Raw genomic sequence first — 1,134,043 nt, 5'->3', positions numbered from 1 at the left:
AGCCGGCGTTTGTCCACAGCTAGCTTTCCGGGTCATGCCGCCAGCCAGGGCCATCTTTACCTGGGGGTGCAAGGGGTGCAGGGCACCCGGGCGCTAAATTCTGGGGTGTGCCAGGAACCTGCCGCTGTAGCTGCCTAAGATCTTAAATATCTACCTGTTATGAAATAATAATTTTTATCAAGCTAGAATAACAAAATACATATATACCTAGGTATTACCAAAATCTATACCTACTGTTCCACTAAAGGACTTTTGACTTTGTGCGCTCATTTACCAAAGATGCGCTGCGCCAGCAGCGGTACTTGTCATTCACAATGGTGCCACTTGACTCAACGACGGCGCTTGTCATTCACAATGGTGGGGCTTGTCAGACTCAACAACGGCGCTTGTCATTCTCAACGCTGCCGTGAACGCAAAATTAACTCTTACATCATAATAAAAGTTAATTTGGGGGCTAAACTAAATTTGGGGGTGCTGGGCGGATCTTTGCACCCTGGCGGCGCATATGCTAAAGACTGCGCTGTGGCCAGCATGACTAAACCGCTTCTGGCGCTACGGAATACCGTGATGGAAACCAGAGCTGCAGCAGCAGTCCCTGTTTGTCTACTTGCACTGGTGTGCTTTTGAATTGCTAGGTTGGCAGGAGCTGGGACAGAGCAACGGGAGCTCACTCCATCGTGGGGATTCAAATTGCAGACCTTCTGGTTGGCAAGCCCAAGAGGCATGGTGGTTTAGACCACAGTGTAGATGGTGAAGTAAGGCTTAGCAGGCCCAACCTATTTCAGTTTAATTCTTCAGGAACATTATAAAGGGTTGGTTTAGTTTATTAGATTCATTTTTCACTTCACACAAGCAAAAAGGGCCCCAAAGCAATTCACAGGGGAAGTAAAATGCAAAATGACACAATAAAAATATCAGTTAAAACTATATACTAAAAAGCATTAATCCAAAAATCATGGTGAATCACAATATTTGGCACAAAAGCAAACACCAGGAACTGCTACTAACTGAAAGTAGAATGTCGAAGAAACAAACCTACCCTACACTAAGGAAAACAACTTCTCTGGTGGCAACTAATTTTCCCATATGAATGCATCTAGGAGCCCTTGTTGTTGGGAGTGGGGGTGGGAAGAGAGCTTTGCCAGTAATAAATAAGGCAGCTTTGGGAGGGGGGGTGATTTTCCTCAGGAAGACAACAGAAGAGAACATTAAAAAACTCTTCCCCCCTCAAACCTGCCCCCTGTGGTTCTGCCACTGCTCAGGACCCCCTGCTGCTGCTATTTGCATTTTTAAAACATGCATTAAAGTAGCATCTCCTTTGGCCCACAGAGTTTTTAATGTTAAACCATATACAGAAAGGTGCAGAACAGTGCCATGTATATATGAATTGAAGATGTATTAATAACGTTTCTAACTGGCTGGCATGAGGTGAGATTAGTGAGGGATGGCTACGATAAACTTGCCATAACTTGCCATGCTACATTATTTTGAGCAATGCAAATGTAATCATATTTTAATTGCTCGCTGAAGCATGCAAAGTTAACGAGGCTTGCTTTTCTGCCTATATTCTGTGACAGCTATTATTGCTCAGTGAATTTCAAGCTTTCTGGGGTATTTCATAGCTGAGTAGCATAGCATCCTGTTAGCCAATAAAGAAATGGCAAATGTAACCTAGATAACTTGGAGTTCATAATGCCTTTTGTTTTTAAATTGGTTTGATAATGGGGGATGTTTATTCCTATCAGCTCCGTTTCCATGGCAGCAGAAAGCACTCTTTAAACTTGGAAGGCATATAGGATAAATTATTGAAGCTCAGAGCCTATGGCATTGCACTAATGGCTTTTACTAGTAACTTCAGAGACTATAGGACCACTGCTCTCCTACTAAATATGCAAAATAAGCCTGGTACCTTTTCACTGTTGAACTCCTGGAGCTGAGCGCGGTGCTTGTACGGTACCATTCATTTTACAAAACCATAACAGGTCTCTATAAAATCCAGTAGAGTGTATTCCGGTAAATTTCCATCTGTGCAATTTATGCAGCCCATGAATCATATCCATGACTACCTAAGATAAGCAGTTACCAAACCTTTGGGCCTTTCCTACCTGGGAAGGAAGGAAATAAGTACGGTAAATGCTGTCTTTTACAGTCAATGCGATGCTTAGATTTTACAGCCTGATTCTAAATAAATGGACTTGAATGCAGTGATGCCTTGTGCAAGCAGAAACGCACGTTAGCTTGCAGAAGACAATCCTGCTAATTTCTCCCTTTCCTGTTGCATCCCACCCTGGTCCCCATTGTCTCATCACATGATGTTCAAGAGGGATTTCCTATCACATAAAGTGCTTTTAAGTTCTCTGTCTTGCTGACAGGGCACTGGGACGGTCTCCTGAGATCTTGGATGGCCCCATGAGACCCTTGGTCCATCTGGTAGTGGTTCTCTAGGGTTTCAGACAGCTGCACCTGAAAATGCGGGGGGTTGAATCCAAGACCTTATGCGTGTAAAGCAGCTGCTGTCCCACTGTTATGACCTTTCAAGGATGCTCTGCCACCGAGCTGCAACAGAAACAGAAGTCAGGACTTGACTGAGGTTTATCACACACCCTTCAGCCACAAACACTGGCACACTCTTTCCGTAACAGAATTTCAACAGATTTTTAGATATGAACCACCCATACAACTCTGAACAGATCGTGATCCTACTTTAGCCTTTCTCAAGTCACACTTCAATCTGGGTGCTGAATTAACGGGGAAATAAAAAGAGGACCAACATCTGCGTTCAATAGTGCATTCAAATAACTTCATAACAAATAACTGAATGGCATGCTATATTTAAATTCAAGTTCAAAGCAGGGAATGGACTTAAGCAGGCAACACAGAACATTATACAGAAAGATTTGTCTTAAAAGGGAAGGGTAAAATAATACAGGTGAAAGCCTTCGCACAGTTACAGGATCCTTTGTACCTAAAGCCACTGACATATTAACTCAAGCTATAGAGCAGATGTGAGGAACCTTGGGCCCTCCAGATCTTGCTGAACTGCAGCTCCCATCATTCCTGGCCACTGGTCAGACTTGCCGGGGATGATGGGAGTTGTAGTGCAGCCAAAAGTACCATTCTCTTGCTGTGAAATGACTTATGGTTGTCTCCCACCTTGGTTTAAAAACCTGGAAGGAGGATCAGAGACAGTGGGAAGTCCGTTCACAAACAGTTTTCAAACCATCATTCACTCCTAAATTGAAGCAAAAAAATATCAAAGGAAGAGTGAAAATAGCACCTCATTTCCTGGAGTCTGTCAGCCAACGTCTCTCCCACCCCAAGTAACATTTGCTTTTAATTGTCTGTCCTGTCTCTTACTAATCCATGTACCATGTTAGTCAGATGCTGTTCTTAGAAATGGCCAGCTTTGACTTATAGGAAAGTTTCTAAAATAGAAATGCAAAGATAATTTGTCACAATTAAGTGGCACTTATTTATATGCCTCTTGTTGAGCCCTGCGGTGGAGTTTCCATTGCAATACATCAACTCTCTAGCACTAAGCCGACCAGCCACTGACTGTCACTGTTAGGCTATTAAATGGAAATATATATAAGGTGCTTTATCGTCTTCATACCAATCTAAATCTGCTGCTGGACAGAACTTCAAGCTAGGAGTCCGGAGCATCCATCATATTTATGATTCAAGCATGTGGGACTGTATTTGAGCAGATGTTAGTGCATTGCTATACAGTGTCCTAAGTATATTAGTTACGGTTCTGTGAAATATAATAATGAATGCTGATTTGTCACAGGAATTACCAAGTGTTTGTTTCACATTTCCCCTTATCTTCCATAGCTTGCAGCATCCTATTTTTGAAAAAGCAATTTTCTACTTATTCCCTTTTGTTGCTTGCCACTTATAAAAATACTGATTGACGCCCTTTTTATACTATATAAACCCATGCAATTTACTGATAAGCCGCATGCATCTTACTATTTAGAAAGTGAGTTTATAGCAACTTCTGTTCAGTTTCCTGGGGCAGTGGGGAGAGAACATTGTTTTATAGTTAGTTTCCCTGTAAATAATGGAGTCCACTAATTAAATAGCCTTATTCAGATTGTTTTTTTCACACAAGAGGCTTAACTCAGATCCTTACATCTGACTTCACTTCAGCTTTTATATTCTGCTTCAACAGCACAAAAGCATGGCAATAGGTCAGTGTTATTCAGATGGCTCTATTATATGTTTTAGGTACTCCTAGGTATTTCAGTGACGCACAATCAAAAGTGATATTATTATGCTTTCTAATGCCCCAAACTCAGGCCTGTTGAAGAACCCATGAATTCCCTTTGGCTTGACATTATTTTCCATAGAAGGCAGAGCACGCTTGTAGGTGTCTCAGCAAGTTGGAAGTGATGTGAGGCTTGACAGCAGGAGTTTCTCCCATGCCCATGATGACCTCTGTTTTGGGCACCATGATTTCAATACTGCAGAAGTGAGCTCTGGCCTATTACACGTTTGTACAGATGGACAATTAAAGCACAGATAAATTAACATTTGCTTTGGATGTCTCCAAAAGCCCAGAGAAGTTAACATTTGCTTTGTATATATTGAAAAGAGCATAAGCAGCAGCATTCAGTATTTACGGGGACATTCAGAGTATAGAACCAAAATCAGAATAGATCTTCAGAGATGCTGTGAATGGAGTGCATTCAGGCTCCCATTTTAAAGGTTACTTAAAAGTCTTGACTCTCATAATATTTAAGAAATACCAGTTGCCAGTACTTTAAACCCAACTCAAAGCAACCTACTCTGACCATTATTTTAAAGGCAAACTTGCTGCAGAATATCCTGCCAAAATTTACTTTTCATTTTCTTCCGAGACCTAAAAGTTAATATCCAGCTCTGCTGGAGATGTAAAGTCCAATTTACAATATTTTCTGAGAGAAAAAGAGGGAGGTACTAGAAGCTGATTACTGGCAATGTAGAACTGGGAAGTTAAATGCCAGGTTCTTATACTGATGTCTATGTATTTAGAGGAATGCTGCTCTGTGTTTGTGTGTATATGTGTGTGTGTGTGTTAATGTATTATTTAATGTTACAGCTGAAACACAACAGCTGAGTTTGAGGGGTGTAAAATGGCTGGGAAATGGTTCTTGTCATTTACATACAACCCTAACAGAATCAGTCTTAACTGTTAAGAATTACTGTCAGGTAAGCAAAATACATACTCTAATGCAGGCTTCCTCAAACTTGGCCCTTCAGATGTTCTTTGCCTACAACTCCCATGATCCCTAGCTAGCAGGACCAGTGGTCAGGGATGATGGGAATTGTAGTCTCAAAACATCTGGAGGGCCGAGTTTGAGGAAGCCTGCTCTAATGTTTTCCTACTGAAACATTTACCCAGTTATTAACTCTACAATCCTACGGTCCCTGAGAGTGCATCTTAGAGCAACAGGACATTTAGGATCTCCCAGTGGCGAGAACAGTCTACTCTTGTAGAGAGGGGTCCAAGTTCACTAAACTCTCCTTGCCACTGCAGAAACCTCTGTGGCCCTCACCTCACTGATGTCAGAGCTCTGATACTGGTACAACTTGTGAGACGGCAGATCAGGGGTGGTCCAGGGTGCACTGGAGAAAGTCATAGATCCAAACATCCACAGCCTTCTGTTTCCCAATGTGCTCCTATAATGAGGGGAAATATGCAAGCCCTGGAGTTGCTTGATGAATTTTTCCTTCCCATGTGAGTGTGGCCCAGTAATAACTCTCTGAGCTCAGAGGTGCAGTCTGAGGGTCACAAAGCAACATAAATTAACCATAATTAACTAACTAATGCAGAAGCCGGAATATGTCTTTGATATGCAATGAATGAATGAATAGAGAACATGTTTTTGTATATTACTCAAAGTAATTGCTTAAAGAGCAGAATCTGGGCAAACATTTGTGGCTTTAGACTCAATTTTTAAAGAAATGGTAAATCACTATCTGTGCTATGGCCATGGCACCTTATTGCTGAGTTATTAACACTGAACAATCCAAATCAACAGTAATCATAATAATGACATATCTATTTCCCACTGCCTGAATGAATATAAATGCTTCTGTCTTCCAGAAATTGCACATCACGAGAAGCCATTTCCTGTCCTTATTCATTCTTATAATTGAATAGAACATTTTACTAAATGTGGCCTGCTGAAGAATGGGAATGTACTTTTAGCATTCTCTTAACACTCAATTAGTGGCCACTGTTGATTAAAAGAAATCACTTTAATTGTCTGCCAGGACTCAGTTAATTTGTTCTAACAGCAAAAGTACTGATCTTATTCTCAATGAAGTCAAATTGCAGCTTGGCCACCATTTTTATTTTAGAACAGTATTAAAGTCTTAGCCAGGTATTTGGGTGAATGTGTGTAACCTTAAAATAGGAAATGTGCATACACAGACTCAGTCTCCAAGATCTCCTCATATGTCCATCCCACACTGCCAGAGTTCCTGATCATGAGAGGACTTCTAACTGTATCTAGCTGGATATGATTAGAAACTCCCTTCGGATCTTTGTGCTCAACAGACTGTTTGGAAGCAGAGCCAGTACCTATGAGATATAAGGGGCCGAACCTGCATGAACTTCCATCTCTTCCCTGCTTTAAGCCCAAACATGTTCACCCAGATTCCTCAACATGTCTATGGAACTGAAACAGTTCTATATATAAAAATACTCAAAAGGAAAATCTAAAAAAATGCAGTACTCAAGTGAGCTACAATGGCAAATGGCACACCTTCTGCCAGGTTTAGCAAACTGAAAGGATGTGTTGGTGCATTTTTCATTTTAATACACATCAACCTGCATATGATATTTTAGAATTTATAAACTTTCCCCTACCTGATTTGGAGTAAAGCTTGATTGAATTGGATGAGAAGGAAGTTGAAATGAAACTTAAGCTATGGAAGTTGGGGGGAAAGACATGCTGGTTTCTAAATGCTGGTTTCACAATGTATTTTCTCTCTTGATTAGAATAAACAGATGTTATATATCCTAATGGAGTTCAAAGTCTGTCTGTAGTTAAAACTCTAGACCAGATGCTTATTATTTCATATTATGTGACATTCCCAGATGGATTAAATTCTGACATTGAACAGATTGCAATCTTACAGCCTAGAAAGACAAACTTATTGTGCAATTGTTGCTCATTTGTTGGATCTGGACATCTTTCCCAAGGAAACAGAAAATGTTCACATTTCTCCAAAAGGAAACCATCATATTTTGTTACTGGGAAGATACACTTCCCTCCACCAGCCCCTGGTACACTGATTGTGGAGTGACAGTGATGTTTCTGGGTCGTGTCGTATCACCTTGGATGATGGCCTCAAGGGCATCCTGATCAAATTTGCAGATGACACCAAACTGGGAGGGGTGGCTAACACCCCAGAGGACAGGATCACACTTCAAAACAACCTTGACAGATTAGAGAACTGGGCCAAAACAAACAAGATGAACTTTAACAGGGAGAAATGTAAAGTATTGCACTTGGGCAAAAAAAATGAGAGGCACAAATACAAGATGGGGGACACCTGGCTTGAGAGCAGTACATGTGAAAAGGATCTAGGAGTCTTGGTTGACCACAAACTTGACATGAGCCAACAGTGTGATGCGGCAGCTAAAAAAGCCAATGCAATTCTAGGCTGCATCAATAGGAGTATAGCATCTAGATCAAGGGAAGTAATAGTGCCACTGTATTCTGCTCTGGTCAGACCTCACCTGGAGTACTGTGTCTAGTTCTGGGCACCACAGTTCAAGAAGGACACTGACAAACTGGAACGTGTCCAGAGGAGGGCAACCAAAATGGTCAAAGGCCTGGAAACGATGCCTTATGAGGAACGGCTAAGGGAGCTGGGCATGTTTAGCCTGGAGAAGAGGAGGTTAAGGGGTGATATGATAGCCATATTCAAATATATAAAAGGATGTCATATAGAGGAGGGAGAAAGGTTGTTTTCTGCTGCTCCAGAGAAGCGGACACGGAGCAATGGAGCCAAACTACAAGAAAGAAGATTCCACCTAAACATTAGGAAGAACTTCCTGACAGTAAGAGCTGTTCGACAGTGGAATTTGCTGCCAAGGAGTGTGGTGGAGTCTCCTTCTTTGGAGGTCTTTAAGCAGAGGCTTGACAACCATATGTCAGGAGTGCTCTGATGGTGTTTCCTGCTTGGCAGGGGGTTGGACTCGATGGCCCTTGTGGTCTATTCCAACTCTATGATTCTATGATTCTACCTCTCCCATGTGCAGAATGGTAGACAAAGCTACTTTTCCCCTACCAATGTTGCACTAATTCAGCTCTCCAGCTTTACAGAATGCATCCCCATCCTGATTGTTCAATAACATTGAATTTAATGATCTTTGCTCCAAAGAGTGTGTTTATAGGATTGCAGCGGTAGGATGATCTGTGTCTCCAACGAAGAAAATACACAAGTAAATTATCCCTCACTGAGTAAGCAGATTGCCCTGGTAAAAGTGAAACATAGCACTGCATGTTCGAAAATGTGATTATTGTTCAGGGCTGTTCTACTTTATTATTTCAATTCCAGAGTACAATAAGAGAAAGTTGATTCCCTACTAACAGAGGTATGATAAACAAAATTGGTGGAAATCTCCAGGATGGCCTGCCTGGACTTAAATCAGTTTGTTTGCTTTTTAAAAAATGATGTCTAACAATTGTAGTGTGATCTATTAATGTAGAACATCTTTAACACTGCATGCTTTACATGTTCTGAAACTGCAAATTATTAGCATTGGACAAGGTGATAAAGAACTTTATGGCTTGTTTTTGTAGTTTACAAACTTCTTTATGGGGTGCCAGATACTGTTTTCTAGCTAACTGCTGCCTTCCTTGGCTATTTTATTGAATGCAATATGTTTGTTTTAATCCACATTTTTACAGAATGCCTTTGATGCCCCTGAGCATTCCAGATTTTCATTTGGAAATGACTCTACCTGTATTTTATCTTACGGCAGTTTTGGTAGAAAGCCTTAATACAAATATTGATTATGCCTTTTCATTATCTCTTCTTATTTGTTTTATGCTTCACTGCATGCCAGGCAACTTTGGGGTGATCTGTTAGCTATGCCTAATACAGTATGCTATCGTCTAGTTTGTTTAAAATGTTTTTATACCAATGAGAGTTGTGCAGGGTTGTGAAATGCTTTTAGTTTAGTTTTATTGCAATAAGACGTTTCAGTTCTATGTTTCATTTGTATGTAAGCCCCCTTTAAAGGTCTTATTCTGAAAAAGTGTCATAGGAAATGAGATCAATAAATACCTATGGGCTCTTAAGTACTACAGCCTTGAACGTATCCTACTTTGGGTTATTTTCAGATGTTAACTGAACTTAAAATATTGGTTCTTGCACTGTGGGGTCAGGCAGCAGGGTTAACTTGTTTAGTATTGAGGGCCTGAAATTCACAAGCCAAGAAACCAGAGCTTATTTTTAATTTAGGCTGCATTCCTAATCACACTTAACCTGGGAGCAAACTCCAGTGAATTTAATGGTACTTCGACATGCATGCATAGGATCATGCTGCTTTCATGCCATCAGCATGACTTGTGTGTGGCCCGTTTCCAGCAGAAGTTTAAGAACCAAGTTGTGAAGTCCGGGAAAGAGTCGGATAGGATGATCAGGTTATATGGGCCATCAATAGTCATTCAGAAGAGGCAAGTGGCAGCTCACCATCATTCAAGAAAGATGAGGCAAGGCAAGGGAAGGCAAAGCAAGAGTAAAAAATAATAATGTAATAGGGGGATATGGTGCAGAACAGCATGGAATAGAGCAGAGGTCGGCAACTTAAGGCCCATGGGTCGGAAGCGGCCAATGAGCTGCCCCTGAACCGAGCTGCCCACTTAGCAAGTCCCCACGTGCTGAGCTAAACCAGCGCAGCACAGCGTGGCGCAGGGACTCTCCTCTGTGGCTCCAGAAATCACTTCTGCGCATGCCCAGATGCCGAAAATTGTGTCTGAGCATGCTCAGACGCTGAAAATCGCTTCTGCGCATGCCCAGACACTGAAAATCTCCTTTGCACAGGCACAGTTATACTATACATTTGTATACTAGAAAGAGATGTGGAGTGGTGGCAGGTGCATTCATATTGCACCTAGTCCTGCCCCAGTACAAGATGTGTCTTGTGTTTAGAAGGGTAATGTCTGTAAATTCTTCATTTGACCAAACTCCAGTTGGTGGCACCACATGCTCAACCTTAGCCTGAAAAGCCCAGAGGCTTCAGTCTAAAATCAGTTATGTGTTAATGACTCCTGAAGGTTTTTGTCTTTAATTATGCATAAAATTCAAGCTATTATTTATGTTTATATTGTTAGAGAGCTGCAGGAGGGCTCTATGATTCAGACAGCTGCCATTCTCAGTTAAAACCATCACAATTCTGTTCCTTATAAAACTGAGATCATTCTTCTCAGTATGTAATTTGAAGGGTCTCTTGGGTGATGGCTACAAGCTGTCCACAGTTCACAGAAACTGGATAAAAATGGCTGAGTTTAAAAACTGGAGGCAGAAGAGGGTTTTTTTAATGCTTTGGGTTTTTCCAGCTATTTTTGTTGTTATTGTTGACTGAGAAAACACATGCTTTCTGTCCAGATACACAATGTTTCAAAAACATCAAATCTGCTGTCTTTCATTTACCTTTTGAGAACACTTATGACATAATTATTTTTTTCAGTTCCCATATTGTTCGATGAGAGAGATGGACCTATGCACTCACATGTGGCACTTAAATAAGGAACAAGCATCCATAGCCGAAGCTGCCACTCTCTCCAGAGTTCCCTGGGAAGAGGGACTGATTGTTAAACCCACTTGGAACTGTAGCTCTATGAGGGGAAGAGGGGTCTCCTAACAATTCTCTCAGCATCCTTAACAGGGCCGGCCCATGACATTTTGGCACCCGAGGTGAACCACAAAATGGCACCCTCACACTGTGTGTGTGTGTGTGTGAGTGAGTGAGTGTAATGCTGAAAAAGCATTTTAGTGCCACTTAAATAATTGCTTTTAAAAAAGAAATAATCAGGTTGACAAAATAGCACTCACTGCAAAAATTGTTGAGCTTCAAATAATTGGTGCAGGTGAAACATAACAGGATGGACACTTGTAACTTAGTTGGAAGACCAATGATTTATAACCACAAGGCAGCAAACAATCTGGAAACAGCAGCAGCCTGAATGACTTTGTAACAGCCTCTAACTCTTATCTTGAACCCTTTGATTAATGAGTGTTACAGTTGTACTTAAACAGTGCTAACCATGACTAGAGTGTGGTTTGGCCAAGGTCCTTGCTCCAAATGGATTTTATGCCCTATCCAGCTTTTGTGACCCATCCAAGAAAACATTCTAGAAACTTAACACAAAAAAAGTCATGAGCAAAGTCAAACTGAGCTTCAAGTTGTATTTGCACAAATGACATTATATAATAATTATTTCTCATGAAATCTTTTTCTGAACTGTTTGATGAGGCAGCATAAATACTTCCAGATGATTTTGATTATTATTCTAATAAAAATAACTTATTAATGGAACAGCCATTACTCCAAAGTTACTGAGCAATATATATATGAAAAATATAAAATAAGAACCCATATATAACCTAATAAACCAGGGAAAAAATGATAAAGAGGCCAGAGGATATGGTAAGCCACAACATTTGAGGAGGGGTGCATTCCTGATTATGGTGGCACAGATACTCACCAGAGGTGGGAGGGCATCTGCCCTGCCCTCTCCGCTTCTGAGCCCAGCAAGAAATATTTATTTAGCTAACTAAAATCAGCTACCCAAAGAGGAATGAGGGATGGATAATCAGCTCTGAGGTGCAAAGTTAAGTTTCCTAGCAAGTTTTGGGGTATCACAGCGAGTTGATGTTGGAACCAGGAAAAATTCTAGAACATATTAAACAAAGCATCTTAAGTTTGGGTTTAAGGAATCAAAGGCACAAGTGTAGGATGGGAAAAGTCCTGGATGGGCAGCAGTATTTCTTTCCTAAATGAACTAGTTTAGCTCAAATTTCTAGGAACCATTCCCTCCCTCTTCCCTATAAATGAAAGATACAGTGGTACCTCGGGTTACATACACTTCAGGTTACATACGGTTCAGGTTACAGACTCTGCTAACCCAGAAATATCACCTTGGGTTAAGAACTTTGCTTCAGGATGAGAACAGAAATCGTGCAGCGGTGGCGCAGCGGCAGCAGGAGGCCCCATTAGCTAAAGTGCTTCAGGTTAAGAACAGTTTCAGGTTAAGAACAGACCTCCAGAAAGAATTAAGTTCTTAACCCGAGGTACCACTGTATCTGTCTGTCTGTCTGTCTGTCTGTCTGTCTGTCTCTCTGTCTCTCTGTCACCTGTATCATTTCATAATTCTGATCCTAAACCTCTGCTGCCTTGTGGGATGTCTTTGGGAGAAGAGAAGGCTTAGGAGCAAGCCCTATGCAAATCTGGAGTGGACTTGCTAAGACGTTTGGATGGTGCCTTGTACTCTTCCTTCTGGTAACTCCTGCAGCCAAGCTGCTGCCAAATTCCTGCTCTGCTTTTCTTTGGGCCACATCAGCGAGGCCGACAGTGGTGCGGGGTGTGTGTGTCTTGTTGTTTGGGCAGCCTAGGGCCTCCATACATACTGCCCAGGCTTGTGCCCTGGGAAGGTCACTTTGTGCTGCTAATGCAGCAGTTTGACTTCACCCCCGGAGGCACACTCCATTGTCCCTCAAGACAGATAGATGTCAGCAATAGCATATTCAACTTCCAGTCAGGTAAACTAAGCAGATAGGAAATATGGTTATGATACAAATATTATCTTTGCTCCTTTTTCCTCTACAAATGTACCTTTCATGTGGAAAATGTCTGTAGAGGAGTCCAGAGGTTCCCACGAACAAAATGTAAGCAAACCAACAGATCTGAAACAAGTCAGTAAAGCAGGTGTGCATTAATGAATATTACATAACTAGACTGTTTGAACATGCTTGGCAAGATTATTATCCCACAGATGTGTTGCCAATCAATCTTATTTCTCAGTATAATGAAAATCTGACAGCTGAGTTGCATCCTGTGACATTTTCACCTTGCCTTATGACAGGGTTAGCCAACGTGGAGCTTTCCATGCATTATGGACTACAAATACCATCATCCATTCCTTGACCCAACACAGTATTTCAGACTGTTAATTTAACAGGGCTACTCCATCCCAGGCTTTATATTGAGCTGGTGTGGTGTAGGGCTCACTGGGAGAAAGAATCAAGGGTATCTTATGCATGCAAGCAATCCTGTTCTGCAGCCTGCTGGAGATCTTAAGCGATAAACATCTCATAGCCAATCCACATATTTCACAGTAACAAACCGAGGTTCAGCACCAGGCTCAACACCGTGAGCCGATTCTCAGGTTCCAAAAAGTGTCTCTGCGGAAGAATGTATTTTCCAATACAATTTTGTTTCATTCTGTACTTTTCATCTGCACTCTCAAAAGAGCAGCTCTTATTTCTAATGCTCATGGTGTATTTGGGACGCAATAATTAAGTGCTCTGGGAATACGCAGAGGCATTATCTTAACATTACTGTTTTAAACCAAGCTTAATTGGTTTTTACAAATGGAAAACTGCTTTGATTCAGTGTTCATAGGGATGCAGCCGACAGCTAAACTAATAAGTCAGGAACTCACCATACTTCTCCCCTGTTACTTCAGGATGCCACAAGCTGTAAGTGCAAAACCCCAGGAGTATCAGGTTTTCTTGATACGCAAAATCAAACTGAGCCAGGTAAAATGCAGATGGGAAATGTCAAGCATGCCAACATCTGCCTTATTAGAGCCATAAGCTGGCTAGGGGGTGCTGTGTCTCCAACTATGTTTATCCTGTATATTTGTAAATAATTGCAGATATTAAAAAAGAAAAGAAAAGGTAAAAGACCCCTGACAGTTAAGTCCAGTCGTGAATGACTCTGGGGTTGCGGTGCTCATCTCGCTTTACTGGCCGAGGGAGCCGATGTTTGTCCGCAGACAGTTTTTCCGGGTCATGTGGCCAGCATAACTAAGCCGCTTCTGGCGAAACCAGAGCAGTGCACGGAAATGCCGTTTACCTTCCCGCCAGAGCGGTACCTATTTATCTACTTGCTCTTTGACGTACTTTCAAACTGCTAGGTTGCCAGGAGCAGGGACCGAGCAACGGGAGCTCACCCCGTCGTGGGGATTCAAACCGCCGACCTTCCGATCAGCAAGCCCTAGGCTCAGTGGTTTAGACCACAGCACCACCTGCGTCCCGCCATTGCAGATATTACAGCATGCCAATAAGCATCCAGTGAGTGACCTCCTTGCAAAGGGAACCAAACTCCACTATTCCCTGTGCTTCTTCCTGCTTGGAAAATTGGGATGAACAATATTGTGCTTCCATATTCATAACACTTCCTTATAGCACCGGAAGAACAACACATGTATGATAGCATATTTGGGTCATAAATTCTGTTCTTTCTGCATGGTAGGTAGCCCCCCCCCCCCAAGAAGAAGAGCTGATTCATGGAAAACCTACAGAGGATCGTTGAGGTCAGCACATTTGGCCCATTTTCAGATAAGCTAAGAAGCTGAAGCCTTGCATTGTTATTTTTGGAGTAACTTCCATCAAGTTGTGTGTGTGTGTAAGAGAGAGAGAGGGGGGGGGGTGGAGGGAGGTGTGGCAGGGCATAGTGTGTATTAGATAGATAGATAGAAATTATCTATCTATATAAAGTAGAATACTATTGCCACTCCCAGAGAAAGAGGAAGGTGTTCATGGTGAGTTCTGACATGTCTTTTTCTAGATAAATAGCACGGCTGATTCATGCACTGTTTGCTGACTCCCTGGGTGTGCTATTTCTTCAAGACCCTTATTCAGTCAGGATGATGTTACTTTACCCAGCCACCCTCACAAAAAGTGCAGTTTGAGCCATGTGTACATGTCTACCTCTCTTTCACCATATCAGTAAATTCAGAAGAGAGAAAAGGAACCCTTTTCCTTTTCTAGACTTCTGCATACCCTGATTTAGCCACATTTATGGCATTGTTTGTGTCGGAATGACTTGTTGAAGTTCATGTTCCATGGCATTCTCCAGTGAATAGCTTTTATGCTGCTCTGCTGTCCGCAGAGATTGTATTGTTGCTTTTTTATTATAATATTTTAGTGTTTGGACTTAGTGTTTTGTAGCATTTTTATCTTCCTTGCAAAGCTTCCCTGAAAAAAAAAGTGTTTTGAAAAGCAGGGTATAAATATCTAAAAATAAAAATAAAGAAAATGACAGAATCCACATATCCTATGTTTTGGTAGTGTTAAGGAACCCTGATGCAAACTCCAGAAGATTAGCTGCTAATACAATGGGAGGAATTCAACCTTGTATCTTTATGATCATTCCATCAGTGCAAATATTTCTGCTTGCTTGGTGAAATCATCCCCCTTCCCCTCCCTCTGCCCACTGTTCTGGGGGGGGGGGGTCTTCCAACCTTTGAAATGGGGAGGCATCAGGGAGGAGGGGAAGAGTGTTGTGCTAGTGAAAAACCTTCTGCTTGTGCACCAGATTACTTGAATCGGCTCCAATTTCCCAATTTCTTGGTTTTAAGAATAAAAATAACTGTCCTTGTAAGACATTCTAAACCCATATCAAATGATGAGGGATTCCTAAACATTTAAAACACTTTCCAGACTGAATTTTTATTACTATCATCCTCAGATTCCCTTCCTTTTTTAACTGAAGCTTGCTGTTTCTGTAGAGCTGTGTAAATATATTTTAATTCAATCATGAATTAGCCGAATTAGTTATTGTATAAATAGCTCCAGTACCCATCTTGAAATATATTTTAAGCCATATTTAAAATGTCTGAGCAATTTAATCAGCAGCTGTTTATGCAAATACATATTTCCATCAGTATTTGCATCAATATACTGTATCTGTGAAGAGTTGTACAGAAAAAAGCAGGGTGGCCACAACAAAGGAATGCAAACGAGATTTTAACCTTTAGAAATGTCCAAAATGTGAAAACAGTACAGCTTTTAAAATGCAAGTAATCAAAGGAGCAGACTAGACAATCAGTCGAGAAGATCGGTGCACAGCTCCCATTCTTTCCAGTGGCACTTGAGTGGGAGAAAGTGGATTGTAAATTATGTACTAGCAATAGGCTAACCTTTGTATATGCTCAATTTCCTGCAGAAGACAAACCAGCTAAAATTTAGTCTGCAAATGATTTACAAAACAAAATTGTTCTTCATTTGTTGGACAAATTCTTAAATGGTATGGTGCTGTTCCTTTTCTCATGATGCTTAGTGAAGCATAGCAGTAGCAGAGAACAGAAAGGTAGATATTTATGTACTGGCTGAGAATGTCTGAACAATCACTGAAGTAATTAAAGGTAGGCTTTAAAGTGTGTGATCATGACGAATGTGAAGGAACCAACAGTGAAACTCAAAAGAATGCCATTTTGGATAATTGAGAACATAATGCAGCACATGTTTTTGGACCAACAGCAAATATATCACCTTTCTTCCCCCCAGAGTTCTGATCTGGAGATATAGCTTGCAGACTACACAATGAGAGCGAGCAGTTTGAAGCTAATTCTTCTAGACTTTCACATTGGCTGCTAGATCTGTTTTATGCTGGTCAGAAGCTCTGCCAAGTCTTCGACTCGTTTGTTGCTATTTTCTAAAACAGGCAATCCAGCTGATGACAAACTACAATGGCCCCTACCTGAGAGGTCCCGTAACTGAGTTCTGGTGAGTTCCCTCTGGGGGAAAAACCACCCTGTGAACTGGGATTCAAGATGATCTTAATAGATTGGAGAACAGAACCAAAACTAACACAATGAATTTCAACGAGAGTAAATGCAGTGTTCTACACTTAGGCAGGAAGAACCAGCTGCATAAATATAAGATGGGGGACACTTGGATGGCCAGTAGTACCTGTGAAAAGGATCTAGGGGCCTTAGTAGACCACAAGCTTAACATGAGTCAACGCAGGAGCAAAAAGGTTAATGCTATTCTAGGCTGTATCAACAAAAGTATAATGTCCTGATCAAGAAAACTCATAGTATCACTCTATTCTGCCTTGGTCAGACCACACCTGGAGTGCTGTGTCCAGTTCTAGGTGCCACAATTTAAGAAGGATCTTGACAAACTGGAAGGTGTGTTGAAGAGGGCAACCAAGGTGTTCAAGGATCTGGAAACCAAGGAATTGTTAAGCAAATTGGGTATTTTAGCCTGGTAAAGAGGAGACTGAGAGGAGATATGATAGCCATCTTCAAATATCTGAAGGGCTGTCACATGGACGATGGAGCAAGCTTGTTTTCTTCTGCTCCAGAGGCTTGGACCAATGGATTCAAGTTACAAGAAAGGAGATTCCGACTAAACATCAGGAGGAACTTTATGACAGCAAAAGCTGTTTGACAGTGGGGCAGACTTGCATGAGAAGTGGTGGACTCTCCTTCCTTGGAGGTTTTTAAGCATAGGTTGGATGGACATTTGTCATGTATGATCTACTTAAGATTCCTGCATTGCAGTGGATTGGATTAGATGACATTTGGGGTCCCTTCCAACTCTAGAATTCTATGATTCAATGAGACCTGATTTTCTGGCTAGACCTGGGAAATTCACCTTCCATTTGCCTTCCTAAATGGGTTGTTGTGAAGGCGAATGAGATAATGCAATTCTGTTATTCAACCAGATTGTTAATAGACCTGGTCCAGATAGAGTGGCTTCAGTTCTGACTCCTGTAGAGGTGAACAAGGAGGATCTATTAATCTGTTGCCCACCATTATTAAGCAGAGAGCAAGTAGCTAGAATCAGCCTGGCGTGTGTGTTTCAGATAAAGTCATGCTGCATCTGTGCAAAAACATCCAGTAGCTTGAACTGTCTGATGATATCACTAGATCTGAATTGAGCCCTCACTATAAGCCGTGACAGGATAACGGCCGTGCATTTATCTCATTTATTTTCACCACGAGCCTGCAATTCAAGTTATTATTATAATGTGTCACATGGTCTATAGCTGCCCCACTGCCTTGATTGCCACTAGCAGTAGCAGTGATGGGTACAGACTTCTTCTTGCTCCTGAGCAGTGACAGCACCCTAAGAACAGAACACACACACTACTGAACAAGGCTATGAATTGGGCATATTCATCCTTATATATGACACTAATCTAGCGTCCCTCTGTTCTGCTTACTGTTTAGCCTTCAGAGCAGTTTTACAAAATTGAGAGGCTGTATATACAGCATACACAGCCTCTCAATTTTGTAAAACTGCTCTGAAGGCTAAATATACAGCATACGGGGACGCGGGTGGCGCTGTGGGTAAAAGCCTCAGCGCCTAGGGCTTGCTGATCAAAAGGTCGCGGTTCGAATCCCCGCGGCGGGGTGTGCTCCCGTTGTTCGGTCCCAGCGCCTGCCAACCTAGCAGTTCGAAAGCACCCCCGGGTGCAAGTAGATAAATAGGGACCGCTTACTGGCGGGAAGGTAAACGGCGTTTCCGTGTACTGCGCTGGCTCGCCAGAGCAGCTTCGTCACGCTGGCCATGTGACCCGGAAGTGTCTCCGGACAGCGCTGGCCCCCGGCCTCTTGAGTGAGATGGGCGCACAACCTAGTCTGTCAAGACTGGCCCGTACGGGCAGGGGTACCTTTACCTTTACCTTATATACAGCATACATTTAAAGCACATTTAAAGCAATCTCCCCTCACCAAATCATCATTATCATTATCATCTGTGAGGGGTAAACTACAATTTCCAGGGTTCTTTGGGAAGAATAGTGTGCTTTAAATATATAGTGTGAATGCAGCCCAAGTGGGAAAGAGCTAGTAAAAAAACTTTTGGCTACACAAAAGGGAGGTATGTCATCGTATCCAAAATAAATGCAGCCTTGGCTTCAGAAGGAACTAGCACAAAATTCTGTGAGAAAGCTTGGTGAGTGCAAACATAGCGACTATATCCGAAAGGTGGGAAAGTGGTTGTCCAGGAAATTGCAGGATGATGTTGAAATAATTTTGACCATAGGAAGTTATTATAGCAACTCATAGAACAACTGATTTGCAAGTGTCTAGAAGAAAATGAGTTGCGCCAACATGGATTTGTAAAGCTCAGATCATGTCAAAACAACCTCATTTCCTTCTCTGGCAAGGTAACAATTGAGAGTGGTATGATTAAAGTGCACACATTTATTTCATCTTTATATTTACAGGAACACTATTTACATCCCCCCCCCAGTGGTCCTACAACCCAATAGCTTCTTTATTCTTCTTCTTTTTTTAAACAATCTCTTTAGTGTTTCTTATATAGGAGTAGACAAAAATGAGATTGTGGTTTACTGGTGGACCACAGACCAATTTTTGGTGGACCACTTACCATTTACTGATTTCTAGGATTTTTGGCATCAGATCATTCCTGCCCTGGTCCAGCAATGCACTTCACACTCAGGATTACCTAACACAGATCAGTGACGCAGTAGCTATTAAGAGGTTCTGATTATTCATTCTGCATATCTCTACAGAGATATTTGTAATAAGAAAAGTAGACCATGTAAGTATGGTCAGATCACTCCATTTCTATGCTGAATAAGCATCGTATATATGCACACATAGATTTATTTATTTTTTTGCTTCAGGGACACTGCATACATCCCTCCCACATCAATATATTATAACTAGAAATAGAAGTATTTTTGAAAACATAAATAAGGGCACATGAACACTGTAGAGATTTAAACACCTCTGAAACCAACTGAAGTGCTGTTGTAGTTTTGTGGACATTTTGTTAGCTCTGTGGTGGTTAGTGGTACCTCTGTGGTGGTTAGTGGTACCTCTGGTTACGTACTTAATTCGTTCCGGAGGTCCGTTCTTAACCTGAAACTGTTCTTAACCTGAAGCACCACTTTAGCTAATGGGGCCTCCCACTCCTGCTGTGCCGCCAGAGCACGATTTGTGTTCTCATCCTGAAGCAAAGTTCTTAACCTGAAGCACTATTTTTGGGTTAGCGGAGTCTGTAACCTGAAGCGTATGTAACCTGAAGCGTATGTAACCCAAGGTACCACTGTACTATCCTGAGGATTCGTGGATTTCAAACCCATGACAGTGAAAGAGGTTTGGAATGTGCTTAAGTTTGTAATGCAGACACAACTGAATGGAAATATTTGAGAAACTATATTTTAAGGATTCCTAATATTGTCTAAATCACACACCACCAATTTGCAGTAGATAATATCAACCAGGGTTCCAGACTTTCTCTCAGGAAGCTGCAATCCACTGATGTTTTCTGTTACTAGGATTTGTTAGCCTCTGAAGTAGTGCTTAGAAATGCTATTAATATGGGGGAAATGTTCTTCAACCTTTCTAGCTCTTTAATATGAAAGCTTTAGCAGGCTGGTGATGTTCTAAATTGGTTCAAGAATTCTCACTTTATAACACAGCTGAAGGGCACCTTCTGATTCTCGGTAGTCTGCTAGAGAGTTTCAGGCACATACTGAGAAATTTAAGTTTTCACAATTCAAGAAGATTCAGGTTATCTGTCGCTCCAGTGCAAGGAATCCATTTTTAAAAGAAACAGGAAAGTGATGGGAAATGCTTCAAAAAGTGTGGCATGAATGAATGATTAACGTGAAGATGTATAAACAGAATGAATGAAAGATGAATGTTCATTGTCAAATAACCTCCCAGCAAACAAATCAGAATGAATGCTCAATAAAGACTGGATATTATCTAAGCTCTGCATAAGCTTTGTGCAAGCAAATCAAGAAGAAAGCTCAATAAATAGATCATCTGGAGGAGCCCAGATACTCCCACTTTCCACAAGAGAATCTGTGATCCATTTATACTGCTATTTTATTTTCCCCCTGCCATCTTGCGCACAAAATTTTATTCTAGTGTCTCATTGTTTAATTAGTTTTCTTTCAACCTGCCTTCTCGAATGGGAAGCCTTTCTATCATTGTCTTTGGAAGCAGAACCATTTCTGACTGGTTTCATGCATGAGTTTGAATATGAAACACAGAATGTTGTCTTGAATGTGCACAGCAACTATAATGTTTGTGCTTCAGCCTTCAAGGATTACAAGGAAGGGATCGTTATATGCATTTCATTTTTATCCCTTCTTTGAAACTAGGGGTGCTTCCAGACTGTCACTATTTTCAGTCACTTTCTGGCAAATTCAGGCTGCACAATCAAAGCTGATTTGGAGCTCTTCTGAAACAAACCATTCCCCACCAAAGACTGGACTATTTGCAATAAGGAAAGTGATGGGGGAAATGTGCTGCTGTTGCTGCTGTTGTTTTTTAGTCGTTTAGTCGTGTCTGACTCTTTGTGACGCCATGGACCAGAGCGCGCCAGGCACTCCTGTCTTCCACTGCCTCCCGCAGTTTGGTCAAACTCATGTTTGTAGCTTCGAGAACACTGTCCAACCATCTCGTTCTCTGTTGTCCCCTTCTCCTTGTGCCCTCCATCTTTCCCAGCATCAGGGTCTTTTCCAGGGAGTCTTCTCTTCTCATGAGGTGGCCAGAGTATTGGAGCCTCAGCTTCAGGATCTGTCCTTCCAGTGAGCACTTAGGGCTGATTTCCTTCAGAATGGATAGGTTTGATCTTCTTGCAGTCTATGGGACTCTCAAGAGTCTCCTCCAGCACCATAATTCAAAAGCATCCATTCTTTGGCGATCAGCCTTCTTTATGGTCCAGCTCTCACTTCCATACATCACTACTGGGAAAACCATAGCTTTAACTATACGGACCTTTGTTGGCAAGGTGATGTCTCTGCTTTTTAAGATGCTGTCTAGGTTTGTCATCGCTTTTCTCCCAAGAAGCAGGCGTCTTTTAATTTCGTGACTGCTGTCACCATCTGCAGTGATCATGGAGCCCAAGAAAGTAAAATCTCTCACTGCCTCCATTTCTTCCCCTTCTATTTGCCAGGAGGTGATGGGACAAGTGACCATGATCTTAGTTTTTAGTGTGTGATAATGTCATTTAAGCTCCTCTCAAACAAGTCCCCATAAATACTAAAGAGCTGATGTTGTCTAATCTCTTCACAAACAAATCAAAGTGAATGCTCATTAAACAGGTCAGTTCAGGAAACCCCCAGGGCTTGGCTGAACTGGTGACTGAATGTGACATGTGAATCTGCACCAACTTCCATACTGACATCTCGACCTTCAAGACAAATATATACATCAGAAAAAGTTTGCAGATCACAATCCACAAATACATGAACTTTCATACAGTGCATGGTTAAAATATGGAACAACCTTCCCAGGGGAGGGAGTGATGAACACCATCTTGGATGGCTTCAAACGAGAGTTAGACAGGTTCATGGAGGGAAGCGCTATCAATGGTTACTAGTCATGGTGGCTATGCCTCCATGGCAGGAGACAATAATGCCTTTGAATACTAGTTGCGGGAAACTGCAAGAGGAAAGAGTGCTGCTGCACATGGGTCCTCCTTGTGAGCTTCCCATAGGCATCTGGCTGGCCACTGCGAGAAGAGGACGCTGAACTGGATGGGTTCTTGGCCCGCTCCAGCAGCCTCTTCAGAACAGAGTCTAGTGAGCAAACTCTTCATTAAACTCCCATGGAATTGTTTGGGTGAAGGCAGCACAGCTATCAGGAGTGATATATGGTAATTAATGGAACAGTAAGCATTACTTCTAAATATTTAAGAAAAGGCATGAAATACGTCTCCATTGTGGCCTGGCCTGGGATGTTGCCACTTGCACCTCATTATGCTGAGTGCACCGTGCACCAAACCACCATTTTAGGATGGAAAATGTAGCTAACTCCCATCTCCCCCTCACCCAAGGTGGTGGTTCAAGTTTTTGAAGACTCCAACAGTCTAGCATCTATGCCACTATTTTGGGGAAGGAGTAAAACATCAACAACAGTTTGCTCTTCCCTTTGTCTCTGTGATTGAAACCAGATAATTGGTATCACTATAGTTGGTAGGAGGAGGACCCCATGAGAGAAGTATACTGGTCTGGAGGCAGGCTGGGTGACAGGCAAATTGGGCAGCTGCCCACTGTAAACTGTGCTCCTTTCTTGCTCTCTGAATATTGCCTCTGTAGGCTGAAGAAGGGAAGCAGAAGATCAGGATGGTATTGCACTGGCTCAGGCAACAGCACTGATGGTCAAGGCAGGCATGGTTGGAATTTGTGGCCCCAGGTACTAGTGAAGGCTTTAAAACAGGATGAGGCTATCAACCACTACTAGCTATGATGATGATGATGTTTTACATCTACTTACAGAGGCAGTAGGCCTATCTCTCATTCTACGTTCCTTCTTCTGCAGTCAGCTGGTCTGAGGTTCCATCCAGCCAATCATAGCACATTATAATGGGTATAAAGATAGAAGTCTTCTGTTCCCACAGATAGTCGATGCCTGCTTTTGCTTTTATGCACAGCTTTTGTGAATCTCTAGACGTCAGCACTATGGGGTTGGGCACAAAGTATGTGGACAAGGATTGTAGCAGTGTTCTTGCAATTTGGCAATCCTGGGACAAGGAACTGGGCCTTGTCCCTCAAAGCCATGGAGGTACACACTCTCAGTCAGCACACTTAATGCCCAAAATTTCACCAATGGAAACAGAGGGAGGAATTCACTTTGCACTCTTCCAGGCCTTCTAACAACACAAGCATTTCAGCTTAATATCGGCATTTCCCCCCATAGTATTTTCTTCATTTCATTTTTGGGAAGGACCGCATCTCAGCGACGGGAGGTTCTTGGTTCAATCCCAGGCATATCCAGGTAGGCCTGGGAGAGAACCCTGTCTGAAACCTTGGAGAGCTGCTGTCCACCAGCGTAGACCATCTGGGTTACATGGGTCAATAGGGTGACTCAATTTAAGGCACCTTCCTATGCTTCTATGGCTGTGTACACATTAGTGGCTTAAAACGCAATGGGCCCATTCACCACCACACCGCTACATTTCAAGTCACATATGCACATATCTGTACATGCCAGAGTAGGGGTGTCTTCACCCAATGTGCATTATCTGTTTGGTTTTCCCATTCCTGCAACTCCCCCAAGCTCCTATTCATGAAGCTGTCATGTGCATACCTCAGCTTAACTGCAGCTGACATTTTTCAAATTGGACGGAAGCACATTTGAGGAGAAACGCATCAGACAGCAGTATCTCTCCAGAAACTACAGGATAGGTATGGTGTGTGGCTGACGGTCACCAGTCGTGGGACAGCACTGGAGCCAGAAATATACCGCCTGTATTTCAAGGGCAAAGGAAAAACAATGTTTCTAGTAGTCATGAATGATTTTAGCTGTGGACCCTGGCTATGGTTATTTATAAAGCAGTGCATTAAATATTGTGTTGCTGCCCGTTCTTCCAAGGAAGCCTGCCAAACTTTCCAGGAGTAACTGATCACTTCCAGGCCCCCTGGAATGTCTCTTAGGCATACTAAGTATGGGCAGTGGTAACAAAGATACTGATATTCAATTTGCCATGTCATTTGTTGAAATGGAATGTGGGTTCTTAAAATAGAAAAGAGCACTGTTTTCTTTCTCAAGCTTGGTGATGAAAAGCTCCATCTTGGCACAACTTCAGACAAACTATAAAATTTAGACACTAATTGTATTATGCTGACCCAGAGCACCATGCTGGTATTAATTGGGTTAGAATAACAGCAGAGGAAAGACTGTCTAAGCTAATAAATGAGGGAAATATACAGGTAGTAGTTTCATGGCAAGAAGCAGAATGAAATCAGCTCTTAAGAGAGAAACAGGAACCTTGGAAAGGATGTGCTAAATAAAGCTGTCAGTGCTGCTCATTACTAGTGAAGTTTGAATTTCTATGGCATAAAATATAGTGACAATGCCACTCAATACTGATTTCCCCTGTGGGCTATATTACCTTTAGTGAACAGGAAATTAACTACGTTGTTATGTCACTTAGACAGGGGTGACAAAGCCATTCCGAACACCATGAATTCATGATAGTCACAAACTAGCGGTGTACCAATTGGGCATGAAGTTCACCCTCTTTCAAAGTGTTCCCGTCCTTTGCAGTGTGATGTGTTATCATCACGACACTCCTAAAAGAAAGACATACTTATATTCATGTTCTGATAAAGCAGGTTCACTGGATTGTTGTGAATTTTCTTTTTAACACCATCAGTATTCATTAATGCTTTTTAATAATGTTTTTTTTTTAATGAAGACTTTTGTGGCTGTTGTAAACTTGGTTGCCTGTTGCACTCAGGTGGATGAGAACTTTCTGTACTTAACCTTCTTAACAATTCATAACTTTGCGCTTAAGTCCACTGGTTGAATCTGCCACATCTTAAAACAGGCTCTGCCACTGTTTAATTGGAATCCAAAGAAGTTGCATTACGCATCTGACTTCCTAAATACTCAATATACAATTTACACATGGACATAACTGAAATCAGCCATGGTTTTAATTACTTAATTGCCAAGGAGGCTTCTAAGCATATTCAGTTGGGAGGTCTTAGAAGTCCTTTTCAGACTTTCTCACTCAACATGGGAAAGTTGGTGGTAGAGCACCAACCTTACTCAAAGGTAATGCTTATTGAAGGTAATAAACATGTAAACCATGATCTCCTGCACACTTATTGTCCTTGTGTATTTAAGCTGGAGTGCTCAGGGGACTGGTAACAGCAAAGGAGGAGTAGAATGTGTCAGAAACACTCACATGCAAACCTGCAGAGCCAAAGTCCTAAAGAACAGCAGGCCATCAGGTTCTCTGTTTCCCATCCATGGGAATTTTCCATGGCTAGTGGCACAGTGGCTTGATCCTGGTAGCCATTCCAATAATACAGGAGCCACGTGAGCAAGAGGTCAGGGCTCCTGAAACTTTATGAGTTGTGGAGAAGAGGAGAATTCAATAGGTGGGGCCTACATGACAAGCCACACCTACTGAAATGCCTTCTTCCCCACAATTTGTAAAGGTCCAGGAGCTCTCACCTGCTTTTCACCATGCTGTTTTTAAAAGCACAGGGGTTTGGAAGAAGAAGAAGAAGAAGAAGAAGAAGAAGAAGAAGAAGAAGAAGAAGAAGAAGAAGAAGAAAAAGAAGAAGAATTTGACAAGTTAGGTCATGAGTGCATCAATCCTGCTTGAGTATATAAGGTGACAAGATACTACCAAGGCAGTCTTTCAGAGATGGGGCCTGAGTTGTTTAGGGCTTTAAGCACTAGGCTCCTTTAGGAGGAAGGGCGGAATGTAGATTTAACAAATACATAATAAATAAACAGAGAACAGCGCTCCTTTACCTTTAATAGAAGCAGAAACCAAACTTTCCAAAATTCCCTTTTCTACACAGGTATGGAGTTCACCTCCTTTTGCATCTAGTCAATTGAACATGCACATGTGCTACATGACCATTAATGGGTTTAAACCATGAGCATGAGAGCCCCAAGGCTCTAATATGAAAGATTGCAGCTTCCCACATGTACCTGTTTTTTAAAAGAACCATAGCAAGCCCCCATTCTGGGCAGTTGCACCTTCTATTACCTTCAATAATACTTTACTTGCTTCTTGGCACCCCAGGAAGGCAGTTTTATTCTCCCAAGCTTTTCATGGGTGATTAATTTTCTTATTCATCTTCATCTGCATTTATTGATAATTTTTCCGTTGCTTTTACTGTTTCGTGAGTAAAAAATAATAATTTCATGTTCACTGTTAAATCGGCCAATTACAACAAACAAATTGCATTCTTCTCTCCCTCTGTGTGTGGTAATGGAAAATAACATCAGGGGAAAGTCAGGTAGGGAGAAGCAATGGGTACACAACAGCACCATTGCACAGGACAGAAAATAAAATTGTATGGGGCATTGAGTAATGGAGACTTCTAATGGAAAAGGTTGACAAGCAGAAATTCAGCCAAGACTCCATCACTGTCTGTTAGGAAAGTTACATCCATTGAATTACTGCCTGCTATACCATTGTTAAAGGGCACATGTCCTTAAGAACACAGGGAAAACTAAACCCGTTTTAAGATTCAGGAAGCATCACAAGGATCAGGGAAGAAAGCATAATTCAGATGACTTACAGTTTGCTTTCAGCTCATATAATCTATTTAGTTCCCACAGCAACCAGATCGTATTATAAAAATACTGAATGCTAAAGGAATTTGCACTGGTCCTGAGTTCAGCTTTAACTGGATTTTGAAAGAGCAATAACAGAAATGGATTAGTTGAAGGAACTCTTGGCAAAATCCGTTTCTCAGCGGCTGAAGAGTATCGTAACTATCTTAGCAGGATATGCTAGGGTTGACTACATATGTGCCTTTAGGAGACGAAGGATCCTTTTACTCGATGTGGCTGCTGTGTATGTATATTGGTGCTGTACCTCCAGGCCTCATTATATATTTTTTGTATATTATTAACAACAACCAACCACTGGGGAGGGGAAAAAACCCAGAAGCCAACTAGAACAGAAGTTCTTAACCCTTTTCAATCCATGGCTCCTTTGACCAAGACTTTTTGTGTGTGTGTGGCTCACCTGTGAAATGCCTAGTTAAAACTTATGTTGTTTCATCATTTAGCAGTTTTGCCTGTCTTTTAAGGCTTAAAATTTTGTGCTTACATCTGGTTTCTAGAAGAGGAGAGAGATGCATGAAGTCTGAAGGGATGCATTTTGTTCTCTCTTTTTTGGCATGTGGGTGCAGGGGAGTGGGGTGGGTTGCTGCAACCAAATGGCGAGATCTCATACTGGCAAATTCAGCTTGTGCAATTTGGTGCTCTTGGTAAACAAACCTGGACCTTTTGCAATTAATGAAGTGATGTGGAAATGCACTGGAAACTATGGGGATACACTTGTTTATTGCAACATCATGTAACCTCTCAGCAAACAAATCAGAACAAATGCTCAATAAACAGGCAACATAATTAACCTCCCTTGAAACTTTGCAAACAAATCAGGAAGCATGCTCAATATACAGGCCATCTGGCAGTGACCTAACATGCAAACTTTTAAGTTCAAGGTGCAAAGCTGACAAAGTAGCCAACTCAAACTGTTCTCTCAAAGGATTAATTGGGGGGAATTAAACTGATTTGGGTGATCGGAAGGGTGTAAATTAACCAAGAATGTATGTCTTTGGGGTGATGTGTATAGGAGATTATTTGGCTAACCTACTGTGAAATGTAAATTCTATGGATTATTTCTAAAGCTGCAAATATGCTTATAAATTAGCATGTGCAAATTTAGTCAATGGGCCAGGGCCTCTGAAACATTTAAGTACCTAGTCAGGACCCTGCTTATTATGACACATGTTGGTATGTAACATCTAATTCAGACATGAGTCATGCTGGATTAACTACTGTTCCTTCAGCATAAAAGTGAGCTCTTAGAACCACAAAATCTCGATGCTGCTGAACAGCAAAAAATTCTATTCTTGCAAAAAGAAGCAGAATAAATCTCTGGTTTAAGGTAGTGACTCACAATATTAAGTTTCACAAAATGAAGCTGCCTAACTGCTCCTGCAGGTACTGCATGTAATAAAGCACTTACGGTACCTAACATTTATGCAAATATACAAAGCAATTGCTATTTGAAGGCGAATACAAGAGTTACACATTAAGGACATCCCTCAAATAAAGCTCTTAAAATATAATATAATGTATTTTAATAAGCTTAAACCAATATAATCAAGCTGTATTCTGTTTTGCAAATTGGTGCAATACTGCCCTAAGGTTTGGTGGAAGCTCACAGAGGAATTCAATATATGGCAGCACCATGACAGATATCTACATTTAGGAAACAAAGATTATCTTGCTCTTTCTCTTCTAATTATGCTTGCCATTTCAAACTTTCAGCTCATAGTTAGCATATAGTCAAGGCAGAGAAAGAAGACGTCATTAAGATCTACTTTTTGGCTGTGCCAATGCTCTTTACCGGAAGACCTTTAGTTTAGCATTAAAATAGATTTCCTTTGATCTCATACATGCTTCTCATGATGCCCCTGAACACCTGGACTCCCCTCAGCCACCTGGATTTATTTACTTCCAGGTTCTCAGGGTTTGAGGATTAAACATTTCAGTTTAGAATGTTCTGGTTGAAGCTGAATGTCCGTTATGGAAGTATCTGGAAATTGTCTGTATGGCTGAAACGTCAGTAGAAGATGAAGAATCTAATCCACCTGGAATTCATGTGCTCACCAGTGCTGTCTGACCAAATCACATATCCTCTGGGTTTTAAGTCCTACTGATGTTTCAGATTGTGTTAAAATACTTTCATGCATTTGCGTGTCGAGGTCCCCAGGGCCACCCCAATAACTCACACATCACACAGAATTTTTTGTTTAAGATTTTTGGCATAATTTTGGCCACAACTTTATTAAAATACAAATTTGTGAGTGGTTGCTTAGGCATTGGTTGCGACTATCTGCCCCCACCATGGGGGACAGACTGACATTCCGCACAATGCGAAAGTCAGAATAGGGGAATACACTTGGGGGGGGGGCGACGGAGCAGGGAACCTGCCCTCACCCCAAATGCAGCCAGGAGCTCATTGCTATGGCCCGAGCCCCCTTGACAGAGTGGACAAGCAATAGTTAGCCCCCAATTCCTTTAACGGAATCCCTTGCAGCAGCAGCATTAGAGGGGCAGGCACAGCCAATCCATGCCCCTCAACCAACCAAACCATAAACCAATGCCTGAAGTGAACCTTACAAGTTGTGACGATTTGCTACGCAGTAGGCAAAAACCAAATGGCCCCAGCCAATCAACCAGATGGACAAAATTCCTACCAGGCCCACGCTCCAAAGCAGACGACCCCATGACAGGCATAGCAAGGTCAAAGCGAACAACCCTATTCTAGGGAGGGAGGGACGGGCAATCCGATGCATGGGCGAAAAGAGGAAGCCCTAGCCTCGTGCAAGGAGTTTTAGCATTTCTGGCTGTCAATCAATAAATGGCAACATTAACTTCTTCCCAACAACAAGGGAAGCCCCAATCACATCAGTGGCCAACGCTCAATTAGCCCACCCCCAACTTTGGAGTGTCCTGGCGGCCCCCACCGCAACACGTGCTCTCCATGAAGGAGAATACGTTTTGCATGATGATCAGAGCATGAACTACAGACGATTTTACGTGTTAATGCCAGCCAACAGTTTACAGTGGGCAAACAAGGCCTTTCTTTAAGGCAAAGACTCAGCTGTTGTAATGGATCAGATATAAGTATCAATAACATTAAGAAACCAGTGGTTGATCAATTTAATCTCCTAGGTCAAATCATGTGGACCCAAGGATCATGAGAAAGTCAAACAGGAGTTCATACAGAAATCTGACCATGCAAAATTATGGTTTATCTCCGCATATAACTTTCAGTATACAGTACTATTGCGTTTCCTTTAAGAAGGTTTTCTCTTGATCCACTTATTCAGGAGGAACTCTTTATTTAAAGTGTCATAGATCTATTATATACACAATTAATCCATCAATTAAATTTCTATTCCACATTCCTCCCAAGGATCCCAGGTTTGTAAAAAAAGAAAGCAGCAAGAAAAATAAAAACAAAACCAACAATCAAATATACTCCCAGATAAATAATTTCAAGGTCGCCATTAGCAATATATATTTCAGCCATCAAATACCTGGGCGAATAGATTTGTTTTAAAATTCTGCCTAAATGTTAATAATGAGGGAGACAGATCACCTCATGGCAGGGCGGGGGGACTCTATAAGCAGGAAATTGGTACCAAGAAGTCCTTGTCATGAGGCAACACCAACTGGGCAGAAGAACCCAGTGGCGGCAGCCCCAACAGCCTCCCTTACCAAGGGTAAGCCAAATACTTCTCATGGTAATTTTTACTCTGATAAAATTTAACAACCTGAAGAGATGAAGTGCTTTGTAACCTGTTAAATGAAGAAGATTCTCAAATTGTTTTATAACCTTTTATGAGCCACTTCACACATGGGTGCTTATCACTGCAGTGTCAAGTGATGATTTGCATGTGCAAAATCTACCCACAGATCTTTTAAAATGTCTAAATAGTTCACATATTCAACTGGCAGTCTTTTATCAAGGATTAATATAACCCAGTCTCAAGTAGATATAAAATGCACGTGTGAAAAACAGGTCATGATGACCACCACAAACAATCAATTACTGAGATGCCTTTACCTATATGAGAGGAAGGTTGTACTAGAGCTGAGCATAAATTTCAGAGAAGACATTTTTATGACAAAATTTCCGAGCTGTTTCTTTCTGAACCTTCTCCAGCATTTCCTCTGTCCCCCCTGTGCCCCAGAATGATGCTAGGCCTGGGGCACTGTGGATGGTGCAAATGGGTGGACTGGCTGCCAACACATTTCCAGCAGCCCCAAAATAACTCTTATATTTTGTTCACCTGGAGAAAGTTGTCCTTAGTAGCACCCTGTAATGGAAGAAGAAGGTGGGAGGAGGGAGAAGACATCGTTTGAGAGGTGTTTCCAGCTACCCCACCTGCTGCCTTTGAAAGACTTGCGAGTCGCTGCAGGAGAGGGACTGGGAGGAATATCATGGGCAGCGCATGTATAGGACCAAGATGAAAGTGTCAAGCTCCTTTGTTGTTTTTGCTATTACCAGGAGATGTAGTGTTGCTAATCTTGTTATGTTTACCGTAGTGAATTGTTCTTCTTATGCTGCTACATTTGCTGCTATTATGTTGTTGTGAAAGTGCTATTGTGACGGTTGATATTCTACACTGCTTTGAGTATGATTCCTTTTGTGGGAAAAGTGATATACAAATGAAATTATGAATGAATGAGGAAATGGGTAAGAATATGGTTGAGAATGTGACTGGAGGTTATCAGTAAAACTTTCTTTGAGAATTATTATGAAGATGTAAATACAGAAGAAGTGGTGATAGCTTTTTGAAAAACCCACAGCATACAGTGGTATCTTGGGTTAAATATGCTTCAGGTTACAGACTCCGTTAACCCAGAAATAGTACCTCGGGTTAAGAACTTTGCTTCAGGATGAGAACAGAAATCGTGCTCCGGTGGCGCGGCAGCAGCAGGAGGCCCCGTTAGCTAAAGTGGTGCTTCAGGTTAAGAACAGTTTCAGGTTAAGAATGGACCTCCGGAACGAATTAAGTACCATACTTAACCCGAGGTACCACTGTACAAGCTTCCCCCCATGTAGGACTACATAAATAAACTGAGCTTCTACTGCTGCCCATGGTGATCCCCAACACCAATTTTTTAAAGAGAATTTCTCCTCACCCTAGACAGCATTCAATGAAATTGTCCCTTGCCAGTTTCCCTGCCCACAAATATGACTGGGAATTTTAAGAGCCCATTTGCACACAGCTCTAGAATTCTCTTCCTTTCTCCACTCTTATTTTCACTCCCAGTGTTTCCAAAATGACAAAGACACACCATTAAAGACAGACTGCTACATTAACTTTGAAATTGCAGGCCTTCCATTATGATAGAAATAAAACAATTTTATTGCTTTCAGTAAAAACCACATAGCTGAATACAATCGTGTTTTATCAGACCCCAGAAACAAAGTCTTCCTGTTTTCACCACAACGAAGAGATTACATTTTATTGTCACAATGGCTAACCTCTCCCTATACTTCATGTTATTGAATCCTAAGTATTCGAAGAGCAGCACTCTGGTACCACTACCTTCCCAGTGTATTTTTAAATTCAAGGTTTTAATAAATTTTCACCATCCCTTTGACACTCTCATTTGAATAAAGCAAACATGGTAATTTTCTTGTCTGGTTCTGTCATAGATCCTAGATCTATATGGGAGTTAGTTGGCATCCATCTGTCTCAGGAGACCAGTGAAACACTATGATCACTCCCGCTGATGATCTCTTGTACCTACACAAATCAGGTTAAGCTTATAACTTGTAGCTGCTTCTTCTCGCATTGTTTTTGCGTAGCAGCACCAAAGTGACTTCTCCGGGGCACAAGCCAGAGCAGTGTGTATGGAGGCCCTGGGCTGCCCAGGCAAGACACCCTCTCTCGGCCTTGCTGATGTGGTCCAAAGGAAAGGAAAGCAATATTTGGCTGCAGGAATTGCTGGAAGGAGGCGTACAAGGCCCCATTCAGTGCACCTTCAAGGGTGAAGTCAAATTGTTGGAGAGTTACAGCGCCTGCTGCGGCTATAGAGACTGACACATGACAGACACTTTTTGCTGTAGCGCCAGACAGGCCCACTTTGGCTGCAGGGAAAATTCTAATATGTATTTATCAAGCCATACCATACTTCGGTATTGCAGTAAAACTAAGGAGAAAATTAGAGCAAACCCAAATTTAAGAAACATGTTCAATATGTGGATCAGAATTGAAAGATAACTAAGCCCCACCTTCGCAACCAACCATTACAATGAATGAACAGAAAACAAAAACATACTTGGCAATTTACATCTCTGTAAAATAATATGGATGAACTGAAATAACAAAACTGCTTGAAAACAACACTTTATTTTAATTGAAATTAAGAGGAAGAGATGACAATGAATTTAAAGAAGATTGGAAGGACTTTATTGCATATATACAGAAGCAATGTACACAGGTTAATACATTAGCAGGATTTTAAAAAGACTTGTAAAGACATGATGACTGGACAATAAGTAATTTTAATGGTTTTATAATTTAAAATGGACATGCGGTATGATGATAAACAATGGAACCAGGGAAGGGAATAGGGGGAAGTCAACTCTACTTTTTTCTATGTTTGAATATGTATTGTTGCTTTTATTTTTTGTTGTTTTTGGAAAATTAATAAAATAATATTTTTTTTAAAAGTAAAGAAAGCAACACTTTAAAGTTTAGCAATTAATGCAATGCAATTAATGTTTCATGAATAGACATAGTCAATCCCATGAAATCACAGAAGCTAAGCTTATACTGATCTTTTTTTAAATACAGTAAATCAAAATAATTAAGCCAAACGTATACAATTAGATACAACAGCTGATAGTTACAGAGCTAGCTGGGAAATATACTGTTTTGAAAACTAAAAAGCCAGAGCTCTAAAATAACTTGTCTTCTTTAGTATGTCAGCATAGCTAACAGTGAGCCTGGGTTTGAACATTAAGCTAAGCCAAACCACAACTTAGCTGCTGGTGATGCAAGAGCAGCATGAGAGACGGAGGAGCACAGTGGTTGCAATCTTCTCCTTGTGCATCGGCAAACTGCAGGTTCACCTTGAAATCGTAAGCTATGGTTTTAACTGTGGTTTAAAGTGGTGTGCAAACCAGGCTTATATTTTCTAGCACACTGTAAAAAATTATGCTTACTATCTCCTTGATGAAGCCAATATAAAGTTTAGCAAAAACAGTCTTAAAAATGAATTAGGAAACATATGCTATAAGGTCTATTCTCCTTCGAGTCTATCCCTTTGACAAGTATTTTATTTTTTCTCATGTCTTTTTGACTTAATCACTTTCTTTCAAAAAATATGCCTTGGCCCAACTTTTAATTTATTTCACCTTTTATGACTTTGTCTATGGCACTAAAAATGTGCCAACTGAATTAATTAAGGCAATAAATATTGCTATTATCAAACTTGTTTCACTTACTTTTCTGAGCCCTTTTAAGGAACATTTTTGGCTATTTGCACTTCAAGGTCACAATGTAACCTCAAATGAATACAAATACAAATGACTGCTTCAATGGTTGTCTCATTTTATATTTTATAACCCACAGTGTATTAAAAATTCAGATCCAAATTACAGCATTTCCTGTTTAACATTCCGCATGTAAAGTTGTTGCAAATATAAGGTCTGTTCTTCTGGGCTGAGACCATGGTTGGTTTGGGTATTGCAATAAGTGGTTGGGGTGCTCGCCTGAACCACTGCGACTTGGCAATGCAACCCTCGTTGCCCCTACTAGGTGTGTGAATCATTATCAAAGAACTCTGGGGGCAAGACAATAATCAGAATAGCTCTTCAATTTAATGCGAATTGTAAACAATGTAACTTGTCAATAAATAAACAGTAGAGTTAACACTGTAGTGTTCTGTGTTGGATTTTGGGTAGGTATGCAAAATGAGAAGTATGATGCACATTCCTGAAGATGAAGGAATCGCCTTTTGTTCATTTTAAAACTGAATTCTAATCTTACTACTTGTATCACGTGACACATGGGTGCACAATGGCTGCTCACAAATTTTGCCTCTTCAATGCCATTAGAATTTACCATTATACCTCCATCAGTCTTCCCTTTGTTAGTTCCTCCTAGGCTTCTTTTAATTTTCAACTCTGGCCTTAGGAAGATTTACAAGTTGGGATTTACAATGTTCCTTTTGCACAAGCAACTTTCTGTCTCGTTATTCAACCTGCTCTGCTGTCACCCAGATCTCCCCTCCTCTCCAATAAAATAAAAATCGAAATGCTACCATAAATCTATGTAAATAAATTGATACGGTTTTGAAATGTCCCTGTAATTCTTAAGGGATGGTGATTCCTAGGCTTACAATGAAGCAATTTCCTTGAAGTTGGAGACTGCAATATATTTTCACATTAGTGATCTTGTCCTAAAATCCAAGCATTTACATTCTTTGCATGACTTATCTTCAAGACTCTGCACTGATAACCAGTGATATCCTAGAGGTTAATAAAGGATATTGAATAAGGCTCTGCTAGAAAATTATTTGACTGATAGAAATTGATGGAAAACTGGAAGGGCTTTGTCCTTGTGCAGATGATCCTAATTAGGCCTTTGTACCACTGAATAATGAATGTCCTAACCTTACACATGGGTCTTCGTTTGTAATGAAGATTTGTGTCCATCTTCACTATTTTCTACACATTTTTGGTTTTCTTTTTATGCCCTGTTTGACTAGACAGAGGATTATTGCCAAAGGCAGCCTTGTTATTTTCATTTAGTCTTCTCATTCTGCAGTGAAGGAGGAGGAGGATTTACTTTGCTTTACTGTTTTGTCCTTGGGCTTTCTGCTTCTTTTGAAGCATTGTGTAAGACTGAGAAAACCTGCAGGGAAGGGGAAACATATTAGTTCTGCTGGGCTGTGGACTCCTGGATTCCTGCTGCTGCAGATGATTGCCTTCTCTGATGATGTGGTGCAGGAGTGAGACCATCCTGTCAACACAGCGTTCTCCTGGCCATATTTTATATCGCAATGGTCGAAACTGCTCAGTTTGAACCTTCTCTTTGCATACTCAGAACTGCATGCAACCTACGAGCACAGGAATGGACTGGGAACATGTGCAGCTGAAACAGCAATAGAGTTATAGGATCAAAAACACCAAGCCCCAGTCAGAGCTCTATCTGTTGCATTTTGCAAGCGCATTTCAAAGACCTACACTGAGTGCCTTACAGTAACCCAACTATGGCAAAGGTAAATGGTGTGTTTATGTGGTTGCCACCTGAGTGGTCAAAAGACAAAAGCTTTACTTCAGAAATGTTGGAGCTGGGCATGCTCTGGGATTGTGCCTTTAGGAGTAGTTCCAAGGTAGGTGCTAGAGTTAGAACTGTATATAAAACCCCCCAGAAATAAAGTCACTTTTTTCTTTCGTCTTACTAGTGTAGCCTACACACCTTAAAGTAAGCATGGCAGAATACTTAGGAACTGGCACAGCTGACACACCCATTTAAGCTGCTCAAAAGCTCTCTCAGCTGTAGCTGAAAATCTGGGGGCAAAACTGGGTCCAGGCGCACCCCAAAGCTACAAACCAGATTCTGCAATGCTCTCCAAAACAGGCAACATATGCCAACACATGGGCCAGCAGTCCTACTGCTCAAAAGCACTTCCACCATGGATGGAGTTGTAAAGGAGGAGGCTCACAGTTTTGAGGTACTCCTGGATCTCATTGAGCATTCCTTCTGATTTGATTCCAGGGCAAGTTACACAACAGTTATGCTCCATTCATCCTGATTTGCTTTTCACTTTTCTAACTGCCAAAAGTCTGATTCCCCCCACCCCCCGCAAGTGAACTTGTTTTACAACAACAACAATAATTTATTTATACCCTGCTCATCTGGTTGGGCTTCCCCAGTCACTCTCGGCGGCTTCCAACAAAATATTACAAGGGCAACAGAGCTCTTTAATCCATGTTAACTGCAGATCTAAAGTTCCAGTACATGCTTGCATTCCTTGGAAGCACCCTCAGGTGGCCTTGATGGCTCACAGTGCCTTCTATCAGCTTCAGCTGTTTTACCAGTGGCGAGCCTATCACCTTGCCTCCGTTATTCACAGTGTGGTGTCCTAGCTGGATTCCTGCAATTGATCCCAAAACATGAATCCAGAACCTCAGCTACATTAGTAAAAAAATATAAATAAATGTGTTATAACTCTGTGACACCAGCTGGCGCTGTAGACCTGAAATCGGAACTCTATGAAATTTTCCATTATGAGCTTTAAAATGTGTTGGGTTTTTTCCAGAGCATTTTTTTTATAGCTGTGTAGATGCAGCCCAGGTTATAGTACCATCATCTGCTCTGATTTCCAGTCAGCTTCTGGGCTCAATTCAAAGTGCCTAATGATGTGAGGTGGGTGATTACAAGGAAGAGAATCTTTTTGGCATTTATGCCCTCCCTAGAAAGGTTCATCCAGTCCCCATGTTTATGAAATTTTAGGTGCTGGACAAAGACTTTTTTTTTTCTTTCCCAGATGAGCATAGTCATATGATGTTCTTAGATTCTTGCACCAAATGTTTTGCTTCCCACCCCACCTTTTAAATTTTGCTTAGTTCCTATGCCTGGGCTGTGTTTTATTTTTTTATTTTTTGCATTTTGTGTTGTTTATAATTGGTTTTACCATTTTTATTTCTTGCTTAAATGATGGCTTGCTTCTGCACTTTTAATAGGTTGTACTGCCCAGAGACCTATGCTATATATATAGTAAACAAACAAACACTGTGCCTGGATATTTGAGCACCACATATTTTTAAACTTTCGTTGATGGTCTGAAGAACTAAAATATGCTTTTGAAATATTAAAACAAAGGAGATATTCACAGATTTTTCCACATGCAAAATGCTGGTTCGTGTGCTGCATGATTTTGTCCCATGACTATGCAACTTTCTAGACCTCTGCAGTTTGTTGAAGTGAGAGTTGTGTGTAAACTCTTCAGTCCTTCCCCTGACCGCTAATATGTGAGATTAAGAGAGAGAGAGAGAGAATTAAGATAAATAGTAGGCAGTTCTGTTACAGGCGGTAAATTCTACTGAGATTAATTTGTCAGGTATTTTGGAGTTGTAGTGGGAGAAGTCTGCAGCTGTGGCTGCTTTAATATCAGAGATAAGCTGTACTTTTGAGATTTGTAAGAGGTTAATAAATAAATAGCCCATCAAGGCTGATTTCTTATTTCACTTGTAGCTTGTTACAGGCATGGTTGCATTTCCTTATCTTCTTTTCAGACCAGTACTTAAAAAAAAAAAAAAAGATTTGTGTCAGGGTTACTCTGTAGGAAGCCCTGTTCTAAACTCTTATGTGCATTTGGGCTGTGATTAATTTGTGATGGGAGAAAATCCACTCTGGATATGCTCAGAATCAAGCCCTGGCACTGACTGTTTTTGGTTCTCAACTTGCAGGTCCTATGGGTGCACCTTGTTCAAATCCACAACTCCGCATTACCCAGTGGGTAATATGAGTTTTAATCCAACAATACTTGTCAAGTAATCTCTTGCGCTAATTTAAGACATCAGAAACTGATGCAAGAAATGTGGCATTCTATCTCGTTTTTACAAATGAGAGCCAGTGTGGTGTAGTGGTTAAGAGCGGTAGTCTCATAATCTGGGGAACCGGGTTCGCGTCTCCGCTCCTCCACATGCAGCTGCTGGGTGACCTTGGGCCAGTCACACTTCTTTGAAGTATCATAGCCCCACTCACCTCACAGAGTGTTTGTTGTGGGGGAGGAAGGGAAAGGAGAATGTTAGACGCTTTGAGACTCCTGAAGGGGAGTGAAAGGCGGGATATCAAATCCAAACTCTTCTTCTTCTTCTTCTACAAACAACGATTCAAAATGGAGGAGATCTAAGATGATGGGAAGAGGAGCCTGCTGTATCAGGCGACTGGCCCATCAAACTAGAAATTGATATTGCAGTGTGGCAGCACCTAAATTTTGGAGCTTCCTGCATCTTGACATCAGGCTAGCTCCTTCACGATACTTTCCTTGGCGCCTGCTTAAAAAACAAGCCTATCCTGTCAATACAGTGGTGCCTCGCAAGACGAAATTAATTCGTTCCGCGAGTTTTGTTGTCTTGCGATTTTTTTCGTCTTGCGAAGCACGGTGTCGGGAAAGTTTTGGAAAAGCTTCAAAAATCACCAGTCTTTAAAAACCTCAAAAAAGGCTACCACACCGCGTTCTATGAGTTGCTCCTTGAAGTCAAGTCGCAACTGTATTAACGGTGTTAAGAAAAAGGAAACAAACTTGCAAGACGTTTCCGTCTTGCAAAGCAAGCCCATAGGGAAAATCGTCTTGCGAAGCAGCTCAAAAAACAAAAAACCCTTTCGTCTAGCGAGTTTTTTGTCTTGCGAGGCATTCGTCTTGCGAGGTACCACTGTAGTTGAAGTGTTTTAATCTGTATGTAGTTTATCACTGATCTTAATTTTTTAATTTTTTAAAATAGTTGTTTTAAAAACATTTTGTTCTTTTTGTAAAGCGCTTGGAGGTGTGTGTGATTTTTTTAAACAAACAAGCAACGTATTGTTGTTTAGTCGTTTAGTTGTGTCCGACTCTTCGTGACCCCATGGACCAGAGCACGCCAGGCACTCCTGTCTTCCACTGCCGCCCGCAGTTTGGTCAGACTCATGTTTGTAGCTTCGAGAACACTGTCCAACCCTCTTGTCCTCTGTCGTCCCCTTCTCCTTGTGCCCTCCATCTTTCCCAACATCAGGGTCTTTTCCAGGGAGTCTTCTCTTCTCATGAGGTGGCCAAAGTATTGGAGCCTCAGCTTCACGATCTGTCCTTCCAGTGAGCACTCAGTGCTAATTTCCTTAAGAATGGATGCGTTTGATCTTCTCGCAGTCCATGGGACTGCAACGTATCACATCAGCAACATATACATTTTATTAAATAAATAAAACAAAGTCCTGCATCCTGTACTCACAGATACCTGTGGGAAACTGTGGAAGCAGGGCCCAAGCACACAAACACCCTCCCCTCCAGCTGTTTCCAGAAAGTGGTGTTCAGAAGCATTACTGTCTCTGATCATTGAGGCAGAACACAGCCATCATGGTTAGAAGCCATCGTTAGCCTTATCACAGCTACTAGCCATTGATAGTTGAATGGTTCCTTGCCTTCTTTATGCCCTATGTTACTTTCCTAGCTCTTGTACAGCTGCCATGCAGAATTTTTTATCGGGATGGTTTTCCTGGAATGGAAATAAAGTGATGGAACAAACTTGCTAAATTTCTGTGTAGCATAAGAGCCCTGTGAGAAAAAAGTTTGGCGACAGGTTAGGTATTTCTCTCTCCCCCCACCCCCACCCCCTTATACAGCATGTGTGCTTAATGGAACTTCTTTGGTTCCATTAGCTGGTGATAATGTGGTAATTATCTGATACAGTCCAGTGTAAAACATTGACTCAGTGTGTGGCTTGGTTGAGAAAGGCAAATGCCATGTGAAGGTTCATTAGGAAAGGGATTAAAAGTATCATAATGGTTTTTATAAATCTATGACGCAGCCGTGTTTGAAAAACGGTGTACACTCTCACCATCTTGAAAAGTAATACTGCAGAGATGAAAGCCTTGTAGAAAAGAGTGGCCAAAATTAGCAAGCCATTGGGAACACCTTTCTAAAGAATGAAGGCTGTTGCTGGAAGAGATTTAGGCTGCAATACTATATGCACTTAATGGGAGTAATTCCCACTGAATTCAATTGGGATTTCACTTTGTAACATGTACTTAAAGAGCTTTACTTTGGCTGAATTAAGCCCACAGGCTATTTCCCTTTAACAGCGTTTGGTGTGAAGGGTTATTGTTTCCACTGTTCACATCTTACATCTATTCCCCTGTGTAAGTGATGGAGGATTTCAAACGCAGCAAGTTAATAAACAACACTGACTGGTATATATTTTGGAGTACTAATTTTGTCAGTGGCTTGTACGCCATTGGTATTTGAATCAAGCCATAAAATATGAGCTTGTGTGAAGTGTCCGGAGTATAGCAGGTAAACACTTACAAATTGTAGGGCAGTTGCTAAGACAGTTTGACTCTCAGTTCTGAAAAGGAAGAAGATAAATTATGTAAAATAATAATGCTATGAATAATTATGATTTCCCTGCCTTCAGAAAGGGCTTCTGTGTTCAAGGCACTTGTCCAGTGCGTCACTTAATAACAAAAGGTCCCCCCAACAAATTGTGGGATTTATTATATCCCACAAAGCCAAACCAGATGAACTGTAGATGAAGCTTTTGAATTCAGAAAACGAATTAAACGACAATCACGTCAGCACTGACTTGCATGCTTACATAGCATAGAAACTATATCAAATGTAAAAGGAGAAAAGGGCCCCTGAACCTTTAATAGTCATGTGAGAACAGAACATTGGATTCAATGGGCCATTGGCTGCTCCAACAGGATCACCTTATATTATTGGGGCTAAAAGAAGTGAGTATTGGATAAAAAGTAAGGGTTTAGACACACTTCCTCTTGTCCTGCTGCTTTGTTCTTGCGGAGAATGGTCCTTCAGCACTTAATTGGAGCAAATGGCAATTTGGGTTTCCCCCGGATTGCCATTGTTCCGAACTATCACTAAAGAGTGGGTTTTCCATTGGAAAGGAGTGGGGCAAGGGGAAAACCACTTGGACCCATGCTTTCTAGAAACGCTGTTGCAGAAGTGCAGACGAGCCCTAAGTATGCTTATCAAGACAGTAGGAAGGAAATAAATGGAAAATGGTCAGAGAGATGTTGTACCTTTAATATTCCTATTTAAGCTCCATATTTTAAATGTTCTCTCTTTCTTTTCACTCCTCTCTGATCACCACCTCCCTGTCCCTCCACTCTGCGCAAAGAGAACATTCCTTGTGTGTACTTTTCTGGAGAGGTGACTATGGCAACAGTGAATGGGAGGGACAGTAATGGTGTGCTCTCTTGCTTAAGTGGTTGAGTAGAAGGCCACTTGAAAAGCCCTCACGTAAAAGTGCTCATAAATTCCACTGGCGATTGAGATGGCTTTGCAAGTTTACTTCTGGCCTTTGCTTTTGCCCCATCCCCCTAGAATGTAGGTGCAGGAGGAGGCAGCAAATGGTTCAGCTGTGGCTTAAGGACTCTTGAAACTCACTTTGAGTGGGCAGCCCCATGATGGCCACAAGCATCAGATCAGTCATTAACAGCCATTGTCTCTTGTCAGTGTTTTCTAAAGAGGCCCTTCAAGTATTGTAAGCCTCATGCCATTAAATGATGGTCAGCAGGTCCCATGGGATAGATCTCACTTTCTTGTGCCCCCTGGAGCCTGTCAGCTGTGTATGGTTTAGCCAGCCTTCCTTCACTACCAAGGTGTTCCTTGGTTGTTCTCTTGTGCCTATTTATTTATTTATTTAATAAATAAATATTCCCTGTTTAGGGAAGTTTTTAATGACTGATGTTTTAATGTATTTTTAATCTCTTGTAGGAAGTGGCTGGGGAAACCCAGCCAGATGTGCAGGGTATAAGTAATAAATTGTTGTTGTTGTTGTTGTTGTTGTTGTTGTTGTTGTTGTTGTTGTTGTTGTTGTTATTCTTGCTCTTCAGCCAAAACCAGCTTGCAGTGTAGCTTAAAAATGTCAGTGGTAAGTCTGTCCCCACGTTTAGGCTAACAATCTATAAAGCATGTCACAAAAGGAAAAGAAATTGTGACGAAGAGGGAGAAAGCAAACTCATGTGCTGTTCGCCAAAGCAAGGTTTATGAGGGAAAATATCATGTGGGGGGGAAAGGGACGGTGGAGAAAAGGTGGCAAATGACTCTCCTTATAACATGATTGCAGGCCTGTTGTGAGTGCCTGCGGTGAGAGGAAACTGGCAGCCCTGCTGATGAAATTGTAACCTACTGACAATTAAGGGTGCCAATACCTGGAGGAACCACCTGACTAGCCAAAAAAGAAAGAAAGAAAAAGAAAGAGCAGCTGGAAAAGTGCCCCTTTTCTTGTTCTCTTTGCCAATTTAGGATGTATTTCTTTGTTTTGCTACTTTGCTTTTAACTCCCCCCTCAAAGTCTCAAAGTGACTCACACAGTAAAGAAAAAGTCATACTACACAATTTGAACAAATATAACAATAATAACATTAATATGTAGCAAAAATACCCTTTTCCCTTTCATCCACAATTATAGATAGATGGAGCCATTAATTTCAGTTCTCTCAGTTTCTCAGTTTCCCAGTCTTAAATTCAGTTCCCCACACTTTGCAGCAATTTGTCATTAAAAAACCAAACCAAAACAAAACAACTCATGAATTTTTTTCAGCATTTAAGTATGGATTTCTTCTAACACATTTTTATATGCAGTTTTGATTAATGTACACATTTTTGCAAGCAGTTTTCCCTAACACAGTTCATTTTTGTATATTCTTTTCACTAACACCGGTGGTGTGTGCAAGTCTAGGCATAAATCTGATCAAACAGAGGTACAATTACGGTACATAGCTGGTCCCACAATACAGCAGTGGCGGTGGCAAAGGGAGTATATTTCTTGGCCTCTATTGCATCCTCAGTGATTCACCCAGCAGAACTGTTTAGAGTGGTAAACTGGCTGGTCCAGACCAGTGTTGTATCATTGACAATGGACCAGTCAATAGCCAACTGTGAGAGATTTTCGAATCACTTTGAGGAGAAAATATTTCAAACCTGTTCTCAACTTGATGCCACAATTGGTTCAGGTTCATTCATCCTAAAGTATGAGATGGATAATTTTTTGACACCTGGTTCAGGATATACCTGGGTGCAGCGTGGTTCTACTTTCAGAATTATGGAGAACAGCTAATTTGGCAACGTGATTGGTCCATACAGATTTGATCCATAGAACTTCCCATCCTCAGGATATCATGGGACATTTTACCTGTGAATACTGGCCATGTTGCTGATAGTTAAAGAAATTCATAAACCTTGTTGATAACACTAAATATGCTTTGAGTTCATTTGCTAATTGTAATTCAGATCATGTAGCCTATACTGTATTGTCACGTGTGCATGTCCCAACTTGTATGTGAGACATATATATTTGAAACTCAGGATTATTGAGCATAAAAATAACATTTGCATCCAGATAGTTGAAGCTCCTGTTAGCATGCACTTCATACAACACTGTCATTCCTTGGATGCTTTTAAGAATTTTTTCACTGGAACATATACAGTCAACTCTTTTAAAATGTCTATCTCTAACTGATTTATTGGTTTAGACTCAAGAGAGAAGTGTTTTGGATTCATAAATTAAAGTCTGTGTAACATTGGAATTTGAATGACAAATTAGATTTGTGTGTCTTTCTGTAAATCATCCCTGATATCGAGTCTCCCTCTTAGTCACTGGGCCTTTTCCCAAGAGGTTGTTTATCATATTGGATTCTTATTTGTACCAATTGCCTGTTATAATATTCTTTCACTTTCAACAGTAATAGCTGCTGACTTCGATTTTCTGTATACACACAGTTGTAGTTGGTGGCTTTTTATGAACTGCCTATGGTGACCTGTCTTTGAAATCTTAAAGGTAAAGGGACCCCTGACAGTTAAGCCCAGTCGCGGACGACTCTGGGGTTGTGGCGCTCATCTCGCTTTACTGGCCAAGGGAGCCGGCATACAGCTTCCGGGTCATGTGGCCACCATGACTAAGTTGCTTCTGGCAAACCAGAACCATGCACGGAAACGCCGTTTATCTTCCCGCTGGAGCGGTACCTATTTATCTACTTGCAATGTGTGATTTCGAACTGCTAGGTTGGCAGGAGCAGCAATGGGAGCTCACCCCGCTGTGGGGATTCGAACTGCCAACCTTCCAATCGGCAAGCCCTAGGCTCTGTGGTTTAATCCACAGCGCCACCCGCATCCCTTGAAATCTTAGTGCCCCTCTTTAGAGGCACTATCTCTTTTTGATTGTTTCTACAGCAGTTTCTTTATTTTTCCATTACAGCAATATGACCTTTTCACTGTATAATTTCAGGGATAATTCTTCCCTTGGATAATTCTTTTTCTGACTTGAATTTTGGAGTGCTGCTGGTAAAATCAACAACACTGGTTGTTTTTTTGGCTACAGCTTTCTACTTGTTTGTTCATCATTGGGGTTTTTTTGTATTGTAAACACAGTAACATCTTGGAGAGAGTCAAGCTTGGTTGCGGTCCAGTAAACTAATGTCTGAAGAAGTAAGGAAATGAAAATACATTCTAGTGTTTACACAATTCAACTGCTATATAGTCTACTATATAGTATTTGGACTGTGTGCTATTCAGTTGGTATATAGCATTTGGACCATTTATCACTTCATCTATCATTTCATTCAACTGATACACAGTATTTGGACTGTTTCTTACCTCTGTTTATATACAGGCCTTACATTGGTTGTTTATTTCACTGAGATATAGTTTGGTATCCTCTTACTGTACCTTATATATGATATATGTATCTCATTACTAATTTATTATTCTTGCCATTCATTGGTCTGCAACTGGATTATTTTGCTTGTCTATCACTTAATAGAACCACCCGCCATTGCCTAGTTGACAGGTGCGCACAAAGGGATGGAATTCCTGCTGCCACCTATGAGAATACTGTGAACTTTTGAAGCTAAATCTATGAGAAACTGTCAAATGAATAATCTTGCATTTGGGCTGGGGGCTGGATTTAATATGCACCTTGCCATTTTCCTCTTGTTGAGGATGATTTATTTAATTTCTATACTCAGGTGCCTCTGTGACATGTTATATGTAGGGCTAACTCGAAGATGGGGACCCAGGTGGTGCTGTGGTCTAAACCACTGAGCCTCTTGGGCTTGCTGATCAGAAGGTCGGCGGTTCGAATCCCCACAATGGGGTGAACACCTGTTGCTCAGTCCCTGCTCCTGCCAACCTAGCAGTTCAAAAGCACACCAATGCAAGTAGATAAATAGGTACCGCTCCGGCAGGAAGGTAAACGTGCGCTGCTCTGGTTTCAGTGTTCCGTTGCGCCAGAAGCGGCTTAGTCATGCTGGCCACAGGACCTGGAAAAATTGTTTGCAGACAAACGCCAGCTCCCTCGGCCTGTAAAGCGAGATGAGCGCAGCAACCCCGGAGTTGTCTGCCACTGCACTTAACTGTCAGGGGTCCTTTACCTTTTTAGCTCGAAAACAGTTCGGAAACTTCAGTTGGTGCAGAATTTGGTGGCCAGGTTGCTCACTGGGGCAAGGTGGTTTGAGCATATTACACTGATCCTGGCCCAACTATATGGGCTACCAAAGTGCTGGTTTTGACCTATAAAGCCTTAAACAGCTCAGAACCACAACACCTCAAGGACTGCCCCTCCCCATGTGAACTGACCGGACCCTACCATCATCATCCGAGGCCCTTCTTCATGTGCTTCCTCCACAAGACGTCTGGAGGGTGGCAGTGCAAGAACAGGGCTTTTCTGTGGTGGCTCACCACTTCTGGAATGCTTTCCCCAGGGTGGCTCGCCTGGCACCTTCATTACATATCTTTAGACATCAGGATAAAACCTTTCTCTTCAACCAGGCTGATTAACATTCTATGGCTTTTTAAATGTGTTTGTTGGAGGGGGGTTATTAGTTTGCTTTTGTTTTATTATGTATTATGTATTATGTATTTTTCTGTTGTGATCTTTGGATGAAGGGGAATGTGTAAATTTAATAAATAATCGTGATAATACTAATACTGCCTTTCATCCGAGGATAACAGGGTGCATTTACAATATAAAAACACAAAAATACACACCACAGTTAAAAGCCCACAGATTGTTTAATTAGACAAAGGCCTAATGATTCTATGTGTGAGTCTATGCATGCTCCCCAGTATGGATGACATGAACTCACACTGTTATGACAAGGAGCTGGACAAATGATTCAGAAAAGGCAGCAGGAACACAGCATGTTTTACAGTAGCCTGCAGTCTGCTAAATCTTTGAGATGATCCATTTGTCATACAGTGTAATTTTTATTCTTGAAAGAACAGTGTGAGAGAACCATTTCAACTCTAGGAGACTTGAAATTGATTTTCTTTTCCACTAAAGTAGGTGCTACACAAACGTTTCATTAGAATTGCTGGTGTGTCATAATTATAATCTTTTTGTGAATTATTTAAAATGTAATTGATTTCTCTTCTCGGTTCCTTTTCAGTTTTGATATAGCACCTAGCCTTGAATGAAAAGTGGACACACAAAGCGACGAGCACACAATTTTCTCTAAACATTTGCCCTGCACATGGCAAAATCATCCTATACTGGTGACACTAATTATTATACATGTATTGTTATAATCATTATAATCCAATCCCTCCAATGCCATTTCTCCCTCCACATCTTTATTATCCAATCACACAGTGTACCTGGATTGCAAATTCCTATTTTAAGAAGGTATAAATTGCTTAATATAAATATCTAAGCCAGGAACAAGAATATATTTAAACATATAGGATTTTTTTAAAAAAACACACCCCATAAAACAAAATTCTAAAACACAATACAAATCCTTCATCACAGATCGCTTTGACTGCAAACTAAAATCAACAATTCAGCTAGGAAATACTAGGAGTAAAAATGAATGACTAGACCCATTGATGGGTCACAACCCAGCTAATAAAATCAAACCTCAAAGGCCAATTGAAAACTAGAGCACTTCATTGTGGTCACTTTTTAAAAAGTGAAAAGTGGGGACTTTGGGGGCACAGGTGAATGCCACCGAAGTTCAGGGCATTTTATTATTCACACACAGAAAAACAAATAGCTGAGTCATTTGGTTCAGCTCTACTCAGAAGTCAGTTCTGGACATACTATTGCACTATATTTGCAAAAGACAGTGTTAAATACTTCATAAAGTATGCCCCTATTTTTATCTGTGAAATGTTGCAGGATATACTAGCCAATGTTTGTTCCTTCTGGTAACAGTCACCATTTGAGTTCTCAAAATACTTTTAACATGGACATGTCAATGCAATGTCTCACATCCTACAATTGTTGGTCCTTGCCTGACTGCATGTACCAAACAGCCCTTTTAATTGGACTATTTTGCAGCGAGACGTGCTTTTCCCCCCTTGAGAAATTACAGATCATTTAGATCCCAGTATGGTGCCTGGGATAGTTTGAATTAATGTCCACTTTCCTTGCATCTGTTGACATGCGGATTTATTTGCTGTCGTACAGTTCAACTCCTCTTGTAAATGTTTTCTGTGTGGGTCTACCAGGACTCAATTTTGCTGTTTTAATACAGATCTTTAGTGCTTCTCGTGCTGGAAAGAGACATTAAAGAACAGTGGGTTTCTACTTTAGCAGCTGCGGCCTTATCGTTTTGAAACGGATGATGTGAGACAAGCAGTAGCTTTTATCTGCAAGGAGGGGAATCACAAAGGAGAAGACTATCAATGGCTACTAGCCATGACAACTGTGCTCTGCCGCCACAGCTGGAGGCAGAAATGCTTCCAAGTACCAGTTGCTTTAGACTCCAGGAGGAGAGAGTGCTTTTGTGCTTGAATGCTGCTTGACGGTTTTCCCCACAGGCATCTAGTTGGCCACTGGGAGAAAAGGATGCTGGACTAGATGGGCCATTGACTGGATCCAGCAGGCTCTTCTCATGTTCTTACGTATGGGATGATGAGAGAACAGGTATGTGCTGCTGGTTCTGCCCTCAACATCTAATAGCCCTGGCCCTTGACAAGGATAGTGGTATGGCCGTCTCCCACGATAAAACCTACGCAGGAGAAGTTGGTTCCATGTGATTGGGACCCCTGATCTTTTTCTGGACATGCTATTGCTTCTCTTCCTCCTGCTCCTGGCAAGGAGATGATCAAACTCATCATATGTCCACATTATTGAATTTCGAACCAGAATGGGAAACACAGTTCATTTTCAGTGCCATTCCTGTCACCCCAATTCCCTGCTCTATGAGTAAGCCCCAATCTGCAGACATGTAAAAGAAATAGTTGTGGGAATAGTGGCCCCAAAGATCTGCTTATGTTTGGGTTTGTCTTCTTCTCAGAAAAGTATGCAAGTTGGATTTCCTTCCTAATCCTATGCATGTTGATTAAGTCATGCTGAGTTCCATGAAACGTACAATTGCAGCCATGCAGATACATGACTATCCAGAGTCACTAATAAATCCCACTAAATTCAATGTGACTTATTCCTGGCCAGGTTAGCACTGAGTAGCGGCTGCCTTGAGTAAGAAAAGACTGTGGAATAAACCTTGCTGCACCTGTAGCAAGGTGTGGTCATTTTTTTCAAAGCATATCCTCACATTGCAAGCACTATTAGTCAAGGAAGATGTAGGATTAGACTGGGGATGTCCAGAACCAGTTCCTAAAGCACTAGTCTTGGACCTGGCATGCTTCCCAGAAATTGGTGTGTGCAAGCCTGCTGTTACTATTTGATATAAGCTTGCCAATTCCACACAGTATTGGGCTGTTCTGTCTTGGTTTTACTCTAGGTAGCGATTTGCTGGCAAGCTTTGAGATTATACTATCAATCTCAGTTTTCCAGCTGTAAAATGGGAGTAAAGGTTTATGAGAGTATGAACAGATTTAAGGCTCTAAGACATTGTACAGCTTGCAGCCTGATCCTCTGCAGCGTTAGGCATGGCTAATTTCACATAAATTAGCAGGTTTCAGATCAGAATGTAGATGGCATCCTATTGTCATACATTTAGGCTGCAATCCTAAATACATTTTCTAGGGAGCAAGTCCCACTGAAGACTTACTTCTGAGTAAACATGAATAGGATTGTGTTGTTATTCCAGTTCCACATGCTTGAGAGCACCAATGTAAATTGAGCCAAGCATGCTTAACTAAGTGTAGGATTGCAACCTTAAAAGGTCTTTCCAGACAATTCACATTAGGAAATGGAATGCATAGTTGCACAGGATCAAGACAATGTTCTTAAATGTAGTGCTTGCATTGAAGGGGAATCCAAACACTTTTAACCAGGCTTTGGGCATTCGAATAAACACTGTCTTTTTGAAAAGGCTCGTGATTGCTGTCCATTATATATTTATTTTTTCTTACAGCTTGCAGAATTAATGTGCAAGTTACTTTTTCCTTCCTAGAGCTATTTATATTTATATTTTAAACAATCTGGCATTTTTATTTTTTCATTATGAGTTATTAAGATTTTCAATTTCATCAGTTTGGTTGTTTATGAGACAGTGAAAGGTATATCCCAAGTAAAGGTAAAACTAGGGAAACACAGGACTTTGCTATTCCGTTGTTCTTTTAATCATCTTGATAGTAGGCAAGCTTTGTTTAAAGTTGTGTGTATTATGGATGGGCAAATCTAGGGTTGCCATATCTCAAAAAGTGAAAATCTGGACACAAAAATTGTTGAACTTTTTTTGGCCAAAGCCTTTGAGTTTATGAGCTATTTTTAATGAAAATCACCAAAATCTACACTTTCAACATGGGCTGCAATACATCTGGATTTTCCCAGACATTTCAGCGATTTCCACTCGGACGCTGTTTACCAGCTATGTCCGGGAAATTTCAGACATATGGCAACCCTAGCAAATCTGTCACCACCCCTAGGAAATGTGTCACTTTCAGTTTCTCTTTTCCCCATTCTTCAGTTCAGGCACCCACATTTCCACATGTTTGCATTAAAAAAAAAAAGTCCTCTTGAAAAATCCATCAGCATTTTGGTGCAAATTTCTCCTAATAGGCACATTTTTGTATCCAGTTTTGCCTAATAGACACATTTTCCCAAAGAGTGTCTCCTAACAAAAAAAATATTATATATCTCACATTCATGAACATATGCATTTTATGCACACTTCAGCACATATGCATTTTTGCACACATTACTTGGCTAGAGAACTTCACTGCAAAAACTGGAGATGCGAATTTCAAAGGATAGCTGTGTTTTAGTTTTTGTATACTTTCAGAAAGTGCAGAGTAGGGGAATTTGTCTTTAAATGTGATCTGAATTTAATTTCCCGCACCTCCCTTTTTGTGCATATGTATGTATGGGTACATATAAAGTCATATCTCATGTTATGGACGCTTCAGGTTACGTGTTTTCGGGTTACAGACAGTGGGAAACCCGTAAGTACCGGGACAGGTTACTTCTGGGTTTTGCCACTCGTGCGTGTGCAGAAGTGCCGGATTGCCCTTTGCGCATGCACAGAATCACCAAATCTCGCCAACGCGGCGCTTCAGGATGTGAACGCTGCGGGTTGTAGACGTGCCTCCGTCACGGATTATGTCCGCAATCTGAGGTTCCACTGTAGAGCATATTATAGCTAAGATGTACATTGAATATGAACTTTAAATTATTGAATCTGTGGCACAAAAAACAATATGTGCACTTTGCACTCCAAAAGAAAAACATTTCTTTGTTTTGTGTATTTGACTTGTCTTAATGAAATATCTCTTTAAATATCTTTTAAAAGTTAGTATAAACCCGGGTGCTGTTTTTTTTTTTAAAAAAATAAGCAGTTGATAAATTTCCACCCATTAGCATAAATAGGCAGACTGTTACTCCGGTAATACATCACAGAATCCAGGAACATAAGAAAACCTTTTCCTCACCCCTCCTACTCCCCCCCCAAAGGGAGCAATAGATTGGTCACATGGAGGGGAATTATGAGTGTCTGTCTGCATCAGCTGAAGACTGCAGATCAAAGAATAAGTACTTCAGAATCTCAGAATCTGAAAGCTGGAATGAGCACAGAATAAAACATATTGGAGGGAACACAACAAGTTAGCCTAGTTATCTGCCTTTGCTGGATGGTCAGAGAGCTGTCGTTTCAAGCCTTACAGATCTTGTGAATGTGGAATTGCATTAATAAATATTTGATCTGCTCAATATTTGATATACTGTATGTAAAGTGCCCTCTAATGCCTTAGAGCAGTTGAGAGGTGAAAGAGTTCAGGTTCTACATCTCAGTAGGCTTTTACGCCTTGTCAATATGCAAAAAGGAACCTATGCAATTGGAGACATGCAATTTTGGGGATGAGGTTCAGTTTTAAAGATTGAGGCGTTAAACAGCTGCAAAAGGCAGGGGTTACAGCTCAACATACTTACTTGCATTCTTCTGCTGGTTGCCTTTTGCCCAGCCAGGGCAAATAAAGGGTGTTGGAGAGTTTGTCTTTTTTGTCCTTTTGATTACAGATCTTGTAAATAAAAAGGCTGTGGAAAAAATGGAAGGTGAAACTAGGGTGGAGTTACAAAGAATTAAATATATGTCTCTGTTTCCATGGAGACAGCTTTGCATGTGAGTGTGTTTCTCTGCGCTAAGGGTGTGCCATGCTAACTTGGCCTGGCCCTGCCCACTACTGGAATCCCTCCCTTAGAAGATGGACACAACAATGCCTGAGCTATAATAGATGAAGAGAGTTTGCTACTGTTTGACAGCATTGTTTTTCTGTGCCAGTTGTCAGGGCACAACCTTCCCCAGGTGGCTTGCATGCATAACTAAAACATCTTATTCCAATAAAAACAAACCATTAAAACATCAGTTTAAAAACATTTCACAGCCCTACAGAACGCTCAGATTAAAACAATTTAGACAATTTGGAAGAAGCAATTTAAAAAAACAGCCACAGTGTAAACCGTTAAATAATAATGAAGTCAGCCCAAGCTCTCAGCTCAAAACAAATGGGGTTTCACAGCCTATTTAAAAAGCAAAATGAACATGTCCAGGTTTATATCCCCTTGGGAGGGGATGCCACAAATATTCCACTGAATATTTGGTTCAGCAGCTGAAGCTCTCTGTATCAGATCTTCTGTTTACCACCAATTGATAGTGAGGTGGACTCATCCCGCTAACTGCCCCCCCAATTAACTATAGCACACACACCTCACTGCACTCCAAATACACCGAGGTTCACAATTTACCATTTATCATGTGGGGGACTTGTGTGAGGGAAAACTTAAGAGTCTCTTAGGCAGAAACAAACAAGCAAGTTTTATTGAAACAAAAAAAGTTTGTGAAACAAACTGAGTCAGGAAATGTGTTCTTTCAGGTAGAAGTTAACTTATTTACTTTAACCAACCATAAGATGTCTTTATTTTATCAAATAAAATATTATTTGCAAGTTAACTCTTGTATTTCATAGAAGCATCACTTTTTATTTCTTGTGTACCTATGTTCCCTTTCCTCTCGAATATCACTTGCGTAGTTGTGTAACTGAGGAGAGCTAGGCTTCAAGCTTCACAAAACACTTTTTAGTAACTGATTTGGATTACTCCTTAATACAGATGTGACTAAAGCAGAATTCATAGATGTAGAGAAGAGGGATCTGTGTGAGGAACATAGAGTGCCATCTGAATAATTTGATGATCCCTACTGATTATGAAAATCAAATTAGTAGTAATTGATGTGCATGGCACACCTTTCGCCAGAAGCTGCAGTGCTGCTTCAGCACACAGAAATAATCATAATGTAAAGGAACAGTGAGCTCATAAGAAACAAAGGCAGAAACTAGGAAAGGCTTTGAGAGCAGGGTGGCGCTGAGATCGTAGAGAGCTGAATTTTTTTGGTGGGGGGGGGCGGTTTTTGTGTAAATTATTCCAAATGGCTCTATCCCCTCCAACCCCACCCCCCAAATTCAGATACTCTTGATCTCAAGAGCTGGGAATGTAAAATGATTACCTCCATACTAGAATGCTACAAGACTGGTGATCCTGATCACAATAACTTAGGAGGAGTAATTGCTACTGATATCCATTCACTTTAATGAGGGCCAAACGAGACATGTTGCTGAGATGCATGAATGGTCTTTTCACATTTTTACAAATAGAAGCTGCACTCCTCACCCCCAATCTGAATTAAGACTGTGGTTGCAGGGTGATTAATGCATCTTAGAATCATAGAATCATAGAATCATAGAGTTGGAAGAGACCACAAGGGCCATCAAGTCCAACCCCCTGCCAAGCAGGAAACACCATCAGAGCACTCCTGACATATGGTTGTCAAGCCTCTGCTTAAAGACCTCCAAAGAAGGAGACTCCACCACACTCCTTGGCAGCAAATTCCACTGTCGAACAGCTCTTACTGTCAGGAAGTTCTTCCTAATGTTTAGGTGGAATCTTCTTTCTTGTAGTTTGGATCCATTGCTCCGTGTCCGCTTCTCTGGAGCAGCAGAAAACAACCTTTCTCCCTCCTCTATGTGGCATCCTTTTATATATTTGAACATGGCTATCATATCACCCCTTAACCTCCTCTTCTCCAGGCTAAACATGCCCAGCTCCCTTAGCCGTTCCTCATAAGGCATCATTTCCAGACCTTTGACCATTTTGGTTGCCCTCCTCTGGACACGTTCCAGTTTGTCAGTGTCCTTCTTGAACTGTGGTGCCCAGAACTGGACACAGTACTCCAGGTGAGGTCTGACCAGAGTCGAATACAGTGGCACTATTACTTCCCTTGATCTAGATGCTATACTCCTATTGATGCAGCCCAGAATTGCATTGGCTTTTTTAGCTGCCGCGTCACACTGTTGGCTCATGTCAAGTTTGTGGTCAACCAAGACTCCTAGATCCTTTTCACATGTACTGCTATCTTATCTGTGCTATTCTCCTGATGAAATAGCGCCCCATGCAAACTGCTATTTTTTCCATCGGGTCTAGATTTAGGATCAAAGTGCCTCTCTGTACACTGATCTGATCCATATGAAACTGAAAGAAAGATGACAACACTGTGAAGTATGTGGGCTGGTTAGTTACTGCATGTCTTGTAATTCTTCTTTACCTGTGGTTTATATCTCTGAAAATAATTTGAACTGTGATAATCTTTTTGCCTATTTCAACTTTAACAGCAAGTGCTTTAAAAAGTTTCTCAGCGATCGAAGGATGTAAGTGTGCCATTTTACTACTTTGCAATTCAAAAGCATTGCTATAATTTTGATACACCTGTCTTATACATGTGTTGGTTTTTCAGAGGTTGGTTTTTCAGAGACTTGAATATTAATTCCCTCAGCTGTGGATTCAAGAGCTCTGGGTTTGAATTATAGCCATTGGGTCTGACCTGTAGTCTGTTAATGGTCCTTTTTATGTCTGAGTCCAGCATCCTAGCCGGAGTACAGATGTCTTTCCCGGTAAAGCTACAACTGTTGATGCCATTTATATTCATTAAGGATCAGGCTGTTCCAAAGATTTATATTATAAATATTGCCGTAGCTCTCTAATTCAAAGTACTTTTATTATTAGGCATTTCCTAGTAAATGTTGACAGGCTTTTCACTATCTAACTTTGATCATCAAAACATATATCGTCATCTTCTACACTCTTCTTGCAAACCCCCAGAAAAGTACTGCTGTAATATGATAACCTCTCCCTTTTCTGAACATCTGATTACTTGTCCAGTATGTTTGATGCTACCCAGCAAACCGAGAAACTACATATTGTAATGAGCAAACAGAAAATGTGTCTTCTGCCACCAAGGACTACTGTGCAAACATAGCACCAGGCCTCCATACTTTGCAACACAATAGAGATTACATTTGTACCATAATCAGGAAATAAGCTACCTGCACAGCAGGTAGCTCCCCAAAATGAGCCAAGCCATAGACTACAGATCAGATTTCACATATATTGTCTTTGGTCAAGAAATTAAGCATCTAGAAGAAATCACTTTGGAAGAAGAACACTGAAACTGAGGCTAGTCCCAAGAACGGTGGATCCATGACCCGGACGCTGAGGTCCAGCGCTGAGGGCTGAGGGTGTGTGAGAGAGAAACAGTAATTGTGTGTGAGGGGGGGGGGGAGAAGGCTCAGCTTTTTTCCTCTGCCTGGCAATTTACATCCTGAAAACGAAAAACAACAGCAGCTGGTTGTTCCCCGCTAGCTGCTTGGCAGCCCTACCTGTGCATGTCTCAGCCAGTTAGCAGTTTAGAGCTCTTTAGAGCATGCACAAGGGCTTCTATGTTCTCTTCCATAACCTTGGCGTTGCACTGAGTACAATAGAAGCATACAGAGTTTTTCCCGAGGTTGAGGGCAAAGAAAAGGCTCCTGCATACACCAAACTCTGAGCATACATATATTTGTGCTTTGTGGGAATGTTCAGGGTGTCAGGAGAGGATATATTGTTTATTAATATCCTTTCTAACTTGCTCTAGCAAGTTCCTTTACTTAGCAGAATCTACATTCCCCTTCTCACACACAGCAGAAATCTGGTTGCAGGCTCGTTAGAACCTCTTACTATTATGCAATTCAATCTCCCTCAGATTGAATTGCATAATAGTAAGAGGTTCTAACGAGCCTGCAACCAGATTTCTGCTGTGTGTGAGAAGAATCTCCCTCAGATTGAATTGTATGTTCCTGGTAAGATCCCTCCTAAAAGAATAAAGACACCACAGTCTTATTCATAAGCAATAAAAAGAAAGTTTACTCATGATCAAGCAGAGCACAGTGTGATACCTGAAGGCAGGCTTTAAAGTTACAAACTTAGACTAACAGGTTTATCCCATAAGGGAGATGACCTGGGGGACTGCTTGGCTGGCAGCCAGCAGTTCATTCCAGGAAGTTCGCAGGACGAAAAGAAGATGGAAAAGAGAGTGTGTGATAGCATGCCTTGGCCTTTTACCAGGTCTGGAAAGGTCACACCCACCCACTAGTCAGAAGGAAGGATGCTCCAGGCCAGGAGGGACAGGAAGTTTCGACTGGCTGGACCAAACATTCCCTTGCATGTCCACTCTAGGAAAACAAGGAATGTTGTATTTGACTGCTCCCAGTGGATTACATCCCACAATGTTCTTGAGAAGTTTGGGCATGAACTATATGCATTTTCTGAAAAGTTGTACAATAGTTGTAAAATCTAATGTCCCAATAAATGGGTACAGTTCTGTTCCCAAAGGTGTGCAGAAGCAGATATTAGAATGCTATATAGATGCTTCCAAAGCCATGTGCCAATACATTTTTGAGATACTCATTTTTACTAGCCACTGGCTGCTCTATCATTTAAAGAGCACACTTTTTAGCGTGCTTTTGCAGTTTATTGCAACACATACTAGATACTGAGCTTCTGGGATAAAATAAAATCCCTGAATCATTTTACGTGCAGTAATGAAAACTGCACAGAATTAGCCAGGAGCTTCGCTTTGGATGGCAGTATACATAATTACTTGGCACATTTGGTTTATGACGGCTTATCGGGTAATTGCTAGATTATAAAGAGGCATGTCAGATGGATTTGATTTGAATATGGTCTTCTAGCTGCACAGTCTCCTGCCTTCAACTGACCCCCAAAAAAATCCCCCCCAGTAGGTGGTAATCAGTGAGTGATGAAGTATGTTACTAACACCTTAATATACAATGTTAATATACAATGTACAATGAATATATGTACAGATTTTAATGTGGCTGATGTGTAGAACACTAGCAGTCTTAGTGGGAGCCTGTCCTGGGGGTGGGGGAATGGCTGACACATTGAAAACTCCATGATTCATGGGGAAATATACTCAGCTGTAACCCCAATTGAAGAAAAAACAGGTAAGTGTGGCAACCCCAGCTTTGCTGAGCTTTGGCTCTTGGTACAGGCAAGGTCCCCAGTCTCATACTCCCTTCCCATGGAGTGGTCCCAATCTGACCCTGGATGACCCAAGCTTGATCTGATCCAGATCTGGGGGCCCCTGTGATGTGATTGGGGTGATGGTGGTGGAAGAAGGAGATACACATATATTTAACCTGCCTGTGCATCCCTCTTCCCTTCCTCATTTTCAGACGGTCCACCACTGACACCACTGATTGTCCTGGATGGACCCTATCCAACCTGGGGTCATTCAGAGCCGACACAACCTAATCTGGCTGAATCCTGAATCAACTTGAAATGGCCTGATTCGGTTCAGGATCCAGCCAGATCCACTGCACAACCCCGGTGGAAGCTTCTGTTCTCTTCAGCATTGTGTCAGATGAGGAAGAGGCTCAATGAGGTTGAGACTTGGACTCATAATGCTAAACCATGCTTTAGTGCTCTGTCCAAATGCAGCCATTATTGTGAGGGTCTCAATGAGTTGCCAGCATCTTGCTAAGATATCGTCTGTCAATATTGCCTTAGAAGTTGCTTGTCCTGAGAGCTGTGCTATGCATTAAGAGATTGAAATGTCATGCCTTTTAGTATTTGCTCATTTTGCATCACACAGTGCCGAGAGAGACTGCTTGGAGCAACATTTTCAGTTTTCTATTGATGCAAGCACATTAGTGGACTCAATAGCCGGAGTTAATGGAAATGCTTGCTGGCTGGTGGCCTTTTCTCATGATTTCTTCTAAAGGCTGCATGTGAGCAATCCCATACTCACATAATTTCCCCTAATTTTTCGTAGCAGTAATGTTGTTGTTGTTGTTTAGTCGTTTAGTCGTGTCCGACTCTTCGTGACCCCATGGACCAGAGCACGCCAGGCACCCCTGTCTTCCACCGCCTCCCGCAGTTTGGTCAGGCTCATGTTTGTAGCTTCGAGAACACTATCCAACCATCTCATCCTCTGTCGTCCCCTTCTCCTTGTGCCCTCCATCTTTCCCAACATCAGGGTCTTTTCCAGGGAGTCTTCTCTTCTCATGAGGTGGCCAAAGTACTGGAGCCTCAACTTCACGATCTGTCCTTCCAGTGACCACTCAGGTCTGATTTCCTTAAGAATGGATGCGTTTGATCTTCTTGCAGTCCATGGGACTCTCAAGAGTCTCCTCCAGCACCATAATTCAAAAGCATCAATTCTTCGGCGATCAGCCTTCTTTATGGTCCAGCTCTCACTTCCATACATCACTACTGGGAAAACCATGGCTTTAACTATACGGACCTTTGTTGGTAAGGTGATATCTCTACTTTTTAAGATGTTGTCTAGATTTGCCATCGCCTTTCTCCCAAGGAGCAGGCGTCTTTTAATTTCGTGACTGCTGTCACCATCTGCAGTGATCATGGAGCCCAAGAACATAAAATCTCTCACTGCCTCCATTTCTTCCCCTTCTATTTGCCAGGAGGTGATGGGACCAGTGGCCATGATCTTCGTTTTTTTGATGTTGAGCTTCAGACCATATTTTGCGCTCTCCTCTTTCACCCTCATTAAAAGGTTCTTTAATTCCTCCTCACTTTCTGCCATCAAGGTTGTGTCATCTGCATATCTGAGGTTGTTGATATTTCTTCCGGCGATCTTAATTCCGGCTTGGGATTCATCCAGCCCAGCCTTTCGCATGATGAATTCTGCATATAAGTTAAATAAGCAGGGCGACAATATACAGCCTTGTCGTACTCCTTTCCCAATTTTGAACCAATCAGTTGTTCCATATCCAGTTCTAACTGTAGCTTCTTGTCCCACATAGAGATTTCTCAGGAGACAGATGAGGTGATCAGGCACTCCCATTTCTTTAAGAACTTGCCATAGTTTGCTGTGGTCAACACAGTCAAAGGCTTTTGCATAGTCAATGAAGCAGAAGTAGATGTCTTTCTGGAACTCTCTACCTTTTTCCATAATCCAGCGCATGTTTGCAATTTGGTCTCTGGTTCCTCTGCCTCTTCTAAATCCAGCTTGCACTTCTGGGAGTTCTTGGTCCACATACTGCTTAAGCCTGCCTTGTAGAATTTTAAGCATAACCTTGCTAGCGTGTGAAATGAGTGCAATTGTGCGGTAGTTGGAGCATTCTTTGGCACTTCCCTTCTTTGGGATTGGGATGTAGACTGATCTTCTCCAATCCTCTGGCCACTGCTGAGTTTTCCAAATTTGCTGGCATATTGAGTGTAGCACCTTAACAGCATCATCTTTTAAAATTTTAAATAATTCAGCTGGAATATCATCACTTCCACTGGCCTTGTTATTAGCGATGCTTTCTAAGGCCCATTTGACTTCACTTTCCAGGATGTCTGGCTCAAGGTCAGCAACCACACTACCTGGGGTATATGAGACATCAATTTCTTTCTGGTATAGTTCCTCTGTGTATTCTTGCCACCTCTTCTTGATGTCTTCTGCTTCTGTTAGGTCCTTTCCACTTTTGTCTTTTATTATGGAAATCTTTGTACAAAATGTTCCTTTCATATCTCCAATTTTCTTGAACAGATCTCTGGTTTTTCCCATTCTATTGTTTTCCTCTATTTCTTTGCATTGCTCGTTTAAGAAGGCCTTCTTGTCTCTCCTTGCTATTTTTTGGAAATCTGCATTCAATTTCTTGTATCTTTCACTATCTCCCTCGCATTTTGCTTGCCTTCTCTCCCCTGCTATTTGTAAGGCCTCGTTGGACAGCCACTTTGCTTTCTTGCATTTCCTTTTCATTGGGATGGTTTTAGTTGCTGCCTCTTGTATAATGTTACGAGCCTCCATCCATAGTTCTTCAGGCACTCTGTCCACCAAATCTAAATCCTTAAACCTGTTCCTCACTTCCACTGTGTATTCATAAGGGATTTGACTTAGATTGTATCTTACCGGCCCAGTGGTTTTTCCTACTTTCTTCAGTTTAAGCTTGAATTTTGCTATAAGAAGCTGATGATCTGAGCCACAGTCAGCTCCAGGTCTTGTTTTTGCTGACTGTATAGAGCTTCTCCATCTTTGGCTACAGAGAATATAATCAATCTGATTTCGATGCTGCCCATCTGGTGATGTCCATGTGTAGAGTCGTCTCTTGTGTTGTTGGAAAAGAGTGTTTGTGATGACCAGCTTGTTCCCTTGACAGAACTCTATTAGCCTTTGCCCTGCTTCGTTTTGATCTCCAAGGCCAAACTTGCCAGTTGTTCCTTTTATCTCTTGACTCCCTACTTTAGCATTCCAATCCCCTATTATGAGCAGAACATCCTTCTTTGGTGTCACTTCTATAAGGTCTTGTAAGTCTTCATAGAATTGGTCAATTTCAGTTTCTTCAGCACTAGTAGTTGGTGCATAAACTTGAATTACTGTGATGTTAAAAGGTCTGCCTTGGATTTGTATCGAGATCATTCTATCATTTTTGAGATTGCATCCCAGTACAGCTTTCACCACTCTTTTGTTGACTATGAGGGCCACTCCATTTCTTTTACGGGTTTCTTGTCCACAGTAGTAGATATGATAGTCATCCGAACTGAATTCGCCCATTCCCGTCCATTTTAGTTCACTGATGCCCAAGATGTCAATATTTATTCTTGCCATCTCATTTTTTACCACATCCAACTTACCCAGGTTCATGGTTCTTACATTCCAGGTTCCTATGCAATATTTTTCTTTACAGCATTGGACTTTCCTTTCGCTTCCATGCATATCCGCAACTGAGCGTCCTTTCGGCTTTGGCCCAGCCGCTTCATCAGCTCTGGATCTACTTGTACTTGTCCTCCGCTCTTCCCCAGTAGCATGTTGGACACCTTCCGACCTGAGGGGCTCATCTTCCAGCGTCATAACTTTTATATGCCTGTTGTCTTTGTCCATGGAGTTTTCTTGGCAGGGATACTGGAGTGGCTTGCCAGGTCCTGCTCCAGGTGGATCACGTTTGGTCAAAACTCTCCACTATGACCTGTCCATCTTGGGTGGCCCTGCACGGCATAGCTCATAGCTTCTCTGAGTTATTCAAGCCCCTTCGCCACGGCAAGGCAGTGATCCATGAAGGGGAGCAGTAATATAAAAATGTAAAAAAATATGACTTTCCACTATAGAACAAAGGGTTTGATCCACAGCAGATGTTGTCTTGCATCATATTAAAATATCTTGGGAAAACACTGGTTGACAAAAGCATGGTTGATGGTTCTTTTTTGTTTTTGTTTTAGTCCTCTACCAGTCATTTGATGACACCAAGCAGGTTACAATTGCATGTCATTTCAGTGCTCTGACTAAATAAAATGTGAGATGATACCACTCTGAAAAGAGTAATTTTCATCAGCCAGAACATTATCACCGCTCATCAAAGTAGCAAACACAAACTAATCATAACAGCAAACCCAAATGCTGAGTGATGACAGGATTGATGCTGAGAAACAAGAAAGAGATCAGCATGCTTGGTCCCTTTACTCACAAGAATCTCAGCTGGTGGTGGGTGGAAAATTCAAGGAAACTCAATTTGCTTGCAAAAATGGAAAAAAGCATATTATGTAGCAACCTTTCTTAATAATTCCTTGGTCTGAAACCTCACACAGTTACAACTCTACTTCTCCTGGGGAACTCAACTATGATTTCAAATTGTGTAGATTTTGTGTGTGCGTAGCTTGAGCGAACATTCTTCTCCTCTGCCTTCTGCCCTATTCCAGAGCACTCTATACTGAACCACAGGAGTGGGAATCAGATGAAGAAGGACCAACAGGATTCATATGGGGACAAACACTTCGCATGTGGCCAGTATGTTTTCCCCAACCTATTTATGTCTGTACCTTTTATGTACCGTAAGTGGAATGAGAGGAAAAAGAAGAAAAGGAGAACTTCTGTCACAACTATTGCTGCCGCCTTGTCATAATAACCTTTGATAAGGTTTAAATGTTCGGTCAGGACAATTAAAATAAAACTAAAAGGCTCCCGCAATGATCATTAGCCTATTTTGGCAATGTACTTTGTTCAATGCTTTGTGATTTCCAGAACAGCTATGTATAGATTTTTATGTGTTTTCCCATACACCAAAATTAACTTATTATGGGACTAGGAATGAAATAGTCATGCTATGTGAAGTCATGTTTCCCAATAAGTCTTCCAGAAGCTAAGCAGTTAGGGTTCCCATATGCCCTCTTTTTCCAGGACAAGTCCTCTTTTTCGTTATGAGAATCACCGTAGAGATCCATAGTTAAAAGTTGAAGTAGGCAAATGTGTCCTCTTTTTTGCTCTTCAAAATATGGCAATCCTAGACTCTGGCATATCCCCTCTCTGCCTTGGTCAATGTATCAATGTGAAAGGGAACTTATTCCATGCTAGAAAATTTTTATTGTTAATGAAAAGACAATTAATTTGGTTCAGCTATGTAATGGTGGAGATATTTAATAATATTGCCCAGTTCTATATGAATGTTTGGGGGGGGGGGAGAGAAAAGAAAGAGGCTCCCAGAAGGCTCATTCATTAAGAAAGGACACAGAATAAATGAGAGAATGACAAGAAGAAAAAATCAGAGTAAGCCAGAAATAACAACAAGTGATTGAGTGGTACCTTGAAAGATGAAAATGAAGGATTTTTCTGAGTTTATGGTCCATTGTCCCTTCAGAGGGAGGATGGAATGTTTCAGAGCAATGAGTAACTTATGAGAGTTTGAAAGAATGACAGATTCCCCTTCCATTCCTGTTGATGTCCTTATAATTATGAGCCTTCTGAGATGATATTTGCATTTTAAAAAAACAAATCCAAATCTGCACATTAATTGAAAAAACTGCAAGCTAACTTGCCAAGAGCCAGTGTGGTGTAGTGGTTAGACTGTCAGATTAGGAGCCAAGAGACCAGGGTTTAAATCCTCACTCAGCCTTGACGCTGACTGGGGGACCTTGGGCCAGTCAAGGCCTCTCAGCCTAACTTTTCTCACAGGTTGTAGTGGGGATTGAGCAGGGAGGACCATGTACTTTAGGAGAAAAAGGTGGGATAGAAACGCAATAAATATTAGCTACCCGTTGGATGAGATTGTGTCCTATAGAAGTTACTGGAGTAGAAGGATGCAGGTGACCTGGATAGGTCAACCCTGCTGATATGACAGAATAACCCCAGTTAAAGCTGGCTCTGAAAGGAGTTGTAGTCCAGAACACCTGGAAATTACCAGGTTGGCAAAGGTTGCCTTCAAGACTCCAGGACGCTCTTTCATCCAAAGGAAACAAAACTCAGCAGAGCTGTCCCTGGAAATTCTCACTGCTCAGGGAAGCAGCAAACACCTAACAATATGTATTCCATCCACAAAGTCTGGCATGCTATTATTCCATAATGGGACTTGTGCATGTGTTAGAGATAATATAATAAAATCATCTTGTTTAAAGACGATTTGGACCCTTCCAGGCGATGGAGCCTTTGATGAATCTTTAATGTTTATGTCATGGCAGCTAATACTGGGAACTGTTAACTATATTCTGTTTGGATTACAACCAGCAACAGGCCACAATGAAACTGTGTGTATGAGTAACCCGGAGCCTATGAAATATTGAGAGCATGTTCATTTCTATCCACTTGTGAAATATCCTGAGTAGCCTCTCTAAATTTATGGTGCTTACTTTGACTCATAGGAATAGCATTTTGTTCTGATTTATTGGATTCTCCTTTTTAAAAAAGCCTTCACACTCTTAGCATTTTGAAATAGGCTTCTGCATTCATGGTGTTTAATCTCAAATCAGCAAAATGTTTGAGGCATAGCCTCAAAAACATACAAACACCTAGGCCCACATGAAAATGATAGCAGCACACATTATTTTGCTTTCGGACTGCTTTTGGAAACAGAGGTAACGTTTCTTGGATGTGTGAACTGAGCCGATAACCAGGTCAAATTATTTTAGTAGAAGTTTCTCGATTCTTTTTTTTTTTAAGAGGTTTGTTTTATTACAGTTGTATAGAATGCTATTTTTCTAGAAAAAGAGGAGCCAGGACTCACTAAGAACACCTCCCTTGTGCTCTTATAATGTAATAGCGTAAATATGTAGCACACCTTACAAGATTTCTCAATCAAACAAGTTAGCTAACAGTGTATACCAGGATTACATATATAAGAAAAGAATGGTAAAAACATAAGGACATTCTGTTCTTTTTGCCAACTAAATTCACCAATAAGTAAACTAAAAAAAGCCATTTAAGGTGAAAAAATGGTAAATAAGGAAAGAAATGTTTGATAAAATCTACCCAACTTAAATTGCTCTTAGATAACATACAGGTGGACTGCATCTTGTACTTTATCTTTCCAATAATGAATAAATAAACCCCAACAACCATATTGTTATTCCCATTTAATTTTCATGAAGTTAGTCCATTTGATATTGCAGGCCAGTTTCTAGACCCTTAAAACTAGTCCCTAGTAAAGGGCAGGTTAATCTTCTTCCATTTATAACTGATAAATATCTGGGCTGCGATCATTTCCCTGTGGTCAGGAAATAGCACTTAATAATAATAAATAATATAATAAACGTTTATTGTCACCTCACCACTTGTGTGCAGTGAAATTAAATGAGCCTCCCCCCACATACACTCAGTCTTGTTCATGCTGTGTGTGCTTGTCAGAAGTCAATTACACCACTATTTTTTTCCATTCAGCAGCCCAACAGCCCACGGATAAAAACTGTTCTTTAACCTGTCGGTGCGGCTGACTATACTTCTGTATCTCCTGCCCGAAGGTAGGAGATTAAAGAGGTGCTGGCCAGGGTGTGAGTCGTCCCTAAGAATTTTCCTCGCTCTCCTGAGGCAGCGGTCTCCCGTGATGTCATCTAGCAAACTCCAGGGACAGCCCATGATGTCATGTGCTGTATTCGCCACCTTCTGTGGGGACTTCCTGTCCGTGGCTGTCAAACCAGCATACCACACTGTAATACAGTATGAAAGGACACTTTCCATTGTGGCACTTCTTATACATAACCAAAAGAGAATTATTAAAGGGCCCACCAATAGCTCATAACCTGTTATTTCATTTACTACACTGAAACAGAAATCCTCAACTTTAGGGCATGTGCAGAATATATCCGACATAATGCCATACCTCCAACATTTATCTGTCATGGCCATAAATATTTGTGGTGCTAGATACTATCTGAAAACCAGTTTCTTTTCTTTTCTTTACGATACATACAAGCCGTAAACTGTGGAGTGCTTCCACATTTACTTCCTTATTATCTGTGAGATATTTATATGTAATTCATTTCTCCATTCATTTTGGTAGGAGTGTGTAATGATGGCTGTGGTGATTTTATAAAAGTCAGTCAAGTTTCATTTAGCTGGCTGCTTAGTTAACATCATTTAAAAATGTTGGTAGTCTCTAAGTGAAACATGCCATACAATACTAGAATTTACTATATGTTTAATTTGTAAATATTGGAATATTGGGATGCAAGAAGTACCTATCTTATGAAGAATTATCTGTCTTTCAAGCCATTATATTGCAGACTCCTGATCTCAGTCAAATTATGATCTTCCCAGATATTTCCCAGTAGTATTTATCTAGCAGATGTTTCTCATAATAAACTGCTTTTCTGGGTAGGTTGCATTGAAAAGGAGCAATGTCCTCGTTGGTCCAATATCAGAGAAAATATTTGAGATCAGCAGATAGTGTTATGTTCCTCTATTTTAAAGGCTTTATCTAGAGTAGACCATGAAGTAAGATGGTTCAATATAGCCATCTAACTTTAGGAAGCTAAGAAAAGCTTCCCTGATTCCCAATTGGTTGAAATAAAGTTTTATCTTTAATTTTTGCTCCCCACCCTAGACCATAAGAAGTTGTCTTGTTCTCACAAGGTTCTCAAGTTTTGTTTTCTCTTTTCCTTGTTTGGGAATAAGTATAATTTTTGCCATTTCTTATGTTTGGTGGAAATTACAGGTTTGCAGTACTTCAGTTAAAGTGTTTAATAAAGGGATAGCGCTGTGATTAGGATTAGTTTAGAGCAGCAGACATCTGAACGTTGACTCTTATTTCTGGCACGTTACGCAGAGCTGGTAAAAAAAACAAGTCCTACTCTTCCTTTCAAATAACCAAGTTTCATTTTCTCTGGCCTCTGTGGCTCGTACCCATCTATGTGGGTAGGGTTAGGGAATGGTTGCTTAGTTCTCACAAATAGTAGATGAAGTGGAAAGCAAGTCTGACTCAGTATTTCTTATGTATAAACAGATCCATGGCACATAGAAACCTAGCAGGTCAGCGAGAAGGGCTTTTCACTTCTCACTATGTCTACCATGATTTTGTGCAGATTTTTTCTGGACATTTGTATCAGCCATACATGAACTTGAAATTATTAGCATCTAACCGCTCTTCCACCAATCTGTCTCACGCAGCAATATTGTTAGTTCTCGAGTTGTTATTCAGTGTTCCCAGCCTGCAATATAATGATCCGCTGGAAGGCCAGCTGGGACTGCCTCTTCCCTCTGCATAACATTAGGCATGTGGAGTGTTTAGGATGCGACATATTTGGAGACAGCAGTAAGCTGTAAATTTCTGGAAGCTGAGATATATGATGTGTATCTTGGCAGTCTCCTTATGAGAACATAACCTGGCTTGCTCCCAGTGTGAAGAAGAAGAAGAAGAAAACATTGCAAATGTTTCAACAACTCTGTGCTTCACTGAGTTCTAGTACATGTTTTGTGTGCAATGCACCCAGACGAGTTATTTTGCTCCTGCAGTTTATTTTTAAAAGTCTCATCTGTGTTTCAGCTTGCAGAAACCCTGCTGAATCATAGCTTGGGAAGTCTCTCTTTTCAGTCCAGTTCTTTCCTCTTCTCTGTAAACCAAATAAATAGGTGACCATTCTTTGAAGAAACCGTAGGTTCTCACACATAATGTCTTTGATTCCTAGGACACGAATGGGAAATATCAGGATGGGAATAAAAGTGGCCTTCCAGGTATCTCTCTGTGGTCCTTGGGACATTTTCCAGGTCTTATTCCCTCTCCAGCTCTCCCTTTCCCCAGGCCACCCCCCTTACGAATTATGTTTTTCATTCTCCTTGAGTGTTTTTGAACTCTGGTCGTGTTTCTTGCCTGTCTGGATGGGGGACAGAAGACATATGCCTGCCCCAAAGGGAATATAGGCCTTGGATGAAAAAAATGTTCCCTGCCCCTGTTCTACAATGGCAAAGCTTGTGTCATGTCAGCAGCAAAGAGACTCAGATTTACAAAACAGAAGTTTTATTACTTTTCTTTTCTTAGCCTGTGCAAGCTGCCTCCAGCTTTGTGGGAGCCCTGGGGGGGGGGATGTGTTTTGTCAATAGCTCGGTCCCCCTTCGAAGTTCTCATAATGCCCCCCAGCTGCACCAAATCAAGAACAATGCAGGGAATTAAATAGCTGGCTAGATTTAGCTGCTTGACCATGCCAGGCCCGTGGAAAGTACGGTAATTTAAGGGGGTTTCAGGACAGGGATCATCAGAGGGCGCTGCCAGGATGTTGAGGCCTTGGCAGCTGCCCACGGATGTTAGGTGATGATGCCAACCCTTTCCCATTACTCTCCTTGAGGTAGCAAGAGGGGACAGAAGGGATGTCACAATGCAAGGAACATGGAGTACTATGTTATACAAAATCAGACTATTTTGTTTGTCTACTATGATTGACAGCATCTTTACAGGGTCTCAGGCTGTCAAAGCTCTTCTCCATCACCTGTTCCTTGACACTTTTATTAGAGGATTGAACTTGGGACCTCCTCTATGCAACGCATCTGCTCTGCTAGTAAGTCATGGTTCTTTCCGTAAAGTGCTGGATGCAAAGGGATATGATTAACCTGATGCTTTCATAGTCACTCCATTGGGAAAGAGAGTTACTGACTGCCAACAGCCTTTTCTCTTTCATCATGTAAGTTCAGTGTTTCTGTATCCTTCCGTAGAAAAGTGCAGCCGGAGGTAGTATTAATATTTCTAGAATACATCACTGAACTAATCTGGAAGTCCCTTCCAGTTCTCTAATTCTGTGTGTGGTGGTAGGGAAGCATCCCTGTAAAAAGCAAACACAAACGTTTCAGAAACTGAGATTAATAAGGCCCTTTTACACTTTGTGAATCAGATATTATTCACTGAGCTTGGGAAATAAAATGGAGCACTTGTTTTGCTGTGGAGCTGAGCTGCCTGGTTTACAGTTCCATCATCCATAATGCACAATATCTTGCCCAACACATTTTTATGGTGCTGTTAAGAGAGCTTTTAAGAGTATTGTAGCAAAGCTGTCAGACAAAGTCTGAGCAGTGCAAAGTGTGAGCAGTGCACACTTTGGCAAAAGAGTACAAACAATAATTATTAATTTTAATTGCATTGTCCATCCTGAAATGTTTACTTTGTAGATCACTCCAGTGTCTCTGCAAGCCTCTGGAGGAAAGGATCTTATGGCAGTCTTTTTTATGATATGGACTGAACATTGATAATGATACTGGTAGTACTTTATTTTGCTTGTAATAGTTCCCCCACTGCTTATCTGCCAGATCTCGGAATCTTTCCCATCTCTCTTCCCATGAACAACTATCCATTCTGTACTTAGTGTCCAAGATTTGACAATGAATATGGGAAACTTATAAGGTGGCGCTGTGGGTAAAACCTCAGTGCCTAGGACTTGCCGATCGCATGGTTGGCGGTTCGAATCCCCGTGGCGGGGTGCGTTCCCGCTGCTCGGTCCCAGCGCCTGCCAACCTAGCAGTTTGAAAGCACCCCCGGGTGCAAGTAGATAAATAGGGACCGCTTACTAGCGGGAAGGTAAACGGCGTTTCCGTGTGCTGCACTGGCTCGCCAGATGCAGCTTTGTCATGCTGGCCACGTGACCCGGAAGTGTCTGCGGACAGCGCTGGCTCCCGGCCTATAGAGTGAGATGAGTGCACAACCCTAGAGTCTGTCAAGACTGGCCCGTACGGGCAGGGGTACCTTTACCTTTACCTTATGGGAAACTTATACCAAAGGAGATGATGGAAAGAGAAATATAATAATGCTACTAGAACTTTCAAAATCCATTCACATTTGTTTTCTTAAGGCTTCAAGCTTCCTATATGTATTTGGGAAACACGGTCCTTTTATTTGACTCTTGGGCCCACCCCAGTTTTCTTAACAAAGCTCTTAAGATAAGCAACAGCTTTTGAGGTTTCCTGTATGGTTCTTATGACTCTGGCAAAATTGGCAAACATGACTACTATACATGATGAAATATTTCATAGAGCAATTGGAAGCTACTTCTTTTTACTTTGCTTGAAAATCAATATAAAATTCAAATGGTACTATAAGCGCATCAGTTTGTGCAGGCGTAGGCTTTTTTTAAATTGTCAGACTCTTAAATAACATTAACCAATTAACGACCAAACATAAAAGTCTCATTAGCATGGGCAACATGACATCACTGCTCATCTTTCTCTTGGTAGGCAATTCCTGGAATATGAAAGGTTTTGTTTGTTTGTTTGTTTTTTGTTTTTTTTGCCATGGCCCTACTTAGATTGATGGAACGATTTAATGCATCCCAGGAGCCATTTGACAACACAACATGTCCTTTTTAGATTTTCCTTTGAACTTGTTGGTCCGAATCGAAAAGGAACAAAAGGTGAGGACAAAACAAGGAAGTCGTGTTTTATTTTTTGTCCAGGGAATAATAATATGGACAGAGTTTCTCTCCCCACTCTCCTTTAATGATGCTTGGTGTTTCCCTGCTCAACACTTAGTTATATATATGGGCTGTTAAGTGAAAAAGAAGTTGAGAAGAATTGCAATCCCTGTAGCTCTGCTCTCCCTGTGGGCCAACGATAGTCAGGATGCTCAAATGACCCTGGTGGGTGGCAACTGATCTCTCTCCAATCCTTTGACAGAGAAACCAAAGCTCTTCATTGCTCTGGGCTTTGTTGTTGCTCTCTGGAATGGCATGGGACATGAGAAAGAAGGGAAGAGAATATACAGGTCCAGATTAATGTCATTTTGCCATACTATATAACTGAAAAACTATGGCATAACTAAAAGCAAGGAGCTGCAGCAGACTCCCTGCAATCCACCCAAAGAATGATTCAGCAACTGCCAGAGAAAAACAGCTCCGAATGGCTGCATTTTGGAGATGAAACTCTGTTGTTAATGCTGTGTCACAGGACTGCGCAAAAGCTTCACTTAATCATGATCTGCACATGCACAGTTCTGTGTGATGTGGGCCTCTTGGCAGGGCTGTTCCCTCTAACATCTTGAGAATGTCTTTAAGCAGACACACGTTTATCTCTGTAAGCAGGGAGTCATCCTTGGGGAAAACAAGCTTTTCTTTTTTTCTTTTTTTAAAAAAGATTCATATAGCAGTCGCTTTCTGCAGGATGGTTTGAAATGGCATCTTTTTGTTACATTTTAATTAATTGAGAGTGCTTCTCTGTTTGTACCCTCCAGTTCTATTTTCTAAGGTTTTGAACTTTCTCACAAACTGTTTGGCTTCTGCTGGCAAATATGCTAAGAATACATAGGGTGTTTGGGCTCTCTGAGGTGCCTGAAAGGAAAAGAACGTCAGCAATGTTCTTTCTCTCTGATAGAAAATGGGCACAGGGTAGACCTGGCCAAGTATGTGGTCCAATGTTCCCCTGAGTTGAAAAATGTATTTATTGTAAATATTTTTATACCATCCTTCAGTCACATTCTCCACTGCATAGCAGGCCTTGCTTTGCCCATTTTGCATACCTCGCCTGTATGGACAGTGCTAGGTTGTTTTTTTACTAGTGCAACCGCAATCCACAAGAAGTATAGACACTGAGCAGACAACTATAACATCCATTTTACTGAGCTTCCACCTCCCACCCCTCTCTGTTTGGGGAGATTTGTCACTTTGATGTCAATGGCGTTTATGACATGGCAGTGAAATGAAATCTGTAGTTATGTTTCAAAGCACCACACAACCTTCAGGAGATAAAACAGCAAAGAGCCCATCCTCTTTCGGCTTTTCCTTGCCTATTCCCCCCGCCCCCCCCCCCCCGATTGCCAGACTTTACTATTACACAGTGAAACTCAAATGTAACTATATGTTTTGAGGTAGATTAGATCCTTCAGAGCTTCTCAGTGAGAGTGGAAAGGCAGACACATAATTTAGTGCAACCAGCCAGCTGACCTTTGGAATTACACAGGTTACCTGAAGAACTCTCCCTTTCCAAAGGGAGACTTATGGTTTTGCTATATATGATTTTATTTTGGAGTTGTCTGTGGTAATGAATGTATATTATGAGAATAAAATAATAAAGGCAAAAGGAAAGGTTCCTCAGAGCCCCAGGTTGACTCTTAGCACCAGAGACTGCCTGGTGGGAACACTTACAACGTGGGCTTGGAACATCACAAGATCCCTTTCCTATTTTTATTTCCTTAGTGTAGAGCTACTAGCCATGATGGGTATGTTCTACCGCCATAGTCAGAGGCAGTTTGCATCTGAATACCAGTTGTTGTTTTTTAATCATAGGTAAGCAGAGTGCTGCTGCTGCAGTCAGGTCCTGCTTTTGGTCTTCCCATAGGTACCTGGTTGGCCACTGTGCCTATAGGATGCTGAACTGGATTGGCCTTCAGCCTGATCCAGCAGGCTCTTTTTATGTTCTTAAACCATACATGTGACTTCAAAATACTATTGGTTCATTGATAACTGTCATCAATCATGTAACACAAGAAACTACTCACTTTCTGCACAGAATCCCCCATAAAAGCAAATGCATACAAAAGTTCTCAGCTTTGAAATGCTGACTTCATTATGCAGCGAGTTTTGCTTCAGCATCAGTCTGAGTTTTCTTTGCTGTTACAGCAGAGACTATTGTAAAGCCCAAGAAATGATGCCTAAAGCATTACAAATGCTTCAGAAGGCAGGAACTAATTCGCACATGGATTCATTTTGTTGCATTGCTGTACAGCTTGCTGTGCAATGTTACAGAAGACTGAGAGGGGTTTAGGTTTTTATGTCTTTTCACAGCTCTGACATTGACTTTGGTTGTACCTATTTCTTGCATGCATTCGTAAGCTGGCAGGCTTCAGTAAGACGGCTGGGTTTGTATCATAAATGTTACAGTGTGGCAGGCTGTAAACCAAGGCTACAAGTTAAAATTGAAAGTTATTGTGTAAATTGTATGAATCCTGTCAGTGGAAGCCCAGGCAAGCATCTTGGAGCATACAGTGCATTTTAGTGCCTGTGAAATGCTTCCAGTAGGGCATGTCACATAGCTAAAAATGATTTATGTCCATGTTGGAAATGGGAAAGTGTTAAGAGGCAGAAGATGGTGGCAGAGAAAAAAAGGGATTAATTTCCCACAAAGACAGACCCTCCTCTACAACAGCAGGAGCTACTGATACAAGCAAAAAGAAGTAAGAAGCAGGCCAGCTATGGATTCACCGTCAAACCATGCTGAAAAACACCATCATGGAGAACCACGCACCTACAGTTCATTCATTTGGCATCAAGCAAGAAGAGGAATTTCCCTGTGGGAACTTACATTAGGGAACAACCTCTCCTAGGAGGTTTTTGCCAGTCGTCAAAGTCATCCTTGTTTACCCTAACATTGCTGGACTCTTGAGCAACCGGCTCATTTTCTTATTTACTGTGTGATGGTTTACTGTATGACATATATATTTCTTGTGCAGTTTAATTGGTTGACATTGTTGTACACCACTTTGATACATTTTGTGAAAAGCAGTACTGTACATACACCAAGAAGAAGAAGAAGAAGAAGAAGAAGAAGAAGAAGAAGAGGAAGAAGAAGAAGAAGAAGAAGAAGAAGAAGAAGAAGAAGAAGAAGAAGAAGAAGAAGAAGAAGTAAAATAAGTTTATTTCCTCTGGATTGATCAAGAGACAGGAAATTGGAAGCTGCTTTTTCCCAGATTAGGCTACTTGTCCATCTGTCCTAGTATTGTTTCTTCTGACCAGTAGTGGCTTTCTATGGCATTTTTCACATCACCTGATCCTTTTAATGTTTCTTTATAAAGTGGCAATTCCAGCCTGGGCTCTATCCCTGACTTCTGGTCCCTCCCCAGTTGTAGGGATTTGTCTCATTGTATTTGCTCAAAAATTCTCACCACAGGGGAGTTAGATTGATAGACAGAGATTTGAATAAGGCTTCATAGCAGAGCAAAGCCATCTCAGCCCAAGCTCGTTATTCTGCCCACTGGACCAGGTTGGGACCAGTTTGCTTGCAATATCTTCTTAAATTATGAAGGCAAAGTGGTTAAGACTTCCAGACACATAGGCAGGCCAGATTTATAGATTACCTATGAGGTACAGAGATCACATGTCTTTTACAGTATGATTATTATCTAAAGCTGTAACCATTCGCAGTGGGTTTGCATGGTCTTTCTGGACCCATTATGAGATGCTGACATCTATTTTGGGTGTTGCCTGGAAGCACTAGAAAGTGTATAGATGGTTCATTCATATGCTATCCTGACTTCCAGGTAACAAGTACCGGTAAATTGTAAAACTACTCAACTCTGTAATGTGAAGACTGATAACATAGGTGAAGTCTGATTTAGCCAATGGTAATGTCTAGGTACGTTTAGTGGTACTTAGCTCTTATGTAAGCCTCTTTGGGCATTGGAAGTGGCCTATAAATTCTTACAATAAGCAATTAAATAAATGAGCCATTCTGAGAAGTAAACAGAAGCTCTGAGCCACAAGATGGGTCCCTTATCAGAGACTTTCTTCATTGTGAGTCCCAACAAGCTTCCAGTCCGTTGGCTTCAGAGGTGCCACAAAACTGATAGGAGCCCAGCAGATTTGCTACTCTTGGCTTTGGAAACCAGCTTGAATTATGAGGATTCCGTTTCATGTCATTTTCAGTGGTGTTAATGTCCCTGGTAATTAAATGTGCAATATGTTTCTGTGCTGCTTCAAGCTTACAATTAGTCCTAATGTAATTTCAGCCGAAGAAGACCAAAATGTACTTTTTATCTTACAGAAGACAAACTGTTCCAAATGAAACCAATGCAAGATTTTACACTGCCAACATGTTTGTTTGCTCATTTATTTTGCTGCTTATTTTGTGAAGGTCACTGGTCCTATGTTCCACCACTGTGGCACCAAATGTGAAAGATGGCTGTTCTAAACCCTCTAAACTGTTAAGGATCTGGTTTACCAAGCCTTCTCCAAATGCCCTATAAATATACTTTAGTTCCTTTCCCTTATAATTCCACTGCCACCATAAAAATGCTAATTAAATTCTCCAGCTTCTTGGGACAAGCACATTCTTCATCCTCCCCTGTGGTCTTCTTTCCGGTTAGAGATTTAATAATTAGGATCCAGCCAAGAAGATGGCACACACTTGCCTCCTCTGAAGTCTTCCTGCTTCCTGAGGTCAATTGCTTACTGCTGTCAGTCTGCCAGAAGCTATATTGGAGAAGTCTGCTCACTTTTTCAGTAAAGGTATATAGGATTGCCTCCAGATTAAACCTCTGAAATAACTTATATATAATTGGCGTACAGAGAGCGAACAACTCAAGGATATAGCTTGCCCAAAATCTTAATGAAAGAAACCTTGTGATTTTTTAAAATTGCCATATTTTTAAGTCTGAAAAAAATCTAATCTTAAATAAATATAAATACAAAACATTTTTTTAAATAATATTTATTACTTTTACAACAATTTAAACACTACAAAAAAAACAAAGAATAAACAGTACATTACAATACAAAAACATCACACAACACCAAAACATCAAACTAACAAGACAAAACAAAAACAATTTAAAAACACATCAAAAAAAGTCCAATATCTTATCTTTCTTTCACATATTTCCACGACCTCCTCACACCTCCCTTTTTGTATTCCACTTCAATTAATTATTTCAGCAATTCCTTTCCATTTTCCCCTGTTTTCTATCCTATAATTATCTTAACACATGTTAACCTTATTTTCCCTTTAATACTCTATTAATCTATTTATACTTAATTCCTTATAACATTTCTACTAAAGCCATATTACTTCATTCCAACATTCTTCTAACATTCATAAATTTTACAATATTTCTGTAAATAGTCTTTAAACTTTTTCCAGTCTTCTTCCACCGACTCTTCTCCCTGGTCTCGGATTCTGCCAGTCATTTCCGCCAGTTCCATATAGTCCATCACCTTCATCTGCCATTCTTCCAGGGTGGGTAGATCTTGTGTCTTCCAATACTTCGCGATGAGTATTCTTGCTGCTGTTGTTGCATACATAAAAAAAGTTCTATCCTTCTTTAGCACCAATTGGCCGACCATGCCCAGGAGAAAGGCCTCTGGTTTCTTCAGGAAGGTATATTTAAATACCTTTTTCATTTCGTTATAAATCATCTCCCAGAATGTCTTAATCCTTGGGCATGTCCACCAAAGGTGAAAGAATGTACCTTCAGTCTCATTACATTTCCAACATTTATTATCGGGCAAATGGTAAATTTTTTCAAGCTTAACTGGTGTCATGTACCACCTATAAATCATTTTCATTAAATTTTCTCTTAGGGCATTACATGCCGTAAATTTCATACCTGTGGTCCATAACTGTTCCCAGTCGGCCATCATTATGTTATGTCCAACATCTTGTGCCCATTTAATCATGAATATAAATACAAAACATAATCGCTTACAGCATATGAGGAAAAGCGGTGGACTCGTAATCTGGTGAACTGGGTTCGCGTCCCCTCTCCTCCACATGCAGCTGCTGGGTGACCTTGGGCTAGTCACACTTCTTTGAAGTCTCTCAGCCCCGCTCACCTCACAGAGTGTTTGTTGTGGGGGAGGAAGGGAAAGGAGATAGTTAGCCGCTTTGAAACTCCTTAGGGTAGTGATAAAGCAGGATATCAAATCCAAACTCTTCTTGATTCCTTCTTTGTTGCCCATTCCTTGCTTCATGTGATGTGATCTCATCACCCAGTGGATGCAAACAAGTTTTTACTGTGTCTTATAATCAAAATCCAGGGCTCCCCCCGCTAGCTTGAACTCACATCTGGCATCTCTCAGGTGGGCGCCATTGCCATTATAAGAGAACCAGGGAGGGGTTCTTGGTGAGTTCCAGCACCTCTTGTCCTAGAAAAATAGCACTGTCAAAATCTATATGGATGTCTGAAGTTGGTTTCTTTCTGAAATGTCAAGTAGCTGTGAAGGTTGGCTGGAGGTTGAGGTAACTGTAAGGACAGCCAGTTAGATTACTCTGGTAATGTACTTGATAAGAAAAGCTAAATAAATATTTGTGCACAAGTACCTTGTTAAACACCTTTAGGTCAGAGATGGCTATAATACCATGCAAAAATCTGAAATAGCAATTCAATGACAACATTAATTTGAGAGAGACTTTTGTTGTCTTTTATCTTTATATGTACCTATGTGTGCCTACATTAGATTCTAATGAATGAGCAAAACTGAATGGTCATCTATATATTTCACCTATAGTGAAACCCTACCTTGCGTTCAAGATAAATTGTCATCCCAACCTGTGCACACACCATACATTTAAAATACATTTAAAGAACATTTTCCCCTCCCAAGGATCCTGTGAACAATAGTTTACCCCTACAATTCCTAGTTCCCTTACAAAACCCGCAAAACAATATCCCAAGCAGCCTCAGCTTTTGTAGCTGGAGTCAGTCAGGGCATGAAAATGAAGTCATGAATCATTCAGAATGTACTCTATTTATCTCAGAAAGGCAGAGATCTGCTGTTATGCTCACTGATAAGCCATACAACTGCTGCATCCATACTGCAGGCACAGAATTAGAAAATATACTGTGCCTTATGGGTCAGTCACCAGATTCTGTTCTGGGAATGTTACAAAGAATTCAGGAAGGAGTCCTTTGAAAACTCTAGCCAAAAGAACATTGACTTCCTATTCCAAGAATCTAGAAAGTCAAACACTCCCCCTCCCCCACTCCCCCAGATTACAGTAACTTCCCGGCAACTTTTTAAATCCCAGAAAAGATTTTTTTAAAAAAAAAAAACTTGTGAGGAAAAATGTTTTTAATCACTGATCTTTTGAAGAATATTTTTCATATCCAACATCTGTGAGGTTTTTTCTCTTTCGAGAAGTCCTGTACTGGATCCATTCCACATGCCATGGCACTCTGATTCCCGCAGCTGACAGCCAGATATGATGCAGAAGGGCCTTTTCTGTCTCCCGCATTTCACCTCCAAGGCAACTCTGCAAGAACAGCAGACATGTTGGCTGGGGACCATTCTGTAATGTGGACGGTGGTGAGAGTGATTCAAATATGCCATTAAGAAGCAAATAAATGTGTTGCCCTTTTCAACTGTATACTGAACATTCACCAGATGAAGGTGTTGTTTGAAGAAGCCAGCGGGGGAAAGTTGTTCCATTCTGTATTCCTCAGCAGCATCCTGCTACAGTTTCCTGTCTCGTCACATTTAGATTGGACTACAGTGGTACCTCAGGTTACATACGCTTCAGGTTACATACACTTCAGGTTACAGACTCCGCTAACCCAGAAATACTACCTCGGGTTAAGAACTTTGCTTCAGGATGAGAACAGAAATCGCGTGGCGGCGCGGAAGCAGCGGGAGGCCCCATTAGCTAAAGTGGTGCTTCAGGTTAAGAACAGTTTCAGGTTAAGAACAGACCTCTGGAACGAATTAAGTACGTAACCAGAGGTACCACTGTATTGCATTGCTATCTTATTCTGGCTGCCCTCAGAAGTTTCCAAAAGCTCCAGTTGATGCAAAAAGCAATGGAGAGACTGCTGACAGGAGCTCAGGTCTTTGATCATATTAGCATATAATGGATGGGATTTTGGTGGTTAATGTGGCAGCCACATTTCTTCTCTATGAAATTCACTTTTATGCAGAAGCGAAACCAGCACCTAAAATATTGTGCTGTTCCCTTTATATATCAACATATTTACTTGTACTGTGGAGAAAACTAAAATATGTGGAGAATTAATGTGAGAACACAAATACTCTGTTGTAGACTGATGAATGGTATTTTGGTATCAGTAGGCTCTTATTTCTCATGTGCAGAAGTGTTGTGAATAATTTGATTTGCTCCCATGGAAGTCCAATTCCCAGCATCTTTTGGGGAAGCCATGTGTTTTAAAATGTGCATTGAATGTGATTTAAATGTATGGTGCGGATCTGCCCTTTGTTGAAGGGACCAGAAACAGATCACCAAGTGCACAATGGACCCAGTCTCCTTGGGTAGGTTTCTATGCAATAATAGTAATGGAGAAATTGAACCGGAGCTGTTTTTCAATCTGCTGTTGATTTAGCTGGACTAAAACACCCATATTCCCATTGACAGCAAGAGAAAATATATATTGGGAGACTGTATTGAAGGGAAGAATTAGATTCTGAGCAGGCAAACTCTATCTGGCATATAATTTGTTGTTCTTAAACATATTGACTGAGTGTAGGTATCATGAAATTCAATAAGGTTTACCACCCTAGTAAATGCTTTTAAGATTTCAGCCTTAATTAAAATTCTGATTATGTTTCTATTCATTTTTAGCCTCTGGTGCTGCTAAAAATTCAAGTCTTTCTTCTTCTTAATAGGGAATACTAATATGAAGCCTTCTCAATTTGTCTTGTGCAGGAAAACAAATGTTTTTAACAGCATCACAGCACAGTTCAACAGGAAATGTGTTTTTCAGCACAGAGGGACATTAAACTGCGGGAGGCAGTGGAAGACAGGAGTGCCTGGTGTGCTCTGGTCCATGGGGTCACGAAGAGTCGGACATGACTAAACAACAACAACAAAGCCTTCAGGTGCTGTTGGACTACAACTCACGTCAGCTCTGACCACACTGGCTGGGGCTGATGGGAGTTGGAATCCAGCAACATGGAGGACCACAGGTTAGTCATCTCTGTGGTAATGGAAATCTTTACGTTCACTATCTGCCTGATAAAGAGCAGGAGCCCATCAACCCTTTTGGAGATTCTGCATTGTCTTGGAGAGTGAAAGCTCCTCCAGTCCACAGCATTCTAGCCTAGCCAGGAGGCTGCTGAAGAAGGAACAAGAGGGAATCTTGAACTGTAGCCGAAACAAGGGCAAGAGTTCCTTAATCTCTTTCTGCAGTATAATTACATTGGCAGCAGCCAGGTTGCCAGCTGTCATTTTAACATAAGTTTGATCTGCTGCAATTAGCAGGTGATAAATGTTTGCTTCCATGGCCTGAAAAGATTTACCAGCTTATTTATGCATATCAAACCTGTTGAACAGAAAGGCCAGGCCGGAGTAGGGTTGTTGTTGTTTTTTCCTTGGCCACTTAGCAGTTACTGAAATGTTCTCTCCCAAATCTTTTTTCTGTTGCTTGAAGCTCAACCATTCCGCCTTCCTTCCTCCTGTCCTTTCCTCTCCTAAGTCAGAATGCACCACCAGGCAGTTTAGTTACATGCCCTTTTGCTGATATGCCACATAGGACCTTCTGCCTAAATCCTGGCAGTGCCAGGAAGGCGCCATCCTGACTGGGTGAAAATGGAAACACTTGGGTCACTTGGTCACGAACCATTTAGTAAATTCATAAGCTCTCGTCAGCGGCAAAGACAAGGGACGGAGTTGAAACTGAACCTTCCCCAACAAATATTACATGCCATCATGCTGGGATTGCCAAAGTGGGTGTGTATGCACCCACAGAGGCCTTTTCTGGAGCTTGCAGGGACCTCTTCCCACACTGAATTTAGGTTTGAAAGAAGCATTCTGTTGTAGGTGATAGGCTATTAATTCCTCTTGTTTGCAAATATGCCCAGGAGCTTTGTGACTCCTTCCACAGCTGTGCGTATGTTACTGCTTCAGCTGTGTTGGCTACTGCTGCTAGATAGAATCAAGGTGTTAATGTCTATGGCCTGGGTCATAGCCGCGAGTCATAATATACCCAAATTAATAATTAACAGTAATCAAGAAGAAAAATGGGAGGAAAAGATGTTTGCTTTACAAACAAGGAACTACTGAACAGGGAATTATTTCTGGTTCTTGCATATTGCCAAGGTCACACACACACACACACACACACACAAACACACTCTCCACAGATCCGTTCTCTCCCTTCCTCCTCCAGTACTGCCACACTCCCGCAAGACCTTGAACATCTTGCCGATAATTGTTTCCATATTTGCTTGTAAAACAGACAGCCTTGGTGTACATAGCACTTTGCACAATATGCGCAGGCCAGATGGAGCTAACATAGTAATTGTCCAAGTGGACAATCCGTCCCTTATGCTAGGATTCTCTGTACAGTGGTGTTTTGATGCGTGTGAGCAGATGCCTAAGCATCTGAAGTGAGCAGCAGCTAGACAGAGGGTCAAATGCCACTGGAGGCGCAAATGAGTGCGTCAACATGTTGCTTCGTAGTTGGCGTGTTTATAGCCTCCCGTGTGATGAGAGGGAGACAGTAATGGTGGTGATCTATTCATATCTAGCAGGAACAGAATCAGAAGAAGCCTTCATTGTAACTGCGAGGAAAGAGAAAAGCTACCTGCAAGCCAAACAAATTTCTTCTGTCATTTTGTTGCATTTCATAATGAGCTTAGTTAATTAACGTATGGATAAAGATACAAAGAGTTGCTCAGACAGAAACCTTTGCATACCCTCCAACATTTCTCTGATGAAAATAGGGATGTTCTAGTCCATAATGATGATGATGATTCTCTGGGTGGCCTCCGACACATATAAAAACATAATAAAACTATATAAGGCTGCCTTCAGGTGTCTTCTAAAGATTGTATAGTTACTTATCTCCTTGGCTCTGTGGGTCACATAACCCCACACCCTTCAGCATTTCTCTGATGAAAATAGGGGTGTCCTAAGGAAAAATGGAACCTTCTGGGAACAAATCAAAAACTGGGATGGCTTCTGTAAATTTGGAATGTCCCTGGAAAACAGACTACACTTGGAGGGTCTGCCTTTGCAGAGAAGTTAGTCCTGTTTCCATCTGGTTAACAGGCTTCTTTGGCAATCACTTGTAGCTGAGTAAGATTGTCTAACATAAACACGGTTTTAACATTGAGTCCGTAAGTGACTGTGGAGGCCAGTTCTGGATCCACGTCCTTCCACAGTGGGGACATTGCTTTCCGGGCGGGAGTTGATCATGGTGTGGATTTGCCAAGTGTGCCTTCCCCTTAGCATGTTACTCCCTTGTGTCCTGAGTTCAAGTGTCTTCAATGCTCATGACACCTTTGGTAAAGGCTGTTCTCCAATTGGAGCGCTTACAGGCAAGTGTTTCCCAATTGTTGGTGTTTATACTACATTTTTTTTTTAAAAAAAAAATGCCTTTAGACAATCTTTAAACCTCTTTTGTTGACCACCAGCATTACGCTTTCCATTTTTAAGTTCGGAATAGAGTAGTTGCTTTGGAAGATGATAATCAGGCATCCACATGACATGTTATGTTAATTCATTTCTCTTTTGGCTCTTTTGACCTGGAAGACCTCATCTCCAGGTGGGTTTTTATTTTCAAAAGTAAAAATAATGATAGGCTGGACTCAAGGTATGTAGGTATTAACTCTTCACAGTTTTCTTCGGGAAATCACTCGTACTCTGATCTAAAAAGGATGTTGATGTTTACTAGATTCAGAGCAGATAAAATAAAGTACATCTTCAAGCAACACATAATTAACTTATAGAATTCATTGCTGTAAGAAGGTGATGACTTTTGTAAATTAAGGTAGTTCTAAAAGATTCAGATAGTTCTGGAAGAACATTAACTGAATTCATGCTTATTAGAGATTTTTATTTTAAGTGTAAGAGGGATCTTATTAGCTAAATGAAATGGTTGTTGCCTTTATACCATGCCTCTGGGAAACAAGACACTGGACTAGAAAGAATCTTGATTGGATTCAGCAGGGCTCTTTCCATGTTCATTCCTAGTGGACACTTTTTTCCATTTTAGGGATCCTTACAAAAGGATCTGCACAAATCTATGGTGCAAGCACACTTGGAATACTGTATAGAGTTCTGACTGCAGATGTTCAAAAAGGTTATTGTAGAGCTGGGTGTGTGCAGAAAAGGGCAAACAAAATGATAAATGTGCTACACCAGCTTTTTATTTTTAACCTGACAATGTATGAGTATATTGGAAAAAAGCAGGTGCTTGATCCAAGAGGTGTTCCATTGCGAACAAAGCTTGATTGTGCCAGAACCACCAAATTCCATGTATAAAAGAACTGGAAACAGAGCCCTCCTCCATCCCTAGTTGTACACACTCTTGTTTACTCTGCCTTCAATGCCCTCCCACTGCTGGTTTAGAAAATGGTGTACACACTACCTTAGCCACAATCTGTTATCTAGTCTGTATCTTTCCTGCCGTTTCTTTTGGGATATTGTGTTTTGGTGCATTTGTCCCCAAACCAGCTTCAATTCAAATTGCTAAAAAGAAGGACTTGGTTGTGCTTCAACCCAGTAATGTGTATACACAGCCGTCATATACACGTAAGAAGTTTCTTGGTGTACAAATGACTTTGAAAAGGGCCATTTCCAAAGCACCAAAACTGTGGTAGCAGGGTTTTGGTCAGATTAGTAGAACTATTCGAGACAGACTTTTCGTATAGAGCAGAAGGGTTCTGAATAATTCAGAAATGATGACAAAATAAACAATTCTGGGAATGAAAACATTTCTGAGTAACTCTTGCCTGCAGAGGGCACTGGGACACTTCCTCTGTAATTCAAGGTCTAAGAGTCATCTTTTGACTGGCCATGTAATTATGATCTAATGACATATAAACATTATTGTGCTGTAACTATAAAACCGGTAGACTCTGGCCACAGGGTTTGCTCGTTTTCCATCCAGATGCAAATTACATTTCAGATAAATAAATCACATTGATTGATAGATATGATTTCTCATCAAGTAGGTTGTTTTACGACTTTCTGATTTTGATGATTGGATGATAAATCAATCCTTTCTGTTTCTATGAATGAGGGAAGTGCTAATGTCCTTCTTCAAATGCCCCCCTGGCAATGATGAGGCTGCCTAGAGTCAGTTGGCATATTAAGATGTGGCCAGACAGATGTTATTAAATTATATTCAGCCTCTGATAAGTTAACTCCACTTTTGCACAACATGTACTGCTGTGCTTTGAAATGTTATAGAAACAGAGCTCCTTTGCACCATGCTGAGCCATTGGCGATCTCTTTTGCCAGTAACCTCCCTCAGATATTAGTCATGCTCAAAATAGTTCTCTCCATCTGCAGCCATTTACCAGTTGTGCTTGCCTTAAGCTAATGTGGTGTAGGGTACATAATGAAATGACAAATACTGTAATATTATGTTTAATTATATCACACCTTTTTCTCTGACGAGGTAGGAAGGTGGCTTACAGCTAAATAATAACGAAGCAATTGGGGAAGCAATAATGAAAAAAACAATTAAGCATGAATGTTATATCCTGTACTTTTCTGTGTATAAGATGCCCCCATGTATAAGACCCCCCCCCCCTAGTTTTGGGGATTCAAATTTAAGAAATTGGGGGGAGATGACACAAAGTTGTTGAGCTTTTTTGCTGAGGATTGCCCAGAGCTTTTCTTGGGGGGGGGGGAGGGTTGCCAAGGGTTTTTGAGCTTTTTTTTAGGGGGAATGCTGAAAATCGCTCACCCGCAAGCACCACAAAATCCGCCTCTCATCTGTCCTTTCACTGGCAGAAGCTGAAAATCACACGCCCAATTGCCGCAGCGTTGGCAAATTAACACCACCCATTGACCCAGCAACAAATAAAATGCACAATAGCCGCTGACAGCCAGGGCAGCAACCAATCAAATGTCCAGCCTCTGCACTACCCATGTATAAGGTGACCCCCCACTTTTTAGCATGACTTTAAAGGGAAAAAACATGGAAAAGTATGGTACACACACACACACACACACACACACACACACACACACACACTAATGTTATATATACATGGGTTTCAAGCCCCATGTTGGGCAAAAAGATTCCTGCATTTCAGGGGATTGGACTAGATGACCCTTGTGGTCCCTTCCAGCCCTATGATTCTGTGATTCTGTCTGTAATCTATTAAAACATACAGATCATTACAATAAAAACATCACAGCCCCAGCCCCCGTCAGCTCCCAAAAAGTCTGTTGGAACAAGATAGTCTTCCCTTGCCTGTGGAAGGACAGCAAGGAGGGAGCCAGTTTCCTGCTTGGCAGGGGGTTGGACTCGATGGCCCTTGTGGTCTCTTCCAACTCTATGATTCTATGATTCTAATTTCTCTAGGAAGGGAGTTCCAAAGTCTGAGAGCAGCTACCAAGAAGGCCCTTTCCCACATCCCTACCAAGCATATCTGTGACGGTGGAAGAGCCTTCCTCAAAGATCTCAGAGCCTGAGCAGGTTCTTAGAAGGGAACCTTTCTTTCTGAGAGCATGGACCTAAACTATACAGGGCTTTCAAAGTCATAACCACTACATTGAATTATGCCTGGAAACTGACCGGTAGCTAGTGACGCTCTTGTAACAAACTCACTATAACCAGCCCCGTTCAACCATCTGGCTGCAGCTCTTTGAGCCACTTGGAAGTTTCTTTTCAAAGGCAGCGGCATGTAGAATGTACTACAGTAATCCAGACAGGATGTAAAGGTAAAGTTAAAGGTACCCCTGACCATTAGGTCCAGTTGCAGATGACTCTGGGGTTGTGCATTCATCTCACTCTATAGGCCGAGGGAGCCGGCGTTTGCCCGCAGACAGCTTCTGGATCATGTGGCCAGCATGACAAAGCCGCTTCTGGTGAACCAGAGCAGCACACGGAAATGCCGTTTACCTTCCCACCGGAGTGGTACCTATTTATCTACTTGCACTTTGACGTGCTTTCGAACTGCTAGGTGGGCAGGAGCTGGGACTGAGCAATGGGAGCTCACCCCGTCGCAGGGATTTGAACTGCTGACCTTCCGATCAGCAAGCCCTAGGCTCTGTGGCTTAGACCACAGTGCCACCCACGTCCCTAGACAGGATGTAACTGTGGCCAAACCAGACATCTCAAGGAATGGGTGCAGCTGGCACATTGTGCACTCATCACAGAGACCTGGGCATCCCTGCTCAGGACTGGGTCCAGGAGCACACCGAAACTATGAACCTGTGTCTTCAGGGGGAGTGTTTCCCCATCTATCACAGACCGAACCCCTATTCCCTGTTCTGCCTTCTGACTGACCAACAGCACCTCTGTGTTGTCTGGATTAAGCTTCACTTTGTTCATCCTCATCCAGTCCCTTACTGATAATAGACACCAAGTCAGAACCAAGACAGCTTCCTTGGATTTATGTGGAAAGGAGATATAGAGTGTCATTGGCATATTGGTGACACCGAACCACAAAATGCTGGACAACCTCTCCCAGTGGTTTCACGTAAATGTAAAATAACATGGGGTGGTGGTGGAGCAGAACCCTGGGGTATTGCTCTGGAGCTTCTGACAGCTCAGTATTGTGTGGTTAGAATGTTGGACTAGGACCTGGGAGAACAGGGTTCAAATGCCCACTTGGCCATGAAACTGGCTGGGTGTGCTTGGGCCAGTCACCGACTCTCAACCTAACCTATCTCAAAAGGCTATTTTGAGGATAATATGGAGAAGGGGACAGCCGTGTATTCCACCTTGAGCTCCTTGGAAGAAAGGAGAGAGATATATGCAATAAATAAATAAAATCTTTCTGGCCAGGACCAGGCCTGCTATATTGCCAGGTGAGTTGACCTGTTTCAGGTGGTACCAAAAAGGAAATGAGGAGGAATAAAAGGGGTTGTATAAGCAGAACTTTTAAATACTTTTAAAAGCAGATTGGGCTCTATACGTTCATTATTATTTCTACATTATCACACAAATAAAATGTGTGCTTGTTACATTATGGTAATGATCTCATTGTGAGATAACAAATAATATGCTGCTGGAAATTGTTTTCTGAAAATCTCATTTCTACAGACATATGGCTGGCATCCTAAATGACAAATCTCTTCTCGGCATCAGTGTGTGATTATCATCCAGCCCAACACGTCAAACTTTGTGAATGATGGCTTTCTTCCGAGGACTGACCCTAACCCTCAGGCTCTAAAAACCTTTCTATTAGCTCCAGGGACTGAGTCTGTGCCAAAATACCTTTCTAGGATGAGTTATTATGAAATGAAATGTTGTTTATTTCTTCAACTTGTTTGTTCTTCATACTGTGACACCTGCAGCTGTGGGACTGAACATCTTTATGTTTCTGCTAGAATGCAAGGTAAATAAAAGCTTATCCAAAAATATCAGTCATAGCAATATGTTTTGGCCAATGTTCTTTGCATAATAGTGATTCTTACTCTAAAGCAAAGGTCGCCAATTTGTGTCCCTCCAGATTATAATTATTACACTTTATTAATGACTTTCTAAACCATAATTTCAAGGCAATTTACACACAAAATAATTAAACAGTTAAAAACTCATCTATCTATCTATCACCTATCTATCTATCACAAGACTAGAACCTTAACAAATGGACTCTTGTGATGAAGGACTCATTTATGCAACTGGGAAAACTTGTTGGAACAAAAATGTCTTCAGTTATTTCCAGAAAGTGCAGTGCCTGTCATATATTGACAGGAATGCTATTCCAACAGAACAGGGGCAACCACACTAAAAGCCCTGCTCTGAGTTAACTGCAGAGCAAGCTTCTGAGATTTTGCAGGCCACAGTAAATTACTGTGTGTATCATGCAGTCTCTTAACTAACCTGGTCCCAAGCTATATAGGGACATACATTTTAGTACCAATGCCTTGAACTCGGCCTGGTAGCCAGCTGGCAGCCAATGCACATCCCACAAACAATGTGTTATATGCTGGGTGTGCTCATACAAGCTGCAGCCTCCAGGTCAACTTCAAGGGGAGGCCCAGAAAGAGCACACTGCATAATCCAACTGTGAGGTTACTAATGCATGGACAACTACAGTCAATCTACATCAGCTCCCGTCAGCACTAACACTCTAGCATTGCTTAGTGCCAGCGGTGAAGCAATAAGCATGCAGCAGATTGGCAGGGGTGGGGCTGATGTGTGTCAGGAGCTCATCCTACACTCGAGTAGGACCCTGGCAGAGACACATGCCCGACTGGCATGTTCTCTCCCTCCTGGTCGATCACAACAGACACCGGCACAGTTAGGGATCCGCAGAGTCTTCGCAGCTTGTGTGACAGACCTCAGCAACTCAGCATTTTGGCTAATCTACTTTATTTACATATAAACACACACGGAGCACTGCAACATGGCTCCCTCTCTCTCTAGCATCAGACAGCAAAGAGAGAGAACAAAGGACAATAGTCCCACTTCACGGAACACAGTAACACAAACATCCTGTCTCCATTACTTCCCACTCTGTGGAGTCAAAACATATACTGTCATGTGATAGACAAAAATCCCATGACTGCAATCATGGAGCAGGAATTCTAACAATGTGGTCATGGGAAGTACCATTAGAATATTGTGAAGGAAGGGGCTGCCTAATGCTCCATTGCATGAGGAAGTGATAAGCAGGCAATGATGCCAGCAGACTGTAATAGGCACTGTTACTGCAAACTTTCTTCTTTGGCTCCTGCCTGGACCGTTTCCAATGGCATCCGCCGTGAAGCATACAGCCCTCTTTTGGGCTGCTGCTTATCGCTGGTGGCTGAGCAATGCTGCCTGCCTCTGGCATGCTGCTAATATAGGGGAAAACCTCTCTAACAGCTTATCAGATCCCAGGGCTTACGCAGGTATTATATGGGGCGTGAAAACAGCAGTCATTTTCTCATGTGTAGAATGCTGCGGAAGTCAGGTGTCTTATTTTCACTGCGGCCCTAAGGAAAATTCTGAGCATTTGACTCCATCTCTTCTTATATTAAAAAATCAACCAGGCTCCCTACAGGTGGGAGGTGTGTGCTTAGATAGCACAGGCGATTACAGCCTAACAGCTTCAAGTCGGGGCAGTAAATCAATGTTGTATGCTGTAGGTTTTTACGTTGATGCAGTTATCACCTGCCTCACAGGACTGACAAATCAAAAGAGAAGCAGATCAATAACACATGTACCTTGCTATAAATGGGATGTGACTTCTCAAAAGCTCTGTTTCTTTGGCAAAGCTTTTTGCTGGGACTTCTGACCAGAATCGCAATCTGGGTGAACAACAATTTATGCGAAAAGTCTGGCCGGCTCACCAGAAATGGAAATGCTTTTATTGAATTCACTGTCCTCCTCATCCATAAGAGTCCATGCTTTCCTTCTACAGTAACAGGACATTCTGTAGACACTGGTTTGTACACAGTGCAGTGCTAAGTAGCTATCACATCAGCACAAGGATTGAATCTTGCACAGTGGGGCTTTCTCGCTTCTCCCCAGTGTTTCGCAGGGGAGATTTGGGGAGAGAGTGGGGTGCACATGGCAGGAGGAGGTGGGGAAGTCCCATTGCACAAGCAGAAAGCCTTCTTCTTTGCCAAACCTTTATTAGGCATTACAAATATAGGCTATCATAAAACATCCATATATGAAATTTTAAAATATATACAAATACTGTAAACAGCAATGTAAAAATATGTAATAACAAGGATTTTCATTGGAAATGAAGTCCTTGCCTAATGGGATGATTACTTAGCACCACATTGGATACATGCCAATATTTCATGCTAAACCGTTGCCTGTGCTCTCATTCTATCTCATGCTGTAGTTTTGATCTATTCAAATACACAAACTGTTGTTGCACTCATGTATTTGCAAGTTGCAACTGCAACTCAACAGGGAAAATATCCACCCTGCTGTGAATAGACACATCCCACAGGATGGGAAAGGAGTGATCCAGATGCTCAACAAATCATTATTTTATAATCTGTGGCATTTTATGTCGTCTGTTTTTTTCTGATGTTGTCTTGATTGTTTCTAATTTAATGATTCATCGCAACTGTCATTTGCTGATAGTTTGTAGATGTTATCACATATTATATGTGAAATGGATTCTTGAATTTTGATGATTATTTTTGTTATTTGAATTGTTGCAAAATGACAATGCGTGCGTACTTCGTTTTTCTACGGGTTGAAAGCTGCATTGACTACAATGATGCAGAAAGGCAGTATACAAATTTTAAAAATACTACTCATTCATTTATTTCATAAGATTTACACATGACTGGATTGTAGAAAACCTCAAAGCCGTTTACAAAAGATAAAGGAAAATCAAGAAAAATTCACAACCCTGTTTTAAAACATACAAAAGTTAAAATACTAAAACAGATCAAAATTACCTCAACTTTCTAAGCCACTGGGTATGATGTGTAAACAGGAATGTTTTTAACAGGCACCTAAAATAGCACAGTGAAGGCACCTGCTTGATCTCAATAGGCAGGGATTTGCAAAGTCTACACTCTATGTTTGAGGCACCTGCAGTAGCGCCAGTTCTGCTGATCAAAGCAGTCAAATGGGCACATGCGGGGTAAAGGTGATCTCATCGGTAAACTGGTCCCAAATTCTGAGTGGTTTCCCAGAGCAAGAGGTAATGTGTGGACAGCACACACATACGTACGTATATCTTTAAAAACTCCTTATATGTGCCTGGGAAACATGACAGGTCCATAAATTTGCTTTGGTGAAAGAGCAATTCAACTCATTAAACTAATAAATAAACAAACTTGAAATATCACCAGTTATCATCCATAGAGTCAGTTCTATCTATATTTCAAACCTCCTGGCTTCAGGCAGCATCACTTCTCGTACACTTAGCTGAAAGTCCCATGGAGTGCACTTTGCAATTTATGAAAGGGCTTCCCTTCCCTTTTTGTTTTATGGAGGTTGCCTTCTTTCTTTTGCTTACAGGCAGCAAATGCAAATGCTACTCCATGCTGCCAAGGAAATTCATCTACAGACTATTTTGTGTTGGAGCCAAATAGATGGAAGCCCAGGGATGAAGACTCAAAGCAACTTCAGAAGTTCTGGCTGGCAATAGCATTAGCATTAGCTTCAGGTTTTCTAAAAGTGAATTGGGATCAAGACACTTGGAAGAAAACATTGGAAAAATGAATACTCATATGCATCTGCTTTCTTCACTGCTAATTCATTCAAGCCTTCATTGGTTCAATTTAAGACCATTTTTTGCCATCCATGTTGAATATCTATTTCTTTCTTTCATTAAATTTATGTTAAGCGCATGTCTCCATTGCTCTGCAGAATGTGTTTCTTTGGGAAATTATGCTATCTGGCAATCACCTCTACTTTTCTTTTGTTTTATACCTATATCATCTTGGCTTCACAAATTCAGCCTTATCAAATTTTAGCCCTTTCTTTCTTTCTTTCTTTCTTTCTTTCTTTCTTTCTTTCTTTCTTTCGCACTGACTACCACATTTTGGATACAGCCATTGCAAGAGGAAATTCTAACAGGAAGAACTGAGAAATTATGGTAAATATGCTATATCCATACTCAAATGGTGTCAAAATATAGCCTTTCACAGGGACCAACACTGATGCCAGCAATCAGGTTGGCTGATTCAGGACACATATCCAATGCCTGTACCAAATCCTATCTACATCTGTAATCTCACACTTGTGAACATTTCGATCCCAAGCAGGTGCCATGTCTTTCTTATTGTCTTCACACTGTTACTTCCCCCACCCCTATCCCTCAGTAATCACTGGCCCGCAGCACTGTGGCCAGCGATGCTCACTTCTGCCCAGCTGGTAAATTTGTATTAGATCCTGAAATAGGATATAAAAAGTATATTCTGGCTTCAGACTTCTCAAGTATGCATTAAAGGTGGCCTGGCCACCTTTCATTTCGTTTTGCCAAAGAAATAAAAATTAATGATCTTTTCTCCTGCCTAGTTTTCTTCATCCTAAGTGAGAACACTTTGATGCAAGCCAAAATTTAAAATGGTGCTCTGTGTTTGTTCACTTTTAAAGCCAAACTTTGAAAAGGGGGCCATTTGACCTGGAACATGGTGGAGAGTCTTTTAAAGTATGATTTATTAGGTCCATCATATGCAGATAATAAAGACTATTTCTTCTTCTTCAAAAAATACAGATGATCTTATTATCCCCAGCCTTGTTCTTTAGTGCAGTTGATTTGGGTCTTTTCTTTTGCCCAGCGTTGTTACAGTCACTACAGCTAACTGCTGCCTTCACCTGAACTTCTAGATCGCTTTAGAAATAATAATAATTTAGAAATGAGTTTTTGAGCATTGGGATGATGGTGTTATCTCAACCAAGATTAGCTGAAATGGGATTTGTTATTCCGTTCTCAGGAACTGCATTAGGGGGGCATTTCAACCATTAAACTCTAACTGTTTTATGGATTCACATGTCTGTTGCTAATAGTTCCAGCTCTACTTTAGCCATGTTCTGGTTGCTGAAATACTGCAATGGTAAGCTAGACATTTGTAGCTCAAAATATATGTTTGCCTTTAATCAAGCAATGCAAGATGTTATACCTTTCTGAAAAATCAGTGTCTCAGAATGGCCTGGCATTATATGGTATTTGTTGGCAAATTCGTAGCTATTTAGTTCAGCAACATTTGTTGTGTTTTCTTATGCTATCAATTTCCCACCCACCCCTTTTTGAATGTAGACATTCCAGGGATGTTTCCAAAAGCTTAATATGCAGTATTACTATAAAGGCGTCACACAACCGAAACAAATCACTAATAAATATGAACTCGGCTGAAGAAATATCCTCATGTGAAATGCCATATTTAGGAATAAAATGTTGTTGCTGCAACAACAACACCACCTTTGGCTCTCTGTTAGCTAAAGTTTCTCTGTTAGCTAAAACAAGAAACTTGTGTCCGGTAAAATTAGTATTAGACCAATCAGCTCCTGATCACATAAGGCAAATTAAACATAATTATCTGTCCCTTAAAGAGACCGGTTTTGGAGTCATACTGCTAGGTTGGTGCTGCCTCCAAATCAAGTAATTAGTATTGATATCCTTATGTGCACTGACTTGAAACTGAGAATTCTTGCCATGCTGGAAGACAGGTGGTAAAGCTCTGGCAGAACCTTCTGTGATTTTAAGTTTATGTCAGGGGTGAGAAACCTGAGGGTGAGGCCCTCATACGTTCTAACGCCCATCAGACCTGGCCAGTAGTCATGAATTAAGAGAGTTGTACACCAGCAACATCTGGAAGGCTACAGGGTCCTTCCATCCCCACCTCTGGTTTATGACATGAGGTAACACTTTCCTATAATAATGTTCTGATTTATTGCAATGCTGTGTTCAAAACATCTTTTTCAGCGTTTTCGTTTTACTCACTCAGATGGCATAATGCATCACACAGGCTAATGTGCTTAATGATATGGGTGCCATTGTCAGTACTTATCTAAGGCGCTGGATTTAAAGCACTGGAGTAATTGAAATGTCATGCTGATATACAGGGCAAAGTGTGCCACTATTTGCATAAAGTATATTCTGCTGCCTCCGTCTAGACATTCCTTTTATGGCGTTTGATAAAAGTTGGTGGTTCTGCAAAGAGAGAATGAGTCTGATTTCATTATAAGTGGAAAATATACCTGCTTTTAAGAAGTGTTTAGCGCTACATTTCCCCCATGTTATTTATTTTCAACATTTGGTATAAAGCAAAATAAAGCTGGGCAGAGGAAGATTCAAACCAAGCTATGAAAAGATATGCAAAGTAAAAGAAATATCGACTGGTCTTCGGAAATAAGAGACTCATCTGCATGCAGTTTTTGTGTATTTCTTATTTGATGCTGCACTGCTTATTAAAAGCGAGTATAAGGCAGAGTGAGAGGATACCTTTCCATTAAACCATGCAAACTGTATAGAGAACTGGTCTTCATCTGATGGATTATGACTTTTAAGTGATTTGTTAAGGAAGGTTTCACTAGTGACATCACATTCTCTTTCTTTCATGCCTTCATTTTTAAGGAGAAAAGAAAGCTATGGAAAGTAGGAATGGAGAAGAAACATAGAAAGGAAAGAAAAGTTGTCCAGTATTTAAATCATGCAAAACTACAATCTGAATGAGCTGTGGTGCAACATTTACATGAAACTCTCTACTAAATTGTACTTCATATTCTAGAAATCAGGTAAAGGTAAAAGTAAAGGTAAAGGACCCCTGGACAGTAAAGTCCAGTCAAAGGCAAGTATGGGGTTGTGACACTCATCTCGCTTTCAGGCCGAGGGAGCCAGCGTTTGTCCACAGACAGTTTTCTGGGTCATGTGGCCAGCATAACTAAACCACTTCTGGCACAACGGGACACAGTGACAAGTGCCAAAGCATACAGAAATGCTGTTTACCTTCCCGCCACGGCAGTACCTATTTATCTACTTGCACTGTATGCTTTCGAACTGCTAGGTTGGCAGAAGATAGGACAGAGCAATGGGAGCTCATCCTGTCACAAGAATTCGAACCACCGACCTCCTGATTGGCAAGCCCAAAAGGCTCAGTGGTTTAGACCACAGCACCACAGCGTCCCACTAGCTATCAAACCAAACCCAAAACATATGAATGGGAAGATCCTGTGCAGCCTCTTATTTTCTAGGATCAGTCTCTCTTCTTTTATTTTGCATTTTCTCAACTAGTATTGGCTGATGTAATTGACTTGTGACTGAAAAAAACTAGGTTTCAATTCATCCAGAAATGGGATGAACACTGTTTAACAACTGGCTGGTGTTCAACTGCTTGGAAACACCTCCACTTGAGTTCAATGAAAGACAGCATATATATGTTCTAAATGAATGAAGATAATAATAAATATATTAAAGATTTGTTAAGCAGACCTTCCTCCTTTTTAAAGCATTCAGTGCAATGTTGATTTCGTGAACAGCTATATAAATACTGTAGATATTCCACCCAGCAATGGCAATCCTAGCTGTGAGGCGGCAGAAGGGTTAGTATTGCTCAATAAAAGAAAATAGATTTCATATAAATGAAACTAACAAGCTTGTGCATCTTGAGAATGTTGTTGTAAAGTTTAAACAAATATAGTGGTACCTCGGGTTAAGAACTTAATTCGTTCTGGAGGTCCGTTCTTAACCTGAAATTGTTCTTAATCTGAAGCACCACTTTAACTAATGAGGCCTCCCACTGCCGCAGCGCTACTGGAGCACAATTTCTGTTCTCATCCTGAAGCAAAGTTCTTAACCTGAGGTACTATTTCTGGATTAGCCAAGTCTGTAACCTGAAGCGTCTGTAACCTGAAGCGTCTGTAACCCAAGGTACCACTGTATAGGCTATTCTCTGTCACCACTCAGTCAAGCTGAAATGTTTGCAGGTATCAGTGAAAGAGCTGAAGCGCAAACTTCCCCACTTGGGAGACTTTCTCCCTTGCTGTACTTCTGCAGCAGCACAATATGAGACTCAGTTTCTTGATTCCTGCTGAACTATTGGTCCCATGAGGACACTTCCCCAGAATGGCTTTGAAACAAGCTTTTAAATACGATCCTATGCGTAGGAGAGCTCTATTCTACATTCCTAATATAATGACACTTCTGCCCCAAGCTTATTTATTCTGCCAGGCTCGGCACCAATTTGATATGTGTTTCACTAATACAGGAAACTAATAAAATCAAACGGAGTGAAGCAGGAAGATCAAAGAGCATAGCCCCTAATCATAGGGGGCTTGTAAAAACTCACTACGTCTTTTTCAACTGAAAATACAGGTCTGTAAAATGTTTTAACTTGTGCACTTTCTACTGACTGTGTTCTCAAAGATGAGCCTTCATTGAAAGGGACAGGTTTAGGGTTTGTTTGTTGGTTTTTTCAATTCAGGCCAAAAATCAGTAACTTCACCCATTAGCACACACAACAATTAGGCTATTAGAATTTCTGGTTTCTAGTAATTATGGGTCAAACTATACATGACACTTAAGGCATGGTGTACAGCTATGACTTCTCCCCTCCCCCCTTGAGTTGATTTTGATTATTTAATTTCTATACTGCTTAATATATTATTGCATGACACCCCAGCCTCTGAATGGTGTGAGATTCCTGGGGTTCCAACAGCCTACTCAGGCTTCATGTTTCCCTGTGGGAATGAGACAGTGGGGACTGTGGTGTCTTTATGATATATTGTATATCTACATATATATATAGGGACGCGGGTGGTGCTGTGGGTTAAACCACAGAGCCTAGGACTTGCAGATCAGAAGGTCAGCGGTTCGAATCCCCACGATGGGGTGAGCTCCCGTTGTTCAGTCCCTTCTCCTGCCAACCTAGCAGTTTGAAAGCACAACAAAGAGCAAGTAGATAAATAGGTACCACTCTGGTGGGAAGGTAAACAGCATTTCCGTGCGCTGCTCTGGTTCGCCAGAAGCGGCTTAGTCATGCTGGCCACATGACCCGGAAGCTGTACGCCGGCTCCCTCAGCCAATAAAGCAAGATGAGCACCGCAACCCCAGAGTCGGACATGACTGGACCTAGTGGTCAGGGGTCCCTTTACCTTACATATATATATACCACTTGAGCCCTATGATGGGTGTGTATCAGCACCCCAAAAGTGTCTTTTTTTCTCCTATAGCCACAGCCTTGGATTCAAGCAGAGATCTGGCATGGCTCTCTCTGTCTCTGCTTGCTGCTTTGCTTCTGGGCCACATCATTGTTCCCAACTCTCTAAACTCTGATGAGGGAGGGGCCCTCGCCCATTTGCCGTCTTGCACCAAGCCCCTTAATTCTCCCTTAATGACTCATCACCCAGGTTTATCACCTCACTGGAAGCCAACCTATTCCAAGAATTAGAAGCCTTGATTAAATTCCAACACTTGCTTGATCCGGGGATTAGAGGGATCTGGCACCCAGTTAAACACCCGAAACTCACAGCAATATTTAAAACACCTCTAAGCTGTGTACATGAAGCTGAAGCAACAGCAGGCAACTTAAGCAACATACTAAGAAATACACAGTTACTTATAAAAATGTTACATTGATAGAAAGTTACTAATATGTAAAGAAAAAATCTATATCAATTCATTTTCCTTCTGACACACCTTACCTCTCAGCCTCTGGGATCTCAACCATGGACCAAATAAACTTACAGCTCACCCACAGAAGTCTCAGGCTGCCCACAACTGTCTCATTTAGCTGCATTCAGTTCCAGGTACGGCAGGTTTGTTGAGTTTCCCAGGGGGTTCAAAAGATGGGGAAAGGGGCCCCCCTCCACTCAGCTCTTTCTTCACCCTCTGGCCTCACCTCCTCCAGCTGCTACTTACATGTTGTGGTGGGAGGCTGATTATTATTGGGACTCCAGTGCAATGCAGAGGCAAGGTTTTTTATTTTCCTCCCCCTTCCCAATCCTAGTTTTTTCCTTTTCTTTTTTTTTACTTATGCCCTGTTTCCACAATCAAAACACAGAGGAGAATGAGCACCCCTCACCCAATTTGCTGTGTGGTTTGAGTGGCCCCAGGAAATAATTCGCTGTTGTTTGTGTTTGTTGTTCAAGAGTGGCAAATCCACTTTATTGTGCAACCTGATTTTGCCAATATGTAACTGAATCCCACCTGCAAAATAGTACCGCAGAATTGAATTGTATCTGTGCATCAAAGCAATGTATGGCTCATGGCTGCAGTAGCTACATTCTGTATGTCCAGAAGGCTGCGACATAAATCTACATGGAAATCTGGAGCAGGGCATCCATATTTTTCATCTGGCATCTTCCAAAACTATTTCCTTTCATAGCTGTCAGCAGAAGAACAGGTTTTTTTTTTAAAAGCACTCTCTCTATTAGAATAATCTACAGTCAGTATAATTTCCAGGAAGCTATTCTCACATTTGATGTCTCCCTGCCCCCACTTTTTATTGTCTCCTATATTTCATCTAGGACATTACTTGCTGCTGTAATGCCACAAGGGAATATATTGCCTGGAGCACTTATTTCTTGCACTTTATCTCTAGAATATAAAGCAGTGATACATCCACCTGCAGGCATTTAAGAAAATCACTTTGAAAGCTAGCTGTGGTTCATGACAATGTAAGTGGTGAACATCTCAGCCATGATCCAGCAATGGAAAGACAAGGCGCTACCTATTAGCTATAAGTTGCTGAGCAATGCTTTTAGGTGTTGTTGGTCACTGGCAATAACAGAAAGAATTTTAGTCTAGTCATAGAATCATGGAATCATAGAGTTGGAAGAGACCACAAGGGCCATCGAGTCCAACCCCCTGCCAAGCAGGAAACACCATCAGAGCACTCCTGACATATGGTTGTCAAGCCTCTGCTTAAAGACCTCCAAAGAAGGAGACTCCACCACACTCCTTGGCAGCAAATTCCACTGTCGAACAGCTCTTACTGTCAGAAAGTTCTTCCTAATGTTTAGGTGGAATCTTCTTTCTTGTAGTTTGGATCCATTGCTCCGTGTCCGCTTCTCTGGAGCAGCAGAAAACAGCCTTTCTCCCTCCTCTATGTGACATCCTTTTATATATTTGAACATGGCTATCATATCACCCCTTAACCTCCTCTTCTCCAGGCTAAACATGCCCAGCTCCCTTAGCCGTTCCTCATAAGGCATCGTTTCCAGGCCTTTGACCATTTTGGTTGCCCTCCTCTGGAGTAGTCGATTTAAGTAGTCGATGGCACTTAAAGCATATAAACTAGGGCTTGAGGGAAACTGAAGGCTTGCAGAAGTGCTAAGAAACTTTAGGGGGAAACAAACAAACAAACCAACCAACAAACCACTAAGGGGTGGGGTAACCCTTGTGCCCTCAAAAACAGCCCAATGAAGACCAAGTATGGCTAGTGGGCACTGAATAATGATCGGTTGTCAAGGGCAGAGGAACCAGGAAGATGGAAAATTGGATGGTTTTTATTCAGAGAATTTGCCAAGAGCAGCTTTTTTGGATTGCCATTTTCAAAGATTTCACGCATACAGGACATGGTGAGATCTGATCAGGATTCTGATATTTAATTGCTGCTGAACAAATATGGGCAAACCTCAGGAAAAGAAAAGAAAAACAAATAAAACAGTCAATAGTTGTTTCATAAACCCCAATTGGCTTCAGCTAGAAACTCGGGGATTAAGTGTCACTGGTCCACATTGCTATCTTTTAAGTGTCTCTTGAAGATTCTTTGTGCTGAAAGGTCTATTCAGTGGTTTAAATTTTCTTAAGGTGAGCCAGTCATTTTAATCATTATTCTGTATATTTTTTCATGGTTCCTTTCTGTTTTATTGTATGCATTGCTTCACACTAGCTTGGTATTTTATATAGATGGATAGCTCATCCATTTTTTTTAGTAAATAAATAGAACATAGCACCAGGTTACTCTCAAGTAACAAGTATATACATGAGTAAGTTGGGAGGCAGAAAGAAACAATTCAGTAACCTCTGATACCATCAGGGTGGGGCTGGAATCAAGGTTGAGGTGAACTAGTCCTTCCAGAAAGACTCCTGTGTCTCAGAAGACGACTGCTGTCAACAGTTTCTGTTAAACTGCATGATGGCTTTTAATGCTACCTTAATGTGAATCCGATTTTGTTTTGGAATCATTTTCTGTAGGAAGAGGCAAGGAGGAGCAACCACAGTGATTGTGGTCCCTGTGGCCATATATAGCAATCAATTAATTCATGTCCTGAGTTGTACATACAATATTTGCCCATTGCCTACTGTTCTTTCAGATCAGAGTGATTCAGTTCCAATCTGTGCAATGAGGTGTACCATTTTTTACAAGTCGACTTCCACAGTCACTTCAGCAGGAAAATGTGTCAGCATTATGAGCCCTGCACTTCCATTTCCATTATAATTAAATTGAATGCTTTAAAGAACTCAGTGTCTCATAAACCCATACATTTATTGAAGGATCAATATTTCCTTGGAGAAGACACTATATCCACCTTTTTGTGTCAGGTAATCCTGCTACCATTAACAACCACACCCAACCATTGCTTTAAATTACTTGAGTATTTTAAATTCTATACTACTTAGCTAAGTATTAACTTATTTATTCACTCACGTTACATCCTGTCCTTCTCCCAAAGGAGCCTAGGATGGCAAATGCATCACGAATAAACAAATACAAATGCAAAACAAGTTAAAAACATTCTGAAAACAGTTTTACAGGACAAATCCCATGCTAGGAGCAGTAAAAGAAGAAGAAGATTTGCATTTGGAGGAGCTGCATAGATATCCCCATCTAGAATAACAACCCAAAGTGTTTTGAACCAAAAAGCTCTGACAACATAAAAATAAGCAGATCCATTGCCCACACCATACATTTTAAGCACATCCAATGCATATCTGAAGCATATGAAATCCCTCTGAAGAAACATGGGAACTGTTAAGTTGTGGGTGAACATATCAGACGACACAGCAATTCTTCAAACAGCTCTTGTTTATTCACAGGCCAGAACAGAACTGAACTGAAGGGTTCAGCCAGCCTGCTTATATAGAGCTCCACTACAATGCAACAGTAACCACTTTCTGTAATTATCCAATCACTGAACGTCACTTTCAATCCCTTATTTGCATATGTGGACCTGAGTTAAAACTACCTACAGTATCCCCCTGCTGGCCCAGGGTGAAAACTTCAGTACATAACAGGAACTGTAGTTTCTTACTTACAGAGCTACGGTAATTCACGGTACCCATAACAAACTACAGCTCCCAGGATTCTTTGGGGGAAGTCATGTGCTTTAAATGTATAGTTTGAATCTGCCCCTTATCTACACACAGTATTTTTTCCATTGCATCCACAGATCATTCTTCTGCTCATAGGAGAGAATGGAAAACCAAAACCAAAACCATTGCACCCGAGGAGTTCCATGACTGCTGCTGATGCTCAGCTGATATTCCTCTCCTGCTGTTATCTGCATTGTGGATCACAGTAGTGATGACACAGTAAGTTGAAAATTTAAACTATAAGGGGAGTCCCACTTCCCCACTTCCCATCAGAAGAGAATGGAAACTATTTGCATGCACAGTTATCTCAATTATGCCAGTTATAGATCACGGTAACATTACAAATTAAAACTACTTGCTTTATGAGCATATACACATGGGCCCCAGGGGCATGTCTACACCATAGAATCAGAGCACTTTAATTGCCATGGATTCCTCCCCTGGAGGCCCCAAGAGTTGCACTTAGCCTTTATAGTGTGTGGGTGGGAGCCAGGCATCTCTAAAAGGGAGAATGATTAGCTGCAGTACATTTCTTATGGTTCTCTTGGGGGAAAATCATTGCAGGTGAATTACTTCTTAACTGAGGTCATTAAAGTTGTCCCACTCCAAACCACACAACTCAGGTTAAGATTGTGAATTTGAATACTCTTTGTATCTTCCCATCCCTCTGGTTTTCAGACCACAGTGTACTGGTAGACACAAGGTTTTACACATCATGGGGTACATGTGCCCTAACGTAATAGGGCTGTCATACATTACTGAGATTTCAAATGGCGTCCAAATGTGGCATCTTGTCCTGGATCTCAGGCAAGTCAATCAAAAAATTGTGGGGGTTTTTTTGGTCTGTTTTCAACAACTTTGGGGTTTGTCTAAGAAAAGCTCAACAGCTCTGGGGTTTTCCATAATAAACTGAATAATTTAGGGGGGTTCCTAAAAAAAAAAAAAGCTCAAGAATTTTGGGGGCGGGGTCTTCCTAAAAAACCTTTGGGGTGTCCTGGTTTTTACTTTTTGAAATATGGCAACACTCCATAGCATATACATTGGACAGATGAATTGTATGTCTGGGGCCTGCAAAGATCCTGTACCTGATTGTGGGTGGGTGCAGGGGCAGGTCTTAAACCTACACAATGGAGCCTTGCCTCTGATCTCAGTCCTATTTCTGACTTCCTAGGCATGCTTTCTGCTGCCTCTGTAACATGCCTTATAATGAAGACTTCTTCTGTTTCTCATTTATCTTCAGCTGAACAGCTTGAACCCTCAAAGTTATCATGATAAGCCATTATGAACTTGGGCAGTAAAATTGACATACAATTTTCTGTGAAGTACGAGTGGGTGTAGCAAATTGCAATGTAGAATACAATTAAACCTCAGTGTTTGTATTCTTTTGAAGAGAAGCTCTTCTCCCTGAGTGTGTTTTCAGTGCTATTATCTATCAAGAGGCCAGTAAAAGAGTGTGTGTGTGTGTGTGTGTGTGTGTGTATGTGTGTTTGATAGAAGAAAGTGATTGTGAGCACTCTTCTTTTTTATGAATGCCAATGTAGCAATTTGAAAGCCAGTCAAGTGCTAGTAGATAAATAGGTACCGCTCCAGCGGGAAGGTAAACGGCGTTTCTGTACGCTGCTCTGGTTCACCAGAAGCAGCTTAGTCATGCTGGCCACATGACCCAGAAGCTGTCTGCGGACAAACACCGGCTACCTCGGCCAGTAAAGCGAGATGAGCGCCGCAACCCCAGAGTCATCCGCGACTGGACTTAACGGTCAGGGGTCCCTTTACCTAATGTAGCAATAGACAGAGCAAGAGCAATTTGTTGCTCAACCTCTTACATGATGTGTGAAGGTAAATTAAGCCGTCAGAGGCTGTCGTCCTATTCCTACTTACTTAGCAGCAATCATAATTGAAAACAATGGGGCTTAACTCCCGAGCAGACATGCATAGAACTATCCTGTAAAAAGTGATACTGGAGTGGGGAGTGGGGCTCCCCTTATATTTTTAATTTTCTTACCTTAATGATCTTTCAAAACATCCATTTCATGCCTCTCTTTTATCTCCTGCTTGGGGACCTTTAGATGAACTGTACACAGTGCGTTTGTCAATGCAATTAAAACAGAACAACTAATGAATGAACAAATTTCATTGGAATTCTCATTCATTTTTTTTCATTCAAAAACAAGTGGCAGCACAGGGGCTTATTTCTTCCTTTCCTTTCCAAAGCAAATTCAGACTTGTATTTTGTTCAACTGGGAGGGGTAGAAGCTCAGCAGGAAAAACACACCCTGTTCTGTAGACATGTACCACATTTCTTAAAGAAAAAAGAAATAAAAAATATATATGTGGTGATGTAGTATTGTTCTGGTGTCAATTGACCCGTACTTCATTTTTCTCAGGAAAAGGCATGAAAAGTAACGGTGGCTTGATTAGATGGCTTCCCTTTTCCCCCACTTACAAATGGCTTTTATGTGATATAGAAGGCAGCGAACTGAGGGACTGCTATCTAATCACAGCAGTAACAATGGGTGGGAGGACCTCAGGCCAGACAACAACTCTTGAGATTTCTCCCTGAGATTCTTCTGTGATTATCCTGCCTTGTGCTTGACACAGGTAAGTCAAAGAACAATTTGTACAAAGCAGGCAAGATTGTGCTCCAGCATTCAATTGAAATTGTCCGGGGACCAAAGAGGGAGATGCTCCCCTTTCTTCTTTGTCATGGGATCAAAAGAGCAGGGTGCAATTGTTCCTGCATCAGACCTTCTTATTAGCGTCTACTCCATGCGAAACCTTTGCAAGGAACAATATGCTGGTCTGTGTGATTAAAAGTGGAATCCGCAACAAAACCTTGCAGTGTGCAGGGTTCTGCTATAAGGTTCCAGCCACCTACCTACTCCTTCAAGAGTACTCCATTGCATCCCCATCCTGCACTCTTCCATTGCTTCCCCTCAGCATTCTGTGGTCACGGTGCAGCGTTCATTGGGTAGCGTTCTTTCTTTCTTAATTTTTTTCTGCCCTAAAGTTCTTTGATCCCCTATGCCAGGCATCCCCAGACTCGGCCCTCCAGATGTTTTGGGACTACAATTCCCATCATCCCTGACCACTGGTCCTATTAGCTAGGGATGATGGAAGTTGTAGTCCCAAAACAGTTGGAGGGCCGAGTTTGGGGGTGCTTGCCCTATGCCTATTGATACCGCCATCTTGTGCATGGGTGGTAACAAAAACGACGTTTGCTCTCCTCAGTTTGTGTTTCCATGTTCCAAGGAGAAGTGCTTGATCAGGGCGTAATGGTGTTGAGATATTCTAAGTCCTATATTTGTTTCATGACTTCCTGCCCTGCCCTGAGGAAGACCTCAGGGAGAAAGACATACAGCAAAATGGAAAAGTTGTGACCTTCAAAGTGTTCTCAGACTACAACTTACCCTTACGCTGCCCATTGGCCATATTGGCTGTGGATGATTGGAGTCCAGCACCATCTGGACAAGACCATATTGACTACCCTTGTCTTTTGAGGAAGGGTCTGGCTGGTGTGCCAGATAATTATCTCCCGCAACTTTTGTGGCCACGTTCTGAAGTCTGGGTGGGTGGGATGCCAAGGACCATGTGAATTGCATATTGAACTGTAGATTGAACTGGAACATAACTAGTTCCTTTTTGGAGGGGGTGAACTGGAACTAATTCCTTTTAAAAATGAACTTTCGAAACACTGAGCAAAACCATTGTTTTTCATATTTGTTATGGGAGTTGATGAAATCAAATTACTTTCCAACCCTATGGTTTCTTGAACTGAATGCAAGAGTTTAAGAGCAGACCTGTTGGAATTTGTTATGGGATGTGGGTATTTACCTTGGAGAAAACAATATGAATGAAAGACACAGTTAAATGGCAAACAGTGTTTGAAAAGAAGTATTTGAGTTTGACTGTCCTTGTATGGCATTGGCAAAGAGCTTCAGCCCCAGGAATTGAATTAAATTATTAGGAGAATGACTATATATTTAAACTGAGTTCAATGAGGCTTACACCCAGGTAAATGAGCATAGAATTGCAGGCTTATGCTTTTTTTTTTTTTTAAAGCAGCAATACATAAATTCTTGGTAACATTTTAAAGAGAATAATGAAAAAAATGAGCAATTTTGCTTAACATCTTATTCATCATAACTCAAAGAGCTTCTAAGGCAATGAGTTAAAGCTATCATATGAATAACACAATTGTAGTGGTAGGACATTTAGTTATTATATATCTCAATACCTGCTATCAGGCAGCAGTGAATATATTGTGTTCAGACAAAATATAGGGGCCATGACATTTTTTAAAAGTTAGGCATATTTTAAAGTTTGATTAGTATAAATGCTATGAAAGCTTTATTTCTCCCTGCTAAATGGATGGGTGTGGTTTGTTGAATAGTCCCAAATAGGAATTACACTGGGTATGGGATTCTGAACAGAATGGATATAAGCTGCAGATCTCAGAACATTTTCTCTTGAGAAGGTGTGACAGCACAGGCTGCAACCTGCATCTTGAGAGACAAAGGAAGAAGCGAACCACTAAGCCAGGCCCTCCTTCCTTCATTTGGCACTGCACTAAGTAGAGATCTTTCTTCCTTGGTTGTCTTCACTAAACAGACCCGTAACCTCTGGAAGATGTGTACTTGTCCAACCTCCTCTCAGCTCTGGGTGGTGTTTTATTTATTTATTTATTTATTTATTTATTTATTTATTTATTTATTATTAATTTGTTATTTATGCCGCACCCATCTGGCTGGGTTTCCCCAGCCACTCTGGGTGGCCCCCAACAGAATATTAAAAACACAATAAAACATCAAACATTAAAAACATCCCTAAACAGGGTGATCTTCAGATGTCTTCTAAAAGTCAGATAGTTGCTTATTGCCTTGACATCTGATGGGAGGGCATTCCACAGGGCAGGCGCCACTACCGAGAAGGCCCTCTGCCTGGTTCCCTGTAACCTCACTTCTCGCAGTGAGGGAGCTGCTAGAAGGCCCTCAGCGCTGGACCTCAGTGTCCAGGCTGAACGATGGTCATGGATCCACCGTTCTTGGGACTAGCCACAGCTTCAGTGTTCTCCATCCAAAGTGATTTCTTCTAGATGCTTAATTTCTTGACCAAAGACAGTATATGTGGAACCTGACCTGTAGTCTTTGAATTGTGCTCGGAAATGTACTGGGAACCAATGCAGATCTCTCAGGACCGGTGTTATGTGGTCTCGGCAGCCACACCCAGTCACCAGTCTAGCTGCCACATTCTGGATTCATTGCAGTTCCTGGGTCACCTTGAAAGGTAGCCCCTTTATTAAGGCAATTAAGCAAACAATCATACCTCAATACGATTTCTAATCAATGTTTGGTCATCATTTGCAGTTCCACATTCCAAAACCCTAAGCATATGACCAGAAGAGGAGTTCTGCTGGATCAAGCCAGAGGCACAGTGTAATTAACCATCCTGTTCTCACTGTGGCTAGCCTATGGGAAGTCCCTAGCAGAACCTAAGTGCAGCAACTGATTCCTAGCAACTGATTTTCAGAGGCATACTGCCTCCTACACTCAAGGCAGAACTCCCCTTAAGCCTATAGAAGAAATGAAACATCAGCCTCTGAAATGTAGTGATGGGAGAAGAATGTAAAATGTAAAGCAGGTGGGGGAAGTAATAAAGAATTATTAGCTAGGAGTGGAGAAACACGGAGTATTTATTAATTCATTTAACACATTTTTTTCTTTTAATTTTCCAGTCAAGGAAACCATGTTTTGGGTGGTCCCATTTCACTGTCAAACAGGCACAAGTTCACTATTAGAGGGAATAATGAATTACCTTTTGATTGACAAATGCCGTCTTTCTTTCAATTTATTTCCTTTTCTTCAATTTATCTGGAGTATCTCCCACCACTATGTAATATTTTTAATGAAACTTGCTTCCGCAATCTTATTTGCACTTTTTTTAAAGGAACAAGTCTTCTCTCTGAGGAAACATATGTCGGACAGGACTGTCTCAGCCCGCCTAGTATCCAGTGTTGGGAACAACAGCTGCATTCATTTTCATATCAGAAGGACAACAGTAAGGGAGAGAATTTATATGATGGATAGATAGTTAGACCCATTACACCTAGAAAGTACTAGCATGTTGATAAAGCTTGGTGACCAAATGGTTAAGCCTTTATTACTTAAATAATGCAAAGCAACTGTTTATTCCTAGAGGCTGTAGCTAGCAGTAGATGATTTTGTACACCTCTTTCCCCCCTTTTAGCAGCAGTTTTAGGGCATCATAAAAGGAGCACCTGCTCCTTAGTTCCCATAAATAAAAAGGGAAACATAATAATGCATGCCAAGGATACCAGGGAGGTCATGAAAAAACATATATATTTTGGCATGCTTATAATTTTTTTCTAGGCATAAGTGTGCAATGAGGGCTTTGGGACTATGTAAATATCATTAAAACTGTAGCTTGTTAAAATGTTAGGCAACATTTTTTTCCTACTTCATTCCAACAGGTCTGCTTTTAAAGTCTTGCATTCAGTTCAAGAAACCATGGGATTGGAAAATAATTTGATTTCATCAACTCCTTGGCTACCCAAATCTATGTGTGCAGTCCAGGCATAATGCAATAATTTATGCCATGAAGTTAACAAAGGCCACACTTTGACAGTGTGATCTGAGGATTTGTATACATGCAAGGGTTTAATGATGTCAATGCAACCAAAATAGCACAGCTTCCATTCATGTTGGAGTCCGATGTGCATAGGTATTAGGAACAATGGCATTTGAAATATTTTATCCAGAATAGGGCACAATGATGCAACTGCTGTGATAATTCAAAACCCAACTGTGCAATTGCCTTAGTTATTGAGAAAGCCATTAAGAATCTATTATTACAGATCTACTTACACATAATGAGCAACCTGTGCCAGAAGTCAGCAGAATGTTGGTGTTCTAATCAGGGTCAGACCAAGACATTTTTCCACTTCAAGTGGCTCATCCCAAGCTCCAATAGTTGAGCCTTATCTTCTTCAGCGGCAGCTAGACTGGTGACTGGGAGTGGCTGCCGAGACCATATAACACCTGCCTTGAAAGACCTACATTGGCTCCCAGTACGTTTCCAAGCACAATTCAAAGTGTTGGTGCTGACCTTTAAAGCCCTAAACGGCCTCCGCCCAGTATATCTGAAGGAGTGTCTCCTCCCCCATCGTTCAGCCCGGACACTGAGGTCCAGCTCTAAGAACCTTCTGGCAGTTCCCTCACTGCAAGAAGGGAGGTTGCAGGGAACCAGGCAGAGGGCCTTCTCAGTAGTGGTGCCTGCCCTGTGGAACGCCCTCCCACCAGATGTCAAGGAAATAAGCAACAGTTTAGAGAGAATGAAGAACTTCCTTCACCTGGAAAGCTTGGTTTTGCTTCATGAAATTGTATTTATTTTGGACAGATTTATACAGCTTTTTTAAAAAAAAATGTGCAGAGGTGAATCACAAGTTGATTCTGCTTTTCATTGTATTTTGGTGCATTGAGCTGAACCTTTGAAAATGTCAGCAAAATGCTTATTGTTGTAGTCCGGCCATTGCCAATCTGGTGCTCTCCATATGTTTTGGACTACAACTCCCATCAGTCCCGGTCACATTCTGGCCAGGACTGATGGGAGCTGAGGTCCAAAACATATGGAGAGCACCAGGTTGACAAAGGTTGTTGAAGGCTGCGGCTTAAGTCAACATGCACGCACACACTTCAATGAATGTTGTATTTAATGTCACAGTACCCTTTAATGAAGATGTACTTTGTTGTGCCGAATTATAGTGCAGAAATCTTACTGATGTACCCACAAGACTGGTGTGCTATGCTAAAATACGCATACAATAACATCTTGCTGACCAGATATTTGTGTATAATCAGTATATGGACAGTGAGGGAGGGATTGCCTCTGCTACTCATTCCCTCCACAAATGGATACAAGCCTGCGCATGTTCACCTTGTATGCACCTTGAACACACATGGGCACTGTCCAGGGGTTGGAATAAACTGTGGATGTTGTGGGTACAGCCAGTGGGTGCGATTCTACTTTCCTTGGTCCATGTGTACACAGGGCTTAGGGCAATACAGGATGGCTTTGATTTGGTTTATATTTTGACAGTGAGGCTTGAATTTTTTAAAAAGAGGCTTTTTCCCCCATTCCACAGGCATTTTAAATACAAAGTAAAGAAAAAAGGAAAAAAGATTTTGTCTGTGCTTCTAGCTTGCCAGTGTTTCCTTCCCCCCAGTCAGAGCAGAGTGTTTTATTACCAGAGCTGACCTTACAATAAAGTAACAGGGCACAATTCTGCCATTAGGCAAAACTAGGCTGTTGCCTCAGGTAGCTGATATTGCATGTCACGGAAGTGCAGTATGCATTAACTAATTAATTCTACTGTCAAGGAGTGGGTAAGTTGGGATGGGTCATGCAAGAGGTCCCTGCTTCGATCCTTGGTGTCTCCAGGTAGGGCTGCGAAGGATTCGTGCCTGATGCTCTGCAGAGCAGCTATTGGCAATCAATGTTAACAGTACTGAGCAAGATGCATAAAGGATCTGACTTTGTCTGAGACAGTTTCCTATGCTCCACCTGTGGGGTTTTCTGCCCAAGGTGCCAGGATAACTTGAGCAACCTTAAGTTCTCTTCTCCTTGACTTCAGCAGGTATTTCATCTCAGGTAACAAAACGACATGAAGCTGTGCCTGCTATAATATATAGCATTCCATTTTGTGGTAGTCAGTTCTAGGGGTGAAGACATTTTCCTTCTTCCATTATTCATCTCTGCATGACCTTGAACAGAAGGAGCTTTACTCTATAGCAGGGGCGATTATCGTACCATGTTTAAGTTTCGTTCACGATGCAAAACGGCTAAGCTACTATTGTTCTAAGATTCCTTTATAATCCTTTCCCTCCCTTGTGTTTTTTTTTATGGACTGAATAATGACAGTTCTTTATTGTCTCTGCAAACTAAACTCAGAAGCACATCAACCTGGAAGACAAGACTCGTTCAAAAAAGAAAAGGGAAAAAAAGCAGTTCACGAAATGTCAAAGTGCCTTTGGTGGTTATTTGCACTTTCACTTAAATTAACAATATGATTGCCAGAACAACAAGGAACAATGAGGTTACGTATTCAGTGTAAAAGCTTTGATGGTTAAGTTTGCCATTGACTTCATAACTATTGGGTTTTCTCCTTCCTCGCTCACATAATGATGCTTAGGGACCTTAAAGGACAACTCTATCCATGCTTATTTGTAATAAAGCTCCTCTGTGTTCAGTGGAACTTACCCAATACCCATCTACTGTGTTTATTTTTGTGGTCTGCCCAGCACCAGGCTGCGAACATCATGCGCCTGTGACAACTATTAACACACACATATATATTAAATTCAGAATCAAGAAAGGGTTATCAAACTTTCCTCTAGCCCAGTGGTTCTCAACCTGTGGGTCCCCAGATGTTGTTGGACTACAACTCCCATCATCCCCTTGCTAGCTAGGGGTGATGGGAGTTGTAGGACCCACAGGTTGAGAAAGGCTGCTCTAGCCCATAGGATAAAGGATGGGTAATCTGTTGCCATCCAGATATTACTGTAGTACAGTACTGTAGTACCTTAGTACAACTCCTATCATCCATGCCCATTGACCATGCTAGCTAAGGCTGTTGAGAAAAGAAGTCCAACATCTTCTGCAGGGCTACAGGTCCTCTCTACCTGCTTTAGGGGATGCAGGCTCACTCAGATGTACCTTTGAATTTTCTTCACCCCAGTCTAAAGGTTTTCTATAATGTACCATCTATGTCAAAAAGCAAAAGAAAAGTCTTTCTTGGCTCAGATTCCAAATATTTGCTCATAATGATTCATGAAGTAGATGCTGAATGACATCAGTATACCCAAATCTCATTTGAAAAGTATTTTTTTGTCTTTTCATGCTGCAGCTGCTTTTCAATTACTGTGAAAGGTCATAACCTTTCATAACCATAAGTAGAAAAAACATACTATTTACAAGCAATTTATTTTCAGGAAGACTACCTCCCCTCATGGTAGATGAAGCAGCTCAAACACGTATAAAATGGGAGAGAACATTGCTAAAGCAATTTTAAAGATACATGCTAATGTGACTTTAAAATAATACCAAAAAATACCTGAATAAAATAAAACAAACTGCCCATGTTTGACATTCCCATGATAATTACTTCACACTGAGCAGATTATTTTCAACACAGAGTTAACATGAGAGTGCAGAGAGCAGTTCCCACTCATTTCTCTCTTTTACAAGAAAAGTAGTTGAGAGAAGAACTAGCTAGATACAAGGCCTTTCATCAAAAGTCAGAAATGAAGCTAGAAATACACTGAACAGGAGGCAGTTAGAGGTAGAAGCTGCAAGGAGGAATCTTCTAATTAAAGTTGCAGGTGGTCTTTCCTGAACAGGACATTTTTCTATTATGCTTACGCAGAAGTAAACCCTGGGCTCCTTTGGAGGAAAGTGTGAGGTATAAATCTAATACATCATCATAATCTTAACTATTACTTAGAAGAGGTATAACAGAGTATTTATGATAATCTGAAAAGGGGGTAATTAACTGTATAGTAAGTGCCTTGTGGAACCGCTAGTTTATTTCTGCTTCTAATAGACTGAAGAAAAGCACTGCCTTTCCAGGGCCAAGAATCCTAATATAGAAGCAACAATTTTTTTCAGAGGCAAAATGCTGTAGTTTGAATATTAGGACAATGTGCTTTCTCCAGAACATAAATTCTTCACATGAGAGTAGACACATGGATTCTCTGCAGCAGCAAATAACAAGGGCAACTTGCATAAACAAGTGAAAATATACAACAGGTAACAAACTACCATTTGAAAAAGACCTTTAGTGTTTATTGAAAATGAGTAATTAGTGTGGTGACTCCATGCATTTGACAGGCCTCTTGCTACTTTCCCAACTTTAAGGAAAGGACACAAGCCATTAACACCCACACCATAGCATTTTTGATTCCTCAACTCCCACCCTATCCCTCTCTTCTGGAATCAGCATGAAAAAGGATTATCCTTCTTTTCGGTCAAATCGGTGAGTCAAAAAGAAGACCAGAAACAAAGGAAATTTCTGACAATAATTTTAGAGTCAAACAAATGTTGAGTCTTCAATAACTTAATTGCCACTGAATATACAGTCAAAGTTCTGATTTTTAAATGGCAGGTTCTTCTCCCATGCAGTAGGAAAAATCCCTGCGATGTCTTTGGACGTACACAAAAAGCTGCACTCTTAGCTATGGATTTCAAAAGACGGGCAGGTTTCTTAGTTATATCATTATAAGTTAACAATTTCTGGCAGACACTGAAAATACTAGTCCATGGAATATATTATGTCCTTGCCATTCAGTTACAGAGGGAAACGGACAGAACGTGGATGCCCATATTCACAGTAAGGTGGCGGTGCAAGGAAAGTTGTTGGCATGCAACCTGCTTCACGGTGTGCGCCTGATTTTGTCTGACAACATGATGTGCCGCCCTTTCCATCCCTCCTGGGAGCGGCAGGAGATGGCACTTGCCAACTGGCAAAACTTTCGCAGGAGGATCTTCCTAAGCAGCAGGTAAACCCAGGGGTCCAAGATCTGATTCAGTGAGGCCAAGCGGATAGCGGTCAAGAAGAAATTGCACTCTGTCTGCAGTTCTGTGCTTCGGGTGGAGTTGCAGGATTCTCTGCAATGATCCATAGAGGTGTGGTTGAACGTCACTTTCAGCATCATAATCTAAGGGAACAAGAGGGGAAATGAGTGCAGTAGAGACAGAGTCAATGATTTAAAGACATTCTTTGACGTGGAACAATAGGCCATATTAAGGCAACTTGACGGCATTCCCTGAAACCACTGCAACCTATCAGATCAAAGACAGTCATGAGACCGTAGCGCTACCTGCTTCAATTAGTTCTTACATGCCAATCCTCATTCCAGAAGGCTGCATTTATGGATGCCAAAATGTGACCTGGGCCATTTAATTTGATTTATGTCTCCCAAAGGAAGATAAGAGTTTGCCTCACAATTTCTAAAAGACTTGAGGTAGACCATGTTTTTTAAGAGAGTTGAAGGAGCTGTGATAGAGGCATTTCTTCCTCTACTGTAAACATGCATGTCTTTTGTCTTACTGTCCTCTCAGTTGGAAGCTCAGCTCTCTCTGTTTGAAGTTTCTGCAGGTTTTTTCCAGCACTGCAAAACTTGTAAACGTAAGGCAGCCATTTTGCATTTATAAAAATATTTGTATACCAGTATTCATTAAACAAGCAAACAAAAATCAAAGCAGCTTATAACAGTCATACACATATACAATAAAAAAGGGGAAATTAAAAATCTGGGATCATCACCCGCCCCCGGCGAAATATGTATTCTTAATTGCCTGCATAAGCGTGAAAGTACAGAAATTTTTTCAGCAAGTGTTCACAGATCAAAATAGAAGGTGCCTATTGAGTCTCTATTAGAAGAGCATTCCATAGGACTGAGCTGATTACACTAAGTTCACATCACCAACTTGGGGGATGACCTGCAGATGACGGCAATGATTGAGCTGAGATATAAAGGTATAAGGTATGATGAGTCATGGACTGAGTGTGCACACCATTCCTCTATCACACTCCCTTCAACAAACACTCCAGCATGAATCAAAACAAGACTTTCTCGGGGGTTTTTTTGGGTGAGCTGGCAGTCCTATCCTTGAAGTCAAGCTCAATTAATGAGCAACAACTATGGTGTATATCTGGGATTGTATCCAATAAGTTTTACTCGGAGCAGAACCAGTGAAATTAATGGGCCCAAGGTTGCCCAGGCCCATCAGTTTCAATGGGTCTACTTTGAGTAGGACTAACCTTGGACACGACCCCTGGAATTTTCCATCACTTCCAAATTAATAAGGGACAGAAGGAGGAACGAAAGCACCATTCTGTGCCTATGTTGTAAGTCCATTTCCCTCATGTAATAACCATAAAATGTTATCAGCATTTACAACAACTCTGCAATCCAACTCTTATTTTATACAACACAGACAAACATGGGGTACCTTCTGATGAAAGGCAAAGAGGTATTTATTTTTCCATGGATTAGTTGGCATTCTTTCTTCTATTTTCCCTTCACTAAGCTCTGCCTATAAAAACACAGCTGCCATATATTTTAGTGCCTTTTAAAAGGTACTTGATCAGTTTCACCCATTTTAAGGTCCACCGGGTTCTCTGGCAAAATATTTCCCATACTTAAATAGTAAGAAATTAATCCAAAAGCCCATGTGGAGTATTCTAAAGTGCACCTGTGGTTCATTTACTATGCCCCAAACGCAGTATATTTTACAATGGCAATAATGAAAACCGAATTAGCATTTTAATGAACATAAAGGAAAATCAATTATATTGCCTGGGTTCACTAATTGTCTTGGCCATTCTGCAGAAAAGAAAGCATTTGGGCTGAAAATTCTGAATGGTACTTTTATTAAAAGGGCTCTTTAGAGACTCGGCTGATATCACCCACATTATTTGGCTGTTCTGCTGCACATTATTCCCACCGCATGGAGGGGGAGAGCAGGGCTGTGCCCACCGCCATGACCCCGCTGGCCCCGTCCCAGTGCGAACTCATCAGAGGAAGGTCTGAAGAGGGGGAGGATGCTCTATATGTGTTAAGTTGTGGGTGAACATATCAGACGACACAGCGATTCTTCAAACAGCTCTTGTTTATTCACAGGCCAGAACAGAACTGAACTGAAGGGTTCAGCCAGCCTGCTTATATAGAGCTCCACTACAATGCAACAGTAACCACTTTCTGTAACTATCCAATCACTGAACATCACTTTCAATCCCTTATTTGCATACGTGGACCTGAGTGAAAACTATCTACAGTATCCCCCTGCTGGCCCAGGGTGAGAACTTCAGTACATAACAATATGAACCATGATTAAGCAGAAGGCAAATTTCACAGCCAGCCCACAATGCTGGGAAGGCTGCACAACTTTTGTTATGAAAATAGAGGGTTGGATCCAGAGTTAACCGCATGTAATGTAGCTAGCACAGCTACCATTTACCCTAGTAGCAGGCAAGGAAGCAGTATTGCCAGACTGCCAGCATATCCTAAGAACATAAGAAGAGCCTGCTGAACCAAGCCAATGACTCCATCTAGTCCAGCATCATATTCTCACAGTGGCCAAACAGGAGGGTTGCCATAATTCCCGACACCTGCAAAGTTGCTGAGCTTAGAAACCCACCAAAACTGTTAAGCTTTTTTTGAGAACAAACACAAATTGTTGAGCTTTGGGTGGGGGGGGGGGGTACCTCCCCCCCCCCATAGTGATATTTAAGCTTTTGGAGTTGTTTCTCCAACTTTTTGGAGGGCCTTCTCGGTAGTGGCTCCCACCCTGTGGAACGCCCTCCCATCAGATGTCAAAGGAATAAACAACTATCTGACGTTTAGAAGGCATCTGAAGGCAGCCCTGTTTAGGGAAGCTTTTGAATGACTGATGTTTTAATGTATTTTTAATCTGTTGGAAGCCACCCAGATGGGCGAGGTATAAGTAATTAATAATAATAATAATTTCTGCTGCTTTTTCCATCGCTTTGCCATGCATACTGGGTCCCCCCCAACACCATTTTTACACCCGAAAACCAGGAGCTTTCTGGTGTATGGCAAGCCTACCAAAGAGATGCCTGCGGGAAACCTGCAAGCAGGAGCTGTGCTCAAAAGCACTCTCTTCTCCTGTGGTTTCCATTGCTGCCTCCAAGCAGCGTTCGAAATTAGCAGGGCGCTAGGTGCATTTTGTGACTAAGAAATCCCTGATTGCAAACACTTCCAAAAGCACAGTACAGTGGTACCTTGGGTTAAGAACTTAATTCGTTCCGGAAGTCCATTCTTAACCTGAAACTGTTCTTAACCTGAAGCACCACTTTAGCTGATGGGGCTTTCTGCTGCCACCGCTACCGCACGATTTCTATTCTCATCCTGAAACAAAGTTCTTAACCTGAAGTACTATTTCTGGGTTAGCGGAGTCTGTAACCTGAAGCACCTGCAACCCGAGGTACCACTGTAGTGGTATTTGGCGCGTGGCTGAGACTCAAGATGGAATTTTAAAATGCTGCCGCTGGCCCTTGCCTCTCTGCAGGCAACGCAACTTATATGGCTTTCTACTGCAAATGCATACAGCTTTTTCCCTCTGCTCAATCTCTAATCTCTTGCTTATATAGAGAGGCAATATTAAGATTGTTCTGTCTAAATAAAACCACCAGAAAGCATGTTCTTTTTAATATGTGTATGATGCATTTAATTAGAGCACACACGCACACACCACGTCCTGAAACCCTTCTTTAAAAAAAAGCATCACCTCCATTCTGAAGAAGCTTCAATGATTGATCAGAATTCCTGTGTTCCATTTCCAAAAGGCAAGATGATTTATACATCTCAGGAATGTAAAAATTTGAAGACTGTGTAGTATAAAAACTCAAAACCTTTAAAATCACTGTACGTTGCTTCTGAGTTTTGAGCAGACTAGTACCACTTGTTTTATGTTCTGCATAACATAGTTAACATACAGTAGATCAGTCAGAGACAGACCATTTCTAAATGCGCCAACAATGTACATCTTAGATTAACAGAATATGCAGCAAGGGAAAGGGAAATAAACATAGCAAGAGATAATGTTGATATTAGATGCACTTGGGAATAGCAACAGACTTATTAATGTCTTATTATTTTTAGTAAATTGAGCTCAGGGGCAAGAGGCAGGAAGAGAGACTGAGGTTGAGTAAATTTATTATAACTGGGGTGGCTTAATCAAATGAATCTTTTAGGTCCACACGCATGTTGGTATTCCTGAGCTGAATCCAGGAAAGGTACAAAGTCCTTCTCCTCACTTTAGATGCTTATTGGAATTCTGTGACCAAGCAGTGCTCAGGTCAGGTGAATGAATTCAGTCTACTCTGAGAGAAGGAAAGCTTCTGTTCAATCACAGAGTACCTCCCCCTTTACAATTTAAACAAGACAGGTATTTATTTTTTACACATTATAAAACTGGTGCATGTGGTGCAAAAAATCTCAGGTTGAATCCGTGTCATTTGGAAAGGGGTGGGAAGAATAAGCGCAGCGAAATAACCAGAAGGGCTGCATATGGATATGTGTCAAGGTGGCAAAAAGGCAGCTATGGCAGCTTGCTCATCATGTGGATCATGCGGTTCAAGCAGTGACTACCACAAGTGAAGCATGAGTATATGCTCGTTCCAGTTTAAAGGAAGCTCTCTCTTTCCTATATTTTAACAAGGTAAAGGTACCCCTGACCCTTAGGTCCAGTTGCGGACGACTCTGGGGTTGTGCGCTCATCTCACTCTATAGGCCGAGGGAGCCGGCGTTTGTCCGCAGACAGCTTCCGGGTCATTTGGCCAGCATGACTAAGCCGCTTCTGGCGAACCAGAGCAGCGCACAGAAACGCCTTTTACCTTCCCGCCGGAGCGGTACCTATTTATCTACTTGCACTTTGACGTGCTTTCGAACTGCTAGATGTGCAGGAGCTGGGACTGAGCAAGGGGAGCTCACCCCGTCGCAGGGATTCGAACCGCCGACCTTCCAATTGGCAAGTCCTAGGCTCTGTGGTTTAGACCACAGCACCACCCGTGTCCCTTCCTATATTTTACCAGTGCTCAATTTAGAGGGGGCACTTTACCTTCTATGATGTCTTCCTTGGCTATTGCTTTCAGAAAGCTATGGGTGACATAATTTGGCTAGGACGTGTAGCTAGGCAGTGGTGTAGATAGCCGCTCGGGTGCCCGGGGCGGTGCACACGCCCTGCAGCCGGGGGCAGAGTGAGCCAAGGCAGGGTGCGCTGCGTGGAGCTTCTCTGCAGCATCTCCCTCAGCTGTAGGGTGGCTGAGGCGGTGGACAGACACAAGCCCCACGCTGCTTGAAGGGGGAGAGCTGTCGAAGGCTACTAGCCATAAAGGCTGTGCTCTGCCTGCAAAGTTGGAGGCAGCAAACCTCTGGTTTCTGGAAATCACTCAAGGGGAGAGTCCTCCTGCAGTAGCGTAGGAAGGGGCGTGCGGTGGGTACGGGAGTTATTTTTTCAAAAACCACAGATTTTTGCCATTTTGTCACCCCCCTCAGTGATGACACCCGGGGCGACCCGCACCCACCACACACCCCTTCCTACGTCACAGGATTCAGGGGTAGGAAATCTCCTTAAAATCTTCCTTAAGTGCAGGCCCCAACCTGTTGCCTTTCTCAAGACTGTTCATTGGAACTGGAGTAACACAGCTAGGCTTCGTACGGATCCGAGAAGCAGCTATGCAAAAGCGACAGTCACGAGTGGACTCCTGTGTTTAGAAACAGAGTGGAGTCCTATCCTAGCACAGACATAAAGCAACAAGTCACACAAACCCTGCCCCATGTTAGTCTTAGATTTCTCTAGACTGGACACTTAGGCTCTCTGGAAATTTTATACCCCATCGAAACAAAAGGGATTTTAATCTCTTCCCCAATAATTTCAGTACTACAATTAATGGTACAGTGGTACCTCGGTTTAAGAACAGTCCAGTTTAAGAACGGGTTTACAAACTCCGCCAAACCGGAAATAGTGTCTTGGTTTCAGAACTTTACCTCGGTCTAAGAACAGAATCCGAACGCTGGAAGGGCACCAGCGGAGGGAGGCCTCATTAGGGAAAGCACGCCTTGGTTTAAGAACAGTTTTGGTTTAAGAATGGACTTAACGGATTACGTTCGTAAACCAAGGTACCACTGTACTTTGGTTTCCATTTCCCTAGTCTCCCTCCTTTCATCTCATGTTGAACCCCATTATGTGGCAATAACTCCTATTTATTCTCCTGGGTTGGGTTTGGCAAAAGCTTTCAGGAATCATGGTTTTTCAATCTGTGAACACATTAGATTCAGGGCATTAAAACACATTTGATTGGGCATTAAAAAATGGTTTTATAGGAAAAGAAATATAGGAAATAGAAAATGGTTGTTTCTATTCTAGAGCCTGAAGGCACTAGAGGAACAGGCAGGAGTGTGTCATTCGCTACTGTGCTAAGTTCAAGTTATTATGTGAATTTCCACTCATGAGACACCTGGGTTGCTTTTGTCACACTATCAGAAAAAGAACTTTCTCTCTCTTTCTCTTTTGTTGTCTTGTTGATATTCACCTTGAAGAGCTTTCATCCAGCTGTTGGCCGAGTGTGGTTGTGACAAGCACAGAAAGCAACTGTTAACACAAAGGCCCAGTGAACAGCAATTATGAGCAATGAACAAAGGGTAATTAAAAATGAGGGAGTTTGTCCACATTGCATCTGTTTGCATAACTCCCTCAGAGCTGCGAATTCACCGAAGCGTGTGTAAAGCAGGGGTCAGCAAACTTTTTCAGCAGGGGGCCGGTCCACTGTCCCTCAGACCTTGGGGGGGGGGGGCTGGACTATATTCTGAAGGAAAAAAATGAAGAAATTCCTATGCCCTACAAATAACCCAGAGATGCATTTTAAATACAAGCACACATTCTACCCATGTAAAAACACACGGATTCCCGGACTGTCCGCGGGGCAGATTGGGCCAGATCTGGCCCCCGGGCCTTAGTTTGCCTACCCATGGTGTAAAGCAATTTCCAGAATGGAAGAAAATAGTGACAGCAAAATTCAAAGATCTAAAGCTGTGGGCCTAGAGCCCTGAACCCATAGGAAACCCCCTGTTGCTAGCTAGGGGCAGGCAAAATGACATCCCCCACACTTCAAAATGCCTTGCTGCATAATTCAGACACCAGTTCCTACATTCCCTAATTATACCCCTTCTTCCCCTGGCTTTAGTCATTTCACCCTGCTTGCATGGCAGGGCCAGGGCGAGATGTATCTGACACATTCTCACTAAAGTCCAAGGACTTTTGATGGCCTCTGCATGCTTGAAGTCATGAAATCCCTCCATTGCCCTAAAGAGCTTCAAGACTATGGTTTCCAATCTCTCATTCAAATGTTCATACTGACACAGCATCTCAAAAGCATAGAATTGTAGAGTTGGAAGGGAACTGACATAGCTCAGTGGTACAGCATCCACTTTGCATTCTGAAGGTCGTAAGTTCAACCCCTGGCATCTCCACATAGTGCTAGGAGATTACCAATGAGAGCCCCCGCTAATCAATGTAGAAAATCCTCAGCTAGGTGGACCGATGGTTTGACTCAGTATAAGCTTCTTATGGTTCCCAGAGCTTATGTTGAGAGAGAGAGATGCGCCTGTTCTGATGCTTTCTTGGTGCTAAATGATGTTGGAATTCTCACGTTCAGGAAAACAATAGTCGGGAATTATTATTATTTTTTAAATTATCCATTCCACATCTATTTGGCATTTTGTACATGACAGTTTATACAAAAAAATTCTATAGATGACAATCTATTCTCATCTACTATCGCAGGAAGTTTATTGTACAGGGTGGGCCATTGAGCTGATTGTACAAACTCATTTTTCTTACTCATATGTAGAGATTACTGTCTTTTTGTTATTCCATAGAAGATGATGATGATGATGATGATAATGATGATAATAATAATAATAATAATAATAATAATAATAATAATTTATTTATACCCTGCTCATCTGGCTGAGTTTCCCCAGCCACTAAGATAAGGTTGAGATAGCCTTAGCAATTTGATTAAATCTCAGTTTCCTTTTCTGTGAAATAAACCAAATGATCAGATCTTATAGACCACATAGAGGACAAGATGAATCAATGTTTCCCAACCAAGCTGTGGACTTCAGACAGTTTTTAGACTAGACCTTTTCCAATCTTATGCTGTATCTACTGTACAGGCAATATTGACAAAAAAAAAAAAAAAAAAAAAAAAGACTGCATGCTTGGACATTTGCTAAACATTTGAAATAATATTTTGAAAATATTAATTAGTAACATGACATTTTGATCTATTATACGTAAGGGAGGTCAGATCTCTTTTAAATTAATTGTCATCATTCATCATGATTCAGTAGTATTCATTATCTGAAACTCATTTTTTTAATTTAAAATAAGCATGTTAGTTATGTTAGAGCACCTTTTCATCCCCCCCATACTGAAATTAAAGACGTGTTCTCTCTTCCAAAAGATTAACAAACATCTACAGTATTGCAATTTCTGGTCCTCCCTGTGATGGGTGAAGACATAGTTTTAACCAAGTAAAACCACGGCATCTGATACTTAGAACTATAATTGAGTCAAGGCCAAGTGAGCCAATACTTTAGCAGATAGCAAACTGGGCCATCATATGACCGTGTTAGCTGGAGGAGAAAGAAGCACAGCACTGTAGACTAGGGGTCACCAACATTTTAGGGCCCAAGGGCTGGAGAAACATTCACTCCATGTCCTGATTGAGAGCGAAATTCTGGTTGTTAAATGTCTTTTTATATCCATGTAAATGCATTTCAAAATGTAATGATCTCATCCACATGGGGCTTCCTGGGTTATTTACTTACACATTCTTTGTGAATGGGTTACTGTTGACATTTATACCTTCTATATCTCATTTGTATCTGACCTCACTTTACAAAGTACTCATTCACCCAGGAATCTCTGAAGGCCACTCTAGAAGGGAGTTTAAATGCTCACTCTCTCCATTTAACTTGCTCCAGGTTGCTTTTAAAACTATGTAAATAGAATCTGTTTGGTATGGGGGCAGGGGTGTGAATCTGAATGTGGGTGGAAAACTAAGCCCTCTCCTTATCTGCTGTGGTCTTGATGAAAATCTCTCCCTCTCAAGTTGGGAGTTTGCTTCTAATGCAAACAGCTTCTTTTAGAAGAGGGGTTTTCCTTAGGACTGCAATAGGGGAAGAAAGGGTTAAATCCTCCATTGCACAATTATCAGCCCCTCTTTAGCTGATGCTGTTTCCTGTTAAATGCACTGATGTATTTAACATGCGAGCCATTCCTGTTAAATGCACTGATGTATTTAACATGCGAGCTCTTGATTCATTCAGTCCCACTTCACAGGTGCTCAAAGGTACAATCTATTCTCTATTCTCAACAAAATTCTAACCTTTTTATGAGCTTCCTCCCAATGCAGTAACCACAAGATCTTCCTCACCCAGGAAATCCTTGGTAAATCCTGAGGAATCCTTTATCACCTCAGATGAGCAAAGGCAAACTATCGCCACAATCAACTAGCGTCCTGGAAGCAGGCGCATATAAGAATACCTCTCAGGGCTGTGCATATGTAGCGTTGCTGGATATTCACAACTGGTCTGCTCAGAAAGGGAAACAAAGGGCCTGGATTCAGCCACTCCCTACCATTCTCTTCCTTGACAAACATCTGGTTGCTGCAAGTGCCACTTGTCTGGGAGGCTTATGCCAGAGCAGTGTTTTGGGTAGCTCATCATTGCTCTCAGTTACAGCCCAATGATGATATACTCACCATTGCTCTTAATTACAGCCTAAAATGCATGCCCAGCTCTCTCTATAAGCGTTTGTGCACAATGATAATTTATTACTTATATCCCACCCATTTGACTGAGTTGCCCCAGCCGCTCTAGGAAAGGGAACCAATGTAATGTAGCAATGAGAAAACCAGACTTCAATAAGGCAAACATGGCCTCACCCAAGCAGTTCACTGGCTGGCCTTGGCTCCAGCGCTCTCTCTTAACCCAGGGATGGGGAACCTGTGGGTCTAAGCTCCCATCATCTCCATCCACTGACCATTCTGCCTGGGGGTTGATGTCCAACAAGATCTGAGATGCCACAGGTTCCTGGTCTCCACCTAACCTCATTTATTTCTATTTACTTGTTTGTTTTCTTACATTGACATCTGACCTACTTTGCTACAGCAGCATTTTAAAGCTAAAAGGGAGAAAGAACCACGGTTCCATGTCAGAGACAAGGCAGGACAGAAACATAAGAAATGCATGAAACTAAATGCAACATGCACTACTAGTTGCATGTGGCAAGGGAATCGCAAGAGGGACATTTCGTTCTCCCTGCTCATCTAAACATCCCGCAACAGTTATTTTTCTTTTTCTCCTGTCATGGGTGGCAACAGCTTCTCTGGAGTTTCATAAGCAGAGGAAATTCAGTCCTCTCTTTGCGTTGGACTAGTGAAACTGGGGGGTGGAACATGTTTAGCTTAACAGTGATGAAGTTTGCTGAGCTGTATAAATAGGGCCTAGGAAAAGACTTCAAAGATCAAACATCCCTTTTGCTAGATCAGCCTGATATAGAACTACAGCACAGTCAATCTAAACACGATTATGACAGACCCACATGTCAGGAGCAGGAAGTTCGCTACTGATTTCTAAGAGAGAGCACAACTTAAAATGATGCATGGGCAAGAAACCCATTTGCCTCAGCTGTTTTTCTCCTGGTGAGGCTGAGAGAACCCAAAAATAACCCCTGCTGGGGACAGAATGAAGAGTAAGAGGATTAAGCAGCTTCTACTTGCTTGTTTTTTGTCAAGTTTATAGCCTGCCTTTCCACCAAATGGTGCTCAACGTAGCTTAATGGCAAGAGCATGCAAAGTAAAATGCAAGAGAGCAATCAGAACTGTGAAAACAGAGTAGACAAAATGTACCCATAAATCCCAATAAAGATGGCAATTTTTACGAAAGGCTATGATGTAGCAAGTCCAAAGACCAGTCTGAACTGAAGGTCTGTGGTGTCTTGGTGGGACATGGCGACAGGAGAAATGTTCAGTAAACCCCCCTCCCCCCCACACTTGGAGCTTTTAAATTGCTCCACCCATCTTACATAGGGAAATAGCTGCATTTTGGCACATAAAACATGTGTTTTCTTTCTTTCTTTCACAGAAAAGCATGGCAACTGGTTTGTGTCATCAACTGGTGCCCCACACGCTTCCCCAAGTTATTCTCTAATTTATTTAAAAAGGTTACAAGTCAACCTGGTGCTCAAATATCATTTGGGGCTCTCGTTTCTTATACTTGTGTGGCTTAAAATGTTGCAACCATTTCTAAAATAGCTAGAGTAAGTCCAGTAATTTTTATGCCTCGTCCTCTTTTTAAAGACTGTTAAGCGGGGGGGGGGGGGGGGGGAGGGATGATCAATACTGTTTTTACAGAGTGCTGAGGGCAGTCCATAGCTCAGTGGCAGAACACATGTTCCGCATGCAGAAGGCACAGAGTTCAATCCCTGGCATTTCCAGTTAAAAAGGTACAGGTAGCAACTTGATGGGAGAGATCTTGGAGATCTGCCCACCAATACTGAGCTAGCTGAACAGCTGGTTTAAAGCAGCTTTGCTTCCTACTTCCCCATATGAGAGAAGCAGAGATGCTTCAGGTGTGTACAGTCACCCTACTTTAACTTCTGGTGAAAAACCTCTTCACACTGCTTCAAATGTTTGCAAAACCTGTTGGGCTGGAAGCACCAGAGCGGCAAAAGAAATGAGCAGAGGGCAGGAGGGACATGGGAAGCAAGCTCTCTCTCAACCCTTTCATCTTTCCTTAAAACTTGTGTTCAACTCTAGCCTGACGCAGCCAAGAGTGTGCACAACTCTTCAAAGAACATTTAAGACATCTAAAGAAACTGGAAGGCAGGAAATAAGTTTTCCAAATAATATACCTGCGCAAAGTGCTTAGCATAACATCCAATAATAGGCTCCCTTGCATTGCCAACTCCCTCTCTCCTGCTCACTCACTTTCTAGCATTATGATCTTAAGAAGTGTGCATGCACACGAAAGCTTATACCAAGAACAAACTCCGTTGGTCTCTAAGGTGCTACTGGACAATTTTTTTATATATTTTGACAGCATCAGACCAACACGGCTACCTACCTGTTTCTAGCATTATGGTAAAACTTGGGAAGTTTTGCAGAAGTTATTTGCTGTCCTCATCAGAGGGCTAAAAGCAGAAGCTATGCTTTCTATTTTTGCTCATGACTTCTTTTTGGCCCTCTTAAGTGAGATGGGCGCACAACCCTAGAGTCTGTCAAGACTGGCCCGTACGGGCAGGGGTACCTTTACCTTTACCTTTTTATTCAAGCCCTCCAAATGGGCAATGCAAACCATAAAGATTCGTGTTTATTTACATTTGTCCAAAAAAGGAATGATTCACATATATTTTATTCTGCGCACAGATTTATTTTTTAAAAAAAATATTTTTTCCCAAGGGGGTGGTGGGTAGCCAGCTATTCTACAGTAAAGTCCGCCACACACACACAGACACAAGAGACAGGTTGTCCACCTACCAAGAGCGGCGACCAGCAGGCAAAGAGGACACACATGATCCCCAGCAGCTGGATCAAGGTTTCCATGGTGATTCTGCCCCACTGCCTCCTGGACTGAGACGCGGAGTTTTTGGAGCGGCAGCGGCAAACCAGGGCGACGATGGTGGCCAAGTTGCAGGCCACGGTGACGGCGAGCGAGAAGAGGCCCAGGAAGGCGAAGGTGGAGGCGAAGATGACGTTGCCCACGTGGGGACCCCCCTGATCCCGGGCGCTGATGAAGCACCACGTGCCGGGCCACTGGAGGGCGTAGCGCCCGACGCCCACCACGGGCAAGCAGGCGAAGGCCAGCACGGCCACCCAGACGCTGAGCAGGACGGCCTTGGTGACGCGCGTCTTCATGTGGGCCGAGTACCAGTGGGGCGCGCGGATGGCCAAGGTCCTCTCGACGGCCATGGCGCTGGCGATGAAGAGCGGGCACAGCCCGAAGACGGTCATGCTGAGGCCGAAGAAGGTGCACAGGCGCAGGGAAGGGTCCACCGCCCGCCAGTCGCGGCCGGCCCGGTAGACGGCGATGACGATGGGGCTGGTGAGGAGCTGCCCGGTCAGGTCGGTCAGGGCCAGGGAGCCGATGCAGAGCAGGAAGGACTTTTTGCGCGCGTTCTGCTTCTTGTGGTAGGCGCGGTACACCAGCAGCAGCGCCAGCCCGTTGCCCACCAGGCCCGTGGTCATCATGGTCAGGGCGAAGACCACCGACACCGAGCCGCACACCTCCGGGCTGGTGGCGTTGCCCTTCTCCCGGCCCGCCGCCGCGGCGCTCAGCAGCGCCATGGGCGTGCAGTTGAAGCGCCCCTCGTAGGGCCCGTAGGAAGTCATGTTGCTGCTGGTCGGGAGGGCGGCGGGAGCGGCCGGGGCAGCGGGACGGGGCGGGCAGCGGGGCAGGCCCATCCCATGGTGGGGCGCCCGCGAGAAGGCAGCTGGGTGCGCGCGCTAGACGGCCACAAGCCAGACCAGCTAAAGGAGCAGAGCGAGCCGCGGCTGCCTTTTAAAGGCAGGCGCGGGGGGCGGAGCCCCGACGGCGGAGCGGCTCCATTGATCTGGGTCTGGCCGCGGGGCGGGGGCGGGGGCGGGCGGCCTTCCCGCAGCGCCGAAAGAGGGACGACATCCGCTTTCTTGCACCTGCCCGGCGCGGAAAGGGGGTCTTCCGTCCGCCAGCGAAACCGTTCAGCAGACCTTGTTTTGAACTCGAGGATGGATGGCAGGGAAGTCGCCGTCGGAAGTCCCGTGGATGATCCTCCCTCTGCCAACCCCGGTGCCCATATCCGCCGCTTCGAGACTTACTAGGCTTGCCAAGCGCGGGTGCTCCGTCGAGGATTTCTCGCCCTTAGAAACCGCTCGGGACCGCTCAAGCTTAAGTTGCACTTCCGCGGCTCCTTTACACACCTAGCCGCAGTTTTGCCTCCATCGGAGAGTGGTTGGTCGAATCGCTCATGAAGCGCGGTTCCTAACCGCAGCTACAAAACAGGAAAATGAACTTGACAATCGCGGCGAATCCCAGGGAAAAAACCCAAAAAAATCATATAGAAGTATAGAGAGGCGCTGATGCCATCTAGCGGGAAGCAACTCCCGCCCATTTCCTAGTCACCCAAGATAGCGGCACGTGCGGATTTAGGGGTTTATTCCATGTAAATAGCGGATAGGCGCCCGGCTCCCAACGTGCTGAATTTTTATAGTTGCGAAAACGTCAGTGGCCCAAGGAAACGCAATATGCTGCAGACACCGCTATGTCACTTGAATGAACAGCGCGATCTGGGATTTCAGAGTTGCGTTCACTTACAAGACGTCTAGCGCTTTGCAGAGGACATATTTGAAGGCATACACATAATAAAAAGGGCCTATACCGCTTTCAGTTTTGGCAGCTAGAGAGACACAGCGTTTATTTCTCGTCAGTTACTATTTGACCCATATTCTCATGCTAAATTAACTTTATTGGTAACTCAAATGTGAAGATAGGCAGCCTTGTGTTTGTAGAACCAATGGGTTGAATGTGGGATATGTACATTAGATCACCTGATAAGCTCAAATGCAATGCTATTGTCATTTCCTACTTTACAATCTGAACATCAGTTACTGGTGAGTGCCAGATGACAGTACTGTATCTTCAATCACATCACTTGTTTATGGACCATCTGCTTCGAGTCCTGCAGCAGCTTCCAGATTGCTGGAGGGTATTGGTGGATCCTTACAAAAAGCCAAACTCTTGTTTACAAATGCTTAATGTATCTATGTACAGTGAGGGGGGAAAGTATTTGATCCCCTGCTAAATTTGCCTGTTTGCCCTCTGACGAAGAAATGACCAGTCGAAGTACAGGAACTTAGGGAGGTGTGAAACAGGGGATTTGAATACAGCCTAAACAATGGGAAATTGCTTTAGAATATAAACAAGAGTGTTTATTTAGATTTGAAACAAATTCGATCCAGCAAAAACACTATTTTTGGTATAGGAAGCCACAGGCCAATGCAGACAGATGTTGGAGGTGCAATGTTGAAAATGCCTCCTTGAAACGTATGGTGTGGTCCAGTGATATTTACTTTTTGGTCTGAAGTTGTGTTGTGTGTATCAGTTTTGTAATGGTGAAATATTTTATGTACTACAATTTTTCTTTTTGTAGTATGGGGATTAATAGGCAGGACAACCAAAGGGGATTTTGTGAGTCCTTATGGTTGCTAAGATGCTTTGAGACCTGATGGATAAATACCCACGCAATGGTCTGAAGACCTCACTGCTTAGGCTATATTTGAACATATTTCATATAGACATCAGTTTCTTGAGGATACATGGTTGAATATCTGGAAGGCTTATACAGGATGAGTCTTTTAAAAGAGGCCCCGTGGAACATGTGTACTCTGTAACCACGGGGACTCTTTTAAAGGACTCACCCTGTATTATATATATTATGCTTTTAAAAGGTTTATTTTATTCTTCTGAGCATTTGAGTATGTGTAATTGGAATTGCTGTTGTTCTGGATTTACTATTTATGGTTTCTGGTTTTTTGTGTGTGTTTTTTTGTTTTATGTGAGCAGTTTTGTAAGCTTCACAACACCTGAGCCACACAGGATACGAATTGCAAGTAAAATAAAAAGCATTACCCAAATGCTAACATTCTGCTTCTTATTGAAAAGAGCAAATGGTTTTGAGCAGGAATAAAAGAGCTACCTCAACCTTTTGCTGTTTTGCCTTTACTAACACCCTGATTTTTGTATTGGGGGAAAAAACCATCCATTTTAATGTATGAGGATTACACCATTGGCACAGAGGTATATGCTATCAGTACAACAACTGCACCATCTAGTGATCTGTTGGATATGACTGTGGTTAATTAACTTTTTTGAACCCACTTGACAGTTAGTAAACTCATACATGAGAAGCTGCATTATCTTGTTAAGATTGAAACAGTTTTAAGGAATTCAAATGCCAGGGTCCCAATATAGCTATCAAATTAAAATGAGCAAACAATACCGGTTATATTATTTAAAAAATATTTTATCTCAGCTTAACTTTACACCAGCTTCAGAGGTATATGTAAAATACTGCTCTCATGGCTTCACTGAATGATGCTTTAAATAGATCCTACCATTTCAAAGAAAAGGTTAGAAAAACTGTTAGCATCCATATCAATACAAGAGAAAATACAAACTGCTTCTCTCCAGTGAAAAAAAAACAGGAAATTTCTAAGGATTTTGCTTTCCAGAATAGGGCGGGGGCTGTAAAACACAAATTTTTGCTGCCTTGGCTAATCTTGTTGCAGCCAAACTTCAGGAACCATTTTGCTTTTCCATTCCCTGCCTGGTGACAAGAGTAGTGGGCTAAAACTACTTTTAAAGTGGCTGTGGACCTTACAAAAGAAGTTCCCACAAGCTGAATTCATTAGTGACTGAATCTCTGGATACTGATACTTCTTTACAATGTCCAAAGCTGCCGTTATTACATACCGATACAATTGGTATGTAATAGTGATATTTATCAGCGAAGTCATATCTGTGTAAGACTTAACATCTGCCATGATTTTAAAAAACAAGATTTTTATAACTGTAAATGAGGAAAAGATAAAATTACAGCAGAAACCACCTATCACTTTTAACATACACTATCCATAAAATCCAATTGGAAGCTTAAATTTATAGAAGGGTTAAAAAGCTACCTTAGGAAACATCTATAACGATAAGCTGTAAAAACTGTCTGAGGAATCTTCCTTATTCCAGTAACACCAACCCTGCCCTGGAGGGCATCTGTCCCCACAGGGAAATTAAGTGATACATTTCTATTGCTCAGCTGCTTTTCTGTTACTGGAAACATCCCGTTTCATTTTATGGTGGTGCTTTAAAAAGACCCAATAATTCATAGATACTTATCAATGGTATCTACATACTGTCAACATTCTCTCCCAAATAGCAATAAAATAATTCTGAGTAGCAAGTCAATGCCAAAAGTCAGCACATAAACTTTATGCAAGCAGTACTGAACTAGGCACTTGAGAGACAAGTTACTCTTTAGTATAAATATAAATATGAATGCATATTCATAAAAACATTAAACCAAACAAGATTTTGCAAGCTTTTTAAACTCTCCCAACCTACTTGTCACCCTCTTCAGATTAAAAAAAAAATACTTCACCAGAATTCCATCTTTGTGAGGAGGAATAAAACAGCTACCTCACCTTTTGCTGTTTTGCCTTTACCAACAGAGGAGAGGGTAATAATTCCCACCTCAGTTTCCCTAGCACAGATTGATGCTGGTGCCTTTTCCACCTTAATGAACCTTGTATGGGGAAAACACAGAGAGCAGCAACAAACTTGGGTCTCCAGCTGTTGTTGGATTATAATTCCCATCATCCCTAGCAAGCAGGACCAGTGGTCAGGGATGATGGGAACTGTAGTCCAAAAACGGCTGTAGACCCAAATTTGGGAAAACCTGTTCCAGGACTTCCAAAGTGTTGAAGCCTATATATTTATGCAATACAGTGGTACCTCGGGTTACATACACTTCAGGTTATATACGCTTCGGGTTACAGCCTCCGCTAACCCAGAAATAGTGCTTCAGGATGAGAACAGAAATCGTGCTCCAGCGGCGGGGCAGCAGCGGGAGGCCCCATTAGCTAAAGTGGTGCTTCAGGTTAAGAACAGTTTCAGGTTAAGTACGGACCTCCGGAACGAATTAAGTACTTAACCTGAGGTACCACTGGACTTGTGCCCTTTTCAGATTATACATCATGGGTTCTTTAGAACATCCCCCCGCACCCAGGGAAATGTGAAAGCTGCTCTTACATACAAACACACACATCTAGCCACTCTCATGCACACCGACACACATCACACTATCTATTTACACGCCCTACATCCACAACAGGTCTGGACATAAACTAGTCTCTCACCCACACGATAATAGACTGTATTAGATCCCACCCCCCGAAGTGTACAATTTCATAGAATGTTTATGTTATGAGGATGGGGTGTGTGAGAGAATGAACTGGCCTGATCAAGCTGGCTGCAGTCTAATAAGTATCTCAGCATTAGGGATAAAGCTTTAAGGGAATATATACTATGGGATTGAACATCCTCCCTTTGCTGTGTGAAACATTTCCCCTTCCCTACTCCTCAGAAATCTTATCCCAATATCTTAATAACAAAATGCATATACTGCTTATTCAAAGAAAAGACCTTTGAATAAAGCCTTCTGGTTTATGGATGACTGCCCTTTTGTGCTATATAGCAAAACAAAGAAAAAAATTATGTGTGAGTGAGCAAGCGAGCATGTGTGTAGTTTTAATTTTTACAGCCTTACAACCTGTACCTAGCAACAATCAGCTGCCCTTTGGGCCAGAAGGCTCCCCAAATAAGAACAGTGAAGTTATGGAAGCTGGCTATTGATTTCAATGCCGCATTAATTTGTTCTAGATCAGATTTTTTAATACTAGGTTTACTTAATATTCTGTACGTATTTCTTGTATCTTGTGTGGCATTTAACTGCCATGGTCTCTGGCTAAGGTGACTTGTTCAATTGCTCATTAATTATTTTAGCACCCAACCTTTTCTACAATAGGATAGTTGTTTATGTTCTTTTATTTTCAGTTCTATTAACCAACTGAACAGTAAGTGCTTGAGAAGGGCATGCTGGGAATTTGCTTATAGCACAGGGGGGAATTATAGTGATATTGCAGCTTGTAAGAAACTACACTTTCCAAAAACCACTAAGTAATTTTTTTTTAAGTCTTGAGAATAGAAGGCAAGCATTTTTAAATGCTAACACCATGCAGCATAGGTTAACTCTGCTATTGCTGGTGGTTACTATGATGCAATCTCTTACAGACCTCTTTCAGTTTTGGAAGATGAGCTTTGCTTTCTGTAGATAAGCTGAAAGTTAGCTAGTTAATCCACTGTAGAGGCACAGGAGCCAAGCCAAGGAGTGCAAATAACACATCTCTCTGATCTTAACCAACTAAATTAATACTCAGAATAGACCTATATGAATGCAAAATGGAACTAACTTGCAGAATATTCAATGTTTTTGAAATTATTCAGACAGGTGTTACTTAAAACTCAAGTATATGCACACTTCATCTTTGATTGACATGCTTTATTTACATATGTCTACAGAATTATATCGTCATAGAACAAACCAGTACATTTTAATCCAAGCCAAATGAAACCCATAATTTTCCCAGTTATCTCTAACCTATAATTTGCTGAGTTTAAGAACTTGTTAGGTACAATACTTCAGAATACAAAGCACAAGAATAACTAAATTAACATGTAGCATCTAGCAAATCTGATTTTCACACTTTTAGACAGACTTTCAAGAAGTCAGAGGCACAGTTACAAAGACTATTTGTTCTTGTGCAACCTAAGCTATGCTTAGCAAAAAGGAAGAGAGAAAAGAAAAAGAAAAGATACCTAAGAGAAAGCAACACAGGATTACAGGGCATTTTTTTCCTGCAAAATTTATCCAAAATATTTCTACAGCAAAACCATTTTACTTTGTCTTTGATCAGTCCAAAAAAATTAAGATGTTCATAAAATAAAAATAAAATAAAGACAAGTTCTGCTCCATTTGTTGTTGTGCAGTTTGCTTTAAAATGCAGATGATCCAATATACAAGTAAGATATACAGCTTCTTTCCTAGAACCACTAAGCTTCCTTAACATACTTACCTTGGGATCTCACTGAAGACACATTTCTCCCAAGCAAACGGAGCTTAAGAATGGTCAGTATTTAACAAATATTTGCTAGTAAAACAAATTTAATGAAGCATTTTAAGCCATAAATTTACAGTCATCCAAAAAGATATGCAATGATTTGTGATTTGTTTAAGTAAGCATTTATACTTTAGAAGAGTCACAGTGTTTTCTGGGAGAGTTATAAATATATAGTTTTCTAGTGTAAATTGAATTTTACTGACTTAGAAGAAACTGATTTTGTTATTACATTTCTACACATTTGGAAAACATTTCACAAAATCTGAGCGCTTTGGATCTTAGTACAGGGCACAACTGTTTTGCATGGGGACTGAGTTCCTGACCCCTGCTTGCATCAGCGGAGTGTGTGTAAGCCCGTTACGGCCCTGCCCCACACCCTTTCCTGGCCACTTCCTGGTTGCAGCAATGTACACCTACACGTTTGTACTTTGTGCGCAAAAAGGCCATTGCCTGTACTTAATTGTATCTTAATATACACTAGCGGCTCAATTTCTAGCATGAACCAAAGATTCCATGCATGTGACTGAGGGTGGTGGGGGAGATGGCACACCAGCGTCCAGTTCTGGTACTAAAATTGAATGACTCAAGAGAGTACTTCAGGAACAGCTTTTTGGGGAAGGGACACAGAGAGAGATGCCTGAAAAGCTCCAGTAGGAAGGAAAATTACACATTCCTTTAGATGCTGTGCATATATTTTGTGCTGCAGCAAAAAACAGAGCTATTGATTAGCCAGGATGTGGCTGCCAAAAACTTAGGAAGTTACATGCCACCAGAAAGTACTCACAGATGCAGCATCAGGACAAAACTGTAACCAAGTTTTGTTTCTGGCTGACTATCCAAGAAGCAACACACGGTAGCTTACATGTCTACTTTGATCCCGTCTACTGAAAGAATAATTGTTTTCTAGTTTGAGTTACTTTCACTTAGAAAGCACAACACTTCCTTATGGAAGGCAGTTCTCTCTCTGAAGTATCTCTTGCTTTGCATCTGAAGATATACTACAGTAGCTTTTGTGATCCTTGCAGGAATGGCTGGTGGTGGGGAAGGAGTGGCCTGGACCAGTTTAGAAATCAGAGTGCATATTAACATCAAATGAACTGTCCCCTTGGTAGTTTTGTGACTAGCAAACATGAAGGCTATATGACAAATCAGGATGGCAGCATAACATAGAAAGTTCTTCAACAAAATTAGAATCTTAGAACTGGGAAGTAACAAACCAGTCAAATCAAGAAGGGGCAGGCACTTAGAAAAAAAAAAGTCATGCTACTCACCTTTCTGGAGGCAATTTATGGCTTAAAACATTTCATTACATTTTGTTTCATGAATTAAAATAGCTGCAGTTTTCCATTAAACATGCACCTCTACTAGCAGGATTTAGCACTTCTGACCAAGTAAGACACCAACTTCTTAAAAATGTCTCATGCAGTGGACTATTTTCGTGTGTGTTTGAGTTTTAATATATTATTTCTTTTTAGAACTTGTACGGGATCCAGAATGAGAAGATCCAGATGATGACCTTCGATGTCTGCAAGATAAAAGATGGAAGAAAGCATGCAAACAAGTAAGTTTGAATTGCAGTGATTTTCATTGGGGAGGGGGAATTGGGAGGGAGAAAGAAAACGGGGAATATATGAACTGGGAATGCAATTATTTGGACTTCATCTCTGTATCATAACCGCATTCCACAGTTTGCATCAATATAGAACTTTTAGGTAATAATACCTTTATTTGTAATCTAGAAAAAAAAACTAAGAGTGCTTTAGGACTTTAAAAACATTTTTTCTGATCTATTTGTGAGAAGTAGATATATGAAAAAATTTAACTAAAAAGTTTGACCATCTTTTAAAAGAAATGGCATTAGCTGGGATAAATGGAATCTACAAAAATGAAAACAGCTATCTTCAAACACACAATGCTTAAACATACTGTTCCTTTTCTAGCCCTTCCACAGTTAACATTTAAAGAACCATTCTTATTCTACAGAAACCCAAACCTTTCAGGTGACAGTGATTTCGTTCGCCTTTTTTTGCGATCACCAGATGAAGATCTAGATCGGCTTCTCTTTCTGCTTCTCTCAGGGGAAGATGATGAGCGAGAGCTTGAGTAAGATCTTTTTCTTGGGGTTGAAGAACCCCTGACGGATCTGGAGCTGGATCTTTATTAAGAAATAAATCAGACTTAATCCTAGCATAAATAACGAGGTTGCAACAATCTACTACATATATATCCAATCTAGAACACACGCTGCAAATGTAAAATGAAATTATATTAGGACATAAATACTTACTGCTGTGCCAATAAGAATTCTGCCTTAAGAGCTTCTCAATATGGGATTGTGGGCAAATTACTCACAGACTGACCAGAACTGATCATATAATGATCAAGACCAATGCAGAAGCAATTATTCAGCTTTATGCAATTGTTGCTTCTCAGCAACAGCAAACAATTTAAGTCTAAAGTGAGAAATGAACATTTTCACATTCCCTACATTAAGAAAGAGGCTGAGGCATTAGTTTAGACATTTTACATAACTGTATGCATTTCACAGACCTTTGAAAACAAGTATAGTCATTAGGAAGACTGTACGGCCACAATAATCTTATATACATACAGAAGTCGCATTGCATAGGCACATGCGACTGCACACTGCATTGGCTCTCACACATTGTATTTCATTTACTTTATAAACTGTAGCTTCACAGAAAATATAACAAGGTAGTATACAACATAAAGCACAGTACTCAACAGTAAAAGTATCAGTAAGAAAGGATTGGTAGAAGGCTGTTACAAGGGTCTGAAAGAAAGCAGGGATTACTCCTGATGGACTTTTATATGGCGGGAACTCCACAGGATACACAGGCTATCACATTCAAGGTTCAGTTCCTGGTAAAGGTCAATTGAACCTCAGGGGCGTGGGGAACCACCAAAAGTGCCCCATCAGACTATTTCAGTGATCAAGGTGGAGCAGAAGGAATTAAGTGGTCTTCAAAGTACTTTAAACTCAAGTTGTGAATGAACATAAAAACCTTAAACCTGTCTGGTAGTAAATAGCCAACCGGTGCAGCTCTCACAGTAAAGGATTAACATTTGCTCCTGTGAACAATTTGGCTACTACATTCTGTATAGCATAAGCCAATGCTTTTCCTGTGTCATAGGGTACAACCCTTTATCTTTCCCCCTAGTGCTTATGGACACAAAATATCAGGGCAGTCTGAGGGAGACCAGTGCACATATTCAATATTCCCAACTGGATTTCCCACTCTGCTTTGGGCAAGTTTTGTGAGGTCCATAACTACAGAGACCCCTCTCTCTTGAAAGAGAGAAATTGGGCTCTGTTGATTGAGATTTATCAGAAAAGAGGACTGGTACGTTTTTAAAGCCTTTTACATCAGTGAAGTATATTTATGATACAACAATTTTTACAACAAGTTCATTACTATTGTTATTGCATTGAACAAAAATTATATGCGAGAACAAAATATTCAAAATAAAACAGTAATTTCTGGTGATCTTTTCGCCTCTCTCTCTCTCTCTGACAAGCAGAGAGGTTGCTACCTCATTCACCTTGATTTCGACCCACGAGATCTAGAACGTTCTCTGGAAGTGGAATGAGATCTTGACCTTGAGCTGGAAGAGCTTCTTGACCTGAAACAACATGAAGGATTTTAATTTTTTTGTGAATAAAAATATAAGAATCAAATGGAAATCTACTCTTCCGTGTAATTTGTATTGGAAGTGAAAGTAATTTTTATTTCCTTCACAGCATTTAATAAGTGGTTGGTCAGGATCCAAAAAGCTGCTTTGAGCTAACAGAAGCAGAATGTGCTAAGCTAGTTGAACAGATTTTTGCTTTGAATACCTAACTTCCATACAATGTCACAAGCTGGTTTTTAAACATTCTACAGTTTTAAAAGCAGTTTGCCACTTAGTAAAAAGGGAGTGTCATTAAAGAAATACAAGCCTAAAGCCCTCACGGGCTTTCAGGGTTCTTTGGATCCTGATCAATAAAAGATAAAATATTAAGTTACCTTAAAATGTTAAGAATATCATCAGTTATTAACCTCAGTTTATAAGCTGCATATACAAAAAATTCTAAAATTTTACTTTTAAACATTAAAAGTTAGTAAGAAATATTTGGCTCAAAATTGAAAACCAGATATTGTAAATAATGTAAAGAAGCCAACTTACAATGTTATATTTGTGTCAAAAAATAAACGCTAGGATGCTCTGAAAGCAAGAGTTAAAGATTTATTCTAATAGACCAGTGAACATTCTACAATTATTTTTCAAACAACTGTTTTCAGGAAGGGGCAGTTCAAGACGCCTGGCATGTATGTATAAGCCAAACATGGAGGCACAGTGGATTCCACAATTCCCAAATTAAGAAGTGTTCACGTAGCACTGTTCCGTATTAATGAAGAAGTTTGTCTCAAAATTTCAATTCCACTTGGGAAACATTTTTATTGCCTGCCAGGAGTTTATTCTCAAAGAACATAACCACTAGGAAACACATTTGACATTAAAATTGCATTTGTGGTTTAACTAGCACCCAAAAGGCATACGAGTGTCAATAACTTCAAAAATTATGTACCAAACTACATTTCTCCAAAGTTTCAACCAGCAAACTGACAAATTAAATATTTTTATTTCTTCGATGTTCTGCAATAATTATGTAGAATTTTCGTCTCTCAATAGTATCATTCTATATACAGGACGGTGGCTACATAAGGTGATCTCCAACACAGAGAATACAGAATGCTGGGGGGAAATAACCATTGTTAACTGGATTATCCAGGCTGTAAGTCACCAAAGAATGGTTGTATTTGCCAGGGTTCATAGAGCATTTCCTGCAACTGATACAGCATGGAAATGTAGCATATAAGAGTACTTATGATGAAGCAAAAAACTGGTATCAAATATTCGGTGCCATCACAAACCTAACCAGCAAGAGTGACAGAGAAACCCTGTTTTTTTAGAGATATAAAATTAAAATTATAAGCTACAGTTTACTTGAGTCAGTAAGAAAATGTTCACTTACACTATTACACTAACATGTACCCTGATATTTATAGTGAGCACCTGCAATTTTCTCAGTTTAAGCACAGACTACCTGTGCAGGCTAGCTATCTAAGATTTATTAGCTTAACTCAAACCGTGAAAAATAAAAAGTAAAAAAATCAATCACAAAAGAGATGTAAATAAAGAAAGTTAGATACTGACATTTTGTCTGGCGTTACCCTTGACCTGTACCCGTTTACCTGGACCTAGACCTTGAGCTTGAGTGGGAGGATGAGCGAGATGAAGATCGTGAATGAGAAGATCGAGACTTGGAACGGCTGCGCCTAGTTGTAGATTTCTTCTTGGTGGAATCTTCTTCCTCACTAGCATCAAGATTATATTTTGAGAGATCTGCATCTTCTTCATCTTCATCCTGAAAAAAACCCCAACAAGTTATTTTTGTTAGAAACAAAGCATTCGGAAAACTATTTCATTTATATGGTATCTGTATCTTTGTCCTGCCTCAAAACAATGTAATACGGTGCAGTTAAACAACTTGCTACATACTTTCATTTATTTATAAAATAAATAAAATAAACTTCAGCCTGAGTCCAGGGAAACCTGGGTGGAATCCTTACTTGATCATGAAGCAGACCAGCTACGGCTGCCATATGTCCGGGAAAACCTTGACACGTCCGGGAATCATACTTGGAAAATGTCAATAATGTTCAGCGGTCAGGGTTGCGACCACTTTTGGGTGACAAGCCGTGTGTGGAAAGAAACTGCAGCTGCAGAGTTCTGCCTACTTCCCTGCCACGCACACCTGAGGTGTCTCCTCCGGGCAATGAGAGCGACGGCAGCAAGGCGGCGGATTGCACTGTGCAGAAGCGCAAGTCGTGGTGCAGGATACCCGAGAAGTCGGGCCCTTCTATGCCCGTTGTCCTGTACCCGGGAGACATCAAGACCACCCCTGTCAAGCCACCCCATGGAGGCAGCGACGGCCCCGCCCCGCTGCCGCCGCCCATCCTCACCAGCCTGGGCTTCAGTGACTTCACGGTCTACCCGTGGTGCTGGGAGGAGAGCGCACACAATGTCACCTTCAGCCTTCCACCTGCCACGTGCAGCCACTCCACAACGGCAGCAGAAGAACAGGGGGCTGCACTTGGGTAGAGAGGACGGCAATGTGTAAACAGATTCACGTATGCTATAACAAAAAAAGGCTAAACAACTCTCGTCTAGATTTTCACTTTTGGAAATATGGCAACTCGAAGACCAGTTGGCCTCTGAAACCTAACTTAGGTCACAGAGGTGTGAAAATGAAGTGAAATAACTGAATGTGTGTTGCTCCTAGTTCATTTGAGGATGAAAAATGTCGTTAAAAAAAATGAAACATACATGGTCAAGTTGCAATAAATTTCTCTTGAGGGAAAAATTAATTTTATAAGAACAAGCATTTCTCATATATTCATCTGTATTTGCCTGTTGTCAAAACTGGGTATTTCAGCTGGCTACTGTGCATGCGTCCACACACATTTGTGCATATGTGACACATGCATAACCCTAATATGCTGTCTTTACTAATTCAATACGAGGGGGTCACATCTGGCACTGCTTCCTTTTCCTGTAGCATACATTATCCTATGCCAATTTGGCATACAGGTTATTACCTGGTTATGTGAAGAACTGCCGCCTCCTGTAGGAACCTGCTTCTAAATTATAGCCAACTTACCTGAGATGTTGAGAAAGGCAGTCTAAGAACTGGCAGGGCTTGCCACTGCTCACACCAAGAACAAGTGCAGGTATCATCTCAAAGGTACTCAAACTTTCATGTAACCATTTCTTTCATACTCCTGCAGTTGTGAAATGTGGCGGTTGCCATAGGGGACTTGAATAACAGGTATATGAGTGCAATCTATGTGTTATTGTTACAGCTAACTTACAACTAATGGTTATTGCTTTGCTGACTTCTGTAACCATTATGGTTGCATACATGTTAATGGCACAATATCTTGTTTTTTAATGTTTAAAAAACTGTAGGGTCAGGTAGACCCCACACACTGTTCTCATACATTTATATACTTTACCTTGTGGGGTACTGTTGATCCCAATGAGTTCATTGCAACTATACCGAAAAGGAACCTTCTCAATAAAGGCAGTACTTTTAAAATTTGCACATGCTGTCATACCTAACACCTCCCCAATATATTTATTTTTATGGCTGTCTTGGAATATAGCCAACTCCAAAACTGGATTCAGTATTTTCTTCTTTTTTTATGGAGGGGCAAGGAAAACCATGCTTTGTTTGTTGTTTGCCAGTGAACACAGGGAGAAGGCACCAAGAGAATGGATGAATTCCCAAATTGCTAGTTCACTCACATTAGCCGTCTATGAGTTCTGAACAGCAGTCAAATCAAGGTTTAGCTGTGTGAATTTAGCCAAAAAGGAAACAAGACAGAAGAATGGTTTTACCTCATCCAACTTATACTTCGACAGATCTCCATCCTCATCCTCCTCTTCTTCTCCTTCTCCTTCAGATTCCTTATCTTCAACTTCCTTTAGGATAGATGCAGGACCAACAGGCTTCCCTCTGTATTTTTTCTTTTTGCGACCAAACTGCAAGAGGTCACATTGTATTCATAAGAGAGTGTACTGTTGCTCAATGCATGCAGGATCATACATAAGCACATTGCAGCAACCCAGAAGCAGCCAGAAAAGGGGGTGGAGAGGGCTTACACGCACCCCAGTACATGCAGGGGCCAGGAACGCAACCCCCAGGCAAATCAGGGGTTGCCTGCACAACCCACATCTACAGAACTACTTTTAAGTACTTGGACGAAGCTTACCGCTATATACGCAACTTACAACTTATGCACATTTAAGTTGAACTCATTCGGCTTTATGCGCGTGGCAATTTTTAAGAGAAAAATTATAAAGGGGACAAGTGCCTGGGAAAAAAGACTTTGGCAATCCCACCTGCCATTGACTATGCACAGTTTTGGCTTTATGCGCTCCTCGGTTGCCTGTACTCAGTCTTGACAATTACATACACATTCACCAGGTACATACTGCCTACCTCATCATATTCCCCATCTGACTCTTCACGTTCTATGTATTCAACATTCTCTCTTTCATTAAAGCCCCCACCGTATCCTGCAAAAAGAAGTTTCAGAAATGTCAAAAAGCAAACATAAGGACACAGATAAGAACACAGAAGACTATTTTTTTCTTTATACATTGTTTCTTTCTACAGCAGAGAGTAGAGAGGTCACTTAGTCTCAGTGCCAATTTTTCCAAGCTTGTCTAATACCACTCAGTGTTAAGTTGTGCTCAGTGTAATTGCTGCTGCTGCCTCTACCAGGAAGTACATGTCACTTCTAGCCAAAGTCAACTGGATCAGAGAGTTGCGTATGCACGTGCTCTACTCAGTAGATAGTGATGGTTGCTTCCCACATGCTGAGCACTCCCAAGAACTGAGAAATGCTTGAGCAAAACTGACTAGGTAGGGAGAGAGGATTTTTCCATGAAGCACAGGACCATGAAGACATCTGCTTTCTTCCTGCACTTGGAACTTGGAGACCCCCTTCCACAGCTGCTTTGTCCATCTCTGTGGCAGTCATTTCAGCCACCCATTTCCTTTGAAGTTAGGAAGAAGCTTCCTCCTCTCTCGCACCTCTCAATTTGAGGCAGTATTCAAAGCTCAAGCACTTATGTTCTGCAGAGTGCTTGCACCTTCCTACTCCACATGGTCTGCAAGAGGCAAGGATACAATGGTAGAGAGGAGCGGTAACTCTCATACTGAGCACTCTTTAGTGCTGAGAGGTGGCAGAGGAAGGGCATGTGCTAAGCATTGATGGAGCTGGGAAGAGGGGATTGACAAAACACGCAGATCAATGTTGCGGTGGTATTTGCTATGTATGGCAGAGGGACAAAGGCCTTTTGTTGTGTGTGCGCACATTAAGCTAACTTATTGACAAGTGCTATAATGTAGCATACAGAACCAAAACCAGCTTAACACAAAGATCTCAAGGGTCTAGTTATTAGCAACACAAGGGGGCTGAGAACAAGGCCAAGTCTCTTCACCTACGTTCTCTAAACATGTGAAGTAAGATGTCTGGAAATCTCAGTAACTCTTGAAGAAGTTCTGGGATCTCTTATTTCACCTGTATGGTCTACAGAGATGTTTTGGTGCCCTTTCAGCAATTTTCATTTTCTTTCCAGGACACAACCAAATCTCTCAGAAACTTAACTTTAAATTGCCACAACCCCAGAGAAAATTGCTAAAGCAAAAGCAAAATCAAGCAATGTGTGGAATGCTTTTGGTTCCAAGCCAACAGTTCCCAAAGTTCAACATTGCTTTATCACAAAAGCTGCTCACAAGAGGAGGGAATATGGTTGCATGTGCTGTATCTCTAAAAACATTATTTTAGATAATTTGAAACAAATACCTGTCCTTTCCTCAAGTTTGGCATATTTTGGTGTGTTGCACATATTGCATTCTGATCTCCTGGCCCAATTAACGTTGCCACATCTTTGGGAAGAAAAACATATGATTGACAGTTTAAATACAGGAACTACATTGGTTCAAAAATTAAGAAATTAAACTAGTCAATACCTCAAATTTTAAAACCCATTTTTAAGACCTACAGGAGTCATTTTATTAATTCCAAGATACTTTAAGTATACAATAGTGAATATCACTGATATTTAAACAACTTTCAAGCAAAATACAGAACTGACAACAATGATCTCCTTTTACAGCAGATACATTGGTGAAGACTTATTTTGTGTAGTGAAAACAGTTCCAACAACATACCCAACAAACCTATTCTCCTACTTGGATGACATCTGAACAAAGTACAATTAAGAAAAAGCAAGCAAAACCCTGTATTTCGAGTCAGCAGGCAACCAAACTGATTTCTTTTTGCGGGTCAGCAAAATGAAGTTTGGGGAAATACTCTTCTACCACATACAAATTGTAGTGCAATTATGCAGTTCCCATATGATGTCAGTGAAATAAGGGAAAGGAGAAGAGAAACAGATGCCAATCAACTGATGCCACTTAATTCAGACTAAATTACTAATACAAATAAATGCTTATAAATTCAGAAAGTTGACTTTCAATAGGCATCACATGGTTGCACTTTTATCTCAGGCTATATTAAAACCTTTAGGTCCATTTTATTTTCCAATATGAATTGCAAAAAGAGTGCTTAAGAATGAAGAGGAAATTAAAATATTTAGTGCTGCCAACTAAAGAATTTATAGTTGAATTTTTAATGTTTTAATATTTTTATAATGCATGTGGTTGTAAATATGGCAGTAGCACAAGCATAACACTGGAATCCTATGCACACAGTGGGACTTACTTCTGAGTAAACATACATAGGATTGGTTTGCATAAAAAGTAGGAAATACATGCGGATAATAAAGAAAAGGAAGAAAAACAGACAGCTAAAAATAGACAATTAGATATTAAAAGAGAAAAAGCACACGTTTAATAGAAATTAGAAATGAACTAGAGCTTTAGGATAAACATACGTTTTACACTGCCAGTCATTAGCACTGAATAGACCACGGCTTTTTTCAGCAAGTGTCTTCCCTATCTCAGTTCCCCCAGCTTTCATCATCTTGGCCTCTGTGGTTTTTTCTGAAAGGTTAACAAGATTCAGACAATTTATTATAAATTGGAGTTTCTGCAATAAATTTCCCTCTCAAAAGAAGCATAACTTATAATTACCTCGACCACATCTGTTGCAGCTGGTTCTTCTAGCAAAGTTAACGTTTCCACACCTTCAAAAAAAAGGAAACATGACTGAAGAGCCATTTTTTCTAAACATGATACTAAACAATAACTTTAAAGTTCTACAGAGTTTAATGGGATTTTTTCCCAGTTAGTATGCTTAGGATTGCAGTCTACATTTTAAAACTAAATTTCTAAACACAAATATAGCGTCAGTCTTAAGATATTCATGTTGCTTGCACCTCACTAACTTTTTGAATATTCTTCTCCCATGCAAAAGGTATGCAACACAGTATGTTAATAACTCACTAGAAACATTACAACTGTGTGACTTTATACATAAACATTTCAGTAGTAACACCGTTACTGAAATTGAGTTTGTACTACCTCTGGCAAGATAATGGCCATCTTCTAAATAAGGCACTTGGGCAACAGGGCTTTCAGAAGCTTTGTATATATTCAAAATGCTTTACAGCTGGCATGTTTTAGCTCAGTGATAAGGAACCTGTGATGCTCAGATGTTGCTGGACTCCAGCTGCAATCAGCGTCAGCCTAAACTGCCAAATTTAAAGGATTATAAGAGTTGTAGTTGGTTGCAGTAGTCCAATGGTTCTCAAAACACTACACTGGTGTGGCAGGAAAAGATGGCAAGTGTGGTGGAAATATTCAAGGACAACCAAAGAACTGATTTGTTGTTGGCTTATGGACCAGGGCTGTTTTAACAAATGCTAGGCATTATACCTGAACCCAGCAAAAGCAGCTGAAAGCAAGCAAAAAGAAAAAGGTGGAGCTTGTTTCCTCACTGGTGAGGTGATCTGTAGTTTGTTGAACAAGCTATGTTTAAAACAAAACATGGCTCAGCAATGCATAAGCACAGCCAATGACTCAATTTTATATGTTTTATACCAGTATATGTTAAGTGTTTAGAATTCACTGGCTTTTTAAAATACTATCTGAAACACATACAATGAGTGATAAAAACGTGTAAACAGCTGAACAATACAGTTTCCCACCAATGCCTTTTCAAGTTCTTAGCTTGCTCACTACTACATGGTATTTTAGCTAGTTCCAGCATGAGATTCGAAAATGTAATAATTTGAACTTATTCCAACAGAGACTGGCACATTTATCTTTCATTTCTGCAGACATTATGATTGTCGTTACCCCATAACTTTCTAGTGCTATGGCAATTTAAGGCTGCCAGGTTTCCTAAAACAATTGTCAAAAAACATCCACAGAACATCCCATGCATCCCTCATAGCAAACATAGCTGTTTTGCTTCAAAAGGCAATGCAGCACATTCCAAACAGAAAAGCATCCACTAAGAGGCAGCAACCCTGCACATTGAGCCTAAACCCCACTGAACTCAGCTGAACTTGCTTTGCCAGAATGGCAGTGCAAAGAAGGAGATGAATAAGGAAAAAGGGGCATGTGATAAAAGATGTACAGAATTACACATTGCGTGGAGAAAATTTCAAAGTTTATCTCCCTTTCACAGATCCTCCAAGTGTTCCTATTTTCCAGGGACAGTCCCGGATTTCTGACTTGATCCTGGAATGTTCCACTTTTCCACAGGACATCTCTATTTTCAGTGGAAAAATGTTGGAGGGGATGTCTCTATTTTCACTGCAGACCTTCCAAGTGTCCCAATTTTCCAGGGACATCCCTGATTTAGAGAAGCTGTTCCAGTTTCTGATTTGATCCCAAAATGTCCTACTTTTCCTTAGGGATGTCCCTATTAGCATTGAAGAAATGTTGAAGCGTATGGAGTTATCAGACTCCTGAGGTGCCTGAAGGCAATCCTGTATAGGGAAGTGTTCTTTTTAAAAAAAATTTTTAATGTTTCATTATGTTTTTATTTATGTTGAAAGCCATCCAGAGTGGCTAGGGCAACCCAGTCAGATGTGCGGGGTATAAATATCAAAAATGATCGTTATGGAATTGGGCTGTCCCTATTTTCATGGGTTAAATGTTTTATCACTTTATTCTTATAATTATTATTAATATTCTGTTGGGAGCCGCCCAGAGTGACTGGGGAAACCCAGCCAGATGGCTGGGGTATAAATAATAATACTGTAATAAATTATTAATTATTATTATTATTTATTACTCACTACAGCTCTGGCCCTTGCAATGAGGCCGAACGTTAGAAGAAAGGTGGGATACAAACTCAATAAACAAACAAATGAACGGCCGGAAACTCCCCACTCCCGGGTTTTCACCCGCAGACAGGAATACTCTGCAGGGGGAAACGAAGCAGCTCATGAGGACGACCGGCGGCAACGGCAACAAACAACGGGCAAAGCGAAGACGCGCGTTTCTCCATCCATCCCTCTCCCCGCCTCGCCGCTGGACAAAAGGACCATTAAAGGGGCTGAGGGAAAGCGGGCCCAGCAGCAGCAGCAGCGGCGGCCTACCTCTCCGTTCCCCAGGAAAGCGGCGTGTGTGTGAGAGAGAGAAAAGCGCGCTCCCTCCGCCCGCCCGCGCCTTCGCTTCCCCGGCCCCCGCGACACCACGGGGGCCGAGGCCTCACTGCTACCCGCGTCCCGCCCCAGGCCTCTCCCTCGCCCGCCCGGCCTTTCTCCCTTCGCTGCCTCCTCCTCCGCTCACTTTTTGTCCGGGCAGATCCAGTCGCCGTCGCTGACGCGGAAATTCTTGGTCGACATTTCGGAAGGCAGGCTCGGTCCGGTGTCTTGTCCCGCTCCTTCCCCTCAGCTCCCCGGAATGACACGAAGCGGAGGGGGGCTGCTGCGCCACTGCCAGCAAATGGGCCTCGGGTGAGGACCCCAGGGGGGGTCCTTGCGGGGTGATGGGGTTGCCTCTGGTGTTGCCTGCTCCGCCGGGCCCGCAACTCTCACACGCTCTGACCCCCGCGTCAAGCGCTCCCTGCTCTCGCGGCTTCTCGGAGCTGCGGGACTCGCGCGGCTCGCCGACGCACACGTCACCACTTATTCAAATCAGGATCAGGCGTTGCGGGTAGACGGCTCTGCAACTCCCGCGGCGGGAAAGAGGAGAGGTTTGCGGAGAGCGGCACCTGGCGGGGGGAGGACCGTACAGCGCTGGGAGGGCGAGATACGGGGTCGTGCAAAAAAGGGTGGATTTGATGGACGGTGGAGGAAGGAAGAACCTGTTTTTTGGGCGGGGAAAGAATTATGGTTTGCGGGAAATAAGTTTGCCACGCGGAGTTGGAGGAAAGGAATAGCTGGAATGACTGACGGATCCCCCTAAATAGATGGACAGCTGTGGAGAGGCTGCCACGTGAGCTTCGATCGCCTAGGTTTTGTTTTCGAAATGAGACTCAGGTCTCTTATCACTGATTCCCCGCTCAGGATTATCCACCTTTTCCCAATGTGCATATACCTGCATTGGTTATTATGATGTCCTAAATGCAGATGGGGGTATCTTGTTCTATAGATCGGATGGAATGAACCTCCTTTGCTTTTTTTCTTGTTGGTAAGCAAGGGAGTGGCTGGGGGAGACACATAATCTCAAAGACTCTCCCCAACTCTCTGGCGTTTCTGTTGCTGTCCTTAGGAGCCTGTGACGAGTCTAAGTGAAATAGCTCCCTTCCGCGGCCAGAAGACATTTTAAGTTACACGGTGACTAATAGGACCTACAACAAAACGTTGCAGTGCAGAATACTCCTGTTCACTCTTACATCTGTGCCCTTCTACACGATGCTGCACTTCAGATGTTGGGATTTTGGTCTTCCAGATGCTAAATGACAACGGCCACCACCCCTGGCCATTAAGCCATGCATGCTGGAATTCATGCAGTTCTGCAGCATCTGGAGGGCCAAAGTTCCTCACCCTGCTCCATTGCAACCCTTCTTCCAGCTTGGTTTTCTATTCTTTCCATTCCACAAGAGTCACTCTATGCTCGACAATAGCAATCCAAAATTTTATGTATTTCTTCAAAGCTTGGAGTTCCTTCAGGCTTCCTTACTATTGCATACTACTAGACTTAGTCTACCCACCAACTCTATCATTGCGTCTTGAATCACATTGCTGTAGCAATAATTGAACAGCTTAGTGTGCACACATGTGAGGGCAGGTGCCTATCATGTATAAACAAGCATCTACATAGCACGAGACAACATTGCCTTGCATTCAATCATGTATCCTGAGAAATATCCTACTGTCTTTGGCACACTGACTTCCATTTGCTGTTGGTATGTTGTCACTGTTGGTTCATTTATTTGCTTATAATAACATGTTTTCAGTCTGCCAAGAGATCATTGAGTTATAATTTGCCCTGCTAAAGTGGTAGATCTTTTCTGAAACTTGGTCCTGGAAGGAAGGTGCAAAAATATCACTGGTGGCAAACCACCTTTAATTTAAATGAACTCTAGACAAGAACAAGAACTTAGACTTAGACTGCTCCTGGAATAACTCAAAGTATATTGCTGACACTGCCACAGAACGAACACCAGGGAGTGTGGTCTTTCTCCTTATAGGGCATTACAGATTCTTTACATCCACCCACCCATGTTCCCTTGGCATCCATGCCAAGGCAGCATGCCAGGACAGTCAGAGGCTTGCATGCCAGAAGGAAACAGCCTGTTAAGGGATGTTTTTTCCACCTTCTGTATCTGCACTCAGTCTTTTTGAGCTCTGGGGCTTGAATCTGAGAGGTTTGTTAGGGCAGGTGCATCCAGACCTTTTATTTTTCACAACAGTGCATAGGCTGCAGACGCACCATGGCAGAAAGGAAAGGAACAGCACCATGGGGTTTGTTCCACATAAGCATGCTGCTGTCCTGTGTGTGGTCTCCTGCCCCATGACAGGGATGGGGAACCTGGGGCCCTCCAGAGGCCATTGGACTCCAGTTCCCATCATCCTCAGTCAGCATGGCCTATAGCTGGAGGTTGTAGGAGTTGTAGTCCAATAACACCTGGAGGGCCACACCCCTACTGTATGTTTTCTTTTTTTAAGCAGACCATAGGCTTGCTTCAGAAACAGCTTTTCACAAATGCTAATTAATAAAGGACATGACTTAACATCCTCTATCCAGTTTCCTGAAAACCTAGCAAAAGTTACCCATAACAGGTCACAGAACTGGAGCTGTGTTTCTCAGAAAATGTAGTCAAAGGTAATACATCAAAGTTGTATTACCAGTGCTTTACTCCTGGTCCCACAGCTATGAGGAATCAGTGCAATTAATACCTAGAATATTCAGTAACACTGTAATTATTTTAGAAGTGAGAAGAGTACTTAAAATAAGGCACAGAATGCATGCACAAATCTCAGAAAGTGTGCAGTTGCTCCCAGAGCTTGATCCTGACCCTGCAGACTGCGCTGACAATCCCATAAGTCACATGATTGTTTTGTTGAGGCTATGGCTGGGAGACTTCTGGGAGCAAATTGCACAGTTCTTAATCCTACGCACAACTAAGAGTGTGTGTTGGCTTCCAAAACTTATGAGCAAGACTCACATTATCATGCCATGTATTGTTCCTGCTGATACAGTAGGTGGCACTTTAGCAGCACACAATTTTAATACCCAGTGGCGACGGAATATTAACTTGGAGGGTTATCTTTTATTAAAGGTGTAAAAATAAATGTTTTAAAATATAATTGTCAGGTCTATCTGGCAAAATGTAAAATCCATTGTCTCTAGGCATGAGTCATGCTGGGGCTTGAAAGGCAAAATTAGCCATAATTATGGCATTTTAGAATGCAAGTGCGATAAAATGAATCGGAAGACTGTGCTGTCTCTCTGCGTACTTTCCTCTTGATAACATATACCATTGATTTGACTCCTGCAAAGCAAAGGCTTTAAAAGGTATCTTCAAAATAGAATGGTCAAAGGAATGAGAAATAACAAGTCCCCCAACAGAGTAATAATTACATTTATACTGTCAGTTCATATTTACTTTTACAATAAGTAAAACATTTACTCTTCAGAATTGGACCAAAATGTATCACGTATTTCTAGCTCTGAAAAGACTTAAAGCAGCTGTCAGGGGCTCAGGGGCTGGGCCAAAGGGGAAAGAGGAGTTGGAGAGCGAAGGGGAGGAATCTGAGGGGAGCTTAGGAGGGTATGACAGTGACCCGAGAGATTCCATGAGTCTCCAGCGAATCAGAAGATTCTCAGAAAGAGGCGCCCAGGGTCAGGGCAAGGGGGGCCAGCGGTGAGTTCCCAAGCGGCAGCTGGAGATCAGGGCCAGCTTCCCTGCCAGAGTGTAGCGGGGGGAAGAAACCCACAGATCAGAACCGGCATCCACTCTAGCAGGGAGAGAGAGAGAGCCAGAGCTGACCACGCCTCCGTCGGAGAGTGGAGGGGCGGAGCAGAGGTCAGTTCCAGCCAGCCCCTCCGAAAGAGGAAGCAGTGACGGGAGCAGTGTAGCCGTTAGGAGGAAAGTTGCCGGCTGGGCGCGCGCGCCAAGTTCAAATGTGCAGGCGCGTGGGTCAGCAGAAAATCCGGATTGGGAGCCAGGTCCCAAAGCCCGCCGGAGACAGGGGGAGGAGTCAGAGGAATCCGCCTCCGAAGAGTCCAGGAGGGGTGGAACCCCAGGGGGCAGGAGGACCCAGAGGAGAAAAGAGCAGAGGAAGAGGTGGAGCAAAGCTAGGGTGTTAAACTGGTGTAGGGGAGGGGAAGAGTCAGACGGAGCTTCGACGGTCTAGAGTTACAGACGTAGGGATGCGCGCCACGGATGTAAAACCAACAATGAACTTCAATAAAGACTTCTGTATATAAAGAGACACTGGCGTTGGTCCTTTGTGAGCTGGGACCTGAGGCACCCCTGACAGCAGCGTTCTAAGTTTCCTACATAAGTGCAAATGTTTAAACATTTCTTACATGCTTTTTTTGTCAAGACTGAGGTGCAAAGGCACATACAGTGGTACTTCGGGTTAAGTACTTAATTCATTCCGGAGGTCCGTTCTTAACCTGAAACTGTTCTTAACCTGAAGCACCACTTTAGCTAATGGGGCCTCCCGCTGCCGCCGTGCCGCCAGAGCCCGATTTCTGTTCTTATCCTGAAGCAAAGTTCTTAACCTGAAGCACTATTTCTGGGTTAGCGGAGTGTGTAACCTGAACCGTATGTAAGCTGAAGCGTATGTAACCCGAGGTACCACTGTACCAATGAAATGCGGAATGTTTCCTCAGAATGACTTTGCTTTCATGAAATCTCTTTCAGTGCCAAACACTGAACCCAATATCTGCACAGTCTTTATCTGTGCTTCCTTTCACGAAATGAGGTGTGTGATCCGCACCCCAAAGGGCTCTTCAATGTGATCGAGTATCCTAGAATAAGAACTCAATTAAAGGATGACTTGCATGTGTGAAACTGGCCTCATATGCAGAATCCATATGCAGCGGCTTCTGTTGCAGAATCATAGAATTGTAGACTTGGATGGGACCACAAGTCTTATCTATTCCAACTCACTGCAATGCAGGAATCTCTTGCCCGACGTGGGGCCCGAACCCACGACCTTGAGATGAAGAATCTCATGCATCTTATATATCACTTAAACCAAAATCCACTTGAACGAATGATCACATGTTCAGTCAGAAGCAACTGAATTCTGTGTTATATTGAGTAATGTAGAGGCATGTATGAATCAGTCCTGTATTTATCCTTTGAGAGTTAAGTCCTCCTAACAAGATACTGTATAAAAATATAAATATCAAAAAAGTCCTCCTTACAAGATGAGAGGCTTCTGTTTCACCCTGGGATAAGTAACAGGGTAAGGCAGGGATGGGGAAACCTGTGGCCCTCAGATGTTGTTTGACTGTTTTGGGTGAGCAAATAACGGGGTAAACAACGACAGAAATGCTATCTCTGGTGGATGCAATTTAGTATGCAGATACAGTCTCCTACGGCTGAGCCAATTAAGTCAGTAAGGGAATGTGTTGTAAGACCCTGAAATTCCTGGTTTATTTATCTACTGGTTATTATTTTGGAATAATGACTACTCAATTTTAATTGTATAAGTAAGGCCTAACATCTTGTAACAAATGTGTTACTCAGATAGCACACTATGGGCCAGCTGTTCAGATTGCTGGCTTCGCCGGAATGAGTAATGGTCCCGTCTGTAAGATTATTTATTTATCAATTTGCAGGATTTATAACAGGGTTCTTGGGACAACTTGCAACATTTTAAAATTCAAAAGAATACTGAAGTACAACAACAAGTCCCAGAGAATAAAAACAGCTTAAAGCTAAAATGTATTAAAAGGTCCTAGAAACAGAAAAGAGGTTTTCCCTGCTGCTAAAAAGACCGTAAGGGAAGTGCCAGGTGAGCTTCTCTGGGGAGAGAATTCTACTGCACGGATGCCACCATTGAAAAGGCTTCATCCAGCTCTCCTATGAGGGTAAGTAGTCATAGACTGGGCTAAGTAGTCATAGACCAATGGCCCCGTTATCTAACTGTTGTCTCCTGACTAGTTAAAGAATCAGTGCCTCCTTCTATAACTGTTGGTTTCTTTGGGGTAATGGGGTTTTCGGCTGTGGGGATCACTTTTCAGGGCTCTCTTGATCTCCTCAGGTGTTTGGGAACCAGCCACTCAGGGTTCAGGACACACGGAGCAGACTGCAATGTCTGTGCAATGTCTGTGATCTCCTTGGATCTGCAGTTGCTGAAGGACTCGGCATCTGAGGAAGTCTTGACCTGTGGCCACGACAAATGCTAAATGTGTGCCATGGTGGCGCTTTTGGAATTAAGAAGAGCTCAGCTCTGGCTTTGATGGTGAGGCTACCCAATCTTATTTCAGAGATAATCCCCTCATCTCTTGAGCTGTTCCTACAAACCTCATGCATTCAGTGAATTTGTGTGGGGAGTGAAGCGGGCTGTGCCATGCACCTGATGCTGAGTCATCTTCTGTTGGCCATGGCCCCTTGTGGTGTTTGTGAGAAGGGCCTTATAAGTGTACATGAAAAAGGAATCGTCTGCATGTACGGCATGCCCTGTATCCAGGGTTCCTGAAAGCATGGGAGACCTGGACACACAGCCGCCAACATTTCTCTGACGAAAATAGGCGCGTCCAATTCCATCATCATTTTACTATTTATACTCCACCCATCTGACAGGCTTCCCCCAACCACATCATGTGTCTTACAACATATATAAAAAATAAAACATTATTATTATTATTTTAAAGAAACCCTTCCCTATACAGGGCTGCCTTCAGATTGCTCTGGGGTTGGATAATTCCACACCCTGCAACATTTATCCAATGAAAATAGGGATGTCCTAAGTAAAAGTGGGACATTCTGGGATCAAATCAGAAACTGAGACAGGTTCTGTAAATCCGGGACTGTCCCTGGAAAATAGGGACACTTGGAGGGTCTGTGGACATGTATAGGGCCCATACTGCCCCTTTCTCAGTAACACTGAGTGCATAGCCATCAGGGACATGGTCAGCAAAATTATGTTTTTGCATGTGACCAGCATGCACAGCCCTGCCCCCTGCTCATGTTGCATCTCACCTGCAGAAAGTTCAGCCTATGACTTCTGCCTATCCACTCCTGTTTTCTTGCCTGATGCAGTTAACTTGACTACCCCGCCCCCCAGCTTCGTGGTTTGGGTTGATTTCACTTTATTAAACATTACCTTTTATCTGTTGTCTTTATTTTTGCACATGTCTAATCTGGAATAATTAAGGCATTCTCAGATCAGCTGCCAGGAGCCCTTCTATGAAATGCACATTTAAAAATAATATTTTTTTTTTTTAAAAAAAAGCAATGGCTTTTGCTTTGTGCATATCTGATCACTCCTGGGAATAGCTCCTACTTGCCTATTTGTCCCAGAGGAAAACTTGTGTGAAAACAGCCTCATTCAGTGCCATCTAAATCTTACTCTTTGGGAGGAAAGAAAACAAGGATCAACATTCTCTGAAATTAGTTAATGAGATAACAGTGGCACAGCCATGCAAACTATAATCCACAGTGTTTTGAAACAATAATGATTTTGTTGTTGTTGTTTCAAAATATTTTTTATTAGTTTTTTTAAACATATCATTTTCAACAGTAATTAAACATACGGTACTTTTACATCTAATTCAAATTTTTGATTTCCATCAATCCTGTCTGAAAATTTTCCAATCTAATCTCTCAATGTGCATTTCTTATCTTCCCTATTACATTTCAAACTCATAACCAATATCTCTATCTTTTTCTACTTTGTAACACTGCATATATTTCTGCTTACAAAACTTCTTGTAGTCCTACTAGCGTAATTTGTTGATTACAGTTGCTCTTCAAATAATTCATATACTTCTTCCAATCTTCTGTAAATCTCTGGTCTCGCAGGTTTCGAATCCTTCCTGTCATTTTGTCCAATTCTGCATAGTCCATTAGGTTTTGATGTTTTTTTTAATGCAAATATGGGGAACTTGTGGCTTTCCAAAAGTTGTTGGACTTCAACTACTACCAGCCCTTCTAGGGAACATAATGGAACATTTGTATTTTGAAATAATTTTTACCACAGGCTTTTGTGTTCATGTCTTACAGGTGGGCTTCCCATAGGCATCTGGTTGGCCTCTGTAAATACAGAATGATGGGTTAGATGAGTCTTTGGCTTGATCCAGCAGGACTTTCCCTTAGGTTTGTGGGTGACCGCAGGATTTTTTCTGAAGTGGGGGAATTGATTAGAACAGGACAGAGCTGGTAGATCAGGTGACTAGGCACCTGATTACTGCTGAGGGCTAGACTAGGTAGGCTTACCCTCTGACAAACTTCCATGCTAGGTGTACAAATCGATTGCTTCTCAGTGGGTCGGCCTAGTATCCACTCACCAGCTGAAGTATGCAGTTATTTTCTGGGGTCCTTTCAATTTCCTTTTTGAAATGAAGCCAATTGGATAACAATACTGAACTACATTGCAGGGCTGTCCTACACTCACTCATTATCTCCTGACACCACTGCCCAATCATAACTACACTAAAATCTTGGGACTGCCACACATCCAGATTTCCCCAGGTATTACCAGGATTTCAAAGGTAGAAGTGATGCCTGGGAGGTGGAATTTCCATAAGGCTTGTCCTGGATCTTTGGCAAGTAAACAAAAAAAATCGTGTTTGGGGGTTTCCTAAAAAAAGCAACTATGGCAACCCTATTTCTACAGCAACCACTACTCCGGGGGGGGGGGGGGGGGACACAAAGAAACAAGGGACTCAGCTACATTCGTAAAGAAACAAAGAATTGAATGTGTTTTAAACATGCAACACCAGATGGTGCCAGAGAGCAGGAATTGTTTAAAATGACGTTTCCCATAGGAATTTTTTTGTTTGTTAAAATGAACAGGGAAGTTCTTCCAAACCATGAATGTGTCATTCTGCCCTTTTTGTTAATGGGCTAGCTCTGCTTCATTAAATGTGTATCATTCCTATGACCCTCATTCATTGGCTAAAAACACTGAAATGTAGGAGCAGGCTCGTTTTGCATGAAACAAACAATGTCTGCACATCTTGCCTCCTACAAGGACTGGAGTTTTCATAGTTTTTTTTAAAAATATATATGGTGATGGTGGCTCATCTGGAAGAGGTAATAATGCTCACTTTCATCCCCCTTGCATAAACACATGTAATATTATTGGGAAGTCACATTTCTTTGAAATGAGAGAGATCTTTCTACACGTTCTTGCTGAAAACAAGAAAATAAGGGAGCCCCAAAGCAATCCACCAATCTAGACAATGCTAATTTATTCCACTTCTGTTTTCACAGGAACACTACTTAGTGCTCTGTTCCCAAAGCATTTTGCAAATGTGTGAATTTTGTAAACCATCAAGCAATGTGCTATTGTTTATAATTTGCATATATATATATATATATATATATATATATATATATATATATATGTAGGCTCTCTGTAATAGTAGTGGAAAACACCCCCCCCCCCAAGCATCATAACATTTTAACTCTCTTGGTCTCCTACAACGTTTGTTCCAATTTTAAAGTGTGACAGACTTTCAGTAATAGAATTTCTGTAACAGATGCTTATAGAGGGGTGCTCACATGTCACTCAAGCTGACATCGCTTGGAAGATATTTTCTTCAACATGTAATTGTTGTAAAAGATAAAAGATTAGCGCTTGCATGTAAATCTCTCGTTACATTAAATGAAGAGTTCATACCTCCTGAGAATGTGCCAAAACAAAACCCAAAAGATAGCAGTAGCTCTAATAAAAATGCTAATACATTTTTTAGCAGCCATGCAGTATAATATCTGCACTCTTTTTTATTTATTTATTCCCACATGTCAGTTTTTCTTTTCCTTTGTCATCAATCTCAGTGCTCGGATTTTTATTTTATTTTGCTTCATTTATTATAAATGCAGGTTTGTTGGTTGGTTTATTGACAGCGATCTTTGTGATTCAGATTCATTGCAAAATTATCCCGTTGTCAGGTCTGCAGGCAGAGAGAATGCAATGCCGCAGAGAGCACATCCCTAGTCTGAGCTTTGGGCCCCTTGGCATCTAGCCGTACAAGTTAGCAACAATACCTACAGATTTTTCCCAATTGACTCACTAGGGTGGAGTTGCTTCAACACAGTGGTCTTGGTTGCATCCGTCAGGAAAGCTCAGGAGAAGGTAGGAGAAGGGTTTCTCAGATGGAATGCCTGCCTCACGTGTCATTCTCCATGGTAAAACACTGTCCCAGTTTTGCCTTTTGTAGATATCTTTTAATATTGTTGCTAAGGGATCCCACATGCACCGATGTTATCTAGGTTTCATTCCTATTCCATGGTTCCTTCCACATTTTAAACACTGGATGCTTTGCTATATGTGGCATTAAAATTAAGGTTCTTCGTGAGCTCTTCATATACTGACATATTATCCAGCAGTGGCTTTCTCTACAGTCAAGATCAGACATAGGCAAACTCGGCCCTGCAGATGTTTTGGGACTACAGTTCCCATCATCCCTGACCACTAGTTCTGTTAGCTAGGGAAGATGGGAGTTGTAGTCCCAAAACATCTGGAGGGCCAAGTTTGCCTATGCCTGGTCAACATCTTTTTATAAGTTTACTTACAAATAAGTCTGCTTTAACTAAGGGACATATACAATGTTAATTAGTAGCTGCCTCTTTGGAGGTTCTGTCCTTTTAATTGGTTCCTGTTCAATGTGGTTATGGGATAAATGACGAGTGGTCCCTTTACCAGTGTCTTAGACCATGTAAAAAAATGTACCTGGGTGTCATCATGATCCCAATTTCATGGTTTATATCTATTTTCCAAACCTACAGCTTCTTATTCTCTGGCTAACCTCTGTGGTGTTTTGATTGGTAACAACCTCTCATCCAATCAGCACGGATGATTTTCTTCTGCACATTGCACTTGTCAAACAGATATTTTCAATAGCAGGGCTCCCATTTGGAAATAAATAACTCACGGTGCACTTGAGCTTATTGCTCTTCCAGCAAAACCCAGGCCTTTATTTGCCAGCAATTTAGCTGACATTTACAATACAGATTTGGATTTTCTTTATAGCCACTGAAGGCCCAGCTTGGATTTCATAAAACACATATCATATAATGGGCAGAGAGATATGTGGGAAGCATCTATGGATCAAGCTGTTACATCCACCTTCTTCCAATCAAGTTATAATTTTAGGTCGCAGGACTTTTCATTTTGTGTCCGGATTCAGATATCCAATTACAAAATACACACACCTCTCCTCAAGTGTGAAGGGTGCGCATGTGCACAAATCGAGGCATGCAGTCTTTCAAAAAGTGGCAAACAGGGCTAAATGTAGCCTTTTTTAAAAAAAGGAACATGCACCAAATACTGATGACAGTTGCATGTATTTTGTGCTGGGACATCTGTACTTGGGTATAATTTATAAACTGATAATCAGTTCTGAGAAAACATGGATCTAATATAAAATTAAAACATGTTCATGAAAGGCACATCTTGTGAATTCACAGCAGCAGACCATTTTTGTGATGGCACCCAAGAATTTCGCACTTAGCAATTTCTGTGGATAACCTTACAGATGTATAAATTATCATGCTTGTAAACTCTTGTGGACAATAATGTTAAGGAATGGGCCAAACTTTTCTGCTGTAGACTTTGGAAAGCAGAGAATGATCAAGATGAATATATATTCACCTCCACCCCAAATGATTTATCTAGGTGAGACACAGCTCAGTAAATAATCAGACCAAAGCTGCAGATGGGGTCTTGATTCCAGGAAGCACAAAATAAATCCAAGCAATAACACAAACATGGATTTTTTTTCAAGTCTCTTCACGGCACACAGATCTTTCGGCATCCAAACCATCTCAGCCTCTGTGCCACGAGAAATATATTTATGTTCTAAGGCAAAGTAAGTTTATGGCATTTCAAATTCCTGAAATACATTGTGCCAATGAGTGAAAAGGGTTTGAGAAATATTTCCAGATATTTCTTTTTGAAATAGCAAAGCAAATTGTCCTCTATCCAATATCCAGTGCCGTAGACTGCCTATGGGATGCTGACTGAGTGACTGTGGGAGAGGGGGCAGGGGGAGGGTGGAACAATGGCTGGGAGATGGAATGGAACAGAGTTTCCTAAAAGAGGGCATGGTTGACTGACTGGAACCCTGAACAGGAGCTCTTCACGCTGCAACAATAGACTGCAGGTTCTGGAACAGAGGACTGGCTTGTGCTGAGTCTGATAGTTAATCCATCTATGTCAGGCACTTCTGTGGGTCAAATTAGGCCCACCAGGAGTCCTCATTTGGTCTGTGAGGCCGTCTTTTGCCAGTTATATGCCCACCTGCCCCACACCTGATATCATCTGATACCAGGTACAAAACTCCTCCATGAAACATTTTAATAAAAACATTTAGAAAAATCCTCCACATCACTTTTATAGTAAGGCAAGAATTCCCTTAGGACAAACAGCTCTTAAGAGAGTTGAAGATGGCATGTTGGAGGTGCTATTGACATTCGTTTGTTTTGCTCCACCGTTATCAGTGGTCCAGGCCACTACAAACACCTGTAGAACTGTTTGGCCGGAAACAAGAATGGGATGGATGTGCACATCACAGGCAACGATGCCTCCATTACTCCGAAAAGACTATCATTTGTCTCCAGCCTTAGTGCACCCACTCCAGTTAGCTTCCTCCTACTATCCATGCCTTGCATTATGGCACTGTATGATTGATGCTCTCCAGAGCAACAAAGCTATGCTGATAGCTGTCTCCTGGCGAAAGCAGATACAGGCATGGTCCTTAATCAACCTACAATTATTGCTATTACATATTAGTAACAAGGAGAGCTCAACAGAGCTTCCCACTGGGCAAAAAATCCCGTAATGCTATGTTTATAGCAGCCTTCCCTGCGTTTCCCCAAAAGGCACGATATGTACAAACACATGTAACAAAAGCCAGGCCATATTTTGAACTGGAAAAGCGATTCTGCAGGGTAAGATTCGGAGCAGAGAGGTGACAGAGAAGGGAGAAGGTTGAGCCATTTCCCCTGCCTATTCTTTCCCCACCGGAAAGTAGATTTCCCCCTCCCTTATCCCATCTGGTTTTCTGGTACCCAAATGGACCACTTCCAGGTAGTGGCAAAGTTGAGCATCTGATGGGAGCCTTAGGACCAGCACTCTTCTCTTATAGCACTGACATTCTCTTTGTATGGGCTATCCCAAAAGAACAAAAAAGGAATGTCAGAATGTATCTTCCAGACTAAAGGGACCCATCTGCGTGATACTTGCCCAAGAGCTGTTCTCCCCAGATCTTGGAACCAGCATTGAACAGACTGTCTTTACCAGAGCACAGTATAAAGGTGCATAATACAGCCCACTACTGAAACTGAGGAGGTCTCGGTCTGGCCAATACCTGAGTGGGAGACTTTGTGGGAGTCACATTATCTGGAGCGGGGCGGGGGGGGGGGGAGATTATTAAATGTACTTAAATATAAAAGTCGCATGTAACTCCGTGTTAATTTATTCCAGCGCTTCACTCTTAAGTGCTTGTTTGTGTTGTAGTCTGGTGGAGGAGGGTGTGCTTCTTTTATGCTACTGCAAAATCAGCACTTTTAGTTAGTGCTTTTAAATCTTCTGATGTATTTTAATTTGCTATTGTGTGTGTGTTTTGGAAAAAAATGTAAGCTGCTTTGAGACTTTTTTTGTAGTAAGCTAATAATAATAATAATAATAATAATAATAATAATAATAATAATGGTTCTGTTTGGCTTAAGAGGCAAAAGGAGCTACAGACACAGAAGCTATGGTTTTGTGTGGTATTGCAGAGAAATGGCTTGGACTGGGTGGTATTCAACTAAATTTTAGTAGACCAAAAGAGAAAAGAAATAAGATTGGCTTCTTGCAGTAGGGAACATGATGGCACTGGGAAGTGTGGACAATTGTTTGATGTGGCCTCCCTGGAAACTAATCGGCATGGGTGCTCCATAAACAGCTGAAGTCATATATAACTTTCCTGCAAACATTGTGCAAAAACATTGAGGATGAATCCACAATAAACAGATCACCTGGTAGTAGAGATGAACAATAAATCTGTTTATTTAGTTTCTCATTTTCCAATCCTATTGTCAGTTCTCCACATTAAAAGGTAAAGGTACCCCTGCCCGTACGGGCCAGTCTTGCCAGACTCTAGGGTTGTGCGCTCATCTCACTCAAGAGGCCGGGGGCCAGCGCTGTCCGGAGACACTTCCGGGTCACGTGGCCAGCGTGACATCGCTGCTCTGGCAAGCCAGAGCCGCACACGGAAACACCGTTTACCTTCCCGCTAGTAAGCGGTCCCTATTTATCTACTTGCACCCGGGGGTGCTTTCGAACTGCTAGGTTGGCAGGCGCTGGGACCGAACAACAGGAGCGCACCCCGCCGCGGGGATTCGAACCGCCGACCTTTCGATCAGCAAGCCCTAGGCGCTGAGGCTTTTACCCACAGCGCCACCCGCATCCCTCCATTCTCCACATTAGTTTGCTTTAAAAAAAAAAAAAAAGCACTCGTGAAAATTCAACAGCATTTTAGTACAAACTTCTACTAATTTACAAAGGCTTGTATTCACCTTCCCATAATATACATCTCCCCCCCAAATGTAACACATGCTTGTATGTTATATTTATTAATATATATTACACGAATATATATTGTGTATGATTTTGTGCATATTACTTGCCTGGAGAACAGCATTGCAAAATTTGTAGAAGTGTGACTTTTGAAGGCTGGCTGTGTTTAGGTCCCTACCTGGAAGCTGCATGTCTCTCTTTATATGCATCTATTCAGCAACATTTCTTCTCCTGAGACAAGGAGTAAAAACTGCTATTTCCAGGATGATTATAATACACCCCCGAGTGTCATTCCTCAATAGTTGTTCCCTCTTTCCCTGAGGCCGGTATCATACTCACAAAGTTCGTTGTCTCTTGCTATGTCCAGAGGGGCACAGGGAATCTGAATTTTGAGGCCTCTTACTGCGTTCCAGCTGAAGAAGAAAGTAGCTGAGGCTTTGTAATGGTGATTGACAATTTCATTTTAAGCTGTTTATCAGTTTACACTCTGCCCATCAGGTACCGAAAGAACATGACAACTCTTGTCAGTTAAACAAAAGATTTGGATGACAGCATTTCAGTGGAATGTATATTTTTTTCCACCTCATGCTCTCTGCATCAATACTGATAAAACAATTCCATTCATTATTCCAAAAATAAAATAATATAATAAAAATCTGGATGAGATCCTGACAGGTTAGATGAATATTGAAAAATAACAAAACAAACCTAAAACTGCACCTGATCCTAGTTCTTCAGCACTTTCCAAATAACCTGTCGGGGTTCATTAGAAATCCTTTTATTTGTTGAAGACAATAAACCAGACGCGGTCATTCTGTCAGTGGAAGTGAGTCACCCACCTGCTGCTGATTCTTCATAACAGGAAGATTCTTTTTTTGGATTGTAAAGTTGAAGCAATATATATTCAAGAAGCAAGCGTTGGATTTTTTATTTTAAAAATCTAACTTTATAATATTCTCTGCCATTGTTCTTCCATCTAGCACCTGCTTCAGGTGTCCCGTGAAAAGTATGGAACCTCTCCATATGCCCTCTTAATTGTACACACATGATGATTTGTACTTATGAAACTATTGGGGGAATCAAAGATGATTCCGCTATCAATGCCATTTGTATCTGAAGAAGGTGTGTGTGTGTGTGTCTGTCTGTCTGTCTGTCTGTCACACTGCTTCATTTCCCTATAGTGCATGTTCTGTAACTTCTTGCTGAGATCTCTTACCTTTTTATTCCACAAAGGTTCTGGTTTATTTTTGCTCCACTTTTGTTGTGCTGTAGCCCTTTCAGACAGCAGTAATATAGCAGCACGAGGGAAGCCACTAATGAAGCAGAATAAATTGACCACCAATGCACTATTATAGTGTCAAAACTATGGTATGTTGCAGAATGCATCCTCAGTGAAACCCAAATCTGAAGGGGCCCATATCTTTCTTTGCCCAGGTTTTCCCCGACCCACTAGATTAGGGACTGTTATTTCTGAATTCCTGCTTTTCCCTGTTTGTGCTCTTCTCTCTTTTATAATACACTTTTATTGATGTTTATGATAATGTTTTCTGCTGTTTTTGAATACCGCTTAGAATTTCTAAAATATTAAGAGGTTTAGAAATGCTTTAAATTTAACAAAAAAATACATTGTAGGATCAGAAGGGACAAAGAAGAGCAGCAACTCAGCCTTCTAAGCCAAGCAGGGCTGGTCCAGACATATAGATTGCGCCTGCTGTCCACATACATGTGCCCGCTGTCCACATGAACTGAGTTCACATCAACATCTTCTTCTTCTTCTTTTATTATTATTTTTATTATTTTTCACAATCAGACATTGTCTTCACATACCATAATAAACAAATACAATTAAAATAAAAATAGAAAATAGAAAATAAAATGTTTCATACCATATTAAATCCATATTTTGGGAGTCCTCCGATCGCTTGACTTCCCTCCATTCCCTCCCCCAGTTCTTTTATATTTCCTTATGTCTATAATTTTCTTATCTTTAAATATTTCCAAATTCAAACATCGTCCTTAATATTACAAGTGGTTTTTAAAACCCTGCTATTGTGTTAACTTCTTTTCAATGCATTTGTAAATATGCAATAAACATTTTCCATTCGTTTTTATATTTGTTGTTTTTATATCTTGATTTCTTACATCTTCCAGTTAATTTAGCCATTTCAACATATTCCATTAGTTTACATTGCCAATCTTCTTTAACTGGGACTTGTTCTTCTTTCCAGTGTTGGGCTGTCAACGTCCTTGCGGCTGTTGTTGCATACATAAATAAACTTTTATAATTTTGGTATATCTGTTCCAATTACAGTGGTACCTCGGGTTACATACGCTTCAGGTTACATACGCTTCAGGTTACAGACTCCGCTAACCCAGAAATATTACCTTGGGTTAAGAACTTTGCTTCAGGATGAGAACAAAAATCGTGGTCCAGCGGCGCGGCGGCAGCAGGAGGCCCTATTAGCTAAAGTGGTGCTTCAGGTTAAGAACAGTTTCAGGTTAAGAACGGACCTCCAGAACGAATTAAGTACTTAACCCGAGGTACCACTGTATACCTATTAAGAAAGCTTCCAGTTTTTTAAAACAAAGGTTATTTTTAACATTTTTTTCCAATTCGTTATAGACCATTTCCCCAAAATGTTTTATAACCAGACATTGCCACCACATATGGTAAAATGTACTTTCTACCTCTTTATACTTCCAGCACTTATTATATTTTGTTTCGTACATTTTTGATAGTTTAACCGGTGTTAAATACCATCTATACATCTTTTTCATATAGTTCTCCTTAAGTGCTGTACATGCCATGAACTTTATATCATTTCTCCATAATCTTTCCCAGGCACATCAACATCTTCTGAAACTTTGCAGTTGGGGATGCTGAGGCACACTCCGGTTTACATACCACTCTGAAATTCACAGACGTATATTGTCTTCTTCAGACACACTTCCTTGTAGTTCAAAGGGCTTCCCTCCTACTCACTTGACTCAGTTTCGCTCCCTTAGAATTTCCCTTTCAATGGCTGCAGTGACTCCCCTCTCCATGCCTCAATTTCCCTCCCAGGTATCACAATATGTTCTTTCTTCCTCAGCTCTTTGAACCCACAGTTGGGCCACCAAAAGGATGTTTCTGCTTCTCTCTCCCAACTCACTTTCTCTTTCTTCCATGGTCAGCAATGCCTCCCCCTCACATCTTTCTCTTCCCAAGGCAACCTAGTCATGCTCTGAGGAAGATTTTCTTTAAAGTTTGTTTTTTGATTTTTCAGGTTTACAAACAACAAAGAAAACAATTAAGATATAATCAATAAATCCCCATTTAATTCCCTCCTCCCCTTTTGTGGATCCTTATGCCAACATTTTCTCCTGCATTTCATCTGTCACTCCAATTTTATCAAATCTTTAACTAATCCATAATTCAGCTTTTAGCTATAAGTGCCATATCAGTCCTACTAATGATTTAACTTTCTTACAGTATTTTTTAAAAAAATACATTATATACTTTCTCCATTCCTTATTGAAATGTAAGTCTTCCTGATTCCTAATTCTTCCTGTCAGTTTTGCCATTTCAGCATAGTCCATCATTGTTACCTGCCATTCTTTCTTTGTAGGGACCGTGTTTTCTTTCCATCTTCCATTAACAAAGTCTGGGCAACTGTAGTCACATACTTGAATAATCTCTTCTAGTCACTTGGGATTTCAGCACCTAGAATTCCTAAAAGAAAAGCTTCTGTTTTCTTAGAAAAGGTTATTTTAAACTTTTTTCCCAATTCATTGTATATCATCTCCCAGAATTCCTTTACTACTTTACATGTCCACCACATGTGATAGAAGGTGCTTTCATTCTCTTTACATTTCCAGCATACATTTGATCTTGATTTATACATTTTAGCTAATTTACTGGGGGTTAAATACCAACAGTATATTGTTTTAATATAATTTTCTTTCAGAGTATAGCATGCTGTGAACTTTAAATCCCAATCCCATAACCTCTCCCATGCTGCCAATTGTATGTTATAACCAAAATCTCTCGCCCAGTGTATCATCACTGATTTGACCTCTGAAGAAGATTCCTGCAAGGGCTGGCTTCTGAGTCTCCGTTCCATCCATGCTCCTCTTGCACCTTGAAGTGGCTCAGACTATGGCCAGTGCGATGTCAGCCTATTGTAGTACAAATATAGAGAAAAGAGTTGACTCCTTGATATCCTGCAGCCTCTGTTATCTTGGTGCTGTAGCACAGCTCTCTTGCTGAGAAGGGATTTCTATTCTTAATGGGCAGGCTATAAATAAACAGCAAAGACAAACAGTCCTCTTGTTTCCATTCGAAATGCTGCAGCAAAGATTATTTCCTTGGCGCTTCTATCAGACCATGCCTCTCCTCTTTCACAGCCACTTCATTGTCTGTCTGTTAACTCTAGAATACTCAATAAGCTTATTGTCTTTACCTTTAAAGCCCTTGAGGGTCAGTCTCCTTCCTATCCCTCAACCCTGGTGTCCCACTATGGGCATAGTGGTTTTCTTTGTTCTTCTAATTCTGGACTTTATTGTTTTAGGGTTTTCTTGTCCTCTATTGCATCTTCATTCTTGCTGCTCCATATGCTTGGAATCATCTTCCATAACATATGTGGGCTGCCCCCCCCCCCACTCCATAAGTTCAAATCTCTCTTAAAAACTTCTCTTTTTTTCTGAGGCCTTTAGGTCTGGTTAGCTAGCTCTGTTATGCTCAGTATAATGGCTTGTGAACCAAGCATTTTAAGCTATTGATTTTTATTGTTTTGCTTATATTTGTTTTAGATTTTGTGCCCTTTGGGGTAGAATTTCTTACTTTAATTCTATACGGAGCCATGTACATTGATGGAGCTATATAAATAAATGCTATTGCTACTAATGTTTCCAAAAAATAACATATTAAACAAAGTTTAGGCCATTTACTCAAGGAATAAAGTTGACAACTGTGTTTTCTCTTCTTCAGTCCCCTGGAACTGAATGAAGTAGCACATATCTTCAGTATACTGTGAGGCCTTCTATCAGCCGCAACGGTGATTTTACTGCACTGCTGCCTTACTCCTTAACCCATGCGATGCATGGCTTTCCAGCTAACATAGGAGCCAACTCGTAGGGGCTGAGGGGTCTTCACCTCCCAAAAAAATATTTGAGGAGGCTAGCCCCCTCCAGTTGATGGGCATTGCCATTCAGACGGTGTCCATGCACTGTGTCATGTGCTCAGTTATGCAGAGCAGGGCTTACTTGCCCCCCCATTTTTTTAAAGCTGACACCCCTGCCAGCTAACCTGTTTATTATGTTAAATTAAAACCTGTGACCTTCTAGTTATTGCTGCACTATAGTTCCCTTGATCCCCGACCTTATGCCATACTGATGAGAGCAGAAGTCCAACAATAGCTGGACAGCATCATATTGGCTGTTCCTGGTTTAGGTTTCAACAGTCAGTGCCCAGAAGCATTTGAAGGATTTCAGTTTCCCCATTACTGGTTTCAGATTGGGGGTAGCCAGCACGGTGCCCTCAAGATGTTGTTGGACGATAGTCCCTAACTGTGGGCCACGCTGACTGGGGGTGATGAAGATTTCAGGAGCAGAAAATGGGGGCGGGGAGCACAGAAACACACAGTCACTAAAAGTCCAAAACAGATCTAAACTTCAGTGGGTTTTCATGTTCACAATTTCAATTCTTGCTTTTTAATGTTTTATTATTTGTAAGCTGCTTAGAGAACGCTGTCAGTAAATAAATTTTCAAATGCAGTTAGTTAATCACATTCCCCTGCTTATTTGACGTAACATTTATTTAGCTAAGTGACACTAGCCCTAAAATAAGCAAAGCCATTTTGGCCATGTCAGTGTAATGAAGACTGATCAACTGTGCCCAGTAGGTGTCATCATTGTCCTGCTACTAGCCAGAGAGAGACCTTCACATTTCATTCTGAATGAGCCATAAATATTCAGTATGAAATATACCGAGATGTAAAATAGCAGGTGCAGCAAATTTGTAGTGAGGATACAGTTAATGGGTGAAGGATTCAATATTCTATCTACTGAGCAAACAACTGTATATAAAAACTCCATCTGTAGCTTTTTATGTATGCAACCAGATATACTATATGATTTCCTTTTTTAAAAAAAATACTGATATCTTTGTTTTCAAAGATGGTTTTATACAATTAAGTGGCAACATGTTTGAAAGCGATTGCTAAAAATATAAACATTTCATTTCAGTAATTTTAGGTTCCATCTGCATATTTTGCAACAACAAAACTTCCCTACTAACATCCTCCCCTGCCAAAAATCCTAGGGATTTTCTATGTTGTGCCTCCTTGTTCTCTGATCTTTGACCCCCACTCTTTCTCTCCTCACCTTTTCTAGTCAAAACTTCTTTTTAAGTCTTTCATCAACATTGTCTTTATAGCATATACACTCCTTTTTTTAAAAAAAAGTCATTACAGTAGTCTAAAGTTCCTTGCATAACTTTGCTTGTGGTATCTGTTTTTTGGGTATAAAACTATTCAGAATCTTGGGATGAAAATGTATGAGGTTGTTAATGCCTACGTTAGCATATACTTCAAAATCAAGCCCAAATATATATTAAGATAGGCATTAATAGCTTCATACCTTTTCATCCGAAGTCCCAGCACTTACGGCAACTCAAAATCTTTGTAGCGGAAGATTCCTACTATCATATTTGTCATTGCTGATTTCCGCGGGGGCAGGGCACTGTTTTATTAAATGCAGGGACGTGCGGCCTATATGCTACTTTCTAATATAATATTGAAGCTGAAACCAATTAACTGTTGACTCAAATGCACAGCTAGCATAAGCAGACACAAGTCTGTTGAAATCCATGGCAAAGCTATGGCATGTATCTTAAATTAAAGATGATGGGATCTGTAATAAATTATACACATAACACATAAAGCTGTGTAGACAGGATGCCAGCAGAGAGCTGTCTCAACATAATGTCTGGCAAGTCCTTAGGACTTACGCATGTCTCAAGCAGTGAGTGTCTGCATTAGTCTATTCACCGGTGATTCCGAGGTCTGTAGCCAGCTCTTCTCTTCTCCATGTGACATCTACGGGAAATCAATTGGATAGCGCCTTATCTCGGCTGCGTGCCCGCCCACAGGTAACATGTACCGTAAATCCTAAATGTTATTCTAGTCTGCATTATACAGTGCAGTATGTTTTTATTTTCAAAGGCAAGAACATCTGTCCTGCTGCATAGAGCTGGTGTAAAGGTTATTTGCTGAGAAGGTCCGTGGGAATTGTACCTGGAACCGATGACCAGGCAAGTAGCAAACGTCATGGCAGAGCTGCATACTTCCTGTCTTTCACTGTCTCTCATGACCACCAGCACTGTTATGATGACCGAGGCTGCATCTCCTACTCTTGTGCTTTGATCTTCCTAAGAAATGGTCCGCTCCGTCCGCCCCCGTGCCTGTTATTTAAAAGTACACACTGTGGTTGCTGTTAATCGTGTCATAAACATCACATCTAGTCAAGTTCTAGTCCCTCATTAATGGGGAAGGACTCCATGTTGAAAGCAAACACAGAAGGAAGTTTTAAGGAATCAAATGGGAATTAAAGAAACCATTATATGAGAAACTGTTTCAAACAATTTCATTGATTGCTATGTATGTGCAGGGCTGGATTTAGGTTTGATGAGGCCCTAAGCTACTGAAGGTAAGGGGGCCATTTATATGTCCAGCTGTCCTTTGTCAACAACAAATTGTCGCTGTTTTTGTGTTGAATATATGCTATATGGTAATTTATGGACCCAATAGGTATCTAAAGCCATTTGCACATGCAGAATATAGGCACCCTATACGTATATAGAAATGAGCAAACCAGTGATATTTTAGGGAGCAGGCTAGCAGGTGGGGCCCATTACTTACATCATAGGAGCCTATACAACACAAAACACTGTTGCTGTATGTAGGTTTTATTTGTTTTTTATCTTATATTTTGGAAATGTGCATCCACTTTTTTCCCCTTTTAATTTTTTTGGGGGCCCCCAAGAGAGTGGGGCCCTAAGCTATAGCTTGTTTAGCTTATACGTAAATCCGGCACTGTGTATGTGTTAAAATTAATACAGCATAAATATTTTTAAAGTGTTTCACCTGTGCTTTTGTCTATGTGATGGCTCAGTTACTGTTTTAATCCAAGGTGTAATGTTGTGGTAAGATGAATGCATGTAGCTGTGTGAAATGGAATTTAATATATTTTCCTCTGCAGTCCAGGAAGAGGACTCAGCTTGTTTCCATCTTCTCCTGTTCCAGTAAAGAATTCAGAGAAAGGTTCTGTGTAGTATTGGTCAGCGTACTTAATGCTGCCGGCCGAGATAACTGCAGTGGTGCATTTGTCAATTAATGTTTGTGATTCTTTTTTTTTTAATCACCCACTGTCCCTAATGGGTTAGGGCAGTTTCCAAGTGCCAGCCACATTAAAATAAGAAGTATTTTAAATACCAGGAACAACAAAAAGTCCACCCACAATTTAAAAGCAACAGGAATTCAAAGTGACTAGGGAAAGAACAGCAACCCAGCCATATTTTTGCCAATAGTGACAGCTGGGTTGCCAGTGAATAAGCAAAGTGTATGCAAAAGGAAGGAAGGAAGGAAGGAAGGTGAGGGGGAGAGAGAGGTTATAATAAGGAAGCATTGGGATGCCACTGCACTGTATGCAATGATGACCACACTGAAAGGGGCTGTGGTTCAGAAAATCTGGAGGGCATCTGTCAGGTTTTAATGGTAGATTGCAATAAGGCACAGGAAATCTGCTGTTAAGAAACTGAATGCAAAAGATCAAAAGCAGTCCATTAGATCACTATTATGGTCTCTGTCTAATTTAGCTCCTTGTAAACCCAAGGAAATATTACCATTGACCTCAATGGACGAGGGATTGGAACCAGGGTTTCACTCCCCTTTTGCCATGACTTGGGTGCAGTTAGGCTACAGTTAGGCTACAGCAGGGTAAACAATGATTTGAGCAGCGCATTTTGGGCATAAAGAACGAAGTACGTTTGGGCATGAAGCAGAAGAAATCTTGAACTACCACAAAAATGCATAATCTTTCATAATGCATTGCACCAAGTACCAAGTAGCCAACTGGGAGAATAAATGTATCCAGTGCTCCCCCTCTAAAAAATGTACTCTCATTTTCCTACTCCTGTTGAAATACTGCCCCTCAATGAGGCCAAACTTAGATTCACAAAATGTTTAGGGATATGCATACCCCTGCGTCCACCCAGAAAAAAGCACTGAATGTAACCAAATATGTTCTTCCTTGGATGGATGGATGGATGAGGTCAGGGGCATAAACAAATTCTAGGCCAGTTAATTTCCTGTTCATATGCTGAAATTCAATACAGGGAAAGGATAAACCTAAGCTAAAATATCACAAAAAGCTTCTTCATGGGAATTTATAGTGTGATGTATTTTAAAACAATTGATCTGATGGCCCTTCTAATGACATAGGGTGCTTCCATACTGCAAGCTTTTTGTGCTACCCACTGTTGCTCTTCCACTGTATGTTGCCTGCAGACTGGCAATCCCACCATAAATATAGATTGTGAGATCACCTCTGAGGTTCACAAAACTACGTGCTCCATTTCACAGTAGGACCAAGCCCTTCTGTCGACTATAGGAAGCTCTTGAGGTGCTGCTTCTGAGCAGGCAAATGCAGCCCCACATGCCTCTCTGTCCAGATCTAGGGACTGTCCCCAGGCCATGCCCCAATCCCTACACCACATCCCCTCTCCCGAGGTCACAATCTCACCCACCCTGCTCTGCAACTTCCTTGAGTGCTTTTACTTGGCTCTAAGGTGTCCTTGAACTGCCATAATGTCTCTTGCTTACCTGAATGTTGAATGGAGTGGTGTGTGTGTGTGTGTGTGTGTGTGTGTGTGTGTGTGTGTAGAACTCTATTGTTTTCATGTGGCTGAAATGTAGGCTACTGCACAGAGGTAAGAGTCACATTCCCAGTTCCACCTCCTTTCCCCTCTGGCCCCACCCATTGTAATGTGGCCCTCAGGCCGAAAGCATTAGAGGCATACATAGCATTCTTCAGGTGGGAAGGCTAGTGGCTGAAAGGAACTGTGTCAGGGGTCTGGACCACAACAAATGGCCAAAACACTGGAGGTTACTAGAAATGTATTTTTCATCATCATGGCTATGAAAGCTGTCCTGGGATCTAATATGACACAAGGCCTCTTCTAGTATTTGAGCCCAAGGTCATCTTTAGACATGCATAGTCTGCTTGATTAAACTGCTTCCAAACAAATTTTACATTCTATGCTACTTAACATAGGGTTTTGGGTTGTTGTTTTTTGGTTTTCATTCAGCTTTATTCATCATTAAAATGAGAGTAATCTGCATACTTTTTAATCCAGGATTAGCCCTTTTTAGTTTATTTTCCCTGCAGACTGATTGTCAGTGCTTCAAAAGCATCAACTATTGATGGATTTCTATACAGCTGCCTGCACATCTGCGGCAATAAAATGTGAATCTGCTTTAACAATATCTGAAATCTTCTGTTTGGGGTTTTATGCTGCTTTTTCTTTCTGAAAGCACCTGCATATTCTTCAATGCTAGCTCGGAAAAGCATATATAAAAAAGACTCATCACTGGAAGATGCTGTTTTGTTTTGTTTAGATATGTCTGCATTTAGATATAACAGTAGTAATGTTTCGGCTATAATGAAAACAAGAAATCTTTCTTATATCCTTTTCTAAAATAAAAGTTTATAACCCAATTCGGCAGCCATAAAATCCAAATATGCAGGCTGATCTTTTAGGCTGGTTAGTTCTGGACTTCCAATGCAGATACTATATGGAAAATTGAAGGAAGAAAGTATGCTGTTTGCCATTCAGATGTTACTGATGTAGCACAATAATCACTCCTGTTCTGTTCTTCCTCATAGGTAAAGGTAAAGGGACCCCTGACCATTTGGTCCAGTCGTGACCAACTCTGGGGTTGCGGCGCTCATCTCGCTTTATTGGCCGAGGGAGCTGGCATACAGCTTCTGGGTCATGTGGCCAGCATGACTAAGCTGCTTCTGGCGAACCAGAGCAGCGTACGGAAACGCCATTCACCTTCCTGCCGGAGTGGTAGCTATTTATCTACTTGCACTTTGACGTGCTTTCAAACTGCTAGATTGGCAGGAGCAGGGACCGAGCAACGGGAGCTCACCCCGTCACAGGGATTCGAACCACCAACCTTCTGATCGGCAAGTCCTAGGCTCTGTAGTTTAACCTACAGCGCCACCCGCATCCCGTTCTTCCTCATAGCTGCATTTAAACCTGATGAAGACACAGGTCAAGACCATGGCCATACAGGGGCATCTATTGTCCTCTGAATAGAGGACAATAAATAACAAGCTAGAAAAGAATAACAAGTGGGGCTCCAAAGGGATCAGTCAGTGCTGTGAGGTATCTTCAAAGAGATCCCAAGAAGGTCCAACTGGATGGAGTTGGCACCCTATTTATCATATTTGTGGATGATGCAAAACTGGAAGTCACTGCCAACACTCCAGAGTGGGGGGAGGGAATCTATTTTGGCCCGAGGGTAGCATTTCCTTCTAGGCAACTTTCCAAGGGTCAAATGCCAGTGATGGGCACAACCTGAAGAAAGGTGGGTGGAGCAATTAAGGCAAATTTTACCTTTGTTCAGTTTCTACACACTCATACACCCTGACTGTCTTCCATCCAGACAAGCAGGAGACTTGTGGAATTTCTTCTCTGGTTCAGATTAAAATATGATCTGAGGAACAACTTCTGGTTTACCTGGCTAAGAAGTGCACTGAACCTCCAGCAAAGAAAGCTGTCGGTGTATTGGATTTTTGATCTACAAGCGTATTACTTTTCGTCTCTACGAGCGTATTAGTTTGTGACTTATCAGTGCATTGGAGTGATTACCCTGTCCATTGCACTATGGCCGGCATTACTGTATTTTTTGCTCTATAAGACACACCGGACCATAAGACGCACCTAGTTTTTGGAGGAGGAAAACAAGGAAAAAAATATTCTGAATCTCAGAAGCCAGAACAACGAGAGGGATCACTGCTCAGCGAAAGCAGTGATCCCTCTTGCTGTTCTGGCTTCTGGGATAGCTGCACAGCCTGCATTCGCTCCATAAGATGCACACACATTACTTTTTAGGAGGGAAAAAGTGAGTCTTATAGAGCAAAAAAAACAGTAATATGTGCAAGGGGGGAAAATCTAGAGAGGCAGAAAGACTATCCCCCTTCATGGGAGACCTGCAGAGACATGACTTCCCCCCACAGCCTTACTTTCTGCCCTTGTGCCTCTTTATTCTGGCCGATACAATGTAATGGTGAGTTGTAATAAGGAATTACAACTGTCATCGTTGACAATCACCATTAGACAACTGTCCGCAATCACTCACACATTTTCTCCATAAATGTGGCTACTCATTAGGCATGTCAACATTCTCAGTGTCAACAGTCCTGGCATTTTGGACATTACCAGCCCAATCCTACCTTACATTGGTTGTGGGATGAGGGGAGATATACAAATTTTGCTATGGGGAGGATGGGAGGGGGTGGTTTTGTTTACTGCAATGGGAGGAAATTTTCTAGTTTCAGGATCACACCAGGGAAATGACAGGGCTAAGATCTTTGCCCCGCCCTTGACACACACCCAGTGTCATGAACACATCTGCCCCAAGTAGAGAGGCACAGCGTGAGTTAAGAAGCAGCCAGCAGCAAGAAAGCTCATTTCTCTCAGGCACCTGGGAGCAGTCGGCTGTTTACTCCCCTGCCCCCTGACAATGAAAGGAATGCAGAGGCCAGGAGGAGAGAAGCCAACTCGCTCAAGAAGCACAGGCAGACTCAGAAAGCGGGGGGGGGGGGGCATTTCCTCACCGGAAGAGGAGGCAGTTAATCCAATGAGTCCAAGGAGTAGACATATGGGAAAGATATTAGCCAGGAAACAAAACCAGAAAGGTAAGGGTCATAGGTTCAGGATATTCTGCAGAAGCAGGAAGAATTCCTCAGAAGGGTCAACTGATTTGTAGGGTATGGAAGCTCCAAAAGAGCATCTGAGGCTGATTGTTTCTTTTGCAATAAATCTTCAAGCTAATTACGACTTACGTGCCTTGTTATCAAGACGGCAGCCTGGGCTCCTGACACCCAGTAAACTCTGCATCTATCCTTGTGGTGGAACATCATCAGTGGAACAGCTATACCCATGGAACTTTCTGTAAGTGGTCCAGGGCATTTCTGTCCGAGCCAGCATTGTCCCACTGACATATCGCTGTCAGTGGAGTAGTACTCTGCTCTGCTTTTCGAGACCCTCAACTGGCTTACCAGTGACAGTACTATATAAGTCTCTCTTATGCTGCACAAAGAAGAGCCCATTAATCACATTCTAGAATATTATCAGAGAAACAAGTAAGTAGGCACAGAGTTGACACCTGGTTGGTTGAAAATCACTTCCAGATTTATCCTTCAATTCATTTTAGAACACCATGACTGAGCAGCTGTTTTTAATAATGAAAGATATTTATAAATTGCCATAATAACATTGTTTACTGTTTGCATTGCCTCTCTCAGCCTGGTTCATTAGCTATCATTAAAAGCTTTTCACAACATGCTCTCTGCATATATAGAAATGTTGAGATGCCATCTTAATGGGAAATGTTCTATTTGCAACGCACAGCACAGCAAACAATATGAATGGAAGGCGGTTTGAAGGAGGAGTAATTGTCATTTTTTTTTAGATCCCCAAAGATATCATAGTGACAGAGCTGAAAGATTTCCAGATACTGCACATGGAAAAGACCTAGAGGTTTCAAGCTAAGTTGAGAAATATTCTGTGGAAACTGAAGAGCATGTGGCAGCTGCAACAGCAACTCTTCTTCATGCATTTGCAGATGGAATTGTCTATATGGTTTTCCATCTTTAAGGACATAAGAATTGCTTTGCTTTATCAGACTAAAAGTCCATCTGTTCCAGCAGAGTGAACAGCCATATGCCTCAGGAAGCATTGTTACACGTATATGTGGGGAACTTCACTCCATGTAAGAACCCGGGGAAAAACATCGCTTGAGAGAGGAGAGATCTTTTGCATGGAGAAACAATCAAGTACTGTTCTAATGTATGCTTAAGCCATACTTATCCCCCTAAATATGTAACGACACAAGACTTATTTTTTATTACAAGAAAGAAAGCCTACATAAATTAATTTCACGGTAATGGATGTGGGCAAAATACGTTTACATATAAAAAATCACAGGTACACTTAATTAACACATTCATACTCCTGAGCTGAAGGGATGATGACCTTATTCTGTAGTAAGTACAAAAGTAGGTGAGTTACTTATGGACTCGGAAGATCGAGATAGAAGCAAAGTTACCATTTTGCAACTAGGGCAATCCAACAATAGAGAGAATGAAAGATGGCCAGGACCCAAAGCTGGGATGAATACCTCTGTACTTGAGAGAATTGGGGTCTCTCTGATAAATAGTTAGGCAACAAAATCTTACCACTTCCTTTTCTGATATCCAATGGAGCACTACAGTTGGTCCCTGAGGGCAGCGTAGAGCATGTTGAGCATTGTTGAAGTCATGATACGCTGATTAGGCCACTCAGAATGGCAGCCTTAAATGAGTTTTTGAGTATCATAGGTGTATATATAAAATAGGAGGCGGAGTGATGTCATAAGAGGAGGAAAATAGAAGTTTCTTGTGAAACAAAAGTTGATAACTTTTCTCTCAAAAGTGCTTAATGATTGTCATTTTGTTTACATGAGATGCCTAGCATAAATTCCTGAATTCAGAGTAAACAAGCTTTCTCTTTCTAATTTTAAGATGTCATAAATCATGCCTGTATGTTTGGAGAAAATTTGTTCTCTGAGAGGACTGGGAGAAGGAGATTGTGTCCTGTTTTTCCACCTGAGGTGAAACAAGAAGGTTCTGCCCCACCCCACTGCTGTCACCCTGCTGCCATGACCCCTTACCTGGCTTGTGTGATGGCGCCTGTGAAGCAGCAATGATGGCAGGTTCTGATGAGCTCTTGCGAACTCTCACAGACTCTCACAAGATCTTGCTGGAAGCCACCACTGCTTCTCTGTTGGTGGTGGGGGCCTGTGGGGGATGCTGCTGCTTGGTGTTTCAGTGCCCGAGGCAGCTGCATCCCCCCGTCTCATGGGTGGGCTGGCCCTGACGGGGAGTTTTCCCCAATGTCATTGATGACTTATCAGCATTTGCCTCCTTGCAGTCTCTGGAGTCAGGAAGTCTGGTCTTGTATTCTATGTCACAAAGAGGAGTGAGGGTTATGGAGGTCATGGATGCCACAATGCAATGCAAACCAGGCGTATGCCTTGTTCCTTCAAAATAAACCAAAGAAAAGTCAGGTCAAGCACTCTCTCGTTACAATGTACCAGCAGCACAAGCTGCTCTAGCCATTATTTTGATGGATGGATGGATGATTTTAACATATTTATACCCTGCTTCTCCTTCTCAAAGTTCAAGGTGGCTCACAAACAGTAATCACAAAATGCAATAAAATCAAAAGCTATACTAACCAAACAGATCAGCAGATAAAGAGATTCTAAAAGCTGCGCAATATCTGTTTGCCCCTAGAATCCTGAAAGAAATTTAAACCTGGAGACTTGACATGGCTTTTCATTGCATTTCATGCCATCACCTTCCTTTACCTGGCAGGCCACACCCTCTTAATGAAAAAACAGCTGCAAATGGAACCACACAATAACATCTTGATTATCGGTTGGATAAACAGTTTGTTAGGCACAAACTAACACATCATGATGTAGCGAATAAGCTTCTCATTTCTCCTGCATTCCTCTTCTTGTTGGATGTTGAAAGGTCTGAAATATGGGGGGATTTTTGCTGTGTGTGTGTGTGTGTGTGTGTGTGTGTGTGTGTGTAATAAATGCTAGGCATGATAGAAAAGCCCATTTTAATATCACACTCACTAGGCATTATACAGATTTAATTAGGACATGCTAGGTGCAAAAACAGTTTTCAGCTTGCACTTAGAATTGCTGGAAGAAAGATGTAGTGATGGCCACCAACATAGATGGCTTTGGGATGAGACACATTCATGGAGGATAATGCTATAAAAAGCTACTAGCTACAATGATAGCAGTGCTTTACCTCCACCCCAGAACACCACTTGATGAAGATGACAGGAAGCAGAGTGCTATTGTGCTCGTGTCCTACTTGTCAGCTTCCAATCCAATGGGCATCTGGTTGGCTACTGTGGGAAGAGAATGTGAGAATAGAGACTAGATAGGCCTTTGGTATGGGTCCAGAAGGACTCTTCTTGTGTTTTTAGATAACGTGACAACAGAATCCCAAAATTAGGTGCTGCACAGAATGTTACATAAAATTAGGAATGACAAACACTGCCCACAGACTTGTAATATATTTTATTTATTTATTTAACAGGTCTTTTTTAAAAAAAACTTTGCTTTTCTTCAAAGCTGCAAACATAGCATATGTGGTAACAATGCAAAACATAGTTTAAAACTTTAAACAGTTGGTGAAGAGGAAGAAAGAAAAAGTCAACAAATGAAGACTGAGAGATGGGTAACAATAACAACAACAACAATAATAATTATTTTTATTTATACCCTGCCCTCCCCAGCCAAGGCCAGGCTCAGGGATATGGGAAAATAGATAGGCACTAATCATGTGACAACAATTTTAAAACTTTTCACCTAGCTGTCCCCATTACATGGAGATCTGTTGTCTCAATCCGTGCAATGAAAAAAGCATAACTACATTCCAGGAAATACTTGCGTCTGCATTTTAAAAAATGCAGACTTCTATTTCCCTGCTGGTCCTGCTCAGAAACTAGCTCCTTTCTGCTGTACTTCAAGAGCATTAAACATTCAGAGCCATATATATATCCTTCAAGGCTGTCACTGGTGCGGCTAGCAAGAACTTGATCTGGTGGTTTTTAAGGAAAGAACTTGAATGAAATATATATATATTTCAACTTGCTATTTCCCCTGCCTTACCTTTTTCTTATGCTGCTACAAGGAGCCGGTGGCCTATATTAAACACATACAAGTACATTTGTTGTCCTCAAGTAAAAATCACAGTTGAAGCATTTTTGTATAAAGACAATTTGTTCACAGCCAAGATGGGTGTTCAATACGGAGGACATATATCATATAAATAATACCAATGTTGCAAGATGCAAGGCAATGGCCTACTAAAAACAGACTGGATCAGGAGGTTAGCTTTTGTTATGTATTAAAGGTAAAGATACCCTTGACTGTTAAGTCCAGTCGTGAACGACTCTGGGGTTGCGGGGCTCATCTCACTTTATTGGCCGAAGGAGCCGGTGTACAGCTTCCGGGTCATGTGGCCAGCATGAATAAGCCGCTTCTGGCGAACCGGAGCAGCGCACGGAAATGCCATTTACCTTCCCGCCAGAGCGGTACCTATTTATCTACTTGCACTTTGATGTGCTTTTGAACTGCTAGGTGGGCAGGAGCAGGGACCGAGCTGTTGTGGTTCTGGACATTTCGACACGAGCAACAGGAGTTCACCCCGTTGCGGGGATTCGAACCACCGACCTTCCGATTGGCAAGCCCTAGGTTCAGTGGTTTAGACCACAGTGCCACCCGCGTCCCACTTATTATAGCAAATAGTAATTTTACATGCAGTGCATATTCAGAAGTTCAGAAAACAATCAGAAGTGCAGAAAAATAATAATAACCCAGTAGTCCACTGCTATCCATATGTCCTGATTTATTTACAGGTTCTTAGTCTGAAAGTGTCACTGCCATCACCAGAAGCACTTTTCCTGAGCAGGCATTCCTGAGATCTCAGTTGCTTTCCATCATTTGATGGCTCCACAGGTGCCTCTAGGCAACAACTCTGTTTTCCTCCATGTCTCTCCCTGCTTGGTAACCTTTCAGCACTGAGCACAGCAGAGCGCCTCAAGCAATGGGTCTCAAAATGATGTCACAGGGAACAAAAACAGCAACTTTTCACCATCCACGTTACGTGTCATAAACAGCCTCCAAAGCCCAAGGTTCAATCTTCCTACTGCCACCCGCAATCACATTAATACAGTACATTCTCAGTGACAAAGAGGCTTCCTAGTTGCTTCTGTCCATCTCCTCTTCTTAGCCAATCATAAAAATCACTAGCAGCCCCTTGTCTCCAGGGAGGGAAAACCACTTACAAAAGAAAACAAATAAGCAACTATGTCTTGAAGAAAAGGCTTGGGATAATATGTGTGTGTGTTTTCTTTGAATTTAATTTGGTACAATGATGCTGCAGTCAAAATAAAGATTTCATGTTTGCTAGCTGAACAGAGGGTTAAGAGACATGAGAGTTCCCTGCAAATTCCTAGAGGGCACTCTGTGAGGTCACATCCTCTGTTTGCACAGGGCAGGAAGAGAACAATAGGGGAAAAAACTTACTGCTTCCTTCCTGTCCAGAGCTCATTCTCTTTTACATCTTTCAGCTGTGGAGAAAGGGTGTAGTCTGTGCTCTATTGAAACACATATTCAAATGTGTGTTTTGTAATCTAGAAGTCTATTTTGCCTGACTTACTTGACTGCCATTTTCTGCTTGAATCAAGTCTGCAGTGTTATGTAAGCAAACAACATTTTAATGTTTACATTACAGACTACTGTACTGTGTTGTTATCATTTAAGTTTGGAGCTGCAGGTTTCAAAATCCTGTCTTTATGAATGATTTATTTTACTTTGCTCAACTGGGTTCTGCAAAAAACCCTCTTCCCCTTCAGCCATACCCAAGAACTTACCCAGTGGAGGAGGCTACAGTGAGTATTTCCAGCATCCCAAAAGAGTAACTTTTTTTTTCTACCAGGGACTACTCGCCCCATAATTTCTGGCTGGAAACTGATCATCATTTTTGCCACAGATTCTGGAGCCAATTGCCCTAGGCCTCTGCAGGAAGAAACACTTAACAGGGAGCAATTCCCATGGACATAAAGTGGGGCTTACTTCTGAGTAATGTACAAGCTAATACACCACAATGTTTCATTGTCCACTGTTTCTTTGCAGAGGAGGAGGATAGAGAACCAGAACAGAAGAGGGTACCACACAACTTTTCTCCCAGCGAAGCAGCAACTGCGGCAGCTGAGACCCCTTCTGAATCAAGGTAAGAGGCTTTAGGCCCCAGGTACATCTCCACTGCTTAAGTGCCTGCTCTTCCTTTTTCAAGTGAAAAAGACGGGGACCTCCTAGACACTACCTACGTGACCTAGGTGTCCCATCAGTTCAATTTTAATTTTATTATGGATTTATTTTGTTAAGTTGTGGGTGAACATATCAGACGACACAGCGATTCTTCAAACAGCTCTTGTTTATTCACAGGCCAGGATAGAACTGAACTGAAGGGTTCAGCCAGCCTGCTTATATAGAGCTCCACTAGAACGCAACAGTAACCATTTTCTGTAACTATCCAATCACTGAACGTCACTTTCGATCCCTTATTTGCATAAGTGGACCTGAACTATCTACAGTTTCCCGCTGCTGGCCCAGGGTGAGAACTTCAGTACATAACATATTTATTAAATGTTTATATTGTCCTTCATCCGTAGATCTCAGGGCAGTTGTCAAGTCTAGGTTCCCGGTGGCGCCATTGATTGCAAAGGATTGCGTTTGCCCAAATGACCTATATGGGCTTTCAAATGGGTCAAATGTATAATATTCCCAGAAAACATGTGAAGGGGTTGTATTTTTTTCCTTTTTTCTCCAACCTGTCTCTACTTTATCAAAGCAGAACCAATGACATTTATGTTTTGATGCTCAGACCTACAGAAACTCCCTATAGAAACTGCTGGCACAGTTGACATCATCACAGCCCCAATGATTCCTGACATATTACATGAGATACCTTTCAGTAAACTTGTGCATGGCGGGGAATCCATAAATCCAAATTCAATTAAGTCATTTTTATGCTGCACATATTCACCATACAGTACATATCCCGCTCTTTTATCTTGTGAAGGGGAAGGTAGAGGCAGGAGAGACAACAGAACCACAACACTTATAAAAACGACTTGCTTACAGTCACTCAGTAATTATTATTCTAGCATTGCCCTAATACATTGTCCTACAAATGCCAAGGCAGGGAGATAAGTGTTTGCCTGTTGAAGGTGAAGAGCTCTGTTCTGTCTTTAGACATTTGGAGCTAAATTGCTACTCTTAAATCACTGCTATTTTCCCCCAGTGTGCAGTGTGGGATTGTACTGGAGACACACTGTTGCTATGCCCTTCCCAGCCCCCACCTCGCCTACTACATACAAGTCCTCTCTTTTTAAGGGCATTTCCCCATTATTTCAATCATTTATATCTTTGAATGCCTGACATTTTACAGTGCCCAAACCCCATGTTTCAGTGGGCATCAGTAAATCATCCCCCAACGCTGTGTCTTCCTTATACACTCTTCCATACATAACATCAATCATTTTACCATTTCATAGGAATAAAAAAAGAAAGAATGTTTTCTTAACTGTGTCTTGCTTTATTGGCCACATTACATAAACAGGATGATTTATGAAGCAGGAAAAGGAAAGAAGGTGGTGTTTGTCTTATGCGTTCTTCTCCCATCTGTGATTTTTGTTGTGTCTTTAGGCTTCATGGAAGCATCCTTGCACTAAGTTAGTATAGGGGCATGTGCAAATGTCTAGACCCCCCCTTTAAGCTTTCTGAATATTTGTAAAATGACTGTGCCTGCTTTTTGTTATGATACAGTGCAGATAATCTGACTGTTGTACAATATTTGCTGCTTTAGGCCATTGATAAGAATGGGCATAGTATGGGTTTCCTATACAAGTTGTGTCTTTGTCATGGAAACCAAGTTAACAGACATTAAGCATACCCTTGCCTCTCCTCTCTACCCCACTTTCTCTTTCTCTCTCTCACACACATTCACAGTTGCTATGGTGGCACAAGATGAATGATCTTCCCTGCAGTTTCATTGATGACATACAGCCCTATAATGAATTGTCAGTTCTTTTGTAGGGTTGACTTTTGGGGATTCGTAGCTTCTACTGATCCAAGGCCAGCGAGTGTTTTCCACTTTTCTTTAATGAACTGTGGCTTCTGAAAAAAACAACACACCAACCAGTGTTTGTGGGCAGATAGAGAACCAAGCTAAAACACATTATTTTTAACTAAGCTAGAGACCTAGTAGGCTAGACAGTGAAAACAAAGGTGGAAAGGAGCAGAAATAAGTTGGGTAACAACTTATTTTAGTATTTTTATTTGGGTGCCTGATATCTGTGTTTGTTGTTCAGCATTCGGACAAACAAAGAAAAGAATGCTGCTTTCACACTGTCCCTTCCTTCCTGTCTCTTTACTGCAACTACTGCCCTCTAAACTAATTTCTTCTGCTGTGGTGTGCCTCTGCTTGCCATTGGCTTAAATTTGGTAGCTGGCCATTTTGGAACCTACTCTTTGCATGCACCAGACACAGTAGAATTCTCAAAATGGTGGCTGACAGGCACCAATGGTGCACAGCAGTAGGGAAAAAAAGATACAAGAAACAGCATGGCATTGTTGACCCAGGCAATTGTGAAACTGTGGGTTGGAATCCACTACTACAGCAACAGCATGGGAAGCTCAAATCTGAAATTATGAAGCCTTCTGCATGAGGCTAAAGCTTCAAGGAAAACACTATTGGAAGAATTCCATCTTGTTTATCCATGCGCTGTACAGTAGTAAAAACAAGCTATCATGAAGACACCCCCCCCCCAAATAAAATCTGGGCTTCCTCTGCCTTGAAATCCTACATTCTTAGAGTAGAAAATTAGGCAGGATATTAACACTTTCCTTGCTTATTTTGTGTATAATTAAATATTCAAAGTTATGGACAAGTAATCTTGCAGAATTAGACTTCCCTAGCTGCCTGTGGCCCCTGTAGGGCTGAGAGTATTTCATAATGAAGAGGCGTACTGGGGAGTAATGAATAGAGGTATTGTGTAGAATGGGGGGAACCTGGCAAACAACTGCATGCCTCCGCTATAAGGTTACAAAGAGACAGTGGAGAATGGGACTTGGCTCACGCTCAGGTAGAGCTTTCCTTTTCCTTTTCATTAAAGTTCTTTGTTGATAACTTCTGCATTCACATGCATTTGAAAAAAGCGTCATATCAAGGACTCTGCATCTTTGCAAGGAAAACAATATACCAGGAAGCATTTCAAAACACAGGCAGCATCTTCTGCAGAAGCTTGTTTAGAAAATAGGTTTGGCTAAACAAAAGCCTTGGAAATAACATAATCAGCACTGCCCCTGTTTGGGCGCATGGGCCGAGGTAGGAACAATTTGTCAAAGATACACGCTTGTAATGTTCAAAGAAACAATTTTCTAGCGCAGTGTTATCTCTTGCAACTCCTCTTTTCTATCTATTGTTTGCTATACGTTTTTGTTCAAGAGAAAAATTAGGCACGCTCTGGAGTGTTTGCTTGGTCTGGAATTTCCCCCCTGTGCCAAGCTGTTTAATTTATGATGCCCTTCCATAAGAAAAAGCATCTTGGAGACACTGTACACACTGTAGCAGAATATCTAATTTATTTATCCTCCAACCAAGGCCCTGGGCCAGCCTTCCCCAACCTGGGGCCGTCTGGATGTTGCTGAATTTCAGCCCCTGCCCGCCCGCCAGTGCTAGCCAATAGGGATGCTATTATTATTATTATGGTTGTTGTTGTTGTTGTTAATCTCCTTCCACATATATGCCCAAGATGATTTACAAACATATCCTGGAAAAAAGATATATAAAAAACAATGGAATATGGGTTTAAAAACAACACAAAACAGACACCTAAGGCAGAGAGACCTTTTCATCTAGCTGGAAAAGTTTGTCGAAACAAAAACGACTTCAATTGTTTCCAGAAACTACAGATCGTGAATAGACAGTACAGCAATGTCCGAAGGCAACCAGGATGGGGAAAGCTGTGCATGCATTATTTAATTGTTGCAGTCACTTGACTCGTTGATTAAGGTTGGATATGTGGATTCCTACACCAGTGTTAACTAGGGCTCTAACCTGTGAAATGGCTTTGGGCGCCGAGAGAAACATTCTGAACATGTCTCTGGACGTTTCTTCATCCAGGCAGTGGCTGGGATACAAAGGGCTCCTTCAGGCATGTGCATGCCCAGTGGGATTTCCCCTTTGAATGGCAGTCTGCTGTGCCACATCACAAATGCTTTTTAAACTCCCTTCAGTTTTCCTCACGCAGCATGGAGGGCTAATGGTAAAAAAAAACAAAAAACCCACATTTTTTTTCTAAAAGGAAAAGGAAAAGTACAGTTGTATCAACCCACATGTACAACTTACAAAAAAAAGCAGCTGACAAAAAAATAAAAATAAAACATTGGGTTGTATCCAAAGGTGCTTTTTGACCCATTGAAAAGCTGCTTTGGATTTAGTGGAGAAATCTAGGAAGTCCCTCTGTTTGTGCAACCTCTTGTGTGAGACACTGCACTTTTGAATGGGCAACCAGTATGAAAACGAGAAACACAAAGAAAAACCTTAGCTCTAGCCTCTTTTTTCCCATGCTGCGCATAATTTAAAAAAATTATTTATTTATTTTCATTTTTATACTTCCCTTCATCCTTCGATCTCAGGGTGGTTCACAACATAAAAATACAATATAAAAACACAAAATACATAATAAAAATAAGAACCACACCAATAATCCCCCTCTCCCACAACACATCTATCGTGTCACTTCTTACTTGCCCCAAATCTCCTTGCGATTCAGTGTACATGCAAAACTGTCCGCCCCCAGTATCTATTACTCTCCTAAAATTGTAACTCACCATGCAGTCTTATTCATGTCTGCTCAGAGGTAAGTCCTAATGGTTAACATCTTACTTAGTTCTGTGTGGCTTACTTCCAGATAAGTGGGTACAGGATTACAGTCTTTGTTTCCTAGCTGGAAGAAATTTGTCCTGATCTATATGTGGATGTCCAGATATTATGGAATAACGGAATCATAGAATTGTAGAGTTGGAAGGGACCCCCGAGGACCATTGAATCCAACCACCTTTTAACCACAATGATGCTAATATTTTACAATCTGTTTTCAGTGATATTGGACAACAGCTGGCTTGCCTTTGTTGATTACAATTACTGCCTGAGTCTTGAGATCGTTGTATGGGGGAAATGCTTCATTTTTTGTCATATACAGTCTTCAGAGTTGTTTTTTTTTAATAGAATTTTTGCAGCATCATTGTAGAGTTGCATCCAAAGGTCCCATTCCTTCCACCAGAAAAAGGAAACCTGTGGATGCACCCCTGAATGCTTCTAGCATAGTTGCTGCTTGAATTTTTTTGGAAATGTGGAGCTATTCTAGAAACCTGAACTTGTGATTACTTTGTTTCCTCACAACTTTCGCTTCTCTTTGTTTTGTTGGTTTCTGTGTTCGGAATAGGTTTGTTTAGATGGTTTTGGTTGGCTGTAGAAGCAGGCAATCCTTCAGGCGCTCTGAAACCAAGCCATATGCATGGTTTTTCAGGAGTAGCACTTTGAGTTGTACCAGGAAATGTATTGGAAGCCATGGAGGAGCACCATATGTTTCCATTTCACAGCCCCAGTTAGCAGTCTAGCTGCAATCTAACATACCATTCATTGCAATCATCTAACCTGGAGATGAAATAGTTCTGTAGAAACCAGGCCTTCCTTTGCAGTTGGTTCCCCAGCTATAATAGCATGCATTTAAGTCATGGACTGGTGCTAATCCAAGTATTACAGCTCAAAGTTTCCACAGTAGGTCTGAGCATGCTAGGAACACAATGGCTTCCTGATCCACAGGGTATCCCTTTAGTGAGAAACAGTTGGCTAGAACAACATGATGTTGCCAATACTGCAATGTTTTCATCTAGAAAGGAAAATGTAGCTCTGTAGCTCGGCGGTAGATCACATGTTCTACATATAAAAAGTCCCAAGTTCAATCTTTGGCTTCTCCAAGTGAGGCTGGGAAAGACTCCTGTTTGAAACCATGGTGTGTGGTTGATAGACATTATAGGCAATACTGAATTAGATAAACCTATGGTTTAATTTGGTACAAGCTGTCTTCCTATGTTGTAGAATCACAAAATATATTGGATAATTACAATGGGTGTAAAAAAGAGAAGTCAATAATTTACAGCTCTCCACAGGCATCTAATTGCTCTGGGGAAAAGGGAAGCACAATATATTTTTTTAAGCTTCAGTACAGTGGACAATTCACTAAGTGATAAATTACAATGCTGGACAGTTTAATCTATGGAATACTGGTCATCTGTACATCTGCCCTCATGGTGGTGTGGAGGATCCTGTTATACCACTTAGAACTGACCAGAAATCGAGGGTTGCCAGGAAATTCTAAGGTTTCCTTTACCATGTAGGCAAAAATTATAGACGAGCATCTCATGATGTGGTTGTTCAGGTAAATGGTTCTATGAAATGGGAGAAAGGGTAGAGAACTACCTGAGTGCATGTAAAAGGGAAAAAGGTGCACCTATTCATCTTTGAGTTGGTGGACCTGCCCCAGAAAGTACCATTTTTCTATATGGCAAGTTTCACAACCTGCTTTAAGCATTTCTCAGTTTTCTAAAAAGCATTTTGCAGTGTAGGATAGGTGCAGAAAGGAAGATTGACTTCAGGGGGAAAAGAAAAGAAAAAAGTCCCATTGTGCTCTTTCCCCTATGCCCCTCTCTGGATTGGAGCACAGTGATTTTGAAATAAACGCCAGTATTAGTCAGTATTAGCCCCCCCCTTTTTTTTTTAAAAAAAGAAAGCTCTTTATGTAATCTAGCCTTACTGATTGATTAATAGTGTTCCCTGGGGTGAAGTCTTCAATAGGCTCTATTTGAAAAAGAATTGTTAAAAGCTGAAGAGCCACATTATATACTTTATAGGTCAAAAACAGCCCCTCAAATTGTTCTCGAAAGACAATAGGAAAATAGTGCAGAAGCTTTTGTGGGTAACAAGCCTCCGGTAATCAGGCTCCGCTGGGAGGTAGACCGCAGGATTCTGCCTCAGTTGGCAATATTCATCTCTTATTGAGAGCAATCATGGAAGATGTGTGATGATCAATTTTACATGTACCACTTACAGTGCTTTCGAGCCTCACTCTCATGCTGCTGTGCAAGTTTAAGGTAAAGGTAAAGGTACCCCTGCCCATACGGGCCAGTCTTGCCAGACTCTAGGGTTGTGCGCTCATCTCACTCTAGAGGCCGGGAGCCAGCGTTGTCCGCAGACACTTCTTGTGACGTGGCCAGCATGACAAGCTGCATCTGGCAAGCCAGCGCAGCACACGGAACGCTGTTTACCTTCCCGCTTGTAACTATTTATCTACTTGCACCCGAGGGTGCTTTCGAACTGCTAGGTTGGCAGGCGTGTGCAAGTTTAAATGTGCTTATATTAGCTTTCTAAAATTGTTGATGGTGATACAGAAAGGAATAATTAGAATCGTATTTTATCCCTCCTGCGTGTTTTGGGTCACCTGTGAGCAAATGACATTACCTGAAGGGCATTTTTAGTCCACCATTTGGGTGACCCATTGGGAATGGCTTCTCTAGATATTTTATCTCTCATTTCTGGAGGAAAGTGGCTCATTGGTCACACTGACCTAGGCCCAGATTAACATTCCTTGAGTCATACCCATTTCAATGATGGACTCTTTGTCATAGCCATTTCCTGAACCTCCCTGCTCTCTGTTAAGAAAAAGGCAAGGTAAACATGAAATGCTTCCCTCTCCTTATTGACATCTCCTGGTGTGTGTGTGTGGGAGGGGAGAACTTATCAATTTTGCCAGCAGTGTGCTCTTTTCCTTTCCTTCAAAGCAGATATATATTTTTAATCAGTGCTGGTGCACATAAACCATGCCTTTTGAAACTGACATGGTTTTCTCTAGCTTTAATTTCAACAGATGTTAGAAAGGGGCAGTGGTAGAATTGACAGTGTATCAGATTCACTGGAAACCAAGTGGTTAGATGTTGAAGGAAGTGGTGATGGGTGGGTGGGGAAGTCATGCAGAAGGAGGGGGTAATACCTTGTCAGACCGTCACCAACCATGCCATGAAGGTAGTTGTGGGCCAATATGGGTCTGCATTTGAGGTAGACAAGTGAGAAAGAAACTGGAACTGGCAAAGATTCCCAGGTGATCTTCAAACATCTTGCAGGTGGAATCTCTATCTCTCTGTGAAGAGGTAGCTGCTGTTTCCAGTGACCCCTCCTGCTAATATGAACTGAATAAAATCTTCAAGAAAAGGTGTCATAGTGATCTTGAGTATGCATTCTAAGAGACTGGATCAGCTTCTCAGATCAATTCACTGTTTATGCCAGCATTGTGAATGTTATATGTGGGAAGAAATAAGCAGCATACTAAATGCTCTTTATGTAAAGAAATATTATGAAGACATGAATTGCTACAGCTTTGACCATTTCCTTTTTATATCATTATTTCCGCTTGTTAGCCCTGTCTTGAACCACCATTGACATTGACCTTGATGCCCCAAACAGCAATAATCTGTGCAGTCCTATGTATATTTATCTACTTAGAAGTCCCACTGTGTTTGATGAGACTTGCTACCTAGTAAGTGTGAATACGATTGCAGTCCAAAATTATTTCAAGATGCAAGAACTACACTCTCTGTCAAACATGCCAGATTATAATGTCAGTTGAAATCATCCATTTCCAGATGGTGGTATTCTGAGATCTAAGAAATTCAATGAGCATATTAAGTTTTCCATGTAACTTATGAGAATTAATTCCAAATTAAAAATAAATATAAGCAAGCTGTGGGCCAGTCTCTTTGTATAAACATTTGAAATGACCACAGCAACCTCAGATGGCCCCAGTATTTCCAGTCTGTAGGCACTGGTCAAGTCAAGCTTCTCTAAGATACTTTAGCTGTTGCAAACAAATAAACAACAACAACAAAAAGGAAATAAATTGAAAATCTGCTCCGAAAGGAATGGTAAAGTAAGGCATCTGTTTAGACCTCTTTGAAACTCCCAGTCAATACCAGAGTCTTTTCCTATGAAAGTCTGAATTTGTTTGTATTTCATATAAATCAGTTGACCTGGTCTCAGCAGCACTGCCTTTCAAATTGTTATATTCATTTCATTCTGAGCTTATTTCTTCCACAATTGGTCTCTGAGGTTTTATTTGCTGGTTCATTTCTTTCAGCCTGCAGCAAGCTTTGCTCTCTTCACCCACCCTCTGCTTCACGCAGCTCTTCTGGGTCTTCTGGTCTACAAAAGGTCAGGTTGTAGTGGTTTGTTTTTAGATTTGGGCATTGGACTGTTTCCTACTCGTGCCATGCAAACCCAAGCCATTCATTTCAGGAAGAATGCAACACCCTGTAGAAAGGAAAACCTACACAGAAATTATTGGAATGCCTTGAACAACACACTTTAATAGAACTGTCCTCGCCTCATATAATGTACCTGCTTCGCATTCAGAAATGTTCATTGGCAAATATAGCAATAATGGACATGACCAAACATTCCACAGCTTTTTCTTCCTCTCCAATGGCATATTAATCTTCTCCTTGTTTTCCAATATGATATGCATTCATTATACACCAGAGAAAATGAGTTCAATTTAGCTAAGGCTGCAAGGATTGCTCAACTATATCAATTAAATGGTGCAATTAACTGAATAATTTGTATATCAGACATTTGTTAAGTGCATTCAAAGTCTATTCCTGGGCTTGTAACAGCAATGTGCAGTTATTCACGGCATTCTTAAACAAAGGAATGTGTTGATTAGTTAGAGAAGATGCTCCTCTTTCAGTTGTTAATACTGGGCCTTATTTCAGTTGCCAGCTCATACTCTGGAGAGCGCAACACAGTTCAACACTGCCGAAAGGTGGTGAGACCTCTTGGCTTATCCTGCTCTATCTACTCCATCTCTTTCCTCAGCCTCATCACATGCAAAGCAAAAATCCTGATAAGATATGAGGAAAAGAACTGAATAGGAGATACTTGGTTTGTTTTTGCACCTCTTAAAGGGTTAGTGTAGCAAATTTAGCCTTATTGCTTCTATAGGCGTCTTTGCTCTGTGACCATTGCAAGCTGCATTGTACCCAAAAGCTCCCTGATGCAGCACCAGAATTCTGCCCAAATGTTGATGCTTTAACAGTTATATCCCAAGGATTATGCATAAAGGGGGCTTTTAGTCTCCCCTTTTTGGTGGCAGTCCCCACAAAGACACCTCTAAAGTTTAGAGGGCACATGCATAAAAATGCATGTATTGGTGATAACAACATTGAAGACTGCATGATTATAGTAGGGTAAGTTGCTTGCAGAAATGTGTATATGGGGCAATCCTATCCAAGAGTTTACCTCACCTCTCTGCACCAGAAGTGGGATAATAGTTAAATATTGGCTCCTGCCTTTATGTCCGCCCCCCACAATTGAATTTTGTCAGTGCGGGAGGTGTGCCAGGGAGGAGGGATTGAACCCATCTTCCTTCATGCAATTTGGTTGTGTATGACTCTGCTGCTGTGGATCTCTATTGATCTTACATACAAAGCTCAAAGGCTGTGTCCCATTGAATCCCTTCACAAAGGGAATGAACATAAGAAACAGTATTGGTAAAACATAATGAAATGAAACTAGAAAGATAAAGCCAAATTCATGTTCCAGACTCATGCTGTTTTCATCTTTGTAGGTCAACTGTGCTGCAAAAATCAAAATTTATACATAGTTGTGTAGGGCAAGGAGATACAGGGGGGGAAAAGCTTGGTGAATGAAGTTGAAGGAAAATGGATAGTAAATGGATCTATATTGTGAAACAAAAAGTACCACCTGGGTCAAGCTGTTGTTTCATCTATAGCAGCTTGACCCAAAAAACAGTTCTTACCCAGGTTCTGGGAAAGCTTGGATGTGTGAGTGTTTAATATGTGTATGAAAAATAATAATGAATGATGAAACAGAGTTTTACTGTGTTTGACAGTAAACTCCTAGGACCTAGAACATAAATGTTTGCAATACAGTTTGTTTGCCTTTAACACACACACACACACACACACACACACACACACACACACACACAGACACACACACACACACACACACACACACGGATGCAGATGACATTTAGGGTGGTAGAAAAGACAAAAACAAAGCTTGAACAAACTGTCAGGCTCATTGACCTTATCTACCTTACAGTACTAAAAACCTAAATAAATACGCAGAGACCTGGGCAGGTCATGGCAAGAGAACTGACTTGCCTCGCTTGCCTTGGTCTGTTTGAAAAGTGGTTCAGTGAATCTTCAGGAAACAAGGCAAAGCCTGCAAAGAGCGTTTCTTAAGCTGGGTTTGTAGACAGTGGTGAATTCTTAGTACTGATGAAACCACCAGAACAAAAGAACTTTGATGTCCATTGGGGGGACATCAAAGGCGTTCTGAAGCAGATATTGACACTGGTAGCCATAGGAGCTAAGGCTGCAGCTAATAATGGCTTTTCAGATTTGCAATCCAAATATACGTGCATTATTGAATCAAAATGGACAACTCCATAACTTTTGTTGTCAAAATTGGCTGGAACATTTTATCTAGTTTTGCTCAGAGCCTGGCGGCCTCATAGCTCCCTTATGCCCAAGATACCTGGAGCCTGGATTTGTAAACAGGACTCGGGGACTGTGTAGCTCACTTGGCCTGATTCCTCTGGAATTGCAATAGATTTTGTTGAGCACCTACACAAATCCCACAGCATGTTCTGCATCTGCAGACAACCAAACCCTACCACCAGATTTGGAAAGGCATTCAGTGTCATTTTGATTCAGCATGTGACCGGTCATGTGTTCCTCTTAGTTGCATGCATGGGCTCACAAGCATTCTGATGCTTTTCACTGCAATTCATGTACCGCATCCTCATCTTTGACTGTTCAAAGTGGCATCACACTTTCAGTTCTATATACACTTGCTTTAGAGTAAGCTCCATTGACTTCAGTGGGGTTTAGTTTTGAGTAATGAGCATAGCTTTGGTTTGCCCTACCTCCTGGAGCCTGAAATAGCCTTAAAGATCTCCCAGCATCTTTGTTTTTCAAGCCCAGAGATGATCCGATTCATTAGAATCACCAAAGAAGAAGTTTTCAAGGAAGGAGAGAGGAATTGAATTTTGAGGCAAAAATAACAAAACATCTCGAATTTTTACTGCTCTGCATTGAAATAATACATGAGAGAACATGCTGGTTAAAGCCAGAGCTTTATAGATAAAGGTCACGTGTTGAATGTTTGCATAAATTTGCCGAACAGATTGCTTTGACATGTCATATTCTGTAAGCACAGGCTCTCTTGTGGTGCTTTAGAGCAGCAGATACACATGCTCACCCTGTACAGCCATGGAGCATCATTTGCCTCTTGTGAGATGGTTCACTTAAAAGCACAATGCATTTCCATTGAACTGAGAGTAGAGGATTTTTCTTCCTTTTACTTATTGGCCTTTCTAAGGCAGAACTGCTTTACCTAGCCTAAGATACTATTTTCTTCATATGCGGTTCAAGGGTATGCACATGGGCTTTCAACAGTGTCAGACTCTAATGCCCTTGCTCTCCTTCTGCTTATTCAGCACCCATTTCCCTAACTTTTTGAGAGCTTGTAGGAGATGATGTGAGTGAGATTACTTGGAACACACAAGATGCACCAACCAGACCAACCAAATATGGTATAGAAATTTGTTGTTTTATCCTTCTTTCATTCCAAGGAGCTGAAAGCATAATTTTAGACATCGCAGCCTTATGGCACATTTGGCCAAATACTGTGATTTGTCGAGAGATTCCTCAGTGTGCACGAAGAACAACCACATGTCCCTTTTGCCCTGCTCTTTCCATTCACAGGTTTGCTCTTTAAAGCTCTGTGTCTGAACCCCTGCCCCCTTTCCCCTGCGAAAACTCGCTCTTTAAAGCTGAATTGGAGCAAATAGCTATTTGGGTTTTTAATGGATTACCATTTGGCCGATTCAGCTTTAAAGAGTGGTGTATCGTGGAGCAAAAAAAAGGGGGGGGGGGCTGAGATACAGAGCTTTAAAGTGTAGGTCATGCCTGGAAAGTGCAGAGGAAAGGTGTGGCTAAGCCCTCAGTCCTGTGAATGTTATCTCATAGAACTCAATAAGACATACTTCTGAGGTGATATGCATAGGACTGAGAAGTTATTCTCTCTTTCTACACATGCACATAGAAAATACCCATTTTCTTTAGTAGCAAGGGTTGAGAGGGGATTAATGGCAAGTGGGTGGAGAAGAGCTGGATTCAACTATAGATTATCTTAAAGGCATCATTGCATCCAGTGGCCGTGGGTTCAGTTTTTTAAGCTAGTATTTGCATGGGGGGAGTGGGAATCCCCCACTGGTGCCAATGGGTAATTTCCTTCCAAATTAAGAAAAGCACCAGCTTCAGAAAATAATTTTTCCTAGGACCGCAGTGGAGGAGAAAAAAGTTAGCTGCTCCTCTCTGTATCTCTTATGATTCCATTAACTGACATTCACCCCTCAGCTGATGTGATTTGTATTTTTATAAAATAGAAAATCTGCACACTAGATGAGCAAAGGGACACTTAATATGTAGCTTGGTCCTCAGCTGCATAGTGTCTTCCGCCTCTAGTTAAGGATTGGCACCGCATCTGTATTTGTAGAGGGTGTGTGTGTGTGTGTGTGTGTGTGTTTAAATTAATAAAATCATTTCTGGGTTAGGGATCAATTCCAGAGAAAGAAAGGTGTTTGTGGGAGATGGCAGTGTGAGAGCCTAATTGAACAAGACTGAAGTTCCAGGGATTTGTAAGTGGAACAGGTGAAAATGGCAGTGGCGATAATTTAATACTAATTACTTCCATCCTAGCAACTGTCTGCCAGGTGCTCTAAAGAACAAGAAAAGAGAGCTAGGCATGCACAGATCCCTTGTCCAGCTTTTCATGACAGGACAGCTGGGGGTAAAGGATCGCTTTAGCAAAACCTCGGTGCCTATATTGTGAGTTTCATTTTTGCTCACTTTGTCCATCATTTCATTTATTCATTTATTTGCTTCCTTAGTTACATTTATATCATGCCTTTCAGTCTAAGACCATTTGCTGTCACGTTTCATAAAGCAGATGAAAAGAAATTAAAATTACCTATGCGAAGCAACACCACAACTGGATCAACATATACTATACTGGGGAGGGAGGGAGATGAAATCACAGCAGGAGCATGAAAGCAGAAATGGAGGCACAATAATAAATAAATGCTATGTTAGTTCATTAGTCCTATTCTATAAAAAAGGGGCCACCAAAAAGAGAAAGGTCGGCCCTTGTAGTCCCTGTGATTACAAATGAGAATTTTGGTTTGATTTCTGTCATTCTGTGACTTGTTTTCATGTTGCCTCAATGCAAAAGCCTTAACACAAAACTCTTGCAGTAGAAGATCCTCAGGGCATAAGAGAGAGAAGAAAAGAAGCAATGTACCTTGTATGTAAAGAATGTACCCCGAAGGAAGTCTCTCATTAGAAGAGCATCCATGGAAACATGGCATTGAAGAGGAAGTAAAACCCCAGCAGCCAAGTTGAAGAAACCCCTCTTACCTTTGCCACACATCTTAAGAGGCTTCAGTCAATAAGCATGGCTGCTTTCCACAAGCTTTGACTCCAGCAAGATGGAGTGCAGAGCAGATTGTAGCCATGTCTGCCAAGTAGGTGGCAGAATATTGCTATGGGGAAGGTGACTCATCCTTGCATAAGAGTCAGCCCATGTTCAGCATTCAGCAGCAGCGCAGTTGGGTGTCAGCTGATAAATACTGGGCACAAAGAAGTACGATATCACTGCTACAATGTTCTCTTTAAAGCCCAGCGTAGCAGAGTGACTGGAGCTTTGGGCTTGGATGTGAGAGCCCTCCATTCATTTTGCTGTTCAGCTGAAGCACACTGGGGCAGCCCTGGGCAAGCCATGGTTTCCTGCCCTACTCTGGTTGTGATAGCTAAAACGCTGTTTCAGTGCTAAGGAAGGAAGGAAAAAACGAACAAGTGTCTCTGATATATAATCCTCTATCCCTTTATCTCCTACAAGTTCTCCAAAAAATAAGCAGAAGAAGAGCTGCGGCATGTGGGGTTGGCACTGTTGGAAGCCCATGGATGAGCCCTGGCATGTCCTAGCTTTGCTGCTCCATCTCCCCTTTCTTCTTGTTGCCTGGTGAAGTGTTGTTGCTCAGGGATACAGCATCTGCTTTGCTTGCAAAGGATCCCAGTTTCAGTCCCCAACATTGCCAGGAAGTGCTGGGAGAGAACCATGGAGAGCTGCTGTAGTCAGCACTTGAGTAATTTATAAGGTGGATTTCAGAATCCAGTAACAGAATTTTTAGATCAGAATTCAGAATTGATATACCTGTATTATTATTATTAATTTTAAAAAACCAAAGCCTGGATACCAGGAATTCAACGTAGTGCTTCTGCGATCACTCCATCAGTACATCAGCTCTCCATGTGCTGTTCTGGGGGTTCGACTAACCCCTGCAACCTAATTGGGATGTGTGCAGGGGTTGTATGGGGCAAGGAGAGGGAAGGGGAAAGCCCTATAGCACAAGTCCTTGGATGGGTCCCATTAGATGAATCCATCCCCATTTGGGGGGCATTTTGATGGCAAAGCTTGGAGCAGCATCACTGATTCTATGCTGCCAAGGACAATGCAAGAGCTAAAGATTATAGCATGACGATGAGACCTTCTCAATCTATTTCCAGGCCCATGCAAAAAACAAAACAAAAAACCAAATCCAATGGTGTGTCCATCTTCGCATATCAGATCATGTAAACAAAACTTTCATCGATCTGCAGTCAGTGCCCCAGTCCTTTCTATAATGCAAAAAGCTCTGTGCCATACACACTGACAGGCCAGTGTTCTCCAGGGTTTGAGGCAAAAGTCTCTCTTAGTCCTAACTGGAGATATTGGGGTTGGGCCTGGGACCTTCCGCATGCAAAGGCGATGCTATGGCCCTTCTCCTAGTTCAAAGATGCCCTACAAGGAATTGATTTGGCTCAACGCAGTTCAGATCATGTGATCTGTTCCAGAGATAATCGAACCCGTGTTGTTTACTATCTCATCACAATGGAAACCTGACAAACTGTGTTTTTGTTTATTTTCTTCTCCATGCTCCCCAGGCGATGTGCAGGGCAGCCTTTCTGAACTTGGCACCCTCCAGATGTCTTAGACTACAGCTCCCATCATCCCTGACCATTGGTCTAGCTGGCTGGGACTGATGGGAGTTGGATCTCAACAAGATTTGGAGGGCACCAGATTTGGGAAGGCTGAGGATGTATTATCCTATCACAGTTCTGGCATGGACTGAAATGTCCTAAGCGCTGAACTGTGAAAGAAAAACTGTTAGCCTCTAGGACAAAATGGCAATATTTAAATGCATCTCTGGTGCATTGCCTGTGAACAAACATGAAACCTTAAATAGCATACTTAAGAAAGGTTTCATCTTTGTTTTTCAAGAGAATGGCCATAGGAGGTCCTGCTGCAATGATTCCATGAGCCAACTGGATCAGTTAAGCACGCTCCCCACCGCCATCAATTCTGGTTTTGTCGCTTTGTAGGGATATAAAAGAGGAACAGAGAGCAAAAGTACCAGTTGTGCTTTTCCAAGCAGAGCCACGATGAAAGTGGTTTAACGGGGTTCAGGCGGAGAGGGTGGGGCAGCTTGCCAGTGTTTAAGCCAAAGCAAACTGCTGTCAACATGGAAATGGCTGAAGAGGCTGACCTCATGCCTCCCAGGATTAAGCTGAAATCTTGCTGGCGCCATGGTGGGAATATTGAAAGGAGCTGTAATTCTGCCAGTTTGAATGAGCCAAACTGGCAGGGCCCATGCGCACAATCAGCAGCTGAATGGGATCTCTCCCCCTGCTCGCCCCAATATTAACAAATAAGTAGAAGCTGCTTAGGGCTGTAAGAAAAAAAAGATGCAGGCAGCCAGGGAAGCGGGGGGTGGGGGGGGGGAGGCCAAATTGCCTGCTACCTGGAAGAGCGCAATTGTGTGAAGGCTGCTGTTATGAAATTGCAGCACCAGAATAATAGGCGAATTGTTCCAATGCCTTCCACTTCTCCTGTGGATTAACTGACTTTACATTATTTCCCAGTGATACATGCTGTATTATTTATTGCCATAATCAGTAAGATCCCAATGCCATAAATAACTCGGATCCGACGATGTGACTTTGCTTTATGGACCCACATTAATGGTTTAAATTAGATTTCATAGGAAGCAGCTATTGCTTTGTGTCTTCCACGAAGATGCTCAGATTTCCTTGCATCTCAACTCCGGCCCTCCGTCTGTGAAATGTTTTTTTTTATAGAGAAAGGAGCAGAAATCCTAAAATATATTGACTTGTGTGAGTACAATCAACCAAGGGAAGTGTATTACAAGAGGGAGGATCACAGGCCATTTATGTTATGGGGGGCCACTTCCCTCCAAGGATACAAATGGGTGACCTTTACTTGCAGCGTTAAATGCCCAGGGGTCATTTGTGCAAGACACAGGGAGCTTTAACTGGAACAGGCCAATCTCATAATGGCTGTGTCAGCCGCAGCAGTGCAAGAACAGGCTTGTGCTGCAGCAGTTAAAATAGCATTTTATGTGATGTTAATGGTGCAGAGTCACACAGATATGTCCTGCTTGCCAAATACATCACCCCCCAAAGACATCTTGGCACCACATGTTGCTGGCACAAAGGGCTATAGCTAGGGATGGATGTGGAAGAGGGCTTCCTTCCCCAGGGAAACTCCAGACCCATTCCTTGAATTTTCAGCTCTCAGTGAACTGGGTCCTCTGAAGATCCATTTATTTGAGCAGACCTTTAGAGGATATCAATGGCTGACCTGGTTGTGGTATTGCTGTTATTGCTTCTGCTGGTTTCTTGTTGTTGTTCTGTTCTTCTGTTTTGATTTGTGGCTGATATTGTCATTCCCGTTGTGTTTTATTATACCCTGCCCTGGGATCACTACTGCGATGAAGCGGGTGGGGAATAGCCATGTCTTTTCAATAAGCCGGTCAGTCGGTAATAGTGGGAAAGGAATTCTGAGGGTTCCAACAGTGCCTGAAAATGAAAGGCACCGGGGCTCAGATTAAGTCAGCAGCCGTGCTTTGCTGCTCTTCTCATCCCAGCCACTGTAGGCACTAAAGGGGGGAATTGGGTCCTAGTGCTGGAATAAAGCTGAGGATTTATTCCCTTGAATAATTCCTAGAAATTATGCCAGTGCTACTACATGTTAGAGAAGAAAATCAGAGACAGAGCTATACAGGCAATAACCAGCTTGGACCACCACATCCTAATATGATGATGATGATGATGATGATGATGATGATGATGATGATGATGATGATAATAATAATAATAATATTTATATGCCACCCATTGAACTGTGTTGCCCAAGTCACCCTGGGCGGTTTCCAAAGATTAAAACGCAGTAAGACATCAAACATTAAAAACTTCCCTATACAATGCTGCCTTCAGATATTTTCTAAAAGTCAGATGGTTGTTTATTTCCTTGACATCTGTTGAGAGGGCTTTCTGCAGGGTGGGTGCGACTACTGAGAAGGACCTCTGCCTCACTTCTTGCAGTGAGAGAACCACCAGAAGGCCCTTAGCGCCGGCCCTCAGTGTCTGGGCTGAATGATGGAGGTGGAGATGTTCCTTCAGGAATACAGGGTTCAAAGCTGTTTAATTAATCAACCTGGCCCAAGCAAAAAGACAAATCACAAGAGGGCAGAAAGGTGCCTACCATGATATCCTAGGGGATAAATTTTTCCCTCATGATCTTGCATAAGTCTAGTTAAAATTTCAGAAGGCACCTGTCCTCAACTTCGTCTACGGTGTGAATGGAAGGCAATTTTGTATTCTTTTGTGAAGCTGTAAAGTATGTACACCTTCTGGTTCTCTCACAGTATGTGTCAGTCTCTGAAAATATATAAAGCAAAAATGAAAAAAGCAACATGCCTTGAAAAGGTGATGCAGGCATCATGAATGACTTCAGCCCTGCGGCATTTAAAAAGGTATAATGATCCGTAGATACTGCAAACTATCATTTTATGCCTATTGTGATGATAGTAGGGTTTCTAGTCTACACCAGTATTACAAAGAGCTTCTGCCATTACGCTGTCTCAGGAAACCCAGTTGTCTAATAAAGACAAAAAAAGCATCTTTCTGTCTCTCTCCCCCCACCCCCTTCTGTTTCGCAAGTTCAGAAGGCAATGTCAGTAAAAGTTCTGGAACTACAGGGGTAGGGGATTCTTGCAACCTGGGATTGGGAATGGAGGAAAAATGGGTTTGGTCTGGATTTTGATACAAACCAACTAAATTTTCCAGTCCCGGACATATTCTGTGGGTTGAATGCAGCTTTTTGATCAGATTGCACACTTCTCTGATTTTTGCAGTGCAGTTTTTGTTTGAAATGCAAACAAAAATGCTCACTTCATTGAAAATATGGATTCAAAATGCATAATTTAAGGGGAAATGCATTGAAAAGCACATAAAAACATGTACTTTGGGTAAACAATGGTTGTACTAAATGTATACAATTAAAGTGCAGTATTTTGAAAAATCCTCAAAGTCTGGAACATAACAGACTATGACTGAATGCACACAAAACTTAACGTGGAAAGGAATTAAGGTGATCCATCACTAAGTTAAGAATAGACAGTGAAAGCTTAAGATAACAATTTATAAGACTTTGGGGGAGAGAATCAGTGTATCGGTACTAACTGCTTGTTTGAAAATAACTTGAACATTTAAACTAGCAATGGACAAATCTGTAAACAGTAGTTTCTCTCCGTTTGTCTTTTTCCCAGTGTTGACTTCACCGTATTTCTGCATCAGTTTGTGATTTTGTTTAAAAAAAAGTCCTCATGAAAATATATCAGTATTTTAGTGTGCATTTGTCTTAATAGAAACATTTCTGCAAATACATTTTCATATGTCACTTTCATTACTATATGCAGTTTCATGCAAACATTCCCCATGTATATGCCTTTCTGTACACAGTTTGGGTTGGAGAACTGCCTTACAAATTTCAGAGAAATGCGAATTTTGAAGGCCATCATGCATTGTTTCAGAAAGTGTACATTAAAATACAAACTGAACCAAATTTCACCACAATCCCTACTCTAAACCTCCAAAATAAGGACTGCTGCGGGAATCTGATGGATTCACTAGAGTTGTGGCAATCTGGAATAAGGCCCATAATGTCCCTTGTGGGTCTGATATTCTGGAATAGAGGGCAATCCTTTAAAAAAATAAATGGATGCATTCTAAAGCAGCACTCCACAACCCTGTACTTATCTCAGATATTCATGGAAGCCAAATGTGAAGTTGAGGAAATATGCCAGTTAACAAAACCTTCATTTGTTTTTAGACAAAGAAAATACCCACAACATGACCAAACAGGCAATGCATGTACCTTTATCAGATGAGTATCACTGCTCATTAGCCATGATGCTCTCTGGTATCATTTGAATGATCATACCTTGAATTATATTTTTTGCCCTCACAAAAGCTAAGGTTGTTGGTTTTTTTTTGTCTGAGGAGGTAGAAATTCTTCAAAATCCATTATCAGTTTGAGCAATTTTACATATGCAAGGGTGCTGGCTGACCACAAAACTAGCAAGAACCAGTTTTGGAGGGGCCTAATTGACTGCTAGAGTGAAAAACAGCTCCATATAAGATGCAAGGAGGCCATTGGATGAGTGTTTTCAAGGACTGTGGTTAGAGGTAGAAAAGGTGAGGTGTTGGAGTGACAAGTGGTGGCAGAAAGAAGTTGGCTAGAACAGGGGTCGGCAACCTAAGGCCCACGGGGGTCGTTTAACTGGCCCGTGGACCCCTGCTGCCCGCTCAGTTGGCTGCACTAAACTGGCGCGGAGCAGAGTAGGGACCGCCTTCGGTGACGCTGGCCGGCTTCCCATTGGCTGCAGGAGCTTCAGGCTGCGCACGCCTTCTCCGCGCTGGAAGGAGCGGAGCACAGGAAATAGTGTGTGCACACTCTGGCCCACCTCGGCGTCTGCGGGACCGTGAACCGGCTCAAGCCACAAAAACTTTGCCGACCCCTGGGCTAGAAAATAGGCGATTTATTTTCTCCTCTATAGGGACTCTCTCGGTACCAGTGTGTATGGGAATGGCATTAGGCCTGTATCCAGAAATACCTGTGCTACCTCTTAACAAATTGCAAACAGACAGCGACAGAGTACCTATGAACTGGGGAAACTGCCTGCATGGTAAAAAAGCACCTTGAAGCTGTAAGTTCTGATTCATAAACATAACTTTAATGCACTAATTTACATTTTTCTGGTGGCTACAAAGGAACCAAGGACTGCTAGTGATCAGAAGAGAAACGCTCTGATTTGCGCTCATCTTCTTGTTTTCTTACCACATTTGAAAGAATTCTGAAGCAGGTAAAGGTGAACATACCTGCAGGAAATATAAGAATAATTTGCAGATACAAAAGAATGAAAATTCAGTGGAGACCTCATCCAGTATTAGGTATGTGCTTAAATTTAGGTGTACATCCTGACGGAAGCCCCCTTTGGTCAAAGTTAAGCGCCCTTAAGGCATATTGATTTCAGTGAGAGAGATGTAAGCTCATTTAACTGTTTTGTTGAAATCAACAGATGCTTAAAATGGGCTCTTGTAAGAGGTTTCTTACAAAATAACTTGCCTGAAGATAAGGTAAAATTGCCCATAAGTAATTAACTTTAGCTGGATTGGGAAGTTAAAGTTATGGCTTACTTCCAGTGACTGCAACAGAACTTGTTGGTGCAGACGAACGAGTTCCATTGGTTTCAATGGGACATGCAGGGCAATTGTAGCTGGAGTCAGTATTTACTCAGAAAACAACCTTTCTGTTGAGTGACCCATGTATATAAATGGATATGGGATTGCAGCTTTAATACAACTAACTTTAGCTCTCCATGTCCCACAAGGCATTTCTTCCCATTTTCCCCTGCTGATATTGCCTGTACCACTTAGCATGGAAGGGCATTTTTGGCTGACATGATGATTATGCTGGCTGGTGGACTGACTTCGACAGGTAGGGTGTCAAGGCCAGAAGCAAAGGCTTTGAGAACAGATTAAATCTAAAGTTGATGAAATGGTCCGAAGTCACTGCTTGGCCATTTCCCCAATATATAGAACATTTGAAACTAGCAGAGAAGCTTCTTTTGGACGTGCCACCCACATAAGTTTTCCTGGGAATTTACTTTCTGTCTGTCTCAATTCCCTCTGCAGTGTCAATTTTTCAGCTCAGACTCATTAAGAATACATCTGCTCACAGTCTCCTGGGGAATGATATGTCTCAGCATGCAACCTCATTCGTAGGCCCCTACCATAAGCTCTTGCAAAAGCAGCATGCAATTATTAGGACTTTATTCATTTCATACTTCACACTGTTTTGCTTCAGAGTGGCTGTGAGCTGTTCAGTGGGATCTCATGAGTTGAAGTTCAGTGGGCAGGTGAAGTAATTCCTTTCAAGGTAAATGCAGTTAAGGTACCCCAGTATTCCAACATCATCCCTGCAAGTCGTGATCCATCTTTAACACACCTCTTATAGTTCACCTTCTAGAGGACTATCCAAAGCACAAGACTGTCATTCTTTATGGGAAAGATTTGGTTGATGCCTGCCTTCTTCTTGAAATTATATGGTTAGACAATTGCAATTTGTTATTTGTGAGGTTACCAGAGGGTAGACGTCTTCAGCTCAATTTCATTTAGAATACAGCTGTTTCTGATCTTATGGGGCTGACGCTTTCTCAGCAGGCTCCCCTTCATTTCCAAATCTCCCCACAGGCTCTTCGAACAGTTTTGATGCTATGGTTTTGTTAATAAACAAGCAACTTAGATTTAGTGCTTTTTGTTTCATGAACTTTTATTAACTTCCACTTGTTTCTCGCTTTGCACTGGCTGTGGATAACAGCGATTATGTTCCCCTCAATCCCCAGTGGTGCTTTATAAAAAGCTATTCAGGTTTCATGAAACCCAAAACCAATTCAACTCTAATGTGTGGGTGTTGTTGTTTTCCCCCCATGGGGGAATACATATGCCATAGAGTACAAAATTTACATGAATTTTTGGGCTGCATAAAATAGTCACCAGTTCCAATATTAAGAGTTGCCATAGACAGTTTTGGCAAGGTGTAAATTTTATCTCAAAAAGATTTAATTGATGCCTTTTAGTTCACCAGTTGTGCCCACAGATAAGAGTGGAGGTGGGTGGGGCGCAAGGAGCAACACAGTGTCCCAGACTCAACTAACCTGGTGCACAAGTGGAAGCCAGTTCCCACTAGCACAATGAGGCTTTCTCCCTTCTGCTTCCTCTGTGCGCCCCTGCAGTTCCTCCAAGTCCATTCTGGAGGGTCACAAGAATTCTCAGAACAGTGTGCAGGGGAGGAGATGGGGATTGTTCTGTCTGGCAAGAAAAAAAGCTTGTGCTGGTGGAAAAATCAAGAGAGCATGACATTGAGTTCCAGTATGCACTATGGCTGAATCCATATCTTTCAAGAAAAGCTCTAACTATCCTTCTGAAATTTGGCAGGCATTATCCACTCAGAAAGGGTTCTGTGCCTGCAAATTTAACCAAATTCTGCCAAAAAGTAAAGGAGCCATAATAATAGTGAACAAGGAGACATGAAACTTTCATTTTCCTGAAGTGAGGCCACTTTCTGAATGGGCAAATCAAGATCTTTTCTGAATCTAGTGTTCAGTGCACATCCTTATGTGGGCCCATGACTTTGCAATCATTTGGGGGGCGGTGGTGGGGGCTAGGGGAAGTACTATTCTGACAAAGATGCTGCTAATGACAATACTCATATTATTGGCTTATTGATAGCTGAATCTTATTTAGTCTTGTTTCAGAAATGCAAGAATTGGGAACAATACAGCCAAAATGTTTTATTTGGGCAATACAAATACAATCAAATCAAAAATATCACAGATTTTCATACATTAGTAAGAAGTTACTGTACACTTGAACAGTTGCCATTTTATACAGCTAACAAAGCTTTACCTTTAATAAAATGTATTTTCCTCTCACATAAAATATACACTTTTCACTGACGTATTTTACATCATACACCTCTCTGGGATAAGAAACATTTCACAAACAATGCACAACAGAGGCCATCTTCTCTAAACCCATACAAAATATTACATTGAAGCGAGAAACACTGTAATATCCTACTATAGGCTGCCGCCCTCAAAGTCATATTCTGTTGCTACTTAAAATACTACATGCATCATAAAATGCTGTACATTGATTGAAGATTGGACACATCAGTTTTGCTCAGCACTCTGCATTGTACTTTAGAATGTCAAGCTTCTAGCTAGATCAGTGGCACACTTGCATCTTTCTTTGTGTCCAAATATGTGCAATTCAGATAATGGCCCACATGTTAAATACTGTGTTTCGGCAGCACAACACCAAGAGTTGTTATTTGGTATCTCGGTGTGCCTTGAAGGCATGCAGTTCTGTAAAAGTTGAAGGCTGATTTTTGTTTGCAGACATTAACCCCAATTCAGAGATTGCTCTATGTAGACATCTGAGGGGCCCTTGCGCATGGAAACACCTTTATGCACACCACAAACCCACAATGGAGCCCAGTGATGGAGGGCAGGAATGGCAGACATAAGAGACCTGCCCTCTGTACAGATAGCTCATTGCTGGATAGCATCACATTTGAGCAAAGGAAGCATCATCCAAGGATGGGGAAGCAGATGTGCTAGGTCTTACACACATGCTTATGTGCATGTACACCCCCAACACTCCTCACAATATTATGAGAACGCACCTTCTCGTTTGTTTATTGATGTGGATGAAAACACCTATATCCAGGGTCTGTAAAGCTGCATGCAGATTTCCATACTTGGCATGAGCCACATGCAAGGCCTAATTGCACACAAGAATCTCTGGCTCAGGGCCACATGTACCCATTTTACTGAAAACTACCTTGTGGTAATAGAAAAGTTAGTGTTAATCTTAAAACGTGTCCTTTGCAAAATGTATAAATCTGAACCAGGAGTCAACGGTTGCATGCTGCGGGAGGGAAAATACAGCCTTTATGGTGCCATGTTATACATTCTGCAGTAGTCTCATGGTTTCCCTTCCTATCCATATAATAGAGAGGAGGGGTGGGGTGGGAAATGTTCTCCCAGAAAACATTCTAGCCATGCTGCAACCCAAAGAACAATAGTAGCAAGCCTCTTTATACTGCAAGGTTTCTTCTATGCTTTTGATAGGAAACTACCAACAGATTTGGTTTTTTCTCCATCTAGTGTCATCCTATTTAAAGAGCAGGCGACGGGAGAAAGTCCCTTGAATTCTGCATGGTGGTGCTAGGATCTAGACAAACCCCATGTTAAATTCAATGGGACTTGAATTCCAAGTAAGTGTTTATAAGAACGAAGCCTTAGATTCAGGACAATTTGTGATGGCAGTAGACTTGATTGACTGTGAGTCTCCTCCAGCTGTGCATAATGTGCATTGGGAGCAGATTTGAATAGCAAAAATAGTATGCAAGTGAAGAGAGCTAAGCCTCCCTTCTCCCATAGCTTACCTAGCCCAGATCTGTCACCTGAATACTTTTTCCACATTAGTCAGACTCTGATGCAGTGAGTGAGTCTAGCTGGGACAAAACACCTGGAGAGGTAATGAATAGTGGGGAGGTAAAATGCAAGAAGAGGAGGGTTCAGCTCTCTCCTATGTGCTCTTTCTGCATTCTGGTTGGGCCCACAGTTCTCTGTAGGTTAGTTCCAGCATTAAACCAACAGACTTGCCAGCATGGTAGATACTTTGAATCTTAATAATAATAATAATAATAATAATATAATAATTATAATAATAATATAATAATAATATCTTTATTGTCATTGCCCCCTCTCGGGGACAACGAAATTACTTGGCTGCTCCATCCACCCAGGTAGGGCACTCCACACAAAATCAAAAATCTTAGAGACTCAATGAACCTCAGGTCAAACTGCATCAATAGAATCGTCTCTCTCAGAGTTTATCCTCTTCAGTTAACCAGAATAATTCCCCCCCTGCTAAATATGAAAGGAGATTTTTGTCCTATGCATTGTATGATAGAGTAAGGAATGATACGTGGATATTAACCAAGAGTTTTGGAAATCTTTTGCAATTACACTAAGCACCTGTTTAGTTTCAGGGGATTAACTCCTCCCAATTGCACATATTAAGAAGTATCAATTTAAATGGACAGCTCAATATGCACAGTAGCTTTGTTTCCATAAGATGTTTTGCATTTTGCATTTCTCTTGTAAAGAACCAGCTTTCTAGAGACTTAAGTCCTTGACAACAATGATATAGCTCTGTTGATTTTTAAGTCCTTTGTGTTCAGTGAAAACGCAGCATTGAAATCACCATTTAGGAACATTTTTGTATTTCCACAGTTTCCCACAATACTGAACAGAAGTTGAAGAACCACAGAACCTTCTAAACTTGGACTAATACCAGAGTAGTGAATATTTGTCTGTATATTTGCCAGAATATTTGTTAGATTGAGGTAACGGTTTCAGCAAGTGTTAACCTACGTTCAAATATCAAGACTCCTTTCTGACCTCAGTTTCTTATTTTGCAGAGTTTCTTTCTTATCTTGCTGTCAAACTGACTTCATATAGTAATATCCTAGGCATCCTAATCCCATTCCCAGGAAGAAATTCCCCTACTAAGATTTCTTCTTTTTTACCTGAAGTTACATTTGGAACCCCAGACTGTTGGCATTCAGAAAATCTCACTACATCTAAATAAGGCATCTATTTATATTTTCTTTACTATGCTCCAAATAAAAGGTTTCCATTACATCAAGAGGATATATCAAGAGAAGAAGTAAAAAGGAGAAATATGTATCTCTTGCTTAGAAGCTGACTAGAATGAAGGTCAAAGAAAAAGGCAGTGCCTAATGGATTAGAACACTAAAGACTAATGTGAACATTGCCCATCACTAAACAAAAGTGTCTGTTGTCTGATGGGAGCAGAAAGGCATGTATGAATAAGGAATGCTCCAACATAGAAGATACAAGATGCTTTTTTACCTCCTGATCGCCAGCATCAGCCATCAATGCCATGGGATTTCTTTTTAGAAAAAAACTGTTAACTTACTGTAGATTCAACATAGTAGCTTTGTTCGACTGTGAAGAATATAACTCGTAAACAATGTGAGTAAATAAATGTAGTATTTGAAAGAGCACTGACCCGGGTGGGAATTTTTTTTTTGTGTGGGTGTCAGTGTTAATTTGAGTCCAAGTCAAATTTCAGAAGGATGTAGAGAACAGTCCTTCCATGTTGGCGATTGATATTTTAATTGTTATCTGATGCCATTGGGCCCATCCTTATCACATACATTTCCCTTGCCTGTGCTGCTTTCACCTGCTATGGTTGGGAAATGTCCTTCACATATCATTTGCCTGGTTCTTGACCAGAAGAAACCGTGTGCACGCTTGTGTGTATTTACAATTATTTGTGTCTTTCAATCAATGTAGTTTAATTTTGCCAGATACATCATTTCTAGCCATCTACCCAGCACTTGTTCTTTAGAAGAATATAACTAGCTGAAGACACATTGCTTTGAAAAAGTCCTTTTCTCCCTGCTACCACCACCGCATCGCAAAATATATTAGGTGCAATGCAGTACTTAGACTGCTCTTCCTTATTGTGAAAATGAATAAAGAAAGAGAATCAATGTTTGCCATGCACCATTGGGACACTGAAGTGAATGGAAACGGATCGATTCTCTTCTGATTCTTACCAAATCAGCCCCATGTGAGCCAAAAGATTAGAACAGAATGAGGTCCAGAGTACTAACCCAAAGTTAATATCACCTTCTGTGCACATAAGCCAGACTATGTGAGTATTCCTGACTCCCAGCCGAGTGTCAGGGATGCTCTGCCAATGAAATATTTGCTATGCAAATATGTACACTGTCTCTTGGGTGGAAAGATGAAGACATGGCATTATATGACCAAGTCCATGTGGATAGAAAAATAACCGAACCTGCTTTTCCCACTGAAAGTGCAGCATTCTATATACACTATATACAGATCTACAGAATACAACATTGGCCAGAGTGCCCAGCATGCCTCAGTTATATGTGCCATAATTTCATAAAGCAAAATTTCCATCGGTTTGCTCCTTCTATTGCTGCCTGTCTCCAGAGAAAGGATATTCAACTTTCATTCACTCTGTTCTATTTTGTTTTGTGATTTGATGTAATAAAATGAAACCTTATTTCCATTATGGGTCATTATTTCTTCGCCAAGACACATCAGTTCTGACAAGTTTCAAAAAGAAATCTTTCTTGATATACCTAAGTGAAGAGTGCCGAGTTCCTGTGATTTTTTATTTTTTTAAATTGTTGGCTTTTTGCAAAGGCAAAGGGGAGAGAGAGATAAAGAGTGGTTGAGGCAAAGACTGGAAATTATTTTCTTTTATTTAAAAAGGGAAAGGGAAAAACCTTGTAGGATAGCATTTTAAGCATGCTGTTTCTGGGCAGTGACTTCAGGCCAGGAGTTTTGGGCAGAGGTTCTAGACCCCACTCAGAATAATCAGCAGGAGAGCCCTCTAAGGTGGCAGTGAAGTGCTCAGATTGCCATAAGACCGTTAAGTCCAGATGGTCGAATCCAGCTATGTCATCGCATGAACACAACACAACAACGTCCTATTGTGCAGTGGAATGTCTTCTCCCTCTCCTTCCCGCATGTGCTCCCTGCCCGCTTCCAAATATGCTTCAGAGAGTTGGAGAGACCCAGAGCAGATTTGGTGCACATGTGGAAGTTGTTCTGCTCACACAATGACATTATTAGATACAAACCAGTGTTTAAAATTACGTAATTGACAATTTCTTACATATTTTTAAAAAATATGTAGATCTTTTAAATGTCAGTTCTTAAATCTGGGGACCTTGTTGTATGAAGATAAGGAACTTTTTAATATGAAAAAGACTTTCTTTAAGTATGGCAGTGAGCACCACTAAGAAATCTATCCATTAGATGTGAGCTTTAGAAATGCTTCAAGGTTCGTTTACCGTGCATAAACTGTACATCTACTGAAGCAACAGAGAAGTGCTCAAGAGAATCGCTGATGGCATTACACCATCATTGGGATCACCATTATATCTTTGCCCAAAGAAATTATCATATTGTACAACATAAATAATTGTCTGTTCGGTGCAGAAAAGCAAACTATAATGCAAATGTTTGCTTTAAGTGTCAATTGTTGACGTGGTTTTTTTATGCTTGAAAGTGAGGATGAAAAATGTTAGTCTCCCTTCATTCTCCTTAATGCTTTTTGACCTTATTTTGCTCTTAAGTAGCTTTTGCCATCAAAAGCTATTTGTGCAGAATGATTTCCCAAATGCGAGAGAAGCCCTACTGTGTAATACTTGCCAAATCTCACAGTGTGCAACATTACATTACAGGCAGGTTTCACTACTCACTGATTCCATTTTGCAGTCCAGCTAAAACCATCCCATAATTAAATAGCAAAGCCCATGCAGTGTAAAGGGCAAATGCTTTAAACGTGTCAATAGAAATGCTCTATATGTTTATGACTCAACTTACTTTACAGCAAAGTCAGCATAAAAATCGAACACATCTGTTTTGTTAACAATGATGACTTGAGCTAATGATTTATAAGTTAAGCATTAAAATGCACTGAAGTGTGGAAATCACTGTACAAAGCTTGCAAGCACACAGGGCCATCACTGTAGACTGACATTTACATTAGCTTTACCATCAGGGCAAAGTTAACACTTTATGTTTTGCAGCCTAAGTCTAAAAACGTTTCTTTGGAAGTAAGTCCTCTTGATTTCAATCAGGTTTATTTCCGGGTTAAGCAAGCTTAGAATTTCAGCAAAATGTGCCATCGATCTTCAGCATATGCTTCAAGATTACCTAAGGCGTAACCCGTTACACCTTTTAACCACCAGGATGTGCTTACTATCAGAGTGTTTAAAAAGAGTGGATTTCTTCCATGTCCTTCTGCATGCTTATGAATGAAGCAGGGCTTCTAGTTCAGTGACTGTGTAATTAGAGGATAACAATTATTCCAGGTTCTTTTCTGCTGAATGCATGGTTGTGGATAGGCATATATAGCGCTTGTGCCTAGAAGGCATTCTAGACATCAATAGCTTTGAATTCTAAGACTCCAAGAAGAGTCTTAGAATTTAAGAAAAACAAAAAAACCCGGAGTTTCTTTTTATTAATGCACTCACAATTTATCAGACGTACAATGTGTATCTAGGCTAAAATAAACCATGCTATTGCAGAATTTGGGCTTTTTCTGTACATCAAGACTTCTACATAAGAAGCGACCTTATGCTGGTCAGTTAATTCTTCTTTTCTAGGTCAGTATTGCCTATTCCAAGGGACAGCAGTCAGGCCATTTCATGGCATCTGCCATTGCAGGCTGCCACCCATTGTGACTGGTGGGATGGAAAGCAGAGTACTCAAAAGCAGCTCGAGCCAATGAGAGGCAGGCAACCTATGCTAGTTTAGCTCCCATCTCCTTCCTCCTTTCTGAGTTCTACAATGGCAGAAGGCAGGTTAGAGTTTGCATGCGCTGACTGAGGTTGTTGGGGCCCCTCCCCCTTTGCCCTAATGGACCACCCACTGCTGGTCTGCTACTGGATCCTTTTGACTGGTGATGACAGGGATTGAGCCTGAGACCTTCCACATACAAAGCACATGCTTACATGCTTGACCACTGGAATATGGTCCTCCCCCATTCCTAGAGAACCCAGTCACGTAAGAATTTTTTAGCTAGGCTATTTCTCCTAGCAGTTGCTCAGTCCTCTGCATTACATACTGTAAAAAAACAAACTTGAAAGTCTTTTTTTTTCTGATTATGGGTTTGAAGGATTTGGTGAGGCAACAAAGGCCACTCTGTCCGAAGGAGGAAACATCAATAACAGCTCATTTTATAAATTAATCCTAATAATAAAGTACAGTTCACAATGAAAGCAAGCTATTATTTCCCCTCACGCATAGTATATTACAGTGTAAGATCCAGAAATACCATGTTCTGCAAGATAGATAATAAGCAGAGTCAACTGGGGAGCTCTTGAGGTCCATTGGGTAGAGCAAGGGACCTGCATCAAGAGCAACTGGGCCCCAGCAGGAGTGGCTCAGGATGGAGCTGCAACATTAGTCTCCAGGCAGCAGCATTGCTGTCAGTCACCAGGAAGGGCCAGGTGGCCATGAGGTTGGGATTATGTGGATTTAGGCAAATCACAATGTTCTCTCGTTTAGTCATCCATCGGTTAAATAGCAATTATGATGACCATTCATGCAATGCATTTTGAAAATTAGATGTGCTAGAATAGTGGAAGTAATTTACCAAAGAAGGTTAAAAACAAGAATCCTCTTGTCTATCTAACAGGAGAAGGGTATCGTTTTCTAATCCTCAACTTGTTACTCTTTTAGACTACAAGAAGGATCGGGGTGAGTTTTTAAAAATGTACTTTATCAAATTTAGAACCAAAGAGATCATCCACAGACATCATGGATGATATTGTAGAAGTGGTTTTACATGGAGAAGCTCCATCTTTAAATGTAGGGAAATTTGGGGTCCACCATTTTTTAATGGAATGCTGTTTCTCCCTCACTGGAAATGCTGGGTCTACTGTATGAGTGCTCTGCATTTCTTGCCCCAAATCTTTGCCCTACACAGCACTGTCACTTTTAGTATAGGTGTTACTGAAAGGAGGCCTGATCATCACAAGAATTAGAACTTAAGAGGATTGTTCATTTGGTACAGTTTCTTTTAAAAAGCGCCATTGACCGAAACAATGAAGGCAACATGGACTGGACAAAAGTAGCATGTGAAATATGAAGATATGTAAATCTTATAGCTGCTGGAATCAGAAAAGATAACTGGAAGTTATAGTTGATTGGTTTGCAGCAGTGGACTGATGTCCCCATTGACAGTAAATGAAAGCCACATGAGAGCTAAGCTGTTCTCCCTGAAGTGATGAAGGTCATTGTGGCTAATGCAGATTTTATGTTGTCATCAATGTAAATGCTTTAGCATTATCTTAGTTTAACTCCTATGGTTGTAAAATTTACAAAACAGCAAATCCAGCCAAGGAACCCACCCCTGCTTAAAAAAAATATATTGACAGGCAGAATGGTTTAGTAGATACTCTTTTAGAGGTGGACCTATGAATCTAAAGTTCAAAGCCCAGATCAGTCTTGGACTGACTGGCTGGACTATATTTCCTATGTCTCAGCCTTTTTGCAACATCTGTAAAACAGGATCGTTTTCATTAGTGAGAAAGTTGTCTTTCAGTGAAACATACTAGATCTCAGTGAGATATTCCTATCATTGAGAAGGTTAAACTAGAATGTCCAAGTACAAGGAACTTTTTATGGGGGGGGGGGGAATATAATCATGTGATTTATCCTATCTTTATTCTGGAGTGGTACTGTCCAGGAATCAATTTTACCATGTCTTGAGCTGATTGTCTATGTGTCTATTAGGTACTGAAGTTCTAGATTGACTTTAGGTTTATTAAGTAGAATTGGCACCATAAGATCGTGAGTGAGTGTTCTCTCTCTCTCTCTCTCTCTCTCTCTCTCTCTCTCTCTGTGTGTGTGTTCGTTCACTACTGACCATGCGGAAGGGTGCTCAGCATGCTCACCAAAGGGCATAATGTAGACATGAGCTAGAACAGGAGAGCTCCATTATAGTGAACATGTGATTGTACTAGCCCATTGCAGTGCTGCGCTGGGGAAATCCAAGAGCATTTCAGCTGTTGAGCTGAAGGAATGAATGGGGGCAGCTGTAATCCAATACTACCACTTCTAGGCTGTCACAATTTTGCAGGAACGATTCAGTAATATACCACCTAATTTAGGTTGCACAATTACAGTAGATCTGTGCTCTTGTGCAACAAGCCCACTTCCAGAAAGAAAGAAAGGATACTTATTGATGGCATGATACAGAAAGTGAAGGGAGAATGCACTGGAAAGTGTGTGTTAATAGCAATGTCTGGGGAAGTTCCATGTAATCCAGTCAGAATGAATGCACAATAAATAGTGACCCAGGCCAACCAGCAACATGTCTACACCCCCCTCCCCCATTCTCAGTGAACAGGTTCTCTGGAAGAAGCCCCAGGAAAATATTTAGTAGAAACCTCTTCCTTCACATCATCACAGTATCCTGTACAATTTGATATCTTTTTTCCCTTTGCCCACTCAGTGAAGAATTAATTTTTTCTGTCAATTTCATCTACACTTGGTTCATTTTTACTGACAATAGATATACCAGAACGACAAGTAATTAAGCTTGACGTACTCCAGAAGTAAAGCAAAAGTTCATAATTAAGGGTAAGCACCCTTGAAATAATCAGAAAGTGTCATTATTTGGACATTAGTCTCAAAGTTAGTAATGTGAAACTTGCCATTCACAGAGAAGCATCAACACCGCATTATCACTGGCTAGTACATATCTTTTCTTTCTGGAAGTTACTGAGCCAGATCATTAGAAGGTGTAAATTAGCTGGGCTCCATTGCCTTACATTAAGCCAGTGGAGTTACATTGTCTGAGGCTCAGAAGAGACATGGAATATGAAATTTCCTATGCTTTAATGATGCAGACAGGGACGCAATGTCCACTTCTCTTACAGGGTTGCAAAACAAAGATTCGTTGGAAATGAAGACCAGGAACTGTAGAAACACTGCAGAGGCAGGTTTGCCGACCGTTGACTCTGTGCACACCATACATTTAAAGCACATGGATCCCTCCACAAAGAATCTTGGGAACTGCACTATACCCCTAAAAAGCCATAATGCTAAGCACCCTGAGCAAACTACAGTTCCCAAGAGTCCTTCAGGGAAGTCATGTGCTTTAAATGCATGGTATGTATACAGTCATTGTCTACTAAGATGATGCTGGACTTTATACTTCCAAATGGATGGCTGCCACAGTGCAGCCAACTATAGTAGTCAGTGGATTATGGGATGTCCTATTTGTAGTTACAGAGTAGTACAGGCAACACAAGGTGCCCTTTTAGCAGTTTTTGTTTGTTTATTTAGCACTGTTATTGTTGCACTTTTGAGGGGGTAGTGGGCCTTGAGCAACAAATATGAGAATATTGCAAGTAGACTTAAAATCGATGCTCTTCTTAAAAGTAGTGTACATCCTCACAGGACTTCTGTAGTCAATGCGTTTTAGAAGATGTCACTGTGCCTCAAATTTCCTCCACTATTAAGTTTTACTAGGAAAGATGAGAAGGGCACCCAGAGTTATTTTCTTGCATTGGCCCAGCCTAGGACAGCCTTTGTGATTGGTTGCATTTGTTCTTTGAGCTAACTTGACACTGGAACATTAACAGTGTAGGTGAAACAGGAGTGATGAAACACTTATGTACGTACAGAAATGCTCTAGGGTTCAGAACATGCCACTCTTTTCCCATTACATTTCAATATGCTGTTCAAATATGTGTCTTTTTCATCTTGTTTATGATTATAGACACAATCCTGAAGCTGTGAAGGCAAGGAGGACCATGAAATCTCTCGCACCACTGTTTTTAACCTGAGTGAGAAACCTTATGTGGGTGTATTATGAGCCCAGTCAGGGAAGGAACTTGTGGGGATATTTATACTAAAAGCAATTAGGACTGTGGACGGAACTGTAATGAGGATCTTTGGAGTGGAGAACTGGCAAGAGGAGTTTTCAGGGCATAGCTTAGAGATGAGTGACAGGTGAGTCATAAGGCAAGAGGCAAGAGACTGGCAGCTATTTGGACAACAAACTCTAGGAAGTATGGATGTCTGAGTAGTGAACAGTAAACCCACAAGAAAACCAGAAAAAATGGAAAATTCATAGGATCTGCTTCCTAAAATAGCCAGTCCTCCCTTATCTCCTCGAAGCTCAATTAAGTTGGAAAGAATTGCTTCATATTTTTCTCCACTCTTCAGTTGGGGAAGCATTTGTGGTGCAGGCCAAGCAGGTTGGCAGAGAGTCATAGTGAAGAGGGAGGGTTTGTATTTGGTCTGCGGGAAGCCATCAGGTCCAGATACTTGTCTTCCCAAAAGCTCCCAAATGCCTCAAAGGTTGCAGAGAATCAGGGGGAGAAATAACTGAGGAGATTTTTTTTGAACCCCCCTAGAAACACAAAGCACATTAATTCCTCAAAAGTTCTAGATTCTGAAGCCTCATTTTAATCACAAGTTGATTTAAATGCCATGGCTGACCCAAAGTACTGTGGAAACTACAGTTTGGTTTGTGCAGGTGCTTAAAATTCTTTGTTTGAGAGTTCTTGTCTCTTCAAAGAAGTGCAGCTATACTGAGAAGAAGTCAGCCTGATGGAAGCTGGTTCAGATTTGTCTTATTGGTAGCCTTGAGATGACTCCATAACAGTGCAGAAGCCACAAAAGGTCGGCTTCCCATGCACACAGTAACTTGCAGGATCAAGTTTTATATTCAGTACTTTGCTTTGGGTGAACGTTAGACAGATTTGCAATGCAAGAAGGTCAGAGGATCTGTATATGTGAACACGTGGCTCCTCCAGCATGCATGGTTACAGACAAAAATTTAGTACTGAATATTACTACAGTGAGATAGAAATTACTATAGAGAGGCAGTTTTATCTGTTTCTGAGATTCATTGTTCATTACAAAGAACCACAATAAAAACAGCTCCACCACAAGCACACAGCAGCATTGATTCACAGTTCCTGATAAATCATCTGAGAAGACCCCATCAATTACTTGTTCTGAAATGTCTTAATTTTTCCCCCTGAGCTATATTTAGCTCAGAAATATATTGTTATCAATCAGTTTGTGTTGTCACAATGGCCTTTTAATTCTAAGCTGCATCGTGCAGGAATTATTTATTGTTTTAATATGTCTCATCATACGATAATGCACTAAACCTTCTGTACAGGACCACTAATGAAAATATATCTATGAAATGAGGAACAGATGGCGCACCACCAAAACGAGCCCCCCCGCAAGCAATTTTTTTTTTTTTGGGCTGCTCATCAAAATCCCAGAATATTAATGCAGTAATTAAAATATAAGCTTGAGGTATTAACACTAAGGGCATTTCATAAGCAATATTTCCTGCTTCTGTCTTAGTCTCCCTACATCTGCAGCAGACTTGGAAGAAGGGAAAACACAATATATCTTAAACACACATCATTTCTGGCAGCAACTACAATCAATTCAAAACACCAGCGCCTCCGCAATCCAGCTCAGTAACTGAGGGCTCAGTGCAATACAAAGCATATCCAGATTCCGGGCTGCAGCAGCCACTATGAAATCATTAGCAACAAAACCCTCACAAAGGATTTTGCAGTGTAAAAACCTAGGTAAGCTTCCCAGCGACTCGAAAGGAAAGGCTAAGTCCGAACTTGAACCGAAGGCAGCTGTATGAAGAAAGGCACATCCCCAGTTTGCTGTGTTAATACAGTTTAATTGAACATCCTGAATTTGTAATGAGAAGCAATCCATCTTATAACTGTTGATCTAACTGTGCTGTACAAACACAGAAAGTCAATCAGTCCACTGGGTGTGTAATATGAATGTCAATCCTAAGAAGCTCCATTCGTTTGGGTGCTTGGCAGGATGAGGGGGGGGGTGTGGAATTAACATAATCTGTACAGAGATTTTTCCTTGGTGAAACAATGAAGCTCAAATCCTGCCTGTGAGTTGGTGGAGCAGACATAGATGAGGGAAGGAGCTTTAATGTCTCTCTGTTGCAGGGAAGTGGGATGAGCCAACAGATGCCATGGGCTTTGTAAAAGATATTGCTTCTTTCAGCACCAGAAAATGCAGTGATCTCTACTGTATGTAACTTGATCCTAAGCTTATTTACTCAGACGTAAGTCCCACCAAGTTCAGTGGGACTTACTCTCAGGTAAGCGGGCACAGGATTGAAACCAGCAGGTTGCGGAAACTATGAGAGAAAAGATGTTCACAGCAGAGGGTGGTGCACTACTTGTTACAGACTTCACTGAGAAACTCAAGGACTTTAAATCCTATCAACGGGGTAGTAACTTTCTAAGTGGATGATGACACTGGCTATCTAAAGAAGCCACAATAACAATGTGAGACTTTGAGTCCTTCCAAACATCCTTTTTATTCACATTCATGCTGATTTGTGCTGCAGAGGCTGTTAGGGCTGTCCTCCTCTCAATATTGTTTGTGCTTGCACAAACAGCTGTTTGGGGCCATCACATTGCTTCATTCCCAGTCACCGCATATCCTGTAACTTCCTCCTGAAAGCTCATAACTTTTTAATACCATTTTTTTGTCCCACTTTTGTTCTGCTGTAGCCCCTCCAGAGAGCATTAATGCGGTCACATTGGGGAAGCCTCATAGAACAGACGAAAGCATAACAAATGCACCACTAATGCACTGTTTTTGTGTCAAAAACATGTTGCAGACTGCACCCACAATACAACACCGGTCTGGAAGGAAGTTTTAAATTAGGAAAGGGGAGCCTTTGGCCCTCCAGATGCTGTTGCAGTACAACTCCCATCATCCTTGACCACGGGCCATGCTGACTGGGGCGGATAAGACCTGGAATCCAACATCACCGGGAAGGCACTGCAGTTTCTCTGGCAGTAGAGCACTGGGAAAAATTAAGTGCAGGTGCACACCTGTAGCCTGCGACCACTCATGGTGTCTTAGGAGCTGCAGGGAAACAATCAGCTTTGTGGGGGGATGGGGATGGATAATTCTGCAATAGCACAGTGTGCTAACACACAGCCTTGAAAATCTTACCAGGCCATGCAGATCATGTTTGAAAGTTAATGATCCAATGTGTAGCAAAAGGAAAGACATACAAAAATTGGTCGGTAGTTGTAAGAGCAAGAATTCTGCACCATGATTTCTGACCTGAAATTTCTAGAGGAAAACAACAGGCAATGCTTTGTCAATGGAACACCCATAGTTTATGTCCAGGTGTTCCTTCCTGGCCCTTGCAGCGCTGTATGACCACCAGGTGCCAACTCGGGGCCAAGCTAGATGTGGCATTAAATGCATCAATGCATGAATGTTCAGGGCTCCCCAACCCAATGGAAATAGCACCAAGTGGGGGGGGGGTCTGATAATTATTAGGATCATAGCAGATGTGGGCAGGGAATTTAACCCTTCCTGCCCCTGTTGTGGTCCAAAGGAAAATCTTATCTGAAGCTGGTATTTACTGTGTGTATGTGTGTGAAATCCCCCACTGTTGTCATTGCAACTACAGTGGTACCTCTGGATGTGAACGGGATCCATTCCAGAGCCCCGTTCGCATCCTGAAGCGAACGCAACCCGCGTCTGTGCGTGCGCAGGTCGTGATTCGCCGCTTCCGCGCATGCGTGTGATGTCATTTTGAGCGTCTGCACATGCGCGAGCAGCGAAACCCAGAAGTATTGCGCTCTGTTACTTCCGGGTCGCCACGGAGTGCAACCCGAAAATGCTTAACCTGAAGCTACTTCAACCCGAGGTGTGACTGTACAAGCTTCAGATGAGGCATTTCCCTCAGGACTGTGGCAAGGGAAGAAAGGGTTACGTTTCCCCTCCACAACTGTAGCGGTCCTGGTAAAGATCCCCCTCCCCATGCCCCCTTTTAAAACCCTGCACAGTTCAATGTAAGGACACATATAATGCCCCTTAATAGTCATCCAAGAAGAAGAAGAAAGGCTGACTGCTCTTCCACATCTAGAAAACATCAACAGTATTGGCTCATTCCGTTTTGAATAGAGATACTATTTCTCAAGCTGATAAAAATCTGTTGCAAAAGCAGGAGAAAATACTGTTAATTTCTCGTAGAAGCAGATTTCCACTCTTTTTCCATCTTTGTGGGGAGATAAAACACTTTATGCTAACAGTGAAAGAACATGCTTTTTAAATTAGCATTTGGTAAGAGACATTTGATAGTAGCCTGATTATCAGATACCGGCTATGGCTTTATCCATTAAAAAGCCATTCAACTAATGACAACAAAAGCACAAATGTTGCTTCTGTTACTGTACTAAGGAAATGATGTGCCCCCCCCCCCGTCTGCTATTGTTTAGGCTGCTGAATTTTTTTTGCTTTGCCGGTTACAAAACATGTATGCTTTTGTCGGGTACAAAACATGCAGGGTACTTCTACCACTCTTTTAAAGATGAACTTCATAATTGCTGACTGGGGCACATTAGCCCTGAGAAGATATATCCCTGCCAGAGTCAAAGTTCTTAGTTTGCTGCTCAGTTATACTACATCCAACTGTACAGGCCAGCTCACCCAGGAAAAGTCTACCAGCCAGGCTATATATTATGGTTAGGGAACCTTTGGCCTGCCAGACATTGCTGAATATGACTCCCATCAGCCCCTAGCAAGCATAGCCAATGGCCATGGATGATGGGAATTGTAGTTTGGCAACATCGGGAGGACCAGTTCCCCATGCCTATATCTCCTGATTGCCTGTAGCATCTGTCAATTTCTGCAGCCACTACAGGCAAGTGGAGAACTCCACGGCAGCCCTCTCAGCAGCAGTGCACCGCTCACCCACTTGCCCTCTTCTGCAGCAGAGAAGAGTAACAAGGAAGTTCCAAGGAAACACCAGTTTCCTGGGCATTGCTGAGAAGGATTAATAGGCAAGTGGATGTGGTGGCACTGCCAAACAGATACAGCGGCAGAACTCCAGCAGCCTGCAGAAATGCTCTCTTGTGTGAACCAGTCCCCAGAGACTGGAAACCACTGCAGCCCACGTGTGATAGTACACTGGCAATTTTCTGCTGCAAGGCATTGCAGCACTTTCAGAACTATACAATGCCTACAGGTATCCTTATGGTATATATAATAGCAGGCTAATGAAACTTGCTATGTAAGCTAGATAGGGTTTTTGTACTTAGGAGCTATTCCTATGTCAATTATTCTAAAAAGGGGAAATGAATCAGTCATTGCAGCAATGCACATTTTCTTGAACTTGCCCCATTATGCTAAAAAACGAAGCATGCAAAGTTTTCTTGATTTGACATTGTTGATCCTTCCTGGGTGTTAGGATCCTTGTTCCATTAATGACTACTAAACCTGCCTGATTAAGATTTGGGGATATGCCAGATAAGCATTTATCATTCCTCTCCAATCCTTTACAGTCACTCAGATGTTCACATGGAACTTCCATTCTGGTGATGTGCAGTGTTGCCTTGGACATGACAGCACTCCACATGTGTAAGGAATCAGTGATCATTACATGTATTCCTTTTAAATTTCCATTTTTAAAATATTGACTTTGCTCACCTAAATCAATTAAAAAATCTCACTAAAATCTTGGAACAATAAGCATTTCCCCAAAATGCTCTGTATTGGTTCCACTACTATTTTACAGCACGTTGTCTTGGAAAGGAGACTTTTGGTACTCAAAATGGCTTAGTCTCAGGTAAGTGTGAATAGCAGGGGTAGCCAACATAGTGTAGTTGTGGGCTACAACTCCCATAATGCTCAACCATTGGCCATGCTGGCTAGAGCTGATGGGAGATGTAGTCCAAAACAACTGGTGGGCATCCCTTGTGGCTTCCCCTGACATATCAGAAGGACATCCCTATATACTCTTACCTGAGAGGAAGCCCTGTTGAACTTAATGAACCTTACTTCTGAGTAGGCATGCAAAGGACTGCTGTGTTAGAAAAGCAAAAAGAAAGCATGTCGTAGGTAGCTCAAATTACAACTTCACCATTCCTAATCCATTTTTATAAACCTGAAAAAATGCAGAATTGCAGTTATTTTTATGCTTTTGAACAATAGGACGTCTTTTTCATAAAATCTCTGGGTCTTAAACTTTCCTAATACGATTGCATTCAGTAGACGGTTCACATCACTTATTTCACTACTTTTTATAAACCTGTTTTTAAAAAGTGCTCAAAGAATGTGTTAACGTTTGACCAGAGTAATGTTTCTTAATTCCACATGTGTGCATTGACAGTGAAGCGTACATTATTCCTCCTACACAGCACTTACTCTTATTATAATCGCCTATACATATTAAGTTATTTTTGTTGACAATTATGAATGAACATGAGCATGGCAGGTCTGGGCAAAATAATGTTACAGTGCCAGCAGCCCAAATTTCTTTTTTTTAAAAATGAAGAAAAATACAAGACATAAACAAATGGCTTGACTTGCCAATGATAGCATCTAAATAGTGACTCTGGCTTAGGAGAATTGCCAAGAGGATGTTGTGTTTTACACTTTTGTCATTTTTCTCCGCTTTAATTTCTGCTATCTGATTCCCTTCTTATGTAAATGATACACTCACAAGTCAAGAAGGGTACATAATCCTGCATGGTATTATAAATGTTTCTGTCAATCTCCCTTCCTTCCTTTTGAGCAATGGCAAGATGTAACCAGCGGGCTAGGGGACAGCGTAATTTTCTCTTACCACCCCTTCTATCAGTGAAATGATTTATTACTGTGTGTGCAGTTTGCAAACACCATGTTGCTATTACACTGCTACTTATGCCTTGAACGCTTTCCACCTTCAAAGCCGCAGACATGCAATCTATGCAGAAGTAAGTCCTAGTGAGTTCAATGGGACTTCCTCTTCAGTAATGCTGTATACGATTGCAGCCAAAGTGTAATGATTTACAGTGCAACCCTAAACATGTATACGCAGAAGTAAGTCCTATTGAATTCAATGGGGCTTCCTCCCAGGTTAGTGTGGTTAGGATGGCATCCTTAGATATCAGCAACTATAGCAACTCTACAGCACAATATGTAGCGTTTATACAGATTTTCATGGTGTTGATAACTAGCATCTCTGCTACAGTAACTAAGTTTTCATATTATTGTTTAAACTGTTTTGCATTGTTCCATTGGCACTGCAGATATTGCAACTGTAATGCTCAATGTGTGATAAAAAGAGACAGGTGTCCATCATTGATTTCCTGCTCCATTTATTTTATTGGAAGTCCATGGGGAACTCTTGTGTGTCTGGTTATCATTGAAACCTGAACTGAAGGTGCGCTTAGCATGGAGGGTAAACAGCAAAAAGAGCTATGTGGTTGTTTCCTAGGCTAGTTCTTGACAACTATTGCTGTTGTAGAGATTCTCCAACCTTGATCTAGGACAGTTTTTTAAACAGCCTGACTAGTGGCATTAAACACCAAAGCATGATCTGGATGGCTGCTATGGCACTGGCAAAGCTTTAATGATAAGACCAGTCTTTCTAATGTAAATGGGACTCATAAGTTCACCTGCTACTTAGTCCAAATCTACCTTTCCCAAATTGATGGCCTACAGCAGCTTTAGAGTGCAATTCACATCATTCAGCTATTGGCCATGCTGGCTGGGTGTTGATGGGTGTTGTCATACAAAACATATTGATGGTTGGCAAAGGTTGGTCCAAACAAGGAATCTCACACAACTGATGTGGCACTTTGTGCCTTCATGGGTCTAGGAGAAGTCACAAAATGCCTTTCTGGATATGATGGCGTTGTTGTCAGATGCTGAGCAAATTGCATAGGCTGTGAGAGTTAGGCTAAGGACTCAAAGGCACATCTGCTCAGCTGCTACACTGAGAGCCAATGCAGCTTGAACTCTGAAGGCTTTACAGAGAAAGATTTCACTGCAGAGGGGCGGCTGTTACAGATCTAAAGGTTGGTGGCTTTGCAGAAATATGCAGTGGTACAATTTCCGAGATTAAACATCATCCTTGTGGCATCTTGGATGAAAATTAAATTGGTTATGGTAATGTCTCCTCATCCTGCAGCAATGTATAAGAAAGGTTTAGCAGCTGACATTCTAGCTTGGGGTGAGAAACTGGATGCTGGATCCTGCCTTCGCCTCATGGGCAGTGCCACCCATCTGTCAATCACCTGACATCATTAAGATGTCTGGTGACTTCTTGAAAGGGCTCACATCTGAAGTCGGTATGGAGACAGTTTCAGTATGAGAAGCTTGCAAACAGACTTTAAAGTGATGGCTATCAGTGCCTATAAGCTAAGCAACATAGATAGCCCCTTTGCAAGTGGTTTGCATTGAAACTGCTTGCAAAGGGACTCCAAAAGGTGTTTTTTTATGGTGCCGAGAGACACCAGTTTCAATTCCCTTTGCAATCAGTTTTAAACCGCCTGCAAATGGAGCACATAGTGTTGGCAGCCATGCCTTTAACTGCCTCACACCTGATGTCACAGGCGACATTAAGGAGAGTGTGGTTTGGGGGGAAATGGCCTTGTAGATCCCTGCAGGATCTAATTAGACTTCAAGGTCAAAGGTTCCCTATCCGTTTCCTAGTTCACCTGCTCTTGTTTGCAAATGAATCCTTTGCAATCCCCAAGCATAAGGTTCAGTCCTTGGCTCCTAACGAAAGAGGGTTTGTCAGCTCCTTGCTTTTGCAAAGGAATAAAATTTAACATGGTTCAGGAGTGCTTGGCAAGGTACTTTAGGAAGCAGGGAAGTGATGGAGAAGGGTTGGTACTGATGTTGCATCTTGCATGTTTTCTGAAGACATGACCCACAGCTCTTAATGGTGGTGCGGCCTTGAGCTAGCCAGAAGCACTAACAAGATGATTGATCTCTATTTACCGTATATACTCGAGTATAAGCTGACCCGAATATAAGCCGAGGCACCTAATTTTACCACAAAAAAACTGGGAAAACTTATTGACTCGAGTATAAGCTGGTTCACCACATCTCAAACCTGGTGGTGGTGGTGGCGGCGGCGGCAGAGGAAGAACAAGCAGCCCAAAAGGGATGCTTTGGGGCTGCTCATTCCTCTTCCACTGCCGCCGACAGCGGCAAAGGCGGAGGAAGGAGCAGCCTGAAAGGACCCTCACTTGAGTATAAGCCGAGGGGGGCTTTTTCAGCATAAAAAATGTGCTGAAAAAGTCAGCTTATACTCGAGTATATACGGTATGTCACAACAGTGGCAGGAGGGGATAGGGTTAGGCTTTCCTGACTGAGATGTAATAAGGAGGAAAGACAGTGATCTGCAACTGGCCATTCCCAGAGTTGGAATCTGACAAAAGAAACAGAACAACACACACACACACACACACACACACACAACATTCAGACTTCCCACCACCATCAAGATGAAAAAATGCCTGGGATCATATCATCTAATGAAATACAATTAAACTTTATAGGTCTAAAATTGTTTCAATAGGCCCATCAATTGCATCAGCTCAAACTAATAGCAAAATTTTACGAGTATACAATGGCTTGCCTTGTAATTATCACAAGGGAGCATTTTTCCTAAGCTCTAATTTGAATGGATATTGGTTTAATTCATCAGAATCCCCCATTATTGCATTGCAGGTAAAGCATTAAGTTATTACTCATGCACAATGCAGTGTCTGAAACAAAGCGAACAGAGAGAAACAAATTTATTCCAATTCTAATGAAAGCAACAGTTCCTCCCCCCCCCTTTCCTGTTGCTACTCTAATGGCATCCTACGGGAAGCAGAAACCAATTTGCTCACTACAACTCCTGTTTATATGGTTAATCACACCAATGGATATACATTTATTAACTTTAATGCAGTAAAAACACTGACTGTATTTACTCAGTACATTTAATATGGTTAGCGCAGTGAAACATTTTAACATGCCACTGTTAAAAAGTTATATATAGAATGGTATACACACACACACACACACACACATACACATACACCTTAGACAGTGGTAAAATGAGGGAAAAGAGGAATGTGATGAATTTCATATATCAGGTATGTTTGACCACTTTGCACTCCGTTCACTAATCCATCTCTGCTGGAGGAACTGCTTCCATTCTAGACATCTGGGCAGCTTCAAAGAGCTGACATTTAAAAAGAAGCCCACTTTATGCTAAATCACCTTTCACATTTCTTAATGGCGCTTGTGAAGAAAGAAAGAAAATATATAGCTTCTCTCATATGAAAGCTGAAGAACTATCATGGAAACTATTGTGATTCTGTTGAGGGGAGGGGGAATGTTCAAAGAATCTAAGCAAGTCTGCTTACTTGTAGATTAAATTTAGGTTCCAGCCGAGACATTCAGGCTTTGCTATGAGCACAAAAATCCCCCTGAAGTTCTGTGTTGGATATTTTATAAAATGAGACTGATGGATCTTGAGGGGGTGATGGCTGTTTATGCATCTTGGTACCTAGGTATACATAGAACCATAGAACCATAGAGTTGGAAAGGGATCACAGGGGAATCTCCGCTAAAGCATCCATGACAGGTGGCCATCTGACCCTGCTTAAAAACCTCCAATGGAGAAGAGTCCACAGCCTCCCAAGGCAGTCCATTCTAGTGTCGAACAGTGGCAATAAGTATACAGCCACTTAGATGAATGGGATGATACAGTGAAGTCTGGCGACACTAGCAGGGCACATCTGTAACAACAGACTGGCATGGCAGTCAGCCGAGAATCAAATCCATGCTGGTTTAAGTTTTGGGTAGTGCCCAAGGAATGTAGGGAGATGCTGCTCCCTATAACTCACTGTTCTCCCTTTGGGCTTAGTCTCCACTGCTACCCTGAGAAAAAGGGCAAATGAGCACACAAGAAGCTGCTGTTTCCTTCTGCTGTCTCCCCTTGTTTGCTGGTGCTCCCCTCTCCCTGGACCACAGGGACAGAGTAGGTGAGCAAGTGGCAGTGGCAAGCAGGAATTTCTACTGCAGAATTACTGTGGAGAGTGGGAGAGCCAATCCACTCAACACGGCTTCTTTGAATCGGACCACTGTTTTTATCCATTCATAGCATTAACCTTTTATCTTAGATTCCGCATATTGTAACTGGCAGTTTTCTCCAGGGAAAGTTGTGGGTATTAGAAGTATCAAATGGAGTAATAAAATAACTTGAAGCCCAAAGAGATTTAAAAAGCTTTTAAAACGTAAGCAGTTATGAAATCAGTATTAAGGGCTACAGACCCCATTTGATCTCTGCAGAAAATGAAAGAGTAAATAGGCCTTAATCATCATGCATCCATTATGATATTGCTTCAGACTACATTAGCTAAAAAATACTATTCTGTGAAATACCTTGCAATAATATAGGCATATACACTTATTTATTGTAATTTGAATGTGAATGATCTATTTTTTTTTTAAGCATTAGAGCTCAACTGACTGGTCATGGTAAGGTTTGTATACTTCCATTTTAACAGAGCTGATTGGCAGAGAGCAAGAAATAACTTTTCTGACTTTGAGTCCCTCCAGTTGTCCTTCTGTTACGCATTCATATGATCTGCGCTCATGATGGTATCAGGAAAGTTAGACACAATCCCATTTTCAATACTATTTGGACCTGCAGATGTTTTGGGATGGGAGTGCTGCTTTTTTTCAATCACTGCATGCCCTGTAGCTGCCTGCTGAAATCCTGTGATGTTTTATATCACAAATGTTCTGGAAGGTGGTCTTTTTGGGTCCTGTTTTTGATGCACTGTATTTTTATTATTATTTCAACTTATATCCTACCCTTGTTCCCAAAGGAGCCCAGGGTGGCCAGAGTGCCCCTCCAGACAGCAATAATATTGGGGAATCATCACATGACAACTAATAAAGCAGAATGATGTGTGGACAGTCTGGTACAAATCCACCACTGATGCACTATTATAATGTCGGTGGCATGTTGTAGAACACCTTACCCCAAATAAAACTGCCTAGATGAGCCCACTGCGAGCTATAATAAAGTTGTAGTCTAATTAACCTTAGTGTCAGTCCCCTATTTTGCTTCTGTGATAGGATAACAATACTGAATTGCGTATTATTGAAGTTTTGAGGAAAGTAGTTTTGGACGCTGTTGCACTGAAAACCATAAGTTATAAGAAATGAGCTGTACATAAACATATTTCAAGTAGCGTCAGAACTTCCAATTTTATTAATAGTTTCCCAGGATACAGAGAAACCAAATGGTAGTTAAAGCAATTGTCTTAAACAGAAATTCAGCAGAGATGCAGAATAAAGTGGAGAGTGCCTGATGTTAGAAGACTTTACCTCCTTTAAACACAGAGCAACTATAGCAGTAGATCTAAGCACACAGGGTTGTGTAGGACCACAAACATGGGTCTCTTACATAGCAGTTCTTCATTTGGTGAGCAAGGCCTGAGAGCCAGGGGTCCCCACTCTACTCTTGGCTGAGATGTTCATTATGACCTAGTGCTTCCCAAACTTTCCCCTCCATAGACCATTTGAAAATTGCTGAGGCCTTGGCAAATGACTGAGTGTTTTGTTTTCCTGCCTGCTGTAGCTGCTGTGATACGCTGCAGTAGATGCTGCACAATATTTTTAATCGCTTGTTTATTGCTTCTTTTCATTGCAATTGTAATATTATAAAATACAAAATAGGAAATAAAATCCCCATATTTCATTTTATTATATTAAACTTTGAATTCTATGAAATTGAATTTTGTAATGCAAAAATAAGAAGTAAGACGTAAAAGAAGCAATAAGAATAGAATTAAAAATCAATATGAATATTTAGTGCGGACATGCCTCAGACCACCTGAATGAAACTTATGGACAACTGGTGGTCCATGACTGGCCGTTCTGTTTGGGATGAATGTGCTAGCAACAAAATATTCAGAAACAGTACTGTTTCTTTGAGTGTGGACTAAATCTCAGTTTGCGGAGAGAGGAAAATTAATACAGTGCTCTGAGAAAGAAGGAGCTATTTGTTGGAAGGATGAATGTGAGCAGATAAGGGAGATTCTTTATGGTGGTAGTGGTCAAAGTGACCAAAACAGGGAAGGCAAAGAGTGGAGGCAGAATAATTTAGCATATTGATTTTATCAAGAGACATACTGGGCTGCAGGCCAACCAGTTAAGATTTGTTGTTATATAGGGACTTGGGGGAAGGGCTCCACAAATGAAGCTTAATTGACATGGGGCTGGGGGCGCTAGTTTCTGGGAAATAAGATTCTGCTGTCTTTGAATCCTGCCTAAGACTTCCATCATTAATTTGACTTTTTAGCTTAAGGTGGCAGATAATGTTTAAAGGCACATCCAGTATCATCTTCTTCAGTGGCTGCTGTTAGGCATGGGGGGGACGGGACCTCTCACTCTGCAGGGTAGTAGAAACTTGAAAGAACAGGGTACAGTTTGGAGTGTGTGTGAATCTGCACAGCTCCATAGATGTCAGTGGAGGTGATGTCAATGAAACATAACATAAAAGCTGGACTAACATTAAAAGAAACAAGCCCTGGATTGCTAGAAGCTCATTTTGGGAAAGGGTTAGCTCTCAGGTTTTATTTTGATTGTGAGCATAAATACCAAATGCCCTAGAAGCAAAAATACAATGCATTGTCTATTTCACTGGGGCTGCATCTTATCTCGAACAATTTCCCAAGTGTGCCAAATGATCGCATTACAAAGCAGGAGCTCAGAGAAAGGAAGCCGGCAGCCGATACAGACTCGACACTAAGATGGGTGCACTCTTGCCACATACTTCAACAGAAAGCACTCAAAAGATTTGCTCGGAAATAAGAACAGAGATCTTGGCAGTGCAATTGCATTTGCTTCTCTAGGAAAATGCTGCCCAGATAACATTCCATACAACTCTGGAATGTGCTTATGTCTTTCTGATTGCACTGTAAATCTAACTCCGTCTTAAAGACTGGCTCTGCCCCCCCCTTTCGTTGTCCCCCACCAACAAAATGGTTTTATGTTGTCAAATCCCTCTTCCTCCCCCTCCCTGCCTCCTAGTCCCTCTCACCACTTTATGACTTTTTGCCAATGGTAAATGTTATTAACTCTCCCTGAATGCCGTTGGGTAAAGCTGTGAGAGCAACTCCAGCAAATTAACAAAGCCGGTCAAATTAGATTAGCCACCACTGAATGGGGCCTCCACAAAAGAGGAGACACTTCTTAGCTTCCAGCTTCATTACTGCTCGACCTGCCATGCTTCAAAACTTGGGTGTCATGTGCATGAAACCACCCGTGGCTTTTAAAGTAGGAATTGATCTTCAAGAAAGGGAAAAATGCTAGGACAGGAACAATGAGAGGGGCAATTATTTTGCTCTTCTTGAGCCTTGGATGTGAAAACAGACTGGGGAACAATAGAAACAATAGAGTTTATTGTTCTCTATTCATGAGCTGTCATGTGACTCCCAATGGGCCACAATAGGGCCCATTTCCTTTTGGAAATGACTTGAGATTCTCACACACTTTTAATGCGTTGTCATTTTGTGAAGGATGGCAATTGCACATTTATGGAGCTATTAACTGTGGGTTGATGAATTCTTTATTTTCTAATATATACTGCTGAGTTTTGCCATATGCACATAAAATGTTTATTTAGGATTATATAGGCTGAGCAGAGACAAGGGAGAAACATCTGGAATCAAATCTATGTGGCTGATTTAAAATAATAGTCTCCCCCACCCCATCACCACCTCATCGAAATTCTATTCAGGGAAATCCTATCTAAGCAAAGCAAGAACATCATGTTTTTCTTGCAATGAAGCTGCATCTGTCCTAAAAGGCTCATATTCCCCTAGGACTCATTAGGTCTTCTTGTATATGATAAGAAATGGGGCACATTACAGTGGTAGATTCTGATCCTTTCAGCCGTCATCGTTTAAGACACTCAGCTAGAATTGGGAGATATGTAAAAAGCAGACAGATGACCGTGAAACTTGATGTTGGGATCAAAAATGGAAAGTTCACAAGATCTGCTTGGCACTTACATGGTTTCTTATTTCTGAATATGAATATGGTGGACTAATAATCTGACTCCTTATAAGGCGGCTACAGGTGGTTGTTTTTGTTGATGTGTCTGTGTGTGTTTTAAATGGATCCTAGGCTTGAGGGTGGATGAATTTGCAAGCAAATTACGATCCAGGGCACATTGTTTGGCAGAGTGAGGTGGCCATCTTAGGTGGCAGATGCTGGAGGCGGAGAGTGGCAGTGAGGTGTTGAAGGACAGAACTGGGCCACATGGCCTGCCCTGGATCTTCTAAGCTAGCCTGCTACCCTCAGGTGCAGTGGAGAATATTGTCCTGTTAGCAGTAATAAAATAACATTCATGGATGAAAGAATGAAAACATTTGTGTTTTATTTGCCATTTCCTATTAAAAACCCAAACCGAAGACACTCTTTTAGGAAACACAAGCATCTGATGACATCTCACCCCAAAGCCGCAACTGGGCTGTCTACCATTAAATTTAAACTTCAGATTCATTTTGAGAATTTCCTACAGCTCATTAAGAGCTACTTAAAATTTTAACTATTAAAAATTTAGGAACACTTTCTTTTTTTAATTCAGGTTGCCTGAAATTTTAATATCTGCTTAATTTTTAATCTGAGCCCTGACATGCATAAGGAAATGCAAAACCTGTTCTCTTAACAAATATGCAAAGATGTAGATTTCATATACTGTAATGGAGTAGCTCATTCTGCCCTCCACCACATAATTATTAGCAGACACATTCCAGCTTTTGGTTTTCTTTCTACAGATTTTTAAAAGGTGCAGGTTACATTGCAATATTTTTAAGTAGCCCCATTCTGTCTGCTCTGTGATGTATTGAGGGTGTACTTACAGGAATACACCACTATTACATTACAAGGTATGTCAAATGATTTTCATTCTCTAATTTTTTTTCTTTGCCTAATTAACAAGGAACTGAATTTGATCTTCTTTCTGTTAAAAAAAATAAAAAAAATCTCCCAGCAAACGTAGTTTTAAAACTTCTGCATCTCTTCTTGGCACATTGTATCTGTATTTTTTTAAAAAAAACAAACCCAAAACATTTACAGTGTGAAGTCCGACATTCTAGGAGATGATGACGGCACCTTGTCCCTAAGATTTACCCTGAATATAAAACACATAAAGTTAAAAGAATGAATTAGAGAAAGGATGGTGAATCTGTGGCTTTCCAGATGTTGTGGAAGTACAACTCCCGTCATCCATGGCAGTTGTATGCTGGCTGTGTTTGATAAGAACTAGAATACAACAACACTTAGTAGGGGGGCACGGGTTCCCCTATTAGATGAAAGTTAAATTACCATGAATATAGGCAACCAAACCAAACCAAACCAAACCAAACCAAACCAAACCAAACCAAACCAAACCAAACCCAAAGACATCATTATTGTGCTTTTTGTCATCCTTCAGATGAGATGGGAAAGTTTCTTTCCATGAACGACCTTAAGTAAACTTATCTTAGGAGCTAAGATTGGTTTGTTATTGGTTTGTTTTGTTTTTGTTTTGTTTTTTAAATTTTATCTTGTATTTTGTGAACTGCCATGAGACCTATGGATGAAGGGCGGTATACAAATTTGTAATGATGATGGTGATAATAATAAATTTAATTTTATTACGATGGGTGCATATTGCTGAAAACAGTACAAGGGGCTTGCCCCAGTGGTGCAATTCAAACTACAGTACTGTATTTCACAGTATGGGTTCAAAGCCCTGTATTTTAGGAATTGGAATCCATTTACCTAGTCAAGGGCCACAGAAAACTTCTTGACAGGTAGCATTCCATATGTGATCTGTTATCCCCTCATACACTCAGGTCCTTCTAACCTCTGACTGCTTTGTATCTTCAGTGGTTTTAGATGCATGACATTTCTCTGCCCCCGCCCCCCGCTCTCTTTTTCTACCTGATCACTTTTGTTTGTGTGATAATGAGTAGGTAATCATTGTAAAATGCATTCATAGCTAAATGAGTAATTCAGTTTTTTGTTTTTTTTTTTACAATTTTCTGCATTAGAGTGAAGCTGCTTTTTCGAGCACTTATTAAGAAATGCTCACAAAGGGTAAAGGCAAACTGGTAGTTAAATTGAGGTGGGGAACGAAGCTCACATTAAGGGCATCATTTGTATAAGATACCAGAGTGGAAAAGCACATGTAAAAGGAAACAAAAGCATAATATAGATGGACCATATTTGTAGGTCCTGAGTGGGGAAAAATCAAGATAAAATAGTAAATGGAGAATAGCTTTTTAGCATTAGCAAAAAAGCAACGTGACACAAAGATTCTGCTATTGAACAACAACTTCTAATTTGTGCCCATTATCTTGCCACCACATGTGGCACAAATAAATTGTTCTCCTTCCAGAAATGGGCTATATACTCAGCTTCATGACCTCCATGCATTGTGCAACCTAGATTTACACTGAGGGGGGGTGGGAGACAGCCAAACATGATTAGCAGACTCTAACACATGTCAGTAATATAAATGGATTCTCCATGTGGAAACAGGCTGCTTTTTATTTTTATTTTTTAGCTATCTACAGAGTTTTCTCCCTCAGAGTTATACGTCCATAGATCAGAAACCAATGCTTGATTAAAAATACCTAGACAACTTTTTAAAAATACTCAGGGTGGCATTTTTTAAAGGGGGCATTGCCTTAACTGAAATGAATAGCAAGTTCCTGGTTCAAGCAGTTACATGACAAGATTGCTGAGAAAGGTGAATCTGGGATGTAGTTTTATATCCATCCGGTCATGAGATGTTCAGTTTCTTTGTTTTGTTTTGCTCACCACAACCTCCCCCCTCCCCTTCTGAGGAAAATTTAACCATAAAAGTTATTAATGTTGTCACTAGTGTAGATATTTGTCTCCTGTTCGTGATATTATTCCAGCCATGTATCAAACACGTTTCCTTGTCTTTGACCAGAGTTCGCAGATTTTACTGCTCTGTATGAAGATCTCCTTGCTGAACAGATGAGGGTGCAGTCAGTTTTAGCTGTGCTGTTCAGCTGCTGACTGCGCTAACCATTATTGTAGTAGGTGTGCCTAAAGCCTCACTCCAGCAGATGATCTCCAATCCACATGGTGACCTAAGTTTCACCTGTTTGCATCGGACATGGAATGAGGCAAAGACCACCTGTCTTAGTGACCTAAGGTGTAACTTGACCCAGGACTATCCTGTATCTAGGGATAAACAAATCTGTCAATTTCAGCTTTTCTTCATTTCTCATTTTTTTTCTGGCCTTAAGTTTATATTACCATATTTCTGTGTGAATTTTTGGATTTTTTAAAAGTCCTCATGAAAATTCACCAGGATTTTAGTAAACGTTTTGTTTTCTGATGTAACATTTTTACAAGCAATTTTTCCATACTGGTATGATATTTTCACTAATATATGCATTTTTATGTATACTGTCCGCTAATATACACATTTTTGTACACAGCATTTGATTGGTAGAGATGCACCACTAAATTCAGAGAAGTCTGCATTTCAAAGGATAGTTGCAATTTAGTTCTTTCAGGAAGCAAATTAAATAGGTTTTCCTTAAAATGCAAAACTTTACCCCATTGTTTGTTGTTTCATGGACAACTTTCCCCATACTTTTGACATTGCTAAAGAGCCAAATCAAGGAAAAGGAAATGGGCCTGTAGAGATAACACTCTGAATCTTGCAAGGTGGACTGTTATAATAAAATCTCTTAGCTAGGATCCAAACCAAAGCATCACCATGTGCACAGAAGCAGTTCTGTGTACACACGAAGGTGCTTCAGGTATTCTGTTTTGTCAATTCCAGGGCATTCCCATTACTATTTATATGCTACCCATCTGACTGGGTTGCCCCAGCCACTCTGGGCCGCTTCCAACAAAATATTTAAACACAAAAAAACTTCAAACATTAAACACCTCCCTGTACAGGGCTGCCTTCAGATGTCTTCTAAAAGTCAGATAGATGTTTATTTCCTTTACATCTGATGGGAGGGCATTCCACAGGGCGGGCGCAACTACCGAAAAATAACCTCTGCCTGGTTATGTGTCTTTGAGAAAGAAGACTTCATAAATTGAGTCGCACATGGAACAAGAAGTCCTTTACCAGCATTTCATTTCAACAAGGCACTGATGAACAATATACCAGAACTTCCCTTGCACTCTTTTGAGATGGGTGTGGGTTGGCCTGAGAGCTGGCATCATCATCTGGCATCTGTAGGAAGCTACCAGGGCCTCAACACCCTGGCGAGGCCCACATGAAAATGTATTCTTTTATTAATTAATTAAAATTATATCCCCTTCCTCCCAAAGGAGCCAAGGGTGGAAAACACATAAGCGATTAAACAATTAGAACATCCGAATACATATTCAATAAAATTCCAACACAGATGCAAACTGGGAAAGACCTCTACTTAAAAGTCTTGCTGGCAGAGGAAGTTCTTTAGGAGGCACCAAAAAAGGCAACGGTACCTACCTAATATTGATGGGGGCGGGGATTCCAGAGGGCAGGTGCCGTGACGCTAAAGGTGTGATTCCTATGTTGCGTGGAAAGGGACTTCCTGATAATATGGTATCTGCTGCAGAAGGCAGCAGAATCTCCTGCAGGGGGCAATGATCAATCGGATACATGATTGGGTGAGATGCTCTTTTCAGCCCTGGGCCAACTTTCCCCCCGCCCTGGTCCTGTGCTTTAACAGCAGCTCCATCTAGTTGCCATTTTAATTTCCTACAATGCTTCCTGGCATCACAGGGAAATTGTGGGCACTTTACATGGCGGATCCCAGCCACTGCTGCTGCTTGGAGCAGTGCCAGAGGCCTGAAACATGGAGTTGCACAAACCAGGGTGCTCTGAGATTTGTATGCACGAGAACACGGAACAGTCACAAAGAGCAATGAGTCCTCCCCTTAATATATTTTTTTAAAAATCCTCCTTTTCTCCTTTTAAATACTCTTGACTTTTTCCTTTCCATTTCATTTCTCACGGTTTGTCAGGGAGGTTATGACACTTCAGCAGGTATTCTGTGAGAAATGGTCTGGGCCATTTATACTTTTCACAGTGGCTCCTTCCCCATTCCTCAAGCTAGATAAGGAAACAAAAGAACTATTGTTGCTTCCAATCACAAGCCAATGGAGGGGGGGGACACATACAGGTTTATAGACATTTGTTTTCGTTTTTTGAAAAAGAAAATCTCGTATCTCCTGTATACTGTTGTTAGATTAAGAGGAATGGTAACAGGAATAATGGAGAGAATGTTTGCAGGAAAAAATGGCATTTTGCAGCACTCGGTGTTACAAATATTGGTGATTTTTAAATTTAAGTTGCTATTTTTCAGATGCTAACTGAAACGGAGTCATCATGAAACTATCACCATTCAGATACAATTAAAAAAATATTTGCCAGATGTCACTGCTGATTCAGTTAATACGTGTATGGATTTTAATGACTGTGTGTAGAATTTCATGTTTTCCTGGAAGCACAAGCATTTCTATGTGATGACGTTTCAGTAAAAAGGAATTAATATCTTTTGGGGGATAAAAGGTGTCTTTTCAGAATGCATCATTGGTGCATACTGCCATTTGTGCATTATTTTTCAGCATTTTTACTCAGAGCTGCCTTTTGCTTTGTGCATCCTGCCCCTGCAAAGTACTTAATATCTTTGCCAATATAGCATCCAGGTTCTGCAACTGCTTGCCTAGGGAAACCCACCTTGCCCCTTCCCTGATGGCTTTTTGATGTAGTATGGGCCACGGCTAGGACCACAGCATGCAATGAAAGGAATTAGAGCTGTCTAATCGAGTTTGTGCAACACATACGGAATGAAGGTATGGAAGAGAGCACTGGTACAGAAAGCCCAAAGGGAGCTGCCATGGTAGGTTCTCAGTTGTTCTCAGTTTTTTCCCGGCAACAAGAGAGTTCACAGGCTTAGATGGCATGAATCATGTGTTAGTTGTTTTGTATTCCCAAGAATGCTAGTCCTTGATCAGATAGCGAGAAGTTGCCTCCTTGTGCTCTGAGAAATAATAGCAGTTCAAGGTCTAGGAGAAGGATTGGTTCATATAATCTGACAATCCTGCATGCGGCTACTTTGGTGAGAGAATTTATGGGTTTCAGAAACAAGGAAGGAAGGAAGGAAAAATAAGCGGTTCCATGTTGTGGATTTTAGAATGAGCTTCCCTCCCACTAATAATGTAGTGATGTTTGAAATGAGTCATCAATTGCTGAGTAGAAAACACATACACTTGGCTCATTGCAGGTCATATTGGGAAAATAATCTAAATGTGTACTGCGTGGAGCAACAGATGCACAAGAGGCAAAACTGCAAGATTGCAAAGAGCAGGTGGCACCCATTCACAGGCCCAGGGCTAAACTTGACTAGAAATCATTTGCACGTGTGGGAGCCCTGATTCGGACTGGGACCCTGGCGGCAGCGGCAGTGGGGAGGGGTAGAGAGGGGTTACCCTTTTGCCCCCTGCAGTTCTGATCTAGAATGGGGGGGGGGGCTGTGCTTGCCGTTTTGAGTTGTACATTTTGAGTTCCTATTGCAGTCAAATGGAAGTTTTCTCCTCAATGGGAATTGCACTTGTGGGGTCCTCTGTACAGACTGGGACTGTTGTGGGAGAGTGGGGCCAAAGGGTTAAAACTACCTGCCTCCCACACCAGAGTCTCGATCAGGTTAGGTCCCTTGCAAATGGATGATGATGATGATGATGATGATTACTATTAAGCCAGTCACATTGCCAATTGTGTGACTGGTAAATTAATCCAGTTGGATTAATAATCTGTATCTTGAAAAAAGAGTACTCAATCATGCTGGATTTTCTGACTGTAATAAACACCAGCATTTATTCCTCAACAGCTAAAGTACAAAAAGGATGTCTTTTGGAAACTGATAATAACCAGGTATATATTTTAACATACTTTCATTGCATTGCCTCTGGGTAAAGTTCTGTTCACTGTTTCCATTAACCTTTCTAGAGTATTTAACTTGGTTTTCAGTTATAACGTCAACACCCTTTGCTTAAACTGATTTCATGGCATAAGAAGCGTTATTTTGTTCACAAGAGAGTGCAGTACATTGAAAGCAGAAGTGTTCATCAGTGTTGCCCTCTTGACTGGTGTTAGTCCAATGTCATTTTAAAAGGAACCTGCACTGCCTGGGTTGATTTGAAACAGACATTTGCTAGAGTGTTGGGCCGCGAAAACTGTGTTAAGTCTAGAATGAAAATGATCATCTAGTGCTTACAGGCAATCTATATCCTCCTATGTGTGGAGGATTCTTTGGGAATCAGAGTTGCCATTAGGCTGTCGTTAGAATTTTGAGACTGTCCATTTTGTGCTTTTTTAAAGGAGACTTGCTACTCTTCATTGTTGCAGGTGCAAATTTGAATTTTGTGGCAAATGGGCCAAATGACGAGATTCTTAAATAGTGGGGGTGCATATTCTAAAGTATCCAAGAGCTTGGGGCATTTGCATAATATAAATGCTTCCAGTTAGCTACCAGCTTCAAGAATGTTTCCAAAAGGAAGCACTTTCAGCGGTGTGTTGATGTGTGGGACAATTGGTTAGTGGGAAAGCACACACAATGCACATGGGAGGTCCGTGGTTCAATTCCTATAGAGCAGTGGTGGCGAACCTTTTAGAGACCGAGTGCCCAAACTGCAATCCAAAACCCACTTATTTCACACAAAGTGTCCTGAATTGTTGAGCTTTTTTTTTTTGGTGGGGGAGGGGGTTGCACACTGTTGTTGAACTTTCATTGAGGGGAATGCCGAGAGTTGTGGGTCTTTTTTTGGAGGGGGGATGTTAATCCTGGGCAGGATGGAACCATGCCCTGAGTTCATATATAAAGCAACTGCCCATGATTCATACACAGGCATGAATTAATGCAGCAGCTTTCCTGGTTTACTTCTGTGCACACACACACACACACTTCTGAACATCTGCAACAAGACCACATTACCCCTTTCCCTAGCATAAGGTATGTTGGTTGGTTGCTTTCAAATAGATCTGAGATGAAGGTGGGGACTAGAGAAATGTCTTCTGATGTGACAAAGGCACTGATGCCATCCTAAAGATTAACATGTCTGAAGATGCAGTTGCATGTTAGACAAGGATCAAGGCACTGAAGTTAAAAACTCGGGAGTCAATTATCTACATATTTACCTGGAAGAGAGGTCCCACTGAATGTGGAATGGGGCTTACTTCCGAGTAGGGATGGGGAGAAATTCAATTCAGTTCACATATAACAGCAAATGTATCACATTTTGAAACAGTATGAGAACCAAAACACAGCCATCCTTTAAAATTCACACTTCTCCAAATTTTGTGACGTAGTTCCCCAAACAATGTTTACAATGAAAATATTAATGGAAAGAACATACACAAGTGCACTGTTTTAAAATAATTGCTTGCAAAAGTGTGTCCATTAGTCAAAACTGTGTACATAAATGTGTTTATTCAGAGAAATTCAAAGCAAAATGCTGATCAGTTCTAATGACCCCTCCACCTCAATTGTAAATTGCTGTAGAAATGCGAAGAATTGAATTTGGGGAAAGGAGAAATTGAGAGAAGAGAAACTGACAGATCCTTCCATTCCTACTTCTGAATGGGATTCATAGGGTTATTCAAGTTTCTTTTCTCCAAAATGACCCATAATGACCCATAACTGCATTTTAATAACTGTAACATGCAGTTATACATATGAATGCCATGATGGGACTCTACAACCACCAGCCCAGTTAATCAGGTAGGGAATATAAACACAGCAAACATAAAAGGATTTCTACTGTAAAAGGTATAAAAGCTCTAGGCCTGTCTCCCTGAAAAGCATGTAGCAGATCACCTCTAATAAAAGCAACTTCCTTTTCAAGCATATACCCTACATCCATGTAATATAAATATATACTCAGATAAAAGATAGTATTTTAGTGCCACAACTCTTCCTTGGAGCAAAGTCAATGTTCACACATTCAGCTTGAGGGGGACAGTTTTGTAGAGTCACAAACAACACAGGCCCTTCAAACTCTTCTGAGTGAAAATCAAATCTTATCATCCTTTTATTGAAGTGTCTGTTTGCTTTTTCCTTTCTTTTCTTGAAATGTGTGTCGTAGCAAAGGTAACTTGCAAAGGTAGCAAGATGAACATACACATGCTATTATAGTGCTTTAAACATCTAGCTGTTTTTTTTAAAGTTTCTTTTAAACTTAGGAACAAAAAATAGTTGCGGGGATAGTAAGGAAATGCTGGCTGTGGCATGGGGGTGAATTGAAGCAACAATACTTCAATGTTCTGGCTTAAACTAAGAACGCAGTAAAGTGTGTGCTTAACTTCAAAGTTTGTTGCATTGAGGTCAATGGTCTGTTTGAACAGTCTCCTGGTGATTGCTTTAAGGTGATTGCTTTAAGGGGAAAAAATAAGAATATGATGCTCCCAATTAAAAATGCCTACTCTTCAAATAATATATAAAAGCATTGTCCTTGGCCAAAGTGTGTGCGCACACAGTTTCAGTCATGTAATCAATAGCACCAATAATTGTTTCCGGAGGAGAGATGAATTGTGGGGACTGAAACCACCTTTCCTACTCTCTGCTCCTAAAATAGATAGGGACCATGGTTGCCAATTGCCCAAACCGGGGCTACATGGACATGACCCAGGAACCACTTGCACCAATGTAAGGCTGAGATGTGCTACTGAGCTCATGTTCTGCTTAGGGCTTCCTATGAGCATCTGGTTGGTCTTTGTGGGAACAGAATGCTGGACTAGACTGGCCTTGGCCTATTCCATCAGGGCTCTTGTTAAATTAGGAGATCTTATACTATTCCGCATCCAGCTAAGATTATACACATGGAAACCTGCATCCACATATATTTTCCCACTCACTGATAGATCATGCCTGCAGAATGTCTCAGGTTTGATCTTTTGTATCTCTAGGTAGGGTTCAAAAAGATTCCTTCTGGAAACTCTGGAGTGCTGCAGCTAGTGAATATAGACAAGTAATGAGTTAGAGGGACCAGTGAGCTCACTATTAAGGCATCTTCTCATGAGTATTCCTCTAGTGCAGTTAGGTTTGTTAGAAAAGCCCCGCACTCTACTTTCCTGTGGTTCAGATATGTGTCTGCTTGATTAACTCTGTCAAAAGATGCTGCTTATGCAAATATCGCTGAAGAAATCTTCAGATGACTCTGTCAGCTATGTTTAGTGGCGGCGGTTTGTGTGTGTATGTGTGTGTGTTTAAATTCTAAACTCTACATGGTTGACTTGCGAGCTTATTTTCCAGATCACCGAGAGAAATGAGAGACTTTTTTTGACAGACACTGGCTAAAGCAGCTTAAAATCAGAGGCACTGGGTTTCTAAAGGAATATCTCTCCAAGAGCTATTGACCACATTTTCCGCAGGTCATTGCCCAAGTGGTTGTTAGGCAGTGCGTTGGGACACAAAGTGTGCATGATGCTGCTTGCATTTTCTGTTGTGTATGCGGACCAGAAACGCCATTTTGGCACTCTTATGTAGTCATTTTGACAGACTACTTTATATTCTTCCAATTTAGCACATACCCCTACTATGCAAGCTAAAATATTTGGGTGTTGCTGTTTTTTGTTTTAAAAAAGTCACAGGTGCAAATGCAGGCACATATCACAGGGAGCTTCTGATTGGCTGTGGCTCTCTGCAGTATATGCCCATGGGGGCAAATGTAAGAAGGGAAGCAGCCTTAATACTGACGAATCCATAGGAGGGTGCTTTACACCAGACCGCTCTGCATTTACCTAGCCCAGTAAGGTCTACTTTGACAGGCAACAGCTCCCCAGGGTCACAAGTGGAAAGCTTTTATACCACCTTACATGATTGTTTGACCTGGAAATGCCAGGGACTGAACCAGGTATCTTTGCTATGTGGATCATGTGATCTACCACTGAGGCATGGCCCTAACCATAATTCTGGTTTGAATAGGTTTTGTTGACATGTGCAGCACATCACACTGCACATCACACTTTAGATGTGGGAAAGTTAAAAGTACAGTTTGTTTTTTAAGCAGTGTGCATGTTATAGTTAAAATGTCTAATACAGTGGTACCTCTGGTTATGAACTTAATTCGTTCCGGAGGTCCGTTCTTAACCTGAAACCGTTCTTAACCTGAGGCACGCTTTCGCTAATGGGGCCTCCTTCTACTGCCATGCCACCGACATGCAATTTCCTGGGGCAAAGTTCTCAACCTGAGGTAATACTTCCAGGTTAGCGGAGTTCGTAACCCGAAGTGTTTGTAACCTGAAGCATTTGTAACCCGAGGTACCACTGTATGTCCAGAAAAACCTTTCTGAATCATGGCCTATGTCTGCAGAATGTTGCACCACTTTGGCACAGACACAGTGGACTTATGCTACTGTGATTATTTTAGCCTATGATCAGGAGTCACAAAAAATGAACCATACATAACATTAGCTACATCAATTGTTAATTCTAATTTGCTGTGAGGAAGCAAAGCTGTTATAGATTCCCCCTGCTCCTAAAGCTAACTCTTTTTTGTTGTTGTGAAAAAGTACATGTCAGAAGGTCAAAATTAACGAAGAAAAATGCAAATTCGGAGTTCCACTGGAGGAACAACCCAATGCTTTTAGCAATTTCTGATGAAATTAGGAAGGGGAAAACACCCAGTCCTACTTACATTTTACAGCCTAATGAAGCATGTTACCTCCTGTAGTTCCTCCCAACTTGAAATTGGAACTGTCTCATTAGCATGAAGGGCAAGAAGAACAGGCCAGTCAGGGAAGTCAGCTTTTCATGGTGGATTCCTGAAATGTCTTCCCCTCACACCTTTGGTTTTAAGCAGATGATGGTTCACTACAGTAAGTAACATCTGAAGAAAGCGACAAATGTTAAGTACATCTATAAGACTTGGAAATTCCAGGCTAAATTAAGCTTTGCTTAAAAACATAACTTTGTGTGTGTGTGTGTGTGTGTGTGTGTGTACATGCATGCAAAAATTGTCCAACTTTCCCCTCAAGATGGGAAACATAGAGGAAATCAAAGTCTGTGGTATTACAGATCCCTAGGGCTTCTTCTAAGGCTTTTTTCAAAAGGTCAGTGGGAGCTCTGTTATAAATGCAGTAGCTTGGAGAGCGAAATACGTTATTATTGTGCATTGTTAGAATAAAGATTATTCTGGTTCTTGTTCAATATCTTTTGGCATGTATTATACAAAATCGTCCTCTTGCACAGTCAAAGTTAAGCCCTTTTAACAAGCCCATTGTTTTCAATAAGTGAGATTTAAGTGTGTGCTTAATTCTACTATTGAAACAAATGAACTTTTAAAAGTACTTAGCTTTTAGTGGAATTGTGCCTATAGTTATTATGGGAAGAAATTAGCGAACATTCATATACAGAGCCAGTTTCTAGCCTGTCGGACCCAGTACTACTTTCTGTGGCTGAAGGAAATGTAGAGGGATTTCTAAAGGTGTACCGTTTGTTGATTGGGAAGAATCATTGCAAAGCAGCAGACAAAGGGGGTATGATTGCAGCGTTGTACTGCTGTTTCTGTTCATCAAATTAGTATATTGGCAGACAAGGAGAGTCTTCATCAGGTTGATCTTTTACTCTGATCTGCCACCTTGTGCTACGGTGAGGTGTGAAGCAGGAATAATAAGGCAGAGAAAGTCATCCCAAAACTCATAGGTTCAAAGAATGTAGGTTCCGATAATGCCTTTGCTACGGATGACAAATCTGACATTTGCAATGTATTTTAAAACCTCATTTATTGCAAGCCGTGTTCAGTTGGCGTTATTCTCCAGCTTACGAAAGCCAAGGGCTGATAGATATATTCACAGAGAGGAAGAAACCTGGCTGGATCTGGACACATCAGAGAAGCGTTTCAGTTTAAAGTGTTGTAAATTTAAACAGGGAAAATGGGTAGAGAAAAAACAGGAGTCCACATCGCCCTCTGGTGGCACAATGTTATATCGCATAAACAACACATATAAATCCGCTTTTTCCTTACCAGTCTAGCTGAGTCCCCAGATACAGTAGTTACAGGGGAAGTTAGAACAGAAGGGTTAGGGGAAAGGAAATGAAGTGATTCATGCTTAGTAATCAGTGCTTAGCACCAAAGAAATGAATGGCTGGAAGGAAAACCCCACACACCCAAACAGATATTAGTTTTCAGAAGAACAGTTCTCGTTCAGAATCTCCCCAATATATATTTTTTCCTGCTCTGCTTGTTAACATTGTCTCAACTGGACTATTTTTAGGCCTGTCCAGGAGGCAGCATAAATTTCCCACTTTTCCTTCAAATATTTAAGAGAGAAGGAGGAAAGGGATTAAATTGTCAACAGCAACAAACCCAGTTAAAGTGCACTTAATGCTTTTATTCATATGTAATAATGAATAGACTTAAAAGCAATCAAACTGAAAAGGAAGTATTTCCCCCGCAGTGTAAACAAACTTGTGTATGGACAAGCAAAGGAGAGGGCTGTAGCTCAGTGATAGATCTTGCGTTTTACATGCAGAACATTCCAGGTTCAATCCTTGGCATCTCCAGGTAGGGCTGGAAACAGCCTCTGCCTGAAATCTTGGAGAGATACTGCTGGTCAGTGAGGCAGGGAAGAAAGTAAAACAGAATCCAGGTTTGTTTGTTTTTTAATTGTATCATACCTCATGATCTCAATGAGGCATGCAAGGCAGTTCAAGTATTTATAGCTTTCCAAAATGTGCTGCATTTTATGCCCTTTACATCCAAAGCTGGTATTTGTGCTGGCAAGGTGCAGTAATCAAAATATTAAATACGTGGCTATTGTGTTTTCTTCGCCTAACAGTTCTGGGAGGTCTTCCATATAGCTGCAAGGCAGCACATCCTTGTATTCTCCCTTACTGCTATGTCTGTTAACAGTTTCGGAATCCAAAGATAAACTAGACCATGGGCTTGTGCTCACCCTGTAGGGAGTCCTTCTGGGGGGAAAAATCTTTGAATGATCGATCCTAATGCTGTATCACAAATAGCTTCTCTAGTGCCTCCCTGTTTCAAAGTCTCTTGTCATGCTGCATAAGGGAGAGCATTTCTTTGAGAAACACACGTTCACATCACCCTTGAATGTATATCATGAGCAGAGTGGATTTTCTGATCCTGGCCAAGGTGAAATAGCATCAAATGTCACTTACAGCACTTTGCCTTAACATAAAAAATGGAAGATTATGGAAGGGAAAGACCCTTCCTAGGAGGACTGACTTCCTGGGAAGTCTCCACAAAGACCTGGGTTAGGGTGACATTTAGTCAGTGGAAAGAGTGGTTTTCCTTAGGAGAGGAAAACAAGAAATAGAGAAGACTGAAATGTTTGCAGATGCAAACGTTCTTCAGAAAACAAAGTATCTTTCACAGAACCTGGAAGGAACTAGATGGTTGACCTTAATGAGTGAAATGGAGTAGTTTTTATATTTTAGGGGGTAATCTTAACACATACTTACCTGGGAGTATGGATGGAGGAGGAATTAGGTTCAGTTCACATTTAAATTTAGAATATTTGCGCTTTCCAAGAAGTATGAGAACCAAAACACAGGCAATCTTCAAAACTTGTTCTTTTCCAAGTTTTGGGATGCAGTTCTCCAAACAGAGTTTACGAAAAAACAACAACCCTGCATCCATTAGGAGGAAATGTGTATACAAAATAATACATTTCTGAAATTACATACAAAAATCTAATATATTGTATTAAGATAGGTTGCTTGTAAAAATGTGTACATTAATCAAAACTGCAGACAAAAATGTGCTTATTGGGATAAATTTACAGAAAAATGCTGAAATTTTTTCATGAGGATTTGAAAAAACAAACAAATTGCTGCAGAAATGTGGAGAACAGGATTTAAGATTGGAAAAGTTAGAATCTGAGAGAACTGAAATGGACGGACCCTTCCATCCTACCTGGAAGTAAGTCCCATTGAACTCAACAGGGCTTCCTTCTGAGTAGACACAGATAGGTTTGTGCTGTTAGTTACCTTAGTAACTTTCAGCTAGTGTATTCTGTGATTAGGCTACAGAATGCAAGTCAGCTAGCATGACAATGAATCTGTCACACTCACAGTCAAGAGGTGTACTAAGCAGGCAAAACCTTGCATGTAAGATGCCTGAGATAAAATATATTTCCTGCTTTGCTTTTCTAAACCATCATAATGATCTAGAAAGCACATGCTACTTTTCAAAAACTATTTACCATGTTCTACAGATGTTTCAGTAATATGGCATACACAATTTCACAAGCATGCTTCTGCCTTGAACAGCTATTACCCTTTACTACCTCCCTCAAACTTCCATTTCTTTGGCTAATCCTTTGACTGGCTCATTGATCCAGGTACAGTTTCCTCAGCCATATTGCAAAGAGAGACTCGTTTGCTTGGAAGCAGAGGCACTCTCTATTGGGCAGGCCAGAAGAAGACTGTGATCCTTGGAAAGGCTAGAAGGACCAAAGATGGAAATCTCGCTTAGGGAGGAAGAAGAGAGCAAACTGTATTTAAAATGTGCACAGAGTAAATAACCAATGAACTCTTTACAAATAAAACGGAAATAGGTTTTCATTAGTTCCATACTCACAGTACTTTAATTATAACTACAGGATATATCCCACTATGGCATGCACCAACAAGCCAAACACAGCCCATCATCACCTATGTATCATGGTCCACCAGGTAGCCCCATTTCCATAGTTCTCAACAGGTAGACTTGTTGGGTGCTCCTGGTAAGCTGCCATACATGGTTGGTGGGCTACATTCATCTTGATGAGTCACATTTTGTGCAGGCCGGGTCTATACCATATGATTATCTACTAGCAAGAATCAACAGTGTGAAAGTTTCATTAGGGTTACCATAACCCCCAGGTACAATCCGTCACTGGTGGCAAAATGCCAACAGATTTAAAAGGATCTAGATTGCAACGTTAATAGTTTCCTTAGAAAATATTACTGTGCCCACCTACAATCTCTGGTTAGAGTTTCACCATGGCTTTGAATTTCTGACACAGTCTAATTGGTGAAAGTGTTGAATGACCTTTTTGGGATAAAATGACTTTTCAAAAACAAAACTCTTTCACGGCAAATTATGGAATATGGACTATTTTCCTCAGACTGGAAGAGGGTGATCCAGTCCCTAAAAGTAAGTGCATACTGAGGCGTTAAGGCATATTATTTATCCATTTAAATACATATTTTGGTATACACATTCTTAAGTGCACACAGTTGTGTGGGGTAGATGGGTATTTTGGTCAGCATAATGTTGAGCATTGATTCTGAAAATGCGCAAAAAATAAAATAAAAAAAATCACCCCAAGTTTAGTTGTACTTCTGGATCTGAAACATAATGTAATTTTAAACAAGAGTGAAGAACAGAAAATCCTATCTACTTCAACTGAATTTTGAATAGTTATCTTCCCAGCTAATCTCTTTTAAACCACCCATCAAAATATGTATATTGAGACAACCCTTACTTCAGTTAGCAGCACTACCTGCACCACAGTAATTGCACCTTATTTCGCAATTATTTTGCACCTTATATATTAACCTGGCAACAGCACAATCGTGGTTAAGTGTCCTGATTTGCCAAACAGATTGTCACAATCATAACTATTCAACACTTCGGACAATTTATGCATAATAAGTCCTCATTTGTATCACTTGGAGCTAATCCATTTATTTTTCATATTTTTTCATGACTGGGAGAAATATAATTGTGGTTGATTAAAAATATGAACAGCGATGATATCAACTAGATGATCACAGATTATCATGTAAGAAATAGAAGAAAGCAAACATACCCCACAGTTTAAGGACTAATAAACTCTGTAAAATGTTATTGTAATTTGCGACAATCAACACAATCCACATCAAGTCCCAATAAATCCCAAATTGTACAATGAACATATAGAAAAGATTTACCAAAGAAGTATGGAACTTTCATTAGGGAGTAATCCTATAAACACACAGGCACATGCTTTTTTTTTTTTTAACATTATTGGGACTGTTCAGTGCAAAACTGTATGCATGTGTCTGTCTTGACAGAATTAGGCCCTTGGCTGACCATGGTTTCAAAAGGAGCCTCTATGGGACTAATCGCGAAAGCACTTACTGAGCTGGTCCCAGTATCACAGTATGTACTTTGAGAGATTCAGCCCCTGCTTTGTTCTTATGATCTCCTCCCTCCTGAAGAAGCAGGGAGAGGTTTGCACAAAGTTTTCTTCTACAACTACGGTATTTTGCATTTATAAAGTAATCACACCCAGCAACTGCAAAGGAAAATTCAGAGGCTGGTTTGAACACTGGGCTAATAATGCGTTCCAACTGCTCCCACACAAACAAAAAACATTACTAGTCCCTTTCATTAGGTATTATCATGTTCAACAATAAAAAATAAAATGTCACCCTGTTTTGCTGCAGGAATCATCAGACTCCATGTGCTGGGGGAGGATCGTGAAGGCAGTTAGCTTGACTATAGAGTTTGGATGAGCAAATGATATTAAAACAGCTATTGTTGTGCCTGTGAGAAACAATGTTGGATATGCTTGGTTTCTGAGATACCTTTGACTTGTTTCTTATTCCCCAAGAGAGCACTGGCAGAATAATAGCTTCTGCCACCCTGCTCTTTCAACCTGTTGAATGAATTCTAGAACTTTAAAGCTGCAATACAAGAGGGAATACAGAGGGTGGCTTGAGTCAGTCCAACTTGGAGGAACAGGGTGTGCACCCAACTCGCACTTCTTGTTCTCTGCATCTTTGTAGGACCCCACAGGAGACAGCTGAATAAGCTCTCATCGCCCGCCGCAAAGCCTCTGTTACAAAGATGCTGAAAAACAGCCCTTGCAAGTTACCAGTGCTTCCTGCCATCCTAACAAATTTGAACGTCTAGTCACCCCAAATGTTGGGATATTGCACCAGTCCAGTCAAATATTTCCATTAAAAAGTGCCATAGCGCAACACCAGTAGGTCCACAGCGCATGATATGAGACGAAAGTATTTTCTCCTTCAATACAAACTGCATGATATATTATGGTTCTGTCACCTAACACTCTTAATATAGCACTTTATTACTATTTCTAAAGAGCCGTACTATTTCTAATGCGTCAACATTATATTCATGAAGAACAGGAGCTAATAAAGGAGCTAAATAAATTCATAATGTAGGTCTTAGAAGTGGTTTATGTGTAAAATAATTGTGTCGAATCTCCAGCTAGCAACAATAATGTCAGAGCTTTGAGAACAGGCTTTGTTGAACGTTTTATGATGGCGAAATTAAAAGCTAACTGTTTCTATGTAGTCAATGACGTTCTCCTTCCTCCATGTTTCATAGGGTTAGAATGGGTGATGTAATTATTTAATATACCACGGTTCTTTATTCAACAGTCAGTTTACTTGAATTAAAACCACTGTGGTTAGCTGAGTCATCGCTAAATTCCCCTTTTAAGCTTTGATGCCTACGCAAACTCATTCTGAGATACAACAGTTTATGTAACATCATCAGTTAGTTATTGCACTTTGTAGTATAGATCTTAACAACTTCAATTAAAGAGGCAAACTGTTAACACACATCCTGAACTGATGAAAACAAATGAATCTTCTATTAAGTAGCAAAGAGCAATTTCTCACTATTTGTTCTTGTGAATAAATTCAAATGAAAATCTTTGCACTTATTTCACACTAGATCAAAATTTGTACAGATTCCCTGCTTTTTCAAGTGTCTTTTTTTTTAAATTGGAAGTGGATATGCAGTGGATACAGAGTATCAGCTATCAGATTGCTTATTTTTCTTCTGTTTTCAAAGATGAACCTTTACTAACTATGTTTCTTTCACTAAAGTTTTATGTGGGGGTTATTTTCAATGTCAACTTTCATGGAAGCAGGACTTATAGGAACCAGGGCATTAGAAGTCCTTTCAGAAGAGAAAAATGCAGTTGTTATTCTAACAGGAGAACAATGCTAATGACATTTTGGCAAATAAATATGTAATAGGCATCATTTGAGAATATATATATATATATATATATATATATATATATATATATATATTCATATTCATTCTGGTTTCTAATGTTGCATGTAAGATAAACTATGAATGAGGACAAAATAGGACATTTTAAAGGTTATATCCATATGCCTTTGCAGATTGTGCAGCATGAATGATGTTTAACATAACATTTACAACATGTAGAGATGTGGCTGACATGTGGAATAGAGCCACAACAGGCATTTGGGGAAATTCTTCAGCCAAATGTTTGTGAAGGGAGAAAACACTGGTATATTTTTTGCAAATCGGTGGCTTTTTTGAAAAAATGGCACTGATATGTTATCATCTGTCTTATGTAGCATTCAAATTATAGTTGTTATTTGTGTGCATGGACATGTGTGTTTTAGAGCATGTGTGTATGATCAAAACTCTAATCCTTCTATAGATTTTCCAGACCTAAGCACTATGTTCTATAAGCCAACCAACCAGATACTGTACAGTATAAATTCAATAGGAAGAACAATACTGATATGTAGAACTTATCACTAATTATAAAAATACAATAAAATAAAGGGATGGTCATTTTCTCTGCAGCCTTATAAAAATTCTGACTTTGAATGAACAAAGGAAATGTTACATTCACAAAGGAGTCTCTGAGAGATATCTTCTGCTTTGTACAGGTTTGGAATATGCTTTGAACTTGACAGACTGAAAAATGTACCAGCTATTACTTTTTCTGCTGTGCTCAATGTTTGGAGTAGTTCCTTTACCCCAATGGTGGTTCATTTTACAGCCAATAGCACCTTTTGTCCTTAAGAAAAGATTCGGTACCCTTGAGCTAAGCATCTACAAAAAATAAAATTGAAAAATTCCCCTCCCATTTGTTGGTGAGGAAGCAAAAAGCAGTATCTTATGAAGGCACACCCATGCTGAACTGACGAGAAAATCAAAATCAAAGCATAACTGCACAGTGCAGTCATATCACAAGGCTCATTCTTGAAATCTGAGTATCATGCTAGAAGAAAATCTAGGTATGTGATCTAATTTTGAAGAAATGAATCAAAGGCAATATTATTTAGCTTTTTTGTAAAGAAAAATTCTGTGTAAATGAAGATAGACTCTTATTTAAAGAGGGAAATGGATGTTTGTATTGCAGCCTTAAAGATCACTTTTTTTTTTAAACTGCAATATTTGGGTTCTTTTTATGTAAACTACAGTCTGCAAATCAGCAGACCATGACTGAATGTTTTTGAAAAGTTATAGATTACAAACATGAACTCACAATTAATATCCTCTAAAAGTAATTTCAGAGCTCTCACGTCTTTTTTTTTTAAAAAAAGAAGAAAAAGGACAATGTGTACTTCTTCACAAGGTAATGCAGCTAATAAAAAAGAGAGTAGAATTAAAGTATTTACATAATGAGCAATTCTACAGAAGGCGATCATCCCCACATAAGCACTGCTGATTATATCCCACGCCGCTTTTTAACAAACTCTACCAGATTGGATCCAGTCATCAGCACTTTCAAAGAATCCTTAAAAGCCATTCATGGTTCTTTACATTTATTGTAGAACGATGTTCTTCAGGTACATTAAGCTGGTGTAAGAGGACAGTGTCAACACAAGGAACCAGCAGGATAATAGAACTTCAGCACCCCCAGTGATCCCAAGCTGGGTTGTACTTGGAGCTGGAAAAGAAACAAACAAAGAAAGAAAACAGGTTATTTAGAATCTTTTTGAGCTTTCCTCACTTTTTCTTCTTACAATCAGCTATAAATTATTTCACCAATAGATTTCAAAATAGCAACTTTCAGCAAAGCATAGCTGAAAAGGAAACCACACTTTTGCACCACTAAAATTCCTCTATAGCAAGCAGAATTTTATGATGTAGATGAGGGCTGGTTCACACACTACATTTTTAAAAGAGGGAATGCATATGCTTTATTTCCCCACTTGTCTATTATGGAATCCTGGAAAACGAAGCAGATTCCTTTATGTCATTAGGCAGATAGGGCTATTTCATATTGTATAGAAGGTACATGTTCAAGGATGGCTGTGAAACAGAGAATTTTAGAACTTCATTCTTTATTAGAGCAAAAATGGCTCTTGCTACAATTTCCCTTCTCTCAGCCACTTTCTCCACAGCCTGAGCAAGCATGTTCTTTCCTGGACCTAAAGTGTTGGTATATACTAATTCTTCCCCCATGTAGGACTTTCTTTTATACAAGAAACTCCGCTCTGTCTATCTGTCATCTATCCATCCATCCATCTTAGGCAAACAAAATTACAGTGCAAAATGAACTATGGTGATTATTGCAGAAGAGTGTTCAGTCGTTAAGGTCAAATGAACTATGGTGATTATTGCAGAAGAGGTCAAATGAACTATGGTGATTATTGCAGAAGAGTGTTCAGTCGTTAAGGTCAAAGGCCACTTCTAGGATTTAACACAGCCTTTGCCACCAGCTCAGTCTATTGCATAAAACTTTCTTTCACCCAGCTCTCTATAATGTTGAAATATGCTTCTTGTGCAGGGCTCTCACTACCATTTGGCCACCATAGCGGCTCTCTGCTGGAGGATAGACTTGTGTGTGCCCTCAGTTGCAGAGGACCATGTTGACCAATTAGTATTGTCGAAGTAAGATCCAGTTGTCAGTTCAGTTGACTTCTGAGCGTTGAATGGAGAGAAGGAGATGCCTTTTTGTTCTTTGCTTCAGGCAGCAAAGGGTCTTGGGGTGGTTCTGTTCTTTTGTATTTAGTTTCAGATGCATTCAGAAGCTGTGGTGGCTGCTCCTCAGTGCTTGGTGGCAGCACTGTCCTCCTCTTCATTGTTGTTTTGTTTATACTCAGACACATTGTGCTGCAAGTGAATGTGTGCCTGTGCATAGGGTTGTCATATTCCCCAAAGTGAAAATCTGGACAAAGTTGTTGACCTCCCCCCACCCCACCCCCAACTTTTTGCTGATTCGGTAAAAATCTTCCCAGGTGCCATTTCGATGTGTCCAGGAAAATCCGGACATATGGCAGTTCTGGCTGTGCATAACCTCTGGATTGTGCACCACCAAACTTTAATGTACCTCTGCGGCATCTTGCATCTTGCCTCTGTAAGTGTCTCCACCTGGTATGATCATGGTTCTTGATGTGTGGCTACTCAACTTGGCTGGCAGCCAACCATGGCCCATTTCCATGTAAACAGCACTTCATGATGCTACAGGAGCTTAGAAGTGCAATCCCAGTTGTGCTTTTGTTGTTTCTCTAATGGCTTTAGGATGCAATGGGCTCGCTGTGGTATAGTACACTGTGTGAAGAAGGATAGCATCCTACCCTTCAGCAACTGTTCAGAAAAACAGTCCATGGCTCTCAGCAGTGTGTTCCAGTAAAACCAAGTTGTTTGATCACAGCTTGATACAGCTGTTTTGTGGAACATTGAGTTCATTGTCTGAATGCCTCTCTCAGCTGGTCCACTGAAATGTGGGGGTCTCAAGATTGCAGTATATGTTATTCCCCACTGTATTGCTTGTATTCTTTCCTTGCCTGTAAGAGACATTGTCCCCTGTCAAATATTTGAGGAACACCAGGTTTTGCAAATATGACTTTTTAATTTGGTTGCATCAAAGTGTGCTGAATTATCTCGGAGGGTATTTGGAGGAACAGTGAATTGGGAGTAGGTACAAATGTCTAAGAAATACCTGCAGTTATCTTGAACTGTGATAGGTTACAGATCTTACTGGGGCAAAGCACTTTACACCTTGTCTTGTCTGGAATGACTACTTTGTGACCACTGCTTTGTGATGAGAGGATCTTTTGTCGCCCAGCATTGGCTGCAGTCCAGGATTCATTTGCTTGTCCAGCCTTTCTCTTTCAGCCTCTGTTCTGAACTCTGCATCAGAATTCTTTACTTGCATAATAAACTCTTCCTTCACAAACATCATCTGTGTCATTCCACAGATTCCTGCTAATGTTCTTGATAACAGGCATCTCTTTTTATAGCTTTGCAGTCATGTTACAATAGGCAGAGAAGCATCTTGCAGATACTTTGCCAGAGACTTTGAAAATACAATACTTCCTAAGTAATGAACTTCTAGATGTGGATTAAACAAGCTTCTAGTCGAGGCATAGGCTGGTATTAGGGCTGAGCCACATCAGAGGTGGCCAACTCCTGAGAGACTGTGATCTACTTTCAGATTTAAGATTTAAAATCTGGCAATGATCTACAAGGTTTTCCAGGGAAAGCACTGGGACAAAAAAGAGAATTGCTCAGACAAGGACCTCAAAAGCCCAGAACTTTCCCTAGAAAACATGGAGCAAAAAATTACTGTACATTTTATACTAGATGTCTGACAGCTCTTTATGTATTTCAATTAGGATGGTCAAAGGGGAAAAGTCACTCACAATAATATTGCTTTGAATGAAAACAGCCACAGAGAGAAAGTTCCGCCTTCCCTTCCACTGATCAGACAACAATGGGGGGTAGGGCGAGGGGGTGGAGCAGGAGTCAGTTTCAACGACACTGAGGAAAGGGAGCCAGAGATTGACCCGCAATCTACCAAAACCTTGCAGGGATCTACCAGTAGATCGTGATCGACTTATTGGACATCTCTGCTCTACATGAATCTGGCTCACCCTCACAAGCCTTTGCAATGCGTGAGGGAGATGGGGATGGATTGTCTCAACTTTACTGTCATTGGGGTTGATTACATGTGATGAGAGGACATGTTCCATGCACTTTACTCCTTGGGCCAAGCACTGCTCTATCATGTTTCTCACATTTTCCAGTATCTTGTTATGTTTCTCATGTGTGGATGCTGTTACACTCATGTCATTTGCTATTATGTGCACTTCTATGGTTTCTCCAATTGTGTCATAATTATTTTGTTGAAGCACTTCAGTATTTGACTTAATTCCAAAAGGTAGACTAAGAAATTTGAATCTGCCCCATGGTGTGTTGAAAATACATAGGTCAGCGGAATTCCCTATCCAGTCCATTTTGCCAAATGCATATTTTGCATCCAGAATCATAAAGATGTTTATACCAGCGAAATGACACCGAACATCTGCTGCCATTGGAATGAAATAATGTTGTCCTCTATTCTGGGATCCAAGAAAATCTGCAGCTTGCCATTTTTCACTCTGTCAGTGATGCTCAAGTGCTCAGGCTATTAACCCATGGGGTAGAGAGAGTCATTCTGGCTATAAACCCTTCTTTCTCCAAAAGCTCAAGTGATATTTTTTTTAAAGGCTGTTAAAATGGTATCTGCATACCCCCAATTTGTGCTGGATTTGTGGATCTATGGTTTATCCCACAAATTTTGCCGGGTCCCTAAAAATTCCATTCATCTTTAGCTTGGGGCAGTTTGTGCCAATTCAAGCTGAGATGTGGTCAAGCATCCTGACCTAACAGTAGTGTGGCAGATGATGTGGTGATGAAAAAATTGAAGACTAGTTTTGAATCTTCCTATAGCTGCTATGTCTTGTCACAGGATGAACAAAGCCTGTGAGGTGGTGTTCTCCTTGCCCTCCTGTGGCCTGGCTTTGATCCTGGTGCCTTGAGTGCTATGCTGTTTTAGGACTTGCAGACTTCCAGGAATCTGTCACTCTGTCACCCAGCCATGAACTCAGTCTGTGTGTGCAACTTCAGAGGCTCTGCAGATGTGTTACTGCCTTTTATAAACTCAGATTCCCTTAGTAATGTCTCCTTTAGTTTCTTAATCTGTCACACTGAACACAGTTTTGACCCTGAGCATGTATGATCCTCAATGCCCCCAAGTGCACTGAACACATTTTGTTTCTTCCTTTATGTTCTGAAAGATTTTAAATGTTAAAGTTTCTGTTTCTGTTAAATGCGAACGACAGCAGAACCAGTAAACCATAAAAACAATGTTTTTATGATAATGTGATTTCTTAGGATTGTTTAATCTCCATCCATTGTTGGCCCCTTTGTATCTGACTGCTGACCAAGGGAACCCTTCTTCAACCTGGTGGACTCTTAAATAAATAAATGTTGGAAATTGCTCCAGAGAAGAGAGACAGAGCAAAAGAGATTTCATGGTCTCTCATATGATGAGGTTAAATATACAAGAGCATTTTACTGACCATTTAAATGAAGCAATATCATCAAGCTTTTATATCATTATCAGAAAAGTTATTAGCTCTTTAGAAAAGAGATCCAGCAGGACTAGTCCCAGCTGAGGCCTTGCATACTAATGAGATCATTTATAAATAATAATTAAATGTACACTTAAAATGCATACTCTTAAAAGATCACATACAGATTGTTAAAATAAAAATTACAGCAACAGCCCTTTCATTAAAAGTAAGCAGCCCTAATAGAGAAGAAAGTTCCAAAGGGCTGATTGCAGCAAGCTGCCGATTCTGTTCCCCTTATCTATACTTAAAAGCAATCATAAAAGCAGGAAGAATAAAATTATAGTATGATAAAATAACAATCATCATAGAAAGCTTTAAAAGAATGAGTGGCATAAAATATATTCCATAGTGGAATACAAGGTTCCTATTTCTACCAAACATACCAAATATTCATGAATGTTGCCAAATAAATTCATTCCCACTAAGTATGTTTGCTTATATATGTATATCACTAACAGCCTCCAAGCTGTTACAACCTGCTTCCAGAACTTGAGTACATAGTTACAACTCCACCACATATGCCAATATGTTCCTCGTACATTATAACTTTGCCAGCATAAGGGGGAACCTGATCTCACCATACAAGCTAGTCAGACTGGGGTTTAAAACCAGTAGTGGACCATCTTCAAAGAATTCTCCCTAATGTTAGTAGACATGGACTTAAAAGAACAAGTGTACCAGAACTTAGGCTATTGAGAATCTTTCTATGCCCTTTTAAAATGTGTCTGTGTGTGTGTGTGTGGAGGGGAGGAGGTTATTGGGTTGTTGTTGTTTTTATTTTGCTTATGTACGTTGTGGTTTTATATTCTGATTTTATTCTGTGAACTGCCCTGAGACCTGCAGGTATAGGGTGGTATAATTATTCAATCAATCAATCAATCAATCAATCAATCATCATCATCATTCAGTTCACCTATAGGGTCTGGCTCCCACACTGATTTCAAAATAGTAAGTGGAGAGAACCGCAATTGTAGGGAATATATCAGAGACCCTGCCTTTCTGGGCACTTGCTCACAGCTGTCAATGTTTCCCTATTTTAAAGGTAAATTCCCTTATTCCGAATAGGATTCTTCACAAGAAAAGGGAAAAGTTGACAGCTATCCACTTGCTACAATTAGATGTTCATAAAGTTTCAGCGCACTAGTGGCTACACCATGCAATAACAATGCAATTTAAGTATGTTGGTGCACCAGCCCTGGGCCTTTGAAGATGCAGCACATTACTATGCCCTCAGAAACAAGATGTCTGTCTTTTCTTTAGAGACGGTTTTCCCCTAAAATCTCAATGTCTAGTTTATTCACAGAGATTTCCCCCTCTTAATTCCTGTGTCCTTGCTCCTTAATATTGACAAAAATATGCTAAAAATATGAACAGTTATCACAGTATGTATTATAATATGCATGCATACTCCAGGTTTCCATAGAGTAACTAGCGCATAAGCAGAGACATACAACAATGCACACAACTGTATAAAAATACTTACTGTATTTTTCCTTGTATAAGGCGCCCCCATGTATAAGATGACCCCTATTTTTTTAACGCAAAATTAAGAAATTAAGTTGTTTAGCTTTTTGGAGGGTGGGGTGGGGGAGGTCACTTCCACCAATCGCTCACCCGCCTGCCTACCACTGCCAATCGCTTCCCACAGCCACTGCCAATCGCACACCTCGCAGCACCCGCCAATAGTCTGTCCGCTCACCACCACCAACAGCTCACCTGCCCACTTGCCGCAGCTGCCAATCACCTGCCCGCCTCGCCACAGCCGCCAATCACCTGCCCAATTGCCGCAGCCGCAGCCAATCGGCAGCAGGCCTTGCCGCAGCCACCAATCACCTGCCCAATCGTCGCTGCCAATCTCTTGCTTGCTTCTACCATTAATCGTACGTCCCCACTCTGCATTCACTATCCATGTATAAGACGACACCCAATTTTTGCCTTTTTTTTAAGCAGAAAGCATTATCTTATACACACAAAAATACGGTATGTATTATTAGTCAAATTATGCTGCATAAATGTAGTACATAGTAGTTTCCTCTTCATTTGACTCTTTTATAAATGTTGTATATATGATGTATTACTTGTTGTGTATAGTTTTGCATATAAGTAGTTGAGCTTTTGAGAAATGCACAGGGGGCTGGGATATAAGCAGGCACTCAATACAAGAGGTGGTCTCAAGGAGGTGGGAATTGCCAATTTCCAGTATAATTCCATTTAAAGCTTATTCCTCCTCCATCCTCACTCCTCCTTCTTTTATGGGACAATGACTGTGATTACAATCATACCTCATGTTAGGTTTGCTGCATGCTATGTTCTTTCAGGTTACGTCCCGTGGCAACCCGGAAGTACCAGAAAGGGCCATCTCCGGGTTTCACCACTCGTGCATGCGCAGAAGCACTAAATCGTGCTTTGCGCATGCGCACAAGCGCCAAATCGCAACTCGTGTGTGCACAGACATGCTGCTGCGGGTTGCGCTCTTTTCATGTTGCGAACGGGCCTCCGGAACGGATCCTGTTCACAACCAGAGGTACCACTGTACAGACATGGCTGCAGAGTTGTTTGTGTGTGCAGCTTGGCTCACACAAGAGCAGCTAAACTGAGGTCTATGCCTCTGAGCACTTGAAATGATTGTTCCCCCAAAAATATACCGACTGAATTCCAACGCAACTTTAAAAGCAAAAATGCCAATCTAAAAGCAAAATCCATTTCTACTTTTCTCTTATTCATGTGTTAAAGAAATGGGGCATCTGCAGTTGTTATTGATCTATAACATTAAGATAAAGGTAAGCAAATGAGCCGTGCGACTCTCTAAGCTTTCATTTAAAGTTCTTTGGCAGTAGCAAAGGTATCTGTAAAGCAAGATGTTTTGGTAATCAACTTCCAAAATAGACAACAATGCATTTAATTCAAAGTACCCACAATTCACGTCAAGGGCTAAGTTGAGAGAAGTAGAAATGCAAATGAAGGTCTGACCTCAATTTTGCACAAAGGCTTGAATACAGAACACAGGCAGAGCAGGTGAAATAAATGGGGTTGAGGCTGATGAAGCAAATTAAATAAAGTCAAAGTTGTCAAAATGAATTAAACAATGTTGGAGTTGCTGAAGCAAATTATTCAAAGCCAAAGTTGTTTTTTTAAAAAATGGCCCATATCAATTCCATGTGTTCAGCTAATAAACTGAACCTTTAGATTTCATTTGTGAATTTGAAAAAGCTCTCTTTGTCCCTGCCATAATCAGTCACGGACCTTGCCGCAAGGAACCTAATCCGCACTTCATTCTGACCTGTGCCTTTAAATGCCTTGTAAAAAGCCTTAAACTGGTTTTTGAGCTAGTGCATATGTAAATAATAATAATAATAATAATAATAATAATAATAATAATAAGGAACTGCTCCAAACAGATATTTTGCATTGTTCAAGCTCTGTGCTGATAACTTTTATAGACTGCTAATTAAATACCTTCCCCTCTACCCAATCAAGGCCCTCTTTTGATGTGTGCCTGGCCACTCCAGGCTGGGGAAGCAGATGGAGCAGCTGTTGTCGCATGGCCCATCAGGCTGGCAACGGTGATGAAGTATTTCTCCCGATACTCTTCTCATCACTGTTATGACAATGTACGTTGGGAGGAAGTACTCCTCTATTTCTCTAACAATGTCAGATACTATGATAGCAGATTATACGAGCAAGACGGTGGACGGATTCCAGCCTGTTTCCAAGAAAAGTTCCACCACCCCTGCATCTCTCACACCAAAGAGGAACAGAAGCAGGTAGTTCAGAATGACAACTGCCACTGATGCACATTTTGAGTAGCAAACAGTAATTGAATTTCTCACAGCTGAGGAGATCTTGCCAACTGAGATTCACCACTGCATGATGAATGTATACAGACCTCTACATGTTGTGAATGCTGGATACGCTCTTTGAAAATTGAGCTTAAAGCTAGACCTTATGGCAGCCAGCAGGAATAACTATTAACAAAGAGAATGCACAGATAGCAATTGAACTGGTTGGCAAAGACTGACACATCACATGGCACGAATTGAAAGGAAATCTCTGCATCATTTAGTGCACTACACTAGCCACGGAGGCCATTTGCACAGAATGCTGCGGGCCTCCACAAAGGAGCATTGTTCTGCCTCAAATCACAATGGGTGTTAGGAGAAGGCTCTAGAAAGCATCTGTCCATGATCAAGGGACCTTGAAAAGGAGTAACATATTTTTTTAAAAAAATCAAAATGTAACAGTTTTCTGTCTGATACTACACTAGCCATTTTTTGAGATCTTCAGGAAATAACTTTCTGAAGTCTGAATGCATGAAGAAACTATGCACTGAAGCACTGAAAAATATGGCCAAATGGTATTATGGCAGAAATTCTTTGTATTAACATGAATAGCAGGTGTTATACAAGGCCTCTTAATCCCTTATGTATGGCACACTGTAAATTGGGCAATTCGTGTTATTCTAGGGATGGGTTTGTTTGTGTGTGTTTGCCTTCACACTGGTTGGTTTATGGTGGTTTTCTACCTTATTAAGAGCTACTGATCATGATTGTTGTGTACAGTGGTACCTCGGGTTACATATGCTTCAGGTTAAAGACTCCACTAACCCAGAAATATTACCTCGGGTTAAGAACTTTGTGCAGCGGCAGTACAGCAGCAGCAGGAGGCCCCATTAGCTAAAGTGGTGCTTCAGGTTAAGAACAGTTTCAGGTTAAGAACAGACCTCCAGAACGAATTAAGTTCCTAACCCGAGGTACCACTGTATTGCCTTCAGTGTCAGAGGTGTGTATACTTGGGGAATCACAAGTGGGCTGTTGCATCCGTGTACAGCTTCTGGCTTCCCATAGGCATCTGGTTGGCTATTGTGAGAGCAGGATACTGGACTAGGGGTAGTGGGGTGTAGAAGCTCTTGGTGGGGGTTGAATAATAAGATGAGGTGAAGTAATTCGGGGTGCTTTCTCCCCTCCCCGACTCAAAGGGTAACATTAATAAACCCAAGTCAAAAGTTTTGTGTTTCCTTCTCTCCCTGTTGTTTCCATATTTTCTGCTCTTATTTCTCTGTGTTTTCCTAAATCTCTGTTGCTTTGTTGTTGTGTTTCCTAAATCTCATTGTTGTGGTTATAGTTATTTATATCCCACCTTTCTCCCTGATGGGATCCAAGGTGGCTTACAACTAAAATCGAAACAGCTAAAAAACAACAGGCAACCATTGGGGAAAAAATAAATAAACATGCACAGGGTTGCACTGTAAAACATTATCTTAGACATGGGAGGGAAAAGTAAATTTAAAAGAAACATATATACTCTCTACTCTGGTGAAAACCATATTCTGTGTAGTTAACACAGCATGTAGAAGAGGAGTTCAAGAAGCAAAGGTGACTTTATATCCATGGGCTCTCCAAGAAGCAAGGCTGTCCAAAATGTCTGCAAAGCATTGAAGAACTCTGCGTTTATTTATTTTTGTTGTTAAAGCACAGCAGTGAAAAATTTCTTTAAAAAGCAAAAGTTTTTTAAACTTTTTTTTTAAAATCTACATTGCTGTGCTTTAACAGCAGCAGCTGCGACAACCCTAGAGCTGTTCAGAACTCTGCAGGCAGCTGGCTAGGTTCATGTTGCAATGGAAGACACAAACAAGCTCTGGAAAGGTCTGAAGCTGCAAAAATCCACATGCAAAAATACATACCACTCAGTGAACTTTTAATTATGTTTAGGTAAGAGGAAGAAGAGACAAGCCCCCACTCCCTCTCAAAAATGTGAATCTTATGAAGTTTTAGCAGGTGTGATACAGGTATTGTGCTAATATGGATTATGGAGGAACTTTCCCAACAAAAAAATCCTCTAGACTGCCTGCAATTTAGCAGACACAATCCACTCTGGATAGGCTTCTATGCTTGTAAATTTCACCTAATTTGGCCAAAAGGGGAGTGGGGGAGATACAGCCATTTTTAGATTCCCCATTATAGTGAATAAGGAACAGGGAGATTCATTTTATAGAGAGTGGCACAGAACCTGAATTACAGATTTAAGTAGAGAAAACACAGAGCAACTCAGAAATAGACTGGAATTAAAAGGAACACATATAGATAAAAGGTGAATATTGGGGCCACCACACATTTCTACTAAATATGCCTTTGGTCTAATCAAGCAAGATGCTTCTTATGTTCTATTCTTGGAACTAGATTGTTCCTGGTCCACCCACAGGATCTATGATCTTAATATTCATGCTCTCTAAATTTCAGGTGCCAGTATCAGATACAAATGCTCTCTCATCTTCCAGACAATCAAGGACTTTCATCTTTCAATAGCGACCTAAATAATAAGTTTGAAAAAGTAATGCTTCTTTGGCAATAATTGTAATGCATTGTGTTACCCAGGTACTTCTGCAGTATTGAAATTGATGCTTTATAGTTCTGAGTTTGGTGAATTTGGTGGTCAGGCTGCTCAGGCCAGATGGTCTGAGCAGATTACATAAATCCTGGCCCTATTACACTGGCTCCCAATTAATTTCCAGATCCAGTTCAAAGTTCTGATTTCGACCTATAAAGCCCTAAAAATATTTTCCTTGGAAAACATTGTGAGTGAGCATAGAGAGCTTCTTCTCCCAGGGTTCTCTTTAAAGGTATCAGAGAAATAACAGGTAACCCAACAGAGCTTCATGTCAATTTGTAATATTGCATTAATCATCATAACAAATAAATATACTTGAATATTTGCTAATTAAAGGTCCTTTCTGAACTTAGCAGAGTATGAAACACAAGAGAGGCAATAAAATTAATGGAAGAAATACGCAAAAGTTCATCCCATTTTGTTTGCTTTGTGGTGCTGCAGTCCCCTGAGTTGGCAATTTAATTGTGTTTTGAATAGCAGACCTAAAAATTCCCCTCATTTCCTTGTAAGAGAAGTCAGAAGCACAGCTGTCACGCTCTTGACAATTTCCAATTTGTGTTGAGTTATTTGCTTCTTATTATGCACAGAGTATGACATGAACAAAACATCACTTTAACTCCTTGGGAATCTTCACCTAATACAATAAATTTACAGAATATAAAATCAAGGCCCCAATTCGGGAACTTTCATTTGCATGAGCAATTCCCTCAGCTTTAAACACTTTGTAGGCCTCACTAATCACCTGAATTTTCAATGTTGCTGAAGCAAATGGAGTTCTCTTTTACACTTTCCTTCCTTTGATTACAAAGCAAAGTTAAATTAGAAATCAGTATGACAAACCAACCTTTCATTTAGATAAAAAATCAAGCTAGGAAGATCAAGCATACTGTAGGTGGTATTTCATCTTATCATATTAAAACAGTTTCCTCAATTTACTACATAATCTGGACTGTTGTGACTTCTTAAGCAAGCAGAAAATTATGCTAATCTGCTTTCCTTCATATGAACTTCAAGCTTAATAAATCATATCCAGATTGTACAAATGCAAACACATCAGATCTACAATGCATCTGTTTTATTTTATTTTATTATGTAATATTAGAAAGGTAATTCAAAGTAAGTAAATGAAATATTCATATTTCTTCTGGTAGATTGGATACAGCAGCTGGTAAAAGACAAACTTCAGTGCCTGACACCCACAACCTGTTGACACCAGACCTTTTGTCTTCATAAAATCATAGAATCAGTGGGGCTTCTCTGTCCTGGTATTGCCAAGCATTCGCAAGATTGGCTTATTCCCAGAACTGAAGGATACAAACTACAAAATAAAAACCCAGCAATGCTGTTTTAGCACTAATTGCACAGAGCTGTTGCCTAAAAATACATATTTTGAGAAGGATTTAAAAACCAACAAAAAGTGCACATTTAAATGCTTATCCCAGTGTTTACCTGTTAATGCAGAAACAGGACAAAATGGACTTCTAGGTGCATAGATATGGATATGATTAAAAATAAACTGAACGGCCCACCCCTTTTAGTGAGTCTGCATGTGGAGTTAATCTTAGAGCCACCAAATTTGTAAGCCAGCTGAAGCACAAAGCCAACATTTTTTCACCAGTGTGATTGCTTACTGTTGCTGTTAATTATGCACCATTCACCCTAAGGTGGGGTACAACATTAAAACACAATCTTAATAACAGTTTAAAACAACCTATCATCACAAAAATAAGTTGAGTTCTGAGAACATAACTATTTATTTATTTATTTATAAATTTATATACTGCTCTATACCCGCAGGTCTCAGGGCAGTCTGCAAGATAAAATCAGAAAATAAAACCACAAAATAGATAATCAAAATCAAAACAAAAACAACCCAATAACCCCCCTCCCATCTGTCTGTCTATCTGTCTATTTATCACACCGAACCAGCTTTTAGTTAGTGCAGTATCTGTATATTAAAGTATATATTCTTGGGAAACTGTTAACCTGAATTATACTTCTAATAATGTTTTAAATTGCATATCAGTTGCATATTGATTTCAGTGTACAGTTTTAACTGTTTTGCTTTGGGAGAAACCCAGTGAACTCCTGTTTTGGGAGATGATAGGAACACAGTTAATAAATTCACCCCACTTACCCAGGAGTATGCTTCATTGACTTTAATATGACTTGTTTCAGAGTACACATGGTTGGAACTGCAGCCTAAGTTAGCCACCAGACCCAATAGAAGTGGCTTGTTCCTGTTGCTACTTCCACGTGACCAGCTATTCTGTGTTGAACCAATTAAAACAAGTAAGCCTGGTTTCCTTTCATAGTATTCATGAGTCTCCTGTTCCACATATTATCCTCACAACACTGAGACATAGACTGACAGTAAATACCAAGGACACCCAGGGAGTGGTGATTTTAACCCTGGCTTCCTACACTTGTCCATTTAATATCCTTCCACATTTTGGGAAGAGGCATAGAAATGAATAAGTTAGGGATAATATTTTTTCGATAGGGCTGATAGTTTGGGGGAGAGCTGGTTAACAGCTCTGTGTGTCACTTAAGACTAACCAATTCATGCTCCAGTAGTATTTGGGAGCCATTCCTATGGAATTTAATGGGGCTTACTTCTGAGTAACATATGCTTACTGTGTTGCCAGGGACCCCTTCTAGAACAAGGCTAGACACTTTTCAGTTGAGTTATGCACTTAGTACTTTAGTATTCACACTTTTGCAAGGGAGGAGGATGGGAAGAAAACCAGAACTTGATCCCACCCATGTGACTTCCTTGATCCGACTCATGTGGCCTTATTGGCCTGGCCTACATGACCTCCTTGGCCACAGGTGACCCACCAGTTCCACAGCTTACTAGCAGCCATCGTCTAAACATATTTTAGTTCTTGAATGTTCATTTTCTGAAACATCTATATCTGTTAATTAGGCTGTTGGCAGCAAAGCACTACGTTGAGAGACATTTGGGTTAGATCTCTTCAATTTCAAAGAGCTGTGCTACTTCCCATCCATTTATAATCATCCTCAAATTGGAAAACATACGGATATGTTATTCTTAAGAACCCTAAAAGTATTCAAATTAGATGTGAAGGTCAAGTGACTGTTTGTTAAATAACTAGTAAATATAGCAGAAACCTAATTCTGCTTAGCTTAAAATGATGCCTGGAATGAGAATTTATTATGAGAACATCTTGGTGTCGGTTGTGGGATTGTGACTGCCTTGGGGCTAAATCAACCTTAAGGAAGTCTGGCTATTAGGAAAAGAAAGCGAAAGAAACCTAAGAGACCAGATGCTAGTTCATTTTGTAGCTTGCCAAATCTCTGAGGCATGATGTGTGGTGAGTGATCTATTGGAATGTGCTGCCATCTGGGAAGTCCACTAGGCACAGACTCCTTGTCTTGACCTGTGTGACCTCTCCAGCTGTTCCTTGCTTTTCTCTGTCTGTATACAGTATATAAATTAATACCCCTTTATCAAATCTCCCTGTCAAACAAGTGGCATCAACAGCAGTACTACCGCACTAAGAGACAAGACACTAGCCATGCTGTCTTTCTAAACTCCACATTAAATCATTTAAAAACTTTTGGAGATTCCCCTCCTCCCCAGGCTTCCTACTGCAGCCTGAAGATGAATCTCCTGAAACATTTGAAAACATCAAACATCGAGTTTGATGTTAGCTTATTCGTCCATTCTAATACAGGTACTGGAATGGGGAACCTTGGGCCTGGAGACCAAATGCCTCCCTCCATGACTCTCTGAGTCATCCTTGGAGCTCTTCAAACCACACACCCATCACCGACTAGGGCTGGGTGACAACTGGTTTTCAATATTGTGATATATTACCAGCTAAACATTGTGATATCTTGATCTATCACGATATCTGAAATAAGGAAGGAGCCACGCAAAGGCGAACAGGACAACGTCTTGGCAACTGCTACTACTTAGGGGTCTAAAACTGATAAATGATATTATCTATCACCTCATGGTCACTTTCAGCAGCAGGCAAGTCAAAATGCATCCAAATGAGACGTTTGATTTGGGGCTTGTCTACCAAATAGTGGTATTCAGCACAATCCAAAGTATGGGAATGAGAAATAGTGAATACAAATAATCTGGGACTGCCAGACTTCCAGCAAGCCTACTAGGTAGCAGCAGCCTGGCAGCAGCAGAATCAACAACAGCAGGGGAAGGGCAGAAGCAGCCTGGCAGAGGGCACAATAATCAGCAATCTGTGAAGCATCGCCACAGCAGTGGGCGGCAGCGGCAGAAGCGGTGGCAGCCTGCGAGGCCTTGTCGTGGCGGCGGCAGTAGTGGCGGCCTGCAAGGCCTTGCAGTGGCGGCAAGAGACAGTGGCAGAAACAGCTTGCCTGCTGATGAAGCTGACTGTGTGATGATTGATCATGTCATTTATCCGATTTAGACCCTTAAGTAGTAGAAGTTGCCAGGACATTGTCCTGTTCGCCTCTGTATAGTTCCATCCTTATTTCAGACACTGTGCTAGATTGCAATGTTTAGCGGGTGATATTGTGAGGTTCAGCTGCTGAAACCATTGCAGTGTTTAGCTGGTGAGTTATCGCAGTGTTGAAAACCAGTTATCGCCTAGCCCTTACACACATTGTGATTCGTGATATATTGCCAGTTCTAATACAGTGGTACCTTGGTATGCATACGTCTTGGTTTGCATACATTTTGGATTACAAACACTTCAAACCTGGAAGTGCATGTCCCGGTTTGCAACATTTTTTTGGATTACAACCCATTTTTTGGGATTACAAACAAATTTCTTTTGGAGGCCCCATTGGCGAAAGCGCGTCTTGGGTTACAACCTGTTTTAGTTTACAAATGGACCTCCGGAACGGATTATGGTTGTCAACCAAGGTACCACTGTATTATGAAACAATTATCACCATGTGAATTTCAAACTGGTTTTGGACGATATACCGCTATATTGGCCAGCCCTATCACTGGTTTTACTTTGCACCCTTCTTGGGTGTTTTCGCCTGCCTGGAATGCTCTAAGAGTCTCTCTTGCTTGTCTGTATATGGAGGATAGGAGTTTGCCTAGGAACTAGCCTACTGTACGGATCTATTAATCAACCTAAAATCCTAATTGTTGGCTTAAGAAAAAGAGGCACAATAAATATCTCAGCATTAAATAAAACTCTCCGCCATGGATCACTTAACCATTCTTCCTGCAAAGGAATAGCTGCCTGCATTGCATCATAAGGCATATACAAACAATTATATATCTTTAGGGAAGAGGGCTTGCTGTTACAATATAGGCTTAGGCACAGTGGGACTCTACCCTAGTTGGTATTTTCCAGATGATAATGAAAGACAAATAATATATAATAAGCACTTATGCCTATTTTCCTGATAAAAGCACTACCTAATATTTGCTGGATAGACTATGCAGCTTTGGAATTGCAATTCAGTTGCAAGTGATAAAGTGTAGTCATTATGTGCTGTGTTCAACATTGCTACCTTACATTATTTAGCAGATATATGTAAAGATGAAGTAAAATTTAGCTTGGATGTAGGCTGCTGAGTCTGCTAATGACATCTTTGTTGCAATAGCTGAAAGAGAGAGGGAAATGTTGGTGTTAACGTGTGTTATATTAATATAGAAGGATCTTCCCCCCCAAAAGATAAGCCTCAGGTTTAGAGAAGGTATAATTACCATGTAGTGAAATAAGACCAATCCTTAAAATAAGTAATGAGGGAGAGAAGGATTTTGATAAAGTACTATCTTGTTATCATTCAGAGTGCAAATTGTTTTATCTTCAATTAGTGAATTCTGCTATTGGTAAAGATAGATCACATATAGGCAAGCATGCCATTTTTAGTCCTTGGGGGAGAGTACCCTTGCTTTATTAAAGGAAGAAGCTAACAGTATTAGTTTTCATAACTTCCTGGCCAGGAGGTTATTATTGTCTAGGGATCTAATTTCTTCTGAATGGTTCTGCCCAACCACTGTGGACTCACGGTGTTGCACATCACTTTTACAAGGAAATCAGCACATTTTGCCTGCCTGATTTCAGCACTCTGTTCCACGGATAGGAAATAATAGACAATATACTTTAAATGAAACTAGATACTATTTCTTAGAAAGAGTCAATATGAGCTTAATAATTTGACAGTCCTCTTGAAGAAACCTCAACCGAGTATGCTTGTGTTTGTTATTGTAAGAGTCATAGGTCCCCCAAGAAAGATTGATTTATCCATATTTAAATCTCATTCATGCTACAATCTCTCCTTTATGATTGACATCAAATTTGATGACAAAAGCAGCATAGTTAGAGCCAAGCCTTGAAAATGAAATGTTTTTCACAAAGTATATATGCATACTTGTCAAGTATCTATTCCTACTCCTACCTATATAAAACTTCAAATTTGTAAAGCTGCATTACATAAAAATATTTAAACTGGAAAGATAACTTTTAAACATCATTTTTGGTGATGAATAAAGGAGAACAAACTACCCTCTATTACTGTCTATTGAGAAAAAGAAATATAGCCCTAAATGGCACGGTATCAGAGTACACTGAGAAGCACCTCCTTCCACATGGTTTCCCCCCATATGCTCTGTTCAGCATGTGAGGTCTTGCTTCAGATTCCTTGCCTATCTGAGGTGGAATGGGTGCTGACAAAATGCAGGGCATTTTCTGAGGTGATGTTCACCCGGTGGAATCTCCTTTTTGTTGAGGATCTGCCTATCCTTGACACTATATGCTTTCAGGAGCTTGAACAAACCTGGTTATGTAAAAAGGCCTTTTCACTTTTATGGGCATGCTAATCGTGTCCCGCGGGGGGGCTCCCCACTATTTTGTCCATACATTATATTTTGGCCTTGGGACTGGCTGATTTGCTGTTTGCAGAAATTTCTGGCTTCCTATGTATTATTGTATTATTATGAATGCTGTTTAATGTGGGTTTCTTTTTATGTTGCCTTACATTTTATTATTGTAAGAGACCCAGGGTTCTTTTTAAAGGGTGGGCAGGATATGAACTTTTAAAATACATACATACATACATACATACATTGCAATTATGAATGCAAACCAATTACACAACACATGGCTTTTTCAAAGGTGTTTGTATAAACACAAAATAACCCACTTAGTTTGATTATAAATCATGAATATTAAAAGAACAACAGACTTCTGTATTTGGACTTAGTCAAGGGATAAAACTTAACCATATGCAGGGACTGAAACAGACAGAGGATAGCTGACTGAAGGTCAGAACATATTTTTTCAAAGTAGAGACAGAGGACAACAAACTCTGCATGTCAAAAATGTTTCTTAAGAGGAAAGATTGGATGATAATGGAGTTCTGAAGTCCCAATCGAGCCCTACAGATAAAATCTCTAAATATTATACTTTAGTTGAGGATTTATGACTTTTTAGAAGCTGGACAACCGTCTGTATAAAAGCACTGAATTAGAAAGTGTTGGCTCGAGATAGGAGACCTAATCTACTCAGAAAGTGTCACAACAGAATTACGAGTGTTTACACCAGATGAAAGTGTGTCAAAATGGGAAAAAACCACACACTATAATTTATGGTTTCAAGGCCAAAATATGATAATTGAAACAGTGACCTTGGGAGAAGATCAAAAGATGGAATGCACAAAAGACCCGAACTGAAGAAACCTAGAATTGATATTCTTATATATGTTTCTATTCATTTATCATGACTCAAACCAACAACTTGATTGATCCAGTTCAAGTAAAGTAATTTAGAAAAGGAAGGTGTATCAAGTCAACCACATAAGCAAGGAGAAGGGGGAAGAAAAGAAGGAAAGAGGGGGAAGAAATATCCCCCCCAAAAAAGTAAAGAAGTCCCCAGAACATTTTAACATTTAAAATTTAGTTTAAAATATAGGCAGATGATATATATATATATATATGCAACCCAGAAACTCCCCCTAGATTTTTTTTGTTTCAGCACTGTACACAAAAATAATGGTATTCAGGGACTGGTTCAGAAATAGTTAAGGCATGAGTTCAAATGAAATATATCCTGTCTTTCTTCAAATTACATGTCTTGAATTGAGTCTTTGTGATGAGAAATGGAGGTATTTAGGTCCATGCACACCTGTACCAGTAAGAATGATGCTAATTTATTAGCCTAATCTACAGGCTATTTAAGCTAACGTATTTGAACTTCAGCCATCATACTCACCAAACTCAATGAGGGTAAACTACATTAAATCCAAATACTTAATATTTGGCTATGGATGAGATAAGGTACCCATGCTGAGCAGCTGAAGAAAAAGTCTAGATAATTTTCACTGAAAGTTTTGCATCTTCAAAAAAAAATTGGTTGGTTGGCATCTGTCTGTTTCGGGGACAATGGAAGAGTGCATCATTGTAGCTGAAGACAAACGGACTTCACGCCTGAACCACCATTTTGTGATCGATGGGCCAAAGTAATATTTATTTTGGTCAAGCGGGCCCTGGGGGTACAGAGTCCAAGAACCTCTTATCTAGTCAGATTTGACAGAGAACATAACTCAGACTATTACACATATAAATATTTGAAACACCAACCAGACTTTTCATATTGAGACTCTTGGGAACTCAAATGCATAAACACTGATTCCTGCTGCTGTAAGAAGCCATTCTGTGCTTGAAACACAATTAACATCTAAAAACCTTGTGATTCACTTCTACCCAGTAATACATTATTTAGAAATCAGCCCATCTGAAAAAGTAATCCAAATAAATCACACTAATATGGCTACATTGAGGCATATCACACACTTTAAAGATGTTGGATTAACAGTGACTTAATTTTAAAAAATTGTACTGTGTTATAAGGCACATACAGATACCCCAAAGGTCGTAATTTTGAATGTTGGTATAATAATCTGATGCAGAATGAAAGACTGAAATGTCAGGATGGGGGTGGGTGGGATTGGTTTGAGGAGTTGTTGTTGTTTTGCTTGGCTATGCTAGCTGAGCCAGACACCTAATGGCTGCTGAATATGCATTTGGGATGGAGGCATGCTGGAAGTATCCCCTGGGATGTTCTAAGGAAGGAGCAGGGTTGAGTCAGCCTGGGACCTAGTGGACCCTGAGCTAGTCTCACAGCCACCAGAGGCCCAGTATAGAGATCAGAGAGCCCGATCATCCTTCCCCCCACCCCACTTTCTGCCATAGCCGCTGAGACTAGCAGGGCTGCAGATATGCTGGGGAGTGGCGTCACTCCGTCACTCCTCACAGACCTGTCAGAAGCACACATTTTGGACAGCAACCTTTCATCACTGAGTTGAACTAAAGATTTGTGAGATAGGAGAATATTACACCAACTGCCCCCCAAATTCATTCTGCTTGAGCACAGGCAACAGCCATTCTTTCATCTTGATTAAGTGAAAGCACGTTAAGCTGACTGTATTTGAAATTATGAATTTTCTACTGTGTATATAAATATAGCACAGGTATAGTAACACTGGCCTGATCAATTGCTTTGAGAGCGATCTTGAGCCATAAGACAAATTCGGCTCTCAGATTTATGGCTACTTGCTTCTCTGTACATGGCATAAAAATGAAAACAATGAATAGTCAAATTCTATCATGGTATAATGAGAATGTATTATCCCATAAAGTTCTGCAGGTAAGGTACATACATCAAACCCTCATTTTAAATTTTCTACAGCTGCACTTTGCTCAGATTGTACAGACTACGCAGTAAATTTCACATGATAAGCGTTTTGTCAGATTTTATCTTCCCTTGCCCACAAAGCAATTTTTATTTACATTCAACATCCAAACTCACTATGGCCTAAAATTACTGTCCTAGAATGTCAGTAATAAAAAAAAGTTCCTTCCAAGTTCAGTTTTAAAATATGGAATGGAAGAAATAGGAAATGAATGTATGGATTCAGGGGAATTTGAAAAAGTTGAGGCAATCAAAAAAGGCATGAAATTTCAGTTTTTGTTTTATTTTATGCCCTTTAACCAGTATCCTTGAAGTAGATTTTTTGCCCTTGAAGAGAAGATGGGTTCTAAATATAACAATATTGTTGGAAAGTCACATATATTGGTAGCCTCTTGGGTAGGTCTTTTTCTGACACCTGGAGTTTCTGGAGTGAAAAAAGGTGAATATTTGTTACACTAGGTGCATGTTTGTGGACAGGTTGACTGCAGATTTTAAAAATATTTACATTATTATTCACTTCTACTAGTAAAAATAAAACTGCACGAATAAGTACATACCTAGATAAAACAAAGCTAAACCTTAAATTTGTGACAGTAGTACTTCCCCATCAATCCAACTTATCCAAACAATTTCTTGTGGCTCAGTTTGTATCAGTGCCACACAGCTGTAGATTTATGCAGTGGTTCTGTTTGGTCACAACTCAACACACGTATTGTAAATATATATTTAGGAAGGCATAGTACTTGTAATGTCTATAAACATTCACATTCATATGTTCACCAGTTATTTTGAAAAGTACCTAAATATGGAAGTCTTATCTATTAAATGCCGTACCAATTGTGTTTTAGGAAAGCTGATTGAGGCAAGAGCAGGTGGTATGCCTTGTCAGAAAAACTAATTTTTGTTTTAAAAAGGGTACATATGTCGAATTTCATCTGCTATAATTAGACAGAAGGCTTGGTTACTGCTGTATGTTTAGCTTTTGACAAGTTAAGAGCCTCCAGATTATTAAACTAAATTGACTTGGCTTTGTCGACTGAAAGCTGAGATAACATACGCTGCATAGTAACAGAACTCTTCAGTGGGAAAAGTTGTTCTCTCAATAAAATTTTAGTGACACCATCATAAAAAATGTTGAATTGGATATCTGAAGTCAAACCAAAATGTAGTTTGAATTTTTCTCTCAAGGTATTATCTATTCAAGAAAACTCAGTTGATTAAAATCATGATCACCTCAGCAGTCTCTAGTGATCTAGTGGCTGCATTTCGTTCACAAAATAAAGGGATTCAAACTATGTTCCATATCAGACAAAGTACATCAGAAAGGGATTGTAATTTACAGTTCACAGGCAATTATTATTATGTAAATAAAAAATCTCAATAAGCACTCTTCTCTTTTTGAACAATAAAAAGCTCCAGGGACAATGCTATAGGGCTTCACTTATTTTTGGATGAAAGGTCACTGGAAACATGGGGCGAGATCCAATGCAATGTTAGTGTAAGAAGTTGAAGAGCTGACATTGTTGCACATCTGGTAGAACGTGGTAACACAAGCTCCCCTGTCTCCAAGTATAACTGCAGTTGCACTACAGTGGTACCTCGGGTTACAGACGCTTCAGGTTACATACGCTTCAGGTTACAGACTCCGCTAACCCAGAAATAGTACCTTGGGTTAAGAACTTTGCTTCAGGATGAGAACAGAAATCACACGGCAGCAGCACAGCGGCAGCAGGAGGCCCCATTAGCTAAAGTGGTGCTTCAGGTTAAGAACAGTTTCAAGTTAAGAACGGACCTCTGGAATGAATTAAGTTCTTAACCAGAAGTACCACTGTATAGGTAAAGATAAAGGACTCCTGGATGGTTAAGTACAGTCAAAGGAGTCTATGGGGTGTGGCACTCATCTCGCTTTCAGACCAAGGGAGCCAGCGTTTGTCCCCAGACAGCTTTCCGGGTCATGTTGCCAAAATGACTAAACTGCTTCTGGCGCGACGGAACACCATGACAGAAGCCAGGGCGCACGGAAATGCCATTTACCTTCCTGCCACAGTGGTACCTATTTATCTACTTGCACTGGTGTGCTCTGAACTACTAAGTTGGCAGGAGCTGGGACAGAGCAACAAGAGCTCATCCCATCACATGGATGCACTATAGTAGGGCAAACCAAAACCATGTCCTCCAGATGTATGGAACTACAACTCCCATCAGCCCCAGCTAGCATGGCCAATTGCTGGGGGATGGGAGTTGTAGTCCAAAACATCTGGAGGGCATGGGTTTGGCTAGCCCCACACCATGTATTTCTCAAGCGCAAGACACTCCCAGGATTTGGCTGCTGCACAGTGCCAAGAATAGGGATCCTACTAGCAGAATGGCTGTTGTACAAACAGGCTGTCAAAACTACAATGGTACCTCGGGTTAAGTACTTAATTCATTCCGGAGGTCTGTTCTTAACCTGAAACCGTTCTTAACCTGAAGCACCACTTTAGCTAATGGGGCCTCCTGCTGCTGCTGCGCTGCCGGAGCCCGATTTCTGTTCTTATCCTGAAGCAAAGTTCTTAACCTGAAGCACTATTTCTGGGTTAGCGGAGTGTGTAACCTGAATCGTATGTAACCTGAGGTACCACTGTATATACATAAGCACAAGTGTCAGATAATTCTAGCATGTAAAACCAGTTTCCCCAAAACAAATAGTATTCTCTTGGAGCCCCTTTTGGTTAACTGCAGCCATCTGCAAATCTCAGACCAGTTTCTTTCCGACTACAGTGGAACTAATTGCCCAGCATCAACCAGCCCATCAATCCATCAGTCAATTTCCTTACTTTCTTTACATACACAAACAAACCAGATTGCTGATCTCAGCTCCACACTGCCTGAATAGTGGCTAGGAAGACAGACCTCGAAACATTTCCCATATTTAAAGCTCCTCTGCTGCTATAATTTAGATTTTCTATATCTTACCTAACATATATATACTGTACATTATGGTAATTCCACATTTTTTAAAAATAAAATGTATGAAATATATGAAAAAATGTTATAAATGAATCAGTACCAAAGGAAAATACATTAATATATTTTTATTGTGCGGGCATTTAGAAAATAACATTTTAAAATGCCATTTTCCCACCAGACACCACACAGTAACTTCTCATTTCAATATATGCACCATCATTTGTAGCTGATTGCCCTCACACTACTTTCAAACCCAAAGTACAGTGGTACCTCGGGTTACAGACACTTCATTTACAGACTCCACTAACCCAGAAATAGTACCTCGGGTTAAGAACTTCAGGATGAGAACAGAAATCGCACGGCGGTGGCAGCGGGAGGCCCCATTAGCTAAAGTGGTACCTCAGGTTAGGAACAGTTTCAGGTTAAGAATGGGCCTACAGAACGCATTAAGTTCTTAACCTGAGGTACCACTGTACTTTACCCTGTCAAAGCACATTTAACTGTAAATCCCTGTTATAAGATACTACTTTTTCTAGAACTACAAAAAACAACAACCAGCAACTCTATCTACTTGAACACAGTGGTTTCAACTTTAAATCAAGCCTTCAGCACTTGAAAACAACAATGGAAAAATAAATGAGATTTATCCAATTTATTGTGAGTGGTATATTGGTAAGAATGGGACTGCATAATGAGAGTCCAAGTCCAAGGATGAAGACCTAAAGGGAAGAATGGGGTTGAAAAAACAGATCACTATATACTCCCACAGTAGACCTCCCATGAGTTCTTGTACAGCATGATACATATTAAGTTGACAGCAAATTCTGCAGGTATATGATCCATGTTAGGAAAGGTAGCTCATGAGGGAGAAAGAAAGACAGGACAGAAATTCTGTTTTCCATTGTCTCCTGGCATGGCTTGTGTCATTGTCACATATTTTCCTTTGTATGTAAATATGGAATGCATTGACTTCTATTTTTAGAGACCCTTTTTCAGAGACAGAAAAATCTGCAAGCTTGACTGCTTCAAGAAAGTGTTGGCATTTTTAAAATTCTTGGAAGTATTTCAGAGGCGAATTGTTTAGAAGACTCAAATAAAAATTCCAGTAATGATGACAGAAAAATGGGGAAATTGCACACTTTACGACAGGTAATTCTCAATACCATTGCTCATTATAGCCTGTTTTTATCAAAATGTGGAGAGTTGACCATCGTTAATCTAACTAAATATAAAACATGCAACACACATTTGAGGAAGACACTAGGTCAACATAAACATTTCCCTACTTCATACTACCTAAAGGAAAACAAGCAATTATTTTTACGGCCTTTGCTGTGCTTTAAATACTAATGATGATTTACAACCAAGGAGAAAAGAGGCTGATTTTCTTCAGTTTGCAAGATTAAAGATAGATAGATAATATTCTAGAATGAGATCAGAGAACCTACCCCTGCAAAAATATTATTCAGACTGTTATTTGTTGCTTAGTTGTCATATCCACACACCCAGAATGATATCTGACAACCATATGGGGTTTGTCCTAGCTTTATTAACAACAGATCTGAAACAGGCAGAGAAACAGCAGCTTAGAAGTATGGATGGTACTATAAATCTAGCCAGCTAGCAGAAACTGCTAACTGGCTGAGAAAGGGCAGTATTTGCCCCGCACTTAATCTTCATTCTGTAGGCATGTCGGAAGGGCAAATCTAGTCCCCGCTAAATGTGGCAGAATGGCATCTTTGTACTTGAAAGGTTAACCAGCCTTTTCCCCATTTTCTCCCCTGAATTGTTCCACTGAACCTGGAATGCTATGTGCAGGAGTTTTTGCTTTTTGCAGATATGGGACCTGGAAACGGAACTCTAGACACCCTGGGCATCAGCTTAAGAGAACTGAGTGCTGGAGAAAACTGACATTTTGCTTCACAAGATATAGATCTATTTGTGGATCCCAGAGTCACCATGCGTACATCCTATGTTCTGCTTCTAACATAGATGAGATGAGAACTATGTGCCTTCAAGGCAGACTGAGGTAAGATATTTAGAATTCAGGAATGCTTAATTAATACTTCTGATGATATAGTAATGGTATATAATTTATTGTGTGACTCATCCATCTCTCTCTCTCTCTCTCTCTCTCTCTCTCTCTCTCTCTCTCTCTCTCTCTCTCTCATAGGTAGATATCTGAATGCTCAGAGAAACCCTGAGGTTTGCAGAAGTACCAAAACACATAAAAGCCTTAAGGAGACACACAGACCCCCGAAAAGCTCAACAGTGGGGCTTGAACATGGACAGTGAACATCAGGAACATGAAATGTTGGGTATCTGAAGGTGGGAGAGAGCAGGAGAAGATACACTGCAATGTTTTCTTGCAGGTGTTCATTGTATGTATTGTATACACACACTGACACCTCAATACAGTTTCTTTACTCTATTTATCCACTAGCCCTGTGTCTCTGTGTGAAGTTCAGCCTGCAGTCCTGGGATGGTATCAGTCAGATGTTTGTTGTTTGTAGCCAATGGCCATTACAATGTAAACCAAACAAAGCAAGTAAACCAAAACTAAGTTAAATATATAGGGTTCCTTCTCAGAGTAGGCTCATTGAAATAAATGAACCTCAACCAGTCCTGTTTGTTAATTTCAGTGAGTCAATGCTTAGTAGGACTAGCATTGAATACCACCCACAGATTTTTGGACATGCAAGTTGTTAAAAAAAAAAAAAAGTTCCTCAAATCGTTGAAAATCATTAAAATTAAAAATCCCCTTGGCAGTCCCCATGGGTCAAAAAAGTGGCCGGTGATTTTCTCACTGCTCAGTGCATATTAAGCTAGCCTATAGGTAGAAAACTCATCTACATTATCCAGTAAACACCTAATTTTGAAGTAATATGATTGGCCCTCTAGAAAATTCTGAAATAAATAAAGGAATCTATTTTTAGGTGAATTGTACAAAGGACAATACAGGATATGGTAAACAATGCCTGATTCACATATACAGGTCATTTATTGGCCTGTTTAAGAATTAATTAACTTAGATATTCTCTGGGCATCGTTTGAAACCTAATCTGAGTAAACACATGTCTAATAGGAAAGAAAGGTTAATTCCTGCAAATAAGCAGCCCTTTTAACGAGGGCTTAGAATTCTTCATATATTCAAAGTTCATTTTGGCATCTTCAGCAAACCCCATATCGTGGATCTTATGGCCAAAATTGCCCCAAGATTATAGGGGAAATTGAATAACCAAGCCATTACAATGTTGTGCTCAGTCTTCTTTACTCTGCAGGTCTAAAAAACCCCCAGTTTGGGTAGCTGTTTTCTGACATTAGTGAAAGTCCCCCCCCACCCCCTGGCCAATATTTTAAAGGACATATTTGCTGTGTAAGAAACAGCAGCTAGTTTATTCAAGGAAGTAAGTGCCCTTTTTTCCATGGTCCATGAAATCAAAGGCAAATAAGACATTAACAAATGCAATATGATGTTTGGACATCTAACATATTTTTTGAATAAAACTAAACACTGATCAATTGTGCTGTGTACCTTGTCGAAGCTGGCCTGCTATGGGGAGCGGATTTGGTTCTCTTTGTCCCTTTGTTCTAATTTACCTAAATGATATAATATACCTATTTCTGAGGGTCCTTGGATGATAGGCCCTAGCTAGTGTTGGAACTTACTGGTAGAGGAGCAATTGGTCTTAAAGATGTTCCCACATGGTTTGGAATCCATGGTTTGGAGATGGAAGGGAACATTCAAATGGCCACCATATTGTGCAGAAAATCAGCACTACCTACTTTATTTATGACTGCATGGCAGGAATAGCCAATGTGGTGCCCGTCAGAGATTGTTGGACTGGAACTCCTATCCTGCATGGTCAATAATTAATGGGAGTCCAGAAACATCTGGAGGGCAGCACACTTGCTAGTCCTTGTATGGGATTCAAATGAACTGTAATTTTATGCTTTATAACTTTGGTCTAGGTTTGGAATGATAGGAACAGTTGTTGAGATATGTGTGCCGGGGGGGGGGGATTGCTCCTTGACTGCAGCTTTGACGTTGGTGATTAACATTGCACTTCAAAATATTTTTCTCCTGTTGGTGGCTTGAGAATCAAATATTGCTGCATAAACCTTCCCACCAGAGCCCTTTATTTCACTATTGGTGATTTCATATCCATGGCAATGGGCACTTTTTAGTACGTCAGATTTTGAGCTTCGGGCGAGTCTTTGCTAAGCTAGGGATGTATGACCATGCCTCATTCCATTCCAATATTCATTTGCACTTTCATTTGTTATTTTCCATTCAGCTGCAACTGGTCTATTTCGCACAAGTTTGTGTTCTATTTCATCGTATGCATGTGCAGATACAGTGGTAACTCGGGTTACATACGCTTCAGGTTACATACGCTTCAGGTTACAGACTCCGCTAACCCAGAAATAGTGCTTCAGGTTAAGAACTTTGCTTCAGGATGAGAACAGAAATTGTGCTCTGGTGGTGCAGCGGCAGCAGCAGCAGCAGCAGGAGGCCCCATTAGCTAAAGTGGTGCTTCAGGTTAAGAACAATTTCAGGTTAAGAACGGACCTCCAGAACGAATTAAGTATTTAACCTGAGGTACCACTGTACATTTGTGGGTTGTGCGTGTGTGTGTTTTACATATTTTTTACTTAGCACACAATAGACATACATAGCTCAGCCATCAACAAATATTTACAAATTATTTACCTTCCCTGCAAGTCACTTTTCAAAGTTAATGAATTTCCAGAGTGCTGTTAGTCTTTTGCAGTAAAACCAACAGAGAGCCTTGCAATACCTCAAATACAAAGTTTATGGAATGGCTAATGGCCCATCAGAAAGCTATCTATTCAGAATTCCTATTGAATTCAATGGGGTTTGCTCCCAGGTAAGTATGGTTAGGATTGCAGCCACTTTCACAACCTTGATTTCACAGTACAGCATAAAATTATCCCTCTCCGGCATCAAAAACAAGAAAAGCAAAGAGGCATCTGCATATAACAACGAATATATAAATAATGCATATTGCAAAAGAGTTTACATATCTGTGTATAATGTGTGCATGTGAAAAAGTAACATTTGTTGAAGAGAGCTAATGTCAAATCTTTCATAGCAGGAGTCTGTGCAGCAATGGGGTTGAATGGGCAAACAGAAGGAAACTCACTTGATAGTCCGTTTTCAGTGGATTCATCTGGCATCCCTATGCTAAGCTTCCTTCCTAATATTTGATAAGCTTCTTCATCCTGGCTGTGAGGAAAATTGCTGGAGAGAGATACAAATAGATTTCCTCATGGATGGTAAGATGCCCGTTTCCCACCAACAGATTGTTGTACTGTCACATATCAAAAATACTGCAGTGTTCCCAACAGAAGATAAGCTGTTGAGAAAGGCATATGGCAGCTCAACCTCATGCTGCTTCCTATTAGTTAATGGTGTGAGACTTCTCCCATCAGAATGTATCAATTTCCATAATTCATCAACTATTTCCTCAAAGTAATCATAATAAACTTCCTGAATGGGTCCAAGTCTGAATATGAATGGTTAATTATATGACAAGGGAACCATAATGAAGGAACAAGTTCACCGTTTTGAAACCTTCAAACACTGCCAACTCTACAAGTAGCTTCACCTACACCAGAAAGTAGTTCTGATCATTGTTGGGTGGATAAAATACGATTTAAGTTCATTCTGTTGACTAACTTTGAACAATTTCTAGTTAATATTCACATTCATCCCTCCCCCCCCCCCCCCACGCAAGAGGACTGGACCTTTAGCTTTTTTTGTTAAAGTGAGTCACCAAGTCAATTGTACATCAATAAAGAAAATTAGAAAGCAAATTGTGGAGGCTTATTAGACAGATATGGAGGCACTGCTGTTCCTAAGGTGGCCTAGCCCCTTATTAACTGTTCTGAAGCAAGCAGAAGGAAGTAACATGAGGAATTTCTTGCATCTTCCCTGCTGAAGAGATTTTCTCTCTTCCAACAGGAACAGTTTGCATTGAAAACTAGAAGTACAAGAGTTTAGTGAATAATGCCTTGTACCTTTAACAGCAGTGTGGCTGGCACAAATTAAACAGGGTAAGCCTTTCCTAGCATGGAAATACAATTATGGGGAAAGCTTCACTTGTTGACATTCTGCCTGTCACAAATCTCATTACTTGTGTGTAAACCAACCAACCTTATCCTTACCACCCAAACTAAAGCAGAATGCAAACTGCTGGAAGCTTCCATTGACAATTGTACTTCATTTAAATATGTTTTTGCCTTGTGGCTCTTATTTTCAAAAATCTCTGCAAAAAGTTCAAAGCGTACAATAAAAGATGCAGTTCTGAGTGGTCACCTGAAACGTTTTCTAAACTTTAAAGTGGTACACTTATTCTTTTTTTAAAAAAAAAACAACAACAACTAACTCCCCTTTGATTTAAGGAGGTAACTATTGCTCATCAACCTCCTGCTAACTCATTCATTCTAGGAAGCCACAATGTATTGATTTAAAGCACTAAACAGTTCTGGACAAACTCCATCCTACACTTTTAGCATCCCAATCAAGACATACTGGAGAAGGAGAAAGAGAAAAATTGTCTGAGTATTCCAATGTATGTCTATAGGAAGAATATGACTAAAAGTATGTATCTATAGGAAGTGTTTACCTACAAGAATAACAAGAGCCACTTTTGCTCAATTGCATGCTGGCAAATTCAGGTTGCAGAATTAAAATAGATTTGGCACTCCTACCCGCAAACCTGTGTCCAAAGAAGATTGGAATTTTTGCAGTATGGAAATTGATGTAAAGTTTGGAATATCTCCCCACAAACAAATCAGAATGAATGTTTAATAAACAGCAGGTACAGTGGTGCCTCGCAAGACGAAATTAATTCGTTCCGCAAGTCTCTTCGTCTTGCGAGTTTTTCGTCTTGCGATGCACGGTTTCCCATAGGAATGCATTGAAAATCAATTAATGCGTTCCTAGGGAAACCGCCTTCAGACCAGGTCCGGGGACAGTCTGTCCCCCGACCTCTTCTGAAGGCTGGGGGGGGGCAAGGGCTTTTCTTCCCACCCCCAGCATTTTAAAAAACCCCGGGACAGCGGAGGACTTCTCCGCTGTCCGGGGCAATCTTAAAATGCTGGCGGGCGGCATTTTAAAATCGCCCGGGACAGCGAAGGACTTCTCCGCTGTCCGGGGCGATTTAAAAGCCCCTGGGAAGGCAGGCAGGGGGGACAAAGACTTTCGCCCCCCGCCCGCCTTCAGAAGAGGTCCTGGACCTCTTCTGAAGGCGGGCGGGGGGCGAAAGTCTTTGCTCCCCCCCTTCAAAAGCTGTCCTGGACAGGCTTGCGGACCTCTCCGCAAGCAGTGGGAGCGCTCCCGCTGCTTGCGGAGAGTTGCCAGCAAGCCGAAGCCTGCGCGCGCTGAGATCAGCGCGCCCAGGCTTCGCGGCCCCGTCGCCCGGCATCGGAGCTTGGTTCCGATGCCGGGCGGCGGGAGGAGGCGTTCCCGCCCCGCCGCCCGGCATCGGAGCTTGGTTCCGATGCCGGGCGGCGGGAGAAGGCGTCCCCGCCCCGCCGCCCGGCATCGGAGCTTGGTTCCGATGCCGGGCGGCGGGAGGAGGCGTTCCCGCCCCGCTGCCCGGCATCGGAGCTTCGTTCTGAAGCCGGGCGGCGGGAGGAGGTCCGAGGACAGTGGGGAAGACGCGCTGCGCTTCCCCGCTGTCCCGGAGATTTCCCTATGGGCTTTCGTCTTGCGAAGCAAGCCCATAGGGAAATCCGTTTTGCGAAGCGCCTCCAAAACGGAAAACCCTTTCGTCTAGCGGGTTTTCCGTCTTGCGAGGCGTTCGTCTTGCGGGGTACCACTGTACCAGCGAACTCATAGTCCTCCCCACTACAGTGAGATGTATTGCACCCGTGTTTTAATTATAGTACTTACTTCTGTATGTATATGCTATAGATGTACGGTATATGCTTATGTACATTTTATCCTGTTGGTGATGCATTTCCTCTTTTTCAGCAGTGCGTAAGTGGCCACCCTATGAAGGGCAGGAAATATGATTGTTTATATCCTAGATGTCTTAAAATGTTTATGTGAACATGGGTTTACTTTGACAGCGAGCACCTTGAAAATAAAACCAATGGCCTCATCTTATCCTACAACTCAATTCTTAGTCTTCATTTAGGCTGTTCCTGCTATGCCACTGTGCAGTGTTAATTCATCTCCATAGGGCTCCAGCAGAGTTGAATGGAAGCTGTACAGCCACTCCCAGTGATTTCAGCAGCCCGAAAGGGAGGGCAGCGGCATCCATGATCAATACTCAAGTCTCACACATTTTCATAAGCAGCAGAATAAATTTGAGCAACCTGCCTCAGTTATATTTTGATAAATATGCCTAGCACAAAAGTGTCAGGTTATAACAATAGCTACAAGGTGATAAATTAAAGCGGGGACAAACATATTTCAACTCTAATATGCACTGCACATACTATCAGATGTTTATGCATATACTTCTGGCACTCTGCTTCTTCAACAATAATACCTTCATTTGTTAATGTCGTGTTGGAGAAAAGTAAGAGCATTTTAATGTGCGAGGATATTTTAACCGGGATACTAATTACTCTAATTTGATAGAATTTTGTTGCATTTGCATCCCTGTCAGTTATTTATGACTTACTATAGGTAATTAGGGCTCAGGAGTTGCATTTAGAATATTGTAAATAGCTTTAAAGGCATTAGCCAAACTCCTAATTGTTAAGGTGTGTGTGTGAATTTATTAGTAGCTTGCATGCACAATATTTGTGCATTTGACTTTTTGTAAAACATTTCTTTCCACGTTTCTAAAAGATTGGCTTCTGAAATAATTTTTCCTCAAAATAAAGTGTGACATTGTAAACAACCTCTTAAAATGAAACAGCTCGTGAAAAGCTATGCATTCAATGGGAACTCTGGTTAGTTCTCCTCCTGTATCGAGATCATTTCAATGGTTTGCCACATTCGGATATAGTCATCTTGCACTTTATAAATGATAGTAACTTACACTGAGCTTTGTATCTCTGGGTCTTTGCAACCATCACTCTTCTGAACTCAGCAGAGGATTTGAAGTTAAAATCTTTTTATTATTATTATTCTTTAGGGTTGCTCTGTGTTAGCGATGGCCACATCTGTAAATTTCAGTTTCTCTCAGTTTCTAAATTTTCCACTCTTAAGTTCAAAAAAATGCTTTTAAATATTCCTTATGGGTTGGCTCCGCATACAACCTAAATCCATACTCTCTGACTGTCCCAAAAATCCTAGGCGTTACAGCAATTTGCTCACAATTCTGGCTACATTATTGCCCCACAGAAATCCTTTTTAAAAACAACACAACATAAACACACATTTCCCTGGTGGGTGCAGATACTAAAACTACCAGTGGGGCAGTAGGGAGCAGAGCTCTCATGCCAACCTATTTAACTTGGTAAAGGTAAAGGGACCCCTGACTGTTAAGTCTAGTCACAAATGACTCTGGGGTTGTGGTGCTCATCTCGCTTTACAGGCCGAGGGAGCTGGCGTTTGTCTGCTCTGCAGACAGTTTTTCCAGGTCAGGTGGCCAGCATGACTAAGCTGCCTCTGGCAGAATGGAACACGGAAACCAGAGCAGCACATGGAAATACTGTTTACCTTCCCGCTGGAGCAGTACCTATTAATCTACTTGCACTTTTTGGTGTGCTAGGCTGGCAGGAGCTGGGACCGGGCAATGGGAGCTCACCCCGTTGTGGGGATTCGAACCGCCGACTTTTTGATCAGCAAGCCCAAGGCTCAGTGGTTTAGACCACAGCGTCATCCATGTCCCTACATAACTTGGTGCTTAAAGGCAATAGAGGAAGAGGAAATGGCAGCTTACCCGGTCACAGGGTGGGTAGCTGTTGTGACCTGTCACGCTGGGCTCCTCTTCCTTGAGAGCAATGTTGGGGCTAGTTGGCTGGCTGTGGGGAATTCCCAGGCTGGCCACTGGAGATTGGTGGGCTTTTCCACAATCAGCTTATTCAAATCCTAGCCAATCTGGCACAGCCCGGTGGGTGGGGCTTGGGACGTACTGAAGTCCAGCTCTGGCCATCCCCGGGGGCCACTGTTGGCTGAAGGATGTGCTGCTTATGTAGGTGTACAGAAGAAGCTTCAGATCCCATTTGCCCTCAATGCGGCCATCATGTGCTTTTTCATGGCAGAACCATGCCAGCCAGCACCGTTGCTCTTGGGGTTCAGGCTCTTGGGGGCAGTATCTCCTTGTGGTGTGAACTGTAGGCTGTGTTCCCTGGGCAATCAGACTCCAGCCGATATAATCACAGGAGTGTAGCTATTTTCATCCAATAAAAATTGGAGGATATGGAGCACTCTACTGAGGAACTGGTGAAGTTTATGGTCTTAGAGCCCAGGGATTGTGTGTTTTTTAAGCCAGAACTCACTGGAACTCAGTTCCAGCACCTCTCAGGTGGGCACCGTTGCTATTATAAGAGAACAAGGGAGGCATTCATGGTGAGTTCCAGCACCTCTTTTTCTGGAAAACAGCACTGTTGGAGCCTATTTACACCACAGACTACGGTAATTTAATAGTAAGGAACTTTACTTTCCTATGGAGTCTAAGGATCTATAACAAGGAAGCAACCTCATCTGTTTCCAGCATTTGTGGGCAAAAGCCATGGCTCTGTCCGGACCACTTAACCATTCTGAGAATCTTGTTCCCATGACAAACAAGCAAGCAAGTATATGCTTTCTACAATGATGACAACTTAAAAAGAGATGTAAAGGCAGTACCACAGATGCCTGCATGGATAAAGGGTCAAATTTTGTGAACTTTCCTTCTTTTGATTTGGGTGATTCGGACTTCATCCATGTGGCAACACCTGTGCCAAACATTATATTATGAGAGTGGTGGGGTGTGATGCATACACTCCCTTCTTCTTTTGGTCCAACATACATTTCAAGTCACCTCAAAAAATTGTTCCATTGGTATAAAATTGATAATTCCTTAGAAAAATTGAAACATAACATTGAAAGAAGCCACCTCAACCAACTGCCTGCCCAAAGAGAGGATAAGTCATTCATCAGTTCCATTGGACTCTGTAATCCAGATCCAAAATGTGCCTCAAGAAGACAGAAATCACTTCAAAAACCTATTTACAGGGCAAATCAGCCCAAATGACTCGGGATCATTGTCCATCTGACATGTTGGAGATTAAATATTTCTTTTGGTCTTAGAAATGGAAGTCATTGATATGTGAGCAAAACCCAACCCCCCCAAGTAATCCCAAGGGAATTCCAATTGGGTGCATTTTCACATGCCAATGACTGGTCTTTAGCTGTTTCAAATCACTTTGCCCCATGATATATGAGAGATGGTAGAGAATGTTCCCAGGTCCAGTGAGCCATTACTCTTTGTATCAAAGTAAAAACTACACAATAACCTTCAAACATTTGTGTAAATGTATTGTATGTTAAAATGTTCCCTCCAATAGAACAGGAAAATGTGTGCTTTCTTTACATCTCTGATATAGTAAAAGTGGGTCTTGTCTCTTCTCCATAGTTCACTATATTTGGTCTCCCCAAACAAAGCAATCCAAGTAGTGCAACAGATGGGCTGGATTGACATTGCTTCAAACCAAGGCTAAAGACATTCAAGAGAAGTTTAAAAGCCAATGCAGCAGTACGATAACCAAGACAAATCACCTGCCTCTGACACACCAGGAAGAATCTTTACACTATTTTATAAAGTAGCTAACTTAAATGTTTCAACAACGCAAGGATTATTTCATATGAAAAGTGCAAAATCCTGTCAAATATCTCCAACACATATTGTGCTTAATTCTGAATATTAAAAAAAAAGCGCACTGGCCTATTTTTCTTCTTGAGAGTACAGTGGTACCTCGCAAGACGAATGCCTCGCAAGACAAAAAACTCGCTAGACGAAAGGTTTTTCCGTTTTCGATTTGCCTCGCAAGACGAATTTCCCCTATGGGCTTGCTTCGCAAGACGAAAACGTCTCGCGACTTTGTTTTCTTTGTCTAAAAACAAAGACATGTTTTGTTTATAAAGTTAATTTATTTTCCCTTCAATTTTTGAACTGCTCTTTACAGTATGTGTGACTTTAAAGAGCAGTTAATAAACTGTTGTTGTACCAAATTTGGCTTTGTTTGGACTTTTTTTGACCATAGGAACGCATTAATTGATTTTCAATGCATTCCTATGGGATTTCGTGATTCGCAAGACGAAAAATTCGCTAGACGACAAAAATTGCGGAACGAATTAATTTCGTCTTGCGGGGCACCACTGTATTTCTAGGGCACATTATGTTTAAACTTGCACATAACACTTCATGTATCATTGCACAACATAGTAACATTGAGAGTTGCCTTGTAGAGAGTCAGGACATTGGTCTGTCTTGCTCAGTAATGTCTACCCTGACAGACAGGTAAAGATGTCATGGCTTGAAAATGGCACTTTCTGCAAGCAAGGCATGTGTTCTTTCACTGGGCTATGGCACTTCGCCAACTTATTTTCCATACTAATATATTTCTCCCTAACACATAAAAAGAAGGAAGTGAAAAGCAAGATAAAAAGCATTTAGGGAACCTTGCCCCCATTCCAATAATGCAGTCCTAAATATAATTTACAGGTTAGATTGTAGGGATGTTTCCGAAGTGTCATTTTACTACAAGTTTTGAGAATCACACATTCAGAAGCCTCAGTGGAATGTGTGCCAGTAGTGTGCATATGAATGAGAGAAAGTTCCACACATTATGTGCTTGATGGACTCAAGAATAAAGCATGCCAGCTGGACAATTTTGTATTCGCTATAATAGTTAGTAAAACCAATGGCCACCTTTATTCTTCAACAATAAAACTACCCAGCCTTTTCATGAAAGATGATTGCAATTTCCACTGACCTGTATATGCACTTTAAAAAGCCTCCCTATAACTAATGAAATTTTGAAGTATTTGCTCTTAAGATACAAGAGTCTTTTTATTGAAGACTCTGTGACATTAAGTATTCATGAGACCTAGAGTGAGCTCAAATACCGCCCAAGTAAAAAGTATTACAATTTTTCAACTTGATTGAAATCTCTTTTTTCTGCAAGATGTGCACCATAGCCTGCTGAGAGGGGCTATTTTTTTTTTTAAGGCTGTAGAGATATGCAGAATACATCCAGGTACCTTAGCTGTTAGTGATCGATTTCCCTGAGCACCCTTGTCCCTCCTTTGAAATTGATTCATGATAACTGCCTCCATTTGGGTCAAACAGTATTTAACCGCTTGTAAATTTTAATTAAATGATTTGTCACTTTGAACATATAGTTTGTCATCTTGCAGCTAAGCAATGTGTCTTTATCAGAAAATGACTCAAGGGAAAGACATTCATCTACTCTGTCATTTCAACACCCATTAAGATAATTTGGTTGTCGCAGAGACGCAAACTTGGGGATTTGTAAAATGGGCTATTCCACTGTATATGAGTTGTACCACTGTGTAAAGTTTAAGAGTATAATTTGTTCTTTAATTGCATCCTAATAATTAGTTTAGCTGGGTCATTTCTCATTAGTGGATGTTTTATTTCAGTGTAGAACAAAAATGTTCTCCAGCTCTTTCTTTCTTTCTTTCTTTCTTTCTTTCTTTCTTTCTTTCTTTCTTTCTTTCTTTCTTTCTTTTTGCTCTGGTTCCCTGATTTGTTTCTTTAGGAGGACAGTAATGTTTGTGTGTAAGCAGTGTTGCCTTAATATCACAGGACTATATTTGCTTGACCATTAGTTTTGATACAGATTAGATACAATTAAAAAGAAACTGCTGCTTTCAAGTTCAGATACAAGAGAACGGTAATGAAAAACACTATTTGGAAACTAAACATTCAGATACCTGTGGTTCGCCATATGTTGCTGTATACCACAGTCTATCAGTTCTAGCCAGTGTGGCCATTGTTCAGGGATAATGAAGGGCAATTGACTCCACTGTTCTTAAGGAAATCAGAGATCTAACACCATCCCAAGTAGCTTCTATATCATGAGTTTTACAGCTAGGAACACACCCAACAATGTTTTTTCTTAGATTTCTCAAAAAAATCTCAAAAGACATTGCCCAATATATTTTTGTATGTTGTTCAACAGGTCATAGACAGAAACTGAGATTCAGTTGTAAAATTCAGCAGATGATAAACAAGCAAACAAAAGTACAAGAAAAACTAAAGAGAATATCAAAGCAGCTTTGACTTCCAACTAAACCAGGCTGTGTTGATCACAACAAAACCCTTTTATGGAATCATGGGTTTCAGATATACAAGGGTGGGCACCAGCCAGGAATTCCAACATATCTGCAAGTAGGCTGCTTCTGAAGTCACTTGGTGTGATGCCTTGCTACTCTGTTATTTCTAGGTGTAAGATCCTGTCTTCATGTTAATATTCACTTATATAGTCATTTGCTTAGCTACTGTATCAGCCACCTGAAGACAACCTATACATCTCCCAGACCTCAGTTAGGACCCCATTGCCAGTCTTTCGCCTGCATTAATTTAATCACAAACTAAGCAGTTTTTAAAACAGAACATTCTTACATATTGTTATACACCACCCCTATTTCCAAGCGTTGTGAGATTCCAGGGATATTAGGTGCATTTCAACCCAGGATTTGTTTTTCCTTTTGGACAATTAGGCACAGCAGAGACTACAGTGTCTTTGTGATATATGGGTTTATTTACACATATTTACAACTTGAAGCCTTCAACGGAGGTAGTTCAGTGCATCAATATTCCAAGAGGTTTCTGCCCTCTCTTAGGCACAGAATTATTTCCAAGAACAGATCTCAACAGCACATCACTCACCAACCCTTGCTGCCATGCTAAATCCTACCCTCACCAAACACTGGTGTTGTCTTTTAAACTAGCCTTCCAGTTGAGGGAGCAAGGAAACCCACACACTTGCAAATAAGATTTGACTTTTCTTCCCTTTTGTCATGCTCTGCCATTGAGCTGTGGCGCATTCCTCAGAACCTAGATTACTTACAGCAATCTAATCTGAAGGTGTCTAAAGCAGGTGTAACAATAGCCTTGATCTGCTTTACCCAGGATGGGGTTCACCTGACGCACCTTGGTATTTGTGACAAAGCATTACATTGCACAGCTGAGCTGCTATGTTGTTGTTTTTCTGCAGCAAAACCATCTTTCCATTTAAGCTGAGGAATTTTTCCTTCCAAATAAATGGCGGTATGTTTCTTTAGGAAAGAAAGCCGAGATGTTACGATTTCCTTGGTGAGTTTCTCGGCCTCCCTTCCAACTTTTAAGAACAAACACTCCAAGAATGAGGCTTACTTTCTGTGACATGTTACTAATTGTCTCCCTGGTGGCACTTTGGGGTCGGCATGCATATTCCCCAGCCTCTCCATGTGTAGCCAATGCATCTTGAGTTCTATTTTTGCCTCCAGCTGTGCTATACGTTTCGGCTTCCACCATGCAGCAACTTAATGCTGTCTCACCCAACTGTTCAGCAATGGCTGCTGATATTGATGGGAAACGGCACAAATACCTCCCGGCAGCTGAGAAGCTGTGGGTTGAACTTGATGAGTGGATGGATGAAAATGTGAGGTATGCTCTCATATCAGAGAGCTGAATCCTAGATTCCAGACAAATCTGTCAAAATGATATTTTATTTAATATCATTTTGACAGTACCATGTTGACTTTTATTCTTTAACTATCTGCTTATTTCTAAAACCATTTACCAGTCCTCAAGCGTTTGTTTTTTTATTTTACTCAGTAGCTTCTTCCATTCTTAGACCAGAAGACCTCTAAGCAGTTTACAGCAGTTAAAATGCAAATATAAAGTAAGTACAATTTAAAAAACCCATGTCAAATGAAGTCAAGTTCTCAAATTTTTAAACTGTTTTACAAGCTTCCTTACAAATTGCTCTGCTGCGTCGTTTTACATTTCAGTGGTATGTGAACAGTGTCGTAGAGCCAAATAAAATTTAGTTCCAATCGAAACAAAAATTGCATCCCCCCCCCAAGCTTTTGACCAATGATCAGTTGGGCATGGGGTTTCAAATTCTCTGTTTTTCAGCAAACAGCTCAATGTGCAGCTGACACTGAAAAAGATAATTCTGCTTCCCTCCTTAGGACACCTCTGACTACTTATGCCATAGTGGTGATGCTTATTCCAAAAAGTGCTGATAGGGATAATGCTGGATTGTTGTTTCTCCTTATGATTTCTGTTTGATGGTTGTGAATTTTGTGATACTTGGATTACCTGCACAATTCCATGCATAAGTTAGTCCCACTATGTTCAGTAGGGCTTATCCATACGAAGTGTGTTGATGAACTGCATCCTAAATTACTCTTTGGGTTTGTAAGCTGACTTTTGAATATTATGATAAAAAAGCAGGCTATCATATGTGTGAATAGATAGATAGATAGATGATAGATGATAGATAGATAGATATAGATAGATGATAGATGATAGTCAGTTTTGAGCAAACTCTTATCACTAAGCATCTCTAACCCTTGACAACAGGGTCTCTTTCTAATGCCAACTATAGGTGAAAGTATATTGTTGATCATAGCAGAAGTAGTAATACTAAAGCTGCTACTACTACTGGAATTAATGAAGATGCAGATAATGATGATTTCTTACTGGCCTTTCACTATCAGGTGTCAGAGTAGGTTACAACAATTTTAAAATGCAATATTAAGAATCTGTTAAATCAAATGGTGGAATTATATGCTGCTTTGCAAATGCAGGTTTCTTTAAAATGCAAACTGGGTCAGAAATTAATCCCTTCCTACCTTACAAGGCTACTGAAGAAAATCCCTCTTCTGACGGTAGCATTGGATTTCGGGTAGGGGATCCTCCATTGGCATAAAAAAATGCTACCTCCCAAAGAGATTTTCCCTAAGACCACAGCAATGGAGGAAATGTTTAAATTCCCTCTCTGTACTTACTCTGATCCTGTTAATTATCAGCTCCCCTCGCCAGCTGACACAATTTGCATCTTTTTAAAGTGCACATTAGAAGCAGATACATTTTATTTCGTATCTCGTTTTGGCCCCGCTTTAAACGAGGAGAAAGGCTCCTCACCCCAGCCGGAAGTGACATTTGACAACATACTTTCCTTTAAATTAACACCAGCCTCAGTGAAGGTGAATTATAGCTTCACTCTCTTTGGTACCATGTTATATTTATGTGTTCCAGTCAGATAAACTTTTAAATCATTCATATTCCCTGGTTCTTGAAAAAACAGCAGACTTCAACTTCAAGAGGATTTTCTCCGCCTGCCAATATGCAATTAGTTTTTGCCATTGATTTTGCCATCTCTTTGGCACTTGCATCATTTTCTCAGTGCCCTTGCCTATTCAGTACATTCCCTTTCATGTAGATGAAGAGTAATTGTCCTGCTGATACACATGCGGGTAGTGAGAAAGAATGTAAGTGCCTTCAAGTAATAGTTATGCATTTTGTACAATGTACATATTTTCCTTTCAGTCAGTCAAATGTCCTGAAGGAGGTACAATAGACAGTAATTCAAAACAAGCCAATGTAGGCAAAATGACACCTGCTCCTTCCAAACGACACGGCTCAGATTGTGTCTTATGGGCCATTCAATAAGTTACGACTTCCTGAATAGAGATTTGCTTCTGCAAGTATGAAGGGCACGGTGCTGTTTGAAGTAGTGGCTTTTAAATCAGCATTTTAAAGATGCAGTCCACATAGCACTTATTCTGGAGTAGAATAATTCAAAACAATGGAACCTCTGTAGAATAAGTGCTTTTTGTTTGGGATTTTAGCAACAAATATTAAACAAACCATTCCCCCTATAATGTAGTCCAACATCCCATCTCACTCTAGAGCAGTGTTTCCCAAACTTGGGTCTCCAGCTGTTTTTGGACTACAACTCCCATCATCCCTAGGTAGCAAGACTAGGTCAGGGATGATGGGAATTGTAGTCTGAAAACAGCTGGAGACTCAACATCGCTCTAGAGTAGCCAAGAAACAGAACCCCTGACTATAGCAATTCATGCCTTGGTTGCATCTGGAGTGGACTACTGCCATGCATTCTATATGGGGCTACCTTTGGGAAGTGTTAAGAACAGCTGTCTGATGTTGCCACTCCATTGTAGACTGGAGTGTCAGTCACACCAAGCTATTTATACCAATTTTACAACAGCTAATTAGCTTCCAGACCCAATCCAAAGTTCTGTTACTGACCTTTAACACAAGAGAGAGAACTATTCATTAGGTGGGTGGTTGTAAAATGAAACCATTCTCCGGGGGGAATTTTCAGGTGGCGTTCTTGCTTACCTTATCTAATCAGGTGACCCAGTGTTTTTTTTGGGGGGGGGGGCTTCCTCTCTTGTTTTTTCCGCTTTTAGTAATCAACTGCATGGAAAGTTCTAAGTTGCATGTGTGAAGAATCTCCTTAAGATCTGCACCAATTTCTGAGAATACATGGAGGCAAATGCCTAAACAGGGTAAGCACGTGCTACATGGTTCTCTCTGTTCAAGTCAAGGCCTGTTTTGAAAAAATAAATAAATCGCAATCCATGTTTACTGCGCTCCAGATGTTGTTGGACTAAAACACCCATTTGCCTTAGTCAGCATAGCCAGTGGCCAGGCATGATGGGAATTGTAGTCTAGACAGTGTGGTGTGGTGGTGATGGTGCTCACCTGATCTTTCAACAGCTGAGTCACTGCTGCTTACTAGGAAGGCATGGTGGTCAGGCAACAAAGAGGCTGACACAAGGCAAACATCAGCAGAGCCAATTTGGTGCTCCTGCCAGTGTGGTTGAATTGCCCCTCTCCTTCCTGGTAAGCAGCAATGGCTCCAGCTGTTTGGAGGTCAGGTGGTGCTCACCTGACCATGCACCATTACCCCACCACACTGCTCGTTACTGGTCCAAACTCACTGACTATCCCTGTATTATGATCTTGCCTATGGAAGCAAATGTTGCAGTGAATTAAAGCAGTGTTCCCCAACCTTGGGTCTCCAGCTGTTTTCGTACTACAATTCCCATCATCCCTGACCACTGGTCTTGGTAGTGAGGGGTGATGGGAGTTGTAGTCCAAAAACAGCTGGAGACCCAAGGTTGGGGAACACTGAATTAAAGGACTGTGTAATAAATTCATGGAGCTCTTTGCCCTAGCACTGTGCCAAGCATGCTGTCCTTTCTACATGTCAATATAGTACATTCTAAAAACTAGTTATCAGATCATCAAAGGCCATTGAAACAATTTCCTCTTTTGTTCTGTTCTTCTCCCTTACATTTGCCCAAATGGTTGTGACATTATCAAAATTTGATGTTCTCAGAATAGCAGGCGCTGAACATTGTATGTGGCATAATAGTGTACAAAATGGAGGTAAATAATGGGGAACTAACGGAGACGTCTGGCAAGTGAATCATCATTTTTGACCTGAGGAGTTTTAAAGCTAGTTTTAACTAATATGCACAGTTGTGCAATACAATAGATGCATTACAGGAAGGAAATAAAAAAGGTGGGTGTAAATATATTGAATTAAAAGGGCCATGGCTTTATTAAATGAAGAGAAGGACACCCAACTTTTAATGATTTTGTGGCCCAGTCAGTCTGAGTGTGAAACATGGGTGATGAATTTGGGTAGGGACATTCCAATTATTTTTGTGATTAGTGGGCCAAAGGGACTAAGAAAGAACAAGCTCATTCCAAGGTGATATAAGGCGCTTCTTTCATCTCTAGTTTTTCTCCCATAGGGAGGTATCAGTGTAGCTTGCCAGTCATTCCATTAATTTCAAAATCTCAAGTTGTATATTTCTTAAATAACTATTACACCCTTCCTCAGCAAATACTCTCCCCACTGAACATATGGTCTTTCAAAGCTATACCCAGATGCTTAATTACTGGGTGCTCCACCTTACAAAAACCCAGCTCATATTCCTAATTATATCCCTTTAATCTGGCAAGGTTCACACTTCTTTACAATGCCCTTTTCTACTCAAGCTATCCTAAACCTTCTAATCAACCTTCTAAATAAGGAGACTAACTTTCCTCTAGACTTTTATCATCAATTCAAGGATGCCCACTTTGCAAAGATCATTCTCACTATCATGGCTTGTGAGTACCTGGAGAAATTACTTCTGCTTTGCCCTTTGGTGGAGCAGCACATTGTGAGCCTAAGTGACGGATACAATCCACTGAGTCCTTAGATCACCACTAATAGTTCATTTCCCTATACAATTTCTAGATTGTGGCCACAGATCCACATTCTCAAAAGAAATATCTAAAAGAAAAGAATTGATAAAACATGTATCCTTCCTCTAAACCCAGCTGCAAGCAGACCAGTGTCTCTTTTCATGATAGCATCCTCTACAGTTCCATAAGGCCACAAATATTCCTTATATACAGTAGATCTTCACTTGACTGTCCAGAAGTCCCTACGAATGCATTTACTATGTGTCCCTTATGTGGTGAACTGGATTGCATCCTTCCATGGCAGGCAAGGAACCAGATCACCACTCAGATAGTGGTACTGGTATCCTTCAGGCCTCCACCATCTCAAGGAGCCCAGCAGCACCCTTGGTTGGCTCTGGTGGGCAATGCTTGGCCACCAGCAAAGATAAACCTATGCCTGGGCTATAAAAGGAAGTCTAAGACTGAGGTGGCTCCAGTGCTTCTGGACATCAGTTTGCCACTGGTTGACAGAGCTAGGAAGGTACTTTACCAACAGTTCAATGTGGGGCCTTGCCTGTAGGGATTTTGTCTTTCAACAAGAGTATATTATTGGTATTTGTCGTAACTTGGTGAGGGAAGGCTTTGGGAAGGACCCTTATCTGTAGAGGAAAGAGCCAAAATGAATCTTCAGTGAAGCCTAGCTTGGGGTGCCAACACCACACAACCAAGTCGCTGTGGGAGACTCCATACCATGGTCTCATAGCAACTCTTTAGGTTGCCATGCAGATGGGTTGGGTGAAAAATTGGACCATCAGGTAGGCTACCTGGGGAGAATCAGAAGCACCAGCTTCTCGAGAGGATCATGGGCTCTAAATATGGAGGGGGCCAGCCCCCTAAAAAAATTAAAATAAATTTGGGTCGAAACTGCATTGACCCTTAGGAGTTGGTGCCTATGGGGACAATGGATTGTTTTTCCATGCTATGATTTCACCCATACAGAGCCTCTTTCGGTTCTTTCTCCTGCCTGCCTGCCTGTTTTCCTCCCTGGCACACAAATGCTTATCTATTACTGAAGTAATGCAGTGTTCTTAAAATAAATAGAAGGCCCAAGCTAGATAATTTGGAAGGTGATTTGTTTTTAAGAGACTGAAAACAACCAAACTGCTGCATTTTTATCCAAAAACCGTATGCCCATCTGTAATTACAGAAATACCTGAGATTACTATAATTGAAAAAAATGATAACATTTGCCTATCTTCTCCCAGATTGCTTATTTACAGCATGTGACAACTGTTTCTGTTGAGCAATTTTCTCATTTCCTTTTCACATAGACTTATGAATATCAACAAGCATGCACATAGAAAAATACTGTTGGTTGGATTTATTTTTTAAAAGGTCTAAATTAAACAGGTTGATTATAGCCACTTCATGTAATGGTAATGAAGAATGTGAAGTTGGAAGTGAGGAATGCGGGAAAATTGCATATTCTTAGGCACATATTTTCAACAAAGTCTGTGAGATATGTAGGTTGAAGCATGAATCGTCAGCACCATCATGATTATGGCCAAAAGTAATTTTGCAAGGGCTGTGATGAATATTCTCCCATTTAAATTTCTGGATAGAAAATAACTCTTTGAATTGCCAAGAAGTCATTGAAAGAAAAAAGCACTATTCCTGAAGAAAAATGTTCTTAAAAACAATATCAGATTTCTTAAAAAGTTACTTGCATAATTTATTTCCAACACATTCAGCATAGATTTATGTTCCCAGGGAGACTTATCAGAGTAGTAAGAAGCAAAAAGAACAATTTAAAACAATAATAATATTTATAGCATACCAACCAGTACAGAAAATTTAAACAACAAACCAAACCAATAGTAACCAACAAACCAAACCAAACCAAACCAAACCAAACCAAACCAAACCAAACCATGTCGGGTCACAGCACATGGGGGAATGGCAGCCTGCAAAGCCCCCCCCCCCCCGAGATGGTGAGTGGACTTATGGGTATAGAGGCTAAACCAATAAAAAATAAAAAAGCATATATTTATTAATCACAACTTCAAAACTCTGTGGAGCCTTTTGTGTCCTAATAGAGACCAGAAGCATCTTTAGACAATTCAAAAGGAAAAACTGGGCAAAATTGATCAATCAAAATAATGCATAAGGTGCTTGAAATGGTTGGGTATTCTAATTTCTCTTTGAAATAGTGGCTTTCATGTGCTGGACTATGCACAGCATAAGAGATGCATCAAAATAGCTTTCTGACTCACTGTGGCAAAGCTCATTAATATTATAATTGTTCACAATTTGATACACAGGTCTAGAAAATGTTAATCAATGAACTCCAGGTGACCTGTTTCAGATCTTGCCCTTACTTGATAGAAAATGATCTGATTCTTTATTTATTCAGTGAGCAAGCGAATTATATTGTTATGATTCTCTGTAACCAAACAGGTCTCCTGGAATAATCCAGTCTTTTTATGCATTATCCCATGAGTCAGCCAAACATTTAGCTCTTTAGTATAGAAACATTTACATTTATCACACAATCTTTTTTATTTTCGGTATTTCCCTGGATATTTTAGAACGTTCCTTTTTGAAACCTGCATTTGCCACTAACATTTCCATCTGTGTTGACTGAATAAATTGCTCCAGAGTCCCCACAGTACAACTGTTTTTGTCATTCTTCTAAAAGCTACTGTTCCATTATTTTTGAACACGACTCCTCAGCGCTTAAAACAGAAAGCGTTGTAAAACAGAAAATAAATAACATTAACAATATATCATTGTTCCATGATTCATGCCATCTTGGATACTAATGGGCATATGATTCACGCCATCTTGCTGTTATGGCGTGAATCATATGCCCATTAGTATCCAACAACATAATTCCCTCTTTTCAAGTTCCCACAGACGTCACCTCAAACACTGAAATGAATCGGGGGGAGTTCCATGGGTAGGTTTGAGTTCTATGCAATTTGGCACTCAAGCCAATGAAACTGATTCAACATCAGTGAAGCACTGCAGTCTATAAATGTTGTATACCAAGCACATAAATCATTCCTAAGGGCTTTAAAACATAAGAATTGTATCTTCCCTGACCCCCCAATAAAAAAATCACTACAAATTTGACAGGTATAGAAACGCCTCCCTGAGCAGAATAATAAAATGAGTTGATAGCATACAAAATATTTTCTATGAAAGGAACTTGGTTGTTCACTTGGGAGATGTTGGAGAATTATTATTTTTTTGGTCCAGCCTCAGTTGATGCAGCTGTTCTTGAGGCACATGACAACACAAAATCACTGCCACTTGATCATATGGGTGACAGTCCCTTATGAAACATGCATTCAGTATCTCTCTGGATTGTGATAATCTTTCCCCAGCAGAAGTCTGGGGTCATATCTCTCTGTGAAAGCTTTTGATTCCATGAGTCAGCCAAACAGAGAAACAACCTCTCCTAATCAATTTTAAGTTAGAAACACTTGAAAATTATGAATATTACTGCGAGGCCCAGGCGAGAGGTATGGGCTAAAAGTTACAACTTAGGTAAATCCTGACATTTGTTGCTCCATTTATTTCATTCAATGGGATTTCAGCTAGGTAAAGTCTTGCTTTAAATCTGGGGTGGGGGGAGATGACTAACAGGAAACTTAGAGAATGGTTTGTTCAAGGTCTTTCATTACTGAGAAAATCAAATGCAAATCTTCCTCCATAACAGCAAATCCATGATTTTTTAAACAGAATATTTCTGGCCACAATAAGACTGCACATTTCAAGGATACCAAGTCCAGAAAACAATTACTTAAGTCCAAATTGGCATTGAAAAGAGAAGTAAACATGTTTCTTCTGTGTTAGTTCATTCTGAAAATTGTTATTTTAGTATCTTTTAATGTTTTAAAATATACTGAAGAAGTAAAATTGGTAGTAATTGGAATAAAAATGGTAAGAATCAATTTACTAAAATGCACACAGTGTACTTTTCATCTTAATAACAGACACAAATGGAACATCTCTCATTGAACTAACTTATACAAAAAAACACTTCATGAAATGAGCCAATTAGGAAAGGTCACTAATTATTTCCTACTAATACTGCTACTTGATTTTCTAGCATTTTATTTCAACTCTTTTCCCTATTTCAGTACTTCACAGAGATCCTCCTCCTAATCAATTTCAAGTTAGAAACACTTGAAAATTATGAATATTACTGCCAGGCCCAGTTTTCAAATCTATAGACCCATTTCATCATCTATAGAATCAGTAAGGGTAACTCAATATTAACACAGATGTCTAGGGAATATGGTATAGAATACTGAATACAAGTGGACTTACACTTCTCATTTCTACTGTTATTAACATGAAACTAAGCAACTAAGCTTCACAGCTTCTCTGACTCATTGTATGTGGCCTTAATTAGATGTAATTGAGTTTTTTTGTTTCTCATATAACATGCTGGATTTAGTGGAAATACTTGCCACCTTTCAAGTTTCTTGTCTTCACGCTGTAGAAAATCCTTTTGTTCCTAAGTTAATGCAGGCTCTACTTTATTAACTGTTTTAATATGTTCATCTTCTTGCGGAATTAAAGTATAAAAAGAAAAGAAAGTCAGTTGCCTCAAATTAGCATCCATGTAGTATTTCCCCCCCCCCCCTTTTTAACAAAGGAAATTGTCATTTGAAATCTCTTTGTTGTGGATAATAAATGTTCTCTCGCAGTAAGAAATGGAAAAGTAATTTCAACTTACAAAAATAAAAATTTACAAAGCACACCAACACAGTTCTTATAGAGGCTCTATGGGCAATTTTAGTTCAGCAAAGAACTCACAACACAATGGTAAATACAGACAACAATGTACATAAAAAGAACCAGATTTAATCCACGTATTTATTATTGTATATTTAAAATTTTACATCCTACTTTCCTCATGAAAGAAAGCGAAGGTGACTTTCACTAGTACCCTTGCTACATTGATTAGTTTCCCCAAAGTTAGTGTACAATCAGCTGAGCTTGAACATTGGACAGGGTATAAAGAATCTTGGTCTGATTTGGTATGAGAGGTGTTTGTACTTTCCCCCCTACTAAGTACCATAGTGGAAAAATGTGGATCTTAGACGCTGAGTACAGCAGCCACACCTGATCTTCTGCAAACAGCCCATGCCCCAAAACTTCTCAAGAAAACTTAAGAAATGCCTTTACCTGGTAATATGCAACACAGAACCTGACATAGAGACAGCAAGAGAAAAGTGGAATAGAGTAGTATATACCTATGTAACACCTGCAGAATTGAAAAATGATCTAAGTAACATTAAAACAGCCACCTGTGCCATCAGACCAAGTCTAATCCAACAGTAAATACTTCACTGAGCTTACTAGATACCAGCATACCTTAAGCACCTGGGCATTATACCCATGGGCAGCTTTTGGAAATGTAGTCAACCACAGGCAGACCCAACCAACCTACGGTATTCAAACCCTTCTGGAAGGAAATGCAAACTAGAGTCACTCTGGTCCTAAACCAATCTCTGTCAATAAACACTGCAATTGTAATAACTGACCACAAACATTGTGGGAGGGCAGAAAAGGAGGTTCCACCAGGCCATGTTCATAGCTTCCACGAGATCTATAACAACGTTTTGAAGCTTTTTGCAGAGTAATCTCCTGGACCAAAAGAAGTGAGTGGCTGATGAAATGCTTCTGCTACCACAAGGTTTTCTACCTGTGCAACTGAAGTGCTCCCTCTCTTTCCCCTGTGTGCCCTTGCCCTTGTTCTAGAAAGTTGGGGCAACTCCCAGAACAGATTAAGGGGGCATATGGAGAGAGGAGGGGAGGGGTTCTGATGCACAGCCAAGTTGTTGCACTAGTAGAAGCATTAGTAGATACCACCCTGAGAGGCACAGCACAAGAACTAGAACTCAGCAGCTGCTTAGCTAGGCACTAGACACAGCCTTGATGGTCACCTATTTTTTTACTTGAGCATATAAATTTGAACACTGCATTGTTTCAAAGCAATTGCATGAGTCCTGGAATAGGAAAAATACAGGATATAAATATCCTTAGCTGAGCAGGTACTCCATTAACGCAGCCCAAGAGGGATGACTCTGTCTGGGAGTCCACACAGGGGCCAATGAGCCAAAACACCTCTTCCACTGGCAGCCTGTGTTGGGTCGTGGCACCCAGTCCACATTGGGGTTGACTCCCTAGCACGGCTGACCCCACTAGGTTCCTATCAGCCGGCATGTGGGCTTTCTGGTGCTGGATACATGCCCAGTGCCTAAGCAAACCTACTGACATCTGTAATCAATAATGTTGTGGCCTAATTTCAACCCAATACCCATCTCCTATGTTCATTTCCATGTTCTACCCCACACCAGGCTGTGGTCATCGTGCCCGTGACAGCAATAGTCAGCAAAAATTAATGGATTTATACCACTAGTACATTTATGTCCACACACCAACCTGCTTTAATAATTGTTCTACGAGGCTGCCTCAATGCTACCACATTACTGCTGACTGAAAAGCTATAGCTCAACAATAGTAGAATTCCCTCTCCCTCAGAACAGGTGTGATCTTTATGAATGCACAATAAAAAGGATGTCTCAGAGTTAACTAAAATATTTCAGTGATTGATTATGATTGGTATGGGGTTATTATGGTATGGTATTGGGGGAAAGAGGGAATTATTTTGTCACCCATGTAATGAAGCCTGGCCAATGTTCTCCTTGTTTTCTTGATTTGCCAGTTCTATTCATAACAGGCTGATAGTAGACATAGCTGTAAAAACCACAGATTGAATGCAAGGTGGTACACAATATATTTGTTCAATTCAGCTACTACTTAAATAATACACATATATGTTTTCTTTATATGTTATTTAGAACTCTTTGTTTTTATTTCCTTTAATTCCCAGTGGCATCCCAATGTAATACACACACACACACACACACACACGACTGGCATTTTTGGGAGGTGGCTGTTTGCCTGCTTGCTTGCTTGCTTGCTTGCTTGCATTTTTTTACCGATTTAGAATCACAATTATAGTTTCAGTCAGGTGATGTTTACAAGCCTTAATTACAGCCTAGACTTGAGTCAAGAAATGCCTTGAGTGGATGATCCCATTATCAGAAGGTGGGGAGCCAATTTGCACTGATTCCCCCATCTTCCCAAGAATCTCTGTGGTCTCTGAAAAGCTGCTTTGAAGGGTTGGGGGACCCTCCAGAAAAAAAAGTGAGGGTGGCATGGGGTATTTGGTGGGGAAAGGGGTAATCAATTAAAATCAACTCCCCCTTTTCCACCTGTCAAACCTCAACTGGGTGAAAAACCTCAGCTGGGTGAAATCCTTCCATTTGTGAAAGAGCAATTTATTTATTTTTAACTGGAAGACACAGAATTGCTGTAAGTCAGTCAGTAAGTAAAGATTCAGGGAACCAACAGAACCTCTGAATCTAGCCTATGTCCATTTGGATTATAAGGCTATCAATGGCTACCAGCCACGAAGTCTGTTTTCTACCTCCAGTGGCAGAGACAGTATGCATGTGAATAACAGTTGTTGGGAATCACAAATTGGGAGAGCACTGCTGCACCCAGGTCCTGCTTGTGGAATTCCCATACGAGACCCCAAATTCAGCCATATAAGTATGCAGACATTTGCAAGGTTTCTGTTATATATAATGCCAAGTTTCCTTTTCTGATTTCATGAAAAACATATGCCACTTTTATTGTTTTAAAACAATCAGTTAATTAGGGATTCTTTTTACAAAACAGGAATGCAAGCAACATTATTCTTAATATAGATCTACCTTCTGTTTTTTGTATATCTACCACAGCCTGTAAACTAGGAGAGAATGCTTGCCTTCAGCACTTTTAAAACTATATCTGAATGGCTGTCATGCTCTATGACTATAGTCTAACAATAGATTTCCAGTGGGTGCACAAATCCAAATCACAGCATTATGTAATATTCAACAATAGTCTGCACTCCACAATCCTTATTTCCCCACAATAATTATGAACTGCACATAAAATATGGCTAGATGTAGGCAATAGTTTTTTGAGAATATAAGAGGACAAAAGTGTTGTGCTAGATCAGAGCAAAGACCAATCCAGTCCAACATCCTGTACGAACTGTGGCCGGCCGAATGGAAACGGAAAGCTTGCAAGCAGCACCTTAATTTGGCAGTCCTTTTGCTACTTGTGATTCACAGCAGCTGGTATTCAGAGACATACTGCCTCCAGCCCCTAGTGGCACAACACTGGTTGCCATGGATAGCCTTACTCTCCATGAATTTTTTTTTATTCCTCTCTCAAACCAGGCAAGCTGATGACAGTCACTACATCTCGTGAGAGGGAACTGCATGGTTCTAACTCAGGCATAGGCAAACTCCAGCCCTCCAGATGTTTGGGACTACAATTCCCATCACCCCTAGCTAACAGGACCAGTGGTCAGGGATGATGGGAATTGTAGTCCCAAACATCTGGCGGGCCGGAGTTTGCCTATGCCTGTTCTAACTACATGGTCTTTGAAGAAGCACCTTTCTTTAGGCAGTCCTGCATCTTCCAACATGAAGCTTCATCAGTGGCTCCAGGTTCTACAATTATGAGAGCGGGGAAAAACCTTATCTCTACCCACTTTCTCCATTCCCTGCATCATTCCATAGGCCTCCCCCCCCTTAAAGCCCCAATGTTTTAACCTTTTCTCACAGGGAAGTTGATCAAGCCCCTTGATCATCTTGCTTGCCCTTTTCTGAAACTTCTCCAGCTCCTTAGTATCCTTTTTGAGGTCACACCATAGATTTGCGTAACAGCATTTTGATATCGGCAGTTTTATTTCCATGGAATTCACCCTTTTTTGGGGGGGGGTTGCCACACACTGAACTGACATCTTCATTGAGCTAGGCACTGTGACTTCAAGTTCTGGTCCTGATCAGTCGCTACCAGTTCAGATCCCATTAGCATACATATGAAGTTTCAGAGGGTTCCGCCCACCCTTTCACAATAATATCTGATAAAATAGGTTAATAGATTTTTAAACCCGTATATCAATACATCGCATGTATTCCGTATGCAAGGAAACAACATTATGAATATTTATTCAAATGCCGTCCTTGCATTTGAGGCTCATCTGATCAAATCTCTTGATCACATGGTGTTTTTTCATTTCTTGAATATAGCTGGCATAGTGAACCTATGAGCATATTAAGCTGCTTTTATGTGGAGTGAGACCAACTGCCTTTTTCAACTGGCAAACAGTCCTCCAAGGTTATGCAAGTAGTCACAGCTCTGAAACTTGACATCCTGTTAATTGGAGATGCTAGGGATTGAACGTGAGATTTTGTGTATGCAAATCATGTACTCACCACTGAGCTGTGGCCCCTTGTTCAGTTCTCTAGTTCCTATTAATATTTCCCCCAATTATATAAATTCCTCTTGGCCAATCTACTATAAAACAATCTGCCTTCTGCAGTCCTTTGCTTGCAAATGTTCATCTTCTTCATTTTTAAGCTGTAAATTTCCACACTGCATCAACTTTCACCCAACACTATCTTCAGTGGAGATTATACATGTTTTGCAATGCTTTTCATTTAGTCATAGTTAATTTTGCCTGTCAGTCAATGATCTTCATGTAGAATTTCAAGCCAATTCTTGAAGTTCACTAGAAAATGTTCATTTGTTGTCGTCTCTCCCTTTCTCTCTCTTCATTGCTGCCAGCATTTCTGAATCATCATCAGTTGCAACAACATTGATCAGTACTGCCTGCCTCTCAAAATGTCAAACATTTATGTTTATGGTTTTTGTCCAGATGATATTTTCAGGGTTTGTGAAGGAAATCCCTCTCCAATTATTTTTGATGTTGACTGAAAGTGAACAATGGCTAATTAGCAGCTAGCATGACAAGAAGAAATGTTCATCATTGAGAGGTAGTTGGGTATGGTATGATGAACTAATGGGAAATGGAAGTTCTGCCAATGATGTCAGCAAAACAGAATCAAAACTGGGACCAAGATAGGCTCTTTAAACACATTATACTCATTTCTAAGGCTGTAATTTTCCCCTGTCATCACCGATTCCTTCTTTCTCATGAAAGCCTCCTAAAACAGTGTAACATAGGCCACCCATAAACATTTCTATTTTCAAAAGTACTCCATAAATCTTCATTATTTGCTCTCCAACTTCATTTGCTGACAAGGAATAAACAGCTATTAAAAACACACAGCCCTAGATTGCTACATTTTAGTTGTACATTCAAAGTGTTGAAAGAACTCGAACATTAAAGCTAAGCAATTTACATCACCAGTGAGACAAAACAAAATGATACAATATCTATTTCGTTTAACGTTGAAATAAACTGGCCACGATCCAGCACACACTAAAGCCCATTCGTATCTGTTATTAACTTCTTACTGGATTGTAGTGCGTGGTATTTTGGGAGGGAGTGATAAGGAAGCAAACAGATTACTATCACCATCACCATGAAATGTTTCAGGGCTGTTTTGTGGGTGTAATGGCCCATCCAAAGCAGCTTAAAATAAGAAAACGCCACACACAAAAAGAAATCAAGGGTTCGAAAATAACCAAACTCATTCAATCTCCTCAAAAACCAGGAAGCCAATAAAAGGACCTTCTGTGTTTTTTTCTGTTTCTACACTGTGCACTGCTTTGATGGCTTCATGCTGTGAAGCAGTCAATAAATCTGTATAACAACAACAACAACAACAACAACAACAACAACAGCAACAGCAACAACAACAACAAAGGTGGAGAGATGAAGCCACAAAGACACCCACTGCCTGTGGAACACTTGTAGAAGAAATGAATGAAATAAATCAAAAGGGGACCATATTAAGAATCCATCATTCCTTCTTGTTCAATCTGTGGGCTTCTTCAAGCATTAAGCCATTCAATTACAATCATCTGGAGTGGGACCAGTCCTGCATCCACAAGTTGACTGAAGGTCTGAAGAAGCAAACTTCTTGTTTTGCCATCTGGCAGGGGTTCATTTTGGACATACAAATGGGGTAAAGGGTAAATATTTTTCTTATACAGCTAAAAGCAAGCTACAAAGCATTACAGCTATGCTTACGGTCCCTGTGGTTTCTGGCAACCCCATCAGCAATAGGGGGTTACGTTAGTAGCCTTGACAATATTTATGCATTCTCGCTACAGCGAAAGATCAATTAGTCATTGGGCGGGTAGCAGTAAGATGAATGGATACTCCCTACAGCAGGTATTGCCACTGGATCCTGCCTTTATCTAGAAGATAAATAAATCTTCTAGATAAGGCTTACCCAGCAGATTGAAGTTCCCAAGGAATCTCAGCACAAAACTAGCCATGGGGAAGCAAAGTATTACGGAATACTAATAAAGAGACAGTATTACGAGTTTGAAGATCCCAGGCCCACAGGATTTCTAGTCCTGAAAGGAGCATTGCTGCATACCACCTAAATCTTCATGCAAGGTGATAGCAACCCTTGCTTCTTTGCATGTATGTCTATGTTCCCATTATGGCCCTGTGCTTCTGGGGAAAGCTTCAGAATTCTCAATAGCATCCACTTGCATGTGCCTGTTTTTCACAAAGCAGACATAAAATGTAGCCTTTCTGGGAAGAGAGGAGGGTAGCTTATGTGGCCATTGGCCACCAACTTGGAAAATCCTCTGCAGTGAACCACCAATACTTTACAGTGCTCAGGAGGGAATAATCTATCTGATGGCACCGTGTGAGTTTGTGGCTCTCCACCTGTCAATACTATACTGTTCAGATTTGTTATGATCTTTGGTTGAGCAACAAATCTACTGATTGACTGTAAGTTTTAGGCTCAGGAGTAGGTATGGGGAGGAATGTTAAAACTATAGAAAAAGTGCACCAGAACACAATGCTTCTCAACCTGCAAAATGTTTCAATTGAGGATCGCTTTCTAAAGAAAGAATGTGTTCAAACAAACAACTAACAACTTGGGTATAAATGTACTTTAGGTTGTATTAAGTTTTATAGCTTAGCTTTTTTTTATAACACTGTGGTAAAATGAAAAGAAAAAGCAAATTCTAGTGAGCTATGTTATCAGCTATGTGGCAAGTGAGACTACCAGACAAACCCTAAGCACGACTTTTAAGTGTTTCTTTCAAGACACTGCTAGATTAGTTCGTTGCACAGCTGTGTCAGACACTGCATGAATGACACAGAAAACACATGAGAATTTCTACAGAAGCAGTGGGAACTCTCATTCTTTATAGTTCAAACTATACATCTTCAAAGCAGGGCAAATTTCCACACTAAAGACTACCATATTTCAAAAGTTTGCGAAGCTAGAATTTTGGTGTCAGCATCTGCCCTCGGCGTTGTGGCTACCAGGGGCGGGCCAAGCCTTTGCTGAAGATTTGTAGAATGCCTGTATCAAAACACTGCTTTGGTTTTGTAGAAATATGCACTGGTTTGGCAGCAGAACCTGTTTCCACAGTTTTTTTAGAGGATAGGTAAAGAAAGACATTCCTTAAGTAGTATGAAAAAATATATACCGTATTTTTCGCTCTATAAGATGCACCAGACCATATGACGCACCTAGTTTTTGGAGGAGGAAAACAAGAAAAAAAATATATTCTGAATCCTAGAAGCCAGAAGCAGCGAAAGCAGTGATTCCTCTTGCTGTTCTGGCTTCTGGGATAGCCGCAGAGCCTGCATTCTCTCCATAAGACGCACACATATTTCCCCTTACTTTTTAGGAGGGGAAAAGTGCGTCTTATAGAGCAAAAAATACGGTATATAGCCATTCTACCCATCAGGGTTTTTGGGTTTTTTAGAGCTAAAGTAACCTCTGCAGATGTTAGTCCAGTGAAATTACGACAGGAAGTAAATAACAGAATAGCCCTCAAAGACCAAGGAATGATTCTGTCTTTTTTTATTAATCGGGAGATAGAAAAACTGCATTTCTCTCTGAAGATCTGACCTTGTAAGTTAAAATTAATTCTTCATCATGTGTTACTTCAGCTCATGAAGCTTTGCTATGTGAACAACCTTTACAGAAAAAGGTACCCCATCATTAGCACAGCCCTGCATTCGGTCATAGATGTTCCAACACAATATGCACAAAGGAAGAGCCAGGGGGGAAAGAAAACTCACACAAATGCCTTGCTTCCAGCAAAACAGCCAACAATCAATTTAGCACAGATAATACCACAAAGAGAATATAAAAAGCACAAGGCATTTCACCACTAAGCCAATGCTGTCTGCATCTGCTGTGTGATCTTTGGGACAGAGGGAAACGGAGAAGCGCTTTCATAAAAGAAATCTACCAAGGCAGAATAGCATTTGCCCAAAGAGCAGCACAAACGATGAGTGCACAAAGACAGGAAAGAGACAATTCAGCAGTAATAGAAGTAATACTGCTCAACACCAACTGCGTGTCTACTGGCATGACAGCAACATATATGTTGTCATTCCTTGGAAAGACAGAGGGAGGGAGAGAGTACCCAAGCATACTTTGGGGGTGTATGTGGATACTGACCTGGGCTTGAGACAGGACTAGTAGTAGTAGGCTCAATAATTTCTACAAAAAGGGAAAAGGAAGAAAAAAAAGAACATTTGGATATTAATCACATATGGAAGACAAATACAAAATGAGACAGTCATCGGTCATGGTCATGCAACAGATAATGCTTATGAGGTTAACTTAGGAAACAAGGAAGACAAACAAAACCCACCAAGACTTTGGCGTTTTCTGTGAAAATCATGCAGTAAGCAAAAACCGTGTTCATGGGTGACACACATCAGTTTCTTTATTCATGCACCACTAAGACACAGGAGTCAAAATAAAACACTCTGAGAGACAAACTACAGCCAAACTGCCTTTGCTGACCTACCCTTGAAGTTCTCTGATAAAGTTGTCTGGTAGGTGACTGAAAGCAGCATACAAAATACACCTTAATATCCATCTTTTAATGTGAATACAGATGTAATTATCTGCTCACACAACGGATTTTAAAAATTTTATTGGGGTTTTAAAAAAATGCATATGTCCATACAAAGGTCCAAAATACCTTTCAGTGATTTCTTTTAATCAAGGATTTTTTTTAATGCATCAAATGGACAAAAATGGTGACATACATTTTGGTTTAGTAAATTTGAAAGGAAAGTTTAAAATAAGGTTCACAGCAGCTCAGCGAGTCATGAAACAAGGCATTAATTTAAGGTTTTCTCAATACAGGCCAGCTTTAATTTCATTTAATTGGTGGCATTCAATAATGTCCACCGTCCCTGTAGAATGGAAATCTGCTTGCATAGCAGAATGTCAACTTCTTTCCTTCCCCCTTGCAGCCCCACAACAAAATCGCTCCACAGGGTCCCCCAACCCTCTGGAGCAGATTTTGGGGCAGTTTCAGGGGAGAAAACAAAACAAAAGCCCTGTGTGTTCAAGGGGACACTTCCTTGCACTACATTGCATTCCACCCATTGACTTTTATTAATGGCCAACAAACAAATCATATCAGATTTATAAATATAGATAAGGTACAAACCAGTAGCGGTATTTCAAACTAGAAGCAGTATTTTCACACCAAAGTCCAATTGTCCACAAACACTTTTCTTTGGAATTGTCACACTGATTTAGTGCAAGTTACTTTTAAGTAAGTATCCAATGGATTGTAACATACCATTTTTCACTTTTCATTTCCATCTATATTTTTGTCACTCTCTGCCTGACACAGCATACGCAAATCAAAACCAGGCTAATACACAACTCAAAGAATTAAATTCAAATGACCATTTCTTTAAAATGCTGCTGTATTTGAAATGAAAAACATGTCAAAATTGTGTATCATTATATTCTAAGCACTTTTTTTTTGTAAAATACATTCTTTCAGCTCTCAAAAAAGAAGAAGAAAAGCCACCATCAACTTCACCTATAAATTAGCACATTTTTTAAAATGGAAAACGATTTTGGATTGGCACTTCTCTGATAATTATGCTACTTGAAGACCTTGACCTGCTATGCAGTAACTTCACAATTCCTTTGAGAAGCTAAAATGCATGGCCTTTGAAAGGCTATTATTTCGTATCATATACTGTCAATCATATCCAAGGATTGAAGCCACAGTATTAATTCTCCCTCCCTTTTGCTCAGACAGCTCGTAGTTGCTCTTATGCTGACTTGAAACGCCATGGCATTACTTCAGATCAGAATTCAAGCATCACTCTATTATACGGTAAAAGAAGTAAGGAGCATTAAATTTTCACTCACACTTAGAACACATTAGCTTTCTTGGGGAGTTAACCTAACCCTTTGCACATATTGGAATTATGTATAAATACTGGTAGGGAGGAATTCTTCTACATCTCAGGAGAAGAAATATCCCTGCAAATCAAGACAAAAGTTACAAGTACCAGGAGTTTTATTTCTCCCCTGTGGCACACCAACAACATGCGTTCGCGGAAGTGATGATGGCTGCCAGAAGCTGAAATTGTACATCAAGTGTGGTAGTGAATGCAGCAGATCCAGCACAGAGATTAGTATCCATTAGAGAAATGAAAGTACAGTAACTTGAAGATGTTCATAATTGCCTGTTGCTGCAGTCCTATCACATTTACAGAGCAATCCAAACCTGGATCCACCATGCTTGATTAGGGGTTGGATGGGGGTGGAGGTAGAGCAGGAAGCCCTGCTAGAAATCAGTGCTCCAGTGCGCCTTTCCAAACAGCAAGCAGCCAGCAGAAATCCCTAGAACAGGACGAGGCACAAGAGGCAGAAATAGCACAGGGTCTGCTGTATAATTAACCAACCATACTGTTATCATGTGATGTTATTGAGACTGGCCTGGGTCTGGAAACAGGCACAGTGAAAGTACCCCTGCCGCGTCCCCCTCCTTCTGTCCTGTGGATGTGGCACTGGCTTAACGCAACCTGGGACAAACCCCATGTGGAATGGGAGAGCAGGGTGAGTCAAGGAATGTTTGGTCTGGTTCAAATATGCTCAAAAGCAACTCTCAGAGTATGGCTGTGGATTAAATAATCTGGCCTGGCATGAACATGCATGGCATGTGTTCATCCTAAACACTGAACTGCAATTTTGCAAGTGCGTGGTGGGTGAGATTACCCCCCCCCCCAAAAAAAAACCCCTTTAATTGCCCACAGGAAGCTGTCTCTGTGAGCATACTTTCTCCATGTCAGAACTGCTTCCTTCACACTGCAGTTAATGTGACTAGCTCTACATGGGAACTAATGCAACCTAAAAATGATAAATAATATATTTGAACCAGGTCCTAGTAAAAACCTAATAGGGTTAGTGGTTGCAAAGAACATGGGACAATGATTTATTAGGAGGGTGAAATATTTTAAGCAGTGAAGATGAAGCTTATTAGGAAAAGCGTTTTACAAAAAATAATAATTCCCTGTTAAAGCCAAAAAAAGAGAGAGGTGAAATTAGCACAGGAAGAAAAACTATTCTGTTGCCAGAAGGAATCCAAATAACCAGCATGGAGTAGAAAGGAACTTTCGTTGGGTTTGTTAAAAGTGCTGGGAATTGTAGCTTTTTGAGGAGCCTCCTAACAACTCTCAGCACACTTAAATGAACTACATTTCCCAGGATTCATGGGGGTGGGTCGTGGGTACCGTGGTATAAGAGTACTTTAAATGTATGGTACATACATTTGATTTAGGGCTCCAAGAAATGTACACAACACTTTCAATACATCCATAGTTCCCAAGGAATTGTGGTTATCTTTATTTTAAAAAGCATTATTCAGTGGTGATGATGACATAAATTTTCTCTCTTGCTGTTCTGTGATAACATGTCATTCCGACACTGAAAAAGTTAATCTTCCTCCCCCTCCCATTTGGTCACTTTATAGAAGCTATAGGGTCCATTTAATACAGCAAACATCATTCTTACAATATTTACGGTGGCAATTCTGCTTGCCATAATAATCTATATATATCTCAGAATAAAATTTCCACAAAATCAGTTTCTAAAGGTTGTCCAGGAAAAGAAATTGCTTGCTTTTACCTGCAAATGGGATCGTTGAAAAGAGGCCTCTGTGCATTCACACCCATGTGACTAAGTCACAGCTCATAGCCTTTGAGGAATCATCAAGATTGATGCAGAGTTTCCATTCTTGCCAAGTCTTGATATAGAAATTCTAGCAGCTTTCCTGAAATTTGTCGTGCTTTCCGCACATCAGTTTATGGGTGTTTTAACCTGTTCACAGCTAAACATCTGAAGTCTTGTGAACAGGACATACGTGCAAGAGAACAATTACCGTATTTTTTGCTCTATAAGACTCACTTTTTCCCTCCTAAAAAGTAAGGGGAAATGTGTGTGTGTCTTATGGAGCGAATACAGGCTGCACAGCTATCCCAGAAGCCAGAACAGCAAGAGGGATTGCTGCTTTCACTGCACAGTGATCCCTCTTGCTGTTCTGGGTTCTGAGATTCAGAATATTTTTTTTCTTGTTTTCCTCCTCCAAAAACTAGGTGCGCCTTATAGAGCAAAAAATACGGTAATACCACATAGCATGATGCAGTGCTGCAGCACGCGAAAGCTACATGCACAAAAGCATCCTGGGCTATTACATGAAACAAGGAGTTGATACTGAATGAACGGACATGCAGGATGCAACTGAAGTCCAATGAATTCAGGGTAGGGGTTGAATTTTCTGCAGACATCTGCTCTTCAGGATCAAGAAATGGGACTCTCTTTCCCTTCCTCACATAACATTTCCCTTCCTTCACATTACTAGTGAGTAGGCTGAATTCTCAGAGGCCTCTTTCAAATAATTCTGTTCACAAATAGAAAACCTCAAGTGCTGCATCAATCAAACGCTACCAGTTTGAGGGTTCTGCCATACAGTTATCCCCAACATTTGCTCTCCTCACCTCTCGGATGATGGCAAAGAAGCCAAATCTTAATCTGGATAAAATGACGACATTGTGGGTGAGGAAACCAGTTTATCTAGATGGAGGTATGTGATCAGTCCTGGATGGGATGACAGTCCCCCGAGTTAGCAGTTTGGGGGGGTCTTCCTGGATCTGGATCAACCTATGATAGCTGGCATCCATTTGCAGGAGTTCCTTTTATCAGATTCATTTGCCACCTGGGACCCTATGTCGCGAAAGCAGACCTGACCATGGTTATTCGTGTGCTCTGGCTTCATACAGCCAGATTAAGATTACTGTAACAGATTAAGACTGATTAAGATTACTGTAACATGTTCCACATGAGGCTGCTGTTAAAGACAGTTTGGAAGTTCACGTTGGTTCAAAATGAAGCTGCCGTGTTCTTTATGGGGCCAAGCAATCGGAGCACAGAATACATGGTGCTCCTTCCAGGAGAGATGCTTTCAGAGAAGGCTCTTTAAAATGGAAACCTTTCATTATTTCCTTAAAACCAGGCCTATAAACCACACCCTGATAAACTCTATGAAGTTTCTGGCTTTTAAGCAAATGTTTCACAATTATCTCAGCTAAACAAACTTTTCAAACTGATTTCTTTTATGAACATAAGGCTGTTGATGGATATAGACATTCTCAATATAAATATCATTACTACACTCAGTAAATATTGTTGCTTTGTATAATTTGTGAGAGGAATAGACCTAAAATATTGTTATGAAACAGAATACAAAATGATGATTTTAATTAACCACTGATAAATCAATAGCTTTAGGAAACAGATTCCAAAGTTAATATACCGGTAATGTGCCAAAAGGGCCACAGATAGACTGACTAGGCTTCAGATTCTGTAGAGATGTTTAGAATGAGTAAACACCTAGATACTGGATTCTGCTTCCTCACCAATTACTCCATTGGGTGTTTCAGAAACAAATGTTTAGTTTTTGATTATGTCATCTATGGGAAATAGTTTCCACAAACCACAAACATACACAACATGCCCAGCTTTCTGAATTCATGCAACTGTAATAAGAAGCTCCTAGATTCAACATATTTCAAATAAAAGAATGATGCTCAGACAAAGAAATGGTGGTATTTTTATATCACTATTATGTGAACATAAGGCACTGCATTTTTCTCCTTCAGGAAAACCAGCAGTAGAACAAAAGGTTGTTCATAACAGTCATGATGTCTAATCTGTCATGTGTTAAGGCTTCTATCCGATTTTTAATGGGAAACATAATTAATTTTTAACTGCCCCATTACAGCCATCCATGCCTCCTTGTAATGATTTTCCCTCACACATGCCCTTAGGGTAGTATATCAAAAGACACTGTATGGGGGAAGCAGAAGTGGTAGACATCTTCAGAAATCTTTCCTCGCTATTTATCCTAACATGATATATCCCAGTGAAAATCCAGAGCAGTAGCCATTTTGCTCTTTCTTTTTTCCACAATACAGCAGTACTACAAGGCCATTGGCTGTTTTTAGCCAAATGAAATGAATAAATTAAAACAAGTTTTGCACATCATGGCAACTTTTACTATGCCATAAAGAATGGGAAACACATTCCTCCCCAACACCACCACCGCTGCCGGGGATCCAGAGAAAGCAATGTGTATGTTGGAAAGCTTCAGCATTGAAACAAAGGAAGCTCTCTTATACCAAGTCAGACGACTGCTCCAATTAGCTCAGAGTTGTCAACATTGACAAGCAGTAGCTCTCCAGGCAGGAATCTTTTTTGCCCCGCATGGACACCAGGGATTGAAGCTGGGACCTTTTGCATGTAAAGCATGAGGCATTTACCATTGAGCTACATCCCTTCCCCCAAATCCTGTGGTCCTTCCCCCCAAATCATGCGCATGGTTCTTCTGGTGGGAGTATCCCACTCTAGAAGCCCTATAATCTACATGGAATAGAGGGGCTGCCATCAGATGGAGGGGTTAGAAATCCCCCATGCACAGATGATGTTTCACTTTGTTCATACCATTCTGCCATCCCTTATTACCTAACGAGACAGAGGACGATGATTTTGAAAGGAAATGTTTTATCTTCTCAAACTTGATTCTTAGATCCATACTACTTTATTCTATTAAAACAGAGACCAAGCTTCTTTCAAAAGAAACAAGGTTGGCTGAGACTTATCATCATGCTTATAGTAGACCCACTGAAATCTATGGAATTTAAATTAGTCATGAGTACTAACTTAACTTAAAACCTATCATTTCAATGGGTTCAGTCTAAGCATGACGGAGTCTGGAGTCAAGCCAGGGAAAAAACCTCCTTCTTCAGATTTAAGCATTTTCAAAACTCTTGTACACCAACTCAGCTACTTATTTGAAATCTTCTTATCAATAAATGCACACTAATGACAGGATCAAAGAACCCTCAAACTCCTTCCACGAGCCCAAGAGGGTCTGATTTTCCTTTAACAGGAGTTACAAATCTCCCACCCTTTTAGGAAATGGATTTTTGCACTGAGGAAAATATTTAAAAGCACAGATATGGTGGGTTCTTAAAAACTGCAGCATACGGAAACAACTTCACCACTCCTTTCTCATGGATTGGCCTCTTCAGCAAAGTGAATGGGGCAGGTTGTGGGTACAAGCAGCCTTGTTTTCTCTTCTCAAAGTAATCTTTTAAAAAAAAACCAACAACCCCCGCCCAAGGATTCTGCTTTTATCCATTTTGAGAAACATAGGTAATCATACAGCAATCATATCACAAATTTCCTATTCTTGGGGGGGGGGGGGAGTTTTGTAGCACACACTGTGGGAAGGTTAAACTGCATCCCACTTAATAACATTTTCTCAGACCACTCAAGAAGATGGAAAGTATGCAGCCAATTATCATATAGAAAAAGTCACATCATCTGAGTGAAGTAAAGAGAATACTGTTAACAGTTTTAACATTTTGCATCAGGCAACCATCAACTTTCACATAACAGCCTATTCAAGAACCTCAAGGGAACTGAGCAGCAGTGAGCTAGTATGGGCTCCAAAAACATGTCCTTTTGTCAGCACTGTGACCCAATACCCCTGCAGTAGAACAGAAAGAATTGGTAGCCCAAATATTTGTACTCCATGCTCCCAACTTCTCATTGCGTACTCTTGATAACTTGCATCCGCAGCACTGTGGAACCTGGCCCAAAATGCAAAGGCAGACCGGAGTTGAAGTGCAACATTGCCTTACAATGCCATTCAAATTCTGAACTGCAAGTCTTGCGTTGGGTAGGGTGATGTCGGTCCTATATTGCAACAACATAATATACGACATATTCCCCTGCTTTTCTTTTTCACACAAAATGAAGCAAAAGGCAAAGCTATGACATATGACACCTCCTTAAGAATATACCCAGGGGCGTAGGAAGGGGTGTGTGGCCTGCCCCGGGTGTCATTCCTGAAGGGGTGACAAAATGGCATACCGCGGGGGCGGCACTTACCGCAGTGCCTGGCCTGCAGTGTGCCCAAGCCATGCGTCTCTCTTGGGAGTGACACAGTGGCTCGGGGGCCTGCGCTGCCCGAAACGGCAGTGTGGGGCTTGCGTCCACCAGGCGGACTCCATGGGCAGCTCGCTGCAGCACCCCCCTGGGCAGATTGCCATGGTGCCCCTGTGGACGGCTTGCCCCGTCCCCGCCACTCTGGGTGCCAGAGCAGCTAGCTATGCCCCTGAATATACCACCTGAAGCAACTGCCTCATCTAACCCTATACACAGGTCAAACCTGCGAGTCGATTATAGGATTTACTGTTGTAAAAGTTGGAAAGTATCAGAAAATTGCCCATCTCTGAAACTTCAACAATATGTAGTTCCTTAAGTCAACATTCTAAAGCTGTAGCAATTAGATCAATGCTAGCAGACAATGATACTGTCATGAGGTTTTTTTTAGGGGGGGGCAGGCTGAATGCCTGCCTTCCTCCTAATTCTTGGAATAGCCAAGCTAGTTTCCTGGTAATCTGGTGATCCATTCAGAGGAACAAAAGAAGTGGCTCTGTGCAAGATGGTAAATCGGTGGGGAGGTCCTCTCTCTACTCACAGCTATTAGAAGGACAAAGGCAGAGTTGAAGGCAGAGTTTGGAGCGATGTGAGCATGAAGCAAAGAAGCAAGTTGGGAATCAAGACAGACAGACAGACAGACAGACAGAGCCATGATTAATTTCTGTCTGAATCCACATCTGAAGCAAGGCCCTTTGGGGGTGTTAATGCTGTGAGTCCATAGGCTCAGGTTGTATATATTTGTAAATAAACCATATATCATAAAGATAGAACAGACTCCATTGTATTTCATTCCCAAATAAACACAAACCCTGGGTAAGCACCTGAAATTCCTGGAATCTTGCACCACTCAGAGACTGGGGTGGTGCTCAACAATATAAATGAATTGATTGTAGCTCGAGTAACTTGCACAGCTGTGTTACTATTTTTAAAGAAGGGCTTAATGAAAGGACAAACAGGAAAGATTATGTGATCGATAACAATTAAAAAATTAGTAAGCACATCATGTCCAATAAAGACTATTTCGTACATGCTGGTAGGTCTGAGTGTTTTGATCATCTACTGCAGGATGCCGGAGGATTTGTTCAGTCTTTTTTTTATCTTCTGTGAATGTCTCAACTGGTTTATATTCATAGCAAGAGTTACATGCGTGGTGACAACATGCAGAATGGTCCTGTCATCACTCACTGCAGACAAAATGCTGCTTATAAGCAGAACTGTAGACATTTTTATGAAGATTGTTCCTCAGCCTGGCTACAGCTACTAACTGCTGTCGGCTGGACTGTGTGTGTATTTTTAGAAGTTCCCCCTGATGATTCTGCTAGAAAAACAACCCCTCAGGAGAAGACTATAGGAAAGACAAGGGCTAGATTAGAAAACGTTACAGCTCTGTTATTGGTTTTACAGTGGAAACAGGCAAGCACAGGACTAAAATTCAACTAATCTCAATTACATATCACAGCATGACCTGGTTTTTTCAGAGGCATCGTACGCACAGCCAATCTCTTCACAGAACTGAACTGGATTTTTCCATGTGACACCCTTTCCCCCTTATCATCAGGGAAAATGAAGCATAAACTGCTTTAAAAGCCTATAACCTCCAAGCATTCCTCATCATGCGATTTCACTGTGTGAGCTCCACCCCACTGTTACATCACCACCACCAACATGCCAACAGAGGTCCCCACTGCAGAAGGTCAGTTCCCAGTGTGCAAGGTAAGTGCAGGGCAGGACTGAGATTGAGATCTTTCTGCAAAACTATGGTTTCCTTTTTTCAATCTGAAATAAGTCTCCTACAAATAGCTCCTCCCTCAGTGCTGCAATAGATGTGGAGAACGTATAGTAAAAAACTCCATGAATTCATAACTGGCAGCTTATGGACACACAATTGTTTTCGTAGGACTGTCCGCAAACAAATTCAGGTAGTGGACTGGCAGCCAAAATTAGTTGGAAAAGAGCTGAAGAAGTAACATCCAAGTGAAAGAAAATGGTCATTTAGTGTGTATTATTAGTTAGCATAAAGTTGGATTCCCTTGAAATACTATTACATTAATTTCAGCTGCCCATTTGTGTCACATTTTATGCTGCAGTTTACTCATCAATTACCAGGATAGCTTTTGCATCAGAATATACACATTATCTTTGAAATACAGACCATTCTAACTTGCAGGAGAAATCTGTCATTTGCAAAAAGCTGCAAGGGAGATTCCTTGAAGGATAATGCTTTTACAACATGCACACTCAAATAAAAATGGGAGGAAATGACTGGTTTTATTTCATTGTAGAATTAGAAAAATATTGCTTCTGTGCTACTAAATGCACAGATGTCTTAATATTTAAAAAAAATATTTTAAATGTTTTTTAAACAATGGACATGGTGAGCTGTACAACTAGCTCTAAATAACCAAAATCATTACAGGGAGTTTGTTGGCTGTTGGCATTATATAGGCCCTTCAGCATTGTAGGGGGGACTGACAAACTGCTTCTAAACAACAGGAAATCCATGAAAATCACCTCTCCTTTTCTGTTGGTGGAGAAGCCCACTTTATTGTAACCCTACCTGCAAACAAGGAGCCTTTCCACAAATAGAAGAGATGGTCTGGATCAAATGCAACACACAGTCATTCTTACATACTGTCAGCTGAACAACAAAAATAGATAATGAACAATCCAAGTGAATAGTTCGTGCCTAGCAATATCACCCACCTCTTTTATTTGACCATGGCAATGAAGCTAAGAAATACAAACTCCTAAGATGCTTGTTTAAAGCCACAAAACACAAGAGGAACAGAAAACTGTGAGTAGATTCAAAATTTCTATGTGATATTTTCAATTATTACTTGGCTGTATGAATTGGTGAAAGAGTTCTCCCTGTGTCATTCTTCTTATTCCCAATTGGCCTTACTAGGAAGTAAACAGATGTGATCCCAGAATGATTCAGGATGACCGATTCCATGAAAGCAGAAGAGGGACAAGACTATGAACAATGAAAGTGAACAAAGAGAAAAGATAATCGCTTCGAAAACACTGTAATGCAGGGGTCCCTTTCAACTCAACAAGTCTATGATAAAATAGACTGACTGGAGCGGACTCTGGGAATCCTAGAGCATACATCTTATTTTTAAAACAACACTTTGTAAACTTTTTGATCCAGTTTACGAACTTCCTTGGGGTATCAGGGTAGCCACTGTTAAAAAAATCCAGGTCTACATGTACCTTCGGTCAGACATAGGAAGGCAATTATTTTATTGTTATGTAAAGGTGAAGTCATGCTGTGATAATTCCTTGTAAAGAAAATGAATGTGCTGTTATATATATATTTAAGCATCTCGCTTAATCCAGAACTACAGCCTGTTGTCTCTACAGTACATTTCTATGTCAAATAGAGAAAAGTATTCAATAAGCATTTAGGAAGCATTAATAGAATCTGTAGTGCTGCTATAACCACATTCATGTGTAAGATGTGCCAAAGTACTTATTCCCAAGCGTAAGCAGTATGTGCATTAAAATCCTTATTTCTAATCTTAGAATAGTCAGAGGAAACAGCTGGCTTAGGTGTTATTTTTACAGCTGTTCAGGACAGAACAAAAAGAAAGTGACAAAGTACTCACTGCTCGTTAAAGCTTATTCTTTCATTAATATGTATAAATAGAAAGTCCATGAATAATGTAAGACATAGGAAAAATTGTTTGCGGTTTTGCTCTTAAAAATCCATCTGATTAGCACTACTCCAATAATTATACAGCCTTGTTCTCAGAGGTCATTTTCCAAATCTGCATAACTAGTTATGTAGGGGAATAACTCAAGATTTTAGGAAGGCAAACATATAAATTAGAATTGCGACACATTCATTGCTTGCTACAGGGATGCCTTCTGCACAAAACCCCTTCATCTTGGAACACAAATTAATCAGCACTCCTTTCAAATTAGATGTTTTTAGGTTACATGTTTCTCAGTTACTGTAAAAACCAGGTTGCTGTCCACCCTTCTCTCCCCCGTTATTTAAAAATGTATGTCTGAAGTGTTCAATAAATCAGCATAGTTTTGTCTTCTACAGATTTCTAGCTTGAAATGGTAACAGCATAAGTTCTGCTGTTATGCTTGGGTTTTTTAACAATCATTTTTATTTATGAGAACTAGTCCTACCTATCTGCAGAATGAAGTAGATGCTTCAGGTCACTAATCTGGTTGTTGTGAAGTGGCAGCAAATGGCCTCAGATGCCAAAACAACTTGTACACCTTGAGTACTGTGCACTGAGACTTCCTGCTCCTCCACTCTGGGGCAACTCTTGACTTTGCGTTAGTCTAATATAGATTCAAAGGTGTATAATAAAGACATCACATATGAAAAGATGGCTGATACTAGTTAAAATTATTAATATACATAAATTAACCCTTTACTACGAATTTCATACCAACTTTGCCCATATACATACATATCAACACAATAAACAAATATGAACTCCATTAAATACCAATATGAATCTTGTACTTTCAAGCTACAGTACAAACACTATTTCTGAGCAAAGCAGTCATCGTTCTGTTTCTCTTCTTTTACATTAACTATACAGTGCTACCTCGCAAGACGAATGCCTCGCAAGACGGAAAACTCGCAAGACGAAAGGGTTTTTTGTTTTTTGAGCTGCTTCGCAAGACGATTTTCCTTATGGGCTTGCTTCGCAAGACGGAAACGTCTTGCAAGTTTGTTTCCTTTTTCTTAACACCGTTAATACAGTTGTGACTGTATTAACCTTTTTTGAGGTTTTTGAAGACTTTGGTGATTTTTGAAGCTTTTCCAAAACTTTTCCGACACCGTGCTTCACAAGACGAAAAAAATCGCAAGACGACAAAACTCGCGGAACGAATTAATTTCGTCTTGCGAGGCACCACTGTATTAGTCAGTAGATGGAACTCCTATGAAGTATGCTTGTTTCACTCCTGCACCGTTTGTTGCTGGCTGTCAAAGACCCCTCTGTTCTGTCATGCTGTTGTTTTTGTTTACAGCTGATGCTTTTATGCTTGGTTTTAATTGCTGCTTCTCTCTACTTGCTTGGGTCTCAAGCTGCTTTTGAACTACAGTTCCCATCATCCCTGACCAGTGGTCCTGGTAGCTAGGGATGATGGGAGTTGCAGTCCAAAAACAGCTGGAGACCCAAGTTTGAGAAACCCTGCTCTATATTAGTGTGTGTGTGTGTGTGTGTGTGTGTGTGTACAAATGCTGTAAGCTGTCCTACAATTGTAACCCTAACTCTCCCCTCCCAAAAGCAAACGCATAGCTGCACAATTTGAAAGCATCTGATGAGTCAGGGGAAATGACTCAGTAGCTTGACCACCAAATACCTGTAAGGTGGATGATGGATCAGAAAGGTATGATCCATAGCCCTCCAGACCCTACCCCTCTCCTCTGTGCACCATGTTTCCTATCTATGACCACATGAATAGGAACACCACTGTTTTCTTCTTGCCAAGCCATACATATCCTAATTGCATATAGACTGTTAAAAACTGCATAGCCATTTGCTTCTGGAAATGGCTATGAAGATCACCAAACTGATTTTGGGGGGAAAACCATTACTACTTTTCAGTCATTTGTCTTTACTAATTGGATTGATTCTATTTATTTTGTTTCAACCTTACTATCACATAATTAAGAAAATCTTAGCATATTAATTGTACAGGCTTGACAAAGAGCACCTAACTTTTTAATAAAAAGGATTTTAATAGATGAATCTTTAGCGAAGAGGTGTATAAATGGTAACACTTTTCAGATATTAGTAGGTTGACCAATGGATACTGGGGATCTATCTCATTTATTTCTTATCTTAGGGAAGTCAGGGAAAACTGCTTGTACAGTGTCTCTATCATTGTATCTGTCTATTGTATTTACCATTGTATTTATCTATTGTATTCATGATTATATTTATTTATAAAGAAAAGGTTGCCTGTTCTAATAACTAGTCATTTATGGTGATCTTGAATAACACAAGATAGTCGTGAAATGCACAGTAGTGTCATAGATACCCAGTGATAAAATGGTTGGCCTTGCCTCACCTCTTTTCAATCTCAGTTTAGCCATGGGTTAAAGGGCTGGTCTTCACCGAGTCACTTTCTTGAATAATTCCGTTCCTTGTTTTTCAGATAGGAATATGAGTCACTTCTGCTTCAGCTTAAAGAGCAAAAATTTGATCAGAACTACTGCATTATTTTTTTTTTAAAAAAAGTTATGTGGATGATAAAAAAACCCCGTGTGTAGCCTATTTGATGCAAAGCTTTTAAAGCTTAATGGAATGGCCTTGGGGCAAACAGAAGTATCTAAATTTCCCTCACATTTCAATATATAGCACTTGGCCTTCCCCTTTACATTTGCAAAGGAATCTGGAATACATTTGCTGAAAAAGGTTTCTTTAGTTCACTGAACCAAACCATGGGAATTCAGTTTAGGATATGTAAGTGGGGCTGTTTTCTTTTTTCTTTTTAACCAAACAAACAGATCTAAAGGATTTCCTGACAGGACAGAATATTATGAGCTTATTCTTCTCTGAAGTGATTGCATATTCAATAGAAACCAAGGCCATTTGGTATTTATAAGTGAACAAAGTCATGGGGGAGGGATTATACAATTGCAGATGAGATATATCAGATACGCTTTCACTTTCCTTACAACCACAGGAAGTAACGTCCCAGGTCTGTGGTGGATCAGTGGGAACGCCCACTGCCATATCCAGGCCACGTCAAGCACTTCCTGTTCTTCCTTCTTCCCCAACAGAAAACAGCAACACCCTCCTCGTCTAGGGGAACTGATACACAGAGTGCATCTTCCCAATGAACGAATGGGACTTGACTACAAGTCCCATGATCTCCCAGCAGGGAAGCAACTCATTGAATCATTTGCTGCTGAGGAGGAGGGCCCCCACATTGGCTGAATCTGATGCATAACTGGAGTATCTCTTAAAAAAACAACTTTTCACACATTGATACGAGTGTCCACCACCTCCTACATCATCTTCCTTCATTCCTAAGGTATTTTGTCTTGAGTGAGGGAAGACTGGTAGGTAGGTTAGGGTTGCATATTCAAGTTGGCACTCCTTATTCCAGGCATTCTAGGTGCCAACCCAAGGTTCTTATCAAGTACAATATCATTCACAGAACCCCATGCCATACATGGTAGTCAAACCACTGCTACCAGTCCCCATTTCATGGATACAACTTAGTATATGACATACAATTTTACAGTGTATGTATCATTAGCTTTAAAAACTGATCGACTCCCCTAAATTTTGGAGTAGAATTAAATCCTGAGTTGGAGCTGTGATTGGTACCATTTAAAACATGATCGAAAATAATTTTGTCTTTCAGATAATATATTTTCCATGACAAATGTTCCTGCATTGTCTATGGATTATATCTGAAAATAAAAAGTCTTTTGTGAATGAGATGTTACACAAAAGTAATTTACCTTTCTCATGCTGTGCCTATGTTCCTGCCACTATGGCAATTTGCACATAAGTTCTTTGATAATTACTGTGTAATTACTGTGCTACTGATCCATGATGAATTGAAATCCACAGCCAATGTCCCTCAAATGAGTCGTTACAAATTTGTATAAATTGCATAGTGAAATGGGCTTCATGGTAAAATTCATAAACCAGATAAAATTCTGAGAAAAACAAATTCATTAAGATGGTATTATAGCAATAAAATTATATAAACAGTGAAAGGAAGAAAGAAAACATTTGTACCTTCTTGGATCCAACTTCCTGTAAAACATTTTGTTGTTGACTAAACTTAGCTTAAAAATGGAACAAGCAGATTTTTTCTGTGTTCCAGGTTCATTCATTACTTATGTTGTTGTAAGCTGCCCCAGAACCTTAAACATCATCATCATCAATATTCAGGAAGAACAGACTTTTTGCTAATAAAATATAGGATCAAGTGCTTTCCAAAGAAAAATTAATGAAAACATATATGAACTCATTTGCAACAATTTTCCATTTGCTTCGTTGCTGCCTTTCTGTTGTAAACAATGAAACAAAATACTGGTGTTTCTTTTCTTATCTAATGCCAAACAAGTAACAAATTACATCTGACATAAGCACATCCAACTCTAAAGATTCCTTAATGCTGGGACGGGGAACCTGCACCCTCCAGAAGTTGCTGATGGACTATATCTGATGATCCCTGATCATAAGCCATAGCGGCAGGGGCTGTTGGGAGCTAGAGTCTAAAGGGCCACCCCTTTAAAGGTGTCCCACCCCTGCCTCAAAGAAAGCACATACAGCTTTCTTTTTTCTACTATTCATAGAACATCCTTGGGTGAAAATATCCAGGACAACTTCTGAAGTATAATGTAATGATCTCAGGCAAGCAAGCAAGCAAGCTCCGATAAGAATTAATGAGTCTCTGGCAGTTTTATGGTACATTTATTTACAATTAATATCCAGGAACCGGCTCTGAACCTGCTGCTCTTAGCTACAAGTTGGTCACTCTGAGTCTCCGCCCCTTTCGCAGCACAAAGGGCGCCAAAGTCCAGTCCTTACTGTCTTGTACTTCCGTTGCATTTTAACCCTTTCAGCTCTTTTGGTTAGAGGAATAGGTGGGTGTATTCCCCCTCCCCCGCACTCAAAAGCTCTCTAAATGCTGCCTCCCTCCTGGTTGCATAGCAACCCCCTCAATGCCATCTATCTCCTCCACTCCCTCTGCCTGTGAGCTATCTGAGTCTGCTGCTCTATCGGAGTCTGGGAACTCTTGATGAAGGTGGGTCGAACTAACCCACTCCTGCTCTGTCTGTGACTGCTTTCCCTCATCTTCAGACTCTGGCTCCCTCTGTGCTGGCATTCCTTCATCTCCAGAGTCTGACTCTTCCCAGGCGTTCGATTCAGCCACATCCCTGACACATAAAAGGAAGAGAGATTTGATAGAGAAGGTGCCATGTGGGCTCCCCTGGAAAGTATATTGCACAAGCAAGGAGCCACCACTGAAAAGGCCCATTGCACAGTTCAGACAGCAGGAGCATCAGAAAATAACCTTTATTATTAATTTGTTTATTATTATTTAATTTATTTAGTTTATGTACCTCCCTTCATCTGAAGATCACAGGGCAGTTCACAACATAGCTATTAAAAAGCTATTAAAAAGTGAAGACAACGGTACCATGCTACCCAAACTGCAGCTGCCTTTCCAAAAGCAGCTCCCACATGGCTGTTGTAATGCTTAAATGATGAGTAATCAACGTGGGCACAGTTTGATATATTGGAAAGGCTCCTTCCTATCTAGCTGTAGGTGAACTTACATAAAGTGAGAGGGCGGGCAGAAGGAGACAAGAAATTAACTTTTAAAACTACTGATTTTCTTAGGAAACATGAAACATTTATTAACAGTCTTTCTGGCATAACACATATCTAGCTGTGTTGATAGTTACGATGCACACTATTTCGTTGTGTGTCTTTCAAATAATGTAACGAAGAAGAAACAAACTTTGAGCACTCATTTCGTACCTAGAAAAGAAGATGATCAAAACTGAAACTATCAGTGGACTTCATGGTAAGGGTTAATTTTATTTAGCATATTGTTCTTTAAGATTCCCAAACCATCACAGAGTTTTCCTGAGTGCTTGTAAGCTGCCTGCTTTCATCACTTACTCTTAATCAAATCGCCTGTTAGGCTTTCCGTTCATCAGAGGGCCAAGCAAAAGAAGAAAACAGCACCACTGAGATGATGGGAAATCCTAATTGCTCCCAGTGAAAACAACAAAGGCGACTGAAATGCAGTTACATTCAAATCAAAAAGAATAATCCCTTAGAATGAAATTTCATAGGCGAAATGAGGGAAGGCATTCCCTGCTCAAGAGGAGAAACATGCATGCAAGGCAACATCTCCATAGCATTTCCTTGACCAACTATGAATGACAAAATGGGGCCTACTGATACACTTATCCAGTGCTAAAAAAACCCCATTGCAGAGTTTTAACACTGTGCTTTTTGCAAGGTGATTGCAGATAGCACGAGCTTCCACCAATAACCCTTTTTGGCCACTGATTCACAGATATAAATATGCAAGATGGCTTTGCCTATTATGAAGCACAAAACTGACCACCACTTTCTCTCTTTGCACTTGCAGTGTGCAGGGAAAAGGGAGAACTTGGACAGTTGTTTCCCTCTTGCTGTTCTTTTGTTGCACAGGGCTGAAATAAAGACATGGGCTCATATTGCTGGGTTGAATAAGGGCCACTTGACTGAATGCTAAACCAAGTATGCAGAGGGAAATTATAGGTACAGGAACCAATTATAAATCAGAAAAGTCTGCAGCTAGAAAGTCAACTAATCCCCTGCTAGGTCAAGCCACATCCTAAAAATGAGTATGAAGGCCTTCTTGCATCACCACCCATTAGAGCCCGAAAACTATAGGGGGATGTGGCAAGTTGGCCACAGAGGCAGTCCTTATCCTGCCCCCAGACCCTACAGCCTTGAGCTGCAGGCCTTTGAAGCCCCAAATTACCCCCAAAGGAGCGTAAGCTGGAATCTAGTTTCCCTTCCTGCACCTTCTTCCTAAAGTGACCCGATTTTTAAAAATAGAACAATCACATGGCCAGATTAATTTATCAGCTAATCAAAACAATGAAGAGCCAGGTCACCCAGAAGAGCCTAGTGAAAAGACACTGCACCTTATCACCTCCAATCCCAATTTGAAGGCTCCATTGCCCCAGCCGCTAACACGCTAATGTGTGCATGCATCCCAGGAGACAGAATGGCAGCACTGGCTTCAGGTCCAGGCTGCAACCTCATTCTGCTGCCTGGAGCAAGCTTGGGCAGTGGAGCAGGAATCCTGTTTGGTCTGCCAAGGCCCTGTGGTTTTAACCCAGTTGCTTCTGGGCAATTCGAAATTCTGCATGTTTTTTCTTTACATATCTCTATAATAAACTGTGTATTAAAGTATAATAGACCTTGGTCTACTGTCCCTTTATTTTCTTGCCAATCTATGAGACCTATTGTGTTGTAAAAAGGTAAAGGTAAAGGACCCCTGATAGTTAAGTCCAGTTGCAGACGACTCTGGGGTTGCGGCGCTCATCTCGCTTTACTGGCCGAGGGAGCCGGCATTTGTCTGCAGACAGTTTTTCCGGGTCATGTGGCCAGCATGACTGAGCCGCTTTTGGCGAAACCAGAGCAGCGCACGGAAATGCCATTTACCTTCCCGCTGGAGTGGTACCTATTTATCTACTTGGATTATTATTATTTTTTTGGCGTGCTTTCGAACTGCTAAGCTGGCAGGAGTTGGGACCGAACAACGAGAGCTCACCCTGTCACGGGGATTTGAACCACTGACCTTCTGACTGGCAAGCCCAAGAGGCTCAGTGGTTTAGACCACAGCACCACCCGTGTCCCGTTCAATTATGTTGTAGCATACTCCAATTTCAGACTGAAGATCCAGACTCATGTCTTTTGTGTACCTGTGATTGCTATATACATGTGTATGCAAAGGAAAGATGGTAACAAAGCAATCTCTTCCACAACCAGGTCATACCCTCCAACATTTTTGTCCCCAAAATCAGGACGTCAAGAGGGGCAGGATCTTCTGGTCTAGTGCTCTGGGGATCTTCAGTAGGGTTGTCTCAGAGCCCCAGGCTGGAAGGACTGGAAGGTCTGGAAGGTGCTCTGGCACTCATCAGCACGGTCATGCCAGACAAAAAACCAGGATATTCCGGGATCCAAACAGAAGCTGGGGTTGTCTTATGTGATCCAGGGTGTCCCACTAAAAATGGGACACTTGTGCGAAATGCCAGCTGCTGTTGTTCCACCACTATCAACCAAGGACGCATATGGAAGCCTCACTTTCCCTCTTAATTCAACTCCACTTGCAAAGCTAGAAGCCTGTGCAGCCTCACTGTGCTCGTGCCTGGGATTTCTTTTTATTTGAGAAGAAATGTACAACTTCACTACCGATTTATCAAATAGTGTGCATGGTATATATAGGATCTGGTGGGCAGGGCCAAGCCTAGACCAAACGGTGCCTCGTGTGAGCACCCCTTCCTTTTTTCAACTTTAGAATATTTTATTTATTTTATTTTGCATTTGCCATCCATTTCATGACTTGGACGTGCAATTTGCATGCATGATTTATCCCTGTTATATAAGACACTTAATGGGGATGTGTGGATCTGATCAGGATTACTCATTAATATATTAAAAGAATAGAGAAGTATAGTAAGAAACCCCAAAGCAAACAGTGGAAGCAAATGCAGACCCTTTTGCTGTTGATCTTAATATTTTATTTCTGCTGTGCTGTGCACTCCTTGGTTGCTGTGGGGAATCCATCAAACATATTCATTAGGTTTAGCTGAGTCATTGATATAATTCCTGTACTTTTCCTGTTTCAGAGCATTATAACTAAAGATAGAAAATGTAACTTAAATCCCCGAGCTCTCAGCTTTGAGGTTGCTCACCAAGGAAAGTTCAGGATGTCAAAATGCTATAAAGGATAGAATCCAGAGCAATACTCTTTGCATTTACAATTCTTTGCCATCATCCAAGTACAGTTCCCAGGATCCTTTGGGGGAAGGCATGTGCATTGGATATGCTTTAAATATATGTTGTGGACCTGTCCTTAGCTGCCAAAAGCATTTAATAGGTACCACTCCAGCGGGAAGGTAGGAAGGTAAACAGTGTTTCCATGCACTGCTCTGGTTTCACCAGAAGCAGCTCAGTCATGCTGGCCACATGACCCAGAAAAACTGTGGAAGCGGACAAACGCGGGCTCCCTCGGCCTGTAAAGCAAGATGAGTGCCGCAACCCCAGAGTCATTCGCGACTGGACTTAATTGCCAAGGGCCCCTTTACCTTTACCTTTTAAAGATAACAATGGCTATTTTTAAGGTTAAATGTAAACCTACCCCACTTTACAGTAGCCTGCAACTGTTCCCAAGTTTGGCTGAATTTATTAGAATTGCAACTTGAGTCATGGCTTCTCCTTGCAAAACTTGCAAGGAAAGTCCTCTGCAGCCCAAACCTGATGCTACATCAAATAGCAGCCAGATATCATCATGATTTGTTTTTAGGGTTAGTGTTTTGTGAACTGAGCAGAGCTAGCAGGGGTTTCTTTCCCTTTTGTAGGTTATTGGCTGACATAGAAGCAAAAGCATGAACATAAACTAAATTTCCCTGGAGAGTACCTTTCTTTTGTAGAGATGACAAAATGGCTAGCTCAGTGGTGTTACTGAGCTAAAACCTAGCAAAATCTGCCACAAAACCAAACACATTAAATACAATATCTCAGCCAATAAAAGAAAGCACCTTTAAATTTAACGACAACGCAAGCCAATAAAATAGTCACAATATTTTCATTCAGTCTGTGGAGCAAAGTAAACGAACATTTTAAACTAATTCTCCAGATCCCTGTAAAAACAGTCAACTTAAGGAATCTTCCTAGCAACAGCCATGTACTCTCCCCCCCCCCCCCATTTTATTTTTAGTACAGGTAGCGAAATAAGAGCTGAAAGAACAATTCAATAGAGCAGGTGACACCATATGTAAAGGATATCAATAAAGTATTGAAGTGCCAAGTCATTATTTATTATCCAACGGGAGAGCCTGTAGATGCACACATTTGTAGCAGAGCAAAACTTAATACTGCAACAACTATTATTCTTTTCTATGTGCCTAAACCAATTTTTTCTCTATTCAGAATCTTTCCAGAGTTGTGGGTTTGAGCCCCACATAGGGCATTGCAGGAGTTCGACTAGATGACCCTCTGCAATTCTTTGATTCCTCTGGTTATCAGCTCTCCAAACACACACACACACACACACACACACACACACACAAACACACACTTCCTATTCCTTCTGCACAGGGCAGTTACATTTATAGCTGAAGGCGTGGTGACAGCAGCTTTCTGGTCCACACCAATGGTAGCATGGGAAGAGGCAGCATGTTCCTATATTACAGGGTAGAAATAACCTGTTTCTGCCTCTGACAGGTGGACTTGCACAGACTAGCATCTGTGTGTAGATGAATAATGAACAAAGCTCTAAGTGTTCAGTCTGTGTCTGTTTTTATGTAGTTAAAAAGAACAAAACCCCAAACCCAACCCATTCAAACCAAAGAAATTGCTATCAGTCATGGTAGTGGTTTTCAAACTTTTTTTCTCTGGACCACCCTTTCAGAATAAAAATTTGCTACGCAACACCAACTATTTATTGATAAGAAATACATTAAAAACAAAAAGAATCAACCCCTGATTTATAGCAAAGAACACAACTACTCTATAATATGACCATGGGACATCCAGAATTTAAAAATCCATGCAGCTACATAACAACATGAATCATTCCCAAAATATAATATTGACAGTCCTTGAATCTTCTTGCTACTAATGTGGCATTCTACACCCTTTGAGAATCCCTGGTCTAAGGCCCAAGTCTGGTTTCCCAGAAATTGTTGCATAGGCAAAATATACACAGGAGACATATTGAATGGGCTCAATGGGAAATGACACAAACGGCCACACAGATAAATTATACATACAGGCAAACTGCATTAAAAATAAAATCCTATAGTTTTGGTGTTTCAGAGTTTGAATTCATAAATGTAGTAATGGGAGTTTAGATCAACAAGATCTAACACATACTCCTATGTATGTTTATTTTAAAAAAATAAAATATAAGCTATGGCAATGAATATTCTGTGGTTGGTTCAGCTCTATGTATAGTGCTGCTTAACTGAAGTTTGAATGGGCCTAATTTATTTTTAAGCCATTGACTAGCAGCTCGGGGGGGGGGGGGGAGCGGGAAGCCCTTAATACAGTCACAAAAATGAACACAATGCTAACACTGTGTTTTTGAACACCATGCGACACCCCTGCTCCTAGAATATGTACCACTGTGATGTGTTTCTATTCAATCACATGTTTGTTTACGGATAAAGCAAATGTCAAAGGCACACAAATCATATATAGGAAACACACATTATGTAGAATAGAACAATATTTATTCCATATGATGCTAAGTGCCCATTTGGCAATTTGAACCTCGCATTCAAATAGTATGTGTAATTACACACTACTAGATTCAGTGTTCTAATCACAGAGGCTTAATTAAGATGTTTATTTTAAGCAGCATTTTTTTCTTTTACAATACAGCTTAAGAATTATTATTATTTTTAATCTGATGTGGGTTTTTTGTTTCACTATCATCAGAATCAGTGTTCTCACTTCCTGCAAATTTTGCTTCAGGGCAGATGGGCTGTGGTGGGGTGTGACTGAGGATGACTCACCAATTCTGGGTGCTCCTGAGCCAGCTAGGTCTAGGTCAGGGGTCTGCAACCTTTAAGACAAAAAGAGCCACTTGGACCCGTTTCCGAAGAAAAAAAACTGGGAGCCGCAAAACTCATCATTATAAAAATAACTTTTTTGTCACTTTTTTATTATTTCTTTGTTTGACCCCTCAGAATTAGTCCTCCTCATAGAAATAAACGTTAAATTAACAAGTTACCTTTTTGTGTGTGTGTGTTCTTCACTCCCCTTCAAAACAGTGACCAGTGTACATGCCCCTTACAATGTAGCGGGCGGGCGGGCAGGAAGGTGACGTCGGGACGGTGCGTGACTAACGCACGCACCACCCCCATGCAACGTCACAGCCAGTACAGCGCCCGGCACAGTGGGGAGTGTCGGGGCGCACAATGTGCCTCCTCCCCTCGCTAGTATCCGCCCTGGAGCCGCGGCAAAGGTGTAAAAGAGCCACATGCGGCTCCAGAGACGCGGGTTGCAGACCCCTGGTCTAGGTAAACAATGGGTCTCCAACGTTTGGGGGCCAAGAATGCATCTGGAAATCTAAGGGCACCTCCAATTTGTCAATATTCTGCAGGAGGGATTCAAACCGAAACTTTAGGTTTCTGTATTTTAAAGTGGATTAAAAACACTCTGTTGCCCTAATGAAACAAATTCACTTTTAAACAAAACAACAAACTTTTTGCAGTTTGAATGTGATGGGGAAACACACTGAAAAGTGTGTAACAAACAAATTATGCCCCACAAACAAATCTGGAAATTGTCATATAACTGCTCTGTAGACAAATCAGAAGAAAGGCTCAGTAAAGACCAGATAAAGTGTAGCCACCATTTAGACTTCATTCAAGCAACTTGCTGGAAAAATAGGTTTTCCAGAGGAAACCTAAAAAAACTGTAGTGGGTATGACAAAATAGTCTTTTCACAGTGGAAGCAATGGTCATGATGTGAACATGACTCTTCCTTGAAAAGCAGGCAAATACCGACACTCATCCAAAAACAAAACACAGGCAAAACCAGCAAGAACTCCATCTCAAAGAATGTTCCTTCAAGCCAGAAAACATCAATTAGAAACTGGAAGGGGGTAAGGGATTTAAATGGATGAGAAGGTACACTGGTGCCCTCAAGGGCCATGTTGCGGACTCCTGATATAAACCAACACATAGCATGTGGTAGCAAACTAGAACAAATGCACTAGTAGCAAATGCACAATAGCAATCCAGATCTGTAGCACTTGGTCCACAAAACATGCCGTGCTCCATACATCACTTTGGTTACTCCCAAGGTCATCAAATGGAAACTTTACTATAAAACATTTGCAGTGAAGGACACAGATATTTAGCTAACATAGTTTGCCCCAGATGCATCTTTACGCACCAAAGGGTCATTTTTTTATGAGTGGTGTTGGGGACCCCAGTTCCAGGTATTTTGTACTAGGCCCAGGTTCTTGTGCCTTTACTGTCTTCTAAAAAAGTTTTGTGCTTTTATGTTTTGCTTATGATCTTGCATCTGTTCATATAAATTAGAATATGCAAATTTCATGCAACTTTATGCCATAAATTTTATAAAGGCCAAGTAATGCCTCAGCTCCTCCCCAAATATATATGTCTTGTCTCCATATATGGAATGCATACGTCTCCCTCCTTTTCTTTCCTACTGTCAGAAGGGCCAAAGCAACTTTCAAGTTCACTCTAAACTTCCGTTCAGCAAAAAAAGTTCTGCTTTTATTACTGAATTAACATGACGTAAATATGCTGTTATCTATTTCCTTCTTCTGCCACTAAAGCAGATGTTCAAGACAACATGGTATTTACATTTCGCCATCCTTATTACCATCTCTCAACATTTCTATGGCACCTTTCATCCCCAAAGAGCTGAAAACATATGATAGGTATACAAACAGATCACTTAATTCAGCGCTAAGATGAATCTGTGACAGCTGCTTAACGACATTAAGCGATGATAGAAGCTTTTGTATATGCAGCTGAGTCCCCTTTAAAATATTATGATGCATAATTCTCTTTGCTTGACAGGAAGGCAGTAGTTCTCAATTTTATTTTATTCTTACAGTGAAGGGCCAAAAAACTATCATGCAGGGCACAGAATGGCTTCACCAATGCTTTCTTTTTAAAAAAGATATAAAATAGCAAAATAATGATTTCAAAGCAAGTTTATAGTCTAAGTACCTATTTGCTGCAATCATGAACATTTGTATCTTTTTTTCCCTTTGTTACAGTGCAATCAGAAGTGGGAAAAGTTGGCACTCACTCAACCTTGTGTTGCCCACGTCACTCCTGCGTACTGGGAGAGAGAAGGGAGGGGCAAGATGGCAACAGGTTTGGCAGATTGCGATTGCACTGGCAGGAGCTCCAGGAGTTTCTGTCAACTGCCCTGAGGCGGTATATAAGTTCAATAACTATAAATTTAATAACTAATAATAAAAAGATTGCCTAAGTCCAATAGAGTTCAATCTGTTTTGTCTTCAATAATTGTGATTTCTTATTGAAATTAGTGGAATTCATGTCATGCAGTGACTAAATTGCCTCACTTATTTCAGAATGACCAATGTAACACCGGATCCAAGTCTATAATCTTAAATCTAAACCAGGGGTCTGCAACCCGCGGCTCCGGAGCCGCATGTGGCTCTTTTACACCTTTGCCGCGGCTCCAGGGCGGATACTAGCGATGGGAGGAGGCGCATTGTGTTCCCCGACACTCCCCACTGTGGCGGCCGCTGTACTGGCTGTGACGTTGCATGGGGGCGGTGCGTGCGTTAGTCACGCACCGTCCCGACGTCAAAACCGTCACCTTCCCGGTTTTGCGGCTCCCAGTTGTTGTTTTCTTCGGAAACGGGTCCGAGTGGCTCTTTTTGTCTTAAAGGTTGCAGACCCCTGATCTAAACCATAAATGTTGAACAATAAAGAATAAGTAAAATTAAAGCGGCTGGTGATAAATGGTAGCAGTACTCAAACTATCATCAAACATCTTATGATTTCTTTCAATAAGACACAGATGGTGAGCTATTCAACCTTGAGTTCTAGCATGGTGGCTTAGAAGTAGCTTCTTAAAGCCTTCACAGTGACACTTCCATAAATTCTGCAAAACCAGCCTGTTATTCCTAGTTGTTTTGAATTGATTACAACTTAGATGCCTGTTGCTTGTAGGTAGAATCAAAGTGATTTGCAGAGTCCCAGTTCCTATTTTCTGGGGGCAGATTACTCAGCCATTACCTGCCCCTCCCTTCCACACAGCCTCCTGATAAGCTGCTCTGGAAGCAAGAGTGGATCACCTGGTGAGGTCGAGCCACAGCTATAGCCTCCAAGCAGCAGCAGCAGCAGCAGCAGCAGCAGCAGCAGCAGCAGCATTGCCATTTACCAGTAGGGGTGAGGCACGGCAATGAGGTTGTGCTGCATGGGTACATCAGTGGAGTGGTTCCCTCTGACCTACTGGATGAGCCACCTGAATTTTGTTCAATGGGGAGTAGGCTGCAGGTAGAATCAATGGGATCTGGTGACACAGCTTTGAGTGAGCAGTAGTGCTTTGAGCTCACACTGAGGCCTCGTTGGACCCAGATCAAAATATTTTCAGTTGCAAACCAATGCATATTTACCTGTGATTAATTTCCATTAAGTGCAGGTGAAATGTAAACAGAAATATTCAAATATATGGTCTGCATTGTAAGCCTACTTAGCACTTTTTTCCCTTGGGTACATGAGGTTTCTGAATACACACATTTTAAGATATGTGGGTATTTCACTTGCTTTTTCCACACAGAATTTGCAGCTTTGTTTAGGAATATTTAGCAGCAATATTGCTCCCTTGCTTCTGTGGTTTTGAAAATAAGTAAAAATTATGCAAGGCAGAGTTAGTCCCTGTTTTCTGGCAGTCTCCAGATTTGTTTTCAAGGAATAGGAATTTTGTTTGTTTATTTCAACTCAACACTGTGCTAATTCAGAAGCAGGGTTTGCATATTTAAATACGCTTAACTCCTTTTTTCATTGTCCTCTGCAAACGGGGCCTTTCATCTCGGGTACATATGGTAAGACTGCTTCCTCCTTTGGGAAAATGGGTTTAATGAATCATAAAATGCATGCTTTTACTTATAGCAAAGACTTTGTTTTTCCTCTTTCTAAGCAGAGGAAGCTCTGTGCAAAAACCTGCCAAGTAAATAATGCAAAATGCTTAAGGTGGGCCCCTAGATGGCAGGATGGGACTATACAGTATACACACCCACACAGTGACAGTGTTATCTCATAAAGCTTCCAGTATGTATTGGAAGCAAAATATTAATAATATATACTTCAGAAATAATATTGTTGGAATAGACTAGAAGATTAATCACAAATAATTAAAATTCTATGACTTGCTATATTATCCTTGATATCGGGAGATGCTTCGTTTTTCATGTCTACTGATGATAGGTTGTTTATTCAGCCACAAGTTGTGCCCCAGTGCTCTTGGCAATGTGGTTACAAAATTCACAAGGCACTGATTAGCTGGAAAGGTTGAAGAAAGATTTCACAACATCTATTCTGCCATCTAGATCCCCATCGCCTTAAAGAAATTCTCATTTGTGCTGGCTTCAGCAATTCCATTCGTAGTATTATTTGCATAGCATACATGTGGTGATCTATCAGTTAGGAAATAATCGGGGACACACCTGTTTAGCTTCAAACAATTACATTACTGAATAGCTAGACTTGAGTTCCATCCACCCACCCCAATGGTACTTCTAGACCACAGCACTGTAACTTCTTTGAAACAATTATTGTTATGATCACCTCCCTCATTTATCAACTTCTTATACTACTGCTGTACTGAAAATTGTCTCTCCTATTTTTTGTGAACCTTTCTCCAACAATGAATGAGAAAGGAAACTGTATTTGAAAATTATCAAAGGGGAAAGACAAGTTTGGTGAAATTCTCATGTGTGAGATGCAGGGTTTGTTGTTGTTGTTGCTGTGCTTACCTTATTTATGAGGTGGCTGAGGAATGTTTGTGGAATGTTCATTCTGCAGGTCATCTCAGCAGTGGTCTGTAGTCTGCAGCCTTCCCAGGTGCTTTCACTTTAGTTAAATCCCAGGGGAAGACATCATGAGAGAACCCCTCCCACTGGGCTTTTTCATATCAGGAAGTGGAGGCAGCTAGAGAGCCTGCAGAGTGCTAGAGTGTTTACTGTAAAGGAAAGCACACACAGCACCCTTGACCACCCTGCAATAATAATAAGGGAATATCAAAGCCTGAGGAAGAAATGGGGAAGAAAAAGCCTCTTTTGCAGGGGAACAAAACCTTTAAAATATGCAGTAGTATTTCTTAACAAAGATCTGTGTACTTTTACACACCCCTGATCCCAGGGTGATTATTACAAGACCAGGCAGGCTCATGTTAACTATTTAATAGGGATGGGTGAATCTGTCAATTTCAGTTTCTCTAATTTTCCAATCTTAAATTCAGTTCTCCACATTTACATATCTGTTTCTGATTTTTTTTAAAAAAATAAAAAGTCCTCATTCACCAGTCCAATCCCTGAGGCTTTCAGGTGAGTCATGGTTTGTGGTTTCTTATGGCTCAGACAGACAGCTCATATTCACAAGGAGCTGTGTGTTAAGAACTGTGGGCCCAATTTTATGGAATTCCCTTCTAGTTGACATCAGAAAGGCCCACTGTTGAATTTCTGCTGCTTACTGAATACTTTTTTTTTTTATTTAAGCAGGCTGTTAAATTCCATTCTTATTTTATAGTTTTTACTCATTTTCAGAATTATTATATTGGGTGCCCTGTGCACGACTTGGAGATGACTTAATATAATGCACTTTTGAATGTTATTTTCACTAACAGGTGCATTTATACTTACACTTTACCCTAGTATGTGTACACATTACTTGGCTGGAGACCTGCATTGCAAAATTTGGAGAAGTGTGAATTTTAAAGAGTAGTTTTATTTCAGTTTGTGTATTGCTTCAGAAAGTGAAGACTAGGTAGGTTCACCTTTAAATGTGAGCACAATCAAATCCATCCATTCTCTACTATGTTTAGATACTAAGACTGGTTTTGTTTTAATATATTCACTTGGTTACTTATCCTGAACTAACCATACTTTAGCTAAACAAGGGCTCTTAATTCACCTTTCTCACATTTTTGTGTGTGGGTATATGAACAAAAGCAAAGTTGTTGTTGTCTTTTTCTCAGTTCCATAGAAAAACAAGTGATCAACAAACAATTCAAGGTAAGTTGCAAAAGGGTTGTGTGACCAATAAGACAAAAGAGTGCATCATTACAGCAATAACACCAACTCTTGACTTCTAATTCATCATTATTATTATCTGTGACAAATACTTAATGTTACAAGACCACACAATGTAAGCATAGCAGTCTCTAGTACTGTACGTTGCTATTTAAGCAAACACAAGTATGAGTATTTCTCAGAAGTCTTTCTGAACATATTTCCAAAACAAACATGTTCCTTCATGAAGGGGAATTATGGTGCCCCGGAACAAACTAGTACTACAGCATAGATCAGGGGTCCCCAACATGGAATCTGTTAGTGGACATTTGCCCATAGAAGCTTTTCCTGGTGACCGCCACCAGGTGGCGCATTGGAAGATGGCCGACAATAACATCTCTCCGACCCATACGAGGTAATTAAGAGGCTGCTATGGGAAGTATGCAGTCTTCCTACCCCCCCCAAGGAGATGGGGGGCTGCCTTGCCAGCGGTGTCCACAACGCACCCCCGGATTCGAGAGATGGGGGTGCCGGTCACTTGGCACGAGCCCTCGATGAGGTCGGCTCTTCCTGACGCCGGTTCCAATCAGCGCGTGCTGGTTCGCTTTAGCTCGGAATTATAATTGGAGACATATGATTGGAATGAAGCTAAAGCACATACATCAAGCAACGCTCGGGAGATAAGACTGCTGACTAATGGATCTCTGTGACCGGAGTGACGGATGGATAAGTAAATCAACTGATGAACCACCATTAAGAGACTGTATGTTTGGAATGAAGGGGGGGTGGAGGAAAAAACTTTTCTTTTCTTTGCACTATGTGATATTAATAGCCCTCCACCCCAGAAAGAAATAAGATCGTTGCGTTTTACTAACCACAAGCAGGAATTCAAGAACTGTGTGGAGTGGATTATAGCTAAAGAGATGATTGGTAAACAACGAGAACGGAGGAAAATTTTATGACGCAGCTTAAAATGGCGTCTCGCTAAGACAGGCTTGCCTGAGAAAGAAAGACAGGGGGAGGAGAATCAGGACCATTGGAATGAGAATGATGGTTGGAATGTGATCTTAACCTGACAGAGCCCTCCTGATATACTTGGCAAGCCTGAGAAAATTAAAGCCTGACCGAAGATTAATTTTTTATGGAAGCGTGGAATGGCGGCTGTCCCTGAGCAATATGATCTTTGGAGAGTACAAAACCCACACAGAGGATGCCTGTCTCTAATCCGCTTGTGAAGATTATCAGAGATAGCAAAGAAAGAAATATATGATAGCAACAAGAAGATGAAGAAAGTAATAAAGGACTATCTGGATTGAACTGGATAGAACTGTTTAATTAAAGCAGCAATATAAGTGATGTTTGGACTCGTTCAGAGCTTGATGTATGGGTACCCCCAACAAAATTTAAAATTTGGCTGTATAATTTGGAACTAATGTGATTTGGATAATGTGATGTGATTGGCCTGTTCATAAAAATTATTAATTTTTTTTAAAAAAGAAGCTTTTCCTGGTGACCATAGTGCCTCCCAATGATACCAGGCTTGAAAGAAACATTCTCTTATAGCCAATAGAAAAGATTGTGGTGTGTGCTTAGTTACTTCTATGTGTGGTGACCATGACAATTTCTCTGGTTTGCAGATGTCACCATGGGTCAAAATGGTTGGCAACTGAAGCACACTTTTCCTGTTACTCTGCCCACTCTAAGCAATGCACCCATGTTTCACTGCTATGAAATGAATTGTAAGTTTAAAGCAACTTGTATCTGAGCATGGGTGTAGCCAAGGGGGCGGGGGGGGGGCTACAAACTAAATCAATAAAATACATAGCAAGCTGAGGTTCTGCCCCCCACCGCAACAAAAGGCCTGCCCCCCTCCAACCAAAATCCTGGCCATGGTCCTTGCGTCCAAGTCTAAGTTTCAAGTCAAACATACAAACAAGTTGGCATTCCTAAACATACGGCTTGTAAATCAATCTTGCTCATTTACATTTTTCACCATGAAAGTGGTTAAACACTGCAAGCAGCCCTGGGATCACATTACCTCCACTACTTTAGCACCTAAAGTTGGAAAAAAATGCCATCACTAGAAGTCTTCCATACATATCCAAATCCTTTTCAAGGGACAAAATTTTACAGTTAATTAGCAAGGATTCTGCAATAGTGGGAATTTTGCAAAAGCGGAGGTGTGTTGTCTTCTACATTTATAGAATCAGTTGCTCCAATGCTATAGTAAGGCTTTGTTACAGAACCATGATAAAATCGCTGTGTCTTCACACACCAATTGCAATCCTGCAGGGGAATGAAGATAGCTGGCCAACAGGGGCTCCATATCCTCAGTCAGTATTGGCAGCTTTTCTAATTACTCCATTCCAGACACTCAATTATTTCTTGTATCTTCCTAATGTATCACCAGCTCTTTATTTATTCATGAACATTTTAATTAAGAAATCAAAGTCTATTTTTTAAAAAAAAAATAGTGAGCAATATTTTTTGTCAGATTCTATTTGTTGTAACACTCGATAAAATATGTCAGTGAATTGCTCATTGTCAGCTAATTGAATTCTAAAAGAATTATGCATGGCGTATGATATGGCAAACATCTACAGCTCCCAGAACACACATACCCAAATAAATAGTTCATTCCTGTAGGCAAAACCTTGTGGCAATCTCATTAGTATATTGGACTTGCTTCTTAATTGTATATGTCACAATTGTTCACCTGAGCTCATGAGATGGCTGCAAACTATCATAGCCTATTTGCGTAGGAACCCCAGTAAGTTCATATTCAACATCCTACGTTAGAGAATGATGTACAAGCCAGAAACTTCCTCTCATACCTTGGGATATATCCCATACATGCGACAGGTGTCAGAAACGGAACACACATGAAAGAACATTAAGAACTGCAAGTAACACACATCAAACAACAGTCTTTCAGGAAATGAATTAATCTTAAGTAGGAACTGATGGCAGATACTGAGGCCTACTCAAAGTATTAAAACTTTCATTTGCTTTTTCATGTGCCCTGAACTTGTGCTTTGCAAAGCACTTCATGAAACTGGCTGACCTTTGCCTACAAAATTCACTACTGGTTGGCATGTATGGTGAACTCCAGAGTAAGACTTTTCCATGAAACATGGTGGCACTTGTCTTAGCCATACTCAGCAAAAGCACAACTCACCTCCCAGGCCATGTATGATCCAGCCCTAAAACTGAGATTCCTCCTGCCCAGGTCAGCCCAGGTACAATGTTCTTGCACTCTGCTTGAACCAAACAAAGCCAAATTATCACGAAACAGACTTGTTGTATCCTGGGTCACTTCAACCCAGAACTACCACCAAATGAAATGCATGTGAAATTGTTCAGAGAAATGTGTGGGAGTCAACACTACTTTTCAAGAGATCATGAAGCAGGTGGACCTCTTCAGGGTAGAGAGGGTAAAAGAAAAAGCCTAAGCAAGAATACTTTCCACCATCTTTTTTTGACTTACGGTTAAGAAGCAGGCTGGCATTGGTTGTGCCTAGTTTGTTGGCAGCGACACATGTGTAGTTTCCAAAATGATCCTCCGTCACATTGTTGAAATTTAAAAATGATCTTGAACTATAGCTTTTAATAGTAATCCCTTGTTGTCCATTGATCAGTCTAGAAGGGAGGAAAAGGGAAATATTCAATTAGAAGGCATAGGCAAATATATTTTGCATTTCTCTCTCATGTGGATGGAAAACAATAGTTTTTACCTGATTGGGATGGAGGAGTGAATGGGATAACATGGACAAGGAATGGCAGTGATGCCATATTGGGTATATGATGGTGTTTGCCACAGCAAAGGGCTTTCCATTTTTGCTCAAAAATAGATTAAAGGTTCCTTTCCTTTCCCTACCAATTGACAGGGGACAAGCCCAGTTGTGAGTAGTGAAGGTGGTATGGGGGAACCGCCATAGGTAAATAGTCTGGAAAGAGATGCTCAGTTCAGGGAGCATTTTGTGGGCAATCAAGAGAAAAGCTGGCAAACGACTTGGGCCCAAGAGCTCTGAGTAAGGAAAGGCTCTTCTTGCTTTCCTTGGGCATTACAAAGGGAGTAGGGAATACTGGCACCAACAGGAGACAGGACAGGTCAAAGGGCTTCAGGTGAACTTGTATTCCAGAGCAAAGCAGGACTGATACCAATAGTCTTATGTTGTTCCAGTTCATCAAGATGATGATTTGGAAATTAAGAACTCTCAGAAGCCCTTGTTGCAATGGATGTGTGTGTAAAGGAAGACTGGGATTGTATAGCTGCATTCAGCTAAATGCCTGCATACAGCCCACATGGACTCTTTGCATATGATCAGTAACCCTAAGAACCATTATAAGAGCCATGCAAGTCTATGGCAGCTTTGGGAACTGAACCCATATGTCCACCGAACATTTATCTGTTGATTCGTTTATGATGCTCTCAACACAAACCCCTGCACCATCAGGAAAGTCTCCTATAACCTGCTTGGTTTAGTTAAACTTTGTTCCATTTTACACACATCAATAGCACTTGCCCGAGCCCAAATGCTACTTCTGCATATGCAAAATGTTGCTCTCCTCTCCAAAGAACCGCATGTGTTTGCATATTATTTTAGACTGCACTGATTCCAGACATTTGGCTTGACCCCCTACACCAGCACTATTGCCAGTAGTGGTGCTAAGTTCTCTCTCCACCACTGCTCTTGTAAGCCCTTTCCTTTCCTCCCATTTCTTTTTATTCCTCCTACCGATAGCCATCCAATCAATTGGTGTGCACCCATCAAACGATCTTGAAATACACATCCAATATAACACCATTACTTCTTAAAAACAGACTTGGTAAATGCAGATGATCCACCATCTTTTTTTGTCATCGACTACACATCATAACGGATTTTTGAACATCATAATGGCTTTTCCTTAGTTCTATGAATTGCTCACTTTTTCACACTAAATGAGCAGCTTATGAAAAGCAAAAGCCCATTTAAGAAGGTCAGGAAGCAGCCAGGTACATTTTAATCCCAGCAGAAGTATATTAATCCCTGCACAGCAGTATATGGTATGTACTGCGACTAGACCTCAGCCTTATGTGTGTTTATTTAAAGGTAAGTCTTTCAGCAGAGTTTTTTTTCATTCAAGCAAAGTGAATGTAGTATTGCATTCTCAAGAGATCGTACTCTCTCTTTTCATCAAGAGCACATATATTACCCATAGAAAGCTCACTCGCCCCTTTCTGTTTTACTATAGGGAAATTTTGCAGATTCACTTCTTTAAAACGATAAAGAATCAAAGTTGCTCCTTCCTATCACTTGCTACGCAAAAGGGAAGCAGTGCTTTCTTTAATGTAACTTTCTGCTTTAGTGACTGTGCTTATTTCTCCTCTTCCCCCCCTTTCCTATCCTTGCGGAAGATTGCTTGTATCGGACTGGGAATACAAATAAGTTTAGCAGGCAAGTAGCTCGCTAGAAAGGTGCCCCCAGTGCTGCAGAAAATTTTGTGTACAGAAAGCTGTGGACCGGAACAGAGAGGCCAATCTTCCACTCAACAGATCAATGCATAGCACGAGTGTCCAAAGTTTGGGTCTGCATACTGAGGTGGAAGAGATTTCCAGCAAAGGAGAAAGCTTCATGTAACAGACATGCTGCTCCATCTTGGATTGATCGAGAAGATTTCCTTTACTCCTTTATTAGTTCCACCCTGGACTTATTAGAAGAAGGGTGAACTCTATCAACTCAGTGATCCCTATTTCTCAGAAAGAAAAATATCTGAAGAGATTATTTTTTGATGAAAATTTTGTTTTTTAGACTTGAAAAGGACTGCCATTTTACCAAAAAAAGGTCTGAATATTCTCTGCCAATTCCTCCCACAATGCCCTGAAATTACACTACATCCAATGCATTGTGGGAGATGCAAAATAGTGGTTGGATGGTCAATAGAAAAGTTCTGGTATGCTGCTTTCAGTGGCCACAAAATATTTGGGTGGGGGAAGAAAGAAGCTATGCCACAGCTAATGAAACCACACCTGAGTCTTTGGGCTCTCCTCCCAACAAGCTGTTGGGTCAATTTTGCCACTTGTTGAGCAGTATGAAGAATTTTGGGTGGCCAATTTCACTCAGCTCTTTTTAAAGCCAAATTTAGGAAGACTCCATCAGTCAGAAAAGTGACATTTAGAGTCTTCATATGACCAAAGGTTGAGACTTCTTGGCATAGGAATTTCCAGAAATAGATGAAGGAGCAATTGGTAAACACTGTGGATAATTTGAAAAATATTTTTCTCTTGGACTCATTTATTTTCAGGACATATGTAACCACATTCAGAAGTTGGATAGGCATAGTTAAATGTGAAAATACTTAGCTATGCTTGATTACTCGGGGAATTGCTTATATTTCATCCTGAAAGCAGAACTCTTGCCTATATCAACAAGTTACCATTTAATTTTGATATATTGAGGCAGCACATCATAAATCTGGGAGAGAGGTACAATTCCCTCCCCAGCATTCAGCCTCAAAATACATATCTATCATTATTAATAGTATAGCTGCATATTGATGATTTAATATTTTACATTACATTAATGCTCCTATTTTTTATTTAATCAGTACACAGCCCTGCATATAAAATAGCATTTGGTTTAGTCATCTCAAAGCAGTAGACAACACACTAGTAGGAAACAAATAGTCCTTTTTAAAACCCTGAAACATGAGTTATTGCTGCATTGAGCAAACATGAACGTTTAGGAATTATAGGTTTGAATAATTATCTCTAGAAACCTCACCTTTGTTTAATCTACTTTTTTCTAAGTGATTTACTTTGAGAATTCAACTTCACTTGCGTAATTTTCAAGTGTTTGAAGCTGTTTAATTCATTTTGACAAAAAGGGATGGAAACTCTCAGTTTCTTTTCACTACTGTGGTACAGCAGCAAACCAAGAAAAAAATATATATATTAACAAGTTTACCGAAGTCTAAAATCAATTCATATTAAGATGATTCATTCACGAATGCTGAAGTGTAAATTAAGCATTCAGAAGTACTTAAGAGCAAGCAATGAGTAATGATGAGACAAACATAATTGTGAATATTGAATACTGATGCTACTTGATTAGGATCCATTATATTACCTTTGATTTCGCAAAAGTTTTATATACTGCTTATTAAAAAAATCTCTAAGCTGCTTACATAAAATAGTATAATATTCATTAAAATAGCAATAAAAACAGCTTTTAAAACAGTAGAAATTATTATTATTATTATTATTATTACCACTGCCCATCTGGCTGGGCTTCTCCAGCCACTCGGGGGAGGGGGGTCTCCAATACAAAAACATAACAAAACGTCAGACATTAAAAGCCTTCCCGATACAAGGCTGCCTTGTTTGAAAATGCTACTGATTAAGGGCTAATTGCTTCTAAGGGCTAATTAACATAGAAGCACTAGAAATATCCAATATCATTGGAATTATCACAGGGAATTTAAGGCTGATTTACTCCATATCATAGAATTGATCTGCACCGTATTGAGACTATGGTTTACTTAAGCTTTCTCCGTGATATGCTACTTTTTATTTTTTAATTTTTTTTAAACATTCAATGAGCTTTCTAAAGACATGGAATTCAGATATGAACCTTCTTCAGCCAGCTGCAGTCTGGTGGTATAAACCAAATTTAAGTTTGCTGAGTCTGTTTTAATGCATACTTTTTGGTCACCTCAAGGTCACGAGGTACTGAAACCTGCCTTCTCCTGCATCCCCACTGTACCCAGACGAACATATCCCAATATAAAATTACCTAATTATACTTGCTTTAAATTCAGATCAACCTCTAATTTAAAAGTGTATGCTTTCTATATGGAACACATGAGGAAGAAAATTCATAGGAAGTCAAACTCCCATTTCTAAAATTTCATCCTTTATTTTTGGAATTTCAGATTATCTCCTCCCCACCCCCAGAACACACACACACAGCAGCCACTTTGCAGAGAGGAAAAACATAAGCAGGCAGCATTTATGTTCTGTGCATGTGCGTGTGTTATTTACACAGAGGAATTACAGCACTACAAGATTTAACTCGTCCTTCAGAGACAATGGGAAAGACCAAGCTGGAGAACAGCACGAATCAGCTTCAGCCCTGAAAAATATCTATATTTAGGCTCATATTTGAATACATTAATGATATTATAATATATTAGACCATTATAACAGTTGTAGTCTTTATTAGGCTATTTGAAATGTACATTTTGCTTGTTTCATGGGTTTTAATGGAAATAATATTTTAGATTCAAGCTTTTGTGTTGTCTCGTTCATGATGCCTAATTTGCAAGAAGAATATAGTTGTGCTTAACCAGATGCTGTGCTGATCATAAATATTCTATTTATGTAGAATGTCCAAGTATGCAAGTTGCTTTACAGTCTTTCTCTTGGTTATCCTAACAGTCTAAGATACAGTAACCAACCTCTGTGGGCTCCTCTACCTGCATTACAGCAACACTCCACTGTATACCAGATATTTATGATATTTGTGGTGGCATAATTGCATGATATCAGCAATGCAGGCAAGTGACTGACTGCTTCCTGTGAGGAGCCAAATTCTGATTCATTGCCCACGTAATATACAGATCCTAGAGCACATGTAAGAATGAAAGCAGGTTTGACAGTCAAACTTACTTCCTTTCACCTCTGAACCATTCAAAAGCTGGGGAAGGAACACCCGCACTTTCGCATCTTATGAATCCACTCCCTCCAAGCGTCACTCCACTCGATTTTATTTCCTGAATTGTTGGGGCAACTACAAGGAAACATAAATATTTGTTATTGAAAGTTGCACTCGTCACAAAGCCATGTAAAACATGTTGATCCCTGTTACATTTCATTTCCTTGTTGCTCAAGCGGGCAGTATCATCCCAAAATAATTTAAATTGAAATAGTACTAATAATCTAAAACAATTCACATAGTCATGTTCTATTCCCTGCCACTTCACCCTTCCGCCTCACCATCCCAGAATGATGTCAGGTGAACAGCGCAAGCCCACCCTGCTATCAAACGCTGCTTAGATAAAGCCATAGCATTGGTCAATCCAGCTCATCACTGGACCACTAAGCTATGGTCCTTCCACATAAGTGACTTAAACAAATTGCCGTATTTATGTGAATCTAATGCGCCATCAAATCTAATGCACTCCTCAATTTTCAAAACCTTGAAACCAAAAAAGTATTTGCTGGCACCATCAAATCTAATGACGTAATTTGCCTCAAAAAGGTGCAGTCGAGTAAATACAGCAGTGATGGCCAAATTTGGCCCTCCAGCTGTTTTGGGACTACAATTCCCATCATCCCTAGCTAACAGGACCAGTGGTCAGGGATGATGGGAATTGTAGTCCCAAAACAGCTGGAGGGTCAAGTTTGGCCACCACTGGAATACAGTAAGCTCCACTATGTTCATTTACTTGCAACAGTTAGAAAAAATGTTCTAAGATTTTTAAAATCCATGTTTAGGGAAATACATTTCCCAATGAATACCATGAAGCATAAGCAATGACCATTCTCTCTCTCATAATTTATTTTATAATTTCTGTTTAAAATATAATGTTTGTGTTCTGCAAAAGACTATCTAAGCAGGACTCAACTTATAAATACAAATTCATTTTTCCAGGCTACATTCCCATTGATATAATGTTATTGTAGATGTGTGAACTTATGACTCCTCATCATTCTCTTTCTTCAATAATCACACCTATTCTTCTGCTTGTCATGTAAAGAGGCTATAATCTTTTATGATACCAACTATTCCCAAGAAGAAGAGCTGTATTAAAGAGGGGATTCATCAAGAAGCCTGGTCAGTGTCTCTATGGTTTTTATGTCTAGTGGAACAACAGCAAGTAAATCATGTTCAGATTCTTTAAAGTATATAAGTAGGAGGATTTTTAATGTGCCCAAGCAATTCTTAGAAACATTGGAGGCTGGCATTAAGTGCTTTCCGCAATAGTCCAACATTACTGATTATCAATTGAAAGATACAAGCTACTGTGCCCCATGATATAGTTTGAAGGCACATGAGAGCTCTGCCTTATCGTAGCTAAGCAGGTCTGGGTCTGGCCAGGGCTTGGATGGGTGACTGCCTGGAAAATACATGTACACCATCTTGGGTCCCATGGTGGAAGAAACGCAAGATATAAATGGAATATTAAAAAACAAACAAACTGCTGAACATGACCAACTATTGCAGTGCACATGTAACCAACTGATATGCCGGTAAGAGATATTTCCCTTTCAGGGAGACACGTAGAGCAACTTTGTTTATTGAATAGCCTGGAGACAACCCAAAACACACTTTGATAACCCAAGTGCTGTGTGCACAATTCAAGACTGCAGGATCTAACTACTTCTCTTTTCCAAAGTATCTAGTGAGCAGGGGTGTCAACTTGAATAAAATATTGGGGGGGCAGGTAAGCCCCGCCCCACATAATCGATCACATGACACGGCGCGCACGCACACGCACACGCATACATGCACACACCATTTGAATGGCAACACCCATCAACTTGGGGGGGGGAGCAACCCCCTCAAATATTTTATGGGAGGGGCAAGGGACATTGGCCCCTAGAAGTTGGCTCCTATGCTAGTGAGTTTGAACAGCATAGACAGTGGGGTGTCGTGGTTAGAGTGCTGGACTAGGACAAGGGAGACCCAAGTCCCAATCCCTGCTCAGCCACAAAGTTCATTGGCTGACCTTGTGCCAATCATCAACCAAACCTACTTTATAGGGTTGCTGTGAGGATAAAATGGAAAATAAGGCACCTATGTAAGCCAAGCTTCTTAGAGGAAAGGTAGGAGAATATCGGTGTAATAACTAGATAAAGAAAAAGGTTTCCAAGATGCACTGATGACACAATATGAATAAACCATACACCCTAACGAAAGAATTTTAATTAGAAAGATATTGACGAATTTCATATAATGACCGATTCATGTTTATTTTTGAGGCAGTAAAGGATAACTTTCTCCCCCACCTACCATTTTACCATAGGTGCCATTTCTATTAAAAACAACAGCAGCTCAGCTATGAAAACTAACTGCAGGATACATCTTCATATAACTACCATTTTCTGTTTGCTTTCAAAGTTTTAAGCCCTAAAACAGTTCTCTCCAAAAAGGAATATGCTTGTCCTGAAATCATTCAAGAATCAATAAGCTGCTGCAGACGATTCAAAGCCTATTTTCCTCCATTATCCAGCCACACATCTCCATGTCCCCTTGAAATTATTTAATAAAGAAAACAACGCCTTTTCATTTCTCAGCCCACAGAATAGGGATGATGTTGATCAGTGCATTTATTTTAATATAAATTCAATAACACATTTTCCTCATTTGAATAAATATATAGCATTTATAGCATGCCTACTCCCCATTCACAGCACCTTAAATCCAAGGATATGTGTTTACCATTCTTACAAAAGTGAGCAATAATTAAGACTATGGCGATGATGGTGCAAAAGAGCACACAAGGGCTCTTATTTTTCTAATAATTGGAGGGTATATACTTATTTATTTGCAGAAGTGGGCAGGCAGGTTCAGAAGATGTGCTGCGACTCACTGCAGTTTCCTGTTTAACATGACTTCTGAAAGTACAGGCACTCCTTTTCACCTCACCATCCTAAAATATCCAACATTATCTTGCAAAATAGTAGAATGCACTTCCAGTAAAGCATGTAGAGCAGTTCTGGAGAAATGATGCTGGACCAGTGGACCATGGTTAAGTTCTCAAGAATCACCTGATGTATAAATGTCCTCACCATAATCAGATTATTTTTGGGGAAGGTTTTGGGGAATGGTGAAAGGCTGGGGCATCAATTTTGGGCCAGACATTTTCACTGGGAGTTTTTAGTGGAGCTACTTCATAGGCCAGTATTTTCTAGCTTTTTGTAGATTTTTTAAAAAACAACAACATGTGGAGCCCAGTTTTGGAAGGGGAAAAATGTTTTCAGGCTTCCTGTAGCATTTTGAAGAGAAAAGTTCATGTGGTTCATAAATAGATCTATTTTCAAAATGTGGTTGAAATGACTAGAATTTTATGATGCAGAACTGTTTGCAGGCTTGCAAGAGCTAATATTGACTATTTACTTTAATGGAGAGTCATCAAAGACTCGCATACCAGTGTATAAATGACTTTAGGAGTGTAGCTAAATTCCTGGCTAGATTATTGGTAATGTTACTAGGCTAGCAATCTGAAACCCCTGTTGCTTCCACTGATGTGTAAGACTTAGAATAATTCTGGAGGAAATTACACCTGAGAATATCTGCTGCTTTCTGGTTATTTTTTGTTTGTTGGTTTCATTAAGACCCTTAAAAAACAGTGCTAGAAAAGTTCCAGTTACAACACAACTCTCTCCTTACTTTAAGAAATAGTTCTTTTGTGTGTCTTGTATGAACCACAGATATACGCTACTCCCCTTCTTTTGCTGAAATTTGTATTGCTGAGCCCCCCTCCATGAAACAGAGCTCCTGTTTCTCTGAAAAAAAGTACAAGAGAAGCAAAAATTTCATGGATTTCCCACCACTGCTTTTGTATGCTGGAAAAAGCATCACTTCTGAGGCAGCTGCCAAAGGCCAAACAGGTAGTGCCCCAGGTGCAGGCTGCTTAAATGGCCAGGGGGCAGACCTGAGGGAAGCCTCCCCACTCCGTTGGTTCCACCCCCAGCACAGGCCAAGCCCCAGCCTGCATTCCCATTAGCCAAAACAGGATGCAGGCCAGAATCCAGCTCCTGATAGAAGGTGGGGGCTTATGCACCCTGGTTCCCTTGTCAAGGCCCCAGTGGAGCCTCTGCTGTCCTGCAACGCTGGTGCACCAAAAGTGATGAGTGGACTTGCTGGAAAACTGGGCAACCCATGCTGAAGCAACGAGTCATTCTGAGAGGGGGGTGGGGAACAAGAACATACAAATGATGTAGATTGACTAGGTAGTGGTTAGACCACTTCCAGTTGTTCTGTGTAAATCAGAAACATAGAAAAATAAAGTTGGGTGCACTGTGCCCAAGACCTTCTGATGGCTGTTAACTAGCATTGTGGATGAAATAGTGTCTTGTGGCACCTAGCAATGGGTGGTCCTTTGGGTCACCAATTTTAGCAGCATCCTGTGCAATGCCAAAATTTGACACCCCCTGCCTCTCATGTTCTATTCTAAATAATAGGTGTGGCGTGCCCAAGGCTCTGCACCCAACGTCACCAAACTGGTCGTGCTCTTCTAAATCTGCATCTGACCCAGCAGCTAAGTTGCCAGGATGTAGGCACATAATTCCACAGTGCTGTTTTCTTAGACTGACCATGCAAGTAGGAGCAGAACCACCATAAAACATTGCCTCCAACTCCCAACCCACAAATAAAGGAGGATAACATGGTGAATGGTATCAAAAGCTGTGGGAGATCCAAGAGCAGCAACAGGGTCACACTATCCTTGTCTGTTCCGGAGGTCCGTTCGCCTTCTGAAAAGTTCGGAAACCTAGGCGTGGCTTCCAATTGGTTCCCGATTGTGCAGGCAACAATAGCGGAAGCCGCACTGCACGTTCGGCTTCCAAAAAAAGTTTGAAAACTGGAACACTCACTTCCAGTTTTCGATCATTTGGGAGCCGGAACATTTGACTCCCAAGGCGTTCGGGAGCTGAGGTACGACAGCAGTTGCCAAGTACCTCAGGGTCTAGGGAGGGCTTTTAAAAATGGGAATGGGCTTTCCACCACCTCCTTCAAGGTGGTGGGGCCAACCCACTCAAACAAATATGCATTAACTACCCTCTGAACCCACCTAGTGAGCCTCCCACCCAACTTGCACAAACAAGCCAGGATGTGCAAGGCTCAAGCGGGCAAAGAGAACCTCACCTCTCTACTCCCAATTGCTCCACAAGAAGTGGCTTTTCCACTTTAAATGGGCCACTGGGTTACCTCACCTTTTTATGCCCTTGGCTTAACTTGGCTTGACTCAATGCAGATAAAAACCAGAACCACTAAAAACATAGAAAAACCAGTCATTAAAATACAATTAAACACTGACAGACTTTAAACTACATACATATATAAAATCTGTTTAAAACATATAACTAATCACAATAAAAACAGCATGGCACCAACCCTTTCATTAAAAGCAGTCAGTTCCCAAAAGCCTGTTGGAAAAAGAAAGTTTTCACTTGCTGGCAGAAGGACAGCAAGGAGGGAGCTGGTGTAGCTTCTCTGGGGAGGGAGTTCCAGACTCTGGGAGCAGCCACCAAGAAGTCCTTCTCCCGTCTCCCTACCCAGCATGCCTGTGGGGGTGGCAGGGCTGTGAGAAAGGACTCCCCCAAAGATCTCAAAACCCAGGCAGGTTCATATGAGGGAATACAGTCTTTCTGATAGCTTGGACCTAAGTCATGTAGGGCTTTGCCAGCACTTTGAATTGTACACATTTATTTGCAACGTGTAGTTTAGACTTCAGAGCCACCGATAGCACACCTAGAAAACCTGTGAAAACTGCTTGGATTCACTCCTAGACCAAAGCCATTATATTATTATTGTTAGAATATATCTGCACTAAGCCAGGAGGAACCAGACCTTTAAATATGCTGGCAAAAAATGATTTAAACTCTACTAAATCCAAGTAGCAATTATAATCCTTCTAATGTTCTTGGCAAATTTCCTGTGAGGCCATTAGAAATATTCTAATTGATATTAATATTCTTCTCTGGAAACAAATACAATAAGTAATACTACATCATTCCAAACAATTTTTTACCAGCCAATCAAGACTTTGTTAAAGCTAGCTATTTATTATTGTTAATTATTGAAACTGTAGCAGCACTCAATAACGTTTTATGTCAAATAAGATGTTTTTATTTGGATATTATTAATATAGCTTCAGCTCCACAAGAAAGCTATATTGCACTGTCATAATTTTCTTTTTGAAGATAAACAAATCATGATGAAATCAGTCATTAATCAAATATACATTTTAAAATTTGATGTCTTGACACTGCAGAAAACAATGACTACAAAGAGATAAAAAACCCCAAGGAGTCAGGAAGGTTTTTTAAAAATAGATGGCTTTAAAAGTTTGTTCTATACAATAGGCAAGGAGAAGGAAAATGTGGTAAACCAAAAGACAGACAGATATAGCACTAGAGTTTTCCTTTATGATTCTGTTACCCTTCCCAGTCATGCAATGCAGAAATACACGGGTATTGTGCTTGGACCAAATGTGACAGGAGACTAGAGTTGCTTGAACAAGATACTTGCAGGATTCCACCCCACTCCCTGCTCTTTCTAAACTGTCTGGTACAGGGCATGAAAATATGATCAGAGCAGGGCTTGGGAGAGGGATCAAACCGTTTACCTTCACAGTTTTTCAGGTTGAAACCAGCCCATCTATCAAAGCAGCTGTTTGCCCAGTGTAGGGTAACATGCCCATATGGTACCTGCATGTTTGCAGCTTTGAATGACATTTTAGTTGAGCAAATTGTGCAGGAGGAACAACTTTAAAACAGCCTTCCCTAGTCATAGAATCGTAGAGTTGGAAGGGATCCAAGGGTCATCTAGCCCAACCCCCTGCAATGCAGGAATCTCAGCTAAAGGATCTAAAGCAGTGGTTCCAAATTAGTGGTCTGGGGACCCCTGGGAGTCTGCAGAATGCACCCAGGGGGTCCCTTGCCTCCCACCCAACTATTTTTTCATGGTAATACCACAAATTTTATGGTCTGTTTTAGCCCTGTGCATTTTTTCAATATATTGGCCAAAATCAGATTTGAAATCACCCTGCAATAACAATTTTGACCCGGCAATATGCAGCAATATATCACTCCTTGCGCGCGAAAGAGCAAGGCAGCCGATTTCAAGGCACTGCTAATATCACTTGATGATCGTAGCTGATAACGCTGCTGATCTGAGCTGCCTTCCCTCACACTGAGGGAGACCAGGGCAGATGATCGGCCTCATTTCAAGGCACTGTGGCACTACCGTCCCCTGGCACTGAGGCAGAGCAACTGTTCTCAGTCAGCAGTAAAAGCAGCAGCAGCCACAGTGCACATGCATCTTCGCTGGCTGCCCCACTGATGGGGCTTGATGTGCCCCCCATCCCCATCCCTTCCACTTAAAACATGCAGTGGAGGTGACTCCACCTCCTCTCCTGCCCTCCCCCATCTGAACTCCGCAGCTGCTCCTTACCTCATCCGCATGCCTGATCTCGAATTTCAGACATTGTGATATATCGGAATACCATGATGTTTAGCTGCTGATTTATCACAATGTTGAAAGCCAGCCCTAGTCTGTTTTTCAGTATACCTAAAATCTTTTGCTTATTAGGGGCTACCCCACATTTTGTTTAAAAAATTGCTTTGCAGAGGTAACAATCATAGAGTTATGTTCAAAAGTAGGGGGGGGGGTGTCCATAGCTCAGCTTTTGAAAAACAGCGGGTCCTCAGTAATTAGCTAATTTGGAACCACTAATCTAAAGCATCCATGACAGATCGCCATCCAACCTCTGCTTAAAAACCTCCAAGGAAGGAGCGTCCATCACCTCCCAAGGGAGACTGTTCCATGGTCGAACAGCTCTTACTGTCAGAAAGTTTTCCGTATCTTTAGTCGGAATTTCCATTCTTGTAACTTGAAGTGCTGTGGTCTTTCCCCAATTTACCACCCCCTTTCCATAGCTACATGGATTCAATAATCAATCCTCAATATCATTTCTAGCGGCACCCTTAGTGGCAATCAGCCTGCAATGCCTTTTATACAATAGAATGCACATGAATATCCAAAAGGGACACACATATTCCCTCCCCTTCCATTTTTTGCTTCAAAGCCTGTTGCAGGTTGGCCTGAAGCCTACTTTTCAGTGTAGGAAGGGACTGAGGGGTTCCCAGGGGGTGGCACTAAAGAGGTTAGGTGCTGAGCAAATGCTAAGAAGTTTCTTCAGACTTCATTGTGGTCCTCTTCTATCAGTTCCTGATAGTGAGATACAATGAAAGTTACTGGGAGTGTTAGCAGCTTCTAGTTCTACTTTACATTTATTGTGAGGAAATTAGCCATGTGTAACCCAGGCTGTGATTATTCTTGAAGTTCCAAGAGACATACAACAAATCATGGGCAGAACTGCTGGACACTTTCTTTTGTTCCTAGTTTTACATATGCTTACCTCAGCAGCTAATTGTTCCCCCTAACTGGGTCAGCCTAGGACATTATGCTGCCAGAGGCAAAGGACAAGATAGCATCCCTCCCAGTGTCGGTGCAAATGGCTCACCTTAATAAGCATTTTAGTTGCTCTTTTCCATACATTCTTTGGAGCCACAAACTGCTTTGCAAAATGGTGTAGTGGTTAAGAGCGGTAGACAAGTAATCTGGTGAACCGGGTTCCGTCTCCGCTCCTCCACATGCAGCTGCTGGGTGACCTTGGGCTATTCACACTTCTCTGAAGTCTCTCAGCCCCACTCACCTCACAGAGTGTTTGTTGTGGGGGAGGAAGGGAAAGGGGAATGTTAGCCGTTTTGAGACTCCCTAGGGTAGTGATAAAGCGGGATATCAAATCCAAACTCTCTTCTTCTTCTTCTTCTTCTTCTTCTTCTTCTTCTTCTTCTTCTTCTTCTTCTTCTATGCAGTCCAAGTTCCCGTTGCTATGTTGCAATAGCCTTATACCTGGCAAAATGTCTATATGCACAGCTCCATTCTGCTTGCTGAGAACTCCAGGCATACACTGGAGCACTTGTGGATCTTTGCATCCGGGCCTGTAGCCAATGAGGAACACGGAAGTCTTGTTGCTTAATGAGCAGTCTATAAGAACGTCAATAGCATAAAGAGGGCCAACCCAGAAAACTTCACAAAGAAATGTGAAGATCCAAAAAACCCCAAAAAAACCCCAGCAACTTCTTTCTATTCTATAGCAAGTTTAATCTTTTATCATTTTAATGAGCTTTGAAACCTTTTTATGTTCATGCTTTTGAGGGTTTATTTAGCGACACATTAGCACAACAAATGAGCGCATTTCTTTCAGCAAATATGTAAAATTTCTTTGTCCAGAATCTCTTTTGGCATCTACTTTGCATGGCCTCCTCTTCTTCCATTCTTCACAACTCACAGCTATGTTAAAGGGCTAAAGAGCCTCACTAGAAGTGAAACTGTCTCTCTCATTCCAACTGTATATTAGGTAGAGTAGTGCTAAATTTTGTTCACATCCCAAATGTTTGAGTTCTGTTCTGTTTTAAATATGCAGGTAATGAAAGTGTAGATAAAGCTGTGCAGGAGGTATATTGGCATTCAGATGGATGCAAAAAATATGCAAAAAATCCTTCTTCTATCTGCACCAGGTTTCATCTTTTAACATTTTAATGAGCTTTGGGACTTTTATGCATATTAGTTATGTTGCCCTAATTACTCATTATAATTCTAATGTGCATTTTTATATTTAATTACAATGCTTATAAAGATTTGATATGGACAGTAAATTATTATAACTAGCATGTGCATAATGATTATGAGCTGAATTTATTAACTTTTACGCTAGCATTCAACAGTGCTAACTTTCAATTTCACCTTTGTGATTAACCACATTGTCTGATTAAACAAACATTTTGTGGTATTAATTGTAAAGTCATAAAGCAATACGGCTTTATTTAGCAAGATTTGGGCCCTGTTTTTTATTTGTGCTTTTCATTTTCATTTTGTTGAGGTTGTTCTTTTAGCAATTTGCTTGTCAATGTGCTGAAACAAATATTATTTTCTTTTAAATGATCTTTCTAATAAATGGAGAAACAAGAATGGGTGAGATCCAATGTAGCATTAGAACAAGACGTTGGAGAGTTGGCATTGTTGAACATACTGTAGTGCACAAGCTAAACTGTAACCGCCTATCATCATCATCATCATCGATGCCCAACATCCTTCACAAGTGTAAAATGCCTACTAGGTGTGACAGTTACATTCCCATTTATAGAATTCATGTTGTACAAGTAGACTGGCATGATTGGATATTGCCCAATTATTCTGGAATGCCTGGAACTTACTCTAGTTGAAAATTATTTGCCTCATTGCACATATATTATTTGTTTCTCTCTGTGTCTGTGTCTTTTTCATATCTACTTTGTGTCCATTTGCCCATCACTTTGTCCCTCAGTGGCAGGTGGGAGTCTTGAGGAGGGTTTTTCTTGGGTTGGTCATTTTCCTTCCTTCCTTCCTTCCTTCCTTCCTTCCTTCCTTCCTTCCTTCCTTCCTTCCTTCCTTCCTTCCTTCCTCAGCTCTTATTGCAAGGGATTTCAGCCACAGTGATAAGATCTTTGCTTTAGATATCTGTATAATTTGGGGAGAAATAGCTCTTTCAAGCAGCTCATACACATTTCCTCCAATTAGTCCTCATAATATGATGATGAAACAGAGGCACAATTATTCCTTCTAACAGATTATCAGTGTTTTTAATTATGCATAATTTAGATAATTTCAGATTCTTATAAAATATGAATTTCCCACAGGTACGCCTAATGGATTGTTATAACTGCTTATAAAAATTGCTTATAAAATCAGTGATACACATTAAGTGGCTCCCGGTTTCCAAATATGCCAGCAGCAGATGAGGATTATACTGAAAGATGCAATTTATTAGGGCATGATCCATCCACCCATAATTAAATACTGCTCAGTCCCATTGATTCCTGTAGAAGAAACGAAGGCAAAAATTGCCCAGTGGGGCACAAACGTTTTATTGTGTCATGATCTTAATGTATTGTAATTGCAATATTGAAAATTTGGAACTCCTCCCCCAACCTGCCTAAAGCAAGTTAATGGAAAATATGGTTCTTTTTAGTGGAAAGGAAGGATGCAAACATTAGGCCTGTTTATTTTATTACATTTATTTTGAAGGGGATAAATAAAATGATCATAATGAAGACAAGGCTTTAAGATTTGTAGTTTCATCAAGATGCAACCCCAATCGTGTTATGTTATGCCATGTTATCAAATGCTGTAATTTGATATAGTGTCAAGTAATGGAAAGGAGAGTAATACGAGTTGTCAAAAATCACGCCTTAATGTAGGGCTGATCATGGGCTATATCAGTAATATTCAGACTTCTGGCTATAAAGAACCCTTGCCATGTGGTGTCCTCTACTGAAAATCCTTCACATTTACCATGTGTATGGAGGAGGATTGTAGATAATGTGCTAGGGCACATATGCCACCCATATGAGGCATTAGCCACGCTGGCTGAATCTCACTGCTGCTGTCCTGATTGAACTAAAAGGGCAATCTAGAACATTCACAACATCAAAGGGAAAGCTCATAACAGCTGTTTTTAGTTGTGTCCCTTCAGGAATTGAAGTCCTTCCATTTGTGGAAAAGTTTCTGATCCACCGGAGGCCCCTGCTAATGGAAGAGGAGGGGCAATATTCACCAATTCTGCCTCTCCCTTGCAGTTCCCTGAACCCCTCTAATCTGTTCAAGAAGATCAGCCTGAGAAAACAATGAAAAGTGGAATCAAGCCTTCAGAAATAGTAAACAAAATATGCTTGCCCACATCTAGTGTTAGCAGAGGCATTTGTTAGATCAGTGGTAGCCAATGGGCTCCAGATGTTCCCACCAACCCCAACTGGAAGTTCTGGAAGGCACCATGTTAGTGATTCCTGTATTAAATCAAATATTATTCTGCGAATTTATTGACTCTTTAAACTTATGGAAAAGCACCATTGTATACAACCTGGTATCTTGATATAATATTTTGTTATAGCGTGTTCTCCCTAACAGAGAGCACGTGTTGCGGTTGGGGGAACAGGCCACTGTGTCATGACTAGGCAAATTTGATGGAACCCAAACCTGTAAAGGGTTAATTGGGTTGCTGGGGATTTTTGAGTGTTGCCAATTCGGAGGAGGGGTCAGAGACTATAAATTCAGGAGCCAGACGATGGGACGATCTCTTGGCCGTTTTGCATCGGATCACCCGCCCCCCTCCCTTTTATAGGGTGGTTCCGTGGTTACTTGACCTTGCTATGCCTGTCATGGGGTCGTCCGCCTTTGAGCGGGGGCCTGGTAGGAATTTTGCCATTTGGCTGATTGGCTGGTGCCATTTGGTTTTTGCCTACTGCGTAGCAAATCGTCACAACTTGTAAGGTTGGCGGTTAGGCATTGGTTAAATTGGTTCTTGGAGGGGTAAGGTGCCTATCCCTCCAAATGATGCGGAATGGGAATTCCGTTAAAGGAATCCAGGGGCTTGCCATTCTTTCGTCCTTGTCCGTGGAGCCGGACTTGGGCCGTGCAAGCCCCACCGGAACATGAGGGTGAGAAGTGTTGGACTGATTCCCATCCTCACTTCTCCCCAATACTTGTTTCCCACGCTGGCTTCCGGTGGTGTCCGGAAGTGCCAGCTCTGTCCTTGGGGGCAAGGACAGATAGTCAAACCAATGCCTAAGCAACCACTCACATTTTTTGTATTTAAATAAAGTTGTGGCCAAAAATTATGCCAAAAACCTTAAACAAAAATTGAAGTGTGATGTGTGAATTTTTGGGGGGTGGCACTGTGGGACTCAACACGCAAATTTGTATACTGTTTAAGGACACAGACAATGCTTGTTAAATGCTATGCTGCCATCCCAATGGTTACTTTCCCTGCCATCCGTTCCCCTCCGTGTTAATTGTGTGCCAGTGCAAGTTCTCTAATGGGTCTGTCTGGTATGGAAATCAAACACCAGACAGCCAATCATCCCTACCACCTGTACTTATTGTGCAGACTATCTGTCTTAAGAAGAAGATGCATGTGTTCATTGATGGGAGACTATATAATAAGCCATTTTCTTTACAACATGCATTACAGAATGACCCTATCCACTTGCAAATTAACTGAACAAAGAACCCATTAAAGAGTTTGTTCTTAGTCCCATGCATTTACAGATGAACTTCCACAGGCTTTTTTTTTTTTTTAAAAAAAAGGAATGTAGAGAACAAACTTATATTAAGTATTAAATTATGATTGCAATAAAGAACACAAAAACAAGTTGCACTAATTATATTTGTTGTTTCAGGTCTCCGTACATATTTTGCAGGTGTTTTCCTTGCCCATTTTTTATTTAAATGTGTTTGGTTAGTTTCACCATTTCTGCAAGTGCCCATTTTTTCCTTCAAAGAATAACAGAAGCAGGATTCTTGACAGTAATTTCCCAGCAATAATGCCACAACTCAGCAAAATGGGAGTGTTGCCAAAGTCTGAACTATAATTGATGAAAGTTGTGGTGGCAAAAATGAAACTTTCTTCTTCAGGAACATTATGAGCTGCATTCAAATATTCCACAGTGCTAGTGGAAGTCAGCACAATGATTCCTGCTAGTACAACAAGACCCCCTTCTCCTGCCCCCTCCCCAAATCTGGAGTGGAGAGAGGAGATCAGGCAAACAGGAATGCTTGTGCTGATGGAACATTGTCCTTATAACTACAATAAAAACAACCCCTATTTCTTCCTCATACCATTTGATGATTAATATTGTGTAGCCATGGGTCCACACAGAGGGCAGGACTCTATTCAAAGGACTGTCACAGGTCAGTCCTCTATTTGAAAGACTGAGCAGTCCAAATCCATTGTGAAGATAAAGAATAATAAGACGGGAGAGCTGGGACCTTGATATTGCCAGTCAACAATCTGCAGTTGGGCAGCAGAAACAGCACAGAGGCCTGCATCTGTATCTGTATCCATTCTGACTGTATCTTGCTAACCAGATACCAAATAGTAGCAAGTAGTGGGCAGGTAACTGAACACCAAATGGACTATTGAGCTACCTGATTCAGCATGGTCATCATTCTGCTTTTAGACAGGGTTCCTCCATCAACTTATAAGTATGTGGCTGAGAACAAAATGGGCAGTGGGGGCTTTTCTTGGGATTGCAGATGTCCTAAAAGAAAAGCTTATTTATTAAATATATTTTATAAAAATACTTATATCCCACTTTTTTATTCCTAAGGTGAGGCTCCCAAGTCAGGTAACAAACCACACACACACACACACACACACACACACACACACACAATGAAGCAACAAAATGAAACAAATCCAAAACCCCCTTGGGAAAGCCAGCACCAAAATAATAATAACCAACATCCTTTTGGAACAAAACAGACTTCACAAAATGTCAGTTGATAAGGCAACAAGCATACATTCCCAGATAGAGAGATCTACAGTGAAGGCACCAAAGTTTAAGAAGGCCCCATCCTGTATATCTAAGAGTTGCACCTAATATGCCTTTAAATATATTGATCCCCAAACATTTAATGTTTTAAAGGAAAGGACCAACACTTCACAAAAGCTAAGCCTATAAATTCTCCCCTTTTTGTATGGCTATCAACTTAGCCCTCTTTGCTTCAGAATCTGTAAGTACTTGAAAAACAGTCCTGAATCAGCCTAATATAAGTCAATTCAGGTGCAAATCCATGATGCTTATGTTAGCAAAGGATGCACCAATATTGTGACAGACGGGTGGAAATGGCAAGTGCTCGCTGCTTCTAGTGTTATGTGAATGTGGTTAGTGGTATCCAACTAAGTTATACTCAGAGTAGACCCATTGAAATAAATGGATTTAAAGCAGTCGTCATTGAAGCCTATTAATTGAAATGGGTATACTCTGAGTGTAATGTACTATGTGTTCATTTTATCCATTACAGGCAAGTAAGTGAAGAACTGAAAGAGAAGTGAACATACATCAATCTATTTTTCAGGAAGGTAAGCATCCTAATTTCACGTATCTGTAAAAACTAATGGTCACAGACTGCAACATCAAAACAACTAGTTTGCAGAAAGGACAGGCTTCCTATTTTAGAGGAACAAATACATAGGAGGAACCGCCAACCTTTGGGGGCCAATAGGCTCAATTGAAAGTTAGAGAAACTGTTATGGGCACCAAACACACACACACACACACACACACACACACACACACTGCAACCAACAACTTATTATATACCGTACATTAGAATACTTATTTCAGCCCTGATTTTGGGTGCTGCCTTGACAACCCTTGTCACAGAAAATTAAAAAGAGGGCAAAACATTTTTTTCCTTAGATATAAGAGAAATGTATGCTTTTCATCATAAGAAATGCTAAAGTTAGCTGAGTAAGCAAGATTCTTGTTACATCTTCCATTGGCACTGGATAAAACCATGATTGTAACAGCCAAATGTTCTGGAGATGCTCCAGACGAGACAACAGGAAATAGATTAACCAATGACTATCATATAGGAGCCTATTACTTCCTTTTTGAAATGGTCATAGCCTTGAATGGGGAGGAAATAATAACCATTCATTATGTGCCCTGTGTTCTTGTGAAACTTGCAACCTCACCAAGCCTTATTATTTCAGCTTTGAGTCTGAATCATATGAATGGGATCTGCCAGGAGAAACATACTGCACTTAATTAAAGAACCCAGGCACCATATGCAACAGAAATAGAAAGTTTAATTAAATTTGGAAGGGCTTCATGATGCTGTTTAGATGGGAGAAATGGAGCTTATCAAGTGGCTGCAAAGGCACGCGGGAAGAATGATTTCATAAAGCTTGGGGATCATAGAATTGGTACAGAAAGATCCTGCCCAAATAATGTAGCTTAATAGGAGAATACATGACACCAGACCAGATGGCACACGCTTGTGTTATAGCATAGCTTTTTCACAGGAAGACAACTTTGCTATAAGAATGGCAGCAACCATTAATCTCTACTTGGAATGTCAAGTTTTCTTAACACTACATCATGGGATTCTAATTCTCCTCTTCCTCCAAGCAGCTCAGGGCAGCATACATAGTTCTCTCTCTTTTACCCTGTTTTATCACAACAACCCTGTGATGTAGGTTAGTCTGGGGGACAGTGAGTTGTCCAGGCTCACCTTGTGATCTTTGCGATAGATTTCGGTTTTAAACCTGGACCTTCCAGCTCCTAGTCTGACACTCTGACTCAGGGATGGACTTTGGTAACCTTTGGTAATCTGGTGTCCTGAATGAGGTCAAAATTTGCCCCCCCCCCAATGGATCTTCTCAACTATGGACCCTCTCAGTTTTGCACCCCTTTGACCTGGGGCCCTATGTGGGGCAACGGTCTGTACTGCCCTAAATCTTACAATGCTCTGTCTGCTCCGCCATGTTGTGTGTATTACTAAAGTACAGTATCTGAGATGTATTGCTAAAATGTTGACAATTTATAATATTATTTTAAATGTAAGCATGTTCCCTTACAAGTAGGTCTAGCTGTGCTCAGCTTGGCCTAATTGTAATTTGCAGCATGATTAGGACTGCAGACCAAGGCTTGCTGCAATTACTGGGAAGGAAAGTCCATTGAAAATAATGGGAATCGCTTCCAATCTAACGTGGCTAGGACAATGAATACTCTCAGATTACAGAGCAACGCACCCCAATTAGGAGGGGTTTTTTCTTTTAAAAGAAAAAAATCATTACATTACTCCTTGGTTGCTATACCAACCATCAATTGCTTCATTTATTTCTAGATATCTGCAAGCCATGTCTTTCAACAGACAATAGAAGGCATTCACTAAAGGCAACTGCAGCCTTCTTCTAATATAATATAAAATCAGACGGAAATTACCTGGAATGTACTTCACAAAATGCATGCATGATATCTACAATCCACTGAGGAATGTACCTGTAAACCTCTGGGTACTATCATGACCCTGGCAACTCCTGTGAATACACAACAGGTTTCAGTGGCTACAGGTGTACAAACTGTGTGCACCGCCAGTATATAAAGCATAGCGGTGCTGGTATGTGTACTTCTATCACCAGGTGTGTCCCCTTAACAGCTGAGAGTCTTGCCTGCTTTCCATGGAAAAATATTGTGTCTGATATAATGTCAAGGGGGGGTTGTACTGAGTGCTTCATCTGCAATGGCTTCTTCACACATGCAAACCATTGCTTGATGTTGCAGTCTCTGATACTGAATGACAAAATCATCCATCTATCAAGGAGTGAAAAATGAAGAAAAGAACTTGGATCCTTTCAGTGGGGTTGAAAGATCATGAGCAATGATAACAATGGAAGTTAAAAACCATAAACACAACCAACAAGAACTCAAAAAATTAAACAAAGTTAAACCTACCCTAGTACATTAACAAATAAATCCACTTTGTTCATTGGAGATTACTCTTGGGTAAGGTACATAAAATTGCAGACTAAAGTTCTGTGCTTTCTCCATAGCAATTAAACTGTTTCTGTTATGAGCAATTTCTGAATTGGGACAATTTATTTACCCTGATTCCCAAGTGACAGAATAAACAAACTGGTTTTGCAGAGAAGCAGCATCCTATTGCTGTCTTTTGATTTTGTGGGGCATATATACATAATACAGCAGACCAATACGTCCAGTCAAATGATATTGCTCAGGACATTGCTCATTATTACCACATAATGAATGGGAGGGTTAAGCCAGTGTTAGCATAGAACAGATTGTGGAGTTGTGAAGACAGCAGCTGTCACAGCATGACAGCTTTCTTGTTAGTGAATCAGCGTTACTGACAGGGTTTTCTTTCTTTCTTTTTATTAATTTTGAAAAGCCACTGTTCACTGACACTGCCTTGTACCTTGTACCATGAGAAGTGTAGGGCCTACCCCTCCACATTAAAAATAAACTAAGTTTACAAAATGCTCTTATGGAAAGCTACACAGCTGCTGACTGGTAAACTCGTTTAAAAAAGGAAGGAAAAAGCCATTATCCCAGCACAAAAAAGATTCATTTTCCAAACAGATGCAACAACTACAGAAATAAGATTTTTTAACTAACTAGGTTCACTAACAGGAAGATATCATAGAAAAACATGGCCACAAGCAGGGAAAATTGGCAATGTTAAATAAATCTGCAGTTGTTCTCCTCCCCTGCCAAGATTTAAGAATTTTCCGTTATTTCTATTTATCCTGTGGGACAGGAAAAGAGAAGAAGACAGCACAAACATAGAGCAGGTATCAAGGTGCCCGTTGCACAACTTCTCACTGTAGAAAAAGCACTCGGTCCAGGAATACAGAAATCAAGGGAGGTATAACCAGTGCTTTCTTTCTAGGGGGACACATACCCCTAAATATTTTGTGAATCTTTGTACTTTTGTCCATTTACTGTATTAATTTTTCCCAATTTGAACTATAAAATGGTGATTTTCTTGAGTCAAAATGAGAGTACCCCCCAAATATTTTTTTTTAGAAAAAAAGCAATTTGAATGCTCCCTAACAATAAACGAACTTGTGTACAATGTTCTGAGAAATAAGTCTAGCCATCTCTTTTTGATGTTAGTTTTGTATGGTTTCGATTGTTGTTTTTAAATGAGGAAATTTCATTCATGTGATTCTTCCGCACCTATATCTTGAAGTAGTAACAGACCATGGAGCACTATATGACAATCCTTTTCTGGATGTACAGATTGGCTTTGAATCAAAAACACATTAATCTTTTATTTTTTTAAATTCATTTTCTTACATTTATATCCTGCTTTTTCCTCCTCCCAGAATTCAAAGTGGCATACATTTGGTTGCTAAGCATTGACCAGACTTGCTTAGCTTTAGTAACTAGAGATCTTGCATGCCTTTAAACATGCCCTGGGATGATGGACCTTCTGTGTATATTGAGAAATGATTCCACCACAACCCCCTTCTTGAATTCAAATAGTGTTGGAGCGATTTGTGGTAACAGAGGCCCACTTTGTGGTGCTCCCTCAGCACCAACCATTGCACTAATCTTCCTTAAGAGCCCAGCTCCACATATAACTCCTAAGTGAGGGGGGAGAAAGGGAAAGATCTATTGCATGACTTTGCCTTCTGTTTGCACAATGTTTGATATGGCCAGAAAGAACCCAAGCCATTAATCCCAGATTTAGTGCAATCTTTTTGTGTTTTTTTTTCCATGATTGCTAGCAGTGTTGCTATTGAATATCAGTTTAACCCTCAACAATTATATATTTGCTGATATCCAAATTAACAGCTCAGGGTGGAATCCACACACACATTAAAAACGCTGTGAAAATGCTTTTTTAAAAAATGTTTTGAAAAAGACATTGAATTTGGCATAACTCACTGTTGCCATCTAGTTTCACATTTGTATATTGCACTTTACAACACATTTAAAATATTTTATTTTCAGCTGTATAGCTGAGTACAAGGTGTCTTTTGGGGGAGAAACTGTGTGTGTGTGTGTGTGTGTGTGTGTACACACTAGTGCTCTTGCTTGTCCCCCCTCCCTTTTAATATTAATTAATTGCTCTGGAAGAAAAACAAGTGACCACTGCCTAGATTTCTGGACATTTCAGATGTCTGGTACAAGCTAAAAACAAAGGATTGCCTGCCTGAGACACCACCTGCAATTCTTTGACAGATCATCGAGTAAAGAAAAAGAAACTCCACAGCAAGTCGTCAGAGTTAGCCATCAAAGAAATAACATAGAGCAGAAAAGCCTAGGGGTAATGATTACTCCAATCTGTATTTCACAACCATTGGGGAAGTATTCTTTTTATTGCACAGGTCAGAAATTCATTGATGTTTTCTGTTTGAAACGTAACAGTGGATGAAGGCAATTAAAATAATTCCTTTGAACATATTTTCAAATTCCCCATAATTATTCAGTGTGACTGCCTGGAACTCGTGCTGAAAAAATGCATCTATTCTTATGCCTTAGAGCAGCAGAAACATTATGTGTTTGCTGGCATTCTGATTGACTTGTAAAGCTTGCCACTTGAATAGAAAGCTATATGTTCTATGTGACAACAGCAGTGTTATGCCATCAGTATCTTCTTAGCTTCAAGCAGGAGCCAAGCCGTATCCCTTGTCCTACTCAGCTTATGCAACTGATCAGCTCAATATCTCCATGGAAGCAGAAGACAGCCCACCTTGACAGACTGCGGTCTTAAAATGACATGCTCTACATGATAACACAACATAGTCTGTGGACAGAAATGTGAATGGTAGAACGGTGAAGGCCTTTTAGATTTTTACTGTGGCTTTTAACTTTCTTTCACACTTCTCATGAGGAATATTGGACAGTTTCAGAAGATTCATTCTTTTTTTTTTAAAAAAAATGGGTCTCTTGATTTATGCAGCTTACAAGCAGTGAAATACACAGGGCTGTGTGTGTTTTATATGCAGCAATAGGACTTTTCTGCAAGCACAAAACGGAGGCTATGGTGCAAAATGTGGCAATTGAATAAACATTATTTTTTAAAAAATAACGTTTTTGTAATCCTTATAGCAATCTGGAAAGGTCTCAAAAATAAAAAAAAATTACAGAAGCTTCCAGTCAGTGTAGACAACATTGAACAAGATAGCACAATGGTATCACTCCATATAAGGCAGCTTCCTATGTTCCTATGACAACAGACAGTGAAATAGTATAGTGTTTACCATGAACTATTATCTCTTTCCCCAGGCAACTGATTTTTTACCCCACAATCCAACTAGTCAGTTATATCCACTCTTTCTTAAACTTCAATTCATTTCCAGTTGAGGGGGGAGTAGGGGAATGCCAAATTTCTGGAACGGCTTCAGATTAAAGATAATAAATCGTGCAAAATAATAAAAATGCATATCTTCCTGATTAATTTGAATGACAATATTTATGCAATTTGCGTGAACTACAGATTTCATTATTGCAGGATTTCGTTATTGTACACAGGATTTTGTTATTGTACACAGGGAGTCCAGCTGACAATGGACATTACTGCATCAAGAAAGCAGTAAGTGGAATTGCTCCATAGAGTTACAGCTGCATTTTATTCCACAGTTTCACTAGGGAGGGTATCGTCCAAGCAGAAGTTGTTTGCATCACTTCTTAATTGCTCAAGAAGGAAAATTGCATCAGCTCACCCATAAAGGTGAATCAGGCTGCAATCCTGTGCACATACATTTAAGAGTAAATTGCACTGAACAAACATGAATAGTATTGCATTGTTAGCTTGCAAGATTTGCATGTATGGTACAAGAACTGGTCAATTTCCATGCAGTGTAGTAATTCATTTGGCCTTTATTGGCATAATGTATAGAGTATATGAGTAGACTAGGATAATTGTGGAGAGAAGAGTATTATTTTGTCCCTTTGTGTATGTACTTGTGTATGCATGGGGATTAGCAAGTCTAAACCACAGAGCCTAGGGCTTGCCAATCAGAAGGTTGGCGGTTCGAATCCCCGCGACAGGGTGAGCTCCCGTTGTTCGGTCCCAGCTCCTGCCAACCAGCAGTTCGAAAGCACGTCAGAGTGCAAGTAGATAAATAGGTACCGCCTTGGCGGGAAGGTAAATGACGTTTCTGTGCACTGCTCTGGTTCACCAGAAGCAGCTTAGTCATGCTGGCCACATGACCCAGAAGCTGTCTGCGGACAAACTCCGGCTCCCTCGGCTTATAGAGTGAGATGAGTGCCGCAACCCCAGAGTCATTTGTGACTGAACCTAGCGGTCGGGGTACCTTTACCTTTACCTAGTTCCCTAATGCTGGGCAAGCTCCATTCATGATATGCCCATGAACAGCTCAACTGAAATTCCAACCCGATGCTGTGGCTGAGAACATAAAGGATATTTTCACACAACTGGTAGGGAATCAGACAGAAAAGGCAGATTATGTTCAGTAGGCAACTTGCAAGCATATAGTAGGATGATTAACAAGTGGCAGATTTCAATCTGCATACATTTCAAATTAGGCTTTCATTAATGTTAAATAGTGTACAACAACTGCATAGTTCCAATAATTGTACCAAAATTGTTTGTGCTATTTGTTCATTAGATAATACTGTGAAAGGGAACTCAACATTTCTGGGGTGGGGGAAGGATTTCATTTGTTCACTGTTTTGGATCTTGTACTGCAATTTATTCCAGAAATCCAAGCTGGCTTCTTACCATTCTCTAATGTTTTGGTTTTTTGTTTTTTTTAAAACACCCTCGTTCCAATGGAACATGCCTTCCAAAAGATTAAAGCAAGAATGATACGTCTCGACAGCAAAAGCCACAACACACACCACAGTCCCCTAATTTCTTCCACAGTAGGTTTAAGAGTACATATATAATTAAGTTCAAGCAACTGGTACAGTATGTCTGAATTCAAAGTGAAATGAGCATTATAGATAATATTATGCAAACTGCCATAGCAACAGCAACACAGACTTCTAAGAAATGCTAATATGTTAAGCTGCTCTGCAAAAAATAAAAAATAACACCCCCCCAAAAAACAACCACCCCAAAGTATCCAAGAAAAATAAATAATTAAACCCAAACATTCTCTGTTGAAAGAATTCTGATTCTTGTCTGTGAAAATAAGGTTATAGTGAAGTCTGCACAAGGTGACTTTTATCCCTCATTTTCATGCAGCAAAGTTTTTATGCCCCCCCCAACCACCTCCATGTGGTGATACTGAGATTTACCATGTCCTGTGAAGCTTAAACGAAAGTTCTGCTGGCATGAAGATCTCAGGTCTACAGGGCATATACAGGGGACGGGATGTTACACCCACACACAAACACAGATCCACAAACCTGCAAGGGAGCTGCTGTGGATCCATTTTTATTCTTTACTCAAAATACTATACAGAAGAACTAGGAAAAAGTAACATTAGAATAGTTTGGGTTGGGGTTTTTGCTGCCGCAGTTGCTTGCATAGAGATTTTCTTAATTTTTATAGGGACGGAGGTTGCGGTGGATTTTGTCCATTTAATGGCAGTAGGTGTTATGGGGATACTTCAGGTGCTGTGTTTTACTGATGAGACGGTTGGGTTTTATAGGATAATAAATATTTTCTCTTCTTGTTTTAAATAATTAATTACTTTCCTCTGGCTATGAACATTTCTAAGGCGGTTTTTTAATATATATAATGTTTATTACTTTATTTTAGGAAACTTGCATATTGTTTTGAGTTTGTGGGGGAGAGGTAGGCTATATACCGAGTTCCTTCTAATTCCTGAAATTGCCTGGCTAGCTTCATGGTGAGGTAATGGGTTGTTAAGGTAAAAAAGAAGCAGACCTGCGTCAGATGACAAATGGGTGGGCTCCACTCTCTCAACTCACTGGTAGTTGGAAAGACAAAGCCCAGTTGACTTGTGTGAGCTGAAAGGTAGAAGCTGGAAGCAAGGCAGCAGGCTGGGAAGGCAGAGAGTCAGAGCCATGCCTGATTTCTGCTGGAATCCAAGGTCCCCTTAGGCTGTTAATGCTGTGAACCCCTCCATCATAGGCTGAGGTTGTATATATGTGTGAATGGACCAGACATCATAAAGACACCACAATCTCCGATGCACCTCATTCCAAAAGAACTTGAACCCTGAGTAAGTGCCTGGAACCTCTGGGATTTCACCCTGTTTGGGCATTGGGGTGGTGCACAACAATATATATTGTATTTCTGAGTGGGGTTGCATGTCCAACTCAACTATAGGGCACAGAATTTAAAACACAATTGAAGGTGAGAACACAGTTTTTCTGCAGAACTACTATTGACTTAGATAACAAAACAAGATTCTGTGCTGTTACATAAGAGCATAAGAACAAGGCTGCTGGATCAGACCAAATAATCCATCTAGCCCAGCATCTTGTTCTCACAGTGGACAACAGATGCCACAAAATTATTCTACATTTTCAGCCACAGAAGCAAAACATTCCGCAGAGGTGGTAGATCTCTAGGACATACCGTAATTTTCGCTCCATAACACGCACTTTTTTGCTCCTAGAAAGTAAGGGAAAATGCCTGTGCGTGTTACGGAGCGAATGCACTGGATCGGAGCCATGGCTGCCGTCAGTCAAGCAAAGCGGGAGCCGCTTGCAGGGCTTTGCACGGCTCTAGCTTTGCTTCCTTAAAAGCCAGGAGGAGGGGCTCCTTTGCTTGCTTTAAAGCTACCTACGAGGGAGGAGGAGGAGAGAGGAGGAGGATGGGAGGAGGGAGGGAGGGAAGGAGAGCCATGGCAGCAAAGCGGGCAGCAGCCGCTTACACGGGAGGAGGGACAGACGGGACCATAGCGAGCCGAGAGAAGGCAGGCGCTTCAAAGCCAGCAGGCGCTTTTAAAGTAGCCAGCAACAGCTGCTGCAGCCTCAGCTAGCAAAGGTCCGCGCGCTCAGTGAGGCTGCAGAGGGACAGGAGGGCTTCGATCAGGAAGGATAAAATTTAAGCAACCAGCAGCAAAAAAAACCAACCTGGAGCTCTGAGCCACGAGCGCAGTGAAAACCAGGAAGTAAAAAAAAAAGGCTATCCCCCCGCTTCTCAGCTGTTTTCAGACAGGATAGATTTGAGCATTGTCTGGGTCCTAGTGCCCCTACCGTTTTTTTGTGCTCCATTCTATTGCTGCTGGTGGCTGCTTATCATTCAGGCTGCAAGGAGGAGCGCTTTTACACAGCTAATGGTGAATCCCCTGCAATCCAAGTCCTCCTCACTTGCTCAAATCTATTCTGCCTCAAAACAAGGAGCAGAAGGAAAAGGCTGCAAACTGTTAAATGGAAAAAAAAACCCCAGGCACAGGGCAAATACCTTAAGTATACCTTTAAAGCAACAGTGTTCTTTCCCTCCCCGCTCAGCTCACAGAAAAGCTCCTTCTCCACACCCCCCACGTGTGCTCCTTGTCCATTGAGTGCTTTTCCTTCCCTCCCCACTTAAAACGTGGTTACAAAGCACGGATCCACATGGATCCTCAGGATTTTTGCACTGGGTCACCCCAAACTCACCATCAGATCACATGTCTGTGGCCACAGCATGAACCACAAAAGTCATACATCTACTGTTTCGTTTAGAATATTTTTTTCCTTGTTTTCCTCCTCTAAAAACTACGTGCGTGTTATGGTCAGGTGCGTGTTATCGAGCGAAAAATACGGTACATAGTTTGGACAAAGTTGAAGGAAGAGCAAAGCCCTCAGGCAATCTCAAGGGCAGGATGACACCAGCTTGTTTCAGTTCACTATGAAATGTAAAGTATAAGTTACAAATCGCACACACACAAAAAATATCTTATTTATTTAAACAACGAAGCCAGAAAGACACCATCAAATATAACTGAACCTCATAAAAATACTTTTACAGTTGAGGTGACTGAGGTAGGTTTTCCCCTTTTCACACTTTAAAAGAAGGTTCTCCATCCACTGTAGTATTGTTTTGACTTCCTTCCGGCCACGTTGCTGTTCTTGTGCCAGATCACCAAAGAAACAATGCCTAGCTCATATTTCCATGGTGAACTGGCACAGAAGCAGCAAGCTGATGGGAAGCCTGAACTTTGCAGAGAGATTCTCCTCCCCCTCCCCACAGCCTTCTGACTTCTTTCCAGCCACATTGGTGCCTACCACTTACTTACAATTTTCAGAATGATACTGCTGCTAGGAATAGAAGAACTTAATCTTTTTCTAATTTCACTATTTAAAAAAAGCCCTTTGTCTACAAGACTGAAGACCTAGCGAAACTGCTGTAGGTACAACCAACCAGCCAGTTTTCTGGTAAAATATTAAAATCTAGTTAATACATGACTCAACAGGGGTTAAGATTATCATCTACAAATCAGCATTTGCTTTATAAAATATAATAGAAAATGTCAGGTGCTGTGGTGGTTGCTCGAGAGCAAACAGGCAAGACTCCCACCTATCTTTTCCAGCTTTATTATTAGTGCAAACTATTTACAGTGAAGAACATCGCAAGTTCATGTCTGGCTCAGTTGCTAGCAGAATCTGGGAGTGGGCGGTCCTTGTACCTTCCCCAGCATAACAGTCGTGTGACCCCCAACCTTCTCCTCCCTTCCCTGCACCTAAACCTACTGCACAGAATGGGTGCTGGAAAAGGGGTACTGCCCTCCTCTCCGGTTTGCTCAGGCTTGGTGTTGAGGCTGTCCCTAGCATCCCCTGGTCCCACCACCTCCTCTCCACTGGAGGTGGGGCTTTCCTCCTTGCCAGAGGAGGAACTGCTTCGCAAGATTTCCGGAGGCTCCCTATAACACAACTGCCCTTCCACCTCTCGCCTCTGAGCTGATGGCAGTTCCCTGACAGAAAATGATAAAAAAAAAACACTGGGAAAATAAAACGGTATTAAGTCTTATCTGCCTTAACTCAGTTTGGAATAGTATTCTCACATGGAGAAACTAGCAACTTCATAATGCTTCTAAAACGTTCTCTCTCTCTCTCTCACTCTCTGAAACACCCCACACACTTACCATGTTTTCTAAGGTCACCATTAAAAGAGCATATGACACATTTATTTTTCGAGAAAACATAATTTATGCAATAAAAGTAGATGTAGGGAAGAATAATACTATTTATGCTACAAGAGCACTCACAGACCTTGTTTATGTCTCATTTAAAGCAATCCATCCACAAAACTTCAAATTTGAAAAGCAATTTAAAATGGATAATTTTTCTTGCATACATTTGGATGGCTAAGCAGCTGTTTACTACATGAAATGAATATTCAATATTTTAAAAAATATGCCTTGTGTTTCAGCAGTGTAGCTTCTTGTGCATCTTAACAATATTGTACAGTACAGAGAAAAAACTTGAAATGATAGGAAATTATCAGTTGCATCTTAGTCAGGACATCTTTTCCCCTTTTAAATTGGAAATAACAAAAAATCATGCAGAAATGGTACAGCCTATAAGGTTTTACTTCCTCATCTCCTGTTTGTCTAATTTAGGCCTAAAAGGGCCACTCCTGCTATTTTCCTCCTGCTGTTCTCTCTGCATTTGCTGGTCCTGTAGTTCCTGCAACCTCTGAAATATTTTTACTGTTACCGTGCACACACCTGGTGGTGTAGGCATAGCAGCTCAGAATATGACCAGAAAGCCCTTGGTTTAAGTCTTCGTCACTTACCTCAGCAACCTTACTTGTAATATGGATACAATAATATCAGGTTTCCTTACAAAGTGATTGTGTAGCTATGTTTGCACACAACTCTAATCCATAGTTAACATAAGCCATGTTAACTACAACAAATCATGACTCACGAGTGTTAGTTTGTTAGTATTACTGAATCATAGTTAAGACACTGGACCAGGTTTGGATAATCAAACTAACCTATGGTTTATTAAACCATTGCATTGTTTTATGTGCTAACCAAGCCAATGTGGAGTATAATAATTCCAGATTCAGCAAGATCTAAACTGCAAGTACAGTGGTACCTCGGGTTACAGATGCTTCAGGTTACAGACGCTGCTAACCGAGAAATAGTACCTTGGGTTAAGAACTTTGCTTCAGGATGAGAACAGAAATTGTGCCGCGGTGGCACAGCGGCAGCAGGAGGCTGGTGGTACCTCAGGTTAAGAACAGTTTAAGGTTAAGAACGGACCTCCAGAACAAATTAAATTCTTAACCCGAGGTACCACTGTATTATCTGATGATTAGAAATCATTAATACTTATATGCAAAAGCAGGCTTTAAATTGCAAAAATGGCACCCCACTATACATTAATCCTACTTTGGTTTCTCCCCTTCATGGATCACTGCCTTGCCGTGGCGAAGGGGCTTGAATAACTCCGAGAAGCTATGAGCTATGCCGTGCAGGGCCACCCAAGATGGACAGGTCATAGTGGAGAGTTTTGACCAAACATGATCCACCTGGAGCAGGAACTGGCAAGCCACTCCAGTATCCCTGCCAAGAAAACTCAATGGACAAAGACAACAGGCATATAAAAGTTATGACGCTGGAAGATGAGCCCCTCAGGTCGGAAGGCATCCAACATGCTACTGAGGAAGAGCGGAGGACAAGTACAAGTAGATTCAGAGCTGATGAAGTGGCTGGGCCAAAGCCGAAAGGACGCTCAGTTGCGGATATGCCTGGAAGCGAAAGGAAAGTCCAATGCTGTAAAGAAAAATATTGCATGGGAACCTGGAATGTAAGAGCCATGAACCTTGGTAAGTTGGATGTGGTCAAAAATGAGATGCCAAGAATTAATATTGACATCCTGGGCATCAGTGAACTAAAATGGACGGGAATGGGCGAATTCAGTTCGGATGACCATCACATCTACTACTGTGGGCAAGAATCCCGTAAAAGAAATGGAGTGGCCCTCATAGTCAACAAAAGAGTGGCAAAAGCTGTACTGGGATGCAATCTCAAAAATGCTAGAATGATCTCGATACGAATCCAAGGCAGACCTTTTAACATCACAGTAATCCAAGTTTATGCACCAACTACTGGTGCTGAAGAAACTGAAATTGACCAATTCTATGAAGACTTACAACACCTTATAGAAATGACACCAAAGAAGGATGTTCTTCTCATTATAGGGGATTGGAATGCTAAAGTAGGGAGTCAAGAGATAAAAGGAACAACTGGCAAGTTTGGCCTTGGAGTTCAAAATGAAGCAGGGCAAAGGCTAATAGAGTTCTGCCAAGAGAACAAGCTGGTCATCACAAACACTCTTTTCCAACAACACAAGAGACGACTCTACACATGGACATCACCAGATGGGCAGCATCGAAATCAGATTGATTATATTCTCTGCAGCCAAAGATGGAGAAGCTCTATACAGTCAGCAAAAACAAGACCTGGAGCTGACTGTGGCTCAGATCATCAGCTTCTTATAGCAAAATTCAAGCTTAAACTGAAGAAAGTAGGAAAAAAACCACTGGGCCGGTAAGATACAATCTAAGTCAAATCCCTTATGAATACACAGTGGAAGTGAGGAACAGGTTTAAGGATTTAGATTTGGTGGACAGAGTGCCTGAAGAACTATGGATGGAGGCTCGTAACATTATATAAGAGGCAGCAACTAAAACCATCCCAATGAAAAGGAAATGCAAGAAAGCAAAGTGGCTGTCCAACGAGGCCCTACAAATAGTGGGGGAGAGAAGGCAAGCAAAATGCGAGGCAGATAGTGAAAGATACAGGAAATTGAATGCAGATTTCCAAAAAATAGCAAGGATAGACAAGAAGGCCTTCTTAAACGAGCAATGCAAAGAAATAGAGGAAAACAATAGAATGGGAAAAACCAGAGATCTGTTCAAGAAAATTGGAGATATGAAAGGAACATTTTGTACAAAGATTACCATAATAAAAGACAAAAGTGGAAAGGACCTAACAGAAGCAGAAGACATCAAGAAGAGGTGGCAAGAATACACAGAGGAACTATGCCAGAAAGAAATGGATGTCTCGTATACCCCAGGTAGTGTGGTTGCTGACCTTGAGCCAGACATCCTGGAGAGTGAAGTCAAATGGGCCTTAGAAAGCACTGCAAATAACAAGGCCAGTGGAAGTGATGATATTCCAGCTGAACTATTTAAAATTTTAAAAGATGATGCTGTTAAGGTGCTACACTCAATATGCCAGCAAATTTGGAAAACTCAGCAGTGGCCAGAGGATTGGAGAAGATCAGTCTACATCCCAATCCCAAAGAAGGGAAGTGCCAAAGAATGCTCCAACTACCGCACAATTGCACTCATTTCACACGCTAGCAAGATTATGCTTAAAATTCTACAAGGCAGGCTTAAGCAGTATGTGGACCGAGAACTCCCAGAAGTGCAAGCTGGATTTAGAAGAGGCAGAGGAACCAGAGACCAAATTGCAAACATGCGCTGGATTATGGAGAAAGCTAGAGAGTTCCAGAAAGACATATACATCTGCTTCATTGACTATGCAAAAGCCTTTCACTGTGTCGACCACAGCAAACTATGGCAAGTTCTTAAAGAAATGGGAGTGCCTGATCACCTCATCTGTCTCCTGAGAAATCTCTATGTGGGACAAGAAGCTACAGTTAGAACTGGATATGGAACAACTGATTGGTTCAAAATTGGGAAAGGAGTACGGCAAGGCTGTATATTGTCCCCCTGCTTATTTAACTTATATGCAGAGTTCATCATGCGAAAGGCTGGGCTGGATGAATCCCAAGCCGGAATTAAGATCGCCGGAAGAAATATCAACAACCTCAGATATGCAGATGACACAACCTTGACGGCAGAAAGTGAGGAGGAATTAAAGAACCTTTCAATGAGGGTGAAAGAGCAGAGCGCAAAATATGGTCTGAAGCTCAACATCAAAAAAACTAAGATCATGGCCACTGGTCCCATCACCTCCTGGCAAATAGAAGGGGAAGAAATGGAGGCAGTGAGAGATTTTACTTTCTTGGGCTCCATGATCACTGCAGATGGTGACAGCAGTCACGAAATTAAAAGACGCCTAATCCTTGGGAGAAAGGCGATGGCAAACCTAGACAGGATCATTAAAAGCAGAGACATCACCTTACCAACAAAGGTCCGTGTAGTTAAAGCCATGGTTTTCCCAGTAGTGATGTATGGAAGTGAGAGCTGGACCATAAAGAAGGCTGATCGCCGAAGAATTGATGCTTTTGAATTATGGTGCTGGAGGAGACTCTTGAGAGTCCCATGGACTGCAAGAATATCAAACGTATCCATTCTTAAGGAAATCAGCCCTGAGTGCTCACTGGAAGGACAGATCGTGAAGCTGAGGCTCCAATACTTTGACCACCTCATGAGAAGAGAAGACTCCCTGGAAAAGACCCTGATGCTGGGAAAGATGGAGGGCACAAGGAGAAGGGGACGACAGAGAACAAGATGGTTGGACAGTGTTCTCGAAGCTACAAACATGAGTCTGACCAAACTGCGTGAGGTAGTGGAAGATAGGAGTGCCTGGCGTGCTCTGGTCCATGGGGTCACGAAGAGTCGGACACGACTAAACGACTAAACAACAACAACAACAACTTTGGTTTCTGCAGATCTTCCCTCCTGTCTAATGGGTAATGTTGGCACTGCTTATTCCTCTCTCTGTTTATAAACTGGGATCTGTATCCAATGAAGCCCTACTCAGAGTAGTCCTACTGAAATTAATAGACCCAAGTTAGTAAAGGTAAAGGTACCCCTGCCTGTACGGGACAGTCTTGACAGACTCTAGGGTTGTGCGCCCATCTCATTCTAGAGGCCGGGGGCCAGCGCTGTCCGGAGACACTTCCGGGTCACATGGCCAGCGTGACATCGCTGCTCTGGCAAGCCAGAGCCACACACGGAAACGCCGTTTACCTTCCCACTAGTAAGCGGTCCCTATTTATCTACTTGCACCCGGGAGTGCTTTCGAACTGCTAGGTTGGCAGGCGCTCGGACCGAACAACGGGAGCGCACCCCGCCGCGGGGATTCGAACCGCCGACCTTTCGATCGGCAAGCCCTAGGCGCTGAGGCTTTTACCCACAGCGCCACCCGCGTCCCTACTCAGAGTAGTCCTACTGAAATTAATAGACCCAAGTTAGTAATGTTCATTAATTTCAATGAGTATACTCCACATAGGACTAACACTAGATACAAGCCATAGTGTCCAATGGTTGGACATAGTAGATGGTAAACCATGGGAAGAAATAGGGATGGAGGCAATTGCTGCTAATGGGAAGTCTCCCAAGGTATGTTTCAGAATACTTGACAAATAATTTTCCTTGAATAAAGCCCATCAGAAAAGTCACTTGGTGCCTGGAATGTCATTTGAAAGCAGAACTGAATCAAATTAGATATACTGGTAGTTTGCTAAAATGACAATAACATTATGGCAGGCATGCCCAAAATTTGCCCTCCAGCTGTTTTGGGACTACAATTCCCATTACCCCTGATCATTGGTCCTGTTAGCTAGGGATGATGGGAGTTGTAGTCCCAAAACAGCTGGAGGGCCAAGTTTGGCCATGCCTGCATTATGGTGTCTGGCTTGACTATGAGGTTCAAGCGAGTCTGTGGATGAACTGAAGAAGCAGGGAATCCAGAGGCAGGTGAAACAGAATAGTTCCTTTTCTTGGGCTCCACTTGTACTGCTAGTCTCTTCCTCCCTGGCAGCCTCTCTTCCTGAAGCCCAAGAGAACCATATTGTGGGAGGGGTGCCAATATGCCCTCTCACACAACATGTTCCCTTCCACCCTTCACATTCTCCTTTGGAGAGCTTGCTTGGGCTGCTTTTCCTCTGCTACCCTGGGACTAGTCAGCATTTTACTATTTCCAGGTCTGCCTGCAACCTGACAGTCCCTTTGGGTACCATTCCAGAAGCACCATCTGGTGCAGCCAGGGATCTCATGGGCATAGAAACAAGAAGTCCACCATCTCCCCATAACCACCAAACAAACTGAGTGTCAAAGGGCTAAGTATACAGGAATATACCCCACCACACGAGTTTTAGCAATATGACTTTCAGAATTAGACTCATCGAAAACAATGAAGTAGATTAGGGGTATTATAGGAATTTGTTTCCAAACATGAAAACAAACACATCCATTGAAAATGAACACGCAGACACACCCACAAATCATTTCTCCGACTCTGAGCTGCTTTTTGCTGCCTGCAGCTGTTCTGCTAAATGCACATCTGGTGGGTGTAATGGCTGCTCCACCCTAATGAGTTAACTCTCTTGCCAGGCATATGCTCATTTGCATGATACAGAGATCACAATGTCTCTCTTGCAGGAGTTGCTGCTGGTTGAAGCTTCGTCAGTGAATCATGGCTTACACGTACACTCTCAACCATCCATCAATATTTACCGCTACTTTAATTACAATTGTAGAACCAAGGCCATTAGGACAAATTGGACTTTGCGACGCTGCCATAAATCTGGTGTAACTTCATTGATTTCTAGACAGTTACTCCAGATTTACAGCAGTGTAGATGAAATCAGAATCCTATTCAATGTGTCCAAAGGAAGCTGAGTGGCAAATGATACACAATTTCCACATCAAAGGACCAAGTGACTATGATCTTTCCCCCCAGTTGGACTCTCTCCCCTTGTTAATACAGCAGTTTACTCAAAATCTTCTTTTCATCTAGCAGGCAAGGCAATAAAGTTTACTCTCCAGTGTCAGAGAACCAGAGGTATACAAGTAGCAATATACTGTGATTTAAGTGCAAGACCTGAACACACAATATGCTGTGCTGTTATGAGACTCTTCTGCCAAACTGTATGAGATTTTGTTTTCCAATATGAGTAAAAGAAGCAAAGAGAGAAAATGGATGGAAGACACTGGAATATATTTGATCAGCTTCTTAGAGACCAGGAGTTTTTAAATTCAGTGAGGAGAGGGGGAAGGGATACTCAAATACTTTTTATTAAGGGGCCCCACCTCTGCACCAACAAATAGCTGAACAAATCTGAGATTCTGGGTTGGATTGTGTGCATAAAAATACTGAGGAATTTATTTGTTACAATAGCATGCATTCAAAAGAAAAAGATGAAATTGAATCAATAGAATTTCATGTTTTTAATGGAAGCTGAGACTGTTTCAAGAGGTTTGAGATCAATGTGTCTGCTATGAAGACTAAATATGCCAATATCCATCTTCTGAGAATTTAAGCAAGAATACTACAGCCCAGTACTGCACCCCCCAAAGTGGCCAGCAATGTCTCTTGGATGCTCACAAGTGAGAAATATTAATTATTATTTTTGTCATAATCAAAGGTAGTCAGCTTCTGAATACAGAGGAACCCTAAGCATGTTGGACGGCTAGCAAATTTGCACAGACTTCACAGAAGAGGAAGGAGGATATAAAAAATAGTCTACATTAATGCTGCTGCGGATTATTCAAACAGAAAATAAGGAGGCACTATACTGTACTAACCACTCGATTTATGCAGGCTGTGCATCCAACATAGAGTTGCATTACACAGAGGCAGCTCAAGGCAATCTAAGGAGGATTCCAGTGCTCCTATTCCAGCTTCAGGCAATAATCAAGAAACAAGTTTGACCAAAAGAATCCTCAGAGATAGCCCATTGCTAGTAGTATGATATACTTGCCAGCAAAGCAGAGCATTCTGAGGTGTTTACAGACCACCAGCTATGCTTTAAAGCACAAAGCACAAGTCACCCCCCTGCAGATCTTTTGAAAATTGCTAATGCCCTTGGTAATGATGACTTGATTATTTCCTGCATGCTGTAGCCATTGCAGTGTGCCGTGCTAGATGCTGTCTGATTTTTATTACATTTGTTATTGCTTCCTTTAATTCTGCTATTGCATTTCATTGTATTGCAGTTTGCATTCCACAGAATTCAAATTGCAATGCAGTAAAATACAATATAAGAAATATTGTTGGCATCTGTCTGTTTTGAGAGACAATGGAGTGTGTCTCTACTAACTGCTGAGTTAGCCAGACATGCCATGGACCACCTGTATGAAGCTCATGAACCACTGACAGTCCGCAGACCACAGTTTGGTAACATCTATTTTAGAGAATCAGATCCAGTTCCGAGGTTCAACAATCACTTAACAATAGTAGGCAATTGCTCTCAAGAACATAATACATAGCAGCTGGATGCTCAGAATTTGTTACTGCTCCATAGATCATTCTATAGCAGGGTGGTCCAACTTGCAGCTTGTGTGGCTGCATATGGCCCTTGAGGCCTTTTTTCATGGTCCTCAGCAACATTTGACACTTGCCCCCAGCCCTCGTGCTGCCTTCCTAAAGCTGGGCTTTGGGATGGAGCTGTGATGGCTGTGACAGAGTCCTAGAGTCCTTTCCCCTGCTTCCCAAAGCCAAGTTAGCACTTCTGCAGCTTTAAACTTCTAGTTGTGATTAATGTTACATTTAAAGTCCAATGAAAATCAGATACAACCAGTAGTTTTTATAGCTATAGAGAGCATATGTTCTCCCAATACAAGTAAGCTTTAGCCTTAAATGCTGCTGAATGTTCTTCTTCTGCCTAGTCAGAATGAATCATTGCTTGTAGTAGGGAACAGATGTTGACAGTATTTCTGCATTTTACACAAAATGGCTAGGTGAGGAGCTGCTAGGTAGAGACAGACAACTGCCTCTTGAAAAAGCCTTCTAAGAATATCCTTCACTTCTTCAGCACATTTTTTTAATGCCAATGTCATCTTGGGATTGCTATTTATTGTTTTCCTTATTTAATAATAGTGTTGAAAGCATATTACACACAATACAGACCTTTGAATAGAAGCCCAGGAACTGAAATTAAGTTATAGCAACATGGGAGGTGACACTGTCTATGAAAGAAGGACAAGAAATAATACAGTGGTATTTGAGAGAAAGCCCCGAGCAACAGAAGTCTTGAAACCATGTGTCTGAGAAGTTAAAAAAACAGACCTAGCTCCTGTTTCCAAAATAACTTTCCAGTGTCCACCTTGCAGAAAAATGAAAGTTGTATGTTATAAGGAACTGGAGAGCTCAGCAAGGAGAGAAACTTACTTAGGTATCCCAGATGTTTATAAGGACACAGATTTTTTTTTTTTAAAGCTGCCCTTCTGAGATGTGATCAAGGGTCCATTCAGCCTTCTACATCCTGGTGTAGTATCTCTGAAAAACTCACAGGATGGGCATAATGTAAAAGCCCCACCTGGAATGCAGCAATCAGAGGCAGCACCAAGCACCCAAATGATGATTTTGTTAGTCTGAATGGAATTGCAAATCGTATTCTGGAACATATGAATAATAAATTTAGTCTAGTGAAGTGCCCACTGTGACATGAATTGGAGCACCAGGAGAAGAGCCCATATGCTGCAGGGGCCTCCAGGTGGTGCAATGTGCATCTTTAACATAGCCCTACAGCTGTTAAGGGCACCACTCACTTAAAGGGATCTGTCTTGGGCAGGCTTCCTCAACCTCGGCCCGTCAGATGTTTTTGGCCTACAACTCCCATGATCCCTAGCTAGCAGGACCAGTGGTCAGGGATGATGGGAATTGTAGTCTCAGAACATCTGGAGGGCTGAGGTTGAGGAAGCCTGGTCTTGAGCTAACACTCAGTAGGGAAGGGGCAAAACCTGTTCCCTTGGTCCTGCTTACCTCACTGTCTTTGGACCAGGGTGGGACCCAATAGGCACAATAAAGCTAGTCGTGTCAAAAACACGATACACTAAAGTAGCGGACAATTTACTGACCATTTACAGAGTTTCCCAGGATTTGAGGACTTGAGCCCAGGTCTGAGACTGGGACCTAGTCAGGTAAGCTACCAGGGATTGTATGCTCAGGTGCCAGACCTCCTTTTCAGTCACAGAAAGGAGCAGCAGCATGAAACATCAGTCCTTCTGATTGCCAGGAAAGATAAAAGCTCTTGGTCTGATGAGAAAGGCTTCCATCATGAGTATGGTTGCTTTTGCACAGAACCTGCTGCCATGGTGCTAATCTCTCGCAGCTAACATCACAGATAACCACTATTTGACAACTACCTGAATGTATCTTCTACATCTCGCTGTTTTTCACCAACCTCTTTCATTTCAAACATTTCCCCCCCTCCAAAACACATGCAACTTACAGTTTACTGTGACTTTTACTTTTTTCACATCTGGGACTGAGACGTCGTTTTCAGCACTGCATTCATATTCCCCAGCTTGGTCTCTTGTAATTCCATAGATGTCCAAATACTGTCCACTTTCAAATGGTTTGGCTGAAATTAAAGGGGAGAGGGAGAGAGAGATTAAAAAGAGTGTACAGGAAATTTCATTGGAGCTGATTGAAGCTCCATTCAGGTAAAAACAACCAGCTTGTTGCAGGAAACTGCTGACAGAACTATTCCTGAAATCAAGGTGACAAACGATTACATCTTTCACCCCTTCTCCCATGTGCTGAAAACAACTGCACATTGCACAGCCTCACATAAGGTAGCAATACTGTAACAATGACTACCACAAGAAGTGATATACACCGTCTCTTTATAATTGATTAGAGTTACCTAACCTTGGCATACATCAAATAAATCTATGCCCATTTTGCAATTGAGTTGAACAGCCCTCTAGCAGGATAGATGAAAATTCACCATTATGCTTCAGTTCATATTGACTTTTACAAAACATAAGGTTCCGCCTTACCTAGAAAAAAAGCTGACACACGTTTCAAATATTTGCTGTGGAAAGGCATTTCGTTTTGACTAAAGCTTCTGAATCGCAATGTTCTGTTAACAGCTCCGATATCCATTGTGTTCTAGTCCAGGGTTAAATGTGTATACAAGCCTGTACTGTACGTGCCTTCATTCAAAATCAAGACACATGCCAAGAGAATTCCTGCTCAGCTGCCATGCTCAAAGGGCTCTGGTGACAGCAGGCCTTTGCAACCATACCAAGATTCCCTGGTGTGGCTTCAGCCAATGTACACCACACTGATGCACAAGAGGTGGGGCTCAGCAGTGGTGTGTGGTGAAATTTTTCATAGGGGAACAGTTAGGGCCAGAGGCACTGGCTTGCAAGGGCGAGGAGGGGCAGATGTTGTGTGTGTGACATTGTGCCTCAGGCTTAGGGAAGGTGGTGGAAGGGCTCTTGGACCCCGTCAGAGCATCGTGCCTCCCTCCCCAAGCCAGGCAGAAGCACAATCCCCTACCTCAGTAGGGATGAATCTGTCAGTTTTGGTTCTCTCGCTTTCTTATTTTTGCATACTTACATTCACTTCCAAATGAAAATCCTGCATGAAAATCCACCAGCATTCTAGAGTGAATTTCTTCCAAGAAGAATATTTCTGTAAGCAATTTTGACTAATGTGCACATATTTTTGCAAGCGTGTTTGCCTAATATGCATTTTAATGTTGTTTTCATTTTTATGCACACTTTCCCCTAATATATGCATTTTTGTAAACATTGCTCAGAAGACTGCATCAAAAAATTCAAGTAAGTGCAGCTTTCATGCAGTTCTTATATTGTTTCGGAAGGTGTGAATTTGAAAGATTTGGCTTTAAATGTTATTTGAATTTCTCCCCCATATCTACTCCCAGCACAGGACTGGGACCTTATTTCAAGTGTTTCAAAGCATAAATGGGAGCACCAATGCAAAAAAACAAAATATGCCTGCCAAATCATAATTAAAAATGAGGAAAGGCAGAGGCAGGGAAATCAATTAATAGGATACAACAAAATACAGTGGAGTGATGCTGTTTTCTCCTTTTCTGTTTCACTTGGAAGGAATATATTATGAAAGGTAAGCTTCTGCTAAAGAGCCAGCTGTTCCTGTTTATGTGGTTGGCTGCTGTTACATTCTGCTAGGGCGAATGAATTTCCAGGAAAATATTATTTACTATCAATTTGAAATGAAGCATATGTTACCAGCCAGAATGGAATAAAAGCTACATTTTGCATTGCTTGAAAGTAGTGTGGCCTAGCTCTGTTTTCATATGCCGTTGCAGCAGTATTTGAATACACTTTGCTATGTTATACTGGTATCAGGTTCCTACTGAGAAGTAGCAAGTGAGTTTCGCAGCACTGCATTGCATTAAATTGCAGCAGATGGGTATGTGTGTGGAAAAAGCAAAAAATACGCTTGGATCCAAAATTCCTCAGATGGTACTTTTCTGTGGAGGAAATGTGATATTTTTCTCTTAATAGAACCCACCCACCCATGGCCCTAGAAAAAGAAGGCAACTTTAGGAAAAGGCCACGCTTCAGTGGCAGAGCATGAGCCTTGCATGTAGACCAGGGGTCAGCAAACTTTATCAACAGGGGGCCAGTTCACGGTCCCTCAGACCTTGTGGGGGGGGGCGGACTAAATTTTGAAAAAAAGAGAGAACGCATTCCTATGCCCCACAAATAACCCAGAGATGCATTTTAAATAAAAGCACACATTTTACTCATGTAAAAACAGCGATTCCTGGACCATCCACGAGCCGGATTTAGAAGGCAGTTGGGCCAGATCCGGCCCCCGGGCCTTAGTTTGTAGACGGTCCCTGGTTCAATCCCTGTTATTTCTAGGTAGGGCTGGGAGAGAACCCTGTCTGAAACCCGGAAAACCACTGCCAGCCAGTGCAGACAGTGCGGTCTTGGTGGCACATTTAATTCTGAACTTTGTTGAATGAGGGAAGCAAATAATGAACATGATGCAGTTCAACTCTGCACATTAGGGTTTTTCCCATCCTTCAAATTTTGATCTGCCTCTAGGATTGTAATGCTGGTAGAATTTGCTTTGCAGCCTTGAGAGCAGCAACATTCGGCTCCAGCCAAGGTCAATACTGCTGCCACTCCAATATTGACAGAAGTGACAGGCTTCAGAGGCCAGCATAGCACTACCGCACAAGCAGCGTAACTTGCCAGCTTGAGGAAGCAGTCATCAGTCCAGTTGAAAAATATCATCAGAAACAATAACTGCAGGGAAAATGGGTGTACCTTGTACAAAAAACTGCTACTGTAAAGGGTGCCAATGGAGGAATAAACGAGAGCGAGAGAACACTGAATAGCAAATACTTTCAGAAATGCAATGCAATGTTAAAAAAAAAAAAAGTTGCCAAGAGTGCCTGCAACAGTTCTTATTAGAGCTGTTATTAGTGTCTGTCAGAGTTTCTTAGAACAAAAACGCATGTGGGTGTATGTTATTTGAAGATGCCATAGTAATCTATTAAAATTATGTGCTGCAAAGAACATCATATAGAAGAGTCGCTATCACGCTCAGCAGATTTGTTTAGGCAGCACAAGGCATTTATAAAATCCTGGATTTGGGTTGCAGGAAAAATCAGTCAAGGCTAAATCTGGATGTGGGGAACTAGAATATTTGTCCCAAGTACAGGTCTGAAAAGAGATTATAAATATCAAGTTGTTATGTGTGTCCCCCACCCCTGGCACACACACGTCTTTCTTCACCCTTAAACTCTTGTGTTTTATGGTACAGGAAGGAAGCCACATGTTCAGAAGTTAACTTTGCATAGGAACTACAATATTACTTCCCCATCCTTTGGAGGAAGCACAATAATAATAATAATAATAATTTATTATTTGTACCCCGCCCATCTGGCTGGGTTTCCCCAGCCACTCTGGGCGGCTTCCATAGAAACCAAAACCCCCACTAAAATATCATACATTAAAAACTTCCCTGAACAGGGCTGCCTTAAGATGTCTTCTGAATGTCAGGTAGTTGTTTATCGTTTTGACATCTGATGGGAGGGCATTCCACAGGGCAGGCGCCACTACCGAAAAGGCCCTCTGCCTGGTTCCCTGTAGCTTTGCTTCTCGCAATGAGGGAACCGCCAGAAGGCCCTCGGCGCTGGACCTCAGCGTCCGGGCAGAACGATGGGGGTGGAGACGCTCCTTCAGGTATACTGGGCCGAGGCCATTTAGGGCTTTAAAGGTCAACACCAACACTTTGAATTGTGCTCGGAAACGTACTGGGAGCCAATGTAGGTCTTTCAAGACCGGTGTTATGTGGTCTCGGCGGCTGCCCCCAGTCACCAGTCTAGCTGCCGCATTCTGGATTAGCTGTAGTTTCCGAGTCACCTTCAAAGGTAGCCCCACGTAGAGCGCATTGCAGTAGTCCAAGCGGGAGATAACTAGAGCATGCACCACTCTGGCGAGACAGTCCGCGGGCAGGTAGGGTCTCAGCCTGCGTACCAGGTGGAGTTGGTAGACAGCTGCCCTGGATACAGAATTGACCTGCGCCTCCATGGACAGCTGTGAGTCCAAAATGACTCCCAGGCTACGCACCTGGTCCTTCAGGGGCACAGTTACCCCATTCAGGACCAGGGAGTCCTCCACACCAGCCCGCCCCCTGTCCCCCAAAAACAGTACTTCTGTCTTGTCAGGATTCAACTTCAACCCATTAGCCGCCATCCATCCTCCAACCGCCTCCAGGCACTCACACAGGACCTTCACCGCCTTCACTGGCTCTGATTTGAAAGAGAGGTAGAGCTGGGTATCATCTGCATATTGATGGACACCCAGTCCAAACCCCCTGATGATCTCTCCCAGCGGCTTCATATAGATGTTAAAAAGCATGGGGGAGAGGACGGAACCCTGAGGTACCCCACAAGTGAGGGCCCAAGGGTCTGAACACTCATCCCCCACCACCACTTTCTGAACACGGCCCAGGAGGAAGGAGCGGAACCACTGTATAACAGTGCCCCCAGCTCCCAACCCCTCTAGACGGTCCAGAAGGATGTTATGATCGATTGTATCAAAGGCCGCTGAGAGATCCAGCAGAACTAGGAAACAGCTCTCACCTTTGTCCCTAGCTCGCCAGAGATCATCAACCAGTGCGACCAAGGCAGTTTCAGTCCCATGATGAGGCCTGAACCCCGATTGGAAGGGATCCAAATGGTCCGCATCCTCCAGGCGTGCCTGGAGTTGTTCAGCAACCACACGCTCAATCACCTTGCCCAAGAATGGAAGATTTGAGACTGGGCGATAGTTGGCCATACTGGCCGGGTCTAAAGATGGTTTTTTAAGAAGCGGTTTAATGACCGCCTCTTTCAGCGGATCTGGGAATGTTCCCTCACAGAGGGAAGCATTCACCACCCCGCAGAGCCCATCGCCCAGCCCTTCCCGGCTTGCTTTTATTAGCCAGGATGGGCAAGGATCAAAAAGACAGGTGGTTGGTTTCACGCGTCCAAGCAGCCTGTCCACATCCTCGGGGGTAACGGATTGAAATTGGTTCCATGCAACTTGACCAGACAGAGCTCCAGCACTCTCCCGCCCCAGCCCTGCTCCCACGGTGGTGTCTAGCTCCTTCCGAATATGAGTGATTTTATCTGCAAAAAACTTTGCAAAATCGTTGCAGGAGATCTTGGGGTCTTTACAAGGCCCCGATGTTAAAGGTGGTTCCGTTAAATTGCGGACCACCTGAAAGAGTCTCCTGCTACTATTTTCTGCAGATGCAATAGAGGCGGCGAAGAAAGTCTTCTTCGCCGTCGCTATCGCCACTTGGTAGGCTCGACGTTGAGCTCTAACCTGTGTCCGGTCAGATTCGGAGTGAGTTTTCTGCCACCGACGCTCTAGCCGTCTCAGCGATTGTTTCATCGCCCTCAGCTCCGAAGAAAACCACGGGGCTGTCCGGGCTCCATGCAATCGGAGAGGGCGCTTCGGAGCCAGACAGTCGATAGCCCTGGTTAACTCCACATTCCAGCGGGCCACCAGGGAATCAGCTGAAAGGCCATCAACATGGGATAAAGCATCCCCTACCACTCTCTGGAAACCATTTGGATCCATTAAGTGGCGGGGGCGGACCATCCGAATTGGTCCCACCTCCCTGCAGAGGGGAAGGGTCGCGGAGAAGTCCAGTTGCACCAGGAAGTGATCTGACCATGGCACTTCTTTAGTTTCACTAAAGACACCTCTGGGTTATTTGTGGGGCATAGGAATTTGTTTATTCCCCCCTCCCCAAAAAATAGTCTGGCCCCCTACAAGGTCTGAGGGACAGTGGACCAGCCCCCTGCTGAAAAAGTTTGCTGGCCCCTGGTTAAGACGATCCATAGCCCCAAGAGATGTGTAATTTCTCATGATGGAAAGACACACAAGGCAGAGGGAGGGCTTCAGAGTGTATAGAAAAGAGAATAGCCAGGAAATGCTGAGTGTAAGAGAAAGATAAGCATTAGGAGGATGTTAATCTAAGTACTTCTTTTACAGCACAATCTAATTCACCTTTAGTCTGAGTTCAGTGGGAAACCTCTGGTAAGTGGGCACAGGGCTACAGCTTTGCAGCTCAATCCAATGCACTGTAAGTTCCCTCCCCATTCACTCCTCTGAATTTACTTCTTATTGTGGGCATGGGTCTGCAAGCACTTTATGTCTCTTCCCCACCCATGTCTGCTATCTTATGCTGTGTTTTTAACATACATAAATAAACATACACCAAGTCCAAAGCAAAGAGAGAACTCTCCAGATGCCGCGTTCACTCATGTTGCCAGTTCATTTGTCATCATAAATAAAAGTGCAATATAATGTAAGAATGCCTGGACTCACAAGCAAGCAGTCTAGATCCTAAACAGACATGGTTTTCCATCATGAGAAATATATCTGCATCTTATACCTATATAGTTGAAATTGAACTGTACTGATATTTACAAAGCAGTGCATAAAACTGGACTAACAGTAACAGTAAAAGCAATTGCTCAGTAGCAGTTAATTAAATAAGAAATGTGGATTAATGCTCATATTTGAGTGAGTCATGAAAAATCAATCTTGCTGAAGAAGAGGAGATCGTCTAATAAAGCCATTTACAGCTCAATTATATGCAGGCTACTTGGAAGCAAGACCCACTGAGATCAATAGGGCTTACTCCCAGGTAAGTGTGTATAGGGTCCCAACCTCAAATTAGTTAAATGAATCAGCAGCTTGAACCCAAAAATTCATAGGCTAAATGGGCATGGTTTTCCGTCACAAGAATCATATTTATTTTATTGTTTATCAGTTCCCAAGATTCTTTGAGGGGAGCCATGACTATATAAAGTAGCATGATTACTGCCCAGAGGCCTCGGAAACGTGATCGTTGGGTATTATCTGTGAATTTTCATACATTAACAAATGAATGAACATGAGAATGATCAAGTACAGATCATTCTGTACTTGGTCCGTGGATGGTCCAGGAATCAGTGCTTTTTTACATGAGTAGAATGTGTTTTTTTATTTAAAATGCACCTCTGGGTTATTTGTGGGGCATAGGAATTTGTTTATTCCCCCCTTCCCAAAAAATAGTCTGGCCCCCTACAAGGTCTGAGGGACAGTGGACCAGCCCCCTGCTGAAAAAGTTTGCTGGCCCCTGGTTAAGACGATCCATAGCCCCAAGAGATGTGTAATACCTGTGAATTTGGTATTATTGCCAGACGATGCAAACTGTGAAATTTGTTACTTAAAGATCTTTCATGGCTTTTGCATTTTTTAATTATCAGATTGCCTTTAAACATGCTTATTTTGAGCAAAGAAAACAGTCAACTCCCTATTTATTTATTTTGCCCATGTCACGGGTTGTACTCTCTGCTCTGCAGTATGAGTCATTCCTATCTTGAATACTGATGATCTATAGCTCTGAAATGACATAACATGTATCTCTGTATCGTGTATTATTGCTTTATTTGAATTTATATTACTTTTCTACCATTGTAGGGCATTGCAGACTTGGGCTCCATTGTAGAATTTAGTGCAATTTAATTTCCTCATATTTTCCAGCAAAGTTTATTGCAATCTATTCCTGCTATCCATTTACTGTCCAGGACACCAACTCTGAACCACTTTAGGAACTAGAGAGCGAAGGGCCTTTGTTCAAATTATGAATTTTAGCAGCACCCTGTGGGACACCAAAAATCAGCACCCCTCCACCTTATGTGTAGGGATGCGGGTGGCACTGTGATCTAAACCACAGAGCCCAGGGCTTGCCAATCGGAAGGTCGGCAGTTCGAATCCCCACAACGGGGTGAGCGCCCGTTGCTCGGTCCCAGCTCCTGCCAACCTAGCAGTTTGAAAGCACGTCAAGTGCAAGTAGAGAAATAGGTACCGCTCCTGCGGGAAGTTAAACGGCGTGCATGGTTCTGGTTTGCCAGAAGCGGCTTAGTCATGCTGGCCACATGACCCAGAAGCTGTATGCTGGCTCCCTCGGCCAATAAAGCGAGATGAGCGCCGCAACCCTAGAGTCGGCCACGACTGGACCTAATGGTCAGGGGTCCCTTTACCTTTACCACCTTGTGTGCTCCATTCTAAATCATAATCATGGCATCCCCAGTGGCACCTCTGAGGCGCCACACCCGGTGTGACGGAACTGGTTACACTCCCTTAAATCCTCCTCTGTGGGCAGAGGCTAGGAAAATGAATTTCCCTATAGTATTGCACCAGGTGGTAGCAACAACAGTACTTGAGAGGGCTAACAGCTCAGGAGGGTCCACCTGCTTCCAGAGGCAGCATGGAAGGAAGAATTCCCTGGAGTGTATTTTGGTAAGACGCTTGACTGTTGTTGGAGGCTCGAAGCCTCCTCAATTGTGCATTAAAATAAATGGTCACATCCTTTTAATAAAAAGCAGGGACTGTCTTTACAGTAACATATGAAGAGCTTGCTAGATCAGGCCAGTGGTCCATCTATTTCAGCATCCTGTTCTCACAGTGGCCAACCAGTTGCCTGTGGGAAACCTGTAAGCAGGACCTGACCGCAAGCAGTTTCCAGTAACTTGTATTCAGAAGGATACCATCAGCAGTTCAGGGATTAGCAGTGTTCCTCTGAGGTGCTAAAGCAGGGCTCAGCAAGCTGTTTTCAGCCATGGGCCGGTCCACCGTCCCTCAGACCATGTGGTGGGCCGGACTATATTTTGAAGATAAAAATGATCGAATTCCTGTGCCCCACAAATAACCCAGAGATGCAGTTTCAATAAAAGGACACATTCTACTCATGTAAAAACACACTGATTCCCAGACCATCCGTGGGCCAAATTGAGAAGGCAATTGGGCCGCATCTGGCCCACAGGCCTTAGGTTGCCTACCCCTGAGCTAAAGCTTTGGCACTTGTCTGAGAGTACCATCCCCTGAGGTCTTTCCTGGATGTGCCATGGATTCCATCTGACATACAAAGTACTTTATCCCTAAGCCATGGATAGTAGCCAATGAGGTGCATTTCAGATGTTTTGGACTTCAAATCCCATCAGCCCCAGCCAATACTGTCAATGGCCAGCAATGTTGGCAGCTGTAGTCCACAACACCAGAAGGCAACACATTGGCTATTCCTGCCCTAAAAGCTGTGATATCTCCATAAACCCTAAAGAGCTAATGGGGACCCTTATATCTATAAAGATTGATAACTTTTTAAAAATAAAATTATCATCTCTGGGTGTCACTTTCTGCATAGATTTTAAAACAAACCATGCAAATCCTCTAAGTGCTGATTCAGAAAAGTTTCATGAAATGATGGTCCATCATTACACAAATGCATCATTAGAGAAACAAATCTTTTAAGGCTATTAAATTGATGTATTACTGTCAATCATCAAAGTGGTGTTGCTACAATGACGCGAGAATAGTAAGTAACAGTAATGCCAGCATAAAGCTGTCCATTTCCAGAGAACTTTCTCTATCTTGTAATAAATCAAAAATTTTATAGTAAACTGCACTGCAGTTTCCCTTTAATACTAAGTGGCAATTCTCAAACAGCACTTTATTGAAAAAGTATATTTTTATGTTCTATTCAGAGATAAAATGACTCATAGGGACTATTTATATTTTTCCTAGAAGCACAGTGTCCAGTTCACTGCTGTTTCAAAATTGCTAGTTTTGAGGCTAGTGTACATATTGGTTTTAAAACTGAAAAAGCCAGGTTTAATTCCCTACCACCACTCTCAAAGTTATATTAACTTTTTATCATTGAGCCGAACTGCTGTCAGGCTAAATTATATATAACTGAGATCCATAAAGTCACCATACTCTGAAGTAACTTTGAATTTTCCTTTTACAGTCATTTTACCACGGCATCCTTACCCAGCTGTTGTGCTAGGATACATTAGGGTATTGATTTTGCTGCCTTAGAGGTAGAATCTTGATATAAAGGATGTCTATCTACATTTTAATACTCTTGATGTAGATAAAAACAGCTGCTCTCGGTTGGAAATAGCATAAGATACTGAAACAAATAGACCAGATGGATATCTGTACACTATATGGATAGCAGCATGGTCAGATGTCCTTCTCTTGTGTAAGAAAAGAAGAAGAAGAAGAAGAAGAAGAAGAAGAAGAAGAAGAAGAAGAAGAAGAAGAAGAAGAAAAGTCAGGCTACCTACACTACAGGTGCAAAGGTTTAGTGTTCACCGAAGATCAACAAAACAGCCAGGGACAGAGTTAATTCTCTTCCGTGTTTTGTTCAGAATGTTCCCATGTCACAAGCATGGCCCAAGCAATAGACTTCCCATCTTCACCTTCGTGACAAGATGTTTACTCTGATCCTGGGCATGTTGACTCTGAAATACATTCTCCTGGGTTCAAATGGGAGTACTGAGAAGTAAGCATGCAGGCTTAATTGCCGACTTCCTTTTCCTGCTAACAGCTGAAGATTGCAGCAACTGTGGATGAAGCATTTTCAATAAATATGCCCCTACAGCTTGTGGCCATGAAGCCAAATAAGAAGCCTTCACAATTTGATGCCAGATAAAGCCCGGTAGACATGTATAGCAGTCTACCAAGGGTTAAGACCCTTCTTTTCGCTACTTGTTGGGAGCTCTGAATACTGAAGTCACAACCCATCACCGGTGTGCAGTGTTCTCATTCTGCTTTAACACAGGCCTGGGTTAGCCTTGCAGCACACCTGGTTTAGTGCCACTGATCAAGGAAAGGTCTGTAGGTCGGTGGCAGAGCATCTCCTTTGCAATGCAGCAGGTCCCAGGTTCAGTCCCCAGCATCTCCAGGTAGCGCTGTCTCCTGTCTGAAATCCTGGAGAGTTGCATACTGAATTTCCTATCTTCTTAGTATTTTCTCTACCCAGAAGCACACCTATTCCACATGTTGCAGCTTCATCATACAAGCACAAGACTGAGCACCTGTGAGGCTGATTGCCATTATTCTTATTAATGACTTGCTTGCCCAAAGTTTGCATTCAGTCTGAGTTAAATATATACTCATCACATCTAGCTCTTCCAGTGGTGGTCCCGCCATTTTTAACCTGGCTCTTTTAAAGAAAACTATGAAGAATATTTGGAGAGCTTTGGAGAGCTGACAGATCTTGTGAAGCCTTATTACTTGGTCACAACAAATCTTAAGTCCCTGAACATTACAGATGCTGAAATAAATGTTACATTTATTTTGCCATTGAAGCCTAGTGGGTTTTTTTAATAGTTAAGAAAAACCTTTCAAAAAAGGCCGAAGCTTTAGAATGGCAGCACAGTATATGCAGACCTAGAAAGAGCAACTCACCCTCAACAAGGAACAACAGAATAAAGGGTCAGTAATAATAATAATAATAATAATAATAATAATAATAATAATAATAATAAATAAATAAATAAATTTTATTTATACCCCGCCCTCCCCAGCCAAGACCGGGCTCAGGGCGGCTAACACCAGGTATAAAAACAATTGATTAAAATACAACTTAAAAACAAGATTAAAATACAACATTAAAATGCAGCCTCATTTCAGTAGAAACTCAAATCAAAAACTTTTTGGGAGGTGAAAATGTCAAAATAAGTAGTGTGTCCAAAATGTCATCATACCTAACCAACATCTCTGCTGCAGAATTCTCATATCATGCTCCTACCCATTATTGCACATGATCCAGGTTGTAAGAATACAACAAGCAGTAAAAGCAGAACAGAAGAAAGTGACAGAGATGTCTAAAGACTTAGACTAGATAAGTCCCTGAGTCCCTGTCAGGGGGGAAAGGGTGGGGAATGAATGAATGATAGTCAAGCCACATTATGTTCCTATGGTCACATGCGATGTTGGCATTGGAAGGAAGCCTAAATGTCCACATGGCAAATGTTTTATGGATACTGTGGCATAAAACAGCACAAAATGTGGAATGCCACCCTATCAGATGCCAAGAAAATAAACAACTATTTGACTTTTAGAAGACATCTCAAGGCAGTCCTATATAGGGAAGTTTTTTGTGTTTGATTTTTTTTGTGTGTTTTTAGTATTTCATTGGGAGCTGCCCAGAATAGATCTGGCCCCTACTCCCATCAGAATCCTCCCTTTGAGTTTTACCCAGTTACAAATACTCAATCTAAGCTGTTGGGACAGGATGAAATAGTCCCTATCCAGTACTCTCATCTCCCCCTACTAAGACATGAAAGTAAATATGAAAGACATGCCACAGACTGAGATTGAGATAAATAGCTTTCAGCAGGCCAGGGCAATTATTCATAATGGCCTAATGTCCAATTTTCTATTTTCCTACATGAAAAATGAGAGTCCTCTGAGCTTTTGGCTATTCCCGGCCAAGTCAGAGTTGATTCTTCCTGCCGTGGTTTGCCATTGAAGGATTTCTGGCTAATCTCCAGACCCATTCCAACTTAGCTGCAGGGAACAGATGTTTCACCTCATTCCTTCATCTCTCACCTGGAAGATAAGAGCAGTTCTGGTGCCCATAATCAAGCTGTTGCCTGCCAGCAGAATAATGATGGCATAAGGGAGGTATGTCAGTGCTCATCAAATAAAACCACTGAATTGTTTTACACTGTTTCCCCATCACACACACACACACACACACACACACACGTATGAAAATGTCTACAACAAATTCTTTCAGTCATCTAGAAAATTCAGCTATTTCGCTATGATCTGTATATCTCATCATTACAAAGAGAATGTGAATCTGGAGCTGACCAATTTAAAAGAGAACAAACCCAGAGTTGTCCCAGTTTCCACATTGTTCCATTTGTTTCCTATAGCATGGGACAGTTGAATCCTTCCCTTGTCTCCAAGAAGGGAGCCATGACAATGTTTTCCGTCTAGCTTTCATAATTCCAGCTATTACAACATTATGGTGTCTTGGGCCACAGGATGCTTTAGCTGAGATTCCTGCATTGCAAGGGGTTGGACTAGATGACCCTTGGTTCCCTTTCAACTCTTCTATGATTCTATGCTAAACAAACTGGAAGTAGTGGGAAGAGAGAAGTTTTTCTGCAACAGGAACCTCTGAAATTCAATGGTCAGTTTAAGGGTCATTGGACATATGATGGATAAAAAACATATACAAAGTGTGTGCTTTTCAACACCAGGTAAGTCAATTTGTCCATCTAGCCCATTATTGTCTCCTATGACTAGTAACACCTCTGAGGGTCACAGGCATGCTGTTCTTCCTGACCATATGTCAGGGACTGAATTTGGAACCACTTGGTCTACCACAGAGCTAAGGGCCATCCCTCATTTTTTATTAGTTTAAATGTCATTAATCCACATGTTGTCATAATATTTAATATATATTTTATATTTTTTATATTGCATTTCCTGCAAGGAGCTCCCACCCCCACATCCATTTTCTTATTGGAACAACCCTATGAAGTAGCTTAGGCTGAAACATAGCAGTGACCTATAGTCACACAGTGAGGTTTCGAACCTTAAGTCTCCCTGATCCTGGTCTGATTCCCAGTGTAGAAAGATCAGTCTGCATACATGGATGGAAGTTCTTCAAACATGGCATGTGCCCTCGCAAGCAGACTTTATTTTGTGTACATTCTTTCTCCCTAACATTCATCAGTGTTCCAAGATACTTAAGATTGCTGTTAAATAAAACCAGTATAATAACCACCTGAAGGATGAGTTTATAGCTGTGCTGCTGCTGAATTTCTTTGATACAATAGGATTGAGTTCCGGTATGCCTGTCCTTGATCTTGTCTTGCATATACCTATGATCATGCAGAGGGAATTAGCAGAGAAGTATGGCACACACAGTTACATGATCATAGCAATTTCCCAAAACCACACAGCAGTAGTTTTTGGAAACCATGATTGTAGGAATTAGTGCAACCCAGCTCACCAGCGTACAATTGTGTTTCCTCCTTATGAATACAGGCGTGTGTGCTCAATATCATTGTGCAGAGTATGGCAGCAGCCTTCACACAATAGCAGCCTTCATAATGACATTTTTGCACTAATGCGCTCTAGCAAGGCTTCTACAGGAAGTATTCTCTCTCTTTCTCCATTCAGTTGACTAGCAATGCCTTTTGTCCAGTAATTGAATTGAATCAACTCTTAGACAGCCCCATCATTTGAGTGCTCTGAAGATGTATTACACTAATATATCGTCAGAATGACAGTGCTATGATGATACATTAGTGTAATACATCTTCAGAGCTTTAGTGCTGTCCAGAAATAATAGGGATTGTATTGGATAGAGTTCAGTTACGGCACGTGCACGTGTACACACACACACACACACACACACACACAGAGAGAGAGAGAGAGAGAGAGAGAGAGAGAGAGAGAGAATCAGAACCGAAATTTGCTAATGGGGAGGGGATTCCTCCAGGATGAAAGAGCAACAAAGCTAATCCTGAAGCACAGGCTGGCGATATCACTGAACTGCAAATGTTTAGTGTTATTACGGGAATTTTATGCTGTGTTGCAATTATGCTCCCCAGCGCACTGTTATTATTCTGTCCCTTGTTATTTTCAGCTGTAGCCCGTGCGTCCTCCACACCTCTGCGATTCAGATATGCTTGGTGTATTTTAATTTTAGCCATTTACAAAGAAATCATTTTCCAGCTTTTTCCTTTTCCTTTACATGTGTTACATTTGTTGTGTTACAGCACCTTGCTTTGTGACAGGAAAACAAAACAAAACCTTGAACCTCTTGGTAACATCATAAAGTTTTTACATGTTGTGAAATAGTTCCTGAAACTGCTTTTTCATACATTCACCTGTGGGTTTAGGGTCAAACATACTTGCCATTCAGCACTTAGGAAGGCTCTCCTTGCAGAAAAAGAAAGGCTTTTATTGGTGGCAGGCATTATTAGCAAACTACATAGAGGACAAAGAGATTCAGGCAGGAAGAGGAAGTGAAATGCTGCAATCTCTTCTTATAGGGACACACAGGCACATCACAGAAACTGAAAGGCTGCTTTGCAGATAGGGCTCCACCAGTACTCAAGGGTATGCAATACTGGCACCTCTCTTATTTTGGTTAAAAAGTGTGTTCTGGCACCTATTTTTCAGGAGGGGGGAAGCACTGGGCTCCACTACTGTATTTCTGACACACCAAGATCCTCAATCTCATGTTTCATGTTGAAGAAGCAGGATGTGACATAGATTCCTTGCAGGGAAACCACAAAACAGCATACAAACTAATATACTTCAGTTTCTTGGCCTGGCTTTATGGGAATGAGCAGTGTGACGGTACACAAAGCTAAAATCCCAGGCAAATTGCTTCTCCTCTGTGCCTGCTGCTGCCACACAAACCTTGGCCTCCTCTTCTGATTTGTCTGGAGGAAAACAAACCGTAAGACTGGGTTCAAGTGATGTGGCAAGTGAGGCCACTGCCTGTCTCCTAGCAGGAGTAGAGGAAGAGCAAAGCGACCATGATTTCAATGCTCAGTTACATTGAACTATAGTTCAACTATGGTTAATGTAACATGCAAACCACATCACTGTATCTGTGATGAAATAACAACATCTCCAACTGGAGAGGTACTTTAGGGCACAGAACCCTGGAATTTTGAGTCAAAATGATCTTGTTGTTGTTGTCTAGTCATTTAGTCGTGTCCGACTCTTCGTGACCCCATGGACCAGAGCACGCCAGGCACTTCTGTCTTCCACTGCCTCCCGCAGTTTGGTCAAACAAAATGATCTTACCACTCCTAAAATTGGGCATTAAGTTACTAGTTCTCAGTGTCTGAGACAGACACACTTCATACAGGAGGTTATTCCAACAGCTGAGGGGTATCCACAGAGAAGACCCTGTACAGTGGTACCTCGGGTTAAGAACTTAATTTGTTCTGGAGGTCCGTTCATAACCTGAAACTGTTCTTAACCCGAGGTACCACGTTAGCTAATGGGGCCTCCCACTGCCGCCGTGCGATTTTCTGTTCTCATCCTGAAGCAAAGTTCTTAACCTGAGGTACTATTTCTGGGTTAGCAGAGTCTGTAACCTGAAGCGTCTATAACCGGAGGTACCACTGTATTGTGCCTCCACTCTGCAAACCACAGCTTGACAGAACTGGCAACAAGGGCCTCGCCACCTCATCTTAACTGGTTGACCGCTGTGAGAACAGGATGCTGGACTAGATGGGCCCTTGGGATGATCCAGCAGGTTTCTCTTCAGTTCTTATGTTGAGACCTGGGCAGTTTGATATCAATAATTTTCACATCCTCAGTGATAGTTAAGTGCTAGATCTATTGGAAATAATAGGACACAATAGGCTGAAAGAGTAACAACTATGTTGATTTCAATGGGTCAACTCTCAAAATGACTTAGTCTGACACGATTCTTGATAAATTCTGCACTTCTCCATTGTTTTCTATGGATAGCTTTCACTTCTGCTTTGGGTGAGACTAAAGGCATGGCAACCAAGTGAACCCGGGATTTAGGTGTGAACTACATATGCCTAACCACTCCTTCCTTTCTTCCCTTTCCTATACCTCTGTCTACTATTCTTAAATGCATGGTAAGGTTAGAAAGCCTTGAGATCTGCAATGGGCATGAGTTAACATTTTCAGATTGTACCAGCAGTGATATACGTTTTACTCATTCTTGGAAAGAGGAGTCTTAATTTCTCTAATAGGCATTGATCTCCCCCTTGAACTTGCTATCGAATTAACGATGAGCCTGATTTAGCATCAAATAGAAATCTTGCAGTCTCCTTCACATGAATGGGGGCAAATGCTAAACACCTTTTTTGTGTGTGCGCGTAGGAAATTTTGTGTTACAGTCACCTGAGTAAACTGCTTCTGAGAATATCATTTTCATTATAAACAGTGGTGATTACGCTGCACAATTTGGTTCCATATGAACCATGTCATATTACTGTGGACGCATTAACAGCATACATTTAAAGCACTTTAAACAGATCTACCAAAGAATTCTGAGAGCTGCAGTTTTTTAAGGGTGCTAAGAATTACAATTCCCAGACTTGGCTGGCAAGAGGGATTGGTTGTTAAACCCTCTGAGGATTGTAGCTCTGTGATGGGAATAGGGATCTCCTAACAATTCTCAGCACATTTAACAAACTACAGCTCCCAGAATTATTTGGGGGGAAGCCATGGCTGTTTAAAGCAGCATGGTGCCTGTGGCCTATGTTTGGATATCACCATCAACTCCTACCAAACACACACATGTCCATCACTTTAAAATTAATATTTTACAAGTGCTCAAACATTTTTTTTATTGGCTTGCAGGGCCAGTTCTCTAGTCAAGCTATACACATCTGGTTTATTATTCCAATAATTTAACCTGCTCATCTTCTAGGCCATAGGTTCCCTCATCTGACAACACCACCCTTCAGTTGTTTGCACAGACCACAAAGGACTGCCCCTAAGGACACCGAATGGACACCAAAATCAGGTATTAAGAATTGAATGGACAAACATTTCAAAAACCCCTAACACATCAGGGAACGCTTGGTGAAAGACGCATTAGATGAATTACATTGCAGAGGAGGGATATTTGCTTTTCTCTCGTGCCATTTCTGATCTTACTGTCATTCATGCAGGATTAATATACATTATTGTACATTAATGTATTGTGTATTATTGCCCCTATCATGACCACATATTTGGTGTTAATAGGAAAAGGCTGTATGCCCACAGGATGTTTCCTCATAATCAGGGACACTGGTGGGTCATAGGGCTCCTTCTATCTTTAGCCGTATGCATATGGGGCTCTCGTTCTTAAATCTTTACAGAAAAGGAGGCAAGTTTATGTTCACTTAGGTACATTGGAAGTCCAACCAAATTGATAAGATGGGAATAAACGAAAGACAAGAGACATAAAAAGAACCCATCCAGAAAGTTAAAGCTAGAGTGAAATATGAGTGCAAAAGGTCTGAAGTATCGTTCTCCAGGCCCATTAACCCATTTCACAATTAAAGGCCTTTTCCTGCTTTGTAAAGCAGGAAAATGCCTTTAACTGGAGGATTAATTTGTATCCTTTAGCTTCCTTCCTTCCCTTTGTCTAAGTCAGTCTTCATGCATCGGTTAATTAGACTTATTGGCAATTAAGTTCTCATACCATGATAAAGAGCCAGCCTTTAAGGTGCTACAGGATTCTCTGACTCTCCCCACACCCTACTCGGCCAGTCTGACCAAGGCATTCTGCTGAATTTTGTTTATTTGTCGTATTAGTGGAGTTAAGCTTTCAAAAGGCAGAGCACTAGTGAGTTATAGGGAAAGTGCCATATCTGCAATAACAGCTCAGCAACTGAGTGAGCTCTCCAGGGCTTTGTTTACATTACCTTCATCACAGGTGAAAAACAACAACCCTGCTACTTGAAAGGATGCTGCATGCTGGAACACCATTCTTGCCACTCTGATGCATAAAATAACCACGCCATGATACTTAGATCCGATTGTTTGGAGCATCTTGATGCCAGCACCATACAGTCCCAGAAGCAACTGGGGATTATGTGGAGATGGTACATAGGATCAGAAGGGCAAAACAGTGACCAACTCCACATGTTGCAGTGAGATAGAGCTAAACCATCACACCTGGAGGCCATTTCAACATGGCTGCACAATAAAGGTAATGTGTAAGCCGGTTTGAAGAGAAATTGCAGTAGCTCATTCCTTGGAGGGCTTTGAGAAGGTTGGAGAGCAAGCGCTGCAATGCAGCTCCTCTGACTTAACATTTCTAGCTCTTGCTTTCAAAAAATGGAAAGTATAATAAGCATGCTGTGCATACAAGTGTTAGGAGGCAGAATTATGTCTCAGACAACCCCAAATTCTTTTAAGATTCCAGTTTCATTCTTCAGCTATTGATGTTGCACTTTGCTCTTAAATGTCAGAACAAAATAACTAATACCTGCAATTTATTCAGATGACATTTCAACAATATAAGATTTTCAGATTACAAGCTTCTGTTCCATGTTCCTTCTAGTGTTACACTAAATGTGTAGATTTGGCGGATTTACATAATAGCTTCAGATAATGAATATTTATAATAATGAATGAATTTACATAATGACTGCAAGTTAAACATGCCCCATTAAAACTCATGCTCTAATTTATGTACTAAGTTAAAATAACTTTACAGTTTATTTTCATTCATATTAGACTAACAATTTTTCCTCAACAAAAAGCAATGTACCAACCTCTGCCAAGTGGAAACTATACAAAGTGGTTATTTTTCCTCTCTTCAAATTATACTGCATTTTATAGTTTGCACTGTGAAGTGCCGATTCCATGGCCGTATACACACTGTCATTTACTCTGGCTCCAGTGCACTCCCACCAGTGGTGTTTGAAGCCAAGTACACATGATTTCAGCAGCAATTCATATCAATGTGCAGTCTCATGAATAGTGGGGCGGTTACATGCATGGGGAAACCAAACATGTAATGTGCATCAGGTAATATGTAAACATGCCCATCCCCCTCTCTGCAATGTGAAATTGTAACTTGAAATGCAGCGAAGAGCAATAACCTTGCTGCATGTTATGACGCTAATATGAACATAATCTGTGTCTAATCTGCTCCCTTGTAGGCATGCTTAACATTGTGGGACTTACTTCTGCATGAACATGGATAGGATTGTACTGAAGTGGTGTTATGAATGTGGAACACTACAAAAAGAGAGACTGTATTGACTCTCATATTAGGTAGAAAAATGGCACTAATTCATACTGACTCAGATCAATGGTACATTATCCCAGGTATGCCAACTTAACCTGTCCATACCAGCTCTCCATATCTCCAGGCACAGGTATTTTCCCAGTCCTCTACCTTCAAGTTCTTCAAATGGACTTGTGGGACCTTATGAATGCAAGGCATGAACCCTATTTCAGAGCAACAGTCTTTGTAATTATATGGATGCTGCTGTGAATTACAGGTGAAAACTGAGGAGAAACATGAAGTGCCAATGAACCTTAGTTCATCAAGTGAACTAAAAGCAAAAGCAAAGCAAAAATCTAACGTGTGCCACATAACGAAAAACCCTTTGTTCTTTCCCCTATAAGCCCAGCTTCTTTTATTACCTATTTGATAATTTAGTTAGACTAGAAGGTTCTATTCCCCCCCCTCAGCTTCTCTGTGTGTGTTTTTCTAGACTCCATTCTAGGATGCCTACAAGCTGTCTCCTTATAAATTATTTTACCCTAGCATAATTTTCTCCGTAGTAGAGGGTGACCCAGGATTTCAGCCATATCAGATTGCCAAGCAGTCACCCAAAAAAACTCTCTAGTAACGCTGATACAGTAATGTAGGTACTTGGAAGCCAGTGCCTCAAACAAGGCATGAAATATACTGCAGATGCATCTTTTCTTAAACAATAGTCTCCTTGCCATAGTCTCAGAGAATAGCTTACAGGTGTACGTCTTCCATTTATTTTGTCAGGCTTGAAATCATCCTCATGATCACACCTCGTTGACACAACATGAGCATCTTATGCCTCTCTGGAGTGAGATCCACCAGCATTTCTGTGCTAGAATGTACATGGTTAAACGTAACTGGAGCATTCTCTGAGGCCTTATTTTAAATGAATGATTCTGTTTCTAGTTAATACTCATGTCCAAATGGAACACTATTCAGTTAAGTGTAATCAATTCATTCATTTTGTTCATTCATTAAAATGTAATTCAAGTGTTCTATGGATCTGCATGGCTGCAGTTGTGCAAATGAAACTAAATATTATCTCTACCAAAGAACTGAGACACCATGACCCCTATCTGAGTTACTTGCCTAGGGAAGACCATAGCAGAATCATAGAACTGTATAGAGTTGGAAGAGACCCAAATGCAGGAATCTCAACTAAAACACCCATTGCAGAGGCAAGTATGTTCTGGGTGGGTTGGTTTAGAGTGGAAAGTGGGGAGAGAATATTTAGTCATTTCTCTACCCATCAGATTTCTTTTCCCTTCCAATTGTTCCTATTTTAATTTTTGCAGTAACAGAGTCTTGATTTTTTTTTCTTAGGAGACTGGGAAAACATCTCTATAATGCCTTAGCGAATAGGTATCCTGCCCTAGGACAGGGGACCAAACTCAGTAGCCTGCTGTGCCCTTTTTCTAGGCTTTAACTGTTTCCACAAGTTTTCATGGGATTATACTTATTCAGGCTGCAGATTGAGGGTACCATATTGGAACACTCACCCAAAACTTCCCTGTTATCCTAGCTCTCAACATGCAGGGGCATCTTTACTGAAAAGGATCCAGATATGCATTCTAAAGCTGTACATTCCAGGAACTCCTAAATATTTGAATCAGACTTTATTGGTTCAGCACCATCTGGCATTAACAAGTGTTTAACTTGCATTCATCTCCGCTGATTATTCCCAGTGGCTGATTACTAGAGAACATTTTTCTTCTTTAGAACATTCATGTATCAACCAATCATTCAGAATGCAAAAGGGGTGACCATGACTGGGAAGGAACCAGAGTTCCTCCTTGTGGATCTTTTCTGCACAATCCTAATTGATTTTGTTATCCAAAGGTATTTTTTTTAGTTTCAATTTACCTAAGTAGTCCCAATTCTCATGCAATGTAGATTAATAGAAGTTTTTATGAAGACATCATTCATCAAAGGATGCTATCTCATGGGAGTAAGCTATTCATATCTAATCTCTTGATCCAATGAGTTGGCCACATTCATCAGCAGGATCACCTGTTTACTCAGAAGGAAGTCCCAGTGTGTTAAATGGGGCTTACATTCTAGTAAGTGTGTTTAGGATTGAATAAAAGACTCAAGTTACTGCCTTGATATATCTTATGAAAGAACAGTTTATAAATATTTCAATATATAAATAAATCCTGTGCTGATTTAATCAGAAATTCAGCTGTGGGGGGATATTCCAAATTTCTCTTTGCACTGAAATTGCAAGGTGGCAGCAAGGTTCTGCTAATGTCATTTTCACAATGCAACTCAAGGCCCCGTGTCGCCTTTTAGGAGAGTTCACGTCCTAGGTTCCCACTTTGAAGACTCCCCAAGGTTCCCAACACAATTTTGTTTGACATTTAGTTAAAGACCACCTTTATGAAGTAACTGATTTTTCTACTCCCTTGGTGGTCACTTAAAAAGGTTTAATTGTTGCTCTTTTAAAGGTCACTATTAGTAATTCTTTCAAGCCCTCCACTATAAAGCAAAGTGCTGCTTAGCCTTTCTTTTAGGCATGCTAGGATGTGGCTCCAGCACCCAGATCCATATGAGGTTGATTTACTATCTAAATATTGTCTAACTACCGGAATAAGCTCTTAAACCCAACATAAACTCTCCTCCTTGAAGTTGCAGTTGGTGGCCATTTTGTCAATGCTATTCATCTGACACAGAGATGGCCAGTGTGGTGCTCTCCAATACCATTCATGGCTGATGGGAGTTGTAGTCCATCAGCACTGACTACCCCTGATCTAGCGTCACCAACATGCATGGCACTCTATACAGCAAGAACAAAAAGAGGAGAGGGGAAGGCAGGTCTAAGAAGCCACCACCCTGAGATGATTAGTTGTTAAGGGGGAGGAAGGGAAAAGAGGCAAACAGAGTAAAAGAATGTAGAGGAGAAAGGAATGTGGAGGAAAGGGGAAGCAAAGGATGCAAATGAAACTGAACAGAACCTGTGGCTCTCTAGACTACAACTCCCATCAGCCCCAGCCAGCATCACCCAAAGACAGGGATATGAAAAGCTATAGTTCATCAACATCTCCAAATTACTTCTCTAGTCCACTTTTCCTCCAAGAAGCTCAATAAAGCCCCTTTTTTAATTTGCCACAAACCTTCCCTGTGAGGTAAGTTGGGTTGAAATAGAGAACTGACCCAACACAGTAGGCTTCAGGGCTGAGTAAAGCCTATAGCCCTCTCTCTGCCTGAGCCTATCCCCTGCCCAACTCCCATTGTGGAAATGGAGGAGAAACAATCACTACTCACCCACTCCCTTTGGGGCCCTTCTCCTTCTAGGGTCACCTAATTCCCATGGTGATGAGCAGCCTCCACCTGCCCCTGCTCACTCTAGGCCTCTCTTTCTCTATTAGCCTTGGTGCCTCCTGCACATATGTGCATCTCCAAGATCACATATCCATCCTATCCTCCTTGAATTCCATACAACATGCAAGTTTCATGGGAAAGGGTTGCAGCTCTGTGGTAGAGGATCTGGTTTCCATGCAGAAGATACAAGGCTTGATCTCTGGCATGGCTAGGTAGGGATGGGGAGCATCTTGCCTGAAATTTTGGAGAACCGCTGCCAGACAGTGTAGACAGAAGTTTCCCAAACTTGGGTCTCCAACTGTTTTCAGACTACAGTCCCCATCATCCCTGACCACTGGTCCTGCTAGCTAGGATTGATGGGTCTTCAGCTGTTTTTGGACTACAACTCCCAAATTTGGGAAACCCTAGTGTAGACAATACTGAGCTAGATGGACCAATGGTCTGAATTAGCATAGGGCAGCTTCCCATGTTCCTATGAGACAAGGGAGTATATCTCCATTGTTCTGGCAATAGAGCTGCAATTCCACACCATGCTGCTTCTGGCAGGAAGGCAAAATTGTGTTTCCATCATCTGAGCAGGAATCCCCACTTGCAGCTTCCCTGCCACCTCCTTTGAGGCTGTTAACCTAGCTGTCTGTATTGCACCACTTCCATTGCCTGGAATCTGCATTCTCCCTTGCACATGAAAGCAAGAGAAGAAAACGTCAGGGTGGAGTCTATTAAATAGTTAAATAGCCATGTGTGTTGGGTGCCTGTGTAGGGTGGAGCAAGAACAGATAAAAGCTAGAAACTAACTTCAGATCTCTTGCCTGAGGCACTCAAACATGGGGAGAAAGCCTTGAAAATGTGCAGTTTCCCCCCTTTCTCATTAACCAGTTTCACCTTTCCACAGGGTACTGATTTTGGCAGGAACTCAAAGCCAGAAACTGTCTGTTAACAATGAAAACAAAACAAAACACACAGAAACACATATATATAACATTTTAAAGCTAATAGCTACTCTCTGACTGCTGCCATTTATATCATGGATTTTACCACTAGTATGATCCAATTAGTGATTTTAATCAAATTCTGTAACATATTTCAAATTTTCTAGCAAATTTCTAGGTTCCTGAACAACCTGGCACTTGGAATTCATATTAGACTTGTATGTAACTTAAAACAGCTGCAACAGCCCAAACCGCACACAAACACACCAAAACCCCATGCACATTGTGACAGAGAATCAAATCGAGTGGATTTTGAGCATACCTGATGGAGAGATATGTCTCCAAGAAATGGAAGGGTCTGGTTTCCCTGTAGCCAAGCAGGCCAGCGTGACGTTACTTCCTTCATTCACCACAATGTCATTTGAGATATGACTTATCTTTGGAGAAACTGAAACGACACAATAAAACACAGTTAAAGATTTCCTTAATCTGGGAAACCACTAGAGATGTCATTAAAGATGCAATACTGATATTGTTAGAATCCAGCTTCATCCCAAACAAGAGTCACCCTTGCTCCGCAATGCACTATGCAAGGTTAAGTTTATATGCCCATTTTCTATAGGGAAATATCTCTACAAAGTAGCACCTCTGCATACACACACAGGAATATGTTTCCTTGATAGTTTTTAGCTGATACAACATTGAGGCTGCAATTCTAAACATACTTACCTGGAAGTAAGTCCCACCGAACTCAACAAGGAATGCCTATGTACATGGCACTGAATTTTGGAGCATCACTATAAAAAACCTAGTAGGTTAATATTCCATTTATATTTCATCTTTCTTCGCCCATTATATCAATGCAACAACCCTGAGAGATAAGAACATATGAGAAAGGCTCAGACCAATGGACTATCTTGTCCAGCATTCTATTCTTACAGTAGCCAACCAGATTCCTGTAGGAAGCCAAGAAGCTGAACCTGACTGCTATAGCACCCTCTGTTATGTTTGACATTGACTAGTATTCAGAGGCACATGTCTCCTTACACTGAAGGTAATATATAGTCTTCATGACAAGAAGCCATTGGGTAGCTAAAGCCAGCACTGGATTTAGGGTAGTGCTAGTGGTTTCCCCGCAACAGGGCGCAAAGCCGAGGGAGTGCAAAATGATGATGATGATGATGATGATGATGATAATAATAATAACAACATCTAAATTTATATGTTCTTAATAGTGGTTATTTGGCTTGTTATACTATGTATCTTTTCACCATCTAACTCTAGAAGTAGGTTTACAATAGTAAAAACAGTAATAAAAACAAAAGTCCTAAATGTAATACCAATTCATTTAAAATAAAACAATCCAACACAATAAATCACACCAAGAACAACATAGGCAACAGCATCATCCTCACAGACCTGCTAATCAGGGAAAGCTTTGGCTTGTTTCAGGAAGACTGCAAAGGAGCTCATCCCTTTGATTTCTTGAGGATGAGCATGAGCGCTTCATAAAGTGGGTGCCACTGTCAAGAAGGCCTTGTTCCTTGCAAATAAAAATTGTGGCAGTCATGTTCTTTGCAGATATTAAGCTGTTTCAAGTGATTTGTAGGCTGTGCTGTGCAGATGTATTTATTTGCAATAAACCCTCCTGCACCAATTATTCTAGGTTTAGTGCACTGCTTGCGAAGAGATATTACTATGGGGACCAATTTATGAAACATTGTGTTTTTTGGGAACCCAAATGTCAGTTCCAGCTGATGAACCAGGACTGGAACTCCTGAATCTGAACAGCTTTGTCCCCTCTCTCCTGTCTTCAGCACTCTGCTTCCCTTAGCCTCTTGTTTAGCCTCTTTAGAGAACCCAGTTCTGCAGCAAAACCTTTCCTGAGCCACTTAGCCTCTCCTTAATTGCTCTTCTACTGCCGCCTGAGTTATTCCCAATGTACCTGCATTACTCACTTATTAATCCCTCATGAATATCCCCAGCCCTTTGCTTTTTGCATCAGATTGCAAACCCTCTAGATAGGAATGTATGTGTGATGTCTTGTACAATGTTGGAGGGAATGATGAGAAACTCACTTGCCCCCCACAATTACACTCATGTCAGAATGACTCATAATATAAGTCAAGTGATTCTGTTGTTTTCCAGTAAGCAAAAAACTAAAACAAGAACTGGCAAAGTACCTGGAAATGATCATTATATGTCAGTAGCACCTGCTCCAGATACTACCTCTTGCTACTTATGGATGACTCTTTCTTGCATGACTCAGAAATACTCTGGTTCTGCACACTCACATTCACATGGAAGCTAGGTATCACGAAACAGCCACATTGCGGTGACAGGTTTCTGTCCCTTATCAGGCAATTCAATATCAGGAAGGATTGTCTACCTCTTAAACCACATTCACACCATATATTTAAAGCACTATGGTGCTACTTTAAACAGTCATGGCCTCCCCCCAAACAATCACCTTGGGAGCAGGGCTGGGGCGAGAGAGTGCTAGAGCCCTGTCTGGTCGAGTTGCATGGAATCAATTTCAATCCACTGAAAGAGGCAGTCATTAAACCAGACCCGCTGAAAGAGGCAGTCATTAAACCACTTCTTAAAAAAACATATTAAAAACATATTAAAAAAACTTTAAAAAACCAGTATGGCCAACTATCACCCAGTCTCAAATCTTCCATTCTTGGGCAAGGTGATTGAGCGGGTGGTTGCTGAACAACTCCAGGCACACCTGGAGGATGCGGACCATTTGGATCCCTTCCAGTCGGGATTCAGGCCTCATCACGGGACTGAAACTGCCTTAGTCGTGCTGGTTGATTATCTCTGGCGGGCTAGGGACAAAGGTGAAAGCTGTTTCCTAGTTCTGCTGGATCTCTCAGCGGCTTTTGATACAATCGACCATAACATCCTTCTGGACCATCTAGAGGAGCTGGGAGCTGAGGGCACTATTATACAGTGGTTCCGCTCCTTCCTCCTGGGCCATGTCCGGAAAGTGGTGTTGGGGGATGAGTGTTCAGAGCCCTGGGCCCTCACTTGTGGGGTGCCTCAGGGTTCAGTCCTCTCCCCCATGCTTTTCATCTACATGAAGCTGCTGGGAGAGATCATCAGGGGGGTTGGGCTGGGTGTCCATCAATATGCGGATGATACCCAGCTCTGCCTCTCTTTTAAATCGGAACCAGTGAAGGCAGTGAAGGTCCTGTGTGAGTGCCTGGAGGCAGTTAGAGGATGGATGGCAGCTAATGGATTGAGGTTGAATCCTGATAAGACAGAAGTACTGTTCTTGGGGGGCAGGGGGCTGGCTGATGTGGAGGACTCCCTGGTCCTGAATGGGGTAACTGTGCCCCTGAAGGACCAGGTGCACAGCCTGGGAGTCATTTTGGACTCACAGCTGTCCATGGAGGCACAGGTCAATTCTGTATCCAGGGCAGCTGTCTACCAGCTCCATCTGGTATGCAGGCTGAGATCCTACCTGCCCGCAGACTGTCTTGCCAGAGTGGTGCATGCTGTAGTTATTTCCTGCTTGGACTACTGCAATGCACTCTACCTTTGAAGGTGACCCGGAAACTACAACTAATCCAGAATGCGGCAGCTAGACTGGTGACTGGAGGCGGCCGCCGAGACCATATAACACCGGCCCTGAAAGACCTACATTGGCTCCCAGTACGTTTCTGAGCACAATTCAAAGTGTTGGTGTTGACCTTTAAAGCCCTAAACGGCCTCGGCCCAGTACACCTGAAGGAGAGTCTCCATCCCCATCGTTCTGCCCAGCCACTGAGGTCCAGTGCCGAGGGCCTTCTGGCGGTTCCCTCACTGTGAGAAGCAAAGCTACAGGGAACCAGGCAGAGGGCCTTCTCAGTAGTGGCGCCCGCCCTGTGGAACGCCCTCCCACCAGATGTCAAAGAGATAAACAACTACCTGCCATTTAGAAGACATCTGAAGGCAGCCCTGTTTAGGGAAGTTTTTAATGTGTGACATTTTAATGTATTTTTAATCTTTGTTGGAAACCATCCAAAGTGGCTAGGGAAACCTAGTCAGATGGGTGGGGTACAAATAAAACAAACAAACAAACAAACAAACCAACCAAACAAACAAACATTCTGAAAGCTGCAGTTTGTTCCCTGTGAAGAGGGATTGATTGTTAAACCACTCTGGGAACGGTAGCTTGGGGAGGGGAATCGGGTTTCCCTAACAACTCTCTGCACCCTTAATGAATTACAGCTCCCATAATTCTTTGGGGAAAGATGTATCTGTTTAAAGTGATATCATAGTACTTTAAATTAATGGTGTGAATGTAGCCTCAGAGCGTTGCTTTGGGTTATAAGAGGTGTTGCACTGAGAGAGAGAAATGGGGGGAAGCCGGATGAAAATATCTGCTTCGTTTTCATGTCTCCTTCTGGAGTACAATAATTACCTGTTTGCACTTTAGAAATATTCCTTTCTTGTCTCTTGAACTATCAGTTTTATTATTTGCATACCCTCCAGCATTCCTCAGATGGAACATTTTCACTCTCCCCCCCCCCCAATGACCCTCCTTGATTTTTGCCCGTCTTCTTCCACAGAGCATGTCCTTCAGAAGAAAGGTGAGGACCATCACACCAATAGGACACAGCACACATGCCCTCCACTGTCTGGAGGAAACCCTTTAATCCCAGTCTTATTTCATTACCTGGGACACACACACACACACACAGAGCAATAAATATATTTTAGAAAGGGGCAAGATTAGACACAGACACACAAAGCATTTTTTTTTAAAAAAAATCAAGACTCCTTGTGCCCCATTTTGTTCCCCCTTTCTTCCTGCCCAGAGCAACTCTGCCCTCTGCCTGCCTTGATGGCTGCAGCTTCTCGTCCTCCTCACCGGCTCTCCAGCACTCACTACAAGCTGCCCAAGGGAGGATTCTGGCAGCAGTGGCCCTGGAGAAGCCCTGGAATGCTCCCTTGCTTCTGCTGCTGCTTAGAACAAGCGCCAGCTCATCCTCTTCCCTGAGCTTGGCAGCAGCGGCACAGGCAGGAAAAATAAAAACGTTCCAGGATCAAATCAGAAGCCAAGATGGCTTTCATATTTCCAGGACTGTCCCTGGAAAACCAAGACACTAGGAGAGTATGTACTTACATGTCAGCATCACCTAAGTGATGAATTTCTACAAACAAGACACCTGACTACAGGATATGCTTGAGTCCCCACTCATGTAACTGCTATGAAACTTCAATAATATTTCCACTAGGTGTTCTTTGTGGCATGTTAGCAAGCAATATTAGCTTACACAGATTCCTTTCCCTTATGTGCCTTAAAGACCTTTCTTTCCTATATTGGGGGATAGGAATGAAGCAGAGGTGCTGTGTGTGGATGAACAACTGTCTTAACCATGTTGGAAGATACTGATTAAGCTAGGAGGTCACAGGTAAAAGGTACACACTGCACTGAGAGGATACAGCATAAATCAAAATGATTTCAGTTCATATTCTCATTTCCCCTCTTATTATTTCTACCAGATTGTAGGCAACAATCCAATCCTGAGGCAAAGATATTGAGCAGACTGTTTAGGCAACAAAAACTTTCAAGGTTCATTTAAACTAAGTGAAACAAAGCATTAGGCACCAGAACAGAGACTTCTGGGGTCACACCATCAACCAGACCTACATCTCCACCTTGTATATTTTAATCTGAGTCAGAAAATGACGTGGGGCCTTGTAATGCCTTGTTTATGATGATCAAAGAACGCCAGAAGCTTTAGCAAGCCTCACTGGCATTTCTTCTTGGTGTTTAATCATAGCAGTTGTGGTTGGTATTTTAACAATTGTAACAGGAGCCTCTAATCCTTATTACGTAACTCGCAGCTTTGAAGTTTAGCAGTCTGTCCTCACATCAATCAGGAACTGCCCGTTTGTCCTTTTTCACCTATCATTTATGAATTCCAGAGTTGGAAATGCCTCCCCCGAAATCTCAAGGGGATGACAAGATTAAAACTCAAATTGTTAGTAATCATGTTTTGGCGTGGTTCTGATGCTTTGCATGTACATTCAGGGGATAACAAAACAAAGCAAAAGCCCTGTAATGATATGTATCGGGTCGCACTGGTCAAACAGCTCTATAAAAATTACATAGTGGCAGAATCGATAAAAATAATTCCGACTAGCTCTCTTCACAAGAGCTGCTGCAAGACTGCACGGACGAACACCAATCAATTCGAGGCAGACTTCCAGGATGGAGGGAGCGCATGGAATGTTTATTGAACCTGGCCTAGGGACATCACATGCCTACTATTGCATCCTTGAAAAGCAACTCTTCAGCTTTTTCTTTTCTAGGTATATAAAAAGCAACTCTGCTTCTCACTAGCTAGGAGGGGATTTGCTCCAGATTGTTTCCAAGATATGGGAGGCAGTTTAAAAACAAAACAAGAAAAAGAAACACTTCCTGTTTATTTCTACAATACAAATTATTTTCATGTGGGCACAATTTCAGCTATTGATTTTCCCCGAGGAGACTTAACATTTCCAGCGCAGCATAACAGCGGATGACACAGTAAACACTCAAGAGGAATCATGCTGTGGGCAACATCACTTTGGAGCCCCTAGCAGCCCAGAGTTTAGATGGTTTCCAGGTTCAGGCAGGCAATCAGTGCTTTCAGCATGCAGAAATGTGGGCTATATCTTATTTTCTTTACTGCCCGTTCTCTACACTTTCCACACAATGCAATATCTATGTTTCTTCTTCCTCTTTCTTCTTTTTAAAATTTGTAAGCTGCCCTTCACCTGAAGATTGCAGGGCAGTTCACAACATAAAAATACAAAATGAGAACATAAAATACATAACAAAAACAAACCAATGGCCACCCTCCCACAAATACATTCAAAAGGCCATAGAATGTTAAGCAGCCCAAGACCTGGTTACAGAGAAGTGTTTTCACCTTGCACCTAAAGATACGTAATGAAGGTTGCAGGCGAGCCTTCCTGGGGAGCGCATTCCACAAGCAGGGAGCTACCACAGCAATTACCCATTCTCATGTTGCCACCCTATGGACCTATCATGTTAGAGGCACATGGAGAAGGGCCTCACATGACAGACCCTCCAAGTTTCCCTATTTTCCAGATACAGTCCCAGTTTTACAAAAGCCATCCCAGTTTCTGATTTGATCCCAGAATGTCCCACTTTCCCTTATGTTGTCGCTATTTTCATCAAAGAAATGTTTGAAGGTATGAAGGTATGAGCCATCTGAAGGCAGCCCTTTATAGCAAAGTTTTCTTAATGTTTAATGTTTTATTATGTTTATATCTATACTGGAAGCTACCCAGAGCGGCTGGGGCAACCTAGTCAGATAGATGGGGTATAAATAGTAAAATTATTATTATAGAATAGGACATCCCTATTTTCATTGGAGAAATGTTGGAGGGTATGACATGTGGTTGTAGGGTCCAAATTAGTTCAGCTGGGGAGAGGCAGTCCTTGAAGTATGGCTGTCCTGAGCCATTTAAGGCTTTATGGATCAAAACCAGCACTTTGAATTGGACCAAGAAACTAATTGGCAACCCGTGCCCCAGTGAGCAACCTGACTGCAAAATCCTCTTGCCCCAGTGAGCAACCTGACTGCCAAATTCTGCACCAGCTGAAGTTTCTGAACTGTCTTCAGAGGCAGACCCACATATAACATGCGGGAGGGATGGGACTGCAAAGGATCCCCAAGAAGCAGACATTCCAAAGGCCATAAAGAGCAGACGCAATTTTGGAAGTGCTGACTCCATTGGTATAAAGGAAGCTCTGTGCTGTGGCTTTGATTGAGACACAATATCTGTTTATTGTACAGCTGTGATTCTAATCAAACAGTGTTGGCAGCGACTCCCTTGGAAGGCCACAGAGCAGCTCATCCACAAATGGGTGAAAAGCAAGCTGTATCCATTTGCAGACAGCCAGTGGGTTCTGCTCCAGGCGACTGGGACAGTGTCTCTGTTTGGAGTGAGGGAAATTTTGAATTTATTATACTTTTGAGTATAGTTTGTGACACACAGTTTGTGAGCAAGCATCAGCATGGATAGATTTTTTAAAAAAATGAAAATAATTGGGTTTAGAGCACCAGAGGTTATACAACTGCACAGCAGATTGACAGCCAATAGGTACAGTGTTTAGACTGTGCATCTGCTGAATTTCTGCCTGTTAGGCAGCAGCTATTTCATTTAATTTATTTTATAAGGCACAGGGAAAGGGGAAAAAAATAATTAAAAGGAAGTTAGCAGTCCTGGTCAAATGAATCAACCTGAATCGTGTGATCATCATCTGAGGCCTTTTTTCATGTGCCTCCTCTGTCCAGAGGGTGGCAACATGAGAGTGGACCTTTTCTATGGTGGCTCACCACTTGTGGAATGCTCACCCCAGGGAAGCTTGCCTGATACCTTCATTGCATATCTTTAGGCACCAGGCAAAAACTTTTTCTCCTCCTCCTAGGCCTTTGGCTAATTAAACAAACTATGGCCTATACCTCTAAGGGTCCATTTCCATATTAGCTTTACAGCATGTTTTCCAGGGGAGGCAATGATAGAAGAAGAAGAAGAAGCTTGAGCAAAGACTGGAACCCGTGGTCCCCAAGATACCGTTGGATTACAACTCCTGTCAATCCCAGCCAGAAAGGCAAGTGGGCAGCGAAGATGTGAGTTGGAGTCTATCAGCATCTGGATGGCCACAGGTTCCCCATCCCTGAGCCAGAGTTTGTGCTTCACTCACATAGTCCAGAACATCTGACATTGCTTTTGCAGTGTGGGAAGGAACTCGTCTGCAGAAGTTCCCAGACTGCTGAGGTCTGTAAACTCCTTGAGACGGAGAACTACAAAGTGCCCTGCATACTCATGGCACTACAGTGGTACCTTGGGTTACATACACTTCAGGTTACAGACTCCGCTAACCCAGAAATAGTACCTCGGGTTAAGAACTTTGCTTCAGGATGAGAACAGAAATCGTGCTTCAGCAGCGCAGCGGCAGCAGGAAGCCCCATTAGCTAAAGTGGTGCTTCAGGTTAAGAACAGCTTCAGGTTAAGAACGGACCTCCAGAATGAATTAAGTTCTTAACCTGAAGTACCACTGTATATAAATTATATAGTAAAGAATGATAAAAGTTTCTTAGTCAAGCAGCTGGGTTTATAACGATAAGGAGATAGCAGTCCAGAGACTTGAGCTGCCTGAAGAATACAGAAATTGGCCATCCCTGGCAGAACTCCAGAAATGCAGACAGAGAAAATGAAAACATGCGTTTGGCATGTGAGTACGGGATGAAGCAGATGATGCGAGGCAAATGTTTTGTAAGCGATGCAAATCAAAACTGCTGAAAATATAATTGGAATATCATACAGACGGTACAGCCATATCTTTGGATTCTGTGTTTGCTTTATGGCTAGTCTTATTACTATTGGACATAACTTTATTAGTTCCCTGTCTCTGAACAAATACACAGTCGGATACAAAACACAAACATTATTAAAAAGGTAATAGATACACACCCGTTGTAGGCCAACAAACACCTGCGACTGAAGTCAGGTGGACTGTACAAATCCCTGCATGAATTTTGCATGCCACTCAGACAGTGGGTTGTATCCAAGACAAGTTCTACTAAGGGGTTTATTTTACTTACTTTACCTCTCTACTTTTCAGGCATGGACTGAACTGTAAAGCTCTGGGTCCAAACACACCTTTTTTGTGTGTGCTCCAGAGGTTTCCCGCAAAAAAAACCCCCATTATTTACCGCTGCAGCATAGCAAATGGCAATCTGCAGAAAACCTTAGTGACTTTTGTTGTAATTCTGCTTTAAAGAGTGGGTTTCCACAGGGAAAGCTTTGGGGAGAAAAAAGAGCAGTCAGACATGGAGCTCTAAAGTACTGGAAAGCACAGGGCCAAAGGTAAGTGCAGATAAGTCCTCTAATTTCTATTAAAGTGGGCATGACTAACTAAGATTCATTAGTTTGAATTGGTGTGCTCGGACTAGAATACAATCCAGAACTTATAACAGAAACTTCTTTGTCTCTTTCTCTTGCTAATGAACCCTCCTTGCCACTAACAATTTCCCATAGGGAGGGAAAGACTCCATTACCTGCCAATGACATGCTCTAAACCTAACCTTTATCAGAGGTTAATGTATTATATTCTGTGAAGGAACCCAACCCTCCAGTTTATAGCAGGAGTTAAGATGCTTAAAACTTCACTCATGGACCAAAAGCACATGGGTACAGATGGGGGATGCCAAAGCAACTGCCACCCCCCATTTGTTAAAATATACAAGCAGAGCAGAGAAAGCTTGAAAGCCTGACACAATTATGGTAGGGGTAGATAGATGGGTAAATGAGTCTGTTTCCAGTCTGTATCACATGCATGTGTTCTGTGCACCCAAAAGTCTGCTCGGTCCCATTTCCAAAGTAGTCTGTAAATAAACATTTGAATTTAAGTACATCTTTATACATGTCCTTTTACAGTGCAAAACTGTTATCCCTGTCTGCACGGAACTAACTCTTCTTGACTTCAGTGGACCTTATTCCTAGGTGTATAGGACTGAAGAAGAAGAGGAGGAGTTTGGATTTGATATTCCACCTTTCACTCCCTTTAAGGAGTCTCAAAGTGGCTAACATTCTCCTTTCCCTTCCTCCCCCACAACAAACACTCTGTGAGGTGAGTGGGGCTGAGAGACTTCAAAGAAGCGTGACTGGCCCAAAGTCACCCAGCAGCTGCATGTGGAGGAGCGGAGACGCGAACCCGGTTCCACAGATTACGAGACTACCGCTCTTAACCACTACACCACACTGGCTCTCCACTCTGAAGACACGCACACACCATTTTGAAAGTATTTTGATTCTATTGCTGTGAGCTTGTGATTGCAACTGAACAGTCAGAAGCATGGAAGGCAGGGAACAACTAAGACCCAATCCACGTATTAGTTCAGGAACAAATGTGCTGATTTAATGTTGGTTTCTATCTGACATGCATTACATAATTTGCCTTAAGATTACTCTCATTTAAAATGAGAAGTTTGAAAACTTATAACGCTATGGATTTTCATTAAACAAATGAAAAAAGCCCCCTCCAATATCCATGAATTTTTAGCACACCCAAAACATGCAAAAGAGAAACTTGTCTTATGCTTTGGATGCTGGGGGTGGGGTGGGGAACAGTTGCAAGAAACTAATGTGATCCCCTGTAGTTGGAAGCTAAAGCAGCTGTAGTACATCTGCTTTTCAATGGACACTCTACCTCCCCCCCACTCTAACCTCCAAGAATTGCCCAGATTATATCATTCACTACACAGGGTCTCCATGCAAAATTCCATACTGATCAGACAAAGAGTCTTGATTTTACAATGAATAGAATTTACAGGCTTTGTAGAATACAGTATTAGGAAAAAATGGAGCAATTGTGGTCACTTTACAGACTAAGAATTCTGGAGCTGGTTGCCTTTGACCACACATTTGCACAGAATGTTCAGAATAAAATGCTGAGTCCATAATTCTTTCTTCCCCCATAATCCCAAGAACATTCCTGCTTACCTTTCCCCTTCCTACATTACAGCAGCAAAATCCAATATATGTATAGCTTACTAAAACAGTAGAAGTAAGCACAAAGCCTTGTGTATGTGTATCTGTAGGTGTAGGTGTAGGTAAAGGACCCCTGTATAGTTAAGTCCAGTCAAAGGCAACTATGGGGTACAGCGCCCATCTCGCTTCAGGCTGAGGGAACCAGTGTTTGTCCACAGGCAGCTTTTTCAGGTCATGTGGACACAACGGGACACTGTGATGAGTGCCATAGCACCCAGAAACACCATTCACCTTCCTGCCGCAGCGGTACCTATTTATCTACTTGCACTGGTATGCTTTGCACTGCTGAGTTGGCAGAAACTGGGACAGAGCAACAGGAACTTACCCCACCGACTGACCTTCCAACTGGCAAGCCCAAGAGGCTCACTGGCTTAGACCACAGCGTTACCTGCTTCCTGATGTATATGTATATGTGTGTGTTTGTGCTGAAGGCAAATTTAGATGGCTTTAAAAGGGATGGGAGGTGAATAGGTAGGTCTCCTAAAAAATCTCAGCACCATTAAGAAACTACATCTCCCAGAATTCTTTAGGGGAAGCCATGACTGTTTAAAGTGGTATCGTGGTGCTTTAAATGTGTGGTGTGAATGGGGCCACAGTGTCATTCCATGGAGAAGTGCCAGGAGGAAAGGTATGGCTGCTTTTGTAACCATTCCAAGGGCTGTAAGAAGAGGTCACAAAAAGAGGAAAGATAGTCACTTTGTTAATAAGGTGATTCACTCCTGACCCACTGTTTCCAGGAGCAGAATTCACTTCCCTCTTCAAAGATCTGACCAACAACCTATTCAAATACTGTGGGGAAAACAATACTCAGGCCTTGATTTGCTTCCTGCATCCATTTTTATTTTTTATTTTTAGGGGGGGAAATCACTTAAAAGTGAGGGTTATATTAGATTTGTGCCTAAGGATGATTAAGCCTCCCTCAATTCTCCCTTTTTCATTTTTAAATTAGCAGAAAGAACCTTTGTAAGTAGTTTGGGTGTCAGAAAGAAGCTGAAAGAAAAATATCCGGCTTTTCAATTTCCTAGAACAGCCAAGTATAATATTACTCTGCCTTGCAGTTTGAAATGAGTTTGTACATTTTCCCCAAAATAGAAACATATTTCAAAATATGTCACAATCTAACCCTCAAAGGCAATAATCCACTCTTAACACAGTTCATTTAATGACCTCACAGGGCTTGCATACGTTGCAAAGCATCCTCAAGATTAGAAACATCCAGAAGTATTATTTTCACATAAAAGGATAATTTATTAATCAGATTCCCCATGTAGATCCCTGAAATGAATCCATTACTCTAATTCACTCTGTAAAAATCTATTCTGTGGCAAAGAAGAAGAAAAAAACACTGAACAGCTGTGACCTATATAGCCCCAAATGAACCAAACTAAATCGATTTGACTTTTTAAAAAAAACAACAACAACCAAAACCGGTCTCATCTTTCAATAAAAAAACTTGTAAGTTAATAATAATTAAAACTGGGGAAACAAATAGCCAAAATGCAGATTTTTGAAGGACAGCTCTTTATCCTCAACAGTTGCTTCTTATTAAGTAATCCTTTAAGACCCCAAGACATGATACTGTATTATCTGCAATGAATTACTGATGAATGAGCTTTTCCCTACAAGCCTGTGAATAAAAACAACTCCTATTCCTATCATACCAAACTGACTTAGAGTTGGGGTTATTTAAAGCAGTATTTTATTTCCTAGGCTATTGCAGGAGTTCTGTTTTTGTAGGCATCACAAATGCCACCCCCCTTCAAAATCTGCCTGGCAGAACTGTAGGTTGAAGCTAACAGCATCCTTCTCTATGCAGAGCAGCCTTTGATACAGTGGACCTCTCTGTGAAAGGAAGATTGAAGACCTGGAGGGGGAAGGGGGAATTTGGGGAAACAGTTTCCCCTTCTTTTCCATTAGCAGAGGCCTGGATAAAAGACTCTTCCAGGAACAGGACTCCTCTTTCAGTTCATGGAAGAGCACCAATGGATCCAGTCTCACACCTACAAAGTGTGTTCTCCTTCATGGAGAGCACATGTTGTGGTGGGGGCTAACAAGACACCCACTGTTGCTGGGCGGGAAAAGGGTTTGGCCACCATTATCATTGAGCTTCCTCTTGCTGGGGAGATTTAAATGTTGCCATTCTGACAGCCATAGCCTTTAAATACCCTGTGCTAGCGTTGAGCTTCCTCTTTTCACTGCGCTCATCGGATCACCCGCCCTCCCTCCCTATTTTCAGGTTGTTCGCTTGACCTTGCTATACCTGTCATGGGGTCGTCTGCTTTTGGGGCAGGGACCCGGTAGGAATTTTGTCCATTTGGCTGATTGGCTGGTGCCATTTGGTTTTTGCCTACTGCGTAGCAAATCGTCACAACTTGTAAGGTTGCGGTTAGGCATTGGTTTAGGAATTGGTTGTTGGAGGGGTATGGATTGGCTGTGCCTGCCCCTCCAAAATCCTGCTGCTGCAAGGGTTTTCCATTAAAGGAACCCAAGGGCTCGCCATGCTTTTGTCTGAACCCCTGTCAAGGGGCTAGAGCCACGCAAGAGCCCCTGGGAGCATTTGGGGAGAGGTGAGCCATGGTACCCAGTCCTGTCTCTCTCCCCAAAATGTTTTCCCTTTCTGACTTCATGAGCGTGCGAATGTCTGTCTGTCCCTGTGCGGGGTCAGATCGTCACAACCAATGCCTAAGAATCCACTCACATTGCTTGTAATTTTAATAAAGTTGTGGCCAAAATTATGCCAGAAACCTTAAACTAAAAATCATGTGTCAATTGTGTTTTATTGGGGGGTGTCTTGGGGACCTCGACACACAATTTTCAAAGAGGCAGGGGAACAGTGGTTGTGTTGCAAGTGCAGATTGCAGATATAAGTGATGTAACAGGCAGAATTGGCTTTCTTGATCCAGTATAAAAATCTTACAAATGGCTGCATGTCTTTTCATTTTCCTCATTGTTCACAGGTTCTGACAGCTAAGTTAATTCCAGCTAGCCAAGCATTTGGAGAGTCATGTTTTGCCACCTTGCAGAAGGAGACCAAGATGGCCTCCAATATTCTAGCCCACACTCACAGTATAAAATGCATGTGCAAGGCTGAGAGCCAATGTGGTGTAGTGATTAGGTGGTTGGACTGGGACCTGAGAGACCAGGGTTCAATTCCCACTTAAGCCATGAAGCTCATTGGCTGAACTTGGGCTAGCCAACCATCTCACAGCCAAACCTACCTCCCAGGGCTATAGTGGGGATAAAGTGAGGAGGCAGAGAACCATGTATTTCATCTTGAGCTACTTGGAGGAAAGGTAGGATATAAATGTAATAATAAATAATCATTTTCACTTCCTTTAATGTAGGGTTTAATGAGAATAAATGAGATTAAAGGGTATTTAATCTTTGTGTGACACCATTTTATGAGAGAGAGAGAAAATGACTCACTCTTGTGTAACTGATCTTTCAGAAGCTTAATTCCTGCAGTCTCCTGTTGTATGCCTGCTGAGTGCTTATAGGTCCTTCTCATTGTGATTAGCTTCCTATCAATGAAGGCAAGAGCATGCCAAATGCAGAATTCAAAGCCTGACGGTCAGCTTGCTACAACACTACTTAATTGTTGTGTTCAAATGTCAAAAATACTTGAAATCATTCAACAGCAACAGTGGAGATGTCCTAAGGCAGCATTGGGGTGTGTGTATGCGGGGGAGTACGAAGTACACTAGATGAACAGCAAGCACAACGTCATGGGAATGGCATAGAGGGGGGAAGGTCAGGCTTCTGTAAGATTCAGATTTGGCTCTAACAAGCGCAAAATGTGTGCGCTTCACAAAACACCAAACAAGCCTGGAAAGGGAACTCTCAGTAGCCTCGAGCCAGAGCATACTCTGAGCATCCTTTACTCTTCAGGAGCAGGAGTTCCTTTATATAGCTGGAACTGGAAACCAACTCTCTTTCTTTCTTTCCTACCCAAACAGGATAGCAAGGAAGGGAAGATCCGAGGTGTTCATACAATGGGCCTAACCATTTCATGGTGTGCCTGAGAGCTGCACTCAATTCTGTAGAGAGCAGACCACTAACAGCACAGCTGTGATCTGCACAGCATGCTCATTATTCCCAATGCATAGCGTGGAAGTATTTTCCTGCGTCTTCATACAATATTTACTCCTTGTTGTGCTACTTTCAAAAGGTCACATTGGCTTCTCTCAGACCCAGGAGCAAACAAACTTGTTCTAATCCCCATGACACTCTTCCTTTTGCACTGGCCGGCATTTTGGTCTGGCCAGCTCAGGAAGACCCAGGTTAAAAGAAAAAACAGACAAAGTCCTAATATAGATAAGGGGATCCACAGGGCTCAAAACTGCTTTGCATCTATCTGCCATAGCCCTATGCAACAAGTGCAAATGGGCTCATCTTTCACTGGCACACTGTTGATGCTTCATTTAAATAGCTCGGTTTTTAGCTGCATGATGAAAATATAGACATTCTACCAAAGCAAGCCTACGATCAAAATTGAGTAATAACACAGCTCCCTTAATGAGCATCATCAGTGTGCTTGGGGTTATTCGGTGCAAGCAGGAGGACATGGATCTTTGCCAGAAAGGGTATGAAATCCAAATTAAAAAAAAGAGCACAGAATGTTCAGATAGCTGAAGATGGAAAAGTCGGTATGGAAGATTTTGAGAAGATCCTCAGGGTAGGATATGGTTTAATTAAAAGGATTTGCAGAAAATCTATACTTCTAAACGGTTTGAATATAGTGGAAGGAAATAGTGGATAATATCATGAGAAAATTATCAAAGAGCCATTGGTGTGAGCTGACTTTTAAACCACAATAAGAATTTGGAATTTAGTGTGAAAGGCAAGAAGATGTCACCCAAATGGAGCATGTTTCCGAATCGCTAGGCAGTGTGCTTTCTACTAACTTGGCTACAAATTCTAGCTAAAATGGCACCTTCATCGATGACATATTTATATCATTACTTCATAGAAATATAGGGAAAATAAGGCAGTTATTTGCATTTTCTTATGAATCAACTTTCCAGTTGTTTCCCCCCCTGAACATAATAAAAGGATAGCATGCAAAATCAATAAAGGAATAGGTAAAGACAAACAGCAAGTGGTGATTGGAGTCCTGGTAACTAGTCTATTGTGTTCAGGGATTTCATATATATCTATATACACACATTCATACATGGGAGAACATTCTATCACATGAACTTTCACCTGCAGTCTGAAACGGTACACTCCAGAAACAGGTTTACCACTTCATCTGCTATTTGTGAGAGGTAAAAAGGTAAAGGACCCCTGGACAGTTAAGTCTAGTCAAAGGCTGGCATTTGTCCACAGCTTTCTGGGTCATGACTAAACCGCTTCTGTCACAATGGAACACCGTGACGGAAACCAGAGGGCACGGAAATGGTGTTTACCTTCCTGCTGCAGTGGTACCTATTTATCTACTTGCACATTTTTGGGGTGCTTTTGAACTGCTAGGTCGGCAGGAGCTGGAACAGAGCAACGAGAGCTCACTCCGTCGCAGGGATTCAAACCACCAACCTTCTGATCAGCAAGCCCAAGAGGCTCAGTGGTTTAGACCACAGCGCCACCCACGTCCCATAATTTGTGAGAACTACATACTAATGGGGGGGCATTCCTCACACACTCATCCAAATTTAAAGTGGTTACCTGGTCTGAGCTTCTTAAAATACTTTTCTAATGTAAATACAAATACAAACTGTTAATTACAGCAGGATACATAGTTGCTGCTGTAATTGAAAACAGCAATCAGAGAATAAGCTAGTGCTGCAATTATTATGAAATAGCACATTAGTGTCCTGGAAGAAGGCAGTGCTCAATGACATTCTTTCTCTCCCCTTTTGTTTTAATTACTTCTGGCAAGAATTTCTGTCTACTGACAGTAACTGTCATGTTCTAAATATCTGCAGGGAATCTAATTTGAATATGAATCACCCAAAAGGAGAAAAAAAATCTGGACATTTTTCAATGTTCATGGATTTGGAGCTATTCATCCAGTTATAGGATTGTTCTATCCAGATCACTAAATCTGTCAATTACAATTACTGTGCTGTATTCCTGGCTTCTATTCTCAGGAGGTGCAAAGCAGAGAACATTGAACATATTAAATGTTGAAGTCCTAGGCACACTTACTAGGGGATAAGCCCCACTGTGTGTAGTGGGTCACTTTTGAGTAAATACACAGAGGTTTTGCCTACTTTACACATAAATGGTTGGGAGAATGTCCTACCGAACTCAGTAGCACTTTCTTCTGAATAAACATGAATAATATCAGACCCTAAAAACCAATGTGCGCTTAAGTGCTTAAGGCTGCAATTCTGGAAGTAATCCTTATTGAACTCAATGGAATTCTTGAGTAGGCATGTCATAGAATCATAGAATCATATAGAGGGCTGGGTTGCAAGTCCCACTGAGCAATTACTCTTGATTAGGTGTGTGTGTGTGTGTGTGTGTGTGTGTGTGTGTGTGTGTGTGTTGTGCCTATAAACTATTTAATTTATGAGTAAGTTGTGAATTTTTTTTTCATGATGTACATGGTGCTAGAATAAACTTATTTTTTTCCCCTATTTTTGTAACTTTTATAGTAGTTTTGACAGAGATCCCCATGCTGATCCTCCTGAGATCAGTCCTAGCACAGCAGCAATTAGAGTTGCTGCTAAAATTCAAAACAAGTCCTTCTTCCATCCAAGAAATTTCAATTTTGAATTGATTAAATTCAATATAAATTTCATGTCCAGTGCGCGTCTCATCTCATAAGTTATCTGGGTACAGACAGGGGTGGATCTACTTTGAAATTAATGAAGCTTCAGCTTCAGGGCCTGTAATCCCAGAGGGGCCCCAGAAGCAACTTTAGTGCACATTGCTTCAAAGTTGTGGGTCTAGTAGACCCAGTTTGTGTCACACAGCTCAATTTGATTATTATTGTATATATTATAACAATCCCGAAGTCTGGGAGTCAGTAACACAGATTTTGCAAAGGTGTGGTGATCCATCATGGAACAACTCAGTTGACGAAGATAACAGTGGCCCCCAAAATGTAGGTCTGCCACTCAATGAATAACGACCTACATAAGTGAAAAGGTAACCAAAGGTAATGGGTTGGATTCAAATGGTTGGTTGAGGCCCATGAAACAAGTCAGTCATGACTTAAGTCTGATTGATTCCAGTGAGAACTAAGTTCAGCTTAGTCTAGATCATACCTGTTATAAGCCTGATTTCCAGTATCAAACTGGGGCTCAAAAAGTATTGATTTCGCAATGTTTCTTCTCATAGAAAAAACCATATACACTACCAGGCTCTATGGATCGCTTATCACTGATTCTCTGTACCACCACTGATTGGCGGAGGAAATGCAGACTGATACAGAGCTAGTCATAACTGCCAGGGGTAGTGCATCCCATTTTGCCGCTTGAGGCAAGTGCCACCCTGCCTTGCTGCCCACACTGCTGCCTCCGACACCAGCATCTCACATGTTCTGAAAGATCTCATGCAATTTCACCAAGATTTTTCAGGAAATTGGCATGATCTTGTCCCAAATTGGTGCTGGTGAGCAGCAGCCCCACACTGCCTAATGGCTGCGCCAGCCCTGATAACTGCCATACTTCCTTAGCTTGAGTGACTTTTCACTGATGGAACCTGCTGTGTTGCCTCTCTAAGCCAGAATGGTGCACAATTTATAAAGTCAAATGAGGACTGAAGAGACCCAGTTCCAATTCCTGTTCAGCCACGGAGCCTTCTGGGTGACCTTGGATGGACCATTAATTCTTGGCCTAACCTACATCACAAGGTTGTTGTGAGGATAGAAGGGGGGGAATTGTGTTTAGCTCCTTGGAGGAAAGACAGAATATAAATGTCACAATTCAATTAAATAAATGCTGGTCCGCTGCCTCCCTTCTCCCAGGTACTTGCCCAACCTTGAGCATACTATTTCAGTGCCCCTTTCTTGTAGTCGACTAGGCTGGCAGATGAAAAATGTATTACAAATTACAAGGAATTAATTCTTCACATTAATAGATAATTTCCCAACAGTTTGTGGGCTGCTTTGCTTTTTAAAGCAGAACCAAGGGCACGCTTGATGAAGAAAGTTCATCTTGCTTTCCTTTTTAGCTCATTTGCAGTTAGCACAGTTTTAATATTTGCCGGGGCTTGCAGGGGCTACAGAAATCATTAAATAAATTAATGCATTTTCTAGAGAGCTTCAAATCAATGTGCGGTGGCAAGGGGGACATTAAAATATTGTCATTTCTCCCCTAGGCTCTCCAGTAAGTGGGAGTGTAATTTCCCTTTGCTTCCAAAACTGATAAAGAATGATTCAATAATGAAGGCCTACGGAGTGCAAGCAAAACCCTGCCCTTTTGCAAATGATCTCAAATGTGAGCAGGAGCAATAGAAATAACAGCAGTAGCAACTTGATTTTGATCTCATACTTGGGCAACCAAGGATTTAGTGCTTGCAAGTCATTCTTCGGTCACAGCAGAGTTCATATAAAGAATAATAAAAGCTACAGATCATGGCTACCAATACAAACCAGAAGTGATTACTGTTTATTAACAACAACAATACCTGACACTTAACAGTATTTCATATACGTTATCGTAGTCATCCTTGCAATATCCCTGTAAGATAAACTCGATATTATTATCTCTGCATTGCAGGTACAGTGGGCTAGAAAGCAAGGAGAAGTGGCTGAGGTCCTGTGCAAATGTTCATTGGTGGATGGTCGAAAATGCGGAGGCAGGGTCAGAACTGCTGCTCCTGCCCCCCACCCATGTTCTCCACACAGCTGAGATTCCATCTACACAGTGGTACCTTGGTTCTCAAACGCCTTGCTACTCAAACATCTTGGAACCCAAACACTGCAAACCCGGAAGTAAGTGTTCCGGTTTGCAAAAGTTTTTCGGAAACCGAACATACTCTGTTTTGAGTGCCACACTTCCATTTTGAGTGTCTGTTTTTGCTATTTATTTTGCATTTTTGTTTTTGGGCTCTTTTTGTTTTATTTTTGTGACTGTGTGGAATCCAATTCAGCTACTGATTGATTGATTGTGTGACTGCAGTACATTGTTTATTGCTTTCATTTTATGGATCAAGGGTCTCGTTAGAAAGTAAAATTCATGTTCAATTGCTGTTTTAGGGGATGTCTTTAAAAGTCTGGAACGGATTAATCCATTTTGCATTGCTTTCTATGGGAAAGCGCGCTTTGGTTTTGGAATGGACTTCCAGAATGGATTAAGTTTGAGAACCAAGGTACCACTGTATATCATAGAGGACAAATGCTCTGTAGCTATGAGCTGCACCTTTCATTTTTGCAGGACGTCAGACCATAACTCACAACTGTTCTGGAAAAACGGAGGCATCCTGTTTTCTCACATTTATTTACGGCATCCATTTTGAGTGCATTTTTCATGGCTGAGTGTCCCAGTTTGGGGTCCGGATATGTTGGAGGGCATGTTACATATCACAGATGGTATGCAAGTAGGCTCCTGCGCAGATGTGGCTTCAGACATGTGGACTGTAGAAGTGGAGGTGCATATGCACTCCACACATTTTGAGCTCCTTTGAATACCAGACATATGGATGAGATCGCACAGGCAAAAATTACAGGCTTCCCAGTTTGCAGCCACAACACTACAGCAGGAATTTATATTTCCTGCAATAAGATACCAGGTCACTATTTTCATGTTAAGTGGTGTAACTGCACTCAGCCTATTTCTGTAGTAAAATTCTATTTCCAATAGTCGTCTTCCATGCTGAAATTATTTCCATGCCCAATACCATAGGCACTAAATAAGCTCTTGCCTTGTGTCATTGCCCTGCCCTGAAGTTCATGCTGCAGTACGAATTGAGCCAACAATCTATTGCCACATTTCATGAGTGGGTGATTATTTATGGTTTACAAATCAGTTTATAAAGCACTTGGGGCCCCATTGTGATGAAAGATGCCAGCTAAATGCAATTTGTTATCATTAGAAGGCAGGAAATCGTGCCTTGCGAATTATATTAGCAGCTAAAGTCCAAGAACAATATTGAAGCCATGGCTTATATTTTCTATCTGTCTTATTTTATCCCTGCTACAACCCTGACTCTTAAAAATAAGTGCCCATCAGAACCCATTAATCACATAGGCAAGAGTGGGCAAAGCACAGTCCTAGTGCCATCTTTCCCTGTTAAGGAACTCACGGTAGAAGCTCAAGAATTACAGCTCTCCTCGGGAAAGTACATTTTTATTCCCTGTGATTATGGAGTTTCAGGTTTGAAAATGTTTCAAAAACTGCAAAGTGAGCAGAGGCCTAAATTCCTTTGCTCTGATTTAGTGATTCCTTTTAGACATGGACCTCCATTGCACACATGTAGCTCCTCATTCATTTTAGTAGTGCAGTGATGTGTGTGCATTTCTTTGAGTACACAAGTTGGTACACAGTTTCATAAAGGTAAAGGTAAAGGTACCCCTGCCCGTACAGGCCAGTCTTGACGGACTCTAGGGTTGTGCACTCATCTCACTTAAGAGGCCGGGAACCAGCTCTGTCCGCAGACACTTCCGGGTCACGTGGCCAGCGTGACATAGCTGCTCTGGCGAGCCTGCACCAGCGCAGCACACGGAACGCCGTTTACCTTCCCGCTATAAAGCGGTACCTATTTATCTACTTGCACTTAAGGGTGCTTTCGAACTGCAAGGTGGGCAGGAGCTGGGACTGAAAGACGGGAGCTCACCCCACCACGGGGATTCGAACCACCGACCATACGATTGGCAAGTCCTAGGCACTGAGGTTTTACCCACAGCGCCACCCACGTCCCTACAGAGTTTCATAATAATAAATAATAACAAAAATAATACAGTCGTACCTTGGATCTTGAACACCTTGGCTCCCAAACAAATAGGCTCTCAAATGATTGAAATCCAGAAGTGAGTGTTCCGGTTTTCAAATGATTTTCGGAAGCCGAACTTCCGGCAAAGCTTTGGTTTCTGAACGTTTCGGAAGTCGAGTGGACTTCTGGAACAGATTCTGTTCGACTTCCAAGGTATGACTGTAATAGTTTATTTATACCTCACCCATCTGGCTGGGTTTCCCCAGTCACTCTGGGTGGATTACAGCATATATAAAAATCTATTCAAAACTGTGCAGGCCATAATCTAGATTTTTAAATGGCTCTTTATATTTCAGGGTAAGAAGGTTTAAGAGCTGAATATTTAGTTATGCTCTAATGATATGGAAATTATCCAATGTCTTGAAAATGTGTACAATTAAAACAGTTTAGCTTTGGCTCTTCCACTCATGGCACTTTGTTGATGCAGCCTCAATGCAAAACAATTCGAGATTGACACTAAAATATTTTTGTGTACTTGAGAAGTATCTGAATCATCTTGTCTGAGGACTCATTTTATCCTAAAGTTTAGATGTGTCAAAGCTGTTCCTATAGATATAGATCTATTTCATAATGCATTGAGTGGGAGGGCTTATTCAAAAAAATGATTCAGGGGAGAAACAATGAAAATCCTTCCTAAAAGTTTTTGGAGGTTGCCATTTACCTTACTTAACCTTATTTGGCAGCCAAGGGTTTTCCATTTTTTCCCTTTCTTTTAAATTTCTTTTAAACGTCTCATGGGAATGTCAATAATATACTATGAAACTTACCTTGTGTGTGTGTGTTTGTGTTCTGATTTATTTCCAGTTTTATTGCACTTGACAATTAAATATTATATCAGCATTACAGTATATAAAATGTTGTATGTTGCCCAAAAGGTAGTCCACTGCCGGCCAGACTGAAGGCTAGCCATTGAAGACTCATTATAAAAAGCACAAAGATTTACAACCAACTTAGTGGGTGGGTGGGTGAGAGAGAGGGGTGGGGGTGGGGAAGGGAGAGAAATTTGAAAAGTTTTAACCAGTGCAGAAGGTACTTATTAATGGACCCTTCACAACAGTTTATCCTGAAGATTCAGTTGTTTTGCAGAACCACAAAGCCACATGTGGTGTTTGCTACTCATTGAATTGCTCTTAGTAATCGTTATCCTTATTGAGAATTCAAAGCACTTCACATGCAAGACCTTGTTGTAATGCTTACAACACTGTGAAGAATACCAGACTTATTATAATCCTCATTCTGCAGATGGATGCCAAGGCTAAATGGCTTATCTACCGTCATCTGTGAGTTTATGGTGGAGGTGAGATTTGATAATGGAACTTCCCCATTTGCTGTTCAGTCTCTTATCCATTGTCACATACTAGCACATGCAATAAGTCACTCTGAGTTAACTCTGATTCCCTGGTATAGGGTTGCAGCCTTAGTCCCTGTGGCGGTGCTCTATGGTGTGGGCATTGTGGCCCTGATCTTTAGGTGCAACCTTAATGTGTGATGTGAACACATTATCATCATCCTTTCAGTTCAAAACAGGGATGGAAAGATTACAAAATAGGGATATGCCATCTACAATGGCTTCACATGTTAAGTTGGCCTAGGACTATAGGAAGCTCCCTTATACCGATTAAGACCGCTGGCCCACTTGGCGTAGTATTTATCTGAACTAAGGATGGGGAACCTTTTCCAACCAGAGGGCCACATTCCCTCATGGACAATATTTGGGGGGCTTGACAGTGTTGGATGGGACCAGTGGCCAAAAGTGGTGGACCAGAAGGAAGTGTGGGAGGAGCAGCTTCTGCTGGTCCCATACCTAGAAAGCAAGGGTCCAGTTGGTTTTCCTCTTGCCCTGCTCCTTTCCTAGGAAAACCCCGCTCTTTAGTGCTAAATTGGATAAAACTCAAATTGCTGTTTGCTCTGATTGAGTGCTAAAGAGTAGTTTCCTACGGGGGGAAATAGCAGGGCAAAAGGACGTGTAAACCCTAGGCTACATTCTAGCCACACCAAAGCCAGAGGTTTAAATGCGCGCGCACACACACACTGGCAGCTTTATTCGCCATTCAGGCATGGAAGAAGCTGGATACAATCCAGCCAGGTAGAATAATAAGGCAAGTAGCCTGATAATGTCTACTTTATTCTCTAGTATATGAAGCTGCCAGTATTTTAGAGCATCTTCCACTCAATGAATATAGTCTACTAGCACATTATTATATAGAAGTGTATAATTTTCCCCATCTAATGATGGATCATTTCTTTAAGCTTCTGAGAAGTATGTAATAATTTTTAATTATTAAAATAGGGCTTTTTGCAAAGGTTTTTGTAATTATGCATTTAGATACACACAAATAATTTCGCTGCTTTAGAAAAAAAACCCCATTCTATACAGGGTTTTTTAAAAAAAAAAATTAAATCAACAAATGAAGGGTGCAAAGCCCTGACAATAGTGCATCGTAATGTGCTTTATTTCAAGCCCAAAATGCCTGCTTTTCAAGAAAATTAATACCCTGACAAGGAATTGTGATTAGGACAGATATAGTCTGTGACTCAAGTAGGCCACTTAAATCATCTGGTGTCAAACAATGAAGAGGACTTCTTTGAAATTGTTTTATAATTTCCAACCCATTCAAAGACTGCAGTCCTGGGCAAAACAGTGTTATCCTTAAAACACAAAGTGGTTGATATGGGGGGGGGGGATTGTTTGCCTACACAGCACTCTAAGGTATTCAATGCATGAGCCTCTCTAGCTCAAGAAGCCTTCAGTGATTAGTTGAACCACATTACATTAGACAGAAACACCAAAGGAGTGAGCACTAGCTACAGACAATTGATAGCACATGATCCTGTTCATCTAATCACTCCACTCTTCAGCTGAAGAGCACTAATTCCTTTGCAAGGCCCACATGAAGCAACACCCCTTCAAAGCCTATTTCTATGAGATAATGCAGCACTGTATAATAGAACCTATTTCTTCCATCACTTTCGAAAGGCAGAGGTACATTCATAGACATTACACCAAAATCTGAAGATCCATGAAAATGGAACCATCTCTGAGTGATTGATTTATTCTCCGAGTAAGGGCAGATCTACACTCATGGTTTTTAACGTTAAGGAAGGGTTAAGGAATGGTTTTGATAACGTCCTAGATTTTACGTTCATAATGCGTTATTACCTTGTCTTTTTAATTGCTTATTTTTTAATCGTTTTATGCTGCTATATCGGTGAAAGACTGCTCATATGTCCCTATGTAGCGTTTCATCTTTTTTTTTTTTTACTTCATTCAAACCGACCTCTGTCCAATAGTATTCGAGGCGCAGATAACAAAGGACATGGGAGGAAGGAAGAATTAAAATGTGACACCAGGGGGTGGAGCAGAGCAACCAGCAACCAGGCAAGAAACAGCATTTTGGAAAATGATGTGGCTGGGTATTACTTACATTTGACAAAACAAACCAAGGTAAAACAATGTTTTAATTAACAAGTATGCCCTGTGACATTTTAGAATAACATCTAATAACATTCTAATAGGAGGAAATAATGTTAAACAAGTCAGTGTAGATCCAGCCTAATTTATCCAGGGTACAGCTAGGGTTGTGGTAATGGGAAACGGGTGCTTCAATTCTTTACCCCATGTTGTTTTCCCAAATTAAACTGCCCTTCAGGTGAAAGCTTGCAGATGCTCATATGGCAAGACATTCTTTTCCTGTGGCTAATAGCAAACTGAGGTATGGTTTAAATTTATTTACTAAAAAGATTTGCAGATGCTCATATCCCAACATGTTCTTTTCCTGTGGCTAATAGCAAATTGAGGTATGGTTTAAATTTATTTACTAAAAAGATTTGCATGCCATTCATTAACCAAGGTTTTGTGGGTGACTTGCACTAAAATGCCTCAAACCATAAAAAAGAGAAAGCCAGCATTTTTTTAAGACAGCAAAAAATTGAAACCAATCAACACAATAAGTCTCATAAGCAGATTTTAACACTCTCAACATACCAAAGCCTTCAAAATATTTAAAAAGCCACTAATCTCTAAAAGTCTGAGAGAATATTAAAGAATGTCTTTACCTAGGGTTGAAAAGAGTACAAAGGATATTGGGCAGGTGCTACCACCAAGGCCCCCTTCCAAGTAGCCACCCACCACACCTTACTTGACAGAGGGAGCTGGAGAAGGTTCTCAGAAGATGATCTCAAGTACTGGATATTCATTCATTCATTCTATTTATAGGTGTCAAAAAACTAAGTGCATGTGATGAACTGGCCATAAGTGAGTCAGACATTTCCAAGTTAAAACTAGCACTTTGAGCTGGACCCAGAAATGGACTTGAAGTCCACCATATGATCAAAGAACAAAAATCTCAAAGTCAGTAGGACCCATAAGCAAGACAGAGTGGATGTTATAAACAAAAATGAGGGTACAAAACATGGTCACAATACATAAAACATACGTAAAATGAATTAGAAGAATGGTACATATGGACTTGTGGAAGGAAGAAAACATGCATGAATGCAAGTTCGTATATTGATTGTGCCATTGCAATCTTCCCCAGTGAGTGCAGCCTGCTTACATGATACAAAGGATACATATTGCTAATTTCTGATTACCTTGGGTGTCCTTTGTATTGTGATAAATGCTTGTATTGTGTGTACATGCTCAGTCTGCGTGTGAAGCAATGTTGCCCAATGTGGATATGCTAGTTTGGCTATGCTCAAAGGGTCAAATTCTTTCTCAGTTCCAGATGAATGGCTTCGTTGGTTAGCCTGGGCTAGCCAGTAGCCCAAGCCAAATAATAAATCAAGTAAGAGCTACAGCATTTTATATACAGAGCACAACTGTGTTCACACCCAATATCTACTTACTCATATTGCTACACGGAGGGAAGAGAAAGCATCATCTCCTGCATTTTTCTAGCTCCATTTCTTCCTTCCTTTTTTTTGCCTGCACAAACCAGCCATTGACCAAATAAAGCTATACATTTTACCCTTGCATTTAAATTATTAGATCTTTAGCAGATTTTTTTACTGATAACCAGGGCCTGGAAAAGTTCTCACCTATCGCTTCTTAAACACCATTTGCTTTATGTGCAAAGGTAGCTTCAGCCTTAGCCTAGGGCTGCCTGACAGAGTAAGCGATGGCTGTGCTGGAAAGAAAAATGGCTGTGTCTTGATTTATCATTTGTTTCCAATTTATTGCCGAGGCAAAAAATGAAGCCTCTTTGAGGTAGTAGTAGTAGTCTTGTTCCCGGCTTTTGATTAACCTGTATCATCAAACTTCCTCCTTGCCATAGGTATTATACAAAGTGTTTAGATAATGTAGTTTAACAAACCCGTGGATTTCAGCTAGAAATTTACTGTCATGTAAATGTTGTTATCTACTGCTGATGGATTCCTTGCAGACTGATTTCAACGTCAGCTTTATGGTGCGGGGGGACAGGTAGGGAACAACTACGGTGAAGTGAATAAAATTTGTATGTGCTGGCATATCAAAAGCAATGTATAGAACTGTGCACTTGCTAAGGGTACCAGAATAATGCTAGGTCAGAACTGTAGTGCCACTTACCAGATGATGCCTCCACTAAGAGCCTTGACCTTTAACGGCCTATTAGCAATTAAAAGATTATTATAAAGTGCATCAAATAGAAAATACATTCTGAGTTAATTATGACAAGGTGGGCCTGCTTCTAGCTGTCACCATACACTTTTATCGCTTCAAAACAAAGATTAATCATTGTTAATTGCTGGCAGCAGCTTTCACATCCTAGTTAGTGCTAAACATGGGGCATAACTCATAATGGCCTATATATCTATCCAGAATAATTAGTTCAAACAGGTATTCAAAGGGGTTTGCTGTGCTTTCGCTCTCACAAATTTTCTCCTGTCCCTCTGTCTGACTCAAATGCACCTTTGCATTACATCGGTGATATTGACTCATGGACCTAGATTACTACAGTGTGTTGATGCCTCGGAAACTTCAGCTACTGCAGAATTCAATGGCCAGCTGCTCACCAGGGCAAGATGGTTTGAACATATACTATACTACTACTACTACTACTACTACTACTACTACTACTACTAATTTATTATTTGTACCCCGCCCATCTGGCTGGGCTTCCCCAGCCACTCTGGGCGGCTTCCAAAAAAAAAATATTAATACTCTAATACATCAAACATTAAAAATTCCTTCCAGTAGCACCTTAAAGACCAACTAAGTTAGTCTTTAAGGTGCTACTGGAAGGAATTTTTTTTTGTTTTGTTTTAACTATGGCAGACCAACACGGCTACCTATCTGTAACATCAAACATTAAAAGCTTCCCTAAACAGGGCTGCCTTCAGATGTCTTCTAAAAGTCTGGTAGTAGTTGTTCTCTTTGACATCTGGTGGGAGGGCGTTCCACAGGAAGGAATATATACAGTATACCAAGCATGGCCTGGCTGCCAATTAGTTTTCAGGCACAATTCAAAGTGCTGGTTTTGACCTATAAAGCCTTAAATGGCTCAGGACCGCCATACCTCAAGGACTGCCTCTCTCCATATGAACCTATCCGGACCCTGAGACCATCTTCTGAGGTCCTTTTTCATGTGCCTCCTCCTCGAGAGATCCAGAGGGTGGCAACCTGAGAACAGGCCTTTTTCTGCAGTGGCTCCCTGCTTGTGGAATGCCTTCCCCAGGGAGGTTCGGCTGGTGCCTTCATTATACACCTTTAGGTGCCAGACAAAGATGTTCCTCTTTAAGTAGGTCTTCAGCTGATTGGCATATTTAAATATATTTTGGAATAGGGCATTATTGGTTTTTGTTCCTATTTTTATTATGTATTTTGTGGTTTTTATATTGTAATTATATGTTGTGAACTGCCCTGAGATCTATGGGCATATGGCAAGACAGACATTTAATAAATAATAATAGTAGTAGTAGTGAACAGTAGGAATTTCACCCAGAATGAAACTTATTACTGCCAAGAATAGGCCTGTCATACGTCCAGGGGGAATTTCCGGAAATTACTAAAATGTCCAGGAAAACCCAGATGTATGGCAATCCATGTTGGGAATGGATTTTTTGGGTGAATTTCTTTTTTTAAATGGTCAGAAGCTTCAGAGTAGCCAAGGTCCTTGAAAAGGGTGTATGTCATATTTCTAATCTCAGACTAGAGGTGTATGGAAATCACCAGGCACATTTTGTCAACCATATTGAAATGCTGAATATGTGGATGGGATATGCTGGTGTAGCTCCCACATCCAGGATCAGCCAGGCATCCCAGTTCTTTCAACCCAGCTCTGCTGGGGCTATGGTATGAAACAAACTCCTTATCTTCAGTTACCCCGTCTATAAAATGAAAATCGTAACAGCATACCTCGTGACATATGATGCTTAATGAGATTTAAAAAAAACACACATACACACACATTTCCCAGTAAGCGTAAGTGAGCAGAGCCATTTCCTCAACACAAAGATTGGGGTGTCATCTTTTATCAAAAATTTATTCAAAAGCCCTTCGTTGTGAATGGTTGAAAAGAAAATCTGGCATGCTGGACACATAATGGTTGTAGGAGAGCTGCGCACCTTCCAGAGCCATTCACAAAACCTGGTTTCGTGTAGATTTCCCTGCATGGGAGAGCTGACTCAAAGTTACCTTGTGTGAGAAAATGGCTGCATGAATTGCCATAAGGCTGTAATCTAGCAACCAACTATGCTATGATGTCGCTGACATCAGCGACACTTTCATGTTCATAATTGGATGCACACAGACATAAGGAGATACACATAAACAAACCACTGACAGCTGCTACAACTGAAGAATGGGAAGGCAAAACAAGCGTACGTAACATACAATGCTGGGATGTTGCTTAATATTGCATCCTTTCTCTCTCACTGTCATGAACTGGCAGGATGAGGGGGAGGAGGAAGAGGATGCCAGAAAAGGATGTAGCTGGGACTGGGACACAATGGGGAAAGCAGGGGGTGGAGAAAGAAGTACTCACAGGGTGCTGGAGGATGGGTGAGAGGATGTGCAGGACCCAGAGGCAGAGGGACTCCTGTCTTTATGAACACGGCCAGCTCTGAGGCATACGGAGCAGTGGGAGGGGTGCTCTAGAAGGCTGGGAAGGCAAGGGCCCACAGCTGGCCAGGTGGGGCTCGCTAGCTCTGGGAGGAGTTGTGTGATTCCTCAGCCAGAGTAGGCTTGGAACAGGTGAGGGCCATATTCCTCATCAAGCCCAGATGCTGCAATCAGCTTGCAAAAGTACAAAAGGGAAGTGGAGCTGCAGTGCTCAACTGCCCATGTTGGTGGATTTTGGCTTGGGGTTCAGGACACACAAGTATGCACATATGAATATGCAACACAGTCCAAAATGTTCCAATTCACACAGGCTAAATAGAATTAACTTCTGAGCTCAAAATACTAAGCATTAAAACCAGCAGATACAAAATGTCTTTTCTTGATTTGTTTTAAAACAATTACACTCCATGAATCCAAGATCTTTCCTGGGGAGGTAAAAGCCAGTTCAGACTCTATGAGAATATATGTGAAATTAGATTTATATATAGATTAAAAAAAACACCTATTATTTTGCCTGATGGACATCACTTGGCATTTACTTATACTGACTTTGCTTCTGCATGTTGATGCCCATTCAACTTGTTTGGTAATATTATTAGGATCTTTAAAATCATATTGTCTTCCTGGTGGTACAGCCCATAGTTGCCTTTGTCTGGACTTAACCATCCGGGGTCCTTTACCTTTTACCTTTACAGCAATAAAACTGCTAGCAAATTTGCAAAGCTAAGCAGGTTCCTGTATGCTTTCAAATTGGATGGGGGACTATATTGCAGGCGGTTGGACTCGATGACGTGCAGTGTCCTGTCCAACTCTATAACTCTATGATTCTACTGTATATAGAAGGTAAGAACACAAGTGGTAGTCGGCATGGGGAAAATATTGTTTAAGGAATATGGATTATTCATAAGTGAAGCTACTAATTATAGTCACTAAATGGAGTCTGTTGTGTACATAGGAGCCAACTCCTAGGAGCTGAGGGGGCTTCAGCCTCCCCAATAAATTATTTGAGAGTGCTGCCCCCCAAATTTGGTGGGTATTGCCATTTGAATGGTGTGTGTGCACTGCATCATGTGATCAATTATGTGGGGTGGGGCTTATCTGGTGTGTCCCCCCCCCCAATATTTTATTTAAGTTGGCATCCTTGGTTGTGTGGAAACATTTGTCATCTTCCAAGTGGGAGTCAGAAGGCATAGATCATCCTTGAAGCTTCAGCTAATGAACATTGTATCCATTCCTGCGCTACTGAAGTCAAACAATTCCACAAGATCAGGTTAAGTTATTAAGTGTATGTAGGCTTCTTAAATCCTCTTTGCTGTGTCTCAAGCTGTGGTATCAAGTCAGAAGAATGCTGTTGCTCCTAAATGTCTCTCCACAAACCTGGTGGTTTCTTGAGGCAGGTAATATACATAAGATTTAATGATGACATTCTCACAGGTAGTTTCTTGCATGACATGGTGAGGTTCTGTGAAAGATACCTTAGAAGCATTTTTGTGTGTCAGTAAATCAAAGGGTCTTCATTTCTTACCAAGAGTTATTTTGTCATGCAACAATTTTCCCGTCAATGAAGAAGGAGAAAGGCTCTCTGGAGATAATCATTCTTCAATTTTTGATGCCATAGATTTTCCCCATTTTCTGTGACTCATACCGTTCTCCTGGTGAATTCGGAGAGAGGGAGAAAGGGCCAGCACTTGTTCTTTCAGCAGACCTTTCATCACTCTCCAACATTTTTTCATTACTGTACCCAATTTATCACTCAGAAAACAGAGATGGGGAGGGGGGAGCTGTAGATACTGAGCCTTGGAGATATATTTGTTGCCTGTAGCTTGATGGTAGTAAAAAAAAAAAAAAAGCAAGAAAGGGAGGAAAATAAGGCTGCCATTTCTGTTGATTTGTTTTCCAAAGACTGGATTCAGGGCTGGGTGAGGTAGGGAAAAGTGAATTACAGTGGTACCTTGGGTTAAGAACTTAATTCGTTCTGGAGGTCCGTTCTTAACCTGAAACTGTTCTTAACCTGAGGAACAACTTTAGCTCATGGGGCCTCCCACTGCCACTACACGATTTCTGTTCTCATCCTGAAGCAAAGTTCTTAACCCAAGGTACTATTTCTGGGTTAGCGGAGTCTGTAACCTGAAGCATCTGTAACCCAAGGTACCACTGTAAAAGGAGATAATCTATCAGTCAAGCCTTTCCAGTTTCCTGACTCAATTAGAATGGCTAAAAGCCTTTTAACGTGATAGGAGCATAGGATTTGGCATATCTGATTAGATTAGTAGTCCATCAAGCCTAACCTCTGCCAGAAAGGGATAGAAGGAAAATATGCACCCACTTCAGCTCCCTGCCTGTCATGGAACAAATGTGCAACTTTTTGCCACCTACCCACCTCTTACAAAATCAGCTGCAAAGGCCAAGATCAGATCTCCACTGATTAATTAGAAATACTTTGAGTTTTATGTTGCGAGCTTCTTTGTGCAGGATTTGTTTGCCTTGCACAGGCTCTACTGAAAAAATCATTACCTGTATTGTGGCACAATAATGCCACTCAGACCATTTCCTAAAATAACAAAGCTGTTATTTAATTATTTACTGACATGTTTGTGATCAATTTTTTTAGTGATTAATAAAAGCATAATTCTTGGCGAACTGATTGTCTCTTGAGCATTCGGTAACTCTGCTCTGCAGCTTATTCATTTTCTTTGAACTACAAAAACCCATTTAATCCATTCCAAAGCTGAGCTCAAGACAGACCAAATGACAGTATTGGGGAGGGGTGCCCCCTCTCTTTTTCATTGTACTAGCATCCAGTATTACATTCTCCTAGTTTGCGAAGAAACTTTATGTGGAAATAACGGCAACACTGGGGTGCCTTCCAAAAGATGAGTGAGCCCCCTGGGGGCTCTAAAAATGTAGCAAGCCTATTGGGGAGATTTCAGATGGGTTGTGGGATCAGTGCTCCTCATGCATGCAAGCTTTTCACATGAAGGATGGAATAAAACAAATGCCTTCTACTGAGTTTGGGTTCAATATATTGAGACAAGAGTTAACGTGGTGGTTTCATTAATTAGCAGCAGCAGCAGCAACAACAACAAGCTTTCTGCTGGTGCTTTTTCAGCCAGTCAAGCTTCCCCCACCTCACAACTTTCTCCGGGGATCTCACAATGTTTCTTGTAAAGAAATGTTTCTAAATTACTGTAATCTCTACATCTCCTTTTACCTAAACAAAAAGTAACAAGCACCAACAGCCAACTATTCTGGACAGGAGAGGCTACTTGCACATCACTCAAGAGTAAATCCTACTACTTACTTCCCTGCTCTATACCAGGCTTCTCAGCATGGTTCTGCAAGTCTCTGTGGAACATTCACCTTCCTTCCTGGCCACTGGGACACATCACTTTCCTCTACGCTGTCTTCTTTCATGTTGTCCTGGAGAGTAACTCATTTTTCATCTTGCTCTTGAAAACACGCAAAAGGTGTTGATGTACAACCTGCCCTGTTCCCATCTACTGGAATAACTGGATCACTTTTTGATATGCTCTCTATCATACTTGGTGTGGATATACAGGCTACATGGCCCCTCATGCCCTCTTCTTACATTTTGCAATTCCTAAATGGCTTTCATGAACTTTTCTGAGTATTTCATGCCAGAGGGTCTTTGGAATCACTGCCTTGCTACTAGGGATGGAGGGAGCTGTCAGTTTTGGTTCTCTCCGTTTCTCATTTTTACAATTTTAAATTCAGTTTGTGAACTTGTGGGTGTGTTTTTTTAAAAAATTCTCATGAAAATTTATTAGTGCAAATTTATCCTGATAAGCACATTTTAATCTGTAGTTTTGAGACTAAATAATGCATTTCTGGGGGGGGGGGACAATTTCCCTAATATAATGCATTATTGTTTGTTATTTTCACCAATGCTGTCATGCATCTTTTCCCTAAAAGATGCATTTTTTAAAAAAATATTGTTTGGTTGGAGAACTGCACTACAAACTTTGGATAGCTGTGAATTTAGAAGAATAGCTGTTTTTCAGTTTGCTTATTGTTTCATAAAGTTCAAACTTGATAGCTTCATCTTTAAATGCACAGTGAATCGAATTTCTCCTACATTCCCACTTGCTGCCTTTGAAAATCAGCCCAACTATTACTGAGAGGTCATGCCTGCAGTTCCAATAGTCCCACAGGCTTGGATCACAGCCGCATCAGTCCTCTGGCCAAGATTCATGTATAAGATCTTTCAGGACTCCTGTGCATCCTAGTTCTCTGTTCCTGTTTTGATTTGCTATAATTTTCTGTCGGCTATGGGAAGTAACTATACTATCAGATGCCTGCACTTCCACATCAGAATTATGCTCTGGGTACAATGAAGGTTGTGTGGCCCTGGAAAGTGCATCAGCTGTAAACATCAATTTAATAGGTGTGTAAGACACAGTGGAGCCACATTTTTTGTCTCAAAGTACAGTCATTTAACTGCTTCCACACAACACTAGCAGAGGTTTATTTGTTTCTCCTTGCTCTTTCTGTCCTTAGGAAAACTGGTGAAATATCTGGCCAGCGAACTCAATAGTTCTTTTTCAATCTGTGCATATGTGGTTGCCAGTTACTACCATGGTTCTGCATAATCACTGCACTTAGCCCAGCTGCAAGATACCACAAGAAATCTTGAGTGGCTTACCTGGGTCACAGAATTTTAATACGTACAAGGGTTTTGCTAAGTTCCATTTTAAATGTGATCCATGTTTGTTCTTCTGGTGCACCCTGTATCATCTGTTTGTTTTCAAAGTGCCCAGAGTGGTGTTGCTTTAGATGACAATTTCAATATCAATTTCCAAGAGGAAACCTGCCCAGGAACCATTGTATAGCTTTCTCAGACTGGGTCTATGGCATCATTTCAAAAGGCCCAGCCTTCTTCCTGTCAGGTTTTACCCTCCTCATTACAGATCACACCTGTCAATAATGTCAGTTGTTGTTGTTTATTAAATTTGTATATTGTCTTTCATCCACAAAACTCAGAGCAGTTCTCAACATAAAATTACAGTATAAAAATTCAGTGATTCCAAATGCACTTTTTATTTAATTTCTGATTTGCTGCTCTTGTTGCACTTAAAGGTAAAGGTACCCCTGCCCGTTCGGGCCAGTCTTGCCAGACTCTAGGGTTGTACACTCATCTCACTCTATAGGCCGGGAGCCAGCGCTGTCCGCAGACACTTCCGGGTCACGTGGCCAGCGTGACAAGCTGCATCTGGCGAGCCAGTGCAGCACACGGAATGCTGTTTACCTTCCCACTGGTAAGTGGTCCCTATTTATCTACTTGCACCCGGAGGTGCTTTCGAACTGCTAGGTTGGCAGACGCTGGGACCGAACGACGGGAGTGCACCCCGCCGCGGGGATTCAAACCGCTGACCTTGCGATCGGCAAGTCCTAGGCGCTGAGGTTTTACCCACAGTGCCACCTGCGTCCCCTTGTTGCACTTAGGACCTTCCAAAGCCTCAGATCATTTTCAGGTTTCGCAGAACCTCACACAATGATATAATCAGCTGAAGAGTCCGCTCTATGTGCTAATATATCATGTGTATGATTCTATGGTACATTTCAGATGTTGAACTGACACCAAATGGGAGCTGCAGAATGTGATACCTCCCCAAGGGGATATTGAATGTGCAGCATTTGGAGCTATCCTCTGTGAGTTTTGACTGCTAAAAGCCAGAGGAGGCATCAAGTTAACTGAGGAAAAAGGCATTTGCAAATTGTGAAATGATTTCCTCTCTAGTGGAGAGTCTGAAATGCTTCCCTCTTGATAGGCTTGTTAAGTGCTTCTGGGATCAAGGCAAACTGGTAATTTACCATTAGGTTTCTCTACAATGACTAGAGAGCTCACCAGTTCTTTGGGTTCCTCAATCTTTCCTATGACTTGCAAAGCCTCCATCCTTGAAAGCTCTTCTCTGCTGTCATCAAGTGAAAAAGGCACTTTTCCGCATGGATGGATCAGTGGGGAAATTTATTTATTCATTTGGATGGTATGTTTGCCTGGTAAGCAGCCAAGTTCTTCAAATATATCTTGATAACTCAAAATCAATGCCTTATATTCCTGTTCCTCGCTGGTTTCATGGCCAGTACTCATTTAATAAGGTTAAACTTCTCACATGCTGCCAAACCTAAGATTGGAGTCACTTGTTTAAGAACTATAATAAATTCCAACTTATACACAATGTCTTCATATCTGATCCTGGCAAATAGCATCTTCTTACTGGTACCTTTACTGCAGAATATTTGTTGGATGTATTTTTGGCCTAACTTGAGTGTATTTCCTAATCTTCTTTGAGTGACATGTTAACCTGAACACCCATGTCAACCTTAAAGGACGCCTTTGCTACTTATACTTCTGTTGGCTGATACAGAAGATGCAGTTTTATGTGGGTGGAGTAGAATTATGCAGCGAGAAGGGAAGGAAGTACCATTGGTTCCTTCTCCCTTCCCTTCTCGCTGTGTAATTCTACTCCACCTGCATAAAACTGCATCTTCTGTATCAGCTCAGCAACATGCACCCAAGGGTTCAGCACTTGTGATCTACAATATTTTGCAAAGTGGCTGTGCTTGCCACAGTTACAACAGGCTTCACTAACTACAGCACACTGTTTTTGACTATGCTGCATGTCAGTTTCTGTAAGATGGCTCAAGCCCTGTTTACTTTCCCAGAAGCTTTGTTAGGTACCTACTACACTCCCTTTTTCACTGCTGTTGTGCTTGTTGCTGCTTTTAGTGCATGGACAACCCCTTCAGCTAGCCTCAGTTCTCTTGCTTGGGCCCACACTACTGTTGCTGCTCTACATATCTTGAGAGTCTTTTCCTATCTTGAGGTTTCCCCAAATGTCACAAATCAGTCTATTTCTGATGAGAGAGCCTGTTAGGGCCTCAAAGTCACAGGCCTTGCTAAGGATTTTTGTAGCATGGTGATCTATATTTTCATCCGTTTTCTCCATGCAGGTAAATAATCTATGGCTTTCAAATGTCTCTTTTTGGGTATATGGTATTCCTCAAATGCTTACATTACTGCAACCGTTTTGTCCTTCTGCAGACTGGAAATTATTGTAAATGCTTCCTCCCCCATCACATGCAAACAGTACTGATGATTTTACTCTATCAGATTTTCCTTCAGCTGTCTGATAAGAGTTCAAATCTTTGCTTGAACTTTCTTCAGTTTTCTGTGACGTTTCTAGACATCTACAGGGGGTTCCATAGAAGGCTGGCAGTTCTATTGCTGGATGGAAACCAGGCCACAGATTTTTGGGTGGGGCCCATCTTGCCCACAGTGCCCTGCAGTCCAAAGGCAAAAGAAAGCTACACACTCCTTCAGAAGCCTTGTGGCTCTGCTTCTGACACCATGTAATAAGGTTGGGTTCAATATCTTGAGACAAGCGTTAACATAGTGGTTTCATTAATTAGCAATTACAACAGCTAGCTTTCTGCTGGAGCTTCTTCAGCCACTCAGGCTTTGCCCCCTCACAGTATTCTCCAGGAATCATCTCTAAACTCCCTCCCTGATGTTTCCAGTAACAAAATGTCTCTAAATTACTATAATCATCACATAACCACCCACAACTTGCAACCGCATTCTCACATAGCAAATTAGGGTGGCTGCTTTGGTGCTATTTTAGGGGTCACAATTCAACCTCTGAACCCGTGAAACATTTTTTTAGAGACAGGAAGGGGCTACCACGAGGCCTTCTTGTTTTACCCCCCTTTCTTTCAAAACTACCCCCCTTTCTTCCTATAGCTATGAAAAGCCACCAATTTGCCTCCCCTTCTAGATTGTCTCTAGGAAGGAAGCTAGGCTTGAAGAGAAAGAGTTGCAGGAGTGAGAAAGGATAAAGAGGACATTTCCCCCTTTTCATCCCTCCAAGTCTATATAGTTGTGCTAATTTAGTCATGAGATGCTCTAACTTTCTGGAAAGATTTTGTGAAAGGGGCAGAGGAGCCCAGGATGCACCTCGTTATTTCGACTGATTGTAAACTGTTCAAACAGATTTTAATATATTATATTTTTTACACCCATATGTGTGAGTATGGAAATCACATTCATTCAAAAGGAGCATTCACTAATTACTCTATCCACAGATGCCATTTTTGTGCCTAAATAAGACCTTAAACCTTTTCATTCTCAACTAGGAATATTTACAGGCATTACAAGGGAAACTGTAGCTGTGAGTGCAAATATCCATTTGCACTTCGTTTTCAAGGATAATTTCCAAAGCCACACATTTTAAAGTAATTGGTCTGTTGTGAAATGGAGGTGAAAACTGTACTCTCACTCTACTTTCTGCATTTTCAATGAAACATTGCCACACTCTGGTACATGAAAGCCACAGAAGTCCCCCCTAATAATAATAATTAATGAAGTGCCACAATAGTTCAGACATCAGTCTTTGTAGGGTGACCACATGCAAAAGAGGATAGGGCTTAATAGTTTGTATAGAAAAAGAAATGTTATTAGCTGTAACTTGCCCAAATTCAACTGTTGAAATTCCTTCTTCTACACAACAGTTGAAGACTCAGGAGCCCTGTCCCCTTTTTTGCTTACCTTCAGATTAAGGCTACATATTCGCTATATACCTTTAGAGCATATTTTCCACCTCAAAGAATTCTGGGCACTGTAGTTTGTTAAAGGATGCTGGGAATTGTAACTCTGTGAGGTGTAAATTACAGTGCCCAGAATTCTTTGTGGGGGAAAGTGTGTTTCAAATGTGCTTTAAGGTATAGTGCATACGTAGCCTAAGCTACACATTAATGTATTATCAAATCCCTGGCCCAATGTGAAGCTGTGGAGCTACATGTTCATTTTTTTTACCTTAAGCACTTACAGGTATAGCATGGGGATGGTGCCGCTGCGTTCCCTACCTCTGCTCCCAAAGATTCTAGCCATATTCACACATGGTTGTGTGAATATGGGTAGGTTTCAGATCTGACCACAATGAAGCAGGAAGAGGTAAACACCCTCTTCCATGTGTTGCATTCCCAGTAAAGATCCCCTCTCTCCACATGCACACTTGCAAGTAATTCAAGTATGTGTTGGGCTTAACATAGAGTTTGGTCCTCAGTCCACTACATTCCTAGGAAGAACACAGGAAGCTGCCTTATACCAGACTACAATTCCCATCATCCCTGACCACTGGTCCTGCTAGCTAGGGATGATGAGAGTTGCAGTCCAAAAACAGCTGGAGACCCAAGTTTGGGAAGCGCTGATCTATCAGCATTGTATGCACCGACAGGCTGCAGTTCTCCAGTGCTCAAGAGATGGGTCTTTTCCACCTCTATCAAGAAATGCCAGGGATTGAAATTGGGATCTACCTAAAACATGCAGAGCATGTGTTTTTCCGCTGAACTGTGGCTCCTCCACTTTCTGAGGCTTTGCTTCTATCTTGGGGAATATCTACTGTGGGAATTTGGGTACTTTACAGATCTGTATGGTTATTTTGACATGTCCACTTAGAAGCAAAGCAGTCAGTTTAATAAGCTTCACTTTCTTTCCAGTTTTTAGCAGTTCCCAGGCAGGAATCAAGAGAAACTCCATCTTGATTCTAATAACATTTTCAACTAACCCTTTATTGCTGTGAAATTATTACAGTTTGGCTACCATTGTTTGCTTTTCCATTAGCCTATGACTATATATTAAAAAGTACACAGCATGAAGGGAGTGTCTGAGACCATAATTGCACTACAGACAAAAAGAAGTTTAACTACCCAGGGTTATTCCCAAGGAGCCACAGTTCTATCTGGAAAGCTAGGAATCGCTAATAGAAATTTCAAGGCACCCTCATAAAACTGCAATAAAACTACTGCACCTTCGGTTTGCTGCTATCTGTAATCTCTTTTTCTGAGAAACAGAAGGTACTTTGCAGTGATGAAACAAACAGTTTAAAAGTCTCAATAAATTTGGTTAAGCATTCTATTTTCCACCTGTAAGAATGACACTTGCACCATATATTATGAAAATGTGTTAATCCATGCATCCCACAGTGGGGTGTTGAACTTCTTTGTTAAAGCCAGCTTTTGACAGGCTTCCATTCTTAATTTAAAGACTCTCAGCTCAGGAAAGCCCCAAAAGCTTTATTGATAAAATCAGCACACCATTTCAGCATCAGCTAAAAGTCCTGTGGTTCATAAGCATAGTTCTAGGATACAAAGCTAGGCGTAAGTAAACTCAGTGTCCCAACACCTGACAAGCTGCTTCTGCTCCTCTTTTAAAGGGTAGATGGGACAAGTCAGTCATGCAGCTGTCCCAAATGAGAAGACTGTGCTTGTAAGCAAGCACTCCTTAGGAGTGGGGCTGCTAGGTCTGTTTGTGCCGGCACAGATGACAGCTCATCCTTGGCAACAGGGTCCAAGTCCAGCCCTTTGACTCTCCCTCGACTTCCAATTCAGCTGGCTTAGCCAATTGGCCAGCTGCCTCTATGGTGATCCTGGTAATTTTGTTCTCATGAGACTGAGTAGGAATCAGCCCAGCTAACTCTCCCTCCCTTGCAACAGCAGCATGGGACCCCCTTCTCCATCATTGCTTGAGCTTTCCCTACCCTCAACCCTTGAGTCTTTCTTCTCTGCCATTCCCAACCCATCCTGGCTGGTGTCACAGGGCCCATAACAGCTTTTATGGGGTTTTTTATAATGTGTTTACTGCTCTCTCATAATCATATTTAGCATTTGTTGTTCTGGAGCTAGGGAATGGAAGTAATGCACACTTTGGTCTGCCACTGGTCAGGGCACCTAGGTCCACTGAGAGGCTGCATCCCTTGCCTCTCAGGGAGAACATAATGGCATGGTAAAACTAGCTTGTTCCCATCTATCAATCAGGGAAGGAGAAACTGTTGCAATGCTTACACTCACCTTTCTTTCCTCATTTCTCTTCGCCTTTACATTGTCTATGAAATTGTGAACCATTGGGTTGGGATTGTTTTATCTGTACAGCCCTTTGACATTTCGGTGCTTTATAAGTGTTAAAACAATCACCGTCATCCTTTCTACAGCACTCTGAAAGAACATACGTTACCTTAGATGTTCTTAAGCAATCCTTTAAGGGCAGGGCGGGATGACCCAAGGATTACCTGAGATCACCTACCAGGTTCATTGAAGTGACACCTGAAACAGGAACATTTTGTCTGACAGCTCAGTCTAGCCTCTATGCTATAGGGCACTATGCTATACACCAGTGGTCCGTGAGCTTCATTCAGGTGGCATATCACAAGTCTGGTAAGAACATGTCACTGCTTGATTTCTGTGGCACTCATGTTGCAATACAATAAAATGCAATAAAAAGAAATAGAAGAAGCTATAAAGATAGAATTAAAACCATGCAGCATCTACTGCAACACATTACAGCCACTACAAAAGGTAGAAATTTCTTTATATGGTCTGCCAAGTCTCTCAGCAATTTTCAACTGGTCCATGGTGGAAGTTTGGGGACCATGGCTATACTATGTTATGATCAGTATTTGGCTTAATTTGAATGTGATGCTCTCTGTTGACATTTCCACACTTTTAGTTCTACCCATAGAGGAATATCTGTCTTATTCTTTTTAAAGAAACAAACATGCAAGGTCCTCGCAATACTGCTTCAAGTGTTATCCCCTGGGTCACAGAATACTTGAGTTCAAACAAATGTTTCCAAATCCTATATTAGATGATTCAATTTGATTAAGGGAGGAATCCCTGCCCAGTGGAGACAGATTTCAGCGCCAGCTTCCTCTGCATGTGGTAGTCTTCCCAGGGCTAAAACTGTAATAATATTGGATCTTCTATCTGGGCTGAGGGGGAAAAAAGAAACTAGATATTTCAATGAGGCATAAGCAGACATCAAAAATCAGACTTGCTGTGAAAGCAGTGAAGAGAGAAAAATTAAATCCCTCTTTCTGAACGCTTTTCATATGATCTGCTGGCCAGTATCTTCCAGAGAAGTTGCAATTGTGAAGGTTGGCTAGGCCTACATTCAAGCTGCCAACTGGAACAGGAGGAAAAGAAACATCCTAAATTAGGCAAGACTCAGTATTGCTGTTTGTTAATTTTTCTGCCAGAATGGAATTAATCTCCTTTCCCCTCACTTTAATGCTCTTAACGAGTCATGCACTTAAGAGCATATTTCCCTTTGTTGGAAGGGACACATTCGACACAAAGCTATTGCTCACAGAGGCCAAAGCAATGAAGCATTGGGGCAATAAATAGGGAACTAGAAAGAGCCAGATCCCACCCCCCAGAGCATTGCTATTCATAGAGTAGTAGAACTGTGGGAATAAAGTTAACCCAAAAGTAATATGGTCCAGTTCTCAGCATTCAAGCAAGATGTACCCGAGAGATCACCAGGAAATGAAATGAATGAAGCTTAAACAATTAAACCAAGTGACAGCTGAAAGTAGGGCACACTCATTTGGCAGCTTCAGATACTCATGGGGTTGGATCCAGACTTAGTCATACTCAGAGCAGGCCCATAGAAATGAGCAAGATTTAAGTTAGTCATGATTTATTTATCTGGATCCATCACTAACATTTAAAGGTGTTATAGTCTATGATTAGGAGCATGCCTGGAAAAGTCAAGTTAGTTATTTATTTAGCTCAGAGCCAAAAAATAGCAGCCATGAGAGAGCCAGAGCAGGACTGAGACTATGCCTTGTGAGTATGATATTTAACTCTTTTTCCATCTGCCATTGGTATGAATATGAAATTTGAGGAAAAAGTAAGAAGTCACAAACAGGAAAGGGCAGTAGGATGTAAGCAGAATGGAGACCAGAGTCTGCTTGAATTTGTTTATTATTACATTTATATCTCACTTCCAAATTGCTCAAGGTGGCATTGTTCTTCCTTTTCCCATTTTATTCTCACAACAACCTAGGTTGGCTCAAGATCACCCAGTGAACTTCATATCTGAGTGCAGATTTGAACAATGGTTTCCCAGGTCTTTGTCCAACACTCTGACCGCTATACAACACTGCCTGCAGTTCACACAGCATTCACAGTTATCAAATGATGTGTTAATGGGGAGGCACATTGCATTTCCGCTAATATAAAGCACTGTGGTTTGACATGCTGGGGACCAACAACAAGAAGCACCCCCTCAAGGAAAGATAGCTGATTGCTAGGCAATAAATGAGTAACAAATGCAAAGTACTGTGTAAATAAATGATCCTTTGGCAACTTAGAATGAACAGTAGCAGACAACAGACATTTCACCATGGGTGGTAAACAGAAGGATGCAGTGGGGGGGGGGGTGCCTCAGTTAAACAATGAAAGACAGGTTTTGGAACTGTGGGTACAATAGCATGAGCCCCACCTTTGTTTCATTTTAGTCTTTGGTTATTTGATTTCATAGTCTGCTTTATTTTATTTATGGGACAACTACTGCATTTCTTCTTATATTGATTGCTTTTAATCAAATTTTAGAAGAGCCAGGAGTCTGGAGCTGTTGTTATTGTCCCATAAATCCACAAGAATTCATTCACATTCGACGATGAAGCTCCATTAGAAGCTATATCTCCTTTACCAGCAAAACCGATCAGACAAGCCAGCACTAGATAGTTAACATTTTTTTTTGCTTTATTTGAATCAAGCATGGAGAGGGGGGCTGTCATCTTCCAGATAGTTGCAAATCAAGGTGAAGCTACCTCTTTAATCTTTCAAGGAACAGAAACATTGGCAGTAGAAAAGAACCTGGGGAAGAGCTGTTTAACCTTCCCCCCCTCCTGCTGTTTGCCCAATAAAAGTTCCTCCTACCACCTGTCTGCTAGAAACCCCCCCAGGCTTCCATTTTTCCTGAGAGAGGTAAAGTCTTCCATATATGTTTTAGTAGACAAAGGGCAGGAGTGCTTTTCAGCTATTTGGGGTTTTTTGCTACTTATCATAGCTAGCAAAAGTGTGTGTGTCTGTGTCTGTGTGTACACATGAGAGAGAGAGATACCACAAGAGAAAAGAGATTTGGAATTCACTTTGTTCCTTCCTGGTCTTTTTTGGCTCCCTCACCATGCTGAGCTAAACCAAGGTTTGCCTTAGCATGACACCTGAACCCAGGCTCTTGGTTAAGCTCTCGCCTATCTAACCATGAACTAATAGCCTGTTTGTTCTTTGCTTTGCTCTGCTCTACGTGGCACAGAAGTAAGAAAGACTGGAGAGCCTCTCTAGAAGGTTACATATTTCTAGAAAAAGAGGTGCCAGAACTCACCATGAACACCTCCCTCATTCTCTTATAATGGCAATGGCACCCACCTGAGAGGTGCCGAAACTGAGTTCCAGTGAGTTCTGGCCAGTGCTTCTTTTCTTAAAGGGGTACTCTCATTTTCCTACTCATATTGAAATACTGCCCCTCAATGAGGCCAAACTTAGATTCACAAAATGTTTAGGGGTATGCATATGTGTCCCCCCAGAAAAAAAGCACTGGTTTTGAATGAAAAAAAGCCATGGTTAACGTAACATATATGGTTAAATATGTAAAAAAAATCTTTTGTGAAATCCAATAAAAAGTTAATTTGAGTTTAATTTTTTTAAAGAGTCTATTAAATAACTTCATAAAACACAGTGATTATTATTAAAGTCTTTGGTAATAAGGAATAAATCAAATCTGAAGTGCTCTGGTAAGGTATTACAAGGATTATAAACATTCAAAGTAGCCAGCTTACTCCAATTAATATTGACTTCCAGCAATGAATATTCAAAATCCCTTCTAATTAGAATTTCAACTGCAAGCTAATGATTTTGCTCAGATATTGGAGCCGGGGGGAGTCATCCTTTTGGTTAAGAAGCAAAGGAACAGTCTCTTAGTTGCAGATAGTGGTTTGGCATTCCAGCATCATGAAGATATATTTATAGATATAAGTTGTCCATATCTCAAAAGAGGTAATTCAGCATTCAGCATAATGTGGCCAATAGTATATTGATTGCTGAAGAAAAGAAAGAAAAGCTACAATTTATAGCAATTAATTGCTCAAAATGCAAGTTCACAACCTATTTTTGGTTATTTATGATGCATACAACCATAAACCTATGAATACTTGCTGTCCTGCACCATGTTAATTCATGCAGAAATAACTTTTTAAAAAGAATGGCAATAATAGATTTCTCCCCTAAGGTTGTACTTAAATTTTTGCAAATCATATCATGCATACATTCAGAGTCAGATATTAAGGATATCAAAATAAACTTCCCTTACCCAGCTATGAATGTTTAATAGATTCCTACTCTGTGTGTTGATTTAGTTAATGGTAATTTGCGATAGAATCAATAAATAATTCTGTATTTCTACAAAGAAAAAAAATCTATCTGGATGTTACAATGCTAATAACTTAAATTTACACTAATATTGAAAGCAAACAGCTCAAAGGCCCAGGGACATGATACATAAAGAAGAAGAAATTAAAATCAAAGATGGTTCCTTTTCCTTATATCATAACACATAAAACATTGATGCTACTAGGCAAGTATAACCATGTGATCACATCATGGAAGCCTTCAATTCCCAGTCGGTAAAAGTACCATTTCCACATTCTATATTAATTTCTAAAGGGGCTTGTGTGTACAATACTAGCATTGATCTGCATGGATTGGCTTTTATTGACTCTCCACGCCCCCTGCAAGCGCTAGAGCACCCACAATTTATCTGTTTACAGTAGTACAGATCTTTCAGCACAGAAAAATATTGACAGACCACCTGAAGTATGTGTATGTGTGTGTGTGTGTGTGTGTGTGTGTGAGAGAGAGAGAGAGAGAGAGGGTGTCTCTCTGTCACTCACTCACTCACTCTCTATCTCTTAGCCTAATTTATGTCACACTGTTATTGTGAGGATAAAGAGGACAATAGCCTTGCATGTTTCCGACTTTTATGACAGAAAAGTAGGATCAGCACCATCACCATTTATCAGACCAGATTAATCTGTGTAATGCAGACTACAAACTACAAGCTGCTACTGGTTTACTGCAAAGAAGTAAACCATATAAGTTACTATGATCTGTTTTTTTAATGAAAAAATAAGAAAACAGATCAAGACCTTTGGTCAAAAGGGAAAATGACAACTACTTTAGCTGGTATTTCCTTATTTTTCATAAATGCAGTAAATAATAAGCAGACCATGCAGAGCTTGTCCAAGGTCCAGGGTGGGAGTCTTATTAGAATAAAGTTATAAACTTAAACAAAACAGCAGCTGGTCCCTGGCGCCCCCTGTCACCAACCAGCCTAGCCCACCAAGCCCTAGGGCAAGTGTACCCGACTGCCTACCCCCTGCATGGGCCTGATAATAAATGCATATTATAAATGGTTACAACGCTTACTTTTTTACAGACTCAAGTCACGGAGATCTTGGTGCTGTGCCAGTTGAAGTGGTTAGAAATATACATTTGGAGAAGCAAAGGCCTCTGAATTGAGACCTTTTTCTTATATTGATAATAATAATCCCTGCCTACATGTATGCATTCCAGTGTAATGCATGATTTGTATGCTTTTAAATTCATGTACATATATGGGACCCTAATCCACCTCTCCATCAAAACATTTCTACACATTTGAACTATCTGCACAGGACTCTTGACAGAAAGAAATGAATCCAAATGTACAGATCTCTTGAGTCTTGACAGAAAAGAGAGGATGCCAGACACCAAATTAGATTTCATACAGTACTGGAGACATGTGTAATATTATCCTGATTCTCTCCCCGACTCTCCAATTAAAAGCAGGTGCATGAGGCTGCCAGTTTGAACACAGGAATGGAAGGCTGGGTCTGCTCAGCCTTCCATCTGGGTATTCCTCCCCCCCCCCGCCCCCTCAGATGTGTCCCACTTTAAGTTGTTTTTGCACCTACAGGGGAAAAAGATGAAAATATCTGTGGGGTGGTGATGGTAAGCAGAAACATGACAGGAGGGAAAGGGTTTACGCAGCCCAACTGCTATCATTCTTCTGTTTGGACGCTGAGCCTCCAGCACTGCTTTCCTGTTTCCTTTTAAATGGGAGACTGCTAGATCTGTCTGCTGCTGGTTTGGAAAACTATGATTTCTCCAACCTAATACAGTGGTACCTCTGGATACGTACTTAATTCGTTCCGGAGGTCCGTTCTTAACCTGAAACTGTTCTTAACCTGAAGCACCACTTTAGCTAATGGGGCCTCCCACTGCCGCCGCGCTGCCGCCGCATGATTTCTGTTCTCATCCTGAAGCAAAGTTCTTAACCAGAGGTCATATTTCTGGGTTAGCGGAGTCTGTAACCTGAACCGTATGTAACCTGAGGTACCACTGTATTATAATAGGATTTTATGAGATATTGGTGTGGAAAGAAACAGGGAGACAGTGGAGCTGCCAGAAGGGTAATCAGTCATTTAAAAGTGCTTGTATTAACTGAGATGGATCTATTATGTATAAAACGGTGGTTTGTTTCCGGTGTTATGATAAAATTCCTATTTGTGACAATTCCGAAAGAGGAAGCCCTGTTAGTCTCTGGCAGCAAAAATAACAGAGTCTTGTGGGGTCTTAAAGACGAACACAACTGCTGTCTTCAACAGAATCATGAAGTGTCATCCTGTACTATAGGTCTATATTACCCATGGTTGGAAGGAGGTGTTGCATATAGTGGAGTCAGAAGGAAAATAAATGTAAAAAGGAACAGACAATGATAATGACATAATAATAGTAATTCTCAATATACCATGGCAATGCATATCTTCCACAGGCAATGCTGCCACACTTGTAAGAGAAACACGTGGCTAAAAACATTTAGTGAAATCATGTCACAAGTAATTTGGGACAGTTATGGTTTCTGTGCGTGGCTTTACATACCTTTCCCCTTCACATCATCCATGTCTGCTGGAGTGAATTTGGAATGCCCTTTTCCGTGATATAGGACCTTGCACTAAGGCAAGGGTGGCTAAGCTGTGGTTCTCTAGATGTTCCTGGGGTACACCACACATCAACTCTGACTGGTCATGCTGGCTGAAGCTGCAGTTCAACAACATCTGGAAAGCCACAGGTTCTCATCCCTGCCCTATGGGGATCTATAATCTCTCCTGCGGCAGTGGTTCATCCTGAGAGCCTAGCTAAATGTTAAACTGGGGGAGGAAACACACAACGTTTTATTGCCACAAAAGAAAGACAGCTGAGTTTAAAAGTCTGCAAGCTGCTTGTTTACAAAGACAAATGGAGATTTCAGACAAAAGAATAGCTTTAGTACAGAACAATCTGTGTATCTGCTCTGTATAGATTTATGGGAGAAATAATTTTGTGTAGGTCAGTTGCCATGACTGGAAATGGATACTAAAAAAAAGACTTTGGAAATTAAGCAATAAAACACAACAGGCAATGCACTTCCAAGAAGTTGCTGCAAGCACTTTGAAGCAGTGGCGAAGTGCCTTTGTATTTCAGACACCCACTTTCTAAAGTGTGTTTTTGCTCTTACGGCATGGAAATTATAATAGAAACCCAGTGGGAGATACCAAGCAAGTGCATTTTAGAGAACTTAAAGAGATAACAGTGCACAATTCGTGAGAAACTCTACCTATGGCCAACATTTTAGAACTGAGAAGACTGTAAACACAACACATTTCAAAGCTGGGGGGAAATGGCTAGATTAAAAAAAGACAGATTGATGTTGCAACATATTCACCACTGAAGCTAAAAAAAAGTTGCTTTTGGTAAATAAAAATTAAAGTGGCTGTGTTTTCACTGTCTGCAAAGCCTGTTTATAAAATAGTAACAATAAAAACATAGTTCCTCCATCTGTCTTCTGAGAGAGAGAAGAGAGGTGTCAGTCAGATTTCCATGGTGTGTAATATTATTACTAGCACCACCCAAAAGGACAAATGCCAAATTCAAATTCCTGCTGTATATTTTTCAATGATCCTTTGTGTGCTTAAAAATTGAATGCCTATACAAACATTGCTGGCGTAACTAAGGATGCCTCCTGAACAATCATCCACAGCCCTGCATCATGGTGATTTAATTTCCTCTTATTTGTTTTGAAATGAAATCCTTCTGTGAAGGGCTCTTTGATGCTATTGCTAGCTATCTTCTCATAGGCACCGTCAGCAGAAGTTTGGGGAAACGGACTCAGAGGTATGGAGGGTGGCTGGCCAGCTGGCAGTGAAAGGGGTATACAAATGACCAGGGTCATAAAACAGGAAGGAAATGCAGGCAGAGGAAGAAGGAAGAAGAATAAGCTGAAATCTATAGGGGGCTGTACATGCCAAGAGAGAGTTCAGGGTTCAGGATGGCTGCCAGCAAAAGTCATATCTGCATGGCCAAAGTTCTAGATGGGAGCACAAGGCTACCACATAATTCTGAAGAAATGGAAAGCACTTCAAGCCACTGAGACCACCTGAGCCTCAAGTGACAGCAATGGATCCAGCATTACCCCCAAGCTGCGTACCTGTTTCTTCAGAGAGAGTGTAACCTCATCAAGAGCAGGCAACCTCCTATCCAACTGTTCTAGGGATCTACCCACTAACAGTGCCTCATGAATTGAACCTCAGTTTGCTGGTTCTCATCCAGTCGACTACCAAGCCAGACAAGGGTCCAGCACACCCACTGCCTCACTTGCAGATGTAAAGGAGAAGTAGAGCTGTGTGGCATCAGCATATTGCCCAAGACATAGCAGGAAATGGTGCTCCCACCCAAGTCAACCTGAATACCCAAAGCTTGTCTAATAGGTTTTGTACCTAAGGTAAAAAGTCCAACAAGCACCAGCTGTGGAACTATGGGCCCCTCCAGACTGGTTTTTTATTGTGGGTGTACATGTTCATGACACAATAATAGTGCATTAGCAGTGAATTTATCCTGCTTCATTAGTTGTTCTGTAATGCTGCCCCGGTGTTACCACATTATTGCTGTCTAGAGGGGCTACAGTGCAATGAAAACTGAACAAAAAATAAACCAGAACATTTGTGGCGTGAAAAGTTACGGGATTTCAGGAGAAAGTTAAGGAGACGAGCTGACTAAAGCTGAAGCAGTGTGAGCACCCCAAAACTTTTGCAGGTGTAAACAGTATGCAAAGTGGAGTAATGTGTGACGGTCTCAATACCTTCATTAGCACAAATCATAATGAACGCAAAATAAAAAGGATGCCAGGAGGGGAATAATAACTAAAAAATTGCAACCCTTTCATAGCACCTCTAATCAGAATAGTGAAGTCAACAACTAAAACCAGTATTAAGCAGTCCTAAAACCCTACTGGAAAAGTACACTTTTCAGTCAGTGGCAGAACACTGGCAGAGAGGGGTCTAAATTAATCTCCTTGCACAGGGTGTTCCACCACAGAAAAGGCTCTTTTGTGCATCCCAAGAGTAACCCAGAGACTGGCAGGCTGAAAAGAAGGACTTCACCAGATCTTAATGCTCAATGTGCATAGCGCCACACGATACATGGTGGCATCTGGAAGGGAACTGACAGTTGTCAAAAGGAGTTGCTGTCACCATAATCAGCAGCAAGTCCCACCCCAGGGATTTTCCTCCAATCCTCCCATTGGCAAAATGGCCTCCCAGTTTTACCACCTGAAAATGGGGTAGTAAATAGAGCAGGGGTCACTTCACAACTGGCCTAATTTGAGAATCTGAGCATAAATTTTAATTTTTGAAAACTGTGAATGTGAAACATTATAACCAAACATACTATTTAGAAGTCACTTTGAAATCTTTAATATTAGGCTCATTGCTACCAATTTTTCCTTCAGGCGCAATGGAAGCCAGTTCTGAACTCCATGCAGGGGCAAAACATTTGTAGGAATCTGAGGCAGATGATCCTCAGATTCCTTTAAATATGAGAGGTAATTTTTTTTGGCAGAGCGAAGTATTTATGTATTTCTAACTCTCCATGATTTCTCATGTGGAGAGACATTTGAGACATATATGGAGAGTTTTGCTTGGGAGGAACAGCTGTCAGAAGTTCTCAGGGACCTTAGAAATATTTTGATAAAAGTTTTGATATATGAACATTCTCAGGTATTTATTTTTTTAAAAAAAACTTTGTTGCTATACCACTAGCCAGTTTCATTAGCCATTACATGATATCTGAAATTCCCCAAACATTTCCTTTCCTTTTTTATGTAGAGGCAATGAGTGTGATACTTCATACATATATCTGCTGGTAGCTGCAGGCGAATTAGGTCTCTTTAACAGCTTAAGCTGAATGCAACTCCCATTAGTTCTACTGGAAGTTATGTCTCCATGCCAAAATACAACTATATCTTCCGTACGTTGGAAGCACAGCCTGCAGCAATTTTTTATGGACAAGCTGTAAAAGCTTAGAAATAGATACAATTGCAAGGCGTTAATGAGAAAGAGAGAGAAGCAGTTGTTGGTGTTGCTATACAGACGGCTGAAAGACAAGCGAGAAAAATATTGGGCAAGCAGGAATGAGAGGAAGTTCTCCTCTTCCCCTCCACTTCTGCTACCTAAAGTAGGTGTTATCTTATTGGAACATCCAGATTCTCACAGGGACCATCTTATCAGAATTCTGAAAGGCAGTAGAGAAGCCCTTCAGGGAAATGCAATTAGAGTAATGTTATTTAATGTGATGATTAATTATTTACCAGATTACACTGACAGAAATGTAGAAGGCTGGCTATTTGCACATAATGTGTGATTTCTGAAAGTGAAGTTGTCGTTAAAGAAATGACATGGATGTGTGTGTGTGTGTGTGTGTGTGTGTGTGTGTGTGTGTGTGTGTGTTGGAAAGGGAGAGGAGTTCACCAAACAAGAGGTGAATAGATAGCCAATTAGTGTCTGGAAGGACCAGGATAAATGCAGAGAGTAATTGTTCTATAACAAAGAGGAGTGGCCCTAATGTGCCTACAGTAGATTGTCATGCATATGACAAGACAGTGTTTTTTTTAAGGTGACTATTGGTGGCTTTCTTCAAGGAGTTTGTCAGTAAATAATATGACAATGCTGTAATGCTCTGTTTTCAACCTTTCATGAACTCAGCTGTGCTAAAATGTTTTCAGACCTTTCAAGGGCAAGTGTACACCACACCCCGCAAAAAAAGATTTGCTATTTTAACACCATAATTATACTCTAGCTATTGATCGCTGACTGACCTATGAATCACATAACAAACCACAAAGCGGCAGAAAAGAATAGCATGTAGTCAGCAAAGTTGGAAAGGAATAGGTTGCTGAATCTTCTTTAACACATTATAGCAAGAAGTGGCAACAATTAAGATGCAAAGTGCAGATTAAGACAATAACCTGAAATACAAAATGATGTTATTACTAATAGCCTGATTAAAATTTAGCTAGGGTGAAAAAACAGCCCTGCTTCTTAAAATATAAATAAAAGACTGGTGAGATTCTAGGAGAGGGTCCATAATTTTAATCAGATTCTCAAAAGGATCTGTGATCCAAAATGAGTTAAGAACCAGTGGCCTAGAGGTTGGTTGAAAAAGTACAGACCTATGAAGGGAGTGAATAAACTTACTCCTTATGGCTGCAACCCTATATACACTTTTCACTAGGAAATGACTTACTTATGAGCAAACATGTATAGGATTACATTAAGTGCCTCTTCACTCAAATTCAAGGTTACTTTTCTCTCATTAAAAAATTGTTCATTCTCTACTGAGCACATTAACATGAAGAGGTACAATGCACCAGTCAAAGGAATATATTTTGAATGAACATCTCTGTCTAAATATGGCAAAAAACAAACCAACTTAGGAGCAAGGAACTGAGGTATTCAGTTCTCTGTGCTTATCAAGGTTTTTTATGTCTACCTGGAGATAAAAGATCTATGAGAAGTGTATATAATAAATATATATGTATTGGGTTTACATTAAAACACATTACCCTGTCATAGGATTATCTGAGGTTATAAGCATTTTATTTATTTTCAATATAGCTATCAAGATATCAAATCTAGGAAACCGTTATTTTGAGACATTGCACTGTAGAGAAAATGTGCTGATAATTCATCTTCACTTTATTTTCTCTTCCACCAAAATAATAAGTAAACCAATTCTTCTTTTTTTCAAAAAAGTATTTGATGCATACTGTCTTTGACACATACAAAAAGGACTTGTTTTGTCATTTTAACTACCTGACATACTTTTGCTAGCTATTCCTCAAATGAATGCTCAATCAATTTCCTGCTAGCCATTGGTATTTTTGAAGTAAAGAACAAACCTTTGATCATCTTTGTATGGGTTTCTTGAAGCACCATTGTTGTTGTTTTTTTAAAGTCATATGGAATTTCAGCCATGTCAAATAGTAGGGAAACCTACTGCACCATTACTTGTATATTTAAACCAATTACTAAAAATGAGCATTGAACCCAGGGTCAAATGCTGAATATGAGAATTGTCTGTTTCTGAGAAGCAGAGAAGGCCTTTCCTGCTAAGCCATGGTCTGGGCAAAATGGGTACATGTACTATTAACCCAGGAAAGCATGCTCATATTATAAGGCCAGTTCATTTATCAATTCCCTAACATGACAACAAAGAAACATTCCTGTGAAAGAGACAGTAAGTAAACATAGATAGCCAGCAGTCATTTCTGTGATCACAGTTGCAGTTCTTCAAACTGCTGTGATCATGGGAATTGGTGCAACTGTGTACATATTCAAACTCCCTGCTCCCACATTTTCACTGATCCGTTTACCCTCTATGAAAGAGGAAGGAAAAATTATTTGCATCTTAAAAAACAACAATCCCAGAATACCTCTAGGAATTATGCTACGGCATCGCGTACTGCCATTTCCATAGATATGTTGACTCATGGAACCTCATCATTAGTGGAGAGCCATTAATATTGGCAGTGAATCCCAGAATACCTTCTCCCTGCCTTGCAGTCCTTTTCCAACTGGCCTGGTAGTACAGAATTCTTTAGGAGTTTTGTTGCTGCTGTTATTGATATTATTTTTGAGGTATCTTTGTTGTTTTTTAGATCTTATTATTTAATGTGGAAATTGTTCAGTTTGGTTGTATACTTTTTGATATGTTTTATTTATTATTTATGAATATTTTTGTTATATTTATAATTATATAATTTTGTTATATTGTAAGCTGCCTTACAATAAGGGACACGGGTGGCACTGTGGGTTAAACCACAGAGCCTAGGGCTTGCCGATCGGAAGGTCGGCGGTTCGAATCCCTGCGACGGGGTAAGCTCCCGTTGCCCGGTCCCTGCTCCTGCCAACCTAGCAGTTCGAAAGCACCTCAAAGTGCAAGTAGATAACTAGGTACCGCTCCAGCGGGAAGGTAAACAGCATTTCCGTACGCTGCTCTGGTTCGCCAGAAGCGGCTTAGTCATGCTGGCCACATGACCCGGAAGCTGTACGCCGGCTCCCTCGGCCAATAAAGCGAGATGAGCGCCGCAACCCCAGAGTTGGTCACGACTGGACCTAATGGTCAGGGGTCCATTTACCTTTACCTTAAGCTGCCTTCAGCATGGTTTTAACTATGGAAAAGCATCAAACAAATAAAACGATATATGTTTGTACATCTGGTGATGCTTTTGTCAGAGTATTAATAAGCCTTGGCTATTTTGTTCAATATAAGGTTACCCAATTCTCCCCCCTGCAAATTTCTGAGAAGTTCACCAGTCCTTCAATCTTCAGGGTATTTTCATTTCATCTCTGTTCCCTTCCCCCACCCCAATGCAAAAAACAAACAAAAAAAGTACAAAAAGGTTCAAACTATGAGTCCATGTGCATTTAAAAATACTATCTCACTTGTATTTCAGTCTCTGGCTTGTTTACTCCTTTTCAATTTCTGATATCTAATTGGTGGCAGGGTCATCATTTCATTCTTCTGTTTTTGTCTTCAACAAGTCCACCAGTTCTTAGAACATTCCCAATTTACTACATATACTCAGTCACTGGGATTTTCAAGACAACCCTTAAAGGATGTTCCTAGTTTTATTACCGTAACTCTCCTTATGTATGGAAGGGCTTTCTTCTTCAGTGGATGTAAAAGAAGGTATTTCCCTTTTCTTCCCAGTTACTGAATGATTTCTTGAGACAATTCCCACCTCCAGTGGTTCATATGCTAGGTCACTTCTGCAGTGAACGTCTTACAGAATAGACTTTTTAATGCTTGAATCTCTACTGCAGTTTATCCAAAAGCAGACAATGCTTCATAAAATGGGGAGAGGTGGGTATTTTGCAGTATCTTTTCTGTCCACAGACCACAGACAATGACAGGCCACAGTCTACTGCTATGGAACTGAACCTACAACCAGAAATGAAAACCACTTTGTAGAGCAAAAGGGTCACCGAGCTCCCATACTATCTTAAGCTTAGTGCTTGAAAGGCCTTTATGTGAACTTTCTAAACTAGTTTGAAAAACCTGCAGTGAAGTTTTATACATGGAGCTAGAATTAAATTAATCTGGCACATAGAGATCAGTAACAACCTCCACATTTAAAGCTTTATACAAAGCTCATTGACATCCGCAGGCTTGGGCTCTGACCCTTGTACAGGATCTTACTGGTTATAATGAATTGTGGGGACCTCAATAGCCAATAATCGTGATTTGAATCTAGAGCTAGCATTATTTCACCCGATTGTATCTCTGTTTCCTTTATCCTAAAGGATGGTGTTTTCCATTTAAATCCATGGCTCCCCCCACCGCCCAGCGTAAGGACAGGAGCTGTGAAGAAGTTCAACGTCAATTTGCTTTAGAACTAAAAAAAGTAACATCACAGAATATTGCAGCATAGTATTTTGCATTCATCTGCCCCACTTGTCTCTCCCTCCCATATTGGCTTCTACAGCCACAGCAAGCACCACAGCTCTCTAACAGTTTGACTTTAGCCCTGAAGGCGCACTCTTCCATTGTCTCCCGAGACACATGGATGTCAACAACGATTTTGCCTTAATAGATACTCTACCATTCATCTTCAGTATAACTATGCCTCAAAGGTTGCTGCGTATTCTTTCCTATATAGATATACGTGAATGTTTCAGAAACTAGAAGTATGAACTTTAAAAGCTATAGATGACAAACATGTTGTTCAGTGTCATATGAAGAGTAACAAATCCAAATAAGAAATCTCACATAACATAGACGGTGGATTAGAATTTATAGAATCCTGTAATATTTGAACGTGTACCCATTTAGGATGTGTCATAATGCAAGATGGAAAACTATAGTATAAAAGGGTCTCTTTACCCCAGCCTTCACTGACCTTGTTCCCTGCAGATGTCTTGGATATGCTGGCTGGAAATGATGGGAGTTGTAGTCCAAAACATATAGAGGGCACCAGGTTGGTGAAGGCTGCCTTGCCTCTTTCTTTCAGATTTCACCTGTGGTTAGGGTTGGTCTGGGCCAATGATGCTGAAATAGTTATTCATATGAGAGTCCACACACACAAATACTTATGTGACCATCCCATTTCTTTGTTGCTGGGCTAGGAGTTATATGAAGCAACTACTGCCCACTCCAATGTTGTAGAACTGACCTTATTGTAGAAACACCCTGGGGCAATTTTCCATAACTGTAGTCAAGAGTGCAAAGAAGCGATTTTTTTGAAGACCAAATTTAGAAACGCTAAATCTAAATTAAATCTCAGTATGTTGGATTTCAAATGCCTGCATCGGAAATAACCAAGGCTTTGATTCTGGCAGTGGGCGATGTTCTTTCCCTAGACAGTTCAGGTTAGTTAAGCTCATTATTCACTGTCAGGAAATCTTTTGAAGATTATAAAGTTACTCTGTATCTAAAACCATTAAATGTTTTCCTTATAAGGAAATATTTGAGAGGGATGATAATAATAATAATAATAATAATAATAATAATAATAATAATAGGGACTTATGTTTGAAAACAATGCAACTGAGAAACAAATTTATAATGTTTCACCACAGTGGAAATTAAGATAATTGTGAATTGGATTGTATTAGGTAGGGAAACTTTTGAAACGGGGTACAGGTGACATTAGCATGGATGTGTACTCTGCATTGCATATATATGTTTGCATCACATTTGTCATAGCCTAACCTTTTTCTTGTGAGTAATAAAATCAAAGGGAAAAAATGATCCAAGTCTTGGTTTTCTGTTCCCTCACCAAGCAGGTAATATGTGAATCTTTCCCTTTTACTTAGTTTAGTTCTTCTACAATAAATTCTTATTCATTTCATCTTCTTTCTTTTTTAACCCTTTCTCATTTTATATGAGATTAAGATCTTGTATAGAAAAAACTAAATCCGCTTGATTTGAAAGAATCTTGTCTGAGAGCAGGATCAGTTTTCAGGTATTTACTTTTATGAATTGAGAGGAAAAAGAATAACAAGCTATGTCACATCCATACATACTTCTCATACATGAGAAAGCACCATTGAACTCAATAAGACATGTAGAGGATTGTGATTTAAGAGGCTGAGGTGTGGAAGACTCTGGTTTGAATCTCACTTCTACGATGAACTTGCTAGGTGGCCTATGGGAAGCCACTGGTCTAGACTGGTCTAGTGCTTTAAAGCACTTCATATTCATTATCTAGTTTGTAAAGCTTGCAACAATCCTATAAGCTGAATCAATATTATTATCCCCCATGCTGTAGATCAGAGATTGAGGCTGAGAAACCAGTGGTACAAATATTAAGTCATGTTTGTCCAAGTGGTGGTGAAGAGTTAGGAACTGTACTACATGTGTTAATATTGTGTATTTTTTTTACAGAGATTCAATAACCAGACTTATTTGTCCTTGATTGCTTCCACCCCTGGAAGGTTTTCCTGGTCATACATAAACAAACCCACGGAACTAGATCTGTTGCAAAGTTTATATCCAAACAATAAAGATTTGAAAGCATATTTTACAGAATTGTTAAGGTATGCTGGTTTTCATTTTGTCCTAATGGTGTTTACATTTTTAACAATGAAAAATGTTCTCTTAGAAGACCTCCTTCTATTTTTGTGTTTCTTCCCCCTTGCAGGGCTTTTTTCCCAGCTCGAACTCACCCAAACTCAGTTTTGGCATCTCTCAGGTGGGCACCATTTCCATTCTAAGAGAACGAGGGTGGTGTTCATGGTGAATTCTGGCACCTTTTTTCTAGAAAAATAATACTGATTATATGGAATCAAAATGTTTCTTTCTGGAAGCTGAAAGGCTATTTTTAGCTTGTCCCCATACATTGCTCAGAAAAAAAGTTAAATTATGCAAAACAAGAGCAACACAGAGTGAGCCAGGTCAGGAAAAATGAATGCGTACTATGGGTCCATTTCAATTCTACAATACCATGTGCAAGTGCCTGAAATAGTTTCAGTGTTCATCAGTACATAGCTACTACCTATTAAAGGCTTAGATGCAGGAATTTTACATTAATAGTAGAAGTGTATTTTGTTGACATCTAGCAAACCTATTTTCAGCCTTCTCTGTTATTACATAAATGGAAACACTTCATCAATTGCGGTTTAGTAGAGGCATTAGAGGTCTTTTTAGAGAGTTTTGCTACACTGGATGGCATGCAGCCAAAAATAAAAGAAGTTAATTAACCTAATAAACATTACATTTTCACTTTCCCATAAGTAATGAATAATCTCTGAATTCAATCGCTGCTTCTTATGGGAGTATTATTTCACAGAAAAATGTAGAAATAAAAGGCATGGAACTTTTCTTTGGAGGCTACATCTTGCAGAATTTTTGGCCTAATGATCCATCTGCTGCAGCCTTCTTTTGGTATAAGGACAGAAGATGCTATTTCATGAGAAACGTTACAGGCCCAGTCTCTCTCCTCGCAGGAAGAGTTTCAGAATTTATAGGATCGTTTTGGAGTAAACTGAGGGAGTGTTTCCTACACATTAGCATCTAAGGTTGACCATGTGTTCTACTTTACAAAGGACAGACTTGTATTTGAAGGGCTGTTGGAGAGCTGTTGAAGCTGTCTTCTATTTGAAGGGCTTCCTGGTTCAAGCATCATAAGAAGGAAGAACGGGGACCTTGAAATTGCTCATCAACAGCTAACACCTGGAGAATGAGCAGGCATGCAGGTCACTGGTCACAATCTTCCCCACTGTGGTGAAATGTATTTATTACTATTTAAATTGCAACAATTATTTCTAAATTTGCATAGATACATGTACAAATTTTATGCAAACCTGTCCTCTTCTGCCCTCTTTCTTGATGCACAAGTCACTCCCTGTCAACATGCCCATGCATTCATAAACTGAAGACATATAGTCATCTGACAATCCTATGTTTCATCACTCTTATGTAAGAGATGCCATTAAAGGGAGGAATGTTTTATGCTGGTATGAAGGACCAGAACTTCCATTAGAAAAGCACCCCTTTGAAGGATAGATGACCCTTTGAAAGGGTCTCACATTGAGAAGGAAATAGCCCTCTGCTGACTATCTGCTGCCATGCAAAACCAAAATAAAATGGTATTATTTCAGGAGGCCTTTTCATCATAAATGCTGCTCCAATGCTTTATTCTTCAGTGTTTCAATATACGCTTTACATTCTGTATATCCTGTGTTTTGATTTTTGTAAGCTGCTTTGAGACCAAGATGTGGTATGTTTTTTAAAAGGAAGGAAGGAAGGAAGGAAGGAAGGAAGGAAGGAAGGAAGATGGCTGCTGTCCCCACTTGGTTGTGAGGGGTGAATCCATCAACTTTTGTTACTTTCATTTTCTTGTTTTTCCAGTTTCAGATGTCCACATTTCTACACTGATTTGGGAATTTTGGTTAGTATTCAACTAAGTTTTACTTAGAATAGACCAACACTGAAATTAATTTCAGTTGGGCTACTTTGAATAGTTACCACCATTTCTTTTTAAAAGTCTGCATGAAAATTTGTCAGCCTTTCTCCTTCTATGCACATTGTTGGTGCAACATGCACATTTTTGCAAACAATTTCTCCTAATATTATACATTATTGTACATTAAAGGTAAAGGTACCCCTGACCGTTAGGTCCAGTCATGGGTGACTCTGGGGTTGCATGCTCATCTCGCTCTATAGGCCAAGGGAGCCGGCATTTTTCCGCAGGCAGCTTCCAGGTCATGTGGCCAGCATGACTAAGCCGCTTCTGGCGAAACCAGAGAAGCGCACGGAAACGCCATTTACCTTCCCGTCGGAGCGGTTCCTATTTATCTACTTGCACTTTGACGTGCTTTCGAACTGCTAGGTGGGCAGGAGCTGGGACCGAACAACAGGAGCTCACCCCGTTGCAGGGAGTCAAACTGCTGACCTTCTGATCAGCAAGCCCTAGGCTCTAGACCACAGCGCCACCTGCATCCCTTATTGTATTATTGTAATGTGTTATTGTACATTACTTCCACCAATAAACACCTTTTATGCACAGCTTTCTGTAATATATACGGTACATTTTTTCCTACACATTGTTGCATTTGATTTCATGCATTGTTTCAGAAAGTGTGAAGCAAATCCCCCATCCCTACATGGAGCAATAAAATATGTTCTGTGCATCTGGTTGTTCTGAAGAACATGGACTGGGACTGAGGAAGGCTGAAGGACCTGACTCATTCAGCCACAATGTGTGTTTCACAATTCAAATTAACAGCTATCAATGGTCAATCAAACCTAGCTACTCACAACCAATTTACTATGCCATGAGTCGGTGCAATCAGCCCTATTCCATTCTTACAGTGGCTGAAAGTATTGATCAAATCTGCACCTGCTTAGCATGAACAATGGTGCTGCATCAAGTGTTCCTGGACTATTCCTTATCTGCGTCATGATTGACATGTCACAGATATAGAAAAAAGGATTGTAAAATGGGGTGGGGACTGTTCTGGACTGCCACTGGAGCCTTCAAAACCCATGTACAACTGGTTTGGTACAGATAGGCTTGGTTGTAGATCACTGCAAAACCACCTGCTGGCGTTTAGTCATGCACAAATGCCTTTGTACACTTCAAAATGATCCCATGGGAAATCATGCCTGGAGAAGAAACCAGTTCACCAAAAAAGGCACTCTATATGCTTCTGCCACTTTGTAATGCTGTATTCTTTTAAATGTTTACCTACTGCTAAATTTCAAAGGTACAGAATTCTGTTCCATCCAAGGGTTGTACTCCCACAACACACAAAAATGTTTCATCATCTACATCATTAAAAGGGTAGAGTTGGTCTTTTGTGCTTCAGAGATTGAATTTAAATGAAATGATTTACACATTTCCATGTTTCCAGTTAATTCAATCACCTGTGCAACTGCTGATAAATTTCGCTTTAGATCCATTTATGGTACATCAAATAACTTATAGTAAAATCCAAAAATAGCAGAATTGTTACCATCAGACTCCCTCTATGCATTCTGAATTTTTTATAACATCTTAGGGGAATGCCTCATATCCTAAGGGGCTTCATTATTAATGGGAATTATCCACGTACATCAGGAGCAGAAAGACTTCCTCAATTAAAAGATCTTACGAGGAAGAATACAGTAAATGCATTTTTTTTAATAAAAAAATTGGTCTAAGTAAAAGCAACTTCCCATAAGAATAATAAAAGATTCAAAATTTATTCTCTTGAAAATACAATGGATAAAAAGGACTCTTCTACTTAAATATTAAAGCCATACTAAGTTATTCAACTGAAAAAAACAGACATAATTTTTGGCTTTTTACATCAAAGAAAAATAGATTAAGTACTCTGAAGAGTAAGTACATAATTTACTGAACATTTACAGCAAGTCAATGCATGCTTTTCAGGATAACCCAGAGGAGACCTGGAAGTGGGTGGAACTGTCTTATCAGCTAAGATTGTGTGATAAATCAATCTTTTGATAAGACCCCAAGGAAGGTCAGGAGGACTCACAGTGAATCCAAATCGAATAGTCTTTTTAAAAAATAGAATACTTTGGTTGTGTGTGCTACTTCCTGAATGTAATTAACAGTTATATTGTGCAAATGTAAAATTTGATCTCAAAGAGGATGCCTAATGAAAAGGCACAATGGAGCAGAGTGGCTGCTTGCCTGGTCAGTTCTATCCCACCACATTCCAGAGGTTCAGAATAACAACAAAAAAAAATTGGCCGAATACATACAAATAACACGTTGCAAGTGATCTTTAAGGCTGGGTGAAAGCATGCACATAACACATCTGGGCAAGATCTGGGGTGAGCAGACTTCAAACTTGTGGGATATACTTTGTTCTTTAACAGAACCCACATCATTCATCAACATGAGCAGGTGCAAAATAGTGACACTCTCTCTCTCTCTCTCTCTCTCTCTCTGTGTGTGTGTGGGGGGGGGGGCAGAAACACCTAGATTTCATCACAACTGAATTCATGTTTCGCATAAGAATTGTTTTCAGTGGTAGAATTGATCTCACAGCCCTTTAACACAAAAATCCACTCGTGGTTTTCTTCAATTCAGGTGCCATTTTGTTATTGTTAAAAAGGTGGGAGGTGGAAATGCTTGTGAGTCTACTGCAAATCACCCAGAGATCAAAACATAGATTCAGATCTACATTCTTCCCATCCCTATACTAAACAGAAGAAAATCTCTAAAATTCTACTTCTCAACCAGGTTGGCCAAATTAAGCAAACAACAGAATACTACAACACTTCCAGTAATTATTCAGGTATTGATGAAACTGCAAGGAAAAAGGGATGACCACACAAGAACTGTCAAACATTTCTCTTTGAACCCTTTCCATCTAATCTATTTTTGAATCTGACACAAATGTTAGGAGCTTTTTCATGGAATGGAAGCATTGAGAAGCCCTCCGCAGCCCAGGCTTTCAAGCAAAGTGATGGAGCTACTTAAGCTTATGGTCACCATGCTTTCATGACAACACCTTACTAGATTACACAGTCATAATTGCATCAGCAACATTGTTTCTATTGAGTTTTAATGTCCAACCTGCCAACATAGTCACTGAATAATCGCAGTAAAGGTAAGGTAATCACAGTAAATGGGAGGACACAGGGGAGACAAAAAGAAAAGAAGGGACTTCATATTTCTGCACAATTTCAGCCAGTGATTCATATACACAGTAAGCACAGCAGACAACAGAAGACCCTGCAGGAAAAGGTCACGAAGAGCAATCAATCCCCGAGATTCCCCTGTCACAAATGACTAGAATGACTTGAGGAAGATTGTTCAGATGGTCACTGCCTCTGACAATTGCAGCAACTGCACCCACAATTGATAACCAGGGGTGTCAAAGGCTGCTGAAAGATTTAACATGATCAGTGGGCATTACCTACACTATGGATCACTGACTATGGCACAAGCGCAGTCTCGGTGCTATGTCCACAATGAAAGAAGAGAGGCAAGGCTAAGTTACAGAGGATGTGCAATGTAAAGGCCTGCCTGCCATATTGCAGAAAGGTGTTGTATCACATCACATGAGTTGCAACTCTCACCAACTGAGCTGAATTTAATTGGTGACTCTTATAAAGGAAAACTGTAGCTGGAAAGAGTAGCATAAAGATACACTTGCAAAAGCAGGTTTTTGTTTTGTTTTTAACCTTAAACTATACTGCTGTGTATAAATTACTGGTTTATTTATTGCTGTGAGAAGCAGGTTTTGTGTGTGTTTTACAGTAGACTGAATCAAATACAATTCTGTTCAATCATGCAGAACTCCAGTTTAAGAAGCTCCCTAAATGATCTTACTTACACAGCAACATTTGCAAAATTTTCAAATCATTTTTAATTTCCAATCTAGGTACTCCCCCCCCTTTTGCTTACAATATGTAAAACTGGCCCATTACTCTCTCCCCAGCCCCTTGCATCACAAAAAAAACAACAGATTAGCAACATAAGCACTTGTAAGAGGATTTGGATGAGTAAAAAACCCCATGAAGTTTGCTATTTTTTTATTATTATTTCAGTCTTCAGTTTTACTGAGTGAAGTTGTTTCTAAATGATGCAGATTAATGAACCAACTACTGCATTCGTTTTAGCTGTAAGAAAAAGGAAAAAAGAAACTTGGGAGAGTGGGGTGGGAAGAGGGAACACTGTATATACTGTCTATTCAGAACAGTCAATTATGATGAAAATAATAAAGGGAAAGATTTACTTGCATCTATTTGTTCCCCTTAAATTAAATAAAGGAAAGCTCTCTGCAAATTATGCCAGTCCAGCAAGGGCAGTGTGTGTACACTGCTGAAATGTATGTGTAGCACCATTATATATGATCATTCATACTATTTGTATCTGGGTCCCAACCGAACTTCACACCAGGTCATAGTTAAACTATGGAACTCGCTCCCAGAAGGCAGTGATGGTCACCTACTTGGATGGCTTTAAAAGAGGATAAGACAAATTCAGGGAGTATCAGTGGCTACTAGCGATGATGGCTATGCTCTGCCTCTATGGTCAGAGTACGCAGTGTGCTTCTAAATAGCATAGGCTCCAGTTGGTGGACCTTGAGATTCCAGGAAACAAAAAGAGAAGAAAATCTCACAAGGGTGGAGTCCACTTACTCCTTGTAAGTAGGCAACCATTTCCAGTCACACATGTAAAATGTAAAACTTCACACCCTGCTCTTTAATAAACATTATTCATGCCTTCCCAAACTTGAGATATAATTAGTGCTACCATAGAAGTTTAAAAGGTGAACCTGGTCGTGAATGACAGTCTTGCATTCTGGAATGGTGTGTAACTAGGAGCACATAGCACTTCTTGTTCACCAGTATACAGTGGTACCTCAGGTTAAGTACTTAATTCATTCCGGAGGTCCGTTCTTAACCTGAAACTGTTCTTAACCTGAAGCACTACTTTAGCTAATGGGGCCTCCTGCTGCCGCCACGCCGCCGGAGCAAGATTTCTGTTCTTATCCTGAAGCAAAGTTCTTAACCTGAAGCATTATTTCTGGGTTAGCGGAGTCTGTAACCTGAAGCGTATGTAACCTGAAGCGTATGTAACCCGAGGTACCACTGTATATAGTAGCATTCATAAATCTTCCAGCAAAATTCAAGGTGTAGCTTTTAATCTCTGGTTGACTTGTGTCTTGAACAATACATCTGTACCCTACATTGGTGACAGATTGCACTAAGCAAAGTTTGATCTAATGTAGTTTTGTTAGCAAATTCAGAGTCTGGAAACTGAATTCTTCTAGTATTGAAATACCCCGGACAACATGAACTGAACACACCTCAAAGGTTTAGGGATAGCTTGTCATGATTCCTTTCCCACCAAGATCTGGCAAAGCCTGAGTCACCTTCTCAAAACAATAAAAAATGCTGTATATTCAGGCAGGCCAGAGAAGAGCAAGAGATTTTTTAAATGTATTTTTTTCATGGTATTTTATCATGCATTATTTTTACAGGTTCTATACTTTTCCTTAGTTTCAGATAAAGTGTGTGTTACATGTAAGAAGTTACCAAAAGGAAGTCATGGAGGCAGATATAATTTAGTGATATTGTATGGTTTTACAGACATTGCTGAAATTGTAAACAACAAGTGTATCCACATTCTGTAGTAAGATCTACCTGAATAGTGTATATTGGATCCCTAATCCCAAGATAGGTGTCTCTTTCTCCTTCACACACAAATGGCATGAAAACAGCAGGCATTGTAACCCTCCAGTGTCAAAAGCAACAGTTTCTTCATATAGGCAGTGGCAACAATTTTCTGAAGCAACTACTGACATGTTTCAGCAACACACAGTCATTTTCACAGGCTCCTGTGGTACAAAGCACAGGAAGGAGGGGTGGGGGAAAGAAATATTTTAAAAAGCGGCATGCTGTGATGAAGGATGACAACTGAAGGGAAATATTTTAACCTTTAAGAAACCAGCTGTGAGCAGCCATCCTTAGAGCTCTTTAATGAGAGAGTGCAGCATAGTCAACCTGTTCTCACTAGTACTAGGCTCCTTGTCCTTCCCCGAGATTGAGAAATGTGGCTTTGTTCAAACATTACGCTCTTTTGGCACCCTGGCCTTTAGGTTACATGAACCCATAGTAAATGTTAACTCTTTTTTTTCTTTCCATTATTTTCAAAAGGGTAGTTAGGAGATTGGGGCCTCTTTGTTTGGGAGACGCCAGCTCTGACACTCAGGTAGGAAAACTGCCCATTAGAAAATTTCAGGTCCCAACAAGATGGAATAATGGCCTTATTGGAATAACAAAGTTTGCCCCAAATCACACCAAAATAAAGATGGCATTGACTATCATCCCAGCTTTTTTTACATCTCCATGTAAGCAAATTGTTTGGCCAAAGCTTGGGGTTTCTGAGCATTCAACTTGCTGCTGACAGCAGCAACGCTTGCAACATGTACAAAGGCATGAAAAAAGCCTTTGGGCCTTGTCTGGAGAGGTCATCACAGACCACAGAAAGAAGATGAGGCGATGGGTAGAATACTTCCAAGAACTGTACTCATGGGAAAACATGGACACAACAGTTATCAGCATCCAAACTCTGTCTGTCTTGGGAAAGCTGAATGTCCCTTCCTCCCTTGAAGAACTGAAGAATACTGTCAACTCCCAAGCAAGTGGGGAAGCCCCAGGACAGGATGGAATCCCAGCAGAACTGCAGGAGCTCATGTCTCTAAAAGGGTATGGGAGAATGTGATACTAATGACCAGTACCTAGATGAAGGTCTACTAGGCTTGAGTATTGAGCACAATGTTTGATGGTAGTGAGACATGGTCAACTTACATCCCCTAGGAGCAATGCCTCAATGCCTTCCACATGTGATGCGTAAGGAAGATTTTGGGCTCCCCCAAGCCTACACTGCCCGAATGTTCACATTCCTGTCTCAAGAAACATCTACGATGGCTTGGTCATGCCCCAGAATGGAAGATGGCAGGATCCCCAGTGATATGCTCCAGGAGGAGCTAACTTCAGGCACCAGGCCCATTGGCAGGCCAACTCTGCATTACAAAGATGTCTGCAAATGTGACATGAAGGCTGGCAACATTAACCCCACCATATGGGAATCCCTTGCAAATGATCACAGTGCCTGGACACAATCAGTCAGGTCATGTATCCACAGCAGTGACCCAAGGAGAAATGACCACTGGGAGGAGTGCAGAAAGAAGAAACACCATGATTCACCTGCATCAACAAAACCAGACACCTTCATTTGCCCAAGCTGCAACAAAACATGTCTCTCCTGTATCGGTCTCTACAGCCACAGCAGCCACTGTAACTCTCCAAAGCTTAACTTCTCCCCCAAAGACACACTCTTCCATCGTCTCCCGAAGTACAGATGCCAACCAGGGCATGTAAGCAAATCGCTTGGCCAAAGTCTAGAGTGGTGGGATTTGTAGTCCCTACATCACTTGGAGGGCCACAGATTCCCAATTCCTGGTCTAGGTCTTGGATACAAGACTGAGAACACTACATATACACAGAATTAAGGGCTGATGTCATAGCCCATGCAGGGACAGCAGCCATGTTTTTCAATCAACCTGTGTTTACTTTCTGCTGTGAATTCCACATACTGAGACACACATATACTGAAAAGGCCATGAGAATAAGCAACATGTACAATGTTGAATTTGTAAATCTGCCTTTAGGGAGAATTTGAAGTAGAAAAAGAGTATAGATTCTCCTTTAGATTGTAGCCCCTTGTGTGGGGGCAGTAGTACTAGTTGTGAAAAGTTGGACATCACAGACTGATTGTGCATAATTCTGAAAGCAGAGCTAAGGAAAATGCTTAAGACAGACACACATAATCTCACACTAGATGAATCCTACCACCCAAATAACAATGCTGCACTCCATTTAAAATGTTTGTGAGCAACACATAAGTAAGGCATCCCTTAACAATTCCTGCAGGTTCTTGCCTATGCAGGTCATGACAGCTTCTGAGCATTTATGAGCAAAGTAGTAGCTATCTCTTCCCCAAATTGCTCTATTTAGCCGCTTAAGAATCACTAAGAGAAGCATCTTGGGATAATCATTTCTCCTTCATTTTAGAAGATTAAAAGTGGAGCCTTTCATCTTCAGCCTCTCATCTGCAGTGATAAACCAGAAGTGGGGAGAGAAAAGCACTGAGGGAAGATACCACAAGGAAGTACAGGGAAGTGTGCCACCATCTTGCTAGACTTGATAGTGTGCAATTTGGGTGAGCACTTGGTACTCGCAAAGGATCAAATTCTTCTTTTTGCATGCTTGCCATTTGGACTACTGAAAGAGGGGGATGTTCAGTCATCTTCACAAGAGACTGACACTTCTATTCAATTTTGGGAGGGGAAAACACTTATTATCATTATGAGATAAGGGTGGCAGAGGATTCTGGTTGCTTTAAGAAGAAGCATTAGCGTCACTTCAAATGTCTGTGGTGCTGCAGTCAGCAGCCCAGCAGCAAAACATTGTCTTCCCATTGAGTTTGGCTAGTGCTGTTTTGGTTTTTTTTTAATCTAAAGAACCCTTCTACAAATTTGGGAAATGATATTAGATGCAGCAGCACTGCCACTGAGAAAGGCTATTGGGTTAGAATGCATCTGATTATGGAAGAATAGCCATGTGGGATAATAGTCTAGGGCAAACTGGATGTGTCAATATACCTTAGGGAGTATGAACCAGTGGTCTGAAAAAAATTAATAAGTTCTGTACATATAGTGTATAATACATTAAAATGGTTTATGTGATATTGAATGTAGACATTGGCGATTGTTGGACAATATTTTATGAAACGTGTTTTAAAGTTGCATGCTCAGGGAATGTAAATGATTTGTATTAAAAGTCTTGAACTGTTGCATGTACAGGCTTTTATTTTATTTTTTATTTTGGTCAGGAAATATACCTTCTTGGTTGTTGTTGTTTTTTACCATCATATGCTGGGACACTGATGTGTGAAAAAGATGTCTTCCCATGCCTGGGGGATTTTGCCCCCCCCCCCCAGATAACACCATTAGTTTGGCTGCTCTTTTTTGTTCCATCCTCCCTGAAATCACTGAAATAGGCTGAATACATTAACCCAGAGCTAGTCAAGACCATCACAGTCCTAATGTAGCTTGCAGGCATCAGGCTCACTGAATTGCTATGCCTGGCACATGGGAAAACAAGCCTGCAGTGTGGAAACAGCCTCAACCTCTTGAGACCTTCTTTAACCTCGTAGCTATAAATCCATTCTTCCACCTGATATCCCTTCTTTGTAAATAAATACTGTTTATAGCATTCCTGGACTGTTCCAATTATTTTTGCCTTTGTTTCAAAATGTAAATGCCCCAGAGCAAATTCATTTTGCTTCTCAAAATTATAATTTTCTTCTTAATTACATTCCCAGCATTTTAATTGCCTTTATTGATACATGTAATGTTCTGCATGTTTATAATTATGTTTGTTTAACTTGCAAGGTTGCAAACGGAAAGATGCGGGGATTTATGTAATTACTACCAAAAACGGATGTTTAACAAATAAGAGTAAATATACTGCTTGCATTTAAGGAATGAAGGATGGGGGCAGAATGTCAGACTTAAGTAGACATATTTTATAACTCTTTGTCCAGTCTGGTTTAGCATTTAAAGGAGAAAACATTTTCCTTCCTTTCATTTTCTGAGTGACTGAGCCTTCACTAGCAACTCATCAGTGAAGGGTAGGTGTTATCATTAAATAAAGACCAAGTGCTTCCTATCCCTCCAACGTCCATAGGCCTTTTTTGAGTGGTGCTGCGTAATGGATCTGAGGCTGGAAATAGACAGGAGATGTTCTCCCTCCTACCTGAAATCTGAAAACAATGGTGCTCCCCCCCCCCCAATATTGGTGGGGTCCAATATCTTGGTGTCTATATTGCTCACCTCAATACAAGGCGACTTCAGATATTCTTCTCCAGCTTAGCTGTTAAACTTAAATCATCCTTCTCAAACTCCCTATGCCTTCCTTCCTTCAAGTCTCTCCCTTGTCTTTGTAACTGCTTCAGCAACAGTGGAATGCGAAAGGAAGAGGCATCTCTCTCACTCTTCCCTTCGTGGACATCTGGCACACTGCTACAACAGCATCCTAAGCAGCTGCTTTGCACGCATCCTCAGTTCCTGGCACACAGCTCTGGTCCCCCTCCCTCCTTTCACATGTTGACTTAGGTCAGGTGGAATGGAAGGGGAGTTGAGGGATGAGGATGTCAGGTGGGCAGGAAAGTGGAAGAGGAGGCTTGAAGGCTCATGATACGAGGTTGCAGGAGGCACTGGACCTAATGGTGCTCCCAAGAACAAAAGGAGGAATGTGACAAGTTCTTAGTTAGGTTTGGAGTAAACAAAACAAGTTTATATGCCTAATTCCAAAGCTGCTTTTATGATATTGTTATGTGCCACCCCAATCTCTGAGCAGTATGAGATTCCAGGGGTACCAGGTGCACTTACACAGGGTCTGTGTTTTCTTTCAGACAATGAGGCATGGTGGGGACTGTGGTGTCTTCATGATATATGGTTCATTGACGCACATATACAACCTGAGCCTGCTGAGAGGAGTTTCGCAGCACTGCACTCCAAAAGGGTCCCCTGCTTCTGCCATAGGTGAAGCAGCAGCTCTTCATTTGCTCTCATGGCTGCCATGCTGGATCCCAAACTGCCAGCAGACATTCTGCTTTGCCTCCCCCTTTCCTGCTTGCCAAACAGCTTGCAAAACACAAATATTTTTTGATTCTGCCTACCTCATCTCCCACTGCAATTCTGCCCCTTCCTCCTGAAGCACTGGGCTTTTGTCTCTGCTAACTATCTCTCGGAGGGACGCGGGTGCTGCTGTGGGTTAAACCACAGAGCCTATGACTTGCTGATCAGAAGGTCGGTGGTTCGAATCCCCATGACAGGGTGAGCTCCCGGTGCTCGGTCCCAGCTCCTGCCAACCTAGCAGTTCAAAAGCACGTTAAAGTGCAAGTAGATAAATAGGTACCATTCCGGTGGGAAGGTTCCATGCTCTGCTCTGGTTGGCCAGAAGTGGCTTAGTCATGCTGGCCACATGACCCGGAAGCTGTACGCCAGCTCCCTCGGCCAATAAAGCGAGATGAGCGCCGCAACCCCAGAATTGGTCACGACTGGACCTAATGGTCAGGGGTCCCTTTACCTTTTTAACTATCTCTCACCTCAGGGAGGGGCTTTTGCCATCTGATATCCAGCCCAGAAAGCCTCTGTTAATGGGTCATTAAAGCGCAATGGGTCATTACCCATTTCTTTGTGCTCTTTTAATGGTCCATCTCTCCAGGCAGTTACTTCATTGGGAAGCCAGCCTAGCTTATTTTTTAACATGCTGAATTCAACGTCTGGCACCCCGGAATTAGAAGGGTGTGTGTCCAGAGTTAAAAAGGGGAGTCTAGCCACCCCACAAATTTATAAATAAGGTAACAGGAATCTTATCAAAGACATTTAGAACACATATCGTTCCATTCAAGCAATTCCCGGTTCCTCAGGATCCCTCCAGGCTTTCCTTCTTTCCCTTGTTTTCCTGCAGCACAAGACAGCTTTCAAAAACACACATTTATCCCCTTGCTGTCATACACAGTTGTACACCCACCCACAAGGTTATCAGAACATTTCCTAAAATCATTAACCAGTTCCCACCACCAGAAACATGTCAACAAACAAAATCACAGATCAACAGCATTTGCTAAAACTTGCAGGAAGAATCCCTGCAGCAAAAGTAAACAGTCTCACAAAGCAGCTACAAACCTCAAAAACATTAAGCACAGTTTTCCAAAGCACAAGCGCCTGGCCCCCTGCATTCCCACTCCATGCAACTGCCCACATGGCCCCTTATCCTGGGGTTTTCAGGTCCAGAATTAGAAAGGGAGTCCAGGCACACCACAAACATATAACAATATCCTCATAATGAAATGGAACACTGGATAGTGCGTAGTGGGTACTGAGCAAAGCATGAACATATTTTGGTTCATGAGGTACAAAATCCACGTAGTGCCACTCAGTTCAAACAAGCAAACAACAATACAGCAATAATCCAAATAGCCAACATTTGCTGCTCTTCAATGGTACCCCAAGATGTGCTACCTCAGGTGGGCTGCCTCTCTTGTTATAAGAATCGTGTGGAGAGTACAACATACAGAGGGAAAGCTATTGTTAAACTGCTTGTCTATTTGACGAAACAAATTAAACACATTGACTTTCAAGAGTCTTGAACAGTTGTTATTTGCTCAGGCAGTTTCAGTGGGTTTCTGTTTTCTTTTGTTTTTATTAAATGAGAAACTGTAATCATAGTAGTTTTTCTTCTGTATGCTAATCCACCATGTCTAGAGATGGTGTTTCCAATTGCTCCTTCCATCTAAAGGCACTGGTGGGATTTCCGTGACATGGAGGGCATGTCTCAACCTTGAGGGACCCAACCACCAGCTTCCTGGCTATCGTCCTTGCATGGAAGACACCTGTAGACCTTGGGTGGTTGCAACCATACTGCCCAGCAGTGCCCAAGGCAACCCACCTGTCTTTCCCACAATCTGGTTCAGGACAGATTCATTGGAGGGCGAAAACTTGGGTCACCACACTTTTGGGCTTAACTAGGAAGGCCAATCAAATATTTTAGATCTCTGTAAAGCACATAATGCAGTATGTAACAGGGTAAATGAATTTAAGTAAGTAAGTAAGAATCGTAAAAACCAAGATGGAATTAGATATATGATGATAGATAGATAGATAGATAGATGATAGATAGATAGATTAGATGATAGATAGATTAGATAGATTAGATAGATAGATGATAGATAGATAGATAGATAGATAGATAGATAGATAGATAGATAGATAGATAGATAGATAGATGATAGATAGATGATAGATAGATGATAGATACTACATTACTTTTAGGAAGAGACACTTGCCAATCAAAATCCTCGTGTAAGAAGGTTTGAGGCAGAAAACCATACTGAAATAGCATACGCTGGAAATGACAGAGTTTGGATTCTCTCAATAATCAATCCAATGTTAGGTCTGGACTTTTGAGTATGTACAAATGATTTCCTTTGGCATTCCTGCCTGCATACCTCTTCTTCACCACTGTGGCTTGATACACTCAATTTCTCAGCAATCTTCACATCTTTTCGGTGAAACTATGGGATTTTATTTCCAGAGCCATTTCACCTTATACCACATTAACCAAAGTTGACAAAAGGTTTTGTCTGATGATAACATTTCAGTGCAGATACTTAATGTGTCAGACACTATTAACTTTACATCAAAGAGCAGAATCCTGACCTTTGCCTTCCAGCCAGAAAAACCTCACCAAAAGGCATACAGCTCACAGAATGATTTCTGCCATGTGACAAAGGTGACACACCCTTGGCACTGTTCTGAATCAGTTCAACATTGCCTGGATTAATGATGATGTCTGTGACACTGTCTGCATTTCTATTCATACCAGGCTTTCTTCTTTTCCAAAGTTTAATCTCAGTTTAATTAACTGACTTGTTTTTCCCATGATAGTTTCCAATTTAACTGGTTTTTTTAGACCATCAGAAAACATGCGATGTAATACCAGCAAATAAATGATTGTCATTTTATAGTCATTTCATTTGGAAGTTTTATTGGACATTTTGGTATTGTAACATCCTCTGAGCCTTGGTGGAGTGTGGAGAGTAAGTGAACAAGGAGTTCAAAAAATGTCTTCGTACAACTTACTGACACACTCTCAACAAAGAGCAAATTATTTTACCTTCTTTATTCAGGTATTTCAAAAATATTTTTAAATGGTTACCATTTCTACCAATCCATTCTCCAAAAACTAGAAGGTGTTGTTGTTGTTTTTTTAAATCAACTTATTTCCCCTTTCTATGTATTCTGTCTTCTAAACATAATTTAGAATCCGCAGTCATGCATAAGAATTTCCTTCCTGATATATATCACTGACCTAATACGCCTCCCTCTCCCCAGCTTTAATTTTACATAATTAACACATTTGCTTTAGTGGAATCCTTGCTAAATTACACTGTTATAACCAATGGCGTCAGGTCCCATAGGAACTCATATGTTAGAAACACTGCAAAATTATGTATAGAAATTCTGAAAACCATGGCAAGAATTCCACTAATGTGAAAAAATAAATAAATCACTGAAAATAATGGGGGCAAGTGTGGTATGGTGAATAAGTATTGGTCTGCCATTGGGCCCTATTCAGTCTCTGGATAATTCTGGAAATGCAAGTGATCCCCAGAAAGAGATCACTTAGATAATATTACAATAAAGTGGTAGATAAATTGTCAAAAAATAAATAAATCCATGGACACAGAAATGCTTCCTCAGTCAGTGACTGCACATAGGAATTAGTTTCTATGATGACTTCATTTCCATCCCCACAAGGGGGTTTGTAGATCTCTGCATTTAGCCCAGAACTCACAAAGAACAGGTAGATGCTAGATTTCAGCTATTTCTACCCTCACCACAAAAACAGCCTCTTGACTCTTTTGATATGGTGTAAATTGGATAGGTGAACATAGGCCCTGAGTCTCATTTTCCATTCCATGCCACCGTGGGCTGCCAAAGGCCTCTTTCAGTCGGTCTCATGGAACTAGCCTCTTTTATTCTTTTGGGTTCTGGCTAGTTTTCGAGACAATAATAGATGCACAAAGATACTCATACATTTTTTGTAAGCTTAAGTGACATATGACTGTAAAGCATTTTGTATCCTGGAAAGTACCAGAGAAATGAGTCACAGTCACAGTACTGCCAGCAATCATGTATCCATGAGATGCATCTTAAAAGAGGGTAAATATGTATTTTACAGAAGGATTGCCTTCCTATTGTTTTGTAAATCTTGCTGAGCTACTTTGGAATCCAGAACAAATTTGCTAAATCTTGCTCTTTTTGTTCTGAGAGAGAAACAAGATGATAACAGTGGCTGGCACCAAGAAGTTAATTTTATAACAAACTGACATCTCAAGTAGCAGCAATTTAAAAGAGCAATGCTTTGTCAGTTTTAAGTGGGAAGTGGTTGCTGGTATGATTATAGATGTCTTCTGCATATTTATTTTGCCCCACTTTAAATAAATTTGTGTAAGATTTATCTTGTTAGTTCCAAATACAAGTCCCTCTTGGCTAGATTTAGGAAATAAATTAGTCTTCACAAACATTGAGGAGACTGAATCAATACATTAATATTTAGGAGGCATTAGGGAGGTTTATTAGTGGGAAAGGGCAGCACACGTTGCACTGGAAATATTGGACATATTTAATTCAAAAGCATCAATTGCAGTGACGCACTGAATCTATAAATTGTATTTACATATACAGATAAATGAATTTTGATGCATGATATGGTAAAAGGCTGAATGTTTGGACAAAATCAGAACACGGGCTAGGCACAGAGATGAAATGTGACCAGAAAAGCATGAACTATGATCTCTCCTTCTCCTGTGTAGATGTCCAATTCGCTTCCATTTCAGCTAGAGTGGGCAATGGGAATTCTCAATTATTTGTTTGCCATACTCACGAGATAAGATGAGGACTGCCATTTATTTAGAATTGGCTCTTATTCAGATACAGAGAGCAGATAGCATATTTAGCTTGATCTTGAAATCCATCCTCAAGGAGGACAGAAAGGGAGGATAGAAAGTTCACATAAATATGCTAAATATGCTTAAATGTGTTTAAATAATGCAAAGGAAAATCCAGTCTGAACGATCCTGATTTAAGTATCTGATATACATCTAGTTAAGATGCCAAAGTCAGCATCATTTTCCGCAGCAAAAATGATTAGGAGAAGACAGTGATCTTAAAGAAGTATAACAAAATTGCTCCTCAAAATGCTCCTAGTCAGAAGAAGGGTAGTTTTTGTAAGGGGTATTCAGCTTGTTTAGTCTCTTAGATATTTGAAGTCAAAGTTATCCTAGGGGTTTAAACACTAGCGTGTACATCTTGAACTGGGCCAGAAGCAAACTAGCAGCCAATGGCATAATCATACCAACACTGACAACCATTGCCACAATATCCCTGGCAATTCTACTGCTACCCACCAGTCTGAATGACACTTGTTGGCAATGTCTCCAAGTCATCAGTGATGGTTGAAACACCAAGATGACATCTGAGAACCCAGACCACAACTCTCTACGCACCATGGGCAGCCAAAGACAGCTTTACACATGTCCCTTCTCAGATCCTCTGCAATCCTATATGTAGGACTGAGAGGGAACAGTTTCATTGGGAGAATTGTTTTGAAACCTGCTATAGTACCAAGGAGCCTACATTACACATTGTTTCAAACTTCACACCTAAATCATTTGTATTTATGAATACACAGGGATCACGTAAGAGACAAACATAAATGCACACTACAAGAGGAATGGCATGAAACCCATATTGTGAACTGGTTGCTGGCTAAGCGGGAATAAACTATTTAACTTTTTAAAATATTTACAGGTTACTGTTCAAAGTCAAATGTTCTTAAGGATGTTTGCAAAGTCACAAAACTGTGATGGCAAAGTTGTTTGGAGACCTCTGTGCAACAAATGGCTAACAGGCCCACTTATTATTAATAACAGCAGTAAATAATAACATTTAGGTTTGTCACAAAAAGGGGAAATGACCAACTGTAGGGACCACTTACCTTTGTATGATGGCGAGCAGCGATTATGGGCCAGCATGAGTGCGGTCTGAGCATGGGGCAAATTTCCAGCCCCACATGACTATTGGGAGATGATGCTCCGTACCCCTCCAGTCATACAGGTTGCTGGGAGGCTTGTATTGTAATGGGTTATCAGAGGCAAACTACATTTGCTGGGATACTTGTATCCAAACAGACCTATCACAGACAAGATGCATTTGAATGGGCCTATCACAGGAAAACAGGGGATGAGTGGGGCTTCATGATGAACCTGAGTGACGACTTCAGCCCCTGATCTTCATGCAGGTCCACCCACTGGGTAGATAGAGAGGCTTTGCCCGGACTCAACAGCAAAGTTGAAGCAAGATTCCCCACCCTCCCACCCTATCCAGCATACTGACTTGCCAGAAGGTGAGCAGGCAGGTTCTGCATATGACCTTGCTATGAAAATACTTGGTTGTCATATTTGACCAATGAGGAAATTGCCTACAGGCAAATTGGGCCTGTCTGGAGAGTTTTGTCTTCCTCACAGCAATTGTTGCAACTTGCTGGCAGATAAGGCACTAAACTAGTTCCTTAGTCAGAGGGAGGTGATAGGAGCCCACCGACATCCCTGCTTCAGAGAATCAGGAGTACCCAGTTAAAGGAATCCAGGGGAGGTGCTTCTGTCTGCATGCCCAGTTGGGAGCTGATGGGCCACCGCAAAATAGCGGTCCAGAAGGAATCAGCTCTATTTGAATTATGTCATAGGGGGATCCTTAACCCAGGATTGACCCTGCAAAATAATCAACCAGCAGTCAGGTTGGTTGATGGAGGAGACATGCCCAAACCTACTTGTATCTGTAATCAATAAAGTTGTCACCTATTTGAACCCAAGATGCTTGTATTGTGTGTTTACTGTATCTTCCCACTATATAGGCCCCACTGATTTCAGGTTCCCTGTGCCTGGGCCCACAAATCTTGGTGTTTCTTTGCTCTTTTTTGTACAATTCAGCAAAATAAAATGAAAATTCCTTCTATAGAGTCACAGCTTAGTATTCTGGAGTAGGAACAACAAACAGAGGCCACAATTTAACCACTTCACTAATACTACAACCTACATGCTTAAAGTTTGTTTTAGCATGTATTTATATGTGATATTTTAATGAGGTATTTTTATCTGCTCCTGCTTTGCTCAGTTTTTTATGTTATATTTTTTTGTTGCAAACCACTCTGGGATCAGCAACTACAGAGGGTAGAATATAAATGTCTCAAATAAATAATGCAGTCCTAAAGATAAACTTTTTAGAGCCTGCCTGAAAAATACCAAGGATAGGAGCTGCAAATATATGTGCCAGTGAATGGTCATTGGCACATACAGCGTGTTTAATGTGTCCAGCGCTACAGGAATCCAAACAGCTGCTGAGATTCCTAGCATGCTGTTATGGCAGAACACCGATAATAAATGAAATGGGAGGGGGGTAGGTAATGATAGCACTGGAAAAAAGCTAAAAAAGAAAATAGAAGCCACCATTTGAAAATATCACATAACGGAAGGGGCTTCAGTCTAACTGATTTGACACTGATAATCTCTTGTTGCACTTGAGGCTCAATTTGATGAGAGAGGTAATATATTTTGGGACCTTTTCCATTCTGGAAGGAGGCATAACATTTAAAATGTTATACATGTAATAATCTATCCAGTTCTTTTCTTACTATTTCATGTGCTGCCACAGCCCTCATCTCAATCACCCACACACAATGCGAAACAAAATAGAAGGTGTGCATGCATTGGTTTTTGCTCTGCCTCTCTACCTACTTTCCCCATTCTTGATTCCATTTTTGTTTCCTTCAGGAGTGCAACCCATGGCAAACATTTCAGACTAAAAGGCTTGAATGAACCATTCCAAAGGGAATTTCAAAATCTCCTTGCCTCTGTTTGCATTATACCCTCACTGGGAGCCAAAGTAACTCAATAGTGGACATTTGTTAGAAACGATAACTTCTTGATGCCATAAAAGCCACAGTTATTTCTAGCTACTGTATCTTAAAGTAGTTTCTTAGAAATGTAAAACATTTCAAAACTTTCTGCTATCTTCTATGAAAGGCAATTGGAGTATTTTTTTAAATAACAAACATAACACAGCCTTAGATACTCTTTACAAAGTTGTAAACATGAAGGTTTACAATCTGGCCTGAAGTTTTGAGAGGAAGTCAAGATATCTGAGGGGCAGAATAATTGTTGAATGGACTTTTACTGCATTATTCATTAAGGGCTACTTTTGGCCAATCCCCATATGTTTTGGTGGATAGTGCCAGTGATTAAATGCATGTGACTGAATCCTGGAGCCATGACTTCCAACCAAACAACTTGCAATGTTCAACAACAACAACAACTTATATGCTGCCCAACTGACTGGGCTGTCCTAGCCACTCTGGGCAGCTTCCAACAAATTAAAACACAACAAGACATCAACATTAAAAACTTCCCTATTTAGGACTGTCTTCAGATGCCTTCTAAAAGTCAATTTATTTCCTCAACATCTGATGTGAGGGCGTTCCACTGAAAATATGGCAGGCTTCAGCTTCAATGAATCATTGTCCCTTAGGGCACTTGGAATATGGGCCAGTATGAATCAAATGACAGATATTTTCTTTAGCTCTACAATTTCAGGCTATAGATGAGATATGTTTATGTCTTGCATTTTAAAATATGATTTCAAATCCAATCTTGAAATCAATTAGTTTGGCAAAGAGTAACTGAAGTACAAAATTAAATCATTCTATCTGTGTTGCAAATGCTACAGCTGCAATTCGTTCAGTAAGTAAGGGGTTACTGCAATCAACATTGGAGCATGGGCAAAGAGGTTAAACATTGGATGATTCATCATGCAACATGTATGTGGACTCAGAGAATGCAGAAATTAACTCACAATCTGTCTGAATAATGAAAATATTAAATTAAGGAAACATTGAAATTTGTCAGGTAGAAAACCACATTTATGAGCCTAATAGATTTGACTATACAAACTGCCTAATAAACAGTTTTGGTGGTGATACAAGTTCTGACCAAGTCTTGTTTATTTATTTATTTATTTATTTTTGCATAATGGTGTAGAAGACGGGTGGGTAACTCTTGTGGTCCAAGGAATACAATTTCGGTTGACCACCCCTCTGAGGGCCACATACTAGTTCATGCACATGTCACTCAACGCACATACATAACACAAACCATGCACAAACACACACCAGGAATGGCTGTTGATGATGAAGGAACTCCATTGCATTCATAAATATAAACTATTTATTAAAAATTCAGGGTACTTAATGCTGCATCCAGTAGCACACTCCCTCCAGTAACTTTTGATGCCTCCAGTAACTTATGTTGCCTCTCACACACTGGAGATGCTCACAAGTCTACCAAAAGGCATTGCAAGTAGAAACCGTTAGCTGCCACTTCCTTATTCACCGTGTTTTTCTATCACAAAAGTCAACAAGAAATTTCTCCTCTCAAGATAGCTCTCAATAACAGGTATAGTGGTACCTCAGGTTAAGAACTTAATTTGTTCTGGAGGTCTGTTCTTAACCTGAAACTGTTCTTAACCTGAGGTACCACTTTAGCTAATGGGGCCTCCCATTGCCACCACACCACCGCCATGCTATTTCTGTTCTCTTCCTGAAGCAAAGTTCTTAACCCGAGGTACTATTTCTGGGTTAGCGGAGTCTGTAACCTGAAGCGTCTGTAAACCGAGGTACCACTGTATTGTGTTTTGTGCTATTTCTGTAACTTTGGGCTTTATCTGTTCTCCACAACAGCCATGACAGATCATATCTCTTTTTTTTTTGCAGCCATTGGCATCGAGTAATGCTTAAGTGCTCTTAATTAGGAAGTGGCAAAGCTGTGTATGCTTGAGAAGATTTAAGGGGACTTCTTCTTTATTGGGCCCTGACAAACTCCTAGGGTATCTTCCTTGGCCCCTACAAACTCCCAGAGAATCTCTGGAACATGCATTGCACACATGCAACAGTGAACAGAGCAGTCAGAAATACAGACAAACTTAGACTGCTGATGCCAACAAAATTTGGAATGCCTTCAAGGGGGCACTGAAAACCTTTGGGGGCAGAGTTGAAAAGGGCTATGAGTTATCCACCACTCCTGCAGTTGCTACAAGTCAAGCATTCTTGCATATAAGTTTATTTCAGCAAAGGCTTTTATCTTTTTTCTTTCAGAACAATGGGATCTACATCCTTGGTTCAGGGTGGCTCTTTAATCAATCTAGGATCATTCTGTTTAGCAGTTTTCACTGTGGTGTTATCGGAAACAATCCTCATCATTGTTCAGGATGCCTTATGAATGTATCCACAGCAAGCTAGAGAACTCAGCAAACTCTGGGTGGGGTCTCACTTTGCACATAGGACGAACTTCTTGTTCATCCCAGTGACCCCACTAGGATTCCCATTCCTCATGGGCATAGGCTAAGGCCAATCATGCCTCAGCAGAGGCACACCTGTTGGTATCTAGTCCACTGTTCTAGACTGCCCCTGCAGCATTTTGATAGCTGTGGGTAGACATTGGTTTTTAAAAACCATTTAAAAACAGATCATCACAAAACAACAATTTGCTGTTTTAAGCTACTAGAAATAAGAGTGAATTCTTCATATTTTGTGGGTTTGCTTTGCTGCACAGTCCACTTTCTCTTCATTTCAATTCAACATGGATAATACCTAAAGCAAATTCTGGCATTTACTACACCTGCAATTTGCAGCAGCTTTCAGATAATTTATGTTGCATTCCTCCCTGCCCTGGGCCTATACAGATTATCAATGTAAAGAAGCTCCTGTGAGCATTGATGGAGCAAAACCGAGGGGTGGTGGTGGTGGTGAACACTGATGTGATTATGTGAAGAATCGAAGCAAGATTCCATTTGTGTTTCATCAATGTGTGCAGGTCCTTGTGTGCACTGGTAATCTGGCCAGAAAAAAAATAAAATGCCACTGAACAGAAGGTACTTGAAAGCAGCGGCAAACCGCTTACACCCAACAGTTGGGTAAAGTCTGGAATCCAAAAATAGAACAATAGCAGATTGCTAATGCATCAGTGACATGCCACAAACAGGATCAGCTAAGTCAGACAGAGAAAATGTCATAAGGATATCTAATTCTGAATGGCAGCTTTGGCTTCAGATTGTGAAGAACATTGATTAGCCAGATTTGGTGTGGACTGCTATGCAACACTAGTTGTCAATACAATGAATAAACCCAGATCTTCCCCTTTGTCAATATTATAAAATCAGTAGTCTCTGTCAAGCCTGGATTCAACTGTTTTCTATGATGTGATGATACCAGAACGAAGTGTCCTCGTCAAAATACATCCCATTAGACAAATGGACAAGAAAGGGCTAAATGTCACTTCTTATTCTGTTTCGTCTTTTCACCCTCCTATCCCCTTCCTACTTCAGTTTCCACTTCAGAAAATGGCCAGCTTGACTGCAGAATGGGTGTTTTACGGGCTTCTCGTTGGCTAGTTTTGCAGTCATAAAACTGGTGCACATCTGATATCGTTTTGCCCTGTCTGTTTACACTGAAAGCCAGCACTTTAATGAGTGTTGCACCATAGTTTTATCAATTAGGAAGGAGGTGATGATTTTAGATTACAAAAAGGTGGGGGGTTTGCACCGATCAGCCTAATCTGCTGTGCATAGTAAATGTAACTAGGACATCGTGATTATTTCTGTTCCTAAATAAAAGTTTTTTAAAAAGAAAATAATCACAATCACTATAAGAATTCATTTGCATCAACAGAGGGAATGAACCACATGACATAATATTCGTTGTATAGGTCACTAAATGATTTAAGCTGTTTCTGGACAAATAGCATGAACGGTTTTCCCAACATAGCTGTAATTAGGCTGTCATTACTTGAGATAAAGCTCAAGGCAATGCAACTGTAAGGAGAAAATATCTGCTGGTGATGATTTGTATCTGCTTGGAGTGCATTTGTTTAAAAGGGAAAAAATATCTGCAAATCTATTTTTTTTCCTAATGAACAGAGTGACTGATCTGCATGTTAATGCAGGCAGAGCCGACAAGATGTTTTGAGGATCACATGATATGCCTTAACAAGATTTATTTTCACCTGGGACGGCATAAGTCTCCAAAGAAGAGAAGTTAAGAAATAAATAAATGCAGCAGAAAATACTATCAGCTGATAAAACTTCACTGTACATGGAGCTTAAAGAAAGTAGACTTAACTGTGCAATCTTATTTGTTCTGTCTACCCAGAAGTGCATCCCACTGAATCCAGTGGGGCTTACTTCATGGTGGGGATGGGAAAGAAATTGGAATCAGTTGTCATTTAAAAGGTGATCTGAAACAAGATGCACAAGGAAGCACTTCTCTGATTTTTGCAATGCATCTCTCCCACCAAGTAATGTGTACAACCATGCATATACCAGGTAAAGTGTGCAGAAAAATGCACATATCAGTGAAAATAACATACTAAAATGCATTAGGTTAGGGGAAATCACTTTGCAAGAATGCATATGTTAGGCAAAATTGCCCACAAAAATATGCATGTTAGGAGACAGTCACACTAAAATGCTAGTGGATTTTCACCAGGACTTTTAAAATAAAAATTTGCAAGCTAATGTGGAAATGTGCAGAACTGAAGTTAAGGCTGGAAAAATGAGAACAGATTTGGGCATCCCCACTTCCAGGTGAATTGGTATAGGACTGCAGACTAAGATGACTGATGGACTGTTTTCTTCACATGCTGTGTTGCCAACCGATGGTATAACATGAGGATCCCCACCAAGCTCTGAAAGCCAAGGAAATGCCAGACATACACATGTATGAACACGACCTGGGCCTAAGAAGTTAAAATATTATTACATATGTGCTGCCATATGAAGCAAGACCACTGGCCCACCTAGCCTATATGTAAGCATATTATCTGTGGCTTTCCAGAATTTCAGGCATATTTTCCCCAAGCACTGCTACCAGAAGTAAATGAAAACGGATATGTCAGCAAGTAAACCTGCAATTTTCTGCATGTATTGGGGAAGGGCTATAGAGCTCAGTGGTAGGACATCTGCTTTGACTGCAGAAGGTCCAAGGTTCAGTGCCCAATATCTCCATGTAAGGCTGTTGAAACCATGAGAATGTGAGCTACTCTCAGTCAGTTGAGACACGTCAGAGTGAGGTGAATCAATGGTCTGACTTGGAATAAGGCAGCTTCCTATCTGTACTACATACTATTGAAATATACACCTCCCTATAATAAAAATCCCCTTCCATACTTTTGTTCAAAAATAAGTTTCCTTCCAAAGTTTCAGTATGATCCTAACGCAAAATATGATGGTCATAAATCTGACGCAAAGCAATTAACCTGTCAAACATACCACTTTAGTTATGTATCTATATCTGTACATTACTAAAGATATTTCAGTTCAGTTCTTTCATATGATGGGCATTATTGCTCAGTAAAGTGCAACTGAAAAGTGCTAATGATAATTGCACCAAATACTAAGAATTTGGAGCCTTAGGTTGTACTTGGAATGTCAGAAGACATAAATACTATCACTTAATAATTACGCCTAATGATACATTTCTTCCCTATTTTTGAAGGCAAGGTTAATTATCCTCGAGCTTGCATTTATGCTTTATACACACCTAGTTTGAAGACATTAAGTATTTTAATAAAGGAATTCTTATATTCTCAGGATAAAGCCCTGGTATCCCCAGGCAGAGCTGATAAGGAGAGTCCAAGGGAGTCACTGACAGTCAATGTAGACAGTACTGAGTAGGATGGACTAACGGTCTGACTTTGCAGTTTCCTATATGTCACAACTCTGGAGAACAATGGCAACCAGAAAAATGACTTGGAGGCTATAGTGTCACCAGCTATGGAGTCCAAGGGGGTTCCTGGCTTTCTGACTGATGCTGCTGATCAGGGGGGTCATTGAACCTGGCAGACAGGATCTCCTTGAACCAGCTCCCACATCGGCATGGCCCATATAACTAGAGCCAGGACCTTCAAAGGCACCTTCTCCTGATCCTGAGGAACCAAGTACCTCCCACATTCCCTCACCTGTCCAACGGTGCAGGGAGTAGTGCAGTAGGTGGGAGGCATTGCTCTTTTAAGAGGCTCTAGTTCACCAAAGGGGGATGGAGCCTAGGAGAAGTGGGCCGGAAGCAGAGGCTTAAAAGATCTCTGTATACTTCCACCGCTTGTCAGAGCAGGCATCTAAGTAGGAGCTATCCGTGGTGCTGCAACAACTGACCTGCTTTACCCTATGCACTTCTTCAAAGGACCAGAACAGGATGCGATGAAACTTTTCTCTATGAAGAAAGGGGCACTTCTGACCAATCCTAATCATAATGTTTTAAAAGGTATCGTTCTTAGGAAACAGTAAAATTGAAAGTACAATTCTGTATATACTGTATAACTGTATAAAATTATCTGACTCTAAGCAGTTTCATATCAATCCTAACCCCCACCCCGTCAGTGGATCTGGCATTTAAAATTGAAGTGGATCCGGCATTAAAAATTGCATACATTAACCTAAATCCCACACAATATACTTTATTGAAATAATATGCGGGGAAGATGTTGCATGTGAAACAAAGCACATTAAATAAACAGTATTTCTGTTTCCTTAAAAACTGGCCAAAATTATACTACTATGACTCCTATATTGATGATGTAGATGATAACTAAAAGTAATTCAGATTCATCTAGCCCTTTTCTGGCATATTCAAGGTACATATATTATCCTAGTAACCTTACAGCTGCTCTATAAGATATGCCAGTTTAATTATCCTTGTAACGCAGATGCGGGCTAAAAGACTACGGCAGCGAGCTTATCAGAGAGCTAACATTTGAACCAGAGATTTTCAGATCATGGCACATACTCTAAAGTACCAAACTGCACCAGTCCCTTGATGGATTTCAGGGCCAGCTGTTAGGCTACAGAAATCATTTGGTATGGACATTCTGTTGCCCTGTGGCATGGTGTAGAATGTGGTTATATTTGAAAGTGGAAGTCACGTGGGAGGGCCCGTAACCTGGTTTCTTCTCCTTGTAGCCTTTGTAACCATGTTGTTAGTCCCTTACAACTAACCTGCTCAGCTCCATATTGTTAAAGCAATGTGGAAAGTAACATATAATGCCTGGTATTCCTTTCTCCATTCTTGCACACACCCCCCCCTGACCCAATGGGTTATATTCAATGTAGCACTAAAGTGAATGTTGTTTCAGCACAAAGATTTCTCACACAATGGAATGTAATCCCCATCTCCTTCCTCCACATGCTCACTAAATCTAATCTGAGGATTCCTTCAACCTCTGGAGCAGATTTGGGAATAGTGTGGAGAGCACACAGGGGGGGGGGGAGGAGTGGAAATCCTGTTGTGCTAGTGCAAAAATTTAATTGAATACAACCTAATGACTGCAAACCAATACAGATGCATAGACCCACAAGCATAGCAATTTCAGCATGCTTAAAAGGTAAAGGGACCCCTGACCATTAGGTCCAGTCGTGGCCGATTCTGGGGTTGTGGCACTCATCTCGCTTTATTGGCCGAGGGAGCCGGCGTACAGCTTCCGGGTCATGTGGCCAGCATGACTAAGCCACTTCTGGCGAACCAGAGCAGAGCACGGAAACGCCGTTTACCTTCCTGCCGGAGTGGTACCTATTTATCTACTTGCACTTTGACGTGCTTTCAAACTGCTAGGTTGGCAGGAGCAGGGACCGAGCAACGGGAGCTCACCCCGTTGCGGGGATTCGAACCACCGACCTTCCGATCGGCAAGTCCTAGGCTCTGTGGTTTAACCCACAGTGCCACCTGCGTCCCGTTCAGCATGCTTAACCTACTCTTAACTCTTTGTTCAGTTGTGGCTAAGTGACATTCAAGGTTAAATGGCAGAGCACATCCTTCAGCAAGCCAGAGGCCTAGGATTAATCCCTGCCATCTCCAGTACAAAATAGTTTCACGTTTAGCATAGACTATTCTCTGTATAAAAAGGCCCTGACTGAGGTCCGGCAGAGCCACACTCAGGTAGAATAGATCAGGTTTTCCCAACATTGTACTTTCCAGATATTTTGGACTATAGTTCTCATCAGCATGGCTAATGGTTAGGGACGATGAGTTGTAGCCCCAAACATCTGGAAGGAACCATACTGAGGAAGGGTGGAGCAGGCTGTACTGGACAAAGTGGTTCAGAGGTCTGATTTATGTTAAGGCAGCTTCATATGTAACTTACTGATATTCTGCACATCCAATAAGTGGAATGCCACAAAATGAGAAAGCAGATATATATATATATATATTTGCTTTCGTAGATTTTCACGGGTACAGGAATGCAGGTTTTGGTGTCCTCGGGTGTCTTCCCGTGTAAAAGGTATATATATACCTTTTGTAAACAGACTATTTATACACCTCATGTATCATTTCTTATCCAGAGGCTCCTGCTAATCATGAGGTATTTTGTGGCAGGTTTTGGATTTTTGTTTTGTTGTGCTTGCTTGTGTTTTATTGGGACTTAACTACAGAGAGTGGGTTGACAGCATGAAGAGGCATTTCATGAAAGCTATGGACAGCAATCAGATGGTCTCAGCTTCTTGTCACTGCCAAGCAGGGCCGGATTTGTACTGCAGATTGGGAGATGAAAGGCTTCCCTCATCTCATTGCTAATTCCTAAACCACCTGTCCCTCAGAATAGTTAATGAGGGCACACAAGCATTGGGAAATGGATGATCATTGAGATGGTTATTAACACAGAGCTGCAGTCTCTTTTAAATAAAACACATCACCATATCTGCATCAGTAGTGCTCAGTATGGAAATGATCCAGGACCTTCCAATAATTGATTTTCATTGTATCTACAAACCTATCATGCAAATCGCAATCTTCAAATATGCATCTGAGCTTGCATTGACAAGACAAGGATGAAAGAGATTTTTCTGAAGAACAGTATGCTTGACAGCTTGTTTTTGCATAATGATGATAATCTCTCTGAAAAGAACATTGTTTTCAGTGACATTTACTCTCTTTTCAGTTTGACCCTGTTTGGTGGTAATGATATCTGTCCCACTTGCACTTTATTAATGTTTCCAAGTAATGGTTTAAATGCCAATCAGTTTCAAAAGGAATAATTACATTTACACATGGACATTAGAAGAACTAACTTAGTTCATCAAAAGAGGTACGATTTTCTGCTGCCTAGCCTAATCCCTGTCACACTAGTGATTTGCCACTACTGTTGCAAGTTTGTCAGTAGTGAAAAAGAAGGGAGAGACACTGAGAGGGAAATGGTGGTTTTAAACAACAACAGAGCTTAGAGTAAAGCGGGGGTGGAGAGAAACTGGGAGGGGGAAAGTGGTCATTTCAAACAACAGCAGAGGATTAAGAGACACTGAGAGGGGAAAACCACGCTGATTTAAAACCATGACAGAGGTTTGAGTAGAGTGAGCGGGGTGACACCGAGGAAAGGGAAGTGGTAGTTTTTACTACAATTTGAATACAGCAAGTGGGGATTTGGGAAAGGTTCTATTTTGTTAGCTTTTCGTGTTAGCTTCTGTGCTGCACAACAATGAACTTGTTGAAACTTAAAAAAATAAACCCTTAGAGTGCTTCTACCTCTACTTTACTCAGACTACTGTTGTTGTTTAAAACCGCCACTTTCCTCTCATTTATCTTAAGTTTATATTCTGCCCTTCCTCCTAAAGGAGCCTCTTAGTTTTTTCAAGGTTGCCAGGAATAGCATATTTCAGGCAACACATGTCTGGGTAAACAGGGATTTTCAAATTTCCCCCATGAAATTTAATAATGAGAGAGACAGCACTAGGAAGGTCGTTCCACAAATGGGGAACCATCACTTGTCCCAGATCTCTGAGAACTAGGCTGCTAACCATAAAGCTCAAAATGGCTGATAATGAGAGAGGTGCTCTTTTCAGAGCTAGGACAACAAGCCATTTAGTGCTTTGTACACTCACAATATTAATTGAAAGACCATGTTTTCCCACATCATTCTTCCCTCTTGTGCAGATCTTTGATAGAGACATTATTTTGCATTCTTCCACAAGCAGAGGCATTATGGCCCATATAATTATAATAAGGGTTCTAAACTGTGTGAGGCATCTATGCACTGTCTCCCTACTTCAGGTCTTCAGTCCCAAAGCATGGACAACAATGATATTGGGAGCATGCCAGTGAAGGTGGGCCCAGCAAACCCAACTCTGACCTCCCTGTCATGTGCTTCAGTGCCTGAATAGAGATTATGTTTACCACCTTTCTAGAACATGTCCTATTCTTACTGAGTAGCTTACAAATGCTTATGTCAGGATTCACAAGCCATTGCTTGCAAACCCAGACACATTTTATGATTGCCCCCAAGCTCGGTGGGACACTGATGTACTGTATGCTCTCCAGTTATCTAAATGTAATTTTCAGCATTCACTGAAGTGTGCCTGAGGAATTGGGTAGAACTTGGGGAAGAGTTATCCATTTCCCCAGTATTACTCTGGGATTGCCAGCATTCGTATGGGATCATCTTTCAAAGAGAAGCCAATTATCACATTAATTGCATCAGAAAGACAGTCAATGAGTGAACTGAAGGGCACAAATAGACAAACAAGAGTAAATTAAACGTTTCGACGTTGCAGCACATAAGAATGCCAAATAGATTTCCTTTTGAAAAGCAGATTGCTTATGATTATCTATAAAATGTATATATCTATATAATGGGTGACTAATACCTTTTACTGTTAAGTACACCTGCATTGTCCTCGGCGTGTGTTGAGTCTGCACCGAACAAGTATAGGGACCATCATCTGAGACATCCACGTTCTGTATCTGGAGGCTGTACTCCTTTTTGTTTGCTGTTGCAATTGAAACTCGAGGATCTACTGACCACTTGTCTCCTCCTGCAAAAATAATACTTGATCGGTTCAGCCAGGCACCTTTTGAAGCTCCATCTTCCAAGTAACACCTGTAGATTTCAAAGAAGAGAAGCAATTAACTTTTTGGCATATAATATACTTGTTTAATGTTTACATATTTTGAATTGGATGCATTCGGAACTACAACTTGTAATGGAAGAGTCTAATTTTGCACAAAAATGGCAAGCCAGTGCAAATGACACCTGATGATCTATTGCTGAGTAGCTTTCTATTTTCTGAATGCCATCCCCTCCGCCAAAGGGGGATAAGTTTTTATTAGCAGTAGCAGTATCAGAATTACAGTTAAAGTCCCCAAAGGCAAAGATATACAGACGAAATATACAGTGGAATGCAATAACTCAATCAGTGCACACAAAACAATATAAGGCAAAACAACCATAACAAAGGAAAACCCATGATTGCATAATGTAGATGTTTGAAAAGTTGAATAGGTAAATAGAATGATTCCTGCAAGTTAAGAAATCCATGTTGTGGATGCACCTTGTCTACATTCTCCAAGGTTCAGAAACAAAGTACTGGGATGAATAGACCTAACTGTAACCCAGCAAAATGCCACTCACATTAGATATATTTTTATATACTGAACAAAATCTTCCTCCCTTAGACAATGTGATAGAACTTTTGAACTATGGACATATCATAGAGAAAGAAAAAGGTTCAGTAGTGAAACACTGGTGATGAGTTTAGCAGTATGTGTAGATCATGTATAGATCTTGCAGGTTTATTAAAAAAAGAAAACAAATTGTGAAACCGTAGGGTATTGCAACAAGAGAAGATGAAACTGGAGCTCTATTCATACTAATAGAGACCATTAAATGCTGGGAAGTAGCGATACTCAGGCCATTGTGACAGACTTCTGCCTCTCTAAACTTCATTTTGAAAATGTTCAGCTACAAATTGAAGAGTGGTTCTTTTAAATGAGCACAAAGTACAGCCACAGAATGAAATACACATCCACCGAAAAGGGTTTGACAGAATCTCTACACAATCCCTCAGGGGTTTGAACACCGTGCTGAAGATTGCTACAAAATCCCAAGCTGAATTCAACAGGGTAAGTTACTGCCAACAGTATGAAACTAATCAGTTGAAAAATAAGGAACATGGTATATTGTAGAATCTAATTTGCAGCCAGTTTCATCCTCCTGCCAAACCAATCCTGCCCTCCTCCCCCCCACCCCGGGGAAAAAACAGGAGGAGTCTTTAAAGGTTTGTATTAAGAGAAATACTTTCTTTCCATATATATTTTTTCAAGTAGAGAAATATAGCTTTAAAAAAACCCCACCTAAAATGTGACTATGTTGTTAAGGTATGTGGTCAAACATTCAAAAATGGATATTCAACATGTCACCGTCTTCTGAGAAATCTATTCACGCTAATTGGGAATTAAAGGTAATATTAATTAATGACAGAAAACTGAAAAGGATTTCTCAGGTTTTTGACAAATATGCAAAAAAGACTAATTGCATTTTTATTAAATAATTCAATCCATCACCTTTGATGGAATGATTGGAACATTCTCACTTAATGATGCATTTTAAGTGAAATGTGGATACAGTATTTGCAACGTATCAACGGGGCAGAAGCTTCCCAAGAGAGAGAAAAAGCCATTAGGTTTTTTTGTGCAGAACGATGGACTGAAAATGCAGCACACTGTCTATTGCCAAAGTCATGCTTAAATAATACTCCAAATAATAATAATAATAATATTTATACCCCACCCATCTGGCTGGGTTTCCCCAGGCACTCTTCAGTATATACATACAAGAGAGCCATCATTTTTTCAAGAGCATCCCTTTTCTCTGAAAATACAACTTAAGGAATTGGATACACAACACTCCATCAAACTTTTAAGCACATGTTGATATATCAAGTGATGAAATAGGCTGAGGCCCTTGAAAGACCACCATCAAATCCTGGGAGACAAGTCGAACCCCATATGGATAAGGAAGGTGTTATGGGGTAGAAGGCACTCATGCAGAAGAAGAATGGAGTGCTAAAGTGCTTTTAGCTCACCATCAGTTTATTATTTGTGCTCCGTACACAGTGTCCAACCCTTAGGGCATTGGTTCAGCCTTTGTGGTACGGAATGAGACATTTTTTAAAAATTGCACAATGAATTGGTAACATAATTACTTAAAATTGCATATTGAGAACAAAGCCTTTTCTACTTACACCTTTGTCTGTTTCATGATCATTATGTGCCAATTGGCACTGTTGAGTATTGTTACAGGACAGTTTGAGCCAGCCTTGAACAGCAAATCAATGCACGAGCATGCATAGGAAGTTTCCTAATACATCTGCATGGATCAAGAGGTCCTTAATGGAGGGTAACATATGGTACTTCTGATTAATTATGACTAATTTGCTTTTGCTCATAAGCATCTTCTGCTCTGAGCTTGACCTCGATATTGGAATTGGCCTTCTAAAAACCATGATTCATGGAAATGCATGAAGCATCATCCTAAGCATGCTCATCCAATTGCTTGAGAATCTATGCCTTCTCAACCTGCTCAATAGGAATCAGGCAGGATATGCTCTTCAAGATGGAATTTGGGTTTTAGAATGGAATCTGGAATATATGTACCTAATAGCTAACTTAATAAGCCCCCTACATAGGCCAACACAGGTAAGAAGAGCCAGTGTGGAATAAATATATAATATTAATTTTCAACAAGGGAGGGCAAAAAAACTGAAAAGAAGTACAGAACAATGGGGAATGTTATCAAAACACTTACAGATGACAAAGGCATTTTAGGAAAACAGAGAAAAGGCATGGCAAGAAAGAGGTGATAAATTGCCACTGCAGTTTAGGGAAAGGGCATAAGTCAGTGGCAGAGCACATAATTCAATACTTAACATCTCCAAAGATGCTGGAAAAGATTCATGTCTGAAACAATAGGAAGTTGCTGTCATCTGTGTAAACCAAGGATGTGGTTGGACCAACTCCCATCAGCCATTGATAGCATGCCCAATGTTTCAGACAGGAGCCATCCTTCCGTATTCATGGTGAGACAACAGTGAGTTAGATGGCCCAACCTTGTGATACAACATGAAGCATCTTCATATGTTCCTACTGTGAATGTATTTATAATTAGGAACAATGCTGTTTCTCTGATAATATCTTATGTGTTGTTGTTTTTCATGGGGCTCATATCAGGCCACCTGCCCAGGGGATTAGATGTTTGAAGCAAGATGGAGGTCAGTAGAGCTGAGGTTCTGGAACTAATGGGCAGATAAGGTAAGGTAAGGTTAGGCCCTCAGACAATTACCAAGGTGTTGGCCCTGGACCATAGTTTACCTGAAGGCAGAAAAAGCAAGTTCTCTCAGCAGAGTCTTGAAGAAATTGGCAGAGCTTTGTCATCTAGACAGGAGAGCTGCTTTTGAGTGCTGCAGCTAGCTAGTTAAAGGGCCAATGCCTTCCTTTTTCTGTGGCCGCTGGGCTTCTAGGCAGCAGAGTTTCAAGCTGCAGGGCCTTCTTTGTAGGAACCTCAGGTTTCCCTGATCCTCCAAGGAGTCTGCGATGTCCAGTGGCAGATCTATCTCATTAGGGTTTAGGGGGTGAGATGCAGGTTCCAGTGCCAGTGGGTTCATGTGGAAAAGAACAGGATCTATCTCTTCCTTATATATACTTCTGTAGGAAGAATCTGATTCCAAAGGTTCCTGATACATGGTCATGACAATGGGGACCCTCCAGATGTTGACCTCAGTCTCAGCCAGCATAGTCAATGGTTTGGGGCTATGAGTACAGTAGCCCAACTACATCAGGAGGACCACTGATTTCTTATCCTTCTGGTATCATCTTGGCATATTCATTTCTACGAATACTGGCAAAGATAACCTGGACTTAAATGCACATGTTTCTAGAGTTATATCTTACATATATACTTAGAGCCAAAGAATATGGCATTTTCTCTTTCAATGAAGCATGTCATGTCAGCACTATAAAACAATTTCAACAATGCATTTCATTGCTTTTGAAGAAGCTTCCCCCCAAATAACTAAATTAATGAAGTCAGATCTCAATGCATGAGATGGGAATTAATTAAAGATTAAAGGCATTTCTCCCTTCATATTTAATCTTAACTCGTATGAAAACTATGTTCAAGCAGACAGGTTTAGCCAGGTACTTTCCAGGTACTTTCACAGCTGTCTCCTCAGCCAAACGGACAGTTCTGAAGCTTTGAGTGCAGAGTCTTCAAAAGACTATAAAGCAGCCAGATGCTGTGACATGTGTTTTGAAAGTTGCAGAGTTTCCTCTCTGCTCTTCATGAAATAAATAAATAAATAAAAACCAGCTCTTTGGACATCAAGGCTTTAAAGCTGAAATGGATAAGATAAAACAGAGTTGGAAGGAGGAATCATCAGACTTGCAGCAGGCTGTTTTATCTGCTGGAGTTCCCATTCTCTCCTCTCTCCCAGCCTCTCTTGCCACTTATTAGAACAATTTGCAAAAGTCACAATAATACAGTATTGCTTACAGTATTGCCAATCTAAAACGAGTTTCTCCATGAATAAGGGTCCTTGTCCAAAAGGAGTTTACACATTAATAAAGCAAACCAATGGTGTAAATATAGTTGATCAAAAGCCACCCATAAACTGATCTCTATAACCAGGACTTTAAATGTAGGGCATCAAACCTAATTCACAGAATAGATTTTGGGAGCCCATTCATCATTCATACTTGCTGTTATTTATGGCTGTTCAGATTGGAGTATCCCAAACTTTAGGAATATATGTAGTTCTTGCCATATAAATGTAGATTTTGCTTGAGTGTGTGTCATCATCATCATCAATGGAACATGTCATAACATGCAGCTTTCTTCTCTGACAGCTTGAGAATTTCAGAATGTGGTCTTTGAATTTGGAATGGGATCTAGGAATGGGCATGATACCTACATATGTAATTTTATTTGTATACTGCCTTTCCATAGGTAAAACTATGCTCAAGGTGGCTTAAATGTGTGTGTGTGGGGGGTTACATAATTCAAAAGGTAACAAAAGTAGTAATAAACAATAAATAAAACATTTAAAAAGTTACAACCAAATTGAGCAATTTCCACATAAATCATACTAAAGATACATTAAAAAAACAACCATAAAACCAAAACCAGCAACAACCCCTGCCCCAAGCAATATCCCAGCCCAATAGTCTGTTCAGCAACCTTAGCTTTTGTAGTTGGAGTCAGTCAGGGCTCTGCCCTCCCAGGCCAGTTGGAAAAAGGTCTGCAAGGCAGGGAACAGGTCTCATAGCCAAGATAGTCCTAATAGTCAAGGTAGTATGTATGTAATGACACATATTCCACGTGGATGAGTAGACAAAGATTACCTACCACTGAAAGTGAATGTATCCTCCTCTCTAGAAATTATATGGCAATTCAAATGTTATGTCGCAATTAATTAAAAAGTGATCACTTGGTTTCCAGAAATATCTCCTAGTGCAATTGTTTTGTTATATTTAAGTACAAATTATACATTCATTTTCACCGAGCATTTACTATGGACTTCATCTTTCCTCCTTTCAGTTGTTTCAGCTTCTTGCTGGTCACCAGAAGATTATACTTAATGCAATTTATTAATAAAAAAATCTCTATGAAGCACCAATTATTCCTTATGAATAAAGAATGACTATACAGCAAAATTAATTAAACCCAGCACTACAGTCATTAGACAGAAGCGACATTAATCCTTATATTTCTCATGTCTCTTGAGAAACTTTTCTGTGAGCAGGAGTTCAGCTAAAGTTGATTTTCTATTTATGAAAAGATTACTGTGTGTGAACAGCAGAAAATCTAGTTTCTGGGTTTTGGTTTTTTTTTTAAAAAAACCCTTCTGTTGTGATTATTTAAGCCATATGCTTCTAAAATACATTTACTGACATCAATTTTATCATATCTGATTGGAAAATTCTTTATTTCTTTTACCAGTGAGTTTATTCTCTTGGTTTCATGAAACATTTTAACCCTAATAGGAGATTATTTCATCATGTATACACTGATGGGTTCTGAACTGGTGGTGACCAATCATAGGCGGGGGGGTGTGTGTACTTGGGGCCCTTGTGCATAGCTCAGTGAAAATGTTAACACGGAGTACAGCACCTGACCTTTTTTTAAAAAAAAAATCTCTTAAAATGTAATCATGAGGGAGACTGACTCAATAGGGGAACCACTACCAACAAGGCCCTGCCATGGGTCCCCACCAACTGGCCAGTCCCCTGTGCCGGCACCACCAACAGGACCTCCCCTACTGACCATAGGGCCCAAGACTGTTGGTACTGAGGAAGGTGCTCTGTTCGGCACCTGAATCCTGTTTTACAGTTTTGTATGCTATCACTAATACCTTGTATTTGGCCCAGTTGAGGACTGCACTGGCTGCCAGTGAACCAAGGTCTTATGGGGATACCCCACTTACCACTCGCCCATGGTCTCATGGGACTATCCCACTTACCAACCTAGTAGCTGTATTGTACACTACATGCAGCTTCTGGACCATCTTCAAGGGCAGCCCCATGCAGACTACATTGCAGTAGTCCAGGGCTCAGCTTAATTGTTGCTGAAGCAGCATCAGAGCTCTGTGTTCTTTGCATCTAGCCCTGTGTTACACAAGCTTATTGTTTTCTCCACTAGCAAGAGTTTCACACATTTCTAAAATGGAATATTCCCCCCCCCATCTCCCTCCCTCTCTCTCACACAGAGGGGGGAGCGAGAGAGTTATGATGACGGCGATTCATATTTTATTATTTACACAGTCAAAATTTTAAAAAAGCAAAACAAAACCCTGCCATTGTCTTCAATGGAAATGCGGGATAGTTCAGTTGATAAAGCATGAGAAGAAGAAGAGTTTGGATTTGATATCCCGCCTTTCACTCCCCTTCAGGAGTCTCAAAGCGGACCCTCTATGAGACCCTCTATGCTTTAGTTCGAGACCCATGTTGGACAAAATATTCCTGCACTGCTGGGAGTTGGACTAGATGGTCCTCATGGTACTTTCCAACTCCAGAAAATTCTATAATTCTATGAGTCATTGTTGAGTTAGTTGGGCAAGACTGAGCTAGATACTCTGACACGATATAAGGCAGGATCATGTGACAGATCACGACAATTTGAGTAGCTTGCTCCTTTAGATATTAAAGCTGCACTTGATTTTCACTCCTCACTTGATTTTAATCTCACTCGGGGCCCATAGCAGGATCAGGCAGAAGCAGCAATGGCTGAGCCTAAATATAGGATCTTTATAGGATTTCAAGATACACAATGCAAGTACAGTGGTATCTCGCAAGACGAATGCCTCGCAAGACGAAAAACTCGCAAGACGAAAGGGTTTTTGGTTTTTTGAGTTGCTTCGCAAGACGATTTTCCCTATGGGCTTGCTTCGCAAAACGAAAATATCTTGCAAGTTTGTTTCCTTTTTCTTAAAACTGTTAATACAGTTGCGACTTGACTTCGAGGAGCAACTCATAGCACGCGGTGTGGTAGCCTTTTTTGAGGTTTTTGAAGACTTTGGTGATTTTTGAAGCTTTTCCAAAACTTTTCCGAAACCGTGCTTCGCAAGACGAAAAAATCGCAAGACGAAAAAACTTGCGGAACGAATTAATTTTGTCTTGCGAGGCACCACTGTACTGTACTACAGACCCTCTTCTTCTGTTTTAGGTTAGGTGGTTTTGAAATAGTAGTCCGAATGGACCAGAGTGGATATGCCTGAGATCTAAACTCAAATTTAGGATACAATTTTAGCAGCATCCAAACGCAAAGTTTTAGCTACAAATAAATTATCCTCTACTTGGGAACTTTGGTGGGTATCCAATACAGTGTCTCATCTACAAAGGGTTCCTGCTTGTGCAATGGGACCTTCTCCCTCTCTTTTCTCCATGTGCCTCCATGCTTTTCCCCATCCTCACTCCGATGGGATGTTTACTTAGTACTGCATTTGATGCAATACTTTGTATGTAAATCTACATCTTTAGGGTGATTGTAATCATGAAATTAAAATGCATCATCTGCAGAAGTAATCCATCAAATTCTGTCTAAATAAGTCTAGGCTTAATTTTGGGTTTCACACCAACACACTAAGCAGACAATCTACAGAATTTATTGTGGAGCTGTATCAAGTTCAACTGCACTGTCTACCTGTTAAACATAATAACCTCAATTCCCAGAATGTTCAGAAAGTTATTTATTTGTATTCAGTTGAAGCACTGCCTCTGTTAGCTTAATAGCTGTGGGTGGTACCCACGTCATCTGTACAGCAGTATTTACAGTGCATTAATCTCACTAATGCTACTTAGAATTCACAGCCTAAAATGTGAATTTTCTTCCATTTTTATATTGGGTGGGACTAGCACAGGTTTACTATCAGTGTGAGTCAGTAAAAGCGAAGTAGCCACCAGAGGGAGACTGAGCTGTTTTATTAAATAGGATAGGTCCCTTCACCACCGGTTTCCCTCGAGTCAAATAAAACAGGAGCTTTTTAAATATGCAATCTATCTTTTTTTGGTATAGGTCCAAAATAATATTCAATGCTTTGTGCAATGAATCCATTTCTTGCAATTCCGTTTGGGTTTATAAAGACCATTTTGCCTGGCATCGTTTTTTTCTCTCCCTACACACACTGAGCACAGCCCAGACGGTGTGCTGGGATTAATGGATGCACCTGTAAGAGCAGCCCTGTTTTAATTTGTTCTGATTTGGGCTGTGCAGTGTGGGAGCAGTTCATTCTGGTTCCAAATGATTGGAACACACTCTGAACAGGTTGAAAGAGTGTAGCCTACTTTATCTTCCCTGGCACCTTCATCACAACATATGCTACACCCTGGAAACCTCATTTCAATTCAAGTTGATTTTGCAGTTCATTGCTGTGCATCAGAGTGACCTGTTGACTTCCTCAGAGCTGCTATTTTTACACTCGTTCCTGGGTATATATATATATGAAAAACACAGTTTACACATATATTTTCTCCCTCTTTCTTTCCCTTTCCTAGAAATGCAGCCGTGCTCTTCCTGTATCAAATATTTTCAGATGCTTGAAAACTGGTTATTAAAAGGAAACAACCACACATTTCTTATTGGGTCTGATAGGGAAGCTACTGCCAAGGCTCGGGGAGCTGGCATCATTGCATAGCAACCTGCTACAATGCTCAGTGATGGACAATAACAGCTCACAGAGGCGTGGAGACTTCCGACATTTATGGCATCATGTTGTGACAATATAAGCCCACTTCATGAGTGTCTAGTCTGTGTGTATAGCCGATGTCTGGAAAGGCAGTGGATCTATGACCTCTGTCCCCTGCAAAAACTGTTCCTTGAGTGGAACTTAAGCAAAGAGGGCTCATGTGAATATAGTTAGTTGTACACTTATCTCAGTAGGATCTCCAATTATGCAACCAATCAGTTTATTGTTGTCACGGACCAGGAACATTTCTTCTGCTTTACACATCCATGTGTGCACAAATCCCACCCCTCTTGCTATTTTGCTCAATGCATGGCTTTTAGGACTGAGGTTGGTAAGATGTGGTTCTGGCTCCCTGCTCCCTGCTTTTACTATATACCCCATATACTATCTGGGGCTCTTGTGAATACCCCTAGAGTAAACTTGATTTCATTGTGCATGATGCCTTTGTTTCGGTTGCTAAAATTTCAGCCCAAAATCATGATTTGGGTAAGTCTGATTCTATGTGCACAGCTACAACAAAACAGATCATGTCTCCTCCTGCAGTTCCCCCTTTACTCTTAGACGACAATTGAATGCTGAAAATTTGCTATGTAAACTAAGACAATCACATCACTTTTTTGGAGTATTTAGACAAACTCATACAATTTAACTGTCTTCTCTTAAAAAACACCCACCACCTACCATGAACAAACCAAAACACCAGACCATAAAGCAATAATTGCACTCCTCTGTGAATGGACAGCTACAAATCAGAGAAGTGCAAATGTTTAAGGAGGAAGTAAGAGCTCTCCCCGGGGTACCTGCCGAATCATAGATTTTTCAGGAGACATAGCTTTTAGCATGTGCTTCTTAATTGGCAAACTGCTGGAAATAAATGGATCAAATGCTTACTTGCTACCTGAATTTTTATGTGTAATTAGCATAATTACCATTCATGAATTTTTCATAGGTCACCTCTAGTACTTTGGAGATTTTGTATATGGATTATTAAATGTAAGGGCTGTGCAAACCACATTATTATTATGCTTGATGGCAGGCTTGAGAAATTAGTCTGCCACCTACAAACCAGATGCTATTACAAAAGAAGGGAGGCAAGAGAAAGGTCAAGCACAGACGTTCCAGTGTATTTTTCAATCTTGCATCGCTCCTGATTGTGAGACTGGCCTAACCATTGGAGAAGGCAACCTGGCAAGATGCACTACCTCTTCTAAGGTTGTGAATGGAAACTGACAAGTATCATGTTACTTTCACTCTGCTGTTGCAACAGATACAAGGAGTTTGTTATGCAGCAAATGTAGGGAGACAGCTTTGCAGCAGTCAAGTAGACTGGTAAAATTCCACAGCCAAGTATCTTCCTGCAAACCTAGAGTGGTCTCCAAAGACCATAGCAACTTCTGAGGGCAAGTGGCATTCAAACTCTACCATTTGCTCTCAGGAACCTAATATGATGGCTAATGGAGGCTTTCCCCACCCCAGACTTTGACCTTTGCATATGAAGATGATGGGAAGAAGAGACAATTTGTAGCATCCTCTGCTCCATTTCTACCTTGGCAGAACTCCCCCCACCCCAGGCATGCTTTCTATGTCCCAATACTTAAATATTTTAATGAATATTTTAATCAACTTGTATTGCAACTTTACTGGTATTTGGTTTTTATGTATAGTGCTGGTTTGCCCTGAATGGCAATGTACATATGTGTGCAGACACAGACAGACAGACAGACAGACACACACACACACACACACACACACACACACACACACAAAATTAAACATTGCAAAGTAGTATTGGAAAGCAGCCTAGAGAAAGATGCGATGTTAAGAATCTCTCTCTCTCTCTCTCTCTCTCTCTCTCTCTCTCTCTCTCTCTGTCTCTCTCCTTTCTTTCTGTTCAACCACTCCTTGCTGCTTGAAAAGCAAAAGTTTAACAGGAACTTTTAATGCATATGCATTCACTGCAAAGCACAACAGCTAGACACCATTTACCAAATTTCCACCAACAGTGTTGTATCAATTATACACAGAAGCACTGGCAATAAACATAGATCTGCTTCTTAACTACCACCACTTGTCTTAGAGTTAATATTACTTCTTGAATTTCAACCATAGAAATATCCAAGACAACCAAAAATGGGTTTCAATTACAGAGCAACCCCAATCCCTGATCTGCTGCATTGGAGGGGTTGCAGAGGAGGAAGAGATGTCACCCTGCCCAGCCCAACCCTCCTTTGGTAGGTTCTGCCAGCAAGAGACTGTGCATCCACAGAGCTCTCAACTGTACCTGTCCAAACTATGGGTGACTAGAATTTACTGCCAGCAGCATCTCTGCTGAAGGCGACTTCAGCAGAGATGCTGCTGGCAGTAAGTTCCAGTCACCCATAGCATATACTCTCCAGACTGTGTTTCAGAATGGAGAGGAAGGATCTCTTGGCTCCTCACCTCACCACACATCCAGCAGGACTCCATGTGTGTTGCTGGATCTACCGCTCTATTCAAGCCAACTGCTTTCAGGCAGGGGTTTGGATTTCACCTTTAGCTGGTTTTCTTGGACTCTGATGAATCTGCTGTGATAAGCAGATGAGAATGAATGGGGAAAGCATAGAACATAATACTACTGCATAATGCTTAAATGTCCAATTTATTACTGCTATGGCTAGTATCAGCTGTGCATAGGAAACATTTCAGAACTTGTATTCCCTCTGCATGGAGTTTCATGTTGTTTGTTGTTGTTTAGTCGTTTAGTCGTGTCCGACTCTTCGTGACCCCATGGACCAGAGCACGCCAGGCACCTCTGTCCTCCACTACCTCCCGCAGTTTGGTCAAACTCATGCTGGTAACCTCAAAAACGCTATCCAACCATCTCGTCCTCTGTCGCCCCCTTCTCCTTGTGCCCTCCATCTTTCCATCTTATGGAGTTTCATATTTATTTATAATATCAGGAGAAAAAAAACCACAGTTAACACCCAACTATTTATGCCACTTTCGAGAGCTACTACTAACATGTTTGTGATAACACAGAGGAAATGCATATGTGGATATCTATTTCAGAAAAGCTTGCTGCAAGATGGCAGTTTTGGAGAACCTGCACTATCCCTTACTCCATAAGAATGCTTATGTAAAAGCTTGCTCCACTGTGATCAGTGAAATACTCCCAAAGGCCACAGGATTGCACCCTTACTATTTCATTTTTCATTTCCTACTACGATAAACAACCAGTTCTAAAATAGTCTAAAGTGTAAAAAATCAAGCGTGTGGCCTTAATTTTCAGCCTCAATATTATCCCTCAACAAAGAAAATAAGTACAATCACTTAAAGCTAAAAATGGAAACTTAAGTTGCTTGAGCTATTAAAACTTGCAGCTCTAAACACTTTAAAACATGTATTTATGGTGCAAACTGTGACACCACATATTTCTAGAAACTGAAAACCACTGTGACTAGGAAGCTCATGCATTTTCTGGGACCATGATATTTTGAATATTCACAAAACTGTGGAAGTATATTTGGGAGCAAAATGAAAAACGGAGAGTATATTTCTATATAGGACTTGTTTTGTTTTAATATGCCAAACTATATACTGCCTTCTTGTTTCAAAGCACATTGTTGTATCAGTTTCAAAGATTTCAGATCTAAAGCATTTAATATACTCATAGTCCCATTGTGAGAACAACAATCCCGATATTCGTAGTAGGAAGCCTTTTGCAATAAAAGTGACTGCCTTGCTTTTAAACCATGCACTGCAGGATCAATGGAAATGAAAAACTTGTGAGAATCTCTACATTGTACAGAGTCAAACATTTTGCTGGTGATCATAGCCAATCCAGATGGTACAATTTTTCCCTCCTGATTTCCTGCCATGTGACAATGAAACACAAAATTAAAGGAATAAAAAGCAACAGAAGCTTTGAGACCATCACAAAGCAGTAGATTATGCCTGGAGGATACAAAATAACAGGCTTTTGAAAATGTTGATTATATCCAAAATGTTCAATATCATGGGCTTTGGCTAAGGCTTTGTAGTCAATTTGCCCACCCCCATTTTTTTTAAAAAAGGGGAATACATAACTCCAGAAGCAATCGGCTACACTACCGGTACAATTATATGCTCTCTACTCTAGTCTTTAAACATTCTCCCCACCCCAAATCTACAATGAAGCTAAAAAAAGCAATACATACTGTCAAAAAGGGAAAACAACAAAACAGAGCTGGGAACAGAGGGTTATTACCTCTAAGATGCACCTATGGGTGGGGGGAAATAGAATTATCATGCTTACAACATTCAGATAAGTGTCTCAGTGCCATTACAATTGCCATTACAATTGGAGTGGCAAACCCTATGCAGGGTTTCAATACCCACTGTCAACAAATAGAAGAAAAATGAGATATCACTTATTTCAGACGTATCCCATAGATCAAGGAATGGCTTGTACTATAGAGTTTAATTTCAAAAGAATCATATGGCTTTGCGATATTATCTTGGATCTCCTTGGGCAATCAAAAAGCCATGTTAAGGAGTTTAATCTAAAAGAAAAACTAGGAAACGCAAAAGACTCTATATTCTATATGCATATGGGAGAGATTGAGTGGGCAGGGATATGAGGGCCTGGCTGAAGTTGCCTAAGGAAGTCCAGTGGGGGCCCAGCTTTCTCCCCCCCCCGGGTATAGAAATAAGGTCACAGCCTCTGATTTATTTATTTAAAAAATGCACATATTCATGTGTGACTTATAATTAATTCAAGAATACCACAGTTCTGACCTAGAATCTATTATTTCAATGGTATGACTCACAGAGTCTTTGATCTTGTAAGAGGCATTTCATGGCTATACTCTTCACTACTTTTTTTATCATTTATACATCGTGATAGTTTGTGTATGGGGCATGCTACACCAAACACACACACACACACACAGGCATAACCCTAATTGCAAAGATCTTCTGATGTAAAATAAACAATGGGAAAAGGAGAGGGATGAATGTGGGCAAATGCAGCTACTGAATTAATGCTTGGTTACAGTTAGCAAGGAAGACTAAGCAGTTAATCCAAAACCCACTCAGTAAAGGCCTTTGGATTAATCCAGCCTTTGGATTAATTGTTCAGCCTTCATTTCCAGCTGGTTTTAAGGAGGGATTTTCAGAAAAGGAGAGAGGTGGCATCAAGTGCGTGTTAAATGTGGGAGTTCCACAAATTGAAGGTTTGGCCACAGTAGTTCAAGCATGAGTCATTTCACAATTGGATTAGTGCAATGCACTCTCTAGGACTTCCTTTGCTCCCAATATGGAAGCTGCAATTAGTACAGAATGCTGCAGCATGGTTCCAGACAGGAGTGAGACTCTTTCAGCATGTAACACCTCTGCTCAGATATCACAGAGCCCTTTCACACATTGTGATTCACAATATATTGCCAGCTCAGATATTATAAAACAATTATCACGATGTGAACTCCAAACCAGTTTTGGATGGTATATTGATATATCACCCAGCCCCAGGGCAGAGTCACCCCTCCTGAACCCCTCTAATGGGATCCACTAAAGTTGTGACAGTTATCATGAGGTAGGCAAAAAGCTGCAAGCTAGCCAATTTGCTTGCAAAAGTATCTTCTTCCCTGGCCCAGAATACAGTGACTAGTCAACTATAGTAAGCTCCGTACGTCAACTCACCAATTTTCCCACCGAGTGGGCCCCTAACAGACTGGGTGGGAGGGAAATTCTGTGAAGATCAGCAAAGAGGGCGGCCTGAACCTGGCCCTGCTCTTAAACATGGCAGGGGCAGACAGAGCCCAGCCCCCATGCCCCTGACCCAATTGGCCTTGCAGGTGTGGCCCGCCCAGAATGGAGGGTCTGGCACGCCTGGTGATGGGTGGCACCAGGTGACCATGCCTTCCCCCAGCCATGCAGGAAGATGGTGCCCCCCCCTCAGATCATCCATAGGCACACTACGCAGCAAACACCCCTCCCCCCGCAGCCCCAGGTGAACAGATATTCTGCTAGATGAGGCTGTCCTTGGATTTTCACCAGAGCTTTCCAGATTCTCCCCTTTTGCAATCACGACAAGTTCAGGAAATCTTCCGTGTGTCAGAAAATTTGAGAGAAGAAGCAGTGGCACTGGCAACAGAAGATGAGGAAAACATCTTTCCCTCTTTCCTCTATCATCCTAAGTGTCACTGTATTATGTGAAGGGTAGTCGTTTGAGGAGAACTTGAAGGGGAGCTTGCAACTGAGGTGGCGGAGATGTCTCAAAGTAGAAGGCTGCCATAGACAGAATTTGGGACTTCTTTTATGAGTGCTACGGGTGCTTCATTCAAGCAGGGAGGGGAAATTCTGGAACTGGGAGACTTGAATTTGAGGTTGAGTGCAACTGCAATGAGTGCAGTGGCTTCTTCTTTTTTTGGACAGTGTTAGAAAGGGAAAAGGGCACTATATATGACGATGTGACTGAATGGGACTGCTCTTCCCCTGTGTAGCAGTTCAATCTCAGAGATCAATAGATAGTGTTCTCTTAATGCTATTATCCATGTGTCAAACATCAAGGTGGTTTTGAGAAGTGTCCTCAAGGGCTGTCCCTGATCAGTTTAAGATGTCATATTTCCTAGAAATACCTAGTTTAATGAGACTCACAGGTTAGTTTGAGAAAAAGGGGGGCAAGTTCAAATACTTCCATGTGGAAGATTGTCCACAACAGATGGCCTTCTCCTCTGCATGCCTTTTGGTTGGCACACATCCGTAGGTCCAGTTTCTGAGAGGGCTCCTGTACCTTGGAGAGTTGCAAAGAAACTAGAATCTCATCCAGTGTAGCTTTTCTGCACCAAAGAGCTGAAACTACAGGAGTGAACAACCTAAGGTCACCTTCCTATTACAGGCATAGGCAAACTTGGCTTTCCAGATGTTTTGGGATGACAATTCCCATCATCCCTGACCACTGGTCCTGTTAGCTAGGGATGATGGGAGCTGTAGTCCCAAAACATCTGGAGGGCCAAGTTTGCCTATGCCTGTCCTATTCAGTGAGACTCTAAACAGTGCAGAAGATCACACAGCCTGAAGCTGGAAACTACAACACACACAAACACAAACCCTGCTTTAAGTGAGACTGCATTCACACAACTCTATATTTTATTTCTCCATTGTTTCCCTAACAGCTAATTTCTGCATTATGTTTGAGCTTTCCCACAATTGTAAAAGCTACTTCTGAAAAACTAGTGGATAATAATGCATGTTTAGTCCCCATTTCCATGTCATCTGATTCTAGAAAAAATCCATTTCAGCCCCCTTAACCCAGAAGAACCATAGAAGTCAAGTGATGGAATTTAGGGTAGTATACCTACATACAGTTCTTTCCTGTTGTTTTTGTGGGGGAATGGAAGCTCACATCTGTGGAATGGATGGTGGGGTGTTTATGTTGTCCAACAATGTTGTTTGTTGTGTCACACCACAACTACTGGTATGAATGAAATGTAACATGGCAGGCCAGTATATTGGTCAAAAAGTCACAGTTACCATAACACAACAGGTACTGCAGTGTAAAAGGGTCATTAGGAAATGGAACAGAAATGCTAGCATTATAATCAGGAAAACTTATGCATGTCTCAGTGCAGCCTCAGACACCACACCCTCCAAACTGACCTGTTGAGCCTTCTTCCTCTTCCTCAGTTTGGACACTCATGCCCATGTTCATCTTCCATCCTTTCACCCATGACCATGCAAGCCACCCCTTGGAAGATTTCATTTGTTGACAGTTATGCTATACAGCCAGGATGTGTAGACTTTCAGGGAATATCAACAGATAATAGGAACATTTCAGTGATTTCTAGTGTGGGGCGGGGGCGGGAAAAATATATCTATTACTGAACAAAAAGCGCATTTTTCATCTTCCGCAACAGCACAATCAGATAGCACTACCATAATACATAATGTCATGTCTCCCAACCCAGTCTGTTTCTAGCAGGGAGACAGGTACCGAAGCCACTTGAATTGAATTAAGCATGAAATTGAATCTTGAACTCAACAGAATACTTTGCATTAAGGACAGTAACCATTAAAGCCAAACATGCATGACAAATAAACTCAGAATCTAAGCTGAACTGTAGCTAGAACAATAGTGAATACCAATTATAGTAAACCCAGACAAAACTAATTTGTGGAAGCACCTGTCTTCCCCATCACTTCATCTAAATATTGATTGCATTAGCAAAGGCACACCCTTACACTGCCACATCGACAGCCTGATCCTTAATGTGTTTGCTCAGAAGTAAGTCCCACTGGTATCAATGAACAAGGCATCTTCCAAATCACTATTTTTCACCTTTTTGCTTTGTGGGCTTTTCCATGCAAAGAGACACAGCAACTGATCAGCCAGGATGGCAGTTTCTCAGATTTAGGAGTGACTGCAATTATCACAGGCAAAGAAAGACATCAGCAGCATGTTACTCAGATCTAAGTTTTTTGATAACATATTCACCTTCTCCTCGAAAGAAGATGGTGACAATATACCTGCTAAGTTTCAGACACTGCATTCACATGGCAGTTCATTCCATCTCCATGGCTTTTCCCTTAACAGTTAAGTTTTGCTATATTTGGGCTTTCATGTTAAAAAAATGCCACTATAATATAGTGGAAGTTTACTGCTCATTTCCATGTTATTTGATTCCAGGAAACATATTTCCCAATAAAATGGAAATGAGTGCTAAACTTGCACTATACTTCACCACAGTTCCACTATAGTTCTGGAAGTGGCTTTTATGTTGTGTGGAAGTTCAAATATAACGTGGAAAATAACAGGGAAATATTGTGAAAATTGAATAAAGTGCCATGTGAATGCAGCCCAGGTTGAAACTGTTTCATTTCAGGAGGCCTTTGCCGTATGCGTGCTATTCTAATGTTTATGGTTTTCATTGTTTTAATCCCTGTCCAGAGATTTTGTGTGTGACCAGTTTTGAGACATACAGTTTATATAGAGTGGGGTATCAATCCCATCAACAAACAAACAAACAAACAATCAACCCATGAAATGAACAGAGTGAAGCTGCTGTTGTGACACTAAAACTCTAAAGACTTGCAGCCTGCCAAATCTGCACCCTTAAGGAACTTTTTGTTGCTACTGTAAAAGTGTTCTGTGTATTACTTATTTTCTGGGTCATTCCTGTGGTCAGAAGTAAACCAGAAGGAATAACAGATAGCTTCCATTTTCTCCAAAGCTCTGCTCCCTTTCTACACGACTTAGAAGTGTAACAAACTTTACTTGCCTTCAGGTTATCACCCTCTTCAACAGGTATATTATCTTGGTTAAATAAATAAAAGCAACCACCCTAATTTCGATCCTTTTCCTTTATCAACAGCCTGGCATGTAGAAATTTACCTTTTCCAATCACTTTATGCCAGGAAAGTTTCACCTGCTAAACTTCTATTATGACATGCTGCCTTCAGCAATGCAGAAGCCCTGGCGGGGAAAAAAATGAAGTTGGCAACCCTACACAGGGACTTAAACCTTGTTCAAAAGCAAGCCTGCCATTGGCACAGCAGGAGCTTTTTCATTCTGATGAAGAATTCAGGATCAGGCCTGTAATCTCCTTAGATGGAAAGATTCCTGCAGCGACAGGAAGGCTATTCTTCACAATAGAAATCTGGTTCACATTTACAGGGCTAATGTCATTATCTCAAGTACATGCACTGTAGCATGCGGATTAGGAATCTAGTTATTTTTCAAAAGAATCCTGAAGAGTGCTGTTTAATGTAATTACCTTTTATTTTCACTCTGCCTTGTATAATTTAACACCAAATGCCTGACTTAGGTCAAGAGGATTGGAATCATCCACTCATACTAACTGAGGCCGTTTTTTTCTCCTTGCGCATCTCAGTTAACAATGCGTAACTGGAACAGACACTTGTGTTTCACAGCCAAGGAAGCCACAGAATGATGTGGGGCCACAGAGAGAAGACAAAGCATGCATACAGCAGAAACACTGGGGCAGCTGGGGCAGAACCCCATTCTTGAATCACATCAACTTCTTGATGCTTATTTATCCAAAGCTGCCCATTAATGAACCTTCCTTAGATGGCACACTACAAAATATTAAGAAACAGCACAGAATAATAACTAAAAGCCAAATATATTAATTAATAGCCAAATTTTTCTTATGTAATCAATTTGTATTTTATTGACTTTATTGTATATGGTCGATATAGTTTTTATTATGAGCTTGCAGTTAATAAATACTCTTATTTATTTGTTTGTTTATTTTTAAAGAACACAGGTGGTAGAGGGACAACCTTGCATAGAGCAGTATAAAACAGTTCACAGTTCACATTTAAAATATCTATACCATCGGATTCCAGTAACTAAAATTCATCCAACAAAACCAGACCTAACAGTGGTTTGGACAACTCCAGTTACTATGCCATGTTTGTTTCTTGCGAGTTTGTCACAGTGTGCTGCTGAGGGTTCTACCAAATGTCCCCTTAAGACAGACTTCAAAAAGTCCCTCGCAATTGAGAGAGCCTCACACTAAGTACTGAAAAGCCAAGAGAGAATTGGTTTCCTTTTTCCTACTAAAAAGTGTGTAGTATCCTCTTCCATGATCTCACCTGCAATGGAATGGTAAGAAAACAAGAACGCATTCAGAATGCATCCCTAAATATATTAATAGAAATAAAAGCATTCACATTCTTCCTGTTAATCTGCGTTAAGCATCAAGTAAAGATGGAAGCCATTTGTTCATCTAAGATGTTCTTATGTTATCAGATAATTAGCTAGAAAATCGTATCACTGCATAGCTCTGATCTAATGTGACTGTGCAAGACCTTCAATCTAAGCTAACCAGCAGCTCAGGTTTCGCAAACTTGAAAATGAGTTAAATCTGAAAAGCTTGGAGATGCATGATAGACTTACAAATACTTTAATCAACCATTCATCTTGGGAACTTCCTTTCATTACCAAACACCTTGTTTTTATGTAAAAATCAATTAAGGTGAATCTGAGAAACGCAGAGGAAAGTTGTGTGAACAGATATTTCTGTGTAGAAGAGATGTCATCTACTAAATCTACTGCCAATCATTTAAATGAATAAGCCCAACTAAGTTCTATCAGTATCTGCATGTGTGTGAGAGATATTTCTCTTTCGGTTCACCCTATGCACACCATTCTTCTGGAGACAAGTCCCCCTCCCAAATGCAAAGCCATTAACCATTTTATGGCAGGAAAATGGTCAAATCCTTTTATCATTTTAGTAGTCCTGTTCTGCAGTCACCATACTCTGAACACTGTAAGGAGGACAGAATAACCAGGGACATAAATACCCCCAATTCCCCTATAAAAGTGCTCTCAGATTATTGGAACACAGTAAGAACGGTGCATTGTTGCATTCTTTGCATAATAACTAACCCCACTCTAATCTGGTAAATAAACAAGTACTACACAAAAACCTTTAACTGGTTTTTGTGTTAAGCACAGAAGCTTTAAACAGAATGCAAATTTATAGGCACATGGCAAGCATAGGGATATTATAATTGATATATGGGTATACATAATAAAATGCCACATCCTGTCTTTTTATTCGATCAACAGTGACCCAAGTCTCTTACTTCAAAGAGGGACTAACCTTGTAACATAATTCTCTCCAGGATGGTTTTGGGAAAATAATAGAGTTAATGACAGAAGCAAAGCTACCCATAGAGGTATAATTCATCATGGAGTGTTGCATGCCATTATCTCAAAAACATACAGTGTAATAATCACTTGAAGTAGTGATAACACATAATTGTATGCTTCTCATAAATTATAGGTGAATGGCAGTTTCAGCTAATGAGTGCGAAATAGCAGCTCAAGAACTGCAGTGATTACAGAAGATGTGGTTATGAATGCATTTTATTATTGAGGCATTACAAAGCTTTTTATATTAGAGATGGCAGGCATATGCATAAATAACCAACCCGCTGCAGTACCTGTAGATACAGCTTAGTAACAAAAATACTAATCAGACACATAACCTGCCTGTTACATAGCAACCCTCTTGAAGAATGGCTTTAGAATGGCTGCCTTAATGTGACTGCACATATGGGCTAGCTCAACATTCACAAACAGTTGATACACGGAATTTTATTTAATGTGCAGGTTGTGAATCAGCTGACACAGGAGCTGCCATCACATAAGGAGGCATTCAAACTTAGAAAGCTGCCCTCAGCTCAAACTGGTGCAATCTGCAACTGAAAAGGCACATAATAACATGAAACAATCTCACCTCCCCAGAGCTCCAAAAATCCTTTCTTTGTTAGGCCAATTTGTTTGGTTATATCTTATTAATTAATTAATAATGCCCTACATCCGAGTGTCACAGGATGGTTTACAATATAATAACACAAAGATGTGTAACATGGTAACAAACAGTATATTGGGGAAATCTTGCCAGGGGTTGTTCTGAAGAAAACAGTAACTGGATGCAGAATACAATATAACCTGAGACAAGATTACAAAAAGCATTCCAATGATCTTAAAATATGGAATGACTTAGATAAGGCTAGGTGATGCATATCCTAAATGAACAACAGTTAATACAAAATATGGCTTTTAAAATGTTTGAAAGGTGTTTCATTGTTAATGTAAAACATTTGTTTATGTAACAAAATGTGTATGCTCCTTGATTGTAATAAAGTGTCTAAGTGGCCATTAAACAGTGTTTTGGTTGACTTTTCAGATCAATCAAAGCAAATTCAAGGATCTATAAGGTAGCTTTATTTTATCCATTAAGGTTACATTGCCCAACCTCTGAAGAAGACTCAAGAGTCAGTTAATTGGTGAATTTACTGAATTTACTGTAACACAACATAAGAAGATATACAAATCAAGAGCCAATTACTGTAATAAGTGAGAGATGAGATGAGTTTATTTGGAGTGACCCTAAACTGGCCAGGTCCACCTCCCACACAATTGGTTACCTTGCTCCAAGTGACCTTCTTGCCTCCTTCCCTTAGAAAATTCCTATCAGATACTTCTTCAGGTAAGGCAAGTGGAGCTACTTTGCTCAATCATTCAGAATTTCCCTTCCACTAACTATGTGACATTCTTTTTTTGGCATGCTATTCTAAATTAATTATGCACTAAGTTGTTCCTCTTCATATTTACCTGTTCCAGGCACATGGCTTATTTTGAACAGCATATGTTATTGTGGAATATAAATACTGAACTGCTATCTATGCTTTGCCATGTTTTATAACATTGTTATGGGGTGAGATTTGAATTAATCCAAAGTGGTATTTTGTGCTCAGCTGAGATGTTTACAATGTATTTAACTTCTAGGAGGAAATTTAAAACAGCTTAAATCCAGTCTTTCATTTAGTTCGTAAAATATATACACCACTTGATTGTAAAACAAACCCTCAAATAAGTCTTGTGGTCCAGAAAGGACAAATGTTCCCTTCTCTCTAGATGATCAAGAGTCAGCAGTGCATTTACCAATTTATCAGAGGATTTATACCCTACTCTTAAATATGACTATTTCTTATTTTTACAAAGCTACCTCAATCCAACCTCAAGCTAAGCTGAATGTGGTCTTCTTTGGCCTCTTTCAGTTTGTAGTGTTACTTTTTTCCAATCTATGTAGCATCTCCGCTTGTCATTATTATCAAGAATATAACTACCCAGGGAAAATACAGCAGGGATAAAATCACCAGGGAAGAGGTCTGGGTATTTTCTAATGGCTTCCTATACAGTGTATAAACAAATCAAATATTAATGATCCAATCACTAGATCTGAAGGACTTAATTCTATTTTGTTAGGGTTGAGAATGAATGTTAGAGAAATACAAAAGAAAGAGCTTCACTGTCGCAAGCAGTATGCTGGAGACTGCAGGAGGGGAGGCTGATGCTGCGCTCAAGTCCTCCTTCCAGGATTCCCATAGGTATCTGGTTGGCCATTGTAGGAGCAAGATTATGAATTGGATGGTATCACTGGCTTGTTTGAGAAGGGCTCTCCTTATGTCCTCATGTTAAGACCCCTCATTCTGTTAGGATATTTCCGTTCCACCTTAAGAGAGAGCAGGCTTGTGAGTCACAGAGTCTGCGTATTTCCTGTTGAGGATGTTTATGTTTGCTGTTTCCTTTCGATTTCAGTCGGTCAGAGACACTGACACAGAACGGTCATGTTTTCTCTTTGTTCTGTTCAACGCTAAATAAAGTCTATAAATTATGCTCTCTTCTGCGGTGCAAGCTTTCTGGCTGTGGTTTCTGCTGATAAAGAACAGTGTGCACAAGCCTGGAATGTGGCAATCTATTTCTGAGGCTTTGTGTCGCTAACTGCTGGATCTGCCTGGCTACGGGAGATCGATGGACGTTCGGCAGCCGGCTTGGGGCCATGATGGACAATATCTCCCTGGCAGTTTCCCAACAACAAGGTTCCGGGCCCAGATTCACAGCACCTACAGGAGAGTAAAGCTGCAACAGACTGCGTTTGAGAGGTATGTGAAAAGCGAAAGCAGCGAGAGCGGAGGCTTTTCTGTTTACCTCAACAAGGAGCCTTTGAACTCCGGCAAGGCTTAATTGGCCTGGGAGCCAAGCCAGGGAGTTCGTGATTAATGGGCTGCCGAGATAATAAGTCTTTGAAGGCATAAAGACTTGGGCTCACGTAAAGACCTGAGATGGATCTTTTACAATCCTCAGAAGTAGCTCCGTGTCCACCGAAGTTACATGGGCAGAATTATGAAACCTGGGCAAAATGGTGTGAGAGTTTGCTGCGTCAGTTTAGGGTGTGGCATACCGTGAGTGAGGCCCCCCCAGTTCCTCTGACAGAGAGATGGAAAGCCGATGATTCGAAGGCGATTGATGTAATAGTCTTATCCGTATCTCTTGAGGAAATTAAGACGCTGGCTGGCAACACCACTGCACGTGGAATGTGGTATGCTTTGATGAAAGCTCACAACTCAGTTGTCCCAGCCCAGAGTTTGACTGCATCGGAGGTCCAAGCTGTTTCCCAGAATGCGAGTGTATGCAGGGATGCTGAGGGCACCGGTTGCAAGCTGCAGGGGGAGCAGACTGTGATGTCATCCCAGGCAGCATTCCAGCCTCCAGGGGGAGCCAAGGAGTCAGCAGCTGAGAGCTCTGTTTCTCGTGAGAACCAAGGTCATCGCCTTTGCAGAGGCCGGAAAGGCAAAGGTAAACAGGCGTCTGCAGATGGCCCGAAGCAGAAGGGGGGTGAAGAGCCCACGCCAGTGGAAAACAAGGCTTTGTTAGCTGGCACTGCTTCACCAAAGGCTAAAGGCACGTCTGCTGACCAGAAGCAGGGGGGCAAGCTGCAAAAGCCCACGCCAGTGGAAGACAAGGTTATGTCTGCTGGCACAGCTTCACCAAAGGCTAAAGGCACGTCTGCTGGCCAGGAGCAGCAGGGGGGCAAGCTGCAAAAGCCCAAGCAAGTGGAAAACAAGGGTTTGCTTGCTGTGAAGGCTGCTCCAACAGCCAAAGGCAGCTTTGTTGTTGATTCGGGCTGTACCCGCCACATCTCAAAGGATCGGCACCTCTTTATCTCCTTCAAGCCTCAGGAAGGTGAGATCCACCTGGCTGATGGAAGGACGTTGCAAATTGCAGGAGAAGGGACTGTGAAACTTGCAAGTTTGCATACAACCATCAGTAATGTACTGTATGTTCCTGGAGCTGCAAGCAATTTATTGAGCGTCCCGCAGCTTACTGGACGTGGTTTTCAGATTTCCTTCAAGAGGAGCGTCTGTGTCATCAGTAAAGGCAAAGAGGACTATTTGCATGCAAAGTTTATGGATGGTTTGTTCCATATAACTTATGAGGACACTGCTGTTGTATCTAATGCTGATTCTTGTTGTGTTGCACAAACTAACAAAGTTCTTCATGCAGGTTGTATTCATGAAGCGCATCGAAGGTTTGGTCACCTCTCTTGGAAGGCACTGGCCAAGATGCCAGAGATGGTTGAGGGTTTGAACATCAAACCCTGTAAATATCACATGAAATGTGTATCTTGTGCTGAGAACAAGGTGAAGGTTGCTCCAAAAGGCAAAGAGTCTAGCAGGCAGGCTTCCAAGCCCTACCAGCTAGTGCACGCAGACCTGGTTGGGCCACTTACGCCCTCTTTAGGAGGAGCAAGGTTCTTCATGGTTCTAATTGATTCTTTTTCTAGGTACATTCATGTGTTTTTGCTCGAACAGAAATCGCAAGCGTTTCCGAAGTTTAAGGCATTCTGTGCTTGGTTGGAGAATGCTCACGGTAAACGTATTTCCTGTCTTTTTACCGATCGGGGCGGGGAATTCACTTCTCAGCAGTTTGAAGCTTTCCTGACTGAGAAGGGAATCCAGCATGACATGTCAACCCCCAGATCGCCATGGATGAATGGGCTTGCGGAGAGAGCAAATCAAACATTGCTGCAAGGAATGAAAACCTTGTTGCATGATGCCAATCTCCCTGATAAGTTTTGGGGGGAGGCTTTGGGGAATCTGGTTTACTCCGTTAATCGCAGATTGTCATCACCCATTGGTTGTACCCCCTATGAGAAGATGTTTGGCAAGAAACCCAACACCAAACACATGAGAATTTTTGGTTCTGACATGTGGGTACGCACCCCACAAACCAACAAGCTTGGGAAGCGTGGGGCACATGGTTTGTTCATGGGGTACGAAAAAGGTGCATACAGGGTATGGATGACTAACTCTAAGTCCATAAAGTTCACAAGGAGTGTTGAGTACAATCCTAAGTGGGGGGAAAATGTGGGAATTTTCCAGAGTTACCCAGAGGAGGATGAAGGTGATGTCAAGCAAGCAGCTAAAGCTGAGGAAGCTGCTGAGGATGATGAGGATGAGGATGATGATGATGATGATGATCAGAGTTCGGATTCCAGTTCATTGGGCGGCGCTGCTGCTGATGTCAGTGAGAGTGATGACACAGCAGACTACAAGAGTGCAAAGGCCTCAGTCAGACCATCTGATGCGTCTGACAATGAACTGGAAGAACCACTGTTCACCATTGGTCACTTTTCTCCTAAGAAAGAGGAGATGAGTCCAGAAGACTTGCGTCTGGTTCGCAGGTCTGAAAGGGCGACCAAAGGCAGACCTCCTAAGAGATTTGCTGATGAGTTTGCTAAGACTGCAACTGCTGTTCTTAGTAGCTCAGAGAAGGTGTGGGAACCTTCAAGCTTCAAAGAGGTTCAGGAGTTAACCTCTAAAGATGCTGAGCCTTGGCTTAATGCCATGAAGGCTGAAGTTGATTCCTTGAACAGGAACCAAACTTGGGAGCTGGTACCGGTAGTCCCAGGTATGAGACTGGTTGGCAGCAAATGGGTCTTCAAGGCCAAGACAGACCAGAATGGCAAGGTAGTCAGACACAAAGCCAGATTGGTTGCCAGAGGTTTTTCACAGGTACCAGGACAGGATTACCACGAGACCTACTCTCCCACTGTCAAATATGAGAGCATTCGGCTGATGCTCAAGATCGCTGCGGAGGAGAAACTGCATGTTTCCCACCACGACATTAATACAGCTTTTTTGTACGGGATTTTGAACGAAGAGCTGTTCATGCTTCCACCAGATGGGATGGAGATACAGAAGGGAATGGTTTGTAAATTGCGGAAATCCTTATATGGTCTCAAGCAGAGTGCTAGGTGTTGGAACACAAAACTCACTGAAACGTTGCTTTCTCTAGGTTTTCACCAGGGCAAAGCTGATCCATGTGTGTTTGTCAAGGAGGAGGGGCAAAACAAACTGTATTGTTTATGTTTTGTTGATGATCTTCTGATGTTTTGGAAGAATCAGGCTTTTTACCAAAGCACCCTAGCTCAGCTGAAGGAGCACTTTGACATGAAGGATCTTGGTGAGGTATCCAACTATCTTTCTCTGCAGGTGGAGAAGGACCAAGCAGGTAATTTTCTGGTACACCAAACACAGAAAATTGCTGATGTATTAACCAGGTTGAATTTGGTTGATGCAAACCCAGCAGACACACCGATGGTGACAGGTTACCAGGTAGACAGTACTGCTGAAGCGTTTTCTGACACAACGCTGTACAGATGCGTTCTAGGCAAGCTGAATTTCATTGCCAGATGTTCAAGACCTGACATAGCTGTAAGCTGTAATCTGCTTAGCAGACATGCCAACAATCCTACGGTTCAGGATTGGAAAGCTCTGAAGCGCATAGCCCGCTATTTGAAAGGGACTGGTATAGGTATCTGGTTGGCCATTGTAGGAGCAAGATTATGAATTGGATGGTATCACTGGCTTGTTTGAGAAGGGCTCTCCTTATGTCCTCATGTTAAGACCCCTCATTCATCCCTTACAGTTTCGTTGCATCTCTGTCTGTGCTTCACTCCTCTTTCATAGCACTCCAGACGAATTACTTGTGCTTTTGCTTATGCATTGCCTGTCTTCAAGCAATGGGTCAATAATTATCACACAAACCTTTGATAAGGAGGAAGAGAGGGCACTTTGCCCCACTTGGCATCAAGGCAGAGAAGGCCAAAGTGAAGCACTCTTAAGTCCTGTTGTTTTCAGGTGGAGTCAAGTATGTGCTTTAGTCCTCTGGTAAAACCAACCCAACTTAAATCTGAGAGCTAGTTTAATATAGCAGTTAAAGAGGGTGAGTTGCAGCTTGTGAGTTAGACAGGCCCTTATAAAATTCTCAACCAAGGGTTGACTAAGGAACAATAAGGGACTTTCAACCCAGCAATATTCACTTATACGCTGCAGTTATTTATTTTGTTACCGGTAATTGCCATTTATTTGTTACTACAGCACACCTAGCAGTTTGAAAGCATGTCAAAGTGCAAGTAGATAAATAGTTACCACTCCGGCGGGAAGGTAAATGGCGTTTCCGTGCACTGCTCTGGTTCACCAGAAGCAGCTTAGTCATGCTGGCCACATGACCTGGAAGCTGTACGCCGGCTCCCTCAGCCAGTAAAGCGAGATGAGCGCTGCAACCCCAGAGTCAGTCACGACTGGACCTAATGGTTACGGGTCCCTTTACCTTTACCTTTTTACAGCACCACCTAGTCACATGGCACTATACAATGAACAGGACCGACAGGTTAAGTTTTATTCTCTTTCTCTCTCGTGTACGCACTTTCATATACAGCCCCTGAAATGTCATCCAGTCATTTGATCTTTTCAAATCTTCTCAAAAATTATAGAGAATGAAACCTACAAGGCAAGGCTTTCTTCAAAACAATTATGACTGTGTAATTTGAATATGGATTGTTACTCAGAAGCAAATTATCTCATTGAAACACACATACACAGAATCTGTCTGTTAAAAGGGTCTTTTTGTTGTTGTTTTGTAGTGTGTATATTCACTTTCAAATTTTAGTGAAACAATGCCCACAAGACAAGGGACAAATATCTCATTGGTATGCATCTCAATTCAGCCACTCTGCTAGACTGCACTACAAAACATCTCTGCCTGGATCTTGGTATGTCTCAGTACATACACAAAATCTTTTGAGGTAAGCTCTAACAAAGCTTATTTTATTATGTTTTATGGCACTTTTCTTATCCTACCTTTCCTCTCAGAGCAGGATATATGTCCCCTTTATATTCTGACAAACAGGGCAGGTGCTTCTGCCTCCACAACCCAATGCCTGCCACCTCACAGATTTGGCTCCTATCCTACTCCCTCCCTGTCCCTGCCATTGTGCCCACAATGCTGCCAGCCCTCTCACTGCAACTGTACACTCAACTGGAGCTGTGCCCGTCCTGCTGCCACTAGGCAATGGTGAGGGCAACAGTGTTGTGTCAGTGGTGCAGAAAGCCCCTGCAGGTCTAGCAGCAGTGTAACGTTGGTGGGGAATGGGTCTGATGCCTAAAGCAAATGGCTTCGCTTTGCCTCATGCACAGGCCACCCCTGCTCACAACCATGCGAGATAGGTGAGGCTGAGAGAGAAATGTCAGTCGCCTTATTGTTACAGCTGGGTAGGAATTTTTCCACTTGGTGAATTGGCACCTGCCATTTGGTTTTCACCTACCTTGTTGCAATCATCACAACTTTGTAAGGCATTGGATAAGCCTTTGTTTAATGGAGGGGAGGTTGTAGCCTTCACCTGCCCCTCCTCGATAAGGGTATCCTGTTAAAGGGTTCTGGGTGTGTGGATCCTGTCTGAAGCCTGGGTGTGGGCTAGGGCATGCCACAACCCTAATGGGGTCCCCTATTTGATGTAAGTCACAGGGCTCCTCCTTCTGGTGGTTTACCCTTAGTTTGATTCCCTGCAGATGGGTGGGAGTCAAGAAATAGTCTGGTTTCACCAAATGCATAAGCCAAACTGCTCACATCTGTAACCAATAAAGTTGTGGCCTGTTTTAGCCCATAATCCTAAATACCTGTGTCTGTGTGTCATTAATCCATGGGGAACTGTGGGACTCAGGGCCTTGGCATGCAAAGGTGAGGCTGAGAGAGAATGCTACTGGTCCAGCTTCACCCAGCAAACTTCCTGGCTGAGCAGGGTTTTGAACCCAGGTGCTCCTGGTCAAAAGTCAACACTCTACCCACTACACCAACTTCCAGGACTGCTAAGGGTTTAAATATAGTATGCAAAAGCTAGAATGGGGAGGACCAGCAGCTTCCCCAGATTAGGAAGTATCTCGTAGCAATGTGGCTAGATTTCAGTAAACAGAGATTTATGTACTTTTGAAGCATAAATGACGTCAAGAGCAAAAAATTATGCACAAGACACACTTTCCAGCCGGAGTTAGGCATTTGAGTGAAATGGTTAGTAGTTGTTTCCAATCATCTGGCTTTTGTAAAACAATATTTACTACAACTTTTAGCTGCTGCTATGAGATATGCAAAAAACAACAACTACCAATTGCACTCAGGTTCTAAATTAGCATAGCCAGCACAGGAAGCCTCAAGCCACATGCAATTTTCTTAACTGTTATCATAATTCTAATAAAACAATAGAACCTATTATCCCCACCAGGCTTTGCAGGGAGTGGGGCAGGAGGCTTAAGATATAAATGGTGCATTATGAGCCAAAAGGTTGCATCAAAGGTTTTAATAACAGCTTCGCATGTTAGCAGCTAGCCTTATGATTTCCTGTCCCTGCACTGTTAATAGGATGAACATTATTTTTCCTGAGCACCTCAGGAGCCTATTCTCATTTTTCATGCTGTATTTCCATTTGATTCATTCATTGTAAAAAGAAATTTTACCAGAGGAATTTAGCTTTTTACAGAATCCAGTCAAGGAAGTAGATTACTTAGCAAAACCGTCATCTCCACTCAACTGGTGCTCTTTATCTTCTCTCAGCAGATACTCACTTGGTTGCCTCGGTAATCCAGTCTAAAGAACATGGCCCATGAACATTAAACATAGTTACTGCAGGATAATCACAGCTATTGATTCTGACATGCTGATTTTTCACAAGGAAAAAAAAAATCTCTCTACTATCTTCTATTACATTAAGGTGCTTTGGAATGCATCCCAAATGTGTATTTACCAATGTTGTTTGCCAGGTCTTAAAACTACAAATAAGGCTTATTTTCACAATAGAAATGAAACAGTCTTTTCACTCTTCGGGGAGCTATTTTAGGAAAACAGACAAAAGGGAGCATATGGGGGATGGAAGAAAGCGTTAGAATTTGCAAATTAATTCTAAAAAACAACAACATTTCTACTATAAATACCCAAAGGGGGAAAAATGCCCCCCTATTTTTATGTAACCAAACACTAAAATAAAACAGTACACATATAGATATCTAAAAATAAGGTTATCCAGTGTGCACATTTAAATATCTATTGGATTCTTAACTGACTGCAAACCAGGAAAGATAGGTAAAACAACCCTCATCAAAGCTGGCCACACCATCCTAGTAGTTCCCTGGAATAATGTCAGTGCCAAATGTGTTACAAAAGCATGAGGTGTGGTGTGAGAGAGTATAGCTTAAGTGACAGATCCATCCATAAAGCTACTGTGAGAAAGATGAAAATTACAACTGTTGTCAAAAGAGGGAACTCGCCTACTACTAGACACCTGCCCTATCAGACCCAATGGACACCAGTGACTTCTGCATTTTTGCAATCTCAAGTTTCATTGTGATTTTTTATTTTAAAAATCCAGCATTTTAGTGTATATTTCTCCTGATGTGCACAGTTCTGTGAGCAGTTTTCCCTAATATGTACGTTTGTCCAAGCAATTTCCCCTAATATAATGCATTTTGGTATGTTATTGTCAGTAATAAGTGCAGTTCTGTACAAATTTCTTATTGGAGGACTGTATCACAAAATCCAGAGAAGCAAATTTCAAAGTACAGTTGCATTTCAGTATATGCATTGTTTCAGGAACTGTGAATTAGGTAGGTTCGTGTTAAAATGGGGACCAAACCCAATTTCTGCCTTAAAATTTCAAATAGTGCAATTGCTACCTCCATATCCTACTTCCAGTTTAGCAACATCTGCCCCTCTTTGTGCAGAAGGCAAGAACTACAGATTTCCAGTGGCCATTTAAGTTTGCTTTGCATCCCGCCCCTTTTCATTCCAAGACACCCGCCAAAGAAGGCAGGAAAAATCTGGCAGCCTCACAGAAAAGAACCCATAATACAGTTATTCTTTTCCTCTGTTTGTACAGAAATAAATGTGCTTTGACTAAAGGTTGGAACCACAGTCTCTCAAGAGGAAGAGAACAAGAGCTAGAGACACACATCTGTATGACACCTTTTAAAAATGTGCAATACACATACTTGCCTAAGACCATACAAATAAGGATTTCTGGTTGTTTGACTGCCAAGTGTACATTAACAACTGGAATAAATGATGCCTGAAGTTCTGTTTTTGTATGAGACAGAACATGGGCTTCTATTTTTTTTTTTAAGAAGAACAGCATGAATGGTTAGGACTTTTATTTCAACTTGCTAAGAGAGACATTCAGCAAAAGTACCTAAGGCTTAGTTTTAAAAGTTACACTTACACACACACACACACACACACACACACACACACACAACTGACCTCAGTTCTGTGTTGTGGTGACCCTTGTACCAAGAGCACTGACAGAACCATCAGTACATGATCCTCCACCAGGAATATTTAAGCCTGGTAGTCCTTATTGTAAAACAAGAGGCTTATCATCATAAGTGGTTGCAGATCAGATCCCATACCAAAAAAAAAAAAAACCGGATAAATACAATACTACAATCTATAGGCAGAACTCTGCCAAATAAACAGGCTTTCTGCTGGCTGCCAGTATGAAAACTCATAGCTGAAATGGTTCTCAAGGGATCTGGCTCTAATATGGCTTCAGAAATTATTTCAGTTATACTTGTAATTAAGCCAAACAGCTTTATTATTTCAAATTACGCTTAGCCAAAGATACCACAGATCAAAGCCGGATAGATCTAGCTGCTAGTTAAAACACCACAAAATGCAAAGAGAAATACAACATTGCTTAGGGTGGCCATTTATGCATTACCACACATGAAAAGAGAGAAAGAAGAAATACATCACCAAAAGAGAGGACGAAAGAGGACACAGATTTGCATAACATTTGCATATGCCAATTTATATGTATAGATGCAATTTTGGAAATAATGACTGTAATTTATATAGACGTACAATCCATCTTGCCACTGCAGGGAAGAGTGTGACTAGGGGACCTCCTGTGTGTCTGTTCAGTCTGTTCCCCAGTGCTAATGGTGGGTGGGAAACTTCAAGGGCCCCTGGTCTCCTTTCTTACGGTTTTCTTTCTCTCCCACCCTCTCGCTAAACTGGATTTGGACTGCGCAGTCATGTAAATAGACAAACCTTTCAAAAAGAGGGCAAATTCCTTTGGCAACATGTCAAACAAAGATGGATACCGGGACTCTGGAATTGATACACATAGATTACTCAGGTTAAGTGAGCCAGAAAATCAGCCTGGGAAAACCGATACAGTACATATGCATTACACTTTTTAAAAATATTATTGGGATGGTCAGCTGGCAAGGCCAAATTGTCCTCATTCAGATCCATTTTGAAGTTTTTCTACAGCAACTTAGTTACAAGCAAGTTTCTGCATTCATATATCCTGAAATGTGGAACCTCCTCCTTCCCTCAGAAAAAATCCCCATCTTTCTATTCATATTCAAGGTTTGCTGCATATTTGATTTATCATATCCTTGGATTGATAAAAACAATGGGTCTGAGTTCAACCAGCTTTCATGTATTCAGTGCCACAAAAACCACAGACAGTATTTTATTCTTCTTTTTTCGTTTCTGCATTGATTATACACTGTTTCATCTATCTGAGAACAGGACCTTGGAATGTGCCACAAGCAACCCCTGAATGCAGTTTTAAGAGCTTTGCTGAGAACACTGTACCAACCCAAGGAAATATTATTTAAATTAATGGTGCAATGCAGCACTTATACATTATATACAAGAGAAAAGACTGGGAGGAACAGAGTAGCTCCTTTGACAATTCACTGAAAGTTTATAGTTGTATTATTTATGAGATTTACCGAGATTCTTTAGAATATTTTCTTTACTATTGGATCTCCCTGGAAGTTCTAGCCTATTTGGGTGTGTGTGTGTTACGCACACTCTCTTGCACATTAGGATGGAGCTTCTTATACATTAGGATGCACCCACCCACCCACCTGTACACACCTTTCTTTCCTGATTGGACCTCAAAACTTTTCTATGTGTTCAGAACATACTGTAAAATGGAAAGCCCATCTGTAAATCACTCTAAGACAAATACTGTGATTTTTGTGGGGGCAGAGACATATAAAGTGGTATCTCAGGTTACATATGCTTCAGGTTACAGACTCCGCTAACCCAGAAATAGTACCTCAGCTTAAGAACTTTGCTTCAAGATGAGAACAGAAATCATGCTCTGGCGGTGTGGCGACAGAGGGAGGCCCCATTAGTTAAAGTGGTGCTTCAGGTTAAGAACAGTTTCAGGTTAAGAACGGACCTCCAGAACGAATTAAGTACTTAACCCAAGGTACCACTGTATGAGCAGGGACGCGGGTGGCGCTGTGGGTTAAACCACAGAGCCTAGGACTTGCTGGTCAGAAGGTCAGCGGTTCGAATCTCCATGACGGGGTGAGCTCCCGTTGCTCGGTCCCTGCTCCTGCCAACCTAGCAGTTCGAAAGCATGTGCAAGTAGATAAATAGGTACCGCTGGAGCGCCGCAACCCCAGAGTCGGTCATGACAGGACCTAATGGTCAGGGGTCCCTTTACCTTTACCTTTACCACTGTATGATAAAGTTGCTTATCTGTTCTTTACACATTAGTACACCTCTTAAATTATAATAACAACCAAATTTTACACGATGCTTTGTGAGATCAACGAGCAGGTTTATGTCAGTTTTGATGCAGTTGGACACCATTTTGAATGATGATGGCAAAATGAACCTTCCAAAACTGAACTGATTTTAACCCCTGCTTTCAAAACTGAAAACAGCACTAATTGTTGATGACTAAGAATTCCTGAACAACACTAGATATGAAGCTACTAGGGTCTCTCTCTCTCTCTCTCTCTCTCTCTCTCTTTCACACACACACACACACACACACACACACACACACACACACACACTTTTAGAGGCACTCAAACAAATCTTACTGTGGGCCATTATTAATATTTGTTTGTATTGCATGGTGCTTTATATGGTGCAAAAGAGGATTGGTCCTTGCGCCAAGGAGTTTACTATATTAAATTTGACACACAGAAAGAATATTGAAATGGGACATAAGAAAAAAAAGGGGGGGGGGTAAATACAATGTGTGGTAGCTGCACATGCTTAAGAGTAGTTGCAGCCAGGACAGGAGAACGAGAAGCCTGAGGCAAAGTGAAGCTTGAGGTTTCAGCGAATGCTGAAGGTGCCCCTCTTTTTGGCACCTGAGAGGTAAACTTTTAGCACCCACCTTATTTCCGTGTTTGTAATTTGTTCAAAACGTTTCTTAACATTGTGTTTTAATTTTTGTAACCTGGCCTGGGAACTCAAGGTGAAGAGTGATTTATTGTAATAATAGTACACATGCATATAATGTATTGCATTTGCATAAATATTTTGCCTCTTATTCAGGAGGACCTGATCCAAAGCCCATGGAGACTCGTGGGCAAATCTCAGGCTGCAAACAACTTTGGCTGAGGACAATAAATCTTAATTAACAAATATTATTTTAACTCCCAGCATGAATGATTTGAATGAGGAGAGAGCATTTTACTTAATAACCAAGTTTGTGGATGAAGGAGGAGGTGGCAAAGTGTATTTCAAATTAATTTTCTATGGCCCTCCAGTGAGCTGTTGCACTTTAAAAATTTAATAGAGATATGAGTCACCCTTAACTCTGAAGGCAAAAGACTTGCATGAGCAACTCAGAGGTGAATGAAGCATCCAGCTATTTCCTTCACATTAAACAATCCACTGAAAAACCTGGGAGAGGCCTTCTGATGTTCAAGGATCCAATTTATATAGTCACCCAGGCAACTGCAGGATAGCAACAAAGTTAGTATGCTAAAGCGCTTAACCTCTCAAAATACAAATGAAATACGATGCTTGGTTAAGGGGGTGGTGGCAAATCATTAGGCTGTAAATGCTTAAATTGTACATACTGAAATGTCATTTTCATTGTTGGTCTATAATCTGGGCATAGCAAAACGCTGATAAAACTTAACATAAAGGTAAAGGTAAAGGGACCCCTGACCATTAGGTCCAGTCGTGACCGACTCTGGGGTTGCGGTGCTTATCTCACTTTACTGGCCGAGGGAGACGGCATACAGCTTCTGGGTCATGTGGCCAGCATGTCTAAGCTGCTTCTGGTGAACCAGAGCAGCACATGGAAACACCATTTACGTTCCTGCCGGAGTGGTACCTATTTATCTACTTGCATTTTGATGTGCTTTCGAACTGCTAGGTTGGCAGGAGCAGGGACCGAGCAATAGGAGCTCACTCCATCGCTTCTGATTGGCAAGTCCTAGGCTCTGTGGTTTAACCCACAGCGCCCCCCTTAGCATAATCTCCCCCAAATCTGATCTACCATAAAAACACACACGAATCTGTCATTCAATTCATTTCCATATTGCCATTCTCCTAAAATTCCTAACATCCTACAGTTTCCATCCTGTTTTGCTCCTAGTCTAATTTTCTATTATTCCTTTATCTGAGACTGCCTGGGCAGACCCTTATCTAAAAACTGTTGTGATTGTAGGATCATAGCATGACTACTCAGAAGGTCCTTTTCCCTGGCAACAACCCTGCTGTTATCATTTGGCCCCCTGTTGAAGATTTTATTGTTGTGTTGTGTACATATTTTTGCCTGCCACCCCAATCTCTGAGTGGTGTGAAATGGAGTTCCAGGCGCTTACCCAGGGTTTGTGTTTCCTTTTGGAAATGTTTCTCCCATAGCCACAGTCTTGGATTCAAGCATAGATCTGGCATGGCTCTCTTTAGCTCTCTCTCTGTTTGCTGCTTTGCTTCTAACTCCACACCACTGCAACTCAACTCTAAATTCAGGCTTTGTCTTTCTAACTATCTGCAAGCTGGGGGGAGGGCCCTGCCTGTCATTTCACACAGAGTCCCCTTTCCTTTGTTCACCTCATCAGGAAGCTAGTCTGGTTTATCATTTAACACTTGCTGGATCCAGGGGCTAGAAGGATCTCAACTTTTCCCCACCCAAACTCATTACAATATGAAATCAGGTGGACTTCAAAATACTCTGGGTCTAAGCCATGAAGAACTCTAAAGATCAAAACCAGCACTTTGAGTAGACATGGACATGTCCTGTGAACCAGTACAATTGACACCATGCACGAGTAATATGATCATAAAGTCCAGTCCCAGTTAGTAATCTAGCAGCCATACTAACTGTAGTTTCAGAACAGTCCTCAATGGTAGCCGCACAAATGGTGGGTTGAAGTAGTCTACCCTGAGTAAAGCAGAATGTGAAAAACTGAGGAAAATCAAACTGTTTTAAAATTTAAACCGTTTATTGCATCTGCAAACATCTGGGCGATGGCTGCATAGTATGACCACACTCGGTGGCAAAGCACAGACACAAAGTGACATCGTTGTGTAAGGAAGCCTAAGACAACCATAAGCAAATGACTAAAACAATTCAATCTGAGGGAGACATTCCGATAATAGATTTAGAAGAAGACTGTAACCAGATCTCCAGTTTAGTTGTGGAAGAAAATATGTTGCAGTACCCTGAGATATTTAAATATTTATATATGTTGATATCTCAATGCAAAAATCCCTCTGGAAGGAAAATTGATTATTCTCCAGATTTCACAATTTATGATGTAACAATACTGCCACAGTAGGATCAGCATTTGCATAATATCTTAATACAGTTAATGGTTCTGATGAGGAGGGCCTGAGGGGAAAACTATGAAAGGATTAATATAGATTTTCAACCGGATAGTCATTATCGCTAAATACCATACGGCAGCCTTGGCTAGTAGATAGGATAATGAATCAAAATCAAGGCAGGCTAGGACTTAGTCCATTGTTTATCTCATTATGAGACTTTGAGCAACTCAGGTAACCTCTCTGTATCTGATCAACCTACCTATGAAATGTGGGGAAGGTGATATGATATCACATCTGGAAAGCTTATTTAAATGATTAGTTTAATCACTTAAGGGGTAACAGATCTTTGGGCTCACTTCAAGCTTGAATGTGCTTATGTGATAAATAGATTGATCTATTACTATGAGAAAATTAAAAGAGCAAAAGCCCAGAATCCTAACTAGTTTCTGTGTCCCAGTGGATAGAACATTACCCTTATTTGAATTCGTGTTGCTAAGGCCCACTATAATGAACAGCAAGTGCACCACTCAGAGGTGTGGCATTCCCTTTTATTCCTTCTGCAGTGAAATGCAAAGTACTGTAACCATCAGTCCATTCGTTCTTTGTTTTTAAAAACCTATTTCTTGTGTATGTCCACAAACACAAAGTAAAACAAAAATTCCAGAAGCAAATGAAATGAGGAGCCATGGTATGTCATTGCCCAAAATAAAACATTTTCATTGTGAAGACTAAGGCCTCCATCTGCACTATACATTTAATGCAGTATTATACCACTTTAAACATTTCTGGGGGCTACAGTTTGTTAAAGGAGCCGAGAGTTATTAGGAGACTGTACTCCTCACAGAGCTACCATTGTGGTTTATCAATCAATTAGTCAACCTTCCCAGGGAACACTGGAAATTATAGCTCTGGAAGCATAACAGGAGTCTTCTAACAACTACCTGCACCCTTAACAAACTACAGTTCCCAGGATTTCTTTGGGGAAGCTGTGGTTGTTCTGAGTGGTACAATGCTGCTTTGACTGTACAGTGTAAATGGGGCCTAAGTAATGGGGTGAACTGGTCAACTTGAATAATATGTTCCCCTTTCCTTCCTCCATTGACTGTATGAGTCACTTCTTCAAAACTTCGTAATGTGCATGTTTAATACAAGGCTAGTGGCACTACTACTGATAATTTCTAACCTTATTTATTTATTATGTTTTTAAAGTATTTTCACCCCACTTGGGAAAATATTTCTGCTCTCTATTTGTATAACACACCTTCATTTTGAGAACTAGCAGCTTGGGCTGCCTACTTTGCCCATTTTCCATGGTAACAATGAGCTACACTGTCCAGCGCTGAAGCAAAATGAGCCACTTTTTATGATACTCTGAGTTTTATTGCTAGGGATTATATATGAAATGCAAATAATTTACCAAAGTATTGGATGACTGCAGAAGGATTGAATTGGATTTACTAAGCTATTTGTCTTGAAACCTAAATATTTCACAGGTGAAAGCAGAAAAAGAATTCTACAATGGCATTTCCCCACAAACCCTTAAATTCATGTGGCGTTTGCTGGACCACAGAGTTTTTGATGTCCTTGCCATCAATCACATGTGAAGAGATAAGGACAAGTGCATTATTACTTTGATCAAGGTTTCAGAAAGGCTTTAGACAGATGATGTCTTTTAAAGCAGATGGTTTAAAAGAGGGAGTATATGAAAATGATATGTTTCAAGGTATTGCTTTCACACTGACTGCAATGGGGTGAAAGAAGGGGGAATTTCCCAGAATGCTTATCAGGAGATCTCCAGGAAGAAGACCACTAATGGTTTCTCTCAATCACCAGCTTGCCTACCATACCAACTTTACCCAAAACATGCAAGTGCAATATGTAGGCCAAAGCTCAGCATACTTTATGATCTCCTTTCAGTGCACACAAGGCATTGGCAGGAATTAACTAACCTAGCCAGATCATAGCTGTCAACTTTTCCCTTTTCTTGCGAGGAACCCTATTCGGAATAAGGGAATTTCCCTTAAGAAAAAGGAAAATGTTGAGCTATGAGCCAGATCTAAACAAGGGGATCTGTGGTCCTCCAGATGTTGTAGGACTCCAAGCCAGGGTCTCAAACTCAGTATGTCTAAGAAATAGCAGGGACATTCAATGGGATATCAGAAGCTGCTAAGTCAGAGCATCTAGCTCAATATTGTCTATATGGACGAGCAGTTGTTCAGGTTTCAGACAAGAGTCTTTCCCAGCTGCAGTTGGGGGATGTCAGGGATTGAATCTGGGACTGATGCATGCAAAACATTTGCTCTATTGCATCCTTTCTATTGCAGTGCTTTGGTCCTTCAGCATGTTAAGGAAGGATGATAGATTGGCCCAACTGCTGCTGGAATGTTACCTATGGGTTGACCCACAGTAGGGATAAACCCTGATAATACAGGATTCTAAATCTCATGAGGAAATTCCTTGAATAGAGGAGGTTCCCTGCTTCAGACCCTCACCCCCAAAGTTGTGGTGGGCTCTTATGTGGATACAGATGATGCTCTTGAAAGGAGTGGGTATGGCAGCATGTCCCCATATCTCCTCACTAGTTTGCTTACATATGAGGAGACTGAATGCCCAAATTGGGCTTTGGTTCTTATGGAAACATATCACCAGGCTATCACCAATATTTTGTCAGGCTCAAGGCTCTGTTCAGGTATTGCCTCAGAACAACCCAAAGGCAGTCCTTTTCAGAAGACTCTGGTAGAAAGCCTTTAACAGTATGTTTGTGGAAACTGGATATAATAACATGAAACAGGGTTGCATAGTGCTTGATTGGAAAGGGCTTCCTTGAGATCCTGAGTCCTATATAAATAATGTTTTTTAAAATATTTTAGCTGCACAGTAAACAGCATAAATCACAAATAAGTTATTAATCTTTGAAAGCCTTGTACAATTGAGATTAATTGACTTGACACTCATAGACAATATTACCAGTTGCAGAATTTTTTTAAAAATTACTAATTCATAAATAGTACACCTAGTACACAGTCAGCCCCCCAGAGCTTGAAACAGGCAGAAGCTAAGATATAGATACTCCATTAGGACATCTTGGCAGATCAATAACTCAGGCTGATTTATAAGTCACAAGGGAAAAGTGGGTTTGAATTTTTAGGCCTATTAAGAAAGGATACAGATATTTCTGAATTAGATTTTCTGAATTAAAGTTTTATCAGCTTTATCAATGTGAGAAGGAAAGTGCAATAAAGCAAAAGCTTTGGGGATTCTATTGGTAAGTTAGTAGGAGACAATTTTGAAATGTAACGGGTTTGCTGAGCGAAGGAAGATGTAGAAGTACAGGAAGGCTATGGAGAACAGTACACAAAAGCCATAGTTGCCTCAAGTTTGATACAAACACCACTGTTACTACCCCTGTGATACTACATTATCCATGTGAATTGTCCTGTGAGAGCAACTTCTTGGTAAATATAGATCTATGTGTAGCTCATAGCAGTCATAACTAAACTTTACTGAAAGTAATGAGAATAAACACTAATCCAGATTCCTGAAAAACATAACACAAATAGGGTTGGGGAGGAGGCACTGGGAGGGTCTATCCCAAGCTAAATTCCAATGTATCTCATGTCCCCAAAACATTTGATGAAGGGAAGTATAAAAGCTATATTAAAAAAATCTGTTTCAGTCACAGTGGGAAGTAAAAAGATGTCTCTCCCCCCCCCACCAACGCATGCTTCATTTCCAGTTAGAATCCCACTCCCACCTGTAATTAAGTAAGAAAGAAACTAGATACTGCATGCTCTGTATCTAGCAAAAGTCTAGTTTTGGCTCTGCCTAGGAAGCTTTTCTGTACAGTTCTGCAAGCATTTGCTTGGAGAGAGGATCACCTGGTTCTCCTGCTCTTTCACCAAGCACAGCATGAGAATACCCTGTCATCCAGAATACCCTGTCATCCCGAAAGGGAATCTAACACAAACCTGTAAGTCTGATGTGTGGGTCAGAACTTAGCTATTGGAATTGGCTCTACTCTAAATAGCACAAAAAAGTGCTTTGAAGTTTAAGTCAAAACGTACATACACCTTTTGAGATAAAGCATGCATGTGTGTTTTAAATTGCAGGTACAGAACTGAAAGGAATGAATTAAGAACAAGCTAAATGGCACAGACCAAAACTTAGAATCATAGAACTTGTCCTCTGCTCCCAGGCTATGCTGTGATGCAACTTGTAGCACACGGTGGCATAAAGAAGATGGAGAATCGCCTGATTTTCCCCCTTCAAACTATGATAGCCTTGCTGAAACACAAGAGGAAGGGATTATTCCTACCACAATAGCAAAATTCTTCTTTCTTCAAATCCCCTCCCAAACCCTGATGAGAGTCTATCTTCACACCCCACAGATTTGCTTTTTACTCTAGTATATTGCTAAATGGAGCATAATCATTAGGTCTATTTTGCATTAGTGGTTACCATGGTATAAACAAACTCTTCTGTTTTGATTGTGCTGCTGTTGATTTTTTTTTAAATGAATGGCACAGTCATTTATGTAGCTTATTCAAGTAAAAAGAAAATCTATAAACTGTGTGATCATACATATTGCTTATTGTTACATCACACATCACTGTTTGTGGAAAGACCAGGTAACCTTTACCATTTCTGGGAACAAAGAGAGACAGAGAAAAAAGGATTAATCATTACCATTTAGTTTTAGAGTACAAGCTAGGGAGGTGATGAATCTTACTTTTAAGTACAGAACACTGAACTTAGTCATTAATGCTCAAGGCATCTATTCCATCCCTTAGGAGAGGTAAGCTAATCAGACTTAACACATTCAAATTGCTGCAAGGTCCCACACTTCCCCTACCGTGGCTTTGCTAAAAATAAAGTGGCACATACAGCTGAGACTGGTGAAATGGCCAGAACTTACAGCAATTTTTTGACATTTCAGAAGATGCATGGCTAGAATTAATTGAGCATATTTTATGTTTAAAAAGTAGAAGGAAACAGAGGCCACATGAGGGAAATAGCAGCATACTGAGCAGAGTAAATTGCCAAGATAATAAAGTTTCTGTGGAAAGTCTTCCATATCACCCTAGCTTTTCAAATAATGGGACTCCAACATAAATTGGGATAGACCTCTCCTGCTTCATTTTCATATAAACTGTTGCAAATGAGAGAAGAGACACCCATTCTTGAATATGAATTTCTGAGAAAATTAAGAGAAGTGTGTGATGTCTCAGTTTAAGTGTTCCTTTGGCAGCTTCAAGCTGAAGCGATGCACACTCCTGTTACAAATCAGACAAAGTGAATTTGATCCGGACAGCGATGCAGAAAATTGTCACAGCCTTGCCCCCAGAGGACAGCTTCGGAGATGTGTCTTGCATTTAGAAATATTTTAGCCCTAATTCAGAATAAAAAAATATTAGAAAATTGTCAGGATTCACTCAATTTGCCTCCCTGCTTATGTGGCATCAATATTAATATTTCTCACACAAACAAAACCCCCCCACAAATGTCACAAGGGGGAGATACAGTCCTAAAGTAGAATGGCCAGGTATCTGTCATTCCTTAGCCATTTTCTGCCTTTGAATGCAAGCCCACCTGAGACCACTTGACCTTCTCTTTGGCTTCACTTTTCCAGAAACCCCTTTAAAAGGAAGAAACTAGCTACAATTTTTTGTTTGCTTGATTCCACGTATGAATTTCTTCATGTGAAGCCGCTCAAAGCCATTTAGCAATAAAGATATCAATAAGCAAAGAAAGTATATTAAACTATTTTGTATATGAAAACAATTCTAAAAATGTCAGATCTAATACAGGTTCCTTCGGGTAGCACCTTAGAGACCAACTAAGGTGCTACTGGAAGGATTTTTTTTGTTTGTTTCAACTACGGCAGACCAACACGGCTACCTACCTGTAACTAATACAGGTTGTGGTTGTTTAGTTGTGTCTGACTCTTCGTGACCCCATGGACCAGAGCATGCCAGGCACTCCTCTTTTCCACTGCCCCCCGCAGTTTGGCCAAACTCATGTTAGTAGCTTCGAGAACACTGTCTAACCATCTCGTCCTCTGTCGTCCCCTTCTCCTTGTGCCATCAATCTTTCCCAACATCAGGGTCTTTTCCAGGGAGTCTTCTCTTCTCATGAGGTGCCCCCCCCCATTATTGAGGGGGTGGAGAAGGCTGAACCTCCAAGCTTAGTGTCTCACAGCATCAAAGGCAGACTCCTCCTGAGTGTGAGAGAAGAGGAGCTGTAGCCATTGAAGCTGCATGGCACTGGGCTACGCTTCCTCGCAACGATGCCTCTTCTCCTGATGACATGTGTGCACCATGCATCACCTGTGTGATGTCACAGGCACACGCACACCACATGCCGCTGTCCCTCTAATCTTCAGCTCAAGGTGGCACCTCTGCTGGGCTTAAAAAAACCTCTACCTAAAAGGCTTGGCGAAAAAGGAAGGTCTTCATTCAGTGCCAAAAAGACAATAGAGGCAGTTCCTGCCCAATATAGAATGGGATGAAGTTCTAAAGAACAGATGCCACCACCATATGGCAGGAACCTCTACTCCTGATGAGAAGGTATATGCAGTATCTGTAGGTCCTCTCCTTCAGAATGTAGTGATCACTTGGGCATATATAATGGGTGAAATGATCTTTTAGGTCTCCTGATCCCAAACTGTATAAACCTTTATATCCCAGTGCAGGACCTTCAGGCTAGGCCAGTAGCTTTTTTTTGTCCAGTGGCTCTTATTTAGAGCTCCTTAGCAATGTCTCTACTTGAGCCTAGTGTGTCCTCTTTCTACTTCCTTCAAGTTGCTCTGCCCTAATCCCCGCATCCTCCCTGGCTTGCTTGCATGCTACCCTGCTGGTTTACACTTGGTTCTCAAGATCCTGCTTCAAGTTACAGTGGTACGTCGGGTTAAGAACTTAATTCGTTCTGGAGGTCCGTTCTTAACCTGAAACTGTTCTTAACCTGAAGCACCACTTTAGCTAATGGGGCCTCCTGCTGCTGCTGCACTGCCGCTGCACGATTTCTGTTCTCATCCTGAAGCAAAGTTCTTAACTCGAGGTACTATTTCTGGGTTAGCGGAGGCTGTAACCTGAAGCGGCTGAAACCTGAAGCGGCTGAAACCAGAGGTACCCCTGTACTTCTTCTGCCCTCTAATTCATCTCGGTTGCCTGGCTTAGCCCTTGATAGTGTCAATCATTTTGAAGCACAGCTCTTATTTTAAAAGACTACCTCTTTCTCTAACACATAGAGATAATAAATCACTCTATTTCTGGCCACAGCTCTTACTACTAGAAATGCTTACCTTTGGGCCTATCCCAAAACAACAAGGTATCAAGGTTTCCTAGCTGGAATTTGAAACAGTTACCCCACTTGGAAAACCATTAGTGCTGGGCTGCTATTATGTACTTGTAGCAAAATATAAACATAATATTGTTCTCCTCAACCCAAAGCACACACTTGCTCTTGCAAGTGTTAACTTATAATGCAACACTATAAATTATATGGCCGATATTTTTCCATTGCTCAAACATAGTTGGATATGCTAGTTGCAATGAACACAATGGCATGGTGGGTCTCAATCTTAGTCATTATTATGGTGCCTCAGTATATTATTATTATTATTAATCACTATTATACAACTTTCTAGATCATATCATAGCATAAAGCCACTGAAGCAGTGTACAAGATAAAAACAGAATAAAACATGAAAACAAATAAGCTCTAAAAAGAATAAAATCAACTCCACACACTCTAAATACAATAAAACCATTCCTACAATTTCCACACACACACACACACACACACACACACACACACACATACACACACACACACATCTTCTTCATATATAAAATTGATGTTTTATGCATGACTGGACCACACCTCAGGTAAAGCCTTCTTAAACAATAATGTCTTCAGTAGTTGCCTAAGCATTGTGACACAAGGCACCTATATGATTTCAGCTGGTTATTGATTCTAGACTGCAGGGGCTGCAACACTAAAGACCCACTTTCTATAACAGTCTAAGCAGGCTTCCTTGGCCCTCCAGATGTTTTTGGCCTACAACTCCCATGATCCCTAGCTAGCAGGACCAGTGGTCAGGGATGATGGGAATTTTAGTCTCAAAACATCTGGAGGGCTGGGGTTGAGGAATCCTGGTCTAAGCACATATCTAGGGCCTACGATACCCTCAGCAGTGCCCTGTCAAGAACACAGCTGATGGGTGGGGATATACTGGGTGAGATGGTCTCTTGGATATCTTATGCCTTAGATATTTGAACCAACATCTAAAATCCCCGCCTGCCCTTATAATGTAGAACAGGCATGTGGCTTGGAATCCAAAGACCTACTTTATCAAAGAACCTATATATCCTTTGTGACTTGCCTTTAATTCATCCCCCACCCCCACCTTGAACAGCAGATCCACAAAACTTCCCCTCATTTCAAATGCGGTTTACTATGCAGCATTGGGGCTGCTGTCAGTGGAACACATATTCAAAGTCACTTTCGATGCATGGGATTATCTCGATCCCAGCCGTCCTTTTCTAATGTAGGCTACCAGTGGTTTTTATATATGCCCACGGCTGAGCATGTTGAACTTTCTCTGCCTTGGTGCATTGGTGCATTTTCAAGGATAGGACAAAGTTTCTGCCTAAGTACTCTACTTTTTGTGCAAGGACGGGGGGTGTGTGTGTGTGTGAGTTTGTCTAAACAGGGAACAAACAGGGGCTATTGCAATGTTGAATGTGGAGTCAATAGCACAGAGGTAGCAGTCAGGCACCTATGGGAAAGAGGAAGAGCAAAATAATAAGCTACCTGGACATAAACAATGTGGTGTTATTGTTTTTTTTAAAAAAAGTCAGGTTGGGCCTAAGTTCAAGGACCCAATATGAAAGATATCCTTTTCAGGTTACTGCCATCACAGCAGTCAACCATAGAAAAAACCAAGGAGATTTGTATTGAGTTGAAATAGGCCACAACTTCCATTGATAACAGATGTAAGTAGGTTTTACAACCTGGGTGGGTGGGTGGTGAATCCCACAGCAGTCTCCCAAGAGGGTGAGAGTCCCCTTAAAGGGGTGGACCTGGTTAAGTCCCCTCCTCCTGCAGCCTCCTTGATCTGTTTACACAGGCCTTCCTGCCAGGCCAGCATGGCTGGGGGGGGCAGGGAGTCACCAAGCATCCCCCCACCCCCATGGCTGTGCAGGAAGAAGATGGTCCCTGGGACCGGGTTTCAGCAATGCAGCATGGTGAACACTGCTTCCTTGGAGCCCCAGGCTGTAGGGATGATCACTGGATGCGGAGCACACTCCCCGCCCGCAGGCAGCATCAGCTGTCTGCACGCATGACCTTGGGGTGCAGGGCACACTCCCCCTCACAGACAAAGCCAAAGCTGTCTGGACATCTTGCCCTCTGTCTAACCTTTCGCGATCTCAGTAGTCTGTGGTGTCCTGTCTGTGACCTTTGTCTCTGAGACCTTTGTCTCCTTCGTCATACACTGTGCAAGGGGAAAATGACATGGTGGAAACAGGTGCCAAAATAGCTTTGTACCACCCCACAATCTCGGGACTGGAAGACGTGTAAAGGTCACAGCCCAAAATGTATCTGCCTGGGTTTGCATATTGTGTCAATAAAAGGAGCCTCCACAGAGCTGGCTGGCAGCTTGCTAGCAGCTCACCTGTGCGCAGCTCACCTGCATTATCAACTCCTGCCTCATGTCTTTCACTTCACCAGGCGAACAGGGATTACTGTGGTTTCCACTAAAACCCTGATGTTCTCAGCATCAGTGTTGCAAATTACACCTTAAACTTTAATCCACAGGCACTGATCATACAAAACCTGTAATTAAATAACCATGCTTTCTACTGAAACAGCTTCAAAACTACTCTCCTCCAAACAAAATAAAAATATTACAATAAAACTGGAGCTCCTCCAAAAGACAATGGGGGTCACACTTTGATCAGTGAAGAGGGTGCCTCTCCTTTTTGAGATTTGTTTGGGTGTGTAGTTGTGAAAGGTAACAAAACTGTTCCAATCACTTGTGTCATTTCCCCATTCTAACAGCTTCATTCATTCTCGGTGATGTCAGCACTTAGCAAGATCCAACTGATTATGTAGTTATACGTTATCACATTCACTGGTTAATGGTATCAAAATGGGAAGAAAAAAAATGCCACAACCAGGGCAATATTGGTGCCTAGGTGGCAGTATGTGGGTAGGGAGAAATGGGTGGGTGCATATTTAGTTGGGAAAACATTTTCTAGCCCTTTAATGTATTACTTTCACTTTGAATTTTGAAAACGGGTGAACATTTGGTGAAGCTGTAGAGAAGCAGTTAAATGCCAAGTGCATTTTAAAGTGTAGCTTATCAATGACTAAAACCAAGACACTATTAGCTTTCTATTGCTAATCAATTATTCCACATTGATTATCTAACTGCTGCGGGAAGAAACAATTTAGTAATTAGGAAAAGCATTTGATGCCTATTGGTAACTCTCTTATTATTGTGTCAATTTTTCTATTTGCAATAGCTTTTAAGACAGGAAATAAAATCCATTTAGCCAGAACTTTTTTTTTTCCTCTGGAGTCATCAAGAGTTTGACTGCTATTAATTAGAGAACGGAAAACCCGACGTGTCTGCAGCTGTCAGGCTGCAGCTGCTTGACATGATGATTCTCCCAAAGTACACAACTTTATGTTTTCCCAAGTCTAATATTCAATATTTCCAGCAAAAATTAAACAAAATACAAAAAAAGTCAAGGAATTTTGTCAGAGTTAAACATCAGCCATGCAAGAGTTGCTGTGCTCTCATTTGGAAAAGCTAAACAGATTCTCTCCCCCGCCCTCAGACTTTTAGCACGTTGTCAGCAAAGCACTATTTAGACTAGGTTTATTTTAGAACACAAGTTCAGACTTAATATATATACAAGTTTAACCGAAAGGCTTTCTCTGTCCTTTTTCTAGAGCCTTTTCTCTAGCTTTAAGCCATAAGATTACTTTCCCTACACTGCTGCTCTTCCTAATGCAGTATTGATTTTTAAAATAATGATAATAAGAAAATAAAATCCTGTATATTCTTGTAAATATCAATATCTTTGTACTTGGAGCAAATTGCAAGCTACTTCTTGCCTATCAACAAGCCTATCAAGTAATCAAATCCGGGGCAATCAGACCCGAGGCAGATGAGAAAGTAAGAACAATCATCATCATAGAGGGATGAAGAACTGGAGAACAGGAAAAGATCAAGCCCGATTTCCAAAAGATATGGGCTAAATGATTTAACCACACAATCCTATGCATGTTTACTGGAGGTGGGGGAGCTGCAATATAGAAAAGAAAGTGAATGCAATTCTAACTATATGAAGTTGTCCTGTATAATCCAAGAGGAAGGAAGAAAGAGCATTACCAAATTAAGAATGCTTTGTTATGTCTGTGAATCTTGAATAAGTTCTTTTGTAGGGATGTGGAACCCGTTTCAGCCTGAGGACCACATTTTGGGGGGCCTCATGTCAGCAGCAGATGGGGCCAAAGTGGTCAGGACAAAAAATGTGAATTTTACCTTTGTATGCAAGGCTATATTCACACATCCCTCTCCATCCTCCATCTAGGCAAACATGAAGCATTCTGAGAGTTCAAGGACGACATTCCAGCCAAGCAAATGCTCTCAAGGAGGTTGCAGTGCCAGAGGGGAGGCTGCTCCAAAGCCCAAGCCCAACAGCTGCATCAGAGACGCAATCTTAGTGGAGATTGCAGCTGCCTTTTCCAAATTCTCTCAGCTGCAATTTCCATGTAGATCACCCACCTTTGGCAATTAGGCCTAAAAAAGAGAAAGCCAGAACATCTTATCCATCTCTTAGCATTCTGTGCCATTGATTTATTATGGGACTTGGTGAAGTGTTTCTCTAATTAGCATCCCCCTATATATGTATTTGTGTTTGTGTGTACTTCAGGGTAAGAATGGCCTGCCAGATCTCTGTCATGCATGGGTGATGCCGTTTGGTCCACATAATCACAATCATAGGAAGATTCAAACTGACATTAGTGTATAGGTGTCTGTGTGTATGTGTTGAAAGAATTCTTTTTTGCAAGATTCTGCTTGGAGTAGGGGATCATATAAAGTACTTCCACCAAGCTAGCATGGCTGTTGTGGAAGCAACTGGTATTTGCACATTTCTGGTGCAGGACGCAGATACATTTAAATATGCTTTGATAACTTTCTAGACCATACCAGAGTTAGGTTTTGAGTTGGTAATTTGTCTGTTACAACGGGCCTAATTTATTTTAAGAAAACTCTGTTGTACAGGCTGTCTGTGTGCATGCCCCCCCAACCCCCGCAACATGCATAGCTGAAATGGTAGGACTAAGGATAATGAAAAGCAATTAGCCCCTGGAAGCAATAGTGCTATGGCTGCAAAAAACTGTAATGCAGTGAAGTGTCTCTTCATGTTGCTCTTTTATGTGAGCTTTTACTTGGGCTTCCCATTAATGCTGCCTTAAACAAGCAATCCATAGTGCCAGAGTCAGACTGTCTTGAGTAAAGCATTTGCAAGGACCGGGGGGTTAAAAATAGAAAACTTCATCAGAATCCCAGCAGTCCCCCAAAGCATTTAGGTAGCTCAGAACAGTTCCACCTAGAGCAAATAAAGAGTCCTTGGTAAACAACCAAAATGGGAGAGTCAATGCATGCAAAGGGGAAAAGGAAAGTGTCTATTGACCTCTTTTCTGCATCAATCTATTCAGATATACAAGGTCAGACTATTCCTTCAACTATCCCAGTATTGTCTATTCCAAGAGATGAGTGTAACATTCTCTTCCAAGCAACTTTCTGAAATCCACATGCCAGGGCAAAAGTGGGTACAGCAAAGAATGTAGATTGTACCTTTCTACTGTTTCTCCATGCCCTCAATCCATCCAGACAGGCAGAAGGTACTATTGGAGTTCAAGGACACATTCCAGACAGGCAAAAACCCAGGGGGTGTAAAGCAGGGCATAGAAGGCTTCATTCATAAATTTCCCAAGCCCTGGTCTATTCCAGCTGGCAGAATCTGTCCAGCATCCCAGGCAGAGGTCTTTCCCATCATTTGATACCTTATCCTTTTTAAGCGAGAGATCTCGGGGACTTCACTGGGGACTTCCTGTGATTAAAGCATGTGCTCTACCTCTAAGTTATAGCCCCTGCCCTTGCTCACAAACAATCTATGCACGTTTCTGTTGAGAAGACCTGATCACCATGTATCGGATGGAAGATGGAGTAATGGGAGAGAGCCTGCTTTCCCCCTCTCCATCGTGACTATCCACAAATGTTGGTTGTCAGTAGCCCTTCAACAGGTATACATTTCTTCATGCTGTAGCTGCCAGATTTGTGGCCAGTTTTGGAGCACTTCCTCACGTGGACCTGACTGAACAACATCTACCTTCTTGCTCAGCAGATCATGTTTGATATAGTTAAAAAGAAACAGATCTGCGGAAGGCTCAAACATTTCCCACCACCTCAATGGTAATAAAAAAAATAAAAAAATATTTTACAAAATGTAAAACCAAAGGCTTTGTTTATGAATAATAACATTGATAAGGCTTTATGGATGGCACCAGTGCTTCCAGTGCTTATTTGCAACTGTGGGAGAATAAGCTATTTATGTGAGGATGGGTCTCCTCCCTATCTCTGACAATGCCGGATAACTATATTCATTATGGACCAAGGCGGTCTCAGAAGCTGCCGCTTCTTTAAGTGTCTTCCTTTTAGTTTAATTGTGTTAGGTTCTCAATAAATTGCAAGGTAATACCCACACTCATTTATGATATTAACAAAGAAATAGTTCAAGAAAATTCATACACATTCTGCATTTTGACAGTAAGCAAACAGCAATTATCCAAAGTACATAATTGCACCATAATGCACTGAAGGAGAAAATAGCAAAAAATAAATCTGAAGAGTGTTGCAGAAATGAGGTTCTGACAACACCTAAAACATTGAAACAATTAATGCAGTGGATTAGCAGTCAATGTACAGTTCAAGTTCATTCGACTTTAGCAAAGGAAAGGCTCCTTCATATGAGGAGTGTGAGGTGGGTTGGGAGACAGACAGAGCTCAGCCTGCAATTCTGCATATTTGCCAATGGATAAATTATACTTAGAGATTAAACACTAACAGCAATGAACTGTTCTATATATAATGTCACTTTCTCCAACAGCAAACCTAGATCACATCCACACCACATATTTATTTACAGCACTCTCATATGGGGTGTTAGGGGAGTGGTAGTACCTCTGATGGGGGGGACACTAAAGACCCATTGAATTCAATGACATGCATTTCTAACAAGACAGCTATAGGATCAGATATGTGAACAGTACTTATCCCTCCATTCACTCCTATTTTCACTAAAACTTGTAATTCTACTGCCTCGGAACTGCACCTGACAAATGGAATAGCCTCATATTTCCTCCTCTGAAACTGTGCAAACTTGATTTTTCCAAAGAGTTGGAGAAGGAAAACAAATCTTAGTTGTCTGCTTTTATAAAGTCGAGTACTATTCAGACATCACCACCTTACACTCTTGATAATGATCTGCGACTTTGACCTGCACGCAGAAAGAAAGGAAGAAATGAAATGGGAAGCTGCCTTAGGCCACATTAGATCATTGGTCAACATTGAGTGGCCTCAGGTTAGAAGTTCTTGGACAGGGGACAGTCCTAACCCTATCTAGAGATGCCTGGGATTGAATCTTGAACCTGGGCATAAAAAGGAAATGATATACCACCGTCTCTGTGTAGGATACGGGGAGTTGCGGGGGGAGAGAGAAGAGGAAAAGAAGAGGAAAGGAACCATATTAGCTAGAAATACAGAATGGAGAGACTGCTTTTGTGGGAGAAAGAACTTCAGATAAATGTTTGGGATGAGTGGGGAATGGGGGTTTGTGCATACCTCCTGGCCCAGCAGCATTTCCTGGGAGAGTTCCTAGGAACTGTGAGATGTTGCACTATCTACTTGGTATAATCTTGGTAAAATGCAAATATTTGTGGAAATGGTTTAAAGTGCATTAAATATGGGGAAACTGCTTTGCAAAAGTTTTGCATAGCTGGCAAAATTGCATATAGTCACATGTACATTAGGATAAATTGGCTGATGTACTTTCATGAGGGCTAAAAAATAAAATAGAAATTGCAAACTGATGCAGAAATGTAGAGAACTTAATTCAAGACTGGGAAAATGAGAAAGAGAAACTAAAATTGACAGATCCTCCCATCCCTAATCATATGCAGGCCACACTTTTTTAATAATAATAATAATAATAATAATAATAATAATAATAATAATATTTTGCCTCATTCTATGGGAGCTACTCATTTTTCAAAAAGAATACAAAGAGGTAAGTCCTCCCTTAAAGAAATTGCTATGGCCAAATTTTCTGCTCTGATGTACCAGTTACAGCCAGGGTAGCTAAAACAGGTGTGTTTAGTACTATGCTTGAAATGCAAATAATCTGGGTTAAGACACCTGTAATTGCCCATTAGTTTATGGATCCTCCACTTAGGCCTATTTCACACCAGCACTCAGAAAAAGTACACTTGGATCATAATATCTTGCTCATAGTAAAGCTACTGGGGTGCCCCAATCTGTACCACCACCACTCAATATAATGCCACAATCTTTTCCCACATACCAAGAAATTTATTTATATTTTTCAGTGGTGCAGGAGGTAATGAATACAAACTCACAAAGTGCCACACTGCAAAAGGGAAGACGTTGGTGGCACTTAAAATGCAACATTTTATATTTACTAGCACAGTAGGGCGAAGAGGGATGCAGAGTTAACTTTGTGCAATTCTTTAAAAAGGTCACATGCAAAAAGGTAATCCTTCCTTGGTGGTTGGTTACATAATGCTAAGCTACTGAACTCTAGAGCACACAGTCTTTAGGCTCAAACCTCCTTCCCGTCATTCCCATGCAGTCTATGCGGAAATCCATGGGATTTCACTTTGACTCACCCAAGCCATAGCATGTTTTATAGCAGTGGGCTGCTGTGAAGCGTGCCTATTTGTATAGTTAGTACGGAAGCTGAAAACCAAGGTGAACAAGAAAAATACATGATACAAAGAGGCTGTATTTCCCTCCAGTAATTTTTATTATTATTTCATAAACTCCCCTCCAGGTGATCTTGGGCATCTCAGTGAATATCAATCTTTGCACAGCAGGTTCTGATGAATACTCCAGCTCATCACGGAAGGAAGGAGCACAAAATAATATAAGAGCTCAGGAAATATTAGTGGTCTCAGCATGTCTGGGATGTTTATTGCCAGTGAGCCATGAACAAGATGCAGAGGCTCTCTCTTTTCTCTCTCTCGTGAAAAATGCTGGACCAAAATCAGTAGGTGTACCAATAATCACTCAGGATGGGATGGCTGAAACTGCTAAGACTGCAACAACACATTTCACAAGGACAAAAACTTATATAAAAGAAATTGGCTGGCACTTGGGTGGGTGTTCTCACTATGCTCTATTTCTGAGTTGTGGTGATTGGGAAGATCGCATTTGTTCCATGTATGGAGCCTTATTTCAGATTTCTGCAATTTTTTTTTAGGAATAGTTTGTTAAAACTTTATGTACTGAAGAAAAACAGAGCAACAACAACAATGAAAACCTTCTGAGCATGCATACCTATACATAGGGTTACAGAAAACCAAAGAGCAAAACAAGTAGATGACAGATCTCCCACAAATATGCAATTCAGCACACACACACACACACACACACACACACACACACACAAGCTAAGTGATTACATCATAAAAGTAACCAACCAGAGAAGCATGAAGAGGGGGGGAAAATAAACTCTGTGAGTTGTCTTGTTTAGTGAGCAACAGCTTTGTATGCAGCGTGTGTGTTTGTGTGCATATGTGTGGGTATCTGAAGCAAAATAGTTGTGAGGGTGGTATGTGGTTTAATCCTTTGCCCCATCACAGTCCCAATCCAGATCACTTGCCCCATGACAAAGTTCCCCCAAAGGTGCCAGTGGGAGCTTTCTGCCAGATATAAATAGCAGCCATGGGGTGGGGTGGGAGGCCACTGAATTAGGACCACAGTGTGAACAAAGGGTTAAGTCCCTCGCTACTCCTCCACCAAAGTCCTGATCCAGATCCCCCACCCCACTCACAGTTGATATTTAGTAAGCAAAAAATAGCCATAGGAACATAGACTATTGGTCCATCTACTTCAGTACTGCACTGCTGACAAGGACTAGCAATCTCCAGTCTCCTGGTGTTCAGGTCAGGGTCCATCACAGCCATCTCTGGAGATGCTGGGGATTTAATGTGTTGCCTTTTGCATGCCAAAAAATGTCCTCCACCACTGAACTTGATCCTCTCTGTAACTATGCAACTGCCAGTTGTTTAATTATTGTCATGTTTAGTTTGGCCCTCAGTGTCTGGAAAAGAACTACAACTTTCAAACTCTCCAATATCTATCAGTCAAACATTTATCTTTTCTCTACCTGTCCTATCTATCTAAGCTAGGAAAGCTTGAGGAATTTGATTTCTGGGAATTCCAGCGTGGCTTGACCTCATCTGCCTTTCCAGGACTTAATTACCCTTCAGAATCTCTGGATTTTGCAATACCACCACCTTTTTCCCCTTCCAAAAATGTATTTTAGAATAAAATAAAATATTGTGTGTTTTAGAATAAAATACATTTTAAAGTGCATATATTAACATAAGATACATATTTAAATATTTTATTTTTGTGCAGAGCTTTTTAAAAAAAATATGCAGAAACAGGCAGGATGAAAAGGATTTATGAATAAACACATGTGAAAGTCGCTGAACTGGAAATAGACTGATCCATCCATTTCTAGCTAACATGTAAACTAACCCAAGAGTTCATAGTGATCTGGAATAATTTGCCTTTGAACTTGGGAAAAAAAATCAATCTGTCCGCCTCTAATCCAAACACTGTGCATTGCATTGTTTAAAATCCATAGTAAGAACAGGTACCTCCTAGATCTTAATGAACAGAAAATGATGGATTTGCAGGAAATGGTTCAGTACAGCAAGTTTCCTTAATGCAACTTCAGAATTAACTCCCCCCCCCCCCCTATTTTGCTCTGCACATAAAACAGAATTGCTGTTAGGGAGAAAAGAGAAGAAGGAACCATTTCACATCAACAAATGATCAGCCAGCCACACTTTATGAAGACTGAAAAATCCAGCATGTTTTTCTCAAGAAGAGAAGTGATTCGCTAGAACCAACTTAGTTGCCATAGCACCCAACATCTTCAACTCAGGTACAATCATAGTGTATGACGGCCTCACTATTTTCCTGCTAAGACAAGAAGCCTCCCTGATATATATATATATATATATATATATATATATATATATATATATGCACAATAATTTCAGTAAATCAATTAGGTTTCAAGTGACTGGAAAAGATAATAAATGGAAGCTGTAGACATTTAGTTGATTAAAGGATTTCTAGACAGATTTCACCTTGTTTGCTCAACCGTAAGCATATATTTGCACACTTAACTGGGCATTCTACAGCTGGAAATAGGATTTTCCACTAACCATTTGTATAAAATTATCCTCCTATTTTGAGGTGAGAACCATATACCTCTAGAAAAGATGTGTATCCGTCCATTTAAATACCATAAGGTCTATCATAATAAGTTTCTGTTGAATGGAGGGAATTATTAAATATATACATGGGTTTCTCCAAACTTCATTTAAATGTAATTAGACAATTGGATATATTGTTCTTTTATTTACTGTTGATTTTGATTGTTGCTTGCTATTGCATTTTCATATATACCCAGTTTTCAAGAAAAGGGTCTGGTTTCTCCTTTTTTATTATTACTGCAAAAGAACTTGTTAACTTTACTAATAAGTAACATATTAAGTCAGCCATCAGAAAAGCCTTCCTTGTCTCCACTACTTTGCATATATTACCATTGCAGCTGATACTTCTCTAAAATATATTTTGAGCTGAATCTAAAAATCACACTTCATAGAACCATAGAACTGTAGGGTTGCAAGGGATCACGGGGGTCATCTAGTCCAACCCCCTGCAATGGAGGAATCTTTTGCCCAGTATGGGGCTTGAACCTATGACTCTGAGATGAAGAGTCTTATGACTGTGCTAGCACAAATGGATCCAAAGTAACGCCTAATTATGAATAGCAGCCACTTCTACCTTTTGTTGATTCTCCCTCCCACCACAGAACTATGTGTCATTCCAGCACATCTACTGACCTTCAGGAGTACATTTTCCAAGGTACTGAGGGAAAGAGGGCTCTGTTGCATTAGCAAAGTTGCTCTTGTACTTCTCTGGACCTAAACAGTATTTGTCAACAAACATAAAAAGAGTAACCTCCAAAATTGATTCATTCCATCCCCTCCCCTGCCACACAATATGTCTTTAATCACACGGCATGTCAGTCTGAGAACTGTCGTTGTGTTCTTTTCTGTAGCGGAACATCAGAAAAGGATGTTTATTTCAGAAGAGAGACTTTTGCCATGTGTAACAATGCAAAGCGAAAGCACTTCTGAGCCACTGTTCTGAAATGTGCATATTGTTATGATGACGTTGCCTTTACTCCCCACCCCACCGCAAGAGCTTAGCTACTTTTTACATTTCTTTAATGAAATTATGAATCTCTGATGAGCATCCCTGAAGTGAAACAACACCATAACATTTTAATGGTTGGCAGAGCTACACAAAAATGAGTCACTGAATAGGCAGTTAAACAGTAGTATGTTCCGCTACATTCAGAAACGAAACAGAGATATTTGTTCCTCAGGGCGGAAAACACAGAGTGCAGTGAGGATAACGATTCAACTGGAGTCTGGTCACAATCCAGTGAACTGACTTTACAGAGATTTCTTTATTCCAATTTAGAAGGTTATGGTGGCTGTCCTACAGAGCACACATTCAGGATATTTTGGTGCTTAATTTCCAAAAGAAGAGGAGCTGGACTCGGGTTTAATTAAAGTCATACTTCTTGCTATGGAAAACCTTTATAACAACATGAGGGCAGCACCCAAGTCCTGAAAAGAGGTCTAGAGGCTAAACCCTAACACCCTTCAGATGTGCACTAATACTAGGCCTGGCCCTAGCATTAGGCTAAGTGAAGAAGCTGACTCAGGAAGCAGATGCTAGGGTGCAACAGAAAGTCCGCTGGCTGTTCATCCTCAGTGTCTCCCTGCCCCAGACATTCCCCCCTCTCAGAGGAAAGAGTATGTACCACACCTCCTGCTCTGCATCTTCTAAGCTAGATTGCAGCTCTCTGTTGCAGTGGAGGGTGCTGTCCAAATGCTAGTGCTGAAGTAAGACAGTCTGTCCATGGAATCAGGGGCCCAGCTGGCCATTTACCTTAGGTAGCAAAATCTCTTGGGTGGACCCTGACTAATGTGCTTCTGTACTAGGAACTTAGGAAGCTCTCTTATACTGAATCAGACAAGTGGCCCATCTAGGTCAGTATTGTCTACACCAGGGGTTGTCAATCTGGTCCCTACTACCCACTTGTGGGCATTTCAATATTCTAGGTGGGTGGTAGGAGGTTCTACGGCACAAGCTGAATCCTCCTTCCATTGAGTACTGGTGGGCAGTAAGGAAATTTTACCATCAAGAAAGATGCATTAGTGGGCGGTAGGTATAAAAAGGTTATACACTGACTGGCAACAGATCTCCAGGGTTTCAATCTGGGTTCTCTCTGAGCCGTATTTGGAGATACTAGAGGCTGAAGATTGGATCTTTAGCATGCAAGCAGATGCTATACCACTGGGCTATTTCCCTTCCCAATATCCTCTACTCTGAAGCTTTAGTATTTTATTCTTGGTTAAACCAATACTTGCTGTAGGAAGGAAGTGATGCTGGGCAGGTTATTTCCTGAGCAGCTAAGGACAGCTCTATACATCACAGAGTGGCCCTATAATTAAATACTCACAATCATTCTTCTCTGTCCTCTAGCTAGCCTCTCAGATTTCATACATTGTTTATGACCCGTTCCTAATTTACCATAAAGCAAAAGCCTTGCTCCATCTGTACATGGAATTACGGTACATCTACTCAATATTTTAAAATGAAATGTTCTTGAGTAAGAACCATTACATCATTTTTCCAAGTGCTACTTTATTATAAGGGGACAGTTATTTATTTTATTTAAAATATTCATATCCCACCTTCTATTCTCAATCTTCAAGGTGGCTTATCTGCAGTGACATCTGAAGTAACAGTGGACCCCGAAAATATGAAAAATAAACATACCTACAGTTTTTGTGCATTTAAAAACCCTATTAAAAGCATACATTAAAATACGTGTATCTGAAGAAGTGTGCATGCACACGAAAGCTCATACCAAGAACTAACTTAGTTGGTCTTTAAGGTGCTACTGGAAGGATTTTTTTTGTTTTGACTATGGCAGACCAACACGGCTACCTATCTGTAATTAAAATACATGTATATAGACACACAAAAACACAGGAAGTATTAAAGCACTTAAATCATGCGTGCATTCTCACACAGCAAGAGAGATAGGGAATTTTGCTTGTTTCAAACAATATTGTTTAAATGTATTGACTATTTTATATTGTGCTTTTATGTCCTATGGAAATTAATGGTTCACCTGCAGTATTATCAAGGTGGCATGTACAGTGGAACCTCGCAAGATGAATGCCTCGCAAGACAAAAAACTCGCTAGACGAAAGGGTTTTTTGAGCTGCTTCGCAAGACGATTTTCCCTATGGGCTTGCTTCGCAAGATGGAAACGTCTTGCAAGTTTGTTTCCTTTTTCTTAACACCGTTAATACAGTTGCGACTTGACTTCGAGGAGTAACTCATAGAACGCGGTGTGGTAGCCTTTTTTGAGGTTTTTAAAGACTTTGGTGATTTTTGAAGCTTTTCCAAAACTTTCCCGACACCGTGCTTCGCAAGACGAAAAAAATCGCAAGACGACAAAACTCGTGGAACGAATTAATTTCGTCTTGCGAGGCACCACTGTAATATAAATTCAATTAAAATTCAGTTTTCTCCATTGGTTCTAGTCCTCCACAGCAACAGTGAAAAAGCCTGCTATATACAAATAGTGCCCAGCTTATTCCAATTTCTGCATGTGGTGCAGAGGGAAGTGAGGAGCAGATGGGGCTCATAAATCTGGGAAGGTAGCTCCTCTAGGAGAAGGGAAACTCTGCCTTGCAGGGTATCTTTTGAAGAAGAAAAGGCTAAGGAGTAAAGTCTATGCAAATCCAGAGTGGAGTCCCTAAGACGGTCGGAATAGCACCTTGCAACTCCTGCAAGTGGCAGTGCTAGTTGAGGGGAAAACAAGTCTAAAGCTCCCTTGATGAGTACAGAATACATCTCACAGTTCTTGGGATCCTGGCCTATGTTTTTATACACTAATACAGCATCATTATTTCTATGGAAATTAGGGCCACACCTACTTTTGATCAAAAAAACATGTGGCGAAGGCAAAGGATAAGTTATGGAGGAGACTTTCATAACACCCTTTTGCTCACACCTTTGTTACTTGATCTGTTTCTTTTCTGATTTAAGATCCATCACACCCTCCAAAAAACTTAGGCTTCTCCCTGAGATAAACCTAGCCAATCAGGGATCATGTAAGTTACGTGATGATGGCATGCTGCTACGTCAGCCAAATCAATCTGCCCTAACCTCACTCTGGCAAGATGGGATAATCAGGAAGCTTTTAAAATCAGATTCTGTCAATCACCCTTTCTTTTAATGGGTGTCCTAATGTCAAGAAAAGGCTGTGCTTTACCCTGATGTATCTAACAAGAGTGAGTTTACACTTTAGAACAAATATCTCAGCATGAAGTCAAATGTTTAGTCAATTATTCTTCATTTATTTCTTATTATAACCATGTCTCATGTTCTGTAAATGAGGCTGAGGCAAGGATTTTCTTGTAGTGACTATTTCCCCACATGTGATATGTAACAAAGTGATAGCATTATTAGTAAAAGCAAATAAAATAAGGTTTGTTTTTATCTACCAATCATAAAAAGAAAGGTATGCCTTTTTAATGTCTCTTTTAAATGCAGGATGTGAGATGGATAGCTTCCCAATTCCTTTAAAAACATAAATACATGTCCCAGCAAACTATTCCCCAAGTGAAAGAGATATTCTCAGTGGTATAAAGGAAAAGAAAATAATAATAGGCATAGTAAACAAGCCTGAAGCTACACAATGCAGACAAGACTAAGTGAGCTTTGCATAAATATGGGGAGAGGGAGAAAGGGCTCTTTCAGCATAAGTATTGCAATAAAACAGTTGCCCAAGCCAAATAAACCAAATAACCTGCAATACGGAACATTTTTACTGTTATACTTAGATTGCATTTTGTAATTCATTTAATTGATCATGGAATACTGGAATTAAAAGAAGATGGCACAAACTATTTGTTGCATTTCCAAAAACAGCAACCTTTTGCCTTGTAGCAGTTATAACCTAGGTTATATACAGTATCAAAGAATGGTTTCTGAGTAAACATGGCACTAGAAAGGCTCTATATAGAGAATCAGACATGGTCCACTTCTACAGTTCTGGTGGGCCACTATCTTTTCCGGGTTCCCGCTTCCTAAGGAAATTGGCACCATATAGCAGTATTATGGATCACAATTATGGAACACATAGAATAATAGAATCATGGGTTTGTAGAGCTGGACATGTGCCCAATTGGGAATAAATTTGCATAGGAGGAGGAGGTGAACACTCGAGGTAAGACAGACTGTAAAACAATATACACATTTAAAGTGCTATTTTAGAAAGAAAAAGAATGGCTATTATAAAGTATATGATCTACCAATGCTGGCCAACATAAACACATGCTTCATTTGGGAGTTTTTGCAGGACCAGGACATCTCAGAAGTACAAGGACCAAATGTTACTGCAGAAATATGGCAATATGTGTTAACATTATTTGTGATTATTCTCTCCCTTTCTTCCTGGATAAAGTTTCTAATTTTAATTTCCAGTTAGTAGTGATCAAACTGATGCCAGCAATTGTATTATATCCTGTCCTTGGGCTTCTAGCACTTCAGTCCTTTCTATTTTGGTCTATTACATGACACAAACCAAAAACAACCACCCAGCACCATCAGAAAATAAAACAAGAGGGTTTTTTTCCCCTTCAAAAAAGAGAGACATTGCATTTAAATGACTTTACATTAAGCTGCTATTTTACTGTAAAGGTTGTTTTTGTCTTTGTTGTTAAAAAATCAGAATGACACACATGCTTTTATGATGGCTCTTTCTCTGGTTGTTCTACCACCGCCTCTTAAAACTGCAGAACAAACACAATATTTGGTCTGAGTTTTGTCTTTTACATAAAAAGGGGGGAGAATCTAAATTACATTTTTAACTATTCTACTATCATTGTTTCCCCTTTCTGCTGATTGGTGGGCTCTCCTTCCTTAGAGGTTTTTAAGCAGAGGTTGGATGGCCAGCTGTCATGTATGTTCTAGTTGGGATTTATGCATTGCTTGGGGTTGTACTAGAAGAGCCTTGGGGTCCCTTCCAGCTCTACAATTCTAAGATACTATGATTCTAATCCTGAAAATTCTTCCTTGATTAGTCATATGGGCAATTCTAACTAATCAGGGACCATGTAGTGAATGGGGTGATGTCACAATGCCACATGTGATGGAGGAAAACCAAATCCGATTGTCAGTGAGGGCAGTGCATGCTGAACAGACAAACACTTTCCACCTTTCAAAGCAATCACTGCAAAATTGCCAACTACATTCTGATGTTGCGAAAAATGTTCATGGAAAGCGCATCTGTCTATCTTTCTCTCTTTCCAGCCTAGTTTGTTCAGCTTGCAGGATAAGATTAATGGAGGATATGCCGATTTAGGAAGCTGCTGAAATAGCATATGTGCAGGAAAAATATTTCTTTCCAGAATTATTCTAGAGTTGTCACCATCGGAATACTCATGGGTGTCAGGGCTGGTGGTCTTGAAGCTGACAGGCAATTCATCAGGGAGCCAAGCAAGGAAAGGCAGTCTATGAGCAACTCAACCTGCAGCTGAGTTGTTTAGCCTGAAGACTCAAGGAAGAGCTAGCAGTTCTATGGGGCTACACTATTGGCTCCTTGCTATCTCTGATGCACCAGAATAATTAGCACCCTCATTATAGGTAACACCCCCACAGGACAGCCAGTCTCAGCCAGTAAATGATCGTCATTGTGGTGCTCCTCCCAACAGTAGCCTTTGCCCCTACACCCTGAAGAAGACTCAAGAGCCAGCATATTGATGGAATTGTTATATATACATATGGAAATATAACAAAATTAGATCTGCAAATCAAGAGCCAATACATAAGTAAGGGCAGGTCAATTTATTCTCATCCCACTTATCATCTACCAGGCATGTCAGCCACAGCACTCAGTGGCTTCCTAGCCTAGGATTGGATGCCCTTGCTAAGTGGACCTTGGTGTATGAGGGCTGAGCATGTACACTATGACCCTGCAGCAACATGTTCACCCAAGTGTACCCACCCATCCCTGTGCACACACGTGAGCACCCCCCCCAACCTGCAGCTATAGGTGCTGCCTCCTTGTGTGCTTACAAACCTATAATGCCTCAGACTGCCATCGTGGCTCTCTTCCCACCAGTATCCTTGATCTCAATACATGATTCTTTACAATGGACAAAATAATAACCTCTGGTCTTTGTTTCAGCAGGCATACTATGACAACTAGTTCCCATTGTTTCGCTTGTGAAGCAATACTTCTGCCATGAGTATTTGATGTTAGCATGTATGAAATGGCTTGGGGCTTATCAAAGGCCTGTTTTATGTGCCTCATCTATGTTTGATGATCATTGCAGGAACTTTAGGGTCTTCTAAAGCTCAAGCATTCCTTTGAAACAGAATCACACATTTTGGATCACTTATAGCTATGACTGCAATCTAGAGAATGGTGCCTGCAGCTGTAGGCTCATGCGTGCGAGCTACTCCACAGGAAACCATGGAAAATCCCCAGCTATCCTTACTTGCTGGATTGTAGCCAGTCCATTTACAAAATACAAACTTTTAATATATTTTTCACTTACTATTCGTTCTTTTGTAAACATTCAAAGTTCTGGTTATGTGAAAATTCAGCTTAGCAAGGTTATTTGGGTGGCAGTTAACAGCGTTTACCATATGCTAAAATCTCATGTAGCTATAATTTGAATGGTAATTGTTTTAAACATTGGCAGTTTCCATTCCATGATACAATTGTTTTATAAAATACAGAATGCATTAATAATGATGGGTGATAAATCTAGGATGGACGCCAAATGCAGAATGCTTTGGAATTGATACAGTATCTCACCACTTAACAGAATGGTACATAGCCAAAATTCTAAAACTCTAGGGAATAAGAGACATTTAAAATAATCCATTGAATTCTTTCTCTTGGAAACAACAGTCTTCTCCTGTGGCACAACTCTGCATGGCTTTAAGCAATGGATTTCAGATGGTGGTATCAAGAACATTTACAGGGGTCAATGGCATTATCTTGTCAAGAAAGATACCTTTGTGGAGTTGATGAGTACTACAGCAGTGGTGGATTGTGATAAGGCAGTTAAAATGTTGAGATAAATAGAAAGGGGGTCATAGAGATTTTTTTTAAAAAAATAACCTTTCATTCTCTGTGGCGACTGTGGCTGTTATTCCAGGAAGACAAATTAGACTAACTTTTCCTTTGGTAACTGTACAAATCATAAAGTCAATAAATTACAAATGCTTTTTAAATGAATAAGTTAATGAATGTGGTATATGAAGTGAAATGTAATTAAAATTTTAAAGTTATAAGTCTTTAAAGGATAAAGTGAATTAACTGCACAGGCTTCATAAATGAATTAATGAACACAATACATGAAGTGAAATTGAATTGGATTTTAGAAGTATTCTAGATTTTTTTTTCCATGTCCACAAAAAAAAATAGCAATGTGTGCGATTGTAACTTTTAATTGGTTTTGATGAATGCAGAAAAGTTGTAAATCCTCTCTAAATATGCCATTTTGAATATTTGTTTAATTATTCATGCCTGAGTGTGTTATGCGTCCCATAACCACCTGGCAAAAACAACTTCATTTCATTTTTGTCTCATGCTCATTTCCACAGTTTGTACCCTAGTCCAGTTCCATGACTTGACTCTTCATGAAGTAACCTGACTGCTATTTAACATTTTATTGTACACCCCCACCCACCCCACATGTATGCACACATGCATTTCAAAGTTTTTTTTTTTAATAGACTTAACAGGTGGTATTCAACTATGTTTTACCCAGAGTAGACTTGTTGAAATCAATGAACATGATTTAGGCATTTTCATTAACTTCAGCAGCACTACTCTGAATAAAATTGAAATGAATACCATCCAACATATTTTGATTTAACCTGCTCCTAATTTCTTTCACTTAGCCTTCCTCTAGCCCAGGGGACATCTAGACCTGTTGGCACAGTTTGAACTTTGAGAGAGAGTTGGTGGTGGTATTCACAAAAATTGGTTCTATGGGATGTGGCCTAGCACAAAATCAAAGAGATAGCTAAATCCTGTTGGTCCTGATTGTGGGGAGCACACAATAATGATTTCACACAGACACTAACAGTAGCAAGGAACATTCCTCAGTATCAGAAAAATATATGAGGCCTTACCACACTCTGATTTAACAGAAATTAGTAATTGATTAGAAATTTGTCTATTTCCACTTAATAGTATTTTGATGGGTAGAAAGCTATTTTCCAGTGTAAAGATGTAAGCTTGGATCTTAAGTTCCAATGGGATGCTCCTACTGAAAGAAGGGGTACAAAATGGTTTCACTTATTCCATCAGCTTTCAGCCACCTGTACCACACAAAAACCTGCTCTGGACAGCTAGGGGATGCTCTGCAAGGGTGGAAAATAGCACTGGAGGCTGAAGGAGGAAGGCAGAATTGGCAAAAATCACACCATGCCCAATTCTACTGCCAATGGAAGCATTTGCTGGACTGGAGTCTCTTCCATTTATGGAAGGGCAACTCAAACAGACTACAGATCTTCTTTGGTACATGAGTAGATTCTCATGACCTTTTTACTTTACATGAAAAAGAGTGCTCTATTTCTGTCTTGTAGCAGTTAATCCCTTACTGAGCAGGCAACACTAAGAGCTGAGCATATTTCTTAGCTATATTATCGCCCAACAGTTAACGTCTGAAACTAGTGAGGGACCTTCTCCACTCAAATAAGTTTGAAACACAACTAAACATTGGGATTTTTTAAACATTAAAATGGAAAAACAACAACCTGATAGCCATCCCTCCTGTGTTGTATCTGAAGATTACACATACAATATTGCTTAAGATAATCAGTTTACATGGAACATGGGGGAGATAATTTATTTATTGGCAACCAATCAAGACATGGATGGCCCTCAAGAGGAGAAGGAAGAAAAGAGAGAGGAAGAACCAACCTTCATTCCTGCTGAACAGTAAAATAGGCCACCATGAGGGTGGAGGGAAGAACAGAAATAATTCTCTTCTGTTGCCAAAATGAATTGTTATCTGAGGGGATTGGTTTACCTGTGAAGTGGTGAGCAGAACCGCATGGGAGCAAGCTTAAGGGAAGAAACTTTTTGTTATTCAGGAAATATATATATATATATATATATATAGAGAGAGAGAGAGAGAGCGCTTAAGAGTTTTATATGTTTCAGTCTAAGAATACTATGTGGAGCCTACTTTCAAGCCATTTAGGAGTGGCCAGTGTGAGGCTGCTCCACTGCTCTCCCAGTGGTGTCATCACTGCTACTTCCTGGACAAAGTAGGAAGGGCAAGGCAGCAGTGGGTTTTGGGCAGCATGGACAAACTTCCAGGAGCCCTAGACTGGCTCCACTGGTTTGCCTACTCAGCCTGACCTTGCCCCCTCACCATCCTGATGAATGGGAGCAATGCCACTGTTGGAAGGGCAGTGCTGTGGCACCACTGCCATACTCCTGAGGCCATCTTGTCACAGTAGTCCTTATTCAAGCATTGCAGATCTTGGGAAGCATAAATATGTGAGGAAAGCAGCGGGGATAAGTGTGCTAGCTCCTGGCCTCTGTCAGTCTAATGTGTTTTGGAATCTGACCAAGGCAGAGTTTGCCCATTTTTGGTGTAGTTGTATAATCTCCTCTAAATATTCTTTATACCAGAGGTTGCCAAGATGGTACCTACCAGATGTTGCTAGACTGCAACTCCCATTATCCCTTGCCATTGGACATGCTGGCTGGGACTCATGATCGAGATGGCACCACATTGGCTATCCCTGTTGTGTATTACAGCTTTCAAAAGCTGCCCCATAGTATTGTTAGCTGTCAAAAAAAGGAAAAAGAAAGAAAAGAAAAAGACAGGGGACAAACTGAGACCAAAGGACAAAAATAAGGGTTTGAAGGGTGATGTTTATCCTGAAGGTGCTAATTTCACACCAGATGATTATGCTAAATTCAGCTGCAAAAATTAGGAACCTAATGTACCTGGATGAAAAAGTCAAAGACAGTTGAATATAGTGCTGCTGTCATCAACCCGTCATGTGCCATAGAAACAGATGTGCTTTAACTCCACCATCTGGCAGAGCTTAGCATGGTCAATGTAAGCAACTTAACATTTCAAATACAGAAATGAGTATGCTTCAAAAATTATCAAAACATAGGTATCCTTCTCTATAAATCTGAACATTAACAAGTATTTTGAAGGTAAAACCATGATACAACACCTGCCCCTGATTATTCGTGAACTTTTAAAACCTTGGATTTAAGCAGTGATTTCAAATAGAACTGAAAGATGGTTTCATCACTTTAGAATCTGGCAATGCTGGGCTTTTCAGCATCTACAAACATTTGGCAAATGACAGGAAAAGAAAGCTTGGTGAGCCATCTATCCTTCAAAGTGAACTTCTCAGCAACCAGTCATAGAGGGAGAAGACAATGGGGAAGGGAAAATGAAACAAAATAGTGACAAATTTAGGAAATGACATGCTTATTTGCTTTTTCCAAGGCAGTTCTTTTTTAAAAAACCAAAACCTTCTACCTGCATAGCAAAAAGAAAAGAAAAGGGGGGGAAAGTTTGCTACAGTTTCCTGGAGATTTCAAGAAAACAGGTGTCATCATATATAAAGAATAACACATGCCAAGCTGTGGAGTGAAAGGCAGAGGGGTGTGCACTTTAAAATGGCCCCCAATGTTGTCAAAGGGATGTAGGCTAAAATTTGTACAACCTAAACTGAAGAACTTTTCCATTCATAGAAGAAACCTATCCAAAGAATGCAAAGGATCATTCAAGTCCATCTCAAATGGATTCACAGAGTTATTTTCTATGACTTTGCAGCCTTGATCAGGAACTAGTTTTCTTTCATGATTGCTCAAGAGAAGCAGCTCACCCACCCACCCAACTAAAGTGTCTGACAGAGCCAATTCTATTGCCATAAACACCAGTCTATGAAGCCTACAGACCTACCTTTGGACTGATAATTTGTGAAGCATCCCTAAGAGACACCAGCTTTCGTCAAGGACTTCAAGTGGCTGCTACTAGTCTACAAGATGGGACATGCTGCCATTCTCAAGTCAATGAATTAGGGCAAATTTACGCAATCAATGTATATGGCTTAGCTTTGCATGGCTCATCATGTATGTTCACCAGAAGTCCACTGTTGTCTTCTAACTGTACTACCATGGATGGAAATTCATTGGTTAGTTGTCATTTTTTCTGTTCAGTACACAGCTTTAACCATATAGACAAACAGAAAGAAACTGCAAGTCATGAGATCTATAGATCAAGTCCTCACACTTAAAACAAAATAGGAAGGAATGGGGAGGCTAAGAAATAACTCCTTACAGCATGATACATGGCACAGCAGATTAAACCTTTGTAGTGCCATGGAGGCACACCAGTACAAACAGCCATCCACAAGAAGACAAAAAAGAGCAGTCATTTCAGAGAGCCAAGGGTAGGGGAATCCCCAAATTGTGCTGAGTAAGTTATCCATGTGAATGTCTTTAAAGTCCCAAATAGGACTAAAGGAAGCAAGCCTAGTAGAATTTTGATCATTTAAATGCACTCTCAGATGAGTTAAGAGGTGAGAAAGCTACCCATTTATCGCATCATTATGTATGCAGTATGCATGCAAGCCAGTGAGAATGACTGCTATCAAATTAGCTGCTAGCATTTACTCCATACTTTAAAAAGGATACAACTTTGCCATTTTCAAGTTCAAAGTGATGAACAATTCAGAAATCCCATAATATAATTTCCAGCAGCAACAAAACCACTATGCAAATCTTGACCAGAATAACAGGGCATCAGCAAACTAGCTCAAGGGAATATGAGAATAAGTGAAATGTAAGAAAAAGATAAACTTTGGATTAATATCATGTCTAAATTAAGTATTTAAGTTTATGATAAAGAAATTTAAAGTTAGAGACATAATATTGGAAAAACACAAAATAAGATCTGAAACAAGGTGATAATTTGCTGTTTAAAATTTTAGAAATTGGGAACGCAGGAACGAGAGATGCGAGGAAGTCCAAAAACAAAGAAAATATGGTTATGAACTATTTGATTTGGCTATTCTATGTTTTCTGTATTATGTGTTATTTTTTTTATTATGTGTTATTTTTATGTGCTTTTTTTTGTTTATTGTATTATGGTGATGGTTTTATATGTGTTTGGTGATTATAAATGTCAAAAATCTTTAATAAATATTTTATAAAAAAAAACCAGAATAAAAAACCACGTTAGGCCTCACAAACAGATTTACCTTGGGAAACCTGTTTCAAATACTGGGAATGTGAAAACGGCATACCTCCCACAAGAAAGGTATGTAGTTTAAGGATGCTCTTGGTACCCAGGTGGCCTCCATGGCAAAGAGTGGTTACTACCAACTTTGGCTGGTATGTCAGTCACTTCTTGGGCAACAATAGCTTGTCAACTGTGACTCATGTGCTGATGACCTCACATTTAGATGGTAGTGAGCATTTGCTTTGCTCTCCCAAGAAACTGGCTGTTCCTCATTGCAGGAAGACCAGTGAGGTGTTGTTAATAAAAAACAGAAGGATATGTAGCAAAAATGATGGATGGAGAGATGCTTCCAGGGTAGCAATTGAATTTTGAGCATGATAAAGGAGAAATTCACACCAGGTGGTAGTAGAAGGGAAGAACAGGAGAAGGTATGTTCAGGGCAGGGGCGGAGGAAGGGGGGCAGTATGGGTGGCCCGCTCCAGGTGTCATCACTGAGGAGAGTGACATTCGGTGTGCCTCCCATCCGTGACTCCCAAGCCTACCCCGAGCTGTTGGGGGAAGGGCGGAGCCACACTGCCTTGCCATCTACCTCCCCCCCCCCTTCATTTTGACAGCTCAGGGGAGGCTTGGGAGTCGCGGGCAGGCGGTGCGCCGTTGCCCCTCACTCCCGGGCTACTTCCGGGGGGAGGAAACTTCCCCCAAGCTGTCAAAAGGAACAGGGAAGGGAGGAAGGCTGCTTGCAAAGCGGCATGGCTGCCCCCCCCCCCCCGCTACCCAGGAAACAGTCCACCATGGGCAGCTGGCTCCATCCCCCCTGGGCAGTTCGCTCCACACCCATGGGCGGCTCGCTCCCAGAACGCTCGCTGTGGCACATCCCTTGGACGCTCGCCCTGCTCCCCTGGGATGCTTGCCTGGTCCCCATGGCCCCGTTCCTGAGTGCACAGCATGTGCGCCGCTCCAGGTGCCAGAGCAGCTAGTTCTACCTCTGGTTCAGGGTTGTCCTGACTGGTTATTGGCTCACTTGAGTACTTTACTTCAGGAAACTGAACTCTCTTCTGCACTGGAGATACGGGCTAGCTGTGTATGTCATGTTTAAATACCCTTTTGGTCAATTCACTCCTGGTGCTTGGTGGTGTCTGCCTCTTGATTCCTTGTCCATGCAAACAATTTGTTTCCTGCATGTGAAGCGGGGATTGTTAGCATTCACAGCCACTTCCAAATTGGTTTCAAATCCAGTTATTCACAAAATGATAGTTTTGTTTTGATGCTAAGTAGGGCAGACAACACAGCTAAGGTTTAGTAAACGGAATTTACAGGCTGTTCACTTTGTAGTGAATGGGTGCAATCCAGCGCTCTTTTATTTTTTTAAGTCGGTTATCATAGGCTTCAATAGTAAATAGTTTATACTGTGGGTTTCCTGCCAAAATCTACTCTACAAGTAAACTGAAACCAGGGAAATAAATTACTGTGCATTTTGCCCCCCCCCCCCAAAAAGTGAGGAATCAGAAAGACACCATCTGTTAAAATAATTTTGTATTATTCGCATTGACAACAATATACACAGGTCCCAGTTTCTGGGTTTGGCTTTGTTAGTGCATGCTCTCCATTGTTGAATAATCTAGTCTTGTATATATGGCTTATCCTTGCTATTTTAAGCACCCCTATCTATTTATTAAAGGGATTCATAATCATGTAACTAGCAATTGTTTGAAACATATGAAATCCACATTCCAGAGGCAGAATGAACACGGGATGAACAGCCTCATCTGGATGCTTGAACACAGAAGTGCTTCAGGGGACAAATAGTAACTGCTATGCCAGAACAATACAAAATTGCAGAGATGCTACAATGGAACGAAAGTTAGATATGAATGTCAGTTATCTAGAGCAAGAACTTAATTGAGGGTTTCATATGGTTGTGGGAAATGACATTTTATAAATGTTAGTGGTTAATATGATTAAAGTGTGAATATGGAAACTTGACCAGGTGTTTTGTTTTTTTGAATTTGCAAATAAAATTTATTATACCTTCATGAAGGTTTTGATAATAATTCCTGTTTGTGACTCCCACTATTTTTAAAATTCAATATACTATATGCAAAATGTGGCTGATTGAAATAGTTTTAATCCAATAATTCACCAACTGATTGACTTTGATTTAAAAATATTTCATTGTTTTAAGATAAGTAACTGAAACAGGGGGTTAGGTAGTCATGCGCCGTACTATTATTTTGAATCAATAAATGTTTTAAACAAATAAAAAATGCTGGATAGGGTATATTCCAACTCATGACATGACTTTGCTGTTTGGATATTATATAACTAATGTGCCACCAATTTTGAAAGAAAGAAAAAAGACCTGTGGGGGGGAGGGGTGAAGGAAAATGCAACCCTTGAGTAAACTGATGGAAAGTGTTATTAAAGCCAGAATGATAAAGCATGGAGAAGAACAAGACTTGCTGAAGAAGAATCAATATGGTTTCTGCAGCAGCAAGTCCTGCCTCATCAATTTTTGGGGATGTTTTGAGATTTTCAACCAACAATGGGTAAAAAGAAAATCTAACATTACATACACATTGGTGAGAACTGAATGCTTTTGAATTATGGTGCTGGAGGAGACTCTTGAGAGTCCCATGGACTGCAAGAAGATCAAACCTATCCATTCTGAAGGAAATCAGCCCTGAGTGCTCACTGGAAGGACAGATCCTGAAGCTGAGGCTCCAATACTTTGGCCACCTTGTGAGAAGACAAGACTCCTCGGAAAAGACCCTGATGCTGGGAAAGATTGAGGGCACAAGGAGAAGGGGATGACAGAGGACGAGATGGCTGGACAGTGTTCTCGAAGCTACTAACATGAGTTTGACCAAACTGTGGGAGGCAGTGGAAGACAAGAGTGCCTGGCGTGCTCTGGTCCATGGGGTCACGAAGAGTTGGACACGACTAAACGACAACAGCAAAACACAAAAAGAAACTTTGGGTAGTCGATAGCTAAGTAATGTAGCAACATAAATGGGTAAATTCCAAACTAGGAATAATTAGGAAAGGATCTGAAAATAAAATGGCCATGCCTTACACAAATCTAGGTTGATGTGTATATGTGGCAATACATAATGTATGGGGCACACTGCCACTTGCTTAAAGGGGGGATTGGTCAAATTAATGGGGCACAGGTGGATGAACAGCTAATAGCCAGGTTAGCTAAACAGAACCCCCATATTCTGAAATTATATGCCACTCAATGCCAGTTTTGGGGGAAGCAGGCAGAGTGTGTAAAGAGAGGTATTACCTTTATGCCCTGCTTGAGGGCTTCCTGCCTGGAGGTATCTGATTCTACACCGTAAAACCAGGATATTGAACCAGATAAACCTTTGGTCTGCTCCAGCAGAGCTCTTATCCTCTTCAGCTTCAGTTGTTAGCATTTCGTCTTTTAGTTTTATGAAAAATGAATCAATTTCAATGCTTCTCCACATTAGTGAGTTTGTTTTATTTCTGTATGCCAACTGCAAATGCTCAGTTTTTAATATATAGGATGAATGAGTGACATTGCCAATATACTGTTGTACATAATTGTATTTTGGGGTGTCCATTTTAAATCAGTCCATTAAAGTAACAGATTTTATACATTAGTTTAGCTTGAGCATGGGTTGCGATAGTACCCAAGGTAGGCAGCCGCTATCCATCATTGTCTTGGGTAAGTTCTGCAGCTGTTCAGTTTCCAGCCATATTCACTTAAGATTTTGCTAAAGGCACTATCTTTCTCTTTAACAAGCTTAGCTAAGCTGTTACAAGCACATGGCAATTTCTGCTTGTTTCATATAATCTGATGGGATGAAATTCTTTTTACCTGCACTAGAAAATAATTGCTTGCCTATCTTACACAATATTCTCATATCTTATCCCATGTGGTTCGAACTGGGAGGGATTTTTCCCTGGTTTGCCTGCCTGAGCTCTGCAGTGTCTGCAGCTCTCTTTCCATCCATTTCAGAAGCTGGGAATTTCATTCTGATATAACCACAAGAGTATACATCACACACACACACACACACACACACACACACACACACACACACCTACTACTAGATGTTAAAACTTTCCTAGATGCTTAGATTTCTTCATATTTTGTTATATGATGATAGAGAACTGTTTAGAACTGGCTAAATAAGCTACCAAGCTCCTAAAATATATGTGGAATGTATAGTTTCTGTTCATCCTGGAAGTGTACTAAAAAGGGATCCTAGCATTTGAATTGGGTAGAGGGTTCAAGATGCTGAGGAAAAAAATCTTAAAATACAATACAAACTCACGCGAGACTGAATCAGCCCTTGCAATTAGTCACAAAATGACATAATAACATTAGAAGAGCTTGCTGAATGAAGTCAATGACCCATCTAGCAGGACCAGAGTACAAGAGCACTCCTTCCTCCTGTGGTTTCAGGCAACAGGTTTTCAGAAGCATTACTGCCTCTGGCCATGGAGGCAAAGGATAGTCATCACAGCCAGTAACCATTGGAGAGCCTTTTCCTCCATAAATATATCCGTTGTTCCATCCCCTTTCAATGCAAAGGGTAGAAAGCAGGGAAGGTAGAAAAGGGCATCTTATATTTGTGAGTGTGGGATAGATCCCATCTCACTACCCAGGCAGGCAGGCTAACTTGCCTAGCCTACTCTAGAAATTGAAATAAAGCTACTTAGCAAACTTAGAAGCACAATTACCTGCCAGGAGCTCAATAGGACCTGAAGTTTGAAAATACATATTGAAGTTCTGGAATCATCAGAGATGACTTCCCTGCCTCCCTCTCTGACTTATCCCTTCCACTGACAACAACTCTTCCTGAATATATCATTTTTTTTATAGCAAAAGGCAAGGATCATCCTTCTTTGTTTGCAATCATTCCATATGATCATGACCTTGAGCACTGGTGCGAACTCTATAGGCTGAGGTATCTTCGACCCCTCCATATCTGTGGGGAGGGGGCCAAGCCCCCTCAATGTTGAGGTGGTGGAGGAGGCCAAGTGTGGAGCCAAGAGCAGTGTGGTTCAATGGCCGGCTCCTCCTGAGAATATGAGAGGAGGAGCCACTGGCTATTGAAGCCGTGCCATGTTGGACTCCTCCCGATGTGGTGACATCAAACATGCATGATGTCACACACACTCAATGCGCGCTGTGCCCACTCAATCTTGGGCACAAGTTGGTACATCTGCCCTTTGAGATCTTCTGAGGACTTGCAGCAAAAGATGACAAAACCCAGCTTTACAATAAATGTACAAGTAATTTTTTTTGTTTTTTTAAATTTTTTAAAATTTTTTTAAAATGATTTTAAAAGATTGTACCCCTCCCTCCTTATGCTGGTCTACAACTGTAATAAAGTGTTGCTGTTGTACAACAATGTCTGAGTTGCAATCTCTCAGGCTGACATACATATGGATTGTGTGATTAGCCTGGTAAGAACAATGGGAGAGACTCATTGGGAGAAAACACATTTAGAGAAACTAACAAGTATTTGTAGGATACCCAGAAATGCAGCACACATTCCTAAATGGGCTCTCTCTGCACTTAGTAGGACTGGTTCTATGCTGTTTGTGTCTACATCTATTGGAAATTCTCTTTGGTGTTATTATCACAGTATGAAAACAACCTCTTGGGCTATATACACTTTCACACAAGCACTATGAGCATTGTATTAAAGGCAAGACGTCAAATAGCCTATGATGATTAAAGGAAACCCTTCATATTATATTTGGCATATGTTTGAAGGATATAGTAAAGAAAATTTAGCAACAAGGAGAACAGAATGGGCATTAAATGGCGTTATGGAGGAAAGGAGAGCCAGCTAGTATCCTAATTTCATTGCTTTTAAGTGGGAAACCCTGGAAGATTTGGGGAGAAAGTTGCCACACAACGTTCTCCTTCACATCTTCAGCAACTTGATAAACCAACGACTTTAAGAAAATGCCATTTTCATTGCATTCCTTGCATATTTTGATGCTTTTGTGACAGTCTTTAAAATACACATAAATAAAGATTGCTCCCATACTAGAAGCACTGACAGCTGGTGACTGCAAATGGGCATCTGCATTAGATAGTTCACTTTTGGGGTTGGGGACTTTCTGGATTTGCACATACCTTTACCGGGTCTGAAGCATCTGATCTGATGGAAGAGAAAGTGACACAGTGAAGAGCACTTTCCCTTCCTTGGACAAGTTCAATTATTTATCCCCCCCTCCCCCAGCAGAGTCAGAGCTTAGCTATAAGGGGTTTCACATAAGTTCTTACATTACTCTCTCATGACAACTTGATCTGTGATCACCTCCATCTATAAAGGCAGCAAATCCACAAACGATGGTTTAATATGGGATGGCACTTTGCACCAAATCCTTGATGGTGGAAAGAAATGTGAAATATCTCTGGCCTTCAGGGCCAAGACCAGGAGTAGAACTTACTCTTCCCATTCTACAATGTATCTATAGCTAATGTTAGGATTCTTGCTCCGTGTTTGCAGTCATGGGATTGTTGTCTATCACATGACGGTGTATGTTTTCATTCCACAGTGTGGGAAGTGACAGAGACAGGATGTTTTGTATTACTGTGTTCCGGAATGTAGGCCTATTGTCCTTTGTTTCTTTCTCTTTGCTGTCTGATGTGAAAAAGGAAGGAGCTAAGTCAGAATGCTACAAATGTATTATATGTAAATAAATGTCGATTAGCTAAATTGCTGAGCTATTGAGTCTTGTTACTTGAACCACCAATACTCTGAAGGATCCCTAAGCAAGCTAATGCCTTTTGGTATTAGTCGCTGTGATGTTCAGGCTGGAGAAAGCTTTTGAAGCTCCTGAATGACCGACCAGGAGGCAGAGAACATGCCAGTTGGGCATGTATCTCTACCAGGGTCCTACATGAGAGTAGGACGATCCTAACAGCTAATACGTAACTTATTGGACGACTTTCATTGTTCCCATGGTACTGGATGATCCCAAAAGCATAGGCAGGAAGAAAGGCAAGAGTAGAACCTGTGGCATCATTCAGGCTCACAGTTGCTGAAAAAGCAGAGGGAGGAAGAGATATACTGTACTGTACTTTTTATTATCAGATGGAAACAGCCAGGAGCAACTCCAGACAGAGATAGTAGCAAGTGAAGAATCCTGAGGAGCTCTCCAGGGTCCAAGATCATTCTTTTTCATGGAAAGGAAGGAAGTACAACCTGCTTTCTTCATTCCAATACACTGCCTTGCAGTTTTTGCTCCCTTTTCATTCCTCTGTTCCTTCTATTTTCATTTTCTCCCTTCCTTCTTCCCAATTACCACCGATCTTTAAAAAGAAAACTTCTGAAATGTAAACTGGAAAGGAACCGATAATATCCAGGAAAGGGAGTAAGAATGAAATGCTTTACCCTTTAACTGTTCTTGCTTTAGGGAACAAACTGTACTCTGCATAATATTGGCATAAATCCAGATTAACTTTATTGAGTTTAATGGAGTTACTTTTGTTTAAGTGTGATAAGCATCTGGCCTTCTGACAATTGCCTCCCATTTTAGACCTAAATTTATCAATTTTCTTTTGCAAACAAAGATGGTGTTATCCTAGTCTGCCAACTGCGAAGTCTATATTTTAAATATATAGATTGCAAATGCAGATAGGTGAAACCATGGTTACAGAAGATATTATCTATGCTAAGGAATGCAGCACTAAATAAGTGGCAGACTTCTGTTTTTATCAGGAACAGACAAAGCATGCAAGCAAGAAGTGATATGGATTTGGGGTGCATGTGAAATGGCTCCAATGTAAAATATCCCCTCTCAGACATCACTACTTTGCACATGGCTTTTTAAATTGTGTCAAGTCTACAAAACAGTTTGTGTAGTGGGACCTTCTGGCAAGGGAGGGGAATGTTTTAACATGCTGTTCTCTGAACTGTGGTCCAAAATAAGCACAGTTGGCAAGTACGATAGTACCACAGATATACTGCACCACACCACAATGTGAAGAACCTCTACCGGTTGAGTTAAAACATCCCTTCCTTCAATATTGTTCTATTCATTTATTGCTTTTTCTCACACATATCTTGATTTTCTTACATCATGGATCCATGTGGCATACAGGTGGTCTCCAATCCAGGCACAGACCAGGGCTAGACTTTCTTAGGTTCAGCAAAGTGGTGGCTTCATGTGCCTTCAGACCATAACCTGGATAATCTAAAAGTAATCTTCTTGTTCGGCCTTCCTTGACATGGAGCTGTTAATGGTTTGGACCAACTACCACACAACATGGCTAATCGTCAGGAATTGTGGGAATTGTACAAAAAATATCTGGAGGGTACCATATTGGAGAAGCCTGTTCTAGAACATACTTTGTTCCTTTTCAAAATGGAATTGATTGGACAGAATAAGTTAATCTCAAATACTCATAAACCCTTGGGCAGGAACCCTTTTTGATATTCTAATAGTATCGTTGCTGTACAGGGTAACTGTACAGTAGTACAAATAGTAGTATGGTCACTTATATGTCAGATCAAGCCCTTGCAGTAGACTATTTAATTCAGGCATGAATTGACCCAAATTCCAGATGTAGTTTCCTTCTGATATATTTTCATGCAGAGTAATATTGATGTATTAATTTGACCTACTGATGTGTGCTTTATTTTATATTTGTTTTATGGATGAAATTATGTTGTTTTTATGCTATTAACCACCATGCTATTTTTCTTAACATTGACAGTACAAATAAATGCATAAAACTCTTGTTCAAAACTCTGGAAGCTCTGGCCTGCTGGTCAAATTTAACCCACCAAGGGGTCCCAGTTTGGCCCGTGAGGACATTCTCCCCAAACCATGCCCACCCACCCCATATGATGTCAGGTGGAAGGCAGGAACCAATGTGGCCACAAACAATTGAGAGTTTAAAGTGAGATCCTAATTGTTCATTTGCTGGCGCAAAATGCACATCCACTAGTCACCAGCAGAACTATTTCCCCCCATTTTAGCAGTGGTTTCAGTGCTATCTGCTTTGTGCTACTGAAGCAAGCTCTCACCCATCCATCAACCAAGCCTAAGAAAGGCACAAATTAAACCATTCATACTAAGCAATTGCACATGCCAAACAAGGGCAGTTCTTTTTTTAAAAAAAAATACAGCTAAAAACAAACAATTTTTTGCAATCTTGAATGCGCTCAACATTTGTTTAAGAGCCACCACTTTATTCATATTTCTTCTTTCCTTATGTAGGGGGGAAGCAGTGTAATTAAATGGATATCACTGACCTCACTTGTTTACCAAAGCATATTTTTTATTGATTACACAATTGGATTTAGTTCTTAGAAAATTATGCTAAAATTGAAACCATTATCTAAGTCAGAAAGACAGCCAAAATCATAACCATCTGGCTTTATTTTTTAAAAAGGCAAATTTAAATATTTTGATATATATGTGCACATTAGAACTCCAAGTAAAATACTGTTCACTTAATTGCCACTTTCTATGGTATCAGTTTATTAAGAACTGCTGCATTTCAAGCTGTTTAGGGTGCTCTGAATAAGTCAATGCAATCTATAAATTAGCAAAGAAGTGTCTCACTCAGGGCACAGCAAAGATAAGGATGCATTTCAAATGAATGCTAAGCACATCATAGGTTGATCTATTTTGATGATCATATTAAGGAACATTTAATTATGAATGCTATGTGAGAGTGCCTTTTAAAAACAACGGTTCAAAGTCAGCTCAGTGAAAGGCATGATTGGAATCTTCAGCCCACTAGAGACCAAACTGAAGAGTAGTGATGAGCAATACATATTTTATATTTCCAATCCACTGGAATATGGAGTATAAAAATCACCCTGACTTTGTTCACACAGTATTCCTGTGTCCCTCAAATGCACCAGTGGGAATCTTGGAAGACAGAAGTGACCTCCTTTAATCCATTTCTGTGCTGTATTATATATAGTGTTGATAATATCCAATTACTTTCTTTAACCTTTAACCACAAGTAACACTTTAGAAAACTTGTGGTGCAAGAACTGCTTGCTTCAAGTCAAGGCTAGCAACATGTAGATGCTGGATAGGCCTTAGTTTCACACATTATCATGTTTGAACAACCATATTACATAGCAATAAAAATGTTATGGATTGATAGACTATGGAACTTGTGCAGCAGCTGCTATAAATGGAGAGAAGAAGTATGGAGAGGAGAAGGAAGGACAAGTAATCTACATGCCTTGTGAAGAAAGAGTCTGGGCCTGTCCTGATATAGCTCTCTGAGTTTAGAAAAATAACCATGAATCATCACAGCAAGAACTTAGCAGCTCAAGGGCTGGTGGGCTGAGCAAGAAGGCACCCAAGGGCAGAGGAGTGCTATAGCTGCTGGAGACATTTCCTGTCTCTTCTGTGAGCTAACAGCAGTCAGTACAGAAAATCTGCACTGCAGGCTCTATTGACTACAGTGTAAAATGGACCAGTTTAAGCCACCAGCCAGGCAACCTTGGTGAATACTGGAGAAGCCTGGTGTTCCAGATGCATCCATTTTGTCAGCACAAGCTTGATGAGGCAGCAAGAATAGACAGATAATTTTCAGGAGTATCCAACAGCCCTTGCACCAGTGTGTCACTGAGTTGGGATTTACATCAAAGGCTGTTAGATTGCCCTGTTGGTTACTGTGTTGCAGATAAGAACTACTGAGTCCTACAGAGAAACCACCACTGATACAAACTGTAAGCAAGGAGCAAAGCATGCTCTGTGTTCACTTGACTTTTATGTGTGTACATGTGTGTGTGTGTGTGGAGTAGTGGGTCTGACAGAAAATTTGCCTCTTCCACCTGCAACTTCCACAATAATAGTTACACTGTTTCCAAAAGAGATGGGGAACCTGTTGCCCTCCCATCACCCCCCAATCATTGGCCATGCAGGTTGGAAATCATAAGAGTTGGAATCCAAAAACATCTGGAAGGCCACATATTTCTCATCCCTGGTAAGACTTAGGGCCTAGTATTAAATGATGTGACAAACCTTTTCTTAGATGTAGCACTTTAGACTACAGCTGGAGGGGGGGGGGCTCACACTTCAATATTCTTCCATACAAAAATATATCCACGCAAAAAACCTAATGTTAGAAGGAAGGGGTTTTCCCTGAAGTGTAGGCATCTTCCCCCATCACGGTCCAATGAAATGAAGAAAAATAATCTCTCAGGGAAAGAAAAAGCAAGTCCCAGATCTCTGTCTGTTAAATATTTGGCTTTCTCCTAAAATGAAATTCAAAGCAGCAACCTTGGCTATTTCCCCAGATGTCTTCATATTGTTTAAAAAAATTAATAAAGATGGTTTGAAAACTTTTATTTTATATATTCACCCATGACTGAAGTTATTGCTTGAAGTAGATAACACTGCTTGTTTAATTAGATATTTATCTTCTTAACTAGCCGTTCTAAGGGCATGAATTGGCTTTCCAGTGTTCACAAAAATTAAGATTTTTATAACAGATGAACCTTGGCTGAGCATATCGCCAAAGGGTACAAACTTATTACATTTTTGATGCAAAACAATTACCCTCTAAACCTTGCTATGTCAATCTTTTCCCAGTAGTGCTCTGATCCTAAACACGTTTGCTGGAAATCAAGTTCCACAGATTTCGAACAAACTTGTTTCTAGTCAAAGCATACAATTTGTAACCTAGCAAAAAATAGAAGAGGAGAAACATCCATGCATTTTACATCCAATTTTAACAATATTTTGTATTATTTTCTTCTTTAAAAGTGTTAACAATGATAAACTCTTGCTTTGTTGATGTCACTTTGAATGGTGAATGAATGCATTTCTTTCATTATAACAAAGTTATGCTCTAGGCATTGCATGAGCAATTAATGAGGCAAAAATGAAAATAAATTACAAATCCATTCCCTACTCCCAAACAACCCTACATATTCAGCTATCTGTAAAGTGTATGAGAGAAATATTTCCACACTTCTGGTGCCCATCAAGAGTTGTTTTTTCTCTGAGGTCACACTATAATGGCTTGCCCAGTACCATCTCCAAATGCCTGACTGCAAAGCTCTTCAAAGCCATAGGTCAGCCCTCCCCTACCTGGTGCCCTCCAGATGTTTTCAACTACAATTCTAATAATACACAGCTACTGGGCATGCAAGCTGGGGCTAATGGGATTTGTAGTACAAAACATATGGAGGGCAACAGTTTGAGCAAGGCTCAGTGGCGTAGCGTGGGTTGTCAGCACCCGGGGCAAGGCAAGTAATTTGCGCCCCCTAACCCGTGGATTTGCGCCCCCTAACCTATGGATTTGCCCTAACCCCAGATGTTGCGCCCGGTGCGGCCGGCCCCCCCTGCACCCCCCACGCTACGCCACTGGCAAGGCTGCCTCAGTGGAAGTATGTCCCAACTTTCTGAATTGTTTTACAAGAAGCTGCTAAGGTGTGAAATCTGGGAATTGCTGCATGCAAAGCATGTGCTCTACCACTGACCTAAATCTCAACAGGAAGTGAACTGGTCATGATAACAGAATCCTCCACTTTCAGACCACTTTCCTATCCAGTTGGGGAAACGAGATCCAGAGTCCAATAACATGTCTGGACAGCCCCTTGACTGTCACAATGGCAATAGCCTAGATCCCAAGTCACACTGGCATTGAAACCAAAGTTTCCTCAGACAATTATCATGAAAGTCCTGATCATATCTGAGACCACCTTCTTCACCTCATGGAAGCAGACTGGAGAGCAGCAGAATAAGCAGAATCTCCAATCTGCTCCAAGTATGAATAATGAGCATGTATAGACCAAGGCGACCCCCACCTCAGCCCAACACACAAGACTATTTTGGTATTGAACTTAGTTCTTAAATGGACACAATTGGAACAACTCCAGAAAGGTATGTGGATGGACATAAATTCAAAATATTCTACAATCTTGTCCAGTGCTTTTTTCGTTGTTTTTTAAAAAAGTCTAGGGGTACTCTCCTCTTACTCACTTTTCCTACTCACATTGAAATACTGCCTCTCAATGAGGTCAAACTTAGATTCACAAAATACTTAGGGGTATGTGTATCCCTGCATCCCCCCAGAAAAAAGGACTGATCTTGTCCATATTTCTGCATAAAGCAAAATGTCTACCGAGTTCTACAGAAAAGAATATCTCCTCTTCTCAAATACACTCCCCTGGCAAAGCTTTACTAAAGACTCTCAAAGAGATACAAGAACAGAAGAACAACAGGGACTGAAAATCTGCCATAAACTACAACTGAAATAGTATTCTGTTGCACAGAAATCAATGTACACTTTGGGATACGGCTGTCGAATAGATGGTTGGTATATATTTTTTAGCTCAATTACATTTCCTGTTTTTAAAGTACCATTATTGTACCCAGTGTTCAATAAATCGTAAGTTCTAATTTTTGTTTCATGTAGCATAATTTCATTTATTTATTTATTGGTAAAGGAGAAAAGAAATGAGCTAGCGTTGGCTTGTTAATGTAATTATAATAATTTCAGTATTTATCGGTCATGAACTGGGGATATTAGTTTATCTTTCCATTTTTAGTGCTTTGTTTCTAAAGAGCAACTTACTGCTCCAGGAAGATGAAGCAAACTGACATTTAAGGGGTTTTATTGGTAGGATCCAGAGGACATTCTGCTTGAGCAGATGGCAATGCAACTCATGCAAGAAGGTCTCCCATTTCCGTCAATTCCTCCTCTAGGAATAGCCCTTCATGACACACCCCATTCATTCCACATTGGCTTTGTGGAGATAGGAGGGGATTTCCAACATAAAGGATGTGACAGAAACTTCCCTTGTGGAAACATAACTCTCAGTATCCCTTTTACATATTTTTACTCAACAGAATAATAATACAGAAAAGAACTATATTATTCATTGTTACACTCATTAAATGAAAGCTTATCTTAACTGTGACTGAGTGTAATAGCTTTCATGTGAGGACTTCAGAAATATGCCCTGCCTTATTTGAAGAATGACACCAGACGTTTTGTCCAACCAACCAGAAGTTTTGTGCTTCACTACTATGGGCAGGACCATAGATCAAATAGAACAGTGTGGGGAACCTTTGAACATCCAGTTATTTCTGAACAACAGCTCCCATTAGCCCTAGAAAGCATGGGAGTTTGAGTTCAGTGGGTCCCGTGGGTCCCAGGCTCAAGTCTTGGCATATCCATGTATTATCCATTTTTGACTGGCCCTTTCCAATCCCTAACTCCCAGTATTATACAGTAACGGTGTAACAGGGGGGCAACAAGAGAACGGGCCTTTTCTGTGGTGGCTCCCCAATTTTTGAATACTAATCTTCCAAGAGAGGCTCACCTGGTACCATCACCACATGTCTTTAGGTGCCAGGCAAAAACATTCCACTTTACCTTGGCCTATAGCTATTAAATTACCTATGGTCAGTGAATGTGTGGGAGAATGGATTGTTATTATAACTATTTTATTATTAGGTTGTCTGTCATTATGTTTTATATATATATATTTTTGTTCATCACTGATGTTCTGTATTTTATTTTTAATATTTGTACACTGCCCTGGAATCTTATGATAAAGGGTGGCATACTACTACTACTACTACTACTACTAATAATAATAATAATAATAATAATAATAATAATAATAATGCAAGGGTAGGCCTTTTGAATATTTCTGCAGTTGTACACTTCTCTGAAAAATTAGAAAATACAATAAGAATGTTAGGCTAATATACTCCAGCCACCACCTTGCAGGAGGGCTCAGTTGTGCAAATAGTACTCTGAGATACTGTCAGTGCTCTGAAAAAGAGAACATTGCCAAGATTTTGGAAGGGAGCAAAGCTTAAGTGAAGAACTGCAAATGTGTTGTAAATAGGAGTCAGACCAGAGCCATAAATTAGATAACCTGCTGTTTAGACATCTCTTTCTCTCCCCAGAAATATATTGCAATGGTTTCACATTGTTTAAGATGTCTAAAAGTTTGTGCTTGTTAAAATATATTGCTGTTTGTGGTTGTCAAATAATCCTTAACATGAACATGTATCGTTAAAATACCTTAATGTTTTCCTACTGCTCCCTCCTCCTAACTTGTTAGAGCCATCTGGATTTGTTTTCATTGACAAATTAGTTGCCCTGCAGGCACTTGAGGCAGGGCAAGGTGCTTGATTGTAGTTTGCAAGTGGCCAATCTGCTAGGGATACTAAGGCTGCCATCCTATATGCCCTTCCTTGGAAGTAAGACCTGTTGATCTCAGCTGGAATTACTTTTGAGTAGACTTTTCTACACAATATCCCCATATCTGTACAGGGAACTCCTTTCAAGTCCCTTATACCTAAAGGTATAAAATAAACTCTCTTACTTTTAAAAGACATCTGAAGGCAGCCCCATTTTAGGGAAGGTTTTAATGTTTAATGTTGTATTGTGTTTTTAATATTCAGTTGGGAGCCGCCCAGAGTGGCTGGGGAAACCCAGTCAGATAGGCAGGGCATTAATAATAATAATAATAATAATAATAATAATAATAATAATAATAATTACTCAAACAGGACCAAATATTGTCCCAAGGTAGTAATTGTGGCTTCAAGATTAATTAAAATAAAATAACTACAATTATGGATAAAATCAGCAATGATGCACTACCAAAACCACTCATCTTAGTCTACGCCTTCATTGAATGGTCAGCCTAATAATCAACATTAGTGAAAATAAATTTGCTATGAATCTAAGGCATTGAAGAAATTTGTCATTTATAAGGAGACCAAAAGATAAGCAAACCATTTCATCATGATGTCCAAATCCAAAGCTGCAACCAGTTTTTAGTTTGGGTACCTCAGAAAGACTACAGAAAAACACCCCACTACCCACCACTAAGGAATGTGTTATTTGAAATGGATAAAGTCATGCAATCGTAGCCATTCATAGATTTTCAGCATAATATCACCATCTCTGTCATAGCTGTCAACTTTTCCCTTTTCTTGCGAGGAATCCTATTCGGAATAAGGGAATTTCCCTTAAAAAAAGGGAAACGTTGACAGCTATGATCTCCGTACAGGGAGCTCCTTTCAAGTCCCTTATACCTAAAGGGCTCAAGTGACTATGGAGAGCAGGAATGCCAGCTAAAGCATTCATGACAGATGGCCACACAACCTCTGCTTAAAAACCTCCAACGAAGGAGAGTCTACAACCTCCTGAGCAGAATGAAAGCTACCTAGGACATAAGAAGCTGCCTTGTACAGATTCTGACCATTTATCCATCTAGCTGTGTATTGTCCGAAAACTGACTGGCAGTGGCTTCTGGCAGTGGGTTTCTGTCCCAACCCACCTGGAGATGCTCAGGACTGAACCTTGAACCGTCTGCATGCAAAGCAGATGCTGTACTGCTAAGCTACTCTCTGTTCCCCACCTGAACAAACTATGCCAGTGCAAATTCACCTACAGAATGTGCCACAGCAGAAGCACAAGGAGACACTCTAATGGATGAGCACACGCCAACAGTAGCTCATTACAATTAGGATTACAGGATCAGTCAGTGCTTCACATCAGATATGAGCACATATATAATGGACTGTAGCACTTATTTTAGCATTTGACTTGTTGCTGCACTTGTTTCACTTGCTTGCATGCTTCTCATTGCTGAGCAAAATGACACTGACATTAAATAAAAAAAGAACTTACCCATATTCAACATGTGCTTGCAAATTGCTCTGCCTTCTCTTTCCCTTTGCTGCATAAATGACATTATAGCCTAAGAATATATTGTTGTGCAAATACAGTGCTTTTCCCAGCCCACAAAACAAAGTTGTGGCTTTTCTTACAAATGCTATCTTGCAAAATCCCAGGCATCAAGATGTATAAATCAATATTATTTTAGGGAACTACAAGGGCATAATTTAAAACAAGGCCAAGTGTTATTTTTTTAAAGAGAACCTTCCCCAATTACACATCATTTTAGACACATTGCTATTAGTCTTTCGTTAGCCTCTCAGAAATTCACTCATAAATACATTGCTCACTAATTAATCAGCTGCTTTGGTATTGTTCCTACATAGTAAGAACAGAAGTCATTTCTGATTATTAGAACTTTATTCCCTGAGTAAATATATATATAGTTATACAGCACCACATGCCAAGTCAGCTGAACAAATAATCAGTATTGGGCTTTCTTTCATGTCAGCAGTAATTTGCAACTTAGAGCACATTAATAATTTTGCAATTAAGTTTTGCACAACCAGCCCCATTACCCAACACTTGCACAATATTGCTGGCACTTCCAGCTGCTGCAGAATAGATTAAATGGTTTTGAGGCAACAACTGTGAGGGTAAACCTGAGCATGAGAACTAAGGATTAGAGGACCCTGTTAGCATAAAAACTGGTCTGATGCTCTTGACATCTTAGCTTCTAGTCAAGCAGTGGCAGGATACATGACTGACAGAATGTGTTCTCAGTCTAGTGTGTTGTGCATGCCTGGCCTAGCCAATCTCCCTACCCTCTCTCTTCAAGTGCTATTATTCTCAGCTGCTTACAAAAACCACCAGCCCAGTTAGGGGTTTTTTTCAGGGAGCAGGGGGAGATTTACAGGTGAGTATTAGTCACTCTTCTTACCCATTCCTATGCAACACCAGACTGTTGGGGGAGAGAATGACATTCTGGCTTGTGAACAAGTGGGCTGCTTTTCTATTTTATAGATCATTTATATCTCAACTATCCTCCAAGGAGTTAAAAATGGTGGACATAGTTCTCCCTCTCTTCATTTCAGCCTGCCAACAATCCTGTGTGTGTGAGAGTGACTGACCCAAGGTCACCCAGTGACCTTAATGGCTGATTGGGGATTTAAACCCAACTCTGCTAGGTCCATGTTCAATGCTAACCCCTGTACCACATTGACGCTCTTGGTTTGCCCACAGTGATGGCAGCTGTGCTGATGGAAACTGCAAGGTGATAAGGCCAGGAAGTTCACATGCATGGCCTGCAGCTCTAGTCAGCCCCATACACCCAACTCCTTGACAGCCACTGAGCCTTGCCGCTTTGCCCCAGTATGCCCTATCCTGACTCCAAGCTTCATGCTTATTCATGAGTAAACCCACCTGTGTCCAACCAGGTTTACTCTCTAGTAAATGTACAGGGTGGCAGCTTATTGGGATTTATTGGTAGCAGGAATGTCCTTTATTACCCAAGTTGTAGTCACTTGAAACTGTTTTAATATCCCCATGTCATGAAAAGTGGTATGTCTTACTATTGCAGGCGGCAGGGAGGGAATCCCACTCAGACAAAACATTTGGAAATTTGTCATTTTATGTGATAAAATTGACAGACTATTTTCCATCTGAATGTATCCAAACATACCATAGTATAGAGCAAGTCACGGAAAGTGAGAGAGGCAATACATTCAAAATTACTAATTCTTAGCAGGCACATGTAGAACGACATCATATTGTGTGAAGACTTTTCACTAGGCAATGCCATCTGCTCTTCCTCCTTTAATATTGCTGCCATACTGATTTTTTTTAAAAGCAATAAAAAGTGATATATGACTGAAATTTATATACTGGTCTGGAGTTCCCCATTTACTTAAACAGACATCCCACTTTGTCCTAAAGGCTAAGGACAAAAAACAGAAACAAACAAATCATAAATACATAGATTGCACCTGAGTTGACATTTCATTAAGAGCAGAGCTGTGTACACAGAAAAAGGTTATACATAGGCAACCTCAAACTACCATATTGGAACAATTCAGATAATTTGTTTTTTTTTTTTTTTATAATATATTTATTAAAGTTTTCACATAAAGCATACATTAGAAAAACACAACTCATCATTGTCCATTTAACATCTCTCAGTTGATACATAGGACTCCCCCACACCTCCCGCGTACACTTGCATCATTATTAAATTAATTTCAAACAAATTATCATTTTACTCATAATCTTAGTTTTTGTTAGCATATAATTCATCCTTAAATCTAATTTAGTGATAGACAATTATTTTCTACTCTGGCATCCGGTTCAACACTCATCCAAATTACAATATTTTTGTAAATAAATCTTAAATTTCTTCCAATCTTCTTCCGTCCTTTCTTCTCCCTGATCTCGAATTCTGCCGGTCATCTCGGCTAACTGCATATAGTCCATCAGCTGCATCTGCCATTCTTCCACAGTGGGTAGCTTCTGAGTTTTCCAATTCTTGGCAATCAATATTCTTGCTGCTGTTGTTGCATACATAAAGAATGTTCTGTCCTTTTTTAACACACTCTGGCCGACAATACCCAAGAGAAAGGCCTCTGGTTTCTTAGTAAAGGTGTATTTAAACACCCTTTTTAATTCATTATATATTGTCTCCCAAAAGGCCTTCACTCTAGGGCAGGTCCACCAGAGGTGAAAAAATGTTCCTTCATTTTCCTTACATTTCCAACATTTACTATCAGACGAATGGTATATTTTAGCTAGTTTAACAGGGGTCATGTACCATCTATACATCATTTTCATCACATTTTCCTTCAACGCATTACATGCAGTGAAGTTCAGCCCAGAGGTCCACAACCTTTCCCAATCTTCGAACATAATATTGTGCCCGATGTCCTGAGCCCATTTTATCATTGTTGATTTTACCATTTCGTCTTGTGTGTTCCATTTCAGCAGCAAGTTATACATTTTTGAAAGTACTTTAGTCTTAGGTTCTAACAGTTCAGTTTCTAACTTTGACTTTTCCACTTGGAATCCTAACTTTTTGTCATTTTTAAACACTTCTTTAATCTGAGCATAGTGTAACCAGTCTCTCACTTTATCTCTCATCTTTTCTAAACTCTGCAATTTCCAGTTGTCCCCATCCTTTTCTATTATCTCCCAATATTTTGGCCAATTGGCCTCCATATTGGCTCTTTTTCGAGCCTTGGCCTCCAGGGGTGACAGCCACCTCGGAGTTTTATTCTCCAATAAGTCTTTGTATTTTGTCCAGACATTAAAAACTGATTTTCTGACAATATGGTTCTTAAAGGCCTTATTTATCTTAGCTTTGTCATACCATAAATAAGCGTGCCATCCAAACGCATTATTGAAGCCTTCCAAGTCCAAGACATCCGTATCTTCAAGAAGTAACCAATCTTTTAGCCAGCAGAACGCTGCAGCTTCATAATACAACTTTAAGTCTGGCAGGGCAAAGCCCCCTCTTTCTTTCGCATCTGTTAGTATTTTGAATTTGATTCTGGGCTTTTTGCCCTGCCAGACAAATTTAGAGATATCTTTCTGCCACTTCTGAAAACACTCTGTCTTGTCTACAATCTGTAGTGTCTGAAACAAAAATAACATTTTTGGCAGTACATTCATCTTGATGGCAGCTATTCGGCCTAACAAAGAAAGTTTTAGTCTTGACCAACTATCCAAGTCTCTCTTGATTTCTGACCAACATTTTTCATAGTTATCTTTAAATAAACTCAGATTTTTTGCTGTTATGTTTACCCCCAAGTATTTAACTTTCTTAACCATGCTTAGTTCTGTCTCTTTCTGAAGCTGTTCCAACTCAATATCTGTCAAGTTCTTCCCCAAAACCTTAGTTTTTTGCTTGTTTAACTTAAATCCTGCCACTCGACCAAAGTTTTGAATCAGTTGTAATACTCTTTTCATACTAGATTCCGGCTCCTGTAGTGTCAAAACTAGGTCATCTGCAAAAGCTTTAAGTTTATATTGTTTCGCTCCGACCTGGATCCCTTCCACCAACCGGTCCCCCCTAATCATATTCAGGAGCACTTCCAGAACCGAAATAAACAGTAATGGGGAAATCGGGCAGCCTTGTCGTGTACCTTTTTCAATTTTGAACCCTTCTGTAACCACATTGTTAACTATCAGTTTAGCTTTTTGTTCTGAGTATATTGCTTCAATCCCATTCTCAAACCCCCGTCCCACTCCCATTTCTTTTAAATTCCCCTTCATAAATTTCCAGGATATGTTGTCAAAGGCTTTCTCCGCGTCTATGAAAATTAGAACTGCTTTAGTGTTTATATTTGTTTGCAAAAGTTCCAGTATGTCTATAATGTTCCTTGTGTTAGCAAACATGTGTCTGCCCGGGAGGAAGCCTGCCTGGTCTTTATGGATTATCTCACTTAAAACTTTCTTAAATCTTCGTGCCAAAACATCTGCAAATATTTTGTAATCCACATTTAAAAGGGAGATGGGACGGTAGTTCTTAAGTTGTGTCTTTTCAGTTTCCGACTTTGGTATCAATGTGATAAATGCTTCTTTCCACGATTCAGGCGCCTTCTTCCCCTCCATTATTTCATTACTGACCTCCAACAATGGTTGTATCAAGTAGTCCTTCAATATCTTGTAGTAGTTAGAGGTCAGTCCATCTGGCCCTGGTGATTTGCCCTGTTTCAAACTCTGGATGGCCTGCTCAATCTCTTGTCGTGTTATTTTGCTATTCAAAATTGTTCTATTTTCTTCTGACAGCTTTGCTAATCCATTTTTCTCCAAAAATTGTGTAATCTCTGTTTCATCTTGTGGCCCTTGAGTGTATAACTTTTTAAAATACCTCTGGAAGCACTTTCTGATCTCTCCCGGGTTCTGGATGTTCCTTCCTTCAACCTCTAAGTTTGTTACTGTATTCAGTCTTTGTCTCCTTTTCAACTGCCAGGCTAGCAGTTTCCCACATTTATTAGCCGACTCAAAGGTTTTTTGTTTCATTGTTTTGATCTTCCATTCTATTTCCTGGTTTATCAGTTTAGAATATTGTGCCTGATGAAGTTTAATTTCTCTCAGAATCGGTTGGGACTTCGGGTTAGATCTTAACTTCTTCTCCAACTCTTTGATTCTTTCCAAAATTTTGTCTTTCTTTTCATTTTGCAATCTTTTCTTTAAAGAATTCTGTTGAATCAAGAACCCTCTCATCACAGCTTTGCTTGCATCCCAGATAGTTCTTTTTTCCACCGTGGTGCTCAAATTAATCTCAAAGTAGTCCTTTAAAGTTTTTTGGGCCTTCTTTACAATTCTTTGGTCTCTAAACAGGCCATCATTCATCTTCCATCTAAAGGAGCCGGTTGGGATCAGTGTCATGTCCATTCTCAAAGCGTTATGGTCGGAGCATGTTTTGGGGCAGATTTCCACCTTCCTCACTTTAGGTGCCAGACTTCTAGTTATCCATATTTGGTCGATTCGTGTCCAGGTCAGTTGGGCTTCAGAAAAGAATGTTCCTTCTCTCCCCAAGGGGTTTCTAACTCTCCAAATGTCAATCCAGTCCATATTGTCAGTCATTTCAAAAAAAGTCTTAGGTAGTCTTCCTTCTTTGGTGATGTTTTGGTTCTGTGACTTATCCATATTTGTTGATACGACCCCATTCATGTCCCCCATCATGATGACGTTGTTGTAGTCCAGATAATCCAGCATGATCTCATGCAACTTCTTGTAAAAATCCGATTTTCCTTCATTTGGAGCATAAATTCCTAATATCAAAATTTTTTCTCCTTGATGTTGTACTTCTATTGCGAGGATTCTTCCACTTTCGTCTTTAAAGAGAAATTTTGGTGAAAGGCTCTCTTTTGCATAGATCACTACACCTCTCTTTTTAACTGTATCCGATGATATAAATTCTTGACCAAGCCTTTTGTTTATTAACACCTTTCTGTGGAGCCTAATCACATGTGTTTCTTGTAAACATATAATGTCCAATTGTTCCTTTTTTAGAATATGAAAAATTTTAGACCTTTTTTCCGGGCTGTTACAGCCATTTATGTTCCAGCTCAAAAGCTGCAGAGACATCCTGGATAAATCTGGTTATTCTTTCTGGGGTGGTACCTTGTTCTCCGGTCCTTGAGGATCCGAGGGGGCAGGCTCCCCTGGAGGTTCTGGCGCTGGCAGTCCAAGTCCTTTGTGGAGGTCTTCTCCGTGTGCTCCCAGAAACTTGTCTCTATCTTCCACTGTTTTGATTTTGATCTTTCTCCCTCTGTAGGTAAAGGATAATCCTTGTGGAAACTCCCACCTGAAGATAATTGCGTTGCTTCTTAACAATCTTGCCAATTCCGTATAGTTAGATCTGAGGTCCAGCAACTGTTTAGGGATGTCCTTGTAGATTTCAATTCTCTTGCCCAAAATGTCCAGTGACTTTTCGTAGTGCAGGCCCAAAATCTTGTCCCTTTCCTCCTTTGATCTCAGTGTTATCAAACAGTCTCTGGGCTTCTCTATCCTTCTGACTCTGCCAAGCCTAAAAGCAGATACTATTTTAAAGTCTTTTTCCTCTAACTTCCAAAACTTGGCAAATTCCTTGGTCAGAAATTCAATAAAATTATCTTCTTCCACCTCTGGTATTGACCGTATCCTCAAGTTGGTCTCCCTATTTCGCAGTTCTGTCATCGAAAAGTAAATCTGATGTTCTCCAACTTGTTTACTGAGTGGTCTTACTTCTTTCTCAAGTTCTTCCAATCTTTGACTAGTATCTTCAGCCAATTTCCGATTTTCACCTACAGCCTCCTTTAATTCTCCAATAGACTGGACATTCTGTGCAACTTGCCCAGTCAACTTATTCAAACTTTCTGTGTTCTGTTCAATTTTAGCTGTATGCAAATCAGCCTTCTTGTCCAAAGCCTCTAGTTTCTCCAAAATTTTCTCCAAGACAGAGCTACTTGTCCCTGAAGCCATATCTTCCAGGTGTAGCTCCTCCGTCTCACCCTCCCCTGCCTGTATTAGGGAGGCCGCCTCTATGTCTGGAGGCAAAGTGGAAGGCAAGGCCGGCACAGATGATCTACGCTGTGAGGCTGTAGATAAAGTTAGAGTTGTTTGTTTAGTTCTTCCTCTTCTCCTTGCGCCACTCATTCCAAAGTTATCTGTAATCCAAGGTCAGTCCAAGTTGTTCCCATGAGAAAGTGAAGTCCCAGATACAATAGTCAAGCAAAGGCCGGGAAAGGGAAAGTAAAACAAAGTCACTGCTGTAAGTCCAAAATCCTCTAGAGGGAGCTTAATACGTCTTCAGGGAAAAGATCAAATCCAAGTCAAACTTATAAATTTAATTCCATGTCCATCAGCCTCCACAATGTATTATTTTTAGCAGAGTAAACTTAAAGCAAAACAGTGTTTCTAGCAGTGCCTTGACTGCAACAGTTTCAAAGTGTCCAGTTCCAGCTCAGAATGTTTCAAAACCTGAATTCAATGTATCCAAAGTTGCAGACTGGTGCTCAGCCAGGCAGCTCCAGCACCAGAGGTTCTTATTTATTTTGTACTCCACTAGTACAACAGAAGAAGAATATCATTGCACCCCAATGTGACCAAAGAAAACAGTAACTCAAAGTCTTTCACTCAAAAATCTGCTTTAGCAGGGTGCCAGCAGTTGGTTAACACATAACTTTTTGTCTCCACTCCTCCTGCTCTTTGCTTGAGGTTCAGTATAGCGGGAGGCGGGCTTCCTGCTTATCCTCACTTCGTTTTCAGCCAAATTTCAACTTTTTAAAAAAAGTTTTAAAAGTTTCAGAAAGTTCTCAAAAAGTTTCAGAAAGTTGTCAAAAGTTTCAGAAAGTTCTCAAAGTCCAAATTTACTCACGGGTTGTAGTTTCCAAAGTTCAGAAAGTTGCAGGAAGAAAGGACAGCACTGACCGGCAACAGCAACGCGGCTTCACTTCGCTGTTTGCGCAACGACCCACAGCGCCGCTACCCCCTCCGCGATCCGGAGCCCCTTACGGGGTCCCTTCAGCGTTTTGGGGGCTGCTTCTGGCGCCCGCCGGGTCCCAAGACCACAGGCTTCTGCCACCTGTGGTTTTCCTGATTGGGTCTCCGCTTCGCCGTAGCGGACGACCCGTTTACAGCGGAGCTCCCTTCTCCTTACTCGGAGAAGGCAGCCATTACCGGTCGCGCCGCCTCCGGAAGTCCAATTCAGATAATTTGGCACATGCTTATACTTCTGCTGTTACATACATTTTACATGTTACATTGATACAACTGGTGTTTCAGATCATGCTCCAGAATCTTTGGCTATGCAGTTAATGATGATGTTAAACCTCTGGTTCACGATGTTCATAAGTATTTCACTTCTGAACAATAAAATTAAGAAAACTAAGCGAAAAGATGGGAGCTGAACTTCAGGAATACTGTGAAAATAATGAGGGTGCAACTGTTTCATGTGGTATTGAATGGGAAGCATGAGGTAGGATGATAGCATATGCCTCCCAAGAGAAATGGTTTTTGATTATGGCCTTTAACAGCAGGTGTAATGGCTCCACATTTTGGCACTTGTGGGAACATGGAAAGCATTTAAACCAACATTTTAAACCAAAAGGCTTTTGAATTTATAAATAAATAAACTTTTAGTATGCATTAACCAACTTGGTAGCGCAAACAAGAAGAGACATTACATACAAGGTCAACATGTAACGACATGACTGGAAAGTACTACTCTAATTTGTTTCCCCACCTCCCTCCCTCAACTTTCCATGGTTTCCCCTGCTCTCTGATAACATTAAGGCAATACATTTAATAGATTCCTTTCATTTTACTCATAGCCAAGTGTGGGAAATGCTCCATTTTTTACATTTACTAATGCTGTTTTGTGTGATAATGAGAAACGGTGCATCACATGGCAAAAAATTATGTTCCACAGAATTCTTTCCTCCCACGAACACGAAAGTGACACTTATGAGCAGTTTTCATTATATTTTGCACTCAATATAGATTTTAAAAATACAGCTCTGCAGTTACCCTTGAAATGCCAAACTATACTGATTGCTGTTCTTCCATGGAAGTAAGGCATCAAGTAATTTGGGTGCATTAATTAAATTGGTGTAGAGTATTCTGGAAGCTTCTAATAATTCCCCCTCCCCTAAAAAAGAGGAACTTAATGCCTTTTCCCCTAGGCCTTGGAAAATTGACCGCCCCTCCCTACTTAATGGCTCTCTTTATCTCCATTCGCTTTCCCCAAGACACTCCTAGAAACCTCATTTGAGCTGTGAGGTTGCCACACATCAAGCAACGATGCTGAGAAAGAACAACAAAAATCAATGCAAGAACAGGGGTTGTTTTTGTTGTTCATTTCTACAAAGTGCATGTTTGCTTATTTTAATTATTTATTAAATAATTAAAGAGCATAGGGTGGTTTACAGTATAAAAACACAAAATACACAACGTAACGATAAAACAACAGTACCCCCCCCCCCCAAACCTGCCATATTTTAAAGGTCATAGATAGTTTAATCAGCCAAAGGCAGGGTTGAAGAGGAATGTTTTTGCCTGGTGCCTAAGGATATGTAATGAAGACACCAGGCGAGCCCCCAGGGGGAAAGCATTCCACAAATAGGGGCCAATGGTAGAAGAAAAACTCTTGTTATAAATTCTGGTTTGATTCCTGAGAACTGTGAATGGATAATATGCTTTCAGAAAAAGGCCCTCTTCCTTTCCTTTCCTCCCCACCCCCTTTTAGCCCCCCAAAGTTTCTCTAGAAGAAAAAGAGGACAATATTGAACCATGTGGTGTGCACTGTGTGTGTCTGTGAGGTGTCTTTGCCCAATATTGATTGATTCCTCAACCCCAAAAACCCTGGGTGCTACATTCCATGCTGCTTAGGAGTGTCTGCTGACTCTCTGGATAGGCCTTTCAGGGAGGAGAGGATAGGAGGGGAAAAAACCTTCATGAATTTCCAGACCCAACTCTACATCCAAGCTGAAGTCATTATTAAAACTGCTTATATTTATACCATAGGGATTATCTATTGATCATTTGAAGTCGTGTGCTTCTATTAACTTTACTTGGAGTACATCAGTGCAAGTCCAAACACATCTAAAAGAACAGCATTAGATACATTTCCAACACTAGTGCAAGATTCCAAAATCACTGCATATCTCAGAATGCTTGTTTGTGGACACTAGCAGACATCCCAATGGAAGACTCTGGAAAAACATAATTTTGTAAAGTCATGAACACAGGATCAGTAACTGCTTGCCTTCATATCCCCTTCTTTGCACTCCTCAAATGCATTTTTTGAGCAAATTAACTTTTGCAGATTTTTTTCTTATTAATACTGTTTCTAAACAATGCATGACCACATGTAAACAAGTGAGATAGCAGGAAATCATTTTATATCATTTGGATATAAAGTTACTCTTGCAAGCAATATTAAACAACTCCTCTGTTTAATAACATATTGGCATTTCAACAGCAAATTGATCTTTTTGTGATATCACAATGTAACATTCAACATTCCTTATGTCTGACCCTCGGCTAGTTCAGTATATTAGCTTCCCATCCTTGAAGAATTTTGCTTTTTTCAATAACATAGTGCAACTGCTTTGATTTTCAGCATCCTGTTTTTGTTATAGCATATTCAGAAATTAATAATCTAGAGTGACTGTTAGTAACATTGACGTCACTGTGCTTAATGAATTAATACTGATTAGGCCTATGAGGTTCAAGAATAATCAATCAAACATTTTTCTGACCAGTAACTGTTAAAAGTTTATTTTTTGTGTTCCTATATGGAACCAAGAATGACAGTTGCCAAAGATAATGTCTTGCCATCTTACCATAAAACTTTTCATGTAAAGAAACTCGGTCCATGTTTCTATAAAAGTGGGAGTATAAAAGGTGGTGTGTTTTTAATAGACAAAATGTTTCTACTGAATATTGAAGACTAAGTCATAACTAGATGTTTTCTAGACAGTCTTGATTTCAATTTGTGGAAATTCTTGTACATGGCCTATATACCACTGTCGCTTTAACTATGAAAAGGGAAACTAACAAGATCATTGAGATGTAACAATTTGCTGCAGGAATAATGAGCAAATAAATGTTCCTGAAATGCAGAGAAGGAAGAAGAGACACAGACAACACAGCACCAGTCTGGAATTTTATCATGGAGCCAGACAAACAGAACTCCATAAAACGGCAAGATCTATTTTACACATGAGAGAAAGTGAATTGATTTGAAACTAAAGTGTGCTGTACAAATAATGTTTCCACATCTTCTTCCAACTGCCTGGTACAGTATCTACCCAAATATATTTATGTAATTAAAGATGCTGCATTTTTCAGCCAATACACAATTTTATATGAGCTTGGTGCAACATCTGAAACCAACACTAGCAACTAAGGTGGAACATGGTGGGAGTATCCTATTTTGCTCATTCTGCTTACGAGGATGATAGTTCAGCACACTTAAACCTTTTTTTTTAAATTCAAACAGAACAGTTTTGTGCACAGTGCTAAGTGAGACTAGGCTTAAATAACAATACAAGCTGCACGGAAGGAGTGTATTCTAAAAGGCCTTTGCAACTTCTACCTTTCAAATGCTTCTTATTCAGAGGATCATCAAGCCAAAAGATTTTGGGCAGCAGTCACAGGATTTTGGCAAAATGCTGCAAAATCTCTCACTCAAAATTTGCCATCCCATTCGTGGAAACTTTGATTTATTTTTATTTTTTGCCAAAAATCTTTTTTGGGACCTCACTATTACAATGTCCTCATATCTCCATCCATCCCTGCTATTTTTTGCTGTTGCCACTATATGTAGCAACATTACATGTCCGTGTGGTGGTCATTATTGCCCCCACTCCACAATGGGGCAAGGGTGGGGTTGGGACCTGGATCCAGGCAGCAGACCAGATTGTTATTTCCATCACTTCCAGTGGGTCCAGTCTGACAGATGTGACAATGAATTTGCCCGTCCTGCATCCGATGCCATATAGATGTAAAACAGGTGGGCCTGGCTTGGCCAAAAATTGGGAGACCTGCTGGGTCTAATTAGTCCCCAGGGGCAGAGATTCCACACTACTGGATTATGAGTGAAAGAAAAGTGAGTCTGAGCTGTCAAAATAAAAGCTTTACAGTTTCCTCCACTGTGAAGACTGCAATAAAAAAGAAACAACAGAAGAGAGGAGGAGAAAAATGCTGTCAATGACACCCAATATGTAAATTTCTAGGACTCACTCCATTCCTGTGACTGGCCTGAATTTCATCTGCCCCCTGCCAAAAAGCCCCAATTCATTCTTTCCAAGCAGAAAACCCATATAATACCGCTGTCTGCGGCTGGTAGAATGCAGAGGAACGGTGGGAGGAACCAGCTGGGGAACTCCCAAGGGAAGAAGGCTCAGACCCTGGGGATTGGTGGTGGGATGATGATAGTCAGAGGAAGAAGACTTGGAGGAACAGGTGTCAGAAGGAATAGGAAATTAGGTTTGGTGAGCAGGAAGAGTCTGTGGCAGACAGAAGTCCAGAATCAGAAACTGAAGCAGAAGAGTGGCATGAGGGAGGCAGAGATGAGTCAGGCTGGTGAAGAAGTATGGTTGTCTCTTCCTCCTGCTGTGACAAGCTCACCTCCCCCCTGGTCTCCCAGAACCAGAAGAGGCATTAAGAGAGATGGGGAGAAATTAGTGTTATGTAGACACAGTCTCAGATTGCTTGGGAAAACTCCCATGGAGAGAAGGAAGGAGGTCCGAAGGTTCAAATGAACCTTGTATTTGAATGTTTGAAAAGGTTATGTTTTATATGTATAAAATTATTAAAAACCTAATAAAAGTTATTAAAAAGAGGAAGAGCTCATTGTTGAGCTCATTAAGCCTGGCACTCCAGTGCAGATTCTCATTTTTCCCTAAAAAAGAGTTAACTTCACTTTGTGTGATTTACTGCTGGTTCGCTCATGACAACCACATATTTGGGGGCATCAGTGCCAGGTTAACAACTTAGTAGTTAGATGCTTGTTCCACCAGTGTGTTCAACAACCTTCAAATTCTCATTATGTGATGCTTTCCTATGTACAAATCAGAATTAACTCCTGCTGTGTTAAGTGGAAGTGACTCCCATGGAGCAATGGATGTATCTGTCAGTTTTGGTTTATCTCAGTTTCTCACTCTTCTAACCCAAGTCCAGTTATTCCCTGTTCTGCTTCAGTTTGTACTAAAAACGAAAAATCTGCACCAAGAATTGAATGAATTCTCATATACATTTCTGTTAATATATGCTGTTTTGCAGACATGTATAGAATTGTACCGAAGAGCATTCCTGAAACATACTATCCACCCCCCCCCATTTGTTTTTACAATATTGTCACTCACCCAAGATTTTTAGGACAGGGAGCTTTAGAGCAGAGAACAATGCAAAAAAGAAAAGGGGGCGGGGAGAGGTGAATTTCTTCTGCTTGGATGCAATACTTCAATGCCACCCCGTGCAGGTGCCACTCCATTTGTTATGTGCATCTGATGATCCAAGTAGCTCAAATTCTTCCCTGGATATATAGATAAAGGGGGTTGTAACTATATTCAAGTGCTGCTGTATGCTCGCTTTCCTCTATTTTCACCACTCTCCATGGAATATCACATTCCACAGGAGAAGATGAGAAACACCTGATACCTTAAGGGTATGAGGATAACAGATTTCTGCTACATTATTTATATGCTTCAATTAAAAATATCCAAACCATCTGGTTTCACATATATAGCAAACTGGGGGGGGGGGGATCATAACAAGATGCATTCAACACAATCTATACTTTTTTTTCAGGATAAAAGCCATAAAATGCAACAGTGAGGAACAGAAAGACAAAGGATTGTACTAAATGCTTTATCAGCCACCTGCTGTTTGCTGAATAGTATTTTGATATTGAATTCTTTTGAACATGGGCGGCGGGGGCGGGGGGAGACTTTAAAAAAAACCCCTACTGTCTGGCAAGAGACTGCCTCTGGCAGATGTACCCATCTATTCATGTTGCAGGAAAAAAGTCTGATAACACCCTTAGTCTACAAAAGGTAAGTATCAATTATAGGTGGATATTAATATTCTATTTTTAAGTAAATAGAATATTTACTTAGCTTACATAACTATTTTTACGTAAGGCCAAGTGACACAAATATTGTTACTTCCACTAACTCTGGCAATAACAATTGCTACCACGAGGCTGTGTTGTTACTGAAGACTTGTTGAAATTAATACGCAATGCTGTACATACACATTCAGATTGATTGCTGTGATGTTGCAAGGCAGCTCTTTGAAGATAGTTAAGACATTTCAGGTGGTGCACCTGCTGTCAGTTACAGGGCAGGAGATATTATACCGATTCCATGCTTTCTACACTAGCTGCTGGTTCACTTATGGGATTCACTGAATGTGCTGATCGTTACCTATCAGCCCAGGGATGCTTTCCCCGTATGGTCCTATCAAATGGTTAGCATCTTCTAGGAAGGCTTTGCTTTAGGCCCTGTCTTCTCTGGAGATTAGATTGAGTTTAGAAAAGGGATATTTTAAAACAGCCTAGTTAGAAACCCCCAAACTGTATCTGAGCATTCAAGCCCTTGAGTGTAAGCTAGCAAATCATGTATTCTAAAGGAATTTGTGGGTATTGAATCCATTTTGGTGTTTTCCAAATTGTATCTATAAAATGTAACCTTCGTAAGTTAGAAAAAAATAAGTTGCCACAACAAACACTTGTTGTGTCTCAGGTAACATAGAATTACTTGAGAATGATGAACCTAATGCTCTGCCATTTGTCAAGTATATATTTAAAAACAGCGAGGGTAAAACAATATCCAGGTCTCTGCTGCTATGGGAAGAAGGAAAGGCAAGGCACAGTCAAACTCAATAGCATATATGAAGAAAAAGTATATTGAATGTAGAAATAACAATTCCATAGCCAAACAAGCCTTTACTACAAATCTGGCATTCTTAAAGCTGCTTCATTTAAACTATCAGCAGAGATTGTGTGCACATTTTTAATACAACAACCATAGTAAAAAATTCTAGAGGTGAGAACCAAGTTGGAATGTGTGATTGCTCACCCACTACCCTAGAACTGGACAAGGCTTTTCAAGTGTTCCAAGTGAACACTCAAAAAGCTTTTATTTCAAAAGGAAATAAAAAAAATATTTATGCACAGATTATTCAATGATTAGCTATCAAGATATATTGACATCACTTCAAAATGAGTTATTAATATTTGATACATTTGGTAAAATATCAGGATGTAAAGTTTGAAGTGTTGAGGGGTAAATTGTACAGATCAGCCAAATGTTCCCTAACAACAGTTTTAAGTTTCGGGAATTAGCTTATCTCTCACCACCTCCTCCCCAGCCAACTGTCTGTCTTGTTTGTGTAGAAGAGTGGGCACAGTTGTCATTTGTATTGCTCAACTACTGTGTACATAGGCTACAAGTGCAGAAGCCAGTTATTTGTGGGGCACAGATTGCAATTTGTTGAATATATGTGGGAACACCTATAGTGTCCTTTCAACTGAGATTTGGGGCAATTCTCACACCCCCCACACCTCTATGATGGGCTTTAAGAAAAAGCACTGCCACCACTGCCAGGAAGCTAGTCTTTTTGTTCCATCTTTGTTTTCATTCATCCATTTCACTGGGGTATAGAAAATGGATTTGGGGGGCATTTCAGCTGAGCTTTAAGAATTGAAGGAAAGTTTAAATCAAGAGACAAATTAGGAATTCAAAGGAGAAAAAGGGATCAGTTTAAGAAAATGCGTAGGCATATTTCTCCTGAATTATTAGGTATCAGGTAAATATGGTAATACAGAAATTGCAAAAGGTTACAAAAAATTATATGGGATAGCAATCCTGAAGTTGACCAATAGGAATGAAGGAGGGGCTTCCTGTCCAAAACATTGTTGTGTCCTACAAAACATAGACTTCTAGGTAGCAATAGGAGAGTTTCCAGTAAAATGAATACTTGGGATTAATAAAAGAATAGGAAGTGAGCTTTTGTAGAAATAATACCATTAAGATTTTGGAAAACACTGATAGCATGAAATATTATTTTGCTGTAGTGACTCTCCCTTAAAATGTATACCCTACAACAGCAAACAGACTTCCAATGAAACACTCAGAAGCTTTTATAAATGGATTGAAGCGGACCCTGTCTCCATGAACACAGCAGGCTCTGAGGTGTAGGAAGCAGCAGCAGAGATATTCTAGGAGCCTGAGGCAGGCAAGGGCCCACAGCTCAGCTCGCTAGCTGGCAAGGTGGGGCTCACTAGCTCTAGGAGGAAGTGTGTGATTCCTCAGCTGGAGTAGGCTTGGTGAAGCTAGGTGAAGGTTGCATGCCTCATCCAGCCCAGATGCTGCAATCAGCATGCAAAGTACAAAAGGGATGCAGAGATGCGGTGATGTGCCTGCTCAACTACCCATGTTGTTGGACCTTGGCTTGGATGCTTCTTGTCCTCTGTGGGACTGCAGGCCTTCATACCACACCCCAGGTTTCTCTTGAAAGCCCCTTTACCTGCAAGAGAGGCTTTTGGAAGTGCAGAAGTACTCAGTGGGGAGAGGGTGAACAAGTCCTGTTGTGAGAACAGACCTGTATTTGCACAAATATGGCTACAATCCTATGTCTTCTTTATTCTTCTTAGAAGAATCTCTGCTTTTTAAAATATCTTTATTTATGTAGAAGTAATTATAGTCAAAGCTGGTTGTTATAAAAGTATTTGGCACTTTGAAATTAATTGGCAAATGGAAGAAATAAGATAATTTCTCTTGTTTCATGCATATGTCTTATTTTTGGTTTAAAATCATTGAAGTTTCTTGTATAAACAACAAAGAAATTGCAAACCATGTGTGTGTTAAAGGCATTTTTACAAATTCATAGAAACCTAGCATTCTAGTATGCAATGGATGGTGTTGCATTTGGTGACTTGATTGAGTGTCCAAATTAATAAAAAAATATTAATAGTGCTGATCTACCTTTTTCCTCATTGTGTGCCCCTTACAGTTGTGAATATCCCCATGAATTCAGTGTCACGAGGACTGGAGTGAACACACCAAAATTACATGGGGGGAAACAATAACTAAACAGCTTCCTAGAGTAGCATATGAACATGGTGTTTATTCATTTTTCCAAGACCAATTGTTGTTGTTTTTTAATGTTAAACATTACAGATACAACTTGGCAAACATGAAAAATGGATTTGGCTCCTCTGAAGCCTTTAGAGAAAAATAACTTGTGCTCAACTATGCTTAAGCATGTTAGATTCACTCAAAATAGAACTAGTCTACTCTAGTGGCACCACATATGGAATTCTGTGACAAGGGGATTCATCTGGCAACATCTTTCTCAATCTTTCAATGCCAAGTAAACACATTTCTGTCTTGCCAGGCTTTCATTTCTGCTGCCTAGCTATTAAACTCTTGTAGTTTCTCCTTTCTTTACTATAATATGGGGATTTAAATTTGCTTATAGTTTTTTCTTTATTTGATGAAGTGTTTTAAATGCTTTTGTATCAAGTGCTACTTTGAGCTCTGTAAAATTAGTTTATGGATTTTTCATTACCTACAAATAATGAAATATGTAAATATTATCAAAAGCTCACTCTCACACACCTCCTGATAATGTCATATATGTGTCAACCTGTCAGCAATTCATATTGTGGTGTACTTTGGCCAAAGCAAACAGTGAATTCACTACATGAGAGATTGAACAAGCACAACAGGACATAAAAATAAGAACTGATAGAAATGCACCAGGGAAACATTTAACCTCTTTGGGCATTTCACCTCTATCCAAAACCACAATACATAAATGAAACCGCTATAAAGAGTGACCGGTACATGAGCCTGTATAACTGGAATTACGCAACAAAGTATTTTGTGAGAATTGGGACAAGTTGGGGGAGTGTAAAAGAAACCACATACACTAGGTCAGGCATAGGCAAACTTGGCCCTCCAGATGTTTTGGGACTACAACTACCATCATCCCTAGCTAACAGGACCAGTGGTCAGGGATGATGGGAGTTGTAGTCCCAAAACATCTGGAGTGCTGAGTTTGCCTATGCCTGCACTAGGTATTAGGTGCTGGATGGGAAGTTGGAATGCATATGTAGCTAAGACACCAATTTCCATAACTGACCCAACCAACATGGTCAGCAGTCAAGGATGATGGGGAATTGCAATCCAGCAACATCTGGAGGGCCACAGGTTACCCATCCCTGATGTACATATTTCTGGGATGGCATACATAACTATATCTGGCATAGTCCTAAAACTAGGTACAAGGGCACAATCTCATAGCAAGCTGAAATGTTCACTAATTAGCAGCAATTAGCTCGCAATGAGAGGAGTCATACATTAGAAAGAGGCTAGTGCATGTTGGACGCTACTTCATTTTTTTCTCCTTCACATCAATCATTTTGGGAGCACTCAAGGACTCTTATGGAAACCCTACTTTGTAGAACCACTATTACCCTTCATCCCTCTGAAAGGGGGATTGAAGCACACACACTTAAGCTGCGCCAAACTAAACAAGTTACAGATAGGTAGCCGTGTTGGTCTGCCATAGTCAAAACAAAAAAAATTCCTTCCAGTAGCACCTTAGTTGGTCTTTAAGGTGCTACTCAAACTAAACAACAAAACCGAATTCCCAGAAAAAAAAGGTTTTTCTCAAATGGAACACCAATAATGGAAATGAGACTAAAAGACTGCACAGAGATCATTTATGCTGCTCTGTCAAAACAGAAGGAAAAGAGTTGTGTGGGTGGTTGTGTATTCCTACAAGTCAATATAAAATACAGTAAGAGGGAGGTGATGCATCTCAAGACATATAAATAAAGCTTAGAATCAAGCCTAGCAGAAAACACAAGGGGGAAAACTACAGCTTAACTTTTCTCTCCCTCCAAGTTGCATGGTTGGTTACACAGCATTTTGGCTGTTTCCTAGTTGTTTAATGTAATGCACGGCCTTTTTCTGTCCAGAAGTCTCCAGTTCGTTCACTCATGTCTCTCCCCCCCCCCCCTTGATGCTCCCAATGCCTGAGGTTGCCCTTCAGAACAACTTTGTGACACCCCTGCCTCTACCTTCAAATCTATCCTCAAAACCCAAATCTTCATTGGAAGCTGATTAATGTGGGTGTGGAAAAGAATTGTGGGTGGACACATTCAGAAGCTATTGTTGTTGTTGTTTAGTCGTTTAGTCGTGTCCGACTCTTCGTGACCCCATGGGCCAGAGCATGCCAGGCTCTCCTGTCTTCAACTGCCTCCCGTAGTTTGGTCAAACTCATGCTCGTAGCTTTGAGAACACTGTCCAACCATCTCGTCCTCTGTCATCCCCTTCTCCCTGTGCCCTCCATCTTTCCCAACATCACGGTCTTTTCCAGGGAGTCTTCTCTTCTCATGAGGTGGCCAACGTATTGGAGCCTCAATTCACGATCTGTCCTTCCAGTGAGCACTCAGGGCTGATTTCCTTAAGAATGGATAGGTTTGATCTTCTTGCAGTCCATGGGGCTCTCAAGAGAGTCTCCTCCAGCACCATAATTTAAAAGCATCAATTCTTCGGCGATCAGCCTTCTTTATGGTCCAGCTTTCACTTCCATACATCACTACTGGGAAAACCATAGCTTTATGGACTGGAAATTGACAAGTCCATCCCTAAGCAGCTTTATTGAACTGAACAGACATTCTTGGTCTGCTTCCTGCCATCTTCAGGTTCCTACCGTCCCTCTGCTCCCTCCCCTTACAATAAAATTTTAGGTTGCATAGGATAAGGATCTGTTTCTTCATTGTTATAGCTCATGGCATATTATTATATACAGGGGATGTGAGGCTTTGACAGTGAGAGAGGCTGCTTCTGCATTTTCATTGACAGCTCTTACAAAAATTGATTGGTGGAGACATCCTCCAAGCCAATTATTAGATCTCTGATATTGAATGTGGGACCTTAACATAGCACAGCCAAGTTCCATAACTCTTTGAGAATACTGCCCTTTCCCTTTCAAAGAGTGCTTATAATTTCTTTCCCTGTATTAACATGAACAAACACTACTATGTTATATTAATCCTGGGAATCCTATCAGTGCTCATATTGAGAAATGATATTTCTGCCAGGCAATGATATCCTCTTTTCAGCCCATTTGCTTTCTTTTACTGTGTTTATGGTTGTTCAAGTAGATTTCATATCAGCTTGATTTTTTTGTAGATGTTGGAGAGTGTATTCATGAAAGTTTTCTAAAAACAACAACAAAGCCCTTTCCCAGGACTTTCACTGTAACAATATGATTCTTTTTCATCAATGCTGAGAAATATTTAAATTATTATTCTACATCCAATCATTTTTATTCCTTCTACTCTATAGCAATCACTCTGCAGTACTACAGTTGCATTAGGTTTTAGTTATATAGAACAATGACTTTATTCTAAAAACAATTCCTGCTGTCACAGATTTGTTTATAAAACAGAAAAAATAGGTAATTTTTTTTTCTGAAGAAAAACTGATTTTTCCCTAAGGAGAAACAAAGAAGATCTGGCACGCAATAGCAACTCTAGACACAAAATAGCAACTTTTCTTAATTTATTGGATGCATGCCATCAATAAAATAAATCAATAAATTCAGAGTTGGTCTTCATAATAACAATAGAAAGCAAAGGGTGGAGGATGTACGTTCTTCTCTAGGAATCAATAAGTCAATATAAATATTCAGTTGATCAGATGACATTTTCAAGGTTATTGACTTGCTAAGTCTCCCAGATTAACACGGATACAGGGGGTTTGCTGAACTCTTGTAACATGTTGTCTGTTGGTGATTCACATTAATTTCAGTAAAATGTCTGCATGAGTACCTGGGTACAAGACTGAAGTCTCAGATCTAGTCTACACAGAACTACTCCTGGATGGTTAGTTGCTGAGTATGTAAACTGACTCCATTTAAAAAGCATTGCTAAAAAGACACTAAGGCAACTTGAAGAAAACAAAACAAAACTGTTAACCATAAACTAAACTTCAAACATAAAAACACAATATTTAAACACCCACCAAACCAGCCCAAAAAATTGACAGCGCATTAAAATCAACCTGTCAGGCAAAGCCTTCTGAAACGAAAGGTTAAACATGTTGCCTAAAATCAAAAGGTGTACACAGATCATTTATTAGAATAATTTTCAGAAGGATCAGGCCCAATTAAAACATGCCATATTTAAATATCTCATTAATCAGTTGATTGACTGATTGCTTGACTGATGTATCAGTTAAAGGACAGAAATTACTGATAACTTTTAGGACTGACAATTACCAGGTTCGATTAAAAAAGTCTTTTCAGTAGGGATCTCTCATTACTGATGCGTGTCCGGGGATGGAAGGGCTAGAATCTACCCTCACTCTTAGAATGTTCCCTCACCCTACCCCAACGTTTAAAGCATATGTGTGTGTCAGAAACAGATTTAGGTGTCAGATAGAAGTTTATATTGCCTCTCAGTCATGAAGCTCAGTGGGTGATCCTGAGCCACTTCTCAGGGCTAGCCTACTTCAAAGGATTGTTGTGAGATCAAAACGGGGAGAACGATGTACACTCCACTTATTTATTTATAGGAATAATAATAATTTGCATGACTACCCATCATGCAATATGAGGTCTCAAGGCAGGGCCACTTCCTTTAGGAAATAATGTATGTAGATGTCACTCTCAGACTTCTGTTGCAAACACACATTCCTAAAGTTACACATGGGGAAAAGATAGGAGTGGAAGATAAATAGTTACAGGAAGAAAGCTGAACAGTGGAAGCCCTGATGCCTGCAAATTACCCACCCACTGAAACACTGCACAGAAGTAGTGGTCAGGCATTGAGAGCAACATTTGCCTTCATAATGTGACATTCCAGCCTCAGTTGGATTTAAATTGATCGCCCAAATGAAAAAGAGTAAAAATTGGAAGATACATTATGTAACCCTAACTGTAGGCCCCTTGCAATATCTATCAAGAAATACATTTTCCCCCTACAGAGCTGCATTTCCTCAAAATATATCTATTGATCTGCCTTTTTACATGTAGATCTTTGAGATCTGTTCAGGCTTCCTAATGGTCTGTAATTTCTATTCTTTGGCTGTGACATCACTATGATCAATTGATTAGTCAATGCAAATTGGCAGGCACTAAAAGCCGCAAATCGCTCATGTGCAAGAGGTTGGAATAATAAAACTATCATTTTTGCTTTGGATGAGCTGAATTCCTTGCAGGTTTTGAAATTTAATTCAAATCCTGCTGGTTTCAAACACACTTTATCCTGTGGTGCATGGATCTCTCTCCATCTCCAGACACAGTACGACTGCATTGCTGGAAAGCTATCATCTCATTTTCAGTCCTGCAGAAGAATGTAAGCCAATTGGTGTTAAGGGGGTGCTGGACTGAAACCAGGAGAGAATTAAATTTCTAAACAAATGGCACTTGATCATAATACAGTTTGGGACATTAATGCTTTCTATCTGTTAATAGGTAAACATGCATAATAACAACATATAGGTTGATATAAGGGATCATGAGTGATTTAGAATAGGGGCTTCCAAACTGTGTTCTATGAACCACCAGTAGACCACGAGCTTCACTGAGCCATGGCTTCCCCCAGAAAATTCTCGGAGTTTAGTTCAGGGTGATGAGAGTTGTTAGGAAACCCTTATTCCCCTCACGGAGTGAAGTCTGAGAATTGTAGCTCTGTGAGAGGATTAGAGGTCTTCTAAGGTTGCTGGCAGTTCTTTAGAAACTACAACCCCCAGAATTCTTTGGGGGAAGCCATGACTATTTAAAATGATATCATAGCAGTTTAGATGTATGTTGTGAATGCTGCCTTAGAATAAATGATTGCTGAAGACTCCATGTCCATATTATCTTTATCAACTTGCAAAATGAACAGAATTGCACTGGCAATTTAAAAAATAATGTTTGAGGACAGACCTGGAAGCATGAAGGGGTGGGGAGAGAGTCAATACATAAATATGAGCACACAATCTAACAAGAAGTTTAAGGCAGTGAAGGACATCTAGTCTGTTCCTGCTTAGAGCAGGAATCTTGCAATGACAGCATCCCTGACAGATGGCTGATCAGCCTCGGCTTCCATACCTCTAGCAAAGGAGAGCCCACCACCTCCCAAAGTAGCCTGTCATCAAACAACTCTTCCCCTTAGAAAGCTTCTCCTAATGTTTAATAATACAATACAAATTTTATTATAGGGTCAAGGATCTGGTAACTACTGTAATGTTCAGCTGAAATGTGCCTCATTGCAATTTCCACCCATTAGTCCTGCCCCCGGGAGCATCCTTGAAAAGAGGCTTTATATACATTCCAACATGGAAGACATTATCATTTCTATAGTGCTCTACAAAATGCTTTCATTTCATTTTTCATCACATTCTTGTTAATAATAGCATTCAATAAATTAACAGCAGCATGAAAAACGCAGTCAGGTAATAAATGCAATAGTGTGAGTGGACTCAAGGAACATAGGACATTATTCTGAGTCAAGTGATTCATCCATCTATCTCTGTATCATATACGGTACATTGAATGGCAGTAGCTCTCCAGGATGAAAGACAGATGTCTCCCCCAGCCCTGCCTGGAGATGCTGGAGGCTAAACCTAGGACCTTTTACATGCAAAGCAGATGCTCTACCACTGAGCTAATGGCCCTCTCCCCTTGGGCTTACTGTCACCTTCTGCCTGATGTACATAGTTGCAAATAAAACTTATTATGGTTTGGAAGCATCCCCAACAGATGAAGAATGGAGTTTAACAGACAGCAAATTAGCGGGCCTGGTGTCAAACACACACACACACATATATCTACACACTCCAAACAACAGGAAAATATTCCTCAAAGTGAAGCATTAAATGACCTTGGATGCAAACCAGCTTCTCAGATAAAATAAAGAAGCGGTATATCAATCATTTGCTAGCATGAACTGAAGTATGAAAGCTGTCTCGGCTAGACAAGACATGACTTCTGAGAATCACCGAGAGATAAAATACTATGACAATGGTCAAGAGGCTGCTATGAAATTGTTGTTGACAATCCTAGTGTCACAGACCACCGCAATGGAGGATGAATCAAAACCTGACAATCCCAGCAAAACACGAATGACCTTGACATGGGCAGTCTCTTTGGTGGCTGCATTACAGTCACTGCAATTACAAATTCTGTCAATTCTCTCCTTGAAATGGGATGACACCAGTTTTACCCTCACCTCCAGCGCTCTAAATTGTTTCTTTCCTGCTGTCCCAAACCTACTCTCAGTGCCTTTCCCCCCTCCCCATTTTAACAACTCATTTTTAGCATAAATCTGAAAATGAAAATGTCACATAAATAAATAAATAAATAAATAGGTTTGATGCACAAACATCTACTGTCAATAACTTCCCTCCCTAACATGTTTCATGCCATTTAACCAACCAGTCCACAATATAAATGACTGATTTAATGAAAAGAGTTTTGCAAGACTTTAGCAGCAGCGATTGCATAATTTCTTTCAAGTAGGTTTGTGAATGTGGGCAAGGTACAGAACAATGTGTCCCAGGTGCACTGGGGTGCATTAAGCATCAGCAAAAAGAAGAAGAAGAAGAAGAAGAAGAAGAAGAAGAAGAAGAAGAAGAAGACGACAATTCAGATTTGCATAAAATTTGCATGTGCTAATTTATATAATTATTATTTATAAGTTATAGACATAATTTAACTAGAATTATATCTCACCACAGTGGGCTAGACTGTGACCAGGTAACACACGTGCAATTTCCCCCCATAGGACAATTCCCCTGGCAGCTGCTAATGCCACCAATGGTAAATTGGATTGCTGGGCTGGGTGACCATTAGGAAATGCATGGGTAGAATCAGGCCTGTGGACCACAGGGTGACACCCCTGCGCTACAAAACTAGCACCATTCGGAAACTTTTTGTTTGTTTTGCCAAGCCTCATAGCTTACCTCTTGCCATCTTGAGTGTGATGGGCAAGAGAATGAATAAACTGACCCTCCCCAGCACTATGGTCCCAAAAATTTCCACCCCATGCCTGTAATTAAGGGGGGGGAGTGTTGTGTCATGCTGCTCATTCAGCATAATGAGCAGTTTCCCCAAAGAATCCAGAGGATTGTAGTTTTCCCTTCACAGAGCTATAATTCCCAGCTTCATTAACAAAATTGAGTCCCCAGAATCTTTTGGGTGGAGCCATGTGCTTTAATTATTTTACATGTGTGACCACTGTCTGACCTTGTCTCTCACGGGGCCCTTGGTCTTTCATGGCCACTGGGGTGGGAAGAGCACATAAATTGGGTGGGTGGGTGTCTAAGTAACAGCTATTGATACAATCCAGAACCAAAGGCTGAGAAGCTATAGAGAACACAGAATTACAGCCTGCAGAATAATTTTCCAAGCTGAAACCAGCATGCTATGCAAATTGTGCTTGCAAAGAAAGGAGAAGGCAATCAAAATCAATTGTTCATAAAGGGATGTGTCAATTACTGAACAGCCAAGTGTCTAGTGGTGCTGTATGATGTGCAAGAACTCATACACAAAATTACAATGGAACCAATATGCTAGCTCTTAAGAATAGTATTTGTATACAGAAAATGTATTATTAAGAAAAGCAAGGGAAAGACAGCTTTTCACTTTTCAAGACTGTCTTAACACTTGTTCTTTCAGTAAAAGAGAAAGATTTATTCTGAAGGGTTCTAACGGCTTTTCAGAAAGAAAATCTAAGAATTAACATACCAACCAGCAAAATACACTAATTTGCATAACTCTTTCCATTTCTTGATGAAACAAGCATATACCAATGGGGAGTATCTAAAGATTGTGTTCTGAAGGTTGTGCAAAGGCGGAAGATGTTTCTAGGTAAGTCCAGAGCTCATATACTTGACTTAAAATGCTTTGAATTGCTGGTTGAAACATGTCATGCCAGTTTTAAGTGAAAGGCTTTCTCTCACACATACATATTCAAGATGACCTTAACAGATTTGAGAGCTGGGCCAAAACTAACAAAATTAATTTAAATAGAGACAAAAGTAAGGCCCTTCACTTAGAAAGGAAGAGCCAGCTACACAAATAGAAGGTTGGGGGACACTTGACTTACCAGTAGTACATGTGAAAAGGATCTAGGGGTCTTAGTAGACCACAAGCTTAACATGAGTCACTACTGTGATGCAGCAACAGCAGCAGCAGCAGGAGGAGGAGGAAAAAGAGAGCTAATGCAATTCTAGCCTGCATCAACAGAAGTATAGTGTTCAGATTAGGGGAAGTAATAAAAAGGTAAAAGACCCCTGACAGTTAAGTCCAGTCGCGAATGACTCTAGGGTTGCTGGCCGAGGGAGCCAATGTTTGTCTACAGTTTTTCAGGTCATGTGGCCAGTATGACTAAGCCGCTTCTGGCAAAACCAGAGCAGCGCATGGAAACGCCATTTATCTTTCTGCTGGAGAGATACCTATTTATCTACTTGCACTTTTTTGGTGTGATTTTGAACTGCTAGGTTGGCAGGAACTGTGACTGTGCAACGGGAGCTCACCCCATCATGGGGATTCGAACCGCCGACCTTCCAATCAGCAAGCCCTAGGCTCTGTGGTTTAGACCACAGCGCCACCCGCGTCCAGGGGAAGTAATAGTACCACTCTATTCTGCTTTGGTGAGACCACACCTGAAATGCTGTGTTCAGTTCTGGGCACCACAATTTAACAAGGATATTGACAAGCTGTAAGAAGCACCAACCTGATTTGGCTCTGAGACTTTTCTTTAGGTTATTTTTACACAGACGTGTCTCTACCTCTTTATGGCACCTCACAGCAATCCTAAAAAAATCTTCCATCTTTTCTTTTTTGTGGAGATGGAGAGAACATGTTGGTTGCTTGAGTTTACTCACACACGGTCAGGAGCAAGCAAAAAGGGTATGTTTCCTTGGAATTTCTATGCAACTTTTTGGTAAACATTGGAAATGGCAACTTTCTAGAACTCTTCCATAGGACACCTTGTCCTTGATACCACTTTCTCTTTATATGTCTTTTAAAAATACCCAAATGCAAATCTCTAAACCATTTCTAATGAGTCAAGCCCAGAAAATGTCAGATAGAGGTCAGCGCCAGCATTTCATTCCCAGTAAATTATAATTAAATAGATCGTGACTTTTGCTAATGATAGCCTATTTGAGGCATTTTAAGGACACATACCAAATGAAGCAGTGAGTTCAACTAGCAAAGGACCAGTTGTAAATCAATGCAAAGAAAACAAAAGGAATAGTGATTGGAAAGGCAATGAGGAATGAAAGTTGGTCAGGCACCAAAGGAAAGCCAATCTTTTTCATTCTATACTAGGTTATCTCTGACTACTGGGGAGGAGAGAGAGGGGGGATGGAAAGTAAAGCATCCTTCTCTAGGAGAATTTTATAGCACACTTCCCCCCACTCCCTGTAAACACTGTTCCGTATCACAGTTAAAAGCAGAGATGTGCTCAAGCACTCAGATTCAATTTCAGCAGGCAGTGATCCAGACAACAAGAATGAGAAAATGTCACTGTCCACTTATCCAAAATCCTTTCTTTGCATGTATGGCTTCTGGCAATGAAGAGGAATCAAGAGATTTAGCTGGAATATATTGGCTTAATATGCTTGGGCTCTTACATATTTCCTCTATGGGACAGCTATGAAATGAGGTAGACAGGGAAGGAGGAGGAGAACAACTGAAACCTGAATGTGACACTGGAGATGAAGGTCTGAAGATTATTTAAAAATCAGTATTTCATGATATTTCGCAAGGATACTAAATATTACACAGTATAACGTTTACCGCTGGAAGAATCTTGAACCTGCATTTGCCAAGGGATATATGAGGAAATAAAGTCTAGCATCTGCCTTAGACTGACATTTGTCCAGCATGCCTGGTGCTATCTCTTCTAACCAGCCACAATGTCTACATTCTGCCTCCACTGTAGAAAGCACCATGCCTCTGAATGCCAGTTGCTGGGAATTAGCAATGGGGCAGTGCATCAAGTTGGCCACTGTGACAGCAGGACGTTGGACTAGATGGGCCTTTGGCCTGATTCAGCAGGGCTTTTCCTTTGTTCTGATATCAGTGGTGGCCAAGTCAGTTCAGCTCAGCAAAGCACCCTCCACCATCATCCATCAGGCATCTCCTACCCCTGAACTGTGTCAGTTGGTTATTATAAGAACATCTATTTAAGAATTAGTATCCAAGTTTGATTCCCCCCCTCTTCCCTCCCTGTCCCCTTTCCTTTGTGTGTTGTGTTGTGTTGTGTTGTGTTGTGTTGTGTTGTGTTGTGTGGTGTTGTGTTGTTGTGTTGTTGTGTTGTGTGGTGTTGTGTTGTTGTGTTGTGTTGTGTGTGTTTTAGATTGTAAGCCGGCATGTAGGAACTCTCTAGTTTTTATTGTATGTAAGCTACTCTGGGAACCATTTTGGCTGAAGAGCAGGGTACAAATACTTTAAGAAATAATAATAATAATAATAATAATAATAATAATAATAATAATAATAATCCCCAATATCCCAGAAGTCATTTTCAAGAAATGCCTGGATGTAAATTCTTGCTGTAGCCAGGTTTCTGTAATATATACAAGAACCTGTAATATGCTTTAGTTTGTTATGCACTGTATTCCTTTTTTTTGTAGTTGGTAGCTTTGTTGTTGGAAGTTGAGTCATTATGTTTGCCTTACCTTTTTCTTGATATGTTTGTTTTTTATGGTTCTGTTGCAGTTCTGATATCTCCACCAGGAGTGCCACAAGGTCTGAAACCTCTTGTAAGCTCCTGTATAATGTTGTGTCCTTCTGTTCCTACTTATGGCAACAGAGATACCTTCATTGCAGTGGCAGCATCCAGATGCCAAGGACCATAGTCACTGTAGTCTTTCAGGAGTCCCAAGTTCTTAGTATGGATACCAGGGACTCTGGATACTACATGCCCCAGGGCTCTTGAGCATGCTCAGCTGCTGCCAGAGAGGGAGTCACAGGCATTGTGATTTCTCTCTAAGATGAAGAATTTTGGGGCCAAAAGGCACTTAATTTATAATTTGGGTGAGAAGATAGGGTTGAGAATGTTGCATTATGACCTGTAGGGTCATGCTTTGATGTTGCTGTTTTTTTAAAAAAATAAAAAATATATATATTTTATTAATTTTCAAAAAGGGTTCTACAAGATTCTGCAAAATACAATGTTACCAAACAGTATCTGGTGACATGTAGTCCATATCTAATTACAGTGGTACCTCGGGTTACAGACGATTCAGGTTACAGACTCCACTAACCCAGAAATAGTACCTTGGGTGGTTAAGAACTTTGCTTCAGGATGAGAACAGAAATCATGTGGCGGCGGCATGGCAGCAACAAGAGGCCCCATTAGCTAAAGTAGTACCTCAGGTTAAGAACAGTTTCAGGTTAAGAACGGACCTCCAGAACGAATTAAGTTCTTAACCTGAGGTACCACTGTATAGATCACTGTCAAAGAAATACAGACATAAAATAAAACACAAATAAATAAACCACAGGTATGTGACTGTGTGGAAGGTAGCAACTAGAACTATTCATAACATAGACATAATGGTTAAACAATACAGTGGTGCCTCGCAAGACGAAATTAATTCGTTCCGCGAGTTTTTTCGTCTTGCAATTTTTTCGTCTTGCGAAGCACGGTTTCGGAAAAGTTTTGGAAAAGCTTCAAAAATCACCAAAGTCTTCAAAAACCTCAAAAAAGGCTACCACACCTGCTATGAGTTGCTCCTCGAAGTCAAGTCGCAACTGTATTAACAGTTTTAAGAAAAAGGAAACAAACTTGCAAGACGTTTCCGTCTTGTGAAGCAAGCCCATAGGGAAATTCATCTTGAGAAGCAACTCAAAAAACCAAAAACCCTTTTGTCTTGTGAGTTTTCCATCTTGCGAGGCATTCGTCTTGCGAGGTACCACTGTACAAGGTTAGAAGACATGGACCCTATTATACAGAGGAAAAGTAATTAAAGTATTCAAATGCCCTGAGTCACTATATCACTATCAATGGTGAAGGGCAGTTTCAAGTACTATCGGTAGAGCATGAGACTCTTAGGTTCAGGGTGGTAAGTGCGAGCCCCACATTGGACAAAAGATTCCTGTGTTGCAGAAGGTTGGATTAGATGACCCCCATGGTCCCTTCCAACTCCACAATTTTATGATTCCATGAAACTGCACCTGAGCCTGATAGTCCTTCAAAATAAAGGTCTGTTCAGATAGAGGACCAACATACAGGTATCACAGGGCTTACAACAGAGGACAGTCCTCTGCAAAGTAGGACATTCAAGATCCATTAAATTGGAAATTGCAAAAATAAAAACTCAGTTTCAACTCTACCACTGACCTTAGACCCTTCCCAATTTCAAATATTCTGCTTTAGGAAATGTGCATACAAAAATATGGACTACTTACACTCAGAATCAAAACAGATTGTGTACCCTAGGTTTAGGGGTAACACTAATGCCATCTGGTTGCAGAAAAAAGGTTCCACTGTGCAGTTCCTCCGCTTACTGGAGGATGGGGACATGGTGAGTCTTCCAGACTCCAACAGTGCCAATCAGCTGTTAGTCAGGAAAGAGTGGTGGTGAGGAGGAGGAGGTAAAAACGTGACCCCTAGTCTATATCATATTCAATTTAGAAAAGGACTAGAATTCCCTAGGAAAGTCAGGTAAGAGGTATCTCAGTAACCCAACACTATATGAAAAAGACTGTAGGTAGAGTTGGGATTTCAAAAAGAAAGATGACAAACCAGTTGGCAACAGCTGTGTTGAATGTGACACAGATAAGAGAATGGTATAGATAAATGTCAGGGATGACATCTGCAAAAATACAGTATGAGCTTACGGCCAGTCAAGAAGGAGCAGTCAATCAGAGTGCCTCCCAGGAATAAATGATCTGATCTCACCTAAATCAACTCTGGCTAAATATCTTATTCTAACAGCCACTTAAGGCTCCATTCCTATAAACGCTTTTGTGGCGTTAAGTGCCATGGAACTCAGTAGGGACCACTTCATAGCACACCTTCAAAGGATGGCACTGCGCAACTGAGTTCAATGGGACCAATTCCCAGGTAAGTAAGTTTGTGGCTGCCGTGTAAGACGCTCTTGTGCTATTGACGCTGACAACACAACAACTGCAAGAAAGTCATCATTTGGCTACACATACAAGCTGCTCACATTCTTTAAGAAAAGGGTTTGCTTTTCCAGAAAAACAATAACACAAGTATTAGAAACCTCTGCCCTGGATATTTGACCTCCCCAATTCAGAAACCAATATTTTAAAACTAAACAAAAGTTGGACTAGATGACCCTCAGGGTCCTTTCCAACTCTACCATTTTATGATTCTATAATCACACCATCTAGGCAGATCCCTGGCATGGCAGGACACTGGAGGGTCTCAAATAACAAGCTTATTTAAAAGCACTATAATATTAAATATTAAAACAATATAAATATTAAAACACAACTTTCTGGACATAAAGGGTACCAAAGTCGCAGTGCATTCTGTTATTTCACTCAGGTTTTTTCCCAACATTCTGTAGCCAATTCGAAAATAATAAAATATTTGTTTGTTTATACTTTTTATATATAGAAAAACAGTCTTAAAAGGAAAGATGTGGGCTGCTGCCAACAATGGGAAAGAACTAGTGAGACTGTCGCACTTTTAAGTCTTTGCTTTTTAATAGTGCATTACTAATTGAGAGAAATTTGGCTTTAAAAATTTAATATCAGCAGCGGATGACCCATTAGAAAATTGGCGCCTCTATTGTATTTTCCATTCCTGTTGAAGACCTTCTTTGTCAAAAAGCTTTTTAAGTGGAGATTTTCATCCCAGTTCTATCTGTATTGGATTTGGAATTGTTTTTATATATGAAATTGCTTTAATTGTTGATGTTCTTTATTGTGAAATTGCTTTTAGACGTTTCATAGGAAGCAATTCATAAATGAAATAAATAAATAAATAGGTTTTGCACTTCTTATGCTGAAAGAAAGAAAAACAAACCAACAGGATAACAACAGAAACTTCCCTTATAAACTTCTGCCTTATTAGCTACATGATTACTCACTGAACTGTAAAAGCACAGCTAAGAGGGCATAATTTCTAAATTCACTAAGGCCGTGGTTCTCAAAATCCCCCACTCCCATGGACCACTTAAAGCTTGCCGAGGGTCTTGGCCAAATACTTAATGATTTTTCTGCTTCTTGTTGCACTTGTAATGCACCATGACAGGTTCTGTATGATTTTTAATTGTATCTTTATTGCTTCGTTCATTTCTTATATATTGTATTTTGTTGTATTGCAGTTTGAATTCCACAGAATTCAAAGAAAACTAAAAGAAGCAAAAATACAAAAAAAGCCGATATGAATATTTAATGCAATGTATGTGCCACCTCCTGCCCTGAACCACAAACCCACAGACGTGCCACGGACCACCTAAATTAAGTCTGCAGACCATTAGTGGCCCATGGACCGCACTTTGGAATCCTTGTGCTAGAGCAACTTGTGTTGGCAGGGGCTGTTGGGAGTGGTAATCCAGAACATCTGGAGGGCACTAGGTTAGCAAAGGAAGAACTAGGAGTGCAAAGATTTCTCTGGCAGAGCAGACCATGATTCTTAGTCATGTGTTGTCAACACAAGCACTCATGCTTTGTTCTTTTTTAAGCTTTTAAGGGAAGAAAATTATACGTTTGGCATGTATACTTAATATACAGTTCCATTTAATAATTTAAGTACTGACATTTAGTGACATGTCCAGAAATCTAGGTGCCCCTGAGAAATAATAATACATTTTGAAGCACAGGGAGGAACGGGTACTCCCATACTCTGTGAAACTGGTATAAAAAGGAAAACGAACTGGGATGTTAAGCAAACTAGATGCTGGATATGTAATCAGATTTGCATGTGCTTATAGTGGAACTGTAATCAGGTAGTGGTTTTCTTTTTAAGGATATCATGATTACCATTAAGGCCTATTGTAATTTTATTGGGTTATCTAAGGGGTACTGGGTTATCTAAAAGGTAACGGAGAAGACACAGGAACGTATTGACTGATGCTCTAATGTGATTGGAAATATATGAGAAATATGAACTATCACCATCAAAAGACTCATAGATTTTGGCAATTATGTTTATTAGCAAGTTGCCATATCTGAAACATCTTTGGGAAGAATCTAATTGTACAGAATATCCCCACCCCACCCCTGGAGAAAGGGAAAAAAATTAGTCCAGCTTCGCAAAACTGGAAACTCTTCTGTTGTGTATATTGTAAGCCTGATACAACAAAATCCTTCAAGTCTGATGAAAATTCCCACTCTTCATTTCAATTATGGAACATATTATCTATTCAGAAATTGATTTCTGTATTATAGTGGATAGTGTGAGAGGTTGATTAAAAAAGTTTCTCTTGCTTAATCCTCTATATTTAGCTTACAGCTCCAAGCCATCTATGTGCAATAAATCTATTGTTCAGAAAGCTATAAAAATTTCTATGCATATGCAGGAATTTATTAAAAGTAGTGAAGAGATGTGATGCAACTAATGTAACAGATGCCCACCAATGGTGTTAAGCAAGTGGAAACAATATGCACGAGTGGTTTCCTTTCCTGAATTGGGAAATGTATGTACAGACAGGGCGCAGGTGCACATTTTGAGATTATTTATTTCTTGCATTTCTTCTCCACCTTTTTCTCCAAGGAGCTCAAGGTGGCATGCATCGTTCTCCTCATCCTCCTCATTTAATCCACACAATAACCCTGTGAGGTTGATTAGTCTGAGAGGCAGTGACTGGTCCTGTGAATATAATGAACTGAGTCTCCCAAGTCCTATGCCAACACTCTAACCACTACACCACACTACCCATTGAGTCTGCGTGCAAATAAGCAGTGGATGAAAGCCATTTCCTGCTGCACTCAATGCTTATGGAATTACGCACCCCAATCACTTTGGAGTTACACATGCTTTACATCTGGAGCAAAACCAGACAACACAATGAGTAACTCCAAATATTTATTTTAGTTTTAAACTTTGTTACTTCACATCTAGTTTGCTTCTCATTCGGTGGTTTGTTAGTTGTGTATAATGCATCATAATAAAAAAGGTAAAGGAGTGCCACATGTTACATTGTACTGTCAACATGCATACAGGCAGGAGAGGGACTGTTGCAGCAAGCTCTTGTCTTTCTCTTCATGTGTTCAGTTAAGAAAGGGATTATGCAGGGATGGACTATATACATACGGATCCTACCATGACTGGTAGCCCTGTGAAATGAACATAGTGTGTCTATGCCATAGGCTTTTGATGCTAATAGCACATGAAGGTGAGGAAGAGTTCATGAGCACATTCCCACATGCAGGCATGCTGACTGTACACCAGTGTAAAGATGCACAGCCCTTAAATCAGACCAACTATCACCTGTCCAGTACTATCTATCCTCACTTGAAGTTGCTAGCCTTCAAGTAGCTATCCTGGATTAGATGCCAGTGACTGAACCCATGGCATTGGCCATGCAACACTGTTTCTACAACTTGCAACCTCTTTCTTTACAAAGAAACTGTGTTGCGCATGAGTCATAAAAGCCAGGCACTGGACACAAAAAAGAAACATTCCCTTTCTTTCACCCTTCTGCGTCCAGCTCATCTTTTCATGCTGTTGACAATTCATCATTCTGTTTCCCTGTCATCTCTCTCTCTCTCTCTCTCTCTCTCTCTCTCTCTCTCTCTCTCTCTCTCTGTGTGTGTGTGTGTGTGTGTTTTGCACTGGAGTAGTAGCTAGCCAACTCAGCTGGTCTGCCCTTTTTGAAATGGAACGTTAGCATCCAAAGAGCTTTAAGTCACATACTTGCTCTTAAATTAATTTGCTTTGCACACTGGAAGGAACATCTCACAGGTCAGTAGATATGCAGAAACAAACTTCTACAGAAGTTGCTGTGTGAGCAGCACTGGAAAATTTGTACAGATGATATAGATCAATCCCAAACATCCCACAGTGGCGCGGGGGGGTGTGTGTGTGTGTACTGTCCTAAAGTTTTTCCTGAGCCCCTGATCAAGTAGTCATATGTGCCGATAGTTGTAGAAAATCTTTGGAACAGATGTTAAGCTTATCTGAGGTCAAATTCTAAGGGAAAGAGAGAAATTAAATAAGCATACCATACTTCTAGGTTAAATTGTACTTTTCATTTACCACAGCAGCCACATAAATAATGATGGCATACTTCAAAATGCACTTCACTGCCATTAGTTGCTATTATTGCTGAACAGCAGGAAATAGCTGGTGTGGACAATTAAACTACCATTGTAAAAGGAAGATGGTTTGTCTTAATAATGGACCAAAAATGCTTGGCTGTTTTGCTCCCCCCCTTCCTTTCCTTCCCTTGATTTCAGTAGAAGGCATGGATAATGGTGTTCCCACCATAAATGGGGGCAAGTTTACTGCAACACCCTGAAGGAGACTCCATGAAGAATGGCCTAAGCAGGAGGGGGCAAGGATGCCCTACTTTCTGCTCTGCAGATAACAAAACTCTGCTCTGATTGCATAGGTTAACAAACTTGCATCCAAACAATGAAATGCAAATGAAATTAAATGGATTCACACAAATGTATAGCCTTCTCTTCTGAACCTCTCTCATAAAATATGGACCATTTTTACATCTGTGTGATAGAATACAAAACTGTGTCTGCTTCCATTGCTAAACATGATAAAATGGAATGCCAGGGATAAACCCAGAAAGAGATCAGTGCTGATCTGCAAACTACACAAGAGCCAGCAAAGGACTATGAACAGCATGGCCTTGCTGTAAGCATACATCTTGAGATATTGTGCAATATTTTTTATTTTTCTTATTTATACTCACACCTTTCTTTTGTCATAGAACCCAAGGTAGGATACATTTGCTTCGAAGGCACACTCCCACCCAGGCACTAATCAAATATCTGTTCCATCTTTATCATTCTCTTGTGGATTGTATTCCCTAGTTGAAAGTCAATGATGTAAAGGAGATGAAGCTTTCCTTGTACCTCATAACCTTCCAGCTAGCCTCTGAACTTAAATGCTTAGAGTTGATTCAGCAGACATTTTTACAAAGATTCGGAGAACTGGGGATGATTGAGTCATTCATTGTTAAAAGTCTTACCGCATAAGCCCTGAGCAACACCCCTCGACAGATGCATGGAAATAGGTGGAAGTGGAAGGATGGTAATGTTGGCAAGGTGGAACAGGTCTACATTAGTCATACAAAGAGTAAGCCCATTGAAATCAATGGACTAACTCAGAGTTTGACTTAAAGATCACCCAGTACCAATAACAACATCCCAGCAAAATCAGCCAATAGCATTTAGGCTGTTGGTTGTTCCACACAGAATTTTAGACGTAAATAGAGAACCACTAGCTGGTTGTAACTATCCAGAAGTTGCTGCTCAATAATATACATATAATCATAAAATAGTATTACATGTGCCCAGGAGATTTTTAAAACAAGCTAGAACATAATAGTCCACCAAATGCATACTGAATATGACCAGTTTTGTTCAGAATTTAGTCTGTATCAGGTGTGCCAACCAGACAGGTGTTGGAAGAACCACAGTGATAATTACAAGGACATTAAAATTAGGCAAACAGAATGTACTGTTTCCATGAAGAATAAGAAATTATCTGACATACAGTTTGTGGAATTATTCTAGCCTTGATTACCACCAATTATCCTTTGATTATCTCAGTCTCCTGATTATTCCCAACTCATTGTACAATACTCGTCCACCTAGGACTTCTGCTCAGACTATTCTAACATTTTGGATTTCATCCAGATCCATGGTATCTGCAGTTTGCTGGCAAGCAAAGCATAATTGCAAAGAATAATTTTTTTTCCTGCCCTTTCAATTGCTTAGATCTTGCACATAATTTGAAATTATTAATTTGTTTAAACTGCAATACAAGTTTATGGACACAGTGTAATATTTGTCCAAAACAAGATATATTTTGATTTTGCTTAGCTCCCTTTGGTTTTCATTCCTAATGCAATCTGCTTTATCACTCAGTTCAAATAGCTGTCACCATTTCAGTAAAGCTTGCAAATGAGAAATGAAATTTGTCTTCTTCACAGCCAGACATCTAGATTCCATTTAATATGAAAACAAAGCAATCAGTAATACAACCGATGAGAAATATCTAGGTCATTTACAGGCTTTAATAATATTTGCCATTGCATTTTATGCTCAACACATTTTTTCTAATCATCAATCAGTTAAACTTTAATAGAGCACTGTGCAGAATACGCATACGCAACAGCTCCAGAACTGATCTAAAGTAGCTCCTTTGGTGAGCTATCAACATATCTTGACATTCCAAGAGCCATCTGATGGCCCCAGTGTAATGCACCACAAAAAAACCAGATCTTTTTTGTCAAATGAGTCTCTGAATTTAAAAAAAAACACATTTTCATTGTTTTAATCAAAAACATATACTTCAAGTCAATATATATGCAACATATGCACAAGTCAAAAAGAAAACAAGAACAAGACAATTGAATTAAAATTAAAATTAAATACGTACACAAATACAAATTTGAGTCTTATCATTTATGACCCAAAGACAGGAGTGCCTGGCGTACTCTGGTCCATAGGGTCATGAAGAGTTGGACACAACTAAACGACTAAACAACAACAAAATTCATGATCCAAGGAAAGTTGTTGTTTTAAAATATTATTATTGAAGTTGGAGTATAGTAACAATTTTTTTAAAAAATACTTATTTTATTTATAAATATATCTAGTGATTTTGTGAATATACTCATGTATTACTTTTGTTGCTGCGGTGGTGGTGGTGGTCCAGTTTGTATTGCTTCTTTCCTGCCAAAAAGGCTCAGGGTGGTGTTCATGTATTTTTCGAAAGCTTTATTACAAATTTTAATGTAATCAGTTATAACTATGAATTAGAAGTCCGAGTGAAATAAATCTGAGTTCTACATGACTTCCCAAGTTGTTTAAGATAACCTTAAACAAGAGAATAAGAAATTAAAGGAATTTCTTGGAAGATGAAATAATGGAACAACTTCATTTGGAAGAGGAAATGTCACATTTCAGGACAGAGGCACCCTGATAAGGCTGAGTAGTGATGAACAGACATTCAATGCCATGCTAATCATGACTAAGTGTAATATCATTATTTAATGTATAAAAAAGGTAAAGGTATAAAAAAGGTAAAGGTAAAGGACCCCTGACAGTTAAGTCCAGTCACGAACGACTTTGGGGTTGCGGTGCTCATCTTGCTTTACTGGCTGAAGGAGCCGGCGTTTGTTTGCTGCAGTGGCGTAGCGTGGGTTGTCAGCACCCGGGGCAAGGCAAGTAATTTGCGCCCCCTAACCCGTGGATTTGCGCCCCCTAACCCGTGGATTTGCGCCCCCTAACCTGTGGATTTGCCCTAACCCCAGATGTTGCGCCCGGTGCAGCCGGCCCCCCCTGCACCCCCCACGCTACGCCACTGGTTTGCAGACAGGTTTCCGGGTCATGTGATCAGCATGACTAAGCCGCTTCTGGTGCAATGGAACAATGAAACCAGAGCAGCACACAGAAACGCTGTTTACCTTCCCGCCAGAGTGGTACCTATTTATCTACTTGCACTTTTTGGCGTACTTTCAAACTGCTAGGTTGGCAGGAGCTGGGACCGAGCAACGGGAGCTCACCCCGTCACGGGGATTCAAACCGCCAAGCTTCTAATCGGCAAGCCCAAGAGGTTCAGTGGTTTATACCACAGCATATGAGCATATAAAGCCCTAAATAGCTTGAGGCTAGTTTACTTGCAAAACCACGACAATCCATATATGCCCATTCAGCCACTTCAGTATATGGAACTGAATTGGCACAGTTACAGGTGCTACATAATACTAATTCTGAATGAGGGAACCAAATCATTCAAAGTGTGGCAGCACCCATAGTTTGGAACTCCCTCCCTATTGACAGCAGGCCGACCCCTTCACTGTACTCTTTTCAGCACTTGCTAAATACATTTTTGTTTAGGTAGGCCTATCCACACCTGTAGAATCTTTATGTGTGTTTTAATCTGGTTTCTAACTTATCGTAAATTTAAACTTTTTTTTTTAATGTTCCAAATACAGTGGTACCTCGGGTTACATATGCTTCAGGTTACATACGCTTCACTCCGCTAACCCAGAAATAGTACCTCGGGTTAAGAACTTTGCTTCAGGATGAGAACAGAAATCGTCCTCCGGAGGCATGGCGGCAGCAGGAGGCCCCATTAGCTAAGGTGGTGCTTCAGGTTAAGAACAGTTTCAGGTTAAGTATGGAGCTCCAGAACGAATTAAGTACTTAAGCCAAGGTACCACTGTAGTTGTTTTTAATGATAATTTGATTGCTTTGTTCTTTTTTTCTAAACTGCTTGGAGGTTTTATTACAATCAAGCAGTATATGAAACTTGTGTAATAAATTTTAAAAAAAATAGGCACATGGACTTACAGCCTGTAAACTATGCGTGTACACACACACACACACACACACACACACAGACTCCTCTATTCACATATCTGATTTACTGAATGCAAAATGGGAAACCCCATACCAATCTTTTTATAGATGTTCATACTGGGTACAGGAGCATGTTGGCAGACTTTGCCCCTTCCCAATGCACAGTGGTTCTCTCCAGATATTTAAAACACATGAAAGTGTGAACCTTGTCTCCACAGTGCCATTTTGACACATTTTCACTGTCAGCAATGGGTCTAAACTGGTCCTGGGGGGGTTGCATCAGGTGACACAAGAATTAGAACTTTCTCTGGAACTCCTCTGCTTCCTATGCTAATTTGAGGAGACAAGTTCCAACACATCAGGAATATGGAGTTTGAGAACTCAAGAGTCAAATTATGTCATTTAGAAATCTCAAGTCACCTCCAGAAACAAGCATGTGTAATCTTGGAGGTGTGTATGAAGTCACACGAGTGGTTTAATTCCTTTGCCTATACTGTACGTTGTCATTGTTTGTGCTTATTTCTGTTCTTTGAGAAATGGCATACAACTGCATCTGCGACTTCTGGCATGCTAAAATGTTTACGTAGGGAAACAATCTTGTGATAAATCTTGCACCAAAGCTTTTTTTAATAATGAGAGGAAGCATGGAGAGGACTCTCCCTTCTCCCTTTATTAAAACATGTTCACATTTAGCAAAGGACCCTTCTGTCTACAGGTGGCATGCACATATCACAAGACTGGTAGGCTTTTTTAAACCAATAGCAACACATCAACAAACATTGAGGGTTCAGGTATTGTCTTTGGGAAATGAATATTTTTCACTTTGCTTATAGTGGATAAAAGTTATCACTGTCAGAAGAAATTGCTTTGTACATGGCATCAATGATGGGGCTGCAACCCCCTCTTAAGTATTTTTGACTGACCTCAGCATTCCATCATGGGGAACCAAAATTATAGTTTGCTTCCCACATATCACTTTTTACATATCATACCAACAGAACATTGGGCTGCGTTGTGTTGTGTTGTGTTGTTTTTTGTTGATGCTTCTTGAATTTCCACCTTTTTTTAAAAAAGTGAATTACTTGTTCAGCAAATGGTGTCCTCATTAATGTGTCAACTGATCCTACAGTAACTTAACTGTGGCTCCATAAGGATGTAGGTATGCAAGCAGGCCTAGAAAAAACCCAGGCACTCGGTTGCTGGGGACCCTCAGGAACTGAAATATTTACTCAGTATGTAGGCCTGCAGCCCAGCATTTTGAATTCTAGATTATTTAAAAATAGACTTTTGTTGTACTAAAGAAAGTGATGCCCCATGCTTTGAAACCCATCCACTCACCACTTTTAAATACAGCAAACTCTTTAATTATCACAGAATACTAAATTGCCCAACCCCACAATACAGGTGTTGTTTTTTGTATTTCCTTAAAAACAGCTTTATCACCTAATATTGTTCTGAAAACCTTGTATGTTTCATTACTTCAGTGTAAGTAAGGATTACAGTTTCTTTTGCTACTTATCCCAAGGAAAAAGGATTAATATTTGTTTTTGCTCTTAGGTATAGTAATTACCGAGCATAATGAAGGCTGCTCTGCTTTGGCTTTGTTGTTGTTGTTGTTGTTAAAAACAACAACAACCCAAGTTGCCTTAATGTTATGCTGTGAGAAAATCATTATACGAATCATGAAAATATTCATTTATGCAATACCCAACAGTCAGACACAAACAGAATGGGTAAGAACTGCAGTGTGTTTCCAAAAGAATTGCATTCTTCTGGTGTTGAATGTGTATTTCAAAAAGTTATGATGGAAAGAAGAGAGAGGGATGGAAACATGCAAACAATTTATTTCTGTAAGTAGTATAGATAGGGAAATAACATAATCAACATGCCTTACACTGTGGCTCTCATTGGCACAAACCAGAAGCAGTAATGCAGGTTACCAAATGCTTCAAAAAGCAATACAGTAATAAAAAGGCAGTATCAATTGTAGCCTCTACCTATGTTAATAACCACTGCCATGGTATATTTCACATCTTATCATGCATTACAGCTGAAGTTACCCTGGAGCAGGTGGATTGCTTCAGTTATGTCAGGGCCCTTTGATGAATGAAAAATGGATGACTTATAAAAGATTCATTAGGTGATGGGCAATGACTTGATCAAGTATGAAATCACTGGTAATAAAAATACGACACGGTCAGATCATTTTAAGAAGTCTACAAAACAAATGCGATTCTACCCGCTAAAAATTAGAGCGTTGCTAAATCAGATAGCAGAATCCGTACAAGGACACACAGTCACATAGGAATTGTCAAGCTGCAGAACTTGCCACTTTCTGGTCCAAAAACATAATGTTTAAAGTGGAGACTGGGGCTTCTTCTTGACTTGAGAATTTAGATGATATCAAGTGTAGCCAATGTGATGCTGTTGGACTGCAGCTCACATCGGTCCTTGCCAGCATGGCCAAGAGAGATGACGTGAGTTGTAGTCAAACAACTTTGGAGAGCACCATGTTGGTTAAAGATAAAATTAGTTGATTATTTTATAATAGGTTTCAGTAATTCAACAATATATTGTTAATGTGTTTCAGCCCCTATGGAAAAGTGCATAGTTGCAGAAAGGCCAAAATAATATGAACTAGAAAAACATAGGCCAGTAAATTTTAGAAAAAGAGTGTTTTACAAAGCAGGTATCAATTCCAAATCAATAGTACACAGAGTGACAGAAGTCTTATTTTGGAGGTTAAGACATTAATCGCATGAGTCCAGAGAGCAGGACCACACCCACTGACCCCAACCCTTTCCTAGTGTTGTCTAGGAATTTGGAAGCATGTCTGTAGTGTAGCAGCCTGCCAATGGATAGAGGCTACTCCTGCATGACTATCATCACAAGCTTTGAACACCTGGATGTAAGGCTGGAGCCAGCAAGTGAACAGCAGCAGCTGCCAGACTTGGACAGCAGCCCAGGGGACGAAGGGAGGTGTGTCATGGGAAGATCAGAGGAAAGGGCAGGGGGGAGTTCACAGCCCAGAGAAACACAGGACTTAGCAGACGATAGCTTGTCCGAACCAGTTTGCAAACCTCTCAGCATGCAAGAATGCAGAAGAGGAGGGGTACAAGAAAAGGGGAAATTGACATCACAGAAGCGACAGAAGAGATTCATTTTCACGCATTGTTTCCGAAGGAAGAGGAAGAAGAGGAAGAGGAACAACGCTGAGGATTTAGTTGAGTCATCATCAGGGTAGTCATAAGTCACGGGGGCAGAGAGCTCCAGACAAGTGGCATGGTTTTTCTGGAATAAAACCAACTTTTAATTGATTGTACACGTACGCGCCTTGCTGCCGCTACACAGGATAAGGGCTAGAGAAGATGTGAGAGAATGGTACTCTTAAAAATGGACTTGAAGACCATTTTCAATGTCCTCTATCTCCAGATGGCATGAGAAAAGGTACTTTTGGAAAAATGGTTGCAGATTTGAAAATAATGCTCTGACCTGGACAATCTATGTGCCAAATTAGAAATAAGGAGCTGTGCTACCAAACACGTTATAGATAAGAGGTGAATTTCTGCAGAGCCTTGAACAAACACAAGCAAATGAAAATTGGGGCAGAGTGGACACGCCATGGTTTTAAACTACAAAACTGTTTTAACTAAGAACATGGCTGCATAGTTTCATGGAGTGTTAGTTTGATACACAGCATCATTCAGATTTCAAAGGACACCAGTTCCTTAAACATATAGAATTTGACTTTGCTTATACCTGCAAACCCAAATGTACTAAGTGCTGAATAATGCTTAGCTATAATCAGAGGCCATAGTCATTGTGTGTTTATTTACATACCACATTTTTAAAAGTACAATAACCAGATCACATAATAAAAATATTAGTAAGACTAACAATTAAAAAACTAACTCATCATTTAAAATATGGTGAGCATAACAGTTGACCAATAGGTTAGTTGATAAAATCCAACAGTATGAGATCCCCAAGTAGCCACAGGTCATCAAATTTGTGCCTAGGAACCTCCACTTTAACTTTAATATCTAGACCCTTAAGGTCACAAAGCCCTTTCTTCAGGCAGCAGCTCCCCATTAAGGCTCCTAGGGCCAGAAGGTGGAACAAGACAGGTCAAAACAGCCCTTCTCTGATGAAAAACAGAGTTTGCAAATTCTCTGTTACACTACTTGGAAATTCTCTTCAAAACCACAGCATTCATTTCTGAAAAGACCTTCACCTGCAATATACTTTTCTTCTCCTCCTTTCTTACAATTTCTTTCTTCCCAGCAACAATTAACAATTCCTTTCATTCAGAAGAATTGCACAATAAAGCTAACCATTCTAGAATTTGGGTACAAATTGATTCAAACATGTTTTCTTCATTTATTTCTAGACATTACGGCATGGTTCTGAGCAAGCTGTTCTCATTCATAATACAATACTCTTGCAGTGTTGCAAAATAAGAAACCCCAGTGTGGGTAAATTAACAGAATGCTTCATCTGTTCTCAAAAATCCCTTAGGACACTATTCGGAAAGAAATAGCCTTTGCATAAGCATGCAAAAATGTACAGTTTGAACATTTGGCATAGGTGATTGTGGACTTTATTCCCACTTCTTGTAAACAACTCAGAGAAAAGGCATCAATGTTTATTTGCATTGATATGGATAAACTTTCCTTACCCAATTCCACGAAAGTTTTTCAAAATAACATTAGCAGAAAGACTACAGAGTATTAAGACAAAGACAAATCATTATCTACCAAAAAAATGAAGATGTTTTCACAGTAATCAAGATCACATTCTTTCCCCGGCTCATACCTTCCAAGTGTCTCTAGTTTCCAGGAAAAGTCCTGGAATTACAAAAGCACCCCCCCCCCCCCGGTTTCTGATTTGATTCCAGATTTGGTCCCTATTTCCTCTGCCAGAGGCAGTACTGGCAAGCTCAGAGAGGAGGATGAGCCGGCACTTGTCCCAAGCAATGGCAGCAGTAGCAGTGGTGTCTGGGAGGGAGCCTCTCCATGGCCACTGCTACTGGCTCCTCCCTTGGGCAACTTGTAGCGGCTGTTGGAGAAAGGTGAGGAGGAGGAGAGGCTGCCACAAAATATATGCATATATGTGCAGACTTTGTACAATTAAAAACAACAACACACCAACTGGTTGTTTTATTTATGTACATACTAACACATAATTTACCTCCAACTTTAACTGCATGGGCTATGTTGTGAATCTTGGAATGTTCACATCTCTTTGGACGAAACTGCATCAGCTGTTTTAGCTTTTGTCTAGAAGGCCAGAAATATTTTTATATTTGCTGTTTTTTCTTCATATAATTGGCTTTTGAGCTCTAGTATTGTGTCTGGGTTCTGGCCCATGAAAAGCAAGTGTTTTCTTTCGAAATCTTCCTGCTACATAGATGGCCACCAAGCTGCATAAATATTTTCCATTCAGTGCCTCACAGAAACTGTAAGAAATTTGCATCTGACCTTATTTCCAAAAATACAAATGCAGCAAATTATGCACAGCTCAAAGACAAATGTCACTAGGAAGGGCAAGGCACCCTAGTAACAGGCTGACTTTGCCTCGGTTTCACAATCATATTTTCAACCTACCCTCAAAACAGCTCCTGGGGTTATGAAGTGGTAGCAAGCTATAGCTATGCTGGAGCAGGCATAATTCAGCAGAACACCAGTGTTGAATAACTGCAGCAAGCAGATTGCCCAGACTATCTTCTATGTAGTATCACAAAATATGTTAGCTGATACAAAAAAATTGCAGTGTGCTATTTATTACTGGGGTTCACTCCTGAAAAAATCAAGTCTTGCTGCACATCAAGTCTTGGTTTTTCTCTTGCACACAAGCCACTCACTCCCATATTAGGGTTCTCTCTTCATTTCCTCAGTCACCATTCACCTTAAACTCTCTTGATTCCTCCCTCTGGCCTCGGTTTATCCTCCATTGCTTCATTCTCCCCATATCTCAATGTGCCCCAAAATTGCCTCTGTGTACCATATTCGCACTCTCTTTTTTCTCTTCATCCCCCTATCATCTCAGCCCCATAGTTTCTTGCTCCTTCTTTCTGTGGCCTCAGCTCCTGGCAAAATCATCTCAGCCCTATATTCTCCCCTGCTCCATTTCACCTAACTCCCCCAAATGGCAGGACTTACCCAGCATTGTCTCCACTCCCATTCTCATCCCTGCTTTTTTCTTACTTAACAGTCATTAATGCTTGCTTTGTCACTGATGTGGCTGCCTGCTCCTCCTACCTGTCATCATACTGTAGTTTGCAGGGCTTATGCCATCTATTGGTGGCCAAGTGAACTACAGCATGAAAAAAGCCTTATATATTTATGATATAGAGGGATGGACACACAGACACACAGACACAGACACACACACACACACACACACACACACAGTATTTTGAAGTTACTACCACCACTAGAAGGGGAGGATAAACCCAATGAAAGCTCCAGCTGGTGTGGAGGTATAGAGCTGTGGAAAAGTAAGCAAATTGAGGAGTGAAAGTGGAAAAGGGGGGATAGTAAAGGTAAAGGTACCCCTGCCCATACGGGCCAGTCTTGACAGACTCTGGGGTTGTGTGCCCATCTCACTCAAGAGGCCGGGGGCCAGCGCTGTCCGGAGACACTTCCGGGTCACGTGGCCAGCGTGACAAAGCTGCATCTGGCGAGCCAGCGCAGCACACGGAACGTCGTTTACCTTCCCGCTGGTAAACGGTCCCTATTTATCTACTTGCACCCGGGGGTGCTTTCGAACTGCTAGGTTGGCAGGCGCTGGGACCAAGCAGTGGGAGCGCACCCCGTTGCAGGGATTCGAACCGCCGACCTTTCGATCAGCAAGCCCTAGGCGCTGAGGCTTTTACCCACAGCGCCACCCGCATCCCTCAAAAGGGGGGATACATATACTTTTTTAAGACAAACCCCTCCCCCTGCATTTTGTGATGCAGTACCCAGACACTGAACATTACTACTTGGATGGGTCCTGTCACAAAACACATTAAACTGGTAGTGGATGATAAAGACTTAACTTAGGCCAGATGCCCCCCCCCCCCCAATATTACAATGGATTACAAACACTTGTCTAATGCTTACCATTTGGAAACTCAGTCTGGGTGTTCCTTTCCCAACCATATTTCCAGCATTATCCCAAACAGATGCTTAAGTGTAAAGTGTATACATTACTATATAACAAAAACATCAACTGCTAAATGGTTCTACCAACACACTTTATGTGACCCCAGTGCAACTACTTAAACCTTCCCCCTTTCAAAAAAAAAAAAAAAAGTCAAATCCACACAGACACCTAATTCAAATTTCTCATCTGGAGTGCACACCAGGCAACAGCCTTCTTCAGCAAGCCATTATATGCAGGTGGCAGAATAACCAGCATCAGAGACTGATTCCGAAAACGTATTTCATAACTATGTAGATTTTATGTATAACATGAAAAGCATGCATCCCTGCAGAACGAGCAATGTGAATAAACGCAAACCATTTTACAAAAGGCCTTAGCATATGATTCACTGTTTGCCTTATCTTTGAAAATTATTTGTCTTGACCTCAACATTATCTGGATTAGAATCTGAACTTCCTTTGATGTTCAAACTAACTTAGGAAGGCATGAAATATTTCTCATCCAACATAGGATATAGATACTTAAAAGCTCAAGTAAAGAAAAGAAGATAAGCGGCCACGATTACATAATATAATCACACTGGATCATGGTGATGCATTACATTAAAGGGTTTCCAGAAGATTTAAATTCTTCTGAAACTGAGACATTGTCAAAAAAACACGAAGAAGCAAAAAATAAAAAAATAAATTATCTGGGGAAGAGTTGGACACTCCAAACTGAAAGTAGGCAAGTGCAGCAATAAATCATGAAGCCTACACAACTGACACAGTGACTTGAACAGGGAAAATGAATTGCTGTGTCCTGAGTGCAAAACATAATAAACTGAGATGCCAAGAAATAGTCATATCTGCCAGTAATAATTTGGAGCTGAAATATAATCAGAAGCAATGTACATCACCAATAACATGAAGCTAACCAAACAAATCATATAGATGAATAATACTGTTATTTGAAAGTAAAAAAAAGTCTTGAGCTCCTGGCTTTTAGATGGGTTTGGACAACAACTGTAAATGTCATGCTTTTATAATTTGATGGCCAATGGCCTACACGTTGTCAAATGTTTTCTTTCTCAGATATCAAACCCTCAGCTTCAGGGAGTTAAAAAGAAACAGTTTCATGAAATATAATTTCCAAAGTGCATATTGTGGACGCTCACAAGGCATCTAATTATGGCACAAAACAACAGACTTCAACTGATTTATTTAACAAAAATTATACCACATTTCGACAGAAATCCTTTAAGCAGCTTACCAGAAAACCCCCACAACAACTTAAAACATTCATTAAAAAACTGGAGCAAACATTAATGTCAGTACTGCTGTAATGGTACCAGCACCATGGTAATAAAGTGCAGTGCATTATTTATTCATTCGGAAGAATTGTTTAAACTGCTTAATTTAAAAAAAAAATCCAAGCAGCTTCCACAAAATAACTGTCAATAACACAAAAAATAATAAAAATGGGTATACATAACTGACTTATGTATCTGGACAGGGTTGCTGAAATAAGAGCAGTGTTTGTTTGTTTGTTTGTTTTAGAAAAGTGAGACAGAGCAATCCAAATCTCCATTACTGAAGGTCTGGGTTGGATTAGGTGGAGGTGCCCCTCTGACCAGCTCGCCACCTCAGCTAGTACTTTAAATAAACCAGTACAAAGCTACTGATGAAACCTTTATCAGCAGCCACTGCAGATCTCTGAGCACAGGTGTAATATGATGACTGGGTCACATTCCTGTCAGCAATTGCTCTGCAGCATTCTGCACAAACTGCAGTTTCCAGATCAACAGAAAGGCAAATGCATTGTGGCAGTCTAATCTTACAAGTTACAAGTGGCTGGACTACTTGCCATCCAGGCCCAGAAATGGTCACAGATGCCAAACTAGATGGAGCTGGTAAAAGGTATTCCTTGCCGCAAAGGTCTTCAGCCTTTGCTTTCATGGAGCTGTCTAGGGTACCAATGAAGTCTTGTAGCTGTAGGGCAGGGGTCAGCAACCTTTTTCAGCCGTGGGCTGGTCCACCATCCCTCGGAGCATGTGGTGGGCCAGACTATTTTTTTTGGGGGGGGGGGGGATGAACAAATTCCTACGCCCCATAAATAACCCAGAAAAGCACACATTCTACTCATGGAAAAACATGCTGATTCCCGGACCATCCGCAGGCTGGATTGAGAAGGCAATTGGGCTGCATCTGGCCCACGGGCCTTAGGTTGCCTACCCTGCTGTAGGCCATTGCTCAAAACAAAATACCTTCAAGCAAGTTCTGCATGCAAGTGCAGCAACGACTGAGATCTGTATTACACCACTACTTAGGGAAATGTCACTGATTTTGCATGTGAAACATATGTGATTAAGTCTACTGAGGATACTACATAATAGGCAGGCAATGCACAATGGTGTTCGAATGTACTTGCAAAAACAGCACACTTCATTTTGTGGGCAAATGCTGCAAACAAGTGCTGTTGACATACAGCAAGGTGGAAACATCCATAGAAATAAGGGTTTCACACCCCCTAGTCTTGCACTCTGGTGGTTCTACCATGCATAATAAATAGCATGGGGAAACTCAGCTAAATCCTCTGATTTTCCTCCAGGATTTTTCTATTCTTGTTTCTGAAATGGAATAGATATAGTATCCTATGTGTTTTGGGTTTAAAAAATAATAATAATTCCCAACTTTTCTAACAGTGCTGTGCATGACATAATTCACTACAGCAGCTTCAGTTTCTCCTGTTCACTTATGTCTTCCCCTCCCCACTTTACTGATGTGTCCATACAAACAGGGTTGTATAATGATGCAGGTACACTTTAGTTGTTGTTGTTTAGTCATTTAGTCATGTCCGACTCTTCGTGACCCCATGGACCAGAGCATGCCAGGCACTCCTGTCTTCCACTGCCTCCCGCAGTTTGGTCATACTCATGTTACTAGGACACTTCAGTAAAAAGAGACCACAAAAAAGAGGTATTGGGTTCCATCCAACATTCTGTCTGTTTGCATAATGAATCTTGCATTAGGAAATGCGTGGCTTTTAACGTTGTGCAACAAAGGAATTCCATGCAACAGCTGTGCTCCTGAAAATATTGCACAACAAAATTCCAAGCAATCTGCTTATGCGTTCTCTTACATAACAATGTTTCATGAGGGGGGCCACTAGGGGCGCATTGGAAGATGGCCGACAATACCATCTCTCCGACCCACACGGGGTAATTAAGAGGCTGTTATGGGAGTAGGCAGCCTCCCTTGTTGCCCCAAGGAAATGGGGAACACTGCCCTTGCCTGCTGTGCCCATAAATCACCCCCTAATTCGAAAGAAGGGGGTGAGGGCCCTAGGCAGAATGCCCCCGTGTGGACCTCGGCTCTCCTGGACGCTGTCTCTGATCGCGCACTAGCTGCAGCAATTTGGAATAATTAATTACAAAAGAAGCAAATGCACATATTTCAAGTGAAGAAGGGGAGTGAAGTCTGCTAATTTAAGTGACCTCTGCGAAAGACGACGACGGGTTGGAGAAACAGGAATATTTTACGATGAAAATACACCAAAGCCTGGGTATGTTGACAACGGGACTGAATGGGGGGGGACCTTTTTTACTTTCCTTCTATGTGATTTACAAGAACCCCTCCTCCTTAGAATCGTCGGTTGAACTGACCTAAGCAGGATGATTAAGGTCTGTGTGGAGATAAACTTTAACCAAAAGTATGCTTTATGGAGATCGAGAAGCAATAAGAGCTTTTGGAATGGCGCAGCAATTAATTCGGAGTCGCCATCTTGCCAAAGGATTTATAGCCGGGAGGAGGAACGGACCTGTTTTCAGACTGCATTCCTGGTGAATCTCCTCAGAGGTTTTGAGAAAGGAGGCAGATTGGTGAAGATTAATGACGCTAAGACTGTTTTGATGTATGGAAGTGATGTTATATGGAAAACGTCTGGATATGGCTACTGGATAAAAATAATAATATCCACGCAGGATTACAAACTCTTCTAACCAGCTTGTGGAGACTATCAGCGGTCACAAAGAGAAAGGAAAAATATATGAAAATAACAACAAGAGATGTGGAAAAACAATAAGAAAGGACTGGATAGTACTGTGAACATCATAAAGTTAGATTTGTGGACATTAAAACAGCAGTAAGAAGCAAGAAGTTGATTGGATCCCCTTCGGAACTTGAAATATGGGTACCCACAACAAAAATTTAAAATTCGGCTGTGTAATTTGGAATTTATGTAATTTGGTTTGATTTGATGTGATTGGTCGGTTAATAAAAATTATTCTTAAAACAAACAAACAATGTTTCATTGTTGCAAAATATTTCACCAGTGGAACAAGCATATGGATAACTTAGTGCTTCCACTGAATACAACCACTGATGCATATCACAAGTCTTCCTATTCCACATCTTGAGGCATCAAAGCTTTAAATTGGATCTCTGCAATACATGCCTCCAAATATGAAAATTTGAGAAAAAAGATAAACTTTGGATTAATATTGTGTCTAACTTAGGAACTTATGTTGTTGATAAAAATATTTAAAGTTAGAGACACAATATCGGGAAAGTACAAAATAAGATTTGAAATAAGGTGATAATTTGCTGTTTAAAACTTCATAATTGGGAACGCAGGAACGAGAGATGCGAGGAAGTCCAAAATTTGATGAAAGTATGGTTATTAACTAACTGATTTTGTTGTTCTATTTTCTTTTTCTTTCTTTCTATATGGTGTTTTAATCTCTCTACTCTTTTGTGTCTTTCTTTGTTTACGGTACTTTGGTGATTGTTTTATGTGTATTTGATGATTATAAATGCTTAAAATCTTTAATAAATATTATAAAAATAAAAAAAAAACAAATATGAAAATTCAATGGGGAAACTGGTAGACGATAGCCAAACTGGACCACAACAAGCCCATAAAAAGTAACATCAACACTTGGTGGTAGATAACAGATTTAAATATTCATGTTTCAAGGGGCATGGTTATACCTAAGCTGAATCATCAGCATGCTGCAAGAGAAGCGGCCTTGTTCCTAAGTGCCTTTGACATTTACTCTGTTTTCACTCCTATACTTGTAGGTCATTATGAAATTAAGTAGTTGTGGACTCACTTTCTTTGACAGGCAGATACACTTAGCAGATTTGGGAGAAGGTTAACTCTGTACCATATTTACTGATGACATTCGGAAGAACAGCTGTTTTGTTTTGTTCTGGGCTTTGTATTTCTAAGTATTACAGTAATAATGACACAGTACATCTAAAATTAGTGACCCTAGCCACAGGGCTTAAGCCAAATTACATATTATTTTTCCTCCAACACTGTAATTCCATTTCTAGCACTGTCAGTGAGAAATGAAGAATCATAAGCAAGGTTACTCTTTAAGTTCCCAGTTCTCTGGAGTTGCTATTAATATGATTAGCTTTAAACACAGCTCTCCTGCCAGCCAAACAGTAGGCAAGAAAAATACATCAATTGCTATGTGCTCGTTCATGAAAAAAATTGTGCATGTTCCCACTTGCAAGATATCAAACCTCAAGCAATGCTATTAACTTTTTTGGATTCATTTAATTTGTTTGATAGATTAGGAATCCCCAAATTCCTTTAAAAACATTTTGGATGAGGCAAAAATGAAGCAGTTGTTGCCCTGCATTCCAATTGTTTGAAGAGGTCACTAAGAAGAGACACAGCGGGTGCCTTCTGTGCCAACTTTTCAATGCCTGCTTTAAACTATTCTGTTCTTCCAGGCCATGCAAGCTATTAGGAATACCTGTACACCCCTCACAATGGTTCATTGGCATTTGTTTTAAAAGGCCTTTTTTTGCTTTTTACTTTTTATGATTTTGTTGTTTGGTTTTATTTTTTATTTTTATATTGTTGCAAACCACAGTGATATATCTTTATGATGCAGCAATATATATTCTTATAATTTTTTTTAAAAAATGGCACCTGGTTCCAGTTCGGGGTGGCATACAACAGTATTTTAAAAAGCAGGCACTTAAGGAAGCAGCTCATTTGGCATAAAAACAAAGCCCTCTGTGTTCCGATACACTTGCCACAATGCATACATCTGTAATGATGCAAGGAATCCTTGGGTATGTCCCTTGGATCAAACGGTACACCCTGAGCAAGAAATCAAAATGGCTTGGAGTGGTCCTGGTAGGAAAACAATCAATTTTTTTAGCATTCCCCACTGAGGGGTTCCAATAGGGAAGCCCAATGGAAATTTCCTTGTGGCCAAAGGAAATGTATGTGGCATTTTTATGTTGAGGATTGGCCAAAAGGTGCAGAGCTGGGGCCTCCTTTTCCCCACCACCACCTCCTATCTCCTATCACAATGACATGCTATTAGCTAGTAAAGAAGTATTATCCAGCCACAAAGGCCTTGGAAATATTTTCAGCTCCAACTATGCACAGCAATCAGGGAAAACAAAACAAAACAGCCATACAATAGAGATGAACAATGTAGGTCTACTGTAGTCATTTTAGACTTCCATAGGAAAACTAATGAGCAGCTGTTCCAGCCCAGAGACTTCAATCAAGGCCCCATAACGTTCCTGCCAAACATATTGAACTCCAAACTCTCAATGCTGACTGAAAACTGATTATTTAAATCAGTCAACAACAGATGTCAGAATGGAGAAAGTGGTGGAAATTATCTAAAGGCAGGGCTGGCCCAAGGAATTTTGCTACCTGAGGCAAAGGACAAGATGGCATTCTTCTCCAATTCTATGTAGAGAAACTAGTTGGATTAGCAGGTGAATCTAATTTTGACACTGCTGATGGGACAGCATCCTCCACCATAACAGAGGACAAAAAGATAGCATGAGGCATTCTATGAGTGACACAAACACCTCTGCCTTCTAATACCTTACTACTGCTCCCCTGCCTAATATCTAAGGCAGTTGCCTCACACTGTCTAAAGGAGCAAGCAAGCAAACAAAACTCCACCTGATCTCAGGTGGTATGATCCAGAAAAGGCTGCCATATTTTATCTATGCACATTTAATTCACCATAAAAGACAGATTGAAAAGTGCCAGTGCAGTGAAGGTGCCATCTGAAAAACTGAATAACAAACTGAGTTTTCAAGAACCATCTCTTACATGAGTTATTTCTCTGTAGTTGTTGTTGTTGTTGTTGTTGTTGTTGTCATGTCTGACTCTTCATGACCCCATGGACCAGAGCACGCCACACACTCCTGTCTTCCACTTCCTCCCACAGTTTGGTCAAACTCATGCTGGTAGACAAGAACAGTGTCCAACCACCTCGTGCTCTGTCGTCCCCTTCTCCTTGTGCCCTCAATCTTCTCAACATCAGGGTCTTTTCCAGGGAGTCTTCTCTTCTCATGAGGTGGCCAAAGTATTGGAGCCTCAGCTTCAGGATCTGTCCTTCCAGTGAGCACTCAGGGCTGATTTCCTTAAGAATGGATAGGTTTGATCTTCTTGCAGTCCATGGGACTCTTGAGTCTCCTCCAGCACCATAATTCAAAAGCATCAATTCTTCAGCGATCAGCCTTCTTTATGGCCCAGCTCTCACTTCCATATATCACTACTGGGAAAACCATAGCTTTAACTATAGGGACCTTTGTTGGCAAGGTGATGTCTCTGATTTTAAAGATGCTGTCTAGGTTTGTCATTGCTTTTCTCCCAAGAAGCAGGTGTCTTTTAATTTTGTGATTGCTGTCACCATCTGCAGTGATCATGGAGCCCAAGAAAATAAAATATCTCACTGCCTCCATTTCTTCCCCTTCTCTTTGCCAGGAGGTGATGGGACCAGTGGCCATGATCTTAGTTTTTTTGGTGTTGAGCTTCAGACCATATTTTGTGCTCTCCTCTTTCACCCTCATTAAAAGGTTATTTAATTCCTCCTCACTTTCTGCCATCAAGGTTGTGTCATCTGCATATCTGAGGTTGTTGATATTTTTTCCGGCAATCTTAATTTTGGCTTGGGATTCATCCAGATCACTACTTCCACCTAAAGAAATGTCCTACTGGTGGAAGGCAATGTGTCCACAGATCCAAGCCATTCAGAAAAAATCAGCACTAGGCTTCCCAGAATTCAATCATCTCCAAGATAAAGAATGATGATTGCTCTATTCCTAAATTGCAGAAGCTTTTCCATCCCATGTGTTGTATTACATACAAATGTGAAGTCTGTTTTAAAAGTAAAAATGCATTAATTGTATCATACAGCAGCTTTGAGCTAGAAGAAATTGAGCATTTATCCCCAATGGCTTAAAGTTTTCCTAGTTCTTAAAATAGCCCTGTGAAGAATGATTTTTAAAAGCAACTGAATTGAAGTGGCTGCGCTCCCCCCACCTCTTCACTGTGAAATCTTAGAATCCTAATGGCTAATGAAACATCCCTAAGAATGTAATGAATATCCATAGTTTTCACTTGAAGTAGTGAATTGCAGCTGTGAATAGCAAACATAGTGATAGGTTTCCCCAACAGTTATTGTTCCTTTCTGGTGACATGGGGTGGAAGAATGACTCCCTTCAGTTAGTTGTTCCACAATCAAGCTCAAGTGTTGCGTTCAGCAACATGTATTCTGCTCAGCTTTATATACAATAGGAAGGGGGAAAGGGCTACAAAAGTGTGCCTGTGCAGGGCATTAGCCTGTAAAGTAGGTATAGCCAAAATTGTGCCCTCCAGATGTTTTGGACTACAAATGCCATTGGCCTGAGCTAGCATGGCCCATGATGGAGGATAATGGGTGTTGTAGGCCAAAACATCTGGAAGGCACTACATTGGCTACCCCACTGTAAAATCAGGGCTAGCCATGTAAAGTGTCTGCCCCTATATAAAACAATGATTCAAACTAACAGTTGAGTAAAGGCATTGCAACTTCCTGCCCATGAAACAATGGTGGAATTGCTGTGTGGGTAAATGTAACAGGCACAGAGTGGTAATTTTTGGAAAAGTGGAAATACGTATAAAAATAGTAAGGAAGGTTTTGCCCATGGCTGTGCATCACCACATGATGGATCAGAGGCAAAATACAAAGCTCTGAGTGGTTCAGTAACAGAAATGATTGGGGTTGGGGAGGAAAAACACCCCAGTCTGAAATAATTGATAGATGTTGCTGAGATAGCGAGCAGAGGGAGAATGATTTTCTTTTTTTAAGCAGATGAGTAATTAAAATTTCCTCATGCTCAATCTCTAATCCTTCCTATCCTTCCTAGATGGTTCTCCCTTGTAACTTATAAATGGATCAGAATACAGCTCTGTTGCTTATGTGCTCTGTAAAGTGTTTCATTTTAATGGGGTCCCAAGTGACATATAACAGTAACAGTAACTTTAATTAGTCATCAAGTTGAATTATCATCAGAACCCATTTTTTTAATATTTGAAACAATCATTTCTTCTTGTTCTAATGTAAATGTAAATTTAGAATCTGTTCTCAGAATTCTACTTGTACCCTGAAGGTCAGCAACATACATATTTTGAAAGCATCCAGGCCAAGAATATTAGTAACACCACCCGTTATTACGATATTAGAGCCCAGAGATAAGAGACCTTTATATTACTATACGCTTATTTATATTGCATTTTATTATGCTTGGAGAATGATCTCTACTGCTTTGCACTATCCAGGGCAATAAATAGCTGCCAAGTTTGATTAATGAATGAAGCAAAGCTAAAGCACTTAATCAATCTCCAAGCTTTTTTTTTTTATTGCTACTCTTTTGCAGGAGAGATTATTCCTATTACTCAACAAACCAAAATGTTGCAAAAGAGAGCTAATAGGGAGCTACTGTTTTCTCACCATGGAGAGACTGGAAATTCTGCGTACCTAATTCTTTGTTAGCTTCCGGCTAACATTCCATCAGGGTATGGCGGGGATTTAAGGAAGAATCCAAAGTGAATGGCATGCATGTATAAAAAAGGATTTGCAGACATCTGAGGTCTGAGTCCCAGAATTATCCATGTAAAAAATGTGCATGTGATTTCAAACCACAAGATAATTACCTGATTTGCATGTATAATCAAAAGCTAGGCCCAGTTAGCATGGCTGTAAGCAGCTGATCCGGCAAGATGCTTAAAGCCCTTATCTTATATCAACAACAAGCTCTGCAGAAACAGAGATTGGGCTCATTCATCAGGATATATACTTTTCCTTTAAATGGAGTAATAAAATTTGCACACAAAATGGGATGCCCTTTAATCAATGTTAAGCTGGTTTGTCAATAAACGTATTCTCGCCCTTAAACAATAGCAGCAGAGCACAGGTAATGAGAAAAGAGATAATAGAGCTCTGCAGGTTTTGGTTAATGAAAACCACTGCTTACATGATGAATAAGGTACTTAAGCATCCAACTCTAAAGAATCTTAAACAAACAACTTGTCTGCATCATCTGTCATGGGTGCATTGCCTGACTCCCCTGCACCCCCCCCAAACCAACTGGACAGCATTTGCAACTTCTTTACCATGTGGCACATAACGTATTTTATTTAACAGCATTAAAGTACCATAAATCTGTATAAACAGGAGCCAGGAACTGACTGTAAAATGAAGAGTTGCTTTCCTCCCTTATATCATTAAAAGGAATAATTGAGAATTTATAGCAAAAGGATACTAAAAAGACTAGTAGCTCATAAAAAGGGAAGAACTAACTTCAGGCAGACATTATAGGGACCATCTCCATAAATAAGTATGCACTATAGTCATTCTATTAGAAACCATCTGTGTACCAAAGAGTAAACAGACCTCTTAAGCCTATTGGAGGCAATGAAATGGAAGCCTGTCTTCTAGTCATTGTGTCCCTAGGGAAACTGGGACCTTCCATAGCAACACTGACAGTAATGCTACGAGCACATCTGAAACACATCCATCATCTCTTGTTAAATGAGACCAGGACGGGATTGCGGGGAATAGTGGTGGGGTGAGAACATTCTCTCGAAGTAGATAGCATGAATGCCTGGGATGGGTTGGCCCAATCTATTGGCTTTTATATTGTAAACCACTCTGTGATCCTCAGATGAAGGGTGGCTTAGAAAAATAATAAAGAACAAGAATAAGAATAATGCTTACAAGTGCAAATGATTTGGTCAGTGATGAAACTAAATGGTCCTTCGGTCTCTCATCCCAGAATGAGTTCTGATAGTAAGGGATTTTTGCCTTGAAGAATACAGCAGCACCACACAACTCAATGGGAACTGATTCATTGTACACTTCACAAGTTGGCAACTTAATTGACCGATGGCTAACTTTACAGCAGCCGGGATAAGTTCCATTTCTTCCTCTCTTCCTCTTCTTGAGGCTAGGACCCAAACCAATGGATTCAAGATACAGTCATACCTTGGTTTTTGAACAGAATGCATTCCAGAAGTCTGTTCGACTTCCAAAACGTTCGGAAACCAAGGCGCAGCTTCCGATTGGCTTCCAATTGCGCAGGCATGCCAGAAATAATAGCAGAAGCCGCATTGGATGTTCGGCTTCCAAGAAAACATTTGAAAACCGGAACACTCACTTCCAGGTTTCGATCATTCAAGAGCCAAAACGTACGAGTATCAAGGCATTCAATAGCCCAGGTACGACTGTACAAGAAAAGAGATTCTAACTAAACATCAGGATGAACTTTCTGACAGTAGGAGCTGTTCGACAGTGGAACAGACTACCATGAGAGATGGCAGATTCTTCTTCCTTGGAGGCTTTCAAGGAGAGGTTGGATGGCCATCTGTCATGTATGATATAGTTGTGATTCCTGCATTTTAAAAGGTTAGGTTTGATGATGCTCTGGGTCTCTTCCAAGTCTACCATTCTATGATACTATAATCTGTTGTGCTGTCAGCACACTCATAATTGGCCCCATGCTATAGTGCAGAACATTTTCTTTTTTTTGGGGGGGGGGAGAAAATAATCTGCAAGAAACATTTGTGAAGCACAGTCTTGAATAGATTTTGCAATTTGATTGCCTAGGGCTTTAAAGGTAACTTATTTCTTGTGGTTGGGATGCGGGTGGCGCTGTGGGTAAAAGCCTCAGCGCCTAGGGCTTGCCGATCGAAAGGTCGGCGGTTCGAATCCCCGCGGCGGGGTGTGCTCCCGCTGTTCGGTCCCAGCGCCTGCCAACCTAGCAGTTCGAAAGCACCCCCAGGTGCAAGTAGATAAATAGGGACCGCTTACTGGCGGGAAGGTAAACGGCGTTTCCGTGTGCTGCGCTGGCTCGCCAGATGCAGCTTGTCACGCTGGCCACGTGACCTGGAAGTGTCTCTGGACAGCGCTGGCCCCCGGCCTCTTGAGTGAGATGGGCGCACAACCCTAGAGTCTGTCAAGACTGGCCCGTACGGGCAGGGGTACCTTTACCTTTTTATTTCTTGTGGTATCTACAACAGTAACTTGCAACTGTAAGCACAACTTGGCTTTGGGGTTTTTTTAATAACCAATAATCATTCACTGTGGCTGCTGCACCACTATACTTGAGGTAACCTCCCCCCCCCCCCCAAATACTTGAGGTAACCTGCATTCTTTCAGAATTAATTTCTTTAGTTTGCACAAAATGTGGGTTTAAGTGGTTATTGAGATCATGGGTTACCAGCATTCATTTAGTTCAGAACTATATGCTATGAGGTTCTACGCGTGATCTTGCTCCACACACTACCTATTTAGCAAATCAGATTTCGGCTATGAACAGTTCTTGTCATTGTTGCCACTGGATTTTTGTTGTTCTTGTTTTGATACATGTGTGTGTTTAGTTAACTACTATGTTTTTAAAATAGGGTGGTTGATGGTTAATGTATACTATGTTATCATTCTGCAAGTTGTTCTTTTTTTTTTTGGCATGAAGCATGGTGAACCTTTATGCTAAATATCCATACCATGTATATAATGTTTCCAGCACACCTGGCTTGTCATTAACAAGCTATCACACTGCAGCAGTTGGAACTTCTTTTTTACCATGCCAAGGAAATGCAAACAAAAGACCACATAGATATTTGCATTAATCATAATGAGTCAAAGACAAAAATCTGTGGGAAGCCCATCTAGATAAGAGATTGCTCTATGAAGTGAATGATTTCATGGCCCATCATCACATAGTGAATTTACGTGCCACATATAAACAAGAAGGAAATATCTGAAGGCTCAAGGGAACTCCCAAATTTGCAACCCTTCCCCACAAATAACCAAGTCAGAGAACATTCAGGGCCCACAGAATGACTTGTTGTTGGGGGGTGTAGGGAAGAGGGCTAATGGAAAAGAGTTTCCCTAAAGAAGGCATGGATGCCAAGCTGGCACCATGAACATCAGCATGCCACTCTGCAACATTTGTTAATACACTTTGTTTTTGCTTCCCGTGTCTATAAATTCTCCTGAGTTAACTTTGCAGGAGGTACAAGTATTCTCTTATTTGTTGGAAATACCATTATTACCCTCAGGGGGTTTTGTTGTTGATGATGCACAGGTTATCTAACATAAGAGCAATCCAGCCGAGGTGCACAGACTTTATTCATTACAGCAGCACTTGCACAGGTACTCTGCATGAGACTCCTTGAAATGAATGGCAGTTGCACACCAGCAGCGCTGGGTGAATTGCCCCTGTAAACACGTATTTAGAAATGCTGCTGCTTTAAAAATAAATAAATGCTGGTATTGACGACTGAAAGTAATAAACAAGTTCTACCCATGCACAATGTCCCCTTCATCACAAAAACAAACAAGCCAATAAACACACAGACATCTTCACTCAGTTCCCTGGTGCTCTTCTTGTATGGAAGCTACTTATGTGTCCAGATGGTATCTAAAGAGTTGGATCTGCATTCTGAGCGACTGTCAGCTGTATCTTGTTGTGCTTTCACATATCAGTGCTCTGAATCCTTCAATAATTTGCCTCGGAGCGATTCATATTTTATAAGCATTAGAGGTCCAAAGCCGAGTGTCTTAGGCCAAGGAGATTTTGCAGATTTCTCCTGCCATTCCTATATTGTCTTTTAATATTAATTTAAATAACTAGCAATCCTGACACCTGTCATGGAGAACAAGCCTCTCAACCTGGAAAGGTATCGTGAATTTGTAAATGACACATGCTGACTGGAGAAGAAAATGCAATTCATCTCTCCCTCTCTCTTTTAAATAAAATAAAATGTATAATACTAATAGTATGAGAAAAGAACTCTGAGCTTTGCCTCTATTATGAGTGTGAGGTTTAAGTATTTGCGACAGAATATCTTTGCACTAACTATAGTTAAAAATAGCTGCAGAGAAAGAGGATCGGATTAGAAGGGCAAAGTTTGCTGAGAACATACTGGAAGAAAATTCAAAGTCTCATTTGACTTGGTTGCCTGATCACTGTGAAGTTTAAGGATTACTATTGGATTTCTGAGAAGGGGTCTGCGGTATGGACCAGGGAGTGTCAGCGGGCACCAAATGGCTGCCTTTGAAGGTCCCTTAATAGTCAGTGTCCAAGCATGCCAGCCACAAATCACCTGTGAATAGGAACTGTTTGACAGAGCTACTGGGGTGTGTGTAGGACAACTTGTGGTGCACTGCAAGCAAAATAAAAATCAAGAGTTATTATACTATTCTACTCAATATGAAAAAGTAATGGCACTAGGAAACAGGCTTTCATTTGTAAACCTAATGTCAGAAAGCACACTAGAATGCTGCTAGTGGTATGTAATTTCAAATGCATACGATGCTAACAGGGTGCTTCAGGAAACAGAACCATGTGCATGTAAGGTCATGACACTGCTAAGAACTAGAAGCTGGCATGAAGATAATGTTGCTGCTGTTGTAGCCAGACAGCATTTGCAAGGTATTCAAAGCAGTATAGTGGTACCTTGGTTTAAGAACAGCTTAGTTTAGGAACAACTTGGATTAAGAACGCTGCAAACCTGGAAGTAGGTGTTTTAGTTTGTGAACTTTGCCTTGGAAGCAGAACATGTTCTGCTTCCTGTTGAGTGTGTTCCATTTGTAAATTGAGTCCCCTGCTGCTATGGGAAAGCACATCTTGGTTTAAGAACGCTTTGGTTTAAGAACGGACTTCTGTAACGGATTAAGTTCATAAGCCAAGGTACCACTGTACTTGTTGTTTTTAGATCATATCCAGTACTCTGAGCAATAATGCTCTGAACATTATCTATTTTGCAATCCTCAGTATATAGGAAAGGATGGGGCTCATCAACCTGGGAAGGTAGCCCAGCAATGAAAACTCTGATCCTAAACCTCCGACCAAACTGCGGGAGGCAGTGGAAGACAGGAATGCCTGGCGTGCTCTGGTCCATGGGGTCACAAAGAGTTGGACACGACTAAACAACAACAAACCTCTGCTGCCTTGTAGGGCATCTTTGGGAGAATAAGAGGCTAAGGAGTAAACTCTACACAAATCTGGAATGGAGTCCCTAAGATGGTTGGGTGGCATCTTATGTTTCCAGCAGCTCTGGCAGCCAAGCTGGTGCCAAACATATTGCTCTGCTTTTCTTTGAACCACATAAGTGAGGCTAGGCTGGAGCTTGTCATCTGGGAAGCCCAGGACCTTCATACATGCAGCCCAGGCTTGAGTCCTGGGGAGGTCACTTTGGTGCTGCTAACACCCCCGAAGGTGCACTCAATGTACAAACAATGTACTAGTATGTAAGTCAACTAATAAAGTCATTTAAAATGGTTAACTAATTGGAAAACATTATTATTTTAAGGCATGCAATTAAGAATGCAGGAGTTTGCCTGCTCAACATGCTTTAAAGATATCTAGGATGGGAACACAGAGGATGGGGACAGTTAACCCTACAGAAGGGACAAAACCCCCACTGATCTGCAGCAGCACATGCACAAGTAGAGAATACTATATTTATTTATATGCCGCTCATCTGACTGGGTTGCCCCAGGCACTCTGGGTGTCTCCCAACAAAATATTACAAACATTTTTGCATGTTTTACACTGGCTGGGATACTGCAGGAAGTTGATGTAATCCTATGGAAGTTTTCTTCCATAGCCTAATAAATATAGATCCATGCCCATATAAAGCACATCTAACACTCATTTAAAGAACACGATTTACCCAAATCCTGGAAACTTTTCCCCCTCACAGAGCTACAGTTCCATTAGCCTTAACAAATCACAGTTCCCAAGAGTCCTTAAGGGGCAGTCATGTGTTTTAAATGTGTCTTGGAGGTGCTTTGAAAATATAGAGTGACCCAACACAAAATACTGTATATCCCAGGGTGGGGATGGGACATTGGGAACAATTGCCAGGATCTCTTACCAACTGTTTGTATCTCCCATTTTGCCTCAGAATTGTATCCAAAGAAATTTATGGGCAGATGTCTAAACTTAAACAGCACTTTTACTATTAAGTAAATAAAATAGATCACCTTGGTTCTTGAGCAGCAGGTGTTATACTTACAAACAATATCAGGGGAGGCTATAAATCTAGCCATCAAATTGCGAATACCTCCGCTTCTTTTTCAAGTATTATATCACTGAATCCATTTTATTTAGATGAATTGATCACATACCATTTCCCCAAAGCCTCTGCTTTAGTTTCCCAGTGAAAAAACAACATAGATGGACCCAGAGATCATTTGCTTAACAATGTTGTTCATGGATTTATTTCCCATGGGCACTCTCCAGGTGAGTTTTAAATCTTTATACTGTTTTGATCATTGGCCTTCCTGGATACTTTAAAAACTCATAGATGTCTTCCCCAGCTGTGACACATTTTATCAGTAAATAAGCTGAATAGGCTTTGAAAAGAAGAAGTGAAGGTAGGTTGAAATTGCAAAATAAAATATTCACTTCAAAGCCCCAAGCCATTTTCTAACACGGCAAAGGTTTGGCCAGAAAAGATAAGCAATATTTCCATTCCATGAAACAATTGTTCCTTGGAATTGTTTTAAATCCATAGAGCTTTAGGGAAGGGGATAACAGGAATAAGGAAAAAGGGCTCTTCTCAGTTAATATTACTATTTATCTGTGTCTAAGAAACAGTCATAAAATGATTCCAGGTTCCACCAATATAAGTCATTGCAGCTCTCAAAAGATGGCTGAAATCAAAAATTTGTATCTTGCTAACTGCGTATAATGTAAATTGACAATGAAATAAAGTATGATGTGAATGAAATTTATATATTCTGCATCCTGTTTAGAAACTATTCTTATTATGGAAAGCTTTGAGTCTTCATTCTTTAAGAAGTCTCCCATAGTACTCTGCAATCTAAACACACTGTGCTTGTATAAGAAACAGCCTTAGATGAAGCGAAAAAAAGACAACTGAAATCTTTTAGAAGGAAAAATGAAGTTAAAAACTGTTCAAAGTGGACTTTAATTTTTCTTTGATAGCAATAAAGAGAGCTTATGGGGTAAGATGCAAGGGCATAATGATTTTTGAACTGTACTGTTGCTCGGGGATTTGTGTGTATAATTCATTTTATGCAGGGATTAGCGCTTACTACTACATGCTTTCTCATTGTACTCAATAGGCAATTCATATAGCTCCTGCAGGTCACCACTTTCCTAAACATCAGCAGAAATGGTTGTAGTTATTTTCAGTGGCCTGATTCACACTTAACACTGTGACAAATTATGGCTTAGCACAAGCAAGCTCCTCTCCTGTTCCTGCCACACTACTGGAAGCTACAAATGGCCAGATCCAACCATTTCTGTCCCATGCTGGTTTCATGTGTGTCATGTGTGTCCAAAACCAGCTCTGGGGTGTGTCATTTCCGGGGGAAACCCACCTTTATTTAAAAAGAAAAAGTATTTGTGAGGTAGTCCAGTCCTTTCTATTTCTTTACCATTTTCCAGCGGCTTAGAGCAACTAATACCCCTTCTAGCTGTTTTGAAATGCTCTCAGAAAGCAACTGTGCGCCACAATGTGTAGTCCTTTCCTGGGGGAATTGTACAAAGAAAAAGATGGCTGCCCTGTGTACTTTTTAAATCAGTTATTATATAGCTGCCTTCTTGTGTGATGTCATGCCATATCAGCAGCCATTTTTGAGACTGAGACTGGTGTCCATGGCACTTCCTCAAATGTGCCCACTGGGACACAAAAGCTGGTAACTCCTGAAAATCAACTGACATTCCAGAATGATATTTATATGAATTGTTCTGGCCCTTTGCTTGTTTCCAGTTGTGGCACCAGACTCTAATTAAGCATATGGTGCATGAAAAACACTACCCACTGTTAATTTCTGTCATGTATCTGTGGTTTTTCCCATTAATAGCTGACAGAGAAATGTATTATTTGCTGAGATAATAACAGATGATCGTGAAAGTATTTCATGTGCAGAACATTGAAAGCAATTGACATTTATTCTACAGATAATCAACATAGACCAAAGTTTAAATGATTGCATTTGTTGTGAAATAGTATTATATGGATAATTGTTCAGTCTGGCAGAATCGTTTCCTGCACTTTAAAACACTGATTGGCTTTGGCATACTAGGGCAAGCATTTATGAGCCCTGAACTGAATTGTTCATGCATTAGGAGTACAAATCTGTGGGCAGAAAACTGTAGAACAGCTTCTCTGCTAGATTCCAATGTGGAAGTTGAATGCTGTCTATGTATGCCTCTAAATGCTAGTTATTTGCAGAAGATCTAGTGGCGGTGGTGCACCAGTTTGCCAGTAGGAACAACCCAGTGGCTTAGAGGTATGATGAAAGTGACTAGGCTTGAGGACATGTGCCAACTTCCTGAGAAACATTGTTGGCTTAACTCAATATTCTTTGGATGTTTGGCTTGGGGAAGAGTCCTCTTTTTTCTTTTTTTCCCCCATGCATAATTTTTATTAATTTGCATAATACAAAATACAAAAACAGAATATAAAAGTTCAATTCTCATTTTCACAGATTTTTGAGTATGACTTCCTTCAACCTTTCCACAAATCATCCGTAATAATCTTTTTTAGAGTTCCGCATTTCTTAATTTGTAATGCCATTAATCATTCTAATTCTTCCATTTCTCTTTAGACAATACCCTTTTCTTTTTACAGAGCTCCTTTAAAGCCCACTAGTGTTATCTGTCCATCACTTAAATTTTCCAGATATTTCGTGAAACTTTCCCAGTCCTTAATGAACCTCTGATCTTTTGAATATCTAATTTTCCCTGTCATTTTATCCATCTCCACATAATCTAGTAGTTTTGCTCTCCATTCCTCAATTGTCGGTAGGCCCTCTGATTTCCAATTTTGAGCTAATAAGACTCTTGCTGCCGTTGTTGCATACTGGAACAGCTTGTGATCTTTCTTTTTTATCTCCCTTCCTACCAATCCCAACAAAAAAGCCTCGGGTTTTTTAACAAAAGTATATCTTAGAATTTTCTTCATTTCATTATATACACTCTCCCAGAACCCTTTAACCTTTTGGCATTCCCACCACATATGGTAGAAGGTCCCCTCCCTTTCCTTGCACTTCCAGCATTTATTACAAGTTCCGTACATTCTGGCTAATTTTACAGGAGTCATATACCAACGGTAAAACATTTTCATTAAATTCTCCTTCAGTGTCACACAAGCTGTAAACTTAAGATGTTTTTTCCAAAGTTTTTCCCATTCTTCAAAATATATATTATGACCGATGTCTCTAGCCCAATATATCATTACCGACTTTACTTCCTCGTCTATTAAATTCCAATCCAATAACTGATTATACATTTTAGACAAAATTTTATAGTTGTTATTCAGTATCTCAATCTGGAATCTGGAATCTTTATCAGCATATCCTTTGTCTTTAATGTCTTTTCTGAACATTCCGTTTATCTGGAAATAGTGCAGCCAATCATAGACTTTCTCTTTGACCTGATCGTACGGCTTCATTTTCTACTTTCCTTCTTCTTTCATTAACAGTTGTTCATAGGTAGCCCAGTTGTCCCTCATATTAATCTTTTTAACGCTCATAACTTCTAGTGGCGACAGCCAATGGGGTGTTTTAGGTTCTAGCATATCTCTGTACCTCTCCCATACCTCAATCAGTGGACCTCTAAAAATATGATTTTCGAAGTCTCTGTGTACTTTCCTCCTCCCATGCCATAAATAGGAGTGCCACCCAAATCGGTTGTTAAATCCCTCTAGGTCTAGCACTTCCTTATCTTCCAGTTTTATCCATGTTTTGACCCAGCATAGGCATGACGCCTCATAGTACAGTTTCAAATCTGGCAGGGCAAAACCTCCCCTTTCCTTCACATCTGTCAACAGTTTAAATTTTATTCTTGGTTTCTTGCCCTGCCAGATAAATTTTGAGATCACCCTCTGCCAGTCTTTAAATATTTTTATACCCTTAATTACAGGAATATTCTGGAACAAAAACAGCACTCTTGGAAGCACACACATCTTGATTGTGGCTATTCTGCCCCAAAATGACAGTTTTAGCCTGCCCCACGTTTCAATATCTTTCTTATCTCCTTTCCATACTGTCTCATAGTTATTTTTGAGTAAGTCTATGTTTTTTGGCGTTACCCATATTCCTAGATATTTCACCTTTCTGGCCACCTCTATTTCCGTTTCTCTTTGTAATTCTTCAGTTTTATCTGTATTCATATTCTTTGCTATAATTTTTGTTTTCCTTTTGTTTAATTTGAAGCCAGCCACTTTTCCGAATTGGTCAAATTCTTCGAGTACCTCTTTTTATTGAATCTATTGGATCCTCCATTGTTACAACCAGATCGTCTGGGAATGCCTTGATTTTGTATTCGTTCTGCCCAACTGTTACTCCTTTTATCCCCTTGTTTTCTCTTATTGAATTTAGGAGGACTTCTAACACCATTATAAATAGCAATGGGAACAGTGGACATCCCTGTCTTGTTCCTTTTGCTATTATTATTTCTGCTGTCTCCACATTATTTATTATCAGTTTTGCCTTTTGTTCCGTATAGATTGCCTTTACCCCGTTATAGAATTCAGTGCCAACCTCCATATATTCCAGTTGTTTCAGCAGGAAATCCCAGATTATGTTATCGAATGCTTTCTCTGCATCCACGAACAACAACAAACCTTGTTTATCACACCTGTCAGATAAATATTCTATGATATTTACTATGTTTCTTATGTTGTCCTTCATTTGCCTACCCGGCAAAAAGCCCGCTTGATCTTTGTGTATATTCTACCAATGTATTTTTTAGTCTCCTTGCCAGGATTCCCGCAAAAATCTTGTAATCTATGTTTAATAGGGAGATCGGTCTATAGTTTTTAATCTGTTGTAAATCTGAATCCTGTTTAGGGATTAGTGTAATTAGTGCCTCCTTCCATGTCTCTGGTATTTCTCTTTCTTTAAGGATATTATTCATTACTTCTTGCAATGGAGTCAGCAAAACTGACTCCATTTCTTTATAGTATCTACCAGTGAACCCATCTGGGCCTGGGGCTTTTCCTTTTTTTAAATCCTTTATTGCTTCTTTGATTTCTTCTACCTCAATTAGGGCACTCAATTTTCCTTTCTCTACTGTGGAAATCTTTTTTATATTCTTACATTTTAGAAATCTTTCTATTTTTCTCAGATTATTGCTTTCACTGTTTTTGAAAAGTCCTCTGTAGAAATCCAAAAAGGCCTTCCTTATTTCCTTGGGATTATTTATCTCTTCTCCCTCCACCTCAATTTTATTTATTGTGTTCTGTTCCTTCCTTTTTTTAAGTTGCCAAGCTAATAGCTTTCCTGATTTATTAGCATATTCGAAGCTTCTCTGTCTTAATTTTTTGACTTTCCATTCTATTTCCCTATTTATCAGCATTGCAAACTGAGATTGTAAAATTTTAATATTCTCTTTTATTCTCTTATTTTTGGGGGTTTTGGTTAATTTTTGTTCATTATCCATTATTTGCATTATCTTTTTTTCTTTCAGATTCCATTCACTAGGAAATGAAACACCAAAAGGTATAATTAGCAGCCCCTCTTCAAGCGGAAAGAACACATTTGTGTGGAATATGTTGCACAGAGTCTCATTTCTCAACCATAGTTTGTGGGAAGGGTACCCCAAGATCTATTTGAAACATAAGGATGAAGTTTTAGAGTGAATTAACAAGTAATAGGAGCTGGAAGATATTTCCCTAAACGCTCTTAAATATCTCATATGCAAATATTGCTAAACTTTTTAACTAAAATATGTGTCCTTACCAAAGAATTGAGGACTAGCTGCCACAACACCAATTTTGAAAAAGGGGATCCATGAAAGAACAGACCTGCAAGCCTAACTTCTGTACCAAATAAACTGATAAGAGAGCATTATTAAAACTATGGTTGTTTAACTTGCTGTGATGAATCACAACTATTTATGCAAAGAGTGCTCTGTATCGCCAAATGGCTAAATTTCTTGGAGAGCATAAACAAATATGAAGGTAGGGACAATCCTGTAGTCATTATAAGATGGGCTTTGATTGCTTTTGCTGCTACTGACCTTGTAAAGTTTTTATTTCCTCCTTTTTACTTGTATTGTGTATTGGAGATTTGATTTGATTCTGCCATGCTCCAGTTGCAATGAAGGGCAGATGTGTGTGTGTGGGGGGGGGGGTGTTAATTAATTAAATAATACACTTTGACTTCCAAAAGCCTTGACAAACTTCCTCACTAAACCGAGCAATCATAAAATGAGACAGCAGATTATCTTATGGCTCAGTAACTGGTTAAACAACCTTAAACAGAGAGTAGGAATAAATGGAAAGTTCCCATGACAGAGAGAAGTAAACAGTGGTATCCCCAAAGATCTGAAACGGAGATTGCTACTATTTAATTTGTTCATAAATGATCCTGAGTCATGGGTGAGCAATGAAGTGGCCTAACTTGAGGATTAAACCAAATGGTTCAGGATGATGACAGCCCAAGAGGACTGCAAAGAGCTCCAGAAGGAACTACCCAAACTGTATAAATAGCAAACAAAATTGCTAGTGAAAATCACATATAAGTGTTAAGTGATGCACGCTGTAGCCAAAAAGATATTGACTTATGGGTTCCGTACTGGCAGTCATTATCCAGAAAAACATCTTAGTCTTGGTAAGCCAGTGAACTCGGAGTGAATAAGGCAAACTTAATGCTGGGTATTAAAGAAATTTTAAATGCAGCTACATTTAGAATACTGTGTGCAGTATTGCACCATCCCCGAAAAGGAATTGTAGCACTGTGTGTATATATATGTATTTGTGGAATATACAGAGACAAGCAATCAAAATGACCAAGGAGTAGAACCCCCTTCCATACAAGTAGAAGCTAAGTATTTGGGTAATTTTAGTGAACAAATGATAAGAGGTGTATGAAAGTATTAATAGTATGGGAAGCCCCAGTCTGTCATGCACAGAGTTACGCCCTTGTACATAGTGCCACACAATCACATGAAGGGGAAGAACTAAACTGAACTGAATGCAATAGCACAAGTGGTACCACATGAAACCATAGTCATTACACCTGAAGAAATAGAAAGAACTCATGATGAGCCAACAACATGGTTAATTTGCTTGTTTTTATGTGTGTTCCAATGCTTTGAAACTGCTGCTGCTTTGTCATCTTTTATTGTTTGAAATTGGGCAGCTGTCAGTATTTGCTTCGCCTTTCTATGGACTTACCAGACTACAAATTACTATACAGAGCCAGGATGATGCAATAGAAATATGAACAGCCTAGAAACCAAAATGTTTGACAGGACTTAGCAGTGGCTACCCAGAACATTGCTTGCTGCAGCGCTAGGAATATCTATGAGGGCACACAGCAAGACAACTCCACCTTTACTTGCCAATTTAGAGCACGGCAGGAATTACAGTGATGAAAGCCACTTCTTTAACCACAACAACAATAGTGGGTAGACAGGATGTGGCTGTAGCTTTAGGCCAAGTGCTTGCCTGCAGTGGTCCCCATGTGAGCATTTTGGTGAGCACATACATACTGCCACTGGGATCACCCCCAGGCAATACTCACACAAAGAGAAAGCCAGTATGTCTGCACGGGAGCTGTGTGAGAACCCATGTGGCATAGTGCTTATAGAGTTAGACAAGGACCTGGGAGGCCAGGGTACAAATCCACACTCAGTCATGAGGCTCGTAGTTGCTGAAGCTCAGCTAAACCTTCCTCACAGTATTGTGGTGGTGGTTGATTGAGGAGACGGAGAACCATGTATGCCACCTTGAGCTCCTTTGAGGGTTAAATAAAAAAAACTGCATATACCCACTGTGTTTTGTGCCTTCATGTCAGACACAAATTGCAGTGGCTGTATGCACATAGCACCCATACAGAAGGGGCCATTGCACACAACTGGTGCCTTGTGGGAGTGGAGCATTGCTGCATGACAAGTGACTCCCACACACTCCCAAAACAGAGAAATCCCGGCACGGGGCTGCTGCATAGATGAACCAAATTTGTAAGATCGGCCTGATCAACAGCAGCACGGCGTCTGGAGCCTGCCGCTTCCTTCCCCAGGTAGACCAGGTTACAGCAGCTGCTTGAACTGAATACACAATAGCAAAAGGCAATGAGACTATCAAGGTTTCATTCCTTTTCCCCAACCCAAACAGCTGCTGCCATCAGTGATGAAGCAGGTGCTGGTGCATGAACACTATTATTGCTAAGAAGAACAGACTATTCAGTGATAACTTGCCTGGGTATAATATGATATCAAAGTAGTTTTAAATTCCCCAAAGTGTTCAGGTGAGAAAGGAGATTAAACTTTTTAAAGTGCTTCTTAAAAATAAAAAAAAAGAGTAAGAAGAAATAGTACAGAAGGGTGTTTTTATTATTAGTATTCACCACAAATTGCACCTTTTTAAAAAAAGAAAAAGGAAAGAAAAGAGCAGGATGATAATTGATTTGGGACACCCCAAACAATAAAAGACTTATGTATTTAATAAGGAGGCTGTGTAGCTACCGCATGGCGTTTTGCAGAACTGCTGGCTGGCAGCTTGCTCCCAACTCAGTGGACCACAAATGAAAGGAGCGTCAGCCTCCTAATGACAGCTTGAACCTTCCAAGCATCATTATGTGCAACAGCTACCTGCCACGGCCCTCTTTGACTGCAACTCAACAACAGGCAGTAATGTCAATGACAGAGCTTAGGGATCTGTACCAGGACTCTAGGGAGGTCTTTCTGGCAGTTTGTTATGGCTGCTGTTTGCAATAAGCCTCTGAGAGCTATCCTGTGTATTGTAAGCTGTGCCTAATGTACAAGGCATTTTAATCTTATCCCACCATTGTTTCGCACTAATGGAACATTGTGGGAGTTAACCACTTTCATTTTGAAAGCCAAAAGGGGAACGAGTGTAGAAAAGCTGAACATACTTTGTTGTATATCTGTTTGATTTATTTAATAATAGAGCTGGGAGCAATTTTATAGACAAGGCAGGATAGGCCACTGACAATGTGTTGGGAAGGGAATAAATGAGTGGCGCTCAGCTGTGGAACCAAAGTAAGCATATGGAAATTTAAAAGTATGAAAAGGAATGCTGTGCAGACAGCTTCATAAGTAGCCCATTATGGACCTACTTATGGGACCCATAAAACGGGTTCATAAGTACAAAGTCACATGATGCTGCCTTGAACTGAGTCAGACCACTGAACCATCTAGTCTGGTGCTGGTTATTCTGCTAGAGGTGGCATTCCAAGGTCTTTGCTAGGTTCAGCCCTTTGACCTATTGCTGGAGGTTGAACCTGAGCCCTCCGCCATACAAAGCATGTGTTCTACTGAAAAGCTATAGTGTCTGCATTCAGTACTGTTGAATGCTATTCCTCCATCCCTATGCTGCCCATCTTCAGTGCCTCCAGTGGTATTTTTGAACTTTGCAGTGGGCAGAGCAGCTGTGCATTGATCCTCACCATTCTTACATGTGACAAGGCCACAAAAATAAACACTGCCTCCCATATAGCTCTAATGAGATTGGCAGAGGACCAGGTCACACCCAGGGGTGTGAGAAAAATGCTGGATTCCCATATCTCGGCCCCACATTGCTCCATAAGGTGCCTCTTTGGTGCAAAACTAAGAGAAGAAATTAGGGCACGGAAATAGATGCTATCTCCCACATAGCTTTAGCGAGCTCGGCAGAGAATCAGTTCACACCCAGTGGGGTGTGAAGAAAGGTGGATTTCCATAACTGGATCCCACATCACTCCATAATGTTTTGAGGAATGTCCTCAGGTGGGTGGACCACATGAGAAGCAAGCACATTGGCACTGTTTGTCCCAAGGCTTGAAATAATGTATGTTGAAATGCATGGTTGCCTAAAGTGTGGTTGTGGTTGTGTAAGAAGTATACACAGTATAGAGACCTACTGGTTAGCTGAATCTTCAGATGTTGTTTACAGCTATAGTTGTATCATACCTGGAGCTGAAACTCACTTCCACCTGAATAGACATTCAGCAAGCTGAAGGGGGAATGGCCCATTCCAAATTTCATCCCATGATTTTATGAGCGATCAACATGGAAAGCAGTACTTAACTTCCACTAGATTCCACTAGAGTTCCAGAAGTAGTTTTTGAAATTGTGTGAAAGGTGATATAAAATGCAAAAATTATCAGGTAAAGAATCTCACGAAAAAGGAATAAAATGCTGTCTGGATGCAGCCTTTATTTCCCTCTCATCTCCTCTGCTTTTGCATTTCCTCATTTATTCATTCATTTTAATTTTGCATGTGTTTACTGGAAAGCTGGAAGCATAACCTCTAAAGCATTTGTGAGTGCATGTTTAAAATTTCAAATGAGTTAGGGGAGATGAAGTGGTGGAAGAAAGACTTGGAGGAAGTAGATTCTTGGACAGAGTTCCTTAAAGTGGTGGCGTCCTCCACTTCTGGACCATGCCATCAGGCCACACTAGGGCATCAGATTTCAAGAACTGGCAATCCAAATTCAACAATTTTAGCTTCCAAAAGAAAAAAAAGTGAAAATTACCCCAGAAAACTCAAAATCAACCCTCCATCTTTAAACAACAGATAAAGCAGAGTGATTCTTTCCCTGTATGGAAGCATGAGAAGCACTCAGTCATCTCAGTTAAAAAGGTTCAAAAGCAATCAATTGCTCAAAGGACACATTTTGTTGATGAACAGATTACTAACTGCCCTCTGACTGGTTTCATTGAAAAAGGATGGTTAGGTCAGTGTCACAATCAGATTAATACCACAATATCATTGGCATCATTAATTTTTATTGCAAAGCCAAGTATCAACACACATTTCATTGTGTCTATGGTTTGAGAGAAGAGAAAGCAAAGCCATCATAGCCACTGTAAGTGCCTAACAACAGTTCTGCATAAGATTTCTAGTGTAAAATAGGTAGACAACTCATTAGTTTCTTCTAGATCCTGGGTGGAATTAATAATAATAATAATAATAATAATAATAATAATAATTTTATTTATATCCCGCCCTCCCCAGCCGAAGCCGGGCTCAGGGCGGCTAACAACAATAAAACAGTACAAAAGTACAGCACAAACAACACTCTAAAATCATTCATTATAAAATTAATTAATTCAAGCCACTGGCAACCATTGGGCCAGAGCTCCGCGAAGATTGCCGAGGGAGGGAGTCAGGCTGTGCCCTGGCCAAAGGCCTGGTGGAACAGCTCTGTCTTGCAGGCCCTGCGGAAAGATGTCAAGTCCCGCAGGGCCCTGGTCTCTTGTGACAGAGTGTTCCACCAGATCGGAGCCACAGCCGAAAAAGCCCTGGCTCTAGTTGAGGCCAGCCTAACTTCTCTGTGGCCTGGGACCTAAGTGTTGTGCTATGGTTGACAATTTATTTATACAAGCATTTCAGCTTCCCAGATGGAATGAGTCCACCCCCTCCTCCCCTACACGTTGTTCTGTGGGTTCTCCCAACCCCTGCCTAAAGCCAATTTGGGGGTGTATGGGAAGAGGAGAGAGCCATGAAAGCCCCATTATGCAAGTGGAATACTTGTGCAGGGCTTCAGCTGATGGGACTTGCTAGATGAACCCCACTGATATATTGACTGCAGTAACTAACATAACACAGGTATTAAAGTCTTAAAACAAAAGCTGAGATATACATGCCATTGGTAGGTGTAACCAGAGGAAGCGATGGGAAGAGCGACAGATGTGGCCCTTACCTTTATGCAGTAGCCTATACCCTAGGCATGCATAAGTCTGACAGCCACACACATCTCTTCATCTCCCAGCCAGGCAAAAGTTCAATGATGCATTCCAGCCATGCAAAAGTACTCAAGGATGATAGAGCAGGACCTAATGAAGGATGTGGCCAGGGGAGAGCACCAGGGGCTTCATGAGAACTAGGGAAGAATTCAAGCAGGGGTGCCCAAACTTTTTTCAAAGAGGGCCAGATTTCTTTTTTTTAGGATTTAACCCCAAAGTTGTTCAGGTTTTTTTAAAAAAAAAAAAAATTCTAGGATTGAAGTTGCTGAGCTTTTTTAAGGATTTTACCCCATGACATATATTGCCACGGGGGCCAGATTAAATGGACTAGTGGACCGGATTAGCCCCCAAAACGGACTTTGGCCATGCATTTCAGCATACATTATGAGTTATGCATACAGAGGAGAGAGTGACAGTGACTCCAGAAAGGGTATAGTGAGACATATGTCATAGACAGAGGAGGGGCTGGCACAGGCCAAATCATTTGGTTTCCACTGATGAAAGAGAAAAAGGGCAAATGAGAGCGGAGAATAAAAGGCATGCTTGACATGGCCAGTGTAGGACACAGAAGGGTTTATCCTAGCAACAGCTCTGCTCAATGCCTTTCCTTGCACAAAATGCATCAACACCTTCTTGACTTCATTGTCCAGCACAAATCCAGGACTCTACCTCGCAGCAGGAGGCTTTATAGTCCACTCGCTCCCCCAAGCGAGTTTTCCCCCCTGCATTCAATATATCACACCACTTCTTTGTTTCTCCAAGTCTCTAATTAGCTCCTCTCTCTATGGTACCTTCTCACAGCAGTTCCCTTGTGTGCTCATTCTCTCACCCAATATTTCTTGGCAGCTCACAATGAACAGGCAGGCTATACCAGGACACAAGTAACTCAGCCTGTTAAGACTCCTCGCTGACTTTCCTCACTACGTTGCATCTAAAAACTGTTCTTTCAGCCTCATTCTCTCCCTTGTGACAGGAGGTTACCTTCCCCCATACTAAAACACTTTCCATTTGTCTGATCTGCTGGCTGCGTTCTGCTTTCGAGCTGGCATTTTTCCTCGCCTCATCTCTCAAAGTTTCCTGGTTGGCACCGTCTCTATCTACCCTCTCCATTATTTTATCAGCAGCATGCAATGTTACCCAGCCTGAAGCCTTTGGAAACTGGGTTAACAGGCTTGACGGGCTCTCGATGAGACACTCAAAGCAGGCAGAGGCTACTCCATAATCATCAGGCTGAGGCTGTATCTTCTGGGAAGATGCTACCTTTTCCAGCTGTGTGCTCACACGCACTCACGCACACAGTTTCATTGCAGAAGCCTCAACACAGCAATGGGAAAGTTTTTCTTGGCAGGCCTAGCACAAGTGGGAAGGGACTCCAGTAGAGCAGCCTGGTCTTTAAGAATTGACTGTTCACCATAGTATTAAATTCTTGATTGGAGACTGTTAAATTGACAGGCCTTGAGCATACACTGAACCTGCTGGGAATGAAAAACTTTCAGTAGACTTCCCTATTTCAATTTGCTGTTATAGGTGAGCTGCTTGTGGAAAGGAGAAGTGTGTACACCTGAGTGAAGCTCCATCCATCCAACTGGGGTGATTCCTTCCCCTTCCTCCGCTGTCCCTTGCACCACTGATTGTTTAGTATGGTACATGACCTTCCTGGAGAGGGTTTTGTCTGGGACAGCAGGGTAGTCTGAATTTTCTTAAGTTACGTTATCTTAGGATCAAAGTCTTCTAATAATGTGATTCTAAACATGTTCTCTAGGAAGCAGACCCCATGGAACACATGAGGGCTAACTCTGTTTAAACATTTGTTTGTTTACTATTTATTATCATTTTTGTTACCCAGTATTCACCAAAAAATGGGTATTGTATTGTATATTATATTATATTATATTATATTATATTATATTATATTATATTATATTATATTATATTATATTATATTATATTATATTCTGCCCTATACCCAGAGGTCTCAGGGTGGTTCATAGAAAATATCACAATATATAAAATCAAAATAAGAACAATAACCCAATAACACCGCCCCCCCCCCCGTCCCCGAAAAGGGCCACATTTTAAAAGGATGTCAAACAGATCAACCAAAGGCCTGGTTAAAAAGGAACATTTTTGCCTGGTGCCTAAAGGTATATAATGAAGGTACCAGGAGAACTTCCCTAGGGAGAACATCCCATAGACAGTGAGCCACTGCAGAGAAGGCCCATTTTCATCTTACAACCCTCTGGACCTCTTGAGGAGGAGGCACATAAAGAAGGGCCTCAGAAGATGATCTCAGGGTCCAGGTAGGTTCATATGGGAAATGGTATCTTTGAAATATTGCAGTCCTGAGATGTTTAAGGCTCTATAGGTCTAAACCGGGACTTTTAATTGGGCCCAGAAACTAATTGGTAGCCAGTGTAGTCGGACCAGGATCGGTGTAATATGCTCAAACTGTCTTGCTCCGGTGGGCAACCTGGCCACAAAATTCTGCACTAGTTGAAGTTTCCGAACTGTCTTCAAAGGCAGCCCTACGTATAACACATTGCAGTAATCTAACCTTGAAGTTACCAGAGCATAGACAACAGAATAAAAATGTAATCATATAGAAAACTGAAAAGCATAAATTACCTACTAATTCTAGGTAAAACAGTAGAGCATCAGATACTGAAATAAAAGCTAACATTCAGCCATCCCCTAAAGCCTGGCTGAAAAGGTGCACCAAGGCATGTCAATGAAAATTGACAAGGTAGGTGCCAGGTACACATCCAGGGGGAAGGAATTCTGGAGCTTGGCAGCCACTACAAAAAAGGCAGTTTCACAAACCTCAAAGACGCATGGTTGGAAGTTAATAATAATAAATTATTATTTATATCCCACCCATCTGGCTGGGTTTCCCCAGCCACTCTGGGCGGCTCCCAACTGAATATTAAAAACATAATACAGCATTAAACATTAAAAACTTCCCTAAACAGGGCTGCCTTCAGATGTCCTTTAAAAGAAAGATAGTTGCTTATTTCCTTGACATCTGATGGGAGGGCGTTCCACAGGGCGGGTGCCACTACTGAGAAGGCCCTCTGCCTGGTTCCCTGTAACCTCACTTCTCATAGTGAGGGAACTGCCCGAAGGCCCTCGGCGCTTGATCACTAATATGCAGGTGATTGCTCTGTCAGGTTTAATGATCCAAAAACAGACTAAGAATACAAATGCCAAAGGTGACTGGGTGTGACCCTTCTTATTTTAGGTATGCATATGAAGAAACTTTTGAATGATAGACCCCATGAGTAAAGTGTGGCGGGAGGTATTAACAGATTGAGGCATCCCATAATGCCAATTGGCCTATACAAGGGGGCCCTGCTTGTGATCTTTCCAACAGGCATAGCTGATGGAGCAGTAGCCTTGAGTAAAAGGACCCCGACTGTGGAATTTCCTCCTTGAAGAAGTGTGGTTATCACCTACATTGACAAGTGTCAGGGGTCAACTAAAAACTTTAGTTTTTTAGTTCACCTAGGCTTTCAGGGCATGTTTTCTAGCCCTGGATCATAAGTTAACAAAGATATTATCAGGCTTATGTGTAGTGTAATTGTTTTAGTCGTGCTCTTCTTAATTTTTTTTGCCCCCCCCCAAAGCTCCCTCAAGAGGGGAGTGGAACATGAATAAGATGAAGAAGCAGGGGGGGAAAACCCTCCTCACAAACACTTAATCCACTAGACATCAATATTTAATTGTTTCCCCCCTCTTTTATGCAAAATTAAGCTAATGTCTCAAATACCTGAGATACCAGTGTGGTGTAGTGGTTAAGAGCGGTAGTCTCGTAATCTGGGGAACCGGGTTCGCGTCTCCGCTCCTCCACATGCAGCTGCTGGGTGACCTTGGGCCAGTCACACTTCTTTGAAGTCTCTCAGCCCCACTCACCTCACAGAGTGTTTGTTGTGGGGGAGGAAGGGAAAGGAGAATGTTAGCCGCTTTGAGACTCCTTAAAAGGGAGTGAAAGGCGGGATATCAAATCCAAACTCTTCTTCTTCTTCTCTACCTTTGGGCTTCTTTCAAAAAATGACCCTAATGAACAACTTATTCACTTATCACCTTTATTAACTGATAATTGCAACTATCACTACATTATTTGATTTATCACTTCAGACATTAAAAAAACCCCACACAGAACACTGTATGTACCAGAGATCAGAACACCAAATGTTTTTTGTTGTTGTTATAATAATAAAATATCAAATAATAATTAATTTATTGAAGCTATCCTCCTGACAATGGAGCCAAATCAGGGATGGGGACCCTTTGAATCCCCCACCCCCAATGTTGGAGTTCCAGTCCCCATAAGTTTCAGCCAGCATAACCAATAGTCAAGGACAATGAGTTTTGTAGTCCAGCAACATAGTCACAAGTCCCCCATTCTTTATATAAGAAATGAGGAATGTGTGCTCCTCTAGAGTTTGTTAGACTCCAGCTTCCATCAGTCCCTGTAAGCATGATCAATGGTCAGAGACGAAGGGAGTTACAGTCCACCAACATCTGGAGGACCACATGTTCCCCATACCTGCCTCATTTGGATGCCATCAACTATCCATTTTGTCGATCTAATTGAAAATGGGGATTGCTCAGGTTAAGAGCTGTTACTCAGCTTTAGAGGTGTTCACCTTACACATACCCAAAACATAAAGCACTTTTGTCAGGTCTCTCACACTTTAGATGGTACAACATATTACACCTAGGAAGGGGGAAATCCATTTTCTCCCCTGCTGATAACAGCTTCCATGTATCAACTGATTTCTCAAATACAGTCTTTGATAAGGTCTCCTTACAAAGACAACAGCAACAAACATTTCTGATGTGACAGAAGTGCTATAAAAAAACTGGATCTCTGTGCTTATGAAAAAGCCACATATCTCTAAACGCTCCTATGATTAAGGTCATTGGACTAAAAAAAAAAAGAACTTTCTAACAAAGAGCTGAGAGAGGAAGAACACTGGAGAAAGCGTCACTAAGTCACGAACGCACGCACGCACACGCACACACCCACCCCAAACACACACAAAAGTAATTAAAAGACAAATTGTTTCCAGGATATTCTGAAGATGCCTGGCAGTTGATCAGGTTTGTTTTAATGACCACCACCAATCATTACTTTTAATAGAAGGTCAGCTACTTTATATGCCAAGTATATGAGCTCAGATCATTTTCAGTGTAAGCTGCAATAATCACATTTTCTGCTAATGATTCTGTAGGCACAGTCCTTGCCATTAGTCCTTAGATGGTAAAAGCTTTAGAAATAAATATTTGCTAGGTGTTGCAAACAAGCTTACAAGATTTACTGTGGTATGAACACTTGGCTTACAATTAGCAGCTTGCATACGGCGCAGATATGTGGAGCAGATATGTGAAAGTTAATACTGTACCTAAATTGCAGTGAGGGATAGAAGGCCACAACATACACTGGATGTATTTCTAACAGCCCACTCAGAAACATGTCGACTCAGAATCAAATCACCCATGTTATCCTGTAATATGGGTATCCATTTATTAATCATCCAGGCCCATAATCTTTCTGAAGAATCGAAACAGTAGTTCTGGTCTGCTTAGTTTCCAATGAGTTAACCGTACATTTCCTGGCCTTCCACAGGAAATATTGTGACATGTAATAGATTATTTGTTGTTGTTGCTGCTGCTGTTGTTGTTGCTTTATAACCACCTTTTCCCCTGACAGGGACTCAAGGCAGCTCACAAATATTTATGTTTTTTTCATTAAACTAAAGATCTGTACACTATTATTTCTGCCAGCAGCAAGAGAGGAACATGAGAATGGCTTGTATTTACATAAAGCATCAAATGTATAAATATATGCTATGCTCCATTTTGTCCCCTGGGACACTGAATTTCATCATCTGAATAGTTCTGCCCTTTTAGAGGAAAGGAAAGGAAAGGAAAGAAGATGATCATGACTTCAGGTTCTCTTTTTGCCACTTAACGAAAAAGGAAATAAAAGGCATCTAGGGTGCAAACTAGAGCCAAAAAAAGAGAGTTCTTACCACTGATTTGCTACAGTGTTTACATGGGTTACAAATGATTGTTGCTACCATATGAATCACATTAGGAATTACTTTCTTCAGCGGAGTTCTTACATCTGAATTGACTTGGTAGAGGAAGCAACTAAAGGAAGAAGCTTTCAATAGTTGCCCTGCCATTCAGTGGTGAGGAATGCATGATTTTGTCATCTACGAAGCTGAAGTCATCAGCAATGTATGAAGCTGGCATCCATCATTTTTTGTGCCCAACACCATTTTGTCCGATGCCTGGCTTCATTTCTCCTAGTGCTGCTCCTTCTCAAAACAAGGATGAGCCACACTGGGTTGCATATTACATCAGTACACAGATAATGTCTAATAACAGTTGGATGGTGTCCTTGCCTGTTCTGTGAAGTGCTGTAGATACTTAGATACTTTTTTAAAAAAAGTCCTGTATTTTCAATGCCACTGTAATTAGCAAACCACATAATATTCAACAGCTGTAGCAGATTTACTGCTATCTTAATCCTTACATGCACATTTTACTGCAAAGTCTGCAGGATATATCTATGAATTTGTGAAGATAAATAATGGCACTTTAAAAAAAAAATACAAGATTACCCTTGCATTTTCCATCAGTTGTCTAGCATTTCATTAGTAGCTTCCCTTCATCTTGCAACTTTAATTAGCAGTTCCAGTCTGGGATTTACCTGTGACTGTCATGGGTGGAAAGTGCTCGCTAATGAATTATTCCAGTAAATTAAGAGACTGAGGGAGTTCTCTACCTGTCTAAGACTAATCCACACTTTTATTAGTGAATACGTTTACTTGTGATAACTATATAGCAGGCCACTGGACATGCTTGGCCAGAATACATTTCTCTTTGCAGCTACATTCATGTCAAACTCTGAATTTTGCTTCTATGAGATGACATTAACATTGACAGGTTAGTAAATTAGGCCCTTAACAGTATAGGGCTATCTTTGTTAAACTGAGATAATTATGGCAATGGATTTCAGTTTACATTCCACCTAATATACAGAATGCTGCCTGTCACTAACCCCACAAACCAATTACTAAACATTTTGTCCAAGGATGGAACTAAAGTTCAGGAAAGCACCAAGAATGGCAGCCCTGTGGTCTCACTGTCTAGTAATGCAGCAAGCTACAAGCTACTCATCAATCCCTTTCTCTCATGCAGGCCTTCCACATGCTCACCAGAAAAGCAGTCTTTCCTTCAAAGATAAAGTGCAGCTCTTTTTTTTAAAAAAAACAACCAACAGTTCTGCATCTAGCTAGTGACAAAATAATTGGGCGGAGCATTGTGTTTGCTTTGTGCTCACAGCTAAACCTCATATCCATGTTTGCTTATCCTTAATTGAACACACTAGGTTGGTGCTTTAAAATACATATTTCAAGAGACAGCCCTAAGCTTTGTACAGTCACCATTAAGGAAGGAATTCTATGTAGAACTGTAGGGAACCCTTCTGCAGCATTATGAGCTCCCTGGGGCTAGAAAGATAAATTCTACCTAACCTAATGCCACTTGACTGCAGAACTGTCATCTTCTGCTACGTAATACACATAGTACCCCAAGAGTGTTTTCTAGTGATTTCCTTATAAATCTTAATAAGACCAAGACCAATCTCTTATAAGAATGAATATTTTAAGGCATTTTCCCCCATTTGTTCAGCCAGGGGAAAGCTGTCATGTAAATCAGCAGAACGCTTAAACCGCAGGAGGGATATTTGGTGAGATGCATCTTGAGGGATCGCATCTAAACAGAAACACTTGCTCTTATTAGGAAAGCTTCTATTAATGAAAAGAGAAAGGGACCTACTCCCTGGTCAGATGAACTAGCATGAGAATAAGTCAGCTTCATAGTAACTGTGATACCAACCAGCAAGTAAAGTTCATGCAAATACCACACATTTGCAGAAGGAGATTGTAAAAATGCACGAAGGCAGAATTTCGATTATAAGATGCAGAGCTTAGAATAAGTATGGGAGGCAAAGTATCATTTTGAAATGTGATGTGTTGCAGCTATGAATTAGAGGCATGAGTGGATAAAATTATCAGCTCAAATCAGAGATATTTTAATCACCTTGCTTGCAATGTGACAGCTTGGTTAAGGTCTAGACTCCCAAAGGACAAGGAATGTCCTCTGAAGGATATTGATTTGCTCCACTGCACCTTCTTTGACTATTATTACCAATGCAGTTCTTCCAATTAATCAGCTCGACTTAACAGCGGCAGTACACTACAGCCTTTACATGCATTATGCAGATAAGTGACAAAGTCAAGGCTTCCTGCACAATTACTCTAATTATAAACCTTTCTTTGGTCAAGGATTGCAAACAAGCATGCAGTGAGTGCTTTATATATTTGCTGTGAACCATGTTGTTTGTGCTCTTGAAACGGATCCAAGAGCAGATTTTCCTCTCTGCGAAAGAACTCAGGGGGGGAAATGCATCTCTATAAAATGGCTGTTAGCAGCAATGGCCACATTTTCTCACAGCATACATGAAGTAGCAGTGTGCCAGAAAATTCTCCCACATTTTTCCTCAACTCATTATCCATCAGTTAATGAGGAAAGGAATTGCATTCAAAAATCATGAGAGGGGAGAGGGGGGGAAATCAGCTAAATTCTCACGGGTGGGTTTTTGGCCTGCTTACCTTGCTTTTGTTGTGGCCAAGGGATGTCTGCGAGTGCCCCTTCTTTCATTCTACAAATCATCAGCAGCCTTCCCTGCTGCCACACTTCAATCAAAGCCCATCAGGAAGTAACTCCTCCCATGAGGCTTTCTTGGATCAGGAAGTTGAGGAAGCCAGGGAGGTTACAGGGGCTGGAGAAATGTTTAAAGGAATACCACCCTTTGACACCTCGCAACAATAAGGTAAGATCAAAAGCCTGTACCCACCAAAATGCCAAATAGAGTGCCCTGAGACCAAAGCAGAAAAAATGGAAACCTCAGAAGAAGAAGAAGAAGAAGAAGAAGAAGAAGAAGAAGAAGAAGAAGAAGAAGAAAACATCTGAGAAACTGGAGGACAGTGATTGATTGAGAAAGCATTGATATGAAGTTATTAAAACTCATCTGGGATTAGCCAGATTGCAAATATGGCCAGGACACATTATCATACCGAAATAATGAAGAATGGAAAAATATTTTTCTACTTCCACTATCAAATGGTAGAAGGAAAATAACAAAGAGAGCTAGAATCTGGAAGCCTAACATCATGGCAGACTTCCCATTCATTCCCCTGAAGGCACATCAAAACTGAATCTTAATTCTTGCAAAGCTGAACAATTAATGTGGCAGGTACAGATAAATACTCCAATCCAGCCACTGCTTCTCACATGCAGAAATGTGTATTCACATGTGTGTTGAGAAGGTGGCTCACTGGATGAGGGTGGCTTCCTGGCAAGTGTGCTGCTGCTGCTGCTTACCAGGAGATTGAAGGGGAGAAGTGAGGCAACAGGAAGGTCAACGTGATGCAGGCAGTAGGAGCAGCATATTGGCTCTGCTGGTGTGCCCACACTGCAACAACCTTCCTGCCAACTTGTCCCTCCCATTCTATGTGATTATGTATGCATGGAGGATAATGTCCGAATTGGGTTGGAGTAACAAGGGAAATAAAGGGGTAAGAGCTTGCACATGCCTAACTTTATGTCAATTAATAATCCAATCCAGAATCAATATTTTACAGTCATTGCTACAAAGATGTTTTTGCTTGTGGAAGATTCAAGTGAGGAGACCTATAGTCCAACATCTTCTCAAGAAAAGTTAATTTTGTTACTATTATTTACAGTACACAAAAATGGCATTCTGAAATATTTTAGATACATTATTTTATATAAACAAATACTATTTTATTTGTAGTTTGATGCAAAAGTTGTTTAGAAAGGGAGGAACTGTGTTCACTCAGCATATTGCACCACTCAGGAAGCAGGGTTAGTGACCTCTGCATAAGAGAAAGCTGTCATGCTGTTCAAATACAGATGGGAGCTATATTCAGCTAAACATCTAACAATTGCTTTGTTCATTATTCTGCAAACACCCCATAAGTGTTTCTTACCAGGTAGATCAAAATGCTTACATTACTAACCCGTCAAACTGAAGTGTTGTAACATTTTATGAGAATCAGCATGATAGAAAATAGAGCAGGACCCCTTGAATAGTTTAAGGAAGCTAAATATGGGAGTGTCAGGGTTGGCTTCCATTCACCAAATCAAACAGAGCTGGAGCTGTAAGACTTCACCACATATATCATAGCTAAAGATGGTTGGTGCAGTGGTTGGAAACTTGTAATTATGAGAATAATTTATATAATTGGATAAGAGAGAGCAAACATCCTTGGCAAGTGGCCTTCTAGGATTCAATGCCTGCTAAATGAAAGTGACAGATCAGAAAGTGACAGATCAGGCAATGTAGATCAGGCAATGTAGATCACAGGCCCAGAAAGGCCAAAAGGGTTCCCCAACAAGCCTCTGTATATGGCCCCTAGGACTCTCCCCAGGCCATGCCATGTCCCTCACCAGCCCAACCCTACTGCATCTCTTCCCTTGAGTGTTTTTGCCTTGCTGAGATCTGTCCTTGAACTATGATAATGTCCCTTATCATGTGTTTGCTAGTGTGTTTAAAACAAACAAACAAACCTTAGCCCACTGCCCCCACTGTTTCTAGTCAAGGATTTCCCAAACTTGGGCCTCCAGCTGTTTTTGGACTACAACTCTCATCATCCCTAGCTAGCAGGACCAGTGGTCAGGGATGATGGGAACTGTAGTCCAAAAACAGCTGGAGATCCAAGTTTGGGAAACCCTGTTCCAAATCCACCAGGAGAGGCATCGTTATCTACCACCAACTTAAGGATATTTCCCTCTCACTAAAGCTATGCAAGTAAGATCAAAGATCCCCCTCCAACTCCCAGGGACCAAATCCCTCATGATTAGATTTTATATCTAGTGCTTCAAAGACTTACCACTACATAATAGCCATAAACTGGGCTGTATGGTGGGACCTATACAGCTATTGCTTCTGGCAGTAACTTACCATGAGACCAAAATGTAAAGAACACCAAATGTGTTACAAATTAAAGGATGCTTCCAACCTTGCCACATAAGAGACTTATTTCAGCTAGTGCTCAAAGGGTCACCACAGCACCTCTCTGAATAAGGCTTGGATGGTCAACTGCCTGCCAGACCAAAGACCACCAAGTGGGAAGGGAAAAGAAAACTGGGGGAGAAAATTATTTGGTCTGCTTTTTACAATGGGCCAACTTGATCTGCCTTTCTTGAGCATTCTTGTGGACTAGAATGCAACTCAAAGTCAGATTTCAAGGCTCCCTGCATTTTGTGTGCACAATAAGTCCACACAAAAATGCATATTTTCCCCAAAAGTTGGGTACCAAATACGTATTTTACTAGTGAATGTATTGAAATGTTTAAAAAAATGCATGATTTATTTAAAACTGCAGAAAAGTGCATATAAAATGCATATAATGGAATGGAACAGGATGAAATGTTATTAAACAGGACAAATGTCATGGAATAGACCTCTGACTGAGTGACAGTGATATGGAATTGACTGCATATCCCATCCCTAGCTTTGATTCAGTGGTGAACCACATGCTTTATATACAAAATGCTCCAGGGTCCACCCTGTACAGGCTCAGCTGGGAAAAGATTCCTGACAAATCCTAGGTAAGGATAAAGGGATCCCTGACCATTAGGTCCAGTCGTGACCGACTCTGGGGTTGCGGCGCTCATCTCGCTTTATTGGCCAAGGGAGCCGGCATACAGCTTCCGGGTCATGTGGCCAGCATGACTAAGCCGCTTCTGGAGAACCAGAGCAGCGCACGGAAACGCAGTTTACCTTCCCGCCGGAGCGGTACCTATTTATCTACGTTCACTTTGACATGCTTTCGAACTGCTAGATGGGCAGGAGCAGGGACCGAGCAACGGGAGCTCACCCCGTCGCGGGGATTCGAACCGCCGACCTTCTGATCGGCAAGTCCTAGGCTCTGTGGTTCAACCCACAGCGCCACCCTCGTCCCATGACAAATCCTAGAGAGCCATTATTTGTCATTATGTGGACAATACTGAGTTAGGTGGATCATTGGTATGACTCAGCAAAAGCAGTTTCCTATACTCTTAAGTTTCATCACTGGTAATTTTTGCTTTCATTGGCCAGCTATCAATGGATCATGTGGCATCTTTTGACAAGGAGCAGGACTCATTGTCAAACTGACCTCACTTAGGTTTGAAGATATACAGTAAGGAGACCCTTTCACTTTCATTCACCATAGGTTGCCTACACTTAAGATTCAGGGCAAAGCTGGAAAGCCAACTTTTAGTTCTCAAGGAAGCATGATGATAGTGTGGAAATTGTTCTGTTTTTCACAAATTATAAACCAAGGAGACTATTTTATTTATTTATCATGAGTCCATTATAGTCCCAAACATGTGAAAATTATTTTGTGAAGTATTCTTTTCCACAGAAAACAACTGGTACAAGTTATGGCACACTAGATTCCAACAGTAAATCATTTACACATCTTTAGTAAGATGAACTGGGAGACTGACACACGCAATTAGTGATAGTCATGCGTATTCAAATGCCTCTGTTAGATGGACAAAATCTGAATCATAATAATGCAGCAGGAAAGGAGAAAAAGAATATTTGAGCTGCAACGTGCATCAGCATAGGTGATAGGTAAATATCAAGTAATGTTAAATCTGACTTGATGGACTGATAAAATAAGCCAGCACTTTCAGTAAAGGGAACGTCACAATAATTACCCAAGCCTTCCCTTCTTTGTGACATTCAGCAGCACATGCTAACTTTCTTAAATATAAGGAAAATTATATTCAAATACCAATATTCCTTTATAATCACTGTAGAGGAGCACTCAAATTATAATAATGCCATCATGACGCATCTCAGAAGGGGGAAAACCTGCTTCATAATGATAAATGGCATGACCTTCAGATCCTAGTTGCCGAGAAAGGGCCTTCATGCAGGCACTCATACATTTATTCAGTATCCCTAAATGATATTATCCAATTGATTAGGCCTTTCTGGATGCTGATCTCTGCCTTCCACTTATGCACAGCCATGAGAAATATTTACTGGCAAAGTATTTTCATGAACAATTGTGTGTATATGCCATGTCAATTTATGCCATTACCAGAATTCAGGAGCAGAAATTGTTTTTGCTTTTTAAAATGATTGTATTCTAAAACAGGTTTAAAGCAAATTCCCATAAACCATTTGATTAATTGTAGGTGCCCATGGTGAAGTAGGCATGTTCCCACATATGACAAGCCATCTATTTGCATCAGTGAAACACTTCTAGAAGTATTGCTGAGGTTCTAATCTTCAGATGCTCATCGGTGGACCCTCATTGCAGCACCACTGCAGCATTGCTACCACAGAAGAACTTACGTCCGTGTATATTCTAAGCATCTAAAAAAAGCAGAGACATCACCTTGCCAACAAAGGTCTGTATAGTTAAAGCCATGGTTTTCCCAGTAGTGATGTATGGAAGTGAGAGCTGGACCATAAAGAAGGCTGATCGCTGAAGAATTAATGCTTTTGAATTATGGTGCTAGAGGAGACTGTTGAGAGTCCCATGGACTGCAAGAAGATCACACCTATCCATTTTTAAGAAAATCAGCCCCGAGTGCTCACTGGAAGGACAGATCGTGAAGCTGAGGCTCCAGTACTTTGGCCACCTCATGAGAAGAGAAGACTTCCTGGAAAAGACCCTGATGTTGGGAAAGATTGAGGGCACAAGAAGAAGGGGACGACAGAGGGCGAGATGGTTGAACAGTGTTCTCGAAGCTACAAACATGAGTCTGACCAAACTGCGGGAGGCAGTGGAAGACAGGAGTGCCTGGCGTGCTCTGGTCCATGGGGTCACGAAGAGTCGGACATGACTAAACGACTAAACAACAACATATTCTAAGCCTAGGAATTTGTTTTCGGTGCCAAAACTGAACTGAGTTCACAGTCATTTCACACAGAAGGCTAGCTTTCTTCATTTCAACAGCCTAATTCATGTGGTGGGGAGGGGAAGCTATGTTGTGGCAATCATTTAATAGCTGGAAGTCAGAAATATTTAACGTTCTACCACAGCAGAGATAGCCTAGCCTCCGTAATTTGTGGCACCTTGCACTTCTGCCTCTCTATCCCAATATGCAGCAGTGACTTGGCCAGAGGGAGGTGAGGTAAGTGGTGCAGCCATGCCACCCCAACCACTGCTGCAGTGAAGTGAGCTGAGCTCGGTTCTCTCCTAAACTGAGCATGTAAAAAAGCAGGAAACCTGAGAACAGTTCCAATCAGCTGCCTTGCACCTTTTCTCAGTGTTCCAGGCAAGCTGTATGCACTTAGGCAAAGCAAAGTAAAATCCAGTGCTGTATATATACTTATTATTTATCCATGAATAAAAGACATGGACACAATTTTAAGAGAGTCAAAAAACCTGTTCCACATGTGTGTGGGGGGGGGGGGGGGATGGTTCCAAGATGTCACCAATCACACCCAAGCATAAGTGTGCACAGTTGCTTTATGCTACAAACACTGAGAACCCAGAGACAGAGGTTGGTGCATTTGAACAGAGTGTGGTGAGTGTGCTTCTGTACTAGTTGTGCTACTCAAATTGTGCACACCCTCAGTCCAAGAGAAACAGGAAACATATTCCCCATGATTGCAGTCCTCTGCACATTTTCCTGGGAGTAAGACACATTGAACTCAATATGACCTTCATTAGGGAAGATATGTGTAGCATTGTGCTGCTGATTTGACAAAAAGTTCACTTGCAGAGGGCTGGGCTAAAATGCTAAAATCAGTGACATAAAAAAATTCTCTGATGCCAAAAGCAAAAGATTTTTTTAGCATTCTTTTTCCCTTTGTGTAGTCCCCAACATTTTTCTAAATATTTAATCTATCTCACCAGTCTCCTTATTATCTTTTTACTTGTCTCTGTGGTCCTTGCACAAAATCTTAAGTATTATGTTTAACACTGGCAAGCATTGTGGCCTAGTTTCATGTACTTGCACCAGGATTTTCAAATAAAACCATCTGCAGATCTCTCTCCCCCCCCCCCGCCCCCTTCTGTATTGCATAGTCGTTTAGAAATAGTTTGATATGTCAGTTTGCTTTCACCATTCAAATTTCTTTCCCCCTTTGTTGCATTGGGCAACTGCAAAAGCCTTTCAGCAGCTCCATACAACTGAAAATATCCAGGAACAATTTTGAAAATAGGTGTCATATCCACACAGCCTACGAACCATTTTGAGAAAATGCCTAGCGCAAATCACAAAGCAAATTGGTTACAGTAATGGACAGAAACAAGGCAGTAGCAGAATGAAGGGAAAGTGGTGGATTTATTCATAAAAATATATAGATGTAGCAGCAACTTTTCACCATATGTGGTACACAGGTAAAACTGCACAGCATAAAAGCAAAACAATGGAAATGGAACAAGTCCATAGGACCTAGTGCTCAAGTGTATGTTGTTTAATTTTTTTAAAAAAATAAAATGGTCTGAAATTTTGTGATAAAACTAAATTTTAAATAGGATTAACTGATAGGAGTAGTGCATAATGATAAAGTCACGTATGCTCTATCTTATCGGCAGGCAGGTTCAAATTTGCTCTCTTCCCGACCTTTTTCCTTTTGGTATGTCCACACATTTTTTATGCGCCTAGCTATTGTTCAAAGCCACAAACAAAAAATCTTTTCCTAATTAACAAAAGCACTTTCCTAGGCCCTGTTCACACATAACCATGCATTCATTAAACCATGGCTTAGTGTTATGAATAGAACCAGCCCAACAGGTAAACTGATTTGTCAACATACCATGATCTGAAGCTGTGGTTTGTTGTTGGCTAATGAACCTTGGCTTGTTTCAACTCTGTTTGGCCTTGCATGGGATCCTAGCACACTTCCTTAACCAGGATTTGTTTGACCACCTCACCCACTTACCAAACTCCTAAGAGCAGCTGGAAACAAAGCAAACCTTAGAGAAACAAGTCACTGGTTTTTTGGTCATCTGTAGGGCAACTTGGGGGACATGGGTGGCGCTGTGGGTTAAAGCCTCAGCTCCTAGGACTTGCCGATCGAAAGGTCGGTGGTTCGAATCCCCGCGGCGGGGTGCGCTCCCGTCATTCGGTCCCAGCGCCTGCCAACCTAGCAGTTCGAAAGCACCTTCGGGTGCAAGTAGATAAATAGGGACCGCTTACTAGCAGGAAGGTAAACGGCGTTTCCGTGTGTGGCTCTGGCTCGCCAGATGCAGCTTGTCACGCTGGCCACGTGACCCGGAAGTGTCTGCGGACAGCGCTGGCTCCCGGCCTATAGAGTGAGATGAGTGCACAACCCTAGAGTCTGGCAAGACTGGCCCGTACGGGCAGGGGTACCTTTACCTTTACCTAGGGCAACTTGTGGGGAAATTGTGGTTTGTTAAGTAAACTGCGACTTAGAGTTTATGTGTGAATCAGGCCTTGGTGCAGTAAAGAGTGCTAGAGTTTGATTGTAGAGGCATCAAGCTCGTTTGTAATTGCTGGAGTATTGTGCCTTGGTTCACTGTAGTGAACTAAGCAAGGGAAGACACTCCACACCTTAGAAAGAGATTAAGCTAGTGCCCAAAAATAAAGTGATTAACCTCATAATAACAAATCTCCACAGTATTCCTTTGCATGGGTTTTGATCGTAGAAACTGTTTCAGCTGACAATAAATAAATGCTAAAATTTCTCCTAAAAATAACAAAGTGGTGGGGTTTTTTGGGGGTGGGGAAACAGTGACTGGAATCTGAAGTCCAGCAGGATGACTTGGTGCCAGCTCTCTATCAGCCATCCCCACAGCTGGCTTCCCTCGTTCCTTGTCTCCTGAAATTGCTAAAGGGGAATCAGTAGCCAAGAAGGCTTAAAGAAGAAGACCTGAGTGCCCATGATTCCTGTCTGTCATCAATGCTTCTGAGTATGCTTGAGGCATTTTATTGCTGAGTGAAACTCTCGTGAACAGGTAAATAGGAACTACAGTTTTGGGAATTCTTATAAGCACTGGACCTTCTAAGCATGCTCTGGAACCTTAAAGGCGGTTGGAGACCAAGGTGATGATGGATGGATTTTTGGATGGTTTCCCTTCTGTTTATCAACTCATAATTTGGGAACATGTAGAAAAACATAGGATAATGCAGACCAAACAAACAAATAAACCAATAGGGGAGGTCCCAACAGTTCGCTCTTTCTTAATTGCAGGGGGTGGACTAGATGACCCTTGGGTACCTTTCAGCTCTACAATTCTATGATTCATTTTAGAAGCACTGTGTGAAAAAATCCCAACAAAATGTTTTCTCCAATAAACCTCAAGTCAATTATGAAGCAAGGCGAAAGATTTCTATCACTGCATTTTACCTGTTGGTGGCCCAGCTATGCCCAGTCTAAAATCTATGCGGAGCTCCAATCTGCACAGCGATTTTGAGCATCAGACTGACAGAATGTTTTCATATATTTAGTGTGCAAATTGTTCATTTGAAAGAATCAAACAGCCCACATTCTTTTAAATATTCAGCCACTGAAGCAAACTGATGCTGGTGGTGTTTACAAAAGCCATTACAGAGCAGTCTGATAATACATTTGCAAAGTACAGTATCTTGATGAATAATTCAAAGTAGTTCTATTTAATATACACTGATGAGAGAAGATGTCTTAAATTATTGTACCACTTCCTGTTATTGTGTGTAAGAGAGAGGACGAAGAGTCTAAACAACAACGAAGATTGCAAAACATACATGGATTTATTATTTAACTAATATGGCCAAACCTGCTTGCGTACTCAGGTGCCGACCACCCCCCATCCCCACCCTAACTTTATTGGAGAATAACCAGACAAAACAAAATACTTTGAGTCAAATAAGGCCTCATCTTTATTGCTTACAGATGTAAGAAGGTTAGCATAGGCCAGTGTTTCCCAACCTTGTGCCTCCAGCTGTTTTTGGACTACAATTCCCATCATCCCTTGCCACTGGTCTTGCTAGTCAGGGATGATGGGAGTTGTAGTTCAAAAACAGCTGGAGGCACAAGGTTGGGAAACACTGGCATAGGCATTGGGTATAACCATTAACATCTAGCGTGCCTGCTGGAAGCATTTATTTTGGGGTCAACCCTGAAGTGAGGAGGTCCTATGACTTACACCAAATAGGATTGTCCCCGTGAGATTGCTGCCTTGAGGAGTACTATGGCCCTAGTCCCAGCCTGGGCATCTGGACAGAAAGAACTCCTCTGGGATCCCTTTAGCGGGATAACTCATATGCTTGGAAGGACAGGCAAAGGCTACATATAACCTCCCGTCCAACCAAGACTAAGACTTACCCAATGCATAAACTGCCAGAAGTTGTGATGATTACTTTGAGGTAGCCAAAACCACCAGACATGGGATGGAAAATAATTCTGCCCAGTCCCAAATAAGGCAACTAACATTGTCCATAGCAAGGTCAAGCACAGTATACTATTGACAAAAACATAGGGAGGGGTTGGGAGGAGATCCAACAAGGAACTGCATGGGGGGGAATAGGCAGGTTGCTTTTTGTACCCAAGGAGTGAAACCTGCTGGCTCAGTTGACCCACCCCCTGGGAACAATGCTTGCCATTGGCCTATTGAACAGCCACGCTTGAATCCGAATCTAGCGTGCCTGCTGGAAGCATTTATTTTGCTTAGTCCCGTCCAACCAAGACTAAGACTTAACTGGCATGGAGGATGATTTAACTCCATGCTGGCCAGGAAATCCCCACAAGCAGCTGTCTAATGTTGGATTGCACCGGTTGAGCCAGTACAGGCCTGCAACTCTGCCACACAATTAAGCATGATAAGTGGACATGTAGGAAATTTGAAGAAACACAATTAAAGCAATATATTTCCAGTTTTAAAAAGAAAACTTTAAAATAAAAATAAAAATAAGGGTTCTTCTTCAGGGAATTCTAACTGCTACCACAGAACATCACTCAGTGAACTCAACCATAATACCAAAACTCTATGCATCTAGAAGGGTAGGAAGAGGCAGCGCTGCACTCATGGGGGCAGGGATGGGCTGGGGGAGCGCCAAGGTGGAGGATTCACAAATGCACACATGCCTGGGAGACTGCCACTGCCAACCTAGAGGTCTCCCAACCTTACTGCTTCTGTCTCATCCTTTTCTTGTCCCAGTGAGCACAGTGCCACCACTATTAGGACCATCACTGTCTCTGTCCTTTCACAAGCTTTCACACACCTAAACATGCACCTAAGCAATCTGGAAAGTAAACAAAACATGTCTCTCCCATATTGGTCTCTACAGCCACAGCAGGTGCTGTAACCTTCCAAAAATTGGACATAACAACAACAACATAATTTGTATATTGCCCTATACTCAGGGAGGTTCACAGGATAAAATCACAAAATAAAAATACAGAATACATAATCAAAACAGAAACAAAAAACAACTCAAAGGCTTTATCTCCAAAGGTGCACTCCTCCATTTCCTCCATATCAGTGATTTCTAAAACTCACAATATTAATTTGCCCTGAAATCTGCCTGGCTGCGCTGGACAATGATCTCCAGTGGGCTAGGGACAAAGGTGAGAGCTGTTTCCTAGTTCTGCTGGATCTCTCTGCAGCTTTTGACAACATCAACCATAACATCCTTCTGGGCCATCTAGAGGGGCTGGGAGCTGGGGACACTGTTATATAGTGGTTCCGCTCCTTTCTCCTGGGCCATGTCCAGAAAGTGGTGTTGGGGGATGAGTGTTCAGACCCCCTGGGCCCTCACTTGTCTAGGGTTCCGTCCTCTCCCCCATGCTTTCTAACATCTACATGAAGCCGCTTGGAGAGATCATCAGGGGGTTTGGGCTGGGTGTCCATCAATATGCAGATGATACCCAGCTCTACCTCTCTTTTAAATCAGAACCAGTGAGGGCAGTGAAGGTCCTGTGTGAATGCCTGGAGGCAGTTGAAGGATGGATGTTGGCTAATGGATTGAGGATGAATCATGACAAGACAGAAGTACTGTTCTTGGGGAACAGGGGGTGGGCTGGTGTGGAAGAAGGACTCCCTGGTCCAGAATGGGGTAACTGTGCCCCTGAAAGATGAGGTGCGCAGTCTGGGAGTCATTTTGGACTCACAGATGTCCATGGAGGCGCAGGTTAATTCTGTGTCCAGGGTAGCTGTATGGTATGCAGGCTGAGACCCTACCTGCCCACAGACTGTCTTGCCAGAGTGGTGCAGGCTCTAGTTATCCCACTTGGACTACTGCAATGCGCTCTACGTGGGGCTACAACTAATCGAGAATGTGGTAGCTAGACTGGTGACTGGGTGTGGCCACTGAGATCATAGAACACTGGTCCTGAGAAATCTGCATTGGCTCCCAATACGTTTTTGAGCACAATTCAAAGTGTTGGTGCTGACCTTTAAAGCCCTAAATGGCCTTGGTCCTGTATACCTGAAGGAGCGTCTCCACCCCTATCGTTCAGCCTAGACCAGGGGTCTGCAACCTTTAAGACAAAAAGAGCCACTTGGACCCGTTTCCAAAGAAAAAAAAACTGGGAGCCGCAAAACCATTGCGACATATAAAACAAATATATCTCCGGAGCCGCGATCTGACAGCGGGCGGGAAGGTGACGTCGGGACGGTGCGTGACTAACGCACGCACCGCCCCCATGCGACGTCACAGCCAGTACAGTGCCCGCCACAGTGGGGAGTGTCGGGGCGCACAATGCGCCTCCTCCCCTCGCTAGTATCCGCCCCGGAGCCGCGGCAAAGGTGTAAAAGAGCCACATGCGGCTCTGGAGCCGCGGGTTGCTGACCCCTGGCCTAGACACTGAGGTCCAGCACCGAGGGCCTTCTGGCAGTTACTTCACTGTAAGGTTACAGGGAACCAGGCAGAGGGCCTTCTCAGTAGTGGCACCCGCCCTGTGGAATGCCCTCCCATCAGATGTCAAGGAAATAAGCAACTTTCTTTTAAAAGACACCTGAAGGCAGCCCTGCTTAGGTAAGTTTTTAATGTTTAATGCTGTATTGTGTTTTTAATATTCGGTTAGGAGCCACCCAGAGTGGCTGGGGAAACCCAGCCAGATGGGTGGGGTATAAATAATAAATTATTATTATTATTATTATTATTATTATTATTATTATTATTATTATTATTATTACTACTACTACTACTACTACTACAACACAGCACGGTCCATCCAAACAGGATTGCAATAAGCATAGAAAAGCTTTAGAAAATCTCATCCAACCCCACCCCAACTAACCCAAACAGAAGTACACATTAGCATGCTCCTGAAAACACACGTAAGTCAATAATTCAATTTTCCTTCTTTTTCCTTATTGCCCCTTTTACTCATTTTGTACTGTCTATCTCAGCAAAGTCTTACCTATCAAACACAGTATACAGATTATAATATTAAAGAAAATGCAGAAAAAAATACAAATAGGTTGAACACATCCATATACAATATCAAGTTTAAGAGTGAATATTCATAACTGCTGTCTTCTTAGATGGTCAGTTATTTGGATATTGTGCATGTATGCAGCCCTCAGTTCTAATCATTGTTATACTATCCTCTGCCATCAATTCACTGTTCCTTGTTTCAGTGGTCCAAAGAACATATCCAGTGAAAATGCTTGTACGTATAGTTGTGTGGGAGGTCTTGCACAGAAAACAAATTTCCCCTGAAAGACTGGACTATTTGCTATAAGGAAAGAGACAGGGAAAGTGTACTGGAACATGTGGGATAATGCTTGCTGTGATACAGTATTAACCAACCTCCTTACAAACAAATCAGAATGAATGCTCATCAAATAGCCAACATGATCAAATTCTTCCTGCAAAGAAATAAAGATGAATGCTCAATAAACTGGTCCTCTGGAAGCATTCTATGTACTTCATTTACGGTCAGCTGGAAACTGAATGCCACTACTTTCTCTCCTAACAGTTGGCTGCATCCACAGGCAATGCTAAACCACACAGCTGGGAGGAGACCTTCTGCTGAGATAAATTTCATTTTCAAAGAATGCCAAGTAGTCTTTAAGATGTTTTTAGTTAGAATCATATAATCTTAGAGTTGGAAGGGACCCAAGGGTCATCTAGTCCAACCCCCTGCAATGCAGGAATCTCTGCTAAAGCAGCCATGGCAGATGGCCATTCAGCTTCTGTTTAAAAACCTCCAAGGAAGGAGAGTCCACCACCTCTCGTGGGAGTCTGTTCCACTGCTGAACTGCTCCTATTGTCAGAAAGTTTCTCCAAATGTTTTTCTGGAATCTCCTTTCTTGCAACTTGAAGCCATTGGTTCGAGTCCTACCATCCAGAGCAGGAGAAAACAAGCATGCTCCCTCCTCCATGTGACAGCCCTTAAGATATTTGAAGATGGCTATCAAATCTCCTCTTAATCTCCTCTCTTCCAAGCTAAACATACCCAGCTCCTTCAAGCGCTCCTCATAAAACTTAGTTTCCAGACCCTTGATCATCTTGATTGCCCTCTTCTGCACACGTTCCAGCTTGTCAACATCCATCTTAAATTGTGCTGCCTAGAATTGGACACAGTATTCCAAGTGTGGTCTGACTAAGGCAGAATAGAGTGGTACTATTACTTCCCTTGATCTGGACACTATACTTCTGTTGATGCACCCTGTTGTTGTTGTTCAGTCGTGTCCGACTCTTTGTGACCCCATGGACCAGAGCACATCAGGCAGTCCTGTCTTCCACTGCCTCCCGCAGTTTGGTCAGACTCATGTTTGTAGCTTCGAGAACACTGTCCAACCATCTTGTCCTCTGTCGTCCCCTTCTCCTTGTGCCCTCAATCTTTCCCAACATCAGGTTCTTTTCCAGGGAGTGATGCACCCTAGACTAGCATTAACCTTTTTTGCTGCTGCATCATGCTGTTGACTCATGTTAAGCTTGTGGTCCACCAAGACCCTTAGATCCTTTTCACATGTACTGCTAGCAAGCCAAGTGTCCCCTGTCCTATATTTGTGCATCTGGTTCTTCCTGCCTCAGTGCAGAAGCTTACATTTGTCCCTATTGAAATTCATTTTGTTAGCTTGCACCCAGTTCTCCAACCTGTTAATGTCATTTTGAATTCTGATTCTGTCTTCTAGCTACCCCTCCCAGTTTGGTGTCATCTGCAAATATGATGACCTCAATTCCTTTATCCAAGTCATTTATAAAGGTGTTGAACAACAATGGGTCCAGGACACAACCCTGTGGCACCCCACTTGTCACTTTTTTCCAGGCTGATGAGGAACCATTAATGAGCACTCTTTGGGTTCGGTCAGTCAACCAGCTACAAATCCACCTAACAGTTACCTCGTTCAGCCCACGTTTTACCAGCTTCCTCATGAGAATATCATGGGGGACTTAGTTAATGTTTTTCTTTGTTGCTTGTCATCCTGGACTCCTTTGGGAGGAAAGGCAGCATACACATTTAAACAACAACAATGATGGTGTATTAATCTTCTACATGCTGGGAATCACTGCAGTTATGAAAACACACTCTTCTGTGTTTCAAAACAAGGCAAGTACAAACCAGGAGTGATGGAGCTGACTTGCTTAACTAAGCCAGGATTCTCTCATATATATATATATATATATATATATGGATGGAATGAACTAATCTCCTCTTGCCCAAGCACAGCGATTGTTGCCATCCATTTTAACCAAAATAGAGTGATATTAAGTAGCTCCATAACTGTTGCATGTATCTTATGTGTATACATTTGTTTTTATACCCCTTAGGTTGAGCAGACAAATTAAGGCAGTGGTATTCAAAACATATCTAACTTCAGATAACTTTTTCCATATCAATTCATCTGCCAAAGGCACAACTACATGACAGAGGGCTCTGAGGTGCACTTGGTGTGTACAGAGCACAGGAACTCACTGCTGCCTTGAGTGAGGTGAGTACATCATCCCAAGCACACTCAATGTTATCCTGCTATACATTTCAGGGAAAGATCTAGAGCATGGGCAAGCGATCATCCAGGGAAGCTTGTCTGCTATTACTGATCTTCTCACTGAGGAGTCTCTGATAAGTTTCCAAGAAATCCCAGGGTTCCTGAAACACAGTTTGAAAATCAGCGATCTAAGGTCACCCACTACCACCTCTGATACTTTCTGGATAAAATCCCCAGGAATATTTGGGATGTTACTTGCAAAACTGCAGTTGCTATTGATCTTGTTTGGAAGATAGGAATAAATTCACTCCATCTGAGAGCTGTAATGCTAATGACATATTAAATAACAGTCAAGAAATCTTATGATTAGATGTACACATGTAAGCTCTTTATATAATAACTGAACAAAGGTCCATGCTAAATGCTGTGCAGATATCAGGTTTCTAATACCATCATTTGAATAAAACCCATAATAGATGGGTAATTTTCAGAATTATAAGTATGTTGTTTCCACAGCTTGGCAAATGTTTCCTCGAGCATTAATAGCTTGGCCATGGTAACAATTAACACTGAACTAAGATATGCAGAGAGATGAACTCTTGACCTACTGAGATAGTAGAACTAGAGGGTTATTTCAATTATCTACAATTTAAAATGTCATTTATCCAGTAATGTTAATTATTTACACTGTTCCTAAAATCTTATCAGTATGTGCCATGGATTCCTTGTTCCCTTGAAATATTTAAACACCCACTCCACTCAGCAAGATCCATTACGTGCTGTTTATCATGGAAATTGCTGTTTAAATATCCCCTAAAAAATACACACATACAAGATTAATTTTATATCTGTCATTCGCTTTGAGAGGAAAAGGAGAAAGAGAAGAGAAGCAAATTGTTTACAAAGAAATGATAGAATTTCAGTAAACTTCAGCGTTTTTCTTCTTCTTCAGAAAAATAAAAGCAGCATTTGGGGTTACAATGCTTCCCCCCCCCCAGCAGGAGCTCAGCTCTGTCACCTCTCAGGTGGGTGCCATTGCTATCCTAAGAGAACAAGGGAGAAGTTCGTGATAAGTTCCGGCACCTCTTTTTCCAGAAAAATAGCACTGTGGGATGTATGTGGGTTTTTTGCAGTGTAGGTTGGAGATTTCATCCATGCAGAGATTCAGGAACATCAAAGAACTTGCGTGCATTTCCACATAGATCACATTGCACAATAAAGGTCAAGAACCAAGGTTGGTATTCTCTCTCAAGCAAAGTTTTGAGAAAGGACTGCGGATTATATATTTTGTTTTAGAAGGCAATCTATGCAGAAAGACTCAAAAGAAAATCAATCACTAGCTTTTGTCTGCAAGACAAGTTCAAATGTTATAAGCCTATAAAATGATTCTGAATACACATAATAATAATAATAATAATAATAATAATAATAATAATAATAATCACTAAAGCTTATGCTGAATCGCAGTCCTTTCCATAAACAAAAGCACTCCATCTGTGAATGAAAGGGTTTTGTTCAATCCATATCTTCACTTTTATGCTAAACTTATTTATTAACATATTCTGTGGGCAACGTACAGCTAACTTTACCACACCACATCCTTAAAGTTCACATGGTTTGAAAGAAATTCATTTTCACACAGTTCTAGTTTTGATGCTCCTAATGTTGTTTGTCAAAGACTGGATACTAACTGTAAATGTGCACTGCAACTTCATGGGGTTTTTTGGGGGGTGGGTGGGGGGCTGTTGGAGAGCCAGCTTGAAGCTGAGAATTGTGGAAGCCTATTTTCTTCCATCACTTCTCAAATCTAAATGTCCATTCTCTTTTCATTTTATAGAATGGCAACAGAGCTCAAGTACATGTTGTTGAGTATATTTAGTTCATCCCAAGCAGAACATGGCTGCTGCAGAACATGCAAGATAGGAATAATGAAACTGACAAAAGACAACTTGGGAACTGTACTGACTGAAAGTCTGCCTACATCTCCTTTGTTTCTAAATCCGTTTGAAACCCTTATTATACCTTTGCAGACTTTTTGCTAGAAAAATATGATGGTTCTTTTAAATAGATTTTTTTAAAAAAAGCAAAACAAAACAGTAAGTGGTCACAATTATTAGGAATGCACAGGACACTTCAATTTATTCATGTGGAGTTTCCTATTGTTCTACCCCTTGGACTTGAATTACCAAAGAAAGTCCATTGTCTTGTGCATTGGTGGAATTTCTTGCAGATCAACCCTAAATGCATATTAACTACTCCCCATGCAAAGGTTCCAAAGAGCAACTGTGAAACTAGCACACATCTGCAGTTTATTCAAGAAGTCCTGTCATTCTAAAGGTGAAGTTGATATGCAGCTGAAAGTGTACTCTTTGAAGCTTTTGGGGTAGAGGCAGCTCCACAGGACATGTATGTAGAAGCCTGACATGGCACCTTGGCAGCAGGATACAAAGCTAATAAGTTCAGCCTTCATCTTCCCAAGCTACATGGAATACCCTTATGCTAATAAGGATTAATTGTGAATGCTTTAAGTTCAAAGGCAGTAGGATGTAGCTATATAATTGATGCACAGTTGGAGACCTTCAACCTTCTAAGTCTTAATATTCTACCTGCAACTGCAAGCAGACTTTCCCCCAGTCTTTTTCCTGTATTCACAGTGAAGGTGTTGCTGCCTTATTTTATTTTATTTTAAGAAATTATTTGTGGCAGGAAGTAACAGGTTTTACACATGTATACATATTAATAAACTAAAGGCTTAGGTGAGGCATTTAAATGCTGACACAATACAATATTTTGTTGTTTAGCAGATCCGACCGTTTTACACTGGCTGAGGGAGAAAGTACAAGGATGAAAGGTGTTTTACTAAGCTATTATATTCAGCAGAAGATTGCAAAGGAAAATACTCTAAGCATTTTTGTCCTTCTGAATTAAGCATCAAGATGGCAATCATATAGGAATTATCAACATTCTTCTTCTTCTTCTTCTTCTTCTTCTTCTTCTTCTTCTTCTTCTTCTTCTTCTTCATTTAGAGAAATATATAACTTTGTTAGATCCCAAAGATACAGTAGCTGAAGGGATACATTTGTGGGGGACTTTGGCGGCCTTTCAATAACTCAGTCTCCAGTAGCTTGAAAGGCTGTTCTTGGCACTCAATGAAAGCATTCTTTCAGTAAGAGTAGGCTAGTTGTAGAATCTCAAGAAATTTTGGAAGCACAGGAAACATGTTTATGGTGCAGGGCTTTGCTTTGTTTTTTAATTACCGAAGTTTTTACCTTTTCCTTACTCTACCTCTATGCTGCCTAATTGTAACCTATCACAACACCAAATGAAACCCATCGGGTTTTTGTTTTGTTTTTTTACCTATGTTTAACTGTCTTCAGAATTCCTCCCTCAATTTCCTTCAGATATGATGGAACATATTTTTAAAAAATATTACCGTAATCCCAGAGTCTGAATTCCAGGGTTTTCTTTTATTCAGTTAATTTATCTGGCAACGGTTTTGTATGGGCAGCGTGAAAAGTCAAATAAGTTTTTATATTCAAGCTTGAGCATTTACTATTAGTTCTACTAGAGATAAACAAATATGCAACTTAACTACTAGTGTGCCTGCACATTTCAGAACACCTGATAGTCAGTCTTTTTCTTGGCTGCATTATCTACCTGCAGGATGTGGAGTACAATCCTGTCTGTTCAGAAGTAAGTCTCACTGATTTCAGTGGGAGTTAGAACCCCATGGTAGGCATGTAGTGGATTGCAGCGTTGGATGGAATATGTTAGTTACATCCACGTAGTGCTATTTTTCTAGAAAAATAGGTTCCAGAACTCACTATGGACACCTCCCTTGTTCTCTTAGAATGGCAGTGCTGCCCACCTGAGAGGTATCAAAATTGAGTTCTGGTGAGTTCCAGCTGAAATAAAAGCTCTGCATCCACACCATGCATTTAAAGTACATAGCTTAAAGGACCCTAAAGAACTCTGGGAAGTGTAGTTCTCTCTCACAGAGCTACAAGATTGTTAACAAAATACAGTTCTTAGGATTCTTTGGGGAATGTTGTGTTATTTAAATGTGTGTTGAGTGTGCTTTAAATGTATGGTGTATATGTAATCTCAATGATATTTCTTACAACAACCTTTCTTACATATTTTTCATGAATGTTGATTCTGCTGCTAATTCATGCACTTGTGTTGCTCTTTGTCTTTTTGATTTCTGCTGTTTTGGGCCTTTAGTTAATTTGTGTTTTAATCCTTAGATTATTGCTTTGTTGCTCAGAGGAAGTGTGTGTGTGTGTGTGTGTGTGTGTGTGTGTGTGTGTGTGTGTGTAGAGTTACTGTAATCAAAGCAGGCATTGTGGTGAAATTTGATACCTATATTACTTTTACATCATTACTGAATTTACATGGCATTATTTTCATTGCATTTGTACTGCTAGAGTAGCAACATCTGCACAACACACTAAAATGTTTCCTATTTGTTAAGTGCTAATGCACAAAAACTATGCAGCTCTGCTGCACAACACCTTAACATTTATTTAAAAGGATTTGCATGACAAAACTATGGCTGGCTGCTACTGAAATTACAGAAAGAAGAGTTCCTTTGTACCATTTCCAGCTTACTGAGAAGCTGTGTAGGAACAACATCTCCCAAAGGGCCACTCCCTTTCCTTTTCAATGTGTTGTCCCAGAGTCATATCCAGAACTGTACTTAGGGGTTGGCAAAACCACCCCTGCCGAGGGTGCAGGCCCAGAAGGGGCGAGTGTGGATGTAGAAAGGTCCCACTGTGTGAATAGAGCATTGGTCAAGTTTCTCTAGATCCAATTCTCTAAGGTCAACCCTCTGAAGCAGAGGTGTCTTTATGGGAAGTGAAAAAGCTATTGCAGAACTAAGTCTGGAAGGTGCTGGATCAGAATACAAAATGATCAGAATACAAAATTCATCAATGACCCTTACCATAGACCACAAAAACAACAGGTGTTATTTTTATGTTAAATGTTGTGTTTTCTGTCAAGCAGGTGATAGCTACACCATACTCAGAGTAGACTCAATGAAATTAATGGACTGATAAAGTCAATTTATCTTTGTGGACCTAACTTGATATCTCTCAGTGTTAATAGAATTGATGTTGAGTTATAATTATTTGAAGGAAATGACTCAGAGCATCATTTAAGTATATACCTACATAGTTTCAACTTGTTTTAAAAGTAATTGCCATGGCATTTGCTTCACTTTTCAAATGGGAGCCCACTTTTCCTATAAAGGATTATCCCATAATTTGTTAATTAATAACTGCTAAGTGCTCTTCAAGTACCCATGGCACCATCTGAGAAATATATCACAAAGTGTTGACAAAGTATTGAAGCCAAATGCCTTCAATGAGCGTTTCTCCTAAATTAAAACCCAATGATACTGTGATGCAGAGTGGTAGAGGTAGTGCACAAATAATCCTTGTTCTGTGGTCAGCAAATCCATCAACATGGGCTTATATCAGTGGGCCAAATTCACACATACAATAAATGAAGTGGCAAAACTGTTCCTGGATTGGACCACTCCCAATTGTAGGTTCAATATCACCCTGGGGGGGAATTACAAAAGTAGCATGACTCTCAACAACCTCTCTTCAGCTAAAATTTGAAAAATATTGACTTATATTATTATATTTCCATGTAGCCACACCAAGATTTTATATCTTATTTTGAAGGAATAAAATACAATGATAGACTAGAGTTGCTGTAAAGTGTTTGCAGCCTCTTTCACCAATATATGTCTGGCCCAGTACAATTTACACTTCAGAGGAAATGAATGAGCTCTTTCTCACCTGCTTCAAATTGTCAGAAATGATTCAAGGTCTACCCAAATAATCACTTAGAACATAAAAATCCAAGACTCAAAAAAGGTGCCCACATATCCACCAAGAGAAGCATCTCTGTTGCTCTGTCTAGGGACTATTTTGAAGAACTGTGAGGAAAACTGCACATAGGAGCAAATGTCTATCTTGCATGGAAAACTCTGTTGCCTCAGAATTCTCATGACTGTGGGCTTCCACTCCAGTTTCCTGATGGACTGCTCCTCAAAGCAGCTGCCTGGGCAAAACCATGGAGAAGCATATCCACTGCATTTCATTGGGGTGGGGTGGTGGCGGTGTTTTCATGAACAGTACCTGAAGAAATCTTCAAAATCATACCCCTCGACTGGAGATCCTTAAGACTGGAAACAACCAATCCATACAACTAATACAACCACAGGGACAATGCTAATCCAGAGGAACTCAATGATTGGAACCTGCTCCTACAATGGGGGTGCAACCCCATCCAGAACAGGCCATCTATCCAGTTCCCAGACATGAGAATCACTAACCTACAGAACCTCTGTCTTGTAGGGATCTAGTCTCAGTTTACTGATCCCTAAAGAGCCCACTGCTGCCTCCAGAAACCAGTCACAGCCCCACATGGTTCAGATATAATAGAGAAAAAGAGTTGAGTGTCATCAGCATATTGATTAGAGTGTGCCTCAAATCTCTACCTGTCAAAGTTCTATATTTATGTTAGCATCTTATGTATAATTTCAATCAAACTTCCACAGGTGATAACAACCTTCATGTGCTATGCCTTAGTTCTACACAAAAGCTGCCTATTTGAAAGCCAAAAATGTCCCAATGATTCCTTAATGCTACCAGCCACAGAAAACTTATTCTAGAGCAAACCCATGATCTAGAGAAAACTGTATTGGCACTTCAGCCCAAGGCTTCAATCCTAAACATACCTGTCTCCTAGTAAATCTAACTTAAATTGGTGTGGCACACTTCTAACTTCACATCATGAGCATCTATCTGAAAGACTAGCAACAGACACCCTTAGCGTATTTTCATACTATTTTTCACTCATTACTTAAATTAAGAAATAAGGTTCAATCAACTGTTTAGATGAACGAGACTGTTCAACCCCAAAAGCAAATAGCTTACATTTCATTATTAGATTTTCATTCCCCTAACATAGTTTCATTCTTCATTATTCAAAGTAGTAAAATCATAATTACATATTAAACAGTAGGAAACCAAATATTGTGCAATGTTTAAGTAACTCAATCACTAGTGTTGGCAGAAACTGTAGAACAGCTCAATGTGTAGCTCAATTGATATTCCTTTAAGAGGTTAAATTCATTGTGGGTAAAGGACTTTCTTTCCCTGTAATTATTGCTATTGAGACTGCAAATATTGTATTAAAGCAATAATCCCCAACAGGGAGGGATTACCTTGGAAAATTAATGGCACAAGGAACCAAAAACCCTTAGTAGATCATTGACAGGAAGAAGAACGCCAGCACATCAAAAATTTAAGTATTAAAAATTAGATTGTTACGTATATAATTAGAGAGAGGACATCAGGAGTCGCCTACAGTATATGAATATGGAATATTCATTATCTTTACAGTGATGACTGGGAAAGCTATTCCCAGTCTTAAAGCCTGCAGATTCAAGTTATCTTTTCATATGTTCCATCTTGTTGAATAGCACAGTTTCTCCAAAGATAAATGAAACAAAAGCTCATAGAAGCAAAGGCCATCTTTAATACTTACTTTTTCCTCAATGTGATGTGGAAACCTAAATTTTTGTGTGTTCCCTATCACAGGAATGCTGCCAGCACAAAAAAGGGCATAGAAATGAACAAATCCAATTTCCCATTAGTTTTGGAGAAGACCCAGATTTAAAAGATGTATTGACATTGATTTCAAATGAACACTGTCCTCTTTGGGTTGCCTATGATTCTTATTGCTAGAAGGAACTGTAGTGGTTTTCCCCTGAAATGCATTATATCTACTAGCTTTGAATACCAAACTGGAGAAGAGCCACCTTTTACATGCCAAGTAAGATGACAAAGAGAGAGAGAGAATAAAGCTGGCATGTCTATGCAGCTTGTGTGCCTTTCAGTTTCTGCTGCCTCCACTTAATTGGGACACACACATTAAACTGCAATATAAAAGCTCTGGTTGATTGATCTACCAGTTCAACAGATTAAAGCTTGAAGTCCTAAATAACAAGACAGGCATACATAAATTAATGAGAGCGTACAACCTGCACTATCATATTCTCAAAGTTTATTGAAAGAAGTAAATGTATGTGTTTAGAGATCACTTTTCCAAATCAGCTTACAATAGAGAAGTTCAAAACAAAAAACTACAAGAAAAGGGCTACTGGATAAATAGACATCTCCAGCCAAATACAGATAATACATCTTCATTGGCTGCACTGATGTTAGAAGGAATGGGTAGGAACGGAACACTCTCCAGATATTGTAGACTGCAACTCCCATCATCCTTGGCCATTGGTGACCCCAATTGGGCATTGGAGTCCACGGTGTCTGGAGGGCATGGTTGCAATCTCTGGAGAAAATTACACACTTGGCAGAAAGATAGGGAAATGGGTTGGTTTGTTAGCAAGCTGGTTCTCCTAAAATTATTCGAAGGAACTATTGGCAGTTGCAGTCTTACAGCCAGGTTCAAAGCAGATATTGCTAAGCAGGCAGTGAACAGGTGAAGAACAATTCAGTTTCCAAACAGAAAAATCTTCTGCTTCTGCATACCACAAAATCTGGTCTGTTGTGGAGAAAAAAATAGCTTATCAAAGTATGACTTAGCATGTTTTGGGGACTGATAGGCCTACTGGGATGGTTTGCAGAAAAGTAAATGATCTTTTGGGAGAACATAGGTGAGCTTTTTTTCTTTTTCCAACGATTATGCACTGCTAGAGAAATAGGGGAACCTGTGGACTCCAGTTATAACTGCACATCATCCTGGACCATTATGCATTTTGGCTGGGGATGATGGGACTTGCAGTCCAACAACAAATGGTAGGTTTCCTACTGCTAATATACTGTACAGTCAAAAAAGGTTGTGGCGCTCATCTCACTTTCAGGCTGAGGGAGCTGGCATTTGTCCGCAGACAGCTTTCTGGGTCATGTGGCCAGCATGACTAAACCACTTCTGGTTCAATGGGACACCGTGATGGAAACCAGAGTGCATGGAAACACCGTTTACCTTCCCTCCACAGCGTTACCTATTTATCTATATGCATTGGTGTGCTTCGAACTGCTAGGTTGGCAGGAGATGGGACAGAGCAACGGGAGCTCACCCTGTTACAAGGATTCGAATTCCAATCGGCAAGCCCAAGAGGCTCAGTGGTTTAGACCACAGCGCCGCCCATGTCCCTAATATACAGTATTTTATCCCCAATGTATAGGGGTGTGGCCCTTCCACTTGTAATGCATGTTGGCTGGGCATTTATTTTATCTATTATTGTATTTATATTCCACCTTTTCTCCAAAAGGCTCTAGGTGGCACAAACACTTTCCCCTCACTCAATCTTATTCTCACAGCAACCCTTTGAGGAAAGTTAGGCTGTAAGAAAGTGGCTGTAGGTTCGTGGCTGAGTAGGAGTTTGAACCCTGGTCTCTCAGGCCCTAGTCCAGCACTCTAACCACTACACCACATTGTGATGGTGGGAAAATGAAGTCCAACAACATCTGGAAGATGCCAGGTTCCCCCACCCAATACTTGACTAAGGCCATAATGGCAAATCCGTGTCCCTTTTTAATCTAAGATTCCAGGAAGTTTCAGCAGCATCCTCTGCCAAGTATTTTATTTCACAGGTCAACAATTAAAAGTAACAAGCAAATTAATGGAACACCATTAATGAAATTCCATCTGTAAAATCTAATCAATGACTACATTGGAAGTTCTGCAAACCTGGGCTTTCATTAAGCTCACACAGCAAAGGAAGTGAACACAGGCTTGTGGCAACCAGCTAAACTATTCACTCAACAGCTTGTGCAATGGTTTTGGCAACAGCTGGTGTGGCTGCTGTGCTGTGGTAACAAATAAAAAAAGTATCTCCAGTTCTTGTTTACTGATGGGAAGTTGCTTTATTCTGTGTTCTGTTGCCAGGGTACACACATATATTTAGAACTTGGGGACTTGCTGTTACCAGAGAGAGAGAGAGTGAAAAAGACACAGTGCAGAGGTCCAGATGGCTAAACGGATTTGCTGGGATAACAGCTCATGCTGTATCATGCTCTGAAAAAAAGCCTACAATGTAAGGGAAGACTTCCACCAAAACAGAAGCAGAGCTTAATTCTTAGGCACACCATCATCCAGAGATTTATTCATTATTACTGCATTTATCAGGACATGGGTTATACACTGCAGACCAAGTCATTGCCATTTAAGGGCCAGGAATAAGCCCAGAGTTTCTCACAACTCAAATGAAAAAGGCAAATGACTCTCTCATTTCCTCCCTCTACTGTTTACGTTAAATGGGACAGCAAGACCCCATCTCTGGAATCCTATGCCAAAAGTGATTGCTTAGCATTCCTTCATACATCCAGGGTGAAGAACCACAGGTCCAGGGTCTGAATGTGGCCCTCCAAGTCCCTCTATCTTGCTGTCAGGACCATTCTTTGTTGGTGGCAGTGGGAAATGGTATGTAGAAAGGAGAATTACTGGATGCCAAAAAATCCAAGTTTAAAGCAAATAATCTTTCATGAGAGAAACTCAGAAGAGATTTAAAATCACAAAATATGCAGCAATGTAAAGCAAGGAAATATAAGCTGTTGGGCCTTTAAAATACACCCTTGTGAGTTCCCTCTTCCCCTAGTATAGGAAAAGACCACGTTTGGTAAGTTAAAAATTGGTTTACTTACAAACACTTCAAAGGTCTTGTTCATGTCCTTTTCCATTCCGCATTCATAAAATGTTACACAGGCAGTAAAACATGGCAACCTGCTCAGACTTTCTTACACATTGAGCTTCTCAGGTAGATTGGGGGTGAACAATTGCCTTGATTACAGTCAAACCTCAGTTGTCAAATGTAATCCGTTCCGGAATCCCGTTTGGCTTCTGAAACGTTCGACAACTGAGGTGTGGCTTCCAACTGGCTGCAAGAGCTTCCAAAAAACATTTGAAAACTGGAGCACTTACTTCCAGGTTTTTGGCATTCGGGAGCCGAAACATTCCAAAACGGAGCCGTTCAGGAACCAAGGTTTGACTGTTGCTAGTTCCTTCCAAGGTGAAGTAGGCCTGGCAGGACAACTTACTCTATAGTCTTAACCCCTCCAGGCATTATTTAGACTGTAACTTGTTGGCTAAATGAGGCTGGCTATCCCATATTCCTCGGCCATACCCTTTCCAGGCACACAGCTCACAGGCCCTGTTTCACATTCCTCTTAAGCGTTTTTGGCTTGGTAGAAATGTGTCCCTGAATTCTGATAGTCCCATATCCAGGCAAACGAGGGATTGAGAGCATATGACAGTGTGTCTAGAAACCAAGCTACCAAAGGTAGCAGATGTCAAAGAAATAAACACTATCTGACTTTTAGAAGACATCTGAAGCCAGCCCTGTTTAGGGAAGCTTTTAAGATTTGATGAATTATTGTATTTTAACATTTTGCTGGAAGCCACCCAGAGTGGCTGGGGAAACCCAGCCAGATGGGTGGGGTATAAATAATAAATTGTTGTTGTTGTAAAAACTGAATGTATTGCTTTGCCCACTTTTGCCTCTGGCTCTGCCTACCTTTTGCACCTGATCCCTGGAAAATTACCCAAGAGGAAAGGTGGCTGTTGGCCTGAAAGAATCGCCCCCCCCTTGTGATATCTCTTGGCCTGCAGAGTAACTTGAAAACCAAAATATGTGCTTGGTGCAACAAGTGCACATGCATTAAAATACCAAAACCACATCTGTTTTAAAAAGCAGGTTTGATACAGAGTTTGATTATCTTATCCTTATGGGATTAAAACCAGTGTAATTCATTCTCTGTAGTCCTTAGGAATACTGCAGTTTAAGCATGTCAGCTGATCAGGCAGACTTAATCTGGAGGCTGAATCTTCGATTTTGCTAACATTTAGGACACTGACACTTAATGCCATTCAGTGAGAAGAAAGTAATTGAAAAAAATCTAAGGTAATCTTTTTGTCCCAACAGTACATCCTAGCAACTTTCATTCCTCACAATATGTATATTTTCTAGTAGCTCTCAGGCACTCTACTATTTCATACCCTTCAACATTTCTCCGATGAAAATAGGGACATCTTATTCAACAACAACTACAACAATTTTATTATTTATACCCCACCCATCTGACTGGGTTGCCCAAGCCACATTGGGTGGCTTCCAACATACAGTTGTACCTTGGAAGTCGAACGGAATCCGTTCCGGAACTCTGTTCAACTTCCAAAACGTTCGGAAACCAAAGTGTGGCTTCTGATTGGCTGCAGTAAGAACCTGCAGCCAATTGGAAGTTGCAGAAGCTCCATCAGACGTTCGGCTTCCAAAAACTGTTTGCAAACCGGAACACTCACTTCCGGGTTTGCGGCGTTTGGGAGCCAAAACATTTGAGAACTAAGCTGTTCGAAAACCAAGGTACAAAAGTATATAGAAACACAATATTAAAAAAAACTTCTCTATACAAGGCTGGCTTCAGATGTCTTCTAAATGTGGACCTCCTTGGCTCGGGGGTTGTATAACTCCATACACTCCAACATTTTCCCAGTGAAAATAGGGATGTCCTAAGGAAAAGTGGGACACTCTGGAATCAAATAAGAAACTGGGACAGCTTCTGTAAATCTGGAAAAGTGACACTTGGAGGGTCTGCTATTTGCTTATTGCAATACGAAATGTTATTTGTCAATGGATAATTCAATGGCTACTTGGTCTACCAAAATCACCCTGGCAGAGTATAGGACATTTACCTGGTAAAATACTATAGGAAGGCAAGAAAAGAACAGGTATGATCTAGCAGTTCAGGTGGCCAATTTTTTGTGTTCATTTTATAGGATTGTGTCTGTTGACAATCATAATTCCAGAAACTGCTAAAAGGTGTGGGTCAAAATTTAGGGAACACAATTATCAGAAAAGCCCCAAGCTTCCAATATGTCTTCAGCATGCATCCCACCACCACGCCTCAAAGAAATTCTACTATTTGACTTGCTACTAAAGAGTTTACCACTTGATCCTACCCCCTAAATGAATTGGACTCTCAGCTTATGTTAGACCCAGCGAGCATGGCCAAATGGTAAGAGAGGATGGTAGCGGTAATCCAAAATACATGGAGGACATTAATTTAATGCTAGTATAGCTCTTTCATTTTTTTGTGATATAAGCGGCACTATAACTTTTCTTTCAATAAACAACTGGATTGTAAAAGTGGAATGGCAATGTTATGCAGATTAGAAGGTTATTGACTCATCTATTTAGGTCCTTATTCCAGATCAAATATCTAGAGAAGTGAAATTTCTGCTGTGTGCTGCAAGCAAAATCTTCCCCTAACTATGCACATTTATTCAGCAGTCCATGAGGTTGCTTTAGTCTGATGCATGCTCTTATGCTCCTGGATATATTAGCTCCTCTACCTACATTTAATCTTGTCTTTTCCTCCATTGTAAATCCTTTCCTTATTAATGGCTTCAATTTCTTTCCTCTATTTTATACTTGTAGAATGATTTGCAAAGTGAGTATTCATGCGAATCTTTCTGAAATATTAATACATTTTTTTGCTACATGTAGATGTCTAAAGTTAAGAAGCTGTTTATGGAAGATTTCTTCATTTCAAATCTATGCCAATTAACAGATAAACACCTGGCACTTGAGCCTGTGGTTAAATCGTCTCTAATATGCACTTCAATTTATTGAATTACAAAAAGGCAGGTTTTTTAATTTGACAGTAGGAAAGGTTTCTAAGCCATAAAAAACACTTGAGTAATGGAACAAGTTGCTTAGGACTGATATCGAATTAAGTTTATTGAGGGTTTAATAAAAAGAAGCTGGAATAGTTTACAGCAGGTAGACTTGGTAAATGCTACCTTTGTGGGAAGGGCTGAAGAGTTCAGTCCCCAGGATCTCAATATAATAGCTGGAAAGATGGCTGTCTCAAACCCTGGAGACCAGTCTACTGCCAATAATTGTACTATACTGAACTACCCGGACCAATAGTTCCCTATGAAGTTGACCCAAATGCTGATTTATGTTCATGCACAAATATATCCAGACATTTGGAAAGAGAAATCAGATCCATTTATACTGCCGTAAAAAGTAAAGGTTAAGGACCCCTGACAGTTAAGTCTAGTCGTGAACGACTCTGGGGTTGCGGTGCTCATCTCGCTTTACTGATTGAGGGAGCCAACATTTGTCCTCAGGCAGTTTTTCTGGGTCATGTGGCCAGCATGACTAAGCCACTTCTGGCGAAACCAGAGCAGCACACGGAAACGCCATTTACCTTCCTGCCAGAGCAGTACCTATTTATCTACTTGTGCTTTGACGTGCTTTCGAACTGCTAGGTTGGCAGGATCAGGGACCGAGCAACAGGAGCTCACCCTGTCGCGGGGATTCGAAACGCCGACCTTCCGGTCGGCAAGCCCAAGACTCAGTGGTTTAGACCACAGCGCCACCCACGTCCCACTTATACTGCCATAGAATCATTATAAACTACAAGTGAGATAACAGACCCCCAACAGCATGCAACATTACATACTGCAGGCAGTATATAAACAAAACATACACAACTTTACATCCATCTAAAATATATCCTGGGGCCATCTGATGTCCTCATCTTTATTACTAAACCTTAATGCAGTTCTCTAACTGGTGTTAACAAAAATGCATATTTGGGGGAGAGTGTGGATAAAAATGAATATATTAATGAAAATAGATGCAAAAATATCATAGATTTATCCAGTATCATAGAATTGTAGAGCTGGAAGGAACCCTGAGGATCATCTAGTCCAACCCCCTGCAATGCTGTTCCATACGGGGATTGAACCTGCAAACTTGGCATTATCAGCACCACGCTATATCCAACTGTGCCATCCAGCATTATATTAGAAGAAACTGCGTGCAAAATGTGTACATTAGTCAAAGCTGCATACAGAAAATGTGGTTTTAGGAGAAATTCACATTAACATGCTGAAGAATTTTCATAAGGATTTTTTTACTGACGAAACCCTGTGGCTGGGGAAACCCAGCCAGTAAATCATCATCATCATCATTGAAAATCAATGAAGGAATGTGAAGAAGTGAATTTAAGATTGGGAGGGGGGAGTGTGAAACTGATAGAACTGAAATTGGTTAATTTTTCCATCCCTAGATGCCAAGAGGCATTTTCAGCGAAGATTCTCACCTGCCACCACAAATTATTATGGCCAACTCTGAAAAAATATTAGCATTTTCTTATGTACCTTTAGGACACACTTCAGAAAAGGTTATTTTCCAGTGAATCTGCAGGGCTTGAACCTGCAATTAAACATCTAAGTCCCATTTTAATGGGCCATAAACTCATCTTATTTTCTGTTAGATGTTCCCACAGATATAAGACTGCCTTCAGTAAATCAGTATGGCCCTGTTACTATACCTAGCATCCAACTTTCCATTTTTGTCCGAATTCACATTGCTCAACTTGCAACCACGTGTCGATTCCAAAATCAAATCCACCAACACATTAGGTGTGATTTAACGATAATCACACAGGGGCTTTTTTGTTTGAAATGCCTTGATTCTCAATTTTCTTATTCCTCTTGGCCTCAACATCACACCCAAGCAGTTATCTTTGTGAAACTCAGTTCTCCATTTTCCAGCATGTGTCTCTTCCATGTTCCAAGCGGATATGCATTTTGGTGCATTTGCTATTTTCTTCAAACCTTCATTTCAGTCCCACTTCAAAACCAGATTGTTAATTTTAATCTGCGCCTCAAGAATTCAGTCAAGCTTTTCCCCAACAATCTTTTAAGGGTCATAGTGTTGTAGTAGAGCACATGTTTTGCATTTTGATGTTCCCATATTCAGTCCTTGGCATTTCCAGGTAAGACTGGGAAAGATTTCTGCCTTGAATCCCAGAATTTTGCTGATCATCAGTGTAGGCGATAATAACCTAGATGGACGAATGGCTGGCTCTGTATAAGGCAGTTTACCATGTTCCACTATGTACACTGCGACACTGGGAAGGAATGAAGTTTATTGACTTACGATGTAGAAAATGAAGAGGAAAAAAAAGGCAGTTGTAGCTCACCAAAAAAGGAAGGGAGAAAGAATAACTTTTCCCATCATGGAACTCAAATTGGAGTACATGGGATTTACATTTGATCTCCCATCTATGGCATCATAGATTCAGGGAGATGACTGTATCATGTGTCCTCACACCTTGCCCCAAGGAAAGCCTAAGCATGTCTGTCCAATTTTTAAAATGGTACCTATAAACTTTGACCTACTCATTGCTTAGTTATAACTATGTTCTTGCAGTAGATCAGATCTGTTGAACTGAACAGACTAGCACAAACTAGCTTTAAGACATATATTAAGAAGTTGTGTCATTCTATTCAACCAATTCACTGTGTTTGCGTCTGCGGTTTTCATTTTTGTTGAAGTACGTCAACAAAGGCCATGCCCTGAATCACAACAGCATCTATACCACAGAAGCAATTGGGCTGTTATCAGGTCTGGATGATATATTGTAGAAGCACAGAGATACATCCTAACTTAAAACCAATATCCAGGATGCTTATTGCTAAGTCATGATTCATTTTAGTCAGTTCAGAATGACAGAGTACGGTAGTACAATATTATATATGTCTATTCAGAAATAAACCATAATAAGTTCAATGGGACATATGCCTGGGTGGGATTACAAGTTTCTTTTTTCTTTTCTCCATGGGGTGGGTCATAGCCATTCATTTAAATAGGAGAAAGTTAAAAATATTCAGGAACATTGCTGGTGTGGGAGCTAAATCCTTTTCTGTGATCGAGTTTTCTTGGAGGCAGCAATCTTCACCAGCCTTTCCCAAATTTTGTTCTCGTTTTGCACCAGTCGGTAGATCTCAGGGTTGTAATAAAAATCAAAAGTTGATCATGCAAGCCTGTAGTCAGAATACCCTGTTCTGTACCATAGTTCTAGTTGGGCACTCTCATGTGAGTCCAGTCATATGTGCCTTGTGGAGTAGGGTAGGGGAGCAAGACTCTGCACATTGCTAGCTCTCAGGTATAGTGGGGCCTGCAGGCCCAAGCCTCTGAATGGCACTTGTTTGGTTGGAAAAGGCTGCTATAGAAAAATGGCTGGCTGGAACATATCATAACTCCCAGTGATAATCTTCATCCAGCAAGGATATATCAGAGGTGGAGATTTGTGGCTCGCAGATACTGTTGGCCTACAGTTTCAGTAGCCCCCAACCATTGTCCACACTAGTGATAGGTGATGGGAGCTAGTGTCCAACAACATCTGGAGGGCTGCAAGTTCTCCATCCCTTGTGTACATCACCAATAATATTAGTATTCCAACACTGGAACTGTGATACCCAAATATACAAAATGATAAAAGGTGCTGTAAAGCTGTGGTTTTATTTGGTAGACCTGGGATTTTATTTCAATCTGTGTAGCTATTATGTTTCAGCTTGCTGCCCAACCCTATAAAACAAGGCAAGTTGTTTAAAATATAGATTGCTGGCAGACATAAGATGTTTGAAGCTTGCACGTACAAAGTATAATACTTCAAATTTCTCAGATAATACTTACAATATATAGCACATCCCTCCTTTAAACCTTTTGTCAGTGAATTTCTAGACAGATGTGTACTCAGAAATATACCCCACTTTTGTTCAATGGTGATTACACCCTAGTAACTGTGTATAGGATTGCAGCCCAAGCTTCTGGAAGAAAGCTATCCTTATTCCATCACATTTTGCCCCACATGGGACACTGCAAAGTCACATGGAAGTCTGGCACTGGACTCCACTAATGGTGATTACAAGAATTGCTTCCTAGAAAGAGTCTTGCTACCACTGACACAACCGCAGACATTACTGGCTTCACTTGGCTTGTGGATTTATCAGAGAAAGACTCCACCACCATTCCACAGTTACATCCCTATAGCATCTCAGCTAAAATGCCTAACTGGTAATGTTTTTCAACAGTTCAGCAGTCAGATAATTAAAACACCTGTATATCATCCTTATTAACATAATCGTCCTTTCATTAAACAACAAAACTGCTGACTCAAACACTGAAAGGATGACTCAGAGATCCCAACACTTGACCTTTAATATTAGCCACTAGCAGTTATACTGGATGATTTAAGTCTTCAAATTAGAAGTTTCTTGATTGCAATATTTTAAGCATGCCGTTCCTTTGGGGACCCCTGGCCATACAAAATATTTCTTTTTAAACATGAAAATACAGTTTGACTCAGAGAATCAAAATATTTGCATGAACCTTATAAAACGTTTGTATACAGAATCACAGTGTTAAAAATATGTGATACAATATCACCTTATATTTATATACATTTCTTTATGCAGAGCAATATGCATTAATCCCAACCATCACACTCTAGTCTTGGGTAAGTGGAAGAAAATACACTAGCTACTACCTGTGAACAAATCAACAGAGCCATTGAAACAGCTGCAATATGTACTCTGCATTCCTTGTCTGTGTTTGCAGAAGGCTGCTTCCCGAATACGACACCTAAAAAGCATTTTCTTGTAGATTTTCATTAATTTAAGTGTTCTGGGTTTTATGCATTAAATAAAAGCTGTGCATAACCCGTAGGGACAAGATTCCAGAGAATGACTAGGAAGTCTGCATCAAATGGCTAAGTTGCTCCTCTGTTTCCTATCAACTTTCCTTGAAAATTGGGCTCCAGTGAAGCAAACTTTGCTTGCACGACAGATACCAAGGGGAATGTATTTCATTCCACAAAATGTGCCATTCCTTAAGAAACGTTCAAGGAATTTTAACAACATTAATATTGCCTTTGCTCTTCTGTGCCCAGTAGATCAGTAATGCATTTTGCTTTCTCTGGTAAAATAATGTATAGTGCATTCTATTCTCGGTGGAATTTTATTTTAAAAGCTGCTATTCATGCTCCCCCACTTACAAGATGGGAAGAATTGCTTTGCCATAAAAGTCCTATTGCATTTATGTAATGTATTCCGCGTCATAGCCAGGCCTTGGAGAAATACATATGTTACAGTGATAACATACACATTTAATTCTAGGTGCGAAAAGGCACCATCGGTTGCTTAGTTCTGAATTCATTGGGTTTCTTTAAAAATATCTATGAAGGATTCACACTGCCCACTAGCACTGCTTTGCATCCTAGCATGAATGGGAAAACTCAGCTCATCAACTCTGATCCTTGGCTGTCTTTACATTGGAGGCAATGCAAATAAAGAAAGAGACTAGGGTTGCATTTACTTTCTGTCTGCAGCATGGGAAACCAACAAGAGTAAATTCCAATGTATTCTAAAACCATGGACTGTAACTACAGCATATTACTACAGATGAAAAACATGTCAACCAGTGGTGCATAAACACTGAATGTGTTCTCAGCATCCACCACATGAGAACAGTCAGGGAAATAAATAGGGCTGGGCTGCCCCTGCCACAGTTTGAAACAATAAAAGAGTATCTCCTGCAATAAATATATGGCAAGTGCTTTGCAGTATAAGTGAAAAGCAAGGATTCTGATGAAGTTAGTTTAGGAATCTAATTCACTATCAGCAAGCAACACAATTTATAACCACGTCGTTCATGGTTAAAACTGCTGCAGAGACTAACCTATGAACATGTAAGAAACAAGAAGTAGGAATCTTCGTACTTATTCTAAGTAGTAAGAAAAACCATACAATCGCTCCCCTCCCTTCACACACACCCTAGAGAATTGTCCTGGCAATGTGCAAAATGTGACCACTAAAAATTAAGCTGGGGGCTGGGGAGGCACAAATTAAAACAGGTGACTAATTAAGCGGGGGGGGGGGGCCGCTGGGAGGGATGCATAGACGATAGACTGCTACTGGTAAACAAATTCTCCACTAGCCAAGTGGGTTGTTATGAAATGGAAACGTTGTTAAAAAGGAAGGAATTGCAAAACTGCTGTAAGCCGTGCAATCTTCTGGTGGCAGAAATATGTATATTTGAAAAAGTAATTAATACACATCGTTAACATCCTCCTATGAAAATCGCCATGAAAATGCCAAGAACCCGACGTGGAGTGTATCTGTATCCTCAGAGAACTGTTACTGCTGAGCAGTGCTATACAGCAGGCACAGGAAGGTTGCACTGCAGATCCTGTTACAAACATCAAGCACTATCCCAAAGAAATTAAGTCGAGCATCAGTGATTCCCATTCCAACTTCTTTGAACAAACTTAGCATTCCAAAGGCAAGTAAGGACCTTTTGCATTCATCTGCTGCTGAGGTACAGAGTCCGTCCCCCCCCCCCGCATCACTTTAGATCTTTCCCTTACCAAACTGTCTGCTTATTCTCTACAGTTTCACAACGTCAACTAATTGGGCACGGGGCTCTGCATTTACAAGACAAGTGGCAAATGTGTGCTCTTAAATCATCTCCACACGCAACGCTCTCTCTCTCTCTGCTTTTTTTTTTTTAAAGGAAGAACAGGAGCTCCTTTATTTTGCAGCATAGATCAGGGCTTGGGGGAAATGGTCCAATTAAACATCAGGATACAGGCACCTCTCCCAAGAAGAAGTGTGTGTGTTAGTTAATACACTGCGGTATGCATTGCTTGGTACTTGGTACAGATGGATCCCTGGATCAGATCTCTCGAGAAATCTACATATCCCATACCGTAGCAGTCCGATGCGTGGAACTGCACTGTCAGTGATAATGCAGCAAGCATCTGGACGGGAGTTTCAAGCGCCAGAGGGAGGGAGGCTCTGAAGAACGGGGCGGGGGGGGGGGAGGTGGCGTTTTAAGCATCACTCGGATCGCTCTGCTGGGCACCAACTTCCAACATTTCTGCTCAAAGGAGATATTTCGCACCGCGCACACACAAGGCTCGGTCTGCACTGCAGCCACTTCGCCTGCGAAGCTGGGGACGCGGCGGGGGGGGGGGGGGGGGAGAGAGAGCGAGAGAGAGCGTGCGAGGTGGGGGTTCGCTGTTCTCTGATGAGCCATTACAGCTTTCAGAGGCTTAACAAGGAGCTGAGAGAAGAAGCACGTCCGAGGAAGAAGCTGCGAAGTAATTCCGGGGAGAGAGCTAATTGCAAATCCACGAGAAAGGGAATAGTAATAATAATAAGAAACACCACAGAGGGAGCAAGGGAGGAAGACTCACTCCAAAGAGCCCAGCGAGTAACGAAAAGGCGATGCTAAAGTTCCGCTGAAAGTCCCACCAAGAGGGGCATTTCGGTGGGGAGAGGAGGGAGGACACCTTTCAACGCCACAAGTGCGAGGGGGGGGGACATGGCTGAGGGGAGGGGGGGGAGAGAGAGGCAGGAGGGGACAAAACTCAGAGGGGCTCCATTAGTTTCCAAGTGGGATGGAGCCTCCTCTCTCTCTCTCTCCCTCTCTCTGCCCAACAACTCCACGGCTCGGACCCCTTTTTTGGTGCAGCCCCCGCGGAGCCAGAACTCTCTTCTCCAGCTGAGAGGGGGTTGAGAAACACAACAACACACACACACGACACACAGCCCCTCACATGTTATTTTCCCGCCCTCTGCCGCCCTGAGCAGGAGAGCAGCAACAGCAGCAGCAGCAGCTGAGGCGAGCCCTACCTCAGCACCGCCGTCTCGCCTTTCCTGACGACCAGGTTGTCCACGGCCGTCCCGGGGAAGTCCACACTTTGCCCGGCGGGCAGGCAGGAGGGCAGCAGGCAGCAGAGGCTCAGCAGCAGCGCGGCCAGCCACTGGTTGGAGCAACAAGCGCCCTGGACCAGAGGCATCATGTCCATGCCTGCTTCGGAGGGAGAAGCTGCGCTGCGCTCCGGCTCGGCGTCGGGCTCTGGGCTCGTCTCCCCTCAGAAGGAAAAAGGAAGGGGAAAAAAGGCGCGCGCGCGCGGGCGGGCGGGAAATCGTCGTCGCCTCCTCCGCCTCCTCTCCTTCTTCTCCTTCTTCTTCTCCTCAGGTCCCGGGCGAGCGGCAGAGCGTCCCGGACTCGCTCGTCGCCTCTCGCCTCTTCTGGTCCGGCCGCCGCTGCTGCCTGTGCCGGCTTCGCCTTCGCCTTCTGCCGCCTCCCTCCGCTCCTCGCCGCTTCTCGCTGTCCGCGTCCGGAGCGTGTCTAGTCTCGGGTGTCTCGCACACCATCTAGCGAGGAGGGAAGCGCGCGGGAGAATGAGGCAGCCACACAAGCGGCGGCGGCGGCGGCAGCAGCGGCAGCAGCAGCAGCAGCAGACGGACCCCAGGCTCTGAGCCGGTTGCCATGCAGCCGTTTCCGTAGCAACTTGTCCTGGTGGCTGGTGCTGGTGCTGCTGGAGCAGAGAGGGAAAGAGGGGAGGGGATGGTGGCGTTGGTGGGAAAATCACACACACACACACACACACCACACAAATATATATGGCAGAGGGGGAAAGAAAACACATACGCACACGCAAGCAACAGAAGAGAGTGAAGGGGCACCGCGATGGCAAGAAAGCATCAATTAGAGGCATTGATTGCAGCCAGATAGCGAGCTCGCGTATGTGGAAGAGATACACACACACACACACACACACACACACACACAGATTTTCTTTTCAAGAGCTCCAGTTGCTTGTATCTCCCCCCCTTCCATCTCCTCCTTTCCATTCATTCAAGCTCAAAGCTTCCTTCTCTGAACATCCCCTCCCTTTAAAACTTAGTCCGCTCTGAATTTGGGGGACAGGGTGAGTGTGACCACTCTTGCCTTGCTCTGGTTTCACCAGATCGCCTTCACACAAGTGACATCTCTTTTAAAAAAAAGAAGGCGGGGGAGGTTGCTTGAATGTGGGGTCGCCCTTCTCCTTTGGCAGACCCCCACCCCCAATTCCCTCATGCACACACCACGAAAGCGAAGGACTCTCTAGCTGCAGAGGCAAGTTCAGAAGGCAGAAGGGAAACCCTTAAAGATGCGGTTTTGAACCACAGGGCCCTTTGATGTTGCTCAATTCAACAGGGGATGCTTCACCCCAGTGGAGCTGAAGGCCCCTGAAAAGTCAGGGAGAGATTGTGGGGAGATCTTCCTGCAGAATCAAGATGTGCAGAAACTGTTGCTGTCAGCTTCTAAAACTGACCACATCCCACCCTTGCTGATCTCTTACTTAATATTAACACACTCACACTGCTTATTATCCCTTAGTACCACATCTCTTCCTGCCAACCTAGCAGTTCAAAAGCACATCAAAGTGCAAGTACATTCCCAGCGGGAAGGTAAACGGCGTTTCCGTGCGCTGCAACCCCAGAGTCGGTCACGACTGGACCTAATGGTCAGGGGTCCCTTTACCCTTTACCTTACCACATCTCTAAGTGTCTCACTCCCACAAGTCACAAATAATGTCAGTGTGTCAAACTCTGGAAGTGGAGACAATTGAGCATGTGCAACCCATCAATACCTGGGGACTTGATGAGTCAGGGAATACACTTGGTTTGTATTTTTCTTTTGTATTTTTAAATATTTCTGTACTGCTCCCCCCCCTTCCATTATGCGTTACCAAAGCGGTTTACATCTAAAACCCAATGCAACACAATATAATCCTATAAAATCCCAAAACCCAAATCAAAACAGTAGGTGGGAGTCAATAGCAGAACAGGGGGAGGAGGGAAGCCTGTTAAAGTAGGGCATTTTTCACTTCAGGGGAAGCCATCCAGCATCAGTGCTTGCATATTCTCTGCTGGAAAGTTGTTCCACAGGATAGGTGCTACTACCAGTTAGGCCCTGCTTTGCAGTGTGACCAGATGAACAGCTGGGCAACAATTTGATCTGAAGTAACGGCATCTCCAGACTACTGGTATTTTTCAAGAGGGTTTCAAGATCCTACCAAAACTTTAGGTTTGTACAATTAAAGTAGATTTAATTCCAGGTCACTCTGCCACAACAAAGCCACAACAAATTTGATTTTTAACATAGTTAGGGCTATTTATTTAACAAAGACACTATTTTGACCACTTTAGTAGTACCCTTTTCTGGCAAAATCCCAGTGTACAGGATTGGCAAGGACCCCAGTAACCCATTTAGCTTAACCTGATATTCGAGGACTCTGCAGCGACTGGCTAAGGACCTAGAGGTTGAAACAGGGTTAAAAGGGGTGGAAAAGAACATTATGAGGTATAGTGTGAAAATTTTCATTAGGAACTATGGGCCTCAGAAATAAAAGGCATGGGCATGTACAGAGTGTACCTTCCTTGGGAATTTAAAATGATTTTTTTTTATTTTATAATTCCTAGTGACAGTGATTGATGATTAATAAACATTGGTAATATTTCTTGACTTTGTTTCATTTATATTCCTAGGAATTTGGGCTGGAGTTGATGACAACTTTGTAAGCTCATCAAGAACTCTGAAGCTTGGGAAACCATGGTCAGTGTTTGGGAAACCATGGTCAATATTTGGGAAATCATGGTCAGTATTTTGTCCCATCCATCTTCTCCTCTGACGCTTCAACCACATACTAGATTTCTGTCTGTTTCCTCCATAGAAGTTTCATTTAAACCCATAGCAGCCTGGAGCAGGCTTTATCTAAACAGGAAAAGACTGTGCTCTGTTCCTTCCAACAGTTGTTTCCATCTCAGAATTACCTTTCTCTCTAGCTGCTTTTTCACCTATAGCAAGAAAGATCGAGGGAAGATATGGATAAGCCTTATGTTCTCTCCCCAATGGAATTAGCTAATACAAGAGTGATTTTAACAGGAAAAGGATCAAAAGAGAAAGGATTATTAAGCAGCCGCTTTCCATACGTCCTTTGCTCATTCACAACTGCTTCAATAGCTTTGTTTTTTGTTTAAACAACAACAACAACAGGAGGAGGAGGAGGAGGAGGAGGAGGAGGAGGAGGAGGAGGAGGAGAAATAAAAAACAGCAACTGCAGAGTAACATATATCTTCCACAAGGGTAAGGAATCTGGTTGGTATCTCCCTCATCTCACACAGGCTAACTTTGACAAGTGAGTCGAAATGACTACCTGCCAATCACCTGTCATCATAATGACACCAGGTGATTGACACCTGCCAAAGTCCAAAGGAGGCTGCTGTAAGCACGGAACAACTGATTGGTGGTTACAACAAGCTCCTTTGGCAATGAAAGAGTATCTTCAGTCAGCTGGTTGACACTAGGAACACACTTCAAAGAAACTCCCTGCAACTGCCTTTAAAGTCTTTGCAAAGGGGAAAATGCTCCCCAAAACAGAGCACTTTCCCCTTTCCAGAGGAAGCAGTTTGTATTCAAAATACTGGAGGAAGTAATAATATTGTTGGAACTACCTGTCCCACGCCTGATGATGTCACATATACAGTAGTACCTGCTTGGTGAAATGGGGAAGCCTAGTGAACCCAATTAGATCCATAGGCCAGAGTTTCCCCATTCCTGTTCTTGAGCCTCAGGAGTCCTTCCTGCTTGCCCAGGTCCTGCCAGTGGGCTTCCCATAGACATTGGGCTTACCAGTGTGAGAGGATGCTAGATTAGATGGACATTCAGTCTGATCCCTCCCTCAGGGATTATGCTCCATCTTCTATGGAGGCCTACTAAGACACCTGGAGAGCTTATGGGGTAAGCAAAGCTGGGACTTAGTTGATGCAAGTGCAGCAGTTGTACATGTTTATGTTGATTCCCAATTCCTAGTCAAAATACTAAGGCCTGTGGTATAAAGATGCAAGCTGACTATATATTAATACAGGCATTTGTCAATAGATCACAGACAACTACAAGAAATAATTGTCTGCCTCTTTCCACTCCCCGCCTCCCAGGGGCTCATTGATAAACTTGTTAAAGAGAAATGAAATATTTTGCATGCTTTTCCTGCAGGTACATGTTAGTGTGATTAAATGGAGGACGGCTGAGGAACAGATGGGAATCAAGCATTTTAATCTTAACAACTCAGGAAGTTGTATAAGGCAAGAGAAGGCTTAAACACTTTGAATCCTTAAGTATAAAACAATTAACATTAGGAACTTCAGATATCATGAAATGAGTATGCCAAGAGAACAACAACAACAATAATTTATTGTTTATACCACACCCATCTGGCTGTGTTTCCCCAGGAACTCTGACAGCAGAATCTAACTGCAGTATAGGTTATTATGTGTACAATTACATTTTCCTGTCTTCCTGTATTATTTTTACTGTGTTTTCAGGAATTAAACAGAATCATTTTTCACTTTTCAGGTTTTCACTTTTCAGTATGAAAACCTCTTTTTCAAGGAAGTTGAATTTTCCACGGAGTAGTCACATTCCCTCCTTCCGAGGAAGATTGCTCTTGGTCTAAATGACTGGCAATTGTGTTTTCCTTCATTTTTTTTTGGTACTAGTTTCTCCTAACCATTTCTCTCTCGTAATGCTGTAACTCATTGACATACAGGGAAGCTAAATGTTGGATGATTCTACACAGATAAAAGAAAGCACTTCAATAATAATAATAATAATAATAATAATAATAATAATAATAATAATAATTATTTATTTATATCCCACCCTCCCCAGCCAAAGCCGGGCTCAGAGCGGCAAACAACAATAAAAGTAACACAGTTTACCTAAAATCACAATCAATTTCTAAAACCAATTCATTCTAAAATCAATTCAAAATCAAATTAATGGCAACCATTGGGCTAGAGTTCTGTGAGAATTACCGAAGGAGGGGGTCAGACTGTGCCTTGGCCAAAGGCCTGGTGGAAAAGCTCTGTTTTGCAGGCCCTGTGGAAAGATGTTAAGTCCCAAAGGGCCCTAGTCTCTTGTGACAGAGCATTCCACCAGATCAGGGCCACAGCTGAAAAAGCCCTGGCTCTGATTGAGGCCAGCCTAACCTCCCTGTGGCCCGGGATCTCCAAGGTGTTTTTATTTGAAGACCGTAAGGTCCTCCGTGGGACATACTAGGAGAGGCGGTCCTGTAGGACATAATTAAACTATGGAACTCCCTGCCACAGGAGGAAGTGATAGTCACCAACTCAAGACGGTTTTAAAAGGTTATAAGACAAATTCATGGAGGATAAGGTTCTCAATGGCTACGCTCTGTCTCCATACTCAGAGGCAGCATTCTTCTGAATGGCAGTTGCTGGAAACCACAGGAGGGGAGAGTGATCCTGTGCTCAGTCCTGCTTGAGTGCTTCCCATAGGCATGTGATTAGCCACTCTGAGAATAAAATGTGGGACTAGATGAGCCATTGGCCTGATCCAACAGGCTTTTCTGTTGGATCATTACAAATTCAATCAAACATACTAAAATGATTATTGGCCCCTTTTTTTTGTATGTGTGGGAAGTGGAGTAGATGTGTGTAGTAATTTATAAACAGTAAACAAAAGGAAGCATGGCATTTTTCACTTTCAGAGAAAACAAACAGGGAAATGAATGAGTAGCTTCGCCCCAGCCTCCATTTCCCCTTCATTGAGGCTGCAATTCTATGCCCACACAACTGACTCATTGGAAATTAGCTGTCAGGAAACATGTGTACAATTGCCCCAGGTAAGAATATCTAGCTATCTAATCTATCTATCTATCATCTATCTATCTATCTATCTATCTATCTATCTATCTATCTATCTATCATCTATCTATCTATCTATCTATCTATCATCTATCTATCTATCTATCTATCTATCTATCTATCTATCTATCTATCATCTATCTATCATCTATCTATCATCTATCTATCATCTATCTATCTATCTATCTATCATCTATCATCTATCTATCATCTATCTATCATCTATCTATCTATCTATCTATCTATCTATCTATCTATCTATCTATCTATCTATCTATCTATCATCTATCTATCTATCTATCATCATCTATCTATCTATCTATCATCTATCTATCTATCTATCTATCTATCATCTATCTATCTATCATCTATCATCTATCTATCTATCTATCTATCTATCTATCTATCTATCTATCATCTATCATCTATCTATCATCTATCTATCTATCATCTATCTATCATCTATCTATTTATCTATCTATATCTATCTATCTATCTATCTATCTATCTATCTATCTATCTAATCTATCATCATGGCCACTGGTCCCATCACCTCCTGGCAAATAGAAGGGGAAGAAATGGAGGCAGTGAGAGATTTTACTTTTTTGGGCTCCATGATCACTGCAGATGGTGACAGCAGCCACGAAACTAAAAGACGCCTGGTCCTTGGGAGAAAGGCGATGGCAAACCTAGACAACATCTTAAAAAGCAGAGACATCACCTTGCCAGCAAAGGTCCCTATAGTTAAAGCCATGGTTTTCCCAGTAGTGATGTATGGAAGTGAGAGCTGGACCATCAAGAAGGCTGATCGCCGAAGAATTGATGCTTTTGAATTATTGTGCTGGAGGAGACTCTTGTGAGTCCCATGGACTGCAAGAAGATCAAACGTATCCATTCTTAAGGAAATCAGCCCTGAGTGCTCACTGGAAGGACAGATCGTGAAGTTGAGACTCCAATACTTTGGCCACCTCATCAGAAGAGAAGACTCCCTGGAAAAGACCCTGATGTTGGGAAAGATGGAGGGCACAAGGAGAAGGGGACGACAGAGGATGAGATGGTTGGACAGTGTTCTTGAAGCTACAAACATGAGCCTGACCAAAATGCGGGAGGCAGTGGAAGACAGGAGTGCCTGGCGTGCTCTGGTCCATGGGGTCACGAAGAGTCAGACACAACTAAACGACTAAACAACATCTATCTATCATCTATCTATCTATCTATCTATCTATCTATCTATCTATCTATCATCTATCATCTATCTATCTATCATCTATCTTGCTATTTCCCACGATAATACATGTTCGATTCCCCAAGAGTTATTTGGACACTTGATCAACAATAACAATAAGAGGAAGAGGAAATGTTTTATTTCCTTTATTTTTAAGATTCACATGCGCCTGCCATCGGGGGCCATTTTCAGATCAATGAAAAGTGCAGGTCAAGAGTCAATAGCAGTTATTCCAATCAATAGTGTTCTGGAGACAGAGGTCTTTTATCCAGATCTGTTTTCTAGGAGTCTAAAGGCAACAAAGAAGTTTGCTTTGCATGCCTGAATACATACACAGGGAAGAAGAGAAACCTCACAAAGCAGCTGTTTCACTTCTCCTCCCCTCCCTCCCTACTTGGCATTAAACAAGTTGGCATCTCAAGAATCCTTCAAAAATAATTACTGCAGAGATCAATAAGAGGCTTCTTCTCACAAACTGGGTAAGTTACTAACTAGAAGGAAGCAAGACATTTGATTGGGGAGGGGGCTGAAGCTAAAATTATCCCCTTTGATGAAAGGGAGACTTGTGTGCTCCACCTGTACTGTAATCAGACCATTCGACATTTGTTTGTACTGGTAACTGTTTCCTATAGCAGTCATTTTTCCAGGCCTCCCATTCTTAGAGGAGAGCATTGGACCACCAAATGTATAAAAAGGCCATAAATTCATTTGTATAGCAAACAGCTATAGCTACTCCTTAGCTCCTTAGCAGGAAGATATGTTACAGCTCAGATGTGTAGCTCAGTATTGTATCAAACCCTTCAAGTGTCCCTATTTTCCAGGGACATCACTGATTTTGAGAAGCTGTCCCAGTTTCTGATTGATCCCATAATGTCCTGCTTTCCCTACAGGCGTGGCCAAACTTGGCCCTCCAGCTGTTTTGAGACTACAACTTCCATCATCCCTAGCTAACAGGACCAGTGGTCAGGGATGATGGGAATTGTAGTCCCAAAACAGCTGGAGGGCCAGGCTTAGGATGTCCCTATTTTCATTGGAGAAATGGTGGAAGCAGTGATAGGAACTGAGATATGAAAGCTAGGAGCTAAATGGCACCTTAAACCTAGGTAATGGGCGCAACAATGGAATGTCTAGGAGTGCTTTTTTTATAACAAGAATACAAAGCTGAAAAGGAATGAACTGCAGCTAAAATATTATGTTCATTTTTCACATGGTCTAGACCTTCCTTTGCCCACTCCCCTAATATTCTTAAGAGGGTCTCTTCTCCAGTCTTCAGAGAGTAGCTGGAAGTGAGGAGGCAGAAAAAGGTCCTTCTTTCCTTCTACTCTGCAGTTTTAATCTGAAATCTTAGGCGCAGTACTATGCCAAGAGCTCCGAAACTGCTTGCACTAATGAAATTCCCTGTTGCTAAATGCACCTAGAACAATGGGAGTTTCGAACGCTGGTTGGAGGGTATGTTAGGATTTCCCTATTTTCATCTGAGAAATGTTGCAGGATTTTGAGTTATCTGAGCCCCAAGCCATCTGAAGGCAATCCTGTATAGAGAAGCCTTTTTTTTAAAATGTTTAACATCTTCTTATGTTTTAATAAATGTTGGAAGCCTCCCAGAGTGGCTGGGGCAACCCAGTAAGATGTGTGGGGTATAAATAGTAAAATTATCATTATGGAATGGGATGTTCCTATTTTCTTTGGAAAAATGTTTGAGGGTATGCTGTATTATATAGTTTGAAACTGATTTGGCCACCTGTATTTGGTCTGGATCTTCTGCATTTATTTTCCCCCTTTGGTTCATGCATTCTTAGCTCTGCCTACTTCACTGCAACATTTGTGGTGGCTGTGGAGCTGCCCTAAGGCCTCTAATATGGAGATAAATCAGTGAAACCACTGACTGCTTGCCATTCCTGCCTCTGGGCAAGGGTGGACCTTGGTAATATGGTAATATGGTGCCCTGTGCAAGGCCAAAACCAAGGTAAGCAAGGTGCTGGGCTTTAGGAAGGAGGAAGGAGGTTCTGGCTTTGGGAAGGTGGAGGAAGGACTCTAGAACCCTCTCAGAACCCTCACATCTCCTTCCTGAAGCAAGTGCTTACTAGGCTTTGGAAACGAGGTAGGAAGGCACCCTCTCAACTCTCCCCCATGTGTGGGGAACTGGTTATGCACCCCCAAATCTGCTTCTGCTCTGGGTATATGTGAAGAAGCTTCAGATGACCTAGGAATGCCCCATGGCAGCTTAATTCTGACCTTGAAAGCTCCAAAACCCAGAAAGAGATCAATAACATACCAACCCAATATATTTGCACTTGAGATATCAGACTGCTGACTTTCATATTGAACACTATTTTTGGAATTGACTTGGAGTACGGTTGGGCCTGGGACCTTCTCAAGCATCTTACCAACTCAATCAGCACTCAGAGGATGGGGGCAGAAACCACTTCTGTGGACCAGTGCTTTACTCCATAATTTTCAAGCACCAAAAGAAAATCCTCCACTGCAATGTTGTTTAGTTGCTAGCTTGCACAACGAGGGAGCCAGATGAATGCAAACATGTCTACAAAAATTACAGACTAATGATGAGAGACTTTCAGATTTATTACCTATAATGTTATATTAAAAAACCCAACAACATTAAGGAAGCAATACTATAGCCAGTTACCTCTGAGCAGACATGCATAGGATTGCACTGTAAAAGATGATGAGATGCTGAAATAGCAGAGGCTGGAGTCTAGGAACTCTGCCAACAGAGCACGCCTGTCCAGCTGTCTTTGCAGACACATCTCTTGAGTCAGGAGGAAGTGGCAAACTAGGAGCTCCATAAAGTTTGAAACAGGCATTTGGGGCTTGCTAGTATTTGGGAGTTTGGGAAACTCTGGGCTCCTGACTTCCACAAACTGTGGTGGGATGGCAAACACAGCATGTGTCTTTCAAGAAAACGTTCATCATGTGTGGGTGAATGAAAACATTTTCTTTACCATATGGTTTGCTAAGGGAAATAATTGTCAAATGACAGAAGTGTACTAATACCGATGCCAAATACGTCAATAATACTGTCAACTTGTTAACAGCCTACATCTTCCTATTTTTATGAGACACAAATGAAGAGAGTTTGGAAACATCCAGAATCAACTCAGTTGTGCTGTAGCAGAAGACTAAATATTCAGAGTAGACATACTGTGTCCCCCAAATGGACAAGGGTTACAATAAAAACACACAGAGGACTAAGAACATAGAGTTGCTAGTGAATAAATCTCCACTCCTCCTTTTAAGTAGGAGATGGTGATAATGCTGGAGGACTTTATGCTACCAGTCTGAAACACTTCCTTTGATAGTTATTTCCTAGACAATTGATGGTGTCCAAGAGTGTGTGCACACCATTTAAAGCACCCTTCCACCCAAAAAAGAATCATGAGAACTTCTAAATTTCTCGGCACCCTTAGCAAACTTCAGTTGCTGGGATTCTTGTGGGGTGGGGAGGGAAATGTGCTTTAAACCTGTGATGCATACAAAGCCTAAGGCATAAATGGTTTACTTTGCCTGTGTAGCAAGATACTAAAAAGCACAGAATGGGGCTCAAGTACCTTGAAGAGCTAAGTGTACGCGAGAGAATTTCATCAGGCATAGCCTGCATGACTAGCTATGCCTGCTGGATTTCCCCCTTCCACTTAACTATTAAAGCTGCAGGAGCTCCACCCTCTTCTCTATCTGGCCACCCAAGTGGTGCAGCATTTTTTTATTTCTGCTATGATACTTCAAGCTTGATGCCTAAAAGCAAAACTATTACTCTTAATAGTAATAAAATGTATTCAAAGGCCCTGCTGCTGTTCTGATTGTAAGTGTATGTGTCTCCATACTTTTATGTGCTTGAGGAATGAAGCTGTAAATCAATTTATCTCGACAAAGCTAGCTAAAGTTTTTTGTTGTTGCTTTTTTAAAAAGAAGAAGCCGAAAATGATTATGGTGTTTTAGCATCCCATTAACCAGGTTATTTTACACTTACAGCTTTGAGAAGCAGAGGAATGTAAGCATGTACTTTACAGCAGCTCCCATTTGTCACCTGATAGCAGGTGAACACTCTGTTGCTGAAGAGATCAGACTTTGAACTACTTACTTCATGATCACTACATAGCATCCATTTATACTCAGCCTCATAAACATTTCCTGATTATTTTTTAACACAAGGGTCTGGCAACCAAGCTTAGGAACAGTTGAAAGAGTTGGGTATGTTTAGCACAGATAATAGGAGACTGAGAGGAGATATGATAGCCATCTTCAAATATCTCAAGGGCTGTCACATGGAAGAGGGAGCAAGCTTGTTTTCTCCTGCTCAAGAGGGTAGGACATGAACCAATGGATTCAAGTTACAAGAAAGGAGATTGCAGCTAAGCATCAGGAAGAACTTTCCAACGGCAAGAGCTTTTCAACAGTGGACTCGACTCCCTTGGAAGGTTTTAAAGCAAAGATTGGATGGCCATTTGTTATGAATGCTTTACTTGAGATTCTTGCATTGAAGAGGGTTGGACTAGATGACCCTGGGGGTCCCTTCCAACTCTACAATTCTATGATTCTATGAACTTGCAGACAAGACAGTAGGTGCTAGAGATGTGGAGGGGGGATCTGTTGCCTTTATGACCTGCTTCACAAAGATCTCCAGGAACATAGCAAGCTGCCTTATACTGGCCTGGTTCAGCCATACCTAAATAACAGTTAACATTAACTATGGTTAATAAATCATAGTTAAACCTTGGCTTTCTACATCCCAGAGTCTTGAAAGCCATTTGAGCATTTTGCTGTTCTTAAATTGGAGCTATGTAGCTGCTGGTAACGGCTCCTTTTAAGGAGAAGGTGTGGGTTCAGGGTCACACATTTCACTAAACATTTGTTAATGTTAACTAGGGCTGAACCATAGTTAATAACCAAAGTAAGACTGGCTTCACAAATAGCACAAAGGCATGGTATAATAAACCACAGTTTAATAAACCATGGTTTAGTGTTATGTGCAAACCAGGAAGCCAAGTCAAATTATTGGTCCATCTAGTTCAATACTGTCTGCTTTGATTGGCAGTGGCTCCCCAGGGTTTTAGATAGGAGATGTTTCCAGTCCTACCTAGAGACACCAGAGATCTCTGGTTGACCAGGTTAGAAACAGGAGACTGGATCAACCTGGCATTTTCTTTTGGTACCACCTTTTTAGGAGTTGATACAGATGATCAGACCAGCCATAGATTAGCAGCAGGGATTTTAACCATTTTGTATATTACATATATTTATGAAGGGCAAGTATGGGACGCGGGTGGTGGATCAACCTGGCATTTTCTTTTGGTACCACCTTTTTAGGAGTTGATACAGATGGTCAGACCAGCCATAGATTAGCAGCAGGGATTTTAACCATTTTGTAAATTACATATATTTATGAAGGGCAAATATGGGACGCGGGTGGCGCTGTGGGTAAAAGCCTCAGCGCCTAGGACTTGCCGATCGAAAGGTCAGCAGTTCGAATCCCCGCGGCGGGGTGCGCTCCCATCGTTTGGTCCCAGCGCCTGCCAACCTAGCAGTTTGAAAGCACCCCCAGGTGCAAGTAGATAAATAGGGACCGCTTACCAGCGGGAAGGTAAACGGCGTTCCGTGTGCTGCGCTGGCTCGCCAGATGCAGCTTGTCACGCTGGCCACGTGACCCGGAAATGTCTGCGAACAGCGCTGGCTCCCGGCCTCTAGAGTGAGATGAGCGCACAACCCTAGAGTCTGTCAAGACTGGCCCGTACAGGCAGGGGTACCTTTACCTTTACTTATGAAGGGCAAGTAAAATGATAGCTAAAGCCAATGTAAAAGATTTCTCATGTCTACATATTCTTTTTTAAAAGGGCCTGCCAGTTCAGGACTGGAAATGAAACTAATGGAGTCTATGGGACGTTTTCAAGTTGGAGTAATCATTGTGACACCACAAAATATATTTCCAAAGAAGTGTCAGAACTTCACAAAAAAACAAAGCCATTTTAGCAAAAAGATTCATGCATATATGGACAACATTTTCATGTAAATTGAAAACTTTTATGTCTCTTTCTCCTTTCTAGTTGCACATCTCTCTCTATATATCTCTCTCTATATATTTATAGATATATATCCCACAGAAATACATTAAAAACCCCTGATGCTGTTAAACCCTCTCTTTGCAGCTAAATATACTGGAAATGCAGAAAACTGAGTTGCTGGATGAAAAACTGAGATATATGTAGTAAAAGCATTTGTGGGTGGAGTAAGATTAGGTTGCAACCTAGATTAAGTTGCTGTCAGATTACTATATTCTGAAAGAACAAAAATCTAGGGGGGGAAATGACTGAATACAGGTCTATATGGATTCAAACAAACCATACGGTAACAAAATATTTTTGATGGATGAAAGCATTTAAACATTTTCTCATGTTCCTGAAAAGAATATCCCTTTTGAACATGGAGGAAGTAGAATTTATGAAAGGTCAGACTTAATCCATGATGTCTGACCATGCATTTGCTATTGACATTGATGGAAACCCTTTACATAAATGATGGCAAAAATCAATCAACTTTTTGATTGGAAACCCAAGCCATAAAAACTCAAAAAGTTAGGTGAAGAAACAGGATTTTTAATGAATTTTAAGGGAATTCACTGATTACAATATTTGACAATATCCTGATTTCTTAATCATTATCATCATAGGAAAAGACTGTCAATTACATTTTCTATAAGAAGTGCTATAAGCGTATTGTACAGGGGAAGCATGGTCAAAGCTGATTGTTAAACTGAACAAAAGTGTTACAGAAAATTCAGTTGCTGGGCATGTAAACAAAAGATCTGGAAAACATGTTTTTATGGAAATGAGATTTTGCTTGGGCTCAGTATAAATGCATGTATTATGAACTGTCAGGGACCTACAGAAATAAGACACCATGGAATGCCCATTATTTTGTATCTGCAAATAGAAAACAATTCCACTGTCACATTTTATGGTTCAAAAGTGTACCTTTTAGTAAAGGCATTCAGAATTTCCATGAAAAAGTGCCTGCATATATACCGAAAAAGAGAACTGGAAACATAAATATGTCAGGAACAGAAGATTCGGCTCGGAGAACTGAGTCTACTAAATCTCATGCTTCCTAAATCTGTGCTGCCAAATAGCTGCCTGGGAAAGAACAAGGGATGGGCAGATATCATAGAACCATAGAATTGTAGAGTTGTAAGGAGACCCGAGGATCATCTAGTCCAATCTCCTGCAATACAGGAATCTCGGCTAAAGCACCCACGACAGATGGCCATTCAACCTCTGCTTAAAAACCTCCAAGGAAGGAGAGTCCACAACCTCCCAAGGGAGTCCTTTGTTTTGGTAGCTGTGACCATTGGTCAGAATTCTTACTGGCCTTAGAATTTCCTGGTACCCTCTAGTATTTTCAGCATAAGCTGTGATTCAAAGAACTGATAGACAGGAAACTGGGACAATGCTCACTTACTTTGTTGAATTATTAAAGATATTTGTACATTATTATATATGTGTGTGTGTGCCTGCTAACCCTTCTCGCTCTGCCCACAAACCCTGCCTACCTGACAGTCCCTTTGCCTTCCCCCTGCCTGATCATTCCCCTTCCTCTACCCCCACCCACTCTCTCACCTACCATACCTTTCACAGCTTGCCCCACCCCTTCCTGCACAGCTTGGCCCTAGCTTCTCCTCCTCCTCTCACAGTTTTAAAGGAGAGGGAGGAGCTTCACAGTACAGCTTGCTAAACCACTGTGTGAAGCATCTTTCCCATCCATTAAACTTTGCTGCAGCTTGCTAAACCTATCTATGAAGTGCCCCCCCTTCGTTAAATGTCACCAGAGCACTTCACGGAGTGGCTTGACAAACCTGGGCCACCTCTCACCAAGGCTGCTTGCTTGGCTGCCTGCCCTTTATCACACAGGAGTTCGCATGACTGCCAACCACAGAGTGACAACAGCCTTACACTTTTATTTATATAGGAGAGATAGACATAGAGATCACTAACAATTAAAGCACTAAGGGTTTTTCAACAGCAGTTTACTGTGTGTTTGCAGCTTCTTGCATTCCCATTTAATGTACGTAGTTGACATGACATTACCCTCAATATGGGAATAGTTTGATAAGTTGGGGAGAATCAGGCTCCAAACTACTTCCCTTGCAGTCATATATAACCACTTTTGGTGTTTTTGGTTGTTTCTGGGTCAATTGTCACTTTCTGTTACTCTCTTTACCATGCCCATTACTTCCTCAATGCTTTCATTCCTTTTCCAGCTGTGCTCATAACTATTTTTTGGTGAGCTTCTGAACAGAAGAATGCCCGCCCATCCCTCAGATTTGCACAAAACCAGAAAACTGCACAAGCAAATCATTAAAAAAATTCTACACCAGATATATTGAGCAGCAATCTGAAAAGCGTGTGCTGGGAATGTACAATTCAGTTCAGAACTCACTCTCCCTGGAACCTCTCTGTGATTCATGGGGAAATGGCCACCTAATATGTAAACAGTTTTATACCCTGTTTTCTCATGTGTTAACATAGTAAACTATTTGTGCCAGACCTGAAAATGAAGTGGGCTACATCTGTTTTATGTGTTCCTTTCAAAACCTAACTCAGTAGAAGAAATGATATCTAGTAAATCTCTCAAAACATGTGATCTGCCTGCTCTTCATTCTGCATCAAATAACCTCGCAAAGTCACCGTTAGTCAAGAGTATCTACGACCCAATTGTCACATGTTCTTTGGAACTGACCCAATTATAACCAAAACAGCTCATATTTTAAATATTCATAAACTGCATGCAGTTTAATTTTTCATACAAGATGCTAAATTTGTCAAATATATTTGAATAACTAATACACTGGAGAAAAATGCAATCTGCTTCTGTTTATTAGTCAAGCTAAATTAGTCAAATAAATTATTTATTGGCAAGTCATTCACCTCTGATTTTCATTAGATGAATTTAATATCTAAATTAGTAACAGGTTCAAAAATGTACCCAGTGAAAGCAATTCTGTTTGAATACAAGGGAAAGACAACCTCCATTGTTTGCAATGGAGCAGAACTCCAATAATGTTTGTCAACTGTTGGCAGAGGGAAAACGCAACCATATTCAAGGAAGGATAAACAACAGAAGCAGAACTATTCAGATCACCATCAGGAAAGCCAGTGATTATCTTTCAATAGAGGTTTCTAGCAAACACAACATTTGTTAGCTTCATATATAATGGATGATGGGTTGTGGGGTGGAGGACAGGATTCCAAGGCAAAATGCAATCAAACATAAACTATTAAAATAATAAAAGTGTTGCCAGTTAATTCTGTGGGTTATGGCACGTCTACATATGGAACTCCACCACCCAGCCACCTGTGCCTGGTTCAGATACATTGATTGTCTCACCAATTGCCTAGCACCACAGAAACATTGAACATGTATTGTTCTCCCAAAGAGGATTGGGAGTTCATTAAAGTCTGGTTCACAAGCGGAGCCTATTTGGATCGGTTTGTGGGAGGCACCAGCTGAGGAACCCCAAGGGAAGAAGGCTTGGAGCCCAGGGATTGCTGGTGGGATGACAACGATTGTCAGAGTGAGTGGTTCAGGGTAACTAGTGCTGGGCTAGAGTTCTCTTGGGCCACATCTTAGCTTGTGGCCTGGGCAGTGTTTGGTTTGGCACTAAAGCAAAGTCAGGATCTGGAAAGGTTCTTATGCATACCATAAGTCCAATTTTGTATTCCTATGCAGGTTGCAGAGCAGAAGCAGTGAAGAGAAGCAGGGCTATTCCATTGACTCTGCTGAGAGACCAGCTGCTTTTGACACTCCCTCAGTTGTCACCTAGCAGCTGCCATTCCATCAGAGTCTTGCAAAGAAGATAACGTTTTGTTTCTGGTTTAAACCCATTTTTAATGTTGCCAAAATCTAGAAAAGACAACACTGGAACTGTCAAAAATCTTGTCTTCAAAATAATGTGAAGCAACTGCCTTAGAAGCTACAAACTTATTCCACTTTTTCATAGTAATAACACATAAGGATTTGAGGCAAACCAAATAATGTTACCTTAATTCCAGAAATAAGGGAATTAAATAGAATATGGAAAAATGATGATGCAAAAAGGAAACTATTGTTATACTCTAAAGTGCAACACATATTGGGGGCATAGGAGCCAACTCCTGGGGCAGAGGTCCCTTCGCCCCACTCCAATAAAATATTTGAGAGGGCTGCCCCCAAAAGGTGATGGGGATTGCCATTCAAATGATGTGCATGCACTGTGTCATACGATTAATTATCTGGGGCAGGGCTTACCTGGGCTCCCAATATTTTATTCAAGTTGGCACTCCTGATTGTGGGTGTGTATTGACTCTATGGAAGGGACGAAATAACAAGGCAAATTGGGGTGATTTGGGGATCTTTGACTCCCTCCTAGGTCAAAGTTCAATGGCAATACCCCCCAAATTGGATCAAAGCACTTACAAAACTACATGCAACTCTATTTTTTCTGTGCCTCATAGCTCTATGTTTTCCAGTATATATCTCCATGTTTCTCTAGGTCCATGGGCTTGGCAAAAGTGAAGCAGTCAAAAATGTTACCTGTAGAATAGTGAAGAGCTTTGGATTTTTAGTTCTTGTTATTAAAGCACAGCATCAAACCATTTTAAAAAAAAGTTAAGATAAAAAGTTAAAAGCTTCATTTAAGTTTTTCAAACAAGCAAAAACTTCCACAGCTCTTCAGAACTCTTCAGGCAATGTCTCACATTTTAAGGCTTACCAGAATCCTGTAAAGCCTGGCTCAGGAGTGGTCAGTGTGAAGCTGCAAAGTTTTTTTTTTAAATGTCCAAGCAAAACTGAACACCACTTACGGTAACTCCCCATTAATTGGTGGTTGACTGCATCAAAAATATGAAATTAAAATGGATTATTAAGGAAAGCGAATGTTTTTCACTTCTCTCATGAAACCCCCAGGTCTATTTGTCTGTGGTTTTTCATGCCTAAGAAACTGCAGAGCGAATCTTGTGCCTGCAAATTCTATCCATTTTGGCCCAAAGGGAAGGAGTTATACCAATTTTTAGATTTATTGTTATTGTGAATGGAGCTTTGTTTTATACCCAGAGCTTTGTTTTATACAGAGCAGCTTGGAACCCAAAACACAGATCAAAGTGAACTGAGCACAGAAGCAGAATAGAATTTTTAAAAATGCTCAAGGTGAATGTTGATGCCTGTATGTATTTATTTTTAATGACTATATATCCCACCTTTTTCTCTGAGGAGCTTAGGGTGGTATTCATGATTCTGCATCTCCTTGTTTAATCCCTACAGCAACTCTTATATTTGTAAACCACCCTGTGATCTTCAGTTGAAGGGTGGTATATAAATAATCACCACCATCACCACCTAAGGTAGAACAAAAAAAAAAAATTCCTTCCAGTAGCACCTTAAAGACCAACTAAGTTAGTTCTTGGTATGAGCTTTCGTGTGCATGCACACGAAAGCTCATACCAAGAACTAACTTAGTTGGTCTTTAAGGTGCTACTGGAAGGAATTTTTTTTGTTTTGACTATGGCAGACCAACACGGCTACCTATCTGCACCTAAGGTAGGTTAGGCTGAAACGCAGTGACTGACCCAAGGACACCCAGTGAACTTCATGGCTGAGTGAGGATTTGAACCCTGATCTCCCAAGTCCTACTAACCACTGCATGACTCTCTAACAACTCTATGGCTCTCATTCATAGTATATAGGATATGCCTACTATAGGTACAGGGGTAAGAAAAAAAGCTAGATGCGTGAAATGCTACTTTGCCCATGGCAAGATTTGGGGAAAACTTGCTCATCACATCATTTTACTTACAGCAGATAGAAAGAACAATTCTGCACCAAAAAGCAATATTGTGCTTAGTTCATGCACAGATATAACATATGCTCCCTATAGCAACTGGGCTCTTACATAAGGCAATTCTGTGGCTCATATCATATTGCATAATGCAGTCAGGTAGAAGTTCTAGTATCATCAAGAGAACTCTAAGCAAAGGGATTAAATTAAGTGAAAAACTGCTAGAATTACTTTAAATTGAAGAGGATAATCGTGTCAGTTTCTCAGAAAATTGTGGTCATTTTTTTCTTATCTAGAGATAGTTTTGAGCAGGGTTTGTAGCAAAATTTCTGTATTCTAAGATTGTAGGGGTGGTAGGGATCTGCAGGGGACAGCGTCTCAAACTGGCACTATAAATCTTACTTCTCTCTCTCTCTCTCTCTCTCTCTCTCTCTCTCTCTCTCTCTCTGCAATTCAGAGAAAGCTAAGCACTGTCGATGATCTAGGAACATGGGAGTCACACTTCCTGCCTTGCTGCTTCTGGAAAAGATTGTATTCACTCTTAACGGCACACAATGTCCAACATATTGCCACAGCTCTTACTTGGTCTCTGTCTCAAAGACATGACAGTGATAACTGGTGGCCATTGGGACTCATAAGGTGGAAGGCAGGAAAACCAACAGTAGTTGGAGCCAGAGCCAATGACAGGTAGAACCTGGTCATAAACAGGGAAGCAGGTGGGGTCTGCCTGAGGGCAGGCAGAGGGTGGTGTTGCAGTGCCCCATTTGTCCTAAGGGTCAGCCTCCACGGCTAAGAACCAAAACCCTGATTCATTTAGGGAAGCCACAACAACTGAGAACATCCCACAAAGCAAAACATGATACTGGGGGTTCAAATAAGTCCTATTCACAGTTCATCTCTTGGAATGATGAACCTATATAAATGGCCCTTTGGGTCCCTTCCAACTCTACAATTCTGTGATTCTATTATTCTAAGTCATGCCCATTAATTCCAATGTGTCTACTCTGAGTAGGACCAGCATTGAATACTACCCTGGAATTCGTCCAAAGGAATTAGTAAGCCAAGGCTAAAAAACAGGTTAAATCCATCTTATTGATTTTCTTGTCCTTCTCTCCAGAGAGCAGTAAACTCTCAGCACCAGTGTCCTTGCCTCCACAAGCCCAAGTTTGCAGACCTTTCTTGGTGCATTGAAATAACCACACAAGCATATATTTTCACCCACTTTTGAATCTGACAAGAGATAAGGTCCTAAATTTAGTTTTCTGGGTGGAACAGAAGCTAATTTCCAGGCATCGTTTCAATTAGCACAAATCATTGTACTCAGCCGACGCAGAAACAAAATTTCAAACACAATGGTCAATTTCTAGTTTACAGCTCAAAACAAGCAATTTACTATCCTTCCTGCTCCAGCTTGTTACAGGAACAATGTGGCGTACATAAGCAACAGTAGTTAATTTCTTGTTAGAATAGGTCCAAGATTTAGAACTGATGTACACAACACTGTTGCCAAATGAAGGCTGCTTTCAACTGGGGAAGGGCATTAGCTCAGTGGTAGAACATAGGCTTTGCATACAAAAGGTCCCAGGTTCAGTTCCTGGCATCTCCTGCCTCAGATAATGGAGAATCACTGCTAGCCATTGTCAGCAATGGTCTGACTTAATATAAAAGCCTCTTCCTCTGCTCCTGTGTCCACTCAGACATGAGAGTTATTGTGTTCACTTCCCTAGCACCTTTGTTCTGGTTTCTAACATTCTTTTTCCAGTGCATTATGGAACTGTGGCTTCTTGATCAATATACTGTCATGGCATGCCAGATTTCATTCACACCAGTGGCTGTGGTGTGACACTGCAGTGGATGTCGTCAGATGTGTTGCAACTCTTTATGTGCAAGCATGCTTCTGTCGTGATTTTCCAGGTTAACAGGGTTGCAAATGGATTTGATTCCTGGAAGCAAGTACCTTGGAAATGAGCACTAAACTTCTACTCGTTTGCCAGAAATGGTTTCCCCACCATTCATAGAATCATAGAATCATAGAATCATAGAATCATAGAATCATAGAATCATAGAATCATAGAATCATAGAATCATAGAATCATAGAATCATAGAGCTGGAATAGACCACAAGGGCCATCGAGTCCAACCCCCTGCCAAGCAGGAAACACCACCAGAGCATTCCTGACATATGGTTGTCAAGCCTCTGCTTAAAGACCTCCAAAGAAGGAGACTCCACCACAATCCTTGGCAGCAAATTCTACTGTCGAACAGCTCTTACTGTCAGGAAGTTCTTCCTAATGTTTAGGTGGAATCTTCTTTCTTGTAGTTTGGATCCATTGCTCCGTGTCCGCTTCTCTGGAGCAGCAGAAAACAACCTTTCTCCCTCCTCTATATGACATCCTTTTATATATTTGAACATGGCTATCATATCACCCCTTAACCTCCTCTTCTCCAGGCTAAACATGCCCAGCTCCCTTAACCATTCCTCATAAGGCATCGTTTCCAGGCCTTTGACCATTTTGGTTGCCCTCCTCTGGACACGTTCCAGTTTGTCAGTGTCCTTCTTGAACTGTGGTGCCCAGAACTGGACACAGTACTCCAGGTGAGGTCTGACCAGAGCAGAATACAGTGGCACTATTACTTCCCTTGATCTAGATGCTATACTCCTATTGAAGTAGCCCAGAATTGCATTGGCTTTTTTAGCTGCCGCGTCACACTGTTGGCTCATGTCAAGTTTATGGGCAACCAAGACTCCTAGATCCTTTTCACATGTACTGCTCTCAAGCCAGGTGTCACCCATCTTGTATTTGTGCCTCTCATTTTTTTTTATTTTTTTTTTTGCCCAAGTGCAATACTTTACATTTCTCCCTGTTAACGTTCATCTTGTTTGTTTTGGCCCAGTTCTCTAATCTGTCAAGGACATTTTGAAGTGTGATCCTGTCCTCTGGGGTGTTAGCCACCCCTCCCAGTTTGGTGTCATCTGCAAATTTGATCAGGATGCCCTTGAGTCCATCATCCAAGTCGTTGATAAAGATGTTGAATAAGACCGGGCACCCCACTAGTCACTCTTCTCCAGGATGAAGAGGAACCATTGATGAGCACCCTTTGGGTTCGGTCAGTCAGCCAGTTACAAATCCAATGAGTGGTAGCATAGTCAAGACCGCATTTAACCAGCTTCTTTACAAGAATATCATGGGGCACCTTGTCGAATGCCTTGCTGAAATCAAGGTAGGCTACATCCCCTGCATTCCCTTCATCTACCAGGCTTGTAATTCTGTCAAAAAACGAGATCAGGTTAGTCTGACATGACTTATTTTTCAGAAATCCATGCTGACTATTGGTGATCACAGTGATCACAGCATTCCTTTCTAGGTGCTCACAGACTGTTTGCTTAATGATCTGCTCCAGAATCTTCCCTGGTATTGATGTCAGACTGACTGGGCGATAATTATTTGGGTCAATTATGTCAATTATCAAGTAAGGGAACATTTGGAATAAAGTGCTTTCTAAATGCAACCTAACTGTCTCCATGGTTTATTGGGAGAAGCCAATGCATTCTTTATTTTTATTTTGGCCAGTCTCTTGATTTGTCTTGTGGGTGGGGATGCTGCAGCACATGACTGGCTTGCCATATGGAGAAAAATAACTTGAAGCAAATATAGCAGCCTCCATGCGCCAGCTATTTTGTCTGCACCTCCCTAAGCCTTATCAGACTGTTCAGTGAGACAGCAAATCTTATCACCCACCACGGCAAGGAGCAGTAAGATTTCAGAGAAGGACAACGTCTTCTTAGCAGATGAATCAGACAGGAAGGAGGCTAGGGTAACCATGAAGTTTACAAATGTGTATTTCAGCAGATTATTTCACATTTGGATAGCAAGGTTTGTGTGAGGAAGCTTGCTGAGAAGGTGAGTGCTTTGCCATGAAGAATTCTAGGTTCATGAAAGTGCAGGATTTTAAGGTAAAATCACTACTGCTTACTGGGAGAGAAAGGAGCAAAGTGGCAGGAAGTTTGGCCTAGTGCAGGTGCACTAACAATAGCACTGAATTGGTTCCTGCAGTGCATGTGCGCTGCACTGACCTTCCCGCCACCTCACACCTCTCCCTCCTCTAAGCAGCAGTGATACACATGGGAAGCTAGTCTTGTGGCTCTGCTCCACCTAGTAAGCCACTTCTGGAAGAGAGGATACTTCCCTCCCTCCAGTGGTAAAGCTAGCAACTCGGGCATGTGAGCCCTGCAGCCGGGAGCAGAGCGAGCCGTCCATGGTGGCGGGGTGAGCCAAGGCAGGGCGCACTGAGTGGAGCCTCTCCACAACCTCCCCCTCAGCTGTAAAAAGCAGTGTGGAGCTTGCAGGCAGTCCGCCTGCCTCCTCCCCCTCAGGAGAGACGCGTGGCTCAGGCACGCTGCAGGCCCTGCGGTGTGACGCCCAGTGCCCCCCGCCTCACCTAGCTATGCCACTGGATTATTCATGAAAGAGAGGGCTGTCAAGGGCTACTAGCCATAAACTCTGTGCTCTGCCTGCAAAGTTGGAGGCAGCAATGCTTCTGGTTTCTGGAAATCACTTGAGGGGAGAGTCCTCCTGCAGTAGCGTAGGAAGGGGCGTGCAGTGGGTGCAGGAGTTATTTGTTCAAAAACACATCTTTTTGCCATTTTGTCACCCCCCTCAGCACCCACCACACTGCCCTTCCTACACCACTGCCTCCCTCTGCCTATCCCTTTCCCCTCCTTTTCTCTCACTGAGATGGCAAGCAGGAGATCCCAGAAGTCCTACCTGTACCTGATGCCTCCAGTGACAAACTGATTGACTCAAGCAAGTCACTTGGTCACAGCTGCAGCTGTTCCTTATGTCCAAGCAGGACAAGAGCAAGAGAGTCTGAATTGACTTGTGGCCAGAGGGATGATTCGCTGGAAAGTTCTTGTGAAGGCATTGAGGCTACAGGCATCCCCAACACATACACTGCAGGGCATAACAACAGAAGGATCAACATCTCTGTTCTAGAAATAAAAATCCTCAAACAATATGGCAGTGAGTTTGCATGAAAAGGTGTAGCCCACTTTGTGGCATTACTACTTTGCATTTAGTCCAGAATTCAGTTTGGGAATGCTGATACATCCCATAATAGCAAAAAGACGCTGCATTATTTGGTAATGTGTGGTAGCTGAAGGCAATGTGACAAAAACCAGACCCACTGGGGTAGTTTCTGAACAAGAGGAAATGACTGGAAAGGCCCAAAATAGCAGAATATGTTGTATTTTATGGCACTTTGTGTTAGCTATTTGATATTGCTACATTAAAATAACAAAAAAGTACAATTTTGTACATGCTTTAATATGTGAGAGGAGTCGGCTTTCTTTAAGATGCAAAATATTCCATACAATTAGTTCTTCAGTACAATATCAAGATTTTAATAAATTGTTCTCTCTCCTATCTATGAAAATGAATAAGCGCTTTCTATTTCAGGCTCTTTCTTGTCTTGTACCTCTCTGTTTTCTTCTTCCTTCTTGCTGAGCTGTTGCATGAATAATAATAGAAAATGTGTTTACTGAAATTCACAGTTTGTTGATATTTTGAATGCCTTAAAGTCATCCTGCTATCAGTGGTTCTCTTTTGGGGGGGAGGATGAGATAGTGATAAAGTTAAAAGATGAACACAATTTAAGAATCCAATTTTTGTTCCGGTGAAATTGTTTTGACTAGAGCAGCTGCTTGCAAACAACTTAAAATCCAAGCAGTTATTATAGTTAATAATTTTTATTAATTCCCCCCCCCCCTTAGACAGACAGGTAGCCTTCCCTGTTTAAAGTGTTGTTAAAATTCATTTCCTTACCTGTTTTCCCACGTTATGCAGAAACTCCCCAAACAAACATAAAAATGTGTAAGCTGATAAAAATCATACATGGTGCATCCTGTCCTTTGAGACTATGTATAGAGAAGACAATATAAAAATAGTACCAACGAATAGTACTTTAGTATTCAGAGGAAACTTGGAGGTCATCTAATCTGAACCTTTACTCAGGGAAGGAATCTACAGAATCGCTGGCAGTTAGCCATTCAGCCTCTGTTTAAATATCTCCAGGGAAAGAAAACTTCTCTACCTCCCAATACAGTTGGTTACCATTAAGAAGTTTCTCCTACCCAGCAAGGGCTTAGGGCCAACCTACATATGATATATTATTCTTTTTTCAAAAGCTGCCGTGCTGGAGGGTGGGTGAGCAGGATTTGCATTTGGGGACAGAGGGCAGGGCTTGTTTGATTTTAATGGATCAAGACATTCCCTCAAGCTACTCACCTGCTTTTTTAAAGAGGGCAGTGTAACCCCATCTAGGGCAGGACACATTTTATCAATTTGGTTGAGGGATCCACCCACTAACTGTTTATTGGATTTCATCCGGTCTATTATGCAGTTCTAAACCCCCCCAGGGAGAGAGTTCCACATACAGAGGTGCCACCACAGAGAAGGCCCTGCTTTATATCACTGCCCCATCTCTATTGATAGGCCCACAAGCAGGACCTCTATGTTAGAACATATCTGGAAAACCTTTGTGGTTTTAAAGCACAGGCTGGCAAATACAGGAAGATGTGATCTTTTATCCAAGCCGTTTAGGGTTTTATATATCCATGTCATCACCTTGAATTGGTCCCAGCAGCATACAGACAGGCAGTGTAGCTCTTTAAGGACCAGTGTTATATGCTCACACCTCAGTCCCAGGCAGCAGCAACCTGGCTGTGGCGTTCTGAATTAGATACAGCTTCCACATCATATTACAGGGTTGCCTTAATTAACTGCATAGCTGGCACCAGTGCTGGATTTATGTATAGGCTAAGTAGGCTGAAGCCTAGGGCCTCTAAATCTAGGGGACCTTGCCAGCCTGCCCACTCCCCAGTGCCGCAGCCTCCCCACTCCCAAAATTGTAAACCCAAGATTTCATGCAAGGGCAGGGCAACTCAGGCCCAGTAACTATGAGACTCAGGGCTAGCCAGTGGGGCCCAATTTGAAGCAGTGGGGCGCAACTTGAATTTTTTTTTTGTAGGGCCCCAGTTGACAGCCAAAGTCTGCAAAATCTTATAGATATAAACAAAATCCATCTACATTTCCCTGGTGTGTGTGTGGGGGCCCTTAGGAGCAGCACGCAGGGCCCAATTTGGCCAAATTGCTCCAATTGCCTTAAGATGAGTCTGTGCAGGGGCTGGACTGACAAGCCCTGCACCTTCTAGGTCCCTGGTGTCACCATCCAGAGTACAGACTCAAGAACTTGTTATGAAAATAAAGGGGGGCACTTATTGGAAATCAATTTTGTCACCTCCATCCCAAAAAAACCCCGAGACAATGAGCCCAGCCACATTTTATTCACAGTCAGATGAGGGTCAGATGCCAGAGGCTCAGAATCCCAGCAGGTATATAAGATGGAGACTGCCCTGGCCAGGCCTTCACCCGTGGTTTTCTAAAGAATAACATTACAACTTAATTTTCCTAAAAAATAATGCTTATTCCACAAAAGGTTTACAAAGTTCAGTTATTGCAAAAGTTTTTCAGTGTTAATTTTATGCATTTTTAAAAGTCACCATGGTATTTAACAATAATATCTTATGTCCTTTAGAGCAGAAATTGTGAATTGCAGAATTTTAAATACCCATCATCATCCTTGGCTTCACTCCATTTTGTTTATAACACTCTTCCATTTTCTTCTTGTTGTGAGGGTGGGGGATGGGGAGGGGCCTCACAAGTGGAGTAGCCTAGGGCCTCTCTTCATCTAAATCCGGCCCTGACTGGCACCCAATAATGTGGGATCTGCTGTTCACCCTGGCGGGCATACCGGAAATCCTAACCAGACAGTGTTTTGAACACCTCATTAAGACTTGCCAAAAGAATATATGGCACTTCCATGAATCATGTTGAGAAGAAGGGGGAAGGGAAGCGCATTATACTTTTCATTTTCTCCATCATGATCTGACGGATGGTATAGGGTAAAGTCTGAAGGTACATGGAGATGCCACCTTGCTAAAGGTATATTGAGCTGGAGCTAATCAGTGACTGAATGGGAGACCCAGGGTGGACCTTGGTAATATGCCACCCTGTGCAAGGCCATTTGATGCAGCTGGCTTTGGGAAGGAGGCGTGATGCTCTGGCAGGATCCTAGAGCCCTCCTACCTTCTTCCCGAAGCCCAGTAAGCACTTGTCTGGCTTTGGAAAGGACCCTGTCAGAGCCCTCATGTCTCCTTCCCTTACCGGGCTTTGAAAAGGCTCCCTCCTTGTCTGTCCTTCTGGTGAGACTTTACCACTCACACTGCCCAAAATCCGATTCTGGGAGACCTCCAGGGAACCACAGTCCGATTCAGTTCAGGATCCAATATTTAACCAGAGTTGGTGCACAGTGATAGAAATGACAATGATGGCAAAAGGGATCTCATAAAACAGGAGAAAAATGGGAAATAAATGGAAAAGTCCCCTGTGAAATTCCACACCCAGTTGCAGATCTTCAATACAGTTGAAGAGATTTCCCTAAAATTATTTGCATAAACACACCACAGCACTAATCATGTAATCCTACATGTGTCTACTCAGAACTATTGAGTTCAATGGACCTTGCTCCCAGTTACACTGGACTAGAAATTCAGCCTAAAATGTAAATTATGAGTCATCACTCTAGAAACTTCAAAGATGCCCCGCTACAAGCTATGGGAGTAAGCACACATTCCAGCCCAGCCTTCTACTTTTATATTGTCCTTTTTTGTGGAATTGGGTAAATACTAATAAGAAAAATGGTTCTAGTGTTCATTGTGGTAGTAGCTCACCATAAATAGCCATATCAATCATATATAATTAAGCTGTCAGTTTCTCATTTGGGAAGAATGGTTGCAACCATGTATAAAAGCAAATATACATATCAGAATAATGTGACTTGCTCAAGACAAAAGTATATTTATGGTCCATTTAGTGGGTCACAGAAAACTGCAGCCTATTATCTTTATTCCTTAAGCCAGATAGAGGCTTTAAAAGACTTGTTTCTCCATTTCCCAGCTAGTGGAAATTTAATTGCTTAACAGTTTAAGTAATCGCAGGCAAATCTGATAGCAGATATTTAAACCTATCTGTGAAATTATTCTAATTACTCTTCCCCCAGTAAACATGAGGCCCTATGCAAGTGGTCATTAGAACAGTTTAATCTGTGCCTTAGGTATTCCTGTCAATGCATACTGCTTTGTTTACAAGCAGAAAATAAAGAAAGAGAACCAGGCTATTTTAGTACTTGGAATATATAGTTGTTGCTAAGTTTTCAAGGGGGAAGATCTAGTTTTTTTTAAAAAATAAAAAAACATTTCCTTTCATATTTTTCAAAGGAAACACTGCTGCCATGTCAAGTTGCTCAGTGTTTGCTTCTTTTGGTCAACAATTTTGTCTGAGCATGACAGCAGTGTAGATTGTGATTGCCGATCTGTTAAGGTTAGTCATTAGCTGCTGGTCCCCTCAGTGTCGCTGATGACAAGCTGCGAATACCCCCTCCAGTTTTTATCATCCTTCCCCTTAAAATGAAATTAAAATATAAGATGTGCTCTGTGCTGCATTGCTTCAGATCTCCACAGGGTAGCAGAGATAAAGCCACAAGATTATTTCTCACTAACAGTCATTGATGACAGCGAGTGAAATTCATGGTTGGGCTCAGGAGTCCATGGCCTCCATATGTTCGTAGAATTATAGAGTTGTAGAGTTGAAAGGGAATTGAAGAGTTGGAAGGGACCTTGAGGACCATCTAGTCCAACCCCCTGCGATGCAGGAATATGCAGTTGTCCCATACGGGGATCAAACCTGCAACCTTGGCATTATCAGCACCATGCTCTAACCAACTGAGCTATCCAGGTTGCTGAACATCAATTCCTTTGAGCCCCAGTCGGCATGGCAAATAGTGAGGGATGCTGGGAGTTCCGGCATTGTCTGGAAAACCACTAGTTAGCCACCCCTGGTTGAATCAGGATGAATCAGGGTACTCTGGTAACATAAAACAAACCAGGGACAGCTGGATCTTGAACCTTGCTCCTAGTCCCAAATGTTACAAATCCAAATCCACATTTAAATTATGGATATTTTATATGAATTAGAAAATCTTTACGAAAGGTGGAGCTTCTCTGCCACTGTTGGGCAGAGAAATTGAATCCAGATCTTCATGTAAGTCTTATAATGGGGTTCAGATCATGCATTTCAGAAGAGACAAATCTACAAGTTCTGATGTAATTGTTCCATCTGCTTTTTAAACACAAAAATCTTCCATTTTTTATATTCTTTACAAACAGGGATTTCACTGTCCAATAAACCTGTTTTAACACCTCTCGAATAGTCTCCCTTGTACCTGTCTAAACAGACTAAGCATGTGTAAATGGTAATTATCCGCCATAGTAATTATCCACCCATTCCCATTAATTGTGGATTGCTGCTGGGAAAACTGTTTATAATGCCACAATGAGCAACATGTGCTTATGGATAATGATTGTTCAATATGATGGTTCTCTTAGGAGTCCTTTGCCAATTGCTTTAAAGGTGTGCTCAATGTGCCTAAAATTATAGTGGCCGCAATGTTCTCCAAGGGAATTCAACACCTGCCATTCATTTTGGCAGGGCACTTTCACAACTATCGTGTGCAATGTTACTTGTAACCTTTTGTAACTATCACCTGTAGCCTTAACTCACTTCCAAGTTCTACCATGCAAATTTTCTTGTGTTTCCAGCTTCCAAAGCATTGCATAGTTATTTATTTAATAATTAATAATTAAATACCTGCCCCCAAGCATTATCCATTGAGAAATCACGAAGATAATCAATTATGGTAATTCCAGGCCCAGCTAAAACCTGTCATTTATATACTAATATTTGGCAAAGCTTTGTCCTCCTCCTATAAAGTCCTGGCTTGCTTCTGTTATTTATTATCTTAATACAATTAGTAGCATTTTACTTGCAGATGCTCCACAGGTGGAACTTGGTGCGACAGAAGAATGTGTTTCGGCAGCACCTTCAGCAAAGAACTTGTGATGAATGATATGTTGAATGTTTTTATGTAGAGTAAGTATGGTGAACAATCAATAAGATATTAGCATTTCTTAAAGGTCCCATTTTTCAGAAGGACCGGGATAGGCTTTTTGTGGTAGAAAAGAGCTGCAGATTGACAGGAGGAAGAGCAGCAAGAAGCAGCGAATAGGAGGGGACATTTAATCATTCCTTTTCATGTTGCTTCTGCTCTGCGACCCACCCATCCCTTCATTCTAACAGCTTTTGTTCTACTCAGGTCCTAGATGTCTATGTTTATCGTGTGTGTGTGTGTGTGTGTGTGTGTGTGTGTGTGTGTGTGTAAAAGCTGTGGAAGGAGGTGACCAGGGCAAAACAGTAACTTGTCTGCCACTTTCCTGCTGAAGTGCTGAACATCAGCCCTGTCCCCTGCAACTTTGGCAAACTGGAATCCTAGATCCTAGATTTCACAAAGCTTACAGGGACGTTAGGCCATATCCATTCATTAGCACTGACCACACATTCTGATTTGCTCACATAAAGCTTATGCAGAGGTTAGGTGATATCCTGTCTTGATTGAGGATTTGTTGCAACAGTTGGATAACAATGGACATTTATCTTGATTTGTTTGCCTAGTGGTTATACATCTTCCCACTGATCCACCATTCATTCCACACTTTTTAGAGCATTTCCTAAATAGGTCACCTTGAAACGTATGTTTCTTAAAAAGTGGATTTGTTACAACAGTGTTTTCTTGCAATAATAATAATAATAATAATAATAATAAATTTATACACTTCTTATATGCCAAATAGTGCAAACCCAAATTTCCAGGATATGACTGGATCTCTCCTGCAAAATCCTGACATTCTGGAGGTGACCCAGGTCTGCCCAATTTGGCCTTTAAATAGGAATGCTTGAGAAATCGAGTCTTTACAAATTCTATTTATTCATTTGGAATTTACTTATTCACCCAGAGGATGTTAACATAACAAATGTGAAGAGCTGGTCGATTAGGTTTGGGGGATGTAGCAGCAATGAAAAATATAGCAAGCTATATAACATAAATGCTGCTAGCACTGCCATTTTCCAAAATGAATAGTGTTTATTTCTTGTTATTGTTGCAAATAAAAAAATACAGATACCGTAGGTATGTCTGATTTGTTTGAGTTTATTGATATGCCTCCATTCTACAGTGAGCCATGTCCAAAGAAGCTTACAACAAACATTTGCTTATCAAAGTACAAAGCACTAGGTTGGGGAAGAGAAGTCAGTTTACAAAACATATCAATACATTCAAATAGGGCAAAAACCAGCAACTTAGAAAACATGGGGGGAGGGGAATCAGTACCATATTACAAAATGAACAATCTAGACTTAAACACATATGTATAGAGTGAAATAAGAATTAACAAACCATAAAGCCAAAACTGCTAGTGCAGGTCTAATTGCAATCCTAGGAGCCCCAGAAATTTGTTTTAGAGACAGTTCAGAGGGGATGGGGCCTCTCACCCGGCTAGACAGCTTACAGCTAGTTCCTTCTTCCCTCTTCCAAAGGAGATCAACAGCAGTGAAAGAAAATTGCTGGAGATGCTGAAAGTGCAGTGGCAGAACACATTTGTTTTGACTTGTTATAATTATGAATGAAAAGTATTCAGAATCCCTTCCTTTGCTCTCATTGTTGGTCATTCTGTTCTGCAGTAATATAAACTGTTAATTATTTTTTTAAAAAAATATATATTTTTGCTTTTTTTTGGTATTCCTATCTCTTCTTCCTTGATCTTCTACTTCCTCCTGCTTTGATTCCTCATATTAAAAAAACAACAACCCTTCATCCTATTGCTGATCCTTGTGTACGCTATAGTCCCCCTGCATTAGGCTACATAAAATCCAGTGGGATAAACTGGTAGGAATGTACATCAAAAGAGATACAATAGCAAATCCATTGAAGTTGTGCAATTTCTTCTCTTCGCTCTGAAGTCATTAAGAGGGAAAATTTTCTTTCAGTGACTAACGTGGATTTACAGGCAGCCCAACTGAGACACATAAAGATTGGCATATATCAATAAAAAGTCAGGAAGTTAGGAGGTTGGGGGGCAATCCGCCCTGTGTCTGCACTGATGGATGATGCATTTGACTAATATAGAAGTCTTCAGTAGGTTAAATAGATTTCACCTCACACAGAGGTGATTTTTTTCAGAGACGTTGTTGATCTTGCTTGTGAAAAAAACGTTTGGCAGGGATGATGAAGATCCAGTATCTCCTGACTGAATCCCTCTTCCCACCAAAACAGAATTTTGCATTTGTTTTCTTTAACTCTTATAGTAACTGTGCATTATTACAAGAGCACCCATGTCCTCAGGAAAGGAGACATACTTGTAGTCTCTTATCCTTCTCAGGTGTTCTTAAGGATCAAGATGAAGCTTAACATTCAGCATTAAGTTGTAGAAGGTAAAATTGCTTCAAGACAACAAAGACAAGCAGAGGCATGGTTCCTCAGCCCAGAACTAGCTGTTGTGGACACAACTGGTCCTTCTCAGTCAGCTTCTAGGCTATCTGCAAGGCTTTGGTCCTTCATCTATGACCCAGTGTTTCCTGAAGGCATTCAGGGTTCCCTCCAAGGTCTCTATTCCACCCTTGCTTTCTCCAAACCACACTCTGGTTGTTCCGATGTCTCCAGCAGTTGCCCTCGCAAAAAATGATTTACACTGAACAATGGCAAGGCCTTGGTCCAGGCTACAGATAGTTCCACCATCTTCATTTCTCCAGAGTGTCTGAGGACCTTGCTCCCAGTCACATGAAGAAGAATAAGGGATATTGTGAATGGGAACTAGCATCAGCCCCTGTATGCTCATGCTAGGTGACAGCCCTGTGCCTATTTCTTGCTGTTATGCTGGTTACCATAATTTGTTGTTGTCTCTGGGGGGTAGAAGATACGCTTTGTCAACATGGATTAATGCTCTGGTCTGGCTAGACTAGTGCCCTTGGTTCCAAGTCCCAGGACAATCTGCTGCTGTGCTCTGGACCTCAACCCCACACCTCCTCTTGAAGGTCCCAGTGCTCAGCCCATAAGTGTGAACACAGGCTTCGTTATATTTCTCACAGAGGTGGGATGGGGAAGCACAACTCTCAGGAAGAAGAAACCATGAGTCTCTCGGACTACATTCCCTTCTGCTTCTCAAGCATATGCGGAGGAAGAGCATACAGAAAAAAGTGTCTATGCACACAAAAGCGCATCTCCATATTTTGCACCATAGGCCACTACTGTTTTTCTCTCACCATTTCAACAGAGTTTTCAAAACAGCCCCCAAAAGGAACTAGCACATTTCCACAGACATATGAAGAAAGATCAATATTTTACCAGCTTCAGCTATTGTCAGTTTATTTTCCCATGGAAGGTGTGTGCCAGTGATATCTTTCAATATACGGATTAATTTGAAATTGATTGAACATGTTTCCACTTTCCTACTTTATGCTCCTTATATATCTTAGCAAAGATTCATGAGTCTGTCATCCCAATGAGTATAACTGCTATCTTCTTTGGCTGCCAGACGTAAAATTTCAAGGAAGACCTTCTGCAAGATGTCTTTGTTGTTGTTCACTCATACAAAACCTATTAATAAGCCTATACATTTTGTCAATAAGATAAACAATATTATCTCTCACAAGCTGAGTTCATTACTAGCTTTCACGGTGTCAGCATTTAACCAAGCTCTAACAGATGAAGTAGGCAGAGCATTAAAGAAACAGATTGCCTGTGCATAAGGTGGCAATGAGGGCAAAAGTGATGTGGCCTTTACATTTGCCAAAAATAAGAATAATTAAAGATGCCCTCAAAGTCCAGCCATCCTAAAACTGAAGCCAAGCCAGTGGGCGGAAAAACTAGGGGGAAAGTGGATCCAGAGCAACACTGAACAGCTCAATCTTAGGTGCTATATCTCTGCTCAGCATTTTAATACATATTTATTAAAGTGAATTGGCACATAAAGCATTTTTCATTTGCATTAATGGTGCTGAATTGCTGACACTGCCAACAGTGATCCCGTTTTTCACCATAACCATGTCAGAGAGTCTGGACAGTGTACATAGGGATCTTCTTGTCTTGGTGTGTGCAGGGATCTTCTTCATTTCTGTGGAAATCCCAGTATTCGTTCATCCCATTTTTATTCTATTATTTTTCTGCTACTTCCATCACATATAGAACTTTTCTAGACTTTACATTGCCGTGTCATATTAACTTCATTTTAATTGGAATCAACATGCAACTTTTGAAATGGACTCTGGATAATATTTTCATTGAATATTGTATCGAAATGTTTTTCTCATTTTTTTAAAAAAAGTTTATAAACAGCCCTGTTTCCTTCTGTAAGAATTGGTCTCATCGATATATTTATTAATAATACTTACACTTGTGACAATACCTCTTTAACTCTTCATCACATTTACTATTGCAGTTCTAAATCTTCTGCTAAATGCTTTTGTAATCTGTTTCAATATAGTCGAATTAGTCACAATATGCCACTTGAATAGCTTTATTATATATTTTATATATATGTGGATTTTTGCACTGTTATAAAGAAAAGAAGAAACGCAGCTATCAGAACCTCAAGTGTGCAGGAAGCAGATACATCTTCATAATCAAAACCTGGCAAGGTGTCCACACACATTTGTTGTTCATGAGTTGATATGGAATGTTCTGCAGTTGCTTTCTTCAAAGAAAGAGAAGCTTACAGAGGTAGGCCGATTTTCATAAGTACTGAATATTCTATCAGAATCCCCCTGCGGGTTGAAAAAGAATGGATAAACATATTCCAGACAGATGACAGGTGAAAGAAGAATATTAGAGTGGCAAAACTGGTGAGAGATAAAAGGAATGATGAAAGGAAGATGTGGGAGAGATGTCAGTGACATCAGATCAAAACACTTTGACCAATGTTTCATTTTGCATTAAATAGTGCAAAAAAAGCCCCCCAAAACCTGAATAGCACTTGATAGATGGTATATTCTTAAATTGCTCTGATGACTTCATTAGCAACAGTCTAGATTAGAAGAATGGTCCTGTGCATTACATGCAGAGAATTCTCATTTCTCTGAAGGATTTGGAAGACTTAAGTCACTCTCTCCAATTACTTAAGAAAGAATATGGGGAAAGTTTGAGAGCAGTGCCGGATTGATGTATAAGCTAAACAAGCTAGAGCTTAGGGCCCCACTATCTTGGTGGAAGGAAAAACAACAACTGGGTGTAAATTTCCAAAATATAAGATAACCTTGATTAAATACATATTTTGTTATGTGCAAATGGCTTTAGATACCTATTAGGTCCATAAATTACCATACAGCATATATTCAACACAAAAAACAGCTAGAAATACAAAGGGCCCCATTACCTTCAGTAGCTTAGGGCCCCATCAAACCTAAATCCGGCCCTGTTTGAGAGGCATTCAGATCAATGGAGTTTTGCTAAGTGAAGTGTGTATGCATATAAGTGACCTGTTCACTGGGTCATTTTCTTTTTTATTTTGTTCTGCCAAAACATTTTTTAAAAAACATGCAATGAATTTTATGTTTAAATGCAGTTTGGGTGGTCAGTGGAGACAGCTGCAGTGGTTTCCACACCTATAAGTGTATGTACGCATATAATAAATTACCACATTTGAAGTGGCTATATGTGTCAGTATCATCATGCAGTAGTATTGGACATGACCCTGCACACAGCCACTTTATATGGGATGAATACTGCTTGGGGGAGTGAGAATTTGGAGTGAACGAATGTCAAGAGGAGGGATGCTTAAGCTCCCTCGCACCTGCTATCTCTCCACTCAAAATCATTTCCCCAAGTGTCTTTTCCCCCATGTGAATGTGGTGTAGGTTTGGGGAAATCCTCTGCATACTAGGCTATGCAAATGATTCAGTTTTTCAAATGCCAACACAAATTATCAAGCAGTGGCAGCATGCCAACAGCTGAATCCTGTGCATGGTGGCAGAAGCACAAAATGGCTCGCCATGGGCTGGAAGCTAGCATGGGCAAGCTTTCCAAGCACTGTCCCTGTGGTTATACTATGCCCAGTGGTGATATGAATAGGTCCTAAGATAATTATGTTGTTAGCAGCCACAGTGACTATATGCGAGGAACAAAACATTACAGGTAATTTTGACGACATACATACAATCTAACGGGATGCTTGTACATAAGTGACAGGCACTTCTTTTTCAAATCCTTCGCCAGGACTGTGCTATGAATACTTTATTAGTTGTAGACAGATTGGCTTGTAGACATGTTCTTATGTTCTCTGTTTAAAACATTATGTAACCCACAAATATATCTCCTAGCTGGAGGCAATTTGACATGTGCCGATCTCATGCTGCCTGCAGTAATAAGAAAGACCAAATATAGACAGCTTTAAGAAGTGACATCTTTTAGGAATAGGAAGTAATAAAGTATTCTCCACTCTCAACTCCAAGATTTGTACCTCCCCTACATTCTGCTAATAAATCATGCCCGGAGCAAGCTTGATGATCTTGTTCAAATTGCCAAAATATAGTGGTGTACAATATATTTGTTTGGATCAGGATTGACAGGGGAAATAATGTTGGGAATTAATTTGTACAACACCATGTCAGATTGTGACAGCACATTTGTCCAATGAGCTAGTTTGATCATTTTTAAACCTAACCATTCCAATGTTTTTGTGTCATCTAACTTTTCCTTCCACATTTCAGTTTCTAATAGTTCTTGATCTAAACTAGATATTGTTACACACACACACACAAAACACCCACTCTCAGAACTAATCTAAGTTTGCTTCCTGTCAAAAAAAGAAGTCACAAACTTTGACCCACTACTTCATGCCTCAAATATGCATGGTCTAGACATCTATATCAGAACATCACTATTCCTAGGTTGATGCCAAACCTTTTCTGAGTTGACATGGAAAGCAGAATGTCCATATGTTAATAAACCATATAGGAGTAGAAAATATAGCTAGAAAAACTAGCTCCTCTTTTTTTTTTCTTGCTTCTTCAAGAAACAAACACTTGCTGACTTTGCTTTAGTTCAGGGTAGATGGTGGAAGTTGGATTAAGTTAAGGCTATGTACGATATAGCACAGATCAATATCAAAATTAGGGCATCAGCTGGTATTAATTTATATGGAACTCTGTTATGTCAAACAATGGTGCTTCTCCATCATCCCAAGGCAAAGGTCTGCTAGCTATATTCATTTGATTGCAGAACATAAAGACCCAAGCATACTATGGAGCTGAAGGTGCAGAATGCTTTTGTGACATGTCTAAAAAAGGGCCTTTGAACATGATTCATTATCATGCCCTGATTCTTGTCTCTAAATTTAGGATTTGAATCCATTTTTGAGCATCACTGTGGTTGAAATAAGGGACACTTTGTATGCATACACAGAAAGCCCATCTGATGAAGTGCTTAGACCAGGCATCCCCAACTTTCGACCCTCCAGATGTTTTGGACTACAATTCCCATCAACCCTGACCACTGGTCCTGTTAGCTAGGGATCATGGGAGTTGTAGACGAAAACATCTGGAGGGCCACAGGTTGGGGATGCCTGGCTTAGAGGGTCTGACTAAGGATACCAGAGTTCAAATCCTCACGTAGCCAGGAATCTCACTGTGTGACCTTGGACCAGTTACAGTCATACCTCGGGTTAAATCTTTTCAGGTTGCGTCCCACGGTGACCTGGAAGTAACAGAATGGGTTACTTCCAGGTTTCGCTGCTTGTGCATGCACAGACGCTCAGAATGATGTCACGCACATGTGCAGATGTGGCGAATTGTGACCCGCGCACGCACAGACGCACAAACGCGGGGTGCATTCTGCTCATGATGCGAACGGGGCTCTGGAACGGATCCCGTTCGCATCCAGAGGTACCACTGTACTGTCTATCAGCCTAACCTTCCTCACAGGGTTGCTGTGGGGATTAAATGGGGAGGGGGAAAGCCACACACACTACCTTGAGCTCCATTGAGATGGGGGTGTAAATGCAATAAGTAAATAAATGTGATAAGAGCATAGAGCCATAGGCGCACTGAGAAAAGGGATTAACAGACTTCTAAATCACAGCAATTGCTCAAGGATGGTGTTGGGAATTGTGTGGTGAAGTGGGCAACATTAATTGGCAGTGTAGTCAGAACACTAGATCCTAAATCAAAGTAGAATGCCATTGCTGGAAGTTGCTCACTCATTCTTTCATTCTTTCTTTTTTATTTTTACAATTTACAGGTGTACAACAGTAGTGCTTTGGCAAATGTATTAGGTGGGATTCTACCCACGGGTGGCTTCTTCCCATTGCGACTGGTAGGGCAGAAAGCAGGGAGCCCAAGCTGTCTGTAGAAGTGGAGCCAATGACAGGCAGAGCCAACTAATTCTAGGTTTGTCCCTGTCCTCCTCCTTGTTGATTTTTACTAGGGCAACACTAAGGAGCAAAAAGCTGACCGACAGTACCACCCCCTGGACTGGTTTTAAAACAAAAAGGTATATGGGTGGTGGCTTAGGGCAGACTGAGTTTGGTGGGGCAGTGTCCTATTTGCCCTAACAAACTAGGCTCCAGTGATTGTAGCTGAGTCATCATGTGCATGACTGACATGCAAAGGCTGCCCCACATCACTGGCTAAATGAATTTCAGTCAGGGATGAGAGCGACTCTTCCTAATACCCACTCAGCGTGAGCAACGGCAGTGGGCTAGAAAGGCTAATGGTCTGGTTAACTTGATGGGCTCATAGGTCTTTCCTCCAGTCCAATACACAATAGATTTATTTTGTAGATTTCCATTCCCTCCCCAAATCAAAATAGTTTAGATAAGATATGCACAAGTGCAGAGAAATGCTAATGTTTCCCCACCTCACCCCCCAACTAAATATATGCAAAGTATAGTGGAAAATTACAGCTGAACTAGACCTAGTGCAGGCAAGCTAAGATTCAGCTACTTGATTTGGGAATTATTTGGATAAAATGTGAATATTTTAGGTGCTAATATCAATCCAGACAATATAAAAATGCTGAAAGGCTATTGTGTGAATACTGGAATAATGCATTTGACTAAGAATATATATTCAAGCAAAATTTAACTGAGGTGCTGGGGTAGCGGTGGTCATAATTCTGGGGTTTCAAACCGCACAGAGCTTAGGTCAGCTGCTCTCTCTATCCTTCAAGAACATAGTATGCACTCCATCTCCCCATTAGACCAGAGATGCCCTGATCAGCTCAGTTGGTTGAGCACGAAAGTCTTAGTTTCAGGGTCATGGGTTCAAGCCCCATGTTGGGCAAAAAGCTTCCTGCATTGCAGGGGATTGGACTAGACAATCCTCATGGTCCCTTCCAACTCTATGATTCTGTGATTCTATGATCATAGAGAGTAGGTAGATAAACCAGACTGTCTCTTCACCCTAGTTCTTTGTCCTGCCTCAGTAGGCAGCCTCTGCCTTCTTCAGGCTTCCATTACCCTTTCTGTTGCTGCATGCATGCCATACAGTTAAAGCACCCCCTAATAATAATAATAATAATAATAATAATAATAATAATAATAATGGAATTTGTAGTTTGTTAAGGGTGCTGAGAATTATAGCTTGTTGAGGGGTAAATAGAAAATAACACCAGACCAAACCACATTAATATGTTATCATATGTGTGACTTTTCAAATGTAAGTAAATTCTGATTTCCCCCCTCTCCTTCTCTGCTACCCCCTACTTCCATTCAGTGATAAGGCACTGACATCTCTTTAGTTTCCCAAGGCTCTCCACTATTGTAGCAGAGATTCAGATGCGATCTTTGGTTTCCATGATGTCATGCTCATTCAAAGCACTTCCCCTCCCTCAAAGAATTCTGGGCATCAGACTTTCTTAAGGGTGCTGGAAATGGCCGCTTACCATCTTGCCGGTGAGCAGCTGTTGAGGCTCAACGTGGTGCCTCCTCTCCCTCCCGAATGCGTAGCACCATTTTAGGTTGGCGTCCCCTCCAGCCACCAAGGAGGCTCATGGGTTCCTGCCTAACCTGTCCTTCAAATAAACCAATCTGTGGCAGCCCTGGGGAGGGGCCTGACCATCTACCTAGCCTGACTGACCACTCAGCGCAACATCCCATTGGATGGGAGCGTCACCCATCCTTCCCCTCCCTTTATTAATAGTTGATTACTGATCTAACCATTTCTTTTCAGCTAGCCGGGCTTTGCTGTGGTCACAACTTTGGTGGTTTAGGTCTTGGGCGGAATCCTATAGTCTTTCATCCAATTGGGGTGTGGTGAAGTGGTGACTCACCCACCCCGTTCCCTGCAGCGGCATTAACAGGGCACCACGTTAGAGCAGTCCGGAGGGAAGTCTCTGTCCAAAGAGCCAAGTGCGTAAGGCTAGTGGGCCATAGAGCTTCCCTCAGCATTTGGGGGCCATCTGCGTAAACCTGTGTTTTGTGATGGTTCCATCCCCAAATAGACCCTGTCATTCCTCAGTTCCTCAGCAGGGGGCGGGGCTGAGAGAGATACACGCGCAATGCCTATGGCAAAATTTCCTACATCTGAAATCAATAAAGTCATGGCCATTTAAATCCCAGACAGCTGTTGTGTCCACTCAGCATTTAGGTGCGTCAGGCTGGGCACACAATTGCAACTCTGTGCAGGGTAGACATGCATAGAATGGCATTGTGACACTGCTCATTTTACAGAGGGGATAGACACACAACTGACAGCCAGATAACTGCAGCCTGCCATCTTCGCAGCAACAACAGCAATGCGCCTGGGAGGCAGAATGGGCCCCTCTTCCAAATATTAACTTTCACAACAGCTGTGTTTGCATCTGCTTTACTAGACCTTCCAGTGCTCCGTGTTTCTAAGATTTCCCACCTGACAGAGCACAACTTTGCCCCAAAGCCCATGATGACCATGTGAGGTATCATCAATGCTTCTCCTTTTCAGAGCAACTGGTTTGTAACAGGAAGTTTAACCACCTAGCAGGTCTGAACTGAAAGGTGACAAAGCTCACGTCATCTTTCAAATCACATCCGAGACTCCTTACCCAGAAGCTTTCCTTCCAACGAAGATTGTGTGTCTGTGTGTCCATTCAGTAAGAAAGAAAAAGCATTTTACATATGTGCAGAGGAAGTGAAATTATTACTTCTCAGTGTCCACAGCTCACTCCTGATGCTGAAACAACAACATGGACAGGAAGCTTTTAATCTAAGCGCAGGCTCCATTTTTGCCATGAGAGCAAAATCAAAGGAAAACAAGAAGGGCCAGTGTGATATTTATTTCCAATTGGTTACATGTGCCGAAACTGACTTAAACAGTACTGGCAGATGAGTAAGTACAGGATTGCTGCATTTTGAAAGAAACACAGCCATTGTGAGCCAGTGTGGTGTAGTGGTTAGAGTGTCAGGCTTGGACATGGGGGTTCAAATCCCCACCCGGCCATGAAGCTACTAGGTGACCTTGGGCCGGTCACTATCTCTCATCCTAACCTATTTCACAGGTGTGGGGATGAGAACTATGTATGCTACCTTGAGCATCTTGGGGAAACAGGTGGGTAGAAATGCAAATAAATAAATAAATAAATAAATAAATAAATAAATAAATAAATAAATTTCTCATAATGCGTAAGATAATGTTTGCAAAGGTAAACACCTGTAAAACCATATAAACAAAATCTAAGGCAAATGTTTCCCACTTCCAAGGCTAAATGATGTAGCCAGAAAGCCACTGCATGTTTGATCCATCTGGGAACCGGCCCAAATTCAGCTTTGTACTTGGTCAGTTCTGAGCCATTTCGAGGTACCTTAAGGCGCTTACAGGAAAAATCTAGCAATGACAGTTAAGGGAGATAAAATGTGTAAATGTATTTTTTTTTATAAAAAAAACAACTTATGTTTTAAACATGCAAAAGGCCTCCAGCTCTTCCACGAAAACAGTTCCCTCTGTGATATAGTCAACGATAACAAGACAGTATGGAATAGATATATTAAATGACAAGTTACAAACTCTGTTAGGGAAAACACAGCAGTGAAGTCATGGCTTAAGCGATGTGTGCTCAGCCACTTGGCATGTGGCAAGTATAACAGCCACTGGTAGAAAGCTCATTAAAATTCAGAAGTTTATTCCAACTATGCATGATATCATAGATGGAAACAATATGTGATAATCCAAATGAGCCAGCTAATGTGATGCTGCAAAGACCCACTTAGGAGAAGTGCTTTAATTAAATGACATTTAATTATTATAATTAGATACTAAACAGTCTCGTTGGAAGGAAATTGCTTTAAAATTGTGTTATTTTTGGTCAATGTCTTTGGAATGATGTGCTATAGGGTTACATGTGAACAAGGTAAGCATACGATTGCTAATGGGCTCATTCTGTGACCACTTCTAGTCCTTGGCATTCTGAAATCTGTTTCAGCTTCTTTGGCTTACAGGACTTTAATTTAAACTGGCATAAGCACTTCAATAAACACATATATACACATGTAAAAATCAGGGCACAGAGGCGGTTGGGGAGGGGGCAATAATGTTTTATCAGACAAGGACCCCCAGGAGTCCAGCTATATAGATTCGGACAACCACCATCCCTCCCCTGGTATCCGCTTAGCAGGATAATCAGGGAACACATTTTTTAAAAATTAATTTTTAATTAATTTTCTCAAAATTATAAACAAAACAAACAAACAAACAAACAAACATGGATCATAACCTTATTAAAATTACACTTATTAACATTGTTAAGTGATTTCCTGGCTTCCCCTTGGTTGAATTTTCATGCACTTACTTTTAACGGTTTTCCAAATCAAAGTTCTTATGAAATTTAACTTAAACATTAACATCCTTATATCCTTTAATTTTTAATTTAAACATATTGATTCATCACTTAACTTATATGAAATCCTAAGTGAATTAAATATCTGCTAGCTATTTCCAATTAATTTAATTTTACATATTTAACTAAATTTAATTAAATTAAATTTTATCCATTCTTCCTGATACTCCACCTCCTTCTGGTCGCGGACTCTTCTGGTTAGGTTGGCTAGCTCTGAAAACTCCATCATCTTCATCTGCCATTCTTCCACCGCAGGTAATTCTTGCATTTTCCACTTTTTCGCTAATAAAATTCGAGCAACAGTTGTGGCATACAAAAATAATTTAACATCTTTCTTGGGCAATTCCAAACCTGATTTGTTTATAAATGTATATTTCAACATTTTTTTCAGTTCATTATAAATCTTTTCCCAGAAGTCTTTCAGCTTGGGGCCTTTACCTTGTCATACCATAAATATGCATGCCAACCAAAAAACATTGTCAAACCCCTCCAAATCTATAATTCTGGGTCGTCCGTCCCCCCCCCCCCCCGCTGCCAGATAAATCTAGATAGAGCTTTCTGCCAATCTTTAAAACATTTTGCATTATCTATGATTGGGAGGACTTGGAACATAAAAGGCATCTTCGGCAGCACATTAATCTTAACCACTAAAATCTGGCCCATTCATCACAATTTTAAACTTGACCATATCTCCAAATCTCTCTTAATTTCATTCCATAGTTTCTCATAATTATCCCTATACAAGTTCAAATTTTCCCCAGACAGGTTCACCCCCAAATGCTTAACTTTTTTCATAACTCTCGAAATTATGTAACATAAAACTCCAAGATACATTGTCAAATGCCTTCTCCACATCAATAAACATTAACATAGCTTTACAACTCTTTCTTGCTTCCAACTTTTCCAAGGTATCCACTATATTTCTAATATTATTTTTCATATGTCTTCCAGGCAGAAATCCTGCCTGGTCCTTGTGGATATACTCAGATAAAACCTTCTTTAGCCTGTTAGCCAATATATTTGCAAAAATTTTGTAATCCACATTGAGTAAGAAAATTGGTCTGTAATTTTTAACATTGGATCTATCTTGGCCCTGTTTGGGAATCAGAGCAATATAAGCTTCTTTCCAGGTTTCAGGTGCTTTGCACCCTCGCAGAATCTTATTAGATACTTCTACCAGGGGTTGAATAAGCCAGTCTTTCAGAGTCTTATAATATTTTGCTGATAGACCATCAGGTCCTGGTGCCTTGCCAAGTTGCATTGAATTTATCACCTGTTCCACTTCCTGTCTTGTTATTAAACCTTTTAGTAGGATCTTTTTATCTTCCGGGATCTGCTGCAAACCATTAACCTTGATAAATTGCTCAGTTTTTACCAAATCCTCTTTATCCTTTTTATACAGTTGTTTATAATACTTGTAAAAACATTTTCTTATGTCTGCAGGGTTCTCTACAGATTTTCCTTCAGTTACAATGTTTGTGATAGTACTTTGCTTTTGTCTCTTCTTTAATTGCCAGGCCAGGGAACACATTTTAAACGGGGACTACAGTATTTACTCAAATCCAATCCTCACCTTTTTTGGCCGAATTATGTTGCAAAAATTAAGGTGCACATTAGATTCAATTACACATTTACATTTGCCAACAAATGCTTTTTGTTTGTTTGTTTGTTTCAAGGTTCTGAAAACTGAGGTGCGCATTAGGGTCGATGGCACATTAGATTCGAGTAAATACGGAATGTTGGCCTATTCACACCTACTTGGAATTCCCATCCTGGTAGCAGTACACATTTTGGCGGAATTATTCTGCAACTCTAGGGTGTGCTTTTGGTCTGACAACCAGGCAGGCGTGAGGGTTCTGGCAAAGGAGTCTTCCCGGACCAACTGGGCTCTCCACTTGTTATGGGCATATGTCCTCCACTGCTTGCCGGCTCGACAACAACATAGTGGATGCTCTGTTTCAGTTTCAGGAGGATCATTTTCAAGCTCATTTGCCTGGGGCTCAGCCAGAGCCAGACCTCTTTCCCAAGGAAATGTGGGCACTTGGAGTTAGTGTTGTGCATTGCAGGGTGTACTGTAACCTTGGTTAATCCTGCCATAATAATCAACCAGCAGGTGGGCTGGTTGATTCAAGATACACACCTAATGCCTGTGCCAAACCCTGTTGATATCTGTAATCAATAAAACTGTGGCCTGTTAAAATCACATATGGCACACTGTGCAACTGTCCTGTTTTAAGCAAGACACCCAAGAATTACAGAGGCTGCCATGGCTTCTGACCTCAATCCCAAATGTCCCATTTTGGCTTCTGCATGGAGAGCATAGAACCAAAAGACAGAACCAAAATACACACCAGCTTACTTTGCTCCTGCGTATTGCCTACTCTCCTTCCTCCTTCTGCTGTCACATTCCAGCTGAGGTACTTCCAGAAGCCAGCGGCACATTTCTGGAAGCTTCTGGAAGTGCAGTGGTGGCAGCAGCAGTGGCGGAGGACACATCGGTGGTGGAGACTGAGGGCGAATGTGCGAGGAAGGGAGGGACCCAAGAGACAGGGTGGGGCATGAATGAGAGAGGGTACAGCCTCCATCAAGGATGTGTCCTGATTTGCCTCACTCTGGTGTTGGAGGGTATGATGTTGTTGTGCTGTGTTTATTCCAATCTCACCATGCTTAGGCCCTGCCACCCCCAGCTTCAACACACTTGGGCCCTGCAAGAGAGAGAGTTTGTGCTACAAAGGATATCTGGGCTTGAGGCCTCTCCACAGTGAGCCCCAGTTGCGCCTCTGGTGCTGTAAGGGTGGAGTTGGGCTGGGTCCTGGCTGGGTGGGTTTTCCTGCTGCAGCTCCAATAGGAGGGTTTCCGCTGGCTCCTGGTGCGTGTAGCCATGGGCACAGCTCTGACAGAAGCTTACATTCAGGAGCAAGCAGCATTTGCTTTTCAAAGAAACAACCATCTCATATGAGTAAAATAGAAAATGAAAAGGAAGAGGAAGAGAATGGAAACAATTCCTCCGTGAATCAGGCATGTTCTGCATTTAAAACTCAGTCAGGAACATATAGGAATGGATTCAGCCAAATAATTCAAAAATATGCACTCTATATGCAGATACCATTTTAGATTTCAGTGACAGGAGACAAAAGCCCTCTTCAAGCATTACTAAATAGCAAGCAGGATGAGCGCAGCTGCTCCGCCTCCTCTATCACCTCTGCTTCTCAGAAGGCGGGAGCCGGGACTCTTCACAGTCTGGGAAGGCTCTCCATTCATTTTAGAACCCTGCATAAATACAGATGGGTTTAGTTTGCATATTTTGTTGTGAATTAAGGCTCATTCGTTTAAGTTATACGTATGTTGCTCTTTGGGGACGCGGGTGGCGCTGTGGGTAAAACCTCAGCGCCTAGGACTTGCTGATCGCATGGTCGGTGGTTCGAATCCCCACGGCGGGGTGCTCTCCCGTCGTTCGGTCCCAGCGCCTGCCAACCTAGCAGTTCGAAAGCACCCCCGGGTGCAAGTAGATAAATAGGGACCGCTTACTAGCGGGAAGGTAAACAGCGTTCCGTGTGCTGCGCTGGCTTGACAGATGCAGCTTGTCACGCTGGCCACGTGACCCGGAAGTGTCTGCGGACAGCGCTGGCTCCCGGCCTATAGAGTAAGATGTGCGCACAACCCTAGAGTCTGTCAAGACTGGCCCGTACGGGCAGGGGTACCTTTACCTTTATGTTGCTCTTTGGAATTTTGGATTCAGAGTGTGTTCAAAAAGGTGAATCAGGACTTTCATTAGGGGGCAAAAGTGTTGCACATGCATAAAATCAAGAATTAATTATAAGAAAGGGATATAACATTTTAAGAGCATTTGCTGTGGTTCTTTACTTTAAACTTCATAATAACGATAATTTCATAAGCACGTGGCAGTAACTTCAAAAACCCCATGAAACCCCAAAGGGATTTGTGTCATAGGAATGCAGATGTTATATATAGGCCTCGTATTATTATCAGTGTCATTATTATTATTATTATTATTATTATTATTAAACTCAAGCTAAAATTAGATGTTGCTAGAGTTACAGAACTGTTGCTGAACATGTCAGCTTTGCATCTCATGCTGTGTCCTTTCCCTAGAGGTCCAGTGATCTGAAACTCATGATGATGATGATGATACCCCACCCATCTGGCTGGGTTTCCCCAGCCTGTCTGGGTGGCTAGAGAAACCCACCAAGTTATTATGCTCTGGGTTTCTCCGCCTCCAATGAGCAGGAACGAAGAACAAGGAGGGTTGCATATAGCACCTGCAAAATTTTATTTTAAGTCAAGTATGTAAAAACAGTGACTTGGACAGAGATTTAAGTGTTTCCAATGAATATGTGGTCTGATGCATGGCAGGCAATGTACCCCACCCAATGTAAAGGACACTTTTGATTCTATATACTCCGTCTTATAGCTAGAAATGAAAGTTACAACTACCATACACTCTCCCCTGCCCCAGATACAGGTATATATGCTAAACAGTCTTCCACCACTTTTTTTTTTAAATCTGATGCATTAAAAATATTTAAGGGACCATCCACCTTCAACTGAAGCTAGTAGCGAAACTCATTTCTTTTACTAGAAAAGGAATGCACTGTATAAAGCAAATTGCAGACATTTAATGCAGTTCGAAGAGCTAATAATGGTGATATTTCTGGGCGGAAAGAATAATCCACATCTTTCCAGAACCAAAACCAGTTCTGAAGCAGAGAGGCACATAAATCCCGGGCAGCATGTAACAAAATAGGCCAGTTACTACTCCAGAGCCCTATTACAAATATTACAAAAGGAATATAATATGCAATCAGGGAAGAGCTGCAAAATCCTGATGGCATCGTAAAATGGAAACCTGAATCTTGTTTCATTTACAAGTATTGACAGGAAGAAATGCCAGTAAATGACCATCATTACAGATAAGGCAGATGCACTAAATGGGTAATTATTTTGGGAAGGAGTTTAATGGGTTGCTTCCCTTCTTTTATTTAATGAACAACACCACTATTAAGTTAAACAATGCAGCAGAGAGTGTAGGTTTAAAATAAAGTTTAAAATAAAGAAGCCTATTTCCACACTGGGTTAAAAAAAACGTTGAAACCAAAATACAGGGAAATAAATAAACAAATATGTGTTTCCTTTTCTGCTCCTTTGTTGTTCCTGACCATAACTTTACACTTGGTGGTGCACCTATGAATTTCAACTTACAAAGCCAGACCTTGACTGATGTAATTCCAGCTAGGTTTTCTTTTCTTTCGAAATAATTTTTATTTTACAAGTGTAGAGTTAGAACAATGCAAAATACATATCCATATTTAGAGATTTCTCTGAATCTCTAGAGACTTCCCACCTTCCCTTCCATGGGTCCTATTATAATAAACCTTTTCAACTGTGTATTATTTCATCATCCAAAATTTATGTCTCTCCATTTGATCCAGAGTATTGTCTACGTTACAAGTGCTATTGCAATCTTGCTAATGTTTTCATCTGGTTACAGTGGTCTCTCATGTAAATTATAATTTCCCCCCATTCTTTACTGGAGCTTGCTCTTCTTGGTTTCTGAGCTTTCCGGTCAGCTTTGCCATTTCGGCATAATCCAACAGCTTAGTTTGCCATTCTTCTCTGGTACAGTGGCAGAGCAAGCCGATTGGGCGCCTGGGGTGGCATGCATGCCCTGTGCCCAGGGGTGGGGTCAGCCTCTGAGGAGTCTGCCTGCCTCTTCCTACTCAGCCACCCTACAGCTGAGGGGGGAGGCAACGGGGTGACTGTTTGGGGGCAGCGCAGAGCCTGCGGGGGGCCCAAGCCACCGTGTCACTCCCAGGGGAGATGCATGGCTTGGGTGTGCTGCAGGCCCCGCGTTGAGTGCTGCCCGGCATTTTGTCACCCCCTCAGTGGTGACACCTGGGGAGACCTGCACCCACTGCATCCCCCTTCCTCGGCCCCTGCTCTGGTAGGGACTTTGTCTTCTTTCCATCTCTGGGCTAGTAACATCAGTGCGGCTGTCATTGTGTACATAAAAAGTCTTTCCTGCTCTTTTGTAATTCCAGCTAGGTTTTCAATCTCCAATGACATAAGATGAACAGGATGCTGGATCTGGCCAATGGCCCATCTAAGGTAGCATCTTGCTCTCACAGTGGCCAACCAGCATAGCTGTCAACTTTCAGATTTGAAAATAAGGGATCAGCAGCCTCGAAAATAAGGGATCAGCAGCCTTACCTGTCCCGGAGACAGTCTACGGGATATCTAACAATCTGGGATAGCAGTGGGAAGCAATGGGAAACAGTGCTAGAATAAGGGAATTTCCTGCAAAAAAAGGGAAGGTTGACAGCTATGCCAACCAGATGCTCATGAGAAGCCCCCAAGAGGGATCTGAGTGCCCTGGCTCTCTCTCCCCACTTGTGACTCCCAGAAACTGGTATACAGAGGCATTCTGCCTCCAACAGTGGAGGTGGAACATAGCCTTATCCTCCACAAGTCAATAACTCATGCATAGAACTACTTAGCTTATGTGCATTTATTTATTTGAAATGCTTTTATCCCACCTCATCCAGTGCTTGAAGTGACTTATACAACTGTGGTCAAGATAATAATATCCTTTATTAATTAAAAAAAACCATGCATGAATAAACACATTTTAAAAAATGGTAGCGAAGTAAACATCCAGCCCGTCCAAGTTTTATTTAGTTCTTTGAAAGCCACCAGGAATATGCTTTAGCAGACCCACAGTCTCCAAACACTTTGTAAAAGAACCGTTCCTAAGGGCGCTAACAATTCCCAGATATTGAGGGAAGTTTTTAATTTTGATGTTTTATCATGTTTTTAATATTCTGCTAGGAGCCGCCCAGAGTGGCTGGAGAAACCCAGCCAGATGGGTGAGGTATTAATAATAATAATAATAATAATAATAATAATAATAATAATAATAATAATATCTTCGCAATAGAACTCTCCTGTTAGTAACACTTTTATGCTCATGTAGACTGGAAGAACAGCCCTTCTGCGCCTGCCTCTCTCTCCCCACATCACACCATATATTTAAAGCATTCGAATGCCAACTGAAATAGTCATGGCTTTCCCCCAATAATCCTGGGAGCTGTAGTTTATTAAGAGTGCTGAGAGATTTAAGGAGACCCCTCTTTTCTTCACAGAGCTATAACTCTCGGAGTTCTCTATGAAGAATGCTTGACTGTTCAGCCTCTCTGGAAACTGTAGCTCTGGAAGGGGAAGCGGGGTCTCCCAACCAGTGGCGTAGCGTGGGTTGTCAGCACCCGGGGCAAGGCAAGTAATTTGCGCCCCCTAACCCGTGGATTTGCGCCCCCTAACCCGTGGATTTGCGCCCCCTAACCTGTGGATTTGCCCTAACCCCAGATGTTGCGCCCGGTGCGGCCGGCCCCCCTGCACCTCCCACGCTACGCCACTGTTCCCAACAGCACCCTTAAACTACAGCTCCCAGAATCGTTTGGAGGAAGCCACAATGGTTTAGAGTGGTATGGTGTGAAAATGGCAAATTTCTGTTAATGGTTAGAAAATGGGAAGGAGTGGGGAATGTTCATTATTTCCTGAATTTACTTATGAGCCTAACAGGAATTCTGTGAGAGTTAGGGTCCTCTCCCAACTAGAATTGAAAGTGGACTTGCAAGTTCTCATTATACTAAAGACCCAGCACTTTCTGCTTTCTGTGAAGTCTCCCAATGGCAAGCTGACGGGGTGGGCTTAATGCAACCTGGGATATTCAGTGATCAGCACATGTATGAGAACAGCACTGCTTTTGACTGCACAAAATCTTTCTTCTTATAAAATGAAACCGGGAAGCAGCTTTAATAAGATATTCTCCACAGTCCTTTTGACAGTATCCCTCATCCTTGAATCCATTCACTAAGCCCACGGCATCATCAGAAAAAATCAGGAAGGGTTTTATTGCAATGGCTTCATTCCTGTTAAGTATTATAAGTGATTAGCTGTATTCATGAATCTATAATTGCACCTGCATACGACAAAGAAATCTATAGAAATAGGAAGTATCTTCAAAAACATGAATATTTATGTGGCATGTGATGCCAAAAATATCATAATGAAGATTATATGAAAGTCTTCAGGACCTAGCAATGCTGTATTTTATTCTCCAGATGTCAAACTTAGCCCGTTTCCTAAAGGCTAGCCACCACATACTGGAAGTTTAATGTAGAGAGAGATAAAAGGATTTTTTTTTTAAACCACCTTCTTTCATAGAACCATTTGTGTTCAATAAAATAAAGTTACTTACCTTTTACTACTTTCCAAAATAGCCAATTTCCAGAGAGGATCCAAAAGTCTGATCTATTCTTTTAAAGAAAGGGAGATTGTGATTGAAAATGCAGGCTTTAGCTTTTCATATCAGGTTGCAGTAAAAAAGAAACTTGCACTCGTTACTTATATCTTATTAAAAGGAAGCAAACAACATAGGTCCTTTGATTTGCTGTGGAAATACCTGCATAACTGTCTCCTCCCTGCCTCTCTTTTCCAAAAACAACTTCAGGGACAAGATAAGGACTAAGTAAATATAAACACATCAGTCTTCATCCAGTCCTCGCCTACCCTAAGCCAATCAGAATCATTCATTCTACTTCAGGTGTTCATACGTGAATCAGAACCATGCATTCTTCCTGCATGTGTTTGAATTTAGAGTCTGCAGAAAGAAGGAGAAAGCTATCCAGTAGGAACATTTCAAACTTTATTTTTAACTTAATTTTGTTTCCAGTTTAAAGTGCAACATATTTCTATGTGTAGGGGGGGGGGGCAAGATGAGCAGAGCAGAACAGAATGCATATTTGCCTTTGTTTCCTTGTTAGAATCCTTAATCTCTCTCTTCCCTCTTAAACATGCTCAGGCCCTATCCTTTCTTTGGATCCTTCCTCTGAACAGTGTCTTCACTGTATCCATCTTTCTCAAAGATAATAGTTAAAGCTATTTCCATGTTGTCCCCTGTGCATGTGTACTAAACCTGTCTGACTATTGTTTTGTTTTGCTTTGGGAAAAACCCAGGGAACTCCTGTTGGGGCAGGGGGTATACATGCAGTTAATATATTAACCCCACTTGCCCAGGAGTAAGCTTCATTGAATTCAATAGGACTTATTTCAGAGTACACATGGTTAGAATTGCAGCACGAGGTAGCTACCAGACCCATTATAACTGGTTTGTTCATTATCTTCCCATGACCAGCTACTCTGTGTTAAACCAATTAATAAATGTGAGTCTGGTTTCCTTTCATCACATTCATGCTTCTCCTCTCCACATTTTATCCTCACAGACCCAAGACATAAGCTGACAGTGAACAGCCCAAGGAGCTGCATAGATGAGTGTTGATTTTAACCCTTGTCTCCTACACATCCTGAGGAGAAGACACAGAAGTGAATAAGGGGCTGAAAGATCAGCAGGTGGGGCTTATTAAAAGTTCTGTGTGGCACCTCTAAGACTAACCAGTTCAGGCCTCAGTTCTTTGTGGGAGTCATCCCCGGTAATTTTATGGGGTTACTTCTGAGTAATGTGTGGTTATTGCGACAATATTTCACCCATTCTAAAACAAAGTTAGACACTTTTCTGTTTAGTTAGGTAGACATTAAGTAATTAAACAACTGAAAAACTTTTATGTTCACATATTTGTAAGGAAAGAGGATGAGAAGATAAGATAAGGAGAGCATCTTGACCCTTCTCATGTGGCTTTATTGGCCTTGCCTACATTACCTCCTTGGCCACAAGTCACCCCACCAGGTACAGGGATCACCACTGTCTGAGATACGTGCTGCCAGACAGCAGCAATCAGCAGTGCTGGGGTGCTTTTAGTTTTTGCAGTTTTAAGTACTGTTGCAAGCTATAGTTATCCTTCACACCAGATCTCTGAACTACGATGGCTTCTCTGTGTTCTGTCGAGGTCAAGGGTTCCGTACACATATGCAGATGGCATTTTCTGAGAACGGCTTTAAAAATAGCTCACTTGTACTCAAGAGGGGGGTCTGTATTGTTGCTGTGAGAAACAATGTATGCTACGAAACTTTGTCTAACACGAAGATTTTACATATTAAATTGTTTAGTTAAGGATATGTGGTGTATGCACTAATTTGCCTCATAATGTCATAGAATATGACTGAGGAAACTATGTGTCAGTGAGCTATAGTTTACCTAGCACTAGGTGGAGAACCTCCAACCCACAGGCTAAATGTGGCCTTTTCATCTGGCCTTTGGGACACTCTCCAAGCTATATCTCTTACTGGATCTGCGTTATGTTCTCCCCTAGTACTTTTGCCTGGCTAGAAGGTGTCCTTGAATTGTGATACCAAGTCTTGCTTACCTGGATGAAAGTTGCACAGGTGTGTCTGTTTCCTAACCATGCCGGTGCTGGTCTGTCTGTTTATGTATCTGATGTACCAATTTGAGAAAGAGAGGGAAACCACGGGAGGCAATTTGGTAACCAAGACTCTTGACCACATAGCAGTGCTTCAGTTAATTTCCTCAAAGAAAAATCAGAAGTGTACATAAAATATTCATTGCTTATAGATGGGCTGTTCCTTGCTGCGTTTGTAATGAAAAAGTCTGGAGGTTCCATTTTTCATTTTCATTGTTTCACGTGAGCCTTGGCATAAAGACGTTGGACTCTGGCCAAGGAGGCCTGACTCACAGTTTGAGAGCTGCTGCTTGGCCATGTTTGAGATGGAGACGCAAGATGGTATCAAGCAGATGGTACAAGAAATATCATTCCAGAACTCCTGCTCACCTGGTCACGGCAGCTGGATTAGTTCCAAGATGTGTGTGTGCCAACATAATCAACATCTCCCATTCAAAAACCAAAATATGGACACTAATGAATGCAGTCTTGCTGATGATCTCCTAGCACATTAATCAATCTGATGAGTTCAGAAATCGTTGTTGTTGTTGTTTAAAAGAAGCTTTAAGGTACTATGTTTCTTCTATAGCAAAGTATCTTATGGTGTTCTGGTGAAGTCATCCATATATTTGGTCTTTCAATTGGATGGTAATATCCTGAAATTTTGACGGTAAGAATCAAAGAGGAGAAACTGGAAGTGGCTGTTCATTTTCCCTAGGTCTATTTCTTTCTACATGGTCACCACCCCAGGAATCTATATGGTGTCAAGTGCATTTTATCAACCTGTGGCGATACATTTTATGACATCGTTAATAAAAGCCAGACAAAAAGGTGCATTGAACTGCAGAGGACAAACTGGTTCAGGGCTTCTTACATGTTTTTCCTAATTTATTTGGAAATGTAGCAGCAGAGGCAATGAAGAGCAGCTTGCACTTGTCAGTGATTGATTTTGCTAACCCTTGTCCAATTGATTGCCATGAGCAAAGACATGGACGGCACAGAAAATAAATATGAGGTCCTAAGTAAAAATATCCCATGTCGCTTGATGTGAAATGGCCCATCACACACATTTGGGTATATTAGGTCTACTCTTTCTCCTCTTCCAATTCATAGGGCACGTAAGTAGCACGTACTACGTTTGCCTACTAGACACAATCCAACTCGTTGCTTCTTTTAAAAAATGGCTGGATGGCTCAAGCCAGCAACAAGTGGCTCCTCAATATTTCCTGTAGAACTTGCATCCAGGATAAATTCCCATTCATCCTGGGAAATGACCAGTTCATCATGATCACATCCAATATATATGAACTTACCAAGCAGTCAGATATGTATGTAATTGTAGGAGTGCATATTTTCCCATTTAAGTCTGTTGAGAGAATGTTTAGAAAAGATTTAATCTGTATCCAGTTATTTGCTCAGACTCAACCAACTGCTTGTTCAGAAGATGGGAATTAGTGCAGTAGTTAAATTAGGCGGTTAAATAAATGACATCCAGCCTAAATATATGATTTACGGTATTTTTCTGTGTATAAGACACCCCAATGTATAAGATGCCTCCTATTTTGGAGGGCTCCAAATTAAGAAAACACCCCTCAGCACTGCCTGTGTATAAGATGAGCCCCAATTTTAAACCTATTTTTTGTTTAAAAACAAAACCTAGTCTTATGCACGGAAAAATACAGTAATTCTTTTTTAACAAAATAAAAAGCAAAGCAAAACAACTGGATTAAAGTCAATGTAGCAATGCCAGCTACATCCATTGATTAGAGACAGTATCCTTTCACTTTCTTCACCTTAAAACCATGCTAGCTGCTAGCTTGGAAATCTTTCGTACCCAGAGAGTGCTTTTGAAGTGTTTGATCCTGCCACCTCCTCTCTCCTTTTCTTTCTTTCTTTAGGTCTTTCTCCCTGTAGTAGAGCCTTCCCAGGGGCACCTCATGAACATTATTTACAGCCCACACATGGAGGAAGCTGAAAAATGAAAAATGCCTTCATATGTCAGGCTTAATGCAGATGGAACAACTTTTGGTTTCTGCTTACAGTGTGAATTTGTACAAAACAACCGACCACCTGTATCCTTGATCCTTGCTCATCCTGGCTAATAAAAATGAGCCGGGAAGGGCTGGGTGATGGGCTCTGCGGGGTGGTGAATGCTTCCCTCTATGAGGGAGCCTTCCCAGACCCGCTGAAAGAGGCGGTTATCAAACCGCTTCTTAAAAAAACATCCTTAGACCCAGCCAATATGGACAACGATTGCCCAGTCTCAAATCTTCCATCCTTGGGCAAGGTGATTGAGCGGGTGGTTGCTGAACAACTCCAAGCAAACCTGGAGGATGTGGACCATTTGTATCCCTTCCAATCGTGATTCAAGTCTCATCATAGGACTGAAACTGCCTTGGTCACACTGGTCGATGATCTCCGGCGGGCTAGGGACAAAGGTGAATGTTGTTTCCTAGTTCGACTGGATCTCTCAGCAGCCTTTGATACCATCAACCATGACATCCTTCTGGACTGTCTAGAGGAGCTGGGAGCACTGTTATATAGTGGTTCTGCTCCTTCCTCCTGGGACGTGTCCAGAAAGTGGTGTTGGGGGATGAGTGGTGTCCAGAAAGTGGTGTTGGGGGATGCACCCCTGGGCTCTCACTTATGGGGTGCATCAGGGTTCCGTCCTCTCCCCCATGCTTTTTAACATCTACATGAAGCCATTGGGAGAGATCTTCAGGGGTTTGGACTAGGTGTTCATCAATATGCAGATGATACTCAGCTCTACCTCTCTTTCAAATCAGAACCAGTGAAGGTGGTGAATGTCCTGTGTGAGCATCTGGAGTCGGTTGACGGATGGATGGCGGCTAACAGATTGGGGTTGAATCCTGACAAGATGGAAGTACTGTTTTGGGGGAACAGGAGGCAGGCAGGTGTGGATGACTTCCTGGTCCTGAATGGGGTAACTGTGCCCCTGAAGGACCAGGGGCACAGCCTGGGAGTCATTTTGGAGGTGCAGGTCAATTCTGTGTCAAGGACAGCTGTTTACCAGCTCCATCTGGTACGCAGGCTGAGACCCTACCTGCCTGCAGACTGTCTCACAAGAATGGTGCATTGCTCTGGTTATTTCCTGCTTGGACTACTGCAATGTGCTCTATGTGGGGCTACCTTTGAAGGTGACCCAGAAACTACAACTAATCCAGAATGTGGCAGCTAGACTGATGACTGGGAGTGGCCGCCAAGACCACATAACACCGGTCTTGAAATACCTACATTGGCTCCCAATTCAAAGTGTTGGTGCTGACCTTTAAAGCCCTAAATGGCATTGGCCCTGTATATCTGAAGGAGCGTCTTCACCCCCATTGTTCAGCCCAGGCACTGAGGTCCAGCTCCGAGGGCCTTCTGGCGGTTCCCTCACTGCGAGAAGTGAGGTTATAGGGAACCAAGCAGAGGGCCTTCTCGGTAGTGGCATCCACCCTGTGGAACGCCCTCCCACCAGATGTCAAGGAAATCAACAACTATCTGACTTTTAGAAGACATCTGAAGGCAGCCCTGTTTAGGTAAGTTTTTAATGACTTATGTATTAATGTATTTTTAAGATTTTGTTGGAAGCTGTCTAGAGTGGCTGGGGAAACCCAGCCAGATCGGCTGGGTATACATAAATAGTCATAATAATCATAGAATCATAGAATCATAGAGTTGGAAGAGACCACAAGGGCCATCGAGTCCAACCCCCTGCCAAGCAGGAAACACCATCAGAGCACTCCTGACATATGGTTGTCAAGCCTCTGCTTAAAGACCTCCAAAGAAGGAGACTCCACCACACTCCTTGGCAGCAAATTCCACTGTCAAACAGCTCTTACTGTCAGGAAGTTCTTCCTAATGTTTAGGTGGAATCTTCTTTCTTGTAGTTTGGATCCATTGCTCCGTGTCCGCTTCTCTGGAATAATAATAATAATAATAATAATAATAATAATAATAATAATAATAATAATAATTTCCCAACCTGGTGCTTTCCAGATGTTTTGTACTACAACCCTACTTGTTACTAACCATTGGCAATGCTGTCTAGGGCTGAAAGGTAAACACACACAGCATCAATAGCAGAGGAACTAATATCAGAAGCAGGACTAGTTGATGTGTCCCTGGCCCCTCCCCACATGGGTACATCCAACAAGTGCAGGTAACATTTGAACAGGGCTGCAATTGCTCCATAGTGTTTCAAAGAGCTTAAAGGGAAGAGCAAGACCTTGATTTGACTTCCCAGGTTCACACTGTAGTACATTTGCTTGCATGTCACAAACAGGATTTATTTAAGTAAGGTCGCTGAAAGGTCCTTTTTGTTCCTTTTGCTTGTTTCCCAGAATGCCCACTGTGAAAAGCACACAGATTGATGTGGGAGAATTTAGAATTATTATGCAATCATAAAAATAAAAAGGTTTCTGGTCTTCTTCTTTTTATTACAGTCCTTGATTAAAGTATTCTTTTTCTTACCATAATCACGAAAGAGCAAATGCAGCTGATAAATCTTTTCCAAATGCCAAAGATTTTGACTCAATTGACAAAATGCTGCAGACCTAATATTAAAAACAAAAAAATTGTAATGTAAATCCTATGAAGACCTGTAATGTGCAGTTGAATCTGAATCTGATTTCACATTTCAGCTGCCACAGCTAAATTAGGACTTAATGCTGTTAAAATTTAGGAATGTGCAACCCCTTTTCCATCCTGCAACTCCCAGGTTTTTCCAATGAATTCTTAGTTGTAGCAGGTTTTTCATCAGTTAAATGGCTATATTTTAAACACACAGAGACACAAAATCACCTCTACCCCTCATATAGTGGAAGCTTCTGTTGGATCTCCATGAACTCTGCATGAACTCTGCCAGGTCAGGTAAAAGACTCATCTAGCTGTTCCTACATTGACCAACCAGATACATGTGTGGCCAATGGAAGACTGGTAGGGTTTTTTTGCAGAAGGGAAGCCTGATCCAACTCAGTGAAGTGGAAATAATGCACTGGAATCCCCACTGGTGTGTGTGTGTGTGTGTGTGTGTGTGTGTGTGTGTGTGTGTGTATATATATGTGTGTGTGTGTGTGTGTGTAATACCCTTGTTCATTGCCGCAACACTGAAATACCTGCAAATAGCAGCCCCAGCTAATGAAAACTGTTACTTATTTTGGCCCATTTCATATTCAAGTAGAATTCTTTGGTTCACTTGCATATTTTGTAGAGTCTTCAGAAGCTGTGCATATATTGGATGCCTCAAGGATCTTGGCATCAGACTTCATTAGATTTGTGTCTGAGAAACACTTAAAACTGTAGAAGAATCCACATGTTGTTAGCTACTGTAAGGCAAATTCTGTATTTTCAATATGTTGTGGTTCAGTTTCAATGGAATTTACGAACCTTCTATTATTGCAGATCAAGAATGAATGTCCAAAATGGGAGAATGTGCAGTGAATTCAAGGTGTATTCAAGGAGTATAAAAGGAATGGTGGCCAGTTCTAAATTACTGGATAATGTATATTGACATGGTTGGCCTTTACTAATTTTTCACAGATTGTGCTATACAAAAGATGTTAGTAACATTTGTTCAGCATCCTTTGCTACACACTACCCAAATTATGTTAGGCAGATGGATACACACACACACACACACACACACACACACACACACACTTTCAGTTTGTTAAATGTGGACTGTGCTCACAAATATGACTATGTGATTATCAATTAGGCACATTACAAAATAAATGAATACATCTCCAGTTGATGTGACTTCATGGAGCAATTGTAATTTACCCTCTGCAAATGGCAAACTTTTCAATGATTGATGATATTGCACAGCAGGCATCTTATTTTAAATTCAAAATTAGCTATGTCACTCTCAGCCTCAGCATTGCCCCTCCACTGGTATCGTTGTAGGGCAAGAGTGAGGATCCTTCATCACTCTGAATGTTGATGAATGCCAGCTTGCATTGGCCCCAGTCTACATGGCCAATGATTGGGGTTGATAAGTCTTGTAGTCCAACCATGTCTAAAGGGTTACAGGCCTCCATCCCTATGGTAGGGATCCACCAATATTGGTTAAGCACTTTAGATGTGCTAAACGAAGGATAAATGGCTGCTAGATGCTTTGCAGTTAAGAGATTTGGAGTTGAATCCAACCAAATCACTGAGCGAGTGGAACAGTTTCGCCAAGCCCAATGAAACTTCTCCTGCCTCCACCCCCATGTGTCGTCCCCCAGATTTACTCTGGACAGCTGGGAAATCCCCTGAAGCAAATTTGGGAGGTGCACAGAGCTCAGGCGGGGGTGGGGAGAGAAGAGGAAGGGACATTCTATTTGTGCAATGGTTTTGTTGGATACAACACTATGTGTTTCAAAATCCAGCCATCTGCAAAGAGTGTCATAACAATGAAATGTACCATCAGAAGTGTGTGTGCTTTGCTTAATGCATAACATTGCTTAATGTATAACATCCTTCCTTTCCTTACTTGGACAGCTGTCTTCACAGCCACTTACTCAGAGCTCATCCAGCGTACGCTAATGGAACTGATTTGGCGCAAGTATTGAAGTTTCAAAATGGAGGCTTTCAAATTCAATTTGCCTCTGTTATAGTCTGAGACCAACATAGCATCAAACGCCATTGTAAAAATCCTGACAGATCTGCTAGGGAATGAAAATGACTAATTATTATGACAGCATTCATACAATAATACTTTGAAATATTGCGTTAAACTGTGAAATATGTCTTTCACTCTCGATTAAGCAATGCGCCCTCGTAGTGCGTTGTTTTCCCTTGGTGAGAAACCAAGTGACGTCAACAGAAATGTTTAAAAGTACATGTTAATCAATATTAATTATTTCCTCCTTGTGAGTACTGTGTATTTTGTGTTGCAAGGCTTACATGAAACAGGGGTGGGGGAACCTTCAGTTTTATTACTTTATTGACTTTAATATTATGGGAGAAGAGAAAGCTATAGATTAATGTACTATAATATCTGCCCCAAAGCAGACAAGTTCAAAACAAAACAAAAAGCTTCTCCAGTATAAAATATAACAGATTGCATTCAGATTCTCTAATCCAGCTAGGGGCTATAAATATAAAATAGAGGGTTTCTGGATATGTATCCTAAACTGGATGGGGAACCACGTATAACTGGGAGATGTGCACATGCTTTCTCAGCCTCCTGAGGGGGCATGAGGAGTGGGGTTGTTTCCCCACCCTACCAGCATTTCATCAAATTGCATTTGCTCATTGGTGAAATTGCAGCTATTTTTCGTGGCCAGTGCATGCATAGCTGTGGCACATGCATATAAACGAATTGGGGTCTGTCTATGTAACAGCAGCTCAGCCAACAACTCATCAACTCTTTGGCATGATGAGAAATGGTTGGTTATTCTTGTGCACAGTACCTTTGCCTAAGGAACAAATACTGGTGGGGTGTTTTTTTAAGGCACAAAGCTCAAACAATATAAAAGAAAATGTTTGAGAACATTGAGAAGGACTAAATATACATAACCTTGTGTAAGGCCATTTGAACAAATCCAAAACTAACATTGCTAAATTGAAGATCATAGTGCTTCCTTGGCAAATGAATGTTTCCGCGTGATCCTTACTCGTTAGTACGCATCACTGTAGTTAACTGGACTTACTCTCAGGTAAGCATGCAAAGATACAGCCTTTGTATAATGCCAGTAGGTGCATGAAATAAGCATGCATGAATTGTATGATAAATGTAGTGCCTCTGTTCATTAAGAATGTTCTAGAACAAATACATATATACCAAGTGCTTCTGGGTTACTTGATAAGATTGTACAATAGAGTAGCATCAGAAAATAGATCTGCAGCAAGAAGACATTCAAAACGCTGTGCAATTTTAGTTCAATACTAGGTTTAAAGTCCAATCTGCTATTGAACTTGCAGTCATATTTAAAAGGTCAGGTTTATTCTGCACAAAACCTGCAAATGCCTCTTTCTCTTCATCTCTCTCTCTCTTTACTTCTGTAGCTATAGTGAGTTTTTCTCATACCTTTAGCAATTTTACAACCATTGTAATATTAATGGCCCCAAGTCAGAGATCCTTATATATCTGACCTGGGGCTGCATTGCTGCTTCTGTTGCTGCATTGGAAAATAATAATAATAATAATAATAATAATAATAATAATAATAATAATAATAAATTATACCCCACCCATCTGCCTGGGTTTCCCCAGCCACTCTGGGTGTCTCCCAACAGAATATTAAAAGTACAATAAAACATCAAACATTAAAAACAGGGGTGCCTTCAGATGTCTTCTAAAAGTCAGATAGTTGTTTATTTCCTTGGCATCTGATGGGAGGGCGTTCCACAGGGTGGGCACCACAAGAAGTCCCTCTGCCTGGTTGCCTGTAACCTCACTTCTCACAGGGAGGGAACTGCCAGAAGGCCCTTGGAGCTGGACCTCCATGTCCAGGCTGAACGATGGGGGTGGAGGCGCTTCTTTTCAGCAAACAGATAGATGAGTTTTTCAGCTGTAGCAATGCTGTCTTGTTGGGATGGAATTCCCTTTGCTTTCCCAACAATGGATCAGGACCATTAGAACTGACAGGGCCGGGAAAATTTATCTGTCAGCATGAGTATGGCACAAAAACTCAGCATCATGGAACAGAAGAGCCTTCCAAGCTGAACATCTGACTTTTATTATACCATTCCCCACCTCTTGTTTACATGTTTGGGATGATCCATGAACAGGACTTTGCTTCTTTACATAACGTGCATTTTGCTGTCTTGGGTCTCTAGTGAAAAATAAAGTATTTACCCTTTGGACAAGTCTATATGTTATGTGACACAGGGATATCACCACTAATGGATGCCTCATCATTTCTTCTATAGTCCTCTCCAGGCATTACAGCCATGAAGGGGCAACACAAGTAGGAAAAGGCTGCAGAACCACACGTTTAGCTCCACCCAATTGTCGTGCACCTCACACTGGCTTTTCTGTGTTCTGCAGTAGATATACTTCATAGAGTATTCATAGAAGCTTCCAACGTCATTAGGAACCCTGGAAGACCAGACTTCTTAATTACACACAGAGCATTTGCAGTTAGAAGAGATTGCAGAAGTTACTCTAGAGCAGTGTTTTCCAAACTTGGGTCTCCTGCAGTTTTTGGACTACAACTCCCATCATCCCTAGTTAGCATGACCAGTAGTCAGGGGTGATGGGAACTGTGGTCCAAATAACCACTGGAGACCCAAGTTTCTAAAACTCTGCCAGGAACGAACTATGTAGCATTTGGGCATGAGGTTAAAGGCTTAGCCAAATTACTCTTTTCTACTTGTGTTGCCTCTTCACTCCTGCAGCACCTGAAGTTTATAGCATGCATTGATTGACTGACTGTATTTCTATGCCATTTTCAATTCAAAGGAATCCCAAAGCAGCTGCAAACAATAAATAACAATAACAGAACAGAGCAAGTACAGCATAAATCATATAATATACAGTAATGTAGCATGTAATGAAACTTACCTTTCTGACTTCATTGTGCTCTTTCCACTCTACTACACACTGTTGGTGGGCATGAGGAAATACAAAGGACAATATCAGGGCAAAGGTAAGTTGTCCTTCTTGTTATGGATAGGATGACCTCATCCTAGGGGTGCCATTTGCAGCGGAAGCCTCATGTTTATCATAACGCCTAGTCGTACTCTTTAGATTTAGAGTAGATTACTCCCATTTGATTGATGCATTTTATGCAGGGTTGCCTTTGAAGACTGATGCCGATGCAGACCCAATCTACTGTTAGAAGCACTGGCTGTCACTGGCTTCCTATAGGGTTCCAAATGTAATTCAAGGTGCTGATTCCCTAAGCAGAGTCCCCAAGCATTTGAGCTCCACCATGTGACCACATCCTTTTCTGTGTGATGGTAAACCATGGATTCTATACCTATTTGATAGGGGGATGGTGGGGGAACTTTGTGCCCAACAGCCAAGATCACCTAAGACCCAGAGCATGAATTCAAGAGTTGCAACAATAAACATAAAGAAATATTTAAAAGGTATAGAGGAAAGCCTGAAAAGATGCACACTAAAAAGCATGGGCTTTATTTATCCTGTTCCCAGTTTAATACTGTGAAGCTTGTTAAGTGTATAATGGAAAGGAGGCAATTTCACCTCTGCCATAAGAGATGCTTGAAATGGGAAAGGAAACAGAAGGAAAACACACACATTTTTTGATCCCATATCTCTTAAAATGTTTTTACAGTTGTAGTTGATTTAATATGGAATGAATTAGTCTTCAGAGACACATTTCTGCCTGTGTGCTCATATAAATAGGAGAGCCTCAAACAGCTGTATGTGCCTAATTGCTTTGCATTTTAAAAGGGTGGGTTATAGCTATTAATGTTTGTGAATAGCTCTCAGAGGAGCCAACTGGTGCATACAGCAACAGATCTGTTTGTTTTAGGACCAAATGAGGCCCGATTCCACAGAGTGCTGTGGCACTTGGATCCTTCTTGTGGGTTTCCCACCGGCATCTGCTTGGCCGCTGTGAGAAGGGGGTGCAGCCCTAGACTGGGTCTTTGGCCTGACCCAGCAGGGCCTTTCTTAAATGCTATACATTGACTGAATTGCCTGACTTTAAAAAAGTAGCTGCAGGGGCAGGGGGCATCCGTTGGATGCGACACACTCACAGAGTGCTAAGAGGTTGATTGAGAGGGCACACTACAAAATAAATATGGTCAAGCCTGTCAGCTTTGGGTTCTCTCGGTTTCTCATTTATTCCAGTCTTAAGCTCAACTTTCCACATTTCCACATCAGTTTGTGAATTCAGCTTTTAATGTGAACTGAATCAGATTTGTCCCCATGCCTAGCAGCCACCAGATCACAGTATCCTGGTGTGTGGGTGGGTGGGTGTCGATTGCAAACATATGTATAAAATCAAAAGCATATAATTCAGTAATATGGATGAAATAAAGTAACAGTTTTGAAGTCTGTGTATTTAATAATAATAATAATAAAAAACCTGAAGGTGATGACTGAAGCCTTTAAGGAGCATCACCCAAGAAACACTCAAGATTGAAGGCATGGCTTTCACTCTACTTCTTGACAACTTGGAGACAGGGGTGGGGAAAGAGAGCTGGAATATGATGGGGCCAGTTTTAGGTACTGTTTTAGTCCCCATTGGGCTTGAGATCAGGAATAACTGAATGTTTACGGCGGCAGATGCAGCAAAGTGCTAAGCTGGAGTCAGTGGGAATTATCTAAGTTGTCAAATGGCTCGTGCAGGCTCCTGAATTCATGTACAGGCTTTTGACGGAAAGTTAAGCCTGTCATCTGTGAATGTGCTAGACAAAGATAGCTGTAGTGAGCACACAAACCCCTTTCTATGCCAACAGGATCAGGTAGCCCCTTTGTGTTGCTGCAATGTTGTAGCCATAAAACATGAATAATAACTTAAAAGCAGGCATATGAAAAAAGCCTGAGGTCTGTAATCAACATACGTAGCTATCACAGTGCATGGAGAGGCAAGCAGGTGGCATGCACCAACCATGCAACACACATTGACATGACTGGACCCTGCTACAAATTTAATGACTAATCCTATGGCTGTAGAATGAAGGATCAAATGCCAGGTCATCACAGACTATACATTTACCTGGCAACTACCTGGATTACAAAATATTCTGTGTATCTTTTGCTAGCTCTGTAGTCATCTGCATGTGTTCATTGTGGCTGGGACCCTGAAACTAGTCTTATGATATGCCAGACTCATAAAATGCAAGTATAAATCCTTAGGTTAGAGAGAGAAGGCTGCAGTTTTAACCATCCTGGCTGCTCCTGCTTGATGGCCTAATAAAGCAAAGTTATGAATGGAAGCATGCTGTCTCTGATTCTGGAGGTAGTATACTGCCATAATGACTAGGAGCCATTAGTAGCTTTATCCTCCTTGTATTTGTTGAAGTCCATTTTAAAATCATCCAGATTGGTGGCTGTCATGACAGATTTCAAATTTCAGCTTTATTGGATGATGCTGGGTTCTAGTATTTAAAAAGAGGGAGGAATACTTTCTTTGCATTGTGCATAATTTTATACACTTCTGTCTTGTCCTCCTTAACTTGCCCTTTCATCTAAACTAGAAGGCCCCAAATGTTGGAATCTTTCTTCATATTGCTTCAGCTTCTTATGTTTCCGAGCACGATTCAAAGTGTTGGTGCTGACCTTTAAAGCCCTAAACGGCCTCGGTCCTGTATACCTGAAGGAGCATCTCCACCCCCATCATTCAGCTGAGGGCCTTCTGACGATTCCCTCATTGCGAGAAGTGAGGCTACAGGGAACCAGACAGAGGGCCTTCTCGGTAGTGGCGCCCGCCCTGTGGAACGCCCTCCCATCAGATGTCAAAAAGATAAATAATTACCTGACATTCAGAAGACATCTTAAGGCAGCCCTGTTCAGGGAAGTTTTTAATATGTAACACTGTACTGTTTTTAACACTGATTGGGAGCCGCCCAGAGTGGCTGGGGAAACTCAGCCAGATGGGCGGGGTATAAATAATAAATTAATATTATTATCGTTTGGGTTGCCTTTTTCTGAACCTTTTCCAGCTTTACAGGATCCTTTTGAAGTGTAGTAACAGGATTCCAGTATTCCAGGGTTTGGTAAAGGATGCAGGTAGTGCTGTGGTCTAAACACTGAGCCTCTTGGGCTTGCCAATCGGAAGGTCGGTGGTTTAAATCCACGCGAGGGGATGAGCTCCCGTTGCTCTGGCCCAGCTTCTGCCAACCTAGCAGTTTGAAAGCATACCAGTGCGAGTAGATAAATTGGTACTGCTGCAGTGGGAAGGTAAACAAAGTTTCTGTGCACTCTGGCATGCGTCACAGTCCTCCGTGCACCAGTAATGGTTGAGTCATTCTGGCCACATGACCCAGAAAGCTGTCTGTGGACAAACACTGGCTCTTTCGGCCTGTCCAAGGGTCCTTTACGTTACCTTACCTTTATTGTATTCAAGGGTTGCACCATAGGTTCTTATAACAGGGTTATGATAATGGCAGTTTTCGTTTCAATCCCTTCCCTAAAGATCCCTAACATGGAATTTTTTTTTTTATTTTTTTTACAGCTGCCCAACACAAGCTATCCACCATGATTCATGGACCTCTTTCCTGGTCAGTCGCTACCAGCTCAATTGGCATGAGTGGAAAGGATGTATTTAAATATGAAGGGGTTCAGCAGACTACAAATGACCTGAAACTTTTGCTTGACAGTGTGCCTGACCTAGTCAAAAGTTATAGAATAAGATGGTTGACAAGTGTCAGTTTTGTAGGATGAGATGGGTTTAGTCATATTTTCTGCTGCCATATAGCAGCATTGAATAGATTCTTGCACATAAAGGCCTAACCTATTTAGATCAGGATAGTTGAAGAACCATCTCTCCCCATATGAATCTGCTAACCATCCCACTGGGAATTCAGCATCTGAGGCCCTGCTCAGTATCTTTGACACATTCAGAGAGGAAGTTGGTAGAAACACACAGCAATGGGTCCCTTTCGATGCAGAATGACCTTTCTAAGGAAGCTGAGATGGCCTCCTCCTCACTGTTTTTTAAAATGTAATGTTTTTCTGAACCCTCTACCAACACCACTACCTAGTATTTGTTGGTGGGGCTAATGTGTATTTAAAATGTTTCTACTCTATGCTCTCAGATTCTAATGTATTAGATTTTATTAGGGCCAAAATGAAGGGTATAAAATGATTCTGTCAATAAATCTAAATAAATGCAGAGCATTTGGTTTACTAAAGTGCTGCACAATCAGAACACAGCTTTGACGACATGGTTAAGAAATTCGCAAGGCGTGAAATCAACTTTGGTTCAAGTACTGTGCTGAAGTGTGTACGTACCTTTTTAAAGAACATTACACTAGTTTAACTTTATGCTATCCCTCCTCCCGGGTGAATTTAACCTATCTCACTTTAATTATTGTAATTGATATGCACTGCAAAAGTAGTCATGGTGGCCTGAGGCATATGTTGGAAACTCACTCTTACATTAGTTAACCTTTCCACTGACATTATTTACCTTTACACATGGTGTCTGTTTACATTTTGATCTAGCTGCTGCTTCACATTTGCAGATGCCCTTGGCTTCTTGTTTAAAGAGAAACTTTAATTCACTTTCAGGAATTGCAGTCTCGCACAGCAGATCTAAAGCCTGCTTTCTCTTTTTCTCTCCTCTCCTTTGCATGTTTTTTTTCTTCTTCTAACACCATTTCTTTTCCTTCTGCCACCTGACACAGAGGGGAAAAGCCATACATTTGAAAACAATGGATGAGGCAGGACACTGCAGAACTTTATTTCATGTTGAGAGATTGTCCCTATTACTTGGGTTAAACCATTTCAAGGAATCTGCACAGAAGGACATTTGTAAGTACATACTGTAGCCCCTCCATTTGCATGGAAAGTCTCTCTCTCCTCTGGACATCAGTAGCTCCCAAAGCAGGAGGCAAATGCTCCACACTTCATTATTAGTGCCTCTGAAACTCCAGCAGGGTACAGGCATTGCTTCACTAAAGCAGTTGACCCAAGGCACAGAACTCCTCTAACAAACACACACATTACCCCTCAGAGTCACATATTCTCCACTCACCTGGCTAGGAAGCAATACACTCAAGTGAAAATATGACTCTCAATGTCAACATATGCTGCTCCTGTACCTACCCTTTCCAAATCTATTGCTGCTTCAGTTGTGCTTATGTGTGGATGTTCCCCCCACTCAGACCCCAGTAATCACTTTTAGAGTTACGGGGAACCAGTGCAAAACAAATGTTGGCATTTGGAGGACTACCTATGTTGGCCTCCTGTGAAGCTCAGGCTACTGCATTTATTTTCTCTGGATTGGAAGAACCTCTGTCTGCTTGCAACTTTATGTTGGAAACTCAATAGAGTTCTAAAGGAACAAAGTATGCTTTTCAGTAAGAGGCACAGAGCTCCTTGATGGAGATTTTTCATCTCTTTTTATACCTACCATCAATCAGTGTCATAGAATCGTAGAAACATCAAATTGTTGGAAGGGAACCCGAGAGTCATCTAGTCCAACTCCCTGAAATACAGGAATTGCAACTAAATCATATATGACAGGTGGCTATCTAACCTCTGTTTAAAAATCTCCAACGAAGGACAGTCCACCACTTCTCATGGAAGTCCGTTGTCACTTGTCAATAACCCTCTGGCTAGGGCCAAATAAAACTACGTTTACATCTCACTTCCCACTTGCCACCGTTTAGTCCTCGACTGAGGCTGCTTTGCCACATCACCAGTGTGGTCTGCAGCACTCCTACAGGGCTCTCTGAAGGCCCAGAGTCATTTATGCCTTCCTCTGAGGAAGCGTCCTTCTTTAGAGTGACGCATTCCAAATAAAGTGACCCTGGAGATTTTACCACAGCTGCTTTACCATTGCAAATATTGTTTAAAATTTAACACTAGGAGACTGTTGAAGTCTGACTATTCCCAAGGCAGAAACTTTAGGTAGTATTTGCTGCTCCTGCAGCAAGGCAAGGGCAGGGCAGGCAATTTACCAGGCCACCTTGCCCACTAAAGGACCTTAGGATCCTTCATAAGAGTGAGGCGCTGTTGAGCAGGAGGCCCTGAGGAACCTTAGCACTCCCTGCTATGGTGGCAAAACACAAATGGAGGGTGTCAGCAGGGAATGGCAGCAGCTCTGTCTCAGGTGGCAGAATGTCTTGCAGCAGCCCATATCTGATGACTGCAGCCTCAGGCTATCACTTGACTGAGTGAATGGGCCATCACAGGTATGGCAGCACAAGAAGGAACATTCAGAAATCAAGAGATGTGTACATATGTTAGCAACCTTTTAAGCTCTGTTCAGGCATCAGGCCGGAATTGGGAATGGCAATGCATACAAGGGGTAGGGAGGCTGTGCCCAATGTCTCTACACCAGCCCATTCCATGTCTGCCCTCAATGAATGGGAATGTCTGAGGTGTGTCAAAAGCATGTTCAGCTGAAAGTGCTTAGAAGCTGCCCATGATCAGGAACCCTGCGTCACCAGGGTTCCTGATCACAAATAAATTTATGTGTTCAAGAAAATATGTCTAGATCAGGGGCTCTTTTACACCTTTGCCACGGCTCCGGGGCGGATACTAGCAAGGGGAGGAGGCGCATTGTGCGCCCCGACACTCCCCACTGTGGCGGGCGCTGTACTGGCTGTGACGTTGCATGGGGTCGGTGCGTGCGTTAGTCACGCACCGTCCCAACGTCACCTTCCCGCCCGCCCGCCCACTACATTGTAAGGGGCATGTACGCTGCTCACTGCATTGAAAGGGGGCATGTACGTTGGTCACTGTTTTGAAGGGGAGTGAAGAACACACACACACAAAAAGGTAACTTGTTTATTTCTATGAGGAGGAGTAATTCTGAGGGGTCAAACAAAGAAATAATAAAAAAGTGACAAAAAAGTTATTTTTATAATGACGAGTTTTGCAGCTCCCAGTTTTTTTTCCTTTGGAAACAGGTCCAAGTGGCTCTTTTTGTCTTAAAGGTTGCAGACCCCTGGTCCAGATGTTCCATTCAGACCTTCGTGCTTAGTGTAGAAAGGTGGGGTTGGAGCATGCAGGTCCAGTGCACATGGAGGTATAGTGGCACAGCTGTTGCATGTGTTCCATACTCATGGTGGCATTCACTGCTCAGGCATAATACCTGAAGAGCGTCTAATAATCAGTACCGTAATTTTCAATACTATCAGCTAGGATCATTTACTAAGCAGAGTGTAAGGAAGGGAATGGAGGGGTTGATGGAGAGCCATTGACAAATGAAAACTAATAGAAAGACCCACAAGAAGAAGTGCTTAACATTCCATGAACACACAAAGTCCCAGCAAGCAACAGCTCTTTTCGAACGCTTACAAACACACCAGTACTTAAAGTTGGAGAAATCAGAGCTTGCTCTGACACATGCAGCTGAGCTTTTCAAGATTCCTTTGGTTTCCAACGGTGATTGTGAGCTTGACCCAAAGAATGTGGGTCACTTGGCAAATGTGATATCAGCTGGATGTAAATAACATCTGGTGCCCATTTCACTGAAACTGAAATAACAGTCTGATGTGCCAATGAAAGCTTAAGGAGCTGTTGACACACAGCATTTGATGGCACTTGGATAGTCCCAGGCTGATGACTTCTATGCATTTTTTAATGTTGATGGCTGCTAATGTATTATCTATAAGAGGAGCAGAGCATGGCTATAACCATAGCAATGTGATGATAATAAAGAGAGTAGTAAAAGATTAAGGTTTATTAGCCACAGTAGTATATTTAGTGCTAGCCTATAAATCTTTGTAACAAATCAGTGTTTTATTTAGTATTTAATAGCAGCTTTACTGATTGTAATAATATTTCAGGGCCAAGGTTTTAGAGCTGTGCTTAGAGAAATAGGTATCTGTGTACTCCTCCTTGTTCACATATTTCATTCATAGCATAAGGACTGACGTTAGTTCAAATGTTTGTACTCATGGATACAAGGCTGCATCAGAATTCTGCAGTGTTAGTTTTTTTGTTTTTGTTTTTTTAACAGCTGGCCTTTTGAAAGTTTAGAACTGTATCTGCATTGTGTTTGTGCATGTGTGTATTTAATGATGCTGACTTTGCAGAGGCCCATAAGCATTAAAGCCGGCTTGAGCAACGTCTGGGTCACAGGTCCCAATACGGCCCTTGAATCATCCAAGGAAGACACATCCACATTGGGACAGTGGAAATGACCCTGCCACCTGTGCATTCTGCCTTGTTGAGGAGCAACACTCATCTTGCCTTCTGTTAAGTTATGGGCCTATCCACTTCAACGTGGAACAGATCACCCTCCCCCCCCCCCCAACCAACAACACTAGAACTAGTGAAGTGGTTTCTTGCATAATTTCAGCTCCTTGGTTTCTAAGCAACCCCTCACAACTTTCACTGAACACACCCCTAATTCTTAAGAGATGCATCCCTGAATACTGACAGAAGGGAAATAGAAGATATGGGGTCCATATCATAGGATGTGGCCTAATTTGAGCTCAGCATTGCCTGTTCTGAGTGGCAGCAGCTTCCAAGGGCTTCAGGCAGGTCACTTGCTAACTGGTCATTTTAACCAGAGATGTTAGGAATTGAAGCTCGGCCCTCTTGCATCGTTTGAAGCATGTCTTCTACCACTAATATATGGAAACTCACCATATCCCAGAGAAGACACCCTGACCTGGCCAACACCATCCACAGACACCCAAGACTCCCATTTCCCAGCTAATGGGTATCTCAGTCAGAGCTTCATGAGCACTGGCAAGGAACTGTGACATCTCATAGACTACTGTTGCTTTAGAAAGGAGGGGCGGGCTTGAGGGCAGGTGTCCTCATTGGTAAGATACTGGATGCAAGAAAAACCACCCCTCTTCCTTTGAACATTTGCCTTCACAGCTACATCCAAGGGAACATGCATACCTCGCCCATCTGGCTCCATGTGTGCTTTTGGGGACATTAGCCCAAACACGGGGAAGATCTGGAAAAGGCTTCTTTTATATTGCCCTTTGTAAGTAAGCCCCATCCTACTGATGTGAAAGGCTTTTCCATTTGCCATTCGAACTACTATTTAAATTAATGCTGGTGGGTATAATAGGAGCTGAATGGGAAACAATGAATATGAAATAACTCACACACCAAGTTCATCTTTTATATACATTTCACACAAGTTATCACCAATCTTCCCAGTGGAATTGCCCCATATTGAAATCAGCCTGTCAGACCCACCATATTAACATGAAGCTATTGATCAAAAAAATATTCTTCTGGTCTTTGATGTTTTATTTTCTGTTTATCCAAAGCATGTCAGTGACTCCAACATGTGGTCCATGTCAGAAATCTGGGACAATACTTTATACAAACAAACACACAATGTGTCAAATTTCTACCTTTTCGCCCTGCTGTTAATGACAAGAAACGACTGTTTTCTCCAGCATTTAATCCTCTTTGGAGGATAGCACTTTCTATACTTCTTTTCGCAGCATGCACAGAAGTTGTAATGCTTGGCAGAGTTCATTATACTTCTTGCTACCTCGCTTCTGAATTTTGCATAAGATACGCCAAGGGGTTGTTTTTTTTATAAGAAGAACTTTTAGTTGAGGTAAATGGAAAGAACAGAAACACTTTAAAATTTCTTTATGCCTGTGTATAAGTTTTACACACAATAGTCAAGTGCTCTCTGTCGAAGTAATTTAAAATGATATATCAGATGTCTGCAATATGAATAAGTTCCTCACTTGGCCGTTGTAATCACACATAGTCTTTGTATCCCCTTCCGCTCTATTCCTGTCTACCTAAAGATGAACAAAATATAAAATGGAGGATAATTTCAACATACACATTAGCAAGGGAACAAAGGGAAACTGTTTTGAAAGGCTTTTCCATTTGGCACTCCCAACTACTGTTTAGATTAATGCTAGTAGGTATAATAGGAGCTGCAGGTTGTTTTTTTTCTAGGCCAGGGTATAATGGTGTTTGGTCCTTTTCTACACAAAGGGATCCATCCACCTACAGACAAAGCCGTCTGTCTGTTACCACGGCCGTGAATGAAGTGACTGATGAGAATGTGAGTCAGATTCAGGTAGCAAGAAGGAAGCACTTATATTCCAGTTAACTACACTGTCCTGTCTTGATACAAATTATACAAGCTGAGATAATCAATAACTTATCAGCCTGCTGAGAACCTATTAGCATGTGGTTAACATGCTAGTGTTCAAAGTGGCGTTCTGCTGCGCGGAATGTGGCCTTTGGTATAGCACACTTCAGCGGTTTAAGTTCAATAATAATAACTCTTGTTTAACAAGATATGAGATTGACTCTTATAAATTAGAAGATTGTTTTCATGATCCGTCTAATCTACTCGATTAATAAAAAAATAGACCAAAGCCTTTTGGCACAATTCATTTCTTACTTCCCCTTTCAAGTGGGCTCAAAATATGGGAAATCCAGCCTGCCCAATTAATCAGGCTGAACATCTTGAATACCTGCAGAGAATGCAGAGCCACTGCGATCAGAAAGTTGAAATTAAACACTTGAGCCTAAATTAAGGACCATTTAAAAGACAGCACCCATTGTCCAAGCTGAGCTCGAAAACTAATCACTTTTGCTCATTTCCCTTTAATAGACAATTTCAAGGAAAAATAATAATTTGCAAGTTCATTTAGGTCCTCGGATGTCTGCCTAATGTAGTTCATATTGAGCAAGAAAATAGGAAAGGGCAGAAGAGTTCAGCAGTAAATATTTCAGTCCCCAAACCATTTTATTTTTAATTTGCACTCTTGCCTTGCTAATCAGTTAACTGGATTTCCTTGCTGTCTAGTCTTTAAAGAAACAAAACAAAACAAAACCCCAAACCCTCCTTAAACAGTAACAGATGACTGCAACATATCATTTATGCTCTACACTTTGGGATTGTCATACTGCATCTGTGGGATTAAGCATTTTAAAGACTTGTCAGTTTTAATTGGAGGCTCAGCACAGTTCTCGTTTGCCAGATACATCACACCATCAAAATGGATTTTCCCCTCTCTTTTATCGTTTTATGAGAATTTGTAGACCTAGATAAAAACCATCTGTGAACAAAGCATGTAGACTTAAGTAAATAGCTCTCAGAAATTGACTGGAGCCTAATTTGTCCATTTCACAACGATCTGCTGTATGCTTGATTGCTTTTGGAGCGAAGTGTGTGTGTCTATATATATACATACACATTGCTGTGGGGGGCAACTCAAGGGGTTCTGAAACAAGAAAATCTCCAGAGTTAAAGATTTTGTTCATAATCGGTTTATACTCTGATAAACATACACATTTGTTTTCCATTTGTAGCACATACTCCTTGCAGCTTCTATCAAGGCTGAGGCCCAAACTAGTTGGCACTCCTACAGAGCCAACACTTTGACCCATTTCAATTTGGCCTCAAGCCTGGTTTGGTCACTCTGGTTGATGACCTATATCTGGAGAAAGATTTCTGGCCACCATTCTGCATCTTCCACAATGACCCTTAATTAGTGTGTGGGTGTGTAGTTGTGGGTGGTTGTGGCACCTGTCACAAAAACATTGGGAAATATTGAAATATTGAAACAAAAACTTTGGGAAACATTTCATCAGCAAAATGTTTCCCTAAAAGATTCCACTCAGCTTTAAACAATGCTGACCCACATCATTATCGTTAAGTGTATTTAGATGCCTTTTTTCTAAATAATGCTAAAGTGAAGAACAATAAAGAAATCATTATATAGGTACAACAAAGCATAATAATATTGATCACATTTCACATATATAGTGTTATATACCTACATGAGCAAGCTAACAAAAACATTCACATTGACATCTCCCTAAACAGAAGAAATACATTCTAGGCACTGTCAGCAACAGTTACAGACTTTGTTGCTGGAGTCATGCCCTCCCAGGCAGGATGGAAGTGGGCTAGACAGAGCGCAGGGGACTGGTTTTGCTGGACTCAAGAACTAGATTGTCTCTGGCGCCTACAACTGCAGCAGCCACCTCTGTAGCTGAAATCAGTCAAAGTCTGCCTTCCTAGGTCAGATGGAAATGAGCTGCGCCAACATGACACTCCAAATTTCCTCTTCTCTATCTCACATCATTGGCTGCCACTGGAAAGTGAGGGGAAGCAGGTATTGTGGGAAATCTTGACAAGAGGTAAGTACTACCAGAGGTTTTGGAAAAAGAAGTTCAATGTGTGAGTGTGATTCCTGTGGTGGGTGCAAATTTAGTGTTGTCACAACAAGTAGGGTCCCAAGACTCTGTTGCAATAATACTCCAGTCAGGTGTCAGAATCACACTATTTTACATTTAGGAAATTTGGTGCATCCTCTAGATTAGTGGTGGGGAGCCTGTAATTCTCCAGATGCATCTGGACTCCAAACATCCCCCCCCCCCAGCTCCAGTCCGCATGAGCAAGGGACTTGGGGCTTGAAGCCCAGCAACATTTGGAGGGTAACAGATTCCTCACCACTCCTCTAAATAGTGCAGCTCTTGTTATCCTGATTGTTGTTTGGTTTGATTAACATATACCTGCACCATTTTTGTTTAATTTTATTTTCAATCTCTAGATGCTATGGTATTTTCCTGTTGTAGGATAAAGAGCAGCAGGGAGTTTTAAAACAACTCTCCCTCTAACACTTTTCTGTTCTGTCACCTTTGAAGTTAGAAATGTTTCAACTGGAGTTTCTGTTGCTTTTTGGGGGTGTATACCTTCCTCATTACAGTAATATACATCTTTCTAACCAAAGAACCAAACACCTCTGCCACCATACACTTTTTTCTTTTTTCTTTTTTACTTCATAAACTTATGCTGATTCATTCTGGAATTATTCTTAGAAATTTCATGGACACTACTTTTTACTAATTCAGCTTGTCATTGAGTCCCAAGGACTGCAAGAAGATCAAACCTATCCATTCTTAAGGAAATCAGCCCTGAGTGCTCACTGGAAGGACAGATCCTGAAGCTGAGGCTCCAATACTTTGGCCACCTCATGAGAAGAGAAGACTCCCTGGAAAAGACCCTGATGTTGGGAAGGATGGAGGGCACAAGGAGAAGGGGACAACAGAGGATGAGATGGTTGGACAGTGTTGTCGAAGCTACCAGCATGAGTTTGACCAAACTGCGGGAGGCAGTGGAAGACAGGAGTGCCTGGCCTGCTCTGGTCCATGGGGTCACAAAGAGTCGGACACGACTAAACGACTAAACAACAACAAATCTCAAAACTTTGCCAATGTCTTCCATCTGTTTTATGGGTGAAAATATTGCTGTGTAGGTATGGGAGGAATGGAATGGCTTATCCAAAATCAGGAGTTGGAATGGTAGTAAAGGTAAAGGTTGAGGACCCCCTGACAGTTAAATCCAGTCATGAACGACTCTGGGGTTGCGGCACTCACCTCACTTTACTGGCTGAGGGAGCTGACATTTGTCCGCTGACAGTTTTTCCGGGTCATGTGGCCAGCATGACTAAGCCGCTTTTGGCAAAACCAGAGCAGTGCACAGAAATGGTGTTTACCTTACCGCCGGAGCGGTACCTATTCATCTACTTGCACTTTGACGTGCTTTCAAACTGCTAGGTGGGCAGGAGTTGGGACCAAACAGTGAGAGCTCACCCTGTCGCAGGGATTTGAACCGCCGACCTTCTGATTGGCAAGCCCTAGGCTCTGTGGTTTACACTACAGCACCACCTGTGTCCCTGGAATGGTAGTACCGTGTGCTATAAAGCATGGACAGGGTGTAGGGGTGGGCAGGGTTATAATTTGTTTTGGTTTTTTAAAAGAAGGTAGGAGTGAGAAAATAATGAAAGCAATGCTACAGTGCTTGAAAACATATTTATTTAACTAAAATAATCAGATTGCAATGATACGACGAAAACAGCAGTCTAAAAACACTATGCAACCCATCCCAGGAAATCAGAGAAAACAACTAACATCAAAGCAGGAACCATTTACAAAATACCCAGCACAGCATCTTAGCTAAGGGCAGATAAAAGCAGAAAGGTTTTCAATGCATGTTTGAAAGTGAATAAAAATGGAGCCAGGTGTATATCTTTTCAGAGGGAGTTCCACAAACATGGGGCCACCAACCAAAAAAAGGAGATTCCTTAGTGCCTGCCAGTCTATTTGTCCTTGATGATGGCCCTAAAGAAGTGCCTGTAGCAGAATTGGCAAATTCAATGCAATCTGAGAAGAATCGTGATTCAAGAATGATTAGATGGAAGGTTCTTTGGCTCAGCCTTCTGTGATGATGCAGACTCCTAGGACTCTTATACCCAACATTCTTATAATATCTTAACCCACATCAAGCACAGTGTGGTCAATTGGAGGTGGTGTGAAGGGTGGAAGGAGGAGTGGATTTTAAAGACAACTCACAAGCCAAATACCTCTTGACTTCCATGGCTGGCTTGACAGGCCACACAAGTGTCAGTTCGTCTCTGATATTGATAGTGATTTGTGGCCATCTTAACAAGGCAGTGCTAGTATAATCTATCAAGCAGCAATCTTTTGAATTGGCTCTGGTCTTTAAAAACAAAACAACCACCCCGTTATGTCTGTGGCAGTGTCAGCCCTTCTTCAGAATTATGTTCTGTGTAAATTTAGCGCACATAATAGCTAATAGGCAATAGATGACAAGAGACACCTTGAACTAAAACCAATGCACATAAATCTTTGCTAATCAAAGTCTACTGGCTGGTTGAACTTCTGCAATTTCCCTGAACAGAAAGACCCTGGAAAAAAGCTCTCTGATAATAAGTTCTGAACGGGTGGGAAAGTTCATATGAATGTCACTGCCCCAAATGTCTATTGGGTTTTGTCAGCAATTCAAACTATAGATCTTACTATCATCAAATTCTTGTCTTGGTCCTTAACTGGTTCCCTAAAGGAAATATTGTAAGGTCTGTTCTGGAAAGACGCTTTATATGTGTTAAGCAGACCACACTACTGAAAAGCTTAATTCTCTAGCCTGTCTTCCTCTGGTTTCTAGGCAAATTATCACAGAAAGGAGAAATGGTATTTGTTCAGATGTATATTCACCAAAAAAAACCCCATACAAACCTTGCAGCTATTCCTGCAATAGGCAAGGCAAGTAAGGAGAAGAAATGGTTTGGGGTTGGCCAGGGACACTTTAAATAGAAGATCACAATAAATCATAGTCCATATATATATATATTCTTTGATGGATCCAGAGAAGATCAAGAGGAAAACTGCTCATACAGTGGGGCTTTCTGAGCTTCTCCCCTGCACCCTACTATGTCTCCCAGTGGCTGACCCCACCCAGCCACTCTTGAGAACTGATCTGTAATGTTGAGAGATGAGACTTCAGGAGCTCTGGAATCGAAGACTTGATTTGCTGGGCTTGCAGTGCTATCAAGTCCAGCGTTGTCTCCAACAATGGATGGGCAGGGAAAGTCTCACAAGCAGCCATTGAAGAGGATGGGATTTCTCTGTTATTTCTTCTGGCTTCTAATGTTTGGAGGCTTACTGCTTCTGTTCATGGAAGTCCTATTATTATCATTGCTAATAGCTGGTTGTCCATGATAAGCCTATCAACTTCAGCCGTGGTTTTGCTTCAGTACAGCCCACTGCAGTTGCCTCCTCCATGGTGGATCCTGCATTTAGCAGGGGGTCAGACTAGATGACTTCCAAGATCCCACCCGCCTCTACATTTCTCATAATAGTTGCTTACTCTGTGCCATTTCCAGCACACAGTTTCACTTAAGACCGCCACCAGCAATTCCTTTATACATGCAACTTAAATAGCATTTGGATCAGATCCTAATCGCATGGACCCAAAATGTGGTCACCCCTCCAGTTTCCTTCTGATCTCAGACTATCCTGAAGCTTTAAAATGAGCATTTGCCTCATGGCTGGTCAGAAGATGTTTCATCTCGAGCCTTGTGTCCTCGTGTTTAATGCTGCCTCTGTTTGTTTTCCCTCTGGCGTTTACTTAATACCTGCAGCTTGTAAACTAATATTTAAGTGCATGTTGAGATTGCCGAGTTAGAGATAGAGTCATAAAAGCCTTTTGCCACCACTCACTGTGTATGTAGGCAGCTTATCGTAGAGCTCACTTGGGAAACACACATTTTCCAACTTGCATTAAGCCAGCACTTTCCTGATATATTAACACTTCTTTTTCCTTGAGCACAACAAGCACGTTCTTCTCCCCCACCCCCACCCCAATGCATCTTCCTCTGATTCAAGCAGTATAAAAAAAAACACCCCCAGAGAACCTCAGGGGAAAAGGATCTTGTGAAATGCTGTCTTCTGATTTAAATAAAAATACAAAAGACTCCCACCCCCAGAAAGGACTTTGTGGCAGACGGAACAGAGTGAAGGCTATTAAGCTTTTTTATTCCAGAGTGCCCATTTATGCTTATTCCTTCCCCTGCTTTCAACAATCAGACCACTTTAAAATTCACTCACTTGCTGGTGAGTATGTAAATGTAAATAGATGGATTACACTTGCTGAACTGTTGAGTGGGGAAATGGTCACATTGTAAACAACGGAGTTGTTCACTGGGGGAAAAGACTGCAAACTGTCACTGTACCTGTTGGCAGTAGTTCCTGTTTCAGATTCAAAGATATTCTGGGAGAAGAAGACTTGTCTGACATTTAGAGGATTGTCTAATGCAAGTGCTGCAACATAACATAGTGGGAGTCCATGGAGCTCTGAGATGTCGGAGCAGAATCAGACCATTGCCAGTGTCAGAAGGTTGTAAGAAGGCACTGAGACAAATTTCTGCTAACCCTGCTGGAGCCATATGCCTCTCTCTCCCACACACATTATTACTACATGTCTCATTCATAACTTAAATGACTGAAATGCAATGATAAAATTCGCACTGAACTCAAAATTACCTGAAAATAGGTCGAGGCGAAAAATTCAGGGAATGCGGCAGCCAGACTGGTGACTGGGAACCATAGCTGTCAAAGTTTCCCCTTTTTAAAGGGAAATTCCCTTATTCCGAATAGGATTCCTCGCAAGAAATGGGAAAAGTTGACAGCTATGCTGGGAGCGGCTGCCGAGACCATATAACACCGACTTGAAAGGCCTACATTGGCTCCCAGTACGTTTCCGAGCACAATTCAAAGTGTTCATGCTGACCTTTAATGCCCTAAACGGCCTCAGCCCAGTATACCTGAAGGAGCATCTCCACCCCCATCGTTCTGTCCGAACACTGAGGTCCAGCACTGAGGGCCTTCTAGCAGTTCCCTCACTGTGAGAAGTGAGGTTACAGGGAACCAGGCAGAGGGCCTTTTCGGTAGTGGCACCCGCCCTGTGGAATGCCCTTCCACCAGATGTCAAAGAGATAAACAACTATCTGATGTTTAGAAGACATCTGAAGGCAACCCTGTTTAGGGAAGTTTTTAATGACTGATGTTTTAACATATTTTTAATCTTTAGTTGGAAGCCACCCAGTGGCTAGGGAAACCCAGCCAGATGGGTGGGGTACAAATAATAAATTATTATTATGCTTCTCTGGTGGAGATGGGAAGCTGACATTATTCATCAGTTTCAGGGATGGGGGCTTCTAGAGCAATCAAAACACCTTTGTGCTAGACTAGGGTGTTTATGGGACTCAGGTGGCGCTGTGGGTTAAAGCCTCAGCGCCTAGGGCTTGCCGATCGAAAGGTCGGCGGTTCGAATCCCCGCGGCGGGGTGCGCTCCCGTCATTCGGTCCCAGCGCCTGCCAACCTAGCAGTTCGAAAGCACCCCCGGGTGCAAGTAGATAAATAGGGACCGCTTACTGGCGGGAAGGTAAACGGCGTTTCCGTGTGCTGCGCTGGCTTGCCAGATGCAGCTTGTCACGCTGGCCACGTGACCCGGAAGTGTCTGCGGACAAGCGCTGGCCCCTGGCCTATAGAGTGAGATGGGCGCACAACCCCAGAGTCTGTCAAGACTGGCCCGTATGGGCAGGGGTACCTTTACCTTTACCTTTTAGGGTGTTTATGGATTGGGCTGAGGTGTCTGTCCACTAGCTCTGCTGACTTCTCATTACCTGCAGAGTAACACCAGCACAGAGCTTTCCCTGCTGAATGTGAAGGTGTTGGGGAGGGGGAATGTCACCAGTGAGGTCCCTGCTAGCAGCAGCCAGCAGCAAATTCCAAAATGGAGCTTTCTGGAAATGGAGCCATGTAGGCAATACAACACTTTATAGGCCCCAAGAAAAAGGTGGTATTGAGCCACCAAATTTGAAATGCTTTTATAATGCATTCTAGTTAAAACATATGAGTTACTAAGGGATCCAAGAAAATAAATTGGGTTCATTTGGAGTTGCCACCTTCTGTTTCCACTTATAAGCAATGCCTTTCTTCCACCTATCCTGTGCGGCACTCTGCAAGACCCCCAACCCCTTTGTGTATACCATGAATATACATGAATATATCTGTACCATAGCAGTTGGTTACAGTCAATGCACAAATTGCAACAAGGCACACCTCCTGGGAGGAGATGCAGTGTAGTGAGATAAAGATGACAATGTGGGCAATTCATCTGCTTGAAATTAGGACCACCTATGTGCCTAAGATGGTACAGCAGGCTTGGAGCCGACATCAAGTGGAGTTGGACAGGTCCATTTCTCTCTTCACTCTCACTTGTTGCTACATCAGTGCATGCTACTCGGTATACTCTCTTAACTTGTACACATCTTTAGTATCTTGGCAGGGAAAAAACAAATGAATTAAGGAAGCATTTTGGAAAACATTACTTGATTCCCATCATCTGCAATTTAAGAGAGCACAGAGAAAAGAGCACATTGGGACTATCATACTCACATCTGTGCATGGATCTGTGAACATTAGAAGAAAAAACATTTTACAAATACAATCTGCTGACTTGCTTGGGTTGTTGTGGCAGAGAATACCTGTGCTTCAACGGATGGCAGCTTTCCAAGTTAAGAATATTTATTTGTTCCACTACATGTGGTGGTTGTGTAGCATAATTAAAAATTATTGGGAAATGATCTATGATGAACTTCTAAAAATGCTTTAAAAATCCTTTTCTAAAAACCCAGAAGCATTGCTGTTGGTGTTAATAACAGCAGAAATCACCAAAAAAGAGAGAATTTTTTCCCCTATATGAGACAACAGCCGCACATGTGTTACTAGTGCAAAAATGGAAAACAGATAAGGTACCAGCAAAAGAAGAATGGCATATCAAACTGTTAGTATATGTGAAGCTAGCAGGGATGACCACTAGAATGTGAAACCAAAATGTTGAAGGATATGAAGAGGACTGGATATATTTTACTGAATATATGGGAAAGTATTATAAACAGACAATCAACCTAGCTGGATGGTAAGATTTTCAGCAGTGTAAGAAATAACTAAAGTTTATATAAGGGGTTGTGGGAGACGGGATGAACCAAGAAAACATGAGAAAATCAGGAGAAAAAAGGAACCATGGAAAGAGAGGATGGGATGTCAATTAAGGAATCTCTCCCCCCCCCCATTTTTTATTTCAGAGATTCTTCTCTTTTTGTACTACTTTTGTTCCACCACCCTCTAGGAAGTATTCAAGTGATCATAAATGTATACATGTTCTACATCTACAGAATACATAGTTTTTTTTGTAACCAGAGAGCTCAAAAGCTCTACTCAAGATTCCTTTTTAGATTCTAACTGTACGATTTTCTAAAATGGCATTCTATGTTCCTTTTTATTATAAGACAAATTGTGTTCATGAAAGTGATAGAAGGTAGAAAGCCATAGCCAGAAGAGAAGAGAAGAGAAGGTAATAAGGAGAATTTGTGCTGTGGGTGGTGAAAGGAGCAGGCTTAAAAACTTACAGAAGTTAAAATAGTTCGAACCTAATTAGGGGCATAGAACGCTGTAGCAACTTGGAAAAAAGTTTGCCACATGCCAAGTCAAGACAAAAAAGACAAAAGGCTATTGATTGCAATGTTCTATGAGCAAAAGTAATTAAAAACAAAAAAGAAAGTTTAGATCTGGAATTTGGTGATAGCTGCAATAGAAATAAGTGAGAAGTATTTGGGTGGAATTGACCAATTCCGCAATGACAATTTCACGTCTTGAAAATTATAGCCTTTCAGACCGATCATATTGATTGGAAGTCTCGCTGAATTCACCAGGACATCCTCTAGCAGAAGTACGCTGGATTAGAGCCCTACAGGTATCGAATCAATGAAATTATATCTTCTATCCAAATAACCAGTCATGTGGACCTGTCGTGTTATTCCAAGTTTCAGAATATAAACAACGTGTGTCCATTCTAGGCTTCAGATTGGTCTTTTTGGCAGAGAGAAGACTGCTGTGACTACTGATTAATACATCTCTTGACATATATAAATGGCTTTGCTGGTTCTTAATTCAGAGTATTGAAAGTACGAGGAGAACAGAAGAGTATGCATTAATTGCATCACTGGGTAGCCTGAGAACAGTAAGTGAGACTCATTTGCAAGGCAATTTGGAATCCCTTAATAATTGTTATAGTCTTTGATCTCTGTATCTGATATATATATATAGAGAGAGAGAGAGACAGAACTACATGAATGAATCTATTCAGAACTGTTGTTTTGAAAAGATGGATTTCAAAAGACTTAAAAAGATCTCACTTCACACCCACAGATGAGAAGTGGTCAGTGTGGAACTTTGATCTAGATATTCCATCTGTCACATTTTTGTCATTGATGGTCCTTCAGTTTGGCCTTTAGCTGGGAGGGGAGTATTTCATCTTATATTCATAAGAACACTGCTTCCTTTTTTGCCTGTTTCTCTTTTTTAAATCTTGCTTTTTTTCATCATGTCAATGGAATGTAGCTATGGTTTTCTTTCTGGGGATACTCACTCAGTGATTTCTGGGCTGGTGCAGATATTTATGTTAAAAGTAACCACGAGCAGTCATTTTGTGATTTATAAATCCACTTTCAAAAATATTCTGGTGAATCCAGTGCTGAACACAGTGTGAAAGGAAAACCACACAAAGGTACAGTTCATAGAAGTCTCCCACTTTTTGCAGAGCAGCAGAATTCGTGGGAACCAAAATTCTGCAAAACGTGGGTGAATGTATGGATTCACATGTGAACACAATAATACAGCAGAGAGGACAAGTTTGTGTTCTTTGTCTAGCACACTGTTTCAGCGCTGTTCACAACACCCATACTAGCTTCAGTGCATTCATGGCTTCCCATTCATTTTAACTGAGAAAGCCAATCTGTACGAGCAAAGTAATGTTTATGCGAAGTAGTTATCATAATTAAGATGAATGAGGAAGTTGTTCCAGGAAGGGGAGCATGAATGTCCCAGCTAGGGAAGACCACAACAGACTGTCTGATTGTATTTATCTAAATTCAGACAGAAAAGAAATCTACTGTATTAAAGCTATTTCAGAACATCAAATCTGGCAAGGCGGACGCATTTAGTTTTCAGAGCTGTTGTTGCTGTATGATGGGATGTTCAAATTCCCAAGGCTTTCTTTTCACTCAAGCTAGTTGCTGGAAACAAAATTGCTTTCTTCATTAAACTCAAACTTTAATTTTCAATATATTAAATTTATGAGTTGTTTGAAGCAATAAAATGTTCTTTTTATTGATTTTGTTCCTCCAATTATTAAACTAAGATTGTCATTTGGAGGTAATCTCTGTCATGATTTCTTTTCTATATAATCTGACTTTGATATTTATGAGATGAACAAGGTAAATTAAATGTGATTGTTTTAAAGGAAGAAAAATAAAATTCAAATTAGTTCACTTGTAGACATACTATTCTCATTATATTGTTGTGACTATAAATATGGGCATTCCTGTATAGAACCTAAATTTGACTTATATGATATCCAAATGGATAAATTCAATCCTTTATATCTACTCAAATGTACGGTAGGTCCTATTGAACTTAATGGGACTTACAGATAACTGGCTATAGGATTTCAGGCTGATTTGTAGTTACAAGGAGTGTAAGAGTTAGACAGTCTTTACTGATGATGATGATGAAGAATTATTCAGCTTCTTATCCGTCTTCTTCATAAGGACAGGTCACATCAATTTAAGAATGCAAGATTAAAAACGGTTTAAAACAAATGATAGTCACAAGTATAGGATGAGTCCTAAAATAACTATATCTCAGGTGAAATTAAAAAAAAATAAAAAATTGTCCAGTAGCACCTTAGAGACCAACTAAGTTTGTTCTTGGTATAAGTTTTTCACGTGCATGCACACTTCTTCAGATACCGTGGTACCTTGGGCTACATATGCTTCATGTTACATATGCTTCAGGTTACAGATTCCGCTAACCCAGAAATAGTACCTCGGGTTAAGAACTTTGCTTCAGGATGAGAACAGAAATCGTGCTCCGGTGGCACAGCGGCAGTGGGAGGCCCCATTAGCTAAAGTGGTGCTTCAGGTTAAGAACAGTTTCAGGTTAAGAACTGACCTCCAGAACGAATTAAGTTCTTAACCCGAGGTACCACTGTACACTGAAACACAAGTCACCAGACCCTTATATATAGTGGTAGGGTGGGGTGGGGTTTGTCTCAGAAGGGTAGTAGGAGATGGGTGATTGACTCAATGGGTATGGTAAACCTGTTGACGACTGTTAACGACTGAATCTACCTACCTGAATCTATATCTCAGGTATCAAAGAAGAGGGAAAAGGGGTGCAAATATTATTAATAGTAATAATTTTTATTCTACCCTTCTTCCTAAAAAAAAAGTCTAGATTAGTTCTTCACTTCAATTATTAAAAAGCCAGTTCCTGTGTAATTTCTCTGCTTATGGGCCAACCACAGTTAAAGACTTCAGATCCGACTGATTTCAGTGGGAGAGATTTTGAGCACATACTTAATTCTTTCATTGAAATTAATCAGTAGGACTTTGTATTTAACTTTGCCTGGATTCCTGCTCATATAACAACTATATTTCACCTCTTGTAAGAACTGTAATGTGACATTTCAGTGAATGAGACTCAAACACTTCTCATCTAAAGATGTAAAATAATCATAATTGTGCTCTTTGTATGTTTGGTACAAGTCTAAATGTTTTTTACTCTGAATAGGTTTCCAGCAGTCCAGAAATATGGCTTCTCACATTGTAGAACGAGCCCAGCACAAGCAAAGATAAAATCCTGGAACTCTTCAGTTTCTTCCAGAAGTGCTCCCTATTTTCTGTGTTGTGTGCATTTTCAGATCAAGAAATGCCCCATTCCTAATAGGATAATGGAGCACCTCATTTTAACATTAAAGTACATTGCTGTACACCATATGATATCGCTCTACATGAGCACAATGAAACCAGAGTCAAAGCAGGTACAGTGGTACCTCAGGTTAAGAACTTAATTCGTTCTGGAGGTCCGTTCTTAACCTGAAACTGTTCTTAACCTGAGGTACCACTTTAGCTAATGGGGCCTCCCGCTGCCGCCGCACTACTGCCGCGCAATTTCTGTTCTCATTCTGAGGTAAAGTTCTTAACCCGAGGTACTATTTCTGGGTTAGCGGAGTCTGTAACCTGAAGCATCTGTAACCTGAAGCATCTGTAACCTGAAGTGTCTGTAACCTGAAGTGTCTGTAACCTGAGGTACCACTGTATTAGAGAATTTGGCAACAACATACCTGCCAAAGGGGGTGCAGAGGGTGGTCAAAATGAGGCCTGCAGTGACACATGAAGGGCAGAACAGCAGTGGGTCCTTTCACTAACAGCAGTGGTGCTTGTTGTCAGGATGGGACGAGACCCATGGCAGTGGCAAGGTCAGGGGAACTCCAGATTCACAGTGGGGGCTGCAGTGATAGCAACTGTGGGGCTGCTGCCATCAACGAGGACCACTTCTCCCCTGATGAACTGAACCCTGCACTCATCATCTGAAGCCCTTCTTCATGTGTGTTTTCTGTGAGAGCGGGTTTTTCCTGCCGCGGTTCTTCATTTGTGGAATGCTCTCCTCAAAGCGGCTCACCTAGTTCCTTTGTTACACATCTTTAGGTGCCAGTTGAAAACCTTCCTCTTCTCCCCAGATTAATGAAACAATCTATAGCCTTTTAAACTGGAGAGGGGGATTGTTTTTGTTTATTATGGTGTGTATTTTTGTGTCTTTATATTGTAAACTTCCCTGTGATCTTTAGATGAAGGGGCATTATAGAAATTTAAATAACAACAACAGCAACAATATCCTACTGCTACCCTAACATCACCCCCGCCTTTCCCCATCCCCATTTTCTTTACCAATTTGAGCAGTAATTTTGTACAAGTTCCCCTGTGGCTGCATTTTCTATTTGTCTCTCTTCTGCACCCCATTTCCCCCTCTTCCTTCTATACAGCTCTTTCTCTTATATTGGGGGTAAAAGGACAAGAAAAGAATTGAAAGCACTTGAAGTCGATTATATCACACCACTGTGATGTGTCTCTTTTACCACTATTGAAATAAGAAATCTTACAGAAAATGCTAAAATTAGGGAATGTTCTTGTTACTAACAAAACAGAAAAAGAACAGAATGTCCCAGTAGGTCAGTGCATTATATTAATTTGTTCAACCCTTCCATCATTAAAAAAGGATCTGGTACTGTAGGTCACTCAAAATTAAGCTTTTGAAAGGCAGCACAATTGAAAGGCAGCCCCTGAGATTTTGGCTTCTGAACTACATAGATATTTTTCAGTGCATGAATAATATTAGCACTTTTCAACACCTTTGACAAATCCTCTCCTCAATTAAATGTATCTCAATTGTTTTGATTTGGTACTTGACACTGACACTTGATGCTGACTGGCAGGCCACGGCCATCTGGTGAGCTTCAGGGCTGAGGGGGGATTTGAACCCTGCTCTCCCAGATCTTAGTTTGATACGCTAACTGCTACCCCACACTGGCTGTCCTTGTGACAATCACTGTTCATTGGCTGAGGATGAGCAAGTGATCAAACAGTGACAGAAGTGAGGAGGCCCCCAGGGATTGGCAGTGGGGGCTTATGCTTGGCTCTGGGCCTCATCACACGCCCAATGCAGCCAACCTGCAATGCCAGCACTGCTGTCAGCTTATCATAGGACTTCCTTATCAGAAATGTGTATAGATCAATTTGCCTGCCATATTAAGGGCAAGAGTAAACCACTGCTTAAAAAATGGCTAGACCAGGTCACAGGTCAAGGGAGTGTGAGCTGGTTTAGTCTCAGGCAGACACATGACTGAACACCTCTGAGATTCTTAGTTATTTGGTTACACTGACAGACAAGTATTGGTCTTTTCAAGGAGTTGCCACTTTCCTTAGACAATATCCACAACGATTTCTTCGGACTCAAATGTCCTATATTGTGGGTTTCATTCAATACTGGGCCTATTCAGAGTAGACCCACTGAAATTACTAGATATGCATAACTTGGTTTCAATTAATTTCAGTAGATTTACTCTGATTAGGACTTAGTTGGATACAATCCTAAGGAATTTGCCACCTATAGGCACAACATGCAGCACACACAGAGATTCATAGATTTTACAGTTGGTTCAATCCAAGGTGGCAAGATTAGCACCCCCAGGAACTTTGTTAGAGCTGAAGTTTTCCTCCCCACTGACCACATTCTGTTACTGAAAAAGCAATAAAGCAGTTTAATATCGCCGAATATGACTTGGCACACAGTTGTGTTCAACATGTTTTTAGAACTCCAAGGGCAGAACAGAAATTTCCTGGTCATAATGAGCAGATTTGTACTTCAGGATCACTAAACTTTTTTTTATAGATATATGAAAGACACACATCACAATATAAAAAGGTGAATGGTGGAGCTTAGGTTCCAACTATCAGGCCTGAACCAGAAGCAGATAAGATGTTTGGTGTGGCCTGATCAGAGAAAGGTTTATATGAGCCCAAACTTGTAAAGGCCAGATTACAAATCCTTTTTGTGAAATTATCTGACAAGATAGACATCAAAGTATAAATGCTGACACTGTGAATACATACCATTGAAGGGAAGCAGGATCACTGGAAAGTCATCGGACAAATTAATCCAGGGAAAGGGCCTAGGAAAAGGCTCCAGAAGTACATGTGTGGCAGAGCTACTAGGCTAGCTTCCTGCAAGGGGGGTTGCTGTTGCAGTGAGGAGGTTGGTACAGGGCAAACACACCAGCTGACCCAATCTGGTGCTCCCGCTGATGTGTTTGCACCATGCTGCTCTCCCTGTCACCTCACCCCGTTCCTTACCAGTAAGCAACAACAACCCACCTCCTAGGAACCTCCATAGCTCAGTGAGAGAGTATCTGCTTTGGATGTGGAATGTCATATGTTTAATGCAGGTGGGGCCGGGAGAGACTCCCACCTGAAACCCTGGAGAAGTCACTGCCAATCAACATAAAAACTGAGTTAGATGGACCAATGGTCTGGACTTGGTATAAGGCAGCTTCCTATGTCCCTACAAAGCGAATGTAGTGGTTCCTCCCCATCTGGCAAGCAGCTCCTGGTATGGGGCATGGGGAGAGCAGGTGGCACATGTGTATGAGAGGAAGACTAGCCTGGAGTCTGAGAAGAGAAGGGAAATGGGAGCATTGAATGGCAGGAGAAGAGAGTTTTATGCATCAGGAAGTAAGAGGAGCAGAAGTGAGAAATTGCACCTTTCTTTTCAAATAGCCTGCAAAAGCTTTGGCTGGAGGCCTGTAGTCTAAATGTTGTCAGAGACTCGGTTTAAGACTGACCTGAGAGATCTCATCGTTTGTTATTTCATGCTAGATTAAATTCCAAGTGTCTGGAGAAGGCAAGGGCAGCAATAATATATGCAGGTTTTTATATTGTTACATTCTTGGACTGGGAGGACGATATATCACTCAAAAGAGAAGGGCCAAGAGCTAGGATTTCTCATTAGCTGATTCTCGATTAGAGGACAGAATGGCATTCATTGCTGACACTTTCGCAGCGGCAAAAAACAGTTTAAGGTTTTAAATAGAAAAACACCATCATTAAGTCAAGCCCTTTCTTGGCCAAATTAGAATAAACAGCTTGGAATAAACCTCTAACTAGAATTTCAAGAGTTTTAAAATGGAATGAACTCACTGTTTCATCTTTTAGCATACTGTGCCAATATTTTCCTTCACAAATAATAAAATAGCTGATAACTTAATATGGAAAATACTGATGTTATTGGATAAAGTTCTGAGCCTAATTAACACACGTCTCCTTACTGACTTACTTTGCCCTGTAGGTTCATAATGATATAAACCTAATATATAATATGAATAGAAACTGAGAATGATGTCTAAGGGTGCAGTCATAAATAACTTAGTGTGCAAGCTGAACCTGTGCCCAGACCACTGGGGTTTTATGGAATGGCAAAGCTACTTTCACTTGCCAGGATTGAATGTGTGCGGGGAGGGAGATGGGGTGGGCCAGGCCAGCCTGGGGTTCTTGCAGTGTTCAGAATGGGCCTGATACTATCATGCAAAGGTAGCAGGGCTTAGAGAGCACTTGATTTTTATTTTAGGGGTAGGGTAGACCAGCACAGGATCTGCTGGAACCTGAGCTGGCCCAGCTAATATCAGATCATGGCAAGTGGTCCACTCTGAGTTTCTTTGCAACATCAGTCTGAGAGCTCAAGCAGCAAAGAGGCATGTTTAACTGCCACCGCTCTACTTTCTACCCTGGACAGGACAAGTGACAGAGCTATGGATATGATGGTGGTGGTCATGCCACTCCATCAAACCCTGTAGTTGACAGCCAGAGGGGTGCATGATGCTCTTAAGACTGTAGCTATTTTGTAACCTACCCTGAATGGTCCATATAAGTACAAGACAAATGAAAAAATGGATGCATTTGGGTTAAAAATGTTATGCATTATATATATATATATATATATATATATATATATATATATATATATATATATATATAAAATGGCTCTGGCATTAACAGAATTTAGTTTCTTATACTCATTACACTCTGTGAATGAATTTGTATGCTACATGCTTTTTGGGATACAATATGTTTCTAATTTGTATGAGCAAATTTATCCACATAACTGAATTTATGATTGCATGGAATGACCACACTAATTTTGATTTAGCTGTTCATCCTACCACACTTGCATGAATGGTTGGCTTTATTATAAGAAAGAGTTCAGCTACATTCAATACAATTTCTCACAGTTGTAGAAATGCAAGTGTTTGCAGAATCACATGCTAACTCCCTTCATTTTGTGGATGTACGATTTTGGTTTAGGCATATTTAGATTGATCTCCAACCGTAAATTGTTGGGTTTCATTAAGAATAACCTTTTGCATGTTTCCCCACCCCACCCCATGGCTGTAAGATGTAGTTTTAAATACCTTTCCCCCCAATGATTCTAAAGGTTGTGCTGCAAGAATTAATCTTTATACAACATTAAAAGGCTAATATGAATGCTATTTTTAAAATATGTGAGTAAAAATGGTGAAACCTAACCACAAATGCTCTAATGAGAGACCACCCTTTGGAAATCGCTATTGGTTTGTCTTAGTGCTTTTAGTTGGAGAAAGCAGACTTATCTCACCAGAGAGTTTACAATTGTAACATTGAATAATTAGATCTGAACTGGAACAACAACAACAACAACAACAACAACAACAAAGTGGCAGTGCTGTTAGCACTGAATGGCTTGGCCTAGCCACCTTTTGAATTTCCCACAATGCCCCAGAGTGATGCTTGGCTGGAGTCACTATAAGAAATGTAAGAGAGTACAGTCAAACCTCGGCTCCAAATGCCTCTTTTTTGGAACATTTTGGCTCTCAAACACTGAAAACCAGGAAGTAAATGCTGCAGTTTTCTAATGTTTTTCGGAAGCTAAACGGGCTTCCTGAACGGATTGTGCTTGACAACCAAGGTTTGACTGTAGCTAGATCCAGCTGTCTCGCAGTGATTCGAGTGACAGGGCAGATTTTAATTTTTTTAATGGAGGTTAAGGGCAGGGGTGGATCTACACTCATGGTTTTTAACGCTAAAAAAGAGTTAAGGAATGATTCTGATAGCCATATGACCATGTGACATTCTTTTTTAGAGTTCATAATGCATTATTAAAATGTGAGACCAGAGAGTGCTGCAGAGCAACCAGCTCCAAGAAACCAATGGCGTGGAAATAAAGCGGAAGCAAAACCAAATACTTTCCCTGCCTCAGCACTTTAGAACAATATTTCTAATACCATTCTAATAATGTTCAAAAGGTGAGTGGAGATCCAGCCCACGTGCCAGCAGTGAGCCTTGCAAATATATGGGGGTTCCCAGCAGCTGCCCATGAATACCAGGTGCTGTCACCAGCCCTGGGCGGGTACTAAAGATGGACTAGAGCTGAAGCAGCCGAAGACTTTTTTTGTTCTCAATTTGTTCCAGGTAAGGACCACAAGAAAATAAAGCCAAAAATCTGGAAATAATGTCTGAACATAGCAAATGATCATGCAATTATGGAGACCACCAGTTATTGTTGCTAACATTTACCGTATTGGCCTGAATATAAGCCTCTCTTTCCCCCCCTAATTCCGACAGTTATTGTTGCTCACATTTACCGTAGTGGCTTGAATAGGAGCCTCACTTTCCCCCCAATTTCCGACTGTGAAAAGTTTAAGTGCAGCTTATATTTGCGACCTTACAGTGTGCAGCTAGGAGTGCAGGGCAAACAGCGCCAGGAGCAAAGCGGCGCCCGCCCTGTGCGTATTCTCCCGTCCTCTCCCCCAAGGCCAGGAAGGGAGAGAGTAAAGAAGGAAAAAGGCCTCTAGCAATGCAGCACGGCTCCCCACCACCGCCAGTATGCAGCCAGGAGCAGCGAGTAATGAACTTATATTCAGGCTCCCCCCCCCCATCAATTTTAAAGGTGCAGCTTATGTTTGGGCCAACACAGTGGTACCTCGGGTTACATACGCTTCAGGTTACATATGCTTCAGGTTACAGACTCCGCTAACCCAGAAATAGTACCTTGAGTTAAGAACTCTGCTTCAGGATGAGAACAGAAATCGTGCTCTGGCAGCACGGCGGCAGCAGGAGGCCCCATTAGCTAAAGTGGTACCTCAGGTTAAGAACAGTTTCAGGTTAAGAACGGACCTCCGGAACGAATTAAGTACTTAACCCGAGGTACCACTATATAGTGGCAAAATGTATGCTGGAGGCTGTACAAAATACAGCCACTGGAAGGTAGCCTGAAGATTGAGAGGCAAAATATAAACAAATGTGTGCCTCAAAGCATAGAGATGTGGCAGTAACTGGAAAAAAAACTGCACCTGCTGAATTTCTGCCTAGCAGATAGCTTGTAGATTTTATTTTCCCTCTTGGAATAAGAGGAGCAAATGAAGTTGGTGTCATAGTAAATTTGCCACTGAAATGGGTCTCAATGGATGCTATAGAATGCAGCCGCTCACCAAGGATTGCAACAAATTAGAACCCCTTTTCCGCTGCAGAATGGCGCTCTCTCCTGCGCCTGCACACCTTGCATTCCTGACCACATTCATCTGTAACAATCTCTCATTAGTTGATAAAGTGCAGTTGTTAGAGACACTTTCTGCACCTTTAGCTCCTTTGTCTTCAATCACCACCATCTGTGGCATTTCAAAAAGTCAAGTGGGGAGGATTAGACTCAGCTGGAGAAGAAAAATATCTCGGTAAAGATAACAAACACCAATCAGAATGGGAAGCACATTTACAAAGGCAAAAGTCAACACCCCCCCACACACACCTTTGAGTTTTAGCAGCAAGAAAGGAAACAGGCTCTGCCCAGTGAGCAAGCTACTGCTTTAGAGGTTCTTTTAATGATAGAACAGAAAGACCCTCATACGAAGCAAATTCCTGTTTCCATTCTCCCTACATTGTTACCTCTACGCACAATTGGGAAACCCAGGGTGAAAGACCAGGAGGATGTGGAGCAGAGGGTGACAAGCACCACCCTACATCTGCAATAATGGTCACTCTATCCAGACCTTTAGCCAAATCATGAAGGAGCCAGATTTGAGCAGGCAGCCAGATACTCACTTGACAGCCTTGCACCAAGTCACCCCTGTGCAAATGCCTGAAGAGCACCTTGTCCCAAATCTTGTTTATCCTGCCTCCACCTCCAAATCCATCCATTTCAGTGATTTCAATAAATTCCCAAGGCTCCCAACATTTCCCTCCTAACAAATTCCCAAGGCTGCTTAATAAGAACCAATGCAACAATAAAACAGCATAAAATGCAAACTAAATTTAAACGATAAAGCACACAGTTTAGATGACTGGCGTATATGCAAAGTTAAAGAAGAAGAATAGCAGGCTGTGTTAGCCCTTGGGAAAATTACATTCCCTAGTTAAAGAGAAGAGCCTTCTCTCTTCATGCTTGCCAGCACAAACAGAAAACCAGCCATGTAAATGCATGGGAAAGAAGCCCACTGCCCTGATACAGGGTATGACTTTATTAGGATCTATTTGGATTGGTTCAGCTTAGCCAAGCAACTTTCAGAACCCAGGAAGTTGTCTTCTACTGAGTCAGACCATTGGGACATCTTGCTTGGGACTGTTTAGGCTGACTGCCAGCAGATCTCTGGCGTCTCTCCCAGCCCTTCCTGGAGCAGTGACGGACGCTGGGCGCTCAAATTTCAGCTGCGGCCTGTGTGACGCTAACATTCGGCGCTCCCTGCCTCTCATGTTCCATTCTACAGGAATGTTTTGCAGTCCCCTTCATCACAGTGGCCAGTGCGGCCATACCAGTCATGCCACCTTAAAACCATCTACATGGAGAGGCCAAGGATCAATCTGCCCCTGAGCCAAAATCCTTTGATTAGCAAAAAATTTTATTAGCAAAGCCAATACGAGTCTGGGAGAGTTAGGCTAGCACTTCTCTATTATCAAATTTACTCTTCAAGTACCTTCAGCATGAGCAATAGCCAATGTGGTACTCTCTAGAGGTTGTTGGCCTAACTACAACTCCCATAAGCCAGCATGGCCCAGGGGTCAAAGAACAACTGGAGGGTACCATGTGGTCTGCTCCCACAGGACATGGGGTGAAGTGCCTGCCTCAGGTGGCAGAAGTGGAAGAGGCCCACCCCGCCCCACTGCTTCCATCACCAAGAGGGAGGCATTCTGGTGCAAAGCCTTGTCACATATTTGCCCCACCCCTGCGTGGAGAAGCTGATTGTCAACACTTTGAGGAGCACCCTGGCACCTGTGTGCCATGTAGCCTCTCTGGGCTCCTTCTCTGGGGTGGGCAGGGTTGGCTGACTGGCAACCTGAACAGGAACACTCCCACTAGAAGGTAATGACCAGGGGCACACTGGGGCCCCCACATTAAGGGGACCCAGTGTCATGTAATGCACCCCATCCCTGGCTGCACGCAAGCATGTGCCCAGTGGCAGGGGATGGCGGCCCCCTCAATATTGGGGGGGTCTCTACCCCCTGCCCACAAATATTGTAGGGGCCAAAGCCTACTGCCCCCTATAGTTAGTGCCCCTGGTGACTGCAGCTTTTTGTTTCAGGTCCCACTTGTCCAGGTCTAGTGTTGTGTCCAAGACTCCTTCCAAACTGAGAACTTGCTTTTACCAGAGGAGTGTGAGACCCTCCCCCCCTCCACAGTCTCTATAAAATCCAACACATCAGCCTGGCTATTTCAGTAATGAAAGGAGTTCTTCCCATCATTTTCCAGAGCTCCTTGCAGTATCAGAGTCCCTTATGTCATATATGCTGGCTTATATATTAGTTCTATCTGTGTCTCAGTTTCGACTATCGAATTTGTAGCGTTTTGCTGAATCAGCTTCTTTGCCATGCTAATAGAGCCAAGTGTCAATTTCCCTCCATCACATATATATATGTGCCAGTCATTAAATTGTAAAAAATCATAAATGTTCCCCAGCAAGAATATTTTTTTCTCAACCTCCCTTTCCCTCTCCCCTGAATGAAGAAGGCTCCCTGAATGGGACACTTTTATATACTGAAATCATTTGTGCTTTCTAGAAAAAGTCAGCTGTTTCAGCTGGGTATTCAGATGGAGTAGCCACCATTAGTGGTTCCTTAGCAACAGCGCAGGCACACCTGGGCTACCACTGACCTGCTGCTGCTGCTGTACATTATTTAGAGAGAAACCTGTGTTAATTATAAAGTGTAAAGGAAATGCATCACCAGAGTTCTGGTAAATGCTTCTCCCCTTAAATATTTTAAAAGGCACCTGAATTTTATAAATTTAATTTAGGTGTCAAACTCTCATTTTTAATGAAAGCCAACAGCGGATAGAAATTCAAGTGGCATTTAATTATTGTCCTAACTTTGAAATTAAACAAAACAGGATTTCTGTGGAGACCAAAATGAAAAAAATAAAATAAAAATCAACTGTTATTCCTTGCTTCAAATTCACAACTAGTACATTATTTTATGGTGTGATTCAGTGGTCAGAGTATTTCAGCCATGTTATCTTGCTAAGCCCTTATGACCACTGCCCTATAAGGTAAATTAGTCACCAGGGTCATCCCCTTGATGTAGGCAAAGGGGAGTGTGTTGAGGCTGAGACGATAATGATTGCTGAAGATAGCTAGTGGGTTCATGGCAGAGAAGGCATTCAACCTTTTACCTACCGTGGTACACCAGCTCTCCAATGGAGCTCAGCAGTGGTGCAGTGAGAAGTTCTGAAGTAACAGAGGTCATCATAGTCCCCAAGAGAGCCCAAAATTGCTGAAATTCAACCTTATTCTGGCAGCGAGCTCAGAGATGTTTTCTTCTGCCTTCATAGGTTCAACTTGTAAAGCACACTGAGGGTTAACCAAATACCTTCAGCCAGATGAAATGCACCACATCGGAAAAAGGAAAGAAATATTTGTCACAAAAACTTTGAGAGCTTGATTATCACCTCACTCACTTGCCAGAGCAAGGAGTCTTTCAATTATCACAGTGCTCCAACCTTGGCTCTGGAGAAAGTCCTGGAGCTGTGCATCCTCTTCCCACTCAAAGCTCTGGACCTCAGTTTCTGAAGAAAATTATAGGGAAGGGTTGGGGGAGGGCCTAGCTGGGCAGTAGGACATCTGCTTAGAAAGTAGAAGGTCTCAGGTTCAATCACGAGCATCAGACAGATGGGTATTGTCTTCCATCTGAAAAATGGAGAGCCACTGTCAGTCAATGTAGAAAATACTGAGTTAGATGGACCAATTGCATAACTGAGTGTAGGGCACCTTCCTATATTCCTAGGATATAATGATTATGACATGAAGAATGTGTTCCACAAGCTTACAGTATGGACTTATCTATGTACCACAGCATAGGCGCCGACTCCATGGGGCCTGAGGGGGCCCGAGCCCCCTCAAAAATTCGATTGGGGGGGCGGAGCCCCCCCAATAATTTAAGAAAATTATTAGTGTGCGAACCTTCGTGTAAAGTCTGGCGGGCCAGCGCTGCGGCCGCGGCGACATCAAAAGGACTGAAGAGTCCCGAGGAGATTGCACGGCGGGGGAGAGAGAGAGGGAGAGAGAGGCAGGAGGTGCACTCGCTCGCCGCGCGCACGCACACGCAAATACAAACACACCGAGGGAGAGGGGAAAGTGTTTTGCAGGAGGAGCTGCTGCCGCCGCCGCCGCTGCTGCCAGGACGCGCCAGAGGAGCCGCCGGGTGGGAGGGGGAATCCGAACGGAACAACAACAAGAGAGAGAGAGAGAGAGAGAGAGAGAGAGAGAGAGAAGCAGCAGCGTCTCTGAATGGGCTGGATATTCCTCCTCAGGCGGCGCTGGCTCTGTGGCTCCCGGGGCCTGGGCGGCAGCAAGCAAAGCAAAGGAGCCGCCGACCGAACAGCAGTAGCAGCCGCCTGCCTGCCTGCAAGCCTGCCTTCTATACCAAGGTCCAGGTTCTTACCCGGTCTACCTGGAAGAAGGCAGGCAGGCAGGCAGGCATGGGACGTCCACGCACCCTGGCCTGCTGCCTTCCTGCCTGCCTGCGGCCGCCTGGCGCTTCTATACGAAGGTACAGGTTCCTACCCGGTCTACCTGGAGGGAGGCGGGCAGGCACGGGGGTCCTGCTCAAGCAAGGAACCGACGCCTACCCGGCCAACCCGCTGCCTTGAGGCAGGAGCAGCAGCTGCGCGGGGTCTCGCGTTCTCTCAGAGGCTCGTGCTGCTTCTCGCGTTCCCCCTCCCCCAGGACCCCGGTATGGGCCCCCCCAATATTTTTTATAAGTCGGCGCCCCTGTACCACAGACTCTGTAGTAGTCAACATCAAATGGTTGGTAGATTCTCCGACTTTGTGCTCTCCTTCAGACTTGAGAATATACCCCTCTTATCATGAGCAACAAAAATGAAATAAAATCTGAAGATGGATTTTTCATCTGTAGATAGGTCATTCCAGTGTGTGCACGAAGAGCAGTGCCTTCCTTGGTTTAAAATACAGCCTCTGTTATGACGAGGTGGGAAACTGAGGTCGTAGTTTTCAATCACACACCCCAGCGTATGTTCCATTAGCATGAATTTCCTGAAGTGATTTGCTGTAAATTTCTATTATTATTTCAGCCCCAGTCTATTGTAGGAGACAGCAAGTAGATCGGCTTCCAAAGAGGTAATCATAATTCAATTCAGAGGACATTTTCCATGCACGCGCTCACAAGACGTGCTAACAAACATTAATGGCGAGGCTTTAACACATGCTATGTAATTCACTTAAATAAGCACAGTCTAGCAGAACTATTTCACCACTGCCACCACCTTGTTCTTTCCGCCTGTTATGGTTTCTTAAGGTGTTAACATATTCTCAGGTGAGTCATCTTATTCCCTGCTTTGACCATGGCAGGCTTCTCATTTCTTCTTGCCAGTGGTTTCTCTCTTATCACAAGGCTAGGAAAGAGAAATCTAGAGCCCTGGAGAGTTATCCTTGTCTTCCCAGGGTTAGGTTACCTATTGTACCAAGGGAATTAAACATGGGGGCATGTAGTCCCCTTTACAGCAATGGTTCCTGCTGGCCAAGGCAACCAAGTTGATTAAGGGTTTTATGTTCTTAGCGGCCTGTCTGTGAACATTTGAGAAGAGCAGCCCTCCCGACATCAGCATCACTGCTGCCCAAGTCGTCACAGGCACTGCACTGGCAAGAATGCCAGATTGGCAAGGACAATCTCCACAGTGCTGTTGGGTGACCTTGCCACTGCCCCTCCACACCCCATCTAGGAATGGACAAGAAATCCAATTCAGTTCACTTTTACCCAATTTCCAAAACAGTATGTGAACCAAAGCACAGCCTCCTTTTCCTTCAGAGCACCACACTTTCCAGTGTGGTTTAAAAATCAATCTCTCTTCCCAGGGAACTCTGGGGATTGTAGCTCTGCAAGAGTCTCCTAACAATTCTCAGCATCGTAAGGAACTTCATTTCCCTTTGGGAGAAGTCATAGAAGCTATAGAAGCCCCCTCCTCTTCTGCAGCCAGCATTAGAAATGCTAGCCAACAGCAGGCAACCACCCTTTTTTGAAGGCTAGTAATTTTTGTGGACTTACAACTGTCTTGCAGTGCAGTCTTATAGATGTATACTCAAAAGTGAACCCCATTTTGTTCAATGGGATACTCCCAATAAGTGGGTTTAGCCTCTTGCTCCCTGGGACTCCTCTTCTATCCTCTTTTCTTAGAATCACAGAATTGGAGAGTTGGAAAGGGACCATGAGGGTCATCTAGTCCAACCCCTGCAATCCATGAATATTTCACCCAATGTGGGACTCAAACCCATGACCCCAAGATTAACAGTCTCATTCTTTAGCAACTACTCTCACCCTCCTCTTTTCTCAGTTTAATTCCCATGCCTACCTTCATTGAAATCACCTACTGATATGCTAACTCCAAGAAAAGTTATGATTGTCATTTGGGACATTTTTTTTTTTAGATGAGCATCAAGGTTTTTAAAAGTTGAAAATAAGTATATAAAATACAATGTTAGATAAAGCACCCTCCCCCAGATATTAACCCCCCCTCCATGCTTTGAGTTTGGTTACTGGTCTTTTTTTTTGTTCCCTGCTTCTACAGAGGAGGGTGATATTTTCCAGCGAGAGAGCCACATGTCAGTGGTGACGGGAGCAATGATTGTAATTTTTATCTTTTCTACACATACTCCTTCACCCCCTCTCTATTTTCCATCCAAGCAAGCGAAAAACAAGCAAGGACACATTCCAGCCAAGCAAAAACCCTCAAGGCGAGGGCAAAGCAAGGCTAATGAGGGCCACTGGTGGAGGAACAGGAGTGCGGGGAGAGTGGACTGCCCCTGGCACCACTATTCCGGTAGGGTGCCATCACAGCGGCCCCCCCAGACACGCACCGTGCATCCCCCCTGCACGCAGGGCACCACACCCCTGCAGGTGGCGTGCCATGCACTCACGGACGGTGTACCACGCCCCCGGGATGCATGCCATGCCCCCGTCTGCTCTCTGCCCCCGGTAGTGGAGCATGCAGCTTTGCCACTGATGAGGGGAATGAACTCAAGAGAGGGGGTGTGTCTGGAAAGGAAGTGTAGTATAGGGCTAGAGAGAAAAGTCTGGGGGGCCATATGTGGGTTCCAGGCTAAGGAACCCCAGCCATGATCTATTAGTAAGCTTGCAGTCTGTAGCTTGCAGTCAATGAAAAATGAATTTTGTTTATTGATAGCCTTCAGCCATTGGAAGAGGCTTGGGGTTGCGATGCACAAGCTCCAAATATGTGCTCATTTTAAGCATACATTTGTACTTATTATTTTCATTAGTGTGTTCCATCTTGTCTATCTGTTTTTGTTTTTATTTTATTGGTTTTATGTTTTATTTTTTAAAAAAATTCCTTGTGCTGGACATAAGTTAGGCTTTTTCCTAAATAAAAATTTAAAAGAGCTATAAGGCAACCCACACACCTATTTATGGCCATCTATTTTCTACTGACCACATCTTTCCTTTCTTCCCACATTTGGAATGATGAGTTTCCACCTTTCACTAGGAAAAAGGGAGAAAAGAGCAGTCGCTCACCATGCACTGTTAATTCATAATACATGAAACCTTTAAACGAGAATGAATAACCATTAAACCACAAAAGCAGACTGGTGAGTTCAGCTTAAAACTTACCAGATGGCATTCAAAGTGACATATTGCCATATCAGACATCACAATTAAGTCCCAAAAGGTGTCAATTTCACATTGTCTCTCTGGCCCCTGGGGATTTTCCTGTTTAGGGCATAATATGCCTATAATAGAAAATGATAGACTTCTTGGCCATGAAACAGATTCTTTAGCCCATGGAGAGTGAGAGAAAAGCAGCCATTCATGTGAGTCCAGCAAGTGAATCATTACAGTTGAATGAAAATGAACTTTGTTGAACCCGGGACACTGTATTTTTCACAGTTAAAATTCAATCCAGCCTATTGCAACTGATCAGACCCCTTGCTTATTATATTTCCACCAGCCTTTATCTTTATTTATCCATTTCCTTGTGATAATAGTGGTACTTCTTTTATTCAAGGTAACTTTCCCTTCTCACCCACTTCCAAGCAAAATGAGTCGAGATTATTTGTAGATTAGTTTGCAGGTAATGCACACTATTCTTACAGACTATCAGAAAACGCATCAGTAAACAATTAAGGCTGAAATCCTATGCCTTGAGTCCCATTGAACTATAATGGGATTTACTTCTGAGTCAGTATGCCTAGGATTGTAATGAAAGATGCGGGAGGGAAATCAAAAGGCTCTTGAATCACAGAAGGTGTTATGTAACACTTGGTAACATCAAGTGTTGTTCGACTCTTTCTTGGAATGCTGAAAACCACCGGCCAATGTTTTCTGTTTCTCAGGGGACTTGTTCCGTCCTTTTGAGGCTTCAAATAGGCCCAGCTAAACAGTTATGCCCTTTCATTCTGGACACTACTATGGGTGAATGCCAACGACAGCTGTTGCAACTCTGATAGAGTTGCCAACTTTTGATTGGCAAAAGTTAAAAAATGCTAGCCTCCTAGAATAGGCTAGCAGCCTAAGTGGAGTTGTGTCAGAGGAAGATGTTGGTGATAGAACAAATGGGATCAGTGTGAGGTGGGATTACAATGGCAAAAATCTTTTGTCAGCCTTCCTCTGGTGTTTACTGTCTTTTTGGACCCTCCTGTAAACCAGGGTCAGGAAAATGCAGTAGCTGTATTTGGATACAACAATAAACTGGTTTATCATTATGGAATGAGTCCAGGTAAGTTTTTGGCTCACAAACTTGCCCCTCACTTCCTCTGTGCCAGAACTAGGAATATTAGACCCTTTCACTACAATTGTTGACCATTGTTTAGTGTTATATCCAAACTGAGACCAACTGTGGTTAATCTTAACCATGTTTTACTGAGATTTCAAACCATGATTAACGAAGCGGGCTTGTATCAATAAGCCACAGTTCAGATTAAGCAAAGCTGCAGTTAGGTAGAAATGAAAGCAAAGGTTTCCAGTTGCCTTCTCACACTCATGCCAGAGGCGAGAGGATGTGATTGTGTATGAGGCAAAGGCTCACCTAGACTAATTCCTGTCATGATCTTTTTTTGAAAACAGCCACAATGCAATGTCACAATACAAGGTAAGCAATAATAATGTGACCTAAGGATGTTGTTTTCAGAGGCATACCTAGGGTTCCTTCTGCCCTTGGCAAGGAGCTGCATTGATGCTCCCCCCCGGGGGGGGGGAATCTGAGAAGTAGAGGAGGTTGCCTGGACAGGAAGAACATGCCTCCTTGAGGCTGGATGGGGTGCACATGCTGCTCTCTGCCCGGAAGCTGCTCTAAAGACCCCTTTCCATCCCCTCCTGCATCATCACCAGCTTTTCCTGCTGGAGATGATCCCAGTGGATTCCTTCTTCAGGGAAAGCAGGTGCTGGAGCCCAGAGGTGGGGGTTGCATTCCAGCTGTCACAGGAGGACTACAAACACCTACTAGGTGCTTTTTATGGCCTCCAGAGCCCAAGTGCTAGGTATGACTCTGGTTGTTTTAGTACTAGTATAACATATAGTTCAACTCTGTAACAGAGCAGAAAGCTGAAAACATTCCTCTAGAATACTGTTGTTGTTGTTGTTTTGCTTACCCTTTGGAGCAGTATATATCTACCAGATTATTGCAGTGCTGTTCCTTCTTCTTCCAACACTGATGTTCAAAAACGAGAGAAAAGATTCCAGCATTGTACTAATAGGGAAGGGAAGGTAGGAGGGTTGGCATTCTGCCTCCTGGCCCAATCAAAACACACAATGGGAGGTAGGGTGTCAATTGGCTTCCTATATTGCATTGATTGGGAACTGTTGGCTTTCTGACCATGTGCCCAATTAAGGCTTAGTCTCCAGACCTGTAAGGCCAAGGAAGCAATGTATTGTGTTTATACCATTCTTCAGGCTTGCTCTTGTGGTGAAAGGGAAGAGCATGGAAATCAAAGAGCAGATTTTAGCCATGTTGTGGAGGTAGTAGGAGCAGGAACTGGTGAGCAGACAAGGAGCAAGAGCAGAGAAATATAAGGCTGAGAAATTGCGCCTTGGTAGCGTTCTGTGAATATTCTGTGCACTGAAAGCATTTAAATTGCCTGTGAACACCTTTCTTTTTAAATCAACTCCCACAGCATTTCCAAACAAATTTATTTTGGGTCTGGCCTGTTTAGGAGAAACATAAAATGTATTTTACAAGGGGAGCCCTTTAAGACATGGGATCGGTGGACTTTGGAGAGCGTGGCCTTGTAATTTGCAATTGACGGGTTTCGTACCTTTAGAGCTTCCCTGCCAAATCAAGAGATTGTTCTCCAAAGACAGTCAGCTGGGTAAATGTCAGGAGCTCAAAAAGTAAATTATAGTGCAAACAGCTTTGATATTTCTATGAAATGAAAGTAAAGCACATTTATTTCTAAAATACAGAATTTTATTTAAAACAAGTGAAGGAAAAAAAAAAAACCCCTCTTGTGACCTTTATGAGATTCCAAACAGTGACGAATTTGGTCATTACAAATAACCTTTTCCGAGCAAGTGCTTTACCAAGTGGGACCTTCCTTAGAGTAATATGTGGATTAATTTCCTTTCAGCAAAACAGCTCCAAAAATATAGGACCCTTATAAGTTATTTAATCTTCAGGAGAGTTTTAACAAGAACAAAAATAAAACAAAAGGAGTATCTACTAAGAGCTTCCTCCTTTTAACGTAGCTTTTAGAAAGAAATATTTCATGCCTCACCTGTGAATATCACAGGCATGTGGTAGCAATTCTGCTCCAGTGAGACAGTTGTAGTTATATTTTTGAGCAACAGTGACAGCATCTCTGTTTCTCAATTCCATGTGTTTATTTATAGGCTACCCTTGTGGGCACAGCCCACTCAAGGCGGCTTACATAGCATAAACACAGACACAATGCAAGAAGCTTATGATAGCAGCAGCAGCATAAATCACTTAAAACAGACCACTGGAAAAAATAAAAATAAAACAGCAATAGAATATTCCCATAGCAATCCATCGTAAAATAGCTCTCTAACAGTGAAACATTTATTTAGGCAAAAATGCACTTAGGAGTTTGTGGTGTGTGGCCAGACATACCTCTGAAAGTGTGTATTCAGAAATCCAAGGGCCATCTTGCACACACAATGTGAGAGATCATGGCATGTACACCCCCTCCAAATAAACACAGTGGAACCCCATCCTCTTCCATGCAGCTACTAAAACAGGTTGTGCCCCTTTAAGAGTAGAGGTTCCACTCATCAGAGGAAGATTAGCTGCTTAAAGAAAGCTACTGCTCAGAGAAACTGCAATCCTAGTTAATGCTCAGACTGGGTTTGGTGGATATTAGAGCAACATTCAAGCCTTTCTTGTCTGACTTCCAGCCTAGGCTCTACTTGGAGCTATCCATGGTGCTGCCCACCCATCTTGTTTGCCTTTTACACCTTGTTCTGTTTGCTTGGTCTTGTTTAATGGGATCTCCCCGCTGCTTTGTCTGACCTTGCCTTGCCGGCATATAACCCCACTTGGGCTAAAACCCTCTGACATGGGCGGCCACTTGGAATGAGCACTACGTCTCCTTGGACCCCTGGCTCTATCCTGCCTGTCTCCCCTGCTTGAACCCAGAGTGCAGCTTGAATCGTTTACCCTGTTCAGCACAGAGATGACCAGTGTATTTAGTTTAAACTTTGGATTTGCACAGCCTGGTCTCATACACATTTACCGAGAAAAAAGTTCACTGGGGGATGTTCCTATTCCTAATAAGTGTGCATAAGATTGCAGCCTCACTTTCAGAGCTCTCATGCATTTGAACTCTCCTTATCTTTCCTTCTGGGGATGCGGGTGGTGCTGTGGTCTAAACCAGAGAGTCTAGGGCTTGCTGATCAGAAAGTTGGTGGTTTGAATCCCTGCGATGGGGTGAGCTCCCATTGCTCGGTCCCTGCTCCTGCCCACCTAGCAGTTTGAAAGCATGCCAAGTGCAAGTAGATAAATAGGTACCGCTCTGGCAGGAAGGTAAACGACGTTTCCATGCGCTGCTCTGGTTTCACCAGAAGCAGCTTAGTCATGCTGGCCACATGACCCAGAAGCTGCCAGCTCCCTCGGCCTATAGAGCGAGATGAGTGCCGCAACCCCAGAGTCGTCCGCGACTGGACCTAATGGTCAGGGGTACCTTTACCTTTACTATCTTTCCTGCTGCTTCTTGTTCCATTGCATTCTGAATTGTTTTCTCTCTTTTAACTCTTATCAAGTCTTGGAATCCTTTCCAAATATCAACCATATTCATCTCCCCCATTTCTGAAATGTTTTTCCTGTAAATATTGGCACACATCCTTGATCTCCTACAATACTTAGTGTGTTCTTTAGCACTCCTTATGTGTTCAAAGCTTTTCACACACAGGAACTTATTGATCCCTACAGGAGTCTGGAAGGTACATAGCAACAAAGGAAGCTGCCTTATTATTTTTATTTATATATATATAATGAGGCAGAACATTGGCCCATCATGCTCAGTCTTCTCTACACCAAGTGGCAGCAGCTCTCCAGTATTTCACGCAGAGGTCTCTTCCAGCCCTACCTGCAGATGTTGGGGATTGGACCTGAGAACCTTTTGCACACACAGTGGCTGCTCTGTCACTGATCAGCATGTTCCAACTCCATCCTTGCCATTCCTTTGCTAGCTAAATAGCTGATGAATTGTCCAGGATGGTCAGTGGAAGTCTCATTCATGGAAATGAATTATCAAATGAATGGTGGTTTTGTGTGCTTCAGTAGTAGGGAGGTAACCTGACCACACTCCCCTGTAGCGAGATGCCACATTCAAGAAGAGAGGGAGAGCTGAAAAAACAGCATGTGGCAAATAATTTGTGGAAAGGGAGAGAAAGAATTGTCTAAGGGCATACCTTTGGGTTCAGGATCTATCTCTCTAGAATGTGATGTATAGTATTGGTCAGTTGTCTTGCAGAAGTGTATTTTTCTTTCCACTTACATTCTACTTGCATATTACAAACAATATGCAAATATCAGGGCTTCCATTTCTTTGGCAGCAAATTAAAAATCAAAGCAAATTGGGAGGAACCATTCCTTCAATTTTCATTCATTGCAAAGAATATCTTATCATTAGGAAATGGGTGTGAATAGGATTTGTTTCATTAGCCCATCTGTAACCACTCAACACTCATTCAGCATCAGTGTAGGGTGGGACTTACTCCATTCGTAGGCGTGGTGACCCTCTTGGTGGATACAGTGTTAATTTCCCTTGTTATTATTTAATGATTTGTGGTGGGAAACTGCTGCCACTGCAAAAAAGTTGGCAGCCAGTGGAAAGGGCTGAGATATGCCCAGAACTTGCCCCAGAAAGTCATAACATCCAACACACTGGGAGAATAAAATGATAGCTATGGGGGGGGGGGGCAAAAAACTACACCAGTTAAAAGAATTTTAAGGGTGGGGGAACTAGACACGAAACAGAATGCGAGTAATAAAATGACAAATGACTTGAACAAATTCATAATGAGCCAAATGTACTTGTTTGGAGGTTCTAGCAGGGGAGCACAGCTATCGTATACCCTTGACCGAAGAATGGTACACTCCTTCTTATCTGGGATGGTCGTCCTCTTCCACTGAGTGCGCAGCTTCGGGAGGGACGCACATGGAGCGGTGAGGGAGGAAGGGGACACCCGCCTAGCCAGCCAGATCAGCCGAATCAACCCTGGCGATCAATGGGGCAGCTTCCAGCATATATAAAAACATAATAAAACATAAAAAACTTCCCTATACAGGGCTGCCTTCAGATTGTATAGTTACTATTATTAGGTCTTTATTGGTAAAAATGAACGTAGCTACAAAATGGGGGGTGGGGTGGGTGGATTTTTGCATACAGTGAAGCCCCTGCCCCTGCCCTTCCTCACCCTTTGGGGAAGTGAGAAATGTGTAACAATATGATCATATCATTAGGGGAGAGAAGCGATGAGATGGCAGATTGCATAAATCCATCTTGCGAACCGATTTGAGGTGAGATATGAGCTTAAACAATGCCAGCTGGTAGTTTATACTTCTTAACAACACCAGCTCTACTCCACCCTTTCTCTAAGGAAGGATACAATAGTAATTTGAACATGGGATAAATCAACATTGCAGACTGCTAGTAAATGACCCTGCATCAAAAACATCAAAGCTGAATACGCATTTTGGGGAATCAAAATTCTTTCTTGAACATTTGCCTGAACACATGAGAGTTTAAAACATAGGTGGGCCAATGGCGCACATTTAAGTCCTACTTGCCATATCTCTGATCTCCCCTTTGTACATTGAGTGTAGAGGTCTGAAGCAGTCTGAACCATGGTAGGACAGGGTTGTTGATCCCAGGATGGTTTCTAGTTGCATTGAGCAGAACAGGTTTATAAACCCTCTCCAGACTTTTGCACGAAACACATAAAACTCTCAATGGGAGTCTGTCTTCTTGGAGATGCTTTAAACCTTTGTTTAATGTGAATGCTAGAATAGGGCTATAATCTTTGTAATCTGACACACTCTTCTTGGGAGTGACACCCATTGACCTTGAGGAGACTTAGATTGCAGTCTTATACCCACTTGAACTGGGACTAAGCCCCCTTGCACTCAGCAGGACTTACTTCTGAGTAGGCATGTATAGGGTTCTGCTGTTACTTCTGGACAACTGTGTGTAGAATCATCCTGCAAAAAGATAGATATAAAGACAGGTCACATCTATGGCATACATTTAAAGCACTATTATACAACATTTAACTGTCACAGATTGCCCCCAAGAATACTTAGAACTGTAGTTTGTTAAGGGAACTGTAGCTTTCAACACCTTTAATAAATTTCAGTTCTCAGGATACTTTGGAGGAAGCCATGCTTGTCAAAGTGTGGGTGTGGCCAGAGAATACAAATAACAGGATCCTGACCCAGCAGTAGTACGGGGTGGTGTGAGCACTGCATATGGGGTATGCTCCTTTTGAATTTATCCAGAGGCAGCTGAAAAATTCCCTGTATTTTGTGCATGAAATCTATCAACATGGGTTGCAATGGGAAGCTGCTGTACATTTGGAATCTGCATTTGGAGTTCCACCTCCAGTAATACCCACATAAACAGCCTGCTACCCATCTAGTTGGCAGTTGGGGGTTGGAGAGAAAGGATCTCTCAAGACTGCTAAAATGTCACATCAGCCATACCTTTCCTATTCTAGTTAGTATTGCCTAGCTAAACCCAAAAGCTGGCTAGGGAAATTTCAAGCTGAATGGAGAAAATAGACCGAATTAGCGTGTTTGAGCTGACAAAAATGGTTACTGGCATAGCTCAAGTTTTTGTCTGAAATGCATTGTGGGAAACCAGGCTTCTAGAAAACAACCCCTAGTGGTCGCCTCTCAGGCCTTTGACAGGAGAGTCAATCAATTTATTGTATCTTATAAATCTAAGTTATTTTAAATTAAAAAAGGGTAGCTGTACTTAATAGACTTGCCTTTTTTCAGTGTTGAAATGTCACCTTTTCATGCTACAGTAATCAAAAAAATCTCTCCCCCCTCTCTTTTTTCCTGGTGTCAAATACATGCAAACTAAAATCCATCACTTTCACCCATTGTTAGTTGTCAGGTACAATTTCAGTTTTAATCGCTACATTCAAAATCACTATGCACTTCACACCGTCATTTTAATTTAAATGTCATTTATCCGCTAAAGTAGAAAAAAAGAATAAATAGGAAATAAGTGAATTCATTCTTGGGTGTAAACCTTTTCCCCTTAATGTGCCACTGTTAGAGCTTTTAAACAATCTGGCAATCAGACTGATTTTATGTTGCATTAACTTGCAATTATTAATAATCCATGGGTGGTTCCTCATGGCAGAATACACATCATCTCTGATGTACAGCTGCAGGGTTGGGCTAGCAAATCCTCATCTTCATAATAACTTGGCACTCTTACAACTCAAAGCAACACTCCCTTTTGTGCTATGGCAAAACGAGTGACTCACCTGAGCAGGGTAGATATTCACAACCTTGATGGTACTTCTCAATCTTATCCTGTGTGGGACTTTACCTGTGCAGGTTGCAAGCATATGCTAGCTACGTGACGCAACTGGAGTAAAGACTGCCTCGCTCACCTCACTTGATATCTAAATTCCCTTCAACCAATGGTGTCTTCTGGTCCATTAGAGTGAATGCCCCACAAATCTCAGCCTGCCCTCAGCCAGGCCTCACCTGCCCGCCTTCTTACTTACAACCAGGCAAGGGATATGGCTGCTTGTCACTGGATCAATCTTGACCTGTGTCTTCTGCCTTTCAGCCCCAATGGACACCAACCACCACTACTTTCAACACTCTATACTACAGCCTATACAATTTCCTGGACAGGTTACTCCTAGAAGGCAGGACTCCTGCTATTTAGGGTGTTACATTATGATCTCCAGATGGCTTGACCTCTTCACCAAAGTTTCAGTGTGATATTGGGATTTCACCTTAGCACCAGCAATGGTTGCTGCTAGGATGACTGCCATTTGGCCAGTCCCAGAGGGCCATATGCCCCCTGCTGCCACCACTGGGCATCTCTGGGACGCTTGTGATCAATTCCATGCTCTTTTCCCCACTGCACAACACAGTTAGTACACATTAAGTTTCTGTCTTTCTAATAATTCTCTTTCTCCTCACCATTTAAAAGAGCTGCAGGTATCACAGCTTTGTTTCAATTAACTATTGGTTTTCTACAAATCACCCCCATGTTTCCTACATGCTGATGCTGTTCTTAATTTAGTAGTTTTGTTTGTTCGTGTTTCATTGGTTTAACTCTCACTGGAAACATCACTTATTTTAATTGCCTTCTAAGCAGAGAATTCCATGGCATGAAATTGGAATCTCCAAGGTGTGATTCTCATGCTAGTGGGGAGTGCATGTGCCCATCACAGTGACATGGGTGGGCTGACTGGCTAGCAGGGTGGGTGCCATTTGGGTGGACAGGGCCAGAGCCATCCTTACCATGAGACTGCATTATGCACATGCTTTCCCCCATGGCATGGAACTAGATGATGGAGACAAAACTTCTAATGTGTGCATATGTGAAGGGTGTTATATAGACTTCATCTGCACTGTGTATTTAAAGCAGTATCATGCCACTTTAAACAGTCGTGGATTTCCTCACAGAATCCTGGGAACTGTGGTTTGTTGGGAGAGTTGCTAGGAGACTCCTATTTTCCCACACAGAACTCAAATTCCCACAGTGGCTTAACAACCAATCTGTCTTCCCAGGGAACTCTGGGAATTGTAGCTCCATGAGGGGAATAAGGCTCACCTAACAACTCTCAGGGCCCTTCGCAAACTACAGTTACCAGTACTCTTGGGGGAAGGCTGTTATTGTTTAACGTGGTATAATACTGCTTTAAACATATAGTGCAGATGGGCCATGGTGCTACCTTGATAATACAGTGGTGCCTCACAAGACGAAATTAATCCGTTCCGCGAGTCTCTTCATCTTGCGGTTTTTTCGTCTTGCGAAGCACAGCTATTAGCGGCTTAGCGGCTATTAGCGGCTTAGCGGCTTAGCGGCTTAGCGACTATTAATGGCTTGGCGGCTTTAAGAAAAAGGAAACAAACTCGCAAGAACTCGCAAGACGTTTCGTCTTACGAAGCAAGCCCATAGGGAAATTCGTCTTGCGGAACGATTCAAAAAACGGAAAACCCTTTTGTCTAGCGAGTTTTTCGTCTTGCGAGGCATTCGTCTTGCGGGGCACCACTGTATTTTCTAAGGATATTATAGCAAGGAAGCAAGTTTCTTCAGGCACTTAAAATCATTTCTTCCCTTCCCCCCCCCCTTACTTTTTGATAGGCATCTCATAGAATATGCATATCTTTTATGATTCAGTAATAACTGTAAACTTGCATAGCAGTGCATCTTCTTCTTCTTTTTGGTCATTATCCTACCTATATCATCCAGAGGAACATTTGCAGCAATTGATCTGAGCATTGCTTGTTATATAACCAGAAGGGGCTGACACACTTTCATGTAGATTAGAGTCCCTGTGCTTGTCCATCTGGGTTGCAGAAGTGACTTTTAAGTTTCCCACACTAATCTTTAAAAACCCAGAAGATAAATTTTGACAGTGATATCTTTCAGATCTAAGTCAGGCTGCTATGCCCATTTATTATTATTATTATTATTATTATTATTATTATTATTATTTAGAAAAAGGGGAGGTGAAAGCCTTCAAAGAGAACCAAGAAAAAGTTGGGTGAAATTACCTTTCTGGTATTGGACCTATCTTGACGCTCCGTTCTGAAGATGGTGGGTAGCAAGTTTATTTCAAAAAGCCAGGCTTTGCACCTCCTGGATCATACTTCCCAATTTATGTGCTAAACTGATATTGATTGTAACTTTGTTTTCAAAGGTGAGGACCATTATTTATATATTATTGATTTGTTTGTACTTCTAGAGCTCTTCTTTCCCATCTCCTGCCAAATATTCAGAGCAGGTAGCTCTCCCCCCCCCCTCCCTTGGATAGCGAACAGGTTTACAACCATAAGTCTGTGGCTGAGAAGAGATTTGAATTTCTATCAGTCAGATCCTTGGTCTATCACTGTTCAACAGTGCCATTTAAGCAAAGAGGGGATTATTCCTCCCTCTGGTGTTTCAGTCCATATGTAATTATTTTCAAGAGCACCCAGTATAAAAAATAACCACATCAGTATAAAAAATAACCACATCAGACGCTCTCACTATACTCTTTCTTTCTTTCTTTCTTTCTTTCTTTCTTTCTTTCTTTCTTTCTTTCTTTCTTTCTTTCTTTCTTTCTTATTTTTTAGTGAAATCTATGTAAGTCTACTGAGAGGGGCTTACACCCAGGCAGTAGTTGCACTCACCTGACCTCCTGTCACCCATCACTGCTGTTTATCAGGAAGAAAGTGGGAGGGACAAGGTGGCAGTGAAATCACCATGGTGCAAAACCACTGCTGGAGCCAATCTGGTGCTCCTGATGGTTTGTTGAGTCCCCCGCAAAGAAGGTGGCACTTTCTGGCCCAACGCACAGGCAGGAGAAGAAGATCCGTGAGTGGCCCAAGCAGACCCCCAGGAAGCAACCACGGGGGAAATGCAGCCAGGCAGAGACACGCTTTGAGCACCTGGTGGAGCAATACAAATGCAAGATCCTGGACGGCAGCAACTGCAAGGCTGTGGCGTCAGCCAGGAGGTGCAAATGGTTTGAGGGCTGAGGGAGGCCCTGGGGGAGACTGGGGGGGGGGGTTGGCTGTCTGGGGCTGAGCCCAAGAAAGGGCAGTGTCTACCCTCCCTACTCCCTGTCTCTGCCATCTTGGAGTACTGGGCTGTGCAAGGAAGCAGCAAAGAGCCTCCTGAGTTCTCTTTGTAGGGGTGCATGGGTGCGGGGTCTGGTCCCCAAGGTGCCCCCCTCTGCTGCCCCAGGCTAGTTGGCAGAGGTTTCGGGGAACGCTCACAGGACCCAGGATTGGGGAGAGACACACACACCAGCGGGGCAGGAAACAGGATGGCATTGCAGGTGACAATTTGCCCCATATATTTTGCAATCTCTGACCAAGAGAGGCCTTTGTTGTTATCACCACAAACTTTTTTTTTTAATAAAAGGGTTTGAGAGAGAGAGAGAGAGAGAGAGAGAGAGAGAGAGAGAGACTGCATTGACCTCACCAGCTTACCTCTCCCCTTCTCCCCTCCCAATGAGCAGGAGCTATGTGGGTGATGGGAGGTCAGGTGAGCACCACCAATTGCTACTGCTCCCAGGTAAGTGAGTCCTATACTCACTTAACTAGTGTTAAGCCCCACTGAACTTTATGAGATTTACTTCCGATTAACTATTTAATAGCCTAAGTAGATATTTAATATTTTCAAGAGCAGGTCTCTAAACCTTGCTGCGTATCTTTCTTCCTCTACCCCCAGATATTTCTTTACTCCTTCAGCCATGGTCTAGAGCACTGGTTCTTTTATGGGCTTCCTGGAAGTATCTTGTTGGTCATTGTGGGAAGCAGTATGCCAAGCCGGGATAGATCCAGGAGGACCTTTCTTGTGCTCTTGTGAGTAATCCCTCTTCTACAAAGTCACATACCAGGTGCCAGCCACAGAGTTCTAAATAGTTTGGGTCTGTGCCAGTGAAATTCTACATCCACAACAGAACTTCAGTTTCTTTTCTGCCCCTCACCCCCACCAATCTGCTTCAGAGCATTTCCTGACCCTTCAGAGCTGATTCTGAAGGCATGTGGGAGGCTGGAAGGGACAGGAGACGAATAAGAAGCTCAACGACACACATGGAAATTTGTTGCACTAATATAGCTTAGAGCATTGTATGCAGCAGAGATAGCCCACACACATGTGTGTGCGCGCACACACACTCTTAAGATGATGATGATGATAATCCATCATCATTACCTGCCTGATTAATTGGGGACTCCTTTTAATTGACCAAAAGATTTGCAATTTATTTATCAATTAAACTTTAAATCCTCAATTGCTACTTTAGGAGTTTGCCGCTGTATAGTGGGATTAAGATGCACAACCAATCCAAAAGTGGATTCAGGGATGGGCCACACCATCTCACATGTCCTGCTGCAGCACCCTTAATTGTTTAACTACCAGCTTTCCTCTAGCTCATTGGAAGTGTGTTCACTACCCATGGTGCTGGCTAGTAGACACGATCTCCTGCAAACCCTCTTGTTAGAGCAAGTCCACCCTGTAACATGGTCATCTCTTTCCCTCTGTTAATACTGCCCTGTTTATATGGCTAATATTTGGAGCCACCTTGATGAAATTCATAAACCCCACTGATAAAACAATGTAGAGTAGGCAAAAGAGTGCCTTCCCTCGGGATGGACAGGAAGGAGAGACCTACTTGGTCACAACAAGCAGACAGCTAATATTGCACTATTTTTTAAATTTTATTTTTAGGTCTCCAAAAGCTGGTCTCCAAAAGGAGGGTGCAGCCGCCTTTAATGTCTGTGACCTCACTGCCTTGTGGTTGTCTGGGCTGCATGAGCCCTAGCTAGCTACTCAGATCCAACATGCCTTGCACTTGAATCAAGCCCTCCCTCAGCCAGTTGGGGAACCATATTGTATTAGTCTAGCTTTACTTTACTCATTTTTGGTTTCGGGATGTAGGGAAGGTCGTAAATGTAATATTCTAAACAGTGCTAGAATAAAAAATACAACATAAAGACAATGTTTTTGTTTGTCTTATATAAGTTTTTCATTCGTAAATCGTAACTTAAGAGTTCAACATAGACACTACTCATAATAGTAACAACTACTGTGTAATTGAAGAATAATGTCTTTCGATAAATTAAATTCAGAGAGTTAATCATTTTTCATCAACCTGCAATTTTTTTGGATTTGATGCTTGCGTATTCATTCAACAAGATGGTAGGCCATGAATGACATTAAATTTAAAATTGGGTTTCCAGGTCTTTGCAAAATTCTGCAAGCCTTCCTCAGACTTCCCTTCTTTATTGCAAAAAAGGGGGGGAGCATTGAAATATTGGGAAAGATTAAGAAATGGGCCTTCTTTGTTTATCAACGTAAGCTGAAGTAAGCCTAGAAATATGTGTGAGGATTTCTTATGGTGGCATCTTGTGGAATTATTCCCCAAATGAGATCTGTCACAACCACTGAATGTCCCTCTCCTTACCTTAGTATTTCAGGGTATTAAATGGGTGTCTAGTTTGCCCTTTAATATTGTGAGTAAGTCCACCTTGCAGGAGGGCCTTTCTACCAACAACAACTGAGATAACAGAACAGAAGAACTTGCGGGAGGAGAGAACTAACAAGGGTTCTGCGTCATGTCAGCTCCTCTTCCAATACCCAATCAATCCACTAGAAGTTTAGCCTACACTTCTCAAACAATAAGAAAACCAAGAAGAAAACCAAGGCAATAATGTAGCGTGAGATGCAATGGTTCAGAATCTGCCCAGATCAGACCAGCTTACTTGAAAAAGAAATAGAAATTAAGGCATAGGTTTATTAATCAGAACACAAAATTGCTGTCAGATAAGCAAATAAAATGTTTGTTTTAACTCCTAAATTTGCCCTAGATTGTAAAACAGGAAGGCAATTCGTTGCTTACACAGATGCATCTCTACCCTCCCAAGAAAGTGTACTAGAGCACATGGAGTATGAGAGTTGTAGTTCTTTCAAAGGCTCCTGGAATTGCAACACCTCTTGAAAAAAACTACAACCACCATTGCACTCTTCACCCGAATGAATGCAATCGTAGGGAGGGAGAAGTGGAGAGAGAAAACTGTCTCCTTTTGGGAAGGGCCATAGTTCAGTGGTAGACCAACTGCTTTGAATGGTTCCATACCCAACATCTTGAGAAAGGACTGGAAAAGTCAAAAGTGCCGAAACCCTGGACAGTCTTGCTTGTCAGTGTAGACAATATCAAGTTAGGTGGACTAATGGGGTTAGGGCGCACACTAACTAATCAAGCAGAGAATCCGCCTTCCACTCTATTTTGTTGTAGCACCTGCTTTCTTGCCTCCATTTGAACATTGTCCAAATATTTCTGGATGCTGCCAATCAATAGAGCTTTTCCTGTATTAGCAATTATCAAAACAGTTAGTCAGAACTGGCCCAATATGAAAATATAACATCTTGTCCATTTAGAAAGTTCTTCCCTTTTCCCATAATGGAATTTGGGTTTGTTTAAAAAATGCAAACAAAATATTGGGTAAGCTCAGTCAGTAGTTACTCCCTATGCATATGGCATCATGTCTTCTACTGCCTGATACAGTGAATGAACATTTGGCAAATAGCTTCATGTTTCATTTTTCTCCATACCACTGCCCAGCTGTCCTGGGTATAGATGAGGCTGCTCCTGTAGCAGATGGAAATCTATGAGCAAGTGGGGTGTTTTCCTCAAGTTTTGTTGATAATATGAGAGCCCAGTGGCCACATATGGAGATCTGATACTGGATAACCACCACAGATAAAATAAACAAGTCCTAAATTCTAACAAATCTTTTGCCAATGAAAGGCCCTTTCAACTTCCAGAATAATGAAGATATCTTGACTCCGATAAAAATGATGATGATATTAACGAACACACTTTTTGTGGGATTCACATTGTAGGGTAGACATATGGATGCCTTGGATGGCTTTAAAAGAGAGTTAGATAATGGAGGAAGAGACTAACAATGGCTACTGACCAATATAATAGTAGTAGTAGTAGTAGTAGTAGTAGTAGTAGTAGTAGTAGTATTTATACCCCGCCCATCTGGCTGGGTTTCCAATAAAATATTAAAAATAAAATAAAACATCAAACATTAAAAACTTCCCTAAACAGAGCTGCCTTCAGGTGTCTTCTAAAAGTCAGATAGTTGTTTATTTCCTTGACAACTGATGGGAGGGCATTCCACAGGGCGGGTGCCACTACTGAGAAGTCCCTCTGCCTGGTTCCCTGTAACTTCGCTTCTTGCACTGAGGGAACCGCCAGAAGGCCCTTGGAGTTGGACCTTGGTGTCCGGGCTGAACGATGGGGGTGGATATGCTCCTTCAGGTATACTGGGCCTAGCCGTGGCTATATTCTGCCTCCACGATTGCAGGCAGCAATTCTTCTGAATATCAGTTGCTGGAAACCACAGTGCTCTTGTGCTCAGATCCTGATGAACATTTCCCACAGGCATCTAGGAGGCCACTGTGAGAGCAGCACGTTGGACAAGGTGGGCCATTGGCCTGATCCAGCAGGTTCTTAATATGTTCTTAATATCACACTTGCCTTCAAAGAGGCACACAGGCTTTGCATGCAAGAGATTCCAGTTTCAACTCATTGTACCTGCAGGCAGGGTTGGGACAGAAGTCACCAGCCTGAAGCCCTGGAGAACTATTGCTAATCAGTCACTTCCTGTACTAGTATTTGAACTGAAGTGCAGCCATCTTTCAAAATTTGCATTCCTGTGAATTTTATGCTGCAGAAATGCAACAACAGCAACAAAAAGCATTGTATTAGGAGAAAGGGTGCACAACAATGCACACATTTGTGAAAACAATGTACAAAATGCATTATAATAGGGAATGTTGCCCACAAAAAAATGTATACGTATGTACAGTGGTACCTCAGGTTATGTACTTAATTCGTTCCAGAGGTCTGTACTTAACCTGAAACTGTTCTTAACCTGAAGCACCACTTTAGCTAATGGGGCGTCCTGCTGCTGCTGCACTGCCAGAACACGATTTCTGTTCTCATCCTGAAGCAAAGTTCTTAACCTGAAGCACTATTTCTGGGTTAGCGGAGTCTGTAACCTGAAGCATATGTAACCTGAAATGTATGTAACCCGAGGTACCACTATATTAGAAGATATGCCCACAAAAATGGATACCAATTTTAATTTAAAATTTAATTTTTGTTTAAATTGGCAAACTGTTGTGCCCATGAACTGTCTGGGTAAGTAAGAAATGAAGAGAAAATAAATCACAGGTTTGTCCAACCCTAGTTGCAGAAAATGCTGAGTAAAAAGGACCAGTGATCTGTTTTGGTATGAGACAGCTTCCTAGACAAATAAGTAACATTTGCCTTGGTACTAAATAGCTGTGCGGTGACTGAGGAAAAACCCTGGGCTGTTCTAAAATGTTGATGACAACACCTTAATGTTAAGTACAGAGCGTTTTACAATTTGCACTGTGTACAGCTCCGTCAAGAGACCTCAAAGATAAAATATACTGTTCTAGTAAGAGGAAGTAAAGTAAGGCACAAACAATGCATAAATCTCTTCACTCTGCGACATTATAGAATATTTATTAAATAGTAATACAATTTTCTGACTACAGCTGACGCATATTCTACAAAAGAAATAACCGAGATTAACATTTCAGCAACATCTGCAAAAGCAGTGTGATCACCATCAATCTGTATTTCAGAAGAATAAGCAAAGCTCCTATAGCCAGGTGCTGCAGTTAATAAGAATCCCCTTCCACAAGGCGTTCTGTTAAAAATAAAATGTTGGGACATTTTATGTTCAAACTTCTGTCAGGCTGGATAAGCAGAAAAAAGAGAGAGAGCCAGGCAGAGCTGTGTATTATCAGCAAAGCGATGAAAATTGAGCCCGGACTGTCAGAAAACCGAAGCCATTGGGGTCATATAAATAGTAAAGCACTGAGCTAAGAACAAAGCTCTGGGGAACTACATTAACTTGAGCTGAATACTTCAATGCATAAGATACAAATTGAGACCGTTAAGTAAATAAGACGAAAACTAGGTAAACACCGAACTAGGCATGTTTCAATTGATCTGGAAGGACCTCATGATCTATCGTATTAAGCACAGCTGACAAGGCAGAGAGCTTGATTCTCATCTCAGATATGCAGGCACACATTGCTATCCAAAGATGCATTCGGATTTGTGAAGATATTAAGTTTGTCAAAATGGGGAAAAATTGGTTCCTATTTTACAGGGGCTATCTTATTTCAGTGACCCTACTTAACCTGAGCCTCACAACTGTTTCCTGCCTGGGTAATTACTCTTTACTGATGTTTTACTTTACTTTACTCCTGTGTGAGTGTCTGAGGGCCCTGCTCCTTCCTGCCACTCACCATCTGGCCCAGGGCGGGGCCTGAAGGACTCACAGGGACTGCTGCGTTCTGCTGCCCAGGAGGACTCTCCTGTGTGAGTGTCTGAGGGCCCTGCTCCTTCCTGCCACTTACCATCTGGCCCAGGGCAGGGCCTGAAGGACTCACAGGGACTGCTGCGTTCTGCTGCCCAGGAGGACTCTCCTGTGTGAGTGTCTGAGGGCCCTGCTCCTTCCTGACACTCACCATCTGGCCCAGGGCGGGGCCTGAAGGACTCACAGGGACTGCTGCGTTCTGCTGCCCAGGAGGACTCTCCTGTGTGAGTGTCTGAGGGCCCTGCTCCTTCCTGCCACTTACCATCTGGCCCAGGGCAGGGCCTGAAGGACTCACAGGGACTGCTGCGTTCTGCTGCCCAGGAGGACTCTCCTGTGTGAGTGTCTGAGGGCCCTGCTCCTTCCTGCCACTCACCATCTGGCCCAGGGCGGGGCCTGAAGGACTCACAGGGACTGCTGCGTTCTGCTGCCCAGGAGGACTCTCCTGTGTGAGTGTCTGAGGGCCCTGCTCCTTCCTGCCACTCACCATCTGGCCCAGGGCGGGGCCTGAAGGACTCACAGGGACTGCTGCGTTCTGCTGCCCAGGAGGACTCTCCTGTGTGAGTGTCTGAGGGCCCTGCTCCTTCCTGACACTCACCATCTGGCCCAGGGCGGGGCCTGAAGGACTCACAGGGACTGCTGCGTTCTGCTGCCCAGGAGGACTCTCCTGTGTGAGTGTCTGAGGGCCCTGCTCCTTCCTGCCACTTACCATCTGGCCCAGGGCAGGGCCTGAAGGACTCACAGGGACTGCTGCGTTCTGCTGCCCAGGAGGACTCTCCTGTGTGAGTGTCTGAGGGCCCTGCTCCTTCCTGCCACTCACCATCTGGCCCAGGGCGGGGCCTGAAGGACTCACAGGGACTGCTGCGTTCTGCTGCCCAGGAGGACTCTCCTGTGTGAGTGTCCGAGGGCCCTGCTCCTTCCTGCCACTCACCATCTGGCCCAGGGCAGGGCCTGACAGGACTCACAGGGACGGTTGCTGTCACTGCTGCTGCGGCCCAGGGGGATCCGGTGGGGCGCAGAGTTCCTTTTAAAATGTTTTAAAATTTTCCTTTTCCTTTTATTTTTTTTGTATATGTGGGGACGGGGATGGGGGTGGGATGGATGTTTAGTTGGGAATTTGTTTGATTTCAATGGATTTGTAATTTTTATAGTTTTTCATTTGTATTGCTTTTTGTTTTCTGAATTTTGTTTGTTTGTTTGTTTGTTTTTGTTTTTATTGTTTTAAGGTCTTATTTTGTTCTTAAGGGGAAGGGTCAGGGCTGCCGAGGAGTGGGTCCCAGCCAACAAAATGGCTGGGGTATGTTCCACAGAGGGGGATGCGCTGGGACAACCGATCTCAGTGATCACGGGTAGGAGGAGGAGTTACGCTAAGACCAGACCATGTCATTACAGAGGAGGCAGGTTTAGTCGTTGTCTGAGGACTATCCCTGCCTCCGGGTCTGGTCCTGTCCGGACGGATACTAGAATCAGCAAGGGATACCCACATAGCCTGAAGGTGCTGCTGTGCAATGCCAGGTCAATGATTCATAAGACCACTGCCATCCATGACTTGATCATGGATGGAGGATTTGACCTGGCTTGTGTAACAGAGACTTGGTTGGATGAAGCAGATGGGCCTGTTCTTGCCGCTGCTTGTCCACCGGGTTTCTCTTACGCACAGCAACCCAGGCCTTGTGGGCGGGGAGGGGGGGTTGCAGTGATTTTTAGGAAGTCATTAGTTTGCACCAGGCGTCCTGTTAGGAAGACCCAGTTCTCTGAGTGCATGTTCTGGAAGTTGGGCAATAGGGGCAGTACAGGATTCCTTTTGGTGTACCGACCTCCCCGCTGCACCAAGGATTCCCTGCCCGAGCTGCTTCAGGTCGTGGCGGATGTTCTCCTGGAGACACCTAGTTTGGTTGTCCTAGGGGATTTTAATATCCATGCCGACACGACCTTACAAGGGGCCGCTCGGGACTTCGTGGAAAGCATGGCCTCCATGGGGCTGTCCCTGAATAACTTTGGCCCAACCCATAGCCGCGGACATGCCTTGGACCTGGTGTTTACCTCCATGGATGTTGGTGTTCTGACACTAAATAAAAGCGAAACAAAAGAAGTGCCATGGTCAGACCACTTCCTGGTGCAACTTGACTTCTCCGCGACCCTTCCCCTCTGCAGGGAGGTGGGACCGATTCGGATGGTCCGCCCCCGCCACTTAATGGATCCAAATGGCTTCCAGAGAGTGGTAGGGGATGCTTTATCCCATGTTGATGGCCTTTCAGCTGATTCCCTGGTGGCCCGCTGGAATGTGGAGTTAACCAGGGCTATTGACTGTTTGGCTCCGAAGCGCCCTCTCCGATTGCATGGAGCCCGGACAGCCCCGTGGTTTTCCACGGATCTGAGGGCAATGAAACAATCGTTGAGACGGCTAGAGCGCCGGTGGCGGATGACCCATTCTGAAGCTGACCGGACACAGGTTAGAGCTCAGTGTCGAGCCTACCAAGTGGCGGTAGCGACGGCGAAGAAGGCCTTCTTCGCCGCCTCTATTGCATCTGCAGAAAACAGCAGCAGGAGACTTTTTCAGGTGGTCCGCAATTTAGCGGAACCACCTGCTACATCGGGGCCCAGTACGGGCCACATGATCTCCTGCAATGATTTTGCAAAGTTTTTTGCAGATAAAGTCGCTCAGATTCGGGAAGAGGTAGACGCCACCGTGGGAGCAGGGCCAGGGCGGGAGAGTGCTAGAGTCCTGTCTAGTCAAATTGCATGGGATCAATTCCAATCTGTTACCTCCGAGGATGTGGACAGGCTGCTTGGACGAGTGAAACCAACCACCTGTCTCCTGGATCCTTGCCCATCCTGGCTTATAAAAGCTAGCCGGGAAGGGCTGGGCGATGGGCTTCGTGGGGTGGTGAATGCTTCCCTCCGTGAGGGAACCTTCCCAGACCCGTTGAAAGAGGCGGTTATTAAACCGCTTCTTAAAAAACCATCTTTAGATGCGGCCACGATGGCCAACTATCGCCCAGTCTCAAATCTTCCATTCTTGGGCAAGGTGATTGAGCGAGTGGTTGCTGAACAACTCCAGGCACGCCTGGAAGAAGCGGACCATTTGGATCCCTTCCAATCGGGATTCAGGCCTCATCACGGGACTGAAACTGCCTTGGTCGCACTGGTTGATGATCTCCGGCGGGCTAGGGACAAAGGTGAGAGCTGTTTCCTAGTTCTGCTGGATCTCTCAGCGGCATTTGATACCATCGACCATAACATCCTTCTGGACCGTCTTGAGGGGCTGGGAGCTGGGGGTACTGTCATACAGTGGTTCCGCTCCTTCCTCCTGGGCCGTGTTCAGAAAGTGGTGGTGGGGGATGAGTGTTCAGACCCCTGGGCTCTCACTTGTGGGGTGCCTCAGGGTTCTGTCCTCTCCCCTATGCTTTTCAACATCTACATGCAGCCGCTGGGAGAGATCATCAGGGGGTTTGGGCTGGGTGTTCATCAGTATGCAGATGATACCCAGCTCTACCTTTCTTTCAAATCAGAACCAGTGAAGGCGGTGACGGTCCTGTGTGAGTGTCTGGAGGCGGTTGGAGGATGGATGGCGGCAAACAGATTGAGATTGAATCCTGACAAGACAGAAGTACTGTTTCTGGGGGACAGGAGGCGGGCAGGTGTGGAGGATTCCCTGGTCCTGAATGGGGTAACCGTGCCCCTGAAGGACCAGGTGCGCAGCCTGGGAGTCATTTTGGACTCACAGCTGTCCATGGAGGCACAGGTTAAATCCGTGTCCAGGGCAGCTGTGTACCAGCTCCATCTGGTACGTAGGCTGAGACCCTATCTGCCCGCGGACTGCCTCGCCAGAGTGGTGCATGCTCTGGTTATCTCCCGCTTGGACTACTGCAATGCGCTCTACGTGGGGCTACCTTTGAAGGTGACCCGGAAACTACAACTAATCCAGAATGCAGCAGCCAGACTGGTGACTGGGAACGGCCGCCGAGACCATATAACACCGGTCTTGAAAGACCTACATTGGCTCCCAGTACGTTTCCGAGCACAATTCAAAGTATTGGTGCTGACCTTTAAAGCCCTAAACGGCCTCGGTCCAGTATACCTGAAGGAGCGTCTCCACCTCCATCGTTCTACCCGGACACTGAGGTCCAGCACCGAGGGCCTTCTGGCGGTTCCCTCACTGCGAGAAGCCAAGTTACAGGGAACCAGGCAGAGGGCCTTCTCGGTAGTGGCGCCCTCCCTGTGGAACGCCCTCCCACCAGATGTCAAAGAGAACAACAACTACCAGACTTTTAGAAGACATCTGAAGGCAGCCCTGTTTAGGGAAGCTTTTAATGTTTGATGTATCACAGTATTTTAATATTCTTTTGGAAGCCGCCCAGAGTGGCTGGGGAAACCCAGCCAGATGGGCGGGGTATAAATAAATTATTATTATTATTATTATTATTATTATTTTAACTTTGCTCTTAAATTCATATCATAGGGCTTGGACTGGTCCTTATCCTAAAGCAGCAGCCTATGGTTTCTGATTGCCTAACCACAGCGACTCATTTGTTGGTAAGCTCAGGGCTGGCTTATTGTAATGTGCTATATAGGGGCCACACTTAAAGACGGTCCAGAATCTAAAACTGGTGCAGAAAGCTGCAACTAGGTTGCTAAGTAGAACTAGAATTTCACAAGCATGTTTTGCTACTTCTAAAAAAAATAAATAAACTGGCAATTTGCTACCAGCTCAGGTATACATTTTTACTGATGACTTATAAATCCCACAAGAGCTTGGGATTGGGCAGTCTGAGGGAATGGCTTTTCCTGTATAGAGCTGTTCAATCACTAGGGCTTGCAGGTGAAGCCCAGTGGCGTAGGAAGGGAGGTACGGTGGGTGAAGTCTGCCCTAGGTGTCATCACTGAGGGAGGGTGCCAAAATGGCAAAAATACACGTATGCGTTTTTAAAATAAATAAATAAATAATGGGCTCATGACACTTTTTTGGGGGAAAAAAACAAAACTCCTGCACCCACCGCACTCCATTCCTATGCTACTGATAGCTAGGTGAGGTGGGGGGCACTGGACGCCACACCATGGGGCCTGCAGTGTACCTGAGCCACACGTCTCTTCTGAGGGGGAGGTGGTGGGTGGATTGCCTGCAAGCTCTGCGCTGCTTTTTCGAGTAGTGCGGGGCTTGTGTCTGCCCACTGCCTCAGCCGCCCTACAGCTGAGGGGGAGGCTGCAGAGAGGTTTGCCCCACCCCCATAGGTAGCTTGCCCTGCCCCCAGCTGCAGGACACGCGCGCCACACCAGGCACCCGAGAGGCTAGCTACACTGCTGGTGATGCCCTCCTAGTTATATGACAGTCTTCTGCAGCCTGCCTTGTGGTAACTAGTGGGGAGACCCTCAGTTGAGGCACCCACCCTACAGAACCAGCTCCCCTTTGAAATAAGAGAAGCTCCAATGGTGGCACACTGTTGGTGCTTGTTGAAAACCCATCTGCTCTTTTGAGCATCTTTAGTATTTTAGGCTTTTGAGCATCTTTAGTATTAGCCTGCATTATTTTGGTTTGGTTCTTTAGATGCTGCTGTATTTTTGTTTTGTTTTGTTTTAATGCACTGATTTTAATTAATTGGCACTTTATGTTGTGAAACGTCCAGTGCTTTTTTTCTGGGGGGACGCAGGGGCACACATACCCCTAAACATTTTGTGGATCTTTGTACTTTTGTCCATTTACTGTATTTATTTTCCCCAATTTGAACTATAAAATGGTGATTTTCTTGAATCAAAATGAGAGCACCCCATAACATTATTTTTTAATAGAAAAAAGCACTGGAAGCGCCTTCTAAGTTTTTGAATGGAAGGTGGTATAGCAATATTTTAAATAAATAATTATATCCAATTTAGCATATATATATATTTAAACAACAACAACAGAATTTAAACACACACACAAACACACACACTGGAGAAAATGGTATCAGAGAAAAGTAGTAATCAGATAATTGTCACAAAAGGAGAAAATATATATTTCCTCTCTTTCCTGTGATATCCCTTGTGACTCACAATAATCTCACTGCTGCACATGGTTCTATGCTCCCATTGCACAGCAGTGCTCATAATAACTTAAGCAGAGATGGAAAACAGGAAGTGCCAAAACAGACAATTTGTAGAACCTAATGTAAGGTAAAGTTGGTATTTTGGAAAGTGACTGCTATTCATGTCTTTCAGCCAGCAGAATTTTTATGAAGACGGCAATCCTTTCAACCAAGCAGTTCCTTCATTCACATATTCTTGGATCACTGTAATTGCACCACAGGGAAGCAGCTCCATGCTCTCTCCCCCCCTCTATGTTTGTATGGTGATGAAGCTTGCATTTCATTTTATTTAAGAGGGAAACCAAGCAATGGAATGGGGAGGTTCTGATTTGATTGTTTCTTTATTTAATTTCTACACCACTTTATATACTACTAAGCAGTGTACAGAAAACTGAAGCAACAACAGACAACTTAAAGCATTCCAAAAAATACACTTCTATATAAAAATATTACATTAGTACAGTTACTAATGTATATAAATAAATATCAGTTCATTTCCCTTCTGACATACCTTCCCTCTCAGCCTCTGGGTTCTCACCCAGAGTCCAAACAACTCTCACAACGAGAAGAGTTCCTGGAAAGAGCAGACATAACCTTAGTCTTTCACTCTAAGTTTGCTTTTTAATGAGGAGGCCCAAGGTGGATGGTACTTTCTCAGGCTGCCCACAACTAATAAATTATAAATAATTTATTATTATTATTATTATTATTATTATTATTATTATTATTATTATCATCATCATCATCATCATCATCATCATTATTATTATTCAGCTGCACCTTCCACATGCAGTTCCAGGTACAGCAAGTTTGTTGAGTTTCGAAGGAGGTCCAGAGGATGGCACCCTCCACTCACAGCTCTTTCTTCACCCTCTGAAAGAGAGCCAGCATGGTGTAGTGGTTAAGAGCTGTAGTCTCGTAATCTGGGGAACCGGGTTCGCGTCTCCACTCCTCCACATGCAGCTGCTGGGTGACCTTGGGCCAGTCACACTTCTCTGAAGTCTCTCAGCCCCACTCACCTCACAGAGTGTTTGTTGTGGGGGAGGAAGGGAAAGGAGACTGTTAGCCACTTTGAGACTCCTTAGTGTAGTGATAAAGCAGGATATCAAATCCAAACTCTTCTTCTTCTTCTCTGTCTTCTTCTCTTCCTCCAGCTGATCAGGGGAGTTTGGGTAGGAAGCACAGCAGATGGTTCTAGCAGAAAATCAGGCCCTGTTTTCACCAGGGGATAATATTTTCTGGACACTGGAGTGGGAATTATGGCCTAGCCTTAAACTGTTCTAAGGATCTTAAAGAGAATGGAGGTGCTGCTTAGCTTCTAAATTAAGTGGTCCATGAGGAACATACTGTGCAGAAGTGGCTGTGCAAAAGTGTCCAAATTCTTCAGTTCTGTGCATTGAAGTCAGACTTGGTTTTATTCTTCTGTAGCCCCATATTAATTGCATATTCACATTCTAGTTGGGTGGCCTGGTGCAGAAGTGGGACTGGACTCCTGCACCTTTAACAATTTATTTGTTTAGGAAATGTATATACCATGCATCATCAAAAGGCTGCAGGGTTGCTTACAGCACAGTAACAACCCTCCCCCTCCCAATTTTAATGTACATACATAATGAATCAACTAAAAATAAAACAGTTATACAATTCGTAAGTGATACATAATAGCACGTAATACACAATACGCAATGCATATTAAGCAGCAGTGTCAAATTATTCAGTGTCAACCCAGCAATAAACTCCCCTATTCAACTCCTGCAAAATACAATAACCTAATAACATAAGTTGTGATCTGTGCACCTCAGGTGCAACTGCAAAATGTAATATATATAGTTAACAATAGCAGCAGTACGAAAAATAAGGGAGGGAATCAGCAGTGGTGTACTGATGCAGAAACAGGGTATTAAGTACATATATTTCTCCCTGTGTAAAAGTAGCTCTTACTACCCTTGCTGCAGAGAAAACGACAAACCCTTCCAACTTTCACCTGGGAGTTTTCTGGTCCTGCCTGTCTCTCACCCAGGGAGATCTCCAATTTCCTGCCTGTAACTTACGGCTCTTCCACTATCTACCTACTGCTCTTAGGGGATGCTACCCATGGTTCCTAATGCCCTCCAGGATAGACAAAAAGGGGAAGGTCCTCTTTGGAGTTTCCCTTGAGTCTTTCCCACTGGGGTGTTCCACTGCCTGCAGCCTGCCTGTCTTGATCTCTCCTTGTCCCAAAACACACCCTCTGAGCAGGTGAAGCCCAGCCGGCCAGCCTTTAAGCAGTGGTGGCTAATTAACAGTGTCCTGTGCACCAGATTGCTGATAACAGCCTTGGAGAGTAGCTACAGTTGTTAAAGCTAGCAAGATAGATGTTTCAAGTTCAGCTCCCTTTATTTGATAACCTGGCTGTCAGCAGTGGCAATGCCACTGCCAAAATGCTTCTTCTTCCTTTCCTGCAGTCTTACACAGGAGCGGGAATTTCAGGAGGTGTAACTTGCACCTAAGGGGATTATTCACAGACTACATTAAAATTTTGGGCTGTTTTTTATTTATTTTTTTAAAGTCCACATAAATTAGATGCAATTTTTACTTTGCCTAGAATGCACATTTGGTTTCCAAAGCAGTCTTTTTTTATATTCTGTTCAACATTAGACACATTCATGTGTCCATAATAGTGCAATAAATTATTTTGTTTTGATGTGTTTAATTCTATGTATTTTAATTTATAATGCATTGTTTAATAACCTACTTAAAACCGGGGCTACCTTTGAAGGTGACTTGGAAACTACAACTAATCCAGAATGTGGCAGACTGATGGCCGGGAGTGGCCACCAGGACCATATAACACTGCTCCAAAAGGATCTTCACCGGCTTCCAGTACGTTTCCGAGGACTGAACTCAAAATTATCTGAAAGTAGGTTAAGGTGAAAAATTCAGGGGATGCAGCAGCCAGACTGGTGACTGGGAGCGGCTGCCAAGGCCACATAACACCGGTCTTCAAAGACCTACATTGGCTCCCAGTACATTTCCAAGCACAATTCAAAGTGTTGGTGCTGACCTTTAAAGCCCTAAATGGCCTTCGCCCAGTATAGCTGAAGGAGCATCTCCACCCCCATCATTTAGCCCAGACACTGAGGTCCTCCTCTGAGGGTCATCCGCTGGTTCCTTCACTGCGAAAAGTGAATCAAACCTGCTAGTAGACACCCTCCCTTCAGATGTCAAGAAGATAAAGAATTACACAACTTTTAGAAGACATCTGAAGGCAGCCCTGTACTGGGAGGTTTTTAATGTTTGATGTTTTTATTATGTTTTTAAGATATGTTGTAAGCTACCCAGAGTGGCTGGGGAAACCCAGTCAGATGGGTAGGGTATAAAATTTATTATTATTATTATTATTATTATTATTATTATTATTATTATTATTATTTTGTTTATTACATGTGTCAATGGGCAAAGACAGTAGCTTCCTATTCCTATGTCCCTAAAATCTCAAACCTACACTTCTATTTTATAGCATTAGCAATGAAACATTTGCAGAAGCAGAATTACACGTGACAATAAGAAGTTAAACTTAGGCCTGTAAAATCATGAAATATGGAACAGATACAATCTAAAAGGCAAAATAGGAAGCTAAGCTTGCCTCCCCCACATGAGTTACAACTGTACTAAATTCTGCGGGTGGCAAAATCCCTTTGGGAATATAAAAATCTTCTACAAAGAAATTAATTATATATTGTTAACACAGATACCAAGGAAGCGAGAGACAGAAAGAAAGAAAGAAAGAAAGAAAGAAAGAAAGAAAGAAAGAAAGAAGGTAGCAGTTTAGAACTTGGCAATGGTGGGCATCAGAAAACATACTTGGCAATAATTGTATCCCTCTATCTATCTGAGGCCTCCTCAGGAACCATGCTAGGTTCCAACTTTTAAAAATAATTTGCTTCAGATAAATATTTAGTAAGTGCTAACACAAAAAAGTAAAAATGATACTTGAAATGCAGTCTGTATACTAAGGCAATACCTCCCCAAATGGCACAAGTAAGCTCTTCAGTTGCTCATAACACCCATATTAATTAAACTTACTGGCAAGTAAACTGAAAGAGATTTATTTATTTATGAAACATTTCCATGCCGTGCTTTGGCTTCAAAACAAGACCCCAAGGTGATGACATCAGTGCAAAGTATGTGATGTTCACCTTTGGTGGCTGGTCTTTCCTGTGTTTGCAACTCCTTTTGGAAACCAGGAACAAAGCTTTGCATGCCTGGTAGGGGTTGGGTGCTGGCTGAGGACCCAGGTACTCAGAAGGGCCTACCAGGTTTATCCAACCCAGTCTTGGCAGCCAGGACATTGTATGTCAAGTTATTTACGCAGAGCATGAGAGCGGATTTGCTCCTTTTCAAAAGCACTGGGCCTTCCCAATGCACCCTCTTCTGAGCAAACAGGCCTTGTGTGTCTGGCTGCTGCAAATCAAAGAGGACAAACGTCACAGGCATGAAAACTAGAGACCAGCAGCAGCAGCAGCAGCAGCAGCAGTAACATAGTTTAGTTGGTGGTGCTGATAATGCCAGAATTGCAGGTTTGATCACTGTATGGGGGAGCTGATATTTCAGGGGGTTGAACTAGCAGCAATTCTTAACCTGTGGGTTCCCAGATGTTGTTGGACTACAACTCCCATCATCCCTGAGCTCTGGCGTTGCTAGCTAGGGTTGATGGGAGTTGTAGTTCAACAACATCTGGGGACCCACAGGTTGAGAAAGGCTGAATGGTCTTCAGGGTCCCTTCCAACTCTACAGTTTTCATGATGTGATTTCGTGATGTGGATGGACCAGAATCATCCTGCAAAGCAGAGAAGAAAATTTTTATCTTATTTTAAATATGCACCCTTTCTGATGCTACTGCATTGTCTTGCTATTTGTTTAGGAATAAAGGTTGAACTTGAGGGAGGGGTGAACAGCTTGGAAACAGAGACAAAAAGCATGTGAGAGAGAAGAGTACAAGAGGGGAGAGAGTGAGAAAGAAGAAACAGATGGGAAAAGAAAAATTGCTAGTGGCTTCTGCTGCTTAGGTTATTTACTGCCCTTTTCGGGGACATTTTTAGAAATTATCTTAGCAAAGCTGAATGAAACTTGTATCGTTTACTGATGTTATTCTTTTGTATGGGAGTTTGCGCCACCCCAACTGAGAGAAAAGGATTTCCACAACAAATTGCCCAAAGCTTTGCACAACAGAGAAGCTGCCTGACCTAATGATCTGGCTTCAAAGGAGACACTCCCCAAATAAAGACAGCAAATGTGAGTATTGATTTCTAAGTTAATAATATGCATTTGACAATCTCCCACCCCCACTGATGATAGATGAAAGAGATTATATTAAAATATAATTCTCCACAAGGTCACCCTTTATGATTCTCCCCCTCCCTCAGTCTAACCGCTTAGTGAAGTTACTTCCTCCATTGTTTAATAATTACCTTCTGCATTAACTTTGCTGGTGTCAAGAAAACAATTTCTCAATAGAGACTTTTAAGAAAATGAAGTTGTGTTTGGATTCTGGTAGCGTTCAGATTCTGGCTGTCCTGGTGAGCAACTGATATATTACAGGCTTTAATATGGAATTTTAACCTAGAAATGATTAAAATATTTGCACCTTATTCTTTGTTTTAAGAATGTTGTGGTGTTCCTTCTTCTGGAAAAACTATCTTCAGACTCAAGAGCATGCTTTTCATTTTCTGATAAAAGATGCCTCTTAACAAGTCACGGGTGCCTCATTTCACTGGCTCTCTCAATGTGGTTTTGTGGACATAAATAACTGCAGATTACAAGTGACTTGCGTGGCTGAGTCAGGCATTTGAGATGAATGTCCTTTAAAATATATATGGTTTGACTCCTGAGAGAATTTGTGGGGTGGGGGGTACTAATCACTTTGCTCATGTGAGATTGAAACAAGAGGAAATGAAATGTTTGATCCACAAACCAGTTAAACTTCCCTTCTGGGATTTTAGCCTATGAATAATCCCATGGAATGTAAAAGATACTGCTCCATTTGAAACTTCCTGACTTCCAATAGTGCAACAATAAGATAAACAAAATGCCTCTCCCTCCAGTCCAAAATTATACTGCTGAAATGAAGAGATCCTTGGCATTTTTGTGTGCAGAAAGACTATGAACCACTCAGTACCAGAACCACAGGCATGACCGGTATGGAATGGTTGGGTAACAACCCACTGAGTGCTTCTCCAGATCAGATTCCTCGCCTGAAACATCTCTTTTGGCCAGTTCTCATGTTTCACAGGACCCTGACATGGCCTGAACCAGCTTGCTGGGACCATCCCTGGGGACATCAGCTACCCTGGGTAGCTCCTACTCCTCTTTTTTTTATATAAATAATTTTTATTAACCGACCAATCAAATCAAATCAAATCACATCACATAAATTCCGAATTACAAAGCCGAATTTTAAATTTTTGTTGAGGGGACCCATATTTCAAGTTCCGAAGGGGGATTCCGATCATCTTCTTGCTACTGCGTTAATATCCACAAATCAGTCCAAATAATGTTCATAATTCTATCCAGTCTTATCTTGCTGTTTCCACATCTCATCTTATTCATATATTTTTTCTTCTTTTCTTTATGATCTCTTCTGATAATCTCCTTAAGCAGACAAATACCAATTATAATCCTGTGTGAATTTTCCGTTCGTCCAGTCCTCATATCAAGATGGTTTTCATATATCATCGCTTTCATAAATAACATCACTCTTTCCATCGTTAATCTCGCAGATCTGTCGCTCTTAAGTCCCTCTGAGGAGTTCACCCACAATATAAAAACAGCTCTGTTCCTCCGACAGAACTTGCCAACATGGCAACGGTATTTTTTACTGCGTCATTCCAAAGCTCTTATAGTTTCCACGATCTTCTTGAAACATGCTTTGGTTAGTAAATTATCTCCACACAGTCATAAATCCACAGCTTAAGTCATTTAAATGGCATTACTAACTTGTGACTTGTGTGTGGGGGGATTCTTGGTTAATCACATAGAGAAAAGAAAGGAAAGTTTTCCCCCCCTCCCCCATCCAGTCCCTTTGCCATACCGAGCCTTTCTGGGTCTTCTCATGATTTATTCTTGTTCCTCCGACCCATCTTGTTTATCAGAGATCTCTTCAGTTAGCAGTCTTTACTCCCCCTTCTTCCTTGAAATATGTGCACTTGCTTCCACCTAATTGTTTCTTTTGAAGTTGCTGCAAACTAGAGGCGCGGATCAGAGACAGCGTCCAGGAGCGCCGAGATCCACAGGAGGGCTTTCTGCCTAGTGCCCCCATCCCCACAAATTCGGGGGGTGGTATCGGGCACAGCAGGCAAGGGCAGTCCCCCCCACACCCTTGGGGGGGTAGGGAGACTATTTACTCCCATCACAGCCTCCTAATTACCTCGTGTGGGTTGGAGAAATGTTATTGTCAGCCATCTTCCGTTGCGCCCCTAGTGGCCCCTCTGGGTAGCTCCTACTCCTCATCCTGTTCTGACCAGCCCCACCAAGATGTCTCTTTGGGGCTCATGACATCAACAGGAAAATCACCAGCCTGCTGAACAACCACCAAGAAGATGAGTGCTGGTTGAAGGCAGCTGAGGAAGGGCAAACCAGGTGAGCCCAAGCCAATTACATCAGTGGCCCCAACTTGTGAGCTGCAGGCAATTCACAAACAGCAGAGTCAGCAAACGAGTGCGTGCTGATAAGGATGCTTATGTGGATATAGAACAGTATTTCCTGGTACCTGAAATAAAGTGTAAAAGTCCCAGCTTCTCAGAAAAAACAACAACAACAGAGGCACACACTCCTAATCGCCTTGAGGATTTAACGACACAGCACTAATAACCATTGTATGTTGGCGGCCCGGTCCATCTCTGTGTGACATCTCTTAATAGCTAAAAGTCTGTCAAATCGTTTTGGCTGGAAGATAACTGGAGTGGTATGGAGAAATGCAGTCCTTTCCCAAGTTTTTCTCTTACTTTTCTTCCCTCACTTCTCACCCCCTGTTTCACTACTGAGTTCAAGAGTACAAAAAATTATATTATACAATTACAGACCTAGTAAATTATAGCCCAAGAGCAGGGTGGTGGTGGTGGTGCCTGTTTTCCCAAACTCGTCACCCATTCCCCCCGCCAAGCAAACATGGTCTCCCTGTCCTGAACTAAGGAATGTTTCTTCATCATGGGCAACATTTGCACAGGGGTTAAAGCAACTCAGTGCCCCAGGCGATTCTCATGTATGAAGTAAAAAAAACCAAACTAGGCAGCGTTATAAGTGTGTCCTAGATTGCGAATGCAATCTTTTCTTGACTTTCCTCAGGATTGTCTCAAAGGACGAGTATGGAAGCAGACTCAAAGGCAATTAAACTAAATAAACAATTTATAGTATCCATCAATATAGCAGTTTAATCGAGGGCCTGGTGTAGGAGTACACAATGGGAATAGCACAATGAAAATAACTCAGTATTATTAAAAATTTCCAGAAGTCTCAATACTCAGTTACCACGACGCCTTTCAATATCAGCAGCAAGGTGCATTTGCTGCAGCTACAGTCCAGAGGAACTCTCCATCGATATAGTGTCCAGTGAAGCTCTAGGAACACAGTTCTGTCCCCTATCCTCAAAGAAGTGGTGTCATCAGAACAACACCTTGGGGAAGAGGACCTGGGTCTCAGATTGCACAGGAGGACCCCCAATTGCAGCAGCAGGATGGGTGCACCAGGTTTTAAAGTACACAAAATAATTTATACATATTACAATCTGAAGAGACCCCCGTCATAAGATTATTAACATCTAAAATCACCTAACTACATCAGTAGTTGCACAAAGAGAAGTACATGTGAAAGGAAATGATGAAGGAAAATCCCTAATATATATATATATATACATTTACAAACCCACACAAGCACTTGACAGAATGTGTCCACTTAACAAACCCATCATGGCCCCCATAATTAGGAAAGTTTCGTTTACTCAAGCCAAACTATTCAGGGTTTAAGATTAAAATCTCCCCAGCAGGACCTGATCTGCACAGCAACCACTCTATGAAGACATTCAGAAGCAGAAAACAGAACTGAGTGTGTGGAACTCGGAGCGCTGTTGCCATACCCCCGGGTTTCACAGTGAACTTGATGGAAAACAACTGAACTTCTGCCTGCATAATTCTACCTTGTGCTTTACTTTTTGGTCCTGCTAGAATTTGATGTTAAGGTTAAGAGAGTAGGGCAGAATGATTATTTATTTGCTCATTTTTGAAGCCTCCCCTTATCAACAAGGGAACAATAAAAAGTTCAGCAAAGCATTAAAAATATAGAAGGATTCCATTGAAAAGTACCACTAAAGTACAGCAGAAAGAAACACAGCTCCACTGACCTTCATCACCTCAATCTGTTCCAAAGGCCTGAGTCAATGAGTTTTCAAACACCACCAATAGCGCAGTACTGAGGATGACAGGTTCATCTCCCAGGGGAGGGAATTCTACAGGGTGCCAGTACTGACAAGGCCGTATTAAGGATCATGGCATAGCAAGCTATATGTGCATTGGTGGGACCACCAACAGGGATGGCAAATATCAGGAGATACGCTCCTTCAAGTATTTTAGTTCCAACATTGTGAAATTTCTCATATGTGTGTGTGTGCGCGCGTGTGCGTGCGTGCATAGAAACTGTTGTACAAAGACAACATTTTTAATAGGATAAAATGTTTGTTCTAGCTAAAAAAAATACCACTGTAAGCATCAGATAAAAGTTTAAAACACAATTGCTCTTAACCATTTATTCAGGAAATTTTAAAATAAATAGATTAATGTTTTTCTTTCTTTTTCCTTTTTGGTATTTCTTTGACAAATAGTGAGATCAGAGCCACACTTCTTTGTTGATAAATCTTTCTGATTTGCATTCTAAATTCTTAGGCATTTTATATCAATTTGGTTTTCTAGCCATGTTATCGTTAAATCAAAGCATTACCCAATCACACATTGTATTAACCTTGCTGATAGAAGTGCACAGCACAATTATATCCCCTGTCAGCCTCCCTTTTTTTGCTAGATTAAAACACAGAGCACCTCATTCAATCTTATTTAAGGTGACTGTGCTGTAATTTTGCATCAAGGACTACATGAGCTAGCCACATGATGTTCCCCCAACACATGAAAAACTTCTGTGTGTTCATGTGTGGACCTACGGAGAAGATCCCTGTAGGCTCCTAGTGAGATGCTTACCTACTGTGGCATAATGCACTGCACCCAAGTCATTTCACTGCCACATTGATGCCGTATCCTGTGGGTTTGGAAAAAATATTGGCTAGTATGTGACATACAGGAAGGTCTTAGCACAACACACCCAGCTGAGGACCAGTGGGGAAGAAGAAGAGGAAGCCTCAGAAAGCCAGAAGGGCTTTCTGAACTAGGGATGTCTGTGAAAGTCAATATTTGCAAATTTCAATACAAACTGACCTTACCTGACCTTCCCTACCCAGAAGACTAATGTGATGTTCAGAACCTAGTTATATACCAATTCTCACATTTCCCAAATGTTCTTAGGCAGTTCTCGGCTCAAAATGGGCTTCAAAACATTTTTTGAAATGCATAGTGGAACTGAGAAAAGACAGGTAAACACATACAAAAGGGGATTGCTTGAACCATCTTTATTCTGAACTCACAAAGCCAGTTGTGCACAGGCAGGAGACGGGTCATGCCACACTCTTTATTATAATATTGGTATATACAAGTTGGAAATATTCACTAAGCTTTGGATAGCCTGCAAGCCAGATTGTTAGCTGCCGTAAATAGGTAAAGTATGTTTGAAGTTAGAAGAAGAAGCACACACATAACAGCACCTTCACTTTCCAAGGGACTCCATTCCACTGTTAAACAGCTCTTACCGTCAATAAGTTCTTCTACATGTTTAGTCAGTATCTCCTTTATTGTCATCTGCATTGGTTCAGATCCTAGCCTCTGGAGCAGGAGAAAAGGAGCTTGCTCCAATACTTCCATGTGATAACAGCCCTTTAGATATTTGATGATATTAGATATGGTCTGGGATAACACCACTAAGGTGACAGCCATCTGCACTCCTGGTATTTTGGCAGGGGAATGAGCATGTGGTTCAGCCACATGGTTCCTGTCTTTACAAGTAACTAGAGCAGCGGTTCTCAACCTGTGGGTCCCCAGATGTTGTTGGACTACAACTCCCATCACCCCTGAACTCTGGCCTTGCTAGCTAGGGGTGATGGGAGTTGTAGTTCAACAACATCTGGGGACCCACAAGTTGAGAAAGGCTGAACTATAGCAATACAACGCTATATCATGGAAAAGTGGCTCCCATGTAGTTCTGGCAGTGACATTGATTGGGCCTCTTGCATATTTGTGATGACCATGCTTAAAGACCCCCTTGACTGTTCCACTGTCACTAACTACTGGCCAGTGTTGCTCGCTCCTGCTACAAACCAGTTTAAACCAGATAGTTTACTGTCCAAAGTCCCTCACCAAAGTAAGTCAAAGTATATACTTGATTTTAAGCTGATTTTAGGATGTGTACACACTCCCTTTTACTGTGTATCTAGTGCACTCCCACTGCTGGTTTGGTAAGCTGTGTACACACAGCGTTAGCCACAATCTACATCTATCCTGCATATAATATCCTGTTGTTCCTTAGGAAATGCTGCATTTTGATCCATTTGTTCCCAAACCAGGCTGGAATCTACACACATATTTAAAAAGTTGTGAAAATGCTTTAAAAAACCGTTTTGGAAAATATATTGATTTTGCCATAGCTCACCATCACCATCTAGTGTCACATTTGTATAATGCACTTCAAAACACTCTTCAAATGTTTTATTTGCAGCTGTATAGCTGAGTCACAGCTTCAATCTGAATTGAGAAAAAGAATGATCCAGTTACATTTTAAGCCAGTAAAGTATACATAGCTTTAGTTTCACGGACAGATATTTGTGACTGTGAATCTGATAGTAGTTGGCACTTCAGCGGTAATGCTACATTATGTTATACACGTGGTATTAAAAAAAAATAAGCTGAACACCCTAAGAGTAAATGGCTTACAAAACATCATTTAAGCATGGTTTGAGAGATATGTGATGGCTGAGCATACAGTGTCTTTTGATAATTGGATCACATCCTAATCACTCCCATGAGCTTGGATGCTGAATACATAAACATACGCGCTGACGCGGTTGGAAATAAATGGGACTCCAATTCAAGTAAAAAGCAATCTTCCCCAACAACAGACCCACATCTCAGAAACAGGCTCTTGGCAGCCGTTTGCACCAAACATGTACCTCGCAGGAATTTGAGAGCGCATATGGCAGAACGTGCGGTAAATGTAAATAAGCAGACTCCTCCAAGAGGAGCCCCCTAATTAGCACACTTTCGTGGGGCCCCCAGCCAAGATGGTCTCGTTGCACCCTTAAAGGAAATCCTGGTTGCATGCCAGAGCCAAGAACGCCTTGGTGCAGATCTACAGATGCCCAGAGGATTTTGTATTTTTCATCGGAATAAAGAAGTGGAAATAACGCAGGGTACTTGACACTGCACCTGCAATTTTACATCTGAGTGATTTTAATACTTTGAATAACAGATATCTAGCATCATCATTCAATTTTAAGAAAAGAACGGCTTGTAGTGCTGCAATTTTTGTCTGCAATTTAGATTCATGAACAAGCAATTTATCCTTTGCAATGGTTGGAATCCAGGCGAGCTGTTGTCTGAATATTTGAATGTGCAGCCTAGCTTTCAAGATGACAAGAGTGTAAACAGTTCTCCTGGCTCCGACCAGTGGTCCAACTTTGCCAGTTTCCTTCCATCAACAGTAGTCACACCTAGATTCTTGAGAAAGTTTATGTGGTGCAAAGTGTCGTGTCATTCTTATTTTAGCTCTCATAATTAAAAGGTTTTGGGGGGTTATTATAAAAAAACACCCTAGAAATAACTATGCATTTCCTATCAAATGTTGATATTTCTGTTTTGTATCTAATAATTGGAAGCTGTGATAATTAGGTGTCTCAGCAGATGAGGATATCAACCTATAAAATAATTGCAAATTATGCTGAATTTGAGTGAGACTCTTTGCCTATGTCTCATTTGAATAGTGAAACTCCCCACTTTGCCTTCTGTGCAATTAATTTACGTTACAGTGTGACACCAGAGACAGATCAGATGAGAGGAGCCTGTGGATGAGCCTAGAATTGGGGGGGATAAAGTTCTTCCATGAGCTCAAGGTTTTCTCCTTGGGCAATGGAACTTCCCTTCCTCTCCCTCTCTTCACACTCTGCCTGCAGTCTCCCCAGATCTGCTCTGGAGGGTTGGGAGAAAATGCAGAACAGATTTTTATTTGGGGTGGTGGTGGTTCCAGGTCAGCTGGAGAGAAGACAAGGTGGGGAAGTTGCATAGCCATCATTCAGACAAAAGCCATTGTGCTAGCAGAAGGATTTCATTGGACACTGCCCATGGAGTTCAGCCTCACACTGCTACTGTTTCATAGTGGATAAGAGGTGGGAACATCTGTAGTTCAAATCTCTACTACAAACTCGCTAAGCAGACTCAGATAAAACCATTCTCTTAGCACTCATCTAAGGGGACAAGTCTCACCTTCATTATGGCATTGCCACAGGATTATTTGTGAGGAAAGAGGTTTGGAAGTTCTAAAGCACCTTCGCCAACTTGGTGCCCTCCAGATATTTTGGACCTCAGCTCCTACCTACCCCCGCCAGTGAACTTGAAGAGCACCAGGCTGATGAAGTCTGGTTTAAAATGCTTGTGGTTGAAGTATGGCTGGACATTTTCTGTCAACTTTAGATTTTTCTTCTTCTTATAGCACTCGTTAATGGTAAGAACTGGCAAATCAGGAACTGAAAGTGGCATTCTGTTCTCTTTGTAAGAGCAAACTTAATATTCAATGATCAACTGTCACAATATAGAAGTTTTTGTTTGTTTTTTTTAAAAGGGGTGTATTCAATAAAATACGGTAATTGCACAAGTGGAACAACTTCCTCTTGCGCAATGTAACTTATCCTCGTTCTCCTCCCCCTGAGTTTTCCCCAACTCTCTGGAGCAGTTTAGGGGATGGCACAGCAGGAACAGAAGTCCCTTCACACAGGCTGAGGTTGTTCCACTCATGCAATGAGTTTGCTGTGTTTTTGCAAGTTTGTATAAAGATATAAAGTCTCTTACTCTTCTTGGGCAAGGTATTTGTGTAACTGGTTGCCTCTCAACTCAGGCTCTTTTGGATGATATGGAGCATTGAGAGCTATTTCAGGAATGGTTTTTGGCTGGGGGCAGCTTGGGTCACCTTGTTTGATGACCTACACTGGGAACCGGATAACGCAAATGTGTGCCTGCACACACATAAGTCTGATGGACTTATTGGGGGCTTTTAGTATCCTTGACCATTGTATACTTTTGGATTGCCTGTCTGGATGTCAGGCATGGAGAGTCCTCTCTTCCTCCAGTAACTTCATAGACAAGAATCACAAACATCTTTGTATTTTATAGTCCCTTTTATTCAGTCATCTGGTTGCAAAGCAAGAATCCATATCTCTCTACATAGAGAGTTGTTGACTACTCTGAGCCCTTCCCTTCTGTATTCAGCAACATCCTGAGTGCCAACGGGACGTTCCAGCCCTCTGCAGTCTCTGTTCTCTAATATGGGGAGACCTACGAGCCCGAGGAGAGAGGGGGAGTCACCCAGGCTCTCTAGGGATGTCTCTGCTGGCTGTTCCCTCCCTTCCCCCTCTTCTTCCACTATCTCGTAGCTAGGTAACTCCTGCAGAGCATTCTCCTCTCTTTCCCCTACTGAAACTGCTCGGAAGAAGTGGGGTGACTCTTTCCCCTCCTCATCTTTGGAGAGAAGCCGATCTGACTGAGGATACACTTCTCAATCCTCCTGTTCAGACCATTCCCTGACACTGGATCAGGTATTTGTCTGGTGCATGAGTAGCTGCATGCACATTGCCCCATGACTACTTTTTCGGGGTAAGAATGTAGGGTCAGTTGCCCTGAGGGAAAACTTTTATGGACATATGACAGATGTGTTCTGTCTAGCAAAAACTGAACTCACTATCTGAAATATAGGCCAGTGCATCTGTTTCTTGGGATGGTTTTGGAAATAGGATGTAGCTTAGCAAATTTAGCTCTACTCTTACTGGAAACAAAGACTAATTTTGGTGACAACGCTCTATTCAGTTCCTTGGCCAGCAAACCAAAAAACCCCCACAGAAACAAAAAGCTCAGTTCTGTCATATTTTCGAGGCACTCTGAGAAATGTCATCAATATCTTTTCACACGTTTTCATACTTGTCTGTCCCCCCCTCCCCATTGGCTGGATAAGTGGGAAAAGATGCACAATATTTAAAGTGCTCTGTAATTCTCAAGAGCACTCTATTATTCTTGATGGTGTGACAGAATATTGGTCCCTACAATGCTACCTTCTGGTTGTAAACAAGACAATAAATAGATCTGGAGCTGATCCATAACAGTTTGATGCAAAAAAGTATCAAGCTTGCTATGAATGACCACAAAGTCACCATCGTGTTCCTTATCATTCCTTAACAAAATCAGAGCTGGCTCTGCCATTAGGCAGAGTGAAGCAGCTGCCTCAGGCAGCTATTTATGAGTGCCAGGAAAGGGTAACATACAGATATTTGCATGGGCCAGGTGCCCCACACACTCCTTCAAGCCTGACTCCCAGATAAAAGACAGGACAACATTGCTTTTGGTCAAGTCAGGCCACAACTTTATTGATTACAGATATAGAGGTTTAGCATAGGCATTGGGTATATCCATGGAAACTCTAGTCCACCTGTTGAGGTATACCTAATTGGTATCAACCTGAGGTGAGGAGGTCCTATGGCACACACTATGGAGATGCCACCTTGAGGTGTGCTATGGCCCTAGCCCCTGCCTGGGCTTCTGGACAGAAGTAACTCCTTCTCCTTTAATGGGATATCCACAAAGACTGGAGGGAAAGGCAGAGGCTACAACCTCCCCTCCACCATAGAGTAAGGCTTACCCAATGCCTAAACTGTCAAAGTTGTGACAATTGCTATGAGGAAGAGATAACCAAAGGATAGAGCCAATTAGTTGGATGGACAAATTCCTGCCCGGCCCCAAATACAATAACCATCCAATAGTCCATAGTAAGTTCAAGCATAAATTAGGGAGGGTGGGAGGAAGATCCGATGAGCAAGCTATGCAAGGAGGTGGAGACTGGCTGCAGTTTTCACCCTCAAAGGCAGACTGGGTGAAGCCCACCAGCTCAGTCCAGCCCACCTCCCAGGAAGAACCAGCCCTGTAACCTGCCCATGACTGGCCAATTTGTAGGTAGACTACAATCCACTTTTCCAGCCAGCGGGAGGAACGTTTTGGGGTTGCAGTGCCTGGGAGACTGCAAGACACTGCACCTCGCTGGATCCTGGCAGGGGAGAAGCGCTGTCCTGCAATGCTACCTGACCAGTGAGGATAATGAGGTTCCATGTTTCTGGGTCAAACCGCATGGCTGAAGATCCACATTCACTGCTGGCCAACCCTCTTGAATGTGCCATGGGTGCACACACAAATATATACACACACACACACACACACAGCAACACCCCAACACCCCTCTTCAGCTAAGCCATGCATATCAGCTAAAGAGAAGATTACATTCCAACTCTCGGCAATGCCCCTCCTTCAGCTCTGTGTCCTCTTACATTTTGCCCCTGCTACCAAAATCCTCTTAGGTGGGCAAGAAATTTGCTTGCAGAGGGTGCCCAAACTGGGAGTTAACTATCCCTGTAACACATTGTGCTTCCCAGTGGAATCTCAATTTCCCCTTATTTCTGTGACTGGCAGCCATAAGGACATAAGAGAAGTTCTGCTGGTCCAGGCCAATGACCCATCTAGTTTAGCATCCTGTTCTCACAAGCAGAGGCTTGTGGGGGAAGCCCAAAGCTGGACACGAGCAAAACTATACTATGCACAAATTTGAAAGCTGCCTCCAATTGTCTTGGCTAAGGTGGGGGCATGAAATCTTATTTGGCAATGGCCTTAGAAGCATCATTTCCCCCCTGCTGTTCACGCTTGTCCACAGCTCCTCCTTTCCCCTCTGCTCCAGGGTCAGTGTCATTTCTCCTTTGGCTTTTTTCCTCCCCGAGTGATCCCAGCCAATCACAGTTCATGCAGGGAACGCAATCCTGGTGTCACATAGACAAGCAGAACTGGCTATGCGGTGATAATGTCGCTGAGGGTGAACAAAGTGTTGGCATCTGTTTAAATTGATGTAAGAGGAGAAGGAATATCCCTGTTGCTGAAACATCCTGCAGTTTGCTGCCAAGATTGAGAGCATCAGTCTGGTTGTATCAGCAATGTCCTCTAAATAGTTTTTCCTCCCCTGAAATAAAAGACGACCCAAACAGTGAAAACATTTGATGTGTCATAAAGATATTGGTAAAAATGGGCAACCCATTCACCCCTCTTTGGCTTCAGCTTTGATAATTCCATTTTAACTGTAGAAGAAGTCATGGGACGTGCAACCCAGTCTTGAATCAAAACAACACCAAACAGAAAAACAAAAAACACCCACCCACCATGCCAGTGCACTGGAATAACATAGTCTCAATTTGACATTCAACTAGTGATGATGCTACAATAGAGAGATGAAGGAATGGGGCATGGCTGTCCTCTCCACAGCAACACTTGCCTGCACAGAGGCCTGGATTTACACAATCTTCTCTTACATTTTATTGAGTAAAAAAAATGAAGCAAATGTCTTCCTGACCTGGCTGTCACAGTCATGGCCTAGTCTGCTGCAGGTTCTCTGAGACACTATCATAACAGTGCTTTCAATTGGATTATAAGCTGGTGGGCATGGGGTGGGGCAAGGCCACCCAAACTTCTCCACCCTATTTTCGAGCAGTAAAATGGGAGGTATTATATTGTCAAGTAATCTTAAGGTGGGGGCATTAGTCAACAGTCAATTGGGGTGGAGCTGCCTATGAACAGTAATTCGTTCTGGAGGTCCGTTCTTAACCTGAAACTGTTCTTAACCCGAGGTAGTATTTCTGGGTTAGCGGAGTCTGTAACCTGAAGCATCTGTAACCTGAAGCATCTGTAACCTGAAGTGTCTGTAACCCGAGGTACCACTGTAGTCTGGATTCTGGGTTGTATCCAACTCTGAAGGGGATGTGTTCACTCACAGGGACATTTCCTTCCTTCCTTCCTTCCTTCCTTCCTTCCTTCCTTCCTTCCTTCAACTGATTAGTCTGAAAAACCACAATTGTTAGCCTCACCCCAGGTCCATTTAAAAATACCAGTTGCAATTATAATTTTTATTATGTTCCATTCCTCTGTGCACTGAAAACAACAACTTTTTCAGTGTACAGAGTACTGGCGTGCAAGTACTGGCAGAGGCTCATCATTTTATTTCAGTTCTCGGCTATAGGCTAATTACATAGGCCAGAAGGTTTTGGTGTAAGTAATATACTCCAGGCAGACTTAGAAATGAGCTCTGGAAGGACAACAGGGTGAATAATGGTCCGTATGAAACAGCGAACAATTAGAACGTCTCAGAAAAGCTGGAGGAAACACCCGACATTACAAATTTTAACTGGACTCTAGTGTAGAATAAATATACCGCACCGAAAAATGAGTGCAGAGGCATTTATTTTCTAGGTACATTTACAATAAATCAATAGGTAAAAAATAAAGTTGTCTTTAAGAAGCCAATATCCTCAACATTCAGGTTATGAGGCTATAACATTGTCAAAGAGACACTTATCTATGAAAGTACCATAATGTATTATTAAAGAGCATCATAATTTGTATGAAGCAGAACAAAGCATTAGTTGCAACTCTATCTCAAAGGATGAGCGTGCATACGTTTTACAAGCAGCTGGGGAGTCATAAAGAATCCAAGAAGAAAGTCTAATTTACAGATGTGAATAACCACAAAATGGAGGGCGGGTTTCTGTAAAGAAAATGATGCTATGGGCTGAGGGCCATGGTTCTCTCTATATAAAGGACATTGTTCATCTGATTGTCATTTGAGCCTCACTCATTTTGTTTATGTTGTCTTTCTTTGTTTCTAATAATTTGCATTTAGAAATAAGGGAATTTAAAAGGTTATGTCATTAACAAAAGACAAAACTGATATGCTGTTTGAACTAGATAAAATTGTGCATTGACTTCCAGCTCCCTATATAATGCATTAACTGAATCCTATATTTCAGTGTTTCCCAACCTTTTTTGGGCAAAGGCACACTTGTTTGATGAAAAAAATCTTGAGGCACACCACCATTACAGCCCCGTGACGTCAGCGCGCAGCGTCACGCCGGGAGGGAAGGGCGCCGGGGCGCTGCTGCTGCCGCCGCCGCTCCCGGCAGGCATGGGCCCAGCTGAGGCGGCGGCGGCTGTTGTGGTGGTGGCGGTGATAGCGGGCGGAGGAGGGGGCGGCGGCGGGGCCGAGGTGGCCGGCGGCGGCGGGGGAGGCGGCGGCGGGTGGAGCAGGAGGGCGGCTGAGGCCGGTGAGGGAGTAGGGTTGCCCGGGGCTTGAGGAGCCATCGCCGGGAGTTGCTGCTGCTGTTGTTGCTGCTGCTGCCCGGACATGCCGGCCTCCTCCTCGTCCGCTGTCTCGCGCTCCTCCCTTTTGCGCGCGCTGCCCCGCCGCCGCCCCATTGGCCGGGTCCTGTCAGCTGATCCTGTGTTATTTCCTGTGTGTGTGTGTGAGGGGAGAATGGAGAGAGAAACCTCGGCACCACCACCGCAGAGCCGCTCCCGGCTCGACGCGGATCCTCGCCGCCGCCGCCCCGCCTCTCGCCGCCCGACTCGCCCGCCTCCCTCCCACGGCACACCAGGCAACGCCTCGCGGCACACTAGTGTGCCACGGAACACCGGTTGGGAAACACTGCTATATTTTGTCCACCAGTTTCTGCATCAACTGGTGGTAGGCAAATTCATACTAGACCCACCTGAGAAGTCCTAAGATTATTTATAGAATTTCTTTCCTTTGTGATTTAATATGGGTCATATTCCAACTAAGTCCTTGCCGAGTGACTTCTACTCATTCCATGACACTTCTTCTCTTTCTGTTTTGCAGCCCCCTCATTGGCTCCTCATTGCCCACCCACCCCCAGTTTTGGTATGGAGAGTTGTGCAGAAATGTCCAGGAGGTTCCTGGGGAGAGAAGAGGGAGGGAAAATTTTGGTTGAGTGAATGGATGTTGTCCTGCTTGCTCAGTGACTCAGTTCACTACAACGCGATGTGGTCCTGCCACTGCCACTGCTGGCAGGACCTAAGATGTGCAGTGAACACAAGGGATGCTAAGGACCTAGGGTAGTCTGGATGGCCAGGGCTAAATCAGTATCCCTTACTCAGAAGTAAACAAAGAAATTCTACCAGTCTTTGCAGTGGGCCAGAAGTGATCGGAGATCTTTGTGTCTTCTGTGTGCCTGTTCTTCAGTCCAAAAGGATACCCCATAACCAGCTTGAGGGTTCATTTTGTCATACGTGTGAAGGAAAACCTTAAAACATGTAGCAGAGTTCCCAAAAATAGACCAGAGGCAAAAGTACAGTGGTACTTCGGTTTAAGAACAGTCCTGTTTACGAACGATTCAGTTTATGAACTCCGGAAACCAGAAGTAGTGTCCCAGTTTGCGAACTTTACCTCGGTCTAAGAACAGAATCCAAACAGTGGAAGGGCATCAGTGGTGGGAGGCCTCATTAGTGAAAGTGCGCCTTGGTTTAAGAACAGTTTTGGTTTAAGAACGGACTTCCGGAATTAAGTTCCTAAACCAAGGTAACACTGTACTTCATCTAGCAGAGCTTTACTTGTGCTGAAGGCAAATGAGTGCAATGGTCACAAATCCAAATACATTCAGGATTGGCACAGTCCATAAAAATTACAGAAACTTAGAAACTTATAACAATAATAAACCTTAACACTAAGGATACTATGTACAGAACACCACACCAGAAGGAGGAGAGATAAAAAGAGAAAGTAAAACCCCGGCTCCTTCTGGCCTGTATTTATAGTCAGCATGACCTTAATTGGAAGAGAGAAGAGAACTAGTTCAAACCAACTTCCCAGAAGGTATAACCCAAACAATCATGACCCTTCTGCCTGCTTCTCTCACACAGAGACGCTTCTAGTAGCTTCTAGAATCCTCTTGTATTAATCAGAATAGGAAAGATCTCTACACATTTCTGCACTAAGAAATGCAAACTGACACATAGTACTAAAGGAGCCACTGCTGCAGACCGAAGATTAGGGAAAAGAACAAAGAAAAATCCATATTAGTTTCATGCTGTTGTGGGGGGTGGGCATCAGGATTTGACATTTGCTCTTTCTTACTAAAATAATTAAGATGTGGCCAACTGGTATGTATTATTGCTTGTACTTTCCTTTGAAAGCATTAGAAGCTTCATGCCAGCCAGCTTAGCTTTGTTACATTTATTTGCATTGGGAGACTGCATCCTTCAATTGGAATACGGTAATTACACAGTGAGCATATCCCTGAACACTGCCTGCAGAGCATTGAAGATCTCTGAAGGTTCCTATCCCCACCCCACCCGCCGAAGCAGAGCAGCAGATGATTATTTTTTTACAAACTTAAATGAAGCTTTTAACTTAAAAAAAAAAAATCCTTCAACAACAGCAACAAAAAAACCACCCAGAGCTCTTAGTGCCCCAAGAGGCAGCATTATAGACAGGCTTGCTTCTTGCAGAGCCCATGGACATAGGGTAGAGAAGCATAGAGACTTAGAAAGATATTGAGATATAGTAGGCAGAAGAGTAGAGGCTGTAGAAGAAAAACAGCCTCACAAGGCTTTGTGGGGACCCTGACTTGACTTGGGATACTTTATTGACATCTCTGTTCAACTTGGGGATGGGTAAAATGACCCCAGTTCATCACATTATTTGTGCCCAGCAAGGGGCAGCTACACACCCCTATTGCATATACAATAGGTTGAGCAGGGAGAAATTTAGGGTTAACCTAAAATAATTCACTGGTGCCACCTGAATGTCCTCTGTAGAATATCATTTGGGAAGCTTCTTCAAGACTGATTCCGAATACTGAAGCGATAAGGTGACAGCTTGTGAAGGATAATTAGTAGAGTTGCATGAGGCTGGGGGGAAATGGTTAATCTCTCTATTTCAGAGGGGAAAGACTTCACTTTCTTTCAAGAGTCATAAACAGTTCCTGATGCAAGTCGCTAAGGAACTCATATCTGCTTTTCACCAGGGTCATGGGTTGGGCTCACACATGGTGGTTTGGATTTCCATTAGCACTTCAAACACTTCCTGCTGAATTAATGGGGCTCATTTCCCCTATTTTATTTTTTAAGAGATGCTCACCGCTGAAATAGCAAGGTTGTTTCAAATTAACTCTGAGGTATGTTGGCAGAGGTATGGGCAGGGGGCAAAGTTCGCACGGTTCCTGGCAAATCCATCCCTAGCATTAGCCAATACTTCCATTGTCTCCTTTCACAGTTCTTGAAACCCCTGTCAATTCAAACCAAATTGAAAAATAAAAGGCCACAGCTCTTGCAGCTCCTGACTGTATAATTAGCCTTTCTGAAGGCTAGGCATATTCCTTAATACCAGCGACACGTCTGCAAAAACATGTATTCAGTTAAAAAATCCATCCACCTACCCATTCTAGCAGTTGTAAAAAAAAGAAAGAAGAAGGCTTTATGGCTTGCATTATTCAAGCATTCCCCTTCTGGGGCTGGGGGCTGGGGGTGGATGGGAAACGCAATTAAAACTTAGGCCATGTGGAACAATTGCATGGCTTGGTTCTGGTCCTCAAGCTGCAGTAACTCCCCAACTGTAGCCTGAAGGTGTGGCTCTTGGAGCAGATTTTCTTTTCTTTTGTACTTTTCCACCTCCATCCTTGCTCCTCTGCTTGGCGTGGGGGGTGGGGAAAGCTTCCTCATTTCATAACCGTTTCTCCTCCTTTGTGTAATGACTTATTAGGCACACTGGAAACTCTCGGATTGACACAGTGAAAATATTTACGGGAAAATCGAATCATCAGTTGTTGTCACTGTCTTTTGTGTATAGTTGGAAAATAATTGCTACAGTGTCTCCTGCAATGATTTAACTATATAACAAACAGGGAGCCTCAGGCAGACGTCAGATGACAGGGTACTATACATATTCATATTTAATATGTATGTATTAAATGGCAAAACATTTTCTTCTCTACTATTTATTCCACTTTACTTCTTTCTAGTTGCTGGAGAGGTAGACATATTAAAATATTAATTTTCCGCTTTACTGGAATGAGTTCAGAGTCAAGTGCCATTAAAATTCTGAATGTAAATATGAGAAAGGAAGATATGACTTGCACTAATACTCCTCATTGAGTTTTCTTCTTTAAAAAGAAAAACCTATTTATTTACACAGGATTTTTTTTAAAGGAATAAACTACCCACATTGCTATTCTAGTTTTTTAAAAACCGTTTTTCTCAGGGCACTGCAGTTCCATAAAGTGTCCCCCCTCCATCTTTCTGAATATAGCAGAAGAAAGACATTTTGGGTTCAAGAGGGAGAGAGAGGTTTTGTTTTGTTTTTTGCTGTTGCTTAGAAATGGCAAGTTCATTAATGTACTCTAGATACATATTTTATGACAATATCTTATAACCATGTAGGCTAGGTAAGATTTTGTGGCTTTGTTGTCCTCCGGGATTTGTACTGTTAGAGTTTTAATGTAAGAAAAGAAAGCAAGCTGTGCATGTGTAATTGCTCAAAATAAAATAAATATGGATAAAGTTAAATGTTCCATAGTGATTGACTATAAAAGCTGAACTTTCAGTTACAGGTGTATTGGGAATGAAGATTGTTCATCTCTGCAAAATGTGAAACATTTAATACCAATCTGTACCAAACTTTCCACCATTTATCCGTGGCTGTTTTGAGATACCGGTACTTTTTTAGCTTGGATGCAATAACACATTGCCCCCACCTTGACCATATTCCTGTTTGCTGAAAATCAAAATAAAATGACCATCCAACTAAGCATAGGATTATAGAGGGTTGTTGTTGTTGTTGTTGTTCTTTTATACCATGAAGAAGTAAAAGTGCATTCCTATAACATTTCTACAATGAAGTTAAATGGTGTATGGCAGAACTGGTTTTGATCATATGCATGCCACGTTTAACTCACCAAGACTAATTTCCACATAGATATAGGCAAAGCTGGGTGGGATTTACACACATGTAAAAACCGTTCTGAAAATGCTTTTTTAAAGAAAGCGGTTTTAAAAATACATTGAATTTTCCATAAGGCTCACCATCGCCATCTAATTTCACATTGTATATTGCACTTAAAACACACTTAAAACATTATATTTGCAGCTGCATAGCTGAGTCCCTGAAAAAGCCAGCAGACATCAAAGCTTGTCTTCACTACAAGACTGGATCCTTGTATGATTAATTAATCCAGGATAGCTATTGCAGGGGTGCCAACTTGAAAGAAATGTGTGTGTGGGGGGGGGGGGGTAAGCCCTGCCCCACATAATCAATCACTTGATGTGGTGCTTGCACACCATTTGAATGTCAATGCTCATCAACTTGGGTGGGCAGTCCCCTCAAATATTTTTTGGGGGGGGGGCAAAGACCCCTCAGCCCCTAGAAATTGGCTCCTATGAGATATCGTAACCCTACAACCCATACACAAGATCAAATCCCTGTAATCAAGAATAAATACCATACTCTTGCTTTGCATTCACCATTGCTGGAGTGAGAATCCCCATATCAGAGGAGGCTCCATTATGCTGCACTTATCGCAGCACACTGTCCTTTTACTTTTCAGTTCTCTCTCTCTCTCTCCCTCTCTCTCTCTCTCTCTCTGTGTGATTTTTATTTCATCATGTGTAGGGTGTCGCCCCATGTACCACAGATTTAATGTTTTGCAGTGTGCACAATGTAGGGCTGCACTTGATGCTTTAGAATCTTGCAGTCTACCCTTTATCTGGAGCACTTCCTAGCAATCAGATTACACCTGTTGTGGCTCATCTGCATTGGCTGCCATTCAGCTTACAGGCTCAATGACTTGCATACATGGAGGAGTGCCTTTCCCCTGTTATTCCTCCTTCTCTTGCCATGATAGTAGGAGATGATCTCCAAGATTTGAACCAGGAGCTGGGCCTTCCTGGTAGTTGCACAAACACTTTGGAACTCTCTGCCTTGAGGGATTTTAATTAAAGCTTGCCTGTTTCAGCATTTATTTTTTCTTTGCCAGCTTCTCTTTGATATAAGTAACTATACAATATTTAGAAGAAATCTGAAGGCAGCCCCGTATTGCGAAGTTTTTAATGTTTTTAAATAATAATACACTTTGCAATGGGGGGGGGTTGCAGCCCGCTCCAGGTGTCATGCTGGGTGTGTGTGACAAAATCCCCCCAGGCGGATCGGCGTGGCAGCGTTCGCACCCCTGGCGGGTGGATTTTCACAATTGGCACAATCGCCGTCATGAAAATCTGCCCACTGATCATGCACATATGCCATGTTCACACTCCTGGTGGACGGCGCTCGCATCCCCGGTGAGGATTGGGAGGATAGATGCCCCCCCCCCCCGTGGGTGGATCACCCTGCCTCTGTGGGCAGATCACCCTGCCCCCCAGGTGCACATCATGTTTGCTGCTCTGGGTGTGCAAGTGGCTTCTTCTGCCACTGTAGCTAGCTAGTGTTATTTTTTCTTCCTAATGCATGACTCTAGTCCTGAAGCTGCCTTGAAACCATAGGAATACTAAACCTTGGGGCAGGCATTCAACAATTCAAGTACAGTACTTCAAAGACCTAAGGTAGAGAACAAAAGATAAATTAATGTTAATGTGTTCTCAGGAATACAAATCATGGGGCTGTATGGAATATCTCTGGTTATAATTAACTTTTTAATTGTTTTGGGTATGTTGGCATCACTGATGTTTCCTATTCTCCTTGCTTGCTTGTTTTCCTAGCAAGTCATTAAGAACAGACAATACTAATATAACATTTACAAATTTAAGAGTTGTCATTTGCCTGCATATTTATTGCACTTTATAAGAGCATTAAATCCTTTGAAATACAGGGAACATCAAGTTTCACAAATGATGGTGGATGCATCTTGTAAGTCAAGATGGATTTTAAACAGAATCAAAATTGAAAGGAGTGTGCGACCTTCGATCAATGCAGTGAATACTTTATTAATATTTGTAATGACTTCATTGGTTCGGTACAATGTACAATTGACAGTTCAAATTGGTTTTGGAATTGCAAGAGGTATCTTGGGATTTCCAAAAAGATAGTGCGGGGGGGGGGGGGCGGGGCGGCGGTGTACCGTGTTGCATGAATTGTGAAGAGCATAAAGAACTATATAGTGTAAATCACATTTTCTGTTAGGAAAAAAATATTAACATTTGCACAATGAATTTAAAATGTTGACAAAAGTCTTCCTTATTCCTAGAAGAAAAAAATCTCTGCAGCACTGCAAGAGAAGAACTCTGGTATAAAACTCTGCACACAATCCAACTGTTCCTGTTATTGTCTTCATTACTCCCTCCACCCTAACACATTTTGGGTGTTTTGTTAACATGTATAGTGCAAATTGCTAGAGTATCTTTTGGGTTCAGTTTCTTCCACCAGGATCTCTAGAAGTTAAATATTGAGGGCAGGGTACCTGAGGCCCATGGGCCAAAGGCAGTCCATCAGGTCTCTCTGTCTGGCCCTTGAGACTCTCCTGGCAACACTACTTCCCCAGCCACACCATCCTTGAGTGTTTTTATGTAGCTGGAAACTGTCCTTGAACTTTGATAATGCCTCTTGCCTTGATGAAGGATAGAGGGGGAGTGTTTGAAAGTGTGTAGAAACTAGCTTACCATAAAAAGAGTAAAGGTAAAGGGACCCCTGACCATTAGGTCCAGTCATGACGGACTCTGGGGTTGCGGCGCTCATCTCGCTTTATTGGCCGAGGGAGCTGGCGTACAGCTTCCGGGTCATGTGGCCAGCATGACTAAGCCACTTCTGGTGAACCAGAGCAGCACAAGGAAACACTGTTTACGTTCCCGCTGAAGCGGTACCTATTTACCTACTTGCACTTTACGTGCTTTCGAACTGCTAGGTTGGCAGGAGCAGGGACTGAGCAACGGGAGCTCACCCTGTCGCAGGGATTCAAACCGCCAACCTTCTGATCGGCAAGTCCTAGGCTCTGTGGTTTAACCCACAGCACCACCCGTGTCCCTAAAAAGAGTAACAATTGGATTAATTGATCCACCTGCTATTGACTCACACCCCATGAACCATTCTCATGTGGCCCCCAGAAGCGAAAGTGAAAATGCTTCCCTGCCACTGTGATCAATCATTCTTTGTGATATGGGCATTAAGGCTCCTTAGAATGCAAGCTCTGCATTATTATACATCACTGTTGCTGATAGTCTGCTGTCAGATGTCTCTATTTTTCTAGTATACACAGTTCTGACTTTTAGCATCATTGGAAATGCAGAATAAATTATAAAGTAAATGAATACTCTGGGTATAAAGCAAGGGTAAATAACCTTTTTGGTGCAAAGATGTGCCATACAGCCAAATTTGACAAGTGAGTGGGGACACCTACCTATCAATGACCTGATGTCACCCAAAAATATCAGGAGATTTTGTCCTTTGACCTCCCAAAGCAGAAGATTATGCTACCCTGATGAGGAGAAACCTCTGGATATTATAGACACCGTAGCCAAGCATATGACATTCTTTCACACAATGCAATGCCACATACTGGTCCTCCTCCAAAGAGTCCACAAATTTATCTTGAGAGACTTTCAGATAGTTTCCCAATGCTTTCTTAGCTACTGCCCCCAACCTGCTTTGTCTAAAATCTAACCCAGGCTTCCTCAACCTCGGCCCTCCAGATGTTTTGAGACTACAATTCCCATCATCCCTGACCAGTGGTCCTGCTAGCTAGGGATCATGGGAGTTGTAGGCCAAAAACATCTGGAGGGCTGAGGTTGAGGAAGCCTGGGTTAGATTTTAGACTCACATGTAGGGGCGTAGCAGAGGGGGGAAGCTGCCTCCCTAAATCAATACAAATCTGAAGTTCTGCACCCCCTAACAAAAGCCTGACCCCCTAACAAAAATCCTAGCTATGCCCATGACAGGGAGACTCATGGGAGAAGCTTATAGAAGATATACAGTACAGGTATTATTAGTGTGTTATCAGAAGCTGGGAACAAAGTTTCCTGGTTGTCACAAACCACTTTCCTTTACTATATGCTCAGTAATCAAATTGTTATTATATCTTGAACTTATGTTAGATTGCTCACTTTTCACATATCTTGAGCATTTTTTCCCTAATATATAGGTTTTTTTACTTATCAAATATAGAGAAGATAAAATGGAAAACAGCAGCCAGAGAGTGGAAGAATATACAAATTGTAATATTTCTTGCAAACCACTTATATAAATTCTGTTAAATAAATGTCATTCATGAAACCATCATAATAAATAACTAATCAATCAATCAATCAATCAATCAATCAATCACTGCAGTCACCACTGTATTGGCTTTCTGAAGGGCTTCCTTGTGGTCACTCTCCTTTTCTTTCTTTTCCAAATGTTCAATGAACCTTGCCAGAGTTCTCTCTTACAACCCATCTGTTGAGCTAAAAGCTTTCCTTATACTTTGTAGGAGAGCAAAGGAGAAGCTTTCCATTAAGACATGTGAAACGGAAAGCAATTTGCTATTGAAATGGAGAGAGAACAGTGGCAATGACTACAGTGCCATGAGAACAGAAGAATGGAAGAGCCAAGATGTCTGAAAGCAGACACAGAAGGTGAAGAAATAGAGAAAGGAAGAGGCTAGGAATGAGATAATTCACTGGTGCGAGGTTCAGGCAATGCAAAAGAGGAAGAAAGCTTTGGAAGCAGCTGAATGTCAGGGGCAAGCCAGGTGGCATAACAGGTTAAGGATGAGAAAATAAAGGATAGACAAATCAGAAACAGGTAACCAGACCAGGTGGGATGCAGATAAGGGATGGGAACTGAACTTGAAAAGAAAGGACACAAGACAAAGAGCATGGGAATGAACTGTTGACCAGTCTGTGAGCTGTCTCTTCCAGCGTCCTTTTTTAGAGTATGAAACAGGGAAACTCAACTGGCCTCAGGTGTGGAGCAGTTTCTGACAGTGAGATCAAGGAGAGTAATGATGTCAGATTGGTGAATGGCTGGGGCCGCAAGAAGACAGGCAGAAATCATATATTTAGTCTCTGTATGATCCTTGGAGTGATTGACACACTAAGGGAAGTAGTGGTGTCAGATGAGTGAAAGGACAGCAAGGAGACAGGCAGAAATATTTCGTTTAGCCCACCTATGATCACTAAACTAATGGATACTTCATGTAATCAGCATATATTATTGGCTGAAATTTTTTGGGAAATTAAGCTGAAAGAAGTGTGGATTTCAAACAGAGTTGTCTCACGCTCTACCGGAGTTTCCTGAGTGTTACATGGAAAATAAAAATGGCAGCACTCATCTCCTGCTCTTGTCCAACATCATAGGGCAGAACGGATTGTCACTTATTTATCGCACAAGAAATTTGCTAGCTTGGGGGCATCAGACATTGTCTGGCCTCATTACCTTCTGAAGCTAGATTTTGGCCCCTTGGATGCATGTAAGAAAGTCAGCACTTATCGCTAGGCTACTGACACACACACAAAGTTATTTTTCTTAAACTTAGCAGTTTTGTTTTGCATTTCCTTTTCATGCCCAAACAAAATTAATCATAAGGAGTATATGTTCTGGCTACTGCAAGATTAGACAAATCAATACAAAAGAGACTATTGCTTTTTTATACTGTATCTGATTGTTGCAGTTTTCTATAACTGATCAAAGCAAAAAAGGTCATCATGACTTCATTTCCTTATTTCTACTATGATCAATGAGTTTTTGTGGTTTTGCTTTTGCATGTGGAAAATCCCCCCTCCCCCATTTTGGAATGAATAGCAAACTGTTCACTGGTTTGAGAGCAGTTGCAGTTTAGTGTCAAACATGTAGCAGGATAAAGAAGAAACAAAGTGACTCTAAATGCTTTGAGCCTTCAATATATTTGTGCCTAGGTGTACAAGCACTGTTAGACTTTTCTGTTCCATGATATTGTATAATACCAGTTAAGAGTCACATTGAAATAGAGCAGTACAGTTTGGGTTTCAAAGCACTCTTCTGAATACTGAATGTTTGGAGGTAAAGGTAAAGGGACCCCTGACCATTAGATCCAGTCGTGACCAACTCTGGGGTTGCGGCGCTCATCTCACTTTAGTGGCCAAGGGAGCCAGCGTACAGCTTCTGGGTCATGTGGCGAACCAGAGCAGCGCACGGAAACGCTGTTTACCTTCCTGCCGGAGCGGTACCTATTTATCTACTTGCACTTTGACGTGCTTTCGAACTGCTAGGTTGGCAGGAGCAGGGAACGGACAACAGGAGTTCACCCCGTCACGGGGATTCGAACCGCCGACCTTCTGATCGGCAAGTCCTAGGCTCTGGGGTTTAACCCACAGTGCCACCCGCATCCCAATACATGGGTAGACAAGTCTAAATAGCCTGGGATACAAATTTTCATTGCCCTCTAGTGGCCATGATGGCTCATTTACCAGAAGTAATGTATTTAGTGTTAACCCTAGAAATGTATACAGTGGTACCCCGCAAGACGAACGCCTCGCGAGACGAAAAACTCGCAAAACGAAAGGTTTTTTCGTTTTCGAGTTGCCTCGCAAGACGAATTTCCCTATGGGCTTGCTTCGCAAAACGAAGCTTGCCCCGGGGACAGCGGGTCTTCTCTTTTGAAGCAAGGGGCGGCGGGGAGATCGCTTCTCCCCACCGCCCCTTGCTTCAAAAGAGGTCCGGGGGCAGCGGGAAGCGCTTCCCGCTGCCCCCAGACCTCTTTTGAAGCAAGCGGCTGCGCTTCTCTACGCAGCCGCTTGCTTCAAAAGAGGTCCCGGACCTCTTTTGAAGCAAGCGGCTGCGGGGAGATCACTTTTCTCCGCAGCCGCTTCCTTCAAAAGAGGTCCCGGACCCCTTTTGAAGCAAGCGGCTGCGGGGAGATCGCTTCTCTACACAGCCGCTTGCTTCAAAAGAGGTCCCGGACCTCTTTTGAAGCAAGCGGCTGCGGGGAGATCGCTTTTCTCCGCAGCCGCTTCCTTCAAAAGAGGTCCCGGACCCCTTTTGAAGCAAGCGGCTGCGGGGAGATCGCTTTTCTCCGCAGCCGCTTCCTTCAAAAGAGGTCCCGGACCCCTTTTGAAGCAAGCGGCTGCGGGGAGATCGCTTTTCTCCGCAGCCGCTTGCTTCAAAAGAGGTCCCGGACCCCTTTTGAAGCAAGCGGCTGCGGGGAGATCGCTTTTCTCCGCAGCCGCTTCCTTCAAAAGAGGTCCCGGACCCCTTTTGAAGCAAGCGGCTGCGGGGAGATCGCTTTTCTCCGCAGCCGCTTCCTTCAAAAGAGGTCCCGGACCCCTTTTGAAGCAAGCGGCTGCGGGGAGATCGCTTTTCTCCGCAGCCGCTTGCTTCAAAAGAGGTCCCGGACCCCTTTTGAAGCAAGCGGCTGCGGGGAGATCGCTTTTCTCCGCAGCCGCTTGCTTCAAAAGAGGTCCCGGACCCCTTTTGAAGCAAGCGGCTGCGGGGAGATCGCTTTTCACCGCAGCCGCTTCCTTCAAAAGAGTTCCCGGACCCCTTTTGAAGCAAGCGGCTGCGGGGAGATCGCTTCTCTACGCAGCCGCTTGCTTCAAAAGAGGTCCCGGACCCCTTTTGAAGCAAGCGGCTGCGGGGAGATCGCTTCTCTACGCAGCCGCTTGCTTCAAAAGAGGTCCCGGACCTCTTTTGAAGCAAGCGGCTGCGGGGAGATCGCTTTTCTCCGCAGCCGCTTCCTTCAAAAGAGGTCCCGGACCCCTTTTGAAGCAAGCGGCTGTGGGGAGATCGCTTTTCTCCGCAGCCGCTTGCTTCAAAAGAGGTCCCGGACCCCTTTTGAAGCAAGCGGCTGCGGGGAGATCGCTTCTCTACGCAGCCGCTTGCTTCAAAAGAGGTCCCGGACCCCTTTTGAAGCAAGCGGCTGTGGGGAGATCGCTTTTCTCCGCAGCCGCTTGCTTCAAAAGAGGTCCCGGACCCCTTTTGAAGCAAGCGGCTGCGGGGAGATCGCTTCTCTCCGCAGCCGCTTGCTTCAAAAGAGGTCCAGGGAACACCTGCCCCAGCCGCCCCGCTTCGGAACGCTGCTCCGAAGCGGGGCTGTGGGGCGGGAACCTCTCCCCCCGCCGCCGGGCATCGGAACGATGCCCCGATGCCGGGCGGTGGGGCGGGAACCTCGCACCCTGCCGCCGGGCATCGGAACGAGGTCCTGGACCTCTTCTGAAGGCAGGCGGTGGCAAAAGTCTTTGCTCCCCCCGCCTGCCTTCCCGGGACAGCGGAGACTTCTCCGCTGCCCCGGGCGATCTTAAAATGCTGGCGGGCGGGAGCGAAGCGTTCGCTGCCGACCCCCAGCATTTTAAAATCTCCCCGGGGCAGCGGAGACTTCGCTCCCGCCCGCCAGCATTTTAAAATCGCCCCGGGACAGCAGGGGCTTTTAAAATGCTGGCGGTCGGCAGCAAAGACCTCCTGTCCCCGGAGCTTGCAGGGCGGGAGGTGGGAAGAAGGGCTTTTCTTCCCACCGCCAGCCTTCAGAACAGCCTTCTGAAGGCTGGCAGTGGGAAAAAAGCCCTTGTCCCCCCCCCAGCCTTCAGAAGAGGTCGGGGGACAGACTGTCCCCGGACCTGGTCTGAAGGCGGTTTCCCTAGGAACGCATTAATTGATTTTCAATGCATTCCTATGGGAAACCGTGCATCGCAAGACGAAAAACTCGCAAGACGAAGAGAATTGCGGAACGAATTAATTTCGTCTTGCGAGGCACCACTGTACTTGATTCTGACCAGACTATGCCTCCTGGAGATTAGTGCATGGGGAAGTGTTTTTTCAGGGGGAAATCATGGTGCAAAATCACACAAGATGATAGGGCCCAAAATGGCTGCTGTCCTCTCGTGAGAAAAAACGGGAAGATGGCATCCTGGTTGGTGGCATTCCGGTTTTTGCTTTCAATATAAAGGCACTTGCTAAGCTAAGGCAACGATGACAAAGCTATGCCCTTAGTCTGATTTATGTAGCACCTCACTTCTAAAACTGCACAAAAAAGATTAGCTCTGGGATTATTAGTATTTGATTCATTTTCCAACACTATCATTATTTCATGATAGGCATCCATCATAAAATTTCCCCCTCTGGTACACAAACTAAAAACCTGAAGGCAGTGTGTTAAATCTTTAATTTGCTCCATATCGCTAGCACATAATATCATTTCTAAATGACTGTTTTGGTATTTGCCTTCCAATATTTTTGAATGCATAGACTGGAAATGTATTTATAAGAGAAAAGCAGGCTAACAGTGCAATCTGGTGTATTTCTACTCAAAAGGAAGCAGTATTAGTTTAATGTAATTTGATTTAGATAAGGCTCTGTACATACCATGCATATAAAGCACATTTCCTGTCAAAAAGTCCTGGGAACTGTAGTTTGTTAAGGATGCTGGGAACTATCTCTGTGAGGGCTAAATTACATTTTTCAGCTTTCTTGGAGCATGAGTGTGTACTTTAAATGTGCATGCAGTCAGAGACAAAGGCTGATAAGTCTGATAGACAATCTTCAAAAACATGGCAAGTTTTAAAAGGTGTATATCATGTGGCTCAGCTTTTAACCTCAACCACAATAAGAACAAGGAAACAGAGTTTGTGCTTAAGGCGGGAGAACATGAGAAGCCAGTGTAGGAGTTTGAGGAGAGCATCTGATCACATGGTGTAAATAGGAAAAGTGGCGAATGACTTTGGTTGTAGTGTTGTATACAAAGGTGAGAAAATTGCACTGAAAACTTGAGGGGCAGGGAGAAAAATGTTGCAGTAATAAAAGGAGGACACAACCGAAACACGAACCAAAGTGTTAGCAAAGGGAATAGAAAGGAAGGGGCAGGTTTTTGAAATATTGCATTAGGAGCAACAATGTGAATTAGTGACAAACTGAATGTGAGGAGCGAAGGAAAGGAGGGGGAACCAAAGATAAAGCTAAGGTTTTGTGCTTGGTTGATAGGATGGATGGTGCAGGAGAGCAAAAGCAGGAGATTATTGATGATATTTTCTAACTTCGAAAAGGGAGAAGTGTTGAGTCTCCGTACCTTTTCATAAGCAATAGTGCTACTATGAGTTCAAGCAGCCACCATGTTTAATTTATCCATTTCTGCTACGGAAAGCTAAAAGTATATTAAAAACCAAATACTGGGAGTTCATGCACTTGGATGTTGTAGAATTATCCTCCCCAGTAAAACACATGTGACAGTATTTTTCTAGAAACACCCTCACTGTTTTATGAAGATATGTTTTAGCAATAAAAATCCAGATTTTAGTATATTTTAGTACCCACAAAGTCTCAGGGTGGGTAACAACAGTAGAACATACCGTTATTATTATTATTTTCAAAAAACTCAAAGTACATTAATAAAAAAATGCAAACAAATATAGAATAATGTAGATTCAAAAAGAAGAAGAAACAGGGCCACATAAAGCAAAATATTTTAACTGTCAGAGACCAGAGTAAGAGGTGCAGCTTCAGTGCACGATGGAAGCTGTACAGTGAAGATGCTTAGATACATCTCTGTGGGGAAGGAGTTCCACAATTTAAGGGCTCCCAGCAGCAGTAGATAGCAGGGTGGAATGGTGGTGCTCAGTTGAACAGCCAGCAGTGGAGTCACTTCTGCTTACCCAGAGGAAGAGGGAGAGATGAGGTGGCAGGGAGGTCAGTGTGGTTCAAATGCACCAGCAGGAGCACCATGTTGGCCTAGCGGGTGTGTTTGCAGAGCGCTGACCTTCCCGCTGCCTTGCCTGTGCCACTCTGTCCCAGTAAGCAACAGAGACTCTTCTGCCAGGAAGTCAATTGAGTGCCTCTGCCCCACCCTGCTGTCCATTACAAGCTACTATGGAGAAAGCCTTTTCCCAGAGCATTTGAGAGTTTCAGAATTTAATCTTTTATTTTAAAACTTAAAATATTCATTCCTCCTCAATAGAATTCCATCTAATATTCAGCTACAGCTGATTACTTGCTGCTATGCATGCCCCTTCTGCTGGCACACACATATATAGTAAAATATTTGTGATTTTGTTTGTTTATGCTCTTGGCCCCTAACTTCCTAACAGCGGAGTGGATTAGCATCAGAACGTAGTACTTAAAAGTTTTAACAAAATATAGCAGCATCATGAATCAGATGGTTGGATTCAAGGTGCACCTATTTTCTCTCAGCGTTAAATTTACACACATAGTTCAGAAAATCCAAATACACAAATACACACACACACACACACACACACACACACCCCCTAAAACCCAGGCATAAATGACAAGGAAGTTGCATTGCTGAGAAGGATCTGGGGATTATGGTGAAGAAGATTCAGAGCACAATAACACAGATGATAAAGGGTTTAGCAAGGGTTTACAATACAAGGCATATAAGAGGGACTGAAGGAAGTGGGCATGTCTGGCTCAGAGAAAAGAAGATTAAGAACACAATCCACCAAGTCCCACTCCTGTACAAGCCCTATTGAAATGAACTGTGCTTTGGAGATTGAACTGGGAGGGAGAAACCTGATAACAGTTTTTGAGATGGTAGGAAGGTTGCTGAAGGCAGATCATCTTGGAGGGCCAGAGACAGTGCTGTCAAACAGCACCATAAAAACACTTAGACTTTTTTTAAAAAAGAATCAATGAATTCTCTAATTAAAAAAAAAAAAAAGCCCTCGACCCCACCCCATAAGGCATCTTGCAAACTGGAGCTTTTCAAATTAGTGTTCTGTCTGTGAAAAGCTGTCCTTTGAAAGTTATCTTTAAAAAAGTATCCCATGAAGCAAGAACTACAAAAGAGCACGCTTATTTTTCAGGTGGTTTTTTTTAAAAAAAGGCTCAGAAAACAAGCATTTTCTGAAGCAAAGGTAGATGCAGGAAATGAATTTAGTTTCTTCATAATTTATCTGCTGTCTATTAGCGCTCCTATGTTCCTTAAATGGCCTCTCTCTGATTGGCTTCCTGTCTTTTGATTCAATTTAAAGAAATATGTATTAACTCATTTCTAAGGAAATGATGCATTAACTCATTTTTAAATTGTTAGCAATTCCATTGCTCTTCAGGTTCTTTCTACCTTATTAGATATCTTCAGAGTCTGCGCTCCTGTCTGTTTCCTTTATACGACCAAATGTTCAAAGGAAGTCATTTCTTCTGGCCTCCTGAACTGTGTTAAGCCGGCTAGCATCTTTTTGATCATAGCTGATCACACAGTCTGTCGCAAACTTTTTATGGTCACATTTTATGGCTACATACATACTTCCTTTAAAATAACACCTTTCAATCACATTTCAACCATGGCTGCCCCGGCCATGATATAAGCAAAGCAGCCATTTCAACCACAGCAGATGAAGTGGTGGAGTGGCTGGGTGAAATTGACTTCCCAACAGCTGAGCCACTACTCAGGGGAGGTGGAGGTGGAATGAAGGTCAGAATGGTGCAAACACACCATCAGGAACACCATATCGGCTTTATCAGTGCATTTGCACCATGCTGACCTCTCCACCATCTCACCTCTCAGCAGGGGACTCAGTTCTCAGAAGGTAAGAGGAGCACTATTATGTCACCTTAACCATCCACTACTGCATTTCAAGTGGCAGATTTGGGTGTGTTAGTGGCTAGGTCACTGTCAGTCTAGTAGCAGATCTAAAACAGCTAGCTGGGAACTGACACTGGCTGCCAACACCTGTCAGGCTACTCTACAATACTTGATATATAAGCCATAATGTGAAAATATAGGGGAAGGGGTGTCTGGATGCAGCATGAGGTAAGATTGTCCATCTAGCCTACCGATGGTCTATTCCAGGTGGCAAGGGCTCTCCTGGGTCTCATCCAGACCCAGATAGTACTTGATTCTTCTTCTACTTTAGCAGGAGATAACAGAAAATTAGCTCCCACTGAGCGAGGAAGAAAGAAGGGACAGAAATAAAGTGGAAGAACGGCAAAGCTGGCCAAAGAATAGAACGTTGTAGCAGGCAGCATGGTGCAACAGAGGCAAATGTTACCTGATTTCCCAACAGGCAAGTCACTGCTGCTTGCTAGGATTGGGGATGAGGTGGTGAAAAATGCAGCAACCCCCCCCCCCCCAGAACACCAGATTTCCTTTGCCAGTGAGTTTTCACTACACCAATATCACTGCCACCCCATCCTTCCCAATTAGCAGCAGTGACTCGCCTGCTGGGAGGTTAGGTAACAGCCTCTGCCCCACTCCACTCCACGCTACTAATTTAATGCTTTCCATGCAATATTACGCAATACCTGAAAAAATGATAGATAGTATTCAATGGCCATCTCTCCCATCCCACTGTCTGCTACTGATTTAAAGGCTCCCATGCAGTATTATGTAACACCTGAAACATTTGATAGATTGCATTCAACAGCATTTAATATTTGACAATTTGCGAAATCTCATTTTGAACCCTGCTGAAAAGCCTATATATAAACACATTCGAATTTGGAAAAATGCGGATGTGAGAATTTTCAATTTAGAAAATGATGCAAAATGGAGAGAAGCAATTATTCCATGCAGCTTTAGAAAGCTGCTACAGTGATTCAACTGACTGGCACTCTAAATCCTATCAGGGAATGTGATCAGACACTGCTGTTCATGTTTACTCAGAAGTCCAGCTTAGTTCAACAGGAGTTAGCTTCAAAGTAAGTGTGCATGGGATTGTTGCCTTTCAGTGCAACTGTATACAATACGTCTCACAATGTTCAGTGCTGCTCTCTCAGTAGTAAACATGTTTAGGATTGGTGCTTAAAGCTGCAGTCCTATATCCACTTGCTTGGGAGTAAGTCCTATAGAACTTACTGAGATTTTTCTTCTGAATAGACATGCCTAGGGGCACACTGTGAATCTGATTGGCTGCTACGCCAAGAAATATGTAAGGAGTTTATGACCAGATTATGTGAAGGACAGAGTACACCTGTATGGTCTTGCCAATGTGTTAAGATTAGTAAATTAAGCTTGACTCAGTGACCACTTACAAGAGTGGCTGGGGCAACCCACTCAGATGGGCGGGGGAAAGATAATAAAATTATTATTATAAGAACTGGTTTCAGGAACAGGTCCATTTCAGTAGTGACTCCATCACTGCTGGTTTTAAAACCCTGAAGATGTTTTTATCCCCTTCTGCAATTCAGAGATATTGTGCTGTGCTTGAAGAATTTTTACTGCTGGTGTTTTTCAATTAATGTGTTGGTTTATTTGGGGGGGGGGAAATGCTGGTTCTATTCATTCATTCATTCATTCATTGCATTTATATCCTACCATGTTCTCCAAGTTGCTCAAGGGGCTGTATGTTATCCTCCCCTCCTCAGTTAACCCCCCACAACAAACCTGTGAGGTAGTTTAGGCCAAGAGGCAGTGATTGGCCCAAGGTCACCCTGTGAGCCTCATGGCCCAGTGGGGATCTGTTGCTGGAGGTGGGGAGGTGGGGTTGTGTGTTTTAAAAGCACTTTGCAAGGGCAGCATGCCTTGAATGAATTTTTAAAAATGAACTTTGCATTGCTGGAGTGGGAAAAGGTTGAATAAGAGGAACTGAGAAGCATTCTAACTGGGGCATCTTAACATGTCATTTCAAGCCCAGAATGAATTGGCTGGAATCTGTGGTCAAATGCTGAGAAAATTATATTGTGGAAGCAGCAAATGCATCAGTAGGATTTTCAATTTTAGCTGATGAGACTGCATATTGTCGGGAGAGAACAAATGTCGCTGGGAGTGAAGTTTGGTGAACTGAAGCATGGAAGCGTCTGAATTTACGAGGAGTTTTTGGGTTGTGTCCCAGTATTCTCACTGAGTGCAGGAGCCATAGCCAATAAAATATTCCTGAACATAGCCTTGGCCTCCAAAATTAGTCAGCCAGGGAGTATGCTGGTTTCTGTGATGCAGGAGGTTTTATAATGTAGGTGTCAAGAATGACTTCTGCTTTAGCTTAAACTTCATTGTTAATGAATTGAACTGTCTAGGGGAAATCAGTAATACAAGTGGAACTGTTGAGTTCTTATTTTAAAAGGGTGCTCATAGATTTGTTTCCTTCCAATGTAGCTGTTGAGCCTAAGGTGCACATACCCAGCCATGAATAGAAAAGGTATCTATATTGGCCTGTGATTAGGGCACTGAAACCTCTAATGCTGATTGAGTGAGGTGATGAGACACCTCAGAATGTTCAGTTGATCAGAGGGAAAAAGCAGTTTGTAGTCCAGCTTGTGTGAGGGAAAAGAATGTTGTTATTTTGGCTGGGATAAAGGCCTCTCAAGTGGGGATGGCTAAGGATTTGGAGGTAGGATTTGGAGGTAGCCTGGGGCAAGCAGGCTGAACAAAGGGAAGGAGAGAGAGAGAGAAAGAGAGAGAGAGACCTTAAAGAAGGGTGCCTGGGGAAAAAAGCTACAGGAAGAGTGCATGAGACAGGGAAGTGAGGCAAAAAGATGATGCATGGGAGAGGAATACGAGATAAAGGGTAGAAAGGTTGGGTGTGCAGAACCTCAGCCTAGCAGCGGATTCTGTCAACTGTTGGCTTCTGCGGTCGTTGCTGCTTTGAACCAACCATTCCTCTTTGGCTACAGATTTCTCGTTGTTTATGTATTTTGGAACATTTTGTAGAGAAAGCAATTAACACTGGAAGCCAGCAGCCAAATAATTGGCTGATTAGTTCAAATAAATATGTAACATTTAGCCCCACTCACCCACAGCTTCTTGGCCCTGTTTGCCCCCTGTGGGTTGCCAGGCGACAGTTTTGCAGTCACAGCAGAAGCCACAGTTAGTTTAAAAAATTTCAAAAATCCCCTATGCTCCTTGGTTGCCTCCCTCCACTTCTCACATGCAAGTGGTACATGCAAGCTATTTCTCTTTCTAGTGACTCTCCAGGGTTCTCTTCTAGGCCTACCTGGAGATGCCAGAGATTGAACCCATTTAAATCAGATGCCCCACAGCTGAGCTGTTGCCTTTCTCCTGAAAAAAGATAGTTAGCTTCATGCCAACTGCTGGAGGTGAACATCCTAATCCAGACAAAGGCAAACTCAGCCCTCCAGATGTTTTGGAACTACAACTCCCATCATCCCTAGCTGACAGGACCAGTGGTCAGGGATGATGGGAGTTGTAGTCCCAAAACATCTGGAGGGCCGAGTTTGCCTATGCCTGTCCTAATCCTAAAATTAAAATCACAACTCCAACAAGTTATCCCCAGATACAGAAGAGCATGGCAGAGTGATACCAGTACACTCAAAACAGTCTCCCTTCTTTCTACCTAGCTTATGTTTCGACATGAAAATCTGCTCCTCAAGCTTTTAACCATGGGATTGGTTTATTTTCCTAACAAAAACTAAGCAAAGGTCTTTGGAGTGCCGTCATATTCTAACTGCATAAAGTTCATTTAAAAAAACCGACTATAAAAATATTGGCACCATTTTTACACTTGAAATGGGTCTTTTGTACCAGTTCCAAATGAAAGGTTTGTGCTTCTGTTTACAGAATACAAGAAGCTTAGTTATAAGGCAACTATCAACAACCCCATACCTTCCTAGTGTTATCCTGCTATGCACACAGATTATCACAAATTCTCTCTATTTTAGAATGCGTTTAACAATGTGTTTTACATATATGAGAAATGATTTGTGCATATGCAAATAAACAGTCCCAGGACACTGTTGAAATTATATGACTCCCTTGGAAAGACACTTTTTGTGATACTGTAACTTCATGATAAACACATTTATCTGCAAACACAAACACAAAAAGCACTGATAAAATAGATCTAATTGTCTTGTTTTTCATAGGAGTTTGACTGATGTAAAACTATTTGAGTGGTTCCCGCCCCCCCCCCCCCAAGGAATCTCTGATCAAGCATATGATTGATCTTTAACTTGGGGTTTCAAAAAGTTGTTTTACTGTGTCACCATGGAAGAACAAAGCTCAATAAAATATATTTGATTTTGACATGGTATGCACTTCTCCATATCTCACCCCACCCACCCATTCTATTTTCTTCCTTTTTCTCATTCTGTGCTCTTATTACGAAGTTTGCAATGTGTGCCTGGCTAATGAGAGTGCTCATCTCTTTCCTTAGCATCTAGATCAGCTTTCCTCAACCTAGGTAAAGGTAAAGGGACCCCTGACCATTAGGTCCAGTCGTGGCTGACTCTGGGGTTGCGGTGCTCATCTCACTTTATTGGCCGAGGGAGCCGGCGTGCAGCTTCCAGCTCATGTGGCCAGCATGACTAAGCCACTTTTGGCAAACCAGAGCAGTGCATGGAAACGCCGTTTACCTTCCCGTTGGAGCGGTACCTATTTATCTACTTGCACTTCGACGTGCTTTTGAACCACCTTCTAAATATCTTGAGCTACAACTACTCTCATCCTTTAACCATTAGCCATGCTCACTGGAGCTGATGCGAGTGCAAAATTATCAGTGGGCGACTTGAAAGTTTGTACTGTTCCTGAATGCAAATTGGGGCAGGTATCTTTTTGTCTTGCTTTGGGATTTCAGCCAAATTTGAGGGAGTGGAGGGGCACTTTAGCAAAAGCCCTGAAACAAAAAAAATGAAGAATGGAGTGATATCTTTATCCCTGAAACAGAACCCCCAAATTGCCACCTACAAATGGGATGGTGAACTGGGGACAGCATTTTCAGCCCGCCCTTAAACTGAATATGCCCATTGCCACAGGCTTCCATTGTATATGTGTAACCAAACGTTGGGCATATCCATCATTCCTTGCTCCAATTTCTCCTGTCCCTCCATCTTATTACTTCTTGAATTACTCACAAATCTCAAAGCAACAAATTCAAGTGAAGTAGCCATGTTAGTCTGTTGCAAATAAAAACAAAGAAAATCATACTATAACAGACTCTTTGTTATTCATCTCCAGCTATAATGTGCCCCCGAATTTAGAATTCAGAAAATAAGTTGCTTTAGTAACAGATAGTTTTCATCCTTTTCAAGCACTGCACTTGCATCATGAGCTAGTCTGCAAAGTTAAGATGAGGCTGGGGTTGACATCAGTGGGTAATGAGCAATTGCATGGCATGCATTTGACAAGTACCTCTTATGAGAATACCAAGCCAAAAGGACACATTCACAGTGAAACTACTGAACCACTGCAGACTCCATACAAAGTGACATCATCTCCTCTGTAAGAAATCAGCTTCAACATAAGTTAACAACTGTGCTACAGTTTCATACGTCATTAGGCTAATGTTCTGTTTAACTACAGCTATCAATCATTTTGTGGTTAAACCATTTTGTGCCTTGCAGCAAATATGAGAATCTAAATCCTTACAACTGCATTCTAGGAGGATGGATAGATCTTGCCTGAAGATGAATTTTAGTTTATTTTTAATTTGTGTGTGTGTGTGTGTGTGCAAAAATCTGACTGTGTGAGTTACTTACCAAATGACTTGGAAATGTTTTTCATTTTGAGGGATTGTTGTGTACATGAAAATCTGGAAATGGATACAACAAAGAAATTCATGCCATAAATATGTGTTTCAGTTGTTGGGTTAGAAGTCTAATGAAGTTCAGCATTCAATAGTGCAGGAAAAGTACCAAAGCACACCATTCATTTTTGATCTGGTAAAGTCAACTGCTTGGGAAATCTTCAAAGGACTTCTCTAGGTATTCGGCTTTAATCCACAAAAGGCATAATACCAGAGGTTCTTGCCTGCAACCCTCTCTCCATTACCCAAGGGGAGAAAGCTTTTCCTTAGAAAGGTGGGAATAGGTAGCAGGTAGATGAAGGAAGTGCCCCTCACTTCCAGCAGGAAGTCAAGTGACTTTCCCCACCAGAGATTATTGTGTTGGCGTTGGGTTCAGAGAGGAATGGGTCAGTTTTAGTCTGCTCTATATCAGTTTGGCATGTGTTCAATTGCAAATCCTTTCCATCCTGCTGTGTGTCTGTGTGTGCACTTTGCAGATTTTAAAAAATGTGCAAAAGTATTGCATTTAAATTATACACATTTTGTGTGCAATTCTTACAATGTAATATGCATCTTTGTTTGCTTTTCAATGCACTTCTTCTTAAAACATACATTTTTGTATGCATTTCATCCCATAAAATACATGTTTTGTTCACACACACACACCAAACTGCATTGCAAAATTGTGTAATCCACTTGCTGAATTCCAATCTGCTTATACGTAGTCTGAGATAGGAGGATTTGACCAGTTTGCTTTAAAATGTGGACCGAACTAGTTCTGCCTCCTTCCTAGTAGAGCTTATATGTAGGTCCCACCTTCCCTAATAGCATCATTTCTAGCCAATGTGACATCTAGCAGGGCTCTCCTATAGGTACTAGAGTATCCTTCCTCTCGACACTCACTGCTGCCTTTCCAATGCAAGGCTTTGTTTCCTTGTGGAAGGGAGAAGGGGTAGAAAACAGCACAATGGGTGTGAGTGGAAACAAAGTGGGGGCTGCTTAAGGTGATATGTGCTGGTTTTGATCCTGTTCAATGTAATTTGAGTAGATGAACTCACATTGTTTCAAAGGCTCACCCTCAAGCCTAGAGTGAAACCATGTGACTATGTCTTCATGAAAATGAAGACATTAATGAAATTGACATACAAAAATTACTTATGTTAGGGGAAATTGCTTTCAAAAATGTGTACATTAGTCAAAACAGCATTTAAAAGTGTTTTTATTAGGGGAAATTGTCACTAAAATATTAATTCCCATCACGATGATTAAAAAATTGCAAATTGCTGCAGAGTGTGAAGAATTGAATTCGAGACTGGAAAAATGAGAAACGGGGACAATTGAAACTGACAGATGCTTCTATCCTTACCACAGAGAAACGCTCAGAATGTTGCAGAAACACTGAAATATCTGCCTACATATACAGAGAGGAACTCCTAGGTGAATTTTTTTTCCCCTTGCCTGCCCCCACTCCAATAGTTTCTAGTTAGCCTGCTCAGTCTGGCTGTAGCCTTGAGATGGGGAAGATGCTTCCACCGGAGGAGAGCTCATCAACCAATCAGATATGAGCTGCACACTTCCTCTCCCTTTCAGAAGCCCTGCTTGACAACCTTGCAGTACCAGTCAGTGAAGTACTTCCTAGGTTTTAAAAAACAACACACACACACACACACACACACACACACACACACAACAACAACAACAACAACAACCATGGGGACTTTAAAGTGAAGCCTTCTCACCTTGCAAACACACAATGGATTTTTCTGCAAACCATCAAAAGTGAGAGTCTTACGATATCCTTGAAATGTTGACATAATCTAAATTGGCAAAGGGAGAAAGTGAAGGCATGTTTCAAGTGAGCAGAAACACATTCAGAAATAAAGAAAATTTGCTCTTCTTTAAACTGCTGATAGCCATTCTTAACATATTTTTCTTCAGTTCGGTGAGACTGTGCCCCTTACGTGGTAGATTCATCATGCCAAATTTCAAATTGATGGTATGATATTTTTTATATTTTTGACACACACACACACACACACACACAGAGGGGGGGGGGGAGAGATCTACAGTATAACAGTAGAATGGAAAAATCCATGAATCGTTGCTATACATTTGCTCCTATGGGTGTATAATCAATTATATCCAAAGTTTCACTTGCTACAAACTGCAAATATTGTTAAATGCCTCAGTTTTATTTTCTAATAGAAAATATTTATGACTTATTTATTAACAGCACTGAATATATGACACCCAAAGAAGTGTACTCTTGACAGCTTAGAAACAAATAAAACTTTAAAATACACTAATAATTACAAAAGAAAAATAGTAAACAAATTCCAACATAAGCATTCAGCATAAGCATTTCAGCAGCAGAAAGCAAAACAGTATAGAAAAACAAAGAGGGGCATTTTAAACTATACAGATGATCCAAAATTCAGTGAATTCAAAAATTCACTACTAGAAAGTCTTGGAAAATAAAAAAAGAGGTCTTCACCTATCACTGACAAGACCGCAATGAAACATCCAGTTTGTATTTTACATTCCCATTATAAAATAAAAATTAAAAATAACACCCCCACTCTCTACTATTGCAACTCATTTTTCTTTCAGTTTGTGGATGAAACTTCTGTTAATTTCAATGCCAATACTTCTCTTTGTGGTGAATATTAAATGCATTTGTAAGTGCTTTTCATGATTAAGCACCCATGCCATTGTTAAAAACGATTATAGTTTGAGAGCTTGCATAAGAGATACACACAGAATTAAGATCTTGCTTTGCAACATTCTAGACACTGTTTCACTTCTCCTGTGTCCTCAATACCATCAGAGCAGTCTGCTGGATCACACTAACAGCCCATCTAGTCCAGCATTTTGTTCCCGCAGCCAGTTGTCTATGGGAAGTCTGAAAGCAAGACACCATATAGGTCTGCTGCAGTCCTAACCTGGGAGTAAGCCCCATTGAATTCATTATCAATCAATAGATTTTTATTGTTCAAAGCCAATGGCCATCACAATACATTAAAAGCACAAATCACATAAAAAGATATTACATGTTCCAGACAAAGACAGATGTCCGGATTTTTTAAAAAAAACAAACAAAAACATTTCTTCTGGTCAGCATTGAATTCAAGAAGACTTTGATTAAATCTGTTGATATCACTGTAATAATGCTCCTGGAGTATAAAGCAATCCATGAGTACTAGTCATAATGGATATGTTACCTATAGTTTCAGTTGATGTTGGCCTCAGAATGTCATTTACTGAGAATCACACATGGGAGGATGTGTGCTTGTGGAAGAATTGTACTTATGTGGGTTTCCACAGCTGCCTGGTTGGCCATTATGAAACTGCTGGACAGACTAGGCCTTTGGCCTGATCCAAACCAACAACTTCTTCTTCTTCTTCTTCTTCTTCTTCTTCTTCTTCTTCTTCTTCTTCTTCTTCTTCTTCTTCTTGTCTTATAATCATTCCCACCAGCAGCTAGGAGAAGGTAATTTGGAACCTCCAAATCTGGGCTGAACTTTGAAGAGAGGGAATTTTGGAAGCATCCCTAGTTATATAACATTGGATGTTGTTGGCTAATTCCATTTTTCATCCGCTGACGAACTATTTTCAAGCACTTGCTCTTAAAAGTGAAGCCTCAAACACAGTATGTACAGCTGCATCCACCCTCACAAGAGATAAGCTGGCAGAACATTACAGATTAACTATGGTGGATCACAACTGCTGTTTGAAAAGAATCCCATCTGGGTATAAAATTGGATGTTTCCTTATTCAGTGTATCTGGATAAAAATATAAACAGGAACAGGAAATTTAAGCTGCATTCTGAACAGCACCAATTCATCAATTATCTACAACTGTTTGGGGGCATTTAATTAGGGCTGAACAAAAAAAAAGGCATATTTTTATCCTGAACATTTCTGACGTTATCAAAAAGCACTATGCGTTGATAATTTGACTGCAAAGTGCTCAATGCAGCAGAAGATTCAGTGAGACCAAGTTAGGGCAACAGCAATGTTTCCCTTTATTTACTCAGTGGTTCAGCACATAACCAAATTTAATCATCTGTAATATATTATCATGATGTCAGCCCATTCGCTGTGTGACCTCCCTCCATTGGCTGCAGTCACGATTTTGACAGATTGCCATCATATTTCAATTGGTTCTGTTTGTTCCCTGTGTGGTTATCCTGTAGCCAGCTCACATTAAACCATGACATCATTGACCATGTGACTGAAGCAGGATGAAGAGACTTTATTTTAAAAATAAAAATGGTGTAGCAGCAGAGATGAATAACAATTTCAGAGATTATCTATTTTAGTCTGAGGGTGTTTAAAAGAAGAAATCTAGATGAGAGCCAGCACATTATGATTGGCATATGGTATTATAGGTTGCATTTTGGGTAACAATCGCCCTCTATATCACATGCATTACCTTAATAGCTATAAACAGCTAGTGTATAAATGTTTTCGCCCCATCAGAGTATACATTCTTTAGTTATGTGCTGCCTAAGCAATCATTCCATAAGCCTTCTGTCCGGTAAAGTTGAATTGAAATATCTTTGATCATCCTCTCCTTTATATATGTAAGCATTCCTATGAAGTCTTACTTTCAAGTCCGAGACCCTATTCATTAGTAACCAGTGTTGCATGCCTATTGCTATAAAGCCAACTCTGTATGGTCGGAGGTTAACATTGCAGAAATAATGTACGCACACCCCAGTTCCATGGGTTGCCCAGACCATGCCAGAACTACACAGCTATGACAGTGGCAAGATCTGCTTCATCCAGGACAGGGGAATATTTGGCACATTAGTTGAAGCTGTTCAAAATCATTCCCAACTACTGCCACCATCCGAGAACCCAGGAATAAGTCTACATCCAGACATGTACCCAAGCTGCAGACTTGGGGTGGAATTCAACACCACACTGTTACAACCCTATCCACTTGCAGATGCAAGTACTCCCTCTCCTTCCTCAAAGTGCTGTCCTGGGGGTTGTCCCAACACCATTCACAGCCAATTTGGTGTGTGTGTCCAGGGGGCACACAGGTGAGGAGGAGGGAAGCCATATTGTACAAGCAACACACACACACACACACTTTCAAATTTCAATAACGTGCCATAAAGTACCATACATGCCATCAAGGATGAAGCAGGTGTAAGGCAAAGCTCACGTTGCCCCTAAGGTACTTTCTGGGAGGAAAGGCAGAAGTGGCAAGGACACCTGTCTGCCCCACACCCCATTCTGTTTTATACACCCCTTGCACCCCTGCACCTATCATTGTCCAGGTAGGATCACAGTTGGTGAAACAGCCTTGGTATTGAAAAGCACTTTGTGCTCTGGTGAGAATGCCTGATCTATACACTTCTTGAAATTCTGCATATGATCCTTAAGCAGGAGTCCAATTCCATTTTAAACAAGAAGATTAACATCACCGTCCTGGTCAGGTGAATCACTTGCCACCGCTTCCTTCTTATGAGGATTGATTTTGAGAGTTGATCTTCAAGTGCTCAAGTGTAGTGTGGTGTAGTACAGTGGTACCTCGGGTTTCACATGCTTCAGGTTACAGACTCCGCTAACCCAGAAATAGTACCTCGGGTTATGAACTTTGCTTCAGAATGAGGACAGAAATCATGCAACTGTAGTGTGGCGGCAGCAGGAAGCCCCATTAGCTAAAGTGGTGCTTCAGGTTAAGAACAGTTTTAGGTTAAGAACGGACCCAGTGGTGCTTCAGGTTAAGAACAGTTTCAGGTTAAGAACGGACCTCTGGAATGAATTAAGTACTTAACCCGAGGTACCACTGTATAATAAAACAGTAACATGAAAAATCCCAGTCACAGTTATTTCACAAGTTCCTTTGAACTTGGCACCCTAAGCCTAAATGTTTACTTCAGGATCTCTGCACATGACATTGACCTAATATCCCCATAAGCTAATACCCCCAGTTTCTGAAGTGTTTTGGCAGTAGCCCAGCTGCTTAATCCAAAGCAATTATTTTCTGTGCAACAAGTCTTTAGAGAAGACCCTTTGAGATCCTTCGGCACGTACACACAAATGCACACTCAAGCACACACATTTTATTCTTTTTTTTAAAAAAGGGATACATTATGTGTCTTTGTTTCCAAAGAACAACCTCAAATTAGTTGCCTCATTTGAAAACTGTTCTGTCGTCATGGCAACTAAAGCCCTAACTAGGAATGCCCTGTAAACAGCTGTATTGAATTGTTATGTTAATAGAATTTTAGAAGTAATTAGCTCACAAAGATGTTTTGTTTTGTCTAGTTTGGAGCTCTGTGAAACTCCACTAAACAAATTATTGTGAAAAGAATAACTTGTTTATTTTAATAAGATATTGTCATACGAATCTTTTATCAGCTGTCTTACAATGTTCAATCATGTACACATGGCAGAACTGAATAATATGGCATTGTATACCCTTGAGTCTTATCACAACATGGTTGTTCAGTTTTTGTCATGGTTAAAAGCAGGCTAAAATTTCAGGTTCAGGGTGGCCTCATAGGCTTTAAAAATGTGTTTGTTCCTAAGTCTTCCCGTCTTACTTTTTTTTTTTAAAAAAAGAAAGATTTTATTAAAGCTTTTTCATAATACAATACAATAAAAGAAACTAATCTAAATAAAAACAAAAAGAGAAAAGAGAAAGGGGGGGACCAAATGGGGGGAAAAGAAGAGAAAAGAAAAGAAAATGTAAAAAGAAGAGAGGAAAAATAAAAAGTACTTCCTACTTTCCATCTGTCTTTTACATACAATAAATGAATCAAATTTTCACTCAAGAATGACATCCAAGTGATCTACTTTCTGTTAGGCAATATTTTCCCAATCCTCCAACCCAATCAAACATATCAGCTTTGTCTCCAATAACGTCAACAACCATTCTGCCTTTCCTCCTTCAGCACTGATGTGCAATTAAAAAAATAAAAAATCCATGTGAAAAAATGTATTTATATATGTATTTTTTTTAAAAAAAGTAGCTTATTTCAACTTATGAATTCCTAAAAGTATTTTATCCTAAAGTCCAGCTTTTTCTGCATTTGTGGACCATATTGGGAAATTGGGAGAAGAGTGAAATCCAAAATATAATCACATTCTGAATCATTAGTTTGACTGGGAATGTTCATTAGTTAAGTTCAGTTAAAAATGCAGACCAAATGGAATTTTTCGCCATCCTTGACTAGAAGTCATTATAGATTATAAATCTTGATCTCAAAAAATTCCCCTGGAATCAGCTGCAAGATGTTCGAGTTTGAAAAAAACAACAATCCTGTACTTGCTAACCTTGTTTCTCTGTTGCATCCCAGTTGGCTCTGTTTTGCTGATGTCTACATGTTGGGGCTGACAGTCTGAAGCAGAGAGCCTGCTCTTACAACCAAAGGTTCCTCGAGTGATTTAGAACCATGAACATTAAGGAGCATGTAGATATAGAGCAGATTCCTTCCTTCAGACTTACCTCTCCAATGCACGGGTGGCAGTGGGGCCAAGCTGATCAGATAATATGAGTGTAATCATGTCATGGAGTTGACTGCTTTTATAGAGGTATTAAGAACCAGAGGAAGTCCTACTGAGGGGGGAAAAAGTTAGTCCTGACTAATTTATCCCATCAATTTCAATGGGACTAAGGCATGGCTAACTGGATTCAGAAGAATATATATTTCTTTCATATCCGAGGGAGTATTTCTATTGCTATGAAGTTTTTCTTTTTTCTTTTTGTATTTGTGTAGAATTCATGTGCGTATAAAGCTCCTTTTTGTGTCTGAGAAAGGGGGTGAATCCACAAATCCTAGTACAAATCCTGACACTCCTGTCATCCCAAAGATTTGTGTTTCTACAGAGATATTTACTCTGGCGGTTTGCAAACAAGGTTGTTCTTTTTCTCTTTCTCAGGTGACAAGTGCTAAGTTCTAAGTCAGAGGTCTTTTCTGTGGCAAAGGATTTTTGAGTAACTTAGCCTAAGAATCAGATGTACTTTGTCCAAAACTTCAAAATTATTCTCAGAAGTCACCCTAATTGGATCTTACTTCTAGTACAGCTTCACAAGAAAGTTATTTGTTTATTTTTTCTTTTCTTTTTTTAAAAAAGGAATTTTATTTTGGCATAAAGTTTAAAATAACAAAAAAGTACAAACACAAAAAACAATACAACACTTATGAGGTAAAAAAGAACTGTCACTGATTATGGTACTTTGTTTATCATGGGTACGTTTGTGAGACAATTAGAGCAAATCATTCTAAGGAGAAGCTCATTAGGTATTGAAAGAGTTTAAATGTGTAAGTCATAGTTACTTTTTGCAGATTTCAGAAAAGTTAGTCCTGGTTCATAACCCTGTTGTCTACTCAGTTAATCATAGTAACTGTTGAGATGCTCTTACAAAAAGCATAAATAAAAAGAGCAAGTTGAATCAGCAGAGCAGCTCTGTGAAGAAATGATTACACCATGAAGGGAAATTTAAATGTAACAACCCTGTTTTGTTAAAAGCAACATTCGTTTGGTAAAGAGTTAACTATATGAACAGATAAGCTGGCAGAACGCTTCTGACTGAAGCCAAAAATATACCATGGATGGTGTGTGTGTTAAGTTGGCATTCTGACAAGAAACAGCTAGGCTCTTACAGTTTCAAAAGAGGTGTTTACATACTTGTAAGGTTTTCTATAATGGCAGTTATAGCAGAATCTGTCTTTTATATGGGACAGGAGAATGGAAAAGGGTCAAACTGGGACAATTCCTTCAGTGAATATTCTGTTCAAATTCATTGGTCCTTTTTTATAGGCCAAAGAGGGTTTGGAATCCCTGATGATGGATCAGAAGTGTGTGTGTGTGTGTGTGTGTGTGAGAGAGAGAGAGAGACAGAGAGACAGAGAGAGAGAGAGAGAGAGAGAGAGAGAGAGAGAGAGAGGGAGAGGGGGAGAGATTCAGTCAGTCGGTTGTTTAGATGGTGGAAACAGAAGGCCTAGGACTATGGAAAAGGTAAGCTGAGAATCACAGAAGGCAGAAGTAGAGGAAAGCCAACCAGGAGAGGGAGACTCCAGGATGCCTTTCAGCTAGACTGGCAAAAGCTGATAACTCAGCAAAGGAACCAGCAAGACTCTAGAGGAGGAAACTGACATCTTAAATGTTGAGTCCTGGTTTTCAAATACCTGACAAGAACGAAGACTTAAGTTGAAGAAAACCTGATAGAAGGTCAGCATCCGTATCACAAGGCAGAGTCCAGTGGGAGTGATAACTCTGAGTAACTCTGCTACTTGCAAGTAGCTAGCTTTCCAGCAGGTATGCTGCTGCCACTTACTGGGAAGGAGAAGGGAAATGGCAAATCTGCAGGGAGGTTGGCACAGTGAGGGGGGGGGGGTGTATGTTCTTTCAGATAAGGGTGTGTGTATGTTCTTTCTTATAATAATGTGATTACATAGGAAGCTTCCTTATAATATAATATAATCTGTTTGGTTCAGTTGACATTAACTGGCAGTAAATCTCCAGGATTTCAAACAGGTTTCTCTTTTGCTCCTACCTAGAGATCCTGCATGCAGAAATTCTACAATGAGCTATGACCCATGGGTCTTCAGATCAGGAAGCACAGACAGCCTATGAGATTGCAGAGCTATGGAGAAATGTTTGGTGGAAGGAAAAATATGTGCACCACTTACGATTACCGATCCCATGTGCACTAAAAATATACAGAAAAAAGCACCCTAAGAATGAGGCCAAACATGAAAACCTATTTCATAGGGGAAGAAAACTTGCAAGGAAATTGGAGGGCAACTTTCAGCACAGCCCTAGTTCCTTCCTGTTCTATTCTAGCATTTCAATATGTGTATTTGGCTGGTCATATAGTTCAAAGGCTTTTAAAGCTTTCTTTGTAATAAGATTAGATGTTAATAAATGAATCAATAGCAAGCTGCCTGTTTAACACAATAATTAATGATGTGCTTTGTTTTATTTATTTATTTTAGGTATGCAATTGGCTCATAAGCTTTTGAAAAGGCCATGTGCCCGCTAGCAACCAAGAGAGCATTTCAGCAGAATTGGACAATTCCAGGAGAGGCTGAAATTGCACAGGGTTTCATAATGTTTCAGTCCTCAGAGTCCATTCATCTCTTGCTTCATGGAGAATTTATGCTGTTAACTCCTATTACTGCTAACGGGAGTTACGAGTGTAAATGTGACACATCACTGGGCGAATGGACTGCCTGTGCAAATGAAGCTAATTGTTCGGAGCGTTTGGAGCTCGAGATAATAGTAATGTCACATTTTACATTCCAGTCACTGGGCCAGTTTCTTAGAGATGATGAGCACCTGCAACTCCCTCCCTTTTTTAGCAGGTAGAAACAGAGGCGCTTAGCACAGCTCAGGATTAAGTCAATTGTCTTTTGCAGGACTCCCAATCAAATGTCAGTTCAGAGGTGCCTGGTTAACAGAAGGGAAGATGCGTCCACACAGGGCAGAAGTTTTGTCCTCTACAAAGTCAGGTGTGTAAAGAGTTTTCCCATCTACACCTGACTGTAGACCTTTCTTCAATCAACAACCTTTAAATGCTGGGAACTCTTTTTTTCTTTTCTTTTTCACTTCAAATAAATATGTTTGAAATATATGTGGCATATAATGAGACTGGGGGAAGGCAAATGGAAGACATGGGAAGAAGCCCAACGACAAGTTCCAAGTAAAGAACATACGTACATAGAAAGCTATCTTATAGTGTGTCAGGTCACAGGTACATTTAGCTCGGTATTGTTTGTACTGGTGTGGTGAACCTTTGACTCTCCAGATGATGGCGTTATAGGTCAACTCCCATTATCTCACGGGCATTGTAGTTCAACAAGACCTGGACCACACAAAGTTTCACCCCACTTGGTCAATGTGTAATTTCTTTTGCTTTCCCCCCCTTTTCATGAAAGCTAAGGTAGAATTTGGGTGACACATTTTAAATGCAAGGTACTCTTTCCTTTCTTTCTCTCTCTCATGAACATGGTCAGGAGCTTTGCACTGGCCAGAGTAATTTAACACGCTCATGGGGCTTGTACTTCAGAAGGAAACCATTTTCTGTAACTTCTCTTCTTAAATGGAGCCTACAGACAACAGCTTTCTTGTGTAGTTCAGGAGCCACATGCTTTTAAGTATAGTGCCAAGTTGTCTGCATCAGCCTGGATTAATTTATTTTTACATTCATTTGTACTAATGTGCCCATTAGTATCCATAACGTTCCAAAAGCAACATCAATTCAATATTGTGAAATAATCCTTCAGTAAGAACTGTTGATATTTATCACAGATTTATTTTTTTTTTAAAAAAAGGTCACAATAAATCAACTGATGTCATTTGCTCAAAATGTTTTCAACAGCCACAGAACCTATTAGAACTTGTATAAGAGAAGTTGCTCATTTCCCCATTTTGCAAACAATAATCAAATAGTTGACCTCATTGTTGACGTATCCGTAGTTGTGTCTAGTTCGTGGTGAAACTATCATGCAGCATTCAGAAGAAAAGGGAAGGCATCTGTTAGTCTTGCCAAATGTTTGGAATTTCCTGGACATGTCCATATTTCAATGGTGAAATCAATGTCCGGGGTGAATTTTGAAAAATCGGCAAAATGTCAGGGTTTTTTGCCAACAGAACAAGGAATATGTGTTCGAGTATTACTCTTTGCCTTTTGTGGGGGCCAATTTCCCTCCAAAAGCTCACCAAATATGGCAGCCCTAACATCCATGCCCTATTTTGTTTTTGCTCATATGTGATTTTCCTTCAGGAGAATCTATATCTTTGATCAACTTACTGGACTCTACTTACGAAATGATAGTTCAAGACAACTGGATATGGCTTCACAAGTAGCTATGCATTACTAAGGCATAATTTATTTATTTTTGCTGGCTGTGGCTTATTGTTATCACTGAAGACTATAATTAAGAATATTGTTTTGTTTTTATTAAAAATAAAATAGGCTGAATCTGAGAACAACCAATTGAACACGGATGTGAATCTTGTAATTTTGTGGTCTCCCTGCCCACCTGGAAACTCTCCCAGTCCTCCTAAATGTAATGGGAACTGAAGTGGAGCCCTGGCTTCAGTCTAGTATCATTTTTCCCCATTCATTTGTTTCATTCCCCCCCCCCCCATATTGTTTGGTAAATCTCCCATGAGAACTGAGTATTTTCAAAGTCTATAAAAAGGAGAATAACTCTCCCATGGAGGATAAGGCTATCAGCGGCTACTAGTCATGAAGGATATATTACCTCTAAGTAGCAGAGGCAGTGTGCCTCCGAAGAACCAATTGCTGGATATCATTGAGCGGAAGAGTACTGCTGTGCTCAGGCCCAAGCTCATGGGCTTCTCATGGGCATCTGGTGAGAACAGGATGCTGGACTAGACAGGGTTCCTTTGTTCTTAGATAATATTCCATATCAGATTTGGCCTAACCAAATCAGTTACATTTCCTCTCTGAATTTTGTTGTTGAAGTCTGGTGTATCTGCGGTCTCTGTGATGGCAATTCAGAGGTGTGAACGACTGGATGCAAAGATACAGCACACCTGAGTGCACAGGTGCCAATCCCTTTGCGGCTGCCCTTGCTCCAACTTTCAGCTGCCTCTGCCTTTTTGAACACAGGAATTAATCACAGGCACAAGGAAAAGGTCTGTTTACCCCTGTTTCCTTAGACGGACATGAATTCTCAGCAGAGCCTCTGATGTTTTATAGGCACAGTGACACAGGGTCAGTTTAATAAAACAACAGCAGCCAATTTAGGGGCAATTTTGGAAGTTGTCCCCACACATAGTAAATATTCAGCTTAACTTTATTAGCCATCCAAGATTTATGGAGAGACCTAGCAACCATTAGTATCCATAATGTTCTGACAGCACCATCAATCCATTATTCTGAAAGTATTCTTCACCATGAAATGTTGATTGCTATCACACAGTTAATATTCATCTGAACATATCACGGTATTTTCAAAAGAGCAGTTGACTTCCCTTCATAAAAAGGTTAGTTTCTCCCCTCCTTGTGGCAGGTTTTAAACTTATTGCTACCTGTGTGTTGAGCGCCTCCTAATTATAGGAAGCTCCATCAATTATCTTCCTCCCAACCCCACCCACCAGGGTTACCAAGATATAAATGCTTCTGTGATGAAGTGCACAGGATGGTGAATTAACAAGCAGAGGGCCAGCTTGTTCCTCGTACATCTCAGGGACCACTCTCTTATTTTTGGCATGGTGCTTTGCTTCTGACTTCCAGCCAAGGTAATTAATAGCAGGCTTTCGGAACTTGGCACAGGGTGAAAAATACGGAAAGTCAGTCCACTGAGAAGTCGTACTTGCAAGTGGAAGAAGAGGAGAAAGCAGTAGGGATGGATGTAGAATGACCTTGAACCTCTAGTCAAAACACACTGTTGGATCAATGGGCAGTGCATGCTGTTTTGTGATTTACCCAAAGCTACAATATCATCACAAACTGTCATGTGAAGTGCAATAACAATACCAGTGCAAAGGGAGAACTTTAGAGAGATCAAGATAAAGGGGTTAGAGAGGCAAGGGAAGAAGAGGGCAGGAATAAAGCCAAGTTATTGCTTTCCCTAGAGATTGGCTCCCTGGAGAAGAGATGCAAAGGCTTTACAAATAGTGACACAGCTGGAATCTGCATAAAAGCCCTCTCAAAACACTGAACTGCCAAGCCTCATTAGATGAGGTTATCAGCAAAGGTAACACTACATTTTTGTTTGATTCATTAGTTTCGAAAAGTATGACGTTCCCAATGCCTTGGGGAGTTGTTTTTTTATTTTTTTTATTTTTTATTTTTTGCAAAGCCATCTAGAAAAGCATTTGAATCCTTCAGAAAGCCTTGAGTCAGATGATCAATATTCCAAGCTGCAAGACAGGAAGGAAAGCTAAGCAGAACGGAATCAAATGCACTGTTTTCTCCAACAGCAGCAGGTGCAAGGGATAAATCAAGGGTCTGACGCTTTTGCACTTTGAGGAAAGTAATCACCCTTTGGGAACATGTGGCAAATAAGAGCTTCAATTAATACTAACAAGAGTCAAGAAATTGCTGCATCTTAAATGACAAGATCCATCCTTCATGTCATTTTCATTTGGTTATAGGTGGATTTTTTTAAAAAACAAAAACAAAAAACAGTTTTCTATATTGGCTGCCTTATCAATAGCAAGATTGCTGCAACTTAAAAGATTTGCCAACACAGCCATCTGTAAACGCCCATGGCTGTGGCTACATGAATTAGCAATGGTGTACTGGCTAGGTTTTGTGAAGTGAAAATATGCCCCCAGTGACACACACACACAAATGGCACAAGCTGTGCAAGCTGGGAAGGAGGTTATAACACCTTCATTACAATGGTTATAAACTCCACTTCATCACTGTTCCATGCTCTGCCCCATGATCCACAATACCTGCCTTCTGCTATAACTTGAAGAATTTCTAATAGTAATTTTGGAGGCACTACACATGCAGTTTGTCACAATTCACAAGTATTTTCTTGTCTTATAGATTACCCAAAGGGCAAGTGCAGAAATGAACATTGGTTGAATCACAGTATAAATAAAGCATGCAGTCATGTAACCAAATATTTTGTTGTGCCTAAGTGTTCATTCATGCCAATTTGGTTCCCAGGAAGAAGAGGGAGGGGAGGGGAGAGGAGGGGAGGGGAGGGGAGGGAGAGAGAGAGAGAGAGAGAGAGAGAGAGAGAGAGAGAGAGAGAGAGAGATGGATTGAAACCTGCAGGATTGTACATAGTCAAAGATCTCCACAAAGTCTGGAAATCAAAAACAGAAGAATGGTGAACTGTAAATGCATTTGCTACTCTGGAAGCAAGATTTCATAATGCATGAATATGCAATCCAGTACATGCCTACTCAGAAGTAACTCCTGCTGTGTTCAGTGGGCTTTATTCCCAGGGCGAAATGGGGTATAGGATTACAGCTTTTAAAAATTACATTTGCACATTTTTAAGGTGCCACAAAACTGCCTGTTGTTTTTGTTACAAAAGAACAACATGATAAGTCTTCTGGAATTTATCACTGGTGAACTGCTTTGATTAATATTCATTAATTTTAGTGTATTTGTTGAACTGTGAAATTTATCAGTACAAATAATAAATGTCAGACAGAAACCCTGCAGCGACAGTTCATCAAATGCAGAGGGGGAAATCTGGTGTTGATTTTCAGGAACAGTATTAGCAACTCAACATTATTTTAACCAATTCATTCTACTCCATACAGGTTAATGCTTCAGACTGTACTTCTTATGAAGAAAGCTGAAAACTGAGGACTCAGTGTAGATTAATCCTATGCAAAAACTATTCTTTGTTGTTTAAAGAACACCCTTTTATGCAGTCAAATGAAGATCTGAAGTAGAAGGTTGACGACCCCAGTTCAGTTAAAGTAAGTTGTATTATCAGCCTCACACTCATGAATAAGTAGATCAAGCTGTTTCTGTACCACTTCAGGTGGAGACTAGTCATATGTTTGAATCCATAGGCATGGAATCCCTCCAACAGAAAGACACCATGTCATGGAGAACAATCCTGGTCTAGCTAGTTTTCTGCAGGCTGTTATTTTCATTATAATTTTTTGGTATGGGGAAACAGTGAGTCATGTAAACCTAATCCAGCGGCCTGGAGTGCCATATTCCAGAGACAAAAGTTAGCCTTCTTATCTTCCAGGTGCTACTGGGAGGAATTTTTTTTGTTTTGACTATGGCAGACCAACACGGCTACCTATCTGTAACTGGAACTATGGAAGGCACCACATTGAGCCGCATGAAATGGAAGTCCATCAGAAGAAGTGTGCATGCACACGAAAGCTCATACCAAGAACTAACTTAGTTGGTCTTTAAGGTGCTACTGGAAGGAATTTTTTTTGTTTTTCTTATCTGATGTTTGTGATAAGTAGTTCCCTTCAAAATGATGGAATCAGAGTTACAGCTATCCTGCTTCATTAATCTCAATGGAATTTGCAGCACAGTGATACTTGAAGCACAATCCTATCTCTAGTATTCAATAGGACATAGTCGAAGCTGAGTATGCATAAGACTGCAATGATAGTTACAACTAGCTTTAGTGCTGTTGAAACCATTAAATACTGAAATGGCATTGTCTGGTTTTTGTTTTGTTTTGTAGAAAAAAATATTCACGCATGAGAACATGCATGATGGTAAATTGTGGTAGACAATCAATATTTTTATGTTGATGTTCTCCTAAGCCTCCTTGGGAGTGGGGCTAGATAAGCTAAAATGTGGCTTTAAAAAGATTTGAGATTTCATTTCCTTTGCTTGTCCTTTGGTCCTGGCTCTCCTTGGCTTCCTCTTAAGCTGATGCCTCCTTTCTCACCTTTACTTCCTGAAAGATGTCCAGAACATGTGTGTGTTGCAACTCGAATACACTGTACTTATTGCAAATGGCTGAAGCTCCTATCTTACCTTTCCTCACTTAATCAAAGTCACATATTAGCCACATAATTTTTATGGGTTTCACACTGAACCCTGTTTGCCTGCCTGCCTGCCTGCCTGTTATTTCATTTTATTGATGATGTAAATTTTCACTCATTAAGATAAGCTAAAATGTGGCTTTAAAATCTATTAAATAAGATTTATTAAATTAAATAAGAAAATAGCATCAAGTGGTATCTGCCATTCTGATCCTTGTGGCAGATAGGCAAAGAGGGTTGTATAGCATAAAGCAAGACATATATGAGCTTCATATACAATGAACGCAACAGAGCAAAACGAATGTTCAAATGCTGTGGTTTCAATCTACAAAAAGGTGAAAGCTATTATGCCTTAGATTGACGCTGATGGCTCTTCCAGAGACACATTTTTTACATGGGAGATAATGTATCACAATGCACAATGATTATGTTCAGTAATAGAATGAAAATGGATTACCCTCTGCTGCTATCTGTTTGCAAGGGGAGAAGGAAGAGAGCTAATAATAAAAATGATCAATGTATAGTTTGAAAAGTCACAATTATTTATAGAGTAGATATTATTCAAATGTCTTCCGCCTTTGAATTTCTTTGGCTGTCAGTACCCCAACTACCTAAGAAAGTCATGCAAAAAGAATTGTACCATTTAATTTCATCCATATTTAAGTTCCCATTACCACCAGCATAGAGAGCAGTGAAATTGCTGTTTTTCCAGTTCTAGTTACAGGTAGGTAGCCGTGTTGGTCTGCTGTAATCGAAACAAAATAAAACAAAAAAACAAAAAAATGCCTTCCAGTAGCACCTTAGAGACCAGCTAAGTTAGTTATTGATATGAGCTTTCGTGTGCATGCACACTTCTTCAGATACACTGAAACACAAGTCACCAGACCCTTATATGGTGAGAGGGTGGGGAGGGGTATTACTAAGAAGGGTGGTTGGGAATGGGTGATTGGCTGATAGGTGTGGTAAACCTGTTGACGACTGTTAATGACTGCAGTTTTTCCAGTGTGTTTCACATCACTTTCTTCCCAGCTGTTCACATCGACACAGCTTAATTAATGTCAGACTCCTTTGTTTCTGTACACACCAGGGGCCACTGATGGGGTGGGGATGTTTTTACCCCGTATTCAGCTGTTCAAACCTTGGCTGGAGATGAATTAGCAAAGGATTTAGGACTCCAATTGGTGTGAAGCTAGTTTGAGAAACAATGCAGAAGAAGAAGAAGAGTTTGGATTTGATATCCCGCTTTATCACTACCCAAAGGAGTCTCAAAGCGGCTAACATTCTCCTTTCCCTTCCTCCCCCACAACAAACACTCTGTGAGGTGAGTGGGGCTGAGAGACTTCAGAAAAGTGTGACTAGCCCAAGGTCACCCAGCAGCTGCATGTGGAGGAGCGGAGACGCGAACCCGGTTCCCCAGATTACGAGTCTACCACTCTTAACCACTACACCACACTGGCTCTCACCAAACGGTATAACAAAGTATAGGATACATATGCATTGTGAATAACACAGTGAGTGTAATAATAATAATAATAATAATAATAATAATAATAATTTATTTATTTATTTCTACCCCGCCCATCTGGCTGGGTTTCCCCAGCCACTTCAGGCAGCTTTCAACAGAACATTAAAAACAGAATAAAACTTCAAACATAAAAAACTTCCCTAAACAGGGCTGCCTTCAGATGTCTTCTAAAAGTCGGATAGTTGTTTATTTCCTTGACATCTGATGGTAGGGTGTTCCAAAGTGTTGGAGCCACTACTGAGAAGGCTTTCTGCCTGGTTCCCTGTAACTTCACTTCTTGCAGTGAGGGAATTGCCAGAAGACCCTTGGAAGTGGACCTCAGTGTCCCAGCTGAACGATGGGGGTGGAGACCATAGTAAGTGTGAATACAGCCTATTATTAATTATCACTGCAGGGCTGAATGTCTTTCAGCAAACACACTTTTTTCACGACTAGCCAAATACTTGCCTCCTTTTTATACCAGTTGGTTATTGTTCACAGTCTTGATTTACTATTGCTTTCTTTTTAAAAACAAACAGACAAAAACAGTTCTTTCTTCTCAGTAACTTTGTCCTCACCATCCAGCCAGTCACTGTGAAATGTCTCTAAGAGCAAATGAAGCTAATTCAGGGTGAGGGCTTTGCTGTCACTTAAAACTAGCTTTGTTTGCATTCTGTGACTCATCAGGAGCAGAGGAAAAGAGGAATTGAGAAAGACTCATGTTGATGTGCTGTTGCTGCCTGAATATGAGGTATGGAAGGATGTAGGCAATCTGAATAGATGCTGGGTACACACCTTCTCTAAGTGATGCCCCCATCCAAACATAGCTGAAAAAGGAGATGCACTTCATGGGGAAGGAAAACTTTATAAGAAGAAGCCCCCCTCATTTAACCTCAGCTCTATTAGTAACCCATTTAATATAGCAATATCTAGAAACATTTACTGTTAAAAAAGTTTCATAATCTTCTCCAACTCTAATTGTAGGGTTCATGCCTACAGTAGGCTGGGAGTAGTATTAGACTGTGAGGTTACTACACTAATTATTCTTGTTCTTAAATAGTAGGATAATTACTGGAGCAATATTCTATTCAAAGTGAAAATTAGATACCACCCCCTGGCAGACTTAAATTAGGAACCTTTCTCTCTCTCTCTCATTTTTTTTTTTTTTTTGGCATCGTTCTACTTTTCTTCTCCTTCAGATATGCAATTTAGAATTTGAAAGGGGTTGGATTTTAGAGCTTTCTAGTTAATATGATATCTTGCTTGTGTGAAAAACTAGTCGTTTTTCTTCCAGGAGACAAAGGATCCTTCCCAGTATTTTGAAAATTAGTGCAAAGATATATAGGGAAATATATATATTGAAAAATCATTCTTCTACCTTGAAGATAATGCTCCTAAAAGGGGCAAGATTGACAGTGCAAAAGATTGAGCTCTTTTGCTATTGGGAAAGGTAATACTTAAGAAGAAAAATGATACCCATCTGATCGCTTGCAGTAAGGACGGATCGCAAACCTCGGCCTCTGAGCCACTGCATTGTCTGGATATGGGTAAATGATAATGTAGACATTGAATCTGTTTGAATATGGATTACATTAGTCATTTTATGGGAGAATATGTCAATGCACTATCCTAAATGTACATGCTGCAATCCTTTCACATCAATCTGAGGAACAGGCAGAGAGAAGAAGAAGAAGAAGAAGAAGAAGAAGAAGAAGAAGAAGAAGAAGAAGAAGAAGAAAGAGAAAGAGAGAGAGAGAGAGAGAGAGAGAGAGAGAGAGAGAGAGAGAGAGAGAAATTAAAAGGAAGTTGTGGATGCATTGTTAGAACAGCTACACAAACCCTTTACATAGTGTAGTTACTACAACTATTTGACAGAGAAGAGCATTCCTTTCGAAAAGGTAAATGTTTGACACTGAGCTGTGTTTAATTAACCTCATCATTAGCATTCATAAATGTTTTAAAGGGGATATATGTTTAACAGAATAATAGCCAGGCAAGAATACACTTTGCCCTGAACCAAGAAAGATGACAAGACCCAGGGCATGGGATTTCTAAGGCCACATTAAAACGCAAACCTGAAGAATCTGAATGTGATTTCCCCAGAGTGGCTAACTAGCCTCTCCCTGGAAGAGGAAGGAGGCACTCTTCTGAACTTTCTCATTGGCCCTTCCTGCTAGCTACAAAAGCAAGTTAGCCACCCAGGCCTAGTCAAGGACAAAGAGGTGACCCGCATCCCCGTCAAGCAGTTTTAGGGCAGGAAGATTACCCAGACCCAGTGGAGTACTTGAGCAAACCTGCAAATGACACTAACCCCTTTCAAGTGCTGCCTCTCAAGCCTGGTTCTCCCTCGAAGGGACTCACATGACTAAATGCTCATTAATAATAAAAAATAGTGAGGTTGGTCTTATAACATTGCTATATATATTTCTCTTGGCTCTACCTCAGACTTGACAGGCTTCCATATAAGAAATCTGTCCTTCCCTTTGCCACCCTGTCCCCATGCATGGTTACCTACAGGCTACGATAGCTGCCTTATTTGCCTTTGGTGGCTCTGTTCTTTGAAACCTGCATGGCAGACTGAAATTTAACAAAGGTGGCTTACAAGAAGAAAGCCGAGCCTCTTGGATTTCTCCTTTGCATGCAGTTTTTTATTTGAGACTCTCTCTCTCTCTCTCTCTCTCTCTCTGTGTGTGTGTGTGTGTGAGAGAGAGAGAGAGAGAGATCAGTGATTTCTGTTAATTCAAATGCAGTTAAGCCAGTTGACAATTAGTTTTGACTGCTGTGGTTTCTCCTGGAGCACTCTTTCCCAACCTTTTGCCCTCCAGATGTTCAGGATGAAAACTCCCATGATCCTCAGCCAGCACAGTAGTCAGGTGATAAAAAGGTAAAGGTAAAGGACCCCTGACAGTTAAGTCCAGTCGCAAACGACTCTCATCTCGCTTTACTGGCCGAGGGAGCCAACGTTTGTCCGCAGACAGTTTTCCCAGGTCATGTGGCCAGCATGACTAAGCCGCTTCTGGCGAAACCAGAGCAGCACACGGAAACGCCGTTTACCTTCCCGCCAGAGCAGTACCTACTTATCTACTTCCACTTTGACGTGCTTTCAAACTGCTAGGTGGGCAGGAGCTGGGACCGAGCAATGGGAGCTCACCCCGTCGCGGGGATTTGAACCGCCGGCCTTCTGATCGGCAAGCCCTAGGCCACTCACATCCTGCTAGTCAGGTGATACAGTACCCTAAATCTCCAGTACCCATGGAGAGAGCATGAGGAGGAGGAACACTAGCCTAGGGTCACGTTAAGTAATTGTGCTTTGGGGAATGGGCTGAGAATGCTTCCATATTTTAGAGCCTTACAGTCCCTTTATAAAACTTGAAACATGACAGTTTAAAACAAGTTTTGAAATGCTTTTACTTACCGGTAGTTAGTTAGTTAATAGTAACAATAGCAACAATAATACAGTGGTACCTCAGATTAAGTACTTAATTCATTTTGGAGGTCTGTTCTTAACCTGAAACTGTTCTTAACCTGAAGCACCACTTTAGCTAATGGGGCCTCTTGCTGCCGCCGCGCTGCCGGAGCATGATTTCTGTTCTCATCCTGAAGCAAAGTTCTTAACATGAGGTGCTATTTCTGGGTGAGCGGAGTCTGTAACCTGAAGCATATGTAACCCGAGGTACCACTGTAATCCTGTGCACACACGAAAAGCTAGCATTTTATGGAGAAGACTAGGTTAGAATCTTACCCCCAGACATCTAGTTTCATTGAGAAGAGAAATTTTAAGCATGAATAGGTATGATCAGCATTCAGTGCTTCGAAACCATACCCGTAGTCTTGACACGATGCAGCTTGGATGTAGCTTTACTATTTTTTTGAGAATTAGATTTCAGCTTTCTCACCACCCCACCCCCAGCTCCCCCTGAGTCTATCCCAAGCTGTGACGTCCTACTCCTCAATTCAGTTCGCTACACTCCTTCTCCTTCCACTACGGTACCTAACAACCTTCCGGGCATTTGCCTATAGTCAATATTAAATAGGTAGTAGTAATGTGTTATTAGCATGGTGGTGATGGGTTGCCAGCCTAATGCATGGGTAAGGGCAATGCCTCCTCACTGGCCACAATAACCTTATGTGACTGACCTGATTTACAGGATGGGGTTGTTCTGCATATGGGCTCTGTCTCATTAACCAATGTTGATAGGCAAAGCCCCCTCCATGACCAGTCAGCATGGGGCTGGGCAACAATGCATATTGATGAGGTTTAGTTCTCAGTGAAATAATAATAATAATAATAATAATAATAATAATAATAATAATAATAATAATACACCGCCCATCTGGTTGGGTTTAAGGTTTCTCAGAATGTGTAAGGTTTCGTTGGAAATGCTTTATTGCTGGCCTCTGCAATAAAAAGAAAGAAATTAAATACTGATGTGCACATATAGCTCTCTGTGTCTCTCTTCCTTACATACTGTAGATACTTAGATCAGCTCAGAATTGTTTCTTGGCTATTTCATCCCTGTGCCTAGTTCAAGCAAGAAGAGATTGCCATTGTCTGCCCAGAAAGGTGGATTTCTTTCCTTTGATGGCCTTAGACCAGGCTAGAGGTCTGAATACATGAGGACAAAACACTGACAACCTCAACCTCTCCTGGTGCTTTCAAGGGTATTTTCCTCCAGAACATCTGTTCTTAATGCTCTGTATGTGTTGCACCCACACATGGCCTATGATCATAAGCTTAATGGTTTTAATTAAAGATGTTAGTGAAATCCAATCCATTCTTTAGAGGGGCTTCAGAATGGTGAATCCCTGTGGAGTATGAATAGGGAATTAGACCTCTTTCTGAGCTTTTCATGGTCACACAAAGCAGCCTGGAAGGGGAGCTGCAACCTGCGGTGTGCAGAAACAAACAGATGTAAACAATACCAAAAACAGATACATACATTACAGACTTTCTTCATTTCATGGTCAGTCCTCCATGTATGAAGCTACTTTGTGTGAGTAGGCTTCCCGCTGGGAAAGTGTTAACCATGCCAATAAAACCCAGGTATAGTATGTTCGAATCCCCGCAATGGGGTGAGCTCCTGTTGTTCGGTCCCAGCTCCTGCCAACCTAGCAGTTCGAAAGCACATCAAAGTGCAAGTAGATAAATAGGTACTGCTCTGGCGGGAAGGTAAACGGCATTTTTGTGCGCTGCTCTGGTTCACCAGAAGTGGCTTAGTCATGCTGGCCACATGACCCAGAAACTATCTGTGGACAAACGCTGGCTCCTCAGCCTATACAGCGAGATGAGCGAGATGGACCTAACAGTCAGGGGTACCTTTACCTTTACCTATAGTATGTTTTGGTACAGCTTCATCACTGTTAACCTTTTATGCAAACAGTGAATTCCATTATTCAAGCACTCATCCTTATGCATCCAAAATAGTGTCACATATGCCAGCAGCAGGGCTGGAAAAATCCCAACATTTGCAGAAGTACAAAACCATGGGGAGGGGAGGGGAGGGGAGGGGAGGGGAGGGGAGGGGAGACAGAGTGAATTATCCTGAAAGAGTTCAGAGTGTCTGGATTGGCTGGGACTCTTCAAGAGGAAAACCTCACACCACAATATTTTATTTATTTATTTATTTAGAAATACTTATGGGCCCCGTAATCATAAAACTCTGACATAAGTAAATTATTTACAGTTAAAATCCACAAAACTGGAAAAAACACACTGAGTGTGCATAAAAAAAAATCAATAAAACAGAAAAAAAATTATCAGAACTTTTAAAACAACATATGGGTAATAATTTTGTTATCTATGCTTGCAGCATCTTTTCAGTAGGTATTTAAAACAATGCAGGAAGGTCTCCTGCCAAATTTCAATAGGCAAGAAGTTCCAAAGCAAAGGCATGTTTTGATACATGTCTCACTTGTATCAAGCAAGTGGGCCATGCCTTTTATTTTCCTGTAAAAGAGAAGGCAATAAAACCCACATAAATCTGGGTTTGGAGTTGTAGGTTAACAGCGCTATCCCAACTCAAGATCCGCTGGGCTAAAATAGCTTGGATTCAATGGATCTCAGGGCTTTATCCTGTACTTAGAACTGCTCTGAGAGTGTTATTACAACTTCCCATTTGAATATACCAGTACCTTTAGATGAGTTAGACAGATAGGAATCTACTTTTCCCACCCTCAAATAAAACAAAGTCTGTTCAGGAAGCACCTACTGTAACTGTGCTGTTGTGGGGTGTGTGTGTGTGTGTGTGTGTGTGTGTGTGTGTGTGTGCAGGGGGGAAGCTTCACCATAAAAATATTTTTCTACTTGTAATGTTGCCACAGTACAGAATAAATAACGCTTGCACAAACTGTATCACATGTAGTCAGAAGGAGTGCAATGTAGAAAGAGATTGAATATGTTTGTGGACAAAATCTATTCCACCACATCAGGGCCAAGCTTCCTGGAGCTTGAAAAAGGGCTGTGCTTTAAATATTTTGCTACTGAATGCATAACATTCCTTTTCCCCGACCCATACCTGAGCCACTTAAAACAAATTGTTGGATTTCAAAGCCTTGGCTGCCTAGCAAAGCTACTCTGTGTAATGAACCTCTCTGAAAGGTGGCCCCCAATGGTGTCTTTAAGAAACATTTATAGTGAAGTTAAAAACAAATACTCTTTAAAAATAATTGCTCAGCTGTGCTTTTCAGCAAACCCAGAGCCCAGCAGTTTAAACACTACTTTGTCTTAACTCTCCGGGCTTCTAAATTACTCACAGCACTCGCTCAGAAGTTTTGCTTTGTGGTATTCTTAACAATGCTAGTTTTTGGTCAACTGTATACCCCTAGCACAGAGTATATATCCCTCGCAGATGCTTCTTTCATGTGCTATTTGTTGGCACTACATCAAAAATGATAACTCATGTATGCCGAAGACAGAAGTAGAGAATACAGGGTTTCCCAGAGAGGATGATTCTGTGCTGTTGCTTAGCTCTGGGCTCCTCTTAAACATACATGCATGTCAAGAAATTCTTCATCACTTGATCCTGCAGCCAAGTGTATAGCTCTCCTTTCCTTTTGTTCACATCAGCGAGACCAAGAGGGGAGTCTTGTCAACTGGGCAGCCCAGGACCTCCATATACAAATCCCAGGGAGGTTACTGCTAGCACAGTGGTTTGACTTCACCCCCGGAGGTGCACTCCATTGTCTCTCAAGACAGAGGGATGCCACCAACAAAATTAATCTAAATATGTCCGTGGCATCTGCAAACTGGCTGTTTTGAAAATTATGGCATTTGACGTGACATTGGGTGACGTGAAAACTTCATGGGTGGAGTTAGATCTGTTTGGCTGGAACACAGTGAAGAAAAAAGAAAGCCGGAGAACAGTGCCTCTCTGGACTGCAAACACAAAGGGGGGGGGGGAGTGTGACAGGTTTTCTCAAGACACCTTCCACTCTTTGAAAGGTCACTTTTCACCTTGGAAATCTTTCAGGGTGAAAATGTGTCAGTCTTGCTTATTCTCACAAAGAAGGGAAGAAGTGTTCTCTAACAGATCTTTGAGCTAAGTGAACCAAGTTAGTTCACAGGATTTTCTTTCGGATGTGAAAACAAGCTGTTTTTGAGTGAGTCTCATTGCTGAGTTCTTCAAATATTGACAGCGAAAGTAAAGCTCATGATCTAGACCCCAGACCTTAAACCTCAATCCGCTGGGATTTGGAAGGAATGTGTCCATAAACTCTCCCCACCCAGCCAGGGGTGGAGGAAGGGGGTGTCAGGATTCACAGAATGCTGTGTGAGATAGTAAGTCTGCAGGCTTGAGTTTGCTAGCTGATGCAACTGTCTGATGCAATCAGCCTGCAATACTTTCTCTGGAAGTGCTGGGTCAGAATTACTCAGCAGTAATGTGCTGACAGTTGATTGGCTGTCATCGGTTTAAAAGGGAAACCTGTCCAGCAGTAAGAGTGGTGGTGTAGAAGAGTGTAGTCAGAGAGAGAGAGAGTCTTCTTATTTGCCTTAAGGTGCAGCCAGGTAACTCTGAGCATTTCTGCTAAAGCGCTGCGAAGAATTCATGACAGGGGGTGCGGTAGGGGTGGTTCACCCCGGGTGTCACCACTGAGGGGGGTGAAAAAATGCCGGGTGGCACTCACCGCAGGGCCTGCAGCGTGCTCTCCTGGGAGAGACGCGGTGGCTTGGGTGCCCGCAGGCTCCACGCTGCTTCCAACAGTCTGCCTGCCACTTCCCCCTCAGCTGTAGGGCGGCTGAGTGGGAGGAGGCAGACAAGACTCTGGAGGCCCCGCAGAGCATCCTGCCCCGGCTGGCCCTGCCCCCAGGTGGCTGGCCCTGCCCCCATGGGTGGCTGGCCCCGACCCTGGGCGCAGGGCACGCACGCTGCCCCAGGCACCCAATCGGCTTGCTCCGCCACTGCACCTAGCAAAAGAATGCAAGCAAGTAAATGATTGCTTCCTTTTTTCATATGTGCATAAAGGAGAAGGTCAGGAGTAGGGATATAATTTTCTGAAAATCTCAATGTCAAGCTTACCTCCATGGGTTTTTTTTTTTAAATTCCCATCTTGCTCTGTAACCTGGTTGTCATTACCTGGGGCCCAGGTGAATGTCATGGCCTGAGACCCACTGTGATCAACACAGCAGGCAGGCATTTCTGAGCATACGTTGCTCTTTCACAGCACTAATATTTCTGCTTTGAGTCAGTTTCTACTGAACAATAGCTTACAGTCCACTGTTAGCAGGACACCAAGGAGAGCGCTTCACATACCAGAAAGGCAAGATGGCCCTGAAGAGACTAGATGCTCCAAACTGACCTCTTCATGTAACTATCAAAAGTGCAACATTTTGCAGGATACAGAAGAATGGATGGATTTATAACTTTGTTTTAAAACTATGTGTTGCTATGGTATTGTGTAGTACATAGGAGCATGTTTTGAGCATGCTAGCCAATTAGGATGGTTTAAGCTTCTGTAGTAATTGCATTCTTTTCTGTAATATTATAAAAGCTTTGTGTGCCCTTTGTTCAGGGGTCACAGCTTCTCGGAGATATCCACTGGGGTCTCTAGATTTATGCTGCAGCAATAAATATGAACACTTTCCATGCGCTGAGTTTGTCTTCTTTTGGCTGAAGGGTCAAGTGTTTTTATTCCACTCCCCTTTGCAGGGTAACAGCTCCTTAATCTCTGTAAGAAACAAAGTTCTCTTCCCCATGGTTCCACTAAAAATACAAACAATTACCACATACCATATGCAGTATAGTATAGTATAGTATAGTATAGTATAGTATAGTATAGTATAGTATAGTATAGTATAGTATAGTAAGGGATGCAGGTGGCGCTGTGGGTTAAACCACAGAGCCTAGGACTTGCCAATCAGAAGGTCAGTGGTTCGAATCCCCGCGATGGGGTGAGCTCCCGTTGCTCGGTCCCTGCTCCTGCCCACCTAGCAGTTCAAAAGCACATCAAAGTGCAAGGAGATAAATAGGTACCGCTCTGGCAGGAAGGTAAACAGCGTTTCCGTGCGCTGCTCTGGTTCGCCAGAAGCGGCTTAGTCATGCTGGCCACATGACCTGGAAGCTGTATGCCGGCTCCCTCGGCCAATAAAGTGAGATGAGTGCTGCAAACCCAGAGTCGGTCACGACTGGACCCGATGGTCAGGGGTCCCTTTACCCTTTTTTATATGCATTATTGTATGTATTATTGTACACATAATATTATAGACATATTATAAGCATGCACATTTCAGGCATTGTCTTAGAATTACTTATGAACATAATAAGAGGCTTGATGTATCAGACCAAGAGCTCACCTAGTCCAGCCTTCTGCTCTCACAATGTCCCACTTGAGTGCAACAGCACAACCACCCACAGAAGGTTCTCAGAAGCAATTAGCTGTTTTTCTGTTCTGCTTGATGAGTTCTATGCACCTCAAAAGCTTGCAAGCTTCTTTTTTTTGCCAACAGACTCAGTGACAATAAAAAAGAACTGCCTCATCTGTTTTATAACTCTCCAAGAGAAAATGCCTTTTATTGCAAGCATGAATACGCTCCGTCCGTGTATTGAGATTGTATATTGCTGGCACCCAAAAACAAAGATGCCATGCTACTTTAATTGAAGCGAAGCACATATACTTGTCATGCAAAGCCCAGCGCTCTCTAGTTCATCTCTTTTTACAAGATATACTTAACTAACTCATAAGTTCCACTCAGCGCTGACACAAGGCAGATACCCTGTGTGCCACTGCCCCTTGTTTAATCAATCACTTTAATCTTTCAGCGGTGACTCAAAAATGAAGAGAGACTGAATAATTTAGAAGAGACCAATTCTTAGCAGTCGGATTTATTAAGACAAGGAATTACACTGTTTAAACAAAATAATCTCTAGAGATAGGGAAATAACTCAATTGGTGTTGAAGCTAAGGATGCCATTTTGAAACAACTCACTTTAGCCATTCTGTTTAAACCAAATATGAGCCACTGTATATTCTGTTTTCTGGAGCCCGAGTTCCCCAATATTTGACTTTCATAATTAAAAGATGGGAAGCTTGGGCTGTCTTCTTTTGATAAGCAAAAAAGGAGAAGGGGGGAGCATGGTGGGGCATTTTATACTGAGGAAATAAAGCCATATTCTCCCATGACTTGCTGTGTTATTAATAGTCCTGCCAAACTCATTATAATCTAATTTAAAGACACATCTAGCAGAGGCAGATGAAGGATGATTTGAGTTCAGGGCCTACAGCAAATTGCTTGAATCTTGATCTAATTACCCCTGAACGTTCAGCTTTACAAGCTTTTCACATTTGGCAGCAACCCCTTGAAAGGGAACTTCTGTGGTGGAACAACATTTTGAGCACAGAAGGGAGCAGTGTGTAGGTGTTTGCTGCCAATTCTGGCCCATCTCTCATTTTTCACTGGTGCATTAACTGATCAGTCATCCAGCAGATCAGTTTTCATCCCAAGAAGCAAACTGAGTGAGAGTTGTGCAGTGGGTACAGTGTTAATCTAGGACCAGGGAGACCTTCCCTCAGCACTACCCTCAGCCTCTCAGGTGAACCTACCCTGCAAAGCCACTGCACTGTAAAACAGGTTTTGGGAACTTACATATATCATCCTGAGCTCATGAAGGAAGAAATAATTTTACTAGGCCTCTTGTACCTTTCCCAGTTCTACTTCCTTCTTACTAAGGTGGGCAAACCAGACCAATATACAAGTGACAGGTCTTCAGAAAGCTACTTTAGAGACATGCACAGTGGGATTTTTGATACACACCTCAGTTTTTAACCACAGCCCAGAGTTCCATATTGCAAACTACATTCCAAGCCCCTCAGTTCCAAGAGGAATTCCCTGTGCTGTGCTGTGCTGTGCTGTGCTGTGCTGTGGGGCTACGGTTTGAACAACACAAATGCAAAAAACAAAAACAAAAAAGAACACTTTTCTTGGGTGATTTGTATGAAGGTCTCTGATAAGGAGCTCACAGTACAGACAGACCCATGTGGAGATAGGCAGTTATTATGAAACTGCTGACTTTGAGGTCCATACATACCCTGCAACATTTTATCTGATGGAAATTTGTTGTTGTTGTTTAGTCGTTTAGTCGTGTCCGACTCTTCGTGACCCCATGGACGAGAGCACGCCAGGCACCTCTGTCCTCCACTACCTCCCGCAGTTTGGTCAAACTCATGCTGGTAACCTCAAAAACACTATCCAACCATCTCGTCCTCTGTCGCCCCCTTCTCCTTGTGCCCTCCATCTTTCCCAGCATCAGTGTCTTCTCCAGGGAGTCTTCTCTTCTCATGAGGTGGCCAAAGTACATAGGGACATCCTATTCAACAACAAGAACAACAATTTACTATTTGTACCCCACCCATCTGACTAGGTTGCCCCAGAAACTCTGGGCAGCTTCCAACATATATAAAAACATAAAGAAACACTAAACTTTTAAAAACATTCCTATACAATTCTGCCTTCAAATGGCTTGGGGGTTGGATAACTCCATACCCTCCAACATTTCTCTGATGAAAAGAGGGACATTCTAAGGAAAAGTGGGACATTCTGGGGTAAATCAGAAACTTGGATGGCTTCTGTAACTCTGGGACTGTCCTTGGAAAATAGGGACATTTGGAGGTTCTGGAGGTATGATCTCTCTTCATGAAAGGGATCTCCATAGGACCAATGGGTCTCTCCTCTCACCATGTGAGATCCAGAACATGTGAAAACCTTTGTGTATAAGTGCTTTGTGCAAGTGCTGACATTTGTACTGTGTGTACAGATGCCAGGGGAAGAGGCTGGTCAGTGTATGTTGCCAGGGGTGGGGCTGGCATGACCCCACTGCCACCTCATGCATTGACCGAATATGTGAGTCAATTATTTGCGCTGGGCTTGCATCTCCATCTCCGGGGTTCCAAAGCATTCCTATATCCTTCAGTGACTTCCTAGTGTTGTCACTAGTTAGTAGAGACTGTAGAGTTGAGGGTGGGCCAAGACATACTCTTTGACTGCTTTTCATTTTGTAGAACAAAGGGAGGGGGGAAGTTTCTTCAAATACCACAGCCTTTCAAATCACGACAAGGTTTACTTGGAGCAACATTGCAAGTGACACAGCTATGCACCGAATTGCATCACCACACAAGAGCTTTTTATCCCTATGTTGGTAGGAAGTAATTAGGCTCCGTGTGTGTGTAGCGGGGGTGGTGAATTTGAAAATTGGTTAGCTGAAGAGCGGATCAATGATTGTTCATGCCTAAAGTTCAAGCATGCTTTAAAGCTGCAATTGAACTTTTTAACCTCTACCAAATGCTTTGCCTGCCTGCAAGCCATGCCAGAAGATAAATTCACACATTTTAGTAGGCATTTGAGTAATAATCATCCTAGGAGCCAATATGTACTACAATATTGCTCTTAATTAATGAGACGATTAGGCTTTGATTATGACACTGCAGCACCATTATCATTTTTTACCACTCATGACCCCCTCTGACAAATCTTGCGCCTTTCCCTGTAAGTGGCTACATTTCTCAAAGGGCTAATATATGGGAAATATCATTTATAAAATGGCTTGTGCTAGAGGAGCAAATCCCATTGTGTGTATTTTATTGTATTCTGGACTCAAATAATGTAAGCCCTGAAATAGTCTAGAATGGAATTCAGGCTTTAGCGATCGCAAGGGGGACCACTCAGTAAGGATGGGCTGAGCAGATATTTCATCCTGTTTCTACCTTCCTGGCAATCAGTTATAGATCTGATCTGTCCTGATTTGTATAGATTTATTTTTTAAAAGGTGCAGGTCCACAATTAAACTACACACATTGTGTACACTCTTTTAATGAGAAATGTGCACCATTCATATGTAAAATGCAGATTTTTTTCATTGCTTTTCAATACATCCATCCACAACATACATATTTTGTACACATCTTTTACACAAACTACACAATTGGGTTTGTACTTTTAGTATAATGTATAAGCTGAATATGAATGGCCACAAAGCTTTATATAGGCGTGTTCAATAGATCCACAGCTTTCAGCTGTTTTGCAACAGTATTTCTGAGCTGTCAAATTTTAGTTTTGAGACAAATCAAACCTGAGGAAGGCATGGTCTGTCTTCAGACTTTTCATTATTTCACAAAGCTATTATTATAAATACAAAAAGAAAAAAAAGACCTATACAGAAAAAAGTCCTTCCAAGCACCATTTGTCCTAAAGTCTTCCAGCAGAGACAGCTTTATGAAATATGCTCAGTATTAAGAAAAATGTATGTGCCACATCGTTGATTGACAGCTGTCTCTTTCCTCAGCTCTCCAAGACCTGATGCTGGAAGTAAAATTGCATTTATTTAGCATGTTACTGCATTTTAGCTGAACATACACACACAACCAGGAAATAAAATGTCAATTATGAAAACGGGCCCAAGAAATGTGAATCTTAACAGTGCTAAGGAGGGAAGGCAACGCAGTTACTAGCTACTTTAGCTTTTCAACTCTTACCACAGAAGTATGAAACCTAAATCAAGTTGCCAATAGCAATTAGTTGTGTTGTACATGCACCGTAATTCCCATTTAGCTAAGTTTATTTATTTATTTTAAAAATATGTGTAAGCTCCCCACCCTTCATCCATATAAATACTGGGGGTGATGGGTGAGAGCAGTGCAACAAATATAGCAAAAATAACATCATAACAAATCAAGGCAGTTTTTAAAAATCCAATATGTGGTTGATAAACAAATATGGCAACAACATTGTCTCCAGTCACCCCACTGAGAGGACAGTATTCCAACCTGGTTTAAAATCAGTGTGGTGTGATTTACTTTGGTGAAACCAGTTAAAATTGAGGCAGCCATATTCTGTTGGAATGAAGCTTCTGAGGCATCAGCAGGATGAGTTCCATGCGCAAAGCATTGAAAAAATAAAATAAGGAGATCACCAGAGCAAAGATGGCTGCAGCTGGACTATCCTTGACCAGAAACAGCTTTAAAACAAAAGAAATTTTTGAGAAAACATTTTGTCCTGATGTGGACGAACAGCTCACCGTTGAGTGTTTGAGAATTGCCAATCCTCTAGTGAACCCTGAATAGAGAAATATCCATGTATTTTTATTCATTAAAAAATCTCAGTTTTAACCCCCCACCCTTACAATAATGCACCTTATTATAGCTGGGCAGTCCCCTTATAATAGGAGCATTGAGGTGGGAACAGCAAATGATCAGGCACCCTAGAGGTTTTTTCAGGACTTTCATCCTGACTGGTGGCGGCCTATGGAGGTTCTTTCTTAGGGAATCCTTTCAGAAGTGGAGGCTATAAGTGTGTGTGTGTGTGTGTGTGTGTGTGTGTGTGTGTGTGTGTAGGGGATGCTTTCTAGTCACAGAAGGCACTTGGCCTTTAGAGGGTAGATTTTATGGTTTGCCTGCCCCCAGTTAAATGTGATCCTCTTTTTTTAAAAAAAACATACTGGCCTTGATTGTGTTTCATTACTATTTTACTGCTGCTGTTTTACGTGGTTTTACTGCTGTCTTATTTAATTGCCGTCTGTTGTTTTTATTATCATTGCAATCCACCTTGGACTCCATAGAAAATAAAATGGATCAATAATCATTTTAAATAGTGGCTTCACAGCTGTCTGCTGCTGCCATTTGATAAACTTGAGCCCCTGAAAGAGAGCAGTTGGGAGGTGCCGGAATAGGACTGGAAAAGATGGGGGGGATAGGGGTTCCTTAATTAAATCCACAACCCCTCCTGAATTATTCTTATTTTAAACAATACCCCCTTATAAAACTAATCTAATGAAAAACAATGAAAGTTTAGGGCAGGGGTCAGCAAACTTTTTCAGCAGGGGGCCGGTCCACTGTCCCTCAGACCTTGCGGGGGGCCAGACTATTTTTTGATTTTAAAAAACGAACCAATTCCTATGCCCCACCAGGCAGGCCCCACTAATAACCCAGAGATGCATTTTAAATAAAAGGACACATTCTACTCATGTAAAAACACACTGATTCTGGGACCGTCCACGGACCAGATTTAGAAGGCGATTGGGCCGGATCCGGCCCCCGGGCTTTAGTTTGCCTATCCATGTTTTAGGGGGCATGGCCATTTCTGGTCCCCTTGCCATCAGGTCCAGTAGATACTATTCAGTGAATTATGATTTAGTAAGCTTGGATATTTGCATTTGTAGATTACATGTCAATATGGATCCCTGGCAAAGTTATGGATTCTGAGCAAAATGGCTATCTCAACCTCTCCAGTGCTATCCTAGACATGTCTACTCAGAAGTAAGCCCCATGGATGGAACATTGTGTTTTAGGGTTGCAGTCCCTTACAGTACTGAATAAAAACCTGCCAAGTTGCTGAGAGTAAATACAAAATATGTGATGTTTGCCAGAGAGATGCGTCTGTCTACAATGGAGCAATAAATGTTTCATAAAACTAGCACCATGATGTTGATGGCAGAAGTCTTTACAGTCTACTGTCAGATTGTGGGCACTTGAAATTCTGAAAAGCAGTTTGTTTGGAAACCGAGTAGGTGCTTCTTATAACACCATAGACTGTGCTATTAATCAATCCATTATATAAACCTTTTACCAACATAACATCTAAAGTTCTTTTCCTCTCAGAGACATTTGCCCTCAGCGCATCTCAGTAATAATTTCTCATACTTGGGGTGGGGTGGGGATGTCTTGAAGAGATGATCATATTCTGAATGGAAACAGAGATGAGGGAGTGGGAGCCACACACTAGTTGTTTAAAAGCTTATTTACCACAGAGCAGCTACTTGAAAACTCTATAGGGGAACAATTGTTCACAGTTTCCAGCAGGGGTTACAAAGGGCTTAGTGTGTCAATGGAAGCTGCAGTTTAATGTCATGCCAACAGTTTCCAGATAATTGTTTCTGCTTTCTTTAACATTCCCTCTCTTCTCAACCAGGGTTAGCCAATATGGTATCCTCCAGGTGTTTTGAACTCCAAAACAGTCCCATCCATCATGGTCTCATCCATCTTGACTACTCCTGCTCTGAACTGACATAGGTCCATCATATTTATTCATGTCACCAGCTTGTGCCAACTTAATGGACACTTAGTGGTTGGTTCCTTGCATAAGTTTCCCATTTCCCTCCAACCAGTCCACATATTTTCACTCACCAATAGTTTGAACCAATACATGAAACCAGGTTGTCCTTGGGTTAGCTCACTGGCTCTCGGGTAGCATTTGCATTCTTCTGTAAGGAGGATTCTAACCACACATCAGATACTTATGTATGGTAAAATGGGGTAAAATGAGCCCCACTCACCTCACAGAGTGTTTGTTGTGGGGGAGGAAGGGAAAGGAGAATGTTAGCCGCTTTGAGACTCCTGAAGGGGAGTGAAAGGCGGGATATCAAATCCAAACTCTTCTTCTTCTTCTTCTTCTTCTTCTTCTTATGTGAAAACAGCATCCTCAAATCCTCCGTACTATTTGTATTGGTGGCAAAACTGGGACTGAGGCATTTTGCCAGGTTTCATTGTGGGTAGGTGAACTCATCCAACAATTTTCTTAGGGAAATCTTTTCTGATGAATTTAGCCTCACTTAATACTGAATGAAGCTCTAGTGCATATCAGTGGACGAAGAAAGCAATTAGTTATGTAAGAAGAACTAGAAGTAGCAGAACCAGAGCCCATTGTATCAACAACATTAAAATACTATTTAAAATAGCCCACTTCATGCATTGCTAATGAAGGTTGCTGCTACACAGGAGAGACAGTGTGGGCAAGTGTACTAGTTCAGCTCCTTGGCCCTATCTGCAACTTATGTTAAAAGCACTACCATACCACTTTCAACAGCCATGACTTCTCCAAAATAATTCCAGGAATTGTAGTTTGTCAAGGGTGTTGAGAGTTGTTAGCAGATTTCCCATTCACCTCACAGAACTATGCTTTTTCAAAGTGATTTAACAACCCATGTCTATTGACAGGGAACTCTGAGAAGCAGGGGAGCTGTCCAGCAATCGTAGAACCCAGAGCTTCTACTGCTGAGGAGATAGGAGCTGTCCAGCTTATTCTAGCTGAAGGTCTATTTGACAGTGTTGAATCTAGAAATGTCAGAACAGCAGTTTATGGTTTCCCCCAATAGGTGCCCTCTAAATGTTTTGGAATGCAACTTCCCCAGCCAATGTGACCAATGTTCAGGGATGATAGAAGCTGTAGTGGTGGTGGTGGTGGTAGTAGTAGTAGTAGTAGTAGTAATAATAATAATAATAATAATAATAATAATAATAATAATTTGAAGGGTATCAGAAAGTATGCAGTCTGACTGCATCTTCCACCTTGGTGTACGGGGATGGCTCTGATGCTGACCAAGGGATAGGTGGATGTTTCTGTTCCCACTATGGAACACTTTTGCAGGATTTTGTTCACAATTCCATTCTGTTTCCGTAGAATCTCAAATCACTTCAAAATTGCAGTTACAGATTTTAATATTGAAATGTGTCTTGTCCTTCAAAATAAATACTTGTGTATTTTCTCTCAAAATATAGTTCATCTACAAACAACTGAAGTGCAAAATCCAATTGGAAGCTAAATTATGATCCTCCCACAAAATGCAGATCACATCATTTTGTAGAGGAGTGAGTTCCTCAAACATACTCATCTTGCTTAGGACCATGGTTCTTCTTCCAAGAAGGGCATTTGATGCCTCTGCTGACAGGTTGGTACCATGTTTGGATTTTCTGCCTCTGAGCTGACTAGTAGAATCCAGAATTGGGGGTCCCAGAGAACCTGCAGATTCAAGGGACACAATGTGCAACAGGGGGAAATTAGGTCCCCTAGCTCTACAATTCCCCTGGATGAGGATAACTGCAGTTCTGGAGAATGGCCTCAGATATTCCCTTTCGGTACACTGTTTCTGCCTGGTTCTGGTTCAGGTTGGCCCGGATCTGTGCATAGTTGTCTCCAGTTCCAGGAGTGGGTGAGTCCTAACACCACTGGCCATGTAAAGTACTATGAATCTTAAACCTGTGCCAACACACCTTCCTCCCTGCACCATGGCAGCAGATTGCAAGTGAAGGGAACTGCTGGCCTAATCTCTGTTCTGCTGAAGCACCACTGTGTACTGACATGAACCTCGATCTGCTCTTTGCTCCTGGCTCCTCAACCCAATCAACTTGCTGCTCAGGTTCAAGCTGAGCTGCTCAGAGTCTGCCAAGCCATCAGCGCTGCCAGGCTTCTTAAAGCAGTCTCCACATGTATTTAGGACAACTTTTCAAATATATATAAACCTATGTAGGTAATTTTATTTGTGTGTGTGTGTGTGTGTGTGTGTGTGTGTGTACCTAAAGAACTATTTCTAGTAGTTCCTTGTTCTTTCATAACATCTATTTCCAATGAAAAACAGGGTTAGGCTTGAAGGAGTGGGTGCCACTGAGAGTTAGACTTACACCATTTGAACTAAATTGTAAGAAGCACTGCTCCAAAATCCACTGAGTAGCTGGCTCAATGAATAAATCACACACCTACTAATCTTGAAAAGAGGAGATTGGTGTCCATCTGTCCCAATGTGGTTTGTAATGTGAAGATGAGACAATGATTGCCTCTCTTTCTTTTTCTTTTTCAGCCAAGCAGGGACTCATCTTTGCATACGACTCATACCCCTACAATAAGCAGTGCATATAATCAAATAATCCATTTTGCTGTTTCACCTCTCTCTCCATATAGACGTCCTCCTTTTGCTTCTTACTCAGAAGCAGCCAAATATATGTAAATGTATTCAAACTATCAATTGCTGGTGACCTTGCAATTGTGAGATGCCATGCTATTTTTCATTTGTCAGGCTTTTCAGCTGCACTAACTGCTGTATGGTGAGATACAGCTGAAATCTCTGCTTAAAGTTCCCCAATTACAGTCCATATGTCCAAGCGTTTGCAATGGAAATGGAAGTTTAATTTCATCCCTCATAACACGAGCATCTTTCTTTCCTTTGCGTTCTGCTTTTGTAGATGCTTCATTCTGAATTTCAGCAAGTGCTCTGGTGTCATGTAAAGATTAAGAAACACTTCAGAGCAGTTGTGTGAGCAGCAGAGATTGGAAAAGTCACGTCTCTCATTGACTCCAATGGGAAAAAATATGGCTTTTATAAAAACAAACAAACAAAAAGGGAGATCAGGTTACAGCTGCACTATGCTGTTGCAACAACCATGGTATTCTTGTGGTGAAGCTGGTAAAATGTGGGCTAGACAATGTTATTGTTGGGTGGATTTGTAGCTGGTTCATTGACTGAAACCAAAGATTGCTCACCAATGGTTCCTCACCACCTTGAAAAAAGTGACAAATTGAGTGCTGTAGGTCTATGTCCTAGGCTCAGAGTTGTTCAACATCTCACTGAACAACTTGAACGAAGGAATAGAGAGGGCACTCATCAAATTTGCAGATGACACCAAACTGGGAGGGTCAGCTAATACTTCAGAAGATAGAACTGGGATTCAATGTGACATAAGAGATATGAGAACTAGGCCGAACCTGAGAAAACGACTTTCTTAGTAAGGCTCTACATGAATAATCAGATCCACAGATATAGCATGAGGGACATTTGGTTTGACAGCAGTACGGTATATGTGAAAAGGTTCTGGGGTCATAGTGGCCCACAAGCTTAACATGAGATAACAGTGTGATGCAGCATGTAGCTGCAGGAAAACACACACACAAAACTTATACACTTCTAGGCTACATCAACAGAAATATTGTTTCCAAGTCAAGGAAAGTAATAGCACATAGTTGTTATTCAGACCATACCTGGAGTGCTGTGTCCAGTTCTGGGCACCACAATTTAAGGATATTGACAATCTGAAATGTGTGCAAAAGAAGGTTACCAGGATGATCAAGGGTCTGCAAACCAAGCCTTATAGCAGGCTTCCTCAAATTCGGCCCGCCAGATGTTTTTGGCCTACAACTCCCATAATCCTTGGCTAGCAGGGTTGATGGGAACTGTAGTCTCAAAACATCTGGAAGGCCGAGTTTGAGGAAGCCTGCCTTATAGGAATAGCTGGTGGAGCTGGGTGTGTTTAGTCTGAAGAAGAGAAGACTGAGAGCTGATATGAAGGGCTGCCACAGGGAAGACCGAGCTGCTCCACTGGGTAGGACCTGGACAAATGGATTCAAATTATTATTAATCATTTTATTATTTATATGCTGCCCATCTGACTGGGCTGCCCCAACCACTCTGTGTGGCTCCCAACAAAACATTTAAAACACAACAAAACCCCAAACATTAAAGAATTACAAGAAAGAAGAGTCTGACTAAACATTAGGAAGGACTTTCTGATAGCAAGAGCTGTTCAACAGTGGAACAGATTCATGTGGAAAGTGGTGGACTCTCCTTCACAGGAGGTTTTTAAACAGAGATTGGATGGCCTTCTGTCAGAGATTCTTTAGTTGTAATTTCTGCATTGTAGGGACTTGGATTAGATGACCCTCAGGGTACCTTCCAACTCTACTGTTCTATTATTGGTCACAAATATCAGGGTCTCTTTTGAATTTCTTTTCCTTAGCAATGAAGGTTCAAATTTCTAAAGAGTATACTGATACTAACCTCAACTGCATAATAGGAATTGGAAACTTAACTGCTAATGTGCCATGTAATAATGTTACAGCCACAATGTTTGAGCTGGCTTATTATTTCATTGAAACTATTTTCATAGTCCTGTCTCCTACCCTATTTTTGCAGAATCTCATATAATTTTATTCCAAAGCCCAAGCCTTTCAGAGCAAAGATTGTAAATTTGAGAAATGTTAAGCTGCACTGAAAACAATTGGGATTTTGTCATTTTAACTCTTAAGAGAATTGTGTAATTTCCATTGCATATCTACGGAAGGATGATGGTGAGTTAACACCGATTTTCTGTTTGAGGAGATTAATGCTATAGTCCTAATATATGCTTACCTGGGAGTAGTCCCATTGAATTCAATAGGCCTTGCTTCTGAGTTTAAGTGCATAGAACTGTATAGTAATGCAACTATTTCAAACTTACCAGTTGATAGATCTTGTGTTTAATGCCATAATTATTTCACTGATATACCATGAAAGAAGACTATGGTTACTTTATATTCAATGCATTAGTGATAGATTTTTTGAACTGTTCACAAATCCAAATAGTATAGTCTTGAGTGCTTTGAAAAAATAATCAATTAGGCTCTACTCCTGTATCTATTTCCAAGGAAGAAACCCTCATTGGACTCAATTGGACTTTTACTTCTCAGTAGACATGTACAGGACAGAGCTCTTAATGTACCACTTTAATATCCAGTGCTGTTCTATGTGAGACTAAGCAAATACTGAATAGTATTTGACCTTCATTGTCTCAGATATGTGTTGAGCTCAAGGAACCCAGGAAAATGTAACATGTGAAGTAGGCAAGTATGTATTATAGCTTCTATTTTTGAAATAGGAATGTCTTCCACTTTGATCGAACTCTTGACTATATATTTTTTTGCATGGCCTCCTAGCTGTGTAATAAGGTTCTTTGGGATTAATTTTTCAAGTGGGGAATGTCTTCATAACTAGAAGGGGAAATGTCTTGATGAAATGGTAATAAAAAAAAACTCCCTACAGACCAACAATATGGTGCATTTTACCTGTTAAGTATAGTTATTACAGATTGGATTTACATAGCTCTCCACCTTTACAAGTATCCTTTTGAATTTCACCCTGCTTATTCAGGAGATACCGTACTGTGCAAAATTACCCCTTCCTGAGCAGGTAGAGGAAGGGAGATGAGAGAGAAACAGGTGAGGAAGGAAATGGAAAAGTGATGGATGGTGAAATATGACTAAACTATCGTTTCATTGACAGATTACTCTGACAGCTGTGTAACATGTACTGAATGTATAATATATAGCACTTGTTTGACATGAGTTGGCAAAAAGCTTCCTCAGAAGTTCCATTTTAATGGCTTGTGTGTCTACACAGTTGCTGCAATATGGCTATTTCATCATTCTCTCTAATAGCTGTGTCAGAGGGTGAGTGCCAAAACAGGACCAATGAGGAACAAGAGGGAGTTATAAGCATGTCCATGGATATCACAATAATAATACTAAAAGCCCCACAAAACACTCTAATGAAGACCAAGTGTATGCAGTAGCCATGGAATGTTGAATATCATTTGGAAAAAGGAAAACAGAAAAGGGGAGTCATTGAATGGAATGTCCTAGAACAGGGCATGACTGAACAGAAGAGTTGCTGCTAGGATGTGAAAAGAATACACTACATTTTTTTTTTGCAGCTCCCACTCGTCTACCTTATGCCTATTTATCTAGAAGTGTACTAATGATGCTTCTTCCTCATCTTTGGAAGGTGGATGCTGTATATACTGGGGAAGGATAAGTAGAACGGCAGATTATTATCACAGCAAAAAAGCCATGAAAGTATCCTCCCATCTAAAAACACACACCACACATATGTGTTGCCAATAATTAAAGAGCGGTGCACCTTTTTAAGACAGGCGAGAGATGTGTTATTATCCAACAGCTGGCAAAAAATAAGCACAGGTCTCATTACTGCACCAGTAGGCATTATTTTGGAGCTTATGCATGACAGCACTCAGGTCCACTAATATTATGGCTTGCCCCAAGAGCATCTATACTTCAGGAAATGATAAATGCTTTGGTACATTTTCATCAGCTCTTCATTATTCTCTGAAAGATGCAATTTTTTATTTTTATTTTTGTACCTGAGCACTGTGAAGAAAGAGTAGAAGTCTCCTTAATATATTTCATGAAGATGAGCAGTTAGTACCTGGTAATAGGATTTTCCATTCATAAGAAGCTATAAGAAGATGAGAAGAGGATGCTGGATCAGGGACAATGTCCCATCCAGTCCAAAATCTTGTTCTCACAGTGGCCAAACAAATACCTGTGGGGATTTAGGGCAGCTGTGTTGAACAAAAGGTGAACTATTATGGAAGTTTCACTAGCACCATTTTGGTAGGCAAGATAACCCCACGATTAATTGGTAGTTGTTGAAGCAGTAAGCTCATATATTTCTATATTCACTTGTTTCAATATAAGCTAGTTGGCTTGCTTTGGTGTTATCCTTATTTGTCTACTTGGGGTGCTGAGCTCTGAGCCCAGAAAGGGGAGCTTTCTGTAAGGTTTGTATTTTCCATCTATGCCCTCATCTAGACAGATGAATAATAATAATAAAAAAAAAATTATTTATATCCCGCCCTCCCCAGCCAAAGCCGGGCTCAGGGCGGCTAACAACAATCAAATAATGCAACATTCTAAAAACATTTCATTATAAAAACTAATTAAAATCAAATTGATGGCAACCATTAAGCAAAAATTCTGTGCAGATGAAGTGACGAAAAGTGTTAGGCATCGTGACGTATGCTGCTTTGTGTATAAACAATGTGTGCACATTTCCTTGGGCGTAGACAAGCCATCTCCTTGCTGTAGTCTGCCACATGGCTGCTGAGCAGAAGGGCTAAACCTGACAGGCTGATTTGCCATGTCCTTACCTTTCTTAAGAAAGCATTATAACTGGCCATTCTGATGTCTTTGGCATCCCTGCACCCAACCAACCCCACGAGCCCACCGTTGGGTCTACAGTACAGAACAGCCGTGCGACCAGTTCCCCCACACAGGACGCTTCCCGCCTTCTTCCCAAAGCCTATAGTATAGTTAATGCTTGTTCAGCTTTGGGAAGGAAATGGGAGGGCTCTAGGACCCTGCCAGAGCCCTGACACCTCCTTCCTAAAGACACTTACCTGACTTTGGGAAAGCAGCTTGGGGTGGGTGGCATCAAATTTTGGCCTTGTGCAGCCCCCCCCTCCATATTACCAAGGTCTGCCCCTGCTATGGGAAGCCCACAAGCTGGACCTGAGCACAACAGCTCTCTTCCCACCTGCAGTTTCTAGCAACTAGGATCCAAATGCATAATGATTATGAAGGTAGAACATAACCATCATGGCTAATACCCATTGATTATTTTATTTTATTTTATTTTATTTTATTTTATTTTATTTTATTTTATTTTATTTTATTTTATTATTTTATTTTATTTTATTTTATTTTATTTTATTTTATTTTATTTTATTTTATTTTATTTTATTTTGTTTTATATACCCCCCCCCCCATACTTAGAGGTCTCAGGGTGGTTCACAGAAAAGATCAAAATAAAAACAACAAAATATATATAATCAAAATAAAAACAACACAATAACATCCTGATAGCGTCATAAAAGCTACATATTTTGTCAACAAGAAATGCATGGACCAGTCACTGGGACATTGGATTTTCAGATCCCAGGCTGTTCAAATCCTTGAACAACTAAAGATACGGGGTGGATTTGGTCAAGTCATGGCATCTCCTACCCTCAGTTTCCCATCTTTGAAGTACGACTAATAGTGGTGAGTACCAAAACACTGTTGTGGGGCAAATAAGCTAACAGCTGTAAGCACTCAGCTAGATATTTCTAAAAAAACTAACTACTGCTATTGGATGCAATTCACATTTAAATCAACAGGAAATATGACAATTAACAAAAAATAAATGCCACAATGATAGTTAAAGGAATATAGTCGTTTTACCTAGCACCATAAAGATGCAGATTACATAATGCAAGACTGTAAAGATACTTAAAATGCCGATTCCTAATGTAGCCGGGGGGGGGGGAGGCAGAGCATTTTATTTCTAAACTTCCTATCACAACCACTATTCCCAAACACAGTTCAATCAATAATCAGATTGATTATGCAATACAAAATTACATATAGTTACATGCAGACATTTGCTTCTCCATTCCTTTTGGCAGAGGTACATAGTTTTGCACTGCATCAGAGTTGACTCTATTGCATGACCTATCAAGTGTGACATTACATTATTATATATTGACAGAAAACGTCAATATGGTTGATGTTAGACAGTGTAAAGAGAGGGTTTCAGTGTGCTACCTTTGTAGTTTATAATAACACCATTGATTTATAGTTCAGTGACACAGTTTTCAAAAGTTCACAGCTAATTTGCACAGATCTGCATTGGGCCATGGAGCCCAGTGGAAAAGAAATGCAGCCATGGCTCTGCAACATTTGATCAGTTGCTGAAGAGTTACGACTGAGTCTTGATTCATTATATTAACTGCAGACCCACTTTCAGATTTGACTATGGAATATTTGTCATTCATTTGCAATTGTTGTGCTCTTAGTAGCTACCATTTTTCACAGCCAGTTTTTCCTTTGCAGTCCATCTTTGTCAAGAGCTTTCAAGCAGGTTCTTTCTCAAGCAGAAGATACTCAGCTCTACCTCTCCTTCAAATCAGAACCAGTGAGGGCAGTAAAGGTCCTGTGTGGGTGTCTGGAGGTGGTTGGTGGATGGATGGTGGCTAACAGACTGAGGCTAAATCCTGACAAGACAGAAGTACTGTTCTTAGGGGCAGGTGGTGGGTAGGTGTGGGGGACTCCCTTGTCCTGAATGGGATAATCGTGTCCCTGAAAGACCAGGTGTGCAGCCTGGGAGTCATTTTGGACTCATAGATGTCCATGAAGGCACAGGTCAATTCTGTGTCCAGGGCAGCTGTTTACGAGCTCCATCTGGTATGCAGACTGAGCCCCTACCTGCCTGCAGACTGTCTTGCCAGAGTGATGCATGCTCTGGTTATCTCCTGTTTCGACTACTGCAGTGGGCTCTACGTGAGGCTACCTTTGACTACAATTAATCCAGAATGCGGCAGCTAGACTGGTAACTGGGAGTGGCCACCGAGACCATATAACACCAGTCCTAAAGGATCTTCACTGGCTCCCAGTATGTTTCCGAGCACAATTCAAAGTGTTGGTGCTGACCGTTAAAGCCGTAAATGGCCTTGGCCCAGTATACCTGAAGGTGTGTCTCCACTCCCATCGCTCAGCCTGGACACTGAGGTCCTCCTCCGAGGGTCTTCTGCTGGTTCCCTCACTGCCAGAAGTGACCTTACAGGGAATCAGGCAGAGGGTCTTCTCAGTAGTGGTGCCCTCCCTGTAGAATACCTTCCCTTCAGGTGTCAAGGAAATAAACAACTATCTGATTTTAGAAGACATCTGAAGGAAGCCTTGTTTAGGGAAGTTTTTAAGGGTTGATGTTTTTATTATGTTTTTAGATATGTTGTAAGCTAAATTATTATTATTATTAGCAGTAGTAATAGTTGTAGTAGTAGTAGTAGTAAGTGAACTTAACTGAAAAAAGTGCTGAATTGTCAAAATGATGTGAGGAGCACAGATAAAGAGAATTAGAACCTACTGCAAATTCTGCATGCAGAAGACATGATTTAAAAATAATGTTGTTGCTTTAAAAAATGGTGGGTTGTTAAAGCATCTTTTCTACTGTGGGAATATCAGTTGGCCATCCAGGGAGACATGAGTATAAGCAGAACTTCAGACATATCCCTGTTTCTGTGTGAAGATATGTAGCTATTCTGTGGTTTTCCTCGACCAACTTCTCCATCTGTGGGTGGGGTCATGAACCATATGTCCATTAGTAAGACTGAAGCCAAAATATATTACAGACCTCAAAAACTGTCCCAAGTGTACTGTGAAAAGAACATAGTTGGAAAACCATGATAGAGACTTGCTTGTCCAATGGATAAATAGTCCCCTGTGTGACAGAATAAACTCAGAATACCTGGCAGGTATATGCTATCATGATTTATGCTTGCACTTCATAGCTAAGATTGCTGTCTGAGAGACTAGGAAACACTTCCCTAAGTGAAAATCAAAGTACCCCTCTTGGCCCCCAGGCAAAAGTAATAGTTGCTATTTTTTTCCTCCTTTAACTTTTCCTTTACCGCAAAAGAATAGTTTAGCTTTTTGTTATATTATAATGTCTTCAGTCTTTTCTGCCGAACAGTAGAAAGCTTGGGATTTCCAAATCATCAGAACACACAGAAATTACTGGAGTTACTGAACAATAGAATGCTAAAATGAAATCACAAAAAGTTCAGTGTGAAGATCCAATGTAGTAGATTTTAAGAGACAAAGGTCACAAATACAAGTGCATGCTGTATTCGCATTTCTACGAATCCTGGAACTACACAAAACTTATTTCAGGGCTCAGCCAAATCTAGCATCTTGATGAAAAGTGTTGCATTGCAGTATTGATTCAAAAGAGGAGTCCCAAATTCCACTGATTGAACTCAAGCAGCACTGTTTGGGCGCAATACATAATGACACACTCTATATTGTCTAGGATCCTAAACCATGAACTCATGCAAGGCGAAACTGAGACTGCTGTTTGCATATGTCTGCCTCAGGAGAAAATGGAAGACTGCGTCTTCAGGGATGAGTAGCAGCAGGGCGCACCTTCTCAGCATGAGTAGCAGGAGCAAAGTCGGTTCACCCTCAACAGCTTGGTGGCTGATCCCTCCTTTCTCCACCTTCTAGCTATGTCACATGGTATTGTGAACAGTGCTGAAAACAGCTTCTGTCCATTCTTTGAATTTATGGGGAAAGATCAAAAGGCTTTAATGAGTTATTGTGAATGTGCCCTGCTTCTCTGAAGCAGCTTTATTCCCATGAAACAGGTCATCTTGTAGTGTCCGGCAAATTGTCAGGTAGCCCTATGTAATTTGCAGAAATTGAATTATTAATTCATAATTCTCAGAAAGCTTACCTTCCTGCACCTTTAGCCTTTTCTACAGCTTGACTTGGCTTTCTTCCTCTCACTCTTTTCTTCCTTTTCAATTTAAATAATAAATGTCCACTCTTAGTCCCTTCATTTTTAAATTGTCAAGCAAGGAGAGACTACGACCTTCTAACATGCACTTCTCCAGTAGCAAACCTGTTGCTGTTGCTATGGTAAAAGGTGGTCCCCAAATGCTGAACCTTGGAACTGTTTACAGTGAAGAAATGATTTCCCATAAAGAGAAGCTCTGTAAATCATCAGACAAAGAGCTCACAAATAATTACAAATTAATCGGCTCATCTGAAATAGGGCTGGTCATGGATTTATGGTGCAAGGGCAAGTAGGCCGCATTGTGTCACATACATAGGGAGAACATAATAAATGCATGGCCATGGCAGGTCACAGATCGTAAGAAATAAATATGCACCAGACTATTTTCTAATGAAAATCTTTTTTAAATGACTTGTTGACATAACAGGCATTAGGAGATGGGAGCTTTCAAAAGAAGGGACTGGGACAATTTTGTTTCTATGCTTGAATTGAGTTCTGTGGTCTTCTGAAATGCTTAGAGTGCTAGAACGACATATTAATGCTCTGATTAGGAAAATCTGGAATATGCTTCAGCAAGTTTTGCATCCAGAGAAGAAGCATTGTGGCAGGAGCATTACATACTAAGAGTTTTAATCCGGGTTGACATAATGTCCTAGGATCTGCCCAGCCTATGATGATGCAGGCTCTTTCTTAAGAATATGGAAGAAATCTTTATTGAGGGAGAAAAGAAATTCAAGCTCAGCAACACATAATGAGTCCCAGAAGCTGCTGTGGTCAGGCTAGATGACAAGAAAAGGGGTGCCAACATTGAGGAGCTATGGTCTACATTTAAGGAGTCCAAGGTCAGGGCAGGGAGTTTAAAACTGCAGGGAAATGTCTGTGTTTTCCCAGTGGGCTGGCTCACACACTCTGCCATGCTTTTAAAGATGGGGCAAAGTGAAACTACTACTACTACTACTATTAAAATTGTTAGTCATTTTATCTTGCCCAAGGCAACCCAAAGAGTCTTACAACCAACCAACCAACCAACCAACCAACCAACCTAGCAGACAAAAATATCTGACCCATTTCTAAATGGTCATAGATAGTTAAAAGCCAAATACCTGGTTGCAGAGGAAAGTTTTTGCCTGGCACCAAAACATATATAATGATGGCACCTGACAAGCCTCCCTGGGGACAGCATTCCACAAACAGGGAGCCACTGCAGAAAAAGCTAGTTCTCATGTTGCCACCCACTCTCTTGGAGGGGGCACATGACGAAAGGCCTCAGACACAGACAATCTCAGGGTCTGTGTCAATTCAAGTAGGGAATGTTGGTCCTTGCAGTATTGTGGTCCTAAGCCATTTAAGGCTTTATAGGTCAAAACCGGCATGTTGAATTGGGAAACTAACTGGCAGCCAGTGTAGTCAGACCAGGATTGGTGTAGTATGCTCAAACTATCTTTCTTCAGTGAACAACCTGTCTGCTGAATTCTGCACCAACTGAAGTTTCTGAACCGTCTTCAGAGATAGCCTTTCTTATAATGCATTGCAGTAATCTAGCTCCCGGAGTCAATATCACTGGTGTACTGTATATAGCATTGTTTACTAGACTTTAAAACAGAATGCAGTATCCAACAAAGTCACACTCAGTAGAATCACAAGTAGGAAGGGTGCTGCTCTGGTCCGTTCCTCCTTACAGGCTTCTCATAGGCATCTGGCTGGCTACTCTGACACCAGGGTGCTAAAACTGATCGGCCCTGGGCTTGATCTAGCAAGGCTCTTATTAGGTTCAGTGAAGACTCGATGAAAGTTTTAAACAGGGGGGCGGAAATCAATGCTGCTTGAATTAGCACACAAAATAGCTTTAAAGGCTCTTCAATTAAGCATATAACTTAGGCATGGTGGAGTTTTACCTTTAGGTGCAATGCTGCGCAAAAAAATAAAAAAAAAATCATTCAAGCGTCTCAGCGGAGAATGAGAAATCATGAAGTATGAAATCGGACCAAAGTTTCATTCTTCTCTTCTTCTTCTTCACAGGATGCAATTGTTTAACAAATGACATTTGGTAATATATGTAATTGCCGAGTTTACTGCTCATTACTTCTTTTTAAAAAACAAGAAAAATAGTAAGAGGTCTTTGATTTCCTTAAATAAGAAAATAATTTTCATTATAAAGGTTAAAACAAAATAAGTGATCTTTCTTTCTAAATTTAATGGTTTAGTTCCTGCTTCTGTGTGATATTTAAATTTTGTGGATTAGCATTTCAATTACATCTGGGCAGACTTTTCAAAAGCTGACTTGAAAGGTGAACTGTTAATTTTACTCTGTAAAATGATTTCCAACCCCTCCCCCTCCCCACACATAATGTTTTGTTGAAATCTCTTGGAATCTCCTGAGATGAATGGTGTCAGATGTAACTTAGCACAGTAATTTGGTTTCTATTTGTGCACCATTTTATGTCATGTACTACAGTTCAACCTTTCAGTCCAAATGGTCTATGGAGACATCCAAGGCAGGTGAATGACAAGACCTGTGCTTCATTCTCTTGTGGAGCTGTCTGAGAAGACTGACAGGAAACTTAAGATAGTGCAAAATCTAGTGGCTCCATTCCTGCTGGGGGTGGGGATGGTCACCAGTTTGCAATGCTCCACTGTTGGAACTAGATTAGACACAGGTTCTAGCTTTAACCCACATTATCTTGAATTAGATTTGATTCATACCCAATTTTGGCACTCTGAAAAACAGACCTACAGTATTTGGCTTAGACTAACTTAGAGATTGCCCAGTACAGCCCAGGTGGTCTGTGCTGGTTTATTTACTCCACTCATGTTGAAAACTGGGGGAAATGGCTATAACACCCCACTTTTGACAGAAATGGATAAAATTTGCAGGTGTAGTAGTTTCTGCAGAGACTATAAAGTCTGCTAAACTACAGGGGAAAAGGTTCAGTGGTTTTTGTGTTGAACACTTCTAAAATGTGATTTTCCTCACAAAAGTATTTCTTTAAAAAATTAGCCAGAATAGGATGAAAATTGCAGGCAAAATTGATATTTCTGAAGGCATGCATCTAATCAAATTCCAGAAGGCTGGGTGCAGTGGTTTTCTTGCAAGGACAGATGTTACAATTTAAGGGTGGATGAAAATGAAAATGTAATTTACTTGTTTTGTGGGCAATTAGTATGAAAATTGTAGATGTGAGAGGCATGTTCCTGGGCAATAAACCTGCAAAATTTCAGACAAATGGATGAGCCCAAAGTTACTAACAAATTTAATAAATAATAATAAACAAACAGTAATGAATGAGGTAAAGGTAAAGGACCCCTGGACAGTTAAGGTCAGTCAAAGGCGACTGTGGGGTGCAGTGCTCAACTCACTTTTCAGGATGAGGGAGCCAGTGTTTGTCCACAGACAACTTTCCGGGTCATGTGGCTATCATGACTAAACCACTACTGGTGCACAGAGGACTGTGACGGAAACCAGAGCACATGAAATTGCCATTTACCTTCCCGCTGCAGCAGTACCTATTTATCTACTTGCACTGGTGTGCTTTTAACTGTTAGGTTAGCAGATGCTGGGACAGAGCAACGGAAGCTCACCCCGTCACGCAGATTTGAACCGCTGACCTTCCAATTGGCAAACCCAAGAGGCTCAGTGGTTTAGACCACAGCACCACCCACTCCCTTACAACATAAGGAATAAACAGTGACACAACATAACTTATTTGGAAGTCCTACTGAATTCAATAGATTGAGTGCAGAGTAGATACGGATAGGTTAGGTTTGCATTATCAGTCCCCCTACCTATGTTCAAGACTGTTTTTGTTCTTGTGTTCCTGTACAAATTGTTAAATTGAGAGTAACTTCCTCATTGTTTAATCCATGACACATGTTTGAATATTCACTCCTGAACTATAGAACCCTCTTTCCTTGGATAATTCCTTAATCTGTGGGGATTTTTTTTTTTATGAAATCAAAATTTTATTTTTACAGAAACATTAATGTTGAGTACTGGTTTTAGTTTTAGTTACAAACTGCTATAATTTCCCTCTTTCTTATTATATGTTTGTTTCATTCTGATCGCAAATTGCCCAGAAAACTTCAATTAAAGGGTGGCATGGCATGTGAATCTGACAGGTGAACACGAAAATAAAATATATTGTTGCACGACTGGTTCAGTTATATTTGCAGTGGAGAGGTTAGTTGAACATTCACAGTTGTGATGTGGTTTAATTCTAGGCCATGAATGATTAAAAAATGCCACAGGACTGTACATATTTTCACCTAATAAAGGGCAAGCAAGGTACAAACACATGTTTAATTAAAGAAAGTCTTTAATCTTTCCCATCTAAATATGAACTTGATACTAAGGGAATAATGGAAAAGCTCAGGGTGCTTGCGAGAAAGAGGAAATGCTACCTCTGGAGCTCTCATAGCAGCTGATGCCATTCTTATTTTCTATTCTCTTCACAATTACCCTTTTGACAACTCTGGAGACAAGATATTTTATCTTCCCCTCATTCCATAACTCTAAGGGAACCCAGGAGCAAATAAGCCCATTTTGTTTCTAAGGGAATGAACACTCTCAATGGTCTGTTAAAAGTCAGCCACTTCCCAGGGTAACAAAATTACATAGAGTTCTGATGAAACTAATCTCAAAGCAGGAACACATGAAGCTGGTTTTTTAAAAGGAAGAATGTGTACAATGAGGGGGGGGACCCCAGCATGATGAGAACGATATGAGTTTCCTCCTTAAAATGGATGGAGAACTCATGTACCTTGATACGAGCAATACTTCTCCTTTCCTCCAGGTTCTTTTTTTATGTGTTACAAAATATGTCATTCTGTACTTAGCAGGTGAGATCCTGTTAGCAGCGCTGCCAATGGGTGGGCTGGCAGCACACAGGAAGGCCTTCTCAGTGGTGGCCTCCAGGCTGTGGAATACCACTGTGATATCTCTTCCAACCATTGTATAATGTTCAGAGATTAGTAAAGGCACAAGTCTTCGCTCAGGCTTTTGGGAAGTGATGTCGGAAGGCATTTCTCCCCCTGCTGTTCTGTGGTTGCAATTTGATTACTGTTTTCATTTGTTGTTGATAACTGTTGTATGTGAGGTTTGTATATTGGTTGCATATATGCACTTAAGGGGGAGGTGGGTTGGAAATGTATGCAATAACAAATAAATGAAATGAAATTGGCTCTGCAACTTTGTGACATGCCAAGTGTGATGGTGCAAGTTTAGAAAATTGGTGCAAGTTTTTATGTTTGTGTCTATTATTTTAATTTTTCAAAAGGCTTAAATTGTGTGTGTTTTTTTAAAAAAAATTATTGATAAATTGATAGATTTATTATTTACCAAAAGAAACCAAGGGGTTGTTCTGCAATCAAGCAGTACATAAATTTTATGAAAGAAGTGTGGGTTGAACAATGTTATTAATTATGATGTCTGATCAAGGGCAGATTAACAATATGGGGTGTGATCCTAAGGCTAGCCAAAGACTGGCTTGGAGAAGATATTGTTGATGGTTCAGTGGGAGAACAGCATTTACTCTGCCAGATGCTCCTCAGGACATTTTACATATCACTTGGGAAGGCAGGCGAACTAATGCCAGTGTACTGGAAGAAGCAAAGATCACCAGTGTTGAAGCAATGATTCTTCAGCATCAACTTTGCTGGACTGGTCATGTTGTTTGAGTGCCTGATTATCATATTCCAAAGCAACTACTCTATTCCCAACTTAAGAATGGAAAACGTAATGCCAGTGGACAACAAAAGAGGTTTAAAGACACTCTCAGGGCAAATCTTTAAAAAAATAAAATAGTGTAAACACCAACAACTGGGAAACACTGGCCTATGAGCACTTCAATTAGAGAATAGCCTCTACCCAAGACATCATGGACTTTGAAGAAGCATGAACTCATGACAAAAGGGAGAAACCAGGTAAAAAGGAGGCACTGGCCTGGTGGAAGACTGACCATATAGCATGATATGAGTTAGGAATGATTGGGAGAAAAGAGATACAAAGGTGAGGAGGACATAGCTGTCAAGTGTCCCTTATTTGAAGGGACAGTCCCTTATTCCAGCACCATGTCCCGCTGCTGTCCCTTATTGATGGATGTCCCTTAAATGTCCCTTAAATGATGTCCCTTATATTTCAAAGGAAGCAGCTCCTCTCCCTCCCTCCCTGCCGGCCAGGGAGGAGGGAAGCTCCAACTGTGTTGCTTGGCTGTGTTGCTCACCCAATAAGAAGTCTAAGAACGACTGGGGGATGGAGCTTGCATGCCTTGTGTGTGGCTAGTTAATGCAAGCTGAGGGGGCTTTTGAATGCTGGACGCCATTTTGTTACACGTGCTGCTGCAAACTTTGCAGTGCAAAGCCAGGCCGGGGAGCCATCTTAAGTTGAGGCTGCATAGGCCTTGTGGTGCATGTGATTCAGATTCTATTCAGTTCAACCTCTGGTTACAAAGTTGGTTGGACAGTGTTCTCGAAGCTACCAGCATGAGTTTGACCAGACTGCAGGAGGACAGGAAGACTGGAGGGCCTGGAACAGGTGAGGCTGCTGGTCCCTTATTTTGGCTGCTGGTCCCTTATTTTCAAGGCTGCCGGTCCCTTATTTTCAAATCTGTAAGTAGACAGCTAGGGAGGAGGATGTGTGTGTTTTGGCAACGCAGCACAGACGTCTCAATCTCAAGACATACTTCTACACCTGTTAGAAAGAAGTACACCTGCAGAAATCTCCATCAGCAGTAAAATCCCTGGGGCATTTGAGGGGCAGCTGAGGAACTGCTGGATGCTAAGTCTTGTCCTTCACCTGAAGCAATAAGTGGTGGTAGTCCTGCCATGCAATCTCTCCTGTCAATGCAGGGTCCTAAGTGGACCCTTTTTCTACAATCCTCAGTACAGGATGATATACCAACTACAAAGGTACTAGGGAGAGGGAGAAGGGAATGCCTACTGATTCCAAATTTGGTAACACACCCCACCATAGTTCTGGTATGTAAATCTATAAATCTATTTACGCATAATGTATGCATTTTTAATGAACAGTTTCATTGTATAGAATTAAGGTGAAAAGAGATAATAAATTATTATTATTATTATTATTATTATTATTATTATTATTATTATTATTATTCCCCACCCATCTGACTGGGTTTCCCTAGCCACTCTGGGCAGCTTCCAATGAAAGATTAAAAATACATTAAGAAAAATACATTATAGTGCGAGTCCATGCCATGATGGGCATTGAACAGAAGGAAATCCACCTGATAGTCCCTAGTAGCTTCCTTCAACACTTTAGTAGGCAGTGAAAGTTAAAAACAGATCAGTGGTAGATTGCTTCTGCATAGGAGTATCAAGATCAAGTAATTTGAAAGTCCAAGATCTGAGTGTTGGTTGGGAAAGATTTGTATTACCATTCCTACCCATTACCATTTCTGTCTTTGTGAGTTTTATGGATTTTTAAAAAATAAATCAGCTCTTGGAATGTAAAAATGTATTAAAGTTATCTATGAATGAAGTCAGATCTAAATGCCCTTTAAGAAATGTCCTTTAAGAAAAATAAATGCTTTGGCCTGAGTTGTAAATATGAAAAACAACAACAACAACCGTCTATTCATGATAATGTGACCTGGAACAGCAAGCCAGCCATGGAAATTCAGATTCAGCTTTTCTAGCTCCACCCACCTCTGATACCATTTGTATAGCTTTTTTTTGGCTTGTACATATTTTACTTCATGACTGTAAAATCATGTGTGAATAAGCAGTCACAGCTCAAACACCCAAGACAGAGCTTGCAGGCAGTGCTCCCCCCCCCAGGGGTTAATCAAGGATACGCAGTACTGGCACCTCTTTTGTTGTTGTTAAAAAAGTGTGGCACTTACTTCATGGTGAGTACCAGCACCTCTCTTTTTTAGTTAAAAAGTGTGACACTTACTGTAACAACTTCATGGTGAGTACTGGCACCTACTTTTCTAGAAAAAAAGCACTGTTTGCAGGACACCTAGTAACCCCAAGCACTGTTTGTGTGAACTGAATCCTGATTTTTGAGAGTCTGTGTGGAAACTACATCCAAACATGATCACAAGTAATCCAAAGATTAAGTATTCATTTTAACAGGTTGTGAACTGGAGTCTAGAAGCTTGACCAACCAAGCCACGAAAGACAACTCCAGATGCCCATATTTTCCACTTTTCTCTCTGCTGAATTTTGAAAAGATCCTATTCCAAACTCAAGGTACCACTTCTTCATATTTCACACATGCCTATACACTATTCAACCAATCCTACACTTGGGGATGAATTCTCAACATTCCAAAGAGCCATGATTTATAGGCTTGCCATATGGTGTCAATAAATAAACTTCAGTGGGTATCTTGTATTCCCTGAAACATACATCAACACATATAATTAAACACCAATTAAGCTACTGTTAAAAGCGGGCATACAAGAAGCCGGTTTTCCCTCTAGTCAGCTGGAATTGGCTGGCTCTGCTTTCAGCATTTGACTGATTGGTGGCCATTTAAAGTATACGCAACAAGGAAAGCAGAGATACTGTAGTTAGCTAAAATAATAATAAAAAAACCCACACAGCACACATTAGTGATATAACTTCCATAGTAGAACAATGAGACTCTGCTAAAGTCTGGGGTGCTCTTTTAGTGCACTGCTAATTATCTGTGGTTATCAGAAAATGAAACGACATAACTCATTTTCAGAAGTACAGAAATCCATCGTGGTTTATAAAAACTTATTTCTGGTTCTGATGTGTAAACAGAAAAGAGAGAGAAGAGCTTTAGCAGAGCATCAAAGAATAATACTTGCCACCACTGGAGATGGTTCTGTTAGGGCAAATGGGGCACTGCTTACCAACCTCAGTCTTCTCCCAGCTTCTTCATGCCTATCTCCCTTCCTACCAGGGCTGGCCCAATGCATTTTAGCACCTCTAGTGAACCACAAAATGGTGCCTCCCTCCCTGCCAGGGGTGAGTGAAGATCTGCATCAGGAAAACGGAAGGAATAAAGATTTACATTGGGACCTGCTGCTCCTTGAATCCTGCTGCCTGAGGCGGCTGCCTCATATTGCCTCATGGGTGGGCCAGGCCTGCTTCTTACTTACAACTGCCCAAGACAGTGTCAGTTTACAGTCTCAGAGTTGTCCTTGTAGAACGAGGTTGCCATATTTCAAAAAGGAAGCCCCCAAATTGTTGAACTTTTTTTTTTTACACACACCCCCCCGTGATTTTTTTGGTTTACTTGTTGAAGATCCAGGACAAACTGCTCCCTTCCTGAAATTCCCCCAGGACGTTTAGATCCCCATTTGAAATCACGTTAATGTCTGGGAAATCCAAGACGTATGACAGTCCTATGTAGAACTCAACTGGCAGGAGAATGGGGACAAAACTACAATAAGTTGGCTCTGCCTATCATTGGCTGTGGCTCCACCTACTCTAGCAATCCCAGCCTCTCCTGCTTGCCCCCCCCCAAAAGCACCAAGTTATATGCTAGTTACAGCATTTGGGGAGACCTTAAATAGTCTGCTTATCACCACCCATTCACTATATTGGCCCCCTGTTGAGTACAATCTAACATCTTGAAAGTACTCCCTGGTGAGGTGACACATGGCACATTTTAAACTGTACTGATTCCCCCACCGCACTTGCCTCCTGTTTGTTTATTCAGTGCAATTTTGATGCTAAGCAACAGGCAATTTCAAATTTGCTTTTGCTTATGTAGAATGCCCTAAGCAAATGAACAGCGACCCGTACACTCCCAATTCCTCTCCCGTACTCTCTCAGATCACGGGTAACCCAAACTGCATATGGTTGAATTTCTAACATATGAAATTATCTGTTATCAAGATAGTGTAGGCAAAAGAAAAGGAAAAGAGAGTGCTTCTCCTTAGATCAAAATGTTGGAATATAATAAATTTCACTGCAGCTTGATAGTGATATGTCAGTACTGTGATGGGGTGCATTTATTTCAGTTCATAGCCTGGTTTATACCAAGGATTGAGGGAAAGTGAGAGCAATTGTACATGATACAAGCAGCCTGTATCTTTTTCTCTTTTTTACTGCATTTATTTCACCAAAATGTATGCAAGTTACTTTGTGTAGCCATTTTAATTTCATGTTGTTGAAAACTATGGTTGCACAATAAAATTCTACGTTTACTTCTACAGCTGCTGCTGATACTACTCCTGCATCATATGCATTTGGATTTATTGATATATGTATTTATGCATTATAAAGCACGTATATCTTCAAGGAAAGGCCACAGGTCAGTGAAAGAGCATCTGTTTTGCCTTTGGAAGGTCTCAGCTTCAACCCCTGACGTCTCCAAGTAGGGCTAAGAGGGACCCTTTTCTGAAATCCTAGAAAGCTGCTGTCCATATAGACAATACTGAGATAGATGGACCAATGGTCTGATTCACTGTAAAGCAGATTCTTCCTAAGTTCTCCAATGGCTAGTCTGTCCTCCCTCTAAGGAGCTCAGCTCACTGAACAATACTTTTTGTGTTCCTTCATTCTTGTAGCCTAGCTGGGTTGAAGGTTAGGCTGAGAAACTGACCCAAAGTCATTCAATGGCCTTCATGGCTGAATAAAGATTTAAACTTAGATCATTAGCCACCCAGCCCAACACAATCCACTATCAACTTAGTATTGTCTTATCTACCACAAATTACCGTATTTTTCACACCATAGGACGCACTTTTCCCCCTCCAAAAATGAAGGGGAAATGTGTGTGCGTCCTATGGTGCGAATGCAGGCTTTCGCTGAAGCCTGGAGAGTGAGAGGGGTCAGTGCGCACTGACCCCTCACGCTCTCCAGGCTTCGCACACCTCTCCGCAAGCAGCAGGAGCCCAGCGCTGGGCTCCCGCTGCTTGCGGAGACTTGCCTGCATGCTGAAGCCTGTGCGTGCTCAGCTCAGCGCGTCCAGGCTTCGTGGACCTCTCCCCAAGCAGCGGGAGCGCTCCCGCTGCTTGCGGAGAGTTGCCGGCATGCCGAAGCCTGCGTGCGCTGAGATCAGCGCGTCCAGGCTTCGCGGACCTCTCTGCAAGCAGCGGGAGCGCTCCCACGGCTTGCAGAGAGCTGCCTGTTTGGGGGCTGGGGTCGGGGGAAGCTCGAGCTTCCCCCGCCCCAGCCCTGCGCCTGGGGGGGAAATAATTTTTTTCCCTTTATTTCCCCCCCAAAAAACTGGGTGCGCCCTATGGTCCGGTGCGCCCTATGGTGTGAAAAATACGGTACCTCTGGATGAAAGGCAAATGTAGGAGTTAGTCCCTTAAGCTGAAGCAACTGATGTTAATTGCTCTATCATTTCCCCCCTGGTTCTTCCTTATATAAGTTCATATCTTTCATAAACTTCAGCAGTAAAACTAACTATGCTACAGAATAGAAGACATCAATGAAATTTCCTTACAAATTATTTTTCTTTCCCTTCTCTCATTTTATTTTGAAAATGATTAATATTATCCGCAACAGTCTGCAGGATTTCTTGGGCATTGAAAAGATATCCAAGCAACATGAAAATGCTTAGCTGTCTATATATTCTGTGACCAATCAGAGGGAGTAGTGTGGTGCCCTTTAAGGGTAGTGTTGCCTCAGGAATGGCCACTTCAGGCCAGTACAACAGCCCAGCAACCCAAATTTAGTCAACCTTCCTCACAATGCTCTTGGGGCCATGAAGTCTGAATGCCAGGCAGTGGGAGCCTGTCTCAACTCACATTATATTCTTCAACCTTGGATCTTCAGATGTTGGGATCCAGCTCTCATAATCCCCAGCAATCTTAGTGAACAATCAAAGGTGATGGGAGTCTCTGCCCAACAATCTCTGGGAGCCTGAGGTTAAATAACACTTTTTGTCGTTAGTTGGTGAGAAAATGCTCAAATCAGTCAACAATGGGTGCTCAGCTTTCAGCCAGGGTGGTTTCATCCACTGGAGGAGATAGATGGAAATTTCCAGCTTCCTTCTCATGATATATATGCCACTCATGCTAAGGAGTTGCTTTTATATGGCTGCAGATCATTTAAGAAGTCAGATTTCTATGAGCCAGTCCTAAGTATTAGCTTCCCACTGACATTTCAAACAAGAATAAGAAACTTCTGCTATGAAATAGGTTTTGTCATGGAAAGCTTTGAGTGCACACCAGTCAGGAAGTTGGACAACAACTTAACTGTTACTTTCAAACAAGAACAATATAGCAACCAGAAACTCCTGATTTCACAACTAAATCCAGGGCCACCTAGTAACATGACACTATCCACACATTTCAAATGTGTGGAGTAATGTTACAAGCGAAACCAATTAGAAGCCAGTTGGACAGTAAATATGGGATTTGACTTTTACAAGTACGGTCATCTTTCTTTCTTGGAGTAAATGGATATCACAGAAGGGATCAAAGTGTCCAGAAGTCCTGCACACAATCATCCACTTCTGTTATGTGCTGGTTAATAGCAAAGTGTCTAACAAATGACCGTTTTCTTTTAGTCTTTGTTATTTATTAATGGGGAGGAACAGACACACGAATTAAAAAGTTAGTGAGATTTCATGAAGAGGCTGGTAGGTGTTGCCTCCTAAGATACCTGCTTCAAAAATATTTCCAATCAGAATGGAATCTGGTCTCAGCAGCTGGTTATTCAAACAGTTACAAATAGATTTTTTTAAAAACACACCACAGAAAAGTCAAAGGACAAATGGGAGCTTCAAAGAGGCAAAAAATGTTTCTCTTCCAGAGTCACAGGCATGCCACAGATCCGCTTTAGCATCTGCTGCTTTGAGTTTCAAAAGCATTTTTCTTCTTGCAAGAGCCCCCAAGCCACCCAAGCTTAAGCGCTTGTATAATATTTTACTCTCTTCTGTTATAGACATAACTATCAGCTAAACCATTTTAGTGCACATGAAAGGGGGGAGGAACACTATAAATTTATATCTGCTTTTGATAGTCGGTGAGTATTATTTATTTGCAGCCGTCTGGGGGTTAAGAACATGATAAAAGCAGCACTGTATCTGAGCAAAGATGCATTTAGTCCACTATCCTGTTTCTATCTGTGACCACCTATGTACAGCCTGGCTGTGTAGAAGGCAGCCTTCTCTGTTTGCCTTCTATCACCTGTACTCAGAAGAGCACTGCCTTTCCCTCAGAGAATCTGAATAGCTGTTGAATAGATCTGTGTCCCATGAAACTGCCACAAGCTTCAATTCTTTAGGCAGACAGCATACTCATAATCGGCATTGCTTTAGAGATGTTGTTGATTACCCAGCTTGACATGGACCATCTGAGCAAGGGGAAAAAAAATGTATTCCACTTACTAACGATTTAAGAACATAAAAGGAGCCCTGCTGGATCAGACCAAAGGCCAATCTAGCTTAGCACCTTGTTATCACAGTGGCCAACCAGATGTCAGTGGGATGCCTGTAAACAGGACCAGAGCACAACAGCACTCTGCCTGGTAGAGCTCAACTGCAAAATAGCTCAGTTTTGCTGGGGGACTCCATTACACCCCCACCACACACACATACAATGTCCTGGAACAATGCTAGTCTGGCATTGCAGAGGATACAAAATGGTTATCAAGAGAGTTGTTGCTGTCAGTTACAGGCTAGCACACAGTGTGTATCGAGGTGGGGGGGGGAGTGAATGAGTAATAAACTGTACTACCACCAGTGCCAATGGTGAACCCCAATTCTAAGAAACCGTGAGAGAATTTCTCCTCCCTCTGAAGGAATTTTGTGAAATCCCGCCATTCCTATTTCTCTGCTTTCAAATAGGGTGGCAAATTCTGAGAGGCCATTAATTTGCCACTCTAATTTCTAATGACCAGGTGGTTATTATTATTATTATTATTATTATTATTATTATTATTATTATTTTGCCAGTTGTGTGTAGTTGAGTAAACTGGAACATGGAGGGACCTGTCCCAGAAATCCTAATACAGGAGACACTTGCTGCTTCACTTCCAGCAAACAGGAAAGTCAGGGAGGTAGCTTCGAAAGCATGAGTTACCTTCTGTTTGTGTGTGTTTGAGCGTGTGTGTGTGTGTGTGTGTGTGTGTGTGTTACTTGCACTTGCATGGATTCAGTCCCTTAATTCCCTACAGATGATCAGCATTTTCAGAGATGATAGTGCCCATTTGTTTGTTCAGTACCAAATACAGTGGTACCTCAGGTTAAGTACTTAATTAGTTCCAGAAGTCCATTCTTAACCTGAAACTGTTCATAACCTGAAGCACCACTTTAGCTAATGGGGCCTCCTGCTGCCGCCGCGCCGCCGGAGCCCGATTTCTGTTTTTATCCTGAAGCAAAGTTCTTAACCTGAAGCACTATTTCTGGGTTAGCGGAGTGTGTAACCTGAAGAGTATGTAACCTGAAGTGTATGTAACCCAAGGTACCACTGTATAGAAGGCTTTCCCATGCAGAGGAACACTTTTTTGTGCCAGATGCCAAAATTGTACAGCCTTACATCCTATTAGATAACTCTTTCTATCATTAGGCTGATCTGATAGGTGGTTCAATTATGAGGAAAAGAAATCCAAGCAGTTTCTGTGAAAATCACTATAACTATCTCTTAAACCAATACAGTCATATTCTATAGCAGCTAAGTACAATGTTAGTAAACATAAAATATTGAATCTGAATATAATAGCCGAAAACCAGAGCCCTATCTCCAGTGTCTTTTTAAATTATTAGCTTACTATGGAGTACAGCTAATGATCGAATCAAGGGAGTGTGCAGGATACAGTGTTCATATTGCTGGTATTTGTTTATGTTTGGCCTAATTTCCAGGATTGTAGGAAGAGAGAACTTTTGTTATTACTGAAGCTAAGGGTGCAATCCTAAACACACTTGTTTAGGTCTAAATCTCACATCATCACCACCACCATTTTTATTTTTATTTTTTAAACTTATACCCCACTCATCTGGCAGGGTTTCTCTGTGCATCTCACCTCTGAATAAAACTGCTTAGGATTGCTCTGTATGCCTATTACCAGTTGTTGTTTTTTTTAAAAAAAATACTACTAAATATTAAGACTAGAATTTCCTGTGTGCTTAGCCATGTGCATTATAAACAAGAAAAAATGTGTAAATGGATGAGCCAAAACGAGCATTTTATCCTGGAAATGCTTCATAGAAATGTATCCACCTATCTTCTCTATAATATTAGGAATTAGCCCAAGGCAAGACTTTCTGATACCTAGTTTTGCTGGAGGTGAAAGAGTTTTTGCACTTTTGAAATAATGGTTTAAGATTTCACAAAGTTCTTTTTTCTGTAGTATACATACTATTAATTTTGTAGTAATATAACATTGATCAATTCCAACAAAAACTGTAGAGTGTTCCATCAGTCACATAGAAGAAGGGAAATAGAACAGGAACTCTGTCAAATATATGAATCATTGAATGCATTGCCAAGCCTTCAACTGTCCATGACATAGCCTCTCCATACGTAAGGATGAGCGGCTGAAAGTCTAACATTAACAACACTTCTATTTACATAGCTGGGGGACCATACCTTGTCAAAATGATTATGTTTAGTTCAGACTCTAAAAAACATTTTGTGTTGTGTTATATTCTAGGAACGATGCTTGGCCAAACTCATTCCACTTACAACTCGGCCAAACCACAGCCCAGGCAAGCTGTGGAGGAACAGGATGAGTTTCTTTGCAAGACAGCTCTGCAACAACCATCCTGTTCTGCTGTTGCTTCCTTTCTCCTTGGCTTCGGATGCTGCTGAGGTCAAAACAGTATTGTCAATGTGAGGTACACAGCAGCAGCAGAACAGGACTGTTGCTGGGGAGCTACTCTAACATGCCCTGTCCTTACTGGTCCTCTGCGGTTCACCTAGGCCACCTGCCACATGTACTGCTCACCTGAGCTGCCCCCGCACTGCCGGTCAAGGCCCCCTACTTGCTGCTCTGTCAAGTCACAGCTCACAAACTGCAATTCGCTAACATCCATGCAATGTTATTACATAGCAAGACAGATTTTTTAGATTCATTGAAAACAACCTTAAAATTCACTGTCAACAAAATCTGCTCGCCAGTGGTCTTAATAATAAAAGAGGCTTTAGCTGCAGTGTGGACAACCATTTTCTTTTGGCCCTTTCATAATGGAAGGAGAGATGTTCTCCTTTTGCGTGTTATGGAGTGCGCCAGTCACTAACTTCTGAAATTTCCAAAATAGGCTGCTTCTGCTCTAAACTCTAGTGCACACTGCTACTACTATTCAACATAATTTGTGTCATCGGTAAATTGTATGTTAGACAGAATAAAGCTGGCATTGCCCATCTTTCTTTCTTTGCATCTTCCTCCCAGTGCATTATGTAAGTGTAGTCCAGCATTTTCAGTCAAGGATTTCTGCAATTTCCATTTCCAGTCAATTTCCATTTTCTGCAGTTTACAGAGAAGAAGACTCCTGTAAGACATGGGAGGAAGGCTTGGAAGGAGGAGCTCATCTTCAGCGTGCCTCCCTTCTCCTGCTCTCCCCTGAAGATGACAGCTGCCTTGCTACCCTATGAAGCTCTGAAGCACATCCGAAGCTTTGCGATGAGCCCACTTTGCTTTAGACTGCTTTGGAGAAGACACACTTCACTTCAGACAGGGCCCAAAACATATCTATAGAAGTCTTCTTCAGTTGAATAATCAGAGAGCACACCCCTAAAACATATATAAGCATTTCAGCTAAATAAACGTATTATTTAAAAATAATTTCAAAAAATGTGTGATAGCCAGGCTGGCTGCACTAACTGAAAATAGCTGGTAGGGAAGCTAGAGAATTGCAAGCACACACTCAGCAATGACTCTTTGAATGATACCTAGACAGAGATATATTAACAAAAATACAGAATTGATAAATTAGGATCTGAGATCATTTGTACACATATCAAAATTATGGAAAATAAAGGAAGCGAAGAAAATCATGCACTAGAACCAGCTTTTAGATTTCCTGCATTAAGCAGGTGGTTGGACTATGCTTCAAAGGATTGGGGGACTCGTTGAGACAGCTTTTGGGTTAGGGTGCTGCAGAGGAGAAGGAGGATTGCTGAAAATTGCCTCCCTCCCTGTTCCACTGCCATCAGCACACAGTTATGATGGGGTACCACTCATTCCCTATAAGGGCTATGACTATATGGAATCGAGTTCCCCTAATGAAAGCTGGGTACTCGGAATCTGTTTTCAGCAAAGCACTTGATGTTCTTGTCTACATGTTTCTCTCTCTGTGTGTGTTTGCATTTGCATGTGTGAAATATTGATTATATTAAGGAAACTTGTCATCAACCTGCCAGTCACACAGCCAATTCATTGTTGCATTACCTGAGTATAATCCCTTGGGTTGAGTCAGAAGCTTGAGATGAGGTAGATGAACGCTTTTTTTGGAACTGAATAATGAAAAGAGAGTGTTGAGGTCTACTAAATCTTAATAATGCAGCAGCTAGGCATTGTGTCAGGCATCTAAGATATTCTTGTTTCCTGGCATCTGCCCAAAGCGATAAATTAAAAGGTGGTATTTGGCACAAATGAGGATTCAATTTGCAGATGAAAGAGCAAGCACCATGGATTTCTACATCCATCCAACCAACAGCTTTTCACAATGGCAAGGCATGGTTGTTCCAGATTATATGTTATGCTTGGAACAAACAATACATATTTATCGCTTTGACCAGTCCTGCACTTTTTATCTCATTTTTATTTATAGTTTTTTAAATACCTGCTGTATAATATTATCAGGATGGCTTGCACAACTGAATATCAACAATAAAGACTAATATGAAAGTAGCATATACAGATCAGACAGGTACAGCAGGGAGAGGGGCTTCTGGCCTGATCAAGTAAAACTATCTTCACAGCAGGCCAAAAAGCAAGTGAAGATGGGTCTAGGTAGGCCTGCCCCTGGAACCTACCATCACACATGGTGGAAGAAAATGGACGCAGCATCAGCGTCACTGATATGGAAACAGTTCTTTTGACCAAGTGCTAGACAAGGTGTGAAAACTCAGACCTGGGGGCCAAATGTGGTCCTCTAAGCCTTTTCATATGGCCCTCAGGATATTCTGGAGGCCACACACCCTTCCCTGTCATGTCATTCAAATGCCTTTTGCTTGTCAGGATGGATGATAAAGATGGGTTTGTGAGGGCATGTATAAACAGCACAGAGGTATAATTTGTATTCATTGCTCCACCCACTTATACTTCTGGCCATGCCCATCAGTGGATTTTAAATGTTGCCCAGAGGGGAATGTGGCCCTTAGGCCTAAAATTGTTTTCCATTCTTGTGCTAGACAATGTATGCGCCCTGTTTTTGAATCCTGGTTACAGAGCTGAAACAGAAAGTTGGTAGGGACCATGATTCAGTGTGCAACATCTGATTCCACTTCAATCCCTGGCATCTGAAATTAAAAAGGATCAGGGAGCAGGTGTTGAGAATGACCTCTTCCTGTGTAGCTGCTGCCAATCAGAGAAGACAGAATTGGGTTAGATGGGCAAATAGTTTGATGAGGTATAAGACTTCCGACATATCTTTGAAGTCCTGATGATGTCTGGTTTGGTGGGTAACACATTTTAGAGATTTATACCATCATAAGCACAAATTATATATAATACTTCACATATCATCAGTAAAATGCAAATATTAAATAGACCAAGGACTTACGTAGTATGGAAATAGGCACCAAAACCCTCCTACCACCCCCCCAAAAAACAACCCCATGAGAGGCTTTAATGTCAATTATAATATCCAACCTATGAGTCAGGATAGTAGTAAGCAAGCACCCATAACAAATTAATGTTATTTTAAAAAACCCACAATCACATAAAGTTGTGGTCCTAACCATTTTAGCCCTTTAGGACCTTCTTGGTAGTGGTGCCCACCCTGTGGAACGCCCTCCCATTAGATGTCAAAGAGATAAACAACTACCTGACATTTAGAAGACATCTGAAGGCAGCCCTGTTTAGGGAAATTTTTAATGTGTGACATTTTAATGTATTTTTAATCTTTGTTGGAAGCCACCCAGAGTGGCTGGGGTACAAATCATATATTATTATTATTATTATTATTATTATTATTATTATTATTATTATTATTGAGATAAATGGGTGAAAGCCATCTAAGCTGGCCATGCTCAGAGCAGACCTGGAGAAATTAACAAACTTAAGTAAATTGTCCACTGATTCCAATGGGTCTTTTCCAAGGATGGCTTAGCTCATTACCACCCAATATTATTTCCTCTTAAAGCCATTTTTTTAAAAAGTTAGTGTCATTAATGCTCCCATTAGTTCTATTGATGCTTCCAGTGAAGCTTCTTTTGCAAAGCATAGTCTTTGAAAAGTCTTTGTATGAGTTAAATCATGCAGTTTTAAAACCAATGGAGCTCAAAGCAGGGTACGTGAAGCTCTTGAGGAGTCCAGATGTGTCTTCGGAATGCACATTGAATATTTCGTTCTCACTTTTGCATAACAAAGAAGCTTAATTTTACAGTGCAAACATGCATTTGTCCACTGCACTATGGACAGCAGCACTTACTCTTCTCGTTTGGTTGTTGTTGTTTATTTTTTCTGCTACAGAGCAAAAACTATTACAGCATTGCTGGTGCAAAGCTGGTGGTAAGGTTTGAACTTTCCTGACCATTGCTTAAAATTCCAGCTCACCTAGGAACCCACGGGCTGATCCTAATCAAATTAGTATCTTTAAACCGCAAGTCCCCATTTGAAAAGTGGAATCATAATCTCATATGTTGCGAGGATATCCGAAAGAATTACTGTAAAGCACTAAGAGCTCAAAAGGGCCATAAAAGTGATTAATAACTGTTTGTTTTATAACGTGGCAGTGTGTGTTCTTCATAAGAGACTGTACTGTTCTCTGCCATCTATCACATTTTAAATAAACACTGAATATCTAAGAAGCAGCCTCTACTTGAAAGATGATCCAAACAGGACAGGAGGGATCTTATAGCTGCCTATTTACAAGAAGTCTCAGTACCCACTTCAGCAGATCCAGCAGTTTCCTGAAGTTGGATTCAAAATTCTACAGACACTAAAGAATTGTCCCTGTGGAAAATACCCAGTCATACCAAGTCTGCCAGACTTTCAGTAGAGAGATGGAACGTATTTTTAATGAGCTGCCAAGCATCCCAGGAGAATCTAGAAATGCAGTCACCTATTGCCTTTGGTGGCTGATACCCATTGAGGCTGGTGGAGTGGAAAGCAAGGAGGCCAATAGCCAATAACAGGCAGGGCTACCACTTGACTGATGATAAATTTGTGGGGCTGGCTGAAGACAGATTGAGATTGGTGGGGCAGTGCCCCTTTGGTGCAGTACTCCATTGTCTGTCACTTTAAAAGTATAAGACCTTTTCAGGTGGAGTGTCATCAAGAGGTGGCTTTTCTAAAGGAAACTAGCTCCACCTCACCCCGCCACTTTGCTGCCTTAGCTACTTTCCAACTTGTGAAAACTGTCTGTCCGAAGCAAGCAACCTTTTGTATCTATGAAGGTGCCACATGTTGTTTGGACCCTGGAAAACCAGGCTACGCATATTCAGTTCCATCAACCTTTTCTCACAGGGTGTAGATAGATAGATAGATAGATAGATAGATAGATAGATAGATAGATAATACTTTATTCGGCTATAAGCCCACAAGGTAAAACCAATCAATAAATAAAATAGCATTTTACATTCTAAAATATCAACTAAAATATTTCAACGCATAATCTCCTTCACGTTACATACAATCTCTAGATGTACCATATTGTGGCCTTGAATATAAAGATGGTGGATAGAATTTACTAGATTTTTAATAATCATGCAGCATTCCATGAAGTCTTTTATATGAAAGAACTAAATTCAGGAATCTGGCAACCTGTAATGTTCTATAAGAGTCAATGTCCTGGAGTAACTTGTATATATCCTTCTTAAACTGCAGCAACCAGAACTAGCCACAGTACACCAAATAAGGTCTCCAAATATGGTGAATGGGTACAATGGCCAGTTATTACACACATTAACCACTCAACGTCCATTAACCTTGACCACACACACATATACCTCTCAGGTTTGGCTCCATTGCCATTATAATAGAACAAGGGAGGTGTTCATGGTGAGTTCCAGCACCTCTTTTTCTACCAAAAAAAGAGCAAAAAACAAAACAAAACACTGGGCATGGAATATGAGAATCTTCTCAGAATCAACACTGAAAAATGGATATTCATTTGTGCTATTATGAATTTTTCAAGCTTGATTAATCAATAACACTTATGGAGTTTATAAATGTACAAACTGTCCATTTGAATATAAAGATAAACTATGGGCTTTTAAAACAGCCTATTACCAATGCCATCGAGAAATAGTTAATCATATTTGGACATTTATTTGTTACACTTTAATCTCACCTTTCCTCCAAGGAACTTGGATGGTTTGTTTGTTTGTGTGTAAAACTTTCATGCCTTTCCTTTAATAGGCCAATGGTATCATACAATATATCTGGCATAACAAGTTTACAAAGCAAGTTAATGAGTGGTTCTCAAGTGATGTTCCAAATACTCATCAGGCCCAGACCTGCTTAGCTCCAGATGTTGAAGACCATGACAATGTTTTCTAAGTCTGTACTGTCATGGATGGCTTAGAGTTCACACAAGTGAATAAGCTAGACAATAACTCTCTCAACCAAGAACAGACCAGCCACACAAAGTCCAGTAACATCTAGTGACTAAATTTCATAGTGATACTCAAACATATCTAACCAAAAGAACAGTAAATTTGACTTCACTGAGGACAAGTCTTCTATTTTTGTTTGTTCACACACATCTATCTAGCTACATCTCACTTCCTTCTTCCAAAGAGGACAGATGATTTTCTCTGTTCATCCTCATGATAACTTGCCCAGATTGAAGATAGTAATTGTTCCAGGCCACCCAGTGAATTTATTAATGGACTGGGATACAGTGAATTAGGTCAAACATAGGCAAACTCGGCCCTCCAGATGTTTTGGAACTACAACTCCCATGATCCTTAGCTAACAGGACCAGTGGTCAGGGATGATGGGAGTTGTAAGTCCCAAAACATCTGGAGGGCTGAGTTTGCCTATGCCTGAATTAGGTGAAGTGGATTCTTGGCCACAAAAGTGTTTGGCACAATAGCCAAAGATACAATATTTTCCTTGGATATCTTTGTTTTGTGTGATTCCTGACAAGTCACAGCAGCCAGTGTGCACAGTGAAGGAGGATATCATGTCCTCCCCTGGCCATGCCTGAGCTGGGAGGCCATCTCAATTCACCATAGCCATGCTGGACATTTACCTCCATTCCCCCTCAAGGATGGGGGTAAGCAGTCATTATTATGACAGATAAAAGAAAATAGTTTTAATGTAGGAACTCACTCCCACAGGGAGCAGTTATGGCCACCAACCTATATGGCATTAAAAGAGGATTAGACAAATTCATGCAGGAGAGGGCTTTCAGAGGCTACTGGCCATGATTGCTAAACTCTACCTCCACAGTTGGAGGAGCAATGCTTCTTGATACCAGTTACTGGAAACCAAAAGAGAAGAGAGTGCTCTTGTGCTAGAGTCCTGCTTGTGGTTTCCCAGGCAAATCTAGTACATGTGGTGTCTTTGCCCTTTAATAGCAACAAGAGTCTCACAGAAATATGGCTAACATTTCCTTATCGAGTCAATAGGCTAAATTAAGGTAATTATTATAAATGGCCTTTCATCATTCTTTAAACATAAAATAGCCCAGTTAGAGCTATAAAATAGGCCACTCATTTCCACTCCCCACCCCAAAGCGATGCAATTAAATGGCAAAAATTATAATTATTTCAAGACTAGGTTGGCTATGTTTATCTCTCTGAAGGTCAGTCAGTCTTTGGGTGTCTTTTTTTAAGGGGGGAAATGTCTTGAGTGGCATGCTATGCACTGCATTTTACAAAGAGCTTTAGAGATAATAAATCTGTACTGGACTGAAGTGTATGCATGCCAGATTTTATTGGTGTGATATGTCTGCAGGGATTCTTAATCATTACTACATGCCTTATCAATACTGAACAAACAAGCATGCTGCTTCCAAAACACTTTCACACATCTCCAAATAAATGAGAAAGTAGTACTACAGCAGGTGGCAGTGAAGCTAATCTCCTTATGGAAACCCAGTGAGGTCAAATATTTGATCCTGGAAATCTAAACCTAAAGCTAAATTGATTATTTTTAAAAAAATACTATAATAAGGAGGATAAAAAGCTGCATAAAAAGCTATGAGGAGATGAAGATGAGACATAGTTCCACTACACATCCATCCATTCAAGGACCCCATAAAATTCAGATACGGGAAATGTATGTGTATGAATGGATAGCCGATGAGCTATTTTCTCTTTTGCTTTGATGTGCATCAGCCACTGCATTTCAAGTAGAAGGCAAAGCGTATACTGCTACCTGGCCAGATACATGATGACCACTAGTGTCAGGCAAAGGCAACCAGTAGCTGAAGCACCTAACTGGGATATTGTCACCCACCAAGAAGGTTGGATCACAGTGAGAAAGACCTCATGAGATGTTGCTGAGTCCTGTGAGACTTTGGACAGTTTCTCTCTAATGCTGGCTCCACTGAGTGAGGAGCAGCTTTCTGGGGCTGATGGCAATCAAAGTTCAACTGGAGAATCAAAGATTCTCCACTGCTGACTCAATGAATTCACAGAAGAAGAAGAAGAAGAAGAAGAAGAAGAAGAGGAGGAGGAGGAGGAGGAGGAGTTTGGATATGATATCCTGCCTTTCACTCCCTTTAAGGAGTCTCAAAGCGGCTAACATTCTCCTTTCCCTTCCTCCCCCACAACAAACACTCTGTGAGGTGAGTGGGGCTGAGAGACTTCAGAGAAGTGTGACTAGCCCAAGGTCACCCAGCAGCTGCATGTGGAGGAGCGGAGAATCGAACCCGGTTCCCCAGATTACGAGACTACCGCTCTTAACCACTACACCACACTGGCTCTCACAGTAAAGGTGAGGTTCAAACTTCCTTATTGGAAGCTCAGCCATTATCCCATGCCAACTTAGAATTAATCAATCACCTGATAGTCACCAAACCAACTAATCAATATATCTGAGTTTAAGGAAATTTGGATGTTGCAGGAAGAAATATGTGTTAGTTTTCTGGAAGGAGATTTAGTGTTGTTTTGTCAAGGTTTATTTATTTATATCATTTATAAAAATAGCTTACGTAAAGATCAGAACATACATAAAACACAGTGAAATTGTTAAAAAAAATCTAAAATAATTTTCATACATTAAAAGTGAAAGCAGGGTAAAACAATTTGGTATTTAAAGAAAGAGACAGGACCTTAACCCACAAGAATATGAAATGGGGAGCCTTTAGCCACTGGCTTGAAGATAGAAGAGAGATTTCTAGTCAAATCTCGTGTTGATGAGAGTTCCCCAGATTTGGGGCCATCTTGCATCCCAAACAATTGTGCTTCTGGAAGTGGTGAGACACATAACAAAACCTCCGAGGTTAGCTCAGCAGGTGGAGAGGATCATATGGGAAGAGGAGGAACGTCAAATAGCTTGGTCTCAAACTATTTATGTAATTTCACTATTCAAACATATATCTCCGTTTCCAGTTGGAAGTTTATGTACTGGCACAAAAAGACAGGACTTCTAAACATACATTTACAATGTCTCCACAGTATCCCTTTTCCTATATCTAAAGTCTGAAATACATGGAAACCAAGGTTCTCTGGTTTGAGGTCTCACTGTACTTCCAATCTGGCTTTTGTATGCAAAAACCCAATAAGGTATGATGTTATCTGAGCAGGTTTGGTGACAGTGCCATCATTTGTGATATATGATCCAAAACAAATCATATGCACACTAGCAAATGGTGTTGGGGCACCGACTTCATTTGGCAACAGTTCCCAAATTGTTCATGGAAAGTGCTCATTTGTTCAGCCATTTGCTGTCTACTCATTCCCCTTCTCAATTTGAAACACTGTAATCCTTTCTACATGCTTCCTTCACTGTGTTACTAACGTTATTGTTACAGATCAAAAGAGAGCTTCCTCCTTAAAAGTTTCATTCTTCATCTGTGGAAAGTGTGAGGCAAATCATTTCACGCAGTCTGGTGATATGTGCATCCTGACAGTTTTCACTGTTGCTGGGGCTTTGAAACCCATAGTCCGTTGCCTTCGTACATTGAAAGGAGCCAGGTTTGTCAGTTATAAAGGTACTTTTTGCAGCCTTTGAAGTGGACAACATATTGCTCGAACTCCCAGAATTGTTTTCAAAGGCTGCAAGAAACAGCGGTAAAACTGACAAGCTTCCACAGAAATATGGACGTATCCCCTTCACTGCAGAGATGTAAGTGACAAGATCATCAACAGCTTCACTGATTAGATCACAGGTGTTCTAAATATAACTAAATTTATCTCTCTGGATTTCTCTACTTGTAAGATTGGTGCATACTTGTTCTTCACGTTCTCTGTTTGTGACAAAATACATGCATTCATTCCCCCCTCCCCGCCTTCCATTCTGCTTCACCACAGAGTAAATCTTAAGGGCTTTTAGTTGGACATAACTAATCCTGTCTCAGTGCAAGGGGCTGAACTAGGTGACCTTACAATAGCTTTTCATATATTAATTTCTGGTATCTTCTCTCACACCCATGCACATAAGTGTAATTCTTCCAAAGGAGGTGATCTAGCATCTCTTTTTCTAATTATGCAGTTCCAGAGATTTGACGACTCATTAGGGACTCCACTGGAGAATGCATGTGCCACCACTTGACATGTATTAACTTTCTTTTGCCTAGAGCTATTAGACTCTGACCTACAAAATCTATACTGGGCTGAAGATTCTAACACTTGCCAGGCTACACGTATTTGCTTCATGTAAGAATGTTGCACTGCATTAATTTACTTCTAATTTTACACAGATTCAAGGAAATCTGACTGGAAATATGCCTCAAAATGTGCAAGTATCCAAGCTATTGTATCTTGAAGTACTTTAAAGACCACAAGGCATATCAAGAAGGTCATGATACCATTATTTTTACATCTTCTAAGAAACTATCTATTTTCATAGCTGGTCTGTTGCCATAGTATCTGAGTCACCATGACCCATTTGCAGAACTTCAAGTGTCTGGGAAAAAAACCCAAAAGTTTCTTACTAAATAACTTTATCTATATCTTAATGAAAAATGAATTTATTTAAAGAAATCAAGATTGTAATCAGTGTGGATAAGAATGAAAAACAAAACCATAACCATTGAATAACAAATATTATATTTTTATATTTTGTTTTATTTTATTTGCATTTCATTGTTGGATACTCTCTGAAATAATTTTGCTTAAATGCTGTACACCATTTGCTAATTATTATAATTTTCTTCTAGGGCTTTCAAATCCTTCTCTTGTTGGTTCCATTTCCATTTCTTACTGAACCGATCACAGATTGTTGTTGCTGCTGTTGTTATCACTCTTGACCAATTTTTTAAAAATGGAATTAGGTATTTGCTCAAAAATGCCTTAGATTCGAAAAGGTAAGTGAGAGGTCCTTGTCTTGCATCCAAACAATTATGCATCCCAACCAATTGCATCCCAACCAAACTGAACCCTGGGTGCCTTTGAGTGTAGCAAGATGACTGATGAACCTACTATGTTGCTGAACAGGGGCAGGAAAACCTTTTCTGTCCAAGGGCCTCATCCCCTTGTGGGCCACCTTCTGAGAGCCACATGCCAGCAGTTGGAGGAGCAAAGTGGGTGGAGCAACAGATATGGCTGCTTCTTTTGTACAGTTGGCTGCATTCCAGCCAACCAAAAGGAAGAGCTTTCTACACTCATGCATCTTCTCCCTCCTTCCCTCCCTCCCTCTCTTACACATCTCTCCAGCTTCCATTCAGGCAACCAAAGGCATCATCACAGCTCTGTTAAGTATAATTGTTAAATGTGCATTGAAATGGGAAATAATTATACAAAGTATCTGTATTGTATACTGTGAGGCATGACTGGAAATCTCCATGAAGCTGAAGAAGAGTATACCAAGTTAATCATTAACAGCTCTATATCATGGGACTGTATCTCTGCTGGCCCAGCCACAAGGTGCTTAACGTCACATGAAAGAGATAGTATTGCAGGTCTATGCATATGCTAATTTGGTAGGCATCCATGTTTGGGTGTGAGCTCTTTGTTCCAAGCTGCTAAAGAGAATGGGCATGTTAATCTCTGTCTCCAGTAAACAACCAGAAGCTAATAGAATATGCAATGGAGGAGTGACGGAGGTTTGATTTTATCTCAGGATGTGAGATGTTTGTAATCTTAGTTATCTCGCCTTATGCTAGCACCAGTATAAGAAATTATACAACGAAGTGAATGTATTTTTTAAAAAAGTTGTTTGATGTTAAGTTTTGTAAGTAAAGCCTTTGAACCATATTCTTGGACTAGAATTTTTTTTATTTCAGTACTACTGTCAGTTTTTATTCATCCAATGGCTTACATATGCATGATAACAACAGCAGCAACAACAACAACAACAACAACAACAACAACAACAATCTCAGAAAGTTCAAGGATATTCCAGCCAGGCAAAAGCACTCAATAAGGGTGCAGAGCATGGCTGGTGAAAGGTATAGCTTGGGGAGAAGGGTGTGATCTGGAGGACTTGATGGCCTCTATCCCTGTTGTAGAGTGATGGATACAAATCTCCCTCCCTCCCTCCCCCCCCCTCTCTCTCGCCTCCCTTCTGCCCATAAATGGATTTTTGGTTTTTGTATGAAAATAGCCATGCCTGTTTATTGACTTGGAAAATTAATTATTTTAAATTAATGTGCTCCTGCACCAAACTGGTCATTCAGTGTGTTAATTCTGCCAAACACATGTTTGAGATTTATAGAGAACATTTTAAAACTACTTTTGGCTCACTCTAATAGCACACGTTCTGCAGATCTGTTCTAAGCAGAAGGAGGGAAAAGGCCACAAGGCAAACTGGGACCACCTGGCCGCCACTTCTATACATTCAGCACCACTGGCCAAATGTCTACTGAAAAGCTGCTATCCAGGCCCCAAACAGCAGCTAATTGATTTTGAATGTTTCCATTGTAATCACTTTAGCCTGAAGAATGCCCTTCCTGCCATGAAATTTCTTAGGAACACTTGTTGCTTCAGACAGCAATTCAGAAAGATTTTATTTGGTGTCGTTGTTCTTTCTATTACCATGTAAAAACACACCAGGGATTTGGAAACCGGCTACACAAGAAAGCCAAGACAGAGAGTCTGAATGTTATTTGTGAAAAGGGGAAAACATTTTCCAGTGTTTTACATCTGAGTCTTATCTGAATGCCAAAAAGAGGAAAAATCTTAGAATGCCTTGAAGTCATACTATGTCATGACATTATCTCATTCAGGGGTCTTTGGGGCAGATCTGTCAGTTTCAGTTTCTCTCATTTCTACAATTCAGAATTCCAATTTATTTTTCCAATTCACAAACAAAGCAGTTGGTAATTTTTTTAAAATAAAGGAGTCATAAAAATTCATTAGCATTTTAGTGAGAATTTCAATTTTGCTTAATACACAGAATATTTGCTAAGCTATTTTCCCTAATATAATACTTCCTGTAATAGCCAGGCACAAACCCTTCGGTCTCTAATGCTAAGTAGTACATCAGGAAAAGTCCATGAGTAAGCATGAGTAGAATTTTGTGGATTTGGCGAAATATCTACCTACTCCAGCATTCAGTTTCTAACAGTGGTCAGTCAGTTGGAGCAGTCTAAATTTGTGCAGAATCCTCATACCAGCAGCAAAATTTCCTGGTGGCTACTAGCACAGAAGCTCTTCTAACCAGCTTGATCCATATTATAAGCAACATTCAAACATTATAGCGCCTTCATGGAGCACTGCAAAATAGTAGCATTGTTTTTTAGCCAGATAATTGGCCAAGAGAGTTGCACTGTATATAGGACAATGACAGGGATGGATGTAATGGAGCCACTTACCAATAGATTTCTGATCATCGTAAGTTCTATTTTTTTTATATAAATTTTTATTAAAGTTTTTACAATATTACAAAATGAAAAAGAAAAAAGAAAAAATACAAAATAAAAATAGTTAAAAACAATTCAATCTTTCCATCGCTTATTTTTCATTTACTTGTTTCCTGGACCTCCTCATACCTCCCTTTTTTGTATTCCAGTTCAATTTATTAGTTCAGCAATTCCTTTCCCTCTTTATTTTATCCTGATCTTTAATCTTAAATTATTATAGCATTAAATTCTTACCTATTAAAAAACCATTTTTTCATATTCTTTTATACCATTACAGCTAGAAACCACTTAATTTCAATCCAACATCATTTTAACATTCATTAATTTTGCAATATTTCTGTAAGTAGTCTTTAAATTTCTTCCAATCTTCTTCCACCGACTCTTCTCCCTGGTCTCGGATTCTGCCAGTCATTTCCGCCAATTCCATATAGTCCATCACCTTCATCTGCCATTCTTCCAGGGTGGGTAGATCTTGTGATCATCGTAAGTTCTAAAAGCAACCAAACAAAGGTATTTGGATAATACGGATGTATATGGCAAATAGTAATCTCTTATATAGTGGAATGGTAGCTAGCTTTTTTTCCTAGCCTCTATGAAGGAAAACAAAAAGCATCAAGGATGAACAAACATGAAACTATCATAAATCTAGCCTGTCCCAGTCCACAAAAGTCCATTTCTGTGCAAATGCCACTCTTTGTATTTACTTCTCCCTTTATTTATACATCAGTGGAACATAATGATCACTTAGCAAAGTTCTGTTCTCTCTCCTCTTTCTCTAACAAAAAGGCACCCATGATGAGAAGCATCTTTTCTTGGCATCTGACTAGCATTTCTGTAAAAAGAAAGAGAGAAAAAAGTTTACAGTATTGAATGGGGGAAACTGATCCTTTTCGGTGTCATTAGTCATGGCTCCTTGGGGACAGTCATGCTGGCTCGTCGCTCTAGTACAACATCAAGAGAGGAAGTGCCTTTGGTTTTTTTGTTGCCGACTCGCCGAAGGTACAGAAATTGCTTTTGCTATATCTCTCTCTCCCCCCCCCCCCTCTTTCTCTCTCCTCTCTCCATCCCTTTGTCTCTGGCTGAATAATGAAGCAACGGTTTCAGTTTTAGTGCTCTGGTGCTTTATCTTGTCAAAATAATGTTGCCATTGGTGCTGGTGTAAGCTGCTTTCCTATCCTCTTTGGCCAACCCCCCCACTTGTTCTGAGGGCTCTATTCGGGTGTGTAGTCTGGTGTTTTCCACTGATGAGTGATATTAAATTGCAGCTACTGTGGCACACAGCCCAGTGGCAGCTCATCTACCAGGGGCTTCTGGGCAGGGTGGCTGGCAGCCCCAGAAGGCTTAGTTCTGTTTGGATAAACTCCACCATCTTTTTGATGTTTGATCTCTGTTGCTTAGATTTGAAAACACAGGCTAGTTATCAAGAGAGAGAGAGAGAGAGAGAGAGAGAGAGAGAGAGAGAGAATGAGAGAGAGAAGGAAACAAAAGACCTTCTCAAGCAGATTATGGCACTTATGGCTGCAGAGGAAGCAGCACAACAAATATTACTGCATGTAATATTTCAAGGGCTTCTTTTTCTAACTATGATTAGAAAGGGGATATCAGGAATTATTCCAAAGAATGTGGCATGAAGTTGACAGCCAGAGATTTAGAATAAGCACTCTTTTCCTTAAAGAGCATGCAGACTTAGGGTGCATTCAGATGCGGGGAATTTTTGCCTTGGTTTTCCTGATTATAATGCTAGCTCTTCTGTCTCATTTTCTAATGTTCTAATGTTCCTGTAGCAGTGCAGTACCTGTTGCAGAACTGTGCCTTTTTGACCAATAGCACGCCACATTAAATTTCACTCACACCAGTGGGGTTGCACAACGTCCATGTCGCTATTCCCCCAACCTTTTCACACATGTGTGCTTCTGTTCCCCATGGAAATTGGCAGGAAAGAATTGTATGCTGGTAGACCATCCCAAATTTTCTCATTTGCTCCCAAGATTTCCTGCATTCAGGGGGTTGCAAATGGATTGTTTCTGGAACAAATTAACACAAAAATTAGAACTGAACTTCCACTAGATTCCCCTGTATTTCCAGAAGTGGCTTTTACGTCATGTGAAAGCTCAAATGTAATACTGAAATGGACAATGAAATGTTGGGGGGATGGAATAAACTACCATCCAAATGCACCCTTGATAAGGGATACATAGAGAGAAGCATAGAAAATGCTAATAAAGAGAAATATACAAGCCAGAAGAATAGCAATTGTATTTTTTCTCATCGGGAAAAGAGACAAAGCACAACTAAGAAAGAGGTTCATCTATTTTCCATTGAAGCCAAGGACAACATAATTTGAATGATTCTAGCTTCTGCCCTAAGACTGAAATACCAAATATACTTACTAGAGAGTAAGTACCATTGAAAACAGTGAGACCTACTTCTGAGACGAAGTATGCCTAGACTTGCACTGCACAGTCTCCTGTCTTGAAAACTGCAGGTGCAAACTACAGAATTGCTTCCATCAGCATGGTTAAACTGCGTTAAAACCTTGGATTGTTTGAAGAAGTTCTATATAGAGTATAAACAGATATTTACATGCATATCTATGGAGAATCAGATTAGAGAAAAAAGTAAGAGTTCAAGAAAAACAGCTGAGGATCACTCCATAGCCTGAAGAAGTCCCAATTAAGTAGAATTACTGTTGCAATTAAGCAGAATCCTTGCCATTAATCACTGAACTCAAATACTCCCTTTGGGTAACACTCTTATTAAAGTTTCTTCATAGCTTATTTTCTTATCTGTCTAGAAACCACACGGATCCCTCCCCCCGAAAGTAAGTTTCCGATATTGTCATGCGTCCATATGCATCTAACTTTGAGCTAAGAGTGCTTCCAATGGAGTCAAGTGCATACTTACATTTTTGGAGTATCAGGTGCTAAATGAATAAGTAATTCTCCTTACCAGAAGTGTGATAAATTAAATGGAATGTTTTATTGCTGTGTGCTGGATCATGAGCTGGAGTCAAGCTTCAACTTTCCCACAGAAAAATGCGAGGAAGTTTAACATTGTGTTCAGCTCATGTTTGATTTTAATAGCAGACCTTAATGTCTATGTCAGGAGCAAATGCAGAATTCAAGCTGGATAGATCTGGAGATTCACCAGCTACAGCCAGATGCAAAATGGTGGTACAAGCAGACAGCAAAGCCTCACCACCATTACACCAAGAGCTGGGTCAGATTATTTTTCTATAGAAGGGTAAAACAAACAAGACGTAACTCTGAAGATAGCTCACTGCCAGAAGCTCTCAATGTGTTTTGCTTCAGGTAGTCTACTCCAGTCATCTCAAACCTGGTGCTCTCTAGAAATATGATTTGGACTACAACTTCCATGAGCCCCAGCCAGCATGGCTGTGTTAGCTGAGACTGGTGGGAGTTGTAGTCCAAAACATCTAGAGGGCACTATTCAATTCAATTCAAAATCCTTTATTAGGCATATCGCATCTCACATTAACAAACAAACATCATATACAGACTGTATAAAATACGGGCTCAGTGAACACAATTTAACCCAGTCCTATTCTTAACTCCAAGAAATAAATCGATGTACATACATAATATAATACAACACAGCAACATCACCTACCATTAAAAACCACTAAGTCTCTTTACCATGGCCCACTCTTTCTTCATGGACAGCACTTAAAAATTCAGCCGTTATTAAGGTAATTTGATCATCACTGTCCGCCAGCAGGTCCTGAACAGTTGGTTGTGTAAAAATCTGTCTATTAAATTTTAGGGCCTCAAATAATTGTCCTCTGGCATAGCTGCCAAAATCACAGGAAAAGAATATATGCTCTAGAGTATCGGGTTCCTGTTTTCTGCATTTGCAGAGACGCTCTGATTCTGGGATAGCTAAGTATCTTCCTCTCACTACCGCCGAGGGAAACATGTTAAATTTGGCCAACATAAACAGCCTACACAATTCATGTTTCTTCAGATTTGTCATGTATCCCTTTTGGAAATCTCTACACAAAGGGAGATTTAGGTGGATAGGAGAGCAGGTGCTGTGCTTTGCAACCTCAAGCATGGCGAGAACACTTTTTTCTGTGAGGGTCTTCCTGATAATTTCCCATATATCTTTGGGATCAGAGATTTCAAAATCAGTTAGAGTGAGCCCTATCGAATCCAGTTTTCTCCTACAAATCAATGATAGATTGTAGATTGCAGTATCACTTAAAAGATCGTAAAGTATAGAATTAGGGGATAGGGCTCTATAATGGAGGAAGATCCAATATTTCAAGGTCCTCAGCCATGCTCTTACTGATAAAGGCAGTATTCCCAGCCCACAACATATTGTTTCATATTTTACAGAGTTTGTAAGTCCTAATAATGACCTCAGAAGGGATGCGTGAAATTTATCCAACCTCTTGAGGTCACCTGAAATCCACACTGGTGTGCCGTATAGAAGTTGGGCACAGAGTTTCATGTCAATCACTTGCAATACAGCTGGAATAAATCGGTTTCCTACTTGAGAAAAAAAATAGGATTTAATATGGTGGGCTGTCACTTTGGCCTTAACTATTGCAGCACATATATGTGTATTCCAATTCATATTATTTTTGAATGTGATTCCCAGATAATTGAAGTGCTTAACTTCCTGTATTAGATGTCCATTAATTATACAGCCTTTTGGGTTCCCTCCTAGAGGGCACTAGATTGGGGAAGGCATCAAAAAACAAAACAAAACAAAACCTTCATAGTAGAGTTACATTACTAAAATCAATGTAATTGTCACTAACCTGCTTGTTCACGTTATAATGAGTCTCACTCTTTTTAAAAATCCAGCATGTGGATATAAGTTGGATATTAATAATATATAGCTCATATGCAATGAAGCACATAGACATATGTTCAGCTTGGGGCAATAGGAATCTGTAACAGTCTCCTCCACTGGCGGTATAATGGGAGTATGTATAACATTAAGAAATGTCAGGCCCAGAACTGCGATCATCTAGATCTGGATGCAGCTATCCTGTGTGGCAAGACACCAGGTTGACAGGCTGAATGGTTTCCTTTCAACTTCTACTTTGTATCACTTTCTTAACAGTCTTTCAATATATCCTCTGTATGTAAAAGATCAGTAGCAAGAGCAATGCAAATGAGGGCATCATGGATGTTGCCACAACACAACACAACAGTCTGTCAAGAATTCTCTTCCAGAACAGAAGTTGAATGAGCACTGTTTCAACAGATGTAGTATCTAGCTAATTGCTGTCAAAATTCCTTGGGACCAATATGATTAATTTTGTAAGTTTTCAAGACAAACCTCCCATGCTTTGCCACTTTCAGTAGAGTGTCTTATGATAAACAAAATCTTATATCCACAATGACTATATTTGGATTCCGTATAGATGCTATGAGGGAAATGTTATGTGTGCTCTTCTTAGTTCATGCAATGTTGGAAATGTATTTGGTCTTTTATTCCTTCTGAGGGCTCGAATATTGAGTAATATTCAGCCCAGTGGCGTAGCGTGGGTTGTCAGCACACGGGGCAAGGCAAGTAATTTGCGCCCCCTAACCCATGGATTTGCGCCCCCTAACCCTAATCCCCAGGTGTTGCACCCGGTGTGGCCGGCCCCCCCTGCACCCCCCATGCTACGCCACTGATTCAGCCATCTTGGATTCATGCATGGCGAGCAGACATCCTACTTGCAAGAGTGGCAATATGACTTTTCTGACACAGATAGGTCATTTCTATCTGAAACAGAGTTTTGCTGTTTACATCAATGAGATGCCTATGATGTCAACAAAATCTATATAGCTTATTGGTCAGGGTATAAGATGTTACTACACATACCTGATAGAGGATCAAGAAATACAGTTATGGTTTGCAGAGTGATACCTCAGACCAGGGGTCACCAATGTGCACAAATGTCCACAGATGCCTTCTATAGTGCCCGCGGTGTCCTCTTCCTCCCCTGTACCCTCCACACTGACATTGGGCTTGAAAGAAGCACTCTTCTATAGCCAATGGAATCGACTTTGGTGTGTTCTTGGTTTGGAGGTATGTGTGGTGCCCAGAAGAGATTCTTTGGTTTGCAAATGTGCTCCCGGCCCCAAAAGGTTGGCAACTCCTGCTTTAGCCATCAGCTTCCAATAAACTAGCATTTTTCATTTGGCCTGCCCGTATTTCAGTTTATCTTTCCTAACAGTTCATTTGACAATAAGTAATATCATTATTAATCTTTCCTGTGTTTTTATAACTGTAGCTTTATGATATTCCAAGTGTTTAAAGTTCACATGACAGGTATAATGAAAGGTTTGGGAAGAAAACACATCATACAGTGGCGAGTTCAACATAATTAGTAGGTGGCAGCTCCTAAAGCTCACTTGGCAGAAATAAATGAGAGCCTATATTGAGGTGATGAAAGAAAGAAAGAAAGAAAGAAAGAAAGAAAGAAAGAAAGAAAGAAGAGGCTATATTGAGGTGAAGAAAGGAAGAAAGGAAGGAGGGAGGAAGGGAAAGGGAAAGGGAAAGGGAAAGGAAGATTTCAGTGCAGATTTTCTTTCTTGTGTGTATCAGGTTCATTAGTTACTTCAGAACAACAACAACAAAAATACTATTTACAGTACATTGGTGACCTTTTTGGTTTCATGAACCACCTCCTTTCTCCTTAGTGTGGTCAGCACTGATCCAAGCTGTCAGCCGACTGGTGACAGTAAGCATTGACCAAAGGGCACCTTGGGAGTCTGTGGCCTGACCTGTACATAAGTTCACTTAGGCTACCAAAGTGACCCAAAGGGACAAGTTCTAAATGTTTTAGACTGCAACTTCCATAATCCCTGACCATTGGCCATGTGGGTGTTCTGTCCAGAGGTTCTCCATTTCTTGGGATAAGGAAAGAGAGATGATGTATCATAAACAGCAAGTTAATGAGAGGGAAGAGTTCGACTGCATACAGAGCTGGGAGACAGAAGGAGCTTAGAAAGAAAGCAGAGCAGCATGTAATGTGTGGGTTATGGGGAAAGCACAGGAGCTAAGCAGACAGAGGAAGTAACAGAGAAGTAAGCAAACAACAAACATAGGTTGTATATGCATCCAGGAATAGTCAGATTTAAGAATGTGGACCCAGTGAGTACAGCTTCTAAAAGGGACTGTTTGATTATGAACATGTCTGCGGTGGGGAGTGTCTTTTCAACTCAGCTACCTCAGGATACACATGAAGGAAAACTTGAAGAAACGTCTCTCCATGCCAATATCTGCTGAGAGATATTTGGGAATGGAATAAACTTTTGTACCTCATGTATTTTATGTCAAGAGAGGAGCTCTCTCTTAATTAACAACCATATTATATGTATTATTTGGTGAGAGAACTTTTCTGCTAGTGCACAGAACAAAGAGGAGTAAATTTATTTTTATTTATTTATTTATTTATTTATTTATTTATTTATTGGTAAAAACAAACCAAGAATTGTGTGCAACACAATAGTTTGAGGCACACAAATGGATGGGGTGGAATTTGATGCGCCTCCCAGAATCCATGTCATAATACAAAACTTTTTTTTTAAGATAGAGGAAAAAACCCAAAAACTAATGCCCATCACCAGCATCTCAAGAGGACACCTTGAGAGATGCTTTGATGAAAGGGATTTTGAGGATGGGGACAAAGAGTCTCAAAATGAGGGGTCTGGCCATGTGCTGAGATAGCTAGCATTCATTTTATTCATTTCAGTGGATCATCTGTGGAGTTCTTATGTGGGTTCCATCAGAAATTATGGAAGCTAAAGGCAACTGCAGTGTTTTCTAGACTGTATCCTTTACCACAAATATATTCAGTGCAAATCCAACAACCACTATAAAACAAGTGTCTTGCATTTTGCCAGCTTTCTCAAAACCATTTTTAACAGAACAAATCCCAGTGGTTTCAAGAAAATTCTGCTAAATATCAGAATTGCGCACAAATAATGTGATGTGCAAACAATTGGAGCTAGGGAAATTGCCCTTAAACTGGCTAAGCCCCATTGACTTCAGTGGGACTGAACACAGAATCACTGACTCATAGAATTGCACAGTTGAATTACCTGCTAGTGGAAATGGTTCATGGCTTGAAGGCTGCAGCTGCAATCTATAAGCAAGTCGCTTCAGGAGAATGGTAGAGCAGTTTCTCAGAGGTCAATGGAACATCACTGGGATTATTTCCGTCAACGTGGTCTGTGGATTTGCAGTCTGAGCGCCCAACAGAGTAGAAAATTTAAAAGGTCATGCAGTATTTAAAAAGGCCTCTAGTAGCTCTTCTGTATCTCGAACCTTTAAGGGTAACAACTGTGCCTTATTTCAAAGCTGGAAAAAATAATATTTCCAGTAGACTAAACATGCAGCTTCTATTCTTGTGGATGTATGAGATTTCAAGCATCCCATGGTGACTATTTAATGTCAAGAACAGATTTATTATGGAATGTATAGAATGGTAGGGGGATGGAAAAGAGACTGGCAGAGTTAAAAGAGATCAAAATGCAATCGAAGTGGCATTCACACAGCAGTTTATTCCATATCCCCAAAGTTTCTCTAATTGTTAATTTCCACATTGTAAGTGGGAAATGGAAAAAACAGCTGTGTGGATGCAGAGCTAGTCAAACCTCACCATTCTATGGAGGAACTTTAGCCCTATTCAATCCATAGAGAAGGTTGTATAGGTACATACCTTAGAGGACAGAATGAGCTCCTGTAAAAAGTTCTCTGACTTTCTTATACCTAATAAAGATGGGTTCATGTTTGGGCACAGAACCTGTACTTTTAGGCCAGCTGGGATTGATATGTTTTATGGCTATTTCACAGACTGATTGCCAAGTCACATAACCTTGACACAATAAACTCTCTCTCTCTCTCTCTCTCTCTATATATATATATATATATATAGATATATGTAATTTCATTTTGAGACAGCTCTTTCTAGGCATATTGGCACCAATTTTAATTGATTACACCACCATTTTCCTCAGCTTTCCTAACAGACATGATACAGTGCTCTACCTCAATCACTTTAAGAGCAACCTACTTCAAAAAGCTTATCATTTCAATTTTTCACACATTCTGTTTGTGGGTGTGGGTGTTCAGTATTTCACTCTTATCTCATCTCACAGCCCACTGCGGTAAGCCGGTATTCCTTAACAATAGCCCTTTTCAATCTCAGACCTAATAAAAAGGGAAAAATGTGTATCACAAGAAGAGAAAGTTGCCTATTTCTTTTTATTATTAAACTCTCCCATTGTTTTACTGATAAAGAAGACTGCCACTTGAAAGGAAGGCAGCCTTTGTATTAGCTGCAATCATTCTGACACTAATGAGAATTCCCCACCATCTCGATATATACAAGACCCAACTACAAAACATGTACATGGATGATGAATTCAGGTCTTCCACCCCTACTATTCTTACAGAAATCAAGACAGAATTTATTCACAACTCCACTTTTTATTGTAATGCCTTCCCCCCACTTCTTTGCCTTGCAAAGAATTTTGGCCATTGCTATGATTATGCTAATTCTGTGGATCACACGTTAGAATTTCATGCAAACCATAGTCTTAGGCAAGAAGTGAGACATGGGGCATATGTTTTTATGTTTCTGCATTAGTTCTGGTCAAAGATATTATTTACATCTCATATGTTAACAACCTTATCAGAATGAATCAGAATGAACATTGCTGAATACCTCTTTCAATACGTTGCTTTCATCTGGCCCATGAACGTGTAGCCACATCATGCTGCCTCTGATGTCACTGGGAGCATGGCAATGCCTGGAGTCCTCCCATCACAGAACCTTCACAGCTACCGCCGCTGCTTCCCACCTTCTCTTCCCCAAAGCAATCTGTTGGCAGAAGTTCACAATAGGCCCTCCATTAGGCTGTAAATAAGGCTCCTGTAAGAAAAGAACTGCATGCCCATTGCCTCTAGGGAAAAAATAATACTAGAAATGTGCATTCTCAGATCAATCATACAATCTGAAAAGCTGGCCCAAGTTGGAACATGTCTTAGTGATGCAAAGATGTAGTCAAGTCTGATTCGCTAGTACAGAGCATTGTGATGCTTGTTACTTAGCATGTGGCCCTAAATTGCCTAGGATTTACCCATATGTCTGATCCAGGAAACATTACCCTCTTGCTCAGTTGTCTTTGCTCATCCTCTGTGATATCAGTATGTGGCCGAATACTGAAAATATCCATCTTAACATTTCAAAATATAAGAACATATTAGGGCCATTTATAGCCAAAATAGCAAGTATAGATATAGTGATCAAAGCACATGCATCAAGCCAGGTTAACTGAACGATGGGAATGAATGCCAAGCTTAGGCTGAATATTCTAAAAAGTTTCCTATCTGATTTCGGTACAGACACTTTTCTGGTGTGCAGCAGTGGTTAGAGGTTTGGATCCAGGCTAGGAAATCCTGGGTTCAAAATCCCATTCAGTTAGGGAAGCTCACTGGGTAAGCTTAAACCACTCACTTTATCTGAGCTTAAGCTACCTCACTAGGTTATGGGGGAGAGATAAAAGGGGATGGAGAGGCATCCTGTAAAGATGGGTGGGATCAAAATGAAGTAAAAAAGGAGAGCACATTTGAGTAGGAGACTGGGAAGCCAATGTGATCTCTGCACAACTGTGTGTGGAATCAGATGAAGTCTGAGGTCTAATGATGCTGTCCTCACTGAAGTCAAGGTCACCTTCTACTGTGCAGGTTGCAGTTGTCCTCCAGAATCAGTGTCCCATGTAAGATGAATTGGGCCTGTCCAATTTCATTTTATCCCTAATAAGGTTATATATCACAACAGCTGGATGAGGTTGAGGAGTATTTCTTATGGCTAAGAGTGGAAATGCATTCAGTCAGAGTAGGCAGTGGTGGGCTAGATGGACAGACAGTGTATATGACCTGGTGTATAAGTCAGCTTCCAATTCTGTGTCATGCAAATATGTAGGCTCCAAAACCACAGATTCAGAAAGGGAAATAAAGGAATGGAAACATCATTGTGTGTGAAATGGCACAGGGTGATCAAAATGTGAAAGTGTTGTGCTCTCTCTCTCTCTCTCTCTCTCTCTCTCTCTGTGTGTGTGTGTGTGTGTGTGTAAGAGAGGGAGACATTGTATGGTAGCTATTGCACTACGCTCTGCAATACAGTGGTACCTCGGGTAAAGAACTTAATTCGTTCTGGAGGTCCGTTCTTAACCTGAAACTGTTCTTAACCTGAAGCACCACTTTAGCTAATGGGGCCTCCCGCTGCCGCCGCGCAACTGCCGCATGATTTCTGTTCTCACCCTGAAGCAAAGTTCTTAACCCGAGGTACTATTTCTGGGTTAGCAGAGTCTGTAACCTGAAGCGTCTGTAACCCGATGTACCACTGCTTTGGTATTGTGATGCTCAGATCCTCCATAAACCTTTGTGCCTTGTCCTGCTACTGCCCCCCTTTCCTTTGCTCCCTCATTACTTGGTCTTGCAGCAACTAGCAACCCTGGCTAACCTACTTTCCACAGGGTGCCTTAGGACAGACAATAGGCAGCAGGTGATCTACATAATCCAGAGCTCTTTGTAGTCTGCAAGGTAATAACATATTCCAGGGATGCTTCAGGGAATCTGGAGGTGGGGGAACCTTCAGGGTGAAAGGAGAGCGAAACTGTTGAGGTTCCTTTATTTGCTGTTAGAAAAAAACATCTGGTGCACCTGCAGGTCTTGTGGTCAGTGTTTGAAGGCCAAGAATGTCACTCTTACCTGGCAACCAGCCAAAAATGAGGTCATCCATGTGTAAATTAAGAGAGTTGGTACCTTGCCTTTCTTGCTTCGCTGCCTGCTAACTCTGCCCAATTGGTATTGAACTCTGTGCCGTATGGATGCTGTGAGTTGTTGTGCTTGCTTTGCATTTGAAGCTTGCACCTTCTACTAGAGAGCTAGTGCAACCCTTCACTTGTGTATGTACATAGTGAAACTGCCTTAATGTTCTGGACCTTCCAGTAAAGGATTGAACTGACTGAAAATCTGAAGTCTGACTAAGTTTCTTTAGCACAAAGTACACTGTTACAAACCTATATACTTGGAGAGACTGCACACATTTGGCATATGCCCTCCTCCAACAGAAACTGCCTGACCCCTTTCTCATCTTCAGGAGGTGGAAGTTTTCTGGGGGTGGCAGGCACTACTTCCTATTTTTAAAAATCCATTGTAACATGACTGAGGTCACATCTGCACTATACATTTAAAAAAGCATCATACCACTTTAAACAGTCATGACTTCTTCCAAAGAATCTGTTCACCTGTGGTTTTCTGAAATATCAGTTTCTAGACTAGGCAGTGTGATGTTGCACTCAGGTCCTGCTTGCGGCCTTCCATCAGGCATCTGGTCAGTCTCTGTCTAGCATAAGATGCTTCTTGGGCTTTTAAGCATAGGAATTATAGTTTTTTATGGGTGCTGAGAGTTGTTCAGAGAGCTCTATTCCCCTCACAGGGCTGCGATTTTCAGAGTGGTTTCCTCTTCCCAGAAGACTCTGGAAATGGTAGTTTTGTGAGGGGACTAGAGGTGTCCTATTGACTATTGGTTGTCCATGGCCCTTGGCTCCTGGATCACTTCAGAATGGTGGTCACAGCCTAGCCCTGACACTCTGAAACATGCAATATTCTGGTTGCCTGTTGTCCACACTTGGGTGCTCTGCGAAAAAATTACATCTCCCAGGTGCCTTATTCTGCCATCACAACTAGTTTAGGTGATCATCCAAGTTGGAGATGAACCTTTGGGAAGAATTACAGTCATTTTGACATATTGTACACATTACAAGCTAGACAAATTTGTTTTCTGAACCACGTGATGACATTCTTTCAGTCAACATTGCCAATTTCCAAGGCCACGTGGACCCCTGCATATTGAATTTAGCAGTTGGACAAAAAGATCACAGCCAGTTCTCCTTCAGCCGCTTGCACTGTGATGGGAGGGTAAATAGAATACTGTATATTGCATAGTCACAAAACATCTTTTTAAAAGCCTCTTTTATCTCCACTCCTTCTCAAGTTTCTGTCTAACTTGCTTTGGAATTGCTACAGATGGATGATAAATAGCAATATCAAAGTCCCTTTCCCAGGTAGTTTCATCAGCTGTTGAATATCCTATCTGCATTTGTCAGATACCATATGGATCCAATTGCCCCCATGCTCCTACATACTTAGGGTACTGCTGCAACATTAAGGCATATTCTACATGAATTTGAGTTTTTTTCTTCAGTGGCTTTTGCCTGGTGACATTAGGATTCCTTGTCAATCAAAACACAGAAAAAATTGTCTCTTGCTGTGCCACTGAGACCAAACTGTCACAGAGAAAAATATCACACAGCACAAAAGATGTACCTTTTTGATACAACATGATTATCGTGATCTCATATTTTGTTGTGGTTTCTATTGATTATTCCCTTTCTGATTTTTTTTTCTTGCAGAACAGAGTTCGTACTTTGATGCTTTTCTTTGATAAAGTTATAAAGCTGCCTTGAAGATTTCAAATCTGTCATGGGACTGCTCCCTTCACAAAGAGTGTGTTGCAAATGATGTCCCCCATTCTTCAGAAAACAGGCTGTTCGCCTCTCAATCAGCCAATATTATCCTACCATGTAGGAAGTCTGTCTTTTTCATCTCTGTTTTTCATTCTGTTCTACTGAAATATTAACTGGGCAATATAATACTGCTGACGTGCTGTTTGCTCTATACATCTCCAATGCAATTTATTGCACAAAGACTCCTATGGAATGCAAATCAGTTCTCTAGTCATCTCTTCCTTTTGAATGCTAGTTGGCAACTAATTTTTAACAGAAGCCATATTTTGAACTGATTAAGGGTTGAAGGGCAAGCAACGCTGGCTCTGCCACCTTGATTCACTCTACAGATGGCATCAACGTTTGAGAATATCTGGCTCAAAATACGATTTATCCAGCTTGCAATATGTGTCTGTATTTCGTGGTGGGATCTTTTGCCCCCGAAAATGGTCTTCTGCAATGTAAATTAAGAATATTATGAGCTTATTTTGTCCCTTCATGGTGTGAATTCCTCAGACTAGGTGTTCAAAAAAGGCAGTAGCTGTGTTGACAGTTAGTTGGCACAAGTTCTTTCACTGCTGAAATTAACTTTATCTCATAATGGGTACATAATGTACAGATCAATACCATGGTTTTTCACGTACATGCCGTAGGCATTTACATTCATCATATTAATGTGACTCAAGAAGCAAGGAAAACAACACACACACACACACACACACACACACTTGTATATGGCAACCCTAATATATGGCTGAGGGCTCTTGTGTACAGAAAACTAAACAACCAACCAGTTTTGAAAACTGCCATTGCCACTAATTCAATTACCAACAATGTATGCAAAATTACAGCATATAGTGGGACAGTGAGTGTGACTTGGGGGAATGGTGTCATGGACCAGATTGGGGCCCCCATATGGCCTAATTAAGTCTGTGGGTCAGAGGTATCCCCACCGCAGTAGAAGGAATCAAACTTCAATAACCTCTGAGTTCCTTTCCAATTATTCCATTGCTCTGTAAGATGGAACGTCAGTTCTCTACAGGAGCATGACTACTGTTCCATAACTTCAAAGGAAAGAGTGCTTGGTTGTGGAGTCATGTTGACATGTTTCACAGACATTAGCCCCACTACTAATAATGGCCATATAAATATGACAGCTTGTTGGAGGGACCAGAAGCTGAGTGGCTATGCTTTGCATGCAAGAGCTTCAAGTTGGATCCTTGTCATCTCCATGTTTTTGTTGTTGTTTTTTGGTTGCTTTTTTTAAATCAAGTAGGAGGTGGTTTGAGCTTCCCTCTGGCTATGACCCTGGGCAGCCACTGCTAGCCAGAGTAGATAATATAGGGCTAGATAGGCAGTTTCCTGTGTTAGGACTGCTGGTGGTACTCATGGCAGCTCAGAGTTGATTTCCAGAACTGTTGCAGCTACTACAAACATATGATTGTAAAGCAGTATCACACTGTAGAAGATTGTGTACATTTTATTGCTAGCCTTGACCCTAGTACTGAATGAGAGAGACATATGAGAGAACTCATGGGAAACACTTTGAAGTCCAATGCTGCAGCTTCCCGGTGGAATTAAGTTCCAGCCCTTCTCATAAGAGAAATCAACCAGTGTTTACAGAAGGAACTTTATGTTAATTTTAAAATGAATAATTTGAAACAAAATTCTGCATTTTTTATGTCCCCCAGCTACCTGTAGCTTCATTCCCTTACAATTCAGGGAAGGGGAGAGGGGGGAAAAACCCACATTCATTACCACAAACATGTCAGCTTTGCACTGCACTGACAGCCTGCAAAAAAAGGAAAAGGAAAAAACCCTCTTCTGAAATGCTTGACTTGTGTGTCACAGTTCTATTATTTGGGGCTGGTTGTGCCCTGACACAAGGCTGTATGATGCTTTGCCCGTCATCAGCACAGTGTGACCGGAATAATTCTGGTGAGGCTTTAAAATATGCATTCAGCCGTGTAAGAAAAATCACCAGCTGCATTTCAGCCTGCTGCCCACGTCCTGAGATAATTCTAAAAATGCCCACTCCTTGAAAATATTAAGTGCTTGACCACTTGAAAGAGAACATGCTGCATTGCTACTTAACTGTTACATTGCATTTATTGAACGATGTTATAGATAAGGATGGACAAACCTGTCTGTTTGGGGTTCTCTTGTTTTCTCATTCCTCCCCCCCCCCCAACCTTATTTGCCGTTCACCACATTTCTGCATCTCTGAGCTTCCTTTTTTAAAAGTCCTCGCAGAAATTTGTCAGCACTTTATACCACATTTTATAGCACATCAGTGGCTGCTAGCCATGAAAGTCATGCTCTTCCTTCAGGGCTAGAAATAGTAATGATTCTGAATGCCAGTGGATGGATACCGCAGGACGGGCGAGTGCTGGATACTTGCTTGTGGGTTTTACCACAGGCATCTAGTTGGCCACTGTGAGAACAGGATACTAGACCAGATGGACTAGCCTGTTCTTAAGAACAGGCTGTTCTTAAGTTCAATTATCCTAAAATACACATTTTTAATGTAATTTTCCATCATGCATATTTTTGGCAAGCATTTCTCCTTAATAAAATGCATTGTTATGTGTTGTTTTCACCAATGTACAGTGGTGCCTCGCAAGACGAAATTAATCCGTTCCGCGAGTCTCTTTGTCTTGCGGTTTTTTCGTCTTGCGAAGCACGGCTATTAGAGGCTTAGCGGCTATTAGCGGCTTAGCGGCTTAGCGGCTATTAACGGCTTAGCGGCTTTAAGAAAAAGGAAACAAACTCGCAAGAACTCACAAGACGTTTTGTCTTGCGAAGCAAGCCCATAGGGAAATTCGTCTTGTGGAACGACTCAAAAAACAGAAAACCCTTTCATCTAGCGAGTTTTTCGTCTTGCGAGGCATTCGTCTTGCGGGGCACCACTGTATCCACTTTTAGGCACCCCCCCCCCAATATATATACTTTCCTGCACATTCTTTGGTAGCTGCATTTTGGTTCACTCGTGAAAATTAGCTAGGGTTGCCTTAAAACTAAATTAAACTTCTGCCCCATCCCTACATACTGCATTTATTGGATAATCATTCTGCAAAATATTTTAATGTTGAAAGGCATTTTAGCCCCACACCCACCATTTTGCTGCTTTTGTAATAAATTGTGAACATCGGCAGTTCATAGCTGAAGACTACATTTATCCTCCTCAGCCCAAACACTATTAAAATGCAAGACTTTTCAAGATGTCTCTCTCATCTGTCACACTCAAGATTCACAGAGTGTAGTCAGCACGCTATGACATGATTTGCATTCACAGCATAACCTGTACAGTTAAACCTTCACATTTTAGTGTCAAGCCATAAAAAAAACCCCGTACTGTACTGACCAAATGTATTTCCTAGAATATTAAATCTCTCATGAACTTCACTACTTTCAAACAGATGTTATTACATATTGTGAATACCAAGCGATTTCTGTTTATGCTCATTTTCTGTTGGGATTTATGCCCTATAAATCTGCTCTGATCAATTTCAAATGCCTCAAGAGTTCCCAATTCTACAGTCATAAAGCAATCCAAATCTAAACCTGCTTCTTTTACTGCAAGAACCCCTGCCGCATAGGTTATCTGACTGGCAATATTTTCTCCCTCTCTCTCCAGGAACTTGGGCATAAGATACAGCTTTTGGAGACGAAAATACATAGTGGTTAGAGAAAAACACTCCCACTTTGTTTACATCTGGATCAGTAGATGGCAGTGGTGGTCAGAAGGGCTTTTTCTTCAACGTAGGCTGGTGTGCCAGCTGCACATGCTCCTCCTGAGAAAGTCAGACCAGACTGTGGTATCAGGGGTGGAGCGAGCTGCTCCGAGGAGTCTGCCTGCTTCCTCCCACTGAGTCATCCTACAGCTAGGGAGGAGGCAGCGGGTGGACTGTTCAGGGCAGCATGGAGCCTGCAGGCACCCAAGCCACCATGTCACACCCAGGAGAGACGCACGGCTTGGGCGTGCAGCAGGCCCAACGGTGAGTGCCACCCGGCATTTTGTCACCCCACTCGGTGGTGACACCTGGGGTTCCTCCGCCCCGATATGGTATCACATACCTTAGACACATCAAGATTGGATTACCGAAGTGCTCTCTCTATATATCGGGTTAGCTGTGAAGAGCCTTGTTTGTAGATGATGTTCCAAACCAGGCACCATCTCCTTCTGAAAGGCAGTGTGGGAAAAGAGAAAGACTATTAGCCACTCATGGTTTTTTGAGGAGTGGGAACTATTTTTACCTAACCATATCAGGTTTCAAATTACTAACATATTTTCTGTCAATCTGATTGCTGATTAAGTGGGGTATCTTTTCAATCCATTAACTGTTTTTATGGATTAATGTTGTGATTTGGCATCAGGTACATAGGAGGACTTGTGCTCTCAGTACAGCCTAGCCTCTGGCTCTCTGGGCCGTCTCTTATAGACTAGGACAAAGCCAGCTGCAATCCTGCCTTAAGAGCCCTGATGGGCAGTTGTATAGAACCTTATTTACAATGCTTTTGGGGAAGTGATTCTGAACCCCTAAGAAAGGTCCTAGGATGAGGGGAACCTGATGCTCTTCCAGCAGAAAGGAAGGCCTGCAGACATGACTAAATGTGCATCATGTAGCACACAGATGCCTAAACTAAAAACAAAGAGGGGGATGTTTTTCCCCATAATAATGTTGGATGAACAACTGATTCAACTTCAAATGTTTATTAAATTAGCTTTCCTTTAGCTGGTTGATATACTCCAAGTGCTCCTATTTTCCAGGGGCAGTCCTGGATTTACAGAAGCTGTTCCGGTTTCTGATGTGATCCTGGAATGTGCCGCTTTTCCTTAGGCCATCCCTATTTTCATCAGCTAAATGTTGGAGGGTATGGAGTTATGTGACTCTCGAACCAAGGACATAAGCAACTATACAACCTTCAGAAGACACCTGAAAGCAGTTTTTTTAAAAAAAGTTTAATGTTTTCTTATGTTTTTATATATGTTGGAAGCTGCTCAGAGTGATTAATAATATTAAAATTATGATTATGATGGAATTAGGATGTCCCTATTTTTGTCGGAGAAATGTTGGAGGGTATGTGTTTCCAAATGGGGATCACATCTCTGGAACAAAGAACAAAGGCTTGCCACTGGAAATAATGAAGAAGGAAAAAGCACTAAACAAAATAAAACCAGTGCACTTATTGTGTCTATATGGGTTAACAAAGGAACAAGACGAAAATATACATTTTTAAAAATTATGCCACCCTCCTTTCTCTTCCATCTCCCTATAAAACAATTCTGAAGTGCCTTTTTGTTGTTGTAGTGAAACTCTTTTTCAGGGATATTTTCTAATAACTCCTAGATAAGAATCTTCACTTGCTCTTCAGTGATTCTCTCCGTCAACTCGCTGATTTGGCATATTTCTCAATTCCTTAGCAGGTCTTACTCATGGGGGGGAGGGGGGAGAGGAAAGAAGCAGTATAAGCGTACACACACACACACACACACACACACACACAATTTGGATAGCATGTGGCTCACAAAACCCATTGCACCTTCCCAGCACATATTTGCTAGTGATCATGAGAATGAAACTAGCCGCTGGAAAACAATGATGGGCTGTGGGCAAATGCAATGCTTTTACTGTCATTAAAAAGAAATCTGGTGTCATTTTCAGTATTGCTAGAATGGGCAGGAAATAACAAGGGAAATGAAGAGGCCTTGCTTGCAGCATTGATGAGTCAGGCCCTGGGAATTTACCTATTAGTTTAGTGGCACCCTCACTCTCAGCACAGCTGAGTCCTAACCGTTAGCCTTCTGGAGCTGCAAGCCTTTTCTGTCATTAGCATCTGATGACAAATTCCAGACTCTCCAAACATTTCTCCAGTTACAAGATCCACAGGGTCCTGCTTAATAATATGTTCACTGGTTAAAGGTCTGAGAGCATTTGTCTTAACACAGAAATAGACTTGAAGGGCTTTAAAATAGCCATTATCATTTGTCTTGCCCACAAAAAGCAAATATAAAAGGAGGCACTTCAGCAACATTTTGCCTCTCTCTCTCTCTCTCTCTCTCTCTCTCTCTCTCTCTCTCTCTCTCTCTCTCTGTGTGTGTGTGTGTGTGTTTCTCTGTGTCTGCATCTACCTATCCATTCCTTTTTCTGACTTGATCTAGTAAAAATGCATCCCATATTTTTAAAGGCACTTGACCTTTGTTGTGGTCTTATGCCCTTTACAATTGCTTATCTTTATGAAAAAGTAGCATCTCCTACTGTCTCTCAGAGGTTTGTTTTCTTTTTGATATAAATGCTACACTCCATCCAGTTTATATTCTGGCTCCTGCTACCCTTCCACTTTATTTCAGATATTTTTGGATATCAGCTTATTTGTTTAACCTGCCCTTTGGTTCTCAAATGCCATGTACATTTTATACAACATGCTGAAGAAGAAAAATGGGGGTCATTTCAACCTGGAATAAACTTAGTCCATATTGACCATTATATTATTATTATTATTATTATTATTATTATTATTATTATTATTAAAAACACAATGTACCATAAAACTGAAAACAAGAGATAAGGAGAAATACATATCATTCCAATCGAGTGCAATATCCATTTCTCAACAAATTTAATGAATAACGATAAATAAACAAACAAACAAACAAACAAACAAATAATATATTTGTTTTCTGAATCATTAAAACCCCCATAATTAACACTTCCAAGCAATTGTCCAATTTTTCTCTGGACAATTTGAGTTAAGGGTTTTGCAGTATGAGGCAGTACTATCATGAAGAGGTTTCCAAAGAGAGGCAGCATGATCTCTCTTTGGAAAACCATGTTGCAGTATTCATTTACAATATCCAGGTTTCTTGGAATGAGGCTAAAAAGGGAAGAACTCAAGAGGGGAAAAAATGGAGTTGAGGTGGTTACATTAGTGACATATTAAAACCTGTCCTCTATTTTTGGTTTAAGGTTTCACTAACCTCAATAACCCGGAAGTGTCTCCGGACAGCGCTGGCCCCCGGCCTCTTGAGTGAGATGGGCGCACAACCCTAGAGTGTGTCAAGACTGGCCTGTACGGGCAGGGGTACCTTTACCTTTACCTTAACCTCAATATCTATTTTCAATGCCTCCAGGGAACTAGAAAAAATCACAGCACAGATTTGGAAGCAAGAAGCCAAACTGGTGGCCAAGTTTTATGAACGTTTCGTGCACTTGAAAAAGAATGATGGAAATTGCTCTAGCTGATGCTTTAAAAGCATATAAATGTTCTAAAGAGATACAGATACACACTCAGGTGTTTATGCACATCAGCACATAACCACAAAGCCATTTCAGAACAGGCATGCACCTGCACAGGGTCATAAAAAGAGAATTTAATTTGCATTAGTGGACTATGACACTTTCATTTCTGTAACTATTTTTAAGCCATATCAGTGCATATCAACATTTATTTAAAATATTTGTTTTAGCATCCTCATTAGGTCACAAAACTGAGCTGAAGGGGGTGAAAGAACGTAGACATAGTCCTTTCAAACAACAACACTATCAATGTCACTGTTTTGTGTAGAGTTTAGAGTGTTAGGCTCCAACCTGGGAGAGCAGATTCTTGTTCCCCTCATCCATGAAGATCACTGGCTGACCTTGGGCTGGTCACTTTCTCTCAGCCTAACCTACCTCACAGGATAAAGGTAGGGAGATGGAGGACCATGTATGCCGCCATGAGTTCCTTTGAGGCAAGGTGGGATAGAAATGCAATAAATAGTAATCATTAGATTGGGAGTAGTGCCCTGATAAACTATGGTTTATCCTGTAGTTTAGCCTGCGGTTTAGCCTAGCCTCCCTGGGCTCACATGCTTCCCAATCTCCTCCATTTCTTCAGCTCAGTCACAAGAAAGAGTCCATTTTTTATTATTAACTACAGCTTTCATATTGTTCAAATCCCAGTTTATGTAGCTGACTGGTTTCAACTAACCGTAGTTGAGATTGGCCAAAGTTGGGGGTTCAGAAATAACTTAACATGCAATTGATCCTAAATAGCAGCAACATCTCCTAAACTCCTCTTCATAGTCTAGGCCCGCAGGCATGGCCAAACTTGGCCCTCCAGCTGTTTTGGGACTACAATTCCCATCATCCCTGACCACAGGTCCTGTTAACTAGGGATGATGGGAGTTGTAGTCCCAAAACAGCTGGAGGGCCAAGTTTGGCCATGCCTTGAGGGGCAAGAGGAGGCTAGGTTTGTTCCCATCAGGATAAACCATGGTTGATCAAGATGTCTCATCAACTTAAGGTATAGTGGCAACAGTTAATGCTGAAACCTATTTCACACTTTTTAGCGAATTTCATGAAGCTGTCCATCTTTCACCATTTAGAGATCCTCACAAATGGTGTGTGAGAAATAATGGCACCATATTAGACTTCGGCAGCAAAATCTGTGCTGCAAGCATCTCTTTTAACATTCTGCTCTCCCTAAATCTTCCAAATCCAGGATCTGTCTAAGAAACAAGAAAATGAATATTACAGTGCTGCCAAAACTAGGTGACTCTATAATTATCAGGCTTTTAAACTTGCCCATAATTTCCCCGTTTTCTGACAATGGGTTTAAACGTATTATAATCATGTCTCACTCAAATGCATTATGGCTCTTCCCCCCCCCCACCCCCCCCACCTTTACTAAGCTTTTAAAAATAGGCTTTTTGTTAAGCTTCAACTGCAAAATAATTTGTGTGTGTGTGTGTGTGTGTGTGTGTTTTGGAAAAAATATCTCTTAACTTATCAGTTTTCAGAATCTGTACTGTGAAGTATATTGACAAAAAAAGAGAGCAAGAGACCACAATACATTTGCAGCCAATCTTATCTGAAGTTATAATTGCTATGGCTATTTACCAGACTCAGATAGAGCACAATGGATCTCCCACTTAAGTGAGCAAATAATAAGGTGACAATAATTGCACTATGCCATATGTTTTCTATTCAGATATTGATAAGAATGTTATCAAACGGATTTGCTGTGTTGCAGATGAGATATTGGGGGCGGGGGGGAGGGATCTTGATAGAAGCTGGTAATATGAATTCACTCCATGCCATGTGTAGAAAAGGAATTTAAACCCATCAGGAACTAATCACATTTCATTTTCTATTTTTTTTCCTCTCTCTCTCCTGGTCAACATACTAGTATGGCTGAGGTGTGTGATAATCAAAGTCTTCTTCATGGTTGAATAAATTTAATACCCTTGCTTCATCAATGCAGCGCATTAAAAAGTCCCTTGACATATTTAGCTTGATTGTCTAAGGCATTACACTAGAGCCATGATATTAGAGATTTCACATACAATACAGGGGGGTCTTTGCTTTCATTTATCTGTAACATGACATACAAAATTGGATCGAAATAGCTTTCTCTATTAAAAAAGACCAATTGATAAAGTCGTAATGCAGTCTAGGCTGTACAAGTGGAGAAATAAATGAACATTAATTTGGTATTTGTAGAAGCAGGTTGGACCGCATAATTCAGGTATCTGGAAGTGTAGAAAATAATAATAATAATTCAGCGATGCAATGTAATATGAAACAGAGATTTGTTTTTAAAGCAAACTAGTTAAAAACAGTTCCAGCATGTTTCAAATGCTAAGTTGTTCTAGATTTTTCCCTCGTGGAATAGTTTAATATGTATATTAGGAAAGCATTCTCTGCTCCAATAGTCATATCCATTTTAATCATGCTTTTCTCTCCCCCCCCCCACCTTTCTGCATTAATTTATAACAACTAACATTATGTTTGCTTGGCTCAAGAGACTCAGAAAATGCAAGGTGACTGGCAACTTCTCTTTCCCCAGGATTTCATAATGGTTTTTTTCAAGTTACATAATTCAGCCTCCATGGGGGAAAGGGTTCTTTTTGCTGCAGAATCTCCCAGGAGATTCAGTTCTGTCAGATTAACAGAAAATATTCACAAAAGGCCAGCACTGAGCATGTTTGCACTGTCTTGTGGTCAGAGCTGAACATCTGGCAATGGCAACAGATGGAGGAAATGTGAAATGGGTGGGAATGATGGGTCCTACATTGTCAATTCAGAATGCAGAAACAGATGGAAATCCAACAGGGCATTCTACATTCACAGAAGCATATCCTGAGGTCCTTTCCTGTCTTGTCTAACTCGTGAAAATGAGAATCTGTACCTGAACCATTGTTGGGAAACATCAATGCTCTGGCAAAGTAACCGTGGTCAGGTGGGAATTAGGGGTTTGAAAGGGCTTATGGACAGATTGGCTAGTTTAGCACTTGATTCAGAATGTAAAATGATGTCTTATTTATCATTCATTTCTGATGACTGGCAAACCAACAATTTCCCAAAGGTTCTAATGCCCCACATAACACCCAAAATGTCAAAAACGTGACTGCCTTGTTGTTGTTGGTGGTGATTTCTGTTTTAATTGTGTCACAAATTCCAAAGGTTTATCCCATACATCTAACTGTCCTTCCATTCAGGGAAGGCTCTTTGATCTAGTGGAGGCTTGCTTCAGCAGAAGGTTGGTGGAGTCACTCTTCAGACTTTCTTCTTTTCTTCTGCAGAATATCCCCAAATCATTTGGATCAGGTTTCAGGGCCAATGCAGGAGGGAAGAGGGAATTAGCAATAATCACATCCCACCTTTCATTCCCTGAAACTTCTGCTGGATCAAAGAGTCTCTTGTGACTGGAAACACACAGTGGAATACAAGCCTTTGGTCTGAGTTTTTGTTTTTTAAATGAACTCTAAATTTGGCTATGGTTGAGAGCAACCACCATTCCAGCACCAACTAAGCTTCATGCTGTAAGGTCAACTTACTCAAGTCATACTTTACAAATGATGCACAAAGTAAAACACAGCCATCCTTTAAAATCTGCACTTCTCTGAATTTACAATACAGATCTTTGGCCAAGTAATGTGTACTATTATTAGTGCATAAATAAAATAAATATATAATCGAATCCTGGACACACCAGAACATAGGAAGCTGCCTGGAGTCAAAGCATTGCTCCATCTACCTCAGTACTGTCTACACTAACTGGGAGGAGCTCTCCAGGGCTTAAGACAGAGTTCCATCCCAGTTTTCCCTGTAGATGCCAGGGACTGAACCTGGAACCCTCTGCCTGCAAAGCAGATGCTCTACAGTTGAGCTAGAGCCCTTCGCTTAGAATCTTGTGGGGAGGCCTCTTCATCGTGATGATGCATGAGGATGACTTTAAATATTTATTTTAATATTCTTTATTTCTGTTGACTAATTGCCTCGTTATAAGCAGCCTTGAGCACTTCTAAATGGAAAGGCAGGGTATAAAAGTTGTCAACTGGTTGAATCAATAATCATATCCTGGCTTCCCTGGTGCACACTCATGTAAAACATAGTAATATGTAATTTTGGGCAATAATAGGCATGGTCTGCATCCAATTCCATTAATATTTTTCTAGCTTGCATGATGATGGACCTAACTAGTGCCTGCACCAGGCCACATATTACATTTCCCCCCATATGTTTTGCAGAGGAATGGGGTCTGTTTACATAGTCAAGAAACTTTCCTCTCCTTCAGACTATAATTGAATCATACCAAAGTAGGATTTAAGTTGCAGCACGTGTTGCTGCAAGACAAGCATATTGGGGGAAATCAGGAAAGCTAAGGCAGCAAAATGAATTGTAACTAGAACAAGAAGTGGAAGTGAGGATTTTAGGCACTTAGGCACTTTGAAACCCTTTGGGCTTTATAGGCTTCTGTCAATCCGTGGGCTCTGACAACTGCATAGAACATTGTTGGAATAAAACAGGAATGGAAATTCACTGTTCTTTAACGTAAATACAAAAATGAAGGGACCTTGAAACCGCTTATGTCTGCTCCCTAGAAATATCAGGTCCATTACACAGTGCAAATAAATACATGATGCCCAGATACTTTTTGAAACAATTATCTCTCATTCCAGCAGGAATTCTCCATAAAAATCAACATCAGATTCCTATGTGCAGCAGAATCTGATTTTTTAAGGCTAGCACTTTGAAAGGAGCTGTTCTTCCCATAGGGTCTCGTCAGAAAAATCCAGAGTTGCTCTGGGGAAAATATCACTTAAGTACATTTCTCTCTAATTTCATTTCTTCTACAACAAGATTCAAATGGAGCAGCCAAATTTCAAAAACTAAGACATATCCTAAACATTGCAAAAATGGATGTAAGCCTCCGGAAGGAAAGCTATCGGGCTCAAAAAACCCCACACCAGGGTAGTTTCAGGTGCTTGAATTGAAGGTGTTACTTCAATACTGAAGGAAGACCAAGTTCAATTTCATGAACACAACCACATGATCATGCACTATTTTCCAGTGCTAATCCACACAAGCACAATGAATTGCATATTTATTAGCTCTAGGAAGTAGCACTTATCTGTGGCTGCATTCACAGAAATGGTCCAATGGACTATTTTAGAGCATCTGAAACAGGCGTTTTTCATTGCTGTGCATAGATTTGAACTACTAATACTTCATCCCACCACTGCCTGTGAAGCAGTCATCACTGCCCTCCCACACATAACACCCCACCCCTTTATCTTGAAAAACATCACACATTTTGAGCGCTCACTTTAGTGCTGCATTAAAGGTAACATTTGGTTAAGAATCATTTCAATAGTTTTGAACAACATCTCTGTGAGCAGCCTAGAAGACTATCTGGGTTTGTTGTAAATTAAAAGGAAACTTCTCAGTTATAAGAGGGAGATTGCCTTTATGGGAAATTCAATTAAAAACAACAATATTCATTTTCCTGGATTCTACAATAGAGTGGATAGTAATGACCCTTTCTCAATAACTTGAAACTCTCTTTGGGACACACTTCAGGGAACAAATTTTCTCATCATTAATAAAGCATTTCATATTTTAGTGATCAACCACAATTGGTTCAATATAGCTATGCTGGACGACAGAAAGCTAAAGACAGAACTGCTTTTTTTTTTGGTTACTTTTATAAAGGACTCAACATTCCCTTCTCTTGACATTCTGCTTCTTTGTTTGGTTTCTGCAAAGTCTGCTAACTGAATTTTATTTTCAGCTCCTATTTCTGACCCAGTGCAGCAGATTATCACATAAACACAAATCCATCTGAATTTTTGAATTTCATTTGTGCTGCCATTACTTCAATACCGCCAGTTGCTCAAATCAGTTAAAGGCCCAAATTCTCCTTCTCCTTCTGCACTGCATTTAGGGCACTTAAACTGGTAGTCTTTCTTGCACGAATGCATTGTGCTTGAAAGAGTGAAGATGGCTTACTGGGAGGGGCTTAAAATATCACAATAATAAATATTGTTATTTGCAAGGTTACAAAGCAGGCTGCCTCAACCTCGGCCCTCCAGATGTTTTGAGAATACAATTCCCATCATCCCTTACCACTGGTCCTGCTAGCTAGGGATCATGGGAGTTGTAGGCCAAAAACATATGGCGGGCTGAGGTTGAGGAAGCCTGGTCTAAAGGGACACCAACAGTGTGGGCTACTGTGGCATCTGAATATAGACTGCATTTTTAATCAAGGCATATATTGGCTTATATTTGATCAGGTTCCTAAATTAAATGGGCTTAGATTTTCAAATGTTTCATGCCAGGCAAGAAGGCCAGCTGTTTATAGAGAAAACCTTGGCCATTCTCCTAAGACAAGGGGCCCCCCTTTGATTTATAGCAGAAAACAATTCTCAAAGTCATAAAAGCTGGAATTACAGGTTAAAGAGCAAGGTTACGGACCCAACATAATTAAGAGTTAGTAAACAGTAAAATAGAACCATGTGCCTTAAACTTGAGCCAGATCTTCTTTCTAAGGTTAAAAGGCCAAGACCAAATGGAGAAGCATCCAGCTGGCAGAAAGAGAGGCTTTTTGGGAAGTCTTTTTAAAGCATTTTTGGGAAGTCTTTTAAAACTGTTTCTTTCTTAAACTGAGAGAGTTTGAGGAAGAGCTAATGGAAAACGAAACAACTAGCTGGAGTATGAACAGAGGAAGAGGCTTTTTATTTCCTATTTTACTTTGAGGCTGTAAACTGTTCCTTCCTTGTTACTTTTAGGAAGTTTATCCTTCTAAAAAGCTATCTATGATAATGTATGAAATATGCTGGCTTAAATGTAATTATGCAAAGGATCTAGAAAGAAAGAAATGTTAAATTCTTATTTCATAGAGTCATATTGCTGTAGGAGACCAGGGGGGCAGATGAGCCTAGCCCCCCTGCCAGAAATGAGACGCCATCCGAGCAGTTCTGATATATATGGTTGTCAGACATTTGTTTAGAAACCTTCATATGAAGTAGATCTTTCAATGTTGATGTGAAACTCAAGATCCTTGACATATGTTTAAGATAAAAATTTAAGATTAACCATTTGTTTTAGAAGGCAGTAGGGCAAGGAGGGCAGGAGGTGAGCTGGTAATTAAGATTCCTTGTTGAGACACATGTAAAGATATATTAATACTTGTTTGTCAATTATAAATGGAAGGAAATATAGCTCTTTGTCTCCCATAAAAGGCAATAGGAAATGAGTGTATTTTTGTGATTGGTCATACCAATCAGCCAATAGGAATTTCAACCAGGCTGATGGGACAGATGCAGCCACAGGAGGAGCATAGGGGGCTGGATTAAGGAAATATAAGTGCTGGCCATAATGGCAGGAGGGCAGGCCAGAGCTTGGTAACCATATACCACTGTGCCTCTCATTTATTTGTCTGACAAATAAATAATTATTTTAATTTCTCTATTGCTGCGTTGAATATTTCATTCCAGCTAAGCGTTAACCACAAGCAGGGTGCTACATTTTATGGTGCCCTGTGACTCGGATAAGTGGTCTGCTGGAACGCAGCCCCTTCGCCCTATTGAGCAGGGTACAAGAGAGAGGATCTCTAAACTGCTTTTCCAGCGCGCACTGGATAAATTTTTCCAGGGGAACGCAGAAGTCTCGTCTGTCTGATACCCTGCTCACTGGCGGCGACGGACCGGGGGGAAACGGAACCAGCTAAGGGTAAGTGCACTAAAGGGTTTTGGCCCTCCAATTAATTGGGAGGAAGAGAAGTCCTGATCAAACTTCTGCGTCTCAGTAAAGGGGAACTGAGTACGCTAGGTGGCTGGGTACATCAGATGGTGATCTGGTGTAGGGCAAAAGGGAAGATTGGGAGGTAGAGTGTGGTTGAAGTATCTAGCGCATTGCATGTGTGAGAAAGTACAATGTGTAACTGACCTAAGTGTGGAGTGAGTACTACTTCGTTTCCCAGTAAGGTGTGTGTGTGAGTGACTGAGTGGATACTTCACAGGGCCATACAATGGGAGTTGGGGGTTCAAAGGGGGAAATACACCTCTTGAATGTATGTGAAATAATTTTAAGAAAGCCTTCTCAGGGGCATATGGAGTCAAAAGGACGCCAGAGCGCTTGAGAACGTTATGTGAACTAGAATGGCCAAAACAAAATACTGAATGGCCATCTCAAGGAACCTTTGATATAAATTTAGTAAGCTAACTTTGGTCTAACATCACCAAAGAAACTGGAGGGTGCCCAGAACAATTTTCATATATAGATTCTTGGCTGAGCACATTAAATAAAAATCCTCCATGGATAAGGGAATGCAAAGTCCAACGATGTAAATTATTGGCTGTAAAAGCCAAAGCTAGGAAAGGAATCTTGCCAAATAAATTCAAACCCTCCACCAGTTGTAACCCCAAGGCAAGAAAGTGGAACGAATAATGGGGGTAGAGACACAGAACTTGACTCCTTGATAGATTATGATAAATATCTTCAGGAGGCATTGGAGTCCTATAATGAAGCCCAAGCAGAAGTGGTTATTCCATCTGTGAGTCCCAGTAGAACTCCATCTACAGTCTCTTTTAGTGGAACAACTGATTGCCTACCCCAAACCCCTGTACATCCAAGTCCTAGAGAATTATTACAGAAGTTACAGGGAGACCTTAATCGGTCAGCAAGCAATACAGCCAGGCGTATTAAGCTGCTAAAAGAACGCCTTGGGACAAATACCATCCCCTATGATTTGAGGCCCCTAGAGCAAAGTGAAGAAAAAGGTCACGTAGTAGCCCCTCTTAGAAGAGTATTTGATGCACTTGAGGAGCCTGTGCTGGTTAATGGGCAACCTGGACCACGGCCACCTCGAACTTCGACCCTGCAATGTATTCCATTCACAACTACAGTCTGATGAATTGGAAAACGCCCCATCTTTCGCAGAAAAACCTCAGGCTATGATGGACTTGGTGACTTCAATAGTAAAATACTCATAGTCCTACTTGGACAGATTGTCGCCAGCTCCTGAATACTCTCTTCACCACTGAGGAAAGGAGAGACGTAATTAAAAAGGTACAGATATATTTGCGTGAGCAGGCCAGAGTGGGAAATATTTATAATATTGACCGTCATCTCCAAGACAACTTTCCCTTGGAAGATCCTAATTGGGATCCAAACAATGCAATTCACCTGGCCAGGCTTACCACCTACCGCCAGACGCTTGTGCAAGGTATCCGCAGGGCATGCCAGAAGCCCACTAATATGTCTAAAGTCTCAGGAGGGTAGACGTGTTACCCATAACACTGTTTCGTGTTCGGTGTTACCCACAAAAAGACTTAAGTTGTCACCTTTTGAGCTCCTGTATGGGAGGCCGCCCTCCTTTGTTCAGGATATTCCAACTGACCTCAAACAAATAGGAGACCATGTGACACAGGGACAAGTGCAATCTCTCTCCCGTGTTTTTGTCTCTCTCCCGTGTTTGTTTGTTTTTTTTATCTTAACAGGTGGGCCCTCAAGCACACGCCGTGCAGCATTGCCAAGCCGATTCATCAGCTCCAGGCTGGCATAGCATATGGGTGAAAGAGTGGAAAACGTGATCCACTTGCACCTAAGTGGCGTGGACCTTACACCGTCTTGCTCTCTACTCCAACAGCGGTGAAGGTAGCTGAGGTGACCCCCTGGATTCATCACTCCCGTTTGAAGAAGTCCGAAGGCAGTTGGACGTGCAAAGGTGACCCCTCTAATCCTTTAAAACTGACTCTCTCCAAAAACCCCTGTATCTAGCCCTACGGGGAACGGGTTAGGTCACGGGCAACATTAGACGACCGGCCTGCTGCAGCCACAATCTGGAAGCTGGCTGACCTGCGCACGCCTGAAGCTTGAGGAGCATCTGAACCAGCGATTGTGAAAGGGAAGATTCTCTTATACAATTGATTGACTGCCCCCTTGTGGAACAATTATCAGAGATATTACACATTGGGGATCCTTGGGATATATGTTTTGGTCTTGGTGGTTCCCCATTTCTGTCACTGGGGGAATTATATTGGGACTAATAGTTTTATGCTATCACAATAAGGTAATCTTTTGTGGAAGGAATGCATATGCTAGACATCAACATGATTTTATTATTAATCCTGATCCCTTGGTAAGGGGAAGGGTCCTTGAATCTGACCAGATTTGCTAAATATGGATTCAGCTATGACCACAATATGTGGGTAGGTTTAGCTGAAATGGTAGCCAATGTTGCAAATAGGACCAATTGCCTTGTTTGCTCTCTTGGGCCAGATGATTCAGAGGGAGGTATGCCCTTATTACCGATACCATTAGATGCCATTGGTATGGTAAGCGAAATACCACACCAAACAGAATTACAGAATTTCCACGGATGGAACTCAACTAAACCATTACGAGTTATACCTGTACAAGGGGAATTCTGTGTACATAAATCATCAGATGCAGCTGATTCTATCATGATAGGCTCTTCTCATTGTCACTATACTTGGGATTATTTTAAGAATAGTCATACCTGGGCACACGGTACTACCTATCGAACTCGGAATACCTTGCCCTGTGCACCTCCTTTTATTCATGCATGGAAAGTGGTATGGAACATAACTGTGACAGAAAAAGGCAATCTAACATACTGCACTGTGAACTCTCTACCTCTTTTGATATTTCGCCTTCTGTACTCCACGTACCAAAAACCTCAGACCCGATGGTTGTGGTGGATATGTGGAGAATGGGCATACAAGAAACTCCCTTCCAAATGGAGTGGGACTTGTTTCCTGGGATGGGTATTACCACCAATGTGGATTATGCCTACTAATTTGGCCAAGCGTACACGAAGAAACGCTGATATTTCTCATATAGCAGGAGGAAGTACCCAAAGTTGGAGCGGTACTGATGATTGGCCACCAGAGCGCATTATAGCCTATTATGATCCTGCCTCCTGGAATCCTGGTGAGCTCATACAAGGGGCACGGGATCCTATCTATAATCTAAACAGAATAATTCGATTGCAAGCAGTAGTGGAACTTGTAACCAATGCAACGGCCCAGAGTTTGAGACTTATTGCACAACAGTTGGATGAAAGTAGAGCCGCCATTTTGCAGCTGAAAATGGGAATGGATTATGTACTTGCCAAGCAGGGAGGTCTATGTGGAGTCTTGAACTTGACAGGGAATGCCTGTTGCTTTAACATTTCTGATAATGGTGAGGCAATCCGTGTGTTGGCTACAAAGATGGAGAATATAGCACATGTCCCAGTATAAACATGGGAAGGATGGGATATGGGATGGCTCACCAATTGGTTACTTAATGTCACAGGACTCAAAGGGATACTATTGTCTTGCTTGTTTTTCTTGACAGTAGTGGTAATGGTTTTATGTATGATGCCATGTATCATCTCATGTTTTAAGATCAAGCTATCAAGGACGCTTTGTAGCAAGGTCCTTGAGCTTGAAAGGGGGGAATGTGGCATCTGAATATAGACTGCATTTTTAATCAAGGCATATATTGGCTTATATTTGATCAGGTTCCTAAATTAAATGGGCTTAGATTTTCAAATGTTTCATGCCAGGCAAGAAGGCCAGCTGTTTATAGAGAAAACCTTGGCCATTCTCCTAAGACAAGGGGCCCCCCTTTGATTTATAGCAGAAAACAATTCTCAAAGTCATAAAAGCTGGAATTACAGGTTAAAGAGCAAGGTTACGGACCCAACATAATTAAGAGTTAGTAAACAGTAAAATAGAACCATGTGCCTTAAACTTGAGCCAGATCTTCTTTCTAAGGTTAAAAGGCCAAGACCAAATGGAGAAGCATCCAGCTGGCAGAAAGAGAGGCTTTTTGGGAAGTCTTTTTAAAGCATTTTTGGGAAGTCTTTTAAAACTGTTTCTTTCTTAAACTGAGAGAGTTTGAGGAAGAGCTAATGGAAAACGAAACAACTAGCTGGAGTATGAACAGAGGAAGAGGCTTTTTATTTCCTATTTTACTTTGAGGCTGTAAACTGTTCCTTCCTTGTTACTTTTAGGAAGTTTATCCTTCTAAAAAGCTATCTATGATAATGTATGAAATATGCTGGCTTAAATGTAATTATGCAAAGGATCTAGAAAGAAAGAAATGTTAAATTCTTATTTCATAGAGTCATATTGCTGTAGGAGACCAGGGGGGCAGATGAGCCTAGCCCCCCTGCCAGAAATGAGACGCCATCCGAGCAGTTCTGATATATATGGTTGTCAGACATTTGTTTAGAAACCTTCATATGAAGTAGATCTTTCAATGTTGATGTGAAACTCAAGATCCTTGACATATGTTTAAGATAAAAATTTAAGATTAACCATTTGTTTTAGAAGGCAGTAGGGCAAGGAGGGCAGGAGGTGAGCTGGTAATTAAGATTCCTTGTTGAGACACATGTAAAGATATATTAATACTTGTTTGTCAATTATAAATGGAAGGAAATATAGCTCTTTGTCTCCCATAAAAGGCAATAGGAAATGAGTGTATTTTTGTGATTGGTCATACCAATCAGCCAATAGGAATTTCAACCAGGCTGATGGGACAGATGCAGCCACAGGAGGAGCATAGGGGGCTGGATTAAGGAAATATAAGTGCTGGCCATAATGGCAGGAGGGCAGGCCAGAGCTTGGTAACCATATACCACTGTGCCTCTCATTTATTTGTCTGACAAATAAATAATTATTTTAATTTCTCTATTGCTGCGTTGAATATTTCATTCCAGCTAAGCGTTAACCACAAGCAGGGTGCTACACTACATTTGCCAAGTGTTCTCATTGGTCAAAGCCAGTCATATGTGATAGCAGTTTTGGTTGCAATGAATATTACAGGTATAGATTTTAACCCTTTATTTCTGATAGAAATAGAGCCTACATGCAGGATGCTCTATAAGTTGCATTCATCTTAAATTTAACTTAGAGTAGACTCAATGAAATGAAGCCGTATATTTGTTGTGTATGTTTCAATAGGTCTACTTAGAATAGGGCTTACACTCAGTGCTATTTTTCTGGAAAAAGAGGTGCTGGAACTCATCCTGAATGAGCTATTCCCTTAGAATGGCAATGGTGCCCACCTGAGAGGTGCTGGAGCTGAGTTCCAGTGAGTTCCAGCTGAAAAAAGCCCTGCTTACACTGAATACAATCCTATTTCATTAAATGTTATGCGTGATTTCTTTCTGTATGTATGCCACTCATTTATTTGAAGGAGCTACTTAAGTAGCTCACCACCTAGAACTGATAATATGTTATCATATAAAAGCCATATTGAATGTAAAAGTGAACTTTTCTATGTCTGACTGACAAGCAATGTGATTTTGTGCAAGTACCATTTATTTTAATTGAGCTGACCTAAGCTGTATGTTGCATGACCTATGGAATATTTTAATTATATTAAATAAAATGCATAAATCCACTTAGAAACGCATGTACAAATAAACATGCTGTCTTGTTTACAATAAGATATAATCTGCTCTTAGCTTTTGGGACAGATTAGACTCTATTGTCCTGCTTCTGCTAAGGCAGGCATAGGCAAACTCAGCCCTTCTGATGTTTTGGGACTACAATTCCCGTCATCCCTTGCTAACAAGGCCAGTGGTCAAGGATGATGGGAGTTGTAGTCCCAAAACATCTGGAGGGCTGAGTTTGCCTATGCCTGTGCTAGGGGCTATAAAACATATATGGAGGGAAGTGGGAAATACAATACCTCAATGGGAAAACACTTATGTAAATAAGTTCTGTACACACAGTTCCTCTATCTGACTTGGTACCCAGGGGTATGCTCTCAAAGTCCACTGAACAAAGATGAAATCCCACTAATCACCTCTTTGGACAGGGAGGTTTGGAACACTAAATTCTGCCAGAACTGTGTGTGTGTGTGATTCCTCTTTAGCCTAACAGTGTGATCACAAATGTATGCTCTTAACCTAGAAATATAGGGTGGAATTCAACACACACTTTCAGCAACTCCTTCTGTACATGCATTTCAGCTTGCTAGACAGAATAAACCCCCTTCTCCCCCCCCCCGCACATTATTCAGGGGTATGAAAACCCCAATGTGCAAGCAGAAGTCCTTGCACAGGACTGCTATCAGCAAGTCTCGTTAGGTGAATCTTGCCCATAACATTCCTTCCTTCCTTCAGAAGTTTATTTTGTTCCATATCAATACATTATTTCTCTAATGCTAATACATTTATACTTGGGACCATCATAACAAGTTTGTGTAAAAAATACCCAATGACTGAGGAAGATAATTTAGCAATAATTTTCAAAGTGTTTGCACTTAGTATGGTATTTAACTATTTTGAACTGCTATGTTTTACTCACGGTGGACTCGCTGAAATTAATAGACCAAACTTAGTTGTGTTCTTTCATTTTAATGGGTATGCACTGAGGAAAAACATCACTGAGTACCACCTTTTACTTCAAATCTTCCAAGTTTTAGAAAATTTAGTCATGGCATCACATAAGAGATATTAAAGAGAAACAGCTGCTTTGTTTCCTTTCAAAGCAAAGTGGACCAGTCAAAAAAGATAAAGAGAAAAGATTGCATGTTTATTTGACATGCTGATTAACAACATGCTCACAGGTCAGGCAACTCTGCAAGCCCACTATTCTTGAGAGAGGTCAACCAGGGCTCCATATGGCAGGAATCAACTCACACTCTGTTTTATAGCACCTGTAAGGCAATTGAAAGTGTATTAGGGGAATGTTTATACAGCCGGGTGATGTCGTGGAACATATCATCCCAATAACTCTTAGAGAGATGGCTCAGAGCAATCTGTTATGCAACACCTTTCCTTTTACTTATATATTCGCTTGTATCCCAGGATAATGCTTTGACATAGGACTGCAATTCTGTAACTGCAGGACAAATTCAGCCCATGTCTAAAATTTGCTAATTAGTGACTTGTATCCAACTGAGTTCTGCTCAGAGCAGACTCACTGAAATTATTTGCCCTACATTTGCCATGTCCATTACTTTCAGTGGGCTTACTCTAAGTGTGATTAGAGAGACTAGGCTTGCTGTGAAGAAGAACTTCAATAAAGTTGAGGAGATGCCGTAATCAGGTTGCAAAAAAGGATGCTAACTAGAGCCTAAAGTCTACCTAGCAAACCGACTTCTCTTTAGAGCAGGAGTAGGGAACCTTAGCTCCTCCAGTCCCTCTATCCAACCTGTAGGACTTTCTTCAGACCACACACCTCACTGGCCTCACAGACCCTGATCCTTCTCCTTTGCATCCTCCTTAAATGTTTTTACCTGGTTGGAATGCGTCATGGAGCTGTGATAACGCCTCTTGCTTGTCTGAATTGAGAGATAAGTTTGTTGTTGGAGCAGAAGCCTCTGACTTTTGTGCAGCTGGCAGGCAAGACTCACATCCATTGCTCTTTTGCCTCTGACCATGCCTGCCACTGCCCTGGAGGCCGAAGAATTTATCCTTGACTGCAGTTGGTTTCCCACCCCCTACATCAGATTCTCATCTGGACTCCTAGCAATTTAGAGGGTGTTCCAGCCTGGCTTCACAAGGAACAAAGGATAATGGCTGCAGGATGTGAATGAAGGCACATGTGTAATTTAGCCCATACTTTCAGTCTGCTATCCCACTTGACACTGATGACTCCCCTTCCAACTCCTTTTCTAAACCTTTCTACACCAAGGGAAAATATTATGGGAGAGGTTCCAGTCATAAAAAGAGGAATGTATTGTTCTTGGAGATTAATATGAATCCACTTAGGTAGATGGACTGGAAGACAAAGTAGCTTGAGCATATTTAATAATCCAAGAAGTCAAGTTTCCAAGCCTTGCACTAATCCATTTGAACAATTGTTGATAAAAAGAGGGCATGGGCACGAAGTCTCTCATTGCTGGGTCAACAGCCAACTATTATTTTTTCACTCCCATAACACCAAATTGCCTTTGACTTGAGCCAAATGCCAAGGCAATTTTGTAGGAAATTCTTTTTCCCCTCCGAAATCTCTAGTTCTGTTCCAACATCTACCTAAAGTAAAAAGCAAAATAAAAAATAATTCTATCAGAGGTGAAAGCAACTTGTTTTTTCTTCTTATTCTATTGAAGTTCCCTCAAAGTTCTTTTTAGGCTTTTTTGTTTTTATTCTGTATCTTCATCCTTTGATGAAGTTTCTCACATTGAGTCTTTTGGTATTAATTAGCATGTCCACATTGACAATATTCAATTATTTTCTACTTCCAATCTGGCCTCAAATTCTTGTGATAAACTTTCATCTTGTCGTCTCCCCATTTCATCATGGCTGTCTGCTCACTTTTTGAAGCTAAATCTTTCAAAGAGAATTTCCCACCACATTTCCCCCCTGGATCCTTCACTTCCTGTTCCTTCTGTTTCTTTACTTATGTCTTGTGTTATCATTTTGTCTTTGCTTCTTTAGTTCTGTATTCTTTTGCTTTTTCCTTTCTCTTTTCAGATTCTATCATTAGCTAAGTTTTTGTTTCCAGTGTCAAATACTGCTAAAACTCATTGTGAAGGTATGAAACTCTTCAAGCCACTGCTGTGTTCTGTTCTTAGTTGTTAAAAATTGCCTTCTGTTTTGGGGTTGTTCTGACCAGAAGAACTAAGTGTTCATAGGAGGGTCAAAAGTTTAGTGCAGAAAATTGAACTAAAGTGGGGAAAGAGAAACCTAAAGAGCACTCTGTGATCCATTTGATAGGTCAAAATGTTGGCATGAGGAGTACAAATAATAGAAGCCTGGCAAATAGGCTGGAGTACACACTAACCCATTTGTAGCACATACAACTCAGCAACACTTCCTTATAAGTCTTGCCCCTATGGGACTGAAAGTCCTTGCCTTCCACCCTTTCTGAGGTTCCTCCTCTCCCAGATGTTTCCCAGGCAGTCTCAAACTGTGTCTGTGCACCTCAGGCCTCTGTTCAGTTCTCCTCATTATTCTGCATGTTCTTGAAGACCAAGAGGTGATTTTCAGGGGTTAAAAATATGCAGCAAATCTAAATTGAGTATGGACTACATTGGATAAACAAGTGCTCTGGGAAGAATTCAACATCATGCTAAAATGATAGCTCCATCAGGGCAAGCATTTCAGCTTGGCAGATGGAATTATCCCCTGCTCCTCCCTGTGTACTGTTTCAGGGTTTCCCTGAACCAGTCTTCTCCAGTTAGAGGAGAAGAGTTGAAGAAAGCTGCATTATGCAAGCAAAATTCTTTACACTGAACTCATTAGTTGAAGTCTCCATTCTTCTGACTAAATTATGATGGGGACTCAGAAGCACCAGCTTCTCTGGACGATTGAGGGGCCCCAACACAATGTCTTGATGTTGCAAGCACAATCAATTGGGCAACTGTTTCCTGCATTTCAGGGGGTTGGACTAGATGACCCTCGTGTGTGCTTCCAACTCATCATAGAACTCTACAATTCTATGATGTTGTGTGATGTCCTGATGTTGTGGGGGGGGGCCCTCTGAATGAGGGTGGGGCATAGGAACCCTTGTGAGAACTTTAGTAATACTATTTGTTTATTTACCTGGAAATTTATACCTGTGTCTACATGCCACTCAGGGTTAATTACAACATTTAAAAACTATAGCTGCACTCCTATATACGCCAATCTCAGAGAAAGTGTGATTGAGCTCCGTGGGGCTGTCCTTTGAGTAGTGATGTATAAGGCCATAATGTAACATTTCATAAATTGATAATATAATAAAACAAAGGCAAGATCAGCAGATTGAAAAATATCAGATATTCAATAAAGCTAAATGCTGTCAGATTATTAATTTTAACCACACAGAAAAAACACAGCAAAAGATGGGGTCAATCAAGCTTTTGAGACAAAGAATTCTATATGTGTTTGACCACGGAGAAGCTCCTTCTTCATAATCAATCACACTTTGACCATAGTCAGAGAAGAGCTGGCTATCAATACATGCACCAAACTATGGTGTTCCATCTAGCACAGCTATTTAGTTAACATCAAACCACCTGCTATGCTCTTATAATGGAGAAAACTTCATTTGTATCATGTGCCATTAGACTGAGGCATAATGCTATGTGCATGTTATTAACAAAATAAAAATGAGCCATGGAAACAGTGCATTAAAAGGCTCTCCACTCCTCTTCAAGGGGAAGCCAAGAGTGCTTCAGCCAAGGACGACACAAACCTCTGTCTTCCAGCTGGGAAACCTGGTAACTGAAATGCGATCTCAAAGCTTTTAAAAAGATATTTATTGTTACTATGAAGTCTATTAGAGGGCCATTAGTAATAACAACACTCAGATAATGAATTGTGCAACTTGGCGAAGAGCTTTGAGATATACTGCTATTGTCTCTAAGATATACATATATTTTGAAAGGCCACATATCAGGCAATTAGTATCCTTGCTTCTACCTACCAAAAGGTTTAGCCCAGTCTCAATTACTGTAAAGCAAAACTTATTACTGGGAATAAAACTTAATTCTAGGAGCAGTTCTGTAATCAGTGCCTCATATTTCAACAGCCTGGAAAGAGGAATGCTAGAGGTCTATTGGGAGCAGAAATGAGTTTCTGTCTTCTGAATTAGGGAACAAATGAAGGTGGAATACTGGTTTTGTTTTAGTTTTCTGTTTCTGAGGCACTGGATATGGCAAAACCTGAAAACGGCCTCAAATAAGGTGATCCAGAATAAATATAAATTTCATGTACATTGCTATAAGCTGCATACAGGCATTGCAGGCACCCATTTTGGAAAATTACTCATCCAGACTCCAGGACTCAAAAATACCTCGAGGCAATAGAAAATTGCACCCTTGTGGTGCAGTCTTCTTAGTGTACCTCTTGTGGTTATAGCAAGACAGATTGCGTTCCCACCACACTGCTTGAGGAAGAACGTTGTGGCAGGTTGCACTGAAAGTGACTATGAGACACAAGGTGGACTAACTGCTATGTTTGGGATGCTGTATCCAAGTCAAACTGACTACTATTTTATCCGGGTTGTCATAACTGACAGCAACCTTCCCCAGCCTAGTGAATTCCATGTGCTTTGCTAGCTGTGACTGATGGAAGTTGCAAGTGCAGGCCGGTGCAACCTTCCACTAGTCCTCGCCCTCTGCACAGTGTCTCCCAATGCTCCTCCAAGACTGTGGAGGAGGAGGAGGACAGCAGACAAAGGGTGGGGGCAAGTGAGCAGGAAGGCAAGGGAGCAATGAGGTCAGCGGGATAGTGAGGGGGGTGTTGCAAATTGTCCTCAAAAAATGTTGTGAGGCTGTATGTCATGGGTAATTGGGTCAATGTCCCAAGCCATTCTGATGTTCCAGGAACCAGGTGGAAGAGGTCTGCTTTAAATACAATCTCTTTCCTATCCTATGATTCTCAAGGAAATCACCCTAGAGTCCTGTTCGTTGACTCAAGTGACAAAAGGACAGTATCCCAATTCCAGCTTGAGAGAAGAGAATTGTTGTTGTTTAGTCATTTAGTCGTGTCCAACTCTTCGTGACCCCATGGACCAGAGCACGCCAGGCTCTCCTGTCTTCCACTGCCTCACGCAGTTTGATCAAACTCATGCTGGTAGCTTCGAGAACACTGTCCAACCATCTCATCCTCTATCGTCCCCTTCTCCTTGTGCCCTCAATCTTTCCCAACATCAGGGTCTTTTCCAGGGAGTCTTCTCTTCTGATGAGGTGGCCAAAGTATTGGAGCCTCAGCTTCACGATCTGTCCTTCCAGTGAGCACTCAGGGCTGATTTCCTTAAGAATGGATACGTTTGATCTTCTTGAAGTCCATGGGACTCTCAAGAGTCTCCTGCAGCACCATAATTCAAAAGCATCAATTCTTCGGCGATCAGCCTTCTTGAGGGTCCAGCTCTCACTTCCATACATCACTACTGGGAAAACCATAACTTTAACTATATGGACCTTTGTTGCCAAGGTGATGTCTCTGCTTTTTAAGATGCTGTCTAGGTTTGTCATTGCTTTTCTCCCAAGAAGTAGGCATCTTTTAATTTCATGGCTGCTGTCACCATCTGCAGTGATCATGGAGCCCAAGAAAGTAAAATCTCTCACTGCCTCCATTTCTTCCCCTTCTATTTGCCAGGAGGTGATAGGCCCAGTGGCCATGATCTTTGTTTTTTTGATGTTGAGCTTCAGACCATATTTTGCGCTCTCGCCTTTTACCCTCTTTAATTCCTCCTCACTTTCTGCCATCAAGGTTGTGCCATCTGCATATCTGAGGTTGTTGATATTTCTTCCGGCAATCTTAACAAAATGACTATCACCACTGACCTCCATCTTGTACCTTCACAGTTAATGGAAGAGCTACCACACATTCTAGTTGGTGCAAAAGAATAGGCTCTGAGCAGATTATTTAACCTTCTCTCTCTCCTTGAGCAGAAGGAGGAAAAGGTCTGTTTTCCAGCCAAAAAAGTCAGCTTGCAAGGATGACTCAGAAGACTTTCCTTTTAGGAATAGCAACCAACCTTATCCTTGAATTTGGCTTCAGTGGCTGAACTTCATTTGTCTCTTCATATCTAGACACTTCACAGCAATTGCTCTGCTCCCAGGGGCGCTTTTCTCAGTGGAGACACACTTTGCCTCTTTCTCCCTAACTTTCAGTTTCCAAGCAATGATTGTGGTCTCATTTCCAACTGTGTATCTCTGGCAGCTGAAATTAATTCTCAGAAGACTCCTCTTTGGATAGAAACAGATGGTAAACATACATGTGTTTTATTTTGGATTGTATCAGTTCTGAATAATTTAAAGTTCCAAAGATCTTCAAAACTACTCTATTCCCATTTCCCAATACAATTCTTCCCTTGCTTTAGAAGTCCCACCCTCCCCCCATCTTCTCCTTTTTTGACATTTGGCTACACCACACACACACACACACACACACACACACACACACACCATTTTATGCTCTGGCTTTATTGCCACATGCCTGCTGCTGTTCTTTGTTTCAATTTTAGATAAGTGTGGCTTTAGAAAACTAAGATGCTTTAAGGAACTGTTCTGCCAATGATTTCACTCCCACCATTTGCAAAGCATTTTTTTTTTAAAAAAAAAATATTGTATACATAAATAGCACTCTAGCTAGCCAATGTCGTTATCACATTTTCCATTGGTCTGCACTTGGCACCATGCTATAGAATTACCCAAAGAGAGGATTTCTTTCCTTAAAAAAAAAAGTAGCTCTAGAAGGTACTTCATTATATATGAACCAAGCTGTATTTTCTGCCAGTTTGTTTAACAATCAGTCCAAATTTGGGGTTTTAACTGCCATTCATTTTTACTTAGGACTTCAATGACAGTGTTCATGCAAATGATGGTACAGGATATTGCCCTCTATTAAGAGAGATTGTGAGCTGTAATTGCCCAGGATAAAACATAAGAAGGAAAGCTTAATACGATATCCAAGAAATGTTGGATCTGTCACTGCCTGACAGTACAATTTCATTAGGTTGTAACTGAACAACAGCCACGAGGAGAACCTCCTTTAATTCATTTAGAGAGATGTGACTTTCCTTTGAGGGTATAATGGAAGTGTGCTTTTAATATTGAATTGGTTTTGACAAGGGCATCAATCCCTCTATTCCAGTTGGGAGGAATCTTTGCTTTCACATATAATATGTTTTGTGCAAGTCCGGTTTTAAAAATTCACAAGAACACCCATAATCTCAGGAGGGCCATAACATCTCCTGGGGATTCATGTTACTGTTCATGTCAGGACAATGTAGTGTTAGTAATTTACCCAATTCTTCTGGCTGTCACCTAACCCACCAGGATAAATTAGATAATAGGCATACATATATTCAAATGAACATCATGGGAAGTGTCCAACTAATATGCTCTGTCAGTGTAAGGAGTTATACTAGTGGAATGGAACGACACCTCTTTCCCCGCAATGTCTTACCCAAAAATGCTCCGAAGAGTTGGATTTAAGGGTGGAGAAGGAGGGAATGTTGTTGTACAAGCATAAACCCTCACGCTGTTAGGACACATTAGTTGGGTGCCACTCCATATCTCCACTTCAGGCCTATACCACTAAAATTGTAATGTTTTCACAGAGAATCTTTGAAATTGTAGTTTGCTGAAAATGTAGGCTAGTTGTCACTTCCCTCCCCCAGAAATATTAACTACACTTCCCAGAGCTGGCACCAAAGAACTTTTGGCTCTCCAGGTGTTGCTGGACTACAACTCCCATCATCCCTGACCATTGGCTGAGGCTGATGGAAGTTAGAGTCTAACAACATCTGGGGGAGGGCACAGGTTCCTCACCCCTGCTCTAGAGTTTCTTGGAAAATGACTATTAAGCCAGTTTGTGAATATATGTTTTTAATTAATAATAACAATAGCAATAAAGGTAAAGGTAAAGGTACCCCTGCCCGTACGGGCCAGTCTTGCCAGACTCTAGGGTTGTGCGCCCATCTCACTCAAGAGGCCAGGGGCCAGCGCTGTCCGGAGACACTTCCGGGTCACGTGGCCAGCGTGACATCGCTGCTCTGGCGAGCCAGAGCCGCACACGGAAACGCAGTTTACCTTCCCGCTAGTAAGCGGTCCCTATTTATCTACTTGCACTTTGACATGCTTTCGAACTGCTAGGTTGGCAGGCGCTGGGACCGAACAACGGGAGCGCACCCCGCCGCGGGGATTCGAACCGCCGACCTTTCGATCGGCAAGCCCTAGGCGCTGAGGCTTTTACCCACAGCGCCACCCGCGTCCCAACAATAGCAATAACAACAACAACAACAACAACAACAACAACAATAACAATAATATCTCTATACCACCCTTTATCCAAGGATCACAGGGTGGTTCCCAATATAAAAACACAAAAAGATATAACATAGTAACAAACTGAAACAATACCCCAGCCCCAGTTTAAAAGCCCTTAGTTGTTTAATTAGCCAAAGGCCCGGGAGAAGGGGAATGTTTTTGCCTTGTGCCTAAAGGTATGTAACAAAAGCGCCAAGCGAGCCTCCCTGGGGAGAACATTCCATACTTATCGCTGTCTTCCATCTGAAAATAAAATAAAATAAAATGGCAACATAACACTTGTTATGAAGTGAAGGAAGCTTTGCACTTGTTTCTCAAGCCAAGTTGTAAATCATAATTTGACTTTTTGAAATTACATTAAAAACTGCGGTGACTCAAAGAGCTGAGAAACTTTTCATTGGGAAGAAATTCAGTGTACGTTGACATTTACAATGTTTCACTTCCTCTGGGTAGGAGTGTTGCTTTATGTTCCATGGAGTCCACATGCCAAAAGAGATAAGAGATAGTTCCCCACCCCCCCTGTTTCCAAACCTGGTTATGTCAGAAGTGGAATGCAATCAGGATACAAGTGGGAATCCAAAGCATGCTTTGCGCAGAAGGAAGTGGTCTGCAAGATGAATGTGAGAAGCCTCAGTATTGACAGCTGGTATGCTCAGAGAATTACCTGCATTGTACTACTCTGCCTGGGTGAACATTTGAAAAGTTAATTTTAATTGCATGCACATCTTGAGGGCAACAACTGCTTCTGTACTTTATCCTGGCAAGATGCCAACTAGAATGTTCCATCCAGTTTGGTCCCAAAATTGCAAAGTGTGGATTTAGAGTCTTCTGTGCTTCCTTCCTGTGATTGTTTTATTCACATAGCTCAGGTACATCACGCCAAGACCTGGAAATGCATCCAGATCACCTGCTGAATTTTACAGCCAAATATCTGAACACTTCATTGACATGTACTTCCCCTCATAAAGGGCATGGCTTGATATATTGAGAGAGAGAGAGAGAGAGAGAGAGAGAGAGAGAGAGAGAGAGAGGCTGTATTGTGGGTGGGTGGGAATACTCATGGAGCAGCATAGGGTCAACTTTTCTAAGATTAAATTCCAACTTTGATATCACAGCCTTAAGACATTAGCATGCATTGATTCATTCTGCAACATCCCCCAGTCCTTTCCTGGAAATGGATTTGTGTTGTGACATTTTCTCTTCTTGCTACAATCTTTGTCACCAAAATGAGGTACCCAGAATCGCATTGTCTCATTTCCACATTGCTGTGCTTGTACTTTGTTGACCTTTTCAATATTCAGTATTTTGAATAGCTGACCATTCCACTCCTCCTCTTTGCATTTTGGGGGAGGGGGGGCAAGCGGAAAAGGTAACCTGTTGCAAAGCCTTGGAGTGACCAGCTAGTTGAAATGAAGTGTTTTGAAAAGGTCAAAGTTGTGCAGCTGCAGATCGTATTTCCACAAAATTTATTAGACATTAAAATGTGGGTGCCTCCTTTTCGTCACAATAGCTGGATGTGCATCAAAGTTTTAAATGGTCTAAGTATCAGGGCAATAGCCTGGAAATTGCTGTGCTAGAATGTGGGCAACACTGGGAATATTAGGCTTTTAAAACTTCTGCTTTTCACTCAGTGATGTGTTCTAAGAACAAATATTGATTTTAATTTGATTAAAAGGCACAGGTAGGAGTCATTATACAGATTTCTTATGTGCTTCTAAAATATCTGTGGCTGTGTACTATTGTAGTAAATTGATTTTTTTTTGTAAGAAAAAAAAGTCTTATGCATAAAAGATATTAGATTTTGTCCCTGCTTCTTCAGCAACCCCGGAAACACTTTCACAATGTAATCTTGATGAAAGTGTCAGTACAGCATTATCAATGGACATCTGGCATTCATTGCCATAAGCAGCAAGTTTAAAGTCTGGTGTTTAGCATATTGAGAGCATCAGATGGGCTGGGCTGGAGGGCAAACATAAATGGGGGAAATATCATGCTCAGTTTGAATCAAAAACTGATCTGAAAGCTGGGTGCAACTTTAAGGTAGAAGAAACATGTTCATGGGCTTTTTTTGTATTTGGAAACTGTTCGTGGGGATGGAAAGTTCTTTACCATCTCATAAGTTCTTTACTTGTTCATATGTGAACCACTGGTACCATACACATGTGCATTGTTGTATTGTTCTATTGTTGTATATGCAGTTTGATTTCACTAGTCTTGCACTTACCCATCTCGCAGTACCACCTGTGGAGAATGGAGAATGACTTGGAAATTCAATTGTCACCATCTTTAAACAAACAAAACAAACAAGGCATATGAGACATCAAGAGTAAAAAAAAAAAAATCAAAATAGAATTGGTCCCCAAAAGATATTAAAATAAAACACACCTTTAGTCAGATGTTCTGATCATGTGTCCATGAGCTACCAAACTCTGGCAATGCAATTGCATCCCACTTACATTCCATAACTAAAGAAATAGGTATTTGCGTATAGCTTCCACTAGGTGGCTCCCTCTGTAAATATTGTAGCCCTGGCAAAATTTTCACTTCAGAAATTGATCTGTGTATGCACTACCTTATTACGCCAGGAGTTGCCACAATAGACTTTAATGAGGCAGGAAAACTTTTAATAACTTTTGTACCACTGCTCGGAACTTTACCCATCCAATGAAGTGGCAAGGCTGAATAAAGAACATCACTAAAGATTCACTAAAATTGGAAATAAATATATGCAAGTAGCCTGAGCGTGTTAAATGTTGGGAAAGGGAGGGGCTGCTGGGATGCTGCAAGGTTCTAAACTCCTCCTGATATTTCATAATCCTCCAAGTGACTCACAGAAGTAAGAGAAGAAGAGAAGACAATAGTTGCCCCTTGATGGAAGAGTAGGCAGGCAGAAAAAGGAACCCTGCAGCTGGAGGATGTAAGAAGGTATTATTTCCCATTCCACTCTGTATTCATTGCATTTGGCACTGTTTCCATTCCTATACAGTATGTCTTCCACCAAACAGCTATGGTCCATGGCAAGGCATAGACCTTTATATGCCCAGGGAGCAGACTGAGCCTGCCCCCTGGGAGGGGCCCACCTTCTTGCCTGCTCACAATTGGCCAATGGAGCAAGCAGGAAAGATCAATTTCCAGGGCAGCAAGCTTAACCCAAAGACCTCCCTTGCTTCCCAGGAAGTGGACCGAGGTACCTCCCCCATCAGATCGCAAAGAGCAGAGGGTATACCTGTCTGCAATGAGGAAGGGTGAGCGGACTTCCACCCAAAACTGCATTGTTTGTCTCTCCACCCACTGTGGTGAAATTATGTAATTTACCAAATTATTCATGTAAATTACATAAGTTATGTTGTCATTATATTATTCTACCTCATTCATTTCAGTGCAAAGAAAGCACAGCGTAGATGGGAGAGGAGAATGTAAACAGTTACATTCTTGGTTGTTAAATCTTTCGATTGAAAGCAACAACATCAAAGACCACTTGTATTCGCTGGATTGGTTTTCATTCTGGGCATAGGACAAATAAGCAAACATCAGCAATTTCTGCTCCCCGCCCCGATAAACCCAAACAATAAGATAGCATAACCGCCTGTCAACAGTCTCCTTAGGAATCAAGAGCTGTCAGTTGAGACCCCTGAAAATACAACACAAGGTTTTTCCATTGTTGCTTAGCCCACAACTGTTCTGCAGTCCACCAGTATATGACATTTATGTGCAATTAGTACTTCCTAAAAGCAAAGGAGGGGTGATGGGTGATACATTTTATCTTTCATTTTCTCTAGCACAGCTAAATTCCTTAATAGGTTGTAAGCTGAAGTCCCAATAACAGATAAAATGGGCTGACTCTGCCTGCTCCCTTCTTCAAAACCATTTCCAATTATATTTTAAAATCTTCTTTGGATTCATTATATATTGTAATCCTGCCAATTTGCATCATTTACCGTTTCTGCTTCCCTCCACCCTTTGCAAGAAACAATCCCTTCGTATTGCACTACCCCCACCCTTTGGTAGAATTTCAAGTTGAAAATACCTTGCGGCCATTAGCATGCCCTGATAATCCTCCTAGAAACTTATTTCCTGGGTGTATTTGTAGCCAATTTTGGGGCTATGTTACAATGACAGAAGTCAGGAATTATAGTCAATAAAATGGTGTACAATGAAGGGATCGCAAAAAAGACCTCATTACTTAGCTTGTCGGCTTGCGCTGTAAACATTGTACACCTTGCTCTATCAGGAAATTACTTCCCTTTTGATGTAAGGGCTTCAGTAACTCAAGTGCAGCCACCCAAAGTTGTGGAAATAAAGTCTTGTGACTTCTATAGCCTTGGCCAGTTGATGAAGATATATACAATCTAATTGTATGTAGAAGGGTTGGGAGGAGAAGGTTGTTCAGTTTCCATTTTAATACTAACCTACCAAATTTGCCCTTCCCAAAGCAATGCATGCACTGAAACAAAGTTCTCATTCAAAGTTCTCATTTTGCAAATTTTTGCAGTGCAATTTGCCAACCAAATGATATGCACAAAACACATGTATAAGTGAAATGTACACACACACACACGTGCATGCATGCATGCATATAGTAAGGCAAATAATGTACAAAGATACAGTCTGTTGCAGGGAAGGTGCTTGCAAAAAGGCACATATTAGGCAAAATTGCACTCAAAGGTTCAAGTATTAAATGAATTTTCATGCAAACTTTTTAATTGAGAAAAACTGCAAACATATGCAGAACTGAACTGAAGATTGGGAAAATGAGAAATGGAGAAAAACTGAAATTGACAGATTTATCCATATAGCTACTTTGTTCAGGCATAGCCAGAAGGCAGATCAGGATCTACTAGATAATTTATGGCCAATCAGCAAGAGTGTCTGACTCATCACTGCTAATAACAGCAGCAAGACAAGACTCCCTTCCTATCCTAAATTAGCCTCCTAAAATGAAAGAAACCAGGACCAGATTTTTGTGTGAAAGAACGGTGAACTCAGGCTTGGTAGTGAAAACAATAAGGCACCCTGTTCTAAGTATATGATCTCCCTCCTTACTGTGTTGCACTTGACTCTGGCTAATGAATCTTGGAGTTCAACTGTAGCCTTATTGGAGTTCACCGATTGGGTCTGCGTTGCTCCGGGACAGGAGGAAGGAAGTAAAATGACACCGGGGTGGATTCAAAGAAAGAGTTTATTCTGCTCTCCGGATAGCAGAAGGCACTTGTGTGATCAAGTCCACAACAAGTCCAAAAAAATGAGAAGTTTCATGCAGTATTTATATCCTCCAAACACCCTCTCCCCCTTCCCCAGCCATGTCAGCTTGTATACGTAGGTTGACATCACATATGTTCCTGCTCTGGTATTCTCAACCATAAAAGGATCTTCCTTCCTGTACTTCTGGCCATAAAAGGATCTTCCTTCCTACTCTTATCTGGGAGGAAAGAGGTCATCATCTCCGGGAACACGCTTCTGGCGTTTTCCCCGGACATTGGTCTGCGCGTATTTTGTGGTCAGCACACAAGATAAGGTACTGACGTGTTTTCTCTGTTCCCCTAGAGAGCCAGGGTAATCCCTTGCCATGACTGATAAAGGAGAGAGCTTGTTTATGCAGTTGTGTCCTTGTTATGCTTTTTGCTCAACAGCTCAAGTTTTACGCATTTTAGAGTGCTCTCTTTTGAAAGAACAAAAGGGGGGGGGGGTTTGAGTCAGTTTTAAACTTACTGCACAGAAACCCATTCCTTCACAACTAAAACAACAACAAAGATAATTCTACAAACTTGAATTCTGCCCATTCCACCTTAGGTAATCATTTGCTACAGATCTGCTGCTCCAGAAACAGCATATGCTATAATCACCAGGGCTTTTCTTCAGCTGGAACTACATTTTGGCACCTTTTAGGTGGGCGCCATCGTCATTCTAAGCGAATGATGGTGTTCATGGTGAGTTCCAGCATCTCTTTTTCTAGAAAACAATAGCACGGATCATCATCATCAAAACTTTTATTTATCTTCATTGAAGCTCTGTGTGATCTCAGCTATGTCAATTAATGGCTTGCAAAGTGGCACTTAACTTTGTGCTAATAGTTAGCATCAACCCTACAGCATTCAAACTAAAAAGTAAATTAGTATCATAATAGATTATATGGAAAAAATATAAATCCTGTTGATTAGCAACAATTTTTAAATTAAAAAAGTCATATCCAAATTATGAACATTTCTTTATGTGTTCATTTATTGTTAAGGTTTAAAATAATTTAACCATACATTAGCAGGTACTCTGTCAAAGTGTTGTTTAGTTCTTCATGCTCAGTTCTTAAAGGATGCTTAAAATTTTCATTGAAAGGAAACACACAATACAGTGGTACCTCGGCTTAAATACTTAATTCGTTCCGGAGGTCTGTTCTTAACCTGAAACTGTTCTGAACCTGAAGCACCACTTTAGCTAATGGGGCCTCAAGCTGCCACCGCGCTGCCAGAGCACAATTTCTGTTCTCATCCTGAAGCAAAGTTCTTAACTCGAGGTACTATTTCTGGGTTAGCAGGGTCTGTAACCTGAAGCGTCTGTAACCTGAAGCGTCTGTAACCTGAAGCGTCTGTAACCTGAAGTGTATGTAACCTGAGATACCACTGTATTCTATTTTAGAAAGGATGCAGGATGAAAGGAACTCTGCACACTGGAGGGAGTCAATTCAGTAAAAAATTCTATTCAACTCAAAGGACTTCCTTTATTATCTCTTCTTCATAAATCAGAATTATTGAATCATAAGAGTCTGAAGGCATTTGTATGCCTAGTCCAACCTTCTTGATACAGGAAATCCAGAGATGGTTCTCTAGGCTCTGCTTGGAGACATCTGGTCTTCACCCCTAGGTTGCTGGTTCCATTGTTGAACTGTTTCTGCCATTAAGAATTTTCTCAGCTGAAATATATCCACCTATAATGTAAGCCTGTTGAATCTAGTACATCTTTGGGCTCTTCTGTAAGACAGCCCTTCATGTACCGGTATTTGAGAAATGTTATTGTGTTCCTCCCTAGCCTTCTCTTCTCCAGAATAAACATTGTTGTTGTTTAGTCGTTTAGTCGTGTCCGACTCTTCGTGACCCCATGGACCAGAGCACGCCAGGCACTCCTGTCTTCCACTGCCTCCCGCAGTTTGGTCAGGCTCATGTTTGTAGCTTCGAGAACACTATCCAACCATCTCATCCTCTGTCGTCCCCTTCTCCTTGTGCCTTCCATCTTTCCCAACATCAGGGTCTTTTCCAGGGAGTCTTCTCTTCTCATGAGGTGGCCAAAGTATTGGAGCCTCAACTTCACGATCTGTCCTTCCAGTGAGCACTCAGGTCTGATTTCCTTAAGAATGGATGCATTTGATCTTCTTGCAGTCCATGGGACTCTCAAGAGTCTTCTCCAGCACCATAATTCAAAAGCATTAATTCTTCGGCGATCAGCCTTCTTTATGGTCCAGCTCTCACTTCCATACATCACTACTGGGAAAACCATGGCTTTAACTATACGGACCTTTGTTGGTAAGGTGATGTCTCTACTTTTTAAGATGTTGTCTAGATTTGCCATCACCTTTCTCCCAAGGAGCAGGCGTCTTTTAATTTCGTGACTGCTGTCACCATCTGCAGTGATCATGGAGCCCAAGAAAATAAAATCTCTCACTGCCTCCATTTCTTCCCCTTCTATTTGCCAGGAGGTGATGGGACCAGTGGCCATGATCTTCGTTTTTTTGATGTTGAGCTTCAGACCATATTTTGCGCTCTCCTCTTTCACCCTCATTAAAAGGTTCTTTAATTCCTCCTCACTTTCTGCCATCAAGGTTGTGTCATCTGCATATCTGAGGTTGTTGATATTTCTTCCGGCGATCTTAATTCCGGCTTGGGATTCATCCAGCCCAGCCTTTCGCATGATGAATTCTGCATATAAGTTAAATAAGCAGGGGGACAATATACAGCCTTGTCGTACTCCTTTCCCAATTTTGAACCAATCAGTTGTTCCATATCCAGTTCTAACTGTAGCTTCTTGTCCCACATAGAGATTTCTCAGGAGACAGATGAGGTGATCAGGCACTCCCATTTCTTTAAGAACTTGCCATAGTTTGCTGTGGTCGACACAGTCAAAGCTTTTGCATAGTCAATGAAGCAGAAGTAGATGTCTTTCTGGAACTCTCTAGCTTTCTCCATAATCCAGTGCATGTTTGCAATTTGGTCTCTGGTTCCTCTGCCTCTTCTAAATCCAGCTTGCACTTCTGTGAGTTCTCGGTCCACATACTGCTTAAGCCTGCCTTGTAGAATTTTAAGCATAACCTTGCTAGTGTGTGAAATGAGTGCAATTGTGCGGTAGTTGGAGCATTCTTTGGCACTTCCCTTCTTTGGGATTGGGATGTAGACTGATCTTCTCCAATCTTCTGGCCACTGCTGAGTTTTCCAAATTTGCTGGCATATTGAGTGTAGCACCTTAACAGCATCATCTTTTAAAATTTTAAATAATTCAGCTGGAATATCATCACTTCCACTGGCCTTGTTATTAGCGATGCTTTCTAAGGCCCATTTGACTTCACTTTCCAGGATGTCTGGCTCAAGGTCAGCAACCACACTACCTGGGGTATATGAGACATCAATTTCTTTCTGGTATAGTTCCTCTGTGTATTCTTGCCACCTCTTCTTGATGTCTTCTGCTTCTGTTAGGTCCTTTCCACTTTTGTCTTTTATTATGGAAATCTTTGTACAAACATACCCAGAATAAACATACCCAGTTCTAGAATAAACATACCCAGTTCTTTAAACCTTTCCTCAAAAGACTTGTTTTTCATATTGCTGATCATCTTCATTGTTCTGATATGAACTCATTCTAGTTTGTCTACATCTCCTTAAAATGTAGTGCCCAGAAATTGACACAGCATTCAAGATGAAATTCAAGTAGTGCAGGGTAAAGTGAAACTATTATTTGTCATGGCATACGTTGCAGTGTTGCCACTGAGGGAGTTGAGTGAGGCAAGCCAAGAGTTCAGAGGGAATCTATGCACCTTTAAACTTTTGTGTATGTGTATGTGTAAGATGCAGCTGATCTGATAGGTTGCTGTTAGGACTAGAGTTTGTTAAAAATTGTATCCCAAAACTACTTATCCTGGATTAAAGAAAGCAGCTTGAGCATGGAAAGACCAGTGAGTACGACCACTACATCTTTCTGAATCAGCTTTTAGTCCGCTCTATAACCAAATACCAACAGGTGGCTAGTCCATAAATTTTTGTAGATTGAGGGCCAGATTGAGGGCCAGATTGAGGGCCACGGACAATCTTTCAGGGGATGCACATCAAAGTGGATGTGGCCAAGGGTTGTGGTAGTAATGGCCAACTTTATGTAAAGCAAATTTGAGGAACTGGGGTTGGGGGTACTTACAAAAATACCCTCAAGGCATCACAGAATCACAGCATGGTACTTGTGAGAGTGGTTAAAAATAATAATAATTACAACAACAGCAGGTTATAGGTACATGGGGGAATCCTTTAATCACAGTACCATTGTGGTGTACCTATGAGAACAGCTAGTAATGTGTGCAAACAATTTTTCGGCAAGATGTACTGGAAGAGCACACAAAAACCTTTAAAGAATCACAGTATCACTGAACTCTGTATTTCTCTGTTCAAAGCAAATTTGGCTTCCAGTGTCTTCCTTCACTGAACTTGTAGAGTGTAGTGCTATAGCGTTAACATATAGGCAGGGCAAGAAATACCCAGTAAATTGGTCTATTTTTTAAAGGAAGAGGAAGAAGAGGAAGAAGATCAGAAAGGCTTTGTACTAGATGACATCTATAAATGTAGACAGGAATTTTTGTGCGTGCGTTTTAGCAATGTGTTTTCAGCCTGCCATGCAGTTATTACACTTAAAAGGCAAATAACTTGAAATAACTCATCTACTTCAAATACAAAAACTGCATTTAGAAAGGTTAAAAACAATTGGCTCCAATCTCAGACGGAGGCGTAAATTTAGTATGTGCCCAAGGAATCAGTGCTGCTCTGTAGAAATAAATAAGTCCCTCAAGTCAAATACATGTTTTGATTTGCAGTGGAGATTTACAGCTACCCAAGCAGGGCAGTGAAAATGCTTGCCACAAGCTGCATCAATGCATTTTTGCATAGTGCTCTCACCCAGTACTTACAGCAAGGCTAAAAGAGAAAAAAACCCAAAACAAAACAAGAACCCTGATGCAGTTCCTAATTGCTTGGAATGCAGCTGAACAATGACAATGTTCATTTCTTTCTCTTAAAAAACACACACACCAGCCCTCTTTTCCCAGCTGCTTTCTCTCTCCAAAGAGAGAAAGCAGTCTTGACATGTTTAAAATAATAATACGAAATAAAAGCCAGAATGATTGCTTTTGTTACAGAACCTTTTATGTTCCACGTTGGGAAGAGTATCACATAATGACACTACTTAGGGAGCTCTGCTAGAGCACATTCTTTCTAAAGTGGCGTACAAAATATTAGCCAATTAATCAAATATATTTCAATTTTCATTTCCCTAACCTTAAGAACACTATTAATGGAAAAGAGCTGAGATCGTCACTTCAGTGGTAAATACTGAAATAAACAATTTTGCCAGATTTGAATTTTGGATTCCAAACAGATTCTTCTAAATGGCTTCCCAAGTGCATTTCTCTATATAACACACACAATATGGCGGGTTTACTTCAGGGGTAGGAAAATCCAGACATGGGACCTCTCTTTCTGGCCCTCATGACTCTTTTCTCAACCCACAGTTCCACCCTAGTTAATAGTTCCTACCCCTTTGTGGCTCTGCTCCACACCCTCATTGAGTACGCTTACCTGGCCAGAGTGTGTCTTTCAACTGTGATAAGGCCTCTTTTCCCCCTGGATTAAGGTGTGTGTGTCCTTATGACCACATAGGAAGATAAAAAGGCAAGACAGACAGCAAACTTTGGGTGAACTGGGTCACATTTATTTATTTAAACCCCAAACAGATCTACATGGGGGAAACAAGGTGTGGAATTTAACGAATAACCAAAGTGTGGACAAGTCAACCATGCCATGGATCAAGAGGAGCCCTTCTTCTAGCCCTTCCCTTAAGCCCCACCCATTCAGGTGAGCAGGGAGGTCCACCTGATCCAACCACTCCAGGAGCCGCACCCCTGGCAGGTGATACATCTTGGTCCCAAAGGTGCTTGCTTGCCAGTGAGCCCCACAGCCCTGAAGGCAGTTATCAGGTCTATATCCTTCCCTTTTAAAGTTACCTAGGGGTTCTCACCAGAGTTCAAGTAGCTCATAATGTATTGCACCTGCCTACTAATATGGGTAGTGGGGGAGGTTCTTTTTTTTCTTATTTATTGGGGGGGGATTATATCCTGACCTTAATTATTTGCATACATTTTTACTGACTTTAAAAGTTTTGGATTTAAGTTTGTTTGTTTGGGTTTACTAAGATTGTGTTCTTTGTATGTTGTCTTGAAAACCTTCAAAAACAGACTGTGTTTTCTAGCATTTCAACTCTGGCCTCATCCCAACAGTCTAACTCTCAGCCTGTTCCATCATACTAGCTGTCATGCTCAGCTGCTGGGGCTCTGTCTGCTCAAAGAGATGCAATGTTTCCATGTCATGAAATTGGCATGAATTATATTAACACAAGGCACTCGAGGTTAATGCCATGGCATGGAAAAAAGATTTGATATTGGACAAAATCAGGAGGGCAAAGAAAGTGTGGTTATGTCTGCACCTGAATTTTGTTAAGCCAAGGTGGTCAGCTACTCACCATTTGCTCAGGGCCAGCCCTACCATTAGACAGAATGAGGATATTGTGGTGAAAGGCATGCCATGCAACCTGCCCTGTACTTCCTAATCTAGTTCCATACTCTGTGTTGAAGGAAGATCCAACTGCTACTCTGGTTGGCCTTTGTATGTTGAATTGGGGGTAGGGAGGGTGCCATCTTATTATTTTCAGAAATATATATATATATATATATATATATATATATATATATATATATGCAGGTTTTGGTGTCCTCGGGTGTCTTCCCGTGTAAAAGATGGGGTGTCTAGGCGACGTTTCGACGAGGTCTCACTCGTCATCTTCAGGCTGGTGCTTTCGGCTTATTATGAAGCCGAAAGCACCAGCCTGAAGATGACGAGTGAGACCTCGTCGAAACGTCGCCTAGACACCCCATCTTTTACACGGGAAGACACCCGAGGACACCAAAACCTGCATTCCTGTACCCGTGAAAATCTACGAAAGCATATATATATATATATATATCTTGGACTGGCACTGCCCCTGCTATGAAGAAAACACTAAAGAACCTTAGATCATCAGATCCTCATGGATGGGATCTCACTTCTTTTAAGATATTCATCGTTCCCTCCTGTATGTTAGACTGAGAGACTGTAATTGGCCCAAGGGCATTGAGTGGGGTTTTGAATCAGTTCTCCCTTGTGCTCATCCAACACTTCAACCCAGACTTCCCCAATGGTGTCTTCTGTTTGTTTTGGACTACGGCTCTCATCGCTCTGCCCATTGGTCATGCTCACTGAGCCTGATGGGAACTGTAGTCCAAAACATCTAAATAATATCATGTAGACTACCTCAGCTCTAACTGCTATATTATGTACACTAGCTCTTTGTATTTCTCTATATTTACTGCATAAATAACGAAACAATGAAATTAGTGAATAGCAAAACAATTACCACTGTCATCTTTTGTGCATGCATGAATAAAAACGAGTATACAATTTGAAGTACCTTGTGGAGTCCCTTCTAACTGTAAAGAACATGAGTCCTCTGTTTCCTTCACAGTCATCTTGTATTTAATTAATTGTCATTCTAGCTTAGCAGAAAGCTTTTGTTTTCAGTAAGGGTGCCCCACCCGCTTTGTGCTTCTCCATCTTTCCTTTCAGTGTGTTACTGGAAGTTCAGATAATTATAGGGAAAGGTTTTCAAACATACACATTTTCTAGCTGACACATACTCAGCTCTTGATGTGGTCTATGCCTGTTCTCATTAAATTTTATACACAGCAAACCTGAACAAAAAGCTTGTGCAGTGTTAGGGAACAATGATTCCCTTTTGCTGGTAAAAAGGAGATTTATAGAGAAAATCACTTGAACCTGACAGTCACTGACATAATTTCTTAGTTTATGAAAAGTGAGTGGGACCTGATGAACCCCCCACCCTCCTTTCATTTGGAAAGCTACTATTTTTCTTGTCTCAGAGTGGCAAGTGTGTAATGATGATTGTGATAATTAAAACAATCCTATCTTTCACTTCATATAGTTCACATTTCTAAAATGATTTCTCTCTCTCTCTTTTTAAAAGTATTATAATTAAACCTCTGGAAAACCAGATTTAGGAAACTGTGGAGATGTAATGATGCTCAAAGGGTAAAAGACCTGATAGATGCAGAACTTTTCAGATGTCTCTCCTCTCTTCACCCTCCCCTTGCTATGTGTACCTAAGTGAAACAAATGTTTGTCTACATTCATCACATTTCAAATTCAAAAGAAAGTTTTGTATGACATTTTTAAAAGTCTGATATTCAAAGTGTAGAGTTCAGAAATTCAAATCTGTGACAAAAGGTAAATAGATTGTCACTATAATCAGGTTTGTTGTGGACAATGCTGAGGTGGATGGATGGACCACTGGTCTGAGTATACAGTGGCCAGTGGCGTAGTGTGGGGGGTGCAGGGGGGGCCGGCCGCACCGGGCGCAACATCTGGGGTTAGGGCAAATCCACAGGTTAGGGGGCGCAAATCCACGGGTTAGGGGGCGCAAATCCACGGGTTAGGGGGCGCAAATTACTTGCCTTGCCCCGGGTGCTGACAACCCACGCTACGCCACTGACAGTGGCTTCTTATATGTTCCCAATATGACTAGTTTCTTGATTCCAGATTTTTTGCTCTTCTTGTAGCAAACATGTGGTACCTCACATTTTTTACCTGGGATCTTATGCTTTCTTTGTTTTTAACTGTTTGGTGTTGCAGCAGTCATGTTTTATATTATGCTTGGGGTATATTTTACTTCTGGTTTATTGACTGCGAGGGGAATTGTAGCAGCTTTATATTGTTTTTCTGCTGTTGCTAGCCTAACCGTGTTATGTAAGCCGCCTTAAAAGTATTGCCTTCAGAAAGGTTGCATAAAACTCTTTTAAAACAAACAAACAAACAAACAAACAAACAAACAAACAAACAAACAGAATGGTCTATTTGTCCTGAACAAAAGATAGATATTCCAGTGGCAACAACATGCTCCCAGATCCTGATTCAGAATACAGATTATTTTGGACTCAGTGCGTGCTTTGTGAGCATTTACCTCAGAGGTCTGAAACAGATTTGTGCAATCCTTCCTTGTACTATGCAATTGCAGTTCTATACAATCAATCTGATTGTTCTGAGCATCGTTTTTTGTTCAACTATGTTTGTTTTATGAAGTTTTGGGAATGTCACCAGGGAAATCTTTTGACTTTTCTTTTTTTCTCTCCCTCCCTTCTTTTAAAAAAAGATATCTTACTAGTTAAAAATTGAAGCCTATCAAGAGTATCAGTAACATTTTGGGCTCAGATCCATTGCTTTGACTGGCAGGCCTCTCATTGCTTTAGGCCAGTTGGCCTCAAACAGTCAGTGATGTGCCACAAGGGAAAAATATGGAAATGTGAATAATATCTGACAATATTCTCTCTATTTGTGCACATTTCTTTAAATTTTGTATCTCAAGGTGGTCTGCTTCCCAAAAGTACCTTCATTTAAAATAAAATATTTGTTATACTATAATGTAAGGTTATTCAAATGTCTTATTTTAAAAAGAGAATTTTTCTTTTCAACTTCAGTTTTCCTCGAGTTCTTAACAAATTACCCATTTTGTTGCATAATATGTAAACTGCCTCTCATTGCATTTTTTTAAAAAAAGAAAAGCAATTTTCTTCCTTTAAAAAAGGGAGGTGCTGTTTATTTGCCTGAAATACTTTGTAGGAATACAAAGAAAATATGGAAGATTAAAATTGTGGGGAATGAAGAACAATAAAAACACCTGCGTACAGAAAACACATAGCCTGAGAGTTCCAATATATTACAGCCAAATTAATGCATAGCCCATTGAAAACTAGCTCTGGGTGTCAGCCAAGCTAACTTTCTGTACATTTTTTCCTCATCATGTTTATATATTGTAGTCTTTGATAGACATTAAATCCTGTGACTCTGTTGTAAGAGCTACTTGCCTTAACTACTTAATAAACAATGACACCACATTTTACATAAATAGGCAGTATAATGTATGGTGAATTTGCATTTCCTTTGGTTGATGATCTCACAATGATATTTATTTTAAAAAAGAAAGAAAGAAAATTAACCAAAGCATTTTGTTAACTTGATAGAATTAGTAGTTATTATTAGCTTACCAAAGCAATATAAATGTAAAGGCAATATTTAACGTTAAGTGCCTCTTTTCTTTGAGATTAACAAATTTAATTTCAAATTCTCTCTTCACAAGCAGCACACTGGCTGAAGGCAAGCTGTAGAACCAACGACAAAGGTTATTACATTTTTGAAATTATATTTTAAGGATGTTTAATAACTGTGAAGAAAATACTTTTATGACCATGGAAACTGGAAGAGATTAAAGAATGAGAGACAAGTTATATTAAAAAACACACAGTGAAAGCTACTTTTCTTATCATCTCTTCTAGGTCCAGCATGGAATAAAATTCTGCAAAGTTGATTGAAGACAAACAGTTCCAAAAACTGTAAGGCAAATCTTCTCTAAGGAACCGATGTCTGTTGCTAGTGGAGGCATGATGCCTTTCTCAATGTCCCTCTTCCATATTGCATACCCTTCAACTGTTCCGGGAAAACCAGAGCATCCCATTTGTGTGTGTGAGAGAGAATGGCAGCCATTTTGAGTCCCTTCTAATTCCTGCACCCAGCAAGGGTTAAAATCTAATGGAAGATTAAGTTGCTGGAATAGCCAGGTAATGGCCTAAGCATGGGTCATTAAGGTAACAAAGGAAATGGCTCTGCACCAGAAGAAAAATGGGTGGGCCTCCTCTCCCTCAACTGACCAGTAGTTAGAAAGGCAAAAGCCAGAGCTGAAGTATGTGAGCCAGAAGATAGAAGCAGGCTGGGGAGCTGGGAGACAGAGCCATGCCTGCTTTCTGCTGGGATCCAAGGTTGTGGCTATGGGAGAAACAAGACCTTCTTGGGGTGTAAAGGCTGTGAACCCCTCCATCGTAGGGTCTGTTTGTGTATATATATATATATATATATATATATATATATATATATATATGTAACCATATATCATAAAGACACCAGTCCCTCATTCCAAGGAAAGTGAACCCTGGGTAAGTGCAAGGAACCCCTGGAATTTTGCACGGCTTGGAGATTGGGGTGGCATGCAACAATAAGAATTGCTGATAAATTCATCCTATCCCATTTCCACATGGATTTTTGTTAAGGGAAATCCTTAAAAAAATGGAGGTGGTCTGAGGGCTGACTTTTTCTTTTTCCTTTCCTTTCCTTTCCTTTTTCTTTTATACAGATATTACCTGCCTGGAATGGCTAGTGTGTCGGGCTCCTGGAACTCAGCTTGAAAATGTGGCTGGCTTTTTCCCTGGGAGCAATGTGCCATAATATTCAGGGGTGGTAAATAGAGAGTGGGGCATTCATATTCCCCCACTGCCCTTGAGAGCTTACCAGGACATTGCGTGTGAGGCCAGGGGGGGGGGGGGCGGGATTGCCCTGGTGGGTCTATGCTTTCATCCACTTTCACAATTCATAGTACCACTATAGCAGAAGTGTGTATCACTTAAGAATAGATAGATAGATAGATAGATGATAGATAGATAGATGATAGATAGATAGATATAGATAGATAGATAGATGATAGATAGATAGATGATAGATGATAGATAGATGATAGATAGATAGATAGATATAGATAGATAGATAGATAGATGATAGATAGATGATAGATAGATAGATAGATAGATAGATAGATAGATGATAGATAGATAGATAGATAGATAGATAGATGATAGATAGATAATATAGATGACAGATAGAGATAGATAGATAGATGATAGATCGATATAAAAATAATTTCTTCGGCGATCAGCCTTCTTTATGGTCCAGCTCTCACCTTAGAGACCTACTAAGTTTGTTCTTAGCTTTCGTGTGCATGCACACTTCTTCAGATACACTGAAACAGAAGTCACCAGACCCTTATATATAGTGGGAGGGTGGGGTAGGGTTTTTTCCAGGAGGACAGTAGGAGATGGGTGATTGACTCATCGCCTGGACAATTTTATTATTATTTTATTATTTTTATATATATATTTGACTACGTCAGACCAACACGACTACCTACCTGAATTAAGAATAGGAGACGGGGCTGCTGGATCTGACCAACAGCCCATCCAGCCCAGAATCTTATTCCCACAGCAGCCAACAAGGTGCCTATGGGAACACCACAAACAGGATCAGAACACAAGAGAATTCTTCCTACCTGAAATTCCAAGCAAGTGGCATTCAGAAACATACTGCCCCCAACTGTGGAGGGAGAACATAGCCATTGCCTTATCCCCCATGGATTTGTCTAATCCTCTTTTAAAGCCATCACTACATCTTGTCAGAATAAATTCATCCTTTATGCTATGCACTGCATTTGTGAAGTCCAGCCTTACCACAACACAGCTGTGTAGCTGACTGAAAGCATCATAATGACACAAATGTTTGGAACTTGAGGCTACATTGAGGCCACCCCATAAATAAAATCTTACTCAAAGCTTTGGTCACAACGCATCTGTACAAGAGCAGAATCAGTGCTCACCTAGGAATAGGCTTGTGTAAAACCAACAGTGGCACAGTCTGAGAGTATTCAAATTCCACTTTGTGTTTGTACACGATCTCCTTTACCTTTCAAAGAAGACGAATAAGCATAAAGGTATATTTACATTGCTGACTGGCATTGCTATTTGCAGCCTAAAACCGGGGAGAATTTCTCTATGCATACATGCATTGGTTAGCCCCAGTGTCATGTTGACCAGCTAGTGAATGATGAAAGGGCCAGAATCACCCATAGGTGTCTTAAAGATGGAATAATAATAATAATAATACTCTGCTGATGTTCCAAATAGTTTTTGCCCGATCGCTTATATCCTGTAGTTTGTGGTAACGAAGGCAAGGAGTCGCTGAATGAGGAGATGGCATCAGCTCTGTAGCAGCTGGAACTGGGATAACCCAAGAGGATAATTCATGTGCTGAAACAAGAGCAGATGTCAATAAAGACAGCTTGTCTGGTTGTTCAGTAGCATGTGTCAATGGGACAGGCTTGTCAGACAGCCTGTGTTGTGAAGTCCTGTTATCTGTCTTAATCATTTGTATGGGGGAGGTGACACTTTGCTGCAGGCAATGAGAAAAATGGGAATGCGGAGTAAGGACTGCTCAGAACAAAGCAATTTGTCATATTTCACTCTTTCAGTACTCTCACAGGGCCAGTACGAGCTTCTGGCTGACCCAAACTCATTTCTGCGTATAGCCCGGTGATTATTAACAGGACCATATAGCCTGCAGGGGTAATCAAAAATCTTAGTGACATTCAGGACTCTCAATTTTGGAGAGGGGGGTTAGGATTTTATGTAGCCCCTACCACCCTCTTGCAATGGCTTCTTGCAGCCAAAGGATCAGAGCTCTTATATACTGATCACCTTGCCCTGAGGATAAAATCCCAGATTTGTCCTCTGAGTCCTTAAAAATGTAGCACAGCGCAAAGAGGAATCAAACAGGGGGGCAATAAACAACACAAATGATGGTACTTTTCCTACAGTGAGAAAATGAGTCTGTGCAATGCTCTGCTGGAAGGGGGGAGGGGAAACCTGATGGGGAGTCTCCAAAGGGCTGAGGGGCGCCACATAGTTTCTCCCCATGTTGCCCATTTATTCTCACAAAAATAGGTGGAGTAGGTTAGCCTCAGAGACAAACATTAGGCCAACGTCATCCAGAAAGTTTTAGAGCTAAGGTATCTATCTACTATGAGCAATGTGTCTACTATGCTACACTGGATCTCAGCAAAGATGACTGCCCTGCGGATTGCTACTAAGGCCTCCACCTCCACCTCACTGTCAGCATTTTCTTCTCTCCAGCATCTAGAATGCTGCAAAACCATTGTCATGGGAGCCCTGGAGGACTAAGTTGCCTAAGCACCCTGTGCTTGGCATACTGTTGTTGCAGATTTCTAGCTACCAGAGAAAGAACCAGGAGGATAAAAAAAAAAACTGGCACAAATATTCCAAGGAGATGGGGAAAAGAGAGTTCTTAGTCTTGCCCCATGTCACTGTTAAGTAAGTTTGGGGGAATAAAATGGTACCATACTAGTTTCATGTTCCCCACTAAGGACAAACTACATGTTACACTATGAAACCATCTCTCTGCCTGTGAAGCGTCATACTTGTTACTCCTAGGACACTCTCCCATAAGTTAAAATGGCTGAAGGAAAACTTTTGAAGAAAACACAATAATGTAACCTTCAAGGAGAGATGAAGCATGAAAAAATGCATCCCAAAGATGGCATGTTTTAAAATGTTAAGAGCGTGTGAAAACAAGTTTTCTGATAACAGAAGTGGCTGCAGACTTCTATAATTATTTATGCTTTGTGCCCTGATAGCTGTGAGCTGTCCCAAATCTGCTTTTTCCCTCCTCAGGAAGGACCTTTTGCTACATTTAGGAAACCTCTAGAGCTTCTCCCTTCAGGGCTTAGCATATAGAGCAGTGATTTACAATCCCAGTGTTACAACATGGCTTGTAACCTGAGCACTTGTTGGCATTACATTAGCAACTTGGGTTAGACCAAGTCATTTCCAGCACTGCTTCCCTGTCCCCAGTCCCTAGATGATAGTTGTTACTTGCTTCTTGCAAGTGACCTGTGTTTGAAACCAGCCAAGTGCCAATGATGCATATTCCTTTGGTGGAAAGTGTTATTGTACGCTACAGGCAACTTCTGCTTTGCAGATGGTCCAAACTAGAAAATGTGCATCCTGATTTTCAATGCAATTCTATAGATAGAGCTGTAAAAGCAGAGAGAGATTCTTAGGGTGGGCAAGGCCATGGAGAGTTTTGAAGCCTGCTCAAGATTCAAAGGTGAACAGGAAACCATTGTTGGCATTTAAGGAAGGGGTGTCACATGGTTAAAGCAACAAAAGAGGTGAATACTTGGGGCTGCAGAGTGCTTAGATGGACAGTGGTGGAGGGAAGATTGCAATGGTCAAGGAAATGACTGAGGTTTTTATGTGGGAACTTTGGGGGTGTCAGTTATCATAAAAGCCAGAATGGTAACATTCTGCTCCAGGTTAAAGATTAAATAAATATACATATTGTCAAGAGTAAAGATGGTAGGATTTGTCAATTTTAGTTCTCTGTTTCTCATTTTTTCAGTCGTAAAGTCAATTTTCAATATTTCTACAGGAATTTTAGATTTTTTATTTTTTTTTAAATCCTCATGAAAATCTACCAGCAGTTTAGTGTGAATTTCTCCTAACTGGCACATTTCTGTATGTGGTTTTGACTAATGTACATCTTTTTGCAAGCAATCTTCCATAGTATGATGTATCTATAATATTTTCACCAATATATTCATTTTTAGGCACTCTTCCCCTAATTCATTTTTGTAAACATTGGCTTGTTGGAGAAATACATTGCAAATTTGGGTAAGTGTGGTTTTTGAAGGATAGCTGTAATTCCTAAGACTGTGATCTACGGTAAATCTATTTAAACATTGTGCTCCTGGTCTCACTGGCCTAAGCTCAATATTCTCTCTCTTGAAAACACACAAGATAACTAGAATAAAAGCTATTTCCACATTTGTTTCTATTTGGCACTACAATTCCTGGTTTTCTTGCATTCCAAGAACAAAGTATGGAATAGATATCTTAGATGAACCCCTAATGCAATATTTCATCCTATTGAGAATAATTCGTCCTTTAGGGAATAATCGATACTTGTGTCAATGGTATTTGGATATGTAGTGTGCAAGTGTGACAAAGAAAGTAAAGGAAATAATTATTTATGCTGGATTAATAATTTTCCCCTAGGGAGTGACTTTGTTTTCAGATGTGATTTCAGCAAAGGCAAAAAAAAAAAAAAAAAAAGTTCTCTGAAGCTTATGGAGACTCAAGAACTCAGACCAGATGGCAACAAAGACAGGGAAAGCTGTGGCACCCACTGTTTTCATATAAGGTGAAGGGACAAACAGAAGGTGGGCATCCTGAGCATAAAGTTTCTTGCAGAATTTCTAGGGAGATAATAAATTAGAGAGACAAGCTGGATCAAGGCCATCAAAGAGAATTTGAAAGCAGGCATGTGATATTTACTGTGGATCACAGAGTCTATGTCCTTGGCCAATTTAGGTGTGCTGTTGTGACTTTTTAATTAGGTAGGCACATAGTCTTTAAACATGTTGGATTAGCAGCTGGTGTAATACTGGTTGATTTATTTCGCTGACTGGTTATTATGAAACGTTAATGGTTATTTCAGTGCTTTAATTACTTATTGTTCTGAAGTGTTTTATACTTTACAAATGCATAAAAATCGAAAAGGGGGCTATATAAACAGTGAACAATGTTGTGGAATAAAATGCCAAGGACTGGCAGGATAAAATGAATTTGGAACGAAAGTAAACTTTATTAAGAATGCCTGTAATGATTATTATTTCTAGACGGCATTATCATTGTGTAGAGGGCTCTGCATTTCCTCCTTGCTTATTCTCAAAATAAACCTATAAAGCAAATTAATTTCAGAGCTAATGTGTTGTTATATGAGGTCCAGCCCCACCATTAGGCAGAGTGAAGTGATTTTGGATGTCATGAAAAGGCAGCAAAACATTATGTATTTTTACTCCCAGGAAGAAATGCTTGTAGGGTTTCATGCCTCTCCTGCCAAAATAAGTACCCCAACTTTCAATACCATGCACCTTGACCAGGTGGAGGGGAAAGTGTCTCTTCAGGGGGCAGAACTGGGGCAGCTTTGAGTGAGAAATCATATGAACCAGCTGCTAGACATAATATCTGCTAACTTTTGAGAATCTAAAAGCAAATAAGCCCCCTTTTCAGACAATCAGACAGTCACAGCATTCTGCTGCCCTGCTTTGCTGGTGGTCTCCCCTGCTCTTAGGGGTGGAGGGACAAAGCTCTGTGGAATGCCTTGAGGGGAAGCCCTCGCAGAGCCTCCAGCCATCATGGCAGCAAAAGTGAAGCATTTTACCTCAGGTGCCGAAACGTATCAAGCAAACCCTGGCTGTTCACCTACCCATGTTTAAGCTAACAGACCTCGGTGCCTAGTATTTGGCCCCTATGTCTACTATGGAGTCACAGCATGGCCACAGCAGCAATACCACTGTGTGTGTGTGTGTGTGTGTGTATGTATATGTATATGTATATGTATATGTATATGTATATGTATATGTATATGTATATGTATATGTATATGTATATGTATATAATGGCTTCCTAAATGCATGTTTGGATTGAAAATGGGTCACAGATTTGAAAAAGATTAACCCTTTTAGCAACCCTCATAGATGGTAATCTGTTCATCCTCCACACCACCCCAATATTATGAAACTTTATGAAATATATCACAGAAAACTTTTACTTCCTTTCAGCTTTCCCTTTATGTTTGGTATGCTTTGAGATGGGCGATTCTGTTTTTGCAGCAAGCAGCGAGTGCGATAATGGCTTTTGAAAGTTTTGCGCCTTTCCTCTTGCTGCTGCTTATGTTGGAGAATGTGCATTATGAATCGCTTCCACTTAGGTTTCAGCATTCCCATACGGTCGCCACTTTTTCAATTACCATTGATAAGTGCTTGAATCAACTTTATACTGCCCTCAGGTCCTGAATGCAAGAACGAAATTGCATTCATGTGGGTAGGTTATTATCTTAGGCACTAAATATAAAATGCCATGTGGTTCCAGAGAGGAAAGACCGGCAGCTTGTGGACTATGGCAGGAGAACCAGGCTGAAGTATAAAGCATCAGAACATGTGAGGCAACTTCCTATTTTGCAGACCTTGCATCTCTTAGAGAAGATCTTGATGGCTCTGTTCCCAGCACTGTACCACCACCATTCCATTTATTCTTAGGTCACATCAGCACCATATATATATATATAAAGCACTACGATGCCACTTTAAATAGTCATTGCTTCCCCCAAGGAATTCTGGGAGCTGTTGTTTGTTAAGGGTGCTGAGATCTGCTGGCAGACTCATACCCTACACACAGTGCTGCAAGTTCTCTGGAAAGAGGGAATGGGTTGTTTAACCACTGGAAATTGTAGCTCTAGGATGGACATAGAGGTTTCCTAAGAACTTTCAGGACTCTTAATAAAATACAGCTACCAGAATTCTTTTTGACTATTTAGAGTGTTACCATAGTCTTTTAAAATGCACGGCATGGACACTTTGATCTTGAGTCAAAACTTCCCCACAACTATGACTCTTTTTGGGAGAAAATACTTTGGCAGTGACCACTTAATATTAGGCCTCTATTTCTACCTTGCTCCAGAGAGAGACTGTGGGGGAGGGGAGGTGCTGGGTTGTGAGAAATATTTCGGTAGGTGACTGACCCGTAACACGATGAGACTTCCTTTTCATTTTAATATGTGCATTGCTAAATTAAGATTAAGTGATTTTTTAGATTCCCCCCCAATAAAAAAAAAAAGCACACACACACATACAAATTATGAGATTTCCAGACAGTGTGTTCTATGGACTATGATTCTTCCAGCTTGTGTTCACATTCTCCTCAGGTACTCTTGGCTTTCTATACTTTTTTACTACATTAACTACATTAGTGTTTGACCTTATGTGATTCCACTTTTAGAAAGGGAATTTCATTGGGCAGGTTCTGGGTTATTGCTTCCTTATTGACATTCCTTTCCTGTTGTAGAGTACTCATAAAAGGTTCAGATATTATTTCATAGGAATTCATTGGGTAGCAGGGCTCCGAATGAATTCTGGAGATAAATATGCATATTTGACTTTCACTGCAAGTTTCAAAAACATGCAAGTTCTTATATATACTGTTCCCCCCGCCCTCTTACTTTTATTGTATTTCATTTCCACTTTCTGCTTGAATTATTTCTGCAGTCTGAGACATGATTTACTGTTAGTGCGACTCAATATCAGTACAATGACTATTACGTTATTCTGGCTAATATTTTCTTACATAGACCCAATGCACCTAAGGGGATCACGTAACTTTACATTCCAGTGATCTAATATGATTGAGGAATTCATGTTGTTATATTTACACAAGCCTCTGACAGGAATTAGTTATGACTAAAAAAGCATGTCAGTGTTATTGCAAGCAGAACATGATCCTAATGACCACATTATGATAATGAACATTGTAGCTAGAGTTGAGAGGACACATTTTAAAGCAAAGCAGTTCCCACTTTTGTTTTCTGGCAGTCCTTTTGTAGCAGATAAACATACATTTAATATAAGGGAATACTTTTTTGAACTGTAGATGCCATGGCTTGGTAAATAATGGCTTGGTAAAACAGTCTTTCCCAAACTTGTACCTTTCAGAAGTTGTTGCACTCCAACTATCATCTTCCTCAACCATTGGCCATGTTGGCAGGGGCTGATGGGAGTTGTCACCCCAATTTTTTGAAGAGCACCAGGTGAGAGGAAGTCTACATTAAAAGAAATTCTATCTGAAAAATTTGAAAAGCAAATAGAAATAAGTGTGGGAGAGAAATGTGTTGTGTCACCTAATTTCACAAAGAATTTCAAGACAGTGAGAAGGAATGTCAGAGAAAAATGATTAGAGACCACACACAAAGACTAATATAATGACATTATATGTAAGATAATCAACCAGAGGTTAGAACATTCCTTTCCACAGTAAATCCCTTCTAGGAGAAACAGTAAACTTGAAGGATCCCCTAAAAACTGTCAACCATCCATTTCATCAAGACCAGGGTTTCCTTCTCTCTTGTTATGTTCCTAGAGGCTCAGCACCACACGAACTACATGTAACCTTCACAAAGGTTGATGAAAAAGCCCACTCTTTTCCTTATCTACAGACTATAAATGAGTTTTGGGCTATTGTGAAACTATACAACCTTGGCTCCTCTGATTTCCGTTATGAAAACCTTTGTTATTAGATCTTGAGGTCACTGGTTCAATTCCAGCTTTGCTGCTAGGGTGACATTTCTACTTGAAATCATTCTGTCTCCTTTCCTTTATAATATTCACTCTGCACTGTCCAGTAATCTACATATAGTGCACTGTATTGCAGTACATACATTTATACAACTGGGCTTGATTTCCTGTGGATTTTACTACCACAGTATCCATCCTGAGCGTGATATTGGCATACAGAGAAGCAGATTTCTGAGCACTCCGTGTGGGAAGTGATGTATAAAGTCTGTTGTACAGCTTTCCTCCTTCCTAAAGTTGCCTTATTCATTGTCTGCTGCAGGCTGCCTCTCCACAGCACTCTCACCACATTCTTGTTGTGAGTTGCTGTATCGGGCTGATATGAAGTTAACTTACAGCAGGAGTGGGGAAGCTCAGGCTCTGGGGCTGAATGCAGCCAGAGGCGGAGCTAGCCACAGGGCCTGTGCACACGGGGGCGGGGCTAGGCACACAGAGGCGGAGCAAGCGTCCCAGGGGAGCGCCACCCTTGGTGAGCAGCAAGTGGCCCAAGGGGGCGCTGCCCACAGCGAGGGGCACTGCGACAATGTCACCCCCCCTTAGGGATGACACCCGGGTTGGACTGCACCCACCACTCAGGCTCTGGGGCAGAACACAGTGCTCCAGGGTCTCTATGCAACGCACAGAACTTTCCCCATGCCACTCCCTCACTGGCTCTGCTTTTGCAATCCAAGTCTTTTTGCCTGGATGGAATGTGACCTTGATTGTGCTTCTTGCTTGTCTGGATTCAGGACAGAGTGGTGTGTGTCTTTAGAAAGTAGCCTCCTGTATAAAGGCAAAAATGTACATTCATTGCATGTGGAGCAATGTGGCCCTAGAAAAGTGGTCCAGAAGGGAAGATGGCCCTCAGTTTGGGGGGAAAGCGTCTCATACTCACACAGTCTGCCCAGCAGGGAAATAGTCAACTCTATGACAATTTGTATGATACATTATGCAGTCCCCTATGCAGCTGCTGGCTTTCTAGATTCATAATTGTTTTTGCATTTATGTTTTACAATAAAATCCTGTGCTGTGTGATTAGGTGAGATTTATTTTTATCAGGGCAATGTTTGTGTGTGCGAGAGTGTCTTTATCTCCCTAGCTTCATCACTGTGTTGCTGGGTTGCAGAGATGTTTTCCCTTGATATTTTGTTGTGGGGCTGTGACATTTCATGTTCGCAGAGCCATTTCAATTTAAAAGATCAAAATGCACTGATCAAGTAATATTTAGCAGCAGCGGCAATACACGGGGTACATAAAGAACAACTGGCTCACCTTAGGTGTGTTGAAGGCATGAAACAATTTCCACCTACAGCCCATGAAACAACTTACTATGTTGGGCCAGCTGAACACCTCACCTTCCCTAATGGTCAATTTCTGCTCTAATGAGGCTTCCAAAGGGGCTTAATGGGGTTATTTAAAGAGCTCACCTAGGCAAAAAACAAGGTGCTGAAAGAAATAAAAGCTAATCTTCAGGACTGAAACTAGAAATGGGAAATCAATTAATTTCCTTGAGATGAGTCAATGGAACATATTACAGGATTTATGTCTACCAAAGTAAAGAGTTTACACTTCCTTTCCCCAAATTAGTTTTTCTCACGTTATACATGTGAATGCAATTATCCCTGTTTATTGTTTGGATATGAGGCCAAATCTTTTTCACTCTTCAGATGTCATTGTAGATCCATGTGTCTGCAGCCATTTTTAAGCTTCTTATGTAGACATCTGAGCATGCCTTAAACAGAGTCAGAACAGTGGTCCATCTTGCTCCTTATCATCTGCTTTGATTGGCAACATCTCTTTTGGGCAGGGGGAACCAACAGGATACCATCCAGATGTTGCTGAACAGCAGTTCTAATCATCCTTGACATACAGCTATACTGACATACTGAGGCTAATGGGAGTTGCAGTCAAACAACATCTGAAGGACACCACTTTGTCAACCTTCATTCTTGAGTCTCTGGCAGTTCCCCTCCTTCCCCCAGATCTACCAGGAGGTGCCAAGATACAAGCATTGCCATATTGAAAATATATATCGTACACACAGAGATGCACCAATTAGTTCTCTATACATGATATGCATTCTAATTGTTAACAGTTCTTTGGCCTTTCTGAAGTCATTCCTGGGCTTGAAGAGACAGTTTAATAATGTGGTTTCATGATATAAGTAGCTGTGCAAGTACAAATGATTTAAAAATCTCCTTATCCAATGATTTTCAATGGCAAAGAAGCAAAGCAATGGTGTGTGTGTGTTCATTTTACAAATGCCAGATGTCTATGTGACTATGAAGTAACTCTAAAGAGTATTCACAAGGTATCTCAATTAAACTATACAAAATAGTCCTCCTAACCCATCGAGTATCTGCTAATGGAGAAGTAGAGGGAATTTTTACCAATTTTCCTATTGCCCCCACACCTTGCATCACTTCGCTGAGTATCTGTTATGGAGCACTGGAGGACCCTCCAGAATAGATTTTCAGAGAGCTAGGTGAGCTTCAGGGAGGAGAGGAAAAATGGGCCCTTTTTCTTTGTTTCTGCACACATCCTGTTGAATCAAACATTCTTGCACAATGGCACCAACTGATACAACCCAATGGTGACTATAGACTACAGAACAAAAATATCAAGGCCCAAGATCATGACTAAATGTGAGAGAATATCCTTAAACTCAAATAGAAAGTTTGGGAAGAACATCAACCTTCTTGTCATGTTTCGGATACAAAAGAGAAATTAAACAAGCTAACTAAGAATCAAATCCTACCATCTTATGTGAGTTTTAGTTCACATTCCAAAGCATGGTTGAAATCTCTATACAAGTCAGTTACTGTGGAAGCATTCAGATACTGTTTTCATATTTATTTTAAATTTATTTACTTGTTTCTGTCCTATCCCAACCTTCTAGGATCTATGTACTACTCAGGCTGGCTTATAACACTTTCAAATCACAATATCATCTAAAATAAAAATAAAAATAAAATAAAAAAACCACCCACCCCCAACTTTGACTTACTAAAAAAAGCTCCACAACTTTGGGAAGATCACTGCCAGTTTTTCTATACTGTGAGTAGATCAGTGTTTCCCAACCTTGGGCCTCCAGCTGTTTTTGGACTACAACTCCCATCATCCTTAGCTAGCAAGACCAGTGGTCAGGGATGATGGGAATTGTAGTTCAAAAACAGCTGGAGGCCCAAGGTTGGGAAACACTGGATTAGATCACAGTCTATTGGGAGCTGGACGTCCCTGATCTAAAACAATGCCTTCAGTAAATAATGCAACAGATGTGAAAGCCATCCATTCTCCTGAGCAATGTAGATGTGAGCTTGAAATGTTCAAGTACTGGAGATAATGGAATTTTGATTTCATTGATGTTGCAGTAGATGTTTCATTGATGTTGCAATAGAATGTGACATCTGAACTGGCCATGGGGAAACTCAAAGTATTGTCTCCTGATTAATGAACAAAGTATAACATAGGGTGTTATACTTTGCCCAGGGTACTCTCAGGGAAGAAGAGTGGAGAATGGATTTGATGAGAAAACAAATAATGTTTCCATGGTAGAAATCAAAGGTTTATCATAGATTTCCTAAATCCCATTGTAGGAATATAACTGGAACACATGTTGGTGAACAGTGTCCTCAAATTGGAGAATAGAAGCACTCAGCACCTGGGCTAAGATAATCAGGCCTCCTTGGGGAAAAAACAAGTCCTCAGAAAATCCAAGTGAATTAATCTCACCTGCTAATTCTAGGATAATGGGACGCAGGTGGTGCTGTGGGTTAAACCACAGAGCCTAGGACTTGCTGATCAGAAGGTCGGCGGTTCGAATCCCTGTGACGGGGTGAGCTCCCGTTGATTGGTCCCTGCTCCTGCCAACCTAGCAGTTCGAAAGCACAATGCAAGTAGATAAATAGGTACCGCTCCAGCGGGAAGGTAAACGGCGTTTCTGTGTGCTGCTCTGGTTCGCCAGAAGCAGCTTAGTCATGCTGGCCACATGACCCGGAAGCTGTACGCCGGCTCCCTCGGCCAATAAAGCGAGATGAGCGCCGCAACCCCAGAGTCGGCCACGACTGGACCTAATGGTCAGGGGTCCCTTTACCTTTAATTCTAGGATAGATTGCTACATTATAGGGACTGAAGGTAAACAGATGGAATTTTGGATATAAGATTATGTCATTAATATACCCATGCTAAACATAACTGAGATAAAGTTTGTATGCCCGTGCAGCCTTTGAGAGAACTGGATCATCAGTAGTCTAGGGGGTGGGATCTTCCAGGATATTCTCAGTCTCACAAAGTGCCACCATCAGAAATTATGGGTAAATGATGTACAGAGAAGGCATTGTGCCTCAACTGATTGCATGTTCACTACTTCTTTAAGGAAAATTCTAGCTGGTCCAAGCCTAAAGTCTATTTATCCACCCTTCCTCTTGAGTGTAAAGGCAATCAGTTTTAATTTGCTAGTGTCTGGTCCAGCTTTTCAGATTGGCCTACCTCCCTGAAAGCCTATCCCAGTTTTCTGGGACCTTCTTGCAGACGTTGCTCCTATTCCCTTCTGCTGAAAAGCGAGCACTGAATCTAGAAACATTCCAACTACTACATACAAGTAGCACAGGTACAAGTTCTACCTTAAGTACACAATTTTGTATTACCAGATGTGTGGCAGTGCAGTCTTGCACCTTTCCAAATGTAGGGAGGAATCCAGGTATGAGTAGGTAAAATTATGAAGTCAACTTAGTTTCCATGGGTGTCTTGGCAAGATGCAGGCAAGATAGAATATTCACAATTAGATAGATAGATGATAGAAATAATAATAATAATAATAATAATAATAATAATAATAATAATAATAATAATAATTTATTTATACCCCGCCCATCTGGCTGGGCCTCCCCAGCCACTCTGGGCGGCTTCCATAGAAACCAAAAATACAGTAAAATATCACACGTTAAAAACTTCCCTTAACAGGGCTGCCTTAAGATGTCTTCTGAATGTCAGGTAGTTGTTTATCGCTTTGACATCTGCTGGAAGTGCGTTCCACAGGGCGGGCGCCACTACCAAGAAGGCCCTCTGCCTGGTTCCCTGTAGCTTTGCTTCTCGCAATGAGGGAACCGCCAGAAGGCCCTCGGCGCTGGACCTCAGCGTCCGGGCAGAATGATGGGGGTGGAGACGCTCCTTCAGGTATACTGGACCGAGGCCGTTTAGGGCTTTAAAGGTCAGCACCAACACTTTGAATTGTGTTCGGAAACGTACTGGGAAACGTAGATAGATAGATAGATAGATGATAGATAGATAGATAGATAGATAGATAGATAGATAGATAGATAGAAAGAAGATAGATAGATAGATAGATAGATAGATAGATAGATAGATAGATGATAGATAGATACACACACACATATCTATCACTGGTAATCCATCACAGAACAATCCTGAAGTATTAGAGAAGAAAGACAAATTTGGGAAATAATGAAGAGGATGAGTGAGCTAATCACAGAGGAACCCAAACTTATTGCCATACTCTGGAAATGTATTTGTTTGTTTGTTTGCCAGGTATTGAGGTCAAGTTTAAAGATGACCTTTTGCATCTTTGTACTCCAGGTTGAGGTGAATGTTCTCTGATAGATGCTTGAAACAATTACAGTGAGTTTGGGGAATTTTTGCAAAGCACTGGGAAAAACAGTTCATGCCTTTAGGGCCTCATCTCCAATAGAGATAGGAAGGAGAAATAAACTTGAACATATGGAATAGAGAAAGGAAAAGAATAGAGAACAAAAGCAATTGTATCAGCAAGTGTCTTGCATTTTGTTGTGCTCTTTTTAGCCTTTTGTCCAAACCAAAGTTACTGTTAATTTCCATATTTGCTACTTGCATGAACTAAGAAAACCTACATTTAACTTAGATCCTTGTAACAGAGACAGCAGATGTAACTATTGCACAGAGTGTTTAAGGCTGCAGAACTCTTCTCATACTTTGGGGGCCTTGGAGCACAGGAATTGTGGTGCTGACTAGGTACATTTGCTTTTCCATTTGCTTTCTGATGCCTCTTATAAAAGAGGGACAATTCCAAAAAATTCTCCATCAATTTTTTCCCTTGGAATTTCAAATTACCTAAGCAAATACCTTCATGTATTTTTCATGGGGGAATGGGCACATATGTGCCAGTGGCATTCCCAACATTGTCTGCATGCTCAGCCAGTGGTGGAGCAAGCTGATTGGGTGCCTGGGGTGGTGTGCGTGACCTATGCCCAGGCCAGCCGTTGGCGAGGTGGGGCGGGGCAAGCCAGGGCAAGCTGGGGCAGGACACCTACTGGGGCCTCCAAGGAGTCTGCCTGCCTCCTCCCACTCAGCCACCCTACAGCGCAGAGCCTGCGGGCACCCAAGCCACCGTGTCACTCCCAGGAGAGACCCGGGGTGGCCCGCCCCCACCACACCCCCTTCCTCTGCCCCTGTGCTCAGCTTGCCTCCAGGATCCTGCACTGAGCAGCAACTTCTGAGGAGTGATGGTTGTAATTGCCATTGGGTGGACATGCTTAGAAATTTCTTTGTGAACAGGAGCCCTGATAAGTCAAAAGTGCCTGATTGCAGGGAGGCTTCCAAGTGTGCTTTGTTGTTGCCTTCAGACCTTTATGTTCACCATGGGAGCCTTGGTAGGGTTGCGCAGTGATGGGCACATTGGAAGTGGGTGTGGCATGCATACACTCACCCCCCCTTCATAATCTATGCCCACAGGTGCCAAAGTTTGCTTTGAGGAATAAACGTAGAGTATGTAGTACTGCAAAAGTAAGATCTGATTACAAAACTACCCATTTCAAGTCTTCATGGTTATGAAGAATACAGTGTAAGTATGAAAGACATCTCTCCTAAATGACCACTATTTTTTAGAATCATCTTGCCTGAACATTGCATTCTAAAAGGTCCCCAAGAGCTTCTTCACCATGTTGAAACAATTGAGTTGGTGAATAGGTTCCATTATACAGTGGTACCTCGGGTTAAGAACTGAATTCGTTCTGGAGGTCCATATTTAACCTGAAACTGTTCTTAACCTGAGGTACCACTTTAGCTAATGGGGCCTCCTGCTGCCGCCGCACTGCCAGAGCACAATTTCTGTTCTCATCCTGAAGCAAAGTTCTTAACCCAAGGTACTATTTCTGGGTTAGTGGAGTCTGTAACCTGAAGTGTCTGTAACCTGAAGCGTCTGTAACTCAAGGTACCACTGTATACCATAAGACTGAAACTTTGCAAAGAACATGAACAAGCAGTGTACTATTTAATTCTCTGGCACATTCTCTGGTGGATCCTCCTGCAGGTGCCTTAGAAATCTAGAGTCTGGGTCATGATAACAGAAACAAACACTTGCTGGTAGCTGTTGGAGAATTAGAGGTGGCAAATTCTTAGAGAAAGCAAAGGTCAAAGTGGTATCAGGAAGGAAGAGGGAAAGGAAGAGAACTATAAATTAGAGCAAAAGTCAGGAAGCAAAATAAAAGAGAATATTGAAGTAACAAAGGTGGCAATTCCAGGGGGGTACGAGACATGGAATGGTATTAAAACAGGATACATTTTAAAAGGAAAATGTGTAAGGCAGAGAGAGAAAATCAATCTTGCCAGATACAGCCCCTCTTGTCAGGCAGAGACAGGAAGTATGGTTCCCTCCCCACCAAAAAAAGCCAATTTGGACAGCAGAAAGAGATAGGGAAGCTCAGTGTACCTGACCAAAGATAAGGAAACTTGAAGAACTGAAAATTTTAAAAAGCCACAAGAAGAGGAATGAGGAAGACTGGTTTCAAATGTTTTTGTTGTTGTTGTTTTTTAAAAAACTAGCTTTGTCATCACCAAATCTCCTAGTCTACATGCTAATAACTGGGGATTAAAGTAGATTATGGCTTCAATCCTCAAGCCTATGATGGTAGCAACATACTCTTCAAGGGGTGTATGAAGTGTTAGGGGAGGGGTATTACCTCTGGTGGTGGACACATTGTGCTCCTTCTGTGGTAGTTTGTCCTCACCCTGCACTTGGTGTGGAAATGTGGGAAACTGAAGTTAGGACTGGAAAAATGAGAACCTGAGAGGAATCAAGATTTGCAGATTCAGTCACCCCTCTCTCCAATTCCCATCAGCCCCAACCATCATGGCTAATGGTCAAGAATGATGGGAGTCATAGTACAACTATGAAAGAGAGCCTGGAGAGCCACAGGTTCCCCATCCCTGTCTCGGAGTCGACTCCTTTACTCTAATGCAAGATCTAAATGGAACCTTTCATGCCAAGGAATATTATGATCACAGAACCTGTTGTTTTCACATTGTATGCCAGCAATCCAGCCCTGACATTGCATCTACTCCTTTTAGTCCATTAACACTCTCTGTGTTAGTGCTGTGTTCCAATTAAATGGAACTTTTGAAGGAAACCGAATTGCCATTTTAAGCCAATCCCCAAAATCATAAGTTTTCATGCATATCCATGGATGCAACAGAATCTTTCTTATTTTTTTTTTATAATATTTTTTTTATTGCTTTGTTTTCCAAGGTCAAAATACATCGTCAATACATCGTCAATAGCACAACAAAAGCTGTTTTACAAAAAGAAAGAAGAAATTAAACAAAAGTAAATTCATTTTTCCAGATCTTTTTTCATCATCAACTGGACTTCCCCACATCCTCCATCCCTGCATTCTTTACAATAAAAATAAACAGCACCACCTTGTTTCATGTGTTTTTGTATTTTCATCTAATTATTTACTCTAAAAATTAAACTTTTCTCGGTCGTAACTTAGTTTCAATCATTTCCGAATCTCAATACTGAAGCATGTTTTTCTCAAAACTTAGCAGTATTGAGACACAGAATCTTTCTTAGATGCTAATTGTCAAGTATTTTAATTGTCATTCCAGGAGAGACTGCTGCAAGCCAGTGCACCAAGGGTGCAGGATTAACCCGCAGCAGTTGTATCATTAATGTGTCAGCCTCATAATAGGGGACAAGAGGCAACCTCTCTCTTTCTAACTGGGAGAGAAAACCTCATTATTTCTTTCTCGGCGTTACCCACTTATTTCAGAGTTTTTGTTTGAAGCCATGCTCCCACAGTTCATGCAGCCATAATTGTTGCAGAAGAAGATCATCATTTTCAGACAACTGGATTCATTAGAAGGCAGTATGCCATCATTTCATCTTTAGATTGACAAGTGGGAAGAGCCTTATTGGAATGTAGGGTAGAACATTATTCTTTCATTCAATGAAAGGGGGAGGAAAGATTGTGCCCTGGCAAAGCTGTAGTGAAGCAGTCATGTGATATGGCTCCGAGCGCTGTAAATTGCTGTTGTACTAGAACATTGGGCATGTGGGCACTGCCCTGACTCAGTGTCTGAACTGTTATACCTAAAATGCAAATAATATTTCATTGAGACAACACAAGCCATATACCAGGGTTTGGACAAAACCTAAGTCAAACCATGGTTTAGCTCACAGCAGCACAGCAGCAACATGAGCAGAGCAGGAACAAAATGTTCACGAGCTCCTCTCCATGAGTTGCGCCTTTGCCCCAAAGCATGGTTTAGCATTATGTGTGAACAGGGCCAATGTATCTTTTCATGTAAGCAGAATATGAAGATTGACTATACTGATGACACTGATGCAATTTGGAACGTTCTTTTATGTTGCGCAGAGGCAGCATCATTAGCAGACTTACTGATAGTTATCTTTTAATGGGTATGGGCAAGTGAACACAATTCATGGTATAACTGATCAATTAAAAAATAATAGATTTAAAACACTATCTAAACGTCAACAAAATAAACAGTCGTGATGCCCTGATGACACTTTATCAAGAGGTCACTGTTTCATTCCCCTCTAAGGAGCTCCAAGCCTTCTCTGAGAGATGTGGCTAACTATAATTCATTCAGAGGTAAGACACTACCAGAAGATAGCTGTAGAGATGCCCATCATATAATATGGAAGGCATATGACAAATACTCTTAGTATTTTGCCTTAGATAAATGTGGCCAGAAAACAAAGTGCACAGGCGTCTCTTAGAAAAAGCTGGCAAGTCCTTTAAACCTAGAACAAGGCTATCACAGGTATTACTCGTGTTCATGATCCTTTCAACTGTACATCCAATTAACCTTTATTTACTGAGGGAATGATGACATTCTGATTTGATTGGCAGCGCAGGCACTGGCGCCAGTGAGTGGAGTTCAGAAAACTCTGCTGGAAAATCATGGTTTATTAATACATCATTAAGTACTTTAAATGGATTCCAATGGTGTATGTCTAAGGAAGGAGATAATTCAGCATTTGTTAGTTACTGACAGACTTACAGGATTGAAAGTTATATCACAAGCCTTAATATGTTAAAGTTCCTAATGTGCCAGCAATTGAATTACAGTATCATTTAGTAGCCTGTATGTCATCTGCCTCTTTACCAGTAAGAACGATAAATGTTAATGATGCCACTGTTTTATACAGCCCTGAGAACGCTGCAGTACAGTAATACAATCTAGACACATTTCAACATGGATAAAATGGGAATTCAATTTATTTGTGATGTGTTTATGATGAGCACCGAGTCCATTAAACCTCCTTTAGTGGAATGACATCATTTAGGGAAGAGCATAATTTCCATTACTATATACTCCTAAGAAGTAAATAGTAATCTCAAAGAAGTATCTTGGTTTGATATCTATATATCTGTTCAGGCTTTTTTCCAGGTGTACAACTATACCTGCACTCCACCCGGCATAAAAGATGCTGAAGGTTGAGCTCAAGCTTGAAAAATGCGGCCAGCCTTTCTGACCAGAGTTATGGTATTAAGAGCAGAAACTTTCTTTCTTTTTGTCGGGGAAAAACCGCAGCCATTCATTCACCAAACTCGCTTTTCTGTTTAGCCTCTGGATTTCTGCCCAAGGTTTACTTAGTCTAAAATGTGTGTAGCCTTGCCCATCTGTTTTGAGGAATGGCCATTATACATTAATAGCAGCAGCTAAAGAGTTCACTTCAGAACTCCAGTCTCTCATGTAACTAATGCAAGGTGCTGAATGTGCTCCACTATTATGACATTGCTTATTGCAGCTTATCCTTTGAATCAGGGATTCCAAATGATAGCAGTTCTCCAAGCTTTTTGTAGTTGGCTTGGAATTCATCTCACATTGCACAGATGATCTGAATCTCTCCATTCAGTTTTGTGTGATGACAAAGGTACTGGAAATCTCCTATCCATAGGCAGTACTTCTGTTGTTGCTGTCATTTATCACACTTGTCCTTCAAGGAACACAAGGCAGCATACAAAGCTCCCAACCCTGTTTTATCATGACAACAATGTCATGAAGTAGGTTAGCTGAGAGATAATGACTGGCCCAAGGTCACCAACTAAACTTCATGACGGAGTAGGGATTTGAACCTGGGTCTCCCCTCAGGCCTTTTTACAATAGGCTCTACCTCTCCATCCAAATAAGCAAGATGAATTATTACAGCTCAGGGGCACATTGACCTCCACACTCAAAAGAAAACTCAAAAGATAGAACTGGAATGAATGCTGTGTTTATTAAAATGCAACAGGTTGGCAAGAGGCAAAGAGGAAGAAGCTGGGGGAGGAGCAGCCTTCTATAACCAGCTCCCCTCTTCTCTATTGGCTGTCAGGCCATCACATGTCCTTCCCCCACATCCACTCCCTTCAGGGAGGATGGACGAGGGCAAACATGCCCTGGCTTTATTTTGCAGGACTGAATGACTTTCAGCCCAGGTCAAAGCATTTGAAAAGGTCACAGAGCAGGCTCAGCAAGGGGCATAACCTGGACAGAGTGTTCGTGGCTTAAGGGGCCAGATAGAGAGGCATGGAGAGCAGCAGTGGAGCAAGCCAATCGGGCGCCTGGGGTGACGCACGTGCCCTGCATCCAGTGGCGTAGCGTGGGGGGTGCAGGGGGGCCGGCCGCACCGGGCGCAACATCTGGGGGGGCGCTTGCACTCGCAGTGCTAAAATCAGTGCTAAAATCCACGGGTTAGGGGGAGCAAATTACTTGCCTTGCCCCGGGTGCTGACAACCCACGCTACGCCACTGCCTGCACCCACAGGGCCTCCAAGGAGTCTGCCTTCCTCCTCCCACTCAGCCACCCTACAGCTGAGGGTGAGGCAGCGGGCAGACCGGCACTTGGGGCCGCCCAAGCCACCGCATCACTCCCAGGAGAGACGCATGGCTCGGGCGTGCTGCAGGCCCCACGGTGAGTGCCACCCAGCATTTTGTCACCCCCCTCAGTGGGGACACCCGGGGCGACCCTCCCCCACTGCACCCCCCTTCCTCCACCCCTGATGGAGAGCAATCTTTGACCCCTTGGCCCGAGGGCCCTTACCCATGAACTTGAGCAAGCATCCAGTTGGGATGGTAAACATGTCTCCTTGGCTCCAGAAGTTCAAAAAACACAGTGGTCAAATGATGCTTGAACAGGAAGCAAATTCTAGAGAATGCCTTACGTTTGCTAGGGTTTTGTTAATAATAATCATATTACTTCGAGGATGAGGTACTTTCCCATCTCTTTTGATTCTCTGATCATGTTTTTCAGAGTATCTCGTGTTTTCAGGCACTTTTTCCGCGGAAAAAGTCGCCACCTATTTAAAAGGCAGCTGTTAGCACTTTCTAAAAAATCAGTCCCTTTTAACAGTTCTCGCACCCAGCACTCAATATCCAATCCAAAAGCCAGTCACTTTTGAAAAATCCTGGCTTTTGCGGCTGACCTAAATACAACTCTTATCTGGATAATGCATAAAAGACATATGTTCGAACTGGAGAAAGTGCACTGAATTGCTTTTCAAGGGCATGCTGCGGTTTACAATTAGCAGCGAAGTACATCTGTCTGTATGAAGTGATTTATTTTTCAATTTTTATATGCTGCAATAAGTCTACACAGCACGCTAACTATCCACTTTGCCATTACTGTCTACCACCCTTTTAAAGGGAATGCATGGGAATTGCATTCTGGGATGTGTTTCATTTAGTGCTGCTGGTATGAGCAGCAAAAGCAAAACTTTAGGTGATTTGTAATATATCAAAGACAATCTGATATTTTTAATGTTGCATTTCTTTAGCATAATTCTGTTTCCACCTGCAAGAACAGATGGGCAATAGAAAAAATAAAATAAAAATAAATAGTTCTTCTGAATGCTGAATCAGGGAGGGGTGACAGAAGTCTGGTCATTGCCTAGATATTCCCAAGAGGGGTGAACTAGATTGCTTCTGGGGTGTCTCCCAGCCCTATAATTCCATTTCCTGAATGCTGCTTTCAGTCATTCTTCCTCTACCATCATGTGTTTCAATGGGACAGAAATGTGTGATTCTAAGGATTGGCACATTCTTAAAGGTATCTCCATTTTCTTTCACCACAACCTTGTGGTTTAATATTTCATGTTACCACATTAATGACACCAGTTTTATTATAGAGTAACAATTGTGTTCTTACAGTGGCTCCATCCTCTTGGAAGCAGTGAAGACCAAATTGTGGAGAATATTGTTCATCTCTAAGTCTAAATTCTAAATTTCTAAATTCCACATTACTTCACCTATAACATTACGAAGCCAGGGCTCTGCATTTTTCCAATACTAGTACCAATCATGTTCAAGCAACATATCTCTGAATATAAAACTCCATTGTTCAAATGCTACTAGGAACTTCCACCATGTTCCTGTATGTATATGAATATGTTAAACCTATCTCAAGGGTGCTTATTTAATTTGTATGCAGAATACATCATGCGAAAGGCTGGGCTGGATGAATCCCAAGCTGGAATTAAGATTGCCGGAAGAAATATCAACAACCTCAGATATTCAGATGACACAACCTTGATGGCAGAAAGTGAGGAGGAATTAAAGAACCTTTTAATGAGGGTGAAAGAGGAGAGCGCAAAATATGGTCTGAAGCTCAACATCAAAAAAACGAAGATCATGGCCACTGGTCCCATCACCTCCTGGCAAATAGAAGGGGAAGAAATGGAGGCAGTGAGAGATTTTACTTTCTTGGGCTCCATGATCACTGCAGATGGTGACAGCAGCCACGAAATTAAAAGACGCCTGCTTCTTGGGAGAAGGGCAATGACAGGCCTAGACAGCATCTTGAGAAGTAGAGACATCACCTTGCCAACAAAGGTCCGTATAGTTAAAGCCATGGTTTTCCCAGTAGTGATGAATGGAAGTGAGAGCTGGACCATAAAGAAGGCTGATCGCCGAAGAATTTATGCTTTTGAATTATGGTGCTGGAGAAGACTCTTGAGAGTCCCATGGACTGCAAGAAGATCAAACACGTCCATTCTTAAGGAAATCAGCCCTGAGTGCTCACTGGAAGGACAGATCGCGAAGCTGAGGCTCCAGTACTTTGGCCACCTCATGAGAAGAGAAGACTCCCTGGAGAAGACCCTGATGCTGGGAAAGATGGAGGGCACAAGGAGAAGGGGGCGACAGAGGACGAGATGGTTGGATAGTGTTTTCGAGGTTACCAGCATGAGTTTGACCAAACTGCGGGAGGTAGTGGAGGACAGAGGTGCCTGGCGTGCTCTGGTCCATGGGGTCACGAAGAGTCGGACACAACTAAACGACTAAACAACAACAAAATCTCAAGGGTATGAGTGAAGCTATATGTAAAAGCAGCGCGGGTGGTGGGGTGGTGGTGAGTTTCTGATTATCTAACAAAATCAGATTAATCTTACAGCGCCTTGCAATTAGTAAGAGACCATGGGAAACTTTGCCTTGACCATTCTACCAAACTGTTGCTGTCAAAGAGGAAAGACCCAGTTGTGCTTTTTTCAAGGATTCCAAAGGAAATAGTAAACTCCCCTTGGATCTACCAGCAGTAATTTATGTCAGCTTTCTGTGTTTGCATTGATAATTGATAGTTTTTGTATTGCTTGTATGGTTCATTTGGACCCCAAAGTTCTCAGCAAACATATAGAAGAGAGGGCAGCCCAAGCCACCACTGAGGGCTTTGCAGGTCACTCCAAACCAGCTCTTCAAATAATTCTTGGAAAGACAACGCTGTGCTAGAGCGCAGGGTATTCTGCACCAGCAGCAGTTTTCAAACCACCTTCAAGGCAGAACCAGACAGAATGCAATGCAGTGACCCAGCCTGAAGGTTACGAAAGCTTTAATGATGGCACTGGATCTGAATCATGGCAATGGTGTTCCCTGCCTCGCCGAAAATATAAGCTCATGAAGGATCCAATACTTATCAGCTACAAGCACTTCTTTCTCAAAAACAAACTGAGGAGTGAATTTGAAAAAGAAGAAGACAGCAGAGCAGTAACCCGGGCAAAAGAAAAAGAAAAGAAAAAAGATACAGCTTTTAAGCTGCCATAGACTCTGGAGTCAGTGAGTCGTTTGACAAGGAATGATATACATTGGCAAAGGGAGCGGAATGGAAACTACAGTATCGCAGAGTGCAGGCATAGATCAGCAAGAACACTGCAGGCTATGTCATCTCTCTCGTAGTTCTATTGCACCTCTCTTCCTTCTCTGCAGTGCCAAAGTCTACAGATAAAATGTCTTTTATGGAGTGGGATCTGCATAAATTCACAGGCAGGAGAAAATCTCTCCTGAAGCTGCACAAGCAAGCCGAGTGACACCTGCAATGACAAGGCTACTGCTGTAGACTAACAGACCCAAAACACACATTTGATCACATATAATTGGATGGATGGGTGGATGGATGCAAGAAGCAGGAAGACTTGTCGGATCAGAAAAGGGCCAGGTGTGTGCTACTACTTGATGCACCTGTTCCATCCCAAATAGGGAATGTAATGAGTGATGGTAATTTGGGGGTTGGGTTATTGGTCACAGCAGTATCGGCTGTTTAGAAACGGTAGCAAATAAAAACATGTCAGTAGGATGCCCTTCTGATCTTATGCTCAGATGTATCAGCAAGAGACAGCTTCATAAGAACTGGGTGTAAATAGTAATCTGTAGCACATGAATACTTTTCCATGTTGGGAGTTAAGCAACAATGCTTGTAGTCAGTTACTTGAACCAGTGGAGGCTGATAGACAGAAATGCAACCTATTCCCTCGCTGATTCCTTCTTGGGTAACTAACTTCTTGTCTTGCATACTGTGTTTCCTCAGGCTTTCCTTCCTTCTTCCTTTAGTGTTTGCATTGAACCTTCCTTTGTTTGATTCTGTGATGGCACATGTAAGCTTGCACTCAGAATGGCTTTGTTTTCCAGGAGTAATAACCCTTAATGTTCTTTATTATTTCAACCAGAAGTCTATTACCAGACTATTTATTACTGTTGTCTATCTGTCTGTCTACACTGAACTACAACACTCTTCCACTGGTAAAAATCAGTTGGGTATGTTCAACCTGGAGAAAGGATGGGGAGCAGGTGTAATAGTGATCTTCAGATACGTGAAGGGACGTCATACTTAAGTAGCAGTAAGCTTGTCCTCCTGCTGCTCCAAAGGGCAAGACTAGAACCAATGGGAAATTGGTTCTAGTCACAAATTGGTTCTGGGCAGAAGTCAGTTAAACATTAGTAGAAAATTCCTCACAATAAGAACTTCTTGACAGGGGTACAGACTGCCTTGGGAAGTGGTAGAGCATTTCATTTCAGGCATTTAAGCAAAGGCAGATATTGAAGATATTTAAGATCTTGTGTTGAGCGCAGGGTTTAATGAGATGACCAAGGTATATTTTCTATCTGGATAATTCTACCATTCTTTGGTTACAGTTGCAAATTTTCTGCATACTAAACATAATTGCATTGTTCCTCCAGGAAGGAATGTGGTCTGGTGATTCTTGGAAGGATTCCTATTCCACTGGCTGATATATTTCCATACATAAATAAAAGAAGGGAAGTATGAAACTGGTCTTATAAGGGAATAAGACAAATTGTGGACAACCAGCCCATCAATGAGTAGGAGTCCATTCTTCCAGGTCCTAGTCTGACCCCCATGTGAACACACCACACTAACTGCCTTTCCTCTCTTGCAGGACATGCACAGTTCACGTGTGCATTAAAAGCTACAAATTATCATTACAATGTGTCATTATTATTTTTAAAAAAATTGGTGCTGGCAGTTCTGTCTTTGCCAGGTAATGAATTTGTGAATACAATTTGGCTCTTCAACTCCAAGGAACAGCCAATGTACTTCACATCATCTTCCTCTTTCCTTCTTGATCTTTTAAAAAGACTTAACTCACATTAGGCACATTTCCTGCTGTAACATGGCTTTCCCAAATGCACTGATTTGCTCTTTGTCTTTTCATTTTTATGTCATTCATTAGTGGTATGTCGAGATTTGTCTTTTGACTCTTGCATTCTTCATATTTAATGAGGCGCAAGGAATTTTGCAATAAAGACTCATCAAAGCTGTCATTTATCGATGTTACTTTGTTCGACGTTAGTAATAAATGCTCAAATTATTTCTGTATCATCTAGTGATATCCCTCCTTGTTACTTAGGATCCTTTTCTTCTGCTACCCCATCTCACATGTTTTCCTTTCTTCTTTTGCCAGATTATGATCTTTCCAAGTCAATTTGGTTAAAGTCTACAAGGGGAAGAAAGAATACTAGCAAACATTTTCCAAGGACATCAATATATGCAAATGAAAAGCTAGTGTAATGATGGGTGCTAGTCTGGACTCTTCACATGGTTTGTTTCTATGGACTATGGAACAGCTGGTATGCAATTAATATAAAATATACCTCTTGTGAACTATCTGTGACCCTGGTACAAGCTCCTGTCTTACATGTGATCTGTAAATAAGAGCTAACCTCTAGACCTTAATAGTTACGGAAAAGATCAGAGCACTGGACTAGTGTTTGCCTGGAAGACGTGATTACTGTTTATCAGCCTCCTGTAAGCAAGAACCAGACTCCAAACAGACAATGGAATCACCTTTAAGGTAAATTTATAGTTCAGAGATATATATGTGGGCTTCCCTAAATTAGGGCTGTGACAGAAATCCTGATTGACATGTGTCATTCAGCAGTAAACACTGGGACAAAAGAAAAACCTCTCCGACCTATCAGAAACCTAGAAATTGCAAGACAAACGGAAGTGTGGATGACCCCTAAAATAGCATGCATATACTCTTATCTCTTTCATTTCCATGTAATAAACCAATCTTCTACTTCTTCCTAGGTTCAGATGTGTGGGTTCGGATGTATACCTCATAAGACTGGTTTCTTGAATGCTACTCTTAATACAAAAGTATTGTGTCAGTATAGCCTAATTAGTAGAAAGAGGCTAGCAATGTAATTCAATACATGTCTACTCAAAAGCAAGCCTCACTGGGAGTTACAGCTTAAGGTTGCTGTTTTAAGCATGACTTGTCAACTGTAAATTCCATGTAATTCCATGGAGCTTACTCCCAGGTAAATGGGGCTGGGATTGCAGCCTCAATCTCATAGGACCTTTTTTTTTTTCTTTTTTACAATCAGCTTTGTGAATTGGCTTCATTAAAATTAGTCACTACGGTAATTAAAGTTAGTCACAACTAACTTTAGTTGGCTAGAGGCCTGTGTGTGTGTGTTTGTGGCTAATATTTAATTCTCCTTTAACTTACAGCATTGGGTTACTCCTAATTTACATATTGGTTAATTAGAAGAGATAGGGAATTATATCCATTGAGCATGGTATGTGTGAGAGCAGAAGAGAGTACATCTTCTTATCACAAACTTGGGTCTTGAGTTAATTTCCCACTTCCCAAAGTTCTCACTGCTTTTCCTGCATTAATTATAATTATGTCAATTTGTTATATGTACTCTATAATTAAAATAACTGCTTGCCTTTTATTTTTAGAACAGCTAAATGAGGAACTAAGGAGCTTTTGCACAAGTATTCAAATTATAAGTGCACTATTGATGTCTTAAAAAACGGAAAAGCTAAAACTAAATCAAGATGATTTGATATTGGAAAAAGACTTTTGGTAGATGTTAACATTGATTCTAGTATTATGGTTGATGCTAGCATTATAGCTATGCTGTACATTTATGATATGAACTTAGCATAAGCAAGTTTCATTCAGGTAATATCTACTAAGATGTCACAAATGGCTGGCAAGCTTTGGACTTCACAGGAGTTTTCATCAGGCTGGTTTTCAAACGAAACATATGAAGGGGAGAGAAATGTCTAGGTAGATGATGAAGCCACAACACCTGTATTTATGGTGCAATCCTAAGCATTTCTATTACTCAGAAGCAAGTCTTCTTGAATTCAGTGGGACTTACTCCTGAATAGGGACAGGATTGTAGTCTAAATTATCAGAGTCTTAAAATGGCATGTGGACTTAAAATTGGATTTTAAGTTAGTTATATCCTGGGTTTCTAAAACAAATAATGCCTGAGCCCTAGGTGGGGGGGGGGGAGGCTTTGCACTTACAACCCTACATGAAAAGGCTCCCTTCCTACAAGTGTTCACACAGTACATTAGGATGTCAGGGGAGAAGCACACAACACTGGGGGCTTGGGGAAAGGCTGGCATCACTTCCACACTCCTTGCTAGTTGAAACATGTATGGCCAAAGACTCTGGGACATCTGCTGAGGCTTATTCAACGCTCAGCTTCCACCCACGCTCAGTCTGTGTATTTGTAAACAAACACAGGTCTATAAAAAGTATGGTAGAGAAAGCTGCAATTGTTACCAGACATTATAGCTATATTCTGTCTAGTGTCAGAAGCTGCATTCTTCTGAATACCAGTTGCTGGGGAACACAAGCGGGGTAGCGTTGTTGCATTCAGGTCCTGTTGTGCGCTCCTCATAGTTAACCACTGTGAGGACAGCATGGTGGACTGGATGATGCTTTGGTCCAATCCACTAAGGCTCTTCTTATGTTTGGAAGCCTTGGAACTTCTCACTGCTTGAAGAATTGGGGGGTGGGGATATAATGCATCATGATACATAAAGATTCCATGTTCCCTTAACTCTAGATTACTTTTCAAGTAATCTAGTATTCTGACTATTCAAAGTCAGAATAAATGGATACAGCAAACACATAACCATTTGCCTACATATTTGCCAGTACGGGCCACATGATCTCCTGCAATGATTTTGCAAAGTTTTTTGCAGATAAAGTCGCTCAGATTCGGGAAGAGGTAGACGCCACCGTGGGAGCAGGGCCAGGGCGGGAGAGTGCTAGAGTCCTGTCTAGTCAAATTGCGTGGGATCAATTCCAATCTGTTACCTCCGAGGATGTGGACAGGCTGCTTGGACGAGTGAAACCAACCACCTGTCTCCTGGATCCTTGCCCATCCTGGCTTATAAAAGCTAGCCGGGAAGGGCTGGGCGATGGGCTTCGTGGGGTGGTGAATGCTTCCCTCCGTGAGGGAACCTTCCCAGACCCGTTGAAAGAGGCGGTTATTAAACCGCTTCTTAAAAAACCATTTTTAGATGCGGCCACGATGGCCAACTATCGCCCAGTCTCAAATCTTCCATTCTTAGGCAAGGTGATTGAGCGAGTGGTTGCTGAACAACTCCAGGCACGCCTGGAAGAAGCGGACCATTTGGATCCCTTCCAATCGGGATTCAGGCCTCATCACGGGACTGAAACTGCCTTGGTCGCACTGGTTGATGATCTCCGGCGGGCTAGGGACAAAGGTGAGAGCTGTTTCCTAGTTCTGCTGGATCTCTCAGCGGCATTTGATACCATCGACCATAACATCCTTCTGGACCGTCTTGAGGGGCTGGGAGCTGGGGGTACTGTCATACAGTGGTTCCGCTCCTTCCTCCTGGGCCGTGTTCAGAAAGTGGTGGTGGGGGATGAGTGTTCAGACCCCTGGGCTCTCACTTGTGGGGTGCCTCAGGGTTCTGTCCTCTCCCCTATGCTTTTCAACATCTACATGCAGCCGCTGGGAGAGATCATCAGGGGGTTTGGGCTGGGTGTTCATCAGTATGCAGATGATACCCAGCTCTACCTTTCTTTCAAATCAGAACCAGTGAAGGCGGTGACGGTCCTGTGTGAGTGTCTGGAGGCGGTTGGAGGATGGATGGCGGCAAACAGATTGAGATTGAATCCTGACAAGAGAGAAGTACTGTTTCTGGGGGACAGGAGGCGGGCAGGTGTGGAGGATTCCCTGGTCCTGAATGGGGTAACTGTGCCCCTGAAGGACCAGGTGCGCAGCCTGGGAGTCATTTTGGACTCACAGCTGTCCATGGAGGCACAGGTTAAATCCGTGTCCAGGGCAGCTGTGTACCAGCTCCATCTGGTACGTAGGCTGAGACCCTATCTGCCCGCGGACTGCCTCGCCAGAGTGGTGCATGCTCTGGTTATCTCCCGCTTGGACTACTGCAATGCGCTCTACGTGGGGCTACCTTTGAAGGTGACCCGGAAACTACAACTAATCCAGAATGCAGCAGCCAGACTGGTGACTGGGAACGGCCGCCGAGACCATATAACACCGGTCTTGAAAGACCTACATTGGCTCCCAGTACGTTTCTGAGCACAATTCAAAGTGTTGGTGCTGACCTTTAAAGCCCTAAACGGCCTCGGTCCAGTATACCTGAAGGAGCGTCTCCACCTCCATCGTTCTACCCGGACACTGAGGTCCAGCACCGAGGGCCTTCTGGCGGTTCCCTCACTGCGAGAAGCCAAGTTACAGGGAACCAGGCAGAGGGCCTTCTCGGTAGTGGCGCCCTCCCTGTGGAACGCCCTCCCACCAGATGTCAAAGAGAACAACAACTACCAGACTTTTAGAAGACATCTGAAGGCAGCCCTGTTTAGGGAAGCTTTTAATGTTTGATGTATCACAGTATTTTAATATTCTTTTGGAAGCCGCCCAGAGTGGCTGGGGAAACCCAGCCAGATGGGCGGGGTATAAATAATAAATTATTATTATTATTATTATATTATTCACACATCTTTGCTATCTTCTCCTTTATTGACCATTTCTGTTTTGGACTCAAAGGTCTTCTGGGCAGGGATGTATTTATTAAAGTATTCTAGTGAAATGCCCGGTACAAATGTAGGAGAAGTTGTATATATATATATCTGATGGCCAGGATCCAAAGACCTGCTTTGACATATAGAAAGGACATGCCTTTGACTGAGTTTTGACTCTCTTTCAATCCATCAAATTTACTTGCTTTGACCAAATGTCATAGCATAATGAAGAAGAAGAAGAAGAAGAAGAGTTTGGATTTGATATCCCGCCTTTCACTCCCTTTAAGGAGTCTCAAAGCGGCTAACAATCTCCTTTCCCTTCCTCCCCCACAACAAACACTCTGTGAGGTGAGTGGGGCTGAGAGACTTCAAAGAAGTGTGACTGGCCCAAGGTCACCCAGCAGCTGCATGTGGAGGAGCGGAGACGCGAACCCGGTTCCCCAGATTACAAGACTACCGCTCTTAACCACTACACCACACTGGCTCTACACCACAATGGAAGTCTGTTAAGCTGGTTAGATTTATCCTTGGATGTGAATAGAAAAGTACACCTTCACTTGAGAACACCAGTTCTTGCATATGACTATCTGCCCATTGCTACAGCTTGATCAACGCCACCATCTGGTTTAACAGTTTCTGCATTTCTAGAGTAACATTCAAGAGAATGGAAGACTAGGTCACCATTAGCCCCCCTACTCCTTCCCCACTTGTTTACTTTCTTTTGCAAGTGAGCATTTCTGCTCAAATGTTTCCATAACATGCTCCAAGAAAGCTGTGATGTGGAGTTATCTCCACAGGGAAATAAAGGTGAAGATCAAGGCAGTGTAAGTGAATAGTGACTTTTCTGAGAACACACATACATACACAAACCTTCACATAGTTTTCTCTCTTGTTTTTACTTTAAACATGCATATTTTTTCTCTACACTGCTCTGCCTGTGTCTTTCAGTTCCTCCAGCCTAATTTAGCATGAGCTAATTTAACATTTAGCATGAGCTAAATCTGAAACTGAAATACTCTTGCAATAAATAAATAAATAAATAAATAAATAAGAAGGCACTTTCATTTTTAATCACCTTTACGAGAAAAAGAGCAAATGTTTTAAGTTTTGGCAACTGCACTTTTGATTACACAGCCAAGATCAGTTCTGTGTTGAGTTGGGCTTGGACCAATTTTGTGTCAGTTTCATAAGATATACACAAATGAGACGAGGTGCTAGGTGTTGAGTGGAGCATTGCTTTAGCTTATTATGGAGCAAGCTGCATTAATATCCTCACTCACAGCATCTCATTTTCATCTTGATGCAGAAAAAGAAGAGAACAGCCTCGGGCTGGTTGAAGAAATGTTGAGAATCCCTACAGCATTCCATTGCTAGTGACCCACAGGCATGTTTATACGCCTACATTATTACTGACCTCCATGATGAGGCTCCCTATAAAACATTGAATGCTGCTTGCTAAGGGTTGCTTTTATTGTTCTGTTAATTGATTCCTACTGTATGTTTTATTGTTGAATTTTAATGTTTTATTGTTAAATGTGAATGTTTACAGTTGTAAGCCACCCAGTTAATTGGTGGCATACTGAGAGTTCTATCCAACAAGTAACTACCCTCGTAAAATGACTTCTGCCTGCACAACATAATTTCCACTCCCTCTTTTCATCCCATGTGCCCCTACATCATCTCCCCAAACTGATCTGGGGTTTTCCCCAATTCCCCAGACCAGATTGGCAGGTGGAGAGAGAAGAGAGATTCCATTGCACAAGCAGAAGTCGTTCTGTGAGCAAAGTGACAACATTTAATACTGTAAATAAGAAAGTAAGATGCTCAACTTGCAAAATGGACCATATTGGTAGAATTTAATGTGTTGGATTCCAGTAGACTCCAGGAATAGCACTCTGTTGCTAACCAAGTTGACCTTACTACATAGATGAGGGGAAACCATTCTTCAGTGTCTGGGACATTGTACCAAAGTAATTGTTGTTCTTATATTTATATACCACTTATTTACCAAAATGACTTCTAAGCAGTTTGCATCTATAAATCAATTAAAAAAGATATGCATAATTAAAATACACAGCGTCAAGAGCATTAAAACACCCTTAATTAAAACAAGTCAATTAAAAGGCAATAAAAGTAGTTTAAAAGAACAGTTTAAACAATGAGACCAGAAGCTCAAGTTCAACAAAATGCTTGCTTATATATGCATTGTTTTTGTGCTGCATGGGGGTTTACCACTTTAGTAGCACAGTTAGTATCTGTGATGTAAGCACCTGATATTAGAACATTGCTGAAGTTACATAAATTGGCATAAAATTAAGTTTCCATAAACCTGGAGGAGAGTTTACTGCAAGCCCCATGTAAGAACAGAATACAGATACGTACAATTTGGAATGGGAGGATCTAATGGTTTTGCTTTATCTCTATTTTTCATTTTCCCAATCAGTTCAGCCTGAAAAGAACTTTCTGTCCACCCTGCTCCCATCCTGGTATTTTCCTTACATGGCAAATGTTCTGCCTGCAATGTTTTTCCAACAACCACATCTTTGAAGTACCCCAGATTGTTTCAGAGGTCTCCTATTCAGTTTGGAGAGATACTGCTTCAGATTCGACAAGCCCTGAATCTCTCCGAAGTGGCCCGTTTGGTTCAAGATTCATCTGAATTTCATGCAGAAGTGCTAAAAAGCTGGAGCTTGAGTTGGCTGACAACTCCAGTGATCCATTGCTTTATAGAAAGGTTTCTGTAGAAGTAAAAAAAAAAAAAAAAAAGTATTATTGTTCCTTTCCTGTCTTGTAAAATGTCCTCATTTAATGCAGGGATGGGAGTTTGACCTCATGGCACTTATCCTTGACCATAATCCCCACCTCCTTCAAAATATTTGCTATGAAATATCAGGGATTTTGGAAGACCAATTCCGTTTCGTACCCCTTCCATTTCCTTTCCCCCACTTCTCCATTCAGTGACATATTCTGCATTCTGTGGCTCAGATGCCAGTTATAGGAGCTCACAGGAGTTTGTCAGGTGATTTTGGGTTTAATATATATATATTTAAATGTGAAAATTGATATAATTCCTTGTAGTTGTGCCAGTAAAACCACTACATTGTTTTTGGGCAGCATCAACCACCCAAGTTCGGTGTCAGAGGGAATGATAATTCTTTTTATTTTAAACCTATACACCTTTAGCAATAAATGTGATGTTACTTCAGCTGGTTAATTTTAATGGAAATAACTGCTGTCAGAAAGAGAACTTTCTAGAAGAAACAGATGCAGCTTTTACAACCCTTGTATAAAACTATGGAACAATTGTAGTGATATCAAAGTCTTCATAAAAAACATAGTTACTGATTTATTTATATACAGTGGTGCCTCGCAAGACGAAATTAATTCGTTCCGCAAGTCTCTTCGTCTTGCGGTTTTTTCGTCTTGCGATGCACGGTTTCCCATAGGAATGCATTGAAAATCAATTAATGCGTTCCTAGGGAAACCGCCTTCAGACCAGGTCGGGGACAGTCTGTCCCCGGACCTCTTCTGAAGGCTGGGGGGGGGGGACAAGGGCTTTTCTTCCCACCCCCAGCATTTTAAAAAACCCTGGGACAGCGGAGGACTTCTCCGCTGTCCGGGCGATCTTAAAATGCTGGCGGGCGGCATTTTAAAATCGCCCCGGGACAGCGGAGGACTTCTCCGCTGTCCGGGGCGATTTAAAAGCCCCTGGGAAGGCAGGCAGGGGGGACAAAGACTTTCGCCCCCTGCCCGCCTTCAGAAGGTGTTCCCGCCCCCCGCCCCGCTTCGGAACAGCGTTCCGAAGTGGGGAGGCTGGGGCAGGTCTTCCTGCCCCCCCTCCCCGCTTCGGAACAGCGTTCCGAAGTGGGGCGGCTGGGGCAGGTGTCCCCGCCCCCCCTCCCCGCTTCGGAACAGCGTTCCGAAGTGGGGCGGCTGGGGCAGGTGTCCCCGCCCCCCTCCCCGCTTCGGAACAGCGTTCCGAAGTGGGGCGGCTGGGGCAGGTGATCCCGCCCCCCCTCCCCGCTTCGGAACAGCGTTCCGAAGTGGGGCGGCTGGGGCAGGTCTTCCCGCCCCCCCTCCCCGCTTCGGAACAGCGTTCCGAAGTGGGGCGGCTGGGGCAGGTGATCCCGCCCCCCCCTTCGGAACAGCGTTTTAAAATGCTGGGGGTCGGGAGCGAAGCGCTGCCGACCCCAGCATTTTAAAATCTCCCCGTGTCCAGGGGAGGTTTTAAAATGCTGGGGGTCGGGAGCGAAGCGTTCGCTGCCGACCCCAGCATTTTAAAATCTCCCCGTGTCCCGGGGAGATTTAAAAATGCTGGGGGTCGGCAGCGCTTCCCTCCCGACCCCCAGCATTTTAAAACCTTCCCGGGACACGGGGAGATTTTAAAATGCTGGGGGTCGGCAGCGCTTCCCTCCCGACCCCCAGCATTTTAAAATCTCATCGGGACAGAGACTTCTCTGCTGTCCCTTGGAGATTTTAAAATGCTGGGGTCGGCAGCGAACGCTTCGCTCCCGCCCGCCAGCATTTTAAGATCGCCCGGGGCAGGCGGGGGGAAGGCAGGCGGGGGGGAGCAAAGACTTTTGCCCCCCGCCGGCCTTCAGAAGAGGTCCTCTTCTGAAGGCCGGCTGTGGGCGAAAGTCTTTGCTCCCGACCGCCAGCATTTCCCTATGGGCTTTCGTCTTGCGATGCAAGCCCATAGGGAAATTCGTCTTGCGAAGCGCCTCCAAAACAGAAAACCCTTTCGTCTTGCGGGTTTTCCGTCTTGCGAGGCATTCGTCTTGCGGGGTACCACTGTACAGTTAAAAATAAGATGGTTTGCTACTTCAGTGATACAAAGACTTTCCAGGAAATGTTGCAGACAACATTTTAAGATTGCGTGGATTGGTATAGGAATCCCTGCATGATATGTAATCTCAGCTAATGAGTGAAAGATAGAAAAGCACAAGTTTTGTCATCCAAGTTAACCAACAAATGCTCATGTTTGTAATGGCAGTCCTTCTAAGTTGCATGTGTGGGTGGTGAAACTGGAATGTCAGAATGATGAAGAATGAAGAAAGATGTGTACCAAACATATTGGACCTGTACAAGCATTCTTTGAGTGTGGCACAAGGGCCTGTAAGATTTCCTGGTCTTGGCATTACTTGATAAGTTAGCCATCTTGTTTTTAACTGTTTTTGTGTATGGAGCCCTCATTCTGTATCTTTGCATCAACAGAACAGAAGCTAACAACAGGTAAGATCCACTTTATTTCTGATTAATGAACTCTTTGCTAGCTCTTCAAGTCTACTCCAAAAAGCAATATTATCACAAGAAATTAAAACAGGAAGAAATTATTACGAGACCTGGTAAAATGTGAACTGGATGAGGTAACCATTAGGTGGATTTGGAGCTGGTTGACTCACTAACAATTCCTCATCCTACTGGAAAAAAGTGACAAGTGGGGTGCTGCAGGTTTCTGTCCTGGGCCCATTGTTGTTCACAGGCAATAAGAACCAGCTGCACAAATATGAGATGGGGAACATGTGGCTTGCCAGTAGTGCATGTGAAAAGGATCCAGGGCTTTTAGCAACTTAACATGAGTCAACATCATTTGTTGTTGTTGTTTAGTCATTTAGTCATGTCCGACTCTACGTGACCCCATGGACCAGAGCACGCCAGGCACTCCTGTCTTCCACTGCCTCCCGCAGTTTGGTCAGACTCATGCTGGTAGCTTCGAGAACACTGTACAACCATCTCGTCCTCTGTCTTCCCCTTCTCCTTGTGCCCTCCATCCTTCCCAATATCAGGGTCTTTTCCAGGAAGTCTTCTCTTCTCATGAGGTGGCCAAAGTATTGGAGTCTCAGCTTCAGGATCTGTCCTTCCAGTGAGCACTCAGGGCTGATTTCCTTAAGAATGGATAGGCTTGATCTTCTTGCAGTCCATGGGACTCTCAAGAGTCTCCTCCAGCACCATAATTCGAAAGCATCAATTATTCCGCGATCAGCCTTCTTTATGGTCCAGTCATTAAGCAGAAGCAAAAAAATCTAGTTGTATTCTAGGCTGCATCAACAGCAGAGCACCCACGAGAGGTGGTGGACTTTCCTTTCTTGGAGATTTTTAAGCAGAGGTTGGATGGCTGTTGTCATATATAGTTGAAATTCCTGCACTGCAGGGGGTTGGACTAGATGATCCTCAAGGTCCATTACAACTCTACAGTTCTCCGTTTCTATGATTCTAAGTGTTGTTTATGAAGACATAACGCCGTACCTGAACATTGAAAGACTCCAAGTTCATTGGCAGCCTTAGAAAAGTTTGCCCTAAACTCACTATAGTAACAAAACTGCATAATCTGTCAGGAACATAAACACAGCAACTAATAAGCTGATTGCAACCCACTTTAGCATAACATTTTTAATTATTACAATAATTAATGTGATTAAATTCAAAACAAAACCTCTGCAAAGTCAACCCAAACTGTCCTTGAAATTTTAATTTGTTTCAGTTGAGTACATTTTTACCTGTTACAATGTTCATTAACAAAATTAATATTTTTTGGAATTTCTTAGCCCTTTCTTGAGATTTGTTTTAAAAATCATCAATATCCTGATATTATTGCTCATGACTTATTCCCCATTTCTAGAATTATACTGAAGATGTTTCTACAAAAAACTAGTTCAATAAATTCTTTCCTTTATTAGACTTTATGTAAAATGTGATCTATCTCAATTCCCCATTCATCACAAAATATTCTGATTTCTGTATTAATCTCAAAATATTATGATTTCTGTATTCTTTATATTAGAGATTTCTTACTCAACTTTTCAGTTTTTTAAATGCATACAAAACTAAGTCTTACTGACTGAGGTTGCAATACTACACTCATTTCCCTGGAAGTTAGTCCCATTGAATTCCATGGAGCTTGGTTCTGAGTAGACACACATAGCATTGCATTGTGGACATGGAAAATATATTTGGCATTAGAGCAAGAAGTGACAGCAATAAAATGTCACACTGCCAATGGACTCCAGACTGCTCTGGAAGCAGTTATATTCTGTATATCTTTGCTATTTTAATTATTCTGGGTTGCATCAAAGTGAGATGCACTGAAGTTGATTGTTTCAATGACTAGCTTAAGTGCATTGATTTCAGTGGATCTGCTCTGGATACAGTCCTATATTAAGAACATAAGGAGAGTCCTGCTACATCAAACCAGTGGCCTATAGTTCAATATTCTTTTCTCACAGTAGCCAACCAGATGACTGTGGCGATCTCACAGCAGAACCAAGCACACTCCAGTTCATGTTCCTCAGCAAAGCTGACTTCTCATTCTGGAGATAGTATACAGCCATTGTGAGTAGCAACCATTAGATAGTCTTATCACCCATGAATTCGTTTAATCCCCTTTTAAAGCCACATAAATTGGCACCATCACTACATTTTCTGGAAATCCCTTCATTTATATGGAAATCCCATTGTTTAACTATATACTGTGTGAAGAAAAGCATCCTTTTGTCTGTCCTGAATCTCCCACCATCCAGGTTCATTGGATAACACTGGCCTCTGTTGTTATGGGAGAAGGGGAAAGCTGTTTCTCTCTATCCATTTTCTCCACACCACACATAGTCTTATATGCCGGTATCTTGTACCAGCCTTATTTACCTTTCTTTCTAAGCTGAAAAGACCCAAACACAGTAAACTCTCCTCAAAGTCGAGCTAACCTAGACCCTTTATTATTACGGTTACCCTCTTCTGCATCTTTCCCAGTTTGACAATACCATTTTTGAGGGACAGTGACTAGAACAGCACAAAGTATTTGAAGTGTGGTTGCACTATAGATTTGTAGAAACACATTAGGATATTAGCAGTTTTATCTTGGATTCTTTTCCTAATTATCCCCAACACGGTCTATTATTTCATATCACATTTATTACATTTCCATTAGTGTCTTCGGAACATAATTGTACAGAAAGTGCAAGATATAAACGTTTCAAATAAATAAGTGAATGCAATTCAAAAGAAAGCAAAAATAAAATTGCACCTCTTCTGATCACCCCATCTGTTGATACCAAAATGATAGGGCCATTTTGCTCAATTTGGAGGAGAGAGGAACGAAAAGGGTGATGAGTAAAATTGGGTATCTGGGAGGAATTCTTGTAGGAGGCATTGAGTTACATCCTCCCACAAAATGTCAGTGCTCAAATCCACTACTGAAATTTTCCAGGAGGGTTTCCCTGCCACTACTTGACCTGAAAGTTATCTGAAAGTTTTCAGTTCAGCAACAATTCTAAGGGAAGATTATTATTCTAAATGGAGACAAGTTGGGTTTAGAAGTGTCCCCAATGGCAGAGCCATGCCAACTAACCCTGCCCCTTCTGCAGTCCACACATACAATGCAAAGGTCTGCAGGGAAAGAGCTTGATACAAAGGTTTATATGCAATCTCAAGGATCTGTCATGCATTGCATTTTTTGTGAAGTGGCTAACACATTGTGTTTATTCATTGCTGATTGGTATTAGCTATATCCACATGTGGTCTGTGCTTTGGCTTTGTTAGAGCTCAACTGCACAATGCATTATTCATGATTTGTTTGTAAAAGCCCACCTCAACCAGTCACCTTTATTTTAAAAATAAAGTAGCAGTGACACTGTGATCCACAACATGCTTACAATCCTGAATTGTAAGTCCATACCAGTTTCCTGCTGTCCATTACTCCCCTACCACTGCTATTTGTTCCCAAGCATGCTGTTTATTGCAAAATAGCATCCGTGAAGGGAGTGGTTTTCAGCAGAAAATTGGTGAGTGGGCCCAACCTGGACAGAAGGCACATTTGAGATCAGGATATTGCTGCTACTTTGTTCTCAAAATAAAAGTGACCAGTGTAAGTATGCTTTCTTAACTGGCATCCTGAGGCTGCTTTTTCTTCAAAATAGATGTATCCAGATTAAGTGGGCTTTTTACATAATGTGCAATTTTGCTCTTAACTCCAGCTTCCAAAGAACCTGTATAAATAATCTTTTGGCAATCCAAGAGAGAAGGTCTTATTTCCTATATTAAAAGTAGCCGGTCACCCATCCTTCCCTCCTCTCTGCAATAGCAAGAGTAAATATATATTAAATCACCCTTTGTGTGTGCAAAGTTCAAATTATCAGACACCTTGTGAGCAAGAAAGATCAGATGATCTAGGAGACTCATGGGCATACCCAGCTCATCTTTCTCAGCGCCTAAAGGAATGCTGAATCCAACTGGCTCTACTTGAAGGACACATGGTTCACATAGTGACTAGTACATAGTTCAACCAAAGAAGTGTAAACCAGTAGTACTGAATGTGTTGGAGCAGAATGGTGGAGCTTTGTATACGGTCACAACTGCATACCTGCATGGGAACTAGGAGATTGTGGTGGTGAGGTTGGAACCAAATGAGTGCCCCAGTGGTACTGCCAAATTGTCTCCCTTGTCCACCTTGATGGTCCCTTGCCCAACCCCATCAAGGAAAACAGCAAGGCCACTGTCAGGAGGAAATACCTCATAACACATATTGCTACTGGGGTAGACCCCACGTAACACCACGGCGTAGATAATCTCCATATGGTTGAACCATCCAGAAACCATTTTCTCAAGCATTATAGCTACCATAGGCTGCTTCCCCATTCAAGGACTATTTTCACGAGCTTCGATGTATGAAGCACAGCATTGGAAGTCCCTTTTAGACATACAAAAAAATCTGCTTCTCCTTTTTATGTTTTTGGCATCGCTTTCCATGACAGACCATGATAAGCTTGTCCATTCTTTAATCATCGCTACCCTAGATTACGGCAATGTTTGCAGCTTTGCTGAGCAGGCTGATAAGCAAGCCTCTACTTGTTCAAAAGCTCTGCTATGAAGATAGGATCATTCTACTGTGTACAATACACTATCTCACCAGGTCTGGTGTCCTGTCTTTGTCAAACTGTGTTAAAAAATAAATAAAAGAGGGGAGAAAGGATGCATTTCCCATGTATTTTGTTAACCTGAAAGTTATTAATGAAATCTTAACTGACCAGGGTTTTCAGAATGCAGAGGGTTAAGCAGGATTACCGGTAATTTTATAGTTCTTTCCTCTTTGGATTCAAAGCTCACATGTTTTGAGACCCCCATTTTTAGGACGATCTACTCCCGTTTTACAGATGGGTACAAAGCTTGAATCAAATAGGTGGTTTGCGAGTGAGCATGTGCTGAAGGGTAGAGTTGCCTTGCGGTCTCTTAGCTCTGCATCTTGCATCTTCCCATGCAGTTAGAGGAATCATCTGCATTCTGGGTTCACAAAGTGGATTTCATTTCACTTATCCAACATTTAGATTTGAAGGAAGGTTATGATTCAGTGGTGGACCCCATATTTTGCATGCAGAAGATCCCCACATCTACTTGGCATCTCCTGTCTGAAACTGTGAAGAGCTGCTACAAGTCAGTGTGCAATCAATACTAGATGGAACAATCGTGTGCTTCAGTATAATGCAGCCTCCTAGGTTCCCATGAGCTGAGAGTCTGTAGGTGAAAAAAACACACGAGTTACTGTCACTTTTACTGCAGTCTGGTATTCAAACTCTCTAACTTCACCCCTGATTTCCAAAGAAATGGCTTGGGACTGTCACCTTTCTGCCCAAAACTTGAACATATTTCTGCAGGAGGATGTCCCACTTATTCCTGCATCTCTTCTTTTTGGGTAAGCAGCTTATTTAGGATGACAGCTTTAATTAGGTTATGAATATTTGTACACACACACTAGCAACGTTCTCTCCTTCTTATACTTTGTTCCTTCGCCTAGGTGTGTGGGTGGTTAATCAGTGTATTATAAGTACACATTGCATGTGAACTTTCTTGAGTGAAGTTGATGGCAGGTCTGCTTTAATTTAAAGTGATGTGTAGCTCTCATCATTTCAATTAGCTGTGTGATCAAAGGCAGGAGCCAGGTTTTTGCAGGTTGAGCTGGAAAAACAAATATGTATAGAAGTTTCTTCATTAAAAAGGGCTGCACTTTTGAAAACTCCTTTTATGAAAATTCTCTTCATTTCTGTTTAAATGCAACCTTTATATTAAATCCTGAGATAATTTAGCACAAATATTGGAGCTAATTTATGTCCTTTTAATTCGGGGAAAGGAAATTAGAGTGATAAAAACTTGTAAATAACAATAAGGGAAAGATGGATAATTGTCTTCTGTTGCACATGCTATAAATCATGCATGCTGACACACTTAATTGTCGCACTCCCATAAACAATTTCTTCCTGTTAGTTGCCTTATCTAGAGCAGAGCTGAAACTACTAGGTGATAAACGTAGCTTTTGCAAATGAATGAGTTCAAAAGCAACCTGGCTTATAATAATGTGGACACATTTCACTGTCTCAGCTCTCACATTTGCCATTGAAACCTTCTCATTCATAACATTAAAGATATTTCCCTGGCAAATAGTTGTATGCAACACCTTTAAGCAAGGCATCTGAGATTGTAACTTCTGAGCTCCTTGGTAAACATGGTTCTATACATTTTATGCTGATTTGTATTTGCTTGATACTTCTCTTTTATCGAGGAGGAAATACTTATCTGCACAGGTTGAGAGATTTCCCACCTGCTTCTACAGTTCATTCCCAGATATAATGGCCCACATCTATCTCCAGTGCTACTCTGTTTCCTGCAGCTAGTAGTTCCTTATATATTTCTGCATTCTCATCCAATCAGATGCATCCATTAGATTCAATGGGGATCAAGTGAGCATTGTAATGTGCATCCTTCCTTGGTGTCTCAGGTGAATAGTTTCTGCAGTTTAAATAAATGTGACTGTCATTCTAAAAGTCATTTTGAATGCCCATCTGTTGGTCCTTTTCCCCACCTTTTCTCACCACACTGAGTAACTCCTTAGCTCTGGCTATTTTTCTCCAAATGCACTCCAATCATCCTCTCTTCTTTTAAGTAACATAAAATAGATTGAGCTGCTTACAACTCTTGTGGCACGGCACAAGGCCATTGCTTATCTCTACACCCTTTTCCATTTCTTACCATCATCCTAAAGTATAGACACATGACCAGATACTTTAGCTCTTTCATTGACTATGAAATATTTTGCTTAGAGACATGGTATTGATTTATAATGCAATTACTCTGGACACAATGTAACTTGATATTGTGATAATTCACAATTCATAACATGATGTCTCATTGTTTATAACATGAGGGTGATTGATGGAAATAGTGGAAAGTAAAATGTTACTAATTAAATTTGACTCAATAAAACTGACATCTAGGAGTGGACAAAGCAGAGATTTGGATATAATGGGAGATCTCTGGGTGATTTGCAGTAGATTGGCATAGATTTCTGTCACAATAGCAGAAACAAAATGACTTCCTGCCTTGGTGCTAAGATATACTTTATGTAAGTATATATAAAAGCTTTGGGTAAGCAGGAACTGATTTTTTTGTGTGCAAAATAATTGTGGGCTCTGTTCTGATATTTAAAATAAATTTGGGGGCTGGTGGATCTTGGAGATTCTAGTATAAAATAAAGTTGATCCCACAAGTATCATGTCTGTTCTCCCTTGTCTTATGACACAAGTGACTGAAATACTCAAAACTGCTTACTTTTTTCTGGTGGTGTTATTGGGGCAGTCAATAAACTGACACCACAAATGACATCCCCATGCTGGCTTTCCTATACTGAAAGCACATACCATGGCATCAAGGTGGAGAAGTCAACACAGGGATACTGCTTTCAGAAGTAGCTTCAGTCTTTTGTAATGTGAGCCGAATTGTCTTGGAAACAGGAAAATGTAAGTTAAATGGTCAATAATTGTTAACATGAGCATCACAGTTGAATTCTACCCTGAAAGGAACCCATTGTCCAAACCAGATCTGCTTTTCTTCTTCAGCCTTTGCTGTCTAGGCATTTAATTCAATATGAAAAGGAGGAGGATGTATTTCCTAGTCTTATACCCAGTATTAAGTTCTCCATAATTGTACCATTGGTCCATGGGGTCACGAAGAGTCGGACACGACTAAACGACTAAACAACAACAAATTGTACCATACAGTACCTAGTTTAGGAATTCTTCCACAGACACTATACCATTCCAATGGCAGCATGACCAGGGTTTCATTTAAACAAACACACACACACACACACACACACACACACACACAGACACTACTGTTGCAAATACTAGGGGTGTGCACTGTCCACAATATCTACTTCTATCTGTAGTTTTGGGGAGCAGTCTGATCTATTTTGGAACTGTTCTATTTCTTTCCATTTCAACTTGTTATTGAGGACTGAATTATACCTGTTAAAAATAAAGCTCTGTTTCTTCTTCATTGAAATCTAAAAATGTCTGTAACTCCCCTGTACAGAAATGGATGAAATTTGCAGGCACCACAGCCCTTCTGGGGTGCATTAAACCTGCAAAATTGTAGGCACACATGCAGGTGTTTTTTTACTTGGGGCACCTTCAAAAATTATTTTTTAAGGGAAGATCTAGATTTTTTCATTATCTGTCAGAGTTGTTGTTGTTGTTGTTGTCATACTTCTTTGTCACTTTCTACAATATTTTGTCTCAAAGTGAGTTGCAATTTAAGTTGGATTCAATTTGCAGGCATGGGCACCCATCTGTGGGCGTGAGCCTGCCAAATTTCTGGATAATACCTGAAGTGATTCACTCACAAGGGCAGACTTTACTGTTTTGGTGTGGGAATAATAGGAATCATACGGGAGATGGAAAAAAGAGCATGGTCTCCAGAAAAGATTGGGGTGGGGGTGGGGAATTGACATTCCTCAGCTATGGCCTTGTTACCCCAAGCATCAGTGGTGGAGTGTGGACTTCTGCCTTCTACTTTTAATTTTGGGGGCTATAGCCTGCTGTCTAAGTAGGGGAAGGTTTCTGACCTCCACAAAGGATCTTGGGGGATACAATGCATTCAACTTGCATACTGGAAGGCATATATCCACACGAAAAACAAGTAGTTTTCATTGTACCCCCTTAACACTGTGATTGGGGTACCCTGGAAAAGTAATTCACTGTGATTAACAGCTAGGCATGTCTATCACAATGAAATGCCCCTACATATCGCTATACACCTCACCTCTACAAACTCTCAAAAACTTATGATGTCTTGGTGCCTATGGGATAGCTCAGTTGGTAAAACATGAGCTTTACCCCACATTGGGGGGAAAGATTCCTGCATTGCAAGGAGTTGGACGAGATGACCTTCATTGTCCTTTTTCAACTCTTCAATTCTAGGATTCTTTGATCTTCCTTGAGATGCCTCTTTAATGGTGCAATCTAACCTGGAAATGTGAGATCCTTCCCTTCATCACAAACCAATGCACATGCGTAGTAAACAGATCCTTAGAAGACATCTTTGTACCTCTTCTTCCATCTGCTGTGGAATTCTGAATCATGAACACATATCACCATACAGCAGCTGATGAAAATCTTTTATATAGAGCCTTTCTGTTTTCAGAAAGACAGGTTTTAAGTTGGGAAGGGGCTTTGGCTCTAAAAGGTAAAATCCCTGCTTGTTTTATGTTTCTCCATTCTAATATATCTGCACAATACCATGCTTCCCATAACAGCAATTGCACAAATCAGTAACCATTCTCTATTCTTAACCATTCACTTCCAATCATCTACAGCTTATGGTCAACTAATGCATGCAAGTCCACCATCTTAGTTAATATCCATTGTAATTCCTACCAGTGGCTTTAATTAATATTCAGTTTTAGCCAGTATTCATGACCTTTTAATTTCTTTCTTGCGGGCATTTTTGATAATAAAATTCCATTGCTCTAGCATTCGTAGAGAGCAATTCAAAGTAGGGTGAGAACATGCTTTAGGAATCTTCATTAAAGATTCAAATGGCTGCTGGAAGAAGTTTTATGTGCAATATTGGACAAACCCTGGCAAGGATTAGCCAGTCATTAAAAATGTGCTCCATTGCTAATGCACTTGCTGCCTCAACGTCTGGCTCATATAGCTCTCTCTCCTTCTTCTTGGCATATATCTGGTAGAACCACGTGCTTCCTTTTATAAAGCTCTGTAATGTAGGGTTATAAATTCAAGGCAGACTGTTCTAGGACTTTCTGTTGATATTGATTTCCCCTCCTATACACTGAAATATTTTGCATAAATAAAAACCAGTGTTTTCTAGAACCTGGAGTAATCAGGTTTTTACCCAGAAATAATGTGTGAAGTGTCATAAGACTACAGTGAGGGGAGAAGGAAAATGGCAAATCAATTTAGAACTACAGATGAGTAGACCAGATTACCGTACCTTCTTAAAAGCAATATTTCAGCTGCATTCTGAATTGGTTTCTTCATCTGGATTTTGTCTTCAAAGGCATTTCTTAGATAGGCATTCCTTCTATAAGTCCAGCTTTACCCCCCCCCCCAATTTTAAAACAAGCCTTTAGTTATGAAACTGTGTGTGTTCAACAGATTTTGAATACTGTTACAACCCGAAGACCTTATCCTAATATTGACTCATTTTATCTTCCTGCTCAGGTACATACGCAGGATAAGGCCGGGTCTGTGTAAAGCAGAGTGAATAACAAAGGAAACTCTTTAGCTTAAGCTGATAGCACATAATAGCTTCTGAATTCAAAGTGTTAATAATTTCTTCCTTCTCTTTGAACCGCAAATTGCCCCATGATTCAGGCATTCCTGGAACAAATCTTCATTTGACTTGATGAAGCATTCGCATAGAATGATGCATAAGCAGAATTTCCACAAAGCTCAACGCTGCCCATATGTTCTCTCCGCTGTACCCATAGACAGTAATGTACTGTAATAATAAAGCAATAGATCCGGCACATGTAAGCTGTTTTTTAAAAACATTAATAGTTCAGTTTTAATCAGAATGTAGAATCTGCTCCACAAGCAATCACTGAGGAATCTGGCAACAACAAAACAAAATTCAAGGGAGCTTTTATTAGGGGGAAAAAAGGGCAAGGGAGAAAGAATAATCTATATAGACTTGTTCAGGAAACCTATGCATTTTGACTGAATGTCTGTGAGGAGTGAGAGAGACCTAGGATTGTGCCCACTAGGATCAGACATTCATCCTAAATTCAGAACAGCACTTAGAACACCTACACATTGTACTTTTGGAGGGGATCTGGATACAATATCTAAGCAGTGCTGTTACGATGAATGCAGGGGTGGAATCAGTGGGAATTATCCTGACACACACAAACACTCCTTCCCAGAGGCATAGCATGGTTTGCCAGTGCCTGGGGCAGGCACAGAGGGTGAACAGCCCTCGGTGCCAACCCAGCCCTCACCGCTGACACCAGGAGCAATACCAGCCCCAAGCCGCTTTGCGAAACTGAGATTATCCCAGCCTCAGAAAACAGCTCAGGGCTGGAAGGGAGGCGTGAGAAGGATGCAGCAGCCATGTGCCCTTTGATTACTATGGGGATTATTTTAATTTATTTATTTTTGTAAACTGCTGAGGGGATTGGTGTGTGTGTGTGTTACATGAAGCCATATATAAATGTGGTTAAATATAATAATAAATAAATAAATGATTGTGGGGAAGGAAATGCACTTATTCAGATTCATTTCTGATGGCAGAGCCATTCAACATCCCCACACCCTCCCACACTAGGCTGGGAGGGGATAGGGTTGTATTAGGTGGAACAGACCCTCCATCCTGCTCTCTCAGCTCAGCCAACTTCCCACTGGCCATGGAACATGCAGGTGGGAAGCAGTGGCGTAGCGTGGGTTGTCAGCACCCAGGGCAAGGCAAGTAATTTGCTCCCCCTAACCCGTGGATTTGCGCCCCCTAACCCCCAGATGTTGCGCCCGGTGCAGCCAGCCCCCCCTGCACCCCCCACGCTATGCCACTGGTGGGAAGACTGCTGGTGGTACTTCCGTGGTGGGAGCCAGCAGAGAGCCTCAAACTGGAGTGTTTCATGTATGTGGAGGGGCTGGGGCTGAGACAGTCTGTGATCTGTTTGTTTGTGATTTAAAAAAAAAACCCCACCGTTAGTTCTGTACTATATAGATATAGCCTTCTATGTTACAAAATTTAATTTAATTTTTTTTACAAAAAAACACCACTGCCTTTAGTGGAAGCAGTTAGTCCTATGGTGCTGTAATTAATCATTTCCAAAACAAAATCAAGAACCTACTCAAGTTCTTTCTTTGGGAGAGGTTTTGAATGTTGCCCTCTGAGAGCTCTCAGCTGGCCTATTCCATTTGTGTATTGTATATGTCTGTCTACCCAGGAAATGTCTAATATTATGCCACTGGTATTAATACAAATGAGGTCTTTAAAATTTGAATAGCTTGAGTGAAAAAAGGATATTAAACATGGTTAGTCTGTATCAAACAGGACTCATTTCCCTCCCGCCCGGAATGAATAATTCTTTTTGATGGCAGATTGGCGGAAGGAATTAAAGGTGTTCTTTGGTTAAACTTTGCCTTTCCAGATATGGGAACTCAAGATGTCCATTTCCTGGGATCAAACCATAGGATGCTTGGTTTTTCCTCGTTTTAAAGAGTAGACACTGGCCTAGGATGGGACTAAAATGACTGAAACCATTCTCTTGAAGGGAAGGAACATCTGTTGGAGCGTCAAGCAGTTCATTTATTTTTAAAAGAGCCTTTCCAGGCTCTAAAGTCATTTGTGAGGAGAAGCACAGTCTGCCAGGCTTAAGCGGAGCAGGGACGCAAATGAAGAGAGACTTTAATGTGCAACAAGAACCCAATGAACAGAGGAGCAGGAGGATCCTTCCTGACAAGAGGGTGAGAGATGAACAATTCAGGGTCTGTTCCTAATTGTTTCAAGGGACCAACATTCTCACTTCAAATGTTAGCAATATTTAAATGCAGGAGTCATAGGGAAATAGCACAAATGTGTAAGTGTTTGCAACTCTGTAGTATATCCCCTCTCTGTTGCTATAATCAGCAGCCCTTCTGCCCTTTCACACAACTCCAGGGCTCTGCTCTGCTTGGGGTGCTGCATTTTCAGTCTTCGACATTTACAATCCTGTTGCGTTTGTCTCTCAGACAACAAGGTGGAAAAAATATCACTTAGTTTTGCAAATTTGACATGAAATTGATTCAGCAGAGTAAGTAACATGGTGCGTTAGGATATTAGAAATATAGTTGAAAGAAAATTTAAAGCATTACAGGATTAGGACTTATCTCCTTGACTTCGTTTGCTATAATTCAATTAAAATTAACAGTTTCACACTGATTAGCGATAGTGCCTTTTTCATGCTATTGTTTTCCTGTGTGGAATAGTGTCGATTCGGTAATGAGGTTCGTCTTTTCCTATGAATATTGACAAAGATGACATTTTGGTGTGCTTGAACAGCAGCTGCTGTTTAAAATTGCCCATCTGAACCCTTTCTTAATACAAAAAGTCCCTCAGACCTTAATGGCAATGTGATTAAGCTTCATTACATTCCCTGTTGCATTTTAACAAAGGATTCCTTCCAATAATAATTTATCTGAGTGGACTGGTAATGGACATGAAATGCTATTAGTATTCACACTCATCATTTTTCTCTCTGTCTGCACATGCGCATTGCCCAGGCCTGTCTTACCCATTGAGGCTAGTGGTGCGGGGTGCAGGGCGCCAAGTTCTGGAGGGCGCCAGGCGAGAGTCTGGGGAACACCGAGTGAGTGAGGGTGCATGCACCACTCCTGCTGAGCATTGGCTTGGTTTTTTTCCCTTCTAGCCTGCAGGCACTGAATTCTGTGGGGTGCCAGAAGGCTAAAAGGGGAAAAACTGAGCCTGTGCTTGGCAGGAACGGCGCAAGTGCCCTCGCTCCCTCGGTGCAGGCCCGCTCGCTCGGTGTGCTGCCTGCCATGGCCACCACGGTACGAAGCTGCCAGATGAGCCAGGAGGTGCTGCGTCCAGCCTCCACCTCTTCCCCGCTGGAGGAGCTGCCCTCCAGCCACTGCCCGCCTCCTCCAGCCCTAAAAAAAAGTCAACTCTGGGAAAGGGAGGGCGCTGGAGGGATCTTTGCACCACAGTGCCAAATATGCTTAAGACGGCCCTGGAATTGCCTGAAGGGCAACAAGCACTGAATGGGTATGTGTCATAGGTGCCAACTCCCTGGGGCCATGGGTGCCCAAACGCCCACAAAATTCCCCATGAAGGGACCGGGCACCAACAAATTTTGGTGCCATGGTCATGCATGCTGAATGACACCTATGGCCCTGGGCACCCATGGTCGTGGGGCCAAGTTGGCATGCCTGGTATGTGGAGAAATGTTTCTGGCTCCACCCTCAACACCCACACATTGAGCATGGATATCAGTAAGGAATATCCTGCACATGCAGACATCTGCACATGCAGGCTTTCCCTGCATTCCCAACCCAATTGTTAAGGGTGCATATTCTGTAAATTCTCATGTGATCTGACCTGAAGTATGTTTCCCAGACTAATGTTCATATTGGAATGTAATTACCCTTCAGTTTTTGCATTTCTCCACATTTTGGCAAGTAGTTCTCAGCACACGCACACTAGTAGTAGTAGTAGTAGTAATAATAATAATAATAATAATAATAATAATAATAATAATTCTATTATTTCTATCCCACCCATTTGACTGGGTTGCCCAGCAACTCTGGATCGCTTCCAATAAAGTAGCAAAATGCATTTTTTTGAAACATATATTTTAGGATAAACTATTCTTAGGAATGTATCCATCAAGATACAAATACATATTTAAATGGGTATTTGGTTATAAAACATGGAACTGAATAATATCTATAAATACATTTCTAAGTGCTAATTTCTGTACAGAATTTTAAAATTGCAGATAATGCATAAAGGGATGCAAAAAATTCATGAATGAACACATGGACAATTTGCATCTGACAAGGTGAAACCTTTTCCAAAGCCAAAAGCCCACTAAACAAAGGCTTAAGGTTTGTACCTTACACATAGCTGTCAACTTACAGATTTGAAAATAAGGGACCAGCAGCCTTGAAAATAAGGGACCAGCAGCCAAAATAAGGGACCTGCAGCCTCACCTGTTCCAGGCACTCCAGTCTTCCTGTCCTCCTGCAGTCTGGTCAATCTTATGCTGGTAGCTTCGAGAACACTGTCCAACCAACTTTGTAACCAGAGGTTCAACTGACTAGAATCTGAATCACATGTACCACAAGGCCTATGCAGCCTCAACTTAAGATGACTCCCCAGCCTGGCTTTGCACTGCAAAGTTTGCAGCAGCACGTGCAACAAAATGGCATCCAGCATTCAAAAACTCCCTTAGCTTGCATTAACTAGCCACACACAAGGCATGCAAGCTCCACCCCCCAGTCGTTGTTAGACTTCTTATTGGGTGAGCAACACAGCCAAGCAACACAGTTGGAGCCTCCCTCCTCCCTGGCCAGCAGGGAGAGGAGCTGCTTCCTTTGAAATTTAAGGGACATCATTTAAGGGACATTTAAGGGACATCCATCAATAAGGGACAGCAGTGGGACATGGCGCTGGAATAAGGGACTGTCCCTTCAAATAAGGGACACTTGACAGTTATGACCTTACATTAGACTAGGTTAAATAAATCTGAGTATTTTGGGAAGGGAAATTATTTGCCGGAAGTGGGGAGAATAAAGGAGTAATTACAGTGTTTAAGATTAATGTCTGTAGTGTGAGGTAGGGAGTGGGATTAATTCAATTCCTTTTGTTCCTGATTATGGGTTGGCAATGTGTGTGGGGTTTTTTTATTGCCTTCTTTTTTGTGACTTTGTCAGAGAATTTCTAAAATGAAAAGTTTTGTATCTAAGCCTCTGGATATTATGTCTCCCAATCTCAGACACAACGGAGGCTGATTATGATTACTCACCAGTGTGATATACTCTGCACATGAGCAGAGATTATTGTTTCACATTTTCAGGGCTGAGTTTGATATGTTCTGTGGCTCTACCAAATGAAAATGTTTCCTGCTTCCACAATGTTTGTGTTATCATCCACGCTGCCTCTGAATGGTCACCATCAGGCCTTAGCATCACTTTCACTGTGTGTTTCCTGCTTGGCAGGGGGTTGGGCTCGATGGCCCTTGTGGTCTATTCCAACTCTATGATTCTATGATTCTACACCCTGCATTTCATTTTCGTCTAACCATTCTGCTTCCATTTCCCCTCATCCCCGAAAGTCATATATATGTGTATCTGTAACATACGGTAGCACTTGATGCATCTGACTGAGAGGTCTCTAGCCCATGAAAGCTTGTGTCATAATAAAAAATGTCATTTTTTTTTAAGGTTCCACAATGCAACAAGTGGGTGTCAGAAAGGGCGACTTGAACATAGGAAATCTGAAAACCACTGCTCCAGAATCTAGCCCACCAGTGCTTCTGGTGTTTTCCTTAGTAAGAAACAGTCTGTCCCATAAAATATACAAAAATAAAATAATCTATGCTGAGATAGCTTTGTGTTTTGACAGTTCAATGATTTTAAGAAGGAGAGAGAGAGTGTGTGTCTTTTGTTCTTCTGTCCTGCAAGCTGGTAAATCAAAAAGCAGTTGTCTTAGAAACATGTTGCTCTAGCTATTACCCAGCAGCATGCATTAATGTACCACTGGGAATTGATAGGAAAAATAGATTTAATAAGCATTCAGGGGCATCCAAGTCGGTTGCTACCTGAATAAGTATACATTAGAAACAGAGGTTTTAGCTTCTTCTTTTTGCCCTGTTGATACAATATGGTATATAAAGAGAGATCTGTTATTTCAGACATCCCTGGAGTCATTCAGAGCTATATTTCTGGATACATACAAGATATAGGTAGGGGCTAATTAGCAAACATCACACTGGAACATGACAAGCAAGCCACAATTGTGAGAGGCACATAATTTGCTATGTGCACTCGTAGTGTATGCATGTGTCATGCTTCGCACACTTGTTGGCAAACACATTTTATAAGCTGCAACTGGCACAAGGATTTAACAAGCCCCAACACTGCACCAAGTTGACTGTCACTGGGGCTGACAAATACATGCATCTCCCAGGGTGCTTGAGAATGATGTCTCTTAGCAGTGCCCTCAATGGAACATCAGAAATACGGAGCACCTGTTGAGATGGAAGTGCCTTGTGTCTGCCAAGGTTTTGTGGCATGGAGGATAAAGGGCAAGGGAGCCAGCAGTGAAGGGACGGGGGGGAGAGACCTTGAGAAGAGCAGAGTTAAAACAGTAGAGCTTGGCTATCCAGTGATACACACTACAAGTTGATAGGGCTCATCAGATCTGCTGTCCTGAGCTAAAGAATCCCATGCACAGGAAGTATCTTAGATGCTTAAAGGAAGTGTGCCTGGATTGTGTATACTGATTTCAATGGATGAGGTTCAGAATTACCGGTAAGTGTATTCAGGGCAGGAGCAACTTATTGTTCCCTAACATGACCTAGGTATTGCTTGAAGATTATAACAAGGTGCCATGATGTTCTTATTATAATGGTTTGTATGGTTTGAATAGATTATAGTTTTAATTCTATCCATATATTTTTTTAAATTAAACATTGGTTTTTCTATGTTTTATGTATTTTTTACTTCTAAAATGTAGAAACTAGACAGAACGGACTTATGAATGAACATACTTGAAAATGTTGTAGACAAAAAATAAACTGATCCACCCATAACTGATAGAATATTGAATGACATTGTTTGACTGATGGAACTGGATTTGTTGTAAAACTAACTTTAAAGAAACTTTAATACAAAAGCTATTTACACCTTGAATAACCTCCTCCTTCACTTCTTTTTTCTTTGCACAAATATCTGATCTCAGTATTTTAATTTCCTCTGGGCTGACTTTGAGGAAGAAATTTAGCTGAAACAGATGGTTGTCAGCAAACCAATGCCTGCAAAACACAATTGAGAATTAGCGTATGAAAACTAAAACTTGGCACCATCTAGTTTCTCTTGATATAATTGTCAAAAGAAATCTGGACTGGATTTTTTTTTGGATATAGTCTTTTCAATATTTAAATAATTAACACTTTAAATATACAAAACAAAATTTGTTCATGGTGTGTGGGAAACCTTGTACACATCACAGAAAGAAATGCTATTTAGATTGGGCAGATGTGATCTTCCAAAAATGCCAGCTCTCAAATTACTCTCTAGTACAGGCTACAGCAGTCAGTTGCCTATATGAAAGCTTTCCCATCCAATATGGATTAGCTAAATAACAAAATTTTATGTAGGAAGTTGTTTCTAAATTGTCTGCTCACTTAGTGTGCTCCTCATTTCTTTGAAGCATCAGATAGTGATACCAGCAAATTAAGGTGTCTCGTTATAACCTGGGCATAATAAATTAATTCACAGAACAGTTTTTATTATAGCAATCCATAAGTGCATGCCCACAAAAGAGCCCTCCCTAAATGGGGTAGATTGGGTTGCAGCGGTTCGCAACCTGTGGGTCCCCATATGTTGTTGGACTACAACTCCCATCATCCCTGAGCTCTGGCCTTGCTAGCTAGGGGTGATGGGAGTTGTAGTGCAACAACATCTGGAGACCGACAGGTTGAGAAAGGCTGGTAGAGGAAGCATGACACAGAACTTTCCTCCTCTGATGTGCAACCAAACTGCAATGTTTGCTTTGAAGAACAGGTTGGTGGTGCAACCTAGCCCTCTTGAACTAGTCAGCAGAGGGTTTTGTGCCAGGCCAAGGGTAAGCAAGTTCCAGACTTCTCCTTAGGTAGCAACATCCCCTGTTTTATGCACTGAAGATTAGTGCTGATGTGCTCCACTGCCAGGGATCCCTTGTGGTGACATAGTTTTGGAGCTGATGGAGAAGTTCTGAATATTCACACTCTCTGTTAAGATAGAGGATCTCCACCAACCTTGCCAGACCACCAGTGCCCTATTTTGCACCTTCAAGTCTGGAACACAGGAAGCTGCCTTATACTGATTGGAACCTTTGGTCCAGGTAGTCTGGCAGCAGTAGCTAGCCAGCATTTCAGGCAGAGTCCTCTCCCAAGCCTACACTGCCCAGAGATTCCAGGGCTTGAACATATAAACATAAAATACTAGATACATTAGCACTGAGTGTCCCATCCATGTCTGGCATCAAGGTACTCATTTTTTATTATTATAGCATCCTGCCCAGCAGGACATTTCTTCCCTATAACTGGGCATCATGGAGATCTGTAAACTGTTCTCTTCTTGGATACATCAGGAGGCTGATCCATGAATTTTTGTTCTTCAGTCCTGCTCTCCCCCATGGATGCCAATGGAAAAGACTTATTCCTTTTCATTGCCTCCCCTCCCTGTCTCCCTGTCTTTCAACCAGCTTTGTTATTTTATTTTGGATTAGTCAGGATTCTTGCAAGAAACACAAGCTGGAGAAGCTTCATCTGTTTCTGGAAAAACTTTAGAGTAGTGATTGGACTTCGTTCCTTGCAAATACAGGAGACAGTGGAGTTCATTGTACCAGTACTTTCTCTTTTGCCTTTCTTCTCCTCATCTCCATCTTTTATGTTTCTAAAATCTCACCCGCCCTGCCTTCTATATGGCAAACTCTCCAGGCTCCATCAGTTCCTGTCATCATTACAGAAACAGCTTGAACTATTGTTCTAGGCAGTATAGGTTTGGATAGCCTCTTAATTAACTAGTAACCATCTGACTATTTTGTAACCATTTTACTCACTGCCTGCCGTTTCGTACAATTAAATATTTTTTTCTGCGCTGATCTTGACATTGATTGACTTTTGTTAATCCCTCCAGAATGGATTGGTGGGGAGGATTGGCAGTTACGTAGTGCAATAACCCATGCGGTGTGTAATTGTTTCCAGATTAAAGATCCCTCAAAAAGCTGGCTTCTGTGAATATTTTTTCACATGTACATGTCAACCATGAGCAACCATTTTAACCTTAGCCAGTAAAAGGATGGACGCTTCCGTGTTCAGTGTTATAATGGGGCAGGGAAGGAGTGTGGCAGTGTGGAAGATTTGTGGAAATTGGGGACCTACTTGAAAGTGACTCTAGGCAAGCCTAGGTGTGATGTGCTCTAGTATGAATTAACAGGGTAATAGGCTATTCAGTGAAGAATGGGACATGAGCCTTACATTTAAGCCATCCCTCCAAAATTATGTTAACTACTTCGCGTTGGTTCATTTGATTAAAGGAAAAAGTAGGAATACAAAATGAGAATTCCTTCGATGTCTAGATCCAGGTTTGGTGAGAGAGCCTCAGCAGAGTTTTAAAATTACAAAATACGCAGCAAAGGAGAGCATGACAATATTGGCTGTTAAACCTTTAAAATATCGCATTTTAAGTTGCTTCCAATGTTCCCCTCTTCCTTTAGCATAGAAAGGGACCACACTTTTTGTAAGTTAGAAACAGTTTACAGTTTTCAAGTCAGTATTTGCATAGCTCAATGGTAAATCACATGCTTGGAATGCAGAAGATTCCAGTTTTCCTTGTAGCAGATTGTGAGGAAAAAGCTCTGTAGAGCCACTGTCAGTCAGAATAGACCTCATGTCTGAACAGTTTAATTGTCAGGTTTAGCACTTCTCCCATACGTGGCATGACACGCCGACAGTTCAACTAGTTGAGGTTTATTTACCAACAACAGGCCTTCAGCAATCCAAGCTTCCCACAACTCATATCTTACTGTCTGAGTCAGTTGACTCGACTGGCTTCTGGCCCCTTCCAAGGCCAGATATACTCCAAGCCCTCCCCCCTCCGGTCTTCCTTTGTTCTAATCACTTGTTCCGCCTCCTACTTCTTGGAGACTCAGGTGCAGCCAATTCCTTCTCCTCTGGAGTTGAATCCAACCCCCTCCTAACACCTGCTTCCGGCTCCTTCATCTCTGTGCTGCTGCAAAAACTTACAGGCAGCATTCCAGAGCGAGAAGGGTGTATCTCACTTTTGTGGTGTGAATGAACCAAGTTCCTGTTTTCCTCTGTCTCTTCCTCCCCTTCTGCAGAGTCCTCTCTGCTGGCCATGTCTCTTATATTAATGGTATAAGGGTCCTACGTCTTTATCTTTGGAGACTGGAGCACTGGATACTAGTAAGGTAAAGGGTAAAAGGACCCCTGACCATTAGTGACCAGTAAAGGGTAAAGGGACCCCTGGACCATTAGGTCCAGTCATGTCTGGCTCTGGGGTTGTGGCACTCATCTCGCTTTATTGGCCGACGGAGCCGGCGTACAGCTTCCAGGTCATGTGGCCAGCATGACTAAGCTGCTTCTGGTGAACCAGAGCAGCGCACGGAAACACCATTTACCTTCCCGCCGGTGCGGTACCTATTTATCTACTTGCACTTTGACGTGCTTTCGAACTGCTAGGTGGGCAGGAGCAGGGACTGAGCAACGGGAGCTCACCCTGTCACGGGGATTCAAACCGCGACCTTCTGATCGGCAAGTCCTAGGCTCTGTGGTTTAACCCACAGCGCCACCCGCGTAAAAAAAAAAAAGTTATATGAAGCACCATGTACAGAGGCAGTCGCACTTCTACTGCAGGCAATGCAACTCAAGTCTTTTTTCGTTCATTCAAAAGCCTATTATTAGCCACTCAAAATGTAAAGCTCTTGCCACAAGTCTTCTTGGGACAGCTAGCTAGCTAGCTGTATCAAACAAGATGGATATTATTATATACCAAAGGGGATCATATGGGGACAAAATGGAAAGCAAGCTGTTCTATGATAACACACTTCAGGTTAATTAAGTTTTGGATTACCCAAAATTGCAATGATAGGGAAGAGTGTTGTGGTTTAGTTTTGTTTGCAGAATCAAGACTTTCAACAGAAAGTGGCACACATCCACCCCCAAATCATGCTTTCTTCTTCATGTTTTCTTCTTTAACTGACACTCTGTCCTTACAGACTACAGAAACAGAATGTGTGAAGGTGGTGTGTTTTAGTTTCTGTCCCCTTTTGGGTGAATCAAGTGTGTGTGTGTGTGTGTGTGTGTGTGTGTGTTGGTGGGGGAAACAAACCCTTTTACATGTCTCCCTGCCAATAAGAAGCTTCTGTAGCATGAATAAGGTAATCCCCACTCATTTCTGATGCACCACTTCATGTCTGTCATCATCTCAGAAGAATTGGATCTGCTCACCAGATGTGACATTCTGTATAAATAAAATTTGCCCTTTCCATTACAGAAACCTGCATCCTGGCTCTTGCCTTGCCTTTCAGCGACTAAAGGCATATTTGACATATATCGCTGCATTTCATTTAACATGATGGGTTGTCTATTGGTTGATGCAGGTGAGGGAGAGAAACTCTCTGTAAAAAAACTCTCTGACCCTTTCAGAGATACACAGACCACATATTTGATGCCTACATTAACTTTATTGTGAAGTAAATAAGTAGAAATGCAGCCCTTAATTGTTAGCAATGTCAGTCTACCAGACAGCTTTCATAATTGGATACTCATGAGGAAACTAAAACTTGACATTTCCCCCTTTGCTTGATTTCTAGACAAAGAGCCATTCATCATCTTTTGACTAGTGGTATATGATGGGTTGGAGGTAATCCATCAATATCCTTACTCTTCAGTACTTTGCCTATACTTGACACTCTGCATTCTTTAGCAAGATGATAAAAGTTGCCAAGGCATTTGAGTGGTTCTAATGTACATTGTGTCTAGATATGTTAGGTTCTCAGGAATAGTAATTGCTTTTTTGTGTTTGGTGACATTAAATAAAATAAAAAACTTAGATTTATAATGATATCCTGGACATGGGTCATTGCTGTTCTCCCTCTCCCTCTCATTCTTTCTGTCACCAGTGCTATAATATTCAAGATCATCAGGGCATTTCCCCCCCCCCCCCCTAATATCTTTTAGTACATTTCAATGTCAGCAGGTGCCTCACAGTGACTGACTAGACCTGCCTTGCAAAATCTTAGCAAGACAGGCCAACTAGTCTCTGTGGAGTTCAGAGCCCTGTGATATCTTTTACCTGTCACCATCTGTCCATAATTCAGATTTCTCAAGCTACAGTGTGTGGGTACTGCTTACTTATATTTTAGGTTTTATCTTCTTACTCTTTGAAAGAATGAGCTTGGCTTCAGGACACATCAATCAAATTGTGTTATGTAACCATTTTCTGTCACATTTCAGAAAGTGACACCATGCTATTCAGGGTGAGGGATTTCTTTTAATTGTCATATTTAAAAAAAGAGAGAGAGAAAGGGGAACTTACTGTGCTAAGACAAGTACACACAACTCATGATCCACCAAGCTCTGTGAAGCCCACTAGCCACATTATTTGATCGACAGATGTGGACAAACTCCCCTCATTTATATGGGGAATTGGCTTAGCATTACTGATAATCTCTCTTGGATATCTATTTGTCTAGGGGATGGACTTGCATTTTCTGAGAGCTCTTTTGTGGCTCCTAATATGGGTGCACATTTATAGCATGTAAACCCTGCCCTTTGTGGTCAAGTGATCCCACCGGAGGACACAAAAGGGAATAAGTAAATCCTATTATAAAAACATCCTGAAAAAAATAAAACAGGCTGTGATGCATTTAATAAATAATATAATCCCACCCACGCTCATTCTCTGCAGTCATTTGGACCAGTGCTATTTTTCTAGAAAAAGAGGTGCCGGAGCTCACCATGAACTTCTCCCTTGTTCTCTGAGAATGCCAATGGTATCCACCTCAGAGGTGCTGGAGCTGAGATCCACTGAGCTCCAGTTGAAAAAAAAAGCCCTGATTTGAACTATGAGGGGTAACCCATAGTTTAAGGCCATGACCTTTTCAAGAAGGTCCTATCCTGAGCTCCAGAACCCAGGGCTCCACTAGATGATAGTTTCATAAAAGTCTGTGCTCATATGGCCTATTTTTTATTGTTTAAAAATCCATAAAACCCCAAGCAATTAATATCCATGGGAACTTAATATTGCCACAAACTAGCAAGAAATTGGAGGCTTCTACCAATGAGGCTTCTACCTCATGAGGTTACAGGTCCATTCTCTCAAGAGTTACTGGGCTTCTCCATAGTCTCTTTTAGTCTGTCCCACAAGCTTTACTATCGTATATTATGGTCTGCAAGGAGTGAGCTCCCTCCTTCCCTTTATTAGTAATCTTTTTGTATTGTGTGATCTTCCTTTTTGCTGCATCCCTGACTCACAGGCTCTCTTCTCCATGATGAAGGGCACTTTAGACCATGAATTTGTGATTTTGATTATTATTAATAATATTATTATTTGTATATTGCTTTTCATTTCAAAGAAGTGCCAAGACACTTTAAGGTAAAGGTAAAGGGACCCCTGACCATTAGGTCCAGTTGTGGCCAACTCTGGGGTTGTGGCGCTCATCTCGCTTTATTGGCCGATGGAGCCGGCGTACAGCTTCCGGGTCATGTGGCCAGCATGACTAAGCCACTTCTGGCAAACCAGAGCAGCGCACGGAAACGCCGTTTACCTTCCCGCCGGAGCGGTACCTATTTATCTACTTGCACTTTGACGTGCTTTCGAACTGCTAGGTTGGCACAGCACAATAAAACAACAATAGAAGCCACATGGGGGGGGGGGAAACCCCAGTTACAATAATCAGAGATATCTGGAGCCACTATTAACAACCAGGAAAAACTTGCATCAAGAGGTATGTTTTTAGTTGCCAGTGGAAGCACCCAACAGTTGGTTGCTCACCAGATCTCCAGGAGGAGATCATTTTGCAAGTTATAGGTGCTGCCACCACATGGAAAATCCCTCTCTTCACTACTGTGAGGTGGACCATTTTTTTTTACAGTAAACAGGGTCTCCTCCACCTACTTATATCCAGGGAGATGGCTGTGCTGTTGCATTCATCTCCCCGTTATGCTGGACTAGAAAGTTCATTGGCCTAATGCAGCACCACTCTTCTCAGGTTCTTATGAATGTGTGGACAGGAGTAATGGTATCATGCCTGCTATTTCCCACCAGCAGCATCTCTCACACACAATTTGATCTGAAGGAGAAAAACAAGCCAGCCGACCAGATCGTGTTCTCTTACTCCACATATTCACATCTCTGGACATGTCAACCGGGCTTTTGTTAGCTGAGAATTAAAAGGAGCATGTAATATTCAGGGAATTAGTGCTCTATTAGGCTTATGCAAGATTAGACCGCTAGAATCTCCCAGTGGCTCTTAAGCCTGAAGATATCATCTTAGTATTTCTAAGCAAATTACATGGGGCTCTTGATATAGTTTTAGATCATGTCAACTTTCTAAGGCCTGATCACAGAGGATAAATAAGGCCCGTTTCTCACCCTCAGATCCTAAATGTTCAGTGCTACAAAGGAGAAGGTAGGAGAGGTGGTGAAGTAGAAAGCTATAACAGCTTCCCCTGTGGGAATTGTCTTATTAAGGAACAATTTGCAAATGCTTGGTTCAGCTCTGCAGATGCTTGATAGCTGCATGTGGGTGTTAAGAAACAAATACCGTATACAATAAAGGGGGTGGGTGGGAAAGAAAAGCATCCTCTGATAAATCACTAGAGACCCTAACAAATATTTTTAGAAAAGGAGTCGTCCCAAATGTGCAAGATCTATTTGTTCCGTCTAAGAAATGGAGTTAAGCTTGACCTTTACTGAACAAATTATCACACACGTTTTTCAACCTTAACATTCAAGGCGATCGCATATCTGTTGAAAGGGCATGATGGACTCCTACAAAGCAGACCAATCCAGCAGGAATAGTGACATAGCAGGAGTGTGGACCATTTCTCTGTCTTTATCCTTGAGACAGGGACTGAATCTTGCTGAATTAAAAACAGCTTTCAAAAGTCACACACACTGCACTTTTCTCTCATGCTGAGAAGGCAAAAATAAATGGTTCCTGTTAAAAAAAAAACCACCAGAAAAAACACGCCACTGCCAGCTAGGGAAGGTAGAGGTAAGGAATCTTCACATCCTTGGCCGCTTTCAGTTCTGTGAGTCTTACAGTTTTGGCGAGGAGGGAAGCTTTACGATTTCTTTGAACTGTTGCTGCAAAATCTTTCCTAGAAAACATTAAGGAAGATCATCAGTCAGTGACACCAAGGAAGGGAGCATACAATAAAAAAGCAACAGGTAGAAATGTAACTGAGCATATGAAAGTATCAGAAAGAGGCAAGCACCAAGTGCAGGTGGGGTTAACATGGGACTACTTACCTCACGAGAGCTGCCCCACAATAAATGATTAAACATACTCCATCAATTAAGGATCAGGCTTGAACCAAGCAATCATGCTTTAAGGAAGGGAAGCTTTATTCTGCTTCCGAAAGTCCTAATTTTAGGTCTTCGTTTGTCTCTGTGGATGAGTTCAAAAAAATTGTGTCCTTTCTCTGCATTTGTGCATGTAAGAAAGCAGGTGATCTCCCTTTAAAATGTGGCTTGGGAACCTTAGGCAATACACAAATTCTTCAGAGGGGTGCAGTACTGACCCTTGAGGGGTACAGTTTTATACAGATGAGTTTTGTTATATCTTATAAACTTCTGATCATATTTCACTTTTTATTTTATACTTTGAAGGGTTGTTTCATTTTTGAAGCCATTCATACATTAGAATGGGTTTTTTATGTATACAGGTAGCCCTCCCCCGTTTACGTGGGGGTTACATTCTGAGGCACTGCACACGTCAGTGAAATCGCATATAATTGAAACCCATTGAGAAAGCCTAAGGACACCCCTTTCTGTCCCTGCCCCACCCCCATTCCACCACCCAACCCTGTTCCATCCTTTTAGTGATGTTTCAGTGATGCCTTTATGATGCTTCTGGGTCACTTCCCATGGTCATGCATGTATTGAACATGCGTGAACAGGGGGTTGCCTGTATATGAAATAGATTAGGTCCCAATTGATTGGAGGCTATGTTATACATATACACACACAAGTGAGAATGTGCTTAATTTTAAATCTTACAGAAACATTTTAATCTTTGTTTAGAAATCGTATTCATTTTTCTAGTGAGCTATGTTTGATTAAAAAATTACCATCTGGAACTCAGCAGTGCAAACGTAAGGCAGAAAAAGCTAAGCAGCAAGCAAAGCAAGAGAGGTTCCCCCTCCCTAAATATCTTTGTACACAGAAAAAGCAAGTGAAGAACAAGAATATGACTGTGCTCTTCTTGAAACTAGCACTGAGGGAGCGGAATGTGGTGCTCCTCCTACAAATGTTATAAACTCCAAGCAGAAGATTCAACAAGTTGGAGATAGTTCTGGGAAACACACAGAGGAACCAAAATAAAATAAAATAAAATTGCGAACGTCACTTTTCAAAAACAGATGCCATGTAGTAAAATCACAATACTCGAAACTGCTAAATTTATTTTAAATTGCAAGAGTAAGTAATGCAACAAATCTTTGATTATCTTTCTCAGATGCGAAAGAAAATGTTTTAGCACACAAATCATTTAGAATAATCTCATGAATTACGGTGTTAAAATTTAAGTCTCGTAAAAGTTGCAATTTCAAGCACATCAAAACTTCACTTTGTGTGTCTTTTCCTTTGCAGATTGTGTCACCAGTTCCTTCAACAAAATTGCTGATGCTTGGGCGTGTTCAGTTGATATACGGTAGTTGCCAGGCCAACTAGTCTCCTTTTCAACATAGTTGAGCAAATGTATGTTGTTGTTTTTTATAAGTTTGATCTTAGAGAAACTGTGTTCATCACTTGCCACTTAAACTGGAATAATAATAATAATAATAATAATAATAATAATAATAATAATAATAATTGTATGCCACCCATCTGACTGGGTTTCCCCAGCCACTCTGGGGGGCTCTTAACAGAATTTTAAAAAACATGATAAAACATCAAACATTACAAACATTACAGGGCTGGCTTCAGGTGTCATCTAAAAGTCTGATAGTTGTTTATTGCCTTGACATCGGATGGGAGAGCATTCCACAGGGTGGCCCTCTACCTGGTTCCCTGTAACCTCACTTCTCACAGTGAGGGAATTGCCAGAAGGCCCTTGGAGCTGGACCTCAGTGTCTGAGCAATGTCACAGTGGAAGTGTGAAAAAGATCCTTAGAACAACAGAAACATCAGACACATTAACCAGGACAGCTGCACATGCAAATTGTTTCCCAATGTTCTTTGAGCGCACTCTGATAAGCTGGAAGAAAAGTCGTATCAAGGTGTTTTTTTCAGGAAGCATTGGAGAAAATGTCCCCTGATAAAGAGAATATCTTTAAATGCATTGGGAACCAATTAATGAGCATCTGTCTTTCCCTTTTTTATCCAAGCCAGGCTTGCCCTGGCTTAAGGCAAGGGCGATTGAAAGTTCGCTCCTGCATTATTACAGCTTTCCCCCAGTCACAGTAACCATTGTAGATCTCCTTTTTGTTTAATGCTAAGGATAAAGCCCTAAACAACTCAACAAGTGCCTCATCTTTCTATTCAAGGTACAAACATTATAATGCATGTGTTGCTGGTTTCCTTCTTTAGAAATGTATAGCCTGCTTTCCCAGGCAGAAGACCTCCACAAAAGTGCCTTACAATCCAATCCAATTAATATAAAGACAGCTTAACTTTTTAGGGAAGCAGCAGATGCAGGAGCCTGCCAGCCTTGTGTCTTGGGGTCAGTCAGCTCTATTTTTAGCCTCAGCCAGCCCAAGGGGGACAAAAGGATAGCCCATCAAAATCTTAACTCCAAACTGGCCAATCATGGCCTTTGGAGGAGGGGCCTTCAGCTGCTGACCACGCGAACTCAGTCTTCACTCCAGTCCACCACTGCCGCATTTAAGCTGGCTGTGCTTTGAGCCAAGGTGCAGTTGGCAATTGATCTTTCCTCCCTCCCTCCCTGTACGTTTGGCTCTATTTGTGTATGTCCTTTCTGTGGAGTTCAATCAGTCACTGTATCTGGGGCCAGGAAGAAATTTGCCTGCAGACAAATTGGGCCCATTTGGGAGTTTTGCTTTCCTCATAGCAATTGGCACAATTTTGGTGGAAAAAAGGCCTTGGTCAACCCGAGGAGCGAGAGGGAGCCTCACCTCTTATACAGGTCAAAATCCCAGGGTGTCCCAATAAAAGGCTTCTATCTGAAGATCCAGATGGTGGCTGGCAGGTCATAGGACTTCCATTTGGTGGTCTGGGTGGGGGGAGGGGGTTTACCTTAGTTGACCTGCATCTTGAGAGGATCCTTAACCCAGGACAGACCCATGTGAATAGTCATCCAGCAGTCAGGCTGGATGATGCAGGATACATACCCAGTGAGTATGTCAAAGCCTACTGTCATCTCTAATCAATAAAGTTGTGGCCAATTTAATTCCAAGATCTTGTCATGTCGTTTTATTGCTCCTAAGTTACTACCTCTTCCTGGCTCCTGGGGCAGACTGTGCAAATATAATTTAAGACATGACAGCATGATAAAGGCAGTTTAAAATGCAAGCATGTATGATCTGCATTTAACTAAGACAGAAGCATAAAAGCATCCCAATCTAGATCAGCAGAAATTAAACACAGAGCAATAAGAATTTTAAAACTCCAAACCAATACCAGCAATTAAAAGCAGAATAAAACGAAAAGGTCCTTAAGGCCCATTTAAAAACATCAAGTAGAGAGCAATGTCTATCCTGTGGGAGGGAGTTCCACAGTCGGCATTTTCATCTCACCAGGACAGTGTTTCTTCCAGGGTAATGCTACTTAACAAGCTACAGAGTAATGTGCCAAATTTTATTTTGTACTTGAGCACAAATTTATAAACCAAGCTAGATTTTATCAAGATGCCATTTTTATATATGGACCTGATAACTAGCTTTGTGCAAAACCCATCTGGAAAAAAATGTCCTTGTACTGATCAGTTTTTGCTTTGAGACTTCCAAGTGAGTCAATTTAATATTTCAAAACAAAACATAGGGAATACAAATTATTTTACTCCTGAGAAGGAAAGGCAATGGATTTTATATATTCCCCTCTTATGACTTTTATGCTGTGTAAAAATCTCAACCATGGATTGGCACTGATGTCTTTTCTTCTCTGTGTTAAATGACAGGGTTGTTGGGTGTGTGTTTTTAACCCTCTTTTAAGAAGGAAATGATTATGTACTAGCAGAAAGGCACCAGGTGTGCACAGTAGTTTATCTACATGGTGATATGTCATTTTTCCTATTCCAGGTAGTATCCACTCACCTGATTCAAAATATTAGTCTAGGTTTTTTAAAAAATGAAAACAAAACCTGAGTCCTCACTCCTGTGCAGGATAATAGATGATGATCAATAGTGGATAATCTTGCCAAGATTAAGGAATGAGATGGGTGTAAGAAAAACATTGTGTTGACATGCAGGTATTCAGAAAATTCCATCCCTATCCCTAGCCCAGTTATCCTTGCTGAATGCAAGGGTCCCGGGGGTGGAACCAGGCAAGACATGCGGTATCTGGTCAGTGTGAAGCCAGAAATAACACCCAGATGCCCCTTTCAACATCTGGAGCACCTTCAAGTGCCTGTGTGAAAGGGATTAAAAAACCACGGGAGAAATTCATGGAGAAGTGGAACCTCAATATAGGAGAAGTTTACTTCTGGTTAATGCCAGATAGGCTTGTTGGTACGTTACACGGAATGCAGGTACAAGCTGTCTCTACACATGCATAAGTGTTCTTGAGAGAGAATGTACACTTATACTCAACTGTATATGTCACTATAAAGTTTTCAGCAAATGCTGAAGACACACCTCTTTACCCTGACCTTTGCCATCTGAGATGTGTGTTTTCAGGAATCACCCTATTTTTGTGACTCCAATTTGTTTTAACCATTGTTAATTCTAAATTTTAAGTTGTTGTATCCCACCGTAGAACCTGCTGGTGAAAGGTGGATTAATAATAATAATAATAATAATAATAATAATAATAATAATAATAATTCACAGGTACACAGACTGTATACTCATTGAAGTTTAAGTGTTCATAATTAGGATTGTACACCTCAACTATTTATATACACAGGTATTTAGATTGTGCACTCATTGAATATGAACACTGCTAAAGTTATTTAGATTGATATGGAGTGCTGGTTTTGGTGCAAGGGGGCAACTGATTTATTGTGCTAACAGTAGGAAGTATAATCTGTATTACATGCAACAAATCACATAAGAAATAATAGGATACAATGAAATGGAGCCTAATATTGGAATCCTATTATTTTTTTAGAGCAACAGCTTTTGAGATGATTACTGTTTGAGGTGATTGCATGTCTTACCTTAGACATGCACAGATGCTTCGCCATCTTCATTTTGTTTTTTAAAGTGCCATCCACAAGGATGGTGCTGTATAGTAAAAAGTTATAATAATTGTATTATCTACCCTGTGCACTGAAGCCGTGGTTAATGAAAAAGGCACCTGAAGTGGTTTTAATTGGGAGGTTCTTGATTAACCCTGCAGTGGTAATGAATGCAAATTCCAGTGGTGTCTAAAAATTATGCCCTTCCTTTGTAGGTCTGCATCCTATAATCAACAGCTCATGAAGTGCTGATTTATGAAAAGTTAGAATAATTTAATTGGCAATTCAATCCAACCTCAATCTATTCCTTTCCAAAAGTTCATTTGGGGTTAAAAATGTGTATCACATACAAGATACTTGCCTAGTTCTCAAAAGGCAATTTCTGCAACACTGACAATTGCATATCAACAATAGAACATTTAACTGCTGCACAGAGAGGAAAGAAAGCAAGAATAAATTTTAGAATCAGTTCCTGACTCCTTAATCTCAAATTGCATTGATTTGAATCAATTGAAACTAAAATTTCTCATTAACCTTTTCTTTACCATTCCTTGTGGTCTCACCAAATGATCCACCATACCTTTGAAAATATGGCTACACCTGGTTGGTATGGTTGTGTAATACACTGAAAAGACACTGGAGTACCCAAGTCATACATCACAGTCCTGCCACCTCAACCAAGCTGAGGACATGAAAAGGGAGGAAGCAGTTTTATGTGTGTTCCTACTTGACTGAACAAGGAACCCTGCACCCAGACGGATGTTGCATGCATCTGATTCCCACCTCTTATTTACTTCCTGTGGCTGTGTATGCAGTAGCCTTTTCGTATATCACTGATGCCTGTCAGTCAGTTATCCAAGAGGCAGAGCAGGGTGGTGATGGTGGCTGAATTTGCCAGTAGAACAGGCAATGGTCACACAAGTTTTTTTCTTCAAACAGAGCAGTTACTTTATTGGTGTCACATAGATAAGAAAAACGTGAGAAAGGGCTGAACTGGATGTGACATCAACTGCATGAATACAATGTACATAACATATTTTTTTACATATTTTTTTAAAAAAACTGTACATGACAGCTCCTGGGGACTGGTTTTCATCAGTATGATGGGGCAGGCAGGTTCAACTCTTCCTCCCCATCTGCTGCAGTTCCATGCTGCTGGAACATGTGCAGAGGAGGGCAACCAAGATGATCAAGGATTTGGAAACCAAGCCTTATTGGGAATGGTTGAGGGAGTTGGGTATGCTTAGCCTGGAGAAGAAAAGACTGAGGGGTTGTAGTCATCCTCAAATATCTAAAGGGCTGTCACATGGAAGATGGAGCAAGCTTCTCCAGAGAGCAGGACCCAAACCAGTGGATTAAATTACAAGAAAGGCGAGTCCGACTAAACATTAGGAAGAGCTTTCTGGTGGTATGAGCTGTTTAACAGTGGGATGGACTCAGCGGTGGAGTATATGCCTGCGCTGCCCAGGGCGGGCGTGCTCCCAAGGGGGGCTGGTCACAGAGTGTATCCTCCCAGGTGCAGGATAGCCACTCTGGTGCCCGGAGAGGCGTGCGTGCCCTGCAAGCGGGGGCGGGGGGTGGAGTAAGCCGTCCATGGTGGACATTCGGCATGCCGCCCACCTGCAACTCCCAAGCTTCCTGCAAGCTGTCAAAATGAAGGGGGAAGGGGTGTATGCTGCTGATAGCTTGGGGTAGGCTTGGGAGAAGCATGTGGGTGGCGCGCCCAATGCCCCCCCCCCCCGTGAAAACACCCGATGATCCTTTGGATTCCTTTGAACTCTATAATTCTATGATTCTGTTCAATTTTTATTTTAAACAAATGCACATTGATTGCTGAAATGTTTTAGTAGCTGCTTTTATTCGTTGTTGTTGTTCTGCTGTTTTCGTTTTTTCTCCTGTCAAATTATAATGGTTAACTCCTCAAGTTCCATTGAGGGAAGGCAGGATATATACATATTTTTCAAATAAATAAATGTTCTCTGCACACCTGGCAGGATCAACACCAACTTGTGGCAGTAGACAGGTCTAGAGTGGACAAGAGCGATCTCTGTAGTAAAAGGCAACCTGAGCCATATAAATCTCAGCTGTCCTATGCCAGCTTTTCAAAGAGAACTTGGAACAATTGTGTGTGTGGAAGTTCTGAAACATTTACAACATAGCAACTTCCTTGTGCAAATAAAGGCAAGCTGTAGTCTCCTGATCTGACCTTTAAACATTAATGTTTCCATAATGGTTATAATGGGGAAAGTTAAGCTGGCCTACCAGGCAAATAAAGGAAACTGTCAAACTCGGCGGGGTTTGTGCCTGAGTTTGCCAGAAGGCAGACAACGATGCAAAAATCTCAGTACTGAGACTCATTTATATACAACACAGAGCCCATCTCTTTAAGTGTAAGTCTGACCTGGAGTTTCAGAGCTTTGCATTCAAATGCTGTGTTGTCAGGACTTTGCAAAACCTTCCTGCTGCAGGGAGTGTGTGAGGATAATTCACCATGCAGGGAGTTCTTTGATATGCTTGTGCGGATGCCAGTTGAAAGAGCTTTTTTCTCTCCTCCGGTTTTCAGGCTTCCATTTAGCCTGAGTGCACCACTTTTCAGCCCTCGGAATCAACTTCCTGCCTCTGCTGTGTTTGAACCAAAGATGCAAGGGATTAGTTAAATAATGAATAAGTCAAACTCAGGCAGCAAGATTCCTAAAATAATAAATAAATTAAATACAAGACTTTGAGGCTGCCAACTGTCTATCAGGTAAGGAAATATCCAAACATCACTGGGGGGGGAAGCATCCAGGCATCTGAAAATTATATTCCTTTGAGACCTGACACTAGAAGCTGGTTATTTATTTATTTTATTTCTTAGATTTATATCCTGCCCATCATTTTCTTGATCCCAGAACAAATAACTATTGAAAAAGCATGATAAAATTAAAACAATTTACATGACCTGAAACCGCACCCACCAACAATAATCAATAATTATCAATGCATCAACAGTTTTGGCTTGTGTTCTCACAGGTTTCAATTATATATTTTTTTACATTAAGGTATGACTATTCACTATTTCACTGGCCCTACCATGAGGCACTCTGATTTTTCAAGTTCAAATTACATGAAGAATTCTAATGAAGAATTCTGTTCAATTTGGGGTGATGGTTTGGGGAGATGCGGGCAAATGTTGTTACCTTCTTCAAAAAGGGAAAAAGAAGATGATTCAGATAACGACTGACTGGTGAGCTTGACATCCTTATCAGGAAAGGTCCGAGAAAAAATAAGTAAATAGTCAGTCTGTGAGCTCTTGGAAACAGATGCTGTGATAACTAAGACCCAACATGGGTTTCTCAAAAACAAATCATGCCAGATGAATCTCATTTGGTTTTTTGATAGTTACAAGCTTGGTGGATCAGGGGAATTTTGTGGACATGGTATATTTTAATTTCAGTAAGTCTTTTGAAAAATTCCCACATGATATTCTTGTGGAGAAGCTGGTAAATGTGGGCTGGAAGAAGTAACCCTTAGGTGGATTTGTAGTTGGTTGACTGACTGAACCCAAAGGGTGTTCACTAATGGGATTCAATATGCATCAGCAGAAGTATAGTGTATAGATCAGGGGCCAGCAACCTTTTTCAACCATGGGCCCGTCCACCGTCCCTCAGACCATGTGGTGGGACCGACTATATTGGGGGGGGGGGATGAACGAATTCCTATGCCCTACAAATAACCCAGAGATGCATTTTAAATAAAAGGACACATTCTAATTATGTAAAAACACACTGATTCCTGGACCATCTGTGGGCTGGATTGAGAAGGCAATTGGGCCACAGCCGGCCCATGGGCCTTAGGTTGCCTACCCCTGGTATAGATCAAGGGAAGTAATAGTACTGTTCTTTTCTGTCTTGGTCAGACCACACCTGGAATATTGTGCCCATTGCTGGGTGCCACAATTTAAGAAGGATATTGATAAGCTGGAACATGTGCAGAGGAGGGCGACCAAGATGATCAAGAGTCAGGAAATCAAGCCTTATAACGAATGATTGAGAGAGTTGGGTATGTTTAGCCTGCAAAAGAGGAGACCGAAAGGAGATATGGTAGCCATCTTCAAATTTCTAAAAGGCTGTCACATGGAAGATGGAACGAGCTTCTTTTCCTCCTGTTCTGAAGGGTAGGACTCAAGCCAATGGATTCAAGTTACAAGAAAGTAGATTCTGACTAAACATAAGGAAGAACTTCCTGACAGTAAGAGCTGTTAGACAGTGGAACAACCTCCCTCAAGAGGTTGTGAACTCTCCTTCATTGGAGGTTTTTAAGCAGAGGATGAATGGCCATCTGTCATGGATGTTTTGGCTGAGATTCCTTCATTAGAGTGGATTGGACTAGATTACCCTTCTGACTCTACAATTCTGTGATTCTATGATGTGGGATTTTCATGCTTCCCTCCTTCCTCTGCAATCCCCTGCTCCTCATGTCCCCAAAACCTGCCCATGGGAGTTGCAGATGAAAAAGGGAATTGGTAGGAATCTTGTCCTCACTTGCACCTTACCTGAACAGAGAAACAACTTAGGATAAAATCTTGCACGTCTTTCCCCATTTCAAAAGCTGAATGTGAACACACTACAAACTGAAAGTGTGTGGAAAGGTTATAAACATTAACTGCAGAGTTAGAGACATTTTTCACTGTCACACTGTAAACCTGCCCACAGAGGTGATGGCAACTGAAAAAGTGACAAGTTGTATTGATGTCATTAAAAAGAGATATCTCCATTGATGTTTGTCTAAGTAAGATGCATTCACAAAACTTAAAAGTAGAGACATCATTTATTTATTTAGTTATTTATTGCTTTCATATTAAAAGAAGAAGCAGGTCATGGCTTGATGAAAATAAAGAGTTCTCAAAGTTATTTTAACTATACCCAAAGGGGGGAGGGCTCTGCTCACCAGACTTCCCTCCACCTGCATTGCTACTGCAACTGAGTTAGACAGAGGGAGGGGTGAGTTGCTGGTGAGGTCAATGCAGTGCAAATGCTATTGGACGCACCAAATGGATAACATCAAATTTAATCATTCCCCCCCCTCCCTTCAGTGACATGGTGTGTGTATATGGAAAACTATTGTACAATTGAGGAGTGTTATTCTGCTCTAGTTGAAGTGCTACCGATTTCCTCCCCAATTGCCACAGAGATATTTCTCAGGCTATTATGTCAGCTTTAACGTTTGCCCTTTTTACATACTCCATATTGAAATAGCACTTGGCAGCACAAAGCACATTGTGAAATGAAAAAGTAGCCTTCAATTTTCTCTTGATCAATACTTAATACTGAAATAAATAAATAAAAAATCTTTAAAGCATGCAATCAATTTAAAGAGTTAAATTCAGTCTCCTTTAATTTGATGGGAGAGACAAATTATTTTCCTGCATTGCAGGTATTCATTCTCTCAGTTCCAATAAAAATAAATCAATCCCCGAGTTCCACTAACAACATATATGCTTTCCTTTTGAAACAAGAATACATTCAACATTTGAGTCTTGCTCTTTAGAGAGCTTTGGTGTGGGTGTGCTTTAATCCAAACTTTTGAGAGTGGGATATTAAGAGTCTTCAATCTGAATTCTTTAATATGGGGGGCGGGGATAAATTTAATGAGGACAGCATCATATAACTGCTTGGTTATCAGAGAAATGCTAGGAAATTTAAAGCTTAAAACCTAGGTAATGGAAATCCCCCATCCTGCATGATTTATTTATGAATCAACATAAACATCTTAGGGATTTTATAGGCTTCATCAATTATTTGTACCTCATGTTAGATACACAAGAGTATTTATTAAAGATTTGCAATGAAACACATGGGGGGAAATCTTGACTTCCGCCCAATACACTTGGGGCCCAATCCAGCTGCCCTTCTGCCTCACTGTCGCTTTCCTATCTATCAAAATAGCAACAGCTCCATTGAAGTGATAAATGATATACAAATTAGAAAGCACTCAGCACCTTAGTAGCAAGTCAGAGTTTTGATCCATTTAGCTCAGCATTGGTTACAATGACGGGCAGGAGTGCTCCAGAGTTTTCAGCCCTACCTGGAGATTCCATAGATTGTTTATCATGGACTGGTTAAATGGAATTGTGCATTGTATTCACATGGGGAAAGTTGTGATGGGGTCTGTATGAGTGTGTTTAGGGAAGTGTGCATAGGTATCCACAGGACATTTCATTAGGATGTGTATCCAATGATTGTTTGTTTCAACAAGGGAAGGATGGGAATAACAAGACAAACAGTTAAAAATGAGGTATAGAGGCAAAAACGTAACAAAGCAACCACAATGATTGTGGTTCAGAAACCAAAACAGGAGATTTTTCATGCATAGAAAAAGACCCATACCATGCTGACCAGAAACAGGGCTGATCTGGAAGGCTGAGGGTGGGATGGTTCCTCCTCCCACAGACCACAAAAGGTGACAAGCGAATCTCAGGCGGAAAGCGAGCCATGAGACAGAAACAGATGCAGGCAGAAGAAAAAGGATGAAATGGATCTGCAGCTTCTACCTGCCCCTTTCCTTACTGCCACAGCCTGGAGCCAATCACCCACTTCTTGATTCTGCCTGAATCTCTATGTCTGCTTCCTTCAATCCCTGTTCTTCAAGAAAAAAAAATCTTAGAGTATGCCTGGGCACACACACACACCCCAACACCTATGGTTGTGTATGTGTGAAAGGGAGATTTAACTCTGTGTAATGCGCTGCTCTGGTTTTGCTGGCCACATGACCCAGAAAAACTGTCTGCTGACAAACGTCACATCCCTCAGCCAGTAAAGCGAGATGAGCACCACAACCCCAGAGTTGTTCGTGACTGGACTTAACTGTTGGGGTCCTTTACCTTTTTTAACACTGCAATCAATGGGTGATATCCAACAACTGCCTCCTGCTAGATCAACAATTTCCATTTGTGCAATGAGACTCTCTCCACTCATCCCCTCATGCACGCCACATGCTCCAGAGGATTAGGGGAACCCCTAAGATGGATCTAGGAGGTGCATGGGAGATGCAGGACATTGGAGATGGAGGACATTCAATAAGAAAGACTTGTGAGGAGGGACCAATCATGTAGCACTATCTGGGATACAACCCAATATGTACCAACTTCTGCCTTGTAGTGCGGTCTTGGGCAACCTACCTGCGTCCAGCTGGTTGATGATGGCTCTGCTCAATTACTGCTGTCAAATTCCCAGCTCTAAGGTTTTTGGATATTCTGTGTCAGCTTCCAAATGTCACTAATGGCAATTCCAAGCACCAAACATGTGTACGCAAACACACAAAGGAAATGCACAGGTGTTTTTGGAGCTCTGCCCTCTATGAATCACAAGGTATGCTTCAGTGGTGGTGATATGTTATGTATATGAATTATAATAAGTCCCGGAAGAATTTATTGGTCTTCCTCACCAAGTGAACATTTCTGGATACATGCCCCTTGGTGCCTCACAAAAATCCCCTTTTTTTGTACCCTTCTGCCATCTAAAGCTCAGAAATAAATGCACAAGTACAGGTAGATTACAGACCCCACGATAGAACTAAAGAGCCCCGTGTGACATCCCTATTAAAAGACACATTAAGAATTGCCTGCATCCAAGCCACTTCTCCTTATGTGAATTCGAGTCTTCTCATTACTTCAGCCTGTTTGTGTCCTATACGGAGTGATAAAACAGATTACCTCAGTAAGAATTCTTGCCAAGAAAAGGAAGTGAAAAAGCACTTTGGCTCCTGGCCTCTGGCAGCTGTTCTGGTTTCTTTTGCATGCACAGCTGGGGGATCCAGCCCTACCTGTTGAGCTTAATAAAAGAGCCCCAGGACACAATGGGACACATGCAGCTGTGAGAATGAAAGATCAGAATACAGCTAAATGTGTCAAAACAAGGAATTCTCCAAGCTGATGTCGACACTCATTTGCATGCTTTCTTCTGACTCAATATTTGCATATGGGTTTTGCTAAAAAAAATAAAATAATTATTATTAAGTGATAGGCAAACTCTTCTCAGCACAATTTGGAATTGAGCTCAGCAAGTGAAGCTCTCCTCCCACCAGATTAGAAAAAAATACATTGCATCTGCAAGTTCAGCTCTTCATTTTGCTTCCACCACACTCCTTGTGATGTCATCAGGAGCAGAGTGAGGGCAAAACATCTCTCAAACAAAAGAGGAGATATTTGAACTAAAAAACTTTCAATGAACACACACATATAAGAACTGCTGTGGAAAATGGGGGGGGGGGACTGGACTATTTTAAAGCAACAAACATTCAAAAATTATTCAAACCATAAATACAAGCCCAGCTTATTTATTATTTTATTATTTTAGAATCAGTGCACAAATATATTTCTAAACATCTTACTGGCATACATATATAACAACAATAATAAAGCCATCATTATGCCATAGAACCTTAAAATGAAATGCTAAGATTTCAATATACCAATCTGAGAGTGAATATTTTATGAGGTGTTTTGTTGGCATACATACATAACACTCATAAAAGGAGCCAATGCAGTGCTCTAAGATATTGAATTGAGACATAGAGATGCTGAATTACTCCACCCTTTTGAGTCTAAGTCACAGAAGAAGACTTTTGTGGTCAGAAGGCATCTGGAAACTTGATGGTCTTCAACTAAGTTTTACTCCAGGTAGACCCACCAAGATTAATTAAATTAGTAAATTATGCCCATTAATTTCAATAGATCTACTCTGAGTAAAACTTAGTTGAAAATGACTTCTAGTTTGCAATTTCAGTATTCAATACAATTGCAACAGAGAGGCCTAAGATACATTGGGCACTAATGCTTCTTTTAAAGTAATTATAATTATTTGTTGAATACATTTTGTATGCTTTTAGCATTAAATTCATTTTAAACAATTTCAACCATTTATTTCCTCTCCTTTTTTCACTGATTGTTGCTTAGGTAAAATATGGTGTGGCATTTGCCCTCCTAGGTGTGTGACATCATACTGGGTTCATAAGGAAAGGGTTAACCAATTGTAAAATGACTAACCAATGCGAACCCAAGGGGAGGAGTTAGAGTTAGAGTGGTTGAGAAGACAGTCTGGAGTTAGAAGAGACAGAGAGGATAAGTCTGTGGGTTGGGCTAGTCTGATGTGAGAGAGTGAGAGAATTCGTTAAGAGGAGTCAGTCAAACAGCTGAGATAATCAGTCAGAAGGTATTAGGAAGGTATGGGCCGGTAAAGAAACTCAAGTTAAGATACTGACAGGAATATTATCTGAGAAACCATAAACTTATTAATGATTATAAAATAAACTTGTTTATTTGGTTCACTTTTAACAACTGTCTGGACTCAGTGTTTTACCCGAGAGTAACGGGTTGGTGGCAGCGGGGAAGCGAGCACAGTGGTGGCACAGGGATCAATAGACCATTAAACGTCCGGGGACCCTGTGTGATCGCCACAGATGGGGCCTCCAGAATGTCTCTAGGAATAAAGTTATATGGTGATATACCATCATTCCCAGAATTCAACTGTACTGCTGCAAACAGCTGAACTACTATGTGAAGTTACAGCAAGGCCGTAGAAGGAAGAGCTCGCAAAAGGATGGTGAAAAAAATGCTGGGTGGATTTAGAGCCAGGTAGACTGTGTCTGTTGATAATTGATAGAGTATGGGGTGTGGCAGAGAAACGACATGAGGAGATATAAAGTTTGGCTCTCTTCTTGCTGCCTTTGTGTTAGTAAATTTTCTACATTACAAGTCTGGCTTGCCTCCAGTTCCTGGTGTGGATTGTCGTGGTGGAAAAAGGGAGTCAGGAGGAGGAGACTAGGCAGCTAGAGACAAGGGAAAAGGAGGCAGGGGAAGAGCTGTGGGAGGTTACAAAGTCTGGAGAGCCTGCAATGCTGCCAGAGTCAGTATTTTGGATTCCCCTGGGTCCCCCTCCCCCCTTCATCCTCTCTGCACTTAAGTGACAGAACAGTTAGCACTGCCATTGAGAAGTCCTCTGGTGTTTGAAGGCACCACATCAGACAAGGGGGTTTACAGGGCTACACTGTTGCTCCAGCTTTCTGAGATGCGGCAAAGCTCTGCAGTCATAGTTTCCTAGCCAGCAAGATAGCAGGGAGTGTTGTTGTATATCACTTGCACTGGTGCTGAACCTGATCCCAAGCCAAAACTGCCATGGTTGATAAATGTTCCTGTCCTCGTGTTGGACACTACATACATAGAAATAGCACACTTCAGGCTGACAGCAATCACAGGTGAGCTGGGGGTGCATGTGTTCGGTATACATAGATACTGAATGCCTGGATAGGGCTTTGAAGTTCTAGACATCTGGCATGCATAGTGTGGACTTGGCCACTAGGGAGAACTATATTTCCAAGGCTGCCTGGAAGCCTCAAATTACAGAAGCATCAAGCAAAGAGAAAGAACCACTGTGGTGCCTTTGAGGGCACTAACAGATGAAATGAAACAGGATGGCTGACACATCTAATACAATAGACAGTTCTATGTTTTCGATATAGTATCTTCGGCATCTAGGATGCTGCCTATTGTAAGATCACATTCCACTGTTCAGCATGAACAGCAAACGGTCTCCCCAAACACACACAAAAGTGATGTTACAGAGGAGGTCAAGCCTCACTAACAAGCTAATACTTATGATGTCGTCTAGCTTAGCGCAGGAAAGGATTCTCTGTCAGACGGCAAGCAACTTTCCATGACCAAAAGCAAGACAATTCCATCAGGGCAAGAGGTCAAGATAAAAGATGTTCCAGATTTGATTCTGCAGCACACTTATGATGTCTCTTGCTTGGAATGCTTGGGTGTAATTGCAATAGTGGTGATATGTTCTCCCTCTGTCCTACTCTTGGTTAGGTTTTGGAGTGACATTTTAAACTTGAGAAACCTTATTGAGCCTTAAACTTATCATTACTAGATAGATAGATGATAGATAGATATAGATACGTATTAGGAGCTCATTTAAGAAGAGATAACGTCTCAGTGATTTAATTGCAAAATAATTGACTGAGATGTTCATGTATTGTCTGCCCCTTCTGTCCTTTAGTTTCCACTTCAAAGAAGGAAAGGCAGCATTCATGCTACTTATCTGAGGGGAAACGGGTTCGAGAGGTATGAGTGTCAGATAAGAAAAACATAATAATATTTTGTGTGTGTGCATGTCCTTGACCAGAGAGCCATGCACTCACACCTCTTTTGCCTGTTCAGGGGATTCCCATTCATTAAAGAAGATAGGGCCAATCCATGCATGTAAATAAATGTGCATGCCAGGGAGCTTGCACTGTTCCAAAATCTTTCTCTACCAATCCTACACAAGTTCTTACCCACCAGGCAGAGCGCCTGTCACTTACTGCCTGTTTTTACTGCCTGTCTGAAACCATTAAAAAACAAAGATGTTGTTAAGTACTCAAGCTACGTTCAGCTTGGTGGGTTGCAAGTTGTACAGGCCTGCCCTATACCCAGGATCTGATGGGAGTCCAATTATGAACCAGAAAAATACATCACACACTCAACAGACTCTCCGTTTGTAGCACATCACACATGCAAGTGACTGGTGGTAATGCAAGTTACGAACAGGTCACACAGCATTTGTTTGTGGCCAGTGAGCCAATGGCATGATTTGATAGGTTTCCTGCTGAGCTAAATTCCACAGCTATCAGTTTGAAAAGTTCAGATTGTCAATTAAGGTGTATATAGGTGGTGTATGAGTAATGAACCACCTGCTGGGGCCAGATTAGTTGTGCAGACATGGCTGAGTTGTGCATAAATATGTAAGTGGTTTCTCAGAGCAGATAAGACATTTATGGAGGTGAAAGACAACCTGAGGTAGTTCGGCACTATGCTGTGGCTTGACAACTCTCCTACAGAAACAGACCCATGAAAAACAGTAATTAAATGGACAGGAACTGGCAAAAGGGAATGTGTAAATAGTAGAAATCAGCAACACTGACAGAAATTTTAAACTTTAAGAGGAAAAATTAATTCATCCTTGTAAACTATTTTCCTTCTAGTCTCACAATAGCCCAAGCCACTATTATTCCCATTTCACAGGTACACACTTAAGACTGAGATATTTTGTCTAAGGCTATACAGTAACATTCTTTCTGGCAGTGTGAACACCATCAATGAATATTTTTTGGTTACTGTTATTGGTTGTGCATAGCCATCATGACACTATGTCCTCAGAAATGATGGCAAGCTTTTCTGAAGGCAAACTTTCAAAGTAAATTTGACATTTCCTGCTGAGGCCAAACATCTGGGAAATTTTAAAGGAAGCAAAAAGAACATGTGTAAGACTAGTGAAGATACTAACCACTCCTAGGTAATTTTCTACATTTCTCTCTCCATCCTGCCCAGTGTACTAGTCATTAGAAAGCTACATCTTTACATTTTGAATGTCTGCGTTTCATAGAAGTTAACTCTTCTCAGAAGTGAAACCCGAAAAGGATATGTAAATAATCTGCTATGTATGGAAAAGCATCACATTCCCTATATATCGCTTATACATAGCTGAATGATCTGAATGGAGAGAACTTTGTGTTGTTTTGACAGAAGGATTTCTCAAACAGCTGTAACACCAAAAAGCCAGATGCACATTTTTTTTTCCATGTAGCAATCTAAATTTCTGTTATGTTACAGTAAAATGGCCTTGGGTACCATCTAATTTAGTTGCAATCTATTTCACATGCTTTCAGAGTAATAAGTGGCTCACAGCAAGCCGTCCCTTTTTATTGGATGCGTCTGGCATGGTCAAGGACCTGCTGTAACATTCCTGGAATTCTTCCCTTTTATAATGCACACATTAACAATCACTTACGTGGAGCTTTTTCATTCATTCAGGCAACCAGGTGGTTGGAGAGAGAGATGTTTAATATGCAATCAGCAAAATCAAAAGCAATAATGAAGGCTAAGATTTTGTATTACATTGCCTGATGTTTGGGGAAAAGGCACCAAAAAAGGCCTCTTTGGTGGTTAAATATCCAACATTCCTGGAAGCTGAATGACTTTGCTGATTCTGCATCTTTCTTTCTTTCTTTCTTTCTTTCTTTCTTTCTTTCTTTCTTTCTTTCTTTCCCTCAGAGATTCTGTTTCTTGGTCCTCTAGACAGGAAACAGAGAGAGAGGGAGAGATCTGCTTGGGCCATGGGTAGGCAAACTAAGGCCCGGGGGCCAGATCTGGCCCAATTGCCTTCTAAATCCAGCCCAAGGACGGTCCAGGATTCAGCATGTTTTTACATGAATAGAATGTGTCCTTTTATTTAAAATGCATCTCTGGGTTATTTGTGGGGCATAGGAATTCATTCATCCCCCCCCCCCAAAAAAAATAGTCTGGCCCCCTACAAGGTCTGAGGGACAGTGGACTGGCCCCCTGCTGAAAAAGTTTGTCTGACCCCTGTCTTGGGTAACAGTTGGTAGGGAGAGATATTGCAGCAATATCTATTCAGAAACTGTGTAGCTATTTGGTTACAATAAGCAGCAAAAGTGGGCAACATAAAAATCTTCAGCATCCCCTGTCTATCAGAACCAGCTCACTGGATAGGGTGGAGCTATTATAGTATCTTTCTAGGCCACTGTTGCTTACCAGGGGAAAGAGGGGCTAGCCAGCAGGGAAGTTGGTGTACTGCAACTATATAACTTTGAAAATTTGTTCCTGCATTTGTTTGTTTGTTCCTTCCCTCCCCGTTCTTCTTCCTCTAGTGTTGCACAGTGGTACCTCGGGTTACAGGCGCTTCAGGTTACAGATGCTTCAAGTTACAGACTCCGCTAACCCAGAAATAGTACCTCGTGTTAAGAACTTTGCTTCAGGATGAGAACAGAAATCGCATGGCGGCGGTGCAGAGGCAGCGGGAGGCCCCATTAGCTAAAGTGGTACCTCAGGTTAAGGACAGTTTCAGGTTAAGAACGGACTTCCAGAACGAATTAAGTTCTTAACCCGAGGTACCACTGTATCTATTAAATTGTAAGCCTGTCGGGGATTGCATTTTTTTATTATTATACAGTGCTTTAGAAAATTTTAGCTGCATTATAAATGAATATTAGCAATAATAATGATCATGCAATTTCTGCTCCTGGGGGCATTCACTGCAGTGAAATATAATCAGGATGGCAAATGCTTTGGAAGAACAGTTACATTTGGTCACCTTTGAATTCTTTGTGCTGGAGATCAGCCCACATGCTGGTGGGAAGCCCTGACAATTTAAAAAAATAAATAAATCACATTTATAAGACATGTTTCAGAAGCATCATAAGATATTGTTTTATATCTAAATGTCACCTCTATGTTTCCAAAAATGTCAGAAGTGTTTGTCTTATATGTGGGATTACAATGCACACTTTCTTTGTTTTCCATTGCTAATAGGTGTATTTAGCTATAATATGAATTTCCAGCTATGAAATGTGGGCCTTCTCAGTGGCCATTATTTTCTTTTCTTTTAATGCTAGGAATTTGAATTGACACAAAATTATTATAGATCCAGAGGTTGTGCTTTTTTTTTTAAAAAAAAAAAGGATTTGAAGATTTACTGGTAAATAAAAGCAGTGCTTTATTGTTCTATTCTCTGCAGCTATCGAGCAGCTGTGGTCTGAAAAAGGAAAAAGAGGCTAACCTAATCTGGAGGTTCCAGATTTAGTTTAGGTTTCACCCAGCCACTGTGATTTATGCCCAGCCGGCACAATATGAAATCAAATAACAAAGCTGCCTCTTGGCCATGCCATAAAAAGAGCGGGGATTCTGGTTTCCCTGGGTCTTACAGCCCCCGCAAAGGGCAGCTCTTCTGCCCACGCTGGATCACAGCTATGCTCCACAAACATGAATTGGATTGGGAAGGTATAGTAAAAAATGAATAGGATAGATATCCTGGAGGTGGGAAAACATACCTAAGAAACATGTCTGGGGAACCTTTTTCAGCCTAAGGGCCACACTGCCTCCTGGACAAGCCTTTGGGGGCCACATACCATTAAACTGCTTGTGGAATGGATTCCTCAACCACCCCCTCTGGAGCCCTCCATACACCCCTCAGATCTGTTGCAGAAGCTTAGAGGATCTCTGGAGCAAATTGGAGGGAAGAGTACATGTGTGTGATGACTTCAGAGGAGAGGAGGTCTACTCACAGAATCACAGGATTGAAAGGCGCCACGAGGGTCATCTAGTCCAACCCCCTGCAATGGCAAGTATCTTTCACCCAGCATGGGACTCAAACCCATGACCCTGCCATTAAGAGTCTCATGTTCTCATGTGACACTGGAACTTGCTCTATATGCGCAGGCCCTGCGAATGAGGTGCCCTACTTTTATCCCGTTCCAGAGCACAACCATTAAATGAGATTTATGAAATCTCAGAATAAAAATTAATGAATCAATAGTTTCATTATAAATAATAATAGTAATAGTAATAATAGTAATAATTTGTTTACCACCCTTCATCCATAGAGCTCAGGGGGGTTCACAACATAAAATTACAGTATAATTGAAAACTACGGGAATTATTAATCCCTTGAAGATGATACAGCTTGTGCTTCCTGAAAATGTAGGTACAAGTAAACCACTCAGGTCACCTGGTATTGAAAAGAGAAGGATGTCAGGGCTTAAAATGTAGGACTGTTGACCTCGAAATTCTTCACTCAATCATCAGTAGTAAGCATTAGTACAATTGCTAGCAGCAACATTGTCCACAGCTAACAAGGTAATCATGCTCTGGTAATCCATTCATATAATAAATTTGTGAATTAATTCTTTCATCTTTCCCTCAATTTAGCACTGTTAATGTCAGTGTTCTGATCTCTAGTAAATGAGCTACACCAAAGAATATGCAAGAAACTCAATTCAGTTTATTGGGGGGGGGGGAGAACCTGCCTAGACATATTATGCTGACATCAAAAAAATAATCAAAGATGGCTCAATCTAAGTAAATATTTCATACTGGGTATTTAAAGAGATTTTAGTACTAGACGTTTAATATGAGAAGTGGAATTTTGAAATAAAGTTTGCAGCAAAATAATGTTTCAATGAAAACAATGGCATGGAAACAATTTTATGTCAGATTTTTTTTAAATACAAAAAAAATTCCCCTAGGGCAATACTGTCCCACTGCAGTTAAGAACAAATATCGGGGAGGGGGGGGGACCCAAAATGATTGGGCTGTTGGCCTTCTTCAGTAAGGCAGAAAAGCCAGGAAGGGAAATGGGAAAAAGAAAAACATGAGTCATTGAATTGGTTGGGGAAGACTGCCTCTGGCTTCTTTTAGTGTGTGTGAGAGAGAATGCAAGGCTTATATGAAGGGTACAAAAGGTACTATTAGTGCAATAATAGGTCTTAATATGTTGATGGAAGTGTGAGCTTGTGATTTGGTTGGTAGGGAATGTGAGCAGAAAAGGTAGGGGGTTTCTGTGTGTGTGTGTGTGTGTGTGTGTAAGAGAGAGAGAGAGAGAGAGAGAGAGAGAGAGAGAGAGAGAGAGAGCGATCAATATATACTATTATCCACACACACATACACACCATGATAGATGATAGATAGATAGATGATAGATGATGATGATAGATAGATGATAGATGATAGATGATAGATAGATAGATAGATAGATGATAGATAGATAGATGATAGATAGATGATAGATAGATAGATAGATGATAGATGATAGATGATAGATAGATAGATAGATAGATAGATAGATAGATAGATAGATGATAGATAGATAGATAGATAGATAGATAGATGATAGATGATAGATAGATGATAGATAGATGATAGATAGATAGATAGATGATAGACAGACAGACACATACACACATAGACACATACCACGTACATGGACACACACTAGGCACTGCTGCCCCTGCTCACTCTGCCACCCCTGCCACCCTACCAACTCATTTGTCAACCTCCCTTCCTCCACACCTAGCCAATCTTCCTCCCCTTACACCTGTCCATACTCCCCTCTGTTTGCATCTCACCACCTCAGTTTCTCCCCTCCTAGCTCACCCCACCCCACTCCTTTCCCACTTCCCACCTTCCTACCTTCCTGTCCAATCACAGCTCATGCCAAGCCTCTCACCTTCACAGACCATCGGTCCCTGTAGCTCAGGGGCAGCCCATGTGGGTGCCCTCACTGATGCAGGAATCCGTTCCACCAACCCCAGCCAGCAAAACCAAAGGACAGGGGTGATGAACGCAGCAGTCCAGCAACTCCGACCAACATTTTGGCTATCCCTGCTCTACTTCAGTATTAACTGCACTGATGAGCAGCTGCTCTCCTTGGTTTTAGACAGGAATTTTTCCCTTTCTACCTACAGACGCCATTGATTTAACCTGGGACCTTTTTGTATGTGACACGTTTGCTCTATCGCTGAACTGCGGCTTTTCTCTAAGAAAAAGCCATTTATACCATCACAGAACGTTAAATTCTCGATTTTTGAGAAACAAGCAGAGCTTTATTGACAAAATAATTAGAGCTAAAAGAAGGCTTTATCTTTTGGCATGTCACAAAAAAGCACCCTGCACTGTGCTGTTAACCTGGTGCAGGGGACTAGGGGAAGAGTCATGCTCCTTTCAACTAAAAAAAATAATTCACACAAATGCCACCAATCAAAAGAAAATATTGATAGAGCAACAAGAATGCATAATTTAGTCTGATGCCTCCCACTCTGAATTCCTGGAGAGAGAGAAAACCCTTGTTGAATATAATCTGCCCAACCATCCCTTTCAGAAAAGAACACCTCCAAGGTAGTGGGTGTCAACTGGTAGGGACCATTGTATAAATTCTTAAGCATGCACACACACACACACACACACACACACACACACACACACACCCTGCAGCCTAGAAAAATATATCTGACCAGCACAATCTCTAACTCACAGCTCATAAATTCTTAACTGCAGCAGACAGAGGGAAGTGTTCAGAGGCCTTGCCTATAATGACTGTTGCCTGAAAGAACAAAAGAAAGCAAAAGAGAATGGCTGTCATCACTCTCTTAGAAAGAAATGTCAGAAAGTTTCCTTTGTATTTTCACAGAGAAGAGAATTGTGTTTGGACAACAGCATTCAGAGCTCTGTTTAGGCTTTTTGGTTTAATACCTCACAAAAATAAGTTGGGAGGACATGTACATCAGGAAATTCCACAGCAGTCCCATCTGAATACAGATCCACACTTGGCCGGTGCCGAGACTCCACTAGGACACAGTGTGGCTTGAGATAAAATGAGGTCTAGTAGTCATGACGCCATTTCAGAATCCATTATTTCCCTTCAGAACATTGTACTCATTGTCCTTGCTAATAGCCACTAAGGCTTGAACACAAACATGTAGAAACTGGGTTAAGTATCTCTACTATTTAAAACCTTCATTAGTAAACAGAAAATGTCTGAAAGGACATACTAGCTTCAGAGTATTGAGTGACACCCTTGCATATACACTCATTCACACAAATTGAGGTGTTGACATAAAGAAAGACACATTTTCAGCACATACTGTATCTTCCTACATTTCATTATACAAAGAGGTATTGCTAATCTCCTTGTCCAAAACATCTATCCCCGTGAAGCATTTTGGAGAGCTCAGAATCTTGCACCCATTTGTGTGACATTATGGTTGGTTGGTCCTAGTAAAGGTTTCCCCCAACTGTTGAGCTTTTCTTATAGACCAAAGCAGATTGTTTTGCTTTCTTCTTTATCCTCTTGTAAACTTCAGACATTTGGCTATTTTAGAGAGCAGTGTGGAATTTCTAAGAGGTCAAAAACACACATTTTGGAACAAAACTAATCACAATCTCTGTAGGTTCACATATGAGCTTATTACATAGCATATGTGAACCCCTTCCAAACAAATCATGTTTGACTATTAACTATTAGACTAATAACTATTAACTTCCTATGTACATGATCAGGGGGGGGGGGGGGGAACAGAGCAGGCTTCACCATGAGCCCACCTGAGACAGGGCACTTCAGCAGGAGGTGGCAGATCTGTGTCCTCGCGTTTACCTTCTTCCTCTCATCCTGACTGATGTACAAGGCACACAATGTCAGGCAGAGCTTGGAAGGAACAGCACCTGAGGAAAGGGAAGTAGTGGAAGGGAGAGAGTAGAGGGGGCACCCTGTTAAACCAAGAAGAGCATTAATAAGTAGGTGGGGGGGGGGGGAATCTTACAGGAAAACTGAGAAGAGGTAGAGGTAAAGAGGAACACATAAAGGAGCAATATGGTTTTAAACAATGAGTAGAAAATATGAAATGGGTAGTAGCATTTCAGACAATATGGAGAGGCTTAAGAGAAGATGCCAGGTAAGGGTGGAGTGGTACCATGACTGTCGCATGTGAACTGACCCTGTACATACGACAAAGATGGTGTACTGAATCACAGAAAAATGTTAATCTGTTTAGACAAGTTTTAGTAGAATGTTGACCAAAGAAAACAAAATGTAAAAATCAGAGGAAACCCTCTTCCTGCATCACTTCAGCAGTGTGGGACCTGTTGTATGAGCAAAGCACTTACGAAAATAATTACAGTGGTACCTCGGGTTAAGTACTTAATTCGTTCCGGAGGTCCATACTTAACCTGAAACTGTTCTTAACCTGAAGCACCACTTTAGCTAATGGGGCCTCCTGCTGCTGCTGCGCCGCTGGAGCACGATTTCTGTTCTCATCCTGAAGCAAAGTTCTTAACCTGTAAGCACTATTTCTGGGTTAGGGGAGTCTGTAACCTGAAGTTTATGTAACCTGAAGCATATGTAACCTGAGGTACCACTGTATATTCAGTGCTTTTTCTTCTAGAAAAAAAGGTGCTGGTACTGCATATCCTTCAGTATCCCCAGAAAAAGCACTGATTATATTCCCAGTCATCTTCAGCCAGACAGGTATGGCTATGAACACTGGATTTCTTTCTAAAGATGCACATCAGAGCTCTCAAAAATATATGAGCTCTCTCCACATGCTGTTTTTAAATCTAGGGTTTAGTTATAGCTATTCAGGAAGGCCAAATGCCTATTGGTCATGCTGGCAATGCTTTGATCACCCCTGACACTCCTTAAGGAAGAAATAAATAAAGCCCAAACACTTGGGGAACTATTATTGATTGAATAAATACCAATCTATCTTATTTTGTATTTTTCATTCTGTGTCACCAAAATGATAGTAATCTCTGTCAAACTTTGTAGAAAAGGGCTTCTCGTATTTTGTTAGCAACTGATGTACACTCATCATGGAAAGCAATAGCATTCAATCACATCTCCCAAAGAGTGATATGACTGTGACACACAATGTGTTGGCTATCAATTCACATTTTACTAATTTTAGTGTGATATTTAGTTTCAAGGAAGGGGTTATGAGATCACACTGTGTTGTGTAACAGGGGCAGCATCATTCAGATCATGCCAGTTTTCCTTGATGCAATTGATGCTTTGGTACAAGGAACTACTTTAGTGGAAACACTAGAAAAGAGCAACAACATTGTCATACATATGAGGAAGTGAAATTAACAGCGGAGAAACAAACAGGAACAAGCAGAATTATTGCAGGTATCCACATCAAAGGATATTGCTAACCTCAAAAGAATTCCTGTTCACACTTCAGCCAATTGTTCTGATAATAATTTTCCATAAGAAGGAAGAAGGTTCATGAACAAATTTGTTAGAAATCCAGCATCTCTGCTTCAAAGTTCAATGTGTGCTCTGATCTGCTTGCATAACTTCCATAGAAGCAGGCTTTGTCATTGATTTTGACGTCAGAAATAGTTCTGCTATACAATAGGACGGGACATGGGTGGCGCTGTAGTCTAAAGCACTGAGCCTCTTGGGCTTGCCGATCACAAGGTCGGCGGTTCAAATTCCCACAATTGAGTGAGCTCCCATTGCTCTGTCCCAGCTCCTGTCAACCTAGCAGTTCGAAAGCATGCCAGAAAGTGCAAGGTGTTTCCATGCGCTGCTCTGGTTTTGGTGTTCCATTGTGCCAGAAGCGGCTTAGTCATGCTGGCCACATCACCTAGAAAAACTGTCTGTGAACAAACGCCCGCTCCCTCAGCCTATAGAGCGAGATGAGTGCCACAACCCCAGAGTTGTTCGCGGCTGGAGTTAATTGTCAGGGGTCCTTTACCTTTACCTTTTTAATACAATAGGAAAGTGTGCCTAGAGGCTGCACTTGAACACAGTTAGTGCAGGATTCCAGCATGCAAAGAAGTGTCACATTTGCATCAGAGGTCCCCTGAATTCTTCAGGTGTTACTCTTCTGAAATGGCCAACACAAAGATACTAAGGGATCAGGGTCATACTCCTGGTTCAATCATGTCTGGCACACTGCCTGCCCTTGCCTTGAGACACCTGTTAGCACCGACTACAAAGAAAAAGACTGCATACAAAAATCAGGGCATCCAATCCGGCTGGTGTCCTAGTCACATACTGCAGAAGCCTATTCTGCTGTTCACAGCGATGTTTTTCTTTGCAGATGATCATGCTAATATGCAGACATCTAGAAATGGGGCCCGGCAGCCTTCCCAACATGGGTAGGAGTGGTCCCTTCACAAGATTAATGTGTGGAGAGGGCTATGGAGTCTCTGGACTATACGACAAACAACGGTCCAATTTCTTTGATGTTGGTTCTTCAAATCCACCTGAGAAGAATGGAATGTAGGTGGGATCAATGTCTGGTATACTTCATTCACTCGCCACAGTTCAGTAGGTAGTGTACCTTGATTTCAATCATCCATAGACCACCTCAGTGTGTTTTGGATTGGGGCCACAAGGTGCAATTGCTTTGGTCTTGGCATGCATGAGAGATATGAGATGTCTTGGCATGTCTGAGAGATATAAAGGCAAAATACAGAAAGACTTTGTTACAAATGTTTCCCAAGAACTACTTTTTCACCATACATACTTTCTAAATATGCTCCAGTTCTTCCGAGGCTTTGATGGATCTCTTTCAGGATGAGTCTATCAGACCCTAGATATTCTACTCCACCAGGAGAAAATGCAATGCTTTCCTCAGTATTTCAAATTCCCTGGCCTTACACTCTTTTCCCATTTGTTTCCAAACTTGTCACCCTCTCTCTCTGGGAGGACATCATCACTATCACAGCATTTCTCTTCTCTTTTCTCATTTCTGAGTCCTGCATTAAGGATGATTTGCTGTTTCTGTTAAGTCACCTAAACAATATGGTATGTATTATTCCTGAGGTAGATCATTCATTTCATCGGGCTGTGTGATTTAGTGTCTCCAGTCAAATAACTTTGCCATTATACCTTCGCAACCCTTTTTTTTTTTTTAAGCAATTGGACTGCAGCTCCTTCTCTTGAAACATTGCAATGTTATTTTGGACTGTAATGATGAGCTCGTTTTTCTCTCCAAATGACAATATTTATTCTATCTATCAATGCCTTCCCTCCTCTGTTTTGCCATTTCCTACCAAAAGGGAATAATTTATCATTCAAAGGTCTCCTGGGTTCCTCTCAACCTGGTGCTCCATCCCCTCCTGTACATTCAACAAACTTATGCCTGCTGTAAATGCAGTCAATATTTACAGTTCTGAAGACAGGAAAAAAATGAACTTTTGCTGCAATTACAGTGGTTCAAAAGGGCTGTGTGTGTGTGTGTGTGTTGTTAGATGTAGATATTTCTAACCACTATTAGCTAATGGTTAATTCAATTTTTTGCAGGTTTGTTTCCCCTTTAAATGTCATGATGTCATTCCAGTGCTTGAAGACTGATGTCCACAACCTCTAAAGTATGTTGTAGGGCCAGTACTGGGAGCCTTGCTCCTCACTCTAATATGTCTTTTTATAATACACACATCTAAAATTAGGATACATGCACCCAAAATGAATATAATTTATGGGAGAGGGCACAAATATAAAGATTTAAGCCAACAATGACTGTGCACCTGCAAACTGCAATGGCAGTGATGGAGAAAAATAAAAAGGGGGAAATGTGCTGATCATCAGTTCTGGTAGCGTTACATTTTAATTTAAACTGAAACTGACAACATAGTTGCGTAGGGCAGCATTCCTATACATAGAGCTCATTGGTTTGCCTTGCTATTTTGCATTTATTTGTTTATAAATTCCTTATCCTTTATTATAAATGCATATCAGGAGGAAATGCCCTGTCCAACTGTTTATATATGTGAGCGCAGTCCTGCACATATGTATAGGAAATAAAGCCTCGCTGTGTTTAATAAGGCTTACTCCTAGGAAAGTGTGCAAGGGATTGCAGCCTCAGAGCACAAACAACAAGAGATTTCTGAGCAGACTTCATTGATTTAATCATCTGGAAGCATCATAAGAAGGCCCTGCTCTTGAGACAGAATTTGGGCAGTCAGGAATGAGTGGGTATGATTCGGTGATATTAGGATTAACATGATATTACTATAAATTGATGATGATGCGTAACATCTCTTGGCACTCAAAATAAATATTATTATTTTTATTTATAAAATCTGTATAGCGGTCTTCATCCCAAGATCTCAGGGCTATTCACAGCATAAAAAAAAAAGTAACAAAAACAAAAACAAAACTGACCCATAACACATACACACACATTTAGAAGTACATAGAATGTCAGTCAGCTAAAGGCCTGGTTGAAAAGAAACTTTTTGGCCAGGAACGTAAGATGTATAATGAAGGTGCCAGGAGAGCTTCCCTAGGGACAATATTTACAAAGGAGAAGCCACTGCAGAAAAGGCCCATTCTCGTGTTGCCACCATCTAGATTTCTCCCCATTCATTTAATTGCAAAGGAAACACAACACAAATGGGGAGAAAATTTAACCAATTATGTATCATTTGCAGACTGAAAGCAACAGCACCATCAAACACTGATCATATTCGCTGGGTTGATTTCCATTCCAGACACTGGATGAATAAATAGACACCTGCCATTTAAACTCCCATTTCTGTTTTCGTTAGACATTTCTACCTGTGACAAACTGCTGGTCCTGCCCCTCACTGACCACACAAATGGGGGCGGAAGGCTTGAAGCAGAAAGCATGCTCTACAGTTAGAGGCTGCCCATGCAATTTAATGAAGAGCAACTGACTATGACTTACCACAAGGTTGTTCTTCTTATTGGACTCCCATCATCCCAAGCTGCTGGCCATGTGGCTGGATCAACGATGGGAGTTGGAGTGCAATGAAAACTGGAAGGACACTGGTTATACATCCCTAGCTTATAAGAAACTGAAAACAAGAAGAAAGTGGAAACCAGTGAAGAGAACAGTACAATGGGGGGGAAATATGACACGGACAATGAGCAGAAATATCAAATGATTGCCAATATTTAAGACAAGATGAGCAGGCTTTAGAAGCATCCATTTGCATTGTTTATATTAATGTATACCATGAACTAGCAATAATAATACAGTTTGCTTGGAAATCTTATTGCCTGTTCTGAGCCATTAGATCACTAGATAGAATAAACAAAAAGAGAACGAGGCAAACAACTACCGCCCTGGGTTATTTTTTTCTTGCAATGCAAATTTTATTCCCAAATCATATCTGTACTACACGCTTTTCCACTCTGTGCTGAGGCAGATTTTTTTCTTTCCCAGTCGCTTCTTCGTATTTGGATAATTCAATCAGAGCTCCAAAATTTTGCCAGTTCAGTGCAACATTTATTACTTTGCTGTGTTATGAGCAGTGCATTAAACATCACACCGAAACACGGTTTGCAAGTAGGGCAAGCCTAACGCATACTCATCACCAATTTTCACAGATGTGTCCCGACAGCATTCAGGCAGAATCCCATGATTAAATGTGCATTGATAGAAAACAGGTTGCCTTCATTTAAATTCTTAATAGCTAATCAGCTGGTCCAAAATGCAATTTTGCTTTAAATGGTTCAAGCAATTGGAAAATCCTGAATTAGTAGCAAGATCCTCCTATTTCATAGAATTATAGAGTTGGAAGGGATCCTGAGGGTCATCTAGTCCAACTCCCTGCAATGCAGGAATTTCCTCCTCTCAGTTCCAGAATTTGCTGGACCCCCATTAGTTTTTTTATTATGTTTATAATTTATATTCCATTCTTTATTTGGGCAGCTGTCAGGTGTCTTCCAACCTGACACTTATCAAGGCCTGAAATGCTTAATGTTTTAGCAGCGCCTTCAGCACAATCTTACAAGCCAACATACTTTTCTCATAAATAAGGATGACATTTAGGGGCAAGTAGTGAAATCACCACCACATCTGCAGTCTAGTTACTCACAGATGCTGCAGAGAAAGGGGGGGGGACAGCTCTATGTTAGCACAATGATCTGGTCCAGACTGAGCTTGATGCCATCACACCATGACCATCCGACTGCCCTGGGATCCAATTGATATAAACAAGCTGAAATCACTAACTTATTCTGGAACGAGTTCCCATCAATAATAAATCATATTCAAGAAGTGAGCTGATTGAAAAGGTGGTGGAGAGTTATATATTGGGAAGCTGATATTTAACGGAAACGAACCAAGAATATATCTTACTATCTCACGTCACTACTTTTTGGGAAGGCTTCAAATACTCTAAGACTTTTCAATACTCTAAAAGCAGGTCTATAATTCGGTATCAATAATTCGTGTAGTTCAGTATCATTATTTCCATATTACAGGTGCAGGCAAACATAAAGATGTAGGCCTTCTATCCACTTACAGTGGTACCTCAGGTTACATACGCTTTAGGTTACATACTCTTCAGGTTACAGACTCCGCTAACCCGGAAATAGTGCTTCATGTTAAGAACTTTGCTTCAGGATGAGAATAGAAATTGTGCTCCGGCAGCGCGGCAGCAGCAGGAGGTCCCATTAGCTAAAGTGGTGCTTCAGGTTAAGAACAGTTTCAGGTTAAGTACGGACCTCCGGAACGAATTAAGTACTTAACCCGAGGTACCACTGTACATGGTAAACATACCTGAACATCAACATCAGAATGCAATTGAGTCTCGCATATCAGTGGTGCACCTCTATGCACGTCTATGCACAATATTCCTTCCACAGATACAATGTTCCACAGAAACTATATATTAGGAACAAAGCTTCTAGCCGAGCCCTTAGCCCTGGCTAGGGTAGCCATGTGTCTTACTTTGCGGAGAACAACAAAGGACACCATCTTCCTCCCTATAGTGAGATGTATTGTATTTAAGTTATAGCGATTATTTCTCTGTATAAACAGCATGTGCAAATTTTATGGAAATCTGTGCCCTCCTTGTATCTCCCCCTTTTTGTTTCCTGTGTGTAGGAAACTGTCTGATAGGTGCATTCCATGAAATAAGTCAATGCTTGCAGTGTTGCAACTGAAATGCAGGTTTAACAGCTTGTGAGAACTAAGCCGGAGTCACCTAATTAGTTCATGGCTGAGCCACTGTTTCAATAAGCAACTGTCCAGCTCACAGCTAACCCTTTTATGTATTTCTCTGCACCAGATTCTAAGGTAACAAGGAGGCAATTAAAGGTGCTACTAACAGAACCTGCATCCCTTGCTTGTCACACAGCCTAATTCCTGGACAGTTCTTCCCTTTTTTACATCTCTTGCTTCTGTGTTATACAATCCTTGCTAATGTTTATTCAGCAATGTTGCTCTCACCAACACATACAGAAGAATGTGTTAGCCTTACATACCTGATCCGAATTAAGCTGTGAGCTCTGCTGGGATTTCCTGGAAAGAAAATTGGCAAAACATGCAATGTGTCTTCCTATTTAATTAGGGTGGTTTTGCTTAAATGTGGCACAGTAAATGCCACTGAAAGATACACAAACATATATAAATGGCTGGGTTTCCATTTAGATATTTAGTCCTATCCAATGGCCATGTTTACAGAAGATAAACGAGCTCATCTATGCTCACATCTTCAAATTAAAATTAGCTTTGTTATTTTACTGGTGATACCCAATTGCTCTGCTATTAAAACTAAGGGCTAGACAGCATTTCCATTTACCATCCCTGTTTTTAGGGTTTATTATCTTTTCGGTTCTGAATTTCATTAGGCTGCAAATTAGCTGTCAGCATGAATATGAATTATGACCCAAATTGCTATTTTCTGTGGAGAAAAACTGTAAAAAAATATATATTAAAAACCTGCAAGAAGCAGCACTTGGGTACAGGAGCCCTTTCCTTAATTATTTTCTTTTGCCCTGAATTCTTCAATGGGTGGCAAAATTTGCCTTCCTTCGGGAAAAATAAATGGGCCTGATCTCAAAAGCTAAGAGATTCCTAAATAATTGCTGAAGGGACATGATATTTCAGCCTTGTGCAAGGGGAAAAAACCTTCACTACCAGGAAAAGAATGGGGGTACCAGAGAATGGAAGGCTGTAGAAGAAACCCAATGGGCTGTTTGTCCAGCAGCGAAGGATGTTCTGTATGTTTTCCCCCACTTGGGCTGCCATTGCAGTGCTTCTCACTCCTTCCAAAAGACGTACAGAGTGTCATTTCCTGCTGGAGAACCGAGTCCCAAAAATGTGTGGCAGGAAAAAGGCATCATGGTGGACAGTCTACCTGTCCAGCATTCCTGTCCTCAATGGAGCTCTCCATCTGTTAGCCCTCACCATTCTCATAGATGAGACCTTCTTAGGAGATGGGGAAGGAGGCAGCAGAGGGTGAGGGCCCAATCTGTACAGGCTTCCTTGAGATAGCCGCACCCCCTTCCTGGGGGGGGAGGGCGGTGTTGCAGGCAGGCCATGCGCTCTCCCTGTGTACAGCGGGGGGCTTGGCAATGCCACCCACGTCACATGGAGTCCCGGCCGCGTCACGCCCCATGGCTGACCAATCCAGTCGGCCTGGGGGCATGACTTGCGCTACTTAAGCAGCCATGTGGCCATGTGGTCCTCCCTTCTCATCTTTGTCTTCATCAGATCTCCCGCCCTCCTGTCCTGTTTTCATGCATTCACCATTTTGGCCTTGCTATGGACAACGGTTGGTTGCCTGTTGAGGGGCCAGGTAGGAATTTCCCCACTTGGAAAACTGGCACCAGCCATGTGGTTTTCACCTGCCTTGTAGCAATCACAACCTTGTCAGGTTTGGTGGTTAGGCATTGGTAAAACCTGGTTTATGGGAGGGGAGGTTGCGGCCTTCACCTGCCCCTCTTCTTTAAGGGTATTCCATTAAAGGGAGGGTGGATCTCTTCCGAAGCCTGGGTATGGGCTAGGGCCATGCCATGACCCCATTGGGGACCCTAGGGGAGCTCTCAGTTGATGTACATCAACAGGCCTCCCCCTACTGGTGGTTGACTCTTACTAGACTACCTGCATGGCTGGCAGGAGTCAGATATAGTCGGTTCAATTCCAGTGCCTAAGCCAATACCACTCACATTCTGTAACCAAAAAAGTTGTGGCCTTAATTAGCCCATTAATCCCAAATACTGGTGTCTGTGTGTTTTATTATTCAACAAATAGGGCAGGGGGGTCGGGGCCTAGATCACTAATGCTTGGTAAAGGGCACTCACATAGTTAAGTACCCACTTCCAATTCTAATTCCATGCTTAATCCCAAAACACTGGAAGAGCAAGTTTTCCAGGAGTGTGCTTTCTTCAATAGTGGCATTCCTATCTCAGCTTTTTTTGTGTGTGCTTGACTCCAGACCAGTTAGAGAGCCAGCATTCCTCAATGACTCAAGCTTTTCCTGTGCCCAGCTGCCTTGGTCTTTTTTTTTTTTTTTTTTTTTGACCTTGGCTGCTAGTAGGGTTGCCAGTAGGGTTTGCAGTAGGAGCTACTGATGACGGAGACATCACTGAAGTGTGTGCGAGGGAGGGAGATTTCCCACCCCCTCCTAGTTAAGAAAGAAATGAGCAAAGAGAAAGGAGGAAGTGGGGAAATTGGCTAGAGAGAAGGCACAGCACATTTCTTAAATGCATAAGCCACAAGCTTAGCTTTCTTGAAAATGAAGTCCGTATTGGGCATGCCGAAATGCTTACAGAGGCATTAGCATAATCGGTCTCCTGCTTGCATTACTTTATCTCCTTAGCATGGCCACCCTCTTTTCAGCATTACATTGATTCAATAATGCAGCTGCTTCCATAATAATCACACAATGCAGGACCCATATCTATACAGGCAGTGACAGTGTCAGGCTTGAGAAGTTTGCGATTTTGGTAGGTGACACAGGAGCAGGGCATTTCTCCTCCAGCTGCAAATGTGCAATTGCACTGGAATTGAAGGTGCAAGTGTCTAGAGAGCAGCACTTTATATTAAGGAAGCACAAAGCAAGGAGGATTATTTAAATATATGTATATATCAGGTGTCTCAGCTGCCCCCCTTCGTTTCTTAGCACAGCATGCAGATTAGCAGTATATAACAAACATCTGAAGTCTATCTCTTTCTCTCTCACACACACATACACACACATGGGTGGCCCTTGAATGGCACACAGTAAAGCACGTTGCTTTGGCAGTGGACCTGGACCCCCTGGGAGGGGCAGCAGGGCCACCCACTGCCTTCTCTGCCATTGCTCCTCCTCCATCCACTAGCTCTCCTCCTGCACTGCACACGCCCTTTGCTCATTGCCTTCTCCCTGCACTTTGCTCAGGGGAGAGAGATGGCTGATGGCTCAAACCCCTCAGCTGCCACCACTGCACACTTGCTGTCCTGTCACTTTGCCTTGTATGTAAAAAGGTAAAGGGCCCCTGACACTTAAGTCCAGTCGCAAACGACTCTGGGGTTGCGGTGCTCATCTCACTTTATTGGCCAAGGGAGCCGACATTTGTCCGCAGACAGTTTTTCTGGGTCATGTGGCCAGCATGACTGAGCTGCTTCTGGCGAAACCAGAGCCGTGCACGGAAACACCGTTTACCTTCCCGGCAGAGCGGTACCTTTTTATCTACTTGCACTTTGATGTGCTTTCGAACTGCTAGGTTGGCAGGAGCAGGGACCGAGCAACGGGAGCTCACCCTGTCACAGGGATTTGAACCCCCAACCTTCTGATTTGCAAGTCCTAGGCTCAGTGGTTTACACCAAAGGGCCACCCGTGCCCCTGCATTGTATGTACAGCAGCCCAAAAAGCAGCAAAGGAGTGGCATTGTAAATGAACAAGCCGTCCATGTGTTGGTGTGGTGTGGGTGGTGGGACGAGCTTAAGAATATCCTCCTTCTTTTTTCCCTTTTTCCTCCTCCCCATGCCTCAGAGAAAACTAAAAGTAGTGGAGACATCATAGCCCCTGTTGTTGTTGTTTGGAAACAGGGGTGGACTAGCCTGGTATTTAAGGCTGTTGCCCTCCTTTCCCTCTGTTTTCCTTTTGCAGTGCCCTGCCTTCTCTATAGTACAGCGGTACCTCTGGTTAAGAACTTAATTCGTTCCGGAGGTGCGTTCTTAACCTGAAACTGTTCTTAACCTGAGGTACCACTTTAGCTAATGGGGCCTCCTGCTGCCGCCGCGCCACTGCTGCACAATTTCTGTTCTCATCCTGAAGCAAAGTTCTTAACCTGAGGTACTACTTCTGGGTTAGCGGAGTCTGTAACCTGAAGCATTTGTAATCCAAGGTACCACTGTATTTCTTTTCTGCTTGTTGCCTTTTTTAGGGCTGAATAGGAATTTACAGTGAGCCCCTGATTGGCACTTGAGGGACTCTGTTTTTACCTACTTCACACTGTAGAGCATCTCATGTTGATTTTGCATTACACTGAGTTGTTGCAAATCTTCTTTCTGGGTTTGGAGGCAAACACATGGTGCAAGTAAAGTCTTCATAACCTGATCTGAGATCAGAATTATGCATTTTCATTAAAAAAAACAAGAAAAGCAATCTACATACACATCAAATACAAATTTCACATTTAATCGTTTAAAATCTTATTTGTTCTTATTTCTTGGGCTTGTACAGAAAAATTCTCCAGCGTTGACAAAGAAAGAATTATTTGTCAACATCCATATTGTTTTCCCTCTCATCGTCTGGATGTCAAAGTTGTTCCCCAAGGATTTAACCATTTTTCTATTATATTAGTGCACCAAAGAAAGGGCATAGCCATAAATAAGGGTCAAGGTCTTGTACAATTTTTCATATTTCTGCCTAATAAGATGTATGTTGCCAATCCAGTTTTATCAGACTACATCCTAATCATTCAAAAGCACAATTTGCAACAGAGAAATACTTGTGCTGCATGAGAATCAGGAGCATTGATGTTAACTCTTTTGGTTGTGGCAACGCCAATGTTGTAATGCTGGAAATGGAAAACAGGATGTACTAAGAAAGATTAGTTGTTACAGTTTGGGATACCATCAAAAGAGACAAAAATATCAGCATGGAAGAATTTATTTAATGATAAATGGCACTTTGTAGGGTTATACGGGGGAGATAGAATGTAGAATAGGAGGGAGGCATGTGAGTCACAAAATGCAGTCACACAGGAATCATTCATGGATCCATTCTCTCCAAAGGTTGAATGCAAATAATATTGAAACATTATCAAAATCAAAAATATACACCTGGGGTATCTGATTTTTACATCACAATGTAAGCTACTTTGAGAATAATTTGATTGAAAGTGATCTACACCATGTATGGGACAATGTCAGGGCCAGAACAGAGCTGTGGGCAATTTTATCCAGTTCTTGACTATTGATATGTAGGTCAAAGTCAGAAGGTGGAACAGAAACTGTAGAATGGTAGCAGGATGACACATTTCTCTGTTCACCAGGCAAGCAAAATAAACTAGGATCATGGTATACGTAGCCTGGCTGATCCAGGTATTCACTCACAATTTTTCCTTCTGAAGCCAGAGCCTGGAGACCCTGTTTTATGTGCCTCACAGACTAGATTCCTGGTTCATACTGTGGAATTCCAGACCCACAATACTTTCAATCTTTGCAGCTAGTCTTTCCACATAGGACACAAAAACTGGGAGAAGACCTACTTCTTCTATATAAAAATGTCCTGTGAAAATTCCACCACATTGATTTATTACCTGATGAACAGATCTTTGCAGACCAGTTCCATAATGAAACATTAAAGGTCCAAATGGAAACAAAACAATCCTATCCGTAATGTTCCAAAAAGGGGGGGAGGGGAGAGAAAAAATCAATTTCCTTACTTAAATCTCAAATCTAGGGGATACTTGGACATCCATAAAGATTGCAGTCTGATCCATATCTTGAAAGATTAGTGATCTATGGCAAAAAATGGTGAGAGTTTTTCCATAAGAGGATGAGTTTAGGGATGGCAGCCTCGAATTCCATTGATTTTCTGGTCTTAAATCATCCTCTTTACATTATTTTAATATACTTTAGAATTTAATTATCTAAAAGTAGAACCACATATTCTCATTCCAAGAGCTCTTTACTATAAATATTCATATAAGTACTGTATGTTTTCAAATTAGACTACTCTCCGCTAATCATGTTTTCATAATGAAATTTATTTAAGTCTAATATAGACGTAATGTAGAGTAATGTATCTTCTGCACCTCAAAATGAATGTTAAAGAGTGTAAATTCATTATATTTTAGCAGCAGATCTCCTTTTAATCTCTGCTCTATAGACATTAGAGTAATTTTTTCCTCAACATAGTGATGAGGAATCAAAACTAATTTTCAGGTGGTTTTTTTTTTTTTAAAGAGCAGTCTTTATGAGTATATTCATCCTATTCTGTTATGCCTTTAATGTCTTCCAGTGCTCTTTATTTTAAACCCAGCCTTAATACATAGGTAGAATATTATGGTCCTCCCTTATTAGTGATGAAAGTTATTTCAGTGATGCAGTAAATAGAGTTTCTACTCTTATGTCAACAGAGAAGCAAATCACATTGAGTTCAGTGAGGATTTATGTAAGATAAGTAGCTGGGGAATGCACTTTTAGGCATGAGCCTGAACCAACAGCATTGCACAATCTATTTTCATGAATGGGGGGGGCAATCTGGATGATACTCTGTGCCCTTTCCAAACTTGTGGTCCTGTGTGTGTATTGGGGTGTGTGTGTTAAAATATGTAAGAACAAGCTTTCTTAAACCAGTTTCTTTTCTATGTAATGGCCTAGGCTGACTAGTTAAGCACAATGATTAGCATAAGCAAAGGAGCTGCTCTGTGCCCAATCTAGCTGCTAGGTAGGAGAACCAAAAACAGTGTTGTGTCGGAGGCAGCTTTAACAAAAAACAAAATGGAGACAGGGAGATTTTTATTTTTTCATTTTTGTTAGAGCTCTGTGCTGCTCTTTGTTGAAATTTGGGACTTCCCCTGGCAACCAAATGGGGAAGCGAGCTCTACTGTGAGCCCCTCCATCCTATGCTCAGGTTGTAGATATGTGTAAATAAAACCACAGTCTCTGCTGACTTTCTTTCTAAGGAAGTCAAACTCCAGAAGAATGCTTGGGATCCCCGAAGTTCAGGAATTCAGAGATTAGGGTGGCATGTAACGCTATATTAGAATGCTCTATAAAGTCAATAGGATTCTTGGATTAATTATTTTCCTTTATATGATTAGGCAAATGCTTAAAATGATGTTCAAAAGTAGTGTGAGCGACAGGGAAATCCTTCTCTAGGCTGCTACCCCCAACTTCAAGCAATGTTCCTGTTTATATTTGACATTTTCTCACCTTAGAAGTAGAGTTTCTGGAATTAGAGAGGGTTTCAAATTGATTAAGAACCATAGGCGATGGTATCCAAAGGGTACGATCATGTCCAGCTCTGAAAATAATGGAATTTGAGAGGTTTTAATCACTGCACAGTTTCTTTCCTATTTTTTTAAAGTGAGAATTTTTGGCATTGCAAATTCTGCATCTACTGTACGATGCATACAAATGGTGTCACATCACCTCATTCCAGTTTGCTTGTACTTGCTAGACCTGAAATACAATAAAGTGGTGATGTAAGGTAAAGCACAAGACTAAGTGTGAATGGAATCTTTGAGTGGTTGTTTTTTTCCCCCTCAGCAGTTTTGAAACAAACGGGAAATGCCAAACTTTGAAAACATTGGTAATAATATTATGATTAATAATAATAATTTCTAAATCACTAGATCTCATGGTCCATGGCTCAGACCTCCCCTGTAACAGGGTTGTGTTTAATGCTACAGGGGATGAAGAATATTGAGAAAGAGCCACCTGAGATAAAGCTTCTGAATCAGACACTGCATCAAAAGTTGACACTGAAGGGACATCCTAGATGCAAGCAATTCCTCTCAATTCTGTTCTGCCCCTCCTCTATCTTAAAAGGACTAAGCCCCCAGAACCACCTATAGCTCTGGAGGGTATCATCTGCAGTCACACATGTCCAGGGACATCAGGAGGGTTTCTAGCCTGACCAGAGCACAGCAGAACAGCCCCCTTATGATCAAAGGGCCCCCCCTTTGAATGTTTGACACCCCATATGGCTGCAGTTGGCTAAAGACTATTATTAGAGCAAAAATCCATGGACTGTATTTGTAGCCTTGGGCTACATCCAGCTTGACAATATAAACCAGTTGCCACAGGACACTGTCCATGGTACTGACCTGTGGATGCCTGGCAGCATTAGAAAAGGGAGGTTTTTGAATGCCTCTCATATCCTCATCCAGCAAAGGCACAACTAACAGTACATATAGGATGCCAATATGAGTAACATATTGGGTTGATGTCTGCATAGATGTGGGAAGAAGGAATCGGAGTCTTAATGAATAGTATGAGAATCTTTCATGTGCAGGTTCTTTGCCTGAAATATACATGGATTGTTCTCTAAGCACCCAAATGGAGTAACCCAAATGTGCTAAATGCTGTATTTTACATCAGCAAAGCTATGGATATGCCCCATTGGAAGTGTCCTCAACATCCTCAGAAAAGCTGGGTTTGACAGGCTCAGCAGATTTCATAGTGGCTCATATTCATGAACTATTGAAGAGCAATTTAACACTTTTAAAAAGGAATCTTCCTAATTTTCTGATAGTTGGTCTTACGGAGAAAATTCTACTGCAGTTGTGAAATGGATCAATATCATTGTATTCTTCTCTTTGTATTTCTAGCACAACCTTTTTCGTTTATATTGCTCTGTTGACAAATAAAAAACCCCACTGAAGTCAAATACACTAGAAGTTTTAGAAGCTATTATCATAAGATTGATTAACTTATGCTATTTTCTTTTAACAATAGCCTTTGGTGATAAGGAAAAAAATGCATTTTCTCACTCCCAATCCATGAAACAGTTATTAGACACATATTACATTGTCTGTATGGTATAATCAATGCAAGTTTCTCTTAGATGTGTTCAGTTTATGTATGACTTTCAGGAAGTCAAATTCAGTCTGAAGATACTTAACAGAGTGTGTTTTTATCACATCTAATAAAATGTGTATACTACATAATTTCTTAGAGGTATATTTAACTTTCTGCAAAGTTATTTCCAATGAATATCATCAGAAACCAAGTCCTGGTCTCAATAACTTTTGTATTAGAGAGGGGATATGAAAGTATCACTCACAGAATGATGAAGTTAATTCAACTGCAGCTGGAAGTGGAAGGCAGTTAACTAGGCACCTAATTTTAGATCCCTATCATTATTAATACAGGGACTCTCTTATTATGTACTCTTGCTGTCCTAGTATTTATTTCCCTTGTGGGATTCTATATAATGTCAACTATACAACTATGTTATTTTTTTTATTAAATAAAAATAAAAATAAGCATCAGTAATAAAATGCACTATGCTGGCAATTAGGATTGTAGCCTCAGGTAGAATTGTAGCCACCAGACCCAATAGAATTTGCTTGTTCGTGTTGCTGCGTTCCCTTTACCAGTTATTGTGTGCTGAACCAATGAAAACAAGTGGGTGTGGTTTCATTTCATGGCATTCATGATTCTTCTCATCCACATTTTCTCCTCACAACCCTAAGACATAGGCTGACAGGGAAAAGTTCAAGGTCATCCTGGGAGCTTCATAAATGAGTAGTGATTTTCACCCAGGTCTCTTACACCCGAGGCCACATTTTGGAAAGAAGGCATGAAAGTGAATAAGTTGAGGTAAAGGGATAATTTATTTCAACAGGGCTGGAAGTTTTTTTGGGGGGGGGGCATTGTTAACAGTTATGTGGGGCACATTCAAGCCTTCAATTTATGCTCCAGTACTATCTGGGATTCTTCCCCATGGAATTTAGTGAGGCCTGCTTCTGAGTAGTGTATGCTTATTATGGCATTAACCCACACTAGAAATTGTGACAGTAGGAACCTCTTTTAAACCAAGTTTAGGCACTAAACTAAACTGCCAGTGTGGTGTAGTGGTTAAGAGCAGTAGACTAGTAATCTGGGGAACCGGGTTCGCATCTCCGCTCCTCCACATGCAGCTGCTGGGTGACCTTGGGCTGTTCACACTTCTCTGTAGTCTCTCAGCCTCACTCACCTCACAGAGTGTTTGTTGTGGGGGAGGAAGGGAAAGGAGATTGTTAGCCGTTTTGAGACTCCTTAGGGTAGTGATAAAGCTGGATATCAAAATCCAAACTCTTCTTCTTCTTCTTTGCAACTTTGCAAAGGAGGAGAATGGGAAGAAAACAATAACAACCTGGCACCACCACTCAGTGCTTATGCAGGCAGGGTTCACAATTAACTTCAATGGGAAGAAGCAGAAGTTTCCAAGTTGGAAGTTGCCTGTGCCCTTTACAACTTTCATATCCACTCATAAAACTGGTTGCTTCCTGGGGTTTCATCTGGGGTTTCCAAAATTTTGCTTTACCAATACTTTACTTGTGTAACTGCTGGCTGACCATTACTTTGGAATATTTTGCAGTCCATAAATTACCACTGCATATGAGCCAGTGCCGATTCACTATATTCAGGAACCACAGCTCAATTGTTGTTTTTGTTGTCAAAATTTGCATACCGCCATTCATCCAAAAGTTACAAGGTAGTTTGCCACATAAAAATACAAAATGAAAACACAAAATGCATAATAAAATAAAGAGAAAGATAAACCAGTAACTCCACCCCCCAGCACATATAAAAGGTCATAGAATGGTTAATCAGTCCAAGGCCTGCTTATAAAGAAATGTTTTCACCTGGCACCTAAATATATGGAATGAAGGTGCCAGGTGAGGCTCCCTGAGGAGAACGTCCTAGAAACAGGAAGCCACCACAGAAAAGGCCCACCCCTCATGTTGCCACCTCTGGACCTCACATGGAGGGTGCACACAAAAAAGGGCCTCAGATGATGATCACAGGGTCTGGGTCAGTTCCTACAGGAAGAGGTGGTCCCAGAGGTATTGCAGTCCCAAGCCATTTAAGGCTTTATATAGGTCAAAATCAGCACTTTTTGGTCCCAGGAACTAATTGGTAGCAAGTACAGCTGGGCCAAGGGACACGGGTGGCGCTGTGGGTTAAACCCCAGAGCCTAGGACTTGTGGATCAGAAGGTTGGTGATTCGAATCCCCGTGAAGGTGTGAGCTCCCGTTGCTCGGTCCCTGCTCCTGCCAACCTAGCGGTTCGAAAGCACGTCAAAGTGCAAGTAGATAAATAGGTACCGCTCCAGCGGGAAGGTATATGGTGTTTCCGTGCGCTGCTCTGGTTCGCTACAAGCGGCTTAGTCATGCTGACCACATGACCCGGAAGCGGTACGCCGGCTCCCTCGGCCAATAAAGCAAGATGAGCACCGCAATCCCAGAGTCGTCCACGACTGGACCTAATGGTCAGGGGTCTCTTTACCTTTACCTTTACCTTCAGTTGGGCCAGGATCGGTGTAATATGCTCAAAGCTTCTTGCCCCAGTGAACAACTTGGCTACCAGATTCTGTGGAGCCAGCGGAAGTTTCCAAACCATCTTCAGAGGCAGGCCAATGTATAGTAAGGCAAACACTCAGGATGCAGAAGATCCCAGGTTTAATCCCAAGGACTTCCAGTTAAAATGGGTCATTGGCCATACCCCCTCCCTTTGCTTGAGACCAAAGGAGGCTATGCTGGGCATTGTGGACAAGTAGCCTCTCCTGGTATGAGGCAGCTTCTCCCCCTCCCCCCAATAATGAAGCAAAATGTCTGATGTAAACATGCACATTCACTGCCTTTGAGAAGTGAGAGTTGGGGGGGGGGTGGCATGGATCAACCCTGGTACTTTTGGAGGGGATCATTTCATTCCAAAAGGCACACACATGCAACCACTCATGTAAAAATATTCTTACGTTCTCCTCACCCCCTTGTGCTCTGAATTTGCAGCAGAACTCTTACCAACACATAAATAAAGAAGCTGCCGAATCTTCATATTGAATTCTAAAAAGCTCTGCCTCTTATTAAGTCACCAGAGATAGCTCCCACATTGTTTCTAACACAAGGTAATTTAGGCTTTCTCCGCCCCCTCCCCCGCTACCCCCCCCCACTTTTTTATGTTTTGAAAATGTTGCCCACCATGCTGGGTAGAAGAGCCTTGTTAATTGCTTAGTTAAGGGGGGGGGATCAAACCCCCAACAAATTTATGTCTGTTTTAATGGGTTCAATTTTCTTTTAAGATTTCCTTATAAAAATGTTGCAGCGCTCCAAAATCAAATAAATTAGCCAAAGAGCTGATTCAATGCTCTGTTCCAGCAGCAGTAAAAGAAAAAAGGGGGAAAAACTAAATCCCTCCAGACTTTGCCTCGGCAAGATGAAGTGTATAGAAAATATGTGTACATAAGAGAGAGTGCGAGGTGGCATTTAAATAAAAAGAAAAGAGGGAAAGACATTATTACCTGTACTCTCAAAGCCATCCTCCTCCAACCGTCTCGTCTGATTCTACAGGTTTAGAATATCAAAGTACTGAAATTTTAAATCGGGAGAATAAAGCTTGAAACATTGGTAAAGACAGCTGAGATTATGCTGTAATCGCCTTCTGCTTTCTATCACTATCTTTAAAGGACCCATAATATTAGGTATGGGATTTGAATGTTTTAAAAACACATAAAGTCTTTCAGAAGCCTACAGTAATGGCTCTTTCTTCTCATTTTCTTTCGTTACCATGAAGCAGGGTACGGCAATTATTAAAAATATTGGCAGCTCCTAGCTGCAAAAAGCAGATAATAAGTATGGTATTCCAGACACAAAGGTACACACAGAAATATTGCTAAAATACAGTTATAGAAGCATGAAGTTAGAACAATATGCTTTCTCTCAGGCATAAAATTCTGCTTCCGAGTGCTTTCCTCCTTGCAGACGAAAGTGAAGGTGTTGGGGTTTTTTTTAGTAACGATGAAGCCACAAGCCAAATGGTCTGTGGATCTGAGCATGCACACACTGTCCAGCTCCGTGGTAGGAAAAAGGGAAAGCACACATTGAAAAGCTCTTAAATATAATGAAATGTCCCTTTTCATAGAAGCCGCCCTTCTGTCAACAACTCTGGACCAAAGCTCTCCTTCAGATTTTTATCATTTCACATTCTTTGTGCAAGATCCCAATAATCCAGAAAGCTTGAGAGAGGGAAGCAACTTCATATGTTATGTTGAACACATGTAGAGGGAAAAGTGGAACCATGTTCTAGTCCTAGACTTTCTTGTGTTTGGCATAACCTGAGAAAGCACCACATTGTCTACAACTGCACATGACAAGGGACTATGCTTATTCAACAGTCCATGGTGCTTGTAGGTCCCTTCAGAGGTTATGCAAAATGCAAAGTTGGGATCAGAAGGCCCTGTCGAAATCTCTTTCCTACATATAAGTGGTCTCAAAACGTGAAGTGAAATGGCCTGGCTTAGGCAGAAGAATAAAGGGTGTTTACAGATCGTCACTAGGCAAATACGTTAAACAAGAGGACATAACCATGTTTTAAAAATTTATTTGGAAGCATTTCTAGACCCCTTAGTATTTAAAAATATCTAAGTGGTAGACAAAGATGGCAAATAATAATAATAAACAGCATCATAAACACTGTAAAATAGCATTATAGAAATAGGAAAAGATAAGAAGAATTTCTGAAAGAACAGGATCCAATCTTATGGCTCAAAGAAAGGCTGGGCAAACAGATATGTCTACAGAAGTTATCTGAAGCAACTAATGGTGGTTTTTTTTATACGGCAGAGTGAAGGACATTCCACAGTTCATGAGCAATGGCAGAAAATGGTCATTTTCAGGTCACTACCCTGCAAAATGCAGTGCTACATGGGGGGGGGAGTCCCCAGATGATCTAAGTGGTCTGTAGAGGGACAGAAGGTCTTTCAGGTAAGCTGGGTTGAAGTCGTCCAGGGTTTTATCTATTAGTAAGTAACAAGACCTTGAACATGGCCTGGAATGAGACAATGGTTTCCCACAGATCAAGAGACTCATTATATTGGGCAAAACAGACAAGGATCCTGAATAACCTTCTTATAACATTCCGGGAAATGCATCCTCCTGCCTCCCTGCCTGGAGGTGTGGCATAAGTGACTGGTACAAACAGTAGTGTTTCATCTGCTAACAGGACAGACACAATGCAATGAATCTGTGTTACTATTCCTCCTCCAATGAAGTAGAAATATCAATTGTCAGCCCAGATAAAGGGAAACAAGCTGACTTCTGGCATGGAGGCATCAATCTGTCTCTTCCCAACATACCAATATTGTGACCAATGAAATTTGTTGTTGTTCCCAATAACATGCAACCTCTGTAAGATGACATTTCTCAGAACACTGTTGGCAGTGACAGCTAATTAGTGTTTTACGATTCAGCGACAATGTCATTTCTGAATGTATTGCTGTCCAAATTAATGAGTTAACATAGCGGCTCCTAGAGGAGGAATCTAAGCAATGACAGTTAGGTAGCCAAACAAGTATCAGATTGATGACACGCTTGTTGACATTGTATTTCGAAATACCTAGCATTTCTTATCAGCCCAGCTCATTCTTGGCACACCAAATAAACAAGGTTTCAAAAGCTCTGAAATTTCTCTGCCATGGTCATTGTAGGTATCGCACTAAGATCTGTCCCAGAGTAGTATCTGGGGGAGTGGGGAAATGACCAGGTTTTAAAAAAAATCTTATATATATTGAAATTATTATAATTAGGAATTTAACATAGGCTAAGCTGATTGCCCTGTTAGTGCAAGCATTTCTGATGCATACCTCCCAACATTTCTGCAATGAAAATAGGGACGTCCCATTCCATAATGATAATTTTACTATTTAGACACCCCCACCTTGCTGGGTTGCCCCAGCCACTCTGGACAGCTTCCAACATATAAAAGAACATAATGAAACATTTTTTTAAAAAAAACCTTCCCTATACAGGATTGCCTTCAGACGGCACAGGGTCGGATAACTCCATACCCTCCAGCATTTCATTAGGGACATCCTAAGGAAAAGTGGGACATTCTGGGGTGGCTTCTCTAAATCAGGAACATCCTTGGAAAATAGGGACACTTGGAGGATCTGCTGATGGAACCATCAGCCTTCTCACCTCCCTTGTGCTGCTCTGGGGTTTTTCCTAACATGCACCCCCTGAACCAATTTGAGGTGTGTGGGGATAAGGGAAAGCCCCACCATGCCAGCAGCAATCCTTGCATGGGATTCTGCTGTCAGGATCCATTTCTTGAATCCCACCTATTATTATGATTATCACTGCTACTGTTTAAATGATTATACACCATAATTATTTCATTTTTATTTATGCACCACCTTTCACATGTGATTTACAATTAACCATTTAGAAAGAGGACTTCATAATTAGTATACCGCTTACTGTTCTAGATCATCATTATACAAATACATGCTTTGAGGGATTCTACTCCTGATGAAACTCCTTTTCATCGCTGTCATTGAACCAGAATATCTTACCAAGCACATATTTGCTTGGCAAGTTCCTCCTTTCTTTAGTTCAATCAATTCTCTTGACGATTTCTTGTAAATATTTTACATAGTTTTTTATCCCTCATCCTGGTCTTTTTGTAAAAGTGTGCATGTGTTCCCAGTCTTTTTGTTTGAATGGATAGCTGAATTTCCAAATTGATCTTTATAACGGCTGCTACTGTGGGGAGAATGAAATGGAAGTGAAAGCAAAATACAAGTCTCAGGGGGTTGGCAGTGTAGTAATCTGCATAAATATTGTACCATTAGCCCCAACATTATGAACTGGGATACAATTCTATTTAAAAAACAGAGCAGCATTCTTCAAATTGTCTACCAAGAAAGCTTACAAGGACCAAGCTGGTTCCAAAACAAACCCATCATCAGTGGTTCTGTTCCCCACCTCCACAATTTCTCAAAATAATTTCTCAGTTAAAAGTGTCTATTTTAACTTTTAAAGCTTTACATGGTTTGGGACCCTATTACCTTAGACAACACTTCCTCCCATAAAAGCCTATCTGGACCTGGGGTCATCTTCAATGGCTCTCCTCCAAGTACCACTTGCAACAGAAGCTCAGAGGATGGTGACAATAAAGATGGTGACCTCCCTTGCATTGTGGGATGCTCTCCCCAAAGAAATATTCCTGGTGTCCACACTAGCATATTTTTAGCTCCAGGGGAAAACAATTCCCCAGGCTGTTAACATCCTATTGCCATTCCTGGGAATTATTTCAATACAATTCCTGCTTACGTAGTAGGGGGAGGTGAAGGCATGGGATTCTTGATTACTTTATTGACTCATTATATAATCACTTGCAATGTTTTAGAAGTTCATTGTGTTTTAATTTTACTTACACACACACACACACACACACACACACACACACACAGTATGGGCATTGTATCTCACTTTTTTTTGTAAGTGGCCCTGTGGCTTTTTGTACACGGCACTGAACAAATAAAATAAAATAAATCTATGGATCATAATGAATGCTTACTATGAACTTGCATTTTGCATCTCCTATATTGCATTAGTCATTAGTTTTCCAGCATTAAGGTTCTAATACTGTTTTTTCTGTCTAGTGATATTTGCTAATGCTTAAAAATGGAGAGCTTGCTCTTTCTTTCCATTTATTTTTTTTTAAATCTTGTTACCATCTCAATTAGCATCCATCCTGGTTAAAATTGCATAACTGTAGCAGCAGAGAAAATGTTTGTTGCACCTAGTTGGTACATCTAATACACCTTGTTTACACCTCATTAACAAGGTGTAACAAAGGTAAATTGATCAGGATTAGAATACATTAACCCTAAGTAGCTGAGTTCACACTTCAACTGAAGCTGAGTTTAGTGAAGAATTCTTTAGAATATGTCTGCGCCTTCCCTTCTAATGCTACAAGTACTTATAGAGAATTCACAACATAACATTTTTAACAGGGAAATGTGACTGTAAGGTGAAAAGCTGCAGTAATTTCATAATTTCTCATTGCTTCCACATTATGGTTCTGTCAAAACTACCAGTTGCCTAAGGTAGTGGCTCTTTGGATTTCTGATGGACAATGAAGACCATCAAAGTTGCTCTTTAACAGGCTGTATTTACAGGATGAGGAAAATAAAGAACAAAGCAAAGGGAAACTGGCAACATCTTAAGGCCCCATCTGCTACCAGAGAATCCCTGGTAACACATTGAACGCCTCACAGGAAATGGGTGCAGAACCAGTGTAGACAGCAATTTCTGCTCTGAGATTCCCACTGGCTCTTAAGCTTTATACACTGTATGGGAGTGCTGATGACATTTGTTCAGCTTCCCATGACCTTGCCTAGGTTCATGTCTGGCAAGGTCAGGGGAGTAGTTCTAACAAATGACAAGCTACAAAGGCCCACGCTACTCTACTCAGCACTTAAAGTGCTGAGGCAGTGTCTTATGAGTCACACTGGGACCCAAATGGCCCTATCTCTAAATGACACATGGCCCTACCTATTCCACTCCTTCAGTGAGGTGCCCTTTTATGTGGAAAGGGAAAATGCCTACCTAAATAGTAGTTGTAACTTCCTGGGAGATACCCAAGCTATCCTTCCTACCTGACCCCTTGACCTGCAGCATCACTGCATCTGCTCAGTAGCTATGGGATTTGGAGACAGCTTTACATGCAGAAGGCAGATTAGAACCAAACTAACTTCTCACATTTATGGTTTGGGCAGAGAAAAATGACCTTGGGCCCCCAACAGCGTTGTTAACTGCCAGTACTGCCTCAGAGTACTTTAAGGGTAAAGGCCAATTGTGTTGCTGAGTCAATCCTCGGAGCTAGCTTCAGGACATTTCTACAATGTGGATAACAAGAGAGGGTGTCTTCTAGCTATCTGTTGAGTAGCATGTACAGTGGTACCTCGGGTTACATACGCTTCAGGTTACAGACTCCGCTAACCCAGAAATAGTACCTCAGGTTAAGAACTTTGCTTTAGGATGAGAACAGAAATCATGCTCCGGCGGCACGGCAGCAGCAGGAGGCCCCATTAGCTAAAGTGGTGCTTCAGGTTAAGAACAGTTTCAGGTTAAGAACGGACCTCCAGAACGAATTAAGTACTTAAACCGAGGTACCACTGTATGCCCCCAAAGCTGTAAGGGCTTACATTGCGAAAGGCACTAGTTTAAGACAATAGCTGAGAGCCAGTCAACAAAGGCTTGAACCTCCATTAAACCCACTTCTTGTGCCTCATATCTTTATTCTGAGGTTTGGAGAGCAAAGGGGCTTCCTGACTCTCATCAATTTGGGTCAATTTGTTTTACAAGACAGCACGTACCTACAAACTTGCAATTGATATTCCACTGCTGGGAGTATTCTAGACATGGGTTTCGGATGCTGGGAGTACATGAACGACATCTGGGCAGCAGTGTGGCCCTATTCTGAAAACAGTTTTATTGCTAAGTCACCCTCATATTCCTGGTTATTCATCTTTGAGAAAATGTGCACATGCATTCTCATTTTTCATGTTATGCATTAATGCAGTAATAGCAGCAGGGCTATGAGCCAGCCTGAGCTTTGGGGACCCTCGTGGTGCTCACAAGTTTTACTCATTGCTAAATTATGCATTGCTAGGATTTATTATCTTTGCAGCAATGGAAGCAAGCAGTATGCCTCTGAATCACAAATGTGGGGAGTCCTGGTGTATTCAGGTCCTGCTTGCAAGCTTCCTTGGGCATCTGCTTGGCCACTGCAAGGATTGGATGCTGGTCTAGATGGGACTTTGCCCAGATCCACCAGGCCTCTTCTTATGTTCTTATCGATCTCAAATGAATCACACTACACTACCTGTAAGTGAGTAAAACAGTATCTTTTTTTTTTAATTTGAAAATTTTGATTGCTCCCACCAATCAATTATTTGTCACTGTGGAGGGAAAGAAAAGAAAAAGAACACGGCAAAACCATTATGTCAATCAATAGACTCTTCTTTCACTGACAGGTGTGCTGCACATTGCAGTGATGTCTCCTTTGAAAGCAATGCTAAATCCTTGTCAGAAGATGTGGAATTTATTCATCTCTTCCTTTGTGGACTAATAACTTTTTTTGTTGATTTGAAACATGTGCAGTTTCCACTTCTTCCTCAGTGTTTGAAATAAGTCGTGCCTAACCCAAGAGTCTGTGTTGCTTCATTTTTTCCTGATTTTTTATTTTATTTTTGCCCTCATCCTCCTACTTTCAAGATTTCAATTCTTCTGGCTCTGGCAAAGAAATCATTGCAGAAAAAAGTTCTTTCTTGAACTGATGACAGAAGCAAATTCTTATTCCTTTGTAGAAAACAGGAACATTTTGAAGACAGGCTTCTTTGTTCTTTGTTGAAGGAAGTTGGAATTCTCTGCTTCTTAAACCATTAATCCACCCCCATTTTTACCTCTCTGAAGATGACTATTTCAGATAATGAGGCAGTGTACTTTGAAATTCTTTTAAACAATACCTTTTTCTCTGGCACTACATCCTAGTCATGCGATCATTTGCAGGATAGCTTGGCAATTTGTGGGTTTTTCTTTGTGACTATTTAGTCTCAATAAAAAAATTCAATATAAATAAACCTCATAAATCTTGTCATAAAATCCATCTCCCCTAGGGAGACCCACATGCAGAAACCAATGAAAGGACTTCCATGAGAGCAATGGGGTTTCCCCCCACTCTCCACCCCCGAACACCTCCCCAAACTGGGGTCTTGGGACTGGAAGAACCCCTGGAACAGCACATGGCACCATCAGGCAAGCAGATATTGTTTTTTTAAGAGATCTGTAAAGCACTACAGTACAATGAATTCCTTGGTGGGGAGCATTATTTAGATGGTAACATATACTTCACTTACTATGAAATATGGCAAGCCAACCTCTGTTGCCTTTGGAGGCCTTGCTGTTCATTTTGCTGAGAGATCCCAACTGTCTGCCCCAAAGTCTTGCACTGTTGCACCACTGTCTAAAGGCACATGAGCAGAATCCAGTAAGAGTTAAGGCCCTAATCACAATCCACCCTACAGAATTTCTTAAAGGCATTTCAGAAGTTGCAAGTTGCACTCCCGGTCGCAGGGTCCCCACAGAAACACAACGTAGCTTAATTCAAATCTTGTGTAAACTAGTGGGCATGGGGGCAAAAATGAAATACCTTAAAGGCTGTGGTTTTACACTCATAGATATGGCCCTATTAAACTGAATGGGGTGGTTGCTGGATATGAGAGGTCTGGGGAGAGAGTTAGTATAAAATGGCAGAGGTGTATAAATGATGACTGGTGGGAAGAAAGGCTATACTAGGAGCTGGGGGTGTTCAGTTAAGATGAATGTTCAGAACAGACAAAAGTCCCTCAAAGAGTACATATTTATGTAATTCACTACCACACAATGTAGTGATGGCTCACACTTTGGATGGCTTTATAGGGGGATTAGGCAAATCCATGGGGGATAACGGAATAGCTGTGAAAACTGTGTTCATCCAGCACTGGAGGCAGAACGCTTCTGATTGTCAAGTCGTTGGGAAAGATGGGTGGAAACATGGTGTATGCTCGGGTCCTGTTGTGTGGGGGGGGGGCATGCTATAGGCATTGATGGGTGTGTAAGTTGCTTTGGGTCACTCTGTGAGTAAAGCAGCTAACAAATATAAATCATCATCATTATCCCCATAATCTGGTTGGCCACAACTAAAACAGAATGCTAGACTAGATTAGCCTTTGATTTGATCCAGTGGAGCTCTTATGCTCTTACACAATTTTCATCATTAGTAGCTCTGCATCATGATGAATTTTAACAAATCAAAGTTCTGTAATATAAGCCCGAAGGCATTATGCAGACTTCCAGAGAGGGCAACAGAGGTTCCTTCCATGTACTTTAAGACAATGCACATACACTAAGTGCTTCAGGGTAAATCACATTCCCATAAAATAGACATTTGCTACACTATATTGATTACTAGAATTCCATTCAAATGAAATCTATTGAAATTTTATCTGGTAATCAGTCCACACAATCTACTTTGTACAAAAAAAGATTTTTGTTCCAGTTCAGACAGATTACTAAATCTATGCTTGACTGGATTTTTTGTTCCCTTTCAGCAGACACCAGAGACAGATGAAAACTGAAAACCTACATCAGTGTAAGCAATTCCACACAGAAAGGCAAAGGCGTTTATAGCAGTTATAAGGAAAGGTTGTCAGCTAATTACAAATAATAATAACCCAGCAAAGCTTGTAGACACTTTTGCTTTCCATACTGCTTTGCTTATAATTAATGTGGATATAATAAAACAGCAAAGTCCACTTTAAAATAATCACAACTTTTCCTGCCCAAGCCTATATGTTTCACATTATTGCCCAAAGAACTTTAACAGTCACCAGACTGTGACACATGAGGAAGTGTGAACTTGCAGACCATTCCAGACTGTGAATTTCCCCACTTTATCGGCTACAGAAATATCTCTATTTACTGTGTGCTGTGAAAATCCAGCGCTCAATAATCTTGCAGTTTCCTAGCTTTTAAATGGTGTGGCATGGTCTCAACGATGATTGCTCTCTGCTGCCAGAAGCATGCAGGTTCAGCGTATCACAAGGATGTCAAGTAAGAGCAAGAGGCAGGATGAAATTTGGGAGTGGATAAAGTTATGCCACAACATCTGTTTTCAATGCCTAGGTTCAGTCCTATGACAAAAGAAGAGGCGAAAGTCTTCCTGAGCAGATGCGGAGTGCATTTACCCATAGAGACCGGGACCTCCCATATGCGATGTCAGAAATAAAGCATCCACCGTATGACTTCCAGGCTCTAGTCTCTTTAGCATGATAGACATGCATTTCTGGATCAGTTTGAAGCCCTAGACATTTGACTGCCTGAAGCAAAGGTCAAAAGGTACAAAAGGCAAGAGGCACATCTATTGATCTGCTCACTTCAGCCATCACTGATATGTGCCCCCCATCCCATAAAGTTTCCCTTGATGCAGCATGGTAAACAAAAAAAGGTTCCTGACACTCCTGCACTAGAAGAGAGTGCAATGATTTTACTCTTTTCACAAATTGTTTGTATTGAAACAAGTTAGTTAAGAATGCCAAGGTATAACCTTGTTCTGTTGACTAAGGTAACCACTGTATACTGTTGACAACCAGAGCTATTATCAGAAGAATTAAAAATGTTTGTGGGTCACATAGCTAAAATGAGTTTCTACTTCTTTATCTCTTCAGCTGCTACAATAGATTTCAGAAGATCATATCACATCTGTGCCAGCTGAGATTATGTATGTCTGTATGTATATGGATGTTTGCAAGCATTTTTTTATTTCAGAAAAGCACATTTGGGCATCTGTATTTATGCAGTCATTTCATCTTGGAGAAAGCTTGAATGTCTGTCAATCTGCATTTGCAAGTGTAATCTCTGGGCTGGATCAGTGCTATAACAGCGGGTGATCCAACTGTTTTTAAGTTGAATTTACATTTCTGGGACCATCTGATGGTGCAGACCAAGACTGTTTCCAATTACTTTTAAAACAGAAGCAGAAAAACAAGGTCCCAATATCCAGTTTATGGATTGTAAGTTTTTTTTTAAATGAAGCCTGGAGCCTTCTGGAGAGTGTTAGCCATACTGCTATGTTCATAAACAAAGATGCCTTGCTTGCTTTTTTAAAAAATCACACATTTCTTGACTCATGGTAAAGACAGAACAGCAGAGAAGTCCACAGAGAGGCAAGCAACCACTGGTTGAGATAGCCTGAGATGATAATTTTAGCATAGCAGATGTCAGTCTAGCTGCAACATTCTGAGAGCTTTGGATATATACTTATCTGCTTTAAAAGGCCTGTGGTTCTAAACCCTTGGAAGTTCTCCTCACAGCTCATACAAACAAGTTGGGACTAATTTCTGTCCCAAGTAGGTAAGAAACAGCTCTTCCGGTCTTCAACCCACCAAGCAATGAGCATGCTGTGAAACCCAAAAGTGGATTTTTACAACATGGGCATATTATTAGCTGTAGCAATATTAGGATCGCTTGCCTGGATAAAAGCTTGATACAAAAGCACCTGTCAATCTGGCCACAAGTCAATCAATTTCCTATTGAGGAAGTTTGTTGCTGGACTCCACACAGAGGCGCCATCTTCCAAAGAACATTGAGGGGGCCCAACGTGACTTCCTGATGTCACATGCGTGATGTCATGTGGTGTCCTGACTTCATTCCATGTCCAGCTCTGCATTTAGCATCAACAATTGGGGACCTCAAAAAAGGAAGAAGGTTGTGGGGCCCCAAGGAGCCTTGACCCCCTGGAGCCAGCACTTATGGTTCCACAGGTCCATCACAGGTGAGTCACAGGGTAGTGTTTTTTATACATTTATACTTTACAGCCCACATTTTCAGGCATGAATATGGAATCAACTCAAGCATCCTCCTCCCTGACATTGTTTGCTTTATTCACTGCCTCTCAGCAAGAATCCTTTGGTGACATTAAGAAGGGACAAAGACAAAAGCCATCAATTTACCCACACCCAAACTCAAATGGCATACACTATCTCCATTACTAAAAAGATGCAGTGCCACATTATTCATCCACTTAAACGGGAAATAGTTTTACCCCTACAGGTAAAGGTAAAGGTACCCCTGCCCGTACGGGCCAGTCTTGACAGACTCTAGGGTTGTGCGCCTATCTCACTCAAGAGGCCGGGGGCCAGTGCTGTCCAGAGACACTTCCGGGTCACGTGGCCAGCGTGACATCGTTGCTCTGGCGAGCCAGAGCCGCACACGGAAACGCTGTTTACCTTCCCGCTAGTAAGCGGTCCCTATTTATCTACTTGCATCTGGGGATGCTTTCGAACTGCTAGGTTGGCAGGCGCTGGGACCGAACAACGGGAGCGCACCCCGCCGCGGGGATTCGAACCGCCGACCTTTCGATCAGCAAGCCCTAGGCTTGCTTTTACCCCAGTGGATAGCAAGATGTATTTTCCCACACTTGGTTCCAGCAGTCGGCTCTCTTATGCCTTCATGATCAGCTTGATGTGCAGAAGTCAGCTGATGAATCTTCTCAGAGCAAAGAGCTAAACATTATTGCCTGTTAGTGTCTGTGCTAAGCTGCTCTTAAAGGCACAGCAGCAGTGGCAACCTGAAAGCACGGCAAACCTGGACAAATAAAGGGTCCACATCTTGCCTTATTCTATTGATATCTTCAAAATAGTGCAGGGCTTGTCAGTCCATAAAGAAATACAGAACTGTACGTTCTCATTTCAACTCTTATCACCCCTGACTGTTGGCCAGGCTGGTTGGGACTGATAGGAGCTGTAGTCAAACGACACAGGTTTCCCACTCCCTGCTCTAAGGGATAATGCTGAAGTGAAATTATGAAAAAGGCAGTTCACAAGTTTCATGAGCCTCGTTCTTCCCCCTTCAGAGAAAACCCCTCCTGTTCACATGCATTTATTATTTACAAACTAATATAGTCAGAATTCTCTGCAAAGCTGGTGTTTTTGAGCTGCTTGCTTGAATCATTTGGAGCTGTTTCCTGTACTGGCATCTTTTTGCAGACCATCTGCTCTCGGACGGCGGCACTCTGCAATCTGAGCCATGTGGACTGATCTATGAAGTACTACAGAGTCAATGAGGGAATGGCTAGGCTAGGCAGCTTTTTGACTCCTTCTACCACCACAACAGCAGAGTATAGTGGCTAAAGCTCCATGCAGACAATCGTTCTGGGGATATCAATACCTGAACTGAGAGTGAGATCTTGCCTGCCGATTCCCTTCCTCAGCTTCCGTGTACTTTAGTGGGATCTTCTGCACAGAACCAGCACACCTACACTTTGTATGTGTGTGTCTTTATCTCTGTGCCATCTGCATCCTGCATTTTTTGGGAAGGTTCAGATGGCACTGGCAGATTCCCTCCATGCATACAGTCTGTACACATGCAGGCTCTTTGCAGAAAAGCTCACTCACACAGGGATGTCATCTAGCATCCAGCAGAGTCAGAAGACATGTTTTCACAGTGATAAATGTCACACGGAAGGGACTCCAACACCGAGTTTTGAACCCAGTCTCCTGGGTTTTTTCTTTTTCTTTGATTGATTTGTACATGCCATTGGCTTTTTACAGTTGTGTTCTCAAAAATCAACAAAGGTGGCAGCTCAGTCTCTCTTGGCAGAGTACAGATATCCCCCACTTATACACGATCGACTTGCACGCAACCACATATACGTGCAATGCCAGGAAGTAATTAAATAACCCAGTTCAAACCTGGCAATGGCAGGGGAAAGCTAAAGAGTCCTTGTGGCTGATGAGGAGACCCTCAAGTCCAAAGAGGCCATCAGTGAGGGTGGAGGAAGCACAACCACCATATTGCAGCCTCAGCTCATAGTCACTCAGTTGCACACCATTTGTGGAATGGACTATGATGTTGTAAATGCTAATAGCAATAATAATTGACAAGACCCAAAGTGGTCAAGAGGGCATCTGTTTGTGCTGTGAAAACATTTTCAGGGAGTGCAGATTGTTAGAGTTGTTCAGTGGAATCCCTGATCCAGACCTTTGGTAGAAATAAATTCTCTCCACCACAAGAACGTGCTTCAAAGCCATTCTGCAGAACAGCCTTAAATACTAGTTACAATAAGAGAAGCATTGCAAAATAATGAAGCAACTCATTGCAAACAGTCAATGAGGTCCAGTCCCTTATGCAGTTCAGTAAACTGTCCTCTCTCTGTGGTCCCACATGCAGATCCCAAGCTTGTTCATCATTGCAGAACTTCTCTGCAACCAGTGCTGCTGCTGCTAGCCATCTCCAACAAGTGCACACACAGGCTTCTCAAGTTGGCAGTGAGAACTCTGTAGCTTGTGCTTCTAGAGGGAGCTTATCTCACTCTAATGGAAAAATACCAGCCTTTGCCAGAGTGGAACCTTTTTGCCTAAGGTAAACTTCCCATTACAGCATTTTAAGTGCAATGGAGGAACATTCAGTCATGTAACTCCAGCCTTGTCCGAAGTACTATAGCTCAGACACTGGTTTGCCACCTTGGTGCAACCTGGGCTATAACGGGGTCTATACCTGGCCTCATGAGTGTAATCCTCTGGACAGGCTACATTGGCAGCAATGACAAACAAAGAGTCAAGTATGCATAGGGTGCCAGTGAATGGATACATAATTTTTACTTAACCGACTCATAAAAAGTTAAAGCAATCTAATGCATGGTTGCGGCAGCTTTCCTCACAGAACAGCCCGTGGATCACCTTTTACTCCTTCTGACATTTGAGAAGGAGCAAGCTAAAACACTGCTTTCTGGATCATTTATTATTTACTATTGAACAAAGCTAGAAGCTAAATTATGTAGAAGTATTTTTAACGCAAACTTTAGGTATTATATTTTTAGCATCTTCTGTTCTTCAAAAAGAGGACTTGATGCAATCAAGTGCACGTCTCTTGGAAGGACCGTTAAGACAGGTTGGGTCGCATGCAGACAGGATGTGTGCAGTTGCATCGATTGTGAGACCGTTTCAGCGCTGTCTGAGTCTGTTGAAAGCTAAGGATCACCTAGCAATTCCATTAAAAAATGCAGCGTATTTAAAGTGAGGACTAGGCATTATAATTTGCCTGGGCGCAGCATGGCGAACCAAAATTGATTTTATCATCTCATCAATTTGGATATAAGATATATGTCTGCTAATGTGACATCTGTGCAAAGTATTGTTATTAAGCAGGGTGGAAGGTGGAACAACTCCTAAACCAACCAGGTGTTTTATTCAGAGTGTTGACACAATATACCAAGCTGAACTCCAGAAACTAGTAAAGTGTGCGGTGCCAAATGAAATTGCATGTCACTCAATAGAAAGAGGAAAGTGCTGCTCATATTATATCTATAAAACAGGTGCTGCACCATGACTGAAGTAGTACTGACAGCTGGAAGAATTTCTGTAAATAACATTTTTAAAAAATGAATATTGAGGACCCGGTGGAGAGCAGATTTTCAGACATGGAGTTACTAATTACTATATTTTTTATTTCCAGAGTTTGCCTAAGTCTGCATTTAAACTGACAATATGGAATGTCAGTATTGAAATGAATTCATTCAGAGAGCTGAGGAAATGTGGCACATATTTACGGGAAGAACAATGAGATACTTCAACATTTCTGCTATGGCAATGTGGCCTTTTCAGATACTGGATATGCATGATGCCAGCCCATATGAAAATATCTTCCAGGAAATAGTTTGCAAAAGTTTTAAAAACCATTACTGACAAGTGTAGGGTATGGGTATAAGGAAATGAGACTCTTAATGTCAGGGTTGTGAGTTTGAATTCCACGCCAGACAAAAAAAATCCCTGCATTGAAGATTGGACCAGATGTTCCTCATGGTTCCTTCCCACTCTACAGTTCTGTAATTCTGTTATTCAGATATTGCAAATGGGAATCCTTTCTAACATTAGCTTGCCACTTATTAATGCCTTTCCCATTTTGGCAAAGTTATTGAGAAAACCTATGTTAACCCCTTTGGAAAGTTAGGTGCTTAGACCCTGCAAGCTGATGCAATTTTTCTTGCAACCCCAGTTAGATCTCTGAACTGAAACAACCACCCTGCTAAATACACTCAAGAGCCTTCTGCTTTCAAATCTAGTAGATGATGGCAGCCACAAATGTTTTATTTATATATTCTTTAAGAGGACATTCAGCCCCAGTAAAACTGGGAGCAACTAATCACCATCTAATCTAATTCACCAAACAATTCCTCCTGCGGTTCAGGGTAAGGAAAGTATCCTCCAAAAGGATCCAAGAGCATACTGTAACTGTATATTTTATTCTGGGATGACCACAGAGGTATTGCCTGCACTGTCAGTTCAGCAGTGCCAGTTAGCCATTTTGAGCCTAATGTTTCCAATCCACAATGTTATTTGCCTACAATGGGAAATGACAAGTCAATAAATAAAACCTTGTCGCTGGCAGAACATAAACATATTCAAATGAACAAAGGAAATGTTGAGAGCTACTTGTCGACACAAGTGTCACAGCTCACAGGACAGCCTTCCAAAAAGCAATTGCCTCAGATACTGGCAGTGGTTTTCCAGATCAAACTGTACTTTGCCACTCTTGGCATCCACAAATGTTGAAGAGCGGCCAGCATGCTATCAAAGCTACAAACAAACCAAATCAATATGTCCCTTTCCCTTGCCCCACCTTCCTGAATTTATGTTATTACCAACAATAGGCCATACTTGTAAGACTACTGCCAATTCACGCATGTTCCATAGACTGGCTTGAGCATTCAGCAGCATGAGCTTTCCTCCTCCAAAGGGGAATGGTAGAGCTAAAAGGCTTCCTGGCAGGGTCTTGTGGAATCTGCATACATTTCATTTACTCAGTAATTCAAATCTTTAGAAACTGTGGGATGAAATTCAGCAAATCCCAGCCAAAATTACAATAAGAATGGTCAGCGTGATTTTTCTTCCCCAAAGGCCAAGCAGGAGAAGCCTGCAATGAATACAGAGCATGCCTAAATGGAGGATAGGGCCCTGTGGCTACTGCTAGAGATCTATTGTAATATATCTTTGGAACATGCCATTCTCACTTATGACTCAGAATCCATTTATGCCTTGATTGATTTAGAGTTATTCTGCATTATCCCAGCTGGTGGAGGTGGCCAAGAAAAATCGTGACTGTTAAGTAGTAACCTCAGGCAGGGTTCAGATGTTTACCAAAGCTTAAGCTTCTATTTGCATAGTGGAAGAGTGAATGTAAACAACCAGCTTCCCCAAACCCATCACATGGCATGTGGCATGAATACTCCAGATGCTCATTTGCACAACGGCCTTGACACAATGGTTCTTCCACCACAAGAAGTATGGAAAAAACCTGCAATATGTTTTCTGGCTTTTTTTAGATGCTCATATGTAACATCTATATCATGGGAGCGAGTTTAAAGTGTCCATTCCTCTACCATCAAGACAGAATTTTTGACCCTACGAAGCATCTGAATTAGACCCATTAGACTATTTTCCTAGAAAAAGACGTGCCAGAATTCACCATGAATGCCTCCCTTGTTTTCTCATCATGGCAATGGTGCCTACTGGAAGGTGCTGGAACTGAGTTCTGGTGAGTTCTGGCGGGTGGGGGGGGAGGCCAGATTAGACCACAGTTATCTAAATTAGTCGAGAATCTGAGAAGGGCATCAGAAGTACAAGGTACTTTATTGTGGGTCCTTCCTGAACATATCCTAGTCCTCTTTGGTGACTATGGAATGACTACTATGGGTTGCGATTTTGTGTCAGTGGAAACAGAGCATGCAATTTTGCCCACCTCTCAAACCTACTATGTCCCCAATGGCTGCTGCTGTGACACTATGTGGCATGATATGGAGGGGTTCAATAGCTAGGGAAATCAGCCAAAATTGAGTGCAATGCCATGTACTACCAGAAACATTCTCCAATTCTGCAAAGCCACCATTGGATGCAACTCTATAAAAATAGGGACAAATGCTGATGACTAAACCTACAAGGTAGAGGAGGGAAACTGTGGCCTTCCAAACGTTGCTGGAGATTATTCCAATAGACCATAACACCCTTTTACAACCTGGAGCTTTCTAGGAGTTGCTGTGGCCCAAATTTTTGAAGGGCACCAGGTTGAGGAAATCTGTTTTATACGGTAGGTTTAGCAGCAACACAATTAACCATTAGAGGTAGTAATGACTACGTGAATAAAAGTGTGTAATGGTAAACATTTTATAATCCATCGTAGATCGTCTCCAAATGGGAAAGGAAGAAAGTAATATATGCTTTTGATGGCATGACAATCCAACTGGCTGAATCAGGCAGTGCTATTTTTTCTATCATAAATCTACTGCCATGGATGAGAAAATGGATTTGAACATGTAAATCTTTCTATGGGTTTTCTTAGTGCTACATGGACTCATTGTGGATAGATGCAGTAGAAGCAGGTCACTTGGAAGAGCAGCTAAATAATTGCTCTGAGTACCAGAGATAAATATTAAAAGGATCCCAAAGAAAGCAAGAGATTTAGTTGTGGATGCTTTTACTTTATAGTAGCACACCGTAGGGTATCTGATGTGGAAAAAATACATTTATAGATGGAAAGTCTTCAGTGGCCATGTTATATTTTTCTAAACTGACATCAAGCTGCTTTAAAAGATTTTTTTCCCAGTGAATAGCAATGCAAAATGTATGCGTTGCAAACCTTTGAAAGGTTTTGTCAGGTCTAATCATTTGTCTGCTGAAGACAATCTCATGCAAGGGAGGAGCCTTGTAATTAAGCAGGGATAAATAAGCAGCAATCTGGGAAGCAGGGAATCATCATGGAGCAACACTGCCTGCCGTAATAATTGGAATACTCTGCTAATTGGAAAAGTCTGCTATTTATCTCCAACAGTAATAAAGTGTGTCCTCATGGCCCCAGTGCCATCTGGAAAGGCGCACTGCAGATCAGCAAACAGAGCATCTGCAGGTTAATGGGGGAAGTGTTGATTGTGCCATGACACGATCAACAGATGTCAATCCAGGGTTGTTAAGACTAGGGCTTCCTACTGTTTCCTTTACTCTTATATACCCTGTTGGAAACAAAATTAAGTAAATGAAAGCTCTCTTTCTGGCTGTGGACTTTTGGCTTGCTCTCCCTTCTCTTTCTTTTGTGGCTATTCTGCTATGATCTTGCTTAGCTACACACCACTCCCAGACGCCACTGAAACTAAATGTGTTATCACCTTTCTCTCAGTTCCCATGATCTTACCTGGAAATCAGCGATAGAGATATGGGCTTCGAAACCCTGATGGGCTGTTGATTTAAGTGAATTGGCAATAAAGCAAAAGAGCCACAACTAAAAGGGAGGCAGACAACACTGCCTGATAAATCTGATAAGCAAATTGCATATGTGCCATCTTGTCTGCACACTGAGATCTTGGCCAGAAGTCCTTTTGGTGTGTTGGCCTTCTAGGTATGTGAGGTGGGCCATCACAAGAGAGAGGGCCTTTTATGTGGTGGCGCCACACCTTTAGAACTGTTTCCCTGTAGAGCTACATTGGGGAGCTACACGTTTCAGTAAAAGCCTCAGCGCCTAGGGCTTGCCGATCGAAAGGTCGGTGGTTCGAATCCCCGCGGCAGGGTGCGCTCCCGTTGTTCGGTCCCAGCGCCTGCCAACCTAGCAGTTCGAAAGCACTCCCGGGTGCAAGTAGATAAATAGGGACCGCTTACTAGCGGGAAGGTAAACGGCGTTTCCGTGTGCGGCTCTGGCTCGCCAGAGCAGCGATGTCATGCTGGCCACGTGACCCGGAAGTGTCTCCGGACAGCGCTGGCCCACGGCCTCTTGAGTGAGATGGGTGCACAACCCTAGAGTCTGTCAAGACTGGCCCGTACGGGCAGGGGTACCTTTACCTTTTTACACAGCTGCACATAAAATGTTTCAAATGTGTTGTAAAGTGCAATATACAAATGAGACACTAGATGGCAACAATGAGCTATTCAATATCCGATGTATTTTTCAAAACGTTTTTTAAAGCATTTTCACAGCGTTTTTTATATGTCTGTAGATTCCACTTTAGAGACTCGTTTGATTTGACTGTCCTGCCATTTTGTGCCACTCATTGGGTGAAGACTGGAACAGTATGATGTTATTGGAGCTCTGAGTCTGGCGAGTTTGGGAAGAAGATTCTATTTTATTCTTGGCTTAGTCTTGTTTTTCATCTCTCTCTCTCTCTCTCTCTCACACACACACACACACACGTTTACACTTTTTGTTGTATGCCACTTTGGATGGCTTTGCACACACCACACCCCCCAAAAATTGGCCTATACATATTTTAAAATTAAAATAAATACCCTTCTACTTTAGGTTGGAATCTTACACTTGAGATCTGCTGGTTCAGGAGCCATGGGATTAGGAAGACGTCCTGCTACAGTGGCAAAATAAAAAATATAGTGGCTCCATGTTATGGTTTGAAGGCAGACATGGCTGTCACCTTCTTGAATCTAAACAGGATTGGGTCTGGTCAGTGTCTAGAAGGGCAACTACCTAGGAACCATATGTATACCACCTTGGGTTAAATGACAGAAGAACGGGTGGAATAAAATGTAGGAAAATAGATGACAACTAACATTGACTCAAAGCACCCTGTTTTGTGAGAACATATATCTTGCTTAGAGACTGCAGCAGTGGTACATTCTGAGGGTCTGATGTGGAATTACATGAAAGAGTCAAACATGTTTTTGAACTGTGCACATTGTGTTAATATACTATGATATGTATGTGTATGCACATACTCATATTACCTCAGAGCCCATCAATACTGTGCCTTTGGTCAGCCTGCCTTTTCTAATCAGAATGGCTGATATAGTTTAAGCCCTTTGCTTGGCTCCACTCTGCTTAATCTCCTCTCAGTGTCTGTCCTATCTATAAATCCTCTCTCTTGACTGGAACACTCCTCCACAGGCCTCCTGTGTGTAATACATATTCTGGCTTGGATGCACTCGGTCTGTGCCACTCACCAACTCTCTTGGAACAAAGGCCTGCTCTGCATAACTGGCTTAATGAAATTGCCATCCTCGCTTACAGGTCTCTGTGCCAAACCATGTGCATGATCTCATTTGAAACAGCAGCCCTTATCTACTTGCATGCCATCATTTAGGCATTTACTTGACATTTACTGGGATGCTTGTAAGTCTGCCTTTTCACTGGACTGGCACCTTCCTCTGATTCCCCCACAAGGCAGCCTGTATGTACTCCGCAAAAGTTAAAGCAATGTTACTCACCTTTCATCAGGTACCTACTTACTGTAATTACAAAGAAAACAAACTAGCTATCTGGCCATCAACTGAGAGTCCTTGGAACAGTCTGTTTTCCAGTGTTCAAGAGCAAAAGGAGAGAAGCCAAGGACTGCAGATCCTCCAGCAGTTCACAAACAGGACACAGTTGCATATTTTAAACGTGTATTTCTATACTAAAGGCTACTACCAGATCTCCTTTCTCCATTACAGATTGCTGAAGACCCTATCACTCCCTGCAGGATGTGCACTGTATTACTTGATTGTGGGGTAGCCAACCATGTGCCAGCTTAAAAAAAAGAGTTGTTAGAATCATAGGCTACATTTGCACTATATATTTAAAGCACTATCGTACCATTTTTAATAGCCATGGCTTCCCCAAATAATCCTGAGAGGTGTAGTTTGTTAAGGGACCTAAGAGTTGCTAGGAGACCCCTATTCCTTTTACAGAATTGCAATACCCAGAGTTCCACAGGAAAAGGGATTTGTTGTAAAACCATTTGGCATGAATCAGAATTTTAAGGAGTTTGCGCGCACCATTTGTTACTGGTAGTGTTTTACAGGGGCCTATACCAGAAAACAAAATGAGAGTTGGAAATGTGGGGTTTTGCCCATTCTATTGATGAAGCAACCCTTGTACCCCTGCCAGGCCTTCTTTTATCCTTGAAGCCTCATCCCCTTTGGTTCCCATGAAAACTGCCTGGAGAACAGAGAGAGGAAATTTCTTCACTGCCCACATCAGTTGCATGAATACACAGTTGCCCAGTCCCTTAAAAACCAAAGAGAATCAAAGAGATTTGGTGGATGAGGCCTTCAGGGGCATGATAGCAACATTCCACTCCCAGGGTAACAGCTAAGGAAGTTGTCCCTTTGGAGAGATCAGTTCTTTTGGTGGGACCATGGGTACTCTTCTGCAGTGCATTTTTTCTAGAAAAAGGGTGCCAGTACTCACTGGAGGCTCCTGTGCCCACCCTGGCAATTGTGAGTGCTGCTAGCGAGGCGACCAGGGCACACATGGACAGCAGCAGAGCACAGTGCACATGAGGAGAAATACATCACAAGCCACACTGCTCACTCTTGCTCCTCAAATATTTTATTGGGTGGAGCCAAAGGGACCTTGGTCCCTAGGAGTTGGCTCCTGTGCAGGCAGCCATCAACCTAGATGCTTGCCGCTTCTCATCAGCCTACCCATCAGCAAGCAGCCAAATTAGCATCTTCACAGTCACATACTTCACAGTCACATTTTGAGAAGAGATGTTTTTAAAGTTTGTGCATGCAATGCATGCATCAACTTACAGAAGTGACTCCATACAATTACATTAATGTGTACCTCTTCTAGTATTTTAGCATCCGTCTTATCCCCATCAGATGCTTATTTTCACTAATTATGTACTTGATCTGTTTTCATCTTATTTGTTTATTTACTTGTTACAGGTGTATGTTCACCTGTTCTTCAAACTATCCTTCAGCAGAAGTAGAATTCCACATTTCATTCCCCGCATTATAATCAAGGAGGATTTCAAATTTTGTTCAGCCTTCTTCTGCGAATCTGTCAAAACATTGTTAGAAAGTGTACTTAAATTCTTTGAACTAACCATTTGATTTTCCCCCCTCCTTGCTCATTTGTGCATTAATATTCTTTTGAGGCATCCCTACTCCTTCATTCCAAAAATTCATTTCATATTAGAGGGGCTGAAAACGCCCCATATTTTGTTATGAGGTAAAAAAAACCAGCTCTTTCACTCAAAACAGAACACCCATATACTTGGGGCAGTTGCACTGTGTGTCAAATGCCACACAGTTCATGTGCTACTCATCCTATGGCCTACTCTTTCCTCCTTGAAGCCATACCCAACTCCAAGTGTACCAAGAGCAACAAGAGTACACATGGCATACACCATTTTGCCTGAAATGAGTGTCTGTTTCTGCTTCACCACTTGTACATTCATCAGGGTGTGATGGCCACTTACAGTTCACCAAAACAGACACAGGTAGCTACTTCAAATACAACGGTGTATAACACATGCATTTATAATTCATATCCATTTTCTCCAACCAACAAAGAACATCCACAACAAAAGCAGTTGATGTGGATGGAAAACTTGATGCTCTGGTGGTCTCATTGGTCTTGATTGATGATTGTGTCAGCACCAGACAATGTAGTGGATCAGAGGTATTTACCTCATCTCCCACCAGGTGAGCTGCTGCACCAATACCTTGATTCATCTTTGGTCCGGCTTTGTAGAAAAGAGAGGGGATGGTGGTGTGGTGCAAATGCACCAGCAAAGTCAATCTGGCACTCCTGCTGGTGCAATTGCACCATGCTGCTCTTCCCATTGCCATGCCCCTCCTTGTCTCTGTTCTGGTAAGCACCGTATTTTTTGCTCTATAAGATGCACCAGACCACAAGACGCACCTAGTTTTTGGAGGAGGAAAACAAGAAAAAAAATATTCTAAATCTCAGAAGCCAAAACAGCAAGAGGGATCGCTGCACAGGGAAAGCAGCAATCCCTCTTGCTGTTCTGGCTTCTGTGATAGCTGCGCAGTCTGCATTCGCTCCATAAGACGCGCACACATTTCCCCTTACTTTTTAGGAGGGAAAAGGTGAGTCTTATAGAGCAAAAAATACGGTAGCAGCAAACAGCACGACAGGTGAGCATCTCTGCCCCACCACACCACCATCCCCTTTCTTTTGCAATGGGTTGCACTGCTGATGGAATGCATATATTCTCATTCAGCTCATCACATGCTTCAAAGCCTGACCAGAGATGAATCAAGGTATTGGTGTATATTTTAAACCCACAGAATTTTTACCTTTTTTGGCAGGCAGTACACATTTACAGGGAGGAATGTGTAGGTTCCTATTTGATATGCACAAGTACCATTTAGACCTCATCTGAAAGGAAGGAAAGGTTTTGGAAGAGAAAGGTAGTTCAGACTTAGGGTCTGCTTTGTGCAGATTGTTGCTGCTAGCAAGATGACAGTTTGCTGGTGTGTTTATTCACTGCACTAGGATTATACTGTCCTAAGTACTTGTGTGCCACTGAATCAAGCCTTAACATTATGATTCGGTGGCAGAAGAGAGTTACCATGGGAATGATTAGCTTTTACTATATACGTTACTGAAGGATAATAGGTTCCAGAAAAGAATGAGTGGTTTGTATCCTTGTGGCCCAAAAGTATGAGAAACGGAAGGAAGTACACAGCAGGTTTAGACAGATATACTTTATAGAGGTGGCATTTGATGTTAGGAGTACTAATTTGATGCAGAACTGGCACAGGAACAGAACAGTAGCAGCAGCAACAGGTAAAAATAACTTGTGTTTACTTTTGTATAAAATCTAAATTCCCCCTCACATATACAGATGTTGCTGATGTTAGACTAAGATTTCATTTTGACCCACTGTTAAGGGACAAATATTTCTCAATTAATGTCTTATTGTATGGATGCTTGCTTAGTCTCATCACCTTGCGTATCTGATTTGCCCAGATCTAAATTTCAGAGATTTTTTTAAAAAAATAAGTATTCCACAATGTGCAAAGAACTGCGACATTACTGAATGCAAAATATAGTATTGGGCACCAATTTTAGTATTCTCTCAATTACTGCTTTCATTTTCTTTTTGCTGTTGCCGGAGTCTAGCAGCATCTTGTCGCTGTTAAATAAATGCTATGTTTAGTAGGTAAGAGAAGATTTCAATCCCGAATCACCATCTGTATGAACTTGCCACAGTTATAGACCTGCCTCACAGAAGCTCTACTTTGAGTTTCCTTAACTTCCAAGTACAGTAATCACTTGCAGAGAGAGGACCTTTTGTTTGATTGTGTCTTGAGTAGGGCTTTGAGTATTTCATTTGTAGTATTATTGCCTTGGGAGGGTGGTGACTGTCTGCCTACACCAGGGGTCAGCAAACTTTTTCAGCAGAGGGCCGGTCCACTGTCCTTCAGACCATGTGGTGGGCTGGGCTATATTTATTGGGGGGGGGAATGAACGAATTCCTATGCCCCACAAATAACCCAGAGGTGCATTTTAAATAAAATTTAAATAAATTTGATTTATTTAAATAAAATTTAAATAAATTTGATTTATTTAAATAAAATTTACATAAATTTGATTTATTTAAATAAAATTTAAATAAATTTTATTTATTTAAATAAAAGCACATATTCTACTCATGTAAAAACACCAGGCAGGCTCCATAAATAACCCAGAGATGCATTTGAAATAGAAGGACACATTCTACTCCAATAAAAACACACTAATTCCCAGACCATCCGCGGGCCGAATTTAGAAGGCGATTGGGCCGGATCTGGCCCCTGGGCCTTAGTTTGCCTACCCAAGGCCTACATTGATATATTGACTACCAAAACTACTTTAATTAGTGTTTTAAACTGCTTTTTAATCATATACTGATACACACGACTATCTTCTGGTATTTTACAATATTGTTTTTGATGTTTTTCTGACTTTATTTTTGGGCAGTTTTGGATGCCAGTTTCCAATCTGAATAAGACTGCCCAGCATTTCATATTTTTGAAATGCAGGTTATATATCTTTGTCTGATGATATGTTGTTTTTTAAAAGAAATATAAGATGTAAATAAGCATACCTGTCAGCTGCCCCGTTTTAACCAGGACATCCTGGAATCACAGAAACCAGTACAACACACACAACACACACACGGATATGGGTTGACTATAAATTGTCAATAGGGGAAAAAATCAGTAACTGACCCTTGGCCTGTGGTATAAATCTTTATGGAACACTACTGTCCTGGAGAAAACAACTCATCAATTAAAGCCAATGTAAGGACAACAAACTCCAGACTCGTTTTATATGGTTTGGTGTTTATTAGTCAAACATCTATAGCAAACTTTAAAAGGCATCCATCTGTGTGTTACCAACAAATCTGGGAGAACATTTGATTTGCCTAATTGCGTATCTTGTTTATGGCATCTGTCTTTATCCTCCTAATTTATGTTTTGATGTATGAATTGTAATTTCCTGGATAGGTAGACAGAGACTTTCTTTGGAACTTAAAAAGGAGAACATGGAAATCTTTGTTATGGCATATTCCTCAGATATATGTTCAGTTTCGACTAGTTTTATTCTCAGGCATATTATTGCTATTGATCTGGAGTTCCAATATGCATGCCAGTTTGTGTAAGAACTCTGCATTCATTCCCAGTTTCTGCCATCTTTTCAGTGCCACCCTCACATACATCAACACTGCGTGCAAAGAGATTTCCTCCTTTGTGCATTGATTGAAGTGAATGGGATAATCCTTGATCACAAAGAGCCTTGTTTCACAGCCTTTGAGGCTGAAGACAGGTGATAGTTTGAGTTGAATCATGCCATGATGGCAGCATCATTGCCCAAGATGTAAACTCTAATTTCACTATTACTTCAGGGTTTGAAGGATTTTCCAGTGCTTTGAAAACTTGTTACAAATTTGTTTTGCTTTGGTTTCTTTGCAGAGCCAGGCAGACAAAAGTATTGAGTGTTCACACCACATCACACAGTAGGTCTGATTTATACCTTCTTGAAAAATAACATCCATCTCCAGTCTGTAGGAATATGTGAAAATTGTTGGGTAAGGGCACACATAGAACCAGGAGTGGCATCAGCATCCTCAGGTGGCTTCCAAGGCTCTACCACCTTTGTGTGGTCTCCACGGACCAGCCCTGGGTCTTCCATGTGAAGTGGCAGTCTCTGTGAACTGCCTGCCATTTTACTTTCCTGCAGGGTCCATGATGTAGCATCACTCTTAGTGGGAAATTAAAATGGCGGTCTGCTCATTGCCACCAATCACAGATTAGATTTGGCTCTACCTTGTAGGATGAAGAATGACCCTGTGCTCTGAAGAGATGAAGCTATATGCAAGGATGATGCCAACTACATTTCTGACATGCACATCAAGAGGAACATAAACACAAAACTTTAAATGTGATTTACTCTCAAAGTTAACATCTCACATTCAAACAGCATTAGGAATTATTAGCTGTTTTGGGGTGAATAAATCCAGTGTTTTCCAAAACGAATAAAAGGAAACATTGTGGTGCATATACATATTGTATGACGTCTTTAGTATTCCAGAGTGAGTTAGCAACAAACATCTAGTATGCCATATGCCCTTTAAATCTGAAAGGCCACCTGCCAACTCATTCCCACTTTCCCCTCTTTGGGTTATCAGATGCATATAAATTAGTGTATTCCTGGGATAAGCCAGAAATAGGCATGCTATCTGCAGTGAAAAAATATACTTCTATTGTGAGGAGTCTCAGTGCAACTCCTGTATTTTGATATTGTTATTCAAATCTGAAAGGTCAGTCCTCACAACGGCAATGTTATATAGACAGAAGTAAGAGAGAGTGTGTATGTGTGTGTGTACACACACACACACACACACACACACACAAATGGAAACTTGTTCGTGGTTGAGCATATATTTTTAGATGGCACGTAAATATATGTTTGACCATCTATTGATTTGATCAATAGCTAATTGCTGAGCTTAGTTCTAGTGACCTGCAAAAAAAGGTAGTAGTGAGAGCAAATTAATCAATGGTATGTCTATCTATCACATTTTAGCAAAGAGTAATTGCAACCTACCTCTAATGCAACTAAGACTGTGTTATACATGTGTACAGGGTTGACACACATGTTGATTGCTTTCATATAGCCAGAAAAGCTATCTAACAGTATAGTAGATGGATGGAGAAAGGGAGAGTTTATGGTTTATGTATCCCCCACCCACAGGTGGTTATGCCTTGGGCCTATTAATATAAATGAAATAATCCTGTCTGGTCCATTGTGAAATTGTATTGTGGGGAAGGATGGGGTATTTATTGCTTCAGCACTTTAATAGAAAGTGCATAGGGTACCGTTGGAGTTATCCCATATACAATGGACTATTTAATTCCTTATTCTAACACTTCAGGTGATGTTTAATTGCATTGCATTTCCTGATCATTTACTTACGATCTTTCACCCCCTTTTTTTGTTCAGAGAATTGAACAATGTTTTCCATTCCTGTGCCAAATACGAAGCATAACATATTCAATTTGCAGTTTTATTAAGAGTATGTTCCTTTGTGTTTGTATCAGCTTTCTTCTTGAGCACTGGGTTTCATGAAGGTAAATACGTTGAGCTGAGTTGTATAAGGGTCTATT

The 1,134,043-nt window shown here is 41.3% G+C and overlaps 5 protein-coding genes and 2 long non-coding RNA genes across 11 annotated transcripts; 4 read left to right on the top strand and 3 right to left on the bottom strand.

Moving 5' to 3' along the window:
• Positions 1-109,876: 109,876 nt before the first annotated feature.
• Positions 109,877-126,876, bottom strand: PTGER3 (prostaglandin E receptor 3). Its single transcript, XM_028733093.2, has 2 exons — positions 124,045-126,876; positions 109,877-111,628 (listed from the first exon to the last, which is right to left on the bottom strand). The coding sequence occupies exons 1-2, from the start codon at positions 124,966-124,968 to the stop codon at positions 111,344-111,346; spliced, it is 1,209 nt and encodes a 402-aa protein (XP_028588926.1). The 5' UTR covers positions 124,969-126,876; the 3' UTR covers positions 109,877-111,343.
• Positions 126,877-130,640: 3,764 nt separating this feature from the next.
• Positions 130,641-144,818, bottom strand: ZRANB2 (zinc finger RANBP2-type containing 2). The gene is made up of 10 exons (XM_028733092.2): positions 144,623-144,818; positions 142,010-142,062; positions 141,811-141,919; positions 140,718-140,800; positions 139,346-139,422; positions 138,742-138,885; positions 136,533-136,705; positions 134,839-134,919; positions 133,268-133,429; positions 130,641-132,799 (listed from the first exon to the last, which is right to left on the bottom strand). Exons 1-10 carry the CDS (start codon positions 144,676-144,678, stop codon positions 132,736-132,738), a joined length of 1,002 nt encoding a protein of 333 aa, XP_028588925.1. The 5' UTR covers positions 144,679-144,818; the 3' UTR covers positions 130,641-132,735.
• LOC144327780 (uncharacterized) lies at positions 132,748-136,892 on the top strand. Its single transcript, XR_013392889.1, has 2 exons — positions 132,748-132,835; positions 134,818-136,892. It is a non-coding gene; the product is annotated as an uncharacterized LOC144327780 (long non-coding RNA).
• A 212-nt stretch (positions 144,819-145,030) lies between the features above and the next one.
• Positions 145,031-150,565, top strand: LOC114598856 (uncharacterized). Its single transcript, XR_003707173.2, has 3 exons — positions 145,031-145,270; positions 150,080-150,331; positions 150,505-150,565. It is a non-coding gene; the product is annotated as an uncharacterized LOC114598856 (long non-coding RNA).
• Positions 150,566-177,429: 26,864 nt separating this feature from the next.
• LOC144327779 (uncharacterized) lies at positions 177,430-283,508 on the top strand. Of its 4 annotated transcripts, XM_077928592.1 has the most exons (7): positions 177,584-177,766; positions 178,011-178,107; positions 261,220-261,333; positions 273,493-273,684; positions 273,829-273,983; positions 276,776-276,956; positions 283,205-283,508. In XM_077928592.1, the coding sequence occupies exons 1-4, from the start codon at positions 177,671-177,673 to the stop codon at positions 273,564-273,566; spliced, it is 381 nt and encodes a 126-aa protein (XP_077784718.1). In that variant the 5' UTR covers positions 177,584-177,670; the 3' UTR covers positions 273,567-273,684; positions 273,829-273,983; positions 276,776-276,956; positions 283,205-283,508. The 4 variants fall into 4 exon arrangements, 2 of the variants coding, with proteins under 2 accessions (XP_077784718.1, XP_077784717.1); XR_013392887.1 differs by lacking the exons at positions 177,584-177,766; positions 276,776-276,956; positions 283,205-283,508 and adding an exon at positions 177,430-177,575 and having other exon boundaries at positions 273,829-275,177; XM_077928591.1 differs by lacking the exons at positions 276,776-276,956; positions 283,205-283,508 and having other exon boundaries at positions 273,829-275,177.
• NEGR1 (neuronal growth regulator 1) lies at positions 247,151-699,841 on the bottom strand. 2 transcript variants are annotated; one of them, XM_028733090.2, is made up of 8 exons: positions 699,229-699,841; positions 493,189-493,421; positions 403,970-404,095; positions 379,770-379,901; positions 343,317-343,437; positions 338,151-338,302; positions 305,299-305,340; positions 247,151-248,201 (listed from the first exon to the last, which is right to left on the bottom strand). In XM_028733090.2, exons 1-8 carry the CDS (start codon positions 699,402-699,404, stop codon positions 248,077-248,079), a joined length of 1,107 nt encoding a protein of 368 aa, XP_028588923.1. In that variant the 5' UTR covers positions 699,405-699,841; the 3' UTR covers positions 247,151-248,076. The 2 variants fall into 2 exon arrangements, with proteins under 2 accessions (XP_028588923.1, XP_028588924.1); XM_028733091.2 differs by lacking the exon at positions 305,299-305,340 and having other exon boundaries at positions 699,229-699,838.
• Positions 699,842-968,723: 268,882 nt separating this feature from the next.
• Positions 968,724-973,710, top strand: LOC144327778 (endogenous retrovirus group 3 member 1 Env polyprotein-like). The gene is made up of 2 exons (XM_077928590.1): positions 968,724-969,938; positions 971,708-973,710. Exon 2 carries the CDS (start codon positions 972,413-972,415, stop codon positions 973,472-973,474), a length of 1,062 nt encoding a protein of 353 aa, XP_077784716.1. The 5' UTR covers positions 968,724-969,938; positions 971,708-972,412; the 3' UTR covers positions 973,475-973,710.
• Positions 973,711-1,134,043: the final 160,333 nt, after the last annotated feature.

This window comes from Podarcis muralis, chromosome 5 (genome assembly GCF_964188315.1).
Source record: "Podarcis muralis chromosome 5, rPodMur119.hap1.1, whole genome shotgun sequence".
Lineage (NCBI taxonomy): Eukaryota > Metazoa > Chordata > Lepidosauria > Squamata > Lacertidae > Podarcis > Podarcis muralis.
The sequence above is the reverse complement of the archived record's forward strand: the minus strand, read 5'-3'. Positions and strand labels throughout refer to the sequence as shown.

Coding starts and splice junctions, on each gene's coding strand:
- NEGR1 (XM_028733090.2), bottom strand. CDS start 699,404: ATGGACATGATGCCTCTGGTCCAGGGCGCTTGTTGCTCCAACCAGTGG. Junction 404,096..493,188: donor GGTGTACTTAACAGTAAAAG/GTATTAGTCACC, acceptor GTGTCGTTTCAG/TTTCTCCAAAGATAAGTCAT. Junction 248,202..305,298: donor TAGTCCTGTCTCAAGCCCAG/GTCAGTATCCAC, acceptor TTTCTTTTCCAG/CTCCAAGTACAACCCAGCTT.
- LOC144327778 (XM_077928590.1), top strand. CDS start 972,413: ATGTGGGTAGGTTTAGCTGAAATGGTAGCCAATGTTGCAAATAGGACC.
- LOC144327779 (XM_077928592.1), top strand. CDS start 177,671: ATGAATGATTTATTTTACTTTGCTCAACTGGGTTCTGCAAAAAACCCT. Junction 178,108..261,219: donor GAGACCCCTTCTGAATCAAG/GTAAGAGGCTTT, acceptor GACTTGTTTCAG/AGTACACATGGTTGGAACTG. Junction 261,334..273,492: donor TGTTGAACCAATTAAAACAA/GTAAGCCTGGTT, acceptor TGCTTTTTGCAG/ATATGGGACCTGGAAACGGA.
- PTGER3 (XM_028733093.2), bottom strand. CDS start 124,968: ATGGGCCTGCCCCGCTGCCCGCCCCGTCCCGCTGCCCCGGCCGCTCCC. Junction 111,629..124,044: donor CCTGCTGGTCGCCGCTCTTG/GTAGGTGGACAA, acceptor TTGTTCCCTTAG/ATTATGATGCTGAAAGTGAC.
- ZRANB2 (XM_028733092.2), bottom strand. CDS start 144,678: ATGTCGACCAAGAATTTCCGCGTCAGCGACGGCGACTGGATCTGCCCG. Junction 134,920..136,532: donor AGCTCAAGGTCTAGGTCCAG/GTAAACGGGTAC, acceptor ATGTTGTTTCAG/GTCAAGAAGCTCTTCCAGCT. Junction 132,800..133,267: donor AAATCACTGTCACCTGAAAG/GTTTGGGTTTCT, acceptor TTTATCTTGCAG/ACATCGAAGGTCATCATCTG.